The 1097645-nt window shown below is 39.8% G+C and overlaps 6 protein-coding genes, 1 long non-coding RNA gene and 2 pseudogenes across 15 annotated transcripts; 5 read left to right on the forward strand and 4 right to left on the reverse strand.

The window, feature by feature from the left end:
• Positions 1-178931: 178931 nt before the first annotated feature.
• On the reverse strand, positions 178932-685012 carry GLIS3 (GLIS family zinc finger 3). Of its 6 annotated transcripts, none has more exons than XR_009702085.1 (12): positions 684729-684817; positions 670924-671410; positions 507210-507417; positions 500372-501491; positions 292709-292870; positions 288551-288661; positions 253006-253147; positions 233643-233811; positions 216137-216312; positions 190122-190304; positions 188960-189226; positions 178932-179443 (listed from the first exon to the last, which is right to left on the reverse strand). XR_009702085.1 is itself a non-coding variant. In XM_061200385.1 (11 exons), exons 2-11 carry the CDS (start codon positions 671309-671311, stop codon positions 189090-189092), a joined length of 2796 nt encoding a protein of 931 aa, XP_061056368.1. In that variant the 5' UTR covers positions 671312-671410; positions 684729-684817; the 3' UTR covers positions 185013-189089. The 6 variants fall into 6 exon arrangements, 4 of the variants coding, with proteins under 4 accessions (XP_061056368.1, XP_061056370.1, XP_061056372.1 ...); XR_009702086.1 differs by lacking the exon at positions 178932-179443 and adding an exon at positions 179483-179507; XM_061200385.1 differs by lacking the exon at positions 178932-179443 and having other exon boundaries at positions 185013-189226.
• A 111229-nt stretch (positions 685013-796241) lies between these two features.
• On the forward strand, positions 796242-799750 carry LOC133097330 (elongation factor 2-like; annotated as a pseudogene).
• Positions 799751-849761: 50011 nt separating this feature from the next.
• On the reverse strand, positions 849762-877126 carry LOC133097923 (uncharacterized). The gene is made up of 4 exons (XR_009702087.1): positions 877079-877126; positions 876027-876300; positions 860054-860108; positions 849762-850099 (listed from the first exon to the last, which is right to left on the reverse strand). It is a non-coding gene; the product is annotated as an uncharacterized LOC133097923 (long non-coding RNA).
• LOC133098503 (U6 spliceosomal RNA) lies at positions 866810-866909 on the forward strand (annotated as a pseudogene).
• SLC1A1 (solute carrier family 1 member 1) lies at positions 876661-949679 on the forward strand. Its single transcript, XM_061200390.1, has 12 exons — positions 876661-877232; positions 912771-912911; positions 929217-929309; positions 930986-931100; positions 932339-932381; positions 933792-933890; positions 936522-936706; positions 937827-937934; positions 939794-939916; positions 940305-940499; positions 944937-945071; positions 947197-949679. Exons 1-12 carry the CDS (start codon positions 877142-877144, stop codon positions 947441-947443), a joined length of 1575 nt encoding a protein of 524 aa, XP_061056373.1. The 5' UTR covers positions 876661-877141; the 3' UTR covers positions 947444-949679.
• A 5817-nt stretch (positions 949680-955496) lies between these two features.
• Positions 955497-1014929, reverse strand: SPATA6L (spermatogenesis associated 6 like). Of its 3 annotated transcripts, XM_061201241.1 has the most exons (15): positions 1014911-1014929; positions 1013521-1013575; positions 1004888-1004932; positions 1000556-1000693; positions 996515-996563; positions 992662-992703; positions 983931-984055; positions 975945-976022; positions 973271-973510; positions 970756-970858; positions 967994-968028; positions 967053-967249; positions 960870-960963; positions 959697-959799; positions 955497-955672 (listed from the first exon to the last, which is right to left on the reverse strand). In XM_061201241.1, the coding sequence occupies exons 3-14, from the start codon at positions 1004924-1004926 to the stop codon at positions 959710-959712; spliced, it is 1230 nt and encodes a 409-aa protein (XP_061057224.1). In that variant the 5' UTR covers positions 1004927-1004932; positions 1013521-1013575; positions 1014911-1014929; the 3' UTR covers positions 955497-955672; positions 959697-959709. The 3 variants fall into 3 exon arrangements, with proteins under 3 accessions (XP_061057224.1, XP_061057222.1, XP_061057223.1); XM_061201239.1 differs by lacking the exons at positions 973271-973510; positions 975945-976022; XM_061201240.1 differs by lacking the exons at positions 973271-973510; positions 975945-976022; positions 1004888-1004932; positions 1013521-1013575 and having other exon boundaries at positions 1014911-1014923.
• PLPP6 (phospholipid phosphatase 6) lies at positions 1000939-1002171 on the forward strand. Its single transcript, XM_061201237.1, has one exon. The coding sequence runs from the start codon at positions 1001024-1001026 to the stop codon at positions 1001897-1001899; it is 876 nt and encodes a 291-aa protein (XP_061057220.1). The 5' UTR covers positions 1000939-1001023; the 3' UTR covers positions 1001900-1002171.
• Positions 1014930-1014985: 56 nt separating the features above from the next.
• On the forward strand, positions 1014986-1040464 carry CDC37L1 (cell division cycle 37 like 1, HSP90 cochaperone). 2 transcript variants are annotated; one of them, XM_061201242.1, is made up of 7 exons: positions 1014986-1015276; positions 1020593-1020874; positions 1023548-1023641; positions 1030296-1030411; positions 1030779-1030901; positions 1035000-1035164; positions 1038837-1040464. In XM_061201242.1, the coding sequence occupies exons 1-7, from the start codon at positions 1015145-1015147 to the stop codon at positions 1038936-1038938; spliced, it is 1014 nt and encodes a 337-aa protein (XP_061057225.1). In that variant the 5' UTR covers positions 1014986-1015144; the 3' UTR covers positions 1038939-1040464. The 2 variants fall into 2 exon arrangements, with proteins under 2 accessions (XP_061057225.1, XP_061057226.1); XM_061201243.1 differs by lacking the exon at positions 1020593-1020874.
• Positions 1040465-1042759: 2295 nt separating this feature from the next.
• AK3 (adenylate kinase 3) lies at positions 1042760-1069174 on the reverse strand. Its single transcript, XM_061200391.1, has 5 exons — positions 1068867-1069174; positions 1056685-1056804; positions 1055553-1055725; positions 1054790-1054908; positions 1042760-1045740 (listed from the first exon to the last, which is right to left on the reverse strand). Exons 1-5 carry the CDS (start codon positions 1069015-1069017, stop codon positions 1045620-1045622), a joined length of 684 nt encoding a protein of 227 aa, XP_061056374.1. The 5' UTR covers positions 1069018-1069174; the 3' UTR covers positions 1042760-1045619.
• Positions 1069175-1097645: the final 28471 nt, after the last annotated feature.

Below are 1097645 nucleotides of genomic sequence, written 5' to 3' on the forward strand. Positions count from 1 at the left end.
TCACTTTACAGAGTAGTGTAGTGGCTGAAAGCACAGGTTCTAGAGGTAGACTGTCTGGATATATATAGCCCAGTTCCACAACTTACTAGTTGTTGACATGGAAACAACCTAAATGTCCATCGACAGAGGAGTGGATAAAGAAGACGTAGTATATATATACAGTGGAATTTTACTCAGCCATTAAAAAGAATGAAATCATGCCATTTGCAGCAACATGGATGGACCCAGAGATCGTCATACTGAGTGAAGTAAGTCAGACAAAGACAAATATCATATGATATTGCTTATATGTGGAATCTAAAAAAAAAGGTACAAATGAACTTATTTACAAAACAGAAATAGAGTCACAGATGTAGAAAACAAACTTATGGTTACCAGAGGGGAAATGGGGGGGGAGGGATTAGTTGGGAGATTGGGATTGACATATACACACTACTACATATAAAATAGATAACTAATAAGGACCTACTGTATAGCACGGGGAACTCTACTCAATACTCTGTAATGGCCTATGTGGGAAAAGAATCTAAAAAAGAGTGGATATATGTATATGTATAACTGATTCACTTTGCTGTACACCTGAAACTAACACAACATTGTAAATCAGCTATACTCCAATAAAAATTTAAAAAGAAAAACTTACTCAGGTTACTTAACTGCTCTGTGTAGTAGTTTTCCCATCTGTATAATGGTCAAGATACAGCTGACCCTTGAACAACTTGGGTTTGCACCACATGGGTCCACTTGTACTTGGATTTTTTCCATCCGTAAATACTACAGTAGTACGTGGTCTGTGGCTGGTTGAATCTGTGGATGTGGAGGAAGCGTGGCTATGGAGGGCCACTGTAAGTTAAATGTGGATTAACCACCACATTGTTCAAGGGTCAGCTGTAATAGTACGCACATCATTAGGATTAAATGAATGAAACACAGACAATATTCGCTGGTACATGTCAAGTACTTGATACATTCTAGTTACTAATAAAGCATAATAGAAATTTTCTTCTTGTTGGATAACATAAACTAATGATTAGACTTTTGATGATGGTTCAGTCAGGAAAGAGAGTGATGGGAAAGGAAAGAATGGCAATGGTCAGGTTTGAGAATTTGAGTTTCCTTGTGCTTATCATGGAATAAATCTGGCTGAAGAAAAATGGATCCTGATTACTAAAGTTAGGATATCTTCAACTATCTAGTGAGGTCCCATACCTCAGCAAAATCAAACACAAACTGATTACTATTTGTTTTTTAAAAATTGGGTTGTCAAGAAGGTAAGTAATTTCTCAGGCCTGGGCAAACTTCTTGAGCTTTGTATAAAGAGGCAGGACAATAAAACCTGTTGAGAATATCCTATTAAAATTTCTATGAAAGTTACCTCTCACTTTACTATGAGCAGAGGTGGCTCATTGGAATAAATTATAGTACCTGTGGATTATCTGAAATAAGGAAAACATGTATATACAAATGAAAATGTTCCTATCATAAAATAAATTTTATTATATCTCTTGGCAATTGACATTTTATGTCCCCTGTGCGCTCTGCCTTAGATCTTCCCCCAAATGACAAATTTTAGAAATAGAAGCCTTTTATTTGACAAAGGAAAGAGCTGGACAGCAGTTAACAATTGTCTATACTTGGACTTTTAATAAGGTTTTATGTTAAAACAAGGACACCAATTTGAATAATAACGGGTTTCAATTGTATCCTGGATATTTTGTCAGGCTAGAAACTCTGGGTTCCAGAGGCTCCTGATTCCTTTGTTCCTTTTGCAATTTTTTCTTAAACATCTGCTATGTCCCAAGCTCTTTTCCAAGCCCCCAGAAAAGAACAGGAACAAGGTAGACAATGTCAGCGCACTCATAGAGCTTACCTTCTAGTGAGGAGACACAACAAATAAACAAGAAAAATTCCAGAGAGTGATAAGTATTAGAAGAGAATCAAATAGGACAGAAAGATAGGGAAAGACTAGATGTCTACTTTATATTGGGTGTCCAGGGAGGCTTCCCTAAGGAGCTGACATCTCAAATGAGACACAAATGACAGTAAGCATCCAGAGCCGTGAGGAGCAAGAAAGAAAATCATTCCAAGGAAAGGGAACAGCTAGTACAAAGATCCCAAGGGCAGAGGGGAGGCCAACTTGGCTGAACTTGGTCAGGATAGATAATATTTATGGGAAGTTCAGAGATGCAGAATCCAGGTCATTTATGACATGGTAGGACAAGGTAAGAAAATTGAGACTGACTAAGATCAGAAGCCAGGCATTTGGTGGGTTTTAAACAGAGGAGTGACATGATCTGACATGATCTGATTATGTTTTAAATAAATTGCTCTTGCTGTTACATGGTGTTTAGGTTATAGAAAGCAAGAGTGCAAGCAAGGAGACCAACTGGATTCTTATGGCAATATTCCAGACAAGAAATGGAAATGACTTAGAGGGAAGTAGTAGTAATGGACATAAAGATAGTCATTTTTGGGGAAACTTTGGGAATTAGAGGTGAGATAACTTGTGGTTAGATTGGGGGGAGAGAGAGAGCTAAATTACGGAGCTCTTCTAAGTTTTTGGCCTGAGAAAATTAGTAGAAGTGCCATTTTCTGATATTTGCAATCTTGGGGAAGAAATGGATTTGGGTGGAGAAATAAAAAGTTCTTTTTATAGACAAATTAAGCTTTAGATGCCTATTAGCCATTCAAGAAGAGCGGAGACGTATGAAGCTGGATATTTGAATCTAAGTTTCAGAGAAGAGGTGACAAATGGAAGATATTGATTTGAAAGCTTAGACTACCTGAAGCCATGAAAATGAGTGATACTACTTGAAAGAATAGGGCCAGCCAAGTTACGGAGCAAATGGGTACTCTAACGTTTAGAGATTGGGTAGAGGAAGAGGAGAAGCCAGAATACAAGACTGAGAAGGATCAATCAGTGAGTTAGGAGGAAAAGCAAGAGAAATACTAACCAGGAGGCCAAGAGAAGAAATCATTTCAAGGAGGAGGAAGTGGTCAAATGTGTTGAATGCTGCTGAGAAATGAATTAAGATAAGAACAAATCAGAGACCATTGGATTTGGCAGTCCCAGTGGAATGGTGGATCCCAAAGCTCAGTTAGAATAAACTGATGTGTGAACATGAAATGAGAAAAGAAAGAGAGCAACTACTGACAGGAGAAAGTACCTCTAGATGTTGTAATCGTTAGAGGCCCCTGAAATGGAAAAGGCCCACTTATGATATTGGAAAAGCTCAAAGAAAAGTTTACAATTAAAATGAGAGATTTGTGCGTCTGTTTGTGAGTTGGACCAGATGACCTTGGAAATATCTATCATGCAATGATGTCCTAGGATTTTTTTTTATTCTACAGTATTTATCTGATTGCCCTCTTGCTTGCCTAAATTGTCAGTACAGTGTCCACAACCTGATCCCTCTGCAACCTTGTCCAGGATAGATAAATTATTTTCATTAGACTTTATAAAATACTGGAAATAGCTCTTGAATTTTTATTACTTTCTCAGTAGACTCTAGATTGGAAAAAATGGGTCTCATTCAACTGTCTCATAATGTAGATAAGGCAGTTAAGGCTCTGAGATGTGAAATGATTAGTCAAATATAAAATTCAAAGATAATAGCAAAGCTAGGACTAGAACCCAAGTCTCCTAGTTTCATTTCTCATCATCTTATTACTTCTCCATTTTTGGTTTATAGCTTTCTAATTTTATAAACTATCCACTTACAAAAAGAACGTTCAAGGTTGTATTGTTTAAAATAGCAAAATAAAAAGCAACCAAAAAACAAGGAACACGAAATTCTCAGCATCAGAGAACTGAAGTTCCTTCTTTGGGAAGGAGTTGGGGCATTTAATCCCCCAGCAGCTGGAGGATTGGCAGCTGATGGCTGTCAGCCGAGCCCTTCCCTTGAGGTGGCTGCAGCAGCAAACTATCATAAGATGAAAGTGGCAAACCAGCATCAAGCATAAGTGAGATGGAAGGCACAAGTAAGCTGCATTGCACCTCTCCCTCAGCATGAACCTACGGCCACATGAGGGGGCCCTGATAATGAGCTCACGGAGGAGGAAAAAGCCCAACAGATGGTTCAGAGACAGGTCATCCTGATATGAAGTGCAAGCTGAAAATGGACTGCTGTTGCACTATAGCCTCACTCAAGGGTGTCTCCAAAAGAAAGCTGTGAAGGAAAATCCTTCCAATGGGCAGACCTTCAGGCACTGCATCTGGTCATCCACCTTGCATGGAAAGAATGGTGGATCAAAGTAAAGTATACCTGTTTATGAGCAGAGGAAAATGATTGAGCTGGTTGTTCAGAAACCTGGAAAAAGAAAAATTAAAAGACTGGTGACAAGGGTGTTTGGGGAAGCTGTATGTGGGGGCCTGTGGGAATGAGGCGCACAGGCACACAGGGAATGTATCACAGGTTAATGTTCTCTAGAGTGTATCCTTCCCTCCATCATCCTTCATAGAAGAGGCACTAAACCACCAAAAATACAGAATGGTATGGAAAATTGCTGTCACCTAGCCTCTGTCATCAGCCATCCCAGTGCTGATATAATTGTCACGTAAACAGAGAAGCCACAGTGGCAAGGATGGAGGTTATGCATGGACTCAACAGCATGACTTCCACTCACCAAGGCTAATCTAGCTACTGCCATTGCCAAACATCCCAGCAACAGAGTTCAATGCTAAGTCCTCATATAGCATAATCCTCAAGGATACCAACAAGCTACTTGGTGACAAATTGACCACTCTGAACTCCTTCCACTCTGCAGGGGGAAGCAATTCATCTTGGCTGGAATCAACACATATTCCAGGTATAGGTTTGCCTTTGCCAACCACAGGACCTCAGACACCACCGCTATTCAAAGGCTTACAGAGTGTCTGATCCACTGACATAGGACCTTGTACAACATTGCATCGGTCTAAGGGACCACTTGACAACAAAGAGATAGGGCAGTGAACATAGGACCTTGAGATCCACTAATGTGATCACATACTGCACCATCCAGAAGTTGCCAGTGATAGAAAGAGTGATAGAATAGCCTTTTGAAAGTATAATGGAGGTACCAGCTTGGATATGAGACTCTACAAGAATGGCGGGCTTATGCTCTAGTACCTAGTTACACCCTAAAACAATGTCTATTGTATGATGCTATGTTCCCAATAGGTAGAATGTATGGGTCTGGGACCTAAGAGAATGAAGTAGTATCCCTGCTAACTATCCCTCCAAGTGACCAACCTGTAGAACTTGTGCTTCCCATCTCTACAACTCTAGACAATGTGGGTCTAAAGGTTCTACCCCCCAGATTGGGAAATGTTCCATCAAAAGACATAACAAGACTCCCATTAAATATTAAGTTAAAACTACTACTGTCACTTTGGGGTCCTCATGACAAGAGGAAAGCAAAGAAAGTAGTACACAAAGAAAGGTGTCACCATCCTGGCATCAGGTGGAGGTAGAACAGTTCCTTCACAATAAGGGCCAGGAGGACTATGTTTGGTACCCACCAGTCCACTGGGAAATCTCTTGATGTCCTACATTGCCCAATTGTGACAAAGATTGGGCAAGTACAATAGCCATGGACTGAGAAAGTCATGATGACTGGGCTCAGACCCATGAGGGATGAGGATCTGGGTCACCCTATCAGGTAAGCCACCTAGATCAGCAGAGATGTTAGCCAAGAGTGAGTGGAATCTAGATTAAATAGTAGAGGAAGGATACAATGAGCACTTAATAAAAGATAAAAGTGAATTCAAGTGTCACAGGAGATAGACTTTAGCAAATACTATTTTAAGTCACCCAGATTCCCCCTTCAGGACTGAGGAATCAGTTGCTGGTAGCATTGACAACTTATGGCTCTCAGCTGAATTTCTATCTGTCAATTACCCTAAGCTGAAAAGAGCAGTTTTGCCCAAAGTCACACCTACTCCTGGGGCACAGTTCCCACTCAATTACTGGATGATAAGAGTATTTGAAGACTCAACCCCTCTGCCTCAAGGAGGAACAACTCTGAAGGGTCATCCCAGCTCCAGAGCCGCCCAGGTCTTTTCTGCAACTTCACTGTGGTTCTACTCTTCCCTCAACCCAACCTTACTTCTTTTACTCGCCCATATAAAGGTTGGTTCCAAGGCCACTCACCAATACAATTATTGCACACAATACAAATCTTTCTTAGAATCTATTTCTCAGGGACAGCTAGTTCAAAAAGCATATGGCATGCATGCCCATGTGAGATAATATTTGTTAGTCATGAGAATGATATTGTAGAATATTTCATGATATTGAGAAAATTAGATTAGGGCAATTGTGAAATGTTTGATCCCACTTTCATAAATGTATACAAATATATGTAAATATATCCTGAAAAGAAGCAGAAAGCAGCAAAACATTAACAGTGGCTGTCTTTGGGTACTAGGCTTGTAGTGTTTTTCTATATTTCTAATAATCAACACGAGATAGTTATTTTCAATCAGGTAAAATATTTAGTAATAAAGTTGAGTGTATAATATACTATAAACGTAGAGAAGTATGTATAAAGCAGAAGGAAGTAGAGACAATAAACAAAGAGTCCAATATAATTACTGTTTATTCCAGATGACCCTTGATTTAAGGATGAAAAACAATTTACCTCTCTTCCCTAATTTATCCACTGGCTTAACTGAAGTTACCCTGTGAGGTGGACAAATAGGAAACTAACATCTAGGAGTGGGATTGCTGAGTGATATTGTTACTCTATGTTTAACCTTTTGAGGAACTGCCAGACTGTTTTTCAAAGTAGCTGCACCACTTTACAGTCAACAGTTATTATAAACCACATTATTTTTCCACCCTAGTCCAAGCAGGTTTCCCTTATCATCTGAAATATTCTGCGAGATGCAGATTAGGCATTTCTCTTAGATGGGTCTGTGCAGGGTCCCTACCAAGAGAAAGACTTCGAAAAGTCAAAAGAATATTGTTGGTTCCCAAGGCATCCTACATATGGGAAGAATGAGTCAAACATATTAGTTTTCTTCAAGACCGACACTCAGCTCCCAGTGTATCCCCTCACTATTCCTGTTTAGCCATTTAAGGTGCGCATTCATTAGCCAACTCACTCAAGCATCACTCCATTAAGGTGGGGACATTCTCATTGTCTTGTCTATCCCTAAGATCCCCTCAAAGAAAGGAGCCTCGTTACTATCCATTCAGTTGTTTTACCTTGCACAGGAAGCCAAATTTTAATTAAAATCAGGAATTGTAAAAGTTGTTATTCAGTAGAAGATTGTTTTGCTTGCTTTTTTAAAAATTACTCTGCGCAAATTTTATAAACAGGTGATACTTGCTTTTCCTTTCTCCTCTCCCAAGGCTAGATCATTCCAAAATTTGTTAGGAATTTTGCCATATACTATGGTAGAACATCAAATTCAACCCCCAGGTTCTTGGCAGCAACTCCTATCTGATAAAAGGAAGTCTACAGTTCTTAAAAACCTTTTCTGGTACAAAAATTTAAATGGGGAAGTTATGATTTACACAAGTGGCATCAAGGAGCCCAACGGTCACAATGTCTTCTAACAGTTTCAGAGAAAAAGCAGAAGTGTTCTTCAAGTGGGTGTTACTTGATCAACTCTCAATAAAAACCCAATGAATCACATCAAAATATTTTTTCTGTGAAGTTTTTTTTGAGGAGGTTAATCAAATGTAGTTCAAGAGAGATGCGGCTGCATTTAATGTGATTATGAAGTTTACTAATTTGATGTGGTATAAAACAATAATGTCTGTATGTATATATTTTGAAATAATCTATATCCCTTCCAAGTGACTGAATACATTATAAACTAATGTTTTTGTTATTTTAATTAGGAGGTGGCAAATTAACTGGCAAAAGACCCACCATCCCTTGTCAGATCTTGAATGATTAGAAATAAGTGAGGTTTCCAGAAATGTATCATTCACATTAATGCAACTACCCTGTATCTAGCTTTCTGGTGCTCTATCTGCATACGCGAAATCCTTAATCTCTTAGAGACATGGGTAGGTTACATACTACATATTTACACATTATTACATTTATGTGTTGCATATTATATAATTCTTGGCCAGTAGTTAAAATCCTAGCTGAACATCAGAGTTACCTGGAGAAGTTATTTGTAAGCCATATTTTGCCATGAGTATTATAGAAGTAATATTTTTCATTTATTTCTGAATACATATTTTTACTTCGCTCAAATTTCAAAAGATACAAAAGGTTATGCTGTGGTAAAATCTCTCTCTCACTCCTATCTGTCAACCACCCAGTTCTCTGCAGAGGCAAAACCAGCATTATTGGCTTTCTGTATAAACTTCCAGAGATATTTCACACATATATAGGCAAATATGTATGTTCATCCTTTTTAACAGCACTGGTAACAAATGATACACACTCTTTGCATGTTTCACTTGATAAAACATCTTGAAGATGAGCCTATATCCTCACACAAAGAAGTTCCTCATTCTTTTTTGCCTATGCATTGTATATTATTGTATGGATGCACCGTAAGTTGTTCAGTCTAGCTGGAAAATTTTTAAAAATATTTGTTCCTGGGCCCTCTCATAGATCTACAGAATCAAAATTTACAGGTCAGAGTCTGGAATATGTATTTTTAACAAGCTCCCCAAGTGGCTGTCATCCAGTCAGCCCAGCAGATTGGTTCTGGGGATTCACCATTCTATGTTACCTATTCTGAATATCACTATTTCCAGTCGAGCTTTTTACTGAGGCTAGAAAGCAGAGGTCATATTTTCTGGGAAGAGCCTGACTCAAGGTAGCACATGTGTTTATTGTTTGGTTTATAAAACAGTATTTTCAGGAAAAAAAATTTATTCCTATAGATTGCTGCCGGGATAGTTAAGTCACCTATTGATTTGCCCCATATCACACTCAGCTGAAATGATTCTCAGTGAACTCAACTTTTCTTCTGCTGCACAACTCCCTGCAGCACTTATGTTTTCCCTGATTCGGCGATTCTCAGAGGGAAGCAGGAGCACAGGAATAATGATGGCCACAGGTTTTGTAACATGGAAAGGCCACAGTGAAGACGCTGATCCAATTCCCAAGGGAAGTGCACCCCCCGCAACCGGTGGAGAAAAACTGATTTTGATTCTCCGAGAAGGCCACAAAAATCTCCTAGGTCATCACTATATTCATTCAGTCAAGAGAAAACGATTTATTATATTTTTATCAAACAGAAGAATCAAAGGCAAATGATAACATAGCTGTATCTTCACTCTTTTTCCCCCCTCTTACAAGTATTTAACATGTTTTTGCCCCCGCCTGGTAGCTTGTGGTACAGGATAGTATGTCATTCAACAATATCTTCCCTAAAGGCCCTAACAATCTAATGTAGTAGTAATGAGTTTGGGTTTTTTGTCAATGTTTCGCATAGGTATAGATTTAGAACCACACAACTTACCTAACAAAATGTAAAAGTGATTAAAACAAAAATATATACACAGGGCCATTTTGATTTGGGGCAAATGTAAAATGTTTGTGATAACATTGTATAAACCCCCTCTTTCCATCCATCCCTAAAATGAACCTTTCATTCTTTAATATTTGCTTCCCTTCTGATTTTATCAGGCTCATTATCAGTGGGAAGGCATAAACAAAATGGTTCATCAGTTGATTTTGCCTGGAGGCCTTGCAAGTAGATTTAGAGTCCTGGCATAATTAATACATTGGTTTTGTCTGAGCAATTTGAAAAAATAAATCGATTGCTTAAAACAACTAAAATAAAAGATGTGATGTTCCTTACAGCTTTGGATGCTAATGCTTCATGGATTCTCAGCCTCTTAATCAATGAAAATGACCTTTGAGATGGATTTTATGAAAGCAGGAAAGGAACTAACATGTACTGATTACATTCTACATAGATTACTTAAACTAATTATATAAGGTGTAATCACATGTCCCCATTTTATAGATGAAGAGATGGAGGCTCGAAGAGGTTAAATAACTTACCCAAATCACACATCTGGTGAATGACATAGCTAGGGCTGGAAATTAGTTCTGATTCCATATATCATGCTTCTTCTACTAAAGCATGTTCACTATCTAGACAAATTATACAATTTAGAGACGTATTTATAAGAAAAAAATAGTCAACATATTTAGATTAAAAACCTATTCAGTATTTCACTATGAATCTCCAAATTGGATAATTGAGGTGATTCAGTTTCCTAGACAAGTATTTCTGTGGCTGAACCAATTGTGCTATCAGATCTTACAGGTCACAGAAGAGCAGCTATTCTAGATATAGTACTATACATATATTGCACGAGTTTAGTTTTAGCTGTAACTGAGTATAACAGCTTCTTGAGGAAGCTTCCAAATGAAAAAGTGATTTGCACTTTTATTGTTAATGTGTAGTCCTACACTAAATGTAATCAAATATTTAAAAGTATGTAGATTTAAATATTGGTTTTAAATATAGATCACTGACACACACTATCTAGTGCTTCTGTAGCAACATCACACAGAAAGAAATCAACCTCAATAAGACTACATTTTTTTTTTTTTTTAAAGAAGCCTGCTTACCTGTTCTGGACCTCTCTGAGTTCAGGAACGTTGATGTAAGGTTTACCTAAGTATCTATACTTAAAAAAACCTGGAGAAATTATAGAATATTAGACTTTTATAAAAACAAGAAAAGAATTTGTTTTAAAAGGATTGAAACTACAGTATTTAATGAGAGTAATATATACTCTACCCCTAATCTAGTCACAAACATATTTATGCATATATGTGTATACATGCATGTGGTATGTGTATGTGTGTATATGTGTGTGCATGTATTACATGGTGGATATTGGTATCATATCACCTTCCAGCCCTTAGATAGGCCACTTCTGCACTTTGGTCTGTTTTGGATTCTTCTTCCATATTCTGCTTTATCCTCTTCCTAACATCTCACCTTCTTGTCCTAAATGGATGGGATTTTAGAACCCTTATTTTCATTACCTATTTAGCATTTATAAAATTATAAAGAGTATCTCTGAGTGTAGTGTTTTAATTTTTAAATATTTTGGTATACATAAGAAACACACATGTACCCAACTCCAGGACCCATCAAATTTACTATTTTGCTTTACTTTCTTTCATTTTTAAATTACAAAACATAGCTATAGTTGATTTTGAAGCTCCCTTAAACCTTTTACTAATCCCATTTCCCTTTCTCTCTCCCCACATGATAACCATGACCCTGAATTTGGTGTCAGTCATTCTCAAGCATGTTTTAGTTTGCTTACTTAAAATGTTTATATATATAGACAATATACAGGACGCCAGTTAAACATGTCAGGTTGAACATACACATTTATCTTCACCCTTTCCTGAAGCCCAACTGAAAATGCAACAAAGGCATAATCACACAAAGAGAACAAGTCGTGCTTTGCCCAGTTGAAGGCAAAGGTGGGAAGTATGTGGAGGGAGAGCTTTTATACCATCAAGATAGAAAAAAGAAATCAAAAATATCTGTCCCTTTTATCAGGAATGCAAAAACTTTGCCTGTTGACTTTTGCTTTTGTGTCACTGGTGAAAACTGAGTCACATGACTGTTACAAGCTGCAACAATCCTAGGACAGAAAGTACTTACTTTTTCTAACCTTAAAGCAGAAGCAGGCCAGTGCATTCGTGTTGACTAGCCAAACTACTGAGTTTGCCATAGGGCCCAAGAATCCTACTTGGCTGAGAGGAGAGATTGGAATTATCAGTTGGGTTCTAGGAGACTGCTACCTTACATAAGTTTCATAAAATGCAAAGTTCCTGCTTTGCTTATTAACACTGTCTTTAGCTCAGATTTCCCTTAAGGGTTCTCCTTGGAATAGGATTCAGTGGAATGTTTTTCAAGCTTATTTGACCATGGCATTACGTAGTCAAATAAGCTTAAAAGATTAGAGTTGACTTACTACATTGTTAAAATATATTTGTACAATATTAAGGTGTATGTAATTTCTCTCCGTTTCAAAATTCCTATTTCCAGTGTATTCTTTGGCAGGAAGTTACTGCTCATTACTCATTTTCTTTCCTTTTTTCAGTACGTAAATTTTAAATTTTATACAAAATTATAGCATCTCAGGCCTCAACTCTAATTCTGTTCTTTCATTCTAATTCCCTCAAGTAATATAAATCCAAAACATGATTTTATTTTCATTTGAGATTAAAATAATAGGACTTCATCTTCTTTCCTTCCGACTATTTGTTATTGTTTGACATTTTAATTCTATTTTAATTTATCACAGTAACACATGTACATAATTTATGAAATCAAATAGTCCTAAAATGTTTATAACAAAGACAGTGGTTCTATGCCTTATCTCTCTCCTCCTCCCACGAGTCACTAATCTCATATTTATACATCTCTGTATTTATAAATAAAATATATATATCTCTTTTCCTCCTTTTCCCCAACTCATTTTTATCTTCTATTTCAGAAAATTTCAAGCATGTGTAACAATAACAGGAATAATTGAATTAGCCCCCATGTACCCATCATCCAAACTTAACACATCAATTTATGGCTAAATCTTGTTGCATTAAATCCTCACCTACTCTCTCTTCTCTAGGATTATTTATTTTTCCATTTAAATATTTTTCTTTGAAGTATAACACATATAGAAAAGTGCAAGTATCAAAATGTATTGCTCTCTCAATTTCCACAAAGTGAACACACACACGGAACCAGTACACACATCAAGAAACAGAACATTAGCAGCCCCCAGAGACTCTCATTAGAGGCCCTCACTCATGCCTCTTTCTGGCTAATACCCCTCCAAGAGTAACCACTCTTCTAACAGCATAGATTCATTTCCATTTTTTTGTACGTTATGTAAATGGATTCACACAATATGTACTTTTTTTGTTCTGACTTTGCTCAGTATTACATTTCTTATATTCATCCCTATGGTTGTCTGTTTTAAGTTGTTCTTTCTCGTTACAGTTTAGTATTGGATTATGTAAATATACCACAGTTTATTTAGTCATCCTACTGTTTGTTGGTGAACATTTCAGTCAGATCCGCTTTTTAGCTATTTCAAATAGCGTGGCTACAAACATACTAAAACATGGTTTTGTTGATCACATGCTTGCATTTTTGTTGGGGATATACCCAGGAGTGGAATTGCTGGTTCATAGAGTATGTATATTTTCAGCTATAGTATATACTTCCAAAGTTTTCCAAAGTTGATTGTCTTAATATCAATATATATCCCCACCAGCAGTGTGTGGGAGTACCAGTTATTCCACATTTTTGACAAAACTTGGTTTTTTCTGTGTTTCATTTTAGCCATTCTGGTGGGACTGTAGTGGTATCTCATTGCTTTTTAAATTTGAATTTCTCTGTAGACTAATGAAGTTGAACATCTTTTCATATTTGTGTTGGCCATTTGGATATCTTCTTCTGTGAAGTGTCTTGTCACGTCCTTTGTCAGTTTTCCTTATTGACTTATAGAAATTCTTTAAATGTTTTGAACATGAGTCCCTTTTCGGCCAAATCTCCTCCTACTATTTGGGTTGCCTTTTCAAACCCGTAATGGTATCTTTTGGTGAACAGAAGTTTTAAATTTTAAAATAGTAGCATTACTTTTTAAAATTTTGGCTAGTGTTTTCTATGTGCTGTTTAAGAAATCTTTGCCTATCTCACTGTCATAAAAATGCTCTTTTATGTTTAATTCTGAACTGTTTAATGTTTCACATTTAAAACTGCAATCTAACCAGAAATAATAAACTAGCACAACTTATTGAAAAAAATTCCTTTCTCCATTGCACTGAAGTATCATATTTGTCATAAATCAGCTGACTATATGGATCTTTCTGAACTCACCTCTTTTCTGTAGGTTTGTTCTTATTCAAATACCAAGTTTTAGTCACTATAGCTTTATAATAGGTATTGGCATCTGTAGTGTAGGCTTTCTCCTTTTAAAGATTGTCTTAGCTCTTTTGGCTTACAGCATTTCCATATTAACTTTAAATTAGCTTTTTAAATGTTTGAAAAAAAAAAGTAATAATAACCTGCTGGCATTTTTATTGGATTGAGTATATAGATTAATTTGGAGATGAACCACTTTACAGGATTGAGTCTTCTGACCCATGAACATCTTATATATCACCATTTACTTAGGTCTTACTTACTTTAAAAATATCTTGCATTTTTTAGGGTCAGTGTTTTGTACTTCTTGATTAGATTTATTTCTAGGTATTGTTGTTTTTGATACTATTGTAAATCATGTATTTTTAAAATTTTTATATTCTCTCTTTATGTGGATGGTGTACAGAAACACAACTGAAATTTGTATATTGACCTTGAGTCAGCAATCTTGTTAAATTTACTGATCATTTAGACTCTTCTAGCTTCTTTAGGTACACAATCATATTATCTGCAAATTATAATAGATTTCTTTCTTTCCATCCTCTTTCCATTTTCTTTTTTCCCTTCTAATTTTCCTGGCTAGGATCTCCACTATAATGTTTTATAGAAGTGGTGGTAGCAGGCATCTTTGTCTTGTACCCAACTTCACAGGAAAAGTTTTCAATATTTCATAAATATCATATTAGTTACAGGTTTTTGTAGTTTAAAAAATTCACATTAGGAAATTTTCTTTTATTTCCAGTTTGCTAAGATTTAAACCATGTATCACTAAACATATCTATCTAGATCAGAGGTCATAAGACTATGGTCCGTGGGCTGGTTGCCTCTTTTTATAAATAAAGTTTTACTGAAACACAGCCATGCCCATTCATTTGTGTTACCTATAACTTATTTTGCACTCCAGAGAGTTGAGTAGTTGCAACAGAGATCCATATGTCTTTCAAGCTTAAAATATTAGCAATCTGGCTCTTTAAGAAAAAGTTTGTCTCTCCCTGATCTAGATGCTCATATACTTTTACTCCTTTTTCTATTATGGAGAGAATCACTGATAAATTAGAATGGTAAACCAATCTTGCATATGTGGAATAATAACCCCGTTTGGTCATGGTTATCCCTTTTATATTTTGCTGGATTGGATTCACTAATTTTTATGTATTTAATTTTCCCTTTTTAACTGCAGTATAATTTTCATAGAGCGAAATGCATACATTTTAAGCACAAGTTTTGAGAAATGTATATATACATGTAACCCACACACCTATCAAGATATAGAATATTTCTATAACCCCAAAATGTTCCCTCTTGTAACTCCCCAGTCAACTTTCACCCTCCCACACACTCCACTAGATGCAGTCTGGTAATCTGAATTCTTTCATCACAAATTAGTTTTGTATGTTCAAGAACTTCATATAAATGATATCATAAAGTATGTATTCATTTGTGTCTGGCTTATTTCACTGAGCATATTTTTTGAAGTTCGTCCATATTGTTGCATATAAAAGTGGTTCATTCCTCTATTGCTGAGTTGTATTCCATTGAGTACGCATATCATTATTTGTTTATCCATTCTTGTATTGACAGATATTTGATTATTATGAAAAAGGCTGTTATGGACATTCTGGTAGGACTTTTTGTGTACATATGTTTTCATTATTCTTAAGTAAATTTTAAAAAGTGGACTTGTTTTTTAGTATAGCTATGTATTTAACTTTATGAGAAACTGCCAGAAGTATTTTTTAGATGTACTATTTTATATTCGTACCAACAAAATATGAGTATTTCACATCCCTACCAACATTTGGGACAGTCGGTTTATTTAATTTTAGCTATTCTAGTGAATATGTAGTGGTAACTCATTGTGATTTCCATTTGCATCTCTGATGAGTAATGATATCGAGCATTTTCATCTCTTTATTGGACATTTACATGTACTATATTCAGAAGTGCCTGCTAAAGTCTTTTTGCTCACGAAAAATTTTTTTTAAAGTTTTGTTCATAAAAAAGTGGGTTGTCTTTTTATTCTTTAGTTAGAGGAATTCTTTACATATTCTGAACACAGGTCCTCTGTCAGAAGTTGTGGCTTGCTATTTAATTTCTTAATGGTGTTTTTTTTATTGAACAGAAGAGGCTTATTTTGATGAAGTCCAACTTATCAGTTTTTATTTTACTTTATAGTTAGCGCTTTTTTTGTCCTGTCAAAAAAATCTTTGGTTATCCGAAGGTTAAGTTTTTCTTCTGTTTTCTTCTAGGAGTTTTAAAGTTTTAGAATTTACATTTAGGTTTATTATCCATTTTGATCTTTTTTTGTATAGTGTGAGTCCAACTTCATTTTTTTCCCATACAGATATCCAATTATTTTAACACTATTAGTTGAAAAGACTATTCTTTCCCTCACTGAATTGCTTTGGCATCTTTGAAGAAAAGCAGTTGACTGTTAAAGTATGAATCTAAATCTGAGCTCTAATCACTTACACATTAGACTATTTGCTAATTATCTACAAGGCTCTGAGGCTCTATTCATTTTCCATCAATTGTCTTTCTGACTGATCTTCAGATTTGATCATTTCTGTTAATCTGTCTTCAAATTCCAAGATATTTTCTTCTTTGGTATCTAACTGCTTTTAAACCCATGCAGTGAGTTTTTAAATTTCAGATATTTTATTTCTCAGTTCTAAAATCTCCATTTAAAAAATAATTTCCATTTCTCTGTTAAGATTTCTTATTAGTTCCTTTCATTATGCTTATGTTTTGCTTTGTATCCTTGGAGATATCTGTCTTAACATCTCAGTCTGATAATATACAATCTCTGTCATTTCTGGGTCTCTTTATTATTGATTGATTTTCTTCTTGGTTGAAGCCCACATTTCCCTTCTTCTTTACATGTCTGGTAATTTTTTATTGGATTCTGGACAATTTTGTTCTCTTTTGTAAAGAGGGTTGAACTTTGTTATGGCAGGTAATTAATTTACTTGTGGGTCAGCTTGATAATTTAGAGGATTGTTTATAAGCTTTGGTATAGAAGGTCTAGTCAAGGGCTAGAATGGTCTACTTATTAGATTTGGCCTTTCTTGAGTGTCAGTTGAATGCCTAGGGGTTCACTGAGGTCTCTCCAATCTAACGAGGCAGAACCCCAAATCTCCCAGCCCTGAGCAAGCTCTGGAATCTCCCTTCAACTCATAGCTTTTCTTGGCCTTAGAGTCTTAACCTACGCTTGCACAGCTTCCTCTTTGGCCAAAGATTCAAGGGGACCAAATTCAGGTTTGTGAAGTTCCTTCTCTTTTTTTTTAAAATAAATTTATCTATATTTATTTATTTTTGGCTGCGTTGGGTCTTCGTTGCTGCACATGGGCTTTCTCTAGTTGCGGCGAGCAGGGGCTACTCTTTGTTGCAGTGCGCGGGCTTCTCATTGCAGTGGCTTCTCTTGTTGTGAAGCACGGGCTCTAGGCGCATGGGCTTCAGTAGTTGTGGTGCATGGGCTTCAGTAGTTGTGGCATGCGGGCTCTAGAGCGCAGGCTCAGTAGTTGTGGTGCACGGGCTTAGTTGCTCTGCGGCATGTGGAATCTTCCCCGACCAGGGCTCGAACCCCTGTCCCCTGCATTGGCAGGCAGATTCTTAACCACTGTGCTACCAGGAAAGCCCAAGTTCCTTCTCTTTGCAGCTCTCTCCTCTTCTCCGCACTTCATATTTCAGCCATCTCAGAAGCTGTTATTTGTCTCCTATTTTCTTAAAATTGTACTGGATTCAACTGTGATCCCTTTCTATTGCTTTTTTGTTTTTTAAGTGAAAATTGTTTCTTTGACTTTCAGAATGTAGAGGTAGATCAGGATAATTTTTCTAGTGGTGTGTCTTTAGGATGCTCTTTTCGATTTTTTCTGGAATTAATAAAATATGTAACCTCTTACTTTTTAAAGTCTGTTGCCTCTCTTCCTCCTTCCACCTTTATCTGGAACTTCTCTTTCCTCTTCCCCACTGTTCCTGTCTTGCTCAATTTGATTTCTATTCCAAGAAGTTTCTCCTAAGTGTGAGTTTGTCCTAATAAAGTGCTTAGTTCTTTTGGTTTTAAGAGGTCTTGGGGCCATACGAGTCTAACATTTCAGAGCTTATAGTGACTCCTTCACCCACTTCAGTGCATTGAATTCTGTTTCAGATTCTGTTCTCAAAATGTCCCCTTCTAGTGAGTACCTGTTTGTGAGTTTGAGGGTCTCCTATTCTCAGGGACACCCTGATGCCTTCCCTTAGTTTTCTCTTTCACAGATGCTGATGGATCTTATAGCTGTGAGTTATTTGCCAACACTTGTTCATATTTTAGGTTCATGGGAATACTTTATCACTTAGTTTTGTCGTAGATGTTGTGCTCGGGTTTTTGCTTTTGTTATCCTATTTGCTCGTATGTTTTATGATTTAGGGAAGTTCACTGCCAACACAGTCAGCCTAGAATTCTCCTTTATTTCTTAATCATATAAATGAATATTTATATTCATTTATATTATATTCATTTATAGTCATGCAAAAATGGAAGATATACTTCAATTCATGCACTGCTTAAACTTTAGAATCACTAATATAGTATTGGGTAATGAAAAAAATCCTATCAGGATTAAGGGACAGAATTGTTTAGTTAAATGTTGACCAAAAATTCTAAATGCACATTCTATAACAGGATTGGAGTGTGTGTGTAGTAAAGAATCAACTTTACCCAAAGAGAGTTCTGGCCTTTGCCCTCAGCGACTGGGAGATCTCTAGGACCCTGGAATATCTTACTTGATAGGAGTGTCTTTGTTTGCCTGAGGGCTTTCGCCACTGAACAGTCTAGCAATGTGATTTATGATAGGGGTTTTAAAACTTGCCCTATCAGTTCAAACTTCTGGAGGAACAGAAGACTAAAGGTATTAGCCAGAACCTCCAGGGGTGGCTGGAACATAAAGGTCAGTCACATGGGCAGTAAGTGATCAATCCCCAATAAAAACTCTGGTCACCAAAGGCTCAGATGAGCTTTCCTGTTTGGCAATACTATGTGTGTTATCACAAATGGAGGGTGATGTGTCCCTGAAGCTGATGGAAGCTTCATGTTTGGAACCTTTTCAGACCTTGACCTATGCCTCTGTCCCTTTGGCTGACTTTGATTTGTATTCCTTTGCTTTAGTAAAACTGTAATCATAAATATGGTGCTTTCCTGAGTTCTGTGAGTTGTTCTAGAGAATTATCAAAACTAAGGGGATAGTGGGAATCCCTGACTTTGTCGCCTGCTGGTTGTAAGTGAGGTTGGCTTGAGGACTCCCAAACTCATGGCTGGTGTCTAAAGTGAGAGTATTCTTGTGGAGGACTGTGGCCTTTACCCATGAAGTCTGGCCCAACTTTCTGGTAGGAAGAATCATGGCTTTTGGTGAAAAAGGTTGGGTATCAATATATTACACAAATAAACACAGATTCATTATGGAGTAACACAAACCAATTAAGAAAGTATATGCTAAAAGGGCATACAATTATTGGAAATGGAAATATTGGACAATGAGAGAGAATCAAAAACACATGAGAATCAAACATACATATGCTAGTTTTATGGCATTATTGCTATGATTCTAGAATGCTTAAATTATTTCTTGCTAGTCATCCCCAAATCATTCATGATGCATCTCTAACAATAAAGATCAGTAGGAAAATGGGAATCAAATGACAATCCACAGCTACCCTAATGCAGATCTAAGGAAAACGAGAGGGTCATTGGTTCACTAATTACATAACTGTCTAGAAGAGTACCAGAGAGAAAAGGATAACCAGGGAGACAGGTCTTGTCTAGCTCTGTTTAGCATATGGAGAAAAGATAGCAGAAAGTACAAAAGAAAAAGGATATATATCCTGTACCCATGCATCTTAAGTTTTAATCAACTCACAAGTAATCATAGATAGTCTTTTTCTTGGTCCACTGAGTTATGTTTTCTTCTAAATAGAGTTCTCTTTTCTCTCTTCGGTAAATGTGGTAGGCCATGCCAGACATATTGTACTGAACACTCAAGTAGGCTCAATGACATAGTAAGAACAACAACATGGAAGTATATATTCTGGCACAGCAGATTTCTTATATGAAAATAATGTGTTTTCTACCCAGCCTGAGTAGTACAAAAGACCACAACCAATGGCTCTGTGTCCACCAGCCTGGCAGATTTTATATTTCATTTTGGGCCATACTAATCACCAAACTTCATGTACGCCCTCATGAAAAATAGCAGGAGGTACTATACTAGAAAGGCATGACTACTCATTTGCAATCTTTATCGCATATAATTTTGCACTTTATTTCATATAATTTTGCTGGTTTGGTAATTTACAAAGTGAAAGTCACCTTGGACTAGGTCCAGTTGTCATTATTATGAATATTATCAATATTTGAACTTAGAACACGTATTCTGGTCTAGACCTGTGTGTTGTTACCAATAAAGTTAATGGCTGTGGGTGCAGAGTATGACTGTATGATCTTCAGGACATTCTATTTGCTATAATATACTGCATATAACATGTAGTTTACTTTCCTACCACATCTGAGATTGTTTCAGTTTCTAGTTTAGGACTGATTATTTTCTGCAACCTAAAGGAATTGGGATAGGTACAGGGTTAGAAAGAAAGGAAATGGGAAGCAAGGAAGAACAGTAAGAGATAAGGCAGTAATATCCAGTCTTTATTAGAATTCTTCTAATATTTTGTTAAATGTGCTATTCCAGGATTCAATCCACCTAACTGGGGGATGTAAACTGTTCCTGAGTGGAGGGAAGAAGCTAAGGTCCACAATTCACTGAGTGGTCCTGAAACCTTCATTTCCCTCACAGAGAGTCATACCCATATTCACTTGCCCATCTCGTCCATTTCCCCCAGCAGCCGTATCTGTCACTGCCAGTATGAAGAATGCAAAAATAAGGACACTCACTCAGTTTGTAACTCTTGAGATTTGGTCTTATTACTGAGCTTTATTAGAATTTTATTGGTTTACTAGAATGTTGGTACAAAATTAGGCACTATTTCTATTGGATTTTCTATTCTGCTGAGAATCTTATAATTCTAATATTTCAACTGAGGAGATGCACTTGAGAACTAACAACCATGATAGGTTCAGCCTCTGAATATTTTCAGAGACACATATTTCCTTACTTCTTTGTGAGGAAAACCTACAAAAAGTTATTCTCTGTTTTGAGTTAATATTTGCCTTTTCAAAACTTCCCTCTGGAACAATGCATAATAGATCTACTGCCTTTTCCAGAGGGCCAGATTTAAATATATAAAGATAGTTATATACTCTTTTTTCTCAGGCATTATAAACGTTTCCAATAACTTTATATGTTCCTTGGAATACTTCTAGGATTCCATAAACATCATCCTGGCAATTTCATCAACTGGTAATTGAGGCCCAGACCAGTTGATAAGGGAACACCCTACCATAAATGCCAGTTAGTAAATGTAGGAGGAATAACAGAATTAGTAAAACTTCATTTTACAAACTTTAGCTAATTTATCAATTCAGACAAGGTTTATCAAGGTTAAAATCATTAGGTAAATGGTTGATGGGAACCTGGACATTAATTCGGTGCCAAACTAATATCACACAGAATATGTTCTAGTCACAAGAAGTTAAATAAAATTATACAATAGAGTTCAGACTGCCATCACTCCAGTGCAGCTCAATTTTAGCAAATTAATTGTAGATGAACTAGAAGTTCCATGTCTTCTGATGTGACACAACAAGCATGAAGTATACAATATCACCTATGATATTCTATCCATAGTGTTTTACTTGAATCCATCAAGCCTTTAAAATCACTCACACAGGGGTTAGAGTAAAAGAGGATGTAACCAGACAAATCCAAAAAGGTGGAACATTCTGGAGGTCAATTGGCCTTCAGTCTTCAATGATCATTAAAAAAGGGACTACTCTAGATTTTAAAAGACATAAGAGATACATATATATTTCAAAGATACGTACTAAGATGTTAATAGTGTCAATCAATGGATGGTGGGATGTGAGATTCTTTTCTTTGTATTTGTATTCTCTATTTTTATACAGTGAATCAATTGGGTATTCTCTCTATAATAACAAAACATCATTTAAAAAATTGATCAACCTGGCTAAATGATTTGTTCAATCCATGTGAGTTGATTTCTAGACTCCTGCCATACTTATCCTCCCCTGGGTGAACTCTTATTAGCTATTATCCTTTTTGAAATATGATACCCATTATTTGGCAATATGCCTCAGATGTAATCATATGGGTACAAGGTAGGAATAAATGTAACCAATGAGGTACAAGACCTATACTGTGAAAACTGTAAAAACTGATTAAGAAAATTGAACACAATATAAATAAATGAAAAGATATCCTGTGTTCATGGATTGGTGAGTTAATATTTTTAAATGCCAATACTACTTAAAGCAATCTACAGACTTAATGCAATCCCTATCAAAATATCCATGACATTTTTCACAGAACTGGAACAAATAATCCTAAGATTTGTGTGGAACCACAAAAGACTCCAAATAGTCAAAGCAATCTTGAGAAAAAAGAACAAAGCTGGAGGGATCACACTCAGTGACTTCAGACTATACTACAAACCTACAATAATCAAAACAGTATGGCACTGGCACAAAAACAGACACATAGATCAATGGAACAGAACAGAGAGCCCAGAAATAAATCCATGCACATATGGTCAACTAATCTATGACACAGGAGGCAAGAATATACAATGAGGAAAAGACAGCCTCATCAATTATTGGTGTTGAGAAAACTGGACAGCTACATTTAAAAGAATGAAATTAGAACATTTCCTCATAACATACACAAAAATAAACTCAAAATGGATTGAAAACTTAAATGTAAGACCTGAAACCATAAAACTAGAAAAAAACATAGGGAGTACACACTTTGACATAGTTCTTAGCAATATCTTCTTGGATGTGTCTCCTCAGGCAAGGGAAACAAAAGCAAAAATAAACAAATGGGACCTAATCAAACTTAAATGCTTTTGCACAGCAAAGGAAACCAACAAAATGAAATGGCAACCTACTGAATGGGAGAAGATATTTGCAAATGATATGTCTGATGAGGGGTTAATATCCAAAATATATAAAGAACTCATACAACTCAATATCAAAAAAACAAACAACCCAGTTAAAAAATGGGCAGAAGACCTAAATAGGCATTTTCCCAAAGAAGACATACAGATGGCCAACAGGTACATGATAATTTGCTCAACATCACTAATCATCAGAGAAATGAAAATCTAAACCACAATGAGCTATCACCTTACAGCTGCCAGAATGGCTATCATCAAAAAACAACAAATGAAAATTTTGTCAAGGATGTGGAGGAAAAGGAACCCTAGTACACTGTTGGTAGGAATGTGAGTTGGTACAGCCACCATGGAAATCAGTATGAAGGTTCCTCAAAAACTTAAAAATAGAACTACCATATGATCCAGGAATTCTACTCCTGTGTATATATCTGAAGAAAGTGAAAACATTAATTTGAAAAGATACATGTACCCCAACCTTCAGAGCAACTTATTTACAATAGCAAGATGTGGAAGCAACCTTAGTGTCCACCAACAGATGAATGAATAAAGAAAATATGGTATAATATACAATGGAATACTACTCTAGCCATAAAAAAGAATGAAATATTGCCATTTGTCTTCACCTGACAATAATTATACCACTGTATTTCTATTTTTCTTATACTGTGAATTCTTTCATTAACTCACCAACATTGGATCCTTTGAATGTTTAGGACAAATAGAACCAGGAAAGCACCCACTTGAATATAGTAACCCCAAGACTTCAGGGTAAAATTTAGGAGTCTTAGACGTGCACTGACATTCTATGAAAATACACAAAAGTTAATGAGTCACCTGGATGACTGAACGCTCTGAGGAACTCCTTAGGGCCACACAATTTGCTCTGTGTGGGGTTAATATACTTACAATTAGTTAGTGGAATCACGATACTCAAGATGAAGGAGGGAAAATAAACCTCAGAATTTTTCAGAGTATCCATTAAAATGCAGAAATAAATGGTTTTCTGTGTGAGAGGTACAATGACAGAGAATATTAAGTTTTAAAATAATTGATGCTCCTCCAAATGCCAAATAATTAGCTCAAGAACAGAAAAATACAGAGAAGCTGAATTACTTCAAAGTAAAACATTTTCTTAGAGCTTTACATTAGATATTTTACTAATCTAAATGAAATTGCTAATTTTGCTGTCTATTAATTAGGATTCTTTCCACTGCAAGTTACAGAAACTCAAGTTATTTAAACAATAATGAAATGTATTGACTCACATAACAGGAAATCCAGAAGTGTGGCAGACTTCAGGACTATCTCAATCTGGCAGGGCTAGCTTTCTGTCCCAGGGATGGTTCTTTTGCCTCTGCCCTCATCTGTTTATTGCCTTCATCAAATGGTAGTCCCAGCTTTACCTATACACAACCTCTTTAGCCCTCATTCTGAGCCAATCATTAACAAGGAAGTGGAATTACTCCTGAAACACATAGCTTTGGGTAAGGGAGCTGTGGATAAATGAATGAAAATTGGGGTGTTCTTGGTAGGAGGGGAATCAGTGTTGGGTGGGTAATCAACAGGAGTAACTTAAAATATTTGGAGGCTGGATGAAGCAGGGAATTATTTTATTTTCAGAAAATGTTTTTCATACAAAACTTGGCTTTTAAGCAATTATGAAGGAAAAGAATCCAAACTTTTTCCCATCTAGTTTTCCCCTTTGCTGAAATGACAATAATAATTTTGAATGGGAATAACAATATTATTATGTATCCTACCTCTAGCCAGGTTTTAGAATTCCCAAATAGCTCTGAACACTTTCAAAGTATTTGGAGTCTGGAAAAACCTAAGTGGTAATTTGCCCTTAATTTTCAGAACATGGGATTTTTAAAAATGGAGATGCAATCTGTATATAATAACCTAGATTTCAAAACGTTGTTATGTAACAGCTATTTGATGTTTGACAAGTTTTTGACACTCTTTAATGTGCGTGTTTATATCTTTAATCTTAGAAATAAATTTACCAAGTATAAATCTGAGCACCAAGTGTGATAAATTCAGCATTTTATCCTTGAAGAGGTGGAGTGGCATCTAAATTCAGCAAGCCACTTCTTAATTTTCTTAAAGTGAAAACATACCTATATGCCTTAATGAGTTCCATCTCAGTGCCTTTTCTTTGGCTTTTTTTTTTAAACCAAATTAACAACTATTTTCCTGTTTCTAGGAACTTCTAGTTGTTTGTGGAGAATAGTTTAATGATCTGAAGTCAGGAGAGCTGGATACAGGTGTCAAGGTAGTTGTGAGAAAAGCCATTTTCCCCTCCAAATCACAGCTTTCTCCTCAGGTCATTAGACTCCATGAATCATTCATTCATTAAATCAATGCATATTTATTGACTGCCTATCATGGTGTTGGGAATTAAAAAAAAAAAAAAACTTGGTCTGGGCTTTCAAGGAGTTCATAATAAAGTAACACAACTGACATCTAGCACAAAAGAATTTTTAGAACGGGTTAGGGACGATGAGGAACGGGAATGGGTATTTAGGAATTTTACCTAGAAGGGATACTTAAGTCGCCTTAAGTCTGGAGATGGATCAAGGGAAAGTTTTCTTGGAGATGACGATATTTGAGCTGAATATTGAAGGATGAGTAAGCATTAGCCAGGCAAAGGCAGGTTGGAGACAAGATGAAGATATTCAGAAAGAGAAGTGTGATCAAAGGCATGAAGTGAAGACACAGCCTTGTGTGGGGAAAATTATAAGCAATTCATGTTATTGGAGAAAAAAAACTGCAAAGCAGGGAGTGGGAAAAGGGAATGCTGGCAAGGTGTGAAGGAACCAGAGGCTGTGAGAGATATTCTTCCCTGTAGGTAGCAAAGATTCATTAAAGGATGTTATTTAAGTGTTAGATTGAAACAATGTCAGAGTTTTTCTAACCTCTCAATCTAACCCCTTTAATTCTACTTGTGGATTTTATCTTTATCATTTAAAACAATCTGAAGGACGTGGTCTACGGTTTATTCTATAATTTTCTGCCTTCCCAACCTCACTGCCACTACATCATTTATTAGTATGATGCTAGGATATTTATTGAAGCCAAGCCGCTTTCTCTTATTCAACTGAACCAAAATAGTTGTGAAGCTTTTTTGTTTCAAGCAAACACAATTGTGAATTAGTAAAGGGTTTGTCAAAGGAGTTCAGCAAAGCCTCCACTATTATCGTGGATTGTTCCACCCTCAGTTCAATTTTCTTTCCGTTTTCATAAGGTTAACTGTTTCCCAAATAACACAAACTTAAGAACTAGCAGAGTAATCCGTTGCCTTTGCACTCGCGGATACATACAAAATTCTAGGTATTAAACCAATTTTCCTCCTCTTCCTGCTCCAGGTCCTCCTCCTTCTTCTTTTACTTAAAAAAGTCCCCTATTAAGATGCAAATTCTTGAAGTGGAATTCATTAAGCTATTATCAGATAATGGCAGCATGAATTGGTTGACTTATTAGATGCCCAGTCTATTGAGTTGACTAATTAGATTGCCCAGAAGGGAAATGTGCTTGCCATCCACAATCAAGTGGCCAGAGGTGGAAGAAGGCCTGGAAGTCCGAGAAGGAAGGACCAAACATTGGCTCTGCCTTTTCACTGAAGAGAGCCATTTTCAGCCAGTATGGTTTTTTTCTAGTAAAGCAAGCCAGGGTCAAGAAGCGCTTAATGCTTTTTAACAAGATAATAGAAGGGTTTATTATTCAGAAGGGGGTGAGTCCAAAGTCACTAAATAGAAGCGTGTTTCCTCGTTATGACTGCAGACAGTACGGTCTTGATGCTTGCCTTGTTGATGTGCTAACCTTTCTTAGTGACATGGTAGGAAAAGTATTTGCAGCTCTCCCTGATGGGGAAACTGTCCTGAAATTGGAGCATCCATGGTCATCTTCATCCTCGTTTACAGGGTGGGTGTTTGTCCACCTCCCAACACTCCCACACTTTAGCTTGAATGAACAGATAGATTCCAAAAATCCTGGCAAAAAGTGGAATACATTTCTCTCAGAATTTCCCAGGAGGAGAGATAGGATCACAAAAGACCTTGAAGAGGGTGCTACATGGAGGTTTGAAGAAAGAGGGAAAGGTGTGGGTTATTTATAAGATAGGGAAGGAGAGAGCATACAAGGGGAGCATTTTCCTCATGAGGCTAAAATCCGGAAGAGCTTTCCTGTAGGCTGTGTCAAAGAATGATTAAGTCAGAGGGAATTCCTATGATCTCTAGTCTTCTTTATTGCCCTATAAGGCTAGCTTCACGGATGCGCTACCTGTGCCATCTTATTTTTTCCTTTGTGTTTGATAAGTGACAACGGAGCCTGAGCAGAGGAGACGTCCAATGTGGCAATACGCATTCATGCCGCCATTTTTTTTGCCGCCCCACTCCCATCTAGTGTTCAGGATGCCCCGTGAAAACAGAATTCCTCCCAACCACAGTGAGTGGGAATTCACTGAGATTCAAAGCAAGCTCAAGGTAAGCTTGTTACATTTGTGTCTAAGTAATGGCTCTGACAACCACAAAAGGTCAGGCTTTCATTTGAACTAGAACTTGCTTCAAATACGTGAAAGAAAGCAATGGGGGCTTCCCTGGTGGCGCAGTGGTTGAGAGTCTGCCTGCCAATGCAGGGGACAAGGGTTCGAGCCCTGGTTTGGGAAGATCCCACATGCCGCGGAGCAACTGGGCCCGTGAGCCACACCTACTGAGCCTGTGCGTCTGGAGCGTGTGCTCCGCAACAAGAGAGGCCCGCACACCGCGATGAAGAGTGGCCCTCGCTCTCCACATCTAGAGAAAGCCCTCGCACAGAAACGAAGACCCAACACAGCCAAAAATAAATAAATAAATAAATATTAAAAAAAAAAAAAAAAAGAAAGCAATGATGTTTAAAGAAAGATGAACTACCTAGTATTAGATCCTTTCCTACTCATGTTACATTCCTGCAATAGCTAACCACTTATGCTAAAAATGATGTGTCAGTCCTCTTTACTCAACAATAACTTAGAAGTAGAAAGTGTTGGAAGAATGTGCACAGAAATGAAAATGAAAAACAGTAGTTTTGTGCGGTGATTCTTCCGTTCTAATGAGAACAAAATACATATGCAACTATGAGCTATGAAACACGAATTATGTAATTTCAATGATTCTGCACACAAGTTCAGTGCTCTTATATTTGCATTTAACACTGGTACTGTACAATATAAAGAATAGTAAAATCCATGCTAATTATTAAAATTTTAAATTTATCTTTAGTTAGAACAACATTAAATAACGAAAAAAATCCACGATGACAATTTGACTTTCAGAAGAAAAGAAAAAGCTGTAAGTTGTAATACCTTTAATAACACTCTTTTCCTGCTTTTTGAATAAGCAGGAAATCCACATTTCTGTTTTACACTGAACTCCACAAATTATGTAGTCAGCCATGTGGCTCTCCTTCTTGAGATCTACTTGAATTTTCAGTAAAAAAAAAAATTTTGTATATCTTAACAGAAAATGTTTGTCTAGCAAGATCTTGCTTTCCAGCATGGCTCACATCACCCATCCCGGTAATCCTGCTTCTTGTCATCGGATATTTCTGATGGTGGGGAGAGCATTGCACCCCAACCCCTACTCTTAGGCATTATAAGTTAACCTGTCTCTCGTTAACTGAACTGTAGGGAGATCCCCTTGGCTTGAAGAGACAATAGATTAAATTCCTTGATGGCTTCTATAAGTAAGCAAAGTACAACCTTCGAAAAAGACAAAAGGGGAGGCCCAGCCCACCATTCTCTTTTTTTAACTGAACATATTTGACATATAACATTGTATAAGTTTAAGGGTATACAATGTGTTAATTTAATACATTTATATATTGTAATGTCTGCTGTTGTAATGATATTTAGCACCTCTATTACACAAATATCATTTCTTCCAGCCCACCATCCTTAACACTTGTGAGTAATTGTCCCCCACCAGCATATAGTGGCCTACATATTTAGCTCTAGATTTTACTAGAAACAATCAAGGCTCATCTGCAACAAAATTCATGCTTCTAGCATCTTGCCTCCAAGTTCAAGAAATGCTATCTCTATTAGTTAAGCTTTTATTTAACTGCAAGTGACAGAAAGCTCCCCCAAATAATGGCAACAGCAAGTTCAAAGTGCTTTTCTCTCCAATTTATGTCTGAAAGCAAGACTTATAAATTGGAGAGAAAGTGAGAGCCACCCTGGTCCCTTCTATTTTGTTCCTCTGCTATGCACAGCCTCCATCCCAAGGCTACCTTGAGATTCAAGATGTCAGTAGACATCAAGCTTGTCTGCAGAATAGCAGGAATACTCAAAAGGAAGACGGGGATGCTCCCTTTAAGAAAGTTCTAGAAATTGAACATAACACTTCCACTTACATCCTACTAGACTGAATTTAGACACACAGCTGCACTAGGTGCAAAAGAGGCTGGAAAATGTAATACCATGTCCTTAGCTAAAAATATAGGGTTTTGTTACCAAGAAGAATTAGGAGAATGGAAGTTATGGGAAACCATCACTGTGCCATATTTTCAAGTCACCCATAACCTCACCTTTCTGCAAAGGGTTCCCCTATTAGTAAATCCATCTAGTGCAATGCTTAATATCAATACATAGCATAGTAGGTAATTAATGGATGCCGTTCACTTGGTTCATAAACAGTGATTGTTTAAATGTATAAAGTTTCCTAATTTCTCTAATGTCTATTCATTTTGGTTAGTAACTCAGGAGCAGAGAGAAAAGAATATAATTCAAATTCAATAAAAATGTTTTTAAAAATAATCACACTATGTTGTATGTTTTAGAAACCAGAGTTACTTTCTAATATCACATATCTTTAAAGTGAATCGTATCTGAAAATGATAGACAAATAATGTGCACAGATCGCTTTTTTTTTTAGGGAGCTTTGCAAAAGACTGACTTCTGGTTTATTGACAGAGATTCTGATTCAGAAAATCTGGGGTGGGGCTCAGGAATCGGAACACTCAGCGGGTGCCTAGGGTAATTACCATGAGAAAAACTTCCACAAAACATAGCAGATTGGACTATGTTTGCCTATAGCTTTACTGCCTCAGAGCCCAGCACTGGACCCAATCTTTACAGGTATGATTATGAAGTCCAGAATATCATCTTTCTTCCTGAACCTGCCATAAATTACTGCCAACTCCAGGCCCTTGTTTTTGGAGTTTCCTCCCTGTTAGCTACTCCTTCATATTTCTGCTTGATTCTTGATTCCTGATTCTTTCCCACACAACACTCTCTGAAGTTCTCCACAGCCCAAGAAAAGAAGTGTGAGACGCCTTGATGACCCACCTGAGGAAGTCCTGGGTTGGCAAGCCAAAGGTGAGAAGGAAGTGGATGCTATTTGCCACTTCATTCACTCATTTGACCACTAGATCAGTGAAACAGAAATTTCTTTACTCAGTGTATTACTAGTTGAGCTAATAAATATGTATCCTAACGTAATACTTATGCAATATTTCACTTCCGATAGAATATACTACGAAACAATTAGAGTCTTGATGCTGATTTTATCTTATGATTCGGTGTTTCCTAAAGTGTGCTACACATATCTTATATACATGAGGTGGTTTTAGGTGGTACCTTTGACAATTTTAAATTCGAATAGTTTCATATTTATTTTTATTCTTACCTTGCATTTATGTCAAACAGCTCTGAATTTCTATTAGTAATATAAAGCTTTCTTTTACAATAATTTTTAAGTAAAAATGAGTTAATTTAATGAAGAATACTGAGAGTATTTAACCAAAATTAGAATCAAATTCTAAGAGTTGAATGAATTTGTGTTTATCAACTAATCTCTTTAACCCTGTTTCTTCATGTGTAAAATGGAAATAATAATAACCAGCTCAGAGGATTGTTGTATTAAATGAAATATTTCATGTATATAACATCTTCAGCATTGATAACAATTATTATTGCTATTAATATTATTAATGTGAATCAAATTGTCATGTGCATTTTCTTGATGTTTAATATGAAATCTCCCCGGACATTGAAAGAGGATTACCTGGGCTTGCAAAGAAAAATTGGCTTCTTAAAAGGTGGGATATTAAATGTCTATCAATAGGGTATTTGTGAAGTAAATTTTGATCTATCCATTCAGTGGAATATTATGCAGTCATTAAAAGAAATGAGAGCTGTCTGGAATGCAGATGTAATGGCTGGAACTGAGGTGACCACCTTGCACAAAGGTGCCCTTGGGCAAAAAGATCCCACATGGAAGAGCAGTAAGATAGAAGCCGTCATATCCCTGTAGACCGTCACATCCCTGAGGACATTATGGACAAGAGGCACCATGCCAGCCCCGGCCTGGCATCCTCCATACTTTAGTGTAGAAAAAAGACAAAACAAAAAAACTCCCTTTTTTTGAGCTACAGTTGACTTTAGTTTTCCATTGTTTCCAAGCTGAAGATACTCAAAACTTATACAATAGGCAACTACAACATATCATGGTGAGCAGCATTGGTTACACAGAAAAGCCCCCCTACTGCAGTCTTGGGGAATTAGGGGAAGCTTCCTGAGGAGGTCATAAATAAGAAACAAGATAGGTTCAAGTGTGCTGATATGGATGCAATTCTAACATACATTGTTAAGTAAAAGGGGAGTGAAAGCAAGGTATAGAACGATGTTTTAATAAATTATCAATAATGTAAAAAAGATGTGTATATGTGTATGTACATATAGTGTAAAGATTTATCTAATATAGATTATGTATAGCAACATGTATACAATATATCTCCATATCCAGCATATACACACTACTATATATAAAATAGATAAAAAACAAGGAACTACTCTATAGAGCACAGGGAACTATATTCAAGATCTTGTAATAACCTACAATGGAAAATCTGAAAATAAAGATATATAGGGGGGATAAGAGGATAGCTGGGGCCTGGGGTGGGGGAACTATAAGCAACTGTACATAGACACAGATACAAAAAAGCCAGATTAGGTGAGCATGACCTTTTGTAGTATGGCTCAGGTATGAAGTGCACACTGGGTCATGGTTAGAAATGAGTCTGGACAGGTTAGTGCCAGATCACAGAGAAGCTTGATGTCACACTAAGAGATGGGGTAATGGTGTGCCACTAGCCAGCTTCAAGGAAGGAAGTAACACGGTCAGGGCTGTGGTCTTGAAAGATCACTTTGATGACAGTGTGGAGGATGGTTAGTTGTGTGAAACAAGAGGTCATTACTATGGTCTAGAGCAGAAATGAGGAAAAACCCTAAGCAAAGGCAATTGCAGTGGGGATGGAGAGGAGGAAGCATGGAGAAGCATTTGGTGATTACTGGAAGTTGAGGAAAACTGAGAAGCCAACGCTGACTTCAAAAGATGGTCAAGAGACACATGAAAATATGCTCAACATTGCTAATTGTTAGAGAAATGCAAATCAAAACTGCAATGAGATATTACCTTATACCGGTCAGAATGGCCATTATCAAAAAATTGACAAACAATAACCACCAGAGAAGGTGTGGAGAAAAGGGAACCCTTCTACATTGTTGGTGGGAATATAAATTGGTAAAGCCACTATGGAGAACAGTATGGAGGTTCCTTAAGAAACTAAAAATAGAGCTACCATATGATCCAGCAATCCCAGCATTCAGCATATATCCAGAGAAAGACATGGTTTGAAAGGATACATGCACCCAGTGGTCATTGCAGTGCTGTTTACAAAAGCCAAGACGTGGAAGCAACCTAAACGTCTATTGACAGATGAATGGATATAGAAGATGTGGTACATATATACAATGGAATATTACTCAGCCATTAAAAAGAATGAAGTAATGCCATTTGCAGCAACATGGATGGAGCTGGAGATTATCATACTAAGTGAAGTAAGTCAGACAGAGAAAGACAAATACCATATGATATCACTTATATGTGGAATATTAAAAAAATGATACAAATGAACTTATGTACAAAGCAGAAACAGACTCACAGACTTAGAGAATGAATTTATAGTTACCGGGGCAGGGGGGAGGGGGACGGATAGACTGGGAGTTTGAGATTGACGTGTACACACTGCTATATTTAAAATAGATAACCAACAACGACCTACTGTATAGCACAGGGAACACTACTCAATATTCTGTAATAATCTAAATGGGAAAAAAATTTGAAAAAGTATAGATATATGTATATGTATAATTGAATCACTTTGCTGTACACCTGAAACTAACACAACATTGTTAATCAAATATGCCCCAACATAAAATAAAAATAATAATAATGAAAAAAGAAACCATCTTTGTGGCAGCAGTGGAGATGGTGAGTACAATTTGGAACTTAGCGTGTCTGAGTGCCTAAGGTACATCCAAATGACCATGAGCTATGTGAGCCTATGGGTCTAATACTCAGGGAAAACAGAGGTATGGGCCTGCTGCCTCTCAGACTTAAAATCACCTCACATTAGTACGTTCTGGTAAAAGCCTGTCTGATAAAGTGTCTTTAATAATCAATCAATATAAACGTGAAAATGACCTTTTATTTTGGTCTTGTGGCTTATCTCCAAGTTGCTTTCATCATACTTCATCTTCACAAAGGGGCTTTGGTCTAACTGCTTGAAGTATCATTCATAATAGCTCTAATTTCAGGCCCCTCTGTTTGACATTGATTAGTGGTCCAAATTCTCCCATCTGACCAAGATGTCACAGCTTAGTCCAAAAGTTATGCCATAAAAGGTTCTGGGACATAATTCCAAGGTTCTGAGAGTGAGATGAACCTGTTTGAATAGGGTACCAAAATGAAAAAAATCTCGCAATGAACAGCAAATTGGTCTTTCTGGTACCCTGGTTATTGAATTTACAGAAACTCTTGATTTTGTAGTTCTTAAAGAGAAGAATGTTTTTAAAGCAACAGTAAAATCTAGAAGACTTTTTGACAGGCCAAATACATTACAGTGAGGAAACAGTGTGGCATGCCTGTGAAAGCTTACAATTCTACTTGGCTTTGCCTGGTGTTGAAAGTGACCAAAACTAATCAGGTCCAGAAGAGCATTCAGTAAAGCTGCTTTTCTGACTCTCTGCCTCTGCCCTTCCTGCTTCTGCCATGGAGCAGATTGCAAGAGACTGGTGCCAACTCTACATCGCTTAATAATAATTCTCATTAGCATGCTGCCTTGGATGTGTATTGCAGAGCAAAATATAGCTCCTCCTCGGTGCGAATCAAGAGAAGAGCCATGAAATTCTCAGAGTGTGCAAAGGTTGGAAGATCTCAGAAGAGGGGACACCGTTGGATGGCCATAGCACCTTTCTCTCCCCAACACAGATGGGATAGACAAAAAAGGAATTTTAATACCAAACTGGGAACCTTGTGTTCTTTTTGCTTCTTCACTTGCTGCCTCCGAGATTTTAGCCGTTTGTGGTTTCTTACTGCACAGTCTGATAAATTCCAAAGTCGGCGGCTGGCCTGAGCCCAGCGCCCCTGCAGAGTGGATGCTATTAGCTCTGGTCTCTGCATTTGACCGCACGGGCAATGGGCAGCGTGTACATGCAGCTCCATGACTTTCCTGAGGTCGTTCACATTAGCTTTCATTCTGAAAGTGAACGGGATGCTGTTTCCTCTCCTGCAGATGCCGGAGTGACTGAATGACACTCTGAGGAGACATGCACAACCTTGCACGTTCACAGCCTATTTAACAGGGGCCATATTTCCCACAAAGGCTTTCACATGCCATCTGCTGTCACATGATACCACGTGCCAGGTCCTTATATGAAATGTATCTGATCACCCAGTTTCTCCCTTCTCCTTTAGAGACGGCAAATTGAACAAGACACTAAGTAGGTTTCACACTAAAGGAATTATGTGCATATCAAATGTAGTGAATTAAAAGGGAATTTTTATTGTAATCGCCTGCTGCAAAATGGCAATCACGCACCCTGATGAAAAATTTAGAGAAGTTATCAGACTTAGAGGCTGGGAGCAAAGATCCTTACATTTTTTGTGAATTTACTTGTCAAACAGAATAACAACAATAAAAGGTTTAGAAGGGGAGTCCAAGGCATCTTGTGCTTCCATATTTTTTTCTTTCTCCTGTTGGCATACGATTTCTCTTGTCTGATCGAGTGTTGACCTCAGTGGTAGGGAGGTGCCACATCGTGAAAGGGTGACAGAACACAAGCAGGAGAGAGAACTGCAAAGTGTCCCAGAAAACAAATGAATTAGTATATCCTGTCGGGTCTCACTCATGAAGGACGGCACCCTCTTTGTTAATTGAAAAGAAATTTAAAATGGGGGAAATAGCCAAAAAAATAATAAAATAAAAGATTCCTGGCTCTTCTGTCTCTCATCTCTTTCCTGACCTATGACAGCACTCTGGAATGTTTCACAGTCTCACATTTTCATGTATTATTCTGATACTGTCTGTAGGGAGCCTAGAACTGGCTGCCGCAGAGACCGTCTGTAATTGAAAGTTCTTTCAAGAGAAGGACTTCTATCAGGCCTGCCAAGGGAATAGGAGCTCCACCTGCTGACTTTTTTATGTTTGCCGACTCTGAAAGAATGCAAAGCATCGAGAAATTGAATGGCAGTTATTTCTTTTATAATTCCTCTGTGGAAATATAGTTTTCAAAATTATTGATAAGATGTACCAGTCTAACCAGGGCTTTCAAGATGAAATTGCAATCTATAGCTTGTTTTAAGAGTGGGGATTATGTTGGGCTTCCTTGAGCTAGTCTAAGTAATTACTTTAATCTGTAACAACATATAAATTCATAAGTTGTTGTCACCATGGCTCTTAGGGAGTACTTGACTTTTCAAACTCTGCACCTCTAAGCCATAAATTTACACTACAGTGCTGGTCCACATGTGTGTTGTTTTAAGAGGCTGTAGTCTCTTATTATAGATAGTTTGGGGAAAAGGCTAGGTGTTTTTGATCTAAAGAATAAAGGTCAAATCCTAGTGAAAACATTGTAATTTCAAGAGCATAGACATGATTTGACTGTTTGTTATCTGCATTTCAGAGAGAAGCTTTGCAGCTATATAAAACCCATATAAACATTCATTTGTCTTTTCTTTGGTGAACATTGCCATGAGAAAGCATGGAATGCACTACAAATATGCTTGGTTGCTTAGCTCTAGTTGCTTAGCTCCCTAGATGGTGAGATCCTTGAGGGCAGACACATCTCCTGGCTCTTTACAATCTCAGTGTTATGGGTTTCATTTCTTATCATTTGTTAATGAACAAAATCTAGATAAGCTAATTACTTGCAGGATTCAACCAAAAAAAGGAACCCTGTATTTATGGCTTGGGTTTTGTGCTTAAAAAGGCATCTTTGTATATTCTTACCTGTGAATATTGTAAATCCTTTTCTGTACTCGTATGAGCCGCTGGAAGTGGAAAAGGTACCCACACTAAAGTATCCCCTCAGTCCCTACACCAAATAGCCAGATTCCTGTGGAAATCTTAGTCAGCTGGTGTTTGTCTTTTTAACAGTCTTTCCCATGACCCTTCCTCTGGAAACACACTATGAACCCCAAGAGCTGCCATCTACCCCTTTTTCAAGGGTGGTCATATGACACAGACCTGGCCCCATCCTCCTGGTCCAATCAGAGTTCTTCCCTGGGATTAACATATGGACAGTGGGAAGAAGATGCTACCTGCTCTCTCAGGAGTTGCTAGGCTGAGGCTGATTGTGGCCGTGTTCTGTGCCATGTGGTCACAACCTGGCTGAAATGGAAAAAACAATGCAATCCCCCAAGCGAAGTCAAGACTGACGGAGACGAGGGCCACAGCAGGAGAAGGAAAGCCTCAGCAGGGTCCCTGAGGCTCTGGTTCCTACAGCCCTTTCTTTGTTTCTGTGGGCTACACTCATTGTCTCCCCATGAATCCCATTTCTGGATTACATCACTTTGAGATAGGTTTTTGTTATTTGTAACCAAAACAGGCCTGACTACCATAGCTCCATACAACAGAAGCGAGAGTGATGAGGCTGACAATTAAATACTTATGGGGAAGTGAAGAGGCCTAATTTCCTCTACTGAGACTAGAATTGCAAAGGATGGAGAAAGAGGAACAGAAAAATTTCTCAAGAGTATTAGATAACAACAAAAACCAGCATTTGTGTAGGGCTCTACAGTTTTCAAAGTACTTTCATGATCATTTTCTCATTTGGCCCTCACAATAATTCTGTGAAGTAGAGGAAATACAGTGTATAATTATACACATTTACAAACATAACAGAATGGCAAGTGGAAGTTTTTCCTGTGGTTTTGGAATTATAGTGAAGGCCCATAGCTCAGCACAAAAGATCCTGAAGTGTCTTACATTCTGAGGCCAGAGGACCCCAGTTTGGGGGGCCAGCCCCTCTCTTCACAAGTTTACTGGGAAGGCCAGTTCAGAGAATCAGCACTATGAACCTCAAACCTACGGAGAGCCAAGAGTATCACTTGTGAATGTGGGGCATCTGTAAAAAGTAGAGACTGGCATACCACTGTCCAGTTGGACAACAGTGTCACCAGAAGTCCTGCCTTTCTGTCTCTAGATAGTCAGAGCACAGAAAATGAAAACAGAGAGAGAAAGCAGAGTGGGGAACCAGTGTTCAGTAAGGTTTCTTTCCAAGGCCATAAACCAAGGTCGCAGCTGAGCTGAGGTTTGAATATAAACCACTGATGCTCACACTTCGTTGTGCGTCAGCACTGCGGAGGATGTGTGTGACATGGGGAGAGACTTGTTATAACAGATTGCTGGATCCTACCCCCAGAATCTCTGATTCAGGGAGTTTGGGGAAGGGGCCAAGACTGCGTTTTTTTTTTTCCTGGCCACACCATGTGGCTCGGGAGATCTTAGTTCCCTGATCAGGGATCAAACCTGGGCCCCCTGCAGTGGAAGCACAGGGTCCTAACCACTGGACTGCCAGGAAATTCCCCAAGATTGCATTTTTAATAAGTTTCTGGGTAATGCTAATGCTCCTGGCCCAGGGACCCCACTTGAAGAGAACCACTAATATAGATCATCTCATTTCAAATTCTGGACCTCTTATACCCTCCTACACTGCATCCCTTTAACAACACACCAAGGAGCATTCATTCCCTGTCCTACTGTACTACTGATATCTAATCAATATTCTGAAATATAATTTTCCAAGAAACAATATTTCATATCAAATATACACTTTTAGTATACCTCTGGAATTTTTGTGCTATATAACAAATGCCATTCTTGATATGAGGTACAAAAGCTGAGGTTGGAAGTAAAAATTCTAAAGTATGAAGTCTATGTTACTTTGAAGTGTACTTTATTTAAGAAGAGTATGGTTTAGGAGCAGGGCTAAACGGTAGCAGTGTATATTGGAAATGGTAACTTCGGCTTTGCACATGAAATGTACATCAGGAGAAAAAAATAAAGCAGAAAATAAACAAGATGAACTCAAAATACTGTAGCAAATGTTGGGCTGAAACACTGCCAGGTGTGGAGGTGTAGAAAAATGAACACACATTTTGGTGGCAAGGCACAAAACTGTTTAAATCCTTTTGCAGAAGTTTCTGAAAACTGTAATTTTGGCATGGCTCTATGAGCAGAGCTACTGGATTTATCACGTAGGCAAACTGACAATGTTCTGTGAGAACTGTCCTGTCCAGCCTTGAACGTTGCATAACTCCTCTAAAACATCACCTCCACATGTGCCAAAGAATGGAACATAGAGAAATGAGTTTTGAAATTTTTTCTATACAATAAAAATATACCAGAATGTGGAATTCTCAATAAATGGTAACCCTTAACAAAGTAATATTCCTACAAAGGACTCAAACTGATATTTTGGGGTATATGAGAATATGTATACATAGATGTCTGTAAATATATTTTTCTTTAAAACATTTTATGAAGTTTAGTTTACTACAAATTCTAAAATTTATAACTTCTGGTCAGTGTAGATGACGGAGGAAAAGTTTGAGGTGAGAGAAGGCAGCGTACACATGTATGGTCGTGACCAGCAACTTTAAAATAATGACATCTCAAATTTTTATTACCTAGAAAATGGTTGATGAAGGGCAGGAGTGGAGGCAGGTGCCACTGAATACATTTGTCTGGCAAAATAATTAATGAAGTGTTATATCCATAATCTAGCAATTGCTACCCTGGGATATGTTCATATTAGCCTCAAACTTCTGATTATTGAACTCAAGGATGCTCAGGAACAAGGGAAGGCAGAGGCCAGCGATCTCTCCCAGGTGCTTCATGCCCCTCACTATGTTTCTGACTCTGGGGTCAAGACCAAACCTTATACAGAAGTGGAGAAAAAAGCCCCTGACTCAGCGACCTATCTTTGTGTCTCCTAGGCCTATCTGGGCAGTAGATTTCCAAACATTGAAACACTGTTTGGAAGGAAAATAGAAAAAGAAACATGGGATGCTGAGACCATGAGGGAAGGAAGCATGAGAAATTTGCGTACTGGTGAGGAAGTTTAGAAATGCCTTGGAGTTCACCTAAAGCTTTCTCCTTCAGCTATGTCATCTGACTAGGTTTAAATGTAATCCAAAGAGATTTTTACTCTTGCAAGCGTAATAATAATACCAATAGAGTGTGTGTATATATACATGCAAAGACATATATACACACACTACTGTATGATATTATCATACAATTTATTTATATATAAACAAATTATCTATGTGCAGACTCTTACTAATTTCTAATCATCGCTACAGTGTTCAGAGGGAGGTATTATCTTATAAATGAGTGACATAGGGATGATTCAAAACCAACTCTCTGACTCCAGGGCCCTGATGTTTCCAATGTACAATAGTGCCTCCATATCTTTGGGGGATTTTAATGGGATCTGGGAAGTGAAGATATTTCTTAGTGGTTAACATCTTGTGGTGGATTTAGCAACAGCTATTTGAGAGCTGGGACATGGCATAAATCTAGGATAAGGGAAGGAGAGAAAGCAAAGGGAGAACTTAGGAATGACTATGGAGATGGCCCTCCTGGGAGGAAGGAACCAATAAAATTAAACCAGCTTTTTAAGCTTGTCTAGGACTGTCTCCGGCTATGCTATCTAGGGCATGTATTAATTAACCAATTCAGCACATCTTTACTGGGTGCTTGTTACATATTAAGCCGTATACTTGGGTTTATAAGACTTAGTCCCTGTGTTTATGATGGGGTTCTCAAACTATTGCAATTAGAATATTCTGAGAACCTGGTAAAAGGTCTGATGCCAGGGACACACCTCCAGCTATTTGGATTCTCTTCCTCTGGGGTGAAGTCTTGGTATTTTTTTTTAAAAAAAAACACTTCCCTGGTGTTTCTAATGTACAGCCCAAAGTGCAAATCTTTCTAATGGGTGAGGTAAATTCCAAATGGTAGGGCAGGAATGGGTTACAGGAACACTGAGATAATGTGACCCTCAGCTTCTGTAGTGGCTATACAAGTATCATTTTCTATGTCTGCTATGATATGTGAAAGGTTGGGAAACACTAAAATTGTTAGCAAATAAACCGTTGGCCTACATCACAGTGTATGGGTGGGTATTTGGGTCCACGTGTTTCTACAGAGAGGTGTTGAAGGGAAATGTGATCCATAATTTAACCTAAGTGTTCAAAGCAGTCTTTTGCCGAATCTTCCTTAGTAGGGCATAAAACAAAATCAGAGAACCAAGGGGTCTTAGAAGTCATCTTCTAGCCCAACTCCTTTGTCTCAGAGATAAGGAAACTGCTTCCAATCACAGAACAGCTCAGAGGTGGAGACTGGCCATGGACCCCATTCTTTCAGACCCTCTCCAAATGGCTTAATGTTAAATCACAACCCTGCATAGGATGTAGTATTTAATTGCATAAAGTAAAAAATTAAATATCTGCCCAAGTCATATTTATAACGAAGCATCACCCCATGAATACTTCACTTCTGCCTTTGTTCCATATACTGCATTCTAAGTAAAGTGACAGTCCAAGAGATAGACACTCAAGCAAAAGGGTCTCCAGAGAGACTGATGATTTCCTTAAGCCCCACAAGAAAAAAAAGAATGACACACAAAGCTTTCCCCAGGTAGGTAAAATGCCAAGTTCCTGCCAAGTCTTCTTCCTTCTCCCTGAGTTGCCTTTCCAGTCCCTCTGCCAGCTGCTGTTTTCGTAGCTATCATTATTTCTGTTTCTCTGAGGATAGCAGAATGCTGCCAACCTGCTTCTGTCCTCCTCAGACTCTCTCATCTCACTGTTTTCTAAAGAGTCTTCCATCCAGCCCCTAGCCCATTTCTACCTCATTTTCCCTGAGGTCTTAACTATCACATCACTCACTTTCTGCCACTGTAGCTACTGCTACTCTCAGCTGGCTTTTTGACTTTAAGCACCACCATTTCCAGGGGAAATTCTGGCTGTCCTAAATGTAAAACTCTGAACACTGCTCCTCCATCCTCAATTATGTTTGGTGGGTCTCTGCTAAAATGGGTTCAGAACACGTATTGGGTGGAAACTCTCATGCTCTGGCTTAGGTACACTTGCTACCACCAACCCCAGAGAGTCTGCTCCCAGGACCTGGCACCCTACCCTTTCTCTTCAATACCCTTCCTCACAGTGTCTTCTTCCACATATAGTATTTTTAGCTTTTTAAGAGTCCCCCAAACTGTTTGATTGCTACCATCTTGCATAACTGTCGACTCTAAGGACTTGGGCATCAAACATCTTAAGTCTGAATGCCGGTTATGTCACATACTGGATGTGTGACCATGGGTAAATCACCAACATTTCTGAGCCTTTTTAAATGGGGACAACAATGGTACCTACATTGTAGTGTTGGGAGGACTTATCCTGGACTTTTCCTTTTTTCTTCTTCTGGAATTTAGACATCAAGATGAAATAGTTTCAACCACGCAGATGAGAGCAACACCCTAGGATGTGGTTAAGTGGGATAATGCACATGAAGTACACAGCACGGTATTTGGCACATAGTAACTGCTCGATAGCATCCTCCGTTATTATTTGACTGTACCCTATCAATTATCTGTCTACATATTATGATCTGTGTAAACTATATACAAATTAAGAAGATCACAGATATCCAGACTCTCATCATTCATATGATTGATGTTAATTAACTGAGAGAAGTTTTGTCATTAGCCAAAAGTTTCACATCAAATTTGCACATTTGCTGCTACTGAGTGCAGCTTGGTAACCTTTAACTCTGTTCATTTTCTTCTCTATGGTTCCACAGGCTATTCCTTAATTTTATGATTAATGTGTATAAGTTTATATACTCCCAGATTTCCATGAATAATTCTGTCATATAAACCTTCTTCCCTAAAATCACCATCCCTCAGAGATCAAACTCACATTTCCTGGAACTATTATTAGTCTTATAAAATATCTTAAAATTTTAACCCAAATATTCCATATTATTTTAGTTATTATATAGTTAAACTGCTGTAACAAAGAGACCCAAGTACAGTGACCTATATATTATAGAAATGTATTTTCTGTGCTGTAACAGAGGGACATGTGTGGTCAAGGGCACACAAACCACAGGTCTTCCATGACCCTGGGTTCTTTCTGCCTTTTTGTTCTACTACCTCGTAGGGTGTTGCCCTCATCTGTGTAGTTGAGGCCATTTCATCTTGCTGTCTAAATTCCAGAAGAAGGAAAAAGAATAAGTGATTTCATCTTTAAGGAAGTGACCTTAAGGAAGTTTCACATGTCAGTAATACTCACATCCATTGGCCAAAACTGAGCCCTACCTAGCTGGACACAGTTTTCCAAGAGGCTGCACAACATAGTCCCTCTATTACTAAAAGAAAAGGGAGAATAGATACTGGGGACACTGAGTGGCCTCTGCCATATGTACACATGATTAAAAGTTCAACTAGAACAGAGGGGTGAATTATGATGATAACAGTCACCTTCCCTACCTTTTCTTATCCTCAACATCACTCCCCTAAAGAAACCACTAGAGGAATCCAACTCTGTTGCCTTTTAGCTACCTTGATGATTAAGATATCATTGAGAGATAAACAGGTATAGACTTAAATAGTCTATCAAAGTAGTACATATCTCTACATAATACCTTGTTGATTTCCTTGAACATCTAACTAGGCTTTTTTTCCCCTCTTACTGAGGACAACTAAAGAAGTTGGATGAAGAACAAAAAGCATCTTCTTGAAAGCATCAAAGACTTGCAAGATAGTGAGGAAATTTGCGGTCAAGATATAGAAGACAATAAGAAACCAGAGGGATAAACCTGCCCTCAAAAATGCGTTTTTGCCTGAGGGCTTTTGCCAAATCTGGGGAGGCACCTGCAAACCTAAGCCACCCTTTTGGTGATGCCCCCAGCGATGAACAAACAGAAGTTGAAGACTGAAGCCTGCCAGGAATAGGGGTTCGATAAATCAAGCCCCCTTTGAGTTGAAAATCTGAAGAGCCAGACCCTCAATATGAAGAGTAACTCTAAGTAAACCAGCCCTTTCATGGATTTGCAATCAGCTTTGCATCATTTAATGGTGCAAGTAAACTCAAACTCTTATGTTAAGATATTCCTGGAATGATGCCCACTGCTATTTGCAGAAGCAAATGACTATCTTCTCAGGAGGAAGACATCACCATACCAGGCCTTAAAATTTCCCCAAATAATTTGTAAAATATACCACCCAACATGCAATGAAAAATAACCAGGCTTGTAAGACAATAGGATGCAATGGGTGAGTAACAGAAGAAAGACAGACAACAGAAAGAAGACCCACAACTTGAGTTCTCAGAATTATCAGACATGGTTCATAAAATAACCATGCTTGTTACAATTATGATATAAAGTCTAAGCTTAAAAATATCAGAAGTAAACTGGAAACTCTAAAATTTAAGGTAGCACATTAAGAAACCCAAACTTTGAAAAACGTAATACTTAAAATGAAGATAGGTTTAAGGGCAAATTAAATGTAGCTATATTAAAAATCTATAAAATGGAAGAAGGGGGAAATGAAAATATCCAGAATGTAGCACAAAGGGACAAAAGGAAGGAAACTATAAAAGAAAAGGCAAGGGGTATATGGGATATCAGTGAGACATTCTAGCTGAAAAAGGGTAGAGTGAGAGAATGGGACAGAGGTAAAATTTGAAGAAGAAATAGCTCCGAATTTTTCAAAAGCAAGAAAGACATCAATACACAATTCCAAAAAACTCAGCGAACCCTAAACAGAATAAATTAAGATAAATCCACACCTAGACATTGTTGTGAAACTGCAGACAACCATAGAAGAAGAGAAAATCTTAAAAACAGTCTGAGAAAAAAGAAAAATTACTTTCAAAAGAAGAACAGTTAGACTGAAAACTAACTTCTCTACCGTAACAAAGGAATTCAGAAAGCAACAGAATATTTTCAATTAATATTAAAGTTTGATATGGTAAGAAAAGTTATTTGTAGTTAAACCCCCCTCAAAAAAATAAAATATTACAACTTGGAAGCTAGTAGAGACAAAAATTGGAATGTTAAAAATGGTAATCCAAATAGAACACTTGGAATAAGTAGCACAAAATAAGACCACAGATTTAACTCAAATATCAGTAATTATATTGCATATAAGAGGACCAAATATTCAGTTTGAATGAGCAGACATGCAGAATGGATTTTTTATTTTTAACATGTTTACTGGAGTATAATTGTTTTACAATGGTGTGTTAGTTTCTGCTTTATAACAAAGTGAATCAGCTATACATATACATATATCCCCATGTCTCCTCCCTCTTGCGTCTCCCTGGGAAGCAGCTGCAGAATGGATTTTAAAATAAAACTCAATTATATACTGCTTAAAGAGACATGTTTAAAATATAAGGATATGAGAAGTTTGAGAGTAAAAGAAAAAAAGAGAAGTCAATTAAACACTAACTCAAAGAAATCAACTATAGTTATACTATAGCAGAGTAGACTTTAAGGTGAAAAGCATTAGCATAGATTCTATAGCAAAAGGGCCTTTCTAAAGAAGGATAAAATGTCCTATTGTCCATGAGGAAATAAAATTTAAAATTTGAATATGCCTGATAACATGGGCTAAAAATATATGAAGCAAGCATTGACATAACTAAAATGAAAAATAGACAAATCCACAATTATAGTGAGAAATTTTTAGTACATTTCTCTCAGTAACTGAAAGAACAAAAAGGAAGGAATATACAAGACTTAAACAACATGATTAACAAAGTGACTTAAATGACAAGCTGCAAAATACATATTCTTTTCAAGTATGCACAGCCATAAAATTCTCAAAAGAATATATTTTCCAATACAATGAAATTATTGTAGATATTAATAAAAATAAGTAGAAAATTCCCCTAATTATGGAAATTAAGAAATACATTTTTAGCTGTTGAGTTTTCCCATCACCACTTATTGAAGAGACTGTCTTTTCTCCATTGTATAACCTTGCCTCCTTTGTCATAGATTAGTTGACCATATGTGTGTGGGTTTATCTCTGGGCTTTCTATCCTGTTCCATTGATCTATATTTCTGTTTCTGTGCCAGTACCATGTTGTCTTGATTACTGTAGCTTTGTAGTATAGTCTGAAGTCAGGGAGCCTGATTCCTCCAGCTCTGTTTTTCTTTCTCAAGATTGCTTTGGCTATTCAGGGTCTTTTGTGTTTCCATACAAATTGTGAAATTTTTGGTTCTAGTTCTGTGAAAAATGCCAGTGGTAGTTTGATAGGGATTGCATTGAATCTGTAGATTGCTTTGGGTACTATAGTCATTTTCACAATATTGATTCTTCCAATCCAAGAATGGTATGTCTCTCCATCTGTTTGTGTCATTTTGATTTCTTTCATCAGTGCCTTACAGTTTTCTGAGTACAGGTCTTTTACCTCCTTAGGTAGGTTTATTCCTAGGTATTTTATCCTCTTTGATGCAATGGTGAATAGGATTGTTTCCTTAATTTTTCTTTCTGATCTTTTGTTGTTAGTGTATAGGAATGCAAGAGATTTCTGTGCATTAATTTTGTATCCTGCAACTTTACCAAATTCATTGATTAGCTCTAGGAGTTTTCTGGTGGCATCTTTAGGATTTTCTATGTATAGTATCATGCCATCTGCAAACAGTGACAGTTTTACTTCTTCTTTTCCAATTTGTATTCCTTTTATTTCTTTTTCTTCTCTGATTGACACTCCCTAACACCATACACAAAAATAAATTCAAAATGGATTAAAGGCCTAAATGTAAGACCAGACACTATAAAACATGGGAAAGAACACTCTTTGACATAAATCACAGCAAGGTCTTTTTTGACACACCTCCTAGAGTAATGGAAATAAAAACAAAAATAAACAAATGGGGCCTAATGAACCTTAAAAGCTTTTGCACTGCAAAGGAAACTATAAACAAGACAAAAAGACAACACTCAGAATGGGAGAAAATATTTGCAAACGAATCAATGGACAAAGGATTAATCTCCAAAATATATAAACAGTTCATGCAGCTCAATATTAAAAAAAAAAACAACCCAATCAAAAAATGGGCAGAAGACCTAAATAGACATTTCTCCAAAGAAGACATACAAATGGCCAAGAGGCACATGAAAAGCTGCTCAACATCACTAATTATTAGAGAAATGCAAATCAAAACTACAATGAGGTATCACCTCACACCAGTCAGAATGGCCATCATCAGAAAATCTACAAACAACAAATGCTGGAGAGGGTGTGGAGAAAAGGGAACCCTCTTGCACTGTTGGTGGGAATGTAAATTGATACAGCCACTATGGAGAACCGTATGGAGGTTCCTTAAAAAACTAAAAATAGAATTACCATACGACACAGCAATCCCACTACTGGGCATATACCCAGAGAAAACCATAATTCAAAAAGAGTCATGTACCACAATGTTCATTGCAGCACTATTTACAATATCCAGGTCATGGAAGCAACCTAAATGCCCATCGACAGACAAATGGATGAAGAAGATGTTTTACATATATACAATGGAATATTACTCAGCCATAAAAAGGAATGAAACTGGGTCATTTGTAGAGATGTGGATGGACCTAGAGACTGTCATACAGAGTGAAGTAAGTCAGAAAGAGAAAAACAAATATCGTTTATTAACGCATATATGTGGAATCTAGAAAAATGGTATAGATGAATCAGTTTGCAAGGCAGAAATAGAGACACAGATGTAGAGAACAAATGTATGGACACCACAAGGAGGAAGTGGGGGGGAGTTGGGATGAATTGGGAGATTGGGATTGACATATATACACTGATATGTATAAAATACATAACTAATAAGAACCTGCTGTATTAAAAAAATAAATTTTTTTTAAAAAGTCCTCATCACAAGTATAAAAAAAGACAAATTTTGTAGCTATGTGCAGTAACAGATGATAACTAGACTTATTGTGATGGTCATTTTGCAATGTATACAAATACCAAATTATTATGTTGTACAACTGAAACTAATATAATGTTATATGTCAATTATACCTTAACAAAAAAAAATACATTTTTACATAATTAACAGATAAAAGAAGAAATCACAATGGAGATTAAAAATAATTTGTAGTAAACGCTGATGAAAATTCAGTAAATCAAAACTTACAGAAAGCAGCTAATGTACTACTTAAAAGGAAATTCATAGCCTTAAATGAATATGTTAGAAAGGAAAAATGGCTAAAAAGTCAGTGATCTAAGCATTGTACCTTGTAAAGAAATGATTAAATTGAATTAAACTCAGAGAAATTAGAAGGAAAGAAATAATACTGATTAGACCAGAAGTTCATTAAAAAAAGAAGACAAACATACAGTAGAGAGCATCAACAATTCAAAAGTTGGTTCTTTGAACAAGATGTTAAAAGAGATAAGGTCCTGGTAGGACTAATTTAGAAAATAAGAGAGAAAGCACATTTACCAACATCAGGAATGAAAAGGGGGTACCACTACAGATTCTATAGACATTAAAAAAATGAAAAGAGAACGCTATGAGTCACTTATATTGACATATTAAAAATTTTAGATGAAAATGGAGAAACTCCTAAGCAAATTTAACTTACCATTCAAGAAATAAAGACTGTGAATAGTTGTATAAAATTGACAGAGGAATGAAAATCCTTCCTGTAAATAAACCTCTAGGCCCACCCACATGGTTTCAACAGTGAGTTCTACCAAACATTTAAGGAAGAAATTATTACAGGCTTAAAAAACTCTGCCAAAGAATAAAAAATACGGTGAAGTCTCAAAATCACTTTACAAGACTAGCATAACCTTGATACCAAAATCTGACACGTGCAATAAGGGAATGTTATCAGCCACTCTCACTCATGAATATAAATGCAAAAATCCTAAATAAAATATAAGCAAGCATATGACCAAGTTATATTTTCCCAGAAATATGAGGAACAATGTCATCAAATTCAACATCTACTCATAATTAAAACATATAAAAGAAGTAAAAAAGTGAACATTCCTGTATTGATAAAAGATATCTTCAGGGGGGAAAAAAAAAAGAAACCCTTATAACAAAATTCTTAAAGTAAGAAGTTAAAAGTCTTTCCTGTAAAGTAAAATGTTGAAAGTTTTCCCTCAACATCAGGACAAAGTAACAGAAACAAGATACTGTTTTTTTAACATTATGCCTTTTAACATTACCCACTGGTGTAGCAAGGCAAGAAAATGAAATAAAGGATTGGAAAAGTAGGAGAAAAACATTATTTACAGAATATATGATTGTATATGCAGAAATAAAAAAAGAACGTAACAAATTATTCAAATTCATAATTGAGTATATAAGTTTGCAGGCTAAAATTCAGTACACAAAAATCAACATTTTCTATATGTCATCGATAACAGAGAACGAAATATTTTAAAGGTTCAATTTGAAATTACATCAAAATACCATGTACACAGGGATACATACAAATAAAATGTCTAATGCCTTTCCAGACAGAACTATAAAAACGTATTAAAAGCCATTTAGGACTCCCTCTTGCGAGAACACCAGAATCACAACTAACTGCTGAACAATCATTGGCAGGAAGACACTGGAACTCACCAAAAAAGATACCCACATCCAAAGACAAAGGAGAAGACACAATGAGACGGTAGGAGGAGCGCAATCACAATAAAATCAATTCCCATAACTGCTGGGTGGGTAACTCACAAACTGGAGAACACTTATACCACAGAAGTCCACCCACTGGAGTGAAGGTTCTGAGCCCCACGTCAGGTTTCCCAACTTGGGGGTCCGGCAATGGGAGGAAGAATTCCTAGAGAATCAGACTTTGAAGGCTAGCGAGATTTGATTGCAGGACTTTGACAGGACTGGGGGAAACAGAGACTCCACTCTTGGAGGGCACACACAAAATAGTGTGCACATTGGAACCCAGGGGAAGGAGCAGTGACCCCACAAGAGACTGAACCAGACCTACCTGCTAGTGTTGGAGGGACTCCTACAGAGGCAGGGGGTGGCTGTGTCTCACTGTGAGGACAAGGACAGTGGCAGCAGAAGTTCTGGGAAATACTCCTTGGTGTGAGCCCTCCCAGAGTCCACCATTAGCCCCACCAGAGTCCAGGTAGGCTCCAGTGTTGGGTGACCTCAGGCCAAACAAACAAAAGGGAGGGAACCCAGCCCCACCCATCAGCAGACAGGCAGATTACAGTTTTACTGAGCTCTGCCCACCAGAGCAACAGCCAGCTCTACCCACCACCAGTCCCTCCCATCAGGAAACTTGCACAAGCCTCTTAGATAGCCTCATCCACCAGAGGGCAGACAGCAGAAGCAAGAAGAACTACAATCCTGCAGCCTGTGGAACAAAAACCACATTCACAGAAAGATAGACAAGATGAAAAGGCAGAGGGCTATGTACCAGATGAAGGAAAAAGATAAAACCCCAGAAAAACAACTAAATGAAGTGGAGATAGGAAACCTTCCAGAAAAAGAATTCAGAATAATGATAGTGAAGATGATCCAGGACCTCGGGAAAAGAATAGAGGCAAAGATCGAGAAGATGCAAGAAATGTTTAACAAAGATCTGGAAGAATTAAAGAACAAACAAACAGAGATGAACAATACAATAACCGAAATGAAAACTACACTAGAAGGAATCAATAGCAGAATAACTGAGGCAGAAGAACGGATAAGTGATCTGGAAGAGAGAATGGTGGAATTCACTGCTGCAGAACAGAATAAAGAAAAAAGACTGAAAAGAAATGAAGACAGCCTAAGAGACCTCTGGGACAACATTAAACACAACAACATGCACATTATAGGGGTCCCAGAAGGAGAAGAGAGAGAGAAAGGACCCGAGAAAATATTTGAAGAGATTATAGTCGAAAACTTCCCTAACATGGGAAAGGAAATAGCCACCCAAGTCCAGGAAGCACAGAGAGCCTAATACAGGATAAACCCAAGGAGAAACACGCCAAGACACATAGTAATCAAATTGGCAAAAATTAAAGACAAAGAAAAATTACTGAAAGCAGCAAGGGAAAAATGACAAATAACATACAAGCGAACTCCCATAAAGTTAACAGCTGATTTCTCAGCAGAAACTCTACAAGCCAGAAGGGAGTGGCATGATATACTTAAAGTGATGAAAGGGAAGAACCTACAACCAAGATTACTCTACCCGGCAAGGATCTCATTCAGATTTGATGGAGAAATCAAAAGCTTTACAGACAAGCAAAAGCTAAGAGAATTCAGCACCACCAAACCAGCTCTACAACAAATGCTAAAGGAACTTCTCTAAGTGGGAAACACAAGAGAAGAAAAGAACCTAAAAAACTAGACCCAAAACAATTAAGAAAATGGTAATAGGAACATACATATCGATAATTACCTTAAACGTGAATGGATCAAATGCTCCAACCAAAAGACACAGGCCTGCTGAATGGATACAAAAACAAGACCCATATATATGCTGTCTACAAGAGACCCACTTCAGACCTAGGGACACATACAGACTGCAAGTGAGGGGATGGAAAAAGATATTCCATGCAAATGGAAATCCAAAGAAAGCTGGAGTAGCAATACTCATATCAGCTAAAATAGACTTTAAAATAAAGAATGTTACAAGAGAAAAGGAAGGACACTACATCATGTCAAGGGATCAATCCAAGAAGAAGATATAACAATTATAAATATATATGCACCCAACATAGGAGCACCTCAGTACATAAGGCAACTGCTAACAGCTATAAAAGAGGAAATCGACAGTAACACAATAATAGTGGGGGATTTTAACTTTAACACCTCACTTACACCAATGGACAGGTCATCCAAACTTAAAATTAAGAAGGAAACACAAGCTTTAAATGACACAATAGACCAGATAGATTTCATTCATATTTATAGGACATTCCATCCAAAAACAGCAGATTACACTTCCTTCTCAAGTGTGCACAGAACATTCTCCAGGATAGATCACATCTTGGGTCACAAATCAAGCCTCAGTAAATTTAAGAAAACTGAAATCATGTCAAGCATCTTTTCTGACCACAGCACTATGAGATTAGAAATGAATTACAGGGAAAAAAGTGTAGAAAACACAAAGACATGGAGGCTAAACAAGACGTTACTAAATAACCAAGAGATCACTGAAGAAATCAGAGAGGAAATCAAAAAATACCTAGAGACAAATGACAATGAAAACACGACAATCCAAAACCTATGGGATGCAGCAAAAGCAGTTCTAAGTGGGAAGTTTATAGCTATACAAGCCTACCTCAAGAAACAAGAAAAATCTCAAATAAACAATCTAACCTTACACCTAAAGGAACTAGAGAAAGAAGAACAAACAAAACCCAAAGTTCGCAGGAGAGAAATCATAAAGATCAGACCAGAAATAAACGAAATAGAAACAAAGAGAACAATAGCAAAGATCAATAAAACTAAAAGCTGGTTCTTTGAGAAGATAAACAAAATTGATACACCATTAGCCAGACTCATCAAGAAAAAGAGGGAGAGAACTCATATCAATAAAATTAGAAATGAAAAAGGAGAAGTTACAACACACACTGCAGAAATACAAAGCATCCTAAGAGACTACTACAATATGCCAATAAAATGGACAACCTGGAAGAAATGGACAAATCCTTAGAAAGGTATAACCTTCCAAGACTGAACCAGGAAGAAATAGAAAATATGAACAGACCAATCACAAGTAAAGGAATTGAAACTGTGATTAAAAATCTTCCAACAAACAAAAGTCCAGGACCAGATGGCTTCACAGGTGACTTCTATCAAACATTTAGAGAAGAGCTAACACCCATCCTTCTCAAACTCTTCCAAAAAACTGCAGAGGAAGGAACACTCCCAAACTCATTCTATGAGGCCACCATCACCCTGATACCAAAACCAGACAAAGATACCACAAAAAAAGAAAATTACAGACCAATATCACTGATGAATATAGATGCAAAAATCCTCAACGAAATACTAGCAAACAGAATCCAACAACACATTAAAAGGATCATACACCATGATCAAGTGGGATTTATCCCAGGGATGCAAGGATTCTTCAATATACGCAAATCAATCAATGTGATACACCATATCAACAAATTGAAGAAGAAAAACCATCTGATCATCTCAATAGATGCAGAAAAAGCTTTTGACAAAATTCAACACCCATTTATGATAAAAACTCTCCAGAAAGTGGGCATACAGGGAACCTACCTCAACATAATACAGGCCATATTCGACAAACCCACAGCAAACATCATTCTCAACGGTGAAAAACTGAAAGCATTTCCTCTAAGATCAGGAACAAGACAAGGATGTCCACTCTTACCACTATTATTCAACATAGTTTTGGAAGTCCTAGCCACAGCAATCAGAGAAGAAAAAGAAATAAAAGCAATACACATTGGAAAAGAAGAAGTAAAACTGTCACTGTTTGCAGATGACATGATACTATACATAGAGAATCCTAAAGATGCCACCAGAAAACTACTAGAGCTAATCAATGAATTTGGTAAAGTTGCAGGATACAAAATTAATGCACAGAAATCTCTTCATTCCTATACACTAATGATGAAAAATCTGAAAGAGAAATTAAGGAAACATTCCCATTTACCATTGCAACAAAAAGAATAAAATACCTAGGAATAAACCTACCTAGGGAGACAAAAGACTTTTATGCAGAAAACTATAAGACACTGATGAAAGAAATTAAAGATGATACCAACAGATGGAGAGATATACCATGTTCTTGGATTGGAAGAATCAATATTGTGAAAATGACTCTACTACCCAAAGCAATCTACAGATTCAATGCAATCCCTATCAAATTACCAAAGGCATTTTTTACAGAACTAGAACAAAAAAATCTTAAAATGTGTATGGAGACACAAAAGACCGCGAATAGGTAAAGCAGTCTTGAGGGGAAAAAACGGAGCTGGAGGAATCAGACTCCCTGACTTCAGACTATACTACAAAGCTACAGTAATCAAGACAATATGGTAGTGGCACAAAAACAGAAATATAGATCAATGGAACAAGATAGAAAGCCCAGAGATAAACCCACGCACGTATGGTCAACTAATCTATGACAAAGGAGGCAAGGATATACAATGGAGAAAAGACAGTCTCTTCAATAAGTGGTGCTGGGAAAACTGGACAGCTACATGTAAAAGAATAAAATTAGAACACTCCCTAACACCATACACAAAAATAAACTCAAAATGGATTAGAGACCTAAATGTAAGACCGGACACTATAAAACTCTTGGAGGAAAACACAGGAAGAACACTCTTTGACATAAATCACAGCAAGACATTTTTTTGATCCACCTCATAGAGTAATGGAAATAAAAACAAAAATAAACAAATGGGACCTAATGAAACATAAAAGCTTTTGCACAGCAAAGGAAACTATAAACAAGACAAAAAGACAACACTCAGAATGGGAGAAAATATTTGCAAACGAATCAATGGACAAAGGATTAATCTCCACAGTATATAAACAGCTCATGCAACTCAATATTAAAAAAACAAACAACCCAATCCAAAAATGGGCAGAAGACCTAAATAGACTTTTCTCCAACGAAGACATACAGATGGCCAAGAAGCACATGAAAAGGTGCTCAACATCACTAATTATTAGAGAAATGCAAATCAAAACTACAATGAGGTATCACCTCACACTAGTCAGAATGGGAATCATCAGAAAATCTACAAACAACAAATGCTGGAGAGGGTGTGGAGAAAAGGGAACCCTCTTGCACTGTTGGTGGGAATGTAAATTAATACAGCCACTATGGAGAACAGTATGGCGGTTCCTTAAAAAACTAAAAATAGAATTACCATATGACCCAGCAATCCCACTACTGGGCATATACCCAGAGAAAACCATAATTCAAAAAGACACATGCACCCCAATGTTCATTGCAGCACTATTTACAATAGCCAGGTCATGGAAACAACCTAAATGCCCATCGACTGAGGAATGGATAAAGAAGATGTGGTACATATATACAATGGAATATTACTCAGCCATAAAAAGGAACGAAATTGGTCATTTGTAGAGACGTGGATGGACCTAGAGACTGTCATACAGAGTGAAGTAAGTCAGAAAGAGAAAAACAAATACTGCATATTAACGCATATATGTGGAACCTAGAAAAATGGTACAGATGAACCGGCTTGCAGGGCAGAAATTGAGACACTGATGTAGAGAACAAACGTATTGACACCAAGGGGGGAAAGTGGTGGTGGGGTCGGGGGGGTCGTGGTGTGATGAATTGGGCGATTAGGATTGACATGTATACACTGATGTGTATAAAATGGATGACTAATAAGAACCTGCTGTATAAAAAAATAAATAAATGAAAAAAAATAAAGCAACATTACTGCTAAAAAATAAAAAATTAATACGGAGTTGACGTTGAGTCAATTACCCTAAAAATGCCAACATAAACACTAGAGCAGGATCTCTTTCATTGTCAAGTATGTACAATTTAAATATTTCAGTGTATATTGATGTATTGAGGAACGTACAGATGGCAAAAAAGATATTACCATTGAATAACACATTTTTTAAAACTTTTTGTTTTGAGAAAACTGTAGATTCACATGCAGTTTTGAGAGATAATACAGAGAGATCCCATATACCCTTTATCTAATTTTCCACAAATATTTTAAAATAAAGTCATTTCTATTTATGAAAAAAAAATTAAAAGCCATTTAGGAAGACCTATGAACATAGACTGGAAACTGAATCCCATAAAAACTATAATTCTTCCAACATTGATATATAGATTCAATGTAATCTCAATCAAAACCCCAAGAAATTGTTAAAGGAATTGGATAAACTGATTCTCATTTTAATTTGAAATACAAAAGGCTAAAAATAGCCAAGATTTTCTTGAAGATGAAGAACAAGATGGGAAGACTTACTCTACCTGATACCAAATGAGCGTGGTATCAGCATAAGGATAGACATATGGACCTAGGGCAGGATGAAGAGGCAAAGAAACAGACGTACCCATATTTGGACACTTCTATTATGACAAAGGAATCATTGCAGAGCAGAAGGGAAAGGAGAGTCTTTTTGAAAAACGGAGTTGGGGCAATTAGATCTCCAAATGGAAAAAAGAATGAGATTATAGTCCTACAGCTCAACATAACTAAATCCATACTAGAGGGATTATAGACCTATGTGCGAAACGCAAGACAATAACACTTACAGGTGGTAATCTAGGAGAATACCTTCATGATTTTGCATTAGCGGAAAGGTTTTGCCCCTGCACCCAGAGCGTGTGCTTGGGTGTCGTTGTCGGGGAATTTGGTCAGTCTGTACTGGAACCCTTGACAGCCCTGTAGGAGCAATAATGTGTCCCATGTCATGCATCTTTACGTTACCGCCACTTGGCTACTGCCTGAGTATGCTTCCCCGCTGTGCCAAATCAGGGCCACTAGAACAAAGGGAGCCCAGGGGAGATGGAGGAGAGCCCCAGCATTTTTATCTGTGGCTAGAACTGGGCTTCTTAATGTATTGGGGCCTGAGAATGTGAGTACTGGACGTCAACTCTACAACAAGGAAAGCTTGCACTGCTGGAAGAAAGACAACCGTTACTTCTTTCCGTCGATTCTGCATATTATGTGTCAGTCGTTTGTTGTTTTGTGTGCAGTGTGGGGTCGAAAGCAGAAGAAAATGAGGTCTCTGCCCAGGTGATAGTTTAAAAACCTCTTTGGTGGCCTACTTAACTGTAATTTGTTTTAGTTTTAAACAGCATGTAAGCAAAGCAAATGGGATTTAACAGACCTGGAATGCAAAGCACATGGAAGAGTCAGGTTGATCCTGAGGTGGATTACAGGTTGGGCAGCTTTCCATCATCTGGAAAGAACTAGCTATTAAAGATAGGCCACATTAAAGAGTGTCTTATTGGAAAGATATAGGAACATCATGAACTGCTTCTCTCCCTCTCCTCTTCCCCCATCCCCCATTTCTAAAATGTCTCAGACCTTTTCCATGATTGTTGAAATTTCACCTTGGAGGAATTTCTTTCAGTTTTGATCCCTGTTACAACATGAGGAAAACCAGCACGATCACCAGCATTTTGGTGTAAATAACTTACCCCAGAAAATAGGTTTTGATGAGGAGAAAGCATGAAGCACTAACAGGAGTGAAGAAATGGGTTTCCAAGGGGCAGAGGCACAAAAGCAAGAAGCAGAACTGAAAGGACAGGTGTCCCAAGAAAATGATGGGAACAGATGTAGCTCAACCTTGGAGTTTAGCAGGAGGATCTGGGTTAGAATTGTGACTGTATTGGGCTAGTGACTCAACCAATTAGAGCCTCATTTTTCTCAGCTGTAAAATGGGAATATGTACCCTGGGCCCCTGTTTAAGAATTAAATGAGATAATGCTGTTGAAGCACCTGATGGAATGTTGGTCCCAGCATAGGAGTTCATTGTTAGCTCTCTGTTGCCAGGGTTCTGCTTTTTTCTACCAACACTAATCTTTTTCAGTGCCAGTTCCTTCATGGTATCTTCCATCTATTCATTCACTTAAATATTTTCATTGCTCTATGGCTTTTAGATGACTTAGGAAAACATTCTTTAGAAAAAAGCAGGATGAGCCTATTTTGTATTCCTCATCACTTAATATTTTTTCATACTCCCTTTCAGGAATTGGAAGAAAATGAAAGTATCAATTTGCTTTCACATTTTTCTTCTTACTTCAACTTGACTATGTTTCTTACATCTCTCTCCTGATGAAATGTATGGAAGTATTGATAAAGTACATCATGAACTGAAATAATACATGAATAGTTTGGACATGACTCAAGGACAAGGATATTGAGAATGAAGTCTACCTTCCCAAAAGCAATGACACTGTCTTTGAATGAACAAGGCCAAAAGAGAATCTAATTTATTGAAAAGGAACATAGCTATTTCTTTCCCTTTAAAGCAGTGACTTTTAAACTTTTTTCCTTTTTTTAACCTCAACCCACAGCAAGAAATACATTTTACATTGTGACCTGATACACACATATGCATTGCATGTATGTGTCTGTCTGAAATGAGAATTTCATGGAATAAAACTTACTATATTTCATACACCCGGAAATGTTCCTTTCTACTCTAATCTTTTAAAATGCTGTTTGAGACCATCATATTGATTTTATGTTTCCCTTTTCAAAAACCTTTGCTTCAGGGTTTAACTTATTTTGCTTTCTTGAGTGAAAAGTCTCCTCATGTTGGTTTTAAATGCATTTAATTTGGTGCTATTCCCATTTTTGGGGATCTGTGTCTCCAAATATAAATATTAGCTAAGATGGAAGAATACAGAGAAAAATCAGTTTATGACTGGCTTGGTTAAGTTACCTGCCAAACAAGCAAATGCGATAAGGGAACTCTTACCATCTTCTATATTTCCTGTCCATTCAACTTCCTTTCTTATTCTCTATTTCTTTCTTATTTTCCCCAAAGACTAGTTTTCAGTTTTTACTAGGCATCACAGGATTATTTAAGTGAAGGGAGGGGACTAACATTTAATGAGCAACTGACTATACATTATTTCTTCTCAATAACTGCTCAAGGGATTTTTTATGCATTTCTTTGTACTCATAAGGAAACCAGGATTTAGAGAAGTAAAGTAACTTCCCTAAGGTCAAAAAGCTCAAAAAGCGGGTTCATGGTAGAACTAACCCACAAAACCAGGTCTGGCTAACACCAAAATTACTGCAATGTATTTCCTTTATGTCAATGTAAAGTTAAAACCACACACAAAAATTAGACCTTATGCTTTTAATCTGCTAACTCTAGTAAAGCATGCTTGTATCACTTCTCTTTGAATTGTTTTTGTTGTTGTTGTTGTTAGACTCTCATATTTACCAAGTATTATACAGAACATATGTTGAACTTTCCAACATGTATTCATGCATTCATTCTCCCAGCATACCATTTATTCATTTAGAGCACTCTGGAGCTTATAATCTACTTACGTAATTTTTTCCCACAAGGATTCCATGTTTTCTGTTGGCTTCCAAACCCAGGATTCTAATTTATCTCTGCATTACAACATTTGCTTTTATAGTAACCACCTCAATATTGAAGAGAATATTAAAATAAAAAATGTTTTCTTTTGTAACCTTTAGTTCTCAGCAGAGGCCATTAGGGACTTTAAAATAATCACGTTTAAAGCTGATTCTTGCATTGGTAAACACTTTGCATGAAGTTAAATAAGCTTTGCCTGTTCTAGGAGAGAGAGTGGATTAAATTAACCAACAGTGCATGTCACTTGCCCGAAGCGACCAGAATAAAGAAGAGATTGTACCCACTCCTCTACTCCAGTTAAGCTGCCTCTTTCTCCTGAAATTGGATTGAGATTCCAGGGCATCTCTTAACCCACAGGAGACACTGGATCTAATGCAGAAGCAGGTACCCAGTGCCTTCTTTAAATTAACAGCTCTATTGAAATGTAATTTACATATTACAACCCAGGACTGTTTCTACCCATAAGAAAATTTCTAACTCTGAAACTTGCAAAGAAAGGAATAATAAACACAAATTTCATGCTTCACCAGTTTACACTCCACCAGTCTCCGTTATAATTTCACTTACTCCCTCTTCCCCATTTTTCTTTCCCACTGCTCCACTCACAGTATATTGACACATCCACCCTGGTATTTTCACACATGGCCTTTCAAGGATTCCATACCAATTATGTTTTATTCCAAGGTAAAAGCAGCTATAAAATAGCATCATTAAACTTGAACATGCAATCATCCCCGTGTTAGGGCAGAACTACAATTACACCTGATGCTTTCTCTTCAGAGAGAAACAAATTGGCAGGAGGAGTGGACTTTGAGATATAATTTTTCATATCACCGTTAACAATTAATATCAAGTTTTCCCCTCACAGGATTTGGATGGTCGCAGCAACAGAGATGGACTCCAGTCCAGTGACTAAACAAAAGGTGGGAGTACCATCATACACGTGAGGCCATTACATCAAAGTGAGAACACCAGTGTGATTTTCTGAATAATGTCAACGGTGATGTCTTTCTTAAATTTTGATATTCCTTATGCCAACTTTCTAACTCATTCAAAGCCAACAGATATATAAGCTGTTTTAGTATCCAAAAGATCCTATGAACCAACCCCCCCCCAAAAAAATGTTTAGCCTTAGCTGCATCACATTTTGCGTTTACATTATTCTCAGGTGACAGTGGGAGATGCCATATAACAGGATGCCCTGCTGGAGATGAATTAATCTGTGTTTTTTACTGTTCTATGGAAAAGGAACACCAAGAAAACCAACTCTGGAACTCACATTTAGAGAACGGAGGTGAGGATGTCCTGGAATCATCTGGAAGCTAGCTTTACTTCAATAGGTTGGGGCAGGGCAGATCATCCTGTTTTGAGGGGAAAGAGTAAAATGAAAACCTGTGCACCCAGCAATGATGGAGGAATAGAAGTTGAGTACTCTTTCGTCCCCAAAAGGAGGTTTAATCAGGAAGCTTATGTTTTCATGTCAGGAAAGGGAAAGTTATCTAAACCTTGAGGGTGTAGATTCCTGAAAGGAAACGAGATGAGTGGAAAAGCTGAGCCTCAATGAAGCAGCTGAAGAACCAAAGTGGAAGGAGCTGTATCTCTTAAAGGACCACAGAAGCCTGAATGGGAATCCGGACAGTAAGCCAGCATCTCAGAGAGAACCAGAATCTTCTGTGGGGCTGCAAAGGGCAAATTCACCATAGTAACATGGCTGAAGAGCCAGAAACATCTTAGGTGTAGAAGTTGTACTGACTGTTTTGGACTATACAAGGTCCAGAATTTTTTCTTTTTTGGTGGGCGGGGGTCATTTATGGAGACAGGATATATTGGTTTTCTATTGCTGCTATAACCAATCACCTCAAACTGTAGTGGCTTAAAACAACAAAGCTTGATTATCTTACAGTTCTGTAGACTTGCAGTCTGAAATGAGTCTCCACTGGGGTAGAAGCAAGGTGTCAGAGCTGCATCTCTTCTGGATGCTCCAGGGGAGAATCCATTTCCTCACATTTTCCAGCATCTAGAGGCAGCCCACACTCCTTGGCTGGTAACCCTCTTGCTCAAGCCCGTCAGACTGACCCCTTCTCTCTGGCTCTCTTTCTTCTGCCTCCCTCTTCCACTTGTAAGGACCCTTGTGATTATATTGGGATCACTTGGATAATTCCCTTATTTTAAGGTCAGCTGTTGAGCAATCTTAATTCTATTTGCAACCTAAATTCCTCTTGGCCATGTAACCTAACATATTCACAGGTTCCAGAGATTAGGAGGGGCCTCTTTTGGGAGGGGCCTCATTCTGCCCCCCCCTGGAGCTCCAACAGGGCAATGCTGAATGTCCTGATAATATGGTAGGTGGGTAAGGAGTGCAAGCAAGCTGAGGAAAGGACTCAACCCTGGCTCTCAGCACTGGCTGTACACAGAATCGTGTGGAAGGAAACCTTCAAAAATACTAATGCTCAGGTCACACCCTCACATGTTCTAATAGGTTTGGGATGGATTCCAGACATAGTGATGTTGGGATAGTTAGATCTGAGTGACCCAGGTGATTTTTATTTTCAGGCAGGGTCAAGAACCACTGATCTAGGAAATGGGAGTTGCTATTCTGACTCCAGAGGATAAGAGAAACTCAGATCACACATGTCCTAGAGTCTTGTGTTCTTTTCTGACTTCTATCAGTTACTTCTGCTATACATCAAGCCCCACTTCTTTAATTTACCTCTGTCAAATTTAATATATGGGTTTTAAATATTCTTAGATGTAAAGAAATCTTCCCTTAGAAAAACTATTATTTAAAGTTGCATTTTATACATTTTAATTTACTTTCCCAATCTGTCTAAAATTGTTTTCCAAAAATACTTTTAACTGAAAAATTACATCATTAAGAGTTCATCAATAATAGTTTATTTCACTATGTATACCTTGATTTGTAATGAAGAGTTAAACCATATTTCATTTACCTTAATGAAATCTACTTTCATGAGGATTCACTCTATAGTGTTTACTTCATAAACACTTCATGGTATTTCAGTTTATGCTTTATTTTGTGACTTTTCTTATTTTATTTTATTTCATTCTTGCATATAAAATTGTTGGTAGTTGCCATGGTAATTCTAATTGATTTCTTTCTGCTGTTTTTGTAGGCTTTTAAAGAGATTTGCACAATACATCATTCACATTGTTATTTTTATCTCTGTAAATTTGTAATGGCCTCTCCAAAAAAAAAGCTGTGTAACAAGAGCATCAGATGTTACTTTGCTCAGTGGTGAAGGCTGTGAAGAACAGAAGGAAACTGAGGAAGAAAAGCCAAGCCGGGAAGAGAAATGAAGAAGAGGGTTAGAATTCAGTAGTAAAAGTGTGTGCCATACAAAAGGAAGAGTTCAGGCACCCGAGTGAGCAGCAATGCGAGGGCCAGAGATGTGCTTTTTAGAGAGGATTGAACTTGTCAATGTGACTCAGCTCTGGAAGACCAATAAATGAGGAAGGGAGAGGCAGGAGAAGCAACCAGGTGACAATGTTACCATGTTCTTTGTTTATCCCCTGGTGAATATCAAACTTTCTCTGCTTCTACCACACACACACACACACACACACGCACGCACGCACACACCAGCATGCACTCATGGAATGCATCAGTACATCTACTGTCAGGACCAGCTAACATTCTCATATCAGTAAACCAGAGCTGTGTTCTCTTCTCTGACAGATGCTGCGTGTTGTGATTAACTGCCTTCTTCTGGGGAATGAGAGACCATACCATTTGTAGCCCTAGAGACCGTCAGAAAATGAGCGTAAAGATTCTTGGGGATCTGGAATGACTTGGATTTGGTATTAGGTTCACTGTAGAATTCCAGAAAGTTTACTTTTTTTTTTTACTTATACCACGTCTTTTCCCGAAACCCAATTGTTGTGGAGTGCAAAAAAAAAATTCAATACTGTACAAGCAAATAATAAGAAAGTAAAGGTAATTTCAAACCATTATGTTGTACACCTGAAACTAATATAATGCTATGTCAATTACACCTCAATAAAAAAAGTAAGTAAAGGTAGAAGAGTAAACTGAAGTAAATTTAGGACACTGCCAGGTGCACTATGAGGTCTGTATAATGATTAAAGACCAATTGTGAATTTGCCTCTCAGCTTCCTGGTGGCAAAGCAACGAGGAAAGCAAGATCAGAGTCAAGACGCTAAGCGCCTGTGAAGGAAACATTTAACAGGTGCATTGGAGGAACACAGCCTTTCAAAGAACTGACACAAGTAAGAAATTCCCCAAGAGGAGGGGATATTATAATGTAATGGACAATTGCCTCACCAATACTCCTGCAATAAGAAACAGCAAGTTTCACATAGCCATTTTAAAAAAAACTTGCATCAACTGAAGTCAACGTCTATCTGTTGAGCATAATGCTGGAGCACAGCTCAGAGAGAGCTCTTAAATGAGGGTGAAGAGTTCTGAAAGCCAGCTATCCTGCTCTCAGACGATGTTGGGGATCCAGGAAGCCACTCTATGTGGAGAGGACTACATAGCCAGCATACCTGTTTTGGAGAAAGTTTATACCCCGTCCCATTGCATGGTAATTTCAAGAGACCCGATGAGATTGTACCCTACAAGCCTTTTCAGATTCTCACCTTACAACAATGAAACATCACCCCATCCTTGTGTACCCATGAGAAAAGATCTTGGGAATAGCAAACGTGATTTATCTGAGGAACCCATTGTAAAAATTACATTACACAGGCCTATGTGAAATATGCAAAAGCTTTGGAAAACAAATGCCTAGCATAATCCACCATAAAACTTTTAGATAAATTATTATGACCCTGTTCCTCTGGTACAAGCATAAATGTGTTTCCGATAAACGCATTTTATTATGTTTTGCTTCATAAGACCACCCGATTATAAATTCAGGATGGTTAAAAGAAAAATTTAAGATCCTCTCTTCCTTTGGCAGTCAGAACAAGGTTTTTTAAATCAAAAACATATGTTTAAATTTAGCTCCACATGTGCCAGCTAGTTATTGACTGATTACTGACATGTGTTTGAGCTCTAGGGAGCTCAGATCTCTCTCTGCTTCTCTCCCCAGCTCCTCAGCACCACTCATCTCACGCACACGTGCACACATGCACACATGCACACATGCACACCACACATTGGGAATTCTGATATTTAGTAGGTAACCGGGACCTAGTATTCAGAGTAAACACGTGCCTTGATAAAAGAACAGAATGGGATGCTGTATGCGGTACCCTACCTTAGGGGGCACAAATGAATGATTCCTGCCAAAATCTGAATACCCCTTGAGTTTGTCTTGTTCTTTAGCAAATTGTTTTCCTCTGAATGTTTCTCGGTTATGTCCATGACATGCCAGAAACAATGTATTTTTAAATCAGTTCTTCCCTAGGTAAGTGAAAACAACATTCTGCTGGTGGGATCATCCCAGCAAATTACAGTGGGAATACGGCTTTGAAAACCATCTGGTTTTGTTCCTCTTGGTTGCCAAATCCCAGGTCTGGTGGCAATGGTAATAGGTCTCACAGACCCCCAACAAGGGGGAGAAAATTGACCAAGGCCCCAGCTGGGACACTGTGAAATCCATCACCACACTGTGACTGGTGCCACTTTTGCCACGCTGTTCTCAGCCAATGGCTGAGTGGGCAGGGATGCTTAGGCAGGCCCATTCCTGGGAGACCCAGAAATCTTCTGACAGCTCCAGGACTCCCTGACAGCCTTGCGTCTTGGGATGCTTCTATTCAGTCTTTCCTTTTTCTCTCCTTCACTTAGCATCAGACTTGCATCAGGTCTGCAGACTCGTTTTTCAGCTCCCTCCCCATTTTCTCTCACACAGGCAGTTCCCCTAAGAAAACCTTTGCCTGTTTAATCCTGCCTTGGCATCTGCTTCTTGGAGGACCAGGACTGATATAACATACTGTTTAGTTTTAAAGGTAGGTTGTGTTACCTACACCTAAGGAAATAACATCTTCATAGAGTCAAGAACTGTGGCTCTAAATTAGTCTTCTGCTGGAAAAAGATGTATTACATTTTGAGCATAATATTTTGAGCATAATATTGCCATGCATAGATTTGGATCCTGAATTGAACCAGGTTAAAATTCCTTATGAATGATGTTCCAAAATAAATCTCTAATTCGTTTTCTTGTCCAAGAAGCCACAGTGTTTCCTCTAATCCTAAAGTCATCAATAATCCATCTATTCTTCCCAAGAATGCTGAGATTTTGTTTTCTAGAACCCCACTTTCACATAAATCATACCTGTTCATTTCTTTTCCTTTTCCATTATGGTTTATTACAGGATACTGAATACAGTTCCCTGTGCTATGCTAAGTAGGACCTTGTTGTTTATCTAGTTTATATATATTAATAGAAGTTTGTATCTGCTAATCCCAAACTCCTACTTTATCCCTTCCCCACTCTCTTTCCCCTTTGGCAACCATAAGTTTGTTTTCTATGTTTGTGAGTCTGTTTCTGTTTCATAAATAAGTTCATTTGCGTCATACTTTAGATTCCACATATAAGTGATATCATATGGTATTTGTCTTTCTTGTACTGACTTACATCACTTAGTATGATAATCTGTAGGTCCATCCATGTTGCTGCACATGGCATTAGTCCGTTCTTTTTTTATGGCTGAGTAGTATTCCATTGTATACATGTACCACATCTTATTCATCCATTCATCTGTTGATGGACACTTAGGTTGCTTCCATATCTTGGCTATTGTAAATAGTACTGCTATGAACATTAAGGTGCATGCATCTTTTCGAATTAGAGTTTTCTCCAGATATATGCCCATGAGTGGGATTGTTGGATCATATGGCAATACTATTCATACCTGTTAAGTTTGTCAGTTAGAATGTGCCAGTTAAAATACATACTGTAGCCTAAATCTCAACCTTTCACATGATTGACAACATTGGCAATATTGAGCTTTATACTGTTGCTTACGTGAGAGATCCATCCTGAAATCGTGTGGACAGGTCAGTACTAATTTAAGACCACTCAAGGAAATGCAGCTTTTTGGGGTTCTCTGAAGTAGCAGTCAAACCCTATTCTCTCTCTGAATTTGGAACTATCTAAAAAGTTAGACAACGGAGCCAGATAGAGACCAAAAGATCGTCTTTTAATATTTGGAACATCTTGCATCTAGACCGTGGGTTGCCCATCCAATCTAGGTAGTACAAATGGAAACTGTAGGACTCCCAGCTGTAGGACTGAGCACAGCAAAGGATGGAATGTTACATGTGGCCAGTGGGAGATTCCAAAGAAAAGAGCAAGTCCTATCCGAGAACAGCTGAGCTCAAAAATAAAACCATCAGTCTGTTCTCTACCTCACAACTGAGATAAGTTGTTTGTCCTCTCTTGGGGCGCAGTGAGAGAGGGACAGAAAGAAGCTTCCTAATTCTTCTGAAAAGACAGCAGTTTTATTGTGTGGGCCATGGTGGAAAATCAGAGAGAGAGAGAGAGAGAAAAAGAGAAATAGTTTGTCCTACAAAATCCAGTCCTTGATCTACTGACGGGGAGGTCAGTGGCATTAACTGTGTGTGTGAAGGACAGAGCACCACTGGGCCACCTTAGCTATGGGTCAGCCAGAATAGGCATTACACAGAAAGCAAAGCAAACTTTCCTCTCCTTCATTTCATTACTAGTCACATGTTTCAGAACAATTCATTCAAGATTCACATAAAGTTAGCTATGGGCTTTTCTAAATAGAGCTCTTACAGCTTAAAAATAAATCGGAGGCTTTTAAAGCTCTGTAATTATCTTGTCTATTATCTCATCTGCTGCTTCATCTTTCATTCCCTCCCTTGATCTTTTATCTGTATGGGGGTTTGCCATTTTTGCATAGTTTTTAAAGCAAATTCTGGATATTTTCAGAGATGGAGGGTAGGAGAATAGATATGTCACAATTTGTGTTACTTACTCACTTTTTTGGGTAATTAACTCAAGAACCTGATGAGTAACAAGCACCTGGGCATTTGGAATTTGAGGAAGAATTTTAATTGTATCATTTCATTGCTGTGATCATACTTAAAGATGAAAATTCTTACAGTTTCCTGCACTGTGGCATTTATATCTTTATTTAAGTCACATTTAAAAATTGCATATTCTTAGGGACTCCATCCTTAGTGATGTATATAAATAATTTAGAGCTTAGTGACCTCTGTAAACTAACTCTTCTAACAGGGGGAAAATGTGTAGCAAGAACATGATATATTTCAGAAAAAGTTGTGTTTGACTGAAATATCACAAAAATAGACGTAAATGTATGTATACTTTTCTGATTTAAAAAGTATTACACACTCATGCAAACTTTAGAAATTAGAAAAAATATATAAGGTAGAAGAAAAAGAATATAAAAGAGAATAAAACCCATCCTTCTAATTATCATTTGATGCAACCATTAACATTTTGGTATCTTTCTTTACAATATTTTACATCACACATGCACATATACACACACAATGGATCATACTAAGCAGAGTTTTATATCCAGTTTTTTTCATGTGTGAGCATTTTCCTATATCATTTTGTAGACACTAAAATGTTTTTTAATGATGGCATACATAAGAATTTATCTTCAAGTATCTTGACAGATCACTCTTAAATATATAACATTTGTTACTCCAAAATTTTCATCATTGTAACTAATGCTGTCATAAATATTCTTATGCTAAGTTTCTGACTGTACTGCTGATTCTTTCCATAGGAAATAAAACAAAATTACTGAATTAAAAGGTATTAACATTTGAAAGGCTAAGATCAAGTAACTTACTTTGGGGGAGAACCCATGGAGACACTTCCTTTCTGGTTTCAGAATAACTGGGAAGCCAAACTAATAGTCAGAAGTTCCCTCAGGGAGTATAGAATCAAGAGGTGGCGGTCTTAAAGGATACTTCATTCAGGTCATGGTGAGCCTGATATCTATGACTTCCTCAGTTGAACTGATGTCTTTACACTAAAATCTTTTGTCATCACAAACCTTATTTATACTGCAATTTAGTTGGCTCTTGGCTTGCAATATTTACCATATTATAAAGCACTTTAAAACTCTGCATGTGCACAGATTACTCTACCCAATCAACAAAGGGCTTCATTTGTCCCAACTGAAACACCAGCTAAAGGGCCACTGCTGGGCCTTGGGCTTTCAGACTAGAGCACGCTGATATAAACCACTAAGAGACCAAGGCACTCTGGGGAATTAAAGTTAACTAGGGAGGACTGAGCATCTAGCCTTGAGGGAGACAGATTCACATGACAAAAATCAAAAAGGAGAAATAGATACTGATTGCTCAGATGTGTTTATGACAGATACATCTACTGGTAAAAGATATAATTTCTATTTTTCTCACATTTTACGTAAATAACCAGTTTGCTATATACTTTTGACTATTCTTTTATTCTTCTGACAATTTCAGTATCTTTTCGTTTCTCTTGGGAGTTGGGGGAGTTATGGATGTATTTTCCGCTAACTCACCCGAACCCTCTGCCAAAGGTAGGTCTGGAGTCAGATGTGAAATCAAATTCAAATATATGTGCAGATTGAGCAAGATACTAGCCAGGAAGAGAGTCCAGGACTGTTCACACCTGGGAAGTCCACTGCTGTCTTCCTAGTTCAACATGGATACGTCTGCATGCCTCAAAGGCACACAAGAATGTCAGGCGCTCTGATGTGCTGCTCTTTGGAGGCTAAATTAGATTGATTAACTTGGGAGTTTACAGGCCTTGGGAGTATCCCTCAACTAGACAGATCTTTAAAAATGCAGATAATAGAGCCAATATTTAACAAGTACGGGGGGAACAGATATTTGGTGAGATGAGGAATGTTGAGAATTCCGAGTTCACTCAGTCAAAAACTGTGATTCATTCATTCCTTCAGCAAATATTTACTGAACATCTACTATAGGGTGATACTAAACTAGACACTATGGATTTAGAGATAAGCAAGACAGACGAGATCCTTGTTCTATTTTCTAAACTCATGATGGAGGGGATAGAAAATAAACATACACAAAGGCAGTGCAATTTTGAGTAGTGATAAGTGTTAGAAAGAAAAATGAAGCAGTGTAAGGGGATGGAGAGTGATGGGGCTGCTACCTTAGTTAGGGGAGGTCAGACCTGAATGAAGCGAGGGAGCAAAGCTATTAGAAGGCACAGAGGAAGAGTCTCCCAGGTGGAGGGAACAGCAAGGTCAAAGGTCCTGAGGCAGGAAGAAGCTTGGCATGTTTGAGCTATGGCAGAAAGGCCTTTGTGGTAGACAGACCAGAGAAAGCAAGGGAGAGAATGCTAAAAAATGAGCTCAAAGAAATGGAGGAAGCCAAGACCTTCTACAAAAGGTAATGAACAGAAGTCTAGGTTTTATTTTCATTGCTCTATAGAAAGCCTATGGAGGGTTTGATCTGAATAGTAACATAACCTGATATACTGTTGGAAAGTATAACTCTGCCTGTTCTGTGGAAGAGCAAGAATAGAAGCAGGAAGGCCATTGGCGGTCCTGGTGATGACAGTGGGTGACTGGGATTACAAGGATGGTAGGAGAGATAGAGAGTAGTCAGGTTGATGACAGGTTCTGAAATAGTTAATAAAATTTGCTGAAGAATGAATATGGGTTGTGAAGAAAAGAGAATAGTAAGAGGATGAAGCATACTTTTTTACTCCAGCAGCTGAGATAATGGTGATGTGATTTCCTGAAAGTGGGAACACCCAGGGAAGGATAGGTAAAGAATGGAAGGGAATTAAAAGCTCTGTTTTGGACATGTTAAATTTGAGATGCCTTTTAGACATGCAAGTGGAACTACCAAATACACAGTAAAGGTGAGTTTAGAATTCAGGGAAGATGCCAGAGATGGAGGTATAAATCTGTGAGCCAGAATGTAGATAATATTTAAAGCCATGGGACTGGATGAGATGACTTATGGAGAGAGTATGGGAAGAGAAGAAGAGAAGAGAAGAGAAGGGAAGGGAAGGGAAGGGAAGGGAAGGGAAGGGAAGGGAACGGAAGGGAACGGAAGGGAACGGAAGGGAAAGGTGATTTAAAAGCCTGGCATATGCCAACATTTAGAGTCAATGAGAAGCATTGCTGGGAAGTTGAGAAAAATAGTACAGAGAAGTGACCAGTAAAATTTGCAAGATGGAGGTCATTGGTAGGATGATCTATAGTCCATGTAATTTATAGTTCAAGCCATGATTTTTTTTTAAAAAGTGAAATGGAAATTATTAATAATTCTACCAAGACAATAGGTGTAACCTGGGACTGTCCTGGGCAAATAAGAACATATATAGGGTCCCCCTACCTGCTGGTGACCTCCATAAGACTGGTTTCATTGGAGTTGTAGTGATGGCACCCTGAATGGTGTGGGCTGAGGAGAGATAAAAGGTGAAGAAATAAAAACAGGAAGCATAGGCAAACCTTTTGAAAAAATTCATAATAAAGAAGCTAGTAGAAAAATGGGACATGGCTAGAGGGGATATGAGATCAAGGAAAGGGTTGATTATTTAATGGAGCTATTATAGCATCTATGTATGCTAATGTGAAGGATCTAGGGGAGAGGGGAAATTTGATAATGCAAGGGGAAAGGAATAGCAGCAGAGGCAGAGCACAAGAGTGGGATTCTGTGCACAAGTGCGCAAGTGGAGTGGCTGACATCTGATGTCAATTAACTCTGTTCACCCATTGAAATGAGGAAACGTGGACTATGTAGATACAGTTGCTAGATTGGGCTGTGGGAAAAGGAGTTAGCTTCTTAGCTAAAGCAAGAGAGATTTCATTTTTTGTGAAATCCTCTGTCTCTCCCACAAGAAGTCACAGTTTACCATTTGGGGGCAATTTTCTTCTTAGGCATTAAGAAGAGATACGTGAGCTATTTCTTCTCTCAGGAAAATGCTCCAGTATGGAGCCGTTAATAGTTTACCAGCAAATGTGAAAATTCTCCCAGGTCCAATTTAGATCTGGCAGAGAAGATGAATATTACTAGTCAGTCGGCAACTGCCTATAACAGATGTTTTTGTTGAATGTGAACATTAACAGTTCTATTTGGCCTTTTCAGAATTTGAATTAAGAAATAGAAGAAATAGCCAAGGGTATATGGAGACCCAGGTGGAAAAAAATCCTTTGATCCGAAACACAAAATGTAACATCTAGTGAGAACTTTAGCACCCAAGAACAGTGTGACCCTGGGGAAATCACTGTGCTCTGACTGAGCTGTAAGAGGGAGAGAAAAAAAAGCAAATGTCTAGCAGAATTCAGGGTTTTGTGGACATGTGTAGTCTCTGTCAGATAACCATTAGTAGGAATTTCAGGGAACTGTAAGCTTTTGGGGGGCAGTACAAAATAACCAAGCAAATGAGTATTTCTAGTGATTTAATGTCTAGGAATAACTCAGTTCAATTGACTCAGCAGAGAAAACCAGAAGTAAGTGGTTCAGATTCCAAATTATGTTCTTTCCAAAGCTGAACCCCCTTGAATCTGCTCAAAGGCAGGGATAATAATAAAGACCATTCTCATTCTCTTATGAATTAAACTGACATTTCTCTAGCAACCAGGTACAGTTGCTGAAAGATAATTTACTCATCAGGAAAATGGGTCTGAGTAGTCATTTCCAGGTGTGCCTTTAGTCCCTGCAGACACTGGCCCACGGCAATAGAATTATAATGCAGGTCACCGTTGGCGTTCTCCAGTGTAACAATCATACCTGTTAAGGTACTGCAGGTAGGACCCAGACCTTCACCAATGAGATGCCGCTGCTCACGCTGCTAATGTACTATCTACGCATGCCACTGCCATAGTGAGAAATCAGCTAGACTCGGGCAAGATCAGTGCTCTGTGCATTAGTTCATTACACGGTTAGAGACCCTAAAAACAGGCTTTTTAATATGGCACAACTGTCACAATTTATGGATGCTGCACTACAAGATAGTTTAAAGAACTGTCTAGTGTTCTTAGTTATTGATCCTATAGACCATTCTGTTATTCAGTGATGAAGTTATGTGTACTTTTTATCCATTGCTTCCAAAGCCAGCTTCCCCAGGCTCAGCTGGGTAAAAGCAAAGAGCACAATTTACAAGCATTTGTAGATGAGATCAGCTCATCATCTGATAATGCCAATTAATGAGAAACATTTACTACGTGACTATATGCCATCAACAGCATTTGTTTTAACTGAAACTTGTTCTTTAAACGGCCTATTTTTAATGAACACAACATTAACTGGAAAAAAAAAAGATTAACTAAGGAATATAGCATCTCGTGTCAAGTTCTCGTTTACAGTTCAGGCTTGGATGTTCATAAACCAGTGCAACTGTAGCCATTTCCTATGGACATTGACCCACCATTCAGAATTCACCTGTGAGTTGCAGAGATAACGGTCAGCGTGATGTGAACCATAACTGAGGATGCAGATGAGGTTGCTTAAATCATTCACAGGCTCTGTGAAAACTTACTTTTGGAGGCCATCTACATTTTATTACAGATATTAAAATGCACTTACATTCCACATTAAATGTAATATATATAGAAGAGCTAAGCTGAGTTGCCCTCAACTGGTTGACCTAAATGCCGCAATTTAGAGACATTTAATTAAACCCTTGGTCATTTCACTGCTGCTAACTTCCTTGCATATTGTGGAGCCAAGAAAATATTTTTTATGCTTTAAACATTTTTGTAGAGGTTTAATTAAACATTTGCTGATTTTAATATTGTAATTTTCTTTTCTTATTGGGGAGTCAATGATTTTCTGGGGGGGTAATATCTCAAACATGTTTTATAGGCCCCTGACAAACTCAGGGACCCTGGGCATGGCACTTTAGTGCTTACTGAGTAAAATGGATGTAGACGAGGACCTTGGCCCTGAACAGTGTTTGAAGCTTTAGCTATGTCAAATTTCAGAAAAAAAATTGTACTGGGATGCAAATTCTTCACATGGCGTTCCACTTTCTAGTTATCAAATGCAATGGAATACTTCTTTATAATTTTTCCATCCAGACTGCTTTCCTTTTCTTCTTCTACCACCTTTTTTAGGTCTCTATCACATCAGACACAAACTATTACAAAAGACTTTTATTTTGTCTCCCTGCCTGAAGTTCTCCCCTCCTTCAACAGAGGACCGACAGATTAGGCTTGCTAAAGTGTTAGTCAACCAAATGACTAAGTAAAATTCAATTAAACAATTAAGTAATTAATTAAATTGAATGACTTGGATGTTTTGTAGTAATGTTCTATATATTCTTGCTATTTAAACATAAATGTTTGCCTTTATCTTCTAACTTCCCAATAAAGCTTTTCTACTTACTTTTCTTTGAATATGCTAAACACATTTTCACCCTGTTTGTTAATGAATTCAGTCATTCAAGAAATATTATTAGTACTTACAGAGTCCCAGACATGTAATAGTCACTGAGAATACAATGATGAGTAAGAGTAATCCTTGCCCTTAAGTGTATCCTTATTCTAGTGGAAGACAATAAAATACATATACCTGAAATGCTACAGGTGCTTTGATAGAGGTTAAGTATAGGCTACGGTGAAAAGCACAAAGGAAGAGTGGTCAATTCTGCCTGAGGATAGTGGGTAGGAGTGGGTGGCTCAGGAAAAGCTTATCACTGGGAAATGTATAACCATTTACCTGGTATACATTTGGGCAAGGGCATTCCACACAGAAGTAGTAATGTGAGCAAAGCCACCAGGGCAAGAGATGGATTCTGACAATATTGAATTAATGAGTTTGTATTCATCAAAGTCAAGACAGTAAAATTATAATAAATTATGTTTATGGTATAAGTAAACTATTTCAACTTAAATATTTTAAGTTTTAATATGCCTACTCTTTGACTTTTCAATTTTTTAAGCTGTCTTAATGTTCTAGAAAACAACCATTTAAAAATTACATAAAAACTCATATCCAGGGGCACACGTTTTTACTTTTGTCTCAGACTAATATGGTTTAGCATGGCACTGTCAGATTCTGTTTTTATTTAAATTTTTGACATTTTGTTCATCATGGATTTTTTGCATTAATTTTTACTTTACAATTTTTTATTAAAAACATTATTATCTTGATTATTGAGTTTTCTAGCAGGCCCTTAAATTTTGCACACAAGTGCTTCACTCACCTCACCCTAATCGCATTATAAAGCCATTAGATCTATATTTTAAAGATCATTCTTTCACAGTGCTGAGAATGGATTGCTGAAGACTTTGGTGGGTAATATTGGAGAAATGGGAGGAAAGTTAAAGTCTATTATAATAATTTAGGTAGAAGATGATGGAAGCTTGAACCAAGGCAACAAAGGGGATAGAGTGGAGGCGGGGTTGAAAGAAGTGTCAGGAATGAAGAATGGGGAGAATTTGATAAAAATTGGGTATATGGCAATGTCCTCTCTCCTGGGATTTGCTCTCCAAATTATGACTATCAAAGCCCAACAGAGTCTCCCTCCTTCAGGAATCCATTTTAAGCCATTTCACACTATGGAAAATTTCTTTCATCTCCATTTTTTATCTCTTCAAGTAGATTATAATCTCTTTGCTACCAAAGACCATATTTGCTTCTCCTACAGTGTTATAACACAGTAGAAGCTCAATAAATACCTGTTGAAAGAACTGGAATCATCAATGATTTTGAACATTGCTGCAAGGCAAGTGCCCATAATTATTAAGCCAACAATAGAAGAGTTTCAATCTTCTTTGAATATATTTTTAAGGTTACGATACTCATTTATGAGTCCAAGATGGCATAAGTGACTTCATAGGGCCCTTTCCAATGACATGATTAACAGCCCTTTTTGAGAAGGGTTTTATATATGTTACTCTAATAGCTAGAGAACTTCTCCTGGGGCCTTTTTCCCTTTTACATGATTACACTGGTATTTTAGAGAAAATGAAATTACTGCATCCCAGCTGGGAAGTTCTTTTGAATTTATAAAATGCAGAGATTGCAATAGGACTGTAAAGTTGAGGCAGGTCTCTTATCCAATCGTCAATAGATAATTTTGGTTTTTTATAATCCTTCTTACAAAAGTTCTATGGCAGTTACCCATGTCCAAAATTTGACATTACTGTTGCCCTTGACAACTGAACCAGAGAGTTTCTCTGGAAATTATTCCAGTTATAGTAAAAAGATAATCATAGTTGTAGAAAATTTTGAACTTAATATATCTGAGTGTGGCTCTGTCAGATTTTCATTTCTGGTGATTCTTGATCCGTTTTTACCAGAAATTACTATTGTTGTTATTATTATTATCATTATGACTATTATTTGGGAAAAGGGGCTTTTAGTAAAGCTCTTTCAAAAGGAACTAGATCAATCCTGCATGGACCCTTTTTCCTCTGCCTCTCCCCTTCTGGATGAAGGATAAAATGCTGAAGCAGCCACCTGCCACAGTGGGGGAGCTCTCATACCAGCCTTGTGTTAACTGCATCTAGGCTTCTCATTTCATGGAAAAAACAAAATCATTAATATGTTTATGTTACCATTTTTCAATTTTCTATGCTTCAGAGTTGAATATAATTTCTAACTGATAACAGAATTTGGTACCTAAAAATGAGGTGCTTTAAGCAAACCTAAAATGTGGAATTGGCTTGGTGGAAGAAAATGGGGCTTTGGGCAAAAAGATCTTAGATACTTTAAGATGGAAAGCTGTTGATCTTTGTTATGAAATGGCAGAAAATTTGATGAAATTATTGTCTGCTTGACTTGGAATGCAGGCCTGGGCTAACTGAGGCTGTACAATTAGGAGAAATGGTAGCAAACATTTTATATATTGGCATGTGCTACTTCTAGCACTTTCAGCAAAATCCTACTGAAGAGATGACATCAGACTACAGCTACTCAGACTGCAAACAGAGAGGGAAGGAAACACTATTTTCCCAGTGGAATCTTTCCCTGCCTGTGGTCTACACGTCATGGTGAAGGGAGTCTTGAAACCAATGGCTTCTGTTCTTCAAACTTGAAGCAATTATAAATAGTGACGGGCAAACAGTAGCCTAAATACTGGTGCTTCATTGAAAAAAGGAGCAACACCTTCTGGCAGTGATGGGCTTGAGGATGTTGCCTTCCTGCCAGAGCCTGTTGACTCTAACTGTCTCAAGGCAGCAGCTATTGAGTCTAAGACAAAGCAGATGAGCAGAACAGAGAGACCTGTAATTAAAGGAGGAGATTCCTCAGGCTTAAAATCTACATCTGAACAATACCCTTAGCTATTATTTCTTAAATTTGGACTTTACCAGAAGCAAATGGAGAAAACTGTACTAAGTTTACAGGGAACTGTATTTCCAAAATACTTCCCTGTCTCCAAGACTGGCCTGAAATAGCCTATGGCTAACAAGTTCCTAATACAGTCCCTTGTCTCAAACTACAACAATAGGAAGTTGGCTTTGAGGGCTTTGTAACCACAGGAAGGGCATTTTTATCAAGCCACATCAGAGGGAAGAACCAGAGGATGAGGGGAACAAGGGTCAGGGGAACAGGGAGTTCCTCTCAGAGAAAATAACCAGGTTCAGTGAGATTGACCGAGCAAGGAGCTCATCCCATGGCAAGACAGGGAGTCCCTGCTACTCCTGGCAAGTAGAATTGCTTAATTGCTATGGATAACTGATGGTTCTGTATTTCCCATCATCTATTTTTCGAATGGGACCTTATGGCGGTTGTCTTGTTCCTTCTCCACTATTGTATATTATGGGCACAACATTTGTCCTTTGATTTATAGACCTGTAACAAACCAAACACACCAACAACTTCCTATCTGTATCTGATGGAAAGACTGCGTATCACCCAAAGCGCCTGCATTTTGAACTGGATGCAAGAAATGCAATAGACTGAGGTTCTCTCTCTCAGGATGTTTTTTCTGGGAAAAAACTGGTGTCATTGATAAATGTTTAACCACTGGCTGGGGTAGGGTTACATATATTTATATACCTACATACATTTATATAAATTTTATTGATATAAAGGATGTATAGTACATAATTTACAAACAATAAGATCATACTCTTTATTATAAATTCCTTATAGCCAATTGATTCTTACAGACTTTTTTGACAAACAAAGTGGTTGACAAATGAGTAGAGTTCTGACATGAATGTTGGTTGATATGTTTGTTCATGTTAACAAGTAAAATGAAAGTGAAACGATAAAGATGCATGTCAGAATTCTACTCGTTCATCAATAATGTGAGCAACTTTCAAATACTGGAAATCTCAAAGACTACAAGAATGTTTCCTCACTTTTTTGTGTTATTCACAAAGCAAGGGCTATTATCACAACATAGTTTTAAGTTTAAGTTGCATTAGTAACATTTTCTTCATCATTCTTAAGTCTAGGCAATCAAAAAAACAATAAATCAAGCCCTAATTTATAGTATTTGCTGATTTCCATGGCATAAATACTCCTACTGTGGCTGATTTTAAGATAACAACTTGATGTCACTGAGGGCAGAGTTGGGAACAGATGTGCTGTATCATTCCATTTTAAAGTATCTCCACCATATAGGTATGATAGATGCAAACTCCAGGACCAAAGATAAGAGCAAAATGTAGTAAAACAATTAGGAAGTGATGAATTTTAAATACTACCTTTGCTTTTAGTATACTTTACATAGTTATACTAAAGTTTATATAATTTCAAGTTTATGTAATTTCATTTTTGATAATGACTGTGTCTAACCATGAATTCACAAAATGCCTGAAATTTCAACAACTGGCTTTTGTGAGCTGATACAAGGCTTATTTCCATACCACTGGAAATAAGAGTGTATCCAAATGATGGGTAACCAAAGGGATGGCAAACAATGCTAGTTATCTAGCCAGTAGCTATTCTTCTATTTTTCCTTACTACCAAAATCTTATTAGATGAAGCATATGTCAAATTAAGAAATGATATTTAGTAACCTTCCATGTAGATAGGTATGGCCCTATAACAGTTCTGGCTAATAAGATGGAAGTGAATGATGTTGAATGAGACTTTAAATCTCCTTAAAAATGGGCAGGAGGAAGCTGACATGTGCCTTTTGTCTTTTGCCCTTCCCATTTGTATCAGTGAGGTTAGGTTCAATTATGCTGCAATAACAATTTAATTGCCAAATATTAGAGCTTCAACACACAAAAGTTAATTTCTCATTTCATGTCCATTGCCAGTTGCTGGGGCAGCTCTGACCTATGTATCACTCAGGGACCCAGGTGCAGTGCCTCCACCAACTTGCAGCTGTACCATCTGGAACACACAGACTCTTCAGGTGATCTGACTGCGTTCTATGCCTAGAAATGAAACACTTAATTTCCCCATACAGCCTATTGGTCAGAATTATTCTTACAGCTCTGTCTAACTGCCAGGGAGGCTAGGAGTATACCTTCCTTAAGTAGGAAAATTAAACCTCTAATTTGTTTCAGACCATTATTTCTAGATTTCTGTCCTAACTAAATGCAATTCCTAAGCAATTCAATTGGTACCAATTTTTATGACTTTACTGTAGGTACAGTCAATGGCATATAGAGTGTGTTATATTCTACTCCTGCCAGAAGTTTATACAAGACCAATAAGAGAAAGAAAGTGGAGGTATAGGAAACCAACACCAACCCTCCTTTTGTCAGGGAGGAAGACGCATACTCTAACAAGATACCACAGTTCTTGTCTACTCCTAAAGCAGAGAGTAATGAAGAATGCAGTTTTCACGTGAGAAATAATTTTACACATTAATGTGGCTTTCTCTTTTGCCTTTCTAAGTATCTTTACCTAATCTGCCCCGGGTATCCATCTGCCTGAGAAGAGATTAGAAATTAAAGCAGAAGGTATGCAAGAAGAAAGAGGAGGGAATATTCAGCTCTTGACATTAGAAATCGGACTGTGCAACAAGAGGATGCCCTGTGAGCCAGGTTATTTTCTTGAGAAAGGATTTTTCCAAATTCCTGCCTACTGCACGTAGCATATCAAAGCCAAGCCTGTCCTTAATCTGATCCGTAGTCAGAAAGAGAAAAGACATGACACAGAATTCATAAGAAAACCCACCCATCTGGTCCCTGGAAAATGGTAGGGAGAGGGAAGGAAAGGAGACAGGGAGCGGAAGTGTTGTGACCAGATACGAATGTCCTGCTTTTGTCCTCTCTGGGTTCAGGCTGCCAGGCACAGAGAAGTGCGTTGAATTAGTGATGACAAACCTGAAGGCAAAGCTGGGCGACAGCCACAGAAACACAGCAAACAGGGTTAGACAGGAGCGCCTGTGGTTCAGCATTTCCAAGCTGCCCTTAATTCTTACGTGGTGCAGATATTGAGTTGAAGCTGGTGGGCATTCCATGGGGTCTGCCACGGCTGGGCGAGATGCTGGGGGTGAATTGCCAAGTTAGAGGACAAGACAGAAGACACAGCTAGGGGCTCAGTGGGAACTGGCACTGCAGGAACTGAGCGAGGAGGAAGAGGCACAGACACCACGGGAGCATCACTTGAGTCAAAAGAATGGACACTAAGTCAAATCAGCCACAGAACCCAGCATCTGAAGACAGCAATGCAAGGAATACGCAGGTGGGCAAAGAACATCAGCCCAGAGACGCAGTGGATCCTAGCCAGTGCACACCCGAGGAACAACACGTCTCTTCCCTACCCAATTTCACACCCCCCAAAGACACACCAGCTTCCTCACCTCTAAACACATGGATGTCATTTCAGAGACAGGAGCGGAAGAAAGAGCAGGCTCTCTGAGAACATGAACATTTTTTTCCTAGAGAGAAAAATTTTACTGCAAGGAGCCATTTAAATGATTGGGTTGGACTACATTTAATCTAGATCAGATTATTTGATTTATATGCCTACTAACCAGTTAATTCATACTGATATTCAGGAGGATTACAGGTAACTATAGGCAAAATTAAGGAACTAGCCTATCCTCAGTGGTGGTGAGAGCTAAATTTTGTGACCTCACCACAGAATATTTTTGCTGTCAACCTCTCACAAGAAGAATATTTTGCAAGGTATGCTGCTGATGCTGTACGGGGTGTAAAATGAACAGATTTGCCCCAATGCAGGGCTGGTTGCACACTGGCAAAGATGTTCGATTGTGCCCCATACACAAGTAGTTTATAGATTCAGCACCATACCTCCAACCATTCACTTGAATTATCTGGTGAATTACCTGGGATACACCAGTACACAAACACAATTTTGCCCTTAAGTCATGAATAGGGTAAGGACCCCTCCTAGTCCTAACGCATACACATATTGAGAGTGTGTGTGTCTGTGTGAGTGTGTGCATATGTGTAGGACTGGCTACATAATTTGCAGGATCTGGTGCAAAATGAAAATGCAGGATTCCTTGTTTGAAAATTATTAAGAATTTCAAGATAGCTGCAGCAGAGCATAAAACTACGGGTGGGGTCCTTCCAAGCAAGACCCTGTGAGCTGGCACAGGTTGCTCACCCATGAAGCCAGCCCTGCATGTGTGTGTGTGCTGTTGAGGACTGCACTGTGCAGTTCTTCTTGGAGAACTGCGTGGTATAAAGATATTGATTTTTATTCACTTATACCTCATCATTTCTTAGAGTTCAGATAGATCTGTGTATGAGGGCTTTCTAAAAGAAAATAACAGGTGTCAGTCTAGGACAGTGTTTCAAATTTCCACTCACTAGTTGCATGTTCATGGGTACATTACTTATTTTCTCTGTGCCTCAGCTTCCCAATCTATAAAATGGGGATGGAAAAATATACCTAGCCATGGAGTTATTAAGGAGATTAAAGTAACTGAGTTAACGTTTAGGAAGTGCTTGGAGCAAGTCTTGCCATATAGTAAGCACTATGTAAGAAAAAATTTGGAGGCTTTATTGTGTGAGAACTTAAACCTAACTTGCCTCCCCTCTTCAGGACTATGGAACTATTCACTTTCTCCAGGAGGGAACCATTTATGGTTCAAAACTATTATAGTCCAGAGGCTATCTGGGTCAAGAAGGGCATGTTGATCTGAGCATCTCCTAAGATGCTAAGGGATGGGAACAAAAGACTTCCTATTTGGGGAGCAAAGACACCTGGGGCTGACTACCCCCAACCTGCATTGATGCTTCCTGCTTTCATTAAATGTAAAGTAAATAAATCAAAATAAACAAAAGAAAGCCAACAACAATAAAACACTGATACATTCTTTTAGTTGCCATGGTTCTGAAAGGACTGGAGTATTGCAGGAAAGAAAAAGCCATTTGACTCATAAACTCTTAAGTGATGTTATGGATACTGCGGTGCAGGAGAAGAGCTAAGGGGTTATAGTGCCTGGCTCAACAGCCTGGAATTTGGCAAAGTTATGTCTTGTAATGTCTGGGTAAGGAAGAAGACAGAGTCTATGGCCTGAGAAAAAGAGAGAGACAGAGACAGATTGAGAGAGAAAGAGATTGAGAGAGAGTCTTACACTTGCTGATTTACATGCGTATGTGGAGTCCAGATAATTGCCTTAATCTCCCTTTATTTGGATCATCAAGCATCCTTTGATTCCATACAGCCCCAGGTTGGTATCTGGTGTCTTCCTTTCCTGTCTCCTCCCTTCACCTTGCCTTGGGTCTTCAAAATCAGCTTTAAATGGCTGATTTTGATGAGCTAATTTTTTCTCTAAAAATTATATTGAAATAAATATACAAATAGTTAAACTTGATAAAAATGTTTTCCATATGCCTCCTAAAATTATCTCCTAAACTACAGGGGTTCTGATCTAAGAGAGGATAGAATCTACAAAGGTGAATGCAGCTACCTGGTGTCCCGAAGCAAGAAGCATCGTAAAGGCTTGAAGGGGCTGTTGGACTAGGTGTCAGGTGACGGTCACTCTCCCGGAGTGGGATGTCGGGCAGGTCCCTTCTCCCTTTTCTCCATGAAGAAAGCAGATGGGCAAAGGGTGGGGTGAGAGTTCACTCCAGGCTAAGAATTGGTGGGAGGTGTATTGGGCAGCAATGAGAAACAAAAATAACAAATAGGGCTGGATTAAGTCATGTCTAACCACTGAGCTCAGGTCTCAGCAGCAACAACTTGAGGACTTCAGGAAGCTGCTGAGCCTTCACAAAGCTTCACCCTCAGGGCCCCTGCTGCAGTAACAGGAGTGGTGGGAGAGCAAGAGGGTTAGAGAGGTTCCAGAGTCCTAGAAAGGGTGGCATAAAAAAGTGGCTGGGCAAGAAGACCTGGGGATCCACAAGATTCTGATGGACACGGAGAAGCAAGGGTGCCCCTGGGTCAGTGTGGGACGAGGAAGGTGTTCAGTGAGAATGAGCAAATGAGAGGATCAAAGTAAAACACACACACCCACCTCCGCACACACCTTTCTCCTTTCCATCTAAGACGATGTTTGAAAGTCGACAGGCCGTCCATTTGATCTTAAATCCCCTCTTAAAAAATAATATAAAGGACATCCTGACTTTTGACATAAGCTCTGAAATGCCTAAGTTCCTTGTAAAAATTTACAGTCTTTTGTAAAAATTTACAGTCATTTTGAATGGATGTTTTTTTAACATTTTCAATTACAGATTTATGGCAGAATTTTTCATAGGCCTGAATTGTCTGTTTAATATTAAAATGATTCTTGTAAGGAGCCATCTGTTATGTGATCAGCCATGGAAATTCTTTACAGGGCTTTACATCAGCACTCGCTCCAATATTTGTCACGCTTCAAATATCCTCAGGCACTTGTGTTTCCACTTAGAAGAGCAAGGTGAAGGACTTAGAGGTAGGACATGATGTCTCCCTGATTATTCAGTGGCTGTTACTGAAAACACTGTGTTCAGCATATGGTTTGCTAAATTGTCTTTTTCCCTAAACTACCCTCAACATTTTCCTTTCTGATGGCAAAATAATACCTTGAGAAAAAGGACATTTTGATAGTCTTCGTATCTACTGTCAGAACAAACTTTGCTCATTGCATTAACCAACTCATTTTTTCTTTGAAACCCATTGTTCTATCTTTTTCAAAAGTAATATATTTTAGCTTACTTTTCCCCTGAGCGCTATTATAGTTGAACTAACTCTATTTTACCAAGTAGATTTCATCACAGATGCTCACTCTGAATCACTGGGCTGGGAGCTGCCTAAAAAAAGTGTGCTGGGAAAGATTCTGAGGCTGTGTTCATGCTCAGTGGGAAAGAGTATCATGATTGATTACTTATGTCTGCCATGGGCATAGGAGAGTGAGTATGGGCCACGTGAACCGTTTATTTGCCATCTCTGGCCTATTCTTTTTCTCTGTCCCTCTATTATTGTGCTCATTAATAAGCATTGTGAAGTGGCTGACCTTGGGGCAAGCATACAGAGTATAATTAACTCCTTTATCTGGAAACCAAACTTGAACCTGACACCACAATAATATTAACAGTGAAGATGATAGACGCTACATTTGTTGAGCATTTGCTGTTATAGGCATCACTGTAGGTACTTTATAAACATTAAATTATTTAATTTACTCTTCACAAACATTCCACAATAGAGACATTATCCCCCAATTTCAGAGAAAAGAAGACTAAAGCTCAAAGACGTTAAGCAACTTTACTGAGTTCACCTTTTTGCTCAAAGCATCCTCATCGATTCGTTCACATGTTTCCCAGAAGAGGGTTTACACAATTTTTTCCAGTTTTATTGAGATATAGTTGACACATAACATTGTATTAGTTTAAGGTGTACAACATAATTACATATATATAAAGTATATATTTATATATTTGTATATATGTAGTGAAATGATTACCGCAATAAGTTTGGTTAACACCCATCACCTCACACAGTTACAGTTTTTCCCCCTTGTATACAACTTTTTCAATTGAACCATTTAAAGAACTGTCTTATGTGGAAAAGATGGATGAAGTAAAGTTTGGCTTTTTATCCTTGCTATTCTCTTTCTGAACTGGAAATTGTAGGTCAGTGCATTTCATCTCACCTCGTCAATTCATTCAAGAATTCATTAAGTACTCATTTACTGAGTGTTTCTTCATATGCCAAGTACCAGGGATTCAGACACATAGCAGAGCTTCCTCCCATCTAGCCCACCAGACACCTTCCTGTCCTCAGGAGCAGTCCACACAGAGGAACACTCCCTCCTGGAAGCACCCTTCACATCATTCCTGAACACTACACCCTTCTTATTCTCCTTCTCCCAGACCAGCCACTTTTTCACCTCTGTTGCTGGCATTTTATCCTCTACCCAGTCTTAGCCCAGACCATTTTCTCATCCCTGTGTACATACTCTTTCCAGTGCTGGGCTATCCAATAAAAATATAATGCAAACCATATAGGTGGTTTTAGATTTTCTAGTAGCTATGTTAAAAAAACTAAAAGGGAAAAAGTGATATTAATTCTAACAATTTTACTTAATGGAACCCAATATGTCCAAAATATTATCAGTTCAACATTCAATCAATATAAAAATTATTAATGCAGTATTTTACATTTTTTTGTACTAAATCTTCAAATTCCTGTGTGTTTTATAACACTTTGCGCTTCTTGATTTACATGCTAAATTTTCTTTGGAAATACTTGGTTTGTATTTAGATTTCATAAAATTCACAGCGGAAAAAGCAGATTCACATAACCAAGTTTTTTCCAACATTTTTACAAGTCTACCAATAATTGAAATATGTCAGTTTTTATATTTAAATTACTTAAAATTAAAGGTTCAGTTTCTTAGTCACACTAACCACATTTGAAGCGCTTAATAGCCACACGTGACTAGTGGTTACCATGTTGAACACCGCAACTTTGATTATTCTCATGTATTTTCAAGGTTTTGAATACCTCATATGCCGACGAATACCAGAGTTATAGCTCCAGCCAGACCTGTCCTCAGTTCTGAATTGTATACTGAATTATATGAAATACCAACTTGGATGTCTCACAGGCATCTCAAATTGATATTTCTAAAATGGAACTCTTGATATCCAACCCCAAACCTGATCCTCTCTAGTTGCTTAGGTTGGGTTTCCAGAGAAACAGACTCTGAGATGAAGATTCTCCCTGTAGGAGGTTTATCAGGGAGTGTTCTCAAGACCACCACGTGGAAGGGTAATTATCACAGAAGTAGGAATGGGCAGGGGGAGAAGTTGAACTGTGCTGGCATTGTGACAGGCTTCTGCTAACTCCATGGGGAACTCCAGAGCTGGGAGGGCCCTGCAGAGATGTCCCAACCTGAGGCGGGGGTGGGGGCTAGGCTCCGTACCCCTGCCTCGACCAGTCACTGCCCGCGGGCTGTGCCTGAGGAGGGGTGTTACTTGGGTAAGCGCAAGTCCCAGAGAGCGGTACGGTCTAGCCCTTAGCAGCGAACATTCCCTGCAGCTGGGGGAATAAGGGCCAAGTTCAGCAGGGGGTCTGAGAGGCACACAGCACCCACCACACCAGTCTTCCCCACATGGAGAGTGCCCTGATTCCCCACACATTTCCTAAAGTCAGAATCCTAGGAATCAGCCTTTACTTCCCATTGCCAAATACTTATAGAGTGAATGACTGAAACAACATTCAGTCTTCCCCTTTACGTTTACTATTCCTGCCTCCTGGAACCCTCCAGCCCGCCCACCCACATATGCACCCATACATACCCTCTTTCTTAAGTTCCAGGTCTCAGCTTAATTGCCATGTTTTCAGGAAGCCTTTACCTGACTCCCTTATCTAAAGTCAGTCGTTTCAGTTTGTAATTATTTTATATTTTGTTTGCTCGTTTATTTTCTGACTCTCCCACTAGAACTGTAACCTTCATGAATGTGGGTTTATTTGTCTGTTTATGTAACCCCTGCACCTAGTGCCATGCTTAGAGCCTAGAGACTCACAGTATGAGCTTGTAGAATGTATCACTATAAAAAAAAATTTAAGTAGGATAGGCAGAGGAGAAAGACAGTGGTCATAAATGAACATGACCTGGTAGAGGTAGGTCAAGGTGCTATGAGAGCACAGAACTGGAACATGTAACTAAAAGATCGGGAAGAATGTTCTGCAAAGGTAATGTGTTAGCTGAATATTAAGCAAATAATGGGGATCTGCTGGACAGAGGAGGGAAGGAGGTGGGCATTCGTGGCAGAAAAAACAACTGCCTTGTTTCTTTTTTTAAAAATTCTTTTCCATTCTGTTTATTACAGGATATTGAATATAGTTCCCTGTGCTGTACAGTAGGACCTTGTTGTTATCCATTCTATATATAATAGTTTGCATCTGCTAATCCCAATCTCTCAATCCATCCCTCCCATGCCCCCCCCCCACCGACTTGGCAACCACAAGTGTGTTCTCTGTCTGTGAGTCTGTTTTTGTTTCATAGATAAGTTTATCTGTGTCATATTTTAGACTCCACATATAAGTATGTATGTGGTATTTGTCTTTCTTTGACTTACTTCGCTTTGTATGATAATCTCTAGGTCCATCCATTTAGCTGCAAATGGCGTTATTTCCTTCTCTCTTATGGCTAATATTGCATTGCATATATATATATATATATATATATATACACACACACACCCCACATCTTATTACCCATTCATCTGTCGATGGACTTTAGGTTGTTTCCATGTCTTAGCTATTGTAAATAGTAACTGCCTCATTTCTTAATCTGGTTCCTAGGCCTGCTCCTTTCTTATTGTTTTGGATACCTAGAACCACCACCCCCTTCCATACGCACTCAGTCATTTTTCTCCTTACATTCAAATCCCAGCTCAGTCTTGCCCTCTATACATTTCTCCCTGCCTGGAAGACTCCCTTGATAAAGCAGAGAAATGCCAGTCTCACCTCAGCCAAGTGGGATGCTCTCTGAAGTCATCGTGAGCTCTTCTCTGTGGCTATGACATATTACCCCCTATGACCCATTTTGGATAATTCAGCCAAACCAGCTGTCAATTCAGTTCAATTTTTAAAATTCATCTTTTAATGATTTTGTCAATTGTCTTCATTTTGAATTTAATTAAATTGTTATATATTTCAATTGAGTAGTTAGGTGGATCTAACCAGAGCTTTTTAGTAGTTGGTCAAAGTAAATAACCAATGCCATCAATCTAAGGGTCCTTCTCAGAAAATTAGTTGTGATCTTAGTGAAGATAATATGGTGAAATGACCTCGTGGTCATATCCTTCCACATAAGAGTGAAGCAGATAATAATTTTTAAAAGGTGGCTCTGTCCAGTTCCCTAGTGTAGCTCCTACTGCCAAGAGAGCAAAAACCTGGTCCTGTTGATCACCAGCTTCAAAATCCTCCAGTACAGGTGTGAGTCAATCATAAGGTGATGTGGAGCTTTGACTATAGCCTCCATTTACATCTTGTCAAGAACCAATAATAGTTCACTTTCTCCAGAAAAAAGTAAGCAAATAGCAAAAGAAAATTGCCTGTATGGGCAGAAGACAGAATTGGATGAGTGGTACACTGTTGTTTATATGCAAATCAAATAACAGAAAAGAAAAAAATCTGCCCAAGCTAATACTTTAGGTTCTGTTTATGTGTCTGTTTTCAAGGCTGTTCATGCTATTTTGCCTAAGCAAAGCTTTTGTTTGCCTTGTTAGGGCTAACTTTGCTTTGAGATGTTAGTACATAAAAGGGTTTGGCAAATTTACCTCTTTGAGGCAAAATTTGAGAAGTGAGAAATTCAAACACCTGTAAAATGCAAAGATATTTGCTTTTACTGAAGTCCATTTCCGAGTCACCCTCTTTTTATCCAACAATTATTTGGAAAAGATGTGTGAACTGACCCAATTCACAACCTGATTTCCTATACTCCCAGGATTCCTATCCTCCCAGTGTTTGAGCTTCAGCACTGATCTACCATTAACAAATTAAGGAGGCTAGTTGACTCTGCTCTATTTTTTTTGTGAAAAAAAGAAAATAATGCAAAGATGTTTGCATTAATATTTGCTTTTCTCTATTTCTCTGCTTTTCCCAGGATAAAAAGATATATTCTTTTGTCTATCACTTTAGTGGTGAGTTCAAATTCTACCATCACAATGACTTTCACTTGAGTTCCCCAGCTTACTGAGAGTCTGGCATCTTTTCTGAATCTCCCATTATCTAGCTTAGTATAATCTAAAGGCTTTTCTCCTCTCAGTTCTAACAATATATGTATTCTTCCAGGCCCAAATAAAAGATGCTTAACACTGTCTTTTACCCTGCAGCTGCTCACTTCACATATTTGGATCCTTAGCAAGTGTTACATCTTATTTTCATATCTAACTAGATTACCTTTTTCCTTTCTCCTCTGCCCACAGACTCATTTTCCATTTATCAACAAGCATGTCAAGTTCTTTCAATCTCTCCCCTTACATTCTACTTCTACATCCTATACAATTAAAGTATGTTGAAACAGGATTTCCCATCTTTCCTACCACTTGGATTGTGTCATATTTTTTAAAGATACTAGTTACATCTCCAGTTGTTTCCACATGCAAGTTAAATGCTCTGCTTCAAAGGTCTCAATATTATCCCTTCCCCCACCACATGATCCCAAGTCCTTCTGCCTTGCCTTCATTTCCCTTTAAATTCCACAACCAGACTGTTTCCTTGGACAGGGAGGGGGCCATCATTCCCCCCAAATCACCTCGACCTCTCCTGGTACGCCTCTCAAGGCATTCTTGCTTACTTGCCAACTGGAATGATATTAAAAGGATTTTACATGAATAGGGTCTCTCATTCTTTCCAAGTTCTTCAAAGAACTACTTCTGGTTAAATCATTTTTGAATTAGGTTAGTGGTAGCCACTACTCAAAGATAGACTTAAAATCCTTTAATCTATTTTTATCCCTAATTCTTTTCCATTAAAACCTTTGTATAATATGTTAGTACATTTGGTACATTTTTTTGACTTAGGAACTAATTATAAATGTTAGAAATCAATTTTGGGTTATGCTGCTTGAGGCTGGTGGTATGTTGCCTTTTGATTTTCCACAGTACATGAAAGAATATAGACAGCTTCCCTCTCTTGGGAGGGAGGTGGGACAGTGTGTCCCCGTCATCCGAGGGTGGAGGAAGAGTCTGTATATTTTTTGTGTCCTCTACATCATGTACCTGAAAGAGGCAAAAATAACCACTCCTCTCTCGAGTTCCACAAAGGAAAGTACTCTGTGTAATTAGCTCACATTCATAGCCTTTAAATTAGAGAACAAACTACTGGCTCATTCTCTACTTTTTGCCTCCCCCTTCTCCCCACAGTTGAAATCAGAATTGTTTCATAGTTTACAGTTCAGTCATATTCTATCTAACCAACTGATAACTCTCCTTGCTAATGCTGATAAAATGTCTATCTTAACCCATCTTTGGAAAGTGTTCCCACAGGAGGATAGGGGTCAAGAGAAGGAATAAAAAAATTCTTTGAAACTTAATTTTTAGCAGTTTTAGAGGAAAGTGAGCCCAGTTCCACTCAAAAAATTATGTGAGAAACATTTCCCCATCGGCTGTTTTCAGCTAATCCCTTTCAGCTTTGTATGGATATTTATCTATAGATTTCTTTCTTTATCTCTTATTTGTCTCTTTTCAGAGACATTATTTAGATAGCAAGGTACCCTTTTGATTTCAAGATAAGTCATCTTCTGAGAATAAAAGAGAAAATCAAATAATGTTGTGGAAAAATATTTCAAGACACAGAATGCTGCTCATGCTATATTCAGTGAAAAATATTATAAAGCAACATGTATTGTGCAGTCTCATTTTTATCTATCTATCTATCTAACATCATTCACACACACACACACACACACACACACACACACACACATAGAGAGAAAGCCATATAAGGCAATATACAAATTCTTAGGAGTAAGTTGAATTATTATGGCTGATCCTTATATCATTTTCCCCAATTTTTCTCCCAGAGATGATGCATTGTTTGTATTAAAAGTATTTTTAAAAGAAAATAGTAATTACTTTTCTTTATCACATGCTGTGGATTGTGACCAGCAGAAACTGTATTAGAAAGCTTCCATCACTAACGATTTTGAAATGATAAAGACTGTCCTTTATTGCATGCCTCCCTTTTTAAAAAAAATTTTCAACTGGTAATTTACCAAAATCAACAAGGAAAACAGGCTAACAGAAGGACAAGAGAGAGTCATTTCACTTCTCATAACGCACTAAACAATTAGAGAACACATAGCTCTCTGCCAGCCGTCTGCTCTAGCAAGAGTGGCAGAGAGATGGCTGCTCTGTTCCTGACATGAAAAGAAGGTACATCAGGGTTGGAGAGGATTGGAGCCTCCTCCCCCATTCTTCTGGAGTCCTAGCCTCAGAAATGTGATAAAAAGCTAACATTTGTTGAGATTACTATGTGTATACACAGTTCTAAGAACTTTTTATGTGTTAACTCATTTAATCATCCCCTAAACCTTATATGGTGGGACCTATTATTACATTTAATAAGTAAGGAAACTAGGGCATAAAGACACAATAATCTGCCCAACATCTCAGCTAGTGGACGGCAAATCTGGGGTTTGAATCAGGCAGTGTGGCTCCAGAGCTCGTGCTTTTAAAGGTTCCTCCTTTGTGATCCTCTGAAGTATCACAAAGAACCTGTCACAGACCTGTCCCACTCAGGGCTGGGGAAGCTTAGGTATTCATCCACCAACAGCATCCCTTGTTGGTCGAAGATTTCCACTGAGAGCCACAGATCCCCAGCACTTCTGGGTGGCTCTACAGGCAGGCTGAGCAAGATGCCCTGGTGCTGGAGCAAGCCCTTGGGCAGAGAAACTGAGAGGCTTGTGGACTTGGGTAGGAAGCTGTCCGTGTGTAACAGCAACTGCCCACTAGAGCTACAGGAGAACTCAGAGGTAAGCCATGAGTTTTGGGGTAGGGCCTCAACAATGCCCCAACAGTGCACTCATCAAACCAATGCTGGGTCAATGTGTTTCAAGATGTTGTTAGAGGAAAGGCTGGAGAATACTCAGGGGGTCTCAGAGTGGTGCCCAGACCAGCAACATCAGCATCACTTGGGAGCTTGTTAGAAATGAAAATTCTGGGTCCCTCCCCAGACCTTTTGAACTGGAAACGCAGGGAATGTTGCCCAGCAATTTCTGTTTTGAAAACCCTCTAGGTGATTCTGATGAACATTAAAACTCTGCAAACCACAGTTTTAAAGATGGAAAGGGCTCCATCCATAAATTAAAGATGGAAAGGGCCCCATCCATAAATTGATTTATCTTCCAAGGGAAGATGGAGATTTAGAACTTTTCCAATGCCCAATATCTAGAACCCAGGTCTCCAAACCTAGTTCCTCACAGGAATGATTCAGACATTTTCCCCCCACAGGTCTGTGTATTAGTTATTGTAAATATTAAGCTGCTGTAACAAAAAGAAACCAAAAGGCAATGGCTTAAATGAGACAGAAAAGTATTTCCATGTAACAGTCTAGCAGTATAGGCTGGCGGGGCAGTTCTGCTCTACGAAATCGTTCAGGGACCCAGGTTCTTTCCCTCTTGGGGGCTCTGCCATCTCCCTGGGTGGTGTCTCCAGCTGGGTAGTCAAACCAGGTTGCTGTCTTATCCAAATTCTGGCCGTAGGATGTGGCAAATAGAGACAAAATCCAGAGCCAGAAGCTCATTTTAATTTGCATGTGACACAGTACTTGAAAACATCATATCCTCAAATATACTGTTGTTCCAAATTTAGTCATATGACCACATGTAACTGCAAAGGGCACTGAGAAATGTAGTCTCCAGCTTAGTGGCTTTGTTTCCAGGAAAAAAGGATCTGGAGGACAACCAGCAGACGGTCACAGCAGGTGCCACAATGTCAGACTAATGTTGAGGTGTTACTGCTGTTATTGTTTTGTTTTGTTTTGGTTTGGTTTTACTTACATCCCACCATGTTCTAGGAAGGCCCTAAGGCACTTTCAGTATGTGAGTTAGAAAATCTCATTCAGATGGCTTATGAAGACACACAAATGATTTTGAAGTGGGGGAAGCACAATCAACTAATATCTTTCAAAGAAATCCATGCTCAGGTGTAATAGACCAGATACCTGTCATCCAGTAAAATGGTAAGTTACTGTGAGAATGGGATTTAGATCAGAGCTGCTCTGAAGGGAATAAAGGTGCACAAGAGCATCAACATTTCTAGATACAAGGGAGAAGGAGAGGGAACAGAGAGAATAAACCCAAAGGAGGATGATAGTATCTAAAGTCAAACCTGTTCTCACTGTGATTTTGCCCAGACTTGGCAGGGTCAAGGGGTGGGTATGTCTGTTCCTCATCTATGAATACCAAATACACCCAGCCAAGGCACTTGCCCAGCAGGTTAATTCCAAGGTTTGGCTTAGAAGGGACTGAAATTGGATGAGCAAGGTATCTAATTCCTGGCATATCAGGAGGAGCCAGAAGTCTGAGTCAGGGCTGAAGTGCTATAGGACTCCAAGGGTCCTTGGACAAAAGTGTAATAAACTGCAAGTCTAAAAGGGGAAAATTCATCTTAAAAAAAAAAAAAAAAGGAGGGAGCAAAAACCAAGTAAAAGGCTAGGTGTAAATAGAGCAGAATAAAACGAGGTGGAAAGCAAAGGGAGATGGGTGATTTCTGAGAATGGAACTGGATGGTCACATTTTCTGGTTGCTGGGCAAGTTCTGTGGATGACTTGGAATCTCGACAAGAATCAGGGTTAGTGTGGGAAAAGAAAGCACAGAAACAAGGGTTTTGTGAACTGTGTAACTCTCAGAGCTAAAGGCACAGAACCAAATCCCTACTACTTCTAAGGTAATATGTCACCTCAACACACTCTCTGGGCATGGATTTAAAATAACAACTTAGAATAAATCATAATTAGAAAGCTAATTAACTGAGGCATGCACAATAGAAGACATAGGCCTTCAATTGTGCCCCCAAAGCCAGCTGACTTGTGCATTTGCATTTTTTTTTCTTCCAGGACTATAGATTATATCTAAATATATCTCAGTAAACCTAACAACTAAGCATGAGCACAATTAAGCCACTCCACATAAAGCAAAAAGCCTCACCAGGGTCAGCAAGCGGCAATGTCCTTTTAAATTTAAAGCTTCTATAAAGCCTAAAAGGAAATACCAGTCAGCAATCCTTTATCCTTTTAATGAAGGCCAGCAGCTCTCATACTTTTATCTGTCTTTGCTCTACACTACACAGATCTAGCCTCTGAGTGTGTTGTGTTCTCTCTGCTCACTACAGAATCAGCAGATTATATAACCAAAACGATTACTCTCTATTCCTTCATCATTTCTTTTGAGAGACAAGAAATCTTCAGCACTATTTAGTTATGCTCGCCTATAAATATAATACGTGGAATTTCAGATATGCAAAAGAAACCGAGTTTTCTAGATATTTTAAAGATGCCAGCATACTGTGTGTTTCCATGACTATGCACAGCTTTGCCCCCTGCAGAGCAGCAGGGTCTGTTCTCTTGTACCTCTCCTCCTCTCCCCTGTTCCGTGCCTTCCTCCTCCCCCTCTGCCCAGGTTCATGAGGCTTTCTCAGCGTGATGGAGTGATCTACAGCTGAGACTCCAGAGCCACACTGCCTGAGGTCACGTTACAACTCTACCATTAATACATTGGTTGGACGAGTTACCTAAGCTCTCTGAACTCATTTCCTCATCTACAAAATGAGGACAAATCTACTAAAGGTGTTGTGAGGATTAAGTGACTGAATATTGTAAAGTCCTTTAGAACAATTTCTGACACACAGTAAATACGCAGTGTGTTAGATGCTTTTCCATCTCTGATGGCCCGGTGTCCATACGAGTGAGATTGGATGGAAGGGGACAGGGCACAACCATTAAAAGAATGAGGAGGGGGACCCAGCCTGAGAAAAACAGGATAAAACTAAAACAGGCTGGAACCGGCTAAAACCAAGATGGTGTCAATGATGGCCTAGTCACTAGCTTATTATACCTTCATTATAATACTGATTATAATAGTAAAAGTCACTCCCCCTTCGTGCCATGACAGTTCTGAGGATGACCATAAAAGCCCAAAAAGTGAGCCATGGCCCAATTCCTGAAAATCTCTGCCTCTTCCCCCTAATAGAATATTCCTCCCACTCATTAGTGTATAAAATTACCCAATCCATTAAAAACTAACAACCCCATACCACAGAGCCAATCTCACCTTCTGAGACAGACCACATTCTATCTATGGAGTGTGTATCTCTCTGAATAAACCCACTTTCACTCTACTTCTGCCCGCTCTTTTTTTTTTTTTAAAGTTTGTTTTTCTTTTTTTCTTTTTTTAATAATTCTTTATTTTATTTATTTATTTTTGGCTGTGTTGGGTCTTCGTTTCTGTGCGAGGGCTTTCTCCAGTTGTCGCAAGCAGGGGCCACTCTTCATCGCGGTGCGCGGGCCTCTCACTATCGCGGCCTCTCTTGTTGCAGAGCACAGGCTCCAGACGCGCAGGCTCAGTAGTTGTGGCTCACGGGCTTAGTTGCTCCACGGCATGTGGGATCTTCCCAGACCAGGGCTCGAACCCGTGTCCCCTGCATTGGCAGGCGGATTCTTAACCACTGCGCCACCAGGGAAGCCCCTGCCCTCTCTTGAATTCCTTCCTGCGTGAAGCCAAGGACCCTCACTTGGCGGCCTCTCCCAGGGACTTGCTGGAGACCTGGGATGTGACCATCCTCTCGCTGCCCCTTCTCCTGCAACACCAGGGCACCCACCCTTGCCTGAGCCATGACAGTGGTCCAAGCCCTCAGATTATCCCGCCTGCCTTAAGTTTCAACTTCCTTTAAGTTCTTCTCTCCACCGCTTGATGGGAGAGCAAGTTGAGCATGGATCAGAGCAGGCTCAAACTTGTCCACACAAACCACTTGGGTAACTTTTGTTATCAGTCAGGTTTGGATTCAGTAGGTCTGGAGTAGAACCGGAGATTCTGCTCCTACTGCTGCCCCGTGGACCATACTTTGAAGAGCAAGAGGTCGGTGTCATCTAAATCCAGATTCTAATCCTCTCAAGAGCTCTTGGACCGGGGCAAGTTTCTCAACTTCTGCCAGTCTGTTTAAGCTCAAAGGTACCTAAGTGGATCAATGTGAGGACTAAATGAATTAACGGATGTAAAAGGTTCAGCAAAGTACCTGGCAGGCAGCAGTACGCTTCCGATGATTGGTACCTATTAAGTTGTTAGGAGCAGGGTTATCAGACATTGATTCCTAACGGAATTTGCATTTTAAGAGAGATGACTTATATCAGTTGAGTTTAACTGCTTTAATTCCCACTTGTAATATCAAGTAAGAAAACTGTAAGGTAAACCTGGCCACTGGTATTGCAGCCAACTTTCAGGCCAAGGGCAAAAATATACAAGAAAAGTTCTCTAATTCCTAAACAAAATTTCAGCTCTGCTACCAACAGCACAGAATCTATAACTCTTGAATCTCTTTTCAGCCAGCAACACAGAATTCTTCCACTTCCAAACTTTACCAGTGACTTCTGGCCAAAATGGAATAACACGGATAGTTATTTCCCACCTGAAATATCCAAGCAAACAAACAAAAAGACAAAATATATAAAACAAAAGTTTTCAAGACAGTAGAATCAGACAATGAAAGACAGTGATCCTTGAGAGAAGAGAAACAAATGAGGTGAGATCTATGATTGCTCCAGCTTGCTGATTGCCTTGAGAGAATTTCCAGCCCACGGTACAGGGAGTGAGAACCCAAGTGGAGCTCAGGAGCTTCCCTCTTTCGGTTGAGGAGATACAGCTGGAACCCAGGGAGAACTTGGTGGCTAGAGTTTTCCAAATAGAGTACCAAAGAGGAGAGAGCTGCACAGAAAAAAGATCTCTGGACATCTAGAAAATACAAATTAATCTATATTGACAGAAATTAGATCAAGGAATAACGGGAAAGAAGGGATGACAAAGCAGCAGTAGGAATCTTTGGGGGATGGTGGCTATGTTCATTGTCTTGGTTCTGGTGTATACACATGTCAAAGCTTTTCATACCTAAACTTTATATGCAGTTTATTGTATGTCAGTTGTCCCTCAATAAAACTATCAAACAAAAAACTTCACCTGCAACCCTGATTTCTGATTGTTTACCTTAGAGTTCCAGGACATGGCAGAGATCATGCAGAAGGGGGATGGCCACACAGCTCGGACATGATTCACTCTGTCCTCTTGATTCTCTAAACTCTATTCCTGAATCGTGTCAAGTCTCTGATGCTATCCCTTAAAAGCGACTTCAGGATTACAATTTCACTTCATATTTTTGCCTTTAAAATAACAGGAAGGATGTCTAGCATTTTAAAAAGTAACTATCACTAAAGAGCCCCAGAAAATACCTCCTGAGAGTGGGCCTGGTTCTCATAAATACAACAATAACAATTTTTTCTGGCACACCAGCAAGGGCAGTCTGCCTAAAAGGTCTTAAACAAAGTTTGTATTGACATCCAATATAGTGGGGCCCTGGAATTTCTTGTGGACTCTTGGGTCCTTGTTATGTGTGCTTCCTCCACTCCTGCCCCCATCAGCCCTAAACATACTTCCCATTATCTTGTTCCACGAACTCTGCAGAAAGATACACCAGATAATTCACTCCTAGAGTTTAAATGATGGATAAAGTTTATCTCTAGACGAAAAAGTAAACATCTTGTTATTTGATATGGAGAATTGGGGAACTAAATACATTTTTTTTGCTTCTCCACACTGTGAGCACATGACCCAATTACATTTGCTGTTCCACTTCATTGCTTTCACCTTGAGCCAAGCAAGCATCACCATTCACCTGATTACTGCAGCAGCTCCCTAACTAGTCTCCCTGGGTCCACCTTTGCCCTCCTGCAGTCTATTTGCAACATAGCTTCCAGAGCCATCCTTTAAAAAACATAAGCCAGATTGTGTCACTTCTCCACTCAAAGCTTTTCCTCCGCTCCCGTTTCACTTTGAGAAAAATCCAAATTCTTCAGTGTATTCAAAGCCCTTCATAACCTGGCCGTTGTTACCTCTGACCCTTTGTCCTGCCATTTTCCCCAGTCTCATTCTTCTTAGCCCCCCTGGCCTCTGCCCCATTCCTGGGACTTGCGAGGTACGTTGCTGCCACGGGGTCTTTGCACTTGCCATTCGTTTAGCCTGTGAAATTCTTCCCACAGTCATTAGCACAGCTGACTCCTTCCCCTTCTTCAAGTCTTTGCTCAAATGCCTGACCTCATGAGGCCCATCCTGACCATTCTAATTTAAATTGCAACCCACACCCTGTTTAATTTATTGAATTGTTGTTTATTGTCTTTCAATAAGCTCAGGGATCTTGATGTGTTTTGTTCTCTGCGAGAAAAGAGCCTGGCACATAGTAGAAGCTTGATAAATATCTGTTGAATGAGTTATGATTATATATTCCTCGATCTAGACACGAATACTTGAATGAACTTGGCCTGCCTATATGTAAATAGGCCAAGGTGACCTTCCATTAGGAGGAAAAAAGCCTGAATTCTGATTTTAGGCAGGTTAGGGTGAGTATAGGTCACCTCTGGCTGAATTTCTAGCAAACCAGGCAGTCAGGCTCTTAGCATTTTAACCATTCTCCTTGACTTGTTTTTACAGTTTTATTATCATGGCTACATTGCTTGTTCCGAGAGGCCCATCTGTCTCATAACTCTTCTCCACTCCATCTGGCTTCTCATTGCATGCTCTCTCTCCCACTTTCTCTCTCTTTGACCTTATGATTTGAATAAGAGCAAAATGTCTTTGGCACTATCCAGTGTGAATTAAAAGCTGAAGTCTCTCTCTGTTGATACAACAAAGGGAAGCCAAGGAAATCAATTAGAGGAATGGGGTTGGAGGGGGGGTGGGGTGAGAAGTTTGTTTGCTTGTTTGTTTATTTATGTGTGTGTTTAAACTTCACTTCATTCTACAAAAAGAACAAGGATATGATATCGCAGCCAAGGATAGGGTTTGTTTTTTTCTTCTTTTTTGAGTCTAAGGCAGGGAACTAACAATTTTTAAACATCTATAAATTGTGAAAGGTACTCCGTGCACATGCACATACAAATTAAAAAATATACATTACATATATAAATTTAAAATGTTTTAAGTTCAGAATTTTTTGCATTATGAAAAATCTCAAGTATGCAGAAAATCAGAAAAATGAACACATGTACTAGCTATCCATAGTCATAGTTTTCAAAAATTGGCCATATTTGTTTTAGCTATCTAGATAACTTTTTGCTGAGCTACTAAAAAAATATTATAGACATCATGACATATCACCCATAAGGATTTTAGCATCCATTTCTAAAAATTAAAGAAATTGAAGAAATTCCCTGCATAACCCAAGACCATTATCACATTGAAAAATATAATTCCTGATATCCATAAATTTCCCTATTTGACCATTGATTATTATTCTTTTTGATATTCAAATTATTCTAACTTTGGTCTGTGCAAGCTCCTTACATCTGGCCCCTTCTGACATTACTACATTAATCTTTAAAAACTTCTTAGCTTTCAGGCTCACCTTGTACAATTACTGCCACAGACCAGAAATCACTTTTTCTTTAAAAAGCTCTGATTCCTTTTAGTAGGAAATAGTATTTAGCAATGTAAGTGTCCTTCAAGAGACAAATGGACAAAAAAGATGTGGTATATACATACAATGGAATATTACTCAGCCAGGAAAAAGAATGAAATTTTGCCCTTTGCAACAACATGGATGGCCTTGGAGGGTATTATGCTTAGTGAAATAAGTCAGAGAAAGAAAAATACTGTATGATATCACTTATCTGTGGAATATAAAAAATAAAACATACTAGTGAATACAACAAAAAAGAAACAGACGTACAGATACAGAGAACAAACTAGTGGTTACCGCTGGAGAGTAACTGTCTGGGCCCAGATCAGCAGCATTAACACCACCTGGGGGCTGGTTAGAAACGTAAATTTTCAGGCCCTACCCAAGACAATCAGAAACTCTGGTGTGGGTCCCAGTGATCTGTGTTTGCACAAGCCCTCAGGAGCTTCTGATTCATGCTGAATTTTGACAACAAGTGCTCTACACATTAAGATTTCTGCTCTGGAAAGTAAAACTCCCAGAAGCTTCCTAGGTAACAAAGGGTTTTTATATTTTTAGTCCCCCACCCCACATGCATATAAACTTATCCATAAATAATACATAGAATTTTTTCTATGAATATATTTTAAATGAACATACATGATACTATTCCATACATCTCATTCCAGTTACTTTTGTTTACCCAACATTATGTTCGATATATATGAGTATAGGTAACTTTTGTGATAATAAAAGGATTGGAAATGGAGGATATGGAATGAAGAATAGAAAAATAAAATAAAAGAGAAACTTACATGGATCAACAATGATGGTGTACCACAAATTGAGGAATGTGATCATTCTGAAGCACTTAGTCATATTTCAGTTTTTAAAGTCCAGCAACACAGAGTTTTCCTTTCAGTGTCATGATCAAGCTTGCTCCTACTGAAGAAGCATACTAATTTAAAGTATGTCAATGATCAGGTTAGTAGCACATGAAGGAGCACTATGGTGGGATCCTAGCATACTTATTTCACCCCTTTAAAGCACCTGCATTTTTTTGTGATAAGATGGTTATTGTTGATTATGTTGTCTCAGCTTGTACATATTTATGTTGCCTTGTTCTGTGTTCTGCTTTTCCCATACTCAGCAGCCCTTGGCACTCAAAATAGCATGACTGGTGAGGAAGGAAGATATTCCAAAATTCTCAAGTATTAGGCATAAAGTACACCCCCAATAAAAATCAACCGTCACAAATTTTCTGTCCTCATTACTTTTCTTTCTCTACATTTGAGGAGGGGGGTGGTCATTTAAATCATTTGCATGGTGTCAACCATCACCTCTCTGCTGGTGATTCACAAATTCACATCTCTTGTCCACCTCAGACCCCCATATCTGACAGGTGTGTGGACATCTTTGAGTCCCAGCGGTCCATCAAACTCAACATTTCCAACACACACCCATTACCTGCCTCCCAGAATCCCCCCATCCTCTGGTCTCATAATTTATATAACATCACTCTTCTCCTAGACAGCAAGGCTAGAAGCTTCTGATTCCTCTTGGCTCACCAATTGGTGATTAAGTTATTTCCAATCTACTTTTAAAATGTCATTTGAATATAATCCCTTTTCATGCCTACAGTCTCTAAGTTTAGGACTTTATTATCTCTTATCTAGACAATTGCTATAGCTTACTTTTTTCCTTGACTTCAGTTTCTTCTTACCTTATTTCTTCTTCCAGAAAATATCTAACTAGGATAACGAACATTCATTGAGAATTTACTGTTTACAAATCACTGTTCCAAACACTTTCCATGTATTATCTCATTTAATCCTATAAGGCATGTATTAATATATCATTTCACTCCCCTGCTCCAAAACCTTCAACAGCTCCCCATGACTTCCCCAATAAAATCCAAAGCTTTCCTACTGCTGCCAATATAGGTCTCCAGACAAATCTCCTACCATCCCTTCCCATATTCACTATGTTCCAACCAAACAGGATTGCTGATCATTTCCCTAACACTTCATGTGTTCATGGCTCTGCTTTTACCAGTGGGACCACTCAGCCTTTCCAATTTTTACCATCACCTTTTAAACTCCAGTTTAAATGGTAGCTCCTCCACCAAACTTTTTCTATCTCTTAAAATAACTCTCTCATCATTGTTCTTCTTCCCTTTGTTATTCATTCAATAAATATTTATTTCCTTCATTATTCTTTCAACAAAAGTTTTACTGCTAGGCATACATACTCCTATAGCACTTTGTATCTCTAGCATATTCCTTAGAAACCTGTCTTACAGTGAAGGTAAGATTAACATGTCTATTTCCTCCCCATGATTATAGTCTCCTTGAGGATAAAAGGCATCTCTTCATTTTTGTAGCTCTACCTACCAGCCCTTTGATACAGTGCTGAGAATTCATGCACGCATGTGTTCATTCACTCAAAAATATTGCTTAAAAACCTATTATGTTCTAGGAACTGGCAGTGAACAACAAATAACACTGTGATTGCCCATTGGAGTTTATAGTCTAGATGGTTATAAAAACCTGTTTATGAATAATTAGACTGCAATGTAGCATATGCACGAGAAATGGCGATTAATCATGACTTCGCAGGGCAAAGGCAGGTGGCAAAGGGCATTTGAACCAGGTCTTTAAGAATGAGTAGGAGTTCACTACAGGAAAAAGACAATCCAGAAAAAACCAGTAGCCTGTCAAGGAGGACAGGCATGAAACAGCATGATGGGTTTAAGTAAAGGTCAATAATTCTGAATTACCTGAACTCAGAGGGCCAGTGGAAGGAGATCCTGCAGACAGGTAGATGTCACTCAGATTATGGAAGGCCTTAGATACCATGCCAAGTGAACATCATTGTAGGAAATTTAAGGTAACATTGGATAAATATTTGTTGGAGACCTGAACGCTTTCTCCCATTTGTGCGGTTCTAGAATCTTACACCTCATCATGAATCAGTTCCTTTTATCTACTTGCATTTGTGGTTAAACCCAAACTTTGCAGCCTCTTCTCAGACTCCACAGTGTTCACATGCACAATTCACATCCACCGGCAAAAGCTGTCATGAAATTAAGCAGTCATTCTAAGAAGAGAAAGGGGCGTGTGACAAGCTTGAAATAGGAAAAGGCAGCCTCCTCCCAACTCGGGAGATTCCGATGCAGTCCTCTAAGGACGACTGTAGTACTGAGAACAGTGTAACTCATGTCACCTTTCTATGTGTAATGTTTTATTTGGGTGCTTGTTTGTCTTAATGTGGGAAGAGTTTGTTTTTTAAGTTGGTTGAATTATCAGTAAAATTATTAATTTTCCTTAGCAGTATAATATGCAAGAAATCTAAGCCTCAAGCTCAACTGCTCAGGTCAGCATTATTTTTCCAATTCAATTGTTTGAGCCCCAGACCTGCTCTTTTAAGAAAATCTAGGATCAATCATTTGATGCACACCCACTCCCCTTCCCCTGCCAACATACCCAGACATAAAATGTCCAAGCACCTGGAAGACTTATTTAGACAAAGGAGAGACTTGAAAGTCCTTCGGTCTATAGGTGTCAGTCTTCAGTCAGTGTGGCCATTGAAACCTGGTCCTGCCCTGTCCCAGGGGATGCTTCGTCACTCCTGTGGAGATGCTCTTGCTTCAACATTATAGTGGGCTTCACAGTTAGGTGTAGCTCACTCTCCTGAGCTGTGGCCCCCCTAATCACTACCCCATAAGCAGGCCTAGAAGAACTTCAGGTTGTAGCCACATATTATGACAAAACCAATCTCCCTAGCCCCGATGTTGGGCTCATTGGGCTAAATAATCTGCCCAAGGTTACACAGCTAGAGAGAAGAAAGTCTGGATGCAAAGTCAAGTCTTCAGATTTCTACTGCTTTTCCCATTAAGCTCTGCTACCTCCAATAAGAAACGTGTCTTAATTCTAGGGATTGACAACTAGGAAATAAGCCTTGATATCTACAAGGGATTTTGTGAGATACTTGAGCCTTCAGGACTATTAAGACCCGGAACAGGTTACTAAGAGCCTCTTATCATGTCCAACAGATTTTCTTTTGAAAGGAAGGATTCCTTGAGTCGGGAGTGGATAGTCTCATGCTGTATTTGGTAGCTTAGAGCCCATGACCTTGAATTTGAAGACATCTTGGACATGTCTTCCAACCCTTCATGCAAAGCTACTTTTCCACCTCAGTGGCCTGCTGGCATCATGCAGGGAGAGGCTTTTTAATGCTACATTTGTTCAATCAAAATATGTACTTCATATAAACATGAGGGATGAGCAATCGTCAAGATTTCAGAATACATCATATCTAGGCGAAAATTCTCAGAAATTACTTTTAGCAGTTGAGATGAATAGTAGTATATAAATCATTAGCAATTTGTTTGTTCTTCAGCCACAGAGTAGAACATACATGCCCAACCACATCAATAAGGATATCATGACAAACCTTTCAAATTATAATGTTCTGTATATAATGTAACTCTTCATTAAAACATATAATGAAATAATAAACATAGATGGATTTGGGGGTTAAGATCAAAGCACACTTTCTCTAATTTGAAAAAGAAACCTTAAAAATGATAAAATAAATGTATCTTCAAATTGAGTTGTTTCTTAAATTATCAGTGTTTCAGTATATCCCTTCTCCTGCCTCCTACTTTTTAGTCAACAATTTACCCGAAATTCCCAAGGGTGATGTGGTCCCCTCTACAAAGACACAGTACATTCAACATGACCCAAGGAGGGCAAAGTGAGGCAAAGGATGGACAGCTGGACCGGGAGGGAACAGACCTCTGTGCTTGGCTTTGCGACACTGGAATTATCAACCAATTCTAGGTTTCAGTTTGCTCATTCGGGAGGAGCAGGCGGTGGAAGAACTGAATTAGACAATATCTAAGATTCTTCCCACCTTTGACATTTTAGATGTCTGTTTGGCAAGTTGATTAAATTCTCAGAATGCCAGCCTCCTGACCCAGCAGGTGAGGACTGCCTCGTATGGCTGTGCTGAAGATCCCCGCCTTTGCTTATGTGATTGCGCATGTCTTCATGAGCCCCTGTAATCCCAGTGAAGAGACCAAATGCCTTCCCACAAAGCTGAAGCAAACCTTTGGAATATATGTTTCTCATTAAAAATTTTTAGTGATTTATTTTTTTAGAAATAAAGGCATAATTCTTAATTTGGGGTGATAATAAAGGGGGAGGGGAGAGAGAATAAATTCAACAGTTCAATACCCCACATATATCAACCTTAGAGATACAAAAAATATCTCTGGTTCAGGCAACAAAGACATAAAAGCCAGTGATTATGGTACACAAACTACTGATAGGCTAACTGGCATAATACTATAAACTGTTTAGAATTTGACCCTATGATAACTCTGTCAGGTACATTCCCTTCTGGGTGATTACAAATAGGCACTTGGCATTACCACGTTTATAATCGGATGCCTGGGTGCACCCCCAAAATGCCTACATCCCCCCACCTCATCTTTTACACTAACAAGTTTCTTTCCTCTCCTTCAAGCTGACAAAACAAAGCCTGCCTTCTGGCTCACATGTACCACACGCTGGCCACATACAGTGGTTTATGAAAAGGCAGACTTTTGTTGCATAGAAGAGCATTTTAGCTGCTACTCAGGGTTTATAGACAAGTGATTACCTGTAAACTCTGACTTTAAATTTGGGTTACATAAGAAGGTTTATTTGTCCTTCATAACTCTTCCATAAAACAATATTAAGTAATTACCCAATCTGAAAGAAAGTTACAGACCTTGATTTATGAATCCCTGAATTCCTAAATAACACTGTTTGTGTCTAAGGGGATCATAGCACAGATATAAAAAAGTGTAGGCACACACATTTCTTAATCTACCAACAGAGATCACCAAAATCAGGTTTGTTTAGAGGGATACAGATGCCTCAAGTCTGTAATGCATGTCTGTAATGCGAACGAAACAGGCACTTAGGAGGAAAAAACCCTTTGCCTTGCTTGAGAGAGAGGAGCAATCCAGGGGCTAGCCTGCAAGGGAAGTCTGCGGCTCTAGCTGCATTTCAATGCAGTGCTTAGTTTATTCACCAGGGGTCATCAAAGGTCTGGATTTTCTTTGTCTACTTGTTGACTCCTATGTACACTGTACACTCAAGAGCTACTGAATTCTTTCCACTTGTGCATCAGGAAATGTGGCCTGCAGTTCCTCCCCACACCACGACAGGCCCACCCCCACTATTTAGCATTGAGCTGTTATTCTTCATAGACCTCTACCAATGCATTGCAGCAAGAAAGTCAGTTAGATGTATAACGAAAATGCCTTTTCTAACTAAAACAATCTATTAAAAAGAAGAAAGAGGAAATGATATTTAATTTTTTTATTTTAATAAACTTTGCTTCCATTTTTTAAAGTTGGAAAATGGAAGGCTTAGCAAACTACTGTTTTCTGGATCCATGAACTGAATTGCATGCTTGGAAAGCAAGTGGGTCATGACACCCTTTCATCAGATCGTACTCCGTAGCTGGGTTCCTAGAGGGCCAGAGGAGGTCAACAGAAGAACAAGTTAACATTATTCTGTGAGACTTTTTCAGCCTCATTGAACAAGTAAATAATGGAAGTTTTTGATGAAGATTTGGCCCTGGCATGAAGAACAAGGATCCCATAGGTCGTGGTGTTCCTGATGGTGTCTGGACTGAAGACCTCCTTTTGAGCAGCTCAGGGTATTTATCTCAGTTTTTCTGTGACATCCTTAAATGTCTTTAGCATGAGGCTTTCTTACCTGTACCCTCTGAATAAACCAAATTGCATCCTTTGAAAGCTCGAAAGTGAGCCATGCTTCAGCCGCAATGAGGAGTAAATTCAGGTTGCAGAATTCTTTCCAGGGCTGCATAGCTCCTATTTAAAAATCGACAGTGGCTTCACATACCCTTCCTCCTGCCCACAAATAGGCAGATAAACAGCCTTGTTATTCAAGGTACTTGATCTATATTCCTTCTATGCTCTATTTTAAAATGCAAAAGTCACCTGCTCGTAGAATGTAAGAGCTGGACGTGGCCTCAAAATCCAATTCAATCCTCTTATCTCACATGTTTGCAAACTGAGCCTCAGAAAAGGAAAGTACTGCTTCGAGTCATTTGGTGACAAAAGTGGACCTATTCACTTTATTCTATGGCACCCTTTCCAAATAAAATGTGGGCAAGATTTACAATACAAAATATATAACCGGGGGTACTGTTGAAAAAGGCAGTCAAGAGGATGGAAAGAAAGAGGAGATCAATTCTGACCAATGGCACAGTTGATAAATCTATCTCTGAGCACCGAGGCCACAAGGTAGCAAAGCAAGACTCCTGACCCCAAGACTGCTGGTCATCCTCTTTTGCGCTCATCAGTGGTGAAATAAAAATATTATGCGACACATGGGGATCACAGTTGTGTCAACAGAAGAAGATGGCTTGCTAAGGCTTGTTATTAAGAGAGATTGGGAGAGTTGATTCAAGATGGGGAAACCTGGTTAGGCATAGCCCACTGAGAATCCAGAAGCCTTTGGAAATCACCACTCCACACCGGTCTGGAATAAACATTCCTGCAAAATGTACAACAGCATAGTGCCTGGCTTTTACGTTAATGAACCACTACTTATGACCTATTAACCTCTTGACAAAACAAGGATTTGTGATCCAAAAGAAAAAAAAAAGTGGGGGGTAGGGGGGATGGAGGAGGCCAAGGCAAGGTGAGTTGTTTTTATTTTCTCTTCACACAAACTTTCTTAAAAGATGAGCTAGAAAACCCTTAAGAAGCAGGACTTGTCTGCTGACCCCATGCTGTTTTACACGAAATCATATAATCCAACAGCAACTCCTGCAAAAATACTACCTTTTTCAAACATTCTCAAACTAAATAGCAGGGACAGTTATTTCAAAGTGACATTTATACTGTCAATGGGGAATGAATGGCTAAAGGGTAAGATAGTGATCAAGAGAAGATTTAATCCCAGGACCAAGAGGAGGCAGATACCTGTGAAAAAGATAAGAGAGCCTGGAGCTGCCCATAGCTTCTTATTTTTAGACAGTTGGGAAATACTGCAAGTTGCAAAGGCTTTACTACCGTGTGTGTGTGTGTGTGTGTGTGTGTGTGTGTGTTGGCTTGATCCAATATTTCTTACTCCATTATTTCCTCTGACGATGGTTGATTTTCTTATCCTCAGATGCAACAGTTTTTGTCCCAGTCTCCCCACACCCAGAAAATTGTCAGTCAACATGTATTTTACTGAGGCCAACAGGTTACCAACACTATGGGGAACGTGATCTTTTTTAAAAACTCATATGTCTTATCTCATTTTAGTTTGGAGGATTTAAACACTCTGGAATATATTTCAACAATCTGCCCTCTCACTAGCCAAGTTTTTGTTTACTTGCTGGTTTGTTTTTGTTTCCGAGACTGTTTCCATGCCTCCTATTTGATAGAGATTAAATGTTTTTAAGGGGCTTTAAAGAAAGATGCAAAAAAACAGTTAGCTTCTGTTTTGTGAGGAGAATGCTTCAGAGGACACTCATGGTAACCATCAGCTATAAAAAGTATAATTATAGCTGATGATGACCCTCTGTTTCCTGTAAGGCACAGCATGATGAAATGGGTTTTTGCAAAGAAGACTGCTGACAATTTAGAATGCATCAATGAGCAATCAGGAGGGTGAGAGGACTGGGGACGACCTCAAAAGAAGAATAATTGAAAGAACTGGGGGTGTTTAGCCGAAAACTGAGAAGATGTTAAGGCAGCATGTTAGCTTTCTATAATAACCCAAAGGGCTACTAAGAGGAAGTTCAGCTCTGTAGAACCATAACCTTGTAGGTGCAAGTTTTGAATAGCCAGGTTCAAAATTAACATCAAGGAAGCCCTTCCCATCAACTGAAGGGGCTGCTATATACCTTTAATACTTTCTTACCAAAGTCTTTTTGCAGAGGCTGGATGGCCATATTACAGGGATGTGGTAGAGAGGACTCTTGAAATGGACAGATGCAGCATTAGATGACTGAAAAGTCCCTTCCTGCTCAAATACTGTAGACTCGATATAACATTAGATGCGAATAATCTACAATAGCAACCTACTGAGTGCATTTACACTCAGAGCTGAATCAGATGTGAAAAAACTCAATATGACTGCCTTGCTTTTTGTAATTCTACTTAATATCAGACTTGAGCCTTTTTTCCTCCCTGCCCCCCCCCCGACATTGCTGACCCACTTCCCACATCCTCATCATCTAAAGCGATGAGCAAAAATACACTTGAAGAATAACAACAGATTTTCAGCAAATCTTAGAGGGTATATGAGACATAATTATGCTATATATTCCAGAAGATGCCAAATAACAGTAGCTTTAATGGGATAACTATTTATTTGTCTATCATGTAAAGAAACTCAAGAGTAGGCATTTTGAGACTGGTATGGGAGTTCCATGGTCATGGCAAGAACCCGGATGTCTAGTTTTCTTTCCCGCCATCTGACTGTGTGGTTTTCACCTCATGGTCCAAGATGTCTGCTGGAGGCCCTGCCCACATCCCAGACAGCGGGAAGTGGGAAAGAAAGAGAGGCACACCTCCTCCCTTTTAAGCAGCTTTACTTGAACCCTCACAAAACATTTTCACCACATCTCATCAGCCAGATATAGATTCAAAGAAGGCTAGCAAACAAAATGATCTATCTGGACAGCACTGGCCCAGCTAACACTCAGGCTTCTGTTATTGTGGGAGAAGAAAAGAACAGATATCGAGATGTGGCTGGCAGTTTGTCCTAAAAAAGGTTCAGGTATTGTAAAAAAAACAACATAGTATTACTGTCTGGATTTCTGTCTCCTCAATATTTTAAAGTAAATCCACTTGAAGCAGAAGCTTCATTTTTACAGTAAATAGTGAAGGAAAAGTTTCAGGTGCAAGTTTACCTTGAAAACTGATACTAAAATTCTGAAAATTAATTTATTTTATTTAATATTTAACATGATTTAGGTTATATTCCTTATTCCTTAGTTTTTTCCAAGAATGAATGAAATGGTGATCATTTAATCTGACATCATTTTGATGAGAAAATAATATGATCTAATACTTCTTTGTTTCCATTTGTCTTCTGCTATATGATCTTGGAGAGAATCTCTATGTGAAAATATGCATCACTTTTACCAAGAGCCTCTCTTAGGCCTTTGATATTCATCATTCTTAAAGAGTCTATCCTAGTATCAAAATTCCAGATGTTTTACTTCAAATTTTTCACTGGTCTACTTCTGCTAGATCCTCATATGCCAGGAACTTTGAGAGTGCTATGATGAGTTTTTCAACATCACTTTAATTAGCGTCATGAAATCTTGTACCACTTGCAAGATATGCAACCTCAATTTGCAATCGATTTTTATTACCAGATGTTCACAATTTACAATCTAGTAGAGACTCATCTACAAATATTAGGATGGATTGGTAGAAATAGACACTACTGTTTAGCAGGGAGGATTTTTGAATGTGTATTAATATTATAAGTGGACAGGTCATTGGTAAATATTTTTGTATTATGAAGACTCTTATTTCCATTGACAATCTTATAAATACAGGATTTTAGATAACAACGTTTTGGATAATGAGGACTTTCTATTTTTTGCCCTGTATGTTGTACTTCAGTTATGAAGTTAGGAAAACAAATAGAAATTATGTTGTGTATAAACACAAAGAGGGAGGGAAAATTAATCTACCATATATCAGGTACTATGCTGGAAGAATTCTGCATGTTATTTCATATAATCCTCACAACAAGGCTATAGAATAAAGTCTTAATTTCCATTTATAAATCAGAAAATGGAGAATCTAAATAATTTACAAGTACAGACAGCATTGTAGAGCTCTAATTTAAATCCAGGACTGCCTGCCTCCAACGCCCATGCTTTTTCTCTAGAAACAGGTTATGTTTCAAGGTTTTGATCAACTTGTTTTTAAGGAGTGTCATTGTAAATGGAAAGAAAAAGAAGGATAGAATGTTTCTTTCTGGTTAGCTTAACATAAATCATGCTTGAAACTTCCTGGAAGGCTGGAGGCCTTTACATCTTTATGTGTTTCTCAGCACCTATGCATATAAATTAAGAGGCTTTCAGCTGCAAGTAACTGAAACCCTTGGCAATTGACTTTCAGACCAGTGACTATCAAAGTGTGATTCCCAGACCAGCAACATCAGCATCATCTGGGAACTTGTTAGAAATGCAAATTTTCCAGCTCCACCCAGTGTATACTGAGTCAGAAACTCCGGGGGGGGGGGGGAGGGGTGGGCCCGGAAATCCGTGCTTTAACAAGCCCCCTCAGGGGATACTGAGGAAGGCTAAAGTTTGAGAGCTACTGTTTTAGACAATAAAGAAATTACTTTCCTCACTGAGCAGGAAGTACAGAGCATCTCTGGGTGCAGCAGGATCAGGGCCAGGTTTTACTTCTCTGTTTCTCTTACTTTTGTCATTCTTCTCAAGCTGACTCCCCTCATGGCTGAAAATGAGCCATGAAGCAGAAAATGAGCCATTTCTTCCTTTGTCTTTTTCAAAGAGTGGAGACACCTTTCCCAGAAGTCCTCCCAAGAGGCTTGTCCTCATGGTTCAAAGGCCAGAATTCTGTCACCCAACACCACCTTCGGCCAATTATTGGCAAGTTGAATGGGACCAACATGATTGGCTGAAACCAATCAAGACTCACCCCCTGCCATATGGCCATGCCAAGGAGGAAGCATACCTGAGTAAAAATGAGGTTCTTGCTGGGGGAGGAAAGCAGAGCAAGGAGGTGGTATATGGCAATAGATATTGTATAGACGACCAAGAGTGTCAGCTACAGTCATGAACATGATTGACTCACACTGCAGAAAATTCTCAGCCATGTAAGAACTTCAACTTGGAATCTGTAAATTTGTTTCAATAATCTGATTATCCTAATTTCTTAATCTTTTAGAATTTCAGGTCAAAAGCAGCAACCTACAGATCATTTTTTAAGTTTTGGTGATTATAGTCTGGCATTTAGAATCAGCTAGGCATAATAACATATTAGAGTCCTTTAGTGGCATCATTTTGAGATCTGTTTTATCTATTTTAGCTAAATGTTCCATATTTTTATACCAGAGCTCTGAGATAATTATAATTAAAAGGACACAAAATTATGACTAAGGTACGTATTTTCCCTCTACAGTCTTTGTGCTTCTTCAAATGACAGGTGTTTCTTCAGAAAGGAAATTCTACTCATTGCTATCTTTGCTATCTTTCCTATAGCAAAAATGAATTTTAAATATTGACTTTTCAGAAGAGAGAAAATCTGAAATGATGAGCAGATTGCTTTGATCACTGCTTTGCTGAGTAAAACAGACAGTTGTTTGGAGACAGGTTGCAATGCAACAAACATTTAATTTTTGCTTGATTCATAGATGAAGCGATCAGTCAGGAAGGTTAGTAATTACCAAATCCTCAATTCAATCAGACATGAATGCCACACAGCCCTGTGCTTGTTTAGCTGTAATACGGAATTGATCTCAGCAGATGTAGTAAACTAAACTAGTTCATATCCATAACGCCTGAAAAAATTCACACAGCCTGCATTTCATGGTTGCTCTGTACCGTAGCCCTCCCCAGCTCTCCCATTTCTTGAGATTTCCAATTAAGTACTTTCCTCATTTATATTCTACATCTGATCAAATACCAAAAAATGTGGATTAGTCACATTCCTACATAAATTGAAACATTATGTAACAAGTGTCCCAGCAGTTTGAGAAGGAACCTCAAGGTGGCATGTTTGAAAGAGCCCTGGACTGGCTCTTTCTGGCTTCTCACTCTAACTCTGCCACCAACCTGCTTGGTGATTTGCGGTGATTTAATGTACACTTCTGGACCTCAGATGTCAGCGGTAAAGTTAGAAGATTGGCATTCGTTGTCTCTCAATTCTCTGACCGTTCTAACTGCCCCAACTGGAGAAAGATCAGAGGAGAGGCAGCCTGGCATAGTGTGAAAGACCCTTAAGTTCAAATCTCAGCTCAGCTACTTATTAACTATGTGACCTTGGGCAAATTATTTAAAATCTCTGAGAGTGTTTCCTCATAGGTAGTATAGAGATAATATCAACCTACCTCTCAGGTTGTTATGAGACTTTGAGAAAAATATTAGAAGAGGCTGGCATTGTTGATGCCTGTGGTTGTCACTATTATAATTTAAGTGAAGAGGAAGAATTCGACCTTATTTGTTTTTTCTCTATTCTTCACTACTAAAATTCTTGGAGCAAAAAAAAGAAAAAAAAACAAATGCACACCAAAAAGCAGGTGGAGCCAATATCTCCATTTTTTTGCCACCCTCCCATTCATTAACCCTTTACACTCAAGAAATTGACACCTTGGACTAATACAATGTTATATGTCAATTATACCTCAATAAGCTGGAAAAAAGAAGGACAAGAAAAGTCTGATTGTGTCAGAGCATACCTTGAAATGCCTTGTCTCCAAGAAAAACTCAGAAAGGTCTCTATCATCTTCACTCTATTAAAAAAAGAAGAAGAAGAAATTGACAGTTGAGTGCATTTTTCTACCCTGGGCTTTACTTGAATGTACTTCAGAATCACCTGCAGGGCTTGTGAAAATACAGATTGCTGGGCTCCAGCCCAGTGGTTTCTGGCTCAGGGGATCTGAGAACCTGGATTTCTTACATAGTCATAGGTGCTGAGGACCAGTCTGAGAACCTCTGAACTTGTCCACACCAGGCTGATCATCAGAATTTCTTTGAGAAGTTTACAAAAGAATACAAGTTTCTAAATCCACCCTTGGAGGTTCTGATTCAGTAAGGCTGGGCTAGACCTTAGGACTCGGTTTTTAAAAGCTCCCCAGGTGATCTTCATGTTTAGCAGGTTTGGGGAGGCTGCTCTAGCTGATTTTAGCTCTGTGAACGTGCTTCCCAGTGCTACCTGGTGCTTTTGGTGGCGCGGTACTTTCCTCTTAGGATTCTGAATCTTTCTGGGCCTCTCCTCCAGTTTCACAATCAAATTATCATCATTCAGCGTCACCTCAACTTTCTTGATTTCCAGATGAATGCGATTTCTCCTTGTTTTGTTCCCTGCTATTACCAGAAGTTGGAAGTCCTAATGCCTTATAATATAGTCTCTGCCTCTCAAGACATTTATCTTTCTACATCGTCCTTTTAATTGAGGTAATTTTGATTTATAACATTATATAAGTTTCATGTGTAGAACACTGTAAGTCGACTTCTGTATACACTGCAGTGTGCTCACCACCAAAAGTTGTTTTCGTCCGTCACTGTGCAGTTGACCCCCTTTACCCATTTTGCCCTCCCCCACCCCCTGCCTGTCTGGTAACTTCTGTTACTCTGTTCTCTGTATTTGTTTGTTTTGTTTATTTATTTATTTAATATTCCACAGATGAGTGAAATCATACAATATTTGTCTTTCTCCATCTGACGTATTTCACTTAGTGTAATACCCTCAAGATCCATTCATGTTGTTGCAAATGTCAAGATTTCATCTTTTTTTTATGGCTGAGTAGTATTCCATTGTGTGTGTCTGTGTGTGTGTGTGTGTTTATGTGTGTGTATGCCACATATTCTTTATCCATTAATCCATCAATGGGCAGTTAAGTTGTTTCCATATCTTGGCTATTGTAAAGAAACTATGTACATCTTTTATTTGTGTTGTTCATTCTTCTTCAACCCGACTCCTCTCCCCAGCAGGACTAATAAGGTCCTTCAGGGCAAGGATTGTGTTCTGTTCCAAGAATACCCTCGTATAAAGCCTTGCAAGTAGGCAATCAAAACAAAGATGTTGACCCAAAATGCAAGAAAGCCAGTCACTATCACCTCCACTACCATTATCATAAACCCCTGTTTTCCCCAAAATGTTTCAGTAGTAATAGCTAACATTTATTAAGTTGACTTTATGGACTTTCTGAGTGTGAGACACTGTTCCAAGCACTTAGTCTGTATCAACTCATGTAATTCATTTAATGGGCTCAAAGCATCCTGCAGTCATCAAGTCATTTTCCCCCCTTAAACTACCCCTATGAAGTCAGAGCAGCCACAACCCGCTTTCGCAGGTAAGCAAAAATGAAGGGACTAAATGAAAGATAAATGAGGAAAAGCCAGAAGTCATAGCTGAATAAGGAAGCTATATCTCTACCGTGAGTCAGCAAATCCTAACTGCTGCAATGTTGACTCAGCAGCCCCTAATAAGTCTGAAAAGGCTACCACATGATGAAAACAAGTTTTTTTGTTTTTTGTTTTTTAATAAAATCTGAGCATGGGGGAAGATTCTAATCCAAATACAAGAAGATATGGGTCAGCACCACTAATTACGATCCATGTGAGTTAGTTAACCTCCATGAGCCTATTTCTTTACTGGTAAAACATGAAAATAATAGTATCTCTCACTGTGATGATCCAATGAGATCATATCATTGGAAAGGGCCATTTTGGAAACTTACTGTACAAAATTGGTGGAATTCAACAGTTGTAGGGGCTTTGTTTTATCACAATGATTTTGGATGCTTGTGATTTGGGGAGCATTGGATTGGCGAGGATCAGAGATGCCATATATCCTGCAATGTGCAGACAGTCCTGTACAAGGAAAAACTGTTCTGCCTTCAGTCAATTTTCTAAAGCCACAGACTTCAATTTGAGAAGTCAGACATTTGTGTAAGTGAAAAATGTGTTTATAATAATCTGAGTGTAGATCCTTACTTGGATTAATATATAAACACCAAGTAGTTTTTCATGGTTGGAATGTGCACTGAATTTTCCAGATGAAAATTGCCATGTAAATTGAGGAAATACAGAATTTAGTTTTGTTTACAACTTTTCCAGCAAAAGCAGCATTGAGTCACAAATACAATACATGTGTTTCAGTTTACATTTGTAACTGTAGTATTTACAGCAATTTATATAGACATACATATATATAAATATACATGTATACACACATATATGCATTTATATACATACACATATATATGTATTGGGTTGGCCAAAATTCGGGTTTTTCTGTAAGATGATACAGAAAAAAGCCAAACAAACTTTTTGGCCACCCCAATACTTACATAACCTTTATTTTTCAAATGTGAAAAAAGGTTTAAACAGGAAGACTTTAGTTGAATATTAATTTCAAATTTGTGAATTTTAAGTTTGTGCAAGCATTTAACTACTTCTTGATTCTCTTAAGTGTGGTGTTCCTCAGTATTTACATATTGAAACACATATTATTTGATTATACCTTACTTTTTCGTCATTGTCCTTTATGCTACAGTTAGGGCATCTACTGAGGTTTTTTATGCTTGTAGATACGCTATTTTATCTATGAATTTGATTTCAGAATAGTAAAAGGGCAGCAGAGAATATGTACTTTATAAAGGGAGAGCTGGGACTGAGAAGGTTGAGGACTACTACACGAAAGAAATGTGAATGATTGCTATTTGTCCTTGGTTTTGCACAAGAGACTGACTGAATTCGAATTAGCCAGGGAGAGGTGGCTCTCTGCTCTTTATGATGTCAAGGCTGCTACATTAAACATCTCCCTACTGGCTTCTTTTGTCCTCTAGTGTGTGTCCGTTAGTTATGGTTTGCTAGGGTAATCTATGGACAGATCATAGACAGTTTTCTGAAAGAAAAGTCAGCTCTGGGTGTGAGAGGTAATATCAAGGAACCTGGCTGCTGGCACAACTGGACCCTTAATTTGATATCCACATGTGCATGTGTGCCCGGGGGCTTCATGAGAATGCAGGAGTGTCTTTTGTCAGCAACTCCGCTAAGTGCCAATTACTGCATTCTAATGCGGTTATATCCTGGGCTGTGTTTAACATATTGTTCTACTTCTAATCACTCAATGAGAAAACATTTCCCTTCAAATGTGTCATTAAGTATGTCAAAATGTATCTGAACATTTGAGGAGAGAAAAGAAGACATAAACCAAAAGTCAAGAATGAGACTCATTTCCCAACCTTAGCCCATGTGCTAGATAACTCCACAGACAACAACTTGTTCACTCTTAATCACTCTATGGGCTGTGAATTATCACCTCAATTTATACTTGAGGAAATCGAAATTAAAAATAACGGGTACATCTAAAGCTCACAGATACGTGCAACATTTGGGAATCAAAACCACGTTATCTGATTCCAAACCTGACAATCTTTCCAAGATATTTCTCTACTCTGTGTCCCTAGCCTATACAAATCGATTCATTTATCCAAACGGTCCCTGAGTCCCAACTGTGGGAAGGAACAGCAATGGATATGAGCTTGGCTTTGCCTTTTGAGAAGCTCACAGAATTACAGGGTAGGCAGACAAATAATAAGAGAATATTGGGACCAAAAATTTCAACACAGCTACAAAGGACTGTCTGTAAAGATGGCCACCATCAATTTCTTCTTCTCTATCTGGGCACGACACTCTTTCCATCAAGAGGTGAAGTCCATCTCCCCTCTCCTTGAGTCTAGGCTGCCCTTGTGGTTTGTTTTGGCCTTTAGAATGCAACAGAAGTGCTACTATGTCAGTTTAGTACCTAGACCTTAAGAGCCTGAGAGATTCCATTTTCATTCTGCTGGAGCCCTGAGCTACCCTGAAGAAGTTCAACTACCCTTCTGGAATGAAGGCTTGACCATCCTCCATGTATCCCAGCTGCTCCAGCTGAGATGTCACACACGTGATGAAGCCTTCTGGGATCCTCCAGCCCCAGTGGATCCACTAATACCACACAGAGCAGAGATGAGCCATCCCTGCTGAGCCCTGCTAAAATTCCTCACCCACAGACTATCAAGCAATGAAATCGTTTTTGCTTTAAACCATCTATTTTGGGATGCTCTATTATAGGGCAGTGGGCATCAGAGATAGAAACACCACAGAACACCTGGAAGTGAGAGAGAGACTACTAGGGGACTCTGAGTGGGATTCTCCGAAGAAGTAGAATTTGAGCTGGACTCACAGGCATGAGTGGACCCTCAGGGAGAACTTTCTATAGCCCCGCTCAGGAGCACATGTCCTATCTTAGAAGCAAAACACAACAAACAGCCATTTATAAAAATATAAGAAAAAGGCTCAAAGAACCAGAATTTTTGCCTTCAAGACGAGGAAGAATGCCTCCCTTCTGCCACAATCTGAAAGAGACCTTTTAGGAGTAAATGACCTTATTGCATACATGTATTCAAAGACATCCCCCAGCTCAGTGTTCCTTTTCAAGCTTTCCTCTACACTGAGGTCTGTCCCCTATTTCTCTTCAAAGATTCCCCGTCAACCTCACCAAGCAGTGGATATGAGGTACTTTATTTGCAGCCATAAAAACATGCTAAGACCATTTTTCCCCTAGTTAGTTTCTTAATTTTTATGACTTCCAAAGGAAGCAGTTCCCAGTGCCTTTTTCCTAGTAGGTACTCTTGAAATGGGTGTTGAATTACATGGTATTGAGTATGCAATTAATTTGTCATAAAGAAAAGAAAAAATTTTTTTTGCAAAGGAAGCAATAAAAGTCAGTGACTTTTGCTAAATTTCTTCTCACCATTTCTAACGAGTCAACATGTGTTGAGAGGAAGAAATTAGTCAGAAAAGAATGTATCCTGTTATACAGCTTCACTTTTGTGAGGGTGAGTCAGCGATTCCCTTGTTGTGGTGTTCTGGGCACCTGGCTGGGATGAGTAGGGTTGGGGGTGAAGAGAAACTCTTTCTTGAAAGACTTAAAAGGAAACTCTAGCAGAGGAGTGTTTAAACAGCTTCCAGTTGAGAAAAAGCAAACCATAGCCAAACTTTGGTCCTATTACTATGGAAAAATATATGACATTGTTTTCTCCTATCCCATAAATCATCCCAAATTCTAATTGGCCTGAACAAAGCCACTAACCCACTAGACAAGATTAAACAGGAGCAAGATAAGCATTCAGAGTGGTGATTTCATAGTAGACCTGACCAGACAAACAATCGTTTGATCCAGTGTATTCTGCATGTACTTAGTTTGAGAAACTGCTATGTGCCGAGCACTAAGCTAGGGTGAGGGAGCCCAGGATAAGCAAGCTCAGCAAGCCTTCTGAGGGGGGTGATATTTCAGTGAAAGAGATAAACAACTATGTATTACAGGGATGGGAGTGAAGGGGGCAAAAGAACATGAATTTGTGGAACACAGTCTGAGAATGGAATTCGTCTGCCCCTACTACTTCCAAATTTAAGTGAGAGATTTTTGTTGGAGATACTTCTAAACCCTACCCTGACAGTGTAACTTGAGGGCAGGAGAAAGGAATGTGGCTACCTTCTTAGATTTGGACAACCATATCTATATTAAGCATATTTCTGGAACCAAAGATGGGAGCCTATTACCTAACATATTCTGACAAGACAAAATTTTTGAAGTATGTGCTATGAAGGGAATGTTATGGACTGAATGTTCCCCCAAAATTTGTATGTTGAAACCCTAATACCAATGTGATGGTATTTGGAGGTGGGACTTTTGCGAGGTAATTAGGTCATGACGGTGGAGCCCCCATGAATGGAATTAGTGCCCGTAGGAAAAGAGCCTGGACAGCTAGCGCTCTCTTTCTGCTATGTGCGGATACAATGAGAAGACAGCAGTCTGTAACTGAGAAGAAGGCTCTCACCAGAACCCAACCACGCTGGCACCCAGATCTTGAAATTCCAGCCTCCAGAACTGTGAGAAATAGAGTTCTCTTCTTTATAGGCCATCTGGTCTGTGGTATTTTGTTATAGCAGCCTGAGCTGACTAAGACAGCATGAGATCAAAGGCTGCAGTATCCATTGTACAACGAGGAAGAAAACACGTGTTCACTTCAAAGCCAAGTTCAGGGCCCTTGTCGATCTGTGTGTTATTGCACACAGTTAAAAATGCTTTTAATAAGCCCTACCACTCCAGTAATTAATAATACTAGGGCAAGGACTACAGTGTGTTTGAATGGTGTTTTTTTTTTTCAAAATCTTAATTATTAAAAAAAAAATTGTACTAGTAACTGGAAGGAGAAACATATGGGAGGGCACAGAAGTGGTAAGCAATTATTTTTAAGTTGGATATATTCAAGCCTCACTTCGGCAAGGACCCAACCAGTAAATATCACTGTGGGAATGCTAACATGGAAACTGGTTTCATCTTTGTTTATTTTGTATTTAATAAACATTTATGGGGAAGCTGTGTGCAGGGTATTGTGCCTCCTACAGACCTGCTCTTCCATCTGCCTGGTCAACCTTTCCACAGAGAGAGATTGCCAGGACGCAAGCTCAGCAGGTCCAAAACGAAACTCATCTGGCCCCCAAACCTGTTCCTCCGCCTGTGTTTCTTATCTCAGTAAATGACATCACCCTCCTCCCAAATGTTCAGGCCCCCACCTTTGGAATCATATTAGCCTTCTCCTCTCACTGTTCCCACATAACCCATCCATTGTCAGATATGATCATATTTCCTATTCATCCCTTCTTTCCATGTAATTTTTCTAGCAACTTCTTGTCTGATCTGCTCAACTATCCCCTACATGATCTGGACATGGGCAACTCTCCATTTTTGCCACCCACCATCTATTTGCTTTCCCGGTCAACCAGTAGTTGTTGGGGAAAGAGAAACTCTTTCTGTTCTTTCTGTTCTCATGGATTAGAAGAAGAGAGGCTGTAAGATCTACACTGCTACAGTGGTCTTATGACCATGATGGTGAGCCTTGTCAGAAAGTGGAGCTACTGCAGAGAAAGTGCACTTGGTCCCATTCCTCTGATAAGGACCCAAATACAGTTGTATACCTACTTTTCCCCTCCCCCTTTCAAGCTGATCCATGTAACACAGCTTATTATCACTCTATCGTTAAGTTCTAGTCATTTCTCTGGTTAAAACTTATCGTGAATCCCGATCAAGCAAAGAATAAATTCTAACCTTTTTGGCATTTCCTAAAATCCTTATACAATCCGACCTTAATCTAATTTTCTAACACTTTTCAATTTTCTTTCAAAATATTTTAAGTGTCTCCTACCAGCTTAAGTCCTCCAAATAGGCACTAAACTCTCATGCTTCTGTCATTTTTCTCCCCAGGCTTTTTTACCTCTATTCGGAATGTCCTTTCTCCATATTTCTGTTTGTTCAAACTGTGAAGTGCATCTCAACTGCTACTATTAAGGTGAAGCCTTCTTTGCTCCAACTCCCCATTCCCAGGCTTAATTAATACTTTCCTCTTCAGTGTATATCCACCTCTATGGCACTTACCATGTTATGCTTGGTGTTGCTTGTTTGTGTACCCGCCTTTCCCCTTAAATTGTGAGTCATCTCTCATGTCTCTTATCCTTTCAGACCCCATAGTCCTTCAAATGTTTGTTGAATTGATAAATCAATGAATAAATAAATAAATAATCCTATTTTCTTCCAACACACAAGTATTCTAATCTTTAGCAACACCTGATCCCAGACATGCTTTTGCTTTTACCAGAATAATAACAATGCAAAACACTTATATGTTATTATAACACATAATAATATGTTATTATAACACATAATAATATGTTACTATAACACAATATGTTATTATAACACATAATGTTATTATAACACATAATGTTATTATAACACATAATGTTATTATAACATAATAATATGTTATTATAACACATAATATGTTATTATAACACATAATAATATGTTATTATAACATATAATATGTTATTATAACTAATAATATGTTATAATAACATAATATGTTATAATAACATAATCATATGTTATAATAACATGTTATTATAACATATAATGTTATTATAACATATAATATGTTATTATAACATATAATAATATGTTATTATAACGTATAATAATATGTTATAATAATGAGTGTGTTATTATACACACTCGTCATGTGCCACATACTGTTCTAAATGCTCTATGTTTATTAAGTCATTTAATCATCACAATGACCTTATGAGGTTGGGCATTATTACTATCCAACTTATGATAAATGTGAAAAATGAAGCACAGAAAGGTTAAGTAACTTTCCCACAGTCATACGGCTAAACTGTAGAGCTGAGACTTGAACTCAAACACACTAAGTCCAAGGTCAGCACTGTGACCACTACACTACCCCACCACTCATGAGACTTCGAGGAAAATATTCTGGCTCACTTTTAACCAATGCAAATCAGACAGTTACAATTGTGCAAATCATTTGATAATCCCATATTTAAGAGTCTGACGAGTGCAAGTGTTGGTGAGGATGTTCAGCGATGGGAACACGCATTTGCTACTGGTGGTAGTATAAATTGGAACAACCACTTTGGAAAGTTGTTTGGTATCATGAAGTAAGGTTGGAGATTAATAAAACTTATGATCCATCTATACCACTCTCAGCCTCAGATAGCTAGATAAATCTGTGTCCACGTGCACCAGGATAAAATGTACAAGGCTGTTTATACCATCATTGTTTGTAACAGTCCAAATGTCCCAGGTAGCCTTCAGCAGTAGAATGGATGAATATATTGTGTTATACTCATACAATGGAATGCTACATAGCAATGAAAATAAATCAACTGTGGTTTCACCCAACCACAAAGACAAAATGCTGAGTGAAAGAAGCCAGTTACAAATGAATACATGTTTGATTTCCCTCGCATAAAATTCAAAAACTGGCAAAACTAAACTGTACTGTTTATAGGTTCATCTTTGGGTGATAAAATTAAAAACTAGCAAGAGAGTAATTACCTACAGAAGTCAGGCTAACAGTTACCCTGGGGAAGGAGAGAATTGCAGTCAGGAAGAAGTATTTAACAGGAACTTCTGGGTGTTGGCAAAGGACTATTTCTTGACTTAGATGGTCGTTATACATGTGTTCACTTTAAAATAATTAAACTTTAAATATAGCACTTCTCTGCTCTTCAACTAGATTTCACTGTAAATAATGATTTTTTAAAAGGATAAATTTTTTAAAAAAAACCAGAAACAAAAACAAACAAACAAAAAAACGCCCAGAGACAGAGAGAGAGAGAGAGGCAGAGAATGGGAGGAAAGGAATTGGGGACATTAGCTATCTCTTGTCACCTTGTCTTTGGGTCACATCCAAGATGCAAAATCCCAAGAGACAGCATCCTGTTGCTTTAGTCTATGCCATGTGCCTGAAACTGTGCCAGGGCAGGAACAGGGAGGATCTGGGCTATCATGTGGGGTCCTCCAGAAGGCATATTCGGGTATTAACAGGAAGGGGGATTTGAATGCCAGAAGGTCCCCAGACTAATAATAAATACCCTGTAGAAATTCTTGAAACTTCAGTGTTTTGTTTTTTTTTTTCCACCTGTTAAGTGGGTGATAATAGTTCATATCCCCATTATCTCATCTTAGTGAGAGGGAAGACCTAAAATTACTCTGAAAATCCAAAAGCTCTGCATAAAACACATGAGACTTGATTCACAATAGCAACCCAGGGAAGCTTAGCCAAAGACGTGCTGCATTATATTTTATGGTAAACCCTTGAGAGGACTAACCCCATTTCTAGAAACAAGGCCGGGTTGTGGCCAAATTGGACAAACACACTGACTGGAAAAGAACTGTGAAAACCAGCAAGGAAATTAAAAAAAAAAACCAAACCCATTTCATTGTTTCTGTTCTTCTTGAGCAGAGAACAATGAAGCCACAGGCCGGTGAGTTTTGGCAACTCTGCCACAGACCAAACCACAGGAGCACGTTGCCCTCTAACACACACGATTATGGTCGTGGTTGTTTTGAAAGTTGGAACCTGCTGTAACATTCATTTCAAAAAGCTTTTAGGGCTTTTGCTTGTTTTGCTCTCCCTTTCGACAAGAAAATCAGGGAACAACAAAATTCCATAAATTCTTTCATATAAATTATTGACCAGCTTTTAGGGTAACCTTTGTTATGCTAGAGTTATCTGGTACAAATGCACTTCCTGGAAACAAAACAGAAAGAAATCGAATCCCTAGAGTCACAACTTTGGTGCAGGCACAGTCTGTGGTCATCTAGGTAGTGGGAGGCTGGAACCTTCTCCTCCCACACGTTTCTATTAAAAGGAAAATGATAACATCGATTCAATACCCTTCAAACGAGATCAAGATTTTTTGTGTGATTTTTTTTTTAGTATTTATTGATTGTTTCACTTTTCTTTCATTTCCTCTTCACTCAGCTTGTTCTCCTCTCTTGGGTAAATCTGCCAATCTGGCTGGGTGAAAGAATTAACACCAAAGCAAGGTCAGTACCCTATTTAGAAGGAATGCGCTGAGGGAGAATGTAAAAGCCTGGGAGTTTATGAGGCTTATGTTTTCCAGATTGTATCACAGCAATAGATACAATAATTTTCCAAAAAATAACATCCCTCTTTGAACAAATAGGTATAGTTTAAGCATAGAATAGTGTAACAATCTTTAAAGGATGACAAGTATTATTATGAGAAAAATATAGATGCATTTCAGCACTGAGGGTTAATGTGTTCACATTTGGGACTTCAATTTTTATTTAGGCATATTTTGAAACTTCCGGTGAGATATGTCTTACAGGGTTAACATTTAAAAGCACATGTGAGAATGAAAAATCGTTTATAAACCTACTACCCAGATAACCATGTAATACTGTGATATACGTCTCTTCCATAATATTTACTCTTTTCTGTTTCAAATTATGTTCATTTACCCTGTCCAAAATATCCTGGTCTGTCTTCCACTGGAAAGGGCAAAGTTCTGCCAGCAACTCCTGATTTTCAAAGCCCCTGGATTCACATGCTGAGAAAACACAGGTTAATCCTCAATCACTCCAGCAATTAACCTAAATAAAATAACCTCCCATGCTTGACCGCCCACATGTGGTCAGTCTTGACCATAGCAGACACGATTGCCACTTGGGGGGAAGAGAGATACAGTTGTTCCAAATATCCCCCCCAGTATATTGTTTGCCTTTTAATCTGGTTTATATTGTTTTTGGAAGCAGAATTTGATTGAGGTTTTTTTTAGCTATAGACATTTCACTCTGTGATTTTATTCCATTGCTTAAGGTATTTCAAATTTAATTTTCAGGCAAGTTAGAAAATGCTTATGTGAGGGGTGTTGCTAATCATATCCCAGCCCAGATGTTTCCAACTACTCAATTCAGTGCTCTCATCACCATCAGTACAGGGATCCAACTCTCTCCTAACCCCCCACCCCCAGACACAATTTCTGGGCTGAAAAATATGTGACGTTGTAAGGAGGGGGATGCCCATACCGAGTAGCGTGACAAAGACAAGCCTAGTCTCAAGATACAGATGGGCTCAGCCCCTGATGATCAGGCAACTGGTGAGGCCCAAATGGGACCAACTTCTCACCTGCACCTACTGGAGAATTTACTGTCACGGGCCTGCATTCTGGTGATAGGAGAGTCTCATTCTTTGGGCCTGAGCCCAAACACGATGTTCAAAGGGCTAGTGAACACAAGCCCTTTGAATATCGTCCTTCTAAGTGGCCCTTCTCCAAGGCCACTAGCCTCCTTCTATCTTTTTATTTTTTTGGCTACCTTCCCAGGATCAACTCCCAGATTACGGTAATCTGTCATGTGACTTTCTTGCCTTCTTCTTACCCCAATCCTCCAGTCCCCAATATTCACCTCACAGAGCAAAGAAACTGTCTATTTCACTCTCACTAAATCTTGAAACAGAATCACTAGCAACAGAAAAGCCAATTCTTTGTCCTTAGGGCTTAATCTTCATACTCCTCTGAGGAATATTTGTAAATCAGCCTACAGGGAATGCTGTTCCCTCCGCTAACTTAAAATGAGTTAGAATCTTCTAATGTTGTAAACAAAGGGAAAAAAAAGAAAAAAATGTAGGCTTGTTTCCATATTAAAATAGGTTAAATAAAAATAAAAATAAAATTCATCTACGCAGTGCAGCTGCATTTATACAGGGTTTGTTTCCAACGTTAAAATCCAACATTAAAAATTCTTTAAATAAAAGTAAGTGATTTAAGTGATTTAAAGGATTTTAAATCACTCCAAGTAGAGTTTACTTACATTAAACGTACTAAAGTTTGAGATTTATTTTGTAAACTAACGGAAGGAATTAAAGGATAATCTATATGCAGACATATCATCATTCAAAGTATTCTGCCTTTAAAATAACAATGAAATCCCTAGTAATAAATTGAGGAAAGAATATAGAATTTTAAAGTGTTTCTGCTTTCCTTCAGAGTTCATTCCACTCTATTTTGATACTAAACCCTCTAATCAGATCCATGTTAATAGATGTGTTTCTTACTCTGGAAATTAAATGAGGTAGTGGGGTGGCAGTTTACCAGGAGTTAAATTATTAAAGAAACAAATTAATTAAATATCTATCTATCTATCTATCATCTATCTAACATTTATATATGTATCTCAATAGAGAGATTAGATAGACAGCTAGACAGACTCTACTGTAACCCTACTAACAAAATATAATTACTGTTAATAGTGTTTTCCTTCTAGATTTTTATACACACACATTGTATATATTTCAGTGAACCTCTTGTAGATAAATACTTTCACACTCTCTAATTATTTCTCAGATTCTTTATCTTTGGAATTTGTATATTCTGTTTTGGGACATAAAAATTTAAATAAAATTTTTTGTCACCAGATTATAAAATTTTAAATTCATGCCATTTCTGTTTGTGCAATGTTTTTAAAATGTCTTTGCACTTTAAAATAAATATTAATCTATGCTTTCTTCTATTAATTTATTATATCGTGTGTTTTTCCATTTATATCCCAGCTTTCTTTTGGTGTAAGATGTATGGTAAGGAATGAAGCCTTTTTCCCCAGTGTTAGCTGATTTTTATCATCATTATTTATTTAGTAATCTATTCTTTCTCCACTAATTGAAATTTATAAATTAAATTCTTATTCTATTCTTAGAGTTTTATGACATTCCAGATATCTGACTGTCTATTCCTACACCAGATCACATTGTTTTAATTACCAGAGTTTTATAATACGTTTTATTAATCAGGAAAATCTATTTGTTTTTCCTGTATCAATATTTTTCCCTAGATTGTAAGCTTATTAACAACAAGGACTATGTCACTTAAATACTATATTTATTGATCCTGTACGTGGGTCCAACACAGTGTTAGGCAATAAAAATACCTCTTACATGTAGGTTATTTTGGTTTTCAAAGCTTTCTTTATATACTTTTCATATGAGTTCTTCCACATCTCAATTCCCTTACCAGTATGATCAAGGTTAGACCAAGTGGTCTAAAGCTTATTTATGCCTCAAAATACAGGCACATAGTAGGTGTTCAGAGAATTCTTATTTGTTGGTGCATATTGCCTCCTTTCCTGTTCAAGAAGGACAAGCTGAAAGACGATGAAAACCATGACTTATAGCCAGTGACTTAACATTTTGATGGAATAAAGTGTTAAAAAAAAAATTCTGTCCTGAACCTAAACAAAATTAGAAAACTCCTAAGACTCTGCTAGATTTGTTGTCTTGAACTGCGATTGCCCTGAACAAATGGCTCGGTGTCTATGAAACATCACAAAGACAGCAGTGAGTGTAGGAGTCTCCTATGGCCACTGTAACAAATTACCACCAACTCTATGGTTCTGGACACCAGAACTCTGATATCTATTTCCCTGGGCTGAAATCAAGGGCCACACACCCTCCTGAGGCTCTAGGGGAAAATCCACTTCTTTGCTTCCTTCGTTCTCTAGAGCTACATTTTTTTCATTTCTTAGCACCTGGCCTCTTCCTCCATCTTCAAAACCAGCACTGAGGCATCTTGCTTCCATCCTGATATTGGCTGCTTCTTCTGTAGTTAAATGTCCCTCTGCCTCCCTCTTATAAAGACACTTGTGATTATATTTAGGGCCTACTCCAGATAATCCAGAATAATCTACTCATTTTAACATTCTTAATTTGCTCACATATGCAAAGCCCCTTTGGCCATACAAGGTAACATTCACAGGTTCCAGGGATTAGGAACCTTGTGGGATGATTATTCAGCCTACCACAGTGAGAGATCCCAAGCCCTCTGAGTCACGGGTTTCAGTTAATGGGCCAGGAGAATGTACTGTTCTCCCAAGAAGGCATCTCTATCCTGGAGATGCTTCTTCTTCATTTACTACAGAACAGGATATGAGCAGGTATGGAGGTTACAAAAAAAATTGACATAGTCCCTGCCTTCAAAGGGCTCCACAATTTTGTTGTTGTTTTTATTTTTAATTTTTATTGTTGTTGTTATTATTTAAATGTAGACTATATATCCTTGGAAGTGGAATTCATTGATGGTATTATTTTTGCTGTAGGGGAGAGAAAAAATCTTCTTCTCTACCCTTTAGGTTTAGCTGCTAGGGCATGTAAATTGAATTGATGAAAGACAGATTAACAGTAGAAGAGGTTTATTTCATATGCACATAGGGGAGCCTCACTGAAGTGAAAACGCCCCAAAAACAGGCATGGGAGCTTATATACCATTTTAACAAAGGATGATGAATTTTGGAGCAGTGACAAAACAAAGGGAAAGGGATTCGAGTTTCTCAAGGCAGGAAATTTGGGGAAGGTAAATATGTGGGGAAAACTAATGGAGAATAAGGGTTGTTTCAGTAAGGTTTGTTTGTGCAGACCCATCTCAGGGCAGACTTTCTGTCTCCAGTAACAAGGGCTGTCCTCCTGGAGTGGGAGAGGGGAGGGGGACCATCTTCACAAAGGGAAATTAATGTCCTGCTTTTCGGCAGATAGGAGTAGGGCAGAAAGCTCTTTCTACATTTGCTGCTTCTTAATTGCCTTTAGCTCAAAATAATCCTTAAGTTGAAGTGGTATATTTCGGGGTGGCACATTCTGAGCCCCTTCATTGAAGATGTTTCCAAGTCTTTCAGTCTTGAGGACTTGTTCTTCTTTCCCATTATTCTTATCTATCTGAGCCCTATTCTTTTCTAACTTCCATTCTGGCTGCCAGAGAATGATCACACACACACACACACATACACACTCTTAACCCAATAAATCAGCATATAAAATAACAGGGAGTAGTAAGAGCTATTTTTTAAAATTAAAGTAAAGGAGATAGAAAGTGACTGAGCAGGGATGGTGGTACCATCTTATGTAGGAGAGTCAGGGAAGACCTCTCTGATCAGACTACATGACCAAAAGGAAATCTAAAGGAGAGTCAGACAGCTAGCTAGGGGAAGAGTACTGTAGGCCAGGGAACTAGCTTGTGCAAAGGCCCTGGTACTTTGCCGTGTTTAAGGAATAGCAAAGGGACCAGTGTAACTTCACCCTCTCTAATACCCCACAACTACCCCCCTCCAGGTTCCCTACTTTCCCCTTCCTGTTTCAGCCTACTCAGTCCTTTACATGCCATTATTATTGTTTTTCTGAGTTAATTCCCACTGATTGCCTATTGTGTGTTAAGTAACATGCTAACCACAATAACAAATTTAATTCCCTTTAACAAGTAGGCGACCTGAAGCAAGAAGAGGTTGAACAACTTGCCTAAAGTCATACAGCCAATAACTGGCATAGCTGGGATTTGAATCCAGGCAGTTTGATTCCAGAGTCTGACCACCTACATCATTGCCTATCATTTCCACAGACGTCAAAGCTTTTGTCTTTCCCTAGAATGCTCTCCTCTACCCATGGGACAATCCTTAAGATTCAGCTTTTCTGGTTCCTCTAAACCACTCCCATGAGATTTTCTCCCAACTCCCTGCTTCATGGCATTGAGTCCTATCCATGATATTTATGTGGTCATAATCTTATCTCTCCCAAAGGGACCATAAGTTCTCTGACACCAGGGCCATGTCTCACGTTTTGGCCATTAGCATCCGAAGGGGTGGGCACACAAAGTGCTAGGGAAAAAATCGTGGACTAATGACCACTTTTCATCAATTCCAAGGTGCATACTTTTCCATCACATTGAACACCTCTGACATCAGTCATTCAGTTGATGGTTTGTCAGGGTTAATTGGCAGGTTTCTTTTCTTTCTTAGCACCCTCATAGATGTGATCAAATATAATTAAAATTTTGGCCCTGCCCCTTCCTTTGGTGACTTGGTATTATGAGAATTACTCAGCATGGTGGAATGAAGAGGAAGTGACCTTGCGCTATCCTGACCACACCAGAACTGCACCAGAAAGCTCTTTGCTGCTATGCAACATCCCTCAGTCAAATTCCGCTTATTAGGCTATTTATGCGACATCTGAAATGAAGGAAGAACATTTTCCATGTAGAAAACAGTGGCGAAAGACTCAGGACTTCGGTTATTCGAGGCCCGCATACAGACAGTGCAAAGAGGAGCCCCCCACCCGACAGAAAGTTTCTGAAGGGCACAGATACCACCTCCTACCATTTATTTTCGCTGCTGAGAAAAGAAACTCATGCAGGAAACATTTTAAAACCAAGTAAATAAAACAGAGATGCCCTCAATTTCCTGCACGTCTGATTAAAAATAGGAACTCTACAATCATGAAAGTCGCTCATCTGGCAGCTGCAGGGCCATATACCTTGGGAAGCTGAAATCACTGGCAGCTGGGGAGGGCGGTGCACGGCAGGGGTTCATACACGCCCTTGCTGGGGGAGGGGGAGAGGCAACATTTCAGACGTTTATGTGAGCAAATATATAAATGACTTCTTAACAATAAGAAGTAGGCGCCCAAAAAATTATTTGATTTCTCTCATTTCCATCTCCACTCGTCCTCCAGTGTCGCCCTATGCATGCTCTCCAACGTGAAATTCTAATTCCTTGTCCCTAGGAGGTGGACTGAAATTCCCCCTAAAAGGGGGGCTGCAAAGAAACATCGGAGTTTTACTCTCCCCTCCTTTACCGTACCAAAAATATCGCAAACGTATGCAGACGTGAGCTCCGTTACAAATATTTATGGCTTTTTTTTCCGCCTGAATTACAGGCGCACCGATTGGATCTTCAAAGCCACGTACATGGTTCAAGCCGAGCAATTCTCATGCAAGTCTGTGGGAGGCACACAGCAAGAATCCTGTGATATCTCAGAGGATTTATTCCTTTTTAAGTTCTTTTATAAGAAGCCTTTGCTAAGGGATTTACAAGAACTCAAGATTCTTTCGTGATAATAGATGAGAAATGTTGCTGGAAGTGTAAAAGGCAGCCACATTCCCACCAAAAGAATTCCTGATAAATAATGTCATTATGGTACGAAGAATACCAAACGAGCTTAACCATTAGCTTCTAATTAAAGGGCTCTGTCAAATTTGCTTCTCCGTGCTACCTTAGCTGTTTTCCGTTCGGCGGGGCTCCGTCAAATGCGGACAAAGAGTAGGTGAGGGAGCATGATGAATCGCTAAGCTGGCGAGACAACGCTGGACCCCTGGCTTGGCGGTGGGAGGTGGATATTGCGTCTTGCACTTGCCTCATGCCACCACACTTGCCCATTAACTCCCAGACGGGGCTCCTAATCAACGGATTTTGGCCAGTGAAAGTCAAATAGTCCCTTATTGAGGGATACCAGGGTAAGAGTCTCCTAAACAAAGCAAGAGACAAATAATCCTTGCAGACTGAAACAGAACACTGTCTTTGAATGTCTTCACTGGGGGAAAAAAAAAGTAACTCAATTACTTGCCACATTTTTAAGATAAGGACTTTACAGTCGAATAAACATTTCTAGGAATTTTTTTTTAAACATCTTTATTGGAGTATAATTGCTTTACAATGGTGTGTTACTTCCTGCTTTATAACAAAGTGAATCAGTTGTACATATACGTATGTCCCCATATCTCTTCCCTCTTGCGTCTCCCTCCCTCCCACACTCCCTGTCCCACCCCTCTAGGTGGTCACAAAGCACCGAGCTGATCTCCCTGTGCTATGCGACTGCTTCCCACTAGCTATCTATTTTACGTTTAGTAGTGTATATATGTCCATGCCACTCTCTCACTTTGTCCCAGCTTACCCTTCCCCCTCCCCGTATCCTCAAGTCCATTCTCTAGTAGGTCTATGTCTTTATTCCCATCTTGCCCCTAGGTTCTTCATGACCTTTTTTTTTTTTTTTAGATTCCATATATATGTGTTAGCATATGGTATTTGTTTTTCTCTTTCTGACTTACTTCACTCTGTATGACAGACTCTAGGTCCATCCACCTCACTACAAATAACTCAATTTCGTTTCTTTTTATGGTTGAGTAATATTCCATTGTATATATGTGCCACATCTTCTTTATCCATTCATCTGTCGATGGACACTTAGGTTGCTTCCATGTCCTGGCTATTGTAAATAGAGCTGCAATGAACATTTTGGTACATGACTCTTTTTGAATTATGGTTTTCTCAGGGTATACGCCCAGTAGTGGGATTGCTGGGTCGTATGGTAGTTCTATTTTTAGTTTTTTAGGGAACATCCATACTGTTCTAGGAATTTTTTTTTTTAAGATTTATTTTTATTTACTTATTTATTTATTTTGGCTGCTCTGGGTCTTAGTTGTAGCACACAGGATCTTCTAGCTGCAGCATGCAAACCCTTAGTTGCAGCATGCATGCGGCATCCAGTCCCTCAACCAGGGATCGAACCCGGGCCCCTGCATTGGGAGCGCAGAGTCTTACCCACTCGACCACCAGGGAAGTCCCTCTCTTGTTTAGGAATTCTTAAAGAGAACATGTATATACACAACTTTATATATAAATCCTCATAAAGTCTCAATTACCCAGAAAGTTCAGGACCCAAATCAAGTGAATTGTGTAATTAATTAAATAACCGAAATTTTTCTTTTAAATTTTTGAAAAAACTCACTTGAAAGTGTTTATAAATTCATCACTCCTCTTTCCTATCTTATTCAGTACAGTAGTAGAATGACCACAGTTGATTCTTTTGATAATTGGGGATTTTCTAGTTACTCATGATTATCTTTTGACCATCGGTTCTAATTCTACAGAATTAGAGATCTAGAAGGCAGACTGGTTCTAAGAAAAGTCCTGGAAATTGTTTTAAGATCCTGGATGTGAGTTCTTAAAGCATCACCCTCCTCCACTCCCCCATTTCCAAAAAAAGAAAGAGGGAACTTCCAGTTAATTGGAGGTCCTGGTTAAAACAGTTGAAGGCTTACAATTTCACACTCTTCTACTCACCCAATTCTTGCCCACACAAAACTACAGTTGAAATTTTTACTTCAGGATATTCAAGTAGACTGTATTCCCTTAACCATGAAAGGGTTCATTGGAAACTAAATCTCTTAAATTTACCTCCTAGGTAATTGTTATTATGAGAAATGGCGAAATGCTTTCATTTTCTCACTGCTGAAGCCAATGCTGAATCAAGATCCTCTGCAGTTTCCACATTTTGCAAGGACTGGGATGTTTGTTTGTGGAACTGAGACAGGATGGCTGGCTCACTGACAGCTTAGGTGAGAGCACAGCATGCCGGAGCCATCTGTTTTGTTACCTCACCGCAGGAAAAAGGGACGCTCTCCTCTGAGAACACGCACTACTTGATAGACCCTAAGATGAATACAGACCTTTTAAGGAGCTTCACGTGGAGCTAGACAGTGGACCTCACTGGGCTCTTGGACAATCAAGTATTATTCACAGAGCGAATTCACTCAGGCCTGTGTACAGCTGGGCCTCTCAGGGAAATGGCAACATTGGACACGCAGAGGAAGATTTAAAGGACCAGTGTTTCTAAAGTAGTTATCTTCAAGCCAGTCAGTGTGTAGGGAAATAATATATATCACATTCCATTCTAGAAATATCCATCTAAAGCCACCTCTGGGTTCCCTGTCACTCCTTCATAGTCTGGCCTTGCAGGAGAAGGCTTAGTCTGTAGAGGTGAGAAATAAAAGAGGGAAAAAGGAGATAAATAAGCAACCCTCTTAGTCCTACTTTCCCTTTTTGCTCGGGGCCCAGAGGTGAGTATAGAAAAAATTCGGGGATTTCTCCCGCTATCTCACCCATACTACTTATCCCAGGTAGTTTCATTCTTCTGTTTGATTCTAACTTCACTAAAGATAGAGACACATATAATCTTCATTCCCTTCCTCTAACATGGTGGCAGAGATGTAAAGTCACCCTGTGGGATCCAAAAAATTTTGGAATTCAAATGGAGTTGTTTTCAAACAGAAAAGGCAGGAAAAAAGATACAAGAATATAAGTAGATCCTGTGAAATCATTCATAATTATATAGAACTTTCTGTTTTCAAAGTGCATGGGAGTTCAGATATTTGAAGGATACTTGTGGAAGTTGCATAGTCAAAGGGGTGGACTGTGCCACTGATGGGTTTATTATCACCTCTGGTCTCCAAATCAGCCTCCTTGTCTGCTCTGTGTAAGTGGACCTCGCCCTTTTAAATATGTTTCCTGTGCTAGCTGGCACAATGTTTCTTGATTGTATGGAGGTCTTTTCCATTTTAAAAAATTGAGATAATATTGATGTAACATAAAATTCACCATTTTAAAGGTATACAATTCTATGGGTTTTTAGTATAGTCACAATGCTGTGCAACATTAGCACTATATAATTCCATAACAGTTCCGTCACCCCAAAAAGAAGCCCTGTAAATGTTAGAAATTCCAGTTGCCTCTCATTCCCTGACAACCACTGCCTACTTTCTGCCTCTGTAGATGTGCCCATTCACGCAATATGTTGCCTTTACTGTGTCTGGCTTCTTTCATTTAGCATTATGTTTTCAAGTTTCATCCTTGCTGTAACATGTATCAGTACTTCATTCCTTTTGTTGGCTGAATAATATTTCATTTTATGGATAGACCATATTTTATTTATCTACATTTTTGTTTATTCAGTTGATAGACATTTGGATTGTGTCCACTTTCTGCCTGTTATGCATAATGCTGCTATGAATATTCATGTTCAAGTTTTTGTGTGACTATTTGTTTTCAATCCTCTTAGATACATACCTAGGAGTGAAATTTCTGTTTCACTGTTTAACTTTTTGAGGACCTGCCAAACTATTTTCCACCTTACTACAAGTAACTCAATTTCGTTTCTTTTTACGGCTAAGTAATATTCCATTGTATATATGTGCTGCATCTTCTTTATCCATTCATCTGTCAATGGACACTTAGGTTGCTTCCATGTCCTGGCTATTGTAAATAGAGCTGCAATGAACATTGTGGTACATGACTCTCTTTCAATTATGGTTTTCTCAGGGCATATGCCCAATAGTGGGATTTCTGGGTGGTACAGTAGTTCTATTTTTAGTTTTTTAATGAGCCTGCATACTGTTCTCCATAGTGGCTATATCAATTTACATTCCAACCAACAGTGCAAGAGGGTTCCCTTTTCTCCACACCCTCTCCAGCATTTATTGTTTGTAGATTTTTTGATGATGGCCATTCTGACTGGTGTGAGGTGATACATCATTGTGGTTTTAATTTGCATTTCTATAATGATTAGTGATGTTGAGCATTCTTCCATGTGTTTGTTGGCAATCTGTATATCTTCTTTGGAGAAATGTCTATTTAGGTCTTCTGCCCATTTTTGGATTGGGTTTTTTGATTTTGGGGTATTGAGCTGCATGAGCTGCTTGTATATTTTGGAGATTAGTCCCTTGCTGGTTGCTTCATTTGCAAATATTTTCTCCCATTCTGAGAGTTGTCTTTTTGTCTTGTTTATAGTTTCCTTTGCTGTTCAAAAGATTTTAAGTTTCATTAGGTCCCATTTATTTCTCTCTTTATGTTCATTTCTCTAGGAGGTGGGTCAAAAAGGATTTTGCTGTGATTTATGTCACACAGTGTTTTACCTATGTTTTCCTCTAAGAGTTTTATAGTGTCCAGTCTTACATTTAGGTCTCTAATCCATTTTCAGTTTATTTTTGAGTATGGTGTTAGGGAGTGTTCTAATTTTATTCTTTTACATGTAGCTGCCCAGTTTTTCCAGCATCACTTATTGAAGAGGCTGTCTTTTCTCCATTGTATATTCTTGCCTCCTTTATCAAAAATAAGGAGACCATATGTGCGTGGGTTTATCTCTGGGCTTTCTATCCTATTCCATTGATCTGTATTTCTCTTTTTGTGCCAGTACCATACTCTCTTGATTACTGTAGTTTTGTACTATAGTCTGAAGTCTGGGAGTCTCATTCATCCAGCTCCGTTTTTCTTTCTCAAGATGGTTTTGGCTATTCGGGGTCTTTTGTGTTTCCATGCAAATTGTGAAATTTTTTGTTCTAGTTCTGTGAAAAATGCCATTGGTAATTTGATAGGGATTGTATTGAATCTGCAGATTGCTTTGGGTAGTACAGTCATTTTCACAATGTTGATTCTTCCAATCTAAGAACATGGTATTTCTCTCCATTTGTTTCTATCATCTTTAATTTATTCCATCAGTGTCTTATAGTTTTCTGCATACAGGTCTTTTGTCTCCTTAGATAGGTTTATTCCTAGGTATTTTACTCTTTTTGTTGCAATGGTAAATGGGAGTGTTTCCTTAATTTCTCTTTCAGATATTTCATCATTAGTGTATAGGAACGCCAGAGACTTCTGTGCATTAATTTAGTATCCTGTTACTTTATCAAATTCATTGATTAGCACTAGTAGTTTTCTGGTAGCATCTTTAGGATTCTCTTTGTATAGTGTCATGTCATCTGCAAACAGTGACAGTTTTAATTCTTCTTTTCCGAATTGGATTCCTTTTATTTCTTTTTCTTCTCTGATTGCTGTGGCTAAAACTTCCAAAACTATGTTGAATAATAGGGGTGAGAGGGGGCAACCTTGTCTTGTTCCTGATTTTAGTGGAAATGGTTTCAGTTTTTTACCATTGAGAACAATGTTGGCTGGGTTTGTCATATACTGCCTTTATTATGATGAGGTAAGTCCCCTCTATGCCTACTTTTTGGAGGGTTTTTATCATAAATCAGTGTTGAATGTTGTTGAAAGCTTTTTCTGCATGTATTGAGATGATCATATGGTTTTTCTCCTTCAGTTTGTTAATATGGTGTATCACATTGATTTGCGTATATTGAAGAATCCTTGCATTCCTGGGATAAACCCCACTTGATCATGGTGTATGATCCTTTTAATGTGCTGTTGGATTCTGTTTGCTAGTATTTGGTTGAGGATTTTTGCATCTATGTTCATCAGTGATACTGGCCTGTAGATTAATTTCTTTGTAACATCTTTGTCTGGTTTTGGTATCAGGGTGATGGTGGCCTCATAGAATGAGTTTGGGAGTGTTCCTCCCTCTGCTGTATTTTGGAAGAGTTTGAGAAGGATAGGTGTTAGCTCTTCTCTAGATGTTTGATAGAGAAGAAGTAGCAGAAGATGGCAGAGTAGAAGGACATGCTCTCACTCCTTCTTGCGAGAACACCAGAATTACAACTAACTGCTGAACAATCATCAACAGGAAGACACTGGAACTCACCAAAAAAGATACCCCACATCCAAAGACAAAGGAGAAGCCACAGTGAGACGGTAGGAGGGGTACAATCACAATAAAATAAAATCCCATAACTGCTGGGTGGGTGACTCACAAACTGGAGAACACTTATACCACGGAAGTCCACCCACTGGAGTCAAGGTTCTGAGTCCCACGTCAGGCTTCCCAACCTGGGGGTCCAGCAATGGGAGGAGGAATTCCTAGAGAATCGGACTTTGAAGGCTAGCAGGATTTGACTACAGGACTTCAACAGGACTGGGGGAAACAGAGACTCCACTCTTGGAGGGCACACACAAAGTAGTGTGTGCATCGGAACCCAGGGGAAGGAGCAGTGACTCCATAGGAGACTGAACCAGACCTACCTGCTAGCATTGGAGAGTCTCCTGCAGAGGTGGGGGATGGCAGTGTCTCACCATGAGGACAAGGACACTGGCAGCAGAAGTTCTGGGAAGTACTCCTTGGAGTGAGCCCTCCCACAGTCTGCCATTAGCCCCACCAAAGAGCCCAGGTAGGCTCCAGTGTTGGGTTGCCTCAGGCCAAACAACCAACAGGGAGGGAACCCAGCCCCACCCATCAGCAGACAAGCGGATTAAAGTTTTACTGAGCTCTGCTCACCAGAGCAACAGCCAGCTCTACCCACCACCAGTCCCTCCCATCAGGAAACTTGCCCAAGCCTCTTACATAGCCCTCAATCACGAGAGGGCAGGCAGCAGAAGCAAGAAGAACTACAATCCTGCAACCTGTAGAACAAAAACCACATCACAGAAAGATAGACAAGATGAAAAGGCAGAGGGCTATGTACCAGATGAAGGAACAAGATAAAACGCCAGAAAAACAACTAAATGAAGTGGAGATAGGCAACCTTCCAGAAAAAGAATTCAGAATAATGTTAGTGAAGATGATCCAGGACCTCGGAAAAAGAATGGAGGCAAAGATCGAGAAGATGCAAGAAATATTTAACAAAGATCTAGAAGAATTAAAGAACAAACAAACAGAGATGAACAATACAATAACTGAAATGAAAAATACACTAGAAGGAATCAATAGCAGAATAACTGAGGCAGAAGAATGGATAAGTGACCTGGAAGACAGAATGGTGGAATTCACTGCCATGGAACAGAATAAAGAAAAAAGACTGAAAAGAAATGAAGACAGCCTAAGAGACCTCTGGGACAACATTAAACGCAACAACATTCACATTATATGGATCCCAGAAGGAGAAGAGAGAGAGAAAGGACCCGAGAAAATATCTGAAGAGATTATAGTTGAAAACTTCCCTAACATGGGAAAGGAAATAGCCACCCAAGTCCAGGAAGCACAGAGTCCCATACAGGATAAAGCCAAGGAGAAACACACCAAGACACATAGTAATCAAATTGGCAAAAATTAAAGACAAAGAAAAATTACTGAAAGCAGCAAGGGAAAAATGACAAATAACATACAAGCGAACTCCCATAAAGTTAACAGCTGATTTCTTAGCAGAAACTCTACAAGCCAGAAGGGAGTGGCAGGACATATTTAAAGTGATGAAAGGGAAGAACCTACAACCAAGATTACTCTACCCAGCAAGGATCTCATTCAGATTCGATGGAGAAATCAAAAGCTTTACAGACAAGCAAAAGCTAAGAGAATTCCACACCACCAAACCAGCTCTACAACAAATGCTAAAGGAACTTCTCTAAGTGGGAAACACAAAAGAAAAGGAACTACAAAAACAAACCCAAAACAATTAAGAAAATGGCAATAGGAACATACATATCGATAATTACCTTAAACGTGAATGGATTAAATGCTCCAACCAAAAGACACAGGCTCGCTGAATGGATACAAAAACAAGACCCATATATATCCTGTCTACAAGAGACCCACTCCAGACCTAGGGACACATACAGACTGAAAGTGAGGGGATGGAAAAAGATATTCCATGCAAATGGAAATCCAAAGAAAGCTGGAGTAGCAATACTCATATCAGATAAAATAGACTTTAAAATACAGAATGTTACAAGAGACAAGGAAGGAAACTAAATAATGATCAAAGGATCAATCCAAGAAGATGATATAACAATTATAAATATATATGCACCCAACATAGGAGCACCTCAATATATAAGGCAACTGCTAACAGCTACAAAAGAGGAAATCAACAGTAACACAATAATAGTGGGGGACTTTAACACCTCACTTACACCAATGGAAAAATCATCCAAACAGAAAATTAAGAAGGAAACACAAGCTTTAAATGACACAATAGACCAGATAGATTTAATTGATATTTATAGGACATTCCATCCAAAAACAACAGATTACACTTTCTTCTCAAGTGCACACAGAACATTCTCCAGGATAGATCACATCTTGGGTCACAAATCAAGCCTCAGTAAATTTAAGAAAATTGAAACCATATCAAGCATCTTTTCTGACCACAATGCTATGAGATTAGAAATCAATCACAGAGAAAAAAAAGTAAAAAACACAAACACATGGAGGCTAAACAAGACGTTACTAAATAACCAAGAGATCACTGAAGAAATCAAAGAGGAAATCAAAAAATACCAGAGACCAATGACAATGAAAACACGACGATCCAAAACCTATGGGATGCAGCAAAAGCAGTTCTAAGAAGGAAGTTTATAGCAATACAAGCCTACCTCAAGAAACAAGAAAAATCTCAAATAAACAATCTAACCTTGCACCTAAAGGAACTAGAGAAAGAAGAACAAATAAAACCCAAAGTTTGCAGGAGAGAAATCATAAAGATCAGAGCAGAAATAAATGAAATAGAAACAAAGAGAACAATAGCAAAGATCAATAAAACGAAAAGCTGGTTCTTTGAGAAGATAAACAAAATTGATAAACCATTAGCCAGACTCATCAAGAAAAAGAGGGAGAGGACTCAAATCAATAAAATTAGAAATGAAAAAGGAGAAGTTACAACAGACACCACAGAAATACAAAGCATCCTAAGAGACTACTACAAGCAACTCTATGCCAATAAAATGGACAACCTGGAAGAAATGGACAAATTCTTAGAAAGGTATAACCTTCCAAGACTGAACCAGGAAGAAATAGAAAATATGAACAGACCAATCACAAGTAATGTAATTGACACTGTGATTAAAAATCTTCCAACAAACAAAAGTCCAGGACCAGATGGCCTCAAAGGTGAATTCTATCAAACATTTAGAGAACAGCTAACACCCATCCTTCTCAAACTCTTCAAAAAAATTGCAGAGGAAGGAACACTCCCAAACTCATTCTATGAGGCCACCATCATCCTGATACCAAAACCAGACAAAGGTACCACAATAAAAGAAAATTACAGACCAATATCACTGATGAATATAGATGCAAAAATCCTCAACAAAATACTAGCAAATAGAATCCAAAAACACATTAAAAGGATCAAACACCACGATCAAGTGGGATTTATCCCAGGGATGCAAGGATTCTTCAATATACGCAAATCAATGTGATACACCATATTAACAAACTGAAGAATAAAAACCATATGATCATCTCAATACATGCAGAAAAAGCTTATGACAAAATTCAACACCAATTTATGATAAAACCCCTCCAGAAAGTAGGCATAGAGGGAACTTACCTCAACATAATAAAGGCCATATATGACAGACCCACAGCTAACATCATTCTCAATGGTGAAAAACTGAAATCCTTTCCTCTAAGATCAGGAACAAGACAAGGATATCCACTCTCACCACTATTATTCAACATAGTTTTGGAAGTCCTAGCCACGGCAATCAGAGAAGAAAAAGAAGTAAAAGGAATCCAAATTGGAAAAGAAGAAGTAAAGCTGTCACTGTTTGCAGATGACATGATACTATACAGAGAGAATCCTAAACATGCCACCAGAAAACTAGTAGAGTTAATCAATGAATTTGATAAAGTAGCAGGATACAAAATTAATGCACAGAAATCTCTTGCATTCCTATACACTAATGTTGAAAATTCTGAAAGAGAATATAAGGAAACACTCCCATTTACGAATGCAACAAAAAGAATAAAATACCTAGAAATAAACCTACCTAGGGAGACAAAAGACCTGTACGCAGAAAACTATAAGACACTGATGAAAGAAATTATAGATGATACCAACAGATGGAGCGATATACCATGTTCTTGGATTGGAAGAATCAATACTGTGAAAATGACTCTACTACCCAAAGCAATCTACAGATTCAATGCAATCCCTATCAAATTACCAATGGCATTTTTTACAGAACTAGAACAAAAAAATCTTAAAATTTGTATAGAGACACAAAAGACCCTGAATAGCCAAAGCAGTCTTGAAGGAAAAAAACAGAGCTGGAGGAATCAGACTCCCTGACTTCAGACTATACTACAAAGCTACAGTAATGAAGACAATATGGTACTAGCACAAAAACAGAAATACAGATCAATGGAACACGATAGAAAGCCCAGAGATAAATCCATGCACCTATGGTCAACTAATCTATGACAATGGAGGCAAGGATATGCAATGGAGAAAAGACAGTCTCTTCATTCAATAAGTGGTGCTGGGAATACTGCACAGCTACATGTAAAAGAATGAAATTAGAACACTCCCTAATACCATACACAAAAATAAACTCAAAATGGATTAGAGACCTAAATGTAAGACCAGACGCTCTAAAACTCTTAGAGGAAAACATAGGAAGAACACTCTTTGGCATAAATCACAGCAAGATCTTTTTTGATCCACCTCCAAGAGTAATGGAAATAAAAACAAAAATAAACAAATGGGACCTAATGAAACTTAAAAGCTTTTGCACAGCAAAGGAAACTACAAAGAAGACAAAAAGACAACGCTCAGAATGGGAGAAAATATTTGCAAATGAATCAACGGACAAAGGATTCATCTCCAAAATATATAAACAGCTCATGCAGCTCAATATTAAAAAAACAAACAACCCAATCCAAAAATGGGCAGAAGACCTAAACAGACATTTCTCCAAAGAAGACATACAGATGGCCAAGAGGCACATGAAAATCTGCTCAACATCACTAATTATTAGAGAAATGCAAATCAAAACTACAATGAGGTATCACCTCACACCAGTTAGAATGGGCATCATCAGAAAATCTACAAACCACAAATGCCGGAGAGGGTGTGGAGAAAAGGGAACCCTCTTGAACTGTTGGTGGGAATGTAAATTGATACAGCCACTATGGAGAACAGTATGGAGGTTCCTTAAAAAACTAAAAATAGAATTACCATATGACCCAGCAATCCCACTACTGGGCATATACCCAGAGAAAACCATAATTCAAAAAGACACATGCACCCCAATGTTCACTGCAGCACTATTTACAATAGCCACGTCATGGAAGCAACCTAAATGCCCACCGAAAGACAAATGGATAAAGAAAATGTGGTACATATATACAATGGAATATTACTCAGCCATAAAAAGGAACAAAATTGGGTATTTGTAGAGACGTGGATGAATCTAGAGACTGTCATACAGAGTGAAGTAAGTCAGAAAGAGAAAAACAAATATCGTATATTAAAGCATATATGTGGAACCTAGAAAAAATGTACAGATGAACCGGCTTGCAGGGCAGAAATTGAGACACAGATGTAGAGAACAAACGTATGGACATCAAGGGTGGAAAGCGCCGGGGTGGTGGTGGTGGTGGTGTGATGAATTGGGCGGTTGGGATTGACATACATACACTAATATGTACAAAATGGATAACTAATAAGAACCTGCTGTATAGAAAAATAAATTTAAAAATAAGCCTGCAGGTGACTCAACTGGAAGAACAAAAATAAATAAATAAAACAAATAAAATAAAATAAATGTCTGATAGAATTCACCTGTGAAGCCATCTTGTCCTGGGCTTTTGTTTGTTGGAAGACTTTTAATCACAGTCTCAATTTCACTGCTTGTGATTGGCCGGTTTATATTTTCGATTTCTTCCTGGTTCAGTCTTGGAAGGTTGTGCTTTTCTAAGAATTTGTCCATTTCTTCCAGGTTGTCCATTTTATTGGCATATAGTTGCTTGTAGTAATCTCTCATGATCCTTTGTATTTCTGCAGTGCCAGTTGTTACTACTCCTTTTCCATTTCTAATTCTGTTGATCTGAGTCTTCTCCCTTTTTTTCTTGATGAGTCTGGCTAATGGTTAATCAATTTTGTTTATCTTCTCAAAGAACCAGCTTTTAGTTTCATTGATTTTTGCTATTGTTTCCTTCATTTCTTTTTCATTTATTTCTGATCTGATCTTTATGATTTCTTTCCTTCTGCTAACATTGGGGGTTTTTGTTCTTCTTTCTCTAATTGCTTTCAGTATAGGGGTAGTTTGTTTATTTGAGATTTTTCTTGTTTCTTGAGGTAGGATTGTATTGCTTCCTCTTAGAACTTCCCTCTTAGAACTGCTTTTGCTGCATCTCATAGGTTTTGGGTCGTCATGTTTTCATTGTCATTTGTTTGTAGGTATTTTTTTATTTCCTCTTTGATTTCTTCAGTGATCTTTTGGTTATTAAGTAGTGTACTGTTTAGCCTCCATGTGTTTTAATTTTTTTACAGATTTTTCCCTGTAATTGATATCTAGTCTCATAGCGTTGTGGTTTGGAAAAGATATTTGATACGATTTCAATTTTCTTAAATTTAACAAGGCGTGATTTGTGACCCAAGATATGATCTATCCTGGAGAATGTTCCATGAGCAGTTGAGAAGAAAGTGTATTCTGTTGTTTTTAGATGGAATGTCCTATAAATATCAATTAAGTCCATCTTGTTTAATGTATCATTAAAAGCTTGTGTTTCCTTATTTATTTTCATTTTGGACGATCTGTCCATTGGTGAAAGTGGGGTGTTAAAGTCCTCTACTATGATTGTGTTACTGTCGATTTCCCCTTTTATGGATGTTAACATTTGCCTTATGTATTGAGGTGCTCCTATGTGGGTGCATAAATATTTACAATTGTTATATCTTCTTCTTGGATTGATCCCTTGATCATTATGTAGTGTCCTTCTTTGTCACTTGTAATAGTCTTTATTTTAAAGTCTATTTTATCTGATTTGAGAATTGCTATTCCAGCTTTTTTCTGATTTCCATTTGCATGGAACATCTTTTTCCATCCCCTCACTTTCAGTCTGTATGTGTCCCTAGGTCTGAAGTGGGTCTCTTGTAGACAGCATATATATGGGTCTTGTTTTTGTATCCATTCATGAGCCTCTGTCTTTTGGTTGGAGCATTTAATCCTTTCCTGTTTAAGGTAATTATCGATATGTATGTTCCGATTACCATTTTCTTAATTGTTTTGGGTTTGTTTTTGTAGGTCCTTTTCTTTTGTGTTTCCCACTTAGAGAAGTTCCTTTAGCATTTGTTGTAGAGCTGGTTTGGTGGTGCTGAATTCTCTTAGCTTTTGCTTGTCTGCAAAGGTTTTAATTTCTCCATCAAATCTGAATGAGATCCTTGCTGGGTAGAGTAATCTTTGTTGTAGGTTTTTCCCTTTCATCACTTTAAATATGTCCTGCCACTCCCTTCTGGCTTGCAGAGTTTCTGCTGAAAGATCAGCTTTTAACCTTATGGGGATTCCCTTGTATGTTATTTGTTTCTTTTTCCTTGCTGCTTTTAATATTTTTTCTTCGTATTTAATTTTTGATAGTTTAATATGTGTCTTGGCATGTTTCTCCTTGGATTTATCCTGTATGGGACTCTCTGCACTTCCTGGACTTGATTGACTATTTCCTTTCCCATACTAAGGAAGTTTTCAACTATAATCTCTTCAAATATTTTCTCAGTCCCTGTTTTTTTCTCTTCTTCTTCTGGGACCCCTATAATTCAAATGTTGGTGCATTTAATGTTGTCTCAGAGGTCTCGGAGACTGTCCTCAATTCTTTTCATTATTTCTTCTTTATTCTGCTCTGTGGTCGTTATTTCCACCATTTTATCTTCCAGGTCACTTATCCATTCTTCTGCCTCAGTTATTCTGCTGTTGATTCCTTCTAGAGAATTTTTAGTTTCATTTGTTTTGTTGTTCATCATTGTTTGTTTGCTCTTTAGTTCTTCTAGGTCCTTGTTAAACGTTTCTTGTATTTTCTCCATTCTATTTCGAAGATTTTGGATCATCTTTACTATTATTACTCTTTTAGTAATAATATTAGTTCTTTTTCAGGTAGACTGCCTATTTCCTCTTCATTTGTTTGGTCTGGTGGGTTTTTACCTTGCTCCTTCATCTGCTGTGTATTTCTCTGTTTTCTCATTTTGCTTAACTTACTGTGTTTGGGGTCTCCTTTTCACAGGCTGCAGGTTCATAGTTCCCATTGTTTTTGGTGTCTGCCCCCAGTGGGTGAGGTTGGTTCAGTGTGTTGTGTAGGCTTCCTGGTTGAGGGGAGTGGTGCCTGTGTTCTGGTGGATGAGGCTGGATCTTGTCTTTCTGGTGGGCAGGACCGCGTCCAGTGGTGTGTTTTGGGGTGTCTGTGACCTTATTATGATATTAGGCGGCCTCTCTGCTAATGGGTGGGGTTATGTTCCTTTCTTGCTAGTTGTTTGGCATAGGGTGTCCAGCACTGTAGCTTGCTGGTTGTTGAGCGGAGCTGGGTCTTAGCATTGAGATGGAGATCTCTGGGAGATTTTCGCTGTTTGATATTACGTGGAGCTGGGAGGTCTCTGGTGGACCAATGTCCTAAACTCGGCTCTCCCACCTCGAGGCTCAGGCCCGACACCCGGCCGGAGTACCAAGACCCTGTCAGCCACATGGCTCAGAAGAAAAGGGAGGGGGAAAAAAAAGAAGGAAACAAAGAAAAAATAAATGAATAAAATAAAGTTATTAAAATAAAAAATATTAAAAAGTAATAAAAAAAAAAGAAGAAGAGAGCAATCAGATGAAAAAAACAAATCCACCAATGATAACAAGCACTAAAAACTATACTAAAAAAAACAAAACAAAACGGCAGACAGAACCCTAGGATAAATAGTAAAAGCAAAGCTTTTGGGAAGTCTGAGGTCTTCTGCCAGTGTTCAGTAGGTGTTCTGTAGGAGTTGTTCCACATGTAGATGTATTTCCGATGTATTTCCTATGTATTTGTGGGGCGGAAGGTGATCGCCACGTCTTACTCCTCCACCATCTTGAAGGTCCCCCTCATTGTGGTTTTGATTTGCATTCCCCTACTATTTGTGTTTATATGGCTTTAGTTTTGTATTTTGAACCATCTTTAGGCTTACAGAAAATTTTCAGAAATAGTATTTGGGTCAAATCCTGAGCTTTCCATTCTATCCCATTGATCTATAGTATTTGTCTACTCATGTGTCATAGCACCCTATGTTAATTATGGGAGCTTTATATATGCTTTAATGTCTGGTAGTGCTAGTCCTCCCTTCTAGGTGTTCTTTTTCAATATTCCCTAGTGACTGTTGCATGTTTGTTTCTCCATATGAACTTTAGTATCAACTTGTCTACAAAATAACTTCTTGGTATTTTTCTTGGAGATGCATTCAATTTATAAATTAACTTCAGGGGAACTGACAGCTTTTTAATGTTTTCATCCTAGCCAAGAACAAGGAATGGATTTCCAATTGTTCAGGTCTGCTTTTGTGTCTTTCAGGAGTGTTTCAAAACTGTCCTCATATAGATAGGTTTTGCTCATTTCTGGTTAAATATATTGCTATGCATTTCATCTTCTTGGCTGTTATTGTAAATGGGGTGTTCTTTGCCATTATGTCCTCTGTTCTTTTATATGTGAAGGCTATCGATGTTGTTTATTTTATATCTTGCCACTTCATTGAATTCCTACTCTTCGAATTGGTTTTATCATTGATTCTCTGGGTTTTTCAGAGTACTGTCATATCATCTTCAAATAGAAGTAGTTTTACCTTTTCTTTCCCATTCGTATACCTCTAATTACTATCTCTTGTCTAACTGCCTAATGTTCAATTCTTGCCTTGTTCCTGGTCTTAATGAAAATACCTCTGGTGTTTCCCCATTAAGTAGAATACTAGCTTTAGGACTAAGGCATACATATTTTATCACGTTGAGAAGGTATCCCTCAATTCCTATTTCCTTAAGTGTTTTTATCATGAATGGGTAATGAATTTAGTCAAAGGTTTTCTCAGCATCTGCAGAAAGAGTGCATTCCTTGAGTATATCCTACTTGGCCGTATTGTACTATAACATTTAATGTGATGTAGGATTATGTTTGCTAATATTGTTTGTTGGTTCCCTTAACTTTTCCATTCCTCTATAAAGACTCCATTCAGTAAATTTTCTTCAATCCCAGCAGGATTGGGAATTTTTGGATCAGAATTTTTGCATTTGTATTCACAAGTGATATTGGTCTATAATTGTCTTTCTTTGAATAGTCTTTAGTTTATGCATAATTTTATACTTGCTTCATAAAAGGAATTAGGAATTGTTTTTTCCTAATATTCTAGAATCATTTTTAAAATATTGGAAAAATCTGGTCTTTGAAGATTTGGTGGAAATAATTTGTGAAGCCAGTTGGGTATGGTAGCATTTTTAGTGTGGGTTAGTTCCTTATTAACACTATTTCTTCTGTAGAAATTAGTCTGCTTAAACTTTTTAACTCTGATGGCATCAAATTTGGTAATTTGAATTTCCCTAAGAAATTATCCATTTCATCTAGGTTTTCAAATTTACTTGCATAGAGATCTTGAAATTTGTTTCTTATACTGTTTTTAATTTCTTCTGCTTCAATTGTTATATCCCCCTCATCATTTTAATTTGTATGTTTGTGCTTACTTTCTTTTTCAAGTTAGCTTGTGGTTTGTCTATTTTGTTAATTTTTTAAATTACAATTTTGATTTGTTAATTAGATCAGCTGTTTTTCTCATCCTTGGGTATTCTATCTCAGCCCTAGGGTATGTGACTATTTTCACACACCTGCTTTTCCTATATTCTTTAGAGTTCTCCTTACTTCTTACCAGCCAATTCCTCATTACTTCAATCACTTTTTATAGATAATAATTCTTCATATTAAACTTTTCCCATTCAAATTATTGTGTGGTTCTGTCTCCTGATTAGACCCTGACTAGTACATTTGCCGTCTCTTGGATTTGTTCACTTTTTTCCACCCACTCAGCGACCAGCTTCCTCCAGCCTTCCCAAGTCTAGATATATGCAATATTCTTGTAATAGCTTGCTGATCTCCAAGTCTCTAGTTATGGCCCCATCTAACCTATGTTTCCTGATGACATCAGATTACTACAAAATGCTACTAATCTAATCATGGCACTCCCCAATTTAAAAGCCCTCAATGGGTACACTACCTTAAATATGAAGTCTAAATTCCTAAGCATGGAACACAGAGCCCTCTATGCTCTGGTCCCTTCTTAACTCTTATTAACCAAATCTCTTGTATTGTCCCCTTTCTATTTTCCTTCCTTTTGTACTTTAGGCACAACAGACAATTTGAAGTTCCTTGAACAATTGGATTATTTCTCTCCTCTTTCAACCATTGTTAAATTGCTCTCTCTGCATGGAATTCTGTCTCTGACCCCTGTCTATTTGGTGAACACACCTATTCATCCCTCAAGACTCAATTCCAGGATTCATTTATTTAGGTCCATCTTCATCTCCTAGAATGGAAAATTTCCTCAAATATAGGAATCGTGTCTTTCTTGTCTTGAATTTCCAAATTCTTCCCCAAAGTAGAATGTGTTGAATGCTGAATGAATGAATTTTTATAAATGTAACTCCTCTTGGTACAATGCTGTGAAGTTGAGGTACTTTCAGATGTCTAAGAGATGGCTAAGGACGCAAGAGGGCATTGTTATTCCAAGACATTTTCTATTCTCCATGAGGTGACTTGATGAGGGTACAGAGTTTCAAGTCTTGAGGCCATTTCCTGGCTCCTCTACATTATAAGTTGGGTGTTATTCTGTAAGCCATTCTGAGAATGATACTTTTACGTCACAATTACCTGTAGAACTCAGAATTCCCAGCAAGAAACAGAAAGTGCACTCTGCTTGAATTTTGAAGAAAATTAATTACTGGAGTCTCTGTACAGGTATGGAAGGATTAAAGAAACCAATAGGGGGGTATTGGGCATTTAGAGACTAGCAATAGTGAGAAGCCATTAGTCCTAAAGGGACAGGTGAAGAAACAGTGTTTCTGGAGCCTGATGTGAACTGGAGCTATAAAGAGAGGCTCCCTGAAAGAAGGTGTAGACTTAGAGATGCAGTCACTGCCAGAACAAAGCACAATGCAGCAGATTAGCAGGGGAGGAAATACCCTGACTTCTCTCTCGGTCTGCCCTCCAATCTCTTGCTAGCACTTCCCCTTGGCTCCTCTTCTCAACCTGGAGTTATTGGTGAGGGTGCATGAATGACACGGTCTGGAGAGCCAGCCCCATCCTCCTCCAAGCATAGAGCAGGGTGGAAAAAGGCAGAGATCACATGGGGGAGTGCAAGCAAAGAACCACCAGCAAACCACCTTACTTATTTCTGTGGGGAGTAAAATACATATGAAAGTAACATATCAGTTATAAATTGTATGCAAAGAAAGAATATTTCCTAAATTCAACATCATCAGAAATACCAAATATTCGATAGTTTATTTTCTTCCAGAAGGAATGTTTGGGATAGGCAGGGGAACTCTGATTATTTGTGCACAGTCTGTGGTTAGTTAGAGCCTGGTGTTGATGAGGCCAAATTAAGAGATTCAGTCACATGAGCACCAGTGTTATGTGGACACAGGCTACAGTCCAGGCTTCAGTCTGGGGTCCTGCTATTATTTCATCCTGAGCACACCGATCACCATCGCTTTTCAAATAATTTGTAGAAGTGTGTGTCATACTGTAGGTCTAAGTTAGAGGTGAGATACTCAGGCATTAGAAACAATCTTTATGCGATGTTTCTAAAAGCTTATAAGCCAGTCCAAGTAATTATCTAAATATCATCCAACCACCCAATCCAATACTTCCCATAAAAAATGCAAAGAGCAATGCCTTACAGAGGATGTCAGAGTGTAATTCCAGGGTATGATCGGAGGAATACTCCAAGGAACTTCCCCCCAAAAGGTTTACCCTATGCATTGACCCCGCATGCTAATGTGAGAACCTCCTCTTGGTTATTTACAATTGCTTCAGAAGTTCCATCCTAAAATATGCACAAGGTACTTAGGATTGGTGACAAATTTGCATGTAGCCCTATGATTTCACTTATCAGATCAGGTAGAGCACTTGTTCGTTCATTCAACAAGTGTTTGCTGAGAGCTTACTCTGCGCATTTACACAAAGCGAGAACAGCACAATGGCAGAGAGATCACAAAATGTCCAGAGCTGGGGGCCTTATCAGAGAGGACGCAATATTAGTACCTTGTTAGCCTAATTAGGGAGTGAAGGGAGAAAGTTATGAGATTGGGGCAGAGATAAGTAATGTGACCTCACTTCAGTTTGGCAAAGAGACATGTCTGAAGAGGCTGCATAAATATAATGATTTGCACAATTATGTGAGCACTTATGTGCCAACAGAGTGTTAATATGTTAGAGGTTTCTTTATCCTGAATTCTTCTCTTACATGGTGGGTATTGTGAAGCCTTTTTTTTTTTTTTTGATGAGAAAATTGAGATTCAGAAAGGATATGATTCACCTATATCCAAAAAGCTGACACATAGTAAAGTCAGGAATCAAATTCAATTCTGTCTTCAGAATCTGCACTCTTTCCACTCTGTAACATCAACTTGAATTAGTAAAACATCTCCTACACCTAAAAATTGGTCATTAAAAAATTGCTCAGACTTTAGTGGTCTCTTGAAAAGAGCAAATAGTAAAGTGAATCTCTCATACTTACAGAAGGCCTGTCATGGCTCTGCCCTCATCGGTTTTGTTTTCTGAGGAAAAACTAAGATGACCCACTAACAGATTACTCAGCAAATGCTTGGTGAGTGAATAGCACCATAATTAAGCAGTTAGAAGTCACACAACCCTTTCTAACACATAAAACACAAGAAGATGTATCAATTCCTCCCTAAGACTCATTTCTCATTAAATTCTAATTTTCCACTTGACGAACTGCAGACCCTCCCAGTATCAACAAAAATTAGGCAGTATTTCCTTGCCAGACTGACGCAGTTGAGAAGCAAACTGTAGCAAATTGGGGCTGGACCAAGTAAAAGACCAATAAATGAATAACTTTGTTCAATGACCTTCTGTCTTTCTTGGCTTGGCACCTTCCACAGAGAAATAAAACAAGGCAGAGAAGTTGAGCAAAGAGTTTCAGGAAGTTGTCTTCTTCCTTGGAATTTGTCAATAGGGTTGGTTCCCGTGGACGGCCTGTCTTTCTCTTAATGACGCATTGGCACGCTCAGAACCGTGCAGTTCCTGAAATAGGTGGGCCTACAGACAAACATTTGTCCCTTCAACTGGCTGAATGGAAGCCACCAGAACAATGACTACAACAGGCGAGGAACACAGGCCTCAGCCAGTTGCTTCTGGACATGTGGCTTGCTCCTCACACCCACTGTTTGTTTCCAAGGCATGGCTGATGTAACAGTAGCAAGCATCCACTCAGTGTGAAAGTGACAGAAATAAAGAGAACACAGTTTTCCCAAACAAAAGTAGCAAAGCTTGAAGATGCCTCAAAATCATGGAGAAGGACCTTGTACTTCTCTGGCCCAGCTGAAACGCCATCTCTACTTCAACCCTCTGGAAAGAAGGCCATTTCATGTGGCTCCTCCTGTGTAACCAATTCCCTGAATAATCCACTCTGTCATCAACTCTTGCAGTAGTTCCTGTTTTCCTGATCAGACATTGACTGATACATGCGTATTCTTCCCTTTATTTTGAAGACATCTACCACAATCTCAAGTCATCTACCTTCTGGCCAGCTAGACTGTGAGTTCACGTCAAGAGTGAGGGAAATTGGAATTGCACTTAGAGGGCTCTCAAAGAGCATCTATCGAGCAAATAAGTCTCTCTGGCATGTTGCGACATCCTGGGTTTCATGTGTCCTCGTGGCCAGAAGGGAGGCAATGAAATTCTGGGACGAAGGGGTTATAGCTCCATCCACCTCTGACTTGGGGTAATGAAAAAAGCTTGGTATTCTATAAAATGTTCTATAAATAAAAGTTACTTTAGGACACATGTTATGACACTTCATTGCAATAAAAGACAGAAACGAAATTAATTGAAGCAAAAAAAAAAGAATTATTGGTTCACCTGACTGAGAAGACCAGAGGTTGCACAAGGTTTAGTTATGGCTGGGTCCAAGGGTTCAAACGATGCCTTCAGGAATCTGCTGAATCTCTCTCCATGACTCTGATTTGCTTTCCTTTGCCTTCATTTCATTCTCAGATGGACTCTTCCCCATGATTGCAACAGGGCTTCCAACAGCTCTAAGTTACATGGGATTTTAGTGCTCTCGGTCTCAGAAGGACAGACATTGTTCTCTCTCTGTGTGTCATTACTATCTCTTAAGAAAGGACTCTGGCTGGCTCTGCTTGGATTTCAAACCCGCTCCTGGCCAATCACTCTGTCCTTGGTACCAAAGGCTCTGGGAGTACCCTACTCCTCAGCCACCTGTGGCAGGGGAAGCAGAGGCCCTGGACCGAAGAAGGAAAAAGGGAAAAAAGAATACTGGGTAGGCGACAACAATTCCAGGTGTAGAATATCACAAGGCAGCTGGGTACTGAGGGGTAAGTACCTGTATTAGAAGACTTGAAATTGAGCTCTGACTCCGTCACTGATTCACTGTGAGAGCCCCGGCAAAGTATTTCACCTCTTTCATCCTTGCTTTCCTTGTTTGTAAAATGTGTGGATTAGGCTTAGAACAGTAATTTGTAAGCATTTTTAACTACAAGACTCTCAATTTAAACAAATCATTGTACAAAACACACAGATCCTTAGCGAAGCTGGCTGGAGAGGTGCTGGGGGGGCCTGGAGCCCCTCTTGCTCTCCTCCCCCTTCTGTCCTCCTGATGGGGGTGCTTGAAACTCCTGGGGCTCCTCAGAACACAGTTTGAGAAACCTTGAGGCAGCTGATCTCCACGGCCTCTTCCAGCCTGAACTTTGAGGAAGTCTATGTAGATGGTCCAACGCTCTTTAATCTAATTTTTCTCACTTTCCCTCTATTTATTTTTGGGCTAAAATCATGGATGTTGGCTATGTGTGAGAGGCCACTTAGGAAAAATAATCATTTATTCAAATACCCAGCCAATTTACTCTGGCCTGTTTGGAGCTTGTTTTTCCTGATGGGGAGGGAATAAATTTCCAAAACCCACTTTTAAGTTCAGGCTGGAAGAGGTGAGTATACAAGTGAGGAAAAATAGGCAGCGGAAGTTGCCAAAGCTGAGCTGAGCTGGAAGCAGTAAATTCAAACCACCTCCATCTCCCTGACATGTGTGCCCCCCTGGGCACTCAAGGCCAAATGTACTCTCTGGAACGGATGGCAGAGGAGGATGTTGTAGTTTTTGGCTTCATCACTTGTGAAAACTTACTTTTGGGAAGACATGTTCAGCTCCAATCTGATTGTCTTTGATTGAAGCAGAAAATCAGGCAAGAGGAAGGGGACAGGCCTTCCTGCAGCCAGAAGGCAAGAGGGAAGGAGGGCTTCTTTGATCCAGGCAGCACCGGGGGTGAGAAATTACTGCTGCGGTGATTTCAAAGGAAGCCAGGACCTTTGCATCCCTTTTCCCTGTGACTGTTTAGAAAATATCTATAGAGAGGCTAGCAGATGTCAGACAGTCCTTTGGGGAATAGGTATAGATAAGTGGTGGTCTCTAGCCTGTGGGACCTTAGAATCAAGAGAGGAGGTGGGCAAGTCAATGCATGACACTGTACAGGAAGGCTGTATCCAGCTGTCCTGCACCGGCTGCTTATGGCTGGTGTCTAATCTGATAGGTCGGTGTCCTATTAAATAGTTTAATACCATCCACACTTTGTGATGTGGGAGCAGTCCAACAAGATACATGTGTACACTCTACCATGGTAGCACAGAGTAGGAAAAATAACACTGGGGGAGTTGAAGATAGCTTTCCGGGGTGGTGGCATTTGGTCTGTGTCCTACAGGAAGAGTAGGACATCACCCAGAGGGGCGAGAAGGGAGGGGGCCTTCCAGAGCCCAGTGGGGCCACCAAGTCTGTGGCCTGAATATGCGCGCAGAGGTTGGGAAGGTGAGCATATGGGCTGGTGAACTGAGCATAAGTTGTTGGGGAACAGCTACTGAGGAGACGAGAGTGGAGCGTGGTGGGCCTGTAGCTGCTGCTTAAAAGCCCGGCCTTGCTCATGGGTGAGGTGGGAGCCACTGCACGTGAGCGGCTGGGCGTCATGATCAGGCCAGTGCTCAAGAAGCTTCATTAGGCCCCCAATGAAGCTGCAGGAACAGGAAGTGGGAAGACCAGCCAAAATCACTCCTGCTGAAGTGCCCGACAACTGGTTACATTTTTTTTTTCTGTTTAGTAAAAGCCAGCATTTGCTGAGCATTTACTCTGAGCCCAGCCCTTGCAAAATGCTTCCTCGTACGTAATCCTCCGCACAGTCCTGGCTCTACTGACCCCAAGTTACAGATTAGGAGACTGAGGCTTAAAGATGCTGCCATTGGCCCATTGGGAGGCCACGTGAGGAGGAAGGAGCAGAGTGACCCAAAGGCTGTTGCAGAGGAAGGGAACCCTTAGTGAGTGCCGACTACATGCCAGTCTCCGTGGGATGTGCGTCCCATTTAATTCTCACAAAACAGTTGCATTCTCCCAGTTGCTCAGGACAAAAGCTTTGGAGACATCCCCCCTCTCTCTCTTTCACACCCCATATCCAGTCCATCCAGCTCTCAGGTTAGTCCTCTACCTCCAAACACATCCAGAATTCAACCACTTCTCTTCCTTCATGGCTGCCAGCCTGGCCCAGCCCACCATCTCTTTCCCCGATTCTGCCCCCTACAGGCGGCTCTCCGTACTGCAGCCTGGGTGAGTCATTTAGAGCCCAGGTCAGATCACCTAACACCTCTGCTTGAAATCCTGCAGTGGCTCCCATGTCACTAAAGTAAAGCCAATGTCCTGACATTTGTCTCTCATGGCCACGCTAATCCCAGCCTGCCGTTACCTCCTGACCTCCTGTCTCACTTCTCCCCCATTGCTCACTCCACTCTACCATTCCAGCTTCCTTTCTCTTCCTCAAATTCACCAGGCACACTCCTGCCTCAGGACCTTTGCTCCAGCTGTGCCCTGTGCCCGGAACACTCTTCCTCCAAGTAGCCCCCCTGATCTAAGTCTCTCACCTTCAGGTCTTTGCTCCTGAAGGTGGTGCTGAGTACCCTGTTGAATTTTGCCACCTGATCTCCCATTACATGGTGAGTCTATCCCCCTTGACCTGATTTATGTTTCTTTCTCATATCAATTACCAAAGAAGTGGCAGAGCCAGCGTTTCTACTCAGGTCTGCCCAGTGGCAAGTCCTGGGCTCCTGCTGTCATACCTGAGGGGGGAGGAAAGCCCACCAGGAGCCTTGATGGATAGCAGCGCGGGCAGGCAGCAGGAATGACGCTAGTCATGCTGACATGGGGCAGCATGGCAGATGCTGCAGCAAAGAGTAAAAGCAAGCTTTTCTCGCTCCATCTTGTTGCTGTAGTTTTTTAAAAAGTAAATAAATAATGAACCTCATGGCTGAGAAGACATGCTGTGTGTATGCGCGCGTGTGTGTGTGTGTGTGTGTGCGTGGCGGCACTGGCCTTCATCCTAGAGCCTTACCTCATTCAGCAGGCATTGAACAAAGGCAGCATTATTGAATACCAACTAATCATCCGGCAACAGAGGGAGAGACTGAGAGATGGATGGGCCAGAGCGCACCTGACGGGATGAAACACAGACTTCCTCCAGAAAGAGGCATCGTCAACAGGTGCTGTTTTCGGAGTGCCCCACAAACCCTTTACTTCCCGTACGTTTTCTGAACCTGAGAGGCAAAGCTGAATTTTCAGGAAAGAGCCTCAGAAAAGGCAATTCCAGGCTGCTCCTGGAGTTGCTGCCCAGGACCCGTCCTGCCGTCACCACCTGCCATTGGGCTTCGGAGCTGGGGCCAGGTTACCTGTTTCTCCAGGCTCCAGGTTAATACTGCGCTTCCACTCGTTAATACCAAGGACTGTCCCCGAGGGTGGAGAGAATGCCACTTATCACAGTGGCCCTCTTTAGAAAGAAGGCTGGATTCGGGGGAGGCAGAGAAATCGAGGCCACTCCTCGCCCTGGCCGAGGGGGCGGGTTTCTTTCCTCAACTTTACGCTCACTCTAAATGTTCAGGCTCAGAGGTGTGCTGTCGGTGGATAGTGTTTTGCTAAAACACATGGGCTTTGTTAAACCGCCCCTCCCAGGTGCTGTGATCCATTAAGTGAGTAAGGCCGCCAAGCACTCAGAGTGATCAAAAGAGAAAAGGAGGTACTTCCTGGCTTCTTCCAGGTTACAGGCAGCCCTAGAAGGTAGGATGCTGCTGGATAAGCTGCTGTTACGACAGAAACAAAATTTATTTTACACAGACAGCAAATGATGACCTCCCCCAAACTTGCCACATTACTAGACTGAAACCATCTAAGATGATATCAAAATGTGAGCGCCCGAGAAAAGTATTATGAAGCAACTACAAGTGATTTCGCCCACAAAAGAAACATCCAAATCTCCACCCCCTCTCTTAGGATCCCAGCTTGCTTGCATTGCTGTGCAGAAAAGTACAGGGGTTCTTTAAGTCCTAACCCTGTTTTGGTCTCCCCACTTGTCATATTTGCTTATTGTACCACTTGAAATTTCCAGCCTCTGTATCATGAAACATTCCTGATAAGACACCATCCTGGTCTTACTATGGCTTTTTCAAATGTTCTCATTATAAATGCTACTCATGTCTGCTCTACAGTCTACAATGACTGTGGACACCCTCTATGCCAGGAGTTCTCAAGCTTCAGCTTGCATTCAAGTCCCCTGGAGGGTTGGTTAAAATACAGGTCTCTGGGGCCCACCCCTACAAGTTCTGACTCAAGAGATCTGGGGCGGGGCTTGAAAATGTACATTTCTGACAAGTTCCCAGGCAGGGGCTGCACTTGCTGCTGCCTCTTGTATCATACACTTTGAGAACTTCTGCCATGCTTTGTACTTGGATGGCTCCTTGAAGAAAAAACAAACAGTTGTTTCAGAATTGAACCCAGGTGGTGTTAACAAAGTTAGCACAGGTATGAGGCCAAACAGCAGCAGGAGGACAAGCTGGGAATTGAGGGTTGGGCGTGGAGGTGAAGGTGGCTGTTCATGCTTCTCATGGTTCCTTGGAAGATCTTTTTTCATAGGGGAAGAACCCAAACAGTGAATCATCAGTACTGGTTTGAATTCTTTCAGTTGCAAATGACCAAAAATAAAAGAGGGCATTTATTGGCTCATATAAATGAAAAGCCCAAAGATGGACTGAATGCAGGCATGGCTTGATCCAGAAGCCCAAATGAGTTTTTCTCTGTACCTCTGTCCTCTGCCTGTTCTCTCTCTGCTCCATTCTCAGATGGACTCTCAGATCCTGGTGGCAACATGAACGAGAACCAGTTCCTCCCACTGGCCAACTTTTTAGGAAGCCTCCTATGTTACAGCTGCTTACGAAACAGCTATGGGGGTCACCCCTTCCCCATGTTCCCAAATAGAGAAGAAGAATGGGAAGGAGTGGACTGATCCACAATATAGTAACCACAATCGCTATTACTGCTTGAACAGGGAGGAAAGTTGGGACAATGTAAAAATAGCACAGCACCATGTTTATAATCAAAGCTTCCCATTATGCAAACCCAACCCCATCCAACTAAGGAAATGACAACTTTTCCCTTGGGAATTTTCACACAACTTTTACCTCCTTTGCCATCATCAAATGTGAAGTGTTTTACTGGTGGGCTTCGTGGTGGAAACCTGTCATTTTAATGGGAGAATATGCCAGAGGGGTAGCATCGGCTAGGTGAAATTGTAGCCATCATTTTCCCCAGATTCACGATAACTTAAAAAAAAATCTTTCCCTCTGCTGAAAAACACCTGTCTAGCTACAGAGTCAAAGAGGAGACTGTGAGGGGACATAATCCCATCTGAAGTGCTATTTTCAGTCCTGTAGAGTTTTCATTTAGTTATTCATGTAATAGGCACAGGTACAAAAGCAATTAAACTAGAACAAAGCAGAAAATAACAGCAGGCAACTTGCTGCCTTCAATCACTGTGCTCCCAGTTGGGAACACTGTCAGTCACCGGTGGGGCCTGCAGAACTCAATTAGTTGGGGGAGAGAAAAAAAAGGTTTTTTTGGCTGAGTCAGCATCCAAATATAGGAATCCTTCTGAAGGACTGCAGGTTTCTCAGAGGGCTATGCTGGAGGAAGGGGGTAGACTGATTTTTAAAAGTCTACCCAGGAAGAAAGAATTATTGCAAAATGTGCAAGTTTCCTGAGTTGTGGTCTGGAAAAACCATTTCTGGCCCTGGAATCTTGCCTTCCTGTTTGAGACCTAGACTTTGTCTTTATTTCATTTTGCTAAGCCAGTACAGTAATCATGTTCCTAGAATGATATAATCTAAAGAATGGGTTGTGGTTGTGTTTTAGTAAAGTTGGGCTGTTAAGTAATGGGAACTCAAACTCACTTAAGTATTAAGGGGGTATGTTAGAAAGACACTGGAGGTTAACGGAATCAGAGGGAGAGAAACTGCTGGACTTAAGGGATTTGCTACTGTCAGGGGCCAATCACTCGGACACCTTCTCCCCCATCCTCTCTCTCATCTCCACTCCACACAGTTCTGCCTGGCTTCATTGTCTCCTGCTGGAAACAGATTTCCACAGATGATGGAAGACGGCCACCAACAGCTTCTAATTCACGTCCTCCTGCTTCTGTGACCCGAAATACAAGACACACTCTCTCCCTCTCCACCTGAGGACACAGCCCAGCGAAAAAGGAGTCCACAAAGGAGATGAGCGAGGGGTGACCTGGGAGAGCTCTGTCACAGAAACCAGAGCAGGATAGAGTTTCAAGGAGGAGGCATCAGACACCAGAGAGGGATCAAGTAGAATGTGATGGAAAAGGTCCTTACAAGATTAGTCACACAAAAAAGTCAAAGTCACACTTATCTGTGCACAGAATATTGCGGAGGTGTAAACATCACTGTCACAGCCCTTTTCTTGAATTTTGGTGCTCCCGTGCTGTCACATTAATTTGGTTAACTGTCGTAAATGTGCGGCTCCATGTAGAGGTGGTTTAAAAGTATTCATTAACATAAAAACAAAATCTGGTAAAGGACCCACGAACAGCAATGAAATAAATCTCAGAGAAGAACCACGATGGGCCCAGTGTAGGTCACACACCTGCCAAAGTGAAAGAGTAGGCCAGGCGGGGTCACATCATGGCTCTTCCTGTGAGCGAGGGGCTGAGTACTGTGACTGGCAGCCCCACCACGATTATAGGATTGGAGTTTGGGGAGAAGTTGCTTCCCCAGGAAGAGAAGGAAGAAAGGTGTGTGGATGACCAACACAAATGGCTACAGGTGCACAGCTAAGTGTAAACACATCCCAAGATCGCCAATTATAACAGTTATTAGTTATTCATCTCAACATTTATGTTGTACCTACTGCATAAATGTCATATCTGTGTTAGGTCTTGGGTATCACAAAGATGAGTGGGGCAAGATCTTTGCCTTCAGAGTTCAGGTAGTTGATGGATAGACATATGTGAAAATAAATTGGGCACTATGGAATGAGGACTACGGTAGAAGAATTTGAAAAGTAGTGTAGGAGAAGGAGAGAGAAAGGGATGAATTCCATTGGGGAGGATGACCAGGGTGGGCTTCATGAGGAATCCAAGTTTAGGGGAGGGCTTTGAAGGAGGTGTAGGAGATTTCTAGGAGGACAGACCAATTCCCAAAGAAGACTCCCCAACTTAATTGACTACTAAGCCCAATTTAACTGGAGAATATTACAGGTTGGCAATACATCGGCCAACAACTGGGAAACACAGAGCTAGTCCCAATTTCACATACAGAAACTAAAGCTTATAGAGCGATTAAGTGATTTGAGCAAAGTAACGCAGCTAGAGAGTGGCAGGCTTAGGGTGAGACGCAGACTTCTTGACGACCCAAGAAGTGCTTCTTCCATTCTTCCACATGAAACCCCGAGTAGCCAAGTCAAGAGGTGGTCTGAGCCCTGCCCTGGTTTTTGATAGGCACAGTCTAGAAGGCCAGATCCAACCACAGCTATGGCCCGCCCACGGCTTTACCAGCTCATTAGCCTCACCTGTGCAAATGTGCTCTGAGCAGGAGTGTCAGGGATAGCACAGGCAGCATCTTTCACCAGGAAGAGGCGCTGAGAGCAGTGATAGAGGAATACAGACCAAGCATCATGCATTTGTGGATGGCTGGTGAGAGGCAACACGAACCTCCCCAAAGTCTCAGTGTAATATCCTGTCACTCCAGAGAAAAGATCAATGCTCACAATTATCAAGAGTAGGGGAAAATCTGTCAAGAGCACAATAAACCAGCCATGTAAAACGTGAAACGAACCATCACTCTCACAGTGGGGTAAAAATTCCAAATTGGCATCAGAACAGAAGAGAAAAACAAAACCTATTAGTGGCACCTCTATATGGAAAGTCCTAACCCACCCAAGCCCGAAGTCTCTGCCAGCCTCAGCTTCTCATCCCTGTTGATTACATATACATTTTTCATGCTACAATAATGTTATTGGTCTGCAACGGGTTGGAGAACTTGGAGCCATTTCCTGAGAAGGACTGGGCTATCTAGAAATATTTGCTTGATTATTTTTTGTGGTTTTATACACAGATTCTCCATGGTATGAATCCTGGCTCTGCCATTTATTGGTTGTGTGACCTTGGGTAAGTTACTTAACCTCTGTGAAACACCTCTCAAAAGTCTTGGAAAATGATGATTATATGAGATAAATCTATAAGGTACTGAGCATAGCACTGGAACAAATGTTCAAAATGGTAGCTGTTAATATTGTTTTCATTATTAAAACACAGTCCTTGCCTTTGAACAGCTCACAGTCTAATAGGAAAAGCAGACCTAGTTGTGACTCATGCAGGATATAATAGAACAGCTTTATAAGTGTAGGTTGTAGTTATTTAAGATCACTTTTGTATAATCTGTTCCAGGTAGATGGTGACAGCATTTGCAAAAAATCCAAGGAAAAATCACAAAGATTCTCATCAGGCTAGGAGAGTGTTCTAGATTCTAGAACATATCAAGATCTTTCTCTAATGTGGAAACACAGAGGAGACCTAGCAATGCTAGATGCTAGCACCTTCAGGCAGCTTGGATCTCAACTTTGCACCATGGACACTTAAAATTCCAGTGCCCATTCAACAAATATGCCAAGACAATTCAATGAAGAATGGATAGTCTCTGTAACAAATGGTACTTGAACAATTAATATCAAAATATGCAAAACCTCACAACATAGATAAAAAACAACTCAAAATGGATCATAGACATAAATGCAAGAGCTAAAACCGTAAGACTTCTAGACAGAACATAGGAGAAAGCCTACATAATCTTGGGTTGACCAAAGAGTTCTTAGATATGACACAAAAGCACAATCTGTAAAATGAAAAATTGATATCTTGTACATCATCAGAATTAAAAGCATTTGCGTTTCACACAACACCAATAAGAAAATAAAAAGACAAGTCAAAGACTGGGAGAAAATATTTATAAATCACATGTCTGATAAAAGTCTTGTTTCTAGAATATATAAAGAACTCTTACAAGCTACTAATAAGACAATTTGATGAAAACAATGGGCAAAAACTTTGAATAGACATTTCGCCAAAGAAAATATACAAATGGCTAATAAGCACTTGAAAAGATATTCAATATCATTCGTCATTATGGAAATACAAATTAACAATTAAAAACACTGACAATACTAAGTGTTAGCAAAATGAAACCCCTAATCATCTCTGGTAGAACTGTAAAATGGTGCACATTGGAATATAGTTTGGCAGTTTCTTAAAAAGTTAAACATAAACTTACCATATGAGTCAGCAGTCCGGCTCCTAGAAATATACCTAGGAGAAATGTAAACATATTTCTACACAAAGGCATACACACAAATGTTCACACTAACATTATTCATAATAGCCCCAAACTGGAAACAACCCAAATGTTCATCAACTACTGAATAAACGAAATGTGGAGTGTTTATAGAGTGGGATACTGTTCATCAATAAAAAAGAACATGCTACAACACAGATGAACCTCAACAATATTATGAGAAGTTAAAGAAGCCAGATGCAAAAGACTACACATGGTCTGATCCTGTTTACATGGATGCCCACAAAAGATAAATGGATGGAGATAGAAAGTAGATTAGTGGCTGTCTGAGGCCAGAAAAGAAGCAAGCATTGACTGAAAACTGGTAGGAGGGAAATTTGGGGGATGATGGAAATGTTCTAAAACTACGTTATGGTAATGGCTGCACAATGCTATAAATGTATATTTTTAAATAATTGAATTTATAATTATAATGGGTAAATTTTATGCTATATAAATTAGATGTCAATAAAGCTGTTTAAAAAATCCCAGTGTCCAAGATTTCCTCCAGATCCATTACATCAGAATCTTTGGGGCTGGGATCCAGGCATCAGTATTTTTTAAAGCTCCCTAATATATTCTGACGGACAGCCAATGAGAAACACTGAGGCAGAGGAAAAAACATGAAGTTGAATTGCCTTTTCACAACTCACCAGCTATGTGACTTGGAGCATATTATTTAATCTCTTTGAAGATCATTTTTCTTGTTGGCAAAATAAAGAAATAATACCTCATCAAGTTTTTTTTTTGAGGCTAAATTGAGATTATGAATGTAAAAGAATGCAGAATAATGTCAAGTGGAACAATTGCTACATCTTGTAGATTCCCTGGGATCAACAGAGTCTATAGAGAAGAGATGACAGTCATAAGCTGTGAGTCTGTCAGACAATACTACAAAGCTACAGTAATCAAAACAATGTGGTAATGGTACAAAAACAGACATATAGATCAATGGAATGGAACAGAGAGCCCAGAAATAAACCCACACACCTACAGTCAATTCATCTTCAACAAAGGAGGCAAGAATATACAATGGAGAAAAGACAGTCTCTTCAGCAAGTGGTGTTGGGAAAGTTGGACAGCTGCATGTAAATCATTGAAGTTAGAACACACCCTCACACCACACACAAAAATAAACTCAAAATAGCTTAATGACTTAAATATAAGACATGACACCATAAACTCCTAGAAGAGAACATAGGCAAAACATTCTCTGACATAAATCGTACAACTGTTTTCTTAGGTGAGTCTCCCAAAGCAAGAGAAATCAAAACAAAAATAAACAAATGGGACCTAATCAAACTTACAAGCTTTTGCACAGCAAAGGAAACCATAAACAAAATGAAAAGACAACCTATGGAATGGGAGGAAATATTTGCCAATGATGCAATCGACAAGGGCTTAATTTCCACAATATACAAACAGCTCATACAACTCAATAACAAAAAACCAAACAATGCAATCAGAAAATGGGCAGAAGACCTAAATAGACATTTCTCCAAAGAAGACATACAGATGGCCAACAGGCACATGAAAAGATGTTCAACATTGCTAATTACTAGAGAAATGCAAATCAAAACTACAATGAGGTACCAGCTCACATAGGTCAGAATGGCCATCATCAAAAATAAACTACAAATAACAAATGCTGGAGAGGGTGTGGAGAAAAGGGAACACTCCTACACTGTTGGTGGGAATGTAAATTTGTGCAGCCACTATGCAGAACAGTATGGAGGTTCCTCAAAAAACTAAAAATAGAGTTGCCATATGATCCAGCGATCCCATTCCTGGGTATATATCCGGACAAAACTATAATTCAAAAAGATACACGCACCCCTATGTTCATAGCAGCACTATTTACAATAGCCAAGACATGGAAACAACCTAAATGTCCATCAACAGATGAATGGATAAAGATGTGGTGTGTGTACACACACACACACACACACACACACACACATACATACAATGGAACAATATTCAGCCATAAAAAAGAACAAAATAATGCCATTTACAGCTACATGGATGGACCTAGACATTATCAGACTAAGCAAACTAAGTCAGAAAGAGAAAGACAAATACCATACGATATCACTTATATGTGGAATCTAAAATATGACACAAATGAACTTATCTACAAAACAGAAACACTCACAGACATAGAGAGCAGACCTGTGGTTGCCGAGGGGGAGGAAGGGCAGGGGAGGGATGGATTGGGAGTTTGGGGTTAGCAGATGCAAACTATTATATACAGAATGGATAAACAACAAGGTCCTATTGTATAGCACAGGGAACTATATTCAATATCCTGTGATAAACCATAATGGAAAAGAATATGAAAAAGAATACATATATATGTATATGTATATATATGACTGCATGACTTTGCTGTACACCAGAAACTAACACAACATTGTAAATCAACTATAGTTCAATTTTTAAAAACCCTAAAAAAAAAAAAAAAAACCCTGTGAGTCTAAGACCCAGAAGTCAGCTTCAGGTTGGTCAAGCGACCCTGAATACCAGATATCCTTATACCAGGGAACACTATGAGGCTAAGCTCCCAGGTACAGAAGATTACTTTGATCTATGCCAATTGGGGATGATTTAATAGTCTCTCAAAGAGCACTTCAATGAGATCAGGCTTCTAACACTAACAAACTGAACTATCCAAAAGTTTGCTTTGGACTAAAACTATCTAGATGTCATCAGTAATTTGGGATAATACAGCAAGTGGAGATAGGGTCAGACAGTTGAGTTCTGAAACCTCAAAACCGTCAGCCTAGCCTCTCACAGCTGCTCTAACGATAATCAAGTATCTTGAACCAATTAGGGTGTGTTTGGCTGCAAATAATAGAATCTTATTTTTAGTGTCTTAAGTCATGATTATTTTTCGTTTAGCAGATAGTCTGGAAGTAGGCAAACCAGGTTTGTTTCGGAAATTCACTTGTGTCATCAAGGACCAAGGCTTTTTACATTTTTGAACTTTGTCATTCATCCTGTGTGTGGGCAACATCTCTCCTCGTGGTCAGAAAATGGCTGCCAGATCTCCAAGCAACTCATTCTAACATGACAACATCCCAAGGAGAAAGCTGGAGCAGGAGGGGTGGGGGGAGTGACAGAAGTTATCTCTTCATATACCTCTCTCCTATCAGAAAGGAATGAAAACTCTTTCTCAGAAGTCCCAAGAACCCTATCCTTTACACCATCTTAATTGAAACTGGGTCAGATGTCCACCTGTTAGCAAGGGAGAAGAAGAACTAGTTGCTGAAGAGGATCAAAGAGCATCTGCTGTGTCACTTATCTTCATATGGTGTTCTACAGCCATGCATATGTCGTAGACAATGTTCCTAATTACAAGCAATAGAAAGTGTTCCTGGCTAATTTAACCAGAAAATGACTTTATTCATAGGATTTTGAGTAATTCAGAGTTGTCAGGATGTCTGAAGAATGAAGCTTGAGGTTAAACTGCCAGAAACAATGTCCAAAATCAGGAGCGCAATTCTAATGAAGGAGCCCCTGCTGCCGTCAGTCTCCACACACAACATCTACAGTTTGCACTGTTGCTGTTTCTCTGATGAGAACTTGATCTTGCTTTCATCATCAACTACCATGGCCACGAAAGAGAGAGAGTAAGTGTGCTACCCAACCTTGGCTGTTGTGTCACTGGCTCCCAAGTCAGTGTACTCTGAATCATCTGATTGGTGGAGCCTAGGTCAGATGATTTTACCTGGCTGCTAAGGTGTCTGGGAAGGTGAGTTTGTGGCATTTTGGATATTTCTAATGGAAGAAAGTATCCTCAACCAAGACTCAATAATTGGAGAATTCCTGACTCAGATAGAGCTTTAGATACAAGGGAGCTAGAGTGAATTACACATGTCCACCTCATTGTTAACGATCTCATCTATTTCTCACAGCCTCCTGCAGTTATCCTCATTTTATCGAAAGAGCAACTGAGGCTCAGAGTTGCCTTGCTGCGTCCCAAATCTAAGCTCTACAGAAATATGGAAGCAAGCAAAGATTAGTGTCCAAGCATGTTCGCTGTGCATTGTCAGGACAAATTAATTGAAAATAAACCAGATGTCCATCGTTAGGTATTTGTTAATAAATTGTGCTACATTTATACAATGGAACACTATGTAACATTTAAAAAAATGAGGTAGATTTTATGTGCTGATAAGAAGAGATGTTCAGGATATATTATTAAGTAGAAAAAAGTTTCCAAACAATATGTATAGTATAACTCCAATACAGTTCTAAGACACTAAAATACATACACACAGACATGCAGACACATACACACACACACACACACACACACACACACACATATCCCCATGTGTACCAAACTGTTAACAGTTGTTGTCTCAGGGGGATGTGAATAAGAACCTTCACTTTTTCTATTATATATTTTTTGCAAATTTAAATTTTTTTACAGTAACTATATTACTTTGTAAGCAACAGAACATGTGACAAATGCATTTTTAATTAAGCCAACTGATTAGTTGCTAAACCAGCCATAAAGGCAAGGGTCTCAGCTGTTTAGAGGATGGGAGGGTGGAGATGGGGAGATTGTCCATGTTACTTAAGGGCTTTTTGGCCTCTAGGACAGAGATATTGAAATGAAAATCAATGAGTCACTCAAAGAGTACGGTCAGTGGGAGAGGGAAAAGGCAGGGAGCTCGGCATTCCATGAGAGGCTGGGTCCTCAGCCACTGGGGCCAGAGGGGTTACCTGCAGCTGAAGTCATGGAATAATGAGAGGGTTCCAAGCAGCAGAAGAGTCAGTGGTTGGTCACAGATTAGGAGCAGATCAGGCGGAGGGATCAGGACCAGTGCCATGTGTTACAGAGGCTGGACCCCCACTGGAGACTGGGCGAGAGGAGCCTGGAAAGCAGGGACTGGGGCCAGGCTGGGGGCAGGGCCAGGTTTTATTCTCAGGCACAGCTCCTCAGGCAGGAAGCTGCAAGTTATGATGTGGAATTTTTTTTTCTTTTTAATGGTAAATATTCCTACCACAATTTATTGTTGATGAAAATTGTTTCTAGCTATAGGAATCCTATATTCCATGACCACAGATGGTACAGTTACATGTACAAACACTGAAAGAGAGGCGGTAAAGCTTAGTGGAGAAGACTGTAGATTTGGATTTGGTGGTTTCTCAGGCAGCGTAGGCAAAGAGTTGACCCTGGACGACTCGAGAGGAGAATCGCTAATCAAATGTTTGGCTTTTGGCAAGTCCTCCTCAGAAGAAATGGCTTCAGTATTGATGGGAACATCCCAACCCAGGCTTCCCCCTGATTGGCGTATGGCCTGGGCTTTAGCTGTGGAGTTGTGGTGGTGGGAATCCCTCGCGCTCTAACCCTGAAATGCTCAGGCTTTTGCTATAAAAGAGCAAAGAAAGAATGGCTACAATGAACCAGCTCCAGTTTGTGCTGTAACTCCTGTTGATGTGTCTGGAGAGAGTCAAAGGAAGCAACATTGCTCCTTAGCAAGTCAGAATGCCTGACTCCTACTGTTGGGCTGCACCCCACAGGCCTGTAAGCCCTGTACTTGCCCAGCCTCGAGATGGAAGAAAGAGCCCAGAGTCGGTGACAGAGACATCAGTGTTCTAATGGATGGGGGAGCTTACATGTCTGAAGCGAGGTCCTGGAGCGACATCCCACAGAGAGCAGACGTCAGACGGCAGTGGGCAGAACATGGCGGCAGCCTTCACGACTGGGGGAGGGGAGGTTACCAGTTACACGAGGAATTGACTTCAGGCTGTCTTGTTGGTTACCAGGGAAACTAGCAGAGGGGCACGCCCCTCACCGCCCCTTTGATCAGCTATCATAGTGGAGATGTTCTAATTAGAACAATAACTAGCTGGGGCTGGAGGCAAGCACAGAGGCATTTTGATTAGGCTCTATGATTAAGAGGGAAGGTCAGTTAGGTGAGTAGGATATAGGTGAGGCAGGGACTGATCGAGCAGGGGATGTACAGAGAGCAGGAGAACAGCTATCTTGGGTGGCCTGATCAGACACCTACTCGACAGGAAGGACACCCTGGCTAAAGGTCCACCATACTGTCATCTTTCCCTTTGTTTGAGGCTTGACCTTAGCAGCTCACTCTCCCAACTCCCCACCGCACTTGTGATGTCTGTGAATGCAGGTGTCACAAATCACCTGCATTGAGGAACTGTGCTTACAGAGGCAGAAATCTAGAAAGATCACTTGAGGCAATGAAGGAGGACGGTTTCCCCTGGAATGATCCTTCAACATCCATGTGAATTTTTGGCTAAGTCTCCTTGGTCAGTTCCCATGCTAAAGACATGACTTTGGGGCAGTTTACAGGACAACCTGGCATATATCACCCTTGGGGTTTTTTCCTTCCCATTTTGTTTTGCTTTGCTTTCCAATATCAAAGCAATTCTAAGCCACTAGACATAGCTTCTATCCAATGACTTCAGATGAACAATTTCCAGATGTGCTATACCTGTAATCTGTCCAAAATATAACAGTTGTAAAGATGTAAATGTCATCAATCCCTGGGGACACTATAGCATAACATTCTAGAGTGTAAGCTCAGGAGCCTGACTGCCTGGGATTGAATCCTGACTCTACCACTAGGGCAAGTTTCTAACTTCTTTGTGTCTCAGTTTTCTCATCTGTAAAATGATGATAATTACAGTACCAACCTCATAGGGATGCTGTGAGGATTAAATTAGTTAATTTTCTTTTTTACAAAAGGGTATGTAGACTAATAGTGCCTGCTCGATATTATAAGTGCTCGATAAATGGTAAGCATTGTTATTATTCAAGAATCCTGTCAGCTGTGTCTACAGGACCTCACAGGGCAGGAGTAAGTGGATGAATGGGTCTTGGGCATCATGGTGGGACGCTCAGCTTTATAGATCTAGAAAAGTGACCGCCTCAGTGCGATCACAGTTAAAGGGACCCAGGGGGATTATCCCATGCAGACTAGACTCACAAACCCACAAAAGGGTTTCTTGCCCCTCTGCCAATGTGTTTACCTACAGCAAGGCAAGGGGGCCACCCAGATATTCATGTCATTGTATCCTTCCCTCATATGAAACGCTACATAGGGAAAAAAGTTTTAACCGTATTTCGAGTTTTAATTCGAAGTTTACTTGGTGAACATGGCAGTAGAACTGTGCAGATTTAATGCAGTCATCCCCACATGAAGAGAATATTGGGTATTTGCGTACAAAAGGGGATGAATCTTCCAGCTGTCTGGTCAGGAAACTCCCTCTTGTGAACAGGGCTGACACAGCCCTCGTTCTGGTTCCACACAGAATGCCTCATTGTGATAATATACTTTCTCTGGGATTGTGGAGAAAAAAAAAAAAAAAAAAAAGGGAGGGTCAAGAGCTTTAGATATGCTAATACTGGACCCTGGGTACATCTGAAACTTTTTAGACGTTTCTGGCAGAGTGGAATTTCCAGTGCACTGAATGAGGAGGTGAAGATTTTGATGTATAGTAGGATGGAGGAATTTGTATTTACCTGAACTCTTCTAAAGGACAGCCTTTTGTAGAGTTGAAGACTGTTTTACGAGCCACTTGACATCAATGTGTGTGTGTTTTTGGGGTGTGGGGAAGTGTGGATACGCTCAGACAGCAGCAGGTAGTCAGTGGACTGCAGTCTGAGCAGTATGGTTCTAGTCACTACAGGGCTTTCGTTTAACGGAGTTGGAAGCCAAGTTCAGACAAGTGAGCGCTAAGTTAGGGTCAGAAGGAGAAGTAGGACCACGTACTAAAGAGGTAGCCAGGAAGAGATGGACTTGTCAGATGTACATGTTTGAGGTTGTTGCCACATGACGATTGGGGTTATAAAGCGAAAACCTTCTCTTACTTCACGTCTTACCCTCCTCTTCCAGTACAGAGCACCCTGCAGTGCCCATTGTCCAAGTGTTCTGGGATGCTGCCTATTTTTTAAGCCCCATTCTCCACCTTTCCAATGATTCTGTGAGCTCAGCTGCTAGTCTTTCTGTGAATTCCCTTTTAAATTAATTAATTAATTTATGGTGAAGCTAATTAGAATTGGCTTCTTTGTTTGCAGCCAAGAATTTTGAATGATACATTCTTATTTTAAAACATATCCTCTCTTTTCCTTGCTGTCCCTTCCTCCCTCTCTCTCTGTCCCACTCTGTTTCTCTGTCTCTGTCTGTCTGTCTCTCTCTCCCTGTTGGTGATTTACACAAACACACAATGGCAATAAGGGAGAAAATCATGGCAAAGAGAAAATTATTTAAGAATAGGACACAGCAAGAGGTGACTTCAATACACAAAATTCATGTTACGCATTTCCATGCCTTTTGTTTAGGTGGGAGCACATTTGAATCTAAGCTTCCTAGTAGCCAAAGTGATGATAGGAACACAATCTGTTACACAGTTCTGTGCCCACAGGAAAAAAACATAAACCAGTAGCTCCAGGAAGCCATGGCTGATGCTGACACCAAAGAATAATTTCTCCCATGGATCCTCCTAAAGAGGAAACAGTATGAAAAAGTAAACAACATCCTGCACGATATCTATGCACTAAATACAATACAGGCTCATAAAACTGCAGACGAGAAAAACTGAAGCTAAATCTAGCCCTTTCACCAAAGCATAATTCAGTGAGATCACTTCTGTGTACAATAAAGAAATACATCCCAGTTACTGGGATGGGGTCTGGCTTAATTTAGGGATAGATTTGAAAGAGTAAAGCTTCAGGCAGTTCTCATTTCACAAGGCATGTCTTTCAACTGATCTTTGGAAGGATACTGAGCCACATTAAATTTCAGATTATACTTTCTGACAAGTACCTGGAATGCAGCTTTCAGTGTTTGGAGGTTAATTATAAACTTATATGTTTCAACAGCTAACAGAACTGGGGTTAGGGCTGACCTTTTTTTGTGAGATATTAAAAATCTGAGGAGGCAATGTGCTTGAAGGGACAACCAACCCAGCTATTATCAGAGGTAGATCAAGGCAGAAGGTCAAATCTTCTTAAAAAATAAATTAGGTGTATACACATGTTCACATCAGCACTATTCACTGTAGACAAAAGGTAGAAGCAACACAAGTGTCCATCCATAGATGAATGGATAAACAAAATGTGGTATATACATACAATGGAATAATATTCAGCCTTTAAAAAGGAAGGAAATTTGACATATACCATAACATGGATGAACCTTGAAGACATTATATTAAGTGAAATAAACCAGTCACAAAAGGACAAGTATTATATAATTCCTTTTATATGAGATACCTTGAGTAGTCAGATTCATAGACAGAAAGTAGAATGGTGGTTGCCAGGGGCTGAGGAAGAAGAGAACGGAGTTAGTGTTTAATGGGTATAGAGTATCAGTTTGGGAAGGTGAAAAAGTTCTGGAGATGGATGGTGGTGATGGTGAATACAACAATGTGAATACACTGAATGCCACAGATGTGCACACTTAAATATGGTTAAAATGGTAAATTTCGTTATGTATATTTTACCACAATTAGGAAATAAAGCATGGAAAAAAGTAAACTAGGAATCCTCCAATAAACGGATGAATGGCCTCAAAATTTGACACCACAGAGCCTCACCATATAATTTTAACTTGACAATCTTTAAAAGTAGGCATTGCCAAACACCCACCTTGGCTATAAAAAATCCTAATAAATCTCCCAGGTTTAGAACATCTAATTTTGAGCAATGAAGTTTCCTGGTGAGCTCTCCAAGATAAGCTGATTCCAAAACACACATTTGTGTAAATGGATTTATTGGCTTGCTGTCTTGGGTTGTTCACTAGAGCCAGTAGGGGCCATGATCTTATTAATCCCGACAACAACCCTGGATAAGTCAGGTCCATTATGCAGATGAGCAAACCAAGACTCAGAAGATCAAATAGCTTTCATAAGGTCACCTAGCTAGGAAGCAATGGATCTTGGATCTTGTCCACATAGGCTATAGGAGGCCCATTATGTTTTATTACACCTAATGAATCTCCAAGCAGTGGAAATTTTACCCTGTATCCCTTTGCTGGGTTTTACAGGCTTTTGGGGGCTAGTACAAGACAAGTGAATTATAACTAAAAGTAGCCTGTTCTACCTCTCTGCCAACACCCTCAAAACTTCCATAGGGGTTGAGGACAGACAGGATATGCATGAATTTCCTTCACCATTTCATTTTACTTTATTTTCTCATTAGTAAACATTACTGAAAATCTACTACGTGTCATACTGGCCTAGAAACTGGGGGATTAAAGCAATTCTCAGAGAAAATATTTGGTACATTTGAGTAGGAAAATCCCCTTTGATTTTCCCATCTCTGTCCTCAAGCTTTAGAGCACAGAGTCCATGGCAAGTCAGTTCAGAAAAGCCCCACTGGCCCACCTCCCACAATTCCCCAGGGAAATTATTACCCAATCAAGCCTGTTCCACATTCTATCCGCTCCCCTCCAGCCCTGGCTAATTGCGCCTAATTACATACCTCAAGAATTCCTCTCTCTCCGGGGTGTGTGTCCTGAAAACACATTGTGTTTTGTCTTCTCCTGGGCTAATTAGGATTTGCTGAAGGAAGCAGCAGGGCTTGGAGCCCTCTGATCTTCCAGAGAGGCCCTGCCTTCATTTGTCTTCCTCACTGAATTTCCTTGACTCTGTCTTCCTCAGTTTGAACACCTCAGCTTCACTGGGAACCCGGTGCAGCCATCCTGCGGTCGGATATAAAGGGTCTCTCTTCCCTTTGTGCAGGTGCCTTGTACCTTGGCAGCCTAAAGAGTACTTGCTGAGTGTGCCAAAAGCTCAACTTATGCCGCTTTCTCCTTTTCGCTTTGCTTTAGAACAAGTTGTACTTTATGAAGTTTCAGTGGCATTTTTCAAAGCAGAAAGTAAGTGGTCTCCATGTATTCTTTACATGTGTAATGTGAGCACCTCTGAATTTTTTACACAATGTCTTCTGCCACACTGGTACATGCAATATTTATTAACTAACTGCAAGTTTATATTTGCCCAACTTTTAAAAATTGATTTCCTCTTGATGGTCATTAGAGGCAAAATAACTAGGTGTTTCATACCTTCTGTGTCCGTGTCTTCTTTCTGGTCATGTCTTTTTTGTCTGGCCCTGCTGCTATTCTGCAATAATATTGTAGAAATATCTCAGTGCTGTTAAGAGTTGCTGTGCCGGATCAGATTAGGCGTACTGCCCCAAGTACGTTTAAAAAAACAGTGGAGTGTATTGGAAAGAAGCGGGCAGAAAGTCAGGAACCCAAGGTTCAAGCTATGATTCCATCATGAATATCCTTGGGAAAGTTACTCTACTTCTCTGAATCTCAGCTGTGCCATCTCTACAGTGAAAATGTTTTATCAGATGACATCCTGTTACTCTGTCTTCCTTTTGTTTCATCGACTGCTTGTTTATTTTGAGTTAAGAGATTTGGTGAGTTTTGTTGACATACAAATTGAAGAGATTTCGAGTTGATCATTATTTAGCCTTATTCTCCTCCCAACAAATGGTTGCCTTGAACCACCTACTTCAACCCAGCCAACTTTTTTTATTGACCCCGAATGAAAAGTCCTTTTGGCTCCACCTGGATTTGTGACTTCCCTTCTCTACCCTCCACCTCCTAGACTCTCCTGGCTTTGGATCACTGCCCTTTCTCTTGGAAGACAGGTTCTCTGCTTTTTCTCCTGTGGGAATTCATTCTATCCCTTCTTCAATGTTAATTTTACCCTACTCAATAGCTAAAAACTCACCCATGTTTCTGGGAGAGATCTTTAAAATTCAGAGAGTCGTATATGAAGGTAAGACTTGAAGTAAATTCGTATTAACATTTGATATTAATCACACGGATCCAGAAATAGACTCTTTGTAGAGACAGAGGTACCTGCTATAATTCTGCCACTTGCCTTGGCTTGGAGGTTGCCATTTTGGACAGCAATGTGAGTTTCCTTTCTTTTTTTTCCTGCCTCTGTGAATAAGGAAATGCCAGAGACCTTCCCACCCCCTCAGCCAACCCAGTCCTCCCTGTTCAGGTGCTTCTGCCAGCTAATTAACACCTCCTTCGCAAGCTGTAAATTGGACAGCAGATGCACATGAATGCGGAACCCGCTGGGGAGTATCATGCTTTCTCTATACATATATTTCATGGAAGGCAGGAAGTGAAATCAAGTAGGCTGATGGGAAATTCATTTTGCCAGAATGGCCAGCCCCAGAATCTTAAATAAATTTACGGGGCTTTTAATGCAAAAGACATTTCTTATATCTTTGGAGGAGAGACCCTTTTTTGTTGTTTTTCAAATGTAACCCAATGGGTTCTCAAAATTCCGAAAAATTATTGAACATCTTTGGGCAGCCCTAGGATGCTACCAGAGATGCAGGCACATTTGCACCCCTACCCTGGGTCCACTGAACATTATTCTTCCAACCTCCAAGGACCAGGGTCTGGATCATTAAATCCCTACCTCTAGTCTCAGTCTGCTCCAATCTATCCTTTATTTTGCTGCCAGTGTTCTGTTTACAAGCCAAAAAGATCATGTTACAGGCTGAACACAGTTTAATACTTCTCCAGATCTCATAGGATATATTCTAAACTATTTAGTAGGGGTCCATGGCCCCTGAGGATCTGTTTCCTGCTTACCTTTCTCTCCTGATACCTACTCACATTGTACACACCAGCCAGACTGAACTATCTGTAGTCCTTTGCATGGGTGATCTCTCACAGCTCTGCATTCTAAATCTGTCCCTGTCCCATTCTTACTCCAGAAGCCATAATTTCCACTTTTTCCAAAGAACATGGAGGTAATTTTTTCGTTCACCTGCAGTTCAATTTAATTCAATTCAACAAAGTTTACTAAGGACCTTTTCTGTGTCAAACACTCTGCTATGCTCAGAAAATACAATGATGTATAAGTCATAAGCTCTCTGGGGAGCTTAAAAAATAGTGGAGTAGGGCAGACATCAGTAAATAACTATGCCCCAAGGCCTGTGGCAACACAGAAGGATTTATTCTTCAGAAATGGTAGCGAGGGGAGGGGAGGGCAACTGTGTTGGGGGGAAACTTCAGAGAGGGGGTGAACATTCGAATGGGTCCACTGTAGCTTTCTTATCTCTTTGTTTTGGTCTCATGCTTCCTGGTGGGTACCGGGCAACTTTTTGTGCAAAACAGGAAGAAAACAACACAGAGATGGATCAACCAAATTGCATGGGATGGGCCCAGAGTGCTGAGGATATTAAGTATCATGAATATTGGAAAATGTAAAGAAATAATCCCCCCAATATGTCAGAAATTGGCTAACTTCCTTTTAAGTAGAACTTATCTTCCTTTCTGAGGGAGAAATGTCTATCTCTGTACATGTGCACATTCATATCTATAACAAATTGCTAAACAGTCTGTTGTGTTCAAGCAAAAATGTAGAGGTTTTCAATCTATTGCTGAAAGTTTTAACTAAAATTTCAGAAAATTTTGAACATCTAGATAAATGTGTGAAAAAATGGAATAGGCAGGTGGCAAGAAATACAAAGCAGGTGCATTTAAGTTTTTACTTTTTCCTAAGTAGCAAGTGATGACCTCAGCCAGGGTGTGCAAGGGAATAGCCTCTGTGGATGTGGCCGTATGGTAGCGTCCACTTCTGATTTAGGTGCCGGTCTTTGTCTCTGCATGTGGTTCTCAATGTGTGGTCCCCAGTTAGCAGCACTAGCATCATGTGGGTGCTTATTAGAAATGCAGCATCTCAGGCCATTCCTCGAATCTACTGAATCAGAATGTGTGTTTTATCAAGATCTTCAACTAATTTAAATGCACATTAAAGTTTGGCCATAACCCAAGAGGGGAAGGGGGGTGTGGGATGAATTGGGAGATTGGCATTGACATATATACACTGCTATGTATAAAACAGATAACTAATGAGAACCTACTGAATAGCACAGGGAACTCTACTCAGTGCTCTGTGGTGACCTGAATGGGAGGGAAAACCAAAAAAGAGGGGATGTATGTACATGTGTAGCTGATTCACTTTGCTGTATAGCAGAAACTAACACAACATTGTAAAGCAACTATACTCCAAAAAAATTTTAAAGAAAGTTTGACCATCACTATGTTACCTCATTCAAACTTCACAACAGCCCGATGGGGTTCTCAACTCTGGGCCTCAGGCCTCAAGTACACAGGGAATGCCTGACGAAATCCCTTGCAGTGTGTGCATTCATGTGTGTAAAGCATCTTAGTTAAGAGAGGTGCCCCAGATTGTACTTACTTGCATATCCTCCCCATCACATATGTGTACCACACACATTTTGAGAATCAATAAAAAATGTTTTCCCCATTAAAACTTCTCTCCCTGACTCTCCCCCAACACACACACACACACACACACACACACATATACACACAACTGTTATCAACTTTTAAGTAGCATTTATAAAGTCAGTGGGCAGAAAGGGGATACTTGTCAAAGGGGTACCTGATTTGTCTTGGTGGAATAAAGAAAACTTAAATTCCTGCACACAAATTGTAGTGAGAAGGGAAGCCTAGTTAGCCCTCACACCTTTATTGTTTGTTTCTGTTGTTGTTGTTTTCTTTTAAATGTTACCTTATCAGTGGAAGACAATTGCCAAACCACTCCTAACCCCACTGAGGGAGACCAGCAGGAACCAGGACAGGCATGCCAGCAGCCCGCTCCTTCAGCCCAAAGATACCTCAGTTCTCAGCTGTATTTAGATCGAAGAGGTAATGTATACAGACTGTGAACAGCCTAGTCAATTTGCCCAACAAATTTCATTTCTTCTCGTTCTCAAAAATCTCTCTCCCTACTCTTTCCTCTTAAAGCAGTGTTACTTATTTCTGAAGGGGAGAATTAAATACCGAGGAACTATTGGAAGAAGCAGGTCTGCCGGACAGTAGTCAACTGCGGTAGGTTTGGAGAAGCATCCTGCTGTCTAAGGGTCGCTATCCACTTATTACTAGTATACGGTAATCCTGGAACTACTGGGTTCCTCTTGATATTAGACTCATGGTTTTGGCTTTCAGAGTGGCTTGATTGCTAGGCTGCCATGGATAACTTTTAGAGCCTATGCCAGGAACACAGAGATCTCCCTTTATCGTCCCCTCACTCATTAGAGGGGGGCGGGTCCAGTTAACTAAACTACCAAGCGCCGGGAGTAATTGATCAGACCAGAGGTGGGTACCTGAGTCAGGATGGATACCTCAGAAGGCCTTCTTTGTGGATTTGAAATCCAGATTGATAGGATACATATCCGCATCTATGTCTATGTTTGTGTCTATATCTACATCTACATCTACATCTATATTTATCCATGTGTGGAGAAAGGCTGACTGATTTACTCTCTTTCTTTATGCTGGTAAAGCATAAACCTTGAGAGGCAGGATGGATGCGCATCACTTGCCAGTTGTGTGGATCAGAGAAGCAGAGGAGGCAGGTCTGCAGAGACAGAAGAATAGAACAGCTAGGCCAAAATGAGTAGAGATGAAAGATGAGAGGGGGAGAGAGAGCTGGATTAGCATTTCAGTTCCATTCCTGGTGTCTCCTTATTTTGTACCGTGTCTTTTCAATAACTTTCCCTTCACTGCTTAAGCAACTCAGCGTGGCTTTTGTTACTTATAAACAAAGAGTATATAAGTTCCACCCAGCTGTGCAGAGCTGTTCTTTTACCTGACAGCTTGGCTTTAGCCCCCAGTACTTTGCTCTCTGCACCTTTCCTGAGATTGCAGCCCAGAGGAAGGAAGGCCAGGAGATGAAGTCTTGGTATTGTTCTGTGGGCTGCAGCCTCTGAGTAGAGGTTCCCCTGCCTGCATGATCCCTGTGGTTCCCATGCCTCAGGATGGCACGTCCCATTGACTTCAGAGCTCTCCTGGAACTTCTCTCAGGCAGCACAGAAGGCGACCTTGTGATAGGTTGCTTCCTGGATCCATCTTCTGGGTGGATCATTAATAGAGCCAACCGCCAGGTGGATGACTCTGGCTGCAGAGCCCTTCATGGCCTGGGAAGGTGAGGGACAACACAATTTCATAGCAAATTTTCCAATGAACACCGCAGGGCTGAGGTGTGAAACGACCCCAGAAGGAAATCGATCATGGGTCCTGGGAAAAATCCTGGAATAGGAAGCCAAGTGACAGCATGAAAGCATGCCAGAGCTGTACAGATCATCTGCTTCCTCTCCTTGAATTTTACAGTTGGGGAAGGGAAACCAAGATTTATTAAGGGCCCAGCCATGTGACGGGCACATGAATCCCTAAGAACCCCGTGGCTCAGGTTATTATCCTCATTGTCTAGATGAAGAATCTGAGGTTCAGAGTAGTCAAGTAATTTGCTTAAGTGGTGAAGATGGAGTGGATTCTGAGGCCATCTCACGCTAGAGCTCAAGCTCTGGTCAAAAGTGACTTGGCCATCATCACCCAGAGGGAGCCTGGTCTCAGAAGCCCAGACCAGTGCTCTTCACCTCTCTCCATGCTGCCTCTATCACGGTGCAACTGGCATGGCTGGAGAAGCACTGATCTCAGGTCCGATGGTCAGAGCCCAGCCAGGCAGCCTGAGATCTATTGCAAAGAGAAGAATGGAACAAAGACCATGAGTTCCCAGAGCAGCTTTGCCTCTACTGTGAGCAGTGAGCAAGCCTGACCACTATAGCTCAGCACAGCCCAGTCAGATTTTGATAAGGGCAAAGATTCTAGAAAGCCTGGGAGCAGAGGAAAAGTGACCACAGTATAAATGGAAGAGCCCAGGCTTTTTGGCCTGGTCATCTCACTTACTAGCCTTGGACAAGATGCTGATGCTGCATCTTGGTTCCTGTGCAGTAGCAAAGGCACCTGGACCGGATAGTGTTCAGTGATGGAGCTCTGGATTCCTCAGGCATCCATGGGGGCCTGGAGCACAAATGCGCCTGTTCCATCATGAACCCTAGGCCTCAGACATAAACCCTTTCTGTGGATATGAATATGGCCTTTTGAAAGACTAAGTGGGAGTGAGCACAGGGTACAAGCTAGGGAGAAGGGAGGGGATGATTTGGAGTTGATGATGGAAGACCCAGCTGTGTGGGTGGGCTACACAGATGTGCCCCCCAGTACCCCAGAGAGACTGTTAGCTTAATGTGCCATGCAGATGTGGAGACAGGGGTGAGGGGCACCCTGTGAAGCAACTCTTCAGTGTAATGGGTCACGCTATATACACGGGCAACAAGGACTGAGCTGTACAGATGTTCCATGGACCATACGCGGGGACATGGTCTAGAGATGTTCACTGGGGACTGAAGAGCACAGCCGTCAGGAAGCTCTTGGATTAGAAATAACAATGCATTATTTTGTTTTTAAAAGCATCAGACTACAACAAATGTTTGCATTGTACACCATTTGCTGTCTGGCAACTGTCTAGGTATTTGTTGAGTCCTGATGCTCTGACATTCCTTAAAGAGTTTTCACGGGCTTTCGAATCTCCACTGCACACCTTCTCTCCTGGTACTTTGGGGGCCTACTGACTCCAGGCTCTAAGCATCCCCCCAGGCCCACCTCTAACATTTACAGGGCCCCAGGGCAGGATTGCAAATGGAAGCCCACAAACTCAAGAGATCTAAATATTTTAAAATTCCAAAGAAAGCTAAAACAATTGTTAACAAATATACTTTCATAACGACCTGGAAGGCCAGGTTTGATTTAGAATGATCAGAGACTCCTTGGATTTCTTGGCCAGAACCTGGTGGTACCAGGAAAGCCAGTCCAGCCTCCAGCCTGTAACCCACCCCTCTTCTCTCCAAAATGCTGGTTCTGTTTTCAGCCATGAGGAGACTTTATGCTCAGTTATGGACAGCCCAGTCTCCATGTCTAGCTTCATCCACAATCCCTCTAACAACCACTCTCTGGCTACCTCGCAGGACCAGGGATGTACACACTGAAGACCTGATCCACTCTTAGGAGGATGGGCTTGAGGAAGAAGACTGTGCTGGCCCTGGAAGCAGCGTGGGGCCATTTGGACTGGGAATTCAGAGTTTACAGATACCTGGGCTGGGTCTAGAAGTGGAAGGAAAGTGGGTTTGGGCTGGAGACATACCTTTAGTCACATGAGCTCCTCACTTTGTGGGGCAGGACATGGCTGGAGGATGGTCAGAGGGGAGCATTTGAAGCACAGGGCCCAGCACAGAAGATCCTCTTGTTTGCTTCTAAAGGCAGTACTATCTATCCTGATGGTCCCAGGAAGATGCCAAAGAGGTGTCTGTACTACAGGTTGCTCTGAGCTCTAGATACAGACAGACCTCTGTGGGCAATGTCATCTGGGTGATTTTATGACTTGCTTGCTCTCCAGACTAGCTCATTTCCGTCCTGCTTCCATGCGCTCATCTCAGAACTATAATCCTTTCTGTGGTCTCCTCACAAATTTTCATTCTACTCTGGGTGCAGGATCAGTAATTTTTAAAATATGGCGGTCACTCTTTAGCAAGTACGTTACATGTAACTGGGACTATGCCAGATATCTGCATGATCTCACTGCCTGTGAGATGAACGTGATTACTCCTGCTGGAAGAAGAAGAAATGGGCTCAGGGCAGTGCAGTTGAGGAATTATTTCTGCTGCTGCAAAGGATGTAAGTGACAGAGGACAAGGTCTGCCTGACACCAAACCTGTGACAGTCCTTGATGCCTCCCGGATGAGAGAAAAAGCAATAGGTCATCTACCTCCTAATCTCCCTCAAAATCTCTCACCACTCTTTCCCAGGAAGGAGTGTGCTAGCCTTGAGAGAAAATACTCTTGAGATGCTGAAATCCCAGTGACTCGTGTGTGTGTGTGTGTGTGTGTGTGTGTGTGTGTGTTTTAGAGCCACCAGGGAAAGGGCTGAGTCAGAAATCCATTTTCAATAGTGTATGTGAATGTATGTCCCCAATACGCTCTTTATTACAAACTGGGAAACAAAATGATGGGGTACCTATGCTTTTTCCTAATACCCTCTGTGGCAGGAACAGAGCTATGCTGTTCAGACCCCCAGCTACATTGTGTGTGGTTAGATGACGCTATTAACTTCTTCAGTGTCCTCTCAGCTTTCTGGCTCTCTGGAAGGACCTCAGCCAATGAATGACCAAGACAGTGATAGCCAAGACACACCCTTCTCAGGATGGACTTCAGCAAGGGGGTGGTACAATGGCCTATTTCCACCCAGCATGGCGCTCTTGTAGTGGGTAAGAGCAGACTCTGGCAGAACGTCTGTCCAGTTAGCATCACAGTCTGATGGTGCCTCATGCCCAATCCAGCTTCAGCCCCTTTCCTTTCACTGGGGTCACTCTTCAAAACTTCTCCAGAATTGTTTCCACTCCCAACTCTGCCTCGGCATCTGCTTCCTGGAGAACCCAACCGTCAACGACCTTCCAGAGCCTCATACTTCACAGACCACCAGAGCAAACAGTTTGAGTCGCCAGTCCACTGGAATACAATGACACAAGGGCAGGGATGATGCTGTGTTTTCTTTCTTGCATGATCACAGCACCTAGAACAGCAAGAGGCACACAGTGAGGGGTATGGAGCTCAGTAAACAATGGTTAGGTGAATGAACGAAACCCAAATCTCTGCATTTGCACACATTGGGATCAGCGGGGTCTATGCCAGTGCCTCCTGTCTTCCCCTCCAGTTCACCACCTCTTCCTTCTGCTACACTGACATCCACCCCCTTCCTTCTGTCTGCCTTTCTCTCCCTTCCTCAGTTACCTGAGAATTTATGTCGGGCACAGTACCCTGCGCTCAGAACCACCTTCTGCAGTTGCTCCAAACCAGCTGGCCATCTCCTCTTCTGCTTCTCGTCCTCTTCTGCTTTCTCTGCCAGCTGGTACCATTCGCAGCACCCACTTCCACCTGTCAGGGGCCAACACCCACCCCGAGGGCTCTACTCACCTGTGTCGACTTAAAAAAGTGTGTAACATGAGAGTTGTGAGTTAAGTTTTATTTGGGGCAAAATGAGGACTACAGCCCGGGAGAGAGCATCTCAGCTCTGAGAAACTGCTCCAAAGAGGTAGGGGGGATAGTCAGTACATATGTGATTTTGGGTGAAAGGGGAGTACATGCAATCAAGCACATATTTTTTCTCTTTTTTTTTTAACATCTTTATTGGAGTATAATTGCTTTACAATGGTGGGTTAGTTTCTGCTGTATAACAAAGTGAATCAGCTATACATATACATAATCCCCATGTGTCCTCCCTCTTGCCTCTCCCTCCCACCCTCCCTATCCCACCCCTCTAGGTGGTCACAAAGCACCGAGCTGATCTCCCTGTGCTATGCGGCTGCTTCCCACTAGCTATCTGTTTTACATTTGGTAGTGTATATATGTCCATAGTATATAGTATACATAGTATATAGTATATATATATATACTCTCTCACTTCGTCCCAGCTTACCCTTCCCCCTCCCCATATCCTCAAGTCCATTCTCTGTGTCTTCAAGCACATATTTTTGCAGAAGGTTTCTGCTAGTCTCATGAAGGTTTCTGCTAGTCACGAGGAGCAGTCGTCACCATGAAGGATTTTAGTGCTTTTGTAGATTTGAGGAGATAAAGAATTGGGCTCATAAAATCAGCTCCTGAGAATATCTAACTATCTGAAGACCTGTTCTGCCAGTTTTTCCCAGAGCACAGAGTGCCTCATTTCTGCTCTCCACCCTGAACTCCTTTCAGGGGGTGTTGAAAGTCAGCAGCTGCAGCAGCACATGATGTAATACTTGTAGAGGTAGATGGCAAGTGCCAATGGCAAGTGCCAATTTGCAGTTGACACCTGTCTCTGGAGTCCCCGTTCCCAAACTGTGTCCTAAGGAACACTTACTTAATAAGGCACTTATTTTTAAAATTGTCTTCTGCGTGTCAGGCACCCTATTAGGCGCTCTGTTTACATTATACTTTTTAAAAAATTGTGGTAAAATATACCTAACATAAATATACCTAACATAAAATTTACCATTTTAACCATTTTTGAGTGCACAGTTTAGCGACATTAAGTACAGTTGTCCCTCAGTATCCTTGGGGGATTGGTTCCATGGATACCAAAGTCTGTGGATGCTCAAGTCTATTATATAAAATGACAGAGTACAGTTGGCTGGCTCCAAATCTGTGGATACAGAAGGCTGGCTGTACATTCAGTGTTGGATAGACCACACTTTGCTTATCCATTCATCAGCTGATGGACATTTAGATTGTTTCTACATTTTGGCTACTGTGAATAATGCTGCTAGGAGCGTTGGTGTCCATGTATCTGTTTTTAGTCCCAGTTTTCAATTCTTTCGAGTATGTATATAAGGATGGAATTGCTGGATCATATGGTAATTGTATATTTAATTTTTTGAGGACCTGCCCAATTGTTTTCTACAGTGCTAACAAGGTACTTTTTGGAAAAAAAGGGTTCCATGGTCAATAGACTTCATCCTCTAACTCTTTCTTGGAGAGTCACAATGCACTTTAGCATAGTAAAGTCTCTGAGAGGTCCTGCAGAAAAGAAAAAAACAAAAAACAAAAAAACCCACCCCCCCACCCCGTGGAAAAAAACCCCAACTTTGTACAATAACTTTGACCCACCATTCCCCAAACTAATTTGAAAGTGGAACCCTATTTTGCAGAGTAACTGGTAACATACCATCCCCTGCTGGTTTGGGAAACAGTACCCTGAGCTCAGTGGGGCTGACACAGGAAGGGCTGGGGCTCAGGGCCAGAGAAGAAAAATCACTCACTGTCCAGAGACGGGACAATCTCCAACTCGCCAACTGGCTTGTTGGGTGACGCCTGCAAGTTACTGTTCTTCCTGGAAGCTCTGCAAACGTGCCGTTTTCTGCCTGGTACACCCTTCTGCTGCTTCTTTGCTTCTTGAAGATTAACTTGACCTTTAGGACTAGCTCAGGCAGTCATCCCTTCCCTCAGGGAACTGACCCCGCTCTCCTGTCTCCCCAGGCAGGGATTGGAAGGCCCTCTTTGTTAGCTCTTATTAAACTACGTTGCCTTGTTAAATGGTCAGCCTCCTCCACTAAATCAAGGGGGGGTGGTCAAAGTTAGTTTCCATAGACAGCCACCTGGAGAGTTTATTTAAGAATGCAGATGCAACCATCTTACCCCTAAAAATTCCAACTCGGTAACTCTGGGGTTTGCATTCAGCAGCTCTAGAGTGTGAATTTTGAATAAGCACCCGGGCAATGTTCTTGGGCAGATGATTCTTGGAATCTTCTGTTGTCAGCTATGTGAGCATGAGAGCCACTTCTACCTCTGTGTATTTTACACAAAAAATGTTAAAAAAATGAAATGAATGAACAAATGAATGAAACAACCTCAATTTCCTCCTCTGTAAAAGATGAGGTTGGACTGGATGTTCTCTAAGCTTTCTCTTGGTTAAACTTCCCTTTATAAAGTTCAGATTATTTCACCCAAGACACTGTGTTCCCTGCAGCTTTAGTATCCAAACCATACACAACATCCAAAGCCAAGCACACAAAACCACCAGGGAGACCCACTGAAGAGGATTTAGTCCATGCTAGTACTTAAAAAGTGCCCCAGGACTCACGAACAACCATACTTTTAAAACTATCAATTTTATCACAAGCTAGAGATACAAAGAGAGTATACACTCATGACCATGTGAATTCAGTCTCATTCTCTCTCATGAGCATGAGTGGCTGACAGGCAGCACTGCCTGGGCTGACAAACCCTTAAGTTTGGGAATTAGGGAGCTAGGCATTGTGGGAAACCAGAGGCCAGAGAAGGTGCTGGGGTGTTAAGCCCCTTCTCCTGCTATGAGGAGAGGGCACAGACTGTTAGCGCTGTCAGTGCCCCCTGACTCTGCTCCAAACATTTCTCGGTGGAATCTTTGGACGTAAAACCCTGACTCTCCTCTCCCTGAGAATGCTGCAGGTTTTGAGAGGCAACTCCAGCTTCTCATAAGAGCTATGGCCTGAGAAAAATGAAGTCTCCCATTACTTATAACCTCTCAGCATTTCAGAGGAAACGGTTGGCTATGGCTGCCAAGATCCAGCAAATATTTGGTTAGCTTGGAAAGAATGGGTGCTCATTTTCCAATTCTCACAGATTTCTCTATGCCCAGTTCTTTTTATTAAAAACTTCAAATCCAGAGATAAAGTCAAGTGGCACTCCAGGCTCTAAGCATTCATCTGTATCCCAGGGAGCAGAACCCAGAATCTAAACAAACAAAAGCTTAATCAATAGAACTCATGAATTTCCTCCAGGAATAAGACCCAACATAGCCGAAGAATAAGCAGAGGGGCGCCTCACTGTGATTTTTTTTGGGCAGATATTTATGGGAAGGGCAGGGGAATGTTCCCTCAGTTGACTAGGGACAGAACACTATGGCCCATGGCAAATCCTGCCTGCTGCCTTTTTTGTTTCTTTTTGTATGGCCTGTGAAATAAGAATGTTTTTTACATTTTTAAATAGTTGACAAAAATCAAAAGAAGAAAAATATCTCATGACATCTGAAAACTATAGGAAATTTCAAATTTGCGTCCATAAATAAAGTTTTATTGTAACACAGCCATACCCATTTGTTTGTATATTGTCTATGGCTGCTTTTGAGCTACAACAACAAAGTTGAGTAGTTGGGACAGAGATCATACAGCCCTATAAGCCTAAAGTACGTCCTATCTGGCCCTTTGCAGAAAAAGTTTGCAGACCCTGGGAGTAGAGGATATAAGAGTTGACCTCCCCTGGCATTTGAACTAAAAACTAAAAAAATATGTATGCACAGTTAAATTACAAAACAAACACCTGTTTAACCTAACACGTGGGTCAGGAAATAAAACACTGTTGGTCAGCACCCCTGGAGTACTCTGGGTTGCCCTTTCTTCCTGACCAGAGTTCACCAGTATCTGGACCTTTGTGGTAGTATATTCCTTGCTGTTGTTTACACTTCTGCCCCCTAAACTCTATATTTGAATTTTGTTTTTGAACTGTGTATAAATAGAATAACACTGTATATTTTCTTTTCTGTCTTGTATTTTCTTTCAACACAGTTCATGAGACTCAGCTCTGAATCACTGCATGTGGCTGCAGGTCTGTGACTGCCTTTGCTGCATTGCATTACATTTCATTACTTTAGCACAGTTCACTTATTCTTTTTACTGTTGGTGGACAGTTGGGTCATTTCCAGTTTTTGGCCATTGTAGATAGCATTGGACATCTTATATCTGAGCCACCATTGACTCCCAAGAGAGGAATGGAATTGTTGGATAGCAGGGTATGTGTATCTTCAACTCTACCAGTTAATGCCACACCGTCCTCCAAAGAGGTTGGACCAAATCACCCTCCCACCAGCTGCCTCCCTCTAGGGAGTAGAGACACTTTGTGTCTTGTCAGTCGGCACTATTTTCACCTCCAAAGCCTGAGCCACATGAGTTTGCTGCATGTTCCCCCAGCACCTTGAAGAGCCAGATGAGGTGCATGGGAGCCATCATCCCTTCTGCTCTGTATCTTCCATTAACATAATTCTCAAGTCTTAAAAATTCAGTGAGAAAACTGTCAATTTTCTAAGAATAAGCCTTGAGATAATGTGATGTCTTTTATTTAGAGTGCTGTGCTTGGCTCACGGGTCAGTCAGATGTGTGAGCGTCCTGACAACCCTTTCCCCTTCCCTGCCCCCTAAGGATGGGAGCTGAGGAAAGAAGCCGATCAGACAGGACAAGGAATCAGGGAAATGATAACTGCCCCTTTCTCCTTTGGGAAATCAGAGGACTTAAAGGTCAGGGTATTAGTTCACAGGAAGCTGATGCTTGTGTCTTTCTTGGCAGGGTTTTAGGAAAACTGGGCAGAAAGGGCCCACTCCAATGGCCAGCATGCCGAAACCCCATCACCTGGAGGACCATGCACTAGAGGCATTTCTGAAGCATGATGTAGCACTACATTGAAAAGGCACAAATAAACCCCAAACCCTAGCACACATTTATCCAGTTTTTGAAGCAGATTAATAGAATAACCAATAAAACATGTATAAAAGCTTTAATTAAATCTGATGAAATAAAACTTCATGTTTTATTTATGGACACTCCCAACATGTAAAGGATTCAGGGACACATTCATTTTTACTGCCATTTCGTCCTCATATCTATAATTAAATCCAGGCTGCAGCTCTGGCCCAAAGCGATGCGTCATTTTAAAACTGGCCTTGGACACTCCCTCCCCCACCCCCATCTGCTTTTAATTATAATTACCGATCCAATATGACTGAGGCGGATGGTAAAACTAAACAAAATAATAAAACAAACAAACAAAAAATGGTTGTTGCCATCGTGTTTTAAAACGACATGCTAAAGGAGGATTTCAGGCAGGTGGGCGCATCCTCTATTTCCAGTTTTATTATGTACCAAGTGCACAATCCCTTCATTTTACTTTCGACATAAAAAAAGGACTTCATGAAACAAGACAAAATAACTTATGATTATATGAAACATAACTGTGACAAATCACAAAACTATACATATTAATAGAAAAAAGTGTACCTAATTCTTTAAAAGATTTATGACAATAAGCACCAGATGTGCCCCTAGAGTAAAATCAGCCCCATATCCAGTATGATATATGCAGTTCATTTCTCTACGTGAGTGTATATAACTATGTACAAGAGTCTGTGTGATTTATGGGAAACAGATTTCCACTTTTTCCCCCCAAAGTGCTTTATGTCAGCAACATTACACAGGATGCTCTGCTGTCTGTACAAAATAAATCTCTTCTTTCTTACACTCACCATCTCCCCAATGAGTGTTTTTTTTCCTTTACTCATTGCAAAAAAAAAAAAAAAAAAATGTAACCACAGAAATTCCACACCACCAACAAAAAGTGCCATTAAAAATGCTGCTATAAAATGACACGGTCGAAACAGTCAAATAAAATACCAAATAATTAAATTGGACATTTACAATCACTATTCCCAATACTTCAAGGCAACTGGGAAGCAAGGTTCTTGGATAGGGGGTTGAACACTTACCTCTGTTCTAGTATGCTAATGTGCTTGACAGCTGCTAATTTAAAAACAACAGAACAACACCAAAGCTCTGTTTTATCAGTGGAAACTTTGCTGTGATTGACTGAAGACCTTTTGTTCATTTTGGAATCACCTAAATAATTTGGGGTAGACATGGGTAATGGGAGATACCCCACAGGACTAGTAAATATTTAAATAATATTTAGCAGCTGATCAGAGGCTAAATTACAACTTACATTTTGATGCAGTCCCTTTAGGGAATTAAGACAATGCAGCAAGTGAAATGTCTCTAGGCATACTGATTTTTTTTTTTTTAATGTAATAGGATAATTGGCCTTGCCGCTGTGTGTATTTTCACAAGCACCAGTCTTTTAAAAAAGGGGAATGACAATCTCTCTTCTGATGTTTACGAAAATGGTTACATATCAAGAGTAAAAAGACCAGGAAATGGAAGGAAATGAGTTTTTGAAGTTTCTACTTTTACTGCTACAAACATAATGATGAAAGCATATATAAATCTTGTGCAGTGTGAAAGCAAGCAAGGAACAAATTTTAAGGTCAGGCGAGATTCTGGAATCTCAGGGCAGCGTGTGTTGTCTACAAGGAACCTGGAGGTGTCATGTCCTGGGGCCCTGAGCTCAAACCTGCAGCTGAGGGGAAACATGGAAGGGGAGTGAGGGCCACTCAGCATCGCAGGTTGCACTGGGCCCGCTCCCTCTGCCAATTCCTGCTGGGGAAGGAGGCCCCACAGGTGCAGCTGCTGTCTGGCACCCCCTGGTGCCCTCGGGCCTCAGTGAGGCCAACAGGGAGACTAGAGATGTGCACGAGGATCTCCTCCAGCCAAAGTTTCTGAGGTTCAGCTTCTGGCTTTGTCCTCCTAACCTGTTTTCACCTTAAATTATAGCAAGAAGCCACAGGCAGGCAGACAACATCATCTGCAGTAACAACCTTGCCTTTCCATTTTTTTCCTCCTCATCACACAAATGAAATGTGTTTTGAGTTCCCTGTAGAGGCTCCAGGATTTAGAATGAATAGATTGTCTCTCTAAGATACCAGAGCTTTCCCTTCCCTGCAGGGTGTGACAAAGGACATGGTCCCTGTTTAGGCCAAGTGACACAACCCACAAAGCCTGCCAGAGGGGTGGGACTTTGTGTGCCGTCTGAGAACTCATGTGGAAAGAAAGCCTGACGTGAATTCTTTTGTAAAGCAGAGCAGATTTTTGTAAAGTGAATGACTTGTCTCTTTTGCAGACACGGATGTCTGCATGATGGCTCTCCTCAGATCAGAGCCCACTAGCCAGAGAAACTAGACTGACTGAGTGCACTGTCAAAACGGACCCTGCACTTTGTTCTTTATTCGGCTGATTCTACTTCGTGTCAGAATGAAGTCCGGAATCAGGCAGAACACTACCGACCGTGCAGCCAGACTGGAAGGACATGTCTGTCAGGATAAAAACTGTCACCAGATCCCAAGTCTGACACCAAGCTGTTTAATTGTCTTGTTGAAGATTATAATTATCCCAGTTTGACAAATAGCATTGTTTCATTTTCCCTCAGAGAACATTTTTAAAGAGAGAGAAAAGAAATCATGAGAGGTCATAGTACTGGAATGTCAGAATCTACCAGGTGTTTTGGGGTTTTGGCAATTTTTATAGCCTATGTCATAGGACTCTGGATCTTTTTAATAGCTTGATAAAGGAGTCACAGAAAATGGCATCCTATTCAGGTTTGAGATCAAATGGCCGAGAGCTCTGGGTAAATGCCAGGCCCTCAAAACAGAGTTTCAGACAGAAAGGTTGCCTCCTTCTGGCCACCTTTCCGGAACTGTCCCCTCTACCTGCCTTTGGCCAGACCTTGCTCAGAGGTGGTGAGCAGGCAATGGCGGGTGGTGGGCATGTCTGAACCACAGTCAAGAAGAGGGTGAGAGCGATGTAAAAAGAGGGAGAGAAGGAAGGCAAGGGAGCAACAGACAGACAGGTGAGGGGAGATCCTAACGGAGGGAGCAGAGGCTGTGCAAAGTAGCCAGACATCAGGCACCTCTAGTTTGGTTTTCTGAGAACCCAGGAGCACACCTCCGTGTGTCCCTGCTCTCACAGCTTCTAGCAGGTCCCTGGGCAGAGCACCAGAGCGGAGGCCACGGGTGAGCCAGTCAAGTGACCTTTTCCTTTGAAAAATGTCTTCGAGGTGGAGCCACTGAAGAGTCAACCCACGAGGGTCTCTGTGGCAGCACTGGGAAGAGGGTGGCCTACCCCATGTCCCTCAGGGAGCCTTTGCTAATGCAACACTAATGTTCCGGGCGCTCACAGGTGCTGCAGGGTGCAGGCAAGCAGAGCCACAGTGGAGGCAAGGTGTACGTAGCTGGGGGGATTAAAATAATTATTTCCATCCAAAGAACAGACCTCTAAATATTTTTTTCCTTTAAAAAGTAGACGTAAATAACAAGTCTTTAAAATCAAAGAACTAAGAGAGGTTGCATGAATATAAAACAAGTTGTAGTGCTTCTCAAGGGCCTGTGCTTGACAGAACCTTCTCATTTTGCTTTTGGAGAAACACTGAAAGCAACTGGTTAGCGTGGGAATATCTAAGAGGAGAGAGGCAGCCAGCTCACTGGATGCCAGGCCGGCGCTGGGAAACCTGGGGTCCTCCAAGAGCTGGGCCCATGCTGTGCTTTGGAAGTGGGTTCCCCTTGCTGTGCCTGGCTCTTGGGTGGGGCAGTTCACTGTGCTTCTGGCAATTTGAGTCGCCCTTCCGTGTTTGGAGTTTCAGCAAATCCCCAAATTATACTTCCATGTGCACATCATCTCACTGGTGTCCTGTGAAGGTTGGCAGCCAGGAGGTAACAGGTATCTGGTAGAGTGAGACTCTGAATTCCCTTTGAAAAGAGTCGTGCTGGTCACCGGCAAACCCAGGGAGAAAAAGGAGCAGCTGAAAACACACCTACAAAGCCCAGCTCTGACCATTCAGCCCTGCCCTCCAAAGACACACCTGGGACTTGGCAGGTTCCGCTGATTCGCTTGACATCCTTTTTCTTACAGTCTGTGAAAGTATAAGAAGAAAAGGTGGCAAGGAACAAAAAGATTCTGGACGCCAGTGGTAGTGGAGGCCAGGGGAGCTTTTAGCCTTCAGTATAGACAGAGGAGAGCTGGCTAGGACAGCGATCCACAGCGCTGATCTGCAAGAACGTGGTGTCTTCAGGTCCACTGCGAAGAGGCTCCCCAAAAAGGCTTGAGGAACCCGAAGGTAGATCACACACTGGAAGAGAAAGAGTGCACAAGTCAACTGCTACCTTGTCGCAGACGCCGGGCACGCAGGGAGCAAATGCTGGCTGGGGCTGAGGAGGAAACTGTGCCGGGCCAGGCCCTTCAGCAGGTCTCCCTGTCCTCGGGCTCCTTAGGTGGGGAAGAGGCTGATGTGCAGGCAGGTGGCTAAAATAGGACTTGGCACAAGAGATGGGCTGAGTAGCAATAAAAGTGAAGTTCTGTAGGGAATAGTGAGGGCGGCCTCAAAAAGGAGGTGATATTACGGTTGAGCCATAAAAAAGGATGGGATTCTCACAGACGGAGAGATAAAGAAAGAACATTCCAGGAGGAGGAAAGAGGGAGCGAAGACAGAGAGGGGGCACATGGGGCCAAGTGTGCTGGCAAAGCTCAGGTACAGAGCATGTAGGGAGACATGTGAGGAGGGCACATGAGACATGAGCGCAGGTCCGGAGAGTTCCATCAGGCTCAACTCCTGGGGGCTTCGAACGCCTTGCTGAGGACAGTCGACTTTATTCTCTGGGAAACTACAAACTACTGAAGGTAGCTGAACAGGAAAGTACCTTATTTTATCCTTCATTTTTGGAAGGCAATGGTTACGGTAGCTCGGAGGGCAGAATGGTAAAGATAAGGAGCTGACTCAAGGAACTTGTTGGAAGGCCGTTGCCTAAGTCTGGGAGAGACATGATGGCACCTGAACGAGGGTGGTGGAAGTGGGGCTGGAGAAGGGCTGGAGAGGAAGATAAGAGGAGAGACGTTTCACGGGCAGACTGAACAGGATTTGATGCGGTCATGTGCTGGGTCAAGTCTAGTCCAGGCTGGTCACGGGAAACCCACCTGATCTCACCTGCTTGTCTGCCCGAGTGTCTAAGTCACAGACACCAACACACCTGTAATGCCCGAGTGAGCTGAGAAGGCTCTGTGGAAAACGTCAAAGCCAGCCTGGCCCATGGACGTGGGGACCAGGCAGTCCTCGAAGGAAGGCACCACACTGCAGGAGCTGCTAGGCGGCATGGTTCTCTGAGAGTCAGGGTAATGTGGGGGGCAGAATGTCTGCAGCTGCCCGTAAAATCCTGAAATGCAAGCATGGCATTGAGCTACTGCAGGGCACAAGTTCAGAAGATCATTTCAACCTGGCTAGACCCTCACTCAGCCTGGCTTCATATGACAAAATGCCTTTAACCCTTAAGCCCACCTACAAAACCTTCTGACCAAGCATCCATAATGCACTACCTGAGCAGAAGCTCTTCTACGTCCAGGGGCTTTTTATTTCTTGCTCTAGTACCTGAAGCTGAAAGGCTTCACACCTTCCCTAGACTCTCCAAAGAGTCCTGGACACTGAAGGCCTGTCCTTCAGGGGACATTCCTACCCCATGCCCTCTCACCAGGTTTTTAAGTGCATCTTCCTTAACTTCTTTTATTCTATAGTCTGTTTTTCACATTTCGTAAAAATCTGAATAAAGCTCTTAACAATGCTCACCTTAAAAAATGCAACATAGATCTATCCATCTGCACTTCCAACAGATACATTCATACACATTTATATCTTTTCTTCCTCATTATTTTGAATAGGTACATAGTGTCTCATAGTCAGATATGCTACCATTTACTTAACTATGATTATTGCTGATCTTTGCAGTAAATAGAAAAACTGGAAGTGAATAAACAATATAATGAAGAAATATGTGGAAAGATTTCTTAATATTTGAAAATAATCAACATTTTGCTAATCTTGTTTCATTTATCTTTTCAATTTTTTTCTTACTCAATGGAGTTTTTCCCTTGGGGTCCTATGTGGTCCTTTTCTATGATTCTCCACACCTTCCATGATACCTTACCTTTTCCCTCTTCCTCGTCTCATGATAAATTTAAGTAAAAGATTACTTTCTGGAGTATACGGTTTTAAAAATATAATGAAATCTTCATTCAATACCTTATTTCTTGGTACCTGTTTCCTCAACTCTAACATGTGAAAGTCATTGTCTATTTCACTGGGTGATTATGAAGATTAAGCAAGTCATTGGATAAGGAAATCCATATATCACATTTGAAAGTGCTTTATGAATGTCCGTTATTGACATCATGACTCTGTTTCTGGTGAAAAAAACAAGGGATTAGTAGAGGAAGTGCCCCAGGGTTCCTTCCACAAACATTACACGATGGTGAATACAGAACTAATTCATGGACTTTGGAGCCCTAGTCCTGTGTGCTTTCCTCCTCTAGAACTGCTTCTTCTTATGGAGTCACCTATCAACAGGTAGGGAAGGTGCTATTTGGGTTCTTTTTAGCTCTCTTTGAGTACAACTGAGGCACACTAACACATCCAACCTATTACGCTCACACCCTTCTCATTTCTGATTAGTACTCTCAAGGCAGACTACCCTTGGCCAGGAGGCCTGTTCTATGGTCGCTAGGAATATCACCAAAGAATGTGTGCTGAACTGCTCACAAAGCCACAGACCAGCCCTCTAGGAGCTTATGATACAAGACAGAAGGATGGATACAGACTTATGAACAGGGTACACTCACAGTAGAAAACAAAATAATATCCTTTGTAAGTAACCAGTAGTATACTTTATATAGAATCAAGAGAAAATTCCATATAAGGTTTGGGAAGAAGATTAAATTCATGTTAGCAGTATAGACTAGGAAAAAACATAAGGAAATTCCATGTCAAGGCAGGAGAAGAAAGAATGGAAAACTACTGGCTCTTCTCTTTTTGATGCCCTAAGTCTTCTGCATGGACTCAGTAGGCAGACGGGCAAAGGACCCAAACAGATCACTCAAATACGCATATAATTTATCAACCAATATCGACAACTGGCAATTCTCTAGCCGTTAAAGCAATAAAAATCAAGACAATGATAAAATACCATATTCTACCTATCACATTAGCAAAGATTTCTGAAAGTCATTCTTGGTGCTGGACTGACAGTGGTGACAAAGGCCCCTGTGCGAGTGTGCAGACATTGCAAAGGAGTATAAGCCTCTGTAAATCACTTGACAACCTGCATCTAGAACCTAAAAGTGTTCAGACTTCTGGACAGGGAAATTTTTCTTCCAAGAATGTATCCTAAAAGTGTATTCTGAAAAAACGGAAGAAATTCTGCAAGAGGTAGTCATCACAGCGCTAGCTGTCATAACAGAAAACCGAGGAGGAAAAATGGCCAACCATAAGAGAACGGTTGAACATGGTACATTTACCTGATGCGAATGTTAAGTAGCCATGAAAACAGTATTTACAAGGAGTTAACATCGTGGAAAGACCATTATAAGGTTCAGTTGGAAAATAAAGCAAGATACAAAACTGAATAGGGAGACTGGGTTCAGTTATGTGGAAGACTATGTATAGGACAGATTGCAAGGCAATATATTTATAGTTGTCTTTGGGGTTTTTTTGGCTTTATGTTTTTCTGAATTTTAATAGCAGTGAAGGACAAGTACTTTGGAGCCAGACTTCCTGGGTTCAAATCCTAGCTCAACTACTTACCAACTGTGTAGTCTTGGTGAATTATTTAGCCTTTCAGTATTTCAGCTTTCTAATTTGTAAAATGCGATTAAAAGTAGTACCTATAACTTAGTGAGTTATTATGAAGATTAAATTGAGTTAATATTTACATATTATACAATATAATCTGAGAATATAATTAATATTTATATAATATATTTTAATAACATAATTTATATATGTTTGCTAAATAAGAAAAATAAAAAAGTAAAATTACATCATAATAATCTAGCTCTCAAAAGTAAAATGTTTATTAAGAGAAATAAAATTTTCAAAAGGGCAACAAGTAAGTCCTTCAACAATAACCAAATGTTAAGAATGGACAAGGCAGTGGGCATGTAGCTCACTTCCAGTTCCCAGGTGGAATCCTCTGGAACATTCTTGGCCCTCGGGACCTGGGCTATATACCTCTTTCCCATGTTGGTTCCTAGATCCTGCACTAATTGACACACATTCTGATTTCTTCACTCGCCCCCATGCAGGCTCAAAACAGCAACAAACTTGAGTGGGCTGAAAGACCTGGGATGTGCAGTTTCGTTTGGGAGGTTCCTTGGACTGATCTTGACTTTGGGTACCCAGTGGCCAGGCACATGTAATCACGGCATCACCATCAGGAGGAAAACATTACCATGAACCATCACAGTTGGTTTATTAGAATGTAATGTCGACTCACTGAACAAAATAGACAATATTTGCTATTTATATCCCTATGCTGGCTCTGTTCATATTTGTCACTCATATATCCCCTGATAGCATTCCTCAGTGTAATATTAACCTTCCAGGAAGAGAGACTCCCACAACTCCCCAAATAGGGACATTGATCATTCAGGTATGTCAGGGACGTGATAGAGACTTCCACTGGCCTTTTGTGAAAACCAATTCATTCTCTCTTTCCTGTCTTCTCCCTGCTTTGAAGACATGGCAGGAATTTCACATGGCTTCAATCTACATTTGAGTGCTGTAAAGTGTAAGAGTATAAAAGGTTCGTAATGCAGTGAAATACACCCGGTGAAGTTAAATAGTAAACCCAACATCCTGAGCTCTATCTCCCAGTTTCCCCTGTCCATCTGGGTCTGAGTGAGAGGGCCGAGTGAACTGTAGTTCCTGCCTGTGGCTTTCTTGGCTGACACGAGAAACAGTCAAAACCAGAATGGCCCCACAGCATGTTTTACCACTCTCACAGCCAACTCAGGGAAAGAAAATCCTCTTCATTAAATCCCTCCCTTCAAGAAGCCAGTTACTAGAGATGCCAAATACACTGGTGTGGATGACTGTGGTCACTCAAATCAAAGAGCTTTAACATAGCCTCTTCCCACTGCTATTTCCATAAAACTAACAAAATTTAAAAAAATTCCATTAGGATCTTGCCACACACAAAAACCCAGAGAAAGCCTAACTCATTTTCTGATGAATGGCTCCTGTATTCCAGCTGCTGAATTTCATGTAGTAAGTTTGGAAGGAACACTACCTCGAGGACCCAAAGCAAAATGCAGCAAGATGTTAACACATTTCGTGGGCATAAAACATAAGAGTGATGGCAAAGTCAGCCAATCTGTCAGTCAGTCAGTCAATGATAGTTACTGAGTACTGGCCAAGGTGCTTTTGGAGAGACCAAAGAAGTAGAAGATAACACCTTGTCCTTGAGGATTGATAATGCAGTTGGAACAAGAACACATACACTTATAATAGCAGAAGAATGCACACATAAGTTTATGTTGGCAATAAATATTAGTCATCACATTTAGTTAGAAAATCACCCCTCCCCCATTTTAGAAGTTATTTTACCTCCAAGAATGGAGGAGGAGAAGAGGAACTTGCAGATAAACTGACTTTACTCAAGTTGTAGCTCCTGAAGGTCAAGGAGAATCATTCCTCCTCTTGTCAATTTTGGGAAGTATTTTTCCCTTCTAAAAACAAACTTGTTTTTCTAATTATTAAAATATTTTGAATTAATTATACCAACTAGAAAACGTAGAATAGTATATGCAAAGAAAAGAAAAATTATCTTTATTCCTACAATTCAGACATAGCCAGATATATACACACAAAACTGGAATGTTATACATATTGTTTTGTATCCTGTTTTCTCCCCTAATATTACCTATGAGCTCACATAGTATTAAAAATCATTCTTTTTTTTAAATAAATTTATTTATTTTATTGTTATTATTTTTTTGGTTGCATTGGGTCTTCCTTGCTGTGCACGGGCTTTTCTCTGGTTGAAGCAGGCGGGGGCTACTCTTCGTTGTGGTGCGCCGGCTTCTCGTTGCGGTGGCGTCTCTTGTTGCGGAGCACGGGCTCTAGGCATGTGGGCTTCACTAGTTGTGGCACGTGGGCTCAGTAGTTGTGGCTCGAGGGCTCTAGAGTGCAGGCTCAGTAGTTGTGGTGCACGGGCTTAGTTGCTCTGCAGCCTGTGGGATCTTCCCAGACCAGGGCTTGAACCCGCGTCCCCTGCATTGGCAGGCGGATTCTTAACCACTGCGCCACAAGGGAAGCCGTAAAATTCATTCTTAAAAACCTCTCCTCTTTACTTTGTCATGTGGGGTCACTGACAGCTCTGTGATGATCCGTTAGATCAGGAGTTCATGGTTACTCTTGCTGCTTAATGATGATAAAGTAGCCCCATGAAGCACAATGTGGATTTCCTTCCCAACGTGGAAGGGGAGTGGAAGAAGTTAGAGGAGAAAGGAATCGCATGACTAAATACAGTAATGGAAGGGTATTCTCTAGGGCAGCGCTGTCCAAGAGAACTTTGTGTGTTGATGGAAATGATCTCCATCTCACTGTCCAATACAGTAGCTGCATGTGGCTACTGAGCACTTGAGATGTGGCTAGTCGACTGAGGAACCAACTTCTATATTTTATTTAGTTTTAATTAATTCAAATTTAAATGGCCACATGTGGCTTGTGGCTACTGTACTGGACAGCACAACTCTAGGGATATCTGCATTCTCAGGTTTAAAAGACTTTCAGTAATGTTTCTGATTAAATTCCTAGAGAAAAAAACATATGACCCACCAAGAGTTTAAATAAAAGACAGATAATGAATGATTCTTAGACTCCTGGCGTTCAAGATAGGAAGTATATTAGACTCTTTATTACATTTATCTTTTCCTTACAAATTTACACTCTAGTCTTGGTAGAAGGAACCAGAGTATAAATACTTCAGTAAATAAATAATGGTCACCCAACTCACAACCCTCATGAGGGCTGATGTGCATTGTTTTAAGCTAAACTTCCAGGGCAATTCAGCTCTCCTGCAGGAACCACTTTCCTTTCTGGAAGTAAGAGAAGGAAAAGGAAACACATCACCCACTTTCTTTCCTGCAGACTCTGGGCCTAGCTCACTGTGTGTGTGGGAGTGGCAACAGCATAGGTGGGTCTCCAATTTCCCTACCACTTGATGATGAAATAAAGTTCAATACAGAGGCTCTACCTTACACTTATGGGTGGAGATGAATACCATCAGCCTGAACTTTGTCAAGGTGCTATGTCAGGAGCTGTGCCCCAATTGGGTTTGTTTATATATATAGCAGATGGCTTTGCAAAACAAAATTCTTGTTCTCCTTTATGGTGAGGCTGAGAACCACCACCAAACTCTGGGCACCAGGAAAAGAGTTGGATGGACAACATTCAGAATCAAGACTGACCCTTCCCTGCAGTAGGTTCTGCCCAGACCATGATGCCAACTTATAGATGCAGACAGCCCACCTGTGAAGCCCATCACAGGCATCAGGAAGGGCCCCCAGAACTAATTCCTCAACCAGAGTATGGCCTGATCAGGCTGGGCAGGACCCTTTGTGAAGCTCCTTGGAAACAATGCTGAGAGCAATTGCTTCCCAAGACCCCACAATTTCTTCAGACAGGAAAGCCCTTCAATTCCCATGTGATCAGAGAGTATCATTTTAGGCATCCAGGCCAAACACTGTTGTTTTCAGATACTGCCCAAATCTCAGGAGTCATCTGTCCCCTTGACCTTTCAGAAGAAACACTGGCTAAGCATGTGCTTGCCTTTGCTATTGTATTTTTATAAAATGGGGGTTCACAGTATCTACTTCATAAGGTAACTGCAAAGATTAAAGAGGATTAAGAGATGACCCATGTGAAGGGCTGAGCATGTGCCTGCACACAGCACTCTACAAATGTTTCTTTTCACTTTTCTTCCCTATTCTTCTAATAACACAAACATTTCAACTTTTATGCCTTCATTTAGTCGACACCTATATGCTAAGCACTTGCTCAAGTGCTGGCGACACAGTGGTGCATAAAACATGCTCCATGCCTTCTTGGAGTTTATGTTTCAGTGAGAAAGAAAGATAAACATATAAATGAAAAATCAAGTAATACAATTTAATATTATATGTGACAATAAAAAGGAAATTTTCTTTAAGGAATATATAGAGATGCAACTCTTTTCTCTAGACTGCATTAAGATAGGAAAAGGAAAAAGCTCAAATAAGAAAGAAGTTTGGGCACTCCCAAAACTTTTAAAAAAGAGTAGTGATTATGGTTCCTTTTGTTTGGCCCTGTCTGGTGAGGGTAGATATAATTAGGAGGTTATCCCATAGCTCTGCTGAGGACCAGCCCTGGCAGAGTAGGGTTTTTTTTGCCAGTGGTACTGATCAATTCGTGCCTGGGTGGGAGAATAAGCAGATGTCAGTGACAGAGGCAGAGCTGGCAGTGCTCAGCTTTTTGGTGGTACAGCTCTTCGCTAGCCAAGTGGAAGCAGGGATGTATGTTTATGAGCTTTACAACTCTAATCATTTTTCCACAGAGACTATAATTTTGTGGGTTACTTGAGGAAGTGTAGAGTTTTGGGCCTCAGTCATGATTGCTGCATGTGCAGGGGCATGGATAAGCCTAAGTGATGAACGAGAGGGCTCAAATCAGAGAGTTCCAGGGACAGGGACACAGAAAGAAGATGCATGGCCTACTCCCTTTGGCTACCCTAATTTCTTCTTCTCCAACACTCTTATGGCTCTTTGTGCATTCCCTTGTACTCTCTGGGGACCCTTGCACTCCCCCCTTTAAATACCTTCTGCAATCCATGATACAAGCCAATGAGCAGAAAAGAGAAAAAAACAGGTAAGTCTCTGGTAAAGCTCTTAAAGGCCATAAGAATATGATCTCTGGCATCACATCTTCTCAGCATGATTTAATGCTCTCCAACTTTGCTCATAGAAAGGCCCAGGGAATCATATACTTATTACTCACATGGTACCTTTTTAAAAAACTTTAAAAAACTCCTTCTTAGGCAGCCTCTGATATACCTGTCTTATAAGTAGGTGATTCAAACAAATGTTCTCATTTTATAGACAAAGAGATGGAAGTTGAATCATTTGCCTTTAAACCAATACTATGTTTATATGTTATTGTGCAAATAAGAGAAAAGTGGAAAATTCATACAATCATTTTAATATTTACAAACATCCAGCTATTTGCAATTATTCATGGATCTAGCCTTTATCTTAAAACAAATGGGGAGCAGACTAAAACAGTCATCATATACTTTTCTACTAAGTCCAGAGTTTTCTCATTTGCAGTCCCTTTGCTTTGGCATTTTTATAGACATTTTGATTAGTGTTACACCAACCCCTCAGAGAATTCTTTCAGAAGGAAGGAGAGGAACTAATATTTATTTGCTCTGAGATAGGCATTATCTTAGGTGTTTTAAATAGAAAATCTTCATTTTTACAACTTTTTTAAAAACTGAAATATAGTTGATTTACGATATTGTGTTAATTTTAGGTATACAGCAAAACGATTCAGATATATATATATTTTTTCAGATTATTTTCCATTATAGGTTATTACAAGATATTGAATATAGTTCCCTGTGCTATACAGTAAATCCTTGTTGTTTATCTATTTTATGTATAGCAGTTTGTATCTGTTAATCCCATATTCCTAATTTATCTGCCCCCCACCTTTCCCCTTTGGTAACCGTAAGTATGTTTTCTATGTCTGTGAGTCTGTTTTTGTTTTGTATATAGATTCATTTGTATTATTTTTTAGATTCCACATATAAGTGATATCATATAATATGTCTTTCTCTGTCTGACTTACTTTACTAAGTATAATATTCTCTAGATTCATCCATGTTGCTGCAAATGGCAATACTTCATTCTTTTTAACTTACATCAACTTTTGAGTTAAGTAATATTGTCCCCAGTTTATAGACAAGGAAACAAAAACGTTCAAATAACTTACCTAAATCCTCATAGCTACCAAGTTTCAGAACTAGGACTCAAACTCTGGTCTGTTTGGTAACAGTTCATAGAGACTATTAGGGCTTAAGCTCACAGACAAATCATTTTAAACAAAATCTTGCCATTTTTGTTGAGGTCCCTCACTGTCACATAGGCAAAGTTACTCAGACTGGATCAACATTTCATAAAATATAAACATTTTCGTTAGGGAGAAAAGCATTGAATTAATTAACAAAATTGATGAAATTACCTAAACACTGAAAAATTCAAAAAACCCTGAAGAGTAGAAACAGAGACATTTTGGAAATTTCTCTTGGCCAATTTTCTGATTTAGTCACTATTTTATTTCTATCCATTGCATGAACTACCTGGATCTGGGTTCAAAGCCTGGATAACCCATTAACCAACTGTGTGTCTTTGCATAAATTATTTTCCTTCTTGAGCCTCCTTTTCTTTTAAAATAATATCTATTTTATAGGGTTGTGGAAAACATTATACATGAGAGCATTTATAAAAGCATCTAGTGCATTCCCCAGCATGTAGTAGGCCCTCAGTAAATAGTAGCAATTATTACTACCATGATATAAGCTTAGCAGTATTTGTAGATTCTGTATAATGCACATGCAATTCTTAAGCAATTTATCTCTCATAACCCACCACCCTTAGGTATAAAATGATGCTGAAGTGAAGCCTCCACAGTTTGGTTGCCATTTTCCCCCTTAGCTCCTGGTCTTGGCCAACAACCTCAGCCAGGTCTTCATGTAGTCAGAACTCTACTAAGCTTCCTCCCTGGAAGTGATGGAGAACCGACTCTTCGTTTTAATATGGAGTCTATAAATGGGGAAGCTACAGGAACAGCTCACAGACTGTGTTAGCAAGACAGATTTTTCTTCGGGCTGAGAACTAAACCAGCTTGCAAAGCACTCGAGCTATTTAAGACTGACATTTAAGCAACTACTGTACTAAGAAAAAGGAAAATAATGGAAATAATAACCCTGAACATTCCATTTGGCACATTCCTTTTGAAGGAACCAGGTTACAGTGGTTGGAAAGCTGACCAGTGGAGCAACCTCCTGGTCCCCTAGCCCCTGGTCAGATGGGTTGCAGCATGAGGGCTTCAAGTTAGACAAGTCCACCTGGTTCCAAGAAGTGGGGCGATTTTCAACTATAGTTTCTACCACTAGCCTGCAGGCCACAGAGAGATGCCTTCTGCACACTCTGGGTGCTCTCCTCTGCTCGTGCACCTCACAGAACCTCACCTGGTCTGCAGCAGCTGCTAACAGCATTTATTACTGTGAGCCACACTCGCTCTCCAAGTTGTACACCTGGGGTAGGGGAAGAGGAAGATGGTCTGCTACTGATGTCTGCAAAGTTTCAAATAAGGGGATGAGAGTGGGCAGAGCATTTTGCTGAAAAGGGCAAAAAGGAAATGGGAGAAAGCAGAGTGAGAAGGAAGGCATGTATAAAACCCCTTTGGTTAAAAGATGTAATCGATTTTCATTAAAATATCTTCAACCCAACCAAAACCCTAATGCGTGGTGTCCTATGGCTTCCAAATTCTCAGAATGATAAGCTGCCGAAGTAAACTAATTGCAATGTGTCTCAGTAATTGCCATGTGTGGGTATATACAGTTACAGTAAAATGGTTCAGTGAATTCTGATAATGACAATGCACATATGGCAATTATATAAAACAGAGACGCTCAAAACCAGAAGACCCAAAGATTCTTAACATGGATATTAAAGCCAGCTTTGTCATTTATTGGCTGTGTGGCCTTGAGGAAACCATAGCCTCCCTGAGCCTATGAGTCCCTATTGATAAAAGGGGGAAAATAATACTATTGTGGCAGCATGATCCTCATGGTAGGGAGGGGGAGAAGCACAGGGAACAAACGGAAAGAGATTCAGTACCCAGTTGCCCATGATTTGCCTCCTGTACTCCATCACCCGCCTATGACTCAAAAATCCTGGATACATACAAAGCCCAGAATGAAGGGTGGAGGAGTTGGACATTCTGAGTCTGATGGGTGTGTGAAGTAAACACTTTGGCCACGGGTCAAGGTTGAAAGGAATGAGTTGGGAATTTCTCTATGAGAGGGGGTTACTCTGTTGCTGGTGTATATAACCCTCCTAGGTGGCTACAAGGATCAAATGAAATAATAAGTGTGAAAATATTTTGCATACAGTAAAACACACTGAAAATTCCAGCCCCTACTGTCTCATTATAAGCCTGGTGTTACTTATCATCCTACATTCTCTGAGTACAAAGGTAAATTTGCCCTCGGTTGTGTCAAGCTCTGTTGCATAAAGTTCACAAGCAGCCCTTTGACTCAGGAGTACTTGAGCCAAAAACAGAACAAGGAAAGCACGGCAAAGAATGAAAATTTAATTCTGTCTGTCCTTGTCCTTCCAAGCAAGCTTTGCTGTAAGAAAGGTCTGGAAGAGAAGAGGATTCCAGATAGAGACTAAAAGGGACATTAACATGAAATGCTGCAGCCTCCCCCGAGAGCCACCCTGGTCCTCTACAGCTTTTAGGTTGTGCTGCATTTACAGGACTTCCCCGGAAGGTAAAGGGAGAAGGAAGCTGGAAAGTATTTCCTCAGTCGCTGGCCAATTGCTTCCTTTGGATTATCTCTGATTGGGGAAGCACGGTGAGGTGGCACTAAGTCCTACACTTAGGGTCTAGGCCTGTGGTTGTTAAAGTGGGGGCCACAGCATCAGCTCCACCTGGGCTCTACGACAGACACAGTGAATCAGAACTTCTGGGTGAAGGGCCTGGGAGTGTTCATGTTAATAAGGTGTTTCTTACGCTAAAGGTTTAGAAGCCCTAAGAACATCTTTACATGATTTTCAATCTTTGGCAAGTTTTCCAAATGGAACACCAATAGGAAAAAACAGAACAGCTCTGATTTCATTTGAAATGGAGGAGGAGAGCTCTTTGTATGGGCATCTCTTCCCCCTGGGCTCACCCCCAGCCCTTTCTGCTGGACTCTGGGGGTTCTTGGGGATAAAGCAATGACGACTGTCCCAAAGTGACTTTAGATTACAGATATAGATGAGGATGATCTCCCTCCCCACCCCAGTACCATTCTCTTCTTGGGCAAGGTGCAATCACGGGACCTCAGTTGAGTGACTCAGAAGTTCTGGGCTTACTGTTGGTCCCACACTGATCTTGTGGCCTAGACTTCTGCTGTCTAGCTGTAACCAAACTCCCACGTTATATCCGCTCCACCAACTAGGTGATTTCTTGTTTCCCCGAATCCAAGTCTATGACTATACAACTTTCCAGCATCCTAATCTCTCTAAGAGTGGGCACCATCTCACATTTGCACCAATGGCTTGATTGTTTCTCCTGCTGAACCTCTGCCTCACAGCTAAGTCCTTGTTACATACTGTTAAGCTTCCCCCAAATCTGCTGTCTAGAATATTATAGTGAGATGAAATCTGGGCTTGAAGTAAAAGAAATCTATATAGGTGGGTTTAAGAAAGCAGAGTGGACTCTGCATTTGTAAAACCTGATGTATGTCACTGGATCCCCAAATTCCTGTCACTCCTTTCCATCTGGCTACCAGGAAACTTGCCTTTTCATCTTGTCAAACCTTGGGGACACTGACTACTAATGTGGATAACTCAATTTATGATCTGCCATCCTCTGCTCCACCCCTCCAGCTAGACAGCCTTCTTCCCACTGCCACCTGGGGGTCACACTCTGATGAGTGTGTCTAGTCTACAGGGTCTTTCCTTTCCTGCTTACTCTCATCCCACTGCACACCAAACTCTCGATTTTAAAGTATGTATTAGGCATCTCGAATGTGCCATGTACTACAGGGATTAAATAGATGACATGATTCCTTGCCTACATATGGACCATGAAGAATACTGTCTCACGGTTGAGTTCAAAGGTTTTGCTTGCCAAGAACCATTCCTTAGATATAAGCTCAGGACAGGCAGGGACTTCTGCTTTCTCTATTGATGTAGCTTTAGCACCCCAAGCAGGACCTGGCACATAATAGGAGCTGAATATTTGAGAATGAATAAATGGATGAGTGAGTGATACTTACATATAGAGCCTTTGGTGAAGATACTGATGGTAAGAGGAAGCACAACTGAGCTCAAAGATTTTGATCTATGAACTTTGTACATAATAGCCTATCAGGAGTTTCAGAAAAATAAAGTGACTTCCCTTTCTAACAGTGAAATTTTCTTTTAATGGAGGAAGAAACAAAGACAATGGAAATGCAATTGGCCCTGTCAAGATGACCTGGAGAGTTTTGCTGCTCCAAGCCACCATTTTCTGCTGGATGCCAGGAGGCCACTAAACCTGAAGAGGAACAAGAGTGGGCAGGAGAATTAAGTGGCTCAACTCATCCACAGAACACTTTGCACTCTTTTAGGAAAGCATCCCAAGGTCAAGGAACTTAGTCAACTAATCTGAGTTTCATCTCTAAATAGGAGCACAAATATATTTCCTACTCTCTTCATAAAGTTATAATGAGGATTCAGGTATTCATCCAACAAATATTTTATCGAGCAGTTTCTTTATAGCTACCATGCCCTGACAATGATCTTGTACCTAAGAGTAATTTATAAAACATATATTGCAATATAAATCTATGTACTATCACTGACCTCAATGGTATTGATAAAAACACTACATCAGCCCAGATCCACAGACACAAACAACCTTGGGGTAAATATTTGGCTAATTCAGATCCCCTGAATCATTCTGCCATTCTGATGACAGAATTTAAGAATCTGAAGTAAAGGCTTTGCTTTGGGATGTGTGATATGAGATTGGGTTTGCGGAGGAATGTAGGAGAGGAGTGGCTGGTCGTTACACTTAAATGATCTAGAAAAATGCCTGAGTGTTCTACTTCAACAGACTTGCATCTTTAAGGTCTAGTTCTCAAAGACCTTACAAAAGAACGAAATAGAGAGTTTAGTCAGAGCAATCTGGTTAGAAAGCGAAACTTTCTGTAATGAGAAAGAGCACTCACAATTGTAAGTAAATCAACTAGAAATTCTAAGGGAACTAAGACTGTTTTGCAACATGGTCTGAGCCCAGATGACCTGAATGGGCACAGATCAAGCCAATTCTAGTGTTTTATTGTTGTTGTTCTGTTTTATTAACACAGTGGCCTTGCTACCAGTAACAAGATGTTTCTGATGTGTGTGTGGGTTTTCCCTTTAAGGAAACTCCAACCAAAGCTATTCATATTTTTTCTTCTAAACGATGAGTTGCTTATCATATTTACAAGGAAAACTGTAACTAAAAATACAAGAATTACAAGACACGGATTGCCATTAGTATGTTCAGACCTGAAGAGTTCAAATGAGCAGCCCCTAAAATAGAGTTATAAGACAATATTTAACTTGATTTTAAGATCTCTATTCATTAGAGGCTAAACTTCATGAGTTTCAGATATAAGACAAAACATTTGCTTCTGGAAAAAATGTCATTGCTTCCCCCAAAGAATGAAAAAGCACTAAATCTGTAATAATGTTCATTAAACACTTTTCTGTAGTTTTTAAGTTAACTGACAGAGAAGTCACGGTAGTCAATGAAACAGAAATTTTCTGGATCTTTTCCTTCTCTTCAATAAATTTTTGCGTTCCAGTTAAGAAAACAAACTGTCATGCTGCCAATGACACAACCTGACTGGCAGGTGAAAGAGCAAGTGAACTACTTAATAAATAATATAGATAACCAAGTAGTGGCTCCTGTTACTTAATTCCTATTATAACTTAACTACCTTTAGAGCTCAATAAAAATATTAAAAGATGTTCAGTCACATTACTAACCAAAGGAAAAATCAAAACAACTTTTCTGTACAAATTGGCAGGTATTAAAATGACTGACAGGGGGCTGGTGGTGGTGGTGGTGGGATGAACTGGGAGACTGGGATTGACATGTATACACTGATGTGTATAAAACGGGTAAGTAATAAGAACCTGCTGTATAAAATTCAAAAAAAATTTCAAAACACTTAAAAAACAAACAAAAATAATAAAAAATGACTGACAATATCTAGGGTGGGGAAATGAGCGCTCTAATGCACTGCTGGTGAGAGTCTAAATTGGTATGGACTTTGTGAAGGAATATATGGCAGTATCTATCCAGCTTTAAAATGTGCATACCCATTCATCCAGCAATTTCTCTTTCAGAAATATTTACTAAAGAAAGAATGCAAAGAGATATATATGTGTGTGAGAGTACTTATGTAAACACACAATATACATAAGGAGATTTAATATAGCATTGTTAATAAAAGCAAAAAGTGGAAAAAACCATAAATGTCTTTCAACAGTGGAATGATTAAAAAATGACAAGTTCCCATAAGTATTATACTATACAATTAAAAAGAAGGAGTTGATCTACATACATTGACCTAGAAGGCAAAAGCATATATTTTGTTAAGTTAAAAAAAAGTGGGACTTCCCTGGTGGCACAGTGATTAAGAATCCGCCTGCCAACGCTGGGGACACGGGTTTGATTCCTGGTCTGGGAAGATCCCACATGCCGTGGAGCAACTAAGTCCGTGAGCCACAACTACTGAGACCGTGTGCCACAACTACTGAGTCTGTGCTCTAGAGCCCGTGAGCCACAACTACTGAGCCTGCGTGCCACAACTACTGAAGCCCACGCACCTAGAGCCCGTGCTCCGCAATGAGAGAAGCCACCGCAATGAGAAGCCCGCGCACTGCAACAAAGAGTAGCCCCCGCTTGCCGCAACTAGAGAAAGCCCGCGCGTAGCAACGAAGACCCAATGCAGCCAAAAATAGATAAATTAATTAATTAAAAAAAAAAGTAAGTCATAAAATAAAATGCAGAATGTGAGGCCACTTTATAATAGGGCACATGTTTTGTACATATACATGCATATATTTCATTTTCAGAAGCATTTAAAAAAGTCTAAAAGGAATACTCACCAATCTTAATAATCACTACCTTTGAGCAGTGGAATTAAGGTGAACATAGGCTGGGAAGCAACTTAAGCTCTTTATAAGGTTAAGTACCCTAAGTACCTTTAAAAAAATGAACAGGTAAAATTTTTTTCTAATTTAAAAAGTCAATAAGAATTTAAAAACTGCATTTAAGGAATGTGCTAAGAATCCAGTAAGCCTGGTTTGATGATTTAGTAATCAGGCTTCCAAACAATTTCTCCCAGCAGGTGTGTGCTTGAGCAAACACGGCACATGAGAGCATGGGCGCGTGCATGCGCGTGGGCACACACACACAGAGACACACAGACACACAAATACACATACACACCTGTGGGGTAACACCACTGGGGGCAATCAGAGGGTGAGCTATCCCTTCCCTACAGGGACCGTGACCGCTCTTATTCCAGTGGTGAAGAGCATAGACTGTTGTCAGATGGTCCTGGGTGTAGTTTCCAGCTCTACCATTTCAAGATTAAGAAATCATGGGCAAGTTACTTAATGTTTTAGTGATTCAGATTCCTCAGCTGTAAAATGGGAATAAACAATGCCTTCTTTATAGGGTTGTTATGAGGACTAATAAGAAAGGGCACTGTAAACATGCACCATACTGCCTGACACAGGGGGAAAAAAAGGCAAACATTTTCAGCAATCAGTATGCAAAATACACAAGACAAGTGGTTGGTGGGAAATCACTTTGTCTCATGAATCATAGTACCTGTATTGCCAGCAGAACTTTAGCCCTGTAAGGAACCTCATCTTTAATGGTTCCACATTTAACCTTCACACAAAAATAATTCCCAAGCTAACTAAAAACTCTTACAGTACTGTAGCTACAGGCATCATCATGAAGGAGAATGAGTGTGGGCTTTGGGGTCAGACTGCGTTTATAAACCCAGCTCTGATATTCACTAGGTATGTGACTTGGGGCAAGGTGCTTAAACTCTCAGTCTCACCTGGGAGGCTAGAGTATATTAATATTTTTATTCATGTTATTGTGAGGATTAAACAATACAAGTGGAAGTATCCAGCACACCCAGTATCTGGTACACAGTAGAAAAATGACAACAATAATAATAGCTCTAATTAACTGAGCATATACGGCAGACCAGGCATTTTCTCTCATTCTTACACCAACTCTGAAAGAGAAGTATCACTATCCCCCTATTATACTCAAATTTAAAAAAACAAAACAAAGAATCAAAACAAAATGAAAATAGACTCACAGATATAGAGAATGGGTGGTTTGCAGAGGGGAGGGTGGTCAGTGAAACAGGTGAAGCAGACTAAGAGGTAAATCTCCAGTTATACAAAAAGTCCCAGGGATGTAATATACAGCATAAAGAATACGGTCAATAATATTGTAATAACTTTGTATGGGGACAGATGGTTACTAAACTTGTGGTGATTATTTCATAATGCATGTAAATGTCAAATTTCAGTACACCTGAAACTAACATAATATTGTACACCAACTGTATTTCAATAAAAATAAAATAGTCAGGAAACTTAGGATCCAGGACATTGCATGACTTGCTCATAAGATTCCAATTCAGATCTGCCTGACTCCAAAGTCTTTTTCTGCAGACTTTTCTACAGCTTTTTCTACAGCTCACTGTTTCTCTTCCTTTATCACCTTGGGCAAGTCACAACTTCCTCTTCTGGAAATCTCCTCCTCTGAGATACTGTGACCAATTTGGGGGTATGTAAGCTAGTGGCTGGGAATGCTTTGAAAACTGAAAAGTGCTTTCAAAAACAAGGGACTTGCACCTATGGGCCCTGGGAATGCCTCAAAATACCTCTCCCACAGGGCTGCCACTGCTCAGAATTTCACTACTTGACACTCAGTACCAGATGTGCAAATACTCATGAGAAGGAGTATTGCATTAAATTTACCTTAATGTATAAGTGAATCATTAAATCATCCTATTTCCTCTAGGGAGAGGTCTCAGGCAGTTGGTAAGCACTGGATATCTAAAGAGATGAACAGGAAAATAAGAGGAAGTGCCCAGAGAAAAGACGGGCCCTGAAAACTTGATTCCAAGTCACAATTTTGCCAACGGCTGGCTCCACCAACCAGTTTAAGAAACCATGGGCAAAATCCCTCTCTTCCTCCTCCCCTTTTTATTAATTCATATTTATTCAATAAACTTTTATTAAGCATTACCATGTACCAAACATTGTGAGGAGATACGATTCCTGTCCTAAGGAAACTTAGAATTTAGTGATGATTATTTGATTTAGATTTACTCCTCTAATATCCTTACTGATAAATGGGTTTAATCTGTGTGTGTGCGTGCTTGTGTGTGCAGATGCTTAATCACATATATAGATTATTCACAGTTCAATTTTCCATAATCAATCAAACAGCTCTTCTGATTAAGATGACCATCTTACACACCTGTCATAAAACCCAACATGCTGAAATTCTGACTGCACTCATATACACACTTAAATTTAACTTTTGTTTTACAGAATTAGCACACTGTCAGAATTTATCAAGTACTAGCTATGTAAAATTGCTCTTGGGATAATTTTGTAGTAATTAAGTATGTAAGAGTAATTAAGAATTTCCCTGGATCTAATCATCAATCCCCAGTACTATATAAGCATTAATAACATCAAGGCTGATACCAAAAATTATTCCTGATTATGACCGCTGATGATAATATCAGCTGATAACATCAGAATAACGTGAAGTACACTCATTGGCTCATTCTCCTTGTGAATATGTCACAACTTTCTCAGTGAAGACTATTACACTGTTGATTTATCAATCTTATGTGTCTTCCTGAGATTTCAAGGCAAAGTTGTGACACATGCTTAAGTTCTAAGCAATACAATTTCTAGACTTACTGCTTTATTATTTCACAACCTCACATATGCAGATGTGACTAAATTTCCTGTGGGAGGGAAGTATGTTTATTGTCTCTACAATTTGCCTTTTAAAAAAATAAGCTTTAAACATTTAACACTATAAACTCCCAGAAATGAGATCAGTCATGGCTGTAACCCATAGGGCTCTTCTGGAAAGTACCATTGCACAATCACTGTTAAGTAAACAGCCAATACAGAGGAAGAAGTTAAGCTTGTACCTGCCACTCCATTTCATTTAAGTATCAGTGCTCTGAGGTTTCTTCAGTTTGAAAGACGGTTTGGTTGTTTGGTAGGACAAGCCATTTACAATGTGCTTTGTTCTTGGAGGCCTGTTGGTGCCTGGAAACCTTTTGTTGTCCGCACTGAGGTGGGAAAATGCCACTTTTGTCTGGGAGCTCACTGGCCTGCTTCTTTGGGGCCTGCAGGCACACTTTAAATCATGAGAAAGACAGCTTATGAACCACAGGAGCCAGGACCAGCAGAGAAGGCTCTGCTTTTCCCCGCTGCTGCCTTGATATCAAACAGCTCAGGCTGGGGAGACAGCTTCATGGTGATTTCCTAATGAAATCTAATGACTGGATCTTGGATGATGGAAATCTTTGTGTTGACAACTGGCAACTCCAGAGGGGTGAAAATGGGAGCAAGCAGTGGAAAGTATAGAAAACTAAGAGAATAGGGAAGAGGGGCAGAAAATGGGGCAGAACCCTCAGAAAGAGGCCTCTAGGCTCTACCACTGATTTCCCAGAGGCAATCAATGTGAATGAATCCATGAGATAGTTCCATTTTACAGATTAGAAGACGGTTCCAGAGAATCTTTGGCACACCCTGTAGTCTGTCTATCCAATAAACATTATTAACAGAACCTCAGTTTTGTCGAGCATGGCAATGAACTAAAATACCTGTCTTCCCAGACTCCCTTGCATGTGAGGGTGGCCATGGGACTAAGTTTGGGGTACACCTGTCCTTCACTCTTCTCCCTCACTTTTGCCTGAAACTGAGACAAGAAATGAATGGAGAACATCAGCATCCATATTGTGACCAGGAGGATGGAAGACACTGTTAAAGACGGCAAAGCAGAAAGCTGGAGGAGACTGGTGCACCATTGGCTCCATGGGGCTGCTTCTCCTCCATGCACTGTTTACTTTTAGATGTCTTGTCACATGAGAAGAGTACACTGGGCATGCTGCTATAACATGATAAACAAATCCTGAGAAGCACTTTGCTCTGTACAAATGTGTATTACAAATAACATGCTCTTTGGGAAAACCAGGATTGGGACAGACCACTCAAAATCTATGAAACCTACTCATTGCAGGAGTGACAAAATAATCAAGAGAGGATTTGGGCAGCCGGTTCAATGTGGCTGGAGGCTCTTTGGTGGTTATTAAAAATGGACAAAAATGTTGACTGAAAATGATGGCTTGCAGGAACTGAGACAGCAGGGGATAGAACCAGCACTTAGGAAGAATTGTGATCTGCCATCAGCTGAGGGCTGGGCAGGCCAGGTGTGCACCTTTCTGGGGACGCAGCCCCTGGGATCATGCTCATTTCAAATTTTATAGAAAGAGAGCAGAAAGGGATTCTGCTTACGCAGCAGATAGGCTGAGGGCTTCTTCATTTTCTCCTTCTCTTGCCATCTCAGCTCCTCTTGCCTAGGAAAGATTGTGTGTGAACAAACAGAGTTCCACATTATTTTGACATCATTCCCCTATTTACCACTTCTATCTGAGCGAACTGGACTGTTTATTTAAGTCACTGCTGTTTGGGTGTTCTATGCAGGCAGTCCAATATAATCCCAAGACTTAGGATGTAATGTTCCTACCTCGCCCATTCCATTCCATTCTCTACACAGTGCCCTGGCTGACTTTCCTAAATACCACGCTGGCCTCTTCACTCGGCAGCATTACACTCAGCGTGGCCACAAATCCCGTTATGAGCTGGTCTTGCGGGTCCCTCAGCCTTCTCTCCCTCTACTCCACAACTGAAGCTGTATATCCCAGCCATACACCAACTGCCTTTGGCTCATCTCTCTAGGCACACACCATGCTGTCATTTGTGTTCTTGCCTGTGTGCTTTGCTTCCCCCTGCCTGCAATGCCTCTCGCCACTTGGCTTACCCAGTGATCTATTTACCATCAAAACTCTATTCAGTGAAAGTGCGGAGTCCTAACCACTGGACATGCAATGGACTATTACTCAGCCATTAAAAAGAATGAAAAAATGCAATTTGCAGCAACATGGATGGACCTAGAGACAGTCATACTGAGTGAAGTAAGTCAGACAGAGAAAGAGAAATATCGTATGATATCACTTATATGCGGAATCTAAAAGGAAATGATACACATGAACTTATTTACAAACCAGAAGCAGACTCACAGACTTAGAGAACAAACTTAAGGTTACCAGGGGGGAAGGGTGGGGAGGAGGGATAGACTGGGAGTTTGGGATTGACATGTACACACTGCTATATTTAAAATGGATAACCAACAAGGACCTACTGTATAGCACAGGGAACTCTGCTCAATGTTATGTGGCAGCCTGGATGGGAGGGGAGTCTGGGGGAGAGTGGATACATGTGTATGTATGGCTGGGTCTGCTTTGCTGTGCACCTGAAACTATCACAACATTATTAATCGGCTATATTCCAGTATAAAACAAAACAAAACAAAACTCTATTCAAGAAGAAACTCTATTCACCTCTAGGACCCCTTCTCTGACACCTTCTTCTGAATAAACTGGGAGCCTCTGATACATTCTGTTATTGCATGTATCACATTGCATTGATTAAATGACATTCACGTTTGCCTGACAAAAGTGCGTGACCAATAAACACTTGCTGAATTGAACTTGGCCTCTCCTTGATGGGTCCAGAAGCAGGAAGGTTGTGAAAATACTTATCTAGGAATTCCCACAGCATTCTAACAGCTTGGAGTGAACAGAGCATTTAAAAAGAAATTATCCATTAGTACCATAACAAAATGTACAAATATCAACTCTCAGGCAACTAATCCAGGCAAAGTTCTGAAGCTTGCCTGGGCAAGAGAATGGTCCTAAAGAGAAAGAAAAGACTGAAGAACAAGCTTACATGATTGGAAAGAGTTGTCCTTATGTTTACATCTTAAATAAAAGACTAAAATGTACTAGGAAGTTGCCTTGGAGATGCCACCCAGAGACCTGTAAATGCTACCAGTATTCAAACATTAAAAGAAATGACACCTTATCCACCCTTACTAACGAAGGCAGTATGAATGGATGGAGTGGATGCAGAATCAACAAAACTGAGCTCTGGTCCTGGGTCATCCACTAGTTAAGAGAACTTGAAAAAGCAGTACTATTAATCTTTTCAAAGTGTGCCTTTTACAAAATACCTCATAATAAATATATACATAGAGCACACAATATTTAAGCTCTTATCAATTAGTACACCATGAGCAAAACTCAATGGACCTCATTTTCTTCTTTATCTATAAGACTAAAGCCACTCTGAGTACTAACCTTTCATGGCTCTATGTAATGCAACAGCATCTACATACAAGCATATATTCCACATATAGATATAAACACATATTTATTTTGATGTGCCTTTGACTTAAAAATAGGTAGATTAAGAATGTGGCTTGGAAATGTGGACTTCTTGTTAAAGACGCCTGTGTACTTTGCCAAGGCAGCAATGCCTAGACATTTAATATTCTTCTATGTCTCAGTTCCCATCTCTAAAAATACAGTGATGACATTTTTCTCTGACCTCTACCTGCAGCAGGGAGCACAGAGAGGATGGGGGTGACAACGCTCATTAAAGCCATGAACTTCTTGAAAGAAAGAACAAATATTCACTGTAGCTATCATGCTAGCAATCCCGACACTGCTTGGGGCTTTAAAAATCTACTTTTAATGGGGCTGAAGTTCCTTGTTACCAAGATGCTATGTAACACCATCGAGCAAACTAGTGCAACCAAAGCTGAAAGGCACGGCCAATAACAGCAGCTCACTTAGAGGGTCTCTGCTCCCCTCACTCCCAGCACTGTATCGCCCGCTTGAAAAATATTAGATCAATTTGGGCCCTTATCCTAAGGAGTAGTTGATGAGAAATGCTCATGCCCAGAAAGTTTCACAAAAACATTTTCAGAAAAAATGCTTGAGGAGGAAGTAAGTCTCCATCTGGATCCCTACTCCCTAAATTCTAGCAGTTGCCCAGGGGCTAATGCATGAACACTCCCTTTGCAAGCTCTTCACTGCAGCCACTTGCCCATCCTCCTGGGAGAAAGTCATGATTTCCAATTTGCATAACTATATCTTATCTCTTCCAGAAAGGCTTGTTGTATGTATCTATTTTAGAGCTGCTACTGTCACTGGCAAAGTCCACTGGGGTCCCCGGGAAAAATAAGACACAACCTAGGTGATAAGATAACCTCTTCTTTTGTGTTTACTTTCACTTGCCTATAGCGGGCCTTGCACTTAATATGTCGGATTAGCGTTCCCAGTGCAGAACTGCTGTGCCAGACACTTCAGCTTGGCATGCATTGTGCAGAAGCACTGAGCACGACACTGCAACTGAAGATGAGGATGGCATGCTATTTGCAGAAATGCTGCACTGGACCCGCAGGAACTCCTCCCACCCCTCTGCAGGAGAGAACCCTATAAAGCAGCCCAGCCTCCAGCCTTTCTGGGAGAGCCTGTGCTCTACAGCAGGAGCCGCAGCCTCTCCATTCTTTGATCAAAGCATAAAGCTTTCTTTTGCTTCTGAAACGAACTCAGTCTCGTTCTATTGGCTCCAACAACACTGGGCAGAAGGACCTTTGTTGGGGAACAACTAGGGAGGATCGGTAACACTATTAGCGGTTTCTCACTGGCCATGGGAATTTTTAACAATTAAAGTGAAATTTAAAAAAAAACACACAATTTCAAGTTTCAACGAAACTTGAGAAAATTCATTGTTCAACTAAAAATGAGAAATATGGCAGAAGAGTCTTTTGCCGAGAGGCAGGGCAAAATGATAAGGTAAATCCCATTATCTGTACCCTCTTGTTTCATTATTCATTTGGTGAATGAGAAAGTGTCAATCACTTATTCAGTAAATGCTTACTAAAAGCCTACTTTGCACCAAGTATTATGCTTGCCCTAAGACTACAAATATTATTCCTATTCTCAAATAGTCTAATAAAGAAAAGGGAGTAGAAGGAAGAGCATTAATTAGTTAAGCTCCTACACAGTACCAGGTGCTCTGCTTGTTGAATTCTTGTAACAACTGATGAGAGAAGGTAGGTAAGACTCCCCTCATTTAATGAAAGTGAACTGAGGCTCAATAATTTGTCCAGAGTCACACAGTTGAGTAGATTGGTATTTGCATTCAAATTGGTCTAATTCCAAAATCTCTTTTAGAATTTCTTTAGAAAGCAGAAAAAAGAAGAAAAGAAACCACCCATTATCCTACCACCATGATTAAAAAAAAAACTGTCAACATTTTGGAGAATTTCCTTCCAATATTTTTTCATGCAAGTAGGTTAATTTTTGAAATTTTAAAATGTGTTTTTCACAGTTGTAATCAAAGTGTGTTATACTGCATTTCACTGGAATTATGACACCATTGACTGTGAAACACTCCATTGTTCTATACAGCACCAGAAAGAAAAATCACTGCCAATTACAAGATGCCACTGACTGGGATATGTTCAGATTTCAGCAGTGTTAAAATATGAAGGTAAAAATTGTGTGTCTTAGAATCAGTGACCTATTCTGTATTCCACAAACCCCGAACTCATGTTGTTTGCCTCCTGCCTGTAGGTGAGGGTGGCTTCAGAGCACCTGAATCTCCCCTGCATTAGGAGAGCTCCTTGTCAGGGTTGGGAGGCCCCCCTCAGAAGACAGAGTGCTCTGTTTGTCTTCCTCACACATTCATTGCTTTACGCATAGTAGGCACTCAAGGAATGTTTCTTGGTTGAGTAAACACATAATAAAGCTTGGGAAGAAACTTACTGACAGAAGAAGGTAAAAATTACCACAGGCCCAAGTTCTGTTGGGGAACGGGGGGTCTGTGTGACTACTATCAGGGAGAGGGGAGAAGCAATGGATGGAACTTTGAGCCAGAGCCAGTGGCCCTGGGCTTTCCAAGATTCTTCCCTTCCAACAACCTGCCACTGTCTGCATTTTGTCTCCTCGTTGGCTGTCTAGACCCCTGCTTTGATGTTCTTATCCAAACCTAGCTCCATAGTACTGCTTGATTCTGCCATCTTGGGAAGTTATTCACACTTATCCACACAGCCTGAATACTGATTTAGATTTGTTTGGGGATACCACCCATTAATTTCAAGTAATAACTCATAAAGAGCAAACTCAGGAATCAACATGAGACAGATGGAGACGAGTCATGTTTCTCAGGTGCTGAAACTCTCAGTTTAAATGTATGGTATCCCTTCTGCTTATACAGAAGGTGTGTCTGTCCCTAGGAAGTAAAAGGCTATGTATACTTTGAGTCTATATGATTTGACAACTCAACTTTCTATGGATGTTCACTAAGATATCTGCCTGAGTCAGCAAAATTGGTTTAAGTAAAGAAAAGAAATTAAGCTAAACTTAGTTCTCCATGCATGTTCTAGGTTAAACACATTTTGAAAACCATCATGATTTCTCTTGCCTTCCTTCCCTCCTCTTCTTCCATGAACCCATCCAGTATCTATGTGTCTTTACAACACGTGAAGAACTGTGCTAAATTCTCTAAAAGAAAGAACAGTGGGTCAGAAAATTCTGACTTTAGAAAGAAGTTTACACATTACCAGTGAAGACAAGTTTTACTCACAGAGAAGTAAATTACAAGGGAGACAGAGCATAAGTATCAATAATACCAGAAATACAGGTGATACGCAATCAAGAGTTTAAAGCCAGGAGAGATTACATCCAGCAAGGAGATCAGGAAAGGCTTCAGAGAGAAGTGCCATTTCATCTGGACCTTGAAGGATGGAGAGGATCTGGGCATATGGGAATGGGGGCAAAGACCTGTGAGAGGAGAGGCATGCATGGGCAAAAGGACTCCTGTTGTTTCCCTTTTACACTGTTTATTGTTTAGGAAACAAGATGCTGTTGTTAGGGCCTAACCATGAGGTGTTAAAAGTGCTGGGTCAATGAATGGATCATCACCTTGGGCTGACCACTTGGGGGTGTCCTAAGTCATACCATCTTACGGCCAAAGCCAGGAACATACTGCAAGATTTCATGTTGATTAAGTGTGAAATTTTAGAGGAAAGTTATTAAATCCAAAGCCTGGTGGTGTATAGCAGGACATCTGAAATCCACAACAGGTAACTAAGACACTTGATTAAAAGCAACAGCACAACATCACTTTTCAAAACTCAAGGGACTGTCAGCTACTTGCTTACCATGGACATGGATTCCATTTGGTTGAAAAGAAGAGTTTGTTTCTGGCTGATAAGACTTCAGGTGTGATCCTGAGGGCTGCTGGGTATGGGGAGGCTGTGTTCTCTGCATTATTGAAGGAGGAGCTGGAACTCTCCGGGGGCTGATGTGGTGAGGAGATGGAGCAGAAGGTGCAAACCTGAGAAAACAATGATAAAAGGAAACATAAGAGACGTAAAATAGCAGGAGCAAAGACAAACTCTTCAAAGCCAAATTCTAATTCCCTCTTCTGGCTGTATAAGAGTGTGACAAAAAGCCCTTTAAAAAAAACTTAAGACTTTTCTCTCCCATTTTTAACCACTGACTTCTCAATTGAGATACTGAAGGAATAAAAGAGATCAACAAAGGGAAAACCTAGTCACAGTCTGAGTTTGTCAAGCTTCTTAAAATGCATTTCAAATACTCTGGGTTTGGTGAAATTCAAAGCACATCTTTTGCCAGACCCCTTTTCTGCTAAGTTTTAGACCCGTTTGCATTTTAAGGGAAATTTAATCTGTATGTTCCTGATTCATTTACACTTAGCTCATAAACATTTTGTGCTGTAAGACACATCTGAGGTCCAAGAAGTATTATAAGACTTTATTATAAGCCTCTCTAGTCCTATTCTCTTTAAACAATACATTTTCTTTTGCCAAGAATAAATTAACTTAAACCTCAAAGGTCAAGTGTGGTTTGAAATCCAGAACCCAAAAGATCTGTGTGGGTTCTGTGCTTGGCAAAGAACATTGCCCAGGGTGTAACAGGAACCTTACACACGATTTGGGACATCTTTTGCAGTCACACGCGCCAATCATAATGAGATTATGGTAGTTTCTGAGGTGGGACATACAGGTGTTTAAATAAGGTGACGTCATCAACTAACCCGAGATATAAAATGGATAACTATCTATTGATCTTCTAATTGTACAGAAAAATGGCAGGATCTGACTCACTAGGTTTAAAAAGACAGTTTATACTTTCTAACATTGAAGTGTACTTGTGCAAACAGTGTTAAGGTTGAGCAATGACCACAGACTATCAAAACGACATTCTGTCTGCCAGTTCAGTAGGGGGCTGGTGCAAGTGTGGTGGAGAAAGGAGCAGGGACTCTGTCAGTGCAGTGAAAAGAAGCATCACAATGATGTGCGGAAAAACTATATTAGCAATGAAGAGTTCAGTCTCCCCGCAAAGGCTCAGGTGATTGAAAACCTTCAATAGGCTGTTTCTAACACTGTATAGAAAGACAGGCTTTGTTTTATGCCAACGTGCAGACGTCGCCATCTGTGTACACCACTTATTTCATACAAACAGGTCACTTCATTTTTCTGGGCTTTTTGTGTAGGGCCATAGGTGATCAAAGGGAGGACGAACCAGTCAAGTTTATCAAGCAATTTTCAACATTTTGAACCATAGTATTTAACAAGGCAGAGCTTCTACATTTGTATTGCCGCAGTAAGAAACCATGGGATGAAATCCCATTTGTTTTTGCATTCCCCTTGCTGAGGTCTGATGAGACTAGGTAAGATGATGTAGGAACCAAGAAGGGAGGATTTGGACTGGTGAACTTACGGAGAAGACAAGTCAGAGGAGGCTTAAAGAAACTAGCTGGGTTAGGATGCCTGCTTAATCAAGAACTTATATCTTCACTCAGCTGGAAGAGAATAGTAACTGAGTGCCCTGTGCCTGGTAAATATATATTTTCCAAGCACATCATCTTAACTGGAATTAGCTTGAAAAGATGTGCTGAATGTCCTTGAGGAAAAACAGAGCAAATGAGCGCTGGCACTGTCCTGAGAATATCTATTAAAACTTGTATGCCGGGATTCCCCGTATAGAGGCTATTTTCTTGGGGAACATGTCCTCAATGTTCTCACAGGCTGCTCTGGGCTTGTGGGAGAGGCAGGAGGAATTGTGAGATCACAGACTTTGCGGCTAGAAGGAGTCCACACCACCAACCAACACCAGAATCCTGTGAACGGAAGATCTCCAGGGAGTGAGGGAAAGGGGTGGATTTGAATTGGAAGGAAACCTATGTCATTGCTAAATAGCCATCTTTGGCAACTCAATTTTGTTTTTTGGGGGCAAAGCAGCAAGATCCTTTGCCTTCTTAATTATATTTCTTTGTTTGGGAATAAAAGATATAACATGCTCTTGGTGTTTTTTCAGTCTTCTCTTCTGGTACTTCTGCCACCTTTCCTTTCTCTTAAGGATTGACAGAGCAGAGATGTGTAGATGGAGCAAGTTGCAGTATTTAGAAGTAGGACCTTAGTATCACCGGCTTGATGGAGGAGAATAATTTTGTTTCACAACTCCCTCCCCCACAGCACAGTAAGTCTGACTCATAAATGAAGGTTTGATTAACAAAGAGTAGAAAATGTGTATGGGGACGGGGAAGGAGGCAAAGATTGTGAGCAATATAAAACCTTACAATTTTATAATTCGGGATGATGTGACTATAGGGTGAATTATGATTACTAGCTATAAAAAAGGGCTGTATTCAACCAACTAAAAGAACAGAATTCATCTGAGCATTTTAGGTGTCATCTGGAATGTTAATTTCATACAACAGACCTCTATATCTATATTTAGATGATATATCTATATATAAATTATATATCTATGTATCTATCTATCTAGAGAGTATATAATTATATGCTAATTACAAATCATTCTTATCTATTTATTCACACAAGTTTCACACCCTGGCCATGCTCTCTTGGTTACCACATATTACTTAATGTAATAGCAATGTTGAGCAAAGAAAAAAAATGTGTAAGTACATACGCATCAAGATTTTAGCATCATCTATCTCAGAGACCTGGGGGGAATAAAATAATACTTACTGAGCCTTCAACTGACTCTACATTTTGCTTTTTGCTAATTCAGTCTGGATTTTTCACCATGTTATTCAAATAAATAAGATTATATGGTATAAGTTAATATAATTTCAAAATACAGTACGTCACTCCATATAAAGTATTAATAAAAATTTAAATATATACTATTCTAAATGAAATAAATGTACACTTAAAGTAGTCTTTGCTTTGGAAAGGAAAGAATTGGTACAAAAACTCTAACTTTTACATATATAAAGAAAAGATGAAAAGTAACAAGATGTGATCTTGATTGTGATCCAGACAATTTCTAGGAACAAGGAAATAAATAAGAATTTAGCACTAAAAAGCCCAGTGTAAGAAACGAGTGCATAAATATTACTGACTTTCAAGTACAGCACATAGAATCAATTTTGTTACTGCCTAAAAACACGACATTGTATTTGATTGAAAAATCTCTCACAATCTATTAACTTAAATTTAATTTTTATAAACTTGCTTACTTGTTAACTAGCTCATAGAAATAGAAATAGCAAATTAGAATCAGGGATGAGAGGGCAGGAGAGGAGCAGAGAAGGAGAGAGCCCTACTGTTCAAGGCAAGGCCCTGGGAGCAACCAAAAGCAATCACTAAATCACAGCAAGAGAGATGCCAGGAATGTTATTTAAAAAGCCAAAAAGACTCAAGAAACTTGAGTAGTTTGAGGCCATTTACTCCAGAAGCAAGCAAACAAACAAAAAACATGCATGCTTAAACAGAAACTTGCTAAGCAAAACATAAAATGTTATTGTTACTGAAGGTAGAGGGGGCCTCGAAATCCTGTTTTCTTAGTGTCCTCAGCTATTTTCCAACCTAGTCTTTTTAACACGCACACACATGGCCAAATGAATATGGTCTGAATTTTCTGCCCCAAACAGAAAAATTTTCTTTAACTCCAAAGAAGATGAATTAAATTTTTTGATACTAAAATAAATAAATAATTTTGATGCTGAGTATAAACTGCAGTGATTTATAATTTTTCTCCTAAGGAGTATCTCATTCCCCCGTTATGTCAGGACAAGATGACATCACTCTCATTCATTCTGAGTGACAGCAGTGTCCAAGAGCCAGAAGACAGACTGTCTGAAGTCTTTCTGGGTCCAACTCTGTTCCCCAGCTGCTGATCTGCAGTTGACATTTCACAGATTTCATTTGATATAGCTTACCCGTCTCTTCTTTGGCCTTTCATACTTCTTTGAAACAATAGAAGATTGTTATGTAAAAATGCACACAACAGACCAGAATTTTTAAAAAAAATCACTGCTTACCAGAAGCAGATCACACAAAAGCAAACCAGAGAACTGAGTCAACCATTTCCACTCATTTAGTGGAAGAGTTTATGTAACCTTAGCATAAGTCATGGTTCAATGGTTTGCAAAAAAAAAAAAAAAAAAAGAGAGAGCGAGAGAGAGAGCGAGAGAGAGAGAGAGAGAGAGAGAGAGAGAGAAAGAAACAGGTTTTAAAGTGCTCACCAAAGATCTGGGGAAAAAAAACCAAAACGCCTTGGAAAGATTTCTGCAAATATTTATCTATACACACCTTGGGAAATGTCTGATTATTTGGGGGTATTTACTTGGCTATGCTCCTTCTCTTTTGTGGCCTGCTCCCACCCTCTGTTCACATTGAGCTTCCCAACCTTGCAGTGATGTGGGCCAGAAGCAAAGAGCTCTCCTGTTGATGCAGTACTCAATCTTAGATTGTTTCACAGAACAATAGGTCCCAATTGAAACACATAGAACTGGTGAGGTTCACGTGTAGAGAAATTGCAAATGGCAGGAGAAGCAGACGGCTGTCGTAGAAGACAGATGGAGTAGAAGTCAGACCCCCCGGCCTTGGAGTGTGGCTCCATCCCTTACCAGCCGGGTAATTTTGAATAAATTCCCTGATTTCTCCCAGCCTCAGTTTCAAGTGCAAAATAAAGATAACCTCGACTCTTACTGGGGATCATAAAATCTGAGATAACATTCATTTATTCATTCAGGAGGTATTTACTGAACACCAACCAAGGGCTCCGATTGCACTACGGAGAGAGTAACACATGACACAGATCTCCGTGTTTGTGTGAGAGGAAGCAGGCAGTGAACAATTTTAAACCCACAAACTATGTATTGAGCTAGAGGAAATGAGTACTACAGAGAAAAATAAAGGATGCAAGGTGAGGGGCGGGGTGGACGATGAACAATTTTAAATTAGGAACTCACAGATATCAAAGTACTTTAAACAGTGAATGTCTGACACCTTTCAGATGATTGACACATGTTTATGGAATGACTGCTCTAAATAGAATGTACATTTAAGGTATCCCTGATTTAAAATGTACTCAATGCTTGAGAGCTGTCTAATAGCACTGTGTTAGAATATCTATGAAGCTCGAAAAATAAAAAAAAATCTTAGCACTCTTTTCTCTCTTGGCTATGGAAAGAGGCTCAAAGAAGGTGAGGCTTTTACTCATCTGGGTAATTTCCTAGTCCCAGGAGCAGTTAGTTGTGGTCTTCTGTAAGAGTCTCATTTTTTTGGTACTGGCTTTCCCAACGAATTATCCTGAGCTCACAAATCCATACAATCATAGAATATTTGAGCTGAAGGGCAGTGGAGCACCACTGTATCTAGCCCAGAGACATGAAATGATTTGCCAAAGTCACACAGCTAGTTCTCCAGATACCACTTTACCCTAATAAGGTAAGACGCTCTCTAGGGAAGATGCAAAGCAAGGCAGAGAGATGGGTTGAGGGAGGATGGAAGGGGACTCTTGTGGGCATCTGAGGTTTTGCTCCTCATCACCAGATGATGGGGGTGGGGGGTATCAGCAACCTACTGCCTTTAAGAATCTGACAATATGATTCCACAGTTTGCTTTCGTGAATTTGCTCATTTCTAAACTGGGGCTCTCTGTGCCCAAGCCAAGCTTATACCTTTAGTCTTTCCAGCTGGATAACGCCTTTCAGTTACACTCTTTCCCTTGTGTATAAATCCAAAGTATTTCTATGTCAACTAACAATTGCATTTCTTCAAACAAAATTTACTAATAGGCTGTGTTGCAAATCAAGCACATGTCATAAATATGTCTCACTTTTCTTCATTCGTACTGTATACACAAGCAGTGCAAGCCATGTGGGACTGTATGTTTTAGCACTGCTTTGGGGGTTGACACTTTGAAAAGAGGTGTTTTCATGATCAGCTAGATTAAATGTTGGTTGGTATGTGCTTTGGATAGTTCCCCCCCACACCCGCCTTCTTTCTTCCATGGGGGTTATAGACCTCCCAAAGAAGGAAGAATGCATCAGAACAGCTAGTTTCATTGCATTCACATGAAAAATATTATTGATTTGCTGCCAGGGAGTAGAAATAATGAATAGAAACTGGTCTATGGTAGATTTGGGGAGGTATTCTTCATTCCCCCAAAGAATTGTGGGGTATCATCTGTAGTGGTTTTAAAATTCATCTGTGAAAACTAATCAATGAAAAATGGCTTTAGCAGTTGGCTGACTGCAGAGGGGGAAAAAAGGAATCCTTTTCAAAACCTAAAAAGAAAAGCACAGTTTTAAGGATTACGCATCTGATTTAACAACTAAAAAAACCCCCCAATGATAATACCCCACTTTGTATAGCCAGACAGCGCTCCATTTTAGTAGTCTTTAGTGGTCTTTATAACGATTTATGAATCACTTCATGAATTCCTGGCTGACTCATCTGGGTGACTATAGTATCTACTTATACTTCCCTTCTGTCTCACAAAAGAGACACTTGGACTCAGTTCAATCCAGATTTGTCCCCGAATGAATCACAGCACGTTACTGGGGGAACTGCAAATTGAATTCTGCTTCTGAGACAATCAAGACCAGCTTTCAGAAATGAAGAAACGGCCTTGGGGAAGTGTGGGTAATTGCAACACTGTCCATCTGGGCAGGACCAAAGCAGGCCAAGAGCTGTATGTCCATCTGCGGACTCTGCTCCAAACTAGCCAAAGAGCTGAAACCATCCCCAGGAAGGGCTTAGTGTTTCTTTCTCCTTACAAGAGTCTGGGTCAATATTAACTGCAAATAATTTAACACACTGGACGAGACTAAGACTCAAAAATGACTGCCTGAGCCTCCACAGAGAACGACAAAATGAGGGCTGTGAAGTTGGCTATAGGTGAAATGATCACCAAGGCTTTTTAAAAAAGACACATATATATTATAATGAGTGAGTGTTTGTAGGAAATAGAAAGGGTAGAGTGTTCTGGAGGAACGTTTCTCCACTTGGGTTTAGGGAGTAAGTTGTAAGTCAAGAAAACAAAGTAATCAATGCCCAAGGCAGAGAAGTGTATTTTTTCTTGTATACAGTGACATACGGCCCACGGTATCACACTATTATTCCCCTGTGGAAATGCAAAGGGAGGAGGAGAGGACATCCAGGATATGTTACAAAAATGAATTATGCAGGACACATTTAACCAAGAGCCAGGTTTTTTGGAATATCTTGACTGCAGAATTGGCTGTGACTCGGTTGGTTGTCTATTTCAGAATCTGATGTGTTGGGGAGAAAGGAAAGAAAAGTCTGATTCTGCCAAATCCTCTTTACAAAAAAAGTGCCAACCAGAAGAAAATTTATCCAGAGTGGTCTTAGACATTTCATGTCAAAAATTCTGTGGTGAAAAAAAATTCTGCAATGATATCGTCCCTTGGGCAGCTCTGAGTAGGTCAAAGCAAGGGGATTAACTCGTAGTCCTGTGGCAAAGGGAAGACTTTCTCTTGTTCAGCATAGTGTTAGGCACAGAGTTCAGTCTGCTTTGAAATAGAACGCATTAGGTGAAAGAAAAACATTCGGAAGAAAGTGTGATGAGAATGCTAGATGAGAAATGAGAAAAAAAGTGTTATTTTTCTCCAAACATGAGAAAGAGAGGTATAGGTAGATTAAAACACAGCTTCTTGCATACCTTTCTCATGGTCACAAACTGAAAACACGAGTCTCTTGACGACATCAGAAGAACTTTTAGAACTAACTTCCAATGCAGTACTCCTGCCAAGTATAGCCAGGTGCCTTTGAAAGCCACTGCCAAATGAGACCTCAGAAGTCAATATAATCCATAAATTTGAAAAGAAACTAGGTGGGTGGTGGTTTGGTCAGTAATAACATGTGCTGTTTATATGTGCTTTTTTTTCTTCATCTGAAGGATGTTAGGTTACTATTGTAATAACCACAAATGAATTTTCTATACCTTCTCTTGAAGACGAGACTCAACAATTGGCTACAGAAATGAATGAAAAGAAACAGCATATATTTAAAAATTCACAATTAGAGAAGGGCTCTTGGCTCTTACAGATGGAAAGAGCATCAAATCCTCAGATGTTTGCTACCATTTTGTATCTTCAGCGCCTCATCCAGTACTATGCAAAGATAATTAATAAATGTTGGCTGTTGCTGTTGAAGAGACCACTGGTTCCAAAGACATGGCTCCCAACTTAGTGCGAATTGGTGCAAATGGCCAGTTGAATATTATATTATATTTGTCCAGAAACCAGTTTCTGTTTCTGAGGGGAGAACATCTTCTTCAGGAGAATGATTCCAACCGTTACTCTGAGGAAGATGATTAAAACAGAGAAAAGTTTTTCTCCTTGCAACTAAACAGAAAAGCAACTAAAGATTATTTCTCAGAAAAGGAGGCAAAAAGACTAATCCAAAGAACTTTGTCTCTTGGTTTCTGCTCACTTCAATAGACTCCTCACCACTAATGAACAAACAGTCCTTCGCTTGAAAAAAGATATAGTTTCTTAGGAGCCAATTTCTCCAACTATCCCTACCTGAGAGGGGAAAAGATGAAGGTGATTTCTAGATCACACTGTTAAAACATTAAGCAGAGGCTTTCCTTGGAACAGCCTTTTCTACATCAGAGATGAGGCACTTTGTAATATGTGGATATCTTGACTCGGGCTAGAATGGCTTGTGGGCTTTCACTTTGGGAATTCTGGCTCCATATGACTTGCTGTTTCAGAGGAAGCATATGAAAAGAACACATTGCCACGTTTGAATACTATAATGGCTTAGCGAACTCCATGTTGCTTCACGCTAATGCACTAAAGTAGAGGTTTCAAGAAAAGGAATTCTATTTTACCTCAAGCATTCCTTGTTACTGTCATGACTCACTTTCCTGACTGAAAATCCAAGGGAACTAAAAAAACATCATCTTGGGCTTCGCATGAAGTGGATTTGTTTGGAATGTGGGAACGAAATAAAGATGGCTGATTTCGCATTCAGAGGTGAAACAACTTCATTGGCACTTAAAAATTATAGTTCCTTTTACAGACCTTCTAATAGATGGTTTGTAATGTGCGTTTATAATTAATCTAAAATGCTGATATAGTGCATTTCAAAATTTAAAATCCATGGAAAACAAACTGACGTGAACGAATACTTGAACCACAAGTCAAGCCAATTGTTTGCTGGAGTGACACGTGTGTGCTCACATCAGCATCTCCTGCTTCGCCATGAAGTGACACAAATGAGAATGTGGAGATGGAAGAGCATCAATCAGCTGCTCAGGGTTACTGCTACCTTTCACACTATAAAAATGAGTTTGGACTTTATTCTAAGTATGGTGGGAACACAGATGTGAGCAGGAAATCCTCAATGATTCAATTTACATGTTAAAGGGCAGCAGCTCCTGTTGTGGTGTGGAGCAAAGGCCAGGTGTGCTGGTAGGGTGAAAGTAGAAGGTTGTGGGTAAGCAAGACTGGATGTTGGGAAACCAGTTAGGGGACTGTTGTACTTGAGACAGGAGGGGATACTGGTGAGCTGGGTGTGGAGGAGTGGAGCTGATTAGGCTTAAAATGTATTTGAAGGCAGAGCTAATAGGACTTACAGGTTAATTCTATATGAAAGTGCTTGGGCAAAGGGAGGAATCAAAGTTGACTCCTAGGCTTTTTAGGTTTTTAATAGTTAGCTGAAGACAGCCATGTAGACCTAGCTCATTATTTTCCTCCATTATCAAGAAATATATTGGCCTCTGGCAAATAGGCTCATAAAAGTTTTGCAGACCACACTGCATTAAGGAGCTTGGGCTTTATGTAGAGAACAGGCTTTTGTGTATTTGGCTAAGACAGGTACCCTGGTGACGCTGGCATACATTTCAAAGGCCTCCATATCCTGTTATCCACCCAGAAATTTAAATGAGAGATAGATCAGGGTGGACTATGGCAGCTAGTTCAGCAATGCCTTGTTGTTGCTGTTGCTGTTTTATTTTTCTTCCAGAGGAGCCATTCACAGTCATTAGGTAGGTAAGAAGAAAGTAACAAATATCACCAATTTCCCTGTACGTGTGACTATTACGAGTGAGTCAGGGTGGCGTATTTATAAGAAGCTATTAGTAAGGTGAAGATCTCTGTGAGAAGAAAGGTCATTCCAAAGGCCAATAACCCAACTGATATTTTCCAGAGAGGATGAAGCATGGCTGCGGTCATGGATCAATATTTAAGAAGTTTTAAGACTGGTGGGCTATTCTGCCCTAGAATAAACATCAAGAAGTACCAGGAATTTTCCACAGATTTAAAGAAAACAGAACAGAAAAAGGACTTCAAGCTTTTCCGTCTAAGATACAATGCTGTAATCTCCATTTTCAAGTCTAGGATATTGGAAGTTTCTACCTCTGTGCTCACAGCATCAACATCAGGAACAACATTCATTACATTCAGCAATTCTCAAGTAGACGTGTGTGTGTGTGGGGGGAGGGGGGTAGATTTTGGACCCCACCTCTCTTAATCTTGAACATCTGTGGAAGTCTCTTTTCTAGAAAGAAACTGACCCCTTAATGGGATGTTAAATGTGGATAACTGTTTTCTGAATGTAAAGTGCTGAAGCCCAAAGAGAAAGAATGATGCTCTTGACCTCATGACATTAGGTGAGCATCCTATCAATAGACTCTAACAGAGGATGATGTAGATGCCAATACTCAGGCTGATAACAATGGATATTTGAGGCTTATATTTATTTTCTGACTATGGCTTTTCTCAATTATTTCAGTGATAAAGATCGACAAGCTTTGTTTGTTTGGCCAGTGTTTGTTGCCTTATAAGTCAGCTATCTATGCATGTGGGAAAGGGTCTGTAATACACATCAAGGAGTCTCTGAGAGCAGTGCTCACTGGGTAAATTGCAACTAAATTATGACACACAGCAATGTGGACACTTCTTAATAATACTCAAGTCTTCTCTGTTATAATAAGAACAGTGAGGCCAAGTTATTGATATTAGAGCTCTAACTCAGATGTTCGGCACTTTGTCTCTAACATGGAGGTAATTTTTTTTTGACACTGACTCTTCAAAATCTTCTTAAATAGGTCATGACTATATAAACTACAAGCTTGGAATTGCAAGGGACAAAATCGTCTTTACAAATTGTGTTAAAAAGGAAAATAACACAAAACCCATTGTGTTGCCTTATCAGTCTAGGATATGGAAAGGACAGCCTTTGTCTGCTTGAGGACCAGAGAAATCATTCGTACATTCTTCATCATTTCTTCTTCTGTTGGGCACAGAATATGTTCTGAACTCTTGCTGGGTAGATAACAGGATATGGAGGCCTTTGAAATGTATGCCAGAGTCACCAGGGTACCTGTCTTAGCCAAATACACAAAAGCCTGTTCTCTACATAAAGCCCAAGCTCCTTAACGCAGCTCATGAGCCTCCTCCTGCATTTATTTATGAAGCTCCGTCCTCGCTCTCTCTCCTCTTAGCTTTTGTATATATGACGTTGCCTGGCCGGGCTCTATAGACCTTCAGATTTCAGGGAGATATTTTTTCTTCTATTCCTCCCTCCCCAGTTTTGGGTTAGGTACTCCTTCTGTATGCCTCCACAGCCTCCTGTAGCACCCCTTCATAGCATCCAAAATTATGATCACCTATTGACCAGGTTAGCTCTTGCTAGACTAGGTGCTTTGAGAGGGCTGGGCTCCTGTCAGTCTCATTGACCACTATGTCCTCAGTGTCCAGTATATTGCCTGGTGCCCAAATACCAGCTGACTGAATGATTCAATAAATGAATGAACCTCAATGTTAGGACTGATTTTGATAAACTTTAATATTTTGTATGATGCTTACGATTTTAGCCATTATTGCACACATACTAGAAGATTAAAAAGAGAGAGAAAAGATTATGTGGAGAGAGAGAGAGAGAGACAGTGTGTGTGTGTGTGTGTGTGTGTGTGTGTCTATGGAAAAGCTGAGTGGGTGAAGATATCAGTGTCCCTGTTTACTAAGAAAGTCCTGGGGAGGGAAGGACAGCAAAGCAGCAGGCCTAGTTTTGAGCTGTTCAGATACTATAGATGCAAATATGTGGGAATAGTTAGTATTGAGCACCTAGTATTAAAGACCACAGGAAAGCAAAGGGAACCCCAGCAATGGGTGATGGCAAGAGACTCCTAGCAGTGTGTGTGTGTGTGTGTGTGTGTGTGTGTGTGTGTGTGAGTGAACATATGTATTAGAGCAACTATGTATTGTATAGAAGTATGCAGGTTATATAAGATGCTGGAGCTTTGAGGTCACCATCCTTCAGACCAATGAATCAAGGGGAGTAATCCTTTCTAGGAATCTCCCACCTGGGCACTGAGAGTTGGCAATGACCCCCTGTTTCCTAGGCATTCCCCTCACTGGTCCTTTTCCCTTGTCAAACCTGCCTTAGCAGGTTTGAACCCTGGAGGTTACAAGGAAATTTTAGGTTCCTGCCCTCAAAGAACTAATAATCCAGTTAGCAAGTGGACATCTGGGAAATGGAAAATAAATGAGACAGATAATAAGGACCCAGCGATTTAACTGGGGAGCTGCAAGAGGCAAGGAGGCTTTCTGGGCTGAAAACTAAGCCAAGCTCCAGGCTGATAACATTTAGTCAAGAATAAGATAATGAGGGAATATCCTTACTCTCTCTTTAGGTAGAGAAAGATCCTGAATTAAGATGCAGAAAACAACCAAGCTAAGTCAGTGAGCAGGTTGGTTTGACTAGAGCTAAAGAACTTTACATAATTGCAAAGACATGACACAGAAAACAATTGCTATTTTTAACCCCTTGGCATCCAGGAAAGCTACAATATGTTCCCAACGGTGAATAAGAAAATGCTATCCATGAAGACCAGCCCTGGTTACCCAAAGGCATTGAAAGACTGCACATATATCAAAGTCCCTAGAATTCTAGCAGTATCACATCTGATATGAATGGAAAACAGTAAGGCTTCCCAATACTTCATACAGATTCAAGAAACTGACATTCCTTATTTAGTTAAGGTGTTTAGATTACTTTCTCCAAAAAAATTGTCCCTAACATTCTCTGCTGTTGATTCCTGTACTAGAATGCATTCTCCACGGGGAGAGCACATCCTTTCCTTGTTTTCAGTCTTCTCTGGCTCAGAGGTGGGGCTCATAGGAAGTCCTTTACATGTCGCTCCACTCTGGTAAATCCACAAGTCCCCTAAACTCTGTCACTTATACTACAGAGCACACCATATTTGTGGCCTTCTTTAGAAGGGGAGAGGCAGCCAACATGCTCCTGAACAAGATGAGTGACACAAATCCAGCTGACTTATTCTTGGGATTGCAAGATTTCTCCATCTCAAAAAGGGACTTCCATCAATGTTTGTTTTCTCTGGTCTAAAAGACATACTTTGAAACCCAATAAATTAACATTTCCGAAGACGCTGAGTTCCCACTGTCATAAAGTACCACTGGCTCGTTCAATATGACATAGTAAAACACCACTTTCCATAATAATTTAAAATCAACGTTAGGTGATGTGGTGTGGTTCGACTTAAATCACTGAAATGATGTGTCATTCAGATAATAATTCAAAATAAAAATGGAACCTCGTCAAATTGAGAGAACTTGCGTTTATTTTACGGTGGTAAGGATCAAAGAAACAGATGTTAACTGGATAGATGTGGTGGACCTTTCCTGACTTATGACAGTGACTCAGCCCATTTTATTAACAAGTTAAAGCTAAATAAATGATGAATCAATGCCCGCAAAGCAGGAAAAAAAATGCCAGTTTCCCACTAAAAATCGCAAAGTGGATAATCTTATTTCCGTCAGGAAAACTGCTGGGGTTTTTACTGGGGAATTTCCCAGGCAAACAGAGGCAAAGATATATAAACCCAAAGCGGAAGGTAAGCACATTTCCTCTTAGTGTTTTTATGCTGGACATTAGTGCAAACACAGTGAATAATTCAGGGCTGTTTCTCCAGTCATCCTCATCTCCAAACCTGATTGGAAGAGATAAACCTCCACGCCCTTGCTCCTGCCACTTGGGCTGGCATAGGAATGGGGCTCACATCCTGTGGGGAGAGCAGAGCAAAAAGGCAAAGCCACAAAAGTGAAAATATCCACTTCATTCACCCAGTCATGCAAAGTACACCACCTTCCTCTGCCTTTCCATTTTCCCTTCCATGATTATATTATCAGCCATGGCAATCATTTGACAACATCCTCTGGCTTACAAACCTGAATCTCTCAGCCATGCCAAGGTTGCCTGTCCTTATGCCATGTAACAAGCTAGGTGCTTTATCTGCTTTGGTTCATCTAATCCTAATTCCCCATGAGTGCAAACTAAGGCTCAAAAGAGCTAAGGAACACGCCATCACCTATGTGTTATTCCTGCCCAAAACGAACTAGTTTATTAAGGAGGAAAAAAATCAGACAAGTCCAAACTGTGGAACATTCTGCAAAATAAATCTCCTCAGTTCTTTAGAAACTGTCAATGTCATGAGAAAAGCAATAATAATAATAATGCAGAAGATGATGATTTTTTTAAAGCTGGGAAACTTCATTAGAGTAAAAAAGACTAAAAAGAAATGAGAACTGTGATCCTTAGATCCTGGATCATAAAAAGAAAAGAAAAAAACCTCTAGCTATATAGAACTTTATTCACACAATTTGGGAAATCTGAATATTGACTGCATATTAGACAATATACATTATCAATGTTAAATTTCCTGAGTGTGATAATTACATTGTGATTATGCAGGCAAAATGTCCCTCTTAGATCTTTCCTAAAGTAATTAGGGTTAAAGCTCATTGATATTCCCAACAATCTCTCAGATTGGTTCAGAAACAACAGGCAGGCAAGCAAACAGACAAATAAAGGATCTCTCAAGTCAGAAAGAGAAAGAGACAAAAAGAGAGAGAGAAGGTGGCAAAATGTTAACAATGGGTGAACATGGGTGCAGGGTATATGGGTGTTCACTGTGCCATTCTTGAAATTTTTTAATATGTTACCAACATTCAAAAGACGAAATTGAAAAAAAAAATTATAAAATAAAACAAAATGAAATGTTAAAAACAAAACCAGAAACAACCCAAGCAGCAGGAGCATCCAAGGAACACATTGAAACAATTAGCAACTGTGAGAGCTGGGATTTAATCAGGTGTTTGGGTTGCTGTTGCTTTTGACTCTAATAATGGTTAAAATCTTTTTCTACATTGATTCTTTTAAAGGCTGTGTACAAAAAAGAAGACACACAGATTACTTTTTTCTTATATTCTTGTAAAGAGTCTTTATAACTACCGATAAGATGAGACAAAGAGGAGGAGGTCCCTATGGATGGTTTCTTAGCTTCACTACCTTGTAGGGTATGATGCTTGGCCAGGCAGAATGAAATGGGATGATGAAAAGCCCATGGATAATATCATTTAAAACTCAACTGGGAACTAAATAAAATCCTAAAATGAATAAGCTCATCTGAACTTACAGAAATACATCCAACAACTGGCAAGTCTGTGAACTTAATAGATGATTATCATTTGCACTGCTTTGCTGACAGATCCTGCGAGAGAAGGCTAATAATTTGTTTACACTTAACCATGTACATAGAAGTGTTAGGATTAAGTCTAACTTATTCTGATCCATGTTTCAATTGCCTACCAGACACATCCACCTGGATGTTTTACAGCCACCTGAAAGTCAAAACCCTAAAGTCCATTTATTATCATTCCTTCTTTCCCGCCCTCACCTCTACTCAACACCCTCTTTTCCTTTGTTAATGGCACCATTTTCCATCTTGATGTCTCGGGGTGTAACTCAGAAATGAATTTTGGTCCCTCCTCTTTACCCCACACATATATTAATAATTAGTGATTCTGCCTCCTAACTAATAGCCCTTGAATAAATTCTCCATCCTTACTGCTTTGCCTTAGCTCAGGTCCTCATATTGTTCATAAGGACTTCTATAATAACCTCCTTCTTATTTTCCTTACCTTTCATCCCTGCTTCGAGCCTCAATTACTTTACCATCTTGTCACCTGAGTTCCTTCTCTAAAATGACAATCTGATGTGTTTCTCTCCTAATAAAGGGTCTATAATGGTTCTTCACTTCCAGTAGGATCAGGGGTAAAATCCTCAGCGTCGTTGTTCCCCATGAGCCAACCCATTCTCACCTGACTTCATCCGCCATGTCTACCTGATGATGCCACCTGAGTTACTGGCACCTTGCTCCCTCCATGTGTCCTTCCCCCTCTCATGTCTTACATATGTTCCTCTGGCTACCTTGGATGCTCTTCCCCATTTATCCATCTGGAAGAGCCTTAATCTTCCTGTAATGCCTAGATTACTCTTGTCTTTCTTTTCTCCCCCTCCCCAAGGCAGAGATAGAGCTCCTGTGGCACCTTTGTTACATCATTTATCCAGCCAGCATTACTATATGTTGTTTGCACGTCTGTCTTCACCACCAAATCCTATAATGGCAGGACCAGGTATTAATCATCTTTTCATCTTCAGCAAAATGTATGACACATAGCAAGTACTCAACAGATGCTTATTAAATGAACAGATGTATTAATAAAGGGTAGGCATAAAATTTAAAAATATGGCTTAGTGGACTTAAAAACACATTAAAAAACTCCTAGACCAGGCCAACACCAACAAAACCACAGACTGCTGGTGAAATCAAAGATTCAAAACTTTTACTCCTGTTGCCTATTCAACCCATTATTTTGTCTACCAAATGCCTACTATTCCAGGATTGCATAGGGGTGCCCACAAGAACTTTTTCCCGTGGATGTCTAGGTCAATTAAAGCCAGACGATGAGTGGAGAGGAGAATGAAAGAAGTAGTACGCTGTCCACACCACTGGAGGGCTGGGCAGTCCAAAGACAGGGACCGAAGTGTCAAGATTGAAAAATTTTCTCCCAGAAACTCCTTATGAGGGTGGTATCAACATAAAGTATTCAGTGAACAGCCCCTTTCTGGTAGTGCGTATAAAATCCTGTGCCCTTTTATGCTATATTCTTAAGATAACACCACTGATCTATGTGCTGAAGGTACCATCTTACATCTGGAAAACATGTCAACCTGTAGGGGCATTACCTTAAAACTGAGTCCCTGAAACAAACTAAGGAACGACAGGAACATTCTGATGCATTTCCCGAGCATCAGACACTTCAGTGGGCTATTGCCAGTATCTTTATTTTTTTTCCCATGGAAAATAAAACAGATAATGAGATATTCGGTTCACACGTTTTGTGCATGTACTTTTAAAATGTCACCTTTGGGTAATTCAACCCACCAATGGATTATTAATAAACTTCAGCAACTGTCAAAGCTCTTCTTGGTGGAGGGAGGTTTGGCGGTGCCACCTATTAGAAGAGAGAGAAGGATGGCCTTACCTCTCAGCTCCCACGTCCGCAGCTGTGGGTGCAGGTAACTGGGAGGAGGGGTTGCGGGAGCTCCCCTGTACATTATGTCCCGGAGAAGGGTGACTGACAGGATGTGGGGTTGGCATGGCCCCAGCAGCTGTCCCGCTTCGGCCTGAATGATTGCTGGAGAAAACTGAAGCTGAAATCAAGGGAGAACAAGCATCAGACTGCGCCCCAAATGAAGCACGCACTCTTTAAATACTGAAGGCTGACAGCAAGCACATTTTAGGGGCTTGTTTGTTTTTCTCTTTGGTGCTTTAAAGGGAACAGCTCTCCCCTTATTGGATATACACAGCTTTTGTGTTCATGGTGGAACAGGTTCCCCGGCTAATGTGCCTTTACTGCTGTCTGAGGAGTCCACGTTCAGCTCGCTCCAGGCTGACATTCACGGTTCGTCTCGTAAGAGCTGCCTTGCCCGGCAAGTTCCCTGTCTGGACACTGTATAATTAGCCAATCTTGTAATGTCTGCACCTGGGCGAAGGTCTCTGTATTAGCACTTTTCAGTCACAGGGGAGGACAGTCAGGTAACAGAATATGCGGTCTGCTGACCCAGAAGGATACAACACAGGCCTTCTTCCTCTTCTCGGTGCTGCAGTGAGGCGCTGTGGGTCATGCCCAGTCTCCGTGTCACTGCTAAATCAATGTAATGAGAACAGAGCTTCCCCTGATCCTAGTATCAACGCAGCATCCTACATTCTTTTAACTTCAGAGTCTAACCGACCCTGGGCAATTCCCAATGGTGTGATGGATAAATGTACTTAGTCTTCAGCAAACATGACTCCTCTCCCAACACCACAAAATATGGAAAAGGGGCCTCAAAAACAGCTCCGGGATCTTCTCCCGCTGTTGTCTATTACGACACAGAGTGAGTTACAGCCTCATTGTTGGGGGCAGCCTAGCCTTTGAGAACTGTACGTGACCTCAAACTTAAATATGTGCCCATTTAGATCGGCTAATTGGTACCATGTCACAGAAGAAACTGGGGCTTGTCACTTTCGGAGTCTATCACTATCAGAGAAGCTCTCTCAGTGCCTGGATCTACTCAGCAGACGTCTCATTATGCTGCAATCATACCAGCATCATTATGCTGACTCTCTGTAACTTCCTTCTCTATACAAAGCTATGCCAAGCTTTATACCCATCTTTGCTCTTTTTGAACTTACTCTACTGATATCAAAGAATAAATGGATTTTTAAAACATTTAAAAAACCAGGTTCAGGATTAAGAAAAAGAAGCCACATAATCAAAGAGATTTGAAGGTTTAAAAGTTCAGGGAGCTGTATTTTTAGACCAGCACCACTTTTCTCCAACCTCTCCAGGATAGAGTTAATACCCCCAAATGACCCAGCCCCTGAAAGCTTAATCCAATGGAACAAGAGTTCAAGTACTTAAAGGAACTGGTGAAGAAGCAGAATTATCATCTTCGCGCTCAAAAAGCTACTGATAGGAGTGTGATCTCATCTGAAGGTTTTATTTTTGGTAAGTCAGCATTGTGTCAGGTTAACTCTTGTCCTTAGATGCCTGCATCCTCCACAGTCTTCCAAGTCCTGAAGAGGTGGTGAGACTAGAAAATGCTTACCAGCTCAAAAGGGCAATGCAGAGCTTCTGCTGTGTGTCAGCCTCCAGAAAAGTTGCACATTTGCAAACTCGCTAGAGTCACCTTATGGATCACTACCTCATTTATGCTCAGCTTGCTCAAGCAACCACATTCTGCTTGTATTCCAAATAATAATTTTACCCACGGGAGAAGGCTGTTTGGATTGACTGCGGCAATAGTTTCAATACGGTGTTTGTCAGCATGAAGCTTGGTGTTTCATATGCTATTCCAAAAACTAAGGGAATAATAAGAAGGTCACAGAGACACTGTGGAAACACAGCTAACTTTTTTCTGCCTTAATGTAGAAACGTGAGCTCTCCTATTTATTTTGTTGTAGTTGCTGAATGCACCCATCACTTATTACCCGCTGGAGGTATTTTTGTATATATGTGTGTGTGTTTTTCACAGAGAAGTGCTGCCTTGCTGTTTACAACCCATGAGCAACAGAGAAACTTGGTGTACACACTCCATGCTCTGCTCTATGCTTCAATAGAAAATGTGCTGCTTCCCAAAGGCCTACATTAGCTATATTAGCCATGTTTTTGCATTAGTTGCAAAGAAATAGGCTGGGAAATTTGGTATTGTGTGCAGCCTGCCGCACACTGAAAGTTAGGCCTGGTTAAGGTCCTCTCCTTCAGACCGCTTAATAGCCAAGACCAACCATCCATCATCATGCATCCATCCATCTATCCTCCAACCATTAATTTTTAAATTCAATATTTATTTGGTGCCTACTACATGCCAGCCACTCTACAATATGTGCGCCCCTGTCCTTGCGGAGGTTGCAGTTGAATGAGGGGAACAGACCTCTATAAATCATTATACCAAAATACTGAGACTTACTAATACAGAACATCAAAGGGTGTTCAACACTTTAACACACTGTCTTATTTGTGCCCCCCAAATCCCAAAATGTGCCCTAAACTCTGGCCAAATCAGACAATTGACCACACCTCAAATATGTCATGGCAATTTATGCTACTGTGCTTTTGCCTGTAATGTCCTCTACCTTTCTGTACTTATTTTAATATTTTTGCTGTGTGTGCGAGTTACTTGCATTCTTCTCATTCCTCTCTCAGCAGCCAATTATTCCACAAATATTTACGGAGTACCTACCATGTGGCAGACACTGAGCCGGGTTCTGGGATAGACTAGTGAACCAGACACCCTTGGTGCCTACTGTCTCCAAAACGTCATTCATGTTTGTTGAGTAAACAAAGACGAACACAATCTAAATGCCACTGGAGCCCGTCTTGGGCTCCGTGAGTAGGACAAGGACAGAAAGGAAAATTTATCCACCAACTCCTGTTCCCCACTGGTAAAGGGTGTTACTTCTCTCACACTTCCAAGTAGGCACATGCACCACAGTGGCTAAAGGTTCTCAGACATGCCCAAGACCAGGGCATCAGAGAAGCCTGGGGACAGAAAGCCAGTGCAGTTGAGGGGAGGTGCTGCCAAGTTATGCCTGGTTGCCATAGCAATGGCCGCTGGTAGGAACACGTGGTGAAGGGGATGTGAGGTGGGACATAAGAGGTGTGTGGTTTAGGGCCGAAGGCTCAGAAACATGCCCTCCAGCTGTGCTGAGGTCACGTGTTGACTGACCAACAGTCAAACACACATCTACAGCCCTTCCTTCCACTGCTACAGCCAGTGAATGGCACTGGAACAGGCAGAGACCCTTTGACTGGGGACCCCACAAGAGGAAGAAAGGGGGGCTTTAGGGTTCAATTTAAAGTACATAAAAAAAGTGTATGAAACAGTTTCTTACGTAGGGTGTAAGAAATTAACTGTCAGCAAAATGAAGCCTGTGACTTGCCTCTATATTCTAACAAATGGGATGAGAAATGTAAGACAAATTCTCTTCTGGTTAGATAACCTAGAAGAGGCTTATAATTCAGTGTCTACACAGAGCACTTTGCATGCAGAGTCCAGGACAATGTTTGTGGATGTTGCCTGTGACCAGAGATTCAGAGGAAGTAACAATAGAGCATGGCTTTCCAACATTCATCCAACTCCCATCTCACATATCCTTCATATAAAATGGACAAAACTCTGGAGTCAGGTATCAGTGGCTTCAGTAGGATTGCCTTTGACCTCTACCAAAGATCCACATTTCTTAGAAATTGCCACTATGGCACAGGAAATGCCTCTTACTTACACTGACTTCTAGGAATTTTCAGCTGTCAAAGTCATACATCCAGGATTCTATCTTACTATATGTAGTCTAAGAATATTCATTCATTCAAACACAATTTTCCAGCCCTTACTCTGTACCAGGCTGGTGCCGGTCTCTTAATGTTTGAAGTCAAATACCTGAGACCTTCACACAGACCTGCCCACCACAACAGATACTTACAGACAGATGCTCAGGCTTTGCCAAGTGATGTTTTTAACCTCAGGAAGAAAATCTCCATGTCAGAGTGCAAGTGTAAGGTCATTCACAAAAGGAAAAATTTCCTTCCATACACACTCAAAATGATTTTCCAAACTCCACTAATGGGGCATACAATGAGGCCTATCAATCAAAGCATAAGGAAGAGAACTGAACCTTCCAGCATCTAGGGCAATATTAACAAAACTATTGTGATCAAATCAACCAGCACACACAGGCTACCTACGGGGGCGGCCTTCATTGTCTAGTGTCACCTCAGGGGTCAATGTTGATTTCAAGGCTGGAAGAGGGCTTTTAGGTGAGCCTCTAGACTGCACGGATGACTGGCAGCTGGAACAACTGATTAGGCACGGCGGAGCAACATATTGGAAATTCTTATTGCTTTTGTGATTAAGAGATGGTGGACTCCCCAAGGAAATAAAAGCTTGGTCTTGAGATGAATTCGTGAGCCCTACTTCCAACAGAGGACCAGGAGCTGGCCTCCCTGCTGCTTTAGTCTTTCTTTCTCTCTGGGGCTTAGCTCACTACAGTCCCTCATCCCATCTCCTTATAGAGGTAGATGGAAGTGACTCAGTTGGGCTTTTTAATTTTGACAAAGCAGCATTTGTTGATCTGTGTGGTCCCCAGATGCCATCTCACCAGCTACTGGGACCAGGGCATTCTAGGCTCGAGCCTTTAACTGGCTCAGGTTAGTTTGGGTTAACAGGCAGCGCTCTCTCTATCCAAATGAAAACAATTATCTATATGTCTAATGGGTATGGACAGGGCACCCTTGGGGACACGTTAGCTGTCATGTATTCATTGTGTGACTAGAGAAAGGCAAGGAGTTTTTCAGGCAAGGAAACTTCCTGAAATGAAGTCTACTTGTCTCAGGCCCATCCCCAGAGACAGGGAAGGCTACCATAGGCATTGTTTCGTGACTATGTTTTCATCGTTTTAGAGGGCAGGGAAGAAGACCTCCCTTGTCAGGCTGAGGTATATTAAGAACAGTCAACTGGAGGGCATATTTCTGTTCAAAACTGTATGGGCAGCTAGAATCCTGCTTCTCAAGCTTTAATTTGCAAACAATTCACCAGGGTAAAATATTGATTCTGATTCACTAGGTCTTGGAGGCAGCAAGTGCTGAGATTCTGAACTTCTATCAAATTCCCAAAGTCCCAGGCAATGCTGAGGTTGCTGGTCTGGGGACTGCACTTTGAGCAGTAGGTATTGGACCATATCTTTGCTGTATTTCATCTTCTTGCCTGCCCCATGCCCCAGATTCAATAGATAACATTTATTTAGTACTTTGCAAACCTTTCTCCAGTTTACTATTGAGGAACTTGAGGCCTAATCAGGTTCTTGATTAGGTTACCTGGCGTATGTAGGTCATGTGGCTGGTAAGTAGTGGACCTGGAATTCAAACTTGGGAAACCTCATTTCAGATCACATGCCTCTAACCATCACACTATGCTGCCTCTCAAATGCAAGATGGATGCAAAAACAAAGGCATAAGAGTGTTGATACTGTATCAGAACCCCTGCATACTCCACTTGTAAAGGCTGCTTGGAGTCACTAGGCACTCCTCCCCCACCACACACAATGCACACGGGTAGTTTTAACCACCAAAATGCTGGTTAGGATCCAAAAAGTAGATTCCCATTTTCGCTTCTATCCACCCTAAAAGCACTAAAGTGACCTCAACATGGCTGAGAGAAATTTTCCAGCTCTGAAAATTAACTCAGGCAAGAAATTAACTGAATTATTTGGTTTGGAAAACAAACAGCTGGTAGGAGATGGGCTTTTTCTGAAATAAAGATTTCAGATGCTTGTCAGGAGCATGTCGATCCACTGGTGGGAAAGAAGGAAGGCAGGGAGGGGTTCTTCATGAGCAATCAGATATATGCACCTGTGACCACAAGCGAGCATGATGTTGATGTCGTGGGCTGAAAGGCCACTGCCTCTGTCAATAATGCACGAAGAAGAGATGCGCTGGGCAGATCTCTTGCCACCTAGCAGTTACAGTAAATATGCTTTCAGAGTCATTTATGATTACTTGAAAAGCCATGGTGTTGCACTTCATAGAGGGCCTGCTCTCATAGGACAGGGGGAACCAGTCTTATCCATAGATTGTGAATTCACTTATAATCAGTGCCAGAGTTGGGACACAGAGGAATGACATTTAATGCTTGGTGGCTGGTACATGGGAAGAGGTATGGGCTCACTACTCATCTCTTGGGCATTATTTCCAGGGTCTGGGTACAGAGGCGTAAGCTAATCAATGAAATCAGGCTAAGTCGGCTTTCACAGAGATATTAAAAAGGAATTAGAGGCCCCATTCAAATGGTGAGCCCAGTCTTGTCTCTGTCTTTCCTCCTCAAGGCTCCCTCCAGGAGAAATTTGAACCTAGGAAGGATTCAGGAAACGGCTGAACTGCAATGAAAATTTTAGCTACTTTGGCCTACCAGAAATTGGGCACTCAGGAGCGATAGTGTCAGGGTGGTTATTAAAGGAACAAAGAGTACGCACTGGGAGTCAGATGGACCTGGGTTTGAATCTGAGCTTTACCAATTACTAGCAATGTGTCTTGGGCAAGTCACTTAACCTAAGCTCAGTTTCTTCATCTTAAATAAGGATAATACCTCACAGGATGGCGAGGAGGATTATACAATATATAGGAAACACTTAGCATAGTGTCTGGACCATGGTTAAGTGCTCGACAAACCATTGTTGCTACTCCTTGCCTATTTATATTATTGTAATTATACCTATAATTAACAGGATGGAGAAGACAAAGGCATGTTGCTCCAAAATGGTAAATCTCCAATAAAGAATGGCTTCTTACCTAAAGATGCATATAAATATAAACTGTGAACTAGAGTCATTTTAAAATGCAGAAGAGCATATACATCATACTCTCTAATAATAAGCATTTTTTGTTCAACTTTTCTAATGCAAGTTGGTATAAAGTGTTCAGGGCCTGTGAAAGAATCCTCATAGGGTTAAAATGTTGTACTTTATTTTACATGAGTAATACACACCTTTGAGTTACAACCCATAATGCGTTTCAGTTTAAAAGATAAGTCATTTTCATGCATGACTGCACTTCGTTAAGGAGCGAAAATGGGCTGTTACTAAAATGTCAACACAATTGTCCCCCTTGAAGCTTAGTTTATCTTGAAGTATTTTTACATTTTCAGCACTTCTTTGTGTTCGTTTCTCCAACAGCATAAAGATCCAGCCGTGGTTAATTTTCAGAATTCAAAAAAGACTTCCCCTCAGTCATTCTGAAGAAAATGACCAACACGGGGGGTGACTGGAGTTTTGGTTCTCAATAATGAAAACTTGTGTCCCAGTACCTTCTGCAGTTCTTTGTATTTCACCATGAAACCATTCAGTTGCACTGTTGTTCAGTGGAAAATGCTCTCATGACCTAAATCCACAAACCAGAGAGTTTTCTAGCAACGAAAAGGTCCCGGTACGGTCACTTGGAAGGCTGCATTTGAGGTTAATTGGAGAATGGGAGAGAGACGGCAGCTAATCCTTGCCTGCTTGCTATGAGCAGAAGGGGCTAGTTCCTCTTTTTCTTTCCTCCTAATGTCTGGGCACTTCCCCCCTCTTCTCTTTCTGCATTAGGAAGGGTATCATTCTGTATTCTATCTGTATTAGGAAAAAGAAGCTTCTTAAGGGTTTGCCCTGTCAGCTCTCTGATCTTTCCCTTCTCCTTGAGGCATGAATAATTTTAACATTGCCAATCCCTAAAAATCTATTCTTTCTGCCTGTCTTTTTTTTCTCCCACTTTGCAGTGTAGAGTATCATTATCCAGCAGCCCTGATAAGAGGATAATGAAACAATCCCTTCTCAACCGGATCGGGTGGCTGTCAGAGTAAAGTGACACCACCTGTACATCCGTGACATGCTACCCCAAGCTAATTGATGGCAAACAATGGTAACTGTCACCTGTGCACTAAGACAAAGAAAACATACTCATGTCACCTGATGGGATAGCTACCTGGCAACCGATAAACAAATGTGTTAGGGAGATATCCTATTAAGGTAAGAGAAGGTACATCTCGAACGTGCCTATTAACTCTGAGCTGCTGCTGTTCACTGGGGAACAGAAATAAATAAGGTAAAATGAAAATTTATTGATGTCTGGACAGTTACATGAATATTCAGGTTCTCTTACAAATAGATATTCCCACATGAGCTCCAAACATCTATGTAGCCCGCTCAATTACATTTCCACATCATGCAGCTGGATTTATAGCCAGGAAAGAAGTTATTAGTGTTTGGAAGAGGATACATGCTTACATGCCTTTCTGGAATACATGGCAATACAACTAGAAGATAACGGCTGACGTCATGCATGTAAATGCCAAAGGTTACCATCAAACATTCTGAAATACCAGGTGTAATTAACTTCATGTTAGGAAAAGCTTCTAAAACATCTGCATATCAGAACAAAGACATTCAGTTACAAGTAGAATGGCATCACCTGGCAGCTCTCTCAAATTCTCTGGGACCAGCATTTCACCCCTCTTGGGTCTTTCCAGACAATGCATGACATATCTAACCTCAAATCTCATACCTTAGCTTTCTTTCCTTCACTTCCCAACCTACACACTTATTCACTCGCAGAGAGTTAGTTATACAGAAAGTCAGTAAAATAATTTGAACCAGCAAACAACTCAGACTACTCTGAAAAAAATCCAGTATTGCCTCTGTGTGTTATGTTATCCCATTCTGAGCAGAGTAGGAGAGCAGAAAGAAAGAAGAAAGATGGAGCAGGAATGGACAACCATTCCTGGAAGTTCTTACAGGAATGTTCCTCATCTCTTTTTCTGGAAATAAAGTCCGACTCAGTCAAAAAAACAGAAATTTTAGTAAAAAAAACATACTGGGTTCTCCAACTCCTCATTATTCATCCCTTAGCTATCTCCTACCTGTATCATGTTAACCACAAAAGATGTTTCCTCCCTTTCAGATACTGCTGAGACAACTCCACCCACTCTAATTTCATGTGACTTCTGAAAACATTTCATAGAGAAGGCTTTCTGGAAACAGATTTTTAGCACAGATAGCCAATCCAATTTTTAATGCAATATTCTTTCAGCCAACTCGAGAGCTGATTTACCAACTCTGAACTCTCCCAGGACACCTCTCCCTATTTCCTAGCTCTGTACGATGGAGTTACAATAGCCCTTCTGGGGAACTGTGCTATAGCGGGGAACCGAAGCCTGCAATTACCACTAACCCTGGGAAAACCTCCATAAATGAAGAATTTCGTTTGCTTGTGACTCCAGAGAAGCCCTTCCCTCTTTTTTCACACTTTGCCCATGAAGTGGACACTCTTCCTATTTTTGCCTTCAGATACTCAGTATTTCTTCCTAGTTTACTTTCAAGATAGACTCTGATAAGTCATTTACATGTTATCCTGAATTTATGCCCACATACAACCTTTCTCAAGGAATTTAAAGGCTTTTCTCTACCTGTGGAATGGACAGTTCAGTCTTCAGTTATATGAACTTCAAGCATCTTTGTTGCTGGTAGAAAGTTATTTTTGAGGAAGTAAGTATCTTTCCTGTTGGAAAGTGACCACATGGGTTCCTAAAGTTCAATATTTCAACTTTTTGCTTTTCTCCTGGACATTAACATGTATCTACAACAGACCTGGATTTTAGAAAACATAATCCTGGATATTCAAGGGTTTGAGACTCTTCTCTTTTTAGGAAAAATAGACCTGGGTAGACTTAAACTATGACTGCTTCCTCTCATTGCTCTGTCATCCTTGGGCTCATCAGAACCAGAACCACATCTTGCCTGTCTTCTGGCAGCTTCTTCCTAAGGGGGAGCCACAACACTGAGGGCTTACACCTTCTCACCATGGCCCAGGCTGCATCTGAAGGTGTTTGCTTGCAACGTGAGGACTTTACTGCTGATAATTCCATTTGAAAGCCACTATATTCGGGGTTCCACAGAATGCCCAAGGGAGGACTAGGAATGCTAGGCAATGGACAGTGCAAGTAGTCTGGATCCCTTCAACTAAAACAGCTCTGCTGTGACCTGTTTTAAGCACTGGGCCTTATAAAAAATCTCTGCAAACCCATGGACTAGAAAACTACTAAAATATTTGCTAAATCTAAAATATTACAGGGATCAACAAAACCTTATGTACTAGAAGATTTTTAAAACAAAATATGATTAAATACTTGTAAGTCAGGGACTTCCCTGGTGATCCAGTGGGTAACACTCTGCGCTCCCAGTGCAGGGGGCCTGGGTTGGATCCCTGGTTGGGGAACTAGATCCCGCATGCATGCCACAACTAAAGATCCCACATGCCGCAACTAAGACCTGGCACAGCCAAAATAATTAATAAATAAATAAATAATTTAAAAAAATACATGGAAGCCATAAGCTTCCTTGATCTCTCTCAGTAATCGATGAATGTCTCAGATGTAAATATAAAGCAGTGGTTGGCAAACCTTTTCCATAATGGGCCAGATAGTAAATATTTTAGGCTTTGCAGGCAAGAGGCAATGTCCTCAATTCTTTGAGCAACTGTTCTCACTTAAAGGCTAAAAATCTTTTCTACATTTTACATTTAAAAATCTTAAAACCCTCCTTAACTCTCAGGCCATGCAAAAACAGGAGGCAGGCAAGCCAGATTTGACCCATGGTGTTATACATTAGCTGTTGCATGTTAACTACTAAGAACCCTCATGAAAAGGCTAGAGAACTGTTTTGAAATATGGAAAAGAAATTTGAAGTAAGCAAGTAGTCAAGAATAGTTTTCTAGACACCTTGTAGTGTATTTTGAGAAAAATGACATGTCCTGGAAGAGTCTATTTACAAAATGACAAAAGGAGGGACCAAGGTTATACCTCAGCAAGGTCAACACAATGATTGTATAAAACTGTGTTGGTCAAAGTCATCAATCCTATTTCTTTTTTCCTCCACCTACCTCACCCTCACAGATTGAATGTTGATTAAGTTCCTTTATCAACCAGGCACTTTTCCACTCTGTAATGACCAGCCTAAGTATACTTCTAATCTTTATGGCAACCGAAAAAATGTCTAATGTACAGATCTGAAGTTGGGTCTTAGAATATGGGAGTTCTGAGTCCTCATCTTGACTTGAATTCTTCTCAGAAGGAATACTTGATCTCAGGACAGCTATTTCTAAACTCCAAGTAGTAGCATCCAGTACTAAAAGGAATGGATAGAAGAGGCTCTAGTCCCTGTCACAGACATGGACTTGGTTTGTAAGTAATTCTCTAAGCTTTTAAGCAAAGAGGAAGGAAAAAAAAGAAAGGAGCATCAATTGAGCATCTAACAGAGGCAGGGAGTGTACCGAACTCTTATATGTGAACTCACCTAATTCTCACAATTAGTGAGAATGGAATCAGTAACCTTACCACCATTTTACAAAGAGGAAAGGTAACCTCCCCAAACTAAACATTCAGTGAGTGGAGAGGCAGGATTGGGGCTCAGATCTAGCCCCACATTCTTTCTGTCATAGTACACTGGCCTATTAACAACAAAAACAAACAAAAAAACGGTGTTATTTTTGAATACACAAACACTGGTACCCATCAAAACAGAATTTGGACTTTGTGATTCTGGGCGCGTTGCCACCCAAGTGAATCAGTGGGCTTCTGATTCCAGTTTGTTCTTCTCTAGAGACCTACAGTAGAATTTAAAAAATGCTATGTGAACTACTGGGCAAATTACTGAAATATAAAATATAAAGGACTGTATTTTAGTTTTCTTTTATTCTACTAAATGATGCTTATTAAATTTACAATTTGTTTAGGCTTCCATATTTTCCCCATTCCTTAAGCAGTGGGAGTGGTGGGTAATTTTTGGCACCTGTTTCCTATCTGTTTTGCAGACTCATAATATATATTTTTTTAGTATTTGAATAAAAGTAATAATATTAACTATAGATGCTGAACACTTACTGTGTACTAGGTACTGTTCTGAGCACTCTGTATGTCATTTAATGTATGTCAGATCAGTAACTGATCTCAGTAAGAGGGAAATAAATTTGACTTAGAGGAAGAAGTAACATTTCCACTTATAAATGTTCTATTTGAGCATAGATTGGCTACACAGTGATCAGGGGGCTTGTACAAAATGTGGCCAGTAATGTGACTTAAGAAAAGAGACGCTAAATATTGCCTATCCTTACTTTTGTGTAGATATGACCCCCAACTGCCTTAGTACTTCAGAACTATGGAACCTAGATCATTATTTTACCAATTGCAAAATCTTCTGGGGCAGCTGATGCAATTCATTTTCATGAAGTGCATCCATTTCTCAGAAAACTTGATAAGCATCCCTGTGAACCTGTCTGAGGAGCAAACCCTTATGCACACTGATGAGAGTTTATCCCCTTTTCTTTTCAATAATGAATATAGTTGACCCTTGAACAATGCAGGTGTTAATTCATGTATAACTTATAGTTGGCCCTCAGTATCCGCAGTCGTCTCCGCAGTTCCTCCACATCCAAGAATTCAATCAACCACACACTGTGTAGTATGGCAGTATGTACTATTTTAAAATGTCCATGTGTAAATTGAGCAACACAGTTTGAACCCACATTGTTCAAGGGTCAATTGGGTAGTTTACTTTCTGCAGTCTCTCCTATAACGTGGGAATAGACCTTTTATTAAATCCCCAGGGAAAGGTTCCATGAAGATTATAAATCTCCGGCTTTTTAGGATGTGGCTAGGCGTTAACAGATCTTTAGGGTAGGACTCAGCTCTGAAATCAGAGATGATGAGAGTCAGAGCAGAAGCCAGATGTGAGCAGCTATGTTCACTAAGAGAGAACAGGATTGGAGTCCAAGAAGCTAAACTCAGGTAGCAACTCGAAACAATGTCATGAAAGTGAGGCTAGAGCAGCCTCGAAACTTAGGTAGGAAAATTAAGACCCCAAGGAGGCAACTGTAACTTCTGATGGATCAATGCCTACTGTTAGAGAAGCGTTAATGGTTCGAGACATGGCCAGGGCACCTGAAAGGAGCAGATAATCCTCTGACAATATTGAGGAAGACACTATAAAAGTCAGTCTTTGGAGTCAGTGCTGTCGGTGGCCTGGAATGGGTCAATTCCACAAAATCCTCTTTATACAATGCCTGCAATATGCTCCCTTATTACTGTTAACAGAAAAACATGACAAGTAATATTGAAGCTAATGCAGTAATGTCCTTCACTTTAGAGTTTTATGCTATTCCTAACATTCATTTTCAGTGCTCATACAAATGTAAAAAATGAACTTTCACTGTGGCTACAAACACCTTGAAAATGGCCACTTTCTTTTTTGTTTATTCTTCACATGAAAGAGACATAACTACCTCTATCCCTCTTTCCTTGGAGCAGAAAGTCAAAACTTTGGACCCAGAAGTTTGGCCCATAACTTCCTAATCACAAAAGCTACTAGCTCCTCGTTCCACAAATTCTATCCTGAATTCTATCTTGCCATCTGTCTGCTTCCTAAGACCTGCTTGGGGTACACTTCAAAGTAGATCCAACCTTTCCTTCTCACACCCCATTTGAGCGCCAACAAAATAACATAAAATGAGAGAAAGGAGAAATATTGTATAAAGACAATGAAGACTTTGCCCAGTGAGAACACAACTACAATCATCCAGCTTCACCACCTTCCTCTCCTCCTCCGTAAGGTGTGGAATTGTTTTTGCTCACCCACAAAAATATTTTTACAGCAAAAACTTGTACATATTATAAAACTGAATAATTCAGCTTAATCTTGTGTGAAAAACTAACATGAATACAAGGGAATAAGTGGATATGGAAAACTGAAGCACTAAATTAGGCGGGCTGTAAACATATAAAGTCACTAACATTAGCTGCACACATACAAATGTGCCCTGTGCTGGCTGGGAATCAGAATTTAATTTTCTTTAGTTGGGTGGTTATAAGATCTTATTCTTAACCAAAATATGAGCAGTGCCATTATAACTCTGGTGTGGGAGGACACGCTTAATATCAATCTATAGGGTCACTATAATAAGAAACAGAAATATACACTTCAGGGCATTTTGCTCCCCACTATTTGATTCTGTTTTATTATCTTTGTAATTATTTAATTGTAAGTACCAGAGCAGCATTATTCCATTTATCATTATAAATATATAGCATATCAGCAATATAAAATTCCCTTTTGTGGACAGAGTTCCATCACGCTGTTTTCACGTGATAAATTTGCTTCATTTTTAAATACTTCTTTTTTTGTTTCAGCTTCACTGAGGTATAACCGGCACATAAAATTGTAAGATATTTAAAGTGTACATCGTGGTGATTTGCTACATGTATTCATTGTGAAAGGATTCCCCCCATCTAGTTAATTAGGGGCAATTCTTATTTTAACTCCACCAGTCAAAATTCGGATCATGTTTTGCTAAAAGTCACATTCCCACACTTTATGATCCCGGAGCAAAGGTTTTCAAAGTGTGGTCCCTGGACCAGCAACACCTAGTGTCACCTGAGAACTTGTTAGAAATACCTGGCAAAAAATTCAAATTCTTGTGACTCACTCAGACCTACTGAATCAGAAATTCTGGGGGTGGGGCCCAGCAGCCTATTCTCATAAGTCTTTCAGGTGATATAATGCATACTAAAGGACGGGCTCAGGGGCAGGGAGGGCTAAATCTATAGGTTAAAGCTATCAGTGCCTACAACAGAGAAGGATGAGGCTTGCTCCTACCCTCACCCATCCAATGCAAGCTGTGGACAAACCACAGACACAAGAGACGTTACAAAAACAATGCAAGATTTTGACAGCAGTTCAAGGCAACATCAAAGAGACTTGACAATGACTTTACTGCCAAATGTTTCCCTTTAAATCCTTTCTGTAACCCCAGTATCTGCCTCCTTCTTGGTGTTGGCCCATTAGTGTGGGTCCAACACCAATTCCAAATTGTTCTGTCCCTTTTTCACCTCTTGTGAGTTCTAAACAAAGCAGTGCTTTTGAAAATAATGCAATTAATAACTATTGCATTTTTTACAGTGCACTATGCCTTCTTAAGGACTTTTACATAGATCATGTTATTTGATCTTCACAATTCTCCTATAAAGTTTAACCTATTGGGAAACTTGTGTGCCAATTTAGAACCTTCTAATAAAGTCCCTGAATTAACAACCACTTTTTGAGAGTAGACTATATGAGGCACATTTATATGAAACTATTTCTAGCCCCTGCAACTCTGCAAGCTGTCCCAAGATAGCAAATATATTCAACTCAAGAATGTAGAAAATGCATTAAAACATATACCATGCATTAAAATGAAACATTAACTATTACATTAAAATGAAACATTAACTATTTCTTGAAGTATATACTGTATGGATAAATACTGTATGGATTTAATACAGTGCTAAATACTGTATGGATTTAATACAGTGCTATATATTAAAAAAGTGATGATATTGTAAAAAAAAAAAGTGATGATATTGTAAGAGAGAAGATTTCATTTTCCAGTAATGAGGTGAAGGGAAGGGAATGACAATACAGTCATCCCTCAGTATCCTTGGGGGATTGGTTCCAGGACTCCCCCGCAAATACCAAAATCCTTGGATGCTGAAGTCCCTCTGTATCCTTGAGTTCTGCATCTGAAGATACGGAGGACCGACTGTTACACGGCTTCAAAAATTCCTGCCCTAAACAAGCCTTTGATTTTTTCTACAATCCCCTATGATATCTGAACATAACACATTTTTTCTCCTGAAAAATCTCGTTACATTCAAAACTGGGATAATTCAGTAGGACTTATAAGCTCTAAAACGTCATTATTTTATAACCCAATAGAAGTGGTAACAATAAAATCCCCCCCCCCATTCTTGCAGATTTCCTTGTTCCAGTCACATTAGCTCTTCACCTCATGGGTGGTTTCTGTGGGACTCAAAATATCTCAACCACACTGGCCTCTATGATGTCTTCATGGCTAAGGGCATTTGCAAAGGCCATGTTTTATTGAGTATGTAGTACAGTTTCAGTTTGGAGGGAGACGTAATTTTTATGATCACTCATGGGACAGATCTTCTTCCCCAGAGCATGCTTTGTTACTGAATGGACTCTGCCAAGACCAGGCACTGGTCCAGGCTGCCCATGATATTGCAGACTCACTAATTATAGGCTTATCCTCTTTATTAGCTCACTGAGGGCGCTGATGGGAAGATCTACACAGGCATTTAGGCTTGAATGTGGCATTCACACCTTGATCTACTGGCTATGAAATACTCCTCCTTCAGATTACCAGATAAATCACCTAAATTTACAGGCTGGCCTGGGGCATTATCTATCTGGGTTACAGAACTTCTGAACAAAAGCAGAGAAAATATAAGTGAGCCATCCTTGAGAATTACTCATCACTGCCCTGGCCTCCCTGTTAGATCACAAAATTACTCTCAGGTTAACCCAGGAGCAGGGGTGGGGAGCCCTGGGATTTTCGGAATAGTAGACAAGTAAACACCTCAATTTAAAATCTTCCTCAGTGTGGCCTCAAGTAATATTTGGCTGCTTTAACCTGGGGCACTATTTTCTTCCAAAGAAATAAAAGTCTTTTCGTGCAATCCTTTCCAATCAAACTCTGTCTTATCAACTGAAAAGTTTGTTTCAATAAGGGAAGCCAATGTTAGGAGACTTGCAAGACTTGTATGTGTCAGAACTGCCATGTTCCCTGTTCACCTTAATGCTCTGCAAACTATTCCTACCTTGGAATCTTACAAATCACTGTCTCCTAGCCACTAAAAATTTCCATTTCAAAACCATGACTTCTTCAAACCACAAGTCCCCAGTCACTGTGGCTTCTAAAAAATCATGATGTTCACGCTAAACTATTTTTGATCCTTTGCACCCATATACACTCAACAGGTTTCCATCAAAATATTTTTATGATAAATCAATTTACTAGCACTTATAGGTATAAGTTCTCGACAATCTTTAAACAAATATTTTCTTGATTTTGTATAACAGAATGTTAAGGGAATGACTCCAAATTCTTTTTGCCATTTAGCCAACTCTTAATCTTCATCAAATTACCTTAACACTTCAGATTTTACATTTAACTAATTGATGAACAGCTTCCTTTTCTTTTGGCATTTTTTGCTGTTTGGCCTCTTTCCATCGATCTTTAGCACAGGTTTGAAACTGGTGCGAACATGCACTGCTGGCAAGTGCATTTCTAGAACTATAAAAGGAAGGCTTAAAATTTTTGTTTTAGTTTTCCATTGCCTTGTTCTGCTCTGTTTGTTGCCTACTCAGCAAAACAGAGAACATAATCAACTAAAAAAAAAAAAGTCAAGAGCAAAGGAAGTAAAATAGAGCCTGAAGGAAGCAGGAATAAAGAAAGAAGCAGGGCAGATAAACTTTCATACTTAAAAGCTAACTGGAGAAGTAAAATTCTAGGAACAAAGTTAAGCAAGATGGCCACCTGCCTGTTTCCAATATTCCCAGAGCCACAGAAAATTCGAGTCAATGTGAAGATGCTCTGTTGACGCCGTGGTAACCTAGGCTCCTCGTCTGCTCTGGTAGCTCGCCTGCCACAGTTAGAGGCTCAAAGCTAACAGCTTGTTTTGAAGATCAAATGCAGAAAAGCATCATGAACAAAAAGAGGAATTTTGTCTGGAATGACAAAGCCGTTTCAAACTAAACCTCTTAAAAAACTTCAACAATACTACCAGACATCCAAAAGCACATATCAAGACAAATGTGACTCTTAAGTTTTGAAAGTGAGCCATATACTGTATGCCACATACAGCAAAAGTACTCATGTTTTTCATAGACAAAGATATCATGGCTTCCCAAATCCATTTCCAAGAAGTTTAAATGCAACAAGACCAGCCCATCACCATAAACTATTTTTTTATATTGGATGTTGGGTCATTTTTCAATCAATTCTGGTTAGCTCTTACTCTCTAATTGCTGGGTTCCAGGTATTTATAATAGTAAGATCATGGATTTACGGACTAAATAAGTAGGGAAATGCCCTAAAGGCTGTTTTAAACTGATTGCTAATTTAATGTGCTAGAATAAATGTTCATATATCAAATGCTTGGCAAATCAAATGGACATATGTGCAAACAAAAGCTAGTCACACTTTTTCATGTATATATCTAATATAAAATATTTGGGTGCTGGTAACATTGTACATTGGCATATTTCATGTGTTATGTGTACCTGCATCCAAAATCTCTTGTCAGATTTGGTCAGCCTTTCAAATAAGTTTTAATCTAATCTCCCATGGTCTCAAAAAGCTGAGGCTTTGTTTTCTCCAAGAATAAGTACCCAAAGCAATTGATAAAGGGCCACCAACACTGGGACAACATTAAGGATGTCTTGATGACTGACCCTCTCGAAATATGTGCTTAATGCCTTTTCCCCTGCATCTGGATCAGCTGAGAGCTGTGAAGTTTAAAAAGTTATACAAGCTTGTCTTTCTCCTATTCCACTGTTATGCATCAATAAATTCTTCATTCTTTATGGCTTATTAGGACTTTTAAAAAGAAAAAGCAATCTGCTGCCAAAACCTGGCTCTGGAACCAGATGGAGTGGGAGAAGAATTTGTAATTCACAGAAAACAGAAAATACCCATTGTCTGGAATGTGGAGCTGGTGGGACTTTTGCTTTCATGTTCATAGCATGACAGTAAGAGCTTTCCATATATGAGGATGACTAACCAATCATGTTTGCACAAGTATATCACCATTACAGAGAGTAGAAAATGCACAAAAATCCAGGCTAAGAAAGTAAATGAAAAAAATAACATCCTTATTGCATATTAATCCTTTCTCATTTTTCACTGCATACATAACATTTTTCTAAATGTAGAGTCATCTATTATTCAAACCTAGGCAGAAGGAAGCTATTCTGGGAGTGCCATCCCAACCCTGCTCCCCCAGTGGTTGACAAACATTAATGGACATTCTTACAAGTTGATTTACTGATGTGAAATTTTTTCTTAGAGACCTGGGGCTTCCTTTTACAATGCAAAGACAACAATGACTGTTCCATTAGGGGAAACATTTCCTTTGAGTCTAAATCAAATTAATAAATTTAAGATACCTGGGAGGGTTGGGTACACTGAACTTTTGGCAGAAGTCCAGAACCTAAAGAGTTAATGCATTAGTTTACTTTGTTTCTTTATGAGAAAAAACAGTCTGCTGCCAAACCCAGCTCAGGAATCAAATGCGGAGGACAGGAGGGGGATAATTTGCAGTCTATTGATAAAGTGAAATACAGATGATCTTAGAAGCATTTTTATGTGTGCATTTCCATTAACCAAAGTGAAGGGCCTAGAGAAGGGTAGTTGATGTGGTTGGGTCTGCCTTTGCTGACATTACCTGGATAGAGGTCAGGCCCGGGCCCTGGGGAGCATCCCACCGCCCTATCGGCAGCATCTCGTGGGGAAGTGGCGGGCTGCAGGGGCTGCACGGTGAGGCAATCTGTGAGCAGGTCAGGATGGAGCTCTGCACTGGACCGCAGCTAAGAGAAGGAGAAAACAGAAGACAGATGGAAAAGGAAGGCTATTCCTTGGAATACTTTTCTGGAAAGGCTATCATGCCGTAAGGCTCAGGCAATTCAGTCCACAAATATTTATCAAGCAACAACTACAGGTTAGGCATGGGACTTACAGAGTCAATAAAAGGGTCAGTTTTCTAATTCTAATAACACCTGGCAGGTGTTTCAGGAAAAATGTGGCTAGAGGCAGATTTTACTTCAGTCCTTTATATTTCCACTTCTGGGAACCCAACTTCCTATTATATTTTCTTTCATTTGTTCTGTATCCTATCAGAACTTGTAGTGATAACAAAAACAAACTCAAGTGTATTTAGTCTATATTGTAAAGTGCGCTTTTTCTTTTAGTTTTTTAATTTTATTTTGTTATACAGCAGGTTCTTGTTAGTTACCTATTTTATACATATTAGTGTAAATATGTCAATCCCAATCTCACAATTCATCCCACCACCACCTCCCCCTCCGTAAAGTGCTTTTAAAATACAGAGGTACTATCATGAAAATATCTTAGAGATAATTAAGAATGTCCCTTGAGATTTGACACCTGTAGATTTTACATGAGAGGAAAATACACAAGTTAAATTTTAAAATATTATGGAACATGATAACAAGAAAAACCAAAATCATTACAAGCAAGAAACTATCCCAACAGTAAGTCACATTAAAAAATTAGACTTCATTTTATCACAATAACAAAATTAATTCTTTGTATATTAAAGAGCCATAAAAATGGCAGAATAAAGTATGGGTGCAAAGTTATCTAATTTCTTTATGAAAAAGAACTTTATAAGTGTAATTTGAATTGAAAAAAATCACAATGGAAGATTCAGTTACATAAAAATACCAACCTTCTCTTTGTCTAAAAACATAATATCTTTAAAAAATCTAGAAATATATTTCTTACCGATATTGCAAATAGTTCTCTTCAGTGTTTAAAGAGAACATATAAATTGATTTTGTCTTCATCAAGATAAAACTAACCCTTTAGATACAGGGCTTGAGTATACTTACTCATTCAACAACTATTTATTGAGCATCAGACACTCCTCTAGACTCTAGAGATACTGTCTTATGGAAGTTATACCCTAGAGGGGAAGCAGATGATGAACAGTAAAATATATGCCATAGCAGATGGTGATAAATGCTATAGAGAAGAGTGATCCGGAGAAGGGAGACAGTGAGTAGGGATGAGGGATGGCAATCTGAGACAGGGGGATCAGAGAAAGTCTGTTGGAGATGGCACTGGTAAAAAGCCTTGATAGAAGTGAGGGAGTGAGCCCTGCAGACATATGGGGGAAGAACCTGTTGCTCTGTGGTGTGCCTGGATTATCTGAGGGATAGTAAGGCAGAAGTGGAGGGAGTCAGGGGCTTGGAGTAGAGAAATAGAAAAAAGCAAAGATTTTTGCATATTAAAAATGTAAGTGGGGGAGAGCGGAGCAAGTTTAGTGTCCCTCTCTGTCTTCCTCCCAGATGAGTAGATCAGAAAAGGGCCTTCCAGATCCTAAACATTTAAAGATCCTAAACATTCCCTAGTCCAGGAATTATCAAATGAGTGAGGAGGGAGGCACACAGCAGAATCTCCTGGGAGGGGAGTGACTCACTATGCAGCCCTTGACATGAACAAAAATTTTTAAAAAGGAGAAGTAGAAATGAAAATAAACATAAACAATGTTTGGCACAGTTGTAAAGAAATGCAATGCTAAACTTTTTTAAAAAACTTATCTATTTTACATTTGGTAGTGTATATATGTCCATGCCATTCTCTCACTTCGTCCCAGCTTACCCTTCCCCCTCCCCGTGTCCTCAAGTCCATTCTCCATGTCTGCATCTTTATTCCTGTCCTGCCCCTAGGTTCTTCAGAACCATTTTTTTTTTTTTTTTTTTTTTAGATTCCATATATATGTGTTAGCATACGGTATTTGTTTTTCTCTTTCTGACTCACTTCACTTTGTATGACAGACTCTAGGTCCATCCACCTCACTAGTGGGAAGCAGCTGCAACACACGGGGAGATCAGCTCAGTGCTTTATGACCACCTAGACGGGTGGGATAGGGAGGGTGGGAGACACAAGAGGGAGGGGATATGGGGATATATGTACACGTATAGCTGATTCACTTTGTTATACAGCAGAAACTAACACACCATTGTAAAGCAGTTATACTCCAATAAAGATGTTAAAATAAATAAATAAATAAATATTCTACATATTAAAAAAAAAAAAGAACTTATCAAATTATCCAAAACTTTAAAAAAGTAGCTGTAGTGAAGGCAGAGTGAGAGAAGCATTCTTAAACACTGTTGGGTGGAGTGTATACTGTTTCAAACTTTCCAAACGGTACTTGGGAATATTTTTTTCAAGACCCATAATTGAAATGATTTGTTCTTAGAATTTGCCTTAAGGAAATAGCCAGAAAGGTGAAGGAAGATTTATACCCAGTGCTCTAGTTTGATATACAGCATTATTGTTACATTAATTTGATGGAATATTATGCAACCATTAAAATGATGTTCATGAATATAAAAGCAAAACACAAAATTATGTATACAAAATGATAACAATTACATTAAAACAAAGACAAAATACTGTAAGGAAATGTAATCCAATATTAAAAGTGATTTTTGTTCTTAGCAGCAATATCATGAATTTATTTCCTCTGTTTTCTTTTTATCCTTTCCTCTGCTTTCCAAAATTTCTACATTCCAATGATGTGTTGGAGCTGGCTTGCACCAATCCAAGAATACCAATTGTGTGTACTTTTTCCAAACTTTACTTGCAATGATGTCATATTGATAGCTTGAAATTGGTCATGGTGATAACATTTACACTATGGAAATTGACAAATGCTACAAACTGGGGCTTTTTCATCTGGAAAGCTGGTTGTTAAACACTACGAGCACACCACTGACAATGACTCTGATCAGAAAGAAAAACATACACACAGGTGCAAAACATCAGTAAGTTACTATTTAGAGAGCAGTATTTTTTGGAACTGAAAAAGCTTCATGAAGAGACAAACACATGTCCAGGTCTTAGTCCAAGAATATGAAAAGGGCACAGTGACCCTAAGTATAGGGAAGAAGTGTTTAACACATGTAGTGAACAAGACATAATTTCCTCAGCTTAGCCATATTGGAATGTCTGACCAAGACTATCTGAGTTAATGCCTAACCCTCTCAGGGGCTTTGGAAGGTATGTTTGTTATTTTGGTACTAACCTAACACATGACACGTAAGAAAAACTGGAAAAAAATCAAGGCTTAGAATGAGTTCTGGTGATCACTTTTAATTTATCTTTCATCGTTAAAATGTGATCTGGGGCCCACATGTTCTACTAAGAGTAGACATGAACATCTCTCTGCTTTCTATTACCCACTATTCTAGGGTTTTACAGATATGAGTACTGATGAGGTCTTTCTAAGGAATTTCACAGCCATGGTTACTCCTGGATCCAAAGGCAGGCAATTCTTCCTTAGCTGTGACAAGTATTCATGTGTTCCAAGAGTGTGATTCCATACAGCTTTGTGGTGAGAGTTAATTTGGTTTTCTCTGGGACTAGACATGGTTCTAGAAAGTGCTTCTTAAATTAAATAAGCCTTGAGGACCTTTTTTTTTTTTTTTTTTGCAGAAGGTCCTCAAGGGCCTTATGCAAAATTTCCGAAGGAGGGCCATATGCATAGAAATGCAGTAATGATATGCAAATTTAGTATCCCTCTCTCCCTCCCAGATTATTAGACCAGGAAAAGGCCTTCCGGATCATTTAAGGCTCTTAAACATTCTCTAGTCCAGGAATTGTCAAATGGGTGAAGCAGGAGGCACACAGCAGAATCTCCTGGGAGGGATATCTTTCAATATACTATGGTTTTATATTTGGAGTAAGAAACCCAATTATTTATATAAAACAACATCTTCTTAGCTCCTAGGAATATAAAAAAGAAAGAGGAAACTTTTTCAATGGGGGATGGCCTCTAACTGTGGTTCTCAAACCTGGACATGCATCAGAATCACCTGCAGGTTCCAATGCAGAGCTAATGATTCATTGGGTCTGCAGTTCATTTCTGGAAAGTTCCCAGGTCATGATAATGCTGTTATCTGGGAACCACACTTTGGAACCACTAAGAATCCTGATGAGAAGATTCTCTAAGAATCCTGATTATAGAAGAGCTGAGATTTTTCTGGTTATGAGAAGAGGAAATGAATTGTAGAAATAAGGAATTATAAAAACCAAATTGTCCTTATGACATGAACCTCATGTAACCATTTCTTATTATGTCTCCCTTCAGACCTCATAATAATAAATGGTTACATGAAGTTCATTTCTTAAGAACAATTTGGATTTTTACTCTTTCACAGGGATAAAAAAGGTTAAGAAATTTCAATCCATTTTAATACCTGCCCTTAGAGGACAGCAAGGACTTGCCCTTTATGGAGCCTTTACTGCTCTTTATAGAAAGAAATGGAATTTGAACAATCACTCCCCCTGCCCCAATCATCAGCTCATCTATTTTAAGGGGCTGTTGTGTTGCACAACACCAGGGATGTTTACTCATATTGCAATCTATGTGAATGGCACCCCTGGAGTCGTTCAACTCAGCTGCCCTAACCACCCCCTATTAGTTCCTGAGTAGCACTGCCCTTCTTTATCCTTCTCTTTCATTCACTGAATAAGTATTTCTTGGGCCTCAACCATATGCCAGACACTGTTCTAGGGGCTTGAAATACATTCGTAATCAAAACACACAAAGATCCCTACTGAGGAGTTTACGTTCTAGAGGAGGGAGTAAACAGTAAATAAATGAACTAAATAAGTAAGTTGTATAGAAGGTGGTAAGTGCTGTGGAAAAAAGAAAAAAGGAGAAGGGTAGGTGGGATTGTTATGTTGGGGAGAACTGTGGTCTTGTTGAGAAGAGATTCAAGCAAAGACTTGAAGGTACTGAGGAAATTAGCTAAGTACATATCAAGGGGAAGAGAGTTCTAGAATTAAGAGGCCAGCGAGGCTGGAGTGGGGTGTGACCTAGAGAGAGAAGTAGGAGATAAGTTCTGAGAGGTGAGGTGGGGGCAGAGCCAGATCACAGGACCCTGCAGCACTCAGTTAGGACTTTGGCTTTTAGTCTTAGTATGGCTGGAAACCCTTATAGGGTCTTCACCATCTGCTTCCTGGGAGGCTCATCTCATCCCCTATTATCTATAGCCTCATAGGCACTGTGTCTCCCTTTCTTTGAGAGTCCATATGAGTTGTAGGGTATGGATACACTGATGGTTAGTTTTGTGTCAACGTGGCTGTACTATAGTACCCAATTATTCAATCGAACATTAGGTGTTGCTGGGAAGGAATTCTGTAGATAGGGTTAACATCTACAGCCAGCTGACTTTAAGTAAAGGAGATTATCTTCTATAACCTGGGTGGGCCTTATCCAATCTGTGGGAGCAAAAACCTAAGGTTTACCTGAAATAGAAGAAATTCTTCCTTTGGACTGGAGCATTAGCTCCTGCCAGAGTTTCCAGCCTGTGGGCCTGCCCTACAGATTTCTGACTTGCCAGTTCCCACAAACTGAGTAAGCCAATTCCTTGAAATCTATCAATCTCTCTCTCTCTATCTGTATCTATAGATATGGATATAGATATTGATGCATGGATAAAGATATCTCCTACTGGTTCTGCTTGTCTGGAGAAGCATGACTGATACACACCCTATTAGAATGCACTTTGAAAGACACAACCATATGATGATTATTTCCAATCAGGAAGGAAAAGAGGATCATGCACATAAATTCCACAGGAAAGGGCTGGATGTACAGAGTCACCATGACACAGTTTTGAAGATTGCATTCCATTTCAATAAACATATATGGAATCCGGGTAGTGTACTTGACACTGTGTGCCTCATAGCAACCCTAAGAGCCACACACTATTGTGATTTCCATTTTAGAGATGAGAAAGTTGGAATGACACATCTGGTAAAGGTCAGACTTGCATTTGGGTGTCAGAATCCCAAATCAGGCTCTTCAAAGTTACATTATACTGCTTCAAGAAATAACTCACCCCCAACTTCCTCCTTTCCTGTAGCACATCACATACATTCATACACTTCCTTCTTCCTCTTAGGACTTTTAAGTATTTTAGCCAGGAGACTGTCATTCAGATTGGTCTAGTTGGGGAAAGAGCAAAGGGTCCCTAGGTTCTCAAGAAAAGTTCCTGGAATATCTCATTATCACTGTGTAGATTCTGACACCATGCCCTTGAGGGAAAGGGGTCTTTGTTGGAGTAGAGATAGAGAAACAAAAAGCACCACTGTTTGGTTTTCATTTCCCCTTCCCCAGAGGCTTGTCACCTGGTTCAGTCCTGGGCCAGTAATATGAATATCTGCAGTTGGGAAAAATAAAGCATGGCACCAAACATTCCTTAAGATCTGCATCCTAAGCACATGCAGAGTGGCCTCAGGGCCCCTGAAAGGAGATGATCTTAATCCAGGGGCATCCTGACCTCGGTACCCCTCTCCAAAAGAGGACATCTTACTTCTCTCTCTCCTGAGTCTCTGACTCCATGCTCCTCCCTTGGGTCCTCTTCCCCTCCCCATCCCTTCCCTGATGTTCCCTCTGGCCCTCACTCCTGTTTCTGTGGAGCTCAGCCAGACTTTGTGGGGATGACACTCGTATCTCCATGCTTTTAGACAAGGGGTCAAGGAAGGCCTCTGGGAAGAGAGGACATTATGGACCGTGACCTGAATGAAGTGAGAGAGGCAAGATGGTAGAAAGAGCATTTTATGTGGATGGAACAGAAAGGAAAGAAATCTAAAGAGGGAACAGGCTGATGGGTTCTAAAAACAACTACCTGGAGAGGAGGGAGCAAGGGAGCAATGGGAAAGATGTGGCTCATGGGGTTGGAGAAATAGCCAGAGTCAGGTTGTGTCCAGCCTTCAACACCGGGAGATTTAGCATAGTAATCCCTCAGTAACCAGGGGCATTGGCTCCAGGACCCCTGTGGATACCTACCAAAATCCACGTATGCTCAAGTTCCTTATATAAAATGGTGCAATATTTGCATATAACCTATGTACATCCTCCCATATACTTTAAATCATCTCTAGATTACTTGTAATACCTAATAAAATGAAAACGTTATGTAAATAGTTGCAGGCACATAAAACATTCAAGTTTTGCTTTCTGGAACTTTCTGGAATTTTTTCCCCATATTTTTGACCCGTGGTTGGTTGAATCCAGAGATGCGGAACATGAGGATACCGAGGGCGGACTATTTGATTTCACTGTGACAGCAACTAATGGGAGGGTGTGAGCAGGAAAGCAACTGGTTTGTCTTATAATGCGAAGAGATAACTCTGATTATTGTGTGGAAAACAGACAGTAGGAGGGCAAGAGAGCCCAGTTAGGGGCTATCCCAGCAATCCAGATGGGAGATGCCGAAGGCCTAGAGTCAGAGGCGGTGACTTTGTTTTTTTGTTTTTTGGTTTTGGCTGCATTGGGTCTTCATTGCTGCGCACGGGCTTTCTCTAGTGCGGTGAGTGGGGGCTACCGTTCGTTGCGGTGCCCGGGTTTCTCATTGCGGTGGCTTCTCTTGTTGCGGAGGATGGGCTCTAGGCGTGCAGGCTTCAGTACTTGCAGCATGTGGGTTCAGTAGTTGTGGCTCGCGGGCTCTAGAGCACAGGCTCAGTTGTTGTGGCGCACGGGCTTAGCTGCTCCGCGGCATGTGGGATCTTCCGACCAGGGATCGAACCCGTGTCCCGTGCATTGGCAGGCGGATTCTTAACCACTGCGCCACCAGGGAAGTCCCTGGTGACTCTGTTTTGACGGTGGAGCTGAATGAGGTGTGAAATATGAGAGAAGGAGAGTCAAGGACGGCTCCAAGTTTTGGCCTGAGGAACAGCAAAGGAGAACAGAGGAGTAGGTTGGAGGTAAATCAGCAGATTGGTTTGAGACATGTTAACTCTGAGATTATTCTGGGACATCCTGGTGGAAAGAATCTGCAGGCAGCTGGAATTCAGAGGGCAAGATCCAGGGAGCAATATGGGGCTGGAGGGACTTCCCTGGCGGTCCAGTGTTTAAGACATCGCCTTCCAATGCAGTGGGTGCGGGTTCGATCCCTGGTCGGGGAGCTAAGATCCCACCTGCCTCAGGGCCAAAAAACCAAAACATAAAACAGAAGCAATACTGTAACAAATTCAATAAAGACTTTAAAAATGGTCCACATCAAAAAAAAAAAAAAAAAAAAAGGGGGACTGGACTGCTAATAGTGACTGCTAGGCATTACTTCTCCCTCCAGGCCCTCTTCCCTCATCAATCCATACTGGGATTTCAGGCAGACTCTCCTAAAATAGAGTTTATTATGCCATACCCAAGAAACAAATATCCTCTCCTCTCTTAGTACACCAGTCCCAAAAGGCGAAGACAAGAAGAGCTTCTGTGACGTGATTCCACCACATACCAAGGATAGATATTTCCCCTAGGCCTCGACAAAAGCCTCAGCTCCTTTCATGAGCAATATCTCGCTGTCTGCAAATATCCCATTTATTATGTTGTTCATTCCTCTTGCCTGGAATGGCTTCCCTCCTCCCAATATAATTCCTCCAAGACCCAGTTTATGGCTCCCTCCTGAATGAAGCCCCGTCTGACCAGGTCATCCCACACGGGGCCCCCAATGGTACAGGGAGAACTGAAGAGTCTGCTTTCAACAATCCTGCAACTGGACGTATGTTTAAGGCTTTGTTTCTTGTTATGAGTTTAGTCTGCACTATTATAAAGTCCACGAGGACCTGGTTGGCTGACTGCCTTTTAAACTTTCAAAACCCTGCAGCACCTGGCAGGGTGGGACCAGCATCCGGGTAAATCATACAGTGCTAACTGGATTTGTAAGAATGAGACACAATTCTTTATCTAAAGGACTTTACAATCTCTAGTGGCCTGTGGATGTGTCTAAAAATACAACGTGGTCGTGTCTTAATTACCTCTCCTGACAGAGAATTTTAAAAGATACAGATAATAGTAGCTATAGCGCAGAGGCTGCTGCTGCTCTGCCAGATCCCCTCTTATCCCTTTGATTAGCTCTGTACTGCCCCCTCTCCTCGCTTTGCGTGCCCATCCCCCAGCTTCTGCGTACATTACAGCCAGCAGCTCGCAGACACCCCCCACCAACAGACATATGCATGGCTAACCAGTTCTGCTTAGCGCCAAAGTGGGACAAACTCTGAAGTGTAAATTATGCTCCAGAGCTCCCTGTAGGATCACCCACCCCACACCCCGTTCAGCTTTAGCCCCTTCCCTCATTCCTCTCCTGTATTCTCCTGGGAGCAGTTCTTTAACAACTAACAGGCACCTGAATCCTTGGCTCACAGCCTGCTTCTGGGAGCACCCAATTTAGCAAACGCCCCCAAATTCTTTTTATTTGTCTCAGGAATGCAGAGAGCCAATCAGCAGTACTCATAAGATGCTCAGACATACACTGTTCCCTTTTCTTCAGTTCCTGCTCTGCCCACACACCAGCAGTATAGTAACTAGATGTTTAATGAAAGTGGGGTATTCTGGGCCATTATGGATAATACTAAAAGCATAACTGTGGAGTCTAAATTAAAAACAAAACCCTAATTTACAAGAATAATTAGCATTCAAAACAGCCTCAGATGTCACTGGGGCCAAACCTCTGTCTTATGCACTGTTGCCCTACAGCAACCCCAGTAGGTGGCTGTCAGACTCTGCTTGTTTCCCTATAGTAACAGGCAACTTACTTCCCTATCTTGGCAGTTAGCTTTAATTTTAGACAGTCCCAATTGTCAGGAATTTTATTGCATATTGAGTCCTGATCTAGCTCTCAGCAACTATTCGGATTCCATGTGTCCTTCTATTCATAAACCTGCAGTAAGGCTCATGAACATACTAGAAAGAAATGAGACATCTCTGAGTCTCAGAAACCAACCTGCGAATCTTCGAGTGTTAATGATCCTGATCATTAATGACCCATTTTAGGGCTTAATTTCTTGGCCTATCCAGGTGCAAGTAAACAAATTGGCTCCTTAGCTTCTGTACAATCTGCCAATATGAAATATTTGCTCTAAATGATAGTTTTTCAACGTTAATAGTGAAATCACGCATCAAGTCTTGACAAGGTTCCCGCATTTGGAAACTTGAGCTGCTTCCCTAACAATGCAGGGATTTTTTTCTAATATCTAAAAACGAGGCACCGTCAATTGTGATTTGTATTTGTTTTTTGTTCAAGACTATTCTGTTAATGTTTATAAGCTCTTGAAACAAGAGACGGAAATTCTACTCCCATCATTTTCCCATTTCAGATATGATTGAATAATCGTCCAAGATTAAGTGAGTCAAGTGGAAATAATTAGGAAAGGGAAAAAGGCCCAGATTCTTCAGTGTTCAGTTCCATTACATTTTATTCCAAGAGCAAAGGCATTCTGTTAGTCTGAAGCAAGACATACTTCCAAAGAAAACGAGGCACAATCAAAAGCCTTTTGTTTTCCCTTTCTCCAATGAGCGTCCTCTATCTGGGCTGTGATGTTTATACATCACCTTGCAGGGATTCCTTTGTTCTTCAGAAATCAAATGCCACCAAAATATGTTTCTGAAGAAACTCAGCCAGAAGGAAAGACAAACAGCATTTTTTTCAAGAGGGTTAAGGTTTAGTACCGGAACATTCTCATCAAGCACTCTCTATGACACTTTGAGCAATGTGGATCTTGGGGAATTAACTCACTGCCAAAAGGCTTAAAAATAATTACAATGAATTAACCTATTACATTAATTACAATTAATTTCCAGTTGAATCTAAAAATTCTCTCTCTAGGGATTCCTCAGCACTGACATTTATGAAGTGGCTTTGGCATATCATAGGTAATTAATCTCCAACAATCTGCTGTCAAATTCATTTCCTTTGGGAATGACCAATTTGCAAAGAAGGAAAGAAATGAAAGTGAAGACTTAGAAAAATGGTATTGGAAGAAAACTCTTCGGGAACAAGAGGTACTGTCCAATTGGACACCCTGAATTTCTATAATAGGAAGTACTTATTTGGTTAGCACTGACTCCAAAGGCCAAACATTTTATCTATAGCTACTTAATGAACATGCCAATATATTTGAATAAATACACATACCAGGGTATATCTCAATAAGAGACATGAAAAATCAACTCCTATATAGATACAACAAAACTACTGGTTATTTAGTAAAAAATGGTGATTGATGGGGAACTGTTTACAGAAAGAGAATTTCAGAGTAAAAAGGAACCAGAGTCCAGTAATGCTATGCACCAGTGCGATAGCAGTGCTATCCAACAGAACTCTCTCAGATGATAGAAAAGTTCTGTACTGTACTAATTGGTAGCCACTAGTCACATGTGATTAATAAACGCTTGAAATGTAGCTAGTGCAATTGAGGAACCAAACTTTATTTTATTTTAATCTAATTTTAATTAATTTAAATTTAAATGTAGGGTACTGAACTGCCCAACATTACTGCATATCATGGTGGCAGCTCAGCCTTTGTTTAAATCCCTTCGATGACAGGGAACTCACTTCCTTACAACTCATTGCACTCCACTGTTAAATAGGTCTAATCATTAGAAAGGTTTGCCTCAAGTTGATCTGTAATCTGCCTCCCATAATTTCTACTCACTGGAGTTTATTTCTCCCCTCTTCCCCCAGACCACACAGAATAACTTTGCTTGTGGTCTACTTTATATTTCTTTTAATATTTGAGAAGCCTCAAAATGCTACAGTATCACAGAATTTCAGCCCTAAAAGGGGCAGTAGTTTACTTTCTTTGTCAGCCCTCCCTTAGCAGTTTTTTCTCCAGGCTGAATATCTTTAGTTTTTAATATAGACAAGAGTAATCTCAGGTAGGAGGAGATTGGGCCTCTTAGTTTGACAAACTGGTTCAACTACTGGGTGATCCAGAGCAGATATATTGACTTGCCTGAGTTTAGTCCCCCTTTTGTAAAATAAAGATGATACCACTGAGCTATCTTGGTTGCTTTAAGAAATAAATTAGATAAGGTTGAGAAAGTGCTTGAAACCATGTTTGGTACACAGAAGTCACTTACCTAAAATGTCAGTCCCTGCTTTCTCATGTAGCATATTATTCCATTCACCACACCAATTACTCTTAACACTGGACCTCACTGGATGTGTAAATGTGCAAATGATATACCAATACTAATATAGTGAACTAGCTGTGTGACCAGGAGAGAGTGTAACAGAACAAACACATCCCTTGTTCTAGATGTTCTACCTCTATCAATTCAACCGAAAAGGATCAATAGCTTTTTAAAGTCCATGTTATATTATTCATTCATTCATTCATTCCATTTACTGAATCCCTTACTGTGTTCCCCAAACTATGCTAGGCCTAGAAGATAAAGTTATGCCCAAGATAACCTGGTTCCCTGCCCTCATGGAGTTTATAGTGTGGCTAAAATAAAACTTGCCATTAAGTAAAATTTCTAAATCTCTTTTCAAATGTGATGCTCTTTATTTCTGATGGCTCTTTATATTCAGAAGCTAACTTTTTACATCTCCATTGTCATTTGGTGGTACAGAAACTCTTGGCTGCATTTCATTTGACTCTGTCACTCAGCTGGCTACCACATTCCCCACTTCGGGGCCATTTACAAACTTGATGAAAATATCCACCGGCATCAAAGATGGTATTAAATGATGATGTTAAATCTCTAAACAAGAGTGAGTTATCTCTGAAAAACAGCCCGTGCTCTATTGATATTAACAGCCATTAACAGCCACCTAAATAATAGTTTAGCATATGGGTCATGAAAAATAAGAGTGTGGGCTCTGGACCCAAAATACCTGGATTTGAGCTTTTGTACCCTTACTTATGAAATGTTAGACAACTGTTAACCAGTAGTTTAACATCTCTTTAGCTCAGTTTCCTCTGTACAATGTGGGTAGTTTATAAGGTGGTTGTTGGGGATAACAGATAACATGAGATAATAAGTTATTTCACCAATAATGGTATATAGTCAACGTTCAACACACGTTAACTACCATTTCTATTCTTACATTTTTCCCATTAATATCCAGTGTGGAAACATTATAACACTGTATAACATGCACCTTTATTTTCTTTTTTCTCCCATCCATCTTTAGTTACTTTTCTCTTTATTTTTATCATACCATAATATGGCAATAAGACAAAGGAAAAAGAACGGAGACTTCGGGGTCTAGTAGATACAAGTTCAAAGTTCAGCTCTGCTACCTACTAACACGTGGCCTTTGTCAAGATATTTAACCTTGAAAGGCTTCAGTACCATCCTCTGTAGAATGGTGGTGATAACACCAACACTGTGGGGTTATTACAGGATTACATGAGATGACCTACAGAAAGGGGCTAGTGTAGCACATAGTTAATTTTTTTTTTTTTTTTTTTGCTCAAGAAGAGAAGCTATTATAATTGTTAAGAGTGATACTTGTTAGAACCCCCTGTGGTCTTGCTTAGCCTCATAACTAGAGTCTGTGGCCAAACAGTGCCTTATTCAAGACATTAGCACAGTTTTCACAGATGAATATCACTCTGAAATTATTCTATCTCAGAAGAATGTAGCTAGCTTTTACTCAATTTTCTAATTGGACTTTTCCCAAAATATATTAGAAATCAAAACCAACAACAAAACATTTTCAGAACACTTTGGGGGATGTTAATACTTAACCTAGATGTCCTATTTACCAAAATCTGTACCACTATCTAGCTCTCCTGGACAGAGTTGGAGAACTGAGGTTCAGAAGTATGTTGAAATCATAAAGGCATGCAGGTTGGATTTTCTGCATTGTTTACATTTGTAAAAACACCGTTTTCCTCCTAAGTCAATATTATTCTAAAATTGACACCAAGAATCCTACATTTTGTTTTCTGAGTGGAAAATGATATACAAATGAACACAGTTAAAGGTAGATTCAAACTTCATTTGGAGGAACATCTAAAAGGCAGAACATTAAACTGAAGGATGGATTCTTTTTTTAGACAAATACAGAAATATTAACATGGAATTTCACACGGCATGAAAAACATCCTCCTTCACCCTTTGGGGCCTGGTTATGAGGTTGTAAAGAGTCAAGAAGAAGGGTTTCTTCTATCATAGCTTCATAAATTCCTCCTGACACCAGCTCATTGCCCTAATGTGACGACACACATTCCATCCCATCCAGTCAAGTGTAGCATTTTTCTTTCTATTCAAGTATTCTCAAGGTTTAATTAAAGCAGCCAGCTATCTAGTAATTACTTCCCCCGTCCATCTTACCAGCTCCTTATTGTCTCCCTTTGAATTGATTTCTGACTACAACCCCTGCCTATGCTATAGTTTAGGAGGAGTGGGGAGAGACTAACTGCAGAAGTTATTTTTTCCTTCCTTTCATTTAATTAAAACAGATTGTCTGAAAAAGATTTAAGGCTGATTTTCACGTATATCGGTGTTTGGACAATTTTCAAATGCCTACTTCTAAAAGTTGAAGGCTGTCACTTCAAAGGAGAGCACTTGCTTTCTGTTTAATTTTCCTCAAGTACACTGCTGACAGCATCACCCCCACCCCCGCTCCAAAGCCCTTTAGTGACTCTCTACCAAGCACTACCTACCCCCAAACTCACCAGCTTTAACAGGTGGGCTCTCCCCTAGCTGTGTGCTTTCATGTCCTATGCCTCATGTCACACAGAGCCAACATGCTCTCCTCTATAACCCTTGCTCATTCTCATTCATGTCTTATGCTGTACTTCTGGCCACAAGCTTCCCTCATCTGGAGTCCCCCTTACTCCAGACTCTGCATATCTATAACACATTCTGCATATTCTTCAAGGTCCAATTCAATGTCACCTCTTCCTCGAAGTTGTCCCACATCTTTCCATTCCAAAGTAATTTCTTCCTTTTTAGACATTCCAATAGCAATTTCTCTGTATCACTCTGATAGTATTGTGGTTTTCTACATTCTACAATACTTACTTATACATTATATGTGTGTGTGTGTCACAGAAGATAAAAAGTGTCCTTGTAAACAGAAACCATGTCTGTTTAATCATATAAGCTAAAACAGTGCTTCTTTTCACATGAAAGGTACTCTATAAGTATTTGGGGAAATGTGTGAACAAATAAAGGAATGAATAACAAATGAATCAATAGCTGCTAAGGATTCATTAATCCATGCTTATCCTTTAGGGCAGCTCCTAAAGGCAGATAAAATCATGTCTTCATTGCAATACAAAAGGAAAAAAAGAGTGAGGCAGTTTAAGCATGCCGAAATTATCAACTGAGAATAAAACAGGAACTAGACAAGTGAAATCTTTTTTTTTTTTTTTAAACATCTTTATTGGAGTATAATTGCTTTGCAATGGTGTGTTAGTTTCTGCTTTATAACAAAGTGAATCAGTTATACGTATACATATGTCCCCATATCTCTTCCCTCTTGCGTCTCCCTCCCTCCCACCCTCCCTATCCCACCCTTCTAGGTGGTCACAAAGCACCAAGCTGATCTCCCTGTGTTATGCGGCTGCTTCCCACTAGCTATCTATTTTACGTTTGGTAGTGTATATATGTCCATGCCACTCTCTCACTTTGTCCCAGCTTACCCTTCCCCCTCCCCGTATCCTCAAGTCCACTCTCTACTAGGTCTGTGTCTTTATTCCCGTCTTGCCTCTAGACAAGTGAAATCTTAACAGAAGTTTTTTTGTTTTTTAAAGATACTTGGGAAGTTTATTTCCTTATAATGCTCAGTCCCTGTTCATGCCAAATTTCACTAGATAAAAGTATTCACATTTATATATTGTCTATTGGAATGTGCAAATGAGCAATTTTTCCAGAAATGCTCATGCATTACATTTGTACTTCCCATCTCTTATTCACCTGGAAGGGCTGGGAACAAATCCAACTTTCTACCTTGCTTTTAAAGATTCACTGTCTAGCATATATTTGACAAGCAGAACAGAAATTTCGAGCCAAGTGGACCTGAAATGACACACTCTAGCGCCCTTTTTGACAATGTACACCGCCAAAACAAGACCCTCCATCTTTTGGACCCTGGTTGATTAAGTGGCCAGCCATGTCCCTGGTCTCCCTGGTCACTCCTCCACATTCAGCCTTTAATATTGTTCCAGGGTCTTTTTCCCCCTGAGGTAATGCAAACCAACATAAGAGCTTGCCCCTGGTGTTATTTTCATCAAGGCACAGAAGCATTTTATTGAAGGTAACTTCCCCTCTCGTCTGAGGATTGTATATCTAAGAGTGATGCATGAATCACATAAACTTTTAATGCTTTGGTGAAATGAAGCTCTTCTCTTTGGTCATGGGAAAGGAAGCCTGGTTCAGAGAAGTTCTTTACAGTAAAGCCTGAGACAGGAACTGGACTCTTCTAGAGACTTCCTGTAGTCTCTGCAGCTTCTGCCGAAGTCTTTTTCAGGTTTAGAACCTACTATTCCTCGTTTGGACACTGACATTACTTTGTCTTTCTTCTTATCATCCACCCACTGCAATGAACTCCAATCCCCTCTCCAAAAAATTAACTGCACCCCAGAACTGCAGACTAGAAAGCCAAAAATCCAAGGAAACTATGGAAGGATAATGATGGCTGCCAGTAGCCACTCATAGTGCATGCATTACATTTCAGAAGCTCTGTCCTAGACTATGCAAGCCTTGCTGGTTCTGACAGTATGGGGAGAAATGACAGTAGGTCACGATGATGAAGCAGAAACAGGTGTTGTCAATGTTCCATGTTGTCCTCTAAGCTGGAGAACATGATGCTATTTTTCTTCCCCAGATGTTCTGCCACCTGCAGGACTTAGCATGTATGCTTTTGTTTTCCAGGTCTATAAGAAACTCCAATCTCAGTGTTCTGCTGTGTCTAACTCCACTCTCAAATGCTCTAGGCCTCATGTTGCTTGTCTGTCATCATTATTAGCACCCCCTTGGGAAGATGTTATTATTGGAAGTGATTTCACATTCTGACAACGCAGGGAGATAGGACAAGTTGTGGCTACTTCAGATCTCTGCAAAGAGTCCTGTGTACTGGTAACTTTTAGTCCAGTAGAAATAAAAAAATACTCATATATATATGAGTATATATATATATATATATATATATATATATATATATATATGAGAAAGGAAAAGTGCCATCAAAAGACATGTCCCCTTTAATCCCCAATAATCCTCCAAAGTAGAACAAGGGAAAATAGATGTGTTGTAGAGTCAAACAACCAACGTTTTCAGCCAGTGTAGGGGGAATATTTTAGGTCTGACTTTAAAGGAAAAAAAAATACATATTTTATTTTTAAACAGAAATTAACAAGTCAGCAGTGCTCCATGTAAAAGAAAATCTTAGAAACAAAAAATAGAGACACTAAGAAATAATAATTTATCCTTCTGAGAATTCTGTTTTATTGTCCACAGAAAGTAAAGCCTGTGCTTTTTAGCAGAAATCCAAGAGTCTGTTCACAATGGAAAGCATACATCTTTGTAAAACTCCCATAGTAATCAAACATCAAGGAAAGGTAGTATGTGAAATACAGGAGACTTAATTTTTCCCTGGTATTTTGAAGATCAAAAGAATATCTCTATTCTACCAACAAGACATCCCCCACCCCCAGTCTTCTACCACCCCACTAGGGGAACCAAGCAAATTCCTTGGTTTCTCATGTCATTACCACAGGCTGAAATGATGTAACAATAACAGCAAGCAGAGGTGTCCCCCTGCGCCAACTCTCTAATCAGTTTCAAAGTATGTTTTGTTGGTTCTCATTGACGCCCCTCAAAAGAACTGGTCACTCGTGGTCTCAAAAGTTTTACAACAAATTGTGTGATTAAATTCTTTAAATACGTCTGTCCATTACTAATCCTCTTTTGCCAACATCCTTTTCAGAGAAAAATTGCAGCGCTCCATGGTGCCTGATTTATATTTCATTTTGAGAACAGGAAGTAAAGGGATTAAAGTTAAGGATTAAAACACTTACTCTTTACTGCATTTTTTTCACCTCCTGAATGGCTTCCTGGTTGCCATGGCTACTGTTCACTGGTCCTTAGTCCTGAATACACGTCTTTGCATTAATAAAATATTTAAATGCAACTTCACGGAAAACAATAGGGAAAGTAGCTTTAAGTTCAATTGCTCTTGAAAGAAGAAACCAGAATTTTTAAAAAAATCTTTTTTCTTCATTCTTTTATTGGTATCCTCAAGAGTGAAACAAACTAAAAGACAGCACAGGGACAGTCTAAAGATACACAAATGATAATCAGAATTATGCAGCAGGGGCACAAGGAGATTACTTTGAGATAGTGAGTTGGCTCTTAGCTTACAGACCAGTGTTTGTAGGAAGATTAAGGGTCCCTGGGAATTTCTCAAATGTTGCAACACCACAGAACATTTTAAAGGCAAAAACACACGTAAATGCAGTGTTGCAATTCCACATTGCAAATACCAGCCAGGAAATGAAAAACTGAGGCTTTTACCACCACAAAGTTAACTTAACCATATCAATGTAAATATCACTGCTTGGTATCCAAGTCATTGAGGGCAGCATCTGCATAGGAGTGTGGCCAAAGAGGTGATAGTCACGAACAGCAGGTGTTGTCAGGGCTGAAGATGTCTGCACGTACAGTGCACACAGCTGATGCTGAGCTGGGCGTCAAAACGGAAGGGTGACATTGATAGACAAGTGAGCAAACACAACTGCATTTGAGTTGTTCCTTTAAAAACACTCCCCTGACATTCATTTTAGAATGTACTGCCTACATTCTTTTTAAAAGCCAAGGAAAACTAAGGAGATGGAATAGCAAAAAACCCATTTTAAGATCTATTCTTAAAGTCCAATAGGAGGATAGGCTCCAGGGTAAATTGTGGAGTGACTTCTAAAACATCACCCCAGCCATTTTTTTCCAATGCTCCCCAACGCTTGGTTTTTCTCTGCCTTATCATCCAGTGGTCTACGAACTATTCCTTTATCTCCTGGAGACCCTACTGGAACCACCTCCCCCAGATCCAAGTATACCCATCATTTCTCACTTCTTCTGATCTCATACTCCCATTAAAACCACCTTCCTCTCACAATATCCATGGAAGACAGACCTGCTACTTGAAAATTTGTAATTGAAGCCATATTGATACATTTTGGGAGTGAAGGGACTGTTGCATTGCCTGTGCCATATAACAGAATAAAATTATACAAGATCTTCTGGAGACAATCTGTAGACAGTAACTGGAAAGAATGATTGTAATGGTGGCAATTCTAAGCATTGTAACAGGCTAGTGGTATAGATAATTCTAGGTACAGGTGAACAAATCAAACCATGAGATAATTGGTGCTACCCATGGGCAGGACTGTAGTATCTGAAACAAACATGTATGGAAATGGCAAGTTATATACAGACCCACAAGGTATACAATCATTTCTTTCAAACATCCATGTTCCTTCTTTCCTGGCTTCAGTCTTTTCTTTTGGAAATCATTTATTTTGGGACAATCCTGAAGATTTAGGGCCATCCCAGGGCAGGCTGGGGTTACTGTTTGGTTATTCCTGCACATTTGCAATCAAGAGGGAGCAATAAGAACCTACTGTTGAGAGGCAATTCTCCATTGGTCTCTCAAGTTTCTCTACGTCTTGGGAACAGAGGCACTGACTCCCTTATTAGACTATCTTTTTTAAGGGTGTTTCTATACCAAACAGCTTTGGAAAACTGACTAGGTTAGTATCTTCCTCCTTAGCAAAGGGCAGGCATACTTTCACCCATTACAAGTATCCCTCGCTTTTCTAAAGTTTGCTTTATGCCACTTCGCTTTTACAAAAGACCTACATAGTACCTGTTTTCTCTAACCGAAAGAAATTTAAGGATTTTTGCTTTTATAAAAAAAGGAGAAAAGAGAAAATAGGGTTCAGCATTTGTTTTGTAGTGAGGTGTTACGGAGGCAGTGCACACCCAGAGCAGTGAGAGTGGCACCACCAACCTCCTTCCCCAGGAACTACACTACACTCAGCATCTCAGCATCAAGGCTCCATAGCATTGAACTGCGTCTGTGAGCATCTGTGCTTTATCTCCATTCATTTTGTGCATCTGTTACCAAGATGTGTCCTAAGGTAATTGCTTCTTTGCTTTATGCCATTTCTGCTTATGAAAGGTTTCACAGGAATGCTCTACTTTTGGGTAGCAGGGTGAATCTACATAAAGGATTTGGGTTCCCTAAGCTCAGAACTTTCCTCTTTTAACACAATCCACTGAGTGTGCAAGTGTCAGCTGGCCCTCTTTGTGTCACCTTGTGGGAACTGAGACTTAAGAAACTTGCACAAGAAAAAGATGAGGGACTTCCCTGGTGGCACAGTGGTTGGGAATCCGCCTGCCAATGCAGGGGACACGGGTTTGATCCCTGGTCCGGGAAGATCCTATATGCCGCAGAGCAACTAAGCCTGTGAGCCACAACTACTGAGCCTGCACTCTAGAGCCCGTGCTCCACAACAAAAGAAGCTACTGCAGTGAGAAGGCCGCGTACCGCAATGAAAAGTAGCTCCCGCTCACCACAACTAGAGAAAGCCCGCACGTGAAGCAACGAAGACCCAACGCAGCCAAAAATAAATAAATAAATAATAAATAAATTTATTAAAAAAAAAAGAAAAAGATGATACTCTGACTACCGCCACTGCTGTGAGTAATAACCTCACCTTGTCTCTGACCAGGAGGCTCATGTCTTCTGCCAGCATCCATGAAACTGTGGCAGGCTAATTTACTAGCTTGTACCTAGGGTAAAATCTCAGATGCTTTATAGTTCCTGCTACTTACAAGACCATCCACAGGATGTACAGAGCACTAGGCAAAAGATTTTGCAGGGCTTCTGTCAAAATAATTAATTTGAGTCACCCCAAATCAGTATGTCAGCATCACACTAGAGGGCCAATCTCAAGTGATTCAGCAAAAGAAAGGCACATTGGCCAGCACAAGTGATCTGCTCACGAGGCTGCCCTCTTGGAATTAGGTCTGGCCTACAGGGCCTCAGGATGATCTCATAGGCATGTCCAAAAGCTCATTAGGGCACCTAGTTGACCCCACATATGGGGTAGAGGGTGAGAGAATGCCCTGAAGGAGAGAAATTAGGGCTGGCACCTCTGTGGGTGCTAGTCTGGGCTCAGGGTTCCCCACCTGGATGGTACTGCTGGCCCAGTCACCAAAAAAGGGTTTAGAAAAATTTGAGGAAGGTACTCCAAAGCATGGGGGCCTCTAGGGGCAGAGCCTCAGTCAGAGGCCCTGCTACCATCTTCTAACAGAAGGCTACTACAGAGCTTCTGGGAATGATCATCATGCCAAGAACTTGCGGACAAGTTACAAAATTTCCCGTGTTGGAAAATCAGACAGCCCATAGTAAGAATGGTAGAGTCAAAGGAGCACTGGATGTGGAGTCAGAAAAACTCAGCTGGAGTACGGTTCTACTACTTACTGAGTGTGCTTTGTAAAGACAGCTAGCTTCTCAGAAGCTTAGGTCTTTCATCTCTAAAATGGGATTACAATAATTGCAACACTGACCTTGTATAACTGTTGTGAAAATTAAAGAGCTAAACAGGCACGAAAATGCCCAGTAAACTGTGCTACACAGGTATTTAATGGTTCTTATTGTTCTTCTTCCCATTTCCTTTAAACACTTATTTCATAAGGGAAGAGAATAAAAATGGGTAATTGCACCCATTGTGTTATTACTGGATATTTTAAATGCCAATTCACCCCTTTTTGCCATCACCGATGGTTGAAGAGATTTAGTGGTACTGAGTTTGTGAGTGTTTTGCTGTGTTGAAGGCTTTAATCAACTTCAAGCTAAATATTCTGGGGTGGGAGGGGGCTCATAATTGGGGTAGAGATGGGAGGTGGGGAAAACATCATGAACATTGGGTTCCTCTGTTCACTTATGCCAAGATTGAGGGCACCCTAACGTGTCTGAATCTTTATGACTTGAAAATTGGGGAACTTGTTCTTGACATTTTTCCATATGAAAGAACAAGATTTTTTTAAAGCAGCAGGGGAATGGATCATCCTTGATTGCTAATTTGAGTACAAAGAAATGAAATCTGATTTCCATGTTTGCTTATGTACATATGAGGAAATATCAAGGATGTCCTTTGTAATACTATCATCTCAAAATACAATTTCTGTTCAAAGTCCACGGTGGGTAAATATTATCAAATTCCTATAGCTGGCGCTTGTATGCTAGGCTAGCCCAAAGCATTGTTGTGAAACAGAGCTTCTTGTCTGTTGTGTTCTGTCACCTTTTTAACTGTTTTCCCTTTTGAGTCTCCTTTTTCAGAGACCAGTGATGTTCTTGCCAATATTGAGTGATAAAGGCTCCTCATGGCAGTGATTTTTACTATATACTACGGAGTAAAAAGAATCAAAACAGAGGGGTCCCATGTTTATATATGATAGAAAAATATATGGAAAGATACGCAGCAGTGTTAAGCCACTTTGATCAACTATATCACAACTCTGCTACTACCTGGCTTCTATATATCCCATAGCTGAGAGTCCCAAATGGGAATTATTAGAAAAACGATTGCTGGAAGTAGGGTGAGAGAGGACAGCAAGGCCTAGCACAGGAGAGAAGACAGCAAGAGAGCCCACTAACTAGTCAGGGAATTCAAGATTCTAATGTTACACTAACTCTGCTACTAAAAACACTTGTAAACATGATTATAAAAGTATGTTTTGAGAAAGTACAAAGAGATAAGGCCCAGAAAAATGGAAAAACAGAAATCCATACCTCAGATTTCAACAAGGCAAAAAAAGATAAAGTCTAGAAATGCAACTGATAACCAGAATGCTTAAACTTCATGCTTGGAAAGATTCTAGAAATAATATAGGTTCGTGAACAGTTCAAGAGAAAGTAAGTCAACAGGAGCTACGATGGGGTTATTGAGAACAACCAGAGAATCCTCATTTCCTTTTTAGATACCATTAGCTGAAAGCCACACATATAATGAGCCTAGATGACAACAACTTATTTAGTAAAGTCTCTCACGATAGCATTTTGGAGAAGACTGAGAAACCTGGAACTGATGATAGCCCTGCTGGATATAGTCATAATTAGATGAGCCACTGTATCTAAACAATATTGATTAACAAAAATATGCCAACCTAATTGTCTTGTCTCCTTTCACCCTAGATCCCTAAATCATGCCCCACATTACCACCATAATTATCTTTCTAAATCAGAAATCTGACCACGATCTACCTTTAAACATCTCAGTATGATATGTAAGGCCCTTTGACATCAGTTGCCTGTCAACCTTTTCAGTTCAGTGCTGCCTCAATAGCCAATAAATGACACTGATGGTCTCCCGTGACCCTACCTGAAACTGTATTCTATGGCACAAATGAAAGGGAGAGAATAGAAAGGTATGCAATCTGTATGCTAAAAAAATCTGGAAGCTGGGTAATAAGTAAAAATTGTTGGTAACAGGAATATTAATGCAGAATTTCTGCATACATCAGTAAGGTCATTGATGGAAACAAAGAAGCATACTTGGAAGACAGAACTAGAGCTCCTGTGTGGGTGTTCCAGGAAGGTAGATTTTTGACTTAATAATATAAAGAATGTTTGGACATATTAGACTTGCTAAATAACAAAAAAAGAGATTGTCTTAAAAATCAGAAAGCTTAAGATTTCATGAAGAGTCGTCATGAATATCTTTTGGAACTTTCTGAATGTGATTCCCCATGCTGGGTTCCAGGGAAGATGAGGGTCCATTTAAGGACTCTTATAATTCTAATGGACTACAGCTGTGCCCACAGCTGGCCCCTATAGTGGCAGCACAGCAAGCACCCATCCCCAAAAGAAGAAAAACATCTTTCTATTCCAGTGAAAAGGACAGCCCTATCGAGGCAGCGACTATCTGTAGTCCTTTAACAGTTACTTAAGAGTTAGTCCGGACTCAACAAACAGTGGAAACAGTGAGCATTTAAGATGTCACATGACACTTTGCTAGAGTTTATAAAGAGGGGTCTGGATTGCTGGGCGGGAGAATAATCTTTTGCCAAAACGTTCTGTGGAATGCCAAGATTGCAAACAGTACGTCAAGACTTAACGGACGGCTTTGCTTTAGGCAGTATTAGCTAATTCTGGAGCACATTCTGTAGGTCTTGTAGGAAAACAGCATAACACCTTTGGCATCATACTTGGTTCCCTTTCCACTTCTAAACTTTCTCATTTCTCAGAAACAAACTAAAGAGAGTAGAAGTAGTAATAAAAAATTCATCCTGACTGTAAAGGCCAAAAGAATAAAATAAGATAATGTATACAAAATGGCTCTGAAATGTTAAAGCATTAAGTGTGGGCAAAATAAGGTTATCACCATCACTATTAAAACAACTGAGTCACAGAGATTGGATTCCACTTGCTGAACAACTCAAGAGGTGCCTTGCAGAAGGCTCAAAGATCTATTCGTCAAGTTCCCCTAACTTCTCAAGCAAGAATCCAAATAAACCAGCTGAGGCAGGAAAAATCTCTTCTCCCCTCAGAAAATTCTTGCTATTATCTGACTTTTGCCTCTGTACACCATTAATAAAAGCCAGTTTCCCCAGCAGAAATTGGGGACGACAAGGCATTTTGCTCTTTATTGTAACATCTTCTAACTCCCACCACCGTGGCCACAGCTATATGTCCTCCAAGGATTGAGCTCCGTCTTGTGCAGGCTTGCAACAAGCACTGCACACGTGTTTCCTCACTAGTAGCTACCACATACCTACGGCACTGCTGTTACTGTCCAGATTTCACAAATAAGAGCAATTTAGAAGAGGCAAAGCCAGGAAACAATCAAGGTCTAAAACGGGCATAAAAGTAAAACCCTTCTGCATGAAATCTATATCCATCCATCTGCCATTCACATAACAATACCTATAGGAAAACTGACAAATGGCAGGAATTTTCAACCCAAAGACATGGATTCTCTCCAGTAAGTTTGTCTGGTTGAGATTTTAAAACAGACAAACATGAACACAAACGTGTTTCTAGTATGAAGAAAAAACAAAATGGATATATAAACAATTCACAATTATGTCATAATCTCAGTTTCCATTAATTGTTTTTAAGCAGCTAAAATCTCCTTGAGGTAAAATAAATTAATGGAGAACTCTGGAGCGGGGAAAACCAAATCACTAAAATTTCAACAACGCTTGTCTTCTCTTTTAGAAACTCTTAATGGGCAACATGATGTAATTCTAGTCGTAACAGCTAACCTTTATTGGCCATGTATAACGTATCAGTCACCATGCTAAGCATTGTACTGTCATTATTTCATTTACTATAATACAAACACACTGTATTAACAAATATTATACGACACAAACTTATGACAAAAATGACTGAATTAAAAGTTAACATATTATGATAAATTTCTATGATTCTGTAAATTCTCTGATATATAACACAAAATACATGTTTAAAAAAGTATCTGCTTATTTGCTTAAAGTATAATCCCCTTGTACTCTCTTAGTATAGTATCTATAAATTAATTGGCATGAACAAATTTGCTTTGAACCATCACTGGTATATGAAAAGGGAGTAGAACCAGTATAACCAATAATTAATTTCCTTACGTTTTCCTAGTGAATAATCAATTTGCACTAATATAAATTACATTTTGAAGTTTACCATGCCCCATTTTTGTGTGGCTAGTGTCACCTTCAAATAAAGTAGCCTCAGTTAAATTTTAACATAATGAATTTTAGTTTCTGGGTGTGATGGTCAGTTTTATGTGTCTGCTTGGCTAGCCTCTAGGCCCTAGTTATGCAATAAAACACTAATCTAGGTATTGTTATGAAGGTATTTTTTTAGATGTGATTAACATTTACAGTCAATTTTTTTTTAACATCTTTATTGGAGTATAATTGCTTTACTATGGTGTGTTAGTTTCTGCTTTATAACAAAGTGAATCAGCTATACATATACATATATCTCCATATCTCCTCCCTCTTACATTTCCCTCCCACCCTCCCTATCCCACCCTTCTAGGTGGTCACAAAGCACCGAGCTGATCCATCTCCCTGTGCTATGCGGCTGCTTCCCACTAGTTATCTATTTTACATTTGGTAGTGTATACATGTCCATGCCACTCTCTCACTTCGTCCCAGCTTACCCTTCCCCCTCCCCTCTGTGTCCTCAAGTCCATTCTCACATCCGCGTCTTTATTCCTGTCCTGCCCCTAGGTTCTTCAGAACCCTTTTTTTTTTAGATTCCAAATATATGTGTTAGCATACGGTATTTGTTTTTCTCTTTCTGACTTACCTCACTCTGTATGACAGACTCTAGGTCCATCCACCTCACTACAAATAACTCAATTTTGTTTCTTTTTATGGCTGAGTAATATTCCATTGTATATATGTGCCACATCTTCTTCATCCATTCATCTGTCGATGGACACTTAAGGTGCTTCCATGTCCTGGCTATTGTAAATAGAGCTGCAATGAACATTGTGGTACATGACTCTTTGAATTATGGTTTTCTCAGGGTATATGCCCACTAGTGGGATTGCTGGGTCCTATGGTAGTTCTATTTTTAGTTTTTTAAGGAACCTCCATACTGTTCTCCATAGTGGCTGTATCAATTTACATTCCCACCAACAGTGCAAGAGGGTTCCCTTTTCTCCACACCCTCTCCAGCATTTATTGTTTGTAGATTTTTTGATGATGGCCATTCTGACTGGTGTGAGGTGATACCTCATTGTAGTTTTGATTCGCATTTCTCTAATGATTAGTGATGTTGAGCATCCTTTCATGTGTTTGTTGGCAATCTGTATATCTTCTTTGGAGAAATGTCTATCTAGGTCTTCTGCCCACTTTTGGATTGGGTTGTTTGTTTTTTTGATATCGAGCTGCATGAGCTGCTTGTAAATTTTGGAGATTAATCCTTTGTCAGTTGCTTCATTTGCAAATATTTTCTCCCATTCTGAGTGTTGTCTTTTTGTCTTGTTTATGGTTTCCTTTGCTGTGCAGAAGCTTTTAAGTTTCATTAGGTTCCATTTGTTTATTTTTGTTTTTATTTCCATTTCTCTAGGAGGTGGGTCAATACAGTCAATTTTTAATACAATCAGCTGAAAGGCCTTAAGAGCAGAACTGAGATTTCCCTGAGAAAGAAGAAATTTCACCGGTGGACTGCTCATCCAATCCTAGAAGTAAGAACTCTGGAGACATCTTGACTCTACCCTTCACCCCTGGCATCCAATCCATCACCACATCCTGTCCACTCATTTTCATCTCAACTGCCACTATCCTTGTCCAGGTCTTCATTAAATCTTGCAAAAGTGCATACCATCCTAACTGGTGCAATTGCTTCAGACTCCTCCATTAACTTATTGTACCCTCCCCTCCATACTTCAATTCACCATCTGTACAATCAGACCACCGCTTGTCGAAGTCCTGCTTTAACATCTCTAGTTGCCTCAAGGGAAAGGAGCCTATCTTACCATTTTTGTATTCACAAGCATTTATCAAAATATCAGACACACAATAAATGCTGGGTAAGTAGGAGTCGATCCCCCAGAACATAAGAAGCATAGATTGCTCTTAGTTGGGCAAAGTTTTGGGGGGCATTATAATTAAAGCCAGGTGAAACAGTCACTAGGCATCCTGCATTTCTTTTGGCGCAGAGGATCTTTTTTTTAACAGCTTTATTGAGGTATAATTGAAATACAAAGAACTGCACATATAATAATATGGACAACTTGATGAGCTTGGACATATGCAAACACTCATGATACCATCACGGCAATCAAGGTCATAGACATGTAACACACCTCCCAGAGTGTTTCCTTGTGTCCCTTTGTGGGAGTTTTTTGTCTTTTTTTTTTTCCTTTGGTCATCAGGAAGTCTTAATTTCAGAGAATCAGTGAAATCTATGGAGCTTCTCCCTAGAAAAATTCATTTTACATAATTTCTGGGATTTCATGAACTTCCTAAAACCCACTCCTCCATGTATTCCCTTATGGTCCATGGATCCCAAGTTAATAACCTCTGAATAGAACCAAATATCACAGGTTCAAGTTTGATTTTAATCCCCTCTGGTTTGGGTCTCAGCTTCCTTTCCCTCATTTGGATCTTTTTTGCTCCATCATCCAAACAACCATATGACCTAGAAAGACTAGCTATAGTCATCACTAAAAGAGGACTTCACCTACATGAATATTCAGTTCTCACAAAGAAAAATATTTCCAAGGACACTGTTGTTCTTTTGTCATTCACAATAGACCGCCCTGGATTGTAGGTATGTGTAACAACACTGAAATGATTACCCTTTCACCTTTGAGGCCCCGTGTTTGCCTTTCAAGATAGCTATGAAGATGGGGAAATGGAAAAACTAGGGGACCGTAACTTAAGCTAAGTCACAAAGCAATTCATAGCACTGCATAAAAGAAGCCCACACCTCCTGACGTCCAATCCAAACAGTACTCTGAGACACAGCCACCCGTCCAGTAACCACCATGAAAAGTTTTCACATTAGGCTTATCCAAGCCCTTGTGGGAAGTCAGCTGAAAATAAATCTTTAGAGCTCAGAGAGCCAAGACACAAACAAATAGAAACATATTACTCATGGATATCAAAGACAAAACTCAGTTGAATATGAAAAGGAAAGACAAGAGAGAACTAGCAGAGGAAGCAGTAATTGCAAGGGGAACCAGTACTTCAGAAGTGGAGACAGAGCAAAAACCCGAGGAGGGCCACAATGAGCTGGGTCATGATATTTGAGGACATTATGTTTAGGCAGCAGAAAGTCTGAGAAAAATGCTTCTATTTCAAAATCATTTTTATGAAGAATCCACAAAATCTAATAAGAGAAAAGGAAGGAGAAGCTTAGGTTTCTGTCAGTCAATGAATCAAAAAAACAATTTTCTAGGAACCATTTCTATAAAATAGCTCACTAAAGCACCTGTCATACGGTCCTCATTCCTTACATAGTTGGCCAGAGCTGGGCCAAACACTTTTATTTTTTGTTCCAATTAAGAATTTTCAAGGGGGATAGAACAAAAACTACTTTGCCACATATGACAAAGAACTGTAATATAATCAAGAACAATGTAGAACTCCAAAGATCTCCCCATTTCTTTCAAAAAACAGAATCTAAGACTTCACTCCTTAAGAATCTCTGTCAGTCACAAAGGAACTCCCAGATACCATGTTCCACAAGCATGCTCTGTGTGACTTTAATCACAGCATTTCTCCTACCATACCGAAAGCACGTATCTCCATGTGTCTTTCATTGGAATGTAATCTTTAGGAGGGCAAATTCAGATCTCACTTGTTTTTAAATCCCCAGAGCTGATGTAGGGCCTCACTTGCGCTACGTGTGCTGATTGCTCAGCGAACCACAAATGCTGACCATCTGAGTTGTTTTCTTAGGTGGGAGATAATAAGCTATGCTTTTCAATGTCTAGCATCCAGTCCTTCTAATGCCACTGCAATTGAGGAAAGGCTGCCAAAAAGTTTAACTACAACAAACTAAGATGATCCTGACATCTACTGCTGTGCTGTTAGTTAGCACCAGAATTATTTAAAAGAAGCTCAAACAGAAAGGTACAGTATTTTAACTTAAGCAGTGCTTTAAAAATTTTTGCAGCTAATACAGTTTTCTCATTTCTAAAGTGGTCATTTGAATGTGTTCCTGACCATCTCACCTCAACAGGTCGCCCTCTTTAATCTCCATATCAACTCCCTCACTGCTTCCTTGCCTACATTTACGTTACTTACTTTCTGTCAATCTTTTTATTGTTGCTGGGCTTCATCAAGACAATGTGGCTCTATGAGGACAGAGAATATGTCTGTCTTATGCACACTTGCATCTATGGGTCTTATCCAATGCATGACACACAGTAGGTGCTTAATAAATATTTGTTGAATGGAATAAATGAAATTACTTGAGATTGTATTTCTCAAGTAATTTACAGAAGAGTAGTTTGATGAGATGCTCTAGAGGAAAAAGAAGATTGTTTTGTTGGCCAAGTAATTTTGAACAATGCTTAATGTTATTTTCCCTCTGGAATATTGGTACATCCAAGGCTCTGAGAACTCTTGCAAGAAGGAAACCGTTGAATATTTTTCAACTCAGCATTTCCCAAATTTATATAACAAAAAACTTTCTGAATTATCAGATAAGATCCTAAAGATAAGGATCTGATAAGGTTCTAAAGAACGTGCTTTGAGAAACACTGCTTTAAGGGCTAAAAATGACACTGGGCTAGGCTCAGAGATGCGAATATTTATTTTTCTGTATTCACAAGGCTGAAAACAGTTTCTCCATTATCTCCAGAAATGAACAGATGTTTTTTCTCACTAACTGTTTACTCTCATGGACAACCACCCCTACCCCTCCACTTTCCCACCCCCAAATGTGAATTCTCAATTCCTTTTTAAAAGCTCCAATCACCATGTGGCATCAAAATGTTCTCAAAAGCATAGCTGGTTTCATACTGTATCTACTTAAAATAGAAGCCTCCAGGCAACTGGTTTCAACTCCAAATCAGTATTATCAATCTGGGGTTAACGTGACTTTTTAAAATTTAAATTTAATTATTAGTTAGCATCACTATTTTGAACCAAAATTGTTTGTTTTACAAAAGCATACCTAGCACCTTTCTTGAAATCCATTACCCTCAACTGAGACATCAAGACATTCAGGCAGGTAGTATGTCTCACCATCATTCTGAGGTGTAAAGTACGTAATTTGTCAGCAACAATTGTTAAAGTAGAAAACTTAATGTGACCCACTTAAAAAAAACACACACACTAGTGCCTTTTTAATGTCATCCCTGTAATAGCATCACCATTACTCAAATTCCAATATGATTTCCTAAAGGTGAGAGGAAGAAGGGGAGCTACCAGTACATCTTGAAATGATATATCTGTAATATGTGCCTATGACTGACATTCCATTGAGAGTTGGAATGATTTTTAATTTATTCCTGAGCAGGAAAAAAAGGAATGAAGGAAGGAAGGCAGGAAGGAAGGGAGGGAGGGAGGGAGGGGGGATGGAAAGAGGATTGTCAAAATCTGGGAAGGCCTCTGATTGTGTACCCCATTTGTATATGCCATATGCCACGTAGATGATGACAGAAAACAACTGATAGAAAAGTGAGCCCCGCTAGCTCTTTTATACATGCTTTCATTCAGGGGAAAATGTATTTTTTCACATAGCTTTTTTAAGATTCCAACAACTGCACAAAGCAAGGTGAGCCTATGTTGTATTTAATGAAATTGTTTATAGTTTTGAGTACATATGGGGTGGTGGTGGCTCTGAACAGATTCCAAAGAATCATCAGTTCTACATGAAGAGAGTTGCATTAAATAAGCAGCTCTATTTTAGCCAGAAAGCTATATAAAGCTGTTCCCTAAGTAGGAAATATACATACGTGTTGCATTCACATTATGCTTGCTTGGTTTAAAACAGCCCACATAGAGGTCACAAAAGTGAAAGTTATCCACCATGGTGGGTCAAAGGTGAATGTTTAACAAACATTTAACAAATCACACCCAAAGTCTGGAATCTTTGTGGAAGTGTGAAATGGACGAAAGATTCATGTCATCTCTAACTTCTGGCCCAGCATTCTTTGCATTCACTTTAAAAAAGTCCATGTTGGTAGCAGGCCAGAGTTGAAGGAAACCTCCTTGTATATGGCACTCCAAGGTGAAAATGAAAAATTCTGATAAAGCTCACAGGCTTGAGGAAAATTTCAAGTGGCTTATTGCCTTAGTTTTCTCTTATTTCAACACTCATTATGAGACAGAATTGAAGGACAGTTCTGTCTTTTGCTCTGCAAGCTAAATTCTATTCTCACTGGAGACCATAGCTGGTGACTTGAGTATTTTGCTGCTCATTTATCTGTGTAGCCCACTATTTAATGGACTCAAGATCTGCAAAGCACATTCGATGGAAGAAGTCTGTATGTCACCTGATGGGATGTGTGGGTGTGCACGCATTAGACAAAGAGAAAAGTTACTCTCTGCATGCAGTGAGCCAAATTATCCCAATTCTTTTGCAGAGAGTTTTTTTCTTCTTCTTCTTTCTTTTCATAGCTTGAATAATATTAAGCTGAGATTTCAGGTTCTTGGTTTTCAGTAGGATCCAACAGGTGTGGGAAAAGGGCCACATGCCCATGACCATCACTTATGAGATCTCTACCCCTCCTAATAAATATTTGTCTTATGGGTGAGGATGCCTTGTCACTGGCCATGATTTCACTGTAGGACTTCATAAAGCCGGCCATGTTAAGACCAAAATAATGTCATTTAGTGTCTAGGGGGAGGTTAAAAAGAGGATTAGAGGCAGGCAGGCAGGGTATATTAAACAAGTCCATGACTAACAGGGTGTGACAGAAAAGGGTTTTATTCTTTTCAACAAAACAATTCCCTAGGGCTGGGACCATTACTCCACAGTGCCTTTATCACCTTGGAATTTTTATGGTTATTTTTGATGAATTCACATTTTTGTAAAGGCTTTTTGAAATGATGCCAGTTTTCAATTTTTAATTAAAGTCGTAAATAATCTTAATTCTGCCTTAAAAGGGTTATTGTTTCTTACTTTTTTTTTATTATTGCTGCCAGGAAATATTTCAAATACCAAGCCCTGATGTGAATAGCACTTAGAACCTCTCCGAGGTCTAGTAACAACATTGTACCATGTAAATACTACACACCGGTATACCAGCACAAGGTTTGAAAATGTGGATTGATTGATTTCAGGTTTATTAGCACTGCTTTTCCTGGGAGTGACATTTCCCCTTTTTATTGGATGGAGCAACTTTCATCATTTTAATTTCCACAAATTAGTCCATTACAGATCCACACAGGATTTTTTAAATCTTCAGATTAAAAGGACAGGTTAAAATTTGGAAAGTAAACACAGTAACTTGTCACTAAGGACTAAGCAATGAACGTCAGAACGTCAGCCAAATCCAATTCAACCACTTGCAGGAAAAAGAGTGAACATCAAAAGCTAAATCACTGGAGAGATAATACCTCATTTTACACAAAACAAAATTAAGAGAATATTGTAATATTTAACATTAGATTATAATACTGCTCCTTGAAAGTATATCCTTGTTATCTGGATTGCCTGTTGAAGGCTGTCTGCAAATTGTTTATAAATTTTTATTCTGTAGTCTTAAGATCTGATTTTTAAATTAGTGCTTCAAAAATCTTTCACATAATCAAAACTACTCTTCCTTTATAAAGAGGTTGAAACACACCATGTTTGAACAACAGAAACCATTAGTAATTCCTAAAAATATCCCATTATGTTTTCATACCTACTGTCAATCTAGGTTACTCTCTTAAGCTGAATATCATATTATTGCTTACTTGTCTACATGTGAGACTTACATTCTGTCGTGTCCGTGACAGTTGTTATTCTCTGTGAAGGTGCTCTTCAATCTTACGATAGATTGGCTATTACAGTAAAACCTCATACATTTGGGACAACTTGGAGGTGGAGAATGGTCAGATTTAGGGGGAAGAAACTCTCAGCAAGAAGGTTTATTTATTTTTTTTTAACAAACACAACTTATTACTTCAAGTTTATAAGACATACACGGATAATGACAAAAACCATTAGACAATGGTCCTCCTAAACAGTTAACAGTATGCAACAATGGTGTGTTATTTTAAGAATATTAAGCATCCTCCTTACAACGTTATGTATATTATTAATTCACTTAGCAGTTCCTTTGCTGTTTTAAAATACAGGAACAGGGCTTCCCTGGTGGCGCAGTGGTTGAGAATCTGCCTGCCAATGCAGGGGACACGGGTTCGAGCCCTGGTCTGGGAAGATCCCACATGCCGCGGAGCAACTAGGCCCGTGAGCCACAACTACTGAGCCTGCGCGTCTGGAGCCTGTGCTCCGCAACAAGAGAGGCCACGATAGTGAGAGGCCCGCGCACCGCGATGAAGAGTGGTCCCCGCTTGCGGCAACTAGAGAAAGCCCTAGCACAGAAACGAAGACCCAACATAGCAATCAATCAATCAATCAATCAATAAATCTTTAAAAAAATAAAAATAAAAAAATAAAATAAAATAAAATACAGGAACATATCCAATCCATGTTGAATGATCATCTATTATCATCTCTTGATAATGATCATCTGTTATCAGTTTATTGGGATTCCAATTAAAGAGACCTAACTACATTTACAGAGAAAAAAATAATTTTAACAATTGACTTACAAGAGTGGGTTTGTATGCCGTTAAGAATATCTATTTTAAAAAAAAGAATATCTATCAAATCCTTCTGACTGGCCATTTTTCTAACTCACAGCAAAGAGGTCAAATTGTTTCCATATATGAGCCTTCAACTGGCATTGTGCTAACACCTCTTAAGGAAGAAAAATCTCAAGTAACAAAAAGATTATAGAGCATTTCCCAACATAAAAGCGTTAAATCCCTATAAATCATAAAAGAATGAAAGATTCTAGTTAACTAGAAGCCATGGTGATCTGAAAACCACGGCCATAGGGTTTAATCACACCATGGGGTTCAATCACTTGAAATAAGCAGAGTCTTAAACTTCCCTTAAATTTGTTATGAAGGGCCCTTAAATGAATCAGGTACCCATCTGAACACAAATGAAACACTCAAAAAGCCAAGGTCAGGTCAACATATTTTCTGCCATGATCAGAAGATACTTTTTGGTCCAAAAATTTACAAACTCAGTTATTAGAAAATCCTTGAAAGGCAGTAAGCTCCTCATTTCTCAAGGTGTTAAAGCACAGCATGGTCAACCACTTGCTGGAGATTTTATGAGGTCAGGAGAATAAGTCAGGTGGGTTGGCAGGTTGATCTTTAACATTTCTTCCAAATCTGAGAGACACTATAATTTCTATGAACTTTGAGAGATGCACTAAGCCCTCACTGATGTCAAAGTAATTTTAGGTTCAATTCCTTTCTCAGACTTTCTTACGTAATACTTATTAAGGAACGTGTTTTTTTCTAAGCTTAAAGGGAAGAATGCTCTATACTTACCCTACCTGCTTCATCAGACGTAATTATTTTACCCAATTGATATTTTATGAAAAAGCACTTATCTCCAGAAAGGGTTTTTGCTGTGCTGTCTTTCCCAATTCAATTTTCTTTAGCTATTTAGACTTAATTTTGTTACTTTCCAGTTTAGGTGACTTTCACTAATTTCCTCCAATTCCTATTATACAAACCCTCCCCAGAAATTCATATCTGGTTACATCAGTTATGAAAATCACAGCCTTGCTACTACTTCATGGACGACTTTTCTACTCAGAGTCTAAAACATGTTATACCTTGAGAAGTATGAGAATTACCAATGCCCTGCAGAAGCTCCCAGTACTGCAAGAGGAATTTAAATGTGCTTGTCCTGGCTGGATAAATTCTCTTTTAAAATTACCTTTTTCCTTGCTTGCTGATCTTTGGAAGAATGTGCCTTCACATGCTTTCTTAAGGAACTTGGGTCTGTGTAGCGTTTGGTGCATCCTGGAATTTGACAAGCATAAGGTTTCTAAATAAGAAAGAAAGAAAGAAACAGCTGTGGTTAAATCATAAAGGTAACTGGGGAAGGTTTACTCAAAGACTACCGACTTCAGAGCATGAACTGTTACCAACTGACTGATGTGAAATGCTATGTAATACTCATGCATTTTAATTAGAAAGCCCAGTAAGTTTGCATCAAGGCAAAGAGAAGAGTAAACTTTCAAGAAACAAAGAGATGGCTTATCTTTGAAGGTTTTTAAGAGACTGCTACAGAATGCACTCTTACCACGAAACCTCCTGTGGCATTTTTCAATATGGAAATTATTAGTATCTTCAGTCATACTTACAGTTATGTTCCCCTGAAAACAATCTTTGGTACTGTCAGAAATTAGGAAACACATACTCTTTAAGAGTTCAGGTATAAAGAAGCTGTAGAAAAGTCCAGAAAAGACTGGGAATGTTTCAGAAGAAACCTGATTCAGAAAGAGAGAGGGAGAAAATTAAAAGGGAAAATTAGTGGAAAGTGAGTAAAAGACAGTAGGTTTCAAACAACAGACACATGAAAAATCAGCCAGAGAAACATTAATATTATTATTAGTAGAGGAGTCCTGGTGTTAAGCCTGGGTTAGGTGAATAAGCCCTTGGTTGAGCATGATGAGAACACAAGTTTTGGCTACTCCAATTCCCCCATGCGCCTGAGAGATGTAAGGTGTGGAGCCTAAGGCAGAGTCTAGAATCTTTTATTTTTGTGTCCCTGGTGATTGGTAGATGCTAATTAGGAATGATGAATTAATGAATGAGAGCACTACACATTGATTCAAATTTTAGCAACTATTCCTATTGTAACAATGAAATTCAAACCAAAGGTTTGGGAATGCGGCTTTTAAGTTGTAGAATAAATAAAAACCTGCTTATCCTAAGAACTGAAAAAAATCACAAGATAAACTGTGTTTATAAGATGTATTAACAGTCACTCATCTACTTAGTATCTCATCAGGTGACATATTAAAGCTATGCCTGCATGAGGTGAAATGTAAGGAAGAGAATTAAAACCCTGTCTCTACAATAGAATTCTTGCTTTAGAAACCTGCTATTCTGTTGACCCCACCCCCCCCCAAAATCAGATTTTTTTCCCTACTGTTTATATTTTGCTCCTGTTTTCATGCACTTGCTTGTCATTTTGTAGGCCAACATATATGTGGATTATATTATTTGCCCTGCAGGAAGCCATATATGTGATTCACTTTTTTTGTTGCTACTGTTATCATTTTTGATTCCAAGAACAAGGTAAAGTCATGAATATATAATTTAGTTTGATACTCCCAATTTGAATTCTAAGTTTGATTATCTGATGTGTTTGTTCATCGACTGACTGATTGATTGAATGAGTAAATCACCCAGCAGCTCTTTTGCTCCCATAACACGCTGGACACTGCGTTACATATCAGGGATCTAACAATGAACAATGGATGAACCAGCTTCTCAATATGTCACAGTTTCTGCAAAATGATGAGCCAATTAGGGGCTGAAGTCACTTGCCAAGGAAGTTTCCATTGGGTAAACAAAGGTTTCCTTTAACCTGGGAATCTTTTCTGGGTTCACACAGCTTTCTTGCCCTAGTCTTCCCTATGCTGCCCTGGTGTTATGGGGGCAATTAGTCAACATCTTTATTGGCAGTCATGCTGTGACCACATAAGCTCATGTTTTGAGCATTAGAGATGTTGCATGTAAAAATCTTTGGGAATATTAACGTGTTATATAAATCGATGCCATAATTATCACAATAGTCACCATTACTTAGGTTAGAAAGATAAGAAATGGGTAATGTCATCTTGTATTTGATTTTGAGATATCACTCTCTCCCCTGCTATCAGCCACCTGGGATCAGTATGCCAAAAGGGCAACATCAGGGGATGGTCTAAGTGGTACTGGTATGCTGGTCATTTTAACTCAGATTACCTGAGCTTTAAATGGCATGTTACACTTCATCAAACTATATTCTTCATTATTTTCCATTTGTACTGTAAAACTATTTCCCCTGTTGAGATATTAAGATGCTAATAGAGAAATGAATTAATAACACTTTTCAGGGTTAGAATTATGAACTGAGTAATTTTTATGGGGAAATCATTTTCCTATAAGTAAAGAATCCATTTAATTGAAGAAATACTTTATCCAAAATTCTGACAGCATTAGCATAAGGAGTACTTAATGAAAGGGAATGGGGACCTAAATTTAAATAATAAATTCTACAAGCAACTACAGTTTCCTTCTTTAAATAAATGTTTAATTTCTTAAAATTGTAAAAGATTTTAGAAGAACTTACCAATTTGTTAAATGCAATAAAAATTTAAACAGAAGGTAGTTTGGACTTCAAAGGAAAAATGATGGTTTTAAAAGATTTAATAGAGAAATAATTAAAAAAAATAAAAACAGCTAAGTTTTAAAAGCTACTGCATTGAACTTAATCATGAAATTATTATCTTAGGTAGCTTTCCTCAAAAGTTTTTAAAAGGGATATATATTTTTTAATTCAAAATGATTTTAGAAAATGCTCTTAGTTTGATTAGCTAAAATTAGCTCCAGGCAAAGAAGGGTATTGTAGAACCATAACACTTAGCCCTACAATAGTTCTTTCAAACTATAGATAACTAGCTAGAGAAGAAGCAATTTCTCAAGACAATCTTGTCTCATGAATGTTCATTCTTCCATGATAAAGTTTAATGACAAATTGGAAAATTTATTAGATTCTACCAAGACCATTTTAGACATACAAAATAGGGCATTTTAACATAATTCATTCTTTTTTTTCCTACTTCTACCTTTAAAAAATACTGCTATTCACCAAATTTATTCATTTAATATTCCATTCTTTTGGTCCTAAAATCACTGAATTCAATTCAGCTATAGCAGAAAGGGTCCATCTTACACCCATATTACTCTCATTATATTTCAGATATTTACTAGGCAAACCATCACATTTATATATATATCAGGAGGTAATTCTGTTTAGAAAGGTTATGTGACATATAGCTAAAATGACTTCTATCAATATGACTAATAGAGACTAATATAAAATTTAATAAATATGTCAGCTATAACATCAGAAGAATCTTAAATATGTATGAGAAGGTGTGTAGAAATAACAGTATCTTTTAAAAATTCAAATTCTGGTGTAGTTTAATAATAGACATCAGAATGTTAACACTGAAAAAGTACTGTCATGAATACATTACTTGCAAGAACGTGGGATAAGAGATCTGTGATGTGTATAATACATTTATCCTGATGGCTTTGTTAAGTGAACTAAAATTACATATAATCTACCTGGCTTCATGTAAAGAAAATGGCATCAAAACCTGAGAAATGCAAAGGAAGATGATCAACATAATTTAGAAAATAAAAGACAGAGTCAAGGAAAGGGCATTAGCAAATGAACAGAATGCTTCAGTACTAAGAGAGTTAAGGTTTATGTCAATGGATATGTGGCTGTTAACACATAGGAAGCGTGATGAAACTGAACCCTTGGGAAAGATTTGCAGATTCTTTTTAGATCACTTGAAGGTGAAAATACCAGGTGGTTTCTAAAGCAACAGGCTAGATTCACTTTCAAAAATCATGCCAGTCTCAAAGTTCTTATGTCAAGAAGAAAAGAACCAGGGTAAGAAAAAAAGTGCTTCCTATTTCTAACAATAGCGTATCTTATCTATCTTAGTATGTCTTGATATTTGAACACTTACTTCAATGTCCAATCTCTAGGAGTCATTCTCTGTACTAAAATCTACTATACGACAGCCCCTAAAGTGCCTCTGCTTTGTATACAGAGGTAACCAAGGAACCCCCTTTGTCCCAGGCAGCTGTAATATTTAGGATAACTTGTGACTACAGAAAAATGGAAAAGAAAGAACCAAACAGGGCCCCTTCTGGCTCTTTACCAGGTTTCACTGCTGCCCTTGGCACTCTCCCTATAACCTGCAGGTCATAAAGCAAACACCTTCACCGTCCCACTGTCAAACGGGCACTTCCGCACACCGGGGCTTGGGGCTGGAAGCTGGAAAGCTCCTGCCGTTCTTACAGTGTCCAGATGCGTCCTCTGGTGCTTGGCGCGGTCACTGGAGTTACTGAACGCCTTCTGACAGCCCGGATGCTGGCACAAATACGGCTTCTCGCCTGTGTGGCTCCGCAAATGAATCTTGAGATTTTCGAGCCTTGAGAAGGCCTTCTTGCAACCTTCAAACTGCAAAAAAGAAAACAGTTTTTGGTTGTTGAGAAGGACCTTGAATGTTTGGGGTTGGGGGACAGGAAAAATAAATGTCCTTAGTTTGTACTTAGCCTAAAACAAAAAAATAAAACGAAATCCAAACAGTAACAATATTACTTCTAAAAAGATCCGTATGTTTATGTGAACTGCATTTTTCCACTGAATATACATGCCACTTTCCATACCAGATTTGGGCCCCAAACTGATTTCTGTGATTACTTATGTCACAGAAAATTTGCTGTGAGCCATCTGGCTCAGTTAATAAAAATACAGTAATGCGTGCCTTAAAGGTTTGTTAAAAAATTAACACACTTTTCCATTTCCAAATTGGTCTAAATTGAAAGAATCAGGAAGGAAGAAACTTTTTACAACTAATAAACTAACAAAAAAAGAGTGATGTATGAGATAAAAAAGTAAATAGAATATCCAAGAGTGAGAGATGAAAAGGACATGTGTCTGCTGAATCATTAAGATCATAAACTTTCTTAACTCTATCTTAAGTGGTTTTCAACTCCCAAGAGTGACCTTGTTAATATATAGGGTGATGCCAAGCCTAATGAGATAAAGTTTTTAACATGCTTTTAAAAAGGAACTGGAAGACAATTCATTTAGTGCTAAATCATATTCCAAATAAAGTTATAGTTTTATTTCTATTTTTTAAAGAAATTTTGTTACCTGGTTCTTAAAGAGAAGAGTTGAAAATAAAAAGTTGAAGATCTCAAGAACTGCTTCATTGGTTGGTCAATAATATTTATTGATGGTAATATTTACTTACTGTCTTCTGTGGGCAAAATATCAGCTACTATTAGAGGGTCAAAGTGATTTCAATCCTTGAAGTGACAATCTAATAGAAAATGTGTTAGAGAAAGCCTATACGTGAAGCATAAATGTGAGATGGGCATTTATCCTTTAACTCTCTCTTTGATGCTAAGCCCCAGAATATTATGTCCTTTTGACAATTTTAATGCCATTAGAGTTCCCAATGCAAGGAAAACTGCAATTAAAAAACTATCAGGGGGCTTCCCTGGTGGCGCAGTGGTTGAGAATCTGCCTGCCAATGCAGGGGACACGGGTTCGAGCCCTGGTCTGGGAAGATCCCACATGCCGCGGAGCAACTAGGCCCGTGAGCCACAACTACTGAGCCTGCGCGTCTGGAGCCTGTGCTCCGCAACAAGAGAGGCAGCGATAGTGAGAGGCCCGCGCACCGCGATGAAGAGTGGCCCCCGCTTGCCACAACTAGAGAAAGCCCTCGCACAGAAACGAAGACCCAACACAGCCAAAAATAAATAAATAAATAAGTAAATTTTAAAAAACTATCAGGGACTTCCCTGGTGGTCCAGTGGTTAAGCCTCTGCGCTTCCAATGCAGCGGGTGCGGGTTTGATCCCTGATCGCGGAACCAAGATCCCACATGCCACGGGGCGTGGCCAAAGAAAAAAACCCCAAAACTATCAGAACAAAACATAATATGTTTATTGCAATTAAGAAACCTCACTCCTTAGAGAGGAATGTGGGGCTGGTGGGGAGAACAGAAGTAAAGAAGGGTAAATTGAAGATGGTTTTTATTAAAAATTAGCAGGTATAACTTAAGCTTACTACAAGAAATGCTATAAAATTCCTTGGTTCTCTTACTTATTACAACAGATGAGTACATTGTCCATGAAGGGAGGACCCAGAGTTGGCCAGGTTTTGGTTATTTGAATTTTCACCTTTAAGTAAAGGATGAACTAAGGAGGAAGAATAATCAAACATGTCACAACTCCATCTATTTAAGTTGTCCAGATTTTGCATGCTGGAGTATTTTAAGAAATTTATGAAAGTTGCACTTATTTTTGATTGAGAGTTATACATGTTTCACAGACATATGTTGGTTTATTTCAATTTTGATATTTTGCTTAAAATAATTTTGGTGTTTTCCTGATTTCTATTTCACATAAAAATAAATTTAGCCCGAACAGAAGATGATTGCTGACGAAGAGTGAAAGGCATATAATGTTATATCGCTAGAGGGAGAGGGGAATTAAGTGGTTTATTTCTGCAGGTTTTCAAGTGGGTCTCAAATGTGAGAATAAAGGGGCTCAAAGATAGCTCCCAATTCATGGCTAAGAGGCCTCTGCCAACCAAACCTCTGTTTTTAAGGTTCACTCTGAATGATAACTCAGTGCAAACTTCTGGAGCTCAGTTTATTTGTCTTAGAATCACCTGGTAGACCACACTTAGGTCTAAAATGAGCTTGTGGTTTTGGACACATCAAGCCTGTAGCCTAGTTCCTAGCAAGGCTGTTTTGTAGGGTGGGCACCATTCTGGGGCCAGCTCCAGGGATACATACCCAGACCTGAGTAGGCCCCAACACCCACTCCCTTCTATAGTCACCCTAGCTCTTGGTCAGAGAGAAGGCTGCATTGTCTCAGCACCAACATGGGAGTGGAGAACCACTTTAGAATAGATTAATGAGGTTTCTGTGAGCACCAGACAGATAAGACCCCTGGATCTACCACAGAGTGATTAGAGGGGATCCCAAACATGTCCTAGAACTAATTCCAACTGCCCACTTCATCAGATGTAAACTGAATGTAGATTAGCATTTCTAAGGTCTCTCCAGTTAAATGTCCATGTAAATGTCCAGTTAAACTCAGCTAATTGCTAGTATTATTGTTAACAGAAGTAATGATCAAAGACCAAAGAGCTTGCTGCATTCCAAGCAAATCAGTGAAAAGTAAACTATAGCTCAGAACATCCTGACCATTTTTAAAAAATAGCAAAGATGGAGGAAAATATGAGCACCCAGACTGAAAATGACAACAAAAAGATTATCAGTAAAATCATGAAAATCCAACTGATCTCAGATGTTTCCTCTGTAACAAGAAAGGCCAGAAGACAAAAGTATTTGTAGTACTTGTACTAGCATTATACAATATTCAGGAGAAAAGATTAAGAGTGAAGGGATTTGACCACACTGAGTTATATGAATAAAGGCAAGAACAAGGCAACCCCATGTATTCAGGGGCTCATAATAAACATCACCCACTCACACTTGTTGAAGAAATTCACTGGGAAGAAACCATGAACACCAAACCAATAAAATCCAGCACCGAAGAACTGACAAATGGCTTCATGGGGGTGTGCCTAACACCCAACCCATCACAGGAGTATGCAGAGAATCACACCTGATTGAACGTGCCACACTAACAATTCTGCAAGAAGAGAAATTAGGTGCTGTTCATTTCTCTAAAGGTGTCTGGATGAAACTTGAAAGCAAATGATTTCATAATGAATCATTATCATTCATTATGGGAATAAACCTGTAATTCAACACAAGAACTTCCTCTTCCTCAGGCAATTTTACCCCAAGATTTATAAGTTCAATTAAATGCCAATGCATTAAAAATAAACTAACATTTAGGTAGAACTACACAAGAGTGTTACAAAATACAGCTAAACTGGATGTTTTGGGTGTTTGAGTAAATGGATGCTTTGTTTTCTACTTATATTTTTTCGTGTTTTCAAAATCTTTAATGAGTCTCACTTTGTAAAGGAACATCTAAACATAAAGGTAAGCCGGAACCATAGAAGGAGAGTTTCCTGGAATTTGACCACATACTTTCTCATCAAGATTCCTGAAGTGCAAAGTCTATCCTGAGATCTAAGGTCCAAATTGTCACCTGACTGCTTGTGTCATTGCCACGAACCAACCTCTACACAAAAACTGACCAATATCTTAGTCCCTGGTCATCCCCTTCCTGGACTGCCTGTAGAGCCAGGAACCTAAGGCCCAGTGACACACAGCTGGGTCATCAGGCCTGAAGTTGCCCGTGGTTCAAACACAAGCCATATACAGGAAGACGGGAGAAAAACAACAAATAAACAGACTCTCAGAATCCAAGGGGGTAGCAGGAGGAAAAGTGGAACAAAAAGAGAGACAAATGCAGAATGGTAATACGGGAGGGAGTGGTGGTGGGAAATGGGTCTGGTACACATTAGTAATTTTATCTAAATAGCATTCTTTTTTTCCCCCTGACCAATACTGAGTCAGCCCTATGAGCATGGCACTATGTGTTAAGCAATGAGAGGAACAAGATGAACTCAAATTTTACTCATGGGAAGATGGAAGCAAGAGCAACGCATATGGCTGGACAGGTCACACACTGGTGAACCTTGAGCAGTGACTCTCAGAGACACGGTGTGTGGACCAGCAGCATCGGCATACCCTTGGGAACTTGTCAGAAACACAAATTCTCTGGCCCAACCCCAGACTTACAGAACAGAAACCTGGGGGTGCGGGCCCAGACATCTGAGTGTTAAGGGGCCCTCCAGGAGATTTGGATGCTACAGTGTGAGTCTGGAATGCCATTCATATTGTAATCACTGTTGATGTTCTTAAGAAAATCTCCTGACAGAAGTAAAGTGTCTTGGCAGAATTCACTCATTTCTAATTGGGACAAGAGTCATATGGGCTTGCAGCAGCCCTGGACTGAAAAGAAACATCTCCATCCCAGGATAAAGCAGGGTTATCTCCATTTGCACTGCAAATGAGACAAAATTCCAGAATGCCAATGTCATACTAGAGATTCTTTAAACTCCTGATTATTTAATCTGTTGCCAAGCAGATGTCTAGTTCTGAAACAGGTATGCCTAACAGTTCCCTCAGTGGCCTCCTGACCAACAAAACATCCCATGTTTCTAGCGCCTACTACATTTCACCGTTGAGAAAAAGCACCGAAGGGGAGTCATCATTTTCCAATCGCACATTTCAGTGGCTTTACAGACACGTGTAAGAACAATGCATGAAACTGTAAGCAACAGAATTTTAAATCTCATGGGGTTTTGAAAATACTGCATTGTATGAAGCCTCACTCTGAGAAAAATCTCTTTAACTCTGAGGCTGTTTTCAAGTAACAAACCTTAATTAAAAAGTATAAGTTACCGCAAATCCAGAGACCCTTAGCTTGCACCACTTTGTTAATTTAGGAGATTATTTCATATTTAAAGGATCACAACTGGTCTGTAATCACCATCTCTCTCTCTCTCTCTATATATAGGCTTGATTACAGATTGTTGACATTAAGTGGCATTAAGATGACCTTTGAAATATTACTTTCCCTTTCTATTAGAGGCTTTTGTGTAAGGTTTTGAAAATGAAAGACTCATTAGACACCATTAAAATAGGATTTATTCCATATGTGTAACCAGTAATCAAGTAGAATATTACTCCCTCCCCTAATCAGCAATTTAGAGTGTTGAGAAGCACAAGTTCGTATTCAAAGCAGTAATAACAGCAAACCTTTCCTGATCAGGTTTCTATACCATGACTAGTGTCAACAAAACCAAAACAGAAAGGAGTCTATGATGCTGGACATGCTTTTTAAAAATATACATTTGATTTCAATTAAGGCTCAGTGTTTACGACCCTTGGAAGAATAAGCTTTTACGATTTCATCAGTCAAGACCAATTAATCCCATTAGTGACAGCTGATACTGTGTCATGCTGTGCAGCGCTGGGGACTGACTGATGAATTATATGCTAGTTTACATCTTCCAGGTACAGCCCAAAGACAACAGAGATGAAAGGCATTGGTGGAAAGGTCAGCAAATATTTATAACACTGTGGATATAGTCAAGATGACTTCCACAGTAAGCCCAAGAGTTCAAGTCCCTTGAATCATGGACATACCTGCAAAAGGTATAAATGAAAGATGGCTTCTTCTGTGATGCAGAAAGAGGGGGCCAAAGGCACGGCTGAAGGCCCAGAGCCACCTCACACATCTGGGAAGAGGTGAGAAATCTGACTCATGTGTTCAGCTGAGATTTATAAGTTTCCTTCCAGGACAGTGCTTCATCTTTATGTGCTCATAAGTCACTTGGGCATCTTATTAAAATACAGATTTTGATTCAGTAGGTGTGGAGTAGGGCCTGAGATTCTGCATTTCTAACCATCTCCTAGGTCATACTTCTAAATGTTGAATGTTCAAAGATTCCATTTTGAGAAGTAAGGTTCTAGGGATCATGAAACCACCCTCAGGTTGAAAATGTACAGTTTGATGGGATTTAAAGGAAAAAAAAGAGATAAAATTAAAAAAGAACTAGAGCAAGAATAAAAAAGTAAAGGGCTTACTTTTGATGAACCAAACTATTGCCGCTTTGTCCTTAAAAGTACAGAAGAGTAAAGTCTAATTGTTAAACTTAGGTTGGGAAGAGAATAGAAAGTGTTGTCTGGGGGAAGAAAAGCAGAAGAAAAGTCAGGAAAAAAAAAGGACAAGAAATCAAAACAGAAAGACTGCAGAAGCACATTGGGACAATCTGATCTTGTTTCTCCTTCAGTCTCATTCGCATTTGGACATACGGCTTGCCTCGTGCCACCCTGTGGTTTCTGGTCCCAGTGCATTCTTATTAGGACTGGATGCTCCAGCAAATCTTAATATTTACCACATCAGTTTGTATAAAGTGTTACATAAAGGGAGAAAAAGAAAATAATTCAAATGTTTTGAGGCTTTTAAAAAGTATCTAGTTCATGAATTTATTACACTGCATAATATGGAGTTCCTTCCTCTCCATGCTTCATTCAGACTATTAATTCTGTAACGAGGATGGAGAAGATGTCTCTGCAGGTTCTCACTTTGTGATTTTACTCATGTTTTCAGTCTAATCACCTTCTCATCCATAACGGAAGAAGGTACCCACAGAAAATGAGTTTCTATGTTTCCTTTTGGTTGTTAAAGGTAATATCTGATTTTAAAATATTTCAAAGTTCTACCAAGAGAAGCAGTGGCCTCACTGGAAAATTATTTAATATTGTGGTAGGGTAACCCTGGTTAATTTGATATTTCTCTTTACTTCAAGGAAATCAGTGCACTCTAAAGTGATTTTCCAAAGATTCCAAATATCTAAATAGATTTGCACTTGCATTTCCTAGGACAGCCTTCAAAGTTTCCCAGTCCCTTGGCGTGGCTGGGGCAGCCAGAGTGGGGAAGAGACTCTGACACTTTGGCCTCAGTGAGTCAACCACTTCAGTGCATGCCACTCATCTGGCATTCTGAAGTGGCCTACTGTACTCATTTATCCAGATTTTCTGGAACTATTAAAATTTTGTAGAATTAATATAAAACCCTTTCTGTAATATTTTCCTAAACTGTAATAAAGAGATCCCAGTTACTATGTTTCTCCTTCTTACTCTAGTGTACAAAATGAATCTGTTAACTAGCTCATAAATGCAACTTCCTGGCTTGTTGTGCTTCTTGTTTTTGATTAAGAAATCTGTATAAAACAAAGGTTACCTAAATGGGCAGTATGTATGTGTTTCTTATTGGTTTAAGGCAATTTGTTGTTTTTTAACATTTTGGGTCCTGGGCAGCAGCTGATCTTTAAAAGGACACTCTAAATGAGGTGGCAAAATAAATAAGGGTGTAACATAAAAATTGAAAATGGAAAAAATGTTTTGGAGAAGCCACATGACAATGTAGAGAGAAATATGTTATTTTTGTGCCAACATTTGAACCATATTAAATTTTTATGGAAATTATCAAGTGTCTGGTTTATAAAAATTGAAAGGAGCTGGGGATAAATGGAACCTCATCATGGGCATTATATTCACAACTGGAAAAAGAATACTCCACAGTGCAACACTGATATTTAAAACATATCATATGGCTGTCTCCGGTTATTCAACAAATATAAAGTATCATATATTATTCATGTTGTGTCAATACAATGCCAGAAAACTACAATTTCAAGCAAATAATTATTCCGTGAGTGGGTAAATAATGGAAAACTGGTTGTTTGGGGGTTGTTTAAGCATAACAATAAGTTGCCTGAATTTTGTTGTTGTTGTTGTTTATTAGCATTGATTTCATGCAGTCTGAAAATACATATCCACTAGAGCATGTATCCTTCAGAGGTTCACAGTCAGACCTCAATAAATGCACTTTGATTACACGCCAGTAGAGCAAATATATTTAAGGCTATGTCATTGGCCCTGAATAAATATACCTAAAAGAAATCAAACTATTTAATTTTCTGTGTATCTGTGTTTCTGACCACCACATAGTCATATACAATTCCATATACATGGATCTACAAAAGCACAGCACTTCTATGAAGTATATATAAAGTCTACATATAAAAGCAACTTTCATGTATTTTGCTACTCTATATTAAAGAAAACAATTCTTCCAATTTTTTAAGTATCAGTCTATATACAATGGACCAGGGAATACTGAGTTTCTTGTACATTCAGCACTTTATAGGCTGTGTGGATGATACAAAAGAACCACCAGGCTCCATCCTACATTTTCTGCATTCACAGTACATTCCAGGAGATACAAATTTTGATTTGGAAGAATCAAATTTTGATTTGGAAGAAACAAATTTTGAATCTGACCCAGCCTGCTCTAACACCCTCAAATTATTTTCTATATACTAAAGGTGAGGAAAACAGAGACACTGGAGGAATCATCTTTTGGATTTTAGGCATTATTTTTTGCATTTTAAAAAAATGGCAGAAACATTCTCTAAAACTCTAGTTTCTCTTAAAGGTCTCTCAAATTTCAGAAGACAGATAGGGATAGATGAAGTAAAAGAGAACTAAGTAAGCAAAAGCAAAGGAGAAGTAGAAAAACAGAAACAGAGAAGGAGAGAGAGAGGCTATGGGTCAAAGAAGGTCTTGGCATGTACGTGGTCAGGCCTGTCCCCTCCCCTCTCTCCTCCCACCCTTCCCACTGGACTCCAGGCCAGTCCAGCTGCAGTTCCATAATTAAGCAGCATGCTCTGCTTTGCCTCTGCCTCCGCTTGTGCTACTCCCTGTGCCTGGTGACATCCTACTGAACCTTTAGCTTGGTGTCACCACCTCTGTGATGCCTTCCTTTATGCTTTCACCAAGGCACAATGGATCACTCCCTACACACACACCAAGCCCTGCCCACTGCCTTGGTAATGCCTGGAGATACACTAATTGGATTGTTTGTCTCCCCCACTAGGCTGTGAGCTTTATGAGGATAAGGGACTGAGTCTTACTAATCTTTTTATTGCCAGCACTGGGTACAGTGCTTGGCATATACTCAAAGTGACCACAGATTATTTGCTAAATAAATGCTAAGTGAAATGGAGAGAATGAACTCTTTGTATAAAAAGCATATTGATTTCCTAGACTTCCTTGTGTAGTAAGCTCATTAAGGCCTTTTAATTAGGTAGGGCCAGTTACCATTCTTGATGACATCAAATGGTCAACATCGTAAAAGCTATAAAATGCTTTACGGGTTTTGCTGTATTTTAATGTTCTATAGAATTACTGTAAAACATATAATTATTTTAATATCTAATCACATGGGGAAACAATACTAATAACAACATATGGTTGTATTTTTTTGTAGATGCAATGCATTAACTTCTTTACTGATGTTCTGGGAAATCTGTAGCAATACTGATGAAGGGAGTGAGTGGTCTTCCTACCACACCAACTTGAGCTAAACATACACAGACCCATTGGGAACATGTTATTAGCAGTAATTCAAGGCACATAAATGCGTGCCTTCTTCATACATAAAGGAAAAGAAACTGTTGTAAATTGCCCTAAGCTGAGCTAATATGCTCTCAAATATGCCAGGAAAGAGCCTCTCATGCAAAGAAAAAAGATCTTTGGGACCTTGCCCTGAATTGCCTGAGTCAAATATCTCCAAAGAGCAGGTCAATCAATTTCCCATGCCATGCCTCTGCTCACCATCCTATAGCCAACCTCTCTGAATGGGAGGCAGCCATTACAACCCCATATAATCCCAGGTTATAACCATGCCTAAATCCAGAGCTTTCTGTATTCAGAGTACAAGGGGCTGTAGCAAGGCCTTGGCTCTGCCTTTCCTGTTGGCAGTGGACTGGCTCCCCTGTAATTGTCTTTGACTGCAAAGAGGAGAAATGCCACTGCTTGCCTTCAGTTTTATTAAGAATTGGCATGCTTGGTTTAACAGAGCTAAGCAATATATTTATTTACTATGGTGTTTCCCAAAATGATTGCTGAATTCTGTCATCTCTTGACTGAGAAACTGTTTGTGGGTTGCAACAGAATGTATGCTAACATACATACAGCAACACAAACTTCCAAGACAAACTGTTTAAGTCAATTTGCTATCATATAGGCACACAGGTGCAAATATGTGCATATGTACTTGTGGGTACAGCCATGGGCACACACTAACACTTGCACACATATCCCACACAGAGTCTGTAATAAATGTGTATATTTAAGATCTGTGTTCAGGGGTATAGAGGCAAGCATGAATTTGCCAAGAGAGAAAAGGAAATTCACACACGAAGAGAATAATTTACCATAAATTGGCCCACACTGAATTTACTCCAAAAAACAGAGTGCAAGATGCCAAATTTTTAATGGCTCTTACTTTTCCAGATCTGGCCCTGACAAGCTTTGGAAGAGATGCAAGTGGGCAGGAAAGATGGGATTAAAAAATTATATCTTAAGCCTTTTCACTTTCAAATGTAAAATTTCCACCACTGTGACAGGAGGAAAGAGTGTGGCAGGGATATTTTCCTGACACCATGCTTTTCTCAACAAAAAGCCGTCGATTTTCATTATGCATTGCTTAAATATAAATTCTGTACTTGCTAAAAGTCATCTGTGTCTGGCTGCTTAAAAAAGAAGCAGATATGAAAATAATGGAACTAAAACCTTGCATTAGCCCTGGCAGCCATTACAAAGGTGTGAGCTCAGAGTGATGCTTTGGGGCAGCTTCACAGTCCGAGAACTGACAATCCTTTGTGACAACCCACAAGATTTGTCAAGGCCACTCACTCACTTGCTTCCAAAATGCATCACCTCCAATATTCTTTCTTTCACAGCTGAGCTTTTCTGCATGGCTTTCCCATCACGTGCCTGGCTGGCAAGTAGCAGGTGCTCAGAAAATCTCCCAATCCTTCTACTTGCTCTTCTCCTTCCTGGTTCTGATTTAAAACTACCTATCCCATCTCTGAGCCCTTCTCCTTTTTGTTTTGTTGAGGGAATCACCTTCCTATATATATGCCCATGGTTCACTCATGGGCAAGAAACTATCATCAAATTCATTAACCCCTTCCAAGTATGACCTTTTAGGTATTGAGACCCACAGGGTATTCAATCACTGTATGCATGCACTGAGTCTGATCCCTATAATTCTTAAGCAAATACCTTGGCTAAGAATTGTAATCTCAATCCCCTTGACTATTCTACTTAATGCAACTTCAACCCTCCCCTCCCTGGCCCTGAACATGACTCCATTTATCACAAGAATAATAGGTCTACATAAAATTTTACCTAAAATTGTCAAGTTTGTGGTGTATGTGAATCATCTCAGATGTTTTAATTTGATGAATTTAAATTACAATTGTTTCTTATTCTCCAAAGAAATAAAAAAATGAGTAAAAGATATTGTTTCTAAGATATGTTTCTTGCTTTATGTCCTTAGCCATATTACAGAGCCAACAATCCTGACGTGAAAATACTTAGCAGAGAGTAAATTCCCAATAAAAGTTAACCATTATTACCATCATCTTTCATGTATTCAAATTATCTAGTATTATTATCCCCATTTTACAAGTGAAGAGAATCGAGGCCTAGAGAAGTCAGGTGATTTGCCACAGACATAGAGCTAGTAAGTGTCAGGTGGATAACCAGAATCATGGCCTTCTGGCTCAATATTTAACCATTTCCTCTATACAACACCAAGGTAATGTTATTTCTCAAGAGCTTAAAGAGATAAAGGAAAAAATATGCTTTGGAAGGAATCCAAACACGTTTTTTCTTTTGTTCCTTTACGAAGTGAAAAATATTAGTAGTTTAAATTCACTATAGCAAATACCATCAACTATCCTAAATTATACCAATCATTCTCACCGAAGTCTGAGCATAAAGGGAAGTCATTGATAATGACTAAAAAGTATTGTGAGCCTTATGTTCTTGGGATAATCTTTTGTTTTAATAACTGTAATTCTCAAATTAAAAAAAAAAGTGGTATGCATCTGTAAATCACTCAGATGCTTATGCTGCTGGAAACAAATACAACATCAGACCGAATGTGAAATAGTCAACCTGAGCATTTTGAAAGAACTTCAAGGCTGCATACTCAGCTGAACAATAAAATACAGCATGAACCCTTAACTCATTTCATCAAATGAAGGGGCTCCTGAATTTACTACCAATTTACCAGTGGTGACAAAACTTGGTCCTTCTTAGATGCCTATGTGGCTAAGCCTTTCTTCAAAGTAACTTTAATTATGGAGAAAACAAAGATGTTTTAGCAGTTCCCATAATCTAATAGGTGCCTAATATGTATTAGGTGCTCAATAAATGTTTTTTTTTGAAAAATGGTTAATGATTGAATATTTGCCTAAATATTTGTAGTAGCACTTCTAATTTGAAGCAAAATTCCTCCAGAAAGAGAAAAATAGTTCACTTTACTTTGTTGGATATATGTATCCTAACTGTATCACATCAGAAATCACACGGTTATCAACTGTTAAACTTGGCCTAGACCTCTCCTCTGAGCTCCAGGTCCCACTGCCTATTCAATATCTCTGTACACTGATGGTCCAAGGTACCTCAAAGTAAATATTCCAACATTTAACAATGACCTTTCCCCCAAAACACAGCTTCACTCCCTGCTCTCTATTTACCCAACAGTACAGCCCAGCACGTGGAAGTAACCCTTGACAACCCTCTCTCACACACCCATCTCTAACATCTAGGTCCTCAGAAGTATCTCTCAAACATGTCTACTTCTCTCCATCAACATTTGACCTCCCCTAGACTAAGCCACCAACTTCTCCCACGTGGTCTACCTCAGTAATCTCCTAATGGGTCTCCCCCTCCCACTCGTGCCCTCATCCACCATGTAGTCTCCATGCTGCTGCCAGAGTAATCAGTTGAAAACTACAAATCTGATCATGTCACTCCCGTGTCAAACTCTTTAAAGGTTTCTCATTGGTTTTTGGATAAAGACCAAAGCCTAACCATGGCCTCCAAGGACTTGCTTGATCTGGCTCCTGCCTACTCTCCAGCCTCATCCTCACCTCACCCTCCTCCCCTTCGCTCCTTCGGCTTCAGCCACATTGGTCTTTCACTTCCTTGAGCCGTCATGCCCTTTCTTACTTCAAGGCATTTGCACATGCTATTTCCTTGGCCTGGAAAAATGTTTTCCTCCTATTTCCCTGGTTAAATATTACTCATCTTTTCGAGCTTAGCTTAAATATACCTTCTCCAGGAAAGCAGTCTCTGTCCCCAAGCTTAGGCTTAGTCTCCCACGTATATGCCCTTATAACATCCTCACGGACCATGAGCTCCTTTAGGACGGGGACCAGGATGGTCCTTTTTATGATGCACTAGTGTGCACAGAAAGCTCCTAACATAGATTTTTTGAATAATGGACAAATCCATTATTATATATTAAAATACAAGCTATTTATATTAAAATGCTTTCTCTTCCTCCCTCCCTTCCTTCCTTTCTCTTTTTAAAACTATGTTGTTAGGGCTTAAAATCCACTCAGAATAACTATATACTCATAGGAACAGTGCTTCTTCTAACAAACAAGGGGGAATAATAAAAGATGAGTAGAACTTAAGAACAGACCCTCATGTCTGGAGAAAAAAAAATATTTGTGAAACTCTCTATAATTTCTAAGTGCTACATGAAATGCAAATGTTTTCTAGATTCCAACTGCACACACAGAAATATCTCAATTCATTTTGACAAAGTTATCCACCAGGGAGATGAATAAATAGCTTCACTAAATATATATGGTGCAATTATACCCAGCAATAAGTGACAATAGGTCTTGCTTTATAGTAATCTAAAAATTCAAAGCCCAATTATTTCAGCTGCTCAGTAAATAATACTGAAAAGATGTGGTGGAAAGCAATTTAAGAACAGACTGTATTAGTAAATGCTAATGATTGCTTTATGATCCACAGAGCCACTTCTTTTTCTTCTGAAAGAAAGCTTTTTGTAAATTAAGAAAAAAAAAATAGACATCTATGAGCTACAGCCAAGAACAAAATGAAAGCAGGGAGTACTCCTTTTGATCTTTCAAGAGTAGTATTTAGTTAAAGAATGTATGCTGGACTACAGAAAAACACCACCAGAAACATGAGCGATTGGGACCTGAAAAATACAGTCGTTGGCAGCTGGCCTTTTAAAAATATATTTTTAAGGAAAAAAAAAAGGACTTGTCTCCATAGCTCCAAATTTCAGGGCAAACTGACACTGACTTTAATGAAAGTGGTCAGTTTCAGACTTCTTTTTTGGAATTCAGAAGCACTGCAAGTAATTGGTACAATTAGCAGTTTAGATATGCAAATCAAATTCAAACTTGAAATGACTGAGATGGAAAAGCAACCTCAACAAGAAAAAAAGGAGGAAAGAGAGGAGAGAGAAGCACGACAAAAACAACACTGGCCCTTCTGGATGATAAGAGGTCAGCTGAAGCCACAGTAAAGATAGATGGGGACACTGCTGATCTCTTTAAGACAAACCCAGTGAAGGTGAGAGGCAAAGGAGGAAGCTGCCTAGCCACAGGTCTAACCAGACCAAGAGAATCTGGAGAACAATCAACAAGCTGGATCTGGAACTACTGCCCTATTTAGAGCTCTTGTTTGCATGCTCTCTGGACTTGTGGTGTTTATTACATTTCTAATTTGAGCAAACCATGTAAGCTTTCGGCACCTCAAAAAAATAAAATCATATGGCCAATAAAAATGTTTATTCAAGGGGAAAAAACGTTAGCTCAAAGGCAACAGCTTCCTACTTTCTTAGCCACCTTACTGCTGGGGAATGGTAATCTACCTCGCTGCTCTTCTGCCTATCTGGGATCCACCCACTAGAGGCCCACTTGAACCCGAAGCCTCCAAAGGGTAGCACCACTCCGGGATCCCATAGCACTCTCTGATCTTCTGGACGCAACCAGGCTCACCCAATTTGTATTTTCTTTGCACACTGTATTTCTCCTTCATAATTCTTTATTCATCTGCCATTAAATAAAAATTTCAGTAATCGTCTGCATAATGGTTATCTCCTGAGCTCTTTCTTGTCCATACCCCTGTTTCCAGAGCCTAGCACAGTGCCTGGAACTTGCCAGGTGCTCACTGAATGAAATGGAAAAATCTGGGATTGATGGGTAATATTAGGTCAGATCATCCAAATGTCAAAGCTACTCTCGATTGTCATTTATTCAATGACCAAAAATCAATTACCAAAAGTTTATTAATTATTGTATGGAGACAATGCATAAGACCCGAAGCAATCAGCTACCAAGTGGTATCCTAGGACAGTGCTTCTCAGACTTTAATGTGCTCACAAATCTCCTGAAGAATTCATTATAAGGCTGACTCTGATTCAGCAGGTCTGGAATGGGATCTGAGAGTCTACATTTCTAAAAAAAACTCCCAAGAGATGCTGATGGTCCTCAGGCCACATTTTGTGTAGTAAGTTCCTACGGGTCAAATTGACAACTCAAACACAGCTTTTCCCCCACATGAATCTTATTTATTTTGCATTTAAAAAAATCACATTGTGATTATTACCTAGGTGGTTCCTGGTTCAGGTATTCACAGATGTCGTCTTGGGAGGATGAAGGATCACCATTTCTTGATTTCCTCTGGGACCTGGGGTCTGTACTACACATATTCGCTGGTGAACTCTATCTCACCAGAAAATTTAGCCATGTCCTCATTATCCCAACAAAAGGTTTACTTGTGTCAAGGGAATTTGGCCAGGAAAAAAAGTGAACTTGGATTTTCTATAGGACATACTTTTATGATAAACTCTCTTGAGAATATTTGTCTTTTTTTAGTTCTTTTGACAAATTAGTGCATATGCAGCACTTCAGTGTTTATAAAACACAAAGGGTCCTCTTTATCTACTAGCATTTCTCTCCATTTCTGTGATCAATGTTGCATAAAACTTTTTTCCAGCAGTTTCCAAGCCATTGTGGAAAGCCTGGAACAGGCTGACAGATATTGATATTTTGATCTTTTATACCAACTTCCACATCTATTAATTTTCAATGATTCTTTTGTAAAGTGACAGAGTTTGGGTTGTTTCCTCAAACAATGACACAATCATGTAGATGTTTTCTGTAGGCAATACCTGAACATCTCTTTGTTCACATGGTCTTGCCTCATACCACAATACAAAGAGCTGATCTATGTTTAATGATTTTTCTATGGATTAAAGGTAAAGAGTTTTAAATACCTCTTTGATAACAATTCTTTTGCTAGTACTCGATGCAGCTCTCCTAGAGGAGCACTGCCAATGGTAATTAGATTTACTTATGTATATCCCTCCTCCACCTCCAAGACACACACACACACACACACACACACACACACACGCACATAGCATGCATTTGCTGAAAAAGTCAACATGTGGCTTTATGTCTGTAGTACACCAATCAACATATCAAAAACCAAATTTAGAATCCTAATTCACAATACCACTTTTTTCCTTTTTTTCTCCTCTTAGAGTAAATTAAATTCACTCTTTGTTGGAAGGAAATGTAAAATGTGCTTCACACATACATTTAACACTAATCTGTTCTCCCTACTTTAATTATGCTTTGAATTTCTGTGGGATCTTATATCCCAGGGACTCAATTTACTTTTATAAATATTCATTGATTCTTTTCCTCCTGTTTCCATTAGTGCTGCTAAATATTACCTTCCATTTTGCATTTGGAGAAACTGAGGCACCAAGGAGGAACCTAAGGTTTGGAACCAAGGATAGTCACTTACAACTATAGAGATGAAAATACGACTTAGAAGCCCCCTCTGATAAAGAGGCAACCCTCCCGCCAAAGCGTAGAAATAACGGTACAAAGTTCGGGGATTAAATCAGAGATCGCCTGCTCATTTTCTAGGCACAGCTATGTTCCTTATTTTGTCCTTTCCCTAGTACAAAGTGCAGTAACAGAATAGCTGCCCTGTGGTTAAAGAGAAATGATTACAGAAAAGAACAGTTGGAGAAAACAAGGCAAAAGTACTTGGATTTTAGTCAGTGGGAGTCCATCACAGTAACTAATGGGCTGAGAATGTTTCTATTTTTTCACCAAGTAATCCATATGCAAATTTCCTGCAGTATTCAATATGCACTTCCAAACTCAGTAAATGTTTTCTATTCTTTTCTGCTTAACTCTCTCAGCTTTTTCCAATTAGGCCCTGTTTATTTAGAAAAAAAGAAAATGTCTAAAGAAAGGATTAAGCTCTGTATCTTATAGAGAAAGAATGAATATTAGAAATTCTTTCAGGATCTAGAGGATGCATTCTTTACTCATCCTCCCCGCTGGGATGGGTAATGAGAATAAAGTAAAAGGGGAACGAGGCTTTTTACTTCATTTGGTTTGTTCAGCTGAAAACATGCTTTTGACTATCTGGAATTAAATCCAAAATTCATGACAATTCAGACAATGGTGTACATGGAATAAGACTGTGGGTAAAAATAAATAAAAGAGAGATGTGAAAGCTCAAAAGGACCCACCTGGTGAGCAGAAGTTCTGCAAAAGCAAGAGAATTCACGACGTGGAGGGGACAAGGGGACAGGCTGGAGAGAGAGAGCACGAATGGCTGAAGCTAGCAGTTGTATCAAATGAAGATGACCGAGGAAACAGAGCTGTAAATCGGAGACATGTCTCCAAAACATGGCCTCTCAGAATAGCAGCGAGGGAAGATAGTGCGTGAAAGTCAGCTCTTTCATCTCCAATCACTACACCCACGAAGACATGTGGTGTTCTGCCTGTCTCTTTCAGGAGTTAAATTAAAAGTTGACGGTCATTTTGTGTGGGAAGGAGGGAGGGAGGGAGGGAGGGAGGGAGGGAAAGAAAGACAGTTCAACCAAGGGTTTTCAACAAAAACCCCCTGCACTTGAATTCCATGGAAGACATAAGGACAGAGATATCATGGTGCCCAAGAAGGAATTTCTGCCACAGAGAATGGCCTGCTTCAAGAGGCTGTTGTGAAGCTCAAAGAGATAATATATACACAATATTTTGAAAACTTAAATGCATCATACGAATGAAAGAGGGGTCATGAGCAGTGGTTATGGCTGGCACTGTATTAAAGAATACAAGATGCTTCCAGGGTCTCAGAACAGATCATTAGCAAATAAAGTTGTAAAGAGTTAAGCATAAAAAGTACCAAAATGTCAGGTTTTCTCTCCCAGCATTTAGGGACTTAAAAGCCATAGGGAAAAGTAACTGATAAATTGTATTTAAGGATAGACTATTTACCTGGTGATTGAATAATATACTGAGTTCTTAAAAAATCCCCACATTGAGTTTGGCTGCCTAAGAGATAGAGCATAAAAAGCAAAATCTAGGAAAAGAAAGGTGTCAATATAATCAGTAAAGAGAGCTTTCCCTTTAATGGCAGCTATGGGAAAGAGGAGGAACCTGAATGAGGTAGTATAAATGCACCAGCAATTGGCTACAACCATACCACAGCCTGTTCCCCCCATAAATACTCCCTACTACAATCTACATCTTCTGGATTTGGCAAAAAAAGAAGAAAAATGAAATGACTTCTTCAACTCTGGTCAAACCACCTGTTTACACTGTCCATGAAAACAAAAACAAAAACTGTTGTGGTTACGTTACCCAATGGTCATTTATAAAAGTTAAATTCTATTCTTCAATGCAATAGTTGAAAGAAAGAAAATCACTTCCAAAAGCTTTTTAAATTTTAAGTTCCAAGGCACAGCAGTGCTCTCAAATTTCAATTCCTTATGTCTTAAGCTTAGAGAAAAATAAACTAAAGCCTGCCAAAAATCCAGGCTGACTAGTAAAATGTTACAACGAAGTGCCCTGGGTTTGAGACTACAGTTGGTATCCAAATCAACAGAAACATCCCGGACAGAAGCCTTCAGATCACCATGGAACAGGCTTTGATGTCCTTTGTTTAATTCTGTGGAGACCCAATCCTCAAGCGGAATATTTCTGGCCAGTCAAATAAAGACCTTTCCCAGAAAGCCAAAGGGCTTGGAGACATCATTCTGATTCTCAGTCCATGCTTAAGTAACCCGACACACTGGATCTCACCTCTAGCTTTAGGGTGCACCAAAAGACATTACATGCAGGTTTTTTTTCTTTTGATCCCATGGACCGGTTAAATTTTTTTCTCCTTTCATTACCAAAGTGGCTTCTTCCTTGAGCCAACTTTGAATATCCCCAAACAGTAATTATATTACAGAAACAGCCTCATACATGAGAGGGCTGACCATGCTTTAACAACTTTGGATGTTTAGCCTTTATCAGGCTTTTTCTTCTGCAGCTTCGCCGAAACGATGAGAGCTCCCCCAAAAGGAGAGATTTCTGCCTCAACACACAGGCACATCAAACGAGAAGAATAATCTACACCTGTAGTCACAAACTGATTAAGCCCCCGTATCTTCCCTGGCACTGCGTCTGAGAACTCCGTCCTTGAGAACTTGCCCGGGGACTCGCGATGCGGTGTAAGCAGTTAGAGCTAAAACCTGAAAAATCTTTACCAGATCTCCCAGCCACCTGCCTCCTGCAGTGCCGTGGAATGGGAAGAAAAATCTCAAAGTGGCTCCGTATCTACATATCTGTTCTTTCTTTGAAGGTGTGGCCTAGGGGTTCCAAATGGAAAAGCAGGATAAAATCATCATCAAGCAGTGGGTTTGGAGTACTTGCCTGAGAGTCTTTTACACTGCCTACACATCAAAACTGTTCTTGTTTATGCAGTAATCAATATATTTGGATTGGATAACACTTCTCCAGTGTAGCTGCCTAGCCAGTTAATGTCTTTGCTTTCACCTTTACAATCAGCACATTTAAAAGAAGACTGTAAAAGTTGCTATTGAGGTGGCAGTGAGGAGAAGGCACTGAGGCTGTGAGTGCACGAGGAACAAAGACCAAAACTACAGGGAGTTCGAGAGGAACCTCCAGATGGAATTTGCATACTGCAGACATGTCAACCAAGAGACTTATCGAGCCGCCCTAAGGCTATACCCCCAGGTCAGTACTGACACGGAAAATGAGATCCTCACCCCAGAGGCAGCACAAGAGAACAGTGATTTTAAATAGAAGCCATATTTAAAACCTTGCTATTAGGCACATACATATACCACGACTCTGGAAAACAGGCAAAGAAATCTTAGCACCAACAGACTTCATGGTGAGGTTTCTTGAATTCTCATTCCCAGTCTGGCTCGGGTGCACAAAGGAAAGAGCTGCTTAATGCTTTTCCTTTTGTCTCAAAAATTAAGTATTTGCATCATCTGCTCAGGTCCACACAAAGACTCACACCATCGATGTTGCAAGACTGTGCAAAATGTTCTGCCTGAAATGTCCGCGTTGCAAATCAGGCAGCCTCTTGGGAATAGGAAATAAAGCCCCAAACAAAGGGATTATCACGGTTAATGAATCAGACCTTCAGTGCTGGTATTCTGTGGTAGCAAATGTTATACTCTTAAAGTTCTTCATAAAAAGCTGATTGGTAATGAAAAGCTGTGACTCCTCCACCCCTCCAAATCCCCGATTTTCCGCCAGAGTGTTGCAACACTGCCTTCCACTCTCTCAGTTTGCTGAAAAACATATTTTTGAGGTAAATATCCGCCATATATATAACTACCAAGCCCGTTAAGTGAACAATTGCCCAATTCATAGTTTTAATGAATCTTTATGTGCTTTTCCTCATGTGTAATAACAATAAGACTTTCTGAAGATGAGGCGAAGAGAAAGAAAGCACCATTTTATTGAGCATCTAGTTTGTGCCAGGCCATGGACGAGGTGCAGTCACAAAAGTTTCCTAAGTTAAACCCTATTTTATTTTAAAAAGGTCATGAATCATTAGGCTCATTTTACTAGTAAGGGAATGGAGGCTCTAAGAAGTTAAGCACCAATGCCCAGAAGTAACCCAAGTTGCGGTTGAATTCAGACTGATGCTGGTGTGCCTATAAAGCCCCTCATTCTCCCCACTCTACTCCACTAGTCCAAGAGTTCTTAATGGTTTCTCTTCTTAAGCACACAGCCTTGACTTATAAGTCATTTAGACATTCATTTAATAAGTGGGTGTTGGGCTCCGACTCTGGGCTGGGTGCTGAGGTAGGCTCTCAGCACATGAAGATGAATGGGGTTGGGGTCCTTGCCCTCACGGAGCTCACCCAGTAATTGGTTAAGTGGGCATGTAAACAAACAGATGCAATACAGTGTGATACAATAAAAGACATGAGCAAAGACAGAGATGGATTGTGTGAATCTGAGCTGATACCATACAGGAAGTAACTTTTGAGATGGGTGTCAAAGTAGGAATAGGAGTTCAATGTGCAGACTGAGCACTTAGGTAAATCCAGGTAGAAGAAATATCACTGAAAAAGGCCTAGAGGTGGGAAAACAGACAACATAATGTAGGAGCAGGCTGAGAGAGAGCAGCAAGAAGTCCTGGTGATTAGATACAGGGTAAGAGTGCAAGGTAGGCTGTGGTAAAGACTGTAGAAAAGCCTTGAGCCCACTCTGCACTGGACGCGTTGCTTTGTTTGCAGTAGGCACTCTATAATCTAGGCTTTAAAATGAAAAGCAGAACATCTAGCTCCTCTGACTAAAATGCTCTACTGGCTTCCCACAATACTCTCAGTAAGATCCAAATTCTTCTTTGCAGTTGGCCAACAAGGCCCATGTGATCTTGTCCCTGCCACACCTCTGACCCAAAGCCCTCCCTCATCTTTACAAGCACTCTAGCTACTCTTCCTAAGACACATACCACCTCTGGGTCGTTTATATATGCAGTTTCTTCTGCCCCAACACTCTGCCTCCACCTGTTCCAAAGACTGGTTTCTTCTTCTCAGGCCTCAACTCCATTATCACTCCCTCCAGGATGTACTCTGTGATCACCTTCTTGTAGGTGGCCTAACTGCTGTTTTGGGTTGAATCGTGTCCCCCTCAAAATTTGTATGTTGGAGTCCTGACCCTGAATACCTCAAAATGTGACCTTACTTGGAGACAGGGTCTGGTTTTTTTGTTTTTTTTTTAATTTTTGAATTTTATTTAGATTTTTATATAGCAGGTTCTTATTAGTTATCCATTTTATACATATTAGTGTATATATGTCAATCCCAATCTCCCAATTCATCCCACCATCACCCCCCCACCGCCACTTTCCCCCCTTGGTGTCCATACGTTTGTTCTCTACATCTATGTCTCTATTTCTGCCCTGCAAACTGGTTCATCTGTACGATTTTTCTAGGTTCCACATATATGCGTTAATATACGATATTTGTTTTTCTCTTTCTGACTTACTTCACTCTGTATGACAGTCTCTAGATCCACCCACGTCTCTACAAATGACCCAATTTCGTTCCTTTTTATGGCTGAGTAATATTCCATTGTATATACGTACCACATCTTCTTTATCCATTCGTCTTTCTATGAGCATTTAGGTTGCTTCCATGACCTGGCTATTGTAAATGGTGCTGCAATGAACATTGTGGTCCATGACTCTTTTTGAATTATGGTTTTCTCAGGGTACATGCCCAGTAGTGGGACTGCTGGGTCGTATGGTAGTTCTATTTTTAGTTTTTTAAGGAACCTCCATACTGTTCTCCATAGTGGCTGTATCATTTACAGCCCATTTACATTCCCACCAACAGTGCAAGAGGGTTCCCTTTTCTCCACACCCTCTCCAGCATTTGTGGTTTGTAGATTTTCTGATGATGCCCATTGTAACTGGTGTGAGGTGATACCTCATTCTAGTTTTGATTTGCATTTCTCTAATAATTAGTGACGTTGAGCAGCTTTTCATGTGCTTCTTGGCCATCTGTATGTCTTCTTTAGAGAAATGTCTATTTAGGTCTTCTGCCCATTTTTTGATTGGGTTGTTTGTTTTTTTAATATTGAGCTGCATGAGCTGTTATATGTATTTTGGAGATTAATCCTTTGTCCATTGATTCATTTGCAAATATTTTCTCCCATTCTGAGGGCTGTCTTTTCTAGAGACAGGGTCTTTACAGAGGGAATGAAATTAACATGAGGTCATTGGGGGGGGTGGCCCTAATCCAATATGACTGATGTCCTTATAGAAAGGGGAAATTTGGACACAAGAGACTTGCACAGAGGAAGATGATACAAAAATAGAGGGAGAAGACAACAATCTACAAGTCAAGGTGAGGGCCTGGAACAGATCTTTCCCTCATGGCTCTCAGAACGAATCAACCCTGCTGTGCCTCGATTTCAGACCTACAGCCTTCAAAACTGTGAGACGACAAATTTCTGTTATTTAAACCACGTAGTTTGTGGCACCTTGTTAGGACACCCCTAGCGAACTAATACACCACAGCACTTGCCACCATGGTAGCAATCATCGGATTTATTTCTTACTTGTTTATAACTGTATCTATCCATTAGAATATAGTCTCCAGGCAGGCAGGGGTCTTTTCTTGGAATGAGATGAACAAAATCTCATTCCCTGACCCCAGAAGCGCCCTGACACATAGTAGGTTCACAATAAATTTTTTGTTGAATAGGTTAATGAAAAGATTGCATTTGGCTGGACTGATAATTGACAATCATTTACTTATCATGCACTCTAAGGAACCTATGTTTCCAGGGCCTCCCCACCCTGGGCAGATAAGAGACAGCTTGTAGTGCACCAGCAGAATCTGCCAACAGTGAGATTAGCATTATCCACTGGTGCCTTACAAAAATTCGCATTTTGCTCTTTGCCCAAGTTTTTTGTATGAACATAGTTTGAAAGATCCAGTTGTTTCTTTCAGTGTCCTGATGTCCTGCCAAACCAAATTCAATTGATTGAAATATAGCCTGCTGATGCTTTTGTAAGGCTAAAGAAGTGGATGGCAACCTTCCACCCCTGTGCTGAATGGTGTAATTGGCCTGCCATAGAGAATTGGGGAATTTTAACACATTCCCTATTTGGCTGAGCTCACCAATTATTCCCCAGTTGCTATCAGAGCCACAGACTTTTCTTCTTTGGGGTCATTAAGCTTGTCAAAACTAATCTGTCACCACAACTGCTGACCCTCATTGCTCTGACAGCAACACAGGATCACCCTAAATAGGCTCTTGCATTACAAGAAAGTAAATGGTTCATCAGAACCCACTGTGCTCTTGCTGTATGGTTCGTACTGGCCTTCTGACCCCAGAAGATGTGGAAACAGTATCCTATAAGTGACATAAGTCTCAAAACCCACATACTAATTGCTTTGGTGTGTTTATATATATATATATATATATATATATATATATATATATATATATATATATACACACACACACACAAGTAAAATGAATATAAATGCTTGGAATACAGGCTTGAATCTGATATATGACAAAAATATGCTATTTTTGGGCTTTGACAAAATCTGAACACATTCCATGTTCTCTCCATGCAACCACCCAATGGAAGTCAGGTGGAATTAAACATGCCATAAATCATGGGTTCCTAATAAGACAGAAAAACATTCTTTGAAAGTTTCTTGATTGTAAATGCAAAAATATTCCAAAATCAGGGTTGCCAACATTCAATAGGAAGAAGGAAACTTGCTGTGAGGAAATAGCATCCAGTTCTGAAAGAGTACCTTGTGTGCTCACCCATATTGAGAATAGTTACTAACCATTTGCTACAGTTGGCAAGTTTAGCAGGTCTACATGCAAATCTCTGCACAATCAGACAAAGGTAAGAACAAGTCTATTAATTTTAAAAGAATGAGGGGATCTGTAGTGACTGCAAAGCAGGCAGCATGAAAAGTTGCATTAACACTTTCAGGCTCAAGGGTACCATTTAATACATGGACTAACGTAACCCTCTCCAATAAATTATGATCTCAATGTACCTTGATATAAGTGTGTAATATGAAAATAGCATTATCAAAGAACTTTGGTTCTTTTCATCTAGAGAGATTCTCCCCTAAATATAACTGAGTTTAGAACAACTGGCTGCTACTGTATTTTCTTGGCTGCACTATAGATTAGACACAATGGTAACTTGGGTAAATACTAAAGGGAAGCTGGAAATACCTGATGCTCCTGCTCATGCCTCATTAGTTTCTTCCCCAGAAATATTAATTTTCTCCTTTCAAAAGGGGCACCAGTTCCCTAATGAAAACTAACACTGTAAGTATACAACTGGCAAAAGGATTAAATCTCTTGAAAAAAGGCCAAGTCTTTGGTTGTTTATTTATATTTATTCAAACAAATCTGATAGGCTCATAGTTGGTCTCTGATGTCACGCCTTTGCGCTGTTTTTTGTTTGCTTTTAGTTTGAGAACTGAGTGTATAATGGGTTGAGGGGCAGTGGAGAGGGAAGAAACAAAAAAGGGGTTGGGGGGGAGACGTGGAGGCCAGAATTTCACCGGAGCCGCAGATTTAGCTGAGTTCTAATGATGTCACTCCATTTTTACTCTGGCGACAGGGATCCCCCACCCCCAAACTCTGCACTTTCTGCGAGGAGTAAGCTAAACGCTTGGCAAATCTCATTGTAACAAAGTCCTGAATTGGCAGCCAAGATCTGGATGTGAATTTTAAGTTGTTTTCTCCCCAAATGTCCAACAAGATCTGCTGTGATTTAAGAAGGGGGAAAAGAGAGACTTATTGACGTATAAAAAGCCACATTTGAGTTGCCAGTGCTAATCAATAATTGGAATTTCACAAAAGACCATGTTAGGCTCAATAATGAAAAGGACAGACATATAAAGGCAAGTATAATTACATGGTATAAATAAGAAGAGGTTGCCAGAGTCTGTATGTTGCCAAATGCCTCAAATATTCATGTTCTTTGAAAGACTTATTTTTATGTCTATAGAGGATGAATAAACCTCGCCAAAAAAATAAGGCTCTTCCCAAACCTTTGCTCATTTCTGGAATTGAACCGTTTTGCAGGTTCTGAAATGTTTAACTTTGTTTTTCATTAATTTGACATGTTCACACATCCCCTGCACTTCTGGAGCTCTGAACAAAACTGGCAGCGAGAGTGCTGGAATAGCAAGGCGAGGACTGCTCCTGCAGTATTTCTGGCCCTGCTGGAGATGTGCTGCTTGTTCTCATAAGATGTGAGGTCAGACTCCACACCCCTGTGAAATCCGAGTTGCCACAGGAAACCAGAGATTTTTTTGGTGCTTGGCCAAGTGGGATCCCATCTCCAGGTCCTTGGTGGCTCAGCCAGAGTTCAAGTCAGCTCTGAGCTCATTGGGACTATCCTTTGAAACAGACATCACACATGAGGAACACTGATTGATGGATAAGGGGGCTTCCTCCTAGGTTTCATGCACACAAAGCAGAAGGGCCATTTAGAAGTCAACTTCTGCTTTGTGGCTCAGCTTTAGAAACGCAGGTAAAGCAAAGGGTGGTATCTTTGCCAACCCAGACTGATAATATTGCTGAGGGGCTTTCGATGGTGGGGACTATCCCTTGGGGAGACAATCAAGGACGATGCTCGAGGCGCAGAAAGTATAAAAGGACAAGCCCTTTGGAGATAGTGTATGGACTGGCCTTCTGTATCCCTTAGGTCAGTTTTCAGTTTCACTTTTGAATCTGATTGCCGTAAGGCTGCAATGAACCAAACACTGGTAAATTGGGTGCTTTTCCCAATCTGAGAGGGTGCATGAACTGCTTCTGGCTGTCACGCACGTTTTAAGTAAACAACGGCATCAGCACACTAACTGGTAGAAGTTCCTGGTAGCTGGAGGTATTTTCCAAGCAGAAGGCACAGATAGAGTGCTGGGCTGCAAAGTATCACTGCTGGCCCCAGCCATTAGCTTCAGGAAGAGGATGTATTATGTTTATCATAGATTGATGGGACTAATTTACCAAATCATCAGTAAAAGCTATGTAACTCCTCAAACTCTCACATAGACTTCTGTAGACAGAAAGATAAATCTGAAGCTCAGAGCAAGCTCATTTAATTTTCACCTGACAGCCAGTAATAACAGAAGCATCATATAAAGGTTATGATTCAGTGAAAAAAATCTATTACTGGGCATACAAAACACACTTGCATTAATTACATTCTCTTTGCACTGCATTTGACAAAAGGTCAAGAAATTACCAAAAAAGCGGAGGGGAGGAAACATATGAAGAGAATTCTACTTATTTTTTGAAATTTTCTTTTTCTAATTTCCCAGGAATTCAATCACACATTCTGTACTTTAATTAGTGACTACGTTTAATTAAATCTGATGTTCTGAAGATGACTAGCCAAAAATATTGTCAGGCATATAACAAGGATCAATTATTCTCCAACAGATGATGTTTCTATATCTCTAAAGTTGCCTGTGTCTAGAACATATCTTGCCTGTCATGCTGGAATACTCAAAAAGAACAAGAGACAGAAACAGAACCTTTTCTTATTCTGTCTTCACAAAAGGTTATCAGGTGCAATGATTTATAATAGACAATGTCAAGGCCCTTGTATTTTCAGAGTTTCTGAGTAGTAGTCAGGCATGAGGGTGAAGTGTTTTTTGTTTTTTTTTTTAACATCTTTATTGGAGTATAATTGCTTTACAATGTTGTGTTACTTTCTGCTGTATAACAAAGTGAATCAGCTATATGTATACATATATCCCCATACCCCCTCCATCTTGCGTCTCCCTCCCACCCTCTCTATCCCATCCCCTCTAGGTGGTCACAAAGCACCGAGCTGATCTCCCTGTGCTATGCGGCTGCTTCCCACTAGCTATTTTACATTTGGTAGTGTATATATGTCCATGCCACTCTCTCACTTCGTCCCAGCTTACCCTTCCCCCTCCCCGTGTCCTCAAGTCCATTCTCTACGTCTGCGTCTTTATTCCTGTCCTGCCCCTAGGTTCTTCAGAACCATTTTTTTTTTTTTTTTAGATTCCATATATATGTGTTAGCATACGGTATTTGTTTTTCTCTTTCTGATTTATGAAGTGGTATCTTTCAAGGAAATTGTGGTGCTTTGACTTCAAAAGTTTTAAAATTGAGGGAGATCTTAAGAGACAAGAAATTTTCCTTAACTAAGAACTTTCCAGCAGGGTACGAGGTTAAGGGTATTGTTGCTTCTTCAAAGTCAGATACAAATAATTCTATTCTAATCTTAGTTCTGCTAACTACCCATTGTGTGATCTTGAACAAAAAAAAAAAAAAAAAAAAAAATTCAGCGAAATACTCTGAGGGCCACAGTTTTCATGTTTGAAAATGAAAATAATAATAAAGACTTCCTAAGGTTTATGCATCACAGAATGCTTAAATGTACAGAGTAGTCACTCAAAAATATTGATATTAGTTTCCCTTCACCATACCTCTTTCCTAATTCAATCACTAGAATTCACTAGTTTGTAACTTTCAGTAGCTTGCTATGTTTTAATCATCAAGGGTCTATAGAAGAGTTATAAAAGATCTGCAGAAAAATTCAAGCTTCCTAACCTCCAGACCAAGTATGTGGAGAGGAAGGCCAGTGCAGCGAAAGTAGCCAGAAGATGCTACTTCCAAGACCAGCTATGTTCCTACTCTTTGGGGCAGGCAGCACATCTCTCATCCAGCCAAGAATGCTGAAGAGGTACCAGGTGATTATCAAGGCCACCAACACTCCCATTCCCACCTGTGTTGTTTATTTGGGTCCCAGCAAATGGAGGGAATCGAGGAGAACACAGGGTGTGACATACAGTACAACCTCATAAAAGCATGACTGTTGTGTACATACATGTCATTGTATGTTAAAACCTTGCTCCTCAAAGTGTGGTCTTCAGACCAGCAGCATTACCGTCACTTGACTGATTGGGAGAAATCCAGAAGTCCAGACAGCATCCCTATTGAACCAAAAGCTGCATTTTAACAAGAAACCCTGGTAATTCATTTGGGAAGCCCTGCTTTACAATATGAAATAATGGTCTTCTCTCCTTTCTCTGACTTTAAGTTAGAGTATAGGCTCCAAGAGGGCAGGTGTCTTCAACTTTCTTAAACATAGATACATTCCAAATTACGAGAACAGTGCCTGGCATACACTGGTACGCAGTATGTAACTGCTGAGTGAATGACTGATGATAAAACTCATCAGTGTCTAAATAATAAGATCATGGCTTTCTTAAATGTCACCCCGGAAAATGACTACTGCGGTCAGCAGGAGCAAAAAAAGTTTATTTAGTTAAATGCAGAAAATATTTATAGAGCAAAGTCCAAGAATTCTGAGACTGTAATAAATCAAACAGGTGTTAGTGGGCTGAAATTGCCTTTACTGAAGGAAACCTTTTTTTCTCAGATAATGCTAATTGATGATATAAAAAAAAGATGTCCCATGAACTGCTTTAAAAATTTACCTCTTTAAACAACTTTACTGAGGTATAATTTACATACCAAAAATTCACTCAATTTCAAAGTACAATTAAATTACTCTTTAGTAAATTTACTGAGGTGTGCAACTCTCACCATAGTCCAATTTTAGAGCATTCTCAGCATCCCAATGATGAGAATATCAATCAGCTCAGCCCATTTACAGTGAATCTTTGTTCCCATCCCAACCCCAGGCAATCTATTTTCTGCCAAAAATTGACATTTTGAGGATTGCTCAATCATGTACACGATTGATACAGTACGTGCGATTCTTCTTGGGCATTTAGTAAAAACGACCACTAAGAATCTCTGTCTGCCTGTGCCTGGCTAACTCATTTCCAGTTACTACATGCACCTGAAAATAGTTTTTTAAATCCACTTTTCTTTAAAAGTTCTCTATCCAATATATATATATAAGAATAAATATACCAGTGTATTTATTGCTTCATTTGTTATAGGGGCAGAAAAACAGGACATTGCCTGACTCCTCAGTTAACAATACATCAATGCTATAGGCTGTGATGTGGCTATTAAGAAGAATGTATTAGGGCTACATGAACTGACTTGGAGAAATGTCCATGATATACGATGTGCTGAGAAATATATATAGTATGATCCCATTCTGTAATACAAAATAAAAAATCGTATGTGTGCATATGTTTGTATGTTTCTATAATCATCAAGAATGTACAGACAGACATCAATTGTTAACACATTATTTTAAGGGGGAGGGTGATTGGGGGCAGGAGGTGAGGAAAATACTTCGTACATCATTGTGAGCAAATTTCACTTTGCTCTTTGAAAAGAAAAATCCCATAAATAATATCTTTAAAAACGATAATTACATTTTCCACTAACTCAGGTTAGCTTCTCCTTCTCCTTCCTCCTTCCTCACCATAAATCTAAATTCATATGGTTTTACCGAATGTGTGGGCTAAAATACTATATGGATTGTGGAGACCGCTGGGTTCTAACTGAAGAAGTTTCAAAACTGGATTTCAAATTCACAGTGCTGGTTTAAGGGGATGAAGACCTCAACAACACGATTTTATCATGCAGCAGAAGTGGCATGATATTCAGGATGAAACCTCACCTTTACTGGCTCTCAAAATTATTCCAACTGAATGGAGCAGTGGAGATACAGTAAATGCTTAGACTAATTAGGGCGCTGATGAAATGATATATAGTCCAATGGTACTGGTCTCAATACCCATTGTAGTCTAATTAAATAATACAGAAATCTTATCAGTAAAGCAACAAAGATTTTTTTTTAAAGGAGATAGCATTTTCAGCATTACAAAATGAAATCATGACTGTATGGACATATGAATAATACATATTTGTGTGATAAGCCTCCTATAAAAATGCTTAATAGAGGTACATTTGCAAAGATGTTTGATTAAACTATACAAATGATAGCTGGAAGCTCACTAAGGTGCTGTGATTTTATTTTTCCCATGGGTAAGTTTTTTCCCCTTTTATAAACTTCTGTTAGTCTTGTCAATTTCAGCATGACTCTTTTTAAAATAAATCTTTTCATTTAAGTACTATATCTAGGAAGCCATACAAATGATATGCATACAGCTCAATTAATTATTGCACATTGAACATACCCATGTAACTGCCACATAGATCAAAAAATAGAACATTTCATCATTATTCTTAAAAGAAATTCAATCTTTAATTCCAGAGGAGAAAGTCTGAATTACTAAATACATTTGGTATATTTAGGCAGTTATCCCATCCACTGGGGTTTAGACTGGGCTGTCTGGGTAAAATTTAAATATGAGTGAATGAGCAAATTTAAATATGACTCCACAGTCTAGAGACAAAACATCCCTCGGAAAATGTGTGAGGCTCCATCAACACGACTTGCCACAGGTCTTTTCCATGTGTCAGAGGACGCACTGTCAGGACCAATGACTTGTCCATTTTTGAGCCACAGAGCTCAAGCCAAATGCTTGACTCATCTCTGGGTTCATTTTTACCCCTAAGCTTCCTTTGTCACCAAGGTGTAGTGTAATGAAATGCATGTGACCCGACAAACCGAATAGAACCTCGCTATTCAAAGAAGGTAAAACAGACAATTAATTTGTCAGCACAAAGTGAAGACTCAGAAGGCTGGAATATCAATCTCTTTTTTAATCTATCATTCTTTCTTTGAATAAAAGGTTGCCTAGAATCCACATTCAGATAAGAAATGCAGAAGTTCAAAAGTAAGCAGAGGGACTTCCCTGGTGGTCCAGTGGTTAAGACTTTGCCTTCCAATGTAGGGGGTGATCCCTGGTCGGGGAGATAAGATCCCACATGCCTTGCAGCCAAAAAACCAAAGCATAAAACAGAAGCAATACTGTAACAAGTTCAATAAAGACTTTAAAAAAAAAAAAAAGAAAGTAAGCAGACCCTACAGATTCCCTATACATGACAAGAAGTATCTCCAAAGAAGAGTAGGTCCTGGGAAACGATTTATTAATGTCCAATGTTTCCACTCAAAGTCGATCTTTTGTTCTTGCACATACCAGATGCATAGCTATTTGCTGACTTGATCAGAATTGATATAAGGTGATCAGGATCAATTCCATGAAAGCAGATATCTCTGTGTTAAAGCTTCTGAAAGCCCAGGAGAGCTTTTTGATTCTTCTGGAGATTTCTTTTTCACAACCAAACAGAACGACCGTGAAGGACTCAGCTTGCTATGTATGAATTAACCAAAATAACCTGGATCCTTAATTTTTAAGTTCCATGCTCCCCTTGTTAGAAGCCCAAATGGTTGCTTTCAGAGCAACCATTCCTGATGACTGGAAAGTTAGGCAATCCAGCATCTCTGTCCAGAAATTAAGTAAAATTCAAAAAGAAGCATTTTCAGAGTATACATTTAGGGAAGAAAGCTAGATGAGGGACTTTAAGTGGATTCTGTTATTTCCTGTTTCAGGATATGTCTTGCAACTTGGGGGATAAATGCTACCTATGATAAAATATTTCATTTAGAATTGTACAGTCACTCTGTATTCCAAATGAATAACATGTACTGCATTCACACACCCTTACTCTCAACCAGGAAGCCAGCAATTTAGTTTTAACTTTCGTATCTGCTTAAGTGCAAAAAGCTGGCACATAAGGTAATTTGAAAACAATTATTAAGGGTGGTTTTCAGAGCAGGTACACACATATAATAACCAAATATCTGGCACAGATCCTTCTGCTTAAGCTCAGAGGTTTCCTAAAGTGGAGAGTAAACAGGACCCTTGTTGTTTCACTAATGCTGGTAAAGATTTGGGACTAAAATTGTCATGAAGAAGATACCTTAATGGTGAAAAAATGCAAAAGTAATTTGATCTTACAGTTCTTATATTAGGAGAAGATAAATAGTTTTGATTCTTCTCTAACAGAAAATTCTGGTAATTTATGGGACATGGAGTTCAAAACGCAAATTTTTCTCTTCCCTAGTCAACTTGGGAAAACAAATGCATTATTTGAAGAAGGAGAAGTTATCATTTTATCAACCTGAAAGTGTGCCATAGCCACCTTCTCAAAAAATTTGGAACAGACCACCAGTGCTACATCCCAGGGCAGCAATTCTCAACCATGGGTGATTTTGCCTCCCAGGGAACATATGTCAATATCTGGAGATACTTTTAAGTTGTCACAACTGAGTGTGTGTAGGGGGAGGGCAGGGGGAGACATTACTAGTGTCTAATGGATAGAGGCCAGGGATGCATTCTTCAATGCACAGGACAGTCCCCCAGCAAAGAATTATCCAGCCCAAAATGTCAGTAGTACTGAGGTTGAGAAGCCCTTTCCTAGAGTATGGTGATACAAGATTACTTGTGGCAGCAGAAGCTGAGATTGCCTTGATCACTGAAATACAGACAAAACCCTCACTCTAGTCAACACAGCTCAACCTCTTCTAAACTTCTGAGAATGTTTGTCAAGTAACCACCCTAACATGAAGCTGGCAACTAAAGAGAGAAAGATGAGAAGATGAGTATTCCCTAAATTCAAAGCAGACTCAGAGCTTTAAAGTTGGCTATATTTGTCCTGCTGTATGACCTTGGTCTCCTGGGGTAAAATAAAAAAGGAAGGAAGGAAGAAAGGGAGGGAGGGAGGGAGGTGGGAAGGGGGAGGGGGAGAAGGAGCCTTATGGTTTCCACCATCAATGATGACTAGAGCCATGGCAAGGTAGCCATGTTACTCCTCTTAAAGTGAGGACATTGGGGGGACTCATATCAGACTCTTTCTGTCCACACGACAACAAACACTTTCTGTCTGATGTCACTTAACATCAGAAGGGGCTTGAGGATGAATTCTATTTTGTATTTTAATGGTGTCACTGACACAAAGTAAGACTGGGTCATGACAAAATTGACCCAGCATAACAAAAGGAGTCATTACTCGATTTCTATGCAGTCATCATTTGCACCTAAAAATGGCATTCTTCAGAAATGAGAAAATTCTGAATATGCTATTTGGGGAAACTAAGTAACAGGTTTGTGAGAAGAGAGAAAGGGAAATGAAAAGAGATATATCGCACAGTTAAGAGGCAGACACAACTGACACACTGCTCGGGCTCTGTTGGCACCATGACTGCCAGGATGCAAAGCTGGGTCTAAACACAATAAATTAATCTGCAGAACACACAGTAGCTGATGGGCATACGGTTATCTGATGGGCGCACTGCAACTCCTCTATTTGCTGTATTTACACTTAAGCCTGTGATAACAGTTCCTTGAAAAGGACTGCTGTATATTTAACTGATGATTTGGCTCCAACAATTAGATCCTACTACATTTGAGAATGCCAGTCTATTTCCAGAGTTGGAAAGAGACCAGGTGACACATCTCACCTTCTCCTTCAGGTTAGGAGTCGCCCCTGGAGGCAGTACTGCAGTACTGAGGGTTCCGCTGTTTTGAGTGGCACCTGTTTGCCAACAAGAAACTACTTGAGAAGCAGGTATTGTCCTGCCATCTGTGATACAAGTAGATAGAGGCTTTTGTTCAAAAAGGTGTGTTAGGACACTTAACTTTCATGGAACACACTGTAGCAGGTTAGCATTTCATATCTGCACTAGTTTTCATATCTAGCTTAGGATGCCATAGAGAGGTATGTTGTTCTATGGAACGCTGAACTTGCACATTACTCACACACACAAAAATTCTGTTTTGAAGAGTAGTGCCTGATTTGGGAAGGATGAAACTGGATATAATTCCTTTCTCCTCATCCGCAGTATGACTCTGAGGGCTTTGAGATCATTCTTCTGTTTTAGGATAAAATCTGTGCATCTGACAAACCAACCCAATTCTTTTATTTCTCTATTTAGTTGAACTTTAAACTTTCCTCATTCTACACTCTGGTTACTGGTTACACCTCTGGATCCTGTGAATGGGACGGAGGGTGGGGAGTACAGTTGTTCAGTTGTGGAGGGCATGTTAGCTTCTTTAGGCTGCAAGAACCCTGCATTACAGATAATGATGTCCTAGACAGGGGGCTCCCCAAGTAAGCATGAGCTTCTTCAGTACTTAGGGTCAGCAAGTGTCCACCTTATTTCTGGTTTCTTTCATTGTTTTAAAAAATACTTGAAAACAATTTATTATAAAACACTTTAAACATATACAACAGTAGAAAGAATAGGGTGATGACCCTCCAATTCCCTTCATTACCATGCAACCATTATTAAGATTTTTGATGCATCCTTTACCTACCTAATCCTTTTCCTTTTATTTCTGATATATTTTAAAGTAAATCTCATATATCATGCTATTTAAATCCTACATAATTCAATGTACATTTTAAAAATATATAAATATTTTGTTACATAACCACAATACTATTATCAGATTTGTCCTGGGATTGTCTAAAGCACTGTCCAAATTTTTAAAACTAAATTACAAAAATTAAATTTTCTCAATTGTGTCAAAATTATATTTTTAACAGGAGTTGTTTGAATTAGTATCTAAATAAGGTCTGAACCTTACATTTTGTTGTTATATCTTTTAAGTCTCTTTATTCCTGGTTTTTTGACTGATGTTTTTTGTCTGCTTTCTGATGGATTATCACAGGGTCACTTCTCAGGTGAGCTATCTTTAAGTGCTCTTCCTTGTTCATTAATATGAAATGTGGTCGGGAAGGAATCCTTAGGAGTTGAGGTTGTACTATTATTATAAAATTCTTCCTACCTGTGGGTGTAGCTTATACTGTTACTTTATGAGTAACAGTATAAGCTATTAGTAAATATATATGTATTTATTTATTCCCCAACTTGTTTCAAAAATTATTTAAGAGAGACTTCACTTACAGAAAAGAAGATTTTGATTTTTGTATTGTAATAATTCTTCCCAAACCAAATGTTTCAGTGAGTCAAGGTCATTCTAGAGAATTCTGCTTCTGACACTAACTGCAGGGGTTAACCAAACTTTAATGTTTGAGGGCACAGTCCTCTACAAGACTGCCTTCACTTCTGACACCACCTGCAAGTTTGAGAGGTTCCCAAAACCACCCTCACGCTTGATAACTTGCTAAATGGAAACATTCAACTCATTGAAAGCTATTATACTCATGGTTATGGATCACTCAGAGAAAGGATACAGATGAAAATCATCCAAGGGAAGAGACATAAATGAAAGAGTCTGAGAGGGCTCCAAATGTGAAAACTTGTCCTAAGAATGCATTACCCTCCCTGCATTGATGTGGACAATCCAGGAAAGTCACCTGAGTTTTAGTTTCCAGAGTTTTTATTAGGGCTCCATTACATAGGCATACTTGATTGACTGAATGCTCTCATGGCTGATCTCAGCCTCGAGGTTGACTGATATCAGGAGACCCCGAAGCCCTCACCCTAACTTACGTGATTAGTCTTCCTGGTGTGGCCAGCTCACCCTAAATCTGTTGTGGGCAACTCCCACTCTAAAAAAGACACTCCTATCAGGTATGACATAGGTTACCTCCCAGAAGCTGAAGGCAGAGGAAACTTCTCATTGGGCAAGGCCAAGTTCTTTATTACACAAATAATTTACCTGTTCTTACTGACCATGCTAATCTTAGCCTATTCCTTTTACTATTATACTTCACTATGGGAATAATTTTCACACAAGACTGTTGTGAAAATTTTTAATAAGAAGCAAATTAGATCTGGGAATAAATATCTCTGATAACATAAAACTAAGACTATCAAAACAAGACGGCAACCTCCAAATAATAGTTAAAAATAAAATGAGAGTCATGGAAGAACAGCTTGAAAAATACACATCGTTTCAAACTATGTAATTAAGAAGGGGAAAAATATAAATGTTTCCAATATTTTATTTCTGTAAACTTTTAACATGTTTACTGAACTTTGCTGTTGAAAGCTAACCAAATTTTTTATTGTAATCCATCTGAAGCCTTGCAGACCTAGGTGAGATATCCTAACAGAAAGGAAAATTCTTAGAAAAAATCAGCATTTTATGAACTCAGATCACTTGTGATTCCTGTAAGTGCAAAAACTAGGTGGACATACGGTACAAATTCTCACTCATTTCTACTTTATTTTGCAAGTGAGATGTGTAAAGCTCTTCAAGACCTTTTCTACCATACATGAAAACAGAGTAAAAAGTTCTGGATTCACACCTTTTTCTTCTTTTCCTACATGAAATTTTATGAATTACATACAGTGGCAGGTCAAGAACTGGGTTTGAATAAATTAATGAATGGTTTCTACTGCACTCAAAAAAATCGATGATATGAAGGAACCATGATTTAATTTTATCCTTTCTCTTCTTTACTAATTAATTTCTAGATCCAGAACCTCTCTCTGATACAGAGCTGACAGTGGGGTTATATTTCTATTCAACAGAGCTTCTGGATTACCTTGTCCACACATATAAAGAAGTAGTTACTTCCATAAAGGATCCTCTGCTCCATTTGAAATTTTTGTTTCTTAGTGATTTTAACGCTGTTAAGGCACCTAGTGAGGGCAGAAAACTTCCATGAAGACACACGTGGCCTCTGCTATTCTCTAAAAGTCAATCAGTTCCATTTGTGCCTTCAGAAAAAGCAACTGCTCACTATTACAGAGGACAAAGAGTATATGGGGAATTTATAGTGAAACTATTACAAGTTTAAAAGAACAGCATTCATATGTTTTTTCCACCTCAAAAGTGTTAAAGACTATAGATTGCAGCTGAGAGAAAATTAAGGTCCCTATTTACACGTTTCACTGTGCCTGTGAAGCTGAAAAAGAAATGAACTTAGCTGCAAAAGTACTCAGTTCACTCAGGCAATTTCATTGTTTTAATGTAGGGAAAATGTCCTTTAATGTCATCAGCTAGAGAAAGGTGATTATTCAGGAATTAAAAGGCAGCCAGAAATGTGAACGTGAAAAAGAAAAAAAGAAAAGAAAAGGCATTGGCTTAGAAAGCATGCTAATGCATATGGAGGATGAGGAAAAAGCAGCAGCTGGGAGAAGCCTCCTAAATCAGTGATTCCCAGCTCAGGTGGAAAAAGATTAGAATCTCCTGGGGTTGTGGTATAGTTTTTAAAAGGGCATTAAGTATTATAATCTTATATTTTAAATACAGAAAACTTTCTTTCATTTTTGTAACACAAACCTTGCGAGTCCAGCTCTCTTTTATGCCCTTGGTTGTTGTGCATCTTGACAAGTGTCACGGATTCATGAGGAAAAAAGCTATCATGTAAAGATCCCACAAAACACATCAAAACATTCAAAACCTCTCCACTTTCACAGACTGCAATAACAAATTACACCTGTCAATGAACGCAGATAAATTAGGTGACTGCAAGTGAAAACCTCTAAGGTAAATCAGTAACTTAAAAAAAAAACTAAAAGCAAACTAAACTCCACGCAGGTGATACACCATAATTCTGTTGCTGGCTCATCAGATCAGTAGCCAATCAGGTCCTAGTGGGCCATATGTGTATTTATAAATATATCTGCTAATGTAAAGGTCGAGCTGCTCACTGCTCAGGGAAATCAGGCGCACTTGGAACCATCCCTGTAAGATTTTGGTTTCTTAAAAAAAAATATTTTGACAATTTGTGACAAATGCAATCCTGCCCCCATATGTTTTGTACTATTTAAAGGGAAATGACACTCAGTTGCCTTCACATCACCACGTGAATTTTTTTCTTTTAATAATGAAGTCAGAAGATGGGAAAGGAGGGAGGTTACCTTCCATACATATTTAAAAGATGTAAATATCTTTTCAAACTTCCTATTTCCACACTTGCCCAAGAAAACAGAGCTTCTAATATCTGTGTCACTGTTCATGAATTACACAATAACAGGAACTTTTCTTCCAAGTTGGAGGAAGAAGTGGAAAAATAACGGATGACAAGAGAGTGTTGGTAGATTCTTGCTATGAAATGCACTCTCCGGCCCCCTTGCTCATTTTTTTTCTGCTCAGTAATTCCTTCCTCTTTTCTGGGCATGGGGAGGAAAAGGGCTCTGCTTAAATGTTACCCTCTGCCAACCTCTGCAGAAATCTCTTATGGATTAATTTAGAATATCCAGACATCTCAATCAGGACTGAGAATGACATTATAAGGCTGTGAAACCCAGAAGTCCAGAATAAACCTTATACACTACACCCTCATCTACTTGCATCCCACTCCATTCTTTAGTACCAACAGGATAACAAGGTTTTCCCATGGCATGGAAGACAGAAACTTTAAAAAAAAAAAAAAAAAAAAAAAAAAAAACCCAAACACTTGAATGACATCTTTGGTGAAAAAAAAAAAGCTTCTGACAAGAGGGAAGGGTATGAAAATATTTTCAGAGAACTTGTTTAATCCCCCAGCAATGCCTTCCGTTCCATTTAGCCCTCGAATCTGAATAACCATGACAGATGGTTTTTAAAAAAAAATTAGCTAAATTTTCAGATAACGCAGGCTTCTGTCATGTTCTCCTACTCCAAGGTTTATGCAGTTTGTTTAGCAGGCTCTGAACTGCGGGCTGCTCGTTGGTGACCAGCTTTCACTTAGTATCTGCAAAATTCACACCACTTGATACCGTATGCTCAGAACTCCAAGGGGGGAGAAATATTGTCAGTTCAGATGACGAAAGACCTTCAGAGGCCACCCCTCCCCAACTCAGATATTAGATCCACATTTTCTGCACAAAACAATGTTTGAAATGCAAAGGGCCGAGAGGAGAGCTCTTGGTTCTATCAGCCCGGCCATCTCTTTGTAGCAGAATAAACTCATATCCGATGCTATAATTACAACCCTAATGGACACACTTAATTTATTTTGGAGAACTGAAGTTGATATCCACTAGTGCTATTATTAAAAAGACTAATGAGAGCTGCTCAGTAAGAAAAGAAAAGATTTATTGAATTCCTTTTGGCACCCGGCACAGCTTAGCAATTTTGAGAGCCCATCAAAACAGCAGATATATACCCTGCTCAGATGTGCTGTACGGGATGTGAGCTGGGTTTCAGATTTTCAATAACAAATCTGTCACTCCGATTTTAATTAGACGGCTTAAAGCAGCTACATCAATAATGGCAGAATGATGGCTTAGTTCAAAGATCATAGAGATGTTACTCTACTTTAATAGTTCTTTTATACAAGTACATATTTCAGAAGCTTGTGAGGCATTCATCTTGACTACCTCTTTCACCAAAGGGGAGAAAAAAATATTCCTAATTGAATTGAACCACGAACACTAGCAGTCACCACCATTTCTACGCCAGGCTGTTGCATCCAGCTGGTTAGGAGGTCTAATTTCACGCTATGAAGCAATGAAATGCTGCTAACTTTTATTTGTGAGTGTAAAACAGTAATATTTAATGACAGCAAAAGGCCAGTTGATGCTACTGGGTGTTCTCTCCGCTGGTCTAAACCTGAGAGACAAACGGCAGTCTTGGTTGTATACTGAAAAATGGACCTTTCTTGGGAAAAGCTCACAGGAGGGGAGGATCTGGGAGAAAGGTAGAAGCCCTCCAGAGAAGTTCACATGCAGTTGGGAATACTTCTCAGCCCAAGAGAAGGTGGAGGTGATGACCGCTGGGAGAAAAACTGTCGCCAAATGTCTAGCCATTTCTTAAAGGGGTGGTGCGTATATAATTACCACTGTACTTCTTTCCAGTGATTCTCATTACATGAATAAAAATGTATTGATTGCATAAATAAACACTGTTAATATACATAAACACGGTTAATATAGTGATGTATGTCCTTCTGTAGTTTATCCCATGGAAATATATAAATGCTTTATTTATATATATATATATATATATATACATAAACACACACACTTTTCTTTAGAATATGAAATCACGCTATATATATATATATATATATATATATATATATATATATATACACACACACACACACATACTATAAGGTGTTTTGCTTAATAATTTAGTTATCTTTCCATGTAAATAAATGTATCTGAAAATTGTCACTTTTAACAACTGCATAATATTCCATTATGAATTACCCATATTATTTAATCAGCTCCCTCTTGTTGGACATTTAGATAGTCCCCAATTATTTTGCAATGATATGTATATATGCATATATACTATTAACAATAATATAGAGTACATAAACATGTACTCTCCATACATGAACATGTGCTATACATACACACATATAATTGGATTATGATGTTAGAATAAATTACCTTAGGATAAATTCTTAGAATTGGAACTCCTAGGTCAAAGTATCTTCATTAAAAAATTTTGTTTTGCATATAGGATGGCCACCGTTTTAATGCCTAGACATGGAATGTTTGTTTTAAAGGCAACTTCTCCTGGATCAGATCCTGACAAAACCCCAAACTTGCTACTATCACTTTCATAGAGTCATACAGATCCACAATTTCACCTCTACCTCCTCAGCAATGCTGTTTCTCACTCTCCAGAATAATATGAACTTTCCCTGGACCCAATCCCTGCAAGGCATCCTGTTCTGATCAATCTTCAATGACGTAGGCGTGGTTTTATTGACTCCCCATTGGCACAACTAAAGTCCTAAAACTCCTGCAGATTCTAAATATCACATGTTCAGAATGGAGACCAACACCTTTGTACCAGTGCTATTTCATTACTTTGCACCAGCTGTGCCACTTTTCAGTCTACCTGACCTTAGGACTTACCATCTATGAGCCTCAGTTTCTTATGTGATCAGGTTTCCTCCTCCAGGAAGCCTTCCTAGACCTCCCATGTCTGGGTCAGAGGCCTTTCCTTGTGCCCCCACAGCACTTCACACTTCACCCAGCACAACACTTAACCGCACAGTTCAATGGTTGCCTGACTACCTGTTTTTCCCCAACACAAGACTATCAGAGCAGGAACCGTATGTGTTAATATTGGTCACTACTTATGCACCATTCACTGAAAAGATAATGATTGAGTGCCTACTTTGTTCCAGGTACTAGGGATACCTCTTTGCTAGAGATATAGCACAGAACACAACATGTGACACATATTCCAGTGGGGGAGGAGCAAACCAACAGCTAAATAGATCAATGTACTGTATGGCAGATACGGTAACTCCTACGAAGAAAAATAGGACTTGAGTAAGGGGAAAGTAATGCCAGCAGTTGGGGGGTGGGCTGGGGAGCGCTTGGTGCTTAGGCAGAAGGGGGGTATGAGGAGGTCTCCTGAAAAGGTGACATGTGAATGAAGACCTGAAGATATCTAGAGTTGGGAGAGGTCACTCTTCTTCCTTTGAGCGCTAGCTCCTTCTGTTGGTTTCAGACACAAATGCCCTATATAATATTTTGCTTAATAAAAGGGACCTGCTGCTTTAAAAAAAAAAAAAAAGATTTTTCAAACACATCCCCAAGTATAATCAGCTCAGTGCTAGGCACAACAGAAAGTGACTTTTAGGCCAGCACCCAAACAATGAAAGCTTCTGATAGGAAGCTTTAAGTGTTTTAAGCTTTAAGTGTTGAGAGAACTGACAATACACACACAGGCCCAAATTCACACTGTAAGTGGCAAAGCCGGGATTAAAACTCTTCTCTGCTGCCTCTAGAGACCACAGCTCTCTACTCACCAGAGAAGTAAGGAAGACGAGCAGGCTGCCAAGTGGTGTTCGTTCACATTGGACAGAACGCCCACAGCACTGGCACTGCTTTGCCTGAATGTCTCTCCCACACGACCTTGCTGTGTGTTTAGACACCTCTGACAGCCCACGCTGAACATAACCTAAAATGATCTTCACTTTAAGAGTCCCTTGACTGTGCCTCTGTATGTTCCAAGCGGTTATTTCTTAAAAATCATAAGGCATTTTAACTGAAATTTCTTCTCAAAAATGTAGGTAATTCTAACAGTCGATACGAAGTGAGTGTTTCTTAAGGATGTGCTTAGAAAGTAGTGCTCCTGGCTGAGTGTCCGCATCAGGTCTGTCCAGTTCTGCCTTCTGCTCCTTGCTGCCTTTCTTCTCTTTTTCCTGCCTGCTTCCCTACTTCCAGCTGCCAGCAAGTCAGATAATTAAATGCCAAAGTAGTGACACTTGGCATTTCAATGAGCACTCTTTATTTACTACACAGTCTCTCTCGACAGCCCTCCTGCTCAGCATGCGAGCAAGCTCTATGCTGCTCTGCTGAACTGAAGCACTCCTTTGTTGCAGAGCTGGACCAACGGAAGAAAGATGAACTCGGGCAGCAGCCCAGAACTGAGAGGAGGGGGGCAGCAGATTCCCCAACTTCTCTCCTGGCCACCTCTCAGAGTTTATGTCCTCAATTCAATTAAACAAGCATTTGTGAAGACCTTAGCCCTCTGTGCTCAGCCCTCTGCTGGGGTACTTTTTAATGGATTCTGTATTAAACGCAACAGAACTTTAGGTCTTTTCATTTCAAGCAGGTACTGGCAGGATATTGCACTGTACATGCTTGGAAGGTGATTTTACCTTAATGGCTCACCCAATTTTATATGAAACCTATTAGTGAGGACAGAAGTAGACAGTGGATATGAAAGTCTGAGTCTAGCTTCCAAAGCTGTAGTTTAGGCCTTGGAAGAACTGGATTCATTCAAAAGTTTTCTCTTCATCAAAGGTATCATTTGTTCAGGCTGCAGCTTAGCCATCACCTCCTCCTGGAAGCCCTCCCTGACTCAGTGAGTCTGGGATAAGTATGCTCCTAGGTATTCTGACACAACCAGTACTTCACACAATTCTAGACCATAAGCTCGGAGGACAGGAACCATGTCTCACTCGTGGCCCCACTGCCAACCACAATGACCAAAGAAAATCAATGGTGCAATACATAATTTCAATTAAACTGCTTTGCAAGTAAGATGGAAAAGTATCTTCAAATCCCTTCAAGCCATACTGAGCTAAATATGGCCCTAAAATAATCAATATGATTATTAAATTCACAGATAATTTTTATTCATTCAAATAATACGTATTTATTGAGTACCTACTATTTTCCATACACTGTTCATAAGACTTGCTAGTCAAACTCTCTTTCTTCCTTTTTAAAAGCCTTTGTTTTTCTCATTCAAAAAGGCAACTCATAGGCTATATGCAAGAAATTGACTCACGAGTGCTTTTGGGGAAATTTTCAATCAATGACCACATTATAGCTACCCTGAAGCAAGAACCATCACATCACTCTTTATATTGCTGGTGCCTTGCAGCACATATGGTATCTAGTAGATGCTCAATGAGTATTTGTGAAAAGTGAGTAACTGAGCAACCCTAAACATGATAGCCACTATTGCATTAAAAAAGATAGAAAGGAAGGAAGGAAGGAAGGGAGGGAGGGAGGGAGGGAGGGAGGGAGGAAAGAAGGAAGGAAAGGAGGGAGGGAGGGAGGGAGGATGGAAGGGGCACTAATCTACATGAAAATAATTTACTATGGGAATTTTATTTTTGAGTGAAATCGTAACCAGTATGCAAGGAGAAAAATCCTTGAGTGGTACCCTCTTTATATATGCCACACTTCTCATTAATTTATAGTCAAGATGGAGTAAAAGGGACAGGTTTACTCTCTGATCTGAAATACACACACACACACACACACACACACACACACACACACACACACACCCCGGATAAAATATATAAAACAACACTTTTCAAGACACTGGACACCAGGCAATAAAGGCAGGGATCCCCAAGATAAAGAACAAATGAGGTGAGGTCTACTACTGCCCCAGCTTACTGCCTTAAGAAAATTTCTGGGTGGCAGCACAGGAAAGAAGGGCCCAGGCAGAAGGCAGTAGACTCCCTAAATTGAGGAAATAGAGCAAGTAGATACAAGGCAGCTAGAGCTTACAGGACAGAATAGAGAAATGTACAGAGAAGAGAACAGCCCAGAAAGAGATTTGCACAGGGTCCCCTCAAGTATTCAGCCAAGAACAGATACGTAAGCACATTCATGTGAATAAATTACCTGAGTGCAAAGATAACACCAAAGGATTAGAGAAAACAGTGCTGGGCACTCATATAGGGTCCCTGTTATGCCTACCAGTCAGACTGGAAAACTCAGAGTTCACAGGACGTTAAGTAGAGGACTCAGGATAGTCATCTTCAGTAGTGGAGAATAATTAGCCTTAGATCGAGCACTGCTCCCAGGCTGCCTAACAAAACAAGACTGGAAAGGATCAAACTATTTTCAAGCGACTTAACCATACCCCAGAGCAGAGTTCGAGAATATTTACAGGAATGTGAAAATATCAGGCACCCAACAAAATAAATTCACATTGTATGTCATCTGATCAAAAACTACCAGGAATGCAAAGAATCAGGAAAATGTGACCCACAATGAGGAAAAAAAATCGATCTGGTTTTGATGTATTGATAAATGACACAGATGTTAGAGTTATCAGGCAAAACCATTAAAACAGTTGTTATAGGGCTTCCCTGGTGGCACAGTGGTTAAGAATCTGCCTGCCAACACAGGGGACATGGGTTCGAGCCCTGGTCTGGGAAGATCCCACATGCCGCAGAGCAACTAAGGCCGTGCGCCACAACTACTGAGCCTGCGCTCTAGAGCCCGCGAGCCACAACTACTGAGCCCATGCGCCACAATTACTGAAGCCCATGCTCCTAGAGCCCGTGCTCCGCAACAAGAGAAGCCACTGCAGTGAGAAGCCGGCGCACCGCAACGAAGAGTAGCCCCCGCTCGCCGCAACCAGAGAAAGCCCGCGCGCAGCAACGAAGACCCAACGCAGCCAAAAATAAATAAAAATAAATTTAAAAAAACAGTTGTTATAACTATATTCTTTATATTAAAAGAGTTAAGAAGAGACGTGGAAGATACCTAAAAAAGCAAACTTCTAGAGATGAAAACTGCAATGTCTCATAAGAAAATTACACTGGAAGGGATTAACAGCAGACTTGACATTGTAGATGCAAAGACTAGAGAGACTGAAGACAGAGCAATAGAAAATATCCAAAATGAAACATAGAGAAAAAAGAGAATTTAAAAAAACTGAACAGAGTTTTTGATTGGATGCCAGATACATCTGGCTTTGGAGCCTGTATTCTTCCTACCCTGTCATGCTATTTCTAGCTCCACAAGATCAATGACACCCCAACTATAGCAATCTGACTGCCTCGCTGAGGTGCCTACTCAGGGTGTGAAGCCCTAAAAGGGGGAAAAAGTGTGTGGGAGTGTTCATGTGTGGGGAGCAGTCTATATTCATGACCTTCCCTGTAAAAATATCAGATCTGGACTGAAATACATGAAAAGATGTTGTGAGGTGTGATGAGTAAAAAACTCAGCCCCACGTGTGTTGGTTATGGCTAAAGTGATGGGGCACTCAGAAAAACTACAGTGGAGCAAAGAGCTGCTTTTACACAATAAATCCTTGTAAAACCCCAACAAGTTACGAATTTACTCTTCACATATTAGTATGGCCCAAGGGCACCTGAAAAACCAGCATTTAATTAAAAATAAAATAAAGTTTTTACTATGGCCCATTGCCCCACACATAAAATTCTTTTCCCATGAAAATAGCTTATATTAATATGGTGGTTAGCTCAACTACATTTTTGTTTTTTTTTTAAAGGAAAACAGGGTTGGCTTCCTGTATCCTTTCATGTGGTGGGCTCTCCAGGCCCAGGGTGTGGACTCAGCCTCAGTTCCAGCTGCTGGCACTGGACATTTGGCACGGACTCGATCACCATTAATTCATTCAATCGCTCAACCGAGGGATGGCACAGAATCACCAAGTGACAAAATCCCATGGTTGGAAGGGATAATAACAGATCATCAATCCATTTATCATTTTTAGCTGCCCAATATTCATTCTCCCTTCTTAACTCACCCCAACTTCTTTTGGGAGAATTAGTTCTTCATCATGAAGTATAGTATGAGTACAAGGATAAATCCAGGAGCTGGCCACTCTCTAGAGAAACCACAGGGACCAGTTCAGCCAGGGGTCGGGCATGCTATCTATTAAAAGTTGGGTCAATATTGTACAGTCTCCCCTGGGCACTGCATTTGAGTAAGCGATTCAATTGGTTGGAGATTGTTCATCATAGGGAAAGTGTACTGACCAAAATTAAGACTGATTCACAAACTCTGAAAGATGTTTTACTTTTTAATTTTTATTTCTTCGGCAGCACCGCACGGTTTGCGGGATCTTAGTTCCCCAACCAGGGATCAAACCCGTGCCCCCTGCAGTGGAAGCGCGGAGTCCTAACCACTGGATCACCAGCAAATTCCTTGAAAGACGTTTTAGATTCCACTCAACCCCATGCATGGTCCGGAAGCCCTATCTATCCTGTGAGCACCCTACTATTCTGCTTTAGTTTGATGATCTTTGAACTAGGGCTAATAATAGTTCCTACTTACAAAGGACATTATAAAGGGGAGTCAATACACGTAAAATGCTTAGAATAGTAGCTGGCACACAGCAAACAATAAATGTTAGCAATAATAAATAATAATAATAATAATGTCATTATTGCTATTATTTTCTATTATTTTACATCTATTAAATGGGAGAAATATACCTACCACATGAGGGTATTTGGGATAAAATGCTATAATGTATTTCAAAGGTGTCATTAACCATACAGTGCTATACAAATTTACATAATGCTCATCATAAATTTGAACTCTCTAGGTTAGGGAGACTGATTTTTACACTCTGTAGATGGAATTCAGAGAACCCATAGATCCCTTGAAATAGCATGCAAAGCTGTGTGACTGTGTGTCTATGCACATGCATCTCTATATTTGGGGATGGGGTGGGAGGCATATCCATAGTCTTCATTAGTCCCAAAGCCATCCATATCCCCAAAGGATGCACACCATTGTTTTAGAGCTTCTGGAGAAAGATGTGAGATGCCTTTTGACCTTAACTAGTGCTCTTCCAAAATTCTGGGACAAGGCTTACAATGGAAGTAGCCTCCAGGGTGGCAGCTGTTCACAGCCAATTCCTTGAGCTTGCCCATGAACTTCAAGAACTAGTAAGATCCAAAGCCAACTTGGGGGCCAGCCTTAAGGGGTTGGTGGCTCAACTAAGGGCTTGCTGGCAGAAGGAGGAAGCCAGCTCTGGCTCCAGGCTGCACCATCAGCTGTGAAGGAAAGGGGACCACACGGCTTTCTCTTCTTTTTCTTTCTACCAGAAGTGGCCACTTTAGGGTTGTCTTTGAAGGAAAGCAGTGTGGAGGAGATGCATTTCTAGTACAGTGATGGCTCCAAAATTATTTCTAGATTAATTAAAGTCCTACTGGCATATAGGATATAAAGATAACTTCACTGTTAGAATAATATGAGAAGGGGTGGGGTCAGAAGATAGTGGATTTAAGCCTTGCTTGCATCAGTACAGGGTTCAAAGTGAGAGCTACTTTGGAATTTTTAAAAAGGTATCTCTTTTTTACATGGTATCTTGGGGATCTGAAGATAGAAGATCAGGGCTTTTCTACCTTCAAATATTCTTCCACCCTCTGTAACTTGGTTTCCTCATCTGTCAAGTAAGGCATCTGTGACAAGCTTTTATGGTTCCTTGAGCTCTATAATTTTGAAAATTAGTGGAAAAAGGACAGTTTTATACATAAAAGGCCAAACATTTTACTCAATGTCAGTAATACTTGCCAGGCCTAAATTACCACAAATCTAAAGCAACAGAATCCTAATTAATGAGTTTTTACAGAATGAAAAATCTTCACTGTAGGCCCATACCCTGACCACAATTCTAATGATTGAGCAGAAGCCTGGACCCCGCCAATGAACACTAACATAGATGTTTTCAAAAATGACAGGGAAGGCAAAAATGGAGATCATGTGACGACAGATTTAAAATGATCATTAGATACAGGAGAGAAAAGTTGAGAAAATTAAAACTTCACTTGTAAATAAAATTGGGTTATTTCATAATGAAAATAACATCTGCAAATTTTAAAGTAATTTAATATGAAATTCACTTCCCTTCTTAATTAAAAACCCCAACTATACCACATGTAATTTTAAAAGGTAAAGTGAATGAAGAATATGAGGGAAAAAAGAACAGATCCTCTTCTGAGGAATGTCTGGTAATCTAGCGTATGTCCCCTGAAGTTGGTTCTCTTTACTCTGATCTATGGGGGAGGGAGTTGCTGGCTTTGGAGCTTTGCAGCACTTCATACTCCATACTGGACCTTGAAACTGCCTAAGCCTTGAGTCACGGATAAAGTCCAAATGTTTTTTCCAAGGCCTTCCTACAGAAATCTGCCCTTTTGAGAAGGTCTGGAAACCAATCCTCAACTCTGTCCAACCCATTGATCCCATCTGCTGTTCTCTAGTAAGAGGGGCAGCACACACACCCCGAACTACACTCCCAATTTGGGTTAACACAAAAATAAACGAATAGTAAAGCACAATTAAAGTTTCATCATATAGTTAAAGGCTCTCTTGACTAAATCAATTAGTAAATAATTTTACACTTCTACTGTTGCTAAGACACAGAGAATGTTAGAGCCCATAAAGGCATGCAAAAATGCATATGACATAGTCCCTACTTGTAAGACGTTTATAACCCAATGGAGAATGTAAGAGAGACAGGAATTCACAGACTGCAAAGCACTTATAAGGAATACAGGGTTTGAGAGGCAGGGCTGGTTCACAGTGGAGTAACACCTCAACTGTAGAGTATTTAGGAGGAGACACAGTTTGGGGGTGGGGACTAATTGGTGATGGACAAGAGGAAGACAGAGAAGGTGGAGTCAGGGGCTTTCACATTTTCTAGTTTCAGTAAAACTAGAAAAACCAGTAAAAGAAGTGTTCTCATTAATAACGTAAAAAAAATAAAGGAGAATGGAGAGATGCAACCAGGAGTCAGGAGGTTCTGTTTGGAACTTTCTCTTTTTTATATACCTATGAGGAAACCGAGAAATCTTTCTATTGTGCAGTGGGTATGGGGTAAAGAGGATGCGCTCTAGGTTCTGAACCCAAGATTGAAGCCCCAGTAAAACTACTTAGCTTCTTAGGCCTCAATTTCCTCATCCACATAATGGTGATAATAGTAATACTTACATTATATGGTTGGTCTGCAATAAGGATATAATTTACAGCACCAGTAGGATGCTTAGCAGAGTGCCAACTGCATACTAAACCTCAAATAAATTCTTTCACTGTTAGTCCTGCAGCTGAAGGGAAAAATCTCCAGATTCCAAGTCCCAAGGACTAAAAGGGGTTGGAAGTCACAGCTGATTACAGCTCCTCCAACCATTCTCAGTATTTGGCCTCCTGCAATGGACATGCTGTATCTCCCCAGAGTATTTGTTTTCTCTGCTGGTAAAGGTTCTGACCCAGACTTCTCCTAAGCTCCTCTTCACTTTGTCCCCACCTGCATTCCCCACTGCCACATAAGGCCTTGGGTCTTCAGCATCTCCCATTTCGGCTTCATCATATCTCTTACTGTCTTTGGTTTCTTGCTTGTCATCAGAATTCTCTGAAAAATAAATGTGATTCCATCCTTTGACTACTTTAAAAGGCTGCATTTATCTTCATTTCTTTCAAGAGAAAGTCTGGAGGCAAGCAGATGAAGCTCGCACATCCCCTCACCCACCCCTCCCTGCCATGATCTTACCTTTAGGCACCCCCATTAGCTGCTTCCTACAGATACTGTACCTCTGTGCTTTACCACATACTGCTCCCTCTGGAGAGAAAACTCTTCTTGCCATCCTCTGTGCTCTGGGCATAACCTGCATGTCCTCAAAGATGCAGCTCAAATGTCACCTCCTCAGCAAAGCCCTTCCTAACTCATTGGGCCAGCCACTCCTTCCTAATTCCAGATCTCATATGGGTTACGATTTGGAGTGCTAGTCCATTTAAAAGCAATTATGCTTGATCCAGGTTTCAGAAACTCATCAAGGAAAGCCCAAAGAAGGACCTGTTCCTCTGAACAAAAGATCTGAGATGGCTAAAGCACTGCTACATGAATACAGTTCCCTCTCTGCACAGAGAAAACTGGCATTAAGCTTATGGATGTGCTACAGATTATTATGATTTTTCATAATGAGCATGATATAATTTCTTACCCTGAGCTTTCCTATGTGGAATTGTGTACAAAATCAAATCACCTTGATTGCTATTGGGAGCTAATTCAAGTTAGGCAATGATGGAAACTTGATGGGTGAACTCCTAAGGTCCAGTTAGCTACATAATGAAGATTCACCTTTTGTTTATCTTTTCTTCATAGTCTTCATTTTAATATTCTGTTTGAGCTTTCATTTGTGAATAACATCATTCTTCTGCAGCATAATATATTCTATCTCTTTTTTATGCGCACATTTCTGTAACATGCAGTGTCCCAATAACAAGCATCACTGCACTCCTGCTAGTTAGACCTGATATGTATTATTCAGCAAAAATTCTAACAATCTACACTTGGAGGTGTATTAAGAGTCTAAAAAAAAATTGCATGTTATCATCACCATTTAAAAAACACAGATAGAATTAAGCCTCTCAATCAGTTACCGACAACCAGTTCCAAGGTTAGAGGTTTACATATGAGACCAGTTGGCCAGAGAAGTACCTCCAGACTCCAGGGAATCAGAGCTGCTATTGTCTTTTGGCTCACTCGAGATGCTTGTGCTAACAGTGTGCTGTGGGTAGACTAACTCCCGGCATCCTCTGCTATACTGAAACTGAGAGCACAGAATGTTTGGCTTCGGTGCTGCCACAGCCTGCAACGAGTGTGAGATGTTTCTAGGGAGCAGGCTGTGTTAAAGATGCTGCTTGACAAGTTGACGTAAAAGAGGCTATAAATATGCCATTGGTTCCTGGGGCTGGAAAATTCTTCCTGACGTGACAATGGTGTTTCTCACTGACACCGAGAAAAAGCATTTCAGATTAGTTTCAGGCCAGCTGAATCTTGATGAATCTCTCAGCGAAGCTCCTGAGTAGAAGCCCCCCACCCTTTAAGTACTCTGAAAGCACACTTTTACTTTTCTTTTGTGACTCTTACCCCGTTTTAAGTAAATAATTCTGTATTATTAGTCTCTCTCAGGGGGCTGCAAGCTCCATAAAAGCAGAGACCTTGTGTATGTTGGTTACAGTTGTACTACTCCTAGTTACTAGCAGAGGTCCTGACACATAGGAGGCATTCACTAACTATCTACGGGATGAAAAATTCTGCAAAATACCCTCGGCTTTCCTTACCCCAAACTCCTTCCACTTCTCTGTCCTCATCTCCTCTCTATCCTGTCCCATGGATGGAATATAATTAGCTCCAGGCACCTATTTCTGGTTCCAAAATTGAAAAATGCAGTTTGAACACTTACCTTGCTGGCATTTTGAACATGAAATCAGCAGAGTTAGTGACTCTAAGAGACACTATACTCTAAATATTTCTGCCTTCACAGGAAGACCAGTGAGTAGTGTTAGGGACAATGTACAATAAAGAGGCAGGCTCATTATTCCTACAGAATTTACAATTTAGTAGGAAAAGTGAACCTGAAAAAGTATAGTCAGTAGATATGGCCACACATAAAAAGTGCTTAAATAATGCAGAAAGAAGGAATATCTCAAGGAAGCAAGGATATAAGAGATGTGAAAATTACTGGTCCAGGAATATCTTGTTAAAAGTTGCCTGGCTTAAGGCTATTTCACATGAGCAATTTTCATGCTGCAAAGGGATCAAAATTGATTCTGATGAGTGAGGTACAATTCAATTCTAATCCTAAATCTCTTGAATTTCAAGTGGGGTCCAAGAATTTCTCTCTTCCTTACTACTTAAAAACAATTATCCTTACTTCTCTCCAGGGCCTCCAGAGAGATTACGGAGATGGGGTCAAATTAACATGTTGGCTCCTCTTTCTCATCAATACAGAGGCTCTTTGGAGGCATGAACTGGGAGTTGACTGGGAGTTGGGAGGAGATCAGAAGGATCATGAAGGAGTCAGGACTAAGGAGGTCTTGAACAATTTGTTAGGCCAGGGAATAAAGGAGAAAGTTCACCACCATTGGGGAAGGAGACCCCTGGGCAAAGGCAGGGCTGGGCAGGCACTTACAGTGTGCATGGGGTGAGGGGAGGGTGAGAAGTGGGGTGAGGGGAGGGTGAGAAGTGGGGTGAGGGGAGGGTGAGAAGTGGGGTGAGGGGAGGGTGAGAAGTGGCCTAGTTGCAGTGGAGGAATAGGGGATACAAGCTGAACATATAGAGTAGGAAGTCACAGGAAACTTTCAGGATCCTCAACAGGGAAAGTAGGCCCACTGTGGAATTATTTCTGGAAAGAAGCCCCTCCCAGTGTCCCGGGGACCTTGACTTTCATCCACACTTGAAAGAAAAGATTAAAATGCAAGTAGTAGGAGGCAGCATATGGAAACTATGCATAGTAAATGTTTGTCAGTCAAGAAGGCCAAAGGGCTGGTAGCAGAGTCATTTGGAAAGGGGCTAATAAAACAAACGGCACTGGTTAACTAGAGAGGGGAAAGAGCAGCAGGCAAAGGATCCGATCCCAGAGAGAAAATGCAAAGAAGAGAAGAGACAAGGAATTAACAGTCAAACTCCGAGGACCTGCTATTTTGCTCAGGCTCACCTACAAGTGGCTGAGACAAAGCAGTGAAACCAGGGAGATTTTTGTCCTGTTTGCCTGGGTGCAGTTCTGCTTCCCAAGATGCATGAAAAGCTGTTTGTCCATTTTAGGGCTGGTTTGGAGTCATACCACTTATCACTTTGTCAGTTTATCTCCTGATTTATTTATCATTCTAGAAATCAAAAAATATGTAGAAACTAACCGTACATGCTCTTTTGAAAATGTGTCTCATTGATAGTTAATTTGGTGGGGTACTTTCCGTGGGGGAGGGCTAGAACTCCTTCTTTGGTCATTAACAGAGCAATGCAACAGAGGTGACCTAACAGTAAAATCCAAGGCTGTCTGCGGCTCCTTGATGACTTTAGTAAAGTTGGTATGAAGATCTTCCCAACAGTCTGAACAAATAAGGAATTCCAAACTCATTAGATAGATGGTTGGATAGATGGGCAGATGGATGGAAGCTAGCATATTCATGCCTTTTGCTAGCATATGCACACTTCTTGAAGGTTTTCTAACAAGAGACTCTGTAAGAGAACCTTGCTATTCATGGTTTACAACAAACTTAGGTCAACCCCAAGAACACTGATTAGGGGCTGTGATGTGGACTGTCATCTGGTTTTCTGGGCCTGTGGGAGGCATCACATAACCTAATCCTTGTCATGAGATGTCTTCTATCGTATTACCTAACCAGCCAGGTCCAAAAGATGGTATCCTTCCCAGGTAGAGGCCCAGCCACTTGCTGGCAAATTCTTTCACAGAAGGACATTCAAAACCCTGAGAGATATCTCAAAAGCTTCTAGAGAGTTCTGGTAGGCTCTGAGCTCTGCATTTCTGCCACAGAGGGAGGGAGGAAATTATGGAACAGCTTTAATCTTATTCTACCTGCAAAGTAATTGCTTACACTTAAAAAAAAGTCCTGGATTGGCCTGTCTGATTTTATTATGCCTTTCAGAATGGCACATTTTAATTCCTTTGTTGTTTCCATGTAGTGTTATTGTATCTACTTGCTAAAGCAGAGAACAGAAAAGAATGTAACATTCCAAAATGTACTCTTTCCCATGATTTGCCCTTCCTCTACCAGCATGGGGTACCTTTACTTCATTTTTTTTTCCTACACAGCTGTATAAATTAAGAAAGGAATCAACTGACTACACTGCCTCTTTTTGTCTCTTTTCTCCCTCCTTCATATTAAATATGACTCCTTTCCAGGGTGATCTTGGCATGGAGACTCCATCTCTCCCCCAGGTCCCCTACCCTAGTAAAGTCATGGTTACTCTGCCAGGCTCTGCACAGCTTGTTACCGCTCTAGTCATTCTGACTTGTAAAGATCAAATGTTCTGCTACATACTACAATGTTTATATGTCTGACTGCATTCCTCTTTAACAAGTGGCCCATGACGGAAAACAAAGGAGAAGTTTCTTGTTTTTTTTTCTTGTTGATATAGTGGGGCCCTTTATGAATTCAGGAAAAGATGCTCCATAAATTTAATGTCTAAATAAGCACAAACTAATAAATATATAAGGTTCTTTCAGTTTTTGCTCGGTCAGAAGGGCTAATAAGCCTGGCAAAAATAATCTATATCCACTGACATATTTAACCAAAGGATAGTTTCAAACTCTTTTCTTTACCAAGACTTTTCTCAGAAACAGAAAGGAAATTGGCTTACGTCCTAACTTCCTTTATTTTTCCTGTCATTTATAGAAGCCTTCAGGTAGCTAGCCAGAAAGAAGGTAGGACAATCAAGGTCTGGGTCACTTTAGGGTCACTGGCTCTTAAATATCATCAGGAATGATACAGGATCCAAACTTTCCTAAATCAAAAGAAATCTGAGTCAAAATAAAGGTGAAAGGCCACAACTAAGGCTCTCTTAGCCAGTAAACAACAGTCTCTTGTACTTGGTACACTCCCTACACACAGAGCTTAATTCACTCAGAAAATTATTCTTCACCATTTTAGTCAAAATTAAATATAATTCTTGTGTCAGAAAGAAAATGCCGCAATTTTAGGGATCATTAATTGCAAGGCACTGATTTCTGGTACAGGATGTTTGAGGCCAGAAGGCAGACGTATGTTCTTCTCTAGAATATCATCTTCTACCATAGATTGTGTGGATATACATCAGCTACTACCAGGTTCACTATTTTTTTAATAAAATATGTCAATTAGTAGTAATAGCAAGAGATTTTTCAAGTAATAAACATTTTAGCAAAGAAAGCAAGATTTGCTTTTCCTGTAAGAAATCCCAAATTACTCTGGAAAAGAAAGGGTTTATTGATATGTAACACTCAACAGAAGCAGAGGTCCTATGTGTTAGTTAGGGGTATTATGTACAAACCCAAAACAATTGCGTGACGCAACAATCTAGTTCCATAAAAATTATTTTTTAATGTTTCCTTCTAGTTTTTGCCATTTCCAATTTAAACTAAAACTTTATAATGTTATTAAACTATAAGCTGCACACTTTGTTCTACCCACATCAATTATAAACTCATTTGTAGAGAAAAAGAAGAGAAATAAATCAGTCATGTTAATTAAAAAAAATTAAGTGAGGAACTGTCAAGAATAGCTTCCCTGAAGGAAAAGGAAGTCTTTTTTAGTTAAATTATAGAATAATTTATAGAAATGAAAACTACCAAACAAATTCTCAATACTTTGGAGCCACTGGGTCCTGTGACAAGGGACCCTCTGTCCTTTGCTAATTCCATACAGAGCAGAGCAGAGCAGAGCTAAATGCGGTTGCTCAGCAGTTGAGGAGTCAATGAAGACTGGAAATGGATGGAGGCTGTGGATGCTGCTGCAGATAATTTGCTCTGGGGCTTTGATAATTACACGAAGCAAACTTTAAATATGGACTGAAGCTTCCTTGTGTGATAATAAACTATTCACAGAATTCCACCCCCACTGCCTTCCCCCATTCTGATCTCTCAAGCAGATTTACTGGAAATGGTGAAATTAGGCCTACCTCACCATTAATCCACAGTCTGATCTTTCGTCCCCAGTACCATATGTATCACTGAGTTCCCGAGTAACATAAGCTATTCCTCACAGCTAGCTGTATTTTGAGGCACAAGATTGGTCTTCCAATGAAATATTAAGTAAGTCTTGAGATCAGGCCCAATATTCAATAAAATGTGATAACTGGTCAACAAGGTAATGCCTCTTGCATAGACCAGGAAGGAGCTTCAAACTGGTGGGTTACTTGCTCACATGAGGTCATTCAAGTGGACAAGCCATGTACCTCACTCAGGCTGCACTAAGGCCTGGGGGAGGGTAGGGACAGAGAATATGGACAGTTGGGGGTGAACAAACAGGACCAGATCCAATAATACACACACAACCAAAGCACAGGGGGCTGAGTTAGCAGGTTATTACACATCAACCTGGGCAAGGTCCTGTAGGCCTAATACCACTTACTTAACCCAACACACCACTAATTTCAAAGGAACTTTTGCCCCAATAAGGGAGGATGGAATGAGGCCCAGAAATGCATAAAGAACGGTGATACCAGCATTTATAATACAGGGACAAAAAAAAAAAAAAAAAAAAAAGAAAGAAAAATCTTTAATAAAGAGACTATTTATACACTTTATATTGGATACTCTGGTAGACAACTGGAACCAGTAAAAGGGATCCAGATACAGCAAGTGACCCTATCTGGGAATCCTCTTTGTCCCCATGAGCCTGATACTCTCCTCCCCTACCTGGAAACACTGATAGGAAAAACCCACCACACCCTTCCCTCAATGAAAGGCATCTGGTGGTGAAACCTTCTCTGCCCCCTCAGGCAGCACTGACAGGGACCAGTGGGAGCCCCAGTGGCACCAGGCAATCTGAGCCAACCAAAATAGCACCACAAAGGCTCTAAAGATTAAACTGCTATTGGAACCACAGCCCACTAAAAAGTAGGCAAAGACCCACATGCTAAACCTAAACAGGGTGACTGTCTGTTAAAATAAAAGATTGAAATAGAATCCAGTGTTTCCAAATATAACAGACAAAATGTCCCTGATATAATTTAAAAATCACCTATCAACCAAGAACCAAGAAAATCACAACTTGAATGAAAAAAAGATAAACAACTAATGCCAGTACCAAAATAAATCAGGTGGATCAGACATTGGAATCATCTGAAAAGGATTTTAAAGCAGTTGTTATTAATATGCTTTAATCAACTATAAATTTTCTTACAAGTGAAAAAATAGAAAATATCAGGAAATAAATAGAAGCTATAAAAAAGAATCAAGTGGAAATTATAGAAAATACCGTATGAAAAACAAAGTAACTGAAATGTAAAAACTAACTGGATAGACTCAGTAGTAAAGACTACAGAGGACAGAATCAGTGAACTTGAGGACAGAACAAGAGAAATCACCCAATCTCAACAAAAAGAGAAAACATACTGAAAAAATAACTAACAGAGCCTCAGGGAAGTGTGGGACAGTAACAAAAGATCCAGCACTTGTATCATCAAAGTTTCAGAGGGAGAGAAGGAGGGTGGGGCTGAAAGAGTTTATGAAGAAATTATGGCTGAAAACTTCCCAAATTAGAAAAAGACACAAACCCACAGATCCAAGAAACATAGTGATGGCAAAGGGAATGGACCCCGAAAGATCCACACTAAGACACAATCATAATTAAAATTTTGGAAACTAAAGATAAAGAAAAAATATTGAAAGCAGGAAGAGAGAAAGGATACACTGCTTACACATGAACATCAATTTAAATGACAGTGGATTTTTCATCTGTAACCATGGAGAACAGAACAAAGTGGTTTCAAGTGTGAAATGAAAGAATTGTCAGCTGAGAATTCTATATCCAAAGAAACTATCCATCAGGAATAAAGGGAAAATAAAAATATTCTTAGATGAAGAATTTGATGCTAGCAGACCTACCCTTAATGACTGGCTGAAGAAAGTTCTTCAAACAGAAAGGAAATGATAAAAGAAAGAATTCTGGGGCATTAAGAAGGAAGAAGATACAATGAAAAAGTGGAAATATTGCTACATACAGTAGATTATCATTTATTCATGAGTTTTACAAATCACATTTGATGAAATATAAAAATTATAACACTATATGATACTCAAGACAAAGATATTTAAAAGTGGGGAAGGTAAAAGGACTTAAATGGAAGTGAGGTTTCCATATCTCACTCAAAATTTATAGAAAAGGCACAGGCCCTAGAAAAGCTAAAACTGTCTTAACAAAGAATAATAAAGGGGGAAGAATCACTCTATTTTACATTAAGCCTTACTGTATAGCTGCAATAATCAAGACAGTGTGATACTGATGAAAGGATAGACACATAGATAATGGTATACAATGGAGAACCCAGAAATTGGACCACACGAATATGTTCAACTGTTATTTGACAGAGGTGCAAAAGCAATTCAATGGAGGAAGGATAGCCTTTTCAACAAATGGTGCTGGAATGCCATAGACAAATGGATATACAAATGACAAAAAAATGAATTTTGACCTAAACCGAGTATCTTTTACAAAAATTAACTCAAAATGGATCATAAGCCTAAGTGTAAAACATAAAACCATACAACTTTTAGAAAAAGCCCATGGAAAAAGAATGAAAAGACAAGCTATGCTGAAAGAAAATGTTTGCAAATGCATATTCAACAAAAGACTAATGTATAGATTATATATTTAAAAAACTTCTCAAAATTCGACATAACAAAACAAACAATCCAATTAGAAAATGGAAAAAGACATGTACAGAGATTTCACAGAAGATGGCAAAGAAGCACATGAAAAGACTTCAATATCATTAGCCATCAGGAAAATGCAAATCAAAACCACGAGATAGCACTACTTGCCTATAAGAAAGGCTTAAAATAAAAAATAGTGGTAACAACAAATGCTGGCACAGATATGGAGAAACTGGATCACTCATATATTACTGGTAGGAATGTAAAATGGTGCAGCCACAGTGGAAAACAGTTTAGAGGTTTCTTATAAAACTGAACATAAAATTATCATATGACCCAGAAATTGTACAATTGGGTATTTATCCAGAGAAATGAAAACTTACATCCATACATAAACCTGTATACACATGTTCATAGCAGTTTTGTTTGTAATAGCCCCAAACTGGAATCAGCCTAATTGTCCTTCACCAGGTAAACGGTTAAACAAAGTGTAGAATACACATACCATACAATATTACTCAGAAATAAAAAGGAATAAAATATTGATATACACAACAAATTAAATGAGTTTCCAGTGAATTATGCTGAGTAAAAAAAGCCAACCCAAAGAGGTGACATGCTGTATAGTTCCATTTATGTAACTTTTTGAGCTGAAAAAAATTCTAGCAATAGAAGACAGATTAATGCTAGAAAGGTTAGGGATAGGGAGATGGGCAGCAAGAGTGTATGGTTATGAAGAGGAAACAGGAGAGATCCCTGGGGTGCTGGAAATGTTCAGTATCTTGACCGTGGTGGTGAATACAAAAACAGGCAATACAATTATATACAAACACACACGTGCACACACACACACACGTACATTTCTGTATTATTTCTTACAAGTGCATGTGAATCTATAATTACCTCAATAAACATTTCAATTTAAAAAACCTGAATACCGTCACAATTTGAATGATGAAACCAGGTAATATTTCTACCGTGAAGTTAATTTTCAAACACGGCATGTGGCAACCAAGGCCAGGTGTATAGCATGGAAAGGGCCTTGGGCAACCTGACTTTGTGCATAGTTTTTCATCATTCAGTTAATCATCACTGAAAAGCCACTGCTTTATAAGAGAAAGGAGGAAGGAATATTACATTCACACAGTATAAGAATCAGTCAGGAGGAAGACAGATTCTAGTAAACACCCTATCAGTCAATTAGCAATTACTGATAACAGTAAGTCTTAAATTCCAGAGGGCAATGACACATCTGTTTTATTCACCAAAGACTGATCAGCACCTGGCACAGCCTCTGACTCATGGTAGGCACTCAGTAGGGTTGATTGCTGAATGAAAAACAAATACACACCCAACGCAGTGAGACTAAAAAAGAAATTCCTGTCAACTAGGAGTTCACAATATTCTGGCTCTGTAGGTCAAATAGCAATTTCCTGGCACTCTAACCATTGCCTAAGCCCATGCCTTCTGCTATACAGAAGACTGAAGGATATAACCTGAAGCTGTCCAGGCTTAAACTCAAAATTAGTTGTCAAATATCCAACCATATCCATGTTTATTTTATTTTTTTATTGAAGTATAGCTGATTTACAATGTTGTGTTCCATGTTTAATATTTTTAAAAATATGTTAAATTTTATACAAGTTAAATGACAGAACTGAGCTTACCCCCATCCCTTCCAAATAAGAAAAGGTTCATCCCTGTCAGTACACACAACCCCCAAATTTTAAAAACAGGTCCAAACAACAATGGAGTCCTTTGAAGTATGAAATGTCAAAATGAAACAGTTTTGTTTAACAGGGAACCGAAATGATGTTTCTGATGTAGAAAATGAGGGCTATGGAACTTGACAAGATCCTTATATCTTTATTCCAACTAGTTCTTAAGCCGAAATAGCTCCTAGCATAACAGCAGAAGCACTCAGTTCCTGCAATGACTTGGATAAAAAGGGTATTGAAAAGAAATTGCACGTCACACATTTTGCAATAGCAAGTTGTGTCAGTTTTTAAAACTGTTAAGTATTTTATTGAGATGCCTTGAAAATTAGTGTACAAATTGGTACGTCAGTAGCTATCATGACATCAAATGTCCATTTTGATTTTTACTTTTACCTTCCCCCCAAAAGCCTCTTTAATGAAAATGTCAAAGAGTTTCAGCAGATGTCACTGGGCTCAAATCTGCAGGAAGATTAGTATGGGCAAGGGATAGCAGAAGTAAAACAAAGTGAATCACTTGGTTAGAAAACTCTGGATATAATCATTGAAGTTATGACTTTGCTTGAAGGTTTAATATGCTGAGAACACTTAGGAAAATTATACACATCCTGGAGTCTGTTCACTCCATTAACGATACCTTCATTTGCCATACTTCACATGGTGATACATGAAATTATTGATTCTTTCATTTTTGTTTTAATTTAATTGTATTTTTGTATTTTAAGTGTAGCTTACCTTGGGAGTTAGCAATATTTTATTACTACATAGCTCGTCATGACTTCATGTGGGTTGAATTTTTAATTGAAATTTTATTGTAACTTAAGGCCAATTACTTTTAGAGGACCTGAAGTCAGATTTTTTAGTACAAAGTCAATGAGAAAACAGAGGTCCCCCTTGAAAATGTTGCTTTAGGGCAGCTTTGTCTGTTCATGTCACAACCACAACTAATGATGTTAGAATGTGGACATTCAGAGGACAAAAATAGTGGCATTCACTTTAATCTTACATGGTGCCTAGACTAATGCTTAGCATTAAAAAACCCCACATTTTCCAGCAGTAATTTTGGGGAGAAAAAGTGATTTTTGTTTTCAGCTATTCAAAGTGTAAAATATAAAAACCAAAGAAAAGGGATTAGTGAAAATTAGTTTGTGTATTTTATTGTTACTTGCTTCTTTGAGAAAGGGGGCAACAAAGAAATGCTTTTCCTTGTTAAAGTTTCTGCTGAAAAGTGTTCAAAGAAACTGCATGCCCCCTTTCCCCATAGGTAAATGATGAATGTATAGAGGTTCTAAACTAAACCTCTCTCAAAGTAAAAGAAGAGATGCTCATTTATGGGATAAGGTTGATAAGATTATTAACCCAGAAGCGCAATATATTTTTTCCATTATTAAGGAGTAAATGGTTTTAAAACAAGGTGATAGGCATATTCATTACAACCATCCTTTAAACTTTTGATAATTTTTGTGAATTTCCATAACAAAAGTAAAAAAAGAGGCTAACAATGGATTTGCTCTGTTTGTAAAGGTATTCCTACTCTCTGAACATTATTCCAGATTTAATTTGGTCAGTGTAAAACAAAGACCAGACAGTGTGATATCCAATAATCTCTACTTTGACCAATTCCCATAAGGTCACTTTTGTCCCCTAGAAGGTGCTAGACAAAACTGTCTTAGTTTAGTTTGACGTGTATGAAGATTTTCCACTTGGGAATAAAATCCTCAGCAAATCCAGTGTTTTCCCTGTGTGACACGAAGCCAACTAGCTAAGGCTCAAAGTAAGGCTGGCTGCCAGTGTAAATCGTATCTTTCCTGGCTTCACACGTGAGCCAGATGTTGGGGATTTTCTGAGCTACAGGATCGTGGGGAAAAAGGTTTTTGCGTTTCCTGTGTTCTCACTCCAGCTATCAAACTTTCAGCTTTCAAACTTTTATGGCCAGTCAACAATGTCATGAACTGGCCTGACAATATCCCCAGAGTAAAACCCATTGACAATGCACCTTACTCTGCCATGGCCTCATACCATCTGTCAAATCAGGATCTCTTTGTACTGGTTCTTCCCCTAACTGTTCCACAGAAGAGCAGTGAGGCAGGTGTAATCTTTAATCTTCTGAAGTCTGCAATTCAATGCAATTTGACTATAACTTAAAAAATACTTTATTTCCTTGTTGCTAATATTTATAAAAATAATATTTGTCGGTCATAGACAATTTAGAAATACATAAAGTAGTAATGTATATGTATATTACAGGTATATGTAAAAATATCACATAATCTTACTATCTATGGAGTACCAACATCATTTTCATGTATTTCCAAAGACAAGTAAGGAATTCTCTGGGATCCTGATAAATGTCTACATATGCCATTATAAGCATGTATGTTTGTGTATGCATGCAAACGTGTTTAAACATTCTATTATAAGCATTTTCTTCATTATTAAATACTCTTAACTAACTTTGATGACTGCATAATTTCATCAAATGTTTATACCATAATTCATTCTACTAATACTGCACTGCTAGACAATTAGTTTGCTTCCAATTTTTTTGTCTGTTATAAATAATTTGCTTTGCCACATTTTAAAAGTATTTTGACAGTGGAAAAATCCAATGGAAAATGGATTGTCTTCTGAATCATTTCCATTCTATTTCAACCCAGCCTTCTTAGGAATAGTAGTTTTCAAACTCTAGTATGCATCAGAATCATCTGGAAGGCTTGTTAAAACACAAATTTCTGGGCCCCATTTCTAGAGTTTCTGATTGAGAAGGTCTTGGGTGGGACCTGAGAATTTGCTTTCTGACAAGTTCCATGTTCTGGACCACACTTTGAGAAATACTGTTCTAGAGATGCACCGGCTGGACTTATGAAACTGATACATCAAGAGGCTTATCATTATGGTATCATCTCTTTTTACCCTCCCATTGAGAAATAAAAAGCTGTTTCAGTTGCCATTTCACAGCACAGTCCATGGCCTGGCATGTGTTCAGGTGCCCTCTTTATGTTAAAAAATGTTTGTCAAATAAGTAATGCTGGCAGGAGAGACTGCAATTTAGACACCTGTACCTCGATTTGGGATTCATTTTTCTCACTCAAGATTTGGCAAGTATATGTCTTCCTTAAGGTTAGGCTGTGAAAATACACTCTGACTCACAAACCTAATTTAAAACACCACAAGGGGTAAATAACTACTTCCATAACTAATGAGTATTAAATATCTTCATTTTGAGTTGTTTTACACGCTTTGCCTGTATAATGAGATCTAAGTATTTACACAGGATTTGTGCATTATTGTGAGAATAAATCATCAGAACCAAAAACTTTCTCCCTGCATCTAGACTCTCCCTGCTGTCAGCCTATGTTCAACCCTACCACGTACATATCTTTCTAAAAATCAAAACTGATTGCCTGTTTACTTCTGTCCCTAGCAATATAGCAAATGAGGTGCTCAAAGAAATCATTTCTGAGGCAGCACATCTCAAAACATTGGTGAAAAATTTTTAAAGAATATCTTTAAAAAAATTTTTATTTTATATTGGAGTATAGTTGATTTACAATGTTGTGTTAGCTTCAGGTGTACAGTCAAGTGATTTAGTTATACACATACATATATCTATTCTTTTTCAGATTCTTTTCCCATATGGGTTATTAAAGAGTATTGAGTAGAGTTCCCTGGGCTATACAGTAGGTCCTTGTTGATTATATATTTTATATATAGCAGTGTGTACATGTTAATCCCAACCTCCTAATTTATCCCTCCCCCCCTACCTTTTCCCTTTGGTAACCATAAGTTTGTTTTCTAAGTCTGTGAGTCTGTTTCTGTTTTGTAAATAAGTTCATTTGTATCATGCAACCTAAATGTCCATTGAAAGATGAATGGATAAAGAAGATGTGGTACATATATACAATGGAATATTACTCAGCCATAAAAAGAATGAAATAATGCTATTTACAGCAACATGGATAGAGCTAGAGATTATCATACTAAGTGAAGTAAATCAGACAGAGAAAGACAAATATCATATGATATCACTTATATGTGGAATCCAAAGAATATCTTTTTTAATGCGTGGCTGACCTGGCAATAGAGTAAAGGAATACTTTAGAGGCTGGACACACATACACACACACACACACACACACACACACACACACACACAACCCCCAGCAATCAAGGGTAAGTAAGAGCTGGGGATAGTCTACTAATTCCAGGCACCCTAAAGCATGGCTTCTAAAGGGCTAGGTGGGGGGTAAAACAAAGCATGGATCCACATTTGGATCCAGAGTTTTGAAAGATATCCATTCATAAAGTAGGAGCTTCTGAATGGCAACATAATCAGCAAATGAACTAGGAAAAACAAATAAATAAACCTGACATACAGAGTGAGCCAGTAGGCAAAAATGCCTTTCTTGGCAATTGGTAAAGGAGGGAAAGCTCCCTTAAGAATTCCTAACCACAAAACCTGAATTCGGATCTTGAATTCATGTACCTGTATGGACTAAAATACCTCAAAGCTGATATTTTAGTTGAAAGTGATACAGAGTTGATAGAGTCTTTAAGTTTTTGTACTTTCAACCTAGGCCACAAAGAATTCCCAAAGATAAAATTCTAAAGGATGTGAGCTCACAGTACAAATTTACCACTGAGTGACTGTCAGCAGAAACTACACACTGCAGAAGAAGACCTAAAAAGATTATCAACTATACAAGCATGGAAATATCAGGTCCATAAGTATGATATAAATGTTTTAAGAAGTAAAAAAGAAAAATTAATGTATGCCAAAGAAACAAGAAATTTAAAAAACTGACCAGGCAGTTTTGAAAAATAAAAACTACTTCTAAAAATGAAAGATGTAATAATTAAAAATAAATATTTAATTTATGAGTTAAGCAGCAAAGAAGATGTGGCTGAAGAAAGACTTAGCCACCTGGAAAATGGATCTAAACAAATTAGGTAGAAGAGAGACAGCAGAGAGACAAAGGGGTAAAAAATTATGAAAGACAATATAAAAGACATAGAAGGTAAACAGAAAACATACAGTAGCCTTCTAATCAGAGTTCCAGGAAGTGACAGCACAGTGAGGGAGGGAAGGCAATATTTTGAAAACAAAATGAATAAGAACTTCCCTGAATTGAAAAAAAACATAATGTTTTAGGAATCCCAGTGAATTCTAAGTAGAACAAATAAAACTAAATTCATCCCTAGGCACATTGTAGCAAAACACCAAGGTAAGAAGGAGACTTAAAAGCAGTCCAACAGAAAAGATAGATTACAGTAGGAGTGGCAGTTAGACTCAAAAGCAACAACGGAAGCCAAAGGACAGAGAATGATATATATCTTCAAATTGCTATGAGAAATAACTGACTATCTAAAATTGCACACAAGGTATAAATATCTTTCAAAAACAAGGATGAAATAAAAATGTTTTCAGAAATACAAAAACTGAGATTCTCACTAAAAAAACTTCCAAAGGATGTCCTTTAAGAAAGAGTAAAGTTATCTCAGAAGACAGTTCTAATAACAAGAAAAAGAACCAAAGAAAGTAGACCAAAGAGGGTAGAAAAGATGTGGGTTAATACAAATATTGGTCATTAAAATAATAACACTAAGATTTAATTTTAGGGATTAAAAAATAATGATTGATAAATTCTGGAGCATCCTCCCCACGCAATTATGGTGGGGAATGGATAGAGTGCCATTTGGGAAAAAGGTAAAAATACTGATTGACTTTACTTTTTGTTAAGTTAAATATGCATGTTATAATGTCAAAATCTGTAGGATATAGCTAAAGCAGTTCTTCCAGGGATATTTAACCTGACATGCTTGTGTTAACAAATAACAAATTATTAAGAGTTACTTAAAAATGCAAATTAACTCAAAGCAGTAGAAGGAAAAAATAATAAAGATAAGAAAATAAATTAATAAAACAGAAAAAAAAATAGGGGATGAATGAAGTCCAAAATTGCTTCATTTAGAAGGATAATAAAATTGATAATCTGGCAAGACTAATAAAAGGTGGGGAGAAGATGACACAAATCAATAATAGGAATGAAAAGAGGACAGAATTACAGATGCAGCAGAGATTAAAAAAGTGATAATATTTTATGTCAATAAATTTGTAAACTGAGATGAAAAGGACAAGTGTCTAGAATAATACAAACTACCAAGACAGACTTAAGAAGAAATAGAAATCCTGAATGACAATGCACCCATTAAAATAATTAAGTCAGAAATTTAAAACCTTCCCACTTGGTCTAGATGGCTTAACAGTTGAGTTCTACTAACGTTCAAGAAACAGAAAAGTTCACACTCACATAAAATATACCAAGAGAACAGAAATGAGATAAGACTAGAACAAGGTGATCCTCATCATTAACATAAATGTCAAAATCTTCAAATATTGGCAAACTAACTCATTAAATACATAAAAAATATAACACATCATGACCAAGTTGAACATTTTTTCTAGGAATGTAATAAGGTTCGTTGATCATGTCACTGAGAGAATAAGGAGAAAACAATATAACTACCACTATAGGAAAAAAAAAAAAAGGCTTAATAAAGTGCAGCAACCATTCAGGATAAAAACTCTTAGCAAACTAAGCATATAAGGGAACCAGCTAACCTGTTAAAAACATACAGAAAATGTTATACTCAATTGTGAAATAGTTAAAAACATGGCCTTAAGGGAATAAGAATAAGAAAAGGTCATGCACTATCAGCATTTCTATTCAATATCAAACTGAAGGTTCTAGGTTATATACTGTAATAAGAAAAAGAAATAAAATGCGCCAGCATTAGAAGACACAAAAATCATTATATGTAGAATATATAGTCTTATACATAAAAATCCCTAAAGAATCTACAAATTATTCAAATTAAAAAGTTTAATGAAGTTTCATTTATTTCCTTTTCATCACTATGTAATAATTAATTATTGTCATTGTTCTTTTTGATGCTTTAATTGACCCAAATGCCTGTGGAAATTTGTTGAGGCCAGCTCCTGTGTTCTTTTGACATGATCCTGATTACTCTTTGAGGGCTTCCTTGCCTTCTGGCCCAAAAATATAATCCAGGCTCACCTTGGTCCTTCCCTGCTCCAGATCTGGGATTAGCTATTTCTATAAGAAGTCCTGTTTCCTTTTAGTCAGTAATGATACTTAGAAACCAAGATCTGTGTGCTGAGTGTGCTTATTGCTAATTGTGTGTCATTTCCCAGGTCCTTTTAATGTACAGAGCTAGGAAATATATGATTTAAATAATAAATTCATCTGATAGAACCAATTCAAATTTAATATCACAGAAGTTTTTTTATCTTATTTTATTATATATGTATATATATATATATCTTTTCTCTTACAGTAAAACATTGTGGTTTATAATTATATTAGTATATTTACTTACCTATTTTATCCTACAATATTTTTTCATAATTATAATACAAACACTATACTAACAATAAACCTACTAAGTAGAGTTTAAGATTTCTTTGCAGTTCTTTTTTTCCTTAGAATACATCCCATGAAAATATATATTCTGAGTACTATGTTTAAAAATACTGTGAATTCATTATTTGTTCTGTGGTTATGTTATCTATTTGATATACAGTTAGGATTCTTTTCTTTTTGTTTCCATTCAATTTTAAGATTTGATATGTTTTCATCCTTTATGATTTTAATTTTACCTTTATTAGGTAAAATATTATATATTTCAAAAGTCAAAACTATATAAACAGGTATACTCCAATCCTTACCACCTTCAACCCAATTACCACTCACCCCATCTTATCAATCATTTTAATTACCTTTTGGTTTATACTTCTTGTATTTCTTTTTGCAAAATTAAGCAATACACACCCACACCTACATACATACACACATATATAGACTTATTTCCCTTTCTTTCTTAAACAAAAGGTGGCATACAATACATACTCTTTTGTACCTTGCTTTTTCACTTAACAACTATTCTGGCTATCACGCCATAACAGTTTATAGAAATATTACTCATGATACCTTACAGCTTCATAGTACTTACGCAGTTGTATGGCTATGCCATGGTTATTCAACCAGTCTTTGTAATTGAACATTTGGGTTTCCAATATTTTGCCATTACAAAGAAAACTACAACAAATAACTATCTTTATGTTACTTCATATTTGTAGAGGTGTTTCATCAAGGTAAATTTTTAGAAGTGGGATTGTTAGGTCAAAGGGTAAACAGGTATGCAGATTTGTTAGATACCATGAAATTCCCCAAAATGGAAGTTGTAACCATTCTGCATTCTCACTAGCAATGAATGAGAATGCTTTTTTTCCTAGACTCTCCAATAGAGTGTATTTTTAAAAGCAAGGCTGCATTTCTAAACACCAGCAATCAATAATTTAAACTGTAAATTTTTAAAGTTATCATTTACAAAATCAACAACAAAAATATACAATATATGGTGGGGGAAAAAAAACAAGGATTGTGTGAGATTTTTAGGTAAACAAAGTATTAAACTTTACTGAAAGACTTTAAAGAAGATATAAATAAATTGAGAGACAAGACATATTCATGGATCGAAAGACTTACTATTGTAAATATGTCAATGATCCTATAATTTACCTACATATTCAGTAAAGATTTTTTCAAAAATCTCAATAGGATTTTTCAAGGACCTTGATGAATTTATTCTAAACCGTATAGAGAAGAGCAAACAGCCAAGAAAGAGAGGCTAAGACAGGCTTAAAGAGGAACTAGGTTTGGGGACTTGCTCTATCAAGAAACAAGACTTAGTCATTATGTAATTTAATATTTAATCAAGGAGATAGAAAAATACACCAATGGAAAAGAATAGAGATCCCATACACAGACCCATACATATATAGAAACCTGATATATGACAGAGCTGGCATTGCAGATCTGTAAGTATGGATTATTCAAAAATGCTTCCAGAACAACTGATCATCCAGAGGAAAAAAATGAAAGTAGATTACACCATTTAAAAAACTCTCAAATAAATCAAGAACTTAAAAGTGAAAGACAAAAGGTTAACATATTTAGGCAAAAAATATAGGATAATACTTTGAAGATCATAAGGTAGGAAAGGTGTCTTAGATAAAACATAAAAAACATAAACCATAATGAAAAAATTAATGTTTGACTTAAAATCAAGAATGCTCATCAAAAGATCTTAAAGGGAATAAAAATCCAAGTCACAAACTAGATGATAACCACCAAAGGATAGTATCTAGAATAAATGGAAGACTCCTACAAATCAATAAGTAAAAACCAAATAACCTTATTTAAAATAGGCAGAAAAATTTCTATTTCACAGAAGAAATACAAACAACCAATGAACATATGAAAAGAGGCTCAACCTCACTAGTATGTAGAAAAATGCAAATTAAAATTCTAGTGAGAGAATATTTTATATACAAAAAAAGGGGCAAAGATTAGAAAGTCTGACAATACCAAGTAAGGATCTGAGGAAAGAACTCATATACTGGTGGGAGTATAAATTGATAGATTCATTGTGGAAAAAGTGAATATGCACATACACGATGACCCCATGATTTCTCTCTGAGAGAAACTCTCATATACATGCCTCCAGTAAACAAGTACAAGAATAATTTAAACAGTACTATTCATAATAATAAAAACTTGAAATAACTTAAATATCCATGATGGTAAATGGATAATTAAATTTGGTATAATCATTTAATAATGATTAGATAGCTGTGAAAATCAATGATCCATAGGTCCACAAATCAACATGGATAAATCTCAAAAGCAATGTGGAGCAAGAAAGAAAATCTCAGAAGAAATGCATTCAGTATGATTCTATTATACACGTTATATAAAAGCAGGCAAAACCAGACAATATATTTTTAGGGATATTTACACATGTGGTAAAACTTTAAGTAAAAGCAAGAAAATTATTAATACAATATTAAAATGGTAATTTCCCCTGATGGGGAGAGAGGGGATATGATCAGTAAAGGAGACAGAGAGATTCTAAGAGGAAAATCATCCATCTCTTATTAGAATCATCAGTGTTATTTTATTACTATTTTCATTTAAAATAGACATATATGTTATATTCCCTCTTTGGTAGGTAAGATTCATTTCACAATTTCAAAAAGTCTAATAGAAGGAAAGAAAAGATGATTTTCTTAGTCCTTTACCTAAAAGCTTCTAGTGGCTTCCTGTTGCCTACGGGATAAAGTCCAACTTCCTACCAAGAAAAACTATAGGCTCTTCCCCATCAGGCCTCCAACTAACTCTGCAGCTTTACCTCCCTCCATCTTCCCCCTAACCACCCCCCATGACTTACCTGTATTCTAGTGATACCTGAATTATCAGATCCCCAAGCACACACCTAAGCTATGCACCTGGAGCTCCCTCTCCTGACATTCACTCTTCCTGTCTCAATTTAGCCAATTCCTGTTTTCAAACTAGGCAAATGCCAGATCCTTAGTAGAGTCTTCCCTGAAAAATTCTGATGGATATTTTCTTCTGTGCTTTCACAAGGTATATTTCAATTTATCTGTTTATATGTCCCTCCTTGCTTGCCTGTGAGATCTTTGTAGGCAGGGACTATGTTTTCAATTCAGTTCAACCAACATTTCCTGTGTGTTAATTTTATGTCATGACTGTGCTAGACATTGAATTTATCAGGAATAGGCCCTATTTTCTACCCTCAAAGAATCTACAATTTAGTTATACTCATGTCAATATTCTTAATGCTCATTGCAGTGCCTGGTACATTACAGATTATTCAATTATGTCTGATGAATCAATGAATGAATCACTCAGTGAATGAACAAACTAAGGGACAAACAGAACTATTCTTTTCCTATTTAAATAAACAAACAAAGCTTTTGGCAATGAATCATGCTTTCAGCGGGTTTACAAATCCATGACTTTTTAAGGCTGTAAATTGTATATATCTGTCAAAAACTAAAGTTTATCTAAGGAAAAAAATACCGAAAGTGTATCTTAATGGAGATTATTAATTATTAATTATTCTGATGGAATTTCCAGAACCAACCAATTAAAAGTTAGATTCACTATACAGCACAATACCAAGCAATAATACAAGTTGTGTGTGGAACTGGAAAATATCAGTGAAAGTATTCCTTTTTGGTCTCTCCCAAGTAAACCTCTGTTTGTAAACACGTTAACTTGCTGTTCACTTCCTTTAAAAGGAAAAAAATTCCCAAGAAAGAGTCCAAATCAAGCATTTCTTTAATGTTTTAAAATTTCTAAGCAGCTTTAGGCACCCAGTCAGTCTTCAGATCTGTCACTTATGAATAGTATATGCCAAAGAATACTGAAAATGATGCATCTCTCAGATACTAGCTTTCAACAAACCAAACACAGAAAAGCAAGTAAGGATCATCTGTATTATGTGGCTATGCGATCTGAATGCTTCCCTCTCCCTTCCTTGGCCTCTATTCTTCTGTGGACAAATGTATTATCATTCTCAACAGACATCTTATTCTGACCCTCCTGGGTGGTTCTCTCTAGTCTCACTGTGGTAGACAGAATAATGACACCTCCAGCAATGTCCATGTCCTATCCCCAGAATCTGTGATATGTTACATTACATGGTAAAGGGATTTGGCAGATTGATTAAATTAAGGGTCTTGAGATGGAGAGATTATCTTAGATTCTCTGAGTGGCCTAATGTAATCACAGGGTCCTTATAAGAGAAAGGCAGGAGGATCTGAGTTAGTAGTAGTAGATGTGACAATGGAATCAAGATAAGAAGGTGTCATAAGCCAAGGAATGCAAGTGGCCTCTGCAAATTGAAAAAGGTAAGGAAACAGATTCTCCTTTCAGAGCCTCCGGGAGGAACCAGCCCTGCCGACTTTCACCCAATAAGCCCACGAAGACTCATTCTGGGCTTCTGACCTCCAGAAATGTAAGATAATAAATTTGTATCGTTTGATTTGCCACTAAATTTGTGGTAAATGTTACAACAGCAATAGAAAAGGAATCCACTCACTGATTAGACTGTATCCCTGCATACATTCTCTTGCCCTAACATTTTCCTCGGCCCCACATAATACCCATAATACACATAATACAGAAATTCTCTCATTTCTGAAACTATCATCATGTCTTACTGGTTATCCCCTTGTGCTCTGGTATGATTTGTATTAACCTGATACTTGTTTGTTGCCTGTAGCAGACACTGTTGATTAATTACCCTGAAACCACTTCCAATTCACTCTCCCTTGCTGCCTCATACTGCAGTGGCTAGAAAGTCAAACACTCTTTCCCAGCCTTTCTTGCAAAGAGGGATGACAGTATAACCCAGTTCTGAAAAGTGATGCATATATGGATGTCTGCTGGGAGAAAGAGAAAATTTGAGGAAAACTTTTGCTTTTTTGATGAAAAGGAAAGGTGTGACCATTTCCCTTTCTTCCTACCTTGAATATGAGTGTGATGGTTAGAGCTGCGGTGGCTGTCTTGCTGTCGTGAGCAAAAGGCAAAGGGAACCACAAAGACATGGGTTCTGATATTGCTGAGTCATGGAGCCGAAGCCAATAGTTGCCTACGTCTGGAAACTTCTGGTTTTATGAGAATAATAGCTCCTTTTTTTTTAAGCCACTGTAGTATGGTTGGTGTTACTTGCAGCTTGAAAGCACTCCTAATACATTACTTTTCTCTGGTAGCCCCCATTGTACAATACCATAAGCAGCCAGATCACTGAGGCTTTGAAAAGTATAACAGAATCCTCTCTAGCACATAGTTTTATGCACTGGTATATATAGAAAGGAAAGAAAGAAGAGAAAGGAAGGGAGGAAGGGGGGTGGGGGAAGGAGGGAGAGGGGAAGGGAGAAAAGGAAAGGGAGAAAGGAAGGGAGGGAGGGAGAAAAGGAAAGAGAGGAAGGAAGGAAGGGAGGAAGGTGGAAGGGAGGAAGGAAGGAAGGAAGGAAGAAAGAAAGGGAGAGAGGGAGAAAGGGAGGGAGGGTGGGAGGGAGAGGGGGAGGGATAAAAGGAAAGGGAAGAAGGAAAGAAGAGGGAGATAGGGAAGGGAGACAGAAGAGGGAGGGAAGGAGGAAAGGAAGGAAGTAATGCAAAACCAAACTTCAGTCATTACTATGAAACTACAAATTGAAAAAGAAATGCTGAAGAATAGATGCATCCACCTTCATTGGCTCAACCTTGCAGAATTACATGTTATAAATACACATTGAAGAACTTGCAATGACAATCAAGTTGAGACTTCCAAGCTCCCAATCACTCCTTCTAACATCAATGTACTGAGTGTCCCTAAGTCTCTCCATCACCATTCTGCAAACCCCAAACCAAATTAACTCAAAATATTACTAAAGGAGGCTTAATTTGCCAGTTCCAAATATAGTACTCCAGTGTGCTGAAGACTACACATAACATAAAATTCCCAGAGCAATAATAAAAATTATAGTGAGTTGTCTAGAGGAAATCAGTGCCAAAGAAGATAGAAGATTATTCTGGGAATGAAACTATACCAACTTTCTAAAATTTTCACCTTGGTGCTCATATCATTAATTGTCTTACAAAATTTGAGATTTTTTAAAGTTCCTTGGTAAATCTTTTACAGCAAAGGCAGAGATCTAAAATGGGCTTTTTCATTAGAACATTCCATTTATAATGACTATTACTACGGTGTCCCAGTGCACCGAAACATTCAGAGGCTGAAGTCAACAACCTATGTGGATGACCTACTCAGTGGCAGGCACAGAGCTAGAAATGGAGACAGAGAGAAATTATAATTCTTATCCTTGTGAAGCTTAGTTTCTGGTTAAGTAATAGACATTAACAAGTAAATATATGTTATGAGTTGTAAAAGGGAAATTACAAGTTATTTGAGTGGAATGAGGGAATGGATAAAAAAACCTCCTTTTAACTGACTGAATGATTGATTGATTGATTGAAGACCAGAGCAAGGGTGGTAAACAAGAAAAAGACTCTTTGACATTTGATAGGTCAACAGATCAGGACCGTTTCAAGTAAAGAAAATAAAAGAATAGATGGAAATGATGAGGCAGTGGGAGGACTTTAATACACAAATTACTCAAATCCCTCCACAAATACCAAAAATGTCTTTGGAGACATGATTGGAGAACGAGTTCACAGCTAGTACCAAAGTCATTCAAAACATGAAGGATTAAATGAGGATCCAGCCAGATACTGTTGTATGAACACTACTTGGAATAGTTGGAAGACTGAGAAGGTTGGTCACAGGACAAGTACAGTTCAGGGAAGTTCAACATCACTGAGCACATCTTTGGCACATCCAGCGGCTGCTGTTCATTTTGCGGGTCTACTGGTTTGCGAGAATACTGGAAAGGGGAGCACTGGGATTAGTTATATGGTTTCACAGAACACTGAAAGAGATGGAGACTAACATTTATTGAACAGATACTGTGTGGTCCTTACACATTAACTCATTTAATCCTTCCAACAACCCTGTGAGACACCGATTAGTAATCCCATTCTACTAGACTTAGAATATGGATTTTAAACATACTTAGATTTGAGTCCTGGCTCTACCATGTATTATTTACCTATGATGACATAAATTTAAAATGTGACTGAATGAAGAAATGAAGTAACCCTCCCAAAGCAAAGTCAAAGTAGGATTAAAATTGGCAGTTCCTCAATTTACAGGCAGTGGTCTAACCCCTTGAATTACAATGCCCTCAGTGGTGAATTCTCTGGTCTATTCTAAACTGTCATCAGAAACATTCAAACTTCAGCGTCTACCTTCACATGTTTTGGTGTCATTTCTCCGTTCAGTATTCTCTGTGGCACCTAGCAGTGGAAAATATATCTTGAAATAACTGTTGTAAGAGAGTAAATTGGTGCATTCTATTTTGGGGGGTGGGAGTGGAGCAGGCAATTCGGCAATTCTTATCAAAATTTCAAATGCACATGCCCTTTATATAACAATCTCACTGCTAAGAATTTAATTTACTGCTCTACAATAAAAGTATGTCTTGCCATAAAAGTAAGGATGTATACAGCATACATCCACAAATACACACATACACACACAAAAGGCTAATAATAGGAGACAGAGTAATGTAGTGAATAAGAGTATGGCCTTAGGAGCTAAATCTCATGAATTCAAATGCTGCTTCTTTCTGCTTCTACCATTTTCTAATGTGACATTAGGCCTCTTGGATCTCTATTCCTCAGTTTTTTTATCTATAAAGTTAGGATAAGAAGAGTACCTACCGGGACTTCCCTGGTGGCACAGTGGTTAAGAGTCCACCTGTCAATGCAGGGGACCCGGGTTTGATCCCTGGTCCGGGAAGATCCCACATGCCGCAGAGCAACTAAGCCTGTGCGCCATAACTACTGAGCCTGCGCTCTAGAGCCCGCGTGCCACAACTACTGAGCCCGTGTGCTGCAACTACTGAAGTCTGTGTGCCTAGAGCCAGTGCTCCACAAAAAGAGAAGCCACCGCAATGAGAAGCCCACACACTGCAACGAAGAGTAACCCCCGCTCACCGCAACTAGAGAAAGCCCGTGCGCAGCAATGAAGACCCAATGCAGCCAAAAAAAAAAAAAAAAGGATAGTACCTACCTCATAGACTTGTTGAAAGGATTAAATCAACTACACATGTAAAGGGCTTAGGCCAACAAGTATAAAGTACTGTACAAATGTTAGTTGCTATTATTATGATTTTCAGTCAAATACTGTATTAGCACAATAATCTGAAAATAACCAAAACATCTGCCAAGAATAGGATGGCTGAATTCATGATGGAATCCATATAAGAGAAAATGATATTACCACTGAAGGTACTGAAATCTATCTGTATCAGCTGCTTGTCCAGAAGAGAAAGAATACACATGTGTCAGGCAAAGAATTCTATCTGGGGCTCTGTGGAGTTTTTTCCCCCTCAGTTGTCTCTTAGCCATTTATTGAATTACTATAGTACTGCTATGGTCAGAAGTGCTTCAGGATGAGCGGAAATGTGAGACAATACAAAGATTAAAGTCATGTGTATTTGCACACGGACATAACATCTTTACAGACCCACATAGGTCCTTCCTACCTGCTGCTTCACTTCTTCAAGTCGCAGCTATCATGGGAAGAAAACACTTGAGCTACCTTCTTCTCATCTCTGCTTTCAACAGACTTTCCAAAAAAGCTGCCAAAATAATTGGGGAGAACGCAGGTTTTCCAGCCTGGATCTACAGTGTTAGGCTCTTTGCTGTAAATTCTCTCTTTCACACTCCTTGCCTGACAGGTAAATAGCATGAAAGCTCCCTTAATGGATTATTCTGAGCACTGGTTTTAACTACAGTTACTCATATGATTCAAGAAAACGGGAGTGTTTCTAAATCACATTTAATCATCCGTATGGAAATTTTGAAAATAGAACAAAGGGGCAAACCAGCAGATGAGAATATAACTTAGTTGCAGGCCAGGTTATTAAAAAAATGTGTCATCACTGAATTCAAGTCATACCTTCAGCATATGTGAGACGAGGAAGGTTTGAAGACCTAGGATGGATTGTGGGTGAGGAGCAGAGAAAGGAAGGGGAACCAAGGCATGTTCCCTGACTAACAAATGCCTGGCACTATACATACCTTAAGTACTCAGACCAATCCTATGAACTAAGAGTCATCATCTCCACACTGTAGATGAAAATACTGAGGCTTAGAGAGCTTAAAAGACTTGCTCGAGATTATTTAGCAGGAACGTGACAGAGCTTAGATTTAAACACCAAGTTGGTTGGTTCTAAAACCCGTGCTCGCTCTTCTAAAGCCCAACATTTTGGGGTAGGACACTATATTTCAGTAATAGTGAAGGCTAAGGGAAAACGTAGGAATAGATAGAAGGTCTATAAAAAACTCTTAATGGTGCTCTTTGACCCAGAGAAACACTGTGAGGTGACAGATCAGAAAGTCCTGGATCCAAGCTGCCCGGGAAAGAGGCAAATGCTAACAGCCAAGGCCCAATGTCATTAATGTACTTCTTTGTGGGCCAAAATGAAATGATAATACATTGGTAACCCGCAGCATTTTTGGAAGTCACTTGGAGGTTCTTGTCTATGGGACACAAGCCTTGAGACCACGAATCTGACTCATCTTCCTAGAGGGACAGACTACTGGGAGAAAAGCACAGGAAACCAGCTGCAAATCCAAACACTCAACAGGGTCTCACAGTGCTTGGTTCAGCCCTGCTTGAGCCTGGTGGGTGTTGTCCTGCTTCAGGGGCCCCCAAAAGAGAGGGGACATCCAGGATTTAGGGTGAGCAGTAACAAAAAGCCCTGGCTGTCTTCCTTCTGATTGGACAGGAAAACAGCCAAGCTCTGAGCTTTAGGTGGTATGACCCCTACTTCCCACCACTTAGGCTAGTGCGAAAAATAAAGTCCAACACTCTCCATGTCCCTCTTCCTCTTCCTGGTTCAAGGACACCTCCCTCATCTCACTGCCGGCTACACCCCTCTCCCCGGATGCCATCTTCTCAGTCCCCTGCCAAAACTAAGAAATAGATCAATCCCTACTAAAATGCCAATTATAAAAGAAATATGATGCTAACAGTCCCAGGGATAGTTGGAATTTCAGTGGGGATTTATTGACAATTTAAGAAAAAAATCTAAAGAAACTAAAGGAAATGAATATCTAGTGGTAGAATTTCAGAAACTATTAAAAGCTGATGATATACACAAATTCTTACCTGCACATGTGGGCAGACATACACACATAAGAAAGATATAAAAGAAAGATCACACACATATATATATATTTTTAAAGTATATCCATAAGCTACAAATCAAGAAGTACCGATGTATACTCTCACTTTGGAGAGATAAATACTTCGGTGGCAATCACAGACATTCCTAAGGCTATTGCCTACCTCCAAATGTTGCGAGGTACCCAATGTCCCTAGGGGTATCGCCCCAGGCCTCTGTAAGACAGCCAAGGCTCTGGGACCAAAGGCCAGTCTTTCGTCAGCATGCTTCTGTGTGTACACCAGGGCTGCATGTGCCTGATCCCTCTGCACCTAAGCTCTCACTTGCCCAAAGAAAGCCCTTAATTCCACACTTTCTTAAATTCTCTCTATCTAACAAACCCTCCCAGTCTCTGCAAAGTCTGTTGACTATAAAGGGCCTGGGAGTGGCTGAGAGAAGGCTTGGCCTTGTTTTTACATGGCTCAGAAGGGTATGCTCTGAGATTCCTCAGGATCACTTCCAAAGGCCTGACCCAGAGCATGGAGCTTGGCTCACAGTAGGCCCTAATATTACATTTGTTTAGTGGCTCTGAACTGCTCGGCCAGGACAAGTCCAGCCTTTCATGTGGGCTCAGAAGTTGTCGTCAGCTTCCAACATGAGCACTGATCCCAGCTATAGCGGCCAGTGCCTTTCCCTGCTCTCATTCTATTCCCAGGTGAAGAGGCAGACAGAAGTTGTCCAAAATGCTCCCAGTGTATTTCAAACCTAGCCCCCCACAGTACCTCCCTGGATAAAACAGGCAGGGCCTGCAGAATTCTACATGGGTTACACTATCTTATTTTATCCTTAACTTGACATCTTTCAACACAGGGGGTAAGGACTGATGTATGTGGCCAGGGGTGACTCTCAGAGCACTCCATGTTCATCTCTTCATCTAGAGCGATTCAGAGGACTGGCTCCACATGTTTGCTTATGTGAATTCTGTGACATAGTCAAAAAGGCTACAGGGTGGAGATCTGGAAGCTTCTGACCCTAGTCTAAATGCTATGAAATGAACTCTAAAGCCACGGATGTTTAAAGTTGGAGGAAACTTTAAAGGTGATAATGTTCCAATATCTACGTTTTACAGATGAGGAAATCGTGATGAGGAGAAGTGAGGTGAGAAAACCATAGTCATGAACTTGACCCCGGTGAGTCATAACTCACAGCCCAGTGCCCTTTCCACCACAGCATTAGAGTTCTTCATGGGTTGACACTCTGCGATACAGAAGAGGCGTTCCTGTTACTCACAAGAAAATGGATGCATCCATAGATGAATCTCACAGAATCTAAGTTAAAACACTGAGTCAGTCTCTCTCCCTCTCTCTCCCTCCAGAGCCGTTCCAGAACACCATGTGTGAGAGAAAACAACAGAATGGAAATTGCTCATATGGAGCATGAGGAGGCTGCCCACCTCCCTCGCACAGCCCGTGTGCAAAGACAGCCCCTCAGCTGTGCTGCAGACACAAGGTAGCTCATGCTCACTGTTTATTTTGACAGCTGACAAGCCAGCTGGCATGGATCACTCCTCACTTCCAACAGAGATGCCACCAGGACACGTGTGACAGGCACCGGCTGCCGCTCAAGAAGATGGGTAGTGTTCTTGAGGGCCAACAAGTGCAGCCCATGGCCCAAGCCCTGGATCCCACAGCCCTCCACAAACTTCCCAGCAGAGAGCAGAAGTGGGACCGGCTTCATGCTGGCCATTTGTGGGAAGGGGTAGCAGCACACTCATGCTGGCAGGGTTGTTGGGGCCATGATTGGAGCCTAAGATTATTCTAAGGCTCCCTGTGGGTCTGTGCTGTATTCGGCAGAAGAATGACAATCCTGTAGCAAGAGGAGCAAGGAGAAGGAAGAGACAAAATGTTGTATCTGAAAAATGCTCTAGGCACCGCCAAAGGTGTGGACCAAACACTAAGGGACCTGGCAGTCTCTGGAACAGGAGGGCCTCCCATCCTCTGACCTCAGCCAGGTCCACCTGGATTCACTGCAAAGAGAGAAGCAGTCCTTTGTAGAGCTGGGGAAAGGGGAAGGGCCTGGCCACCTCAACCCAGGGCATAGGACACAAAAGAGGCTCTCAAGTGGTACACACCAAAGAACAGGAGAAGCCCCTCTGCTCCCACTCAGCATGGTGTATAGAAGGGGTTCTCGACCTCACACCATTGACATTTTGGGATGGATCACTCTTCACTGTAAGAAGCTGTCCTGTGCATTGCAGGATGTTCAGCAGAATCCCTGGTTTCTCCCGACTGAACTCCAGTAGCAACCCCTTCTCCCCAGTTGTGGCAATCAAAAATATCTCCAGACATGTCCCCTGTCCCCTAGCACAGCTCCCAATTGAGAACCACTGGTGTCAAGGTCAAGAGCACAGACTCAGGCCCCAGACTGCCTGGGCTCTTAACCCCAACTCTGCCACTTACAAGATGGATAACTTTGGCCATGTCACTTGGTCTTTGTGCTTCAGTGTCCTCAGCTGTAAAATGGGAGGATAATAATAGAACCCACCTTATCAGGTGGCTCCAATATTAACTTATTTCATATATGGAAAATACTCAGAATGGTGTCTGGCCCATAGTAAGCATTCCTCTCCTCCAGAGGAGCTCAGGAAATAGTCCATTCTTCCAGAATCCCTACCAGCAGGGCTCCACCTTTAGAGCCTCCCAGTGAGAGTCACCTTGTGCAATTTTGGAAACAGAAGAGAAGGAGAAGCCATTTTCCCCTCTAGGAATGGCAAACAGAGCCATGTACAAGAATGGACTTGAAATTTGCCTCAGATTCCAGACTTTCTCCTGCAAAGTCCCTGCTTTGGTGGTCTAAATGACTGAGGTCATCTGTGACTCTTTCTTTTGATTTCTGGACCCTCTTAATTTTTGGAAAGCCAGATGCAGTTTTCCTTGAGCCTTTCTCCACTTGCCTGTCCAATGGTTCTATAAGACATAATTTTCTGTACGAAATCCCCTCCTTCTTAAAGTACCTAGAGTGGGTGGGTCCTGTTTTCCAGACCAGACTCTAACTATGAACCCATTAACTTGATCAAGTTACTAAAATCCTACTATCAGAAGTGTTCCTGGGAATAGTGATGCATTGGTATGCATGTATGTATGGATGGATGGATGGATGGATTGTGTATTTATGCGTGTATCTATATAGAACCTTTATTTGCAAAGAAAATCCCAAAGTATAAAACAGGTAAAAGTGGAGCTTCTCAAGACAGATAGGTGTTGGGTGAAGGGGGTGCCCATGTGGCTTACCACTTGCTCATACTTCTTCCCTACACCTGTAGAATCCTAAGGCTCTGAAACACCTTATTTGCAAATCCCTGTAGTGAGAGAAGAATCCTAAAATACACACCAGTTCCATGCATACAAAGTGCTAAACTGGAAGTCTAGAGGAAGTATTCCCAGAGCCAGAGAAGGTAGCAAACAACTGTTGATTGATCGCTCTAGAGAAGCAGGTTTGTAAGGTGCACTGTGCCTGGCCCTGGGGAGAGAAAGAGCTCAGTAAGAAGCAGGGTCTCTGTTTCAAGATTTTCATAGTCAAATGGAAGATGAAAACAGAAACAAGGCCCAGAAGACACAGAAAATAAGGTGACACATCTTGGTGAGAGGCACACGGCATTTGGTGGCCTATAAGTGTCTTTGGTCCTATGAGCAAGGCCTCAGCGAGCAGACGCTGGGCTATGCACCACAAAGTGCTCTCCCTGATTCACAGGTATGATAGGTAGCCCACTCACAAAGGGTCTAGAATATAAAGCTTCCCAAGTGGGGGAGGGGGCCAAAGACCTGGCATCCCATCTATCTGGTGAATAACGCACTGAACGGCTCCCAGCCTGCTGTTTCTGGTCCAGCTGCCCTCACCAATTAGGAGGGAGTTGTTGTATGATCATTATTTTTCTAATTGATTTTTGGTAATGCTTTCATCTGGTGAGTTTGGTTTGGGTGGGACAGATACCTTGTCCCCATACTTCATTTTTCATTTGCTATGACTTTCATAAAACTCTAGCTATTCACAGGAAACTGGGCAAATCTTTTAACATTTCTTTAAAATTGTTTTGACGTACCCACCAAGAGATTGGTCTCTCTTTCCAGCACTGATTTCAAAAGTCAGATTTTTATGGTTGAGAATTCTCATTAAAAATGATTACTTTCGGCAGAAGTCGGAAAGGTGACAGTAGAGAGGGAAGTACTAGAGGCACTGAGATTTTTTTTGCTTCCACTTGCAGAAAGCCTGCCTGTAAAACAAACATCATGGGGAGAACAAAGAAAAAGTTTTAAAGTACAACAAAAACGCTTCTAACGCTGTTTGTGTCATTCAAAGCAATTTCATAAGTATAGGGGCTAAACCACTGTCCCATTACCTGTTCATACGTACTCTAATATTAGGCTGTAAATCCCTTAGGTATGAACAGTGTTTTCTACAACTCCAATCTTTCCGCAGCAGTCACTGCAATGTCTGGCACATAGGAGCATTGAAAAATGCCCGTAAATAAATGAATCAGTGAGTTACTAATAATTATTAGAAGAGTGTAGATAAAAGCAGTCAATGCACATTATGGAGATCAAAAGCAGGGCCTAGAAATCTAGGCAAACTAGATCCTTTTTGATAATTATTGTATTTATTCTTTCACCTGTGTCATGAGCAAAAAGAAAAAAAAAGGTTGATGATCATTCCCAACTTTCCTCCAATAATTCTCCAAAGGAACTGAACATATAAACCCTTCTTGATGCTATTATTTATATATTTATACAATTTCTTGAGGACATCGAGATTCCTGTTTCTTTAACTACTATGTAAAAACATTCTTCCTTACATTTTTCTGGAAACTACTATGTCCCTTTATGATCTGTCAGGAAACGGGGGCACCTGGTGGGGCCCAGCCACCATTTCTCTTGAACTTTGCTTTCTTCTAATCCTTTTCACATGTTGGAACTTCACCTCTCCCTGGTTTCTTGTACCGGAATAGAGCAAAACTGTGACTATCTTTGGGAATCTTTAGGTCTCTGTGGCAGCTGGGATCACAGTGTGGTGATGCCTGTGAACTGATTTATAACCTCTGGTGGCCCATGATGTCCCATGTCCCCAATTCTCCAAACACCAGAGCACACACTTCTCAGAGGATGAGCCAGTACAGACTTTAAGATAGCCTACAAGTTTAAAAATCACTTCCATAGCAAACTCCATTTCTTCCTTATATATTTTCTCTTTTGATGATGGTTGTGACATTTATTCCCAATATCAAAGGAAGCAGTAACAATTATGTTAAGAGTCAAAGCACACTCTCTCATTACATAATAAATTTTCTGTCCTTAGAGATTCATTGTTTCTATATGATTGCTGCATTTAAATACATTAAATAGGAATAAGATGCCTACTCTGTATACAAATTTAGACATTTATAACAGGTATATAAGGCCTGACATATAGCAGGTCCTCAATAAATGTTCATTTGGCTTCTCTATCAAACGGAGAACACAGGCAGGCTCGAGACCTACTATTACTAGCTTATTATTTTGTGAGTATGAAGTATTAGGCCACCTTTACCTTCACTTTTCTAGTCAGTGCTTGATCTCTTGGTGGCAAATGTCTTGTGTGAGGACAAAAGAGACTCCAAGGATTAGTATAGTCACAGGCAGGCCAGATAGATAGATGCAAACCTGGATGACTCAAGTGTGAAGCGGCAAGGCAAGGCAAGGCAGAGGAACAGAAGTCCAGGTAGGCATTTGTCAAAAATTGGAGAGGCCAAGGCCTCAGCACACAGTTGGGCAGGTTGTACTCAGCACAAGTATGCCCAGCGAAGGGGTGATGGGAACTGAAATGCCAAACATAGGGGGCATCTTTTACTCTTTCATGCAAAAGTACCATATGGGCATACTACAATTCTGAGAGAGCCAAGGGCAATGAAATGCAGACAAACTTGAAGAGAGAATTGACATGGGGCCCAAGAATCAAGAAGATCTCCATTTGGGGACTTCCCTGGTGGCACAGTGTTTAAGACTCTGCGCTCCCAATGCAGGGGTCCCGGGTTCGATCCCTGGTCAGGGAACTAGATCCCACATGCATGTTGCAACTAAGAGTTCGCATGCCACAACCAAGGAGCTGGCGAGCCGCAACTAAGGAGCTGGCGAGCTGCAACTAAGGAGGCCACCTGCCGCAACTAAGGAGCAAACATGCTGCAACTAAGGAGCACACATGCTACAACTAAGGAGGTGAGCCGCAATGAAGGAGCCCGCCTGCCACAACTAACACCTGGCGCAACCAAATAAATAAATAAAATTTAAAAAAAAAAGAAGAAGAAGAAGATCTCCATTTGGACTCAACACATCCTACCACCCAGTAAGCTCTGATACATGCCCTGCTGGTGGCAACACCAACTCCTGGCTTTTGTCTCAACTGAGCCTGAAACGTTTCTAAGACCAGCATGAGGAGAGTGGAGCTGTGAAGATGGGAGAATGGAATCACAGAAAGCTAAGTCACAGAATCAAAAAACTGGGAAGGGGCTTTAGAAGTTGTACTGGATTGAAGAGTGTCTCCCCAAAGTTCATGTCTACCCAGAGCCTCAGAATGTGACCTCATTTTGGAAATGGGGTCTCTGCAGGTTTAATTAGTTAAGATGAGGTAACACTGGAAGTAGGGCAGGCCTTAAATCCAATATGACTGGTGTCTTAATAAGAAGAAGAGCAACACAGACACACAGAGGGAAGAGGGCCATGTGAAAACGAAGGCAGAAATCAGAGTGATGTAGCTATAAGCCAAGGAACACCAAAGACTGCCAGCAATCCCTAGAAGTTAGGAAGAGGCAAGGAAGGACCTTCCCCTAGAACCATCAGAGGGAGCATGGTCCTGCTAATGACTTGATTTCAGACTTCCAGCCTCCAGAACGGTGAAAGAATAAATTTTTGTCCTTTTAAGCCACCCAGTTTATGTTCCTTCATTATGGCAGCCACAGGAAACGAATACAGAAATCATGTAGTCCAGTGCCTTTGAAGGGAAGATGTACACACTGAGACCAAGAGAGATTTGGATAACTGACCCAGTATCTCAGGGCTGAATCATGGCAGAGCTGGGACAATTCACTCACTGTTCATTCACTCCTTCAATAAATATTCATGGACTGCTTTTATACTTAGGTCACTGTGCATTAGAAAACACAATGATAGACCTCTCCTTCATGGAACTTTCATTCTAATAGATTTGATTGATAATAAACAACTATTTAAACAATTATTAAATTATTACAAGTGGGACAAAAGCTACAGAAGAGAAACATAGTGTCTGATGATGAGAGCACATGATGGGGATTCTGACCTAAGCTGGAAATCAGGCGAAGGCTCCCTGGAAGTGATATTTGAGAGGAAATCTAAAGGATAAATTAAAGTTAGTTCACCACATCATGGAAGGGTGACATGTGTGCACACATGGGGTTTTTGAGGGAGTAAGGAGGTAGAACTAGAAGAGAAAATTCCAGATAAAGATTCTGACCTTTTCATCAATCTTCTTTCCACCACACTGCTTCTCCTGGAAGCTCATACAAGAGCAAGATAATGTCATTGTCCTATCAAGCTATGTTAATGAGATGTTAACCACAAAATACTTACAGCCTAAAAAAGACAAAGGGAACTCTCATTTGCTATATGCACTGAACTGCCACAACTAAAAGAGCCTGCATGCTGCAACTAAAGACCCCGCATGCCTCAACTAAGACCCGGTGCAGCCAAATAAATAAATAAATATTAAAACAAAACAAAAACAAAGTAAACTGAGTGCAGTGAATGACTGGTTGACCCCAACCACTAGTCACCAGTCACCCAGAAAGTCAGTGGCCACGCAGCACTGTCATCCAATAAAAAGCTTCACACATCTGAAGCTATTTTACATGGAGTCAACCATGAAGTCAGGATATATCAGAAACTACTGAAATTCCCATTGTTACTGAAAAAGAGCTCCTGGTCAAACTGTCTCATTTTCTTTCTGGGAACTTAAGTTTTGTGATTCCTTTATTTTCTCATTTCCACTTTACACTAAATTAATATGAAGAATTATATCTTCCTAAACAGAACAAAGGGGCTGAATGAACTCACCATAGTACATCAGGCCAGAAACACCAAAGGGGCATTTTAGAAGATTTCACGTGAAATGACAGTGAGGTTCCCTAATGCTGAAAAACAATACAACTCCTCTGCCTTCAGATTTCTGAACTTGTTTGCAAAAAGTGCCTTTGCCCATCCATGCCTTCTCATTTGGGGAAGGCTCTGATGTTTTTCTGAAATTGCTCTGCTCTGATGTTGACTTGAAAAAACTCCTCCACGTGGATGCACTCAATCACCCAGCATTAAATGAGACATCTAAGGATTCTGCCACTCACCATTTCTGTCATGTTTTTTCAGCCTTTTGAGGACTCCATTGTTGTGCAAAGCCACTACAATCTCATTACAAGCTGGCATATGATCAGATGATAACTAAACGGAACACAAACAGTTAAACCGCACAAGGAGCTGCTGAGGTCTCACTCTTGGGCAATGCAGCCCAAGAGATCTTCTGATACCCGATCCATAAGCTGAACAATCACATTGCAAAATGCTTCCAACGTCGAGGAACAACCATTCAATCGGCCATCATGTGCCTGTCATCTGGTCCTGAGTGCTTCTGAAAAAGGCAGCTTGGCCCTTTTTCCCCTCTGAAAACCTTTTACCTTTCAGAAACCACTAAATTGTTCCAGTCTTCTTCCCAACACACCACCACTTAGATATTTGCCAAGACCAGCTGGCTAGACAAGCTAGCCTTATGCTTGTCTCTGAATAGTGGCAGCCGTTTGCTTGGAAAAATAAAAAGAGATACTGGTTTAGTTCTAGGTTAGTAACTATAACCAGCTCAAGAAGTTGTTTATTCCTTGACTAATCTTCACTCTGCAGCAGGGAGTAGCAGGTGGTATGTACTTCTTCACCCAACAGATGATGCAATTTGGGTGCTGGATGCCATGAAATAAACAGAAGATATGCCGTCTTTACCTTCAAGAAGTCATCAATCTATCTGTGGGCACATGCATGAATACACACAAACAAGTAACATGGGGAGTATACAAATATCACATGAGGGACAGAGAGTGAGGACAACTGTTTGGAGAAGGTAGAAGCCTCCTCTGCTTTCAGGCGATCCCAGAAATCTTCCCAGAGTAGAGACGATCAGACAGAGCCTGTGAAAGGTGGCTAGGGTTGAGATGCAAAGATCTGAAGTTTGTGGGGATTCCCAATAGGGGAAGTACCACAAGCAAAGACAGAACTCTATGAATGAATAGCCTGGTGACAGAGTGAGTCAGTGGAAAAGGCTGAGAAGTTGCAGGAGGAAAATACATACCCTCCTCAAAATACATGCTAGCAACAATATTTAAGGATGGGTGCTAAGACTGATGAAAAATATTCAGCAGAAATTGTGTGAATGCAAAGGTCAATCAGTTCAATATGCAGTTGGAACATTAGCAGTAGGACTGTGTGATGTACTGACCAAACTGACTGAAAGCACCATCTTTTTTTTAACATGGCTGCTCCCCGACCAACCAATGGGGCAGGCCTTGTCCCCTGGGCCCAGCCTCACCCCCAGGGAACCTACTTCTAATATGAAAACATGGCTACATATCAGGGCTGTGGGTAACCTCATAAACACATGATTTTTGCATGCTTGGACTGATAGAGAAGCAAAACTCTTCCTATAAAGTAATCAAAATTTTCAAGTGTATCCTGACAGGAAGGCAGAAAGGAAGGAAGGGAGGGAAGGAGGGAGGGATGAAACTGAAATAAACTTGGCTACTTGTTTGTGGCCTTTGTCCTGTCTTAATAGGAGGGATGTTGAATATAAAATAGGACAATTAGGTTGAGGTTTAGAGGTAAGTTCTTGGCTGTGCTTCTTCATCCACCCTCCCCAGTTACAGAAGAGCTGGCTCAGGAAGCCCTGGGGAGGATGCACAGACCTGTTCCCAGAACCCACAGTTGAAAGAGAAGTCACTGAGGAAGGAAATAAGATGAATCACCTCTTTCGCTCATTGTTTTTTCATGAATTAAAGGAACACTTGGGATGTTCTTTCCAAGTCACAGTTTATCATCTTTGAATTAAATTAAGCCTGTAAAACAGGCTAAAATATCAGGGCTTTCACAGATTCTTAGCTTTAATTGGGAACTTGACTGGGATTAGGGGGCTCAGAGAAGGGAGAAGCTAAGGAGGGTGACTTAGAGAGTAGCTTTCAAATCAAAAGTGCAATAGCTCTCAAACTATCTTCGGCCTAAACCCATAGTCCCCTCAGTAACAGCTGTGGCAATGAGACCCAATCCCCAGGGAGGCAGGTGTACACACTTGGAAAAAGAGTGTCCCCGGTGATATTGATACATGCCCCTCAGGAATCACTATGATAGGGGGACAGAATATAAATGGCAGTAAGCTAATGAGACCAATTTTTCCTAACTAGAAAAGAAGAATCACGTATTCTCGCTTAGAGGAATAAATATGAAGAATCTGTGAATGACACAGGCTGATGCTCAAATTCCAGCCATCCTACTTACTGTGTGTACCCCTCTGGGTCTTTAATTCCTATTGCAGATGAGGTAACAGCAGGTACTTCACGCAGTGGTGGTGAGAAGCAATGAGGTGACTTGTGGAAGGTAGCCAGCACAGTGTCACCTAGCAGGCAGTCAATAAATGCTAGTTTGATTCATTCAATGCAACATAAAAGATGATAGTTAAGAATTTGGTGAAAATAGAAATAATCTTGAGTCTTTGGAACATTAAAACTCCGTAACACAGGATCAAAGTTTATACAGGATGTTTAAACAGTGCTTTCATACTTGTGACTTCTTTGTCCCTCACAAGAATCCCCAGGGATTATTAGAAAGTAATGGTGGCCCAGGAGGTCAAGTCATTTGCCTGATATCATGCATCTAGCAAAGAAATTCAAAGATAGGAACAGACTCTGCCTGCACATCTCTGGGATTACATCAGACAGCTCAGGGTCTGGCAACCTTACCACCCAAGATATTTTTTTTTCCAGTGCTCATACCATAAATTTATTCACTTAGCAAATATTTATTGAGTGCCTATTATGTGCCACTTAGACCCATCCATGAACAACACAGCAAAGAACTCTGCCCTCAGGGAGAGGTATGGGGAGAAAAGGCCAACAATAAGCAGGAAACACAGTAAGTAAATTCTACAGCATGCTGGAAGTTGGTAAACTCTATAGTAAAAAAGAAAAGTTAGAGCAGGGAAAGTGTGGGCTTCCATTTTAAATCAGGTGCTGAGGTATACCTCATGGAGAAGGTGACATTTGAGCAAAGCCTTGAAGGAGGTGAGAGTTAGTAGATGAGGGCAGAGGGCATTTCCACATGGAGGGAACAGCCAGTGCAAGGATGCTAAGTCAGGAGAGAGTCTTGTGTGCAGGAGGAACAGGGGCCCTTGTGGCCAGTGTGGGGTGAGAAGAGGTGGGTAATAGATGGGAAGGTCCATTTATCTGTTTTTAGAACTGGCATAAAAGAGGTTTGTATGTGAGTATACTGCAGTTCTTCCTTGCAAGGACTTGAGTTGTCAAAGCCCCTCTCAAACCAAGCATGCCATTGTCTGTTTACATTTATATCATACCGAAACATCTGGTCAATTTAAAGGAAATTTCACCAAATCTTTTTCTTAGTATTAGAGAAACCTAATTTTTTAAAAAAGTCTTTGGGACTGTATTTTTCACCCTTTAAACCAATCAGGTTGGCTTCATGTGCAGTCTAAGATCTTTAGGAAGACAGTCACACACCGAACACTTATTTAGTAACATGGATTCTGACACCAGGCTTTTCACCTTGGTTTTAATCATGACATTTAATAACTTTTCCAATAAGCCTGAGCTTCCAGCTATGAGACACTTTTTAGACTTCTCCCCAGTCATTTACATAGCATTAGATTATAAATGTCTGATATTGTGAGAATTAGTGCCAAGCTGCATTGAACAAAGTAAATAATTAGCAGCAGCACACATGGTGGATTCATTTCAAATTCTCCCTTGCTGTCACCCTGATATAAGCAAATGATACTGGTCACGCATCTCCTGATCACAGCCACAGTAACACTCACCACAAATCAACTTCCACCTGCTCACAGTGCCAAAAATAGAGCAGCTCAGAGATTTCTGTGCACGAGAGAAAGCAGTGGGTCTTAGGGATTAAAAAAGACACAGGTCTGATGCAAAGTTTTTTCAAGAGTAACAGGAACTGAGCATCTGCAATTCTTGGATAAGTCCCTGAAAGGACTTGAAGGTCGCTGAGACTGCTACCTAACAATTTTACTATATTATATATAATGTGTGTATATATGTGTGTGTGTATATATATATGTGTGTGTGTGTATGTGTGTGTGTGTGTGTGTATATATATATATATAAAAATATATACCATAATTTGCTATACTAGAGTATATATCCTGTATTATACTATGGTAAGAATAAAAATCAAGTTGGGGGGGTTGGTTCAAACTGGATAATGTAGACTATCAAAGAATAAACCTGAGAGGGAGCTTTAAGATGGAAGAAGAGTTAGACGTGGAGATCACCTTCCTCCCCACAAATACATCTACATGTGGAACAACTCCTACAGAACACCTATTGAACGCTGGCAGAAGATCTCAGACCTTCTGAAAGGCAAGAAACTCCCCACGTACCTGGGTAGGGCAAAAGAAAAAAGAAAAAACAGAGACAAAAGAATAGGGACAGGACCTGTACCAGTGGGAGGGAGCGGTGAAGGAGGAAAGGTTTCCACATACTAGGAAGCCCCTTCGCGGGCGGAGACTGCGGGTGGCGGAGCGGGGAAGCTTCGGAGCCACGGAGGACAGCACAGCAACAGGGGTGTGCAGGGCAAAGCGGAGAGATTCCCGCACACAGGATCAGTGCCGACCAGCACTCACCAGCCCGAGAGGCTTGTCTGCTCACCCGCCGGGGCGGGCAGGGTCTGGGAGCTGAGGCTCGGGCTTTGGTGGATCCCAGGGAGAGGACTGGGTTGGCTGCATGAACACAGCCTGAAGGGGGCTAGTGCGCCACAGCTAGCTGGGAGGGAGTTCGGGAAAAAGTCTGGAGCTGCTGAAGAGGCAGGAGACTTTTTCGGGCCTCTTTGTTTCACGGTGAGCGAGGAGAGGAGATTAAGAGCGGCGCGTAAAGGTGCTCCAGACATGGGCGCGAGCCGCGCCTATCAGCGCGGACCCCAGAGACGGGCATGGGACGCTAAGGCTGCTGCTGCCGCCACCAAGAAGCCTGTGTGCAAGCACAGGTCACTGACCACACCCCCCCTCCCGGGAACCTGTGCAGCCCACCACTGCCAGGGACCCGTGATCCAGGGACAACTTCCCCGGGAGAACACACGGCGCACATCAGGCTGGTGCAACATCATGCTGGCCTCTGCTGCCGCAGGCTCGCCCCGCATACGTACCCCTCCCTCCCCTCGGCCTGAGTGAGCCAGAGCCCCTGAATCAGCTGCTCCTTTAACCCCGTCCTGTCTGAGTGAAGAACAGATGCCCTCAGGCGACCTACACGCAGAGGCGGGTCCAAATCCAAAGCTGAACCCCGGGAGCTGTGCGAACAAAAAAGAGAAAGGGAAATCTCTCCCAGCAGCCTCAGGAACAGCAGATTAAATCTCCACAGTCAACCTGATGTACCCTGCATCTGTGGAACACCTGAATAGACAATGAATCATCGCAAATTGAGGAGGTGGACTTTGGGAGCAACGATATGTATATTTTTTTCCCTTTTTCTCTTTTTGTGAGTGTGTATGTGTATGCTTCTGTGTGTGATTTTGTCTGTATAGCTTTGCTTTTACCATTTGTCCTAGGGTTCTGTCTGTCTGTTTTTTTTTTCTTTCTTTTTTTTAGTATAGTTTTTGGCGCTTGTTATCATTGGTGGATTTGTTTTTTGGTTTGGTTGCTCTCTTCTTTCTTTTTTTTATTACTTAAAAAAATTTTTTTAATAATTATTTTTTATTTTAATTATTTTATTTTATCTTTTTCTTTCTTTCTTTCTTTTTTTCTCCCTTTTATTCTCAGCCGTGTGGATGACAGGCTCTTGGTGCTCCACCCAGGCATCAGGGCTGTGCCTCTGAAGTGGGGGAGCCAAGTTCAGGACACTGGTCCACAAGAGACCTCCCAGCTCCACATAATACCAAACGGGAGAAATCTCCCAGAGATCTCCATCTCAACGCGAAGACCCAGCTCCACTCAACGACCAGCAAGCTACATTGCAGGACACCCTCTGCCAAACAACTAGCAAGACAGGAACACAACCCCACCCATTAGCAGCCAGGCTGCCTAAAATCATAATAAGGTCACAGACACTCCAAAACACATGACCAGACGTGGACCTGCCCACCAGAAAGACAAGATCCAGCCTCATCCACCAGAACACAGGCACTAGTCCCCTCCACCAGGAAGCCTACACAACCCACTGAACCAACCTTAGCCACTGGGGGCAGACACCAAAAACAACGGGAACTACGAACCTACAGCCTGCGAAAAGGAGACCCCAAACACAGTAAGTTAAGCAAAATGAGAAGACAGAGAAACACACGGCAGATGAAGGAGCAAGGTAAAAACACACCAGACCTAACAGATGAAGAGGAAATAGGCAGTCTACCTGAAAAAGAATTCAGAATAATGATAGTAAAGATGATCCAAAATCTTGGAAATAGAAGGGAGAAAGTACAAGAAACATTTAACAAGGACCTAGAAGAACTAAAGAGCAAACAAACAGGGGCTTCCCTGGTGGCACAGTGCTTAAGAATCCTCCTGCCAATGCAGGGGAGATGGGTTCAAGCCCTGGTCCGGGAAGATCCCACATGCCGCGGAGCAACTAAGCCCGTGCGCCACAACTACGGAGCCTGCGATCTAGAGGCTGCGAGCCACAACTACTGAGCCCGGGTGCCACAACTACTGAAGCCCGAGCGGCCACAGCCTGTGCTCTGCAACAAGAGAAGCCACTGCAGTGAGAAGCCCGCGCACCGCAACAAAGAGTAGCCCCCTCTCGCCACAACTAGAGAAAGCCCGCGCACAGCAACGAAGACCCAATGCAGCCAGAAATAAATAAATTAATTAAATATTAAAGAAAAAAAAGAGCAAACAAACAATGATGAACAAAACAATAAATGAAATTAAAAATTCTCTAGAAGGGATCAATAGCAGAATAACTGAGGCATAAGAACGGATAAGTGACCTGCAAGATAAAGTAGTGGAAATAACTACTGCAGAGCAGAATAAAGAAAAAGAATGAAAAGAATTGAGAACACTCTCAGAGACCTCTGGGACAACATTAAATGCACCAACATTCGAATTATAGGGGTCCCAGAAGAAGAAGAGGAAAAGAAAGGGACTGAGAAAATATTTGAAGAGATTATGGTTGAAAACTTCCCTAATATGGGAAAGGAAATAGTTAATCAAGTCCAGGAATCACAGAGAGTCCCATACAGGATAAATCCAAGGAGAAACATGCCAAGGCACATATTAATCAAAGTATCAAAAATTAAATACAAAGAAAAAATATTAAAGGCAGCAAGGGAAAAACAACAAATAACATACAAGGGAATCCCCATAAGGTTAACAGCTGATCTTTCAGCAGAAACTCTGCAAGCCAGAAGGGAGTGGCAGGACATATTTAAAGTGATGAAAGGGAAAAACCTACAACCAACATTACTCTACCCAGCAAGGATCTCATTCAGATTCGACAGAGAAATTAAAACCTTTACAGACAAGCAAAAGCTAAGAGAATTCAGCACCACCAAACCAGCTTTACAACAAATGCTAAACGAACTTCTCTTGGCAGGAAACACAAGAGAAGGAAAAGACCTACAATAACAAACCCAAAACAAGTAATAAAATGGTAATAGGAACATATATATCTGTAATTACCTTAAATGTAAATGGATTAAATGCTCCAACCAAAAGACATAGACTGGCTGAATGAATACAAAAACAAGACCCGTATATATGCTGTCTACAAGAGACCCACTTCAGACCTAGGGACACATACAGACTGAAAGTGAGTGGATGGAAAAAGTTATTCCATGCAAATGGAAATCAAAAGAAAGCTGGAGTAGCAATTCTCATATCAGACAAAATAGACTTAAAACAAAGACTATTACAAGAGACAAAGAAGGACACTACATAATGATCAAGGGATCAATCCAAGAAGAAGATATAGCAATTGTAAATATTTATGCACCCAACATAGGAGCACCTCAATACATAAGGCAAATACTAAGAGTCATAAAAGAGGAAATGGACAGTAACACAATCATAGTAGGGGACTTTAACACCCCACTTTCACCAATGGACAGATCATCCAAAATGAAAATAAATAAGGAAACACAAGCTTTAAATGATACATTAAACAAGATAGACTTAATTGATATTTCTAGGACATTCCATCCAAAAAGAACAGAATACACTTTCTTCTCAAGTGCTCATAGAACATTCTCCAGGACAGATCATATCTTGGGTCACAAATCAAGCCTTGGTAAATTTAAGAAAATTGAAATCGTATCAAGTATCTTTTCTGACCACAATGCTATGAGACTAGATATCAATTACAGGAAAAAAATCTGTAAAAAATACAAACACATGGAGGCTAAACAATACACTACTTAACAACCAAGAGATCACTGAAGAAATCAAAGAGGAAATCAGAAAATACCTACAAACAAATGACAATGAAAACATGACAACCCAAAACCTCTGGGATGCAGCAAAAGCCTTCTAAGGGGAAGTTTATAGCAATACAATCCTACCTTAAGAAACAGGAAACATATCAAATAAACAACCTAACCTTACACCTAAAGCAATTAGAGAAAGAAGAACAAAAATACCCCAAAGTTAGCAGAAGGAAAGAAATCATAAATATCAGATCAGAAATAAATGAAAAAGAAATGAAGGAAACGATAGCAAAGATCAATAAAACTAAAAGCTAGTTCTCTGAGAAGATAAACAAAATTGATAAACCATTAGCCAGACTCATCAAGAAAAAAAAGGAGAAGACTCAAATCCATAGAATTAGAAATGAAAAAGGAGAAGTAACAACTGACACTGCAGAAATACAAAGGATCATGAGAGATTACTACAAGCAACTCTATGCCAATAAAATGGACAACCGGGAAGAAATGGACAAATGCTTAGAAACGCACAACCTTCCAAGAATGAACCAGGAAGAAATAGAAAATATGAACAGACCAATCACAAGCACTGAAATTGAAACTGTGATTAAAAACCTTCCAACAAACAAAAGCCCAGGACCAGATGGCTTCACAGCCGAATAGCTGTGACCTATCCTTCTCAAACTCTTCCAAAATATAGCAGAGGGGGAAACACTCCCCAACTCATTGTACGAGGCCACCATCACCTTGATACGAAAACCAGACAGAGATGTCACAAAGAAAGAAAACTACAGGCCAATATCACTGATGAACATAGATGCAAAAATCCTCAACAAAGTACTAGCAAACAGAATCAAACAGCACATGAAAAGGATCATACACCATGATCAAGTGGGGTTTATCCCAGGAATGCAAGGATTCTTCAATATACGCAAATCAATCACTGCGATACACCATATTAACAAACTGAAGGAGAAAAACCATATGATCATCTCAATAGATGCAGAGAAAGCTTTCAACAAAATTCAACACCCATTTATGATAAAAGCCCTCCAGAAAGTAGGCATAGAGGGAAGTTACCTCAACATAATAAAGGCCATATATGACAAACCCACGGCCAACATGGTCCTCAATGGTGAAAAACTGAAACCATTTCCACTAAGATCAGGAACAAGACAAGGTTGCCCACTCTCACCACTATTATTCAACATAGTTTTGGAAGTTTTAGCCACAGCAATCAGAGAAGAAAAAGAAATAAAAGGAATCCAAATTGGAAAAGAAGAAGTAAAGCTGTCACTGTTTGCAGATGACATGATACTATACATAGAGAATCCTAAAGATGCTACCAGAAAACTACTAGAGCTAATCAGTGAATTTGGTAAAGTAGCAGGATACAAAATTAATGCACAGAAATCTCTTGCATTCCTATACACTAATGATGAAAAATATGAAAGTGAAATTAAGAAAACACTCCCATTTACCAGTGCAACAAAAAGAATAAAATACCTAGGAATAAACCTACCTAAGGAGACAAAAGACCTGTATGCAGAAAATTATAAGACACTGATGAAAGAAATTAAAGATGATACAAATAGATGGAGAGGTATACCATGTTCTTGGATTGGAAGAATCAATATTGTGAAAATGAATCTACTACCCAATGCAATCTACAGATTCAATGCAATCCTTATCAAACTACCACTGGCATTTTTCACATAGCTAGAACAAAAAATTTCACAATTTTTGTGGAAACACAAAAGACTCCGAAGAGCCAAAGCAATCTTGAGAAAGAAAAATGGAGCTGGAGGAATCAGGCTCCCTGACTTCAGACTGTACTACAAAGCTACAGTAATGAAGACAGTATGGTACTGGCACAGAAACAGAAATATAGATCAGTGGAACAGGATAGAAAGCCCAGAGATAAACCCACGCATATATGGTCACCTTATCTTTGATAAAGGAGGCAAGAATATACAAGGGAGAAAAGACAGCCTCTTTGATAAGTGGTGCTGGGAAAACTGGACAGCTACATGTAATAGAACGAAATTAGAACACTCCCTAACACCATACACAAAAATAAACTCAAAATGGATTAAAGACCTAAATGTAAGGCCAGACAATAACAAACTCTTAGAAGAAAACATAGGCAGAACATTCTATGACATAAATCACAGCAAGATCCTTTTTGACCCACCTCCTAGAGAAATGGAAATAAAAACAAAAATGAACAAATGGGACCTAAGGAAACTTAAAAGCTTTTGCACAGCAAAGGAAACCGTAAACAAGATGAAAAGACAACCCTCAGAATGGGAGAAAATATTTGCAAATGAAGCAACTGACAAAGGATTAATCTCCAAAATTTAGAAGCAGCTCATGCAGCTCAATATCAAAAAAAGCAAACAACCCAATCCAAAAATGGGCAGAAGACCTAAACAGACATTTCTCCAAAGAAGATATACAGATTGCCAACAAACACATGAAAGAATGCTCAACATCATTAATCATTAGAGAAATGCAAATCAAAACTACAATGAGGTATCACCTCACACCAGTCAGAATGGCCATCATCAAAAAATCCAGAAACAATAAATGCTGGAGAGGGTGTGGAGAAAAGGGAGCCTTCTTGCACTGTTGGTGGGAATATAAATTGATACAGCCACTATGGAGAACAGTATGGAGGTTCCTTAAAAAACTAAAAACAGAACTACCATACGACCCAGCAATCCCACTACTGGGCATATACCCTGAGAAAACCATAATTCAAAAACAGACATGTACCACAATGTTCATTGCAGCTCTATTTACAATAGCCAGGACATGGACGCAACCTAAGTGTCCATCAACAGGTGAATGGATAAAGAAGATGTGGCACATATATACAATGGAATATTATTCAGCCATAAAAAGAAACAAAATTGAGTTATTTGTAGTGAGGTGGAGGGACATAGAGTCTGTCATACAGAGTAAAGTAAGTCAGAAAGAGAAAAACAAATACCTCATGCTAACACATATATATGGAATCCAAAAAAAAAAAAAGGTTCTGAAGAACCTAGGGGCAGGACAGGAATAAAGACGCAGACCTACTAGAGAATGGACTTGAGGACACGGGGAGGGGGAAGGGTAAGCTGGGACAAAGTGAGAGAGTGGCATGGACATATATACACTGCTAAATGTAAAATAGATAGCTAGTGGGAAGCAGCCACATAGCACAGGGAGATCAGCTCGGTGCTTTGTGACCACCTAGAGGGGTGGGATAGGGAGGGTGGGAGGGAGGGAGACGCAAGAGGGAAGAGATATGGGGATATATGTATATGTATAGCTGATTCACTTTGTTATAAAGCAAAAACTAACACACCATTGTAAAGCAATTATACTCCAATAAAGATGTTTAAAAAATTTTTTTATATATTCCAAAGACTCAAATTACTTTTTGCTCTCTCATTTCTTATGAAGACAAATACTCTTCCTGATCCATAGGTATGTTAAGATATTAAAAAGTATATATATATCTTACTTTTACATATGAAAATATATTGCGTAACTGCATAGAAATCTTTAGACTTACTAATTCTAACTTCTGCCCAAGTTAGGCACTATAATTCAGATATCTAACTCTTTTAACTTTTTGCAATGAAATAAAAAATAATAATTCAAAGAATAAACCTGACTTACTAATTCATATTCATTTTTAAATAATTTATAACCATTTTTTTGTGGTTTTGATGCAACTGAATAAGGAATTTATCTCTGTTCTTTGCAAAACCCCTCCTGGCCAAATTTATCTGACTGATGCTTAGTTTAATGAGTTAATGTCACCAGCAGATAGAGACAAGATTTCATCCTCTACACAGCACAACTTCACAGAATACAACAGCTATGGCAATATGTAGCTTCAGATCTGCCTGACATGAGGTAACTTCAGCCTTGGATGACTACCCATTATCTATTTGTGCTTTACAAATACAAGCTTCCGTTGTGTCCCAGTTCACAATTTAAATAAACAGGAAATTTCCTGTTCAACAATTTAACACAGTTAGAGTCTCATTTTTAATTAATATAATGTAACATTGCGTTTAACATAAAGAGGCTCTTTCCAGGTTCTTAACAAAATACACCCAAGGGCCTAGAGATTTTCCCTGAGCAAGCTCTAGGGAGCTTCTGGTTTTCTGTCAGAAGCAAGCTGCTGAAGCACTTGCCAAGCTGTCTGTACTTTTTCCTGAACTCAAGATGTGACCAGCTGGGCATCACTTGGATAATTCACAAAGCAACTCAAGTCTTTTCTGTTTATCTGGAGCAACGTGTTTCTACAATTTGAAGCTCCTGAAGTAGTAATTTTGGTGCACTGCTTAGTCAAAGAGCAGAAATCAGATACATAAAATCACAAGCAAAACATGCTGAATTGCAGTTCAATTTTTTTTTTGTCTCCAATGCAGCTTATGCACTTCTCAGATGGTTTTGTTCAGATACCTTCTTAAATACAACAGAGATGTCAACAACTTAGTATCTGAAGACTTGCTATGCCTAAACATTGTGCTAGTAAGACCATTGGACTTCTGCATTTAATTCTTACAGCAACATTCTGAACTGTCACTCCACTACTATCATCCCCATTTCACAGATACGCAAATGGAGGCCTTAGAGAGGTTGAGCAACTGGTCTGTGTCACATAACTAGGAAATGGAGGAACTCAAGCCCCAGATCCTGTGCTTGGTTTGATAACTATATGATTAGAATTCACTCTATTCATATCTCAGTTTTCCCTGTTCTGAAAGTCTATTTTATAAGAGCATATTTCGGCATGCATTTTTACAGAAAATCCTTACCCCCCTCAACCTGATTCGATCCATTCATGTACAAAAATTAAAATTTCTAAAATGCAAATGTGTACGCATTGATTAGTAGCTGAATTTACCAAAAAATGCTCTGTCCTGATTTCTTAAAAAGTTAAACGTATACCTACCATATGACCCAGACATTTAACTACTAGGTACTTGCCCAAGAGAAATGCAAACATATGCCCACACTAAGACTTGTACACAAATATTCATGGCTATTTTATTCACAATAGTCAATAACTGGTAACAGTTCAACAGGAAAGTGGATAAACAAAATATGTTGTATCCATTAAATGAAATACTACTCAGCATTGTAAGGGAATGAATTACTGAGACGCACAACATGGATGAATCTCAAGACAGGTATAGTAGTGAAAGAAGCCAGACACAGAAGAGTACATACTGTAAGACACCATTCATCTAAAATTCTAGAAAATGTAAACTAATCTATAGTGACAAAACCCAGATCAGCGGTTGCCTAGGATCGCAGACTGAGAGAAGAATAGATTGCAAAGCAGAATGAGGAAACTTTTGGGGGTGATGAAAATGCTCTCTGTATCTTGTTTGGAGCAATGATTTCGTGGGCATATACAGGTGTGAAACAACTTGCATTCTCTCTTTAAAAGGATATAATTTATTATATACATAAATTATACCTCAATAAATTTGAAAATAAACTGTAAGGGTTTCTAAAGGAAACCATGTATATACTAAACTCCAGTTATCAAATCTTTTTTTAAAACATACTCAAAATTTTGTGAAACTGCCCGGCCCTTATCTGACACAATATATAGTTTGAGCTATCCGCACTGTTTACTTTAGATTCTAAACTCCTGATAGTCAACAGTAAGTTCTCATTTTTAGCTTGAATTCTGTGCAGTTCAGAACACAGCATTAGGCATTGCACCTCTTCAGAGAATTGTATCTAAATGTAACTCCATTCTGCTATTTTTCATTGCTTTTCAAAGACATCCTGGAAGCAGACTAGAGTGAGCCTGCTAGCTTGTCCAACCGACCCTAAAAAAGTGTCACCAAGGAAATGTTTGCGTTTGTTCCCAAACATATACAGGCATACCTCAGAGATATTGTGGGCTCAGTTCCAGACCAACTGCAATAAAGCTAAATATCACAATAAAGCAAGTCACAAGAATATTTTGGTTTCTCGTGCATATAAAAGTTATGTTTACACTATACTGTAGTCTACTAACTGTGCAATATCATTATGTCTAAAAAAAAACCGACATACCTTAGTCTAAAAAGTACTTTTTTGCTAAAAAATGTTAGCCATCATCTGACAGTGTAGGGTTGCCACAAGCTTTCAATTTGTGAAAATTATAGTATCAATACAAAGTACAATCAAGCAAAGCACAATAAAATGAGGTATGCCTGTAAGGACTGACAAAAACTCAGGACTCTAAGTCTCAAAACTTCTCCAAAACCCTCTTTGTGCTGGGGAGCATGTTACGTCGTTTGGACCATACAGGTAGTGTTGCTTCTGAAAGCCATGGCAAACCTGAGCTTGAACTTGAGGTTTTCTACAAGGCAAGGGTTAAGGGGAAAGAAGATGAAATAGAGTTTAGCCCACAAGAGGTCAGCAACTAGAAAGTTTTCTCAGCTCCCGATGTGCTCCCACCTCATTGCTCTCTCATTGATACAGAAGCATTAGGATTACTATGCTTGTGACCCAGTGCTGGGTCACAAACTATTTGTTACTGACACTCAGTGAGATAAGTACAGAAATTAAGAGTGTTGAGAAGCTCATAGAGCAGGGTACAGACCAGGTCCAGTGTTGTCAAACACATCTGGTGAATCCAGCCATGAACAGGAGGGCCATGTTCCATTTACAGTGGCTTAAAATGCAAAAAGAAAAAACTGATCCTCCTCCACACATGGTTTAAGAAGCACAGTTTTATAGTACGTCTTACTCAGTGAAGGTTAATTTTTCCCAAAGCGATGATGGCGAGAGCCAAAAAGAGATCACTCGCTTTCATCCAGTCAAATCCATGCAGCCCCCAGCCTGTCTGTAGCTGTTCAGACTGAGATTGTAAAGAGAAATTAAATAAACCTTCTCAAAGAGAAAGTTTATCAAAAGTGCTGTTTCCATTTTAATTAGTATCATGGTTGTATAAGCTGCAAATATGGTTGTCATCACATCAAGAATCAAAATGAAGGTCCTGATAGTGACTATGAGGAGTGGATTAATTAATTTTCTTTTCTTCTTTCCTTCTTTTCCTCTTTATTTATTTATTTTTTTCATCCCTGTAGGAACACACTTATTCCTGAATCGGCCCCATTAGTTTTGGAGCAGCAAAGGTAGCAGGCACAGATGGGGCTGATCCATGTGGCCACTGCTTAAATTTAATCAGAGTAGAACTAAACGTTGGCCCAGAAAACTCTGTCTCCTCATTTCTCATATTTCTCACAAAGATTAGTTGTGGGGGAACTCAGAGTGTATGGTATAGACAGGCTGCCTCATACTACACAGGAGTGCAGGGGAGGAGGTGTGCTCCTTATAATTGCTGCTGAGACTGTACAGATTAAAATGGGCAAAATGGAGGCCAGGACTTTGAATTCATAGGCAAGAAACTACTTAATGTTTATTCTTCCTTCGTATCTCAGGTCAACTGTCACTTTTTCAGACGGCCTTCCTCAACTTTCCTGATTAGATTGCTTCCTTCTGCTTATCACAGATAGGATAAATTTAGTCCGGTGATTTTCTGACTGGTGTTCATGTCCCCTACAGTTTGGTAAGCTCCACAGGGCAGCAGCCATGCTTGTCCTTTTCAGCACTGGATTCCTAGCACTTAAACACAGCAATGAGCAACAGAACATACTCAACAAATGTTTGCTGAAAGAAGAAATGAATGAATAAGTGAATAAATGGATGAACAAATGAAGTCTCCAGATATTAGACCATCTATACAATGCTTTGGTCCATGTTTTTACATAAAAAGATAAAATTAATCATGAGTCTCATATAATGAAAAATTTAAAGAAGATTCAATAGCCCATGGAGGCCTTATTATCAGCTCAAAAGGAAATAAAAATTCCTAAGAATTCAGGGGTAGGAAATATACTGTGAATACATGATTCATGATTCTTGCCCAAGGGGAGTATTGTAAATGAAACAGTTTTCTTTTTTGAAATAATCAACAGAGGAAAAGATTTGTGTTATTCTGTATTGCAATTAGGATAAAATGTTACAAATAATTTTTAAAAACAAAAGTCATGGTAGAGAGGAATAAATTTTAGTATAATATATCCTTGTTTATGTTTTGGGTCAAATCACAATTCCCAAGAACATTATCAACTGCAGATAGTAAAAACCGAGGAGAATATGGTTAGCCTATGCTATAGACTGAATGTTTGTGTCCGTCTCAAAATTCATATGTTGAAACCTAATCCCCAATTATCATAGTATTTGGAGGTGGGGCCCTTGGGGTCTTATTAGGTCATGAGGGTGGAGCCTTCATGGATGGGATTAGTGCCCTTTTAAAAGAGACCCCAGAGAATTCCTGTGTCCTTTCCACAATGTGAGGACACAGCAAGAAGACGGCCGTCAATGAACAAGGAATCGGGCCCTTACCAGATACTGAATCTTGATCTTGGATTTCCCAGCCTCCAGAACTATGAGAAATAAATTTATATTGTTTATAAACTACCCAGTCTCTGGTATATAACCACAGTAGCCCAACTGCCTAACACAGCCAAAAAGGCTTTCTTCCAACATCAAGGTTATAAATGCACAGGTACTTCACCAAGCAGGCCCACAACATCCCTGGATAGCTAGGACATCACTATTTTAGTTGGAAAGAGAGGGTTTACCCATTTAGTATTTACTGAGAAACAATAAGCCGGTAGATTCGCTATCAAACAGTCTCAATTATTAAGCCCCATAAACAGAGGTTCATTAATTTTTTCCTAGCAAATACACAATTACTTTTATCATTGTATATATGAATAAATGTTTTTCTGTAATCCTAAAGCAACAATGATTGCAGTCAGTTTTATTAATATGCATTTAAGTGTGAAAGCTCATCAAAAGTATAAAAATCTATGTATTTTAAATTTCTTTTAAAGAAATTAAATTTGTATCCCAAAAAAGGATACACACATATTATTTATATATATAAAATATATAATTATAATGTATATTATATATTTTGTATATATAAAATATATGTATACACACAGAGACAAACATGCAAATAAGAAAAAAATCATCAGTATATACAATGCAGTTTACATAAAATAATGCAGTAAAATATTAATCATTTTGTAATGAACTTCCAAACCTAAGAGCCTGCCAACAAGAAGAAGATATTTTAACATCCATTTTATTTAAGCATACTTATTAGACTATTTTTAAAATATGTGTTACACTTTTACCAGTATTATTTCATCCATTCAAATTACCAGGGGTGAAAGGAGATGAGTGAAAAAATTAACATTTATTGATCAGGCATTGTAAATATTATCTAATTTCATTCTCACACTATCTCTTCAACTTAGGTTTTATTACTCTTTTATAAATGAGAAGAGGGAATCAGAGAAAGAGAAAAATCACACAGCTGGTAAAAGGTGTGGCTGGATTCAAAGCTGGGTCTACCTGACTCCAAATGCCTTGGGTTCCCAGGCTTTGAGGACATACGTTGGTGGGTCACACCAGCCAGATGCCTGCAGGGTAGGTGGGGGGGTCAGCAGTGAGGCTACTTCAAATCTCAAACCTGCCCCATCTTTCTCTCAACAATAAATACAAGTCAACCAATCTTTAGGACATAAACACACACTCATCTGCTACACTATAATCAGTTTCACTGATAAGGTAGTTAACAGTCCACCAGGATACAATTTTAGTAACCTGGCTAACAGGACACATCTATTTAATTGAACAAACCTTAGTCCTTTCAAAGTCACTAAAACAACTACAGAAGATACCGAAAGACCTATCTAAACAGGTCTGTAAGCCACAAGAAAACAATGTAACTCAGCAGTAGTTCACAGCAGGAGTTTTACTAAAATAGTTCACAATTGGATATACTAGAATGTCTTTCCCATTCCCACAGTTGGTAAAGGACATCCAGTTCATTTGAGGACTGAAACATTTTCAAATTGCACTGTAAAATTAGACACATTTCCTCAATCTCTCTTTCTCACTCTGGCTCTTGCTTGTTCTCTCCCTCTCTCCTCCTCTAAATTTGAGGCTCTTTCTTATCCTTCAAATCTATTGTTCAGTTAATCTGTGCATGCCGGAATATTCTAATTTAAATCTGAGCCTGGGACATGCTATATTTTGTTTCTAGCTGCAAGAGTGTGAATGCCATAAATAACATGTACTGTGCTTGTTCTCTGTTCCTAAACAGTCTGATAAGCTCATACTGAAACCATTTCAGCAATCACATTTGACAGCTCACTAGGATCCTGTTCAATTCAGCGTCCCAACCAGTCCATTATTCCTGCCAGTTTCCAGAAGGTCGAGGCATTCAGACACCCAGCTCTAAATGAGAAGAGCCCTGGTGGAACCCTCACAGGACAGGTACACTCCGGCTAACAGGCCGTCAATCTGTCAGTATCTCTCAAGATTGCTCAGCTCTGTCCAACTGAAGACCAGCTCAGAGTTGAGAGAAAGGGGAACCCAGTGGGTGGGGGTCCTATCAATTCCATTTCTAAGGACCCATCTGCAAACTGTACCAGACCAAACCAGCACAAACCAGATCCACACTAGAGGAGCAGCATAGCACTTTCCTTCTCCTAATTAACTCCCTCACCCATTAAGGAGACAGTAACTGAACACTGACTAGATTACAAAGACACCATGTACTGTAGAGAACTTTGCAACATCAGCTCTAGGGCCAATTCCTGACTCCATTACAGAAAGCTATATGAGCCTCCCTAAATTTCTTAAATTTTCTAAGTCTCAGTTTCTCCATCTGCAAGATGAGGATAACATACAACGCCACAGGATTGCTGTGAAGACCAAATGAGATAATGCATTATGTAATATAATGCATGACTCCTAAAAATCAATTTCCTTCCTTTCTTCTCCCTTTATCAGGACCAAAGATTTCCCCATTTTCTCAAATCATGCAGCCTTTATACTAAAATCCAGAACATACAGCACATTGAGGAAGAAGCAGGGCTCTTTCCCTCTTTTTATTTTTTAATAAAACGTTTACTGAAGTATAACATACATACAGAAAAGAGCATAAATCATAAGGGTACAACTCCCTAAATATACACAAAGTGACACACCCATGTAACCTAGATCAGAAAAGAATACAACCAGTCCTCCAGGAGCCCCCTCGTGGCCCAATTCCAGCCATTTCTCCTGCAACAATAACCCCTTTCCTGAATCCCAACACCATAGATTACATCTGCCTGCTTTTGAATCAGGTAACTTTTTAATAATGCTGACACATGCAAAAGGCAAATGGGAATGCAGGATACTGCAGCTAATCAGCTAAGCCAAAGGGACAGTATATAAAAATAAATACATTGACAGCAATGTCAATACGTTGCTAGGACAGTGTTGGGCTCTCTTTTCTTCTTGCTCTTTATCCAAACACTTTAGAACAAAAAGGGGAAAATCTTACACATTCGTATCTGAATGAAACTCATCGTACCTGCTTTCTAGTGTGGTACTAGATTGTGAGGACATCAAGAAGAAGTGCATTTTGTAGTAAGAAGAAAAATTATTTAACTCTGAAAGTAATTGCCATCACTCACACTTAAAATACAAACCAGTAATTTCCCCAAAATACATCTAAAACTTAAACTGCACTGATATCCTCCTTAGTACTTTAAAAACTATCACAGAAACCCTTATGATCCTCAGAAAATAAATTTTAAAAATTCTCATCTATCCAACTCTAATGCTATTTGCTCCTCAGGATTAGAAATTAGAAATGACCAACAGGTTTTTTCTTCCCACTAGACCAACATGGGTGGCTCCCTACCATTCTTGATGGCATGGCAGTAAGAGTTCACATAACTCGCATTCACCAAGAGGTTAACAGCCCATACAGAAAGCTAGGATGAGGCAAGAAATGCTGAGCTGTCTGTTTCGTTCAAATATTCCACTACGAACTCTGTCTTACTCACTGACATCATAACATCATGTACCGACTTATCAAGAAACTGCTCATAAAGGTGTTCAACATAATTCGTCATTAAGGAAATGCAGATCAAAACCACAGTGAGATACCACTTCAAACACCCACCAGAATGGTTATAATAGAAATGGAAAATAAGTGCTGGGAATGGTACGGAGAAACTGGAACACTCATGCATTACTGATAGGAACATAAAATGGTGCAGCCCCTGTGGAAGACAGTTCCTCAAAAAAGTTAAACACAGAATTACTATATGACCCAGCAATTCCACTCCTAGGTATACACTCAAAAGAAGTGAAAACAGGTATTCAAACAAATACTCCTACACATACATTCATAGCAGCACTACTCACTACTCAACAGCCAAAAGGTGGAAACAACCCAAATGTCCATCAATGGATAAACAAAATGTAGTACATACATACAATGGACTATTATTCAGCCATAAAAAGAAATGAAGTACTGACACATGCTAAATGTGGGCGAACCTCAAAAACATGTTAAGTGAAAGAGGCCAGATACTAAAGATCACATATTATATGATTCCAATTATATTAAATATAATAGGTTAATGTACTGCACACTGAATGGTTAATTACGTTATGTGAATTTCACTTCAGTATTTTTAAATGTCAAAAAAAAAAGAGATTAAAGAAAGAAAAAAGGAAAAAAAGAGGGGGCAAAAAAGGAAAAAGAAACTGCTCATAGGTGCCAAAGAAAGAACTACCCCCAGAGGTATAAAGGTGAAAAGAAAACAAATAAGCAATTCAGCTGAGAAATCAATTAGAAATTGCTCCAGTGGCTCCAGTCTCTTTCTCTTCAGTGACACAATAAAGGTTTGAAATCATTCTTTTTAAACCCTCATTTTTCATGCCAATATATAGGAGGCAAGAAGCCTAGACTCAACTAGCCTAAAAAGCCTGGCAGATACCGAATCTAGATAGATAGAAGGTTAAGTTCAGCAAAACCCGAAGAACCCAGGAGGCCCTCTCAACCTTGGCAGGAGGGGTGGGGTGTTCAGAAGGTCAGACAGAGGCAGCACAGGAGCACTGAGAGCAAGGGATACCTAGGGAGATCCCCATCCGAAGTGCTAGATTCTAGCCTTGAGTCCTGAGAAGAGTGCCTGCTGTGCTGGGCCTGAGGGTCCTTAAACACAGATGTTCACCGCATACAGAAGGAGGTTTCAAAAGTGCAGATGAAAACTTAAAGCAGAACACAAGGTGCTGGGTTCAGCAGAAGGCCCTTCACTCCTTTCACTCAGCATCACTCCTATAATCTGTATCTGTAGCTGGGAACTTCGGTCCTCACTAGCTTAACCATAAAGAACCAACTTTTACTGAAATCTACCAAAATCATAAAATGTAAAAGCATATCATCTTATTTCCTTCCTTAGAGAATAATTTTTTAAAATTTTGTATTAACTTTTATAACTTAAAAAAAAAATCTTACTTTTAAAAGAATTTGTCTATTTAAGGATGGCAGAATAGCCCATAAAACAAAGGTGTAGGACTGTATACCATAGAGCAGCATAACAAATATGCATATTTCTAATGTGTATCAAGGAAAATAAATGTATGCAAAATATCAAATGATGAAGGGATGAAGATCTCTCTCTGTTGGGGTCATAAAGCATCTTCCAGTTAGACCTACCCCAACATTTGTAGGACAGGAGCAAGAGTACAAATGAAGGCCCATATATCATATGCCATGAAGTATCTGCTCACCCCATCCAATTCAAGATAGGCAACTCCTGTCCACAAGACGCCCCCAGTCTCTACTGATAACGGCATTCTCCTTTTAAGTTCCTCAAAGAACCTGAGGCTGGAATCCAGGTTGAATATAGATTTCTTCAACTTCTCAGGGTTCTGCACTAGAATAGAGCTGTGCCAGGAGAGCCACCCATACCCTGACTTTTCCCCTTCTTTCCACCTCAGTTCTGTCTTATACCACAAGGGGCACTGAACACACATCCACAACAGCTGCCCCTTAGCAACCCCTCAGACCTGGGGTTCACCCACTTCAGGTGAATGAACCTGAGAAGGAGGTCAGAGAAGACTCTAGAAGAAGGTGCTAGGCCATTTGGGCAGGGAATTCTAGCACTCCAAGTACCTAAAGCAAGGTCTAGAAGGAGGGGGCACAGGCTGTGGGTAGGCACATCTCCTTGGATCTGTGGATTCCTTATCCCACAGGGAAGGGAGAAGATGGAGAAGGGCCAGAGTGGGGTCCTTCAGAGCTATGTTCCTCAAAAGTGTGCTCCATCAACACAAGAGTGAACACCACCTGGGAGCCTAATAGAAATGGAGAATCCCAGGCTCCACTTGGACCCACTCAATCAAAATCTCTAGGTGATTCATATGCACATTGAAGTTCAAGTATGGGACTGGCACAGGGCCCCTTTTGTCCAAATTGAAGGGTGATGTTCTGTCTGGCAGTTGTCAGTCCTTTGATATACTACTTAACCAACTACGAAAGTGAAGGTAGGCTATTTCAGATGAAATAACATTCCATTCATGTGCATGACAACACAGGGACTTGTTTAGTTCTCCAACAACTCAAGCAAAGGAACCAAGACAAGTGGAATGATATGGGTCCTATCTACACTTCTGGACTGAGACTGAGTCACAGACTTTTTAAAAATTGTAACAGATTCCCAGAAACTTTATTAGTTCTGTCAGGGCGTAATATCATCAGAAAATAAGTTAGACACCAAGGAAAATCTGGCTCTATTAATTAAAAGTAGGATTCCACAATCTAATTATTATATTTTCAATTAAAGCTGAGCTCCTGGTACATTTTTCCACTGTTCCTTGAATTAGCAGAGACCTGTGAGCATGTTCAGAGCAGAGATATGTTAATTAGAAAGAGAATTTCCCAATAAGAAGCTCAGCCCACAACGTCTGATAATTAGGAATGTTATAACAAATCACTGACCCATCAGAGACACTCTCCTAGTGTTAGCTGCCCTCAGGGATTCACAGAAGACCACATCACAATTTCTACCACTTGTCACTTTTGCTGCTGCTTTTGCAGACTGTCACATTTACATGTCTTCAAGAAGTAGTCTGGGGAACCAAGTGACACTGAAATCCTGGCCCTCCCTTTTTCAATAGTGTCTGCTTCTCTGTCCTTAGGGGCACTTTAACTTCACCCAGAGCACTTCTTGGTTGAAGATTTTAGCAGTGCAGACCCTCACGTCGCAGAGTGCAAAATCTTGCCTTCAGAACCTGAATGTCACTTGGTATCCTAGAGTGTCTCTCCTCTTCACCTAGTGGTGAGTGAGGCCAAAACACAAATGTTGAGGGTCTTCATCACTTCAGATACTCTAGCAGCAGCAAGACTGTGCTTGACTTCACCATGCTGCTGTGTGTACTATTACTGCTAGGTGAGTCAGGACACTGGGGCTCTGAATATGTTTTGAGAAATGTATGTTTCCAATAGAATGGCAGATGAGACAACAGAGCAGACGTACAAAGAGAAGGACCAAGACCAGCCTGAAAGTACCAGGAGTAGAAATGATCCCAATAAGATTGCCTACTACAGCTGCATGGTGTGCTAAGTGTTTTCCAAATGTGCACATTCTCCCTCAATCTTTACCACACCATTTTATGGTAGATGTTATTCCCATTTTACGAATGGCAAAATGAAGGCTCGGATTGTTTATGGAAGATTACATAGCTAGTGAGCCATGATTCAAAACTAGGTTTAGTCAACCAAACTCAAAGTTCTTGACCAGTGTATCATACTGTAACGAAAGTAGAAAAGACTCCAGAAGATTCAGTCAGATCTCTGCATGTTGGATTATCTCAGCATACCCCAAACCTACCTCCTAACTTTCTCCTGTTGCACTTCCTTTCTGTCTCCTAGTTAACCTCCACATTTGGCCAAATCTTTTAAATTTTAGCTCCCACAGATTCTCCATTTTCAACTTTTCATTTCCATTGCCACTGGCCTAGTTGGGACCTGGTCACTTCTCTGTTACTGCAGCAGTGCTCTAACTGATCTCCCTTCATTCAGCCCCTCACTTTTGTGACACAATCTTCACCTTGATGCCAGAATGAACGTCCCCAAGCAAGGTCAGGACACAGCCCTTCTGCAGAAATCATCCAGCTTCCTAAAAGGCACAGGCTAATCATCCAGCTTCCTAAAAGGCACAGGCTCATACTAAGCTCTCTTCCTGTCTTGCCTTCCACACCACACTTGACCCAAATGACTGTCTCTCTGTTCCACCCCAAACACAAGCCCATAACCTTGATCTTGGTTCATTCCATTCCCTAGGGCTGGAATGCCCATCTTTTCATTCTCTTCAGTCAAAATCAAATCCTTCCTTCAAAGCTCAACCAGGAATCTCCTGTCAAAATGGACCTTCCTTTCCTAGGCACTCCCACTGACTTGCCCTTGAGCTGCATTTATTTTATTCCATAGGTTTCAATTTGCCTGACTCACCTGTTAGACTGAAAGATTCAAGATCATCTTTATAACCACAGTACCTACAATGCGTTTCATAGGGAATTACCATCTGAAAGCAACCTCAAGTGAGAATTTTCCTTTAGAGTTAAAGGTTTTTATCCTCCTCTTCATCAACAAGAATTCTGAAATTCACTGCATTTCACGTTTTGTTTTTGTTCTTATTTGTTTTTTTCTGGCTAAAAAGCTAGAAGTCAAATCTCTCTTTATCCTCAACTCCTGCCCTATTCTAATTTCTATCTTCTCCAATCTTTATTTTCTACTTTCTCCTTGTATTTTATTATTTTATGTTTCCTTTAATTTACCTCAACTCCTATGGAACAAGGTGGCATATAAATAAATAGACGTATAAATAAAGATTAGGTTTTTGAGAAATGATTGACGACTTGCATTGAAAGTAAGATTCCTATGGGGGAAAAAAGTGGAGAACTCAGCCCAAATTTGTTACAGTTTCTCTCCATAGTCAAAAGGGAAGGATACAGGACTGAAACAAGAAAGCAGTTTGCTCCCTGAGACTCAAAGGGTGACACAGTAAAAAATGGGGGTGGGGGCTATAGTACTCTGAAGCTATAGCCTTAAGCACCGAGGTCCAGATATGAACCAGGTATCCGGTAAACAGAGCACTGCCTAAGAATTGTTTACTTAACTTTGACTTCCCAAATCCATTCCCACCATAAGTGATTGCTAGTTGTGCATGGGGCAGGAGTTGGAGAAAACTATACTAGAGATTGGTGACATACCAAGAGAAATTGCAGAAAAGCTGGTATTTGGAGGAACCTGCTTTGATGTAAAAATCCCTCCCCACTCATTTCATTTGAGTGTAACTACTGACCTCAAGGAGAAATGAAAACCAATGGAGGGGGCTAGAAATAAAACGGGCAGAGTGCAGTGGACTCTGGTTCATAACAGTTACTACTCCACTGCAGCTAAGGCAGAAAGAAAGCCAGAGCTGAAGCCACGGGCCATCCAAGTTCCAACCTTTTGTCCCCATAACTTACTAGCCAGGTGAGTTTGGAAAAATCATCCACCTGTCCAAGCCTCAGTTTTCTCCATCCTAAAATGGGAATAGCTATGCCTTCCTTACTGGATACTTTGAGGATCAAATGAAATGATATGTGAATTTGCTTTATAAACTCTTCATAGACAAGACTTTCATTTTCATTTCAACAAAGATTTATTGAGAGAAGCAACACAGCACAGGAGCACAGATCACAGACTCTAAAACCACATGGCCCAGGATTTAAATTCCGGTTTTGTCATTTCCTAGTTTTATGGCCTTAGGCATGTTATTAACCTCTCCAAGGCTCAGTTTTCTCATTTGTAAAATGGGATAAGAGTGACTATCTGATAGGGTAATAATGAGGAATAAATGAGTAAATTTTTTATCTAAAGAAGTAATGTTATACATGTTTCATAAATATATGGATTGTGACTATCCCATAAGCCAGGTACTATGCTCTGTGCTGCAGGGTGCACCCCCCCCCCCACAATAACAATGGATCCTGTCAGAACTTTCACAATGCCCAGGGGTAACTTAACCTATGACCCAAGCAATAGGAGATAAACAATAAACTTCTCAGGGGCAGAAAATCAGATGACAACCTTGACAAGGGATTCATAGCTGGAATTCTCCTGAATTTCAAATTTCAGATTTTCATCCTGTCCTTGCGGTCACTTAATTAATTTGTAGTATCTCTCCAAGACTTGCTGTGATTCATTTATGCTTGTGAAATGTTCAAGCAGTTTTTTATACCATTTATTTAATGAACTATTATTATGACGGCTGTGGAGAAATTTCACTTTGGTGTTGAGAAATATTTTATAAACACCTTTCAGCTGCCCACATTCAGGGAAGATATGAAATGCAGGAAGTACAAAAAAAAATCACTTCATTGGATGAAACTTTTACAAGGTCTCTCATCCATCTTTTGTGAGCGCTGTAGCTTTTTTGTTTTTGTTTGTATGTTTGTTTTAAGTTGAACATTAATGAAGGAGAAGAACATCTTTTCCCACTTCCTGTTCACCTGGCATGGAGCAGGTAACCTGGTAAAACTTCAATAAGGCCCAAGTAAATTTTGTCACTTTTGGATAATTCATTTTGTAATTAATCAAGGGTTTTATCTGAGGATGATTAGCATCTGGCCATATTCCAGTTCTGACATTCTGAAAATATTATCCCATGATTGACTACTTCTTTTGAAGTGCGGCAGAAAAGTTGTCCAACTCACTACCAAGCTCTGAAAATTCTCGCTGTTGACACAGAGGGAAACCTCTACGTGAGTCACTGTAGTTTTACAACTGAATAAACTGTTAACTAAATTGGAAAAATTGTCATCAAGATGATATAGGCCATTTTGGAACTCAATGCCAAAGCACTCCCGACTTGTACCTTTCTGAGAATGACCACTTGTAAAGAGATTGACGTCTGGGAGATTAAAGGTGAAATCTAATACGATTTCCCAGGTCTCAATAGGCTGCTTCAACCTGATTTAAGGAAAAGGAATTTCCTGGGTATGTCCCTTTAGTGTTTTTGTCCTAGGAGTATGCGTGAGAATCCATTCTGTAAACCACTGTGCTAGCATGTTATAAAGATGACTGGCCCTTTGGCTTGTGACATAGTTTGGCCATACGTATTCAACTTTCCGGTACTCTTTTGTTCATTCTTTTTCTTCAAAGTTTACATTTGTACAGCTTCCTTAATCCTGATTTCTTAAAGGCATGGACCCAGCCTTTATATGTATTAAATACTATACATACAAGTGTTCTTATCTGTAGGAAAAATCAGGAAGAGGACACACTGGACTCCCTCATAACTCTGATCACCTGCTTTTCTCCTCCACTGATCTCCAAGGCAGACTAATTTACACAATTGAGGAACTGCCTGATAAACCCACGTCTTCTTTCACTGTGAGCCAGAGCATAGCTGGAGAGCCTGCCACAACACTGGGAACCATTCATCTCTTATAAACTCAGGGAAAAAAGAAAACCAATGTAACAAGCTTGGGCACCAGACCTTACTCTCATCCCTTCTTAACTTCTGGGGAGTTAAGAAGGGATGAGAAGTTAAGAAGGAACATTTTAAAGGACCCTTTTCACACCTAGGGTGCTTCCACACTCTACCTGCTTAACATGGAATTTAATAGGCCACTTAGCTATCCTTTGGAGAGGGTCCAGCACAGTCATTCAGTAAGGTATTTTTGCATTTATTAAATTTGGTTGTGAGGACTAAAATTCAAGGGCTTGATTGAAAAACAAAGTTTATTTTTCCTAGCTGTTCAATGTAGTATTATTCAGGCACTAAAAGGCAACAAAGAGAAGCTGCCAAACACTCTCTGTTCATGTCTTTCCCTCCTCCACACAATGTACTACCCTGAGTTACCGACTGTGGAAAGAAGCCCACACTTCACAGAAGCAGTTATGCTCCCATAGGTCTCTAGCCTACAGAATATCTAACTTCACATCATCACAGGGTAGCAGCACTAGAGAAGAACTTACAGACCGCCTGCTTTAATTCCCTCGATTTTCCCGACCGGAAAGATGAAAGCAGGATAAGTGAAGTGATTTGTCCAAGGTCACACTACTAGTTAGTGCCAGAGCATGGACTAGAGAGAGCCCAGTTCTGGCTTCCCAGTCCAATGTTAATTCTTACTATACTTCCTAAGACATATTTGTTTTCTTTTCGAAATCCATCCAAATGGCTTCTGCTAGGGTTGTAGAAATGCCTATGAGAAATTGACTCTGCAAAGCCAATGGGCAAATACCAAACACAGGGCCAGTCCATCTCATACTGTTTGGGAAGATGTGCGGGTCAAGAGGCAAGACAAGGGCAGGCAGCCCTGTTTCAAAGGATTCTAAGCAGCTGGTAATTGAGACCTCCTTCTGAATAAAATGGCATCCTCTGGTCATCCTGCAGAAAAGCCCCCTGCATAGCCCTGGTACTTAACTGACCAAATATCTACCCACTAACACCATCTCTATTTCTGAATGGGTAGTCATTTTAATGGGAGACATAAATAGGGACATGTTAGTCATGGCCTTGGTCTTCAAAGAGTTTGATACTTCTAAAGCAAGACAATCGTGTTTTAAATAATGTTTAAATTATGGAGCCTTGCATCTAACAGGTTAAAAAAAACCAACCTGCTACACTGAATATATAGTCTCCAAATTCCAAAGATATTTTGTCAAAATTAATTCATTGTTTTAAAATCACGGTTAGATTTCTAAGTTAATCCTCAAAGTCTATTTCAATAACAAAGTATTACAACATGCTACAACGAAAATGGAAGAAATCCCCACTGACAGTATATCACCAAATAAGGGCAATCTGAAAACAATGAAACTAAATAAGAGGTCTGTTCCTAAGCTTTTTAAATGCTAGCAAAGGAAGAAAAACGGATTCAACGAATAAGGGTATGGAAGGCATGTGAAATTTCTGAATAGAAATTCTGAGTACTTCTGAGGACTGTTAAGGTTGATTACAATCACGGAGTGCCTTCAATGGAACGATGTGGGCTGTGAGTTAGGAAAGATGGAAAAAAGGAGAAAACTATGAGAAGATGAAGAGAGATGAAGACTAGTGAAGTCTGGTAGATAGTTCCATGTCTGTCATTGGGTGGTGCTGTTGACTTGGGACAGTTGGACCACTGCTCCTCAGGTAAAAGGGTTGTAGTGATGGTGATCAGCAGTGGTTCTCAAAGGTGGTTCCTGGTCAGCAGCATCAAGACCACTTCGGAATTTTTCAGAAATGCAAAACATCAGGCTCCACCCCAGACCTAATGAATCAGAAAGATTTCTTTCTCAACATCTAGCCCTCCAGCTGATTGTGATGCAAGCTAAAGCTTGAGAACTACTCACCAGTTATGTAGAATGAGTAACAGCAAGAAGCTGTTCATTACACAGGATATTTGCAAGTCAGGCAATTTGGCCATGTCCTGCTAGTGACTGTACTTTAAAGCACTGGTTCTCGAATTTGGCTGCACATTGGAAGCTTTAAAAAACCCTGAGGGCCTGGTTCCACCCCAGAGATTCTGACTTAATTGACACTGCAGTGTGGCCAGGGCCTCAGGATTTTTACAAGCTCCCCAGGTCATTCTAATATGTAACATTTGGAAACCAGTGTTTGAAAGCACTTCAATCATATTATGCGCTCAATTAAAAAAATCTTATTCTAGACCCTCTCCTCATGGGTCCATGGTTAAGCTTGTGTTTTATAACCTATGTATCACTGAGAAACCCAGACCAGTTGGGGGTCTGCTTCCCATAGGCCAGTAGTTCTCAACTAGGGGCAATTTTGCCCCCAGGGGATGTCTGGCAGTGTCTGGAGACTTTTTTGGTTGTCACAACAAGGGTGGAGAAAGCTTGCTACTGAAATCTACTGAGGAGAGAGGCCAGGGGTGCTGCCAAACCTCCTACAATGCACAGGACAGTCCCACAGCAAAGAACTATCTGTCCCACATGCCATTAGCGCTGCTTCTGAGAAACCCTGCGATAGACAAATCAACTATTCTCAATCCATTTTAGCTCTTGTACCTTAGACTGGATGGAAGAAAGGGTGGGTTTGCCCCACAGGCACAGCCATTTTGGTTCACTTCAGCCTTACCAGAGCCCCCTTTCTTGTGCAGGTGTCTGTGTGAGCTTATCAGGTGCCTGCTCAGTTATTAATGAAACGGTGCTTCATTTTCCATTCAAATATGGTTCTTATTGCATATGTTCTGTTGGTCAGAATTCCTCAGAGGGAAGAAAGGATAAGTGGAAGGATTTAGGTACCCAAATCCTTTGCCCTAGCAATTCCCATGACTAGCCTTGACTCTTCATCTGCAACTATCCAAGATTTTTAACTTATCAAGCCGAAGGGTAGGCAGAATAGAGAAGTGAAATGGGAACAGGGTCATATCATAAACTAGACCTATGCTCTCTGCATCCAGACAGATGCTGGGAGCTGCTAATGGTTGACCCATTAGTATATAAGACATGCCTGCTGCTGAGAACAAACTCTGCTACCGAGCCCGACACTTATTCATCTGCTTTTATTCTGCCTTAAAAAATGAGTAGAGCATAAAATCTCTTACTATCTACTGTGTTTTACCCCAAATCTTCAACATCCACTGTTCCAAAGATTTCCACACTGATTCAGAGCAGTTTATGTCAGCCCAGGTGTTTAAAGTTCCAGGTTGAAACATTTGGTCAATTAACATCATGCTGCAAACACTCAACATCACTTCAGGTACCACTAGAACAGAACAAAACTCCCAAAAATAAAAACTGTGGGGAAATACAAACAAATGACGGTATTCTGTGAAAAACAATATATGATTTTACTGACAATAAAAGCAGCAAGAGCTTTCTTGAATTAATACCATGTTCCTGAAAAATGATTTTCTAAAATAAATTATACTGAATTTGAGTAAAGACTTGAAAGTACACATAGTTATAAGGAGAATGCAGCTATGTGCGGGATGCCAAATCATTAGCAGTTTCTTGAAAAGAAAAAAGGTGCAGTGAAAAAGCAGTGCAAACCTCAAGAGCGGCAATCTTGGAAATATCCAAAGAAATGGCCATTCTTCTACTGAGAACCAAAAATGGTTTTTCTCCCCTAGTTTCAGTGCCACAATACACTCAGCTATGGTTCTCTTCAGCCCTCTCCACTCCCCACAGCCCCACTCAAGGTCCTACTTTAACGCCTGTATTTTAATTCTTTTAAACATTCATTTGTGCCTTTCTTTCCAATCATTTTCAGTAAAACTTCACTTCTTTTGGAAAGAGGCCTGAGGTGGTTCTGTCAGAATTAATTTTTTTAAAGTATAAACTGGAGAGTGTTAAGAAATAAATGCAGTTTTCTTAGTTTTGAGGCAGGTGTCAGGGTTAAGTGCATTAGGTTTCGATGTATTTTCTTCTTTTCCAAGTACTAAGGAGGGTGGGGAGCAGTTCTGGCTTAGCCTTGGTTGGACACCCAGGTGGTATTCGGGTGTGGTTGATCTGAGGTGACTGTCAGGCTGACAACTCCACTAGGGTCAGTCTGCAGGAAGGGCTAGAGAGGGGCTCTCACGTAAGATCTCAAGGGTAGAGACAAGTTTAGTCCCAAACAATGCCTCAGCTGTTAGAGGGCTGAGAAGACATGGTTTTGAGTACAGTATTTTGTCTATTACTCAGACTTCTCCCAGGAAAAACTTCTCACCCTGCAAGTCCTGGCAGCCATGGGCTTGTGAATGAAGCCTGAAGAAACAAATGCAAAGACCTGTTTTCCCACCATGTTTGAGCTACTGGGAACTGACACAGTACCTCTTTAGGAGAATGTAACCAAGTAACACAAAAGGGAAAAGAGAATCTCATTTAAGACAAAAACAAGATACAGCTTCAGTTTATCTGTGGTTCCAGAAATCCAATAAAAATGTGGTGGGTTGAGGGCTGGCAAAGACTCTCTCCTTAACCAAACCTTACAAAGGTTCCTCTAAGCCCTCCTTCAACTAGGCTTCATCCTTGGGTCCTGTCTTCGGCTTGTCTAGTCCAGTTGTAGCAAGAATCCTGCTAAGTCATTTAAGCAAGAAATCCCCCACCCTTGATGTCTCCTTTTAGTCATTTCCACCCATTGACCTGCTCATCCTGCTCCTTGTATATGAAGTCCCATGTGTCTTTGTATTTAGAATTGTGCCCAGTTCTATACTGGAGTCTCTTTTCCTCTATTACAATAGTTACTGAGTAAAATCAGTCTTCGCCACTTTAATTAATGTCGGGATCTGGTACCCTCCGACACGGCTCCCAGGTATAGCAGCTGCAGGAGCAGCAGAGCCTAGCACATGGAGCACCAGCCAGCACCACAGCAAGGTGGTGTCACCAATACTGGAAGGCAGCACGCTGGGCACTGTTAAGAGCACAGGTGAGGGTCAAGAGGCAAAGCAGACAAACATCACCAATAGGGGCTGGCACAGAAGAGGAAACTGGCAGGTATGCTTCAGTATCCCAGAGAAGCTGGGAGACTGCCTGGGGATGCCCAGCAGAAAGGAGATGAGAGAAGAATCTGATCTACTCAAGAGGAGAATGCAGAGGAGAATGGAGCTCCTACAACAGAACGAAGAGTAAAGTCTTTGAAGTAGTGTGTGGCTCCTAACTCTACCTACAACCTCCCGCTCTCCATCCACTCATGCCAAGTTCTATAAAACGGCCATAAAGTATTTATTTATGCATATGATTATATGGATCAGCCCAAAGACTGAGAGAGACATCTTTGCCCCTTTCCCTTAGGAAAACAGCACCTAGTCTTTCTCTTGTCTTTCACGGTCTCTCTGTGGGTTTCCGTCTTCTGAGCTCCTGTTTGCCTGCTCCTATTACCACTTTTCAGTTAGAAAAGGAATTCCTTTTCAGATAGAAGGAATCTGACTGGCCCATTTCACCCTTGTGTGGGAAGAGCTTTTTGCTGGCCAGCCCATGGACTGCTGTCTTTGGGTCTGTTGCGTACCTTTAATACAGTCAGCCATATTTGAGCCAGGGTCAAGTGGAGTAAAACATGGTGGTCCAGAAGGTGAGCAGTTATCCTCAGAAAGAGACTGTGGGCATGACTGACAAGTTACTGCTCACGATATTGTCATAGAGTTAGACAATTAGCAAGTTTTCGTATACCTGTCTGAAAAGAAAAGCAAAAACCTGAGGAATATTCAGTTCTACTAGGACAAATATAGATTATTTAATGTCTTGAAGTCTTTGGGCAGATCTGTTCCTAAATTATTCCAGACACCATCTTAAAAGTCTCCCTGGACAAGAGAATGGGTAAGAAATAGCCCACAAAATGCCATGGGGGAGGCAAAGTTTTGACCAAGTCAAAAATATGGGTAAATATAAATTCTGAGGTAAAGAGTCAATAAATTGTAGCACAGAAGTAAAAGATAAAGCAAAGAAAAGAGCTGAGGAAATAAATAAACTATGCCTGAGGTCAGCTCTAGGAAAGGAAGGAAGGGAGGGAGGGAGGAAGAAAGGAAGGAAGGAAGGAAGGAAGGAAGGGAGGGAGGGAGGGAGGGAGGAAGGAAGGGAGGGAGGGAGGGAGGGAGATAGGAAGGAAGGAAGGGAGGGAAGGAGGGAGGGAAGGAAGGAAGGGAGGGAGGGAGGGAGGGAGGAAGGAAGGGAGGGAGGGAGGGAGGGAGGGAGGGAAGGAAGGAAGGAGGAAGGCAGGCAGGTGGGGGGAGGTGGGAGGGAGGAGGGCAGAAGGGAGTTGAGCCTGCCCTTGGCGTAGTGCTGGGGTGGGGAGTCAGTGAACTACTGCTGCTACCGCAGGGTCCAGATAGCACAGTCCCTAGAATTGATGTTGATTTTCCAATTCCAGGTCCTGGCCATTTCTTGATTCAACTTTGTGTTTCCAAAGAGCCATTTTTGCTATTATTGCCACCTGCAAGCTCTATTACTTGAAGAAGCTCACTTATGAAAGAAACCTACACACACACACTGGTGGGACTTGTGCATTTAACATAACTAGAAAGCCGCACGAAGGTGAAGTGTTCTGGACATTTTTTGCTATAAAAATGATTTTTTTTCTTTTGTACATATAATGTAACAACTCCGCAAAAAGAAAAGTTGTGTTCTCAACAGTCAAGGCCTGGAAAAAATCAGACAACAGGCTTCAGGTGAAATTAAACATAGCCTTGGAATCACAGCCTAGATATTATGAATCCTCACAAAAGACATGGCTAATGCTCCAGCCCTGTCAGAAATCCTTGAGTAATTGTGGAAAATGGAAGATGTGCCAAAAACTGGGGAACTGGCAAATGTCATTCATGTTTTCAATCTGAAGAAGAAGGTAGATTCAAAAAATTGTATACAGGTCACCTTGGGAGAGCTTGGGAAAAATCCAAAATGGTTAAAGGAGTTGTTCACGAGAAGCCAGAAAGAGAAAATGCCATCACCAGAAGGCAGCAAAATTTTACCACAATGGGCCATATCTGCCTAAACATTTTTCCCTTCGATTATACCAAAATGTGGACTTCAACAATGCATTTTACAAGGTCTCTTACGATATTATAAATTATGGGGGGGAGGGAGGATGTAAAACTTATAAACATAAACCATTCCCAAAGTCGACACCCACCACAGAGAGATTTCCAGCAGCTTGACACAGAACCCTGTCCTTGGCCCATCCAGCTGAACATTTTCATATGAAGCTGAATGAAGACAGTAATAATAAGGGGATGTCCATAAAATCCTGAGAGGTCACAGTGCTGAGAAAGGTAGCAGATACATCAAATGGCACAGTATGGAGCCAGAGAGGGTTGGCAGGTGTGAGAGACCTAGCAGGATGTAACGTTCTCTACTTGGGTCCAAATAAGCAATTACATAAGTAGAGGTTGAGATACCCAGTTTAAGCAGCAGCGTAGGAAAAGACTACGTTTTCATCAACAGAAAGCCAAACGGGATTCAGCGATGGGACCAGGTCATCAATAAAGCTAATAAGGTAAGTTGTGTTTAACGTGCATATGGCTTCTGGGATTAGAGAAGCAATAAATCCTTTCTATTCTGGACCATACGTGAAATATCACCTTCAGTTCTAGGGATGCAAGTTTTGAGGAATGTACATTCACTGGAAAATATTTAAAATATTTAAAGGATAGCTGCTAGGATGATGAAGGAACCCTAAATTGTATCAGATGAGGAAGTTCATGAGGATCAAGAGAAGAAAACATATTGAGCAGAAGACGTAAAGGTACAAATCAAGCTGTGAGATGGTTCATGCACTGTAAGGGATCCTGCTGAAAACTTATTTCCCTGTGGATCTATTTAAACAGTCCACCTTAAATGCTGATATTATACAGGGCTATCATATAGTCACACCATGGCTCAGTATATGCATAATATAACATAAGCCACTCTCATAAACAGAAAAAAAGTTAGCTTGCACAGTCGGAAACAGCTTGCTTAACCACATTATAGTATTCAACTGTGTGCTTATTTTTACATCGCATTAAATCACTTGGAAGGCAATGACCTAATGAAGAGAGAAGTATCTCTCCATGGAGCACATGAAAGCACCATTTAAGACCAGGATTGAAAGGTGGCAGCATCTCTTCCAACACTGAAGTCCTCTCTGTGGAAATCAGATGTCCCAGCTGCAAACTTTCTTAATAAGTTCACCCCTCTCAAATACTGTCCTTCCAGCCACCCATCATGCAACCAGGCCTAGCGTGTACACCTACTAGGACCCCTACACAAATATCTTACCAACAACTTTGTGACTTCCAATATTTTAGCCCTTTTCTGAAAATAGGCAATGTAGTTCTCCTAAAAAACCATCTCTGGAGACTCAGTGACTTTACTGCATCCTATCACTTTGAAATAGTCACCAAAAAGCAGTAAGATGAGTACTCAAGTACTCACAGCAAGCCAGTACTCAAAATAGTTCTGGGTTCCTGATGTAGTCAGCAGGCCTCTATTGTACTGAATGTCATAGGCATAGAGATTGCTGAGGACAAATGGCTGGGTTTTAACCAGGTAGCAATTCAGCTGAACACCAAGGATGTATGAGCAAATTATCACATAATCATACTAGCCAAGAAACAAACACCTAACAACAACAACAATAACAACAACAACCAGCTGTCCTAGATACCAAGTAGGCTACATCTTGATAACAACAGCTTTACAAGCCTAGGATACAGAGAGATTCACAGACCTGCAGCTTGTGTACTGGTTGTTGAAATATTCAAATGCATTCATACTGGTAGGTAAATAACCACTGCCGTGATACCTAAGTTCCCCCCTGTCACTAGCATGGCCACCTGGATTCCTCCTATAGGACCCCTTCCCCACAACATGATAGCTAAAGGATGAAAGCCTGGCACAAAATGGGCTGTCCAGGACTCTGCGTCAGCAATATAGTTGGCATCCATTCCAACTGGACAGTGCCATGCCAGGCCAGCTATTAAACACAGTGACTATCACCAAAGCCCACAGCCCAGGGATGCTAGCGAGAGTGTCCTATGAGACTATTAATATTCTGATTCTCTCCCTCATCCTCTTTTACACACATCTCCCTGCTTCCAACACACATATGGACACATAGGATTAAGCTCTCTCTCTGCATAAGAATCCTCTGAGAATGTCTTAAGATCACAGAGTATATATCTCATATAGAAGAAGCTATACTGGGTTAGGAGTCTTTATTGTTCTCATACATTTTTTAATCAGGATTCAAATCTTTTAGTTGTGACTTTTTTCCATATTCCAATACTAGGTTTCCCCCGAAAGTCACTGGCATCACTTTTATTAGCCTGGCTAGGCTCTAACCCCCCCCATCAGAGATAAGCCTTCATGTAAGAGGGGATAAAGAGAGTAAGCCTAGGACTTCCCTGGTGGTGCAGTGGTTAAGAATCCGCCTGCCAATGAAGGGAACACAGGTTCGAGCCCTGGTCTGGGAAGATCCCACATGCCGCAGAGCAACTAAGCCTGTGCGCCACAACTACTGAGCCTGTGTGCCACAACTATTGAAGCCTGCATTCCTAGAGCCCATGCTCCACAACAAGAGAAGCCACTGCAATGAGAAACCTGTGCACCGCAACAAAGAGTAGGCCCCGCTCACTGCAACTAGAGAAAGTCCATGCGCAGCAACAAAGACCCAATGCAGCCAAAAATAAATAAACAAATAAATTTATTAAAAAAAAAAAAGATAGTAAGCCTTTACACCTGCAGGTGAAACCCTAAACCTGCCTTCGGGGTCCTTGTAGTTGGGGGAAGTAGAAAGTTTCACAATAAACTACAAAGATTTGTTTTTCCTCCTGTTTGAGAACAATATACTCCTTCTGGTGAATGTAGGATCCTAGGCAAGTAATTACCACTCAGGCACACGTCTCAGAGGACTGCCTGAAAGCATCCATTGATAATCTCCTGTGAGGCCTAAATTTTCCCTGTACTCCCAGTCCCAAAAGAAACTGGGTCAAAAATGAAAGCAGACAATGGGCCTCAGACAAACAGAACAGAATGCACTTCTCTTCTCTCACGTGTTTATGAGGGAATTCAAACACTGCCTAAGCAAGACATAGCACTGCTTATTTCCAATGGTGAGTGTAGTAGGAAGAGTAAATGAAAAAAAAGGAAAGGTGTATGTGGGGGTGAGAGGCTGCCACTGACAAGTAGACAGAACATTCTGGATTGTTGGAAATTGTGACAATCCTAACATTTTCTTAAGACAGTCGGGTGGAATGCCTTATACCTGAGCCTCAATATATCAAAACCACCTCTTCAATAATATATCTAAATATACCTCCACCTCCCAATAACTATGTAGATCAGAGGAAGTGGTAGAAAAAACAAGGAGGCCTCGGTAGCATTTTATTTATGTCAGTCGAAGAAAGGATAAGGTCATAACAACTTGAGACACTAAATGAATACTACTTGAGATATATATATTTTTTAAAGAGCATAGCCATCATTCTTACCAGAGGTTTGAAAACTCTTTAGATGTTTCATCAGTAATCTGGGGGGACTACAGAATTTTCACCAGTTTCTCATTCTAAGAAATGTCAGATGGATGACACACCAAACTCAATGAAGAAATATGGGACTACTGCTATGGCTAATATTCTGAAGTTTGATCAAAGGTGCTTATTTTTCCCCATTTGTGTTTACTTTAGGTGCTAGGCTTGTGAAAGGTATGAATCTTTATAGATAATACATTTATACATGTATTGAAATAACATCCTAGAGGCACAAGGCAGGTCAGGGACAGGTGAGGCCAGGACTAAAATCAGGCCTCTGGAATGCCAGGCCACTGTTCTGCCCTTCCTCCTTCCCCCATGCTACCTCTATCTATGGCCATGTCTTCAACTTGGTCTTGGGAGACCTGTCCAAACCTTCTCCACCTGTTTTATTTCCAAGTCTGGTGTTCTTAATAATGAATATCACCTCCCTCCATACCCACTCCTCAACTGCAGAGCCTTCTTTTTTCACTAAGACCCCAGGAACAGTCAGCAAACTTGCAGGTGAGAATGTTCCTCACATATAAAAAAGTTAGACATTAGAGTGCATCAGGGGGAGGCCTGTGTATAAAACACATCCTATTCACTTCTAAATGGTTTAAGACATTAAAGAATAGATTCATTGGAGAGATGTGCACATCTGCATATTTGTACAATTGTATTTGTGTTCAATTTTACCTTGATAAGTCCCTGAAAGCAATACTCATATCAGACAAAATAGGCTTTAAAATAAGGACCGTTACAAGAGACAAAGAAGGACACTATATAATGATCAAGGGATCAATCCAGATGGTATGGGCCTAAATAAATACAAAATTAAACTTCCTCCCTAAAATAAAGGGCTAAGCCCAACAATCTACAATTACTTCTCAGGATTTTTTCCAACTGTATGTAAATGTCTCTTGGTATGGACTAGTGTCAAACATCACAGTTGGGTTTAATTTTTTTTAATTGTGGTAAAATATACATACTATTTTAACTACTTTAAAGTGTACAATTCATTGGTATTAAGTACATTCACAGTGTTGTGCAACCATTACCACTATCTAGTTCCAGAACCTTTTCATTACCCTGAAAGGAAACCTCATAGCCATTAGCAGTCACTTCCCATTCCCTGCTTCCCATAAACTAATCAACTACTAACCTGCTATCTATCTCTGTGGATTTTCCTACCTATGTCATATAAGTTGAATCACATAATATGTGGCCTTTTTGTCTAGCTTCCTAGCACAGTGTTTTCAAGGTTCATCCACGTTGTAGCATCTATCAGTACTTCATTCCTTTTTATGGCTGAATAATAGTCCATTGTATGGACGTAACAAATTTTGTTTATCCATTCAACCATTGATGGACATTTGGTTTTTTTACACCTTTTGGCTACTGTGAGTAGTGCTGCTATGAATATTCATGTACAAGTTCCTGTTTGAACATCTGTTTTCAATTCTTTTAGGTATATACCTAAAAGTAGAATTGCTGGGTCATATGGTAATTCTACATTTAACTTATTGAGGAACCACCAAACTATGTTTCTCCAGGGCTACCCCATTCGTGTTTAATTTTATAACTATTATTAAATAACATGAACAGTCAGTGCAGGAACAAGCAATTATGCTGGCTTCTCCATATTGCCCAAATTCAGCTAACTGGACACCTCCTCAGACAGAACCCTTTGGTCACTCAAACTAAAACAGCTCCTTCTCCCCATCCCCAGGTACTTACAGGCTACTATCCTATTGTACTCTTTTCACAGCACTTTCAGATTCTCTGAAATTATTAATTTATTCGTTTGCTTGTTAACTGCCTACCTCTCTCTTCTAGAATGTAAGCTCCATGAGAGCAGCACTCTTTTGTCTTGTTCACCACTATATCCCCAGTGCCTAAAACAGTACCAGGCACAGTAGGCACTTCTTTAGTGAATAAATATCTGAATAGCGCTTAAGGCTAAAAAGAATTCCTACAAGACAGAGGAAGAGCCAGACTCAGTGCCTATTAATTTTCTTTCTTCTCAAAAACAAAACAAAACAAAATAATTCTGGATGGCAACAGGCTCTAAAGCCCTAAGAAAGGAAACAAATGTGGCCGCAAAGGCCACCCAATTAGTGACACCATTCACCAACTAACTGTAGACTGCTTAGTTTCAATTGTGCATGTAAGCCTCGGCCTTTCTTTCATAGACCAGTTGTCACTGCAATTGGTTGGTTTTGTTCCTGAGGTTAAGACAAAAGAGCTTAGCCTTTAAGGTAAGTTTGCTTCAAGCTTTGATTTTATTTTGTTCTGTTCTGCTTATCAAATAGAAGCCTCCAAGAACTCACTTTAAGGTCAAAGCAAAAGTCAAGTTACTTTGCAGGATCCTTCAATGTGTACACATTTGCTTTTACCCAACTTGGGTCTTTTTCACAACAATCAGATTCCTGCTGCTTGAATAAGAGAGAAAGAGGAACAAAAAGAAAATGTTTGAGTTGAGCACAAAGCCTTCTAAAGGTCTCACTCTTTCTTTTAGGAGATGAAGACCCCATGGCTTCATGCAGTAAACTGCTTAATCAAAGACACAGAGCTCCATGGTGGCAGGGCAGACTGCCCATCTACACCCACCAGCAGAACATCAGCTCCATGAGGGCAGAGACCTTGCCTTTCGTGGTCACTGCTTGATTTCAGAATAGAGCAATGCCTGCAGTGTACTCAATAGATGTTCCCTCAGCTCCACAGCACCTCCACGTTTCCAAGCTTTTAAAGGCACAAAACAAATAAATCTGTTTTCCCAAGCTCTGAAGAACTACCTGAATTTAAGGATTGACATTAAACACCTTGGTTAGAGTCACATGAAGATGTGCTCTGGAGTAAATTCAACAGTCAGAGCCTGTGGGTTCTGTAGGTACAGAAATGGCCTTCTATGGGAGAAGGAGGTAAATGCAGGCCTGATCAGGGCTTCAGGTAGAATCAGATCACAGGGTACACTGGTGACAAAGCTGCCTCCATGGCAATTCAGAGTTTGAAGACATGATTATCACTTTTCCTGGGCCTTGGTTTATTTACTTATTTTCTCTATAGACCTGTGCTGTTCCTCAGCTAGAATAATAATAATAATAATAATAATGGCAGCACATCATGGATAGCCAAACTAGAACATTTTGAAACCAGAGTAAATTTTTAAAAACTTTGGTGTGTGCTGCCGTGGGAGGGGGGTGGTGGTGGTGGTGTTCTTGACCAAATCACCTGAGAAAACAGCAGTTTTCAACATCTTGCTCCTTGGCACACTTGACCACTATGGGCTTTCAGTGTTTAGAAGATTCTATTTTAAAAAATGAAGATATTGGTCCAATTAATGTGCTCTCACGGCTTTTCCCACAAGAGCTACTAATTAACCTTTCTGGGATTTAACAAGGTTTGCCCTAACATTGATATCTAGGGCTTTTAAAAAAAACATTATGATGCTACCTTGATGTTTTAAATTCTATTCTCCTCTCTTCCGGGTCTGTGGGTAAGGGGAAAAAAAGAAAAGATGATGCCAGATATGCTTCATCTTTCTTCTTGCCACTACTTTTTCATCCTGGACCAAGAATGAACAGGGCAACTGGGGCTTCCTTCTTCTTAGCATATGGAGCTGTCATCCTTGACATCAACAGACTTGGCAAGAGCCTCTGTTTTCTCTTTCTTGGGCTATTCTGAGACATGTAGCTGCAGATGTAGAGTTTGACTAGGCAGAGTGTGACTGACCTCAGATTACTCTAAATTCTAGGTAGGATGAAATCAAGGGTTCCTCTGTGTATCCCGGTTCCCGATCCTATTTTTTAATGTCTCTCAGCATCACCAAAAAGCTCCTATACTTGAGCACCTTCCGTATGCAAAGAAAATGGGGGTTCCAAGATGAGGTAGATGAGTAGCTACCTCTCAGGGCTTATAATCTTGAGACACATGAAAGTTTAGAATACGTAAATATGAGATAGAGAATGTGTGATTTAAAATGAGGATTTAGAACTGAGGATTTTAAATGGAATACTCCCTTAAAGATGGGACAAACTGAATGAAATTCAACCTAAGATTGAATGCCAGTTTCTCAGGAGACTTTCTATGGAGCCAGGCTTTGGGAGCAAAGTAAAGGCTGGAGAGAGGAGGAAAAAAAAAAAAAAAAAAAACCAAAGAGAAGAAAACAGAGACGAGGAGAGAGAGGAGAGAAAGAAGAGAAGAGAGACAGACATAGACAAGCACACACGAACTGTGAGGTCAAGAGACAGGGAAAGAGAAAATGTTGACGAATACGGAAAAGGGAGTTGGCAAAAGCAGCTACTACTTGCCCAAATAATATCTTTGTGTATTAGAAAAGGCTGCTCTTCTTCCCCAAGACACTTTTTTGCCACATACCAGGAAGAAATGCCACTAATTATCTAAATCTATGATGACTAAGAATGTGAATGGTGCTCCCTAGAATTGTTCAGTGCACAACCTGCACAGCCTTACATCCTGGCCATGCAGACTTCATAACAACTAGGCTCCTAAATTTCATCTCATTCAAGACCATGACTCTAGAATATCTGGATGAGCAGCTTCATGAGAGATCAACGATGTCCTAAGGAACCAGAAGCTGAGATAATCCAAATTCCAGAGCTGGCTTTATGGGCATATAAGCTGTGTAGTTGCACAGGGCTTCACCCTTACAAAGGCTCCACACTTGGAGCCTTTCACCTAAGATGGTGACAGCCTAAAATTCTTAACAATTTTTGAACAAGGGGTCCCATATTTTCATTGTGCACTGGGCCCTGCAAATTATGAAGCTGGTCCTGACTGATTTCAAAATGAATTTTCTCTGGTTGGGTCTGTACCCAAGAAAGATATCTAATGAAGATACAAATTTTATTCTAAAAAGCTGAACAGGAAAGCACAGAGACAGGTGACAAAGAACAATTTTAAAATGGATAATCACAGATAAATAAAGAGAAGAACTTTTTCATGTCCTGGAAAAGGCAGGCACTTGGGGTCTGTTTCAGACTCATTATTTGTTCTCGACTAAAAAGCATAACATAAAATCACATTTTGTGTGAACGAGTTCACTCTTCCTCAAATGAAAGAAAATTGAAAAAGAAATAAAAAGGAAAGAAAGGTCAACCAACTTCCTAGGGAACAGAAAAATGCAGCATAAAACAAAAACAAAAACAGTTTACTCAACTTTTTCCATGATATCAAAAGGAGTCTTTGACAATTCTCAGCAAAGACATGATAGTACTTTTAATGCTGTTAAGAAAAAGTGGTCTTCACTGAGAAAAACCTCAGAAAACAGGCCTTGATGATGGGCTTATGCAAAAAGTCCAGGCCCCTTGCTATGAACTTTGATCTACTTTACAGGTTAAACAAAATTAACTGTAAAGAAAATATAATGTTCTAAAATATCTATAGATATTTATCGCTATTCTGGGCTTTGAAACTCAGACATTTTCTTCTGGTGCATCTGCCCCTTTGGATGAGTGATTTCTCCAAACAAAGCTAAGGAAAAAGACAAAGAATATCACTCATTGTGTGGATTGTACAGAATCACAAATGTACGTTATTCCTAGGGAAAAGGAAGTGAATCCAGGATTTAGCTATGAGCCTGGCTTCTTGTGCCACTAATTTCTCCAGACGAAGAAATGCTTGTAGGCCTTTGCTTTCTTTTCTTTGCTTTGCTTTTTCTTTTTTTGGTTTTTATTTATTTTTGTTTTTTCATAATTAGCAACTATGAACACACATATGTAATAGGGAGCACAAGAGCATGGCAGAGGATAAGTAGTCACTGCCCTGGGTACAGAATCACATCCCTATTGAATAGGGCCTTTCTCTCCCTATTGATCTCTTTGACTCTCTAGACTCTCCTGCCCCAACTTTAAAAAAGAAATTGCCATCTCTCCGCTGAAATTCCACATCTGTTCTTGCATGTTATCCATTTTTTCCACTAGATCCTTGAAGATACCTAGCATAATCATTTAAAACCCTGCCTAATAATTACAAAACTGGACCATCTTTATGTCTATGACTATTTCCTCTCGGGCAAGAGTCACATTCACTTGTTTTTTCATAGGTCTATAACTTATTTTTTGCAGACATTTTGTGTAGAAGAACAATGGAGACTAAGTTAATATTTATCCACAGAAAAGGTCTCATCCTTCTTTGGTGGGGTGAGAGGAGCACTGTGTCATTTAATCTATAGTTGATCTGTGTCTGGATTTACTGCAGCTGTAGTTAAATTCAATTCACCACTGGCTTTAATATTTAGAGGATGGGATCAGGACTCTTTTTTAGCAGGGCTTGAGATCTGAGTACTAATAAGATTCCAGAAGATCTCCCTATGGTTTACACGTAAACCATCAACGTTCAAAACTGGTGGTTATCTCTCTCAATGTTAAAGTCCAGCAGGCATATTTTGGGATCATTAAGAAATTCTCCTCATTCTCCATTACAGCTCCTGGTTTTCTGTATCTCTGGAAAGCTCTCTCTGCCCTACTTTTGGGTGCCCTCAACCTTTGGATGGTGACTACAGAACACTCCAGAGTGCTGTGACAGAATTTCTCTCAGCTCTCCTCTCCTGTCTTCAGTCAGCCTTCACCAAGTCACTGTCTTACTCTTGGGAAAGACCACATGTGTCTTAAAAGGAAACTATCAGCTTTTCTGTCCTACTCTCAGCCTTTTGCCTGTCACCCCTATGCACTTGGTAAAAGCCCACGGAAAAGTTAGAGGGTGATGCAGGCTTGCTCTGTGGCTAGGGATCCTTGGTTTTCTAAACAGTCAGGCCAGCCAACATGCATTCACTCAAAGTTAGTTAAAATTGGGCTAGTTTCTTCTTACTCTGCCTATAACATATTCCTCCTCTTCCTACCACTCTTCCAGGACTGAAAGCAGCCCTGGGTTTCTTCTCTCCTAGGAAGAGAAAGAAGTTATGTCTACTTCTTTGTGTCCTTGGCTCTCTCACTGGTTTAAAAACATCTGTAATTCTATTGCTTATTCTCATTGTTAGAGTAGATGTGAAGGTCTCTTGCAATTTTCTACATCTGAACTAGAACTCAACTCCTACTTTTATTTATTTATTTGTTTATTTATTTATGGCTGTGTTGGGTCTTCATTGCTGTGCGGGTTTTCTCTAGTTGCGGTGAGCGGGGTAGGGGGCTACTCTTTGTTGCAGCGCGCAGGTTTCTCATTGCAGTGGCTTCTCTTGTTGCGGAGCACAGGCGCGTGGGCTTCAGTAGTTGTGGTACATGGGCTCAGTAGTTGTGGCTCGCGGGCTCTAGAGCACAGGCTCAGTAGTTGTGGTGCACGGACTTAGTTGCTCCGCGGCATGTGGGAAAGCCCGGACAAGGGCTCGAACCTGTGTCCCCTGCACTGGCAGGCGGATTCTTAACCACTGTGCCACCAGGGAAGTCCTCAACTCCTACTTTTAAGGCCATGTTGAATTCTACATGCAGCCTTCCTCCTGGAACCTAAGGCTCCTGGCCAGCCCAGGCAGCTTCTTTGAGCCCATTTGCCAGGCCTCATAGCACACACCGGACACTTTACTCGAAGATGTCTCAGCCAAGCTCCCAGTTTGGAATTCCAGCCTATCCTGAACTTCTCACTTAATGGAATTTTTATCCCTCACTTCATTCTGTTTTCAGTTCTCCAGGACTAACTGCCTTTACTGAGTCTCCCATTTATGTCTTCTCTTCAACTTTCCAATTTAACAAGTATTGTCTTTTTAAACACGAATCTGGTACCTGATTCTCCTCTCAGCCAATCTGTTTATCACCTTGGGTAATGGTTCCTCTCAACTGAATATAATCCTTGGTCCCTTTCACCTGGAGGTGCTCCCTGCCAGCTCACCAATGAGTTGCATTCAGAGTGGTATTCTCTTTTCTTCTCCCTAAGTCAACCAGGCTCTGCCCCAGAAGCAAGTCTCAGCTCTGCTCACTGGTACCATTCTTATGCCCTACTACCCTCCACCCCCACCTATAGATTTTCTACACTCAGAGCCTGCCCTCCAGTCCTTACTTTCTGGCCTATCCATTTTATGCTCCAGATACAGTTTCTACCTCAATCCTCTGGTTTTCAGATAGACTTGCACACCACTCTCTATTTGCCTGCTTTGTGATGGCTGCTGCTCAATTGTTAACATTACAATGCTACATGGGGGGGGGGGGGCGGGGGGAGGGCTTTCTATTCTAGACTTGGAACCTCGTGTAACTAGGCACAGAATGGTTTAATTGGATACTTGTAAAGACTGAACTACACAGAGTATATATTATCACAGTTTAGTATAAAAATGAGATGCCAACAATTTTTTCTAGTCTCATGTTTGCATGACAGTCCAGTAAAATATCTGAATTATCAAAAGCATCATGAAGGCCAACATCATGATATTCTCAAGTGTTTCTAGAGGAAAAAAGCAACATGCTATTCTTTCTGTAAGCTTGTATTTGCATATTCCATGGAGAATTATGCTAGACTGCCACATGTGACTTATAAGGACTCTCTGCACATTTTACTACTCTGTTCCTTTGATTTTTCAGTGATCAGTGTATCCTGAGACAGCTTCTTCTCTTTGGGACAGCTGAGCTTCTTTAAGTCAGGTGGTAAAAAGGGGGCATGGGAGGTGGAGAGGGGCTGAAGGTGTGTTGGTCCTCTCTGTTCTCACTTCATTTGCTCTGAGGTTTTGGGCTGTCCCAGCACCTCTCCCTGAGATGACTTCATTACCCACAACATGGAGATTGAATTACTTCCTTGCCTACCCACAATCAGTACCCAGGTTGTGAAAGATAATGTCTATACAGGACTGTGCGTTCTTTGACCCAAAGGAGCTCAACAAATGCAGAGTCATATTAAAATGATACACTGCCCCTGTGGCTTAGTGACTTCCTTAATTTAGGAGAGAAAGAAAAGGCAGTTCAAAATGAAAATCTTCATGATGTTGTAGAAATGTTCCTTGAAGATTCCTTGCTAATTTCCTCATGTTGAAATTACTGGAGGGAGTGGGACAGAGGTGGAAGGGAAAGAATGGGTTCTCAACTTTCTTTACTTCTGTGCCAGTTTCTGCCACATAGAGTTTTCATTATACAAAAGGTCCAAGACAGAGATGGGATGAATACTGATTTAGGATTAAGAAGACTTGGGGGTCTAGTCTTAACCGAATCACTCCTTTGCTATGTGACCTCAGCTGAGTCACTCATCTTCTCCAAACCTCAGTTTCATACCTATAAAATGGGGTGATAATAACTCTTCTGCCTGCCCCCATCATTGCTGTGAAGATTAATTTAGATGGTGTATGTTAAGAATGCTATGTATACAGTAAGTACAGTGTACATGTGACACAAATTCTTACTGTTGTTATGTTGACTAAGCACTTGGAATAAACTCATTTACATCACTTGAATCTTTAACCTCATCAGATTTACCCTCATCAAATTAAAGTCATCTACATCACTTGAATCTTTACCCTCATCAGATTAATATATTGATGATTAATAAATTAAGTTCCATTTCTGCAAAAAACAAAGCACAGAAGAAAAAAGTATTTCTGAGCCAACACCATCTTAGGTCTGTCTAGGGATGTGATTTGTACATTTTACAATATTCCCAGGAGCAAAATGTATGAGACTTATCCTTTCTTCTTACTTATTCTTCTTTTTTATTCCCCACTTAGTAAAATTCTCTTATAAAACATATAATACAATGAATAACTCATATGGTGTGGAAGAGACTTTTAGAGGTATGTTACAAATTATCCTGGAAGGTGGGATGATATATTTGGCATGTTGGTGCAGGAAAGAATAATATTATTGAAAACCAAATCCTACCACAACAAATTGTTTACTCCAGGAATGAACAATGATTAAACATCTGGAAATCTATTCATGTAATTCAGTACACTAACAGAATCAGAAATCCAACCAGATGATTGTCTCAATAGAGGTTAAAAAAGCTCTTGATAAGATTCAATCCCAATTCATGATTTAAAAACAAAAAAATAAGAATTCTAAAAATGATATTGTATTAGAAGCACACTCACTAAAATCCGAAGAAAGACAAGTAGGTTTGCTATCATCTCACCACTAAGAACTCAACTATGTATCAAAGGTCCTAAATTAGGCAATTAAACAAGAAAACAAATGAGATGTAAATATTAGAAAGGAATACCTAGAAGATCTAGGAAAATCAATTGAAAAGAAATATTAAGGCAAATAAAAAAGTTTAATAGCTTGGTCATACACAAGGTCATCATAGAAAAAATAACTTTTCTACACACAACCAACCAATTGAAAGGAGAAGGTATTCAGAGAGTGTGTGTGTATATGTGACAGTGTGCGTGTCCAATATCCAATAGTAAACCTACTGAAGTAAAATATGTATGTGAAGAAAATCATAAGACTTTACTACAGGACATAAAGGAAGACATGAAGAAACAGGGAAAATATCAGAATCTGAACAGTGAGATTAAATATTTATCTGTGAATTGAATGCAATTTCAATCAAAATCACAAGATTTTTAATGGAACTTATCAAATTCCTGATTCTGAGGCCCATTAAAATTGAAAGGAAAATCTGTAAGGTCAACAAAATTTTGAAAAAGTCTAATAATGAGAGGAAACATCTTATCCGGATGTCAAAACATATTTTAAAGCTATAAGACATTTTTGGAAACTCTGAAATGTCTCTACAATAACTGACAACTAGACCACTGAAACAGATGAGAGAACCAAGTAACAGAATAAGGCAAAACTTAGAATAGTTTATGCTAAAGGTAGCATATTATCTCAGTAGAAAAAGATAGACCTTAGTGATGCCAGGAGAACTTACATTTATTGAGGGGAAAAAATAACCTATATTTGTACCTTGTACCATACACAGAAATGAATTCTACAAGAAATAAAGAGATAAAAGTGAGTAGAAAAATTTTAAGTATTAGAAGTAAATATCAGAGAATTTTATTCTAATATTAGGAGAAAAAGGCCTTCTTAAATAAGATAAAAATCCACAAATAATAGAAGCTATTGAAGGATGTGACTAACAAAAATGTAAAGCTTTTACATAACAAAGCACAGAAATATTACTTACATAAAATTAATACATTAGTTCAAGGTTTTCCTTGACTCATATTTTCTGCATTTCAAATTTTTATTCCATAAAATATAATTATTGGATTTATAACATTGGTTATGCAATATCCACATCCCCATTTAGTTCATCCCCTTCCTACCACACTCAATTCCAGACCCTCTGCTCAGAGAAGATGTATAAAATTAACCAATGTCAGAGAGGAAGCTACTTAATTCCCATTTCATTTCCATTTTCTCATATAGGGAAATGGGCTTCAAACTGAAATTTAAGACTAATTAGATGAAAAAAAATTAGCAAGAGAACATGTAGTCATGTTAACTGGGTCCCAGTGTCCTGGTGCTGATGGGTCCTAATCCCCCGGGTGCTGTTAGTAGACATGACTAGTGCTCCACTATCAATTTGTCTGAGAGTAGAGCAGAGACACCTGAAGATTAAAACTGGCACTGTTCCTAATTTTTTAGAAAAGGAAAAAAGTTTGATTCTGGAAATTATAAAATAATTTTTTTAATTAATTAAATATTTTCAAATTAAAATTATTAATTAAATAATTTTAAAACAATAAATTTAATCCCATGTCCCATAAAGAATATAGAACTGGCTATTTTTTCTTCTGTAGGTCTGAATTTCTGTTTTTCCCCAGAACTCCCTCAGGCTGTGGAGTTTGCAAACCAGACCCTTCCTTGGGACAAAGGCTCCTCTGGGTCCCTTCTCAGGTTTTCCCTGACTCAGAGCCATTCTTCTAAAGAGCCACCAGCAACACAAACCAGATAGAAAGAGGAGTATCAGGGAATACTGAACAAAGAATGAGTCAAGGGCAAGTGGAATGGCTTATTTTTTTAAGTACTACAATATTTGGGATTTTTTCCACATGCTATATAAAGCCCTTCACTTTTTATTTTACCCTTTTTGAATCTTTTCATACCAATACTGCACAACAGCCCAGGTGAGAATTTCTCTGTCATTTTCAAACTTTAATATCAAATTTGTTTGTTTTATACAAATTCCCACCTCTCTGCCTTAATGTATTAAGTAACACAAATGTCATGTTCTACCAATTAGTAAACAGGTTTACTAAAATAGAACTCTCTGTATTAACCTTATAAATTTCTTACTGGCCAGCAAAAAAAACAAAGTAGCAAAACCCAAATGTTTCTCAACCCATAAATCACTGTGATGCTAATTAACTAAACAGACAAGCATAGAATATTCCAGGTGAAGAGGTCTGTTTAAGATGCTAGAATTTGGCTACACTGTATGTATAGATGACACTCATAAAAATTAAACATTAAAGCATGCAATATATTTTTAGCCCTGAAATAATGTCACATAGGTCTAAATTCAATTAGAAAGGGCATAAGAAATACAGACTATGACTGGACTTTTTAATATACGGTTAAAACAAGTATAGGAAAACAGACTTGCAGCACATTAAAAATATAAGACTTCCAGGTGTATAAGTATACATACAACTCTGCCTCCTTCCATAATCTCATTAAAATGACCCAAAGAATATAAAAAACCTGGAAAATTTACATCCTTTAAGGAATTTAGGAAGGGTTACATTCACACACCAGAAATTTCAAGGTATTTCTATTTAATAAAAGAGCAAATGGTATTTGTCTGTAGGGAAGGCTGACCTTATATACAACTCTCTGGCCCAGAAGTTGGAGAGGCTCCAGCAGAAACTCATTAACACTCATTATTGTGGGGCAGTTGGGAACTTATCTGAACCCCAGCAGGGTTTATAGAAGCATCCAGGCAGGGAGGCCCCCTGGGTGGGAAACCCTCTGGTTTCCCAGTTTGCCCTTGATGCTGATACCTGTACCATCTGCAGAACAAGAGCACGGTCCCAGCCTCCTCTTGGTGGTCAAGAAAGAATGAAAAAAAAACTCAACAGCACAAAGCTGATGCTCCTCGTCGCCAATGCTATGGCTTCAGCTCTCTCCCTGCTACTCCAGGCTGCTTGATTTCTGACCAGGTAATATAAACAATACTAAAAACTCTTCCTTCTTTCTTTTATCTGTGCCTCAGAGAGACCATCTGTGTCAGTTAGCAGCTTATTGACTGTCAACTCCAGTTCACCCTTCTTTGCTCTGCTTAGTAAAACTAAAGCTGAACCCTGTAAGCATTTCTTCTTTGCCAGCTGGTAAAATATTAGGCTTTGTCAACAGAAGAAACTGGAAGGCCACTGCAAGGCATAGTGGAAGAAGGGGCTTCTCTTTCTAGTTCTGGTGTGCTTTTCTTCTTGCATCTATTGCATTCCTGCAGCAGTGTGTATGAGGCCCAGTGGTACTTACTTTCCAGTGAGTTTCTCTAGTACCCCAGTGCACATCATCCCGTGGACCAGCCCCAGCCCACTGGCACCATGGTGGGTGACTTCCTGTTCAACAGCTGTGGTCAGCTGGCACTCCGGCAGGGGCTTCATGTGGAACAGCTCTGGTCAGCTAACACCCAGTGAGCTTGTCCACCACACAGCTGCAAACACACCCTTTCCAATGAAGTCTAATTCTCAACCTTGATTGGACAAGAGGGGATCTCACTTCTAAATTCTTAGTTTCTTGCTTGCTTAGTCCCCTTCAGCCCTAGAGGAAGCAACTGTTCCCTGCATTTGCCACTCACGTATTCCTCAGAATCCTCTTATCCTTTTTAGCACTTAACACCTTTGATTGGTTAATAATACTTTACATTAAATTGTTCTTCTTCAAAACACTGGCAAGGTTTGTCTCCTGACTGGACCCTGCCTGATGCACTGTCTCAACACTCTAACAATGCATAAACAAAGAAGCTTCTTTATAGGAGTGAACAAAGGAGAGAGTACGAGCAAAGAACAGAGGAAAAGATGCTGTTTAGAAAGTGCTGTAAAAAGATGTTGCCAAAAGAAGCAAGCAGCCACAAAGGATCAAAGTAAAAGCATTCCTGTGAAATAGTTTTGCTTAAAGAACCAAGAGAATATTTCTGAGAATTTCCAATTTGTCTTTTCAACTAGATTCAAGTTGGTACTTTATATACAAAACTAGAGTCAGGACAGTATAGAGATAAAACAGGTTTGCAAATTTAAAACCACAATTAAGATAGGGAATAGCAGACTGGATTCTAGAAGAGAAGAAAAATTAATAATGGCTCATTTCAAGAAAAAATTAAGCGTCAAAGCAAGGAAAAAAGATCACTAGCAAAGAATAGATGGATTCCAGACTTCTCCTCCGCAATAATTAGAAATAAAATGAAGCAATAACCACTGAGCTTTGAAAGAAAAAGCTTATGATACAATTGTTCAATATCCTGTAGTCATCATTCTTAGGTAAAGATAACAGAAAAAATTCTCAGGGTGTATAAAGTCAGAAAGCATTACACTATATATCCTTCCTGAAAAGAGTTCTCAAACAGCTTCCAACTGGTAGAGAAAGGACTCAAAATTAAGAGCTCAAAAATGGAGAAGTATTAGTAGGAAAAGGCTGGTAGTAAGCATGAGTTCAGAAACTAAATTTTCTAATTAAAATTAAATGAAATTTTATAAGATAATAAAAAAGGCAAATTCTAAAAATTTTTTGAATTAAAAGTATTAAAAGCAAAATGTAAAAATAAAACAACAAAAAATTTTAAATCATTATAATAATCTCATTCTAAAGTTCAGGGAAGTTGGCGAAAGATGCTATATTTCTTATGTTGCCCAAGTGGAAAATCAACAGAGTATTTCATTCATGATTTTGACAACTAGAGAAAAAGTTGTACACTATTTAATTATAAAATTAATTTTAACCTAAAAGTAACAACTTCCAAATCACAAATGGTGAAAAGGACAAAGAAATATTAAACGTATGCAAAGTAAAAAGGCCAACATTATACCCCAAAACATGTTAAGTATTTGAGTGATGAATTTACTATTTTTCTTCCTTTATATTTTTCTGTACTTTCCAACTTGTTTACAATGACGAAGTATAATCTGTATAATCAGAAACAAAATAATAAATATTAGACAAAACCCTGTAACTCAAAGCTAAAATTTCAGAGAAGACATTCCTCCTGTCATTAACTGCAAAGTACGTCAGTCTACATGGTCCTATATCTGCCTCCATAAGACCAGCAGAAGGAGACAAGACTAGTCGTAATATGAAACGTTGAAAGAGAGTGCTGTCAAGGGAGTCTTTCCTTTCTTGACTATAGGTTTTTGGGGGTTTTTGCTCTGTGTGTGTGAGTATGTGTGTGTTTAACAGGTCTATCTGACTTCTCAATGGAGACTTGACCAATAAATCCAGGTCTAATCATTAATTAAAGAATATCAGAAAAATAAGGGATTTTTAGAAATCATCTATAATCCAACCCCCTTGTCTCACTCATTGAGAATTAAGGCCCAGAAAAGTAAGTAACTTGTACACATTCAGCCAATAGCATTAGTTCCAATAAATGCATGGGATTAGCAGAATACTATAAAACTCACAGTTTTACAAAGCCTTTAGCGCCTCGGATAAGGCTCAATAAAAATGCCCTGTTGAATATATAGGAACTTACTGAGCAGAGTAGATTCCTAAGATACGAGCCAGCTCTAAAACTTTATGGTTGGGAAATTAATTGGCTACCTTGTCTTCCAGATTTCAAGACTTGGAGGTTGCTCCTTTGGGTCCTCTTCAGCCTCTGCGCCTAAAACCACTGGAGAGGCTGCCCAGCTGGAAGCTAAACTTGGAATAGCGCCTCAGCCATTCCAAACCTCAGGCTCATAAATATTCCAGTTGCTATCCCCAGGAGAAAGCAGGATTAAAGATAAGATATTTACAAATAAAAATCATTAATAGATGTAAATGCACATGGGCCTACAAGCCTACTAAAGGCCCAGTCTGAGTCTGTAACAGCCCACAGTGACTCTCAACAGATACTTATGATCTAAAAAACCTAAAGTTTCTTTTTAGACTATCTGTCAGATTCTAGGCTATTTTTTCCCCAGAACATCAAAAGGTTTTTTGCCAACTGCATGCCTACATCCAGATTGAAGCAGAAAGTACCTTGAAATGAAAGTGTGTGTGGAGGGGTGCTTTTTGCTCTACAGTGCATACTTACAGGGAAATTAAGCCATTAAATTTAGTCAAGAGCCTTTTACAGCTGTTTTGCTATTTTGCCAAAACTCTTTTATGGAAGATTTGGGAATCATTCTAAAATACCACAATAGATTTTAAAAGAAAACCGACCCCAAGGACACTCTGCCTTCTCCAGTTTGAAGTGTAACTGAAAATTTTCATTTGGGAAGGGAAGCCTATGGGTGACAGGAAGAGAAGCTCTGAATATGCTCCAGCCATCTGTGTCATCACTGTCGGATCCAGGCAGAGACCCACAGAACATGGTACCAAGGTGCATAGGCAGCCATTTCATCCACATTCTACTCGGTCCAGCTTACATTTACATGTATCTGTAATAAGACAGTCAAGTGATTCTGACTCAAAACGTTATATATATGTATATACATAGATATAATACACATTGTATTGTATCATATACATATATAATTTACGTATTGGCTTTTTAAAATTGGAGTATAGTTGCTTTACAATGTTGTATTAGTTTCTGTTGTACAACAAAGTGAATCAGCTATATGTATACATATATACCCTCCCTCTTGGACCTCCCTTCCCACCCCACGCCCCAACCCACCCATCTAGGTCATCACAGAGCACTGAGCTGAGCTCCCTGTGCTAGTGGTAACAGCAGGTTCCCACTAGCTAGCTATTTTACACATGGTAGTGTATATATGTCAATCCTAATTTCCCAATTCATCTCACCATCCCCTTCCCCCTCTGTGTCCACAGGTCCATTCTCTATGTCTGTGTCTCTATTCCTGCCCTGCAAATAGGTTTATCTGTACCATTTTTCTAGATTCCACATATATGCATTAATATACAATATTTGTTTTTCTCTTTCTGACTTACTTCACTCTGTATGACAGACTCTATGTCCATCCACATCTCTACAAATGACCCAGTTTCATTCCTTTTTATGGCTGAGTAATATTCCATTGCATACATGTGCCACATCTTTATCCATTCATCTGTTGATGGACATTTAGGTTGTTTCCGTGTCCTGGCTATTGTAAATAGTGCTGCAGTGAACACTGGGGTACAGGTGTCTTTTTGAATTATGGTTTTCTCAAGGTATATGCCCAGTAGTGGGATTGATGGGTCATATGGTAGTTCTATTTTTAGTTTTTTAAGGAACCTCCATACTGTTCTGCATAGTGGCTGTATCAATTTACATTCCCACCAACAGTGCAAGTAGGTTCTCTTTTCTCCACACCCTCTCCAGCATTTATTGTTTGTAAATTTTTTGATGATGGCCATTCTGACTGGTGTGAGGTGATACCTCACTGTAGTTTCGATTTGCATTTCTCTAATAATTAGTGATGTTGAGCATCTTTTCATGTGCTTTTAAACCACCTGTATGTCTTCTTTGGAGAAATGTCTATTTAGATCTTCTGCCCATTTTTTGATTGGGTTATTTGTTTTTTTGATATTGAGCTGCATGGGCTGTTTGTATATTTTGGAGATTAATCCCTTGTCAGTTATTTCATTTGCAAATATTTTCTCCCATTCTGAGGGCTGTCTTTTCATTTTGTTTATGGTTTCCTTTGCTTACTGTGCAAAAGCTTTTAATTAGGTCCCATTTGTTTATTTTTGTTTTTATTTTCTTTACTCCAGGAGGTGGATCGAAATAGATCTTGCTGTGATTTATGTCAGAGTATTCTACCTATGTTTTCCTCTGAGAGTTTTATAGTGTCCAGTCTTACATTTAGGTCTTTAATCCATTTTGAGTTTATTTTTGTGTATGGTGTTAGGTAGTGTTCTAATTTCATTCTTTCACATGTAGCTGTCCAGTTTTCCCAGCACAACTTATTGAAGAGGCTGTCTTTTCTCCATTGTATATTCGTACCTCCTTTGTCATAGATTAGGTGGCCATAGGTGTATGGGTTTATCTCTGGGCTTTCTATCCTGTACCACTGATCTATATTTCTGTTTTTGTACCAGTACCATACTGTCTTGATTACTGTAGCTTTGTACCATAGTCTGAAGTCGGGGAGCCTTATTCCTCCAGCTCCGTTTTTCTTTCTCAAGATTGCTTTGGCTATTCAGGGTCTTTTGTGTTTCCACACAAATTGTAAAATTTTTTGTTCTAATTCTGTGAAAAATGCCATTGGTAGTTTAATAGGGATTGCACTGAATCTGTAGATTGCTTTGGGTAGTATAGTCATTTTCATAATGTTGATTCTTCCAATCCAAGAACATGGTATATCTCTCCATCTGTTTGTGTCATCTTTGATTTCTTTCATCAGTGTTTTATAGTTTTCTGAGTACAGGTCTTTAGCCTCCTTAAGTAGGTTTATTCCTAGGTATTTTATTCTTCTTGTTGTGACACTAAATGGGATTGTTTCCTTAATTTCCGTTTCTGATCTTTCATTGTTAGTGTATAGGAATGAAGAGATTTCTGTGCATTAATTTTGTATCCTGCAACTTTACCAAATTCATTGATTAGCTCTAGTAGTTTTCTGGTGGCATCTTTAGGATTGTCTATGTATAGTGTCATGTCATCTGCAAACAGTGACAGTTTTCCTTCTTCTTTTCCAATTTGTATTCCTTTTATTTCTTTTCCCTCTCTGACTGCCGTGGCTAGGACTTCCAAAACTATGTTGAATAGTGGTGAGAATGGACATCCTTGTCTTGTTCCTGATCTTAGAGGAAATTGTTTCAGTTTTTCACCATTGAGAATGATGGAATGATGTTTGCTATGGGTTTGTTTTATATGGTCTTTATTATGCTGAGGTAGGTTCCCTCTATGCCCACTTTCTGGAGAGCTTTTTTTATCATAAATGGGTGTTGAATTTTGTCAAAAGCTTTTTCTGCATCTATTGAGATGATCATATGGTTTTTATTCTTTAATTTGTTAATATGGTGTATCACATTGATTGATTTGCATATATTGAAGAATCCTTGCATCCCTGGGGTAAATCCCACTTTATCATGGTGTATGATCCTTTTAATGTGTTGTTGGATTCTGTTTGCTAGATTTTGTTGAGAATTTTTGCATCTATGTTCATCAGTAATATTGGTCTGTAGTTTTTTTTGTGTGTGTGACATCTTTATCTGGTTTTGGTATCAGGGTGATGGTGGCCTCTGCAATTTTTTGGAAGAGTTTGAGAAGGATAGGTGTTAGCTCTCTAAATGTTTGACAGAATTCACCCGTGAAGCCATCTGGTCCTGGACTTTTATTTGTTGGAAGATTTTTACTTACAGTTTCAATTTCATTACTTGTCATTGGTTGGTTTGTATTTTCTAATTCTTCCTGGTTCAGTCTTGGGAGATTGTACCTTTCCAAGAATTTATCCATTTCTTCCAAGTTGTCCATTTTATTGGCATATAGTTGCTTGTAATAGTCTCTTAACGATCCTCTGCATTTCTGCGGTATCAGTTGTAATTTCTCCTTTTTCGTTTCTAATTTTATTGATTTGAGTCCTCTCCCTTTTTTTCTTGATGAGTTGGGCTAAAGGTTTATCAATTTTGTTTATCTTTTCAAAGAACCAACTTTTTGTTTTATTGACCTTTGCTATTGTTTTCTTCACTTCTATTTCATTTATTTCTGCTCTGATCTTTATGATTTCTTTCCTTCTACTAACTTTGGGGTTTTTTTGTTCTTCTTTCTATAGTTGCTTTAGGTGTAAGGTTAGATTGTTTATTTGAAATTTTTCTTGTTTCTTGAGGTGAGATTGAATTGCTATAAACTTCCCTCTTAGAATTGCTTTTGTTGCCTCCCGTAGGTTTTGGGCTGTCATGTTTTCACTGTCATTTGTTTCTAGGTATTTTTTGATTTCCTCTTTGATTTCTTCAGTGATCTCTTGGTTATTTAGTAGCATATTGTTTAGCCTCCATGTGTTTGTGTTTTCTACAGTTTTTTTCCTGTAATTGATTTCTAATCTCATAGTGTTGTGGTCAGGAAAGATGCTTGATTGGATTTCAATTTTCTTAAATTTTCCAAGGCTTGATTTGTGCCCCAAGATGTGATCTATCCTGGAAAATGCTCTACGTGCATTGAGAAGAAAGTGTATTCTGCTGCCTTCGGATGGAATGTCCTATAATATCAATTTAATCTATCTGGTCTATTGTGTCACTTAAAGCTTGTGTTTCCTTATTTATTTTCTGTCTGGATGATCTGTCCATTGGTGTAAGTGGGGTGTTAAAGTCCCCCACTATTATTGTGTTGCTGTCGATTTCCTCTTTTATGGCTGTTAGCAGTTTCCTTATGTATTGAGGTGCTCCTATGTTGGGTGCATAAATATTTATAATTGTTATATATTCTTCTTGGATTGATCCCTTGATCATTATGTAGTGTCCTTCCTTATCTCTTGTAACAGTCTTTATTTTAAAGTCTATTTTATCTGATATGAGTATTGCTACTCCAGCTTTCTTTTGATTTCTATTTGCATGGGATATCTTTTTCTATCCCCTCACTTTCGGTCTGTATGTTTCCCTGGGCCTGAAGTGGGTCTCTTGTAGACAGCATATATACGGGTTTTGTTTTTGTATCCATTTAGCCAGTCTGTGTCTTTTGGTTGGAGCATTTAATCTATTTACATTCAAGGTAATTTACATATTGGATCTTAATTCTGCCCTCACTATCTCTGCTAAAGTTGATATTTCATAGTTGAGAGAGCTTTATAGAAAAGTTCTTCAGATTCTTCAATTTTCAAATCCCTTCCTTATAAGAAGGTTCCATATAGATCCATTCTGTACTGAGTTCCTCTCTCTTGAGTATAACGATTTAATGGATAATGACTTAGCATAAGTTCAGATTTGCACCAAGTAAGAATAATGAGAAAACTGACAAATAAGGACTATTTCCTGGGAAATTTTGTTTGTTAAGTAAGATCTCTCAGATATCTAAGACTGTGTCCCCAGATACGACTACTGACTCTCTAAACCCTCTGCTATCAAAAAAGACGCCAAAGAAGGTGATAGGTGGCGGTAACTCGTGTTTGTGTATGTGTGTTTATGTGTAAGCTCTATGTAATTCTCTCTCACACACCCAGGTGAAAGAGAATGGGTAAAATTATTTCTCTGCCCCACATGTTCAAATTCTTATATACCAAAGCAAGTAATCAGCACTCAAATATTCAAATAATTAAGTAATTAATTAATCTGGTGCCAGTGAGCCTCCAATTATTTATGAGAACACTTTTTAGAGTTCTTTTATGGGCCAGCTAGAAAAGCCCTGCTAAGATAGAAAAGAGCTTCACAACATGGTGGCAAGGTTAAACCCCCTACTTTATATATCTGTACTTTAGCACTCAGAGATATGTACATGTACACTCACAGGAAGCAGGTTTCTTTGTCATTATTTTTTCCTTTCGCCACTGGGACCTTTTTTCTTCCTTTAAAATTGGTTTATGATGATTTGACCAATATTATGCAAAGAGATCTATAAGGCCTTTCAACTGCAAAGCATGCTAATACACCAAAAGCTCCCACTCAGGAATCAGCAATGGTCACAAAACATTCCTTGAATTTAAATAAGGAGACGCATCACTGGGAGTCATGGGCTTCAAATGCCTATAGGTACATTTCAAAGATACAGTGTGATGGGAAATATTCATAGCAGCAATCTGTTATGTAACCACTGGGCCAATATGAATAAGGAAAATAAAATCACAAGTAGATGTCCTTAATCTAAATCTTGCTGTTTTTCTCTTTCTTTTTTCAAAGTACAGAGGAACTCCTTAAACAATCCGGACATGATTCTATGGAAATTGAAAGTAATATCAGTTATAACTATCCTGAAAATAAACTTGATACTAGCTTTGCCAACAGAGCGTGCTGGGGTTGGATTAGAATCAGGGTACGAAATAAGCTATTTCTAAATCATCCATGACCTTGAAGTCTCCACCAATGTTTCCTTTTCTTTCCTGGATCTCAGATTTTGACTTTTAAAAGGAGTACATGGATATCTGCATGTGTTAAGGAACAAAGAACTACGAAAAAGCTTAAGTGACAGCTGCCAACATTGTTACCGTTTAGGAGATCTTACTACTAGTATCTGCTCCCAGGACTGCTAGAACCAACCAGAGGGAAAAGGATAAAATTCAGTTTCCCTTTGTCATACTCCCTGGAGTCCACAATTCCTAATTTGGCACTTTTATTCTTTGGGAGGAGAATTACTAAGGTGGCTTTATAATTTTAAAGTACTTTCTTAATATATCTTTTAAAAAGTCACCCTGAGAGTTTCATAAAAGCCACAAAAACTCATCCATCACAAAGCAAGAGATAACACAACATCAAGAAACACACCCAAAGAAGAAAAGCAACAGGTTGCATTTACTTGCCTTGATAACACCCCTTTGGACAGAGAATGAAGCCCACAGCTCTGTACAACATAAAGGATGGAGCTCTATATATACCCACCTACTGGGTCATCCTATTGTCTCAGATGCCAGAGAAGGCCAGGCAAAGCTGTGGAGGGATGCTTTCTCTAATCATGGAAATAGTCCCCTCATCCTTTATTTCCAGTTCTGTGCCTCTCTCAGTGGTTCTTTCCTCCAAAGAGTGTTTTCAAGCTACTCATCTTCTCTCTTGAGAAGAGTTCATCTTGATAATAATATTTAGTTTTGACCATTTCAGAACATGTGCTCACACACAACTCAAATCCTTCAAAGATGGGCCTTCTGTATTATGCACAACCATTGCAAAGTTTGGACTATTGTGAAAAGGGCCAGGCTGTAAAGCCCTTAGTTGACAAGTGCACACAATCGTACAATGTTCCCAACATGGTGAGTGGGTAGTTTCATGGCAGGTCCACTCTTCCATGACAATGGAGTCAGAGTGTCTCCAATCCATCAGAAACCTTTGGGCATGACTGAGTTAATTTTCAGAAGGGGAGGAGAAGAGTTTTCTGTAAAACTTCCAGGGACATTTTAAATAGCCATTATTGAGTTATCAAAATTTAGTTCCTATGTATGAAATACATTCACTGTAAATAAAACATGATATTTCTTCCTCTTTACAATTTACTGAAAAGTCTAGCCAAGCATGAACCTTTTTTTTATGACATCCTGCCTATTACAGAGATTTCTGCATATAACAAGAGAACTGGCTTTCTAGAAAGGACTGTGCTTTTTTGTTGTTATATTATTGTGCTGCTGTTGTGACTGTTTAGTTTGTTTCTTCCGTAAGAGTTGAGTGAATTAAAAAAGAGAACCTTGTGATATACGTGAGCAGCCTAACAAAGCCATGCTCATCAGTGTAAAGTTCACATATAGCCCCAAATAGAACTGAAAGGCCAAATTAGTAGTAAAATAACTCAAATAAAATCATATGCTTTAGCCATAAAGCATGATGCATGTATTTATGATCGTTTTCCACTTGGGTTTATTGCTTCGTTTTTTAAATATTGGCCCCTTAAGTATCTTTCTTTCTTTTTCAAATGGCTACCAATCTCAAACTGGAAACCAGCTTTATAACCTTGCAACCACTACACTTGTGTTGCACACCTGTTCCTCTAATACCCACCACTAGATTTCTATAGTACAGTGGAGATAGAGATACATTCATCTGGATTGATTTACAAGAATGATCATGCAAAAGAGAATTGATGTAAAAATCATCTAAATACAGGGTGCTTATACAGCTGTTCTCAAACCTCTGTGTACACCCAAATCACCCAAGAATGTGTTATACCTTCTAATTGTCAGGTTTCACCTTGAAAGTTTCAGATTCAGAAGGTCTTAGGTGGGGCCTAAGAACAAGCACCCAGGTCATTCAAAAAAATCATGGACTACCACACTTTGGGACTCACTCATAAGAGGAGCCTGCGTCTCTACTCCCAGGCTGAAAAAGCTGATAGACAGACTCTCCGGGTATGACAACATGAGCAAAGCTGGCTGAGAAATACTCACAATTCACAGCCACAAAGCAGAAACTCAGGATGGCCTCTACTGGGTGACACAGCACTCTTCCCCAATCCTGACCAGGGCATACAAGGTATAGAGCAATATAACATGGTGGTTCAGAGTGTAAATCCTGGAGTCAGACTGCCAAGGTTCAAATCCTTACTCCTCAAAGGAATTAACTTCTCTCTGCCTCAGTCTCTTAATTCATGATATGGGAATAATAATGAGCATCTACTTTACGGAATTAACAGGAATTTTAAGCAAACCAAAACATGCAAGGTATATGAAGCAGCACCTGACATATAGGAGGTGCTCAGTGGTTGAACTGTGTATGTCTGATGTGTGTAAGTACATAAACCCCTGCTTAAAATGCAGAACACAAAATAGTCATTGAAGAAGTAACTTGCAGAATACCATTATTCAAACTGAGAGCCAAGGGGCAGGTTTCCAGTTTAATTCACTCAAATTTGCATAAGGAGCATGGTACAATCATTTTGCCCCACTCTCTGGCATTTCTATCTCTCCATCTCCCTTCCAGCTGGCTGGTTCCTCCTTCCTCCCCAATCCAAGGGAATAGTCTTCTTGCTAATTTACCATTGAGCTAGCCCCAGGCTGGGGGTGATCAATGTCATGAATCAGGAGTCTCCAGAGGAGCAGGGCCATTTCAGTATAGGTCTCCCCAAATACTTTGGTTTCAGGTTGAAACTGCTCCACCTAAGCCATGACTGGGCATCCTCATCACCCAGGATTTGTCACAGAAATTCCAGGAATTTAGTTTCCTTTTCTAAACACTTATTTTCTAAGCCTTTTGTGGCTTATATACCTCTAAATACACTCAACTACTCCTCCTGATAATTCTTTCTTGATGATTGGTGTTAGCAAACCCCATAACCTTGAGAGATTCAGCCACATTTCAGTCCCAGTTCTCCATTTCTTATCAGCTGTCAATCTCTAAACTCCTTTCCTCCTTTGTCAGATATGGAGGTTACCCAATTGGATTATATTCTCTTACGGTCTATATTTTATACCTTGATCCCTTATTACATCATAGGAGATTCGTTTTCCATATTCCAATGATTTGGAAATGCCATCACCATGAAGAGCCATGTTTAGGGCCCTATCCCTGTACCAAGACCTTTTCTTAGACAGCATTAGTTAAAATCATCAACATAGGCTCACACACAGGATCTAGTTACATTTCAGTCACCTGGTCTCAGTCATCTGTGTCACCTACAAAGTAAACATGATCTTGGTAAATGTGATTTTGCCTCTATTTGGTAATCAGGCATTTTCACCAAACCACAGAATTCTGGAGCTAAAGCCAATATAAGAGGATCATCTACAGCAATCTTCTTGATTCTCCAGATACAGACACTTAAGTTTTTAAGAGACTTTTTCAAAGACACACAGGAGGAGGTTTATAGTTTCCTGACTGCTCCAGCAATCTTTCTACTGATGCAATTTCACAATGAAGATATAAAAGCCATATTCATCAAATAAGTAGTTGGCACATGATGAGAAGAATGACAAATACATTAGATGATAGAACTAGCTTTTAAAAGGCTGACATGAGCTGACATGATGGAAATAAACCAAATAAAAGATATTAAATAGGAGCTAACATAGAGTCTTAGATATAGGTTTTTAAAAGAGTTTAGGATGTTCACAGAAGCTTTATTCATAATAGCCCCAACTGAAATGCCCATCAAGTGTATGGACAGACAAACTATGATATATTCATATAAATGCAATACTACTCAGCAATAAAAAGGAATGAACTACTTCAATATATGATAATAAATGAATCTCAAGGACATTATACTGCACAAAAGAAGCTAGGAGCAAATTGTACATACTGGATGATTCTATTTCTGTCAAATGATTAAAATGGCAAATCTAATCTACAGTAACAGAAAGCAAAGAAGTGGTTACCTCAGTCCAGAGTTGACAGAGGCGTTGGCTAAAAACTGACACAAGGGTACTTAGCAGAGTGATGGAAATATTCTACATATTGACTGGAGTGGCGGTTTCACAGGTGAATGCATTAGTCAAATTTCACGGAACTTTACACTTAAAAATGAGTACATTTTACTGAATGTAAATTAAAACCCAATAAAGTTGATTAAAAATACATTTTAGATCTGTAGAGGGTGAGGAAACCTTGATTAATAGGTTCTACCTACTATCCCATGAGAACCATGATCCTCATATTAAAAAAATATTGAATTTTAAACGATTAAAACCTTACAATGGAGAAACAAAGTGACATAATTGCAAAAAACAAAAAAAGAAAGAAAGAAAGAAAGAAAAAGTGCAATCTTAGGTTGTCTTAACAGAACTATATTTTTCAGATGAAGGGAAACTGTAATTCCATTATGCGTTAGTCAAAATATACCTATAAAGTCTTAAGCTCCAATCTGTGCACCGGATTACTTCTCGGTTTATTACGAAAGGAAATATATTTTAATTGGAAAATAAGTTTAAAATACAAATAACTAGAAAGAAGAAAATTAAAACTGCCCATTATATCTCCATCTCAAAATAATCACCAATCATATGTTGGATATTTAGTATATATCCTCCCCATCTTTTTTTTAATGTGGATGTATGTATGTATGTGTAAGCCATTTCATACCCTGACTTTTTTACCTAAAAATACAATGTGACTTTGTTTTCATATTGTTAAATTTTCTTCTTCATCATCATTTATAATACCTGCCGAGTACTGTACAGTACAACCAATCCCCTATTCTTGAACATTTATGGTTTTTCAAAGTTTTAAAAGATGATCAACATTGAAATTAATACCCTTATAGCTAAATTTTTATGCAGACTATGAAAACTTCATAAGGATAAATTCCTAGCAGTGGAACTGCTAAGAAAAAAGTACGCACATTCTTAAGGCTTTCAGTAGGTACTAACAAATTGAGAACCACAGTTAAAAGAAATGCTGACAAACTGGAAGGTGTCCAAAGGATGACAACCAAAATGTCTACACATGTCCTTGAGGCAGGCTGAAGGGACTGGGTGTATTTGGCCTGGAGAAAAGAAAACTTGGGAAGGAAGGATAAATTCCCTCCAAAATGGAAAGGGTTTTGTTTACTTGTCTGCTTCTTTGTTTCTCACTTAAAGCTGATTCAACAATACACTAGGCTGCATAGCACAGGGAGATCAGCTTGGTGCTTTGTTACCACCTAGAGGGGTGGGATAGGGAGGGTGGGAGGGAGATGTAAGAGGGAGGGGATATGGGGATATATGTATATGTGTAGCTGATTCACTTTGTTATAAAGCAGAAACTAACACACCATTTTAAAGCAATTATGCTCCAATAAAGATGTTAAAAACAAAAACAAACAAAAAAACAATACACTAGGATACACTGAGAAAGGGTATATTCCTATGCTGGTTATTAAGGTATTGCATTTCAGCTTCAAAACCACCCTTCTGTGCTATGCTTTGTGCTGCTAAAGCTGGGAAGCTGCAATTCATTTCTCCTTTGCCAGGTGGTTCCCTGTTAGCCTCTACCAATAGGGAGTGCTAGAGGAAAACTGGAGGAGGGAGAAAGGACTGGCTCCTTCCAGGTTCTTCTGTTCTTGTCAGGATTACCCTACGAGAAGGCCTTCACCTTGGCCACAGTAATTAATCCCAATTTGTAGTTTTTCCAACAAGCCCAGAACCAGCCTCATCAGCTCAGAGTTTCCTCCTCAGAGACCTGGTTCCCAGCTCCCTGGGACCCTTCTCCAAGCTCTTAAATTTTAACAATTCTGACCTCTTCTCTTTGTTCCTGTTTCAAGGGGTGACAGCTACTTCCCACAGTTACTTCCTCCCCTTCTTTTAACTTTTTCATTTTTCCCATACCTAGTTTGGAATTGTTAAAAATTGTTTGGAATTATTAAGAATCACAGTTCTTTACATTGAATTCTCTCTGTTAAAATGACTGGTGTGATTGCGGTCTTTTCAGTGGGCCCTGACTGACTGATACAGTTCCCCATCACTAGAGCTAGGTAAATTGAGAAGGAATTACTTCTGTTCTAGGTTATTGTAAAGGAAATTCCTAGACTAAGAGAAAGTTATACCAGATCAGTAGTCTTAAAATTATTTTTATCAATGCAACCCTTTTTGCAAATATAATTTCATGCCAAACAATATATAAAGCATATAAAAGCAAATCTGCTTTGGCTAAAATAGGGGTATGGAGCATCCTGCCCCTACTTGCATGGTTCTACTCCACCAGAAGCTTCTACAGAGCCCTGCTCCCACCTGCCCTGCCCTGCCCCATCCTTCTGTGGAACTCGTGGGTTCAGTAGAACCCAGTCTAGCAACCACTGATCCAGACAACTTGAGTTCCCTTCCAAATCTTATGATTCTGTAACCATGTAATTCTTCTTGCATGGCCCCAGGACTCTCTGGAGATCTATGTAGCCCCAATAATAGCTCCAGCAGTGCAGAAGACTCCTGCCACAGGGTGCCTGATATACATCTAGCTGTCCCATTTATAGCCCCATCTTTTGACCACAAAAGGAAACTAAGAGATCCTTTTCAGCCAGGCTGGGAGTAATACAGTAGAGAAATCATTATTATTATACTGCTGCCATTCCTGCTGTTAAGTTAAGGACAGGTCAACATTTTTCATTATAATCCCTCTTCTTTTGGAGGTTTCTAACATGACTTAAAAAATCTGCTCTAGCTTAAAGTTTGGCATGAAAGCTCTTGGCTCCAGGCTGTACTTTCTTTCAGTGAAGCTACTAAAAATGTGTTTAGCTACTTTAGAGCTCAGAGAGGGCATTGAAAGTCCTGAATAAGAGAAATCTGTGCTTTGAAATACCCTCCATTCCCCCCTAGAAAACTATTAAGCTTTCTTTTCTTTTTAAAAAAAAAAAAAATTCCAGGCCATTTGCTAAATATGTAGTCTTGCTTCTTCAGGAAATTGTTAAATTGAACCAAGTCTTTGTGATACTCAGACTCTTCAAATGTAAAGCAGTTTAATGCAAACAATATATTTCATATTAAAGGTGGTTTTCCTGTACCCATGTCCCACTGCAGTTTGTTTAAGCTTATGTCTTTACCTTCTTTGATCCCCCAAAATAGGGTCATATTGCTTTTGGAACAAATTCCAAACATTTAAATTTTGTATAGGTAACATTTATAACTTGCAAATACTTTTTTCTTTATATCTTTTCAACAACTGTCAATAAAGGTGGTAAGTGGCAGGTATTAGAATTATTCCCTCTTCACAGAAGATTGAAGCCCAGAGAGTTTTACTTGCTTAACATCCTTGTCAAAGCCTGACTAGGAAAAAGACTCCCTGGATGCTTGCCCTGTGCTTGCTCTGAAAGGTATGCTGCTTTCCTAAACTGCAGTATCTGCAAACCAAAGTGAAGAAAGCAAAATAGGGAGACCAACCAATCCTGAAACTTCTGCAAACCTGGAGCAACTTGTTCCATTGATGGGATTTTCTTATCTGCCTCTCCAGGAAAGTTTCTCCAATCAGCAGAGGTCAGGGCAGTTTCAAAGTCCTCACCCTGTTCCTCTGCCTTTGGGACATAGTTCAAGTCACAACCAAGGAAATGCCTTTATCCCCAAGCATGTCCTCAGTGCTAGGAAGAGCATGGGCTATGGAGCCAGAGAAACCTAGATTGAAACCCTAGCTTTACCACTCAAAACCAAGATCAGCCTCTATTTTCGCCTTTGAAAGAGGATTTTAAAAAATAAAAACAAACAAAAGACAGTACCTCAAAAGATTGCTGGGATCATTAGAAGCAACGAACACACAAGGAAAATTCAATGACTCATAGCTGCTCATAAACATAAACATTGCCCTACCAAAAAAAAAAAAAACTAATAATGAAAGAGAAGAAAAAAAGAAGAACTAGGTATTCCACAGGTATTTGTTGATAAAATACAGAACACTATGAATACTCTCATCCTAAAAGATGAAAAATATGCACAATCATTTAAGATTACAAACAAGGATGCATTTGGAAAATGCTGTTGTAAAAATGTCCATGCAGGAATCTGCCTGCTAGTAAGACCTAAGGACTCTGAGTGTACTGGGTATCTATGAAACCTGGCCTTATGTTTCGCCTGGAAACGGTGCACTATAATTCCAAAACTATCCTTTATTCCAATTTCAAGACACCTCATCTGTTAGTTTATCCATTATTTTTTCCAGCATTCCTGCATTTGTAAGCATTTCTTGAGTATCTACTATATCTCAGGCATTGTGCTATACGCTGGGGATGCAGAAGTAAGTAGGCCAGGGTTCAGACTAAGGTTAGCTGGGAGGCATCTGCCTTAGATACACAATTTAAAGGGGCTCCAAAAACTCAGTAATCAAGATAAGTAATACTTTGATGCAATATTTTCAGTAACCAATACCATTACAAAAAAATCCACTATGAATAAAATATTAAGATTTTAAATAAAGACAAGATCACGAAGAGTACAGTGCTGAGTCATACAGGAGCTGAGGCAGAAAGAAAAATTAGTAATAATGTTCTTGTTCTATTTATAATTTTGATGTTTTGTCCACTATGGATTTTTCTGTATTAATATTGATTACTTCAAATCTTACAGTAAAATATTATTGATCTTGATTGATGAGCTTTTGGCATCGCCTTAGATTTCTGACTCTAATCCTGGCCCTGAATAAGACATATATCATAGTTGGCTGAAACCTGAAATTCCATAGTCGCCAATGGTGGGAATCTAGGGATGTTAAGGATATATTGCAAATATCGAGGCTGAGAAAAAGCAAGGGGCAAATGACAGAAGGCTGGTCAGCAGCAATACCTAAAACCAGTCCTTCTGTTGGATCTTCCTATGCTACATCATACAACCTTCATACTCCTTTCACTTCTGAAGAAACAGCCTTTGGAACAAAGGCTGTTTGAGGTGGCTCTGTTTGTCTTTCACAGTCTGTTTACACACGCAGCTCCATAGGGCAACTGTATTTCCATAGGCAGGGTTTCCACCCCACAGGGCATTTTTCCAGACTTGCCTGGCTGGCTCTTGGTCAGGACAGTAGAGTCTGCTTCAGAACTGACTGGCCACCATGGATCCCTTAGCTGTTCTTGGGTTATACAACAAGCTTCATATTCAATGCAGGCCAGGCACTCAAATTCCAACATGGCACTGAGGATCACCATGCTATGTGGGAATGTGACTGCCAGACACAACTGGTACAAAATGACCCACTTGATTTCTTTTCAAAATATTCTTAAGCATTTAGTTCCTCTCTCCCAGGCTTTCCCACTCTGTCCTTACCACATCCAACACTTTCTCCTCTGTTGCACATTCTTATCTCTGGTGGCAGAGGCTGTCAGCTGTTCAGTAAATTGGGCTACATTTCTCAGCCTCCTTTGCACCAACATTTGGCCATGTGCCTCAGTTCTAGCCAGTGGGACATGAATAGAAGGGACTTACCCATTTTCAGACCTCCCATGTATAATCTACCTTTCCTTTGCTCCTTATCTAGTTAAATGGAGAGAATACTGTAGACCTGCCAGGCAATGGAGTCAAAGGTAGACAGAGCAAGTGTCTCTGGATGTAACAAGGAAAGCCCCAAACTTGGAAATATACTTTGACTGGAAATAAATATCAATAAAATAAGATCAGTGTATAAGCCACTGATATTTAGGGGTCTCGTATAGCAGCCAGCCTATCCTGACTGATCTACTTCCTCAACTAGACTATAAACTCCTCACTGGCAGGCTCTGTATCTGATGCATCTCTGTATTCTCAACAGTGAGCTGAACATAGTAGGTGTGCAATAAAATTCTACAGTAAATTAACCACCTCCATTTCCCTCTTGAAGCTATTATAAACAAGCGCCTCCACCACCATTACCAGTAAAATGACTTATGATGAATTGCCCTCCATTTCGTTATATTCTCAAACTTGAAAATGAAGGCAAAAATATTCCTAGAAATCCCTGTTAATTATGATCACTAGATAGAATGATTCATGCTTCTTAAATGCCACTTCATGTGCATAATCAGCTAATATCTAAATATAAACAAACATCCAAAAACAGAGGAGAGAGTCAGAATGGGAGCCCCAGACAGAAGCTTGAGTCTTCCTCTGGAAAGATTTCTAATGCACTACAGTGTCTTAGGATATGTTTGTACTCTGTGAATACCACAGTTGACATCTTTGTCAAAACCAAGGGAAATAATTGCATCCCTGAGTAAGAGTATCATGCAGGCAGCAATTTAAACATGGCAGTGCTTATCAGCACTGATTTACTAACATCTTACTGTATATAACTATGCGTGATAGGAGAAAAATGTATACGTCCTAATCAAGGTTCCAGTATAAAAACAAAATTTGTTACGCTTCCAATTCAAAAGAAGATGGAACAAAGGAAGGGGTGATAAAATGAGAAGCTGTGTTTCTTCCTCTTAGAAATAAACTTTTAGGGGGGCACCTTCAAGATGGTGGAGGAGTAAGACGTGGAGATCACTGTCCTCCCCACAAATACATCAAAACTACACCTACATGTGGAACAACTCCTACAGAACACCTACTAAATACTGGCAGAAGACCTCAGACTTCCCAAAAGGCAAGAAAATCCCCACGTACGTAGGTAGGGCAAAAGAAAAAAGAAAAAACAGAGACAAAAGAATAGGGATGGGACCTGCACCTCTAGGAGGGAGCTGTGAAGGAGAAAAAGTTTCCACACACTAGGAAGCCCCTTCACTAGCGGGGACAGGGGGTGGGCGGGGGAAACTTCAGAGCCATGGGGGAGAGCGCAGCAACAGGAGTGCAGAGGGCAAAGCAGAGAGATTCCCACAGAGGATCAGTTCCAACCAGCACTCACCAGCCCGAGAGGCTTGTCTGCTCACCCGCCGGGGCAGGTGGGGGCTGGGAGCTGAGGCTCAGGCTTCGGAGGTCGGAGGTTGGATCCCAGGGAGAGGACTGGGGTTGGCTGCGTGAACATAGCCTGAAGGGGGCTAGTGAGCCACAGCTAGCCTGGAGGGAGTCCAGGAAAAAGTCTGGACCTGCCTAAGAGGCAACAGACCATTCTTTCGGGGTGCGCGAGGAGAGGGGGCTCAGAGCACCATCTAAACGAGCTCCAGAGATGGGTGCAGGCCACGGCTATCAGCTCAGACACCAGAGACGGGCATGAAACGCTAACACTGCTGCTGCAGCCACCAAGAAGCCTGTGTGCAAGCACAGGGCACTATCCACACCCACCCCAGGAGCAACACACCACTGGCCAGGGTCCCGAGATCCAGGGACAACTTCCCCAGAAGAACACACGGCACTCCTCAGGCTGTTGCAGTGTCACGCCGGCCTCTGCCATCACCAGGCTAGCCCCACATTCCAGTTATAACTACCATACCCCACCCTCCCCCCAGTCTGAGTGAGTCAGAGTCCCCTAATCAGCCGCTGCTTTAACTCCGTCCTGTCTGGGCGGGAACAGATGCCTGAGGGCGACCTACATGCAGAGGCGGGGCCAAAACCAAAGTTGAACCCCGGGAGCTGTGCAAACAAAGAAGAGACAGGGAAATTTCTCTGTGCAGCCTCAGGAGCAAGGGATTAAATCTCCATAATCAACCTGATGTACCCTGCATCCGCGGAATACGTAAATTGACAATGAATCATCCAAAAATTGAGGCGGTAGACTTTGGGAGCAACTGTAGACTTGGGGCTTGCTGTTTGCGACTGACTAGTTTCTGATTTTTATGTTTATCTTAGTACAGAATTTAGCACTTGTTATCATTGGTGGATTTGTTTCTTGGTTTTGTTGCTCTTTTTTTATTATTATTATTACTTAAAAATTTTTTTTATTTTAATAATTCTTTTTTATTTTAATAATTTTATTTTATTTATTAATTATTATTTTTTTTTTCTTTTTTTCTCCCTTTTCTTCTGAGCCGTGTGGCTGACAGGGTCTTGGTGCTCTGACCTGGTGTCAGTCCTGAGCCTCTGAAGTGGGAGAGCCGAGTTCAGGACATTGGACCACCAGAGACCTCCTGGCCCATGTAATATCAATCGGCGAGAGATCTCCCAGAGATCTCCATCTCAACACTTAGACCCAGCTCCACCCAACGGCCAGCAAGCTCCAATGCTGAACACCCCATGCCAAACAACTAGCAAGACAGGAACACAACCCCACCCATCAGCAGACAGGCTGCCTAAAGTCATACTAGATTCACAGACACCCCAAAACACACCATCAGACACAGCCCTGCCCACCACAAAGGCAAGATTCAGCACCACCCACCAAAACACAGACACCAGTCCCCTCAACCAGGAAGCCTATACAAGCCACTGAACCAACCTTACCCACTGGGGGCAGACGCCAAAAACAACAGAAACTACAAACCTGTAGCCTGCGAAAAGGAGACCCACACACACAGTAAGTTAAGCAAAATGAAAAGACAGAGAAATACGCAGCACATGAAGGAGAAAGGTAAAAACCCACCAGAGCAAACAAATGAAAAGGAAATAGGCAGTCTACCTGAAAAAGAATTCAGAGTAATGATAGTAAAGATGATCCAAAATCCTGGAAATAGAATGGAGAAAATACAAGAAACATTTAACAAGGACCTAGAAGAACTAAAGAGGAAACAAACAATGATGAACAACATAATAAATGAAATTAAAAATTCCCTAGAAGGAATCAATAGCAGAATAACTGAGGCATAAGAACAGATAAGTGACCTGCAAGATAAAATAGTGGAAATAACTACCACACAGCAGAATAAAGAAAAAAGAATGAAAAGAATTGAGGACAATCTCAGAGACCTCTGGGATAACATTAAACGCACCAACATTCGAATTATAGGGGTCCCAGAAGAAGAAGAGAAAAAGAAAGGGTCTGAGAAAATATTTGAAGAGATTATGGTTGAAAACTTCCCTAACATTGGAAAGAAAATAGTCAATCAAGTCCAGGAAGTGCAGAGAGTCCCATACAGGATAAATCCAAGGAGAAACATGCCAAGGCACATATTAATCAAACTATCAAAAATTAAATACAAAGAAAAAATATTAAAAGCAGCAAGGGAAAAGCAACACATAACATACAAGGGAATCCCCGTAAAGTTAACAGCAGATCTTTCAGCAGAAACTCTACAAGCCAGAAGGGAGTGGCAGGACCTATTTAAAGTGATGAAAGGGAAAAACCTACAACCAACATTACTCTACCCAGCAAGGATCTCATTCAGATTCGACAGAGAAATTAAAACCTTTACAGACAAGCAAAAGCTAAGGGAAGTTAGCACTACCAAACCAGCTTTACAATAAATGCTAAAGGAACTTCTCTAGGCAGGAAACACAAGAGAAGGAAAAGACCTACAAAAAGAAACCCAAAACAATTAAGAAAATAGTAATAGAACATACATATCGATAATTACCTTAAATGCAAATGGATTAAGTGCTCCAACCAAAAGACTGGCTGAATGGATACAAAAACAAGACCCATATATATGCTGTCTACAAGAGACCCACTTCAGACCTAGGGACACATACAGACTGAAAGTGAGGGGATAGAAAAAGATATTCCATGCAAATGGAAATCAAAAGAAAGCTGGAGTAGCAATTCTCATACCAGACAAAAGAGACTTTAAAATAAAGACTATTACAAGAGACAAAGAAGGACACTATACAATGATCAAGGGATCAATCCAAGAAGAAGGTATAACAATTGTAAATATTTATGCACCCAACACAGGAGCACCTCAGTACATAAGGTAAATGCTAACAGCCACAGAAGGCGAAATTGACAGTAACACAATAATAGTAGGGGACTTTAATACCCAACTTGCACCAATGGACAGATCATCCAAGATGAAAATAAATAAGAACGCACAAGCTTTAAACAACACATTAGACAAGATGGATTTAACTGATATTAATAGGACATTCCATCCTAAAACAACAGAATACACTTTCTTCTCAAGTGGTCATGGAATATTCTCCCAGATAGACCATATTATCTTGGGTTACAAATCAAGCCTTGGTAAATTTAAGAAAATTGAAATCGTATCAAGTATCTCTTCTGACCAAAACGCTATGAGACTAGATATCAATTACAGGAAAAAAACAGTAAAAAATACAAACACATGGAGGCTAAACAATATGCTACTAAATAACCAAGATATCACTGAAGAAATCAAAGGGGAAATTAAAAAATACCTAGAAACCAATGACAATGAAAACATGACAAGCCAAAACCTATGGGATGCAGCAAAAGCAGTTCTAAGAGGAAAGTTTATAGCAATATAATCCTACATCAAGAAACAAGAAAAATCTCAAATAAACAACCTAACCTTACACCTAAAGCAATTAGAGAAAGAAGAACAACAACAAAAAAAAACCCAAAGTTAGCAGAAAGAAAGAAATCATGAAGATCAGCTCAGAAATAAATGAAAAAGAAATGAAGGAAATGATAGCAAAGATCAATAAAACTAAAAGCTGGTTCTTTGAGAAGATAAACAAAATTGATAAACCATTAGCCAGACTCATCAAGAAAAAAAGGGAGAAGACTCAAATAAACAGAATTAGAAATGAAAAAGGAGAACTAACAACTAACACTGCAGAAATACAAAGGATCATGAGAGATTACTACAAGCAACTCTATGCCAATAAAATGGACAACCGGGAAGAAATGGACAAATTCTTAGAAAAGCACAACCTTCCGAGACTGAAACAGGAAGAAATAGAAAATATAAACAGACCAATCACAAACACTGAAATTGAAACTGTGATTAAAAATCTTCCAACAAACAAAAGCCCAGGACCAGATGGCTTCACAGGCGAATTCTATCAAACATTTAGAGAAGAGCTAACACCTACCCTTCTCAAACTCTTCCAAAATATAGCAGAGGGAGGAACACTCCTAAACTCATTCTACGAGGCCACCATCACCCTGATACCAAAACCAGACAAGTAATTCACAAAAAAAGAAAACTACAGGCCGATATCACTGATGAACATAGATGCAAAAATCTCAACAAAATACTATTAAATAGAAACCAACAGCACATTAAAAGGATCATACACCATGATCAAGTGGGGTTTATTCCAGGAATGCAAGGATTCTTCAATATACGCAAATCAATCATTGTGATACACCATATTAACAAACTGAAGGATAAAAACCATATGATAATCTCAATAGATGCAGAAAAAGCTTTTGACAAAATTCAACATGAATTTATGATAAAAACTCTCCAGAAAGTAGGCATAGAGGGAATTTACCTCAACATAATAAAGGCCATATATGACAAACCCACAGCCAACATCATTCTCACTGGTGAGAAACTGAAACCATTTCCTCTAAAATCAGGAACAAGACAAGGTTGCCCACTCTCACCACTAGTATTCAACATAGTTTTGGAAGTTTTAGCCACAGCACTCAGAGAAGAAAAAGAAATAAAAGGAATCCAAATCGGAAAAGAAGAAGTAAAGCTGTCACTGTTTGCAGATGACATGGTATTATACATAGAAAATCCTAAAGATGCTACCAGAAAACTACTAGAGCTAATCAATGAATTTGGTAAAGTAGCAGGAAAGAAAATTAATGCACAGAAGTCTCTTGCATTCCTATATACTAACGACGAAAAATCTGAAAGAGAAATTAAGGAAACACTCCCATTTACCGCTGCAACAAAAAGAATAAAATACCAAGGAATAAACCTACCTAAGGAGACAAAAGACCTGTATGCAGAAAAATATAAGACACTGATGAAAGAAATTAAAGATGATACAAACAGATGGAGAGATATACCACATTCTTAGATTGGAAGAATCAACAATGTGAAAATGACTATACCCAAAGCAATCTACAGATTCAATGCAATCCCTATCAAACTACCACTGGCATTCTTCACAGAACTGGAAGAAAATAATTCACAATTTGTATGGAAACACAAAAGACCCTGAAGAGCCAAAGCAATCTTGAGAAAGAAAAATGGAGCTGGAGGAATCAGGCTCCCTGACTTCAGACTATACTACAAAGCCACAGTAATCAAGACAGTATGGTACTGGCACAAAAACAGAAACATAGATCAATGGAACAGGAGCGAAAGCCCAGAGATAAACCCATGCACACATGATCACCTTATTTTTCATAAAGGAGGCAAGAGTATACAATGGAGAAAAGACAGCCTCTTCAATAAGTGGTGCTGGGAAAACTGGACAGCTACATGTAAAAGAATGAAACTAGAACACTCCCTAACACCATACACAAAAATAAACTCAAAATGGATTAAAGACCTAAATGTAAGGCCAGACAGTATCAAACCCTTAGAGGAAAACATAGGAAGAACACTCTTTGACATAAATCACAGCAATATCCTTTCTGACCCACCTCCTAGAGAAATGGAAATAAAAACAAAAATAAACAAATGGGACCTAATGGAACTTAAAAGCTTTTGCACAGCAAAGGAAACCATAAACAAGATGAAAAGACAACCCTCAGAATGGGAGAAAATATTTGCAAACGAAGCAACTGACAAAGGATTAATCTCCAAAATATAACAGCAGCTCATGCAGCTCAATATCAAAAAACAAACAACCCAATCCAAAAATGGGCAGAAGATCTAAATAGACATTCCTCCAAAGAAGATATACAGATTGCCAACAAACACATGAAAGGATGCTCAACATCACTAATTATTAGAGAAATGCAAATCAAAACTATAATGAGGCATCACCTCACACCAGTCAGAATGGCCATCATCAAAAAATCTACAAACAATAAATGCTGGAGAGGGTGTGGAGAAAAGGGAACCCTCTTGCACTGTAAATTGATACAGCCACTACAGTATGGAGGTTCCTTAAAAAACTAAAAATAGAACTACCATACGACCCAGCAATCCCACTACTGGGCATACACCCTGAGAAAACCATAATTCAAAAAGAGTCATGTACCACAATGTTCATTGCAGCTCTATTTACAATAGCCAGGACATAGAAGCAACCTAAGTGTCCATCGACAGATGAATGGATAAAGAAGATATGGCACATATATACAATGGAATATTACTCGCCATAAAAAGAAACAAAATTGAGTTATTTGTAGTGAGGTGGATGGACCTAGAGTCTGCCATACAGAGTGAAGTAAGTCAGAAGGAGACAAACAAATACCGTACGCTAACACATATATATGGAATCTAAAAAAAATTGTTCTAATGAACCTAGGGGCAGGACAGGAATAAAGACGCAGACATAGAGAATGGACTTGAGGACACAGGGAGGGGGAAGGGTAAGCTGGGATGAAGTGAGAGAGTAGCACTGACATATATACACTACCAAATGTAAAATAGATAGCTAGTGGGAAGCAGCTGCATCACACAGGGAGATCAGCTCGGTGCTTTGTGACCACCTAGAGGGGTGGGATAGGGAGGGTAGGAGGGAGATGCAAGAGGGAGGGGATATGGGGATATATGTATACATATAGCTGATTCACTTTGCTGTACAGCAGAAAGTAACACAACATTGTAAAGCAATTATACTCCAGTAAAGATGTTTTAAAAAAAAAGAAAGAAACTTTTAAAGAAATCTAAGTCTTCAACTTTTCATCATTTGAGATGGGGTGGGCAAGATATAAGCCAGTTTGCTCAGGTCTTGAGGGAGAAGAAAAACAACCTATCTTATGAGGTTATTAAGCTAACACCTCAGCAAGCTGCAGGCATGCTACTCATTTATTACACAAAACTGAAATCTTCTGACAGTCCAAAATTATGTGCTGAGAACCCTAATGAATAACTCCGCATCAGAAGGATTCAAGAAACTTTGATCAGTGTCCCGAGAGGCAGCAGGTCAAGATGAACCTTGAAATCTGATGAACATCACCCATGTTTATCTAGCATTCTAAAAATACTGTTTTGCAGCTCTTCCACTCTTCACTTGGATATTTTGAAAGCATAATTTTGTCAAACTTCCTAGAGCAATTATAAAAAATATTAGTTATAAAATTATAACTAATTATAATTATTAAAATTTCACTTTTGAAACTGACTTAAGATTTAGTTTACATAATTTCCCATACATATTTCTCTACACCATTTTGTTCCTAGCCCACGGCTATTAAAAAAGTGTAACATTTTAGGGCTCAATGATATACTACATTAGGTGGTAACTGGCTATAATTTATAGCACCTTGTCCTCTGCAAGTGAACAAGTTTTAAGAACATCTGGGTCTGAAGCAGTGATGTGTTTAAAATAAGTCACTTACACACCCTTTTCTCTATTCCTCTTGGTTTTAAGACATGAATCAGGGAGCATACGTTTGACTTAATTGAAGCTAAATCATCAGAAAAAGGAATAGAACCCATGCCTGTGGTCTCATCAATGATTTGGTTCGAGTGAGATGTGTATTTGTGTGTGTGTGTGTGTGTGTGTGTAATATGAAAACATAATTGCCCTGTGGTCCCTCTTAGTAGGGTTAGAGAAAAAATGGTAAAAACTCAAAACACATACCACCACTCATAAATACTGCATTCAAGGCAGACATCACTAATCAATACCTTCCTCTTTCCAACTGAGCCTGGCAGTCTATAATCCTTACATAGCCCTCTAGGTAGCTGCAACCAGACACATGGAATTGAAATACTAGGTGAAATCCAGTATACCCAGCCCTGAATTTGTCCTATTATTAATGAATGCTTGAAATGGACAAGACTTTAGAGTTTATGTTGTTCAACTCCCCCATTCCACAGATAAGGAAACTAAGAAATGGAGGTGTTAATTGACTTTTCAAAGGTTGAAAAGTCAATACACAGGGATTTTTAAATTGAAATCTTTGAATTGCTTTTTATATTCTTTCCAGGTATGATTTATACTACTGAAAACATGAACAACAAGATTTAAGAGTAAACGGGTTCGAGAAAAACATTTCAGGTGTGTTCAATAAACTAAGCCAAAAAAAAAAAAAAAAATCCACCACAGAAAGCACAAGGAAAATATAAAAAATCACTCCCTACCTTTAAATTCATGCAAGATGATCAGTAAAGCTTACCTCACGTATCATTTGCTTACATCAACAATTCTGATTTCACTTGCTATTTCATGCCAGAAAAAAAAAAAAGGCAGTACATGTAGAAATTATCTCTAGAGAAAGAAACTGCCTCTGTTTGACCATTCTGGGTTCATCACCATTTATACCATGGTCACATCTAATTGCCCAACTCTCTTCACAGGGTCACATGTTGTTCCAGGGCTTGGATACCATTCAGAGTCTGAGGCCAGGTTTTTAAGAACAAAACACATTGACTTCTCCAGGTCCATTTAATAAAGCTTATTCTATATTTTTAGCTTAGTAGCATTAAAAAGACATGGAGCGACTTCCCTGGTGGCGCAGTGGTTAAGAATCCGCTTGTCAATGCAGGGGACACGGGTTTGAGCCCTGGTCCGGGAAGATCCCACATGCCGCGGAGCAACTAGGCCCATGCGCCACAACTACTGAGCCTGTGCTCTAGAGCCCACGTGCCACAACTACTGAAGCCTGTGCGCCTAAAGCCCGTGCTCCACAACAGGGGAGGCCACTGCAGTGAGAAGCCCGTGCACCGCAAGAAGAGTAGCCCCCGCTCGCCTCAACTAGAGAAAGCCCGCGCACAGGAGTGAAGACCCAATGCAGCCAAAAATAAATAAATAAATTTATTTTTAAAAAAAAGACATGGAGTCCTCTGGGAAGAGAGAAAACGACTATGAAGCCCTCGAAACCTCTGATCTCTCTCTCTCTGTCACACACACACACACACACACACACACACACACAATTCCCAGACTTCCCTTAAACTGAGAGGACCCATAAAATATCTTTCATCTTGTGGTTCTCTAAATTTGAAGAACCCTTGAGAGAAATGTTAGTGCAAGTGGAGGGGAAAATAATGGCAAACCGCTAATGCTATGAAGCCAAAAGCCTCCAGCAGGTTTGCTGTGGTGGAGGAGAAACAGCCATGAGGAAGGACTTCACACAAGGAGACAAGGAGGAGCAGCTGGGGAGGAGGTGGAAGTGGGTGACAGAGACAAGGAGCCAGAAACAGAGCTGTGAGGAAGAAGGGGAAAAAAGGATGAGCAGCCGAAGGCTGGTGGTTAAAATAACTTGTGGTAACAGAGTGTTCTTTGTTACCACACACTGCTCTTTGTTATCACACATTACAGAAAGTTATAAACAACAGAAGCATGTCGTACACTAAAGCTGCGCTTCAAGCTCCAGGCTCTGGTGACCTAACAAACTCCTCAGCTTCCCCCTTGTGTAGATTGACGCTGTTTCCAGAACACCACGTCAGGACTGTGGCCATTAATCTGTACATCTCAAGCTACACACAGGGACCTTCTATAATATCTGGCACCGTGCTGCTTTTTTCCAAGAACCCTCCTGCATTCACATTGATGCAGGTCAGAAAGATGCAGACAGGGTTGGTCCCATCTGTGATGAAAAGCGACTATCAAGTTTTACAAGCAAAAGAATGCGAAACTTTTCTGGGCAAAAAAAAAAAAAAAAAAAGCCCAGAGAAAATGATCCCCTTTGAGTTTATACGTAAAATTAGATACTCAACAGAAACAACAGAACAGCTTGCCAGTGAAGGCAGTGGACAGACACATCCCAGACTCACTGCCAAGAACGGATGCCCCATGGCGGCTCTGCAGAACCTTCACCCTCTCCCTGCCTTGGTCGCCATCTTTTACAACTGCCATCCTTCACACCATAGACAATCAACTCTGTCGCCTCCAGCTCCCACATTTGGTTTCACATTTACCAACCACCCTGGGCAAAATTCACTGAGTAGATGGCACGAGGAGAGATGGTATGCCCAGGCCTACGTCTTTTCATGATGCCCACTTCATAGCCAGTGGTTCATAATTCATCTCCTCTCCCCTCAAGGCCCTCCGCCTTGACCTTTCTTTCCTTGCCAAATAAGTCATATTCTCCCTCAGAAGCCAACACTGACTTTCTAACTGCCTAAGCTCTCTCACAGTCTTCACTCTACCTGACTTCTCAGTATCAGTGGTCAGACACTACGGAACACTTTCTCCTTGCTCAAACTCTCACCACTGTGCTATTCTAGACTGTCTCATTCTGCTTTATAATCAATCAATTTGCTTCTATCACTGATGACTTTATTCACCCGCCATTTAAATGTTGATGGTTTCTAGGAATTCCCTTCTCATTTCTTGCTCTGAATCCTGAAAATGCTCTGTTTCTCACTAGACTGTCTAATTCATCCATGAGTGCCCCTTAGCAAGAGTACAAATCCTGAGATAGGAACATGGCCAATACGTTCCTAATATCATCAGAGCCTGTCATTTCTCCTTCTGTGATATCTCTCAGATCTTTTTTCTCTTCATTTTCACTGACACCGTCTCAAGTCATCCTGTCCAGGTAGTAGCCAGAGTTATAATCCTAACTGATCCCCAAACTTACACATTCTCCCCTGCCCATTACAGCCTTCAGAGGACCACCAAAATTATCCTTCCAAAAGACAGATATGCCTTATGTCCCTACCATTCTCACACACCTCCAACCACTTCCTTTCACCCTCATACAGGATGACATCCACACTTCATGAGATGAGAAATTCAATGTCCCCAACAATTTGGCCTCAACCTCCAGATGTTTATCACTGCACGTATCCTACACTCTAGCCTTACTGATATACTCAACATGTATTTTGTCTTCTATTTCTTTGAACATATGGTTCTTTCTACCTCAGTCTAGTGAAATGCTCATCTCCAAGTCCCAGATGAAAGATCATGACCTCTTTAAAACTGTACCAGCCCCACTCTAGGGCAATGAGTCATTCATTTCTTCCTCTGAGTTATCAGAACACTTATCCCATAACTTTATCAAATCATTGAACATGTTATATTTCAAGTCATATCTTTATTGTATCATACTGTGAACTCTTGGGAATCAGAATCCCAGTCTTGTATTGGCAGTACCTAATACAGCACCTGGCGCATTTGCAGAATGTTTATTATGTTGGATTGAATTCAATGACATTTTTAAAAGGATCTTCCAGAAATAAATCTTTAACAATTAACCAGAAACAGGAAATTGTGAAAAGCGGGTGTCTTTAGTGAGGAAAGATGATAGAATATGTTAAGAGACAGACTTACTTTCCACTGTATACCGTTTTATAGAGTTTTAGATTTTTTTACCACCCATGCATACTACCTTTCAACATAGCCCGAGAAGGCACTATAGTATGTACCTGGCACTGTGCACAGTCGGGATTTTAGGCATCATGGAACTTCATTAACCAAAGAAACCTATGATCTTGGATAACCTCTGTGTAGATTATTCTTTTTTCCCCCTCAATTCCTACAAAGTCATGTTGTTCTTTAGTTGTGGCATTCTACACAGTCTAACTGATAATGGAATGATTTATAGACATGTCCTCCATGCTGGGTAATGAGCTCCTAGAAGGCAGGGACTCTCCACTCCTCACCTCCACAGCATCTACAAGCTTCTAGTATAGTGCTTTGCATACCCCTGGCAGTCAACTTGCAATTGTTTAATAGACTTGGATTGACCAAGAAAATATGTCTAAGTTTCAAATTTAAAAAAGCAATAATTATACTAGTTCGCAGCTAATAACTCATGTTAAGTGGAGGCAAGGAAGAGAAAAATCTAAAATACTGCTAATAGGTAATAGCAATAAATATTAGGTTTATTATGGTCAGACTGAGTGCAGAGGTAGAATAGCTGTAAAAAAGTATCAACTGTTTGTTTTGTCATCCATTATTTAGGTCGTGGATAAAACACATATTTTACTTTCAAGTGAGAGCCTTGAATGTATGCACAGCCAAAACTGTACAGAACCACTACTGAGTGAAGGTGATAAAAAGTTTTGAGATAAAAGAAGAAAAGGCAAATGGATTCTGAAATGACATCCTTACAAACAAAATAGGAAAACAATCAGCAGTTTCCAGATAGATCTAAAACCTAACTCCTCTGGTGAAAATACTCCAACTAAATCCTTCAGTGCCTTTCAAACAGTTTGAAAGCCCCGTGCTATGAAGAACAAAAAGTACAGAATGTGAACTCTGTCCTCACAGAGCTAAAAATACAGTTATATTGACAACCACATTAAAAGTTAGAAAACAACAGGAGATTTAAGGAAAAAAAGTACAACGTAAGATTCATATATGTGAGATAAATATTCATTGAGCACCTAATATGGAAATATGCAGTACCCATATTCCTATGTGGCGTGATAGCCCTAAGGTACCCCATTTTATTACCCAGCCCAAACCTGACTATTTTCTCCATGAAGTCTTCACTTTTCTTCCTCCAATCCTCCCTTCCCCCCTCTGCCTCCACACACACAGAAGTGTTCTCTCTGGCCCCTAAACACATCCAGAGATGATCTATCCCTGATTATCCCATTTACCATTATCTATTTTGTATTACAGTTAGTTACAGCCATGTGATCGACCAATGAACTTCAGATAACTTGCAGATAGACTTCACATCTCATTAAATAATAAACTCTCAATGCATTTGCCACAGTAGAACACAGCTGACTGGCCAGACAATGTTTGATCACAGCATGGTAGATCTGGATTTCTCCTCTACCCCCACAAAACCTACAAGAATTCTACTTCTCAAAGGGAGAAAGAATAGAGAAGATGCAAAAGAAAATATGATAGAACAGAGGTTAGTACCATGTAGATAAATGCTTCTTATCAAGGTAACTTGCAACCATTAATTTAATTTATTGACCTGCCTCCTTTTGCAAGCAAGTATTACATTTTATTTACCTTTGCAGTCCCATAGCCTAGCCCAATCCTTGATATAAAACATATGCCTAATAAATAGTTGGTATATCAATTAGTTAATCAAAGGCGAGAGAAGGGTAAGAAAAAGAAATGTTCTCACTTAATTAGTACCTACTGAAATGAGAAATGAATGTTGGTCAACAGAAGAGAAATACAATCCTCCCTTATTTTCCCCATCCTAAGGTGTCCCAAAGTGATTCAATAAGATGTCTGTCCCTTAAGCCAAATTTGAAAGGATATTTTAAGTAAAAATTCACATGGCAATTATCTTCTTAAAACTGGCTACTCACTATTTTAAACTGAATTCACTTCAATAAGTATTTATTGAGTACCAACTATATATGGGGTATGTTTCTGATATTAGGGAGGAAAGAGATAAATAAGACCTTGTCCTTCCCCTCAAGGATCTTACAATCTAGTGTCATGTTCCTTGTAAACTGCAGTGCCTTTTACTATGATGCAAAAAACACGATGACATTTCACAGTATTTATGAAGTCCTATGTTTTAAAACCACGGCCAAAAGAGATATACTAATACTCTTTTTCAAAAAGCCCACGTACTTCACAGCCAAATCCTACATGGCAGCCTGCCAGTCAAAAGGGCCTCACCCCAAAAGGCCTGTATTCATTCCTCAGAAAGAAAATGAAATAGCTCTTCAAATGGAGTCACCAATGACTTAATTTTGACAGAAACATCTATATCAATGCGTCTATGTTAAAACAAAGCTGGTAGAAAGGCTCTCCTTCACAACTTTCTTCAAACAAAATGTAAATGTTGGCTTTATTTTTATTTTTATGGACTAGTCACAAATATTCCTATCTGGGCTAGTTTTTCATGCCTCTTAATAACCCAAATATTAATGCTTGTCACAACTGCAGTGTGGCAATTTAAGCTCAGGTTCTATGAGGATACATCACTCCATTATATAAAGGAGACACTGATCACCTATAAAATAGCTCGGTTTAATGAATTTATCGCAAAAATGAAAAATAAAAATTCCTGAAAAGTCCAATCTTGAATAGTGGATGCAGTGGATAGTATCTTTTTCCCCTTCACAAAAGTTTTAAGAGAAAACAAATGTAAGTATATGTGTTTGTTTGTATGAATATATACATATATTTATATATACATATAAAATATTGAAGATAATGCAAAATTGTGTATTTATATACATGGCTTTAAAATTCAAATATATGAAATAAAGGGGAAATGAAAATATATTACTATTTCAAAATTATTGGGGAATTACTGAGAAGGAACATTGCCAAAATATAAAAATATTAAAAACATAAAAAATTAAATTCTCAGGTGTCTTCATTAATCAGGTAGTGAAGAGGGGAAATCCACATTTCCATGTGATCAAAAAGAGGAATATTTCTTTTTATTCAGAAGAAGTGGTACCTCCCCCTATGTACCATGTTCCTGGCATAAGAGGTGTTATGTCCAAGAACTCTGCTCCTTGTTGGATCCCTTCTGCCCTGTGTCAGTGAGAGCTGTCCTGTCTGGGCTCCCAGGGACTTCAGGGAATGTATCTCACATTTTCATCCCATCTAGGTCAGCTTACTTGTCCCAGAGATAGTATTAGACAGAGCTGTGATACAGATGATCTGCACTGCCTCTTCACTTCTACAGAGGCCCAGTGCCCTCATCATCTTCTAGAGAACACTAGATTTCTTAGTACTAGCTTCTTACCTATAAACCCCAACAGATCCAAAACTGTGGTCTTGGCTTAATCAATATTTGATTCAAGTTTAAGAAAACCTCTTAAATTCATTGAGGATCTTAAACTGACACTCAATGAAAACAAAACCAAACCAAACCAAAAAAAGACTTGATTATAGCTCCTGTTGGCGTGTCACAAGAGAATTTGTATTTTAACCTTCTTTGGGACTTCAAAAAAAAAACAACAACAACAAAAAAATGAGGCTTCCCAGGAAGGATCAGGTAAGAAAGAGCTAAAGGTGGAAGGAAAAAGGAAAGCTTCCAAGTCCACTGAACCCACACTGATATCCTGCCTGACATACTCAGGCCACCTGGCCCAGGACACGGAATCTGAACTGGAGACATTCAGGGTGGTATTAAGGCCCAGGACACTAGAATCAGACAGGTTTAGGCTCAAACTATGGCTCAGATATATGTAGCCACCATGGTAGCTGTGTTCCTCTATTTCCTCATCGGCAGGGATTCTAATAGTACTTCCCTCATAAGGTATGTGAAGTAGAGGGTAATACACCCTCTTACCACTAGGCTGGTATCAATACTTCTACTGCTATTGCTGGGACTGTTGTTATTACTACTGCCAGCATGCTAGAGTCACTAGATTGTGCACTCTGTGAAGAGGAGTTTCATGCACAGCACAGTGTTTACAACTGCAGGCTCTAGAGTCTGACTTCAAATCCCAGCTGGGCCATTTTCTGACTTAGGTAGGTTCCTTGAACAATTCATTTAACCTATCCATGCCTCAGTTTCCTTATATAAAAAGAGGATGATAACATCCATGGAGTTATTGTGAGTGAAGTTATTTGTATAAAATGTTTGCAGGAGTTGTATATAGTAAGCATTTTTTCTACTTATCCTTACAGTGTCTGAAGTAAAAATAATAATATTATTATTAATAACAATAAGCATACAAGATCACTTATTATAAGGTAGGTACTTTGTTAAGCTACACACACATACACACACACACCCATATGTACATATGTATGTATGTATATTTAATTATCCTCATTTACAGATGAGAAAACTGAGGCACAGTGTAAGTGACAGGTTGGGTGGCAGAGTCATGAGAGTCATGATTTAAACCCAGGCTGTCTGGCTTCAGAGCCCATGCTCTTTATCACTATGCTATGCTGCCTGAAAAAAAGTTAAAACAATAAATGTATGTTCCTGCTAGAAAAATACTGAAAAGAGTCAATCACTTTGACCCTACTGTTTTCAATAAGCGTGGACAGTTCTTGCAAAGTGCACACGAAGGGAAGACAAAGGCACTTGGAGGGCAGAGAAAGGTCAACTCACTGTTGCCTGGCAGGGGCTTTCCAGCCAAAGTCAGAACAGGAGGGTAGCCTAAAGATAGGGTTCTGGCCCTGAATCCAAAGCCATTTAGTTTATAGCATGTTTTAAACTAACAAGGAACAAATGCTTATTATGAGCTTGGCCTTCTGTGGTACCATGAGGGATTATATATAACTGGAAGACTAGATATTGGTCTTGAAGAAGCTTATAGGGGGCCAAGGTATCTTCAGCTTCCCTCCAAACCCAGAAGTGAGGCTGACTTGTCCATTTACAACTTCCCTAGATTGCAGTGGGTATACTGGACCTGTTACTGCACACCCATTTGAATTTTAGGCCATTTGAAACCAAAGACATATTCATTGGTCACAATAGGACAAGTTGACCAGAAGGGCTTATCAATTCTTCAATATCCCTGAGGCCTCATCTCATAAAATCCCACTCCAAAAACCGAGGAATTTTAGGTCAACCGTGTGTTGAATCAATATTTTGCTATTGACTAATTCTTGGGAATAATTTGTTGCTTTTTTCATCCTCTTTGAATTCAGCTTCCTGCAAATGTCTTAACTTTGGATCCTTTCTAGATCACCTTTTCCATGCATGCTTCCCAGTAAAAGACTTCAAGTAACCTAAAATCTCAACCGAAGCCACCAGGTGATGAACAGAAAGAGACAAGAAAGGAACATGGCAGGGAGGACAGAGGGACTGAGGAACAAGAAAGACAGTCAAAATGGATCACTGAATTCTTAAAAAGATGAACATTTTTCATCTACAAGATTAGCAAATATCAAAGTTTGCTGACATACTATATCAGTTAGGAGTAGGAGAAAATGGCACTCTCATATATGGTTAGTGAGTACAAATCAGTACAACTGCCTATGGAGATAAAATCTGCCAAGATTTGTCCAGTTTTAAATGCACACACACTTTGAATAAGCCATTCCCCAAATATTAACCTTATACCTGGGTGCCATCTCATGCTATACCAAAAAGACATCCAAATTCTGAGTACTGCTGAATTTCAGGAGAGATTTTAATGAATGGGGTTCATGATAACCACAGACATAGAGTTATTTGTAGTATAACTTCATCTTAATTAATAGTATAACTTCGCCTTTTCTTTTTCAATTTTTATTTATTTATTTTTGGCTGCGTTGGGTCTTCGTTGCTGCGCGTGGGCTTTCCCTAGTTGCAGCAAGCAGGGGCTACTCGTCGTTGCAGTGCACGGGCTTCTCATTGTGGTGGCTTCTCTTGTTGTGGAGCATAGGCTCTAGGCATGCGGGCTTCAGTAGTTGTGGTACGTGGGCTCAGTAGTTGCAGCTCAAGGGCTCTAGAGCGCAGGCTCAGTAGTTGTGGCACACAGGTTTAGTTGCTCCGTGGCATGTGGGACCTTCCCGGACCAGGGCTCAAACCCGTGTCCCCTGAATTGGCAGGCAGATTCTTAACCACTGCACCACCAGGGAAGTCCCTAACTTCATCTTAATTAACAAATTATGTTATAACAAATATGATGTCCAAGCAGATAGAGATCATATTTTGCTCATATTCCTTTGGTGATTAGATTGGGAGATTTGTTTAGGTGGATGCTATGTTTTATAGCGTTCAAGGGTAAGGCTTATTGGATCAATGGACAAGCTTTACTGTAAGGAGAAAGGTCTGGGTTTGAGAAAGGGGGACAGGCGGGTTCTAATCTCTCCTCTGCCAATAATTTTGCCTTCTTGAATAAGATACTTCACTCCTCTGATTTCCCTCATCCGTGAATGACAAATGTGAATTAGTTACAAATTTGCTTCACTTTTAATGATCCATCTCTACAACAGCTAAATTCAGCTGAATCTCAATGTGCTGACACAAAAGGAGGAAGGAACTAACACTTAAAAACTGAGCTCCTGGCAGACAAAGATGGCAGTGTGGAAAGATCCTGAACTCACCTCTTCCCTTGGATGGACCAAATCTACAGTTACATATGGAATAATTCCCTCTGAAAAAGAACTGAAAACTAGCTGAACTGCTCCTCCACAACAAAAGATAAAAGGACCATAGGTAGTCGGGTAAGACAGGGAGAAATTTGGTCTTACCAAAAACTCCATCCCTGGTGTGGTGACTCACAACAGGAAGGGATCTCACAAGCCTGGAGCTTCTCTCAGAGGAATGAAGGGTTTGTGCCCCTTATCAGGTACCTCAACCCTTGGTACTTACACCAGAGAGATGAGCCCTCAAAACATCTGGCTTAGAAAACCAACGGGGCTTATGTCCAATGGACCTAAAGGGCTATAGGGAACTGAGATTCTCCTTTTAAAGGGCTCACAGGCAGTCTTATTTGCCCCAGGACCCCGCACCAAAGCAGCAATTTGCAAAATGCCTGGACTATATGTGAAGGAGATTCATTTGTTACTCCAGAAACTGCTGGAGGGGCAGGGGGACAGCTGGGACTTTCTCCAGAGATGGAGGCACTGGCAAATACCATTTTTGCACTCTCACTCTACCGTGCTAGCACAGTGGGTGTGTGAGGACATGACACTCTTCCGCTGCCTTGCTAAGGCCTGTGGGGGCGAGAAGTTGCAACACCATCCTGCTGTCTTGCTGAAGCCAACAAGGGCAGGCAGTTACCGCACTCCCCTGCTCCCAGGCTGTGGCTAGCAAGCATGAGCAGTCATGGCATTCTCTGGCTCCTTTACTAAAGCCAAGTGTATAGGCAGACAAGGCACTCTCCTGCTGCATTGCTGAAGTCAGAGTGCATGCTCTGCCCCCTTTTCTCTTTAGTTGCCTTGTTAAAGCCAGCAGGCATGCACAGTCAACACAGGGGACACCTCTAGATCACCTGGCCCTGGTGGTCGAGGAGGCTTGTATGCCTGGGTTCCATGTGATTGTAACAATCAGAAAGACAGTTCTTGGCAGGCTACCACTCTCAGGGTACCACACAGATAGCAGACTAAAACACATCCCCAGTCTTCCTGCTAAAAAGGCCTATTTACTTGTCCTGGATCCGCATAAGGGACAAGCTTCAGGTTTGCCATACGTCTAGAGGCTACAGAGGCACTCCCACGTAACACAAGCAGGGAGACACTATCCTTGAGCACTCCCCTGGTCTCACTCCAGCTCACTGATACCTTCCAGAAAAGAGTTTATGTACTCATTTGGAGCTTTATTTTTGCAACTGTCACCCAGGGGTGATCTGGAGATCAGCAGGGTTTATGATTTCAGTCCCATGGAGCTGTACTTATTTACATACTTTAAAAGCTGCTGCTTCTAATCAGCCTGAAGCTAGGTGCTAAATGAGATCCCTCCCCTTGGAACACTGACAGGTCTTGGCATACCCTCAACAACAGGGACATATCAAGAATAAATCAGGCTGCTTAGACAATCATAAAAGTTCAAGAGACAACCAAGAGCTAGGGCAAGGTTGAGTGATAAGGTGCACCACCTACACAAGGCCACTCCTTCAAGACTGAGAGAAGAAGCTATCTTGCCTAATACAGAGAAACAGAGTCAAGCAAAATGAGAAAACAGAGAAATATGTTCCAAACAAAAGAACAAGGTAAAACCTCAGAGAAAGATCTTAATGAAACAGAGATAAAAAATTTAAAGTAATGATAAAAAATTTAAAGTAATGATCATAAATATGCTCACTGAATTAAGGAGAAGAATGAATGAACACAGTGAGAACTTCAACAAAGAGATAGAAAATATAAGAAAGTACCAAAAGAAGGCACAAAGATGAAGAACATGATAACTAAACTGAAAAATATACTAGGGGATTCAACAGCACACTAGATGAAGCGGAAGAATGGATCAGTAATCTGGAAGACAGGGCAATGGAACTCAACCAAAAAGGGCAGTAAAAAGAAAAAAAGAATTTAAAAAAAGAAGACAGCTTAAGGGACATATGCAACAACATCAAGCAGAATAATATTCACACCATAGGGGTCCCAGAAGGAGAAAAGAGAGAGAAATGGGCAGAAAACTTATTTGAATAAATAATGGCTGAAAATTTCCCTAACCTGAGGTAGGACACAGGCAGCCAGGTCCAGGAAGCCCAATAATCTCCAAATAAGATGAACCTAAAGAGATTCACACCAACATGCATTATAATTAAAATGGCAAAAGTTAACGATAAAGAAAAAGTCTTAAAAGCAGCAAGAGAAAAACAACTTGTTACATACATAAACTATCAGCAAATTTTCCACAGAAATTTTGCAGACCACAAGGGTGTGGCATAATATATTCAAAGTGTGCAAAGGAAAGAACTTCCAACCAATATTACTCTACCTGGCAAGGTTATCATTCAGAACAGAAGGAGAGATAAAGAGTTTTCCAGACAACCAAAAACTAAAGAAGTTCATCACTACTAAGACATCCTTACAAGAAATGTTTAAAGGTGCTTCTTTGAGCAATGGCACTAATTAATAACAAGAAAGCATATGAAAGTAAAAATCTCACTAGCAAAGGTAGTTATAAGGTAACGGTAGGAAATTAATCACTTGTAAAGCTAGTATGAAGATTAAAAGACAAAAGCAGTAAAATTAACTAAAACTATAATAATTATTTAAGGGATACATAAACTTTAAAAGATGTAAAATGTGATATCAAAAACATAAAATATGGTGGAGGGGAAAGTAAAAATGTAAGGTTTTGGAGTGAGTTCAAATTTAAGTTACTTTCAACTTAAAATAAACTGCTATATACATAAGATGTTACATACGAAGCAAAAACCTAGAGCAGATACCCCCCCCCAAAATTGAGAGAGGCATCTAAACATAACACTAAAGAAAGTCATCAGACCACATGGGAAGAGAGCAAGAGAACAAAGGAACAGAAAAGAACCACAAAAACAGCCAGAAAACAATTTAAAAATGGCAATAAGTATATATCTACCAATAATTATTTTAAATGTAAATGAACTAAATTCTCCAATCAAAAGACATAGAGAGGGTGAATGGATTAAAAAAAAAACAAGATTAATCTATATGCTGCTTATAAGAGACTTATTTCAGAAATAAGGACACATATATACTAAAAGTAAAGGGAAGGAGAAAGAGAGTCCATGCAAATGGAAATGAAAAGAAAGTTGCTGTAGCTATACTCATATAAGACAAAACAGACTTCAAAACAAAGACTGTAATAAAAGACAAAGAAGGGCATTACATAACAATAAAGGGGTCAATCCAATAAGAAGGTACAACATTTATAAATAAATACGCACCCAACATAAGAGCACCAAATGCATAAAGGAAATACTAACAGACCTAAAGGGAGAAACTGACAGTAATACGATAATAGTAGGGGACTTTAACACCCCACTTACATCAGTGGAGAGATTATCCTGACAGAAAACCAAAAAAGAAACATCAGCCTTAAATGACACATTAGATCAGATGGACTTAATAGACATATATAGAACATTCCATCCCAAAGCAGCAGAATACATATTCTTTTCAAGTGCACAAGAAACATTCTCCAGGATAGATCACATGTTAGGCCACAAAGAAGTCTCAATAAATTTAAGACTTGAATCATATCAAGCATCTTTTCTGAACACAGTGGTATGAAATTAGAATCAATTATAAGAACAAAACTGGAAAAATCACAAGTAAAAATCATCTCAATAGATGCAGTAAAAGCATTTGACAGAATTCAACATCCATTTATGATAAAAACTCTCAACCAAGTGGGTACAGAAGGAATGTACCTCAACATAATAAAGGCCATATTTGACAAGCCCACAGCTAACATCATACTCAAATGGTGAAAAGCTTAAAGCATTTTCTCTAAGATCAGAAACAAAACAAGCATGCCCCCTTCTCCCCACTTTTATTCTACATAGTACTGAAAATCCTTGCCAGAGCAATTAGGCAAGAAAAAGAAATAAAAGGCATCCAAATTGGAAAGGAAGAAGTAAAACTGTCACTATTTGTGGATGACACACTTTATATATAGAAAACCCTAAAGACTGCACAAAAAACCTGTCAGAACTAATAAACAAATTCAGTAAAGTGGTAAGATACAAAATTAGCACATAAAAATCTGTTGTGTTTCTAGACACTAACAATGAACTATCAGAAAGAGAAATTAAGAAAACAATCCCTTATAACTGCATCAAAAAGAATAAAATACCTAGGAATAAATTTAACCAAAGAGGTGACAGAACTGTATGCTGAAAACTATAAGTTACTAATGAAAGAAACTGAAGAAGACACACACAAAAGAAGTGGAAAGATATTCCACACTCATGGATTGGAAGAGTTAATATTGTTAAAATGTCCACATTACCCAGAGCAATATACAGATTCAATGCAATTAAAATTCCAATGACATTTCTCACAAAAATATAACAAACAATCCTAAAATTTATATAGAACCACAAAATAACCCAATTAGCCAAAGTAACCTTGAGAAAGAAAAACAAAGCTAGAGGCATCATGGTCCCTGATTTCAAACTATATTACAAAACTACAGTAATCAAAACAGTATGGTATTGGCATAAAACCAGGACAGATCACATGTTAGGCCACAAAACAAGTCTCAATAAATTTAAGAAGACTTGAATCATATCAAGTCATATAGATTAATGGAACAAATAGAGAACCCAAAAATAAACCCACATGTATACAGTCAATTAATTTATGACAAAGGAGGCAAGAATATACAATGGGGAAAAGATAGTCTCTTCAATAAATGATGTTGGGAAAACTGGACAGCCACACACACAAGTATGAAACTAGACCACTATCTTACACCATACACAAAAATTAATTCAAAATGTATTACAGACTTGAATGTAAGACCTGAAACCGTAAAACTCCTAGAAGAAAATATATGCAGTAAGCTACCTGACACTGGTCTCAGTGAGGAATTTTTGGATCTAACTCCAAAAGCAAAAATAAACAAGTGGGACTGCATCAAACCAAAAAGCTTCTGCACAGCAAAGGAAACCAACAACAAAATGAAAAGGTGACCAACGAATGGGAGAAAATATTGGCAAATCATATCTGATAAAGGGTTAATATCCAAAATATATAAAGAACTCATACAACTCAATAGCAAAACAAAAACAGAAACAAAAAAACCTAACTAAACACAATCCAGTGAAACATTGAACAGAGGAGCTGAATAGATATTTTTCCAAAGAAGACATACAGATGGCCAATAGGCACATGAAAAGATGCTCAACATCATTAATCATCAGGAAAATGCACATCAAAACCACAATGAGATATTACCTCATACCTGTTAGATTGGCTATTATCAAAAAGACAAGAAATACCAAGTGTGGGTGAGGATGTGGAGAAAAGGGGGTCTTCATGCACTGTTGGTGGGAATGTTAATTGGTACAGCTACTACAGACAACAGTATGGAGGCTCCCCTTAAGAAGAAAACTATCACGTGATCCAGCAATTCTACTTCTGGGTATTTATCTGAAGAAAACAAAAATAATAATTTGAAAAGATATAAGTTCCCCCTTGTTCACTGCAGCATATTTACAATAGCCAAGATATGGAAACAACCTAAGTGTCCATCAATGAATGAACGGATAAAGATGTGGTATATATACACAACTGATGACTACTCAACCATAAATAAAAGAATGAAATCTTGCCATTTGTGATAACATGGATAGACACTGAGAGCATTATGGTAAGCTAAATAAGTCAGCTAGAAAAAGACAAATACCATATGATTTCACTTATATGTGAAGTCTAAAAAACAAAACAAACTAAACAAAGTAAAAATCATAGATACAGAGAAGAGAATGGTGGTTGCCAGAAGGGAGTGAGGTTGGGGAGTGTTCAAAACAGGTGAAAAGGGTCAAGAGGTACAGACTTCTAGTTATAAAGTAACTAAGTCATGGGGATATGCCATATAAAGCATGGTGACTATAGTCAGTAATACTGTAGAGCATACTTGAAAGTTGTCAAGATAATAAATCCTAAAAGTTAACTTTGTATGCTGACGGATGGTAACTAGACTTACTGTGGTGATCATTTCAAGATGTATACAAATATTGAATTATTATACTGTACACCTGAAACAAATATAATGTTATGTATCAATTACACCTCAATAAAAAAAATTTTAACAAAACAAAAACAAGAAGTGAGTTCCTACTAATTGCTTGCCATTGTAGTTCTCCATTTCTTAACCCTGCCAACAACCTTACAAGGTAAGTATTATCATCTTCCTTTTATAGGCTAGGAAGTTGAAGCTCAGAGGAGTTAAGTAGTTTTCCAGATTCCAGAACAAGGAAGTGGCAGAGCAAGGGTTCAAACCCAGCTGAATTTAACCCCAAATCTGGGTTCTTTGCTTTTTGCTGTATTTTTTCTATATCCAGTAATCCAGACTTAAAGAAAAAAAATTTCTCTATCATGGATTTTGTCATAATAGGAATACATCTGAATGCAAAAGCAAAAAGAGAAAATATTTTAAAGGAAAATAATGAAAAAGAAAAAAGATAAGTTTGTTCACCAAAGAATTAAATAATTAAAAAAAAAATTCTGAATCACCAAAAGTGACTTAAAATTTGTTTCTACATAGTACTAAAATAACAAGATGATTTGTTAATTGACTGTATTTAGAATAATGCAAATATGAGTGTATGGCTCTTTTTTTTCTACCAGTTGCATTATAAAGACATAGACTGAATCACTCCTACACCTAGTCCAGGAATAGTTTCAACTGAAAGGTCATTTGTGTTGTTTACTCACACCCAAAACAGAAGTAATGCATTCATCCTATGAATAACTCCAGAACTCTAAGCTCTCAATGGCCCTTTCTTTAATTTGGTGACCAGTTATAATTTTTAAAAATTGGGGTTGGAGGATGAGGGAGTATAGTTGTTACTCAACTTACTTAAATCTAGTGGCTGAAGGACTAAACAAAAAATTATAGTGGAGTATCCTTAATCTGAGGTTATCTGTAGTGGAGACTATTCCCTCTCTGAATTTAGAAGTTATTTGAGATGTAATCTATTTGAAATGTAATCTATTTTTCAAAACAAGGCTCGAGAGAGAGGGGAGGGGAGCGGCAGAGGTGGCATCAGGGGAAGACACCTTATAAATTAGTGGAATAAAGGAAACAAGGGGTGGAGTAAACTAGAAAAAAAGTCACTCCTCACTCCAGGGGAGGGTTCTGCTTGCAGAAATCTTTCTCCCAAGAAGGACCTACAGGTTCGGAGAGCAGCACACCTCTAATCCGTTAGGGTAGGAGCACCCTTTCTAGGATTTACTGCCATCCAAAGCCACTTGGAACCAAGATTGCCTCTACTGTAAATTGAGACAAAAGGAAAAGTTTCTTCTAGGTTTGAGAGCAAAAAGGTTTGAGTGAGTCTCTGCTGAGTGAAGACCTATAGCACAAATAGGATGTCTACCCTATGAGAAGGAATAGGGAGAATCAGGGGCCTACCTGAAATCCTGGGCTTCAAGGCTCATCTCAGGGCAGAAGAGTGGGCTCACCTGATGCTCTTGTCACTTCCTCTTAGAGGTACACCCATGCAGCCTTCAGTAAGAAGGCAGATGGAGGAAGGCGGCATCTCCTATGACCACTTCCACTAGTTTCCTCCTTGTTCTGGGGCTTTTAACTGAAGATATCATAGTGGGTATTTCAATGCAGGATGTCACTCTTACAGCATCACTCAGTGACCAAAATATTTCATCAGGATAAAATATTTTTTAAAAATATAATCATGGGAGTGTGCTGTGCTGTTGTAGAATGTGAAGCACTTTGCGCATTGTCAGTAATATATCCTCATTATATCCTGACTATGATCAACATGGGGAGTTTACTGGGAGATGATGTCTCAAGAACCCAATTGTCCTGGGGCTGCATCACCCCCAAAAGCAGCGGGAAGACCCACTATTCAGTTAAAGCAACAAAACAAAACAACACAGAATTCTGAAAAATTCAGCTTCCATTTATTTGTGGGTCATTTCTGGGATCTAGTCTATTCCATCAGTCTATTTGAGTGTTCACTGTAATATTCTTACAGCCTTACGTATTCAGAAATAGTTCATAACTTTTTAAAGTCAGGGTCTCAGCATCACACGGAGAGGCCCACAGATTCTTCTACACAGCAGGACACTGGATGATTAAAGAAGGAAGAGCTGGTACAGTTGAGAGATATGAAAATAAAAACAAATTTCTGTCTCTCAGAATTTAATTTCTCACCGAAGCTACGGAAGGATCCACTTTCAAGACTTTGTAACACTTTCTTACTTAAATGCTAATTCCCTCTTGCAATTCTAAGTAATGACTGCCTTTTAAAAATCCTGCAGCAACACACAGAGCCATGTCATTCACTGACCTTGGTATATTCCTAATGAGATGTCCCTCTGTGATACAAGAACTACTGATGGGGGATGGGAATAATGAAGGAGAGAGTGGAAGATGAATGATGTAGAAGGGACACCGTTAACATTATCCATGAGCATGATCAATATGCTGTGTAATAGAAACATAATAAATCACTTCATCGACGAACTCTCACCCCTGAAGAAAGCAACTCATAGGTTTGGCAGCAGAATCCAGTAAACAAATTATCCTGAGAGATTAACTGGATGTGAACTAAAGCCTCTCTCTGTAACATTTCCTTATTCCAACTGTATACAGTACAAATGTGCCTTAAAACTATCCGGATGGCTCTAAACTTAATTTCTAAGTTGTTGAAAAATTCTTCTGATCCCTTGCTATAGTGTCATTCTTCTTCACCTTTCTGCTTTTTCTTTACAGCGAAAAAAAAAAAAAATGATCAAAGTTGAGACATAAAATTCCAGGGATCTTAATTCAAATATAGACAGACTCATGATTTAATTTCTCCTAGAAGCTTAATCATTCGTCTCTCCAAGTTAGCTCTCACACACTTCCAAAATACATTAAACAAACCTACATGCAGAGCTCAAAGTAAGGATACTTATGTCCAGGGCAGGGTATGATAATCCCCAAATTCCCATGAGTTGGGTTTCAGAAAACATGAACTACAAGTGTGCTTGGAGCCCTGATGCATGGCAGACTAGAACATGTACCGCAAGACAGCTGGTCCATCCTGCTCTGGCCCACAAGCTAAGAGAGTATGTGTGCAGATGAGGCTGTACTGAAACCTAAGGAATGGATGATACTTCAGTGGGTCCTCACTATAATTTATGTCTTCTTCATCTCTCAACTGGATTAGCATAAAAACCTCCTTACAGGTCTATGGTCTTGCTCCCATCATGCTTCCCAAATGTATTTCTCCACACTGCAGCCAATGTGAACATTTAAAACACAGATTTGATCATTTCCTTCTCCTCTGAAAACATTCCAGTGGCTCCCCACTGCCTTCAAGATGAAGTCCAGCATTCTGCTGCATGGTTTTCTATAGTTATGACACCAAGAAGGAAAAGCAGGACTTCCCTGGTGGCCCAGTGGTTAAGAATCTGCCTGCCAATGCAGGGGGCACGGGTTCGATCCCTGGTCCTGGAAGATCCCACATGCCACAGGGCAACTAAGCCCATGTGCCACAACTGCTGAAGCCTACACTCTCTAGAGCCCGCGAGCCACAACTACTGAAGCCCTCGTGCCTAGAGCCCGTGCTCTGCAACAAGAGAAGCCACCGTAATGAAAAGCCCGTGCACTGCAACGAAGAGTAGTCCCCGCTCACCACAACTAGAGAAAGTCCACGCGCAGCAGCAAAGACCCAACACAGCCAAAAAAAAAAAAAAGGAGGAAAAGCAGCAGTGGCAGTGGCACCTGCAGCAGTCTGTCAAAGGCAGGCACAGAGGAAAGTCTGTATTAGTTTCCTAGGGCTGTTGTAACAAAGTACCACAAACAGGGTGGCTTAAAATAACAGAAATTTTTTGTCTCACAGTTCTGGAGGCTGTAAGGCCAAAATCAGGGTGTTGGCAGGGTTGGTTTTTTCTGAGGGCTATGAGTGAGGATTAGTTCCGACCTCTCTCCTAGCGTCTGGCGGTTTGCTGGCAATCTTTGGCTTGTAGATGCATCCCTCCAGTATCTGCTTTCATCTTCACATGGCATTCTCCATGTTCCTCTCTTCACATCATCTTCCTTTTGTGTATGTCTGTTTTTGTGTCCAACTTTTCCCTTTTTATAAGGACACTAATCATAATGGATTAGGATCCACCCTAATGACCCTAATTAACTTGATTACCTCTACAATTATAGACCCTATCTCCAAATAAGGTCACATCCTGAGGTACTGGGGGGTGATGACTTCAGCATATCTTTTAGGAGGGACACAATTCAACCCATAACAAAACCTTGTTCCAAGATGAGGTTTGACTCTCTAAGCCCCTTCCAAACACAATTTCTATTGGCTTCTGATTTGCAGGACACAATAAGTTATATATTAAGTATGAACTGAAATATGTGACTTCGTGTTCTAAGATGTTGTTTGCAAATTTATCTCACCTCATTCCAAGAATTTAAATTGCTTGAAATGTGTTTTTACCTTTGAATTCCTAACATTATTTTTGGGTGAAAATGATAAGATTTACAACAAAAAATATAAAGAAGACTCTGTCCTATAATTTATTAACTTGGGCAATCCTCTCACATAACTTCTCTGAGCCTCAGTTTCCTAGCCTGTAAAATGGAAATAATAAGACTGCCCATTCTGCCTTCCATACTGGATTTTGCAACAATAAAATGACACATACTATATGAGGATGTTTTGAAAAGGTGTAAAATGGTATAATAATGAATATAATAATAATAATAATAATGGTATTCTTACTCTTACTTAGCTGTCTGTTTTACACTGGTAAATAGAAATCAGAGTTCTCACAACAGAAACCAGAACAGATGGGGTAGTATAAGAGAATGAGGTTTACACTGGCAGGTTGTTTTCCTTCCATCTTAATTGGCCTTACTGGCCACCAGGGTTGACCTGTTAAACTACACACTATCCTAGTCACTAAACTTCTTACATGCATTTTGTTCCCACAAAATTGATCGCTCATGAAAAGAGGACAAATAACTTTTGGAAAACATGAGAGAGTGTATTAGTATATTTTTAATGGGGGGAAGGTACAACAAAATAGTATAAAAGACACCTGACTAATTAAGGAAAAACATGATTTTTAAAAGCCCACTTCTAAGGACTTCCGTGGTGGCACAGTGGTTAAGAATCCACCTGCCAATGCAGGGGACAGGAGTTCGAGCCCTGGTCCAGGAAGATCCCACATGCCACGGAGCAACTAAGCCCGTGCGCCACCACTACTGAGCCTGTGCTCTAGAGCCTGTGAGCCACAACTACTGAGCCCACGTGCCACAACTACTGAAGCCCACGCACCTAGAGCCTGTGCTCCGCAACAAGAGAAGCCACCAAAATGAGAAGCCCGCGCACCGCAATGAAGAGTAGCCCCCGCTCGCCGCAACTAGAGAAAGCCCGCACGCAGCAACAAAGACCCAACGCAGACAAAAATAAATAAATAAAAAATAAATAAAAGCCCACTTCTAATACTCCTTGATAATATATGGTTCAGAGATACATACTTTTTTTTTTTGGTGGCTGGACATAATTTTATTTTTTTAAAGACTATTTTATTTTTTTTATACAGCAGGTTCTTATTAGTTATCTATTTTATACACATCAGTGTGTACATGTCAATCCCAATCTCCCAGTTCATCACACCACCACCCCCCCGCCGGCTGCTTCCCCCCCTTGGTGTCCATACGTTTGTTCTGAGATACATACTTTTGTAACAAGTAAAAATGTGCCTTTTCCAAATAACCAAATTCAAAAGAACAAAATTACATCATCTTAAACAAGATGAAATGATTCTGTGTCAGATACCAGGGTGTTTCTTTAACCAAATGAAAAGAAACAGTGGTGGCTTTTTTAGTTTTTTTTTTTGCAGAACCCAAGTAGCCATTTCCACAAGTCGCACCATAGAGTTATATGATGTTTTAAGTGGTATAACACTGAGGGAAGAAAAGAAGGAAAAAAAATGGTTCTTTTAAAGTTTCCAGGCATAGAGAGCCACTTTACTCACCCACTGTATTGCTGTGCAGTTGTAATGAACACAGGTAGAAACTCTCCCGATGGATGGAATTTCATGTGGCCTATGTACACGGTGCTTCTCCAGGGATCCTCTAGTTGCAGTACACCAGGGGGGTGTGCAAAATGAATGGTGTCCCGGGTTGTGCAATGCAGCTGTCCTAGTGGAGTAGGGGCAGGAACTAGGATTGGGATCCCAGAAAAAAGCAGAGTATGAAATGGAATAAACATGACTCACAATAGTTTTATGGAAGGCTGTGGTGGAATGGAAAAAAGTGCTGGTCTGGGAGCCCAACAGACCTGGGTCTTGGTTTACAATCTAGTACTTACTGGCTGTAAAACTTTAGTAAAGTCACATGAGCTGCTCCCTTATTCTAAAATGGAAATGAAAACTGCAACTACCTTTTCTACCTCTAAGGATTATTGTGAGAATCCAATGAGATTATACATGGGACAGTGCTTTGTAAACCTGACTTAACAAACGGAAGATGTTATTATCTTGGGTAGAGTTCAGCTTCCCAACAGTCTGTCTCGAACCATGAAAACATTTTTTTTCCTCAGGGTCCAAAAGTAAATGTCCAAATACAGCTGTTCTACTTAATTTTCTTCTGTCATAAGCATAGTGGGATTTTTATTATTCTGTATAAACCATACAAGGCCACTTTCATTTGTCAATGTCTATTATTACTGCCACTAGTCATTCTGTGTAAAATATTTCCAAACCCAGTCTTGACTCAAAAAGTCCCCTGGGTGGAACAGGTTAGGTAAACAATCAGTGTCTTATATTTTGAAAATTATTCTTCTAGGATAATACATGTAACTACTGATAATTATACCTATGATTTTCCTGATGAGGCTCCAGAAAGCTGTTTTTTTTTTTTTAAACATAATCAATAGATTTATTTTAGGTCTGTCATACCTCAAAAGCAGTAACTGTAACAGAAAGGAAGCAACCAGATTTGTTGGAAATGAAAGTGTTATCCATCAAATAAAATTTTTTTTTTTATTCATTTATTTTTGGCTGCGTTGGGTCTTTGTTGCTGTGTGCGGGCTTTCTCTAGTTGCGGCGAGCGGGGTCTACTCTTCATTGCGGTGTGCAGGCTTCTCATTGTGATGGCTTCTCTTGTTGAGGAGCACAGGCTCTAGGTGTGCGGGCTTCAGTAGTTGTGGCACGCAGGCTCAGTAGTTGTGGCTCGCAGGCTCTAGAGCACAGGCTCAGTAGTTGTGTCACACGGGCTTAGTTGCTCCGTGGCATGTGGGATCTTCCCGGACCAGGGATCGAACCCGTGTCCCCTGCATTGTCAGGCAGATTCTCAACCACTGCGCCACCAGGGAAGCCCCATCAAATAAAATTTTAATAGATGGCTTAATTAGTGTTGGGACACAATTCTCCTTCAGGCTCTTGCATTTCAGGGAACAGAGTTTTTCTTGCAAAGTGAGGCACTGACTGCCCTTTGTTTTACACTATCTTTTCAAGGATGTTTATTTAGTAAATGTTCTTGAAAAATAGAGACAGTGCCTCCCCTCCAGAGCAAGGCATGCTTACGATTCAGTATAATGAAAATGTTTCCCTCTGGCGCAAAGGGCAGACATGCTTATAGAAGACTTCGGATCCTTAATCTCAGGGTTCCTGTCTCCTGTGTGTGTGTGGAGGTATAATGATCTGGCTCTTCTTGTGTCTCCTTTTTTTGATGCCGTATACCTGTTGAAATCATCTGATGTGTAAGCCGTCGTCCTCGGTACTGGACTTACAGAACTGAAGAAAACAGATAAGGTTCCGGGCCTTACAGACAGATCACCGGTTTACTATTACAGGATATAACTCAGGAACAGCCAGATAGAAGAGATGCATAGGGCAAGGCATGGGGAAAGGGCGTGGAAATTCCATGCCCTCTCCAGGAGCACCACCCTCCCCAGTCTCAGAAGCTCCAAGCTGTTTGTTTTAAAATTGCTTCTAACTAGCTGATTTCAAAAAAGTTTAATCTTGTAAGCACTGCTGGCTTGATACAGTTGTAGATCTAAAGGTTCTTTGGCTTTCCTTATTGAAGTCAAGTAGTGATGGAAACAGCCCTTTCCTGTTAATGAGTCATTTATATCCAGTGCCATCATGGGCACCAACAGTGCACCCTCTCAATGACTTGTTCTAAATGGGAGAGTGAAATGGGCTTCACTTCTAGAATCAAAAGGCAGAGCATTGCAAAGACAAACACAGTGAAACTGCAAATTTGGACCTTTAAATTTCTGTATATTTTCAGTACTATGCTTTCATTATGAATACTGAAATTGAGAAGTTGAATATTGATAGGGATTATTCTCACCTAAGACTGGGATTCTGGCTTAAAATATCACAGTAGTTCTGCTCTAGATAAATCCCCACTTCCCCATCAGAAGAGGATACATTCTAGATACAGCCATTCTTCTGGAACAGGGAACCAACCCTCCATTTACATCAGTATTTCTATAAGAAAAGGCAATTCCGGGTCAAGTAGGTTCTTGGAACAATTTATATCCCTCCCTACTACAATCCTGAATGCATCAAGGATTACTTCTTCATCAACTGGTCATGAGAAGTTGCAGAGGCCATGGCCAGGGTCCTTGGTGAGGCCAGAGAAGAAAAGGTTCCCATAAGCTCTCACTTGGAAATGCCAAGTGAAGATTTTTTAAGCCAAATATTTGCATTTCAGGCACTGACTGTAATCTCAAAATAACTGCCCTGTCTCCACATGAATAAGGCAGATAAATTCAGACTCCCCTAGCTCAGAGGTTCTCAACCTGCAGCAACTTTGCCCCCCAGGAGACATACAGAATGCCTAGAGATATTTTTGTCACTACCAGGGATAAAGGGGGTGCTACTAGCATCTAATGTGTAGAGGCCAGGGATGCAGCTAAACATCCTACAATGCTCAAGAGAGGCCCTCATCAACAAAGAGTTATCTGGTCCAAAATGTCAATAGCGTAAGGTTGTGAAGCCCTGCCCTAACTAGTAGAACAGTAAACCCTGCTAGAAAATATAAGACAGTCCCTACAACAGATATAAACTCTATAAAATATAGACTTAAATATTAAATATCACATTTTTTAAGCACTGAATATACTTTCGTAGTCACTGGATGGAAACACACACACAGATTTTAAGCACTGTTAAAACCTCCATTTTCTCTTTGTACTCACCTTCAATAGCTCTGCATAGAAAGAAAACATAAAGTGAATGAGTAGGTGCTAGAAAATGGGGGGAGAAGAGAGGAAACAGAAAGGAAAAATAAATGTAAAAAAATCCCTATCCCTTCTCTGAATGTAGATCTGACATAACACTTCAGGCAAACAAAAGAGGCATCTTGCTGGAGCCAACGAAGTTTTATTGCCATAGACATGAACAACATTAAATTTTCCAAAAGCTAAAATGTAAGGTTTTGTTCCCTAGCTATCACAATCTACAGTAAACAAACCCAATACATGGTACACAAAAGGTTTTTCATTAAGCTGTTTCTAGAGTAGGAAGAAATATAATTGTGTGATCTTAAAATTAAAATTACTTCCACAGACTCACTGGGCTTCAGTGGCCAAGAACAGAATCCCTGAGCCTTTCACACAATGTACACATTTAGGACATGAACCCAAGTACAACCCCTGAAAACCTCAAACCCATAGCTCTTTCATATTGCTCTCTATCAACATTATGGAGACATTCATGGAGCTAGCTGTCTAAGCAGAAATCAGCCAGGCTACTGAGAACATGAATTCTGGAACACAAGCTACCATCAAATTCACTGAGAGATTAATTTATTAAAAGACAGAATCTCAGAATCTCACTGTTGGAAAAGGAGAAAAAAATTACCCATTATTTTTTGAATCCCCTCAACAAACTGACCAAGAAGTCATCCAATCTGTTCCTGGATTCCTTGTCACCTCCATGTCACCTCAGTGATAGAACTGACTTAAGACTATTTCTTGGAGCTTACACACTGTTAAGTTCTGTATAAACTAAGATATATGGATCCTATTATTAACAACCCCCCAATTTCAAGAGCATAAGACTATGACGGTAGAAACCTATTTATTCTCTTAAATCATGTACTCCTTGTATTCTGTCTGCTTATCTTCTGATCTGGAAACAGAAATACAGGTATGTCAATGGCGGTCCAACTTGAACCAACCTCTTCAACCCTATCTTTTTCTCTTCAATGGCACCTTGAAATTCTCCTAGATATACGGAAGGTAGGGTCAGGGCAACACAACAAAGCAGGGCAAAGGAGATGCAAGCTGTTTGGGAAAGAGGACTTGACTCCTACAACTCATCTCTCCTTTCACCCACCCCTCCTGGGATTCAGGAGTACAGACACCAATTTTTTCATGACTCTACTTATTTCACTTTCAATCAGGTCAGCCAATCTCATAACCTTGAATACTATCTATACACAGGTAACCCCAAAATAGTATCAGTCTAGACTTCCCTGATCTCCAGACGCACCCTGGGACTCACACCACAGGCTCCTCAAACTTAACAAGTCTAAAACCAAACTCTGGGCTTCCCTGGTGGCACAGTGGTTGGGAGTCCACCTGCCAATGCAGGGGACACAGGTTCGAGCCCTGGTCCAAGAAGATCCCACATGCCGCAGAGCAACTGGGCCCATGTGCCACAATTGCTGAGCCTGCGCTCTAGAGCCCGTGAGCCACAACTGCTGAGCCCATGTGCCACAGCTACTGAGCCTGCGCTCTGGAGCCCGTGCTCCGCAGCAGGGAAGGACACCACAGTGGGAGGCCCGCGCACCACGGCGAGGAGTGGCCCCCGCTCTCCGCAGCTAGAGAAAGCCCGCGCACAGCAACGAAGACCCTGTGCAGCCAAAAATAAATAAATAAAATAAATAAATTTTTAAAAATAAATAAAAATAAAACCAAACTCTCTGTTTTCTCCCCAAACCTCCCACAGTCAGTTAAAGGTAACTCCCATCCTCCCAGACTCCAAACCCTGGGGTCACAGCTGACACTCCTGTCTCCCACATCCCATATCCAATCCATTGAGAAATTCTGTCAACTGAGTTCTGGCTATGTTTATATAGCCAGAACTCAATTGATTATCCTAACTTCTACCTCTGGACATGAGCAGGAAGACCAGAGAGAAGGTTACTGCAATGATCCCAGTTACGGAGGCTTTGTCTTCCTGCTTCTATTCCTAGTTCCTCTTCAATGTACACTCCATACAGCATTCAACAATTATATAAAAACATGATATAAATCATATCATCCCTCTACTCAGAACTATCCTTTCATGGACTACCGGCCCTAAACAATCTAGACCCCATTTTTTCCCTGAATTCCTCTTCTCTTTCATCCTTGTTCACTCTACTCCAGCCACCCTGGACTCCTTGATGTTTCTAGAACAAACCAGGCCAACACTACTGCCTCAAGGCCTTTACACTTGCTGTTCTCTCTATCTGAAACCTTCTTCCCCCAAGTATCTGCATTATTTACTATCCTTCCCTCTAGAGCTCCAAGAGGACAGGGAGTTTGGGGTCTGATCTGTTCACTGCTATATCCCCAGGGCCTAGAAGAGTGGTTGTTATGAAATAGTTGCTCAATTGCTCAATAGTTGAATGAGTGAAATAGAGATAGTCATCAGAGACCTTTTTATCTTACACCTGCGGATCACTTTTAGAGACCACAGAGAGCACGCACACCTGCAATTAGATGAATGACTCAGTATTAAAATGTAAACATAAACCAAATATTTAAAGATCTTTACGTGAAAAAAAATTATACAAATAACTTTACATTTTCCATATTAAGATAATTTTCTTTTATATTATGATCATTTGAATTTTATATAATATCTATGTTAGCAAAAATGAAGGCGGAAACCAAATAATTTAGAAATGATCAGTACAATGTTTTTTAGAAATGCGTGAATTCTGTATTTAAGAATTTTAAATTGTCCCCCGTTTCAGACACCTTCAGTTAAACCTATTCTAATCTTGGCTAAGTGAGAATCCAACTTCAAAATTTCACACCCAGGCACAGCTGTTTGACAAGTGCAGCAGGAGCCTGTCAAGACACTTGGCAGCATCATTCCTTCAGAACACAATGGGCTTTATTTTTCAGGGTGGGGCAACCCCTATTACTCACTGATGGTAATTAGCAAGCCAATCTTCGGAGGAAATGTACAATCAAGCAACTAGAAACATCTTCTATGAAACTCCTCCTTGAGAATAAATCATTGACACTGCAAATGGTCAATATGTACTCTTAATTTTGAACTAAACTGTCCATTGATTTACTATGATCTATGTTCCTGACCCTGTGGTCTAGTGAAATTCATTTTTCTGAAGTTCTGAATTCAAGAGAAGACACAGTGACACAGCTGTTGATTCTGATTTACTACCTCAATGGAGTAAGCAATTAGAGTGATTTCTCCATTATTTGCTCAGATTATACAGCTCCTTCTTGCCTGGTTCCATCATAAAGACCCCATTCCATGAGCATAGCACAAAACCAGGGTTACAATCTAAAGCTGATCTCCCCAGGACACACGATGGAGCAGGATCAGGCTGACCCAGACAGCCGGAGTTGCTGGAGTCCTCACCAGTGGTGGGTCAATGCACTGGGCTGCTGGGGGAAGTACTTGCTACAGGAACAACTAGAGGTAATTGCTATAAACTCAGTCCTTGCCTCAAGAACCTAAATACCCCCCACCTCAATTTATGATGTAGTTTGGGGCTTTCAGAAAAAATAGCACCTGTCTCATTGTCACCTTTATAACAACTTGTATCCCAGCACACCTCCCACCAACACCTTCAACAAGTTTCGACAAGTGCAGCTGCATTGCTTGAGATGGGCCAAAAGGTCAGGGCCCTGAAACTTTGTCAGCTTGATTATCTAAAGCGACTGGAAAACACTCCATGTGTTTCAGAGAACAGACAGACTTTCCACTACACAAAAGCAGCTTTGTTTCTGTATATGTGACGCCTCCTAATTAGAATCAATGATTTTTTTATTGTCGTTCCTGATAAGCTTGTTTGCCTAGCTTCGTTTTCCTAAAACACTTTAAACGTTTCTAGGAAGGGTGAATGTCGGCAGAACACTGAGACAGGCCTTGAACCACGGCTGTGGTATTGCATGATGTTTACAATTTGTCATCCTTGGGGGTAATTTTGCAAGCTTAAACACACTAAAGGACATATTATATAGAGCCAGGCAATTTCATTTTGTTTGAATATATTTATGGAAACGGACCAAAAGTGTCCATAGAGGCACACTGTCATTTTTTCCTTTTGTGTGTGCCAGTTCATGACCAAAAGCAAGCATTCAGAGAATAGAAGAGCACTTATGACCACACTGTGTGTATCAAATAAGTTACTTTATGAACAGATGGGGAATATTGTGTTTCAGGGTCTTAGTAAAATAGCCCTTCACACCACATTTCTGTTCATGATGGTGTATCTCTCTGTGATTCATTTATGACCTTGCCCTTGATAATGAGCAGATATCCCTCAAGGATGAGTGCCTGTGGGACATGAAGACATCACACATCCTCATGACTTAGAAAGATGATGAGCAGTGGGGAATTATGCACCAAGAACATGTAATTTGGACAAGGTGGGAAAAACTGAGTAATTCACTTGAGATAACAAAGAGTTTTCCCAGCAGTGGTGACTGTACGGCAATGGAATCCTTGGAGAGTAAATAAGAAAAAAATGGTTGGGCTGGGAAAGATTTAGTAAGTTGAAAAGCAAGTTATAGAAGCCAGCACTGATAAGAAAAAAGAAATGGTCTTTTACAAAACCACTTTGATGAGATAGGGTGGCCACTCAAGAAAAACTCAAAGATCAAGATTTGAATGTTTCTTCTTTTCAAGGGGATACAGAGAACCAGGATAAGTCAGGGGTGAAGCAGGAGAGGGACATCTAGTTGCTTGCTGCAGATACAATATTCTGTGTTTAATGTCCTCCTGTGCACACATAAAGACCACACTTCCCAACCCCCCTTGCAGTTAGCTGGGGTCATGTGATTGAGTTCGGGCCAATGGAATGCAGGAAGAAGTGAAGCGTGTCATTTGCAGATCCAGCTTCCAAACCTTCTGCACAATCCTCAACATGCTCTTTCACCCTAGACTCAGATTGCAGAGCTATTAGATTGAGGGTTCCTGAGCCACTGTACAATCACAAGGAGCAAGCTGTATTACAACATGAATAAGAAACAAACCTTTATTGTACCAAGCCACTGAGATTTGGGGCTGTCTATTACAGAAGTTAGATTATCTTAACATACTCCAATAACGCTTCCTTGTTATTGTTTGCCTTTTCAAATATCATGTTATTGCTTAAGAGTATCTCTCATCTCATTTTTAAGCAAAATTATTTCAGAGACCTTTAAGAGCAATGGAAAAAATTAATTTGCTTTCAGATCAGAACACAGGATACCCAAGGAAAAAAATGGCTGGCAACATTTTCTGAGGTGTTGGAGGGAATGAACGAACTGTCCTTTTGCTTCCTAAAAGTTAACTCAAAAACTTTATTTGCTTATTTTTAACATTTTATTATGGAAAATTTCAAATCTTCTCACAAGTAGAAACAATAGAATAATAATAACCTCCATGTACCCATCCTGACTCCAAGAATATATGTATACACACACATATGTGTGTGCGTATATATATACACACACACACATATACATATACACAGATATAGATAGATCAGTTGATTGGTTGGTAAAAAGATAGAGATGTATGTATATATATTTGAGAGATACGATATGTTATTCTAATCATTGAGCCAGGTGCCATGGGTAGGACTCAAAGATGAATAATGATGTTGGAATATGTAGTTAAAAAGAAGAGAATATGAGTCTCAAGCTCCACAAATTACTTCACTCTGAGGGCTACGGTGAAGATTAAAGTAATCTAGTAGCTCAGAATTTGTAACACCATTATTTTCTTTCCCTTTTCATTTCCCTAAATGAGTTTCTGTCTAAGGGAGAGGTTTAACACTTTCTTCCTAGTGAAAATAGCAACTACCGCTGGGAAGGCCAGTGCACTGAATCTTTTCTCAGTCATTCACCATTTATATGTATGAATTTTATCTTTGCTGAACTTTTTTCCCAAAAGCAAGCCTTGAATAGATGGAGGGAAAAAATAAGGAGCAAAAGCACGGGCCCTAAGGCAGCATGGAAATTCTGAGGGAAGGAGACAATAAGAGTCACCACAAATGTAATGGAAGACAAATTTCCATTTCAGAATTTTTTTAAGGTGGGGTCTCCCATTTTCCCTTCATTACAACTGCTCTTCCACCTCCAAATCCATTCTCTTGGCTAACAAAGCACCATTTGGTGGTTTCACACTAGAAACTGACTGGGAATGGGAGACGGAAGTGGCAGAAGAGATAGAGTTTAGTTGTAGCAATATTTCTCATCAAAGGATGAGCTTTCCCAGCTTAAAACTTAAAGCATTTTCAAATAAGCATGCTAAAACACAAAAAGGAAATTGTTCTATAAATACAAGCCTGAGATACTGCCTCGTAAATTTTAAGGACAAGACCAGTCAGATGCCTTATCTGGAGCACTCTGAACACCTAAGTCTACTGATGTTGGCTCCAGGCTGTGCTCTCTGGTCACACAGGCAAATGGCCCAACACTGGGAGGCTCGAGCCCCAGGTGAGGTGAGTGCTTCTAGAGCAGGAAGCTCATGTAACAAAAGGCCAGTCTCTGCTTTCACTCTGCCTTCCCCAGTCTAGAGAGTCATGAGGCCCTAAGGTGTTCCAGATTGAATCACCAGGAATGGTGCCATTTTGATGAGAAATTACTTAATGTGCACTCCTCTAACCATCTCAAACATTTAGCTCTGCTCTGTATTAATTCAGTCTGAGAAGAAAAAAATTCCATAGTAAATCTTAGCAGTCAGAGGGTGGGGGGAAGTCTGCAAAGGGCTGACAAGCTCAACATGACGAGTACCAGTCCAACCTTTGCTTAACAGTACTTCACTCCTTTACGGATTATAAAAGGAAATATTTAACGAATAGAAGGCTACTCATACACAGGATAATGTACGCAGCCTCTGTCCACATCTTAGTCATTCTACATAACTGATCAAATAGCCTTTGGTCCCTAGTCTTCCTCGGGTTTTTAATTTTCTTTAAAGCCCACCACAGAAAATACTTTTATGTTTGTCTCCATTTATGTGTTTCCCTGGCTGATCATTTGGCATAAGAAAAATTTGTGTTTCATATTATAGCTGTCAAGAGATACATTTCAATGAAGAATGAAACTATAAACTTTAAGAGACAATGAGATGGTTTGGGGGACGTCAAAGTTTCATTTCACATGCACTAAAGCACTGTGCTTACTTCCTTAGTGATGCTGCCTCCTAAGACTTTTTTTGTTTTAACTGAATTTGCATTTGTATTAACTAGATGTGTAATTCTTTCTAATTTTCAAAATATTATCCCTGTTTGAGAGTAGAAGTCCTTTGTTATTGGCCCAAAGTGAATTTCCAGCCTCCCTTCACACTCCTACCTAGTCTTGGACCATCGAACTACCTAGGAACTGTTTCTTTCCTGGACTCTTTCACACCCCTGTGTTATCACATATTGTGGTCCTCCATTTGAATGGCTTCCTTCCTTTTCTCTGCAAGAATCACTGTCTTCTTTCACGATGCAGTCACCTCCTCTAAGACTCTACAGAGCTGGAAGTTTCTTCCCCTGTTTTCCCATTAAAACAATCTGCATAGACCCATATCATAGCCCTTGTTTCATTACTGTGTAAATAACTATTTTCACAGCTGTCACTGCTAGAAGACTGTGATCTCCTCAAAAGAATGTCCCATTTATTTCCATACCTACTCACCCCCAGCTTCCAGGACAGGGCATGGCACATGGCTTGTACTCAGTGATCAAATGAATGAATGAGCATGCATTGATTGGTTGGACACATCAGTGCATATACTGTTTGGTTTTTTGTGTTTTTTTCTATTTTTTTGGCAACACCACGCAGCATGAGGGACCTTAGTTCCCCGACCAGGGATCAAACCCATGGCCCCTGCAGTGGAAGCACGGTGTCTTAACCGCTGGACCGCCAGGGAAGTCCCTGCATATACTATTTGGGCAGGACAACTATACATCCTGGTTTTCCTAGGACAAGCCTGGTTTACACTGATATTCCAGGGAAAGAGAACCCCTTTCACTCTCAAAATTGTTCCAATTTGAACAATAAACTATATGCTCGCCCTAAGTTTGGAGTATGGCGTAATTACTCATGCACATTGCCCCTGCCTGCCCAGAACTAGGTCATCTCATTTTCCAGTTTCTCAGTTACTTTTCAAATTAACCATTTTTTAAAGTCTTCAAAATTCAAAATTATTAGTTATTCTCTGTACTCAAATCCAGCATCCATGGACCAAGAAAATAAAAATAAATACTGTGCTGCAAAATAAGAACACACAGGTTTCATTCCATTTTCTCATCAAATTCCTATCTACACCAACCTCCCATATGAGTGATGACACCCACTAAACCAACCAATCTCCCCTCTGGTTGAGGCTGCCCACAGTTCAAGCCAAGGGGAAATCGAGCCTGCCCACCCAGGTTGTGTGTTTGCCAGCCACACATCCACCACCCAGGGTTACAACATTCATTGTCCTATTGATAGTCCAGAAGCCCTGACTCAGTAATTACAGTAGAAACTAATAAATCTGCCCAGAAAAAAAAAAAACATCTCTTTTCCACATCATTCTACCCAGAGCTTGAAGAAAACACTTCTGAAAGATCAAAGAGAATCAGACTACCTCTTTTATGGAAAAATAAATGTGGTCTTTCACTCTACATACTTGAATTCCATTTGGACTCAAAGATGTCAACACGACCACTCAGAGCAAACGTAATCAATAAATATTCCAAAGGTCACAAAAGACATTTCTAATAAATCGCCAAACTAATTTTCCACACTGATGCAGAATGAACTAAGAAAAATACGTTTTAAAATCTACATATGAAGGATGCTCAACATCACTAATTATTAGAGAAATGCAAATCAAAACTACAATAAGGCATCACCTCACACCAGTCAGAATGGCCATCATCAAAAAATCTACAAACAATAAATGCTGGAGAGGGTGTGGAGAAAAGGGAACCCTCTTGCACTGTTGGTGGGAATGTAAATTGATACAGCCACTATGGAGAACAGTATGGAGGTTCCTGAAAAAACTAAAGATAGAACTACCATATGACCCAGCAATCCCACTACTGGGCATATACCCTGAGAAAACCATAATTCAAAAAGAGTCATGTACCACAATGTTCCTTGCAGCACTATTTACAATAGCCAGGACATGGAAGCAACTTAAGTGTCCATCAACAGATGAATGGATAAAGAAGATGTGGTATATATCTACAATGGAATATTACTCAGCCATAAAAAGAAACGAAATTGAGTTATTTGTAGTGAGGTGGATGGACCTAGAGACTGTCATACAGAGGGAAGTAAGTCAGAAAGAAAAATACAAATACCATATGCTAACATATATATATGGAATCTTAAAAAAAAAAAGGTTCTAATGAACCTACTAGGGGCAGGACAGGAATAAAGACGTAGACGTAGACGTAGACGTAGAGAATGGACTTGAGGACATGGGGAGGGGGAAGGGTAAGCTGGGACGAAGTGAGAGAATGGCATGGACGTATATACACTACCATATGTAAAACAGATAACTAGTGGGAAGCAGCCGCATAGCACAGGGAGATCAGCTCGGTGCTTTGTGTCCACCTAGAGGGGTGGGATAGGGAGGGTGGGAGGGAGATGCAAGAGGGAGGGGATATGGGGATATATGTATACATATAGCTGATTCACTTTGTTACACAGTAGAAACTAACACACCATTGTAAAGCAATTATACTCCAATAAAGATAAAAAAATAAAAATAAATAAAATAAAATCTACATATGAACAAACCTCAGAAGATCTGAAATATATTCCCTTAATCAGATCACTTAGGAAAAGATTACCATAATTTTTTGTAATTTTAAAAACATTATTTCAGGGCATGAAATTAGAGAAAAACCACAAAACAAGTATGAACTAAAAGGAACATTAACTGTCATGTAGTTAATGATTTTGCTTAATGAGGATAAAGCCTCAAGTATTCAGCCTCTTAAAGTTTCTCTCATTATCTATTATTTTTCATTAATCCTAGAAGTGCTGGGCAAAGAAACATAAACCACGATTTGCTATGATACGTTTGCCCAAATCTGCTATGAATTTATTTTCAAGACAAAGTTCATGAAAGGCCAGTTCCTCAGGTAAAGTGGATTAAATGCCTTCTAAAGGGAAATAAAATTAAACCACTACCAAATGGAAGGTTCCTAAACTGGGTTTTGGGATGTAAAATCCAATTTGACAGACGCATTATAAACTGTGGTCAATGCCCCATCTGATGAGAATTTCTGTGGTTTTGTTTTTACCTATACTAATGGGTTTGTAATTTATAGTGACATATATATGTCTACACTATGTTGTATATGTCTATACACAGATAAATATGGTGGCATCTCTTTCTTATGTAAAATCGATGGGAAAAAAATCTTGTGATTTAGTTGTATCTTTTTTATATCATTGAGTTTGCATTATATATTTGACAGACTGATGCCTTGTGGGATACGATTTGGAAGCTATGCTCTCTCTGATCTTTACCAGATGTTTCACTGGTGGTGTTTCAGCCTCAAGAGACAAAAAGGATATTAATGTTAATTTTATTTATTTAATCACATCAGGCAGATTTGATAAAAGGGAAAATTCAATATTTTAGTAATTTACCAACTCTTCAGAAACATCCATAGTAGCAAAAATGTTTTGAAGATCATTTTATATTAAAAGCAGAAAGGCTGCATTGTAGTTGTTAGCGGAAACACTCTATTTTACCTTTAAAAATGGGAACAATGTGACAGATTTGTCAGTTCCACTTTTAACTCAAGAGGCAAGGAGGTGGCAATGACATTCATTACTCAGCACAGTCTCATCCCAACCTTTAACTCACTATTAATTGTAGAGAGAGAATACTCTGCATATGAAATGGATACTCAGTTGAAAGCCTTCTGCCACTACCAGTGCTGCTCTGTTATCTTCTTATCCCTTGTCCTGAATTTTATTCCAAGGGAACACGAAATTACCCTAATCATTGTCAGGACACCGATGATAATGAAAATGTACTTGCTACTAAACAGTGCCTCCCTATACCTTAACTGAAATGACAAGGTAGGCTTTCATCTATCTAGAGTTCTGTGCCAGAATGTGGAAGCTTTTAGAGCACTAGTTCTCACCCTTCTGCACTTTAGAATCACCTGGAAAGCTACACACCCCACCAATTACATCACAGACCCTGGGGGTAGGACCCAGGTATGGGTATTTTATAAATCTTTTCAGGCAATTCCAATGTCAGCCAAGGTGGAAAACCACCTCCTTGGAGTAAGTAGGCAATGGCCAAACAACTTTCTAGTCTTAGAAAAATCGCTTAATTTCCCTAGGCTTTTTTCTCCTATCTAAAAAACTGGTATGTGTAGAAGGGAGTTAAGAGTGTTATACTCATTGATTTTCTTTTCTTTTCTTTTTAGATAAAAATATGTATTTATAGTTATAAAATATTTCAAACAGGCAGCAAAGCATAGAAAATATTATAAGATACCTATGACAGCTGTATTGCCACCACCAAACATTTTAATATTCTGCCATATTTGTTTCATTTCTCTCCCTCTTTGGATAAAAGATAAAGCAAAATCCCTACATCCCGTATCTTCCTATTTCTTTCATCTCTAGCAGTATCCACTATCCTAAGGTTATCCTGTCTACATGATTTTATTGTTTAACCAAGTAATTATGTATCTACAACAACTGTATAATACTGCTTAGCATGTGTTTAAATATATGTAAATTATATTACACTGTATATACCCTTTTGCATGTAATTGTTTCATTCAACATTGTTATCTATTTATCCATGTTGTTATCTATCAATCTATAGATATATCGATTTATATATAGTTTCTTAATTTTAAATTCCTTTATATTATTTCATTAGGAATAAACCACAGTTTGTTGACTTCCCTTATCTATGGAGAGATAGGTTATTTATATATTTTTTAAAAAACAGAGGCATGGGGACTCCCCTGGTGGCGCAGTGGTTAAGAATCCGCCTGCCAATGCAGGGGACATGGGTTTGAGCCTTGGTCCGGGAAGATCCCACATGCTGCGGAGCAACTAAGCCCGTGCGCCACAACTACTGAGCCTGGGCTCTAGAGCCCTCGAGCCACAACTACTGAGCCTGGGTGCCGCAACTACTGAAGCCCGCATACCTAGAGCCCATGCTCCGCAACAAGAGAAGCCACCGCAATGAGAAGCCCACGCACCGCAACGAAGAGTAGCCCCCGCTTGCAGCAACTGAAGACCCAACGCAGCCAAAAATAAAATAAATAAATTTATAAAAAAAAAAAAAAACAAAGGCATGTCTTCCTGCCACCAAGAGTTGCTCTAGGATAGACACTTAGACATGGTTTTGTTGGATATGCTCATCTTCGCGTTTGCTAGATATTCTCAAAATTTTTTCCAAAGTGGTTACACTAATTTACTCTCACTAACAATGTTAAAACATTCCCTTCTCCATACCCTCCAATACTTGACATTATGAGAATTTATTAATTGTTGCCAATATGAAGATTGTGGAGTGATAACTAATAATTATGCTTAGATGATATTTTCCTGAGGTCCCTTCTAGTCAGGTAATTGTGGTCACCACATCAATGCCAAGTCTTATCAAAATAATAAAATAAAGGATGTGGAAAAAAAAAGCCTTCTTCCGTATTTTACAATGAATTTACTTTTCCTCAAGAAATGTCTTACATGGCTAAAGCTGGCCCATAACCCATAAATCAGGCCATAAAAGAGGAATGGGGACATGGCCCCAGCTCTGTATTTATTTTCTTGTATTCCATAATCCAATGTTACTTAAAAAGCAAACGGCCCAATAGTCAAGCCAAAGCAAATACTCTGCGTTTTGCCAGGCAAAATGTCTGTGGAGAAATGAGTCAATTCATACAAGATTCAAAGCTGTCTTTGGTCAGTGACATTTTTGTGAAAATCTGTGGGTGGGTAAAAGTTTTACAAAATTCCTTTTTGCTATTGGATAAAATTCATCCAGGAAAAATAAGCAAAATTTAAGTGGCGATCCACATTCCCCCTAATTCCCTTATTAACACTCCCTAACCTCCCAGCCCAACTGCTTTCTTTTGTGCACAAAGGCCAGGATCAGTGTTTCTGATCCTGGCAACGGAACCCTGTCCCTCTGCTCACTCTGCCCTGATCAGGTAGGCTTTCTCATGAGAAGTACTGACAGACAGAGTGTGTCTGATCTCATTCAGAGCACACCTTCCTGGGAACGCTACCGAGGTGCTGCACACTCTTCAACTTAATGGCAAAAAGACCTACTACGGTAAAAACATTCTCAGTGTGCACTCAGTTGGAACACTTACTATGGCTACTGTTAAGGATGGTTAGTGTACATCTATAGTTTGGGGTTATTCTTTACGTTGTCCTTTTAGGAACATGAAACAGGGGTTTGGGAAAGAAACTAATTATAAGGCTCCATTGCTTGCTCTGACTTGAGCATTTGAAACCTTATCATCTCAGAAAAACACAATAGAATTCAGCAAAGTTATACCTGGGAATGCTCAAAAGTTTTGATATTTCTGAGATTCATCAATGTTGAGGTTGGTCTAAGCTCAGGAAGGTCTAAATAGAATGATCTGGCACCTACAAATTGCTTTATTAGTAGACAGAAGTGAATGGACTCAGGTGTTTTTAATGTAATATTGCCATATTCCAGTTTCTGATTTAACTGAGGTGTGTCTGTCTGCCTGCTGAGGCCTTTACTTCTCAAGGCCTTTGCCGATGGCTGGGAATATCTCTGTAATCAAGGCCAAGAGCAGAAAGAGAGCAGCTGGTTTGGCTCTCCACAGAAGCAGTAAGAATGAGATCTACAGAAGGGTGGAGTTGTTTGGGTGGAAAAGGGAAAAGAAACCATTCTCTCCTTCCAGTAAGTTAACCAAATAATAAATTAACAATCCTCCCCCAGTTCTGCCACCTAAAGTCCTGAGAGATCTGAATCCCAGAGTTCTGGGTAAGGCTGAGGAGTTACAGTCAGAGACTCTGAGAATGTGTTCTCCCATGCATGAGATGGAATTTGGCATCAAGGGAGGACACCAGTGGTAGCCTCTTACTGTAAGCAGGCTGTCACTGAATAGCCCTTTCACACATCCTCCTTTTCACATGACTTCCAGAAGCTCATTGTGCTGCCTGTAGTCATGGTCACCAAACACAATTGGGTCATCACATCTTTCTTGGGTCAATAAGCTAAGTGAGTGAAAATGATGACTAACTCTAACTATGGTCCACAGAAAATTAATAGCAGTTAAACATACGTAAAACAGAAGTGGACAGGGTCTTATAATTTAAACTGCTCCTAGCCTTTGCGGCATGTGACACAGCCACAAAAACCCAAAGATCACTTCATGTCTCCAAAAGAAGAATGTGGTCATTTTACTTGGCAAGGATCTTGAGCTTTGAATCAACTACCATCAGTTTCTAAAAAAGTGAGAGATGAAACTGTTCAGTTTTAATAGTTCTTTGTGTCTGGATTCCAAGAGTGTAAAGACTGGTTTTGCAAGAGGCAGAAAAATGCATCTTTTTCAGATGCACATCCACATTAAGCACAATGTCTTCTCTCCAAGGGCTACAACTTGAGAGGACTGCTAAACTTTCAGAGCAAAATTATTTGCTGCCAGTTAGCTACAACCCTACAAATCAGGCAGATGACGGGCAGCAACATAACAGTTTTCACAAGACACGATGCTCATGATATGTACGTTTTATATTCCTGCTAAAAATATACAGTCCCAAGGCAAGAACTGCAGCATTAGTCAGCCCCTAAGAAACCCTGTTTTGTACAATACATTTGCACTATAACATGTGATTTAATGCTTTGTGGGTCTAGGTTTGATGTGCTATTAAATCTAGCAATCTAAATTTTGCACAGATTCCATCTAGAAATGGGGAGTAGGCAGACTAGGGGAGAGCGAAAAATCACCTCCCATACCCATCTTGAATAATACCATGAAAAGCTATGCAGATGCCTGCAAACATTCACCTCTCAGCTTATTCTTTCACTGAAGTATTTCTATTTTTAATAGTCATCATGCACTTTAGCAAAAGTCAACTTTATAAAGTTATATGCCTTTTCAAAATCTGGGGATAGTGGGAAAATAGGGAAATCCTTTTGCACAAAAATTAATTTTGCAATGCAAAAAAAATATTTTTTTGGATAATTCAAGCCTATATGTTTATTTCAGTAAAGCCAAATCCAGCAAACTATTTTCAGCCAGGATTAGTCAGAACTAAAAGGCTGGACTGTTTTCCTTCAGAGACTGAATGTCTTTCTTGCCTGCAATAGGCCGGTGTGTTCCAAACAGGGTAAATGGAATTGCCTTCAATTGCTTGTCTCTTTCTGGCATTTTTAATGCAGAACCTTACTGACAGAGTAAGGTTTTGTTGGCTGGAATGTAAGTATTCTTTTCAGTCATATAACCTGGCATTCTTACAATGTATGAGCTTCAAGTTTTCCTTAAGAAGAATCATAACATGGGGCATAATGTAAGGACAAGAAATGCAATTTCATTCCTCCAGAAATTCTTAAAACTCTTTCAAAAATACCTACTGGATGGTGAAAAAGCGCTTCTAATACTTGCCTTACAACTATCACCTGTTTGGTTTGCTTTTACATGAATCCGACAACTTGGCCAATCTATAATCAAGCATAAACCTGGTAAACATGGCCCAGATTCTTTATTATCAAGACATACTACAGAAAGAAGGGACTCTGGCTGGGGGAACCACCATCAAAATAAGTTCCTTTTCCAAATGATATGTATCTTTTACACATTTAGTGACCTGTAGCATATTCAATATCCAGGGAATACCTAAAATTCTCAGATTCTTAACTCTAAAAGAAATATTCCTGTCCATCTAAACTAATATAAAACACATGCTCTTCTTTTTCCAAGAGTTAAGCGAGCTGTCTGAGATTGTGCAAAGCCACCCTGGGATCCCAAAGGTGATGTCCTGCTTGTAAACCCTGAGGGTTTCTGTTAGGTGTGAAATGGTTGTGCAACCATTTAAGAGTCATATTATTCAAAAACAGTAAATTCTACCAAGAAACAGAGATAGTTCCAGGATTGATGTTGTGAAAGGGGGAAGTGGGGAGAAAGAGACACCATGCCCGCTTCCTTCAACACCAAAGACACAGTCCCCTCTGGGTTCTTTCTCCTTATACATCTTCCACCAAACTCCCTCTCCTTAAAGTTCAGTGAGATCCAGTAAGACTCTGCCCCTGTGGTAACCATGAGTGTTTTCATGCTGCCTATAAATCATTAACTAGTCTTACAACCTTGGAGTGTGCAGTGTGCAGGCGTGTGGGTGTATGCAGCAACATTTTTACTAGCCAAGTTGCTAAGTGTGAGTTCCTTTCCAAATATCAGAACCACCCCTCTAACCCTAACACTCACCCAGTTATTGGAGGGAAGGGAAAATCACTGAATATTTACTTTGGAAAAGAGCTAAAGCTTGCTGGTGGTGCAGTGTGTGTTCCTCTGCCCTGCACATTTCAGCAACTTCTAGTTGGTGCCTGGTGGGAATCAATTTTCCAAGACTTTGGACAGTGTGGCAGTGTGAACCTCCCCTGATCATGTACATCTGCAGAAGAGAATCTAGAAGTGGAGATACACCCCAGCCACTAATAATTAAAGAAAACTTCCCCTTTCTCAGGCTGAAGAGGAGTCAAATCTCATGGATACCTAGACCCCCAGCATCTGAACTCCATAGAAGAAGAAAATGCCACCTAACTTGTGGCGGCGTTTGGAAAACCACATACACCTTCAATGAACTCCCGTGGGCTTTAGGAGACTCACCGAACACTTGTTGGGCTTCTCCCCCGAGTGGACTCTCATGTGGATCAGCAGTTTATAGCGGGCATTGAATGGCTTGTACCTTCGAGGACAACCGGCCCAGAAACAGGTGAAGTCTTCCCCTTTGCGCTGATCTATGTGAACTTTCTCGATGTGCCGCACAAGTTCCTCCTGCTGGTCATACAAGGCGCTGCAGTCGATCCAGCGACAGCAGTGCTTGCCCCCAACGTCTTCCATCTCCCCATCCTCCTCCAGGGCGGCCTGAGGCAGGGCCAGCGCTTGGGTGTGGTGGACGAGCTCTGGGTGATGCAGGTGCGGGTGGGCGTGGTAGGGGGGCGGGGGGCCTTGGGGCGGAGGTGGCAGAGGAGGCAGAGGGGGTGCCGGGGGCAAGTCCAGGGCGCCGCCCGGGAAGTCATCCAGGCGCTCCGTCTTTAGCAGGCCCGCCGGCTGGCCGTCAGAATCCAGCAGGCCGTGCTGCACCACCATGTTGTTGACCAGGCCGGGCTGCAGGCCGCCGTGCTCCAGCTGCTGCATGCGCTCATACTCCAGCATGCTGTCCTCGTCGTAGGCTGGAAGAGCCAGGCCGCCGCTGGCCACCCGCACGCCCTTCTGGCTGCTTGGCACCGAGCATGGCTGGGGGATACAGCTGCCGCGCACCCCCAGGAAATGCCCATAGACCTCTGGCTGGGGGGACATGTTGGCCGGGGAAGACCTCGACCCGTTGATGTAGGCGACCAAGGACGTGGGCGAGGTGCGGATGATGGTATTGAAGTCTATCCCAATGCCATCGGACAACGGGGACAAGGACAGCGCTCTCTTCTTGGAGCGGGCCGAGTGGGACCTGGCCGAAGAGTGCCGGGGACTAGGGTAAGGAGAGTGGCTATTTTCCATCCCGAAGAGGTAGGATGGCAATGAGTTAGAGACACTGTTGCTGGGCATGGCTGTCCCAGGAGGAAGGCTGAGGAGGTCCCCTAGATCAATGCCATTCTGAGAGCTGTGGTTGGAGGAGAGCGAAGGGAGAGCCCTGTAGCCGTGAGACCACTCTTGTTTCACGCTCAAGGCTGACTGACTTTCCGTCAGACTCAAAGTTGAGGATGCCAAAGACTCACGCGAAATAAGGGACCTGGAACAGCAGCCAGAAGGCGGGGGAAAAAAAAAGACAAACATTTTAGCAGGATATGGATTGCCTAAGAGCTAAAAGAACATTGCACTGACAATCCCTTAAGTATTTCCCCTAATTACATTCTCGGCTAAACACACATTCTTTGGCTAAGATAAAACCCAAGGCTTTTAGTTCCAGGTAAATAACATTTTACCAAGAAGAACAATAAAAGCTAATGCTCACTGGAAATAATAAAACAAAAAGATCTATTGTTATAAATAATCTTAATACTTTAAATGATAGTAAATAGTCCTTGCTTTATTTTTAAATATCTTTTTTTAATACAGGGAAAAAATTAGAGACCTAGGAATAATTATTGAAGCTTGTTATGGCAAACCAAATAAACAAGTATTTATTAAGCATCTACTGTGTGCAGCACACTACAAATAGTCATCGCAGGGAACACAAGTCTAAAGAGAGTCCCAGCCTTTGAGTGAAATCTGTTTGGTGAGGTAAAACATAAACCTACGCTTAATTTGAAAAGAAAAAAAAAGTAAATCCTCAAAGTCATCCAGGGGACCTAATAATAATTTCACAAGTTTATTTCACTGATATTAAGGAATTTTACATGTTTCTATAAAAGACAGCAATTCACACTATAAGTACTCAGTCACAACATCAAATTGCCCCAGAAATAAAATATATATAAAATACAGCTGTAATATATATGGGAGTGACAGCCTGAAATCAAGTCATATTTGGAATTATGCATTTGGGCTGTGCAGGGTTTAATCACACCTGCTAGTTTTGGATCTTCCATGAACTGTTGTCCTTGAATCAGAGCAGATTTAGACTGAGAGCAAAGCATTTGCTTTAAGTACTTCACTTTTGCAACAATTCCTCTCCTGTCCTTCTTACCCTTTAAAAAACATGCCTCACATGTCACAACAATTAGCTGAATAACAGAAGGCTTTGTAGTCTGGACATTTTAAAATTCATTTTGCTTTACTATGACATCATTGCCTTAAAAATCATTGAAGAGAAAAGCTATGCCCTTTGGATGGAAAATTTGTCACGAAGAGGCTGGACATAATTCATAATTCACTGTACTCCCAACTCAGAATAGTGTATATCAGAAAAACCTGACTTTTTTATATGTACTTGCACTGGCTTTCTACAGAGATCTTTTTTCTGACAAAAAATTTAAAATAAAACATTGTATAGAATGTCTATCTTCCCAGAATGAACCCATTTACTACTTCCAGCTGTTATACAGCAACCTGTTGCAAAAGAACTGAGGGAAAAATAGAAGCATTCTCATCCCATCTGTTCCTCTTACTTCTTTTCACAAAATGGAAGCCAGGAACACTGTTTCCTACAAGCATGAGAAATTAGCAAGAAAACATCTCGGCTCCGAAATGCACAGTATAAGGTGGTAGATAACACCGCTGTCGATGTGGTGTTTCCATCGAGCGAAGTAATGTTTACCGATGACAAACACAGCAGGAATTTACGTCCAGTTGCCCTTGACACAGATTTATTTTCCTCTGTCCAGATCCTTATATTTGAACTGAAGTCCTTCTGCAAGCCCCAGAGTGGTTTCTGAACCATCTGTTTTTTAATTCCCCATGGACACTTTCAATTATTTTCCCAGCATACCTGCAGCTTGTAGCTCTCCCTGCAGAGCTCAGCTGAAGGCTCCTGGTGATAGGATGTCAAGGGCCTTTTGGTCCCTTCCCCAGGGAGATACAGAATTGCGTTCTGACCCAAGTCAAATCAGTAGTCGTGTCATATATGAGGCAAAGACAACTGACTTTGCTTTACGCCCTGAGGTTGAGATGGTTTATATAACATTCTCAAATGGTGCATTTGCCTGGTCACTGTCATACTGGAGGATTTCAGATTTTTAAGCAGTGAATAGCAGGCAGAAAGTATTTTACCCATCTGTATATACTTGCGTTTGAAATTATATTATTTGGTTTGAGGGCTGCCTATAGTGAGTGAGACATGTTCATTTGTTCCATTGTCAAGAGATGTTTCTTATTTTTCTCAAAATACACCTAAAGTATAGTTCGATTTAAATTTGAGCATAACCCCATGCAGGCACATTCCTTAACTCCTTGGACATCTCAGTTTTCTAAGACAGTTATCATATATTTTTCAGAAAGCAAATTCTATGTTCTATTCACTAAGGCAGTTATATGAATGGAGAACTCTCTCTTCTATCTTAAACACCTAATAAGAACAAAATTCCAACAAATGGCCTTTGCCTAGCAGCCCACCTCCCTTCTGAGCAATTACCCAGATCTTTTAATATTTCAAAGTTCTAATCCATGAAACCTGCTCCAAAGATAGTAGCTCTCAGTAAAAGTCCTCTTTCCAGAAAAATTATATACTGTCTGTACTGAGCCTTAAACATAGCTAACTTCAAGCATCTGTGGGTGTTATCTTCCTCAATAAAATTCAAAGTCCTCCAAAAAAAGGGGTCATTTTTATCTCCGCCAGTACCCACCAGAGTGTTAAAGTTTTCCCAAAAAATGTTGATTAAGGTGAGTAATCAATCAATATAATGATAACCATCATTTTTAACTTATGAAGTATTTTCCCTTTGTATTATTTCATTTAATACAGCCTGTGAAGTAAGTAAATTGGATTGTTTAAATAACCTCTGTTTTACAGAGAATAAAACCAAGGTTCTGTGAAATTCCTCCCAGTGACACCAAAAAAAGGACCAAAACTCCTTAAAGAAGTACAAATAAAGCAGCATTTGATAGGCAGTCACCTAGCTGGATCACATACATCCTCCATTGTTTTCCTCACAACATACCCCACATGTGGTCCATGCTGCTCTGCTTGATTAAAAGACCTGGTGTACGAGGCTTAAAGTCACACGAGCTACAACTGGAACACACATTTTCTGTTCTCTTTATGAAACAATATGCTGAATGACTGTGAAATATTGCAAAGAACTCTTGCCTATAATCCCTGCTGCTACCCACATCAAGCCTATGGGAAAGAAAGTGACAAAGAGCTGTGGTTCTATCACCATACTTAGAGAAATCTCCATTTCCATATGTTCATCTAATCCTAAGCATATTATTTCTGGTGACTGGTTAATTTGAAGCTATATGTGAGAGAAAGATAACTCAAAATAAAAGCAATATGAAAAACTCAGAAACCAACAGTGAGATAGGTTAGGGTAGCTGGTGAAGCAAGAGCTCAGTAACTCTCATGGGGCCGTAAGAGGTGTAATGACCAAGCTGAATTGCTTGGTTCAACGCCAAGCTCAAAAGAAATACTAACGCATATATGACAAGGAATTCCTCAAAATGATGCTTAAGAGAATGACTACATATATATGTATACATATATATGCATATATATGTCATGAAAAAGAGATGTGCAACAAAAGAGTTACAGAATTGATCCAATAAAGTATCACTTATAATAATGAAATAAAGGGAAACAAATGCCCAGTAATAAGATACTGATAAAAATTATAGTTTTATTTATATACTTTTTAATAAAATGGAATCTTGGGCAAGAAGAAGTCATTATATGATGCTAAATATATTTCTACCACAAAAGATTATTACAAAGGAAAGTGTTTATATTAATGAAAAGAGTAAATATAATACTATGTAGATCATTATAGATAAGTTGATGCAAAGGGAAACCTATGCTTATGATGTATATGTTTACCTACAGCTAGAAGGATATATATCAAAATTCCACCCATGGTTGCCTGTGAGTGGTAGGATTCAGGATGACTATCATATACTGTCTTGTGCTTGTCCATATTTTCCACATTTTCTACAATGAGTAAGAATTACATAGATAATCAGGAAAAAACAATAAATTTTACAGCTTTTTATAGGGTGGCCATCACTCAGACTGAACAGTTATGTCCCCATCAAGCTCCCCACCCCACCTCCCCCTCCCCCTGGGCATGCCCCCCATATACAAAGCTGATTCTCTCTCCATCTTCTCTTCATCTCTAGATAGCAAAACGCCTTCAAGTTGAACTGTTGCCTCCTGTCCTATCTCTCCTCTTACGGAACACACAAACCAATTTAAGTATCACAAATAAATGTGACCTTTCCAAATTGCTAAAAGTAAATTCGATATTTCACCAAGCCACTTCCCAACTCCTGTTTCTTTGCTCATCCTGCAAAAAATTATTTCCATAGAAGGACTCACAGAATACATAGTCAAAACATATATGTCAATGCGTCTCTAAGATGTTATCTTTTAAGGATAAAAATTTATGCTAAGGAATCAAATATGCCAGAAAACAATGAGATAATGACCCTTCCCTGCCCGACCCATGAAAGGGACTGCACTAGATATATGCATGGCTGGAGCAGCCTGTGCCCTGCCTACCTTCAGTTTCTCCATTAATTATGACTCTCTGCCTTCAAGGCATGGGCTGGACTTGCCACAGACAGGAAGCTGCAGGCTTCCCAATGACACCTACCCCACGAGTACAGTTAATTTTACATGCAATACTCAGCAAGTCTGAAGAGTCCCTCAAGGCATAATCATCAACAGGAAAATGACAGGAGCAGCTTCCCATCACAAAAAAAATCTCAGGTGAAAAACAAGTTTCCATCTCGTGAAAAAATTGGCATAAAAAATGATCCAGGAACTGTGATTTCAGATTCTCGAATAGCAGCTAGGAGGACAGTGTAGAGACACAAGAGGGGGAAAGGGGGATAAGAGGAAAAGAAAAAGGAAGGGGAGGAAGAAGAGGAAGAAACAGAACCCAGAACTACAAGGCATCTCAGCAGATTCCAGTCCCCCAAGAAGAGGAACAGAGGTCCACGGAGGAGAGGTCCAATTCCTTTGCAAAATCACAGTTACAACAGATCCGGGACTAAGGCAAAAACTTTGGATTGTATTTCTCCAAGAAGACTACTTACAGAAGATGAAATAATTCATTTCAAACATACAAATAGACCTTATACATTGCACAGTATTTTGGTTTTATGTCCCCTGTAATATCAACCTTAAGAGATATAAAAATTTGTCTGAGAAGGTAATTTCCCTATTCAATTATCTCCCATGGAGATAGATGTATAGCATTTATTGGACCTACTTATTCCAGCACCTAATCAGACATTGTGTTGAAATGTTATGTAACTCACACACGAAAGTATGTCTTCCTAGACGCATCATAAAGTCTTGAAATTCATAATTTCTATCTTTACTTTTTCAACTATCTCCCTAAACTTCAACTATTGTATTATGCAGGACCATAAATATTTAAGATACTTGGTTAGATGGGTGAATGTATGGATGGACAGACAAAACAACTGTAAAGCAGCCTTAGGATGCTGCAACATATACACTGAAAAATGAGCAGCTAAGATGGATGTGCATGGAACATCTTATCTTTCTAGGCCATGATATGATCTGCTTCACCAGGAATCAACAGATTAACACACTGGTATTTAGTCACAGAGGCCCGAAAATCTCAAAGTGGGCCTTAATTTCACTCACACTGTAAGACAGCAGGTATTAAACCATTCTTCCCAATTAAGATGATATTATGGCACACACAGTTTTTATACACATTCCCCTACAAAGCTCAAATTAAAAGAGCTGCTTGAGTGTGTGTGTGTGTGTGTGTGTGTGTGTGTGTGTGTGTTGTGCGGGCATGCATTCAGTAAGGAAAGGAAAAACAGTCATGGGTGTGATTATACCATAAGAAGGGGAAAACAAAAAGTAATTTGAGACCTGGTATCTGAAGGAGGTATATTCAGGTTGGCTGCATTCATTGCCCTCTGTAAGCTAGGACTGATCTGGTTGCATGCTGTAGAGACCTGGCTTGCTGGTGGTGAAATGGGTCCCAGTCGCTGAACCATCATGGGACTGCTGGTGACCACTAGATTGTTGCAGCTGCCTTTTCCAATGGACTTGCACTGAGGCCCAAAGCCAAGAGCCCCTAAAAACAAATGAATCAGGTTAGCTTTCATGTCCCTTATATCAGAAATCAGTAAATACACATATGTGCACACTTACATCAGGACTCATCTTTAGAGACAGTCCTTGGATCATCTTTTTTTTTTCAGTATTAGTGATAGAAAAAAGCTTTCTCTAATTCCAATGAAAAATCCATAATGCTACAATAGAAACCCTTCTATAATCACCACTCATACAAAATATGCTTACATTTTGCTTCTTCTATATAGAAGTGTCCAGTTATATTAAGAATCATATTTTATCATCTCTTTACCTAAAGGGTTAAGGTGGTAAGTAGATGGGATTACTTGTATCAAACCATGTTTTTGCTAGAATAGCTAATATCTTGAATGACCCAGCAAGGAAAGTTGACACTCCTGAAAAAAACTTGTTTAACTGGTTCATTTCATTCCAAGTCTGGTCTTCCAAAAAGCCTCTTTAAAAGGATATAGACTGGCTGTGTCTCTCCAGTCTTTATTTTTCCTCTTCATCCTAATATATTTTCATTGGACATACACCCAATTTTTAAAAAAATCAAGATGAGAGAACCCTAAACAAAACATTCATTCTAAAAGTAGCATGTTAACCAAATTTGACATAAATTTTTCATTTCATTAGTAACAATCTTCGAACGTAGTAAAATTTGGTACATATCCCAGAGGGGAAAGGAAAAAAAAGAAACCCTCAAGAATCTGTGCCGTTACAGAAACGTGAAGAGCAAAGAGGAGAAAGGTAAATGCTGCCATGACTCATTTATAAAAAATAATAATAGTGGTTGAATCATCCTAGACATTCTTTTTACATGGATATACTTTTTCAAACATTTTTTGCAAACTACCTGGTCCAGTCTCAGTTCCCATTTCAAATAAATCAAAATAAATATGATCTCAGGTTTTTCTGGCAAATTAGGCTCTAAAATTTTCTCACCAAATTCCCCATCTTTCTCGTTGATATATTTGGGATCAAAGTAGTAGAAAAGCATCACGGTAACTTTCCTTAGCCCTAAGAAGTATAATTTTTTATTTTGTCTTCTCAAAAATTAGGTTAATAGCCAAAAAAATGACTTCTTCACCTTTTGTAACATTCTCTTCCAAGAGCCCACAAACTAAGGATAAACAAGACCTTAGAGTAATCACCAATGCTCTCATCAATGAAACCACATCTCCAAAGTGCTAGGAGAGTCACAGCATCTTTAGCTAGCAGGAAACCTTCTCTAGTCCAGCCCTCTGGGAAACTAAAATCCAAGTAGTAATTGACTTGTGTCAGTAAATCACACAGGGATTTACTGACAGAGCAGAAACGGACTCTACAAGAGTGTATTTTCATGGCACCTGTGTCCTTAAGTTTAGGTGCTGGATGCTTAGTTTCTTCCTTGGATACTTTCCAAGATCCAAGAAAGGTCCAAAAGAAATTTCCGTCTGATTTTTTTTTTTTTTCAGATACACAAACCGGAACCTTCCCCTCTCCATGCAGCTTCTGTCTGATGCATCTTCTTGTGCCTTGAAAGATCAGTTACAGATGATAGTCTCTCTGTTTTCATAACTCACATAACACTGTACCATCAGGGCTTCATCTTGACACCAAGAGTAGTGGGTACATTTTTGTGCAATGATCATAAACTTAATATCTTTATAAATTCCAACAAGCTACATGTGATCTGCTTTTCAAACCCCCTTTTTTCCTTGGATAAAGGCAGTGTAATGGTTCATATCCTAGCCCAGTATATAAGACACTTGAATTCTATCCCCAGGTTCTATCCCTACCAGCCACTGCTATTAAAAGCAACGTTAGATGTCAGGTATTCTGTCAAATTCAGTGTCACATATTCATCTAAGGAACTCACTCGTTTCATGCCTGTTTCCTTCACCATAAAATGGTATTAATATCTACCTCTAAAACAAAGACATATTAGCAGCTGGAACAGCACACCCAACAAATACTACTTGGTGTCAAAGCATATTAATACATTATTTCATCAAATCTTAGATGCCATATATTATAAGTCATACCATTATTTTATATACCAGTAAGAACATTAAACTAGTACATGGTGTTAATATTTCAGAGATAATCTGATGTGAAAATAATGCACACCTTAGCATAGATAAATACCAATAAGATTGCTGAAAAAATTATTTTAACCCTTTTCTTGTTCCTGCTTTTCTCTCTGCTTGGCACAGCCTTACTCTAACTTGTCTACCTAGGAGCACCTCTGTCTTCAAGGTCTTGATTCAAAGGTCATCTTCTCTGTGACTCCCCCTCCCCCCACTGCCAACTGGGCAAATCTGACCAATTCTTCTTTTCGTTCCCCCCCAGTCTTTCGTAACACATTTGCCTAAGCACCTTCAGGGAATGGAAATGTTTACATGCCTGTCATCTGTTTATACTTTATTGCTTTTTAAAGACAAAGCTCTTGTCTGAGATATCGCCGCTTCCTCAGCACCTAGCCCAGGGCCTATACAGTACACAATAAAGTCTGTCAATGAAGCTAAGAATGAATGAATGAATGAATGAAAATAAAAGATAGTTATACATGTTATTAAATACTGACACATTATTTCCACTGAAGCCCTCCTGGTCTTCTTGTCTGAAACAGTGTCATTTTTCAAAAACAGACTCAAACTAAGTCAGTCCCTTGATGTTTCTCCACAGTGTGGCTAACTAGGTCTGAATGGAAGATGAAGCTGCGGGAGTAGTAACTATAAATCCATCTCCCTGGACTAGAATTTTACACTGGTCAAGGCTGCCCTTGTAACCCTATACCCTGGACCCTCACATTCACAGTATTTTCTCCGTCTGTAATAAAGAACCATTAATCCTCCCCTCCCCAGTGTCTCCATCATTTTCACTGTAACACCTCCTACTCCCAAATTCACTGGTCAACTTGAGCTTCATCTAACCATAGAGGAGTGACAGCTTCTGACTATCACATACATTTAGCATGAAGCCATACGGTAAATTTCTTGGGAACACATTATGTTTGTGGAGCAGCTGTAAGAATGTTCTGTAAAATGGCATCAACACTCTCACACAGGGAGGCAAATAACAGTTTGACCAAGAACCACTGTGCTTAATGCAACCATCTAACTCCAATTTTTTTTTCATAATGCCGGACAGAATGAACACCTCCGGACTGCTCAGAATTGTGTAGTGCATTGTCATATGGGCTCTGGAGACAGCCTGCTTGGGAACCCCCAACCCAGGTTGTGTGACTTGGGCAAATTACTTAAACTTTTGTGTTTATCTCTATGTGTTCTCATCTGTAAAATGGGAATAAAAATAACACCACTTCATAAGGTGTTATTGTGCATCTAGTATTAATTACACACGTAAAGGACTTCACACGTTGCCTAGGGCATAGTAGGTACTTGATGGATGTTAGCTGCAATTTTTGTTGTAGTTGTTGTTGTTATTATTGTTCATGCCTGTCATCACTTTTTTTTTTTTTTGCTACATTCTCTTTCTTGAAGTAAGAAGAAAACAGTTCTTTATAATTCCTTGCACAAAACAAGATACAAGTAAATGATACTATTTAATTCTCTACCCATTTCTTTCTGCTTTGAGCCTGGAGCCAATTTTTTCAAAACCAGGTGCCATCACAGATAGAAGAAAAGTTTTCAGCTGGCCAAGTTTGAACATTCCTTGGCTTGTCATTCCCTGAAAACAAACCGTACAACTCTTCTGACTACCAGATGTGCCAACTACTTGTATGCTGGTTTTCATTTTGAAATACTGCTTATTTTTAGAGACTGTACAGTGTTTCTTAAAAATGTGTTTACTGCTCAAATAAGGATTTGAGTGGATGGCATTCTGAGTACTACATACATTCTAGCTAAAATCACTGCATGCTGGTAGGGAGCGCAAACGTTTTGCATTTCCTGAACTGAGAGGTCATCTTAGCAGGGGCATGTTTTTAATTAACATCTTCATTAGTTGAAAGAGTTCTCTTGAAGTCAAATAGTTGACTGTGTTGCAATTACCCTTGCTGAGGCTGCAACTTTCAGAATGATTTATGTTTATCCACTGGTTCCTCTAAAAATGACAGAGATATTGGGGGAACAGAAATAGCATATATATATATATATATATATATATATATATATATATATATATATATGGGAGGGGGGCAGGGAGAAGTAATCAAAGTTTTTTTTGATTGTAATTGTTCATCAACTGACACTAATCAAATGCCAACCATGAGCTGGGCAGTCCCTGGAGACAATGGTGAGCAAGATAGACAGAGTCCCATCCCCCCGCAGAGCCCACAATCTGCCCATGAAGAGGAATACCAAAGCAACCATTATATAAAAGAGATCCCTGCTCCTAGGTTGGGTCATATGAAATGTCTTTCTTTACAGGTCAAACATGATCAAATAAGAGCAGTTTCTATATAGTTCAACCTAACACATATGCAGAGTGTTTTGGAAACAGAAATAACGCATATCAGGATTTGAGTTCTGTCTCACCCACCCACTGGCTGTGCAACACTGAGCAAGGTCCTTAAAAGTCTCTGTGCCTCAGTATCCTGTCCCTAATATTAGGACAGCAATAGTACCTAATACATAGGGTTGTTATGAGGATTGAAAGGGTTAGTATATATTATTATATGCTTTACCATCTCTAAAGATCAGGTTTTTCTTCCCAATCTTTCACTTTAAAACATTTCAAACCTACAGAATAGTTGTAAGAATAGTACATGAATCCTCTTTATCTAATTTATCAATTGATAAATTCCATCTGTTGATCTATCTATTCATCTATCCATCTCTCTATATATAAGATTATTGTTTTAATTATCATTAATTTGTTGAACTATTTAATAATAAGCCATAGATTTTATGCCCTTCACCCCTAAATACATAATCATAACACAATCATCAAATTCAAGACATTTAGCAATGATATAGTACTAGTACATAATACACCATTTATAGTCAAATATTACTAATGATCCCAATAACACCCTTTAGAGCAACTGTTTTCGAATCCAGGATCATGCATTTCAAGGAAAGGTTTTGCTGAGATGGAACTTCAAGAATGGAATAGTAGGGGCTTCCCTGGTGGCGCAGTGGTTGAGAATCTGCCTGCCAATGCAGGGGACACGGGTTCGAGCCCTGGTCTGGGAAGATCCCACATGCCGCGGACCAACTAGGCCCGTGAGCCACAATTACTGAGCCTGCGCATCTGGAGCCTGTGCTCCGCAACAAGAGAGGCCGCGATAATGAGAGGCCCGCGCACCGCAATGAAGAGTGGCCCCCACTTGCCACAACTAGAGAAAGCCCTCGCACAGAAACGAAGACCCAACACAGCCATAAATAAATAAATAACAAATTTTAAAAAAAAAGAATGGAATAGTAAATCAATGGACACCCGGGCACTGAAGGTTGATGGAAAAGTAGAAAATCAGAGAAAGAAAAGAAGTGAGAGGTAACAGCGCACACCACAATAGTTAAAAGCATGGATTTGTACCCTAGCTCCACCACTGAATGGCCACGTGACCTTGGGTAAATTACTCAAGCTTTCTGTGCCTCAGTGTTCTGATCTCTAAAATAGGGTTAATACTAGTACTTACCTCATTGAGTTGTTCTGAGGATTAAATGATCTAATATGTGTAATATATTTAGGGCCTGGCACTTAATAAATGCATTATAAATGTTAGTTATATTTTATTAAAGAACTCATTTCTGGTACCTTTCTGATATTTCTAGCACCTCTTTTCCTGAGTGACCAAGGATGGCATGCTGATACCTCCCCACCCAAGGGCTTCCACTCAACACACAGTAGAGTTATCCTCCCATCGATGGACTCCAGACTTCAGGCCTTTCCTCACTCCCATCTTATCTTACTCTTAGACTCTCCCCAGCTTTCATTCATACTCCTCCCTAGAACTAGAAATAAGATATTCTTGCGTACTAAACATACTAGCCTTGCTATATAGTGTTTTGTCAAATTTGTAATGTTTTACTGCTGAAATACAGTAGTGACAACTTCATGAATACATGTGAGTGTGTAGTATGTTACTCTGAAATACAGTTAAGGCAAGGGTAAATGACTAAGAACACCAAAGGATGAGAATCAGAATGAAATAGCTGGCTTCCTTATTCAGGGGCAAAGCATTTAAATTTAGTGTATGTTACAAATGCTCGAAACTGCACAAAACTTATGAGAGGTAAGGACTACTGAGTAGAGCATCCTGCTTCCATGGAGCTTACAGCTCTGTAGAGATAAGATGCACTCATCTAGGAACAATCAGATAATGATACTAGACTGTACAGAATAAAGCATGAGACTGAATCATAGAGACGGGAGTTCAGAAAAGGTGGAAATCACTGTTTACCAGATAATTCACTGAAGAAGAACAATTTTAACCAAAAAGGCATTTCCCAAAGGTCTTCAGGAAGTCCAAAGGTGTTCAGTGATAACAAATAAGATGGGGTCATGGAGAGATCCATAGTCAAATAGCTTTGGGAAACTCTAATATAACGAAGTTAAACATATCTCTTTACTACAGGTCTTCTCAGAGCCTTTAAAAATTGCAAATGCTGATAATAAATCTCCCAGAGGAGCAAATAATATGCAAAATATATTTGTTTAGGGTGCTTTTTTTCCCCTATGACTCATCCAAGACTGGCATACTAAAGAACACTCTTTAGAAAACAATGAGGTAAAACATGAAGGAAAAACGAGCACATGAATGGAAAGGAAATAGTAAGGTGTAGACGCGGAAACAGAAGGGAGGAGGCATGGTATGTGCTAGGGAAATGAAGAGAAGTCAGGGTTGCCTGCATGAGGGGGCTTGACCAGAAAAAAAGGGAGAAGACAGACTTAGAGGACTTGTTTAGTCAGCCTGGTGGGCCTGATTTAACAACTGGACATTATGCATTCACCAATGGCTCCAAACCTGGCTGCACATTAGTGTCACCAGGAAAGCTTCCAAAAATGCAAATTCATAGGCTTCACTTCAAACCAACTAAGCCAGATGATGCTGGTATAACTGGCCTGCTGACATGCACCTGGGACCCTGTGCTATAGATAGTGGTGCATCCCACTAGAAGCCAAGTTCACCCAAGATTAATCTGATGGAGATGGGGAGAAAGGATGGAGGAGTACATGAACCAGAAGCTGGACAAACAATGAGGAGAAGCCCACGTGGTAGTAAATGACAGAGTAAGAAGGCAACGGTTAGGGAAGCAAGTTAAGAGTAAGATTGTGGATTATATAATTGGTTGATAAAGATTTAGAAGATCAAGCTTAAAAAGGAGGAGGAGGTCATATAAAGGCTATTTTTGTAACTCCAATCCGAAATTAATTACTTGATCCCAGATAATAAATAGATTAAATCCTAATCCAGATTAATGAAGATTCCCACGAATTGGGCAATCTCCTACCACTCTGCCCTCAGGAAACCTACCAAGTTTATCCCAGAAAGAATATAACTTTCACACTAACACTCTTCTAACCTTAGTCAGTATTCAGGAATGTTGGCCACAAAGTATGGAATCACCAGCATTACTCATTTTTATTTTATCCCTGCATTAAATGGAATCGTATTTATACTCCCAGAGATTAAAAAATATCATATTCCTTTCTGAACCACTCAGTGCCCTGGATTCCTGGACATGAAGTCTCAGTCTTGCTAACCACCACTGGGCACTCCTGATAACATGTTATTAGGAACACATAGCTCCAAACCACCTCATAAAGATGTAAAGATATATTAAACAGCATTCCCAAAGTTTATATTCTAAAGTCCCATCAGTCAGCTATTGTACATCAATTATCAACTAATTAGTACAGAGTGCTTATGCTGACCCTTCTGTTCTCTCTTGTAATGATTTGCCAAGTTAACTGAAAGCTGCTTTGCTCCATAGAGGCTCTTAGTATAGCAAGAGTGTTAAATAAAGTTCACCAACAATTAGCCTAGAAAACCAAAGAGGAAATGTAAGCACATTTTACTGCTTTTCCCTCGACAAATTTTCTAACAATCCCATGAGAAGAGAGTGGATATATTTGTTAAATAAGCAAACCATTACTCTGAAAAACTGAAATACCAGTACTGGCATAGTTCAGTAATTCATCTCTCACTGATAAGGTATTCTTTTATTGTGCCCCCGCTCTGTGCTATAGTATATACTCTAGGGAGTGTGGATATACAGATGGGTTAAACAATTCTTGCTTACCATCTCATTTAGTAGGCTTACATCAAGGCTTACACATGGGATTAATCTGTGAAAATATATGAATTCAAGGTGAAATTATATTTACCCTATAAAAATAGGACTTCCACAAATATAAGAAAGGATGAGAAAAAAAGGAGGAAGGAAGCATACTTTAATGGGAGAAAACTGCCTCAGTTTCCCAAAGCCCATGAACAGGTCACATTCATTAAGCACCACCTGTGGGCTTGGTGCTGTGCTGTACTAATGGAGTCCTAGGCCATTGGGTTTTCCCCTAAAGAGCTTCTGACCAGTTGTAAGAGTTTTAATCAACACATGAAACAATTAGGAAACACCCAATCTTTTTTCTTAATTGAATGAAAGATTCTTTAAAATTTATAGTGTTTTACAATTTTCAAAAGTTTCACACACATAATTTCATATAATCCCATAATAACCTTGTTTCCCCTACCCCTATATTGCCCCCCCTTCCCTCTTCCCACTGGTAACCACTAGTTTGTTCTCTATATCTGTGAGCCTGCTTCTTTTTTGTTTTATTCACTAGTTCGTTGTATTTTTATATTCCACATATAAGTGATATCATACAATATTTGTCTTTCTCTGTCTCACTTATTTCATTTAGCATAATGCCTCCCAAGTCCATTCACATTGCCACAAATGGCAAAATTTCATTCTTTTTTATGGCTGAGTAATATTCCATTGTGTGTGTGTCTGTGTGTGTGTGTGTGTGTGTGTGTGTGTGTGTACCATATCTTCTTTATCCATTCACCTGATGATAGACACTTAGATTGCTTCCATACCTTGGCAGTTGTAAATACTGCTGCTGTGAACACTGGGGTGCACATATCTTTTAAAATTAGTGTTTTTGGGGTTTTTTTGGATATATACCCAGGAGTGGAATTGCTCGGTCATATGGTAATTCTATTTTCAGTTTTTTGGGGAAACTCCATACTGTTTTCCACAGTGGCTGCCCCAATTTGCATTCCCACCAACAGTGTAGGAGGGTTCCCTTTTCTCCATATCCTCGTCAACATTTGTTATTTGTGTTCTTTTTCATGATGGCCATTCTGACAGGAGGAAACACCCAATCTTAAACTGAGTTGCCATACGCTGAGCAAAGAGATAGATCAAACAAGAAAAAGATCTGTTAAACTGGAGGAGGCTTGGTGGAGGAGGTGAAACTTGATCTGAGCCTTTTAACGGCCAGAGGGGAGAGGACGTACAAAAAGGGGGTTTGCCAAAGTGAAGTGAGGAAATGTACTATGAAGGCATACGGAGGCAGTATGGGGAAGTGGTAAAGGACGGAGATGCTAGAGCCAAAATGGCTTCACTTACCAGCTCTGTGACCTTGGGCAAGTTCCTTAACCTCTCTGTGCCTCTGTTTCCTCACCTAGAAAATGGGGATGATCATTGTACCTACCTTCATAAGGCTGTTTGGAGAACTAATAGGTCAAAATATGTAAGCACTTAGAATAGTGTCCAGCACACAGTAAGTACTCTATAAGCCTTAGGTATTCATGCTCTTATTAAAGCATTCTTAGATTACACAGGCCCTCTAAGGCTAGGCCCTCCAAAAGAACTATAGTAGGCTTTTAAGCATGAGTGTGATGTGATGAGGGACTATGAAGAAGACAATTTCACTATTTTCAGCACATAAGAAAGCAGAGCAAGGTAGGAAGATGTTGCTTTGAGCTCAGGATGCAGTGACAAGGCCTGGACCAGGTTGAGCAGAGGTGAATAAAGGGGACAGAGTAACCCCAAATTATCTTATAAAGAAAACAATTAAGAGGGTTGTTGAAGGGACTGTAAGAAGTACTAGATTCCAGACCCTTCTCCATAAATTAACATCGTGTTTTCCCTAAGCTGCTTTTCCCCTCTAGGCCAACCAAAAACAGTGACTGGAAGAGAAATGGCAAAGCTGCCCACTGGTAAGACCTCTCATTGTATGGAACAATGACTGGGACCCCTGTCAGAGAGGAGGTGCTCAACAAATACTTGTTGGGTGAATGAATAAAGAATATGACTTCTAAGGCAAATATAGTTCAAGGACACAAATAAAATTGAGAAGTTCCCTCTTAAATGTGAGTTGTGATATAGAAGAAAGAAAGACAGAGATCCCTGGTGAACACAACTGTTGATACGTCCTTATCTCTAAGTTCCTGAACAGCTGGAAGTATTACTAGTTTGCTGCATCTCTCCTTACTCCCTACACACACACATGACTTGACACGAAGGGAGAGTAGTCTAAGGCAGTCAATGCAAATCAATGGAACTTTTTTTTAGGATCTAAGAGCTGGTTCCAAGGGAAAATCCCATTCGATCCTTCATAACAGAGATAACTTTTTAGTATCTAAAAGTCACAACTTACACAGCCATCACTAAAAGCTACTAGGCTAACTTGTTTTCCACCAAACAGTAATTCTGAAGAACTGTCCAAAGAGATACGTACACATCATACACATCATAATTTTTTTCTGTTACACATTCTACACAGGCTTGCAAGTTCAGATGAGATGCCCAGAAGCATCCAACCCAAAGAAATGGCAGTTATGGAGATTACAGTCTCTTATACTAAAAATTAAGTCACCCATATTTCTAAGCACCAGAAAATGCCCAGCTTCCTGCATCCAGAAGTCATACAGGTTGTTCAACTGTCTCATCAACCAGATAACTTTTGCTTCTAGGCTTTAGATTCTTGACTCTGGGCTCCAAAGTCCATTCAGCAGCCCAGGTATATGCAAGAAAATTTGTTGAGCTGCTACTTGTATTTTGTGCTCCTTTATCTCAGGGTAGTTATTATAAAAGGGCTAAAAGTAGACACTGCTTGATTTCGTCCTTTCTTCTAGTCCTGTGGGGAGGCCTAAATCCACTGAGATTACCCAGGTGCTCTGAGTACCTATGAAGAGAAAGCCAGGAGAAGGGAGATTGCCCAAAGTCTGGGAAGAACATCAGTTTGACAGTCCCCCAAGTAGTGAGGCAGCTCTCAGTGAGGGTGAAGAGAATGTCTGCAATGGCAAATGTACAAAGGCCAGGCTCTAGGTCTAGGGCCTCCCAGCTCTCCAGCTCTGGCAAAGCTTTCTGTGCCCAAGCAATGCACAAGGAGCAGACTTCTAGAGACCATGTAGGCTTGGTCAGCAGGCACCTCAGCATCAACCTGGACAAAGAACCAGAAAAGCTCTTGGTATATTCTGCTCTGCACAAAGACCCTGGGATCTCGTCTCTCTGGCAAGGTATTAGGTACTCCAACCAACAATGACTGAGATTAAATTTCAGGGTATTGGAGTCTGATTTGTTTTCAATTAAAGGAAATAATTTAAAGAACGCTTTCATTTATACGTGAGTTGGTAGAGTAAGTCACATCCACTACAGATTCAATTAAAACTGGAGAGATTGGAAGGCCGAAATATCTACCCTTTGGCTCAAGCAACTTGAAACTTGTCATTGTGTAAAATTACATAACATTACCCCAACTACCAAAATATTTTTAAAAATTTTAACATCACAAGTCTCATCACAGAGACAATCTGACTAAGGCCTACATAGTACAAGTTCCCTGTGTTTCTTTTATTTAATGCCATTTTTGAACTTACAAGAGAACTAATCTAAGCACTTCTGTAAATATAATTGGGGCATGAGTTAGCATTAAAGTAATTGTGACTGTTTTATCTCTATATCCTACAGGTGCTAATTCAGACACTATATCAACAATAACTGAATTAATAATAATGAAATTAAGTCAAACAAAAAAGAACACCAATTCCAACCCAAATTCTTTCTCATCAAAACAAAAAAGCAATCATAATACAGATTGATGCCAGTATGAAAAAAATCTAAATTATAAGTAGTGCTTGTAATTCTTTTTGGATCCATCTCCTAAAGCAAAGGTAACAAAAGCAAAAATAAACAAATGGGACCTAATTAAACTTAAAAGCTTTTGCACAGCAAAGGAAACCATCGCCAAAATGAAAAGACAATATACTGAATGGGAGAAAATATTTGCAAATGATATGACTGATAAGGGATTAATATTCAACATATATAAACAGCTCATACAACCCAACATCAAAAAAACAAACAACCTGAATCAAAAAATGGACAGAATAATTGAATAGACATGTTTCCAAAGAGGAAATGCAGATGGCCAACAGGCACATGAAAAGACCCTCAACATCGCTAATCATCAGGGAAATGCAAATCAAGACCACAATGAGCTATCACCTCACACCTATCAGAATGACTATCATTAAAAAGAACATAAATAACAAATGTTAGCGAGGATATGGAGAAAAGGGAACCCTCCTACACTGTTGGTGGGAATGTAAATTGGTGCAGCCACTGTGGAAAACAGTACGGAGGTTCCCCAAAAAACTGAAAATAGAACTACCATATGACCCAGCAATTCCACTCCTGGGTATATATCCAAAAAAACCCCACAAAAAACACTAATTTGAAAAGATACATGCACCCCAATGTTCACAGCAGCACTATTTACAACTACCAAGGTATGGAAGCAACCTAAGTGTCTATCATCAGGTGAATGGATAAAGAAGATATGGTACACACACACACACACACACACACACACAAACAAAATGGAATACTACTCAGCCATAAAAAAGAATGAAATTTTACCATTTGCAGCAACATGGATAGACTTGGAAGGCATTATGCTAAGTGAAGTAAGTCAGACAGAGAAAGACAAATATTATATGATATTACTTACATGTGTAATCTAAAAATGCAACAAACTAGTCAATAAAACAAAAAAGAAGCAGACTCACAGACATAGAGAACAAACTAGTGGTTACCAGTGGGAACTGGGAAGGGGGGAGGAGCAACATAGGGGTAGGGGAAAAAAGGTTATTATGGGATTATATGAAATCATGTAACAACTTTTGAAAATTATAAAGCACTATAGACTTTAAAGAATCTTTCATTCAATTAAAAAAAAAAAGTGGTGCTCATGTTCTCCCTAAAGTAATACTTTTTTTAAGGAGTATTATTATTTATCTGAATTTGAATATGAAAGCTGAAAATAAATGTGAATAAAAAGTTGAATGCTAATTGAATCAAAAACATTTCCTAAATAATTTACAAATTCTTAGAAGAGAATTAATAACAAATCATAAATAAGCAACATAAAAAATTCCTATGGCTTTAAATGTAAATAGGAAGGAGAGAAATAAAATTCCTCCCCAGGTCTCCAAAGGTCAATTAAGTAAAGGCCTTGATTTGGTGGTTAGATACCTCCTCTTTTGACTGCTCCAGCTGAACCAAAGTATATAGTCTGCCGGAATTTGTTCTTCTCTTTGTTCTAAACACCCGTAACAAAACAAAAATAACAAGGAAAGGCAGAAGTCTCACTATGATCGTCTTGCACAATGAGAGGAACATGAACCTTGATACAAATCTACAGTTTGAAATAAAATATGACATAAATACTTGTGAATCACTGGGTAATATTGGCTACTTACAATGAGCAGAAAAATTATAAGGGTATTACTAAAATATTTTCAATAAAGAAAACTGTTTAGGCAATCACCTTAGATCATTCTAAGTCTAAATTTTCAAAATGGAGTCAATATAATTTGCTTCTAAATAAACCTACTTAGATAGTAAGTTAATAAAATTACATAAATTTTAGCACTTAGAGATATGCATGCTTCAGAGGCATAGTACTTTGAGAAATCAAGTTATATCTTAAGGCTGAAGAATTAGTGAGAAAATAAATCACTTTCACCAAATTTCACAGGTATCCCTTTCCTTTCTTCTCTCTTATAGCTATTAGGTACTAGATAACCAAACCTACTCGCCTAGGTACTGATCTTGTGAAGAATCCAGAAAAAATAATAATAAAGGGAGTTATCTTTTCTTTGGTCTTCTGCTTTCAAGCACAGCAAGCTAGCTATGGTGAAACCATCGCAAATTTCAGAAGACATTTTGCTCCATGTTCGAATTCTAGGACCAAGCCAATGAGAAGAAAAGGGAATGGACAACTTCTTCCTTCCTCTTTAAACACAGTAAGCACCTTTGTTTGGAAAGACTTTCCCACTATCTTCTTTCAAAAATGTGTTAGTCAGAGTGGTCTGGGGGAGGGTGGGAAGATGTGGCAACTGGTATCCTTGTTATTGTACTTCAGTAGAGAAGGTAAGGGGATGAAGATTGAGAAATCTTGCCCCATGAATATTGGATGCTCTGTCATCTGACACCAGTAGCACAAGGAATTCTAGTAACACCTCCCTCTAGAGGAGGAAAGAATGGAGTCCGAAAAAAATTTGTAAAAAAGACATATAATTCAGCTTAACTGACTTGTTTTTTCACACGTAGCCTTGAAAAGAACAATTTTACCTCAGAAACTTGGCAAATGCAAACAGATTTTTTGATAAGTTTTAACACGCATTTTACTAAATGCAAGAATAGAGAGTGAGGGAGAGAAAGGCCAGGTATCCAAAGACAGGGAGGTTGTCAGGTTTCTCTTTTCTGTGTCATTTTTGTTTAGTCGGTCAAATGAAAATTCAAAACCATATAATTAGATGGTTGTTTATACATGATTAAGCATGAGCTCATTGGACTTTACATGCCAAAAAGTCAGAGATGTGGTCAAGGGCAAGAAGGAACTATTAATAAAAGGAAATAAAGCTGTAATACATTTTTCACTTATGAATAAAAATAATTCAAAGTTCTCTAGATGGAAAAAGAGGAAAAGAAATCAACCATGAGTAGGGGCAAGAAACCAGATAATTTTATAAATGGTTAGAATTCATGACATGTAAAACATAAGCCACCAGTACAAAGAAGCTTTTCCTCCTCTATGATTCTAATCCTATTTTTATTTCTTGTAAACATAATTCACAATGAGAACATAACACAACTTACCTGTATTATATTTCTTTAGAACTGTTCTGGGAAATATTTAAGCAAGAACATGTTGTTCATTTAAAAGAGTTACTTGTTCTCTTCATAACTGTCTTCACCAGTAATCCTCTCTGGAGAAACCAATAGCTGTCAGCTCCCTTGAAAAAGCCAAGTGTCTCTCATTTTTCACAAATGCAGAATTTTTCTTCCCAAAATGAAGTGAGCCCATCAAAAGCAAGGTTTAAATGGCCATAACCTTCATAAAGGCAAGGTAGACTTTTCCAGATCCCCCAGAGAATCTTAGATTGGGGCTGTGAAAAGTGGTGAAATCAATTTCTCACAGAGATCAAACACCAAGCTATGGATGAGGTCAGTGGGCAAGTCTTTCAGATGACAGAGAGAATGAACTGGTCCAGGATCAGACTACTTACGCCACCTTAGGTAAGGTTTTCAAGCCACTATTACAACCCCTCCTTACTGGGAAAATACACCGCCAGCAAACTCCAGAGATGGTTCAACTGTGTGTGCTATTTTCTCAATCAAACAACTCTTTGGGTTGCCAATGCTGTGACTGCTGTGCTATTACATAGTAGAACCAAATGATCAGAATGAGTAAAGGCCACAGGAAGCCCAATACACAGTCCTTAAGACTGAGGCTAAAATGAATCTTAATAACATTCAAAAAGCCCGTAATGCCTAAGAATTAAACATTGACTTTTATAGCCTGACTCTGAGAGCAAGGTCTCCAAGTCATATCAGTTCCTTTTCTGTCAGAGAGACCTTCAATCTCAACCTCTCTTTCTCTCCTCTCTTTCCTCCTCTCTTCTCCTTCTACCCCCAATCCCCCCCACACACACACACATACACAGGCTATGATCATCAGCCAGTTCAGACTCCCAGAGCTATCTTCAATCCTGTACATCTCTGCCCACTGGAATTTGAACAAAATATACTTCACTTAAACCTATATGATAAACTACAAAATATGGAAATGCCTAAAAAAACTCACAAAAACTCTTTATGAGTCAGAAATTAATGAATTTTTGTCTTTAATGTTGAAGGAGGGGGAAAATCTTGCTAAATTAATACATATTGATTATTTGAAAGAGTTTAATATCTACTATAGTTCCAGATAAGAAATGTGATAATTTATTCCTAAACAATGTGTGGCATGTAACTCAAAACTGCTTTTCATCAATAATTAATATTAATAATTAACAAGTATAAACAACAAAAATACCTTTTGGAAATGTTTCAACCTGGCCCTTTCCTCATTCCACAGTCTGCCTATTGCCCCCCCTTTACCCTCTACGTGGGGTTAATAACTAAACTTCCCTCATCTCTGACATGCAACACTACCCAGCAGCAATCTTCCCAAGAATGCACGCACGAACACATAAGATTGTAAAGAACAAAAGTCTTATCAGAGTCACCTGAATCTGACAAACGGATTTCTAAATTAGCATCTGCAGTTTCAATCCACTCAACAGTGAATTAGGTTTTTCTGCAGTAAGGACAGAACCCTGAAGAAAGTTCACCTCAAGCACCTATTCTCCTACCTACAGACGAAAGGTTTTATGTCTTTAATACAGGGATTAGCCTAGTAATAAAAATTAAACAGTACTCTAGATAAGCATAGTGGAAGGAGAGGATAATGCAAAAACCACTCATTTAAAAGAGGCCAGAACCAATGTACCAGGATTCTATTTGGCACTCATTCTGAAGAGCACTCAATTTGACTTTTTAAAACTACATTGCTCTTCTTTCTCCATTTTGACTGTATGCAGAATAGCATCTTCAGAGTCAAACACATTCACTGTTATTGGTATAATCAAAGGTGTTTCACCCACCATCTGCCTCTTACTTTTCTAGCCACCCTGCCCTAGCACTCGACATCTCATCCAGCCATTTATTCCTTCACCAAACTGAACGTTATGCAGGTAATATCCTAAGTTCTTAAAGTTCAACACCACGGTATATTTTCATTTCTCACAGCAAATACAAATTCTACAATCCCTAATCCCCTTCCCCTGCATACCTCCATTCCATACTTTACCATTATTCTTCTTGAAAAGTCATCAGAATCACCAGCAAAAGCACCTCATGCTTAAGTTATTCAAGTTCCCAGGCTGTTTGGTCACTGACATTTAAAAGTGTTAGAAGTAAGAAGCTCTCTCACTGGGGAGCTTCCATAGGCAGTTTGTGTAAAGGTGTGGGGATAAAGGTGTTTACATCTTTTTCTTGGCTGGGGGCCTCAGACAGCTGTGCAGAGAGTACTTTGCATACATTTCCAGGTCTACCTGCTCTTCGCTTTCATAAAGTATGCGCAGGGCTTGTACATTCAGGGACTGTTAGCACATTCAGCAAGGGCTGGTGTGCAGAGAGGAAAGCATCTAACAAATGCAGCCTAAGAAACAATGTCTCCCTTCAAGTGGAACTGCTGGTGAAGTCAGCCAGCACTGGCCAGCGTGAACAATACTGGGCAGGTCATTAACCTGCCTGGTTCAGACGACGATGAGCTCACCCACCTTTCTGGAAGTGCTATTTTAGCTGCTGAGTTTATACAAATAAAACCCATAATTTTCTAATGGCTAAACTAGGAATGTGTTCGAAAATAGCTAACTCTCTGAGAACCCTGCAGAAGCCACACAGGGAACTCACGAAGGTGTGTCTGCTGTTGTTCAAGTTTGCACACATCTTTATAATCGCTACATATGTATTACCTTGAAAATAAGCAACCACACAAGTAAACCGCAATTTTTTTAAAAATTAGGTGGTTAATGCATTGTTTCCTCCCTCTCTTTTTTTTTTTCTTTTGCATAGGAAAGAATAAGTTAGTCGTTAACTACACAAAGGAGTTAACATTTAACTTTGAATACTGAGAATGCTTTAGCTCTCAACCCCTCCCCCCTTTTATTATAGCAAAAATTGGTTCAGGAAAACTCTTACTAATTATCGCAGACCCTAGATGAGATCTGGCTGTATCAGTTTCCTTGCTGCACTCACAGGAGGCCCCAGTTCCTTTATACATACTCCATTCCAGGCAGCTGGGAATCCCTGCCCACTGCCCCTCAGGGCCCACAACTCCCAACTCCCACCATTAAAGACCAGCTAGCTATCATGCTACCCCCTCCTTGAAACAAACCTTCCAGATTCCTGCCTCCTATCCCAAGTTTAAGGTGCTTTTATCCCTCCTCTAAAATCCCAGGTAATGCTATTTTTGCATCTTTTGTGTTACTGATCATTTCTACATTATATATTACCTGTACCTATATCTTACCTTTCCGCCTTATAACTGGCAGGAACATGAGGATAGAGAACTTACCTTATCTACCTTCACCCCCAACCCCTCGCCCCCAGAGTACCAGGCTACAACGTTGTTGTGCTCAGGGCAGACACTCACTGTATGTCTATGGACAGGTAATGCCCATACCTTTTATTGTTAACACTGAGCCACTTTCCACAGGTAGGTGGCGGAAAGGCTAAAAGGAAAAATTGTTTTATTATTCAAAATAGGGAGATTGCTGGGAGGCCCAGCGTGGGGGCGTGGGGGGGTGGGGGGGTGGGGAGAGGGCCTCTTTTCTGTTGCCCCTGCCATTCCTAACCTGCCCTCCTCTCTCACTCCCCACAGGCTGACTCTACACCTCATTACACACACAGTTCCTCCCCATGGACACAGCCCTTTCCAAACTGTGGGACTTGTCACCTTTTCTGTGAAGCCCTCCATGGAAACAGGAGTATAACAAACTCTTCTCCTCTCCCTCTTCTTAGCGATTCATAAATATCACAAAGGAGACGTAGAGGTTACAAAGATATCAACATGGTGATCATACTTCCTCACCAAGAAATTATACTTTACTACTACCGCTGCTACTACTACTACTACTACTAATAATACATCTATACATTAAAAACAAAATGAGAGGGACTTCCCTGGTGGTGCAGTGGTTAAGAATCCGCCTGCCAATGCAGGGGACACGGATTCGAGCCCTGGTCCAGGAAGATCTCACATGCCGCGGAGCAACTAAGCCCGTGCGCAACAACTACTGAGCCTGTGCTCCGCAACTACTGAAGCCCGCGCCTAGAGCCCATGCTCCACAACAAGAGAAGCCACCACAATGAGAAGCCCGCATACCGCAATGAAGAGTAGCCCCCGCTCGCCACAACTAGAGAAAGCCCATGCTCAGCAACGCGCAGCCAAAAAAAAAAAAAAAAAAAGAGAGAGCTGACATTAGTGGAAGATTTTTTTTTTTTTTTTTTTTTAATTTATTTATGGCTGTGTTGGGTCTTCGTTTCTGTGCGAGGGCTTTCTCCAGTTGCGGCAAGCGGGGCCCACTCTTCATTGCGGTGCGCGGGCCTCTCACTATCGCGGCCTCTCTCGTTGCGGAGCACAGGCTCCAGACGCGCAGGCTCAGTAATTGTGGCTCACGGGCCTAGTTGCTCCGCGGCATGTGGGATCTTCCCACACCAGGGCTCGAACCCGTGTCCCCTGCATTGGCAGGCAGATTCTCAACCACTGCACCACCAGGGAAGCCCTAGTGGAAGATTTACTTGGTACCAGGGGAGGATGCCTGGCTCTATACTTGGATTAACCAGTCAGCTCACACAACAACCCTGATTATTACCATCCCATTTCACAGAGGAGACAACCTGAGATTCAGAAAACACAGTAATTCGATCAGAGTGAGGATTAAAACTCAGGTAGCCCCACTCCAAAAACATGCACAGATGTCCATGAGCTCATGCATCCTTGACCACCACCCTCCACACGACTAGACAGACAGTATGAAATGGGGAGAAAAGAGGACAACTGGAAACTGATTCTTCTCTCCCAAAGCTGGAACAAACACCACCCACAGCCTCCAACATCTTGGTTTCCATATATAAGCAAAAGTGAGGAACAATACCTTAATTTGTTCCCTGTAGGTGCCATAAAAGGTGTCATGCATGCACGTATAAATAGATGACATTATTTTAACCTTTATGATAGCAGATAAATGTCCATTATATAACCCCTCTCACTTTCAGGAATTTTTGATACATAACATCAACTTCATTTCTTCATTCACTCAGTCAGGGGTTAAATTGCATAGAAAGAGAAGGTAAAACAGAGATCAAGAGAATTACAACACAAAATGATGTCTGTTAAAAAAAGGGATGATCAAAAAAAAAAAAAAAAGGGATGATCAAAAAGCTGTTGGAACATTGAGGAGACAATGAGATGATAATGATGACAATATTTAGGAACACAATACGAAAATAAGCATCTCCATGAATCCTACTATAGAAGGTATTTATTGATTTTTCTATTGATTAATAGTCTTAAGTGTGCACAATTCATCAGGATATATATTAGAGATGTAAGAACATGATAGGCGCTTGCATGCGCACGCGCGCGCACACACACACACACACACACAAACAGAGGAGCACAAAGACGGTTACACAGTGTGTCAGGTTCAACAAGTAAATATGAGGTGCTTGAAGGGCCACCCTCCCATGCAGTTCGATATGGCCCCTTTCTACTAGAAATCTCAACCTTAAAAACAATATAAATGAAGCCTTTAAAGGAATCTTTTCTAAAATTCTGCCTTAAAATTTCATCTTTCAAAACTGCACTGACCTAAAAGCAGAGTCTAACCAGCCACCAACTGTCCCCAGGCATGTGGCTGCTCTCTGCTTTCGCTATGAAATAAAAATATTGACATAAGGAGGAGAAAAATGTGGATGTACGGTGGGTGGGGTCAGCAGTATGGAGATGAAAAGGATCTATGCCTGCTGGAGCCAAGTCATAAGGCCAGGAGGCTAAGTTTGGTCTGTGGCTTTGTAGCTGTGTGAACTTGACCAAATCACTTAGACTAAACCTCCCTGCCAAGCTTAGATTAGTGAGAACATATAATGAACTATCTAGCACCTGGCTGGCACAAACCAAATACTCAGTAAGCGTTAATTCCCCTTCCTACCCACAGATCACATCTGAAAACCTTTCACCTCTCATAATATAAAAGACTACCTTCAAACCAGAATAGAGGATGAAATCATTTCAAGAGTTTCCCCCATGAGAAAATGATGGATCCATGCTCCCACCAGGCTTTGAATTCATAGATTTATATGTCGAGAAGGAATAATAGAGATCATGTTTCCAATTTCCTTACAGATGGTAAAACTCAAGTCCAGAGAGGTAAAGTGACTTATCCTAGGTCACACAGCTATTTAATTGCAAAGTCAGGATAAAAATCCAGGTAATCAGCACCCAACCAATCCCACTTTCTACTGTATTCTACTACATTCATTGGACTTGCTTAATAGTGCAAATACCTCTGAGGCAGTCAAAAATGTCTTTGGCATTTCTCCAAAGAAGATATACAGATCTCCAATAAACACATGAAAGAATGCTCAACATCACTAATCATTAGAGAAATGCAAATCAAAATCACAATGAGGTATCACCTCACACCAGTCAGAATGCCCATCATCAAAAAATCTACAAACAATAAATGCTGGAGAGGGTGTGGAGAAAAGGGAACCCTCTTGCACTGTTGGTGGGAATGTAAATTGATACAGCCACTATGGAGAACAGTATGGAGGTTCCTTAAAAAACTGAAGATAGAACTACAATATGACCCAGCAATCCCACTACTGGGCATATACCCTGAGAAAACCGTAATTCAAAAAGAGTCATGTACCACAATGTTCATTGCAGAACTATTTACAATAGCCAGGACATGGAAGCAACCTAAGTGTCCATCAACAGATGAATGGATAAAGAAGATGTGGCACATATATACAATGGAATATTACTCAGCCATAAAAGGAAACGAAATTGAGTTATTTGTAGTGAGGTGGATGGACCTAGAGTCTGTCATACAGAGTGAAGTAAGTCAGAAGGAGAAAAACAGATACTGTATGCTAACACATACATATGGAATCTAAAAAAAAAAAACCACAAAAAAATGGTTCTGAAGAACCTAGGGGCAGGACAGGAATAAAGACACAGACGTAGAGAATGGACTTGAGGACACGGGGAGGGGGAAGGGTAAGCTGGGATGAACTGAGAGAGTGGCATGGACTTATATATACTACCAAATGTAAAACAAGATAGCTAGTGGGAAGCAGCTGCATAGCACAGGGAGATCAGCTCGGTGCTTTGTGACCACCTAGAGGGGGTGGGGTAGGGAGGGTGGGAGGGAGACGCAAGAGGGAGGAGACATGGGGATATATGTATATGTATAGCTGGTTCATTTTGGTATAAAGCAGAAACTAACACACCATTGTGGAGCAATTATACTCCAATAAAGATGTTAAAAACAAATGTCTTTGGCTTTCAAAATAGAATGAAAATGGCAGATGGTAGACTCCTTCTACACAATGAGTGTTGGGTTTGGGACAGGAATGTTCATGAAGAGATGATAAGCTGGAGGAGAAAAGGGGTAAGCACAGAGGAGGGGATAAAGGAGTGAAAAGGGACACAGAGACCCCCTACTTTACAACTGTGCCCAAAAATCAATTCTATTTCAGTCCACCAATTGAATCTGGAAGTGCCCCCGGACAGATTCTCCCTCCCTTTTATCTGCAAGCCTAGAGAATACAAAATCTACCACTCTCCCAGCTCAGACAAAATGCATGAATTTTCAGGAGAAAAGAGAAATGAGATGGTTTACCATCTTTTTCAATAGTTTAAAAAAGAGGTTCAGTTTGAGTTTGCTCAACTCTTCTTAAACCTTAGGTTTCAGTAGAATCACTGCTGAACTACAGGTTTTACTGGGACCAGTGCCTGCTTATTTACCTGCCAAATATAAATTTGCCATGGAACCAATGTTCAGGCTGCTTGGGGACAGCAAGCACCTTGTTAAAGAAAAGGAAAAAATCTAATTTCAGCATATCAAACTTGACAGCATAATTTTTTAAAAGATTCCCATCTCAAAGAAAGTTTACAAGCAATGAGTGAGGCTGTAAGGAGATTATTTCCAGGCATAATAATAATAGCAGAAAATTGTCCAATTAGCAGTTAAGCACTGAGGGAATTCCTTTGCATTGTGGCCTTACTGTCTTTGTCTTTGTTCTGAAGAAGAATTCTGCCTTCAGGAGTCTAAAATAATGAGAGTTCTTCATTATGTCAATGAGAGTTTGGAGGGAGTCCCCATGGCACAGGGACCTTGCCTGGTAACAAAGTCTGCTAATGAAGCATAAGAATTGTCTGTTCCAAAAAAAAAAAAAGAATTGTCTGTTCCTAGTTAAACCTGCTCACACCCTCCACAGCGGGGGGAACCCTGGCTGAGGCCCCAACAAAAGGAGAGCCTTTGGAAGGTGACAGAATGAGAGGCATTTGGGGTTAAGACCCTTAGTCCTCCTTGGGCCAAAATTTTATCTACAGGCTTCTCAAAAAAAAAAAAAAAGAAGAGGAAGAAGTAGAAAGCGAAATCATCATATAAAATTAAATTCTATTCAACAAGTATTTATAGGATGCCCAGTTGACACAGGTCTTGTACAGTTGGAAACCAGAACTTTAAACCCTCCCAACCCCATATCTCACCTAGTCAACCGACCAGTAACACAATTTTTCCCACTGCCCTTCAAACGTCTATTACTTGCCACTTCTGCAGCAGGTAAAAGCTCTGCTTCCTCCAGCACCATTCAACTATAATGGCTGTGTGAGCCTCAAGAAGGCAGAATACAGCTTAATCAAAGGAAGAAGCTTCTAGCAAGCAGAAGTGACTTGGGAACTCTTGGTGAGGCAGAGTTCTTGTCCCTGAAAGAATACACGGAAGGGCTGCCAGGATATTGCAGAGAATGTAGAGGGAGAAGGAACTAGAAGAGAACATTTCTAAGGTCATTCCCCCCTCTATGTAACACCTCAAAAGGCTTAAAACACAGTGTCAAGTTTCATATTTTTATGTAAATTATGAGAAATTTCAATGCCCTCATTCAAAGGCTTTTGTGTGTGTATATGTGTGTGTGTGTGCTTCTTTTTACTCTAGGCTTCTACTATGTGATGCAAGGCAGGTAAATTAACTTCTCTAGGCCTCAGATTTATCATCACTTAAATGAAGGCCAGGGATTAAGTAATCTCTCAAATCCCTTCCAGCTCAAACATTTTCTGAGTGAACACTGAGTTTACTCTCTCTCCTTTCTACCAAATTAAATTTAGGAATTCTACCTACCCATAAAATTCAACAGAATCCCCTAAAAATCACTATACAGGAAAAGAAAATTCATTAAGGTGACAACACACAACATAAATATGGCAAAAACAATAGATTTCTTATATACTATCAATTATGAATTTCAAAATTTAATGGAAAAAAGTTTAATTAAAAATACCTAGGAATAGCAATGTAATATGAAAAAAACTACTTTTTGTTCTGAAGACATTAAAAAATATATACATATTCTCAGGTGAGAAAACTAAATATAGTAAGTGTGTTGACTCTTCCAAACTTTTTCATAGACTTAATGTAGGGTTTCTGCATTAATGACAGTTTGTGCCAAATAATCCTTTGGGCTTTTATTTGGTGGTGGTCGGAGGGGGGACATTGTGCATTGTAGGATGTTGAGCAGCATCTCTAGCCTCTACCCACTAGATGCCAGTAGCACTCCCCCAAGTTGTTGATAACCAAAACTAAATGCTGCCCAGACATTGCCAAATATCCCCAGGGGACAACAACGCTCAGGTGGGGAACCACTGATTTAGTGCAAAGTCCTAACAGGCCCTTCCTCATTCACTCACTACCTTGACAATGGATTCTAAAGTTCATATGGAAGAATAAACTATACTAATAGTCAAGAAGACTTTGAAAAAGAAAATAAATATATTATAGAGCTATGAAAGTAAAAATTGTGAAATATAGAAGGAAGAGTAGTTAAACTGAACAAAGAAGCAGAACAGAAGCAAAAGATCATGACCTCAGATAACTCAGATGTATAATAACAACTAGCATATGGTGGCATTACAAATGAGTAGGAGAAAGGAGATCCTTCATTAAATGGTAGTGGGGCAACTGTTTACTGTTTGGGGAAAAATCAAAGCTAAATCCTTATTCACATTAGATATGTTCCAATTATCTATTGCTATATAACAAACCACCCCAAAACTTAGAGGCTTTAAAACAACAATTTATTATTATCTGTTGTGGTTCTGGAAGTTGACTGGGTCAGCAAGGCACTTCTCACTTGGGGTCTCTCATGCACGGCAGTCAGATGTCAACTAGAGCTGCAGTTACCTGAAGGGTAAACTGCGTAGACTTCTAAGGTGGTTCCCTCATATCCTGGCTGTCAATGGGAACATCTAAACACGGCCTCTGCATATGCCTTGGGTTTCTCACAGCATAGCGGCTGACTTTCAGGCCAGTTAAGGGCCATGCCTACCAAAGGCACAGCACTACTTCTGCCATATATTGCTGGCCAAAGAAATCTCAGGACTCCCTCAAATTCAAAGGAGTGGAAAAATAAAGAAGGAACCAGCAAAGTCACACTACAGAAAAGCACATGGAATGGGAGAGATGGTTTCAGTCATCATTCGAAAATACAATCAGCCATAACATACCAAAATAAATTCCAGGGAAATTAAGAGCTAAATATTATTAATAAATATTTATTAAAAATAAAATATAAAACAACTAAAAGAAAATATATCTGAGATTTTTTTTTAATTTTAGGATACAGAAGGCAAAGATAAATAGATAGAACTGAAAAAATATTTTAGCTCAGAAAGTACCATAAACAAAATTGAAAAGCAATCAAAAGACTAGGAAAATACCAGCATTCTACATAACAAAGGGTTATGGGCTTAATATGTAAAGAGGCCTTACAAATCAATAATAAAGACAAACATTCTGGGCTTCCCTGGTGGCGCAGTGGTTGAGAATCTGCCTGCCAATGCAGGGGACACGGGTTCGAGCCCTGGTGTGGGAAGATCCCACATGCCGTGGAGCAACTAGGTCCGTGAGCCACAACTACTGAGCCTGCGCGCAGTAGGCTGAACAAAGAAGCAGAACAGAGAGGCCGCGACAAGAGAGGCCGCGACAGTGAGAGGCCCACGCACCGCGATGAAGAGTGGCCCCCATTTGCCGCAACTAGAGAAAGCCCTCGCGCAGAAACGAACACCCAACACAGCCAAAAATATAAATAAATTAATTAATTAAAAAAAAAAAGACAAACATGCCTATGTTCCACAGTTCACAAAAAAAAGAATCCAGTAGACAAAACATAAAATAGACACTCTCAATTTTCTGCTAGTAGATCGAGTAGAAAGTGTAAAATGTGACATGACCCATCTGGGAAGCAACTTGGTAATAAATACAGTCAAGGGTATTTAAAAAAAATGTTCATTTGACCCAATAATCTACCATCATTTAAAAAGATATTTGTGATAATATAGTTTTAACAAAAAAGAAACCAAACTTAATTAAATAAATATAGTATACTTCTTACACACTTAAAAAAATGTCTGCTGTACTTTCAAAGAATACTGAAATACATGGGGGAAAGTTCATAACACAAGGTAGTGAAAGAAAAGACAAGAAAACACAAAAATTTATTAAGATATTTATTACCACTATCATATATCACAGGATATTCACACATATTTATCTCCTAAATATTAACACTGGATACCTCTGTGTTTGGGGAATACTGATACTGGTAGGTGATTTTACATTATTCTTTTACTTTTATCCTTTTTTCAGTATTTAAAATTTTTTTCTACAGTAAACATGTATTATTTTTATACTCAGAAAAAATAAAGCTATTTAAAGAAAAAATACTAGTACTAATGGGTGAAAAACTGAAAAGGTCACACGTTACTAAATTACTGCCGAAAGACTGAAAAGCCAGTAAAAAGTGGGAGAATAAACGTGATTGTGCAGCCAGTGACATCAGGGACAATTACACCTGGAACCACTGACCCATTACACGGCCCATTTGATCTGCAACCGAGTCATTTTCCCAGGCTCATGACCCAGCCATGACACAGATTCTCATGTAATTGTTCAGTGTGACTGCATTATAAACTTTCTTTTTACCCTTTCAATATTCAGCCCATTTGTTTTCTTTGCAGAGCAGATATATGAAATATCTTCTTCAGAGCTTCATTCTTTTCATTTCACCCCCATTAAAATGTACATATCCTTGTTAAGGACAGCCTTTTAAACTGCCAAGGGTCACTTACACCTAAGTTTGAATAAATTTCGAAGCCTTGTCTGGTGAAGAGGGCCCAGGATGTCTTAGAGAAAAAATGGAAATACTTTTTAAGAAAGAAAAGAATATTAGATGGGAGTCTAGGTGCTATTTGAGACAAACCATATCCTTCCCTGGTTGTGACTTCCCTGAAGGGTGTCCCTGAAATGGCCTTTTCCACCCTAGTCTGCATGTAGTACTGCAACGGTTCTCAAAGTGTCGTGCTTGAACCAATAGCATCAGCATCACCTGAGGACTTGTTAGAAATGCAAATTCTAGGCCCCACCCCGTACCTACTGAATCAGTAGGGCCTACATACTGGCATTTTCACAGGTCTTCTGGGGGATTCTGATGCACACTCAAGTTCAATGCTCCAATGTCTATTAGAGTGCCTGCCTCTATACCATTAGTATGCACGATTATTATGGGTCTTAATGATTTGTCAGACTCCTTTATTAGTATAAGAATACCATTTTCAGAAAGGTGCATGAGGAAATTATAAGGTACTCATTGAGAGCTAAACTCTGTGATAATGAGGCAGAGAGTAGGTGTCTATGGCTGAGTAGGTAGCCACTGGATTAAAAAGGAAGATGGTCACTGATAAAGGTCAATGTGAACAGCTCCGTTAGGGTAAGTCATCTGCCTCCCAAATTGGTGCAACTTGCAATGACCGCCAAAGCCAGAGTGGTTTGCTCTCTTTTTAAAATTAGAGCCCTCAACAGGGCATGTTTTCACATGCAGTTGAAAAAAGCCCACAAGAATCCCTTTTGCACAATGAAATGTTCACCTCATGTTATTTAGCATCCTTGGTCTTTCTTTGGAGGGGAAAGGGGAGGGAGGAAGATGCGTATTTTTAGAACCAGGGAACAATTTATCATTCAATGAAACAGCATAGATAGAAGCTTAAATCAAGTGTGTGGAAATAATACGTTGTTATTACTAGTCTTAACTCTGCTAAATTATAACCTATAAACCCTGCAACGCTTGACTTAAATATCCCATCCGCATTTGCAGGAAATCTAAACGGTTATTTCCTCTTTTATTGCATGCATTACAGAAGGATTTACTGTTGCTCCACAAAGCACATATGAGGAGCATGTTATCCAGGATGTCAGTGTAACCAGGCACAATTGATAAGCACACAGCCCACATCACATATGTATTCTGGGAGCCTTTGTGTGCAGTTAATTAGTTTAGCTATTGCTTTCATGGTTCATTTAGAAGCTTCATGCTTCATTAAATATCAATAAATTTTATCCTCAAAAAACCTTTTCAGTAAAAATACGATTGTCTCTTCAAGTGATAATCCTGTTAATGGATGTATATATTGCAAGCAGTCTATCAGGAACGACAAAACTCTGAATTGCCATGGTTGCAGTACCCTGAAGTAATATGCAAATTTTATTCTATAGTTTAAAACACATGCCTCATCCACACATATTTTCTTACAGTAGGGGAAAAAAATCTTTTTTAACTTTCCAAAAATGATGCATCTTTTAAGCTTCTATTTTTATTTTGTCAAGAATGCCTACTTATGTTTCATAAGCTCCTTTTATCCATTACATCCCAAGTTCTCTTTATTGGACAGACAAGCTTTTAGCAACTTCTCATAGCATGAAAAAGAAGTTTTCAGGAAATGTGTTCTTTACTTCCCTGATACATGCATCCAGAGAGGGCAAGGGTCACAATTACTGGGCTTATCCTGTCAGGTATTAAGTCAACTCTATCAGTGAATCATCTGGGCTCTTCACTGAATGCCAGGAGCAGGTGGGTCAATTGAGTAGGGTCAAGATGAGGAAGGAAGGGTTTCATCTACCTAAGAGAAATAGTGCCTTCTAATACACTCTCTCCTGCCTTCCTGGTCCAGCTCTCACATCTTCTCTGTGGAGACATCCCCAACCTGCTCAGACACAGAAGTTGTCACTCTTTTCCTTACTTTCCTATAGCACTTTGTTAATGCTTCCATTACAAACTGTATTATAATGTATTACAGTTATCCATTCATTCATTCATCTACTCATTCAACAAAATGGTAAACGAGACAAGTAAGATCTGCTTTTTCATAAAGTGTACATTCTACCAGTGAGGAGGTACACAATAAAACAAGTGAATGAATAAATGAACAAGATAATTTCAAACAAGGATAAGTGCCATGAAACACAGAAAACAGGAAGATGGACTTAAGAAGCATGGGCAGGGGGTGAGGGTGTTACTTTAGACTGAATGGCAGGAAGGCCTGTGAAAGAGATGGCTCACAAGCTGAGACACAAATGGTGAAACTAGCCATACAACAACACGGGCAGAGTCCTAGGCAGAGGAAGCTGCAAGTACAAAGACCTAAATCCAGATCCAGCTTGACATGCTGGAGAAAGGAAAAGAAAACCAGGCTGACCAAAATGTACTCTGCAAAGGGGAGCATGGTACCAGACAAATTTGGAGATGACTTGCCAATCTTTTGACTTTAGACTATAGCTCCTACAAAACAGGGCCTGTGTCTCACTTGAGTTGGCAGCTCTAGTCCTTAGTCTCATGTATGACACATGTTCAACAAATGTGTGTTGAATGAATAAAGTAAATGAAGCATTTCCCAAGATCGTATGTGAAACACTGGGGATTTTTCTGTTGCTTTGTACAATCTGCCTTCTCTCAGCCCCTTCTTTCAACATGGATGATCATGTTCTATCCTATCTATGCAAAGATAATATATCATGGACTCTTAATGCTGGAGAAGGTTCTTTTAGTTACTTTTCCATCAGAGATAATGAATTTGTGCTTGGAGGTCCATATTGTTTCACAGATGGCTCTTGTGACTGAGAATGAAATATCAAAATGTTCAGGAGAAGAGAACCAGGAATTAAAAGGGCAACCCAATAAGATTTCAAAAAGTAGCTTAGGGCTTCCCTGGTGGTGCAGTGGTTAAGAATCTGCCTGCCAATGCAGGGGACACAGGTTGAAGTCCTGGTCCGGGAAGATCTCACATGCCGTGGAGCAACTAAGCCCGTGCGCCACAACTACTGAGCCTGTGCTCTAGAGCCCACGAGCCACAACTGCTGAGCCCATGCGCCTAGAGCCCGTGCTCCACAACAAGAGAAGCCACCACAATGTAAAGCCTGCACACTGCAACTAGAGAAAGCCCACGTGCAGCAATGAAGACCCAATGCAGCCATAAATTAATTAATTAATTAATTATTTTTAAAAAGTAGCTTAGAAAAGCTCAGACTCATGTCCTGAGATTTGTTTATTTATATAGTACTTAAATTCAGCCGATAATGAACAACCAAGAATTAACATTAATATTAACGTCATCACTGTCATCATCATCATCATCACTTTGAACATGAAATAATATAAATGAACTTTCCCAGTGGACTTTATTATCAGGATGGATAAGGAGAAAGAGGAAAAGGAGATAGCCTACTAGAAGTACTTTCATTTCTACTCTACAAATCATTTTCAGTTCTTTCAAAATTGGATTATTTTGCCTCCTCGGTTTCTTCCTCACATCAGGCACAGTAGATGGGAGATAATTTTTGAATAATGGATGAATGAACACCTGGTTTCATTTCTTCCGAATAAGTCCCAATAGTGATGAGGAAACGACCAGGTTGGCATTGACAGGCTTTGAGACCACCACAAATCCAGAAAGCCAAGTGTGACTACATTGGATATGTGTGGGAAATGCAAACTTGCTGGATTTATGCATACCAGTAAAAATTCCGAAGGGGCCTGATGCCAGGAAAATGCCTTATTTTGTCAGAAAGTACATCTCCCACACAGCAGCAGGTCTGGCATAGCTTTAGCCACATGTTAAAAACAAAGTAAAGTGACATGTGATACGGGCCTCACTGCCTGATGACAGAATTCACGAGCTTTTTGGAAACAAACTGAATCCACATAGCCCCAGCCTATTTGACAGTTTTGTCTTACTATCGTGTTGTTTTCTGCAAAGTCCTTGCCTTTTAGGTAACTAAGATTTATTTTTCTTATTACAATTTCAAGATTGAGTCCCAAATTACAACTGATAACCTGATTCTAAGGAACACTGTACTTTCCAATCTATTCTATAGCCAAGTAAATGTTTCTGAAATACTAACCATTTTTCAACCTCTGGAAGCATGCAGGTAATTTCAAAAAATATTCAAATTAATTGACAAACCATGTAGTAGCACTTCTCTTAATATTCACTGGGTGGCCAACACTTCAGTATCTCATTGGTAATCACTGTAGTTTATAGTATATTGGTTTTATGAAAGTCAAATTTTCAAAAACGTTAGCCTACTAAAAATCCAATCTTTGTCAAGTGTTTTGTTTTGTCATTTCCATGACACTTGTTCTGACCCTGGACAATACGAGTAAAAAGAGCTTTTACTTACACTGTGCAGAGAAGCCATGATGACAATAAATGGCTTCCAAATCACGCCTTTGTGGATGCATTGTATTTTGTTTCCCCTCTGAGTCAGTGTCTATGTGTCTTTCTCCCTCTCAAGCAGCCCTGATTATTAGTAGTACCTTACTTGCTGTAATAGTTTCCTAGGGCTGCCATAACAAATGTACCACAAACTGAGTGGCTTTAAATGACAGAATGTATTCTCTCAAAGCTCTGGAGAGTAAAAGTCCTAAATCAAGGTGTTGATGGGGTCATGCTCTCTCTGAAGGCTCTAATGGAGAATCTTTCTTCTTTCTAGATTCTGGTGGTTGCCAGTAATCAATCCTTGACATTCCTTGCCTTGTAGACACACCACTCCAATCTCTACCTGTGTCATCGCATGGTGTTCTCCCTGTGTCTTCTGTTTTCACGTGGCATTCTCATCTTGGTATCCATGTCCAAATTTCCCTCTTTTTATAAAGATCCAGTTATTGGATTAGGCTCCACCCTAATCCAGTATGAAATCATCTTTTAACTTGATTACAACTACAAAACCCAATTTCTAAATGAGGTCACATTCTGAGATTCCAGGTAGGCATGAATTTGAGAGGGACACTATTCAACCCAGTATGACTGCTAAGCAACATCCTTTCAAGGAGTCTGAAGAACACTGCTATCTGAAGAATATGTGCAGTTGAAATAACTGCCCATGGAAGAACAGTGAAAGGAAAGTGATGTAATTCACAAAAAAAAGTCTAACAGTAAAACTGCCAACAGCTTGGTGATTCCAGGTCTGAATTATTCTCACCTATGAGGTCAATTACCAACAGATCCATCATGTAAAAATACCCACCCAGCCACCTATTCAGGAAAATGACCCTTTTGGCTGAACCAACTTCTTCTCTGGACCCAGCTCCCTAAGTGGGGTATCTTCTTCTCAACCCTCAGACCATCTACGTGAGGACAGACAGGAGAAGTACCAACAATGCCTGGGCATTATTCTAGGCACTCTGGACACATAGTATCATCATCTCCAACAGAAGAAAAGAAATTAAAGTTCACAGAGATAAAGCAATCAGCCCCAAGTCATATAGGAGAGTCACACAAGTAGAGAGATCTACCTGAATCCAAAGCTGATACCTCATTTTTTATACCTGAGTGCGTATACACATGCACACGCACGCACACGCGTGCACACACACACACACATTCAGAAGTGACTGTTTCATTTACCCTGTATCTAAAACACATCATTTTCTTAATCCTCAGAATTTTTTTTTTTAAATATAAATTTATTTATTTATTAATTTATTTTTGGCTGCGTTGGGTCTTCGTTGCTGCACGCGGGCTTTCTCCAGTTGCGGCGAGCGGTGGCTACTCTTCATTGCGGTGCGCGGGCCTCTCATTGCAGTGGCCTCCCCCGTTGCGGAGCACGGGCTCTAGGCACACGGGCCCCAGCAGCCATGGCCCGCAGGCTCTAGAGCACAGGCTCAGTAGTTCTGGTGCACGGGCCCAGCCGCTCCGCAGCACGTGGGATCTTCCCTGACCAGGGCTCGAACCCATGTCCCCCGCCTTGGCAGACGGATTCTTAACACTATGCCACCAGGGAAGCCCAATCCTCAGAATTTTAGAAGTGGAAAACACCCAGCTATCATCTACTACAACAATTTCATTTTATAGATGAACACAATGGAGAATAGAAATGATAACTGAATGACTTGGTCCCTGGGAAAAACTGTGACCAAACTGGGAAGAGAGCCCCAGAGGTTCTGCCTCCTCGTCCAGCCTGGCAACATCTAGCCTCTCTAGTAGGTCTATGTAGTAAAACCATATCACAGGTAGGTGGAAGTGGTGGTTTAGAATATGGACACTAAAATTATTAGACTGCATAGATTCAGATCTTGGCTTGTCACTTATATATGTGGGTCAGCCACTTAATATTTTAGTCTCAATATTCTTAAGTATAAAATGGAGGTAATAAAGACATGAGTCACATAATATCTACTGTCTAGTAAGCTTGCTGAGAAGATTAAATATGCTTAGAATAGTGTCTAGTGCACATTAAATGCTTAGTATATGTTAGTTGTGGTAGCAGTTTTGTTGTAGTTTTATTACTACTACTGCATCATCATCATCATCATTATTATTACCATTCAATAAAAAGCTACAAATGAATAACTTCAGTGTTTTTCATCACTATACATTTCTAGCAGCCACACTGGTTGCAAGCACTCCCTCATTCAAGGACACTATGATACAGTGATTTCCTGGTCCTTCATAATAATTAACTTCAACCTTATTTCATAACTTACTTTATGCCAGGCCAGTTGCCATGTTTTTCTCTAAACCCAAACATACAAAGGGTCTATATTCTGGTTTTAATTTCCCTGATTGTGTGAGTCCACATTTACCTGACTTCTTCAAATGATGGTGGGTCATATAGTGTCCTGAAAAGCCAACAGTGTTATTACATCCTGACTCTGACAAATCCTTGCTCTTGTCGCTCATCTTATCTCTTTGAATTTCAGGAAGGCAAACCTTGGGAAAATTATACAAACAGCCCCAAATATTTGAAATCAGCATTGTCCTTACATGCGCATGCCTCTCGAAAGCTTAGAGCATTTCTCTTTCAGTTTTATTCTTTCATTAGCCCACGGCTTGCTAATTAATTGGAATTTTCCAGGGCTTTTGTTGTTGTGACAAAGTCGAACAATGCAAAATCTCATTCCTTCTTGTTAAAGAGGTCCATCCACCCTCCAAAGAGCAGCACAAAGACAGCTGGGATAAGAGGGAGGATTAAGTCGACTTTGAAAGAGTCAGACTTCATGAGTTCCTGTGCCCCCCTCCCCTGTCCACAGCTGCCTTCATCTTCACCAAAACTGATTTATAGGAAGTGACATCTTAACTATGGCTTTTATCCAAAGAAGAGGCTGCTTAGAGGGCATTATGTAGGATCTAAAATTAGATGGCAAAGAACATCCTATAAGCATGGAATAAACAATATTGGGAGGCAAATAATACTGTATTAGGTGAGAGGGCTATTTAAGAACAAAAATTTATGGATCAGGGAGGAAGGGAGTAAAATCCAGATGAACACTCCCAAGCAAGGCACAAACCAGACTTAAAAGAAATAAAAAGATGCTTAATCTTGGCAAAAAATAGTGCCACTTAAACCAAAGATAGCAGAGCAGCTGGAGACTAGAAGCAGGGAAGGGGAGTGAAGACAGATTAATTCTGAATTTTGCTCTTGGTTTCCCTTTCAAGGTATCATACTATGGTTTGATACACTGGGTTACTGGAACTTGTGGAAACCCTCATGGGCTGTGTCTCATCCACACTATGAGAGGCTCTAGAGCACCTCTGCCTTTGAGGTTCCATGGATACAGGACAGTGGAGGCTGGAGGGGTCCTCAAACATGGTGAGGCGGCCATTTCCAACATCATCTCTGCAGAGTTCCTTTTTATATAAACACCTACTTGAATATCCAAGGCAAAAAAGAAAACAAAAATCATCCTATGCTTTATAAAACTACATTCTTTTCCATAGGGGGAAAAAAAAAGTTTTCCTAATTTATTTGTTTATAGGTAAATGTTTATAAAAAATATTTTCTAACATCCAGACCTACACATTATGACATAGAGCTATACCTAGAGTTTCATTGCAGCAGAACCTGGGAGGCTTTCAAAATATCTCCTCCTCCAGGCGGATGCCTGAAGGGCAATCACTCCAGTCACCTAAGATGCCACACAGTTTTGAACAAGTTGAGTATGAGGTGCCTGTGTAGAAATCCAGATAGAACTACATAGGCACTTGTAAGGGAGAACCTGGAAATGGGGCAGAATCAGGTCCTGGGGCTATGAATAAGTATAGAGTCTTCAATGCAGGTGAGATTGCCCAAGGATCACATATATAGCGGATGGAGAATAGGAAAAAGAATAGAACTCTGAGAATCTCCAATGTTAAGGGCTGTAGGCAAAAAGGAATCTGCAAAAGTGGAAGAGAAAGTATCTTTGGGGTGGGATGGGGTGAGCAGGAAGAAGCAAGGTGGGAAGCCACAATATTTAAAGACACAGACTCTGGAGTGAAACCACTTGGCTTCAAATCCTGAAACTAATGCTTACAGACTCGGAACCCCAAATAAAATATGGAATTTCTCTATACTTCCATTTCCCCTCTGGAAAATGGAGAAAACAATAGCACATCACAAAGTTGTTCTAATGGAAAGTACTTGACACAGTTTCTTGTTCATATTAAGCATTCAAAAACTGTTAGCCATGATTAATATGTTTATAGGAATAGATACAGAAGGTTATGGGTGACTAGGAGCATCTCAGATCTATTTCTAGAACTGCTCTGAATACATCAAAGAGTAGAAAGGAAAGCTTCAGCCAAGGAGACAGTGGGGAGAACCCCATAAGGCAAAGAGAGACCACAGTATAATGAAGATGGGGCCCAAGAAAATCTTTACCAAAAAAGAGGCTCGTGAAGTTTGGTTGCCTAAGAGGTGACGTGGAGAATAAACCATAAAAATAACTATTCTTACAGCAATGGCAGAGTGAAAGAGAGCTGCACTAGAGATGTGAGGTCAAGTTCTGACCTGAGTGCTAACCAACACCACATCCTTGAAAAGGTTCCTTCTCCTTCCAGAACTTCAGTTTTATACATGCAAAACAGCCAACTAAAACCTCTTCCAGTTCTGACCATTTATGATTTTTGGTATTCTACAAGTTAGCCTAAGGGTTTCAATGGCTACAAGTGAAAGCAGTAACACTGGTGAAGACATTAGGGATCAGAGGGACTTTAGCCTCTTGTGTTCTCAGCATGAAACAGAGAACCCAAGAGTTACCTGTAGTTTAAGAAGTGGAGACAGCCATGTCTTCCCTCCTCTTCTTTTTCCTCCTCAATTTGCCCCAAAACCAGATATGAGAGGAAAGAAAGGATAAAATCAACTGAATCAAGGTTGAAACCAGGGACTTCCCTGGTGGTCCAGTGGTTGAGAATCTGTCTTGCAATGCAGGGGACGCTGGTTCGATCCCTGGTTGGGGAACTAAGATCCCACATGCCGCAGGGCAACTAAGCCCGGGTGCCACAACTAGAGAGCCCGCGTACTCTGAAGCCTGCGTGCCACAACTAGAGAGAAGCCCGTGCACCGCAACAAAGAGCCTGCACACCGCAACAAAAGACCCTGCGTGCCACAACTAAGACCCAATGCAGCCAATGAATAAATATTTTTAAAAAAGAAAAATGAATTAAAAAACTGTGGTTTCTTTATTTACAAAAAAAAAAGGATGAAACCAAGCAGCGTTCCTATTCACAGCAACTCCAATAAGGCTTTGAGGGTGGAGGAAGGAGAAGGTGGATATAAGAAAGGCAAAAATGCAGGTAACATTGATTCAGGTGGAAAATCAGAAGTAAACCTATTAACGTTGGCTCTGAAAGGATAAAGACCAGGCCTAGGACTTCCCTGGTGGTGCAGTGGTTAAGAATCCACCTGCCAATGCAGGGGACACGGGTTTGATCCCTGGTCTTGGAAGATCCCACATGCCACAGAGCAGCTAAGCCCACAAGCCACAACTACTGAGCCCGCATGCCACAACTACTGAAGCCCATGCTCCACAACGTGAAGCCACCACAATAAGAAGCAGGTGCACCACAGCGAAGAACAGCCCCCGCTCACCGCAACTAGAGAAAGCCCAAGCGCAGCAACGAAGACCCAATGCAGCAGTCAATCAATCAGTCAATCAATAAAAAACCAGGCTTAACTAATTCACAATACTCATTTTACCATTGAACCAAATGACTCCCAAGGTGAAGTGAATCACCCAAGAGCAAACAGTTAGTGATGCAAAGCTGGAATAGGAGCTCTTGTTTGCTGGCTCAGTTAAGTACCACAGAAGTATGCATTCCATGGAAATATGCATCTAACTGGTATGCATCAAATTCCAAATTATGACATCTCCTAATAAGAGGTTTTATGTGGGAGGTAATGGGAATAATTGACTACAATTGCTAAATTCTTGGGAGATCTTTGGATTTCCCCATTTTCATGGAAAGCTGAGAGGACAAACTGGAAAGGAAAAAGAATACGTTAAGCCCTAACTATGTGCTAGACATTCTGCTAAGTGATTTCATGTATGTTCTCATATACCTCATGACTCTGTGAGTCTCGAAGGTTCTGAGCTTCCTGAGGAGAGGAGCAGCATCTTATTCATCCATGAACCTCAGTGCTTGACAAAGTGCTGGTACACAGCAGGTGCCCAATATATGCTTGCAGAATGAATGTAAGATTTTCCTGGTGCATAAGGTGAAGATCAGAGAGCTTATGTATTCAAGGTGGTCATGTTGCTAGTAAAAGTAGTAGCACTGGAATCTGAAGTTGAAGTTGGGATTGTCTGAGCCCATAGTACATTTGTGTTCCTTTCACTGCATGGACCACCTTTCATATACTTTTCTCCAATCCGAAGAAAAACACTTATTTTCTAACAGATGCAGTGGCTGATTTTTATCACGCATATGGCTATTTCATCCTTTTCTTTAAGTCCTAGGTTGCTTTCAAAGTGTTTTTTTTTTTAAGATGCCACTTTTGGTCTGGTTACTCCTCTGCAATGGCCAAGCATGGTCAGTATCTCTAAGGGTGCTGATGAGAACACACTCTCAAGCGCCAGCAGTGAGGAGGCACAGAACAACAGGAAGAGCACGTTGGTCTTGGGCTCCAGTTTCAAGTCTGTTCCTATTGTGTAGAGATAACATAACTGGCCTGGTTAAATGTAATCTTTCCCTCCCTCCTTGATAGCAAAGGTTAAACACAGCTAGCAAGCCAGATTAATTGTTCTTTCTCCTCTCTCCCTCTCTCTCTTTTTCTCTTTCTCCTCTCTTCCTTGCCAAAGCTTCAGACCAGCTCTCTGTTGTAAGTATATCCGAAAATGAAGGGTTTCTTTCCTAATTATATATATATAAGAGAAGCCGTGTCTTTCAGATATTTTTTACTTGAGGCTGTTAACTGGACTCTATTTGTTCCATCCAAGAAACCCGAAGAAATGGATAATGACCCAAAACAGACTACATTTGAACAGTTCTGTATATTATATGCAAAGAAATGTTCCCACAACAAAGTCTCTAAATGAATGTCACCATGCCTGAATAGAGGAATAAAATTGAATTGTGAAAAAAGCGAGTTGTTTAAAGGATCTTTAGTTCATGACTACCAATTTATTCTGAACATTATGTACTGAACAAAGGATCTGATATTCAGAGTATTAAGTAATAGAAACATTTTGAGAAATAAGCCAACATTTTTACTTTATAAAAGATTTATGTATCATTTTCTGGTTTTATGGGTGTTGTAATTATCCTCCAAACCTCTGAACAGTGTCAAATTCCTTTCCAGCTCATATGCTGCTTTACTATGTTCTCTTTAATGCTGAAGGCCATGTTGGGATGCCTTATGGTAAATTAAGCAAGAAACTCTATGGAGATAGACATGAGCCTTGGCCCCTAGTTAGGCCTAATCACTGAAACATCATTCTGTTTTATACAGATTCTCTAACTGGTTTATAAGATTTGGATTAATTGGATTTATTTATTTTAATTTATTTAGAATTTAGAAGATGAAAATCATGGTAGCAACATAGGAAGATATATGTTATTTAATTTATAAGTGATGAACTATTTAAACTTAAGCTCACGGTATTCTGATATTTTTTCCTGTGGGGTCAAAGATCATCACCACCATCTTCAATGAGGAAGGAGGAGAAAGCTAATTGTTCTGTCTGTACATTTCAGGCATCTCCAACCCTAGTTAACTGTTGGCCAAGGTTCTGCTGTTGTCAAACATTGCCTACTGGTAGTTTTCTGAGTTTCAATCTCATAAATGAGACCTCTACAGCTTGGCATACACAAGGAAAGCATGAAGAATGACAAGATTTCTACTTTGCATTCACTGACCTTTAAAAAATAACATCATTACTAGCCCCAGATTCTGGAAGTTACTAAACAGCTTTGAAAGCCCTAAGCAGTTTACCAAGGCTTTCAGATAACTCCATGGTGGCCTCAGAAATGTTGTTTTGGTGTAGAGAGACAAAAGGAACATGGGAGAATAAGCTGAAAGATCTGGGTGCTAGTCTCATGGATGCCACTTATGTGTGATCCAGGATTTTCCTTTGCTATAAAGGACACTGGGTTAATTGGCAAAATCACTAAGGTCTATATACTAGATAATAGTATGGATCAATATTAATTTCCTGATTTTGATAACTGTACTGCAGTTACATAAAAGAATTTTCTTGTTTTTAGGAAGCACACATTAAAGAATTTAGGAGCAAAGGGGCACCATGTCTGCAACTTACTCTAAATAGTTCAGAAAAAAAAAACAGAGAGAGGGAATAATGGAGCAAATACGGTAAAAAGTTAACATCTGAGAAATCTGAGTAAAGAATATAAGTAAATTCTTTGTACTGTTCTTGCAACTTTTCTGTTAAGTCTGAAATTATTTCAAAATAAAAACTTAAAATAAAATAAATCCTAGGTATATAATCAGCAATTGGTGAATATTCACAGAATGCTAATTTAACAGTATCTTCATACGTACGACAAAAGAGAACTTCACATGTACAACCAGAGGATTTTTTAAAATCCAGGTATTCCCCAAGTGGCTCTGATTCCACGAAAAGCAGTGAATCATTGATATAGTAATTTTCCTGTAACACATGGAGAAAATAATAATAGTAGTAGATATGATTCTAGCCTTCAAAAAGGCTGAAATGATAAAACAAGGATAAGTGTTCAGGATGAGTTAAACCTAACTGGAGAAACTTTCTAGAAGATATGAATTTCAAATGGTATCCTAAAAGTAGTAAAGATATGAATCAACAGTGAAATTATATAAGGGCCACTCTTTTGAATAGAGGGGTGGCAGCAGGCCTGAGGGAGTCTCCTGCCAGGAAGACCAAGCAAGTTTGTCTGGCTAGGTTGGGGGAAACTGGAATAGTCAACAGATCAGTTTTGCAACACCACATGTGAGGATGCAACCAAGGCATGGGAGCCAGGGTTAGAGGACCCTCCCAGCCTGATAAGAAACCTCTGACTCAATATGCCATGTACAGTGTATTAAAGTCTTTGAGATAATCACCTAGGGGCATGCATGTCTTGTTCTCCAAGTACATACCCAATACAACATCCCAAAGATCAAGCACCGGATACAGTCAACACAATGCTCTTACCCCAATGTAGGAAAATCTCATTCAGGACTAAAACATGTAGTGGAACTCCTTTCCCCACTCTGCAAAGTCTTCAGAAAAGTGCCCATGTTCTATCCAACATCTGTATGTTCAGGGTGTGTGTTTTACTAGTAACTACCTAAATTCATATAAGCAGGAACATTCCAAAGACTTCCACTATAAATACTAAGTAAAAACCATGAACCTCTTATAACTTGGGATCACAGACAGAGTCAGGCAGGGAACACAATAAGGTAGAAAAATGAACTGATCAATTAATAATTATTTAAGAAATCACATACCTAGAACTGTGTTCATGATACTTAGCACATACAGATCACACACACAGAGTCATAAGAGAGTGATCAAGCTTTTATCTAAGGATAAGATTTATCACCACCACGTACATGGTGAACACACTTTTATTAGCATCACCTGTAAGTCATATTTAGCATACCAGACATTCACTCCTGAAATGCTATGACTTTCCATCATTGAAGGGGTATTTATTATAATTCAATTCTGTAGGGATGAACATGACTATATATATATGTACAATATTCACCAAAACAGGATGGAGATAAAAGAGTTTTTATTCACTAAAAGAGTTTCGGGAATAGCTTAAGTTAAGCCTTCAAAAATGAAATGTGTTGTACCCAAGCCTAGTAATAAAGATTCCATAGAAGCTGCTTAGCGAGAAATTAGGTTAAAATTTAACCTATTGCATTCTGTTCTTCACCTTAAAAGACATGATAAGCTGTCTTCAGGCTTCCATTTTTAGTGTTAAAAAAAAAAAGGAAAAGGAAAGAAACACAGATGGAATAAACCTCATCCACTTAATTTGAAAATCAGATGCAGACTTCAAAATTTGGAATAAGGAAAGATTCTTGCTGGTTGATTGCTTTAAAGAATTTATCTTTAGCTATCTGAGACAAGAACTGCTTACATCATCCAGTGTGGCCTTTAATGGATTGATAAGTTATCACATGACATAAAAATTTATGACAAAAGCAGTCATATGGAAGGAATCTGACTAAGATGGTTTGAACTCTTTTTCTTTTAATATAGATTAAGCTTAAAACTGGGTCTACAGTGTTTAGACTCTGCAGGTTTTCAACAAGTGTAATTTGGAACTACAGTACCACACATAGAACAAATGCCCAAATGTCAATTGGCTGAAAGATTAAATGACTGGAGAGGGCTGGCTTCTAAGGAATAAAATTTTATAAGTCATTTAAAGGGAAGTCAACAATCAAAGGTTGAGAAATCTTTGCATTTTGTTCGTATTTGAGGAAATAATGACCAAAGAGTTTTTGTTGTTTTTTTTTGAATTCCAAAAATTAACAGATTTGCTAAATATTTATTTTTCATAAAATGCTTCTTTTATATCAAGTACCTTGTATTTAAGGGTTTCTGAAAACTGAAGTTTAGCTCTGCCTCCAAATGGTAGGATCTGAGAAAAAAAAAAATATGTGAACCCAAAATGAATCACATTCAGGCTTGGAATAAATCCACATGAATATATATTTTCTTATTTACTTGGAAAGTCTTGTATTTGCATCTGTCTTTCTTACTATCAGTGAGCTTTCTTTTCTGGAGTAATGGCTCAGCTCCAACCCTTAATATATACAGCCTCTTAGCTGTATATATTAAGCTAAGAGTAAGCTGGGCACTGACAGGGGTGTAGGACTGCCTGGTCCACCAAGGTCATTCAGTGCCCAAACTGAATAACTGATACACTGCAAGTAGTTTCTCCCAGTGAAAACTGACTATCCGTTAGTAATCTCCTATCTAAGTCTTTCTACATATCAATAAGAACTCACTCCTTATTTTTCCCTTATCTTCCAGTCTGGCAAAGGATGGGAGGTGGAAGTAGCATACCAATACCACTGAAGAAATCAGCCAAAAGAGGAATAATTTTTTGTTTGAGGGATGGAGAGAAGACCAGGGTTTCTGATGTATAGTGAGCCCCGGGGAGAGCGTACCCTTAGAGTTCGCCGGCTCTGAGTGCAGTTGGAAGAGATCTATATGGAGGATATATTTGGACGGCCATGTGGCTGACAGGGTCTTGGAGCGCTGGCCGGGTGTCAGGCCTGAGCCTCTGAGGTGGGAGAGCTGAGTTCAGGACATTGATCCACCAGAGACCTCCTGGCCCCACGTAATATCAAACGGTGAAAGCTCTCCCAGATATCTCCATATCAACGCTAAGACCCAGCTCCACTCAACGATCAGCAAGCTTCAGTGCTGGACACCCTAAGCCACATAACTAGCAATACAGGAACACAAACCCACCCATTAGCACAGAGGCTGCCTAAAATCATAATAAGTTCACAGACACCCCCAAACACACCACTGGACGTGGTACTGCCCACCAGAAAGACAAGATCCAGCCTCATCCACCAGAACACAAGCACCAGTCTCCTCCAACAGAAAGCCTACAAAACCCACTGAACCAACTTTACCCACTGGGGACAGGCACCAAAAACAACGGGAACTACGAACCTGCAGCTTGTGAAAAGGAGACCCCAAACACAGTAAGTTAAGCAAAATGAGAAGACAGAGAAATACACAGCAGATGAAGGAGCAAGGTAAAAAGGCACCAGACCAAACAAATGAAGAGGAAATAGGCAGCCTACCTGAAAAAGAATTCAGAGTAATGATAGTAAAGATGATCCAAAATCTTGGAAAAGAATGGAGAAAATACAAGAAAGGTCTAAAAAAGACCTAGAAGAACTAAAGAGCAAACAAACAATGATGAACAACACAATAAATAAAATTTAAAATTCTCTACAAGGAATCAATAGCAGAATAACTGAGGCAGAAGAACAGATAAGTGACCTGGAAGATAAAATAGTGGAAATGACTACCGCAGAGCAGAATAAAGAAAAAAGAATGAAAAGAATTGAGGACAATCTCAGAGACCTCTGGGACAACATTAAACACACCAACATTCGAATTGTAGGGGTCCCAGAAGAAGAAGAGAAAAAAAAAGGGACTGAGAAAATATTTCAAGAGATTATAGTTGAAAACTTCCCTATCATGGGAAAGGAAACAGTCAAGTCCAGAAAGCGCAGAGAGTCCAATACAGGATAAATCCAAGGAGAAACACGCAAAGACACATATTAATCAAACCATCAAAAATTAAATACAAAGAAAAAATATTAAAAGCAACAAGGGAAAAGCAACAATCAACATACAAGGGAATCCCCATAAGGTTAACAGCTGATCTTTCAGCAGAAACTCTGCAAGCCAGAGGGAGTGGCAGGACATATTTAAAGTGATGAAAGGCAAAAACCTACAACCAAAATTACTCTACCCAGCAAGGATCTCATTAATATTCAAAGGAGAAATTAAAATCTTTACAGACAAGCAAAAACTAAGAGAATTCAGCACCACCAAAGCAGCTCTACAACAAATGCTAAAGGAACTTCTCTAAGTGGGAAACACAGAAGAAAAGGACCTACAAAAACAAACCCAAAACAATTAAGAAAATGGTAATAGGAACATACATATCGATAATTACCTTAAACAGGAAAGGATTAAATGCTCCAACCAAAAGACAGAGGCTCATGAATGGATACAAAAACAAGACCCATATATATGCTGTCTACAAGAGACCCACTTCAGACCTAGGGACACATACAGACTGAAAGTGAGGGGATGGAAAAAGATGTTCCATGCAAATGGAAATCAGAAGAAAGCTGGAGTAGCAATTCTCATATCAGATAAAATAGACTTTAAAATAAAGACTATTACAAGAGACAAAGAAGGACACTACATAATGATCAAGAGATCAATCCAAGAAGAAGATATAACAATGGTAAATATTTATGCACCCAACATAGGAGCACCTGAATACATAAGGCAAATGCTAACATCCATAAAAGGGAAAATCGACAGTAACACAATCATAGTAGGAGACTTTAACACCCCACTTTCACCAATGGACAGATCGTCCAAAATGAAAATAAATAAGAAAACACAAGCTTTTAATGATACATTAAACAAGATGGACTTAATTGATATTTATAGGACATTCTATCTAAAAACAACAGAATACACTTTCTTCTCAACTGCTCGTGGAACATTCTCCAGGATAGATCATATCTGGGTCACAAATCATGCCTTGGTAAATTTAAGAAAATTGAAATCGTATCAAATATCTTTTCCAAACCACAATGCTATGAGACTAGATATCAATTACAGGGAAAAATCTGTAAAAAAAATACAAACACATGGAGGCTAAACAGTACACTACTAAATAACCAAAAGATCACTGAAGAAATCAAAGAGGAAATCAGAAAATACCTACAAACAAATGACAATGAAAACATGACGACCCAAAGCCTATGGGATGCAGCAAAAACAGTTTTAAGAGGGAAGTTTATAGCAATAAAATCCTACCTCAAGAAATAAGAAACATCTCAAATAAACAACCTAACCTTACACCTAAAGCAATTAGAGAAAGAAGAACAAAAAAACCCCAAAGTTAGCAGAAGGAAAGAAATCATAAAGATCAGATCAGAAATAAATGAAAAAGAAATGAAGGAAACGATAGCAAAGATCAATAAAACTAAAAGCTGGTTCTCTGAGAAGATAAAATTGATACACCATTAGCCAGACTCATCAAGAAAAAAATGAAGACTCAAATAAATAGAATTAGAAATGAAAAAGGAGAAGTAACAACTGACACTGCAGAAATACAAAGGCCCATGAGAAATTACTACAAGCAACTATATGCCAATAAAATGGACAACCTGGAAGAAATGGACAAATTCTTAGAAAAGCACAACCTTCTGAGACAGAACCAGGAAGAAATAGAAAATATAAACAGACCAATCACAAGCACTGAAATTGAAACTGTGAATAGAAAATCTTCCAACAAACAAAAGCACAGGTACCAGATGGCTTCACAGGTGAATTCTATCAATCACTTAGAGAAGAGCTAACACCTATCCTTCTCAAACTCTTCCAAAATATAGCAGAAGGAGGAACACTCCCAAACTCATTCTATGAGGCCATCATCACCCTGATACCAATACCAAAGATGTGACAAAAAAAGAAAACTACAGGCCAATATCACTGATGAACATAGATGCAAAAATCCTCAACAAAATACCAGCAAACAGAATCCAACAGCACATTAAAAGGATTATACACCTTGATCAAGTGGGGTTTATCCCAGGAATGCAAGGATTCTTCAATATACACAAATCAATCAATGTGATAAACCATATTAACAGACTGAAGGAGAAAAACAATATGACAATCTCAATAGATGCAGAAAAAGCTTTTCACAAAATTCAACACCCATTTATGATAAAAACCTTCCAGAAAGTAGGCATAGAGGGAACTTACCTCAACATAATACAGGCCATATATGACAAACCCACAGCCAACATCATTCTCAATGGTGAAAACCTGAAACCATTTCCTCTAAAATCAGGAACAAGACAAGGTTGCCCACTCTCACCACTATTATTCAACATAGTTTTGGAAGTTTTAGCCACAGCAATCAGAGAAGAGAATGAAATAAAAGGAATCCAAATCGGAAAAGAAGAAGTAAAGCTGTCACTGATTGCAGATGACATGATAGTATACATAGAGAATCCTAAAGATGCTACCAGAAAACTACTAGAGCTAATTGATGAATCTGGTAAAGTAGCAGGATACAAAATTAATGCACAGAAATCTCTTGCATTCCTATACACTAATGATGAAAAATCTGAAAGAGAAATCAAGAAAACACTCCCATTTTCCACTGCAATAAAAAGAATAAAATACCTAGGAATAAACCTACCTAGGGAGACAAAAGACCTGTATGCAGAGAACTGTAAGACACTGATGAAAGAAATTAAACATGATACAAACAGATGGAGAGATATACCATGTTCTTGGATTGGAAGAATCAACATTGTGAAAATGACTCTACTACCCAAAGCAATCTACAGATTCAATGCACTCCCAATCAAACTTCAATGGCATTTTTCACAGAACTGGAACAAAAAATTTCACAGTTTGTATGGAAACACAAAAGACCCTGAATAGCTAAAGCAATCTTGAGAAAGAAAAACAGAGCTGGAGGAATCAGGCTCCCTGACTTCAGACTATACTACAAAGCTACAGTAATTAAGACAGTATGGTACTGGCACAAAAACAGAAATATAGATCAATGGAACATGATAGAAAGCCCAGAAATAAACCCACGCACATATGGTCACCCAATCTTTCATAAAGTAGGGAAGAATATACAATGGAGAAAAGACAGCCTTTTCGATAAGTGGTGCTGGGAAAACTGAACAGCTACATGTAAAAGAATGAAATTAGAACACTCCCTAACACCATACACAAAAATAAACTCAAAATGGATTAAAGACCTAAACATAAGGCCAGACACTACAAAACTCTTAGAGGAAAACATAAGCAGAACACTCCACGACATAAATCACAGCAAGATCTTTCTTGACCCACCTCCTAGAGAAATGGAAATAAAAACAAAAATAAACAAATAGGACCTAATGAAACTTAAAAGCTTTTGCACAGCAAAGGAAACCATAAGGAAAATGAAAAGGCAACCCTCAGAATGGGAGAAAATATTTGCAAACAAAGCAACTGACAAAGGATTAATCTCCAAAATATACAAACAGCTCATGCAGCTCAATAACAAAAAAACAAACAACCCAATCCAAAAATGGGCAGAAGACCTAAATAGACATTTCTCCAAAGAAGATATACAGATTGCTAACAAACACATGAAAGGATGCGCAACATCACTAATCATTAGAGAAATGCAAATCAAAATTACAATGAAGTATCACCTCACACCAGTCAGAATGCCCATCATCAAAAAATCTACAAACAATAAATGCTGGAGAGGGTGTGGAGAAAAGGGAACCCTCTTGCACTGTTGGTGGGAATGTAAATTGATACAGCCACTATGGAGAACAGTATGGAGGTTCCTGAAAAAACTGAACATAGAACTACAATATGACCCAGCAATTCCACTACTGGGCATATACCCTGAGAAAACCATAATTCAAAAAGAGTCATGTACCACAATGTTCATTGCAGCTCTATTTACAATAGCCAGGACATGGAAGCAACCTAAGTGTCCATCGACAGATGAATGGATAAAGAAGATGTGGCACATATATACAATGGAATATTACTCAGCCATAAAAAGAAGCGAAATTGAGTTATTTGTAGTGAGGTGGATGGACCTAGAGTCTGTCATACAGAGTGAAGTAAGTCAGAAAGAGAAAAACAAATACCTCACGCTAACACATATATATGGAATCTAAAAAAAAAAAAAAAAAAAAAAAGGTTCTGAAGAACCTAGGGGCAGGAAAGGTATAAAGACATAAAGACACAGACATACAGAATGGACTTGTGGACATGGGGTGGGGGAAGGGTAAGCTGGGACGAAGTGAGAGAGTGGCATGGACATATATACACTACCAAATGTAAAACAGATAGCTAGTGAGAAGCAGCTGCATAGCACAGGGAGATCACCTCGGTGCTTTGTGACCACCTAGAGGGGTGGGGTAGGGAGGGTGGGAGGGAGACGCAAGAGGGAGGATATATGAGGATATATGTATATGTATAGCTGATTCACTTTGTTATACAGCAGAAACTAACACACCATTGTAAAGCAATTATACTCCAATAAAGATGTTAAAAAAAAAAAAGAGGAATACAAATGGGAAAACCAAGTATAGCTTTTAAGTGGCTAAATTCCAGTAAGGGCTCATATATTACTAAGTCTTTAATGTCCTAAATCTCAGTAATTATGCTCAAACTTCAGATGGGAATTTTTTTCCTCCTATTTTACCACATTCTCACCCTAATTTGCCCCTAACTCTTCCTATTTATCATGGCATATACATCTTCTTTTCTTTTTGTAAACAGCTTCAAATTCTTTTTGTAAAGAGGTAGGGCATAAGTAAATATTTTTTAAAATAGTCTTTCTTGCAGACATAGAGAATGGACTTGAGGATACGGGGAGGGGGAAGGGGAAGCTGGGACGAAGTGAGAGAGTAGCAATGACATATATGCACTACCAAATGTAAAATAGATAGCTAGTGGGAAGCAGCCGCATAGCACAGGGAGATCAGCTCGGTGCTTTGTGACCACCTAGAGGGGTGGGATAGGGAGGGTGGGAGGGAGATGCAAGAGGGAGGAGATATGGGGATATATGTATAAGTATAGCTGATTCACTTTGTTATACAGCAGAAACTAACACACCACTGTAAAGCAATTATACTCTAATAAAGATGTTAAATAAAAATAATCTTTCAGATGTTCATGATATTCTAATTACAGGCAAGTGTATTACTATATTTAGGAGCAATATATTTTTAACACAAGAAGTGATCCCTGAGGGGTGAGATTTTTCTGAAGCAAAAAATGTTATTGGAAAATTCTATATCCAAAATTTTCACTGGAATAAACTGGAAGATCCTTATTTCAAATGATTTATGTTCTTCAGCCGTTAGCAAAGTAAGACAGGAATCCTAGTCTGAGTTAAAATACATACACACACACAGACACACACACACACACACACACACACACACACACACACTCTCTCTCTCTCTTAAGCATTCCCATATAGAAAAACATAAATTAAAAAAAACCAAAACCTTAGATTTCCACATCTCTATCTCAGTTTTGACCCTCATTTTCAGTATATTTAGGCCTCTGTAGGAAATTCTACATAAGTAGGTGAGACCATAAAAACCTTTTGCAGTAGGGACCTCTCTCTAGAAGAAGAAGCAATTAAAATAATAGTTTGCTCCTACAGAATAAAGGTAAATACAAATATGCCAGGATAAAGCAATAACATGAGAATTTCTTCATATTACAATAGATGCATTTAAGTTCCTGTTATCGGCAAAATAAACAGGACTCCTGTTATTACATATACTTAGATAACCTGTGAACTTCAGCTCAAAAAGATAACTTGGACATGCCAAGAAAAATATATACACAAACAGATAATTTTCAATTCACCGATTTAAAGGAAAAAAAACCCAAAAAACCAAGTTCTGAAATTCCAAAGACAAACAGCTTACCAAAAAATATATAAATTCTTTCAACTTAGAATATTTAAATCATAAAAAGACATAGGGTATAAGCACCACATTCTGTTCGAAAACAATATCTCAGTGAGGGTCATGAGAGGGAAAAGAGAACTGGATTATGCAAAAACAATTAGCATGTATATATCATAAATTATTTAACTGACATTTTTATAAATCTACCACTAGTTTGCTTTTTATTGCATATGCTAAACAAGCACCTGCTAAGTCTGTAAACTGTGAATTAACCTCCTTTTTAAATTAATTGTTCCTTTGGAATTACTTGCTTTTAAATCCCATGGTGCTGTTGCTTTATTTTCGAGATGTGTGCCTATCTTGCATCCAGGTTCCCGGGCTATGTTCCAGGCGGCAGTAAACATCAGTTGACTTTTTAATTGTTTAATGATTCATTTGCATTTTCCTTATATATTGGCATCTGACTTGGTTTAATTTTAGGTTCTTCCAACATGATCCCGCAGACCTGCAACAATCTAGATCCAACCATCTTCACAGCAAATATGGCTGGTAACATTTGGAGTAGTGAGATGATTCAGAAACAGGCCAAGGACACAAAGGAAAAGGAACAAGTGAACAATGCACCAATAGTGGTGACCCTCCCTAAGCACCTGGTCTTCTGAACTCAGCCCTCCTTCCTTTAAAGGTCAAATAGTCCAAACAGGAGGTTTCTTCAGGAATTACTTTAAGGCCTTTCTGGATGGTCTCTTAACATCCAAAATTCTCTCTTGCTAACTGAACCTTAGAATTCCTCCATTTAGAAACCCATGCTCTTAGCTCCAAGGCTTCTCATTAAAAGCACATGCACCTAAGAAAGGGAAGAGCAGGCCCTGAACCAATAGGGCAGAGTACAAGGACGTGCTATCACTCCCTCTTGCAAGAACACCAGAATCACAACTAGCTGCTGGACAATCATCGAAAGGAGGACAATGGAACTCACCAAAAAAGATACCCCACATCCAAAGACAAAGGAGAAGCCACAATGAGACGGTAGGAGGGGCGCAATCACAGCAAAATCAAATCCCATAACTGCTGAGTGGGTGACTCACAGACTGGAGAACACTTATACCACAGAAGTGCACCCACTGGAGTGAAGGTTCTGAGCCCCACGTCAGGCTTCCCAACCTGGGGGTCCGGCAACGGAAGGAGGAATTCCTAGAGAATCAGTCTTTGAAGGCTAGCGGGATTTGATTGTAGGACTTCGACAGGACTGGGGAAAAGAGAGACTCGACTCTTGGAGGGCACACACAAAGTAGTGTACACATTGGGACCCAGGGGAAGGAGCAGTGACCCCAGGGGAGACTGAACCAGACCTACCTGCTAGTGTTCGAGGGTTTCCTGCAGAGGCGGGGCATGGCTGTGGCTCACCATGGGGACAAGGACACTGGCAGCAGAAGTTCTGGGAAGTACTCCTTGGCGTGAGCCCTCCCAGAGTCCGCCATCAGCCCCACCAAAGAGCCCAGGTAGGCTCCAGTGTTGGGTCGCCTCAGGCCAAACAACCAACAGGGAGGGAACCCAGCCCCACCCATCAGCAGTCAAACAGATTAAAGTTTTACTGAGCTCTGCCCACCAGAGCAACAGTCAGCTCTACCCACCACCAGTCCCTCCCATCAGGAAACTTGCACAAGCCTCTTAGATAGCCACATCCACCAGAGGGCAGACAGCAGTAGCAAGAAGAACTACAATCCTGCAGCCTGTGGAACAAAAACCACATTCACAGAAAGACAGACAAGATGAAAAGGCAGAGGGCTATGTACCAGAAGGAGGAACAAGATAAAACCCCAGAAAAACAACTAAATGAAGTGGAGATAGGCAAGCTTCCAGAAAGAGAATTCAGAATAATGATAGTGCAGATGACCCAGGACCTCGGAAAAAGAATGGAGGCAAAGATCGAGAAGATGCAAGAAATATTTAACAAAGACGTAGAAGAATTAAAGAACAAACAAACAGAGATGAACAATACAATAACTGAAATGAAAACTACACTAGAAGGAATCAATAGCAGAATAACTGAGGCAGAAGAACGGATAAGTGACCTGGAAGACAGAATGGTGGAACTCACTGCCACAGAACAGAATATAGAAAAAAGAATGAAAAGAAATGAAGACAGCCTAAGAGACCTCTGGGACAACATTAAATGCAACAACATTCGGATTATAGGGGTCCCAGAAGGAGAAGAGAGAGAGAAAGGACCCGAGAAAATATTTGAAGAGATTATAGTCGAAAACTTCCCTAACATGGGAAAGGAAATAGCCACCCAAGCCCAGGAAGTGCAGAGAGTCCCATACAGGATAAACCCCAGGAGAAACACGCCGAGACACATAGTAATCAAATTAGCAAAAATTAAAGACAAAGAAAAATTATTGAAAGCAGCAAGGGAAAAATGACAAATAACATACAAGGGAACTCCCATAAGGTTAACAGCTGATTTCTCAGCAGAAACTCTACAAGCCAGAAGGGAGTGGCATGATATACTTAAAGTGAGGATAGGGAAGAACCTACAACAAAGATTACTCTACCCGGCAAGGATCTCATTCAGATTCGATGGAGAAATCAAAAGCTTTACAGACCAGCAAAAGCTAAGAGAATTCAGCACCACCAAAGCAGCTCTACAACAAATGCTAAAGGAACTTCTCTAAGTGGGAAACACAAGGGAAGAAAAGGACCTACAAATATGAACCCAAAACAATTAAGAAAATGGTAATAGGAACATACATATAAATAATTACCTTAAACGTGAATGGATCAAATGCTCCAACCAAAAGACACAGGCTTGCTGAATGGATACAAAAACAAGACCTATATATATGCTGTCTACAAGAGACCCACATCAGACCTAGGGACACATACAGACTGAAAGTGAGGAGATGGAAAAAGATATTCCATGCAAATGGAAATCAAAAGAAAGCTGGAGTAGCAATACTCATATCAGATAAAATAGACTTTAAAATAAAGAATGTTACAAGAGACAAGGAAGGACATAACATAATGATCAAGGGATCAATCCAAGAAGAAGATATAACAATTATAAATATCTATGCACCCAACATAGGAACACCTCAATATATAAGGCAACTGCTAACAGCTATAAAAGAGGAAATCGACAGTAACACAATAATAGTTGGACTTTAACACCTCACTTACACCAATGGACAGATCATCCAAAATGAAAATAAATAAGGAAACAGAAGCTTTAAATGACACAATAGGCCAGATAGATTTCATTGATATTTAAAGGACATTCCATCCAAAAACATCAGATTACACTTTCTTCTCAAGTGTGCATGGAACATTCTCCAGGATAGACATCTTGGGTCACAAATCAAGCCTCAGTAAATTGAAGAAAACTGAAACCATATCATGCATCTTTTCTGACCACAATGCTATGAGATTAGAAATGAATTACAGGGAAAAAAACGTAAAAAACACAAACACATGGAGGCTAAACAATACGTTACTGAATAACCAAGAGATCACTGAAGAAATCAAAGAGGAAATCAAAAAATACCTAGAGACAAGTAACAATGAAAACACAACAATCCAAAACCTATGGGATGCAGCAAAAGCAGTACTAGGAGGGAAGTTTATAGCTATACAAGCTTACCTCAAGAAACAAGAAAAATCTCAAATAAACAATGTAACCTTACACCTAAAGGAACTAGAGAAAGAAGAACAAACAAAACTCAAAGTTAGCAGAAGGAAAGAAATCATAAAGATCAGAGCAGAAATGAATGAAATAGAAACAAAGAAAACAACAGCAAAGATCAATAAAACTAAAAGCTGGTTCTTTGAGAAGATAAACAAAATGGATACACCGTTAGCCAGACGCATCAAGAAAAAGAGGGAGAGGACTCAAATCAATAAAATTAGAAATGAAAAAGGAGAAGTTACAACAGACACCACAGAAATACAAAGCCTCCTAAGAGACTACTACAAGCAACTCTATGCCAGCGAAGTGGACAACCTGGAAGAAATGGACAAATTCTTAGAAAGGTATAACCTTCCAAGACTGAACCAGGAAGAAATAGAAAATATGAACAGAGCAATCACAAGTAATGAAATTCAAACTGTGATTAAAAATCTTCCAACAAACAAAAGTCCAGGACCAGATGGCTTCACAGGCGAATTCTACCAAACATTTAGAGAAGAGCTAACACCCATCCTTCTCAAACTCTTTCAAAAATTGCAGAGGAAGCAACACTCCCAAACTCATTCTATGAGGCCACCATCACCCTGATACCAAAACCAGACAAAGATACTACAAAAAAAGAAAATTACAGACCAGTATCACTGATGAATATAGATGCAAAAATCCTCAACAAAATACTAGCAAACAGAATCAACAACACATTAAAAGGATCATACACCATGATCAAGTGGGATTTATCCCAGGGATGCAAGGTTTCTTCAATATACACAAATCAATTATTGTGATACACCATATTAACAAACTGAAGAATAAAAACCATATGACCATCTCAATAGATGCAGAAAAAGCTTTTGAAAAATTTCAACACACATTTATGATAAAAACTCTCCAGAAAGTGGGCATAGAGGGAACCTACCTCAACATAATAAAGACAATATACAACAAACCCAAAGTAAACATCATTCTCAATGGTGAAAAACTGAAAGCATTTCCTCTAAGATCAGGAACAAGACAAGGATGTCCACTCTAGCCACTATTATTCAACATAGTTTTGGAAGTCTTAGCCACAGCAATCAGAGAAGAAAAGGAAATAAAAGGAATACAAATTGGAAAAGAAGAAGTAAAACTGTCACTGTTTGCAGATGACATGATACTATACATAGAGAATCCTAAAGATGCCATCAGAAAACTACTAGAGCTAATCAATGAATTTGGTAAAGTTGCAGGATACAAAAGTAATGCCCAGAAATCTCTTCCATTCCTATACATTAATCATGAAAAATCTGAAAGAGAAATTAAGGAAACACTCCCATTTACCTTTGCAACAAAAAGAATAAAATACCTAGGAATAAACTTACCTAGGGAGACAAAAGACCTGTATGCAGAAAACTATAAGACACTGATGAAATAAATTAAAGATGATACCAACAGATGGAGAAATATACCATGTTCTTGGATTGGAAGAATCAATATTGTGAAAATGACTATACTACCCAAAGCAATCTACAGATTCAATGCAATCCCCATCAAATTACCAATGGCATTTTTTATGGAACTAGAACAAAAAATCTTAAAAATCTGTATGGAGACACTAAAGACCCCGAATAGCCAAAGCAGTCCTGAGGGAAAAAAACGGAGCTGGAGGAATCAGACTCACTGACTTCAGACTATACTACAAAGCTACAGTAATCAAGACAATATGGTACTGGCACAAAAACAGAAACACAGGCCAATGGAACAAGATAGAAAGCCCAGAGATAAACCCATGCACTATGGTCAAGTAATCTATGACAAAGAAGGCAAGGATATACAGTGGAGAAAAGACAATCTCTTCAATAAGTGGGGCTGGGAAAACTGGACAGCTACATGTAAAAGAATGAAATTAGAACACTCCCTAACACCATACACAAAAATAAACTCAAAATGGATTAGAGACCTAAATATAAGACCAGACACTATAAAACTCTTAGAGGAAAACATAGGCAGAACACTCTTTGACATAAATCACAGCAAGATCTTTTTTGATCCACCTCCTAGAGTAATGGAAATAAAAACAAAAATAAACAAATGGGACCTAATGAAACATAAAAGCTTTTGCACAGCAAAGGAAACCATAAACAAGACAAAAAGACAACCCTCAGAATGGGAGAAAATATTTGCAAATGAATCAATGGACAAAGGATTAATCTCCAAAATATATAAACAGCTCATGCAGCTCAATATTGAAAAAACAAACAACCCAATCCAAAAATGGGCAGAAGACCTAAATAGACATTTCTCCAAAGAAGACATACAGATTGCTAACAAACACATGAAAGGATGCTCAACATCACTAATTATTAGAGAAATGCAAATCAAAACTACAATGAGGTATCACCTCACACCAGTTAGAATGGGCATCATCAGAAAATCTACAAACAACAAATGCTGGAGAGGGTGTGGAGAAAAGGGAACCCTCTTGCACTGTTGGTGGGAATGTCAATTGATACAGCCACTATGGAGAACAGTATGGAGGTTCCTTAAAAGCTAAAAAGAAAATTACCATATGATCCAGCAATCCCACTACTGGGCATATACCCAGAGAAAACCACAATTCAAAAAGACACATGCACCCCCATGTTCATTGCAGCACTATTTACAATAGCCAGGTCATGGAAGCAACCTAAATGCCCATTGACAGACGAATGGATAAAGAAGATGTGGTACATATATACAATGGAATATTGCTCAGCCATAAAAAGGAACGAAATTGGGTCATTTGTAGAGACGTGGATGGATCTAGAGACTGTCATACAGAGTGAAGTCAGGAAGAGAAAAACAAATACCGTATATTAACACATATATGTGGAACCTAGAAAAATGGTACAGATGAACCCGTTTGCAGGGCAGAAATAGAGACACAGATGTAGTGAACAAACGTATGGACACCAAGGGGGGAAAACCGTGGTGGGGTGGGGATGGTGGTGTGCTGAATTGAGAGATTGGGATTGACATGTATACACTGATGTGTATAAAATGGATGACTAATAAGAACCTGTAGTGTAAAAAAATAAATAAAATTAAATTAAAAAAAAAGAAAGAAAAAGGGAACAGCAAAATCTGTTAATACTGATATTTTTTCCCAGAATGAAGGATCTGACAGCAGTGTTCTGAAAGGGCAAAAAGGCAGATAGAAAGATTTAGGGTACTGGGTACTGGGTAGATGTAGATGGACTAAGGAGACTGAAAAGAAATGTCTCCTCCAGAGTTTTAGAACACATTCTGTGCTAGGCACCTTCTCTAGTCACAAATAATAAAAAGCTGGACCTCTGGCTACTGAAGACAAAGAACTGTAATTTTTATATATCCTCTGAGACACACAAAGTTCTTAACCATGTCAGTCCACAGGTCCTGAAAAACAGAAACTGCCATTTGTTGTTCTCTTGGAGTTGCCAGAATGATCTACCCATCTAGGACTATCCTCCTGATTCTTAGGATTATATCTACCCAAGTCTCCACAGTATTGGATAAGGAATAAATTTTCAAAGCACAAGTACTTTTCCCCTTACATAACTCGCATAATAAAGGAAGGAGGCCCAGAGTAAATAAAGCAATGGAATAAACACAGATTGAAGGTTTCTTTTACATTAATGCCATGCACTACATTAGGCACATTACCTGTCTTTTCCTGTTTTAATAACACCATAAAAGAGGTAGCATCACTCTCATTTGACAAATGAAAAAACTGAGGCTCGGAGACTTTCCACATTCAGTCAAAGTCACATGGATAGGAAGTGACATAGCCAAAACTGAAACGCAGGGCTTCTCATTTTTGTGAGCTAGAAGAAAGTGTCTTTAAGTTGCTAAACCCTAACTGAAGCCCCACATTGCCGTTATACTTTCCCAAACATAAACCCGGAATTCCTTGATGCTAACTCAAAAGACTCAGGGAGAAACTGTTGCCAGCAGAGAACTATGAGTGTGCCAAATGACAAATGACACGTGAAAATCTCTTCTGTTCACAAAACCAAAACAGCACAGTGGAAGGCAGGCTCTGGCCTTCTCCTCACTGCTGGGTTATATCAGAAAATAGCCGAAACCATGATTTTGGTGGCACTTTCAGTGGAATTATCAGGAAGAGAAAAAACGAATTCCTTCTCCTTTTATAAAAGGAATGCATACACACCACGGAAAACTGGGAAAATATTTTAAAAGCCAATAAAGAAATGAATAATCACTCGTAATCTCACTGCCCAGAGATAATCATTCCAGTCTATACTTTATATGAAGTTCTATTCATTTAACTGTATACTAAAATTATTTTAACACTTCTCAAGAAACTATTTGTAAACTTAGTTTTAATATTTCACCATCCAGACATTAAGAGTTTGCTTAACCGTTCCTTTACTGTGTGCATTTAGGGGGGAGATCATTGTTCACTATTAAAAAATAGTGAAAATGTTGCAAAGAACATTTCTATGCACACTTCTTCTACTATAATTCAAATTATTTTGTTAGCATCAATTTCTAAAAGTGTAAGGTTATTGGGCTATATGGGGGAACAACAGTCAACACCTTTAATCCCTGTATAGCATGGTTATCCCCCAGTCAGAATACATACACGGACCAGTCAGAAAGGATGTGGCTTGTGAACATCTGCTGGGCTGCACCAGTGTTCACCAGGTGATAATGTGAATGTATCTTAAATATTTTTCAAGCTCTCTACATAAATATGCCTCCCGCCGAATTTATACCCCCAAAACACATATCGGTAACACCAGTCTCAATGTGTTCTGCTTATCCACTAAGTATCATCTTAGCCAATTTGATAAGGGCAAAAAAAAAAAACAAAAAAACAAACACTGCTTTAATCTATACTCCCAAATTCAGTGAGGTTGAGCATTTTCTAAAAAGGCTTATTTCCTCTTTATGAGTGGTCTTTTCATGACTCTGTCTACTGGTTGGCAGTTTATGGCCTTGGTTCCCTTTCCATAAGGTACAGCAATATAACAAAACAAGATGTCTACAGACCAGAAGGCATATTCTAGACCTAGACATTGCCATTAACTAGTTGGAACACTTGGGACTAATCACTTCACGGAGACCAAACTCTTTCAAATTTTGGTTGACATGGTCAAGAGAATTTTACACAGAGCCCATTGTATAAAACAGATAAAAATGAAGGTGCTGAGACTGAAGCGAGGGACCTTACCTTCTTATGCATGGGCCCCTCATAGCTTCTGAAACACCTTGGAGGAACCCTAGGGCTCTGAAGAATAAAATAAAACACTACTGAGCATGTTTATTTCTAAGATCTCTTTGAGCTTCTACGAAACCAATCATTCCTAGGATGCAAAAGAAAGCTTTAAAAAACACACTAAGATTTGATGAGTTCAGAAAGCCAGCATCCCAGAGGCATAGTAACAAGCCTTCATATAGAAAGTATTCCTGGTGAATCTGAAGAGTTTTTTTTCTCTCCCTCTGAAAATGCAGTTGGTGCAGAGGGAAAAAAAGCAATACTGAATAAACTATATGACAGGAAAACAGGAGTATTCCAAATGCTGAATGTTTCCAGCAGATGTATCAGCCATTCTTCAGAATTCACTAATTCCCATCACAGCTTGGGTCCTGGATGAGACAAATCAATGTGAAATATTTCTTCCTCGATTCTTCCAGCTGAAGCTGAGAGTCAAAGAACATTGATTATCTCTATCTTCAGGGAAATATAGTGATTTATGGAGCAAAGCTAGCAATTACTGCATCCTTTCTCAAAAGCCTCACATTTCAGTACATCTTCCCATGGGACTTTCTTATTCTTAAAGATACATTCTTATTTCCAAGTGAACGAGAATGACTATGGTCTCATTGCATAATGAAAGAAGGGTAGGTGGACTGAACACTACGGGGTGCTGAGAAATATACCCCTACCCCCCAAATTCCAGTCCTCACAACCGACTTGCCACAGTGCCTGAGTACCTACTCACTCTTCTAAGTCACTTTTCTAAAAGATATCCTAACAACAACAACAAAATGGTGGCATAGGAGATAATAGGAATCATCATCACTTAAAAACAGTCTTTAGGTTGAGTAGAGATGAGAATCTTAAGGCAAAGAGACTGGAAAAGGAAGAGTTGGGGATCAGAGAGGAATACATAAAAAAATCTGGAGCTAGGAACATCCAGTGTCAAGATTACTGAAAACAAACAAAAAGCTATTGAGTGTTGTTGAATTTTGCCTAGGGTCTGTCCTACATATATCTGACATATTCCAAACTTGCACGTGCACATAATTTATGTCAAGGGAATCACAGTTTAACCATGATAAAATTAGGAAAATAAAAATCTAAACTTCCTGAAGAAATTCAGAAGGTCTGATACACCATTTTCTAGTGTACAGAATTATGCCTGATGTATATTGATTTATAGGAAGTCTTTCACCAAAGACATTTTACCCTTATCTAACCCCCATCAATTATCAATTAATAATACTTCTCAAAAGTTACTAAGAAAAGAAACAAACATCTTTGAGGGTAGGTAGCATAAACACCAGTTATTTAAATAAACTTAAGATTGAGGATGAGGTTTTACTATTTGGGTTTTTATTTTACAGTTTCTACCAACTTAAAAATAGATGTTTAAAGATAATATGAATTATTTAGGGCTGTAATTACCATGCTTTTTGTTATACAACTTGGCAAACAGCTACTCCGTAATCACAAGAAGTCACACTTCAATCTGAGTTATGGATGGTGCAATAATTCACACCTTGGACATTGTTTCGCCTCAGTAGCTTACTGCTTCATTAAAGATGTTTATATTTGGATAGTTTGCAAATGTTCAGTATGAAAGACAGAATCCAAATGTGTGAACCAGACAAGAGAAACTTAAGGGCAATTTGAAAGCACTGGGCTATTAATAACGAACAAGCCAAAAAGTTACTCTTCCTTTCACTGCTTAGAAGTCTGCCCTGGAGACGTGCATGTATTTTCTTTAAAGTCATTAAGACACTACCTAAAACAACATATCATCAAATCATAAAATATGTGCAGGTAGTCCCTAACTTTCAAAGGTGTTCTATCCTAAAATTCCCTTAGCTATATACATCCCTGTTTATCTGGGATAGTCCTGGGGTATTATTAACAGTGCCCCCTTCCGCTCTCAAGAGTGCTCAGTTTGGACGATAAATTATTTGAAAACCCTAGTTATTGTCTCTCTAGTTTTTAACCCAGGATGCAACCTCCCATAGAAAGAGAAGAAATATAAGCACTTTTAAAATCCTTCGTTTAAAATTAATTTCTAGGGGACTTCCCTGGTGGCGCAGTGGTTAAGAATCCGCCTGCCAATGCAGGGGACACGGGTTCGAGCCCTGGTCCGGGAAGATCCCACATGCCGCAGAGCAACTAAGCCCCTGCGCCACGACTACTGAGCCTGCACTGTAGAGCCCTCAAGCCACAACTACTGAGCCCGCGTGCCACAACTACTGAGCCCGGCTGTCATAACTACTGAAGCTCGGTGCACCTAGAGGCCATGCTCCGCAACAAGAGAAGCCACTGCAATGAGAAGCCCGCGCACCACAATGACAAGTAGCCCCCGCTCGCCGCAACTAGAGAAAGCCCGCCCAGAGCAATGAAGACCCAACGCAGCCAAAAATAAATAAATAATTTTAAAAATAAAATAAATTTCTAGCAAAAGAAATGAACTACCCGTGTAATAGAATTTTTATAAGAAAGTAGGCTTGAAATTCAAACTTGAATTTCTGCATGAGCCTGTGTCATCTACTTGGACCTGCAACAACATTCTTTTTGCCACTTGACAGATACCTGACTTAGAGTTTTATCCAGCTCCAAGTTACTAATGATTACCTATGTCAAGGCTGAGGTGGAAAGGGTCAGTGAGGGGCACAGACAGAGATCCTGGAACAGGGAACAGGATGGGGATCAGGGGCAGGGGGCATACCTAGGAGAGGATGGAGTCTGGGGAGAATTAGGGGCAAAGAGTTATGGGGCAGAGTCTCCTATCATCATGATTCCCAAAGCTACTTCAGTCCTAGGTCAGTGATAACCCCACCCTACCCAGATGTCTCCACCCTGCTCCCCCATATAGTCACAGGAAGCAGTATGACACAAGGAAACAGCATGAGGTTCAGCCTCTTCCTAGCTCAGTGGGCACACTCAGCATGTTCAGCTGCTCTTGGCCTCAGTTTCCTCGTCAACAATGAGGAAACCCTCACATAAATTTTTAGGGTTATTTTGGGACCAAATGAAAACATTCTTTGTGACTTACTGCCCAGTATCGTACATAGCTGGTGCTCATCAAATGTCAGGCCTGTCATCAGAAATCTTTTTGTGTTTTTCTGGAAACTTTCTGTTTCCAATTTTCATCAGGGGTACTTTCTTTTCAGCTTCATCAGAGAACACGACCCCTCCCCACCTTACATAACTTTTTCCTACTCTCCTTTCCCTAAGGCAAGTTAGTAGACTGTTAAAAAAAAAAGGCCATAAATTCCTCCTGTCTCTCACACAAAGCCTAGGGGTGGCAGGTGCCTGGAGGTAAAGAGCTAGTGAACAAAATCTCAAACTGGTTTTGTTCAGATTTACCCAAGCACAGGTGCTGGGGGAGGCGGGGAGTGGTGGCATCTCTTCTACTCCGTGTCTGCCACCATCTGCCTGGCTGTCCAGAATGCCACTCTCTATTTTGGAGGTAGGGGTTAAAGGGAATTACAAGTACCCTTAGATGTTGAAGCAGGTGTTCACCCCATGTAGGTAAAGATGAGCTGAGCAGTCTCCAGGCACAGGTCGGGGTCAGTCCTGAAAGGTGAGCAGATGCCTGGCAGTCACCCATTCTGGGCATGCTTTTGCCTGATTGAAATGAGAAGGGCTTTAGGCATAGCTCCTCTCCACAGGCATCATTCAGAAATGTTCTCTTGTGGATCTGTGGGTATTGATCAGGCCCTGTCTATCTCTTGGACACTGGGGCTAACCATAGACAGCACTTACTCCACGCAGACACCCTTTTTTCCTTTGTCCTCCATGATCCATGAGGCCTGCAGGCACCATCCTCAGGCCCACTGCAGCCATTTGGTTACTCTGCCTGCTCCTCCCTATCTCTCTGATCGCTGATGGATGACAGCTAGGTGCTCCAGCATGACTGTGCTCCACGACGTCTAGGCTGCTACTGCCAGGCTGTGCCTGAAGAACTGTACTGGACATTTGTCCTTTTTGCCTAACCACCATACAACTCTCCTTCCTATATTTGGAAAATTTCCCACTAAGCAGAGCCTTCCTTACCTATGGAAACAAAAAGTGCCATACAGTTTCCCAGGCACATGGAGGTAACTTTGCCATTCCCCCCACCAAGAGGTAAAGTCTATGTACTCCTTGAATCTGTGCTTGGCTATGTGACTTGCTTTGGCCAATGATGCGTTCACAAATGTGACACAAGCAGAGACTTGAAAAGTACTTGAGCATTGAAGCTTATTGCTGCTGGGAACCCTGTGATCACTGTGTGAAGAAGTCTGGGTTAGCATCCTTGAGATCAAGAGGCCACATGGAGAGACAGTCTGTCACAATATTCTCAGCTAAGGGCCCATATAAGTGAGTGAGGAATCCTAGGTCATCAAGCCCCAGCTGAGCCAGTCCAGACTAGAGGAATCACTCTGCCAATCCACAGACTTGTGAAACGTAATAAACATGTACTGTTTTAGGCAACTAAATTTTAGAGTGGTTTGTTACATTGCAATAGGTAAGTGAGAAAGCAAGTATAGCTCTTCCAAGATACATATGTATCCATTCTTTAAGTACATATATGATGAGCTTTTATGTGCCAATGGGAAGATAGAAAGGGAATAAAAATTTTCCAGTGATGAAACTTTTGTCCCTTTAGGTTTATTAATATGGTTGTTCATTTTGATCAGAGTTATCAAATTGGTACCATCTGGCTGAATTCTGTAGACAAAGAGCACAGAATGTTGAAAATTTTTTTTGAAATGTGAGTCCCTTTACATGGGGCATGTACTCTTCAGTTCAGCCACATTTCTCACCACTTTATAAAGTCCACACCTCCTAGAACCATTTAACTCACCTGACTGGCTCTAGAGACATCTGATTTCCCCCCAGTTTTGACCATTTGCAGTGATAAGTTACAGGGCACCAGGTATAGAAAACTTGAACCTCCTCTACTGATAGGAATATTTTATTATCAGTGAGAGGACAAAGCAGAGATATGAACTGAAAAGTGGATTAAAACTGGGGGAGGTGATGAGAAGGCATAAAGACTTGGGAGTAGAACCAACAACATCTTGGAGAATGTTCACAACCTACAAGACCTCATTCTTCATCTTCATCTTTTATGTGGGCAAATTTTCCATGAGTCATGGTTCCCCCAGTGAAGAAATAAAAAACAAGAAAATATGTTGAATCATTTATCTATTCCTGCATAACAAATTACTCCAAAACTTAATAGCTTAAGACCACAATAAACATTCATTATTTTTCAGGTTGTGTGGGTCAGAAATTTGGAAGTATCTCAGCTAAGCAGTTCTGATTTGAGGTCTCTCATGAGGCTGCAGTCATATGTCACTGGGGCTGCAATTACTGAAAGACTCGTCTGACCTGTATCTGCTTCTAGGGTGACTCACTCACATGGCTGGCAAGCTGGCACTGGCTGTTAGGAAGAGGGCACAGTTTTCGTTTGTTTTTATTTATTTATTTTTGGCTGCATCTTCGCTGCTGCATGTGGCTTTCCCTAGTTGCGGCGAGCAGGGGTTACCCTTCGTTGCGGTGCACGGGCTTCTCATTGTGGTGGCTTCTCTTGCTGCAGAGCATGGGCTCTAGGCCCGCAGGCTTCAGTTGCTGTGGCTCGCGGGCTCTAGGCGCAGGCTCAGTAGTTGTGGTGCATGGGCTTAATTGCTCCATGGCATGTGGGATCTTCCTGGACCAGGGCTTGAACCCGTGTCCCCTGCATTGGCAGGCGGATTCTTAACCACTGCACCACCAGGGAAGTCTCGAGGTCACAGTTCTCCACATGAGCTTCTCCACAGCGCTGCTTCAGTGTCCTTACAACATGATGGCTTCCCTCAGAGCGAGGGATTCAAAAGACCAAGACAGAAGGTTCTTGGTCTTTTTTTATGACCTCGCTTCAAAAGTCACATACCTTCTGCAATATTTTATTCGTCACATAGGCCAGCCCTGATTCAATATGGGAGGGGACTATACAGGGTATAACCAGCAGGAAAGTGGATCACTGGATGCTATCTCACAGACTGGTCACCACTAGTGTCTTGAAAAAGCAATAGTAATGATGAATAGGATCACTCAAGGGTGTTCAATAAATTGCCACCATTTTTTGAACACATACTATATATAAAAGCATCATTCTAAATGTTTTATAACTGTCATCTCATCTGACTCTCCCAACAATTCCTAGTTTACAAATAAGGGAAATGAGCAGCAGAGATTAATGTAATTCACCAAGCGCCACACAAGAGCTAGTAAACGGCACTCAGTCTCTCTCATTCTAATGCCCTTTCTCAATCCCAGTGAGGGACAGTTATGTGTGGCTGGCACAGATAGTGGTCAGGCCAGTGTGCTGTCTGGAAGGCATTTCCCATGGTGCTATTTGGCCTGGAGAGGCTTGGAGAGACAGCTGAGTATCTTTTGGTTGTTAAGGCACTGCCAAGTGAAAGACTAGTACATGACTTCCATGTTACTTCTGAGATACAAAGCTGAAACCAGGTGGTAGATGTCTTAGGCACAAAAATTTAAATTCAACATAGAACTTTAAGGAAAAATTCAATGAGTGTTGGGGGTCACTTCAACCAGGAGAGTCCAGGGTTCTGTGAAAGCAACACCAACCATATATAGCTCAGAAGTTCTGCAAGGAGCCCACATTTCTACATCCAGAGGTTACCATGCCACTCACTGTTGATTTGATAGATTTCCTAAGCAAAGATTCTATGTCTTTTTTATTAACTTAATTAGCCTCATTTTCATTAACTTAATCTAGCTTCATTACATGGTCTAGCACACTGTACTGGAGAAAAGTCTATGAATCTTCATCTTCCTGACTCCTTTACTCCAAGCTGTGTGACTTTATAAAGCCCCTCTACCAGGTTAGACGGCACTTTCTTCGTTTGTACAATAAGAGCACTAATTAGATTTATTTCTAAGTTGGATCTTTCAGATCCAACTCTTTCTTATTGTGTTATCTTTTAAAAAAATGTTTTAAATAATAACACTTCCTAAATCACTTTCAATTCGACTAGCTTTACATGCCAACTGATTAAGGAATTCCTTCTATTTCTTCCTGCCTTGTCAGGATCCTGACAATTATTTTGGATCTTTTATAGGTTAGTTGTTTTAGCCCTTCAGGTCCTTGAGGGCAGAGAACTGCAGATAATTCTTCTAACATACTGCTCCTGCCTAGCATAGTAGGCAGTTTAATTAAACTACATAGTTAAATCAGTGAAATTCCAATTTAAATTCATATTAAAAAATTCAATACCTTTTATTTTTATTGCCACAGGAAATCAATGGGGAACACAAAAAGATTGACTTTCTGGTTATTAAAAAAAAAAAAAAAAAGCCCTGGAAAAAAATTTAACTCAGGCCATTTATATTGAAAACACCAATTAACAGGATATAATATTTACATATAATTAATCACGTATTCCAAACCAAAGTATGAGTGATTACAGCCAACGCTTGATTATCTTTGGCAATGTGGGAGGGCATGGATTAAAAGCAAATTTGTGGATAAACACTGTCTAATCTAAATCTAATCTAAATTCAACAATAGGGAGTCCTTATATTCTTGTCTGAAGATATGCGATAGCACAAGCATGTTGTTCAGGAGAAAACTTGATAAAAAGTTTATTTCATTCATAAAATGAAATACTACACAGCAGTCGAATAGAATAACAGATATAATAATATAAAGATAAACTTATTTTTCTTAGCAGCTGTATTAGAATACCCCCACCCCAAAGACAGAGACTTGCTTTTTTGTTGGGTGGATAAGCCTCCTTGGTGGGTATCTGAAACTGAGGGGCCACTAGAATCTAGGACTGAGAGACACAGATAGAACAATTCTCCACTAAGTATGATCAATAATTTATTTGCTAGAGAGAAGACGGGGGGACAAAGGAGGAGAGGGGAGAAGGGGAAGGGAAGGGGTGGGAAGAAGAGGGGAGAAGAACAACCCAGGTTGGCATTGAATGCAGGGGAAAATTTCCAGGGACGGGCAAGCCCCTGGTTGGAGGAGAAGCCTGGAGAGACAGCAGAGCTCTCTGTTGTGGGTACTAACTCCCCGTAGAATCTCTGATAGGGACTATAGCACTTTCACTGCTTTTAAGAAAATGGATTATTTGGGGGTGTGGCATGGAATGTGGGAGGGACTGAAGTTGTACATCAATATTGCATATCAGAAAAATAGAATTCTATACAAAAGCATTAAACATATGGGTTACAGTTATAGCCACAACTACTGACATAAAAAGATATCCAAGGTGTACTTTTTCCAAAACAACTTTATTATTTACATACCAAAAAATGTACTCATTTTAAGTGTACAACTCAATGAATTTTAGTAAATTTACCAAGTTGTGTAATGATCATCATAATCTAGAATTAGAACATTGCCATCATCCCAGTAATATTCATGGTGCCTGTATACAGTTAATCCCTGTTCCCACCCCCAACCCTAGCCAACCACTAATCAACTTTCTGTCTCTACTGACTTGACTCTTTGAGCATTTAATTCAACTGGAATCACAATGTGTGGTCATTTGTGCCTGACTTCTTACACTTAGAATAATGTCTTTGAGGTTTATCTATATCATAGCACATTTCAGAATTCACTCATTTTTATTGCTCAATAATATTCCATTCTATGGATACACCACATATTGCTTATCCAGTCTCCAGTTGATAGACATCTGGGTTGCTTCTACTTTTCAGCTATTATGAATAATGTTTCTATGAATGTTAACATGCAAATCTGTGCGTTGACACAACAACATAGACTTTTATGTGGGGGGCAGTGGGGGAGATGTAGAATAGCATCACTTCCAAGAGCTTCATGTTTTATCATATCAATAATTAGGATCAATCATTTATATATCAGTCAAAGTCTCAAGAGGAAACAGATGGCATGCTCAAATTAGGATAATTTGAGGAAGGTATATGAAACGGATTAAATATAAAGGTAAAGGTAGGGCTGAGGCAGGGGAGTAGATAAGAGAAGAAAGTGCCGCCTTCAGAAGAAAGTGTCCTTCTATCAAGGAGCACACTCGGCACAAGGTCCCCTGGAACAGTTTTAGGAATAAATCCTCCTTCCTCACTCTTCTCCTTCCCTCTCGTCTCCTGCAGAGGTTCCCAATTGGCCAGACCCAACTGGAAGCCAGAGGGCAAGGGAGGCCATTGACATGGTCCATACAGATCAGTCAGTCTTCCAGAACAGAGAACAGTGTGGAGAAGGGTGGAGAATGGATATGGAAGAGCAATCAACATATATATATCTGGCACTGTTTAAATTGGCAAAGTTTTCCTTTTTTAGTGATACACAAAGTAATGGTACATCTTTAATTGAGAATTTTAGATTTTATGAAATAAGATATGATCCCAATTTTGTAAAAATCATTATTAATAATATGTTCATATACACATGAACTATCTGGATGTATATACCTCATCTGCAATGGGGGAGTTTAAGAGTAAATTTACTTGTCTAAATTAAGAATTTCTATAATGTCAGGATTTTTTACAATGAGTGTATTCTATTACCAAGACTTAGATCATCATGGTTTCTGAATACCAAGCCTTGCTCTTGCTCTTCAAACTTCCTTTCATTCCTACTAACTCCACTTTGTCCTTCCAAACCCTTTTCCCTAAATGATGCAGAGCTGGCCTTCTGCCTTAGATTTAGAAAGCATTTTGATAAATACATATCAAATAGAGGAAAGATTTAGTAAACAACTCAATTAATAAATGAAAGTGACTTGAAGCTAATGATCTTATCACTGATCCCACAAGTGCCTACCTGACCTCTTAGCCAAGATACAAGGAGATCAAACACCACAAGTAAAATACTGATAAGCCGGAGAGAAAAACAAGAAGAAAAAGAGAACAAAAGAGAAAATAATTCTAAAGCAAGAAAAAAAGCAAGGATAAGATAACATGAAATTTTGCTGAACGAGGTTAGAAGTAAATGGTTAAGAAGACTTTTTTTTTTTTTGGCCTCTAAAATGTGTCTATGTATCATTTACATTCGAGTCAAAAATTGAACATAATCTTTTCTGATGAGCCCAAAAGAAGTTCTAATGATTAACATTTATCATAGCAAAGAAAACTGTAAGTTTTGAAGTGATAATGAGAAGAGTAAAAAAATTGATGTTCTTGAAAACATTGTTTCCCGTAGAATTTTTCTATGGGAAAAAGGTAGGAGGTAGAATTTTTCTACCATCTTTTCTACACTAAGCCTTTACCAGCATTCAGTTTTGTTTTATTTATAGTATTACAAAATGCCACCTTTTAACATTCTTGAGATGAAATGTGGGCTTATAATATTTTAATAGAATTTAAACCATGGCATCTCAGTTATTATTTTCTAAGTTTTTAAAATTTCAGCTCCACAGTTCAGTGACATGATGCATCATATAATCCTCTGTGGAGTAGGGCTAACAGTTAGGCATAATTTACAACATCATTTATATGGGAAAATGCATTCCAAGTTCTGAACAACCAACTTACAAACAAACTTTTGGAACCCAACCCATTCCTATGTTAAGAACTGCCTGTACTGGTCTCAGCCTATGAACTCACCAACACTTTGGTCAGGGTTGTTAGCAAAATAGAAAATTTGCCTCATTTAACTATTCCATTCCACTTATTCATTTGTCCATTCATTCATGCATGCATGCATTCAGCAAATATTTACTGAGTACCTACTTTAGCAGGGCACTGGGCTAGAAGTGAGATAATGGGGACACAAAGTAGAGTAATAAATGGTCCTGCCAGCAGGAAACCTGTTAGTGGAGCAAACAATGCAACAATTCGAATACATTGTGAAGAAAAAAGAAAAGAAGGAAGGAAGAAAAGAAGGAAGGAAGGAAGGGAGAAAGGAAGAAGGGAAGACTTCCAAGAACAGCAGTCAAGGCCTAAGAAAAAAAAAAAGTTCAGTGTGGGCAGGGAACTGCAAGGAAGTCAGCATTCTGAATTGTGCAGTCCACGACTAGAACTGGCAAGATATAAGGCTGGAGCTCTGATCATGAAGGAATTAACAGACCATTTCAAGGAAGATAGACCTTATTCTGTTATCTCATGGTGGCAGAACTTTGATGATGGACTTAAGGGTGCAAATGAAATGTTCAGATTTATATTTTGGTTATCTCATTCTGGTAACCCTGTAAAACTTGGGTCAGCAAACTGCAGCCTGCAAGACTTTTGTATGATCTGTGTGCTAAGAAGAGCTTTTACATTTTTAAGGTTTTTAAAAAGTCAAAACAAGAAAAATATCTTGTAACACATGAAAATTATATGAAATTCAAATTTCCCTGTCTATAAATAAAGTTTTATTGGAACACAGCCACAATCATCCATTTACGTAGTATCAATGACTGTTATTGCAAAGATGAGTTAAGTAGTTGGAAGAGACCATACGGCCTGAAAAGCCTATAATATTTACTATCTGGCCCTTTACAGAGAAGTTTGCTGACCCCTGGTATAGAACGTGGGTAAAAGAAGGAAGACCAGTTGAAAAATGACATGGGGTTGAATTAGGGTAAGCGGTAATAGGGATAAAGAGGGTAGGGCAATTTCACGACATATAGTATCAAATCAGCAAAGTGTGTGAATGAAATCAAAGGTCATGTCAGGTATCACTTATGAACATAGATGCAAAAATCCTCAACAAAATACTAACAAATACAATCCAACAGCACATTAAAAGGATCATACACCATGATCAAGTGGGGTTTATCCCAGGAATGCACGGATTCTTCAATATACACAAATCAATGTGATACACCATATTAACAAATTGAAGGATAAAAACGATATGATAATCTCAATAGATGCAGAAAAAGCTTTTCACAAAATTCAACACCCATTTATGATAAAAACTATCCAGAAAGTAGGCATAGAGGGAATTTATCTCAACATAATAAAGGCCATATATGACAAGCCCACAGCCAACATTGTCCTCAATGGTGAAAAACTGAAACCATTTCCACTAAGATCAGGAACAAGACAAGGTTGCCCACTCTCACCACTATTATTCAACATAGTTTTGGAAGTTTTAGCCACAGCAGTCAGAGAAGAAAAAGAAATAAAAGGAATCCAAATTGGAAAAGAAGAAGTAAAACTGTCACTGTTTGCAGATGACATGATACTATACATAGAGAATCCTAAAGATGCTACCAGAAAACTACTAGAGCTAATCAACGAACTTGATAAAGTAGCAGGATACAAAATTAACACATAGAAATCTCTTGCATTCCTATACACTAACAACGAAAGGTCACGTCAGGGATAGTCTCAGGTTTCTGTTTTGAACAACTAGGGAGGGTGGTGGTGTCTCCACCTGAGCTAGAGAATGCAGGAGGGATGCTGGAAGGATGAGGTGCCCTTGAAAACATTTCTGTGGAGTTGTCTTGGAGGCAATTGGATACACATGAGCTAGAAATGTAAGCTGCAATGAACTCTCATCCATTTCACCTCTGTACATTGTACTCTAAAATCCATAAATCACTTTTCATATGCCAAATATGGATTTTGTTTCCTCAGCTGAAGAATAAATATTTTGAGCAATCACGTGGTGACAATACTTATCAGCCAGATGTTCAGTTCTGGTAGTAGCAACAATGTTTTCACTCAACAATGTTTGTGTAATTTTTTGGCTACTAGGGTTTATTACATTTTGGGCTTACTGTTTTATTAATCCAAAAAAAAGAGGTAAAAAGAAAAAGAAAATTGAAGTCTGACACTACTGATATAAAAGTCAGAAATTACTGTGTACAGATAGTCATTGGATCTAAGTTGATGAAAGCATGATCCATTATGACGGAAAAGCACTAAATTAAAGAATATAGGTACACATTTTTGGAAATATCTTCTGGTTGATGATACTGTTTAAAAGGAGAAGTATAATTAGGTGTTTTATTACCATTTTTTCAGCACACATTCCAATGTCTTCTAGAATATATTTGAGTTTTGTACGTGTAACCATCTGACACATTTTCAGGAACTCATTATATCTGAGAGTAGGAGACTCCTTTCATTAATCTGGGAGCAGAAGCTGAGAAGATACAGAATATGAAAGCAAAAGGAGCAAGAAGAAAGGGTTGAATCCTGAAGAAACCAGTGTTTACTGATGAGCAGAGTAAGAGGAGCCATCAAAGAGAACTTAAGTAAGAAAGCCTAAGAAATGTGAAGAGAACCAAGAAAGTAGAGAGATCATGATAGAAGAGAATTGATACCAAGGGAGTCGAGTTTCAAGAAGGAAGGTTATGACATTTCAGAGATAGCACCCACTGTTGTCACTGCCCAAAACCCTCTTCTCTCATTTTGTTAAAAGCACCCCAATTTTGCCTTGGGAATGACTCTTTCCCCACTTTTAGTCATGTGATCTGGATTTACTGATGCCATGCTTAGCTCCAAAGATGAGCCATGACTGGCTTCGGTCAATCCCCATTTCAAAACCCCTGGCCAGAGTGACTGATTGGTTCAGGGATGGGCAGGAATCCAAGCAGAGATAATGGGATGCAAGGAGATTATTTGCTGGGGATTCTGAGAAAAAAAAGACATTTCCTATGTCTTTTTCCTGTAAGGTTTTTAATGTGAGGATATGATATCTGGAATTGCTTGCAACTTATGTCGCTATAAGAGGGGAAAGGCTAGAGCTGGGATGTGGAAAGATAAGTAAGTGACACTGAAGAGCCAAAGAATGAAGACTTTACATGGAAGGCAAAGCAAAGACATTGAGAGGACCCAGGTCCTTGGTGAATCATTTCAGGCACCGGATTAAGCCTCACCTAAGGCCACCACTCACTTCAGGATTTTAATTTACATGAGCCAAGAATTCTCCATTATGTTTAAGCCAGTTAGAGTTGGTTCAACAAAGCAAGACAAAGAATCCCAGCTGATACAAGGGGTCACCAGTGACCTGAAGCAAAGCAGTTTCAATCGATTGGTAGATACATTAAATGCGGTTGATTTCTCCTTAAAGAAATTTGAATGAAAGGGAAAAAATTTAGGCAGCACCCAAAGAAGGATCAGCTGTGGTCAAAAGAGGATTTTTTAGTTTTTTGTTTGGTTGGTTTTGTTTTGTTTTGCTTTGTTTTAATGCTCATTTTTTGTGTGCTTGCTTGCTTGTTTGTTGCAATATGCAAGACACCTGAATCTAACTTGAAAACTGATAGTTAGGATTTAGAACAAAGGAGAGTTGAAGGTCTAGAAGAGAAAGTGAATAACTAGTACAAGATGCTTCCACTCTAAAATTATGAAGGGAAAGTCTATCTGCTCTCTTGTCACTAAACCTAAGGAAATCTATAACAGAACTGTCTGGAAAGAAGATCTTAAAAGTGTTCAAGGGGATTTGAAAATTAGTTTTATTTCCTATACTTTCACCAAAGGCATTAAAAAAAAATCAAAGTTTTTTATTCTGGAAAGAAGAAAGTTTCGGGAGGCCATAATGAGAGTCTTCCAAAAATTTACAAAAAGACTGACTTAAGGTCTCATTCACCAGTTGGTGTTTTTAAGCAGGATATTTAAAGAGAAAAAATTATGCATATGAAAGTGGAAATAAGATGTCCACCTAGAGGAGTACATTTGCATTTTTGGATACTTTCAAATAAAGCGTTATTAACTAACCAAACAAACAAACAAAAAAAACAAATTAAAAAAAGACGTCACTCACTAAATTTCAGTACACAAAGACTAGCTGGTATCCCCTAACCTTAAAAGAAGTTTATTTTCTACATATGAAAATTACTATTTCCAACGGAAAGCTATGATAATGTAAAACTCAGAATGCCTACCAGTCGAAAATGCAGGCATAGCTTTATGAACTGCTTAGGAAAACCTCAAATAGTATATACACTTTAGACATTTAAAGAAACCTCCATATTCCCTAACCTTTGAGCTCACTGAAATAACAAAATACTTTATAATCTCTCCCATAGCATGTTGCTGGGCTGGAAGAACCATGGGTCTCACACCTCAAATTCTCAGGTCTAATGAGGAGTCTGAACCATCCATAAATGAAATGATATATCTGTGAAAAATGCAGAATTGTGGCAACTGCCTGAATGAACATCTTTGATAGATATGAACGTAAATTGGGTCAATTTACGCCAAAGCTGAACTGTTTTAATAGTCTATTGAAATTTGACCTGTCAAATCTGGGTACAATTGAGAGATTAACATAGCTTTCACATTTTAAAGTAGATACTTGGCATATTGCACTGGGAGGAAGCAGGGAGGGACTAAATCCTTGATACCGACAAACAACAACTTTAACATTCTTATTTGGACACTCATGTCCACAGAAACCAAATACATTTTTTGTGTGGAGCCAGAGGGGCTAGAAGCCGATGAAGACAACTTGCCCTTTGAAAATTACAGAATCTTAGACCAGAGGGCACCTAGAAAGTCATCACATTCATTCCCTACCTTCAGGTCACTCTTCCCAGTTCCTAATGATTTGTGAAGAATAATCAAAAACCTCTTTCTGTAACCCAGTTCAACTTTATGATCTAACCCCAAGTCCTCTCCTCACACAAAGCAGCCCCCTACCGTAGCTGCCCCCCAAGTTCCTCCACTATAGGGAGGGGAAGTTGCCTCTCTGCCAGCCTTACCTAAACTCAGAATGAAAAAGAAACATTTGCAGAATTAAAATGTGCATTTTTCCCATTATGCCTTTACGTCAAAATGATGCTTACTGAGTAATTTAAAGATGGGTTACAAATCTGGGATTAATGATTATTCCTCTTTAAAGTTAAGAATAGCTAATAATAATAGCTAACATACTACTATGTGCTTTACACATAGTAAGATCTTTATGGATATTATTTCATCTTCACAGCAATGCTATGACATAAGCATCATTTTTCTCATTGTGCCTGCATTGCAGATGAGGAAGCAGCAGCACAGTGGGCATAAATAGGTTGCCTAAGGCCATACAGCTCATGAGTGGAAGAGGGGGCATTCAGAGCCGGCAGCCTGGCCCAGGGTCCGTGCCCTTAACCATTGTACTACACTGCCTCTGAGCAGGGTAGGAGACAGGGAAGCAAATGGAATGATTTGTTAAGATCACTTTTAGGTCAGTGATTCTACAATTCTAACTTTGCTTTACCTGGCTAAAGTAAAGTACTTCCACCTTAACAGCCACAGAAATACTATACGTCCCTTGAGCAAAGCTGGGGGCAATGACAGAGTGCTTAAAACAGCACGGTCAGTGTGTGTGACTCAATAACCATTCTGTTCACCAACAGCAAAGTTACTTCTATTCTACTAATGTCACATTAACCTCCTTTCCTGCCAAGTGCAGGCCTAAGCAGGCCTGCAGTTTTCATTTTAGTTCACTCCCTGGGGAGAAACTTTTATTTGTCAAAGCAGATTCCTGCCACACATAAGTAATCTAAGAAACTAGCTGATTTCTAAAATATGGCTTCTTTATATGACTACCAAGTACACATTCTCCCAAGATAAATGACAAAAGGAGAAGTGATAATTAACATGCTCGGGAATGGGGGATGGAAAAGATTTCTATTTTAGATCTTGAGACTACAATGGCTGTGGACAACTTCTGATCTCCTTGCAGCTCAGCCTGACGTCAATGGAAAGGGGACTGAGTGAGAACTGTGCCTCTGAGCAGCTTCCAAAGGAGTGGTCTTAAGAATATAAAGTCTACTAAGTTGCTCAACATGGTGTAGCATAAGTGTTTGAAAACAAGTGTGCTATTCTGCTCCAGCTGAAGTGGGCAGGGTTGGAAGAGGCTGTTCTACTCAGGGCCCTTCTGTGAGTAGCGATTACGCAATTTAACCGTGTCCCCATACTCTTTGTAAAGTGTGAATCAAATTTTCTGTCAGGGAATAGTATTTTCCACACCCGTGTAGAGAATAATTTAAAAAACCCCAGTGGCTTGCCAGTTTTTACAGCTTATGGCTCTATATGACGAGGGAACATGCAGTTTTTTTTGCCTAAAGTCCTATGCCAACCTCCACATGCCAGGAGATGAAGCTCTGTGGGTGGTTGCTTCTTGGTAAAACTGATATCCATCACCTTTTATGCCCTTCAGCAGAGATGAATCCATGGCTAGAAAGTCTCCAGCTCCTGTGACATTCCTTCCCCCAACTTAGGCTGTCGGAAGAGGAATACGGTGCCCAACTTCTCTGCTGGCGCACCCCTTCAGTAGAACACTACTGAGCATGCCCATCATGAATGCACAGTCATTTTATATAACTTATGTACTCATGGTACTGTCCATGCCAGGTGCATTATAAAACATACATAAAAGAGCCATTTTAAAAGAACACAAGAAAAATAGACAAAATTATAGGTTTTCTTCCTGCACTAAAATGGATATCCATCCTCCACTTTGGAGTCCCCTGATCTAACCCAATCCTCTCATTTTATAGATGAAGACACTCAGCTCAAAGAGGTAAAATTACTTCTACTGGGAGTCACCAAGTTCACCTAGAACCCACACATCTTGACCCTAGATCAGTACTCCTTGAAGGTTCTCAACATCGGTCTGTGCTACCTCACCTCAGGAAGGTACATTTGGAAGAACATAAGGTCTCTGGGTTTGTCATAATGCCTGGGTGTGGCATTGGCACACATGAGTGTGGGTCAGGAATGCTAAACACCTACAATCCAGAGAACAGTCCTCCACACAAAGAATCCCCTAGTCCAAATGGCAATAGGGCCCTTGTTGGGAGCAACCCTCACAAGATGGGCTTCCCTTTCCCAATAGAAACGTCATCAGTGACGAGTCTCTGTTATTCTCAATGCACCAGCTCTTGGATTCTTATAAGTCACATTCATTCCATTTCACTTTTCTCTACAACCTTCATCATAACAGTCGTCAGAAAGACTCATGGCTAGAGGCTTTGTAGAATTCCTACCTCTCTGCTAGGGTTTTTTTGTTTTTGTTTTTGTTTTTAATTTATTTATTTATTTTTGGCTGCGTTGGGTCTTCATTGCTGTGTGAGGGCTTTCTCTAGTTGCGGTGAGTGGGCTTCTCATTGCAGTGGCTTCTCGTGCTGCGGAGCACGGGCTCTAGGCATGCGGGCTTCAGTAGTTGTGGCACACGGGCTCAACAGTTGTGGCTCGCGGGCTCTAGAGCACAGGCTCAGTAGTTGTGGCGCATGGGCTTAGTTGCTCCGCGGCATGTGGGATCCTCCCGGACCAGGGCTTGAACCCGTGTCCCCTGCATTGGCAGGCAGACTCTCAACCACTGCGCCACCAGGGAAGTCTCTCTGCAAGGGTTCCTTAACCTTGGTACTACTGACATTTGGGGCTGGATAATTCTTTGTGTGGGGAGTTCTCCTGTGCATTTCAGATGTTTAGCAGCATCCCTGACCCCTATCCACCAGAATCCAGTAACATCTCTCCAGTATGACAACCAAAATATCTGCAGGCATTGCCAAAACCACCCACAGTTGAGAACCACTGCTCTAGACCAAAACTGCAAATAAGAAATCTACACAGGCATAAGGAGATGAGACATCCCATCACCTCATCCTTAATTTTTTCTGTCGATATCAGTCTATGGCTTGGTGTGAAGTTAGGGTACACCGTTCACAGAATGTAAGGACGATGTTTTGTTCAGCTTGGTATCTCCAGTGCTAGGACAATGCCTGGCACGTAGCAGGCGCACCGTAAGTATTTACTGAATGAAAGAAGCCTTCTTCAGAACAATACGTACCTTAGTTAACTCAAGCCTTAATAAATGAGCCTAATTCCAGTAACAGAAGTCCCAAAGACCTTCTTGAGAAAACATCAGAAAGCACCTATTACGATAGTTTTGTAATATATAAAAGATCTGTGGTGTGGTTAATCATTCCATCTTTGAGCAACTCAACCAGAAAGTAACCATCAGATTATCATGCCAGTTGTTATCAGTGAAGTTTGGCATCCAATTGCCTTTCCTATGTTGTGGTAGCCTTAAGTTTATCTTAACATCCCTCTGTACTATCTGGGAAAGCATTTGAATTGCCAATCTGAAAACAGGGCTTTGCAACATGCTTTGAATTAGAATAGACTTTCAAAGTTGGCCTACTTAAATTCATATCTAGCAAGCTATTTATGACTGCTAGGCAGGAATATTTTTTTTAAGAGCAAACTTTAGTAAGCTGCCCTGGGGAATTTTTTTTTCTTATCTTGGGATTCTACAATCTAGAAAACCTCAGTCTTCAGTTTAAAAATAAGCAAGGCCCCCTAGAAAATGGAAACCTCAAAATACAGAAAGAAATACAACACTTATCCTGCTAGTCCGGGGAGCAAGGGGCTCCTACAGGCCCACACCAGGCTCCAGGTCTTGATGAAGCTTCATTGCCCAGTCCTATTTTCCACTGCTCTGGTCAAGCAGTCTCCTCATGGTCTCACCAATAAGCCATGAGTCATCTCAGTTATGGGCCTTTTCTCATGTTGGTCCCCACCTGGAATGTTCCCCATTTCCCTCTCTCAAGGTAAACTCCATATACCCTTACCTTCCCTCATCCAGGAAGCCAACTCCAACACTGCCAGCTCTCACAGACAGTCCTCTACTTGGAGTTGCTACCATACTTATAATCTGTACCACACATTTCCCCACTTAAGTAAATGCTATCTTAGAGGGTTCAGCTGTGGCTTCCTTTGGATTAAATTGGTCTCCCCAACGAGACTAAATTCCCTGGGCATCTACGAAACCCACATCCCACCAGCATCTGGCTCAATCCTGGCCACATGGTGACTGCTCAATAAAAACTTGTTTACAGAGCTATTCCAGATTGTGCTAAATGTATGAATCTGTGCCCTATTCTTTATGTACATTTCTTCTGGATTCCATGTAATTATGTAAATTCAAGGTCCACTGGGCCCAACTCTAACAAAACCCACAAAATGAATTCTCATTGGGATGGCTTTGGGCAGTGAGCTTTCCAGCAGACTCCTAAGACAGAGTTTCCCTGAGGAGGTTTCATTCACACTCGGTGCAGAAAGAGACCTACCAAGCTTTGCCACAATCCTGCCAATCCCTTATTTTGCAAGGAAAGAGACATTGTGTCACTTAACTGTCAGCTCACAACACCAGGTGGTGGGATAAAAGGGTATGCTGCCTTGGTTAAAGTTAGCCCTTAAGAACAAAGGTCACACCAGACACACTGATGGTAGGAATGTAAAATGGTGTAGTAACTTTGGAAAACAATTTGGCAATTTATTAAAAAGTTAAACATCACACCCATTAGGATGGTTCTAATAAAAAAAAAAAAAGATTTTTTTTAACAGAAAATAACAACCTTTGGGGAGGATGTGGAGAAATTAAAACCTTGGTGCAGCACTATGGAAAATAGTATGGAGGTTCCTCAAAAAATTAAACATAGAAATACCATATGATCCAGCAAAACCATTTCTGGGTATTTACACAAACAATTGAAGGCAGGGTCTCAAAGAGACATCTGTACACCCATGTTCATAGCAGCATTATCCACAACAGTCAAAAGCTGGAAGCAACCTAAGCATCCACGGATGAATGGATAAACAAAATGAGTCATATACATACAACGGAATACTATTCAACCTTAAAAAGAAAGGAAATTCTGACACATAGTACAACATGGGTGAACCTTGAGGACATTATGCTAAGTGTAGTAAGTCAGTCACAAAAAGACAAATACTGTTATATTTTCACTTACATGGATACCTAGAGTAGTCAAATTCGTAGAGACAGAAAGTAGAATGGTGGTTGTTGGGGGCTGAGGGGGAGGGAGAATGGGGAATTGTTACTCAATGAGTATAGAGTTTTAGTTTTGCAAGAAGAAAAGAGTTCTGGGTATTGGTTGCACAACAATGTGGATGTATTTAACAGTACTGAACTGTACACTTAATGGTTATTATGGTAAATTTTGTGTTCTGTGCATTTTACCATAATTAAAATTTTAAGAAAAATTTTTACACTTAAACATAAATTTACCCAGGAATCCCACTCCTAGATATCTACCCAGGAGAAATGAAAGCATACATCCACAGAAAGATCCATATGTGAATGTCCATAGCAACGCTATTCATAACAGCCAAAAACTGAAAACAACCCAAATATCCACCAATTGATAAATGGATAAATAAAATGTGGTATATCCATACAATGGAATATTATTGAATATAGAAAGAATTAAATACTGATACTCGCTCCAACAGGATGAATATTAAAAACATTTTACTAAGAGAAAGAAATCAGACACAAAAGACCACATATTCTATGATTCCATTTGCATGAAATGCCCAGAAGAGACAAATCCACAGAGAAAAAGAATAGATTAATGGTTGCCTGAGACTGGGAGTAGGAACAAAGATTAACTGTAAACATACAGGAGCAATTTTATTGGGGTGACGGACATGTTCTAAAGCTGGATTATGGTCATAGTTGCACAATTCTACAAATTTACCTTAAGTCATTGGATTGCATGCTTCTGTGCATGGTGTTGAGTTGAAAAAGAAAACAGACCTCAATAAAAAAATTAAGCATAAAAACAAATAATAAGGGTCACTGATCTGCTTTCTTCACAAACAGACTTCCATCTCTTTTCTCCCCCAGTGGTTGAATTTTAGGAGCTTCTTCTAATGGGCCCCTTCATTTCAGAACCATACTTGTTATTGATCACACCTTGGAAAGGAGGATGGATCATCAAATCTATTCATTCCTTCCATAAGCAAATATTTACTGAGGCACTATGCTGGGTACTTGGGGCAAAAAAGGGAACAAGGCAGATGTGATCCCTTGCAGTCCCAGGGCTGAGAGTTACAGACACAAAAGCGGGCAAAATAAGACAGTGTGATATATTCTACAATAGGGGAACACACAGGTGTGACAGGGCATACGGTGGGGCACCTCACCTTGATTTCGATATCAGGGGATCCTGAAGAAATTCTCAAGTGAGGTCTGAAAAGCAAGTATGGAAACAAAGATGAGCCAGGGAAGAGGAATAGTTTTCCATACAGAGGGAACAGTAGGTGCAAAGGCCTAGAGGCCAAAGAAATGGAACATTTGGAGAAGTGATGCTATTCAGTCATAGTGTGAGAAGTGAAGAGTAGGAAAATGAATTTGGGGAAAGTAAACAGGGGTCAGATCATAAAGATCTTCACAGGTACATTAAGGAGTTTGAGCTTTGTCCTAAGTGGTATGGGGAGGCAATAAAATGTTTTCAGCAAGTGAATAACATGACAAAATTTGGAGTTCGCTGGAGATAAAATGTTGAGGAGTCAAAACTAGAAGCAGGAAGTTCCTTTAGGAGGCTGCTATAGATTGATGCTGGGCTGGGCCTGAGAAGAGACAGCAGCTGCCATGACAAAAATATCTGCCTGCATGGGAGGTGGCTTATGAATGGACATGCGATCTGTCCATTCACGGGTAGGCTTCAGAATAAAGTACAAGGTCCTCCTGCAGCTAACCATATTAAGGCACTTATTTTAGCCCCTTCTCCTCCAGCTGTTTCCTTTGATTCAGACACTCCCCACAGCCTGCCTAACCCCTATGCATTCTTGATTTCTCAGTTTAGAAGCCATTCCTCCAGAAAGCCATCTCTGACAACCCCTGACAGCCACATTCTAGGCTAGAAGCCTCTCCTATACACTCCCTTTGAAACATGTGCTTATTCTCTACACAGCATGTATTATATCCCTCTGCAATGCAAATGCCCAAACAGTGATCTGTTTTATCGCTAAATGTGTGTTATCCAATAGAACTTTCTATGATAATGGCAATATTTTATATCTGTGCTATCCAATATGGTAGCCATCAGCTACATGTAAGCACTTACAGTAGCCATCAGCTACATGTAAGCTAGAGTGACTAAGGAACAGAACGTTTAATTTTATTTAATTTTATTAATTTACATTTAGATTTACATAGCCACATGTGGCCATCATATTGGAAAGCACAGCACGACACATTATAGTCTGTAAACACAGGCACTGTATCTTTTCACTGCTGAAACTCTGGCATATATAAAAGCATGGGGTACATAATAGGAACTTGATAAATATACAAATACTTATATAATAAATAAGTAATACAGACAGGCTCAGACTGCCATAATTATATGCATTCATTCATTCAACAAACACTTATCAAGCACCTAGAAAGTTCCCAGTACTGTTCTAGATACCAGGGTTACAGATCAAATACCCTGCTTTTGTGGCGCTTACACTTTAAAGGGAAGACAGAAAATAAACATTAAGCAAAACAAAAATAAACAATTTCGGAGAGAGGTGTTACGAAAAAAAAAATAAAGCAAAGTAAAGGGATAGAGAGTAATGGAGAGAGTATGTGCTGGTTTTAATGATACTTTATCTCACTAATAGTATTTGCCAGAGCCTCTGTTGCCCCAGCATTCTAGCACATATCAAACAAAACTCATGATGAAAGTTAATGGAACAAACTTTAACAGAAAGTAAGATAATTGCTCAGAAATAAATTCTGCTCTCTGATCATCTTGTCATAAAAGCTTTCAAGTATGCATTTTTGTGGAAAGAAGGCAGTGGCAAAATTGACCCATATTCTGTTTCAGAGCTATTAATGTGTCAAATGGTTAGCCCCAGCAGGCAGAGAATTTCTGCAAACTCTGGGGGAAACATCTGAATTACCCAGTGTCACAACATGTGTCAGAACCAGCAGACAATCAAAATCTCCACCTGCAGCATGTATCTTCTGTTTTGTAATTTAATTTACTCCACATTTACTGAGCATCTCCCTAAGTGTGAGGGACAGGAACCTACTAGTGCCTGCGCTCCAAGAGCTCCCACACCAGGAAGAAAAAGAGAAACCACACATTAAAAAAAAAAAAAAAAGACAACTTGAGCAGAGCATGTTACACCATTTTCTTTCTTTTGGTTTTCATTTAGCTTCTGAATGTTCTTTATCCTTGGTCATAAAATCTCCAAGAATGCTGTATCCTTTCCTAAAACCAAGATTATTTCATAATTCAGCATCTTGCATAAAAGGAAATTTCCCTTAGCTACTGCAGCATCTAACACCATTGGGATTACAAATCATGTAGCTGGGAAACATGTCAGAATATAAAGTTCATTTCGTATGCTGGGAAAAAAATTGTAAGGCTGGTCAACAGCATGTAACTTATGCTAATCACTTACCCAAGAGGAGATTCCCCAACAGGATCATCTGGAATTTAAAAATATTTGCCCACCTCTCCTGGTTGTGAGAACTAGGTGAAACAGGGCAGGACAGCACTCTGTAGTTTTAAAAGCCCTGTATAAATGGTCATTAGAAAAAAATGATGATTCTTGCTCTCATAGCACTAGTTGACTGGTACACAGGTAAGCCAATATTCAAACACAGAGAAGATAGATTAAAAACTTGGCCTCATGCAGATAGAGGCAAAACTTCACTGAAATGACCTCCAGCCTCCTTGTTAGAAGAGAGGATTAATATGCAAGCAAATAAATCTATGTGCAAACCCTCCCACCACACCTCTGAAATTCTCCAATTAGAACTGAGCTAAACTTCTGCATGCACAGTCACTGGTCATATGTTTGCCAGTGAAGGGACAGGAAAGACATGCATGTGTGTGTGTGCACATATAAATAAATATGTGCCGTATATTATATATACACTCACTTTCAGGTGGGAAGGGAGTTCACTTCTTTTGTTAATTATGATGGCACGCTTTTGTGGAGGTTGACAAATCACTTACCATTTATGATGAAGAAAAAGTATGTTTGAACTTCTCTGGTGGCACAGTGGTTAGGAATCTGCCTGCCAATGCAGGGGACACGGGTTCGATCCCTGGTCCAGGAAGATCCCACATGCTGCTGAGCAACTAAGCCCATGTGCCACAACTACTGAGCCTGCCCTCTAGAACCCACGAGCCACAACTACTGAAGCCCGCGCACTTAGAGCCCATGCTCCGCAACAAGAGAAGCCACTGCAATGAGAAGCCCGCGCACTGCAATGAAGAGCAGCCCCCGCTTGCAGCTAGAGAAAGCCTGTGCACCGCAACTAGAGAAAGCCTGTGCGCAACAATGAAGACCCAACGCAGACAAAATTAATTAATTAATTAATTTAAAAAATTAATTAAAAAAAGAAAAGAAAAAGTATGTTTGGTCTTATTACCACTCTACTAAGAAAAGATTCCTGGATTTTCCAATGCTCTACTTTCATCTTCCAAGCATCAAAAACCCTGAAGCTTCACTATAATGCCATTGCCTGGGTGTATACCATGGAATCATCTTTCTATGATTCAGTTTTGATGCACTGAATGTTCCCGTCATCAGCATCCATTTCCAATACCTACTGAAAGCTCTAGACTCTGAAAACAGGTCTGTGTTACTACTTCAAAGTTTCCTCATGACACTGTGTTACTACAAAGTCATGTTCCAGCTCTCAATGTTTGTTTTCTTCAATAGTACGACAATACTTAGTTGGTATCTGCCTGCCTTTAAAAGAAAGATGAACTTAGTTGTTTTCAAAATCCTTTTCTTAAAACTGTTCTGCAATATAGGGATAGACACAGGAGAATTAAAAAATCAAAAATACGGTTCTAATGCAATTCTAAATTCAAATATAATTCTTATTTTGATGCTGGACTCCATGTTGTTTGGTGTGATGGTCCCACTGCAGCCTTCCTAATGTTTGAGAAAATCATGTCCACATAAATTCATTACATATGCTCAGAGAAGATTGTTTTTTAAAAAAAACTTTTGACTTTTCCTTCTATTTAAATAGACAGATGCCAGGGCAGTTTTTCTTCCCTAGTTCTAAATTAATTCCATGCAAGGAGAAAATGTGGGTTAAATTGGCAAACACATTGGACTTAGAGAGCCCCACCAGGGTTCTGAAGGAAGGCTAGAGAGAGCCAAGTTCAGCTGTCACATACAAGTTCACTGTGATGCATACCTGGTTGTTCTTTGTTTTTAGTCCTATCTCAGTATTTCTATGATTTCTAGTATACCCTCAGTCCAATGTGGTCGAGGACTTAGGTTTCAAAACTCTTTACATGTTCCTGCTAAGTTTATTCTTACTAAAGCTATGGATCTGTAAATATCCATTTTCTATCTGATGAGCAGGATGTGGGGGAGGTGGTTGTCACAACAAGAAGAGATGAAGCAGACAAAGAATGTCAGATGCATTGTATTAAAAATCAAACTCCTCCTCTCTTGAATGGCAAATTGGAATCGATCTGATCCGCACAACAGCATAAGAGAATGGAGACCTCAGTACATTAAACAACGAACATTCAAAGGGGAACAGAGCCACACTAAGGGGACTGCTGCTGCCAGGAGCCGAGGCGCTGGAAAATGTGCTACTAAAGCAAACAAAGGAGAGGGTGATGTTTCCCAAGTGTCCCCCAGTTTGCTTTTGTCAGGTGATCTCTACCACTCCCACGGAACAATAAAGAGGGTCTGGAAATGGGAAGTAGGGCACCAGAGTGACTGGTTCGTGAGCACAAAAGTGGTCAACCCAAGAAGCCAAAGAGAACTTTCATGCTTCAGAAAAATTGTGCAGGGAAACACACAGAGCATAGATGTGACTCATTCACTTGGCTCAGACCTGATACCTGTTTGTAAGCCATTAGCCATAAAAGCATTGTGGCATTAAAAAAAATTATTTAGCCTTCTCCCCCATGACAACTGTCAATATAGGGCCTCTTACCCTAAACATGGACAGGCAAGTGACTCCTTCCAAAAAGGGGGCAACATTGGCAGAAATTTCTAAGAGGGAAAATCTTCAAGGGTATGCACCCACATAACAGTGCTCAGCATGGACTGTCCTTGTGTCTGAAAGTAGCACCCTTCTCTAAAGAGACCAAGAAATGTCATTTGGTTCTAAGGCAGGCCACTTGCAGTATCCTCATCCCGTACAGTTCCTTCTTTAGAAGACATGCCTTGCTTATATATTTTAAAGTGTTAAGCTCCAAAAAGGTAAAGCTAGTATAATTTAATTTACCTGTCATAGCCTGAGTCAGGGTCCTCCATCTGTGGTCTCTTTATAAGTAACTCTTCAGCAAAGAATCAAGAGCAAACCCCCCATTTTCTGGTCACTTTCAGTTGGCATCCCAAATCACAATTCAAACAAAATTAAAATAAACAAAAGGATTTCTGTGGAATTAAGTTTTGCAGCAGCATGAAATAGTATTTTAATAAAACAACCAACAGACAATAATGGCCTCTCTAAAATTAAAGCAAGATGAGGACTTACAAACATATGGGACTTATTTAGCATCTGTTATGAGATTGAAAAACTCATCAAAATGGACTTTTCCTTCTCCCTCTACTTCCATTAAGAGTATTTAGATTCTGCTCTAGAAGAGATGGCATAATGTGCCTAAAGCAGAACTCTCTTGATTTGTACGCTCGACCCCGTTCCTACTCAGTCTTATCAATCTACCCCAGTTGCTCAAGCAGAAAAGCCACACATCATCCCTTATTTGTTGCTTCCCTTTTACTACAATATCCTATCAATCAGCCAGTCCTGTTGATGATATTTCCCAAATCCATCCCCAATCCATCTACTTCTTTCTCCCCACCTCCATTACAACCACCATGGTCTAAACCAGAGCTGTATGATAGAACTTTCTGCAGTGATGGAGATGTTCTATATGTGTACTGTCCAATATGGCAGACACCAGCCACATGTTTCTATTGAGCACTTGAAATGTGGCTAGTGTAACTGGAAAAAAATGACTTTAGGTTAATAAATTTTGGGTGGCGGAGGGGATACATTAATGTTTTTAATTGTCTTTCCATGCTCTATTTCTTGAGATATGTTAGACTGGCTCTCTCCCCCTCTCTTGACCCTAGCCTCATGCCATCTTGCTACTCTTTTCTTCCCTCTTTCTCCTCTCATCCTTCTCTTACTCCGCAAACTTCTGCTTATCTCTGGTGTTCTCATGCAGAAAATTTTAGCTAGTTCTTTTAACTGTTTTTTAAAAAATTGTAGTAAAATATATACATAAAATCTACCATTTTAATCATTTTAAGTGTACAGTTCAGAAGAGGTAAGTACATTCACATTGTTGTGCAACCATCCTCCAGAAATCTTCATCTTGCAAAACTGAAACTACACCCATTAAACTACTACTCCCCTCTCCCAGCCCCTGGCAACCACAATTCTACTTTCTGTCTCTATGAATTTGACTACTCTACGTACCTCATGTAAATGGAATCATACAGTATTTATCTTTTTGTGACTGGCATGTTTCAGTTAGCATAATGTCCTCCAGGCTCATCCATATTGTAGCATGTGTCAGATACGTTAATTAATTTTGAATTAAATTTAAACTGCCACATATGGCTAGTGGCTACCATACTGGACAGCCAAGTGTAAATCATCATCATCTTTCTCCTAGTCTCCCACACTCACTCTTTGCTCCCTAAAATTTATTCCCTACATATCAGTCAAACTGATCTTTTAAAAATACAAATCACAATGTACCAAATCAGCCCATGCCCCATCATCACCTTAAAACACTCCCCTGGGTTTATTTTTTTCATGGCACTCATAGATATCTGAAATAATCCTTATTAATTGTTTCTTTATTATCTGTTTCTTCCTCTAAAATATAAGGCCTATGAGAGCCAAAATTGGTCAGTATTGTATCCTTATTAACTCAAGCAGTGCCTGGCACATAAGTAGAGCTCAATAAGTAATTACTAAAGTAATAAATCAATGAATTTGGAATAGACATTTAAAAAATTTTAATTTTATCTTCTATGTTTTGCTTTACAGCAATCCTCCACTAATGGAGGTGATTAGTGAGTCCATCCATTAATATAACAAGTGCTTTGAGCTTTTGCACCTAACATGCCAGGGGGCTGTCACTGTATATCCATGCCCTCTTACATAGTCCCCTTGTGACCACTGGCACAAATCTGACAGAGAACTGACCAACATCAGGCACACAGGCTACAGACACTAGAATTAGGTCCTTGAACTATCTGAGCAGCTGAGGAGTACCAAGGTCTAAACCAGAGCTTCTAAAATGTAGTATGTCCTTACTGGGTGACAGGTATAACAAGATAAGGGAACCTGAATACCCACAGCCCCCAGGCCTGTTGACTGCATCCTCTACAAATCTTATCCATTTAACTCCGTGTGCTGAACAAATATCACCATTTTCTACGTGCCTCAAGATACAAAACTTGTTGAGAAGCACTGTTAACCCACTGAACCCATGCTTTAATAAATGTGATCAAACCACAAACCCTCAAAATATCATTCAAATATTTAGAAATCAGTCACTTCTCTCATACCCATAGTGAACAGGGAGAAAGATGAAAAAATACCAGTTACAAATTTGACCGTAGTTATGGCAATCACTATTCTAAGCATCTTTCAATGAAAAACACTAATATTTTTTTAAAACTCACAAATAACGTAGCTGAGCTAAGGGAAGGGAGAGGCCTTGGCTGGTACGTCAGCATGTGCAGCAGACCCATAATGGGCAGAGCAGGGATAGGGGCTTGTCCCAGATGACTGTTAGGTTGAAGAGGCTGGACTCAGGAGATAGCCCATGTGGCCAGGAAATTGAGGAAATAAGTAAACAAGAATAACAGGAGCAGGGTTCTCACTGTTGCAGAAGGAGATACAAATGTGGAAAGGAATACAACTAGGATAAGCCTTGTGGTGTTAAACTGGGAATTAGAGGTATTGGTACGAACTCAAGCTTTTTAATATCTATAGTTAGATAGATATAGAAAGACATATAGATGTTTGTGTGTATATAGTATGTGTGTACATACCTATATATTTCCCAGTTCTTCCTACTGAGAGGGCCTAGAAGCTACGATACCTCAGTAGCAATAAGCACATCTACCACCCAGAACCTTGATTTCTAAAAATACCACTCTCCATCAAAAAGAACCAGGGCTCTTAAGAGAAGTGACTGATTCCAGGGCAGGGGCACGAAAGTACTAGATAAGTCTAGAACATCTAATTATAGCAGAAAGTAAAAAATTGCTCAAGGAACGATAGAGACATTTCAAAAGGACTCGGGAGACAGTCTGAAAGGGCTTCCACTGGACAAATCTGGGACATATTGGGCATCAAAATAAATATTGATAGCAATGGTTTATAACATGCTGAGAAAATTAAAACCCATGACATACTGTATAAATAAATAATTTTTTACTGTGGAATTAAATTAATAAATTTAGAAGTAATGATGAGGTTAGAAAATAATCTGTGTAACTAAAAGCAGAGGGTAAAAGTTTGATGAAGAATTGGATATTTAGATAATCTCAAAGTATTTCCATATCACAAACTTATAAGTCACTTATAAATTCCTGAATACAAAATATTAATTAACTTTAGAGAGGAGAAACCTGGCACAACTATCTTGACCAAGAGACAGAAGTTATCATCACCAGCACTGAACACATTGATGCCCCGATATGATTCCTCGAGAGGAACACAGCATTGTATCTGAGGTCTTCAGACCCAAAGCACAACGCCTCATCGTGAGCAACATGGACAATGTAAGAGGCAGGTGCTCTTCAAAAACGTCAGCTCACCAAAGTAAAAAAAAAAAAAAAAAAAAAGACTGAAAAAGACAAAAGACTAAGGAACTATTCCTAACTAAAAGAGACCAAGAGACATGACGAAAACAATGTGTAATACTCTAGGTTGGATCCCAGAGCAAAAAGGAAAGGGAAAAACAAAAGAAGGATTTTTTTTTTCTTTTTTTCCTCTTCTAGGAAATATACACTGAAATATTTCAAGATATTGGAACATGTCTACAACTTACTCTCAAATGATTCAGAAAAAAATACATATAGAGAGATATATGGATATATGTCAAAGCTTGACATTTTCGAAGAGCTGAGAAAGAATAATAAGGCAAAAATGAGGTAAAATGTTCAAATTTGGGGAATCTGGGTAAAGGGCATATGGAAATCTTTGTACCAGGCTTACAACTTTTTCTTGAAGTTTAACATTGTTTAAAATTTTTAAAGTTAACCAAAAATATATAGGTAAAAAATAAAGAAAATAAATAATTTTTTATTTGGCATTTTCTTGGAACCCTCAAGCATGCACAAAATACATGTATAATACAGGGGCCATGAATTAGCTGGAAAAATCTTTTTCTCACATTTTCCTTAGATGAATGAGAACATAAAGATCAATTAGTGCGCTAAGAGGTTTTGAAAATTATCTAGATTTAATTCAGGCAACTGACCTAATTTTTTTCCAAAACCCTCTTTTGATATCAAAGAATGTCTAAAGAAAGAACTACCAACACACAGAATGGAAAATCTAATACTTGACTTTGGCTAACATGTGATTATACCATGAGAGAAAGGGGCAAAGATAACATATGGAAATACCAAGAGGCAGAAATAGTTGAGAAAAGCACTGCATGTACTGACAATGCAAGAAAAAAGAGGCCAAGGCAAACCTGATGATAGGAATTAGACAGTCTGAAAAGGCAGTATCATCTGTCTTTAAGCAAGAAGTCCCAGCGCTAGGAGTCATCTCTAAGAGCTCTTGAAAGGGACCCCAGAGGCCACCTGGGCAAATTTCCCAATGCAAAGAGGACCCATACAGGTCTGGGAAGATGTCCAGATCAGCTGCCCTCGGACAGACCAGAAAGGGAAGGAGGAAGAAGCTACTTAGGCTCTTGGGATGATGGAGTTGGAGCTTTGCCACAGACCCAAAGGACCCTTGATATGTCTTTGTATTTTAACATTCATGCCACTGGTGCCACCTCCAGACTCCTCTCCCTCCTTCCCTTTTCTCCACCCAGAGTCAGTGAGACCAGGTATGTGACAGTGCTTTGCAAGCTCTAAGCTTTGTATAAACATAAACCATTATGGACCACAACTTCTCTAGACACTGTAGTAAAGTGCACCTTCCTCTTTCTCTTCTCCTGTTGCAACTCCCAAGCAAAATATTATTCTATCTACCCAGCTTCTCTCACTATCCACTTATCTAAAAGACAACCTCTCTGCATCGGATTCTGCATGACTCAATTCTTCCAGAAAGCCTTACACTGACTCACCTTACAACCTAGAAAATGGACACGCAGAAATGAGATGCTTAGAATGGGCCCAGCCTTGTGTTTAACCTTTTCATCCGTGAATCACTTAACACTCATCACCAACAACAAACATAAACAGACCCAGCCAAGACTTTACTTAACCCCACAGCATTGTAGCTCACCCAATGTTTCAAGTCACAATGTTACTATTTAGTGTCAAGTGCTTGCACAGATCACTAATTCAGTAGGCAAGTTTTTGGATGTAAGGGTCAAAGAACAGTGGTACTTTAAAAGAAAGAATAAAGGCATCACCTGAACCAAGTCTGGGCAGTACCAAGTCCAGGGGAATGTGTTATACTTTAACTACACGCTAAGCAATTTGAGTAAAAAAAAGTGGTATATGTTTTGCATCTTAACAAATTGGCTTAACAAAGTGCTTATGTTTGAGATAAAAGGTGTCAAACTCATTTTGCTGTCAGTAAGATGAAAATGATGCAGCGTTCCATTTCTTGAGCCAACGTGTTCATTCACAGGGTTATACCAAGCAGAAGGGGAATAACAGATTATGTCTCCACTCTGTTCATCTCAGTAGCCTTCAGGTTAACTCCTTTAACTGCTCTTCCTTACAGAATGAGAGAAAAAAATACTTTTTAGGTAGGCTGGGGTTTTTTAAGGAAAGAGAAAGATTACTTTTAAAGTACCTACATCTCCCACACCTACACTCCACAAGAGGAGTTCTTTTTAGATTTATGAAATTGCTTTGAGATAATCTGGCCCCGATTTTTAATTTTACAAATTAGGAAAGAAAAAGACAGATGGGGAAAGGATGTAACATCTGCACTGCCTCTTCTTCCCCTCCACTCCAGCACATCCCCACATATCTTAGAGTTGGACTGAGAATACTCAAGTCTCAATCCTTTGTACTTTGTGACTTTGGTCAAGTCATTTAACCTCGTGGGTGAGACAGACATGACGTCTTCTCACAACCACCGCTTCCAACGTTTACATTCTATGATTCACTACTCCTAGGTTAAAAGTTCATTAAGTGTGCCTCTCTCAAAGACACACATTGCCTCACAAATTGACCATAAAAAGTCAAATTTCCCTAAAATCCCTCAAACCCACTGACTGATCCTTTTGGAGACCCACTCTCATTTTCTCTTGAACCTAGGCCCCCTTGTTTATTCTCACAGCTGATCTCATGGTTCCTTGATAAAAGAAGTTTGTTTTACTCAGCCTCTAAAACACCACAGGAACCTCTTGAACAATTGCTGCTTACATTAGAAGCCACCTTCCATGAATGTGAGCAAATAAGTTCACTACAGAAGCCAATCTAAAATTCCCTTAGGCTTTTAGCCAATATTTTAAAACTCCATCTATTTTTCAAAATTACGGTTTGGGTTTTTTTTTTTAATTTGCTTAAAATATTGATGTCTACATTTTCTAGTTATATCTTTGATGATACTGTTAGGTTTATGAGGAGGGCATTTTCTAGTTATGTCTTTGATGACAGTGTTAAGTTTATGAGGAGGGGCATTGCAGGCAGTATAATCACAAATTTTGGAAATTTTGCATTTTGAGACCTGTTCTCTATAAATTTCGGATCCAGTTTTGCAGGCTTATAAGTAACTTCTACAATGAAAACAAAACAAACAAGATACGAAGATGCCATCAAAGTCAACGGCTTCTATACTCTACAACGAACAGCCAGAAAAAACCCACCACAGTAAACTGCTAAAATCACAATTAGAAACATGTTGAAAGTGCCAAATGGTATTTATATCGAGACAAGGAAAGTTCCCACAATCACACAGGTTGGGCTCAGAGGAAACTATCTTCACTGAAGCCCCTTGCGCTCTGATATAAACCCACCACCTAACCCTGAGCCTTCACTCAACTCCTGTAGGCCTCAATCCCTAATCCACAAGACGTAAGGAGGGACCAAGGTGATCTCAGAGATTATTTCTAGTCCTAACATACATTCAATCATGATTATAACCAAGCAACTAAAAACTTGCTAACCAACAGTGAATTTGTCAGTTTTTCATCTGGCAATCATACCGATAACAACGTCAAAAAACGTATGAATGCTTATCATCAAGATGTCCTGTGGGATGTTGCTCATCATACACTGTCCTCTTTTATGACTCCCTGGGAAAATCTTTTGTCTTGTGTCTCATTATTAGGAATAGCCAGCCCTGCTTCACTATAGAACCTTAAGGGCACTATGATTCACATAGCTGATTATGTTTCCCTCCTTGCACTGGCTGCAGGAAAACTGAGAACCCAATCTTTGACTCACCTCTAACAAATGGTGTAGGGCCCTATGAGATGCACTGGGGGTCCTAACTTAACCCTTTGTTTCATCCCACTTTCTCTTCTCCCCATTTCCTCACTTACCTTCTTTCATCTTTTTCTATTGTTTATATCTCTGAAAACTACTTTTAACCTTTTTCGACACAAAGGGGATATTTCAAGCTATTTTCATTTACTGACATCAATGCTAAACAGCAAAATCGTTCTTTTAGTGACTTGCATTTTTCAAACACTGTCACTACACCAACACATAAGAGCACCAAGCACCCATTTAATGTTCTCTTACACATAATTTTATGCCAAGATTTAGATCACAATTGTCACTTTGAGTATCATTATCATTACTACAATACTTTTCAGCCCTTACATTTACAAAGATCTTCATAGTATTTTTCTAGTGAGACTTCACATTTGTTATCTCATTTGATTTTCTCAACAATCATATGAAATAGTTGCAGCAGTTATTAATATGATTATCTTCATGCTTACAGATGAGGAAAACAGGCTTGGAGAGGTTAAACAGCTTGCCCACACTGACAAAGTTAATAAGTTAATAAGACAAGACCACAGGCTTTTTTCCCAAGTCTAGTATTTTTCCCCATAACTACAAAATTTTGTCTCTTATATAGTTTACTCCTTGAAATTTTGTCCTAGGATCCATGACTCAGATGTTTTATTTAGTTGGTTTTCTAAGTAGTATTAGCCTGCTAGTCAAAATCATGTCAATTACTCTTTGGTAATGGAACCTCAGCATGATGAGAACTAGACGGCCAAGACACTGGAAAATTTTGTAACCATTAGAAAATGCATGAGTAATTTATTTCCTCCATTGGAATTCAGTGATGGCATTAAGAAAACTCATTCCTGCAACTTAACAAGGAACATAAATGCTTTAATGTGGTCTGCTAGTAGTCACACAGAGTAAAACTGCCTCTTGAGTCACTAGAACTAGTAAAAACCATTTAGTAGTAGAAGATGAAATTTAGACAAGGCAGGCTGAAGAGAAGATCTAACTAACTGTTTCTTGATGATGAGCTCACACTACTTCAACCACATCTAAGAGAAAGAATCACGAAGTTCAAATCATATTCATTTCCAAGTCATTGACATTGCTAATGTGTGAGAGGATGAAATGTTGACAACTTGAACTCCTGAGACTCTGAATAAACCAGAGTCTATTCATTCTACAAGTCATGAATTTGGAAAGTAAGGGAACACTGCATAGGCAATTTTTCTGAGTTTTAATTTCTTCAGATAAAATGAGGAACAGGAAGGTCAAACAACACTTTCTAACAACATCCTATGATTGCATGAATACTTATTAGCGCCACCTACTTGAAATATTATCATTTCAACAACTGGCCAGAATTTTAAAATATATTTATATAATGTGTGGGTAATGGGTAATGTTCCAGCACATTTAAATCATTATTCAGGAATTTGACTATTTTTCTTTAATCAACTTCAAACATTACTGGTTTGAATTACTAATTCCTGCCCACGAGACAATGTATTCGTATGTATCTTCTCTCAGCAGACTACGCATTGGATGCTCAAGTTAATTCTGCTTTCCAATATCTTGACAGTAAGGATGAACAGAAGTAAGTTGGTCTCTTACTTAGCTAATTAACTTTTTATATACATATAGCCTGTATTCTCCCCAACTAATCTATAAAACTCTATGAAGATAGGACCATATATGTCTGTTGAACAACTGTATGCTCAGTGCTTGACACACAGTCATTAGAATACATATATATGGCGAAAAAATTTTTAAAAATTACCAACAAAGAAAAGTTACAAAACTCAAACAGAGAAATACTGGCTCTTCCCTAGAGAAGGTTAAAGGGTGCTATGCCTAGGCTCAAACTCTGTATCACGACCCGTCTATGCCTAAGGGAGAGTGAATGGTAAGAAGGAGCCAAGCAAGGATAAGAAAACTGTATGGCTTCCTGCTTCTTACTGAAGTAGAACTTTACAGCACTGCCTCAAAGTATGGAGATAACAAGGTAGAAAGCGAAGAGCCAAGTCTCCTTCTGGCTACTCCTTATCTATGTGACCTTAGGCAAGTTACTTAACTTTCCTGAACCTTGATTTCCTCCACTGCAAAATGGGGCAGGAGTAACAGTATTTATGGCATAGAGTTGTTGATGAGGACTAAAAAGACAATGGATGTAAAATGTCTAGCTTATAGCATGACCTCAATAAGCAGTGGCTATTATTATTAATTAATTAGTTTGAAGTAAATTTCTAGACTATCACTCCACCGAGTTTTTAAAAGAATAAGAATAATTAATCTCTGAGAGGGGCACAGTTTATCATATATACATATTCATATATATATATATATATATATATGTATGTATATATATATATATATGAAATCCAGTCAGAATAATCATTAGGAGCATCCCTGGAAAAAAAAAAAAAAGCAGAAGTCCTAGCACACAAGGAAGAAGCCTATACTGTTGGGAGAGGTCTGCAGAAAGATAATAGGCAGTTCCGTCCCTTCGCTTTGCTGACAGAGAGTGTGCAGAAGGAGACAGCTCTGCAGCAGTTGGAACCTCACCAAGCACCCCTGTTTTTCTCTTTCTCTCTCTCTTGGGTATTCCTCTCTAAGTCAGGTGATCTTTCACGGTCCCAGAAAGACAGGTCTGAGCTTGCAGACTCCCAAAGATGGCTCTGGGCCATGTTATGTTACACACACACAAAAAAGTAGGTTAAGTCCACATAATGATGGTCTGTCTGGAATGGAAAGTTGGGAAGAGCTACTGAAGGTTTTCAAGCAAAAACTGTAGAAAAGGCAGTGACTCCAGGACTATATTGGCCTCTTTGGTACAGACCCTTGTCCTAATAAAATGGCAAAATACGGGGTTGATAAATCAGAAGCTTTGAGCACAAAGAATAGTCATAATTCTGAATGTGTGCTCTGGTATTTCTGTGTAACTGACTATTTACTGACAAAATGACTTGAATAAGTCACTGAAATACCTGAAAAGTACCTGAAAAATACCTGAAAAAGCCTAAGAGTAAAGTACTGAATTACAGAACACAAAGGAAGATTTAGGAACTCTGGAAAATATAAGGTCTTGACTTAAAGATCCACAGCAGACCTATCTGGGACTTCTACAAGATCAAAAGTTTCTATAAAGACAGAAACCCACAAATATCATCATGGGATGAAACCAAAGCATGATAGCAGGTGAAGGCCAAGGAGTTCTGAACTCCCTTCAGAAAGGACAAGAGAAGCAATGCTGACTCAACTGAAAGCCAACACTGTTGAGGGTCGTAGAATCTCCCTTCATTTCCTCCTTTCCAAAGGTTGCCCGTGGACCCAAGGGATGTGGGCAAAATGGTGATGACATCAAAATGTGTGTGTTCACACCTGTACTGTAACACACAGTTTGTTGGAATCAGTGCATGTTTAACTTCAAAAACCTTGTTGAGGACCCCTCTATTGATTTTCCATCCTCAAGTCAGGAGGATTTTTCTCCCTATACTTTAAAAGAACATAAGGAGGGTGGGGCAGGAGAATTACAGAGTTATAAACTGACCAAAGCCTTGGACTGCCAGGAAACAGAAATAAAGGCAATCTTTTGAAATACAAAAGGGCGAATTAGATACTGGTAGAGAGAACTCTAAGGTGGCAATAGAAAGAAAAGGGAATAATGATGAATTTAGTTTCTGTGTGTGTGTGTGCTTTCATTTTATTTTTTTTAACATCTTTATTGGAGTATAATTGCTTTACAATGTTGTGTTAGTTTCTGCTGTATAACAAAGTGAAGCAGCTATACGTGTACATATATCCCCATATCCCCTTCCTCTTGCGCCTCCCCCCCACCCTCCCTATCCCACCCCTCTAGGTGATCACAAAGCACCGAGCTGCTCTCCCTGTGCTATGCAGTTGCTTCCCACTAGCTATCTATTTTACATTTGGTAGCATATATATGTAAATACTACTCTCTCACTTCGCCCCAGCTTACCCTTCCCCCTCCCCATGTCCTCAAGTCCATTCTCTACGTCTGCATCTTTATTCCTGTCCTGCCCCTAGGTTCATCAGAACCATTTTTTCCGTTTTTTTTTAGATTCCATATATATGTGTTAGCATACAGTATTTGTTTTTCTCTGACATACTTCACTCTGTATGACAGACTCTAGGTCTATCCACCTCACTACAAATAACTCAATTTTGTTTCTTTTTATGGTTGAGTAATATTCCATTGTATATATATGCCACATCCTCTTTATCCATTCACCTGTCAGTGGACACTTAGGTTGCTTCCATGTCCTGGCTATTATGAATAGTGCTGCAAGGAACATTGTGGTACATGACTCTTTTTGAATTATGGTTTTCTCAGGGTACATGCTGAGTAGTGGGATTGCTGGGTCATATGGTAGTTCTATTTTTAGTTTTTTAAGGAACCTCCATACTGTTCTCCATAGTGGCTGTGGAGAATTTACATTCCCACAACAGTGCAAGAGGGTTCCCTTTTCTCTACACCCTCTCCAGCATTTATTTTTTGTAGATTTTTTGATGATGGCTATTCTGACCGGTGTGAGGTGATACCTCATTGTAGTTTTGATTTGCATTTTTCTAATGATTAGTGATGTGGAGCATCCTTTCATGTGTTTGTTGGAAATCTGTATATCTTCTTTGGAGGAATGTCTATTTAGGTCTTCTGCCCATTTTTGGATTGGGTTGTTTGTTTTTTTGATATTGAGCTGCATGAGCTGCTTGTATATTTAGGAGATAATCCTTTGTCACTTGCTTCATTTGCAAATATTTTCTCCCATTCTGAGGGTTGTCTTTTTGGTTTCCTTTCCTGTGCAAAAGCTTTTAAGTTTCATTTGTTTATTTTTGTTTTTATTTCCATTACTCTAGGAGGTGGGTCAAAAAGGATCTTGCTCTGATTTATGTCATAGAGTGTTCTGCCTATGTTTTCCTCTAAGAGTTTTATAGTGTCTGGCCTTACATTTAGGTCTTTAATCCATTTTGAGTTTATGTTTGTGTATGGTGTTAGGAAGTGTTCTAACTTCATTCTTTTACCTGTAGCTGTCCAGTTTTCCCAGCACCAATTATTGAAGAGGTTGTCTTTTACTCCGTTGTATATTCTTGCCTCCTTTATCAAAGGTAAGGTGAGCATATGTGCGTGGGTTTATCTCTGGGCTCTCTATCCTGTTCCATTGATCTATATTTCTGTTTTTGTGCCAGTACCATACTGTCTGGATTACTGTATTTATTGTAGTATAGTCTGAAGTCAGGGAGCCTGATTCCTCCAGCTCCATTTTTCTTTCTCAAGATTGCTTTGGTTATTCGGGGTCTTTTGTGTTTCCATACAAATTGTGAAATTTTTTGTTCTAGTTCTGTGAAAAATGCCATTGGTAGTTTGATAGGGATTGCACTGAATCTGTAGATTGCTTTCAGTAGTATAGTAATTTTCACAATGTTGATTCTTCCAATCCAAAAACATGGTATATCTGTCCATGTGTTTATATCATCTTTAATTTCTTTCATCAGTGTCTTATAGTTTTCTGCATACAGGTCTTTTGTCTCCTTAGGTTTATTCCTAGATATTTTATTCTTTTTGTTGCAATGGTAAATGGGAGTATTTCCTTAATTCTCTTTCAGATTTTTTGTCGTTACTGTGTAGGAACGCAAGAAATTTCTCTGCATAAATTTTGTATCCTGCTACTTTACCAAATTCATCAATTACCTCTAGTAGTTTTCTGGTAGCATCTTTAGGATACTCTATGTATAGTATCATGTCATCTGCAAACAGTGACAGTTTTGCTTCTTCTTTTCCGATTTGGATTCCTTTTCTTTTTCTTCTCTGATTGCGTGACTAAAACTTCCAAAACTATGTTGAATAATAGTGGTGAGAGTGGGCAACCTTGTCATCTTCCTGATTTTAGAGGAAATGGCTTCACTTTTTCACCACTGAGGACAATGTTGGCTGTGGGTTTATCATATATGGCTTTTATTACATTGAGGTAGGTTCCCTCTTTGCCTACCTTCTGGAGAGTTTTTATCATAAATGGTGTTGAATTTTCTTGAAAGCTTTTTCTGCATCTACTGAGATTATCGTATGGTTTTTATCCTTCAATTTGTTAATAAGGTGTATCACATTGATTGATTTGCGTATATTGAAGAATCTTTGCATTCCTAGGATAAACCCCACTTGATCATGGTGTATGATTCTTTAAATGTGCTGTTGGATTCTGTTTGCTGGTATTTTGTTGAGGATGTTTGCATCTGTGTTCATCAGTGATATTGGCCTGTAGTTTTCTTTTTTTGTCACATCTTTGGTTTTGGTATCAGGGTGATAGTGGCCTCATAGAATGAGCTTGGGAGTGTTCCTACGTCTCCTATATTTTGGAAGAGTTTGAGAAGGATAGGTGTTAGCTCTTCTCTAAATGTTTGATAGAATTCACCTGTGAAGCCATCTGGTACCTGGGCTTTTGATTGTTGGAAGATTTTTAATCACAGTTTCAATTTCAGTGCTTGTGATTGGTCTGTTCAAATTTTCTATTTCTTCTTGGTTCAGTCTTGGAAGGTTGTACTTTTCTAAGAATTTGTCCATTTCTTCCAGGTTGTCCATTTTATTGGCATACAGTTGCTTGTAGTAATCTCTCATGATCCTTTGTATTCTGCAGTGTCAGTTGTTACTTCTCCTTTTTCATTTCTAATTCTGTTGATTTGAGCCTTCTCCCTTTTTTTCTTGATGAGTCTGGCTAATGGTTTATCAATTTTGTTTATCTTCTGAAAGAACCTGCTTTCAGTTTTATTGATCTTTGCTATCATTTCCTTCATTTCTTTTTCATTTATTTCTGATCTATCTTTATGATTTCTTTCCGTCTGCTAACTTCGGGGGTTTTTTTGTTCCTCTTTCTTTAATTAATTTAGGTGTAATGGTAGGTTGTTTATTTGAGATGTTTCTTGTTTCTTGAAGTAGGACTGTATTGCTATAAACTTCCCTCTTAGAACTGATTTTGCTGCATCTCATAGGTTTTGGGTCGTCATGTTTTCATTGTCATTTGTTTCTAGGTCTTTTTTATTTCCTCTTTGATTTATTCAGTGATCTCTTGGTTATTTAGTAGCGTATTGTTTAGCCTCCATGTGTCTCTATTTTTTATATTTTTTTCCTGTAACTGATATCTAGTCTCACAGCGTTGTGGTTGGAAAAGATACTTGATACGATTTCAATTTTCTTAAATTTACCAAGGCTTGATTTGTGACCCAAGATATGATCTATCCTGGAGAATGTTCCATGAGCAGTTGAGAAGAAAGTATATTCTGTTGTTTTTGGATAGAATGTCCTAGAAATATCAATTAAGTCCATCTGGTCTAATGTGTCATTTAAAGCTTGTGTTTTCTTATTTATTTTCATTTTGGATGATCTGCCCATTGGTGAAAGTGGGGTATTAAAGTCCCCTACTATGATTGTGTTACTGTTGATCTCCCCTTTTATGGCTGTTAGCATTTGCCTTATGTATTGAGGTGCTCCTATGTTGGGTGCATAATCATTTACAATTGTTATATCTTCTTGCATTGATCCCTTGATCATCATGTAGTGTCTTTCTTTGTCTCCTGTAATAGTGTTCAATTTAAAGTCTATTTTGTCTGGTATGAGTATTGCTACTCCAGGTTTCTTTTGATTTCCATTTACATGGAATATCTTTTTCCATCTCCTCGCTTTCAGTCTGTATGTGTCCCTAGGTCTGAAGTGGGTCTCTTGTAGACAGCATATATATGGGTCTTGTTTTTGTATCCATTCAGCCAGTCTATGTCTTTTGGTTGGAGCATTTATTTAATCCATTTACATTTAAAGTAATTATCGATATGTATGTTCCTATTACCATTTTCTTAATTGTTTTGGGTTTGTTTTTGTAGGTCTTTTCCTTCTCTTGTATTTCCTGCTTAGAGAAGTTCCTCTAGCATTTCTTGTAGAGCTGGTTTGGTGGTGCTGAATTCTCTTAAATTTTGCTTGTCTGTAAAGGTTTTAATTTCTCTGTCGAATCTGAATGAGATCCTTGCTGGGTAGAGTAATCTTGGTTGTAGGTTTTTCCCTTCCATCACTTTAAATATGTTCTACTACTCCCTTCTGGCTTGCAGAGTTTCTGCTGAAAGATCAGCTGTTAACCTTATGGAGATGTCCTTGTATGTTATTTGTTCCTTTTCCCTTGTTGCTTTTAATATTTTTTCTTTGTATTTAATTTTTGATAGTTTAATATGTGTCTTGGCATGTTTCTCCTTGGATTTATCCTGTTTGGGACTCTCTGCGCTTCCTGGACTTGATTGACTATTTCCTTTCCCATGATAGGGAAGTTTTCAACTATAATCTCTTCAAATATTTTCTCAGACCCTTTCTTTTTCTCTTCTTCTTCTGGGACCCCTATAATTCAAATGTTGGTGTGTTTAATGTTGTCCCAGAGGTCTCTGAGACTGTCCTCAATTCTTTTCATTCTTTTTTCTTTATTCTGCTCTGCGGCAGTTATTTCCACTATTTTATCTTCCAGGTCACTTATCCGTTCTTCTGACTCAGTTATTCTGCTATTGATTCCTTGTAGAGAATTTTTAATTTCATTTATTGTGTTGTTCATCATTGTTTGTTTGCTCTTTAGTTCTTCTAGTTCCTTGTTAAACGTTTCTTATATTTTCTCCATTCTATTTCCAAGATTTTGAATCATGTTTACTATCATTATTTTGAATTCTTTTTCAGATAGACTGCCTATTTCCTCTTCATTTGTTTGGTCTGGTGGGTTTTTACCTTGCTCCTTCATCTGCTGTGTATTTCTCTGTCTTCTCATTTTGTTTAACTTGCTCTGTTTGGGGTCTCCTTTTCGCAGGCTGCAGGTTCATAGTTCCCATAGTTTTTGGTGTCTGCCCCAGTGGGTGAGGTGGGTTCAGTGGCTTGTGTAGGCTTCCTGGTGGAGAGGACTGATGTCTGTGTTCCAGTGGGTGGGGCTGGATCTTGTTCTTCTGGTTGGCAGGTCCATGTCCGGTGGTGTGTTTTGGGGTGGCTGTGAACACAGTATGACCTTACGCAGTTTCTCAGCTAATGGGTGGGGTTGTGTTCCTGTCTTGTCAGTTGTTTGACATGGGGCGTCCAGCACTGGAGCTTGCTGGCCGTTGGGTGGAGCTGGTATTGGAGATCTCTGGGAGGGCTCTCGTGGGGCCAGGAGGTCTCTGGTGGTCCAATGTCCTGGTCTTGGCTCTCCCACCTTGGAGGCTCAGGCCTGATATCCGGCCAGAGCACCAAGACCCTGCCAGCCACATGGCTTGGAAGAAAAGGAAGAAAAAAAAGAAAAAAAAACAGATAGAACCCCAAACCAAATGGTAAAAGCGAAACTAAACAGACAAAAATCACACAAGGAAACATACACACACACGTCTCCACTCTTGTCTCTGAAGGACTCCAGGGCAGAGTCTGTCGGGTTCATCTCCAAATAGACTAGAGGAGATGGGACGTGGTGATGGATGAGGAGGTGGCCAAGAGATAGATTCCAGCTAACACAGGTGCTGTTATTCTCCCAGAGAGAGGTGACACTCATGTCCGAGGTCATACAGCCACACAGCAGCAGAGCTGGGACTTTGCTCCAGATGTCCTGCTGCACAGGCCACTTCTTTCCCACTCAGGACAGACCTGTAATTATTTCTGGAAACAATGGCAGGCTAAATGATTCCGAATACATTATGGGTAACAGCTGAGAAAAAAGTATGCAGGCTCAGTCTGTTTCCCAACGACCTAAGAACACAGGACGTTCCTCCTGACGTGATGTGACAGGAAGCTCCCAGCACCACAGGGTAGTGGTCCTTCCCTCAAAAGTAAACGCACACTGCTAGGGAACTGGACTGCAGGTGCACCTTCAAGCCCTTGTGCAGCCAAGAATTTAGTTTTTTAAATGCTGTGTTTTAAATGCTGAGGGGACATTCTAGGCACAGCTGACAAGGATCATGGGGTAGCAGGAGGGGTTGAGACAGAGACAAGAACTGTCAGCACAGATGTGACAGGTTAAGCTTGAGAATGCATGACTCCTCACTGCAGTGATAAATTCTCATGTGTGTGGCCAAGGAACAAATTTCCACCAAAATCAATCTCAAAAGTTTCACCTGCAAAGATCTGTTTGTATATATAAAATAATATTCATAATTAAATAAATGTCTGGTCTCATTAGATGACTGCTACAAATCCAGGGCAAGGGAAGGAAAGCAGCATAGTACTCCAGGTACCTTTCCACAAAGTGCTTCTTAATCCCCCATGTATGTACGCATGTTTTGCAAGCCTCTGGGCTTTCAGGTAAACACATCTTTGCTATTAATAATCTGTGAACACAACGATATGAAACGAAAAATTATCAAAATGATGATGCTTCCCATCTACATACAGCCCAAATACAGAAATTGCTGGTGCCACCTATTGTTGAAAACACAGAACTGAAAGGCTAGCTTAGGAGCTGACTTCCATACAGTGAGGCTCTGCTCTATTATCTACTCACATATGAAGTTCAAAATCTACTGTACAGGAGAAACAAATAAAGAGAGTCCACTCTACTCTAAAGTAAACCTGTGATGGATATTAACAGCTCTTACATAATGTTTTATGGAATACAAGAAGATTCTAGCAATAATTAACAGTTTTAATTTAAAAAATCATGAGGTAGCCTTATATATACCATTAGAGGATGAGCTCCAAAGTAAGTTGTTAGATGTAAAAAACAAGGTTCAGAACGGTATGTATGATATGCTACAATTTATGAAAAAACGGAATATGCACATACGTGCATAGAAGATCTCAAGAAGGAAATACAGAGCACCACCATTCGCCATCTCTTAGGAGGAGGCCTAAAGGAATGGGATAGAATTAGAGACTTGCTTTTACTGAATATGCTTTGTGTGAAAACTTTACCATGCACACATATTATCTTTTTGAAAGATTTTTAAGAATCATTTAAAATAAATAACAATTTTGAAAACAATAGCTGATATTAAATTATTGTACACACAGAAAGGATTTCAAGAGATCTAACTTAGGTCGGTTACCATGACCAGTTCCCAGAGCTCAGGATCTGAGCGTAAGAGCACAAGCTACTGGAATGACAGGAAAGTTACGGTAGGTCTTCAACAGACTTTAAAGGAGGACTAGAGAAGTTGTCTATAGCACAATGTTACCTTTAAACTTGAAGTACTCAAGGTACATTTAAAAGTGCCCTGAAACATGGATGTTTTGGTTCTTTGAATTTAATAAGATGTGAAAAAAATAAAGAAAATATTTGCAGTTTTATTAACATTTGCCTTCTTAAAAGCTTTGATATAAAGTCTTTACTACCATATTATTTCTTATTTAAAAGAAAAAGAAAACCCTAACAACTCATGAAGCTTTTTCAGCGATTTCATAACCACACATGAAAGCCAAGTGGAAGTTTATACTTGAGTACACATCATATCAAATGTCACATCTCCTGAAATTTGGTCTGGAGAATAATTTCTGTAAGCTTACTTATTCTTTAATATTATCCTCCTTAACTCGAGATAATACTGACATTTACAGTGAAGATGGAGTCTTGAAATTTATTCTTAATATTATGCAATCAAGATAACACCAGGTAGAAAGTAAGTCCCTTCATTTCAGAAGCAATTCGACAAGAGAGGAAAAAAGGCCAGGCAGACAGCAATACAATAGTACCTTGGCATTCCTGGGGAAATGACTTTTAAAACAGGCAGGCTGGCAAAGTGAAAATGGTAAAAGTCAGGTCAAGTCAGCCCTGTAAGTCCAAACTCCAAAACAGCTTCTCTGATCCAAACACATATTTTACATTTTAAAATTTAATTTAAAAAAGAGAAAATCAATAAGATATCATCAGTCTCAAAGGCAAGATAAATCTCCATCAACTAGAAAAGAAACAGAAATAAAGTAGGGCTGAGATTAAAGAAATGCAGGACTCCCAAATCAGGAGCAGGCAGCAGCAGCAAAGAAGTGGACTTCTGAGGGGTATGAGAGCCTAAACTGTCACGTGCTAGGTGGAGATGGAGCCTGACTTACTGCTTGAAGCCAGAGACTGAAGTGAGGCTCCCTCTCTCCTCTGCAAATGTCCAAGTACCCACCCATTTGTGAAAGGAACCTGGATGAAGTAACAGAGGACCTACTGCTTAAGACTCCTAAGCTTTACCAGCAGCTATGGGCATAGGGAAAGAGGAAAGAAGACTTAAGAGAGAAATTGGGTCAGATTGCCTGCTTGCTCCATGAATCTGTGATGTTCCCCAAATCATCACAGAGCAAGGATATAATAAACACTGTTATAATACTCAGTTATGGACTGGGCCTGAGGCACCAGGTAAAGGCAAATGCAAAACCACAAAAGCATTAGTCAAGAAGGAAGAATGAGAGAAAGAAACAATAGAAGAAAGCAAAAATCCCTCACATTCAAAATGAAACCACAAACTAAAATTCCAAACATATAAAAGGATCTAATTCTAAGAAACTCAAATCAACCATCAAGTTATGAATTCAGCCCAAATGAAATTAATTTCACAGAACAGATAGACAAAGAGTTTAAAGTACATAGGTTTAGGATGGTTAATAAGATAAATAAAGAAGCAATAGCCATTAAAAATAAGAATGGATTTATAAAAATAAAAAAGCAAAATAAAAACAGGTAGACACAAAAAAGAAACACTTTAAAATTTTGGGAAGTATACTAACTGAACCAGAAAAATTCAATAGATGAGGTAAAACCTATACTTTACATGTCCAAAAAGGAACAGTGAATTAGAAGATAATACTAAGGAGGTATTATTTTATTCATCCAAAAGGAAGACAAGGGGAAAAAAGGTTTTTCTTAAATATTAAAGTTCAATTAAGAGATTCAGAAGACAGACTGAGAGGCTCCATTACATGTCTAATAACAATTCCAGAAGAAAAGAATGGAGAGAATTACAAAGATCTCCCATAATTGGAGAAAGAAACAAGTCCTTATATTGAAAGCATAAACAAGATAAGTAAAAATAAATCTACATCTAATACACTGAGGTAAAACAGAAAAACATCAGAAGAAAGCAAAACTCTTAAAGGAACTATAGTTAGATGGTTAGCAAACTTCTGAAAAACAAAATCGAAGATATAAGTAAGTGGTAGGTAAAATTACCCAGGAAACACTGGCCATTCCAAAGAGTAGAATGTTAATCCTAATACCTCCAGTGGAATCAGTAAGCAGGCAAAGTGTTTTTGTGTTTGGGCCTGTTTCTTTTCTACTCTAGAATATTACCAACAACTCTGCTCCCAAGGCTACCACATGATAGTAGTATCTATATTAACAAAGAGGATGAGTTCCAATGACCAATCACATAATTTTGGTACCAATGATACAAATACACTGGTGACCCTTTTCAAAGAGAGAGTATTCCCACATTATCTTCAGTCCTTAAGACTGGCAGACGAGGTGATTTCTTGATACTCTTGGTTAACTACTGCTTCTCTTGTGACACTCTCCATTCAAATACCCAGAAGTTAGAGCTGGCCACCATTACCACAGAAATCCCTGATCTAGGGAATAATCAGGTCCCTCCAGAAAGGCTTGTACTTTATAGCAGTATTGACCCCTCCTGCTCAGGTACTATCCCAGGTTTGCTAATCTTGAGGAATCCAGAACTTCCTTCAACTCCGTCCACCTTTGGCTAGGGGAAACTCTGTTCAAGGACAATGAAGTCTACAGGGCTTATGGGATGCACCAAGGAGCATTTCTAAAGACTCACACTCCAAGACTTGGTATAACTACTCTGGTCTAGTTACACAAATCCTCATACCTTCAGCCTTAGGGCTGAAAGACCTTTGACTAAAGTGACTCACTGGACCCTCACATGGGTTTTCCTGCATTGTCACTGATGTTACTACTTCATGGTCCCTCCCAGGACCATGTGTCTATGGGATGCCTCAGCCTTTTGTATCCCTTTCCATGTCTCACTACCCCTAAGCTGCTTGCTGCAAACCACTTTAACCAGCAATTAGTTAGAATATCAGTTCTTATAGGTCTATCCCCCCATCGCCTGCTTCCCAACCATTAGCAGTTAAAAGCAAGCACAGTTTAGAATCTGGGGAGATCCTTGGTCAACCATTTCTCCCTATCTCATCTATTCAATCTTTCAGAAACAGGAATCCTGGTATACAAGAAATCACACCAGGGCATTTAGGGAGAGGCAGGATGGTATGGTGGAATGAATATGGCTCAAGAGATGCAGTTGACTGCTCATTTTTAACCTCTCTGGGTCTGAATTTCCTCACAGATATAACAGGATGGACCTGGATGCACTGTCATAGGATTAAATGAGACAGCATATGTAACATGCTTAAGCATAGCACCCAGTATATAGTGAAAGCTCAATTAGTGTTAAACTATTATTATGTTAATCCATTATTGGTATGTTGATTCTTAATACTGAGAGGTTAAGTGACTTGCTGAAGGTCGCACAGCTATTAAGAGACAGTGTCAACAACTACTGAGCCCACGCACCACCACTACTGAAGTCTGCGCGCCTAGAGCCTGTGCTCTGCAACAAGAGAAGCCACCACAATAAGAAGCCTGCGCACCGCAACCAAGAGTAGCCCCCCACTCGCCGCAACTAGAGAAAGCCCGTGCGCAGCAACGAAGACCCAACACAGCCAAATATTAATTAATTAATTAAAAAAAAAAGAGAGCCAGTGTCAAGATTATAACATAGGTCTATCTGCATTAGACCCCACAGTCCAAGCTCTTAGACACTATACTCTTTGCCCCCTCACAAACACTCTCTGAAGTTGGAAGGACTTGAAAATATGCCACTCCATGTACTCCCTGACACCAGTCTCACTTGCCTCAGTCAGTCATGGAAAGCTGCACCCCACTGAAATTAATAAAAATGTGATGGGTAGGGAGGTGATCACTGAGTGGGAAATGTTGGGAAGAGTCTCCTGAAATATGTACACAGAGAGAAGGCTCACATACGTACCACTCCTTCGGATTCAAAGTGAAACTTCTATCAGCTTCAAATTTCTAACAACTTGATCTCAGTGATTCAGCCATGCTGGAATTAAGCTCAGAATGTTTCTTGGAGTGATTCAGTCCTTTTGGTAAGTGCCAAACAGAGCAGAAGAATTCATTCACCCCCAGTTACTCCTACTGGCTTTAGACTGCACCCTTTCTAATAGCCAACAGTCATCCTTTCTGTACTTCTTGGAATCAAGGTCCTCTGTGAGTGTGAAGCATGTGAGTGTATGTGTGCATGTGAATGCACGAGTGGGTGAGTGTGTAAAAAATGCATTCCATCAGGGCACTGAAGAATTCCCAAAGCTAGAAAAATCTGTCATCTTGGATGGAAACCAAGATCATTATCATTTAATCACTTCGCTGTACTTAAACATCAATAGTAACGGGGCTGCGCACTGGTGAAAACTGATTAAAGAGAACCAAAAGAAAGAAACAGAGGACTGAGTCAAGCTTTCTCGGTAGAGAGCATCTCGGCATACTGATGAACTTCTTTTTCAGATGGTGCCAATTGACAGAGACAATAATCACCCCTAAAAAGCAAAATAACTATGTAAAAGAGATTTTGAGTATGGCTCAAGCTGCTTACTGATTAACGTTTCTGCACACAACACTCTGCACAAACCTGCGTAGTCATTGTTCCTAGTAAAACAAGCCTTTGTTGACAACTGGAGACAAATGATCCTTGCTGACCAAGTTCACTGTTCTCACACAGCTTAATAGCTGGAGCGCTGCTCCCTGGCCACAGCCAGGAAAACTTGACGTGGTTGTCAAAAAAAAAAAGAAAAGAAAAGAAAGAAGAGAAAGAAAGAAAGGAAAAAGAAAAAACCAGAGAAGAAGGAAAACCTTTTGTGTTGAAGGTGGGAAGGAGTCTGAACTATCTCATGCACTCAACATGTTTGTGGTTTACATCAGTATGTCTCCTTCACTTATTAAAGTTGTGAGTTTTTAAATAGTTGCTGCTCCAACCAAACAATTTATAACATTAAGAATTCCCACTTTAAAAAAGTATTTCCCTTTTCCACATGGGTTGGGATGTGACAAACTGAATATTTGTTTTTATGTTTAAACAGTTTTTTGTTACAGTATTTGCAAATATTGGCTGTAGCAGTGAACTGTGGAAGCATACCTCATTTTAAGAAAACCTAGATGGAAAAATATCGGAAGTTTCAAGCAGAATAGTCTAATTTCTGTTCTGTTGATCAAAAAAAAATTCATTTCAGGGTCACTTTCAATGACAAGTTTCCCACAGCATTTCATTTACTCGCAAATATTACTGAGCTCCACTATGCATGAGGCATTTTTAGGTGCTATCTTATAAAAAACAAAATTCAATTTATTAAAGTTGTATTTACTCCCAGATTCTAGGCCAAAAATACTTATATAAGACAACGTAAACCAAAAAAAAAATAATCAAAATAAAAATCCCTCCTTTGAAGGCTATCTAAAACTTGATTGGCAGATGCTTTTCTTTCTTTTGTCCATAGCAATTCATTCGAAATATTTTTTGAGACCAGGATTCCCTTGGGAGATGACTCAACATCACCTCAAGTGAGAATCATTTCCAGCTGCATTAAATCTAGGGAATCCTTCACGCAGTATAATCTCATTAGGCACAAGTGGCCACATCCACTCCTAACTCCACCGTGTGAAAATCACAGAAATGTTTTAGAAAGCAATTTGACAATAAGTATAGTCATAAAGATGCTCATTTTCTTCACCCATCCTATTTAAAAATAATTTTAAGGAAATAATCCAAAAATAACAGGAAAGGGTTTACTAAGCAAAGATGTTCATAGTGGGTTATTTGTAATAACGAAAATGCCCTTTGAAATAACCTAAATATCTAACACAAGACATGGTTAAGCACCGTCTCTAAGTAGAATATTATGCAGCTGTAAAAATTATGACAACATGACCACTCATGGCAACTTTAACTAAGAAAAAAATCATATTATTAAATTAAGTCTATACTATGACTACGAATATTTTTAAATATGCAAAAAAGCAAAATTAGTAGTTTCCAGTGAAAGCAAGAAGGAATCTCTACTTCAGGGTCAACAGTGAGCCTTGAGGCATGACTGAAAACCTAGAACTGGGATCTTTATCATTCCAGAATAATTACTTTTTTAAACCACAGGTCCAGGTTTTTGGTGTAGCACTTTCATTATCAATTTATATTACCCTTTTTACTCCAATTTCATAAATTCAAACTTTTTAACATGGTTAATCAAACTGTTGATTCTCACGACCTGATTAACTCTCTCATAAGATATGCCTTTTGTTTTGCAATGTTTTTTCCACTGTTTCACTTGAGATTAATTCTATACTGAGAGCATAACGACTGACAGTTTCATTTCTGTCTTCCTGTTTTTGGAAACACTGGAAGCATATTTTCTCTCTTCTAGTCCTCTGCTACTTCAGTGCTTTACTCAGTTGATGTGGCTTTAAATAACTTTCCCTTCCTCAGTTAATTCACTAGCCCAGCAGGTTTCACATGGACAGGATGAGTCCCCACACATTCTCTTTATTCTACCTTTGACCAGTGACTGTCCAGATCTCCTTTCTCAGAATTTCTACCTAAGAGTGCTCTAGAACAAAAAATTTCTCCCAAATTTCCTGTTGCCAATTTCCTGTTGTCACTGGTATGTCTTGTTTCCATACCACTGAGCACAACATCAGGGCCTTTAGGTCCACCCCCTGAGAAAGGACTTCTCAGCCTGTTTCATGTGAAGTTGATTCCTCTACAGAGCTTCCTAAGAGACAGTGTAAAACAATGTAGCTAAAAGGGAGACCAGAAGGGAGGGAGGTGATCTCTTAGTAGACAGTATTTATCAGTATTTATCCCTCTCCATCCCTAACCTCTGCCCAAAATAGAAGTGATACGGAAGACGGAATTGTTGCTTCACTATGAAGAGGAATAAAATATGAATGTACTCCTATTTGTTCGAGAATGAGAGAGCCTTCCTGCATGAGAGAAGATATTAATCATCCGCCAACATTCTAACTTCCTTCCTGAAATATACCTAGACCTACCAGTTTACAATTTTAAAAAAATCAAGTGCCAAATATCCCCCCACCCTGCAGTGCTAAAACTAAAACCACTGTGGCTACTTGAACTCAGAAGGCCTCTATTTAGCAACCAAGGAAACCTTCACCATTTATGGGCAGCATAACACAAGTGCTACCAATGTTATTTCAGTTACTGATAACAGGAAAATGCACAATTTTCTGAACACGTGTTCTCCCTGTGTGTCATTCCTTGTGAGTCAGACACCTTCTATCACTGTATTGTGTGCCTACCTGATATCTTTCTTCCAGAGTTGGCTTTCTTTAAATTAAACCCTGAAGCCCTCATGTCCTAAAGCATTCTGTGAGTCAGGCTTTCCCTGGAGTTCAGACTTTTGAAATGGCCAGCAAAGAGATGTGCTATAACCACTGTAACTACTCAGCTGCTGCTGCTGCTGTAAATTCTTCACCGTGAGGAAACCAGTGTAAAACAAATTATGAAAGAGCTGTTCTCTCTAGCCACAGCAGTCATAGCTTCTTTTCCTCTGTGACTGGGAATGATGACCTTCTCATACTTTTGTATTCCCATGAGCAGACCTAAGTTGTGGGCTGCAGACTCTGCACCGTTTCTAGAGACCTGGATGCCAACTCTAGTACTTTCGTCATTAATGAGAAAACAAGGTTGAGAACTACTACACTAGTGCTCTCTATCTTTCCTTAAATTCAATATAAAAGAAGGCTTGGACATTGGGAGCTGTAGGGGATCACATCATCATTAGGTCCCCTTTTTTTCACTAAAAAAGTGATCTAAAATGTTTTATGGTTTTCCACCACTTATTTCCCTTCTCTGACTACATTACACCTAGAATATTAAATAAATATAAACATTGAATAGTTTCTACTTGACTATACCAACAGCTGATTAAAAAGTATTGTGAGGCTATGCCTAGTTGCAGTAGAAAAGACGACCATGCACAATGAGCACTATCTACCACAATCACTAGATTTCAGGAGTGTTAGCAAATGGTGTCTATTTCCTCACTCTGAATCATAAGACCTTTATCAGAATAAAGGGTGATAGACCCTGTCTCACCCATCTGCATTATGTTATACACTAAGTTACTTTTTTAACTTTAGTTTTTTCATGCTGAATTATTTCTGCAACCATTTAACTTGATCTTTTTACAACTGCAATTGCAATTGATAGATAAAATTATAATATGTAAGTGATGGACATATATCTTATCTTTCTCATGATTATTTCATCACCTAAAGCCTAACTTCGACCCTCTGTTCCTAAGGTTTTCCCTTCAGAAATTTTTTTTAAGACAGCAACAATCAGGGACTTCCCTGGTGGCGCAGTGGTTAAGAATCCGTCTGCCAATGAAGGGGACACAGGTTAGAGCCCTGGTCCAGGAAGATCCCACATACTGCAGAGCAACTAAGCCCTGTGCCACAACTACTGAGCCTGCGAGCCACAACTACTGAGCCCACGTGCCACGACTACTGAAGCCCGTGCACCTAGAGCCCATGCTCCACAACAAGAGAAGCCACCACAATGAGAAGTCTGAGCACTACAACGAAGAGTAGCCCCCACTCACCACAACTAGAGAGAGCCCACACACAGCAATGAAGACCCGACACAGCCAAAAATAAATAAATAAATAAAAATAAACTTTTTAAAAAACAGCAACAATCATAAACAAGATTATAAGATAGCACTACATCACAAAACTAATAGATAACTTTATCTTATTCATATAGTCAGAATGCATTAGTCTTATAATTTGAGTAAAGCAAAAATGTTAGAAAAGATTTAAAATGTAAGTTGGATATATACAAATATTGAATCATTATGTTGCATACCTCAAACTAATATATTATGTGTCAACTATATCTCAATAAAATTAATTAACTAGTTAAATAAAATACGAGTTACAATGCTAAAGGGAGTAAGACAACTATCTAAACAGCATATCCTTGTTCACTGAGTTTCACTAAAAGAAATATTCAAATGAAAATAAATGACACAGGGTAAGAAAAGAGAACTATGGCTACTCTGAGAAAGAAAATATGTATGTGTATATGTGTGTATGTGTGTGTATTTTTTAGACTAATTTCTACTGAAATTAACCTTTACAGGCAATTTGTTATCCTTCTTTTTCAAAATATTGATTTCAAAATAACTTTACTCCCATCACTGGACAATCCCCCTTTATAATTATGACCTTACCCGAGTTTCCTTGCCTTTTTGTGCATGCTCTGGAACCTGAAGGTGCATTAAACTCAAGACTGGAAGAAGTGTGGTGGAGTACATAGGAAAGGCAGCACTTCTACAAGTATTCCCAACAAGCAAAGGAAAATGAGCTCCAAGCTCAAGGAAAAAGATGGTGTGTCCCAAAGTAATTCACTGTCCGTTGTTTTTACAAGACTTGTGTTTTACATTTTAAGATGCAAGGGAATTTTGCATTACACTCATAAAATAGCCACATTTGTTTTAATACAAAAATAACACTGCTGTTCTCTAAGTCTTGGAGTAAAATTATACCATATTTATCCTGTGGCTTTGAGGCCCTCAGCAATGAAAAGAAACTCACAGGGGTGCCTCAGGAGTCTGAGTAGTAGAAGAAAGCCAGTTTGCTGCTATGGACCCTTCCTGATCCATCCCAGACCCCCGGAAACAACTTCTAACCTGGTCAGTTTCAGGTACACTGTGTCTTGTGTAGTCCCTCACTGTAACACTTGGCTGTTTTTCATCTCTAACTCTCCAGCATCTCCAGGAAGTGGAAAAAAATGTGTGCCAGCTAATCTATAGAAAACCTGCTCACGCTTGGCTATTATCCAGGAAATCCTATACTTGTTGCTCAACAACTTTCTTTCTGAGGAACAATTCACTTTATTCAGAGCTCTATAGGAATCAATCTGTTCCTTCTGAGGTGAAATCAAACACAAAGTGCTATTCTAAAGTCCCATGCTCAAGAAAACACTCTGACTCCCTCTACTTACTGGGCATGACCAACGCATACCATGGAACTGCCCTGACAGATGGAGGTTGTCTAACAACAGGCTCCCTGTACTAAGTGGGATCCAACACTTAGAAATGACAGGCTCCCTGTCCTCACTGTGGCACTCTCAGGTCTCTAGACGTGCACTATTCAAATGAGTAACCACCAGCCAGATGTGGCTATTGAGTGCTTAAAATGTGGCTAATCCCAGTAGAGATGCATTACACAAAATACACACCAGATTCAGAAGACTTAATACAAAAACACTAAAATATCTCATTGATGAAATTTTTCATTGATTATATACGTATGTTAAATAAAACCTATTATTAAAATTAGTTTCAAAAACCTAAATAGACATTTCTCCAAAGAAGAGATACAGATGGCCAACAGGCACATGAAACGATGCTCAGCACTGCTAATTATTAGAGAAATGCAAATCAAAACTACAATGAGGTTCCACCTCACACTGGTCAGAATGGCCATCATTAAAAAGTCTACAAATAAATGCTAGAGAGGGTGTGGAGAAAAGGGGAACCCTCCTATACTGTTGGTGGGAATGTAAATTGGTATAGCCACCATGGAGAACAGTATGGAGGTTCCTCAAAAAACTGAAAATGGAGTTGCCATATGATCCAGCAATCCCACTCCTAGGCATATGTCTGGACAAAACTCTAATTCGAAAAGATATATGCACCCCTATGTTCATAGCAGCACTATTTACAATAGCCAGGTCATGGAAACAACCTAAATGTCCATCGACAGATGAATGGATAAAGAAGATATGGTATACACACACACACACACACACACACACACACACACACACACACAATGGAATACTACTCAGCCATAAAAAAGAATGAAATAATGTTGTTTGCAGCTACATGGATGGACCTAGAGATTATCATACTAAGCGAAGTAAGTCAGAAAGAGAAAGACAAATACCATATGATATCACTTATATATGGAATCTGAAGTATGACACAAATGAACTTATCTACAAAACAGAAACAGACTCAGAGACATAGAGAACAGACTTGTGGTTGCCAAGGGGGAAGGGGGTGGGGAAGGGATGGATTGGGAGTTTTGAACTAGCACATGCAAACTATTATATATAGAATGGATAAACAACAAACAACAGGTCCTACTGTATAGCACAGGGAACTATATTCAATATCCTATAATAAACCATAATGGAAAGGAATTTTTTAAAAAAAGAAGAGACTGATTAAGCCACAAAAAAATAAATTAATTAATAAAATTAATTTCACTTGTTTCTTTTTACTTTCTTTTGCTGTGGCTACAAAAAATTTTAAATTACATACGTGGCTCATGTATGGCTTACATTGTATTTTATTGTACAGCACTGGTCTAGATAAGCTATGCATACAGAAAAGCCCACCTTTGTATGTACATCAATGAGATTTCAGTGTATGCCTGGCAAACTAGTGGGATTAATCCTTCAACCATTTGATCCCACATTAGAGATTCCAGGCCTTGGGTCTTCAAGACCTATGTCTTCAAGGACTTCTGTCTCCAAAAGTCCTCCCTTAAGAAACAAATAACCTTAAGGAGAATGATACCTTAATCCATTTTTAGTAGCAAACCCACTTAATAATCAGGAGGAGCTCAGCAAACTGATATGAGGGTCAACTCTTATTTAACCTGTGACAGAGTACAGAAGACAGAAAGGAGGAGGAAGTGGCCAGAAAGGAACAGCCAGAAATGATCGAGGTAAAAGGGTATCAAATAATCAACTTTCCCTGTCAGGTGATCTCAGACAGAACCTCAACATTCTGACTTTCAAGTTACACCTGTAAGACTGCCTTTGGCACCTTTATCTTTTGGTTTCCAAAAGCTATGGTGTGTGTGTATGTATATGTATGCATTTGTGTATATATATTATATTTACACACTGTTTTAAACACATATGTATGTTCATACTTGCATATATATATATATATAAACACAACTATACAGACACACACATACACACATAGTATTAACATAGATATATACATATAGTACCAACATCCTTCATGGCTGATTTGAAATTGAGAATGGTAAATCTATGCTTTGTAATTTCTCTTTCTACTTAGTAAATTTAGAATAAAGAATATATGAAATGACGGTTCTATCACTTTGGGATAATCCAGCCTAGGCATTGGAAAAAAGATTTAATAATCATTTTTAAATATGTGAAGGGTTATTACAGAGGGCCAGAACATCAGAATGGATTACTAAGGGAAATCATAAATGCTTCTTTGGCAGCTTTCTTAAAATCGGGTAGCCCTTAATCTGTCTGGGATGGGTCAGGTGTAGTCCACAATGGAGATGGGAGACTAAATAGCTACCACAATGATTTTTTTAATTGAAGTACAGTTGATTTACAATGTGTTAGTTTCAGATGTACAGCAAAGTGATTGAGTTATTCACACATATACTGTTTTCAGATTCTTTTTCGTTATAGGTTATTACAAGATATTGAATATAGTTCCCTGTGCGATATAGTAGGTCCTAGTTGTTTATCTATTTTATATATAGTAGTGTGTATCTGTTAATCCCAAACTCCTAACTTATCCTTCCCCTCCTTTCCCCTTTAGTAACCATAAATTTATTTTCTTTAGTAACCATAAATTTATTTTCTGTCTGTGAATCTATTTGTTTTGTAAATAAGTTCACTTGTATCATTTTTTTAGATTCCACATATAAGTGATATCATGATATTTGTCTTTCTCTGTTTGACTTACTTCCCTTACTATGATAATCTCTAGGCCCATCCATGTTGCTACAAATGGCATTATTTATTCTTAGAAAGGTACAATCTCCCAAGACTGAACCAGGAAGAAATAGGAAATATGAACAGACCAATTACCAGTACTGAAATCGAATCAGTAATTTTAAAACTCTCAACAAATAAAAGTCCAGGACCAGATGGTTTCATAGGTGAATTCTACCAAACATTTAGAGAAGAGTTAACAGCCATCCTTCTGAAACTATTCCAAATATTTGCAGAGAAAGAAACACTTCCAAACTCATTCTGTGAGACCACCATAACCCTGATACCACAACCAGACAAAAAAAGAAAATTACAGGCCAATATCACTGATGAACATAAATGCAAAAATCCTCAACAAAATACTAGCAAACTGAATCCAACAATACATTAAAAGGGTCAATACACCACTTTCAAGTGGTATTTATCCCAGGGATGCAAGCATTTCTCAATATCTGCAAATCAATGTGATACACCACATTAACAAATTGTAGAATGAAAACCATATGATCATCTCAATAGATGCAGAAAAAGCTTTTGACAAAATTCAACATCCATTTATGATAAAAACTCTCCAGGAAGTGGGCATAGAGGGAACTTACCTCAACATAATAAAGGCCATTTTTGACAAACTCACAACTAACATCATACTCAATGGTGAAAGGCTGAAAGTATTTCCTCTAAGATCAGGAACAAGACAAGGATGCCACTCTCGCCACTTTTATTCAACATAGTTTTGGAAGTCCTAGCCATAGCAATCATGGAAGAAAAACAAATAAAAGGAATCCAAATTGGAAAGGAAGAAGTAAAACTGTCACTGTTTGCAGATGACATGATGCTATACATAGAAAATCCTAAAAATGCCACCAGAAAACTACTAGAGCTCACCAATAAATTCAGCGAAGTTGCAGGATACAAAATTAACATACAGAAATCTGTTGCATTTCTATACACTAACAACTAGATATCAGAAAGAGAAATTAAGGAAACAACCCCACTTACCATTGCATCAAAAAGAATAAAATACCTAGGAATAAACCTACCTAAGGAGGCAAAAGATCTGTACTCCAAAAACTATAAGATGCTGATGAAAGAAATTGAAGACAACAGAAACAGATGGAAAGATATACTGTGTTCTTGGACTGGAAGAATCAATATGGTTAAAATGACCATACTACCCAAGGAAATCTACACATTCAATGCAATCCCTATTAAATTACCAATGGCATTTTTTCACAGAACTAGAACAAAATTTTTTTAATTTGTATGGGAACCACAATGATTTTGTTTACATTAGGAAGTACGTCCAAATCCTCACAAAACCACCTATTATGAGAAGATTTCCTTCATGAGGTAGAATTTAGAAGAGGATTTTGAATAGATGAAGTTGGTCTGACTGTCCACTTTTTTGTATTCCAAGGAAATGGACTTCCTTCCTTTTCTGAGAACACCTGACCATTCCCTGTTTACTCCCTATCTCTCTGTTTCTCTCTGAGTACACACACACAAACCCATGCACCCACACAACCAGAACTTCCCTTCCTAAATCTCACCCATCTTTCCCACCCCAACTAATGTTCCAAGCCATCCACAAATCTTTCTGGACCACCTCAACCCACCCACACTCTGAACTTCTTTAGTGGTATATGCTGCTGTAGATTACATTGCAGTTGAATCTCTCTTAACCAACTCACTGAAACGGCTAATGTCCACCATTCCCTCTGTGAAATATACTGACTGTTGTCCATGGCACAGTGGATGCTTTGGCTAGGAAGCTACTTCCTAATATGCCAGTGTACTTCAGCCCCCACCAACTGAGTAGGGTATTTACCAAGAGTCGTTGTGTTTGTTCCCAAACCCATTTATGATAGACATGTTTATGACAGTTGTATGCTGTTATGTTTACATACTTTAATATTAAAGTGAATAGAAAAAGAAGGCAGGTTGCTTTTCTATAAAAACTACATTGGAAAGAGTCAAAAAAAAAAAGGTCAACAACTTTAAAAAAAAAAACCTATTGCTAAATTAGGTGTGGGGTAGATATTTGTAAAAGATTATTAGGGGGAAATTTTAAAACCTAAAATGATTCCATACTCAAGATTGCTTCACAGATGTTTTAAGTTCTCACTCCACATTAAATAAATCAATACTTTTAAATTATAGAAGAGATATACAAGACAGATGATTGAAGTGGACTCCAAGAAGAAGACATTTAATGAAAAAAAAGGACCTTGGTCCCAAATCAAAAGACTGGTAAATAAATATGCATTTAGATGCTTTAAGTTGCTGTAACATGTTTAAGGTATGAATGTATAGCAGCTTTCTGATTTCCCACATGAACAATTTTTTTTAATTATCTGAACAATAACCAGTCCAGATCATGCTGGCTAAGCGGGATTATACTGCTTGGGAGGTATGTGACCTCAGACCCCACAAAAATTGTCCCTCTCTCAAAGAAAAGATTATCGTGGCCCAGAGTCCTCAGCATTCCACACAGAATTAAGTGTTGTACAAAAGGAAGAAGTCATATTTGTTTAAGGAATCAGAAGACCCAAATTCTGATACAAATTCACTACTTCCTGGCTCTTGACTTGGAGCAATTTTCAGGTTCTCTATCTATAAAATAAGAACCATAACATCATCCCTACTTACTTCACAGGGTATTTACAGGAAGCAAGACAGACAATATTATAAAGGCACTTTGAAAAGTACAAGTAACTATATACATGAAAGATGTAATGATGAATGCTCAGCATTTTTTTCCTAAATGAATGAAGAGATGAATATACAGAGGAAGAAGGATGGAAATAAACGAACAACTCCCTAAGACCCTGATGACCTGGAGAAAGGGTTGTTTTTTGTTTTTGTTTTTTTAATTAATTTATTTATTTTGGCTGCGCTGGGTCTTCGTTGCGGTGCACAGGCTCTCTCCAGTTGAGGCGTGCAGGCTTCTCTAGTTGTGGCGTTCAGGCTCTACAGCACACGGACTCAGTAGTTGCAGCACACATAGGCTCAGGAGTTGCGGCGCAAGGGCTTAGTTGCGGTACATAGGATCTTAGTTCCCCAACCAGGAATCGAACCTGGGCGCCTTGCATTGGAAGCACGGAGTCTTAACCACTGGAGCACCAGGGAAGTCCCAAGAAAGGGTTGTTTAAGAAATTGCTGCAACGATTATACACAACCCAAACACGTTGTTATTCTTTCCCCCAAATGTATGGTTATTTTCTACCAAAGTTGTCTTTTTTTTTTTACTAGATCTTTATTGGAGTATAACTGCTTCACAATACTGCGCTAGCCTCTGTCACACAACAAAGTGAATCAGCCACATGCACATATACATCCCCATATCCCCTCCTTCGAGCCTCCCTCCCATCCTCCTTATCCCATTCCTCTAGGTCATCGCAAAGCACCGAGCTGATTTCCTATGCTATGCTGCTGCTTCCCACCAGCTAACGATTTTATATTTGGTAGTGTATATATGCCGATGCTACTCTGACTTCACCCCAGCTTCCCCCTCCCCCCGTGTCTTCAAGTCCATTCTCTATGCCTACATCTTTATTCCTGCCCTGCCTCTAAGTTCATCAGTACCAATTTTTTTTTTTAGATTCCATATATAGGCATTAGCATATGGTATTTGTTTTTCTCTTTCTGACTTACTTCACTCTGTATGACAGACTCCAGGTCCATCCACCTCACTACAAATAACTCAATTTCATTTCCTTTCATGGCTGAGTAATATTCCATTGTATGTATGTGCCACATCTTCTTTATCCATTCACCTGTCAATGGACATTTAGGTTGTTTCCATGTCCTGGCTATTGTAAATAGTGCTGCAATGAACATTGGGGTACATGACTCTTTTTGAATTATGGTTTTCTCAGGGTATATGCCCAGTAGTGGGATTGCTGGGTCATATGGTAGTTCAATTTTTAGTTTTTTAAGGAACCTTCATACTGTTCTCCATAGTGTGTGTGTCAATTTACATTCTCACCAACAGTGCAGGAGGGCTCCTTTTTCACCACACTCTTTCCAGCATTTATTGTTTCTAGATTTTTTGATAATGGCCATTCTGACTGGTGTGAGGTGATACCTCATTGTAGTTTTGATTTGCATTTCTCTAAAAATTAATGATGTTGAGCATCTTTTCATGTGCCTCTTGGCCATCTGTATGTCTTCTTTGGTGAAATCTCTATTTAGGTCTTCTGCCCATTTTTGGATTGGATTGTTTGTTTTTTTGATATTGAGCTCCATGAGCTGTTTGTATATTTTGGAGTTAATCCTTTGTCCGTTGTTTCATTGGCAAATATTTTCTCCCATTGTGAGGGTTGCCTTTCTGTCTTGTGTATGGTTCCCTTTGCTGTGCAAAAGCTTTTAAGTTTCATTAGGTTCCATTTGTTTATTTTTGTTTTTATTTTCATTACTCTAGGAGGTGGGTGAAAAAAGATCTTGCTGTGGTTTATGTCAAAGAGTGTTTTTCCTGTTTTCCTCTAAGAGTTTTATAGTGCCTGGTCTTACATTTAGGCCTTTAATCCATTTTGAGTTTATTTTTCTGTATGGTGTTAGGGAGTGTTCTAATTTCATTCTTTTACATGTAGCTGTCCAGTTTTCCCAGCACCACTTATTGAAGAGGCTGTCTTTCCTCCATTGTATGTTCTTGCCTCCTTTGTCATAAATTAGGTGACATGTGCATGGGTTTATCTCTGGGCTTTCTATCCTGTTCCATTGATCTATATTTCTGTTTTTGTGCCAGTACCATACTGTCTTGATTACTGTAGCTTTGTAGTATAGTCTGAAGTCAGGGAGCCTGATTCCTCCAGCTCCGTTTTTCTTTCTCAAGATTGCTTTGGCTCTTCGGAGTCTTTTGTGTTTCCATACGAATTGTAAAATTTTTTGTTCTAATTCTGTGAAGAATGCCATTGGTAATTTGATAGGGACTGCACTGAATCTGTAGATTGCTTTGGGTAGTATAGTCATTTTCACAATACTGATTCTTCCAATCCAAGAATATGGTATGTTTCTCCATGTGTTTACATCATCTTTGATTTCTTTCATCAGTGTTTTACAGTTTACCGAATACAAGTCTTTCGCTTCCTTAAGTAGGTTTATTCCTAGGTATTTTATTCTTTTTGTTGCAATGGTAAATAGGATTGTTTCCTTAATTTCTCTTTCTGATTTTTTATTGTTGTGTATAGGAATGCCAGAGATTTCTGTGCACCAATTTTGTATCTTGCAACCTTACCAAATTCATTTATTAGTTTTAGTAGTTTTCTGGTGGCATCTTTAGGATTTTCTATGTATAGCATATGTCATCTGCAAACAGTGACAGCTTTACTTTTTTTCCAATTTGTATTCCTTTTATTTCTTTTTCTTCTCTGATTGCCATGGCTAGGATTTCCAAAACTATGTTGAATAAGAGTGGTGAAAGTGGACATCCTTGTCTTGTTCCTGATCTTAGTGGAAATGCTTTCAGTTTTTCACTATTGAGTATGGTGTTTGCTGTAGGTTTGTCATATATGGCCTTTATTATGTTGAGGTAGGTTCCCTGTATGCCCATTTTCTGGAGAGTTTTTATCATAAATCAGAGTTGAATTTTGTCAAAAGCTTTTTCTGCATCTATTGAGATGATCATATGGTTTTTATTCCTTAATTTGTTAATGTGGTGTATCACATTGACTGATTTGCACATACTGAAGAATCCTTGCATTCCTGGGATAAACCCCACTTGATCATGGTGTATGATCCTTTTAATGTGCTGTTGGACTCTGTTTGCTAGTATTTTGTTCAGGATTTTTGCATCTATGTTCATCAGTGATATTGGTGTATAATTTTCTTTTTTTGTGATATCTTTTTCTGGTTTTGGTATCAGGGTGATGGTGGCTTCGTAGAATGAATTTGGGAGTGTTTCTCCCTCTGCAATTGTTTGGAAGAGTTTGAGAAGGATCAGTGTTACTTCTTCTCTTAATGTTTGATAGAATTTGCCTGTGAAGCAATCTAGTCCTGGACTTTTGTTTGTTGGAAGATTTTTAATTACGGTTTCAATTTCATTACTTCTGATAGGTCTGTTTATATTTTCTAATTCTTCCTGGTTCAGTCTTGGAAAATTGTACCTTTCTAAGAATTTGTCCATTTTATTGGCATATAGTTGTTTGTAGTAGTCTCTTATAATCCTTTGTATTTCTGCAGTGTCAGTTGTGATTTCTCCTTTTTCATTTCTAATTTTATTGATTTGCATCCTCTCCCTTTTTTTCTTGATGAGTCTGGCTAAGGGTTTATCAATTTTGTTTATCTTCTCAAAGAACCAGCTTTTAGTTTTATTGATCTTTGCTATTTTCTTTGTCTCTATTTATTTCTGTTCTGATCTTTATGATTTCTTTCCTTCTACTGACTTTGTGTCCTCTTTGTTCTTCTTTCTCTAGTTGTTTTAAGTGTAGGGTTAGCTTGTTTATTTGAGATTTTTCTTGTTTCTTGAGGTGAGACTGAATTGCTATAAACTTCCCTCTTAGAACTGCCTTTGCTGTGTCCCATAGGTTTTGGGTTGTCGTGTTTTCATTGTCATTTGTTTTTATGTATTTTTTTTTATTTCTTCAGTGATCTCCTGGTTACTTAGTAGCGCACTGTTTAGCCTCCATGTATTTGTGTTTTTTACAGTTTTTCTCCTGTAATTGACTTCCAGTCTCATAGCATTGTGGTCAGAAAAGATGCTTGACATGATTTCAATATTCTTAAATTTACCGAGGCTTGAGTTGTGACCCAAGATGTGATCTATCCTGGAGAATGTTTCATGCGCACTTGAGAAGAAAGTGTATTCTGCCACTTTTGGGTGGAATGTTCTATAAATATTAATTAACTCTATCTGGTCTATTGTGTCATTTAAAGCTTGTGTGTCCTTATTTATTTTCTGTTTGGGTGATCTGTCCATTGTTGTAAGTGGGGTGTTAAAGTCCCCTACTATTATTGTGTTACTGTCAATTTCTCCTTTCATAGTTGTTAGCATTTGACTTATGTATTAAGGTGCTCCTATGTTGGGTGCATAAACATTTATAATTGTTATATCTTCTTCTTGGATTGATCCCTTGATCATTATGTAGTGTCCTTCCTTATCTCTTGTAACAGTCTTTATTTTAAAGACTATTTTATGTGATATGAGTATTGCTACTCCAGCTTTCTTTTGATTTCCATTTGCATGGAATATCTTTTTCCATCCCTTCACTTTCAGTCTGTATGTGTCCCTAGGTCTGAAGTGGGTCTCTTGTAGATAGCATATATATGGGTCTTGTTTTTGTGTCTATTCAGCCAGTCTATGTCTTTTGGTTGGAGCATTTAATCCATTTACATTTAAGGTAATTATCAATATGTATGTTCCTATTACCATTTTCTTAATTATTTTGGGTTTGTTTTTGTGGGTCTTTTTCTTCTCTTGTGTTTCCCGCCTAGAGAAGTTTCTCTCGCATTTGTTGTAAAGCTGGTTTGGTGGTGCTGAATTCTCTTAGCTTTTGCTCGTCTGAAAAGTTTTTGATTTCGTCGTCAAATCTGAATGAGATCCTTGCTGGGTAGAGTAATCTTGGTTGTAGGTTTTTTTTCTTTCATCACTTTAAGTATATCCTGCCACTCCTTTCTGGTCTGCAGAGTTTCTGCTGAAAAGTCAGCTGATAACCTTATGGGGTGTCCTTTGTATGTTATTTTTTGTTTTTCCCTTGCTGCTTTTAATATTTTTTCTCTGAATTTAATTTTAGTTAGTTTGATTAATATGTGTCTAACCTTAGGTGTGTTTCTCCTAGGGTTTATCCTGTATGGGACTCTCTGTGTTTCCTGGACTTGGGTGACTATTTCCTTTTCCATGTTAGGGAAGTTTTCCACTATAATCTCTTCAAATATTTTCTCAGACCCTTTCTTTTTCTCTTTTTCTTCTGGGACCCCTATAATTCGAATGTTGGTGCATTTAGTGTTGGTGCATTTAGTGTTGTTCCAGAGGTCTCCGAGATTGTCTTCAATTCTTTTCATCCTTTTTTCTTTATTCTGCTCCTCAGCAGTTATTTCCACCATTTTGTCTTCCCGCTCACTTATTCGTTCTTCTGCCTCAGTTATTCTGTTATTGATTCCTTCTAGTGTATTTTTCATTTTAGTTATTGTGTTGTTCATCTTTGTTTGTTTGTTCTTTAGTTCTTCTAGATCTTTGTTAAAGATTTCCTGTATTTTCTCAATCAGTGCCTCCATTCTATTTCTGAGATTCTGGATCATCTTTACTATCATTACTCTGAATTCTTTTTCAGATAGATTGTCTATTTCCTCTTCATTTATTTGGTCTTGCAGGTTTTTACCTTGCTTCTTCATCTGTGACATATTTTTTTGCAGTCTCATTTTTTCTTTTTTTTTTTGGATGAGTGGGATTGTGTTCCTGTCTTGCTGGTTGTTTGGCCTGAGGCTTCCAACAGTGGGGTTTGTAGGCTGTTGGGTAGAGCTGGGTCTTGGTGCCGAGATGAGGACCTCTGGGAGACCTCACTCCAATGAATATTCCCTAGGGTCTGAGGTTCTCTGTTAGCCCAGTGGTTCGGACACGGAGCTCCCACTGCAGGAGCTTCAGCCTGACCCCTGGCAGTTCGCTTGTGGGTTCCTCCCATCACCTTGGGCGTCAAGGTCCCCCATCTGCATCCTGCAGGCACCCTAATTGTGGGGAGACATAAACTCCACGTCTTCCCACACCACCATCTAGACTCCACCCCCCCAAAGTTGTCTTCTTAAAACACAGTTCAAGTCATGTCATTTCTTTCCTCAACATCCTTCAGTAACTTACCTCTGCCAACACACTGAAGGACTCTGCATTGAAGGACTTCATATTATACAGCTCCACAGTCTTGTCTCTCTCACCATGAATCACAACAGACTGCAGACTCTTCCTTAACACTTCCATGCCCCAGGCTTTGCCCCACTCTTAACTCTGGCTTGTAATGGACTTCTTAAGGAAATCCACCTCTGGGTTGAAAAGCTCAAAAACTCTCCACCTTTTCTGTCCCTCCAGTTCCTCTAGGCACCCACAACACTATATATTTTTATTATAACCCGGTATCTGCCTTATGTTATAATTAAGTTTTCCCTTCTTGTTAAATGCCTCCAGGACGGAAACCTCTCTTTTCAGCTCTAAGTCAGCACAGAGTATGTCAAAGTGCCCTGTGCCAAGCAGGGTAGGTCTGAATGCAGAATTCCAACTGACTATCAAAGTCCTTAAAGCTCATGGGTTTTGTTCACTCTCGTATCTTCTGTTCCTTACTCTGGCAATTATTTTTCCTTTTCCAGTTTGACTTAGCAAACTACATAAAGAATAATCAGGGAAAAGTAATTCTTGCCTGTGTTTCCACCTCCCCTATCTGCTAGAAAAGGAAACACCCTATTTCAAGGAGGGCCCATATCATTTATGAGTCTAAGAAGCAATAAATTCCTCTTAAAATACTTCTTTTATTTTAAATGGTTAGTAATGCTTTTGCTGATCAGCATCTGGAGTGCTTTTGCACACACAAAACAGTGTAGATGATGAAGTCATTCACTGCCTACAGGAAGAAATAGATCACATTGTGTTCCCAGGTACACAGATAGGAAGTGGGCTTCTCAAGATCTTGTTTAAGGTAAAATATTTCTACAACTCCATAGGGGATTCTGTGTGACTACAATTTACATGCATTTTTTCTAAGTGCCTCTTTTGGTTATTTTAGGATTTCTAATGACTCCCACTAAAATTTAAGTAATGAGTAATCGCTGAGGAAGCTACAGCCATCACTGTAGTAACGTATTTTCCAAACTAACACTGGATTTCAGGATCCCCACTAACTGCTACTGACTAAAGGCATCTACCTGATATGAAATTTGTTAAGGTTAAAGGAAAGTACTGGTCTCATCCTTTTCCTCCTGTCAATTCCTAAAACAAAACTTCATTTTGCCCATTGTAGAACTTATTTGGAGCTCTTAAAGGGGCTTTTCAAGTTCTGTTCCTTTTAACTCCTGACAGAAACTGTAAATTGTATTTAATTTGTTTTAATGACTACTGTCCAATGAGATAGTCTCTGTCATTTTCCTGAGGCTCTTTCACATCCTTTAACCAAACTCTGACACCAAAGGGAGTAAAAGCTTTACCCTAAATAAACTAGCTTATATTTAGTTTGGTTTAAGCGTAAGATAATACATTTGTGATGGGTTATAGTCTCTATTCAATATGTTTTGTCGTTCAAACATCTGAGTGTTTCAAACACTGGATTTTAAAAACACCTTGTCAGTCATCCTTGCCTTGGTCTTCATGAGTTCAATGTGTACAAAAAAGGCCATTAAAATAGCCTCTCACTGCCATTTGTAAGTATCTCCAGCCTCCTACAAAGCTTAAATCTCACAATTGCCTGGATTTTCTCAATAGCTGTTCTCCCCTCTGCTAACAGTATCATCAGTCAAAACCAGCTATTTTAAGGGGACATATCCTTAAAGCTCAAAGGACAGTTGTTTTAAAATAAATAAAAGAAAAGAAGAACTCAAAGGAAAATAATCTCATGGTAAAAAGAAGTACAGAAATAAAGATATATTGTTTATACGATTTAAAATTATAAATTTAATATAAAATATATAATTATATAAGAATAGCTATATAAATATTCTCTCCCACACACAATCTCTCTCATTAAATCAAATTTGCACATATATTTGGATGGTTAATAGACTCTCCCAAAGCCCATCCATAGATCTCTAAGGATGTTAAGAATTCCTGAACCAGAAGCATCCCGATTAAATCACGGACAAGAATACTTACTACCACCATTATAATTTAGCATTACTTGGGAAGATACAGACAATTCAATAAGACATGAAACAAAACATTTAAATATTAAAACAGAGCTATCATTACTTATAGAATATGACAGTATAGTGAGAAAATATAAAATTAAGAACTGAAAACTAATTGACACTTATTACATGTCAGGTAATGCACTAGGCATAAGGGGTAAAAAAATCAATAAGGTTCAATCAAGCCCTATGTAATTACCTCTACCAATAAAAAATAATTAGAAGATATGTGTAAATGAAGATTCCATTCACAAAAACAATAACATCAACCACAACAAAACATAAAGTAATGTTAACAAGATATGCATCAGATCTATTTGAGGAAAATTACAAATCACTTTGAGAAACAGAATTTTTTAAAAGACTGAATAGAGAACCATGCCATATTACTGATTGAGAAAACTAGCAATTATAAAGCAATTCTAATGAAATTGGACAGTATAGACTCCTTTTTGAAAATTGGCAAAATGTTCCAAAGTTCATCGGGAAGGGTTGGGAGAGCTAAAATATTTTTGGAATAAAAAGATAAGGAATTTGCCCAAGCCCTAAATAAAAATGGTTCTAATGGTAAAATAATATTGGTACTGGCCAAAGATACAGAGAAATCACTGGAACAGATGAGTGATCTCAGATAGAGACACTCCAATAAAAAAGAACATAACAATTCAGTGAGAACAGGATAAGCAATATTCAATTATAGTTCGGGGGTACATTAACTATGTAGAAAAAGGCCTTTTAGACATTTATATTAATATCATACCATTCAGTAAATGTATATTTAATCAGTGATGGTTTAAAATATTAAGCATAATATGGTCATTTATATAAGCTAAGAAAATATAGGACAACTTTAGTGACAGAGAAATGTGAATTAAAAAAATAAAGATATACAACTTTTCACCTATCAAATTGTGAAAGATTAAAAATTATGATGTTCAGTGCTGGTAAAGGTGAAGTAAGGTATCTCAAAGGATACTTTGGGAATATAAATTGGTACCATGTTTCTGGATGGTAACTTGTCAACAAACACCAAGGCAGGTCCACTGATCCAGTAATTCCACTCCTAGAAATTTACACTGAGAACATCATCAGGGAAGTGGTAAAAAAAATTATAGTAGCCAAAGTTAGAATGAGCCTAAGGGTTGTTCATCAATAAATGAGTAATTATACAATGGAATATGACTTTTTAAAATTACACATTTGATTTGAAGATTTTTAATTAAATTTCTCCTAAAGTAATACTACATGAAAAATATGCAATTCAAAACTATGCTGTAAACATAATGAACTCAATTTGCTAATGCATACATACTTACGTTCAACACAAAATTAGGGCAGGAATGGATTTACAATTTATTTTATTCTTTATATTTTTCAGTATTTTCCTAATTTCCACAATGAAAAAAAAATACATATATATATTGTTTTCAGAGAGAAAAAAGCATTATTTAAATAAAGTAGTATCACAGACAATTCCAAACTTCAAAAAATAACTTAAATGAACACATAATAACTTAAAGATCCACAATGGATTCATGAAATCTGAATATATAGCCTTGAGTTTAGTGAATAGCTGTATACCAATATTGGTTTCTTAGGTTTGACAAATGTAATATAAAGTAATTTAGGTAATATTGGCCAGTAAGATGCGATTGGGGAAGTTCATGAACCTTAAAGTTCATTGTCAGTCCTCAAATAACCTTAGTCAGATAGTTGGCCTGCAGGGAAGTATCAGGGGCTTGTTTTGGGGGCTTTATCTCTGTATTATTTTTGCAACATTTCTGTAAATCTAAAATTGTTCCAAAATAAAAAGTTTACTTTAAGAAAAAAAAAAGGCAGACTCATAATGGGTAAAGAAGGAGCATACTTGGGGACTTTCCTGGTGGCGCAGGGGTTAAGAATCCACCTTCCAATGCAGGGGACGCAGGTTCAATCCCTGGTCAGGGAACTAGATCCCACATGCATGCTGCAACTAAGAGCTTGCATGCCATAACTAAGGAGCCTGCCGGCTGCAACTAAGGAGCCCACCTGCCGCAACTAAGACCCGGCGCAACAGAAAGAAAGGAGGAAGGAAGGAAGGAAGGGAGGGAGAAAGGAAGCATATTTGGAAGATGGCCTTTTGCTTCTGAGGATATTGTCACCAAGGGGAGCCATGTTCACTTATAAATCAGCCCTTGGAACTCTCAGAAACAACAGAAAACTAGACCAGTTGATTTTCTGTGGCAGAACTGGGGGTGGTTTTATGTTTTCATGTGTTGGTTTCTTTTTTTATTGCTACAATAGTAAATGTAAATATATTTAAAATTTTGAAGTCCCTTGAAAACAAAATACTGGACTACCCTAGTATGACATTACTTGGATTCTTTTCTTTCTTTTCTCTTTTATCCAAGCAACTCTCCACATTCCTAACATGTGGAAATCATTCAACCTCTGTATTTTTCCAATGCTATTTCTAAACATAGCTCTTCAGCTTACTATCACAAAGCCCCAGATGTCACCCAGCAAACAAATTTACTCTGGTAAACACCAATGGGCCCTTATGGGTTTGCCGTCTCCTACCTGTCCCCTACTTGCCTGCATAACACCTCGCCGCAACCAAACATTCCAGGTACTTCATTAATGGAGACCCCACCACTCAGATCCTATCAATACCTCTTTGTTGCAAAAGCATAGGTAAGCAACACTTCAAGGATTCTACACAAGTCAGAAACCTAGAAACTGAAACTACCAAAGGACCTTAGGTTACATGAGATCCAAGGGTCTCCAGCTGCTCATTTCTAAGAAAGGCCAGATAACTGGTTGCAGAACCGGGAGTTCCCAATCCCCACTAGTACAGGCAGCACCCTCTACCTTCCCCTTCGCACATAAGGAATGGAAAACAGACCTTCTTCAGGAGAAACACTGGGAGTTTCTCATCTAATCAAACTCCTCATTTCATGTGGAAGAAAATAAATGGAAGTTAAGTGTGGGGAGACTTAGGTGGGAGGGGTTAAAGTTAACCATATTCCCATTTAATTTACCTAGTTATTGACAACTCACCAACTCCTCACCCCCACAACCCTATCCCTTCATCCTTAGAGCAGATTCAGACCAAAGTTAAATGGGGGCACTTTCAGTTTATGCTGTGATAGTGTTATGCAAGAGTAACCCAAAGAACACAAGATAATGCTTAACCAAGGTGAAAGGGGCAGGGCCTGTTCAAACTTGTCTCTGTTCAAAATGGGGGGTGGAGGTAAGCAGCACCTTCCTGTCACTGTGACATGCAAACTATGAAAATATATTACTTAAATTTGCTGACTTTTGAGCCTTTCTGGGATAAGAAGTCATTTGGTAATTTCAAGGAAAAAGGTAAATCGCCTCCTTTGCCATGCAAACCAAGGTGTAAAAAGGAAGAGAATGTGTATCAGAACTTAAAGGACCTACTTGAGCTCTTAACTGCTAAGTTATTTTCACCAGAAGGACTAATCCGTATTTGTTTAAGTCCTAGACTTCCAATAAGTGGGAAAGTTCCATGGGGGGTGGAAATATAGAAGAGGGGGAATTGGGAGGTTGTACAGAAAATGGCAGTGACCCCTAGCCTTCTATCCCTCAGGTCAAGTCCCCAGACCCCACAGCCAACCAGCTATTTGATTAAGGTAATTAAAAGACTGATATTGAACTTGAAGGTACTTTCCAAGCCCATCTTATTAGTCGAGCACCTGCTCCATTCACTCAGCATTCTGGAAGCATGAAGCTCAAGAAATACTTTCAGTTCATTAATTGCCTAAAATCAATATTTTTTCTCCATGTCCTTCTATGTGGAGCTTCAATGCCCAATACAGTAGCCACTAGTACATGTGGTTCTTGAGCAATGAAATGGAGCTCGTCCAAATTGAGATGTGCTCTAAGTATAAAATATACACCAGATTTCAAAGACTTAGTAAGAAAAAAAGAATGTAAAATATCTCATTAACTTCTTTTTATTCTGATTACATATTGGGATGATAATGTTTTGAATATATTTGGTTAACTAAAATATATTATTAAAATTAACTTCACTATTTAATTTTTTACTTTTTCACGTGCCTACTAAAACATTTTTAAATTACTTCTGTGGCTCATGTTTGTGGCTACCACATTATTTCTACACAGCAGTGTTGCTCTGGAGATAATGTGGTCCTAGTATCGGAGACATTTAAACCTAAGCAGCGAACACAGGCTAATTTTTCTGAATTTTATGGAATTCTAGAAAACTGATGAGGGAACTGAGTCCTGGTTAACTCATCTTAGGGTAAAACTCATTTATAGAGATCATCTGTGTCTCATCCACAAGTTCAACACAGAAAATATCAAAAAGCTTTGATGCTCAATTCAGGTCTGGGGTAAATACCCACAATTCAATGTGAGCACCTCTTTCCTTTGGGGATACGTGAGAGTGAGACATGGGGCTTGAGGACTCTGCTGTGATGGAAGCAATGTAGAGGAGATATGGGGATGGAGGAGAAGGGATGAAAGAGAGAGGGGGGAGGGGGAAGAAGAGAGAAGGAGGAGGGGTAGATTGAGATGGAAAGAGAACAGAGGAGATGGTGAACGTACAAATGGAAAGATGGAGATTAAGAAATAACAGACAGAGATAGGGACGAATATCTCTATGGTGGGAAAAAACCAATCACCCTTCCCACTGCTCAGAGTAATTCTGAAGACTAAAACTGAGAAGGCTGGTATCAAGAATAAAGTGACAAGTAACCAAGGAGATAATTCAAGAGGGTCAACCCACTCAGCAAAAAAAGGCACAAAAGTGAAGGTAAAGGATACATCTCTGGCATTCTGAGCCCTCAGAATACCCCTGAGCAAAACGGACAAAGACACATCATGTAATTCCCTCATTTCTCTGCCTTTCATCTTTGTCAATGACCATAAACCCACAATTTCACTAAGCGCAATTCCCATTTCAGAAAGTCGTAAATCACAGGGCACTGCTCATGAACCTGTGAAATGGATCTTTTTCACTTTCTTATCTTGAATCTCACACACACAAAAAAAAGCACCATGCTCCTCCTATGAACAGATATGAATTTCTTAAGGTTTTAAGGGCCAAATATAATACATCATAACTAAGTGTATCCTCTAATATCATCTCCAGAAAGGGCTCTCCACCAATCCAGCTCCATGTTATAAAGGGCTGTGCTCTGAAAGTTCACATGTAAGGTAGTTGTCTAGTGCTCAAAATACATTGCCATGGAGAGGAAAATAAAACAGAAATGAATGGTTAGGGGAGAAACCCAGGCTAGTCCGAAAAGTCTCTCTAACCATAAATCTGAACCTGGTTCTAGGAGCTGTGGCACAGTGCTCAAGGGGGAGAAAGAGGAAAAGGGGACAGAAAATGTTGTCACTCTTTCCTGGGTGAGAGGTAACACTGGCCACTCATAAGTAGGGTTGTTGGCACAGTTGTAATATAAGAATGTTCATCAATACCTGTTAATTTTGCAAATTCACCCAATCATTCACAGGAATGCCTCACAGAATGCTAAGCGGCGTGGACTTAGGTGAGATGCTGGGCATCAAACAGGCCAAGCTGGAGATGGCAGCAGAATGGCTCCCTCTCTCCTTTTCTTCTTGCTAGAAGTCTAAAAGGCTAAACCAGAGGTTCTCAAACTCTATCAGTTCCTGGTGTCTTGGTAATTTTTTCATGGCTCCCCTGAGCCAGGAGAGATACCTAGCAGTTCCATCTGTTAAATAGGTAGATCCAAACAACTTAATAAGTACTTATGTTCTAACAACTTGGTAGTCATTCACAAACTAGAAATAAATTGATATGAAAGTAATGTTTTTATTTCATTCTTAAATAACCATGATTTTTAATAAGATGTGTATGCTGCTGGCACTGTGCAGCTTCTCAAACTTTGAAATGAGTTTGAACCCCCCCCACCCCATTTCCTGCTCCACATTTTTATACAGTACTGTTTTTTTAAGGGCAGTGAACCCCAGGAGCCCAGCTTTGCAAAGATATGACATCATTAAAAAGTAATGCAGTGATCTAATATTGAAACTATGAACTACCTTGAACCAATAGTTCACAGAGTAACTGACAGACGTTAACTATTTCTGTCTTCCTTAAAAAAAAAATTAATCCCACAGCCTCCCTGTGAATTCCCTGTGTCACCCCAGGGTACCTCAGGGAACTGTTTGAGAAACTGCAACGCTGGGCTTTTCCTACTGCAACCAATTGAGAATATCCTCGCTGGTTTACATCTCAAAGAAAGGGAAAAAGATCTGTATGGCCCAGACTGAAATGGCCTGAAGTAACCTCTGGTTTGTTCTATTAAAAGTGTTCTACATTCAAGCCACAGCAGCCTTTGGGTAACTGATAAACCCCAGGGTGACTCAGAGAGACTCTGCAGACTCAGGAACAGGGAGGACAGGGTGTGCAGTATTAATGGATCGATCACTTCTTTAACTACTTCATTCTACTGTATAATGTAGGACATTGTCTAGAAATATGCTGGTTTATAAACTTTCATTAATTAACATGTGAGGTAAATGTTCAGTCAATATTACAGACTGTTAGCTGAGAGAAAGCCATGTACATGTTTTATTATAATCATATGATTTTGTCCCTGATAAAACTAAAGACTAAAGTCTAATGGAAGCAACCTAAGTGTCCTTCCACAGATGAATGGATAAAGAAGTTGTGGCACATATATACAATGGAATATTACTCAGCCATAAAAGGAAACAAAATTGAGTTATTTGTAGTGAGGTGGATGGACCTAGAGAATGTCATACAGAGTGAAGTAAGTCAGAAAGAGAAAAACAAATACCGTATGCTAACACATATATATGGAATCTAAAAAAAAAAAAAAACTGGTTCTGAAGAACCTAGGGGCAGGACAAGAATAAAGATGCAGACATAGAGAATGGACTTGAGGACCCGGGGAGGGGGAAGAGTAAGCTGGGACGAAGTGAGAGAGTGGCATGGACAATATACACTACCAAATGTAAAATAGCTAGCTAGTGGGAAGCAGCCGCTAGAGGGGTGGGATAGGGAGGGTGGGAGGAAGACGCAAGAGAGAGGAGCTATGGGAATGTATGTATATGTATAGCTGACTCACTTTGTTATACAGCAGAAACTAACACACCATTGTAAAGCAATTATACTCCAATAAAGATGTTAAAAAAAAAAAAACTAAAGTCTAAAATAAGCAAAGACTGCACTGACACTACAAAAAGGAGGAAAGTCTGGCTTGTCAATTCATTCATTCATTCATTCATCCAGCATTCTACAGATGTTTTTAAGTTTCTATCATGTTCCAGACACAATGTATTTCACAGGAAACATAGCAGTGAAAAAGCCAGACACAACAACGTGGCCTTTGTCCTCTTGTCAAGGCCAACAGTGGCCTCCATCTTCTCCAATTCAATAGAGAATTTTCAAGTTTCATTTTTCCCAACCTCTTAGCAACATTTGACCAAGTTAATCACTCCTTCTTTCTTCACACATTTTGTTCATTTGGTTTCCAGGACATCTTCTATCTTTGTGTTCCTCTTACCCCACTGATTGTAGCTTATCAGTTTCTCCCTCTTCTCAGCCTCCAATGTTGGTTGCCCCAAGGCTCAGTTCTTGGTTGTTTTCTCCATCCTCACTCTCCTCCTGGGAAGTCCCTTGTAGTCCCATGACATCAAATATCTTCTCTATACTGTTAACTCCCACATTTCTATCTCTAGCTCCCACTTCACTCCAGAGCACCAGACTTATATATCCAACTATGTACTTGACATCCTCACCTGAAGGACCAAACAGGTATCACAAATATAATATGTTCAAAATAAAATCCTGATCTCCTACCCTCAAACTCAATTTTTTTCCATGTAGGGTAATGCTACTGCCATTCACTACATGCTCAGGAAAAACACCTAGAATTCTTCCTTGATTCTTCCTTTTCTTATCATCATATCCAATCCTTCGGCAAGTCCTGTCATCAAAACCCATCTCAGATCTGAACCCTCCATCCATCTCACTGGGGCTGCTGCAATAACCTAACTGGTTTTCCTATTTCCACTCTTTCCCTCCCACCCAGTCTATTCTCAACACAGTAACCAGAACCTCCTCTTCATAAGTTAGATAATATCAGTTCTCTTCTTAAAGCCCTTCAAAGGAGTTCCCAACACACTTAAAATCTCTGAACTCCCTATTTCAGTCTCTAAGGACCTAAATGATCTGGCTAAACCAGAATCACATCAAGTCCGATACACTTGCTTTTATCTCTTCCAGGAACACTCTTCCTTAGATCTTCAGATGGCTTACTCCTCATTTAAATCAGAAGCTCTCTCTAGACATCCATTCTAAAATATTATCCCCATCCCTCTGAACCCCATTATTCTGCTTTGCTTCTCTCTATTGTACTTATCACCCTGTGAAAATATATCTTAGGTATTTACTTGTTGATTGCTATTCCCATTAGAATATAAGGTGAGACTTTTTCTTGTTCACATGGGCATACAATGGGCTCTCAAATTCTTAGTGAAAAAACAATCTTCTGTCCTCACAGAGTTTACATCTGGTGAAAGATGACAAGGCAAAGACCTTCAGCTCAAAAGACCTGGTTATTTGGTCTAAAGTCTGTTGTTTACTGTGCTAATTTCACACTATGCTACTTAACATATTAGCATGTCTTACGTATCAATAATTATGTGAAATTCTGAACATATATTATCTTAATTTTTTAAGTTTCTATGAGGTACGTACAAATGTTGTCTCTTAGTCACTTGCTCAAGGTCCCAGAGGTGATCCTAGGGAGAGTTTAGATTCAATCTCAGGTCTATCATACTCCTGGTCTATACCCTTAACCAATATGCTACACTATGTATTGCCTCTATATGTCATTACCTGTAAAATGGAGGGATTGAGCTAGAATGACCTCTAATGTTTCAATTCTACCTCCTATCACAGGATAAAAAATGCTGTCACTTGTACTGCTTGAAATTTAATTTCTATATTAAATCACAAGAACTCATTTACCCAAATACGATTAACTGAAGACAACTGACCACAGGCAAATGCAGAGACATGCACATACAGAGATCACATACCATGTTATGGTGATGAGGCATCAAATAAGACATTTGTCATACTACTTCGTCACTCATACTACCCACATTATGAATTCTTCCCCTCTAAATATTATAAATTTAAATAAGAACTAGAGGTGACAAGTTCACAACCTGGAGTAAACCAAACCCAAATACTTCAGTAAAACACATTCATCCTGGCTCTTCATCTGTCACCAGGAAAATCAGCTGCCTGGCTTATGCAGAAAGAACCAAACAAACTTCTTGCCTCAAACTTCCATTAACTCCTGACTGTGCAGGATGGAGTGCCTCAGATGGATCCCTCCTACAGCTTGACAGAGCTCCAGGAAAATTCTCTGGGATTCTCTAGCTCAATTCTAGAACAGCACAAGACCTAAGAACAGGTACCACAAGTTTGAGATGCAGTAAAGTGGCTTCGCTTCTTTCTTCTACTGCAATATAAATTAGGAATAGCCCGTATGTGTACCCTATCAAGATGTCACTCATTCTCACTGCCCATGCTATCTAGCAATATCTACAACTGTAAGCATACATTTTACACACACACACACACACACACACACATCCCCTCCTTATCAGCCTTGTGGTTCCTGATTGTATATGGGATGGATATCATCCATTATGATACTGATGCATTTATTTCACTGCATTATAAATAGTAAAAAAAATATATTTCACTGCAATATTATAAATAGTAAAAAAAAAAAATATCCTGACACAATTCAAAGATTACAAAGAATTATTTGGAAAACAAACTACGTATCTGTATTCAACTTTACTACTAAACATGAGCCAAAATTATTCTTTTGTTTTAAATTTACCAAAACAACATCAACTGTGACACTTGGCAACACTTAGAACCTAATTTGATATCACTTTTGACTCTAAATAAACCCATAAATTTTACAGAACTGCTGATAAGTGCTACATGCTACAATACAACCCATTTATGTAAAGGCTTCGAGGACTCAGCTCTTTCATAAAAATCAAGGCTTTGGAAAATGTGGGTGGGAGAGAAGGAAATGGAAAAAAAAGAGAATGCTTAAGGGTAAAGGGAATGTCACTGCTTAGAGAATAAGAGAAAAGCTTTCCCTACACACATACACCCACTCCACACACACCCATGTTCCCTCCATAAACTTATGATAAGGTTTATTAAGCCAACACAACTCATCGCCCATCTTCTAATCTGAGAACACTTTTGCTAGATTTTTCTAGTTCGTGGGCATTTTTCAGTCTCTGAACTCTAGCTCTCCAGTGTTTGGATCAAAGATAAGTCTGTAGATGAGCTATCTACAAACTGGGAAAGTAGACAGTCCCTTAGGAGCAAGGGAAGCTAGCAGAAGAGACCATCCTCTCTTGGCTAAAGCTCCAGAGATGAAATTACTTCTAAGCAGTGTTTTGAAAGTTCCCGGCAAGACTGACTTCTAGTGCAGAAAAATAGAAATTCAGCAAAAAATGGGAATTAAAACAACAGTCAACCCATAGTGCCCAAATGTCTGAATAAAATGAGTCCTTACTCTATTTGTCCTTGACAATCTCTGTCTACTTAGCTATCAATCACACTACCACTACCAAGTTTATGTCTGACACATATTAGGAAACTGACTGCTAACTCACCCTGCAAGTCAGGCTTCACCTCTAGCTCCCAATTCCTAAAAAGTGACAAAGCTCCTTACAAATCATAAAACAATGATCGGTAGAAAAAATCTCCAAAATAATTTCATTCAACTTCTTCATTTTACAAAGAGCCCAAATTGCTAGGATGACTCTCATAAAATCTCTAAGAAAATTATTGGAAGACTTAGGTTTTGAACCTCATTCTCCCAATCCCCAAGCCAGCATTCCTACTATACTACATCATTGCTGAAGAAATGAATTGATTTGCTATCCATCCATAGATAAATAAGAACACAGGTTTTATAGATATAAATTGCCAATATGGCTTAGTAGTTAAGATCATGTACTCTAGAGTCAAACTGGCTGGTTTACGTCTTAACTTTGCACTTACTAGCTGTGTGACCTTGGACAAGTTATTCAACCATACCTCAGTTTCCTCACCTATAAAATAGGAGGAATAATAATAATAACAACAACTAGCATGATGGTACCCACCTCACTGGGTTTGGGGGCAACTTAAATGAGATATGTCCCAATAATACATTTTTAAAAATCAGATACTAAGCACGTACAGTATCTACCACATCATAAGTGTTATGTAAGTATTAGATATCACTATTCTTTCCAATCTTGTTAAGACTGTAAAGAAATCACGAAAAGGAGGTTAAGGTCTCACTTTGCTTTATTTCTCTGGGCTTGTTCTGAACACTTTTCAAATATGCAAGCTTCACTTGATACAAACAGTTTGAAAGGAATGCAATAGTATGGCTTAGCGGCCTATGCCTAGACCTAACCAGTGTAATTATTCTAGGTAATTTAAGGACAAGAATAAAAGGAGGAAATGTCCCACCAGTGTTTAGATCTAATCCATGACTTTTGTTTTGAGAATCATTATTGATTTGACATCTGTGTAGAGTACTCCAGGGTCTGTAGTGATACTTCACAGAGAGTAGGAGTTCATACTTGTTGGTTTGATTCTGTAAGAGCCACTGGAAGGGAAGTGTGTCCCAGCTCTCCGAAGTACCAGCACCAGCTGGGCAGCACCTCCTCAGAGGTCTGGGTCCCAGCCCTGTGGGCTCTTCCTCTGAATTTCTAGGTTCTGGTAACTTTGAATTTCTTCCTTTTGATCTTCCAGCCCTAAGATGGTAGCTGCTTCCTACAATTATTATCTATGTGTTACCTCAGAGTTCTGTTTGTTTCCCCTTTTCAGTCCTTCAATATCTGTTTAACCTGTTAATTTCTGACATTAGATTATCTCTGTTAAAATAGCTGAAGTGGTTTCTCTTTTCCTGACTGGGCCATGGCTGATACATCATTGGATGGACATTTAGCCCCAGCTTCCGCACACTACACAAATCACCCCTTATCATTAAAATCGACAGAGAATGCAACACCAATCCTTACCTGAAACATGTTAAAACACCCTTGTGTCCCTCAAAGGGAGCTCTTCTTAATGTCTAATTTCAACTTATCCACTTGAGATATGAGATCTTCTCCTCTTAGCTTATCTTCTCCTCTTGCCAATGTAAACTAAAGACATACTCCATGGGATATAAAGGTATCTATGTATGAAGATATATTTCCAATGTATAAAACAATGGAGGAAAAAGTTGCCTCTGGGAACTTTTACTTATTAATTTAATAAAAGACTTTCTATAAAAATTGTAATATAAATAATATATAGTTATATATAGCATATACAATATAAATAGTATATTATACAGTTCATATAATATGTCATTTCAAAGGCTTTATATACTTATATGTTGTGAGTTACATATAAGTACATAAAGCCTGTGAAATTCATTTATTCTTGTTAATGAACTATTATTCATACAATCTCTTGCTTTTTAAAGTTTCTCCTTCTCTCTTCATATTTGATTGTGTTCATATTGATTTTCTTCATACTTATATGTATTGATATGTATCAGCTCCCTGAAGGTATAAACACAAATGTATGTACACATATATGTGTGTGTGTGTGTGTGTTTGTGTGTGTGTGTGTGTATCTGCAGAATGCCTAGCATTGTTCCTTGCCCTGTAAATGTGTGCTGGATTGAGTTACAATCACAAATATACTGAGATTTCAGGCTGCATCTTGTTCACCTTTGACCCCGTAGTAGCTAGCACAACATCATCTTAGTTAAAGTCAATGCTCAGAAAATATCAGTTGATTTTTTGACAGCACTAGATACATAGAGAAGCTCTTAAAATACAATCAGAAAATTAAAAAAGAATTTGACTTAGAAAGACATCTAGGGACTTCCTTGGTGGTCCAGTGGTTAAGACTCCACACTTCCACGCAGGGGGCGCGGATTCGATCCCTGGTTGGGCAACGAGGATCCCACATGCCGCAAAGCTTGGCCAAAAAAAAAAAAGAAAGACATCTAATTTGTCATGTAAAGTGTATACGGAGCCTAAAGAAAAGGGATATAAGAAGAAAGGCTAGAATCAAAAATATAAAGATTACACATATGCCACGTAGTTTAAGGGTTGCAAAAAGGAGATCCTCTTCATCCCTCACACTGCCACTTCTCTACCCCCCACAAACAAATTCCACCATGAATGATGCCTTTCTTTGTCTTAAGATATTGACCCAGTTAAAACATAAACACCTCTGACAATTGTGATACTTTAATCAGTTGATAATCTCTTTTGCTGAAAGCAAATTTAGATTTACATCAGTGGGTTTGGGGGACACTGCCTGCTAGGAGACATCTAGAAATTCTGGGGGCATTCTGGGTTGTTATCATTATCAGCTTTCAGTGGTGAAGGCAGGGATGCCACACAGTCCCCCACAATAAAAAATTATCCCACATGATCAAGTGTCTCACCAGACATTCACATAGGTAAAAACCTGTTTATAATCATCTGAGTTTAGAACTGAAGTCAATTTTATTTTCATAATTCTTATTTACACTAAATTATCTAAAATGAAGTTATAGTGCAAATCAAGTGCATTATTGTTTTGACAGAAATATTATGAAGTACTGTCCACCATTTCATGAAATCCTATCACTGAAAGCAAACAACTAGATATCTGAGCCACCAATACAACAAGTACAATTCTAAATCATCAGAATTTTAGCTAATTCCACTTTTACATGCAAGCTTATCTACTTCATTATGTCTTCTAGTATAGTTGTGCTGGAACATTTTCATATTTAAATGCATTTTATTTTATTATAAATTATTTTCCTTGTATTTCAGTTACGAAATTATATCCATTTTTAAAAATTAAATGTACAGGTAGACAATACTGTCCATGAATTTTGTTTGAGAATAATAAAGGGGGCAATAAAAGTAGGGCTATGAAACACAGGTTTAGATGGAGATGGAGGGCAGGAAGAGAGAAGCAAATGAATAGCTGGTGGGAACATGACACTGAGAAGAAAGACGGAGGGGTGGGGGTGAGTCCTGACAACAAGCCACAGAAGGTACTTGGCTACTTTGTGAATGCTTAAATATGAACTGTCTTTGTTTAATCCTTTTTTTCCTAGGTAAAAATGCCACACCAGTGTTTGTCATAGCTTGCAGGAGTTAGCCAGATGCATGGAAGGAACAGAGACACTGGAGTAAGACAGACCTGCATTCAAACACTGGTTCTGCCTCTTATGAGTCATGTAAACTTGGGCAAATAATTTCACTTCTCTGAATGTCTATTTCCACATTTGTAAAATGGAGGTAATAAAAAAGGCCTTACAATTTGGCTCTGCTGAATCTTAGAGACTGTCACCATGTCTGGCATATCATGGGCCCTCAACAGAGGTTAGTTCCACCAATCAGCCATAAAAAAGAATGAAATAATGCCATTTGCAGCAACATGTATACAACCAGAGATTATCATACTAAGTAAGTGAGAAAGAGAAAGACAAATACCATATGATATCAATTATATGTAGAATCTAAAATACGACACAAATGAACCTGTCTATGAAACAGAAACAGAATCAGGGACATAAAGAATAGACTGGTGGTTGCCAAGGGGGAGGGGGTTGGGGGAGAGGTGGATTGGGAGTTTGGGATTAGCAGATGCAAACTGGTATATATAAAATGGATAAACAAAAAGGTCCTACTGTATAGCACAGTGAACTATATTCAATATCCTGTGGTAAACCATAATGGAAAAGAATATGCAAAAGAATGTATATATGTATAACTGAGTCACTTTGCTGTACAGCAGTAATTAACACAACATTGTAATTCAATACTTCAATAAGGGAGGAGCTTCAACATGGCGGAAGAGTAAGACGCGGAGATCACCTTCTTCCCCACAAATACATCAGAAATACATCTACATGTGGAATAACTCCTACAGAACACCTATTGAACGCTGGCAGAAGACCTCAGACTTCCCAAAAGGCAAGAAACTCCCCCACGAACCTGGGCAGGGCTAAAAAAAAAGAAAGAAAAAACGGAGACAAAAGAATAGGGATGGGACCTGCACCAGTGGGAGGGAGCTGTGAAGGAGGAAAGGTTTCCACACACTAGGAAGCCCCTTCGTGGGCGGAGACTGCGGGTGGCGGAGGGGGGAAGCTTCGGAGCCACGGAGGAGAGCGCAGCAACAGGGGTGCGCAGGGCAAAGCGGAGAGATTCTCGCACAGAGGATCGGTGCCGACCAGCACTCACCAGCCCGAGAGGCTTGTCTGCTCACCTGCCGGGGCAGGCGGGGGCTGGGAGCTGAGGCTCGGGCTTCGGAAGTCAGATCCCAGGGAGAGGACTGGGGTTGGCTGCGTGAACACAGCCTGAAGGGGGCTAGTGCGCCACAGCTAGCCGGGAGGTAGTCCAGGAAAAAGTCTGGACCTGCCGAAGAGGCAGGAGACTTTTTCTTGCCTCTTTGTTTCCTGGTGCGCGAGGAGAGGGGATTAAGAGCGCCGCGTAAAGGAGCTCCAGACATGGGCGCGAGCCGCGGCTATCAGCGCGGACCCCAGAGACGGGCATGGGACGCTAAGGCTGCTGCTGCCGCCACCAAGAATCCTGTGTGCAAGCCCAGGTCACTATCCACACCTCCCCTCCCGGGAGCCTGTGCAGCCCGCCACTACCAGGGTCCCGTGATCCAGGGACAACTTCCCCGGGGGAACGCACAGCGCGCCTCAGGCTGGTGCAACGTCATGCTGGCCTCTGCCAACGCAGGCTCACCCCACATCTGTACCCCTCCCTCCCCCCGGCCTGAGTGAGCCAGAGCCCCCTAATCAGCTGCTCCTTTAACCCCGTCCTGTCTGAGTGAAGAACAGATGCCCTCCGCGACCTACACGCAGAGGCGGGTCCAAATCCAAAGCTGAACCCCGGGAGCTGTGCGAACAAAGAAGAGAAAGGGAAATTTCTCCCAGCAGCCTCAGGAGCAGCAGATTTAATCTCCACAATCAACTTCATGTACCTGCATCTGTGGAATACCTGAATAGACAACGAATCATCCCAAATTGAGGAGGTGGACTTTGGGAGCAAAGATATATATTTCTTTTTTCCCTTTGTCTCTTTTTCTGAGTGTGTATGTGTATGCTTCTGTGTGTGATTTTGTCTGTATAGCTTTGCTTTTACCATTTGTCCTAGGGTTCTCTCTCTCCATTTTTTTGCTTTTTTTTGGTTTTTTTTCATTACTTAAAAAATTTTTCTTTCTTAATAATTATTTTTTATTTTTTATTTTAATAACTTTATTTTATTTTATTTTATTTTATCTTCTTCTTTCTTTCTTTTCTTTCTCCCTTTTATTCTGAGCCGTGTGGAGGACAGGCTCTCAGTGCTCCAGCCAGGCATCAGGGCTGTGCCTCTGAGGTGGGAGAGCCAACTTCAGGACACTGGTCCACAAGAGACCTCCCAACTCCACATAATATCAAACGGCGAAAATCTCCCAGAGATCTCCATCTCAACGCGAAGACCCAGCTCCACTCAACAACCAGCAAGCTACAGTGAAGGACACCCTATACCAAACAACTAGCAAGACAGGAACACCACCCCATCCATTAGCACAGAGGCTGCCTAAAATCATAATAAGGCCACAGACACCCCAAAACACACAACCAGACATGGACCTGCCCAACAAAGACAAGATCCACCCTCATCCACCAGAACACAGGCACTAGTCCCCTCCACCAGGAAGCCTACACAACCCACTGAACCAACCTTAGTCACTGGGGACAGACACCAAAAACAACGGGAACTACGAACATGCAAGCTGCAAAAAGGAGACCCCAAACACAGTAAGTTAAGCAAAATGAGAAGACAGAGAAACACACAGTAGATGAAGGAGTAAGGCAAAAACCCACCAGACCTAACAAATGAAGAGGAAATAGGCAGTCTACCTGAAAAAGAATTCAGAATAATGATAGTAAAGATGATCCAAAATCTTGGAAATAAAATGGAGAAAAAACAAGAAACGTTTAACAAGGACTTAGAAGAACTAAAGAGCAAATAAACAGTGATGAACAACACAATAAATGAAATTAAGAATTCTCTAGAAGGGATCAATAGCAGAATAACTGAGGCAGAAGAACGGATAAGTGACCTGGAAGATAAAATAGTGGAAATAACTACTGCAGAGCAGAATAAAGAAAAAAGAATGAAAAGAATTGAGGACAGTCTCAGAGACATCTTGGACAACATTAAATGCACCAACATTCGAATTATAGGGGTCCCAGAAGAAGAAGAGAAAAAGAAAGGGACTGAGAAAATATTTGAAGAGATTATAGTTGAAAACTTCCCTAATATGGGAAAGGAAATAGTTAATCAAGTCCAGGAAGCACAGAGAATCCCATACAGGATAAATCCGAGGAGAAACATGCCAAGACCCATATTAATCAAACTATCAAAAATTAAATACAAAGAACAAATATTAAAAGCAGCAAGGGAAAAACAACAAATAACACGTAAGGGAATCCCCATAAGGTTAACAGCTGATCTTTCAGCAGAAACTCTGCAAGCCAGAAGGGAGTGGCAGGACATATTTAAAGTGATGAAGGAGAAAAACCTACAACCAAGATTACTCTACCCAGCAAGGATCTCATTCAGATATGACGAAGAAATTAAAAGCCTTACAGACAAGCAAAAGCTAAGAGAATTCAGCACCACCAAACCAGCTTTACAACAATGCTAAAGGAACTTCTCTAGGCAGGAAACACAAGAGAAGTTAAACACCTACAATAATAAACCCAAAACAATTAAGAAAATGGTAATAGGAACATACATATCAATAATTATCTTAAATGTAAATGGATTAAATGCTCCAACCAAAAGACATAGACTGACTGAATAGATACAAAAACAAGACCTGTATATATGCTGTCTACAAGAGACCCACTTCAGACCTAGGGACACATACATACTGAAAGTGAGGGGATGGAAAAAGATATTCCATGCAAATGGAAATCAAAAGAAAGCTAGAGTAGCAATTCTCATACCAGACAAAAGAGACTTTAAAACAAAGACTATTACAAGAGACAAAGAAGGACACTACATAATGATCAAGGGATCAATCCAAGAAGAAGATATAACAATGGTAAATATTTATGCACCCAACATAGGAGCACCTCAATACATAAGGCAAATACTAACAGCCATAAAAGGGGAAATCAACAGTAACACAATCATAGTAGGGGACTTTAACACCCCACTTTCACCAATGGACAGATCATCCAAAATGAAAATAAATAAGAAAACACAAGCTTTAAATGATACATTAAACAAGATGGACTTAATTGATATTTCTAGGACATTCCATCCAAAAACAACAGAATACACATTCTTGTCAAGTGCTCATGGAACATTCTCCAGGATAGATCATATCTTGGGTAACAAATCAAGACTTTGTAAATTTAAGAAAACTGAAATTGTATCAAGTATCTTTTCCGACCACAATGCTATGAGACTAGATATCAATTACAGGAAAAAATCTGTAAGAAATACAAACACATGGAGGCCAAACAATACACTACTTAATAACCAAGAGATCACTGAAGAAATCAAAGAGGAAATCAAAAAATACCTAGAAACAAATGACAATGAAAACACAACGACCCAAAACCTATGGGATGCAGCAAAAGCAGTTCTAAGAGGGAAGTTTATAGCAATAAAATCCTACCTTAAGAAACAAGAAACATCTCAAATAAACAACCTAACCTTACACCTAAAGCAATTAGAGAAAGAAGAACAAAAAATCCCCAAAGTTAGCAGAAGGAAAGGAATCATACAGATCAGATCAGAAATAAATGAAAAAGAAATGAAGAAAACGATAGGAAAGATCAATAAAACTAAAAGCTGGTTCTTTGAGAAGATAAACAAAATTGATACACCATTAGCCAGACTTATCAAGAAAAAAAGGGAGAAGACTCAAATCAATAGAATTAGAAATGAAAAAGAAGTAACAACTGACACTGCAGAAATATAAAGGATCATGAGAGATTACTAAAGCAACTATATGCCAATAAAATGGACAACCTGGAAGAAATGGACAAATTCTTAGAAATGCACAACCTTCCGAGACTGAACCAGGAAGAAATAGAAAATATGAACAGACCAATCACAAGCACTGCAATTGAAACTGTGATTAAAAATCTTCCAACAAACAAAAGCCCAGGACCAGATGGCTTCACAGGTGAATTCTATCAAACACTTAGAGAAGAGCTAACACCTATCCTTCTCAAACGCTTCCAAAATATTGCAGAGGGAGGAACACTCCCAAACTCATTCTATGAGGCCACAATCACTCTGATACCAAAACCAGACAAAGATGTGACAAAGAAAGAAAACTACAGGCCAATATCACTGATGAACATAGATGCAAAAATCCCCAACAAAATACTAGCAAACAGAATCCAACAGCACATTAAAAGGATCATACACTATGATCAAGTGGGGTTTATCCCAGGAATGCAAGGATTCTTCAATATACGCAAATCAATCAACGTGATACACCATATTAACAAATTGAAGGAGAAAAACCGTATGATCATCTCAGTAGATGCAGAGAAAGCTTTCGAAAAAATTCAACACCCATTTATCATAAAAACCCTCCAGAAAGTAGGCATAGAGGGAACTTTCCTCAACATACTAAAGGCCATATATGACAATCACACAGCCAACATCGCCCTCAATGGTGAAAAACTGAAACCATTTCCACTAAGATCAGGAACAAGACAAGGCTGCCCACTCTCACCACAATTATTCAACATGGTTTTGGAAGTTTTAGCCACAGCAATCAGAGAAGAAAAAGAAATAAAAGGAATCCAAACTGGAAAAGAAGTAAAGCTGTCACTGTCTGCAGATGACATGATACTATACATAGAGAATCCTAAAGATGCTACCAGAAAACTACTAGAGCTAATCAATGAATTTGGTAAAGTAGCAGGATACAAAATTAATGCACAGAAATCTCTTGCATTCCTATACACTAATGATGAAAAATCTGAAAGTGAGATTAAGAAAACACTCCCATTTACCACTGCAACAAAAAGAATAAAATACCTAGGAATAAACCTACCTAAGGAGACAAAAGACCTGTATGCAGAAAATTATAAGACACTGATGAAAGAAATTAAAGATGATACCAACAGATGGAGAGATATACCATGTTCTTGGATTGGAAGAATCAACATTGTGAAAATGACTCTACTACCTAAAGCAATCTACAGATTCAATGCAATCCCTATCAAACTACCACTGGCATTTTTCACAGAACTAGAACAAAAAATTTCACAATTTGTATGGAAACACAAAAGACCCCGAATAGCCAAAGCAATCTTGAGAAAGTAAAACGGAGTTGGAGGAATCAGGCTCCCTGACTTCAGACTATACTACAAAGCTACAGTAATCAAGACAGTACGGTACTGGCACAAAAACAGAAATATAGACCAATGGAACAGGATAGAAAGCCCAGAGATAAACCCACGCACATCTGGTCACCTTATCTTTGATAAAGGAGGCAAGAATATACAATGGAGGAAAGACAGGCTCTTCAATAAGTGCTGCTGGGAAAACTGGACAGCTACATGTAAAAGAATGAAATTAGAACACTCCCTAACACCATACACAAAAATAAACTCAAAATGGATTAAAGACCTAAATGTAAGGCCAGACACCATCAAACTCTTAGAGGAAAACATAGGCAGAACACTCTATGACATAAATCACAGCAAGATCCTTTTTGACCCACCTCCTAGAGAAATGGAAATAAAAACACAAATAAACAAATGGGACCTAATGAAACTTACAAGCTTTTGCACAGCAAAGGAAACCATAAACAAGACCAAAAGACAACCCTCAGAATGGGAGAAAATATTTGCAAATGAAGCAACGGACAAAGGATTAATCGCCAAAACATACAAGCAACTCATGCAACTCAATATCAATAAAACAAACAACCCAATCCAAAAATGGGCAGAAGACCTAAATAGACATTTCTCCAAAGAAGATATACAGATTGCCAACAAACACATGAAAGAATGCTCAACATCATTAATCATTAGAGAAATGCAAATCAAAACTACAATGAGATATCATCTCACATCGGTCAGAATGGCCATCATCAAAAAATCTACAAACAATAAATGCTGGAGAGGGTGTGGAGGAAAGGGAACCCTCTTGCAATGTTGGTGGGCATGTAAATTGATACAGCCACTATGGAGAACAGTATGGAGGTTCCTTAAAAAACGAAAAATAGAACTACCGTATGACCCAGCAATCCCACTACTGGGCATATACCCTGAGAAAACCTTAATTCAAAAAGAGTCATGTACCAAAATGTTCATTGCAGCTCTATTTACAATAGCCAGGACATGGAAGCAACCTAAGTGTCCATCGACAGATGAATGGATAAAGAAGATGTGGCACATATATACAATGGAATATTACTCAGCCATAAAAAGGAACGAAACAGTTATTTGTAGTGAGGTGGATGGACCTAGAGACTGTCATACAGAGTGAAGTAAGTCAGAAAGAGAAAAACAAATACCTCATGCTAACACATATATATGGAATCTAAAAAAAAAGAAGGAAAAAAAAAAAAGGTCAGAAGAACCTAGGGCCAAGACAGGAATAAAGATGCAGACCTACTAGAGAATGGACTTGAGGATACGGGGAGGGGGAAGGGTAAGCTGGGACAAAGTGAGAGAGTGGCATGGACATATATACACTACCAAATGTAAAACAGATAGCTAGTGAGAAGCAGCTGCATAGCACCGGGAGATCAGCTCGGTGCTTTGTGACCACCTAGAGGGGTGGGATAGGGAGGGTGGGAGGGAGGGAGATGCAAGAGGGAAGAGATATGGGGACATATGTAGATGTATAATTGATTCACTTTGTTATAAAGCAGAAACTAACACACCATTGTAAAGCAATTATACTCCAATGAAGATGTTAAAAAAAAAAAAACCACAGTGTTGAAGGCAAACATAACAGTGAAGAAAATAAAAAACTTCAATAAAAAATAAACTTAAAAAATCAAATCAAATCAAAACCTAAAAAAAAAAACCCAGAGGTTAATTCCTACCCACCTGCTCCTAGATGTTGCCTAATTTCTCATGCCTCCTGAAAGAGAGAGAAGTCCAGACAACAACTGTATTAGTTATCTATCGACATAATAAATTACCACCAACTTAGTGGCTTAAAACAATACATGTGTATTATTATCTCAGTTTCTGTGAGTCAGGAATCTGAATATGGCTGGGATGGGCCCTTTGCTTCAGGGTCTCTCACAAGCCTGCAATCAAAGTGTCAGCTAGAGCTACAGTCTCATCTGAAGGCTCAGCTGTGGAAGGCTCTACTTCAAATCTTACATGGTTGTTTGCAGAATTCAGTTTCAGGACAGTTGATGGACTGAGGACTCAGTTCCTCACTGTTTTTTGGCCAGAGTCCCCTCTCTGTTACTTGCCACATGGGCCTTTCCAAAATCACAGCATTCTTCATCAAAGATACAAACCAAGAAGACAATAAAGAGAGTCTGCAAGCAGAACAACAGTGAAACCTTTTGTAACCTAATGATGGAAGTAACATTTCATCACCTTTGTCATGGTTAGAAGCAAGTCCCTACATCTAGCCTATACTCAAGGGGTGGCTATTACACAAGGGCATGAATGCCAGAAGATGGGAAAGATTGAGGGCCATCTTAGAGTCTGCCTGTCACAATAATGTATAGGTAATTATACAGAATTTGCTTCTATCTATGTGGGAAAATTACCTGGGCCAAATATGTAAGAAAATATGCTTTCAACACCCAATCCATATACTCCAACTTTTAAAATTTGGACTCACTGATTAATTGCATATGTTTTATGCCTGATAGATTCCTATTAAAACTGGCATAAAAGCCGAGAGTATTCAAATCATGAATAGATACTCTCTGATTATATAACCCAAGGCAACAAGAAATATCTATGCTGAAAATTTTCAAAACTGACAGCCAAACTACTTCAAATTGCTGTGCTGTTCAAGGTGATTTCAAATAGAAATCATTGGTCTGCGTATCTGAACCCTGGCAACCCTCACCTTCACTATGCTCTCAATACAACATAAACCTAAATGCTTAATGGATCAACTATTATATGGTCTTTCTTAATTCCCACATCCAGGACTGAAAATCTGGTAATATTAAAAAAATCGTTTACCTTATAAGCTGTAGTGGCCACTACTGAAAAGTAATGCAAAGTATCACAATCACAATCACAGTTTAGTAGTTTATCTTTTAAGTAGAAAAATAAATTTTAAAAAATAACTTCTCTTAGAATTAACTTTTGCTGGTGGTCATTATTCCAAAATCTCCCTTACTTTGGAATCCTGCCAGCTGAAGAACACCATTTCTGTGATACCTTTGGAAACGTCACCGTTATTTGAAGCATATCCCCAAACTACCTTTACTTAGGAGACTAAGTCCTAGGTATCACTCAACCTACATGCTCCTTTTCTGAGCAGGAGGGACCCATGTTTATTCCATGAGGCTCTCCCTACCCAGCTGGATGAACCAGACCTGACCCAAGCTGGACCAACCAGACTCTCTTTCTTTCCAAGGAACCTAAAAATGGGATAGAGGGACACTACCCAGTTGACTCATAGCACAGAAGTTCTGAGTACATTAGCTGTTTAGGGCTGGGGAAGAAAGCCATGTTGAGGCCATAGATACTGTGATGGTTAATTTTATGGGTCAACTTAATTGGGCCATGGGGTGAACAGATATTTGGTCAAACATTATTCTGGGTATGTCTGTGAAGTGTTTCTAGATGAGATTAACATTTGAAATAGTAGACTGAGTCAAGGAGACTACCCTCCCCAATGTGGATGGGCCTAGTCCGATCAGTTGAAGGTGTACATAGAACAAAAGGTGGATCCTCCCACAAGCAAGAAGGAACATTTCCTGCCTGACAGCTTTGAGCTGGGACCTCAGTCTTTTCCAGCCCTTGGACTCAAACTGAAACATTGACTCTGCTTGAATCTCGAGGCTGCCTGCTTTTGGACTGGCACTTACACCACAGGCTCTCCTCGTTCTCAGGCCTTCATACTTGGACTAGAACTAAACCATCAGCCCTCCTGGGTACCCAGCTTGCCGACTGCAGATTCTGGTACTTCTCTGCGTACATACTTGCATGAGCCAATACTTCACAGTAAATAAACAAAAAAATAAGTATATCCTATTGGTTCTATTTCTCTGGAGAACCTTGACTAATACAGACACACACACACACACACACACACATACACACACAACAGAAAATCAATCTGCAGGGAGAAGAATGAAGTAATGTGCAAACAGAAGCAGCAGAGATAAAAAATCACATTGCCTAGAGGGAAGGAGTGCGGAGAAGTATCTTGTTCTTATAGTCCTTCAAAAGATCTTGTGGTCCATCCTCTTCTGGGGTGCCATGAAACACCCTTGGTTCCTTATAATAAATCCCTTTTACATAAGCTAGCCCAGTGCATTTCAGTTACCTGAAACCAAAAGAGGCTTGAATAAGGTACTTGGTGAATCAGTACACATGCAACAGAAGGCCCTGGTCTCCAGCTCGGCCCCCGTAACCTGACTCATCCCAACAGAAGACAGTAGGATGGTTAAGACCCAAGGCACTCGGTTCAGACAGTACCTGGATTCAATTCCCAGCTTTGCCACATACTAGCCACATGACTGCTGCTAAATTACTCACCTCTTCAAACCTTAGTTTTCTTAATCTAATGTCACATAGGGTTGTTACAAGGATTAAAAGGAACTGAGCTCCAGGGCCATCATGTTAGGCCTTCTGGATTGTTCTCTAGTTGCATGGCCCAGCAGCTCTGCTCAGTGCAGCAGCTAGCCCAGAGTAAGGGTTCAAAAAAATTAGCTGTATCTTTTTTATATCACATTGCCTACCTGACTGCCACCAAAACCACTACCTTAATCAAGTAAGGAGGAACACTTTTAACACAAATTGACGCAAACACCTGCAACAATTTACTTGACAGTGATTTTCTGCTTCAGCTCACTGTTCTCTTCAAAATAAATATATACAAGACACTACACTACTATATAGTAGAAATTATGGTAGACATAATTATGTCTTTCAGGAAATCGTACTCAACTGCCAAGAGCCTAGGCTGTTGAGGCAAACCCTGTGCCAGAAAACCAAAACAACATCCTATAAAAGTACTTAGGGTTCCGAAGTCAGTGAGGCATGGGCTAAAATACCCATGTGTTCTTGGTCAAGTTACTTAATCTTTCTAAGCCTCTCTTTCCTCATGTTTTCAGTGGGGATACTTCATAGAGCTGGGAAGGATTAAATTAAAATATGTGAAGCTAAGCACAGTTATACAAAATACAAAGTGCTAAATAATTGCTAGCTCACTTATATCCAACCGTAGAACAACCAGAAACTGATATATTCTACCTAATAATATACTAATAATCACTCAATGGCCCCAAGAAATAATTTTGAAAGAAATAACTTACATGGGGCTAATCCTGTCAAGTAGGTTGAACTACTTTACCTTAAAGAAGTTGAGTAAGATGCCGAATTTAAACGCAATTAAACTTTCCCCTAAATGTAGGGCAACCCTGCCTTCATTCCAGTTCATCCTGGGTAGTCCTGGGCATAATATTAATAGGGCCCCATTTCACTTTTGAAAGTGTCCTGGTTTGGATATTAAATTATATGATCACCCTATCTATAGTAAAATCTTTAGATGGAAGACAAACTTAAAAGATGTTATTTCATCTCAAGGCTTGTTTATTATGTTTTAATTTTTTTCTCTCTAGCTTTTGAGGCAAACCGTGAAAACAGAATTTAGGATTCTACATCCACACAAGTAGCTTTTCAAACTGCCCAGACTTGGGAGTTATGACTAAGCTGGCCTTTACTTCAAAGGACAAATCTGTGAACAAATAGGGTATCGGGATGAGGCCATTCCATTCAGCAGCAGGTGCTGTGGATTATGGAGAGCCATACTGCCCCCGGAATTAGGAAGAACAATACTTTACATGCGTCCGGCAGTTTACAGTGTAAAATGCATTCTCACATGTATCATCAAATTTAACTCTCAAGAGCAAACGCGTTTTCTGTTCCACAATTTCATGCGTGCTTGAGATTTCCACACAAGTGGGTAACCACTTGGGAAACCTATGCGTGCAGCTCACAAATTCTCTGATGCTCACTTCTCCCTACCCACAATCCCCAGTTCCTGTCTTCCTCAGTTCCTTGACTCTTGCTTTCCATCCACTCCCAAGGATTTGAAAACCAGGTTTTTGACCTTCTTCTCCCATTCTGAACCCTGCCCTCCACCTCCATCCCACCCTCAGGCCATGATGTCCAGGTTTGTTTACCAGCCTCAAGAAACCGAAGCCAAAGATGAAAGGTGTTCTGGACACACTCCTACCAAAGACATGTTGCCAGGTCTGCCCTTTACCTAGACCCTGCCCATTTGGAAAGGAGCATAAGACATAACCCCCATTTTATAGATGAGAAAACTGAGTCAGGGAGGTCAAGTGGCTTGCCCAATGTCACACACCAGCAAAGTGTGAACCAGATGTGGGTCTTCTGAGTCTAGTGTCCATGCTCCTTCTCTTATACTAATGCTTCTCAAATTTCAGTGTGCACTTGCAAGGTCAGCTGCATAATTTACAGGGACCAAAATGAAAATGCTGGATCCCTTGTTCAAAAAGGAGGAAAACAGCATTTTCCTTTCTTCTCCCATCTCTTGACTTGCCATGGTATTTTTTATTTGCTATTTAACACTGGGCTGCTTCCAAACAGGGATACTCACAGAGTGAATGCAGGCCTTCAAAGGTGCCCAGATCCTCACCCATGATTGGGCATGTGGGGCACACACATCTGACCCTGACTTCCCCACACCAATGCTCAGGTCCCTGCTGAGGGCAGAGGGCAGTAGTGGACACTGGGTGGGGCGAGGGAGCCAGTGGCCATCCTGGCCAGATGTGGAACTATGTATGAACTGAGACTCGAAGCTCCCCTCCCCCCGCAAGCACCAGTGTCCCACCAGACTTCACTTACAAAACACAATTTCAGAGATAAAATTAGTAATAATGTCAAGTCAGTGACCACAGAGCATTATACCCCAAGCACAGGGCACCCCTTCTGAGACAGGGCACTGTGCAGTCACCCTTAAGCCAGCCCTGAGCACAAGAATCACCTGGGATCTTTTAAAATGCAAGATCCGACTCAGCAGATCTGGGGTAGCCCTGGGACTGTGCATTTCTAACCAGCTCCCAGAGGATGCTAACACTGTTGGCCTCAGACTATCCTTGAGTATCAAGATCCTACACCAAAAGTCTCATTTTTTAACCTGTGTATTATGTCAGAGCCAATTACACACCTTCTATTTCTTTCATTATTCAAATAATGCAGCCATGAAAATAGGTATTAAATACAAGTCACCATCCATTGTATCCTTAAAATCTGATGTGTCAGAATTAGCAAATCTATTCATATATTTATGATATCCTCCGGCCTGGGTTTAAAGACTTCATGCTTGTACATATACCGATGTCACTCAGGTGGCCATCACACAAAGGCTTCCTGATTCCTGCTCAGGTAGACAATGCCCTCCCTGCTCAGAAGGACCTTTTGTTGAAAAGTGTCAAGTACAATTTTCTAAAACAGGAGCAAGGGCCCATATCCTCAGCTCATGGATAGAAATGATGGCTGAATGGTTTTGAGTTTTTAAAGATATACTTTTTCAGGAATGGCAGCAACCTTAGACTCTACTGAAGAGAGGGGGCAAGATTTCTCAGAATTCCTGTAGCAGGAACTCTCAGATTATGGAGTCTTATTCAATGGCAACCCATGCAGCACATGAAAAATGAGATCTCTAGAAAACTGAGCCTCAGTCTCTTCATCCCTAAAATGGGGCCAATTACACTTGCCTTAGCTCATGGGATTATGCCTTTGATCAAATCATATGAAACAGTCACTATGAAAGGTTATGAACTACAAAGTACTTTACAAATCCAAAGTTGTTGCTGTTTAACAGCCTTAGAAAATGCTATAGGTTACTAACGGATGTAACATTTCAAGGTCATGCCCCACAGCATTTGAGGTGTGTGTAGAAGGTAGGGGTGTTAACGGAATATATTCTTTTAAAGGTGGAATGTTATGAGACTGACAAACCACTTTCATAACTGGAACAAATTGTGCTTGCCATTCAGTAATACTTGGAAATTCATCATCAATCTGACTTATACTCAGCATCAATAAATCACACAAAGTGAACCCTGTGCAGACCAAAGAGTAAACAAAAGTAAACATTGTGTTTCACCTGTCTTGTTTGGCAAGATGAAATGAAAACTCTGGCTACCTCAACTGGAATAAAGCCTTTAGTCTCTCACTAGTTTGGTTATTTTTGGAACCTTTTATGGAATATTAACTTTATTTGCTCTAATTCTGCAGGAAGCCACATTGGAAGTGCAAGGAAATATAAATGATTAAAAAGCAGAAGTAGGGGGGAAAAAAGTAACCACATATTTTGCCCCAACTTTCTTAAGCTAATATATCAACTGTATCTCTTCAAAAATGTGGGATTCCCCAATTGCTATTCTTGCCCCACTTCTAACATGACTACACTCAACATGGTTCACTCAGTGGTGTTAGCAGATTTTTTTTTTATTGTCTGTTGTTTTACCAGGGATCAACATAAGTAAAGGAATGATATAGGAACGTAACTTTTTAAATCAGTGGCAGTATTTTACAATTTTCTGATGCAGCAGTGGGGGAAAACTATGAAGCTAGTTGACCCACTAAGGAATCAAGCTCTAACCTAAGCTCCAGGTTATAACCAATTAAATTAGTAAACCACAAACAATAAAGAATAAAAATAAAACTTGATGTATTATTTAAAGTACACTAGTTTTTAGACCTCCCAGGCTCACACGACACATTTTTCTTAGACCAGGTCTTTATAAGAGACACCAGCCTTAAGTGACACAAAAGAGTTTTTAAATCGCAATTAGTTTAGTGTCCTTTGTTGATATTATTCTGCTTTTTCTGACCAACAATAATGAATAACCCACAAGCACTAATGAATAACTAACTCCCTTTGTCTCCAAGGACAGCAGAGCCCAACAAGAAATGTCACAGGCCCTGAAGAAAAATAAAAAACCTTTACAATGAAAATCTTCCCAATTATATAGTTCTAGGGGTACTGCGAATGTGGAATTGTCTTAAATATTTAAACAGCTATGTCAAACGTGCTTATAGTGAGGATCATAAAACTGATTTCCCAGATGCTTTGAAAAATGCATTTCTCCCAGTCTAATTACAGTCTGTAACTGTTGAGCAGGAAGTAGGGAGAAATGCCATTAGTGGTACAATATAACTTAGATTCTGTACTCACCAATTCTAGGAGGGCCAGAAAGTTGTCAACTGCAGAAAGTCCTCCAAACTCACTCACTCACCGGCAAAGATAAATATGAAAATTCTTATCTCAGCACACTAAAAATTGACATGTAGTAAGCAATCATCTCTAAAACAAATTTCTATATCTTAGAAATATAAAGCTAAAAGTAACTTTTTTCTCTGTTGTAGTACAAAGCAAATAAACAAATACACTCATGTTCCTGAGAACCAGGGTTCTCACTGACAAATTCGCAATGAGGAAGTGTGAGGAAGAACTCTGTGATGTATTTTAACGGGAACTCATTATCTTGGTCTGGTGTATTTCCTCACTCGGTCCACAGAAAGGACCTAGAAGCAATGACACCCCAGAGCCAATAAGAACACCCTTTCATCCGGTTTCCCAAATATCAATTCCCACTAAAAGGCATCTGAACTTTTTGGAAAAATGGCTGATTCCAGGTCTGGGGCAGGGAAGTACAAATGAGCCTAGAACTTCTTGCTATGTCTCAAACCAAGGAAGTACTTAATGGGAACATGTCAAAAGGACATAGAACTGACTTGAAGGGGCTCCCACTGGCCAATTCTGGGACAGTTTGAGCATCAGAAAAAACAGTGATGGTAGTGAATTATAGCACAGTGAATTCTTTAAAAGAATGCATGAATCTGCAATGACTCTAAAAGAGAAGCTCTCCTTTCCAGAAGAATACCAGATAATAAACCTAGAAAGAATGATAAAATCAGAAAATAACCATTATGCAATCAGCAGCATAACTGATTCAGACAAGGATCATCAATAAATGCTATGAAAGGCTGTTACAGAATAAGATATTCACATACGATTATTTGTTAATTTTGAAAAGTGTCCTTTGCAATGTAGAGATCTGGTGACACCACCTTAGACAGACAACCAAAAGCAGCATCACAAATACTAGGACAAATGAAGATTTAGTGCTTCTTGGTATAACACAACGGGTGGTGCACAAATCACCTATGTAGTATTCCTGCCAAAAATGTTTAACCTGAACCCAACCATGAAGAGATGAACAGACAAATCAGATTGTGAGACAAGACAGCTGACCTGAACTCTTTAAAAGTATCAACACATTTTGTCATGAAACACAAAAAAAAGGCAGGGGGAGAGGGCCATTCTAGATTAAAGGACACCAGAGAGACATGACAACCAAATGTAATGCATGATCTTTGATTAGATCCTAGATGGCTAGGGGAAAAAATGGCTACAAAGAACACTAGATTATAAGAGGGGGAAGAAAATAATACTTTATATTATAAATAATAATTAAGTAAAATAAAATATATAATGAATCTGAATATGAACTGTATTTTAAGATACAACTGTTTATAAATAATACTGCTGTATCAAAGCTATATTTCTTGGTTATGATTAATGTATGTTAGTTATATGGCATGAAAGATACCTGCTTAGGAATTTTGGGGTAAAAGGTCACAATGTCTGCAACCTACTCGCAAGTGTTTCAACTTACTTGAGAGAGAGATAAAGGAGGCAAATGCTAAAAAGTAAAATACAATAGAACGTAATACAAAATGATATAAGACAAAATCTAACTTTTTAAAAAAGATATACTCAGGAACCAAGAATAAGTTTTATTTAAGAGATCAGTTATGTACGATTGGCTAATTAAGTGGGAGTAGTTGAGTGCGGCTCCTGAAAAAGTCAATTAAAGGAGGTAGATTGCAGGGGAATAGTCCCCTTTGACTTTTTGCCTTTTGTCCTTCTTCCTTCCTCCTTCAGCCTCCTCAGAAGACAGAACCCATAGAGATGCTGCAGTGAGGCAGCCCCTGTGCAACCGAGAGGGAAAGACTAAGGGAAGCTCCATGATCTTGGGCCTGTCTTCCTTGAGCTTCTAACCTTTAGCAGCAATCACCTACCTTTGCTCTTTCTGTGAGAAAAATGAACTCCTATGACATAGGGTCCCATATGTTCTCAGTTCATGGCATTCTTAGTGTCTCGGTAATTTTTTCATGGCGCCCCAGGCCAAAAGGAACACCTAACAGTTCTGTTTATTAAGTAGTTAGGTATCAATAACTGAATAGTAATTATGTACTAATAACTTATTAGCTGTCTGAAAAAATAACACATCAATTTTTAAAAAAGCATTTTTATTTCATTTTTAAATAACCACAATTACTAATGGGATATGCATTTCAATTATGCCTTCTACTACTTCTCAAACCTTGGAATCAGATTGGACATCACCACCTTCATCTCCCAGTCCACATTGATTTTCACTTAGTATGTGCTTTTTTTATTGTGGTAAAATATACATAACATAAAATTTACCATCTTAACCATTTCTTAAGTGTACAGTTTAGTGGCATTAAATATATTCACACTGTTGTACAATCATCACCACTTTTCATCTTCCCAAACTGAAACTCTGTACCCATTAAACATTAGCTCCCCATTCTCTCCTCCCCTAGTCCACAGTAACCACCATTCTACTTCCTGTCTCTATGACTATTCTAGGAGCCTCATATAAAAGGAATCATACAGTATTTGTCCTTTTGTGTCTGGCATATTTCACTAGCATAATGTCTTAAAGGTTCATCCATGTTGTAGCATATAACAGAATTTCCTTCCATTTGAAGGCTGAATAATATTCCATTGTATAGATATGATACATTTTGTTTACCCATTCATACACTGATGTATACTCGGGTTATTTCTACCTTTAGCTATTGTGAAAAATGTTGCTCTGAACATGAATGTACAAACTACTTGCTTTTTTTAATCACAACTACCAAATATGTAGTTTCTCAAAGGTACAATATCATCAAAAAGAACATACTGCAATCTCATGGTGAAACTGTGAGCCTCCTCAAACTAGTGGTCTGCCTGGTGTTCAGGGATGTCACATATCCCATGTTTCCTGCAAACTTTAAAATATCTCGTGGCTCCCTCTGAGTCTCCTGTGGTACCCCAGTGCCCTCGGCACACTATTTGGGAACCACACCCTACAGTGTTAAAGCCATGGTTATTTGAGTTTTTATATGAGCAGAACTCAATCCTTAAGTAACATAAACATTACAATCAAGTTTATATTTCTCATGAGGCTCCCGCTGGAAATTTTCCAGTCTTCAAAAAGTCAGATGTCTGTCTGTATGACAATCCCCAGGTAACTTATTCTATCGGAGATATACAGAAAAATAAATAGATATATATCAATAGATACACCTCCTATTGGTTCTGTTTCTCTGGAGAACCCTAATACACCCACAGAGTCACAGGTTCTTTGGCACTTATCCTTTTGGACCATGACACTGTCAACAGTGCATGGGAAAGCAGTGGCAAAATCAGGGAGAGATGCCAACCTCAAGTTTATCACATCATCCCCTAGGTTAAAATCCTTCCACAGCTTGCCAGTGTCCTCAAGATAGATCCAAACTCCTTGGTATGGCACTCATGACCCTTCATCTGGCTACTGCTTATTCTTTTCCAGCCTCATCTCTTACCAGAGTCTCCGCACCTCCCCTCAATGTGAAACCAGATAGAAGTCCATGAAATGCACCATGATCTCTCCCCTCCAGGTTTTGAGCGTGCTTTTCTCCCTACCCAGAGTAAGTTCCAGACAGCCCCTGCCCCTTCACACACACACAGAGGACATACTCTTCCATGACTGTAAGGCTAGCTCGTCATCCTTCAGGTGTCTGCCTAGATACCCTACTCTCCTCCCAGATCCACTTTTCAAGCACTGGCTAGGAACCCCTCCAAATGTTGCCACATCACCCTGAGTGTATCTCTACCAGAGCCTTAACTATGCTTTATTCTAACTGCCCATTTATTTTTTCTGAGTTCTCAACTCCTTGAGGGCCAGGACTATGTTTTATTGGCTATTATATCCCCCAAACAGTGGCTCACCCTTAACATATGCTCAATAATTATTTGTAGAGCAAATGATTGGATGAAGCTCAAACAGTCCCAGATCACCATTCTCAAACAGTTACTGGCTTAGTTTAGGAATTGTTATCCAAGATCTGAAAGGGACACATTCAGCCACTCCTGGCACCATCCAGACCACTAGCGGTATCCAAGCTGCAAGGCAAGGGGGAATAATAATACAGTTGTCCTCAACCCCTTACCCATGCCCATGCATGCCCCAATCATGCAGATCCAGAACAGGCACTGCAAACTTGTAAGCTGAGCAAGGAGCCAGAAAACAGAAAAGAAGAGAATCAGGAAGCAGTGCTAATTTTTACATGAGTTCCAAGATGTATTAACCCTGAGAGTTCGTTATTCCTTAAGTACCTGAAGCATTTTTTATAAACTACGATTATAATTATAACCACTTCTAATCACTATTAAGGTAATATTCCCAAACTCCTTATTGCCTGGCAGGGCTTATGTTACTTATTCTTTCTAGACCTTAGTTCCCTTATCAGTTAATCAAAAATAGCATACAACTCAGGGCTGTCGTGAGGAATAACTGAGACTATGTATTGGAAAGCACTTAACGTGGTGCCTGACACATGCTAAGTTATGATATAATAAGTGCAAGTTATTAATATTATCACCATTATTATTGCCAGTCAGGATTTCAAACACAAGTATATATAAAAGCAAGCTACAGTTCACTAGTCAAGCATGAGCTGAAAGATTTTACTGGGCCTCAGTCCCTGAAAATACAAACACATGAGCTTGACATTAAGAACCTTAGCTTGCCATGTCATGAACATAGCAACCTGACAATGATAGAGCTATTTTAGATGCAGCCCCCAGGGAAAATTTTTCCTATACTTACACTAAATATCAGTAGCTCCGAGAAATAAAACACCTCAAAACCAAGCCTACACCAAAGTAAGTAAAAAAAGAAAAGAAAAAAGTTACACATATGTTTACTTTTTTTTTTTTTTTAATCTACCCATTTATACCAACTTCTCCATATACAGAAATACACAGAAACTAAAACAAACAACTTTTGGGTTACTTGCCTGATATAAATCATTATTCATCATAATTGGATAAGTTATGAGTTAACTGGGTGAATGGCTACTCACAAGGCTGCTAGTAATTTTATTTGGTGGTATAAACACTTAGTATAAACATTTAAAACTAAATGCTAAAAATACCTAAAGGAATATATAATCATGCTATTTTATATAACAAAGCTATATTTTACATGGGATACATACTCCTTCTTTTTCTAGACCCAATACACATATCATTAGCAATATAACCTCATTAAGTCAACAACAGTTTCTAGAGAGAGCATGTCACTCAAATAATTTGTTATTCTCTAAAAACTATTCTTAATTTAAAACATATGGTAATTCAAACACTGCTGAATTAACAGCATTCTCTCTGCATTTCAAATTAACAAGTTTTTTCTAGTTCTCAACAAGCACAAAAATACATCTTTTCATTATACTCTTCTAGCTGCTTTCTCTCGTCACTAGCTGTATTATAAAAATTATAGGTTTAGGGACTTCCCTGGTGGTGCAGTGGTTAAGAATCTGCCTGCCGATGCAGGGGACACGGGTTCGATCCCTGGTCCAGGAAGATCCCATATGCCACGGAGCAACTAAGCCCGTGCGCCACCACTACTGAGCCTGCGCTCTAGAGCCCGCAAGCCACAACTAGTGAGCCCTCGTGCCACAACTACTGAGGCCCGCATGCCTAGAGCCCGTGCTCCGCAACAAGAGAAGCCACCACAAGGAGAAGCATGCACATCGCAATGAAGAGTAGCACCCCTGCTCACCACAACTAGAGAAAGCCTGCGCACAGCAACAAAGACCCAATGCAGCCAAAAATGAATAAATAAAAATAAAATTTTTTTTTAATTATAGGCTTTGCTCTTAGAATAATTTTTTATCATTTTCTGTACTAGTTCCTCATTTTATTGGCTATTAAAATTTCTCCCTTTTTAATCCTTTTCCTTCCAAACACCACCTTTCTTCTAGCATCCAACTAACATAATGAGAGTTCCAGCCACCCATCTCCTCCATGGCCTGCAGAATCCAGCCCCTGGTAAGCCAAGGCAGAGCTTTGTGTATCCAGAGGGCAGGATCATACTAAACTTGCTCTTGCCCTTCCTCTGCCACCACCCACCCTACCTCCCTGTTTCCAATCTTTCTATCTCATCTTCCACTCTATTTCACAGTCCCATGAGATGACACATTTACCACTGTGGTGCCCTCACCCTCACACGTATGTACACGTGTACACGTCCACATCCTTTCCTAGAAAGCTACATATCATTGAGACTATCAACTTTGACCCTGACACTGAATCACGTATTTTTCCATTGGATTTGCTGGCAGAGAAGAGACAAGGAGGAGAAAAAAAATAGTGTCCACTTTTAAAAGATCCCAAAAAGACAATCCTACCTTTCCCAGATTTTGGAGGAAAGGGGCTTCCAAACTCCTGTTGCTTTGGCTTTAAAGTGTGTGGCCCTGACATGCCTCCAGTCTGGGTGACCTGGAAACGTGGCTTCCCACTGGTGAGCACTTGTCTCCTGGGGCTCAAGGCAGGCAGATGGATGGGGCTCTCATTCATGTTGCTCTGAGGCGCCATCCCTCCTCCTGAGGGCATCTTGAGATGGAGGCTGTTAGCAAGGCTTCCAATGGCAGGGCTTGGTGTGCTGCCACAGGACGAGGGGCCAGGAGTCCCCGAGTGGGCTCGAATGGGAGGAATGTGTTGGCCACTGACCATCCCAGGCCCCTGTGGGGTTCCTGATGTCCGGTGGAGATTCATGCTGCATGACCTTCCATTCATTCTGACAAAACCTGTAGCCAGGTTGGTCAAATATCCAATGACACTAATGATTCCTTTCAGTCAAAGTCCAATAAGTTATCCATGGTGTGGTTTATTAGCCTGTTTAAAAAAATAAATGCAGGCATTTTTAAAAGTAAAAAGGAAAATAAATTACAATGAGTTTTCAACCTGTGTAGCATTCATATCAGGAAGAAAAGAAGCACTCTCAGCAAAACGGTCTTTTATGTAGAACAGGGTCATCGAATACATGGTTCATTGGCAGGCACTCTCCCCTCCTGCACTCGTGGTAGACATGGATTATGGATCACTGCATTGTTTTTTTTGCCACTGAACCCTTCTCAATACAGTGCTCTTGGCAACTATTACCAATCTACTGGTGCCAGCTTGCAAAATGAAACTTATTTTGCTCCGTAGAGGATTTATCTGTACTAGTTCACATTTGCTACAGTGCATCCTGGGAAACCCAAAAGCATCACCTTCATGAGCTGTGAGACTAGTGCTTCAAAGATTCCAGTAAACAAACAAAAAGCCAACACAGGGCTTCCCTGGTGGCGCAGTGGTTAAGAATCCGCCTGCCAATGCAGGGGACATGGGTTCGAGTTCTGGTCCGGGAAGACCCCACGTGCCGCGGAGCAACTAAGCCCGTGCGCCACAACTACTGAGCCTGTGCTCTAGAGCCCGCGAGCCACAACTACTAGAGCCCGCGCGCCTAGAGCCTGTGCTCCGCAAGAGGAGAAGCCACCGCAATGAGAGGCCCGCACATCGCAACGAAGAGTAGCCCCCGCTCACCGCAACTAGAGAAAGCTGCACAGCAACAAAGACCCAGTGCAGCCAAAAATAAATTAATTAAAAAAAGTTTTTAAAAAGCCGATATAACCTCTAAAAGAGATTATGAGGACATTAAACCATCTCAGATTTTTACTCTACGAGCAATCTTTTTCACAGTCCCTAGATTTACAAAGGATAAAAAAAATAGGCATGGGAATCTCACAAAGGCTTCATATATCCATATATCCAAATATTCACAGCAGCGTTAGAGTCTTGGTTCTATACTGATCCTGAGTTATGGGGATGGAAATAGAATCAACATCACAATACTCTCACCTTCCAGTAAGATCCTAGAAAAGGAAAAGGCTGTGTGAAACGCTTTATGGAAAGCATAAGGACAAAACAACCCTTCTAAAGGCGAGTATGTTCATCATGCACCACACACAGTAAACTGACAGTAGTTCCATGAAGCTTCCATCTGCCATCCTACCACTCCCTTCCTCAAGTGGCAGAGGGAGAACCAAAAGTAGTGACGTGGCCACAGGACATCATCATCCATCCATATATAATAATGTCAGTACTCCCTGGTTATAAATCGTTAGGAAAGGCCTTTTCCTCCCTTGATCAACAGTTCCCCAAAATGTGTGTAATAACGTGACTAAGTGCCACTACTCCAAATAAATGACCGACATAGTCACAATCTGTATTCTTTTATACAGACATGACAGTCATGGAAAGAAGTCAAAGCTGAACAAACACAAGAAATACAGACTGAGTGCAAAGTAGTAATGGCCAGATATCCTCAACTGGATGATTCCTACTTTTTCTCTATGATCCACTCAATGTCTTAGATGAATATTTCCAACTCAACTCCCAAATGAATGTTCCATAAATCATCAAGTACAAGATATCAAGGACAGCAAACCTTTTGTGAAGAATTTTTTTTTTTATCATTTTAGAAAATAAAAAATACAGGTATCCCTTGCTTTTCAACATTTCACCTTACGCCACTTTGCTTTTACAAAACTTACCTAACTACCTGTTTTCACTAACCAAAAGAAATTTGAGGAGGATTTTCACTTTTATGAAAAAAGGTGAAAAGCAAAAACAGCTTTAGCATTTGTTCTGCAGGGGGCCATTATAGAGGCAATACTCACCCCAAGCAGTGAGAGTGCTCCTTCGCTGGGAACTACGCTCAGCATATCAACTTCAAGCCTCCAGAGCGTTGAACTGGGTCTGTGAGCATCTGTGCTTTATCTCAGTTTATTTTGTGCATCCCTTAGCAACATGTGTCCTAAGGTAATTGCTTCTTTGTTTTATGCCATTTCAGCTGATGAAAGATTTCATAGGAACACTCTACTTTCAGATAGCAGGGGAAACCTGCAGTATTTAATTTTCAAGCCAAGCACTCACTGTGCCTTCTGCAAAGTTGACTGTGTATGCCCATATGTTGAGGAACTTCCAAAATTACCAACAATATAAATCTGGAATGTTTTCTTCACCTTTATCAAGTCTCCATTTTATTAAGAATTCTATCAGTCTGCCACATTTAATACTGACATGCCTCCTCGGAAACAATCCTAGGTCTCACTCCTGTCCTTCCCTCCACTACAGTGGCCAAGAAGGGACAAATAAATCTAATGCAGATTATCCAAAACTGCATCATTTAAGTTTGTTTATGGAACAATAAGAAATGAACCCTGGTATCAGACTGGCTGTAAGTTTTTTTTTTAATGCTGGAAAAATTCCAATGCCTTTTCTGCTGCATCCATTTAGAAGAATTCAAGTATACTACCAGCTGGTCTGTTGATTCACTGGTTGATTGTGGGCAAGAGTCATTTAATGTCTCTGTGCTTTGCCAGATGATATTGGCCATCTATTCTCCATTCATTGATAAAACAGTGTTTTCTGAGGCACTTTGAACCCTGCAGAAGAAAGCACTTATTCAGTACCAACCAAAAAAAAAAAAAAAAGGCAAAATAAATATGTTGTATTGGCAATTTGTTGAAAATGAGGAATTATCCAATATGACTGGAAATATGAGGCACTAGGACCATGGGCCAAGTGACAAGTTTCTGCACATTTGCAGACTATGCCCATTTCCAGGTTTTTTAAAAATAAGGGAGTCGATTTTGGCAGCAAGATCATATATAAGCAGGAATTCTCATCAAAAATCTGGGTAAAAACATGTAAGTAAGTACTTAGCATTAGGTTAGATCATTAAGAAGGTGAGTTTGTAAGAAGGAAAAATAATTAAAGAACTGAGAACTTAATTATCAGAACTCATACCTGCCCAGATATTTATTTTATTTTTATTTTTTATAAACCACACTCCTGTTTTAAATAGTTTTAGGGTGAAAGTAAAAACAACAACAAAAACGTACTTAAATTTTATTACTAAAAAAGCAATAGCCAGAAAGTAAAGTGATTAATACCATAAAGAAAAACCAATAGGTCAATGGTGTGTGAGCTGAGAAAAACCAGCCTCAAAACAAAAATAAAATAAACTGTATGAGAAAATATGCCAAATAATCCAGTTTTCACATTAATTACACCAACAGATTTTTTAAACATTAGACACCAGAATTTAAAAATCAATTTGTTTATTCATATTATATACTATTTTACGTGCTTTTTGGCCAGGTCATATGATCATATATAATTCTAAGCTCACTTGGTAACAAAAAAGGAATAAACAGCTAACTTTTAAGAAAGACCCATCCTCACTGAGTCAGAGTGAACAGAGTACTCAACTAGAAGTTAGGACACCTAAGTTCTAATTGTGGCAAATCATTTATAACATCTCTGGACAGTTTTTCATCCACAAAATGAAGAATTTGGTGATAATCACTTGAAATTTTGTTCTTCCAGATAATTAAGAAAAGGAAGATTATGGAAAATACTCATTAACTATGATGAAGGATAAATATGTAGATTTTTATACCTATGGCACTTAAATCAAAGGGATTGGGTTGATATGAAAGCAAAAATAACAGTAATCTCTACTGTCTCCATCACATCAGCGATGTGCCGAAAGACAACACCCACCTTGAAAAATGAACATTGGGGTCAAATTTTCCTACACTTTGCCAGAAAGTAAAATCACAACTAATCACTATCAAAACCTGACTGGTAGGATTCCACTGGAAGAGCATCTTTCTATTTAAAAACTTAATCAAGTTCTCCACCATTACTTTCTCCTCTGTCCTCCATCCAACTACTCTAAACCCAGGCATCAACAGAAAAAAAGAAGAAAAAGAAAAAGCATGGAACGCCTGGAAGTATAAATTTAGGGTACTTTGGATCTGACATATTAATACATTTAGATTTTTAATACTCCTTTGGTTCAAACAATGAAAATATTCATTCATTCTGCTATATGAATCAACATAAGTTAATAAATCTTTCCTTTCGGCCACTTGAAAACCCTTAAAACACATTCCTGTAAGTCAAGTCAGAGAGGAAGTTACTTAACTCCTAAGGAAACCAAGGCACAAAATCACTTAATGATAATTTCATTAGATTTCTGAAAAAGCTATGACTTTAATCAAAATACAAGATCATGACTCTACCTTCTACCCAAAGCTTGAGGCACTGTGCCTTGTGGATTAAAAGATTACACAGAACAATGTTAACTCATCCCTTCAAGAAAATTCCAAAAACACGAGTTCCAGAATGTCTATTTACAGCCAAAAGCCCTTTCTTAGTTAATATTATTAATAGACTCATCTAGAGTCATAATTCATCTGATGAGCCAGTTAATTATTAATTTTCATACATCATTTCATTTCCTTAGGCTACATTTAGCCTTTGTTACATTTTCCATTCCTTATGCCACAAGCATTTCTTACCCTGCATAGAAAACCTGATAATGAGACACGAAATGCTGGTCAGCAAACAAACTGCTCCTGGGCTGGCTTCTTACATATACGTCTAAACCATCTAAAATAGAGTTTTTATTGATTCTTTTTATTTTTCCCCCTTTGGGTTAATGATTGTATAATTTCATTAACATTGCCTTTTCAACATCACTGCCTTGATCGCTAATAGGCCTGTGCTATTTCCATGGGTTTCTCTAGTTACAGCTTTGCAGCCAGAAGAATATAGAAATGAAAAGCCTATTGATAGATAATATAAGTTATTCTCATGCACGGCTGCAGTGTGAAGCACCATTTTGCAATTCAATCAAGGACAGATAGAGCTGAATGTTCTTAGATCCTAGGAGTTCATTTTAATAAGCAGAATGTACCTTGTCCTAACACAGGTGACTGACTCCTCAGAAAAGATTGTATAAACAAAAACCAATCGTGTAAGTCATTTTATTGGCAACAATATAAACACAGCTATATTAGATGTCACCAATAAATCAAAATTATTCTTGTCTGAAATTTTAACAAGAGGAAAGTGCAAACATGTGCCTGTGAAGCTGGAGGATACTATAGAGGAAATGCATTGGATGCATACGATATCATTTCTCTAAATTGAAAGTATATTAAGTAATCAGCAACAAAGTTTAATTGATCATTTCTGTGTTTTCATAACTTTATACAGTGAGACTGACAGACTCACAGACTTTACAACAGAAGTTACACAGAAACAGGGATGGAATAATTCCACATTTGGGATGTGGAGTGGAAACTTAGGTTGGTTACACCTTGTAACCAGTACATATAGACCGTATAGTCACTTGGGCACTCCCAAGGTCTAATATAGGTAATTTGAGAATATTAACATATTTATTTTGAATACTAAGATGTTTATAGCTATTACTCAAGCAATATAATCACCAATAAAATGAAATCAAAGAAGTTTAGCTTTGAGTTATACCATACTTCACTTAAAAGTATGAAGACAAATCAGTGTTCCCTTCAGAAATTCAAGACCATTCTACCAAAGACCACTCAGAAAAGATAATATAATGAACTTATGGATTCCATCTAATAGAATTCCTGACTCTGTTTTAATCTGTGATTACAACCCTTTGCTATCGAATTAGAGATATACACATTTTAACTTTTTTATATAAAATTTTCTCAAAAATAAAAATAATCTTCCCTAAATTTATGGAGTAAAATATCTGGCAGTGTCTTTTTAATCAAATTAGTGGCTACAATACTAAAAATGTGGGTAGTAAATATGGACAGGACACTGAGGAAAGGAAGGGAAGGGAAAGGAAGAAGAGGGACAGAAAGAAGGAGAGGAGAGGGGAGGGGAGGGGAAGGGAGTGCTAAAAAATGACCAAATCTAATGCAGGAATTTATTCTGTAGTTAGTTAATCCTAACTTAAAAATGAGAAGCAGCATTGAGAACATTCCACACGATGCTAGTGATTACGGATTTCTGGAAGAAATTCAGAACCTTCAGGAAAATACTGCTGGAGGGCATTATTAGAAGTTCAATAACCTCTCTTAGAATCTACTTTCCACACTTCAATGCATCTATGCAACTCTCATATCCCCCTAACTTACTAAATGTCACTATTTTTAGTAGCAATTACCTACAAGTGTTTCATCAACTTTGCCTCAGTCATGAACTCATCAATGAGTACAGAAAGTTCTAGAAAAATATGGCCCTACCAAAAAACGGCAACAGAGAGGGGGACAGTTAGGGATTCCCTTAGTCTGCTGCAAGAAATCACACACAATGAGAACGAACTTGAAACCAAAAAGATTTTTGAGACAAACATAGGTAAGTTCAGAAAGGTAACCATGCCTTGGCCTATGCATTGGCCCAAGGTGAATACGGGCCATAAGTTCCTAGATCTATGTTTAACAAAGTAATGTTTCTAAAGCACTGTTTTTCAAATTGATGGCAATCCATTGGTGAGCCCTGAAATCAATTATTCAATGGCAAAACATTTTTTTAATGAAATAGACCCAACTAGAATAAAATAGAAGCTATCAATGTGCATCAAATATATTAATGGTTAAGAACTGTTTCCTTTTAATGATTTGTGGGTGTATATGTCTGCATATCTATATGCATATAGCGTATTCTGGGTAAGATGAAAAATATATTTTCTGGTGGGTTACAGACAAAAAAGCATAAAAGCTACTGTTATGGAAGCATTCGGACTATCTGCCTGCCCAGGTACTTACCAGGAATATCTGTAGACATAGACAGAATTAAACAACCAAAGTAAAACAAATACCATAATATAGCCATAATGAAGAAAAGATCTAAATGTTTGACATTTTTAGCTTTATGAAAAATAAGGCTTAAATCACACAAAGCTACACTCCTACCACTGTTATCTTTCACTTTATCTTTTATTTAGTATCAACTGATCAGCTGTGCTCTACAAATATCAATTAACCAACTGACTACCAGAATCAGGATCAAAATGACTGACAATTTTATATCTTCCTTGTTGTAAAGGGTACATGACCTTCCCTGGAATAAAACTTCACTTTTACAGTGATAAAGAGGGAAAGTATAAATTAACACATAACTAACTGCCTTTGAGAACTGAGTTTTGAAATCTGTTCTTAATACGAGTTAACCATCAGATCCTATGAAGAGGAATTTGAAATGGAAAAACGAACACATTCCCAGTGATGTCACCACTGAATTAATTACCTGAATTGCAAAGAGTGAACAAACACCACATGGCCATGGTTTGAGACACAAAGGCTTCTTCAGAAATATAAAAGAAAAGTAACTGGCTGGAGATTTTTCTTTTAAAAAAAAAAAAAATCCATCCTCACACAAGGAGATACACAGGTTGTAAAATATGGCAAATGAAAGTACATTCTTTGTCACCTAGTATGTATAAATAACTACTCAGCCCATGTGAATAGCTATTTGCAAAGCTAAAACTCACTATACGTTCAAAAGGATAATAAACATCTACCTATGGAAGATTCTAGAAATAAATTGAATTTAGCACTCATTAAACCAAAAATTCAAATATATTAAATTATCCCTATCACTTGTGTAACTGAGTGATTTCTTTACTTCAGTGTAGTTATTGCTTAAAAGTAACCAATGTAACTATTTTTAGCTGTTGGTAGACAAAAGTTTTATACAAGTTAAATTATGTTCAGTGACATCACTGCAGAAGTATGAATGTCCACAACAATGACTAGGCCCTTAACCAACATGACAACATATTTATTAAAAAAAAAAAAAAAAAAAACCTACATGAATGACTCAGTCAAGTTACAGACAGAAGTGGAATCTATTGGTCATGCTGCAAAGGTTGAGAAAACATTAATCCATTTCTTCACACACAGGAATAACAAGAATTCATACATAGGCCTGGCATCTGGTTAGTTTTGTGTGTACAGTATTCAGCAGGCCTAGAAATGAAACTTCATAGATCTGGCTCAGAACTTCCGAAATAACTGACATTGAGAGAGCCTGACCTTTTTATCAAGTAGCCTGGGACAGGGTCTGATCTTGCACTGTAATCCTATCTGCCCATCTGCAGTTCAGCAAGGCTTGCTGCAGCTGAAGGAATGTGTGGTTGTTCCCATTCTTGGCCCGAAGAGATCATGTCAGACAAGAATGGCCCCCACCAGCTTTCTTTACTTCAAGTCTGCTCTCAACTACTTAGAGCCTTCATGATTCCAGTTTTACAAATAAATCCCGATTTTGTTCCCAAAGTAGAACATGATTAGATCCTTGTTTCTGTTCATCCTACATATTGCCTTTGAGTCCACCTGAGTGGTGTTTCCCCTCCTCCCTTCTTTTGCCCTCTGTTTCCCCAAATCCAGATTCTATTCAACCTCCAGGCCCACCCCACCTTAGGCCTTCTCTGATCCTCTCTTAATCCCTCTGTCTCTGATCCGTAAAATGGTGAGAATTACACTGTTGTACCTAGTTCACAGCATTACAGAATATTAAATGAGATAATGCACGTTACTTGTTTAGCACAGTGTCTGGTACATAGAAGGATCCAATAAATGTTGATTACTTCGCTCTATGTACACCTCCTTTAACATTCATAACTTTCTGCATTGCCTTATAGTTATTTGCCTATGTTTCATCTTCCTGTCTAAATTCTAATTTCATTAAGTTTTAGGACTGTGTCTAAATTACCTTTGAACTCTCCCCAGCCCTTATAGGTACACAGATTATTTTATATTATACCTATATATTTATATTTTTCACACTACCTGTGTCATACATATTGACTTTTCATATACATTTATGCACATATATTTATTGTATTTATATTTATCACACTGTACTGCTTATTTATACTGAAAAGCATGGTATAAATGAAATATATAATTATATATTTATATATTAATATCCTATATTTATCATTTATTGCCTGAATAAATATAGTCTAAGTAAGGTGTGACCATAAAATCATGAACCTTACGCTCTGTGCCTTGTGGAACCAGTTTAATTACAGTTGTGTGCTTCCTGGTCTATTCCTCCTAGTCTATTCCTTTCTTTATTAGAACAAAGCAGCATAAAAACTCCATCTCACTCTTCTAAGCCAGCATATTATTCTTGTCTTTACCTTGGCATACTCGTGAACAATGAGAAATCCTAACTAAAAGTCACAAAACAAATACAGTCATTTCAGTACTTTCACCCAGGCGCTTCTCTGTGGGGGGCAGGGGGGGGGCGGGGGTTGCTGTCCCTAACAGAGAGACTGCCGAATGCATTCTGGGCTGTCACGGTGGTAGCTGCTCCTCAGCGTTCTCCTTGCTCACCCTAAGCTGGCTTTACTCTACAGCTTCACTCATGTTCAGTCTCCCTAATCAGACAGTCATTAGGATGGAGAATAGGGCTTCTGCTTCTGTCAGCATTTTTCCTTAATTCTGTCATATTAAGTAACGCCTGACCAACCAATTTCTGCAAGCCAAGATGTTCCCCTAAACTTTAAAGGGGAGTCCAAATTATTTGACCTACTAAAAGGTTGTTATATCAGCGAAAGAAGCCAGACCCAAGGGTGCATATTGAATTACCCCATTTACATAAGGTATTAAAAAGACGGGCAACATTATTACATCTCTTAGAAGTTAAGGCAGTCATTACTCTTGAGGAGAACACAGTGACTGGAAGGGCTGGGGGAAGATAGTGATGAGAAGAGAGTAAGAGTGATGTTTCTGGGGTGTTGGTAATGTTCCATTTCTTAATCCAGATACTAGTTATTCAGTTGTGCTCAGTTTGTGAAAATTCATCAAGCTTAAGATGTATGTACTTTGTCAATATTTTATTTTATCTCAATAAAAATTTTAGACTTTGTGTCAACTCTGCCTAAAGTAAGTGGAAAACTAGGAAAACTTGGAATTTGAGCATCTTTTAATCAAACTATATGTTAATGTCATTTCAAAGACTTTATTGTAAGTTTCATCCTCCTGGAAAGAGTAAGGCAGCATGGTTATATTGCACAGATTTTCTATGTGCCATTTATTTATGTTTTAAATTTATTTTCAGTCCTGATTGAGTCTATGAGCCAACCAAACTTTGAGAAAAGTTAAATGTTAAGTCTTGTATTTCAATCTTCCTTATAATGTCGTCTACAGAAAATAATTACACAGAAAATGACTTCTCCATGGAAGAGAATGTGCACAGGATGCCACTTCCTGAATTATCTCCTTCAAGAAGTACTCCTTCTATACTCTGGAAGAACTACAAATTAACATTCCAACTCCAGAAATCAATAACTACAATATGAGAGAGACAACACTGGAAAGAATGTCCTCAAATTAATTTACTAGCAGGAAAGAACACTCAGAGAAAAAAGACTGAGAACACTGAGCTCTCTTCTGAAATGATGGAAAGACCACTTTCTGCCATATAAATGAAGGCAGGGCTGGTACATGATCAGTTCCTCCCAAGCAAACCAACCGACCCCCCAAGTATTCAATTTCTGACAAACCCTTTACTATTAAGGAACTTGTATGGTATCGGGAACCAGAGAAAAGATGCTCTCTCAAACTGGCCTAATGTGAACCAAGGAGAGATGGAGTTACAGCAGCAATTAGATTTAACTATTCACACTGCAGGATTACTGAGTCCTCTGGGTAACAAAGGAAAGGACTTCAACTACCAACAAGGAAAGGTGTTTGAAAGTAACTGGAAAAGAAATCCCCCACTCTTCCTTTCCAAGGTAGTGTTAGGGCTAATCTGGCTGCATAGACAACTAGTGAAAACATATGAAAACTGTAAAGCATTCAAAGGAGATCATTAAACTTCAACAGTTCCCAATTGCAAAAATAACATCACACTCTCCTGTCTCTAAGTGGCTTCAAACATTCATTGTGGCAGATCCTTTTTCTACAAACTTTTGCTGGTTGCACCTGTTTCACACTTCACTGTAAGCAAACTTGAAGGAGGGAGAAAAGAAGGAATGGGAAAATTTAAACCAATATAAATCAATTTTATACAAAAAAAAAAGTTTCCCCATTTATGTAAAAAGGGAGGTCCAGTCAGAAATGTTACAGAGAGGGAAACAGACGTCTGGCTAACTCCCAAGGCAGAAATCATGACTCATCAAAGCTTTCAGAAGGGACAGAATGAGACTCTGCATTTGTCTTGAGTTCACCTTCAGGCCAAGGAATGCTCTCTGAACTGGGAACTGAGAAACTTGAGTGTCTGCCCTGCGACTGTGACAACTGGCTCTGAGGCCCTGGGCAAAACTCCTAAAACTCTCTGGGTCTCAGTTTCCTCATCCGTAGGTGATCACCAAGATCCCATCATACTTGAGATTCCCTCTTTCCACAACCTAAAGGGAACTGGTCCACTGGGGGGAGCTGCAGAACATTCCTCTTCTCAAACTCCAGAGCCCCAGGCCCAAACTCTGGGGCGACGCTATGTCCTGCAAGTAGGTGGGGAGAGGGTGCAAAGCCCTCTTCTCTGCAAGAAGGGGCCGCAATTCCAGCTATCAAGTCCCTGCGTTTCCAGAAGTACCCTCCAGCCCCACCCCCTGCCCTGGGTTTAGATGCTGCTGGGATGAGGGCCCAGCTGATGTCCGGGAAAGCCTAGCAAGAGGGTGAGGAATACCGGGGGGGGGGGGGGGCGGGGGGGGGAGCCTCTCTAGCCAGAAGGAGGGCTGGAGAGGTCGGGAGAAGTGCCGGGGACCCGCCGGGCGAAGAAGAAGCGTGTGGGCCCTTATCTGCTCATGACCCCCCTATCTTGGCCACCGGGGATCCGAGGACCGTGCCCCTGGGCTCTCTGGCGCGGAGTGAGGGGCGGGTCCGGGGGGGCAGAGGCGACAAAGCCCTGCTGGGGACGCGCTGCTGCGACCCCGTTACTCCCTGGCCGCCTCTGCCCCTAACCCTCGGCCTTGTCCGCAAGCGAGCGCAACAAAACAAAACAAACTCGTGCAGGCTTCCTGTTGTGCAACCCAGTCCTGAGTAAGTCGGGGCCGAATGAGCGCTGCGGCTGGCCCGCGGCTGGGAAGTCCAAGAGGCAGGGAGCAGCGCGCTGCCCGGCCCAATCCCGGATCCCGAGGAAGTCGCAGCCTGCTCGCCGCTCCCGGGAGCGCACGCCCCCGCCGGCCCGGAGCCCCCACCCAGCTATCGTCCTAATCCTTGTTCTTTCACTTCTTGCCTCTTAGACACCCCCAAGTCGAGGGTGCGACTCGGGAAGCCAGAAATGACCTTTCAGAAAGTTTCTCCCTACAGGTACCTAATTGAATCATCCATAGGATGACAAATCCGTCAGGGCCAAGTTTTCCAGACATTTGGGTGACTTCCTCATCACCGAAGTGACTTGTCAGCTCCAGTGAGTAACTTGGAAGTGTCGCTCTGGGCAAGGTGTGTGTTTAGGAGAAAGCCGGCTGCTCACTCACGCTTTCCAGAAAGCGGCCTCGGGCGACTTCAAAATACACACAGGGTCATTTATAGGGACTGGAGTTGTGCGCAGGACAAAGTCCCCGAGACTGAGACATTTTCCAAACAGTGCTGACATTTTGTCGGGCCCTATAAAAATGTAAACGCGAGGTGACAAACCTGGTGGGGAGTGTGCGCGTCTGAATCTGTGCATTTTGCGGCGTGGGTTTATAGTTACAGTTACAAGACCTGGCGGCTGCGAGTCGCTGGACCCGTCCCCAAGAGGAGTTAATGTACCCCCTACCGGAGGACCTCCGGAGCAATGGGGAGGGACATGGGCTTGGGTGAGGCACAGCATGGAAAACAGCCTTCGTTAGAGCTCCACAAACACGTGGAACTGGCAAATGCAACTAAAGCCCGGTGAGCGCGAGAGAGACCTCATGTCAACCCATCAATTCCCACTTCTCCGAAGTTTCCCTTCAGTGGGGACTCATGGGTGGCGTGCACAACCATGCCCTTGCGTTCCGTAACTTGCCCTGATTTTGTAGCCTTCTGGACCCTGTAGTTTAGAAGAAAAGCCAAAAACAAAAAAAGTCTTCCTCATTAGAAAAACTTTAAAACCTTGTTGATTTCCTCTCCGTCTTCTTCAGTCGACGCTTTTAGGCAACTGACAAGAACACAGCTTGACTCCTAATTGAGAATTGCTATCTATCTCAGTAAACAGATCTTTTAGAGAATCTGGGTGTTGGAGTGCACGTACTCTTAAACCTGAGCGAACGCCACCCGCTCAGCGTGGAAACAGTTCTAATACCTAGTTTGTATCTCTGAGCGTTGCAACTCCCCCACATTCTCAAGCGCCCGGCTTCTCCCGTCTCTCGCCTGCGAGCAAAGTTCCTACGGCATCCACTTACCAGGTAACCGGGATTTCCACAACAAAGCCTGGCGTGCGGGTCCCTTCCCCCGGCCAGCCTGAGCGAGTGACAGCGGGCGGCCAGCGCTGGCGAGGAGAAACTTGGGGCTCCAGCCCTTCAGCGCGCTCCCCCGGCTCTGCCTCCTTCGGAAATGAAAACTCCCATCCAAGCAGGGGGACAGAGCGCGGAAACCCGGCCCAAGTGCCGTGTGTGCGCGCGCGTGTGCTAGGGCAGCGGCGGCAGGGGGAGGAGGGGGCAGAAGTGGGGTGGCTGTACCCTCGGCATCAGCTCATTCTGCCGCCCCCCCCCGCGCGCGCGCGCATACACACACACACACACACACACACACACACACACACACACGGAGCAAATAATATCTTTAAAAAGTTGAGTTTCGACTTTGTGCCTCGCGCGTCCTGTTCATCCTCGCCCTGGGCCTGGGGGTGCGTCTGGGGGCCTGCGCGGTATGCTGGCTAATTGCTTTCGGCGGGTTCCGTCGGGAGGACGCTGGTGCGAGCCTAGACGGCTGCGGGCAGCGAACGGGGCTGCGGGGAGGGGCAGTGGTGGCGGCCCCAGCGCCGGTGCCCGTGCGCGCCACGCTCTGGGCTGCCCTGGCGGCGCAGTGCGGACGCGGCTGCAGGGAGAGGGGAAGGGGGAAGAGGGAGAGAGGGAGGGAGGGAGGGGAGGGAGGGAGGCGGCCTGGGAGGAGAGTGGATGTGTGTGCGGCCGCGAGGGCCGGCCTGTAGGCAGCTGCTTCCTGAGTGTGAGCGAGGGAGGGGGAAGGGGGGACGGGCTCGCTGGTCACCGGGCTGGCCAATTCGAAGGCCGAGCTTGTGTCTCCCTCTCTACGCGATCAAGCACATAGTCCTTCCCGTGCGCCAGGGAGTCAAAGAACTCCAGAACCGGGTAACAGCCGGGAGACACTTCACCTTCTTCTTGGGCCTTATTTATTGAACGGGTTTTTTTTTTTTTTAACATGCAAAAGCGTCAGCATTTCGACAACAGTTAATGTCAAAGCATAAACAAGTTTAAAAAAAAAACACGCAGTAGTAAAATGGAGAGAAAAACGAAAAAGTGGAAAATGGCAAAAGGGTCTTTCTAATATACAGGATTGAATGCACATAACTTGGAAAATGGATAGGTGAAGATGCCTTTGGCAACTTTTTAAAGTAAAGAATAGGCAGAAAAGACAGGAAGGTGATGGAAGTGTTACAAGATGTAAAATTCTAAACACAGGCTGCTAGGAATGGAGGCACATTCCCTGCATATGTTGCACCTATATAGTGAACCATTCTTAAGAATCCAACATCCTCAACTTCATACCCCACCTAAGCTGTGACCCCAGCCCTTCTGCTTGGTTTGGTCAGAGCCCTCAAGAGGCTGTCCCCAGAAAGCCAACTGTTAATGGTTCCCTACATGTACTGCCACAGATGCGTGGACTTCCATCTTGGGAGTCAATGTATGTAAAGCACACAGTGTTCTCCAGTTAGACCTTTCTACAGTGAGAATATTATTCACCTTCATGAATGAAATGAATAAGGATATCTCAAGACACTTAGATTCTCACCAGTCCTTGTATTCTATTCCAGGGCTCTCACTGAACTATAAATTACCATTCAGATAGCAGATGCTGTGATCAAGATAAAAGCCCTCAAGTACACAAATGACTCACCAAAGATTGTTGACAATTTTCATTTATCTTACTTCAGAAATAATATAACTAGAGTTGGTCTGTATCCAAGGTATGCCATCACCAAAAAAGTCCAGTTTTCACAATACTTCCTCTGTCTCGTTATGATCCGCTTTTCGAGATTCCCTTCAGGGAAGGCATTTTTTTCCTTTCTCAAAGACACAAACTCATCAGAATATTAATCACCAGGATATCTGTCAGCAGAAGTGGAGGGAGGGAAATAAAGTAATAAGTTCTTAAGATATGTCATTCTGTCAGTTTTCCAGTTTCTCCCTCTGTTCTTCCTCTCTTTTTAAACACAAGTATCCAAGCCCAAGATGGCAATAGAAGGGGGTTCAACCACACACAAGAAAAGAAAATACTCATAAAATGAAGCATGCAGCAACATCACAAAAACAAAGAAATCAAGTGATGGAAGTTGCCATGACTATTCCACTGTGGCTAGTTATGGCAACATGCCTGACATTCACATAAAAACTCTTCCTCATTAACTCCAGCCTTCCGGAGCAGAGCAAGATGGGAACACTGACCCTTCAATGCATCACGGGAAATTCTCTTCATCCAGATTCTTTTGTTGTACATACTGCTCCCCAGGAACAAGACAAGCCTCAATGGAGGTTGCAAAAAACCTTTCCAACGTACCTTAAATATCATTTCAAATACAATGGTTTCGATGCATGAAATTATATCCTAGGGGCTTACAGAAGCTTCCAAAACTTCCCACTTGATGGGAATAGCTGGAAGAGAAATATATAGTGTTACACCCTACTTTAATCAATGGCTCATGGAAATAAAACACTGGGAAAGTTATGAGTCATCAACCTGGATTCCCAAAATTCTCTTCACTTATAAGAGCCCAAGGGTGGGAATGCCATTTTTTTATTTAGGTGGGATTTTCACAAGCTTCTAACATTCCTAAGACATTTACCTACCACTAAATAGGTACAATGCTTTGGTTGACTTTTTTTTTTTTTTTTTTGGCTAGGAAGGTAGATCTGCAATGTCCTTATATTCCATGGGATAGAGTTAAAATGCAGTGTTCCCAATACAACCGTGGATGACTCAGAATGAGATCTGTACCTCTTCTGGATTGAACTGGTCAGCATGAGTTGGGGAGGGGAGAATAATGAGATGGTGGAAAAGGAAACAGTGCAGTTCAGAAATGACACTCTCCTTTCTCCATGAGCTTTCCATTGTGCTTAGGAATGCCATGGTAGCCTTTCAGCCAGATTGGTGGGAACTGCAACCCAGTTGTATCTTTCCTCTCTGGAGTCATTAGTTGCATGCATCTCCACGGCTGACTCAGGGCAGCTGACTCAGCAGACAGGGCCCTGCTGCCAGCTCAAGTCCAGTTCTCATTCATTTGAGAAATATTCAGCGAGTACCTACTCTGTCCCAGGATTGGGGGCAAAGGAATCAACACATGTAGGCATTGTACATGGGAGGATGTTACATAAAGCATTTTGCCCAGGGCCTGGGATATAGCAAACACTCAAGAAATGGTGGCTTTTTACATATATTATCTCATGAAAGCAATCGTATGAGATGGCCACTGGCAGTCTCCTATTTAGGAGTAAGGAAGCTTGAAACTCAGTAAACAGTTAAGGAGAGTAGGAGACAGATCTAGGTTTGCCAGTCTAGAAGCCTCAAGTCCTTTCAACATTGCTATCCTACAAAATAACCATGCATGCTCTTTGAATGTGTATAAAATACATTGCAAGTGTATAAAGTAAAAGGCATCTTCTAATCAATGTCAGACAAGCACAACTGAGTGTGGAGGACGAAGGAATAATTTCCTACTACAGACCATGGAGTAAGTAGCTTGGCTGTTTCAGCTGGGCTTCAAAGAATGGGTAGAGAATTGATAAACAAAGGAGAACATTTCAAGAGGAGGAATCAGCATCAGAAAGGGCACAAAAACCGTAACTCCAGTGTATCTGCTCACACAAAGCTAGAATACAAAACAGGATAATTCACAATCTCAGAGCTATAGTAGTGGAACACAGTAGACCCTGGAGGGAACATCCTAACTGCAAACCTTCAGGAGAACTGTTACTTGTGTCAGTCTGAGTGATCTGACAGCATTTACAAATTTGCAAAGAACCTTGATCAGATTCCTACTCCTGTAAAGTGTCTATAGAGAGTTTTACCTCAAAAATGCAGATAAGTTGAGCTAACAGCACCAGTGATAGTATGCCTAACTATCAACACACATACACACACACACATACACACCCAGGAGCTAGCAAGAGTCCAGTCATGTAGAAATACAGTGGAAAAAGTCAGTGTTTGCCAACTTAAAGAGGGGAGCTAAATGTGTAAGATGAAAAATTTCCATTTCACCTTCCTAAGTTAGTAATACAAATAGTGGAATGTTATCAGTGTGTGATACCCTAATAAAACTTTTAAACTGATCTTTCTACTAATTTTGCCACAAGTGCAGTCAGCCCAGACTCTCCTGCTTACACATTCTTGATGCAATTTTTAAAAATTATTATTTATACCCATTACGTTCATAGCATCATGCCTCTTTTCCTTTCTAAGGCCAAAACCGTAAGTCAGAGTAAAATGTATCACTCCACAAATAACTGACCAAAATGTGAAATATTGTACTTTATACAATGTCTCTCCGTCTTGTATTACTGGTAAAATCTTTCTGCCTATTTTATACAAACCCAATTGAGATGCATCTAATATTCTACAAAGGTTTATAGGATATTTCTTGACATATTACTAAAGTATATCTACAAAGAGTTTACCTAAATAAAAATAAATTCATAGATATACACAATGTTCCACAGGCAGCCAGTTTCCTGTGGCAGTTTCCAGTTTCACTTAATATCCAAACTGGCCACTTATATATAGTATTATAAAATTCATTACCTGATCATGATGCTATCTTATCCATAACTGCCTTCTGTAAATGCCTTATAATGGACAGAATTTACATTTCTTCATAAGCCCTTCATGGCCTAACAATAGTGCTGGGCACTAGTAAGTAATTAACGCTAACTGAATGTATGAATTAATGAGGAAGCCAAAGAATGGTTTCCCTACTTGCAGAGATGGTGAATAGCACTAACTATTGTCTTTGTGAATATGCGCAATCATTTCAATACTCCAAAAGAGTCTAAACACCTGTCTTTCTCTTTCTGTGCCCCCAGGCTCTTCATTGTAAACTGAAGATTAAAATATTATTTCCTATTTCTTGGGGAAGAAAATTCAGTCTCTGTGCAATGCTTAGAACCAGGAGGGTGAGCCTCTCCCTCCAATGACCAGATGATCCCTCCATATCTGACACCCCACTACCTCCTTCACACCACTCCAAACCCGGTCATTTGCACCACACCATGAATTCTTCTCCCCAAAAATATATGTACTGGGACTTCCCTGGTGGCACAGTGGTTAAGAATCCGCCTGCCAATGCAGGGGACACGGGTTTGAGCCCTGGTCCGGGAAGAACCCACATGCCGCGGAGCACCTAAGCCAGTGCACCACAACTACTGAGCCTGTGCTCTAGAGCCTGGGCGCCGCAACTACTGAGCCCATGAGCCACAACTACTGAAGCCCACGCGCCTAGAGCCCGTGCTGGCAACAAGAGAAGCCACCGCAATGAGAAGCCCGTGCACCACAACGAAGAGTAGCCCCCGCTCACCACAACTAGAGAAAGACTGCACACAGCAACGAAGACCCAATGCAGCCAAAAATAAATAAATAAAAATAAATTTATTAAAACAAAAAAAGAATGGCTTATCTCAAATTTGTAGAAAAAAATATATACATATGTACTAAATTATGGGGAGAAAAGATGGAATGAGGGTGCAGAGAGGAAGATGAGTTTTTTGAGAGGAAATGAAGAAGGCAGGACAGCATCAGGACGTCATTGGGATAACTGAGAACAATGAATAAGTTTTGGGTATGATTAAGCTCTAAAAAAAAGTGATTCCATGGATTTTCAGACTTCTCCCCGACTCACCTCAAGTTCCAAATACCCTTGCAAGGGAGTTTGAATACATTTGGAAATTTTCTACAAATTCTAAATCCCTATGATGCTGAACACTCAGGAGGTTTTCACATGTATAAATACTTCTATCCCCTTTTAATCCTGTAGAGAAGGGAGAAGTGTAATTTTATTGTCCATTGGATAAATAACCAATTACCCCCAAAGTAGACCTGCCCTGGGTAAGGGTGTTGACCACCTTCAGGCCGGGAACACTGTTCCAAGTTCATTATCTGCATTACATCACTTAATTCTCACAACATCCCAATGAGGTAAGATCTAGCACAACTACTATTTTATAAATGAGGAAACAAGCAGAGAGAGGGGTGAGGTCTTCTCAGTGTCACCTAGCTCCAGGGGGAATGGCCAGGCTTCAAAGAAAAACATTCTCCCACATTAACCATTACTCTCTTACCCTTTCAGAGCAGGGAGCCCTGCTTCCACCATACATTTATTTGTTCATTCACTAAGGGTGGTGTGTTATTATTTGTTCATTCACTCGGGAAGCGTGGTATGTTAGAAGGAGGATGGACTTGGGAATCAGAAAACCTAGAAATTCTAACTCCACCACTTACTGGGAGAACTTGAGCTGGTTCCTGAGCCACTGGGGACCTCAGTTCAGCTACGTGAGTTATTGCAAAGATTGAATGGGAACTGCAACACTGACCAGCACACATGTGCAATCAGGGGCTTCCTCTATTGATAAGGGATACAGTCTAACACCTTCAGGGGAAATGACCCCAGCCCCAGCTCCAGGAATGGGCTTGATGACTCTGAGAGAAATCTCCCTCCCGTGGTCAAAGTGAATTGCTCATAAATCCATACCTAAGCCAACCAATGCATGACATTCATCTGGCCATACGGATTGGTTCATTGATGAGCATGTGACCCAATATGGGCCAATAAGATGTGAAGAGGAAAGCCCTGATCATAGGGATTGACTCAGTGATAGGCATGTGACCCAATTTAGGCTATTGAGATGGCCTCATGAGAAGTTTCTTTGGTAGCTTCTAAGGAAAGTGGCTTTAGGGAGCCACTGGAAAGGTGACCTTTCCTCTTCTATGTGTTGTGAAGAGACAGAAGTGAAGCTGTCTTCCTCTCAGCCTACAGAGAGAGCTGACACTCTGTGGAAGGCAAGGTGGAGAAGGTTGCAAAAAGCAGGGGCCAGAGCCCTGATGGAGCCACACCTGATCTCCATCTGACAGCTGGACTTTTTCATTTGTGGGAGCCAGTAGATCCCTTTTATTTTTTAATCAAATAGCTGACAACAAGTCAAAGAAGTACCTACAGTGTTCTATAAGGCAGCATGGAGGGTACAAAGATAAGCGAGACAAACTTAAAGGTGCTCACTACCTAATAATTACTTAAATAGTTTTTGTGATATCATTTTAGCCTGATTATTTTTAAAACGTTATAACTCATCCTCTTTTCAAGATCCTCCTACCATTTTGTCAGTATAATATTAAGCAAGAAACATTCCACTTCCCCAATAATTGCACAGTGCCCCCTTTCAGAACAGCTGGTAAACCTTTGGGGGTCAGATAGAGTAGTGTATCCATTTGGTTGTCAGACAACTGACCTGAAAAGCCAGGTCATTTCTACATGTTCTCAGTTACTGGTTAACAAATGTAGTCTCAGAACTCAGCACCTAATAGGAAATATATGTATTCCCAAATTCCTATCGAAATTTGACTTTATCTCAGTCCCAAATAAAATAAAGCCAAGATTTTCCTGGAATTACATTCAGAAATAAAAAAGATTTGTATCCAGGCATCTCTGAGTCCCACTCACTTTTGCTGTTGTTGCTGTTGTTATTAATCCTGCCTTCGAAAGTTTCAATTCAGCCTGGAACACCCCCTTCCCCACCCCCCATGTTTTTCTGTCTTCTGCTTCGTAACCAAATTAAAACTCAGTTATAGATACCATTTGGGGTTGTTGGCATAAGCAACAGGGGCAGAGAGTCCTTAGATTCTAGATTGAATTAAGGGCCCAGCAGTTAGACAGTTTGAGCTTGATAATAACGATGTTATCTCAGCAGGTTGCATAGGTCAGAAATATTCTTCCTATCACTGCTTTCTTTTTTTTCCAGGAAGAAGTGGACATTAAGGGGAAAGTAAGGGAATTCCCCGGCAGTCCAGTGGTTAGGACTCCGTGCTTTCACTGCCTAGGGCCCGGGTTCAATCCCTGGTTGGGGAATTAAGATCCCACAAGCCTCATGGCGAGGCCAAAAAAAAAAAAAAAAGGAGAAAGTGAGAGTGGCAAGTTATAAGCCATTAGCTTAAGGCATAGTTTAAGTATGGCAATAATAACAGCTCACATTTATTAGGGGCTTATTATATGCCAGGGGCAGAGCAAAGTACTTGAGATTCTTGATCTCATTGAATCCTTACCGGTATCAGACTAATAAATGGTAGAGGTGGGACTAGAACCCACTGCCTATGGCTCCATGGCACATGCTCTTAGCTGTAACACTGTACTGCCCCCAAAGAGTACTGCTTATTGTAAGATATTTTGCTGAGATACGTGGTAAACATAATTATATGTAAACTTTAAGAACAAAATATACTGGATAAGTGGCACATGTAATGGCTTGTTGTATGATACTACGAAGTGATACTATAGTTCCTCAAAACCTACCCTGAACACTCTCCAAAGCCCCCAATCCTTTGTATCTGCTGTTGTCTACATGGAATGACCTTTACTGTCCATTTCTCCTCCTATTCTGTGAGGCTTTCTGTTGTAGAAAGACTAATATCCCTCCCAAAATGTCCATATCCTAATCCCTGGAACCTGTGAATATGTTAGGCTACATGGCAAAGTGAATTAAGGTGCAAATGGAATTAAGGTTGCTAATAAAATAACCTTAATATAGGGAGATTATCCTGGATTATCCAGGTGGGTCCAATGTAATTATGAGTCCTTACAAGTAGAAAAGGGAGGCAGAAGAAGAGAGGTAGAGAAAGTAACGTGACGACCATGGAAGCAGGGCCAGAGAGGTACTATGCTGCTGGCTCTGAAGACAGGGGAAGGAACCATGAACCAAGGAATGTGGGCAGCCTCTAGAAGCTGGAAAAGGCAATAAAAAGGAGTCTTTCCTAGAGCAGTCAGAAAGAAATGCAGCCCTGCCAGTGAGACTCAGGTCAGACTTCTATCTTATAGAACTGTAAGATATGAATTTGAGTTATTTAAGCCACTATATTGAGGGTAATTTGTTTTAACAGCAGTAGAAAACTAATACATCTTCCAAGCTCTCTTCTCTCCTCTCACCCCAGAGCCAGGCATACCACATGCTCTAGGTCCCCAAAGAATACAGTACAGTCCTTACCAGTATTTAACACTAATTATACTACTTGGGAGTTGGGTCTGTACTCCCAGGCTTTCCTTTAATTCCTTTCAGGAGCACTATGAATGGGCCTTGAGACTGACCCAAAAGCCTCAACCTCTGCTCACTTTTTGCTGGGAGGAGGGGCAATGGCAAGTGAGATGACCAAAAGGTCATGAACTAGAAGGAAGGGACTGGGTAGCAGGAGGACGTAAGAAGGAAAGGGATAAAGGGTTGACAAGAGAGGGGGAGAGAAGCAAAGGAAAGAAGGGGACGATGAAGTCAGAAAAGAGAAAAAAGGAAGGGTGGCTGGAAGAAGATCCAAAAGCATGGTGGTAGGAGAGAAGAGGGAAAGAAAACAGAGGAGGGACCTTTTTCTCTGCCTCCCCATCTCCCACCTGACCACCCTCTCTCCTCCCAACTTCATGAGCTCCAGCCCACTTTCCAGGATCCAGTTTTAGTGCCTTCTCCCTGCAGTGGTTTCCATGCTGTCTGCCCTTTAGAATATGCAGAGAAGCTCTTCATATAACTGACCAGACCTCACCTCCAGAGATTCTGATTTAATCAGCCTGGGTGTAATCAAAGCATGGGGACTTTTTTTTAAACTTCCCAGATCACTGTAATGGGCAGCCAGGGTAAGAACCACTGTCACAAAGCCCCCTCTGACCTCTTCAGCTCACCTAGAGTGGGTCCTGCTGTCAAACTCAGAGCCGTTGTCTGTGTCTCGCACTTGGCACTAATCGCCTAAAGCTGGAGAGGCTGCATCAAGATGATTTAAGGACCCAGACCCTGGAGCCAAACAGATGGGATTTAGTTCTGGTTCCAAACTTAATAGCTGAGTGACCCTGTGGAAGTCACTTAACCTCTCTCTGCCTATCTCTCCATCTGCAGAATGGGAATGAATATAGTAATAATATCAGAGCATTGTTTTGAAGACTAAATGGGTTAAATATTTGTTTTGAAGACTAAATGAGTTAATATTTGAGAAGCACTTAGAAAAGTGTCTGCCACACTGAATGTACAATATAAGAATTCACTAGATAAAATCAGCTGTGTCATCTCCAAGTTGTTACTCTATCTTGCCATGCTGTTTAACATTTTGTGTATATGACCCCCGCCCCCAATTAACAACTGGGCTCTCCTATAATTCCCACTACACCAGAGCCATTGTGTTCTGTATAATATACACTCAATAAAGTCTGTTAAGTGAACAAAACAAAATCAGAAAACAATTCAAAAAACATATAGGGCTTCCCTGGTGGCACAGTGGTTAGGAACCCGTCTGCCAATGCAGGGGACATGGGTTCGAGCCCTGGTCTGGGAAGATCCCACATGCCACGGAGCAACTAAGCCCGTGTGCCACAACTACTGAGCCTGCGCTCTACAGCCCGGGCGCCACAACTGCTGAAGCCTGCGTGTCACAACTACTGAAGCCTAAGCGCCTAGAGCCCGTGCTCCACAACAAGAGAAGCCACCGCAGTGAGAAGCCCGCGCACCGCAACTAGAGAAAGCCCGCGCGCAGCAACGAAGACACAATGCAGCCAAAAATTAATTAACTAATTAATTAATTAATTTTTAAAAAACATATAATCTGTTCATTAAAATCAAGAACTGGCTATGAGTTAATTTTTTTAAGAACTGTCATTTAAATAATTCTCACTTACCACTGGAGCTCATCCCTGACAAGCAAGGCCCACAGAAAGGAGGTAAAGGACACATGCATTTGAAGGGCAGTAGAAGTGAAAGGAAGTGGATGCATGGCAGAGGTAGGAGTCCCAAAGCGAATACTGAAACCAAGCAATTCTGATTCTCCCACTGAGAAGGATCAAAAGTAGCCTGAGAAAGGAGAGAGGTAGAGGTGATGGAGGAATATCTAGGTAAGGGGAGCGAAAGGCCTTTTCTCCTTCATAACTGGTTGGCCCAGTCTAGATTTCTATTTGGATGGCTGATTTGCATACATGCTCATATACATTATAACTCTGAAAGCAGACATTCCATATGTGTTTTATTTACTCTCATTTCTTTTTTATCTTTACCAGTTGGCCTATTTTTTCTCTTTATATTACATCAGGAGACCCTCATTGCAACAAGCCATGCACTTGGGGATGGTGGAATAACTGCAAAAAAGATATCTGAGACAAGATGTAAAATTTTGTATTAGGGTACAATAACATTTACAAGGCACAAATTTGGCGGCCGAAAGATTTCTCTCAAAGGTATGAAAAAAATGTCTGTGCTCTATTTTCAAAGAAACCAAATAAGACATGGTCCCTGAATCACTGTCTGAATGCAAACAGCATTTGGCTTTGATCTGAGTTGTTGAAAACTATGACCAATTTATCCCACGGATGCCAAACCATCAGAGAATGTTTTTAAGTCTGGATTTCCATATCGGGATTCAGCTACACACTTTTTCTCCTCATTTCACATTACATAGGGCCAACCCAAAATAGTACTTCCAACAGTGGATGTTGTTGGGATGATGATTTTAATTTCAAGTTACAGGCAAGGAGTAGAAAAACCCTTTTCCTATAGACACATTCCTGTGACCTGGTAAAAAATATAAAAACATAATTGAACAGTAAATGGGATTATTTTATGTAAACCCCTCCTCTACTGTATTAATAATGACTTCATAGGCAGGCTCAGCCAGTTTCTGATTGAATGGGTGAAGAGGAGAATCTCAGAAACTCATTTTTCTAGTGTATGTGCCCCAACGAGTCTACCCTGGGTCATGCCTGCTGCCAGGCTTCCCCTTGCCCTCCACCTAGTCCAGGAAGAGTCACTGGTGATTTCCTGAGTTTCATTTGCAAACTTAAATCCCAAATATGCCCATATGGGAGTGAGGGAATGGATCCAACCCCATAGAAAAGCACATCAGCCATCTTTCAAGCATGTGAAGCATACCGAGAACCTCCTACAATGAGTCAATAACCCAGCATTACCCTTCTCTGGTTTTCAGTGAAATTTTTTTTTGGAACATTATGAGGATTTGATCAGCACATAGTCTCCAAAACATTTTCCACTCTGGCAACATCCTTCTGAAATAAGCAAATGGGGGTGGTGATGTTGATGTTTTATACAACTTCTCTACATTTTAGGGTATCCAAATCACCTGAAGATAGGTCTTCATCTAAAATCAGTCTGGAGCCAGATATCTGGACTCATTCTGCATTCTGGAGGTATCTTTGGGTTTCTATACAGACAGGGTATAGAGGATTCTAAGGGCAGCAAGTAGCTTCTAAGGATGGAGACTTTACTGAAGTACCAAATCTTAAAACTGGTAGTGTCTTTACAGGAGTTCTGAATTCCAAGAGGTCTGTGGAGAGAAGTGTTAACCTTTTGTAACCCCACGTCTTTTATTTTAGGTGTTAAAACATTTTTTGAGAAGAAGTCCCTAAGCTTCATGAGGCTCCCAAACGGATTTATAGCACAAAAGTCTGCTGCCCCACAACTCTCTGCTCCAGCCCCTTTATTCCGGAGCTGTCTATGCCCACTGCTCCCTCCCTCCCACACCAGATTCATTCCAAATCTAACTACCAGATCTGCATCATCTGCCACTCGAACACCTACCATGACGTCCCCTCTCTGCCCTTCCCAACACCAAGCCTGTGGCCCTGACCGTCCTGCATCCAGCCTTGTAGACCACCTCTGCTCTTTCGAGTCTCCCCTGCTTTCTATGATACTATGAAGTCCTGGTCTGTTTTTGTTTTTTCAAAGTCTGACAGGGGAGCAGGGGAGGTAGTTAGACAACAGGAATTTAGTTCTACAATGTTTTAATTTTTACAGTGAGGCTGTTTCACTTTAACAATCAGAAAAACAGGACAGGTTTTTTAAAGTTCTTTATTCCTGTTCTTCCTCATAATTTTTCCTTGTTACTTCTCATATTGCTCTTCATCCTCTGCCACCCGATGTGCTATTTCCACAGTCCTCTTCACTTCTTTCTCATCTCAGTCCAGCATGGCACAGTGGAAATTAAGGAGGGCTTGGAGCTAGCCAGGCCTGGGTTTGAATCCTGAGCTGTGAGTCCTCAACCAATCATTTCATCTCTCTGCTCCTCAGTTTACTCATCAACAGGAATAATTAATATTTCCTATGTGCTAACTCAGGCCAGGCACTTTGCATATATTAACTTGTTTAATCCTCACAACAACCCTATGAAGCGGGTGGTGTTATCCCCATTTTACACATGCATACACTGAGGCACAGAAAGACTAAAGTTCTTGCCCAGGATACACAACTAGTCAGTAGCTCCTCTACTTATTCTAGTCTCCTGGCTTCAGAGTCTGCCCTGCTAGCACTACGCTGGCATGCTACGCTGCCTCTTTGGGGAAGGAAAATCCCTCCAAAATGAAAGCCATGCACCCGTAGAGCAATATTCTTCTGCTGACTAGAGATACTGTGAGTGGGGGGAATGCCTGGCACATACCTGTCATTATCATATTCCTCCAAAGATCATTACTCTGAGCTTCAGCCATATAAATCCAATAGCTCTGGTCTGACGTATCTGCGTACAGAGTCCACAGGAATCTTAGTTTGAAGAAGTCAGCAGTTGAACTGACCTCCTTTGCAAGCCACTGTCAACCTCTCACTTAACCATTCTGCTCGCTGTACTACTCCCCCCACCCTGTCTCGCCCTCACCATCCTGCTTTCCTGATATTTCTGGCATCTGTTCCCATTGTTAAACCCCTGCCTCCTCCACCCAGCTTGAGGTCTTCAGTTCTCTGGCCTCCTCCTTGGTCTCCCTGCCTCCAGTCTCTCCGCACATTAATTTGACTTACACACTACTATAAGATTGTAATGGCCCTGAATGTGACTGCTTAACCTCTTTCTCTTTGGCAGTGTCCCCTGCCCAATACCCTGTTCGTCAGTCAAAAAGTCCCCAAAGTCACCTTGAACTTTACCTCTGCCTAGGATGCCCTTTCTGGACCAGTGTCCAGCCTTAAGATCAAGTTCCAATACCAGCTCCACCTGCAGCCTTTCCTGGTGCTGCTAGTTGCATGTGGACTCCTTCTCCTTTGCATTTTGCACTCTGTGTGCACGGTCTTTTCCATCTCTACCTGATCTATAAGTTCTTACACAAGCTAGGAACTCAATATTTGCTAAAAATACGAATTTATAAATAGGAAAAACTAAAGCCCAGAAAGGTTAACTGACACAAATCAGTTAGCTGAGAAACAGTATTACATAATAGTTAGTGTAGTAAGTCAGGCCGCCTGAGTTTAAGCCAACTTTCTACCATTTATTAGCTGGTGTGACCTGGGGCAAGTAACAACCTCTGTGTGACTCAATTTTCTCATTGGCCCTGTGTAGCTGACTGCTCACTGCTCACTGTACTTCAATTCTCTCCTCGCACTGTGTAGCTGACTGCTCTCCATTCCTTCAGTGTCACTACTCTTGGTTCAACAAACCCACTCCATGCAAAAAAGATGCATACACATGTATATGTGTGTGCACATATGCACGCACACACACGCATGCACACACACACACACAACACACACACAAGCTTGAGGAAGCTACGTGGTCTTCAGTCAAAAGAAAAAAGAAAAGAAATTAGGGGGGTCTCTGTCAACCATGGCACAGGGTAGCCCCTTGTATCAAAAAAAGAGGTGAGCCATGGTGTCTTTCATAGCTTCCCTAACTCCAAGATAATTCCACTAGCAATTTCTGAAATGCCACCATTAGAGGTTCAGAATGTCACATGGGTAAGAGTACTGATTCTGGAGCCAGGCAGAACTGGGTTCAGATCTTAGCCCTCTCACTCATCAGCTTTGGGACATTAGGTAAGTTCCTTAATCCCCATCCCTGAGCCTATGCTATTCCTACTTCACTGAACTGTAGGGAGCACCCATGAACTGATCTGTGGAAAGCACTTAGCACAGTGCCTGGTACCAGTAACCATTGCCTGTCAGTACTACTCCTTTGGGCTAAGCAGCACTCCCTTCCTCTCATTCTAGTTTAGGTAAAACCCTCTTGATAGCGCATCTCAATGGAGGGTTTAGTTTAATGTGACTTTGTTTATCAGGATCCAGAGGGCTGGAATTCCCCTGGGATTAAGTGCTGCAGAGGGTGACAGTGGGATTCCCCCAAAAGCCAATTTGCCAAGATGCAGCTTGTGAAGTCCTTCTCCAGCTGCCACAGAAACATCTCCTTCTCCCCTCTCATGGTTCTCCCACTCTCTCTCATTTCCCTGTGTATTGACTCAATGAAAGCGTCTTTTCTTTAAGATGCCACTCCCACCAAAGAAGCAAAAGAGTCTAATTTTGGATCTCAGTTGATTTAGGAAGTAGCCTTTCTCACACCTGCAATCATGTGTCCCGGATGTATTTTCCTGGTGGAGGAAACAAATCCCATCCATCCATCTTGTCAACCTCTAATGCACTTTTCAAATTGACCCAACAGGGTCTTGAGAAGACAAACAATTATGACTATCTCCTAGTCGAGGAGCTTGACACTGAATGGTATATCAGGAGACACTGGTTCCCTTTCTGTCAGTGTCTTCCATCAACCTACACTAAATAAAAGAATAAAACTTTTCTATATATATATATTCCCCATTTAGTAATATGGTAGAAAATATAATTTTATTTTTAAATGAAATGGACCTCTAATTATTTAAACCATTAATGGATTCAAACTCTTCTAAAACAGAGTTAAGACCTAAACGTCACCCTCTGTTCTGTCCACCCCTTAATAATGCAACTGTCTTTGAAATCCATGTGATGGAACCATAACTTTATGTAACAGCATTCAACCAAATATTTGTTCTGTCATTTTCTACACAGAGGCTGCTGATATTTTTCCTCAAAGGAGAACTCTTTTCCTGAAAGATATTCTCATAGAAGACATACCCTTGGAACACCTCACTTTGTGTAGCTATGTCCTCATGAACTTCCCCAGGAAACACAATGGGTGTTGGCAGAGAACCTCCCTGGGCCTCTGGGGCCAGCCTCTTTGAGGCAAGAGCTCTGAGCCAAACCAAATGAAAGGTTTCTGGCAGGAAACGGTGTGACTATGGCTGGTCAGTAGGTGGCACCCTTTCCCCAGCATTGGCCCTGACCCTAGCTCAGAGGTACCTGGACATGTTCTTCCAGGTCGGGGTTTCCAGAATGTAGGACTTTCAGATCTGAAGTCTCATGTTACCTCGTAGGATGCTGTTGTTCCAAAACATGATGCTACCTTAACGTCTGGAAGGGAACCAAAATAGACATTACCCATTGTATTTTTAAAAGAAAATACATTCTAGTCTGGAATGAGATCACAATGGACTTTTTTTTTGTTTAATTAAAGCCATTCCCGCTTACAAAGCCTACACCACACCTCCACCCCCTCTCCCAATTCCACTGTCATTCCATCCTCACCAAAAGAGATGCCCCCACCTTTTTCTGAGTTTGGAAGAGAGGGTACGATTCCTGCAAACTAAATTCGAAGGAATAATCATTAAATTCACCTAACTACCCTTGCAAATCCACTGACGGCTCATGTGACAGTCAGTGTAACCCCATCACAGATTCTCCCAGAAGGTCCCACAACTTGTCTTTTTTGCTTTTAAAATCCATCTTCATTTTCTGTGATTCTTTAATTGGATTGGCTTTATTGCAGGTCAACAGATATTTTAGCACTCTTACTACTTGGCCAGGAACAGAGTAGCACCTTCAAATCTAGATTAAAGATTAAGATGCGTAAGCAGGGCACTCCATGATGGGGACCAAATAGAGGGTGCAGGCCAAGAGTGTCACTGTAAGTCCTAGAAGGGAGAGGTCACTGATGCCCAGTGTGGTCAGGGGTTCTTCACAGAGGAAATGAAACTGAAACAGAGTCTTGAGGCATGGCCAGATTTTGGACGGAGAAGAGGAAGGAAAATCCTTTTGTGGGAAGAAATAAGGGATGAGTAATTAAGAGGCCTAGAAGACAAGAGGATGGATACTTCTCATCAGTAAAGGTACAGTGAATACAACAGTAAAGGAAGAAGTGAGCAAAGGGAGGTCAAAGATGAGGAGTAATATGGCCTTGTTGGAGGGAACAATTCATGTTTAGAAACAGTAGGGAACAAAGTCTGCCAATCTGGGCTGGGATTACAGATGGCAGTTCTTAAATACTGACCCAAGGAATGTCTCTGGGCAAGTATCTGTCCTCAAAGCTACCCTACATTGTAACAACAACAACATCAACGATTTGCAAATGGTTACTCTAGAACAGTTTAAGAACCAAGGCTTTAGAGTCAGAAAGTTCTTGGTTTGAGTCCCAGCTCTCTGGTTTACTATCTAAATGACCCGGTGTGTTTTTTGAGATCGTCAAACCTCAGTTTTGTCATCTATAAAACAGGTTTGATAATAGTATCTACTTCATAAGGCTGTTATAAAATTTAAATGCGATGATAAACACAAAACCCAAGATAAACCTAAATAGGGAATGTAAGGCTGTGAATTGACAAATCCTTGGCTTTTCCATCTCAGTATTTCCCAAATTTGTCTGAGGATAAGAATCACCTGGGAAGCTTGTTAATATACAGATTACCCACCTGTTCCCTTGGAACTTTTTTTCTCCCCCCCTTGGATTTTTAATTCAACAGATCCAGGATGGAGCCGAGATTTGGGGTTGTTTTAAGTATGCTAGGTGATTCTTATCATCAAAGAAGTATGGGAAACACTGGCAGTGTTCCTCAAAATAGTGGTTCTCAAACTTTATCCTACATCAGAATTCCTAGGGGCCCGTGAAAGTACAGACTGTGGGTCCCCACTTCCAGAGTTTCTGATTCAGTAGGTTGGGGTAGGGCCTGAGAATGTGCATTTCTAACAAGTTCCTAGGTGACATGGATACTGCTTGGGGGGAAGGAGGTAAAACCACTCTGAAAACCACTGTTCCAAGCAAGCAAATGTAACAGGGAAGAGCCAATTTTGACTCCATGTTGGATCTGTTTCCTTTACTTTAACCTTTGCTTTTTGTCGCTTTTGTTATTATAATCACTGTCTATAGCTGTAAGCATACATAATGGCCTGCCACAGGGAACCCTGCCCCTCTGCCTGACTGTTAAACTAAAGGGCCTTTGTTCAGCTCACTGAGAGACATTCTGACCCTGCCCACCTGTGAATGGCTGCAGAAAAGAAGAAATTAACACATCCCCTCCTATTTTGCAAGATAAATGGCCTTTTTACTTCCTAACCTCCTCCCCCTCTCTGTTCTATAAAAGAAACTGGCATCCAGACTCCGATAAGATGGTTTTTTGGGGACCCTAGTCCGCCATCTTCTCGGTCTGCTGGCTTTCCAAATAAAGTCGCTATTCCTTGCGTCGACACCTCGTCTCTCGATTTATTCGTCTGTCGTGTGGCAAGCAGAGTGAGCTTGAACGCGGTAACACTTTTATATAATACCTGTTTTCATCTGCCATAGATTCTAAATGCATCTTTTTAAAAATCAGCAGGTATTATTCGAGTCCTACCATGTGAAACACTCACGAAGCTCCGGGTTTACGTATTTTTCATTTTGTATGGGACCTAAAGAATTCAAACCATTAAGAGTAAATGAAGTAGTACATGTAAAGAAGTACTTTGCAAACTGTAAACTGCCAAGCAGATGGAAGTTATTATCAACAACCCTCATTTTAGCCTCACTCAAAAGAAGGGAATTGTTCTCTCTCCATATGATTTATGATAAATAATATTAATATAGTGCTTCTACATGGTGAAATCTTTGCAAAGATATGCTTAGAGAAATCTGAACATGCCTAAAATATGAAAAAAAAATTAACTAGGAAAAACTATAGGAACTGAGGAATGTCAAAATAAATTATCTCAGCAGCTGGGAAAGGAGGGAGGAAAGGAGGAAATCTCCCTTGCTTTAAAACACATTATTTATTTATTTATTTATTTATTAACATCTTTATTGGAGTATAATTGCTTTACAATGGTGTGTTAGTTTCTGCTGTGTAACAAAGTGAATCAGCTATATGTATACATATATCCCCATATCCCCTCCCTCTTGCGTCTCCCTCCCACCCTCCCTATCCCACCCCCTCTAGGTGGACACAAAGAACGGAGCTGATCTCCCTGTGCTATGCGGCTGCTTCCCAGTAGCTATCTATTTTACATTTGGTATAAAACACATTCTTTAAATGAGCAAATACACTGATGTTGTTAGGAGCCAGGCAGTCATTGTGGGAGAAGAGAAATACACCTATGGACTGAGGGGAAAGCAAGGAAGAGCCCTCTAGTGTTTCACTGGAATTAGGAGTATCGGAATGAACCCATGGATTTTTTAAAAAATGCATGCCTCCTAGTTCTGTCCACTGAAAGCACCTAGAATCAATGACATTTCAATAGTGATTAGCACAAGTAGTCTCCAATTTTTGTTTCTAAACACATTCCCCATTAAAAGGAAGCAGGGCTCCTTGGGTAAATGGCAGATTCCAGGGCTAGGACAGGGAAAGTACAAAGCGAGCCATAGCATCTTGTGGCAGAAAGTAAATCCTCAAAAACTGATGGGAAGATGTCAAAGAACACAGGAGCCAGCTTGAAGGTGCTGGAAATTTAGCATAAAACTGTGGGCAATTTTAGCATAAAAACAACAATAGGTTAGAAAATGCAGGATAAAAAGAATCTAGGTGTCTATACAGATACAAAAAAGATAGACAAAGTAAATAAACAAATAAATGGGCAACACAAAGCGCCTCTTTACAGTAGAATGCTAATACATGTAGAAGAAATGTTAAGGGTTTTTTAAATCACAAATTTGCAACCTCCATAGTAGGAACCGATTCAGATGGGAATTTTCATTGGATGCTAAAACTATTGGGTGAAAGTTTGTTGGTGAACAGGATATTTGCAGAGTCTCAAACTATCTCCCCACAGATTACTTGCTGATTACAAAGAAGATAAGTTCCTGTAAATGGGGAAATCTGGCAGACACAAGCCACCCTAAATCATCAAAGTGACATCATGTGCCTCCTGATGTGATGCGCTGAGGACACAGCAATACTTAAATAGTATTCCTGCCAAAAATGCATAACCTGAACCTAATCATGAGGAAACAATCAAGCAAACTCAAACTGAGGGTCATTCTATAAAACAGCTTGCCTGTACTCTTCAAAAAAGTCACTGTCATAAAAGACACGAGGAACTGTTCCAAGTTAAAGGAGACTACTATACATGACAACCAAATATAATGGATGATTTACCCTAGATCCTGGATCAGAAAAATATTGCAAAATTGCAAAATTGAATATTAACTGTATATTATATAACAGTATTGTATCAATCCTGAATTTAATCATTGTGTTGTGGTGATGTAAGATAATGTCATTGTACAGGGAATACATGCTAAAGTATTAGAGGTCATGATGTCTGCAACTAACTCTGGAATGGTTCAGATGTGAAGGGGCAGGGGCTGAGAAGGTGGAGGGGAGAGAACGCAAACGTGAAGAAATGCTTACAAATGGTGGATCTGGGTGAAGGAATCATTATTCTGTTCTTGCAACTCTTCTGAGGATTTAATATTTTTCAAAATGAAAATTTTAAATATTAAAAAATGTTCTAAAATTGAGTATATAGAGAATGAACTTATGGTTACCAGGGGGGAAGGGTGGGGGGGAGGGATAGACTGGGAGTTTGGGATTGACATGCACACACTGCTGTATTTAAAATAGATAACCAACAAGGACCTACTCTACAGCACAGGGAACTCTGCTCAATATTCTGTAATAACCTAAATGGGAAAAGAATTTGAAAAGGAATAGAAAAAAAAATTTTTTTAAATAGTAACATGCAAAATGTAAAAATTAAAAATAAAATTGAGTATATAGTACATTTCTGTAAAATTCAAATGCAAGTAGCTCTTAATAGTGCTGTTATCAGAAAATGTGTATCCCAATAATTGTATTGAAATGTACTTGATCAATAATATGATGAATAAATTAATATTAATAAATGATTTAGAACCAAAATTCTAATCTAGCTACCTATGGGTCACAGATTAATTTCGTTTGGCCCACCCACAGGATTAGCCCTTATAGTAGGTCTTCTTGTGTGTCGGATTAGTTGCTAACTAATAAACACTAACACCATGATTTTTTTTTGCTCCGCTTGAAAACTCAAGAGTCAAAACAACACTTGGGCTGAGTCGCAGCCACCACCACCACGCCCTCTTTGATGGGTCATGTTTTCCACAGGTCACTGAAGTCCTCACCATTCTGAATCTCTCCCTGACTCAGCCTGCTTTACTCACACCAGTTACCCACCTGACCCCCAAAAGAATTGGAGTTTTTGAGCTCTCATTTAGGCAATAAAGAGGAAAGTGAATCACTATCTCTGGAAAGGGGTTACAAAAGAAGTAGAACCTGAAAAAGCATCTCAAACTCAGCATGCCCCAAACTGAATCACTGATTTCTCCTTCCTGCACCATCCCCACTTTACTGACAAGCCAAAAGCCTAGGAATTATCCTTGATGTCTGCCTTCCTCTCCATCAACACATATGTCACATCTATCCCTAAATTCTAAAGATTCTACTTCCTAAATATTCTCAAATCTGTCCATTTAGCTCTATTTCCAACACTAAAACCACCATCCCATCTAGGACTACCACAACCAACATCACCATCACCATCACCATCACCAATACCAACATCACCATCACCATCACCACCACCACAGCAACATCCACCCTATACTAAGCTCCCACGATCTTATTTCTAGACAAAGCTTTCTAAGTGATTCATCCACATTCCTTCTGGCCTCTCTTCAATCTGGTCACTACACTGAAGGCAAAGTGACTTTTTTCAAAATGCAAATTTTGAAGCCTGTCTCCTGCTTAAAAACTTTTCAATGTCTCCCACAGCTCTTGGGATAATGGGAGAACTGCCTGAAAAGGCCTGAAACACATGGTCCAGAGCTCAGCCATCTTCGCAGCCTCATTTCCTATCTTTTCCCCTCTGCTTTTCTATTCCAGCCATCCTGATATTCTTTAAGTCCCCAATACTCAGCATAATCCCTTTAAAAAAAATCTCAGGTGCCCAAAATTGGATTAATCATAATCCTTAGTTTATCATGCCACTAAAATTGGCTGGTACGTGGCCCTCTTTATTTATTTTAAATAAGATGATGAACTTTTCAGAGCTCCCCAACCACCCCAGTATCTAGAACATCATGTTTTACAAAAATTTACATGTCCCTTTATGAACCTCCCCATCCCTTCCCCTGCCACTCCTACTCCCAATTTTCACTTTCTAAATTTTGTGTTTATTTTTCATTGCCTTTTTTAAAAATCACATATATATCAAAGCAATGTGTTGTTCAATTTTTCTTGTTTTTAAACTTTATTAAAAGGTATCATGAAGTATATAATCTTTAGAACTTGCTTTTTTTCCACCCAACATTATGTAACCAATATTCATCCAAAGTCGTGAGTTGCAGGTAGTTGTGAGTAGCAGAGATTCATTCATCTTTATTGCTGTGTAATATTCCATTATGTGAATGACCCCATGCCTGCAAAGCAATTTTTCTTCTTGGCCCAGTTAACTCTTACTTATCTCTCAGATCTCAGCTCAGGTGTTACCTCATTAGATGTCTTCTGACCTTCATAACCAGGTAAGACCCACTTATTTATTACAGACCTCCAAAGCACCTTGAATATCTCCATTGTAGCCATTACCACAGTAGCAATTTCACATCATGTGATTGTTTGATTGTGATCTGTTCCCCCATCCACTTGGCTGTGAGCTTCCCAAGAGCAGGCACCATGCCTATGTTTGATTGCTATTAAATCCCTAGCTCCTAGCACATCATAAAGACTCAATAAAAGCTGTTACTTAAATGAATGGATAAATCATGAAAATAAGTATCTGTACTAAACAGTACATCGAACTAAACATGTTCAAAGATAAATAACTGTAAAACCAGTCTCTATTCCTGATTTTCATAAATTTTTAATGTCATCATCATTCTTTAACAGTTAACTAGGCTTACAATTTTTGACATTAGGTCTGATTGATTCTGGTCTTTCCCTGACCCCTCACATTTAATTGTTTGCTCACTTCTGTTTTTTCTACTTTGAAAATGGTGCTTACCCCAATATACCATCCCAACCCGGTATGACTTCCACATGTACTATTTTCAATTCCTTTACCTTTCAATTCCTGACAATTTCTCATCACCTTATCTCTGGTTATGCTGTTGCCTCTTCCCAGAGAGTCCTTTCTTCGTTTGTGAGTATTTAAATCCTACACAATGCCTGCTTCAAATGCCACATCCCTCAAAATACTTCCCTATTTCCCAGATGGAATGATCTTCAGTCTCTAGGCTATTATCACACACTACCTTACACAGCGCTTATTTGTGCACGATTCAAAGTTCTTTTTGATGTACTGGAACAAACATGGGCTTTGTATTCACACTTGAGTTCAAATCCTTTCTACTATTACCTACTGTGTGACCTTTGGAAATTATCTATACGGTCTCCCCTCACTATCCGCAGAGGGATTGGTTTCAAGACCCCTGGCTCAGATAACAAATCAGGGGATGCTCAAGTCCCTTATATAAAATGACATAGTAAGTTGGTTCTCTGTTTCCACAGGTTCTTCATCTGCAGATTCAACCAACCACTCTAACTCTTGGAAATATTGGTCACATTAAAGTAGATAAATACCTGGAAAATGCTAGATAGGAATCCCCTTTCCACTTACCCCATGTTTTCCTGTTGTAACACTTTTGGCCTCACCCCCCACCTCTTACTCACTTTTCTTTTAGGAAGGGGGAGGAGTAGCAGATCAGTGAACTTAGGAGAAGTGAACATCCAGGCTTAGCGGCAGTCACCTCCTCCTCCATCTCCTACTTCATCTTTCTCTCTCTCTCTCTTTCTCCCCCCTTCTCTAATCCCTGCTCCCCTGCACCCAACTCTCCTCTGCCCTCTCAACCCTTCAACAGCTCTCATCAGTCCATCTGTAGAATTCAGACATACGGCTCTGCCCCTCTACAGCGTGGTACCTTAATGAAACAGGCTCCACCATGGGGGTGCGGGTGATTGGTGAGAAAACCTCTCTAACTTTGGGCTAGGTTGTTGGCAACCCTTTTGGCCACAGTTATCAAGTCAGTTCTCCCATCAGCTTATCAGTAATAGAGTTCACACTTTGATCTCCATCTGTCTGCTTTCCCTGTCTCATTTCTCAACTGGTAGTTAATTTGGGTGGGGAAGAAATGAAGTTATTTATTGACTTCCTAAAACCACAATGATAAAGTAATATGACCCTTGTGTTTAAACAAACATACCAGAACTTTCACACCCATATGACAGATGCCCTTCAAAACAGTCCCCTAAGGAAGGGACACATTATTCCAGTACATTCCAATAAGGCTACTCTGGTTTAAAATCTTTTGGATGTATCAATAGGGCCTGTGGATTTTATTTGAGTATCTTTACTGATCTCAAGTCACATCTGAAAAGGGTGGATTTGAGTTTTGAAACAGCAAAAAGTCACTTGAAACCAAGGCTAATGAATCACTGAGCATTTTGGATCAACAATGGGAAGGAATTAAAAAATAATGAAACATGCGTGTGTATGTGTGTGTCATAATTGGAAAAGCATCCTAAAAATGCTTGCACAACAGCCACATTGTCAAAATAGCTCACAGCACCCAACAGTGCCCACTGTGAAAAACAACACTCTCTGGCTACGTAGAACAGGGTGTGTTTATTATTATTTAAATCTCTTCATAGTGATGCTGATAGCATAGGATGCTGACTTTTTCTAAAGGCACAAAATGTAGAGCCATGAACCTTGCCACTTATTTTCTGTGTCATCTTAGACAAGTTATCTAACTTCTTTCAACTTCAGTATTTTCATCAGTAAAACTAAATTAATAACACCCACCACAGATACCTCACAGGATTATTTTGAGAACCATATGAGCTAAAACAGGTAAAAAAGCTCTTTGTCAACCATAGGCGCAATACAAATGTTAGTTGTTATGGTAGCTAATATTATGATAAATATTCTTCCTTGATCGTTTCAAACTTTTTCCCTCCTTTGACATAAGTTTGGCAGCAGGTCTGGATTCTGAAATATCTCCTCATAAAGAGATTGAGGTCAATCTGAACACATATTCCAGGAGTCAAATAAATTGCTAAGGAAAATGCAAGGAAGCAGGAAACCTGCCAATGACTCAGTTAAGCGCCACTTTCTGTAAATCATTTGATTTGTTTTGCCCCATTTTCTGTAAGTCACTTGATTTGTTTTGGCTTTGGGTGATTTCTTTCAAGTTTCTAAAAGAGCCATTAACTTTGGTCATTTTCTCTTACCTTGCTTTAAAGACTAAAAGATGTTCCCCTATAAGTTTAAATAGCATCTTGACCCGCTGAATGGCAATTAACATTTACTGAAAACTTACTACATGCAGAGTAATATGTTAAATACTTTAATCCTTAACAACAGCCTGATACTGTAGGTACTATTTTTGTCCCCATTTTATAGAGGCCACGGAATCACTGAGAAATTAAATAAATTGCCCATGCCACCCAGTGGGTAAATCCTTAAGCTGGGATGTGAACACATATGGTGTGACTGCAAAGCCCATATTCTTCAGCACACTCTTGACCTTTAAATGCATAAATCTGGGTTTTCCAAATTGCAAACCCCATCACATTTTTTTCCTCCTTTATGTTTTACTTTTGAGGCTAGCATAGGACCTATTCTGGGGCTGTTTATTTGTTCTTGATGAGTGACAAGTCCCCCTTGAAACCACTTTAAAGAGTAGAGGACCCCCTAATGTGATGACTAGAACTCTGAGAAATGTGCTAGGGCATAACATTTGGGCAAGCATGAAAAAAGAAAGGTTTAAGGAAGAACATACAGTTCATCTTTAGATGAGATCAGGCACGTTCAGGGTGGTATGGCCGTAGAACAGTTCATCTTTAAATCAGCATTTGCGATGGACTTTCAGAGCCTACTAGGAATTTTTACTAAGCCCAGGTCCCAAAGCCTGTCCCCACTTAGCATTCTGGTTACTCTCCATTCTCTGATATCCATACCTTTCCTGGAAAACATCTATGTTTCTGCAATCACCTCCAAAATGAAGGATGTCTTTTTTACCTTCTCTAACTCTCATCTGCACTAAAACAAGAAAAAGCGCACTTTAGATTCACTTTCACCTAAAGTTGGCATTGAAAGCAACTCCTTTATATTTTTAGATAAATACTATGCTTTGTTTTTTTGTCAATTATAAAAGTAGTCCTGTTCATGGTATGAAACTTGAGAAATAAAAAAGAAAAAGATGCCCTGGGTGAGAGGACTACATGTCAGTTATCTGTGTCCAAAAGCCTAACATAGTCCTGGCACTTGGAGGTGCCCCAAAAATGTAGATGATGAGTGAATCTTTTAAAGATCCATGAGCATTCAATGCCAATGGTCTCCACTGCTACTATACGTCCAGGGATCAGGGCATTGCTCACTGGTCAGAAACACATAGTGGGTACTTGCAAAATACAGAATACTCAAACAGGTACAATGAGGAGGGTCCAGGCTCACAGTTGGCACTGGGTACATGTATGTTGAATCATACACAGGAAAAAGAAGGTCCTGCAAAGCCTACTGCCTAGTGGGGGGCAGACTACACAGCACACATCTACCTCCTCACTGGAATGTTGTCTCCACCTGCTTCTCCTACAGGGCCTGCCAATTGTTAAGGCCAGCCCACAACCTTACCACATGTGGTAGGCTGAATAATACCCACCCACACACAATATGCCCACATCCTAATACCCAGAACCTGTGAATGTGTTACCTTATATGGCAAAAGGGAATTTGCAGATATGATTAAGGTAAGGATCTTGAGGTGGGGGGACTATCCATGTGTGCCTGATGTAATCAAAACTGTTCTTATAAGAGGAAGGCAAGAGGAGTCAGATTCAGAGGAGAAGGTAATGCAATGGTGGAAGTAGAGACTGGAGTGATGTGCTTTGAAGATGGAGGAAAGGGCCACAAGCCAAGGAATACAGAAGGTCACTAGAAGCTGAAAAAGGCAAGGAAACGATTCCCCCTAAGAGCTTGTAGAAGGAACCAGCCCTACTCACACCTTGACTTTAGCCCTGTGAAACTAATTTTAGACCTCTGGCCTCCAAAACAATAAGTGAATAAATTTGTGTTAAGTCACTAAGTTTTTGGTAGTATGTTCCTGCAGCAATAGGAAACTAATATACCTCTCTAACACTCAGGTCCACTTTGATCTCTCCCTTCTCTGAATTCTGATTGTCTGAATACATAACATAGCATTCAATACTCCACAGAACTTGTTTCCTCATCCAGGTATAACTGCCATTTGGGGCACAGGCTTTCCCTATACTTGTTAATTTCTCAGAGGGGGCAATATCTAACTTGGAGCCAGCTTGGTGAAAGACTTAGGTACTTTTTTGGGAAGAAGTAAATACTCAGTTCAAGACTCCATTATATGGTACAGATGAACCTGTTTGCAAGGCAGAAATAGAGACACAGATGTAGAAAACAAACGTATGGACACCAAGGGGGGAAAGGGGGGTGGGATGAATTGGGAGATTGGGATTGACATATATACAGTAATACGTATAAAATAGATAACTAATGAGAACCTGCTGTATAGCACAGGGAACTCCACTTCACTGTACAGTAGAAACTAACACAACATTGTAAAACAACTATACCCCAATTTTTAAAAAGTGATAGTTAATTTCATTCCTGTAATAATAAATGTTTATCGAACAAAAGAAGCCAAGGAATCATGCCAAATAATTTTGTCATATTATTTCAATTGTATAATCCACATTCAGTCTTCTCTATTTCTGATATTAGATTTGTGTTGTTATACATTGTAGCTGTACAACAGCTGTAGTTTTCCTCAAACCAAAGTCAAAATAATAGCTCATTCTTCAATAAAACCTCTCAGGGGAAAAGAAAAAAAAAAAGACTCCATTATATCAATGTGAGGGAGATATCCTTTGATCTTACAATTATAGCATGTCATTAAAAATGGAGTTTGTTCAAATGAATGGATAAAGAAGATATGTTTAATATATATACAATGGAATATTATTCAGCCATAAAAAATAATGAAATAATGCCATTTACAGCAACATGGATGGACCCAGAGATTATCATACTAAGTGAAGTAAGTCAGACAAAGACAAATATCACATGATATCACTTATATATGGAATATTTTTAAAATGGTAAAAATTAACTTATTCACAAAATAGAAATAGACTAATAGACATAGAAAACAAACTTATGGTTACCAAAGGGGAAAGGGGGGAGGGATAAATTTGGAATTTGGGATTAAGAGATACAGACTACTATATATAAAATAGATAAACAACAAGGACCTATTGTATAGCACAGGGAACTATATTCAATATCTTGTAACAACCTATAAGGGAAAAGAATCTGAAAAATAATGGATATATTTATGTATAACAATCACTTTGCTGTATGTCAGAAACACTGTAAATCAACTATACTTCAATAAAAAAAAATATTAAAAAAAAAAACAAACGGAGTCTGTTGGACAGATTTTTGTACACCTACATTCGTAGCAGCATCATTCACAATAGTCAAAAGGTGGAAACAACCCAAATGTCCATCAATGGATGAATGAATAAACAAAATGTGATACAGATATAGATACAGAGAGATTTTTTTACAATGGAATATTATTCAGCCTTAAAAAGGAAGGTAATTCTGATATATGCTACAACATGGATTAACCTTGAATACATTATGCTAAGTGAAATAAGCCAGTCATAAAAAGACAAACACTGTATGATTCTACTTATATGAGCTACCTGGAGTAGTCAAAATCATAGAGACAGAAAGTAGAATAGCGGTTACCAGGGGGAAGGGGGAGGGGGAGTTATTGTTTAATGGGTACAGAATTTCAATTTGGAATGATAAAAAAGTTCTAGAGGTAGATGGTGGTGATGGTTGCATAACAATGTACTTAATACCACTTAATACCACTGAACTGTACACTTAAAATGGTAAAAATGGTAAATTTTATGTTATATGTATTTTACCACACTTTTTTTATAATGGAGTCTGTAACTACAGTGGGGACAAAGAACAAGAGCGATTTGTAAATGTACTCAGGCTGGAAGCACCCGCAGAAGAGGGAGGTGTGGGGCTTGGTTGGGAGGACAGAGGGGCTGGCATTGGTGTGAAGGATCCATGGCTGTGGGCTTGCCTGTCCTCTCACAGTGACACAGTTTTCTCTCCTCCCACCTAAGGGCAAAGTGATTCCTTCAACAACAACAAATATGTATTGAATACACTGTGCTGTCACTGGGGGTACGGCACTAAACAAGATATATAGCTTAGAGTCACATGGGGGAGAAAGACATAAAACAAATAATCACATATGGAGGTTACACATCTGATCCATGTCAAGAAGGTCTGATGAGGAAGTGAGGCATGAGCCAAGAGTGAGGAATGAGTGAGATTTAATGATGCAGGGGGGTGGAGGTGAGAAAGGAGTGTGTCCTAGGCAGAAAGAACCACAGGTTTCTAGGACCTGAACACAGCAGTGAAGCTGAGAGAGCAAAGGGAGCAGGATGTTTCTGGGGAGGTGGCAGAGGACAGATATCAGAGCCTGGGACCATGTTCAAACCTGTGTTCTTTGTCCTAAGAGCAAAGACGAATCACTGGAGTTGTGTTGGGGGTGGGAGTAGGGGAGAAAAGGAGGTTGAGATGTCATAATCAGGTTTGCATTTTGGAAAGAAGGGTCAAGAGAGATACGGGGAGACCAGTTAGGAGGCTACTTCAGTAATCCATATGAGGGACAATAGATGTGAGAGGATAGGGAAGTGCTGGAGATGAGAAGACAAGGCATATTTAAGTGGCATTTAGATTTTGAGATGAATCAGTTATTATGATATTGTGATTTATAATAAGAAATTGTTAAATTAATTAAACAAGGAGGCCATTAGACTGATGTGGCTCTACTAAGGCCATGGTGGCCTACATAAGCAAATCAAAATCTAAGCCTATAAATGTCTCAAGGTTACAAAATCAAAACCACTAAGGACAGTCAATCACGAACAACCAACTAGGCTTTAAGCTATAGCCAATCAACTTTTCTTCTGTCTTTTCTCTATAAAATGCTCTCCCCAAGCTTCCACTAGTTTAGAGCTCCTAACCACTTCTGGCTTGGTGCTGCCTGATTCAAATCTATTTTTGCTCAAATAAACTCTTTAAAATGTTAATGTGTCTCAGTCTATCTTTTGACAGTTTTGATGTCAGAAGAGGGAACTGAAGGAGATCCCCCCCCCACGGCCCCCAGGAGCAATAAACAACAAGGGAGAGCGACCTGCTGAGCCCCTTGAATTTGCTGCACCTTTGGAGGTGGTGGGTAAGTACCTCTCAGATCCTAGTTCAGCAGTTTTTGCATTATGAACTTTCAGACTTCATTTTAGCATTTATTTTTCCAGACCGGGTCCAGAAACTGGCCAGAGACAGACTGGGTCCGACTTGGAAAACAGACTGGGTCTGAGGTTGGGCTGGGTCTACTTAAACTGGACGCAGACCAGTGTGAAGCCTCAGGTGAATAAAATTTTGTTTTAAGGCTGAACAAGCAGGTTAACTTTACCAAAGATAATCTTGAATTACAGTGACCACAGTAGGGAACTTTTAACCTAGATAAGCTTTTCCATTTAGGAGGTACCTAGAGAAAACGGGGTCTCAGCCAAGCATTCACCATAGAAGGTAGAGGGAAATTTATTTTCCTCCTCTACTGTTTCTGGTGACCATGATGAGACCCACTGGAACACCCCACTTGTTTCAGAGCCTGCAGATGGGATCCTGGAAAACCTGGCAGAAGCTGGCAAAGGGTGAGAATTCTTAGCAAAGTCAGCCCTCCTAGATCTCTATCTATGGTGCCTGGACAAGAGAGTAAGGTAAAATTTCACACTGTCCCCTCCTTTCCAAATTCAGATTGGCAGGCCAAAAAAAAAAAACATTTGTGAGAATAAGGTCTTTGAATTGTGACTCGTAAATTTGCTTTCCGGTAGTCATTGGTTGTCAACTCTTTCTCTCCTAGGGACAGCTGTTGCCTTCTTGTTTGCCTCATTTTGTGTCATGAGAACTTATTTTGGCAACCACCAGGTTGCGGGCAGAAATGTGGGCTGCACTCTATTTGTGGCTAGGGTCTTACTGCTGCCAGCTCTCAGGGAAATTGTCTAAGTCTTTCTTTCCTTTAGCAATCTTGGGGAGTGGCTTTGGATTTTTAGGAGGACAGTATCTTTTGTACCTCTTTGGGGATGCCTCTTAAGTCCATGGAGTTGTTCAATACTGCCAGGAAAACCTATAAGATATTTGAAAGGATTTTTTTTAAGTAGTTCTAAGGTCAAAAGTTGGCTAAATTGGAAGCTGATTTTCAGAGCCTGATAGGAAGGGGTTTTTTTGTTTTGCTTTTGTTCTTTTTTTTTAGGCTCCCCTAAGCTAATAGAAGCTCTGTACCCAGAGGGGAAGAAAAACATTCAAAGGCAAACAGCTCTAAATCTAGAACATAGGAATCTTTGACTTCCATATTAGTTGAAATGATCTTCTCCCTGACATAAGAAGCAAACTGAAGATAAAGTAGTTGGATGGGTCAGCCTTGGTATCATTCAAGCAGCAACCCAACTCTTTAAGGAATTAAAAACAACGGTACTTGTCTTACAAATCTTTTTAAGAACTAAAATGCTGCTCTAGAAACAATTCAAAGCCCACCTATCCTTTTTACCAACCCCAAGCCTCCCCTATTCATCTCAAAAGGCTTGTAGGTGTTGTAAAATTCTACATTTAGGATCAAAAGTCCTTCTTGAAGGAACCTGCATTCTTTCCCTGTGCCTTTGAGATGTAAATGTTCTACCCAGTCTTCTCAGGGAACTGAGGGCTATCTCTGAATAGCAAACTTCAGGGAGGTAATTCTAAATCAGAAGATAAAAAGAAAAAAAGAAAAGTGGGGGAAAGGCTATTTGGAAACTAGGCAAACGAAAAATCTTAAAAATCTTCTCCATGACATTAGTAAAAAGTTTAAGCCAACTGAGAAAGTAAACTTCTATCACCTGCCAGAAACACAATTTGGAGCCAACTATTCCTTTATAAACCTATGATTTTTGCATTATCATACCTGTCTCACGGCTAAAATTTTTAAGTGAAAGTTGTAAGATTTGTATCTGTCTGTATGTTTATGTACATACAGAAATGTATGTATAACATTTTTCTACCTCTGGATAGTACTGCCAAAATTAGTTTATAAAGAGCTCTATTTAACTGGCTTAAAGAAAAACAAGCATGGGGAATTCCCTGGCGCTCCAATGGTTAGAATTTGGCGCTTTCACTGCTGAGGGCCCTGGTCAGGGAACTAAGATCCCACAAGCTGTGCAGCACAGCCTAAAAAAAAAGAAAGACAAACAAGCACTATGTAAATTAAGAAATTAAGTATACTCTCAGAAATGTAAACACTAACCCAAATGTTTTTCAACTTCACATGATCTAGGATAATCTTCGGTAAATAAAAGCTCATTTAAGTTTGTAAAATAGGCATATCTTTAGAGTTATCAGCATTAAATATAATACTTTTATTTTAGGTTACTAAAATAAAAAAAAACCTCATGTTCTCTCTTACAGAATTTGTCAACAAGAAATATATCTTAAGATAATGGTGAGCTGTTTAATATTTTATAAAATTTTCATGAATAATCTAAACATAATTGTTAAGAACAAGTAAATAGATGTAGGTAAGATAAAAGTTTATAAACGAACTTTTAAAGAATAATTATGCTTTATGGTATATTTACTTAAAAATAGTTCCCAAAATCTTTTTGGTAACTTGAAACCTTAAAATTATACTGAAATAAGTTAAATGATGGATATTCACTGAATAGCTAGACCACTTCCAAATAAGGTAAAATACTGAAACATTAATTACTGAACACAGGTTTCTCTACTTTTGGGTTATTACAGAGGAACTAAACATACTTGGGTCTATTAGTAAACATGCCTGTGTTTCATTGAAAAATGATGCTATGAGGAAGCATATGCTTCTAGAAATTATGAAATGTATTCATAAATTTGCCAATCTAAAGAATGCTGGGGTAACAGTTCACAATTGCTTACTTCTTACTTTTCACTATAAATTAAGGTTCCTAAGGATTAAGAATTCTAATTAATGTGTAATTAAAACTACTAAAAATAATAAGGAAAACAACTCTATGCAAGGAAAGTAAGATGTGTTTTTGGCTAAGAAAAGTTTATGAGGTATGGAGATGCACTTTTGTTAAGACAAATGAAAGTAATTTTGTTCTAAAGTAAAGCTGGTTTCTTCAGAATGGGAAAGAAGAGAATGAAGACAAACTAAATGGATATAGAAAGCTGGGAAGAGAGAGAAAGAGAGAAAAGTTTACCTTGTGTAGTGAAGCTGGCTAAAATTGAATTGTTATTATACGGATTTTTAAAATAAGCTTTAATATAGTGGTATGCTTATGTAAAACTAAAACTTAATTCTTTTTTCATCTGCTAAAAAGACAACGTTTTCCTGGACAACGTTGTTCTGCTCTTGATAATAAGAGATTCTGAATGATTTTTTCTTTACCTTTTAAGTAATCCGCCTAGAAAGCAAAGATTTTGTGTTTTACTAAAATTATTTCCTGTGTTTTGTATTGTCTTTATCAGGTCTTTAAATACTTAAGAAAACTGAGTCTTCTCAAAATTAAAAGAGCTAATTTTTGCTCACAACTATGTAACCTTCTGTATTTGCCTTTAAAATCTTTCGTCACTTTGGTTAAATAGATAATTAAGTATATTGTTTCATAATGATCTGTGATCCTATTTGGCCATGTGTCTAAATCCTTCTGATATTTTTGCAAACTTCAAATTCTAAATGAAGTCTTTTTGACCTGGAAGTAACTTTGGGATAGGCTTATTTTGTATGTTATATTACATGGGAGGCATTGTCAAATAAGAAGTAATGTTTACATTAGATTTATATGGATATATGATATCAATAATAAGTGTCCTAGAAATCTGGTATGTCCTAGTATAATGTTATCACTTGTAGTTCTAGTTATTATCTTAAAATGTTGTATGTCACAGAAATAACCAAGTTTTCTTGTCAATAGCATTATAAGTAGCTCTCATTAGATATTTAACCATGGCCACTTTTATGTCTCTTATCACTTACAGACAGTTATTGCTTTACTCTGATGCTTTTGCAAAAATCTTCCTGCAAAAGTACTTCATCTTTAAGGAGACTCATGGAAGGGACTCTAACAGATACAGGTTTCTGTTAACTTTCAGATCATACCACTGAACTGAGTAAGAATTTGCAGAACGCTAATGGAGAAACTGATGGCTTCATAAAACTGCTAACAAAAGATCAAGATCAACAAGAATTAATTACATGGGACTGGATGAACTGATGAGGATGATTATACTCTTTAAGACCTTTGTTTGAAACACTGTGGCCCTTCAGTGTTTTGTTTTCCCAAATTTTAGGAAACTTTTTCTCTTTCCTCTTAAGCTATTCAGCAATTTGGTAAAATACATTTTTTGTGAACAAAGATGAAACATTTATCTTTTTCTCCCTATCTGATCCCTCTATAATTCAGAAACTCTATTCTTATTTTCATGGCAATACAGTTATATGCATACATTCAAAAAGAATCTGTTCTCCTTGTAACTGGACACAATTGGAAACATTGGTTATATTACAAAGCCTTTGACTAGAATGTCATATTTAAGAATATGCATAGGGACTTCCCTGGTGGCACATTGGTTAAAAATCCGCCTGCCAATGCAGGGGACACGGGTTCGAGCCCTGGTCTGGGAAGATCCCTCATGCTGCGGAGCAACTAAGCCTGTGCACCACAACTACTGAGCCTGCGCTCTAGAGCCCGTGAGCCACAACTATTGAGCCTGTGTGCTACAACTACTGAAGCCCGTGTTCCTAGAGCCTGTGCTCTGCAACAAGAGAAGCCATCACAATGAGAAGCCTGCGTGCAGCAACGAAGACCCAACGCAGCCAAAAATAAATAAATAAATAAACAAACAAACAAAACCAGTCTTCAAAAAAAAAAAAAAAAGAATATGCATAAAATCAGATATGGCCAGACAGTTTTAAGGAACTAAAGTTGGCTTTATGGAGCCAATAAAAGCCTCTTGGGAAAACTGGCCTGGTACTTTGCTTACAGGATTCCCAGCAGCCTTACCAGATGAGTATGGAAGGTCACTTCCTGGCATGCCCAGGAACCTCAAGATATTTTGGGTACCTCAAGAAGAGAGGAATTCACTGAAATCTATAGGTAGTGCAAGCAAAGTCTGATGGTAAATTCTTGGCTTGGCTTCTTAGCCTGGAGAGGCTTTTAAAAGTCCAATCTAAGATTCCTTGTGAAAAGTTCCAGCAGAGTGTATATGGTCAGTGACTATTCCTACTGCTCTTATGTAAATAATCAGGCCAAGTTTAATGAGACTAGACTTATTCTGCAAACAAATTAGTCTTACTATGATTATCTTTGATAGAAATGAAGGTGATTACAGAGGAAAAAATTGTATTTCAGTAAAAAATTAAAACACAACCTTGTGGATATCATATTCTAGTCCTGTTTATTGCCTTTGAGGTTTTGTTATATATCTATAAACCGAACTGGATCCTGAATTCTTCTAGTTTTCTCAAATATCTGGCTACAACTCTCCAAACTAATGTTTCCAACTTTATTCCACTCTTCTGGTTTGGAATCACTAAAAACAAAGACAGCTCCTGAACCTCCTTAGAAGGAACCATACCAGGTTCTCCTCACTACCCAGATGGCAGTCAAACTTCAGGGACTTGAATCTTGGGTCCACATCCCCCAATTAAAAAGGGCTCCTCCTGACTCTTGGAACTGCACACTAGCTGGAGATATTAAATTAAAATTGACTAGGGAGGTTCCTCCACTGAAGCAGACAGCATCTTGAGGCCGACAACCTCTCCCAAGATCACAGATCAAGATCTTCATCTGCAATATGAAGTCTTTTTCCTTTTGCCTTTTCCCTACTTGCTTTTTCTCTCTGTTAATGCACAGGAAGACAATGTTCCTTCACTCTGGCAACTACTGCTGAATCTACTGCTAAGGTCCCTAGCCTTTCTTGCTAAGGTGGTTTTAGATAATAGAAATGCTTTAGATTACTTTTTGGCTGAACAAGGAGAAGTCTATGCCATAGCAAATGTCTCCTGCTGTACCTGGATCAACACCTCTGGTACTGTAGCAAGTACAAGAAATTAACACACAAGCCACTTAGTTAAAACAGGTTGATGACTCTTCAGGTACATTCTTTGATTTATTTGATAACAACTGATTTGGTTCATGGGGGCCCTGGCTAACGAATATACTTCAGTCTCTTGGTATTCTCCCAATAGTTATCACTGTAGTCTCCCTGGTACACTATGTTCTCTCAAAGGTCTTAAATGTATGTTTGTAGCCATCAGCAATACTACTATCAGATGGTCTCATTGCACTTGGGAGAAGAGAAATAGGATGGGTAATGAGATGAACAGCAAAAACCATTCTTCCACAGATGTGACATCATAACCTGAGTTTCACAAAGAGACAAGAGCAACTTAACTCTGATAGTGACTGAGAGTGGTGCTAATACCAATTTTTTTGATCAATCTCTCATGTATGAGAGGATGACAAAAAGGGGGAAATTAATTACACAGAGAGGCCATTAAACTGATGTGGCCCTAATGCCATGTTGACTATAAAAGCCTCTCCCCAAGCTCCTGCTAGTGGAGCATTCCTAAACACTTTTGGTTTGGCACTACCCAAATCAATTTTTGCTCAAATAAACTCTTAAAAATTTTAATATGCTCAGTTTATCTTTTAACAAAATATATACTTGGCCTTCAACCCCTTTCCTGGTACACAGCTCCTAAAACCCTTGGAATTTCCTAAGTGATGAGAGCAATAACAGTGATTTTTGTTATGTTAATGAAGTGAGTTTTGGACTGCACCTAAGGATGGAGCTAGTTGCCTAGAGAACCAACCATATGATTGGTGGGCTGGAACTTTCAGCCCCACCCCAGGCCTCTGAGGAGGAAAGAAGGGCTGAAGGTTGAATCAATAGCCAATGGCCAATGATATAAGCAATCATCCCCATGTAACGAAGCTTCCACAAAAACCCAAAAGGACAGGATTCAGAGAGCTTGTGTGTTGGTGAACATGTGGAGATTTGGGGAAAGTGGCACGCTCAAAGAGTCCATAGAAGCTTCTTGCTCTTTCCCCATACCTTGCCCTATGCATCTCTTCCATGTGGCTGTTCCTGAGTTATATCCTTTTATAGTAAAACAAGAATCTAGAAAGCAAAAAGTTTCTCTGAGTTCTGTGAGCCACTTTAGCAAATTAATAGAACCCAAGGAATGGGTCATCGGAACCTCTGATCTATAGCTGGTCGGTCAGACACACAAGTCAACAACCTGGACTTGTGACTGGCATCTGAAATGTGTGTGGGAGGACAACCTGTGGGATCTGGCTCTATCTCCAGGTAGATAGTGTCAGAATTGAGCTGAATTGTAGGACACACAGCTGGTACCTGAGAATTGCGTGTTGGTGGGGAAAAAAACCCACATTGGAACTGGATGCAGAATCAGGCAGTATGAAGGATGAAAGACAAGGAGAGGTCACAAATAAATCTGAACTTTCTGCTTTGTGAAGCTGGATGGATACTGCCTTCAAACTCACTGAATAAAGGCTCAATCACTGTCATCACACTGGACAACTCCTGTGGCTACCATCCACTTTTCAGTCAGTGGCAATGATGCTCCTGACCTTGTGCACAAGCAACAGCCCCATATGACATGTGACCCTTAGGGAGACAATTCGGCTACCTAACTTCTTCCTATCTACCATTTTCCCTTGGTATACCTGCGGGCTGTGATCAGTGACCAACGTGCCTGAAGCCCAATGCAATCAAATGTTTTGTGTTTAGCTGTTCAAGTCAAATTCCACTGAAATCACATCATGAACCTGGGCCTTTACAAAAATTCTGGGCAAAAACAAAGTAGGAAGAAGAAAGCCTCCATATACACATGACTGGAGGCATGTTGGAGGCACGTTGGAGGGTTGTTCACTCTCTCCCCACTTATCACTGTTATCAATGCAATGGTCGTGTAGCCCAGCACATACGTCTTCTGGTCACATGGTCTGCTGACGGGAAGAGCCTTGCACGCTGCTACTCCAGGGCTTCAGTGCCAGTAAGTCATGTTCCATAGAGTCTGACCAGAGGCCCGAAACTGACTCACCCTTTGCAGCTTAAGAAGGCTGGAGCAAGAGAACAAAGACCCCTCCAGGCCGCTTCTGGGGATTCCTAGGTAGCCCACATGATGCTGTGGCCCCTAAAGAATGATTTGGACACAGCTCCTCCTGGGGTTCCAGTTGACTAAAGCCAGACAGGGACCCATTCCACCCACTAAATGGAAGCAGGTGGAGATGTTCACACCTCAGAAAGTCACAGTAAAACAGGCCGCACTGGGTGGAATCTAGGGACCCTCACTTGCCATTCTGTGGACAGGTAAACTGTAGCTCCAGCCCAAAGCATGATCCACTGGCAGATCAGCCTCCGAGAAGCAGGGGAACCTAGAGGAGCCAAACCCTGTGTTGATAAAGATGAAGTCTTCTGACTCCTGAACCCAGCATGATCATGTATGTTAAGGAGAAGTTTATAGGGGAGTCACCCTGAAGTCTGGTTGGAACAGCCTGGGTTGGAATCCTGCTATGCCTGTCTTTAGTTATGGGACCTTGGATGAGATTCTTAAGCTTTCTGTGCCTCAGTGTTCTCATCTGTAAGATGAGGATGATATTACTTGTTTTTATCATAGAGAGCAATGTGAGGATGTAAAGCATTAGACACATGGAGCACTTAACTTAGGTCAGTGCCTGGCATGGTAAGCATCTAATAAATGTTCAGTATTATTACTCTGTTAGAACAGGAGTCTGACACTTACTGCTCTCAGGCCATCAACGGCAAGCTGACAGGTTGCAGTGCCCTGACTGCTTCCTTTAAGCTCCAGTGACCACAGTTTGTGAGGTGAGTTCCAAAGGAACATGGGCAAGATACCAACAGCATTTGTCACAAAAGGCTTATTTATGGTGAGGAATAAGACTCTCAAATCCTGCCTTATTGCCAGGCTATAGTTTTAACACTGAACCTTTTTCATCCTCCCAATATATTGTCTACTTGGACAGCTGAGTGGGCTAAAGAAGTTCTCCACCTCTATGGGCCTCAGCTTACTTGAATGTAAACAATTCTCTGAGGTCCCTACCAGCAATAACATTCTGAGTCTGTGACCCCAGGCCTGCATAAAACCAGCCGAGGCACCTTTGCGCTTGTGTGTGAAGTTTCTTTTTTTCCCATTGAGGCTCTTACTCTTTTCTTTTGCAGCTCATTTCTGATAATCAACGTTTCGATACTGAAGTCAGAATAATCCTCCAAATTTACAAATGTGACAGCGGGGGGGAAAAAAAAAAGATACCTCTGAATGGTAAAATACCTCCCAATGGGTATTTCTAACACCTCAGAATTTATCCTAGAACTAGGTGGTGTCCAGCAGCTGGTAACAGAGTCACTGTAACCCCACCAACCTCACTGAGAAGTCAAAAGGCTATAAAGCATTTATCAATAAAAATATGCTAGACACTGTACCAAGGACTGCTATCCCTGGGGGGTCCTATAACAAAGAATTACAACATTCCAGGGTGGAAGAGAACTTTAAAATCCATCTAGTCCGACCACCTATCTGATACAATATCTCTACCAGTAGCATCTACTCTGTGTTTAAACACCTCCAATGATGGGAAACTCATAATCTTTATAATTTATTAGTTTTTTCATCTGTTCAACAAGTGACCAGGTCCACAGCTAGGTGCTGGTAATACAATGGTGAACCAAACTGAAACAATCCCTGTCCTCAAAGAGCTTATAGTTTAGATGGAAACACAGATGAATAAATGAATGCAGTGAGATATCATATTGAGCTTAATTAATCTTTGTGCTTTTATTTTCCATGTTTCCTTGAATAACACCCTTCCCCAAGTCAGTCAAAGGTTTTTACATATCCTCATGAAAATGAGGAGTATTCCAGCAGAAATGCTAACAGACAAAACTGGTCAAAACTTACTTTTGGGATATCCAATGTAGGCTCACAGAAGAAACAATAGTTTTGAAAGCCAAATCATTCTGATTCATATAGTCTGGACACTGCCAAGAGAAGAAAAGCCTCTTAAAAATCAAGAGGCAGTCCCTAAGACAGCAAGGTGGAGACCAATGGTTCTCAAACTTTGGTGCACATCAGAACTACCTGGAGGGGCTACGAAAACACAAGTTGCTGGTACCTACCCATAATTTCTAATTCAGTAGGTCTGGTATGAACCTGAGCACCTACACTATTAAAACCTTCCCAGGTGATGCTGTTACTACTGATCCAGGGACCACACTTTGAAAACCATTAGTGTAGGATTTAGACCTTTGACAGTGGATTGAAAACAGAAAGATCCAGTCTAAGGTGTAGGGGAAACTAAATGACCTCCACCTGGCCTGGGAAGCAAGCTAGAGATGAAGTAGAAGGCCATACCTGGGAAAGGGTGGCGCTCTCTAAGAAGAGGGATTGGACTCAGGGTAACTTGGAAAAAGTGGAGTTAACACTGAGAAACTTTTCATAATCACCCACCACAAGCATCAGGGGAGCCAGAAGGGAGCTAAGCCAGTGCATACAAGTCACCAATTGCCATTTAAGCAAGCACTGCATGTCACTCATGCAAAGGATAATGTTAGCTGTTCTTCGCCCTGCTGTATGGTTAGTACCCACTACTGACTGCTACTTGCATGTCTACTAGCCCACCCTAAGATGGTCTAGTAGAAAGGGCCATGCCCTGGGCCATTTGTATTAGTTTCTTAGGGCTACCATAACAAATTACCACAAATGAGGTGGCTTAAAACAACAAAAGTTTATTCTTAACACTTCTGTACTCAAGGTATCAGCAGGCCCTGCTCCCTCTGAAGACTCTTGGGAAAGATCCTTCCTTACCTCTTCCAGCCTCTGGAGGCCCCAGGCACTCCTTGGCTTGTGGTAATATAACCTTAACCTCTGCCTCCATATTCACATGGTCTTCTTCTCTGTGTGTGTCTCTCTGTGTCCTCTCCTCTTCTTATAAGGACACCACCAGTCATTGGATTTAGGGCCCATCTAATCCAGTATGACCTCATCTTAACTAATTACACCAGTAAAGACTCTATTTCCAAATAAGGTCACATTCTAAGGTTCTAGGTGCACATTTTGGGGGGACACTATTCAATCCACTATACCATGCAAACTACCTTTACTGAACTTCCCTCACCCTCCTTTTTCAAACAGCTCAGGACACTCATTGGTCCCTTGAAATAGAAGGTGGAATTCTTGACATCCAGAGAAGTGACTGAGTGGCAGGAAAATCCCCTGAGCCTGCACTTGGGTGGGAGTGGTTGGTGGTAAATCCCACCTATTACACAATTATGATAGAATGTAATAGGTTATGATGAGGAAATGTGAGGTGCCACAGGAACATAAAAGGCACCAAACACAGACTTGGGTATTAAGCAGGGTTTCCTGAAGTTTGGAATGTCTAAGGTGAGACCTGAAGGACAGGAAGGAAACAGTCAGACGAAGATCTGGTGGGAAGAGAGACATTGGGGAAGAGTGTTCCAGACAGAGGGAACACATGGACAATGGCTCAGAAGTGAGAGAAATATGATTCATTACAGGAGCACAAAGATATTCAAAATGGCTGAGTTGTAGAGTGGTACAAGGGACTAGGAGGAAGAGCATCTGGGACTGAAGTCTGAGCCCCTGTCTTTTATCTCTTAAAGCCACACAGAATAATCCTAACCATTCTCCAACTTGGGAGTCCTTATGCATTTAGAGACAGGTATATTGTTATCCCTAAATTTTCTCTTTTCCAGGTTAAATATACTTAATTCCTCCAAGGATTTCTCATATCCTTTGGAGTCTCATCTCACCACTAACTATCCTGGTTGAAGTCCTCCAAACCCACTCCAGCTTGCCTAAATCTCTTGAAGTAAAACCTTGAAATGGAAGAAAATATTCCAACCCAATACCACAGGATCACTTAGTGACCTTAATGACCCCATCACTTCCAGGTGTTACACCTGATTGGCGATATCCTCCCACAAGAAATTATATTCATATAAAGCTTCAAATAATGCTTTACAAAAAGGTAGAATTTCGGGCAACACCAGAGAAAACCATTTTTTTTTTGAGAAATTCTTTGATTCCTTAAATCCTGCCTGGAACCCTGCCACAATATCTGCTCTGCTGACCTTTTAAGGAGAGGGAAGGACACGATCTAGTGCTAGGGGCTTAAGCTCTTAGAAACAAAAGTGACTTCTTCATGAGGCAGGCAATATGCTAGTCTTGTAATACAGGGGGTTTGAATTTGAATCTCAAGACCAACAGTTACAGCAAGTGTCACTCAGCAGTGTGATATCACATAAGTTCAGTCAAATATGGGAAATGGGAATTGATTATTTCACAAGCGAAGAAATTGAGTCAAGGGGACAATGAAAGGTCATCTGTATTAGGGAAATTCCCAAGCAGGCTGTAAATCGTCTGTTTCTAAAGGCGTTTTCTGTATATAGTATTCAGTGCTTATACAAATTTAAAAAAGAAAGCACAGAACCAGATCAAAACAAGCAACTGTAAAAACAGGCAGTCCAGGGTATGCAGATGGGCAGAAAGAGTGGGGTTGTCAAGGAGCTTATGGCTGGAGAGACTGGGAAGCTGGCGAGTGCCCTCTGCCCCCTCCACCCCTCCAGAAATGACTGCAGCACAAATGCATGCTCATTAACCAGCAGGCCTAATGAAGGGCAGACTTTTCTAGCCCTGTTTGCAATGCCAGCGACCTTGCTCCAGTGTTGTCATGGGGAAGTTATTGTCATCCTCCTGGCAACAGGTTACCTAGGTGAAGACCAAACAGCCTGACCAGGCCCAGTAAGCAGTGGGCCTAGTGCTATACGCTGTCCCCAGGCTGCCTAGCCTGCCCTCTCCTTTCACCTTCTCACTCCCTCAGCCATATCACTGCCTTTAAGAGAAGCAGCATTCATTCTTGCACACAAAGACGCTATAGAAGTCTTTCTGTAGTGGCGGGGGGGCGGGTTGGGAGGTGTCCCATGGTCCTTTTCTACATCTGACCTTCAAAGTTTCAAAGTGTGGCAAGCCATGGACAGTCATGCCCACTCCCATAAACCTACAACTAAAATCAGAACAGCTCTCGGAAGAAACACGCCTTTCCACCTATTTTTACTGAACGCCCCAGTGCCAATAATTAAAACAAATTACAGGGGCTTCCCTGGTGGCGCAGTGGTTAAGAATCCGCCTGCCAAAGCAGGGAACACGGGTTCAAGCTCTGGTCCAGGAAGATCCCACATGCCGCGGAGCAACTAAGCCCATGTGCCACAACTACTGAGCCTGCACGCTAGAGCCCGCGTGCCACAACTACTGAGCCCGTGAGCCACAACTACTGAGCCCGCGTGCCTAGAGCCCCTGCTCCGCAACAAAAGAAGCCACCGCAATGAGAAGCTAGCACACCGCAACGAAGAGTAGCCCCCACTCGCCGCAACTAGAGAAAGCCCGCGTGCAGCAAAGAAGACCCAACGTAGCCAAAAATAAATAAATGAATAAAATAAATTTATTTAAAAAAAAAACTGCTGACCTTTAAAAAAACAAAAAACAAATTACAAGCATAAAAAATACCTCCAGAGATCATCAACGTCTATACCACACAGTGAAATGAAGCCCTAAGCCAATTAACTTGTGAATTTGATCAATTAATTGTAGATAGCTAAATGAAACAATTCAGTTAAAGCCAATCCTCAATCACAAGACTGGTTCAAGATGGCGGAGCAGAAGGACATGCTCTCCCTCCCTCTTGCAAGAGCACCGGTATCACAACTAACTGCTGCACAATCACCGAAAGGAAGACACTGGAACTCACCAAAAAACATACCCCACATCCAAAGACAAAGGAGAAGCCACAATGAGATGGTAGGAGGGGCACAATCACAATAAAATCAAATCCCATAACTGCTGGGTGGGTGACTCACAAACTGGAGAACACTTATACCACAGAAGTTCACCCACTGGAGTGAAGGTTCTGAGCCCCACGTCAGGCTTCCCAACCTGGGGGTCCGGCAATGGGAGGAGGAATTCCTAGAGAATCAGACTTTGAAGGCTAGCGGGATTTGATTGTAGGACTTCGACAGGACTCCGGGAAAAAGAGACTTCACTCTTGGAGGGCACACACAAAGTAGTGTGTGCATCGGGACCCAGGGAAAGGAGCAGTGACCCCATAGGAGACTGAACCAGACCTACCTGCTAGTGTTGGTGGCTCTCCTGCAGAGGCGGGGGTGGCTGTGTTTCACCGTGAGGACAAGGACACTGGCAGCAGAGGTTCTGGGAAGTACTCCTTGGCGTGAGCCCTCCCAGAATCCGCCATCAGCCCCACCAAAGAGCCCAGGTAGGCTCCAGTGTTGGGTCGCCTCAGGCCAAACAACCAACAGGGAGGGAACCCAGCCCCACCCATCAGCAGTCAAGCGGATTAAAGTTTTACTGAGCTCTGCCCACCAGAGCAACAGCCAGCTCTACACACCACCAGTCCCTCCCATTAGGAAACTTGCACAAGCCTCTTAGATAGCCTCATCCACCAGAGGGCAGACAGCAGAAGCAAGAAGAACTACAATCCTGTAGCCTGTGGAACAAAAATCATATTCACAGAAAGATAGACAAGATGAAAAGGCAGAGGGCTATGTACCAGATGAAGGAACAAGATAAAACGCCAGAAAAACAACTAAATGAAGTGGAGATAGGCAACCTTCCAGAAAAAGAATTCAGAATAATGATAGTGAAGATGATCCAGGACCTCGGAAAAAGAATGGAGGTAAAGGTCAAGAAGATGCAAGAAATGTTTAACAAAGACCTAGAAGAATTAAAGAACAAACAAACAGAGATGAACAATACAATAACTGAAATGAAAACTACACTAGAAGGAATCAATAGCAGAATAACTGAGGCAGAAGAATGGATAAGTGACCTGGAAGACAGAACGGTGGAATTCACTGCCACAGAACAGAATAAAGAAAAAAGAATGAAAAGAAATGAAGACAGACTAAGAGACCTCTGGGACACCATTAAATGCACCAACATTCACATTACAGGGGTCCCAGAAGGAGAAGAGAGAGAGAAAGGACCAGAGAAAATATTTGAAGAGATTAGAGTCGAAAACGTCCCTAACGTGCGAAAGGAAATAGCCACCCAGGTCCAGGAAGCACAGAGAGTCCCAGGCAGGATAAACCCAAGGAGAAACATGCCGAGACACATAATAATCAAGCTGGCAAAAATTAAAGACAAAGAAAAATTATTGAAAGCAGCAAGGGAGAAACGCAAATAACATACAAGAGAACTCCCATAAGGTTAACAGCTGATTTCTCAGCAGAAACTCTACAAGCCAGAAGGGATTGGCATGACATATTTAAAGTGATGAAAGGGAAGAACCTACAACCAAGATTACTCTACCTGGCAAGGATCTCATTCAGATTCGATGGAGAAATCAAAAGCTTTACAGACAAGCAAAAGCTAAGAGAATTCAGCACCACCAAACCAGCCCTACAACAAATGCTAAAGGAACTTCTCTAAGTGGAAAACACAAGAGAAGAAAAGGACCTACAAAAACAAACCCAAAACAGTTAAGAAAATGGTAATAGGAACATACATATCAATAATGACCTTAAATGTGAATGGATTAAATGCTCCAACCAAAAGACACAGGCTTGCTGAATGGATACAAAAACAAGACCCATATATATGCTGTCTACAAGAGACCCACTTCAGACCTAGGGACGCATACAGACTGAAAGTGAGGGGATGGAAAAAGATATTCCATGCAAATGGAAATCAAAAGAAAGCTGGAGTAGCAATACTCATATCAGATAAAATAGACTTTAAAATAAAGAATGTTACAAGAGACAAGGAAGGACACTACATAATGATCAAGGGATCAATCCAAGAAGAAGATATAAAAATTATAAATATATATGCACCCAACATAGGAGCACCTCAATACATAAGGCAACTGCTAACTGCTCTAAAAGAGGAAGTCGACGGTAACACAATAATAGGGGGGGATTTTAACACCTCACTTACACCAATGGACAGATCATCCAAAGAGAAAATTAAGAAGGAAACACGAGCTTTAAATGACACAATAGACCAGATAGATTTAATTGATATTTATAGGACATTCCATCCAAAAACAGCAGATTAAACTTTTTTCTCAAGTGCACATGGAACATTCTCCAGGATAGATCACATCTTGGGTCACAAATCAAGCCTCAGTAAATTTAAGAAAATTGAAATCATATCAAGCATCTTTTCTGACCACAACACTGTGAGATTAGAAATCAATTACAGGGAAAAAAACGTAAAAACACAAACACATGGAGGCTAGACAATACATTACTAAATAACAAAGAGATCACTGAAGAAATCAAAGAGGAAATCAAAAAACACCTACAGACAAATGACAATGAAAACACGATGATCCAAAACCTATGGGATGCAGCAAAAGCAGTTCTAAGAGGGAAGTTTATAGCAATACAAGCGTACCTCAAGAAACAAGAAAAATCTCAAATAAACAATCTAAACTTACACCTAAAGGAACTAGAGAAAGAAGAACAAACAAAACCCAAAGTTAGCAGAAGGAAAGAAATCATAAAGATCAGAGCAGAAATTAATGAAATAGAAACAAAGAAAACAATAGCAAAGATCAATAAAACTAAAAGCTGGTTCTTTGAGAAGATAAACAAACTTGATAAACCATTAGCCACACTCATCAACAAAAAGAGGGAGAGGACTCAAATCAATACAATCAGAAATGAAAAAGGAGAAGTTACAACAGACACTGCAGAAATACAAAAGCATCCTAAGAGACTACTACAAGCAACTCTATGCCAACAAAATGGACAACCTGGAAGAAATGGACAAATTCTTAGAAAGGTACAACCTTCCAAGACTGAACCAGGAAGAAATGGAAAATATGAACAGACAAATCACAAGTAATGAAATTGAAACTGTGATTAAAAATCTTCCAACAGGGGCTTCCCTGGTGGCGCAGTGGTTGAGAATCTGCCTGCCAATGCAGGGGACACGGGTTCGAGCCCCGGTCTGGGAAGATCCCACATGCCGCGGAGCAACTAAGCCCATGAGCCACAATTACTGAGCCTGCACGTCTGGAGCCAGTGCTCCGCAACAAGAGAGGCCGCGATAGTGAAAGGCCTGCACACCGCGATGAAGAGTGGCCCCCACTTGCCGCAACTAGAGAAAGCCCTTGCACAGAAACGAAGACCCAACACAGCCATAAATAAATAAATAAATAAATAAATAAATAAATAAAAATTTAAATTCTCTTAAAAAAAAAAATCTTCCAACAAACAAAAGTCCAGGACCAGATGGCTCACAGGTGAATTCTATCAAACATTTAGAGAAGAGCTAACACCCATCCTTCTCAAACTCTTCCAAAAAATTGCAGAGGAAGGAACACTCCCAAACTCATTCTATGAGGCCACCATCACCCTGATACCAAAACCAGACAAAGATATTACAAAAAAAGATAATTATAGACCAATATCACTGATGAATATCAATGCAAAAATCCTCAACAAAATACTAGCAAACAGCATCCAACAACACATTAAAAGGATCATACACCACGATCAACTGGGATTTATCCCAGGGATGCAAGGATTCTTCAATATACACAGATCAATCAATGTGATACACCATATTAACAAATTGAAGAAGAAAAACCATATGATCATCTCAATAGATGCAGAAAGAGCTTTTGACAAAATTCAACACCGATTTATCATAAAAACTCTCCAGAAAGTGGGTATAGAGGGAACTTACCTCAACATAATTAAGGCCATATACAACAAACCCACAGCAAACATCATTCTCAATGGTGAAAAACTGAAAGCATTTCTTCTAAGATCAGGAACAAGACAAGGATGTCCACTCTCACCACTATTATTCAACATAGTTTGGGAAGTCCTAGCCACGGCAATCAGAGAAGAAAAAGAAATAAAAGGAATACAAATTGGAAAAGAAGAAGTAAAGCTGTCACTGTTTGCAGATGACATGATACTATACATAGAGAATCCTAAAGATGCCACCAGAAATCTACTAGAGCTAATCAATGAATTTGGTAAAGTTGCAGGATACAAAATTAATGCACAGAAATCTCTTGCATTCTTATACACTAATGATGAAAAATCTGAACGAGAAATCAAGAAAACACTCCCATTTTCCACTGCAATAAAAAGAATAAAATACCTAGGAATAAACCTACCTAGGGAGACAAAAGACCTCTATGCAGAAAACTATAAGACACTGATGAAAGAAATTAAACATGATACAAACAGATGGAGAGATATACCATGTTCTTGGATTGGAAGGATCAATATTGTGAAAATGACTCTACTACCCAAAGCAATCTACAGATTCAATGCAATCCCTATCAAATTACCAATGGCATTTTTTACAGAACTAGAATTTTAAAAGTCTTAAAATTTGTATGGAGACATGAAAGACCACGAACAGCCAAAGCAGTCTTGAGGGAAAAAAACAGAGCTGGAGGAATCAGACTCCCTGACTTCAGACTATACTACAAAGCTACAGTAATCAAGCCAATATGATACTGGCACAAAAACAGAAATATAGATCAATGGAACAGCATAGAAAGCCCAGAGATAAACCCACACACCTATGGTCAACTAATCTATGACAAAGGAGGCAAGGATATACAATGGAGAAAAGACAGTCTCTTCAATAAGTGGGGCTGGGAAAACTGGACAGCTACATGTAAAAGAATGAAATTAGAACATTCCCTAACACCACACACAAAAATAAACTCAAAATGGATTAGAGACCTAAATGTAAGACCGGACACTCTAAAACTCTTAGAGGAAAACATAGGAAGAGCACTCTTTGACATAAATCACAGCAAGATCTTTTTTGATCCACCTCCTAGACTAATGGAAATAAAAACAAAAATAAACAAATGGGACCTAATGAAACTTCAAAGCTTTTGCAAAGCAAACTACAAACAAGATGAAAAGACAACCCTCAAAATGGCAGAAAATATTTGCAAACGAATCAACGGACAAAGGATTAATCTCCAAAATATATAAACAACTCAGGCAGCTCAATATTAAAAAAACAAACAACCCAGTCCAAAAATGGGCAGAAGACCTAAATAGACATTTCTCCAAAGAAGTCATATAGATGGCCAAGAAGCACATGAAAAGCTGCTCAACATCACTAATTATTAGAGAAATGCAAATCAAAACTACAATGAGGTATCACCTCACACCAGTTAGAATGGGCATCATCAGAAAATCTACAAACAACAAATGCTGGAGAGGGTGTGGAGAAAAGGGAACCCTCTTGCACTGTTGGTGGGAATGTAAATTGATACAGCCACTGTGGAGAACAGTATGGAGGTTCCTTAAAAAACTAAAAATAGAACTACCATATGACCCAGCAATCCCACTACTGGGCATATACCCAGAGAAAACCATAATTCAAAAAGACACATGCACCTCAGTGTTCATAGTAGCACTACTTACAATAGCCAGGACATGGAAGCAACCTAAGTGTTCACCAACAGACGAATGGATAAAGAAGATGTGGTACATGTATACAATGGAATATTACTCAGCCATAAAAAGGAACGAAATTGGGTCATTTGTAGAGATGTGGATGAATCCAGAGACTGTCATACAGAGTGAAGTAAGTCAGAAAGAGAAAAACAAATATCGTATATTAATGCATATATGTGGAACCTAGAAAAATGGTACAGATGAACCCATTTGCAGGGCAGACATTGAGACACAGATGTAGAGAACAAACGTATGGACACCAAGGGGGGAAAGTGGTGGGGGGGGAGGGTGATGAATTAGGAGACTGGGGTTGACATATAGACACTAATATGTATAAAATGGATAACTAATAAGAACCTGCTGTATAAAAAAATAAATAAAATAAAATTCAAAAATTCAAAAAAAAAAAATCCTCAATCGCTCATAAGGTTTCCAGATTTACCAGATGGAAATATCCAGCAACACTACTCAGCAAAGGGTTTTTGCTCAAACTGAAGTGTCATCTCAACTCCATGTTCTTCCTGTGTTGACAAAGCTTTCAGGTGTGGATAATGGGGAGAATGTGATGATTCCAGGGTCCATCCCCACCTCACTAGCCTGAGGAAGGCACTGACCCAGCTTCTGTCTAGCATCTCTTCTGCAGGGTCCCAGAGAGCCCAGGGCTAAACAAGGAGCATTTTCAACATTGCTTAGGGTAAGATTTAAACCTGAAACATCAGGATCCGTTTATACATATCCTAGAAGGATCCAAGAGGCCCTCCCCTGGGTCCCCTGTCCTTTGCTGAAGTGTCCTAAGTTCCCTTCCCCCACTGAATCAGATTTAGGAAGATAAGGTTAGGGGGCTGAGTGATCCTTCCCTCATCCTATCCTTGGTGTCTGTATCTAGTTCCAAGAAATTCAGGTAGGTAATATAGTACTATGATCATCTAATGTAAAAACTTACTAACTTGAAGCAATTTCCTCGGTGACATGTAGGAGATGTAGAAGGAAGGGCAATGATTGGTAAGTCAGAAGACCTGTGTCTGAAAGCAATGTGCTATGTGATCTTGAGCAAGTCCCTGCACCTTGGTAGGCCTCCATTTCCCCATCTGTTTATTATCTGTAGGCCACATAGCACGATGTTAAAGTGGGATCACAAAAGCAGCGGAAACAATATTTCTCTGGCTCCCACCATTGCAAAATCCTCTCCCTGCCCTAATTTTGGGAGTCTCCAAACAGTATCTCATGTGGGTTCAAAATAAGTCCTCTCCATTGCAACATTATGTCATTTAATCCTCACAAAACCCTATGAGACAAGTAGCACCCCATTTGAAAGATAAAGAAATTGGGACTCAGAGAGATGAAAATACTTGCCTCAAACCACACAGCTAATGTGTTGCTAAGCAGGGACTAGAACACATATCTGACTTCAGAAGGCTTTGCTCTTTCTGGAATATCTAATTGGTAAGGTTGGAAAGAAAATTCATTGATTTTTAAAATATTTTTGAAATGCAAAAACTGTATTTCTCCATAGCATGTCTTCTTTTCATGGTAGTCAGGACACCTGCTTCTAATCTTGCCTCTTCTCCTAACTAGACAAGTGACCCTGAACAAGTCACATCTCCTCTGAGATTCTGTTACCTCTATGTATTGGAGGCACTGGACTAAATCAGTTTCCCCCAGAAGCTTAGCTTGTTAAAACACAACTTTCCAGGTCCTTCTCCAGACCAACTGAATGGGGTTTTCTGATGTTGAGCCCAGAAATACATATTTTAACAAGCTCCTTGAGCTATTCTTATTCAGGATAAGAATTAACTCTGGACTGGTATTTGGGAACCATCATACTAGACAATGAGCTATCTTTCATATCGACCAGTCAATTATTATGTGGTGGGGCCCCAAGCTTGAGGTCAAGGTGTAGCCACCACTGGATTTCAGACACGCCTGGGATGATAGGCATAAGATACTGGAGATGGCCCCTCTAGGGACTGGTCTGCACGAGGTTTGGAGCAGACCCTAGGAGAAGAGAAATTGGGAGAAAGCAGTGTGCGTATTAGAGATTGGTCCCTGCACCCAGCCCCAAGGACTAGGGTCTGAACTCCAGAGAAAATAGCTGCAAACAGAAAGGGGTGGTTTCACATTATGTCGCCTAAGGAGCTTAAAAAAGGACTGTTGCCTGGGTCCCACCTCCAGATCCTTACTTAATTGGCTTGGGATATGTGCCTGAACCTTGGAATTTTTAAAAGCTTCCCAAGCGATTCCATTTTGAAGCTAAGGCTGAGATTTTGCGTTAGCACACGGGACAGAAAGCCCTCTAAATGAGATGGCTTTACATGTTATAGACATACCCTTACAATGGCTGAAAACTGATATTTCAAGGACCCTCCTGGTGAGTTCACAAAGAATAATCATCCTTTGGGTTTAAAAACAATTGAGATTCATTACAAACTTCCTTATTGCATTTTGGGGGACAAACTTAACACCTCAGTCATGTTTCAGTGGCTCTGCTTATATGTTTGGTTGCATAGAAAGGATTCAGTCTCCAGGTGTGTGTTACATGAAGCCCATCCTAACTGACTGGATTTTTCTTCTTCACTGAAGTGAGTGAATTGATCCGTTGTTTTGTCACTGCCTAGCTAAAGCCAGTGGGAGGGTGCCAGTTATTATTTGGAGAAAAGGTATCATTTTGAAGTACCAGAGACAGCAGATGAACTGTGTTCATGAAATAGATGTTTCACTCTACTTTTTAATTTGCTCCTGTTTGAGTTAACTGAGAGTTTCATCTTTATTTTTAAAGAATGACATTTACACAGCCGCTGAAACTGCCAATCTGTTACATAAACAACCTCCTTTTCCAAAAGGCTGGCGCCGCCTGGAGGCCAAACATGTGCAGCGTTTTGGATTTCTTTTCAGAAGGATCCTCTTCGACCTGTTGCTTCTGGCCTCAGTCACAAGGAGTTAGGGTCAGGTGAAGCACATTGGATTTCGCATATAGCAAAGTTTCCTAAGCAAGGGTGGGGACACTAGAGTGACATTTCAAAGCCAGACTGCAGTGCAACAATGGGGCCGGGGAGGCCTGGAACAAAAGAAGCTTCTCGCTGACATCAAAAGCCTCACTTTGGAACCAGCTGCTGGAAGAAGAGCTCGGCCAGTGACTTTGCACATAGTGACCTGGGTTTGCTACCCATACGCCGATGGAGGAGCCCAGACCTCTGAAGCTGAACCAGGGCTAAAATCTGAAGGTCTCAGAAGTTGGTCTCATAAAGCCTCGAGATAGCAGCCCATAAAACCAATGTTTTTCAGAGCTTGGTTTACACACCACTTACATCAGCATCACCGTGGGTGCCTGTTTAAAATGCTATTTCTTGGTGCCTACCCCACACCCAGAGAACCAAAATCTGTTGGCATGGGGCTCAGGAAGCTGAATTTCAACATGGTTTCTAGGGTTTAGTTCTCACCAAAGCCTGGAACAGCTGTTGAAAGCCCTTGGGAGGGTTGGGCTCTCCTCTGGTAGAACATGGCTTTTCTTTTCTTTTTTATAGAAGTATTTATTTATTTGTTTGTTTTTATTTTTTGGCTGTGTTGGGTCTTCGTTGCTGTGCACGGGCTTTCTCTAGTTGTGGTAAGCGGGGGCTACTCTTCATTGTCGTGTGCGGGCTTCTCATTGCGGTGGCTTCTCTTTGTTGCGAAGCATGGGCTCTAGGCGCGCAGGCTTCACTAGTTGCGGCACATGGGCTCAGTAGTTGTGGCTTGCGGGTTCTTGAGCGCAGGCTCAGTAGCTGTGGTGCACGGGCTTAGTTGCTCCGCGGCATGTGGGATCTTCCTGGACCAGGGCTGGAACCCGTGTCCCTTGCATTGGCAGGCAGATTCTTAACCACTGCACCACTAGGGAAGCCCCGAACACGGCTTTTCAAATGAGAAAGAACCCATTCAGGGCCGATCAGAGCTCTTCATTTCACACACACACCTAGAGGCTAACCTTTCTGGGCAGCCTTGAGCTAGGCACCCCTCAACCAGGGCTGCACACCGTCAGCATTTCCGACTGTTTCAGTAGAAACTGACTGGGTCAAGCCCCTTGAATCAAAGTGACAACCAGCTAATCTGATCCATGAATTCTTACTAATTGATTCATGCTAATTAGCAAAGTCTAGTCCCTGGTTCTCAAACCTTAGTGTGCAATAGAATCACCAGAAGCACTTGTTAAAACACAGATTAATGTAAATTGGTACAGCCATTATGGAGAGCAGTATGGAAGTTCCTAAAAAACTAAAAATAGAGCTACCATATGACCCAGCAATCCCATTCCTAGGCATATACCCAGAGAAAACCATAATTCAAAAAGATACATGCACCCCATTGTTCATTGCAGCACTACTTACAATAGCTAGGACATGGAAGCAACCTAAATGTTCATCAACAGAGGAATGGGTAAAGAAGATGTGGTACATATATACAGTGGAGTATTACTCACCCATAAAAAAGAACAAAATAATGCCATTTGCAGCAACATGGATGGACCTAGAGATTGTCATATGAGTGAAGTAAGTCAGACACAGAAAGGCAAATATTATGTGATAACACTTACATGTGGAATCTAAAAAAAGGGTACAAATGAACTTATTTACAAAACAGAAGTAGAGTCACAGAGGTAGAAAACAAATTTATGGTTACCAGAGGATAAGGGTGGGAGGGATAAACTGGGAGACTGGGATTGACATATGCACACTACTATATATAAAATAGATAACTAATGAGAACCTACTGTATAGCACAGGGAACTCTACTCAATACTCTGTAATGGCCTATATGGGAAACGAATCTTAAACAAGTGTGGATATATGTATATGTATAACTGATTCACTTTGCTGTACACCTGAAACTAACACAACACTGTAAATCAACTACACTCCAATAAAAATAAAAAAACAAAAACAAAAACAAACAAACAGATAACTGGGCTCCACCCCCAGAATTTCTGATTCAGTAGGTCTGGGGTGAAGCCTGGGAATTTGCATTTCTAACAGGTTCCCAGAAGATAATGCTGATGCTACTGACCCAGGGACTACTGGTTCTCAAGCTTTGCTGGATATTAGAATCACCCAAAGAGCTTTAAAAAATCTTTATGACCAGGCCACAGCTCATTAAAAGCTCCATAGCAATTTTTGTTCAAAAAAAAAAAAAAAAGAAAAAAGAAAAAACCAGGATGTTTTTGGTGGTAGAGTGGACTTCTCAGAGCAGACATTCTCATGTTGATATTAACCAATATACATAGATTAGTGAGAAGTCAAGATCTAATACCACCTGGTTACAAGTGGCTCATTCCAATTCATTCAGAATATGTGGGAGTGAGACCAAACTATCAGTACTTTTTAAATTATTCCAGGAGATTCCAATGTGCTAAGTTTGAGAATTATTGTCTATAACTGTGGTTCTTAATACTGGTTATGCATAAAAACCTGTGGAGTTTGCTAGAATGCAGATCCCTGGGCCTCCACTCAAATAAATCTAGTACAGAATAGCATTGGTGGGCCCTGTGCACTGGGATTTTTGACAAGCACCTCAGGTGATGATGATGTAAACCAGAGACCCTTTAGTGGCACATCAGAATCTCATGGGGAGGTTTTTAAACACCAGTGTCTGCTTGCCCAGAGATTCTGATTCAGTTGGCCCAGGGTACAGCCCTGGCATCTGTAATTTTCGTAGCTCCCCAGTTATTTTAATATTTTAATGTACAGCCAGGGCTGACAACCACTGGTTTGTGCATCAGTATCACCTGTGGAACTTGTTAAACTATCAGTATATAGATGCCCACTCCCTACCCCCAAGTGAATCAGAATGTCTAGGACTGACACCAGGGTATGTGTTTTTAACAAGCCTCAGAAAATATTCTGACCATGGCCAGATTTGAAAACCATTGGTCTAAATTAAATTTCCCTTTTTTAACCATGGACTTCTGAGAAGATCTTTGAAAACTACTGCTTTATACTAATACTATTCACATTGTTTCTGCAATAACAGCAAGCATTTCTTGAGCACCTAGTATATGTCTTCTGCTTTAAATACGTTATCACTAATCCTTATAGCAACCTGGCAGGACTGAATTCTGAAAGGAAAGTAGGGATAATAGTAGCTTTGTCCAAATCCAGATGCCATCTAACAGCTTCCATTCTAAGGCAGGACATTCTGTCATGCTGAGCTCTTGGTAAAGATAGAGATGTGGCCCAAGATGGTTTTGAATGGCCCATTCTCTCAGGTGCTAGTGCCTTTGATTCCACGGGGAAGCTTCCTCATTGCCCTTGTCTGCCCACTGGGTCGCTGATGAACATAACAACTTTGAGCACTGCACAAGGCCATTGGAAAACCTACTTTGCCCTCATTTTACCTCCACTCTTAGAGCACACATGATTCTCCTGAGCTGCAGTGGCCTTTGGCTTGGATTTTAAAAAGGCAAAATCCTCAAACAGCTGTAGCACTGTCAAATCACAGGACACTGCCCATTAGGGTGCTGATGACATCTAAGATACAGCCCAAGAGCTAATTGGGCGGAGGGATCATTAACGCACCTCAGGGTCAAAGTGCAAAACTGGAAATCTCCCTAATGGGTGTGAAAGCTCCATAGCAATTTTTGTTCAAAAAAAAAAAAAAAAAGAAAAAAGAAAAAACCAGGATGTTTTTGGTGGTAGAGTGGACTTCTCAGAGCAGACATTCTCATGTTGATATTAACCAATATACATAGATTAGTGAGAAGTCAAGATCTAATACCACCTGGTTACAAGTGGCTTTGCCTCTTGCTCATTGGAAAATTCACAAGATCTTCATGGCTTCATGGTCTAGTGTGAGGTTAGTATCCCCCTAGAATGTCTGGATCTATTCCCTTTTTCTCCAGACTTCTTCATACTTTTAATATTTTGTTACATGAAATAATATGTATGATTTAAATCCCTAAATAATCCAAAATTCTATACCCAAGTAGAAGTTTATGAACTACAAATCAAATGAGAAAAAATTATGTTGCTTTCCTCTATTTCCCACAACTGCTATCATCTGACTTTTGAGCTCCTGGTGTGCCAAGGGGTAGAAGTGAGAAGGGTGGGGGAAGACTCAACGAACTAACTAAATATAACTTATTTAATTCCAGTATGAAACATTTTAAAATTCTATCTCACTCCAGTGTCTTTGGAAGAAATGCTCCATCTTTCAGGGTGTATGCTTCTTCCCCATTTTCCTTACCAAGATGGCTCCTGGACCTGGGGGTATTTATGGTGGCAGGAGGGTGGGAGTAGGAGGGATGGCTCACATGTCCTTGCTGTTGCCCACCATGGGGACATGGAGACTGGGCATCTTTTCCCTGGATACCTGAACCTGCTGACCATTGTGGGGGCCTGATCCCACCTGATTCTTTTGGAAACTCTGCAAACACCCATGCCTAGAGTCCATTATCCTTGAGGTACCCTCTTGGTTGCAAATCTTGCCTACCTCTAATCCAAATGATCTCTTATCTCTTCTGGTCCATAGCTTCTCTTAGCATTTCTGTGTTCCCTTTTGGGGGACAGATTTTCCTAGTTGCGTTCTCTGACCCCACAGGCATGTGCTACATTCTGTGAGTCAAGAGCGCTCTCTGCCCAACCACATCCACCCTTCTTCAGCCATTTCTAAACTAGCACTCTGGCAACACTGGAGCTTAGAGTTTTCCCAGCATGCACCCAAGGAAGCAAGGGATAAGCTCCATTACTCTGGATTCCAAACTCATAACTGTCTGGCAACATTTCACCCTGGTTCAGTCTAACTCTCTTTCTGTCCCAGGCTAACATGTGCACAGCTCCAGTGTGGCTGGAGAAAAACTCATGATTATGAAGACTGGTCTCATTTTAAATCTGAAGTCACTCATCTCACATAGGCCTTACTGGTGCCCTAGATCATTTTCTCTCCCATTCTCCTCCATGACTTATTTCATACTTTCTCTCATCTCCCCAAACTCCTAGCACTTCCTCATCAATACTCATTTTCAGCTGATGAAGGGGCATTCAATTCACTGAGAATATGAAAACTGATAGAAAAGCATCCATAGGCTTGCACCATCACTTCTACCCAGCTCTTGCAGCTGTGCCCATACATTCTGCCTTCCCTGTTGTTACTGAGGAAAAGCAATCCATTCTCCTAATTAAATACAACTCCACTTCAACATTAGATCCCATTGCCAGCAATTCTCCCCTGTCTCCTTCATCATCACCTTTTTTCTCTCTGCTAATTTAATCCCACTTAAACATACTGAAATTTCTTTTCTACCTTGAACCTACATCCTCATCCATCCCCTTCTATCACCCCACTTCTCTGTTCCCCTTTACAGAAAAGCTCCTCTTAGGAGCTGGCTATATTTATTTTGATTTCCTCCACGGTTCCCCTTTTTCCCCCCTGCCACCATTCCACTGAAGCTACTCTTTTTAAGGCCACTAATGACTTCCTATTGCTCAGTCTAGTGGTCAACTCCCAGTCCTCATCCTACTTAACATGCCAGCAGCATTTGACAAGGTTGATGGAGATTTCTCCTTGAAATACTGTCTTTACTTGGCTTCCTAGAAATCCTGGTTTTCTTCTGACTTCATTATCAACTCTTCTCCCACTCCTATTCTGACCTCCAAATGTAGAATGACCCAGGGCTCAGTCCTTAGGCCTCTTCTCTTCTATCTTCTCTTTTATACTCACTCACTCTTTGGTGTTCTCATCTAGTCTCCTGGCTTTAAAAATCATCTATGCTAATGATTCCCAAATTTCATTTTCAGTCTAAACGTCTCCCATGAATTCTAGATTCCAATATCCAACTGTCTAGTCCACAGTTTCACTTGGATGACCAACAGGCATCTCAGACCTGACCTGTCCACAACTAGATTCTGATCTTTCCCCCTAAAAATAGCTCTGTCTACAATCTTCCTCAATGCAGGAAGTAGCAATTCTCTCTTTCCAGTTTCTCAGGCAAAATTTCCTTCCTCTCAGATTGCCAAAGCTCATCCATTAGCAATTCTGTTGGCTCTACCTTCAAAATATATCCAGAATTCACACTTCTCAGTGTCTTCACCACTGTAACTGGTCCAACTTGTACTTATCTCTCACTTGGACTATGGCATTACTCACCTGACTGATCTCCTGCTTCCACCTTGTCTCCCTTCAGTCTGTCCTCAAAACAACAATCAAATTAGGTCACTCCTCTTTTCAAAAGTCTCCAGAAGTTTCCATCTCAGAGTAAACGTCCAAGTGTTTACAAGGTCAGACACAATCTATTCTCACCCTTTCCTGCCACTGGGCCCCACCATTACCTCACTGATCTCATTTCCTACTTCTGCCTTTCTTTCATTCTGCTCTTCCTGAAATACCCTTAGCCAGTACCCTCACCTACTTCAGGCATTTGCACAGACGCTGTCATCTCAGTCAGGCCTTCTATAATGATCCTAGTTAAAAATCACAAGCCTACCCCCAACCCCACCTCTTTATGCTATCTACCTCCTTGATTTGTTTTCTCCATAGCTTTTTTTTTCTTTTTACCAATTGACATATGTGCTTTACATATTTATTTATTGTCTGGCTCTCTCAATAGAATACAAGCTCATGAGGGCATTTTACTAGAACAGTAAGTGCTCAATAAATATTTTTAATATGTCTTATTACTTCTAATATTCATTACCCCCCAGCTGACGTTTTGACCTGCAAAAGAGGAACCAGGATCCACATATCTCACCACTTGCCTTTGTTCCTCATTTTCCCCCTCCTTAAAGACTTTAAGCGTGGCAGATTGAATGCAGGTGTTTATCTCCATTTCTCCCCAAACTCACTGTCCAAAGTAGAAAGTCAATAGATAATTTTTTTAATTTAAAATCAGTTACATGTAATTTTGAAATATGGTAGTAACCACCAGAAGATAAGCAGAGTTGAAAGTGGTTGCCTCTGAGGAGTGAGGATTGGGGAATAGGAAGGAGTAGGGCAGGGATTATGTTGCTCAGTTTGTTTGTTGTTAATTTTTGTTCTTTAAGCGTTAGAGTACAATTTGACTGCAAAAGTTAAAAAGAAACAGATAAAATACAGTTATATAGGAGATTTTAATATACTTCTTTCAAATCAGTGAGATCTATGAGACAAAAAATAAATACAGATACAGAGGAACTGAATATTATAATCAACTCACTTGTTTTAATTGCTAAAGAACTTGACATCCTTTAAAGGAAAGACATATTATAAAAATTGATCATGAACATGGCTGCAAAAAAACCTCAAGAAAGTATGAAAGTAGAAATTTTACAGACTTCATTCTCTAATAAGAATCCAATACCATTAGAAATAAATGATATATAAAGGGAGCTTAGAAATTTAGAAATTCCTTTCCTCTCTTGATACAGCCCAGCTTTCAACAGCACTTTCTCCCTGGGGACACAATACATTAAAAAGCTTCATTTGACAGTCAAAGCTGAGGGATGACTTTGGTGTTCTAGCCAGTAACTACCCTGCCTCTGAAGCATTGAAACTCATTGATTAAAAGGATGGGAAGCCATATGGCATCTTGATTTAAGAGGAATAAAAAATACATTAAATAATTCCTAAAATATCATATTCATTATTCATAAGTGTGGCTATTACTTTAAATCCACAATCATAAAGTGTCAATCAACTGATAGAAAGGACCAGAACTGCCAATTTCAGTTGCACCTCTATGCCCATCTTTGGTCAGCTTCTCTGACCAAAGAATTAATTAACAGTGAGGCAGTAAGATTTACTGATGGATGGGATTTCAACCAATAGTTTAATCTTTAAAGTATCTGGATAAGTGCTTCTCAAAGTGGTACACCAGTTAAAACACATATTCCTGGGCCCCACCCCTGACCAACTGAATCAGAATATGTGAAGCTCAGAAATGTACTTTTCCAATAGGCTTTTAGATAGATTTTTAAATGTGCTGAAGTTTTAGAACTAATTATTTACATAATCCAATAATAATCTAACAATAATAATCTCCCAATAATCCAGAGTGACCTAAAAATCATAGACAGAAGTGGACCCAGCATAGTAGCTTGTGTGTGTGTGTGTGTGTGTGTGTGTGTGTGTGTATGTGTGTTTATCTATTGCTTTACAATTATATCAAATGAATGTCTTAAGAACACCTGACAGGCTTGAAATGCAACTATTTTATTGGGTTATTTTTTATAATTTTGACTTTGATTCAGCCATTCTAGTAAAGGGAATAGTAGAATGGAGTTTTAGCTTGACATGGGGACATCTGGCTCTCATCTACATTTCCCATGTTATGTCAACCACTTCCCAGTATCAGTGTCCCACATATTCCCACCCCATTTGTTCATTGCCCAAGAGGATCCCCATTCAGAATGCCTTCCCAAGTTAGGCAAGATATTACACAAAACAATAAAAAATGTTCATAAATCTTTTAATTGATAATTCAACTTCTAGGAATATATTCTAAAATTTCTCAGACAAATGTGCAGAAATGTTTGGATGAGTATGCTAACTGCAGCATAGTTTATAGCAGCAAAAAATTAGAATCAGCCTAAGTATCTGTATCGGAATTAAGTTTGTCTGCATATAAAAGAACATTTGAAATAATCATCATTTAAACAAAACAGAAATATATTTCTCTCTCACCTAAAAGAAGTTCAGAGCAGGTAGGCAATCCAGGGCTGATATGGAATCTTCAGTGTCATCAGAAACCAAGGTTCCTATCTTGCCAGTTCACCATCTTCAGGAAATCGTTTCCATCCTTCAAGGTCCATGGCGCGACCATGTTTGCTACATCCTCTAGACATCACTCAGCACCTGGGAGAGCAAAGGGAGACGAGGTGGATTTCTGAGCAATTGGGCATGTTTAAATCATGAACAAAAATCAAGCTTAGAAGGATTGTTTCAATTATTGCACTGGACCAGGCTTACTGGATTTGACTTAAAATTTAGATTTTTCTTCCCACTTCTATAAGGATGAGACCTACTAATGAAATTTGGATAATTAATAGAAAATTTCTTTAAACTACATTTTCTCTGTTCACCTGAGTACCGCATGAGTAAATTTACAATCCTACTGCTTTGTATCTCTTTGAAATTTTGAAAAACATTTTTATTTTAAAGCCTCTTTCAGAATGCTTTATTATCTCCATTTTAGAGGTGGGGGATTGAATTTCCCTTCCAGAGTCCAAAGTGTGAAATGGGACAAAAGGACCCCTCCTGGCATTCCTCTCCATCTTATAATATCCTATTTCCTGTGCCAAGGAGGAATCTATATGTTTCACTCACTGTTTCTCTTGCCTCTTCTACCCATGATGCCCTGGGGCCAACAAAAGTTAATTTTTCTTTTACTTCCTCTTCCTGTCTCTCAGGACTTCCCCTAGTACCAGAACCAGCTACATAATTTTCAGAGCCCAGTGCAAAATGAATAAGGGCCCCTTGTGCAAAAATTATTAGGAATTTCAAGATGGTAACAGCAGAGCATTAAACCAAGTACGGGTCCCTTCTAAGCATGAGTCCCTGTGTGACTGGCCAGGTTGCACATCCATGTAGCTGGTCCTGCCTATACACAGGTATTAAAGTGGTGGGTTTTGGACTTTCACTTTCCCTACTGATTCTGGCTTCTTGCTTAGACCTCAAGGCTGGTTAGAATAACTTCTTTACATTTAAAGCAGTCTGGACTTCAAGCTTATTTTCTTGTTGTGGATTCAGAGAAAATCTAACTTGGTGATAAAAACCGATTAATGTCTTTTTAAAATATAGTGGGCGGGAGGAGGGGCAAGATGGCGGAAGAGTAAGACGCAGAGATCACCTTCGTTCCCACAGATACATTAGAAATACATCTACACGTGGAACTGCTCCTACAGAACACCCACTGAACGCTGGCAGAAGACGTCAGACCTCCCAAAAGGCAAGAAAATCCCCACGTACTTGGGTAGGGCAAAAGAAAAAAGAAATAACAGAGACAAAAGAATAGGGACGGGACCTGCACCAGTGGGAGGGAGCTGTGAAGGAGGAAAGGTTTCCACACACTAGGAAGCCCCTTCGTGGGCAGAGACTGCGGGTAGCAGAGGGGGGAAGCTTCGGAGCCACGGAGGAGAGCGCAGCCACATTGGTGCGGAGGGCAAAGCGGAGATTCCCGCACAGAGGAGCGGTGCCGACCAGCACTCACCAGCCCGAGAGGCTTGTCTGCTCAGCCGCCGGGGCGGGCGGGGCCTGGGAGCTGGGGCTCGGGCTTCGGTGCTAGCCGGGAGGGAGTCCGGGAAAAAGACTGCAGCTGCCAAAGAGGCAAGAGAATTTTTCTTGCCTCTTTGTTTCGCGGCGCGCAAGGAGAGGGGATTCAGAGCGCCGCCTAAACGAGCTCCAGAGACGGGCGCGAGCCGCGGCTATCAGCGCGGATCCCACAGCAACAGGGACGCAGAGGGAAAAACGGAGAGATTCCCGCACAGAGGCTCGGCGCCGAGCAGCACTCACCAGCCTGAGAGGCTTGTCTGCTCACCCGCCGGGGCGGGCGGGGGCTGGGAGCTGAGGCGCGGGCTTCGGTCGGATCCCAGGGAGAGGACTGGGGTCGGCTGCGTGAACACAGCCTGAAGGGTCTAGCGCACCACAACTAGCCGGGAGGGTGCACGAGAAAAAGTCTGCAGCTGCCGAAGAGGCAGGAGACTTTTTCTTGCCTCTTTGTTTCGCGGCGTGCAAGGAGAGGGGATTCAGAGCGCCACTTAAACGAACTCCAGAGACGGGCGCGAGCCGCGGCTATCAGCGCGGACCCCAGAGACGGGCATGAGACGCTAAGGCTGCTGCTGCCGCCACCAAACAGCCTGTGGGCGAGCACAGGTCATTCTCCACACCGCCCCTCCCGGGAGCCTGTGCAGCCCGCCACGGCCAGGCTCCCGTAATCCGGGGACAACTTCCCCGGGAGAGCGCACGGCGCGCCTCAGGCTGCTGCAACGTCACGCCGGCTTCTGCCGCCGCAGGCTCGCCCCGCCTCCTCCGTACCGCTCCCTCCCCCCGGCCTGACTGAGCCAGAGCCCCCGAATCAGCTGCTCCTTTAACCCCGTTCTGTCTGGGCGGGGAACAGACGCCCTCAGGGGACCTACATGCAGAGGCGGGTCCAAATCCAAAGCTGAACCCCGGGAGCTGTACGAACAAAGAAGAGAAAGGGAAATCTCTCCCAGCAGCCTCAGAAGCAGCGGATTAAAGCTCCACAAACAACTTGATGTGCCTGCATCTGTTGAATACCTGAATAGACAACGAATCATCCCAAATTTAGGAGATGGACTTTGGGAGCAGGATATATTAACTTTTCCCCTTTTCCTTTTTTTTGTGAGTGTAGATGTGTATGCTTCTGGGTGAGATTTTGTCTGTATAGCTTTGCTCTCACCGTTAGTCCTAGGGTTAGGTCCGTCCGTGTTTTGTTTTTTTTTTTTTTTTTTTTTTTTGGCTTAAAAATTTTTTTTTTCCCCTAATAAATGTTTTCTTAATAATTTTTTCCTTATTTTCCATTTTTAAAAAAAAATTTTTAATAAGTTTTTTCATATTTTTTATTTTAAAAAATTAAAAAATTTTTTTTCTTAATAAATTTTTTCTAAATAATTTTTTTCTTATTTTTAGTATAAAAAATTAATAAATCTATTTTTAAAAATTAAAAAAAATTTTTTTTTCTTAATAAATTTACTCTTAATAATTTTTTTCTTATTTTTTATTATAATTGCTTTATTTTATTTTATTTTATCCTCTTTTTTTCTTTCTTTCCATTTTTTCTCCCTTTTATTCTGAGCCGTGTGGATGAAAGGCTCTTGGTGCTCCAGCCAGGCATCAGGGCTGTGCCTCTGAGGTGGGAGAGCCAACTTCAGGACACTGGTCCACAAGAGACCTCCCAGCTCCACGTAATACCAAACGGCGAAAATCTCTCACAGATCTCCATCTCAACATCAAGACCCAGCTTCACTCAACGACCAGCAAGCTACAGTGCTGGACACCCTATGCCAAACAACTAGCAAGAGAGGAACACAGCCCCATCCATTAACAGAGAGGCTGCCTAAAATCATAATAAGGCCACAGACACCCCAAAACACACCACCAGACGTGGACGTGCCCACCAGAAAGACAACATCCAGCCTCATCCACCAGAACACAGGCACTAGTTCCCTCCACCAGGAAACCTACACAACCCACTGAACCAACCTTAGCCACTGGGGACAGATACCAAAAACAACGGGAACTACGAACCTGCAGCCTGTGAAAAGGAGATCCCAAACACAGTAAGATAAGCAAAATGAGAAGACAGAAAAACACACAGCAGATGAAGGAGCAGGGTCAAAACACACCAGACCTAACAAATGAAGAGGAAATAGGTAGTCTACCTGAAAAAGAATTCAGAATAATGATAGTAAGGATGATCCAAAGTCTTGGAAATAGAATAGACAAAATGCAAGAAACATTTAACAAGGACGTAGAAGAACTAAAGAGGAACCAAGAAACGATGACAAGCACAATAAATGAAATTAAAAATACTCTAGATGGGATCAATAGCAGAATAACTGAGGCAGAAGAACGGATAAGTGACCTGGAAGATAAAATGGTGGAAATAACTACTGCAGACCAGAATAAAGAAAAAAGAATGAAAAGAACTGAGGACAGTCTCAGAGACCTCTGGGACAACATTAAACGCACCAACATTCGAATTATAGGGGTCCCAGAAGAAGAAGAGAAAAAGAAAGGGACTGAGAAAATATTTGAAGAGATTATAGTTGAAAACTTCCCTAATATGGGAAAGGAAATAGTTAATCAAGTCCTGGAAGCACAGAGAGTCCCATACAGGATAAATCCAAGGAGAAACACACCAAGACACATATTAATCAAACTATCAAAAATTAAATATAAAGAAAACATATTAAAAGCAGCAAGGGAAAAACAACAGATAACACACAAGGGCATCCCCATAAGGTTAACAGCTGATCTTTCAGCAGAAACGCTGCAAGCCAGAAGGGAGTGGCAGGATATACTTAAAGTGATGAAGGAGAAAAACCTACAACCAAGATTACTCTACCCAGCAAGGATCTCATTCAGATTTGATGGAGAAATTAAAACCTTTACAGACAAGCAAAAGCTGAGAGAGTTCAGCACCACCAAACCAGCTTTACAACAAATGCTAAAGGAACTTCTCTAGGCAAGAAACACAAGAGAAGGAAAACACCTACAATAACAAACCCAAAACATTTAAGAAAATGGGAATAGGAACATACATATCGATAATTACCTTAAATGTAAATGGATTAAATGCTCCCACCAAAAGACACAGACTGGCTGAATGGATACAAAAACAAGACCCATATATATGCTGTCTACAAGAGACCCACTTCAGACCTAGAGACACATACAGACTGAAAGTGAGGGGATGGAAAAAGATATTCCATGCAAATGGAAATCAAAAGAAAGCTGGAGTAGCAATTCTCATATCAGACAAAATAGACTTTAAAATAAAGACAATTACAAGAGACAAAGACGGACACTATATAATGATCAAGGGATCGATCCAAGAGGAAGGTATAACAATTGTAAATATTTATGCACCCAACCTAGGAGCACCTCAATACATAAGGCAAATACTAACAGCCATAAAAGGGGAAATCGACAGTAACACAATCATAGTAGGGGACTTTAACACCCCACTTTCACCAATGGACAGATCATCCAAAATGAAAATAAATAAGGAAACACAAGCTTTAAATGATACATTAAACAAGATGGACTTAATTGATATTTATAGGACATTCCACCCAAAAACAACAGAATACACATTTTTCTCAAGTGCTCATGGAACATTCTCCAGGATAGATCATATCTTGGGTCACAAATCAAGCCTTGGTAAATTTAAAAAAATTGAAATCGTATCAAGTATCTTTTCCGACCACAACGCTATGAGACTAGATATCAATTACAGGAAAAGATCTGTAAAAAATACAAACACATGGAGGCTACACAATACACTACTTAATAACGAAGTGATCACTGAAGAAATCAAAGGGGAAATCAAAAAATACCTAGAAACAAATGACAATGGAGACACGACAATCCAAAACCTATGGGATGCAGCAAAAGCAGTTCTAAGAGGGAAGTTTATAGCAATACAAGCCTACATCAAGAAACAGGAAACATCTCGAATAAACAACCTAACCTTGCACCTAAAGCAATTAGAGAAAGAAGAACAAAAAAACCCCAAAGCTAGCAGAAGGAAAGAAATCATAAAGATCAGATCAGAAATAAATGAAAAAGAAATGAAGGAAACAATAGCAAAAATCAATGAAACTAAAAGCTGGTTCTTTGAGAAGATAAACAAAATTGATAAACCATTAGCCAGACTCATCAAGAGAAAAAAGGAGAAGACTCAAATTAATAGAATTAGAAATGAAAAAGGAGAAGTAACCACTGACACTGCAGAAATACAAACGATCATAAGAGATTACTACAAGCAACTCTATGCTAATAAAATGGACAACCTGGAAGAAATGGACAGATTCTTAGAAATGCACAACCTGCCGAGACTGAACCAGGAAGAAATAGAAAATATGAACAGACCAATCACAAGCACTGCAATTGAAACTGTGATTAAAAATCTTCCAACACACAAAAGCCCAGGACCAGATAGCTTCACAGGCGAATTCTATCAAACATTTAGAGAAGAGCTAACACCTATCCTTCTCAAACTCTTCCAAAATATTGCAGAGGGAGGAACACTCCCCAACTCATTCTACGAGGCCACCATCACCCTGATACCAAAACCAGGCAAAGATGTCACAAAGAAAGAAAACTACAGGCCAATATCACTGATGAACATAGATGCAAAAATCCTCAACAAAATACTAGCAAACAGAATCCAACAGCACATTAAAAGGATCATACACCATGATCAAGTGGGGTTTATTCCAGGAATGCAAGGATTCTTCAATATACGCAAATCAATCAACGTGATACATCATATTAACAAATTGAAGGAGAAAAACCATATGATCATCTCAATAGATGCAGAGAAAGCTTTTGACAAAATTCAACACCCATTTATGATAAAAGTCCTGCAGAAAGTAGGCATAGAGGGAACTTTCCTCAACATAATAAAGGCCGTATATGACAAACCCACAGCCAACATTGTCCTCAATGGTGAAAAACTGAAACCATTTCCACTAAGATCAGGAACAAGACAAGGTTGCCCACTCTCACCACTATTATTCAACATAGTTTTGGAAGTGTTAGCCACAGCAATCAGAGACGAAAAAGAAATAAAAGGAATCCAAATCGGAAAAGAAGAAGTAAAGCTGTCACTGTTTGCAGATGACATGATACTATACATAGAGAATCCAAAAGATGCTACCAGAAAACTACTAGAGCTAATCAATGAATTTGGTAAAGTAGCAGGATACAAAATTAATGCACAGAAATCTCTTGCATTCCTGTATACTAATGATGAAAAATCTGAAAGTGAAATTAAGAAAACACTCCCGTTTACCATTGCAACAAAAAGAATAAAATACCTAGGAATAAACCTACCTAAGGAGACAAAAGATCTGTATGCAGAAAATTATAGGACACTGATGAAAGAAATTAAAGATGATACAAATAGATGGAGAGATATACCATGTTCTTGGATTGGAAGAATCAACATTGTGAAAATGACTCTACTACCTAAAGCAATCTACAGATTCAATGCAATCCCTATCAAACTACCACTGGCATTTTTCACAGAACTAGAACAAAAAATTTCACAATTTGTATGGAAACACAAAAGACCCCGAATAGCCAAAGCAATCTTGAGAACGAAAAATGGAGCTGGAGGAATCAGGCTCCCTGACTTCAGACTATATTACAAAGCTACAGTAATCAAGACAGTTTGGTACTGGCACAAAAACAGAAATATAGATCAATGGAACAGGATAGAAAGCCCAGAGATAAGCCCACGCACATATGGTCACCTTATCTTTGATAAAGGAGGCAAGCATATACAGTGGAGAAAAGACAGCCTCTTCAATAAGTGGTGCTGGGAAAATTGGACAGGTACATGTAAAAGTATGAAATTAGAACACTCCCTAACACCATACACAAAAATAAACTCAAAATGGATTAAAGACCTAAGTGTAAGGCCAGACACTATCAAACTCTTAGAGGAAAACATAGGCAGAACACTGTATGACATAAGTCACAGCAAGATCCTTTTTGACCCAGGTCCTAGAGAAATGGAAATAAAAACACAAATAAACAAATGGGACCTAATGAAACTTAAAAGCTTTTGCACAGCAAAGGAAACCATAAACAAGACCAAAAGACAACCCTCAGAATGGGAGAAAATATTTGCAAATGAAGCAACGGACAAAGGATTAATCTCCAAGATTTACAAGCAGCTCATGCAGCTCAATAACAAAAAAACAAACAACCCAATCCAAAAATGGGCAGAAGACCTAAATAGACATTTCTCCAAAGAAGAGATACAGATTGCCAACAGACACTTGAAAGAATGCTCAACATCATTAATCATTACAGAAATGCAAATCAAAACTACAATGAGGTATCATCTCACACCGGTCAGAATGGCCATCATCAAAAAATCTAGAAACAATAAATGCTGGAGAGGGTGTGGAGAAAAGGGAACACTCTTGCACTGTTGGTGGGAATGTAAATTGATACAGCCACTATGGAGAACAGTATGGAGGTTCCTTAAAAAACTAAAAATAGAACTACCATATGACCCAGCAATCCCACTACTGGGCATATACCCTGAGAAAACCATAATTCAGAAAGAGTCATGTACCAAAATATTCATTGCAGCTCTGTTTACAATAGCCAGGACATGGAAGCAACCTAGGTGTCCATCATCGGATGAATGGATAAAGAAGATGTGGCACATATATACAATGGAATATTACTCAGCCATAAAAAGAAATGAAATGGAGGTGTTTGTAATGAGGTGGATGGAGTTAGAGTCTGTCATACAGAGTGAAGTAAGTCAGAAAGAGAAAAACAAATACAGTATGCTAACACATATATATGGAATCTAAGGGAAAAAAAAAAAAAAAAAAAAAAAGAGGTCATGAAGAACCTAGTGGCAAGATGGGAATAAAGACACAGACCTACTAGAGAATGGACCTGAGGATATGGGGAGGGGGAGGGGTGAGATGTGACAGGGTGAGAGAGTGTCATGGACATATATACACTACCAAATGTAAAATAGATAACTAGTGGGAAGCAGCCGCATAGCACAGGGAGATCAGCTCGGTGCTTTGTGACCACCTAGAGGGGTGGGATAGGGAGGGTGGGAGGGAGGGAGATGCAAGAGGGAAGAGATATGGCAACATATGTATATGTGTAACTGATTCACTTTGTTGTAAAGCAGAAGCTAGCACACCATTGTAAAGCAATTATACTTCAATAAAGATGTTTAAAAAAATAAATAAATAAAATAAAATAAAATAAAATATAGTGGGCATTTCCCAACCCTTTTTCTGCCAGTCACACTGCAATGTGGGTGATAAGATTTTCAGGACAGGAAAATAAAACACCTGAAAATATTTTTAAAACAGTATCCTTATCACAAAGGGGAAAAATACAAACCTCTAATCTAAAAATAGATTATGAAACGAGAACTATTGGATTTGGAAAAGAACTAAGTAGAAATACAAGAAATAAAAATATGCTCATTTAAACAAAAAAAGAAACAACTGAGAATTAGTGAACTGAGAGCTGAAAAAACAGCAAACATAGCACAGAGAAATTTTAAAAATTAAGAATTTGAACAAGACACTAAGAGACATGGAGGAAAGAAAGGGGAAAAGTATAATTCTAGTAGAAATTCCAAAAGAATGGAATAGAGAAATAGGAAAGAGGCAATATTTAAAGAGATAATGGATGAGAATTTTAGAACCAAAGAAATACTTAAGTTTAAAAAATAAATAAAAACCACACTGAGTCATGAGCAGGATAAATAAAAACAATTCCAAAACATTGACACATTGTAGTGAAACTATAGAATATTAAGAGAAAATCTGAAAATCGAACAGAAAGAGAAGGCAGATTATCTAAAAATTAAAAATCACACATTTAGACTGGCTGCAGGCTAACAGCAAACTTCTCTTTGGAAGCAACAGATACCAGAAGAGAATGAATTACATCTTCAAAGTATTCAAGGGGAAAAACTGATACAATAGAATTCTATCCACAGATAAATGATCACTCAAGAATGAAAGTAATATAAATACACATTTTATACATCCAAAGCCCAAGAGAGTTAACTGATCCTCACCAAAAGAACTACTGAAAGAGAGACTTTAGCAAGAAAGAACAAGAAGCCAGAAAGAAGGATGGAATTCAACAGCAATGGGGAGAAAAGAAAACAAACAAAACAATTGTAAAAATGTTAGCTAACAATAACAAACACTCTTTTGTATTTAAAAACAAGGTAGAACTAAAACTCTAAACAATAGTTAATATGGGAGACTGAAGAGGATTGTCTATAGTAAAAATGTGCTAAATTCCTTGTTTAGAAGGATAGTATAAATTAACTTCAGTATTTATTTTAAAATAATGTGAGTTATGTATAACAAAATTTTAAAGGTACCTACTAAAGGACTAGAAATAGAATGTGTAACCTTCAAACTAGTAAAAAAGGGAAAATAAAGAAACGTGACCATCTAATAGAAGATGAGAAGAGAGGGGAAAAGCAAGCAAAATGGAAAAACAAAAGCAAACAAAAAAAACTAAAATAGTGTAAGTAATTCCAAATATGTCATATACTATAAATAATATAAGCAAAGAAGACTCATCCGCTAATCAAGGTATTCATGGTTAAATCAATATTGACTGACAAAAGCAACTTGTAAGATGATATATACAAAAAAATATATGTAGGGTAAACTGTCCCTCTTGCACATTTAAAACACACACAGCAGAAACTAACACAACACTGTAAAGCAACTATACTCTAATAAAAATTAATTTTAAAAAACACACACATACACTAGTACATATTGTCCTTTGATATATAAGTATGCACATAAAAAGTATTAAAAATATTTTAAGAATATATCTTAAATTCATAACAGCAACTGTCCCTGGGAATGGGATAGGATAGAGAATGTAGAACAAAGGGGACTTCAATTTGATCTAAAATGTCTTATTTTTTAATTAAAAAAATACTAAAAGTAAATATAATAAAATGTTAGTGGGTATTGGGTAATAGTTTATTATTTTTCACACTGTTCTGTATTTTTTAAATTTCCAAAATTAAAAACAAACAAAATATAAATCAAGAAGGGAGGGGTGAGGAAAAATCTTTTACATAGTTCAGAAAATACTGTTTAGTGTTTGAGCTTATTACAAAGTATTCAAATATATATTTTAAAACACAAAAATACCTTTCTCTAAGAATTCTTTATTATTCAGATTTTACACTGAAAATAAACTTTCCATTTAACTGACAAGAATTAGTAGTTTTCATGGGCAAAAAGAGCAAAAAGTTTATAATCTGTATTGCCTAATGATGGACATTAAATGACAATGAAAGATTTTGTTTTGAACAAAATATTGTGGTCCCTAGAACTAGGGAGCATGAAATGGTACCCAAAGTACTCTCTGTCACTTATTGATGAGCCTTAGGTTTTTAAAATTAGTTTCTGAACCTCTTCAAAGAATCCAATTTTATATCTGAGCTAGAAATCTGGACCACAAAGAAGTCATGTTCAGAGAAAATGAATGCACAGTTTTCTTTTTTAAAAAATTTCTGGATTCTGAATCTGGAGAAAAAATTAAACTAATAGTGCTTCTATTTGAGTTGTGTTTGGATCTAAGAGATTTAATTTAATCTCTAGAGGGTTAATAGCTGTTCTTGGTTAAGAAATAAGTAAGCTAGATCATTTTGTAAAATATCCTCTGTTTCATAAAGTGTTCAGTGTAAACTTGAACTATCATGTTTATGAAGTTAGATTCACAACTGATGTGGAAAGGGGTATTTCTGTCATTATAGAAGAAGCCTGTCTTGGTTCACAGTATTCCTCCTTTAAATAAAAAATGGAGCCATTGTCTTGAGCCTTGCTAACATCCGTAAAGCTCAGGCAACACCTAGTAACACTCTCTTTTGGGTGGCTAACTGATTTTCTCAAGGTCATGAAGGCATATGGCTCAGGAACAAGGGGAAAACCTGAGGCTGGCCCGTGGCTACTAAAATTACATTAGGCTTTTTATGTAAGGTCTCCATCATTGATCTCCAATTTTAAAGTAGCTCACAGTTCAGCTTGGATCCTTTTGGCCTGTGAGGGCACGAGAACACAGTTGGCTGAGGCACAGTGGGGCATCTTCTGGGTAAAACCAAGAGACTTTCCTGATCTCCAGTATCACAGAGCACAGAATGGTAACCAAATAGCCATGCCTCTTACAGATGTTCATTAAATGAACTCTGTCTTGGGTTAGGCTGTCTCTATGTAGAGAGATTTCTTCCATTGGCCACCCATAGGCTTTCATGGGCACAGAGATAATCAGGACCAAGGCAGGCCTGAAGGACTAGGTGTGGTATTGGGCAGTTCAGCTTGCCCTCGTACCTTTGTGCCACAGACTCCAGGAAACAACACTTTGATGGAGTGGTCAAAAGAATGAATTGGTCATAAATGAATATTCTCAGACATTGCCAAAAATAAATATTTTTTGCTTGGTGAACCATTGAAAGATTTTGTGAACTGTGAAGGAAAAACATCCCTTTGCACAAAACAAGTCCTACTGTCTACACATTTAGCAGGTGTAAGTGGCGACTCTTCAGGCTAAGATATGGGGTCCTCCTTCAGAGCTCTAGTCCTTAGTGGTTTGTTGGTTTATTGGTTTGGTCAGGAGGTCAGTTAGCTCTCTGGAAAGTTATGCCAGCCTGGAGTATGGCAGCCACCTCCCAAGACTCGGTTTCATCTTTTACCCCCGAGCAAACAAACACAACTTGACCCAACCTCTTTTTCTCTCAGACTCTGAGAACTGTCTTGATACCTCTGTGCCATTAAAGGCTAAAACTGTTGATGCAAGGGCGATCAGACTTCTGTGCCCCACTGACCAGGCAAAACCACAGCTGGGTGCAAACTTCTACAGGCAAGCAACTCCTCAAAGCCTCTACTGTCTTGTTGTGAATGCAGCTGAATGCTATATGATCTGCTTTTCTGAAGTCTCAGGTCTCTGACCTCAGGCAGCTTTTTTTAAAAGATGAGAAGGAGGTGTTGAAGTTCACCAGCACCAAAACTAATCAAGTCTACTGAGCCTCAGCATTTCCAAAGTTCAGGGGCCAGGGTTTGTCTCTGGATTCAGCCCAGCTCAAAAATGACTAAGGCATTTCCAGAACTGCTTCTGGGCATTGGCCAAAGGGTGGCATGTGTTTCTGTGCATTACTAACAAAACTAAGGATTGCACTCTGATTCCTCGCCTGAGAGTGTCTCTCAACAGGTCCAAGGTCAAGAAGTTACCCAAAAGGGGGTCTTAATCAGTAGTAGGCTAGAGTCTGGGATGCTCTTGAGACAGATCTAGATTCCTCCCATAAACCACACAGCAGAATTGTTCTCAGCTGTTTCTCCTGGGGCCTGCATATCCCCTGCAAGGGGATAGTATGCTCTGAATTACATGTGCTGTACTTAATTTGGCACCTCTATCTGTTAAGTTGCTTTATTTCTCATGTCTCCTCTGTACCACTTCAGGAAAACTCTTAATACCCAAGAGGGCTTTTTTTTTTTTAAGAATATACATTTTTTTAAATAAATTTATTTATTTAATTTATTTTATTTTTGGCTGCCTTGGGTCTTTGTTGCTGCGCGTGGGCTTTTCTCTAGTTGCGGCGAGCGGGGGCTACTCTTCGCTGTGGCACGTGGTCTTCTCACTGCAGTGGCCTCTCTTGTTGTGGAGCACGGGTTCCAGGCGTGTGGGCTTCAGTAGTTGCAGCACGCGGGCTCTAGAGCGCAGGGTCAGTAGTTGTGGCTCACGGGCTTAGTTGCTCCGTGGCATGTGGGATCTTCCCGGACCAGGGCTCGAACCTGTGTCACCTGCATTGGCAGGCGGATTCTAAACCACTGGCCACCGGGGAAGCCCCCAGTAGGGCTTTTAAAAAAGAATACTATGCTAAACTTGCAAGTCAGACAACTAGAAGCAAAGGTATATGAATGCAATTAGATACCCCAACAGAAACTCTTGAGTATTCCCTCAGGCAAAACTTCCTGAGCATTTTCTTTGTGAATAAGATTCAGTTCATACCCTTAAACCAGGAAACATCTCTTTATGTTGTGGGGAAGAGGACAGAGCACCCCTTTAGTAGGCATGAGGTCCTTAGCCAGAGTTACTTCCTTGAGTGAGTGCATGATGATTCCTTTCTCTCTTCCTGTAATTAACATAGTTATATACTCTGGCCTGAAATCTCAATTTTTATAGGCGATATTGGCTGTAATAACTACTTGCCCTCCAAAATCCATTTGCTCCATCTTACTGAGTCCAAAACCCCAGTGCACAGAATTGTCCAGACACAGTTAAACATAGTAGAACTCATGCAAAGCAGTGCACTGTTCACAGGGCTTTCTCAGGCCTTTCTCACTGTGGTCCTGGGACCAGGAGAACAACCACACTGACAGCCCTGGGGTGATGCATATATTGTCCATGAGCTCCCCGGTCAGATGTCATTCTCACCCCAGAAAGATATACTACCTCAAATTCTACCTTCAAAGAGTTATTCCTTTGGGTGAAGTCATTGTCATCTTCAAGAGTTCCCTGAGGCAGGAAGGGGAATGGAAAGTGTCCTGATTGTGGAGTTGGGCAGATCTGGGTCCCAATGCAAACTCTGCTACTTACTAGCTGTGCAACTATGGGCCAATGACTTAACCTACTTGAGCCTCAGACTGGCCTTCCAACCAACAACTTTATAGAGCTCCTAAACAACAACTTTATAGACCCAACAACTTTACAGAGCTCCTATAAGGCAACATCCATTTACGCAACATATATAGAGTATTAAACACATGCCTGATATACAGTGTAGGTTCCAATAAACTGTAGATGTCACTATGATTATTAAATACAAGCATTTCCAGGAACAAAGTTATTAATACCTTGACATAAAACAGACTACTCAGCTTACTTTGTAATGGTACTTAGCTAGATCAAAACAACGTGCAGAATGTAGTTGGAATTAGATAGAACTAGCAACACTTCACAGCCCAGATAAGAAAGATTTCAGAAAAGAAGGGTAGGAAAAACCAAAGGCAAGCTTTATCACCTTTACAATCTGGCTCCCCACCGTACGCCATCCTATAATAGCTAGATACACTGACTCAGTGAAACTGCTTGCCTAATATCATACAGTTAATTGAACAAGAACTGGAAGGAGAACCCATATACCCTGTTTCCGGCCCTGGGCTCTTTTCGTCAAATGGTAAGCGTACCTATATGATGGTGAAAAGGTCAGTGGTAGCAAAAATACTAGATCAGGAGTGAAAAACCTACTTTTTAACTAGAAAGGAACATATGGAAAATTCCTCAGAAATATTCTATGTCTTGATTGGACGTGGGTGTGTTAGCTATGATTACATAGATATATCCATTTGTCAAAATGCATCAACTGGACATCTCAGTTCTATGCATTTTATGGTATGCAAATTACATATCAGTTAAATTAGTCAATAAAAATATATGCTTTCCAGCCCCAGCTCCAACACCAATTAGCTGAGTGGTCTTGGTCAAGTCAGTTCCCCTCTCTGGGCCTCAGCTTTCTTGTCTTTATAATGAAGGTTTATGATTAGACAAAGTCTAAGGTCCCTTCCAGCTCAATACTTCGATATGGTAAATAAGACCTCTTCCTTTCATTTCAGCCTCTATTTTATGCCTGTTGGGTTCATAAGCAGGGTCAAAGAGATTGGCACACAATTTAGGGGAAGTGGGCAGGAACTTAATGGTATATGTAGGGGATCCAGTGTTTTTCTTTTGCATCATTAACTTTCTAGCCACACTTTAAAGAACATGATTGGTTTTCCACAGGGATCTGGCAATGCTACATGATTGAGCTGTGGGATGAGGATGATGTGGCCTCAGAGAAGTTGTATCTGCCACCAGAGATAACAACTTTCACATGGAGAGCAGAGAGAATATTTCCTGGACAATGGGAATGACTGACAGATATTAAACGGGAGGAAACTGAAGGCTCTGCCAAGTTTCATGATAAAATGCTATTTCTCACGGTAAGGTCAAGCTGTCTCTAGTGCAGCTACTGCTTTTAAAAATACAGCGGGAACAAAAAACACATTCAACAGAGTGCATCAGGCTTTGCAAAGAGTATATGATCAAAGGCCACTTATTTCATTTATAAATGAAATTGAATGGCTATTATAGCTATAAAAATCACCAAGAGTGAATTTGGAATTTGCTGAAGTAACAGCTGAGAAACATCAGTAAGGAAATCTCTAAAGGTTTGAACCCAAAGCCCTTTGGATGTAAAATGCCCACTGATGTTTGCAATATTACATATGTAAAAGGAAGGTTAAATTAGACTTTCATGGGAGAGCATTATGCCAGGAGCTAGGGTTGGCTTTATCGTAATACATTAACAAGTGTTTTAAAAGGTGGAATATACTCACTAGCACTAAATCTTATAGTGTCCAAAGACCAAGAATCTAAAAACAAAATTTAACACATACAAATCATTGAGTATTAGTGCATTTACTTATGCAAATAGGATAGAAATAAAAGTCATATTTTAGTCTCAAGTTGCATTTTAAAAGTGAGTAGCGGTCTTCCCTGATGGTGCAGTGGTTAAGAATCCGCCTGCCAGTGCAGGGGACACGGGTTCAAGCTCTGGTCCGGGAAGAGCCCACATGCCACAGAGCAACTAAGCCTGTGCTCCACAACTACTGAACCCGAGCGCCACAACTACTGAAGCCTGCACGCCTAGAGCCCATGCTCCATAACAAGAGAAGCCACTGCAATGAGAGGCCTGCGCACCGCAACAAAGAGTAGCCCCCGCTCGCCGCAACTAGAGAAAGCCCACGTGTGGCAACGAAGACCCAACACAGCCAAAAATAAAAATAAATAAGTAAATAAATTTATTTAAAAAATAATAAAAGTGAGTACACTGCGATGGTTAATTTTATCTGTCAACTTGACTGGGTCACAGGGTGCTCAGATGTTTGATTAAACATTGTTCTGGGTGTGTCTGTGAGGGTGTTTCTGGATGAAATTAACATTTGAATTGGTAGATTGAGTAAAGCAGATTGCTCTCCCCAATGTGGGTGGGCCTCATCCAATCTGAAGGCCTCAACACAACAAAAGGTAAGTAAGAGAAGAATTTGCTCCCTCTGCCTGACTCTCTTCTAGCTGGGACATCCAGCTCCTGCCTTTAGAGTCAGACTTGGACTGGAACTTATAGCATCAGTTCACCTGGGTCTCCTCTTTGCCAACTGCAAATCTTGGGACTTTTCACCATCCATAATCATATGAGCCAAATCCTTAAAATAAATCTCTTTATATACATACACACACACACACACACACACACACACACACACATATAGAGACAGAGAACCAATAGGAGATAGATAAATAGATATCGATATATAGATAGGTAGATATTCTATTTCTCTGGCTAATACAGACTCCCACAAATGACTAATCAGTTGATTCATGTTAACATCATTCAACATTATGGAGATTAGCTATCAAACTTCACACTGAGCATAGGCTTTGAGCAAGCAATTGTCCTTCTAGAAATTTATCCTACAGAAACACTTGGACATGTGTGCAAAGACTAAGTATAAGGCTCAGGACCACTGCATTACACAGTGTTGGGCCACGTGGCACCATTCCCATTGAGGCTTTGGCAATGGTGCCCCTGAAGCATGACAAAGATGTTCACTGTTACATTGTTTGAAATGTCAAGTGACATTTCAGAAGGGTGCAACTTTCAACTACTGGAGGCCAATTAAATAAGTTATGTTACATCTACATGATACAATTCTATGGATATTTTATGCCTTTGTTGAAAAAAAAAGAGGTAGATCTATATAATCTGATAAGGAATGACATCCAACACAAGAAAGGCAAGGACAGAACAGTGTAGAGTATGTTCCCCTACACACACATGAACTGTAAATACTAGTTGCTTCTGGAAAGTGAGACTAGTGGCCAGAGTGATGAGGAATTCTACTTTTTGTTATATACCATGGCCAGGTATTACTTTTGTATTTAAAAAAAACTAGAGTAATACAAAAGTTCCCCCATTCATTCAGTAATTAAGGATCACATACCAAGCAACATGCTAAGTACCTTCCCAAGTTGAAGTGCTCCTCGTCCCGTGAAATTCTCTAGTTTGCTGGTGTAATTGTTCTTGGTAGTATAGTTGGTGCTGCTGTTATTGGTGGTGAAATATTAGCTATTTCATTCAACAAATATTTATTGTGCACCTAATAGGTGCTGGCACTCTTCTATGTACTGGGGATATATCATTGACCAAAAGAGACAAAAACCTTTGCCTTCATCATTCTTTTTTTTTTTTTATAAGTTTATTTATTTATTTTTGGCTGCGTTGGGTCTTCGTTGCTGCGCGCGGGCTTTCTCTAGCTGTGGCGAGCGGGGGTACTCTTAGTTGCGGTGTGTGGGTTTCTCATTGCGGTGGCTTCTCTTGTTGCGGAGCACAGGCTCTAGGCGCGCGGGCTTCAGTAGCTGTGGCTCGGGGGGCTCTAGATCACAGGCTCAGTAGTTGTGGCGCATGGGCTTAGTTGCTCCGCATTATGTGGGATCTTCCCGGACCAGGGCTGGAACCCGTGTCCCCTGCATTGGCAGGCAGATTCTTAACCACTGTGCTACCAGGGAAGCCCTGCCTTCATCATTCTTAAAGTCTACCTATTTACATCAGAAATTTTGCAGTCTGTGTATCACATTCATGTGGTCCTGATATACCTCATACAGTGAGAATCTCTACAAATGCTCCCAGAGGGATGAGCACACAGGTGTGTATGTGTGCACATTACATGTGTGTGCACACATGTGTTTTAACACATGTGTCTGGGTTACAGTCTGTCTGGCATTCACATAGACAACCCTATACAGTGAAGTCTCCATTCAGAGCAGATTAGATGGGTGTGAAAAATGTCCCCATAACATGTAAAATCTTACTAGCAACCAGAGTCATCTTACAGAATTCTATAGGGCTCCTACAGAACTGGGGGCTCCCTCTGCTGCTGCTGCCTGCACTCCTCGACTCTAAAACCTTCCACTCTGGCTGCAGTTCAGGAGACAGCCAGGTCCCTAAATCCCAGGCTGGCTGTAGTTTAGGAGATGGCTGGGTCCCTAAATCCTTAAAACTTGTCACTAGTCCCATCCTTGGCATTTCCATCTGGTAAGACTATGCCAGCTTATAGAGACAGAGGTTTGCATTCATCAAAGGGAGATTTCAAATACCTCATCTGGGTTGTCATCCTAGCTACCAATCTCTGGGGATTGAAAGTAGCTCCTTCCAACCAAGTCAATTGTAACAGTTGTTCCAGCATGTACTAAACCCCAAATGTCCAGGAATGCCCACAGCTGTGCACACCCATAGACACATACATGTGAATCTCCTCATGCACCTACTTCTTTTTTTTTAATTTATTTTATTTTTGGTTGCGTTGGGTCTTCGCTGCACACAGGCTTTTCTCTGGTTGTGGCGAGCGGGGGCTACTCTTCGTTGTGGTGCACGGGCTTCTCATTGTGGTGGCTTCTCTTGTTGTGGAGCACGGGCTCTAGGCGCACGGGCTTCAGTAGTTGTAGCACATGGGCTCAGCAGTTGTGGCGCACGGGATTAGTTGTTCCGTGGCATGTGGGATCTTCCTGGGCCAGGAATTGAACCCGTGTCCCCTGCATTGGCAGGTGGATTCTTAACCACTGCGTCACCAGGGAAGCACTGCACCTACTTTTTCCCAACCTCTTACTGGTTCCACTGCTGGAGTGCCTGGAACTGGCATGTGGCTCATCAGACCTCTTCTGTTTCCTCTTCCACTTTGACCTTGTAGATTCACCTGAACTGCTTTTGGAACCACTAGCCTCAGGAAGTCAGGAACAGCTGCTTACATTCCTTCAGGGCAAAGATCAGGACAGATTTCTGATTGTTATTTCTACTATAATGAGACTAAGGCCTACAGTCTTTCTGGCTGACTCCTCTGAGGAGCTACTGCTCACCTTTCATCACCTTATAATGATTCCCTCCCATCTGCAGAGGAATAACAGCTTCTGCCTGGTGACAGGGGCAACATACCCAATAAATGTTTTATTTAACATTTCGTAGAAATAACTTGGGAGTACACGTACTCATGAGATGCCAAGACCCAGCTTTTAATTTAATTTTAGAACTAACATTTATTTTAAAAGGTAGAGTTGCCTGCAATGGCTCTTGGGAGTACAATAAGCAGACATTGATATCTGCTGAAGTTAACATCAAGAATTATTGAACTGAGGGACTTCCCTGGTGGTGCAGTGGTTAAGAATCTGCCTGCCAATGCAGGGGACACGGGTTTGAGCCCTGGGCCAGAAAGATCCTACATGCCGCAGAGCAACTAAGCCCGTGTGTCACAACTACTGAGCCCGTGCTCTAGAGCCCACGAGCCACAACTACTGAGCCCGCGAGCCACAACTACTGAAGCCCACGTGCCTAGAGCCCATGCTCCACAACAAGAAAAGCCACCGCAATGAGAAGCCCACACACCGCAACGTAGAGTAGCCCCCGCTCGCTGCAACTAGAGAAAAAAAAAAAAACAATCAATTTCAAATAAATAAATAAAAGTATTTATAATTTAAAAAAAGAGTTATTGAACTGAGAAGTGTAGGCTACCCTGGTCTCCACCTCAGTCAATAATTACATTGAAAAATAATTAAGCTTCATGTTAAAAAAAAGCAAGTACCAATATATGTATTCTTACTTTTTTCATGCTGACACAAACGTCAGATAGATAGATAGAATTTTAATAGAATACCAGAATTTGCAAAAACTTAAATTACAGAAATTAAAGCCTACCTATGCCATTCTCCATCTCCTAACGAAGTCATCATTTCCCTCTGCCATCCTTATTCAACAAGGGCACTTGCCTTGTACAGACAGCACTGTTTGCTCCCAAGGAGGCATCATCTAAGCGTCTGACCCACCCCTGGCTTTTAGATTGTTTGACAGCAAAGGGCTCTGTGTCTCAACATGTCTTCCAAGAGTGAAGGGATACAACAAGAGAAGAGCACATGACTGACTACATTTGGTTGTTATAAGAAAAACATGATCCATCTCAGAGACACTGTCACTCTCCCGAAGTCCGCCTGCATCTTGCACCCGGAAAATACACACTCTCAGACAGATGTGGCTGATGGCTAATAACACTTTTACAAATATTATTAATATTACATTGCTGTCATTTAAATAATAACTGCTAATATGCATTAAGCTCTTGGCCTTTACCATGCCAGCTTTGGCCCTTTACAAGGATTATCTCATTTACTCTTTATATTAACCCCATAAAGTTGATAGTATTGGCCCTATTTTATAAATGGAAAAAAAAAAAAAAACCAAAAAAACTCATTCCTGAGAGTGTTGCTGCTGGCAATGGTGGCCGTTGACAGCTCCCAGCTGCCCCTCTTGGGGAATTGCTCTCTGCAGAAGGAAGTGGCTTCACTCAAGGTTATACCCCTCCCTGTGGGCAGTCTTTATGTAATGGCTGGTGGATGGAGGGGAGTACCAAGGTCTGGCCCTCTAGTGTCAAGAAGGGATCCCTCTGATGATCCCAAGGATTGGCTGAAATCTCTCTTGCAATTGCAGGGCAGTTCAATTTCTATTTCTGCCCAATCCTGTTTCCCTCACTCCCTTGAAGGTAATGTCCCATTTTCCTAGGGAACTCAATCTGAGACAACAGTTCTTGTAAAAAAATTATTTGATGGTTGGTCTCTTTCCCTTCCATACCGAGTGTCAACAAGGTTCTACATGCACAGAGATTTAGATTTACAAAGCTGTGGTGTATGAACTGTTCCTTCCTGGGTAATTCACCCAAGGAGCCAAGATCAATCCTCGGATAAATCCTGGATGGAAGCTCAAGCTTCCAGATCCCCACATTCCTACCCTAGTCACTCTATAAGCAGTCCTCACTTGACCTTGCTCCAACCTTGCAAATATATCTGGGAAGGCTTGGCATCAAAAGTCAGTGAAAGCTCCTAACCACATTTCCTGACCTTGTAACACGATGATTTTATTACACCTTAAAACCCTGAATTTGGTTGCACATCAGTAGAAAATCTACAGCCTAATTTGAAGCTCCTTCCCTGATGATGAAGAGAAGGACCTTGTAATCTTTGAAGTTTTCATTTTGTTTTTGCAAGTTTGGAATGTTATCTCTCTTCCCCCATCCAAAAGAAATAAAATGTGTGAACAGTTTTATGAGAAAATCCAACTGAAATTCCAACGATCAACTGATATTCTTTTTCTAGCTTGTAAGCAGAAATAAACAAGAGATAAACGGTCAGTGAATGAGGATATATTTACCTACAATACTGAATCACTAAAAAGTGCTCATCAGTTCCCCCCAATAACCTCGTGTGCCTGGTGAAGCAACTTATCTGGTTAAGATAAGATCTAAAACAAGCTGTATATCAAACTAATCTCTCTTCCCTGAAACCAGTGGAGGAGGAGGATTTTTTAAATATACTTTTTGCCATGGATTTTTTCCTTACTTCTTTCTTTCCTTCTTCTGTTTATCTTTCTTTCCCTGTTTTAAAAGAATATTCTCTCAGCTAGGGAGGAAAGGAAACTCATTTTTCTTCTGACTGGCTTGTGCACAACTGGAAATTATAAAAGAAACTGCTGTATCACTGATGCAGTAAGAAAACAGGAAGACAATTTTCATCCCCAAATGAGCCCTTTTAGCTGAAGCTCCCTTTGTAGTTGATGACCACATGCTTTCCATCTCGGCATGGGGCCAGTTTTATTAAAATCCTATAGCAACAGCTTATTTTTCAAACAACACTAAAAAAGGCACTTTATGATGAATTTCCCTTAAAGTTGCTCATGGTCATATGTTTGCCACCTTCAGTGACTCCAATGGGAAAGGGATCTTACCTCATAGGGGGAAAGTCTGAACATTATTCTTATGATCAAAAACATTTGTTGGGCCCTCAGGTAATGCTCAAGCAAAGAGGTAGACGGGCAGCAAAGCACAGAAAAACTGAGGATCACACTCTTAGTACACCACTTCCCTAAACAAAGAGTAAACTCTGCAGGACCTACAGAGCTTGCCAGAAAACCCAGCTATTATGCAGGAGAATGATGGGAAAACATAAAAGATGCCTGATTTTGAGAAAATTGGCTCACAAAGAAGTAGAATTTTAAGAGTTAAAGGAAGGAAGAGAGAGGTAAAGAGAGTAGTGAAGGGGAAATACTGGTAATATAAAAAGAAGATGATGGCAGAATAAAAAGAAAAAGAGAGGAGAAAAGAAAAGAAAGGAGAGAGGTGGACACTGGTCTATTATTCACTCTGTAAATTGGAAATCAGTTCCATTAATCCCAAGAGATAGCCTTGATCTAGAAAACCACCAAGAACAGAAGTAATAAATAAGCTGAAGATAGTTTTAAAACACTTGACTGAGGGACTTCCCTGGTGGTCCAGTGGGTAAGACTCCACACTCCCAATGCAGGGAGCCTGGGTTCAATCCCTGATCAGGGAACTAGATCCCGCACGCGGCAACGAAGATCCCGCACGCGGCAACGAAGATCCCGCATGCCGCAACTAAGCCCCAGCGCAGCCAAATAAATAAATAAATATTAAAAAAATAAAAATAAAACACTTGATTGAATTAACACCAAGTAACCAGAGAATATTAGGGCATAAATGATGAAAATTAAATTGCCTTTAAAAAATAGAGTGTTTAAATTTCTTTAAGAATATTTAAGGCGGGACTTTCCTGGTGGCGCAGTGGTTAAGAATCCGCCTGCCAATGCAGGGGACACAGGTTTCATCCCTGGTCCAGGAAGATCCCACATGCCGCAGAGCAACTAAGCCCGTGTGCCACAACTACTGAGCCTGCATGCCACAGCTACTGAAGCCTGTGCGACTAGAACCCGTGCTCTGCTACAAGAGAAGCCACCGCAATGAGAAGCCCACGCACCGTAATGAAGAGTAGACCCTGCTCACCGCAACGAAAGAGAAAAGCCCGCATGCAGCAACGAAGACCCAACGCAGCCAAAAGTAAATAAATCAATTAATTAATTAAAAAAGAATATTTAAGGCATTTAGAAGTCAAACACAAATTTTGGAGCAGAAATTTTATATACTGCAGTAGCAACAGTCCTGTCCAAGAGATGTTTCCTAGTGTCTGAGCTATTAATATTAAAAGGCCCCTTAATGGTCAGCTTCTCCAGCACTATTTAATCCAGACTGGATTCTTTCCACCTCTATCACATCCTCAACAAATAGGTACTCAGCAACATTTCTAAGTATACTGGTTTTTCATTTGTATCTTTGCTCTACCCATAGTAAATTCATTTAATTCTTCTGCTCTGAAAATACACACATATACACATACAACTGTCATTGATCAACACTTTGTACCAGCTAAGATAATCTCATAAGGGCTAGATGGCTGTTGAGGTTAATAAACTGGTTACAACCTCTTGTGGCAATTCTTCATGCCAGGCTCCAACAGCGTTCCCAGGAATGAGGACACAGAGCAGGACCCCCAGTCCAATACTACAAAAGAGGTTTCTATAGTCCTTGATCCTTTGCTTAAATTCCCCTTTAGCAACTCTGGTTCAACAGTAATCTGGATAGAATTCCTATAGAGACTTGTATACTAAACGTTGAAACACATACAGTTGACACAAAATGCATAGTCAAGTTAAAAATCTGCCCTTCTGGGTTAAACCTCAGCTGAAAACTGAATGGAATACTCAAGGCTCTCTTTGTAAGAGTGGAAACACTTGATTATTCTCATTTGATCTTAAGATATCCTTGAGTCTACTGAAGAACTATTACCAAAAAGGAGAGCTAATCCCTCTCTAAATCTCTGTAGGCCTTTGGTCTCTCTCTGAAGCTCATTCTGAAATACTAGATAGAACCTAGGACCACAGTATTTTTAGTGAACATTAGAAAACTCCCTCTTCAAAAATAGGGTGTGGTGGGACTTCCCTGGTGGTCCAGTGGGTAAGACTCTGTGCTCCCAATGCAGGGGGCCCGGGTTCGATCCCTGGTCAGGGAACTAGACGCTGCATGCATGCCACAACTAAGGATTAACATGCCGCAACTAAGAGTTCTCATGCCACAACTAAGAGTCTGCATGCCTCAACTAAAGATCCCACATGCCGCAACTAAGAGCCTGCATGCTGTGACTACAGATCCCACATACCACAACTAAAAACATGTCACAATGAAGATTCTGCGTAGCACAACTAAGACCCGGCACAGCCAAAAAAAAAAAAAAAAATAGTGTGTGCTATATCCCCGGCAAGGGTAAATCTCAGGATGCAATATTTGGCCATTTTTAATTGTGAACAGTTCCATTAACAGGAGATCAGTTACATTGCTTAAGTAAATGATAATACCTTCAAGCAAAGGAATTATGTGCTCCCATTTAAAATGATGATATGAACAATGCTCACAATGTGTAATGAAGTGAATAAAATCAGGTTACAAAATAATAACCATAATATAATATTGCTTATTTATGTTTGAAAAATGACTATGTATGCATAGAAAAATATATGAAAAGTTCCAAATGTTTCAAAATGTTAATAGTTTAACAGTGATTATTCTCTAAAACTGTGATCACACTTACCTTTTTTACCTTCTTCTTTATATTTTCTATTACACTTTATATATATTCTATATCTTTATGCTGTCATCATGTATTGCTTTTATTTATTTATTTTTTAAATTAATTTATTCATTTTTGGCTGCGTTGGGTCTTTGTTGCTGTGCGCGGGCTTTCTTTTTAGTTGCAGCGAGAGGGCTACTCTTCGCTGTGGTGCGCAGGCCTCTCATTAAGGTGGTTTCTCTTGTGGAGCACGGGCTCTAGGCACGTGGGCTTCAGTAGTTGTGGCACACGGGCTCAGTAGTTGTGGCTAGAGCACAGGCTCAGTAGTTGTGGCACACGGGCTTAGTTGCTCCGTGGCATGTGGGAATCTTCCTGGACCAGGGCTCGAACCCGTGTCCCCTGCATTGGCAGGCGGCTTCTTAACCACTGTGCCACCAGGGAAGCCCATGTATTGGTTTTAAAATAAAACTATAAAGTGAAGACATGGGATATTCTTAACTGATAAAAAAATTCCATGTCCTTTCAATATGATTTCTTTATAAAAGAGGTATTTCCCTCTTCAGAAAATTCTGTTTGTCGTAGGTCTTTCTCAGACACTATCATCAAACAGTAATTCTAGTTTCCACAAACATGCTATTAAGTATTATGTATGGGGAAGGGAAGGCAGTTGAAATAGAGATGGCTTAACTATATGAAAAAGATTATATGAAAATGAGAAAGATCAAATCAAACATAATGAAAACCTGAGCTGCATCTTATCACCCTGACTTGCTCACGTGGAAGGACAAAAGTTAAGACTCTAAAAACAGCAACGTAGATTACTACCCACTCACAGTGCTGAGAAGGCCTGCTCCAACTCACCCCATTCCACCAGCTGCTAAAATACTGTGTTCCTAAAATGCCACCACCAAGTATTCATTTGGGCTATCAAAATCTTTCCCAAGGGTCAAGAAGCTAGAGAGTGTGCTGGGTGTTCCTACATTCACACATTAGAGTTTATTAAAATCTTACAGTAAATCAATTTAATCAAATGTCTTTGTTTCAAACTCAGAGGTTCTAAGATTTCATTCAAAAGTGTAGATGAGAGAACAAACAGGGTAGGAGAGGTCCTTGGATATGCTTTTGTGGGGAACTGAAGTCTGATTTGGGTATGAGGGGATCTGGCATCCAGAAGGAAGAAATAGACCCAAGAAGGCAGGAGAGAACGTAGAAAGAGTGATAAGAATGGTTAAAGATAAACTCCACAATTTCCCGAGGCTCTATCCTATCCTCATAGCTGTATTTAACCAACCAAAGAAAGTCAGGCCACTTGAATCTTTTAATTGGATTTTACCTGATCATATACCCAGCCTGAATCACTGCCTTTATATAATTTTAAATAGAAGAAAGAAATACTGAATTTCTTCAGCTGGTTGCCTCAGCCTGAATATTCTCAAGTGAACCCAATGCAATGAGTTGGAAAGTGAAAAAATTTTGCAACCTTTTCTTGGAATGGAAGGGAAAGGGGTCTTTACCATGCCAAATAATTGGCTTGACTAGATTTTTCCTGCCTGAGATGACCCATAGCTTGGATGTCATGAAGACACAGCCTCTCTGTTTCTTTCCTGTACTCAGAGAAGGAACGTTCCATTCCACGCAATTCATGAATTTTAAAAACCATGAACCTTCCTTCACATTCCGGAGGAACACAAACGTTTTCCTGTCAGAGAGCTGTTTTGAGCATAAATGCTCAAGTGATTGCGATGGTGACAGGGAGAGGCCTTTTCAGACTAAGTCTTTGTTCTGAGCTGGCTGGAGGCTTCAGGACTAGGAAGGTCTGGACATATGGTTGGGCACAGAGAGTAGGGACTGAATTTACCAACCACCAACTGCCATAACGGCCTTGTCCCTGGAAAATTGCCAGCTGTTGAGCCAACTGCCAGTGCTACCATGTTGTCATTAGACAATGGACCAACAGAAAATTACTTGACCACAGAAGACTACTAGCTCCCTCTTGTGGCAGAGCACAATGGCTAAATCCTGCCACTTTCCCATTAGAAAGACATCCCCGAATTCCATGAACGAAGGATGAAGGCAATTCCTGAAGCAATTCTATCAGCCCATTTGAGTAATGGTCTTTATCTACACACTTCCAGAGAGCTAATATCTACAGTCTTTTAATTTCAATGACAAAAATTATTTCACTTGAATTCATAAACTGTCCAATGATTCCCCATTGCCCTTAAAATTAATCTCTAAAATCATTATCATGGTTTGTAAAACCCTGAGGATATATCCCCTATTCACCTCCCCAGCTACATCAATTGTCACTCTCCCCCTCACTTTACATTTCTTGAACTTTCTCTCTTCAATATTTTCACACTTGATTGCTGCCTCTGTTAGGAATAGTTGTGACTTCCCTTCCCCAACCTCACCCCATCTCATCTGGCTAAATCTTATGCTTGTGCTAGAATTTAACTTAAATATCACCTCTTCAGGGAAGCCTTTCTTGATCGCCTAAACTAGATCTCCCTGTTCAGTCCAAATTTAGCACCCTGCATTTCCTTACCTAATCACTCATAACACTCAATTGTAATTGCTTATTTAATGCGTATCTTCCCCAATCTGTCCTCTATGAGGACAGATACTGTGCTTGTGCTTGTCATCTCTTTATCCTTTACACCAAACACAGGGTCTATAGATATTTATTGAAATAATGTGTTTGAAGAAGCAAATTCTAGAATGGAAAAAGAGGACCGACATATTATTGTGTGTCAAATATGGACAATGCATTAGGTTAGATATTTGTACATCTGTTATTTCATTCAATCTTCATTTAATACAATTAAGGAAAGTATTATCATCTTCAACTTATAGTGAGGAAAGTGAGTGGAGCTCAGAGAGGTTTTATGTAGCTTGGCCAAAGCTATAAGGGAGAATATGTCAAATCCAGAATTCATACCCAAGTATAATTCCAAAGCCCATGGACTTTCTACTGCATGATGCCTCCTCTTACGTAGCCCAAGTTGACCACAGTCAATTCTTGCTTATTCCTGTCAATGAAAAAATCACATGGCTTGACTATTCTCAAATAATGAATAATGCTAAAATCATCTCTATCAGGTGGTATTTATTTTAGGTGGTGTTTTTGTTCTTCCATTTAAAAAGAGATATTTTAAAATGAGATATTCAACTTCTGAATATCTACAAAGAAAATAACTAAGTCACCCTGGTGAGCTTTCCCAACCAGAAGGCAACAAAGCATCATGAAGCAGAAAACAGGAAGAGGACAAAGTTAGGAGGTAGGCACTAGCCCAAGCCTGAAGGATGACTTTGACTAAGCTATTTCATGTCTCTGAAACTTGGTTCCTCATTTTTGAAATGAAGAGGATGGATTCTATTGTTCTAATTCAAAGTGGAGCTGGTCTCTACAAACTTGCTGATTTACACTTGAAATAAGGTGGCGATTTTGCTTGGTGTTAAAAGACCTCTTCAAACTCTTCAGTCAGAAAAATAAAAATCTTGTTTATGTTAACTAAGTCTTAATTAAACAGAGCAAATAATGCCCAAAAGAATGTTTTCTTTTTTCCTGAAAATTCTCTCCAACTTCTATATTCCTAAATGTAAAGAACTAGTCTCAGAATTCTAATCAGATCCCAAATGGTGCTTACATGCTTTCTTGTTATGCATCTTTTGGGAAATTTGCTTCATCTCAGAATTTTAGTACACCATAAAAAGATTCTCTAGTATCTTGACTGATCAGACCTTGAGGTCCTCCCATTTTAATAATTCCTGATGAACTGTTCAGCTACTATTCTAGGTCTTCTAAAGAAGTATTCCCTAAGATGTTTTAAGAATCCCAGGAAGGAAAGACATCTTCCCAACCTAACTGTTCTCTGCAGCAACTGATATGTAGTTTGCTTTCTGACCTTGAATAAAAATACTTAACCTTCCTGGGCCTCTTATTTATAAAATGAGAGCAACAATACCAACTCTAAAGTTATTAAAATAATTTATTGCAAAATGTTTGTGAAACCACTACTCAAAGGGCAAGTCTCTGTTACATTGTGTCTGGGGCATCTGTCTTCAAGTTCTACCAAAAATTCAAAATTGTGTTGAGAGAGTACCGTTCCATGGAAGGAACACTGGCCTGAGAATAGAAGACCCAGGTGTAGTCTGGGCTCTGACACACCCTAGCTGTAAGGCCTTGGGCAAGTAGTTATCCTCCTTAAGGATCTATTTCTCATCAATACATGGAGGATTATATTATACATAATAATGGCATGCTGATCAAATGTGCATACAACTGCAAGAGCTGGTTTAGATGCTCACTGAACAAATTTGCTCACTGAACAAATCAGAATCCCAAAGGATTTTGACAAGTTGGAACCATGCACCAGATCTAAAGAGAGTTTATCTAATAAAGTCCTATGTTCATGGCCAAAAAGCAAGCAACTAAAAAGGAAACATGAAATTGCAGGAGTACATGAATGAAGAGACAGTGAAAAGAATTGGAGACTGGAAGCGAAATACAAATCAATAGCACTTTGTGGCTATCCAAAATAATATTTGCATGGGTTTCTGTATCAGTGAGGAGCTTCCTCTTCTGCATGACAGTCTTCAGACAAGTAAGCAGCATCACTTTCTCAGACTTCTGCATGATGAACAGTCCTGTTCTTCCAATCCTTCCCCCTGAGCCATAGTTTGCTGCCTCATCACCATCTCAGAGTTGTGTGTTTCTTCCATGGGTCTTGTTAGATTTTTGGTTGCAAATACAGGTTTTATCTCTTTTAAATAAAGCTCTTTAAATTTGGTTCATTTGGTTCATTATTCCAGATCTTCAAAATCTTCAGGGATTTTGATCTGCTCACAGTCTTTTTTCCTCTGGATGGCAATGGGATCTCAAACTATGGGTCATGTGGAAGGACAGAAGGAATGGGAGCTGCACAATGTCAGGTTTTCTAGATACTAAATATACTATATTTAACATGTATGTATTTTATATATAACAAATATATTTAAGTATTTTATATAACTATATATAAATAAAATATTTTGTATTTAATTAATTAAATATATTATTATATTTTCTCTTTCTTTCAACTAAGGAATAAGAGATCCACCATACTCAATGTACATTTCCTGAGGTAACTAGTCCTCTAGTCAATAAGACATTATTTCATGAAGACTCTGGAGAAAGAATTAGAATCCTCTGGGGAATTCAAAACAAAACAGCAGACCTGGTCCTGCTTCTAGAGACAGGGACTTGAGATAAACATGTATGAATTATATAGGAACCACAAATGAGTGAAACTTCAAAAGGTAAAAGATATCCCTCCTCCAACCTAGATTCAGCTTAAAAGACTAACATTTTTGTAAATGAAGGGGGGAACCTGCAAAGATAAAATATTGAATGTGTATGCCCCCAAATGTTAATAGTGACCCAGGATGGTTGGAATTATACTTTGCTTTGATTTTTTTCATTTTACTCATCTGTATTGTCTAATATCCTCATTTTTGTGATAGAAAAAGATATAATTTTTTGGTTCTTAAAAAGATTCATATATAAACTGTGTGGTCAGGTCTGGCTCCCAGGCTTGACATCTCCTCTGTTCCTCACAAAAAGAAGAACAGTATTTCTCCCTGCTGATTCGGTGCATGCCCATAACAAATCCTGACTGACGGGGGACAGAAGCCATGTAAGTAGCCCTAGTACACTGTCTCTCATAAGCTGTCCCCTCAGCTTCACTCCACTTCTTCTACTAGATACCACCTCAGTCCTGAGCCCCAGACTCCTCCTCCCTAGATGAGTTAATTCTCTCCTTCAAGCTTCTGTACGTGGCCTGTGTTGTTCTGACCACTCACCCACCTGATGGCTGGAGCCCTGCCCACAAATCCCAGCCCAGTGAGGGCAATTCCAGTGCTTTTCCCTGCCTGGACTTGCCATTGGGACACCCAACACCCCCAGTGTGTGGCCCTCCTTGCTGACCTCTCGTTGTGATCTACAAGATATTGGACTATTGCTACAGCTTTCCAACTGGCCCCTGCCAATTGCCTTGTCTCTCCCACCACCCACTACTGCACTGTGGCCAAAGTCATGTTTATAAAACATACAAATCATCCCATAACTCTCCTAATTTTTTCAGTGGTTCCGCATTTCCTACAAAGTGAAATTCAAATCTGTTGCCTGGCTCAAGTCTCCCCCAAGGACCTGACTCTTTCCTTCAAGGGTATAGGCCACCTCTTAGTCCTTCTGTTTCACAATAAATGTGGACAGAACAGTGTTTCCTTGGATTCTCAGCTCTGCCTGTCTGTTTGCACCTTTTCTAGCCATAACTGCACCTGGGTCTGTTTCAGTCCCCTTCTAGTCCAGTCTCCATGGGTAGTTTAAGGTACTGTGTGCTGCCCCCTCCCCTCCTCATTTTGAAGATGTGGCAGCATAACTTCTACTCAGCCTGCTCTGTTTATGCCATGAAGATGAAGGGTGGCTGAAGTGTCCTGAGGCAAGAGGAATTAGTCTAGAAAGAATTCATGCAGCACGAACTTCTTGGGCATACCACTGGTGCAGCTGCACAGGGCCTTTGCTCAGAAGAGCCCTGTGCTTGGGTTTAATACTCTACTGTTGCCATCTTGAAATTTTTAATAATTTTATCTTTGAACTTCTGCTATGTAAGTGAAATATGATGGAACAGTGGAGCAAAAGTTTGAGTGTAAGAGATACATGCAACATGCGTGTCTGCTTCTGTTTCTTGCCACCACGATCACATATAGCATTTGTGATATCCCATGAGTACAGAATTCTGGTAAATCTACATACTTGGGAGTTCAGAAAGACTCAAAAGTGAGTACAAGGTGAGCATGTTACATTTGCAATTGAGTAAACTGACACCTTAGGGAGACCACTCTTTCCATTTGAACCAGAATTTGCTTTGAGTGCAGAAAGAAGACAGAAATATGAATGCCCAAGGACCCTATCATATCCTTCCTTATTCACCTTACTTCCCTGAATTGGCCAATCACTTATGGTGGAAAGATGACACAGAAAGAAAGGGAAAGGTAGGGTAACACTTGGTTCCTTTTCCTTTAAGTTATTCATTACTTATCAGGTAGAGAATGTTGATAGAATGTGCATATATCAAGAAGTGAAATTTAAAAGCTGAGTTAGTTTTGTGTAGCATTTCTACTGTTCTGATAAGAATGAGATACATATGCATGTATGATCTATGAAATACAAATGTGCAACGACATTGATTCTGCATACAAGTTAAATGCTCTTATATTTGCTTTTAGACTGACATTTGCACAATGTAATTATGAATGGTAAAATTCATGGTAATAATTTAAATTTTTAATTACTTAGAATGACATTAAATAGCAAATTTTAAACACCATGACAAATCATGAGAGAGTCTACAGAAGAAAGGAGAAAGTAAAAAAAAAAGAAAGGAGAAAGTATTTTTTAGTACCTTTCATGGCACTTTTTTCATGCTTTTTAAACAAGGGACCCTGCACTTTCATTTTGCACTGGACCCTGCAAATTAGGTAGCTGGCCCTTCACAGGCAAAAAGGAACCACTTTCTATCCTGACTATTAGCAAACCCCAAATTACACTTATAAAGATGGAGGGAAAAGCTTATTGAGTGCCTACTATGTGTTGTGCTTTGGTCTGATTAAAGACTAAATTGTCTGTTCCAATGGAAATTAAGAACAGAATCTTTTCCCTCTAATCCAAAGTCTCTTACACAAGGAACACAGCCTTGACAGAAATGAACCAACAGCACCCAGACCTTGTGGGGGAAAAGGGAGATGTCCCAGCCCAGGAGAAATAAGGACTACAGACCTCATCACTCCAGGCAGTGCATGCTGATGGAGGGGAGGAGGATGAGCACTTTCTTAGGGATGAGTCCACCATCTCTAGTTAGGAAAGAAGTGGGAAATCCACAGTGGCTTCTAGCAGGTGTATCACCAACTGCAAGAACCACTGGACATATCCTGTTGTTGCAGGCTGCCCGAGAGAGGGCCAGAGGGTGTAGTCAGGATGTTAATGGTAAGTAGCCAGGCATTCATGGGCTGGGCCACCCAAGGACAGTTGCCCTCCAATAAAAAATTACACAGCAACTGCACATACTACTAGACTTTAGGAAGTTGCTTCAAGAAAGCCTCCTAGTTTCATCTAATTTAGGAGACTGTCTGATGATCGAAAGATGAAAATCCTATTGTAAGCAGTATTTGCTTGAAGGGGCTCAGACCTGCTAAGATAGGTGATTTTCCTAAGAACCCTAAAAATAGAGTCAAGAATTGGGAAAGGGGACTTCCCTGGTGGTCCAGTGGTAAAGACTCCGCCTCATAATGCAGGGGATGCGATTCTATCCCTGGTCAGGGAATTAAGATTCCACATGCCTCGGGGCAACTAAGCCTGCGCACAACAACTACTGAGCTCACGCGCCTCAACTAGAGAGCCTGCGTGCAGCTAACTACAGAGCCCGCGTGCCCTAACTAGAGAAGAGAAAACCTGCACACCACAACTAGAGAGAAGCCCGCGTTCCACAATAAAAGATCCCGCATGCCTCAACGAAGATCCTGTGTGCCGCAACTAAGACCTGACGCAGCCAAAAATAAATTAAATAAATAAATAATAAGTAAATCTTAAAAAAAAAAAGAATTGGGAAAGATGCTAAAGTTATAATAGTTCATCTAACCCTTGAAGAAATCTTGTGCTATTGTCCTTATTTCACCCATATTCTTCCCACCTGCCACCACCATGGCAGATGTCACTCCATGTAGTGATGGTAGGACTCCACAGTCCTTCCCCAGCCTCTGATGGACAATGAGTTCTCTGAGCCAGGGAGGATGGCTGATATTTCTATCCACCTCAATGCCTCATGCACTAACTAGTACTAGTAGCACTGTGTAAATGTTTGCAGAAGGCAAAAATACACCAGAAAGAAAAACACAAGTTGGATTATTAAATGCCACATTTCAAAACCAGGCACTGCCCCCAGGAAGGTGATTTCTGTGTTCCCTAGGTCCCAAGCACATGGAAACATTGGGTTCTGTGATTTATGAGTTCTGAAATGTTGCTTTCTTACATAAAACTGGACTTTTTCTGGCGCCATGATGGGACCTGGGGAATGCAGAACACCTTTCTCAGACATCACCGATCACCCACTGCATTAAATGTGGAAGAGGAGCTGTTAGCTTCCACGTCCTGTGGTCTGGATCAATGGTTTCCCACCCAACTGCATCAGAGTTACCTGGGGAGGGGGTTCTCAGGATCCACTGAAGACCTACTGAATCAGAATTTGGGAGTGGTGTGGGGGATTTTTAAACCTCTTCCATGTGATTCTCATATAACTGATACACAAACCAGCACTTGGGAACCATTGCCCTAGGATGACAAACTGTTGAAGCTGCATATGTTTCTGAGACCCAACTCAATTTATACCAAGAATCAATTTGAATTACATAAATGTTATGCAAAACCCCTGGCCAAATTCTTTCCGGGGTCTAAAAAGACTTCTCAACACTCAGGGTGAAATTAATTATTTTTCCTTATCTGGGGGAAAAACACGAAATTTTCAGACTGTGACTATTGAACAATTTATACCTTATGTGTGTACCTTTTTGACAGTTGCATTTCATATCTTACAATGAATGGAACAGGTAGTATGAGGCTCTCAAGTAATACAAGAAATCTTTGTCCAAATGCATACCTCTGCTATTTAATCTTCCTACTGAAGTACAGAAAAAGATTTCCCTATTGAAACTGCCTCAGTGATATTGCTTTCTGATTATTTGCCATCACTGCCAAGTATTTCTGCTCCAAGAACAGTTAGAAAATGAGTTAGAACAACTGCCTTCTCTGAATCAATGTCTGTTGTAGGCAAAAACCTCTATGCCCTACTTCCTACTCTGCTCACCCCTCCAAAACAAAAAGATAGAAGGTGCTGTTGGTCAACTTTAGCTATCCTGAAATTTCCACCTCATAGCATATTTTAGAAGAACCAATATTGGGGTTAACCCAGACAGGACTTTCAGCCAATTACTGACCAATCCCTAAAAGAACATTTCGTACAGGCCCAGCCCGAGGCCCTCAAGACAGCTAGGCCCACACGTGGCATCTGTCTCCCTGGCATCCCTTTCTTGGGAAACTATGCCCACTCCCAGCTCTGTGTGATTCTGATGAGGCTGTCAACTCAGGCATGACATCTCCCCCACCAAAAGGATAGGAATGAAATCTCTGTTGACAGCAGAGCCTTCCCATGTCCTGGATGAGTGATCACATACACAAAGCAGGCTTACTACAGAAAATGTAGATTATACTCAAAGGTCAAAAAATAAATAGCTACATTTTTCAGAGAGAACCACTGTTAGCCATTTATTGTGCATCCATTTCCACACACACATACACACATGCACACACCTGTGCACACAATTGAATACACTGTTTTGAAATCCATTTTTTTCACTTTACATCTTGAACATTTTCCCATGTGCAAGGGTACCATCTTGTGGCTGACACAGAAGATAATCAGAAGACACATGGCTTTCTAGTGTGTGAAGTTATGAGAAATACCAGCTAAGTATGACTGCAAGCCCCTCTTTAAGGGAATATTTGCTTCTACAGTAATAGAATATAAACATCAGTGTTTGTTGATTTTTTAAAAATGTGTGCACGTAAAGCAAATGCTCAGAGAATTCACTGTCCCCAACTGATAACATTCTGGCATGAGTGGGAAAGTATCAGAACCTTAAAACACTTGAGAGAGGAAAAATGACTATGTGAGTATTTAGATCTCTTGTTGTGACAGTAAGTCATTTATAAGAAACTTTGGAGTAGTGAAACGATCACAAGAGCAGGAGTTAAAATAACCAGACTCCAGTCCTAGCTACATGAGTTTCAGTGACCTTGGGTCACTGAACTTCTCAGTCTCTGATTCTTCACCTGGAAAAGGGAAAAAGTACCTGTGCTATGGGCTTCACAGGGATGCTGAGGTCACATAACATATAGAAAGGGTGTTGAAATGTGCTAAAACACCAGACAGAATATAAAGCCTTATTATTGTTCAAACCAGCTGGATTAGCAATGCGGATTTTTTTAAAGAAATAGTTTAGCCTTGCCCCTTAAATATTTTCAGACATGATCCTAGTGGAGGAAAGAATTCCCTGAAGGAGGGGCAAAGCTTTTCTCTCAGAAGAAGTTGTTAGGAGGAAAAGGGGTGAGTAGGGAAAGGTTAAGAAAGACAAATTAACCCACCTTTTTAGGTGTCAAGTATCTAAAAAATTAGGAGGATAACAAGGAGAGCTTTCAAAGGCTGAAGTTTTTCTAGGTAAAGACTTTGACAAAGCAATGGATTACAATGTCCAGTTTAAAATGTTGGACCTATATGCTCTCAAAGCACAAGAGCAACAGAAGAAACCACAAAAGGAAAGACTGACATATTTCTCTCTCTTTATAATTAAACTTCATAAGCCAAAGGTCCAAAGGCAAAACTGAAAGACAAGCAAACTTGATTTTCGTAAGTCCTTTGCAACATATGACAATAAGACTCACGTGACTGGCTTGTTTAGTCCTAATATGCCAAAGGGTATGGATATAAATATACACCTTATAAGAGAAGAAATATATTTTTTAACTATATGAAAAAGAAAGTTCAACCTTTTGTAATCAAATAAATACAATGTAGTAACTATTAGATACTATTTTTCACCTAACTGATGTGAAAAGAAGTTTTAATGAGAATACTCAATGCTAGAAAAGCTGTGTTGAGACACTCATGAATTCCTGGTAGAAGAATATATAGGTGCAATGTTTCTGAAAAGCAATTTGGCAATGTGCATTAAGATGCTTACAAATATGCATGTTCTTTGAGCCATTAATTCCATTGCTGGAGGCTGAAGAGTGAAATGGATAAGAATGCAAGGCTCTGAGCCAGGTCACCTGAAATTGTCTCCCACCTCCACTGCTTACTAGCCAAACAATTGGGCAGGAAATTGCCTAATCTCTTCATGCCTCAGATTCCACATCCATAAAGTCAGGTAATAATGCTACCTATTTCACAAAATACTGTGAAGATTATTATCAGTAAATGAAAGCAATCTAGAATATGCCTGGTACATCATGAAATAGTATTAATATTATTGTTGTTATTTTCATTAGAAGAGTCTAGCAGTAAATCTGGAAATTGCATTCATTTAGGAAATATGTATTGAGCAGTATCTTTGGTTGGGCAATGGAAAACAAAATAGTCATGGTCTCTGACCTAAGGAGCTCATAAAGTACTATATAAAAAAATTATGCTCTTAGATGTTCATTTCAATAATATTTATAGTAGCAGTGATTAGAAATGAGGTCAATATTCAAAAATACGTCTATGAAATAAAAGATTGTACAGCATACTGTGGATTACTGTACAGTCAGTAAAACATGTTTATGAGGCTTAATTTCTTCATGAGGTAGATGGGGATACCACAGAGTCACTAAGAGGATCAGAAGAGTCATGAATATTAGGCGGCTTTGGAAATAGTAAAGTAATATACAAATGCTAATTATTATTATTTGTTAGGGTCTATAGAAGCTCAATTATGAAAATAATTTTAATGAACATTTAGTATGAGCCAGATACTGTACACACATTATCTCATCTAATTTCCACTTCAAACTGCAAAGTTTAGGAAATAAAAATATACAATGCCAGTTAAATTTTAATTTCAGATAAACAATTTTTAGTATGTCCAAAATGCAATTATTCCATTGTTTATCTGAAATATTTGCACATACTCATACTAAAAATTATTCATTGTTTATCTGAGATATTGGAATGTACTTGTACGAAAAATTTATGTTGTTTACCTGAAATTAACATTTAACTTGGCACCTTGTATTTCATCTAGCAACCCTAAATCAGTCCTTTGAAATAGATATAATAATTATATATGTGAGAAAGAGAGAGACAGAGAGAAAAAAAACAGAGGCAGAGACAGAGAGAGTCGGAAACAGAGATTCAGTTTTGGTTGGTGCAGTAGGAGATCACCAGCATTCCTACTATGGACCATATAGAGGAGAAGTGTTAAATCCAGAGGCAGAATAAGAAAGGCAGATATTATTACCTGGTTCTCACTACTGTGTTATTGTTATTTAAAATGTTATAATTTTTCAGAATACATTAAGCCCAAATTCAAATACTAAACATAAAAAAAAAGTTGCAAAGTCAAATCTAAATGACTTTGGAATTATCAGCCATTTTGGAAGACTGATAATATCAGTTCCTTCTTTTAGTGCAAATTATCTAGAGGTGGGAGAGTAAACATGTAAATGCTTATAAGTTGTTTTGAGTTGATTAGATTTCAAGATCTGGGAGCTAAACCTCGAGTTGCTTCATCTCCATTTGATGGTGGCAGCCGACTTGTCTTCTGCTATTTCAGTGGAGCTTGAAATGATCACAACTGTTTGCTTCACTTCAGTGTGCACCATCCCTCCCATTTACAATCAACATCACTGTGTAAATTCACAGTGACACTAGTGATGACAGAGGCATTATCAAGCATCTTTTTGCTGTTGGGGAAAAGATGTCACTTTACTTTTGCGAAAGGTAGGTACCAAAAAAGGCCAGTATTCAATACATTTCATGGTACGTTGCAAAGGATGGAAATGTGTGTTTGCGTGTGTGTGGGTTTTATCTTTTAATACAGATACCAATCCAAAAAGAGGAGGTCTTAACTGGGGGAAGACAGGGAAAGTGTCCCAGGCGGCCTAGGCTTCAATCTCAGCTCTGCAATGATCTGGCTATGTGACCTTCCACTAGTCCGGTACTCCTCCTGAGCCTCATATTCACCAACTGTAGTCTGACATCAATATTGCTCTACTCCACAGGAGTATTTTGGGACAAGGTTTCAAACCTAGAAGACATCTTGGCTGTATGCTACTATGAGAAGAAATTATAACTGATTCAAAGTGAAATGACTTCAGAAATAAGGGGGCAAACTTCAAATCATTATTGCCCATCGGGGAAGTCTGATGATAAAGTATTCTGTTAAAGACACCAGTGTTTTCAAAAGCACCAAAGGAGGGGAGAATTTCAGAGCTTCAGAACTTGAAGACAAAGATCTCTATCAGTGCATCTCACACTTTCACGTGATTAGAATCGTCTGGGGAACTTGTTAAATATGCAAATTTCTGGACCACACACCACTGATTATAAGTCAGTAGGACTGGAGTTGGCCAGGGAATTTGGATATTTAATAAGCTCCCTGGGTGATTCAGAGGCAGGTGGTCCATTTTGAACACTTTGGGAAACATTGGTCACTATAAATATATAGTTAAGATTTTTAAAGGCAATGAGTTAAAAAGAAAATGGTAGAAAGCAGAAAGTATACTTGTTTCAATATAAATTCTGGGACAGGAGAGACAAGACCCTCCTGAGAGCAGGGCAAGGAGAGAAGGATTCATAGCAATGTCTGATCTCTCAAAAAGTCTTTAAAGTTGATCTACAAGAGCCAGCTGGCGAAGATAATGGAGGAAAAGGACAAATCCAAGAATCTAAGAGGCCATATAAAATTGGAAGAAAAACATGGGAAGAGGGACAGAAATGGCCACAGGATAAACAGTGGCAATCTTTTGCATGGTACCACTGTTGAGGCCTACAAAGAAGGAAGAGATTCAGGAAGGTCACTGGTCAGAGGAAAAAGCCTATTCATCAAAAAGGAGAGTAAGAGGCAGGTGAGTGAAAAATAGTAAAAATGTGAGTGTCCTTATATTTATAAGAAAATGATATACAATGTTCATGGAAAATTTTTGGCAAGAAATAAATTAAAATATGTTCAATGTGAAATTATCTTTTAAAAATATCCTACAAGAATTTTAGAATAGGAGATGAGAAACTACTTTGAAAAGCATAAGGAGTAAATAATATGGTTATTTCTTGAAGCATTTTCTGTGACTATCAAATCTGTCCACTGCCTGCCTGGCTTGGAAGCTAGTTAAGGAGGCCTGTATGACATTATCTTTGTATCCCCAGTGTGCACCACAATGTCTGGCATATGGTAAGCACTAACTGGATGGATGAATGGGTAGGTAGATGGATGGGTCGGTGAATCAGGTTAAAATGAGAAAAGCCAAGGGAAGAGTTGCATATTCACATAGTATTCACCAAACTTCATAAGCTTCATTTTCTACTTTTCTTGGACTGAGCTGCTAAGTGGTTGTTACGAGATTTGGCATATTTTAGTACTAATACATGCTGGCAGTCATGCATGAACCTCTGACTGGGACACGTTTGTCTTCCTGAAGGAAGTACATCTTGATTCATTTTACCTGATGTACCAGTTATCTACCTGTTTCCCCTCAGCTCCACATCCACCTTCTTCCAACTATTCTGTATTGCTGGGGCTTGGTATCTACAAACTACATTTCCCAGACTCATTCGTTAGCTGGCAAAAGAAAGAACCATTATTTCTTTCTCATACTCTTTTGCTTCGGCTGGTGTTTCTGGAAGTAGTTGCATCCCGTCAGTGATCCAAGCTTCTGCTGTAACTGCTATTCTTTGGTGGTCCCAGCTGTGGCCAGGGAGACCATCCTCCACAGCCCTAGCATTGGCTAGGTGGAACCCCTAGAAGCCTGATCTTGGGATCCAGTCCTAGAGTTTATAGCTGCTTCCTACAAATACTAATCTCTGGGTATCACTCTTTATCTTTTTTGCTTCTCAAGCTCCCTTGCTTTTTCTTTTTTTCTTAAATCCCTTCCAATACCCATAAGACCAAGATTTGTATTAAATTCCCTCTGTTTGAAACTTCTATTTGAAACAGAAGTGGTTTCTGTTTTTTTGACAATACTCTGACTGACACACTTGGTAAAATCAGGGGAAGCGTGATTACATTAGATATTAAAAGCAGAGGTTAGAGAACATTTCATGTGTTCCATAAGAATCCAGAATAGAAACTGAAATTAAATTGGAGAATTAGATTATTATTTAATAGCATATGTAGGGGATAAAATACCTTCCTCTCATCCCAGCATATCTCCTAGCTCATACTACCTTATTATATTGTGTTTTTTTAATCCGCTCTGCTTTTTCACACAGATTACAAGAATTTCCTCTTCATTGAAGCCTCTCTGATTACCCCAGCTAGCCTTGATCTACTTACTCTGAATTCTTTTGGTTCTTCGGTTCTCTCATTTCTAGAGTATCTCTCCAGATAAATAATCAGTCAGAGTCTTCCCCTGAATCACTTCCTAAGCCAGAGTGATCATCAGAATCCTCAGAAAAATATATCCAGATGCCAGGACCCCACTCCCACTCCTAACCTCCTGAATCAGAATTTCTGGAGTAAGGGGTGGGCGAGATGGGGTAGAAAAGGCATATAAAACATTCCTCAGATAATAAACCCCTCAAGGTCAGGGCCCTCCCATTTCTTATGTAGCTTTTACTGTGCCTAACACAGTTTACGCAGAGGCCATAAAATTTGTCCATTTTTCAATGAACTGACGAAGTGAAGATTCCCAAGGAGACCAGTTGGTGTCACTACTGCCCAATTAATATTTCTGGCCCAATGAAAAGCATCTCAAGTAGTAAACTTTGACCTTCCCTGGACTCACTGATTCCATACTTTCATCCGTCTTTCCATCAGTTTTCTTTCCTAAGAGAGAAATGTAGAAACCTAGCCAAGAAAATAGACAGCAAAACCTAAACAGTGCAAATAACCTGAGTTCTCTGAAAGTAAATGATGGCATGTCCTGAGGCTGCCAGGCTTCAAGTGAGGAAGTAAGAACTAAAAAGAGCGGAAGTAAGCCTCTCCTTGGCCTGAGGCCTGAGATTTCCTTGCATTAGGTTCTTGGAATTAGCATTCTGAAGAACAAGCTTAAGAAATAAGCTTAATGAGCTTGCAAGAAAAACTAAACTCCAAACAGACTGCATTTTTATTCACGTTTTGTTTAATAACATTTGGAGTTGTTATTTGAAAATTTAATTTTCCTTTTAGGTCTACTATTCCCACATTATTGACTTAAATTATTCCTGACTCCTGGATGAGCAAACCAATCTAGGTTTACCATGAGCTATTTATTATGTTATTTTTAAGGTGATATAGAACCCTCACCTATGACAGAAGCTATTCAGTAATTAATTTTAATTACTAACAGGTTGAGTACTGCATGTTTTCCAAAAGCAGTTTTCACACAAGCTGAGACCTGGCTATATTTTAACATTTCTGAATTCCAGTTCTCCGACTGCATTAAAAATCCATTAAGGGCTTCCCTGGTGGCGCAGTGGTTGAGAATCTGCCTGCCAATGCGGGGGACACGGGTTCGAGCCCTGGTCTGGGAAGATCCCACATGCTGCGGAGCAACTGGGCCCGTGAGCCGCAATTACTGAGCCTGCGCGTTTGGAGCCTGTGCTCCGCAACAAGAGAGGCCGCGATAATGAGAAGCCCGCGTACCGCGATGAGGAGTGGCCCCCACTTGCCTCAACTGGAGAAAGCCCTCGCACAGAAACGAAGACCCAACACAGCCATAAATAAATAAATAAATAAATAAATAAAAATTGTATAACTTTAAAAAAAAAAAAATCCATTAAGATGGTTGAAAGGGAGGATTAACCAAGATGGCGGAGTAGAAGGACGTGCTCTCACTCCCTCTTGCGAGAGCACCAGAATCACAACTGGCTGCTGGACAATCATCGACAGGAAGACACTGGACTTCACCAAGGAGGATACCCCACGTCCAAGGACAGAGGAGAAGCCACAGTGAGACGGTAGGAGGGGCGCAATCAGAGTAAAATCAAATCCCATAACTGCTGGGTGGGTGACTCACAGACTGGCGAGCACTTATACCACAGAAGTCCACCCACTGGAGTGAACGTTCTGAGCCCCACGTCAGGCTTCCCAACGTGGGGGTCCGGCAACGGGAGGAGGAATTCATAGAGAATCAGACTTTGAAGCCTAGTGGGAATTGATTGCAGGACTTCGACAGGACTGGGGGAAACAGAGAACCCACTCTTGGAGGGCGTACACAAAATAGTGTGTGCATCGGGACCCAGGGGAAGGAGCAGTGACCCTGGGGGAGACTGAACCAGACATAACTGCTGGTGTTGGGGGGTCTCCTGCAGAGGCGGGGGCTGGCTCTGTTTCACCGTGGGGACAAGGACACTGGCAGCGGAGGTTCTGGGAAGTACTCCTTGGTGTGAGCCCTCCCAGAGTCTGCCATTAGCCCCACCAAAGAGCCTGGGTAGGCTCCAGTGTTGGGTTGCCTCAGGCAAAACAACCAACAGGGAGGGAACCCAGCCCCACCCAGCAACAGTCAAGTGGATTAAAGTTTTACAGAGCTCTGACCGCCACAGCAACAGTCAGCTCTACCCACCTCCAGAGCCTCCCATCAAGCCTCTTAGATAGCCTCAACCACCAGAGGGCAGACAGCAGAAGCAAGAAAAACTACAGTCCTGCAGCCTGTGGAACAGAAACCACATTTACAGAAAGATACACCAGATGAAAAGGCAGAGGGCTATATACCAGATGAAGGAACAAGAAAAAACCCCAGAAAAACAACTAAATGAAGTGGAGATAGGCAACCTTCCAGAAAAAGAATTCAGAATAATGATAGTGAAGATGATCCAGGACCTTGGAATAAGAATGGAGGCAAAGATCGAGAAGATGCAAGAAATGATTAACAAAGACCTAGAAGAATTAAAGAACAAACAAACAGAGATGACCAATACAATAACTGAAATGAAAACTACACTAGAAGGAATCAATAGTAGAATAACTGAGGCAGAAGAACGGATAAGTGACCTGGAAGACAGAATGGTGGAATTCACTGCTGCGGAACAGACTAAAGAAAAAAGACTGAAAAGAAATGAAGACAGCCTAAGAGACCTCTGGGACAACATTAAACGCAACAACATTCGCATTATAGGGGTCCCAGAAGGAGAAGAGAGAGAGAAAGGACCAGAGAAAATATTTGAAGAGATTAGAGTCGAAAACTTCCCTAACATGGGAAAGGAAATAGCCACCCAAGTCCAGGAAGCGCAGAGAGTCCCATACAGGATAAACCCAAGGAGAAGCACGCCGAGACACATAGTAATCAAAGTGGCAAAAATTAAAGACAAAGAAAAATTATTGAAAGCAGCAAGGGAAAAACAACAAATAACATACAAGGGAACTCCCATAAGGTTAACAGCTGATTTCTCAGCAGAAACTCTACAAGCCAGAAGGGAGTGGCATGATATACTTCAAGTGATGAAAGGGAAGAACCTACAACCAAGATTACTCTACCCGGCAAGGATCTCATTTAGATTTGATGGAGAAATCAAAAGCTTTACAGACAAGCAAAAGCTAAGAGAATTCAGCACCACCAAACCAGCTCTACAACAAATGTTAAAGGAACTTCTCTAAGTGGGAAACACAAGAGAAGAAAAGGACCTACAAAAACAAACCCAAAACAATTAAGAAAATGGTCATAGGAACATACATATCGATAATTACCTTAAACGTGAATGGATTAAATGCTCCAGCCAAAAGACACAGGCTTGCTGAATGGATACAAAAACAAGACCCATATATATGCTGTCTACAAGAGACCCACTTTAGACCTAGGGACACATACAGACTGAAAGTGAGGGGATGGAAAAAGATATTCCATGCAAATGGAAATCAAAAGAAAGCTGGAGTAGCTATACTCATATCAGATAAAATAGACTTTAAAATAAAGAATGTTACAAGAGACAAGGAAGGACACTACATAATGATCAAGGGATCAATCCAAGAAGAAGATATAACAATTATAAATATATATGCACCCAACATAGGAGCACCTCATTACATAAGGCAATTGCTAACAGCTATAAAAGAGGAAATTGATAGTAACACAATAATAGTGGGGGACTTTAACACCTCACTTACACCAATGGACAGATCATCCAAAATGAAAATAAATAAGGAAACAGAAGCTTTAAATGACACAATAGACCAGATAGATTTAATTGATATTTATAGGACATTCCATCCAAAAACAGCAGATTACACGTTCTTCTCAAGTGCGCACGGAACATTCTCCAGGATAGATCACATCTTGGGTCACAAATCAAGCCTCAGTAAATTTAAGAAAATTGAAATCATATCAAGCATCTTTTCTGACCACAACGCTATGAGATTAGAAATGAATTACAGGGGAAAAAGCATAAAAAACACAAACACATGGAGGCTAAACAATACGTTACTAAATAACCAAGAGATTACTGAAGAAATCAAAGAGGAAATCAAAAAATACCTAGAGACAAATGACAATGAAAACACGACAACCCAAAACCTGTGGGATGCTGCAAAAGCAGTTCTAAGAGGGAAGTTTATAGCTATACAAGCCTACCTAAAGAAACAAGAAAAATCTCAAGTAAACAATCTAACCTTACACCTAAAGAAACTAGAGAAAGAAGAACAAACAAAACCCAAAGTTAGCAGAAGGAAAGAAATCATAAAGATCAGAGCAGAAATAAATGAAATAGAAACAAAGAAAACAATAGCAAAGATCAATAAAACTAAAAGCTGGTTCTTTGAGAAGATAAACAAAATTGATAAGCCATTAGCCAGACTCATCAAGAAAAAGAGGGAGAGGACTCATATCAATAAAATCAGAAATGAAAAAGGAGAAGTTACAACAGACACCGCAGAAATACAAAGCATCCTAAGAGACTACTACAAGCAACTTTATGCCAATAAAATGGACAACCTGGAAGAAATGGACAAATTCTTAGAAAGGTATAACCTTCCAAGACTGAACCAGGAAGAAGCAGAAAATATGAACAGACCAATCACAAGTAATGAAATTGAAACTGTGATTAAAAATCTTCCAACAAACAAAAGTCCAGGACCAGATGGCTTCACAGGTGAATTCTATCAAACATTTAGAGAAGAGCTAACACCTATCCTTCTCAAACTCTTCCAAAAAATTGCAGAGGAAGGAACACTCCCAAACTCATTCTATGAGGCCACCATCACCCTGATACCAAAACCAGACAAAGACACTACAAAAAAAGAAAATTACAGACCAATATCACTGATGAATATCGATGCAAAAATCCTCAACAAAATACTAGCAAACAGAATCCAACAACACATTAAAAGGATCATACACCACGATCAAGTGGGATTTATCCCAGGGATGCAAGGATTCTTCAATATACGCAAATCAATCAATGTGATACACCATATTAACAAATTGAAGAATAAAAACCATATGATCATCTCAATAGATGCAGAAAAAGCTTTTGACAAAATTCAACACCCATTTATGATAAAAACTCTCCAGAAAGTAGGCATAGAGGGAACCTACCTCAACATAATAAAGGCCATATATGACAAACCCACAGCAAACATCATTCTCAACGGTGAAAAACTGAAAGCATTTCCTCTAAGATCAGGAACGAGACAAGGATGTCCACTCTCACCACTATTATTCAACATAGTTCTGGAAGGCCTAGCCACGGCAATCAGAGAAGAAAAAGAAATAAAAGGAATACAAATTGGAAAAGAAGAAGTAAAACTGTCACTGTTTGCAGATGACATGATACTATACATAGAGAATCCTAAAACTGCCACCAGAAAACTGCTAGAGCTAATTAATGAATATGGTAAAGTTGCAGGATACAAAATTAATGCACAGAAATCTCTTGCATTCCTATACACTAATGATGAAAAATCTGAAAGAGAAATTATGGAAACACTCCCATTTACCATTGCAACAAAAAGAATAAAATACCTAGGAATAAACCTACCTAGGGAGACAAAAGACCTGTATGCAGAAAACTATAAGACACTGATGAAAGAAATTAAAGATGATACCAACAGATGGAGAGATATACCATGTTCTTGGATTGGAAGAATCAACATTGTGAAAATGACTATACTACCCAAAGCAATCTACAGATTCAATGCAATCCCTATCAAATTACCAATGGCATTTTTTACGGAGCTAGAAAAAATCATCTTAAAATTTGTATGGAGACACAAAAGACCCCGAATAGCCAAAGCAGTCTTGAGGGAAAAAAACGGAGCTGGAGGAATCAGACTCCCTGACTTCAGACTATACTACAAAGCTACAGTAATCAAGACAATATGGTACTGGCACAAAAACAGAAACATAGATCAATGGAACAAGATAGAAAGCCCAGAGATAAACCCACGCACCTATGGTCAACTAATCTATGACAAAGGAGGCAAAGATATAGGATGGAGAAAAGACAGTCTCTTCAATAAGTGGTGCTGGGAAAACTGGACAGCTACATGTAAAAGAATGAAATTAGAATACTCCCTAACACCATACACAAAAATAAACTCAAAATGGATTACTGACCTAAATGTAAGACTGGACACTATAAAACGCTTAGAGGAAAACATAGGAAGAACACTCTTTGACATAAATCACAGCAAGATCTTTTTTGATCCACCTCCTAGAGTAATGGAAATAAAAACAAAAATAAACAAGTGGGACCTAATGAAACTTCAAAGCTTTTGCACAGCAAAGGAAACCATAAACAAGACGAAAAGACAACCCTCAGAATGGGAGAAAATATTTGCAAACGAATCAACGGACAAAGGATTAATCTCCAAAATATATAAACAGCTCATTCAGCTCGATATTAAAGAAACAAACACCCCAATCCAAAAATGGGCAGAAGACCTAAATAGACATTTCTCCAAAGAAGACATACAGACGGCCACGAAGCACATGAAAAGATGCTCAACATCACTAATTATTAGAGAAATGCAAATCAAAACTACAATGAGGTATCACCTCACACCAATTAGAATGGGCATCATCAGAAAATCTACAAACAACAAATGCTGGAGAGGGTGTGGAGAAAAGGGAACCCTCTTGCACTGTTGGTGGGAATGTAAATTGATACAGCCACTATGGAGAACAGTATGGAGGTTCCTTAAAAAACTAAAAATAGAATTACCATATGACCCAGCAATCCCACTACTGGGCATATACCCAGAGAAAACTGTAATTCAAAAAGACACATGCACCCGAATGTTCATTGCAGCACTATTTACAATAGCCAGGTCATGGAAGCAACCTAAATGCCCATCAACAGACGAATGGATAAAGAAGATGTGGTACATATATACAATGGAATATTACTCAGCCATAAAAAGGAACGAAATTGAGTCATTTGTTGAGACGTGGATGAATCTAGAGACTGTCATACAGAGTGAAGTAAGTCAGAAAGAGAAAAACAAATATTGTATATTAACGCATGTATGTGGAACCTAGAAAAATGGTACAGATGAGCCGGTTTGCAGGGCAGAAGTTGAGACACAGATGTAGAGAACAGACATATGGACACCAAGGGGGGAAAACTGCGGTGGGGTGGGGATAGTGGTGTGCTGAATTGGGCGATTGGGATTGACATGTATACACTGATGTGTATAAAATTAATGACTAATAAGAACCTGCAGTATAAACAAACAAACAAAACAACTAATACTAAACTTTCATTGGGTTATTTGTATGGAAATATGTTAATATAAATGTTTCAGACATTACATGAAATTTCTAAAAATCTTATATGTTCTGGTATAATGTTATAAGTCATAATCCTAGTTATTACTTTAAAATGTATATCTCAGAAATAACTAATTTTCTTGTCAACTGCATTATTATGAACTTTCATCAAATCTTTAACCGTGGTCATTTTTAAGTCTTTTGTCATTTACAGACAGTTCTGGATGTACTCTGATGCTTTTGTAAATATGTTCCTATAAAAGGGTTTCATCTTCAGGAAATTCATGGAAAAGACTCTGACAAGTACAGGTTTCTGGTACCTGACTGTACTGCTGAACTGAATGAATAAGCATTTTCAGAACTCTAATGAAAAACTGATGAGCTCATAAAAGTGCTAACAAAAGATCAAGATGAAAAAAAAAAAAATTAATTACATGGGACTGAGTGAACTGATGAGGATGAGTATAATTTTTGTGACTTTCTGGTTGAATTTAAAAAAAGAAAAAATCCCACAAGAACTCAGAGGCAAAGAATATACAAATCAATTTTCACTGCAAAGTAAAGGAGCTGTTGCAGTGGAGGATTACTGGACTGAATGTCAATATTATGACATAGTATGAGTGTGTTTCATGTTTGGTAATTGCAATCATTGTTGCTTTTGTTGTGGTCATCCATGTACAATGCTTGGTGTCAGTCTATTTATCTCTTGTAAAAATAAAATACAGTGTGTGTGAAAAAAAAAAAAAAAAAAAAGATGGTTGAAAGGAACTGAATTCTAGATTTATGCATCCAAAAGGGGCCTTCAAAGGTCCCTTATAACCCTTCTTAGGTAACACCATGCCTTGATCTTCTCCATTTGAGCATCTACTTCTCCAAAAGTAAATATCCTGGATAATCTATCCTTTCTTCATATTGACTGACCACAAAATTGTTGTATTCAGAGGCTTAAATTTCAATGAAAAGGGAAGTACTGAATGGTAAATGGCTCTCCAGTTGTAGAAACGGGCCCCCTCCTTATCCTGTGTTAGCTGCGTGGTCCTAGAGAGACCCTGAACCCCTAAATACCCCTAGATTCCTTTCCTTCAAAACTTACTCCCCTAAATATCCACTGAACTACCCCCATTTTCCCAGTGAACAGCCAGACTCTACTTATATTTTACAATGATCCTCTGGAGTAATTTCTGTGTTCTTGGCTGCCCATCAGTCATTTCACTTATAGGGCATCAAGCTAGTCCCATCTGTTCCCCACTTAGTACTGAAGAAGCTGTGGTCTTTTGGGGTTAACTTCCCAGCACTCTGTTCAGAGACTGTGTCAATGGTGTTTACAAGTTTTCCTCCCACCTACTTTGTGGGACCCACACTTGCAATGAACCCAGGTTGCTGGACCTTGATGACCTTTGGGTTTCAGTTATGGGGGCCTCTTTTGAAATAACAGCAACGCTGCCAAAAAAAAAAAAGACAGGAGCAGCTTTTTAGGCAATACTCTTCATTTAGTCAGGACTCACCCTCACTGGAAAAGAACTTTCTAGAGACTCCACATGAAGGTAAAAGTTAATTTTCTAAGTTGTCAGTTTAAGCTTTTTGTTCTTTAATAAGGACTATTACCCATGGCCAATGGCACTGAAATTCATTCCCCTCTTTCTCTCTCTTTTGTTCTTTCTTGTTTTCCTGTCTTTAAAAAAAACACAAAAAACAAAACAAAACAAAACAAAAAAACAGCCACTTTCTTCTTTCTTCCCTGGACAGCAAGATGCCACTCATTGCTTTACTTCAGGACCTAACTCTCCATCTATCAGCTTCCTGTACATCCAAAAGCTAGGTAATGAACTGCCTTCCTTTTTGAGAAATTTCTAACATCAGCTGGTTAATATCTACAGACTTCTGTGTCCTGCCCCCACCCCCTGACACAACCCTGGTATCTAAAGCATAGCAGATAAAAGACTTTCTATTCCTTGATATCCAAATTGGGAACATGAGCCTCAGTTGAGATGTTGTTGCACAGTGCTGGGTTATAACCGTCACTGTCACAATTTCAAGTCACCTGTCAAAATTCAGCTGCTCCAATTTCATGATGTTGCCCTGCAGAGGGCCAGAAACCAAGGGTAGATGGCTCAGCCTCTTAGAAAATGCTTGTAAAATGACCAGAGAATGAGAGATTTTAAAGTGTGTTTCAAATTTCTAAATAAAGGAAAATCTCCTGACACACATCAGGGACAGTTTATTGTCCCAGTGAACTAATAGCAGCTAGAGTACCATCTGTTGCAGTTTGATAGCAGGACTGTTTCTGCAACCTCTTGCATTTCCCATACTCAGTTTCTCCTCAGCTTCCCTCTGCAAATAAAAATTTCAGGGATTTCCAAAAGCCCAAGCCTGTCCAGAGAGCCCCACAAGCTTTTAATCTCCTATAGCACTTAGCATCTGTACCACTCATTGACTGCATAAAATACTTCAGGATACAGAGAAACCTTAAGATTATCCACCTCTATTCCCATCTGATGCTGGTATCTTTCCTTGTTCCCCACTCAGGGACCAACGACCCCTAGGCATGAGGAATTGACTCCTTCCTTAATGCTTTATTATGATTAATCTCTTTATTATAAAAACATATATACACAGTAGAAAATTAAGGGGGGAGAAAAGAGAGAGATACTAAAAATAAACTCTCCCCATAATCACCACACTCAGAAAAAAATTTGGTCACCAAACAGTATTAGAGTGTTATTCCATTATAATAATAAATTACTTATATAAATACGTATTATTGGGCTGTAATAAACATTTTTCTGACTAAATCTTTGTGTGTGGCCATGAATATTTTTTGAGATAGAGTCTTAGAAATAGAATTAATCAATCAAAATTTCAAGATGTCTAATAAGAGTAATCACAACAATACCATTAATATTAATGACAAATATTCCTAGAGCATACTGTCTGTCAGGTACTCTGTCACGTGCTTCACATTCACAACAATCTTAGATGGTAAATATTGTAGCACCCTCACTTTTAAAACGACGAAATTGAGGCTTGGAAACTTACTTGAGTTCTCTCAAAAGGTGTACCAGAAATATGACAGATGAGGGATTCAAACCCAGGTCTATTTCTACAAACCATGCTCTTTCCATTACACAAAATAAAGGAGGATTCCCTCGCTGTGCTACAATGACTAAATGACTAGTGTTTTTACTAAAGCAACTCAAGTTCAGTGAACCAAAGGATGCCATATTAGGAAAAGCCAAAAAGTCCTTAAATTCAATCCTCATCTGATCTGTGAGTCATCCCCTCAACACTGTCTACAAGGATCACTTTATTTATCTACGTTTAAAGACAGTAAACTCTCTTTCTAAATATTTCACCTTTGGACTACTCTAACAATTAGAAAATTCATTTTTATTCTGAACTGAAAATTATTCCCTTTTAGCCACCAACCACCAGTCTAGGTCTAGACCACAAGGCCACAAAGACATTATCCCTCCTCCCTGTGAGGTGACAGCCCTTTGCAAGTGTCATTCAATCCCCATGCCCTACTCAGGTCTTTTTCAAGCCCAGGATTTCTTTAACTTTTCTTCCTTAGACCACTGAGCATCCTCACCACTGGGAAAACTTCCGCTGACTATGTTCCAGGCTGTGTATTTTTTCAACAAGGCTGGGCACCAGCTGAGACACCAGAAGTGCCATCAAGTGTCGGCCACCAAGAATCTGTCTAGCATTATGTAAAGTCCATCGAGGACGTGCCTTGGGGGAACACTGTTGGCCTGTTGGGCATGGGCCAGTTCCTGGTGAAGACAGGCACCATCACCATCTTTGAGCACGCTCACAACATGCGGGTGATGAAGTTCAGCATGAGCCCGACTGTTGGGGTCACCACGGAGGCCAACAACTGGCTGACCTGCCCAAGCCAGTGGAGGGGCTGAAGAGGCCGGCCAAGGCGGTCCGCGTGCTACAACGCACCACTGAGGAATCGGGGAAGCACATTATCAGCGGGGTGGTGAGCAGCACCTGTGGGTCTGCCTGAAGGACCGGGAGAAGAACCACACCTGCATTCCCACCAAGAAATCCTAGCCGGTTGTGCAGTATCGCGAGACCGGCAGCGAGGAGTCTAACTTGCCGTGCCTGTCTTAGACCCCCAATGAGCACGATTGGCTGTACACGAAAGTACGGCCCTTTCTCGACTCCTTGGCCAAGGACACCGACCAGAGGTGTCCGCCCGCCAGGAGTTCAAGTAACAGGCCTCAAACTGGCCAAGAAGCATGAGTGAGACGTGGCCGAGGTCCGAAGCCTGCGGTGCTTTGGGCCCTCAAGCACCCGCCCCATCACCTCCCCGACATCACCAAGGGCGCGCAGTACCTCAACGAGATGGGGACAGCGTGGCGGCTGGCCTTCAGGGGGCGCTTCGACATTCGACATTCGCTACTTGACGCTGCACGTGGATCCATTCAGAGCTTCCCCACGCCCGGCGCTGCCTCTACGCCGCGCTGACCTCCTGCCCCGGCTCGTGGAGCCCCTCCACCTGTGGAGATCCGATGTCCGCAACAGGGCTTGGTGGCATCGAGGGGGTCCTGCACAGGAAGCGGGGCCACGTCTTAGAGGAGCCCCAGGTGGCCGGCACCCCCTTGCTTGTCGTGAAGGCCCTTCGACAAGTCCTTTGGCTTCACGGCCGACTTGAGGGCTCACACGAGCGGCCAGGCCTTCCCCTTCCTGGCACCTCCAGACCCTGCTCGCAGACCCCTTCGACCACACGAGCCGCCCCAGCCAGGCTGTGGGGGACACGCGGAAGCACACAGGCCTGAAGGAAGGCATCCCAGCCCCACACAACTTCCAGGACAGATTGGAAGCGGCATATTGCACTGCGCCTCCGCCGGGTCACGCCTCCTTGCGCAGCGCCCGCGTCCAGCCGGCGACCCACACAACCTCTAGCCTCTCGTTCTCCTCACGACGCCTCGCGAGACTGTCCAGACCCGAGATGCTCCGCCTGCCAACCTTCTGGGGCCCAGTTGGTGCCATCGCTCATGGTGGACGTTTGATGATGTTTCTTTTCATATCTATTTAAAGGTTTCGGAGCAACAGAAATGCCTTCGCAGCAGGTACTTATTTGGCAGGTGGAGGTGGGGGAGGGGAGGGGACACCCAACACTTTTTTTTTTCATTTCTTTAGAGGGGAACTCAATGTCCCCCCAAAAAATTTAAAATAAACACATGAAGAGGTTTATTTGGGTAAGTGGCCTCTTGTGGATTTTCTCCCAGAAAGGGGGGAAGGAACAAGTGGGTAGACGTTCTCTTTGGACAGAAACTAGAAGGCAGGAAATCTTGTGCCATGTCACCATGAGCATCTTCAGCTGTATTAGTGTCGTTGGAATAAAATTCGATATGGTGGTGACAAAAAAAAAAATCTGTCTATGGTTGAGAAATAAGTAAATAGGCAACATGGCATGATAAGTGAAACTACTGACATGTACAGAAGGTTCTAAGATAGCACAGAGAAGGGAGTGATTAACTCTGTGGGGATGGAGTCATTCATTCCTTCATTCCATAAACATTTCCTGAATACATACTATGTGCTGCAATGAGCAAAAACCTGGATAAATACATTTTCCAGCAAAGAGAAAAAGAGACATTTCAGGAAGAGGAGATCATATGCATGTATAGCTGCCTAAGAGATCATGGTGGGTTTGAAGAACTGTGCGGCATTCCAAATTGGGGAGAATAAAATTTGCAGGAAAAAAGCAGCAGATGAGGCTGAAGTATGCAATAACTCATACTATGCATTGAGTGCAACACTTCATAATATGCATAAGTAAACAGCATAAGTAAATTTTGTGGAGGTACAAACCCCAGAGAGTGTTTGTGTATATTAGGTAAAGTCTGAAACTGCTAGTAGCCTGTGACCCTCTTGAGAAGGTGGGGCGGCAGTCAGAGGACACAGGGAATCACCTTACTCTCCCTCAGGCTGGAGGACCCTCAGCTGGTTGTGGCTCTTCCCCACCCAGCAGTCCATCATGGGACAGAACAGGTGTCATCAGATGTAGCATGCCTACCTCTCCTGATACTTTCTCACCTTCCCTAGATTCCACTGGGAGAAGATTTCAATCACTTTTTTCCTGAAAGATTCATGTATGACCCAAAGAAGCAGAGGGTTAAGGGCAGAAACAGAAATTGTAGCTTTAAAAAAAAAAAAAAAGCTAACATTCTATTTATTTCTCAAAAGGGGAATAAGTCATCCATGTTTGGGGGCTTCTAGAAAGAATCTCCACGAAGGCGTCTTACCTTCCTAACCTTCCTCTCTCTCCTTATCTTCGAGTCTTCCCCTCTTCTATTTGGACCCCACTCTTCCCTATCTCCCCTTCCCCTTTCTATCACTCCCTATGATTCCTGCCAGGATGTAGAGTCCTGGTGCCAGCCAGTTGTTGAGTCTGGAATATTCTGCAACCTCTGGTTTCAGCTGGATGCCAGTGGAGGTTTTCTCTGATCCCCCGTCTGTAAAATTGTTCTATAGGGTACATTCTCCTGTGAAAGGACTTACGCTGAGGGGGCTTCACCTCCAAAGGGCCTGCCTCCAGATTGCCTTCTGACGTTCCTTAAAGGCAAACAAACTTCGTCTGTGAAAGAAGTAGTTACTTCCAAAGATTACCTTGTCTAGTCTATATAGGGAGCATGTTCTCTTGTTAATATAGCTTTAACCCTGCTCCTTTTGAATTAGTAACACTAGACCTCTCCCCAGGCCTGGTATTCATTAAGGCTTTCTACATTAACTGAAAAATCACTCTACTTGGGTCACCTGAGACAATGGAACTGTACTCAAATAGTTTCTTCCTCATTGTCAGGTTTCTTACTGATACAAGTCTAGGAGGGGTGTGTGTGTGTGTTTGTTGAGTAGGGTAGGATGGGGTGTTCACTTTTTCTTCAGCTGATATGTAAATGTTTATTTGAAATTTGACAAATAATCACATTTCTCTATATCCATTGAGGACAGAAAAACCAGAAAGAGGCTTGCATTGTCAAAAGAGATTCAGTAAAGCACTTAGCACCAGGAAACACACGTGCAATACTTGGAGGCTATCATTATTCTTACAAAAGGTGCATCGCCTTCGGATCTCTAGGTAGAACCTGCCTCCACCTGGCTTAGCTGGGGTTTGTGGTTCCTCCTGGGAAAGGGGATTGAAGCCAGTTACCTCTCAGTGCAGCCCTGAACCTTAGATTCTAACGGGGGACACAGTTGCAGCTTTTTCTTTTTTTATCCAATCCAGGATTTTAATGTTTTCTTTTACTACCTAGATCACCCCCCCAGATGCAACATTCTTTTCAAAGTATTGAAGCTAAGGCAGGAAGGACACACAGTTTATACCCTTTGGTTTCTAGATGAATTAATCATCTATTTCTGCAGTCATTGGTGGGAGCACCTCAAAGCAGCCCCATTCTCTGAGTCAGGACTACTGGTGCTTATAGTAACAAGTGGAAACACAAGACTACACAGAGATGTCACTTGCCAGAGTGAAATAACTGGAAAAAATCCAGAACTGCTTCTTTAGGTCACTGTTCTTCCTGAATCACTGCTTGTTTTATTCCCTAAACAGTGGAGCTTAATTTGTTTTTCAAAGTGAAGGAGTTTCCTTTAATCCAGCAATCCCACTTTGGGGGATTTGACAGAAATAAAATAATGGTGTGTGTAAAAATTGTTTAATGTTACAGTATTTATAGGGTCAAATTTTAAAAGTAAATTTTTCTTTCTTTCCCATTATTTTGCTGGTTACTATGGGCGCATATTTATCCTTTTAGATTTGGAAAGGAAAGAATGTAGAATAGAACTTGATTTGTTTTCATTGTGAGGAGAGCAGGGGTGATCGGGGGGTAAAAAAGCACTTCAAGATGACATTATGACCCAGTGGACTAGTTATTGTTTATTGTCTAACTTGGCCATTTATAACAGGCTAATATGTACCAGAACTAGCAGCATTAGGTAATATCTGATACCATGCAAGTCTTTGTTTTCCTTTGGACAAGGAAGAAGGTTCTTTGGTTAATAATTCAGAACCTCAGGAAAACAGTTTCAAAACCAAACTGTCATACTACCAGCTCCCAGCACATTTATGTTCCAAGTATATTCAGGTCAGGCTGTCAAAGATTTATTGAGCAACTATTATGTGTCAGGCAGGTGCTAGTAAGAGACGGGGCAATGAAAATGAACTACACATTGCTCAACTGTCAAGGTACTCAGTCTAATTGGGTGGAGATAGGGAGGGTGGCAGACACATAAATGAGGAGGATAATGCTGGTGATGATGACTTTTGGTGCGATGTACTTTTATGGAGAGAAGAGCATCATTGGTCACTGGACTTGCGGAAATAAAGGCGTGGGGATGTGTGGATGAGCCTGTGAACATTTGGTATTATCAGGGTAGGAAGTGTCAGATAATGGGAGACAGTTGATGCAACTGGGAAAACTAGTTGTGCCCAGATAGCAGAAGACCTTACATGGTTTTGTGGAATTTGGAGGTATTTGGAGGGGTTTTTTTTTTCCTGCAGGCAATGAGGAGCCATGAAAAAGCTTTCCAAAGGAGAGTGATATGGTCAGATTTGCATTTCAGTTAGATCACTCCAGTCTCAGACAGGCATATGTGCAAAGGCAGAGAGTACAGGCAGGTGACAGAGGAATAGTCTCAATGAGAGATGGTGGGGCCGGCATGTGGGCAGTGATACAGAGATGGAGAGGAAGGATGACTTTGAGAGAGATTTAGACTAAAATAGGTAAGATTAAGTAATTGATTAGATGTGGGGGTGAATGAGAACGAAGTTAACTCCTAGGGTTTTGGTTTGGATGTCTGGGTGGTTGAAGATAAATAATAGAAGACGACAAGTGCATCAGGAGGAGGAAGATAAGTTTAGTTTTAGAAAAGTCTAGAATGACTATGAGGTATACAAATAGAGGTGTCTTGTAAGCAGTTGGCCATGTAAATCTGGGACTCAGGAGAGAAGTCAGGGCTGGAGCTATGAACTTGGAAATCACAGAATATACTTGCCTGGTTGGATCTAGGAGTCACATACCTTATGGGCCAGGCACTGCACTTAACTCTGGGTATACAACAGATGCACAAAACAATTCTTGGTTCTTGTCCTCAAAGAGTTAACCATTTAGTGGGGGAGACAGACATTAATCAAAAAAGTCACATAAACATATCATTGAAAATTGTGCTTTTGCTTAGTGCAATAATGGAAAGGTGAAGCTACTACAAGATAGTTAAGAGAAGGACCTGATTTGCAGCTGGGGTCGTGGAAGTTCTCTCTAAGGAAATAACGTATGGGGGTAAAATCATGACCCATGGAAGAGTAGTAGACCAAGGATGGAACCCCAGGTAACACCAAATGTACAGACTGGGAAAGGAGAACTGAAAAGGAGGAAAAAGGCAGAAATATAGGTGGAAAAATAGAAAGAACTATTGCCATGGAAGACAAGGAAGGAGACAATTTCAAGAGAGAATGTTCCAACAATGTTAAATTTAGCACAGAAGACAAGTAACATAGGGCTAAAAAGACCCATTGATTACAAGTATGGAGGTCATTGGTAATCCTGACAAGCAGTTCATTGTACAATAGAATTAGAAGCCAGATTTTTGTGAGTCGAGGAGCGAATGAGAAGTAAGAAACTGTTAAGGGGAAGAGAGGACAGTGGTTAGAGTGGGATGAATCAAAGAACTGATTGATTTTAGGATCAGAGAAACTTTAACAGTGGGTTGAAATTATAAGAAAGAAGAATTAGGGTCCCAGAGGAAATGAGAAGGCTGGGATCACAAGAACAAGCAGAAGGAATAGCTGTGGTTTGGAGGAAGGCACTCTCTCCTTTTAGATTGGCTGGAAGAGGTAAAGGTGCATATGGATGTGGCTGTGTTTATAGAGGGGGACCTAGAATGTAGAATAGTTCCTCACCAAAGACCTCACTATTGTAGTGTATGAAGGAGACAGCTTCTCTGCTGAGAATGAGGGACCTGAGGAGAGTGGGGGTCACAGTAGTTGACCTGAGGGGAAAGGGAAAGAAGATGACAGGCGACAAGAAAAAGAGTTGAGCCGCTATGCTAACCCTGGCTTTGTAGTGGAGCCAGCCCACCTGGAGATGTGATTTTCTCCAACCTATCACTTAACAATCTGGGTACAGAAGGAAAGCCACATTGCAAATTTCAAGATTGAGTTTTGCCTGGTGGCTGTGGCATAAAAGCCAGGCTGCAGAAGAATTAAGAGATTGAGTGGAATTGTAGCTTAGGTCATCAACCATGTGGGTCAAGTCAAGGAAGGAAACAAGTGAGGCTAGAAGGGGGATGACTGGAATAATAGGCTGAGATTTAGGGTACAGAAGACACTAGGAAGCTAAAGAACAAGAGTTTTAAGAAAGGAGGTACATGATATTGGGGAGGACTTGGGGTTTTGTCAGAGAGTGGTTACCTAGGATTTCTAATATGGAATGGTTCCAAGCCAAAGATGGAGGTAGCTCCAGTAAAGTGGGGTTTACTGGAGTTGGGGCTAAGAAACTGAGGCTCAGGTGTTGGATGGCTCATCTACAGGGTCATTTGAACACATGGAATATCAGCAGGTAATGGGAAGGGGTGGAGAAGAAAGGAGCCAAAGGGTCAATGAACCTGTTAAGAGTGGCCAAGAGGGATTTCCCTGGTGGCGCAGTGGTTAAGAATTTGCCTGCCAATGCAGGGGACACGGGTTCAAGCCCTGGTCCGGGAAGATCCCACATGCTGCAGAGCAACTAAGCCCGTGCACCACAACTACTGAGCCTGCGCTCTAGGGCCTATGAGCTACAACTACTGAGCCCACGTGCCACAATTGCTGAAGCCCGTGCACCTAGAGCCTGTGCTCCACAACAAAAGAAGCCACCGCAATGAGAAGCGTGAGCACCGCAACGAAGAGTAGCCCCTGCTCGCCGCAACGAGAGAAAGCCCGTGTGCTGCAACGAAGACCCAATGCAGCCAAAAATAAATAAATAAAATAAATAAATTTATTAAAAAAAAAAAAAAGAGTGGCCAGGAGGCTGGTAGTTTTCAGTGATCAGAAGGCGTAGAAGAGGTACAGCCTAGTGGCAGGACCCTTAAAAGAGCTGAGATTTTTACCAATTGATGTAGGAGGAGTTTGAAGCAGCCTTGGTGTATTAATTTTCTAGAGCTGCCATAACAAAGTACCACGAACTGGGCAGAACAACAGAAATTTATTCTCACACAGTTCTAGAGGCCAGAAGTCCAAAATCCAGTTGTCAGTGGGGTTGGTTCCTTCTGGAGGCTCTGAAATGAATGTCTTTCATACTGCTCTCCTAGCTTCTGGTTGCCACTGGTAATCCTTGGCATTTCCTGGCTGATAGGTGCCTCCATCATCCATGGTGTTCTCTACTCTTGTGTCTTCACGTCTTATAAGGACATCAGACCGATTGGATTTAGGGCCCACGCTACTCCAGTATGACCTTATCTAATCTTAACTAATGCAATAACCCGATTTCCAAATGAGGTGGCATTCTGAGGTACTGGGGGTTGGGACTTCAACATATCTTTTAGGGGGACACAGTTCAACACTTGGACAATTGGAAAAGCCAATCCTATCACAAGAACGTGAATCACAGGAGAAACAGAACAATACACATCTTTGTTGGAGGGGGACGTAGCAGGCAGCAGCATCCTGAGGTTGGAGCCAACTTTCACTTAAAAAAATGAGAAAGAGTGGGGACTTCCCTGGTGGTCCAGTGGTTAAGAATCCGCCTTGCAACAGAGGGGATGTGGGTTTGATCCCTGGTCAGGGAACTAAGATCCCACATGCCGAGGGGCAACTAAGCCCACGTGCCACACCTACTGAGCCCGTGCACCAAAACTAGAGAGCCTGTGCACCACAACTAGAGAAGCCTGTGCGCCACAATGAAGATCCTGCGTGCCACAAATAAGACCTGACACAGCCAAATAATAAAATTAAAAAAATATATATGAAAAAGAGGGAAATCAGTGGGTGTTCCAGTGAGCATCAGGGAGAAGTGTGGGGCCCAGGAGAGCACCAAGAAGGAAGAGAATAAGAACATCAAAGGAGATGCCTAGTCAGGGGGCTCTACTGATGGGGTAATGGCTGAGGAGGCCAGAGATCTGCTTAGGGATTGGCTGTCCTCTGGCCCCAGAAGTAACTCCAGTCCTCATATGTGCACATGGCTGTGTGGAGGCTTTTGCATTGAAGGAGGAAGAGTGTATTAGAGCCAGCTTAGAGTTGCCAGAGGATCTTGCTTTAGAAAGGTCTGGGTGGTAACTGGCATGCATAAGTATAAAAATATGCCTTTCATGGAGAGGAGAGCATAGTGGCCAAAACCCCAGGTTTGGCATTGGACAACCCAGGATGAGACCAGGCCTCTCTGTCACTTAACAATCACTTAACTTCTCTGGGCCTCAGTTTCCGCCTCTGTAAAATGGGGCCATCCTATCTCCTAAATCAATTGTGGGAATTACCTGAGCTAATGTGTATATAACATCTAGAGCATGGCTTCACACATGGTAAATGCTCAATAAATGGCAGCCATTTTTTATATTATAAGATAACTTTTTATTTTTGCAATAATTGTACAAGGAATTCTTGTATATACCTTTTATATAAATTCACCAACTGCTTACATTTTCCTTTTTTTCTCCATTTGTTATACATGCATGTCTCTCTGTATACACACATTTCTATTTATATCTCTATTTCTATTTCTACTTATATCTCTATCTGTAATTTTCCTTTCCTAACTCTTTTGAGAGAATTTTGGAGACACCGTGCCCCTTTAGTCAATAATTCAATGTGTATTTCACAAGCACAAGGGTGTCCTCTTATAACCACACTGTGATTATCAAAACCAGGGAATTGGGGACTTCCATGGTGGCACAGTGGTTAAGAATCCGCCTGCCAGTGCAGGGGACATGGGTTTGATCCCTGGTCCGGGAAGACCCCATATGCCATGGAGCAACTAAGCCCATGTGCCACAACTACTGAGCCTGTGCTCTAGAGCCCGCGAGCTACAACTACTGAGCCCACGTGCCACAACTACTGAAGCCCGCACACCTAGAGCCCGTGCTCTGCAGCAAGAGAAGCCACCGCAATGAGAAGCTCGCACACTGCAAGAAAGAGTAGCCCCCAGTCGCGGCAACTAGAGAAAGCCCGCACGCAGCAACGAAGACCCAATGCAGCCAAAAATTTAAAAAAAAAAAAAAAAAAACAGGAAATTTAACCTGATACAATACTAATTATCAACAATCTATATTCTTTTTTTAAGACTTTATTTCTTTAGAGCAGTTTTAGGTTTACGGCAAAATTGAGAGGAAGGTACAGAGATTTCTTATATACCCCCGGTTCCCACACATGCATAACCTCCCCCATTATCAACATCACTTGCCAGAATGGTACATTATTTTTACTAAGAATTAATCCACATTGACACATCATAATCACCCAAAGTCCATAGTTTACCTTAGGGGTAATATTGTACATTCTGTGGATTTGGCAAATGTACAATAATATATATCCATCATTATAATATCATACAGAATATTTTCACTGCCTTAAAAATCCTCTTGTGTTCTGCCTGTTCATCTTTCCTCACCTCCACTCCTGGAAACCACTGATTTTTTTATTGGCTCCATGGTTTTACCTTTTCCAGAATGTCATATAGTTGGAATCATACAGTATGTAGCCTTTCTAGATTATCTTCTTTCACTTTGGTAATATCCATTTAAGGTTCTTCCATGTCTTTCATGACTTGACAGCTCATTAATTTTTAGCACTGAATAATATTCCATCTTCTGGAGGTACCACAGTTTATCCATCCAGCTACTGAAGGACATCTTGGTTGCTTCCAAGTTTTGGCAATTATGAATAAAGCTGCTATAAACATCATTTTGCAGGTTTTTGTGTAGACATAAGCTTTCAGCTTGTTTTGGGTAAAGACAAAGGAGCATGACTACTGGATTGTATGGTAAGAGTATGTTTAGTTTTATAAGAAACCACTAATCTGCCTTCCACAGTGGCTGTACCATTTTGTATTCCCAACAATGTAGGAGAGTTCCTGTTGTTCCACATCCCTCGCCAGCATTGGTGTTGTCAGTGTTCTGGATTTTGCCATTCCAATAGGTATGTGGTAACACCTCACTGTCATCTTAATTTGCATTTCCCTGATGATATATAATGTGGAGTATCGTCCATATTAAGTTTTCATCAATTGTCTAATAATATCTTTTATAACTATTTGGTTTTTCCCAGACCAAGGTCTAATCCTGTATCACACATTGCATTAGTTTTCATGTTTCTTTATTCCTCTTTAATCTGGAACAGTTTCTTAGCCTTTCTTTGTGCTATTTGGCCTTGATTTTTATGAAAAGCACAAGCCAGTTATTGTGTAGAATGTCCCATAGGTTGAATTTGCCTGATGGTCCCTCATAATTAGATTCAGGTTATTCATTTTTGTCAGGAAAACCAAAGAAGTAATGTTGTGTCCTTCTTGGTACATCACATCAGGAGGCACATGATGTTAGTTTGTCTGTTTTAGTGATTAACTTCGATCACTTAATTAATGGGAGACAGTCTTTTTATCTTATCATTGTTGTTGTTAAAAATATGAGGGGCTATGTTTTAATAGATTCTCTTTTTACTGCCAATTAAAGCATTATGTTTCCTGTGACCTTCATGGATCAGTACACCTGAATTTGGACTTTTTACCCTACTCACAGAGTAACCAAAACTGGAACAGAAAATGGTACTTCTGGGTGAACCAGAGGACATAGAACTGGGACTTGCTGAACCTGGTTCCATTAAAGGCCCAATTCCAGGATAACTGGTCTACATTTTTTTAAAAATCCCTTTCATATTCTACGTTTATTTTTGACTGAATTTATTTCTGAATTTATTTTGATTGCCTTGGTCTGCTCCCCCTGACAATTCAGGATTCTTCTCAGGGAATGCATAAAGCACAGAATGGTTTGAGATGAGGTTTGGGACTTTCATATCTTTCTCTTAGGAGCACTTAATTCAGTCGCTGTTGTTATTTCAGAGCCCCAACTCAAGGACTAAAGGAGTGATCTGGAGCTGTTTTGAGCCTTCAGTCTCTCAAGGGACATGGAGTTAGGCTCTGGGATCTGTGCTTCAAATATTGAAGAATTCTTAAAGTCATAATTCTTGAACAACAAGCAAAGGAAAACGTTAACCTTCAAGCTTTAATTTAGTGGTGCTGTGTACCATCGAGTGGGTGGAAGAAAGAAGACTCACCTTTAATTCAGATGAAATATGTGTGAGAAATAATTCATATCCATTCAAAAGGTCAGCTTTGTATCTCATGCCGAAGTTTTTCAGAAAAGGTAGCCCACTATATTCATTTGATTTTCCTGATTTTGCACATCTGACTCTACATTTGTTTTTACAGAGTACAGACTAATGCAAGCGCACTCTTCATTCCGTTCACTAACAATGAGAAAAGATTATAACTCATATAGCTCTCTCTGTATTACAGCAATAGCAAAACTGCCAAATATAGCCATGTCTAGCTATTATGAATATCTTTAAGCTTGGAGGCCATAGCCGCAATAGCTAGCACTATAATTAGCTGTTTAATCAGACTGGCTTGGAAAAACACACTGAGTACTATTATTGCACTGAATATCCAGTAGATGACTAATTGCTAACTTAAAAACTCAGAACCGTGACTCTGTAGAAAGTCTATAACAGTGTAAAATGCTTTCCAGTTGTTCATTAAGAATAAAATGGGCTTCTATTGCATGTCTCCAACCTACGAAATGTTAATGTTGAGGGTTTTATGCAGACCATGTTCATAAATTTACATATTGTGCCCATGAATTTAAATCCTAATAATTCAGCTTATTTAACTCCAATCACATCTTCTCCCTTAAAAGGCAGTATTTTACAAGCAGAATATAAATATATTCATTGACCAGTGATTACGTACATGACTTCCAAAATAAGGTGATTTGCGCATGTAGTCTGATAATTTTGTTGAGGTGCTGACATGATTTTCTATTTCCCCCAACTCACTCACTATAATATTTTGGTGTGAACATATACCTGTTACAGAGATTTCAATCTGCTTTTCATCTTATGCCTCAGGCTCAAAAGGCAGCCTGAGGTATGTGGTGGTGTCTGCTACTCAACCAGCTTTGATGCTCTATCCAAAGGGAAAGGATCCCCACACAACTCATGGGTCACTTTGGTACTGGTGACACCTCTCCTCTGAAAGGGGCTGAGCCCATGCCAAACTGGTCCTTTGAGAAGCTTATAACGGATACTTTACCAGGGATTGCTACTACTTCCCAGTAGGCTCTTGCCACCAGTCGGGAATTCCAGATCAGGTGATGGCCTTCCTATTTAAATTTCCTTACAATTTCAAGTTGGTGAAATATGATTATCCTTCCTATTGAGAAAGGTATTTGACCCTAGAGGCAGTCAAATTAGTGGCAGGTCACTTGTAGTAAATAGAGATATTTATTCATTCTGCAAACACAGGAACTGTGAGGACATGAAATTGAAAAATATCAAGTCTTTCTCATGTGAGCTTCATCTCCATAGATTGTACCTTCACCTCTGCAGAAAATGAAGGTGCTTTGTGAGTTAGGGATGAGGTTCTTGATCATTAAAAACCTCATAGAAGGAGATTTTACAGTTTCTAAGATACCTATTTCAATTATTCATACTCCTCATAGCCAGGAAGTTTTCATTTATTCTAACTCAGGCTTTCTCAGCCTCTACACTGTTGACATTTTGGACTGGAGAGTTCTTTGCTGTGGGGCTGTCTTGTGCATTGTAGGAGGTTTAGCAGCATCCCTGGCCTCTACTCACTGGATGCCAGTAGCACACCCCTAGTTGAGACAACCCAAAGTGTCTCCAGACATTGCCAAATATTCCCTGGGGGAGAGAACTACTGATCCAACTTGAATTTGTACTTTTACAATCTGATGTCATGTTTTTGCTGTTGTTTTAATTTACTGTAGAGAAAGAGATTAATTTGCCATTATTTTCTATTGAATAATATCAAGGGAAGCCATTTTTACTTTTCTAAGCAGATGCAAAAGTTTCATCTTCCTCTGATTGGATCTCACTATTTTTAAGAGAAAGACAGTGTAACATTGGCCTGATTCTTTTAATTCTTATTGACAAGATTCCTAGTTTCCTTTTTTCCCCATTTTTTCATTATTTTCATAGGCAAGAGTACTAGCTGGTTTTCATTTTGAAATCAGCAATTCTAAACTATTTTCATATGTCCATTCAGTATGCAATTTGCTGAAAGCTACATAGCCTCTCCCTAGAAAGATATGCTTATGCATATAATTTTTGCACATAATTTTAGGAAATTCAAAGCCACCACTTCTCCAAGCCCTTTCCTGGATCCCAGGTTAAGATTCTATGTTTTAAAACTAGTGCCAGTTCCTTGAGTTATGGTTTTGTGAGGTTATGAAATAAAGAAAGCCTGAATATGGCTGATAAAATTTGATCATCACGATGGCTTTGCTCTTTTCTAGGTAAATACTCCAGGCACTGTTAACCTTTTCCCAAGCATCCTATTTTCATCTCCTTTGTCATTGTGGCCTCTGTGTTTTTGCTAACCCATTAATGCTCTTGGCTTTAATTACTGATTTTGATAGCAGCAGAGCCATATTACTCGACAATAGAAGATGGATGTGTCCCACCCTCGCTCCTGCCTACCCCACTCCAGCTGCTGAAGAGAACCTATCGGGGCCCTTTGCGGCTAGTGTAACCCTGCTGTGAGCTGTCCCCCTCATCCACCTCTTCAAGCCCACGCCCCCTGCAAAGAAAGAAAGAAACCACATGCACAAAAGCATTGGTGAGAAGTCCAAAGGATTCCTTGGAAGGGAAGAACAAAAATGAGTATATTGTCAACCAAAGAACTTCTAAATAATGATATAGACACTTCTCTAATGTGGGTTTCTCTTTCTCTAGTTCCCCCACTCAATCTGTATCCCTTCTGGCTCCCCCCTCCTCCTCTGCAGAGTAATTACTCTCTGCCCTCAAACCCAGATGCCCCACTCATCCTGGTGCACAGACAAAAAGGCCTTGAAGTTAATGGGACGCCCCGCCTCCTGAGAAGGCAGTTTAAGATCGTCAATAATTATTTTGATATGTGCTTTGGTGAGTCAGTTTCCCTCAGCCCAAACCCAGTAATTTATCAGAGTATGTTTTTTAAACACACAGGGTATTCTTCCCCAAAGGAATTCTTATGTTACCTACTAAGAGGCTAACAGTTTTTCCATATCATTACACCAGTAAGAGATGGCATAAATGGTTATTTTCTACATCCTTGCTACTTACAGTACGCTCCCTGGACCAGCAGCATTAGGATTACCTGGGAATTTGTTAGAAATTCAAAATCTCAGGCTCCACCCTGTTTCACTGAATCATTATCTGCATTTTAACAATAGTCCCAAGTGATCTGTGTGCACATTGAAGTGCCCTCCACCACCATCTTCACATCTTTACCACCTAAGCTGGAGTTCCCTTGGGGTCCTGGAGTGAATTGCCTCCTTCATCCTCCACCCTGAGCCCAGACTGAAGAGTGGTTCCATCTAAGGGACAGGTCAGTAGATTTCATTTAGCTAAAAGTGGCTTCTCAGCCACCCATCTCCCGCCTCACCCTACACCCAGTACCATCCTCTGGACTCTGAGATGGTTGTTCAAGTTCTTAGATTCCTTTGATTATCTTCTGTTCCTTCCCTCGTGCTTTGAGGAGGGGGGAGGGTACAGAATCAGAACATTTTACAATAACCCCCATTTATGGATGAGGAAACAAAGGCTCATGAAGATCAAATAACTTGTCCAAGTTCTCATAGATGGTCAGCAGGCAAAGGCAAGGTCAAGCCCTGGTCTGTCCTTTCCTCTGTATCATGCTGACATTCTTTTATAACCACAATGCCAGGTGTAATTAGTTACTAGACATTCAGTGTGTGTGTGTGTGTGTGTGTGTGTGTGTGTATGTGTATGAATGCAGTTCTTTTCCCAAGACCTTGTCCCTTTGCTCAAGCACCAGTACACTGTGATACATGATACCATGGTGCTAAGTGTAGGATGCTGTGAGCCCACAGGAGGGACATCTAATTCAGCGTTGGCTATGAGGTTAAGTTTACTTTGAAGCATGGTATTCTAGCTGAAAACTGAAGGAAAACATGGGGAGAAGAATATCTGAGCAGAGAAACAGTGTGAAGTTCAGAAACGAGAGCTCATGTGGCCGGTTCAAGGAACAATAAGAAAGAAATATAGTATGGCTGGAGCAGGATAGGGGAGGCTGGAGTGGGGTGGGGAGGAGGGAGAATGGGCAATGGGATGAGAAAAGACCCAGATGGAAGCAGGATTCCGGTTATGAAGAACCTTAGAAGCCACATAAGGGGTTTGAAGAAAAGGAGCGTCACTGAAGATTTTAAGCATGGGAGGGACATGATCACGTTTGCGTTTTAGAAAAGATGGCTCTTCTGTGTGGCTATAGATCCAAGAGAGGGCATGAGAAAAATGATGGAGTTGAGTTAGAAGGCAGTTAAAATAATATGGACGAGAGATGATGGTGGCCTGAATTAGGACAGTAGCAGGAAGGATAGAGACGCAAAGGGTAGAGCTATTTAGGAGGTAAACCTCAGTAGGGCTTGATCAATGAAATGTGAGTGTGACAGAGATGAGGACATCAGGGTGTTGTCCTCCATTTTTGACTTAAGCAGTGGTGTAGCTATTAGTACCACATATTTGAGTATGTTATCAAAAATATTCCTACGAATTATCTCCTAATTAATATGTGAATACCACTTTATTTGCTAGTACTTATGGCCGAATTTGCCCTTGTTATGGTTACAGGAAGTCTCCTCAGTCATTTACTACAGGTGAACATGCTTACTTGTATAATTGGATCATTATAGAGTATACACAGAATTATTGTCACAGCATGATGTCATAAACGAAAACCATTAGGGGAAACACTGAAGATTCTAGTAATTTCAACAAAATTATGCTTCTAACTGCAAACAATCATTTTCTTGATGAGTTATTAAACATGAGTTAAAACAAGAGAGGAAGAAATAATAAGCCACAAACTATAGATGTGAAAAAGGGAACTGGTCATAAAATATAAAGATGGTCAAAGAAAAATAATATTGGCCACAGGGAAAGCAAACCTGGAAGCCTACATAAGAGCATTGTTATTGGCTAGTTCTGATTTCAGGCATGACTACTGAAATTTCCTCAATCCCCAAGTGCCTATAAATGATTCTCAGTATCTTTTTTGACAGTACATGTAAAAACAGGAGTAATTTCTTGAAAACCCCATGTATTTTAAATCTGAAGGACTAGGTTACATATAAGTTACATATATTTTTTTATTTATTAAGAGGAAGCTAGAACAACAGAGAAACAGTTCCTTTTTCTCCTTAGCATAGAGACAGGAAGGAAAGGTAATCTTATTTTTTTAGTTACAGTTGTAGGCCAAAATATAATGGATTTGTCACTCTGACCAAATTGTCTAAGTCCCTAATAGCACCCCTGTCCTCAGTGACTTTCTGAGAATATCTTGCTTATCCTACCATCTATAGAGCCCAGTAGCTAGCCTAAAGGTTAGGTGGTGCTCTTCTAAGAAGCATGCCTATTTAGGCCTAGCAAGGTGGAATGCTTATCCTGCTATGACAGCTTGATAATGTGAAAATGAGTTGTGAGCTGTAGACAGTGTGGCTTTTGGGTTGTGTTGGAAGCCTACAGATGGGTTCTTTTATAATCAAAGTTTTTTTTAAAGGGGAAAAAAACCTACCCTAGACTGGCACCTAAGTTCAGACCCTGCAACAGACAATTCTAGAGCCTCAAAAGGAGCCAAATCAGTAATTATGAACTAGAGAGGATCCTCGCATCCATAAATGCAACCTAAGAGCCAAATGGCCTAGTTATCTATGTAAAGGATACAATCCATATCAGTCTGTGTGTTTGTATCTGTCTAGTCCCCCACCAGACTTGGGGACAGGAATTCAGGTTTTATTCACTTTTAAATCCTCAGAACCTGGCATGGAATTTGGTATTTAGTAGGTGACAACATTTATTTATAATACTTACATTCTGGTAACTATAGAAAAACACAAGTGTGGTAGGAACTGGCTGGCTATTCACCAAACCCTTTTTCCTTTCCTCTTGGGCCCACAACTAGTCTACATTTCCAAGGCTCCCTGGGAGGTAAGTCTAGCCATACGACTGAATTTGACCAGTAAATTGGGCAAAAATGGATATGTCACTTGCAGGCCCAGCCCATAAAAACTTACCATATGATCCCCCGCTATCTTTCTTCTCCCATTTGCCTCTGGATGTTAGTACCCAGAGTGACCTTGAGCCAGTGTCAAAGATGGCAGAGCTTGTGTCAGCTTGGATCCCTGAATGAGCCTCTTTTGCCACCCCCTTGCTGCCAATTAGACTTAACATGAGTAAGAAATAAAGTTCTCTTTTGTTAAGCCACTGATATTTAGGGTCTGTTTGTTTCAGCAGCTGGTACTATCCTAACTAATACAACCCATTAAATAGATGATGCTTTATTGACATTACTGAAGGAAAGGTATCATAATGTTAAGTGTGCTATTTAGAGTCAGTCCTGGGCTTGAGTTCTGCATTTGACGCCCACCAACTCAGAGACGTTGGGTATATGTTTAGCACCCTGATCCCAAATCAGGGTTGTTGAGAAGATTAAATGAGATCCCTCATGCTAGATGCTCTATGCTCAACTACCTAAACTCCTCTTCTGAAGCAGAATAATGCTCCCAAAGAAATAACCTGTAGGCAATTGGCTTAAAACACATCAGCCACAGCCACCCTAGCATAATGCCTAGTACATTGAATCACACCATTAGTGTGACTACATGACTGTGGGAAGTGCAGTCCTCTCTGATTGACTTCTTGGTCTCTTCCAGTTTCATGGTCTCACGCTTAATCCCTTTTCTAATAAAAAAAAAAAGGAGTTTCCATCAGACCTGGGCTTGCCTTCTGATACTGCACATTTTGAACTCTGATAATTTTTCAGCTATGTATTATCTCAAAGATAGTATGCAAGTTCCAGTTTCCACCTCTCAAGAAACATACTTTTCAATATGTCCTGCTTGTGGACAATTGTTAGACTGTCAAACTCTTCAGTGTGCTAACAAAGTTCTGTAAAGAGCTCAGATTTGACTCTGTTATTTAGGAAGGAACCCCAATAACATCCTGAACAGTGCCACCCAGACCTAGCATGACTTTAAATGGGAGAGGGGACTCTATGTCCCTGAGTCTTATACCAAGTAGGGAATATTTTCCACTGCCTATTTTAACCATTGCTTGTAATGCCCCCAAAAAAACACAATTTCATTTTTCAAATTATTAACTGAGACCCAATAAGATTTAATCCAAATGAAAACTTGGATTTTGCTAAATGAAGTTTTGACTATCCAAATATGGGTCAACTTTGCCAGATTATAGAATTCCACCCTGCCCAGTTTGTCATCATTTTCATTTATAGACCCACGGTCAGATGTTTCTTATTTGTAGACATAGAAGCCTTTGCCAAGTCAGTGAAAGCCAGAACCATACTGTCCTTTAAGGGGAAACACTAAGGCTTTTGTACTTTTCCTCTGAACTGATTGGAATGTGAAGTTGGCAAAAGCAAGGAGATTCCCAGCCACAGACACCATGTAAGAGAAACACAAAAGGGCAGAATCCAAGATCAAAAGGCTTGAGTGCCCTTAATGGCAAGCACCACAGTATAGCAGGGCTGGGCAGATTTTAGTTTGGATAATCTAGCAGTAGCAAGATTTCTGGTAAATGGAAGATGCAGCAAAACCTGTATAGCCCAGAGGCGTTTCCAAGCACTTTGGAGTCATAGCTCTACCAGTTACCCCCTATGTGGTAATGGGAAAATTATTTAATCTCCTTGAACTTGGTTGAACCTTGGTTGTCTCATCAGTGATACTAGGGTGGTAAAAACAATCATAGGATGGTTTTAATGGTCACATAAGATAATGCATATAAAACACTGATGGATGCCTTGTATCCTGCATGCTTCAGGATTACCTAGTCATTCCTGCTCACTCCCTAGACCTTCAAGAATCCTTCCTGGTTATAATAAGTTTGCATTTTCCTCATCTATCCAGAAGGCCTCAGGGAATGTGATAGAAGGTCAAAACCTATTGTTTATGTCAATTTAGGCATCTCAGGATCTTTCCACCCTATGAACTCTCTCAGACCAAATCCTGGTTGCTCATTCTGCATCAGTGGTTAAGTTTTCAGCCTAATCCTGATGGGACCCTTCATTTTCTGAGTATACAAGTCTTGGCAGGGTAAATATACTGGTAATCTCAACATTATATCTCTAAATGGTCCTGCTATGTATTTGCCTTTTTGTTTGCCAGCAAGTAAACTTTCAAGGTTGTGCACAGGTCATACTTGGCCTCAATCCTGCTGCCTTCTAAACAGATGCATGTTCAATCACCAGACACAGCGGAAGCATTTTGTCTAGGGCATCTGTTTGCAAATTGCACCTGAACATCACCATCAGTTGGACTTGTTTTCAGGCCAGTTCTCCCTACAGACAAATTAAATCAATAACTAAGATCGTATTCATCTGAAGAACCTGCACATTTTGTAATCTTTCTGCTTGGGAACAGGGTAAATATGACCTTACAGCAATGGATTTTTAACCATTTTGGTGTCATTAATTCTTTTGAAATTCTTAATTAACAAACACTTTGGATTATCTCCCTGGGGTGGGGGTGGAGGGACCGACAACAGCACAAATCACGTTCACAGAACATTTTTTAATGTTAATAAAATTAACTTATCTTTCTCATTATATTTATTTTTATAGGTTCGGTTTTATATCAAAAATTAATACATACTAAAGGGGAAAAAGTCAAACATTTCAGAAGGGTATAAAATGAAAATAAAATTTCCCTTTGCTACCATCTCTCCCTCAGCCCCACTCCTCAGAAGTAACTGCTATTAATGATTCCTTGTATATACTTCCATTTTAAATTACACATATATGTACATGTAGATATATGTGCATTTTATATATACAGGCAGGCCTGGCTTTGCACAGTAGTGCTGGACTGTGAAAATAACTGCAAACTGAAACCATGCAAAGTGATATTAATGATCAATGGGGAAAATTATAACTTTCATTATCTTTACAATTTTTCATCAAAACATTAAAACTCTCTTACTGTTGGTTACAAATGTAGAGGAAGAAAATAGTAAACCTACTATTTATTTAGAAACATTAGAAACACTGAGAATTAGAGTGCTATATTTCTTTGTAAAAAATTTAGCAGGAATCCTTGCCTTCTTTTTGTCATATAACTTGATAATATGGAGGGAGTGTCTTTTCTATGCCTTGGCGAATTGTCATACTCCTTTTTGAATCTGGATCAATTTCCAACATTTTATCCTTTATGCTTTCAATGTCAGGAAATAATTCCAAGAGTTCCTTTCATGTGAAATTTTTTGCTGGTGTCACTTCCTCTGAGGCACCTTCATCTCTTTTCTCACAACAATTTTAATTGCTCCTGGTAAGTGGGTCTTCACTGAGTTTCTCCTGATGCGTATCTTGAGTCTCTCAAGTGGCAGCAGCCTCAATGTTTCCACGGTCATCTATTTCTTCTGCACCTCCATTTCATGCAATTCAAAATTTACCTTCTAGTGTTATCACTATTCTTTTCTTTGCTGCACCTCATTTTTCTAAAATGTCACGTGGGTTTATTACTGGGAGACAAAGGGACAAACAACTACTTGTTTTGCTGTCTGTTTGTGAACTGATAACAAAGGTTCAGTGACTTGTCACCAACAGACATTGAAGGAAGTCTTAGTGAGTAGTCACAGATCATGGTGTGCATTTATTATTTATGTAGTGATTTGTGGATTGAAGAGGTAGCAACAAAGTTTGTACTTCATCCAATGACTCACAGTTAATATACCTTGGTAACTAAAACTGAAATCATGTTGTTGTGGGACTGGTGTTATTTAACTCAGCCATGGTAACAAAATTTGTTTATATCAGAACCATGCAAAGTGAATATATGTATATTCTGTGTGTGTATATATGTATGTAAGTACATGTATATACTTTGAAGAAAAATAGAGATCATATCATGCATCCCTTGGCTTCACTTTTTTCTAAACTTGGCACTCATTCCATATGCTCACATACCATCATATGGATGTGCCAATGTTTATTTAACCATCCTCCTATTGATGGACATAGAGATTGTTCTCACTTTTTTGTGATGGCAACCAGCGTTGTAATGAACATCCCTGTTCATGCACCTTTTAGCCTTTATATATCTACAGGATAAATTCCTAGCAGTGAAATTGCTAGATCTAAAGGAATGTGTGTTTTAAATATTGATAAGTATTGTCCTCAGAAAGGTTACATCATGTTACACTCTCACCTACAGAATGTGAGAATTCCTGTTTAACCAACCAGATATCATCAAGTTTTCTTTGCCTGGCTGATAATATGCCCAGGACACTTTTCATGTGATTTCAGAGTGAGTTTTATGAGCCTCTTTCATTTCTCCAAACCACGTTGGGTTTTGTTTCTGTTTTTTAAGTATTTTATAATGTGGATTGGTTAGAATCTGCTAGGATGGGTGTAGGTTTGGGAAACCATTGGTATTTTTAATGGAACAACTCATTTTGTACAAGCTTTTCTACACATTGCAAAGCATTTAGCATTCTTGGCTCATGCCCACTAAATGCCTATAACACCTCCAGGCTTTATGAAAGCCACATATTTCCAAAGCCCTCTTAGGATTGGACCACCTGGCTGAGAACCACTGGGTGGACGTCTTAGTCTTCTTACCAAGACTTAACAGTCACTCATGAGCCATCCTGAACAAATGGACTGGGTATAGCCAGATGTCCTTTGAATAAGCCACCCTGAACTTTAAACTATGCTAGAGAATACTGAAGCAGTTTTTTAAGTTCCACAAATGTTTATTGTAGGAAATAAACTTAGCTTTAACTATTGAGGTCACTGTACTCATGTGGGAGAGACAAACATGTAGACTATAACCTTACACAAATCACAATGCTGCCCAAATGAGAAGATTAAAAAGAGGATGTTATAGGATTTGCTCTAGTAAAACTTTCTGAACTAATTATCAGAAAGGACCATATAAGAATTTTGAAAAGGCTAAAATACAAATACAAAATGGTATTATAAAAACATATTGGCAAAAGATGCTGATTCAGGCCTTGAAGAGAGAATGGCCTTCATGGGTAGTATTTGAGTTGGATCTTTAAGGATGAGTAGGATTTCAAATGGTGGAGATGAGGAGGAAGGCATTGCATTGTATGTAGGAGGAGAAGTATGAGCCAGGGCAAGAGGTGGAAACATTCCGGACTTCTTCAGGGAACAGGTTGCCGCCCTGTGTGGTGGAATGAAAGGTAGAGTATGGTGCACAGTCAAGACAACCTAGAAAGGGAGATGGAGACCCAATTGATGAAGTCCAGGAGTATTGCTTTCTGACCTCAAATATGGGAGTCTCTTTGTCACTTTCTCTCCCAAAAGTTCAATTTTCCTGATTACATCAGAGAAAAAGACTCTATTTTGATGCTTATCTGGTTTGAACAGCTGCTAATCTCTTTCAATCAGGAGAGTGGGCTGAGGGCCATGTACAGGGATCTGAACAGAAGTCATCAAGAGTAGTTGGTGGAGATTTTAGAGCAGTGGTTCTGAACCCTGGCTGCTCAGTGCAGTCACCCGGGTAGCTTTTAAAATGCCTGGAGTAGGGCCCAGGCACGTGTGGTTATTTTGAAAAATCACTCCCAGGTGATTCTAATGGGCAGTGGTTTTTCCAGGATGGAAAACCACAGATTTGAGGAATCATCAAACAGGAGACCACTGACCCCACATGGAGAGGAAGAAGCAGTTTGGGAATCATGAATCCACAAGTCCACTGCCACATTTGCAGATAGACCAGGAATTTTATGGAGTTCAATAAGTTCACTTTCTTCCACTGCTTAATCCATATTCCATTATCTTGACCATGTTATCTGAGAAAGCACATACCCCACAAACTTAAAGAGAGGAAAGATAATTTGATGATTATATAGCTGGACAAGCATCTCTAGCCCCAAACCATTACTCGTAGGGTGTTGGGTTTTTTTATTAATCTTTTTTTTTTTTTTTGGCCACATCAGGTCTTAGTAGCGATACGCGGGATCTTTCATTGTGGCGCGTGGGCTTCCCTCTAGCTGTGGCATGTAGGTTTTCTCTCTCTAGTTGTGATGCGTGGGCTCCAGAGCACGGGGGCTCTGTAGTTTTGCAGCACGCAGGGTCTAGTTGAGGCGCGCGAGCTCAGTAGTTGTGGCATGTGGGCTTAGTTGCCCCGCAGCATGTGGGATCTTAGTTCCCCGACCAGGGATCGAACCTGCGTCCCCTGTGTTGGAAGGCAGATTCTTTACCACTGGACCACCAGGGAAGTCCCTCATAGGGCTTTGTGATTCAAGGAAGTTATAGTTAGTCACTGCCTAGTATTATGTTGAGCAAGTCAATCGATTTGAGGGTAGGATGGGTGAGGGAACACGGAGCACATTTACTACTTGATCTGTGTGATAACATAGAAAGATTCCACTGTGCAGTTACAGTAAAGCAGGTCCATGCATAAGGTCTAGTTTTTTGTTTTTTTGTTTTTTTTTTTTAAACATCTTTATTGGAGTATAATTGCTTTACAATGGTGTGTTAGTTTCTGCTTTATAACAAAGTGAATCAGTTATACATATACATATGTTCCCATAACTCTTCCCTCTTGCGTCTCCCTCCCTCCCACCCTCCCTAATCCACCCCTCTAGGTGGTCACAAAGCACCGAGCTGATCTCCCTGTGCTATGCGGCTGCTTCCCACTAGCTATCTATTTTACATTTGGTAGTGTATATATGTCCATGCCACTCTCTCACCCTGTCACATCTTACCCCTCCCCCTCCCCATATCCTCAAGTCCATTCTCTAGTAGGTCTGTGTCTTTATTCCCGTCTTGCCACTAGGTTCTTCATGACCTTTTTTTTTTTTTTTTTTTTTTTTTTTGCTTAGATTCCATATATATGTGTTAGCAGGTCTAGTTTTTATAGCCACTTTTATTGCCGTTTATTTCCCAAGCTGTTTATCTTTCCCCTATTAAGAAATAGACCCTTCACGTGGCATGGACATATATACACTACCAAATGTAAAACAGATAGCTGGTGGGAAGCAGCCACATAGCACAGGGAGATCAGCTCGGTGCTTTGTGACCACCTAGAGGGGTGGGATAGGGAGGGTGGGAGAGAGATGTAAGAGGGAGGAGATATGGGGATATATGTATATGTATAGCTGATTCACTTTGTTATAAAGCAGAAACTAACACACCATTGTAAAGCAATTATACTCCAATAAAGATGTTAAAAAAAAAAGAAATAGACCCTTCATTTCTGTAGCACTTTCATAAATATTCATTTGTCCTTAACTGTCTTAGAAAGCATTCCAAACTTTTCAAAAAGTGTCTGCTACCAAGAGATGCATGTTGGCATCTGTGATGCTGATATGTTAGGATTTGTTTTTGAAGCATTGAATAAAGAATTAGATTTCATCTCCACTAGCCCTGAGTTTTCATTAAGTCCTGTCAGTGAGAGCAGTAATCCACAGCGCTGATCTTTCCAGCTGATACTCATGAGAGCCTGAAGTGATCTCTGTCAGATGATAGAGCCAGATTCCTAGTGAGCCTGCTGTCCCCATGGGCCTTCTCTTCTCATGAAGCAGGAAAAGGTCCCTCCAAGATGACTCACCAAGGGTGGGGGGCTGGTGGTGGTGGCTAGTGTCAACTCACGGGTGCTGTCATGATAAAAGGGCCATGGCCTCAGAAGCTCTGAACTTGCTGACAGGAAATGGAGCCCAAGGCAGCCCAAAGGGAAAGCTGATTGGTCTGATAGAAGTCTCAAAGCACTGATGCATCATACCTGATAATTCACAGTGTAGGGGTTATCTCACACAAAGAGGCATTTTATCATTCAAGTATGTATTTTGTGTCAGCTATGGGTGGGGCACTCAGTGGGTTTCGGTAGTATACAAAGGACCTTACCCAAAATACAATTGTTATTTGGAACAGGTGGGGAAAGGGGTACTCTCATTTATTAAGGACTAGCTTATTAAGGGTAGTGCCCTGCCTGCAGGATCCATTCATTCATTAATTCAGCAAGCAAGCACCAAAAAGTGTCAGACGCAAAGAAGAATGCCCTTCCCTCCTTCTTTCCTTTTCTCCTTCTTTCTTTCCTTCCACAAATATGTAAGGAGTATCTACTACTGTGCCTTAGGGACTAGGGTTAAAATGGCGAAACAAACTTAACTGATATTTTTTAGTGCAGAAATTCTTAACTTGGGCTCCATGGACCCTTCCCCACCCACGCCTACCCCCCCAAATCTGTGGAAAGACTTCAGGGAATCAGTGAGCTTGAATGGGAAGAATTACATCTTTATTTTCACTAATCTCTAACTGAAATTTAGCATTTGATTTAATCATGCACGTAGGCAACAAAACACAGCAGTATTAAAAGTACCTATGCTTTTGTCACCAGTAGAAATCACAGACATTTTTATCTCACACTACAGTTTTTGCAGACATCTCAAAAAATTGATTATGCTCATCACCACTTAAAAATTATGGTCGGTTTTGGGCTTCCCTGGTGGCGCAGTGGTTAAGAATCTGCCTGCCAATGCAGGGGACACGGGTTCGAGCCCTGGTCTGGGAAGATCCCACATGCCGCGGAGCAATTAGGCCCGTGAGCCACAACTACTGAGCCTGCGCGTCTGAAGCCTGTGCTCCGCAACGGAAGACGCGGCGACAGTGAGAGGCCCGCGCACCGCGATGAAGAGTGGCCCCCGCTCGCCGCAACTGGAGAAAACCCTCGCACAGGGACGAAGACCCAACACAGCCAAAAATAAATAAATAAATTTTAAAAAAAAATTATGGTCGGTTTTGTTATTTAATGTGTCACTTAATGAAGAAGCACATGTAACTATATTGCAAATTTATATTTTAATATTTTGATGGTTTTACTTCAATATTTGGTTTCCTTTATAATCCTATATATTTACTTTATGCATTTTTAAACAGTATTCTGAGAAGGGGTCCATAAGCTTCACCAGATACCAAAATGTTTCTCGGCACAAAATGGTTATGAATCCTTGCCCTAGTAAGAGAGATAGGCCTTAGAGAAATAATCACACCAATATATAATTGAAAACAGTGCTAAGAGCTCTTTTAAAAAGTCTAGGTGTGAGAGATGTCTTATAGTAGCAGACATGCCCCCCAAACCCCCAGTTTCTAGTCTAGTGGGACCCACCTAGATTCTGCTTCCATCTCTCCTGTGCCAGGCCCTGTGTGGGCCCTGGGGATACAGCATCTGTGCCTGCCAGTCTAGTGAAAGAAGTCAGAGCGAACCACACATAAGGAAATACATAACCGAGATGATTTCTGTTAGAGAGCAAAGCCCTGAAGAAAATGAACCAGGGTAATGAGATAAAGAGCAAATTCCAAGAGGTGCTATGGGACATCTGAGGGGACAGGGAAGGTCTCTCGGAGGACGCAAGTCATGCTGAGATCTGGAGGAGGATATCTGGGGGAGGAATTTTACTGACAGATAGGACAAAGGACCTGAGACAGAAACAAGTAAACTCTCAGTTCCCTTGAGTTAGTAGTAATTGTTTCCCTGCCATGCCCTGCTTTTTGGAGAAAGAAACAAATCACAGGAATCAGAAGAGGAAATTTGGGGTGGCCAAGGGTATGAGATGGACACAAGTGGTCAGAAACAGCAGTGGGGATGTATATCAAGGGCCCTCATATATGCCATGTCCAGATTCTCCACATGTGGAGTACCGAAGGCAGGGGGCGGCACCTTTTTGCCTCTGAACAACGCTGAGCCTTCCTAGACCAATTCATAAGTCTGCCTTTCAGACAAAAAGTTGCTATTAGCAGAGGTCCCACCTCATTCCTGGAGAGGATCCACAACTATGTTTCACCTGATATCATGGAGCCCACACCCGTGATTTTGAGAGGCCTGCAGCAGTGAAATAACCTCTCTATTATAGGGATTGGGGAACGGCAACTATTTGCCTCTAAAATGCATCTCACTTTCACCTCAAGGCCTGCCGGTGGGCACAAGAGTTCTATGCCAAACATCTTCACATCTTTTCCCAGCTGGATCCAGGGAAAGCTACTCGTTTGCCCCTATTGCGTTGACCTTTAGGAGAATCACTCTTTCCTAATGAAAAAATGACATCAAAGCTCCTGTCTGTGAGCAGCCTCTACGACATCACTTATAGCTTATTAAAATCTACAAAAATCCTACCCAGTGGCTATGAAACAAGCTCATATAAAGGATTTATTTTTAAAAAACCAATAATTTCAGGGGATATCACAGGGTCATTGAACATTCAGCCCTATGCCCTATAATAAATGTGGGCTAAATTACTGCACAAATGCCATAAAGGGCACACGGAACCATTTTTACTGAAAAGTGGACCAACTGCTCCTATCAGACTACCTTTCCAGATACTTCTAAACCTTCAGTTGCTTTATTCTTTTTCATAGCGTCCCCCACAAACATACTTAAAATGTCACAAGAAAATCAGTGAAAGTTTGACATCTCTTATAAAGTGTTGCTAATCTCTTTCCTATACAGTCTATATCTCCACTTAAGTCTGTGGTCAAACAACAGACCTAACCCACTGTAAAATCATGCATACTTAAAGAAAAGATAAATTGCATCTTGAATAAAGACAATAAATGTTAGAAGTATTTCCTCAAATCAAGAGTTGAGGTAAAAGGACTTTTGGCAGAAAGTTCAGTTATAAGAATATCCCCAAATCCTTAAATTTCCAGTGAAACATCAGTGTACAATTTTTTCCTTCTATAGCAATATTTTAAAAGAAGCCCGGGGTAGCAGAAAGAGCCTTGGACTTGAAATCAGTTGACGTAAGTTCCAGAAGTAGCTCTGCACCTGGTTCTCTGGGTGAACTTGAGCAGGTTCTACTCTGTACTGTTTTGTCTCTCTGGGCCTCTGCTTCCTAATGTGTAAAATTACTGGGTTAGAAGAGATTATTTCTAAGACCTCTTGCAGCTCTAAAACTCTGCCTTTCTAATTAGAATAGGCACACGTGGCACTAGGCAATAGATTCCTAACAGGAACATAATCCTAGCAAATATCTTCAAACTTCCAATATGGTCCACTAAGGGATGCATGATCACTATGACAATCATAGGGGATTTTTAGGCAGCTGGTGGATTTTTCTTTTTTTTAATTAGACATTTACTGATTGAAAGAATACATCTGGCATTATATTTTTGATCGTTTCCATGCCACTTGACTTTAGCCTCTCTGGGGTGATTTATACCATTTCTGATGGGACCTCTCCTAGGAATGGAGTCCCTCCAAGAGAAAAGAAAGAGAAAGAGAGGAGCATCGCTTCCCACGTATAGTCCAGGCAGCCTCACCCTGTGAGAGTTCCATTGTTCTCCATTACACTTTTTTCAAAGGATTTCCAGATCAAAGGAATTTGAGGAGTGCTCCATATGTTTTCCTCTCGTGAAGATTTACAGTGAATACTAGCACATTAAAGAGGCTGAGAAATCCTGCAGTAAAAATTCCTGCCTAGCTTTAACTCAGAGTTTCCCAAACTCATTTGCCTGCAGCCCTCTTTTTCACAACACCTACTGTCTCAAGGAACCAGTGTTACATGGACACAGTTTGGGAAGGCTGGAGTGCAGATCAGGCTCCCACTGAGAAAGAGCTCAATCAGGAGACATTCTCATTGGGATACCCACCTGCAGTGAGTTCAGTGGTGGCCTCCAAAGGATGTGTCTACCTGAACCTCAAAATGTGACCTTCTTTGGAATAAGGGCTTTTGCAGGTGAATTAAGTTTAGGATCCTGAGATTAATCATCCTGGCTTAGTGTGAGCCCTAAATACAACGATGAATGTCCTTATAAGAGACAGAAAGGACACACAGAGACACAGGGGAGAAGGCCATGTGAAGACAGAGGCAGAGATTGGAGCTGGGCTGCCATAGCCAAGGAAGCCTGGAGCCACCAGAAGCTGGAAGCAAGGTCCTCCTCTAGAGTCTTGAGAGTGGGCATGGTCCTGCTGACAGCTTAATTTCAGAATTCTGGCCTCCAGGATGGTTAGAGAATAAATTTCTGTTGTTTCAACTCACCCAGTTTGTGGTAATTTGTTACCGCAGTCCTAGGAAACTACTACACCACCCTTACCTTCCTTTGACACCACCCACTAGTTGAGTTATTTGACACAAATTAATGCCTTTGATCATCATTTTCTTGATCTTCAAAGTGACGAAAGAATACCTACTCTGTACACCTCCAGGGTATTTTTGAGTCTTGAAAGGAAAAATGGACACAAAGGTGCCATTTAAAGAGTTCCTGGATATGAGTCTTACCCTCCATCTGGGTATCAGACCCAGCTGCTAGGATTGGGACCTCAAGGAGAGACAGGACATTGAATCAGAGAACATTGCTGGTCAGACCTCCCAAATGTTCATGTGTTCATTGTTCCAGGCACTGTCATAGGCACTCGGGATACAGAAATGAACAAAACATACCAAATCCCTGCCCTTGTGGAACTCATATAGTCAGTAAAGGAGTTAGACAGTGAATGTATAAGTAACCCGCTTAATGTGTCAGAGTGTGACGGAAGGTGTCTTGGGTTCTGATGCAGCCTATAGCCCTCACTTCCAGGTCACCATTTATTTAGCACATGGTAGCACTTTGGCTACAAAGATGCATGGGTTAACATGCTTGATAATAGCAACGTGGTAGAGAAATTAGCATCCCCCTCTGCCCCCGTACACACTTTCCACCTAGAAGATCCTGAAAATAAGTAATTTAGTGGTGCTGGAGACATTTATCTTTGACAACAAAATAAGCAGGTGTCAAAGGCCAGGGTGACTCAGTAATTCCATTCTTTCGAATATACCCAAGAGATATGAAAACACAGGTCCATGCAGGATTGAAAAGAGGTATTCAAAGAAAAACTCATACACAGATTCTCATAGCAGCATTATTCACAACAGCCAAAGGGGGGAAACAACCCAAGTATCCATCAATGGATGAACGGATAAACAAAAAGTGGTATAGCCACACAATGGAATATTATTTGGTCATGAAAAGAAATTGAAGTACTGATACATTCTACAATGTGGATGAACCTCAAAAACATTAAGCTAAGTGGAAAAAGCCAAACACAAAAGGCCATATATTGTATTATTGTTTTATTCAATTTATTTGAAATTTCCAAAATAAATCCATAGAGACATAAAACAGATGGTGGCTGCCAGGGCCTGGGAAGAAGGGGCACTTGGGGAGTGACTACTTAATCGGAACTACTTAATTGGGGTGAAGAAAATGTTTTGGAACTGGATAGAGGTGATGGTTGCACAACATTATGAATGTACTAAATGCTATTAAATTGTACAATTTAAAATGGCTTATGTGAATTTCCACACACACACACACACACACACACACACACACACACACGGAGTCAGTGTGTCCCTTTTATGTTGGTCCCTGGTCTAGGGGTGGGAGGGGCAGAAACATCCTAAAGCCCTCACTACAAGTATGGGATCCACTATTGCTCAAGTTCAAAGCCAGAGCCCTGCCAATAGGGAAATAGGAGACATGTTCTTACTTAAAGGGCACTTAGTATGGGATTTAGCAGGCCCACAGCTTGCAGTGGGAGGGCTGGGGCAGGGGTGCCATGAAGTGTCCATGACACAAAACAAAGACGGAGAGCCTGGCCAGAAATTGAGGAGCATCCTTGGAGGGTTGGGGACAGCCCCCTTGGGAAAGCCCAAGTCTTGAAGTACCTTTCCTTGTATGATACAAAGGAAAGTTCATGTTAGCCACCCCACCCTGGCCTTTGTCCTTCTTGCACTGTGACTCCTTTCTGAGATTTTCCCTCCTGCTTCAATAAAGCATAAAAAGGAACGAAACTGAGTTATTTGTAATGAGGTGGATGGACCTAGAGTCTGTCATACAGAGTGAAGTAAGTCAGAAAGAGAAAAACAAATACCGTATGCTAATGCCCATATATGGAATATAAAAAAATGGTACTGAGGAACCTAGTGGCAGGGCAGGAATAAAGATGCAGATGTAGAGAACGGACTTGAGGACACAGCGGAGGAAAGGGAAGCTGGGATGAAGTGAGAGAGTAGCACTGACATATATACACTATCAAATGTAAAATGGATGGCTAGTTGGAAGCTACTGCATAGCACAGGGAGATCAGCTCGGTGCTTTATGATGACCTAGAGGGGTGGGATAGGGAGGGTGGGAGGGAGGCTCAAGAGGGAGGGGATATGGGGATATATGTATACATATAGCTAATTCACTTTGTTGTACAGCAGAAACTAACACAACATTGTAAAGCAATTATATTCCAAGATGAAAAAAAAAAAAAAGAAATTCACATGAACGTTGCAACAAAGCATGTTAGGGGTAGGGTATGCATTAGCTTCCTATTGCTGCTGTAACAAATTACTGCAAACTTAAGGACAAACAATATATGTTTATTATTTACAGTTGTGTAGGATAGAGGTCTGATGTGGGTCTTGCTGGGCTAAAATGTAGGGTTTGGCAGGGCTGTGTTCCTTCTAAGGCTCTAGGGGAGAGTCCATTCCCTGCCTTTTCCAGCTTCTAGAGGCTGCCTGCATTCCTTGGCTCACGGTCTTCTTCCATCTTCCAAGCTAGCAACCTCATCACTCCAACATCTGTTCCATCATCATATCTCCTTCTCTGACTCTCTGTCTCCCTCTCCCATATTTTAAGGACCCTTGTGATTACATTGGGCCCACTTTGGTAATCCATGATAATCTCCCCATCTATCAGTCCTTAACTTAATCACATCAGCAAAATTCCTTTTGCCACGTAAAGCAACACATTCACAGGTTCCGGGGATTAGGACATGGACATCTTTGGGCCATTATTCTGCCTACTACAGAGTAGCTGGGGAATGAGACATCTGCTGTGCAGAATCACTGATGACCATCAGCAGAGAGACCCACAACCTGGAGGGCACAAGAGGAGAACTAAGTGAGACAGCCCAAACTTTTTGATTGCTCCCTAAATTAGCAAAAGCTACCCTAATAGAATAGAAAAGGAGGAACTCAACAAGATGTGATTATAAGAATAAAAACCACCATGTATGATGCATTTAATAGGTGCTAGCCTCTCACCAAAAAATTGTATGTGGTATGTACTATTATTAACCCACATTTTATAAATGTCAGAGAGATTAGTAAAAATTACCTGAAATCTCACAGCTAGTAGGTACTGCACGTGGCATTGGAATCTAGTTCTATCTGATGTGAGAGCTGAGCCCTCAACCTAGTGTTGTATCAGAGCAGGCTACTTACTGAACACCCTCATACTAGAAGCTTAAGATGATAGAAGTTTATTTCTTGTTCATGTAACGGTCCAGTGTGCATATTTGGTGGGCAGCTTTCCTGAGGTGATTCTGGAGCCCAGGCTCCTTCCACCTGTGGCTCTGCCGTCTGATAGGCCTCAGGGTCCCTTGCTTCCAGAGGCAGGTAGGAAAATAGGAGATGAAGAAAGCATGCTTGTTTTTTTACCACCTCCTCTCAGAAGGGATGCATCGCCTCTGCTCACATTCCATTGGCAAAAGCTGGTCATATGGGCCCACCTCTATGGTACAGGCTAAGTCTAGCCCCTGGCTGGACAACCACTTCCCAGGAGCAACTCTATGCTTTGAATAGGAGGCATAAATGTGGTGAACAGCTGATCATCTCTGCCATGACAGTACTGATACCTGAATGAATGAGTGAGTGAATGAATGAGTGAGTGAATGGAGAAATCTTGCTTCTCACACTCCTGCTAACAAAAATAAAGGATGCTATCTATTTAAAGGTGCCTTTCATGGCAGGAGGAGAACTAACTAAATAACCTAAATAAATAGAGGAGTATCCAGGCTTGCTAAGGTCTCTAGAGTTATCAAAACAGCATCAAAACATTCCATCTTTTCTAAGGACACTGTAAGAGACATCTAATTGTCCATATATGTATGTATGGAATAGGCCCCCCAATATTTCACTGGACACTTGGATGCCCATATTGAAGACTACATTCCAACCATCTTCACCACTAGTTTCAGCCATTGTGTTCTGGACAATGGGATGTATATGGAATTGAGACTTCTGAGGAAGTGTCCTTAAGAGAGGGGGCCCCTTTCTTCCCCTCTTTCTCCTTCCTCCAGGCTGGAGGTTGAGGAGCCAGTAGCTCCCTAGGTTTGAGGAAGGAATAAACTAGAGGGAGCCTGGTTTTCTGCTGATCATGGAGTTGCCAAACCAGTCCCAGCCTGCCCAACTCTAGATTTGGTTTACATGAGAGAGACATCAATATCTATCATGTTTAAGCCACTGTTGTCTTCAGTTTTCTGTCACCTGCAGACAGTCCTAATCATGACCAATACACACAGGACTCTGTTTCTCTTTATCAAAGAGTATCATTATATAAAACACAACACTAATGACAAAAGCAGCCTCCACCACAGCTATTTCTGCAAACCAAAGGATTTACCTGGAAACCTTGTTTTCACCACTGGCATTTCTGGCTTCCCACCCTCAGTCGCCTCAGCTGGTGTCACTGATGGCAGGGCCTGCTGGGCAAGCTTTGCAAACAGGAGAAAATGAAGGGTTTTCTCATAGGCCTGGCCCACAAGTTGCCAATTGTCAAGGCTGTTTTACTGTTGAGTGACTCTGGTGGGTTGGGTTAAAACTGCAATGGTAGAAATCCTTCCAGACAGCTGTCATCTGCCTGGAAATTATAGCTTCCTATTACCCTTGTAAACATCCAGGGGCAGAAGCTCAAAAGGGACCCAGTTCCTACTGACACTTTTACAATGAGGTTTGCTTTACCTAATACCTTCCTGGTTAGGACTGCTAACCAAGATAACCTGCAATCCTGAGGCAGAGGCCGACACAAGGCAGGCCTCTACTGATTCATGGTGATGATATTTCTGTGGAAAGTTTTGCTTATCAGTGGGGAATTCAAACTCTCAGTTTTGACTTCTGCAGAATCTCAAAGTTTCAGGATACACAATAGGATATTGGTTCTAGTTCCTGACTCCGAGGAAGGCCCCACTGAGATCATTGCTGACTTTATCTCCTTAGACCATCATAAGGTCTAAGGATGATAAATATTTGCAATATTTATTTGACCATGAATGCTTAGAGAAAGTGATGCATCTTATGGACCGCCTCCTTAAACATAAAGCATATATGTTCATGCAACACAAAACTTTGCCCACAATTTCCTGAGGTGCCAGGCCCCCTGAAGCCTATTCATGAGTCCAGAGCCCCCAGGCTAAGAAGTCTTTTTTTTTTTTAATTGGAGTATAGTTGATTTACAATGTTGTATTAGTTTCTGCTGTACAGCAAAGTGAATCAGTTATACATATATCCGCTTTTTTTAAGATTCTTTTCCCATATAGATCATTACAGAGTATTGAGTAGAGTTCCCTGTGCTCTACAGTAGGTCCTTATTAGTTATCTATTTTATATATAGTAGTGTGTATATGTCATGCCTTTGAACCTCAGAGCAGATTTTAAAACCTCTGAAGTCATCCAATTTTTTTTTTTCTCCACTTCTGCTCTCAAATGAAAGTAGACCAAGTCAGTTCTGGAAGCTTCAATTGTTCATGGGCTTTACGTTATTTATGACCAACAATGAGAAGAATGCTGCACACCCCTCCCCACTTCCTGCTCTGAAGTCCTTTATCTGAAATTCAAGTCCCATCTACCTCTCCTTTCCTGCATTATCTCACACAAACAGCCCATACTTGGCCATGTTGGACTGCTTATTTGCTGTTTCCCAAACATGCCAAGGTGCCTTCTTGTGCCCTCTGCCTTTGCTCAATAACTTCCTACCCCTAGACCCTCTTCGTTCATCACCATCTGTCAAAATGCCACTCATTCTTCAAGACCATGGAAAAATAAACTTCTTTATAAAGCTTTTCCCGAACACTTCCTTTGTGCTCTCAGCCTGAGCTTGAACATCTGTTAAGGTATGAACATCTTCTAACATGGATTATTTGGGCTGCCATACAGCAGAATATTTGAACTCTTGACATTTGAAATCAGAATGATTGGGTTTCAATCCCGACTCAGTGTCTTTCTTGCTATGTGACCTTGTATACATTTCTTAACCTATCTGTGCTTCAGTTCCGTCACTGACAAAATAAGACAATAACAGCCTACTTCATAGTGTTAAGTGAGCTAATCCATGTAAAATTCTTAGTGCAGTGCCTGGCACACTGAAAGCATTTGATAAGGGCTAGTTATTTTTATTTTAATTGTATGCTTTTGTCCCCACCCCCTACCATTAGGCTATAAAGTAGTTGAGGGTAGACCCTGGGTCTTAGTCATCACTTTATACCTCACAGAACCTAGAAAGAAAAACAAACAAACCTTTGCACATAGCAAATAACTAGTATATGATATTTGAATTTAAATGAATCATCCATAAACATGCAATCTAAGAACCAGAGATAGCACTGTTGTTATCTACATTTTATGAATAGATTAGACGCCAGGGAACAGTAAGATGGATGCTATATTGAGACTACAAATCATTCTGGGTCTTGAAAAAACATCCTGATTACATCTCTCTGTCCTAATCCCAGGATTTTTATTACACCATGAAGGATATGCCAAGAATTCCCATCTTCTCCAATTAAAATTTTTTCAATTCCTTTTCAATTATACAGACATCTCTTCAGCAACTCCTGGGTGCCATACACTGTGGTAAGGGATCAGAAATGTCCTTCTTGGGCTCCTGCAAACTAGCTGCTCTTTAGCATTGGAATTCAAGCTCAGGACCCAGGTCATACACAAATTTTCATATTCTATAAGCTTGAAGCCCAATGCCAGATGGCAACCACGCTGCAAGATTTTCCTCTCTTGTGACAAGAGATGTATACTTATGTCAAATGGCAGAATAGCATGTCATACTTCATTATAAAATAATTCTAAAAATATGTATAGAAAATTACCTGGACCACTTGTGACCACCCAGCCCACTGAGCTGACCCAAATAGGCCCCTTGCCACAAAACCACATAGAAATACTAGATACAGTGTGACAAAAAATACCTTCCATGTAACCAAGTTTGATTTTTAAAAAAAGGAATTTTCAAGTGCCAAGAATAGCATGAAATCAAGCCAGAGGAACAAATATGAGCTGATACCAGGAGGAGGCCACAGGAGTTTCAGGTAGAGTTATGGACCCCCTGGGGCAAGGGAGCTAGACTTCTAACACCTACAGAAAAAAAAAAAAAAAAAAAAGTGAGTTCAGGCCCAAAGGAGGGAAAGAATAGAACTGAACTCCCTGCATAAACACATTATCTGCCTGGGGTTTTGAGAGGGGTAAAAATAATTACCTGTGAAAATCAAAACTCTGAGCCCACATCACACAGGTGTGGGGCCTTAATTTATAAAACATTCATAATGTGGAACGTCTAGCTGATGATTTAACATAGCCTGGGGTCATTCATCCCCCCAGGAATCCAGCTAAAGCCAAGGCAAGATATTTCTGTAGAGACACTTTCAAAGTTCATCTCCTTGGGGCTGTTGCAAAGCCACTTTGAACTCAATGTGGAATCGTCCCTGCTTACCAAACCTGGTCATCTGCCAAAGCACCCTACTCATGAATGGCACCACTTCCCATTAAGGCACACAAGTCTGGGAGTTGTCCTTGATACCCTGCACCAACCATCCCTAAGGCTCACTGATTTTTACCTTCTAAATATCTATCAGATCTGTCCATTTTTCTCCATTTCCAATGCCTCATCCTAGTCCAAGCCACTAATCATCTCTTGCTAGCCTCCTATCTGGTTTACCCTGCATCCACTTTATCAGGTGGAATCATATGAAATTGCCATCTTATAGGACAAATAGTCTGCATGATGATTCATATGATTCAACCTGATATTCCTTCCATCTGATTTCCACCCTACAAAAAGAGTTACCTTTTCATAAAGCAAATTTGATCATGTTGTACCTGCCCCCTACTTAAACTGTCCACGGCTTTCCCACTGCTCTTAAGATAAAGATTAAGCTCCTAAGCATGGCCTACAATGCCATTTGATCCCTACCTCCCCCGACTTGTCTGTTTCCCACTCTTCCTCGTTCCCTCTAAACCTGACCCACTGGATCTCTTCTAGTGCCTCATCCCTTCCATGTTCCTCCCCGACACAGCTTTTATACATGCTGTTCCCACTGCCTAGAATATTCTTCTAAACCCTCTTCAATTGTACAACTCCTTATCCTTTAGATCTCAGGAGCCTTGTCTGACTTCCCCGGCCTCATCAAGGGCCCCATCATATGTTCTCTTAATGCCAAGTTCATCTCCTTCATAGAGTTGCCCCAATTACAATTTTACATTTATCTGTATGATTATTTGATTTATGTCTGCCTCCCCCATTAAAGCTGTAAGTTTCATAAAGATAGTGACTGAGTCTGTTCTCACTGACCGTTGAATCCCCAGCCCGGTGCCAGAGTAGGTGCTCAACATGCTTTTGAGTAAATGAAACATTAAAAACCATGGAATAGAGGAGTGAAGAGACTGGATGCAGGGTTACCAAGGTGGAGACTGAGGCAATGGTCTTGTAGGAGAACGTGAGCGACTGAAACCAAGGCCATTTTTTTCATGCATTACCTTGGCTAATCTGAAGAACATTCCATCTTTTGCTTCAGGCATTTTATAAACAAGGAGACTAGAGATATCAAATGACTTGCCCAGAGTCACAAAATGGTAGATCTAAGATGCCTATCAAGGTTATCTGACTCCAAATCCAGCCGTCTTTCTATTTAAAACAATTGAGATAAGCAGAGGAGACAGCAAGGAACCCTGGAGTGAGAGCCAGGAACTCCAGTGCCGACAGGAGCTGGGCAGGTAATGTAAAGGCTGAGGCAGGTCAGAACCAAGATAAGACGGAGTGTTGGGAACCACATCCAGCTGGAACGTGCATATAATTCTAGCTCTAAATTATTATTGGTACACAGGAATGCAGGCCCAGTATTTTTAGGCTGTCCTAATTTTTAAGAGAAGTTCAAACCTTGACTTTTGTGTGCAGTCATTCTGATTTTAAAACATTATGCAGGGCTTCCCTGGTGGTGCAGTGGTTGAGAATCTGCCTGCCAATGCAGGGGACACGGGTTCGAGCCCTGGTCTGGGAAGATCCCACATGCCGCGGAGCAACTAGGCCCGTGAGCCACAGCTACTGAGCCTGCGCGTCTGGAGCCTGTGCTCCGCAACAAGAGAGGCCGCGATAGTGAGAGGCCCGCGCATCGCAATGAAGAGGGGCCCCCGCTTGCCGCAACTAGAGAAAGACCTCGCACAGAAACGAAGACCCAACACAGCCAAAAATAAATAATAAATAAATAATAAATAAATTTAAAAAAACAAAACAAAACAAAACACTATGCAGACCAAAGAGAGCATGTCTGCAGGAGGAACGTGGACTGTGGATATCAATTTGCAATCCCCAGTCTAGATGCATGGGAGAGTAGCAGGAAAGACGCACTATTGTCAGTACACACTTATGCTTGTACCTTGAATGGAAAATATTTGGGTAGGGCCCTCATAAATAATCTTAGCAATAGTTATCCAACTTGAACTTTGATGGTTCTGCAAAACTGAAAAGTTAGGATCAGTTAATCTATAACCAGCTTTATTGTTCCAAGATCACTATGTTCTGTTAAAGCAAAGAAACAACAACCACAGGAGGATAAACATCTTCCTCCCATGATCCTAAGGAAGGCAATGGGCAAGGAACTCAAATGGCCACTGCTGGAGAATGTGTAGATTACTGACTAGGCTACTCTCCTTCCAAAAAAAATATAGTCCAAAGATAAGCTGATAATGGCCCTTAATTCAAGTTCCCAATAGGAATTGCAGTCATTTTCAATATGCCAGAGATCATGGGAAAGTTCATCTTTATCTCATTCTGGGTTCCTTTCCTTAGCATTTTTCATTGGAGGAATAAAAAGATGTAACACACTGCTCTTCCAAGAGAGAAACTATGATCAAATAAATATCAGCTTTTTAGTTTCAGTTCCTCTAACTCTGGAGGGACCTGGCATGTAGAAGAGCTTCACAGATTTTCTCAATTTGACCTTCCCCACTCAAACACCAGCTAAGTACATGCCTCAGAAATTGCTGGGATCTTTTTTCCTATGGTGTTTATTTACTTAGTTAAATCACTAGCAACTGAGTTGCCATGGCGTTCGTGGAAGTTATTTTGTGAAGCATATTCCTAATTTGAAGTCCTAGAATTTTTCTTATATTCATTTGTAATTTTTAAAAGGCATCAGAAGTCAATAGAAGGAATCAGCAACAAACTTCACATATTCCTGGATCATGGAAAGAGGAATCATTTGATTGCTGTCCTGGAGACATAGCATATTTACATCACTTTAGTGAGGGTAGGCTAACTACTAGATCAAGTAACCCAGAAGTTTTAACATACTAACAGAATAAAAATTTGTTTCTTACTTCCATCGCAGTTCAATGCGGGTTGGCGAGGCAGGGGAATGAAGAGTTCTGCTCCACGTGGTTAATCAGGGACTCAGGATCCTTCCGTCATGTGCTTTCACCATCTCTTAGTCCAGGGGTTGGCAAACTTTTTCTGTAAAGAGCCATGTAGAAAACATTTTAGGCTTTGTGTGCCATATGGTCTCTGTCACAACTATTCAGCTCTGCCACTGCAGCACAAAAGGAGCCAGAGACAATATGTAAATCGAGGACTTCCCTGGTGGCGCAGTAGTTAGGCATCCGCCTGCCAATGCAGGGGACATGGGTTCTAGCCTTGGTCCGGGAAGATCCCACATGCCGCGGGGCAACTAAGCCTGTGAGCCACAACTACTGAGCCTGTGCTCTAGAGCCCATGAGCCACAACTACTGAAGCCCGTGTGCCCCAACTACTGAAGCCTGCACGCCTAGAGCCCGTGCTCTGCAACAAGAGAAGCCACCGCAATGAGAAGCCCACGCACTGCAACGAAGAGTAGCCCCCACTCACCGCAACTAGAGAAAGCCCGCACGCAGCAATGAAGACCCAACGCAGCCAAAAATAAATGAATAAATTTATATTAAAAAATGTAAATAGATAAGTATGGCTGTGTTCCAATAAAACTTTATTTACAAAAACAGGCAGTGGGCTGTAGTTTGTTGACCCCTGCTCTAGGACCTTGTCCCTCTCTGCATTCAGACAGTAGATAAAGAGTGAGCACGATGGGGCTTCCCTGGTGGCGCAGTGGTTGAGAATCTGCCTGCCAATGCAGGGGACACGGGTTAGAGCCCTGGTCTGGGAGGATCCCACGTGCCGCGGAACAGCTGGGCCCGTGAGCCACAATTACTGAGCCTGCGCGTCTGGAGCCTGTGCTCCGCAACAAGAGAGGCCGCGATGGTGAGAGGCCCGCGCACCGCGATGAAGAGTGGCCCCCGCTCACCGCAACTAGAGAAAGCCCTCGCACAGAAATGAAGACCCAACACAGTCATAAATAAATAAATAAACAAATACTTAAAAAAAAAAAAAAAAGAGTGAGCACCATGGAAGAGGCACATGTAAAATTAATGCCTATCCCCATATAACTGTCCTGAGGATTATATTAAACAATGTTTGTAAAGTGCTTAGTGCAAAGGTCAGTATGTAGGATTTGCTCAATAAATGGCACCATCATCTTTTGTTTTTAATACAGGAATAAAGTACCTTTGGTATTTACAGGAGGAAATGGTCATACTTAATTGAGGGAGATCAGGAAAGGTTACAGTTGATTCTCAAAGGTAGGATAGGATTTTAACAGAAGTGGGGAACAGCTTGAGCAAATGTGTAGCAGCTGGAAGCATTGTAGGTTTAGTAAGCACATGTAGTTGAGTTTGGCTGTAACACAGGGTTATTTGGAGGAATCAAGGGACATAAGTCTGGAAAGATAAAAAGGTTTTGAACACCAGGTTTAAGGTTTAGACATATAGTGGCAATAGAGAGCCATTGTAAGTTGTTGAGAAGTATACACACAAATCTTGGGTGCCAAAAATCTGTTTGTAAATTTGTTGTTTGAAACACAGACTGTTTTCTAACACTCTATAAGCAATGGGAGTTAGAGGCCCAGATTGGTCTACAGAAGCTTGTTTCTCAGGTGTTTATAATTTTTAAGTATCTGCAAAGAAGAATTGTTTTACTCAACCAACATATCCAGAAAGTTATTCAGCTATAGAGCTATATAAATGTTGCTCTGATTCTCATTGTCTTAATCTAAAATAAGCTTTCCTAGGAAAAGTTCCTCAGTTAACATATACAGAGATTTATAGCCAACTATTGAAATTCCTGGAAGGGTATGCCATGATAAAATATAGACTCAAGTTTTTTGCCAACTCATTTGGATACTGAGAAGTAATTTGCATAGAGGTGGAACCATGAAGTCAGAAGCTTATTTAGCTGGGCCTTCATTTCTAGATCCCTAAAAAGAACTACTTACCCCTAATGGACACAAACCTGTTGGGCTTGTTTTTCAGAACCCATCTGTGTTGAAAGCATTGATTTCAGCTGCCTTCTGTGCAGGACTCCCTGCTTCCACCTGCTGCTGGAGAAATCTGTTCTGACATTCATGTAAGGTCTACCTAAACTGCAACTGAATGGAAGCCTCAAAATTGGGAGCACCCAGTGCCAGTGCCTCATTCTGACATTTAATGTTAATAGTCATTTATTCACTCATTTATTCCACAAATATTTATGAGTATCTGCTGTGTGCCAGATACTGCACTGGTGCCAGAGGTAGTAGAGATAGCCCGTGAGAGTCACACTGCAAACAAGTGTTTACACTACAGTATTATAATTTGTTTTGTGGGGGTATGTCCAGGTCAAAGTGGTACATAGGAAAAGAGGCATCTAAAATTGTCTATAGGATCAGAAAAAGCTTTTCTGAAAAGATAATATCTGAGCTGAGATGTTAAATAGAAGCTTTCGAGAGAATGGGAAGACAGCATCTCAAGTAGAGAAAGCATTTGATTACAGAGCATTGTGTATATTCAATGAATATTTGCTAAGGGAATGGATGGATGGACGGATGGATGGATGGATGGATGGAAGGATGGATGTGAAGAAACCTTTGGAAACCCTGTACTGTCCTCTACCCAGAGTCAGTCAGTCTTTCTTCCATACAGACCTCCAGTGTGCCTTGAGGTTTAATTTCAATTCCACCTCCAGCTCTAGAGAAGACATTCTAGTTTTTCTTTCTGTTAAATTAAAAATTTTAAATCTTGAGAATGAGAGATTTCCATCCTAATGCACATGTAAGCAAATGCGATACTGAATACAACCCCATACTCACTGTGAGCCCAGTGTGCTGGGGAGAGATGCCAAAGGAGATTCGATCCAGGCTACCAATAAATTATAATGTCACTAGAGAATCAAGATTTGTATCCAAGAAATCAATCAGAACAAAGCCAGCAAGTACCAAATTGTATGATTTGTACTCAAAGTTATACAAGAATTTGGGAAGTTCACAATCATTAATACAGCTGAAGTTGAGATTTCTGTCTCTCACAATTATCTGAAACAATTTGTGGAGATAAACGTCTTTGAGCCTGTTGAGAGGGTTTGAATATGGCCAACCTAAAGAATTTCTTGAGTTTTCTCCCTTCCATAACAGTATGCCTAGCCTGGCAAACACTTTCTTTTCTTGCTTCTTTCCTTCTCCTTTCTTCACCCCCTTCATTTTCCCCTCTCCCCACTGTCTGTTTCATACTCAGAACTACTACTGATAGTGCAAACTGAATGAGATTATGAAACTCAATGGCAGGAGGCAGGCGCAAGGAAGGTTGGATAAAATCCCAGAAAGACAAATCAAAAGGTAGAGTTTCCAGGAGCTGAGCAGATTGTTTTTTTTTTTTTTTAAAGATAGTAGTCATCTTTTCTTTTTTTTTGTTAATTTATTTATTTATTAATTTATTTTTGGCTGTGTTGGGTCTTCGTTTCCGTGCGAGGTCTTTCTCTAGTTGCGGCAAGCGGGGGCCACTCTTCATCGCGGTGCAGGGGCCACTCTTCATCGCGGTGCGCGGGCCTCTCACTGTCGCGGCCTCTCTTGTTGCGGGGCACAGGCTCCAGACGCGCAGGCTCAGTAGTTGTGGCTCACGGGCCCAGTTGCTCCGCAGCATGTGGGATCTTCCCAGACCAGGGCTCGAACCCGTGTCCCCTGCATTGGCAGGCGGATTCTCAACCACTGCACCACCAGGGAAGCCCCAGATTCTCTCATTTCTTCATTGGAGAGTGGGGAGTATGCCTCAGACTGCCAGACAAGTGTCTCTTTCCTTCTCTGGGTCTCCTGACCATTGTCACAGGACCCTCAAAAGGCATCCTCTTACAAAGGTCCTTTCATATTAATTTTATCTGATCCTGGGTCTGCCTAGTATTTAATGAACAGATTTGCTGTATCACTGAAAAGCCTCTTCAGTTTAAATCTCTGCCAAAAAGGTTAAGACAATAGCCTATAACAAAAATCTCCCCCCAAATTTTCTGTGGATTGTAGCTATCCTAAGGATATTCGGTATAAACATGAATACTTGAAGAAAGCTCATTTGTGACTCACAACACTGGTGCTGATTTTTTTTTACTATAAAGAAAAGCCTTAGATATTTGGTATATCCTTGAACCCAATAATGCCTCTTCTAAAAATTTAGATATAAACATAGATACAGCTATGAGGGGGCTCATCAAAGCTTTGTTTATAGTAATAAAAACTTGGAAACAATCATAGAGAAATGTTTAATCTGTACTATGGGATACTATGCAAAGAAAATGGTGTTATAGAAAAATATCAAAGAGAAATATTTGTAATACAGTACATTAAAAAGTTGGTTTCAAATTAATATAAACTATGATCTCATGTTAATAGGAAATACGATAAAAATTGTAACATTGTAATATTCACCTTCTTCCTCCCTCTACCTCCAAAATGAATCCAGTCTTTGCCTGCCCAGGTTACCAGTACTGCTGCCTCCATGACCTCCAGGCTACCTATACCATCCCCATCAATGACATCTTACCTTAAGAAAAGAGTTCTGTTTTTCTCAGACAAATTCTTTGAGTTTTGTGATGTGTAATCTGGGTAATGGAGAGAGAGACAGAACTAAAGAAGAAGAAAAAGGAGGACTTCCATCTAAAAGGCAACTGAATCTACATAATAAAGTGCTAATATAGAGAAAAGGTATCTTGAGCTGGGGAAGGGGAAGAGTTTCCCAGGGGATGTAGAACAGCATCAGGGTGTGAGGAAATGGGACAGAAGAGGAAAGTTGTGAAAACTTAGTATGGAAATGTATTTGAACCCCTTCATGGTTTTGTAGAAGTGGCAACAAAGAATTCGATTTCTTAAATATTAATTTTGCTTGCTGGACCCAAAACTGCATGAGGGGCTTACATTTATTAGGATTATATTTATATGCACATCCACAAGGAAAAAGAGATGCAGGTTTATCCACTAAGATATTAATATGATGTGAATGACATGGTTTTATTCTTTTTACATATCTGTATTTTCTAAATTCTCTAGCTTTTTGTGCATATATATAGAATTTGTTTCATTTACTCTTCAAGTACCTCTTTGAAGTAGACACCATTATGACAACTATTTCACAGATCAGGAAACTAAGGCATGGAGAGAGAGGTTTGGCAACTTGCCCAAAGTCACACAGCCGGTAGTTGAAGAGTTAGGAAATGACCCCAACCAATCTGACTCCAGAACCTGTGCCCCAAACACTGACACCAACTACATAGCTTCTTATTCTTTTTTATTTTATAAATTTATTTTCAAATGAAATATTTCCATTCTACAACAAAGTATAATAATGAGACTGAAATAACCAATATTCAGGTACCCATCGTGCCACCCTAATAAATCCTAATGTTTTCCCATATTTTCTTTAGATACACATGTTTAAAGAAAAAAAATTATAGATACAACTAAAATGTTTATTTTTGTAGTGAAGACCATATTAATTAAAAGCAATGAAAGGCCAGATAACAAGTAGACTGTATTTATCCATATCCCACTGAAGTCTGCCCACCCCGTTATCAACAACAGGAAGCTCTGAGGGTATGAAGACTGACTCTCATTTTCCTAAGGCGGGTGGAATGAGCCAAAGAGAATGTGAGATGGTGGCAATGGGAAGTATTTTTCACCCTAACTTCGGCCCCACTTCGAACAAAGCAACAGCTTATCTTGAATCTGGTGTTTATCGTTTCCTTGCATATTTTGTAGAATCCTACCACACATGTAGATTTTCATTAAATATAACATTGTCTGTCCTGCCTTTAGGAATTATATACATAGGGTCATAATGTGCAATCAAAATGTACACAATGGTCAGTGTTGGTCCCTCCCTCTCAATCTCAGTCTATTGCCTCTTCAACATGCTTTAATTTTTTTTGTCCCTTTGTCTCTCTGTGCTGCATTCTGAGTGAATTCTTCAGTACTACTTTCCAATTCATTAATTCTCCCTTTAAGTATGAAATTTTGTATTTCAAAGACTACAGTTTTTTTCTATTTTCCAGGATTTCTAATTCATCCTTTTTCATTTCAGATTTCATTTCTGTTACTTTTGTTTTACAATTTCTTATTTTCAGTGAATTTTTTTTTTAAAGATTTATTTATTGATTGATTGATTGATTGCTATGTTGGGTCTTCATTTCTGTGCGAGGGCTTTCTCTAGTTGCGGCAAGCGGGGGCCACTCTTCATCGCGGTGCACGGGCCTCTCACCATCGTGGCCTCTCTTGTTGCGGAGCACAGGCTCCAGACGCGCAGGCTCAGTAGTTGCGGCTCACGGGCCTAGTTGCTCCGCAGCATGTGGGATCTTCCCAGACCAGGGCTCGAACCCGTGTCCCCTGCATTAGCAGGCAGATTCTCAACCACTGCGCCACCAGGGAAGCCCTTCAGTGAATTTTATTTCTTCATTTTTCTCCTTGAATACCTTAAACATATATAGTTAGTTCAAAGTCTTTGTCAGATAAATTAATAAAATAAAATTAATAAATTAAATAAATAAGTTAATCTCATCTATAATGAATTCATGTCTTTCTTACCATTAGATTCCTTTATATGTTTAAAGTTATTAATTTGCAGGTTTAGTTTAAATCAAATGGATTTTGTTTTCATTTTCTCTTTCTCCCACTTTGCTGTCCCTCATTCTAAGAGTTTTGAAGCTGCGTCCACATAGTGATCCAGACCCCAATCCAGAGCGCTACCTCATAAGAATAGTTTAGAAATGCCCTGTGGTGATAATTGGTATATTTCCAATAAAGTCACTGAGTCAGCAGGCAGTTTGGTTTGGTTGCTGGTCAAACCACTGAGCCTCTATTCTCCTTCCTCCCAAATCATGCATGTGAGAGGATGTACAGGCTCCAAGAATTAGCTGGTAGGAGTTTTTTCCCCCTTACACTTCTTTTATGAGAGATGAAGTCCCATTCCAGTACCTGGCTTCAAGTAGCAATCCTGTGTCCAGTCCTCCAACTCTCCTGGAACATTTTCAAGTCTCTGTTACCCAAAAGAGCCAAGCTCCTAACTGCTACTGCCTGCTTCCAGGTCCAGAGCCCAGCAACCCTGTAACTCCAGCACCACCTACCACTTACAGTTCATTCATTTCTAATATACAGGGACATTTAATCTTATTTCTTTAGTCCATTTATCTTTTAAGGTGAACCATATAAAATTTCTAAAATTTGACAATTTTAACCTATGAGAACTTCAATCACAGAAAGTTCAACTTAATAGTTTTTGCTTTCTTTTTTCATATTTTATCTGTTGTGTCTGCATTTTGGAGCAGGGTGTGTGTGTCCAAATATAATTTCCTTTTCCAATTCGACCATAAGTCTCTTCTCTCCCTTAAAATGAAATTCCCATTCATGTGAGTTGGAAGTTGACTGTCAGAAAAATAAATAATGAAGATGCAGCGTTCTTAAGGTCAAAAATAAGGATCAGGGGCTTCCCTGGTGGCGCAGGGGTTGAGAATCTGCCTGCCAATGCAGGGGACACGGGTTCGAGCCCTGGTCTGGGAAGATCCCACATGCCACGGAGCAACTAGGCCCGTGAGCCACAACTACTGAGCCTGCGCGTCTGGAGCCTGTGCCCCGCAACAAGAGAGGCCGCGACAGTGAGAGGCCCGCGCACCGCGATGAAGAGTGGCCCCTGCTTGCCGCAACTAGAGAAAGCCCTCGCACAGAAACGAAGACCCAACACAGCCAAAAATAAAAATAAATAAATAAAAACAAACAGGTGGATGAAAACTCTAAGAAGCAGTAATTTAAAAAAAAAAAAGAAAAATAAGGATCAAAGAAAAGAAGTGTTACCCAATTAAGGAGACTAAAACGGGAGGGAGCAATGATGGAGAAGGAAATAACCAGGGTTGAAAAGTGGGGCAAGATGGGATTAAAGGACGCTGAAGAGAACGCTGTTAGAGAATACACTTGTGAAACATGTTTCTAGAGGCCAGTTCGAGAAGTGAGTGTGAGGTCCAGGAAAAGGAATAATAAGCTTATATGTCAAGTGTTGCAAAGAAAGCAGATTTGACCTAAACTCTGGATTGCCCTGGGAACTCAGTCAGAAAGGTCCTTTTTTTCCCCAAGTGCAAAAGGAAATAGCTTAGCTGGCCTGGATTCAAAGAGGTAGGTTCAAAGAAGCCCAAATTATGTTAATCTATCTCAGGTTGACATGCTCAATTCTGCTGTGTGTGTCCCTGTCTCTTGTTTGGCTGTAGAGCGGTTCTATCCCAAGCTTCTCCACAATAGAGTCAAGGTGACTTGACTCCCTACAGCTGGGTGAGGTACTGGTGATTCACCACAGAGGAGCAACCCTGGAAGGAATTAGGGGTAAGAACATGGTAGAAGGAAAAGAAATCTCTCCATCTGGTGGTTGATCACTGGAGTGATGACCAGGAGAAAGTGACAGGAGCTGATTGTTTGAAATGTGATCTTGGTTTTTTTTGTTTGTTTGTTTGTTTTTTTATGATCTTGGGTTCTTAAATTCAGCTTGGGATGCCCTTCCAACAATCAGCATCTCAAACATGCAAAATCTCTTCTGCAAAATAATGTATACCACTTATGTTAATTCACAAGAGCATCATAATAACTACTCTGCCTCACATACACAATATAAAGACAGCTACGTAATGCCTTTCTGTTTCCCCAACAGAAGTGATACATAATCACATGCTAAGCTTTCACCTTTCTGTCTGAGTTAGCAACATTATCTTAAGTATCTTCCAGTTCACATACTTTTCTTGAATGAACTGGAGTGATGAGCTTTTGGCTCTGGTCTCTCTTTCATATGTGAATCATTAAGCCAGACTCCTGTAATTCTATTGTGTATCTGATGTCTCTTCTTTCCAGCAACTTCAAATTCACCCGTATGAAGCAAAACGTCTGGTTGCTGGACATGACTTCACAAGTCTGGTATTCTGATTACCTTGTCAGTTATCATGAAGACAGCAAGCCATTCCATCATTAGAAGTCTGGCTTCCTCTCCTTTTACTTATTTACTTTTTCCTCCCCTCCCCTACCTCTCCTTTTAGATGAACACATAAGAAGAGCCAAAGCCTCTAGTGTATATGAAACCAGTGACATTTGCATTCCCTGCAGACACACCCTCTTACCCTCACTAGCCCTGGCTTTATTGCATCTGAGGATTGAAAACTTGTTTTCAGACTTGATCACAGAATTGTTTCAAAGATGTTATGCTTGAATAAATTGTCTGAAAAGAACTGACTGAAAACTTTCTTAATGGGCACAGTTTTAGCTCCTTCTTCCCCAAGATGCCAAAACATCTTACAAGAAACATGAGAGTTAAGTATATATTTTTTGTTTGTCATATGGAATCTATCCCATTGCCTTGGAGTTACATCTCATACGTTTTATCTCATGCTAGTTGGTTGCATTTCATTATTTTAATCAGTATGCATCAACCCTGGGGAATACTGGAAAGAAGGAAATTCAAGCACAGCCTTACAGTATAGTGCAGTATGAGAGAAAGCGTGCAGGATTTGTTTCTTAGCCTCTATGGATCTCAGTTTACTATCCATTCAATCAGGAATGTAGTACTGTTCTCACAGGAGCTGTGACAAATGTATATAAAATCTCTGAAAACTGTAAAGTGCTAGAGCATTTTTCATCACTGTTTTAATTATAATAAAATTATACAATAATGGCGCAGGAAGGGACCTTGGAAATAAACTTGTTAGGATTTAAGTGACGGGGAAACTGGGGACCAGAGGGATTAAATGACCCACTTGTAGACATAGAGCATGTTGGGGGCAACTCAGACTTTGAATACAGGTATCTGAATCCTTCTCAGATACTCTCACTACTACAAGGGCCATGCAGATAAAAAGAGAGAGAGAGAGGCTGGCTGCCAGTTGAGGAATCAGTGGAGTGTACTGGAACTGGAGCGTTGGGAACTGGAAATGCATATGCCCCATTCAGAGAAGACAGATAATATTTGCTTCTGGGTAATTTTTTACCATATCACCATGTCGGTCCAGGACTGCCATATCTTCTAATTTTTTCTAGAAAGATCAGAAATCTAGATTTTTTTGATATGTAAAACCTCCTAATTTTTAAATGATATTTCAATTTTTTAAATAATGTTGTGTAGGTCAAACAATATCCGAGGGTTAAAATTAGCCCATGATTTACCAATTTGCAACCTGTGGAAATGTCCTAATTCTTTCTCATGGTATCAAAGGCCTTTCGTGATCCAGCCCCTGCTTCCTTCTCAGCTCACTTTCTAACCGTCCTTGCCTGTGCTTAGGTGCCAGCAGCACTGAACAGCTTATAATTCTACAAACACACCTACTGATTCTCACGAACATGCCCACTGACTGTCACTTGCTCATGTTGTACCTTATGCCTGCAATGAACCTTTCTCCCATATTATATCTTATCTTTCTACCAGAAACTAATCTCTGAACAGTCTCCCCTCCACAACACCACACAATGTGTTCATCCATTATATTCTTACAATGTCCTGCATGTATTTTTGCATTTACCTCATAGTATGGCAAGTACTTATTTTATGTCTGTTGTTCCAATCAAAATCTCAACTAATGTTGAGAAATTAAACTCTTCATTCTTATTCCAATGTGACCACTGATCACCCTTCCTGAACCTCACTCTGCTTCTTGACTGGTCTTTGACTCAAAGTACTGCTGATCTGCTGAAAGAGATGCTGAAATCTTCTCTCCATGGATGACTTCATGAAGGACACCCTCCCCAAGGACCCACGTAACTTTATCTCTTCTTTTGATGGGAGGTTGTGTAAATCAGTCCACCTCCTGAGCACAGTCCTCTGTTCAGCACCTGAGGCCAGCATATTCCATGTTCAGGTCCTGCCCTTTTATGTTGTTTTCACTTTTGTTCCTGTCCTATTTGTCCTCCAAAGTAGTGAAGCTTTCCCTAACTGGTACTGGTCACTAAAGCTAACTCTTGGAGCTCTCATCTGATTCACTGCAGTTTGGGATCTCACACAGAACTATGATCCTTCACTGCAACAATGACAGGTCAATGGAGGGGGGAAGTGGAGGGTGAGGTCAACTCTACCTGAATTGTATGGAGCTATGGGGGATGATAGATTGATCAAAGAAAAATCGTGGTGCTGTTACTGAAGAAAGGTAAGTGAATGCCAGACAGACAAAAACACAGATAATCACTGCACTAGATCCTCTTAATGCCCAGTCCAAGATTTCTTCCACAGCTCCCTATTATCCCAATCTGAGCGGCTACTTGATTGTCTACCTTCAGATTCTTGATGTTTTATCAGAATAAACTCTGATTTGGGTTGTTTATCATAATAAAGCCTTTGATGTACAGTTGGAAATAATTCATTTTAAATTGGCAGGACCATGGACAGCACCCAAGTTTGCACCATAAATTCTTTTTTTTTAAATTTATTTATTTTACTTATTTATTTTTGGCTGTGTTGGGTCTTCGTTGCTGCGCGTGGGCTTTCTCTAGTTGCGGCGAGCAGGGGCTACTCTTCATTGCGGTGCGCGGGCTTCTCATTGCGGGGGCTTCTCTTGTTGTGGAACACGGGCTCTAGGTGCACAGGCTTCAGTAGTTGTGGCGCGCGGTCTCAGTAGTTGTGGCTCGCGGGCTCTAGAGCGCAGGCTCAGTAGCTGTGGCGCACGGGCTTAGTTGCTCCACGGCATGTGGGATCTTCCCGGACCAGGGCTCAAACCTGTGTCCCTTGCATTGGCAGGCGGATTCTTAACCACTGCGCCACCAGGGAAGCCCCAATACCATAAATTCTTATCATCTGAAACAGGAAGAAATCTTTGCAACATGTTAAAGCTCTCCAAATTTATAGATAAAAAACTAAGGTTATTACGACTTGTCCAAGATTTTAGAGAGCTGAAGATCAAATCTAAGTCTTAAAATCCAGGTCCCTTTGCCCTATACCCTGCTTTCCCAACACATTATGATAACATGGTAACATGGGGGAAAGGGCAAAGGGACAAATATAGGAGACAGTAGTGGACAACTCTTATTTCTCCCTTTCTAGCATGGATCTCCTCTTATTTTGGTAAATATACCTCTATTTCTGTTTTGGAGAACTACCCTTCCCCTACTTCAGTGAATATATCCTGCTTTCCTCTGGTCAGTGGGTGTGATGTGTCCCAGACTGGGCCTATTAGGTTCTCGCTTCCATGATTTCAATATGAGCAGGGTTACTCAAGAAAGAACATATAGTAGGAGGAGACACATTCCCTTGCTGGCATCCTGAAGTGGATCTTCCAAATTTGAAGAAACTTTTATTTCATATAACCTAACCTGTGCATATGTGAAGATAAATATTTTTTATTTTATTCTTTTTAATATTTATTATAGCTCTTCCTTTATTCTTATACCATTCACCTCTCCAAAGCTATCAAGAATTAAGCAGTGTTTAGTGTTTTTCCACTTCACCTGGTAATTTATACCTTTACCCAGAGTCCTGGAGAGATAGTGCAAAGTAGAATTTAGCTCTGAGATAATAATCAATTTCTCAGTCTAAAATAGAAATATTAAAAAGTCTACTTATAATGAGCCTTAAACCTGCCTCTGTGACATATTCTAAAGTTATTTATTCTTCTACATGGGTGAGCCCATAAATTGCAGAGTTTGGATTCATTTGTATTTCATTCACAGCTTGTGTGATATTGCTTTCCATCTTATAGTCTTCAGTTGCCCTGAGTTCATTTAAAATCCGTCACCACACTCTTTGTAGACAACTAAATAGCATTATCCACAATTTGTTGATGGAGAGATTATTAATAGAATTTACATAGCTGTATGTAGCCTCAGTGAACAGAATGGGAGTGAAAAGACAAGGAAGAGGAGAAGAATGAGGCATCTTGTGTAGTAGAAAGAGTCTGGTTGAGGGTCAGACTTGGCATAGTAGGGTTCTAGTTCTAACTCTGTCACTAATCAAGTTATCCTGGGTCGATCATATTTCTCTGGGTGGATGAAATTGCCTCTAACATTCCTTTCAACCTAACATTGTAGGATCTCTCCAGTCATTCATGCCATTAATTTTATAAAGTCTACTCTTTATCATCATAAATTGATCAATAATGGGGTGCACAAAGGCTATGTGTTGCTTGTACCTTTTCAGATCTTGAAAATGTGTATTTATAAGGAAAGCGATTGCACCCTCTGCAGATATTTAGCAAGTTTGGCAGGAAATCATTCACATTTGACACCCTCTGTGTCCTTGTTTCAAGTGGATTTTGGCACTTACATCTTTGGCCCTGTAATCATATAAGGGATTTGAACTGCAGAAATGCCTGGTATGATGCTGGATTAAAAATCCAAGACCTGGATTCTGGCCCTGTAGCTCCTTCTGTATACATGACTATGGTGTACAGTACTTGTTAGGACTCTGGTGGATACAGAAACCCTACTCAAGGCCACTTAAACACCAAGGTCCATAGATTCCATGGGAGAACTGAACCACCAACCTGCAGGAGATCAGAAATGCACCTGAGCACCTGGAACAATCAGGGACTCAGGCTCAGTCAGGACTCACATTTCACCTGGTCTCTGCTCCTCCCAGAATGCTGGCTTTGTTCTCTTTTTTTCAGACTGGTTTTCTCTGCCTTTCTCAGCTCTATATTGTTACATTTACTTATTCACTCAATAGTTGTTGCCTTTGAGCCTGACTGCATGGCAGGCACTGTTCTAGGCACTAGGGAAATAGTAGTGACAAGGAAAATGTCTGCCCTCAGGGAACTCGTGTTCTCGTGGAGTGGAGAAAGTCACAGAACAAACGAATGTACGAATAATATATAAGGTAGTGTTAACTGCTATGGAGAAAAATAACCAGTATAAGGAGTTAGGGAGTGCTGAGTGGCTGTGGTGGTAGTGGTGGTGTGTGTTATTTTATAAAAGTGGTCAGGGAAAGTGTTCTAATATTTGGTTATATATGAACAAACCATGAAGTTAGGGAGAAAGTAGTAAGAATATTTGGTGGAACAGCAAACACAAAGACTCCTAAGTGGGAACATACTCTTGACATGTTCAAGGACAAGCAAGGGGCCAGTGTGCTAGAGTAGAAGTGGGAGAAAAGAAGAGTGCTAAGAGACACGATCAGAAAGGTAACAATGCCCAGACCATATAAATCCAAGATCATTGTAAGGATCTGGGTGTTTACTCTGGGATGGAAAGTCACTGGAAAATATTGAGCTGAGAAGTGAAAGGATCTGATTCATGTTTTAGTAGAACCACTCCGGCTGCTGCATGGAGATGAAACTGTAGGGGGGCAAAGTGGAGGCCTGGGGCCTATTTAGGAGGCTATTTCAATAATCTAGATAAGATATAACGTGGTAGAGTGGGTAAGAAATGGTCAGAGGCTGAATATATTCTGAAGGTAGTCAACATTATACGCTGAAGTACTGGATGTGGAGGTAAAAGAGGAGAGAACCAAAGGTAGCCCAAGATAGAGAGTAGAAGAAGCCTGGACTGAGCCCCAGATGTCTTCAACTGTTGGAGATTGGGAGCTGGGAACAAATCTGCAAAGAAGGCTCAGAAGGAATAGTCAGCAAGGTAGGAGGAGAAGCAAGAGACAGTGATATCCCACAAGCCATCTGGAGAAAATGCAGGAAGAGGAATTGATGACCATGCTAAATGCTGCTGAATGGTGGGGAGAAATGAGGCCTGAGAACTGACTACTGGATAGGACCACAGGGGGTCATAGGTGACCTTGATAAGAGCTGTTTTCAGTGAAATAATGGAGACAAATGTTCTAAAAGCTGTACCACTGAAGAGGTGCTGAATTCTCAGTTTTAGTTTTTAAAATCCTAAAGATGGACCCTGATTAATGTGGCTCAGATCAAGCACTCACCTTTAGACCAATAAACTATGACCAAGGGGAAGGGTAATTTGATGGGTTAGTGGTAGACTGATCAACAGTGGGGGTTCTCAGGCTGTAAGGTAGGAACATGGGCACCTAAGATATATGTGCAGATGGAGAAAGGGGGAAGGAAGGAGGAAGGGGAGGTCACCAAGGCTGTCCCCAACACTGTGTCTGTAACTTAAACTTTAATTATAAAATGGGGTTAAAAGTCCCAGTTTTACAGAACTGGTGTCAAAATCAGATCAAAAAAGAGAATGTGATGAATGAACTCTGCACATACTGTAACTTCTATACAAGCATGATAGGTTACCACAACAAGCATAACTGGTTACCATCATGATGACAAAATGGAAGTGCAGACCCATGTGGCACATCTTCAGGAATCACTCCCTGGCCACATTGTGCCCCATAAAGAAGCATATATATTTTGAACAACTATAGCTGGATGTTCTGGCTAGAAGAACACAATTCTTTTCCCCAAGTTTAAACACTGGGAGCTCTTAGGAAAATGTACTCCTACTAGCTCTCAAAACAGAAAACTGAAAAAGCCATCCCAAGAGTAGCATAAGTCAAAAAAGGCAGAAAGACAGAAAGAAAGGAAGGAAGAGAAGAAAGAAGACTGAAGAAAAAGAAAAGAAAAGAGAAAAGAAAAAAAAAGAGAAATCACTGGCAAGGAGGGAAAGGGAAGAGGCAGATAAAAGAGGGAAAAAAAGTTGATTTCATTTATATATATTATTCTATTTATATGTTATTCTTATATATAAATACATGTGTATATATACATTTATATATGTACATGTGTATATGAATAGATATATGTATATATTCATAAATGTGTGCATAGGTAGAGGGGTATGTAATCTGTCCACACTGGACTATGAAGAAAAAAGTTTAAATTTTATGTCCTCCTCCTAAATCATATAACTGAACAGTAAACTGCTTGTTATACTGCAAAATACTGTGTTTACTAGTAATATAAATCAATAAGAATGAAAGACAATGAAAAGTAAAAAAAATTAAAACTAAAAAAGAAGAAGAATCCCCTATATGCATTTGGGATTTGTCCTTATTCTTTCTTTCTATTTCTGACAAGGCATTTCAAATCTGAAGTCGTTTAAAGATAAAAGAGGTCTTGAAGAGCACTAGCCCCAAATGAGCCCAATTACTCCATGACTGTATGTTACGTGCTTAAGGGGGCTTATTAATTCTTTGATATGAAATGAACCCTATTTTAAGAAAGGTTTGAGGAAACTTCTTTCCTATCCTCAGAGAATTAATAATTTTTAAGAACTGCTAAGACCTGTCTGACTTCTTCTCTGGGAATTGTATTTTACCAAATCAGGAATTCTCTGACAAGTTCAGAACGTGAATATGTTACTCTTTTTCTGTGATATTCTCATCTTCTAAAATGAACCACACAGGGACTTCCCTGGTGGCACAGTGGTTAAGAATCTGCCTGCCAATGCAGGGGACACAGGTTCAAGCCCTGGTCCAGGAAGATCCCACATGCCGTGGGGCAACTAAGCCTGTGCGCCACAACTACTGAGTCTGCATTCTAGAGCCCGCGAGCCACAACTACTGAGCCCACGTGTCCCAACTACTGAAGCCTGCACGCCTAGAGCCCATGTTCTGCAACAAAGAGAAGCCCCCGCAATGAGAAGCCTGCGCACCACAACGAAGAGTAGCCCCCACTCGCCGTAACTAGAGAAAGCCCGCGTGCAGCAACGAAGACCAAACACAGCCAAAAATAAATAAATATAAATAAATAAATAAATAAAAAATGAACCACACAAATCAAGATAAAAGACGTTGAAGTTTTGAAACCTCAGACATAAAGTGAGTTAGTATCAGATTAGACTTTATTCTCTTCTGTTTTTCCTTTATAATCATGCTTATTACTATGTCATCCCTATATACCCAAGAGAGATAAATTCCCATGATGTTTCTCTTTTTTAATATAAATTATCTATACTTCTTCCATAGGGGATACATTTTCCACTTAGGACACTTAAAGAACTAATCTCATAAGAGCCTTTAAGACAGAGTAAAATAAAGAATTAAATTGTTAAAATGTCCATACTAGCCAAAACCATTTATAGATTCGATGCAACCCCTATCAAGATTCCAATGGCAGGACTTCCCTGGTGGTGCAGTTGTTAAGAATCTGCCTGCCAATGCAGGGGACACCAATTTGATCCCCGGTACAGGAAGATCCCACATGCCGTGGAGCAACTAAGCCCGTGCACCACAACTACTGAGCCTGCGCTGTAGAGCCCATGAGCCACAACTACTGAGCCTGCGTGCCACAACTACTGAAGCCCACACACCTAGAGCCCATGCTCTGCAACAAGAGAAGCCACTGCAATGAGAAGCCTGGGCACCGCAACAAAGAGTAGCCCCCGCTCGCCGCAACTAGAGAAAGCCCATGCGCAGCAACGAAGACCCAGAGAAGCCAAAAATAAAAAATTAAATTAAATTAAAAAAAACGAAAGATTCCAATGGCAATTTTTACAGAAATAGAAAAAAAAATCTTAAAATTCATATGGAACCACAGAAGACCCTGAATAGTCAAAACAATTCTCAGGAAAAAGAACAAATCCTGATTTCAAACTATATTACAAAACTATAGTATTCAAAACATTATGGTATTGGCATAAAACAGACACATGAAACAGAATTGAAAGCCCAAAATTAAACCCATGCATGTACAGGCATCTCATATTTGACATGGGAGCCAAGAATACTCAATGGAGAAAAGATAGTCTCTTTAATAGCCGGTGTTGGGAAAGCTGAATATTCACATGTAAAAGAATGAAAATGGACTCCTATCTTACACCACTCACAAAAATTAACTCTAAATGGATTAAGGACTTGTAAGACCTGAAACCATAAAACTCCTAAAAGAAAACATAGGGAAAAAGCTCCTTGACATCGGTCTTGGCAATGATTTTATGGATATGACACCAAAGCACAAGTAATGAAAACAAAAATAAACAAGTGGGACTACATCAAACTAAAAAGCTTCTGCACAGCAAAAGAAACAATCAACAAATGAAAAAGCAACCTACAGTATGGGAGAAACTATCTGCAGACCATATATCTGATAAGGGGTTAATATCCAAAATATATAAGGAACTCATACAACTCAAAGGCAAAAAAAAAACAAATAATCCAATTTTAAATGGGCAGAGACCCTGAACAGACATTTTTCCAAAGAAGATATTCAAATGACCAACAGGTACATGAAAAGGTGCTCAATCAGCATCACTAATCATCAGGGAAATACAAATAAAAACCACAGTGAAATATCACCTCCTACCTGTTAGGATAACTATTATCAAAAAGACAAGAGATAACAAATGCTGAGGAAGATACAAAGAAAAGGGTATGTAAACTGGTGCAGCCACTATGGAAGACAATATGGAGGTTCCTCAAGAAATTAAAAATATAACTACCATGTGATCCAGCAATACCACTTTTGGGTATGGATCCAACAGAAATGAAATCACTCTCTAAAAGGGATATGTGTACCCCAGATTTACTGCAGCATTATTTACAATAGCCAAAACATGAAAACAAACTAAGTGTCCACCAATGGATGAATAGATAAAGAAAATGTGGTGCATATATGTATATATACAATGGAATATTATTCAGCAATGAGAAAGAAGAAAATCCTGCCACTTGTGAAAACACGAATGAACCTTGAGGGCATTATGTTAAGCGAAATAAGTCAGAGAAATACAAATAATGTATGATCTCACTTACGTATGGAATCTAAAAAAACACAAAAAACAAACTGAAATAGAAACAGCAGATTGGTGGTTGCCGGGGGTGGTGGGGTGGGGGAAATGGGTGAAGGTAGGTACAAACTTCCAGTTTTAGGATTAATAAATTCTGCGGATGTAATGTACAGCATGGCGACTACAGCTAACAATACTCTATTGTATATTTGAAAGTTGCTCAGAGAGTAGATCTTAAAAGTTCTCAGCCCACACAGAAAGAACTGTAACTATGTGAGGTAATGGATACGTAATCTAACCTTATTGTGGTAATCATTTCACAATATACACATGTATCAAATCATTACATTGGACACCTTAAACGTACAGAATGTTGTATGTCAATTATATCTCAATAAAGCTGGAAAAAAAGAGTTAAATGTTCTCAAACTGGTATTAAAATTAGTAAAAGTAATTTTATCTCTCTTAGTTACAGACTAGATTCCCTACACTTTGAAATGCCACTCTACTCTTTTTCCCAACTCTCACTCAGATTTTAACAGTGTGTGTCATAGGTGTTATTAGTTTGAATTCTTTGCTGCCCCTCCTTCCAGGCCCCTCCCTCTGGAAGGTTATACATCCCTGACCCCTTGACTTCAGGGTTGGTCATGTGACTCGCTTTGGCCATTGAAATATGAGAGAAAGTAATGTGTACAATTTGGGTAGAGCTTTAAGAGCCATCACATGGCTGCCATCTTCTCTTTTCCCTGACCACAAGACCAGCAATGTTCCACCTAGACTACTCTCTTACTGTGGGTCCTATAATGAAGACAAATTGGAGCTGAGCTTAAATGGACCCCTGATGGATACACAGCATGAACAAGAAATAAATGTTTGTTGCTATAAAGCTCTGAGATTTCAGGGACCATTTGTTACTGCAGCATAACTTAACCTGACAGAAAGTGCTTTATAAATTATTTTACACATTATGTTTATGTAATATAAGTATTATAATAATAGGCAAAAATTATAAGATCTCCAAACTTTCTGGGCTCCTAATTTTCTGGTAGAGTTTTTAAAAATGAGAATAGCAACAAGAGTATGCCAAGTGAGTTGGAAAATTTGTGTTACAAACCAATAATTCTTAGATTATTTTTGTCCATGAACCACATTGTTAATATTACATTTATTTTAGGTCAATAAAAGGACTCCCCAGGGCTGAAGGGGTCTTGTCATTTTATAAGAGGAACTCTCAGAACACACCTACTAGACCAGACTACTCAAGTGTAGTCTGTGATCTTTTCTTCATAATTCTTCAATGAGATAAGCCCAGAAATTAGGAGTGTGTGTTTAGAAGCTGTTATAGCAATTTGACATTACCAGAACATCCAAACTCAAGGTTATTCAAATTGTCTTCTTGAGTGAGGTAACAGAACAGTGTGTGCATTGTCAGAATGATGTGGTGAGTCACATGTGGCACAAGCTGCATACTAAGACTGGTCTTCCACAGATCAGACACACACACACACACAAATCCTGGCTCTTCACCACAGACAATTTGAAAAGCACTGACCCAGAAGCTGCCTGGAAGTCATCAGAACAATCATTGCACTTAGCATGATAAGAAACCTAATACAGGACCTAAACCACACAGAAACACTATAAGCAAAGTTGAACTGTTCTCTTGGGAAAATCCATGTCCATACTAACAATCTTCCTGACATTTTCTGTCCCACTGGAGATTTATAAAGGCAGACAGTAGTAATAACATTTCTTAATTACTCACTGCGTGTGGAACACTGTACAATTCTCAGGTTATGAAATACTGTGTCACAGAATGCAGAATACATTTTCTCTTAGAAGCAATTTTACTAATGGTGGGGAGAATCCTAGCCAGCTGATTCACTTTGCTATAAAGCAGAAACTAACACACGTTGTAAAGCAATTACACTCCAATAAAGATGTTTAAAAAAAAAAAGTTGACTTGATCTAAGAAGTAGCTGAACTCTATAATTTTTTATACTAATTTAACTTGTGGGTCTCTAGAACAGAAATTAAGGTGGTAGGGTAAGAAGGAGGGGAAAGAGAGAAATTGTTAAACTATGCTAAACTTTTCTTTTAGACTCTCTCACCTTCTTTTATTATCTTCTATTTCTCCATGCCTTCTCAGCCAACCCTCTCTCCTCTTATGTTCCCCTAGTCTTCCAAAACATACCACTCATTAAAATTATTTCATTCCCTTTCCTTCAGTGTAGGCAATTTCAAGTATTAAGGAAATAAGTAGACTGGATTATTTTACACTTAGGTGTAGATGACTAATGGCCTCTTAATCCTTCTAGAGGTATCTGTCTTTTTTAGAGAATATGCTTATTTTAACTCAAACCTCAAAGGGGAAGTAAAAGGAAATGAAAAGAACATGTTTGGGAAAATAGAGGAAACTATTCTAGGTCAAGGAGGCAGGATGACTCTTGTCCGAGTCACCTCCTCCCAATCACTTCCTGCTTTTCACAATTTCCCCCCTTTTTCTATTTCTTACATAGAATCCCCAAGTTTTTTTCATACTGACTCTCAACACTAAAAATGGAGGCGGTCATTGGTAAAAAGGAATCATTTGTACATGGGCAGTTTGCATGAGTGAGAACTGAGGGAGGAAATACACAAATAGTTGGAAGAGAAAATATTTGGAACACCATAGATGTTGAAAGCTGAAATCAGAGACCTTAGAGATTATCTGACCCAGTATATCCCTGAAAGACAGCAGGCCCTGGGCTCAGAGTCTTCAATAGGCAATGATCTCTTTGTAGCATTTAAATTAAAACAAATTGTTTTGTTTTCTTTTTTTTTTTATTTTTACCATGATCGTGGAAGGTGGTGTTGATTTTCAATTTGCGATAGTGATAATTTTCTTTTAAAATACATTAATTTAGGAAAAATAAAATTAGTTCAAGGAAAATCTTAGGTAAATAGTGTAAGTGGTACCTAGATGTGGAAAAGAATTATGAAGGTGGTATGCAGAATCTTGAAGCTGGGGAAACAGTGATCTAGCCTGAATGAAATTCACCTTGAATTTAAAACTGAGGAGAGAGATATGCATGCATATGGGGGGAAGGGGGCAGGGGAGGACCCAGAAATGGTATTAAGATAACACACAAACCTGTCTTCTGTAGGTGGTGTAGTTAAATTCCTCCAAACAGCCCCATGTGCAGGAACTATAAAGGAATGTTAGAGCTTATAAGCTGCAGTGACACATCACTTAGGAACCTCTGTTATATTTGCACACTCACCCTACAGCATTACCAGAATCAGGGCATCTTTTTACCTCTTCCTCCAGGAGACAACCCTTAGGGATTTCCCACTATTTATAGATTTTCAGCACATGTTTCTATTTGTGGCCAGAAAAAGGATAATCCCATAAGAATAATACAGGAAGTTTACACATGATATTGTATACATTTTTAGTCTAAATAACAATAATAAACAACAATTCAGCATGATCTGGCTTAATTCAGGTGTTGCCAATAACTATGAGCATACAGTATGAATTTATGCTGAGTCAGTGTGTAAGAGTTTTAACCATTCATGTGAAATAGCTTTGGTTGAGCTCAACAAAGGTTTATTAAAAGCCAAAATATGTTCCAAGAATTGTGCTAGGTGTTGAGGAATCATGATCAAAAAGACTCAGTCCCTGCCTCCAAGGCATCCACAGTTGTACAAATTAAATATGAGCCATGCTATATTGATGAAATTTTTCATAGTTCATAAAAGTTTCACTTTGGATTACTTAATACTTACAGAAGCAATGTGATGTAAGATATTACTGTTATCCCCACTTTACAAACAAGAAAACTAAAACTTAGTCAAGTTGACTTGCCCAAGGTTGTTAACAGCAGTATCAGTAAGCAACAGAGAAAAGTCTTGAACCCAAGAATCCTGCTTCCAAATCAGCCCTTTTCCAGCAATACCAGCCACCTGAAATTATTTCTCTCACGTTTCTGCTTCTGGCTGTAATGAAGCAACATGTGCTCCTGTTGAGAACAACTTGAAAAGCCAGAAAAAAATACAAAAATGAAATCTATTTAAAGGCAGTAAGTCTATCTGACATCATTAGAAAATTGCCTTAGCAGCCACAATTTTAGAGTACAAGATCAGAGAGATGAGGGAACCCCAAAAATGTGGTCTACCAGCCAGAAAAACGGTGTAGAAAAACAGTGAACCCAAAAGCTAGTTCTACGTGGGGGGGATTGATAAATTCACAAGTTCCTACCCAGACTGATCAAGAAAAATATGAAGAGAAGACACAAATTACCAACATGAGGAGTGAAAGAGAGGACGTCACGACAGACCTAAAAGACATTAAGGATATAAGGATATATTATGAACAACTATTATTGTGATAAATAACACAGATGAAATGGACACATTCATTGAAAGACACATATTATCAAAAATTGACCCAAGAAGAAATAGAAAACTTGAACAGCCCAATATCAATTAAAGAAATTGAATTCATAGTTAACAACTTCCACGAAGAAACTCCAGGCCTAGATGACTTCACTGGTGAATTCCATCCAACATTTAAGGAAAAAGTAATACCAATCCAAACACATATTTTTGAGAAAATAGAAAAGGAAGAAACACTAAATCATTTTATGAGGCCAGTATTACCCTGATTCCAAAAACTGACAAAGACATTAAAAGAAAATAGAATTACAGAACATTATCCCTCATAACATAGATGTATAACTTCTTAACAAAATACTAGCAAATTTAATCTAACAATATATATTTATTATATTGGATAATATATATCCAATAGGGATAATACGTCATGACAGAAGGGATTATCCTGGGGATATGTGTTGGTGTATCATTCAGGGTCTAACCAGCAGAGAGAAATCACACAGTAATTTAAATGGGGAAAGTTTGATTTAAAAAAAAATCACTAATTCAACAGGGGAGCAACTATAAATATATAAAAAGAATGCTAAAGAATAAACTAGTCCTGACAAAAGTACCCAAGGATGGACAAATTTAGAAGGTCCTTTCCCCAAGGCTGGGACGCAGACCCAAGTTGGAGAAGATATAGTTATAGCCCACTCGACAGTGAAAAAGTTCTCTGGGTTGCCCAGGCAAGAACTGGTCCACGGTTACCAGGCAAGCAAGAAACACCCTCCCAAGGTTCAGATGGGCCAAAGCTGGTATGTGGGCATGAGGAGGGAGTTCGGCATTATGAGCCCAGTCACTAAAAGGGCAGCACAAGGCCTGGACCATGAAGTGTCTGCCCTGGGCCAGAGTAGGATCTAAGACAAAAACAAACACGTTCTTCGAAAGAGAACATAAAATAAAGATACTTCCAGACAAACAAAGACAAAGATAGTTCATTGCCATGAGACCAACACCACAAGAACTATTAAAGGGAATTCTTCAGGAAAACGAAAAATGATCCCAAGCCAAAATACAGAATGCAGAAAGGAATTAAGAGCACCAAAAAAGGTAAATACATGAGTAAACCTAAATGAATATTGACTATATGAAAAAAATACTAGCATTACTACTATTAATTCTGTCTTGTGGGGTGTTTATGTAAAATTAAAAATGCATGACAACATAAACATCAAATGTAAACAGAGTTAATATGTTCTAAGGTCTTATCATTATGTGGGAAGTGCTAATTTATATTAGACACTAAAAGCTCAAGAATGGATGTAGCAATCTCCAGTATAACCACTAAGGGAATAAAGATTGTATACCAACAAGTTGATTGGAATGATAAAAAATACTTGATTATACATATATATATACATATATATCTATTCTTTCTCAGATTCTTTTCCATTATAGTTTATTAGAAGATGCTGAATATAGTTCACTGTGCTATACAGTAAATCCTTGTTGGTTATCTATTTTATATATAGTGGTGTGTATATGTTAATTCCAAACTCCTAATTTATCCCTCTCCTTGCCCTTTCCCCTTTGGTAACCATAAATTTGTTTTCTATGTCTGTGGGTCTATTTCTGTTTTGTACACACGTTCATTTGTATCTTTTTTTTTTTTTTTGGCTGTGCCACGCGGCTTGTGGGATCTCAGTTCCCTGACCAGGGATGGAACCCAGGCCCTCAGCAGTGAAAGCATGGAGTCCTAACCACTGGACCACCAGGGAATTCCCGTCATTTGTATCATTTTTTTAAATTCCACATATAAGCGATATCATATTTGTCTTTCTCTGTTTGGCTTACTTCACTTAGTATGATCATCTCTATGTCCACCTAGTTGCTGCAAATGGCATTATTTCATTCTATTTTTATGGCTGAGTAATATTCCATTGTGTGTGTATACCACCTCTTCTTTATCCACTCATCTTTCAATGGACATTTAGGTTGCTTCCATGTCTTGGCTATTGTAAATAGTGCTGCACTGAACATTGGGGTGCATTATCTTTTCAAATTATGGTTTTCTCCAGATACATGCCCAGGAGTGGGATTGCAGGATCATATCATAGCTCTATTTTTAGTTTTTTGAGGAACCTCCATACTGTCCTCCATAGCAGCCGTAGGGAGCTTGTTAAATTAACTATGCGTTTATTCACACAGTATAATATTCTGTAGCAGTTCAAAGGAATGAGGAGGATTTCTTTACAATAAGACCTACACAAAGGAGTACTGAACAGAAAAAGGAATGAGGAAGATCTCTGTACGTAACACTGAGTGAGCACCAGGATAAATGAAAAAAAGTGAGGCCTAGAACAGGGCTTGTAAAATGTCACCTTTGTGTAATAAAGGGAAGGAGAATGTAAATATAAATATTTCTTTCTATTTCCTAAAAAGAAGCAACTAAAGGATAAACCAAACAGTAAGAGATATCTGCTAATTGTTACATATGGTGGGAGGTAGGGGAGTAAAGGAAGAAAGGAGATGGAGAATTCTCTGACTGTGCTGTTTTACAGTTTTGACTGAACTATGTAAAAGTTTTACATATTTTAAAAATTATTGAATTTTTAAAAACCAATTTCTAAAATTTGAAAACCACTTCCCTGGTGGTTTTCCCTGGCGGTCCAGTGGTTAAGACCCTGAGCTTCCACTGCAGGGGGCACGGGTTCGATCCCTGATGGGGGAACTAAGATCCCGCATGCCACGCAGTGTAGCCAAAGGATAAAATAAAAAAAAAATTGACACCAAATGGAAACCTATGATTCTAACTGTGTATCAAATTGATGGCATAAATACACAGGGCAAATAATTATTTCAAGTGACTTTTTTTTAATTCAATTTTTTTATTCAGGTAAAATTCACATAACATACAATTAACCATTTTAAAGTGTACAGTTCAGTGGCATTTAGTGCATTAACAGTGTTGTGCTGTTTTATTATTTTTGACTCTTAGGTCGTTTTCCTTGGAATTCTACCCATGGATTTTTTTTCCTTCTAGTTTTGTTGAGGTATAATTGACATACAGCACTGTATAAGTTTAAGGTGTAGAGCATCATGATTTGACTTACATACATCATGAAATGATGACTACAATAAGTTTAGTGAACATCCATCATCGCATAGAGATGCAACATTAAAGAAATAGAAAAATATTTTTTCCTTATGATGAGAACTTTTAGGGTCTACTCTCAACAACTTTCATATATAACGCACAGCTGTGTTCATTGTATTTATCATGTTGTACTTATTTATCTTATAACTGGAAGTTTGTACCTTTTGACCACCTTCATCCAATTCCTTTTCCCCCACCCCCAATGACCACAAATCTGATCTCTTTTTGTATGAGTTTGTCTGTTTGTTTTTGAAGTATGATTGACCTACGACACTACATTAATTCCTGGTACCCAACATAATAAATCGATATTTCTATACATTTCAAAATGATCACCATGATAAGAATAGTTATCATCTGTCACTAAAGATATTACATAATTATTAACTATATTCCCCACACTATACATTTCATACCTGTGACATTTACTTTGTAACTTAAAGTTTGTACCTCTTAATCTCCCTCATCTATTTCTCTCATCCCATCCCCCCAACCCAAGGAAACACCTGTTTATTCTCTGTATCTATGACTCTGTTTCTCTTTAGTTATGTTTGTTGAGTGACTTTCAAACACAGAAATTTGACTATATATCCCTTGTGGTATATATCCAGGTGACAAAAGGACCACAAAGAATTCTTAAGCTGCTTTCAGTGGTCTTATTATTAGAAGTAATATTGATACTTTTTAAAAACTATTATATATACATTATAGGATTAGGAAATAAATACTTCAATTAATGTCTTTGGGAACCACGATTTTCGAAGTAAAGAAAAAATTGATATGAGTAAAATCAAAGAAGTTTAATCAAAATTCTGTAATCTTAAATTTGAATTGATTCACACCCATTAGGATACCTACTATTAAGACAACAAGTATTGATGAGGATGTGGAGAAACTGGAACCCTTGTGCTTTGCTGGTTGGAATGTAAAATGGTGCAGCCAATGTAAAAAATGGTATGGCAGTTCTTCAAAATATTAAACATAGAATTACCATATGATCCAGCAATTCCACTTCCAGATATATACACAGAAGAATTGAAAACAGGGACTTGAACAGGTAATTATACACCCATTATCGTAGCAGCATTATTCACAATGGGCAAAATGTGGAAACAACCCAAGTGTTCATCAACGAATGAATGGATAAACAATATGTGGTATATACATCAATGTATACATAATTCACCCTTAAAAAGTAAGAAATTACATGCCACAACATGGATGACCCTTGAGGACGTTATGCTAAGTGAAATAAACCAGCCACAAAAGGGAAAATATTCATAAATATAGTAAGTAGAATGGTGGTTTCCAGGAGCTGGAGGAAAAGGGAGTGGGGAGTTAGTGTTTAATGGGTACAAAGTTTCAGCTTAGGAAGATGAGAAAGCCCTGGAGACAGATGGTGGTGATGTTTGCTGAATAATGTGAATGTACTTAATGTCACAAACTCATACATTTAAAAATTGTTTACATGGTAAAATTAATTATGAGTATTTTACAATAATAAAAAAATTGTACAGGAAACATCAGTATGAACTCATTATATACTTGTCTCTTACCATGAAATATGTATTTCTGAGGGCTGTCCACTAAAAAGGTCTAGAAGCATTGACAACCTAGTAGCAATGAGCTCCCCCATCACCAAGATCATAGCTTCTAAATACTATTCTCCACCAAGAGGAACCCAGACTCTTTTGAGAAATGGCTGATTCTAGCTCCAGGGCAAGAAATGTAAGAGATGGCCTTGGGACATCTTGCTGAGCCAGAAAATAAGGACACTATGGAAGACAAATAGTTCTGTCAAAAGGACACAGGAGTCAAAATGAAGGGGCTCCCATTGACCAAAGATGGGACAATTTGAGCAAGGAAAAGAATCATGATTATAACTGACTGAAACACATAAAACCATCCACAACACATAAATCCATGTGTTCATAATAATACTAACAAAAAATAAGAAAACAAAACCTCATCAATCACCATTGGATGTTTCTAGTGTACCAATTCATTACTGAGAAAACCAATAAAGGGAGGAAATTAAGCATGAATCCTGCCTTTTCCATACAAACTCTATTTCAGGGTAACCAAACAGTTGATGAGGTAGAAATTCTTCTTACGGAAGAATCTCAGCAAATGTGTTCAGAAGGAATGATAGAATTAGAATGAATTAAACAAAATGGTATTAAGCAACCATCACCAACAGATGCCAAAACAATATTCAAAAGGGTTGACGGGTGAATTTATCACGGATGAATCAGGCTGGCAACATCAGAATCCACTGTTCAATCTTAGCATTGCTAAACATCAAACCTCCAGATCTAATCACCAGCTTAGAGGAAAGAGTGGAGGTAGAGAAACAAATTCATTGCCACCGTGAAGAAACACATATACTAAAACTGGAATGATACAGAGAAGATTAGCATGGCCCCTTTGCAAGGATAACACACAAATTCGTGAAGCGTTCCATATTTTAAAAAAGAAAGGAAAAAAAGAAACAACCAGCCAAATCCAGAATATGGGGAATTTTGTAGGACAAATGACCCCTCAACAAATGAGATAAGGAGCATCTGTTGTAGAATAAAAGAGACTATGCAAAATTAACAACCCAGTGTAATGTGTGGACTCATTTGGATCTTGGTTTCCAGAGCACTGTCCTCTGTGTTTCTGGTTGGAACTTGCCCTGTGGGCCTTCTTGGTTGAAATCTGCTGCTGTGAAGATGTATTTCTGTCCTTTCCTCTACTTTGTTAGAGCCAGAGCCTATGGGCATCTACCCACAGCCTCCGTCTCACCTCAGCTATCACTAAGTAACAAATAAGTGAGTCTCTCTGCATGAGGCCAGTTCACATGAGTTCCCCCCAGACTCTAAGAAGAGCCCCCTCATCCTGCCATGACCATTCCGTGACTCTTAGCTCAGCATCCCTGCCACCAGGAACAGAGAGTGGTTGAGAAGTGAAATCTCAGAGCCTCTTACTGCCTGATCACACCGCCCTGCCACATTTGCATTGATGTATTTGCACCCCAGGTTGGTAAGGGAGAGCCTGGGAAGCAGCCTCCTAATAGGGAGTAGGGGACAGCTGCCACCCCCTTTTCTCTAACATAAACCCCCTTCCTGGATGAAGTCTGCCTGGAGAGAGAAAACAGGACCAACATCTCTCCTTCTCTCCGTTTCTTCCTCCCACCATTCCCTTGACTAGAAAGTGGTAAGTTTTTCTTCTAATTCCCCTATGTCTTAACCTCCTGCTCCAGTAGAGTGACAGCTGCTATAGATAGAAGAGTATCGTTCCTACACTACAGGAAAATTCTGTGAACTGGATCTTTTGAAATTCTAGTGGGGAGATGAAGGGATGTGGAACATTCTTTCTCACAATTATTATTAATATTATTATTATTTATTATTATTATAATATATAACGCAGAAGTGTAATGTTAGTAACTTTTTTTTTCTTTAAATTCCTTCTATAACAAATCCTAATCTCCTAAGCATATGAACACCTTGGCCTAGCAGGGCAAAGAACATATGCTCAGAAAGGAAAACGAAAAAAGCACATTAATAACTTTCATATCACAACTCTTATACACACGTGCGCACACACACAGAGACTTACTTGGAATTATAATATGCATATTTTAAGTTTTATCTTTTTAGGTTTAAAAATAATAAATGACTACACCTTCATTGTAAAAAGCAACCCACCCACTGTTTATTACTTTTGCCATCTCAAAACATAGTTGTATGTGTGTGTTTACATTTTCCCATGTAATTTAATATTCTGCTAAAATATGCTTTTCAACCCCTGAATGGTGTTCCATTGTCCAGTGTATTTTTACACACTTAATCAATCTTTAGCCAATCTACTATACTAGACAGTTAAGTTGTTTCCAACTGAGTTGGGATGAACAGCCCTGTAGTACTTTTTTGGTATAAATTTCTAGAGGTAGACTGGTTGAATTAAAGAATACAAACACTTTTGATGGAAAGATTACAAATTGCCTAATTATCGTTAGAAAAATCATAGCATTTTCCAGGTCCACCAGCAGTGTGTGACACTGCCCATTTTTCCATACCTTCTCTAAGTTTATAATTAAAATGTTAAAACTATAAATTTTATAATTGTGAATTTTAAAATATTTTATGCTATTATATACAATGGAATATTACTCAGCCATAAAAAGGAACAAAATTGAGTTATTTGTAGTGAGGTGGATGGACCTAGAATCTGTCATACAGAGTGAAGTAAGTCAGAAAGTGAAAAACAAATACTGTATGCTAATGCATATATATATGGAATTTTAAAAAGTGGTACTGATGAACTTAGTGGCAAGGCAGGAATAAAGACACAGACGTAGAGAACAGACTTGAGGGCATGGGGGGGAAGGGGAAGCTGGGATGAAGTGAGAGAGTAGCATTGACGTATATACACTACCAAATGTAAAATGGATGGCTAGTGGGAAGCAGCTGCATAGCACAGGGAGATCAGCTTGGTGCTTTGTGATGACCTAGAGGGGTGGGATAGGGAGGGTGGGAGGGAGGCTCAAGAGGGAGGGGGTGTGGGGATATATGTATACATGTAGCTGATTCACTTTGTTGTGCAGCAGAAACTAACACAACATTGTAAAGCATTTATACTCCAATAAAGATGTGAAAAAATAAAACAAAATATTTTATGTTAAAATATCTTTGTTCAGCTGGTAAACAAATATTGGTTTAAATGTTCATTTCTTTGAGTACTAGTGAGATTGAAAATTTTTTCATATGTTTCAAATATGTATTGACCATTTGTATTACTTTAAATGATATCTTCAGATGAGAAAATTGAGGTTCAGAGAGATTAAGTGATTGTTCAAGGACACACAGCTTCTACGAAGCAGATAACTTATTTTTTTCATATTTTAAAATGAAACAGAATTGCTCTTCAATTTTTCAGAGTAAGCAATAAAGCCTATGGGGCAAAGTTCTGTTGAATCCAAGAGTTCAAGGATATCTAACTAACATGTAAGTCTCTTCAGGCCAAATCATCTTTATAAAATATTGCTTGGAGAACTACTGTGAAGATTTAATGAATTACAGTTCTTTTACTCCTTCATTTTTAATTCCAAGAGAAATTCAAATCAAGATTGGAAGATAAAAAGGAGATTGCTAAAAAGGGCATCTGAATATGCTGACAGCATCTTTCTTACCATCTATCAGTCATGAATGGCTGCACAGCTGTAGATGCTGAAGGAGACTCTGGTACCCATGACCTCCTTCTCCCCATTACCACGGCCTGAGGACAAAGCATCTAACTGCATATGTTTTATGGTGGTAGAATGTAACCAGCATACTATTTTGAGAGACGCTCAGAAGCTGATGCCTTACTTTTTGTTTCTGAATGCCCCTTTCCATTTCTATCCCAATTAATATATAAGGCCAGGTTGTCACCTGCTCATTTAACCTTGTGTGGCAAAGTCGAAGTCTCCTTTCTTTAATAACTAACAAGAGAGTCCATGAGTTAACAATTTAAAAGGGGGGTGGGGAACAATAACAATAAAGGAAATGGCATAGTTAATTAAATGGTAGAAAGAAAGGAAGGAAGGGAGGGAGGGAGGGAAGGAGGAAGGAAGGGAGGGAGGGAGGAAAAGAGCAAGCAAGCACACTGGCAAAATGTAATCTAGTAAGAACTGGCCAAAGGTGTATTTCAGCAGGATGAGGAATGTGAGGGACCTGGAAAAAGGGAGATGTTAACATCTACTGGAGGGGGTAAAATTCTAACACTTCTTTCTACTTGGCTTTAAGATCTTATCCCAGGAGAGTGAAGTTTTTGTTCCAGGAGCTGAGTGGTCAAGATCCCCTCAGGTAGAGTTTACAAGGCAAATGCCTCTTCACTCTCGTTGAATTTGTGATCATTTGTGTCCATGACTATCCCAGGCTAAAAAAGTAAGAAAGAATAGAACTTGAGCACTAGGGATCTCCAATTTCCCCCCTTCCCAAAGTGATGCTTCCTACACCATTTCTTGTCTTAGGCAGAGAAATCACATAGAATTATTAAGTTCCAGTAGCAGCAATAGGGAGAGGATTCGAGAGTTCAACCACTGCCCCATAAAATGTAGGCAGTTTCCACTTCAGCACAGCACTGTAGGACACCATAGTGTCTCTTGGATGTGAATGGAGGGATTCTTGAAGATCTTGCATAAAGTAAAATTCATGTAACTCAAGAGTAATTTTCCCATAACAATTCTGTATTTGTTCCTCATATAAGGGGTGGTGGTTTAATGCAGCAGTCCCCAACCTTTTTGGCACCAGGGACCAGTTTCGTGGAAGACAATTTTTCCACGGACCGGGGTGGGGGTGGGGTGGGGGGGGATGGTTTCAGGATGATTCAAGCTCATTACATTTATTGTGCACTTTATTTCTATTATTACATTGTAATATATAATGAAGTAATTATACAACTCACCATAATGCAGAATCAGTGGGAGCCCTGAGCTTGTTTTCCTGCAACTAGATGGTCCCGTCTGGAGGTGATGGGAGACAGTGACACATGAACTGTGTTGCTGAAGTCCAGTCTACTCTGTAATCTCGTTTTGGTTGCTGTCACTGCAGAAAACCCTGCTTCACAAAGATAGGATGTTGGAAATGGAAGCAGGCTTTTCAGTGCTTTTGCAGCAATCTCAGGATATTCCGCCTTGACTTTAATCCAGAACATATGGAGATTTGAAGTTGTCTCAAACATACTTTTAAGGCCACCGTCATTTGTGATCTCAAGCAGTTGATCCTCTTCTAGCACAGACAAAGTCGATTCACCTGGCTTATTCACAAACCGGTCGTGGATCCATTCCTTCCCAATTCGGGGGTCTTTTGTGGTTGGGAAGTAATGCTCAAACTCTTGAAAGCTGAGATAGGTGATCATGCACCAGCTGGGAGAAAGAAGGCCCTGGCTCAGTCTCTTTCAAAATCTCTGCTAATGTTTGAAACATGTCAAAAATCCTAATGTTCACTCGTCGTCCCCATAATTCCAGTTTGGCTTTTTGAATGCAGCCACTTTACCTGCTGACTTGAACACAGTTGTCATTCTCCCCTGAAGTGACAGATTGAGTTCGTTGAGCAGGTTGAATACGTCACACAAGTAAGCAAGTTTTGCGACACATTCTGTGTCACTGAAATGTGCTGCCAGGGGTGACTGTTTTTCTAAAAGAAATCTCTGGAGCAGCTCTCATAACTCAAAAACTCTGGCCAGTGATCTAGCTTTAGAAAGCCATTTCACTTCTGTGTATAAGAGAAGACGTGTGTGCTCTGTGTCCATCTCCTCACAGAGCTGCGCGAACAGACGTGAGTTAAGGGCATGTACTTTAATGTCGTTGATAATTTTAATCACATCCTGCAAAACACTGTTAAGTTCAGGTGACATTTTTTGGCTAGCCAGTATTTCTCTACGGATGACAGAGTGCGTAGACTCACATTCAGAAGTGACCTCTTTGACCTGAGTAGTGAAATCAAAAAGCCATCCAGTCATGGCAGCCACTCCATCTGTGCATATACCAACACAAAATGACCAATTCAGTTTTCCTGATATGTAATCATTCAAAGACTTGAATAGTTCTGCAGCTGTGGTGTTGGTTGGCAACAAAAGTTCACATAACATGTCCTCATGCACATCCTCCTGAAAAATATATCGCACAAAAACAAGCATTGTTGCCTTGTTGTCAACATCGGTAGGCTCATCAACCTGGACTGCGTACCACGGTGACTCATTAATCCTCTCTAACAACTGTGCCTCAGTATCCTCTGCTATTTCATCAATTCATCTAGTTATGGTGCTAGCCAAAAGAGGAACACGTGCCACCTTTTGAACTGCAGCCTCTCCTAAAAGTTCATGACAAATATCCTTAGCAGCAGGCAGGATCAACTCTTCATCAATAGTAAAGGGCTTCTTAGCTTTAGCAATGCAGTTAGCCACTAAGGACCATGCTCTCGGTGCAGACACATTTGATGAAGTGGTGGCCTTCAATAATTGCTTCTGTTCTTCGTGTTCACGTTTCTTTCTTTTGAAAAACTCCAAAGGCTTGTCTTTTAATGCAGGGTGCTTGGTCTCCATGTGACGAAGCAGTTTTGAAGGTTTCTTGGCTTTATTAGAGAGCCGGTCACCACATATTATACAAAGCAGGCTTGGAGAATATGAATCACCTGTTGCAATGAACCTGTAATTTAAGTAGGACTCTTGGTATTTTCTTTTAAATGCCTCTTTCTTTTTGTTGGCAGTCTTAGAGTCTTCTGCTGTCTCATCATTGGGGCTTTACCCCTCTTCAAAGAAGCTCTCCAGTGATGTTTGTTTTTTACTCATTTTGGCTAGGGTTAGCTTGTGGGCTTACCAAAACTGTGACTGAGACAAGTGTACAGTGTGGGAAAGAGGCATGGACGGAAGTGGTAAATAAAATAATGGGTGGGCCACGTGTGGACTAAAATAAGTGTCGGATTCTGACTTAAAGCCTGCCACCAGATGCAGCTGTACAACTGAAGTACTTCAACTCACTTGCCACTATAAAGCCTGCCACCAGATGCAGCTTAATTGTCACTTGCCCCTCACTGATAGGGTTTTTTTAAAAAATTAATTAATTAATTTATTTATTTATTTATTTATTTTTGGCTGTGTTGGGTCTTCGTTTCTGTGCGAGGGCCTTCTCCAGTTGCGGCAAGCGGGGGCCACTCTTCATCGCGGTGCGCAGGCCTCTCACTATCGCGGCCTCTCTTGTTGCGGAGCACAGGCTCCAGACGCGCAGGCTCAGTAGTTGTGGCTCACGGGCCTAGCTGCTCCGCGGCATGTGGGATCTTCCCAGACCAGGGCACGAACCCGTGTCCCCTGCATTGGTAGGTGGATTCTTAACCACTGTGCCACCAGGGAAGCCCCACTGATAGGGTTTTGATATGAGTCTGCAAGCAATTGATTTATCATGGTCTCTGTGCAGTCAAACCTCTCTGCTAATGATAATCTGCATTTGCAGCCGCTCCCCAGTGCTAGCATCACCATCTCAGCTCCACAACAGATCATCAGGCATTAGATTCTCATAAGGAGCGCGCAACCTAGATCCCTCGCATGCACAGTTCACAGTAGAGTTCGTGCTCCTGTGAGAATCTAATGCCACCGCTGCTCTGACAGGAGGCGGAGCTCAGGCGGTAATGCGAGCGATGGGGAGAGGCTGTAAATACAAATGAAGCTTTGCTCGCTTGCCTGCTGCTCACCTCCTGCTGTGCGGCCCAGTTCCTAACAGGCCATGAACCGGTACCATGAACCGGTACCGGTCTGTGGCCCGAGGGTTGGGGACCCCTGGTTTAATGCAGAGTTTGTGCATTTAGCTTGAGCAAGACCACCTAGTTCAATCCTTGATCCTTCTCTTAATAATGGAGGGAACTTAAGCAAGTTACTTAACCTCTTCTTGCCTCAGATTCCTCAGCTGTAAAATGAAGATAATAATAATACACAACATCTCACTTGATTCTTCCAGCAGCCCCATGAGGTAACAATAGTCCCTACTTCATTAAGTTGTTGTGAGGACCAAAGTAGTTACTATGTATAAAGTGGTTAGAAGGGTGTCTGGCAAATGTTAAGTGTATTATAAGTGTTTGCTTATTAATTACCTTTTATTACCAGCTAAAGTGGACCTGCCATGTAGCAACAGCATAAACATAGTTTATAATTCACTTGGCCCACGTGCTTTGAACTTCTTCGATTCTTGACTTTTAATTTAGGAGATTTTAATTATTTCAAAATGAGTGTGTATGTTTAGACTCTATTTTTCTTTTTATATTGCACTATCCTAAAACTGCATAATTTAAATAAGCATAAAATGAATATGTACTATATGGGCTTTAGGTGTGAAAGTACAATAGATTCAGGGTCCACTGATTGTAATTCTAAAGGCAATTACTATTGACCAATATACAAGGGTTCTAGTAATTGTGCAATGTGCAGAGACGTGGATGGACCTAGAGACTGTCATACAGAGTTAAGTCAGAAAAACAAGTATCGTATAATATTGCTTATATGTGGAATCTAGAAAAATGAACAGATGAACTTATTTGTAAAGCAGAAATAGACACAGACGTAGGGAACAGACATATGGATACCGGGGGGAAAAGGGGGGTGGGATGAATTGGGAGATTGGCATTGACATATATACACTACTATGTATAAAATAGATAACTAGTGAGAACCTACTGTATAGCACAGGGAACTCTACTCAGTGCTCTGTGGTGACCTAAATGGGAAGGAAATCCAAAAAAGAGGGCATATATGTATACGAATAGCTGATTCACTTTGCTGTACAGCAGAAACTAACACAATATTGTAAAGCAACTATACTCCAATAAAAATTAATAATAAAAAATATGTATACAAGGGTTCTTGTGGGTGTGAAGTGGCTCAGGATGTGTTCATGACAGGCAGGCAACGAGAGGAAGTAAAAAGATGCCTGTCCAGGTTGACCCTCAAGTAAAACTCATGATGACACTTGTATGCCAGACACTGTTCTAAGTCTTTTACATACATTCTTGTATTCAGTTCTTACAATACCCTCATGAGATAAATACTATTAATGCCCACATTTACAGATGTAGAAACTGAGACACAAAAAATTTAAGCAACTTGCCCAAGGTAACCCAGCTGGTAAATGGTAGTGCTGGGATTTAAACCTAAATATCTTACTCCCAAAACCCAGGTGTAATTATCTCACTACATACACCTCAAAAAATTGTGATGTACAAAGTCTGCTTAGATTCTTCCATGTTTTTCTCTTTAGGGCCTCTTTATTTCTTAAATACAGCCCTATCCACAACTGTAATGGGCACAGGTATGCTTATGGTAAACACTTTAGAAAATACAGAAAAATAGAAAGCAAAAAGATTCAAGTAATAATATCACCCAAAAATGACCACTGTTAAAATTTTGTGTTTCCTTCTAGACTTTTTTCTAAGTACATGGTTTTGTTCTATGTTTGTTTTACACAGTTGTGATCACATGATATATACAATTTTCATCTTCCGGTTTTCCCTCATACTATGACATGTGCCATCCTATGCTATTAGAAATTTCATAAACTTCTTTTATAGACGCTGCATAATGTACAGTTGCATGGCAGTTCCATAATATATTTACCACTCTTCACGTTGAACATCTGAGTATTTCCAGCGTTTTTACTGTGGGATGGATGTCTTGGACACGTTGGTGTCCCTCTAGCTTTCCTTCTCTCAAAATTTATTTTTTGGAAAGGAGCTGATAAACTCATTCATACTAAAGTGTACATGGTTCATAAAACTTATTTTCTCTTCAAGGACACTTCTGTCAATTTAAGCCAAAGGAATGGAGCTCTAATTGTGAGGGGTTAGTCACCAGAAAATCTAGCTGGGAGATTCCCCCACCCTCCCCAATCAGAGGAGACTCTACAATAGCAAAAAGGTGCAGGGCTGACTTAACGTTAGGAAAGCTGATGAGAAGGCAGACTGGAGCTGCAGAGGTGGTGGCGTGGTAAAAGGGAAGGAAAAAGTTTTGTATAAGCGAGGGTGAAAAAACTGGGTAGAAGAATGGAAGAGAATTAGAAAATTCACTTAGCTGCACTTACCTAGTTTCTCCACCTCTCCTGTGTTTGCCTTTCCAAAGCATCTGGCCTTAGGGATGGGCCCGGGCCCGCCCACCTTCTCCTCAGAACGGCTCCGTCGGGTTCTCAGTCCCAATTATTCTGCCAAGTCTCACAGCTTTGGGGCCTTGGGCGGCCACAGAGCCAGTCGCAAGGAGCGGCAGTGAAGTTCTAAGAGGGCCCATTCCAAGCCCTGGGTCCACAGACCATCCTGTGGGAGCGTCACCTCCCTCGGCTTAAGGAGGAGAGTTAATAATACCTGTGGGGGCAGGGGAGTTAGAGGCCTCGTGTGAAAGTTCACAAAGTCCTGTCCTGCTCACCGCCCCCCCCCCCAGCACTCTTTTTTTCCCCCTCCTCCTAGACGCTTCTAGGAGGCTTTCCAGGCTGCTGGCCAATCCGAGGCTGCAGTGGAGAAGCAAATGGGACCCAGGACAGAACTCAGTTGCCCCCGACTCTCCCCACTGCGGTGCTGCACTGGCAGTGGCTGGTATGGAGAAAGAGGAGACGTGCGAGTGTGCCGAATGAAGTCCAAACCAAAGGGGCCAGCGACTCCGCCCCTCTGGATTAGGGAGAGGAAGAAACCATAAATCCGAAAACCTAGCCTGACCAATTAAATTTGAAAAAAAAAAAAAGCGAGAGGCTCCAGCCTAAGGCTGGAGAGGATAACAGCGGTCCCTGAGTAGTCGTCCCCGCTGCAGCCACAGCCTGGGCGCCTTCCCACGCCTGCTCCACCGGGACCCCCGGGCGCACCACGCACGCACGCACCCACCCGCCCTCCTCCCTGGGACGGCCGTTCCTCCCTTTTTCCTCGCTGGTTGGCCGCGGCGCCGCAGGGCGCGGCGGCGGCAGGAGGAGCCGGGCGCGCTCGCCACGCACGGCCACCGAGCTAGCACGGGCTGCAGGCGCGGCGCGCGAGCTCAGGTGGCGGCGGAGGCGGCGACGGCGGCGGCGGCAGCGGCCAACGCACACCCTCTCCCCAGCGCGCCCGCATCCCTCCTGCACTGAGCCGCGGAGCCACCGGCGGTCCCCGGGCTCACCCGGCCGAGCCCCACGCACAGGAGCAGCCGCCTCTGCTGTGGTTCCGAGCCCGGGCGCCAGCCATGGGGAAGCCGGCGAAGAAGGGACGCGACTGGAAGCGCTTCCTGAGGAATAATTGGCTGCTACTCTCCACCGTGGCTGCGGTGGTGCTAGGTGAGCTGCGTGGCGGGTGGGCGACGCGCGCACCCTCACGCGCTCCCAGAGCCCAGGCCGCGTGCGGGGCGGGCGGGTGCGAGTGTGGGCATGGCGCTGGCGCACCCGGTGCTCGGGTCCCTCGGCTCCCCCTCGGCCTCGGACACCACGCGGGGGCTTACCCTCGAGGGTGTTGATTTCTGCGTGCAAAGAACAAAGCTCCTCCGGGACTCCCGTTTGGGTGTTCCGCGAGCTGCGGGTTCCTGCTTTACCCAGAATGATCAAAGGGGTTTGCAAGGGAGAAAGGGAAGCAAGAGCTCTCGGTTCTTCCCGTTTGGAAGCAAATGTGGTTTAATTTTTTAAATCCTATCTGCTCCCCCCTTTTTTTCCTGAACCATGCGTTGTCCGGACAGAGATTGAGTGTGGATGATGGTTCGCGGTTGGACTGGAAGAGGCACCTTAACCTCAGGGGTGGTCCGGTCCCCGGGGGGAGGGAGGAGATGGATGTTACCTTCGGTCGCTCACCCTGGGCAGTGCCTGGAAAGGTGCCTTCCCACGCGGCGAGCCGCTGCCCGCACGGAGGCACGGAAAACCGGCCAGATTCGTGCTTGAATTCAGGAGTATGCAGTTGTGGCCCCCAGGATGTCAAGGGGAAGAGAGCTATCAGATTTCTCCCTTTCCCCCGTGCAAATCTACCGAGGTAGCCTCCCTGAGCTTGCTTGCTCTCCACATTGCTTTTCTATTGAAAGTAATTTTTAAGTCATATGTGCTTGTTTTTAAACAAGGTGTGTTTAAGTGATTCATTCCTGAGGAATCACTGGACTAGGTGAATGTCAGATCCATTGCTCAAAGGTATGAGTTGCACCTATTTAGACTCTGAATTTCAAAGTCCATCCATAAGCCCTTTAGGCCATGATAGTAAGTTTATTTTTATAACAGTCTTAATCGATACAGAAATCACAAGCACTCTCATGTAGCCTCCTTTCTGAACCTTTCAGTATGTGGATCTTAAAGAAGAAAAAACAGTTAAATTTATTTATTACCCTGACAGAATATCATCTTCTGATTAAAATTGAAATATTTTGTCCCTGCTATAATTCAGCAGCCCTGACACTTTAAAATATTTTGATTTTTGAAGTGAGGGGCAAAGGTTTTTACCAGCCATCTTAAAGCCTCTGATTTTTCAAGACAGCATTTGAGGGGAAATGAAAGTAAAGGTCATCTTTATTAGGTGTAAAAGTTAATTTCTTTCATGGACAAGGAGATGCTAAAAGCTAAATATTTCCTCATATTCTTATTCATGAGATAAAGGGATTGAATAGTTAAGTGACCATCTTTGTTAATTTCTGTGAAACCCTACAAGGTCCTGGAAATAATATCTTGGATTTTCAGATGAGAGGCCTTTACTAAAATCTGATTAGGAACAATTTTCATTGCATCCATTAAAATTCTTTCAGGCTTTTTCCCTGCTTCCGTAGTGTAGTAGTATGAGCACAGAGCCTGGAGTCAAGAGTTCTAGGTTTGAATTCTGATACTGTCATGCTCTACCATTTAGACAAAATCTCTTATTCTCTGGAATCCTCAATTTCCTCATCTGGAAAATAGGGATATAGGTCATTACCTCATTTGCTATTAGAGTTGTTTAAGATAATGTGAAAATATCTAGTTGTGTGACTGGCATATAACAAGTACTCAATAAATGTCATTTTAAGATGATTTGAATAATTTCATTCTGAGGAAATTAATATTTTCTTATAAAATAAGGTCTCTCGTGGTCTTTCGCTGTTCTGCTTGGTATCCAGCCTAGCATTCTGAGTCCAAGGTGATTCACGTGTTTTGATGACATGTTCTGTCTAGGTGAACACCAGCCTCCAGAGCATTATTTACTGTTTTAAAAGGATATGGAAAGGATTAATCATTTTGTTTTGTGCCCCATAGCCTGATTCTCATTTCATTTAACAGGGCAGAAATTATGAGGGAAGAATTTTAGTGCTTTAAGTGGGAATTCTGTGCAAGCAGAATCTGTGTGTGAGAATTCTGTGTCCAAGCGTTGTGATTCACGTCAGCCACTACTGATCATAGCGTGTATAATGTTGGTAAAGCACTCATGAAACCCTCGCCCCGTTCACAACATAAAGCCTGATCTTTCTGTCCAGACAGGTTGTGCTTTATTTCAGTCATTTGAAAAATCTGATTTCCAGGTTATGGATTTTCAGGAAAGGAAATAACTGTTGTTATTTACAGGACAGAGCTGGCAAGCTTATTCATCCTGAATAATTTTCTTTGGAGCACTAAAGGAAGCAATCATTTACAGATTCAGATTCCATTGTCCAAAATCAAGAACAATTCCTTCATGTTCTTAGTAATAACCCTTGCTCCACCCAGCCTCACGTCTCCTACGCCGGAGCTCTTGTATCTGGCAGTGCTAATTTGAGTCATGGTATAAGCTCTCTTGCTCAGTTTCTACGTGTCTGTGAAGCTCCTGAAGATCAGGGGTCGGGCGGGGAGATGACTGCAGCTCAGTGTTCAGAATGTATTTTGTTATCATGAAACTCATGTGCTCTGGCAGGTCTCAGGCCTGGTGCTGCTGGGCGTCTAATCAGCTCAGCCTTGGAATATACCTGTACAGTAACCGATGCTTAAATCATTCGCTCATTCAACAAATATATATTAGGCACCTACTGTTTGCCAGGGACTGTTCTAGAACCAGGGCACATAACAGTGAACAAAATAAAAACCCCTGTCCTCATGAGACTTATGTTCAAGTGGAGACAAGTAGACAGTAAACCGGAAACATAGGTAAACTACAATGTAGAGTATGTTCGATGGTGAGAGTGCTCTAGAGTAACATAAAGCAGAGAGGGCGCTGGCGGATTGCAGGTTGAAATAGGGAGAATGGGAAGGCCCTGCTGGGAAGGTGAGAACTGAAGTCAGACTGGAAAGAGGTGAAGGAACACAGATATCTGGGGAGATCCTGGTGTGTTTAAGGAAGAGCATGGGGGTGGAGTGAGGAGGTGGGGGGAAGAGGCAGTAGGATGGCATGAGTTCTTATAAGGACTTTGACTTTTCCTGGGAGTTGGGAAACCATTAAAAGGTGTTGAGCAGAGCAGTGACATGGTCTGATTATCTTTTAATCAGCTTTCCCTGGCTGGCTGCTCTTTTGACCACAGGCAGCAGAGACAAGCGCGGAAGCAGGGAGACCAGTTTAGGAGGCTAGTACAATTAACCTGGATGTATTTTTTTTTTTACTTGAAAAAATGATTTATTTTATAATTGTTCTGTATAAGAAAGTTAGGATCTTATCCTGCTGTGTATTTTACTTTTACACTTTTCTAATCTCATTTCCATCATGGCTAGTGAAATCTTAGGAAATGCTTAAGAAAAATTAATGAAAAAAATATTGCAACTATAAAGTAGGCCTTATTGTTCACCGTTATATGGACGAGGAAGCAGACTTGGAACAGTGCAGGACTCGCTCAGGATCACTCAGATAACAACTGGCAATGCCCAGTCTTCCTATACTTTTCCTTCCCCTGCTTTGGACTGCTGTCCTCCGTCTTGCTCCCCATCTCCCTGTCATATTTGGTCCTTGCAGACCCTCCTGGGGACCATGGTGGTCTGGCTGTATGCCACATCGGGATAGGGTATGAGCATTCTGTAGTGTGCACTTTGGGCTGTAGTTGCTCCTTTCTCCCCTGAGACTGAGAAGGGGCAGCAACATGCCTCCACAGGACTCTCGGAATTGCAGTGTGTGCCCTGGAGGAACACTGCTCCTGTGGGATTTGCCAGACTGGTCTCCACTCTAGGCTCAGAGCCACCCTTACACCTCTGTCCATGAGGCTGCCCTGCTATTGTTTCCACCTTCAAAGCCTGCCCTTTCTACCTTCTAACTAAGTGGCTTGGTGTGACTGGCTCAAAGGGTGTGATTGAGGGACATGGGAGGAGAAAAAGCAAGACTGCCACGGAGGTCGGCGGCCAGATCCTAGACAGACTGGAATGCCATGCTGATAAGTTCAGACATGCTCCTGAGGACAAAACTGGACAATGACATAGGCAGGACTGTGCTTAGAAAAGATCCTTGAGGCAGATGGATGTGGAAAATGGATCCAAGAAGGGTGATCTTGCAAGTGGGCAGGTCACCCTAGGGGATTACTGTTAAGGTCCAGGCAGAGAGAGAGATAGATGGGGGCCTCAGCAGAGCAGCAGCAGTGAGAGTGGAAAGGAAAGGACAGCTCTGTGAGGTGTTCAGCAGGTTAACCTGTTGGCTAGGTTTAGTCCTTGGGAGAAAGAGGTGGTGATCTCTAGCAGGAGAGGAAGTCCCAGAGGGGGCAGCAGCTTGGAAAAGAACCAGCATGCTCTCCCACTGTACAGAACCAATGTCTACTTGCTTTTTGTTACTGTATAGTTAGAGCGTATTCTAATTTTCTGCCTTCCCCACTGACCCATGAGCCCTTGAGGGAAGGAATTCTGTGTTGCCCCTCTCTATACCCACAGCACCTGTCACAAAGCCTGGTGGGCTCAATACATTTGTTAAATTGTTGTGTCATTTATGACCCAGAGAGATAGTTAGACGTTATCCTTGTTTATTGAATGAGTAAATGAGCCCAAAGCTAAGCTTGAATTCCACCATACATTCTTCTCTGCCTACTTCAGCCTCCTCTGATCTGCATCAGTAAGACAGATTAACACTTAGTTTACATATACTTATCAAGCATGTTAAACTTTTCTTCTTCAAAACTAGATTATAGACCCCTAGAGGGTGAAAGCATTCCGATTACCCTTAGCAGGCACTAGAAAATGAAAGGAGACCTTAAAGTAATGAGACTGACTCTAAAATGCTATATAAAAAAGTGAATCTTTGTTTCTTGTCAGAAGGAAGAGAGGTTTGGATTAGCTGGAAGATCAAAGAGATTTCATTCATGTGCCAACTCCAATTTATAGGTAGAGGACTGTCTGGCGTGATATGTTTGTTGAGAAGGAAAAGTTCTGAAATTGATTACTGATGTCTGCCAAGGGCTTAAGGTCAAGAAATAGTGGCCTGTGTGCTGCATACTTGTTGACCCTGGGTCAGAAAGTCACTGAAGTTCCTTCTAGGTTTAAAATCCCTTAGCTCTATGCTTGTATAGTCATTCCTCAGTTCATTGCTGGGAGTTAGAGGAAGTCTTCCTTAGGGAACTAAGGAAGGGTTAATGGTCATTACTAGAGGGTAAAATGACCTTGATGTTGAGTCATTTGTTCTACATCTGTGACTTGGGGTGTAAAAATGTAAATTGTGTCTGGGACTGTTACCAGGGTAATGTTCTATGTCAGCCTTAAATTATTCATCACAACAGTAATGTGAGGTCTAATAAACTTAAGTTGTTTCTATACATGTATATATATCTTGCATGTATCTGCTTAATTAATTACCTTTGAGAAGCGATCCTTTAGCTGACTTGTCCCTAGTTCCACATATTGAAGGATTAGGGAAACAATTTTGGGCTTTGAATGCCTATGCCTGGTGCTTTCAGTTTTGAAACCAAATCAGAACCCACCAGAGTTGGGGAATCACTGAAAAGATTCTGATTTTTGGCTGATCAAACGTAACCCATCTGTCAAAAATTTGAGCAGTGGGCATAAGAAATAAAGGAAGCTTCAAATGACATAAGATGTAGAAAATTATCACATGCCAAATTTGGATTTGGTGGAGCTCATATAGTAGCTCAGATGAGTAAAAACCTTGGGTTGCTCAGACACTGTGTAAATAAATGGGATTAGGAATTAGCTGTTGTAGAGCATATGTGTGCTCATATGAACACTTGCTTATAAAGAGAGAAAGCTTTCCATGTTAATTACTTGGGAGAAATTGTGATTACCTTTAGCAGAGCTGAGACTGAAAATAGCTGTCCTATATAGGGAGTCAGTGACACGCTGGCCTGCTGCCAGGCAGCTCTGTTCACCTGAGGAACTGCAGATCTCCCCCATGTTGATGTCGCTGGACATCTGGGGTCAGGTGTACCGTGGGGACTCGAGCACTCTCGAAGAAAATGAACTCATCTTAGACGGCACTGAGTGGCCCAGTTAAAACTCCCCCGCAGCAGTGTCTGTTAAAGTAGCAAGTCTTTTCAATGGCCTTTCCTATTTTGAATATTAAACATACATCTAATAGAAGACAACATTGAAGACAGTTACTATTAAGCCAATAATTCACTTCGGAGCTGTAGTTTAGCACGACAGATAGATTTAGAAGGAGCTGATTCATTATACTTGCTGAGGAAACAGCCCCAAACTGCGACAAAGAGTGCTCTGTTGTAATTAGAATGCTCCACAGTAACACCTCTGTTAATGGAAAGGAAATGTTTCAGTGACTCACTCATTGCCAGAAATGTTACTACCCTGTCTTTGAAAAATATCTGCCCACTGCCTGTTCCATTACCAGAGGTAGAATATTTCCTTTCCAGCAAATACTCCTGCACTTTCTGGGATGGGCAGACCTTGTCCCAGCTCACAGACACTTCATGCTGTGTATCCTGGGTGGTTCCTCTCCCAGGCCCAGCCCCAGCTGTGTGAGCTGTGGACAGTGGTCCCCGCTTTGCCAGGAGAGGAGGGACACTGTGCCTTGTTCTCCACGGGACCCAGACCAGCACTGAGGAAACAAGACCCTCCCACCAATCCTTCCACGCTCAGGCTAAGGTCTTTGTTCCCAGGGCCCTTGTTGGTCAGAGTCCATAACTGGGTCCACAGGCAGGACAGTTGTAACAGCAGATTTTCCTGTGTCCAGGAAGGGTCCTGATACCAGCATCATGTGACTCTGCTAGGTCTGCATATTGAAGCAAAGTGGTGGCCTTTGGGACTGGAACTTCTATTCAGAAGTGACCTCAGTGGGGGTCTGCACTGTGTGTTAATTTTTACAGCTGCATTGAGACAACTATGCTCTCAGGGGGTTAAAACTGTACTTACTTACTTGACTAAGGAGGAAACCCTTAGAGGAGAATGCTTAAATGAGATTATAAAATTAAATTATTTTTCTACCACTGTTCTGTTGCTTGGGAGTTATCTGGTTACTTATAATTCAGTAAAGAATTAAGTCAACAAAAAAATGCACCATCACCAGAAATGCCTAACCACAAAAAGCCTAATCTCCAAGCCTCTAAGCATTACTGGAAAATAAACTGATTCTGTTCTATTTCTGTGGCTATTTCATATACTTAATTGTTTTCTGAGCCACTTAACCACTTTACAAGTTTCATATAAGATTTCCCAAATTATGAGACAATGAGGGAGACACATTTTCTCCTTTGAAAATTTCTTTTTCTGTGGGTAACCAAGCCTAATAGGTAATGTTTATTGAGGGCTTATTATGACTTTTATGCACATTATTTCCCATTGGAACCTCAGCACAATGAGGTAAGAAATGTACTTTTTTTTACAGAAAAGGAGACTGAAACTTACAAGGTTTAAGACACATGAGGTCACAGTCAGAGCTGGGATTTGCACTGTCTGACTCCAAAACTGCAGTTCTTAACTATTAAGCAAGGCTACTTCCTAATGAACCTTGATACACCTAATTGATAGTTCAGAGCATTCTTGCAGACTTCACTCTTGTACAGTAGCTAAATAAAGCCTAGTAGCCTCCTTCTTACTCCATCCCTTGTCTGTCTCTTGGCTTTTCTTTATCATGTCCTTCAACCTGAGGCATTCTACAGTATTTAGTCCTTTCCCTATTCATCTCCCACATAAACCTTCTATTTGAACTTATTCTAGTTGAGCTTGTCTAAGAGTTGCTTTCCCAGGATGTGTCATACTCTCCTGCCCTACTGCTTTTGCTCATGTGTTTCACCCACTGTTATCCTACCCATCCTTGATGGTGGATCTAATTTTCACTTTTATCATATAGACTTCTCTGACTGCCAGTCAGAGATGATCTCCCTTCTGTGCTCGTATAACCCTTAATTTATTTTCCCAAATTGTACTGCATTTGAACCACTACTCCTAATCCTGCCCTGTGGCAGACATCACTGATTATAACACTCTTTACCTTGGAGCTTTGCTATGACCTCAGAATCCTCAAAACTCTTCTCTAGGCAACTACTGTTAATCAAAGGGAACTGGCATATAAGACGAAAAGTATTGTCCATTGCTGGGAAAATCTATTCATTTTGCAATTAATTTAAATTGAACAAGTATTGATGTTAACTGGCAAGAGATGCAGAGTTGAAGTCTGTGTTTTGTCTTAGTTTGTCAGAGGCAATATGTGCACAGAAATCACTGATATGAGCTTAAGTGTTGTAAATGCTGCAGGAAAGCTACAACATGCCTTGGGCCTTCAAAGAAGAGGGGGAATTGAGAAACAGGTAGAATTGGGAATTGGAGGAGGCCAGGAATGGCCTTGAGCAGGTGTGGTAGGATTTCTGGGCTTGAAGATTGGAAAGATGACAAACCCAGGTAGAGATAATGATATGAGTACAGGGGCCTTTATCTTGTGCCCAATTTCAGTATTGTATGAAACTATTTAATGTATGTATTGTTATGTTTTTACAGCTTCTCTTTCTTATCTCAGTGTCCTGAGGGTTAAAAAAAAAAAAAAAATGCTGTCTTATATGGGTCTGTCACACTCATAGCATCTAACCTGGTACCTGCTTCATAAGAGATGCTCCCAAATATTTTTGGCTGATTATAGAACCTTCTTCATTGAAGAAGAGGTCAATCCTTGATGAGCCTATCCCATTGATCCCCTAGTTACCCAGTAAGTTGCATGGGTTTTTGAGTGAAGACCCTGAGGAACTCTTATCCAAGCTGGAGTCATCTGAAATATACTTTACTCCTAGTTTGGGGGCCCCAGAAGAAGAGCAAGCCTAGTCACTAACAGTTCTGAAGCCATTTTAGTGTGAGCTCAGCATGGCCCTGGAGCTCTCAGAATGGAGAGCATCTTTCTACCCTGAGGAAGATCTGACCTTCTCAGGAAACCAGCACAGGAATGAGCCTGATCTCCAGAGATTTCTTTGGACTAATTAGACTAACTAATAGTTCCATACAATACTGAAACTGGACAGAATTAGAGAGATTGGAAGATCCATCTGGCTTCCCAAATTTGGGCCATGGTGTGGAGCTGAATCACCCTTGGATGGTAGAGTCTTTTTGAATGTGGTATTTAGCAACTCTTATATCTTTCAGTGAATTTTTTTCTAGGTTTTCCCCCTCCATGCATCGTTTCACATCCCTGTCCAAATTCTGCCCATTTCTGTCCCTGTCTGGAGATTATTTCTATGATAAGAGATTAATTAGCCTGTCTGTGCTGCTTGTTCCAGTAGACCTTGAGCTTAAACAGCTTGGACAAACACTAGACTTGGTTGTTAAAGATTCTGAAGATGAGTTTTTACTTTTTTTATTAGCAAAAGTTAATTGTCAACCAGGAGACGTAACAGGTTTGCTCCATTTCTGCTTCCGCTTCATTGATTTCTTTCTCACACCTAGAGAATTTCCTGAGGTTTCATCACATGGGAGAGATTCTGAGTTCCACAGAGTAACAGAGGTTGAGCTCTTGTTGCCAGTGCAGAACCCACAGACCCCGAGAAACATGCCCAGGTCTCCTCTGTAACTGGTTTGCCATTTGCATTAAATATAAGTATTTGCCAGTAATCTCTAACTAGCTTGTTTATTTTGAAAAAAAAAAATTAGAAGTTTACATCTACTGTTGTTTAAGTGGAAATGATTGGGTAAGGTTTGGCTGCGTTGGGTCTTCGTTGCTGTGCGCGGGCTTTTTCTAGTTGTGGCAAGCGGGGGCTACTCTTCGTTGTGGTGCATGAGCTTCTCATTGCGGTGGCTTCTCTTGTTGCGGAGCACGGGCTCTAGGTGCACGGGCTTCAGTAGTTGTGGCGCACAGGCTTAATTGCTCCGCGGCATGTGGGATCTTCCTGGACCAGGGCTTGAACCCGTGTCCCCTGCATTGGCAGGCGGATTCTCAACCACTGTGCCACCAGGGAAGCTCGCTTGGCTGCTTTTTAAATTGCAAGTAAGTAACCATAGAAGACTGGATTTATTGAATCCAAGATCAAGATCCTGAAGTTCCTGAGGCCGTGCTCATCGCTGAGTTTTTAAAGGCTTTGTGAATCCTGCTCAGGGCTCTGTGTTCTAGGGGAAAGTGTTGGTAGATCACGGTGAATGAGGTTTGTAGCTGTGACTTTTTGCTTAGATTCTCTCTCTTTCTCCCCTTTTACAGCCTCTCCCCATGCCCTGGAACATCTGTTCATGGGCAATACTGAGAAAGGAGGCTGAAGATCCTCACAAACCTAAAACATTCCAAGATTCCAAGAATAAACAAAATCCTCTAGTATTACTGGGAAAAGATTATACTCACCATGTTTGATTTTTTTTTTTTTTCTTTTTTTGGTCTCTGCCAGTCATCTTAAATGCATTTATACTTATTTCTAGACCTTAAATCTAATCCATTGTTGTTATCAAATGAGCTAATACATGTGGAGGTAGTTTATAAAACTATAAAGTATCTTATGTTTATTGTTTCCCAGAAACAAACAAAAAAGGGAGCCATGCAAATTGTAAAACTTGAGTCCTGGTTACAATGTTATTCCTTGAAGACACTAATATACAATGTTATCTTTGTGTGTTTTCTAGGGCCCTACTCTCATCCCTGTGAAAAGGCATCTGGGCCCTTTGTAGCTATGACATGTTTAATATTCTATACATGAGTGTTCTTTCCTTTCAGAAGTAATAAACTAGCTGGTCTGTCTTTGCCTTTTTTCTTTCAGTTAGGATTAAGAGAAGCATCTGAGGTATTTAGAGACAGAAATCCCTGACCCAAACTTTCAACGCTGGGTACCACTTTCATTTTAATTTAGGAAATACTATATACAATTCTTCAAATACACCTTAACTCATTTGAAGATGAAAGTAAATATTTCTGCAGTCCTTCTGGGAGTGGGGAAGGAGAGGTCAGAGATAAGGCTCCATAGAAGTTAGGAGAAGAGAGGGATAAAGAGCTGGCAGGCAAGAAGATGGTAAGAATAAGCAGGTGACAACAGTTTTGAGGCAGAGGTGAGGAATGGGCTGAGAAAGTTGGGGAGTCCCAGTTACTTAGACTTAGCACTCTGGATGCAGGGTTCATCAAGATGGGAATTCCAGGCTTGTGACAGGTCTAGAAAATCCAGGATGACTGGCTCCCTTCTTTCTCGCAGAGGTCCATCTCTTTCCTGCTCTCAAATTGCTCCTGACTCAACCCCACTGTGGGGTAGATGGTCAGATTTCTTTTACACATGGAAAGAAGCCTTCCTAAGATTGTGTAATGAACCAAGAAGGTGTTTATGGGAGTTGTAAAACTGGTTACTGTAAAGAGGTAGGGTTCCCGGATAATCTGGTGTTAAACCTGAGGAAAAGGTGTGTCCTTCAAGCAAAGGATTCCAGGGCCTCTCCAAACTGTGTACGTCTGAGTGAGGAGATCTGTCATTCCTTCAGGGACTTGGAGACCAAATATTTGCCTGGGTACCAAGGAGGGGAAAGAGTAGAGTATGACCACAAGGTAGATGAAGATCTTTCACAGGAATGTATAAAATAAGCTGATAGGTAGAATGACCCATGAGTTCAGCAGATGTGAACCATTTTAAGAGGAAAAAAAAAAAAGTAGAATGAAGAAAGTCGACCACAGGTAGGAAACGGGAGATTTTAGAATCCACAAGTCAAGTCATAGATAGGTATCTCAGGAAATAACCCAAACACACGTATGTAGGACTGACCCATCTTTAGGGGGGAGGGACAGTCTGGTTGTTCCTAGCTTAGAACGAGCTGGACCTCTAAGCCAGTTGAATGCTTGCTGTAGAGACTGGATTCCTGTGGGTTGGTCCTATAACCAACCTTATTCTCACTTGAACCCAAGGGACTGTTTGGACTCCAGGGGCTCCAAAAGCCTGGGAGAAGTCCCAAGGTGTAGGAACCAGGCACCTAACTTCTCATGGGTGCATTACTATAGCCATTGTCCATTACTGGAGAGGCCATATTTATGATGCCTCTCTGGGTTTGATGGCCCTGGGACAACGTGGCAGAATTTATACCCACATTCCTATAGCCCAGTTTTCACACTCTGCTAATGGTACCCTATCTCAGCTATTTTCTCCTGCCTTTTGTAATCAGATTTGATGAGGAACGAATAGAAAATGCAGTGGTTTCCTGGACATATGCATTAAATAGCAATTATAATGCATTCCTGGTTCACTTCAATGCAGCAGGTATTGGCCAAACATCCGTGGAGTGTCAGGCACTGGTGCCTGGGGCATTGGGGGGTACAAAAGTGAGCATACAATGCTTATGCCTCGGGAACTTGCGATGGAGGGAGGGGCTGAGATAGAGGTCTTTTAGAGGGGGCAGTAGATGCAGATGAAGCTCTGAAGGACCCAGAGAAGAGACTCATCCCACCTGGGGAGAGACCCTGGGAAAGGCTTTCTGGAGGAGGTGACTCTGTTTTGAGGGGTGAGTAGCACTTCACTAGGCAAAGATAGTGGCAAAGGGTTTTCCCTGGAGGGGGATCTGCGAACAAGTGCACAAAAGCAAGGAGCATCTTTAAGAAACAGCAAGGAGTTTATTGTGACCGGACATGATAAGATCAATGATGATGAAGATGTGAGGGCCTATATCAGCTAGGGACCTGGCAGAAAACAGATGATCCACTCACTCAAAGGTATTTAACTGAACAGACTGTAATCAAGGGACTACTTACAGAGTTAGGTGGGGTTAAGGGATGGTGAGGCACCCAGGGCTAGTAACTGTGGGAAGCTGTTAACTCCCCTATGCCAGAATGGGCAAGGGAAGGGGGGACAGTGTTATCACTGTCCATTGGGGGCTGGGCTGCGACAGAGCAGCTGCTTGATAGGACCTGTATGGCCACAGAGGAACATAGCCACTGCCAGAATCATGGCAGGACAGGGAAGGAATGAAGACAACATATACCCCAACTTTTCTCTCTCTGTCTTAAGATCCACAGCTAGTGCTTCTCCTTGGCTAAACCCAGCTAAAGCCAGAGGGCAAGGAACCCCAGGTTACACAATTGGTAGAGAGATCAATCTCCCGGGACACAAAGCAGGGCAAAAAAGGACAGAAGGTAAATCTAAAGGGCAAAGGGAGAATAACGGGCACAGAGCCACATGGCATTGAATGCCATGATAAGAGGTTTTCTTGGGACACCATTATCAAGGTCTACGAATGATGGTAGAGAAGTTAGTCTGATGGTGTCTGGTAATACTGGAGGCCTCTGCTATGGGCATTTTGAGAAGTAAGTGGTATAATGACTCCTGTATCGTCTGTAACCGTGTACCAACATGACCATTCTCCTGCCTTGCCCTATCCCACAGGCCCATCCCCATGGCTTCCACAACTAGAAGGCCTTGCCCTCACATAAACCAGCTTTTCTTTCATGCAAAGAGGGCGAGTGTGGTTGATTGAGGGGGCACCCAGAATATCAGTGACACTTTTTGCTCTCCCCACTCTTCTAATTGGAAGTGACAGAAAATCCCGGTTGAACAGGCTTAAGCCAGAAATGTGGGGGGTCGGCATAGAATTTATGGCTCAGATAATTTAAGAGCTCAGAAACGGTGAGTGGTTTCAAGTACAGCTGAATTCACGGGTTCAAAAATATCATTCTGTCCTATTCTCTCTTTACGTATAGTCTCTGCACTCTTGTGTTATTTTCAGTCTCAGGTAAGACACTCCCGCTGGTGTTAAGATAAGCTGCCAGCACAGTTCAAGGTTTCCATTTCCCTGCTTCATACCCAGCAGAAGAGAAAGTTTCTCTCTGTTCAAACAAGACTCTGGGGCCTTGGCCTGAGTTTCACTCAGTCTTAATTGGGTCATATGACCATTCCATAATCAGTCTTGGGACTAAGGAAACGAGATTATCTCATGGGCCAGGCTAAAGTCACTCCTTCATCCCACCCTCTTCCCCTAACTTCTGAATTAGTTATAGCATGAGCTGGACCTGAAACAGATTGAGAGTTGGGAGATATGCTATTAACAGCAGAGACAATGGACATTGGGTGGCAATTACAACAAATGTTTTGCCTTTTATCTGTTGTGCTCCTGAACTATTTCCTGAATGCACTCGGTGTATACTCATTGCTAAGCTTTATTGAATTCATAGCATTACAGAAACATTTGAAGTTGTTTAGATAATAACCACATACTTTGAAAATAATTAAGACAGAAACTACTTTAAAGCCTGAGGGAGGGGAAGGAAAATTAAGCAAGGACCACAATTGAATTTTTGCTTTAAACTCTTAAGAATTTTAAAAAAACAACCCCCCCGAACCCCCAAAACCCAACCTAGTGCTACTGTTAGTGATGAAAGTCTGAATGCTTTCCCCTTAAAATCAGGAATAATGCGAGGATGTCCACTCTTACCACTTCTATTCAGTATCTCACTGGAAGCCTGATCCAGTGCAATACAGCAAGAAAAAGAAATAATGAACATAGATTGGAGAGAAATAAAACTTACCCTGTTCACAGATGGCATGATTTTCTACATAGAAAATCCCAAGGAATCTACAGAATAACTCCTAAAACTGGTAAGTGATTTAGCAGGGTTGCAGATACAAGATTAATTCCCAAAAAAGCATTTGTTATTTCTATATGCTAACAATGTATGATTGGAAATGGAAATTTTTAAATATTATTTAAAATAGCTCCAAAAAGTAAAAGATCAGGTATATATCTAACAAGATGTATGAATAGGATCTATAGTTGAAAATTACAGAACACTGATGAAAGAAATTCCAGACCTAAATAAACAGTCATACCGGTTCATAGATTGGAAGATAGATCATAATGATGATGTCAGTTCTTCTTAAATTGGCTTATAGTTTTAATGCAATTCTAGTCAAAATCCTGGAAGTATTTTTTGTGGATGTATCAGACAAACTGATTCTAAGCTTTATATGGAAAGGCAAAGGAATAACAAACAATTTGGAAAAAGAAGAAGAAAGTTGGAAGAATCACAGATGACAGTAATCAAGACTTTGTAGTACTGGTGAAGGGATAGGCACATAAGTCAATAAAATAGAATAGAGATTCCAGAAGTAGACCTATATGAATGTGCCCAATTGATTTTTGACCAAGATGCAAAAGCCATTCAAAAAAGAAAGTAAAGTCTTTTCAGCAAATGGTATTGGAACAGCTAGACATTCATATGCAAAAAAGAAAAAAGAAAAAAAAAGAACCTCTACCTAAACATCATATTTTATACAAAATTAACTCAAAACGGATCATAGATCTAAAAGAAGAGTAAAAAAGAAAATTTTCAGAGTCTTTGTGACCTAGAGTTAGGCAAAGAGTTCTTAGATATTATGACCAAATAGAATTCATAAAAGAAAAAATTGATAAATTGGACTTTATAAAAAAAAAGAACCTTTGTTCTATGAAAGACACTGTTAAGAGAATGAACACAACAAATCATAAAGTTGTACACCTTAAATGTATGCAATTTTTAATTGTCAGTTATATTTCAATAAAGCTGAGTGGGGGGAGACTGAAGAATCTTACATACTAGGAAAAAATAATTGCAGATCACATATCCAACATATCTGAACTTGTATCCAGAACATAATAAGAACTTTCAAAACTCAATAGTGAGAAAACAAATAATCCAACCTTAAAAAGTCACTTCACCAAAGAGGCTGTCAAGTAAACACACAAAAAGATGTTCAGCATTATTAGCCATTAGGGAAATGTAAATTAAAACCACAATGAGACAAGGAAAATTTTTTTTTCTGTTCATTTAATTTTGTATCTATGTGAGATGACGGATGTTCAGTAAACTTCTTGTGGTCGTCATCTCAATGTATGTAAGTCAGATTGCTGTGCTGTGTACCTTAAACTTATATAGTGCTGTATGTCAGTTAAATCTCAATAAAACAAGGATAAATTAAGAAAAAACACAAGATGCCACTACATGCCTATTAGAATGGCTAAAATAAAAAATACAGTACTGAGTGCTGATGAAGATGTGGAGCAACTGGTCCCTTAAACCTTGCTGGTGGAGATGTAAAATGGTACAACCACTCTAAAAAACAGTTTGGCAGTTTCTTAGAAGTTAAATATACACTTACCATATGATCCAGCAATCCTACTTCTGGGTATATGCCCTAGAAAGAGAAAAACTTAGTTCACAGAAAAACTTATACACAAATGTTTATAGCAGCTCTATGCATAATCACCCAAAACAGGAAGCAACCCAGATGTCCTTCAGTGAATGAAAAAATAAATACTGTCCACCTATAAGATGTGATCCATTCATCAAGAAGAAGGAACATTATTGATATGCACAAAACATGGATGAATCTCAAGGGCATTATAATCAGTGAAAGTAACCAGTATTAAAAGGCTACGTAGGGCTTCCCTGGTGGCGCGGTGGTTGAGAGTCCGCCTGCCAATGCAGGGGACACGGGTTCGAGCCCTGGTCTGGGAAGATCCCACATGCCGCGGAGCAACTAAGCCCATGCGCCGCAACTACTGAGCCTGCGCTCTAGAGCCCGTGAGCCACAACTACTGAAGCCCAAGCGCCTAGAGCCCATGCTCCGCAACAAGAGAAGCCACCGCTATGAGAAGCCCTCGCACCGCAACAAAGAGTAGCCCCCGCTCGCCGCAACTAGAGAAAGCCCGCGTGCAGCAATGAAGACCCAACACAGCCAAAAATAATAAATAAATTAAAAAAAAAAAAAAAGGCTACGTAGAGTATGACTCTATGTACAAGACATTCTCAAAAAGAAAAAAACATAGTGATGGAGAACAAATCAGAGGTTGCCAGAGGTTAGGGACAGGGTGTGTGTGTGTGTGTGTGTGTGTATCACTGTAAAGGTATAGCATGAGGGAGTTCTTTGGGGTGATAGAACTATTCTCTGTCCATATCCTAATTTTGACGGTGGTTGTAAGAATTTTAACACATGTTAAAAATCATAGGACTATGCACTAAAGTTCAGTTTTACTGTATGATAAATACACTTAAACATACACACACACCTTAAGAGTCTGGCTGGTACAGACAGGCCCAGTGTTTCAAGAGGTGTTCTGTGTTTAAATGGTGTGAGGAATTCCTTCTTTCTGGTGTCTTTTCATTCCTGTGAAGAGTGATGCCTCCAGTGGACTGATGCTGCACTCCTACGGAGGATATCTGATCTAATTGTTTTTGGTATTTTGGGGCATGGAAGATAAGGGATCTTCTTAACTCCACATCTGCAGGGCCAGCCAGGGCCTGCCTTGTTACCTGGACACAGGTCACATGGAGGAGGTTGGGAAGGCTTTCCAAACACCCTTGAGCTGAGGTTTTCGTTTTTTTGTTTTTTTTTAAATAAATTTATTTATTTATTTATTTTTGGCTGAGTTAGGTCTTTGTTGCGTGAGGGCTTTCTCTAGTTACTGCGAGTGGGGGCCACTCTTCGTTGCGGTGTGCGGGCTTCTCTGAGGTGGCTTCTCTTGTTGTGGAGCACGAGCTCTAGGCGTGCCAGCTTCAGTAGTTGTGGCACACGGGCTTCAGTAGTTGTGGCTCGCAGGCTCTAGAGCGCAGGCTCAGTAGTCGTGGTGCACGGGCTTAGTTGCTCCGTGGCATGTGGGATCTTCACAGACCAGGGCTCGAACCTGTGTCCCCTGCATTGGCAGGCGGATTCTTAACCACTGTGCCACCAGGAAAGTCCCTTGAGCTGAGTTTTGAAGTTGCTGAAATGGTAAACAAGTAAAGTTGGAAAGCAGAGGGGCCTATGTGCACAGGCTCAGAGACCTGGGCACTGGGGCGGGGCTGGGGGTAGGGCGGACCAAGGAGCTTGCATTGCCACCCCGTGATGGGAAACCATTGAAAGGGCTTTAAGCAGGAAAGTGACTCAGCCAGATTTGCATCTCAGAAAGATCATTCTGGCTTTGATTTGGAGGATGAATTGGAAGAGACAAGACCAGAATCAGAGAGAGTGTTAGGAAGTTGATGAAATAGTCTTGGTGAGAAATGAGGCCGACCTGAACCAAGGTGGTGCCAGTGAGGATGGAAGGGAGAGAGACAGATTGGAGAGTTGTTTAGACAGTAGAATCAGCAGAGCTTGGTGGCTGTTCGATGTGGGCCTGGGATGGGATGCAGAGTTGTCTAGAATGTCCCCAAAGTGTACCACTTTAGACCCAGACTGCTTTGGTATCTCAGCTGCATCACTTATTTCCTGTGGACCTTGGGCAAGCTACTTTACTTCCTTGTGCCTCAGTCTCTCACCTGAAAATGAAGTCACCTCACAGAGTTGTGAAGATCAGTCAGAGTTAATTATGCTTTGAACAGTACCTGACCATAGTCTACACAGCCCTCAAAAAATGTCTGCAGTGACAACACAATTTAGGAAGATAGGGAACTCTTCCAGGTATCTATTTCTTTTTTTTAATTAATAAGCCAATTAATTAATTAATTTGGTTACGCTGGATCTTAGTTGCGGCAGGGAGCCTCCTTGGGTGTGGAATGCGAACTCTTAGTTGCAGCATGCATGTGGGATCTAGTTCCCTGACCAGGGATCGAACCCGGGCCCCTTGCATGGGGAGCTTGGAGTCTTATCCACTGCACCACCAGGGAACTCCCAGGTATCTATTTCTGTGTAACTAATTACTTCCAACGTTAGTGGATTAAAATAGCAATCATATTATTATCCCTCATCGTTCTGAGAATTATTTGGGCTCAGCTAAACAATTCTCACGTGAGGTCGCTTTTGTGATTGCAGGGATATGGTGGCTGGGCTGGAATCAACTGAAGGGCCTGTAAGACTCAGACAGCTGTTCTCTTTCTCTATCACTCACTCACTCACTCGCTCTCCCATGTGGTCTCTCCAGCAGGGCAGCTTCAGGGTAGCTGGACTTTTTACATGGTACCTCAGGGCTTCAAAGTGAGTGTCCCAAGAAGAGAAACCATCAAAAGCCACCCCTTTTCTAAGCTAGCCTCAGACTCCATCCATACAGGCTCATTTCTGCTGTATTTTCTTTATTAAGGCCATTACAAGGCCTACCCAGGTTTAAGGGAAGGGAACAGAGACTCCATCTCCTGATGGGAAGAGTGTCAAATAATGTGTGGACCTATTTTAAAACCACCAGCTAACCCAGGAGGAAAAGTCAGAAGTCTTCTGGGAGAAGGAAAGATGGGTTTATTTTTAGTATGTTGGGTCCCATGTTGAGCTATATATATCTAGGTAGAGATTGCCTGAAGACCTGGAACTTGGGAGACAGAATGAGGCAGGAGATAGAAGTGGAAACTGAATCGATAAAAGCAGATAGGATCACCCTGGGAGAGTGGACAGCCCACGAAGAGGTCAGAATACAAACTCCTTGGGAAACACCAGTATCAGTGTGGAGGGGAATGTCCAGAGGTAGGGAGATGGAGAGCTTACTCAGCCTGGCTAGGTTCCTCCAGACATCCATCCGGTTTTACTCGTAGGATGTTGCAGTCTGAGAATTCTTTCTCTGGGTCCTAGCATCCTCTTGGCAAAGAGTTATCTTTTCAACCAGAATGGACTCTTGGACCCACGTTGAGCATCCTCTCCCCCTCTCCCACCAGGCTGCTACTGTCAGAATCTCCTGCCCTCCCTGCAAGGCCAGGCAGTGCGTGCAGGAAGTACAGCATTCTGATTGCTTCTGTCCTGTACATTTTCAGTATGGGGCAAGGAATTAGATCCTCCTCCCTCCTTCCAGTCAGGTGTTTTCCCTGAACTGAAAGATTACTTGAGCAAGTTGTTAGGAAAATCACTTCTCTTCAGCCACCTAAAAATGTTTTTTCTGAATTCAAGCCACATCCCTGTGACTGGCCTTCAGTTCCAGATCCTTTTAGAGAACCGCTCTGGTACTAGGGCTAGCCTGGTTCCTCTTTTGCATTGCCACAAGGAAAAAGGAAGTGACTTGCGATTCCACAAAAGAGCCAGGTTCCAAATCAGATGTGTCTGACTTCAGAGCTGAGCCCTTCACCCCAGGCATCCTTCAAAAGACACCAGTATACACCTACCCTGAATGGCCTGAACATTTGGACAGTTGAATACAATACACATCAACCAGTTCCTGATAGATTGAGCTCGGGTCTGGTAGGTTTAGTTTGAGCAAGAAAGTGAAATAAGCCAGGGCTTGCGGTGGGGACATGGCAGAGTCAGAATGGCTTCTCTTGACCTCCTCCTTTCTCTGGGAAACAGATGAATTAACAAGCTGATTTGTACTCCCTCTCACCTAAGCTCTGAAATGAACCACCCTCATCATGCCACCAAACCTTTCCCTGACCCACGTTGTGGATCTGGGATTCTCATTCTTCTACAGCCTTCTCTCTTTCCCTCTCCTGATGAAGCTCCTTTTCCATCTCCCAGCCCCGTGTGGCTTCACTTTCCTTTCCAAGAACAGCCTCCTAACTACTTATCTCCCTGTTCTAATCCATCCTACATATCTCAGCCCCTACATACCTCAGCCAGCTTTATCTCCAATCCAGGCCCACCCCTATGCAAACATGTTCAGTGGCTGCTCATTATCTCTACTAATAGCTAATCTTGGTATATTACTTTATAGTGTAACACATGGTTTCTCTTTAATCTGCACAATGACCCAGTTATTGGAAGGGACCTACGCTTAGGGAAGTATAAATTCTTCTCCCTGGCATTCTAGGCCTTTCATGGTATGCCCCAACTTAGGTTTCTGTCTCAGTTCTCTAAACCACCCCTCGAGCACCAGCCAAACCACTGGCCAAACACATTCTTGTAACCTCTTCGTGGAAGGAGCTGCACTTTGGGGTCTGACAGACCTGGTCTCGAGGCTGGCCATGTGATCATGGGCAAGTTTTCTAACCTTTCTTGTATGTATTCATTGTGCTACACGATTTTATATAAGGTACTTGAGCATCCTTGGATTTTGGTATATGCGGGGGCTCCTGGAATCACTCCCCTGTGGTTAAAGTAATGCAGGGACAACTGTAGATTGTAGAATAAAGGCTTATTAGATTAGATGATTGTAAAGGTGCTTAGGACAGAGGCACTTGATGAGTGCTAGCTTCTTCTTCCCCTGACTCCTCTGTCTTTGGGTGTTTCCCCCACTTTCCTTCTTCCTCAATAATACCTGCCTTTTGAATTCCTATTCTATTATGGAAGGTGCATCTGAACCTCTCCCTTTCTTAATCTAGCCTAATGGGAATTTCAAGAAAGCCTTGAATTCCTACAAACTCTGGGGTGGCCTCCTCTGTAGGCTCGCAAGCTCTCCTGACTATCATTACTGTGCATGTCCTGTCCTGCCTCCTAGAATGTAGGTTCTTGATGGCAGGGGCAGCATCCTCTCTTTGGCCTCTCTTCCTGTGTTATGTGCAAGAAGTTAGATAACACTTGCAGGATTCACTCAAGAACATGGAAGGCTGTATGAGGTCATCATGATCATTTCCTGGTCCCTGTGGTGTTTGCTTTCTTTTGAACACAGCGGCTTTCCCTCTTGTGTTTTATCATGTTCCTATACTGTCTTCAGTGGGAAAACCAGAATGAAAGATGACAGCTCAACAGGAAGTTGGCTTGCAGAAGTATTTAGTGTGACCTCACAGAGCTTAACAATTGTTTTTAAGCTTTCATTAACATTTAAAAATTGAGTGGTTTCACACAATGACCCAGATTCTTAGTTTCTCTGTAAAAAATTCAGAAGATGAGGCCACCCTGGACCCTCACTTCCATGTGACACTACTTGGCTGGAGCTGTCAGGACCACCATAGGCCCCGCAGGCCTGGTTCTTGCACTTCTGCCTGGACTTCTGGCCTTGGACATTTACAACCTTTGATGTAAACTGTGAAAAATCATTAAAATATATTTCAACTCTATAATTAAGAATGGTGGACTTCCCTGGTGGCTCAGTGGTTAAGAATCCGCCTGGCAATGCAGGTGACATGGGTTCAAGCCCTGGTCGGGGAAGATCCCACATGCCACGGAGCAACTAAGCCCTTGAGCCACAACTACTGAGCCCACGTGCCACAACTACTGAAGCCCACGCACCTAGAGCCCCTGCTCCGCAACAAGAGAAGCCACCATAATGAGAAGCCCGTGCACCGCAACGAAGAGTAGCCCCTGCTCGCCGCAACTAGAGAAAGGCCGCGCACAGTAACAAAGACCCAATGCAGCCATTAATTAATTAATTAATTAATTTAAAAAAAGAATGGAGTAGTCCCCCTTTTTGATTTTACAGCAGGTGACCAAGTTGCTGTTGTTTCCCAGGGTGGTGAAAAGGTTATTCTTCTATTACATATGTTTTATAAATGTCTTTGTGCTCTCCATCTGCAGACCTCTTTCATTTGTTTAGAATCAATGGTGATAGAGGCCTCAAGCCCCATTACAACACCAACCACCTGTCGATGCAGTGTCTGGCTTCTTTCAGATGGAGGAGCCGTCAGCCCCATTCTGTCCAACAGGGAAAAGAGAAAAATGGCAAATCCCTCTGCTTTCACGGTCGCCTTTTAACACTGGTCCCTCTGCTCCCCGGGGAGAAAGACAGAAGCAACAGGGAAGGTCTACCCTCCATGAAGGGAGAAGGAGAAAGAAGAAAACTCTCTCACTTTACGCTTTAACACATTTAACCCTTACCCCATGTTTCTGAGTCAAGTATGATTCCTTGACTGATGACGAAACTAAGGCACAAAGAGGCAATTGTTTACCCTCTGTCCCAGAGCAAGGAAATAAATGGTGAGCAGAGTCTGGGCCCAGTTGTATCTAACTTATGTCACATTCTTCCTATTCTGTCTGCCTTAGGATCTTCAGCCTTTCCCACCATGTTTCTAAGACTGGTATTTGTATAAGTGTTTATTAGTTGGAAGACAATCAGGAGCTGAGCTGAAATAAACAAAACTTGAGCTTCTGCCTGCTCTAAATAAGAAGTTTCTGTTCAGCCCTCCACTGGGAGTGTGTCTTTAGGCCTCCCGACTTTCCACCATTAATAGCTCTATAATTTGAATGGTCTTCAAGGAAATAGGAACAAAAAAGAATAATAAGATTAAATACGTTGTGAAATAAGAACAATACATGACTTTGGTTGAGATCACAGTGCTTCCTACGTACATTTTCTCATTTGGTTCTCACAACATTTTTGAGGTACCTTTGTTGAAGTAAATACTTCAAGCACTTCAATGAAGCAACCAAAATCAAAGGCATTAAGTGACAGCTAAGTATGTGGTAGAAATGGAATTAAAATCTGGATTCGTGACTCCTCTTTGCATTATATGCTCCTGTTTGGTTTTTACTTATACCATAGAGAGTCTAAGTTAATTTTGAAAACTCTATTCTCAGTTGCTGCTGCTATTATCTCTGTTGTTGTTACTCAATCACAGCTAACACTTACTGAGCCTTCCTGCCAGGGGTGGGGCTAAATCATCTGCATTCATTATTCCACTTAACATTGCAAACCACATGATATAGCTACTGTTGTTGTGTCTCTTTGATGAAGATACTGCATCTTAACAGGGTTAAGTAGGTTACCTAAGGTCATACAGCTAGTACCTGTTAGAGCAGACTCAACTCCAGATCTGGACGACACCTGGAAGTTTCTGATATGACTTGTATTGGTATCTTCTCTTAGACTGTAAGCCAGATGAGGACCAGGACCACAAGTGTATCCTCCATAGAGCTTAGCAAACTGGTTGTATGCAGCAGGGACTCAAGTCATTAATTAATGACAGCTGACTTTTTTCTAGGTCATTAGTTTGATTTTTCTTCTCCTGCAGGGATTTTCAGGTCATATTGTTCTCAGATTAATCCTGGTTTTCTATTGGTTGTTTTGATTGATTTTTATAACCTGTAATTAAAAATTAAGCTCTCAAACATCTCCTTTGTGGGCTATGAGCTACAATCTGTAATCCCAACTTTTCTTTAAATTGATCATCTTCTTTCTGAGCTGCTAATAAACATGTCTGGCATCACTTGGGTTTTCAAATTGGTATTTCCAGATGGTAAGGCCTTCAGATCTGATAAGCTTATACATATCATACTAAGTGAAAACTTGAACAAAATGCTGCATCTTTGGCAGTCTTTGTGCTATTAGTATGATAACGAAAAGGAAAAAAAGAAGTCTCCCTATGGTTTTGTCTTCTCTCCCACCCCATGGAAAAATCATCAAATTGTCAACCAATCAAAATGGAAATGAATCACATTTAGTGTTACCTGCCTTTCTCTTTTTCAGTTTTTAAAATCAATTTAGTTTGAGAGTATGTGTTTGCTTTTTCTAATTGAGGTAAAATTCATATAACATAAATAAAATTTACCATTTTAAGGTGTACAATTTAGTAGTTTTTATTATATTCATTGTGTTGTTCAGCCATCATCACTGTCTAATTTCAGAACATTTTCAGTCATGCCTCAAAAAGAAACCTCATACCTATTAGCAGTCAGTCCCTATCCTGGACCCCCATCCTATGGCAGCCACTAATCTACTTTCTGTCTCTCTGGGTTTGCTTATTCTGGACGTTTCATGTGAATGGAATCATATAATATGTGGCCTTTTGTGTTTGGATTCTTTCATTGAGCATAAAGTTTCAAGGTTCATCCATGCTGTGGCATGTATTAGTACTTCATTCTTTTTTGTAGCTGAATAATGTTCCAATGTATGGATATACCACATTTTGTTATCCAATAATAAGTTAATAGACAGTTATTGTTTTTCACTTTTTGGCTATTATGAATAATGTTGCTATGAGCATTTCGTGTACAAGTTGTTGGTGAAGATATGTTTTCAATTCCCTTCAGTATATACCTAGGAGAAGAATTGCCTACATCAATTGTAACACTACCTGGGTCATATGGTAACACTATGTTTAACTTTTTTTTTTTTTTTTTTTAAAGATTTATTGATTGATTGATTGATTGCTATGTTGGGTCTTCGTTTCTGTGCTAGGGCTTTCTGTATTTGCGGCAAGCGGGGGCCACTCCTCATCGCGATGCGCAGGCCTCTCACTATTGTGGCCTCTCTTTTTGCAGAGCACAGGCTCCAGACGCGCAGGCTCAGCAGTTGTGGCTCACGGGCTTAAGTTGCTCCGCGGCATGTGGGATCTTCCCAGACCAGGACGCGAACCCGTGTCCCCTGCATTAGCAGGCAGATTCTCAACCACTGCGCCACCAGGGAAGCCCCAATGTTTAACTTTTTGAGGAACTGTCAAATAGTTTTCCACAGGGGCTGTATCATTTTACATACATGCACATCTTCACCAACATATGTTATTTTTTTTAATTAATTAATTAATTTTTTATTTTTGGCTGTGTTGGGTCTTTGTTGCTGCGCACGGACTTTCTCTAGTTGTGGCGAGCGGGGGCTACTCTTCGTTGTGGTGCATGGGCTTCTTATTGCAGTGGCTTCTCTTGTTGTGGAGCACGGGCTCTAGGTGCGCGGGCTTCAGTAGTTGCAGCATGTGGGCTCAGTAGTTGTGGCTCGCAGACTCTAGAGCGCAGGCTCAGTAGTTGTGGCACGCGGGCTTAGTTGCTCCGCGGCATGTGGGATCTTCCTGGACCAGGGCTCGAACCCGTGTCCCCTGCATTGGAAGGCGGATTCTTAACCACTGCATCACCAGGGAAGCCTGTTCACCAACATAGGTTATTTTTTGTTTGTTTTTTATAACCATTCTAATGTGTGTGAGATAGTGTTTCTTTGTGGTTTTGATTTATAGTTCCCTAAAGAGGAATGATGTTGAACATCTTTTCACGTGCTTATTGTTCATCTGTATATTTTCTTTGGAGAAAATCCTTTGCCCATTTGTAAAAACTGGGGTTGGGGTTGCCTTTTTATTATTGAGTTGTAAGAGTTCTTTATATATTCTGGGTACTAGATCCTTACCTGATACATGATTTGTATATCTACCTTTCTTTTTTTTTTTTTTTTAATTTTTATTTATTTATTTATTTTTATATTTATGGCTGTGTTGGGTCTTCGTTTCTGTGCGAGGGCTTTCTCCAGTTGCGGCAAGTGGGGGCCACTCTTCATCGCGGTGCGTGGGCCTCTCACTGTCGCGGCCTCTCTTGTTGCGGGGCACAGGCTCCAAACGCGCAGGCTCAGTAATTGTGGCTCACGGGCCTAGTTGCTCCGCAGCATGTGGGATCTTCCCAGACCAGGGCTCGAACCCGTGTCTCCTGCATTGGCAGGCAGATTCTCAACCATTGCGCCAACAGGGAAGTCCTATCTGCCTTTCTTGAGTTGATTACAAAGCAAAGTTTTCAAGAAATTTGTATTTTGTTGCCGTACTGTGAAGCTCTGTGGTCTCTACCAGGCCCTACCTCATTTTTACCTATTAGTATTTGGAAGGTCACCAGAACTTTCACTAAAGAATGGAGATTGGGGTGGGAAGGAAGAACTTTGTTCTCTGCGGGTTTTGCCATTGAGGTCATGCATTAATCCTCCCGCTGCCTTGAGGAAAGCCATGGTCACCATCCCTCGTAATGGAAGGTGGCCTGGAGGCAGAGGATGCAGGTGGGGGCAGAAACTTGAGGGTTTATGGCATTTTTATCCGTGGTGGGATGGAAACGTTTCTGCTTCAGAATTGGGTTGTCTTTTTTTTTTTTTTTAACATCTTTATTGGGGTATAATTGCTTTACAATGTTGTGTTAGTTTCTGCTGTATAACAAAGTGAATCAACTATATGTATACATATATCCCCATATCTCCTCCCTCTTGCGTCTCCCTCCCACCCTCCCTATCCCACCCCTCTAGGTGGTCACAGAGCACTGAGCTGATCTCCCTGTGCTATGCGGCTGCTTCCCACTAGCTATCTATTTTACGTTTGGTAGTGTATATATGTCAATGCCACTCTCTCACTTCGTCCCAGCTTACCCTTACCACTCCCTGTGTCCTCAAGTCCATTCTTGACGTCTGCATCTTTAAGAATTGGGTTGTCTTTTGCTCTTAAAGAAAAATTCTGGGGCAGATGAGCTCCCATCCCCTCATCAGCCATCATTAGGGCCCATTTCTTGTAGTCAAGATGAGTGTGCCAGTTTGAGGCGGCTTCATAGGAAGCTTTTCCTCTGAGGTTGAAGAGGGTGGCTAAGTGAGAGACCGGGAGTCAGCGGGAACGGTTGTGTGTCCAGGGCCTCTACGGGAACAGCTCCACTTGCCCGTGTGTGGTTGGAGCTGGTCCTCACTGCGCTGGGCTTGTGGCTGGCGGCAGGGTCCTTCTGCTCTGTTGAGGTGGATGCCACCCTTACTGCAGAGTCCTGTGGATGCCCTTGCCAGGCTCATTTACCTGTTTGTTACTCAAAGCATGGTCCCGCTGACTGAATCTGCCTTTTAACAAAATCCCCAGGTGAGTGTGTGCACATCGAAGTTGAAGAAGCAGGTATTCAGGTCCCAGTCTCCCTGTTGCTGCTCACCTCATGTGGTTACTCAATCTGTGTGTCTGAGCAGTCTTCCTCCTTCTTTCCGGCTTCCATGGGTTGGCCTGTGTGATGTTAATGCCAGCTGTACTGACTGCAACTTCCTTTCCTTGCTGGATGAAGAAACATAAGTGGCATTTCCCTGATGTGCTCTCAGACTTGCAAACATTTCCGTAGAAATCCTGAAATAGTTCTCTCTTTGTGTTTACTCTTGAGCCTTCCTCATTCTTCTCCTCTTCCTTCTCCCCTGCCTCCCTGTCTTTCCAGAGCTCCTGCTCCCTCCTTGCGTTAGTCCTTTCCCCACCTGGACTCTGGTTCTGCTCAGTTATATCTGAGACTGGCCCTCTTTAGACTGGGAGCTTCTTGAGGGAAGGGGTCTTATGCCATCCATTTTTATATCTTTACTCCCACTGCTGGACCTAACGTCCTTTGGACAGTAAATATTTGCAGAATTTAATTAGGTTATTGAATCGCAATGAAAATGATTTCAGAAGACACCAAAAAAAAAAAAAAAATCAAAATGCCTTTTCTTCTGGTGCTACCAAGATCCTGAGACTTTTATTTCAGTGATGTCAAGTGGTATTGAAATGAACAAACATTCCATTTGGTACATTTAATGGGTCCTTTAGGAGTCATTATTTTAACCCTGAAATTTTTTTCATTTATAGGATAAAAGGAAATATTTCCTTACCAAAGTAAACACAGTAGACTAAGAGAGTAAGTTTGTAAATTTAGTCACACTGAAAATATTTTACATGAATCTCTCTCCTCAACTCCTGACCATGCTTTGAGCTCTGTGACCATGACTCACCTGTGAGAGCCACAACTGTTTTGAGGATTTCATGAGAAACCCTATGAAGAGTGTATTACCTATAATAATAGTTAACATTTATTGAGTATGTACTATATGAGCCAGGTATGGTTTACTCTGAGCACTTTATGTATAGTCTCATTTTTAAATCTCCCAATGACTCTGAGGTTGATATTTTATTATGCCCATTGTTACAGATGGGAAAATAGAGGCACAGGCAGCCAGATCAGTATTTTGCCCAAGATTAAACATCCAGTAAATACGCCTGAAGTAAAGATTAGTAAACTGGAAGGTAGTGTGAGAAACTCAGTCAAATTCATCACAGAGAGATAACAAGAAGGAGTGTAAAAAGCCCCCAAATCCCCATGTATTTGGATACTGGGAAACATATTTGTAAAGAATTTACAGTTCAAAGAAGAAATCATAATAGAAATTATAAGACATTTAGAACTAAAGAACAATGAAAATACTATACAATAATTTATAGGACTCACGCACAGAATTTAGAAGGAAATGCATATATTGAAAAAAACAAGTGAATGTGCTAAGCAGTCAACTCAAAAAGTTAGAAAAAGAATAGGGTAAACATAAAAAAAGAAGGAAATAAATTATTAGATAAGAGCAGAATTTAATGATATAGAAAACAGAAACACAATAGGGAGTGTGGTATGGAATACTGAACAGCACTTAAAATGGATCACCTGCATTAATATGAATGAATCTCAAAGATGTAATGAAAAAATTTCAAAAAGAAAAGGCAGATTACAAATACATCCAGACTGATGCCATGTAAGTCAAATTTTCAAACACATACAAACAGCATTATACATTTTAATGGATAGAGACATATGCAGAAACCTATTAGATCCTCACCAGAATCAGCTTTCTTCCTGAGTCAGACTAAATTCTTAATTGTAGGTAGTAGACAAAAAGGGATAAAAAACTCAATGTAAACAAAAATGGTTATTGACAAAACAGTGCAAACCACGTTTCCTGTTGATAGTGGACAGATCCATCCATGATGGATAGAAAATATTTATTATTGCAATAATAACAAAATTGTTTTCTTTTTTTAACTCCTCTCCCTCAGATTTTCTAGCACTCAGTGCAGTACTGGGCATATAGTTGGATGTCAATAAAAGTTCTTTGTTTTTGCTTTTTCTTGAATTCATATACTACAAAGAATGTGTTTAATGTGATTTCCTTCCCTTGAACCTGAAAACGGACAGTAACTGAAGCCTTTCATCATATTTTATGCTTGTACCCTTTGGTGGTTAGGTAAAGTCAATAACATTCAGCAAAGTTGTCAAGAAATGACATGTCTAACAGTTGGGTGATGGTCAAGAAATACGTCCATCCAAAGTAGTATTATCCAGCATTTTAAAAAGATGGAGATGTGTAACATGAGGAAATGCCTGTGATATAATGTTAAAGGAGAAATACCAAAAACAAAACAAAAACCTGTACATGCTATAGCATGGATGCACTTTGAAAACTTTATGCTAGTTGAAAGAATCCAGACACAGATGCCACTGTTTATCAGTCAGGATTTTCTAGAGAAATAGAATCTCTTTATATACACCTACATGAGATTTATTTTAAAGAATTGGCTCATGTGATGAGTCAAGTCCGAAATCCAAAGGGCAGGCTGGCAGGCTGGAAACTAAGCAGGAGTTGATGCTGCAGTCTTGAGGCAGAATTCCTTCTTCTCCAAGAAACCTCAGGTTTTGCTCTTAAGGCCTTCAACTGATTGGATGAGCCACCTAGATGATCAGGGATAATCTCCTTTACTTAAAGTCAACTAATTTTGGGTGTTAACCACATCTACAAGACACCTGCACAGCAATACCCAGATTGGTGTTTTATTGATTTCAAAACCCTGTAATTATATAGCCATTCATAATTACAAGAGATATGCAAGAGATAATTCACTTTAAGTGTTTAGCACAGTCTGACATATAGTATGTACTCACTGATTGTTAATCTTTGTATTATGGTTAACCATAATACTATATGAACAATGAAAACAATTTCACTTTACATATATTTGAGTTGATGAGATTGTGGGTGAATTTTACGACTTTTGATTTCCAGTAGAGCTGTTATAACATTGCTTGTGCAGTAAATATATTATTAAGGGCTTAAAAATAAAAGCTTTACAGACACAGAGGCATCTGTTTTTTGAGCCTAAGTTCGTAAAGAGCTTGCACTGGTGAAGCTACTCAGCTCCAAAGAAAAAGATGAGAAAAAGGGACAGGTATATTTCAGTGGAAGGATAAGATAGAGAAACCATCCTTCCATCTATTGAGTGTATGCACATAGTCATTTGTTAATAACATTATTCATTCCATACTTTTTATTTTCTGGTTATCAACGTTCATCTTAGATTAGCTCCTGAGGGGCTTAATCCAGTGCTTAAAATAGTACATAGCATGATGGCATGGCTAGATAACTATTTCAGTGATAATAAAAAATATGTTTTCCTTTGCCAATAATTCTTATTTAATCAAAACAAATTCGATCTGTGTACCAGAGAACTGTTCTGGGGCTTTGATTAAAAACCACAGAAGATTGCTTTGCCTATTCGGGGTCTTTTGTGTTTCCATACAAATTGTGAAATTTTTTGTTCTAGTTCTGTGAAAAATGCCATTGGTAGTTTGATAGTGATTGCATTGAATCTATAGATTGCTTTGGGTAGTGTAGTCATTTTCACAATGTTGATTCTTCCAATCCAAGACCATGGTATATCTCTCCATCTGTTTGTATCATCTTTAATTTCTTTCATCAGTGTCTTATAGTTTTCTGCATACAAGTCTTTTGTCTCCTTAGGTAGGTTTATTCCTAGGTATTTTATTATTTTTGTTGCAGTGGTAAATGGGAGTGTTTCCTTAACTTCTCTAGACAAAGCAATCTTGAGAAAGAAAAACGGAGCTGGAGGAATCAGGCTCCCGGACTTCAGACTATACTACAAAGCTACAGTAATCAAGACAGTATGGTACTGGCACAAAACCAGAAATATAGATCAATGGAACAGGATAGAAAGCCCAGAGATAAACCCACGCACATATGGTCACCTTATTTTTGATAAAGGAGGCAAGAATATACAATGGAGAAAAGACAGCCTCTTCAATAAGTGATGCTGGGACAACTGGACAGCTACATGTAAAAGAATGAAATTAGAACACTCCCTAACACCATACACAAAAATAAACTCAAAATAGATTAAAGACCTAAATGTAAGGCCAGACACTATCAAACTCTTAGAGGAAAACATAGGCAGAATACTCTATGACATAAATCACAGCAAGATCCTTTTTTGACCCACCTCCTAGAGAAATGGAAATAAAAACAAAAATAAACAAATGGGAAACTTAAAAGCATTTGCACAGCAAAGGAAAACATAAACAAGACAAAAAGACAACCCTCAGAATGGGAGAAAATATTTTCAAATGAAGCAACTGACAAAAGATTAATTTCCAAATTTACAAGCAGCTCATGCAGCTCAATATCAAAAAAACAAACAACCCAATCCAAAAATGGGCGGAAGACCTAAATAGACATTTCTCCAAAGAAGATATACAGATTGCCAACAAACACATGAAAGAATGCTCAACATCACTAATCATTAGAGAAATGCAAATCAAAACTACAATGAGGTGTCACCTCACAGCAGTCAGAATGGCCATCATCAAAAAATCTACAAACAATAAATGCTGGAGAGGGTGTGGAGAAAAGGGAACCCTCTTGCATTGTTGGTAGCAATGTACATTGATACAGCCACTATAGAGAACAGTATGGAGGTTCCTTAAAAAACTAAAAATTGAACTACCATATGACCCAGCAATCCCACTACTGGGCATATACCCTGAGAAAACCATAATTCAAAAAGAGTCATGTACCACAATGTTCATTGCAGCTCTATTTACAATAGCCAGGACATGGAAGCAACCTAAGTGTCCATCGACAGATGAATGGATAAAGAAGATGTGGCACCTATATACAATAGAATATTACTCAGCCATAAAAAGAAATGGAATTGAGTTATTTGTATGAGGTGGATGGACCTAGAGTCTGTCATACAGAGTGAAGTGAGTCAGAAAGAGAAAAACAAATACCGTATGCTAACACATATATATGGAATCTAAAAAAAAAAAAAAGGTTCTGAAGAACCTAGGGGCAAGACAGGAATAAAGATGCAGACATAGAGAATGGACTTGAGGACACGGGGGAGGGGAAGGGTAAGCTGGGACGAAGTGAGAGAGTGGCATTGACATATATACACTACCAAATGTAAAATAGATAGCTAGTGGGAAGCAGCCGCATAGCACAGGGAGATCAGCTCGGTGCTTTGTGACCACCTAGAGGGGTGGGATAGGGAGGGTGGGAGGGAGACGCAAGAGGGAGGAGATATGGGGATATATGTATATGTATAGCTGATTCACTTTGTTATAAAGCAGAAACTAACACACCATTGTAAAGCAATTATACTCCAATAAAGATGTCAAAAAAACCAAAAAAGAATATATGGAACAGTCTCCAAGATAGATCATATGTGAGGCGGTAAAACAAGCCTTAATAAATTGAAAAAGATTGAAAAAAAACCACAGAAGACTTTAATCTCTTTTTTGCAAATACGCTAAAACAGGAACACTGCTGTTTTCATAAATCTGAATCAAGTGCAGTTCAGCTACTATCCCCAGGTTTAATTTTTATAGCTATTAAAAACACGTGTGCATCAGAACAAAGACTGAGTAGGACCTGGAAAATGGTGAGGGGAAAGGAGTGGATAGGTTGGTGTAATTAATTATTTATGACTTTTGTCTTTTATTTTGATCTCCAGAATTATTTCATGAACAATAATTTTTTATAAACTTTGCAGGAAAAAAAATCACCCCATTACCTCCAAAATAGGGCTACTGGACTGGCAATTGTTGTTTGAAACAACATGGGCATGAAGAGATGACATTCTGTGTATCTTCTCTTTTAAGCTTAAGTTTTTGAACTTGAAGAAGAAATCTGTAGCTGCGGTCTTAATTGTTTTCCTCCCTAGTTTCTCCCTTCCATTTTACCAATATACTTACTTTTCGCATAAAAACTGGAGAAAGCACGGTGAGCTCTCCAGGCACTAATGAGCTTGTTTTATGATCCCATTTTAAAGTCGAGGACACCAAGGCTCAGTGATGCTCACAGCATCTTGGGCCACAGGAGGAACCTTTGAAGACTTCTAATTCAACCTTTTTGCCCTACCTCCAATCCCACCACTTGACAACTGGAGAAGTTGAAGTCGTGGCCCAAGTTATGCACCTTGTAAGTGGTGGAACCAGAACTTGAGCCTACTCTTCTAACACCATATTCTTCCCAAGCTGTGTCAGTACCTGCTTGGGATCTTCCTGCCTGTGTGGGGGAAGGCAGCCAAGAATGAATTCCTGGTAATTAAGGGGGCTACAGAGGCCTACGTAACAATTTTACTTTTGGGCTTACTTGTTGGCCCTGCTGAAGACCTCCATAGAGCTTTACCATTCAGGGAGGTTCTTGATCTTCATCTTCCCTAGTTCTGGGAGTGGCCCTACCATGTGCATCTGATCTGTGCACCCCCAGGCAGGCACTTATTCCCAGCAGCCTTTGGCTATGGAGACCTCTCCATGCTCCTTAATCCAGTCCAAGGTTCTGACTCTGGAAAAGGGTAGGGAAGGACTGTGCCCTGTGAAATCCTGACCTCATCTTGGAACCTGGCAAATCTTCCAGTGATTTTTTTTCTTATCTTGCATCTCATTTTTCCAAATGTGTTTGAGACCAAGATAAAGCATACCCGTTCACAAGCATAACTCCTGGCTGAGGTCATTCACCAGCTACTTGTTCTTGAGAGTCCCAGGATGACACCTCTGGCCCAGGGTGAATCTCCCAACTACTTTTCCAGGTTTTGGTTGGCATTTATATTCTCCTTTTCAGTAAAATAACAAATATCAGAATATAATTTGTGGTACTTAACTTCAAGAACAAGCTTGATAGAAAGCTTTCATTACTAAATACAGTAACCTATTCATTGTGCTTGTCACCTTTGATTGCTTTTAAATGATTCCTTGTGGTGACTCTTTTATGTCTCCCATCCAAGGCTTCCCTGGTGGCGCAGTGGTTAAGAATCCACCTGCTAATGCAGGAAAATAAAAGTAAGCTAAAGATAAGGTTACTACACAAATGTATCTTATGTGGTTCATCTATTTGGTCTACTAGTGGGCATGAGAAGTATACCAGAATTTAAATGAAAACTCTAGTATTGATTATAATTCACATCTCTTTTCATTTGCCCTAGCATTCTTAACTGTACCCAAATAACTCTAAATTTTCACATACTAATTATTTGAATTTGTGAATTAACATATCCAGTGATATCCTCCTTGAATCTTCCTGCCCTCTAGTCATTTTACTCCCAATTAGCATGTCATCCATCAGAGGTTGATGAAGAAAAAAAAGATGTGTGAGTCATCCCAACCCATTTTCTTTCTTGGTTAATAAAAGGTAGTAGGGAGTGAGGGTTCCTGGGGATGGGGCGGGGGGGGTAAGCCAATTAGACGTTATTAGAACCATTTGGAAGAGGATAAAGAAGAAATATTTACTGATAGAATTTGTGAATTTTAGTTGTCAAAGTCATCACAAGTGAAGAAGTTCATATTAACATTAAGGCAAGCTTTCAGAGAATGTATGTTTCTTGATATGGAACATTTCCTTGCTATATATAAAATAGATAACCAACAATGACCTACCGTATAGCACAGGGAACTATACTCAATGTCTTGTAATAATCTATAAGGGAAAAGAATCTGAAAAAGGATATATATATATATATATGTGTGTGTATATATATATATACATATATATATATGTATAACTGAATCACTGTGCTGTACACCTGAAACTAACACAACATTGTAAATCAACTATACTTCAATTAAAAAAGAGAAGAGTATTACTAAAATTATTATTAAGAGAATATGAGAAAAATACAAACTGATATGTAAACTATAAAATATGTAAAATATCTATAGGTAGACAGAATAAAAGTGGTGTGTAAAAACAATAGTTATATTGGGTTGACTAAGATGAACTTTTTTTTCCTTCTCACAGTATTCTTAGATGTTTTGTCATGATAATAAATATAATTGAGGGGGAAGAAAAGAAATGAAAACAAAAGCTTTCACACGAACTATACTTTTTCCAGATTTGCTGAATAATGTGTACTTGTACTCTTTACCTTTTAAAATGTGATTTGTTTTTTAAGTCTAACATTTACAGACTCATGGGAGATCATCAAAATTGTTTTTCTTGCCACTAAAATTTGCACTGGGGGTGGTATTTTTCCATAGAAATTTATACAGAAGAACTCAATGTTGTTCCTTTCTTCTTTCCAATTCTTGTTTTTCTTAGGGATTGCCATAGGCGTTTTGGTTCGAGAATACAGCAAGCTCTCTAACCTGGAGAAATTCTACTTTTCCTTTCCTGGAGAAATTCTAATGAGAATGCTGAAACTCATCGTTTTACCATTAATTATATCCAGCATGATTACAGGTACCTTGAGAAAACTTACATTCTCCATGATTATTTAAGGAGCCATCCCATCACCTGAGTTGTTCTTTTCTTATTATAGAAAAAGTCAAAATGCATTTGATGCATCACACACACACACAAACACACACACACAAAACACCTCTCACTTGGAAAGTGTATATTTGCTTGAGTGAAATATTTCATTATTCACAAAGTGGCATTGCTTTGTGGCATTGCTCTGCCTGTAGCACTGTCCACTGCAGCTCAGATCTTCATTTGACAAGCCGTATAATGTCTTACGAGGAAGGAAAAAAAAAAAGGCATATTTGGTCAATGAGATGTCAGCCAGTGTCCTCAGGGAAAATGTGGTTGTCAGTCTTGATCATGTTTTCAGTAGTTTACTCGTTTGTTTCTCAGCTGCATCCATCCTGCCCCCTACCCTGTCAGCGGCAGCCTGCAGAGTCCTCTGTCCCCTCTTCTCACTCACATCCACTCCTCCACAGAACTCAGAACTTGCTACATACTTGCCTTGGAAATTTGCCCAGGGGACCAGCAGTCACATGCTGTGGGAAAGGTTTAATGATGGCTTGGCACCATATTTTAAAAACCTGGTTTTCTTAAATCTGAACTTGTGATGCAGTTGAATTTGGAAATGATTTTTTCCTTATAGATCATTATATTGCAGGGTCTCTTTAAAGAACAAGCGCCTTTATGTAGATAGAGATTAATTTGGCTTACAAAAATGTCATTTGTCTGGGTGTGGTAAGCTTCTCTGTGCATTCCATAGTTTCTTGTCCTTATCTTCATTCTGGCAGTAGGTAAAATGTGGCAATCACTAGTGTTGCCAGCTTGAAAATCATGGTTTTATACAACCAGGCAATTAGGGTTCTTGACATGGCCTCTTCTAGAATATTTTTCTCTACTGCCACTAAAGAGACCTAGGACTGATCTATGTAGAGTACTGGACATTGGCTGGGGGAAGGGAGGGTGGGTGTCAGGATCTTCTGCATTCAGCAATGCATTGCTTGGGCTGTGGATTTGGCCATTGACCTTTTGAAGTGCCAAACTCCAATCAGACTAGAGTCCCTTGGGTGTTGGTGTTCTTGGCCTATTACAAACCTAAAGAGAATATAATTATGTTTTGAAATGACTGGCTTATTTTAGGCCCTGCAGCCAGAGGGCCAAATCGCAGACCAGTCATTTGTACCATATAATGTTTGTTTATTTGTAGAAGTGATTGTAAGCGTTTAAAATTTGGAAGACTTCATGTAAGCATCCAGATTTCTGGCTTCCTCTGAAAAAAAAATAAGATCAGGAAACATTGGAGCCATGTTCCCACACACCAACAGTGGTTTGGAGCTGAGAAACAGCTACTCTGTTTACTTGGAGCAAATGCATTTGAGGATGCCACAGTCCCCACCACTCCCTATTGCCTAATACCTCATCTACTTCACTCATTTACATTACCTGCCTTCCCCTGTAGACATTGCCATTACAACCCCTTAGAATTTCCTCCATATTGAAGAGTCTTAATCTCTTCTTAGGCTCCTTTGAGAACATGATGAAAGCTTTGGACTCTCTCCCAAGAAAAGTGTTCACAGTTGTACATATATACTGTGTTTTACATGCAATTGCACGAAGTTCATAAACTACTTAGTGATTGATACTTACGTCTATGGAGGAAGGTATGGAAAGTTGATCCAGATTAGACAGAAAATCCAAAACTCATGCCATAAACCAGGTTTTAGAAGAAAAGGTAACAATACATGTATGCATATACTAGTTGTAGGATGTTTGAAAATATATATTGCTCTTGGTATTCAATAACTAGTGAGATTTTTGCAGTCTGGCTGTTTTGGGTGCTAGCACAGCCTTGCAAATAATCTAGGAAAATAATTTGCAACCCTCAGCATTCCATTTCACATAGCCTAGCTGCTTTTTGAAGGTGTAGCACAGGTCTGGAAATTTCTACAATTTTCCTTCACCAAATCCCCAGCAGTTAAACAGGAGTTAGAAAGCAGAACAACTACCCATTCTTTTGACATAAAGTGATAAAATGATCAGAGATTCAAGGGACATGAACAAAGCAGAATGGAAATGATGATGCTATATTTGTGTTTTAAATTGTCAGATTAAAAGGAAAAAATAATAACAATATGAAGGCAAGGTTATGGGAAAATGGGCTCATTCATTCACTTTCAGTTACTGTATAATTGGAACAAACTTTCTGGGGGCAGTTTGGAGCATGTTCTGATCTTTCCACATAGTATTTCTACTTTGATGAATTTATCGCAAAGAAATAACCAGAGATATGTTCAAAGATTTAGGTACAAGGATGTTCATGGTAACATTTTTTTAATAAATGGTGATAAATTATAAGCAGTCTAAATGTATGTTATACCTGTAAGTTAGGATTCTATGCAACTATTAAACACTTTGTTTTGGAAACATATTTAATGAAGGTGGAAATGTTCCTAATACAATATAAAGTAGAAGGATAAAACAAATTAAACAACAAGATATTGTGTACAATCTAAATTTTATTAAAATGTATATACATTTTAAGAGTTGGGATCAAAACCAAATGGCTAACAATGATTAGATCCTGATACTAAGAAAAAGTGGTTCACTGAGCTTTCTTTACATTTTCAAGGCAAATACATGTTATTTTTGTTTTGTATTTTCATTCTTCCTTCCCTTCCTCTCTCCCTCCCGCCCTCCCTCCCTTCCTTCTTTCCTTCCTTCCTTCCAGAAGAAGAAAGTAGGATGGATTCTGCTCTGTGCTCCTCCAGCCTTCCCTCTGGTAGTTTCCCTCCCCCTCTCCTCCCCAGCTCTGCTCCCTGTTCCTGCAGCTCAGCACCACCTTTACCTGGTGTGTGGTCCTTCCCCCAAACCCTGCAGTGGTCCTCAGCCTCCCCACCCAGCACAGAACCAGGAGAGTAAAGCAGAAGGTGGCTATGGAAAATACACAGGAAGAACAGTTTTCAAGTTTTGAAAGCCTTTACAAATCCAGCAGGTCAAGAGCTTATTTTATACATTTATTAGGACAAAGGAGAATACATGTTGGAAGTGGGGGAGAGTGGAGTGAGTGCCCTAAGGATCCATAAGTTAGTGGTAGAGACACAGCAAAACTGAGACCTAAGACTAAAGATCTGTGCTTATGCATAATCTTGCATAACAAGTAGGATAAAAACCTCTGCCATCAAAGCCTCTTCTGACGTAAAACTACTTACTTTATAGCTATTTTAACAGGAAGAATCTCTCTTCATGCGATGATGAGGATCAGATGTCACATTAATCAGGGAAATTTGAATATACACTGGTTATGAGATGGTATCAAGAAATTGTTGATAATTTTGTTAGCGGTGATAATGGCATTTAGTTATGTAAGAAAATGTTCTTTTATCAAAAGTGTGTGGAATTATGTAGGGATGAAATGACATAATGTCTGGAATTTGCTTTAAAACAGAAAAAAGAAGGACTTCTCTGGTGGCACAGTGGTTAAGAATCCACCTGCCAATGCAGGGGACATGGGTTTGAGCCCTGGTCCAGGAAGATCCCACATGACACGGAGCAACTAAGCCCATGCACCACAACTACTGAGCCTGTGCTCTAGAGCCCGCGAACCACAACTACTGAGCCTACGTGCCACAACTACTGAAGCCCACGCACCTAGAGCCTGTGCTCTGCAACAAGAGAAACCACCGCAATGAGAAGCCTGCACACTGCAAAGAAGAGTAGCCCCCGCTCACCACAACTAGAGAAAGCCCGCGCACAGCAACGAAGACCCAGTGCAGTGCAGCCAAAAATAAAAAATAAAATAAAATAAAATTAATTAGTTTAAAAAAAAAAGAGAGAGAAGGCACAATAGACATAATCTCAAAGCATTTTCAGAGGCGGATAGTGTAGGCATTAACAGAATCCTACCCTTAATTTACATCCTGAGGGACACACTCATGCCATGTGCAGAATATCAGTGCTTAGGCCCTGTTAACGTTAGGGTCTGTAAGCTGTATTTATATCACACCACCAGGGAAATAGCAGGGGAAATGGCTTATGGCCATGCCTGAGAATTGTGGCTCTGGAAAATCCTGGCCCATTCTTATCAGCCAGTGAGTTTAAATTCAGGTCACATTTTCTTTAATATACAAATTATAATGACTGGAGCCTCCAGCACAGGAATGGAACAGCTCCTTGGCTCCTGCTCCAAGAAATTCCCTGAGCATCTTTCCAGAATGCTGTCCTACTCCCCTGATGCAGAAGCTGGAATGACAACCATTTGATCTCACCTCCAGGGGCAAAGGTTTTCCATTACTGGTTTAACCAAGGCTTTGATATAAACAGTATTTATTAAGCAACAGCCAGTATTTATTAAGGCTTAGATATAAATAGTATTTATTAGAATATATGTGTGAGTAGGTTTCCTTTCAAGCAGGGATCTGGAAGCTTTTGTTGTAAAGGGCCAGATAGTGAATATTTTAGGCTTTTGGGCCATACAGTCCCTGCCCAACTATCCAACTGGTTATCACAGAAGGGCAGCAATCAGTAATATGTAAATGATTGGGCCTGGCTGCGTTGCCAATAAAATGTTTATTTACAAAATAATAGGAGACCAGCTGGCAGCTGACCTCTGGCGAGATAAATTTAAGACTAGATTCTAACTCTCAGGATACAGTCTAATTGAGATGGAATCTGAGTGACAAACCAACACACCAAGCAAATACTACTCATAAGAAGTGAAGAGACACAAGAATGAAAGATGGAGCAGATAAAGTGAAGTCTCAAGGTATTTGGAGACCACTATTTTTATTTTTGTTTAATATTTTTTAAAATTTATTTTATTTTTGTCTGCGTTGGGTCTTTGTTGCTGCGCACGGGCTTTCTCTAGTTGCAGCGAGCAGGGGCTACTCTTTGTTGCGGTGCGCAGGCTTCTCATTGCAGTGGCTTCTCTTGTTGCGGAGCATGGGCTCTAGGTGCGCGGGCTCAGTGGTTGTGGCTCGCGGGCTCTAGAGTGCAGGCTCAGTAATTGTGGCGCACAGGCTTAGCTGCTCTGTAGCATGTGGGATCTTCCCAGACTAGGTCTTGAACCCGTGTCCCCTGCATTGGCAGGCGGATTCTTAACCACTGCAACACCAGGGAAGCCTGAGACCCCTATTTTTAAATTCAGACTTTGCAGGTGATGACATACTGGGATCTAGGCTGGGGAGGGCATTTTTTTTAAGGATACGTATTCATTTACTCATAATCGGCTGTGTACTGGGAAGCTGTCCCACACCCTCCAGTGGAAAGAATCATGCCACGTGCCTCCCTGAAACAGGTTCAGTTTAATTCAGAAAACACTGGTTAACCACGTGAAAACAAACTAACCCTGCGAGAGGCTGAAGTTCCTACCATCCACCTGGTCATGGATCCCAGGTCTTCTGCTAGCCACCCAAGTCCATGAGTCCCCTTGTTGGCCAGAAGGTGTAAGAGTTGAAGACTCACATATCACTTGGCTGTACAGCTTGCTATTAGGTAACTAAGAGCATCCAATGTCAACTTCATCTATGGGGGAAAGTATGCATGCTTTTCTTGAAACATTGGTGGCTTTTTTATATAGTTTAGTCTCTATGAAAATTGCCACTTCAAGATGGATTATAAATTTAAAACTTACTGCTGGAGCTTAAAATCACACAGGCTGAGAATGAACATCTTACCTCATGTGCACCATCTGGAACCACTGGACTCTGCCTGCATTTCAAGAAGTGCCTCCTCTCTCTTTTCCCAGACTTGTTTGGGAACCAAGAAAATAAGATGGCCTAAACAGCTTTGCACACATGAATTAAACATTTCCCTAAGACCAACAAGAAATTTTTGTTGTGTTAAAACACAGTTACTGAAGCCAGAGGACTTATTATATTAACTGGGTTTCTACAATGTGTTTTCTCCAAAGAAGGAAGGGGTACATTATATACGTAAGGAATGGAGTTCCCATAATGAATGTGCCACTGGCCACAGTAATAAAGAGAAAAGCAGCAAGAGATAAATATTCCCTGCTTCAGTCTCTGACATAGTGAAACCCAGAGAATCCACCCTGAATGAGCTTTCCTTTTGCCTAAACCAGTGCTGCTAGACTGGTTCACAGCTCTGTTCAACTGAGTTAACCTGGTTTTGTTTCTTAAAAAAAAAAAAAAAAAAAAAAAAAAGAGTGAGCCTCATATGCTTTAGTCACTTTTCCACAATTGCCTCTCTTTGTCAACCTAATGTAAAAGCAAGTAGGTTTTGCCATTTCTTTGGGACTTCATTCTTTATGAGGGCTTCCATGTCCTGTACAATTTGTATTAAATAAATGTGTATACTTTTCTCCTGTTAAAAAAAAGAAAAAATGAGTGAGAAATCATGCGAGGATTCTAAGGAACCTCCTTTGTGGAATACATGGATCTGGGAAACTACATTCATTCATTCATTAATTTCATCTTCAATGTCCCAGGCTCTATGCTGGGCATACAAGATATAAAGAGAAGTCCTGTCCCTCAAGAAAGGGAAACTACATTGCAATGCTGTGTGATAAGTGCTTTGTGGGAATGAGGACAGGGGAGGGGACATTGGGTGGAGTTTTGAAGAAGAGATAGGAATCAGATGAAGTGAGGCAGGCATTCCAGGCAGAAGAAAATAGCAGAAGGCATGGCATCTTGGGAGGACAGTGAGACTTTGACTGGGATGCTGCAAACCTGGGGAGGAGGTGTGGGAATGGAAGGGTGAGGGCATGGCTTCCTGTGATTTGTGTGCCTTCCTGGGGGGTCGACGTGAGCCTGTAGGCGTGGGGAAGCAAGTTAGAGCAGTGACTCCCACCTGTGCCATTATCTCCAAAGGAACACCCTGAACAAGCTTCAGGTGAGGAAGTATTGTTTGAAAGAAAATTCAGTGACACTCCAAGATGGTAAGGCAGACTTTATTCCAGACCATCATGGTAGGTAGAGGTACCACTGCAATGGGATTTTGGAGTGGAGGAAAGAGAGTGGGTTCAACTCCAAATGAATACAACATGAGCCACTGGGAGTTGATAGCCAAGAAACTGAGTAGTGAGATCAGTGGATGGAAAGTTACTGTGAGGAAACGTCGGAGGTAAGCGGGATTCTGGCTAAACTGACCTCTAACAGGATTCTTGCTGAAGACAGGCCAGGTTAATCAGATATCACCTGGGGGGTGGTGGAGAATGAGGAACCTGATTAGATATGGAGAGTGATCAGATATTGAGGTTTGGGGGTTCTGGTTAAACTGATTTAGCAGGGTTCTTGCTAAAACTAGATTTTACAGTGAAGTCCACAGTTAGGCCTAGGAGAAGGTTCAGGAGCCTGACTAAAGTGTGGTCAAGCAAAGAATCTTTGTCAGTATCAATCACAGAGGAACAAGAGAGTCTACTGGTTAAGAGCCAGACTGCCTGGGTTTGCATCCTGGCTCTGCCATTTACTAGCTGTGAAACCTTGAACAAGTTACTTAACGCGTCCTCAACTGTAAAATAGGGATAATGATAATACTGTGTCATAGTGCCCTGAAAGAGCTATATAATTTTTTAACTTACTCTTTTTTGTCTGATACTATCAGAGGTTTCTAGACAGTCCCAACATTGGCATCAGAAGCTACAGGGCCAATATTAGAATCAAGCCCACACAGGTGAGTTCACACAATGCGTTCATTCTGGAAATGAAAATAATAGGAAAAGGCTTGCTCTGCCAGCAGTGTTAAATTCCTCAGCATACAAGCAGCCTCTACCCAGATGCCTGAGCTACCAGCTTTGTAAGGTAAGGAGAAGCAAAGAGAGAGCTCGGTAATAATTAGCTTGCGGTAGAAAGCCAAAAAAGTCTCACTGAGCTGTTAGCTATCCTGATGTCAAAGCACAGACTTTGAAGAGAGCGGCTGAGCTCCTTAGATCCTCTGAGGTGTGTTTAATGCTTATTGAACAAGAAGCCTCCTATAAAAGCTCATTGAATCTTCTGAAAAATTGGCCCAACTACAAATACCACTGTCCTCTATGGTATTAAAAAAAAAAAAAAGTTAAAACAGCACCTGGATTGCTGAAGAACCAGGAGACCAGCCCATTGCTCCTTGACAGATGTTTTGAACATGAAATGTGGACCTGCTGACAAAGGCTGCAAGTGAGAGCCTTTAGTTCATTTGCTGGGGACCATTTTATTTTTTTAACTTCACAGAATAGTCTGGGAGGTGATAGAACCTATTTCAAGGCAGTTCTTTGTATTAATGTCTCTAAGGAAAATAGATGTCAGGTGAAGCGTGCACAGAAATATATTTTGCATGCTCCCCTCTGCCTTTTCTCTTTCCCGCTTTTAACATCCCAGGAGTATTAATCCAGGCCGCCCTGAATCAACAAAGTGAGAGCATAGCCAGCCTTGTTTTCTCTGGGGAATGAACTTATTTCTTTATCCTCATAGCAACGCAATGAAAGTAAGTAGGACCTTACCTCTCTATCTTTAGAGATGAGGAAACAGGAGATTGAAGAGAGATTCAGCCAATTTTCCAAGATTACACAGATCATAAGGGCAGCACCTAGGACTGACGCAGAGTCTCGAGCTCCGTTCTGGAACCTTCTGCTGCCTGGGGACCAGAGCCTGGGAAGAGGTGCCTGGGGGCAGGCAGCCATACATAGATTTTCTATTTTACCTTAAGTGCCACGAGAGGCTTATACCTGCATGTGAAATGGCCTGATTTATGTTTAAAAAGATCTCTTTAGTGGCCGTGTGATGAAGGAATACAGAAGGATTATGGTAGGAGTGAGGGAACGAACGAGTTAACATTTGTGTAGTGCCTTCCATGTGCTCAGTGACACACTTCATATTGATCATTTCATTCAATAATAACGGAGGCTATTGACTGAGTAAAATTTAAGTTCTAGGCGTGCTATAGGTACTGTTTCTGACCCTCACAACAGCTGTACAAGATGGGGTTGTTCACTTTGCTCCTCACAATTACACTTTACGAGGTAGAGGCATTTAAAACCTCCATTTTAGGGACTTCCCTGGTGGTGCAGTGGTTAAGAATCCGCCTGTCAATGCAGGGGACACGGGTTCGAGCCCTGGTCCGGGAAGATCCCACATGCCGTGGAGCAACTAAGCCCGTGCGCCACAACTACTGAGCCTGCGCTCTAGAGCCCACGAGCCACAACTACTGAGCCTGAGTGCCACAACTACTGAAGCCCACGTGCCTAGAGCTCGTGCTCTGCAACAAGAGAAGCCACCACAAGGAGCCTGCGCACTGCAACGAAGAGTAGCCCCCGCTCGCCTCAACTAGAGAAAGCCCGTGTGCAGCAACGAGGACCCAACACAACCAAAAATAAATAAATAAATTTATTTAAAAACAAAAAACCCTCCGTTTTATAGATGGAGCCTTGGGAGAAGGCTGGGATTTGATCCCAGGGGGTCCCACCGAAGCCCATACTTGTTTCTCCATGTGCCGGTGGTCCGTCTGCTGGTGATGGAGAGACAGGAGTCCTCTGGATAAGAGGATGCCCCAGTGCAACGAGTTTCTTGAATGATGTGTCCATTCACAATTGTGAAGCACCATCAGAAGCCAGACCCAAAAAACTTCCAGTAACAGTTAATTCTGACACCTTAATGGCAAGGTGGGGAGAGATCATCACGAAATTTTGTTCTCAGGTGGGTGGTAGCTAAATCAGAGAGCTCTCAGAGGAGTCTTTTGCCCTCGGTTGTTTATTTTTAAAACATACTATTGTTTAGCCCACGGCAACTTCTTCCTTTGCAGCGTTTTCATAAAAAAATTCTAGTAGATTGTTACTGCTTTGGTCAGGAGCCAGCACCCCAGCTCATCGAAGCCTCCTCCGGAGGTGAAAAAACAAGTGTGGTTTCTTAAAGAGCTAGCAGGTGCCCCTAAATTCCAAGGACTACCTCTGTTTCTAGGCCACAGCTCAGCCTCAAAACTATCCCTGTTTTTAAAGGACAATCCTGGACTCACTGGTAACTGGACTTGTTAAAAGAAATTCAGTGATAACTTGTTAAAGGTGGTAAGGCAGACTTTACCTAGGACCGTAAAGACAAGTGTAGGGACCACTACAATGAGATTTTGCAGTGGAGGAGAGAGATTGGGCTCAACTCTGAATAGCGCATGGACAAATGGGAATTTATAGCCAAGGAGCAACGGGGGTGGGGGGCACTGGATGGACAGTTATTAAGAGAAAACATCAGGGGTAAGGGGGGTTCTGGCTAAACTGACCCAATAAGATTGATGTTGAAGACAGGCCAGAGTAATCAGACATCATCTGGGAGATGGTAGAGGATTAAGAGACCTGATCAGATATCTAGGATAATCAGATATCAAGGGTAGGGGGTTCTGGCTAAACTGACTTAGCAGGGTTCTTGCTAAAACTGTATTTTGCAAGGAAGTACACAGATGGGCCTAAAAAGGTTCAGAAGCCTGACTAAAGTGTGGCCAAGCAAAGAATCTTTGTCAGAATCCGGCACATCTTGATGCTGCCTGCTGCGAGTTGCTTCTGGTCACCTCAGCCTGGTGACACCTCTGGCTCCTCTGAAAGCCCATGGTACCAGTTCTCTGCACCAGTGCTTTACAGAGCATCCAGTTTTTAAAGTGGGCGGGAAAGATCCAGTTTTTAAAATTTCCAATCTGCATGGATCAATAATCTTTGTAAACTATAATAGAAATGAATTACTAGGAAGAAGATATAAAAAACAAAGACACACAAAACACTTGCCCGATTTTTTATTACATTCAGCAGACATAAAATTCTGTTCAATTGCTATAAACACGTTCAAACACTTAACCTTTGATTTCTGTGCAGATCCTGTCGCACTTGCTTTGCAGTGTATTAGTGCACAGTCCCTCTCATTTATTTGTCAGTTGCTAAGGGGCAGGTGTTAGCTTCCAGAATAATTGAGTTTTGGGAGTGGACTGTAAGGAGAGGCGGTCCTCTAGACTTCACCAGGGATGAGGCGTGGCCTGAAAGCCAGGAATCTAGGAGGCTCTTTAGAGTAAAACCCCAGGATAAAGCATGGTGATGTTTCACCTGTTTGGGACTAAGGTGGGCCCGCTGTCTGACCTCCCCTGCAGTAAGTGAAGGGGCCCATATTCTTTTTTTCTTTTTTTTAATTTTGAAAGAGTTTTAAATTTTTTAAATTATTTTTAATTGTGGTAAAGTACACATAACATAAAATTTACCTTTTTTTTTTTTTTTTGGCCATGCCCTGTGGCATATGGCGTCTTAGTTCCTCGACCAGGGATCGAACCTGCGCCCCCTGCTTTGGAAGCCTGGAGTCTTAACCACTGGACCACTAGCTAACTCCTAAAATTTACCATCTTAACCATTTTTTAGTGTACAATTCAGTGGCATTAAGTACATTCCCATTGTTGCATAACCATCACCACCACTCATCTCCAGAACTCTTTTCATCTTGCAAACTGAAACTCTGTACTCCTCATAAATAGCTCCCCATTCTCCTTTGTCAAGGGGGCCATATTCTCAACCACTATGTCATACTAGCTCCATGCATGTGCTACAAAATCTAGTCCAGCGCTGCCCGGTAGACCTTCCTGTGATGATGGAATTGTTCTCTATTTGTGCTGTCCATTGCAGTAGCCACCAGCTACATGTGACAAGTGAGCACTTGAAAAGCGCTGTCTTCAGAGTCCAAGGTCTGGATTAAGTTACCATTTGCAGGACAACATCCATTGAGCTAGACCACACATTCTCAACAGGAGCAATATGGCCTCGAGGCAGCAAAAGCTGGTTCTTGGGGTGGAGGGGGGACTTACTCTTCTCATGCGAAGAGCACTTATATACATTTAGCACATGGACAGATGAACAGTTTGTGCTATTAAAATTTCATGGGATGGCAATGAGGAAGAAATATCTAAAAGACTGGGGGAGGGGAGAGTGGGGTGGAGCACCCAATAATGAAAAAAAAAAAGAGAAACACTAAGATGCTAAATATGTTCTCACATGGAGGTCTGTTATGGGTGAAAAGTATTTTTGTTGGCCGCTCTGGGAACCATACCAAACTGCCCTGTATGAGTGGTTTTTAAGATTACCTGCCAAGTTCCTAATCTCTGACACAGGAGTGGATCTTTGAAATGGGCTCACTTTGTAAGGAGAGGAATACCAATAAGAAGTGCAGTGTTTTCTGTCACATGGAAAGCATCGAGTACAAAATTCATAAAGCATCTTATTTAATACACGGAGGATCCAGAAAAGAATAAGCCTCCAGCCTTAGAGCACTATGGTCAGCATGGTGATGGAAAAGCACACCAAGAGATGTGGCTGATCTGGTTTATCGTCATCCTCTCCCCCGCCCCTGTGCTATCAAGGTACAGGTTGCACTGAATTTTTTTTTTTAAATAAATTTATTTATTTAATTTATTTATTTTTGGCTGCGTTGGGTCTTCGTTGCTGCGTGCGGGCTTTCTCTAGTTGCAGCGAGCGGGGGCTACTCTTTGTTGTGGTGCGCGGGCTTCTCATTGCAATGGCTTCTCTTGTTGCGGAGCACGGGCTCTAGGCGTGCAGGCTTCAGTAGTTGTGGCACACGGGCTCAGTAGTTGTGGCTTGCAGGCTGTAGAGCGCAGGCTCAGTAGTTATGGCGCACAGGCTTAGTTGCTCCGCAGCACATGGGGGTCTTTCCGGACCAGGGCTCGAGCCTGTGTCCCCTGCATTGGCAGGCGGATTCTTAACCACTGTGCCACCAGGGAAGCCCTGCACTGAATTTTGTAATATATTTAAGCTTGAGTTTATTCATTCAACATTGTTGAGCACCCACTAAATGCTGGACACTCTGGTAAGGTCTAGAGATTATGCTGATGTCCAGTATGGTAGCCATTAGCCACATGTGGCTATTTATATTGAGATTAAAATTAAGCAGAATTTAAAATCAGTTCCTCAGTCACACTAGCCACATTGCAAGTGCTCACTAGCCATGTGTAGCTGGGGCTACTGCAATGGACAGCACAAACCAAGAACATTTCTGTCATCACAGGAAGTTCTACGGGCAGTGCTGGTCTAGAATTTTGTAGCACGTGGATAGACCCAGTACGACATAATGGTTAAGATCTGGCCCTTGGGGTCAAACCTGGGTTGGGATCCAGCTCCACCACTCACCAGCTGTAGGACCTTGGCATGTCACTTAGCCTTTCTGAGCCACAGTCTTCTCTGTAAAATGGGAGTAATAAGGCCTACCTCATGGGGTTATATAGTAAGCATAAAAGGAGATGATGCACTTAACATGCAGTCATTGCTCAATACAGTGTCTATTATCATTTTCATTTTTATTATAATTATCATTATTACTGGCAGGTGGGGTGTTTAGACCACCCATCCAGACATTTTGTATTCATGTTAAGTTCAGTAATGTTCCTATTATAAAGGTTTTCAAATATTAGCCTGTTTCCCTGCATATGTTCCCTCCCTTTATGGCAGTCACCCACCCCTCATCCTCAACATTGTGTTAAAAATTGTCGAGAACCTGGATTTGAGTGCGAACTCTGCCCCCAATCAGTGGTGGCTAGAAAGTTAGAGTGGTAACTCTAGAGAGGTGGAGGAGTGTGACTGTTGATTTGAATACACTTCTGATATATCCAAGAGAACTGTAGGACCTAGGTAGATTTGAGAAATGGGGAACAAAGCTCTTCCTGAAAGTAACTACAAGAGAGTTGCTGTACTCCAGCAGAGAGGAGCTGGCTGACTGCTTTGGGGGCTGTATTTGTTTAAAATATTTCCACCAAGAATCTCCTTATTATGAAGCCTTTTATTGCCAGCTGGGACCTGGAATAAAAGCAGAGGCACCAGCCCATGACAAAATCATTAAGACAAATTAAGACATATTCATATATGCTGGAAACAATTACCCACATAGATTTAATTTGTTTCACTGCTGGAAGAAAATCCTGAGCGGGCATGAAACACATACCTGAGAACAGTTCTGCAGCCACCCTGTGAACCTGTCACTTGTCAGTGCCTTAGGAACTGGGAGATGCTTAAATTGGATGTCTAACAAAGGACAATATATCTGAAAATACATCTTCTGTTAGATCAGGGATACAGGTGTTTGTACAGGTTACTTGGAGTTCTGTTAAGTTGGTGATTTTCTTTTTTTTAACCTACCATTATTGTTATGAATAATTATTATAATTGTTTATCAAAATAATGTATGGAGCTCAAAAATGGAATAGGAACATTTTATAATCAAATAATACACTTAGCAAGCTTATATATTTGCATTGTTGTTTGCTCTTTTTTAAGAGACCAAAGCTAAATATGAGATAGTTCATTGGTTTCTGAGTTGTAGCCTTCAGTGTCTCTTAATTTTTTTTGTTGTTATTGTTTCTTGCAGAATTATTGTTTTTAATTGTCTTAACATTAGGAAAAGAAAGTCTGCTCAGCATACCACATTCTTTTTCCCAAAGAAAGAGAATAGGATCTATCATCCAGGTTATTCTAGTATGTGACTGCTGCAGTATACCCATCATATGGTAATTGCACAATCTTGCTCCGGAGGTTGGTGAATGAGCCCTTAACAACATCCTGGGGTGACTGCTAGAGGCCAGAGCCCCTTCTCTCAAAATATTAACTTCATAAGGAGCAATCAACAGCCAGAGGAATGGCGTGTTTAGAGTGAGAGATGACTTTTTCTGTCATCATCATCATCATAGCTTCCTTACAGATTTTTCCTGTACGTCAACTATGTACGATTGTATTTGAGCAGCATAATCCTCTAGTCACTTAAAAAAAAATGGATAGGCTTTTTATAGCATGAGGAGTGAATATAAAAGCTACTTGTGCTTGCTGATAGCCTGCAGGTTTACGACCTTTTCCTCGGGGTTGCCTCATGACAACCTCTTCATTTTTCCTGCTACCCTGTGCTTCAGGTTTTGCAAACAGTTATGGAACAACTCATGTGTGTTGAAGACTCAAAAATCACTTTCTATGGTGATTGTTTGATTCAAAATGTGATTCTCATTTTGGAAATCGGACAGGGTAGTCTGAAACCTTCAAATGACAGTTTGCTGAAAGATGACTTGGTCGCTTCTGAACCTGCCTCGTGCCCCATGTAGAAGCAGTCCAGTTAGAGAGATGCATCATTTGATTCCATTTGTATGAGCATCTTTGATGGAACGCAGAGGTTTCTAGCAAGGAGGGATGTGTGCCTTCCACCTCTACAGCTATCCTTGGCATTCTACACAACCATTTCAAGTCAGGTAACATTCAGTCATTTTACTGGCAGCCAAAGACCATCTGAAACTAGATCTAACAGTGTGGTCCTAAGTCTCTTTGATTACCTGTGCCCTCGGAAATTTTTATTTACATCCCAACTCCAACTGGGATTTTAAGGAGTCTCACAATCAAAGCCATACAGAATAAGGTTGTAAACATAAAAGCAATTTAAAAATCATGAAAAGAAGGAAATTTGCTAGCCAGGATGGATAATGAAATTACTGTGATTTATTATTGAATTTGGCCCTGAGATTGTCTAAAGATCCATCATTAAGTAGATGATTAAATACCTATGGTACAGCCACATGACAGAAGATTATGTAGCCTTTAAAATTATCTGCGGGGTGAATTTGTAACAATAAGAAAAGATGCTTATAATACAGTATTTAGAAGAGAGAGGATTAAAAACTATAAAATTATCTCAGCCATGTTTACAAAAAATTGAGAAAAAAATATGGGGATAAAATTCACCAGAATATTGACTACAGCTGATGACATGAAGTGATTTTTGTTTTCATCTTTATGTTTTTTTATTTTCTTCAGATAATTACAATGAACATATATATTACTTTTATAATCACATGTAAAAGTTATTTTTTTAGTTGACTCTGAGATTCCTGACAAAAAAGGCAGAAAGGGAAACAATCATGAGTTACATGGTTTTTATTATGTGATGAAAGAACTTTCTCAGTTCTTCAAGGTAAACTTTTCCTTGATACTGAATCCCAAAAGAATGTTGAGTGATATAATGTGCAAATCTTGATAAAGTTCTTAGAGCGGATGCAGAAGGGGGGACTCCTTTTACTGTCTCATGACCACCCCCAAGAGGAGCCAAAGACACAGCACTCACTATGGGCTAAAGTAGTGGGGATTAGCCAGAGGGGAACTTGCCTCCCACTAGGCTTCCGTCTCTTAATTCTGCGTTTGGAATGTTGAAGTGGTTCTTTTGCCCATTGCATTTATTCAGACAAAATGTGTGAGGTAGGCCTAGCAGATGCAGACACAGCTCTCAGCTCTTTTTTTCACACCTTGAGGATTGAATCACCACCAGTCCTGGAAATTTTTTTGAGTAATATAATTTGATTTCTCCCCCCTTTCAGGTGTTGCTGCACTGGATTCCAACATATCTGGAAAAATTGGTCTACGTGCTGTCGTATATTATTTCTGTACCACTGTCATTGCTGTAATTTTAGGTAAAATTTATTTCTGAATCCTTATTTTTCTGTATAATTGTGACTTTCCATTTAAAAGTAGTTGGCTTTTAAAAATGCACACTTTTTTAAAATCAGAAATTACAGTTGTCAAACTACTATGAAAATTTTTGGCTTGAAGTCAGCACAGCACATTTTATATGAACAATATAATACTGACTGAATTTCAGCTGTGGTACTGCTTATTAGTGTCTCTAGTAAGAAACAGAAAGAGGGTGACAGTTCTGTGCCGTATCTACCTTATTGGGTAGAAAGAAATGAAGCCAAGAGCTAATATAATCTTTAAACTTGATAATTAGTCTATAGTAATGGCTTTGAGTATAATTATAAAGTATTTCCAGAAAGACAGCATTTCATTACATTTCAAATTTCATGTAGTAGCCAGAGCTAACAGAGTCTTGCCAAGTATAAATTCCACTTGAAAGAGGGAGAATGTTCTAATAAGGGGATATGGTTGCTCTTATACCTTTGGCACTCTTTTGTGAAAAAAGTATGTTCCATCCTTTGGGACCTAGCATAACATCTTAAGAAGGATGCCCGGAGTGGGAAGAGAGGAGAGGACTGTACTCAGATGTTGCAGCCAGTTTGACCCTTGCAGCTCTGCTTTAATGAACTGATAAAAGGTGATGAAGATGTGGTGACATTTTAGTGGTATTAGGCCAGGGGACTTAGGAGGGCCTGAACCCCGCCTTAAATCAAAGCTACATCTCCTCATGAGATTCCTGAGGGAGGCCAACGCAAAGAACAAAGCTGGGCTTATCTGTTTTCAGCAACCCTGAGACGGAAGAGTGGACCACACCCATTCATTGCCCCTCTATTGCCCAGTGACTCCTCCCATTAGCAAAACTGACCCATTCAGCATCCTTAAGTCCTACCCCCCTTGGACTAGCATTTCTCCTTGGGAAGAGTGATAAAGGGCATGGGGCCTTTTCTTCTTCACTCCCCTCCAGTCAAACAACCTGGTCTTTCCTAAAACCTCCCACCTCTGCTTGAACACCTCAAGAGGAACCCATTACCTCCAGAGGCCAAAATGGGGCTTTCAGTTGCTCTCTGTTTAGACATTTCTTCTTTACAATGAGAAGAACTATCTCTCCTTGGAACTCCTGTCCTCATTCCACCCCCTAAAAGTCACACAGAACAACACTTCCTAACCCAAATCCTTTTATGGGTTACACAACAGCTTTCCAGATATTTGAAGGCTTGTGATATGAAAGGAAAATAAGGCTTATTCTGTATGACCCTCAGAAAAATAACCAGCAACTGTGGGTAAAAGTTACAGAAAGATGTTGAGTGAGTGCCCTGAGTTGGAAAATGAATTATTCTCACCCTAATCCCTGCCTAGGCTGATCTCTTAAGCTAAAGAAAATAAAAAAAGAGGATTCTCATCAGCAGGTGTTTCCAGAAGCAGTTCTGGAATGCAGCCCCTTCATTTTTTAAAAACACACATGAAGAGTTCTTTCTGCTTCATTTAGATGGAAAAGTAATAAAGGCAGCTGCTGAGGTCCCCACTGAGGCTTGTCGTTTTGGCTGGACCTCAGGGTCCCCATCCCAGTATTGCCTGGTACCACCAGGCCTATTGCTTCTAAAATGGATCCACGAGGGGTGTCAGGTGCCCTGGGAGGTTCTTAATGCTCTGTGGGTGCTATCTTTGGTCATAGGTATCGTGCTGGTGGTGAGCATCAAGCCTGGTGTCACCCAGAAAGTGAATGAAATTGACAGGACAGGCAGCAGCCCTGAAGTCAGTTCAGTGGATGCCATGTTAGACCTGATCAGGTGAGTGTCTGGCCAGCAGGGTGGCTTCATAGGCATGTGACCTATGTGGTCGCACAGGGCCCCATACTTGGTTTAATGCTCTGCTGTTGCTGTCTTGAAATTTTTAATAATTTTTGAATTATTATACATGTTCATTTTGCCCTGGACCCTGCAAATTACACAGCCAGTCATGCTTACCAGGTCATGGTTCCAAGAGGGAATGGAAGGAACAGCGTTCTCTGTCAGGGTTTAGGATGGACAGAGATGCCTAAAGTATACTTGTTGCATTAAGATGCCGGGCTGTGTTGGGTGGTCAGTTCTGAAGCATACTTGAAGAAATACATTTTTTAATTGTACAGGAGAAACCCTCTTATCTGAAGCAATCAGGGCTGGAGATTGGTCAGTTAATTAAAAAAAAAACAAAAACAGCATTTAAAGCAGAGAATCATAAATATGAATTACATATTTTGTTTACACTTAAAACTTAAATGCGTTTATTTGCCAATTTTTTCATGTCGGGCCAAGGTCTTTTCTTAGAGTGTGTCAGTTGATTTTTCATTTCCCTGTTGCCTAGGCTGCCTTTATAAATGCATCATCTACAATTTCCAGATTCAGTTTCCATGAAGTGGAGAAACAAAACCCTTAGAAATAGCAAAGAAAGCTGAGTGCCGAGTTCTTCCGGTTGTTTTTTATTTCAATTGTCTTCTCTTACTTAATGCAACCACAGAAGTTTTACTCACTTGCCTTGATTGAGTTTCCAGGCATTCCAGCTTAGTTTTTATAGAAACTGCTCCTTCCTTTTCACACTTATAATGCATTGATTTACATAATTTTTAATTCAGTAATAACAACGATATTTGTAACTGGCATAAAGAATTTGGGAACAAGTGCAGTGGACTCTCATTATCAATGAAAACAGAAATGTGGAAAATATTAAAGAAGTCTCTTAACTGTGCATGTCTACCTGCCAGTGTGAATTTCACCAAGGACAGCAAGCATGTCAGCTACTCGGTGAATCAGTTAAGCGTGACAGGTGGTTAGGAGAACTTTCTATCTATCCCTGGTTGAAGCTCAGCAGGGAAAAATAAGTCTTAATACAAGGAAGTATTATGTAAAGGAGAGGCCAGAAGAGAAACCAGAGTACTAATTCTATCGCATAATCATTTCCATCAAAGTATTGGGTATGACCAAAAAAACCCCAAAAAACAAAACAAAACACTTTTGCCTTAATGTAATACTGCTTGTCCTGTCTCCAACAGGAATATGTTCCCTGAGAACCTTGTCCAAGCCTGTTTTCAGCAGGTAAGAATAATGACTTTTGCCCTCAAGTTGCTCCCCTCTTCCCCCTTACCAATTGAGATTTTTTTCCTGCTATGACCCGAGAAATGGAATTAGCCCGTCAAAAATGACAGGAAATGCACCTGTGAATGGAGGAGTATCAGGAGACCTATTTCGTAACCCTAGTATTTCCAGGCACAGTGACATGCCTGTTGTAGCTCCTCCGTTTTCCCTTAGGCTTTTTTTCTTTCCTCCAAAAGGGCTCAAATGGAGCAAGTCAGGAACCTGTCAAATAATGTTTTAAAATGTGGCTTCTAGTACCTATTTTTGGAGAACCACATTATATTTGTGAGGAAACTTAGACTATCTACAGATATAATGTAGTTAGAAAAGTAGCCCTCCACCTTCTTTCCTTTCCCTCCCAGGTTGGGAAATCAGTATCTGACCCACATGGGTGTTCCTGGCATTTGGTCTTTTCTTTCATCTTTACATGCCCATTGCTGGCACTCTACAGAGCAATATAACAAAGCCAAGATTTTTTTCCTTTAGGAAGTTTAACAATCTCTTCACTCCATTTCCTTTAAGGCTTTTCTCTTGTTTATCTGTGCACTTTAAGACAGCTGAGTCTATCACAAGCTGCTGAATTCATTTACATAATTACAGGAACAGAGACCTCTGTGTAGACCAACAAAAATGGCAATTAAATTGCTCCCTGCCAACCTCCAAGAGGTACAGAACCACCTCTATTTAGGGAGTGCCTTTGCGATTCAGCCACAGTGGTCATTTGTAAGGTTCCTGGTGTTGGCAGAGCCTCGTAGGAGTGACATTTATGCCTGGCATGATGATATACTAGCTCTTTCTTAAACATCTCTGCTGAAGTCCAGCAGAATCAAACAGGGCTGAAGAAATTCAACAGAAATCTCACTCACGTAATAGCCCTAAAGGGACTATTGACTTTGGAACAACCCTATAATTCTTGATGTTAAAGTCATGGTGACTACATTTATCCAAGTGATGAGGTTTTTTTTTTTCCAGATTAAAAATAATAAATGAATAAATAAATAAACAGAAACAAAAATGATTCATAGGATTCCTATAGAGTCTGTCTGGTAAAGCAACTACAAATAAAACCCATGCTTTCTTTCACATTATTGTTCCATTAATTGGTCCCTTATTACGGAAGTGAGAGGGCATTTTGACACCATTGAATGGTGGCTGTGGAGGTCAGGAGGTTGGATTTCTCAATCCCATTTTTGCTTCCAAAGCCTCATGGGCGGTACCGTCCCAAACCGAAGCCAACAGAGGCCTCGGAGGTGGAACCTTTCAGTGACACTTGTCTGGCCAAAGTAATACTCCTATGGTTTAGCCTCAGAAGCTTAAAAAAAATTCTTTTTTTGTTTGTTTCTTTGACATTTTTTCCCCTCCAACGTGCAGTACAAAACCACACGTGAAGAAGTGAAACGTCCCGATGAGCCAGGGACAAACAGGACGGAGGCGTCTGTCACAGCCATCATGACAACTGCTATTTCCAAGGTACCATTTCCATCCTGTTGTTTGCTCCCTTCCCTGGTAGGCAGGGGCCGAGCCATGAGTGAGCAGGAGATGGAAATAAGTAGATCCTAGTTGTTCGCAGATTCCACGTTTGTGAATTCACCTACTCACATTCACAGACACACAAAGAGTGGTGAAAATTTTAAGTTGCCCAATGCACATGTTCCCTGCTGAGGCTGAACAAGGCTACGCTCAGCCTTCTTGGTTCAGCTCTTACATGGTAAATAAGTGTCCTTTGTGCGTTGTGTTTATGCCACATTTTTCACATTTTTGTACTTTGTCTTGGTGATTTCGCTGTTTGAAATGTCCCCCAAGCATCATGCTGCAGTGCTGTCTAGTTAGTTTTCCCAAAGGCAGGCAGGCTGATGTGCCATATGAGAAAATACATGTGTTAGATAAGTTTCATTCAGGCATGAGTTAAAGTGTGTTGGCTGTGAGTTCAATGTTAACAACTAAATAATATATATTAAATAAGGTGTCTTTGAACTGAAACACAGAGAAAATAAGGTTTTATGTTGATTATTTGGCAAAAATGTTGTGACTTGATTCCCAGGAACCTAATCCTATATTTCCCCTAGGAACATTGATTCAATATTCACTAATTCAGTGTTGGCAGCCACTTTATAGAGTGTAACTTCTGAGAATAATGAGAAGCAACTGAACCACGCAGAGAAAAGAATGAGCCCTGTCACTTCTGTATCTCTGCCACTCAGAGATGAGTTGGGCACCTCTGGGAACTATGTTAGATTTGCAAGTCTACTTAAACTGCAGGCCTACAGTTCCTTATCCGAAACTCTTTGTCCATATTTGATACTGAGTCCAGAGCTTTTCACTTTAGAAGGGGCAGGTGGTGTATGTACTATATGTTATACAACATCCTTAAGTGGAATTGACAATAACATTCTAGAATCAAGCACATCAATATTTCTGCAACTAACTTATGAATGTTCTACCAAGTAAGAAAAATAGGCTATATGTAGCCTCATCTCAGTTCGGGATAGGTTTTGCCACCAAGAGTTTGCCATAAATTTATCAGTGAAATCAACAGGCTTTGAGAACTTTGGGGATTTCAGCATTGGAGATTAGATCATGTGGGCCTAAAGTAGTATATTTGTAGTCCTGTAGATTGCTCCTGAATGTACTCTGCCTTCACAGAGAAAGGAAAGATTTAAGGAAAAAAGAAATACTCAGTAGACTTAAGAGTTCAGGTTAAGTAGGCCACAGTTAGCTCCCTCTTTCTTCCTACAGAAAGCCCTCCATGACCTAGCTCCTCCCTGGTTTCCCAGCTTATTTCTCGGTGAGCCCAATCTATTCTATCCAGATCCACCTCCTCAATTAGTTTCTATTCCTGCTTTGTGATATGGTTCCATAAAGATTTTCTGAGCACCCTCCATGAGCCAAGCCCTGCTGGGCATTGGGATTACAGTAGAGAAAAGACAGATGTGACATATGCCCTCATGTGAAGAGTGATGAATATTAAAACAGGGAAGAATAGGGTACTCTGGGGCATTCAGCAGGGAGGTTTAAATTAGTTTGGGGTCCATAAAGGATGAGTAGGAATTATTCAAGCAGGGTACAGGGACCTGGTGCATGATGACTTTTGCCTTTCCTTACATTTTTCTGGACTGTGCTTTCATCTCCTGGCTGCCTACTGCTCAGGCCTAGCTTTCCCTAACCTCACAGCCCTCATTCATGTCCCCAGTCTCCATATGATGCCTGTAACTCATAGCTTGGCTGTGCAGCTAATTACACACCATCTTGCTATCATTGGCTCATGTTTCTCACAGTTAGTCTTGTCTCTCCAGCTGCATTTTAAGACCTTATGCTGTAGCCAATGCAGTTAGCACACTAACTGCTCAATAAATATGTTTGATCATGTCAGATTATAAGTAAGAAATAATTGGTACCCCAGTGGCTCGTCCACATAATTCTTTGTAAACCTGGTTTGCACCACTCAGAATACGTTATCTCCCTGTGAAATCTCTCAGTAAATCTCATGCTGCACAACACAGATTGAGTTATCTCTTGGTATATCTCATGCTCTTCTTACCCAGCATAAAACAAAGACATGGTTCATAGTAGTATATGTCTGGTTAATTTTTATATCTCTAAAATCCTATTGGTCATCCAGGATTAGAGGCAGAAAAGAATATTCCTGTGTTCATTATCAGGATAAAACAGATAGTAAAGTGTCCTAAAAATGTCCACACTGGTAAATATTTTGAGCTTCCTGCATTATTAATCTGTATCTTTTTTATGCAGACTCCAAATGTAGTTAAAATAACCCTGAAAAGTGCCTTGATTCTAAAGTTCTTATTAAAAATTTAAAACACCCCAGAATAAGAAATCTTCAAAAGAAATATTCAAATATGGATTTGTTGAAAGAAAGGAAAAAAGACACACTTTAAACTTCAGTGGCAGAGGGTGGGGGGCAGTAAAATTTGACCCACGCGTAGGTGTTTGTGTTTTTAATTGTTTCCCAAAGTTGTAGAGCCAAAGTTCTTGCTAGATCCGCTGGTTTGTTTGGCTATCATATCTTTCTGTTTCAGGGCCTATGCATTCTGACAAGATTGTAATCATGCATCAATGTATTTTCTTGGTTTTGATCCACAGAACAAAACAAAGGAATACAAAGTCATAGGCATGTATTCAGACGGCATAAATGTCCTGGGCTTGATTGTCTTTTGCCTCGTCTTTGGAATTGTCATTGGAAAAATGGGAGAAAGGGGACAGATTCTGGTGGATTTCTTCAATGCTCTGAGTGATGCAACCATGAAAATCGTTCAAATCATTATGTGGTGAGCACACGCCGGTTAATGCCATCTTGCTTCCCCTGACCCTTCAAAACTAGCCTGAAGAGATTTATGTTTCTCAGTTGACCTCACCTTAGAGAGGGTATCCAGACACTGGAGTATTAAATAATTCCATGTATTACTTAGTACTTAGGTCACTAACAAAAGTCTAGATATCAGCCATTGTCTTTTCTACCAAAGCCCTTGATCATCTTGCAACCAAGCAGCATTTATGTAAGAAATAACTCTTAAAGGAGTGATTTGAAAGAGTTTCCTGCACATCAGAACACAAAGTGCTTTCCTTACCAGGCCCCAGGCAGAAGGGATATTCAGAATATTTACAGTTGGTACGACATGGGCCCTAACGCATCCAAATAAAAGGTGCCATTGGTGAGCATAGCAGTGGCACCACCTGAGTATCTGCCCTGTCCCTAGAGATGCCAAAAAGTCCACCTTTCCTAGGATACCTCTGCCCCGCTTATCTCATAGCAAGTTGGTTCAAAGTATAGACATTGACAGTGACATTTCAGTCACTTAATCCTGCTGAACCTCAGCTTCATCATATGTAAAAAAGGATAATAACGTCTACCCCTAGAGCTGGGAGAAGTACATTAAGTGAAATGATGCATGTAAAATTCTTAACCCAACGCAAAGCACGTAATGACAGCTCCACAAACAGAACTATTACGACCACTTGCACGACTAATTCTACTGCTCTGTTGCTGATACCACTACCTGGGAAACAAGACAACCATGTCCAGAAAGAGCCTAGTGGCCATATTTGGAGGGTCAAGCTAAGGAGAGATCTGCAGATGTGACAGTAGGCAGGGTGTTTGTGTACCAGAAGCAAGGCATGGGGTATGTACCAGTTTAACCACACCTTCTAACCAAGTGTACCCCTTACAGTAGCTTAGGTGGGTAGAAGTTAAGGTGCACAGGGGTGCTGAAACCTGGTGCCAGTGTGGTCCAGCAGGGCTGAAAGTGAGACCTTAGCTTCATTGTGTACTCCCAGCTGAGGGCACATGCCAAGCCCAGGTGCATGCCCTGGCTTGTTTCTTCCCCAGCATTCCCACCCTGAGAAAATACTTGATGACAGAAGTGGGTCTTTCTTATGTTTACTTTCTAGCTACATGCCGGTTGGTATTTTGTTCCTGATTGCCGGGAAGATCATAGAAGTTGAAGACTGGGAAATATTCCGCAAGCTGGGCCTTTACATGGCCACTGTCCTGAGTGGGTATGTCAGACTCAAGGGAAGAAACAGAAACCTCATTTGAGCCAATGGATTGCTGCTGAGAGCCTGGGTTTCAGTTGGTTAAAATTGGCTTCTCTCCCACGTGCAGGGAAAGATGGGGTTCAGAGATAAGAGAGCAGCGGGGAGGAGGGCTGCCCTTTAACGGCTGAACTGGAGGTGGATCACACTGTGCTAATTTCCAGATCTTGGCAGAACAGCCTGGACCATGCTTTGTCACTGCCTTTATTAGTTGTGTTAAAATCATTTCTTAAAACAAGAGAAAAACCCACTGGTGGCCTCTCTTGGCCCGCTCCTGGCCTTAACTTCTTCAAGGATGTAAACCAACCAAACCAGTAAGAACAGGCCCCACGTACCCCGAGTCTGAAAGAAATTAAGCAGGGCCTAAATTAAGTCAGACTGGAGCAAGTAGGAGTGGGATGGCTGGTTGGTTCCACTCCTGTTGGTGGGGCTGGTAAGCACTGTCACAGCCTGCATCATTGGAGAGGGTGCTAGGAGAATCTTCAGATTGGTAAGAATTGTGCAAAGCAGGAGGGCAGTAGGAGACAGGTCGTGTGCATATTTATTGTAGCCCACTTATTGGTTCTTGAGGGGAGATGTGGTGGGATAGGTTATGAATGGTGTGCCCAGATATCTAGCCGGGGGCAGGATATGTCACATGTGCTAAGAAATATGGACCAAGGGAATGACTAAACATCATCAACTTGACTCCCATAGGTCCTTGCCCCCAAACACCCAACTGGAGCAATCAGCTCACCTATTGGAACTCAGATGCACTGGGGAGTTTCCACTGCACAGCATCTGGTTCTTAATCTGTGTGTACCAAAAGCATAGCCCTGCTGGTCAATGGAGAAGAAAGCCAGAATCAAATCCCAGGGCCCCAGTAGTAATGGAGGTGGGACCATCCACCTTACTGGAGGCCAGGGGCTGTGTCCAGGTCATGGTGTGGCTGAGGTTTATTATGCTGAGCTATTTCATAATGGGGTTCTGCTGGTTTCTGTTCTATCGACCTATCTAGGTTTCTAACAGAAAACTAAAAGTCAGTTTCTCATAGTTCTAAGCCACAGGCTCTCTGTCTATAAGATCCTCTATCCTGACCTCCAGGATCTGTATTTTCCATGACCATTTCTTATTATTTCAGCTTCACATAACTGATCTGTAAACTCTAAGTTGCCACTTACATGGCATCTGCTAAATCAGTCTCATTTCTTAAGCTCCCTGGCAAGGAATAGTTTGGAAGGTAGGAATGACAAAGAAAAGAGGGTCAGTCCTGAAGTATGACTGTGGAAAAGCAGGGATTACTTCCTCCTTATTGCACCCTGATTCTCCTCTTAGGTGGTGGGTGCCGTCCAACCAGTGGCATGGCCCAGGCTGAGTGCTGTGATAAGGGCTATAATACTGTTGGCCACAGAGTCACCAAGGAGGGAAAGGTCAGCTTGACCTGGGGAGGTGAAGGAAGGCTTCCCGGAGGTGGGGCAAGTTTTGCTGAGTCTTAGAGGAGGAATAAGAATTCAATAGCAGAAGGAGGTGAAAGCACGTTAGGACGTATAGCAGGAAGCGCAGGTACAGGGCTCAGCAGCATGACACAACTTGTTCTGTGAGCTCCAAAACATGGGCTCAGCTACTGGCTTAGCCATTAACTTTGACAAGATATTTGATTTGCTGAGTCTCTTCTTCCTCATATGTGTACTGGAGACATATATTCCTGTCCTCTTTTTCATATTCTCATTGGGTCATTATGAAAGTTGAATGATAATATCATGAGTAAAAATGCTGTTTGAAAAAAAGAAGTAGTATGAAGAGATGATATCATCTATGAACCTGTTTCTCTCTCCTGTTTACAGGCTTGCAATCCACTCCATTGTAATTCTCCCACTGATATATTTTATAGTTGTACGAAAGAACCCTTTCCGATTCGCCATGGGAATGGCCCAGGCTCTTCTGACAGCTGTCATGATCTCCTCCAGGTAAATAGAAGAGGGGTGTCTAGAAGAAGTCTGTGAGCCAAGCCTTAGCAACTCTCACCTCACCTGATGAAGCACTGGCTGCAGCTGGTGGGTTTTGTAGCTGCCTTTAATTTGAGAAATGACCTCCATAGTCTCTGCCCATGTCCTTAAACATATTCCCTTACCTCTTGGATATTTCCTGCCCTCTTGGCAGAGCCTGCAGCCCAGAAGGGGTTATAGTGTAGCTGGGGGCAGTGGCAAGCACAGCACCTTCTGATTCCTGGACCTGCCAAAAGTGCCATCATGCTTTGAGATCTCGGTTTAGTTTTTGGAATAGAGGTGTCTCTTCAGGCAGGGATCGAGGACCAGCATTCCTAGACCATCAGTTCCTTTCTCTTTTATCACACAGTTCAGCAACACTGCCTGTCACTTTCCGCTGTGCTGAAGAGAAGAACCGGGTGGACAAGAGGATCACTAGATTTGTGTTACCCGTTGGTGCTACAATCAACATGGATGGGACTGCACTCTATGAAGCAGTGGCAGCTGTGTTTATTGCACAGTTGAATGACTTGGACTTGAGCATTGGGCAGATTGTCACTATCAGGTGGGGCATGAAGTCACACTCATTTTCATCTCTGTTACTGGAATTGCCTCAAGTGAAAATCATCTGTGAAGGGAGATCAAGGATGGTCCAGTGATAGGTTGATTTTCTTGGTCTACAAAGTCCCTTCCCAAGATTAAGCACAACTATATTACAAGTAGTGGGATCGTGGTACATAAAACTGCTTCAGGTCTGGATAGCCAAAGGCATCCCTGTGTTCTCAGTCCAGTGCACCCACTAGGTGCTAGGCACAGAGTAGGTACCAAGGACTCAAGGTGGAATAAGGACCAGTTCCTGCTTTCATGGGGTTCCTGGTAGAAAGGTAAGGTATGAAGATATCTAAATAAGTGCTGAGTGGTATGGTAAAGGCTATAATAGAGGTTTGAGTTGAGGGGGCACAAAGGGAACTGAAGAAGAAAGGGTTGGCTCTACCTGGGAAGGTGAGGAAAGGCTTCCTGGAAGAAGGGAACGTTTAGCTAAGTCTTAGAAGAGGAATAAGAATTTAGTAGTAGAAGGAAGGAAGCTAAAAGCATTTTGGAAAAAGGAATAGCATTAACAGGGGTCTTGATGTAACTATGGCCTAGTTACAGAGTACAGACTATTTGGTATGGTTGGCATAAAGAGTACAATGTGAAGGCAGGGATCATATCGTGGAGGGCTTTGTGTGAGGAGCTCATGGAAGGGTCTTAGACAGTCTTTCATATTATGGACAGATTTGCATTTTAGAGAGGTAACTGGTAATATGGTGGATGGCCCCAATGGGGGCAGGAACCATAAGCTAGAAGACCAGTTAGAAGACAATTGCAAGTAAGGTATGAAAAGGCCTACATTAAGGTACTGACACAGGGGATGGAGAAGAGCTAATGAATTCAAGAGGCATTTACTGGATTCAGAGTGAGGGACAGAGGAAGGCTAGGATGACCCCCAGGATTGGTGGATGGTTCTGGATCGGTGGATGGTGCTTACCAGAACAGGGACTAGTATAAGAGAAGCAAGTATAGGTGGGAAGGTAAAGAGATTACACTTTTTGACACATTGAATTTGAAATGCCTTTAAGACATGCAGGTGGAAATATGCAGTGAGAAATGTGGTCACAACTGCAGATACAGAAGTCAGAGTCATCAGCTTGATGGTGCTCATCAAGCATGTGGGTCGTGAGTCAGTTATGTATGTTTGACCATGGTTGGCTGTGACCTTGACCAAGTTACTCGAATTCTCTAAGCTTCTGTTTCTCACCTGTAAAATGAGGATAATAATAGTACCTACATTTTATGCAAATAGTGATAATTAAGTCAGATGATGCATATAAAATGCTTAGAACAGTGCCTACATCCTGAGCACTCAGTAAATGTTGGGAATGGATGACATTACGTAGGGAGAGTTTGTAGAGAAGAGAAAAAGACGAAGGACTGAGCCCTAGAAAAGCCTAATATTAGAGGCAGGCAGAAAGGGGAAAACCCAACAGGAGAATGAGGAGGAATAGAAAGGTGGTAAGAGAGCCATGAAACCATGGTGTCATGGAAACCCAGAGAAGAGAGATTTTCAAGGATGAAATGGTCAACAGAGTAAAATCTTGCAGAGAATTGTAGTCAAATGAAGACTGAAACTGTCTGCTCAAGTAGATGGTGAAAATGTCATTAGCGAATTTTTTTTTAATTGATTGATTGATTTTTGGCTGCGTTGGGTCTTCGTTGCTGCACGCGGGCTTTCTCTAGTTGTGGCGAGTGGAGGCTACTCTTCGTTGTGGTGCGCGGGCTTCTCATTGCGGTGGCTCCTCTTGTTGCGGAGAACGGGCTCTAGGTGCGTGGGCTTCGGTAGTTGTGGCACACAGGCTCAGTAGTTGTGGCACACGGGCTTAGTTGCTCCACAGCATGTGGGATCTTCCCGGACCAGGGCTCGAACCCGTGTCCCCTGCATTGGCAGGCGGATTCTTAACCACTGTGCCACCAAGGAAGCCCCTCTGGTGTATTCTTAAATCAGACTTGCTGATAACTACTGGCCAGGAGCAAAGGACAACAACTGTGAGGCCCAGAGTAATCAGTGACTTAAAAAATCCTCTGGCTCTACCTGGGAGAGAATGAAATAATAAGTGTTATTTTTTTTTTAATTTTCCAAGTTACAGTTGTGGCTCATGTGGTTGATGGTTATAGAGATTTTTGGATCCATAGTTTATCTCTTTCTATGGTCCTTTTGGACTGGACATCAAAGAAACCATCCACCTAAAACATTCCCTTTCGTGGTTTTGTCAAAATATTCACTTACCAAAGGTTACAACTGATTGAAAATGGGATAAAGTTTCTTATAACAAAAGATAATTATGGGATTTGGGGCCTAGAAAGAGCTTAGAGGAAAAAAGTAGCAGCAGTAGTAATAGTAGTTGTATTTATGATAATTTTAATAGTAATACTAGCAGCAGTAGTAGTTGTAACAGCTGCTGACGTAGCAAAATGGCATCAGTTTTAAGCATCTACTACATCCAGGTGCTATACTTGATGCCTTACATATATTACCTCATCTAATCTTAACAGCAGCCCTGCAAAGCAGACATATTCTCCCCATCTTACAGGCAAGAAATTGAGACTCAGAGAAGTAACTTGCCTAAGGACACACGGTTAGTAAAACGGCAGAGCTGGATCTGTCTGCCTCTAAAACCTGTGCTCATTCTAGTTCACGACTCAGTCCCCAACCTGTATGGAGCTGAGTTTTAAATGGCCTGACCTAAAACTAGATCTCAGTGCTAGGAAAGAACTTTTTACCAATGATTATTGTGTTTTCTTCTGTGAAACCCTCTAAAGTCAAAGTGGGGTATGTTCAAGAAGAAGAAGTAGGTTTTTTATATTTTTACCCCCATCTGAAGATTTATAGTTCCAAGTTTCAGACCTAAGCCAGGCAAATGGCTGAAGTTTAATCAGCAAGGTCAAGGCTCAAGGGCAGAGTTTTCTTTGACTAAATGGATTTTGAGTTGCAAGCCCAGGCTCAAGCTATAGGGACGTGGTTAACCGTGATGTGTTGGGTCTTCCAAGAGGGATCAGTGGGTATGGACACAAATCACTTCTGACAAAGAAAACCCACTGATGCATTCACTTTAAATGTTTTCGACCACCACTAACATAAACTTAGGTTTTCCAAAGACTACTTAAGTCAGAACAGATCTAAAGGGTTATACAAGCCTGAAACTTTTAGAGGAATTGGGACAGCCCCAGAAATCTCTAATTTACTGTAAGTTGGTGGTCACAGCCACTGAAGGAAACCACACTTGTCAAAGAACTCCGGCCTGTGTTTGACCGTGCCCTTAGAGACCATCTGTGACACATCACTAAGCAGATGAATGAACAGTAGAATCGACTTGGTGAGAACTCTGAGTATGTAACCCACAGAGTATGGATTTGTGGATAGAATCAGGGATTCTTCTAGTTTAAATTGACAGTGTCTCCATCTTCAGCTTTAAATCCAATGGCATCCTTGGCCCAAGGATGAGAACGTGTATCCAGAAAATATAGGGGTCCCCTCAAGCTAATTCAAATCCAGGGACTTTTCAGGGCAGGGCAAGCCCTTGTTTTCTCCAAAATGACCAGATTTAAATCAGGAAGATGTTGCTGATGAAAAACTGCACATTCCAAAGAGAAAAATCCCTAGTGCCACATTTAATCTGCTCAAGAGGTATCTTTTTAAATACAAGGTAATGAAGTTCATTTGGCTGCCTCTCCTGGATTCCAGATCTTTCTTCCTTTTGCACAAAGTGCATCCACTGGCAAAAAGGAGCAGTCGGGAATAAACACTTGTACCTTGGACAGGAGTCACAGCTATTTCTCAACTCAGTGCCCTAAAGGGCAGCTCCCAGAGAGGTCAAGAGTCTTGTGATGTAAAAGAAAGTGCATGAAACCTGTTTGGCCAGTGCCTCATTCCTTTGCCTTCACCTGGAATACCCTTGCCCATCCACCCCCATCCCCACCCCTTCACCATCCTTCAAGGCAGTGTAAATTCCTGGCACACATTAGATGCTCAATAAATGATTGCCTGGGTGAGTAGATGGAGGAAGGGAGGAAGAAAGCAGGTGGAGAGGTACTTGGCACTTGTTTAGGATGGATGGATACATGGATGGGTGGATAAAGCCCTCCATTAGCACCTCGGTTGGTAAACTCTTGCCTTCCTCTTAAGTGTCTCTCTAGCTCATTTCTGTGTGCCACTCACGCAGTTCCTCTCCACTTCCTCACGTTAGAATGACTTGCCATATCTCCCCCCTGGAAAAAGATCATGCTCTCCTCAGTCTTCCACAGCTCTCTAATGAGGCAGAGCTTGTGCTCAGCAGAGAACAGATTCTGACTGGCCAGTCTAGGGACACAGCAGTAACAGCCAACAGGACTAACCGTTTTGGACCAGGGCCCTTGAAGGGAGAAATGGGTGTCTGACTCCTTTTGTGTTGGTGTGTTTTGTCTACAGTGTCACGGCCACAGCCGCCAGCATCGGAGCTGCCGGTGTGCCCCAGGCCGGCCTGGTGACCATGGTGATCGTGCTGAGTGCCGTGGGCCTGCCCACTGAGGATGTCACCCTCATCATCGCTGTCGACTGGCTCCTGTGAGTTGGAATAAACGCATTACCTCTGCCGGATGGGAAGGCAGGCTTCCCAGCCATGCATAATCTGCAGTCTGTCATCATTCTCTCCTCAGATTGCCTAATGAGCCATCTGTTGCTGCTTTAATTTCCCTCTGACCAGGCCATCTGATAACATGCTTAAAAATTAACTCCTCATAACTTCAAGCAGTGATTTTATAAAGCTATTGATCTCCATTAACTCATTATACCTGGTAATGCTCAAGGTTAGGAGCTGGGTGTGGGATGAGATAAACATGAAATAATAAGGTGACGAAGCTGGGCAAGGCCCCAGACATTCCAAACCCAATAGGCCACCCTAGCCTATCCCAGCCCTGAGTCAGCATCATAGGTTCAGAACCACCTGGTTCAACGTCAGCCCACCTTCCCAAGATCGTCAGCACCATCAGGGCAGTAGCACAAGCAAAGGCTTTGGGATAAGACTAATTTGGATTTGAATCCCGGTTCAGTGTCTTACTGGCTCTTTGACCTTGAGCAAGTTCCTTAACCTCTCTGGGGGCCAGCTGCATTATCTATGAGATGGGAAAGATTCTGTCTAGTTCATGGGGTTGGTATAAGGACTGAGTGAGCTAAAATGAGAGGAGTGTCCAGAACAGTGTCTGGCGGCAGTATGTGCTCAATAAACAGCAAGTTTAATTGTTATGATTAGAATGAGTTGGACCGTTCAGGCCTGAACCAACAATTCATTCTCTCTTTCTCTCACAAAACACACACACACATGCACACACCTACCTAAGGAACACAGCAGAACATCTGGGTAAGAACATGCCTTTTGCGACCCCCAAGGTTAAAGTTAGAATGAGCCTGGTTCCCGGCTTTAACCTTGATACCCACTCTGTGCAGTGGTCTTCCAGCATCTGGGTGTGGCTCTGTCCCCTGGCCATCAGGGGAGAGTTTGCTCCATATTGAGCCTTCACTCAGAACCAGCCAGCTTTACTGGGAAGTACAGTGCTATGTAGTTTGCAAGTAGCAGCTGAAATAGTAGAAAGGAAAGCAGAAACATTCCATGTGGCTTTGAAGATACTGTCACATCCCAGAAGGCAGAAGCTTCTGCACTTGGGAAGCTGCTATGGGGCCCCCTCAGCAGCTAGCTGGTTCTTCAAGGCCCAACTGAGGTGGCACCTTTCTTGCCAAAATACCCTACCATTGAGGCAAGTGCTTCAATTTTTCTTTCTAGTGGTGATGGTGGATTTGCACTTCTCTCCTTTCCCTGGTTCTTCATGAAACACCAGTGACCTTCACTTCCAAGACATCCAGAGAAGTCAAAGGCCTGACCTGATCCACGGACAAGAAGACACTAGCTGGTCCACACCAGGGTCTAGTTCAATCCATGTTCTAAATAGCAGGAGGGCACCCAGAATGGACGTGTGTAAGCACGTGCGTAAGCCTTTTCTGTCCTGCAGGTGTAGCTTTCACGGTATTCATGTACACATTTCCTAGCAACAGTGCTCCAGCATCCAGGATGCCTCCTCCACCTACTCGGCTTCCTGCCACCAGCCTCTCCTCTGGGCTGTCTGGGGGTTAACACTGGCTGAGAGTGCCACAAGGAGTAAGCTATTCCCAGGCTGGCTGGGGTTTCTGACCCTGTGCTCAGTGGTGTCCCTGTTGGCTTGCTCATGGAGTGTCCTTGTGTGGGAAGGAAAGGAGCACACCGGGGACACACACACCACCCCCAAAACATCCAAGTTCTCTCATCTTAGCCAAAAGAAGGCTCAGGAATGCCCATAAGAAAGAGGTTGGGTGAAAGACTAATGAATCCTGACCCTCCCTCAGCTCCCCCAAAATATCTGTGAGGACTGTGTTCACATTTCTTTGGGAGAAGAGGGAATTTAGGGAGCTCAGTGCTGAATTCAGGAGATTCACTGTGACTGACGGGGACCCAGGGCAGCCTGTATGCTCATTCTGTGCCTTTACAAACCACCTCTGGCCCAGGCCTTTGAAGAGGAGAGCCTCTGGTCAGCCAGCCCTGGGGACAGTACTTTGTGCTTTGCTTAATTTGTAACTGAATTCCTTGGGTCCTTTCCCATCTCCAACTTGAAGGAAAATGAAATCCGCGCCTTCTGTCTGACTCTCCCTCTGTCCTCCCCAGGGATCGGTTCAGGACCATGGTGAATGTCCTCGGCGATGCATTCGGGACCGGCATCGTGGAGAAGCTCTCTAAGAAGGAGCTGGAGCACGTGGATGTTTCATCTGAGGTCAACATCGTGAACCCCTTTGCCTTGGAATCCACGACACTAGACAATGAAGACTTGGACGCCAAGAAGTCCTATGTCAACGGAGGCTTTGCCGTCGACAAGTCCGACACCATCTCATTCACCCAGACCTCACAGTTCTAGGGCCCTGGCTTTGGAAAACTGGGAGTGGTGAAGGACCTCTCCAGGAGAGTCATCTCTTAGCAAATTCAAACATTAAGTAAGGAAAAGAAAAACACTAACGGCCAACTGTACATTTGATTTGATATACAGACCTCTGGATTATTTTCTATATTTGGATTCACAGCTTTTGCTCTCTGGGTTCTGGGATTTGGGGGTGGGGTAAGATGAGAGAAAATTGATTGAAAGGAAAGCTGTATTATCTGGAATTTTTAAATTCTATGGGAGACAGAGTTAGGAAGTATTTAAAGTAGTAACTGTTTTAATTAGGTAATATCAATAGATGTGAAAGAGAAACTGCTTTCTCATGCAAAGACCAGTGTTTTGGGTTTTTTAAAAAAATATTGTCATTACTCAGGCTTTCTATTGCCATGGATTTCCTTTGACCTCTCACATTTTTATAAATTATAATGCATCTAAACACCACCCCCTCCTCAAGTTAATGTGCCAAATTGTCCATTTTGAACTCATCTCCAGCCAATTTCAAAGAAACTACTCTGAAAGAAAACAGACCAGCACAGTTCTGCAGTAATAGTTTTAAGATGTATGTGAGGTCTGGGGAGAAGAGAGAAGGGTTCTTTTTTTCAATGTACTGTATTGGGACACTGGTAACTATTAACCCAGTGTTCAGTATAGAGCTAGATATATATAGATATATATATATATATAAATATGTATATATTTATTATTTTCATATAGTTTGCCAGACAGAGATCACAATTGAACTGTCAATGTGAAATACAGAGCTCTCCTTGTACTTGAATAATAACTACGATTTCAATCCAGATCTGCTTTGGGGCTTAATCAGAACCCCTCTCTCATAAGCACAAGAATGAGAAATCATATTGTTTGATTGTTTCACATCTGTGTATCAGCCCCAAAGCAGAGATGTTATTCTGGTGATACTCTGAGGTGGCACGGCCCACTCATTTACAACTTCCAGATTCTACTGCTGGGAGGGAATCCATATCAGCTCTATATAAGACTATATACAAAGTTGTCACTCATATAAGACTGGATGTGTTTTTATCCAACTGGATGTGTTTAATGTAATAATTATATTATCCAACTATAATTCTTTCAAAGTCAATTATACCTACTTAAAACGACAGTACTTTGCCCTTTCCTACCCACCAGGCCCAAACAACAATGGCAAGCTACCAGCTAAGTTGTATTTTAATATGGGTTTGATGGACTGAACAAGCCACATTGGCCAGAAAAGCACTGTCCCTACCCTAGATGCTTGCAGAGTAAATCCCACAACATGAGACATTGGTATCAGTGGTTCAGGGAAATTCTTCCATTGTACGAAACTTGTCTCCTCCTCCAGGGAAGTTTGTTCTAACTAACTAGTAGTCTAGTAATCTTGGCCCCTGCTCATTAAAATCCATTGCCTGTCATTCTTCTGCTCATTTGTGAAGACAGCGTATTGAAGTCTGTGCTTGGCTCTCATCTTGTAAATAATGCTTAACATATACTTGTGTTTACACCGAGATCCAAAATAGTCCTGTTTCTGCAGTATTGCGTAGCCAATTTAAGCCTGTGATTTTATATTTAAGAAACCAGAAACTGTGCCAAAGATCATGGAATAGTAAAACAAAATGCTCAATATTGACCACCTGCACCTGAAATCTACAAGAGGATGATACCAAATGGTCATGTACACATAAAATATGGACCCATGATTCAATGTGAATTTTAACATGCAAATATTGTGTTGTTGTTTAGGAAGTAAATATAAATACAGTTGAATAAGTAATTTATCTTGGGCTGAATGGTTCTACCCCCTTGGCAGGCTGCTCCGATTTGAGGCACTGGAGTTGGTAGAGCCATTCGTGAACTGCAGGTCATCCTTATTTTGGAGTGAGTTTGTAACCAGCCTCTTCACACGCTGTGCTGTTAACTCATAAAAGAGAACAATGTTCCATTTCAGTCTCAATAAACATTTCCATCATTCTTTCTTCCCTGCCTTTTCCTTCCCTAATCTGTTCTTTTATCTCATGCACTCTGATGGGTGTGGGAAGGGAGAGACCTGTTCAGTTGATGATAGTCACATGTGAAACATCTCATTGCCCTAGTAATTCCAGAAACTGCAGGAGGGCACAGGTTGTATCTTACACTCCTTAGCATATCTCGTCCCATACCCCCCAGGGCACAGTACAATACTGAGCACGTAGCATTACTAAAAACAAACTGATATCTCACTATAGTTTTGATTTGCATTTCTCTAATGATTAATGATGTTGAGCATTCTTTCATGTGTCTGTTGGCAATCTGTATATCTTCTTTGGAGAAATGTCTATTTAGGTCTTCTGCCCATTTTTGGATTGGGTTGTTTGTTTTTTTGTTATTGAGCTGCATGAGCTGCTTGTAAATCTTGGAGATTAATCCTTTGTCAGTTGCTTCATTTGCAAATATTTTCTCCCATTCTGAGGGTTGTCTTTTGGTCTTGTTTATGGTTTCCTTTGCTGTGCAAAAGCTTTTAAGTTTCATTAGGTCCCATTTGTTTGTGTTTTTATTTCCATTTCTCTAGGAGCTGGGTCAAAAAGGATCTTGCTGTGATTTATGTCATAGAGTGTTCTGCCTATGGTTTCCTCTAAGAGTTTGATAGTGTCTGGCCTTACACTTAGGTCTTTAATCCATTTTGAGTTTATTTTTGTGTATGGTGTCAGGGAGTGTTCTAATTTCATTCTTTTACATGTAGCTGTCCAGTTTTCCCAGCGCCACTTATTGAAGAGGCTGTCTTTTCTCCACTGTATATTCTTGCCTCCTTTATCAAAGATAAGGTGACCATATGTGCGTGGGTTTATCTCTGGGCTTTCTATTCTGTTCCATTGATCTATATTTCTGTTTTTGTGCCAGTACCATACTGTCTTGATTACTGTAGCTTTGTAGTATAGTCTGAAGTCTGGGAGCCTGATTGCTCCAGCTCCGTTTTTCTTTCTCACACCAGTCAGAATGACCATCATCAAAAAATCTACAAACAATAAATGCTGGAGAGGGTGTGGAGAAAAGGGAACCCTCTTGCATTGTTGGTAGCAATGTACATTGATACAGCCACTATGGAGAACAGTATGAAGGTTCCTTAAAAAACTAAAAATAGAACTACCATACGACCCAGCAATCCCACTACTGGGCATATACCCTGAGAAAACCATAATTCAAAAAGAGTCATGTACCAAAATGTTCATTGCAGCTCTATTTACAATAGCCAGGACATGGAAGCAACCTAAGTGTCCATTGACAGATGAATGGATAAAGAAGATGTGGCACATATATACAATGGAATATTACTCAGCCATAAAAAGAAACAAAATTGAGTTATTTGTAGTGAGGTGGATGGACCTAGAGTCTGTCATACAGAGTGAAGTAAGTCAGAAAGAGAAAAACAAATACCATATGCTAACACATACATACGGAATCTAAAAAAAAAAAAAATTGGTCATGAAGAACCTAGGGGCAGGATGGGAATAAATACACAGACCTACTAGAGAATGGACTTGATACGGGGAGGGGGAAGGGTAAGCTGGGACAAAGTGAGAGAGTGGCATGGACATATATACACTACCAAACGTAAAATAGATAGCTAGTGTGAAGCAGCCACAGTACCGGGAGATCAGCTCGGTGCTTTGTGACCACCTAGAGGGGTGGGACAGGGAGGGTGGGAGGGAGGAAGATGCAAGAGGGAAGAGATATGGGGACATATGTATAACTGATTCACTTTGTTATAAAGCAGAAACTAACACACCATTGTAAAGCAGTTATACTCCAATAAAGATGTTAAAAAAAAAAAAACTGATTGCACTCAAGGCTACAGAATCAGTTCAGTTAATTGTCAGGGCTGGGACCATATGACTCAATGAACAAAGGATGTCATCATTCGCCATGTTGAACTCCCCTCATGCAAGGACAAATGACCTTTCACGACAAGGAGTTCTCACCATGAATCCAGAACTTCCAGCAATGACACCTATTACACACAGTCTATCCTGGAAGTCATCCCACTAAAATAGGTGTGATATTTACCTCAGTTCAAGATATCATTCTAAATAAGTGCCAGTTCCTGGAGGAAAAGGAACAGGGATATTGATTTTGGGGTGGGAGAGGGGGGGTGGTTTCCTAAAAATGCTATTTACAAACATAATATTCCAATGACAGGAAATGAGAGCAGAAAGCATCTCTTGTTGGCCTAAACAGGAAGTGGTTAACCTCGTCCCAACTCCTGTCAAGAGACCTTAGTTGCCCTGTCACTTTACTGAAGGACTCTGAATTCATTTTTTTCAAACCCTTGAGGTTGAATTATCCAGCATGCACCAGCCTCAGGGACAATCAGGTGACAACCAAGGGGTGGCAGAAAGTAGCAGAAAGGTCATGAGGTTTGGAGACAGGACAGAGCAGGGTTTGGAAACTGGCTCGGACACTCAGCTTTTCTGAGCCTCAGTGTCCTCAGCAAAAAAAAAAGGGGGAATGGGGGGAGGGGAATGCTTTCCTCAATAATTGAATGAGATGAGAATAACAACAGGTAACACGGACTGTTTTGTGCCAGGCACTGATTTGAAGGGCTTTAAATGCTTTAACTCGTTTACTTATGAAAACAACATTATGAAATAGATGGTACCACTGACTCCCATCTCACATAGACGGACACTGACGCACAAAAAAAGGTTACGTTATTTGCCCAAGTCACTCAGCCAGTAAATGGTAAAACCAGGATTCAAATCCAGGTGCTCGCACTCCAGGGCCCTCAACCTTAACACCACCTACTAATGCCCTTGGGAAGCACTTGATACAGCACCTGGCAAACTGAGGCAGTAAATAAAGGAATAAAAGAGAGAAAAAGAGGGGGCAGGAAGAAGGAAAAACACCTTTACTCCGTTTCTCTCCTGCGATTCCAGGTCTCCCAGAGTTAGTTGGTATGGTCTTTAAAAGACTGTAGGGCTTCCCTGGTGGCGCAGTGGTTGAGAATCCGCCTGCCAATGCAGGGGACACGGGTTCATGCCCTGGTCCGGGAGGATCCCACATGCCACGGAGCAACTAGGCCCGTGAGCCACAACTACTGAGCCTGCGTGTCTGGAGCCTGTGCTCTGCAACGGGAGAGGCCGCGACAGTGAGAGGCCCGCGCACGGCGATGAAGAGTGGCTCCCACTTGCCGCAACTGGAGAAAGCCCTCGCACAGAAACGAAGACCCAACACAGCCAAATAAATAAATAAATAAATAAATTTATAAAAAAAAAAAAAGACTGTAGCTCTCCCAAGTCCCTCGACGTTGCCCTTGTCCTGGCCTCCTCTGTGGAAGGACCTAGAATAAACCACCCCACACCCCCACCCAGGCTGAGCAAGACATGCAGTGACATACCTTGGCTGAGCCAAAAGCAGCTCCAACCAGTCACAAACCAAAGACCCATCACATATGTTTCAGCTCTCCTACCTTAGAGCGAACTCCGCCTTGCCAGAGGTCTCCCTTCTTCCTCTTCATTTGAAAATCCTAATCCTGGTACCTGAGCCGCCTAGCAGCCCCCAGTTCCCCACACCATCTCTGGGCAGGCATGGTGGCCCTCAGTGCTGCCATCTCAGAGCTCCTGGAATTGAGATGACACACAAAGCAAACCCTGCCACAGAATATGCTATATTCCTTCTGCCCACAGGGTCTTGGAAAGGCAAAGCTGTGGTCACCACAGACAGCAAATAAATGAGCCCTGGCAGGTGATTCTCATGGTGAATGATGAGGCGGGTTGATATTACACTATGGGCTACGGGGTACTTTTAAAATAAAGATAAGACAAAAGAAAGAAAAGTATATAAATATACATTTATGAATATAAAAATATGTACTTACGGGCGTGCTGCAGGATCACTCTAAAAATACAGAAGCCCAAGGGGGAAATTTCAGACTGCTGAAGAAGCTCTGACAAGCCAGCCATCCATTTGCACCAGGGTAAAGCACTTGTCCTAGGCATGACCCTGCTTTTGCCAAATTTCCTAGTTTTGAAGGTGAAACCAAGCACAGGCTCTTTCCTCTGATGATCAAAGTAACTACTGCTTCCCCTAGGCCCCATGTGGAGGGGCCGGGGGAGCAGACCCAAGGAGCAGGAAGATTGCAGCTCCGCTGGAGGGCCCAGGCTCCACCAAGGAGATTTTCCCAGGAGCCTCTGTAAACCCAGACCCTGTGAAACACGTTTGTAAAATACGGTCCAGGCTTTGATAGATCTGCAGCTGTGAAAGTCAAGAAAACAGTAATAAACTGAAGCAAGACAGGTGGGGATTTTTATTACATTTAATGACACAGATCTTCCCAAAGTAATCTGAACCCCAATATGTCACAAAATTATTCACATTTTTATATATTCCAAAAGCAAAATCCTGCTGCAATCCTGGCCCCAATGTAACTCCTCAAAACTGAAATAACTCCTTGAGAAATAAAAAGATAAAATAGGAATAACTTAAACAATAGAGTTAGCAGATCAGAAAGTGAGCAAAAGGCAGATTGATTTGCGAGGGAAAAAAGAAAAAAAGACTTTAAATAAGAATGGGCATTTAAGATCTTATCCCTAAATTGAATTAAGGAGTTATGCTCAAACCATAAAAAAAGAAAAAAAGGACAATGAGTGTCACAGTGTGTATCTGAACAACAACTGCCACGGGATACCAATTCATTAGAACTGATTGCCTTCAGCTGCTTATATCCTTCCTAAGCGGCCCTTTTCTGAGAACTGTACCATAGTTTTAATGTAATACAGTATTTTTTATTATTGATGACTACTTAGACCTCAAAATAACAAACTGACAACTATAGTTTCAGACACACTGAGAACATACAAGCAGGTGTAATTTAAGCATATCGTCTGTCTTTCAAAGGTGGAATGCTTGTTGTGATATATACCTTTATTAGGCTGAAATTCTGAGAAGGGGATAAATGAATTTTGTTTTATTTTGGCTTTTGGACTTATTTTCTCCTTTAATTTTTAATTTTGTTTTCTTAATTTACCTAAGGAACCAATTCCTGTGGTCATAATGAGAAAAGAAAACTTGATTCTCACTGAATCTTGTAAAAACTGAAAGGGTTTTAGGGCATGGTAGAGGAAAATGCTCAGGTTATAGCATGAAGGAAAGACAAAGGTTTCCGTTTTCAAGCCCTCTCTTCTCTGGGTCTGTAGACCCATGAAGACAAATGTGCACTTCAATCCATCCCCATCCTCTTCTTGTTCCTCAAACTGGGTAAGCATTTCATAAAGGCACCCTTCTACTAATTTTAAATCTGGTTTTGGCAGTCATTTCTGCCAAACTTAGTGTAGTTATTTCAGAGAAATATTTGAAGAAGGTTTTGTTCCTCATATAAATTTATTTAAGAATTGCTGGAAAAAAGGAGGGGTAGGTGACAGAAGGAGTGGTTTAAACTACAATCAAAAGAAATTAGCCTCCTCTTACAAATGTATCATAGAAATTAAACCTTTAAAGCAAGACCTGAATTCTCCAGGAGTAATGCTCCCTCTTCCTAGGTTTTCAGTTGATATCATGTAAATCAAGCCTAACACTAAAAAGCAAACAAACAACCACAATAAAACAGATTTACCAAAAATGGAAAATCAGGGTGACAGTCTTTTTCTAGAGGATGTATCAGTTTATTCCTCTAGATAGCAGCTTCCTCGAGCTCATGGAAAATGTAAGAGGAAAGGGAAGGAACGGGAAGGGACAGGAAGGGACGGGAAGGAAAAGGAAGGGAAGGGAAGGGAAATAGGTAGAGGTGGGGGAGGGGTGAGGACAAGCGGGAAGGAGGCAAAAATGAGGAAGGAGGGAAAGAAAAGAACTTTCCAAGAACACATCCACTGCCAAAAATGAGGAACACCTGAAAAGGCATCTTGACATTTTCATCAGAATTTTAAGAAGTGCTTTCCAAATGAAAAAGCACCTGCCACCCAATTACTATTTTCGTTTTCAAGCTCAAAACAACACACAAAACACAACACACAAACAAACTAAAACACAAATTTTCCAGCTTGACAAGAAAACTTGAGCCTCAAACAGCAAACACTTTAATCAATGACTCTTACCTGGGTACAAAAGACTGGGTGGGTACAGGTTTGATTTAAAGGGGGTTAGACACTGGTGATTTGATACACAGAACAAAAACTGTTGTTCAGTTGGCTTGATGAGTGAGCTCTTCATGATGCTCCTCCAGCTTTCATTCAGTCTCCCCTGTGAAATGTGAAGACACTTCATACACTACATGTGGTACTGAGAAAAAGGCAATCAATAAACACAACCAAGGAGAAGAAGATGATTTCCCTCTATCCAAATCTTGGCACGTAGCTCTACGTGTAGGAATGAGGCAATGTTAGGTTAGCAAGACAAACACTTGTGTAACCTTGGGCAAGTTACCTGGCCTCTTTGTATACTATCAGGATGATGACAAGCAGAGTATCTACCTCTTAGTGTTACTCTGAGGAGTTAGTACAGTCCTTGGCACATAGTAAATGTGCAGAAAGTGCTAGGTGTTATTGAGCCGAACTGTTAAACATGCCCAAATCAATTCTATTCCATGGAACAATTATTTTTGAGAGTGGAGGGGGTCAGTATAGGATTTGGGGGTGTTCTGAGTCCCCCATTCTCAAGGCATTTGCAGCCTACTGCAGAGATTCTCGGTGCTAAATGTGCATTAGAATCTCCTGAAGAACCTTTATAGAAATACCGATGCCAGGCACCACCCACAGAGATTCCAATTAAGTTGGTCCAGAGTGGGGCCTGGGCATCAGTATTTTTCAGCACCCCCCAGGTGATTCTAATGCTCACTGAGGATTGCTGACCCAGGAATTTGCCATGTGATTTGGGTGTATGGCCACTGCCTGTGTGGTCTGTTTGTTAGACTCTGACAGGACCAGGAGCCCTTGGGATGAAGGGAGGTGTGTCATTATCCAAGTGTCAATCACCACAAGCCATCAAGTGACAAATCCCTCCAAAGCTGGTGAGCAAATCAGAGAGGGAGGGCCTCGAGGCTGGAGCTTGGCATCTGTAGGCTGGTTTGCTTTTTGCTTTGGTTGTAAGGGAGACGAAGGGGCCCCGTGGGAGGAAGTAAAATGGCTCCCGCCTGCCCAGCAGAGACGGTAAGGTTGGAAGCCATAGCAGCCCCTCCCTTCGGAGCTGGAGGCCTAAGGAGCTATGACAGAATCAGAAACCAGCATTTTAATTCACTGTTGTCCTTTTTCTTTCCTTTTCTTGGTTTATTTCCTTTTTGCTATTCTTCAATTTTAGAAAAGTTTTTGTGCTACAGTTCTTGTCTGTGTCTGAGGACGTCTGGGCCTGGGTTCTCTGCCCTCCCTCGAGCTGGGAGCATTACAAGTGGACCAGCTCCCGCTGCAGGCTGGCTGTGGCGGCGGCAGCTGGGATCACGGGAGCTGCTCACAGGGATGGGAGGGTCGGTGGGCCAGAGCTGGTGCCATCTGCTCAGTCTCCCATCCCTTTGCAGAGACCTCCCTCCAGTCCTCTGCCCTCTTCTTGGGAGAGTTTTCATAAGGAAAACCAACTACAGTACAAGGCTGAAGGAATGAAGTCCTTAGTGGAGGCATGTGGAGGGGCAGAAGGCAGAGGGCCTGAGCCTGCCTGAGGGACCAGCAGGTTTCACAGAGGAGGCCTTGTAAGCCTAACCTTGAAAGTGGAATCTCAGTGAGCACACACCAGACGTGGGCAATCAGCTCTTGATAAGGACGGTGACACCGAGGCAATCACACCTCACAGGAGAACTAGGGATAACGGGTGTGTGTGTGTGTGCATGCTTATGGGACTTGTTTAATGGTAAAATTCATATAACCTAAAATTCACCATCTTAAAGTATACAAAGGATCATCTGTTTTATACCAAAAGTATCAAGGCCCAAACCATCCTGAGTAAGGAGAAACAGGTGTATTCCAACCCCTTCGACCCATCTCTTCCACACATTCCCTGGTCAGACAATTGGGCTTATTGTTTCTGGTCCAAGCATCCCTAACTTAATCCCTAAGTGCTAAGAATCTACTTTTTCATTTCCCCTGAATCTTGAGATCACCAGGAAACCAGGAGAGGGAAAGATGATGAACAGTGAAAGAGCCGAAGTGCAGAAGGGAAGGACAAGCGTTGGTGCTGTAAGCAGGAGAGTCCTTGAGAAAAGCAGGGCAGGGGACATGGAGTGGAAACTCACTGGGTCTTCTGCCGAATGCTCCTCTCTGTTGCTGTCTGCCCAGCCCATAGGCGTGACGGTCCCGTTTTAGCTGCTTGACCTTGCTTGTTTGGATCTTCCCTGGATTCACTGAGACAGCATCATTCTACTAAATGCCCTGTTTGCTTAAGACGAGTCAAAGTCACCTGGGTTCTTTACAACCATGAAAACTTTCACTGACACAGCCCTCCAGGACCCCTGCCTCACCAGGAATCCATGACCCAAATTGGGACAGGAAGAGAATGGTATGGAGAGCTTTCAGAGAAGGCCTATGAGCATATTCCAAACCACTGAGTGGGAACTCATGTTACAAAGGAAACCTATTTACTAAGACGGAATTTTTTTTTTCTTACCTTCTCTCTATCCCCTCACGTCAGGGTTCACATATCTGCCGGTTCAGGGCTTTATGTAACTTGATGTTAGCCATGTTGAAATTCAACACAATTTGGCATTTGGTAATTACGTGGGCCACATTCCCTAAGTGGTAATTAAGTGGGCTGTGTTCCGTATAACCACCTAATAAATGCCTAGATGACTATTTTGGCAACTGGAGATTATGTGGCCCAGAAGCCATCCTTTAATCTACCAAGCAGAACGTTCTAAGGTAGAAGCCTGCAAAATGGGAAATTACTGAGCTGTCCTCCACATTCCTCTGTGCTGAAGGCGGGAAGTCCTGGCCAGCCCTGGGCAAGGCGATGTGTGCCCTAAAGCATGAATGACCCTCAAACCAGAATTTCAGGAGCCTGAAGACAGTGAAAACCTAGCACGTCATCCCACACTCCTTTATTGTTTAAAAAGATTCGTTAATTATCTTGATGTTGCTAGAATAAGGGACTACATGATACAACACCATAGGACCCTCTGGGGGATGTTCAAGGGCAATGTCCACCGACTCTGCTCAGGTTCCAAAGGGCTCTACTCCTTCTCCCCAGGGTTCTCCTATCACACACTCCAGTTTTGAAGAACAATGGAATGTAATGGTTAAAAGCATGGTCACTAAAGCCAGATCACCTGGGTTCAGACTGTAGCTGGGCCATTCACTAGCCATGTTACCTTGAGCAAGGCACTTAACCTCTCCTTGCCTCACTTTCCCTATCTGTGAAATGTAACTGGTGATAGTACCTACTTCACAGAGTTGTTGTGATAATTAAATATTAATTCATTTAATACAAGTGAAGTATTCGGGCCAGTTCCTGGCACTCAGGAAGCACTTAATAAGGAAGACCTATTCTTATGCTGGGCCTGGGTAGGAAGGGAAAGAAGAGAAAATCTGAGAAATGACGACAGCCCACAAAATGACGAACTTCTTACCACACATCGAAATTCAAGAGTTGCCTCATCACCTCATTCAACAGCCTCCCACAAAAAATATTTACTGAGCACCAACCACAGTGAAAGGTCGTCTGACGCAAGGGTGGCGACAGGGTGGCGGGGGGAAGGAAGGCTCTTGTTCAGGGCACACACCTGGCATGTGTGGTTGAGTTCACCTAGGTTAAATGGGATCCCACTGTAATTCTGGCTGTAAAATAGTGAGCAGGACGGCAGAGTCCCTGACCTCGGGAAGGTGTCATTCAAGTAGAAGGAGCAGACTTTTAAGCAATCAACCCACATAAAAATATAACAACAAACTGTGTCATACTTTATGAAAGAAAACTGCAGAGGGCTAAAAAGGTGTACCTCAGAGTGGCAGGGGGTGTCATGGAAAGTCATGAGACCCGAAAGGTAAAGAGAAGTGACCCATACAGGGTCAGGAAGAAGTATTCCAGTCAGAGAGCACGTGCAAAGGCCCCACAGCCGGAAGGAGCTTGTGTTTGAGGAGCTGAAAGAGGGATCATTAAGTAAGGGGGTAGGGGGGAGGATACAAGAGGCAAGACTGCTGGCAGACCCGCGTATGTGCTGTCTGAAGGAAGAATGTGGCTCTTATCTCCTCCTCGACTCCTGTCCGCCACATTTTCTAGGTACTTTATATTGTAGCAGGAAACTGAAATTATTTTAGCAAATCAACAAGAAGCACTTAAGCTGCTTACTTACATAGAACAGCAGTTTAAAAATATCTCTGTTCATGCACCGGATATTTCTTCAGAGGGTAGCTTGGTCTTTCAAGGATATTCTTTACTTCAGAGATGGAGTCTTCCTATATAACAAAAATAAATCCAGCAATTGCATTACTCATAATGTAATACAGATCAAGGATATCTGGATGTGTAGTTTTGCATTTAAGAGGTCTATGAATCCCATATATGCCGTATATATTATGCTCATGATATATGTGTGTATATAGATACTATTTCTTTTTTTCCCCCTCCCTCCCTCATCTCTCTTTCTTTCTTTCTTTTTCTTTCCTCTTCCTTCTTCTCTCCCACGCCCCCTCCCTCTTCCCTTTCTTCCTTTTTTTCTTTTTACATTTTAAAGGGATTCCCTTACTTGAAAAAAACTACGAATTAACAAAGCAAAGCAAATGACTTTGCAGACAGGCAGTAAAGTAATCCACGACCCTGGTGATTACGGTAATCAATATTCATTTAAATGCCAGCATTTAAATAAGTCAAGATGACCAATTCAACTACATGGTATAGTTAAATCCAACCAGAGGGGGCAATGTCAACCTTCCAGTTGAATTTTTTTGAACTGGTGACAGGTCACAGCTAATGGCTGTACATCTGCAGTAGACAAAGTGCTGGGTTTATCTATCTATGGATCAGAAACACTCCCCTCACCCCCATAAAAGTCAAACAGTGAAAAACACCTTATGAACTTTGAAGGAAACTTTTTTCCATGTTGTGAGCTCATGCAGACCACACACGTCCCTAGATTCTTCCCTGGACAGGGATTCCTGTCCAGAGCGGAAGGAAATGTGCTTCAGGCCAGTTACACTGTCTTCTCTAAGTTCTTTGACAGGACCATGCTCCCTCTCGCTGCAGGACCTCTGCTTGATGCGTGCTGTTCTCCAAAGTAGCTGCTACTCATCACTCAGATTGAAGCTCCACTGTCTCTTCCTCAGGGAAGCCTGCCCTGACTGCCAACCAAGTCAAATACTCCTTTTCATACACTCTCAGGATACCATGTAACCTCCTTGGTGAGCATCACAATTTTACATTTATTTCTGTGGTTACTTGATTAATGTCTGTCTCCCCTGCTAGACTGTGAGACCCAGTTCCCATATTATTTTGTCAGCAAAGATCTAATTCCATCAGAAGCCCTGACCTTGTTTAGGTGTTGCTGAGATCTGTGGGACATCAGATGACTGCAGACCCTTTCGTGGATCTTCTTCCACATGGACTGGGACCCAGGGTGGAACCTGCTCAACAGAGTAAACAGGGTGGAGTATTATGCAGCTGATAAAAAGGACACTTAGAGTGCATAACAATAAGGGTCGATATTTATAACTTAAAGGTGAGAAAAAAAGCAGCAACATGCAAAACAGTGTGCATAGTGTGGTTTCAATGTCTTTATTAAACCTAGGTATAGGAAAAGCACTGGGAATAAAAACAACCAAGATGTTAAAAATGCGGTGTGTCAGGGTGTGTGACTCTTTTCTTCTTTGTAATTTACTGTGTATTTTAGATATTTCTCTAAAGAACAAATCCTGTTTTTACTTTTAAAACATGTAACCCCCAAATTTTTAGTACAAAATTTAATCCCAACTGTTTTCCACCACGGGGTATTTTATGTGTCATTTACTTTAGGCCACCCAGACCCAAACTTAACCACAGATCTTACAGTGTCTTTCAGTTCCTCAAACAGGCTGAATTTTCTCCCTTCCATAGGCTCTTGCCAGCACTGCTCCCTTGGGTAGAATGCTGCCACCCCCAACCCCCATCCCCGCTCATGTTGAGTCCTACCCACCTTCAGAGCTCAATTCAGTTATTGAATTCTCAGGAAGATCCTTCCTGAGCCCTTTCCTGTAGAGCAGTGGTCCCCAACCTTTTTGGCACCAGGGACCGGTTTTGTGGAAGACACTTTTTGGCACCGGGGTGGGGCGGGGGGGGGGGAGTTCAGGCGGTAATGCGAGCGACGGGGAGCGGCAGAAGCTTGGCGTGCTCGCCTGCTGCTCACCTCCTGCTGTGCGGCCCAGTTCCTAACAGGCCACGGACTGGTACTGGTCCACGGCCTGGGGGGGTTGGGGACCCCCGCTGTAGAGGAAGTCGGCTTCCCTATTTCATGCACTTGGAATCCATTCACCCCTCATTCATAGCACTTCCCCCAGTGGACATTTTGTCATTATTTGGCTAATGTCTGTCTCTCCTCCTAGACTGAAATTGGGACTGAGTCTCTTGGGCTAATAGCTCATCTCAGGGCTTTGAATACCACAGTAGGAATTTAATACATATTTCTTGAGTGATTGAATTCATCCATTCATTCATTCACTTTTGGGAGGGAAGTGAGTACCAATTCTTAAGTTGAGGCAGAATTTGCAGTTTGATTATGAAAAGCACAGATATTGTTTTCTTAAAATGCCTAAAAATTTTATCAATTTGGATAAAATCATTCTCTTTAACTAATATACAGTAAACACTGGAAATGACAGAAACATGTGAGAATCAATCCAGTTGTTGTTATGGCCACCACACTATTGAGTCCCTGTGCAGTTGCCCCTCTGCTCAGTTTGGGACCCACATCCAGGCCACCCATCCTGGCTCCCTGTACCAGGAGCATGTACCCTCTGGTTTCCAGGGAGACAAGACCAAGAGAATGACTGGATCTACACAAATCCATTACCAACCCAGGAAAATGACTCACAGCAAATGAACAAACCACCTAAAGCACTGCCCATGTTTAAGAAAAGGCAAGGCACATCATTTCTACACTCCTCTAAGAATTTTTAAGATGAAGGAATAGAAATATTTTGAAGCTATAAATAAAATTGGCATTTAAAAATAGCCACCAAATGGACACTGCAAATGCTTTTTCATTGGTCTTGAGTAACCAGTGCCAGAATTATCTGTACACTTGTTACCCTTACTACTATATACAATCAACACTATATTTGAAGACCTCTGAGAATGATGAGTCAACAGGCAAGAGCAGTGCTCTGCCTTGATTATGGCCTTCTCCTTGTGCATCGGGACGACTGTGGATGGATGCTGAACTGAGGATGGATGCAGAAGGGATGTGACTCTATCCGGACACTGGAGCTAGGGAACCGGCTTGAGAGTGTTTCTCCCACGTTTAGGACTACCATTTCCCATGCTGCTAGTTAAAAGGGTTTTCCACTTCCTCCATTAAAATCTTGGGCTGATTCTCCTTCCAAAATTTGCCTCCCATCTCATCCTTGCAAACTTGGCCCTTGCTGATTTCAGTATTAAGTCAGCAGAAACTCAAAAGGTATTTCTCATGCACTTCTGTGATCTGAGCAGAGGGAGACTTGTCCCAGTGGCTCACGTGAAAAGAACAGTGAGTGAGGCAGAGCCTAAGCACTGGCAGTGAAACTATGCCCCTTATGGTTGACTACCAGAAATTCTTTTTTTTTTTTTTTTTTTTTTTAAACATCTTTATTGAAGTATAATTGCTTTACAATGGTGTGCTAGCTTCTGCTTTACAACAAAGTGAATCAGTTACACATATACATATGCTGCCATATCTCTTCCCTCTTGCATCTCCCTCCCTCCCACCCTCCCTATCCCACCCCTCTAGGTGGTCACAAAGCACCGAGCTGATCTCCCTGTGCTATGCGGCTGCTTCCCACTAGTTATCTATTTTACATTTGGTAGTGTATATATGTCCATGACACTCTCTCACCCTGTCACATCTCACCCCTCCCCCTCCCCATATCCTCAAGTCCAGAAATTCTTGAGCTTGACTTACAGAAGATAAGGAAACAGCTTGTTAAAAACCCTTCTTCTTACAAACTGCCTTTACTGATTAAGCTTGCTTTAGTTGTTTTTATTCTTTTTCCCTTCTTTATTTGCATACCCTCCAAGCTTCACATAGCCTAAGGTAATATATCACAAGACTTCTTAACCGCCCCTATAGATAAAGCCTCTGACATCACAGGTCACTATAGTAATGGTGGGCTTAAGTTGTTTTACAAGAACATGGAGTTGGATCCTGTCTAGTTCAAGCTGGCTAAGACTGGTTGGGATAACTGACTCTAAAACTGTGTCTGCACAGTTATCTGATGAACAATTTTTTGACATCAGAGGGCCAAAAACTCCACCCTCAGATCATGCTAAGTACCTCCATTTTTGAACATGCATCCCATGAAGAAGCATGTAACCCAGATATGCCTGGGCAAAGTATCGATTACTTCACCTTTTCTCTACCTCCAATCACATTTCCTCATGCCTAAGACCACCCTGCTTCTTTATCCCATAAATATCTCAAGCTCCTTGCCTTTGGGGAGGTGGATCTGAGACTTGTTCTCCCATCTCCTTACTTTGCTGCGTTGTGAATAAACTTTCTCTGCACCTCAGCATTTGGCTTGCTGTGCATAGGGCAAATGAACCTGGTTCGATAACAGTAACACCTAGTGTTCCAAGGGCTACCTCTGTGAGGTCAATGGGGAATGGATTCTTCCACAGGGGCTACACTGAGGTCAATGGGGAATGGATTCTTCCCCAAGGATACAAAGGGATATCCTTTACTCAAAACAGCTGCCTTAAAAATATTATCTTCAGTGCCACTTCCCTGGAGGTTAAGGTGACAAGCTATCCTGAATGCCTGGAACTAAGAGGTTTCCCACAGTGCAGGACTTTCAGCGCTATAACCAAGACAGTCTTGGGCAAACCAGATAGCCTTTGCGTGACCATGTTATACTTTGTCACCTTATTTACAAATTCATAGTTTGATTAGTTCCAAACTTATCAGTTTAGAGTGACTCTGGACACAGAATTTGCTGACTCATCAGAGATAAATGATTAAAACTCTGGTCTGCAGCCAGAGTCATCATTCTACAGTCAACTGTGCTAATTCCTGTGAATGACTTGCAAAAGCTCCCCACTGCCTTCCAACTGAGCCCAAATTCCTTAGCTTGGTTTCCACAGTCCCCCTCAGACTCTCAGCCTTGGCACCCACTATTCCCCAAGGCTGCTCTAACTTCTAGAAGCTGACAGCACCCCCTGCCTTCTCACCTCCCATCCCTCCCCTCCATTAACTATCACAATCCAATCCCCTCCCCTCTGGGCCCCCATGAAAATGCCATCTCCTCCATAAAACATTCCAGAGTACTTTCCTTCTCCTTTATACTCTGATAGCATTTGGTCTGTACTGTTCTCAAAGTTCTGCCTTGTAGAAAACTGTGTACATTTTTTTTTAACATCCTCTGCAAGTTCTCAGAGATCAGAAGAAATGTCTTAAATGTTAGCATTTCTATTCCAGGACTAGCAGGTTGACTATCAGTCCTGTTTTCCTTCTGAGGCACTGTTTTTTTCCCTTGTGTCAGCAAGTATTTACTGAATGTCTACTAAGTGCCATGAATTGGTAACTGATTCTTCATGTGTCTTTTTTTTTAATTGAGGTATAATTGGTGAGGCACACTTTTAACCACAGAGATTCTACATTCCCCTCCACACACCCAGTACTAATCTCAAGGATTCTGACTCAATATGAGGCAATTCTTCAGTGAGCCAGAGTTGAGAATTACTGTCCTGCTGCATAAAGATACTCAGAAAGACTGGTTGAATGAATGCATAAACCATCTAACAAATTTATTTAAAAAGAAACGAGGCCTTCCTAGATCTCCTTCCTAATGGAATTAACCTCCTCCTGCTCTGCCTTTCCCCTACATTTCGATTATACTTCTGTTAAGTGCACATCATAATCCATCTCACATTTAGTGACATGGGGGTATGCCTGCCACCCCGTCTAGCGTGTGAGCCACTGGGAAGCAAGGACGTGTCATGATCACATACACTGCACATAATAGGTTCTCAATAAATGGATGCTCAATTCAGTCCCTCAGAAAAGCTTGCTATGCTGCTGATAAGGAGTTTGGGTGATGTACGAAAACAAGGCACATGGGCAAAATCCATGAGCTTCTTCCAGTTCTGGCAGCAAAGAAGCACTTTGGGCTGCAAGAGGATGGATCTTTGATCACTAAACCCCTTTTATAGATGAGGAAACTAAGGTCTAAAAGGCTGAGTACTTGTGTGAGATCACATAGCACTTGGAGACAGGTGAGCAGAGCTCAAGTGTCCTGACTACAACCAGTTGAAGGTTCCTCCCCTTCTCTGTTTAAAATAAATTCTAAGTCTTTACATCTGGGGTAACCCCCCACCTGCTCTGTCCACCTGTTAAGCTGCAGGCTGGTAGAAAGAGAAGAAGCCAGAAGAGAAGGGAGACCAGGCCCAGAAAGGGGTGTAAATGTGTCTCTCACCACCTGTCTCTGGGAGCCAAGGCCAATTTTTAAAAATCTATGTTGTGTTATTTTCTTCCAATATAGTAACTAATCAAGGACTCACCATTACTTAGTAGATTTTATCAAAATATTTTACTTGGTTTCCTCAAGTCCATTTTAATATAAAGGTATTCTATCATTTCTGAAAAAAGTCTAAGAATGCAATGTCACTTTCTTATAATTCCTACTAAAATTTCAGTGCCACTTTTGTTCTGGGATATTTACTACAAGTCTCTTTGTTAGCAATTGTATTATTTTTATGTGGAGATTTCTTATTCTTATCACTAACAATGCAGAGAAAAGCAGACTGGCCTATCTTTTATTCAAAACAACTATCTGAAAAATATTATCTTTTGTGCTACTTCCCTGGAGTTGTGACCAACTGTCCTGGTTTGCCTGGGACCAAGCAGTTTCCCAGAATGCAGGATTGTCAGGGTTAAAATCAGGACAGTCTGGGGCAAACCGGATGGTTAGTCACATCAGCTGGGAGTGCAGTTTGGAAAATAAAGGTTCCTGCTCTCAATCTCTGGCCTGCCCTCCAGACATATGCAATTGTGGGTTTGTGTGTGTGTGTGTGTGTGACAATAATATAAACAAGCCAACAAACGATGTCTAGAAAAAGAGAAAGAAAATACACCCACATATTAATCATGCTTGTCTTTGGGTGGCAGGACTATAGGTGATTTTTTTTTTCACTCCTTTTCATTTTTCTATAATTTCCAAACTTTCTATAGTGAGTTCTTTTATACTGGTGAAATCAAAAGCTTGAGTTCTAAAATTTATGACAGATAATAATGGATAGATAAATAGTACCTATGCCAAGTTAGCTGTCTGTCCCATTTTCAACAAGCATTCTGAGATATGCTTTCCAGGGTAAGAGAAAAGTCTCAATTCTTACTTTTGGGATTATTTTTCAAGGAATAATAATTTTTCATATCAAGGTGTCCCCAGCTGAATATTCCTAAGGAAGCAAACTGATGAAGTGACCTGACTTTACTCCTGCCAGACCACAAGGCAGTCTTCTAGCAAAGAGATGGGTGCTTGCTGCTGACCTTTCTCGGAGAAGGGGCTGATCCAGAAGAGGGCAGGGAGGTCTGGAGTGCTGGGAGGTGCCAAATGAAGTTTCCCGGTGGAAATCGGCATCCCCTTGGTTACTGTAACTGGCCGAGGGCTTTCCAAATTTACTTGAATCTAACGATGACGGTGATTCATTCCTTAAAACAATCCGTTCATCTGGCTCTTTGATAACCTGAGTGACAATGTGCATTAATCTTTAGTTGTAGTTTTTGCTTTGGTTTGCTTAATTTAGAGCTGGGGCCGGGTGGGACAGGGAAGAGAACTGGGGGCAAGATGATAGAACACCTGCCCTGGAGATCTCCTGCAAATAAAAGAGGGGTGGGAGTAGAGGAGACTAGAGACAAGATGCTCAGGAGTCAAGGGCGAGGAAAGATAACCAAAATTCTGTACATTTGGCATATATTCACAAGCCAAAATAAACTCATGCTCTGAGCTTTTGTTTGTGAGGATTGGAGATTATTGGGTTTGGGAAAGACATAATTTTTTAGACAAAATATTTAACTGCTATGGCAAAGGAAGCTCAGTGTACTCCATTTTCTTTGCATATATCCATTCTCATGTTGTAACATGGAAGTTTGCACCTTCACCTGAATAAACCAATCAAACTTTAAGAACAAGTGATTTATCACCTCTATATACAAAGGTACTCGATTAGAGAAAAAGTAATGAAAATCCCTACTGATAAAGCAGATATTGGGCCTACATACACCCTCACTGGTGATTCATCCTACAAATGAAAAGAGTTTATGTGAGGGGAATAAACCAACTAAAGCAAAGCAACTCAAGTTAAACTACAGCAATTCCATAACCAGCATTAGCTAGTAATATACTTTCCACCACTCATGGGAGAAAGCACAATAACTGACATTAGATAGCTGGAGATAAATCAGTTTACAAATGCTACTTCTAAAATTACCTTTACGTTAGCTGCAAGGCTGTCAAGAGAAGAAGCTAGAAGAAAGAGGAACAAGTGTTTCAATGACTCATTATTACCAGTTACCCCTAAAGCTGCTGTTACATTTATTCCACAGCAGTACAAAAATATTACACAATGAATGAATTATCAGAGAACTTAAATGCTCCCTTGTAAATTATACCATCACCTTTAAGTCTTCCTGAAGTCACAGCAATTTATCTATTAGTTTTACTGTCCTCTTGAGGTCAACAATGAGGTTATATTAATAACAGCACGTATGGATACAGGAAGAGTAAACGGGAGTCTAAAGTGAAGCAATAAGTTCAGTAGCCCTTGGGCAGCCTGGAAAACTCTTATTTGCCGAGGTGCCCAGGGCCTAAAAGAAAGCCATTTGGCTCAATGTAAAATTCATACCCTTTGCCTCTTCTGGCATTCCCTTTATATTTGGTTTACATAAAATCCTACTTATGCAGAAACTCTTGAGTGTACTTGTCCAAGGTAGATACAAAAATGAATACATAAGAGCTTGGAAAAACAACACAGCAAAAGTGTAAATCATTATGATTACCCAAGTAATCATAATAAGTAAATAGACCTAATGCCAGAGAATGGTAAGAATTACTAGAAGTAATAAATACACACAGAAAAAAACAAGAATAAATGGGATTTTTCCAGGTTGAATAAAAAATGCTTTTGAAATGAGTATTTGCAAGGCTATGCTAAGGCCACCGTGGCTTCCCCCAGCATGACTGGGGCTTAGGCAGTGGCAAGGGACTGCTGATTCCCCAGTGCCACTGGCAATAAGAAGGAAGATATAACAAGGGATTTTTTAAAGCATGCTAATTGTCATATCCTCTGGGCATGCACGTATGTGTGTGGGCATCTTGTCCCAGAAGCTCTCTTCTACCCAACTCCCAGCTGAGCAGGGAATTGGTAATGCTAAGCCCCTTTTCAGCTATAACCATAAACCTGCCCTGTTGCCTAGGAACCCCCTTGCTACTGATTTTTGAACACTCCCTTTCACGGGGAGTTTGCCCTTGTTCTCTAGCTTCTCAAAGTGTAGTCCATGGACCAGCTGCATCGGTATCACCTGGAAGCTTGTTAGAAAAGAAGGATTACAGGCCCCACCCCAGCCTTACGGAATCAGAATCTGCACTTTAACAAGATCCCCAGGTGATTCAAATGCACACTGAAGTTTGAGAAGCACTGCTTTATTCTACCTTAGGCCTGAATGAATGAGCTGACAGGTGACCTAAGGAAAAGTCTGGCTTGGAAGCTACAGGGATTCCAAGGATCTGAGCCCAGAGGTCTGAACGTCTTCTCTAAATGTAAGTATGCCAAAAACTTGGTGTGTGACCTGTACACACTCTGTAACCTCTCTGGAACCTTAGTTCTCCACCTGCCAGGATTAAGAAAGACAAAGCCTGAGACCAATATGATATATGAGTCCCGTTGTAATTGAGCTAGCATTAAGCCCAACTGTCCTCCCTGGGAAAGGACATTTCCTGTTGCTTGATTTCACAGTAATGGGGAAGACAGTGCTGCTTTTATGGGCTACATGGGTGATTTTCAATCCAAAGGACTTAAATGTCAGAGGTGATGAAGCACTTTCTGCTTCAAACCCTGTCTTCTGTCCTTGGTTTGCTGCTGTAGAACAGTCACAGTGATTCAAGGACACCGGCTTGAGTTACCACAAGAGAATGTGCAGCCCCTTAGAAGTATAAACCTTTCAGCCTAAGATAGGAAACCCTGTTGTCAGGGATGGTACAGGTCCAGTCTCACCAAGAGTCAAGAGAATGGGCCACCACCATCCCTTTCTAGCCTAAGAATTTTTATTAATTCAGGAATGGTTGAAATTCACTGCCCTGACTTTCAGTATTGACATGGTTCATGTATTTCAATCATAAAGTAAAGGCCTCCCAGGGAGGCCTTAACCCAGTGCCTCTCAGTGTGTGATCCAGGGGCCTCCCCATGGGTCCCTAAGACCTTTCAGGAGCTCTGCAAGATCAAAACTGTTCTCCTAACAATATTAATCTCTTTTTCACTCTCTTTCTCTCACGACTATATAATGGAGTTTTCCAAAAGCTACATGATATGTCATTATATCACCACTCTGATGGCTAATGGAATGTGTGCTTGTATATTCTTGTATTTTACAAATTTCTCAGTTTTAATTTCTAACACTAAATATTGATAGATATCATCTGCATACACAAAGTTCATTGGGGTCTTCAATAATACTTAACGCAAAAGGGTACTGAAATCTAAACGTTTGAGATCCCCTGCCTTAACCTCACTGCTTCAGACAAATTGCCTCTCCTCCTTGCTGACATGGAATCTTGTAAAGTAAGTGTTGCATCTCCTGATCTCCACCAATCCCCTGCTGCTTCCTATCCAGAGAAATGGAGAGTCCTATATGTTAGCTATCAGTGGTACCTTAGCAAGAAGATTCCACCAGGACAAGATGCTCCCTGCTTTTCCAGCCCAGCCAGGGAACAACCACAACCAGAGCACGCTCAGTGGTCACACTACTCAGAGCAGTCTCCTTCAACAGCTAGGGGAACTCTGAAACAGCTTCTCAGCTGACTCTGCTCATGGGAACTCCCTCCCTGGAAACTCCACAGCGGGAGGGCACCTGAGAATTAGGCCCTGAATTTCCAAAGAAACATGTGATTCCTCAGAATGAAAGAAGACTTAGAGGTAGGTAGGATGCATTCGTTCCCATGGGGAAACTGTATAGGAATAACAAGAAACTCAAGTACCTCTTCTCACTGGAAATGGAAAGTTTGAAAAGTCAGATTTTCTTCTAGACTTCTGGGAATGATGCTCTGAACTGTTCTCACCAAAGGGCTTTGCACTGTCCACCTGAAAGGAAAGGAAAGGAATGAGACTTGAACCCACTGTAGCTTGTATTACCCTCTCATTACCTGTAATGCCTTTCTCCCACTCAGTCACAGTCATGCAGGTGAGAAAAGAGGTTGGGAACAGATTAAATCACAGTCTCCAAGTATATAAAATGTTATACCCAATAGGGAAACCTGTCTGTCCCTACCTTCACTGAGGTAAGAACACGAAGACATGGGCTAACACTAGGCACAAATCATATTCTAACCACTGGTAAGGCTCCAGCCCAGAAAACAGCAAGTGACATTTATTTCACATTCTTTTAGAACCAGACAGAGTTTCATGTTCCTAAACAGTCTGAGCAGTACTGGCCTAGGTGTGGTCCTCCCTGAAGACAAGGGATTTTCACAAGGTGACATTTCAGCCTCCCACATCCACTTCCAGTCTGAGTGTCTATATCCTTGAAAAAAAGAATAGTGGTGACTGTATTATTTTACTTAAGGTAACCGTATTTTCCTACACTGGACAACATGATCTGCCAACACGTCAAAATACTTGAAATAGAGACTCTTCCAGAATATGTATGACATAGAGTTGCTGGAGTTTCTTTGTAACGTTGTTTATTTCTGTTTTTTTTTTTTTAATTTCAAGAAAGCATGTTATAATATTACTCTTCATTCTACTTCAAGAAATACTTTGATTAGAATTTACAATCTTGACAACATCAGGTCCTCTACATTTTAATGCTGCTACTTAAACTTCAGATATCATCAGGAAATCTGGCTAAATAAAAGAGCACTTAGGAAAGAGCTTGGCACATTAGTAAAGACTGTATAAGAATTTGTTAAATAAAAGTATCAAGCAAGTTTTAATTCCCTAAGAAAACTTCCAAGATTTTAAGGTTATTTAGCCCACAATGGCATACACTAAAGTTGTATTTTATAAAAATTCATGTCAAATGAGATAAATCAGACTCAATAAACTCAATTCAACAATATTTGTATGAAGCCATGTTTAAAGAGTGGTTGCTAGATTTTGCCAGACATTTTTACCCAGGTCACCATGACGAAAACAGCTATCCTGTACTTTCTAGCCAAACAACATCTCTGTTCTACCTACAAACCAACTCTATCTCCAGTCATCTCAAAAGCACCTTGCCGTTGAGATTTACCATATGCTTCATTTCTTGTGTCTAATGCACAAACATCATCACGGGTAACTTTAAGTCCAATTATCAACTTGACAATAATATCAATAGTTAACATTCTGAAGAATAAGTCATGAACTAGAATGTGGAATGGTGTTCATGAAAAATATGAACTAATACTGGAAGTGTTTTTAATGTGATATTAACTGTAAATATCAAGAAACGAATCTGTATATACAGTATAATTACAACTTTGTGGGAAAAAATAAGGCATTATGAATACCAAAAAAAGGCAAAAGAAAATGTATCAAATTAAACAATGATTTTATTATTCTGGTGAACCTGTGGGTAATTTTTTTCTTGAACTCTTCTACATTTTTTTTTTTTTTTTATTGATTGATTGATTGATTGATTGATTGATTGCTGTGTTGGGTCTTCGTTTCTGTGCGAGGGCTTTCTCTAGTTGTGGCAAGCGGGAGCCACTCTTCATCGCGGTGCACCGGCCTCTCACTGTCGCGGCCTCTCCCGTTGCGGAGCACAGGCTCCAGACACGCAGGCTCAGTAGTTGTGGCTCACGGGCCCAGCTGCTCCGCGGCACGTGGGATCCTCCCAGACCAGGGCTCGAACCCGTGTCCCCTGCATTGGCAGGCAGACTCTCAACCACTGCGCCACCAGGGAAGCCCCTCTACATTTTCCTTTACTTTTATAGTAGTCAAAAAATCTTGAGACTATGAGAACAAGTGTGATTAAATTTGCCTACTATTTCCTGAGGGCTAAATCTAAAATAACCTTAATTAAGGGCTTTGACTATGGCACATCATTGCATCTTCCTGCACACATATGTTTCCTGCTGTTAAAAGTGTGGCCATTAAGCAACAACTTCACTAAGAAAACTCAAACCAGTTTTCTTAAAACAGATGAGGCTTTGGTTTCAGATTGGTACAGAGTATATGCCAGCCTTTGATATGCATCTTCTACCACTGACAGTTCACTGATTTTTCTGGACAGTGGCAGGTTATCATATGTAGATAACACTCTCTATTAATAATTTTCAGAAATTAAAAATAGGGATGGCAGACATTTACTAAGCAAGTCTTCTGCATAAGACATCTTTCCTGACAATGACTCTAGGAAGTGAACATAATTTAATCATAGTTGTCATTCAATTTGAATTTCCTCTATTTATTTACTTACCCATTTGTTTTCATGGTCCAACCTTCCTTTATTCCACCCTCATTCACACCCTCACCATTCCAAAGGACTGTGAAAAATAATTTTAGGCTCACGTGTCTTACTACAAATGGAGGTTTGCTTTCTCCAGGTATTTTGAAACTATCTCCAAGATTCAGTTGAGCTGACTGGTCCTGAAAGAAACGCCTGGTGAAGTATGGAGAGGGTGGCCGGGACTGCATGCCTTGGGGCAGTCTGTCGAGATTACTCTCCCTTGATTTCATCTTTATACTACTTAAGGGGAATTTTGGTCCATTTGATGTAGATAAAGGCCTTCGTGACTTACATCGGTCTTCCTGAAACCCCAAAAAAGAAAATATTTTTAAAGAAGAAAACTCAATCAGAATATAACTGTGTTTAATTGAACTTTAACTAAGGTAGAAGATTGAACATCTCAGATTTATAAAACATGTATTTAAGGAAGGGCATTTTAAAATTTTTCTTCAGGTCAGGTAAGTATCACTAGTATATTTCAACTATTAGCAGTGAGATTTATTTGTATTATGAGAAAGTTGGAAAGTATCAGATCCCCCCCCCCACCCCATCATAGACAGATGATTGATAGATGTAGAAATATAGTGAGAGAGACAGAGAGAGAGAATTTGGCATATACTTGGGTCCAGCAATTTCACTTCAAGGAATTTATTATAAGGAAATAATTATGGCTATATGTATAGCTACAGAAATTCTTAGAACACTTCAAAAATTAGAAACCTACTATATTGGTGAGTAAGCACTTTCCTTTCAGCTCCAAACCCACCTTTCTATACTCAGCTTTATGATACTGGACCTGGCACTCTGCAAACCCCTTTCGGCTTTTCCAGCTGTTCTGTTAGGGTCCACCACTAGAGGGCGCTAGAGGGAGACTGTAAGACTAGAGGAGGAGGAAGGGACCGGGGACTTGCAGTTTTGTATTCTGTTCCTGTCAGCATCACCCCAGCAACCATTCTTCACCTTGACAGCAGCAAATGGCTCCAGTTTATAGTTTTTTCCTACCATAATCCAAAACTAGCCTCACAGCACCAGGTGGCCAGAGCCCCTTGCTCAGAGATTTGAGTCTAGCCCCACAGGATCCTTCCTCCAAGCTCCTGGGACAGCAGCAACGAGCAGTGTTCCTCCTTAGAGGTCTGAGTCCCAGCTCATCAGAGTCTCCCCTCTGAAATCATGAGGAAACACCCAGGAAAGCAGCCCCTCCCCACATGTCTGGGTGCCCTTTCTATGGGGTTTCTTCCTCCACTTTCTATGTTCTTGATGACCCAACCTCTTCCCTTTGTTCCCCCAACTCTAGAGGTGGAAGCTGCTTCCTGTACTTACTATCTCCATCACTTCAGTGTTCCCCTTTTCCTTTCAGTCCTCCAACCCTTGTTTAGCCCTCTTTTTTTTTTTTACATTAAATCTTTCTGTTAAAGTAACAGGTATGGTTTGTTTTCCAGACCAGACCCTGACTGATATACCAGCTAAGTACCCAACAACAGAAAAATGAATTGCCAAAAATTATGGTACTTCTGTACAATGGCATAGTATGAAGCCATGAAAAATTGCCTGGCTTAAGTATACTTAAGGACATGAGAACACGTTCATGACATTCGAAGTGAAAATATGATATGAAATAATATGCAGTGTAGTATGATCCTAATCTTCTAAAATTAAAACAATATGTGTATGTGTGTGTGTGTACAGAAGAATATATTCAAAAAAGTAGTTATGCTCATCTCTAGATAGTAAGAATAACAGGTAATTTTTATTTTTATTTTGTCCTTTTTTCTTATCTGTATTTTCTAATTGTATAAAATAAATGGGATACTTTTGTTATAAGAAAACAATGAAAGCTATTATTTTTAAAAGTTAACACTTAAAAATGTTAATATAGGAAGACCTATATTAGGAGATTAAAACAAGATTAAAATGGTGGAGTGGAAGAAAAAGAATAATAAACTGAAAAATCACTGTGCACACTTAAACAGATTGGAGAAAACAGTGGGTAAATAAGGAGAGACTAAAAAGCAGCTATTGCCTTCCTGAAAATTAACCACTGGTTTCCCATTTATGAGTTATGGTGCCCACGGGATCGATGGATTTGCACAGATTAGTGACCCTTCTCATTCAGTACCTCTTAACCCAAAGCCCACATTTTCAAGGTATTTTCTAGGACTCCAGGTGAGGTCTACAAACTATATTCATTAATTCTCTATATCATTTTAGAAACGATTTTACATGGTTGCAAAATTATGGACAATAAGGTAAAACAAAAACAGAAAGAAATCAGGGTGAAGGGGAAATTAGGGCTGAACAAGAGAGTAAAATGAAGGTAGTGCTCATGGATGCCCCAAGACCCTCACTGTTACCAAAGGTGGCCCACAAATACAACTCTGAGCTTCAGCCTCAGCACAAGAAAGAAGGAAACACTACTGTTGATAAAATCAAGAGTAAAAGTCATGGAACAACAGCAACAAAAGCTAACTAAACTACACATCAAGCTTGTGATCATAGCTTCTGGATCATTCTGTTCCACCAATTATGCCATGATGAATACATGCCAAACATACTCACTCTAACGTGACAGGCTGAACAAACAGTTTGACTATGGAAATTCAAACCCAGCAATAAGTCTCCAGGTTTCTGTTTGTCCAGTTGCATCTAAACTTGGTAAACCGAGTTTAGGCTGAAATTCTTTAAATTTGTGGAGAAAATTTCTAACATTTCTATCACTGGATTCTCGATTATACTTACAAGAAATCTGTTTCTATGCAGAAACACACGTTCTCTGATGGCTGTCCTCGTAGAAAACTCTATTTTGGGAGCAATGCCCTGAAAATAAAACAGCATAAAAGAAACAAATAAAATGGAAAGAGGGTCTTTGCTCATCCTATCCTAACTTGAAATCATCCAAGAACCTAAATGCTCTTTGTGTAGTTGGCATAATCTACACACATTATCTAAAATACATACATAAGGAATATATATACAGTGAAATATTATTCAGCCTTTAAAAAGAAGAAGATCCTGCCATTTGTGACAACATAGAAGAAACCAGAGGACCCTATACTAAGTGAAATAAACCAGACACAGAAAGGCAAATACTGCATGTCTCACTTATATGTGGAATCTGAAACAAACTCATAGAAACAGCTAATAGAATGCTGGTTGCCAGGAGCTGGAGGATGGGGGAAATGGGGAGATGTTAGTCAAAGGGTACAAAGTTTCAGTTAGGCAAGAAGTGGAATGTACAGCAATGTGACAATAGTTAACAATACCATATTTTATATTTGAAATCTTCTAAGAGGGTGGATGTTAAGTGTTTTCACCACAAAAAAGAAAAGAAACAACAGTTTACAATGTTAAATGATGGATTTGTTAATTAACTTGATTGTGGGAATTCCCTGGCAGTCCAGTGGTTAGGGCTTGGCACTTTCACTGTCGGGGCCCAGGTTCCATCCCGGTCAGGGAACTAAGATCCCACAAGCCACACAGCACGGCCAAAAAAAAAAAAAAAAATTAGCTTGATTGTGGCAATTATTTTACAATGTGTATATATATATCAAAAATAAAGTTGTATACCTTAAATATATACAGGTTTTGTCAATTATACACCAACAAAGCTGAAAATAAAATAAAATACATACATAATAAGAATAGCTAAACACATATAATACTACATATTATGTGCCATAGCCCAACCAAAGGGCTTTGCATATATTAACTCATCTAACCCTCACAGCAACCCTGTGAGGTTGGTCCCAGTAGTATCTCCATTTTGTAGGTGAGTGAGCTAAGGCACAGAGAATTTAAGCAACTTGTCCAGCTAGTACTGGCAGAGCTGGTAATTGAATCCAGGCATTCCAACTTGTGTCCCCGCAGTTAGCTACTCTATTTAAAACACTGGACCATGGAACTGAATGAGATTACCTAGGGGGAGGGATGGATAGAAGTTCTCCTTCCCTACCTACCTGCTTTGAAAACATGCTTTATATCTCATACAAAATATTTATATTAATTTCCAAACTCTTCATTTTGTTTCATTGATCAATACTTCTTTTTCTGCTCAGTACCATCCTATCTAAAACATTGTGATATACATACACATATATATACATACACATACATATACCCTATCCTACTTAATTCTCATAGTGCTATAAGGAAAGTACAATTATTAACATCAACCCACTTTATAAATGATAAAACTGAGAACTGGACAAAAACTTGAAACAACTCTAATGTTCTTCATAGGTGAATAAACTGTGGTATGTCTATATAATGGAATCTACTCAGTAATAACAAGGAACAAGTTACTGATACATACAACTACATGGATGAATCTTAAAAACATTGTTCTAAGTGAAAGAAGCCAGTCTCGAGTGGTTACAGACTATATGATTCCATTTATGTGACATTCTCAAGAGGAAACAAAGTTTTAATGACGGAGAACAGATTAGTGGATTATGGAGGAGGATGTGTCTATAAAGAGATAACATGAGGGAGATTTGGGGAGTGATGGAACTGTTCTGTATCCTGATTATGATGGTGGTTTCACAAATCTATACATGTGTTAAATTAATAGAACTGTGTATCAAAAAAAGTCAATTTTACTGTACATTTAAAAAATACAATTATTTTTCTTTAAAAAAAACTGAGGCGGAAAGAGATATTAAGCAATTTTTCCCAAGGTCACATGTCTTGTAAACGTCAAAACAGGGATAAGACTTGGAGCTGAATTACACTGTCTCCAATTGACCCCATCCAGTCACCTGCAGCCCCTCTGAACATGACCCTTCGCTCTCCTCTACCCCAGAGAACACCGCCTGGCCAGGTACCCCTTTGTCCTGGGGGCACTTTCCCTTTCTTCTTGTTGCCCATCCAAATCCTACCTGTCTCTTGAAGCCTGGCCTCACCCTCTCCCCTCCAGGCACACCCATAGTGACTTCTCCCTCCAGTTGCTAACAGCTCATTTCACTTATATAACATACTCCAAGTACTTGCAGGAAGAATTTGCATCGGCCGAAGCCCTAGAGGGAAAAGAAACCAACATGCACTGCAAATTTAGACAGGTATCAGGTGCTCCTAGAGGCCTTCACATGTGCAATCTCATTTAATCCTCACACAACCTGTGTAGTAGACAATTATATCCCACTTTAAATGTGAGGGAACAGGCTTGAAGAGGTTAGTCTGTCCAATGTCACACAGCCGGGGATCAGTAGAGCCAAGAGTTGAAAAGCTGTTGGACAGCAAAACCCATCCTCTTTCCATTACCTCATGCTACCTCTCAGGGGGCCTCATGGATGAACTAGTCAGCTCGATTCCTGTGCATTCATTCATTCCGATGCACACTCAGTCCTGTACATTCATCTTGTCTACAGAACAGGTCCTCACAGGCACAACCTACCTCCTCAGCTCCACCTCCTCTTTTTTTTTTTTTGCCTCTAGAATGCACAGTACGCCCATAAGAGTGTTAGGCCCGGACTGGTGACTCAAGATTTCTGGGCTTATAAACACAAGAGCCCAGTTGCTGCACAGAGTTGAATAATTGGGGCGGGGGGTCAGGGAGGTGGCGTTTCATAAAGAATGCACAATAACATGGCCGGCACAGCCTCACCTCCAGTTATCAAGACTGCCCACATGAAGAAGAGGGTGGGGGAAGGGGAGTTCAGGGGTCCACAGCACCAGTGGTGGAAATCCAAAACCTCATGGGTGCGCGAAGCTCCAGGTCCCCAGCGGCCCAGCTGCCTGAGCCTGAACAAGTCATCTCTTAAGCCACAGACTGGTGTAGTCTTCTTAATGCCTCATGGAGAAGGAGTATAAACCCTTGAATGACAGTTTAATAAAATATAACAGCTCACATTTATTGTGCACTTAACTATACACCAGATACTATGCTAAAGACTATACATATATTACCTCATTTAACCCTCCTAATAACCCGATAAGGGAAGAACTATTACCAGTCCCATTTTACAGATGAAGAAACTAAGGTACATGGAGATTAAGTAATTTACCCAAAATCACACAGTCATTCAGTGACAAAACTGGGCTTGAACCCAGACCACCTGAGTCCACACTTAACCGCTATACATGCAGCTCCAATTTGCCTAGAGAAGAGGAGGAGGGTCCCCTACCAGTAAGGAATCCACAGCCTGTAACACCATCTTGTTCACCTATTTGACCTCCACTCCTGGCAGTGACTTCCAGACAATACGGAAGAAGGTATTTTTCATAGAAGTACTGATTTTAGCATAACAGTTTAGAGCTGAAATTTACAGGCTCTATCTTGTGCAACCCCTCAGCAATGGGATGGTGGTGATGATGGTTAGGTCAATAAATGGATTTAACAGTAGGATTTTCCTAGAATCACTGCACTAAAGAAAAATGGAAATTATTAACTAAAAAATAATATTGCTTCTGCTTAATTTACAAATTCAGCCTTTACCTAACAAAAAAACAGATTATATTCCCCTCCTCAGAATTCTTGACCTCAGCAGGAAAAGGAGGAAAAAAGGCTGTTAGTGTAACAAGTGAAATGAAATAAAATATGGAAGTACAAAGAAAAAGTCACATTTTATTGGAGGAAATAAATCTAATTCTTAATGAACTAACAAGAGAAAATAAATGAAGTGAATGATTTGCCTGACCCGCACATGTCATTTATTCTCATGTCCTACAACATTAATGAAAAGAAATTGGACCCTGGGCTGAAATAAACATGAGAGAATTAGCATCATGCAGTGACTGAGTGCAAACTTCGAAGCCCGACAGGCCAGCATGAGAATCCCTGCTCCATTGCTCACCAGGTCTGTGACTCTGAGTACCTTTGATAAATTCTCCATGCCAGCTTCCCCATGCCTAAAATGAGGAAAATGATAGTAGCCACCTTGTAGGGTTAAGAGGATTGAACAAGATAATCCATGTAAGGAGCTCAGCACAGTGCCTGGCATCTAGCGAGCATGCAATGAATGTCAGCTATTAGTAAAGCTTCAGCAATTGGTTTTATTTTGCTTTATAGAACATAGAGAAATTGAGCTCCTCTATCTTTTTACAAATTGTTTAAAATATACTTTCATTAACTTCATTGTAAGAATTGATACTTTACCTCTAATGCATGAAGATGTTTCCCTGCAGTTTTAAAGCTCTTTCGCTTATTTACCTGCATTTATGAATAACTACAAACACAACTTCCTGTAGGTTCTTCTCCCTACTTATGCCCATAAAGTTAAACAAAGATAACATTTGGGAAAATATGAGAAAGTGTGTTTCTTCTTGTCTTGATACTTAGCTGGATACCAGCCCAGTGTTTGTAGATAGAATTTATTTAATAGAAAACTTGGGCAAACCAAAGTTAATACAAAGAGTATCTCCCACCTAATTCTCAACAGTTTTTATCCCTTTTTGCTTCTGAAGAGCAAAATCCCAATAACTCAACATAATAGAGACGAGCATCTCACAAGTACCATGGGTATAAGTGATACACAAAGAACATCTCTGAGAAAAAAAAAATGATGTCAGTGATATTCACCAAACCTTCAAAGATTATTGGAGGACTTAAAGTTACGCTCATTAGGAATTCAGATTAGGAGAACTTTTGATGAATGCTTGCTGTTTGAAGTATTAGAACTAGAAGTCCTGTCATCATAAACATCCTAGAAACAGGGGTCCTGCATGTTATGTATTCTGCACAGTACTCTCAACAAAATGGAGACAATAACACTTTATTAAATTATAATAATGGTGATTCATGGGGCAGTAACAGAAAAGTTGAGTATTACGTATGCTTTTTATAATTCACAAAGATGTGGCCCTTAAAACAGAGGTCAGGGGCTTCCCTGGTGGCGCAGTGGTTGAGAGTCTGCCTGCCAATGCAGGGGACACGGGTTCGAGCCCTGGTCTGGGAAGATCCCATATGCCGCGGAGCGACTAGGCCCGTGAGCCAATTACTGAGCCTGCGCTTCTGGAGCCTGTGCTCCGCAACAAGAGAGGCCGCGATGGTGAGAGGCCCACGCACCGTGATGAAGAGTGGCCCCCACTTGCCACAATTAGAGAAAGCCCTCGCACAGAAACGAAGACCCAACACAGCCATAAATATATATAAATAAATAAATAAATAAAAAGAACAGCAAACTTTAAAAAAAAAAAAAAGTGGAAAAAAAACATTATTAAAAAAAAAAACAAAAAAAAACAGAGGTCATCCAAGTGACATAAAAGTAAAGAAAATTGTCAGAGTTTCTGCAGTGTTAAAAATCATCCCAGATAACATCAAAATGAATATTTTGAATTTGGGTTCAGATAATGCCCCCCAAACAGTTAGATAATCAACTAAATAACTGCTGTATCTTTTAAGATCCTTCAATAATATCAGTCTGTGAACCTCTGACAGTTTCCCCTCCATTAAGTAGAAACCATAATATCTGCCTTGGCTGACTTAAGAACTGTTATGAGGAAAATAAGATATCACATGAAAAAACCCAAGCACAAAATAAATCAGAGGTAGCATTATTACTATCACTACTCTATTTTACTATTATTACTAAAACAATAGCTATGATTAAATAAACTGATATTAAATCTTTCAGTTAGTCTGCATTAAGAGATGAAAAAACAGACACAGAAAACAAATTTATGGTTACCAGAGGGGAAAGGGGGTGGGGGAGGGATAAATTAGGAGTTTGGGATTAGCAGATACAAACTGCTACATATAGAATAGATAAACAACAAGGTCTTACTATATATAGCACAGAGAACTATATTCAATATCCTGTAATAGGGACTTCCCTGGCGGCGCAGTGGTTAAGAATCCGCCTGCCAATGCAGGGGACACGGGTTCGAGCCCTGGTCCGGGGAGATCCCACATGCCGCAGAGCAACTAAGCCCGTGCGCCACAACTACTGAGCCTGTGTTCTAGAGCCCGTGAGCCACAACTACTGAGCCCACGTGCCACAACTACCGAAGCCTGTGCGCCGAGAGCCCGTGCTCCGCAACAAGAGAAGCCACCGCGTGAGAAGCACACACACTGCCATGAAAAGTAGCCTCCGCTCGCCACAAGTAGAGAAAGCCTATGTGCGGCACCGAAGACCCAATCCAGCAGATAATAAATAAAATTAATTAATTCAAAAAAAATCCTGTAATAAACCATAATGAAAAAGAATCTGAAAAAGAATATATATTAATAATAACACATTATTATATATAATATATATAAATAATAACATATTATTATATATAATATATATAAAACTGAATAATTATATATATATTATATATATAAAACTGAATCACTTTGCTATACACCAGAAACTAACACAACATTGTAAATCAACTATATTTCAATAAAAAATTTTAAAATTAAAAAAAAGAGGTGAAAGAAGCAACCTTTTTATAACTATGTGATGGTGTGAATATGGCAGTGACTTAGAATGGTTAGATAAGACTCCCACATCTCATGCCTGACAGACCTCCATGTCTTACGTTATACAAGGATAAAAATCTGAACCAGTGGAAGACTTCCGTGCGTGGATTCTGCAAATTCCTTTCTCTAAAGTTTAAGTTCCCTATTTAACAGAAGAAGACTATGTAATGCTTAACTCTTTCGGAAAACCTTCTTAGTGATCTCTTCTGAGTGGCTGGAGAGATCAGGGAGCCAGTGCTGAGTTATGCAGTGAATTAAGACATGGGCAGCTGATGATTAATACCTGTGTGATCCAGTTAATAACTTGGAGCCATGAGAAGCACAAAACTAAACTGGTTTGGCTGCTCCCACCCTTGGTAGCAGTAGCAGTAGGAGTAAGGTAGGCTCGGCCATGACCAGAAGGGATGTATGCGTGTGTATGAATGTGCCTGCTCACTGGCCTACAGTCACAAAGTGACGTTCTTAAGTATGCGAGGTCCCACAGCCTGAGACCTGGCCACATTTGGGAGGGTGAAGGTGAGCTGTGCCGTTTGCTTTTTTTTTCATGGTAAATTGAAATTTATTACTGGGAATGGTGGAATGGGTTAGTAAGTATAATTGAACTATACAGAGTGGTCGTTAAGCCTGGAGATAATAGATAATTGTAGTGAAAAGTCATATCAACAAGCCATTTATTACGTATATCTCTGTTCCCAGGCCTTTATGGCCATCTGTATATTTCCATATTTTGAATGCTCATTAATAGTGAGGGAGAACACTGACCAGAGTTTTATCTCATTCTTGTTGATTTCTTGGGTGTAGTTGTGGCACAGGGGTGAACTCGCCAAAACATGGGTAATCCAAGGAAAGGATATGGGGCTGGAGATAACCACAGTCTCAGCAATCTTTTTCCCAGTAACCAGGGGTGGTTGAGCTTAATTCTGAACTTTAAAATAATTTTTTTGTACTTCAGACCTTTTATATAATGAAAAATGCCTTGATCTGTATTCTTATAAATGGTGCTAAAATATGGTACTCCTACAGGAACCAGGGCAATCCACAGTAATGTTGGTTACTTCGAGTTTTTCAATGTGGGAAGAAAGCCAAAATGAATGTATTTAATGAAAAAAAAAAAAAAGACTTCCACATCTGAGATCAATAGTGGGAATCAGTAGCATTTATTATTTTGAGTGGGGCATCTAATCAGGGCTGCTGAAGAGAACAACAGGAACACTAACCAAGATGAAGTGATCTGCCCATGAACTGGTCCTGTCAGGAATAAAATGTTCAGGTCCCAAGAATTCCTCTCCCAACAGAAGCCCAGCTGGGCACAGATCACTTACCGGAAAACCTTCAACTGTCTTCATGAGCACCTCCCTACACATCCCAGGTTGAGAAGGTGTCAGCCTGGGTTCAGGGAAGAGAAAGTCCCGTGTGTTTTCTTCATAGTAGGCCAACTCTTCCCACACTAGAAACAAAGGAAGAAAGGCATAAGTAGATTTATGTTCTGAAAATGATGTATCTACATCCCTGAGTTTAACAAAATAAAAGCTTAGACAAGTGATGGCAGAGACAGCACTCAGATAAAAATAGACATTTTGATCACAGCACCTGTTATTCAAGAGGCAACGACTTCTACTACTTTTTGTCTCATGCATAATTTTTAAAAGCCTTCCCAAGTCACTGCAGAGAAAAAGACTATCTAAAAGGTTGCTCCACAAAATAGAACAAAAGGGAAAATCTCTTTCCATCCATCTCTTTCCATCCAACATCAACAAATGTTTTCTAAGGACATACCGTGGGCGAGGTCCTAGGGATAGAACAGGCAGACAATGCCCTGTTCAAAGGTTACAGTGTAGACTAGGGTTCCATGTGTTCTGTGATGCAGGAATGTCAGCGTCCCAATGGCTCAGAGAACAGCCAGAGCTGTGGTTCTCAGCAGTACTGGTACCAAACCCAGGGACATTTTGGAAATTTGTGGAGAAATTTCACAGGCAGGAACCAAAGTTCAAGGTATTCTGCAATGCTCAAGACACTCCTGCACGACTTTTTAACATCCTACCAGACATTCTTTCAGGCAAGAAAACTTTTTATAGTTATCTGAGCCTGGAATCTAACTGTTACATATAAACACAAAGCATTTTTTTGTACAACTTAAAAATACACTGAATTTTCAGGAATGCAGGTACCATGTAAATTAAGGAACAATTGTACTTTGCTTTGTTTGGATATTTACCAAGACCCTTTTGGCATTTTGAAAATCATATCACATCCAAATATTACATTTTGCTCAACATTTACATATTAGTATACATGTCATTTTATTTTAAATCATTTTCCTTTGTATTTCTCCTTTATATTATGGCCTGAACACTATATATTTTTTGCAGTGACCTATATAATTGGTTATATTAACTGCGAATATTATTTCAGTATGGTAAAAGGGATAGTATGAAATACTCATTACCAAAAGATCATCTTGGGTATAATATGATTAAGAATCACTGAGCTAAAGGATGGAGAAGGTGCCTTCTACAAAGCAGGTGCTACACAAGTGGTTTGGACCAAGAGGGGCCCCTGTACAGAGCACCACCAAAAAAGTAACTGTAGTCAGTGAGGTAGCTTTGATACTGACCAGGGTTCCCGGCCTTCCCCAATCAATAGCAATTGACTAGAGGCTAGATAAGAAACTCAGGCAAGCCTTTACTGGGGCCCCTGCGACCCTGGGAGCAAAAACAAATGACGTTTCCCTTGCTTGCTCGGTCCCCGAGGCGGGGTGAGCTGGTTCCTTATGTGGGGGTGAGGGTAGGGATGTGTCCAGGGATCAGGCCAGAAGGTGGCTTAGGTGTTTTGCCCACCCCTCCGGTGGTGTGTGTTGAGTGCAGGCGGCATGCTCAGTACCCTGCATTTGCTCCCCGACACCCTGTTTTTGCTCCAGGCTCTTCAGAAGTGGCAGTTGGGTTTTTTGGTCCCTTTGTATCTTTTGTCCAGAATTTGCCCCAACTGCCCATGCACACAGTTATTTTTAGTCCCATATAGTTTCTCTGTATTTTGTTGCTGGAGGATAGGTGTGTCCAGGTGCAGGCATTGTAGCAAAGGGTCCCAGGTCCCAGCCTGTCTCAACTTTACTGTTTTGTGACTCCTATTTTATTTGTCTGAAGAATTCTGATGAGGGTATATTTTGGTGCATCAACTGTAGAAAATAACTGACCTTACATCAAATAATATGATGGATTAATTTCTTCCTACTTATTCCATTTAATGTGAATGTTTGGATTCTAACAAGGATCAAAGTGCAAAAAGAATGTGGTCTATATTTTTCATCATATTTCTTTCTCTTCTTCCCTTCTCAGACATGCTCCAGCCACAAAGGACTGACGATGCATCTTTCCCTCCTCTGCTCTGCACTTCCTCAGCTTATGCTATTTCTTACAAAACATCCTTTCTTCCTTCCCACCCTGTTGAGATTCTATTCATCTTTCAAGTTTCACCTTAAGTGTCTTATAGTATCTCCAACATAACAGGTCCAAAATAGAACTCTTGACTTTTTTCCACAAATAAGCTCTCCCCTACCTTCCCATCAGAGGAGCCAGTACTAGTTACTCAAGCCAAAAATCTAGGATTTATCCTTGATTCCACTCTCACTCCTTACATCAATCCATTAGCAAGTTCTGTTGACTATATCTCCAAAATAAATCTAAATTTTGTTCCCTTCTCTCTATTATTACAGCTACCACCATGGTCCAAGCCCTTACCCTCCTCTTTCCTGGACTGCTGCCATGACCTCCTAGCTGGTCTCCCTGCTTCCATTCTTCCTGAACTCAAATCTATTCCCCACACACTGTGATGTTACATCAGATTGTGACTTTCGCCTGGTTAAACTTTCCAATAGGCTTGCCATCATATTAGAATAAAATCTAAGCGTCTTATCCTAGCCTTTAAGACTCTGTATAATCAGGCCTCTAATCACCTCTCCTACTTCCTTTATTATCACTCTCCTCGTTGGTCATTCCTTAGCATCCCTCCTGCCCTTCTTGCTGTCCCTCAAACACACCGAGGTCATCTCTACCTTAAAGATTTGTCCGTCTTCGGACTTCCCTGGTGGCGCAGTGGTTAAGAATCCGCCTGCCAATGCAGGGTACATAGCTGCAATCCCTGGTCCGGGAAGATCCCACATGCCACAGAGCAACTAAGCCCGTGTGCCACAACTACTGAGCCTGCGCTCTAGAGCCTGCAAGCCACAACTACTGAGCCCGCAAGCTGCAACTACTGAAGCCCACCTAGAGCCCGTGCTCCACAACAAGAGAAGCCACCTCAATGAGAAACCTGCGCACCACAACGAACAGTAGCCCTAGCTTGCCGCAACTAAAGAAAGCCCACGTGCAGCAACAAAGAACCAACGTAGCAAAAAATTTATATATATATTTAAAAAAAAGGTACTGGATTTAGGGCTCACTCTAAATCCAGGATAATCTCACCTTGAGATCCTTAACTTAATTAGCATCATACATTCAATGATCTGTGATACCAGCCCAGCAGTGCTCCCAGCACTATGCTGGTCTCCACGAACATTGTGTGTTTTCGATCGTATGTTCCTATTGGGAACAAACACCTGGTATGGTGTTCTACACAGTGGGCTTTTCCCTTTTCCTTTCATATGTTTTTGGCTAGTTCTTGTCACTGCATTCAAAATGATAGCTATTACTTACTATTCCTACATTTAGCAAGAATTAAGATAAAAATGAGAGGTCCGAAAATTGGAAGTGAGTTATCTGCTATCTTTGGAATCACCAGAATAAAAAAGAAACTGAAATAGGGTTAGAGAAACAGAAGGCTGTGAAGCTTCTCAATTCTGTCTCTCTGGTTTGGTCATTTTCTAAAGATCCAAACTACCACCCAGTGTGAAAATGTCAGCACACCAAGGGGATGTTACAGCAAGAGCCTAGGTTATAAATAATAAATAAACATGTGCACAGGCTGAGCAAGTCTCATAAGCCAAGTAAAATGCCTGAAAGAGCTTGGTGTTCTTAATAGGCTAACGGCACAGACAGGGACATCGTCAATGCCATCAGTGAAAAACTTCTCCCTGAAAAAGGAAACAAATGAGACTTTAAGAGAAATAATAATTTTAATAACGATACTGGTTCTAGAAATATCTAACATTTAGAGAGCATATCAGAATTGACAGCTTGCTTCCCCATATGGAGTCTCACTTGATTCCTTCTTTACAGATAACTGAGGCTCTGAGAGTTAAGACACTTGTCATGATGCCAAATGGCAAAGCAGGAATTCAAAACCAGATCATCTGAGGCAGGAGTTCTTTCCTTGCTGATGCCTAGTAAACATCACTACAAAGTATAAAATCAAGCTCTGGGGCTTCCCTGGTGGCGCAGTCGTTAAGAATCCACCTGCCAATGCAGGGGACACGAGCATTGGTCTGGGAAGAGCCCACATGCTGCGGAGCAACTAAGCCCGTGTGCCACAACTACTGAGCCCGCACTCTAGACCCCGCGAGCCACAACTATTGAGCCCGCGTGCCCAGAGCCCGCGCTCCGCAACAAGAGAAGCCACCGCAATGAGAAGCCCGCACACCACAACGAAGAGTAGCCCCCACTCACCGCAACTAAAGAACGCCTGCACGCAGCAACGAAGATCCAACGCAGCCAAAAATAAACAAATTAATTTTAAAAAAATCAAGCTCTGATTCACAGAATGGGTGCCCACTAAAAAAGAGCATTTTACAGCTGGACTGAGCATTTTACAGCTGGACTGAATATACATGACTTATCCCAAAGTAGAAGTTTCTGTGTAAGAGGTCAATAAAAAAAAAAAGCACCAAGCTCACTGTCAAACAGAATTATGCTGCCCCCCTGTGTCTATTTGCTTTTTCCCATCTTTGTAAACTGAAGACCCAGAGGAGTCTTTATTACTTCTAAGCCAAATCATTGGATCTCTTCATTCTTTAGAAGTAAAGTCGTATGCAAATCTGAGGTACTTGTATCACAAACTTAATGGTCATAATATGTCTTTTGATTATAGTAAGTGTGTTTGAAAGTGCTATGAAAAAATATCAAACACAGTAATATCTACAACAAAATGAAAAGGTAACAATTCGGCCAATGAAGAATTGTTCCCTGAGAACCTAAATGTGGCCCATGTGACCCCACAGCACAGTCCACTTGAGACTTTAAGCAAATCATTTTTACTTAATTATCTAGTATCAAGAACCAGCAGATCAAGGCGGCTCACCGTCACCACTCTGTACCTGGTGCCACTGGCATAATACCAGGAAGTGGCACAGTGTAGGGCATTTTCTAAGTACACCTTCAATAAACATATGTTGGACAAATTAATGGATCAATCTGTAATGCATCTGAAGTTAAAATTAATTATATCAAGCAATTCAAGTTTAATTCCACTAAAATTACAATCTGAAACTGAAGGATTGTAGACAAAAGGAAGACAAGTACAATAAAGCCCCCACTTTGTATCTGATTAACTTCTGAGTTATAACCTGTAAGCATGCACCCAGCTTCAATATTCTCCAGTCATCACAATTTTGAACTATTCTTGCAACCTTCTCACAGATGTATTTCCGGTCAAGTAAAAAAAAAAAATGGCAGTCAAAAATATACCAAATTTTAAAATGTTGCAGGAAATATATATTCAACCTATATATATACACATATATATATTAAATATACATATACTAAATATTAGCCATAGTTAACATTTATGTACATATATGTGAGTGTGTGTTTGTGTATATGTCTATATATTTTAAAATTGAATATACTAAATGCATTATATATATTAAATGCATTATTAAATGCCTAAAAAAGATATACAACAAATTGTTAATTGTAATTATTGTCAGAGGTTGTTGATGAATGTGGCATTTTACTTTTTATTTTATATTATTTTGTTATTTAAAATTTTTACAGTGAGAATATTTATTATAGATATTGGGTAATCTTTTTAACTCACGAAAAATTAAATAAGATCAAAATGGTCCTGCTCCTATTTTGTTAGCATACTAAAATATAACTTGCCAGTTAACAGTGACATACGTTTGAACATAAAATTGGGTCAAATAAAAAACTTATGGGAGAAAACTCAATGCCCAGATTTTAGCCTGTTACTTTTAGGCTAAAAAACATTCAGTGAGAATTTCTGAAAAGCAGGTAGGAGGCATCTCTGATCTTCCCTCTGTTCTGCCTACCTAAGAAAGCACTGACATATACAGCAGTGTCCATCCCTAGACCCACCGAGAGTGGGGTTCTTATCTGTTTTCAGTACCTGCCTCTGCCAACAAACCAAGCAGCAGAAGAAAGAACTACAGACTCCTGGGTCCACTCCACTCCACTGGGGCCCTTGACCTGCTCCAGAACAGCCACAGTAGGCAGGGCCATGATCCTCATAAAAGCCTCCACAGCCACCTCTGCTTTAGCTGAGGCATCTGCCAGACTCACCTTCCTTCTCCCATGCTTTCTTAAGAAAAAGAAAGTTTCACACAATAAAATATCAAAATAATACAACAAAACAGGGGAAATACATATGTGTTAAGCATAATTGATTTAAAACTTTGGTAAAAATATCAGGAATTTATACCAAAATGCAATGTTAATATGCAGACATCACTCCACAAGTAATCAAAGGACACTGACAGTCATACTATACAGAAGGAAAGAAAGAAAACAAATTATAATATGGGAAAATGGAAAATTTCTGAAGTAAATTTAAAATGTCAAGGTTGTCACAAATCGTATCTAAAAAGAAGGGACCGGAAAATATGGTAAAATACATTTTAAAGAATTGTTACACACTTTATAAACACAAAAAATCCAAATGATAGCATCCAGCATTAGCTAGGATATGGGGAACAGGCACTCTATACAGTGCTGAATGTAGTAGAAATAATGGAAACTTGCTGGGGATCAGTTTACTCTCAGGTTATAAGATATGGTTCAATCTAGCAATTCTATTCTTTACAAATATATCAAGAGAAAAAATAATTGTTATAAATATATGAAAGACAAGGAAATCCTAATGCTCAACAATATCAATTTAAGATTGGTAATAACACTATGGAAAATACATAGCTATTGAAAATGACAAATAAGTTACCTACAGGTAACAATGTAGAGTGAAAAAGTAAAACCCAAAGTATTATTTACAGACTTTTTATAGACCTATAAAAACACATAAGTAAATTCATGAAATTCTTCATGATATCAAAAATAATGCTTTTCGATCTGTTTTTAAAAATTACAATATAACAGTAACATATAATTGGGGAAGTTAGTAAGAGAAGAAAATGTATGTGACATTATTTATGTAAAAATTCCATATCCATGTGTTCTTCTAACCACAGAGAAAGAGCAAGAAACATGTTCACCAAAATATAAATAAAGGTTTCCTCATCATTTGGGGATGCTTTTTACAAGTTAAAACTGTGAAGCTGGGAAGGAAAAGGGCAAAGCGTATGGCAGCAAAGATCAGAAGAGTATTAGAAATGTTTCTGAGTTTTAGGTATCCTCTCTCTCTCTCTCTCTCTCTCACACATACACACACACACACACACACACACACATACACACGCAGACTCTAAAATCACCAGATAATCAGCCACATTGAGAAACTCTGAGAAGTGGTGTCACCAGGTGGCAGTTCCTACGTGCTCTCACTAGCTCAGGTCTCTTGCATAACACAAAACAAAGTCATCACAGAACAGTTTCCTCCTAAAGTCCCATGATTCCAGCACAGAGGTCTCAAACTTTTTCTGCAAAGGGCCAGAGAATAAATATTTTAGGCTTTGCAAGCCATATAGTCACAACTACTGAACCCTCATTCCAGCACAAAAGCAGCCATAAACAATACTTCTATGAATGAGCATGGATAAAACATCACAGACGATGAAATTTCAATTTCATATAATTTTCATGTATCAGTAAATGTTCTTCTTTAAAAAAATTTTTTTCCAACCATTTAAAGATGTAAAAACCAAAGACAGTTTGGCAGTTCCTTAAAAAGTTAAACATGGAGTTACCATGTGACCCAGCGATTCCACTCCTAGGTATATACCCAAATACATATCCAAGAGAACAGAAAACACGTATTCACACAACTTGTACATGAATGTTCACAGAAGTGTTACTCATAATATCCAGAAGGGGAAACAACTCTAATGTCCATCAACTGATGAATGGATAAACAAAATTCGGCATATTCATATAAAAGTACATTATTTAGTCATAAAAAGGAAGTACTGACATATGCTTCAACAAGGATGAACTTTGAAAACATTTTGCTAAGTGAAAGAAGCCAGACATAAAAGGGCACAAATTGTGATTCCATTTACATGAAATGTCCAGAATGAGCAAATCAATTAGAGACAGTAAGTAGATTAGTGGTGGCCAGGGGTTGGGAGGAGGAGGGAATGAGGAGTGACTGCTAATGAGTACAGGATTTCTTTTGGGGGTAATAAAAATTCTAAAATTAGATAGTGGTGATGGTCACACCATCTTGTGAACATACTAAAAACAATTGAATTGTACACTTGAAAATGGTGAATTTTATAGTATATGAAGTAAATCTTAATTCTTAAAAATGTAGAAGCCATTCTTAACTCACAGGCCATACAAAAACAGACTACAGGCCGGATTTGGCCTGGGGGCTGTCGTTTGCCAACCCTGTTCTAGCATCAACAGAGAAGATGGCTTTGGGTTTCACACACACACAAACACACACTCTCACTCACTCTACAAATTACGACACAGCCAAAAGCAAACACTTGAAAGAAGCTGAGCCAGGACTAAAAAAATTATTTGATGATTATTAGATAAAATTATGAAAAAATGGAAAGTCAAAGAACCTGTTTAAGCTATGCTCACTGCTTTTTCAAACCCATAAAGTTACTCTTCTGAAAATGGGCAAAATTCAACAGACCGGTGGGGGTAAAAAGCATGTGTTATATAAAGCACAGCTTTTAAATGCCAGTCCCCATTTTGTCATGCCAAAATCCTTTTAAAATTAAATTAAACTAATTTAGAAATTCATTTATTGGCACATTACCTGGAGGCACTAGCTGTATTAACTCAAACCTGGTTAGAAAGCCTAAAAAGGAAAAATGAGATATTAATACTTTAGAATACTGTCAGAGTTTTTCATTAATTACTAAGTTTAAAACTACCATAATACCCCATTTACATTACTACTACTGATAGTAAGTGGCATACCAACAATGATTCAGGTATTTCTAGACCCAATAAATTGGGGGCATGGGGTGAGAATAACGGAGTTATAAACATAGTATTTTGTCTCCTGAAAAATACTGACAAAATATGATATTTTCTCTCTTAAAGATGTATTCATAAATCACAGAAATAACAATATACTACTTTTCATTTTAAAAATTCAAAATACAACTGTTATCCATTAACCTATAAAAGCTTATCTTGCTTAAAACAGTATGCTATATGACTATATAAATTAGACATAAAACAACATTTTTTTATATTTCCTGAGTTCAAAATATATTTAGAAATAGTGAGCTCGAAGAAGATATACAGATTGCTAACAAACACATGAAAGAATGCTCAACATCACTAATCATTAGAGAAATGCAAATCAAAACTACAATGAGGTATCACTTCACACCAGTCAGAATGGCCATCATCAAAAAATCTACAAACAATAAATGCCAGATAGGGTGTAGAGAAAAGGGAACCCTCTTGCACTGTTGGTGGGAATGTAAATTGATACAGCCACTATGGAGAACAGTATGGAGGTTCCTTAAAAAACTAAAAATAGAACTACCATACGACCCAGCAATCCCACTACGGGGCATATACCCTGAGAAAACCATAATTCAAAAAGAGTCATGTACCACAATGTTCACTGCAGCTCTATTTACAATAGCCAGGACATGGAAGCAACCTAAGTGTCCATCAACAGATGAATGGATAAAGAAGATGTGGCACATATATACAATGGAATATTACTCAGCCATAAAAAGAAATGAAATTGAGGTATTTGTAGTGAGGTGGATGGACCTAGAGTCTGTCATACAGAGTGAAGTAAGTCAGAAAGAGAAAAACAAATACCTCATGCTAACACATATATATGGAATCTAAAAAATATATATATATAAATGTTCTGAAGAACCTAGAGGCAGGACAGGAATAAAGAGGCAGACGTAGAGAATGGACTTGAGGACACGGGGAGGGGGAAGGGTAAGCTGAGACGAAGTGAGAGAGTAGCATGGACTTATATATACTACCAAATGTAAAACAGATAGCTAGTGGGAAGCAGCCACATAGCACAGGGAGAGCAGCTCAGTGCTTTGTGACCACCTAGAGGGGTGGGATAGGGAGGGTGGGAGGGAGACGCAAGAGGGAGGAGATATGGGGACATATGTATAGGTATAGCTGATTCACTTTGTTATAAAGCAGAAACTAACACACCATTGTGAAGCAATTATACTCCAATAAAGATGTTAAAAAAAAAAAAAGGAAATAGTGAGCCCATGTTCAATGTCTATAAGGACCAGAATAAAATTTAAATATTAAAAGTAATTTAAAATACAAATGGTATAACAATAAAAGATCAGTAAAGATAATTCCCACAAAATATTAGAAGTAAAAACATTTTAATATGGACAATAATGGTGATTACAGTTAATACTGTACTTGAAAGTTACTAAGAGAGTAGATCTTAAATGTTCTCACCACAAAAAAGAAATGGTAATTATGTGATGTGCTAGAGGTGTAAGCTAACACTACTGTAATAATCATTTTGCAAAATATCTGAGTATCAAATCAACATGTTGTTACCTTAAACTTACACAATGTTGTATGTCAATTATATCCTCAAATAAAGCTGAAAAAAATATATACAATAAAAGTAAAATTCTCCCTTTGTAGATTTATGAAAAACATGAATACATGAGGACAGAATTTTAAATGCCAAGAAACTTAAAAGCCAAGACACCCCATAATTTGGGTTTTCCAAACAGGAAGAAGGACTATATCCTTTCCAACCATCACCCCAATGGTAATGTAAAGCGCTTAATCTATCTCAGTCTCTAAATTCCTTACACTCAATTAATTCTCACCACGTGTCATGTCATGAATTAGAAGACTTAATATTGTTCAGATGGCAATATTCTCCAAACTGATCTACAGGTTCAATGCAACCTATCATTGCCTATCAACATCCTAGCTGGCTTCTTTGCAGAAACGGACAAGCTGATCCTAAAATTCGTATGGCAAACTAAAGGAACCCAAATAGCAAAAATAGGCTTGAAAAAGAAGAACTAAGTTGGAGGACTCACACTTCCTGATTTTAAAACTTTCTATAAAGCTACAATAATCAAAATAGTGTGGCACTGGAATAATGATAGATTTGTGAATCAATGCAATAGAATTGAGACAACCCCCGCCCCAAAAAAAACACCTCACATTTACAGTCAATTGATTTTCAACAAGAGTGCCATGACCATTCAATGGGGGAAAACTACTCTTAGTAACAATGGTGCTGAGACAACTGGATCTCCAGATGCACAAGAATGAAGTTGGACCCTTAGCTCATGCCATTTACAAAAATCAACTCAATATGTATTATAGACGTAAATGTAAGAGCTAAAACGATAAAACTCTTAGAAGAAAATATAGACATAAATCTTTAACTTGAATTACACAATGGTTTCTTAGTTATGACATCAAAGGCAGAAGTAACAAAAGAAAAATAGATAAAATATAATTCATCAAAATTAAAAACTTTTATGTTTCAGAGAACACCATTAAGAAAGCAAAAAGATAATCCAAAGAATGGGAGAAAGTATTTGTCAATCATACATCTGATATGAAAGTTATATCTATAATATATAAAGAACTTACAACTCAATAATAAGAACCCAATTAAAATATAGGAAGAGGATCCGAATAGACACTTCTCCAAATAAGATATACAAATGGCCAATAAGCACATGAAAAAATGCTCAACATCATTAGCTATCAGGGAAATGCAAATCAAACCCACGAGGTACCACTTCATACCCACAAGGATGGCTACCAAGCAAAAGGATAAATAATAACAAGTGTTGGCCAGGATGTGGAGAAATCAAATCTCATATATTGCTGGTGGAATGTAAAATGATACAACTCCTTTGGTATAGTCTGGAAATTCCTCAAAAAATTAAACTGAGTTACCATATGACCCAGCAAGTCCACTCCTAGGCATACACCCAAGAGAAATAAAAACATGTTTACAAAAAAAATTTGTACACAAATATTTATAGCAGCATTATTCATCATAGCACCAAAGCAAAAATAATCCAGATGTTCATCATCTGATGAATGGATAAACAAAATGTGGTTTATCCATAAAATGGGACATTATTTGGACATAAAAAGAAGTGAAATCTTGACACATTCTATAGCAAGGAAGAATCTTGAAAACATTATGCTAAATGAAAGAATCCAGTTACAAATGACCACATATTATATAATTCCATATATATGAAATATCCAGAATAAGCAAATCTATAGAGGCAGAAAGATTAGTCAGTAGTTGCCTAGGGCTGGAAGGGATGAGGAAGAATGGGTATAGGGTTTCTTTCCGTGGTGATGAAAATGTTCTAAAATTGATTATGGTGATGGTTACACAACTCTGTTAAGATACAAAAACCATTTAATTGTAATAAAACAAACAGAATCATACCATCCAGTAAATGCCATATATATCTAGAAAAGGGTTTGTAATTGAATCAATGACATGATTGAAATTTTACACAGACTATCTTGAACATAAATATGGGGTAAATATGGAAGTATCACAACTTAGAAAATAGAATTTTATATCTGTGAATTACATATACACAATAGTCTCTCTCTCTTTTGTTGGGGGTGAAGGGAGGAGTACCTACTTTCTAAAATGTCTGCTACAGCTCCAGGGTCTATTGCATTTTCAAATACCTGCAGGAAAAAAAATGGGGAAAATAAATCTTCAAAGTTTTATTAATATATACTTATAGAAAATCTAGATCATATTCTTCCAAATAATTAACACATGTCAAATCCAGCCATATAATATTTTAGGATTCAACAGGAGTACCTTTAACAGGTATGTGGTTAAAAGTTCAACAAATGACTATAGAATAAATGAATGAGAATTAACACAACACCAAGTACAAGGAAAATTTGTTAGCTGAATCTACCACATGTTCAAAACATCATCTACTTGACCTAGCCCCACAGTTTGTTGCTAAAAGCACATCTGGCATCTACCTGGAAGAGTCTTGTTTGAGTACCTAGAAAAACATCCTGAATACAACAGATACTCATTACATGTTAACTGAATAAATGACTTCTTTTCCCAAGCAATTGGTTGTGCTAAAAAGGAACATAAATAAAAATTCTATGTGCAACACAAAAGAAAAGCTAAGTACTCATAGCTAGACTCCCACAGAATCCAAAAATAACAAGAGAGAGAGCCTCATAAGTTTTAGGTGTATCATGAAGCACAAGAAGAACACTGTGATACCTGTCTACCCACAGCCAAATATGTTTATTTTGTCCTTGAGATAAAAGGGCCTAGGGGACTGAAGTAAAGGCATAACATGACCCTCTCCCTGAACTCTAGAACCCTGTAAGAAACACAATTTTTCAGCAGAGTTTGATTTCAGGCATTAAATTTCTGATTTAAACGGTGTTTAACCTTAAGCATGATTAAAATCTGCTCTTGATCCAAAACCAGGTCTGCTTTAACTACAAAAGTGGAGGCTGTCCCCTGTAATCCATTTCTGTCTTACTGACTTGGATTTAACAAGCAAATGTGAGTGAGCTGGGTTTTTTTTCCAAAATTATTTCAGTAATATTAGTTCAACCCTTCTCTTCATCCATGTCTAAGAATTTTCTCAAGGATGATTGTGGGGAATATATGATCAACATGAACTGCTCAAACACAATGGCTCATACATTCTTTATGAGTAATTTCTTGTTTATCTGAATGCTTTAGAACATTGAATTCTGAATTATACAGAAGGTCCAAGGAGGAGAAAGTGTTTTCGCTACTCCCTGCAAGTATTTGCAGCTAGAGAATGGAACAGATACAAGAAAGCTAGAGCCAACTGGTAGAAAGCTTGAATATGAACTAAAACAGCTCACACAAGAAGGCAATTTTTCAAAATTTAAAATAAAGCATTTATTTAATTGCACTTTATAAAATGAAAAATGGTCTGTGATATCTAGTAATCTCAAATACACAGCTTTGCGACATCTAGAGTGTGACTCTGAGACTCATTCTCCTCTTCTGCAAGTCAGGGAGCTTGGACTAGATGACCTCCAAGGTCATTTACAGATTGATTTACAGCGTCTACAATTTTACGTCCTTGGGCTTCTTATAAAAAGATTTTTAAAGTCTTCTAGAGAAGCAAATTTACAATTGATAAAACTAATAAGGAAATTCTTGGGGGAAGAAAATAGACTGGATTTTCACCACCCACTTTTTAACCACGACCAACATTGAAATGGTTAGAACTAGGTTCCTTTGGATTCGGACTGTATGTTCCAAGGTAATATCCATTTATTCCTCTCTTATCCAACCAGTTTGGAAGACTATTTAAATTAACAGGCTGAGTCAGAAAGAGAAAAATACCGTATGCTAACGCATATATATGGAATCTAAAAAAAAAGAAAAATGGTTCTGATAAACCGAGGGGCAGGACAGGAATAAAGACGCAGATGTAGAGAATGGACTTGAGGACACGGGGAGGGGGAAGGGTAAGCTGGGACGAAGTGAGAGAGTAGCATTGACATATATACACTACCAAATGTAAAATAGCTAGCTAGTGGGAAGCAGCAGCATAGCACGGGGGAGATCAGCTCAGTGCTTTGTGACCACCTAGAGGGGTGGGATAGGGAGGGTGGGAGGGAGACGCAAGAGGGAGGGGATATGGGGATATATGTATACATATAGCTGATTCACTTTGTTATACAGCAGAAACTAACACAACATTGTAAAACAATTATATTCCAATAAAGATGTTAAAAAAAAAAAAAGAAACCAAAGGCAGCAATGGAGGATGGATTAAAATGTATGTTGGAAAGGGACCAAAGCCTTTGGAAATGATGCCATAAATGTGTATTTGATGATACACAAAGGAAGTAATGATCAATATTAAGTAATAAGGCACATTATAACTGAATTAACAGATGAGAATTATTTGGTGTTGTTGCCCTGTTGTATGTGTGTTTCTATGTTGTTTTTTTTTTAATTAATTAATTTATTTATTTTTGGCTGTGTTGGGTCTTCGTTTCTGTGCGAGGGCTTTCTCTAGCTGTGGCAAGTGGGGGCCACTCTTCATCGCGGTGCGCGGGCCTCTCACTATTGTGGCCTCTCTTGTTGCAGAGCACAGGCTCCAGACGCGCAGGCTCAGTAATTGTGGCTCACGGGCCTAGTTGCTCCGCGGCATGTGGGATCTTCCCAGACCAGGGCTCGAACCCGTGTCCCCTGCATTGGCAGGCAGACTCTCAACCACTGCGCCACCAGGGAAGCCCTGTTTCTATGTTTTAAGAATTGTGTGGCTATAGTTTGTTCTCTCCCAACTCCTTACATAATACTTATATTTTATCACATCTATAAAGTGCATTAATTGAGGTAAAAATAAAACAAGGGAAACATAAAAAAAAATGGTACTGGTGAACCTAGTGGCAGGACAGGAATAAAGACACAGACATAGAGAATGGACTTAAGGACACGGTGTGGGCCGGGCAAGGGGAAGCTGGGACGAAGTGAGAGAGTGGCATGGACATATATACATTACCAAATGTAAAATAGATAGCTAGTGGGAAGCAGCTGCAAAGCACAGGGAGATCAGGTGCTTTGTGACCACCTAGATGGGTAGGATAGGGAGGGTGGGAGGGAGGCTCAGGAGGGAGGCGGTATGGGGATATATGTATACATATAGCTGATTCACTTTGTTATACAGCAGAAACTAACACAACACTGTAAAGCAATTATACTCCAATAAAGATGTAAAACATTAATTAATTAATTAATTAATGGGCTGTGATTTATGAAAATATTACACACAGCCCTAGCCCTTTCAAAATCAGTCCTCATCTCCTCTGCTACTCTGTTTGAAATAGACAGGTCATTTTCTGGGCACCACCATCCAGACCTTTAAAAGTGACAGGCCCTACCCTGAAGCCTTCCTATTCTCATCCCCTCCCCGAAAGAACCACCTCAGTGATATTTTTTGGGACAAAATCATAGGCTTATCAAGGTTAAAATTGATTCAATCTCTAAATTCCAAAACAAAAACTTCAAGAGATTGTCAGTGATTGGATAGTAATGAAATTAATGTTCCATTAAATATGAAAGTGGGAAGAGGGTTGGTAACGTTTTGGCTACTTATATTATGATCACATTCACTGGCATGGAATCTAGCTTTTATCACTGCAGCTAAATAAACCAGATATGACCTAAGGAAACTCAGTAAATCTAAAAAGCCTTCTTGTTTTGTTACAGGATTTCAGATATAGGATTTAACTAATTTGGTTAGCTTGGGGTATTTTTCTGAGTCTAAAAAAGTTTGTTTCTAAGGTCTGCTAGTTCATTGATAATCTCTGTCAGAATGTAACGCAGCTGCCTCTAACACCTCCAAGAACATTCAGAAAATGCTCTCTGTTCCAGTTAGAAAATGCCATGGGAGTTCCAAAAATAGAAAACATCTACAAGGGTACTTAGCACTAGTGTGACAGAACTTGGCTCAGATCTGGGATGCAAAAGCAAGTCCTCCAACTATGATTCTGCACTGTGCTGAGGTGCCTTCATGTAATTTTTTTTTTAAAGAAAATTTACAAAATAACTTTATAAAAGCTGTGTTCTTTATAAGAACCACTAAATGATCCTCAGACAACAGAATTTGAATTTCTCTATTTAGCAATGAGAAAGTCAAGATCACCTTTTCAAACCTCATGCTCCGCTGAATCATAATAGGGAACACGGAAGGAAAGCAGTGTGTCTCCAGGTACTGATTCAGGAGGTAAACCCCAAGGAACACATCTTGCTTGCCAGGAAGGCACACCCCTGGACAAGAAATCTTAAAAACAAAGAAAAAAATAGAGAACAGGGTTTGCGTTTTGATTTGTAAAGCGTCTATTTTCCCTAACCTCCCACAAACAATGTCAAATTTCCCCCACCACCGTAACCCTCACCTCTCTCTCCCATAGCACTACCCTCCCCTCTCCTCTCCTTGCTCAAACTGGAAATTCCAATTTCCTCCCAAGTCTCCGCCAGGTGTCACAATAGTCCTCTCGCTGGCTCCTCTCCCCGCCCCTCCAGGATGGCAGTGCGGAAGCGGAAGAGGCTGCAGGGCCGGGAAGCTTCTCCTTAGGCCGGCCGGGTCCTGCGGTCCGGGCCGCCCGCCGCGATGCCGAGCCCCCGGAGGAACGCCGAGGGACGCCCGCTGGCCGCCTGCGCCCCGAGCAGCAGCGGCAGCCCGGCCCAGGGCGGCGGCGGCCGCGGCAGGTTCGAGTTCCAGTCCCTGCTCAGCAGCCGCGCGCCGGGCGCCGACCCCACCTGCGCCCAGCTCCGCGCGTCCGAGAGCCCAGTGCACCGCCGCGGCTCGTTCCCCCTGGCCGGGGCGGGCTCCTCGCCGGCGCTCCCGCCCCCGCTGCCCGAAGAGGACCGCATGGACCTGAACCCGTCCTTCCTGGGCATCGCCCTGCGCTCGCTGCTGGCCATCGACCTGTGGCTGTCTAAGAAGCTGGGGGTATGTGCGGGGGAGAGCTCATCCTGGGGCAGCGTGCGGCCCCTTATGAAATTGCTGGAGATCTCGGGACACGGCATCCCCTGGCTGCTGGGCACCCTCTACTGCCTGTCCAGGAGCGACAGCTGGGCCGGACGAGAGGTGCTGATGAACCTGCTCTTCTCCCTGCTGTTGGACCTGCTGCTGGTGGCCCTGATCAAGGGGCTGGTCCGCAGGCGCCGCCCGGCCCACAACCAGATGGACATGTTTTTCACCCTTTCGGTGGACAAGTACTCCTTCCCTTCGGGCCATGCCACCAGGGCCGCCCTGGTGTCACGGTTCATCCTGAAGCACCTAGTGCTGGCCATTCCACTGAGGGTGCTGGTGGTACTGTGGGCCTTCATCTTGGGCCTCTCCAGGGTCATGCTGGGGCGGCACAATGTCACCGACGTGGCTTTTGGCTTTTTTCTGGGCTACATGCAGTACAGCATCGTGGACTATTTCTGGCTTTCACCGCACAATGCTCCAGTCCTCTTTGTACTGTGGAACCAACAATGACACCATCTCATTCGTTATGGCACCAGATCTGAAGGTTTCTACACGTGATGATGCTGACATAAACCAGCAGCCATCCTGCTTGCCCCCCTAAGGATTTCAGGCTTCCTTTTGGGATTTCAGGTGTCCTACAGTCTTGATGGGTTGCTAGGCTAGAGCACAGTGCTGACCATTACTGATGACAGCCATATTATAGAAAGCAAAAAAAAACCCCTCTATTATATACCTATTCAACAACTTTTTATATCTCTAGGACAACTTCAAAGAAACCAAGTTGAGGTGATTATAATATTGCTGCTTTTTAAAAGTTGACATCAGAAAATTTTGTTTTGTGTAATCCTGTAAGTCAGCATATCACTTGTAAACTGAACTTTGAAAAAACAAATCACCTTCTTTCTGTAAATATAAAGGCAGATGAGCCACATACTAATCCTAGTTCTTTTCCTGAGGTAGATTTTAAACAGTACTTTAAGAGTCTAAGACATAGGTTTTTCTAATTTATCCTCTGAAGATCTGTTACCACAGTTGGGAAGATTTATTCTTAATCCTAATTTTCTTGGTACGCTTTTTTAGTTTTGTCTCTTCCATCTTTGCAGATCAGGTAGTGAGAAGAGAGATTATAGTACATATCTTTCTCTCCTTTTCCTCTACCTCCTCAAAAGATCTTTAAAAAGATATTTATTTCCCACTAAAATTGTCTTTCTGCATTCAGAGAACAAGCCAAGAACTTTCCTGAAGAAGAAACACTTAAAGGCGGGCATATTGACAGTGCCCATAGAAAAGGAAAGATGGGACTATGGCCTCATGCTTAATTCTGTTGACAGCAAATAGCATGGCATGACAGAGGACAGAAAAGCAAAGCTGCTGAGGAGATCAAAGGAACTGAGAGTCTGGGGGTAGGCTCACTACATACTTTGTCAGTGGACCAACATGGAAGAAGATGGGCCCTGCTGCCTACCATCTCTACTGAATAAAGAATAATGCTTCTTTAATGAGGTAATAAAGTGGAAAAATAACTTGATTCTTTGCAATGCAAGAGCATAAGCTTTCAAATATATACCACAAGGATGACCCTGTATATTATAGTTTTTCATATGGAATTCCATTTCCTTGTATACAGTACACTTTAGGTAACAGTATTTAACTTGAAATTCATCAAGTGGAGCCTACTGCTATACCAGGCACAAAGTATAACTCCTAAATTTCCATTTATATTGACCCTCACAATTAAAGCAGTTTATCGATGGTGCCTCCCCAAATCACAAGACCAAAAACCTCCAAATGCAGGGTGGACTCTGCTCATTATTCTTTGACCAGGAAAGATGGAAGAGGGTGTGTGCTTTAAATGCTGCTCTGTCTGAAAACATGAACCTTTAAATTACCTGTGGAACTAGTGTCTTTAGATAATCTTAACAACCAATTATTTTGACATTTATAAATAGAAAGGATTATGGCATTTGATCTGTCATATAGAGATGTACATAGGAATCCGGAGAATGGCTGTGACAGCTAGGCTCTGATTGGGTGGAAGTGTGAACCTTCTGTGTGTGAGAGGAACACTGAAAAAGGAATAGCTTCTTTTCAAAATGAAGCAAAATTATTTGCATTTCCACAACATCCTGAACACAGACTACATCTTCACTTCCTGAATCAGCCAAACTGACACTCTAAGTGGTTTCCTTTATTGTTTAGCCTTAGAGAGATCCTTTATTTTAATTGCAGCAATATTCAGGCCAGATATTTGGAAGCAGTTTTTCCTCTTGCAGCATCTACAAGTCTGAATACTGGGAGATCAAAATTAGGCTCACCTCATTTCTGGTTATTTTTCTGGAATTCCCTATCTTGGTTGCTGGGGCCTGAGTTTGCTGGCTTTTAAAGCACAGATCAATTCACCTGATTTTTTTGAAGCATCCTAAGTACTGTAGAGTAAAAAAAACTGATTCCACTTTTAATTAATTGTACTCTGAAGAATGCCTTTTAAAAATCAAAATAAAATTAACCAGTAATGTTGAATGAAGTGAGATGAAAATTTGTTTAATTTTTGCCTTAATGAGTAGGAAGACAGATTTATCACTCAACGTCTCAAGAATTCCTTCATCTTACTGCACAATTGTGAGAGGTCACAGTTGATATAGCACAATTGATACAGTCTGGTCCTATTTGCTGTCAGCAAAATCGGTCAAATCCAGGAAATTTCCATCTTTGTTTCAGAGCTGCATGTAGGATGAAATCACAGCATTTGTCACTTGTATGGAGGCTAACCAGATTTTCCACGGCCGTAACCTGTTGGTGTTCTGCTTATAATCCTGGCCGGTAGAGAAGCTCCTTATAGCTTTCAGGCAAAGCTGCGTGACAGTCTGTCACCAACTACACATGGAAGGGTTGGAAAATGGAAGCTGAAATAAGGAATGACTGACCGCAAACAGGAACAATGGAGTCACTCTGCCACAGCACCTCACTTAAGCAGGATTCAGTAAATAATTATTAAACAGCTGTTGATTGATTCCTTTTGGAATTAGCAAGCCAGAGCCATCTGTAGGGGAAGTAGCTTAGAAAATACTTGATTGGTTTATAGAGGTGGCAAATTATCAGGGAAGTGATCTGGCTTTTTGAAATTAAAATCTTCCCTGGTTATTTGAAGAAGGGGCTTTCTAATCTTCACAAATCTGTATCCCGGAAAAGAAAATAAAATCCTTCTTGGACTTAATGAAAGGTTATTTTAAAAGAACAGAAAAATTCCGGATAAAGCCAAGAAACAGCTAGGCTTGGGGGCGGGACGGGGTGGGGGGGGCGGGAGGGGTGGGAAGAGGTTGAGTTGAACTAAAGGTTAGAAAGTAAGAAAAGACCAATGTAGAGAATCTTAGGGACAGAGGTAGGATTAATGATGTGTGTGGGGCGAGGGGGTGGTGAAAACGACCCAGAACCATTTAAGAACCCTGGGGAAAGAGTCTGATTTGGGCCAAAGAGGAGAGGTTCGTCGATCTCTCTTACCGCCCGGATCTGCAGTTCCACCACCACCTCCAAAGGCATAGTTCCCTACGTGGGCGAAAGGACTGAATGAAAAGATCCTTTTGCGCTGAGCCTTGGACCAATTTTTCTTAGTTTAACTCAATCCTTGGAGCAAATGTTCCCAGTAGTTTCCCCAGCTCCCCACCCCCCTGTACCCCCATCAGTTCTCCCACCAGCCCAGGTCCCTCCCACCGGGACGGTCTCATACAGCGCGAGCTGGAGCCAAGGCTTCCAGAGAAGGCTGAAGCGTCGCGTTGCTATGGACACTCAAACACGCAACCTTCCACCCTGGAACGCTTGCGAGGCCCCCGGCGCCGCGGGAGTGTGAGCCTCCTGTGCTCCACTTGGAACGACACTGGCTTCCAGACTGTGCGCTAGCGGGAGAGAATGTCCTAGTGTATATGCCCTGGTGGCCGGATCACGAGATGCTAAGAGCCCTAGCTTCCTTTCCACCGCGCTTTCCATCCACTCTCTTTAGGGCCCCAATCACTATGTTAAAATGTTTACAGTGTCAATTCTAAAAGTCGAACGTGATCATAGCTCCGTTACGATTTAAGCCCTACCCATTTTTAGTATCTATACGACCCCCAAGCCCTGGAAATTCTGTAACAATTACAATTAAAATAGTAGTATGTCCCTAAAGGTACTCTCATGCTTATAAAAATCATGCTTATGAAATGTTACGTCCTCATGTTTGGTTCGGAAAACATGCCCACTGTCAATAAGAAATGAAACGTGTGCTAATTAAAAATACAAGGACAATTCCTAAAGAGGTTTAAAAGTTACGTATCCTGTTTTAGCCCCAATAGAAATATTTTTCAGTCTCTTTACCGGGGTTTAGTTAACTTAAGGGAAGCACTGAATTACATTATCTCCCAATGGGTAGTTACCATAGTTGCCAAAGCCAGGGTTACACTGTAAAAACCGTCAGAGGTGGCAGGCAGGGCAAGAGTTCTTAAACAGTAGAAGAAATTGCATTTTTTCCCATTCACTGTATTTAATAGACAAAAATGAAGGAATAGAGGAGGGAGTGGCTGCTTCTAGCCAATCAGAAAAATCTGGGAGGGCCAATGCTGTCTCTAAACAAAACAAATTTTATTGGAATTAGTCATTTATTACTAATATTTTGCATTGGAGATTTATGCAGTTGCAGAAATGTGAGTGCAGAAAGATGTCCTGAGACAAGAATTCGGTATTAATTTTGGTAATTGGAGTGCCTTTCCCTGAAAGGGAAAAACTCAGTGTGATGAAGGAAGATGTATTATGTCCTTATCCAATCCTCGATGATCTGTCTGTCAGCACAGCAAGAGGCACACCAGTGGGTGCTTGGCTCCCTACAGTATCCAGAGCACTGATTTGTCAGCTCACACAACTTGCTGGCACCCTTACTAATGCATTTATATATAGGGACAGGACCTGCCTTGACCCTTACAAGTACGTCATCAACACCAATGCTAAGACATCAAGGATAGTGACAACCAAAACATAAATAAGTAAGTGGCCAGACATAATGCAAGGGAGGAATCAATCTTTATTGAGAACCTACAAAATGGTAGGGATATTGCATATGCTAATTAACTTCATCCCCACAGTAACTCTTTCAGGGAGATATTATTATTCTTATTTACAGGTGCAGAATCTGAAGCCAGACAGTCTTTTGTCCAATGCCACACATTTAAAGGGAAGGAGCCACACTTTAATCCAGGTGTGCCCTACCATGTCTCTGCCATTGCAACATAGACAACCTATTGATTCCGAGACACAGTGTCCCATTCTATGCTCTTCCCAGCCTTAACTGGACTCCCCTTGCTTAACTGAACTCTCCTTGATATAAATGGAATCTCCTTGCTTGGCTCCTAGGGCACAGCCCTTTTCTGGTTTCCCTTCAACTCTCTGGCCATTCTTCCTCCGTCTCTATTCATCCTCCTCTCCCTGGCTAAGCAGTGTTTCTAGTTCTTTCTTTTCCTCCCTCTATATCCTTTACCTAGGGTGTCATCCAATGTAGGTATGGATTAGCAAATGTATACAGATTTACATATCCCACCCAAGCCTCTCTTATACTTTCCCAGACAAGGTAGAATCTCACTACTATTTATTTACACACACACACACATATATACATATATATCCTCTTTTTGGCAACTGTGACAATAGCAGTTTTACATTTGCTCCTGTGATTGTTGATTACTATTTGTCTCTATAAACTGTAAGCTCTGCATGGCTAAGAGTTTGTATCCTAAATACCTAGCAGAGTAGATGCTCAATAATTATCCTGAATAGATGTTAATTTCAGAGATGGTCAAGCCAGGCTATAGGGTTTAATGTATGTACATGGGTAAGGGGAGGTCCCACCACCACAGTGCAAACTAAATATGCAAAATGAGAAAGGACCAGGCAGAGCTACTTCTGCTAGTCTGGCATGGGGGTATTAACTGAGTTGATAGGAAATATTTACACTCTGTTAATTTCCCCCACCCCAGTCACCTGAGGCACTCAGCTGCCAGGGAGATGCAGAAGTTGCTACATATACAATGCCTCTGGCCCATCTTGCAAAGATTGAGGCTGCCACCTCCACTGGAGGCCAAGCAAAGCCATTGGACTGTCACCACTTACAGAGACTGGCTTTATTACCTGTGTAGGTACCTGTGTAGGTGGCAGAAAACAAATCTCATTAAACAACTCTTATTCCCAGAGTATTTCTGCAGTGCCGGCTGATCAGCAGTGACAACAGCATTGCAGAAATGACACACCAGTAATGCATCCTGCTCACATCCTGGCCACTGCCAAGAAAATGGTACATGTCCCAGATGGGGATTTTCCAAAGAGTTAATTATAATGAGCAAAGAACAAAATATTACAGATAATTATAGCTGAGATTTTCCTTTTATCTAAAAAAATATAGGACACTAAATTGTAAACATTTCTTTTCAAATAACATTGGAAGGAGTATTCATATGAGGGGAGGACAATATATTAAAAAAAAGGAATCACTAATGGCAGGGATGTGGGAAAATACATTCATACATTGTTGGTAGGAGTGTAAATACATCAAGTGTATTAATTTTCTATGGCTACTATAACAAATTACCACAAACTTAATGGCTTAAAACAAGACAAATGTATAATTTTTGATTTTGTGAATCAGAAATCCAACAGACATCTTTAAAAGCAAAATGTGAGGGCTGCATTCCTTGTCTTTTCCATCTCCTTGCTTTTCCAGCTTCTAGGGGGCTGCCTTCATTCCTTGACTCATAGCTCCCTTCCTTCATCTTCAAAGCCAGCAACATTGAACCAACTCCTTTTCATGCTACCATCTCTCTGGTTCTTTTAAGGACCTTTGTAACCATATAGAGTCCACCAGATAATTCAGGATAATTTACCTATTTTAAGGTCAGCTGATTAGAAACCTTAATTCCATCTTCAAGTTAATTTCTCTTTGCCATGAAAGGTAACACGTTCCCAGGTTCCAGGTCTTAGGGCATGGTATCTTTGGGGGCCATTATTCTGTCTACCACATATAACCTCTCTGGAGAGCAATTTGTTAATCTCTATCAAAATTTTTCATTTGACTCAGGAATTCCACTGCTAGGAATAGGTATATATGGGTATACTTTCACAAGTACACAAAAACATATGCTGCAGCAATATTTGTAGTTTAAAAAAATACTGGAAACCATCTAAATGTTCATTAAGTATGATCAGATTAAATCAATTATGGTTAAGCCTCAAGATGGAATAGTATGCAGCATGGGAAAAGAATAAAGCAGAGCTCTAAGTCCCAGCAGTAAAAACTCTCTAAAATATAGAGCTAAGAAAAAAAAAGCATGGGACAAAAATGTGTAAACTGTGCTGCCATTTGCAAGAGACAGAGAATATGATATGGACATACATGCTTAGAATATTTCTGAAAGAAAAAACTAGAAACTGCTAATGGTGGATGCCTCTGGGGAAAGGACCTAGAGTAGAGACACAGAGAGAAAACTTACTTTTCATTGAATAGCCTTAGATACTTTTTAAATATTTTGCAAAAATATTTGCATTATTTGGTCTAAAAAGGAAAACAAATTAAAACAAATAGAAAATATAAAATAATAGAAAGGATATATCTGGGAGGATAGGGAGGACCAGGAACTGGCTTCTTCAGCATTGGGGCTCCAGCCGGTATACTGCATACTGTGAGAATATCCACGCAAGTGTGTCTGCTACTTTTGCTTCCAGTGCAGGGTGTCTTATCCTGTGACCCCTGGATGTGTCAGGGATCCTAAAGGCCCTGAAATGATAGGAAACCTTTCACGCATGTGCATATGTGCATTCTTCTGGGAAGAGAGCCTGTAGTTTTCATTGGAGTCTGGAAGGGGTAGAGTTAGTAAAATCAGGTTTTGGAACCACTGTCGTGCCATCAGTTCCCTGCTATAGCAAAAAGAAGGGCCACCCACGTTATCTGACAATGAGGCAGATAAGGAAAGAGGGGCTCTTCTCTCCATCACATTCATGCCCACTTATTAGAGCCAGTTGTCTCTCCAACGGCAGCTGGATTCAATAATAAGTGAGAAAGATCTTCAAAGTCCTGTTCTAGGCCATTATTTTATGTCTGGACTCAGACTCATTTGTTAGGCCCTACAATCTTTTGTGCCAGTGAATTATTCATTAGCAAATGTGAATAACACCAGCAAACTGAGTTTCCAAAGCGAGTTGTTCATTAGGATTTGGGAGAAATGCCTGGGGGCGGGGGAACCTCAAGTACCTGAAACAATCTGGATTATTTCAGCCCTAAAGCAATTGCAGATTACTGATTTTTTTTTTTTAAGTGTAGACCCAGCCTCAAGACTCAGGAACTAATTGTGTTTTATGTTTGGCCTTCTTCAAAGTCTTTCTCTGAAATGTTCTTTAACAGTATAGTTTCCTTAGAGTCTGATATATGGAGGAGAAAAGTTTACCTTTCTGACTTTTACTATAAATGTATAAAAGAGCTCAATGAGCTATTTTGGGCTCTTTCCTTGGTTCTCAAAAACTGCATAAAGATGAAGTTTATATTTTTTTTAAATCTTAATGTTAAAATCATACCCTTTGGCGGAACTTCATATTAGAGGGATGAGGGTGTCACCATATGAACCCACTGATCAATCTTAACATCACTAAAGGTGACATCACATGTCTTCTTCCTATGTGATTCATAGGAAGCACCTATGAAGCACTTTTGCCAAGAAAGTTGAAGTTGAATCTGAGCCACTAGAGCTGCACAATCTAGTAAGGTAGCCACATATGGCTATTTAAATTTAAATTAACTAAATCTAAACAAAATTTAAAATTCAGTTCCTCACTCACACTAGTCACCTGTAAAGTGCTCAATAGCCACAATGGCTAGTGGCTACTGTACTGGATAGTGCAAGTAGAATATTTCCATCATCACAGAAACATCTATTGAATAGTGTTGTTCTAGAGCTAACCTCACTTCATAGAGGATGGAGAAACATGTTAATGACACCATAAGACAGCAAACAGACATATCTAGAATGTGAAACATTCTATAGGACAACTAACTCAGTTAGCCTGCAACAAGTCAAACCCTGCAAATTAAAAAAAAAAGAAAAAAAAGGAAGAGGGGGAGGAGAAATGTTCTAGATTAAAAGATACAAGCCCTGACAACCAAATATAATATGTGGACTTTGTTCGAACCCTGATTCAGACAAACCAACTTAAACAGAATATTTAACACTCTCGGGGAAATTTGATTATGGTTTGGGTATTAGATAATAGCAAGCAATTAATTAATTAATCAAAATTAATTTTGATAGGTATGATAATGTCCCTGTGTTTATGGAAGACAAATACCAACATTGTTTAGAGATGCATATTGAAGTATGTAGCAGAAATGATCTAATGCTTAAGATTTTGTTTCCAAATACTCCAGCAAATTAATAAAAGAAATAGATAAAGGAAATGTAGCAAAATCTTGATAATTGTTGATCTGGGTGATGGACATATGGAGTTTACTATAATAATATACTTTTGTGTACTTAAAAATATTTATAATAAAAATTTTTAAATCTTTAACACATACTTAAATAAGAAAAGTAATCATATCCTTATGTAAACCTCATTCTGTCTTAAGATAGCCCATCAAGAGGATTCTTGGTGGCATCACTATGAATTCCTTTGACAGAAGTCTTACATACATTCGGGACTTCCCTGGTGGCGCAGTGGTTAAGAATCCACCTGCCAATGCAGGGGACATGGGTTCGATCCCTGGTCCTGGAAGATCCCACATGCCACGGGGCAACTAAGCCCGTGCGCCACAACTACTGAGCCTGCGCTCTAGAGCCCGCAAGCCACAACTACTGAAGCCAGTGTGCCGTGCTCCACAACAAGAGAAGCCACCGCAGTGAGAAGCCCATGCACTGCAACGAAGAGTAGACCCTGCTCGCTGCAACTAGAGAAAGCCCGCGCACAGCAACAAAGATCCAACGCAGCCAAAAAAAAAAGTCTTACGTACATTTAAAGAAAAAATATGGTGGATCTATTCAACTCAAATTCAGATAACATAAGAAAATTATTGTGGTGTGTAATACTTTACAAGTAATTCAAAAAAGCAGCAGTGTATTAGAAGAACTGTGGTCTCTGCATGAATATCCAAAACAGGAGCTGGCAATTTGCGTATTTCTTTAAGCATACATACTTCTTGAGAATTTTCCCCAAGTATCAGGAATGCTTCCAGGGAAGGAATTAACTTGCAATTGAACAGCTTTTAACAATCTTGAAGTCATTTGGGATCTGGACCCACACATGAAATCTATTTCACAAACTTTATTAGAGTTCATGAGTCAAACTCATGTTACTCTTTGGCTTCTGCTTTGACTGACTGGCATTTGTAGGCTCAATACTTACTTAATGATACCACACAAAACCTTCCACAAGGACTGCCCTTGGGCATTCTGGGCTATGTACATAGGGCATATCCTTCCATTTTAAAGTAATTTCTCTTCAGGAAAAATTGATTTGCTCCTTTGCATTTCAGCTGGCTAGTTCTATGTCCATGGGAGTAGTAGGATAACTACGACTCAAAGCAATTTCCAAGGAATTATATTATCCGATATAAGAAAGCAGAAAAGAGTATGATTTAGTTTCAAGACTTGTAAAAAGTGTCCACTGTACTTGGGCACAGGATTCAGGCCCCAAAGTCAGCCATGGCTAAGATGAGGCTACTTCTGATGTCATTATATCCACCCTTTCTTCTCCTACCAAAATATAACTCTTCCCATTCCCGTTTTACCCTCTCCTGTCTGTGTGTAATCCTACACCTTTCCTTTTATCCTTGTTTCCATTCATTTGTTCCCTATTCATCGATTCAACACATATTATTGAGTACCTACTATGTGCTAGGTACCGTTCTGGACCATGGAGGCACAAGAGTGAACAAGAAACAATCTATGCCCTCGTGGACCTTACATTCTAGTGGAGTAAGAAATAAAATAAATACGTGAACATAGATCATAACAGTATGATAAATGCTAGGGAGGAAATATCCAGGGGGGTGAGATAGAAAGTTACAGGTTAGAGGGAAGAAGAACCTAATTTAGACCCAGTGGACAGGTCAGCCTCTTTAAGGGTATGACAGTTGATCTAAGATCTAAAAAGAAAAGCATGACCACTAACAAGACTTTTAAAGAACAAAGAGAAAAGATACCCAGGCAAAAGGGGCAACAAATGTAAAGGGCCATGAGTCAGGAAAGAAATTGATATGTTTGAGGAACTGAAAGGAGGCCAATGAGCATACTAAGAGAAAACTGGGCAGGGGGTAGAGGAAGTTAAGAAATGACACTCAGGAGTTAGGCTGGCACTAGATGGCACAGGAACTTAAACAGTTATGGAAGACAATGTGATTGCCTCCCTAAGAGCCATAAGCTCTTCTTCCTTGCCAATGGAATCCCGGTTTTGTGCGGGTGGCAATGCATTTAGGTCCAGGGAATGAATCAATTTATTTAAGCCAGTTCTGGCCAATAATATATAAGGGGAAGTCACTGGAAGTTTCTGAGAAATGTTCTTCAAGTAGTAAAAAGCCACAAGTGAATAAAGCTGTTTTTGTCTCCTCTCCCTTCCTGCTTTAGCTGCTGTCATGTTTTCTCCTATGGCTTTCACTCTTAAACTCAAAAGGTTCAGGCACAGTGCTCCTCAACTTTTATTTGTAATTAGTTACTAAGGTATAATATACAGTCACTGGAACATACTGGAACAGCATAATACAGTAAAACTAAGAGTAGAAAGCAAAGATGCTCAGTGACTTCCTTGGCAGTCCGGTGGTTATGACTCCCCACTTCCAATGCAAGGGGCGTGTGTTCGATCCCTGGTCTGGGAACTAAGATCCCACATGCTGCGGGGTACGGCGAAAAAATTTTTAAAAAAAAGAAAGTAAAGATGCTCAGAAACTTTCCTCCCCAGCCTTACCCGCCAGGAGTAATCATTAATAATTCTTGTTTACTTTCCAGGAATTTTGTATCACATGTATACACACACACACACAGAATTGTTTTTAGGCAAATTGGATTACTGTCTCTCGATAGATACGTATAGCTATATAAATATACATATAAGAAAGTAAGTTGCCTTTTTTTACTCACATTTTGGAGATATTTCTATATCAGCACAGTTATATATACTTTCTGCTTTTTGTTCCTTGCCACAAAAAAAAAGAAAAAAGAAAAAAGCTGCAATAAACACCTTTGTGGATAAATCACTAGTTATTGGTGCAAAAATAACTGTTGCATAATTTCCTGGTAGTTAAATTGCCGAATCAAAGCACTTAAACCTCTGATACTGTCAGGTTACCCCTCCCGAAAGGTTACACAAATGACATTCTAACAGCATTTCCTCACACCTTGCCTACACTCGGTATCGACAAACTTCAAAAGACTGAAAAAATGGCGTCTCGTTATTTTTATTTGGGTCTCTAATTATGAGTAGGGCAGCAATGCCTGATTGTTAAACGTGCATGTTTTGAAGTCATACGCCCTGGGCTGATCCTACCTCTTCCCCTTAAAATGTGTACCTTAGGCATGCTGGGGTCTATCTCTTCTTCTCAAAAAAGGGGATAATGAGAGCACAAATCTTTACGATTAAACGAGATACGTAGAAATACAAGGAAGCCCTTCCTACACATCCACTATTAGTGGTACTGTATTTTTTTTATTTATTTTTTTACAATTTTTGAATTTTATTTATTTTACACAGCAGGTTCTTACTAGTCATCCATTTTATACACATCAGTGTATACATGTCAATCCCAATCGCCCAATTCATCACACCACCACCACCACCACCCCCCCACCACTTTCCCCCCTTGGTGTCCATACGTTTCTTCTCTACATCTGTGTCTCAATTTCTGCCCTGCAAACCGGTTCATCTGTACCATTGTTCTAGGTTCCACATATATGCGTTAATATACGATATTTGTTTTTCTCTTTCTTACTTCACTCTGTATGACAGTCTCTAGATCCATCCACGTCTCAACAAATGACCCAATTTCTTTCCTTTTTATGGCTGAGTAATATTCCATTGTATATACGGTACTGTATTTTTTAAAGTCCTGCTCCTTCCAGTACTTTATCTTTGGCATATTCCTCTTCCCAGCCAAGTTTCACAGAATCCTCGTTGCTTGTAACTCAGAACGAGAGGAAAGTTGGCTCTGTTTTTAAAATTTCTCTCCACTTCAACTGCCCCCACCCTCATCCCCGCTTCAGAAACTGGTTTACATATCAGTAACGAGTACAGGAATGAGTTGCAGTTTTTAAACAATACGCAAAGTGGAGGACAACACTTGGTCCGAACACCTCCCAGCCCCTAGGACCCACCGTTTACTGCGTAGGCAACTCCAGACAACAAGTATTTAATACTACATGACCCTCAGCGCCGTTGAGGGTAAACTGGCAACATTGAAAGGCTTCAGAAAAAGAAGTTTTAAACAAGAAACCATTCCAGACCCACCCCCTCCTCCCAGGCCCCGGGACGCACCTCCCGCGGCCACGCCTTCTAATCCGGAAGTGACGTACCAAGTGGAGTACGTCTTTTTCCGCCGTCCGCCGGTGGCGCGGCACAGGCTGGCGCGGGGCTTGCGTCGCCGTCGCGGCCGGCAGAGGGATTCTGGGTAACGGCCCCAGCCGGCTGGGGCGGCTGGCTCCGCGCAGTAGGTTCAGCTCACGCCAAGTCTGTTGGCAGTGGGGATTGTAGGGCCGGGGGCAGCCGGACATGGAGCAGCCGTGGCCGCCGCCAGGACCTTGGAGCCTCCCTCGGGCAGAAGGTGAGGCTGAGGAAGAGAGTGACTTGGACGTGTCCCCCGGTTCTCCTCGCTACCCGCAGCTGCCGGGAGGCGGCACCCAGGTGAGAAGGGGCCCGTGTTCTGCCGGGGGATGGGGAGGAGCCGTCACCAGGCCCCCAGAGCCCTCTGTCTCTGCGACCCTCTTCTGTGCCCTGTTCTGAGCCCCCACCTCCCCCTTCCCCCGCCCCCGACTCCCGACCCCCAACCTCGGGCGTCGGGAGCCTGAAGCCATCCCATCACTTTGTAGCATCTACTGAGATCTTCGAGGAGGGGCTGGCCATATAGCCCCAACCTTCACCTCCACGCACACCTTTTCACCTTGGCTAATTCCTCACTCTTGGAAGAAGTTTCTCCCCTCCACCCCTCTTCTGACGGCACCCAGATTTGGGACAGCTCATTCTATAACATTGACCCTTTGTCCTCTTGTGCCTGCTCTTATCCGAGCACTTTATTCTTTTGAAGGCACTAATATTTGTGCACAGTTGATGGGAACGGTGAATGGTTGTATTTCAATAATTCACTGAGCTCCTGACATAAAGATTTCAGATCCAGTATATTTCACTGATTTTTGACATCTGAGCAAATTCTGTAAACCTTGCTATTGATGCTGGCGTAAATCTCGCCCTTTCGCGTGACCATTTTCCCCTTACGTTTCTGATTTTAGTTTTGCTTCACACCGTTCTTCAGTAAAAATATATAGGCACACGTTTGCCTTTTCCTTCAGACTTCTTCCTCAGATTCCTGCCGCTGCTTGTGGTTTTCAGCCCAGCCTTCTTTCCTCTGAAACTTATCCAAATGTGATATACTGCCACTTAGGATTTTCTTGGTCCTATCTTAGGGAGTGCTTAGGTACTCATATCACTTTGTCCCGGTTTTTCTCCTAACCTGAGTGTTTTCGAAGTATATTTCAGGATCACGGACTAAACACTAATATGTTCAATGAAATGGATTATAGGTATTTGCCTTCTAGGCTTCTTGCAAAATGGGGTCCCCCAGGGCTTAACTGAATTAAAACAGTTTTTCTCTAGACTCATCTTTCTATCTGTTAATGAAAATGAGTGATTTAAATTGTTTGCCAATAAGTGTAGGGTCATCGATCCTATGCCCAGCTCACAGGGTTGGTTGGCTGCACAGAGAAAAATGCTGTTTCATAACCACAGACTGTACTTCGGCCAGCCAGTCACTGGGAAAGTACAAGACATTTTTTTAGGAGGACAGAATGAGAGTTGATAGGTTGGTAGTCACCCACTAATTATGGATCACTGGTGTCATCTTTATATACAAAATGTGTTATATAAGCACATAATGAATGTGTTACAGAGATAGAAAAAGAATGAACAGCAGCTGCCATTGTCAGTTTTGAAGGAGTATAGAGAGGATAGAAAGGTCTCAAGAATTTCACTGCATTGTGGTTGAATCTAAAGAGTAACCTAAGAGAAACTGAATTTTAAAAATAGCTGTATATTAACTTATAAGCTTATTTAGCTGAAAGGAATTTTAGAAATGATTAGGCTTAAATCCTACATTAAAAGTGATTTCCCTGAGGCCATGTAGCTAGGCAGTGGCAGAATTAAAACTAGAATCCACTTCTGACACCTAGTACAGTGTTTTTTCCCACCTACTGTACTGCCCATCCTGTGATGTAATGTAAAATTTTATTTGGCTGAAACTAACTTTGAATGGTACTAAGATTTGCAAAATGATTTCTAATCCTAAGTTAGTTCATGTGTTTATAACAAACCTACTTACTTGTCTTGCTGGATTTAAGTTTTAGAACTTAAGTTTTTCTTTTGGAATATTTGGAAAGAATAAAATATTTAATTCAGTTTATAAACATTTTATAATCTTTATAAAAACAGCCTTGGTGTAATTTTACCAAATATAGGGAACCTAGCTATATTAATGTCATATGTGATGTATAGTTCTGAGATCCAATTAAATGCAGTTTGGAACTTAGAGATCCTGTTTGGGAATTTTTTTTTATGTAAAGTTACATTAGTAGACCTTAATGCTAACAGTTCCTTTTTCAAATCTTTGTTTATTAAAATATAATCAATCATCTCAATACACGTTGGATAGTTTACTCAAATGCCCAAACATAGTCTGTGTAGTCTGTGCAGAAGAATATAAACATAAATCATTTTTAGAACTTAGAAATAAGATTTCTATGTTTGATTTGAGAGGTGATTTGAGAATTTGCTCCCGCATAATTTGACAATGCAGGATATTTCCATTTGTCCTTACCTTTCTTAGTATTTCTTTGTCTTTTCTTACAAAATAAATTTTATAGCGTCATTTTTCTCCTTTTCCTAGTGCCTTCTTAAGCATAGCTAGTCTGCAGTTATTCTTAACCCTATTCTAAGGTAGCAAAAAGTAAAAATAAATACCTTACTTGGTTAGTTAGGACCAAGTGGTATCTGGGCTCCAAACCTGCTAAACAAGTAAAACATCTGAATAGCAAGTGTCCACATTCCCTCCAATAGAAATCTAAGTTTGCCTGAAGACTTAGCTAAAAAAGGAACCTTGCATGCTACTTGCCTTAGAATTCCTTACCACCACTAGTCTGTTCCAAGAAGTCAAGAGTCGTTTATTCATCTAAGATTTATTGCATTCTAGCCCCTCAAGAAGCTGATAGTTAAACAAATAAGCACAGTATTGTGTGAAAACACCACTGTAGAAATATGCATAACTTGGGTGGAGAGGGACAGGGTAAGAGGGAAGGGACATGATGCTGGAATCTGGGATGGAGATAGGAGGTTTAGGGATGGGGGAGTTGCCACATTGAATGGGGTGGGGGAGTGGGAAGGGGATGTAAAGAATAAGCAAACAAGTAGAAGAGTGACTAGGACTGAGTCTAGAGAGATAGTAGGAAGTGAGATCATGAGGGACCATGCCATGCCACAGAGTTTGCGCTTTATCCCAAGACTCTGAGAATGAGTAAAATTATCATATTTGTTTCTTGGAGAAATCACTCCAAGTCTAGAAGAGTAGAGAATGGCTTGAAATGAGAAAGGCTGTATTTATATAATTAAAGTGTGAAATTACAAGGGCTTGAATAGTGATGCAGATAAGGGAATAGATTGGAGTAAAATTATTCTGAATACCTAGTTTGAAATTGATCTACATTTTGGCTAAGAAATCATAAAGAATGTGCCTTTAGCTTTTGTTTGATAGAACTGAGGAATATAAGGAATTAAACATCCATCACGATCCACCACACGTGGTGGTTCAATAAATGTTAAAAGTGGGCTTCCCTGGTGGCACAGTGGTTAAGAATCCACCTGCCAATGCAGGGGACACAGGTTCGATCCCTGGTCCGGGAAGATCCCACATGCCACGGAGCAACTAAGCCTGTGTGCCACAACTACTGAAGCCTGTGTGCCCAGAGCCCGTGCTCTGCAATAAGAGAAGCCACCGCAATGAGAAGCCCGCGCACCGCAACAAAGAGTAGCCCCCGCTTGCCGCAACTAGAGAAAGCCTGCACGCAGCAACGAAGACCCAATGCAGCCAAAAATAAATAAATAAAATAAGTTTATTTAAAAATTTTTTTAAAATAAATGTTAAAACTAATTACTGTTGCTTCTTAGTAGAACAGAGTCACCACCTAATGAAACTTAGAAGCTTTTGCACAGCAAAGGAAAACACAAACAAGACCAAAAGACAACCCTCAGAATGGGAGAAAATATTTGCAAATGAAGCAACTGACAAAGGATTAATCTCCAAAATTTACAAGCCGCTCATGCAGCTCAATATCAAAAAAACAAACAACCCAATCCAAAAATGGGCAGAAGACCTAAATAGACGTTTCTCCAAAGAAGATATACAGATTGCCAACAAACACATGAAAGAATGCTCAACATCATTAATCATTAGAGAAATGCAAATCAAAACTACAATGAGATATCATCTCACACGGTCAGAATGGCCATCATCAAAAAATCTACAAACAATAAATGCTGGAGGGTGTGGAGAAAAGGGAACCCTCTTGCACTGTTGGTGGGAATGTAAATTGATACAGCCACTATGGAGAACAGTATGGAGGTTCCTTAAAAAACTACAAATAGAACTACCATACGACCCAGCAATCCCACTACTGGGCGTATACCCTGAGAAAACCATAATTCAAAAAGAGTCATGTACCAAAATGTTCATTGCAGCTCTATTTACAATAGCCAGGACATGGAAGCAACCTAAGTGTCCATCAACAGATGAATGGATAAAGAAGATGTGGCACATATATACAATGGAATATTACTCAGCCATAAAAAGAAATGAAATTGAGGTATTTGTAGTGAGGTGGATGGACCTAGAGTCTGTCATACAGAGTGAAGTAAGTCAGAAAGAGAAAAACAAATACCGTATGCTAACACATATATATGGAATCTTAAAAAAAAAAAGTCATGAAGAACCTAGGGGCAAGATGGGAATAAAGACGCAGACCTAGTAGAGAATGGACTTGAGGATACGGGGAGGGGGAAGGGTAAGCTGGGACAAAGTGAGAGAGTGGCATGGACATATATACACTACCAAACGTAAAATAGCTAGCTAGTGGGAAGCAGCCGCATAGCACAGGGAGATCAGCTCAGTGCTTTGTGACCACCTAGAGGGGTGGGAGGGAGGGAGACGCAAGTGGGAAGAGATATGGGGACATATGTATATGTATAACTGATTCACTTTGTTATAAAGCAGAAACTAACACAGCATTGTAAAGCAATTATACTCCAGTAAAGATGTTAAAAAAAAAAACAGTCACCAGGGTGGACCAGTGACTTTTTTTTTTTTAAACAACTTTGTCTGTTTTGATTAGGATTAAGTTAAAGGTTATCTATCTGATGTAGTCAGTTTTAAATAGAAATTTCCAATAATAACAACTCAGATTACCAAGGATTGGGATAATACAGAAAGAAAATAGAAACCAAGAAGTGATAACTTCTAAATAAAAGGTTCTTTGAGTGAAGAACTTGCAAAGCAAAACTCTATAAAGGTCTGCCTTTCAGCATGTTGAGTGATAAGGTGATGAACTAGATTTAAGCTTTTGTTCTCATTATTCTGTTTCAGGATTATGAAGACTATAAATCAAATGTTTGTTGAGGCCCCGCTGTATGCAGGACACTGTGCTAGTTGCCAGGCTTTTTGTTGCTGTTAGTTGTCAGGGGAGAGGCACAAATTAACAAAGAAGCTTAGAGTCTAGTTGATGAAACAAGGTCTATAATATAAAACTCTTAACTGCAAACACAGAAGGCTGGATACCTATGTACCAAAAACATTGTACAGAAATCCTTGACTAATAGAAATTTGAACTGTGCTACATAAACATACCTGTTCTGCTGCCTTCTTCATTTCTTAAAAATACTGTTTTGTTTTGTTTTTTAATCCAGATGTATAGCCATGGAATTGAAATGGCTTGCCAAAAGCAGAAAGAGTTTGTGAAGAGCTCTGTGGCGTGCAAATGGAATCTCGCTGAAGCTCAGCAGAAACTTGGTAGCTTAGCACTGCATAACTCTGAGTCCTTGGATCAGGAACATGCCAAAGCACAAACAGCAGTATCAGAACTGAGGCAACGGGAAGAAGAATGGCGGCAGAAAGAAGAGGCTCTAGTACAAAGAGAGAGAATGTGTCTGTGGAACATGGATGCCATTAGCAAGGATGTTTTTAATAAGGTACTCTCTTTTATTGGACCATAATGAAAGAAGGAAAGACTGAAGTGTTTGTACAAACCAGTTGTGCATATCTTAACAAAGCAACAGAATCCTGTAAACAGTATTCAATGTTGACAGTTTAGGAAAAGTGATTGTTAACAGAAATGTGTTATCCCCAGTAGTGTCTAATGTGGGTAGTCCTTAATCCAGTTATATGGCTACAGCATAGCACACTGAATATAAGCATGGGTTCTGGAGTCAGACTGCCTCAAATCTCAACTTTGTCACAGGCTGGCTTTGTGACCTTGGGCAAGTCACTTCTCTAAGGCTCAGTTTCATCAACTGTAAAGAGTGGGTATGAAAACTAAATAAGGTAACATCTTAAAAGCAGATAGCGTGGGGCCTGGTATGTGGTAAAGCTCAGATGTTACCAGTGCTTTCTGATGTTGCTATGCTTATCAGCTTGCTTTCAATTTTGTAACACTAATGTATAGTTACTGGTTTTATCAAATAAAGTCTCTCACTGTTATTTACCAGTATGTGTTTAGTAAACCTCAGATAGTAATCTGGTCTTAGTGTTACAAGCATTATTGCTGAAAGGAGTAGTAAAATACTTATGCCAAGTTAGTGGTTTATTAAGAGCAGTCTTCTGTTTCTCACTGGATTACATACATAGGCCTTATTCTTTGACTTTTGTATCTGAAAAAGAAGTGGGCAATGAAATAAAGTCATTTTCATCTAATGTCTAAAGTAGTACTCTTTCTATTTGTACTAAACTTAACTCTCAAGACTCAGGTATGGACTGCTCATTCTTGTCTAAGTCCGCATTCAGTTTATCTTTAACCGTCATTATTCTCTAGACGTGGTGTGTAACACTACTTGTTTCTGCTCTGGCATCCACTCTCAACACTCCCCCCCAAGCACCTTTAATTTCCTTCCCCTGGACTAGGTCTAGTCCTGCTACAGCAATAAGTAATACACACAGGTAAATGTCTAGTACCACTAGCCCTATCAGTACTTCTTTCTTTAATGGAGATAAATTGTAAGAGTACAACATGATTCTTGTAAAAAACAAAAACATAAACCTGTAAAGTAGAATTGAAAGGCTTCCTTCATTTCCATTTCCCCGAGATGCCCACTGTTAACAATGAGTCATATCTTTCTAGACTTTTTCTGTGATTGTACTAATTTATATTTATATATTTTTCTTTCTCCTCAACAGAATAATTCTTTAACTGAATGATTCGCTATCTGTATATATTGTTCTAAGGGATGTGTCACCTTAAGTATTACTTTATTTCTGGTTTGCATTTATACCCCAAAACTATTTAAAATAATTTTTTTATTCCAGAGGGAATTGTCAAAACAATGTTTCTTCGTTTATAAAGTTAATGTCTCTTCTGTTAACACAGTGGTCACAAAGAAAATATTTTTGTCTCTTCTTTTAATTGTTTTTTTTTAAAGTTGGATCTAACATAGCCTACATTTATACCACAAATTAATTAGGACTATCTTTATGTTCCAGTCATTTGCTCAAAATCGTACATTGATTTTGTCTGGGAGCTTGAGACTTGAGAGGACTGGTCTAGATCTGCGCTGTCCAACTTGATAGCCACTAGCCACGTGTGCTATTGAGCACTTGAAATGTGGCTAGTCCGAATTGAGATGTGCTGTAAGTGTAAAATACACGCCAGATTCCGATGGCTTAGTACCAAAAAAAGTAAAATATTCCATTAATAATTTTTTTGTGTTGCTTACATGTTGAAATGATAATATGTTAGATATGTTGGGTTAAATAGATATGTTATTAATTTCATCTGTTTCTTTTGCTTTTTAATGTGGCTGATAGGAAACTTTAAATTACATTTGTGGCTTGGATTATATTTCTATTGGACAGTGCTGGTCTAGATGGAGAATATATAAAGGAAAAAAATGCTTTTATTTTGAAATATATAAACTTGTGTGTTTCCTGATTGTAAACTGGCAGAGAGCTAGTTTTCAATTTTCATTTTTGGCAGTGATGATCTCAAGGTTTAAACGTGATCACATAATGTTCTGAGAAATTGTTCTGCCAGTTTTTCTGGCCAGATAAAAACTTTATCTTCGTCTGTTTTATGACTTATTTAACTGAAAAGAAGCACTTCCTTAATAGAAATTTGTACTTGATTTCAGAATCAAACTGTTTAGCCTCTCCTAAGAAAAGTTTACAGCAAAGGTCTGTTTTAGGTTTATGTCTTACCAAAAATTTTGTTGTAAATATACTCTATATGCTTTGAATTTCTGAGTTTGTTTCCAGCAAGAACTCCAAAGATTACAGTAGAGTTACAAACATTTAATGGAAATGAATAATGCAAAACATAAATTACGCATGTAAAGGATCTTTCTATACCTGCCTTTGATAGGGAAATTCAGTTTTACAGAAAGGTTAATTCAGTTGTTTTTCTGTGTTGATTTCTAAAATAATTGTATAATTTTCTACGTATATATCACTTTAAATAAGACTAATGAAACTTCATTAGAAGAAAATTTTAATTTTTAATAGAGTTTTACAGATGAATTTAATGATGTAATATGAGTTTACTACATCACCTTTTTATAGTGTCTATAAGAAGGATTGCTAGGCATTCAATAACTGAGAAAGAAAATCCAATTAGAATATAAAATCTGATTTTAACTTCAAAATTTTTTTCTTAGAGTTTTATTAATCAAGATAAAAGAGAAGAAACAGAAGATGAAGATAAATCAAAATCATTTATGCAGAAACATGAGCAGAAAATCAGACATTTTGGTAAGTCTACTACTTGAGTTTCCTTCTTTTGTAATGTTTGGTATCATAAATATGTGTACAAAAGGTGGATTTATAAAATGGGGACCAAAAAGAAGACAAGTGACAAACTCCAGTTGCATAGCTGCTTCTGGCACAGTTGTATAGCTCTTGTTTTAGACTTTTTTTTGGTCGTAAAAAAATAGAGTGACAGAGTAAACTGAATTGTGAAGAGAAGCAAAATTCAATCTATTATTATATAATCCTACCCTCTAAAACATGGTCTTCTTTACTACCTAGACTCTTTCCATTTCCCAACTAGTCTTTGCTTTTGTCTTTTTTCATCTTTGCTTCCTTTGTATCTGATTATTTTATGGTTGTAAGATTAGCATTCATTTTTTTCAGGTTTTGGATATGACGCTATACAATTTATGCAGATCCTTCAACTGTTATTCAGATAAATAATAAGTAATAGAATATAATTTATAATAAATAATAAGTAATAGAAATACATATACAAAGAACTGAAAAATAGTTTTCTTTATTGGGGAAAAGCAGTGGGATGGGGGTTGATTTAAGTGAAGGCTTCCCAGAGGAGATAACATCTGAGTTAGATTGTAAGGAACATGTAAGAGTTCTCCATGTAGATAAGGGAGGCAAGGCAACAGCATGTCCAAAGGCAGAGTCGGGAAACAGTATGCTATGTTCTAAGAATTATAAGCAGTGACAATACTGCTGGAGTGAAAATGCTACTGGGAAGTATATATGCGTCAATTTAGTAAACATAGTTTTTATTTGGAGTATGTTAATAAGCTTTTTAAATGACATTTTGAGACCTTTTTCCTATTGGTGTTTCTCTCCCAAAGTATTTAGAATTTAATTCATCCTTATGTCAGTACAACGGATACTACTTTAGATTTTTTTCCTTTTTTTGCAGTTTATTCATAGAATTATTTCATAAAGTTTATTCATAAAATTTATTAATTTTTCTCATACTTTTTATATATTTATTTATTTTTAAATAAATTTATTTATTTTATTTATTTTTGGCTATGTTGGGTCTTCGTTGCTGCACGCGGGCTTTCTCTAGTTGTGGCGAGCGGGGGCTACTCTTCGTTGCGGTGTGCGGGCTTCACATTGCAGTGGCTTCTCTTGTTGAGGAGCATGGGCTCTAGGTGCACGGTCTTCAGTAGTTGTGGCGAGCGGGCTCTAGAGCACAGGCTCAGTAGTTGTGGCGCACGGGCTTAGTTGCTCCATGGCATGTGGGATCTTCCTGGACTAGGGCTTGAACCTGTGTCCCCTGCATTGGCAGGCAGATTCTTAACCACTGCGCCACCAGGGAAGCCCTCATACTTTTTATTTTTAAAAAGTGAAATAAGTTATGTATTCTGTTTAATTCAAGAATAGTGTCTGAAGAAGTAAGTGAAGTTTATTTTTGCAAATATTATCATTCCAGTATTATTTATAATAGAAAAAATGGATATACAGTCATCCCTTGGGTAGATATTAAAATCTTTAAATAAGCGGAGCCCTGAATTATAAGAATAAAAAGCAAAAATTTTGTGACTGAATCTTAGTTGTGATAATGTGAGTTGCAGCTCCCACCTACAGTCCTTACTTCCCAGGCCTGCGTGTTCTGTAGGAAAAGGAGTACCATGTACTGATTGCTCTTTCAGAGCATGATGCATCTGGTAGAATAGCATACCTCAAGGTGCTTTCACACAGCTCTCATTCTGTAGGCTAGTTGCTTTGGAACCATGGGAAACCTAGTGCATGTAAAATAGTTCCCTCGCTTTTGCTATAAACTGAGTGCTGTGGTCAGAAGGAATTTTATTTGGGAAAATATCCCTACCTCACTAGGTGTAGTAACCCACCTGGCACTATAATTATGTGGGTCTTCAATAAAACATTTCACTATTCTATAAAACCTACTGCTTCTGTGTAGTAATGTTCATAAGACCAGTGAATTTCATGAGCCTGTTGTCTTCATTTCTTTTGCTGTAAATTGAGTTTTGGGGTCAAGAAATAATGTGGTATGGGGAACATCTCATTTAGTAAGACCACAGATGCATTACTGGTAGAAGCATGGCAAAGAGGGAGGGCAATACCAGATCTCAAATGGTCTTGTTCAAGTGAGGAACCACTGGTCCCTCCAAAATGAAACGGGACCAAGATTATCAACCTATTACTTGATGGTTGGCTGGTCCTTCCAGCTTGATGGTTGGCTGGCCTCTCCAATATTGAGGTTTCAGAACTGGTTTCTGCTACTGGTAAATTAGGTATTCAGTGGCTAACCTGGAATACCCTTGATGAAGAGATCCCATGCTGTTGAATTTCTGCATAATCTCAAATCTACCACCATGACTCCTTAGTTTATAAAATATTGTACAAACAATCAGATGGTGGGGAAATATGTGACTAATAAACAGTTGTTTTGCCATTGCATGAGTGGGCTTCCGTGTCTCATCCTGTAATGCTAACCAGTGCCTTACTGTCTTCAAAGCCAACCAGACCTGATAGCCATTCCCAGGTTCACATTGTGCCTGTTTCTTAGTGGAAATACACTTGACTTTTCACTTTGGGCAAGATATCCTACTTGCCGCAGCCCATTGGATCCCCAGAAATGTTACTAAGGTAGTAGGCTCCCAAAATTTTCCTGTGTTTTTATTTCCCACTTTTTGGCACGTTTGTTTGTATTGTACCGAGACAAATGGGATACCTGCTCCTCCTTGCTCACCAAGTTCCATCAGAGTGCAGTAGACCAGTTTGCAGTCATGTGGGATGATGAGATAGTCAAAGTCTCTGGGGACTAAATTATGGCACAGAGTTGATGGAGAGACCTGAGGCAAGACAGTGAAAGTTTAATATTGTCCCACCTGGGTGGAAGCAAATGTTTCTGGAGTTGTGGGCTTGTGGTAATAAAGGAAAAAAAGGCATTTGTCAGAATAAAGACTACATTGATATAATCCTTTGAAGTAAACACATTTGGAACAGCAGCTGTGATTAGAGCTTCTAGCTGGAGGCTTTCCAAACTTGGTTTGCATTCCAGACTCTTGGAAGACTCTGCCTAGAACATGGGAGGTTGTGAAGGGCTGCAAAGGCTTGACACCGTACTTCTTTGTGGTCTCATGCGTACGTATATTCTTCAGACTTCCTCCTAACTTTCCCTTATGGTATTTTTTGATATTTTTTGACTTTCTTATATTGCTTTTATTACCCCTTGTAATTAGATGGAATTTACCATCTAATGATTAATGGTACAACCATGTCATGGAATATTGTGAAGTATTGATTTTTTCCCCCATATTTATGTTTACTTATTAATTTAGTTAATTCATGTTTTATAAATATAAAATACCAATTTAGAAATAAAGTCTGTTTTCTTTTAAACTTCACAGAACAGTTTTCTTCAAAGTCATATGCATCTTTGACATCACTGTCTTTATGATGATCAGAGCTGATTTTTGATGATCTAACAGTTTTTCATGGCACATCATCTGTTCACTTCCAACCAAAGTTAGCTGTGATTCAGCATGTTTTTGAATCTGTGTAGGATGTTGCCACTGGAGATTTTGTTAAAAGCTGTAAATATTTGCATAGATACTATGTTAGAATCAGTTGTGCTGTAGGTGGATATTCAGTCTCTTCAATGTAATCACTTATATATTGCTTTTCAAAAACACATCAGTATCCTATTTTTGAAAAACATTTAATAAAAGTACTCTTAGAACAGAATGTGAAGTGAAATGAGTAGGAAATTAATATGTATGATATGATTCTAATTTTGTTTCTCTAAAAGTCATTAAAAAATAAGCCAGAGGAAAATACATCAGAATGTTAACATTGATTATCTCTTGTAAGCATTGCAGGTAGTTTTATTTTCTGGATTTTTCAAATTCTTCACAATGAATATACTTTATTTTTATAATCTGAAAAAGAAATATTTTTAAAGGGTTTATCCTAAGAATTCAAGGATGGCTTAACATTAGAAGACTCATTAATGTGATTCACCATATTAACAGATTGCAATAGCATAACCACAGGACTTAGCGATAAGTTTGATGTGGGAGGAATGGAAATGTCAGAAAAATCTCTGAAATGCCTGATTGGGTTACATGGAACCTAGGAAGCAATGTAGATGGGCAGGGAGAGAAGAATGGGTTTGGTTTCAATAAGATGAGTTTATGTGCAGGCATGTAGGTAGAAATAGCTGTCTGGTGGTAGGTGATTGGCAATACAGGAGATCTGGAGCTCAGGATATATTGAAAAATAGGTCATATATCATTCATTAAGAAATTCACAACCTAGTTGGGAGGTTTTTGGTACATTGAGAATTAAAATACTTAGTATAATTCAAAGGATTGAAATCTATCATTCTATCAGTATAATGCAAAAAGGAAAGGGAAATAAATAATGATGTGTATTTGGGGACCATTTTAGGAATCAGGTGGAATATTGAGAGCTAAAGGGTGGATTGGGATTTAGATGTTCACCAGAAAAAAATATATGGGCGAAGATACATAATTAAAATATTTTAATTTGTCAAAGTAAGGTTTTTCAAGCATTGAGAAGTTGATTGGCTAGTTTAAATGACTAGATTATCCTTAACCAAAAGATTAGCTTAATATTTGATGGATGAATGAATGAATTGTTCATATTGTGTTAATAATACCTAGTATTTATCAAGTGTTTACTTTCTGTCAGGTACTGTTTTAAGTGCTTTATATGTATTAACTCCTTTAGTCCTCACAAAAATCCTATGAGTTAGATGCTATTTTTAGCCCTCTTTTACACATGGGGAAATGTAGGCATAGAGGTATAATAGAACTTGCCCAAGGTGTGGTAAGGCCAATACTTGAACCTAGGCAGTTTAGTCCTAGAGTCATCATGCTAGATTGTGTTACTCTCCATTTGATTTTAAGTTTCTTTATAAATTCCAAAGTAATATGTGTACTTTCAGGTATGTTCTGTTCCACTAAGCCATTGATTCTCTTGATATATTTTGTTCATAAAATTCCACACTCTTCCCACAGATGTCTTAATGGACTACCTGTAACGTAACTTCTCAATTTCATAATAATTTAGTATGCATTTTTGAAATCAAGTATTGACAATTATTTTTCAGGTAAAGAAAAGCTATGGTCATCCTCAAGTGTTAATTTTGTCTCAGTTATTAAGTAGATAGTTTAAAACCTTTAACGTTTAGTGACACCCTTCTTCATGGCTCCTACAAGTGTCACTAACCCTTTCGTATATTATCTTTCCTGCAAAAGAAACCAGAATGGATAGGAATTTGGTGCCTGAGTAAGTCACAATGCTGCCCATGGAGAAGTAAACGGAGAAGCAGTGATCTCTCTGAATGGTTGATAGAGTTGAAAATATTCCCTCTTCAGAAGTGTAACAAAGCTAAGGCAAAATTGCTTTATAGGATTTATTTTATGGCTTCAGGTATAAGAAATAGGATTATGCTTTCTTTAGATCTGACCCACAGAAATTATTAATTAGATTCTTTAACTATATAATTTGAGAAGTAGTTTAAAGTAACTTAAATAATCATTGTTTCTCAGAATTTAAAATGACCTAGTCACTGTATCCAAAGTGTTGGGGAAATAACTCTATAAAGCTTGTAAAACTCTTTATGAAAAATGCTAAAATGCTTTTTTCCAATTTTTTAAATGAGGAAAAAATCATTATTTTTAATTAATTTCCATGTGTTGCTGTGTATTTCTCAGTAAGACATTTGTCCTCAGTTTTGTTTTTACTTGTGTTCTGATGTGGAACTTCAGAAGTTCATTTTGTGTCTAGAGGAAAGATTTATTGCCAAACTATTGAGATAGCCTTATAAAATTACCATGATGACTCAATAACTTTCTTGGCTGGATGAGTCTAAATAAAGCTCAACACTTTGCTGGTTCTGTTAATTACTTGGGTGGTATCAACTTTTTGACCAAATTTCTTAACTAATTTGGGTAAAGATGACAGTACACCTTTAGTAGTATTTGGACTGGTTTGGTATTTTGAAGCAAAATGGCAGCTATTTTCAAATATGCTTAACTAATTTTAAAAAGATTTTGTTTTCTATGTATAAACAGTCATCATGACTAAATGGTTAACATGACTAAAATGGTTAAAGTATATTTACTATTATAACACTTACTGGATTGGTTTCCCATGCTGTTGACATTTTACCATATCATCTTAGACATATTTTAATAAATTAGAAGAAATGTAGTTTTTCTGAATCTTTTATTAAGTCTTTGTTTGCTCAGTGTAGTTTCTTGAGGTTTTGCTTTCTTATGCATCTAACAGAAAAATTTGTATTCTCTGAATAAATAATATTGAATCTCCTGAAATTATCTGTACTTACTTTAGCCTAGAATGACCAGCAGTCTCTATTTGCCTGGGACTTCGGGCATTCCCCAGATGTAGAACTTACGGCTTTAAACCAATCACCCTACTTTAGCCTGACATTATTTGAAATAAAGTTTGCTATGAATTTTGAAAGCTATTCCCAATATGCTGGGTATTGCTTTATTATTGCTCTTCATTTGCTCTTTTACCATAACATACTGCTATAGTAATGTGAGTTGTCTTTCAAGAGAATCATTTTAAAATACCATTTCTTTGCTTACAAGAGGAAAGTATTTGACATTCATGGTTTAATTCTTTTTTTTACAGGTATGTTAAGTCGATGGGATGATAGTCAGAGATTTTTGTCTGACCATCCATACCTTGTATGTGAAGAAACTGCTAAATATCTTATTTTATGGTGTTTTCATCTAGAAGCTGAACAGGTATCATGTGAAACTTGAATTTCTGGGAACCTTAGTGGAATTCTGATTTACTTTTTTGTTTTGTTTTTTCCATTACTTTAAATGAAAGTAGGAAGGTCATTAAATGAAATTATAATTTTGTTTTGTTTTGTTTTCACATCTACTTGAGCTTACTGTTGGAATTTTTTTTAGTTATTTCAGTTAGCATAGGGAAACTTGTTTCCAATGTGCTTTCCCTGCCTCCCTGCCCCCTCACCTCTCTTGTTCCCAGGTATTGATACTATAAACCTTTTTCTTTTTTAACCTATTTAAAAATCATATTTTAAAAATCCAAATAGTAATCACAATATTAAATATATTTCTTATAATTTTAATCTATTACTTTCAGAAAGGGGCTCTGATGGAACAAATAGCACATCAAGCAGTTGTAATGCAGTTTATTATGGAAATGGCCAAAAACTGTAATGTGGATCCAAGAGGATGTTTTCGCTTATTTTTCCAGAAAGCCAAAGTAAGTAGCTATTTGGTATTGTTAAATGGGAAGGTTAGGTTTTAGCTGAGACCTCTTTTGTCCATACACATCAATGGAAGCCATCCAACCAGGATGCCACAGGCTAAATTCTGTAGGTTTTATAAGGAAAAGAAAAATTATATTGCTGTTTTCATGCTAATATAGATTTAAAGGAACTATATAAGAAGCTATACTATACAGCATGTATGTGAAATTGAGAGCCATTCACATGAATGTATGTATTCAGGAAAATTAGAGGAATGGTTAAAAAAAAAACCTGTAGTACACAGAATATTATGCAGCCATCAAAATTACATATATATATATATTTTTTTTTATTGATTGATTGATTGATTGCTATGTTGGGTCTTAGTTTCTGTGCTAGGGCTTTCTGTAGTTGCGGCAAGCGGGGGCCACTCTTCATCGCGGTGTGCGGGCCTCTCACTATCGTGGCCTCTCTTGTTGTGGAGCACAGGCTCCAGACGCGTAGGCTCAGTAGTTGTGGCTCACGGGCCTAGTTGCTCCGCGGCATGTGGGATCTTCCCAGACCAGGGCGCGAACCCGTGTCCCCTGCATTAGCAGGCAGATTCTCAACCACTGCGCCACCAGGGAAGCCCCCATCAAAATTATATTTATGAAAAATTTTTAATCTGAGAAAATGCTTTGCTATAAAGTCAAAAGAAGTGATACATGTTTACATATACAGGATGATGTCAGCTATATTAAAGAAAAATAGGTATGTCTAGAAAGATTAAATCACATTTCACACTCACTAAATTTACTAATTTAAATTATTACTATAATTTAAAAGTTGTACAAGAAGTAGAGCAATAAGAATTCACATGCACTGACTGTAGGAGTATAAATTGGTATAACCACTTTGTAAAATTTCCTTGTAAAGTTGAATAAGACAAGTGCTTACAGCCAGAAATTCTCCTAGGTATATACCCTAGAGAAAAACGTCTCAGCGTGTGGTCCAGGGACACTTGAGGGTTTTCAAGACCCTTTCCATTAGTCCTGAGTCAAAACTATTTTCATAATAATACTAAGATGTTATTTGCCATTTTCACTCTCATTCTCTCATCAGTGTACAGCATAGATTGATACAGAAACAGATGTGTGAATACAGCTATCTTCTGTTAAGCCAAACTTCTCACTAAATTGTTTGTTTTGGAAATATAGTTTTTTTTAAAAAAAATGTTATAAATGTTAACATGTAATGAGTTTGTTATTATATTTCAGTTAATATTTATTTAATTCCTGTTTTAATTTCTAACACGTAAGTATTGATAGATATAGCCCACGTAAACAGGAACTCTTTAGGTTCCTCAATAATTTTCAAGAGTATGAGGGAGTCCTGCGACTATAAAGTTTGAGAACTGCTGCCCTAGAGACACTCATGTATGTGCGTAATAGAATTGTTCATAATAGCAAAAAGTCTGGGAACAACCCAAATGTCTGTTAACAGTAGAATGAATAAATTGTGGTATATTCATTTGGTAATATACTAATCAGCATTGGCATGGATAAAAGACAAGAAAGCAAAAAAAACAAGTCTCAGAATGATATATCTGGTATCATTTTTAAAATTTTACATTTCTTATAAAGTTCAGAAACAAGCAGAACTAAATATATTGTTGACGGATACATAAATTTTAAGCAGTAAAACTGAAGAGGCAAAGGAGTGATTAGGACAAGTTACAATAATGGTAACCTCAGAGAGAGATGGAATGCTCTTTGAAACTCATCTCTAAGATACTAGTAATGATCTATTTCCTAATTTTTGTGGGTACATAGTGGGATTTTTGCCCAATAAATTGTACATAAATATTTTACATGCTCTTTTTTGCATATATGATACATTTTAGCATACACAGTTAGAAGTTAGAAGGAAATATACCAAAAGTTTAATTTTGATTATACTTGGGTGGTAGAATTATAAGTGATTTCCATTTTCTTTTTCATATACTACAGTGAACATATTTCCTTTTGTAAATAGAGAAAAACATTGTATTTTTAAAATAAAAAAAAATTAGTGTGGCAGTAGTTCTACCTTCTACTTCTACTGTTAAAATAGGAAATTTTCCCAAAACAGTAGTTTTAATGAGTAAACAATTTTTAAAAAAAATAAACTTATTTATTTATTTATTTATTTTTGGCTGCGTTGGGTCTTCATCGCTGCGCGCGGGCTTTCTCTAGTCGCAGTGAGCGGGGGCTACTCTTCGTTGCGGTGCGTGGGCTTCTCATTGCGGTGGCTTCTCTTGTTGCAGAGCACAGGCTCTAGGTGCACAGGCTTCAGTAGTTGCAGCACACAGACTCAGCAGTTGTGGCTCGCGGGCTCTAGAGCGCAGGCTCTGTAGTTGTGGCAGCCGGGCTTAGTTGCTCCACGGCATGTGGGATCTTCCCAGACCAGGGCTCGAACCCGTGTCCCCTGCATTGGCTGGCAGATTCTTAACCACTACACCACCAGGGAAGCCGTTAATGAGTAAACGATTGAGTTGGTATTTTAGTTAGGCTTCTGATGACTACTCTAAATTTTCACTTGACACATAGGCATTAAAAAAAAAAATCATACTTTCTTTTTCATCTTACATTAGTGGATATGTTTGAACTAGTGCTTAGTAAGATAATGGAACATAGTCAAACTGTATGTATTCTTTGAAATTTACTTTGACAAAATAGAACTGAACAGCTCTGCAGTCTTAGATCTTAACACTGTGTTCTTAATGATTTTTTTTTAAATTAAGGAATAACTTTCATGAGGTGCTTGCTTTGTGCCAGGTATTATTCTAGGCACTTTACATGGATTAACTCATTAAATCCTCATAACATTTTATAAGGATTTTTATTTCTTTTTTACAAATGAGGAAATTAGCATAGAGAAACTGAGCAAGTGACCCATAGGTTGCTTAATAAAACAAAAATCAATCAAGTCTCTCTAGATCTAAATCCCTAGGCCTTAGGCATGAAGTAAGGTCAGCAGTTGTGTCACTTGATTCCTTTAACGGTTTGCTACATAACCATTTCAGAAGGATTACTTTTGGATATGAAGGCTAACATTGCATGTGTCTACACGAGTACCGTATATTGACTAAAGTGAAATGCCATAATATAATTAAGGAAATGATTCCTAACTTCTTAAAAAGATAGAATGGCAGCACAGAACATTGTCTGCATTATTTGTATAGATATTGATGCTAGTAACTAATCCATAGGTTTTAATCCAGTTACACAACGTAAACTACATTAAAGAAAAAAATCGCACTGCAGACGAATGGGCCCATTGATATTCAGGAATGAGACTTCGACAAAATCTCTTCCACCACTTGAACTTAAATTCTATGATCTATTGTGTAGGATGTGCTCTGTGTCATTTTTTAATCTGCAAAGGAAACGTTTATAATTGGAGGCTACTGCCAAAAGGATGTTTTGCATTAAGAATTTTGCTTGTATTATATACATCTTGGGAGAGAATTCCCTTCCCTCAACATAACTCATCGTACTTTTTTCTTTCCATAATCTTGAAAAGAAGGTACTTCCTTAACTAAAACACTAAGATATTTTCATAACGAAGTTGAATGTTGAGTTTAATTGGTTTTCATGGCTTTTACAAATAGGGATTTTAGGGTCAGAGAATTACTAATAACAGGTAATAGTGTTCCCTCATTAATTGGTAGAGAATTAGAAGGTTTAAAGAATATCCCTTGGCTGTTGCTTGGCAGTGGGAAGAGGAGAGGAGAACGTGAGAGGTTAAATAAGGACTATTTTGGATCCTGTCAAGAATATAGATAAATCAAGAGAAATACAGAGGAAGCCTACCTTCTTTCATTTTTTTAGTGTGTATGTGGAAAGAGGGGTTGTTTCTTATTAGTTTGTTTTATTTTGCTGAAGCAGAGGGAAATAGAACAAACCAATCGTTAATATTCATATAAAACAGGCAGTTTTCAGAAATCTGACAGAGATCTTGGTGGTTTCTACATTTAAATTATTCACCTCATCTTTACTTCTTCCACTTCAGGCCTAATATATGCTTGCTAGAGTTTACTGTGTGGTCTGGAAGTCTTGAAAAACACAGTCTTTATTTTTTGTGTTTTCTAGGCAGAGGAAGAAGGTTATTTTGAAGCATTCAAAAATGAACTTGAAGCTTTCAAGTCAAGAGTAAGACTTTATTCTCAATCACCAAGTTTCCAACCTATGACAGTTCAGAATAATGTTCCCCATTCTGGTGTTGGATCTATAGGTTTATTAGAATCCTTACCACAGGTAAGTTGGAAAAGTAAATATTTATTTTATAAATGTATTAGTTCACATAATTTTTGTTCTTTTGGACTTCTCTTTCTTCTTATACATTATATATGTGTGGTCATTTTAAATATTCTTGCCTCAAAAGATAACTCTGAGTTTCATCTCATGCCATGTTTTGGCATTAAATCTTGTTCATCTCTTAGGTATTTAGAGAGATACCAAATTCCACTCCTTTAAATACAGAAGGGATGAGGACCACCTAAGCATTCTTAAGGGCAAGTGTTACCTATTGATCATCTCAATCATAAACTTCTCAAGATGGCTCCTGAGGAACATCTCATTCTAAGTAGAACTATACTGTTAAGAATTTATTGAGATGAATTAGCTTCAAAGCATATGTCCAAGTAGCAACCACGGTGATCTGTTGCATGAGTTTAGTAGTATTATCTTTTTGAATGTTGTTGTTGCCTACCAGATGTAACATTTTACTACAAATTAACGTAACTTATGCTAAGCTGTTCTTTATGGTAATATTGGCCAACTCTTTGAGCCCCTTGGAAATCTGCTATTAGAATAAGATAAAACCATGTCACTAGTGTGAAAGAATTTATGTCAAAGAGGAGGTTGGACCACTGGTCTGCCTGATTCTACTTAGGATTACAATTTTAAGTTATTAAAAGTTACTGCCCATTTTGGTTCTAGTAGCATTTAAATTGAACCAGTCATCTCTCATTTTCTCATTTTCAGGCCCTAAGATTTTAGGAACAGCTTTAGCCAGTTTAGCCTGTTGCCTACACAGTGAAAGGGAAGTCTCACTCAAAAGGCAATGTGAGGAGAGCCCTGTATTTATTTTTAAATCTCAGAGTGGTAGAAATTGAGATTTTCAATATCTTGACCTTATGTATCTATAATTTCACTATTCTGGTTATATGTATTGTAGGCCAAAGGGACAATTTAAGGAAAGCAATTGATCATATTCAACTCAGCCAAAAATATTATTTTCAAGGATAGAAATAATTAAGGTCTGATTTTTAAATAATTAGTAATGTTAACCCTTAGTTAGACATGTAAGCAATATTCCTTCTCAATTTGTCCTACACATTACCTCTTAATGCTGTTTAAATAAAATGATAATTTTCTCTTCAGTTCTGTGAGAAATAGCCCATAGGGATGCAGTCGTTCCAAAGGAATTTTATGACTAAGTCTCTGTAAGTTCAACATATAAACCTCCTAAAACTAAGGTGTTACATAATGAATGCAGAGGAAAAAAGACTTTTGAAGGATGTTGATTCTAAACGTAAGAGGGAAAAGATAAGATTTCAGCTAGATCCATAGAAGCACTGTTACTTGAGAGAAGGATAAGATGATAGATAGGATAAGATGAGAGACAACCTGAGGGACTAAGTTGTCAACTGAGAGGAGATTTGGAAGAAGAGCTTACCATAACAATAACATCCCATTTTTATTATATCAGTTTATAAATTGCAAAACACTTTTACATGGTGTCTCATTTAATCTTCTCAAAAACGCTGTGACACATTTTCATTCATTTTATGGGTGAATAAACTGAAGCTCCTGGAGGTTAAGTAATTTACCTGAAGTCAATACAGTAAGTGATGGAGCTAATATGCTAATCCTGGATTTCTGTTCTACTCCATTGCTCATTCATTCTCCTACATCAGGGGTCCTCAACTCCCGGGCCATTGACCGGTACCGGTCCGTGGCCTGTTAGGAACCGGGCCGCATAGCAGGAGGTGAGCAGCGGGCAAGCGAAGCTTCATCTGCCGCTCCCCGTTGCTTGTATTACCGCCTGAACCATCCCCCCAACCCCGGGCCAGTGGAAAAACTGTCTTTCACAAAACCGGTCCCTGGTGCCAAAAAGGTTGGGGACCACTGACCTACATCATAGACTATTGTTGAATCATATGCTAGAAATAGGACAAGACACTCAGTTGTGTGCTCTTGGGAAGAACTGGTCTCTGGGACAAGAAATGTGTTGAGTATGTTACTAGATGAGAATATAGGGTAATCAGTGGAATTTAAGTGTACATTAGGTTAGGTATATGGATTGCTTTTTGTTTTTTTAAGTCTCCTCATGATGATGTCTTCAGTTCTTAAGGAGGTGGGTAGATGAATTCTAGAGAATCTCTTTAGCCAGTTCTAATACTCAAAATTCTCCATGAAAATCTGGAGCCTAGTCTTAATAGAGAGTAATTGTAAGCTCTATTCTGAAGGCCTTTGGAATTGGGCCTGGATGGTCAGAAAAGATCTTAGCACTCTGTTTCTTTGGAGAATGGGATAATGTAACAAGATTATTAATAATTTTTTATAAAACTTAAATTTGGATAACACTTTAGCTTTTAATCTTTTTTTAATTGACAACAGTCTCGTGAAATAAGCCAAATACCGTTATCCTTAGCTTTGAGAGAACTAAACCAAGGCCTCTTGGACAGAGATATAAGTAACAGTTACCTTAGGCTTATCCTGTATACTAGCGTTTAATGTTATTAAATTTTGATGAATTATTTTCTCTTTGAGGATGGCATTATACTAAGTGGAAGAGGCAGGGTTAGAACTGAGGTCCAAAGTTATTTTAGTGTTCCAGACCTCAGTCAGTTATTTGTGTCACTTCCTTCATAAAAACCTGATTGAGAATAATCCAACTAAATTCTGGCTTACTTTTTGACTTTTACAATAAAAGAATCACAAAGTATTGTACTTTATTAAGGAGACCTTTTGAAAACCCTGCCTCCCTTTGGTATGGGGAGGTTTAAGATATCTATGCCCTGTGTGGACTATTTTCCTCATTGATGTTTATTAAATAAAATAGATGAAAGTAGGTGATACATAATAAAACTCTAAGTACGAGCGGATATTCAGAACAACTGAGTAGACAAAACTGAATTCTTGGGGAAGAATTTCCTGAAGTCCTAGGTCCTAAGGGCTTATGTCTCTATTCATGATGCTTTAATAATAATGGATTTATTTTTGCATTTATTGAATAAGGTTTTCTGTTCCTAGTTTTAGAAATGAACAAAGTAGAATATTTTTGAGTTCTTCTGTTTAAAAAATAAACAAAACCTAAATTAAACTGTTCTTTTGTTTTCAACTTTTTAAATACGAGTCTAAGTACCTTTCAAAAGATTAACAGTTTCTCACTTGGGTTTGTTTTAACCTTTGAGAAACCAAAATAGACTCTGAAGATAGCTATAATATTTACTTAATAAATAGATTTTTTCCTTATTCAAGTGTTTTTGTAATTTTAGTATTTACTGTTATAATTAGTAATCTTCATAATACATATAATACATTGCTGGCTTAAAGCCATGTTTATCTTTTAAATTATCAATAGCTATGTACATATAATCATACGGAAGATATAGTCTTATATGATTAAATAATTAAAATTATACAGTTTTGTTAAACAGGAAAAAGGTAGTGTTTATTACATTTCTATTTTTCACATACATCATTCTCTCTTTATCACACCTCTTTGGATTAAGTGGTAATAATCTATTTAATTTTTTTCTTTCTTTACCTTCTTGGGATTCAACCCAAGTCTGACTTCAAAGTCCATCTTTTTTCCTGTTCTGCTATACTGCAGAGAAATAGAGAATGCAAAACTGAATATGCAACTGCATATACTGGCATAAAACTGATTATCATTCATTCATTCTTTTTTCTTTTCAGAATCCAGATTATCTTCAGTATTCTATCAATACAGCTCTCTGCAGTTTAAACTCAGTGGTACATAAAGATGATGATGAACCCAAAATGATGGACACTGTATAATTTGGTTAAGACTGCTGAAGCCAAGTGCTATTTTGCTACAAGAAAGGAAGAACTTGGCTATTCTCTTGACACTTTTATGGGTGCTGCACTTTATTTTTGTTTGGTTTTTGATGGGAGGGAATACAAAGAGTACTGAAACGTTTTGTAAAATTTTTTTTATGTGCTGCTAGGTTTTTTTGTTTTGTTTTTTTTCCTGAAGAGAGGAGTGGTACCATATGTTGCAAGAAGTCAAACTGGACTTTTTTTTGGTTGTTTTAGCTACTAAATTTGCCTTTAATCTTATTGTTCTCAATTTTGGAATCAAAGTATGAAAATCTGCACAAATGCAATGTTTACAAGAACTGGTTGATTCTAGGAGGCATCTGCTACAGTCTTTTTATATGGATATGTACATGTCCTACTCTACAAAAATGATTAAAGATAAAAATGTACTTGTATCCTATTGCTAATTTAGCTGTCAAATCTGGTGTTTCATCATATTAAAAGCAATAAATCAGTAGTTGATAATCTACTTTACTAAATAAGCGGGGTGGTACAAATTAAAACAAAATCTTTCCCCTTAAAATAATATTATTTGTTTTTTCGGCACCATCAGTTAAATCCTTGACTATAATATCAATTTTATATAGATACTAAATTTACCCCCAAGTATTCTCAGAACTGTATTCCTTAGTAGTTGATTCTACCCTGTTGACATTTTAATATTAGGGTTATATAGTGATATAAAAAGTGATAAAGCTAATACAGATTTTTTTTTTAATGAGAGGAACTCCAATCTCACTCTTAATTTCTTTACTTGACATAGTCTGGGATCTCTCAGGGAGCAAGTTTTAAAAGAATACTAATGGCCTGTAAGAACAAATAGGGAAAAATAATCTGATTTTTAAAATTGTGGTTATTGTTTGTTTTACTCTGATGTGGCCCAAAGACTTTTTTAAAAAGGCAAGAGAAATCTTTTGGAGCTAATTACTTATTTCTAAGAATTTGGTGATCCTTACTGGTAATGATGGCTTTTACTACATTTGTCATTCCTCTCTTTAGCTTAGTTACCATGGAATGCTTCTGAGCTTTACTACTTCCTATATAATTCACTTTAAATATGCCAGGATATTTGATTATTCATTTTATTTGGAATGAGATGACAATGTTAATTATTCTGTCCTTATTATTTGAGGATTAACCTTCTGACTTATAGGAACATGAGCTTTGATTTGAAACCAATGTAGTCTTTGGCTCAGTCCCATTGAGACTAGTAGCAAACATTTAGAAGATGACTAAATGGGATTTGGACTACACGTCTCAATTTGAGAAGCCAGATGATGCCAAGGGACCCACATGGTGATCAGACCTGTTATCTTGGCCTCATTTGCACCTTGTTTTAACTAATCTGAGGTGATAAGGCACTTAGTACCCATAGAAATGGACTGGAATTATTGAATCTACGTATGTAACATCACAATCTTCCTGGTTTTAAGAATAAAGCTGTTTTTGTGCTTTTGATATAAATACATACTCTATAATAAAATGTTTGACTAATTTATATGGTAGTATTCATCAGCCTGAATTTTTTTTTTAACCAATGACCTAGTTATATAAGTTTTTTTGTTGTTGTTTGTTTTTTTCTATTTTGGAGCAAGCTCTTGCTTTTTCCTTCCTGTCAAATGGAGAATGAACATAGGAATAAAATCCCCCGTTTCACAGAAATGTAACTTGAACCATTACTTTCCATTCTTCTCACTTTTCCCCAGGATTTGCCTGTAAGCTTTAAAATTGTTTTGAATTTCATTTTGCCTTAGGTTAGAGGTATTAAAAACTGAAGACTGGAAGGAGAGACATTATCAACAAACTGAGTAAACTATTCCGGAAGGATTTTTTGGCTTTTGTTTTCTAAAACAGAAGAACTATTTAAAATTTGGCTATGTGTATTCTTTTACTTTCAAAGGGAAGTGTTGTATGTTTTCAGTGTGAAAGTGATTGGATTTATTTTGGGAACTACTGACTGATGCCATAATTTGCACTTAAAGACTATAACTTACAATTTAGCAGTACTATAGTACTCAGAACAATAAATTGACATCCTTTTTATTTTTATTTTGCTTTACTACTAAGAACTAACTCCTATTAGGAGAACTGTCTTCTGTTTATTAAATAATAAGAGTATACTAAGCAAAGGAATAATTTATATTTCATGTTGGACAATTTTCTCCAAACTATACAAACCATGGAAAGTCCAAACAAATAAGTGAAACATCTTTGACATCGAAATGTCCATCAGAGATTATTTCATTTGATAAAATTAATCTTCCAATAAAAGATTTTTTAAAAATAGTTTTCACTATTCCCTGTTAACTCAGTGTCATTTTATTAATGGTGGTAGAAATAATACTGATTTAAGATTATTCTCTAGGAGAGAGAGACGAGTAACATTCTCATCCACTTGTACCATTAGTGGGCTCTTTCAAATATTGCCTAAAAGCTCACAATCTCCTGTAAATTCTCTCTAGGAAAATTGGGACTTCTGTCCGCCTGGCATTCCTATTACCCTTTTAAAAGTGAACTAAGATGGTGCCCAAAGAACATGAATATAGTTTAGTAAGTAGATTCTCTTACAGGATGAAAACATTGTGGGTTTAGGCAAAGTGATCCTGAAGTTAATCTTGGCGTATTTTCAGAGAAAAATAAAAAGATGTCAGTTTACTGTTCTCAAAGTCAGTCATGTATTTCAGTTCTTAAATTGATGTGGGACGGAAATGTACTTGTCTCAGTTGAGGGCCAGGCTTTTCATTTCATTGCTACTGTATCATATGCATTTTAAAAGTCTATGCATTCATTTCCCATCTGTAATGGACATGTACGTACTATTTCACAGGTCTTCTAAGAAGCTGACTCATCTAATAAGTATTTATTTGCTTGCTTACTATGTAAGCTAATTGGGGGGGAGGGTACAAAGATGAATAAAAGTTGATTATGAATTGCTTACCATCTAATAATGCAGTTGAAACCATTCTCATAAGCCTTGAAGAATTAGATTTAAGGTTTGATCTTTTCTAAGTATGAAAATGATTTTTTAAAATTCTCACATATTTCACTTGTTTCTTTAAATGGCATGATTTGTCATGCTGTTTACTCTTCAAACACTTATTTAGAGTCCTTTGGTAAAATATGACATCACCAGACTGATTTACACTTTGTCGTGCAATTTGACATGCACGACAGTTTAACTTTTTACTCAATGCTATATGGAAAAACGTGATCATTAGTGAGCTAAAGAAAAAAAAAAAAAAAAAAGCTAGAGCTGGGTGTGGACTCTACAAAGCATATGGGCTTTTACCAGAAGCTTTAAACACAGCTAGACTATTCTGTGTTTAAAATTTTGTAACTATAGGGCTTCCCTGGTGGTGCAGTGGTTGAGAATCTGCCTGCTAATGCAGGGGACAAGGGTTTGAGCCCTGGTCTGGGAAGATCCCACATGCTGCGGAGCAACTGGGCCCGTGAGCCACAACTACTGAGCCTGCGCGTCTGGAGCCTGTGCTCCGCAACAATAGAGGCCGTGACAGTGAGAGGCCCGCGCACCACGATGAAGAGTGGCTCCCGCTTGCCGCAACTAGAGAAAGCCCTCGCACAGAAACGAAGACCCAACACAGCCATAAATAAATAAATAAATAAATCCCATTTAAAAAATAAAAATAAAAAATTTTAAACTATAACTTCTAAAATCAGAATCTTGAATTGGAAAGATAGGAAGGCTATTTCTGCAGTTTACCAGTGTCTTGGAATATTTTGTTAATGAAAAGACAACTTACAAACATGTTTTAAAATACAAATTTATTGCTGTTGGTTACAGTATTACAGCAATTTAATATAATCTGAGGTCTATAATTACCATGATTTGTTGTTAACATAGGTAAGTTTTGTCACAAAGTATGAATGTCCAAAATAATTTGCTCAAATACCATTGTAAATAGCTGGAGGGGAAGCAGCTGTGGGGTAGGGTTTAGAAATCTGAACTATTTCAAATGGAATTAAATAAGATTTCTGGATGGTACTAACTGCCACTTTGCATTTCCCACCGCACATTCTGCTTATGAAAGGTGTACCAAAATAACTTGTGGTACTCTAGAAAATAAGGTAATGGGTTGAAGTCTTATTAGCTTTTAACTAAGGCGTAGTAGCTTCTGGCCATGGCATTCAACTCCAGACATATTTTCATGTGACACATAAATCATAATGATAGTTATAGCAGAAAACAAATTCTTTTGGTAATAGTGCAGGCGTTTCCCAAAGTAATGGATGTATGTGCAAAACTTTGGGTTGTTTTGGGAGTGGGGAGGGAATGATCACAGGAAGAAGGGTCTTAATTTTCATAGCTATGTTCTTCTATCCCTCTTTTTGATTTCCAAATCTCCTGAAGGTGTCAAGAAGGCCAGTATGGCTGCAGTACTATGGCAGGAGATAAAGTGTAAAATGAAACCAGCCTATGTACCTAAAACAGTACTGTTTTAAGACAATGATTATTTAGAAAGCAGACACTAATTCAGAAGCAAATGAGACATCAGGGCAGCAGAAGGGAAGGTGAGATAGAGTGGGCCCTGTGAATTACCAAAGACAAAGTAATATCCACAGTTCTAAATTTTCATTTAATTCTAATACACTGATATTAATGTATGTTTGATAATTCATAAGTTTAGTAGTTCCCAACATTTTTAGAATGCACATAATATTAACATTCAAATAAGGCATTAAAGGAAGTTTTGTGAAGGATGAAATGTTTACCATAATACTTTTTTAAAGCCTTGGTACATTTTTGAAAGATCAATATTGAATTTTTAAAAATCTAAGAAAAGTAAGTTTTTTTTCCCCACAAGATATGTAAGAATCGCTTGCTGGCATTTGTATTTTCAGTGCCTAGAATAAAATGGGCCAAATTTTCAAAGGCAGTTAATAATTGCTTATACGATGACTTGTTTCATTTCATCTAGCACCAAGTAAGAGATTGAAGATATTGTCGGATTTCTCCTTCACCTCTCATTGCCCTGATCTTCCTACCAGGCCACTGTATAAGCACGCATCCCGTTGCCCCACTAAGGAATCAAATCTTTTTCATTTTAAAATGGCTGCTCAGATTACATTCACCGGCAGAATTCTTCCCCATTAAGGTAGGATAGCAGTTAACACTAGCAGGTGTCAACTTCTTTGATTAGGAATAAAGAACTCTTCCAAGCAAAATCAATCAGTTTCCTGTTTTTTTAACATGTCATGTAAATCCTTTTAATTGCTACACCTTTACTAATTATGATTGTTATTTATGTCAAGGGAATTTTCCCCAGGCAAACATGATCGATTTCCTAATGAAAAAGTATGCTTATTTTACGTAGTGCCATGGGTTTTCTCTTATGCTTTTTTCTTTCTTTCTGTCTCTCTCGCTTTCTCTTTCTTTCTTTCTCTTTAATTTGTTACTCATCAAGGCAGATCATACATTTGGATCAAAAAGAGAAACTGGCAAGTAGATCCTAAAGCACACATTTCTTAACCTGAGTAACACCTGAAAACATAAGAGTTTAATTACATATTCTATTGAAAATTCAACTTTGGTGCTTTTGCAAGAACTTATGATGTCAATTTCTAACAAATCATATCCCTCAGTACACAACTATTTTCAAAAGAAAATAAGTCATAGTAAAATATATTTTCCTATATGCTAATCGATACATTTTTATAGCAAATTGAAAATCTGGAGTAAACTGAAAGTATGTTTAACAACAAAATATAGCATATATGGCTACTATAAGTTTGCTAGTATAAAGTGTAAAAAAATAATAGACACCTCAATTAGAGTCAGGAGACCAGAAGGGGGAGCTCTCATGACTTGTGAAGACAGTAGAGCCCAACAGAAGAAGACAGACTCTCGTTTCCTGGCAAGGACTCAGCCAATGAAAAGCCACGGACTCTTTGTTTACTATAGCCCTCCCAACTTCCTTTTCTCTCTATAAAAGCGTTCTCCTTCCCTTGCTGTGAGGAGGACTTGCACATGGCTCACCACGGTTGCAGACCCCAAATTGCAATTATCTGCTGATCTCGAATAAACCCATGTTGCTGGAGAAATATCTGGCAGTCTATTTGTTTTAGGTCAATAAAAGGCAGCAGTGAATTTGCATTTTGCAACTAATCTGTAAATCCCGTTGCTTTTTTTCTGGAATTCTGTAGACACAGTGTCCCACAAAACTGTGTACCACAGTGCTAGAGATCTCTTTTTTAGCATCAGTCTACACAAAAGCCTCTGATAAGACACTTTGCACAAGTGACATGGAATTTTTTTCTTTTTTTACTTTTCAAGAAAAATAAGGAAACTTTATCAACCACTTCTCTTCCGAACAAAACTTAGATTATTACCAACTGCTCTTTTAATTATGGTCAGTAATTTTCAAAAGTTTAGTTAGACATCTCTGATGTTTTTTAATTGTGCATCCATAGAAGATAATTGGATAGAACACAATAGACATTTCAAAAGATGAATCTTGACATCTGACTCATTGGCACATCCTTAATTTCCAGAATAAAATCAGCAGAAATAAAACACACAATTTTCAAAGAATTTATACATGCCAGAGTCTTAGGACAATGAACTTCTAAATGCACAGACGAGGAACTTCTGCTCATCTTACTAGTTATACGCACTTTTCCTCAAGGAGTAACTGATGCTTTCTGGTTTATTTGTGGAACTTTTGTTTGTAGGAAAGCATATACATATGGCCAGATCTTGTTGGTTTCTGTTCCGGAGAATGTTTCCAACACCCCTTTTTTCCTAAGGATGAAAAACAAACAAAAAAAGGTCTGACAGCATAAAAAAAGAAAATCACGGGCCAATATCACTGATGAACACAGATGCAAAAATCCTCAACAAAATATTAACAAACCAAATTCAACAGTAAGGATCATATGCCATGATGAAGTGGGATTTATCCCAGGGATGCAAGGTTGGTTCAATACCTACAAATCAATGTGATACACCACATTAACAAATTGAAGAATAAAAATCATACGATTGTCTCAATAGATACATAATAGCTTTGGACAAAATTAAACATCCATTTATGATAAAAACTCTCAACAAAGTGGGTATGGAGGGAACATACCTCAATGTAATTAAGGCCATATATGACAAACCTACAGCCAACATCATACTCAATGGTGAAAAGCTGAAAGCATTTCCTCTAAGATCAGAAACAAGACAAGGATGCCCACTCTCACCACTTTTATTTAACATAGTATTGGAAGTCCTAGCCACAGCAATCAGACAAGGGCGGGGGGGGGAAAGGAATCCAAATTGGAAAGGAAGAACTAAAACTGTCATTTTGCAGATGACGTGATTCTATATATAGAAAATCCTAAAGATACCACCAAAAAACTGTTAGAGCTTATAAATGAATTCAGTAAAGTTGTAGGATACAAAATTAATATAGAGAATTGTTGTATTTTTTTGAATATTTAAATTTTATTTTTTTTATACAGCGGGTTCTTATTAGTTATCTATTTTATACATATTAGTGTATACATGTCAATTCCAATCTCCCAATTCATCCCACCACCACCACCACCCCCACCACTTTCCCCCCTTGGTGTCCATACGTTTGTTCTCTACATCTGTGTCTCTATTTCTGCCCTGCAAACCGGTTCATCTGTACCATTTTTCTAGGTTCCACATATATGCATTAATATACGATATTTGTTTTTCTCTTTCTGACTTACTTCACTCTGTATGACAGTCTCTAGATCCATCCACGTCTCTACAAATGACCCAATTTCATTCCTTTTAATGGCTGAGTAATATTCCATTGTATATATGTACCACATCTTCTTTATCCATTCGTCTGTTGATGAGCATTGAGATTGCTTCTATGACCTGGCTATTGTAAATAGTGCTGCAATGAACATTGGGGTGCATGTGTCTTTTTGAATTACAGTTTTCTCTGGGTATATGCCCAGTAGTGGGATTGCTGGGTCATATGGTAATTCTATTTTTAGTTTTTTAAGGAACCTCCATATTGTTCTCCATAGTGGCTGTATCAATTTCCATTCCCACCAACAGTGCAAGAGGGTTCCCTTTTCTCCACACCCTCTCCAGCATTTGTTGTTTGTAGATTTTCTGATGATGCCCATTCTAACTGGTGTGAGGTGATACCTCACTGTAGTTTAGATTTGCATTTCTCTAATAATTAGTGATGTTGAGCAGCTTTTCATGTGCTTCTTGGCTATCTGTATCTCTTCTTTGGAGAAATGTCTATTTAGGTCTCTGCCTATTTTTTGACTGGGTTGTTTTTTTTATTGAGCTGCATGAGCTGTTTATATATTTTGGAGATTAATCCTTTGTCCGTTGATTCGTTTGCAAATATTTTCTCCCATTCTGAGGGTTGTCTTTTCGTCTTGTTTGTAGTTTCCTTTGCTTTGCAAAAGCTTTGAAGTTTCATTAGGTCCCATTTGTTTATTTTTGTTTTTATTTCCATTACTCTCGGAGGTGGATCAAAAAAGATCTTGCTGTGATTTATGTCAAAGAGGGTTCTTCCTATGTTTTCCTCTAAGAGTTTTATCGTGTCCGGTCTTACATTTAGGTCCCTAATCCATTTTGAGTTTATTTTTGTGTATGGCGTTAGGGAGTGTTCTAATTTCATTCTTTTATATGTAGCTGTCCAGTTTTCCCAGCACCAATTATTGAAGAGACTGTCTTTTCTCCATTGTATATCTTTGCCTCCTTTGTCATAGATTAGTTGACCATAGGTGCGTGGGTTTTTCTCTGGGCTTTCTATCCTCTTCCATTGATCTATATTTCTGTTTTTGTGCCAGTACCATATTGTCTTGATTACTGTAGCTTTGTAGTATAGTCTGAAGTCAGGGAGTCTGATTCCTCCAGCTCCGTTTTTTTCCCTCAAGACTGCTTTGGCTATTCAGGATCTTTTGTGTCTCCATACAAATTTTAAGATTTTTTGTTCTAGTTCTGTAAAAAATGCCACTGGTAATTTGATAGGGATTGCACTGAATCTGTAGATTGCTTTGGATAGTATGGTCATTTTCACAATATTGATTCTTCCAATCCAAGAACATGGTATATCTCTCCATCTGTTTGTGTCATCTTTGATTTCTTTCATCAGTGTCTTATAGTTTTCTGAGTACAGGTCTTTTACCTCCTTAGGTAGGTTTATTCCTAGGTATTTTATTCTTTTTGTTGCAATGGTGAATGGGATTGTTACCTTAATTTCTCTTTCTGATCTTTCGTTGTTAGTGTATAGGAATGCAAGATATTTCTGTGCATTAATTTTGTATCCTGCAACTTTACCAAATTCATTGATTAGCTCTGGTAGTTTTCTGGTGGCATCTTTAGGATTCTCTATGTATAGTATCATGTCATCTGCAAACAGTGATAGTTTTACTTCTTCTTTTCCAATTTGTATTGCTTTTATTTCTTTTTCTTCTCTGATTGCCATGGCTAGGACTTCCCAAACTATGTTGAATAATAGTGGTGAGAGTGGACATCCTTGTCTTCTTCCTGATCTTAGTGGAAATGCTTCCAGTTTTTCACCATTGAGAATGATGTTTGCTGCAGGTTTGTCAGATATGGCCTTTATTATGTTGAGGTAGGTTTCCTCTATCCCCACTTTCTGGAGAGTTTTTATCATAAATGAGTGTTGAATTTTGTCAAAAGCTTTTTCTGCATCTATTGAGATGATCATATGGTTTTTATTCTTCAATTTGTTAATATGGTGTATCACATTGATTGATTTGCGTATATTGAAGAATCCTTGCATCCCTGGGATAAATCCCACTTGATCATGGTGTATGATCCTTTTAATGTGTTGTTGGATTCTGTTTGCTAGTATTTTGTTGAGGATTTTTGCATCTATATTCATCAGTGACATTGGTCTGTAATTTTCTTTTTTTGTAGTATCTTTGTCTGGTTTTGGTATCAGGGTGATGGCGGCCTCATAGAATGAGTTTGGGAGTGTTCCTTCCTCTGCAATTTTTTGGAAGAGTTTGAGAAGGATGGGTGTTAGCTCTTCTCTAAATGTTTGATAGAATTCACCTGTGAAGCCATCTGGTCCTGGACTTCTGTTTGTTGGAAGATTTTTAATCACAGTTTCAATTTCATTACTTGTGATTGCTCTGTTCATATTTTCTATTTCTTCCTGGTTCAGTCTTGAAAAGTTATACCTTTCTAAGAACTTGTCCATTTCTTCCAGGTTGTCCATTTTATTGGCATAGAGTTGCTTGTAGTAGTCTCTTAGGATGCTCTGTATTTCTGTGGTGTCTGTTGTAACTTCTCCTTTTTCATTTCTAATTTTATTGATTTGAGTCCTCTCCCTCTTTTTATAGAATTCTGTTGCATTTTTATACACTAATAAACTATCAGAGAAATTAAGAAAACAATCCCACTAACAATTGCATTAAAACAAAAACAAAAACAAAAACCCTGGGAATAAATCTAACCAAGGAGGTAAAAGAGCTGTACTCAGAAAACTATAAGGCACTGAAGAAGACACAAAACAATAGAAAGATATACCATGTTCATGGATTGGAACAATATTGTTAAAATGACCATACTACGCAAGGCAATATACAGATTCACTGTAATCCCTATCAAAATACCAATGGCATTTTTCATAGCACTAGAACAAATAATTCTAAAATTCGCATGGATACACAAAAGACCCCAAATAGCTGAAACAATCTTGAGGAAGAACAGAGCTGGAGGTATCAGGCTCCCTGACTTCAGACTATAATACAAAACTACAGTAATCAAAACAGTATGATACTAGCACAAATCCATATACATAAATCAATGGAACTGAATAAGCTGCCCAGAAATAAACCTGCACTTGTATGGTCAATTAATCTATGACAAAGGAGGCAAGAATATACAATGGGGAGAAGACAGCCTCTTCAGTAAATGGTATTGCAAAAGCTGGACAGCTACATGGAAAAGAATCAAACTGGATTACTCTCTCACACCATTTACACAAAATCAAGAAGGATTAAAGACTTAAATGTAAGACCTGAAGCCATAAAACTCCTAGAAGAAAACAGAGGGAGTATGCTCTTTGAAATCAGTTTTAGCAATATATTTTTTTGGATCTGTCTCCTCAGGCAAGGGAAGCAAAAGCAAAAATAAACAAATGGGGCTACATCAAACTAAAAAGGTTTTGCACAGCCAGGGAAACTATCGACAAAACGAAAAGGCAGCCTACTGAATGGGAGAAGATATTTGGAAATGATTTATCTGATAAGGGGTTAATATCCAAAATATACAAAGAACTTATACAACTCAACATCAAAAAAATAAACAATCTGATTAAAAAATGGGCAGAGGACCTGAACAGACATTTTTCCAAAGAAGACATACAGATGGCCAACAGACACATGAAAAGATGTTCACCATCACTAATCATCAGGGAAATGCAAATCAAAAGCAAAATGAGATATCATCTCGCACCTATCAAAAGGGCTTTTATCAAAAAACAACAAATAACAAGTGTTGGTGAGGATGTGGATAAAAGGGAACCACCATGCACTGTTGGTGGAAATGGAAATTGGTGCAGCCACTATGAAAAACAGTATGGAGGTTCCTCAAAAAATTAAAAATAGAACTACAATATGACCCAGCAATTCTACTTTTGGGCATTTATCCGAAGAAAACAAAAACACTAACTCAAAAAGCAATATGCACCTCCATGTTCAATGTAGCATTATTTATAATACCCAAGATATGGAAACAACCTAAGTGTCGGACGAATGCATAAAGAAGATGTAGTATGTATATAAAATGGAATATTATTCAGCCATAAAAAAAAGAATGAAATCTTGCCATTTGCAAAAACATAGATGCACCTAGAGGGTATTAAGCTAAGTGAAGTAAGTCAGAGAAATATAAATACTGTATGATTTCACTTGTGGAATCTAAAAAACAAAACAAATGAACAAACATAACAAAATAAAAACAGACTCAGATACAGAGAATAAACTGCTGGTTGCCAGAGGGGAGGGATACAGGGGGATAAGGGAAATAGGTGTGGGATATTAAGAGGTAGAAACTGCTGGTTATAAAATAAATGTCATGGGGATGTAATATACCTCATAGGGAACATAGTCAATAATATTGTAATAACTGTATGGTGACAGTAACTAGACTTGTGATCATTTTCTAATAAAAAATATTGAATCACTATGTTGTACATCTGAAACTAATATAATATTGTAAGTCAATTATACTTCAATTTTTAAAAAATGAAAGAAAAAAACCCCACAGGTCTGAGTTTTCCTAATGAGCTTTTCAAAATGATTCTTAAAAGATGATAGTGTAGATTTAAGGGTGTCAGTAAGTATAGGTCTGTGTGATCAAGAGAGAAAGGCACTTGGCTGGGTATTGGAAAACCTAGATTTTGGTTTCAGTTGTGCGCTCTGGCTAACACAAATGGTCACTTTTAAGATGCACCTATCATTTTTTGAGCATGTGCTAAGTGCTAATAATTCATTTAATCCTCTTTAGACCTCAAGTTTCCTTATTTTACTGATAAAACTATGTGTTAGGGATGTAAAGCAATAACCCAAATCACCGAAACGGTAGTAAGTTTCCAAACACAGGTCCTGCCAAACACCAGAACATCCCTGGCTTTCTTTGTCTACTTACCCCTTTGCAAGACAGCTTTCTAATACTTGATTATCCTTCCTTCTTTCACTTGGTGTATTTTTTCTCTATGCTCTCCTTCTGCATTTTAGGGAAAAGGGAATTTTAAAACGTTGTTTTTATTGTGTTTCCTATTGGGTTTCTCCATTTCTCCCCAGGCAGATTTGTCTGGCTTGTTACCAGGCCAGCAGCCAAAGTCTATTCACTCCAGTTTCCTGGGGGTTCAATGGTGAGAAGTATCAGAATCCAGGGGTTGCTTTTCAAAACAGACAGATTCCTGCCAGAGATTCTGGCATTCCTCTCATTTACCCTCCTCCTCCAGCTACTCATATACACACCGGCTTAAAGGCTGCAGAAGAGCAAATGAAGAACTCTGGTTTATTACTTTCTGAAACCAGGATCTGTCATACTTCTGCAACCTTTTCACTAGATTTTAAGATGTTTCACTGGGAACAAAAGCATTCCTTTCTGGATACCTCATAAGATTTGCCAGTTAAGACTAAGTTAAATAATTCCCACTGTTTTCTTGGTAAGAAACATCTGCTAAAGCCCTCCTGCTTCTAAATTCACAGACATCTTGTAAAGCTTTCAAGAGAACAAGCTTCTTAACTGTTGTAAGCCTCTTGAAGAGCCACCTTAAAGTCAAGCCAATGTCAGAAGTGGGTTAATTACTGAAGGAACAACTATAGGCACCTATTCAGTCCTAAAGCTGTGCACCTTGGACAAACATGTGTCACCTTAATTTCTACGTAATAAAATGGAGCCAGCTTCAGTTATTGGTCCTCTAAAAAGTAAGAGCATCATGTTGCTTGTAAACACAGACTTAATTACACTATCAGATGTCCCACAGCTGAGAAGAGTTTTAAGAGCAACAGTACAACTGTCGGTATTTTAAAATAACAATGCAGACTCTCACTAAGGCTGCTGCAAATACCACTTTTAATTGTTGGTTAAGTCTAGTCCTAGTTCTTTGTGCAGGAGCTTAGACGGAAATGCTTTGATTGATGGCAAGAGGTAGCAAAAGCCAGAAGCCGAGAAAGACTAGGGTACCTCCTGAGATAGGGACTCGGGCCATACACTTCATCTCTACAGTCTTCCCCAAATTCCCTTCCCACATTTTACAGAACTAATCCCTACAGCCACTGTATTTCCACTGCATTCTGTTATTACCTCTGTTAATAGCCTCACAGTGTTGTTATCTGCTCAGCAACAACGTGTTCTCCCTTCTTCTGGTTACTTTTGAATGAATAACAAACGTCTTTTAGAGAAACAACCTTTTCACCAAACTCAGTCCATGAGATTCAGATGGTACTGTCCCTACTTCCCAGACTCAAGGATGGACATGATCAGAGCTAGTTAGTGTCAACTCCAGGACTTTTGCAGGCAAAGAGGCTCTCTTTTCTGCTGGGGTAGATAAACTGGTAGGAGGTGAGCTGGAATGTTGAGGGGCTCACACAGGGAGAGCCCACCTGAGACTGAAGCCAACACAAGGAAATGGAGTGACTGAGGCCTGATGACACTGTTTGAACACCTGGACCCAAACCATCTACCTTTGGACCCTTTAGTTACATGACCAATAAATTTCCCTTCTGCTTAAGCTAGGGTGAATTAGGTCTCTGATTCACATAAGCATGTATCACATTGTATGATGAATATTGTTTACCTAGCACTTTGCCTCATAAAGAAGGTGAGTTTCTTTGGGGCTGGCAGGGACTGGGTCTAATTATCTGTGTGGACCAGGGGCCTAGCTAGCACAGTGTCAACCGAGTAAATTATAATCGTTACCACTGAGCGATTTAACAGTGCCAGGACTGCTGTAAGTCTTTACAGGGGCTCTCTCACTTCACTCCCTTAACAACCCTATAAAGTGGGTACTATTTAATACCGCTTTGATTTTACAAATGAAGAATTTGTGGCACAGAAGTTGAAACACCTTGCCCAGGGCCACACAGCTGGTAATCTGCAGAGCCAGGCTCTTTATATAATCAATCACAAAATTATAGTAACAGCTACTTCCTTGTAATTTCACCCTCCAGAAATAACTATTAAAATAATTTGGAGACTACTGCTTCAGAATTCACTGCATAGTTACCCCATTACAACAACAATAATAATAGCTAATAATCATGTAGTGCTTAATGTGTGTCAGACACAATTCTAAGAATTACACATATTAACTCCATCTTTCAACCCTCTAGTCTCATCCCCCTTTTACAGTGGAGAAAACAGAGGTTAAGCAAGAGGTTAAGGTCAAGTTAATAAATGGTGAGCTGCGATTTGAACTTAGGCACTCTGGCTCCACAGTCTGTGCTCTAACCACAGCACTGTCCTGTCCTAATGCTGAGTCATTTTTCAGTAAGTGAATGAATGAAAGGAAAGTGAATGTAACCAATCCTCTGTTAGGAGAGGGGAAGGCTGAGTAAAGAAACGGAATTGTTTCTTAGCCTGAGTCAATTATTAATCCAGTAGAGTTCCCATATTTGTGGTGGGATATGAATTCCCTTAAGAGTTAACAAAACTATGTTTGAATATAAACTTCTAAAGACTGTTTGGCAAATAAATGACCTGAGGATTATGTCCTTTGAGAGTCTTCTGTGCTGTAGTGTCCTCTATTGTCACAGGGAGTGAGCACCATTAGGTTTGCCTCCCCGGCATTCATTCCAGCCCTCCCTCCACTAGACAACAGAGTTTGGGTGAGACTGACCCACTCCCTGCTCTGGGTGTGGACCAATGAGTGTAATCTCTCCCATCCCAGTGACTGGTTCAGGAATGGGCAGTAACCTAGGCTTAGAATACAAAGCATTCCCTGACCACAGTGGCTGTTCAAGTTGGTTCAATCTAAGGCTTTTGTTCACTGGGGGAAAGGTGACCCCTCAGCCTTTCATAAAGAGAATGCTGTGGCTGTTCCTGGCAACCATGTATAACTATGCAGGAAGCCTAAAGACAGAGCCAATACAAAACAGAGAGAAGAGCAAAATTCTCATCAAACCTAGGGGCAAATGAAGCCCAAACTACCTTCTGGACTTCTCTGTTACACAAGCAAATAAATTTCCTTTATTATTTAAACCAATTTGAGTTGGATCTTCTGGTATTTTAGCATTTTGGCTATAAAGCATGGATAATCAGAAAATGATTTAGTGATTCATCATACAAGAGAAGTTGTGAAAAGTGACCAACTCACCGGTAGTATTCCAGGACGGGCTCTGTCTGGGCCTCGTAAGCCTTCAGTCTCTTGACAACCGTCTCTGGTCTATCATCCTCACGCTGAACGAGAGGCTCCCCAGTCAGATCATCAATGCCCTAAATGGGAGTTAGAAGATGCTGGCATCAAATATCATATTTTTGAAGGATATTTTTATAGGTAGTTAACTGATTTTTAAACAGACATCTATGCAAGCACCAAACAATAATGTGTTTTTAAATAAATGGAATCAAATCCAAATCCAGGTCATTGCAACACAGAGCCATGAGACCCCACGATCATTTCCACAGTGTCAATCACCTCTTTAGAGCAAAAGGTTTTCTAAGCAGCCTCCAGATAATTTTATATTATATATTATATTTATGTTATATATTATTATATATATTATATTAAAAACATATATATACGAAAAGATTCAGCTACAGACTGGGAATCTCAACTGCAAGCCCTAAATAACCCAAGGTGTTGTTAATCCCTACTGCCCCAATTTCTAACACACTCCCTGGCACAGAGTAGGAAATCAATACATGCTTTTGAAGGAATAACAAACCCCCGCTGCTCCTGGGGATGCCTTTACTACCAAGCCGACTGGACTAGACCAGTAGACTACAGCAAGTAACCTGAGAACATGCTCTCAGGAGTTCTGGTCATCCAAGGGTATCCAAGGTCATCTGTGAGTGCAAGAGGACTGGAGACAGTTGGCTATGCGGAAGGCCAAGTCAGTTCCCCCCTATATACTCACCATGGTTTTGGGAGGGTTGAATTCAATGTTGTAGACACGGCCGCTGCCTGGATGGATCCAGCGAGCAGTGAGGCGTTGCTTGATGACCTCAAAGGGCACGTTCAGATTCATCACTGTGTCTATCTGATAAGCTCTATCCAGGGCTTCTGCCTGTGGAAGTGTCCTTGGAAAACCTTTACAAAGTAAATTAAAAATGAACAAAGGAAGAAAGAGCCATGGGGAGAAAGGGGAGAAGGAATAAAATGAGTTAATATTGAGCAATCTGAACAAAAGCAATAACACCAGGAAGGCTGATGACAACCTTGTTGTAGTTGTAGGGCAACCGTGATAGTTAATTTTATCTGTCAACTTGTCCAGAGCACAGGTTGCTCAGATATTTGGTCAAACAGTATTTTGGGTGTGTCTGTGAGGGTGTCTTTTGGGGTGAGATTAACACTTAAATCAGTTGACTGAGTAAGGCAGATTGTTATCCCTAATGTGGGTAGGCCTGGATAGAATAAAGTTGCTGGCCTCCCCAGAAGATAAAGGGGAATTCCTCCTGCCTGACTGCCTTGCAATTGGGACACGGCTTTTTCCTGCCTTTGAACTCAAACTCAAACATCACCTCTTCCTGGGTCTCATCTGCCTTCAGACTGGAACTACACCATCACACCACCGGCTCTCCTGGGTCTCCAGGTTCCTGACTCGCTTTGAAGATCTTAGGACTTGTCCACCTCCATAACTGTGTGAGCGAATTCCTTATAATAAACACCTCTCTCTAGAAACTAAAAATCAACATATCCTCAAGGATCCCGCCACACCTCTGGCTGGGGAATGTTTACAGCTGATTGTAAGTTACTCTCCAGCCTTCCTTCTTTTGTGATCCTCCCTTATCCTAAATATTCTCAAAAAGCGGGGAAGGAACAAAAAGTCATATCTGAAGGAGCTTAGAAATCATGCAGTCCACTTCCCTCTTTGCATTTAAAAAAAGAAGCAGGCCAGAGAAGATGACTGGCCCCCAAGGCCCCAGGGTGGGGAGTGGCAGCACTCAGGCCCCCTGCCCACCATCCATGTCTGTAGCGCATGAAATCCTCACTCTCCTGTCTTCACGCATCCTTTTGGGCAGCTGAAATATTCTCAATATTCCACTTACCATCCAATAGCCAGCTATATTGGGTGAGATTTTTCAGCTCATGAAGGACCAACCGAGTCATGACATCGTCTGGGATGAGCTTCCCTTGGTCAATGAAAGTCTTGGCTAACACACCAATTTCTATAGCAGAGGTGGGAAAAAAGGCAAGTCAGCAAGTGTATCTATTCTACCCCATTCTAGGCCTCTAGGAAACTGGTTACCTAAAGAAGCCCCCTGGATAACACACTCATTTGAAAATGTGCATCATCAACTTTTGTGATAAAAACAGAGATTACAAAATAATCTAAGCCTATTTCAAAATCTCCATTACATAAAAATAATGGAAAGCTATAAACCAATATGTTAGCAGTAGTCATCTCTGTGATAGAATTATGTTATCTTTTTTTTTTTTTTACATATTTTCACTTTTCTGTGTTTTTCTAAATTTTCTATGGGAAAAAATATATATACTAACGGAAATTATTTTCTTTTTAAATAAGAAACTGAAATAGTCATTATTTTTAAGTGGCTCAGTTTAAGTGCTGGCAATCATGTTACTATAGAGATTTTTCTAATCCTCTGAAAGAGATGCTGCTGTCACAGTTCAGTTTTTGACCAGATCAGCACTGTGATCATGTTACATTTTTATTAATAAAATACCTGAAAAGAATTTATGAACAACTTTTAAATATTACCTATAATTGTATGTCATTCTTACACAACAGTATTTTCATTTCCTCATCATCTCTTACCAAACTATTTACACACATTCAGAATTTTTAATGCCACTGTAAAAACCTGTGTACTTATAGTTTTGTGTTCTTTTTTCACTTAGCATCATTTTGTAAATACTTTTCAGTGATTTTATATAGTCATTTAGTCATTTTTGGTAACTAATACTCCATCAGTATATATCTATGTTTGATAAAAATATACTCTTTCGGACTTCCCTGGTGGCACAGTGGTTAAGAATCCGCCTGCCAATGCAGGGGACACGGGTTCGAGCCCTGGTCCGGCAAGATCCCACATGCCGCGGAGCAACTAAGCTCGTGCGCCACAACTACTGAGCCTGCGCACTAGAGCCCGTGAGCCACAACTACTGAAGCCCGCGTGCCGCAACTACTGAAACCTGCACGCCCTAGAGCCCGTGCTCCGCAACAAGAGAAGCCACCACAATGAGAAGCCCGAGCACAGCAACGAAGAGTAGCCCCTGTTCGCCACAACTAGAGAAAGCCGACGCACAGCAATGAAGACCCAACGCAGCCAAAAAAAAGTCTACATCAAAAAAAAAAACCTCTAAAAAAAAAATTAAAAAATATATACTCTATCATGTCAATATATACTGTTGGACATTTAAATTTTTTAATTAGTCTTGATTTTTCCCTACCACTTCTGCTTTTAAAGATCTTAACACTCTTTTTATTTTTTCTTTCTTTTTTTTTGGGGGTGGCTTCTGAGTTATTTCTGATGGATAAATTCCCAGGATTCAGAGATTAAACAGTCAAAGTTTATGACTGTTTTCATGGATACCAAGCAGGGAGAGAGGGTGGGATGAATTGGGAGATTGGGATTGACATATATATACTATGTATAAAATAGATAACTAATGAGAACCTACCGTATAGCACAGGGAACTCTACTCAGTGCTCTGTGGTGACCTAAATGGGAAGGAAATCTAAAAAAGAGGGGACATATGTATATATATAACTGATTCACTTCGCTGTATAGCAGAAACTAACACAACGTTGTGAAGCAACCATACTCCAATAAAAATTTTTTTAAAAAGTTTATGACTGTTTTCATAATTCTTGGTATGGATTGACATACTGACTTCAGAACATATCCTAAATTGTCAAATTCATGAAACCAGACTTCTAACTAAGCACATTAACTACATGGAAATTGGCTGCCATTTGACAGGTGTACTGCTTGGGTTTATAAACAGCATCTGGAAGAGGCCCTGGGTTCTGAGAGCACCCAGGACTCTCTAAAATACCCTCTCGGAAAGGTCCACATACTTAATATGTGGGCACCTCTCTGTTGTCAGGGTTTTGACCACTGCTCTGGGGGACATAGAGCTCAAACTCAGTACTGAGGAAAATCGTAATTCTCCAGGGCTGAGTCCCTAAAACTAGTATTGGTCCCTCCCCTCCCCTCTCACTCTTCAGGCCAAGCCCTCAACTAATGGCAACAAATGGATTGAGATGATGGGATTAACTAATAAAGTACTTAATTTTATATTAAGTATAAGAATAGCCTTAAGAAAAGATGATCTGTTCTTGCCATTTCAACACTGAACCAGAGACTGTAGCCAGGGCAATGAGTCCAGAAAAAGAATAAAAGGCATCCAGAAAGGAAGAAGTAAAATTATCTCTATTTCCAGGTGACATGATCTTGTATTCAGAAAATCCTAAGGAATCTACTAAAAAACTATTAGAACTAATAAATGAGTTCAGCAAAGTTGCAAGGTACAAGATCAAAAGTATACAAAAATGAACAATATGAAAATGAAATTAAGAAAATTCCATTTACAATTGTATCAAAAAGAATAAAAAACTTAGCAATATACTTTTTTATAAAAGCACAAAACCGGTAATCTGAAAACCACAACATTGTTGAAAGAGATTAAAGAAGACCTAACTAAATGGAAAGATAGCTTATATTGGTGGATTAGAAAAGTTAATATTAAGATGGCAAGACTCCTTGAAAATGATCTACAGAGTCAATGCAATCCTATCAAAATCCCAGCTGGTGTCTTTGTAGAAACTGACAAAATGACTGTAAAATTCATATGGAAATGCAAGGTATCCAGAATAGCTGAAAACAATCTTGAAAAAGAAGAACCAAGTTGGAGGACACACACTTCGGATTTCAAAAGACTGTTTGTACTGGCATAAGGATAGACATAATGTTGCTATGAATATACATATATAACTTTTTGTGCGAACACATGGAACAGAAATGAGAGCCCAGAAATAACCCCTCGCATTTACGGTCAATTGATTTTCAAAAAGGATACCAAGCCAATTCAATGGGGGAAGAAATAGTCTTCTCAACAAGTGGTGCTGGGACAACTCAATATCCATACACAAAAGAACAGGTTAGGTTAGATGGGCCTCTACCTAACACCATATTAAAAAATTAACTCAATATGTATATCACAGACCTAAATGTAAGAGCTAAAACTACAAAACTCTTAACTGGACTTCATTAAAATTTAAAACTTTTATGCTTCAAAGAACACCATCACCAAAGTGAAAATCCAATCCACTGAATGTGAGAACATTCCTGTAAATCATATATCTAATAAGGAACTTTTATCTAGACTATCTAAAGAATTCTTATGACTCAGCATTTAAAAAGGAAATCCATGTTTTTAAACGGGCAAAGGATCTGAATACAAAAAAACAGATATACGAATGGCGAATAAGCACATGGAAAGATGCTCAACATCATTAATCATTAGGGAAATAACAAATGGAAACCACAATGAGATATCACTTCACACTCACCAGGATGGCTGTAATCAAAAAGACATAACAAAAAAAAAAAACATAAGTGTTGGCAAGAATGTTGAGAAATTGAAACACTCATATATTGCTTGTAGGATTATAAATGGTATAGGCAATTTGGAAAACAGTGTGGCAGTTTTTCAAAGGTTTATACAGAGTTACTACATGATGCAGCAATTCAACTCAGGTATATTTTTCCAAGAGAAATAAAAACATAAGTTCACACAAAAACTTATATGTGAATGTTCACAGCAACATTATTCACAATAGCCAAAAAGCGAAAACAACCCAAATCTTCATCAAATGACAAGTGGGTAAATAAAATGTGGAATATCCATACAAAATTATATTGTTTAGCCATAAAAAGAAGTGAAATACTGATACATGTTACAAAGTGTATGAACTTTTTTTTTTTTTTGGCTGCGTTGGGTGTTTGTTGCTGTGCGCAGGCTTTCTCCAGTAGCGGCAAGCGGGGACTACTCTTCATTGTGGTGCGTGGGCTTCTCATTGCTGTGGCTTCTCTTTGTTGCAGAGCACAGGCTCTAGGCACGCGGGCTCCAGTAGTTGCGGCACGCGGGCTCAGTAGTTGTGGCACGCAGGCTCAGTAGTTGTGGCACATGGGCTTAGTTTCTCCGCAGCACGTGGGATCTTCCTGGACCAGGGCTCGAACCCGTGTCCCCTGCATTGGCAGGCGGATTCTTAACCACTGCACCACCAGGGAAGTCCCAAAGTGTATGAACTTTGAAAACATGCTAAGTGGAAAAAGCCAGACACAAAAAACCACGTATTACATCACACCATTTATACGAAATGTTCAGAGTAGGCAAATCTAGAGAGACAGATCAGTGGTTGTCCAGGGCTGGGAGCATAGGGGGAAAATGGAGAGTGACTGCTAATGGGAATAGGGTGTCTTTTTGGGGTGATAAAAATGTTTTAAAAATGATTGTGGTGATGGTTGCACAACTCTGAATGTAATAAAAAAAAAACTGATTCATAGTTTAAGAGGGTTAATTTTATGTAATGTGAATTATATCTCAATAAAGATGTTTTTTTAAAAAAAGTAGGACTTCCCTGGTGGCGCAGTGGTTAAGAATCCGCCTGCCAGTGCAGGGGACACAGGTTCAAACCCTGGCCCGGAAAGATCCCACATGCTGTGGAGCAACTAAGCCCGCGCACCACAACTACTGAAGCCTGCATGCTCTAGGGCCCGCGTGCCACAACTACTGAGCTTGCATGCTGCAACTACTGAAGCCTGCACACCTAGAGCCCATGCTCCGCAACTGGACAAGCCACCGCAATGAGAAGCCTGCGCACCGCAACAAAGAGTAGCCCCCGCTCGCCGCAACTAGAGAAAGCCCGCACACAGCAACGAAGACCCAACACAGCCAAAAAAAAAAAAAAAAAATTAAAGATGAAAAATACCTGGTAAGCAAAACAAAAGAAAAAACAAAGCCACTCATAAAACCAACACTACTCAGGAATAATTATCATCAAAACTGATAATATAAAAACCTCCAAATATTTTATGAGTAGATAGTCCCATGCATAGTCTAATAATCTTTTTCATATCACTAACAACTTTCTATATCACTAAACACAAATAGTTATTAAAATTTGAAGCCTGTAATGCTTCCATTTAAAAGAAAAATAAAAATGATTCAACTCTCTACGTCATAGTCTAAGCAGTTTGTTTATTACATTTCAAGTTTTTACTCCCTCTTAAAATTACATAAGGACTTTTGTCTAGCATATTCTTTGGACATTTAGTAAATTTTTATTCCCTTGATTGCCTATAATTTAATGTTATATCTAAATAGACTCCTCATTAAAAAAACTATTTCCTTTTTTATTCAAAAAATTAACAAATTTGGGAGCTTCCACACCTACAAAACACAAAAAGCTAGTTTAAAAGTAAATCATTCAAAATAAACTGATTTTCTATAAAGTTATTCACAAATAAAAACAGAAAAGGAAGGTTAAAAGGGAATAGGAAGGGTTAAAACCAGCTTTTGATTTTAAGGATAATAATCAGAAATTCTAAAACACAGAAATATTAATCTGAGAGATGATGCTTGTATTACACAAAAAACCATTTTTAATTCTATATCTCCTTTTAACATCTGGTCATTCTCTTAAGACTACTCAAACCAACCACACCTCATATCCGAACTAACTGGAAACAACTTATTGTTTGAGCAGCTGTGAAGTACAAAAGAGGGCCTGACCAACCTGTAAATACAGTTCTCTTTTATATATGCCAAGAGAAAGGGCTACAGAGAATTAATCTAGTTCCTGACAAAAGTGCTTTTAGCATTGTTATAATGTACATAAAACTTTACTTTAAAAACATGTTGAAACAAAACAAAATAAAACTAGGAAAACAACAGGAATGAGTCAAATGATAGCTTTACACCCAATCACGGGCTTAAAAAAAAAAAAAAAACTTTCTCAAATAATAAAGACTGAGTCAACATAGCGGTTACTTCTGGGGGGGCAGGAAGGAAATGTGATGGGTAGGCACATATGGGGACCCCAAAAGTACTGGTTTTCTGTCTGATGGTGGGTAAATGGGTGTTCATTTTATTCTTCTTCTAACCATCAAAGAAATTATAATACTTTCATGCATGGGATATTTCACAAGAATTATACTGAAAATCAAAACATCCCTTGACCCTGGTCCTCCCTCCAACCATCACTCAATCTGACTCCTCTTCAGTGAAGCATCTAGAAAGAATTCCCATTCCAGGTCTATATTCCACCCCTTCCCACTGTGCTTCAGGATAGAATCTCAACTCAAGAACTGTATAAAGGTCCAAGTGGGTCTGGCCTCATCTTATCTCTCCCCCACCTACCTCCCCACCATTTCTACCCAACCCTCAAACCATGGCCCCAGCAAGGAGCTCCACATACTCTGGGTCCTCCTAGCCTTTGCACAAGCCTCTTTCTCCTCTCTGTTGCCTGATAAGCTCTCACTCATCTTTCAAGATACATCTTAAAGGGTCCTTCATGATGAGGTGTCCCTCAACCTCCGAGGCAACCAAAAGTTCCTCCTCTGGACTTCCATAATGTCACAGACCTATCTCTGTTTGAGCACTTATCACACTGCTGAAACTACCTGTTTACATGTTGGTATGGACTGCATTGTGTCCCTTAAAATCCATATGTTGAAGCCCTGACCCCCAATGTGGCTGTATTTAGAAATGGGGCTTTTAAGGAGGTAATTAAGGTTAAATGAGGTCATAAAGGGGGACTTTAATTCAATAAGACTGGTGTCCTTACAAGAAGAGGAAGAGGAAAGACCACATGAGGACCCAGTGAGAAGGTGGCCATTTGCAAGCCAGGAAGAAAGGCTACACCAGAAACCAACCCTGCTGTCACTTTGATCTTGGACTTCTAGCCTCCAGAACTATGAGAAAATAAATTTCTATTGTTTAAGTCACCCAGTCTGTGCTATTCTGTTATGGCAGCCTGAGCAGACTTATGGCCATCGGCCTGCCCATGTTCCAACTGTGAGCACCTGCAATGAAATATATTTGTCTCTGTATCTCCAGTACCCAGCACACATTGGGTGCTTGACAAGTCCATGGACGGATGAATGAATGGATAGCTGGAGAGATGAGCTGCCTGGATTATCCTGGATTCTTTTTTTTCCCCAATAAATTTTTATTTATTTATTTATTTATTTTTGGCTGCGTTGGGTCTCTGTTGCTGTGCGTGGGCTTTCTCTAGTTGTGGTGAGCAGGGGCTACTCTTTGTTGCAGTGCATGAGCTTCTCATTGCAGTGGCTTCTCCTGCTGCAGAGCACGGGCTCTAGGCTCGTGGGCTTCAGTAGTTGTGGCTCGTGGGCTCTAGAGCGCAGGCTCAGTAGTTGTGGCGCACAGGCTTAGTTGCTCCGCGGCATGTGGGATCTTCCTGGACCAGGGCTCGAACCCGTGTCCCCTGCATTGGCAGGCAGATTCTTAACCACTTAACCAGGGAAGTCCCTATCCTGGATTCTAGCCATGGAATTTTAGAAAGGACTAACTTACCTTGTTAGAAAAAAAGAAATGGAGCAATCCTCACAGAAAGCAATACTGTTAAAGGTAGAAAACTGTACTTACAGTTTACTATCACTTGTGTAAAAAAGAAAAAAAGAACAGAGGGAAGAATAGGTAAACTGTGGGTTGTATGTGCATGAAATAGCTCTGAAAGGATCTTTTCACTAAATGTCCTTTTAAATTTTTTCGAATTCAAAACCATGTAAATGTATTGCCTATTTTCAATACAAATCAACATTTTTGCCATTACAAAAATAATTTGCTCTGTCAATATCATTCTAATTAGGCACATCTATGCTGCCTGTGTGTACATAATAGAAGTTTTGTTAGACACACAGAACCTTCGGAGCTGACAGAGGCTTTCAGGATTACCTACTGAGTTCAACTTCCCCAACTTACAAATGAGAACAAATGAGATTCAAAAGGGGTAGCCATCTAGTCCAGGATAATGTCTTTGAGAATCACTAAGCTGCAGTGCAGTTTCTCAAACTTTGGGCAACCACATGGCAACCTTGCAATTTCTGCCATAGCTGAACTATTATTTACTATATAATTTTCTTTAAAGTGACTCAGTTTTTTAATTAAAAAAAAAATCTTATTTATTTATTTATTGGCTGCATTGGGTCTTCGTTGCTGTGCGCAGGCTTTCTCTAGTTGCTGCAAGTAGGGGCCACTCTTTGTTGCGGTGCACGGGCGTCTCATTGCGGTGGCTTCTTCTGCTGCAGAGCAGAGGCTCTAGGCACGTAGGCTTCAGTAGTTGAATCACATGGGCTCAGTAGTTGTGGCTCGCGGGCTCTAGAGTGCAAGCTCAGTAGTTGTGGCACATGGGCTTAGGTGCTCCGCAGCATGTGGGATCTTCCCGGACCAGGGATATAGAACCTGTGTCCCTTGCACTGGCAGGCAGATTCTTAACCACTGGGCCACCAGGGAAGTCCAGCTTTTTAATTTAATAAGCTATAATGTTCACAAAATTAAAGGGTTGGTGTGCTAGTTATCATTTTTCAAATACACTTTGAAATAAAAAATTTTATTGATTTTTCATTTGCATCTAATTTTTGAGAAAAATTTTTGAGAAATTTTTTTGTCTACCTAAAATTATCTCATGAACCTCAATTTTGGAAATGCTGCATAATGGAGACAGTAATTTAATTGGCATACAAGGATACCTGGGTGTCCACTTTTGTCTCCCAGTGACTGCTTTTTATTATTGAGCAAGTTCTTTAACCTCTCCTGAACTCAGTTTCCTCATCTCTAAATGAGAGGGCTGGACTAATGACAAAGGGGCAGACTCAAGTTTCCTGACTGCAGGGTTCAATGGTGGTCTACAGTTACTCCAGGTTTGCTACAGTCAACAGGTTCCCACATATTTCCAGTGTCTTTATCGCATCTTCTGGGATGATTTTAAACTTTAGCTATAAAATACAGCCATGGGTTACATAATACAGCATCATCATGAAATGGTGGTTGGAAAGTAAATTGGCACCATCCTTCCTTAGCATATTTGATGGTACTGTATTTATAGAAATTCAACACTAGGGAATTTATTTGAAGCAAATAAGTAGAGATGCTGCCAAATGTTTGTGTACAAGGGTAGTCATAACAGTATTAATTATAACAAAGAATGGTTAACCACATAAGTGTATAATAATAGGAAAATGCTTCAATTAACAATTGTGCAATCTTGATGAAATTAAAAGACTGCTTAGTGATGTGTGAACATGCTCACGTAAGTGTGGAAAAAGGTATCTAAGCAATTATTTAGACTATAACAAGTCTGCAAAGACATACAAATGCAACAGAGAAAAAAATGAGAAGGACTTCCCTGGTGGTCCAATGGTAAATCTGCCTTCCAATGCAGGGGATACGGGTTCAATCCCTGGTCAGGGAACTAAGATACCACATGCCACGGGGCAACTAAGCCTGCACACCACAACTACTGAGCTCGCGTGCCCTAGAGCCTGCACGCCGCAACTAGAGAAGAGAAAACCCGCACTCCACAACTAGACAGAAGTCCGCGCACCACAAGGAAGAGCCCGTGCTGCAACGAAAGATCCTGCATGCCTCAACGAAGATCCCGCGTGCCACAACTAAGACCCGACACAGCCAAAAATAATAAATAACATAAATAAATATACATTTAAAAAAACAAAAAAAAAAGAAACAAAAAGAAAAAGGAGAAAGGAAAAAGAGAATGTAAGAAAAAGCACCAAAGAGTTAATTATAATTGTCTCTGGGTAGTAGAACTATACAGGACTTTAATTTTCTTTTTTATACTCTCATGACATGTTTTTCTTACTTTATAGTAAATATACTTTACTCTTAGTATCAAAAAACATTAAGCAGTATTTTTTAAATAAAAGGTTACACCTCTCCTTTGGCTCTGATCCTGGGGGAAATATCCAATCCATTCACAAATATTTTTTGAGAATATATTCTTAGTTCTGAGATACAGAACATCTGTAATAACAATCTCATGACACCTCCCTCAACTCCATCTTCTGTTTTCTTTGTTAAAGAATTGCCTGTAGAGACTCCAGAAGGAGCAGGCGGCTAAGGCAGGCTGCACATCTTTCCAAGTGATCCTCTCCTCCCTCCCTCTAGCCTCTCTTTTCATGTTGTGGAGTCAGGAAGAGGACGGCAGGCTTGTCATGGGATGTTAAGGATAAACAAAGAGGGTTGTTTCTTAATTTAAAATAAAAGTTTACTTAATTTGCTTTAAATTTAATTTTTTCAATGTTTTCTGTTTTCCCAAGTTAACATATCTTTAACTCTTCACTGAAGGTGTTCTCTAACACGCAATTATGCCTCACTGCTGAGTTATTTTTCAGAGAATCGCTTAAGTATTCTTTACTCCTTGCCACTTTGAATAATCTTGCCCCAAGCAGGTGCAGTACTGGGGATTGTTTATTGTTACCTAATGCAATATGTTGCATCAAGAACACTACGAAGTGAGCCAAACAGTTTAACCTTCTGAAGTTTAATACTTTATGATTTTTTTAAAGATCAATGTTAGAAGAGAAAAATAAAAGTATTAATTCACCAGATTAGGTGATAAACCAAAGAACGCCACGAGACAAGCTAAAAACGGTTTTTTCATTTGAATGTCAGTATTCTGAAACAAACAAAAAAAACCCACCTAGAAATAACCTATATAACCCATCAGTAGGGGATCGGTTAAATAAACCATGGCAGATCCAGCAAATAGATATCTATACAAATGTTAAACAATGAAATGGATTTCTGTGTTTTCGTGTGGAAAAATATCCTAGATATAGTGAAAACACACTGGGGCAGAACACATATTTAGTAGGATTACATATTGCATAAAACAAGGGACATACATATACCGTATGTGCTTATACACAAATACAGATTTCTAAAAGCAAGCACATGACACTGCTCCCCTCTGAAGAATGAGACTGAGGCAGGGAATGAGAGAGAGTTTTACTTTTAATATTATGTACTTCCATCCTGTTTCCAATCCTTTTTTACCTTGTGCAAGGGGTTAGTTCTAATTTTTAAAAGGAGCTTCAAAATGACTTTGTTTTGGAAAGTAAAGGTCAACACTTTTGAGAGAAAAAAAAAACTCACCTTGCTGTTACTTTTGAAAAACAGCTTTCTTAAGATATAATTTACATAAGATAAAATCCACCCATTGTAAAGTGTACAGTTTGTTAACTAGACTTTGTGCTGAGTTGCAAGAATTTGTTCGGCGTGAGAAACAAAACAATCTTTCAGATAACCATGCACAAGAACAGCTTTCGTGTCTAAAGATCTAAGCCAATTTTGTGACAGCAACGAGGGTAAATAATACTTGGCCTTCAGATTATGGGGGAAAGGTCAAAACCAGAAAATTCCATAGCGCTTAAAAAACAAACAAAAAGTTAAAAAAGAAAGCGCCGGGCTTCCCTGGTGGCGCAGTGGTTAAGAATCCGCCTGCCAATGCAGGGAACAGGGGTTCAAGCCCTGGTCCGGGAAGATCCCACATTCCGCAGAGCAACTAAGCCTGTGCGCCACAACTACTGAGCCTGCGCTCTAGAGCCCGTGAGCCACAGCTACTGAGCCCACACACTTCAACTACTGAAGCCCGCGCACCTAGAGCCGATGCTCCACAAGAGAAGCCACTTCAACGAGAAGCCCGAGCACCGCCACAAAGAGTAGTCCCGCTCGCCACAACTAGAGAAAACCTGTGCGCAGCAACGAAGACCCAACAGGGCCAAAAATAAATAAATAAATTTATAAAACAAAAAAGAAAAGAAAAAGAAAGAGAGCTCTAACAGTTCTCCAAGCGCAAGGGCAGGCAGAAAATAAGCCACACACAGATCATGGACCCTTAGGAGCAGTTGCGACTGGGGCTGGACATACCTCTCAAAGCCATGTGGTTTCCTTTAATCTTTGAACTTCGAATGTGTCCTAACTTCCTAGTGCCTTCCCTCAATAACCCACCTGAAGCTATCCACAGAGGCCAGAGGTTTCGGGGAACAGTAGCTCAGCAGCCCGAGGTCTCCCACCCCCCCGGCGGCAATTGGGAGATGCTGCGCCCGCACCCCTGGACCCACATTCCTGGGACCCACTTCCCGCGCCCCGGTCCCTCCGCCCACAAATCCCCACCGGGGCGACAGCGCACAGCCACCCCTCCCGCTCGGGCTCCTACCTGTGCCCCGAAGCATATTGTCTCGGAGCAGGTCCCCGCTGGAGAGGTGCTTCAGCTCGAAGTGTTTGGTGATGCGCGAGGACACGGTGCCCTTGCCGGAGCCCGGCGCCCCCATGATAGCTGCGCGCACTAGCCGCGCAGACGCCCCCATGGCCGCCGAGAGAGGCCGGGGCCGCGCGGACAGTGGGGCTTCGGCCTGGCTGCGCGCCCACCCGCTCCGCGGGTCGGGGCCGGCCGGCTGGCAGCGCTGCGAGAAAGCGACGACCTCCGCGCCCAGGCGCTCCCGGAAGTGAGGCGACAGCCTCCCGGCCAGCCCCGCCCGCGCCCCGCCGGGCTGCCGCGCCCGCCCCTCGCGACCCGGGAACCCTCTCTCCCCCGCGCCTGGCCCCGCCCGGCCCACGCAAGCCGCGCCCCCTCGGCACTCCAGCAGCGACACTTGCGAGCGCCTCGGCCGCCCCACACAGCCCGCGGCCCTCCGCGCCTTCTCCCCACCCGCCAGCTCCCCCCGCATCCCCTTTGCTTTCCTCCGCCTCTGGGGGCCCTCCTCCGTGACCCCTGAATGGCCCCCACTTCCCTCAGATCCACACCTCGCACCTGTCAGTGCCCCGCCCTGTCCTGTCCAGTCCCAGCGGATCGACCGCGCCCGCCCGGGGCCCCTCCCAACCCCAGCGCCGTCCTCCGCGCGGCTCCCACTTGCTGGCCCGCCTCGCCACCACCCGTGCCCCTCGGCTCCCTGGGTCGTCAGAGGTCCCCCCTCTCCTCCTCCCAAGCCCGCAGTTCCCTCCCCTCCCTTCCCCTCCTCCTCTGCTGCTGAGCGACTCTTCTTGCTCGCTTGCTTTCTCACGCAGGCCGTTAAGGTACGTTTGTCTAGGTAGATTCCCAGTGGGTGGCAATGAACCCACTCCTCAGCTCCTCCTCAGGCTCCACTGTTTGCATTGATGCCATAAATATTTATTCAGTAAAATTCCTGCTCCTTGGATTTGAAAGTCTAGTGGTGGAAGCAGGTCATAACAAGGAAACAGATAAATGAGCAAGGTAATTTGAGATAGTACTATGAACAAAATAAAGTACAATGTGTGGAGGGAGGCTGTCTTAGATTGGGTGGTCAGTAAAGCTTTGAAGAAATGGCATTTGCTCTTAGCACTGAATGGGAAGGTGGAGGGAGAGGGACAAAGTCAAGGGGAAAAGGCCCTAACATGCAATGTTTGTCATGTTCCAGGAATAGAAACACAAGACAAAAATTTCCTACCTATTTCCTCTGTAAAATGGGCATGGAAGATTAGTATGGAGTTGTTAAAATAATGTGTGTAATGCCAGCTACAGGGTTAGTGTTCAATATTACATTAAAGTCATCCACTATTATTATCGTTTCTTTGTGGAAGGTCACTATGCTAAGGCAGAGAGAAGGCTCTGTGAAAATAAACAGTTCCATCCTCCTCAGAAGCTGCCTAACGAGTGGCCCAAAACTGCTTTCAATTTAAAAGATAGAAATTATTTCAGAGTGAGGTGGTAAGGGAAATCTTGCTCCCCAGTGCATCTGAGCTGGGTGAGTGGATGGGGGGATTTAATAGGTAGACAGTGCTGTACTTGGAAAGAAATTTAGTAGCTCGTACATATTTATTACTAAGAAAGAAAGAATGAAAATAAATGAATTAAGCATTCAACTCATACAGTTAGAAAAAAGACATCAAAATAACCCATGGAAAGCAGAGGAAGGGATTAAGTAAAGAAAAAGAACATAAATGAAAGGATCAGAGAACTTAAGAAACAGAACTAACAAAAAAATGAAAAGGTCTGGACAAGTACAAGTTACGAAACACTGGAGAACTAGGTGCATAGAGAGTCCTTCTAATCTCCAAAGCTGGGAACATTTGAGGGTTTAGCTGCAAAAGAAACCTGAAAGAAAATCCTGGGGATATTTGGCTTAGAAAGAAAACAAACAAAATAGCGGAGGAATCATCCCATCACTGGGGAGGAAAAGCTGAGTGTTGTGGTCACATCACCAGGCCCCACAAAATGCCAACTAACTGCAGGTTAGCTAAAGTTTGTGGATTATGAATGAGGAATGAATAAGTAACTGCCAAACTGAGACATCTCCTGGCAGCTGGGCTTAGCACAGTCATTTGGCCATGCACACACATTTGTATGGGCTGGTTCTTCACCCTTGAACTTGCCCCAGTGGTAAAGACACTGAGCTCAAATAATACATTAATAAAACAGAAAGTGTGAGTCAAAAAGAGATTTAAAAATGCTTGTATGTTGGGGCTTGCCCTCTAGGACTCCTGAAGAGGCCAGATCCAAAGAAGTCTGAGAGAAGACCATGTGGAGAGAGGGCCAGCGATCTGAGTCGGTCCAGCCATTCCAGCTGAGCTGCCAGTTGTAGCCACAGGACTGAACCCAGGGGTAGGTGGATTAGAGAGTGGAGAAAGAATTTCTCCCTGAGCTACTAGAAAAATAGAACTGTCATTACCTGAGATTGGAAAAACTGTAGGAGAAACAGGTTTGGGGAGAATATCAGTGTTGTTTTGGGTAAGTTAAGTTGGAGATGCCTTTGGGACATCCACAGGAATTGATAAGGAAGCAGTTAGATGTACAAATTTTGACTACATAGTAGAGGTCCAGGCTGGAGATATAAAATCTGGGAGTTGTTGCTATATTTAAATTCATGAGCTAGTACAAAGTCACTTAGGGAGTGAGTTTAGACGAGAGGAGAAGAGGTCTGAAATCTGAGTTCTGGGGTTCGCCAGCATTTTGGGATGAGGAGGAAACACTGAAGGAGCCTGAGAGGAGAGGCAAGTTAATTAGGAAGAAAACAGGTGAGTGCAGTATCTTGGAAGTCGATGGAATGTGTTTCAAGAAGGAGGGAGTGATTAAATGAGTCAGATTCTGCTGATAGGACTGAGAACTGACTGAAATTATTTCTAAGTGTAAAAAAAAAAAAAAAAAAAGATTATTTTTCATTTACAATGCGTAAATGAAAATATCAGAGGATAGTTTTGCCAAGAATCCCATAGCTATTCAACAACTGAATTAGTAATTTCAAAAATGTTAGGTGAAATATAGAAAATGCTTTCTCTGAGAGGGAATTCTGGGAGTAGAATTCAAACTGTCCAGAACAAGGATGTTAGAGAAAAAAGAAAGAGAAGATCTAGACAAAAGTAGGGGAAGAGCACAGAGGAGGCACAAAGAAATGAAAATAAAGGGCTCTATTCAACAGCCCTTGAAAGAGCCATATGAAAAGATGTTCAATCATACTTATGACAGAGGAAATGCAAATTAAAACTATAGTGAGATACTATTTCTCAACTATTAGATTGGCAAAAATCTAAGTTTGACAACATAATGTGTTGACAAGGTAGTGAGGAAACAGGCATTCATATTTTGCTAGTGGGAATACAAAAATGGTACAATCCATGGAGAGAGAAATTTGGCAATATCTAGCAAAATTTCATATACGTGCACTTGTCAATCCAGAAATTCCATTTCTAAGAATCTAACCTAAAGATACACTAGCAAAAATACAAAAAGATATATACATAGGGTTGTTCAATGAACACTATTTGTAATAGCAAAAGAGTGGAAACAATCCCAAAGTCCATCAGAATGGTCAAATAAACGAGGATCCACTCACATATCGGTATACTACGCAGCTGTAAAAGCAAATGAGAAATATCTCTATAGAGTGCTATGGCATGATTGCCAGTGAAAAAAAGGCAAGGAGGCAAAGCTGAAGGTTATATACTACCACTTAACCAGAGGGGGGAGGAAGATATGAATATATCTTTATGTTTTAGAAAAATAGAAGGATAAAATAGAAACAAAGTTTTTAAAAAAATAAAACAAATTAAAATTTTTGTTTTATTTAAACAAACAAAAACTGATTACCTCTAGGGGAAGGAAGGAATGGGGCAGAAGGAAGGAATGGGGCAGAAGGGCAGAAGGAATGGGGGCAGAAGGAATGGGGCAGATGGAGGTCAGACTTCTCTGACTGTACTTTGGTTTATATGAGTGACTTTGTTAAGTATGTAGCAAGACCTAATTTTTTTTAATGTTTCCAAAAGCAAGCCTTAAAAGTTAAAGGCAAAATGAAACAAATGAACATGGCTGTGTAATGACTTGGTTCTGTCTATTTTTATAAATTGCTACTGCTCTTTGAATAGCTTGCAGAAATCTGAGTTGCTTCCTTTGCTACTGAGGTAGCGCATGTTCTGAAGTTTTGTCTTGGAATTTTCCATACCATCTCACATAGCTCACTTTGCCGTTCCTGCCGGGCGACAAATACTGTAACTTGGCCATAGAACATACTTCCTCACCATTTTGTCCTAGCCTGAGGCATTGCTTGTCCTTTGAGACAAAACTACTCCTATCAGAGCACTGACTTCCCTCCAGAGAGGAGACACTGTGTTATTCCCATAATAACGCCTCGTCGGTTCTGAAGTTGTGGTCCATCCAGGGCATTTCTGTCCCAGGACCCAGGGATAGGGTAATCATATGCCCCTGAGGGTAGTCCTCCTCCTTGAAATTCAAGAGTTTTCTGGGTCACAGGATTTGGAGTTGCACACAGCTAAATTTGACTCTTACAAGCTGAGGGACCTTGAGCAAAATAATTAACCTCTCTTAGCTTCAGTTGCCTCATTTATGAAATAGGGGGAGGGTGATATTAATCCTATGGGGTTGTTGTGAGATTTAAATAGGATCGTGTATGTAAAATGCCAGGCATATGCTAGGTGCTGCTTCTCTTCTCCTTGCTCTGCTTCCCTCCTCTTCTTTCCCACCTTCTTTTCATTCAATCTTCCCTCCACCCTTTTCTTCATTAAACAAAATAAATTAGACTAGGAAACTTTTAAGGTTCTTCTCAAACCCTGAGGTCCTTAGAAGTATTGATGAAGTGCAATGCATTCAGGTGGGGAGGCTTGGCCACTAGAATTAGAAATTCAAAGATAAATGTAGTAGAAATGTGGGTGTAGAGGTCAATGGTGATTTTAAGTGAAGAGGCGTTTAGGGGTTAAAAGCACAGAGGAATGGGTTTCTTGGTGGAAATACTTTAGTCCCAATAATATTATAAATTGTGCAGATTTGTCCAAGGGAAGAGAGGAAGTAGGGAAATAAGGGAAGGACAGAAGGAAAGAGAAAAATTGGAAAGAAAGGAGGAGGTTAAAATTTAAAAGTCAGATAACAACAAGCGTGGGTGAAAATATGGAGAAATCTGAGTTTTCATGCACTGCTGTTGGAAATATAAAATGATTCAGTCACTTTGGAAAACAGCCTGATAATTCTCAAACAATTAAACATAGAGTTATCATATAACCCAATTTCACTCCTAGGTATACACTCAAGAAAATGGAAAACATATGTCCACACAAAAACTTGTACATGAATGTTCATAGCAGCATTGTTCATAATAGCCAAAAGGTGGAAACATTTCAAATGTCCGTTGATGGATGAATGGATAAATGAAATGTAATATATTCATACAATGAAACTTTATTTGGCCATAAAAAGGAATAAAGTACTGATACATGCTATAACATAGATGAATCTTGAAAACACTATGCTAAGTGAAAGAAGCCACATATTATATAGTTCCATTTATATGTAAGTCCAGAGTAGGGAAATCTATAGAGACAGAAAGTAGATTAGTAGTGTTTGGGGCTGGGGAATATGGGGAACAAGGAGGATAGGGTGGTAATAACTAAAGGGTACAGAGTTTCTTTTTGAGGTATGAAGATGTTCTAAAATGGACTGTAGTGATGGTTGCACACCTTTGTGAATATATTAAAAACCACTGAAGTGTACACTTTAAATGAATTGTATGATGTGTGAAATATATCTCAATAGCCATTTAAAAAAATCAATCAATATAATTCACCATATTATCAAATTAAAAAGAAAAACCATATGATTATCTCAATAGAGGCAAAAAATCATTTTATGAAGTTCAACACCCATTTATGATTAAAAACTCAGAAAACTAGGAATAGGTGGGAACCATCTCAATCTGATAAAGGGCATTTATAAAAAACCTAAGCTAACATCACAGTTAATGGTGAATGTATTCTCCCTAATGTGGGGAACAAGACCAAGATATCTGCTCTCATCATGTCTCTTTAACAGTGTTCTGGAGCTCCTAGACAGTGCAGTAAAGCAAGGAAGATTGAAAAGGAAGAAACAAAACTGTCTTATTCACAAATGAGCATGTATATAAAAAGTCATAAGGAATCTACAAAAAAGCTACTAGAACTAATGTGTTCTGGATTCAAAGTCAAATACAAAGCAACATTGGTATCTCTACACACTAGAAACAGACAATTGCAAATAAAAAGTTTTTAAGATGCCATTTGTAATAACATCAAAAAATATTTGGTGGTAAATCTAACAAATTGAATACAAGAACTGCATATTGAAAACTACTCATTTCGGAGAAAAATTATAGAAGATCTAAATAAATGGAAAGACATACTATGTTTATGCATCAAAACACTCAGTTTGGTTACAATCTCAGTTCTCTCCAAATCATCTATAGATCCAACATAGTCTCAATCACAATCTCAGCAGGTTTTTTTTTTAAATAAAAATTAACAAGCTGATTTTAAAATTTGTAGAAATAAAAGGAACCTAGGTTAGCCAATACAATTTTGAGAAGAACAAAAATGGAGAACTTTACCTGATTTCAAGACTTACTATAAGGCTGCAGTATTTAAGACAGTGTGGTGTTGATGTAAAGATAGGTATATGGATCAATGGAACAGAATACAGTCCAGAAATAGACTCATACATAGGGTCAATTCATTTTTGACAAAGGAGAAAAAGATAGTCTTTTTAACAATGTTGCTGGAATAATAGGATATCCACGTGGAAAAACATAAACTCAATTCTTACCTCGTGCCATATGCCATAATTAACTCAGAATGGATCATAGACCTCCATGTAAAAGTTTAAAATGATAAAACTTCTACAAGAAACCTAAGAGAAAATCTTTGTGACTTTTGTTTAGGCAAAGATTTCTTAGATAGGACACAAAAAGCATGAACCATAAAAGAAAAACATTATAAACTGGAGTTTAACCAAAATTAAAAACTTACACTCTTTGAAAAACAATGTTTAGAGAACGTAAAGGCAAAACATACGCTAGGAGAAAATCTTTGCAAAATATATATCTAATAAAAGGCTTGTATCTAAGATATGTAAAGACCTCTTACAACTCAATAATAACACACAACCTGATAACAAAATGGGCAAAAAATTTGAACAAATACTTCATCAAAGAAGTTATATGATTGAAAAACAGGCATATGAAAAGATGCTTAATATCACTGGTCATCAGGAAAATGTAAAATAAAACCATAATGAGATACCAGCGTATTCCACCAGAACAGCTAAAATTTTAAAAACCAGGTCACACCAAGTATTGAAGAGGATTTGGGATAACTACAACTCTCATACATTGCTGATGTGAATACAAAATGGTACAACTACTCTGGAAAAGTTTGGCAGTTTCTTGTAAAGTTAAATGCACACCTACCAAAAAACCAAGCAGTCTCTCTCCTAGGCATTTACTCAAGAGAAATGTAAACATATTTCCAGCATTAATCTGCCGGGGTGCCGTAACAAAATACCATAGACTGAGCGGCTTAAATATTTATTTTCTTACAGCTCTGAAGGCTGGAATTCCAAGATCTAGGTGTCGTTAGGATTGGTGTCTGGTGAGAGCTCTCTTCCTGGGCTGCAGATGGCCACTTTCTCACTGCATCCTCACATGGCCTCTTTTCTGTGTGTGCATGCCATCATAACAGATGTGACATGTTGATTTTTTTTACTTTTCTGTTTCATTTGAAAAAAATTTTAATGAGCATATATAATTTTTACCCCAAAAAAATCACCTTAAAAAAACCCCCAACAAATCCCATCTAATATATCACCTTAAAAAAAAAAAAAAAAAAAAAAAAGGACAGGGCTTCCCTGGTGGCATAGTGGTTAAGAATCCTCCTGCCAATGCAGGGGACACGGGTTCGAGCCCTGGTCCGGGAAGATCCCACATGCCACGGGGCAACTAAGCCCGTGAGCCACAACTACTGAGCCTGTGCTCTAGAGCCCGTGAACCACAGCTACTGAAGCCCGCGCGCCTAGAGCCCATGCTCCGCAGCAAGAGAAGCCACCGCAGTGAGAAGCCTGCACACCGCAACCAAGAGTAGCCCCTGCTTGCCTCAGCTAGAGAAACAGAGAAAGCCTGCGCACAGCAACAAAGACCCAACGCAGCCAAAAATAAATAAATAAATAAATTTATTTTTTAAAAAAAGACAGTGGATTTTCTTCAGCTTTTTAAAACTTTATTGAAGTATAATTGATGACATCAAGCTTTTATTATTCATGAATTAGATTCATTTTAATCCAATTAGCATTTACTGATTTTCTAGGAACGTAGCAGCAGTGAACGCAGCAAAACCTCTATACTCAAGGAGTTTTCCTTCCAGTATGTGGAAGGGAAAGAGGATAGTAATGAGTACTGTGAAAAAAATAAAGAATAATAATAATAATAAAGCAAAGGAAAATTTAAATCTGCAGGCAATTCTTTTAAATATCACTATCTCTTCAGTGAGTATTTGCAACATCTGCCTCATCAAATACTCTCTACAACAGAATGAAGTGACAAAGAATGAAGTGCAAAGTAGAAGAGCTGGGTCCTAGTCCTGCCTCAGTCACTCATTAGCTCTGTAAACTTTGGCAAGTACTTGACCTTTCTGCGCCTCACTCTCAACAGTAAAATGGAGATCACGCCTGTCCCAGAGAGGTGGTGAGGCTCTTACTTAGGATCTTAGTGATGTGGGCACGTTTTATCATTATGTAAACAAAGGCTCTGTCTCCAAATTGTCTCTTTAGGCAAAGCTTGTGATTTGAAATTGAAATTCTCTTTATTCCCTACCACCCCCATTTTTGACTCAAGGTTTTAAAGATTGCTATTAAAAGACAAACGTCTTTTAAGATAGCACATTAAGATACTATCACCTAAAATATATTTATAATAAAACAGATTTATTAAAAAATAACTTTTTAAAAGTTAGTTATTCAAGTTAGTCTAAGCAGCAGAACTGTGATGCCTCAGGGCACAGTGAGATTGGGGTTTGGATATGGTGGGAAGTCCCTCAAGAACAACCTGGTTCCTGGCTCTTGGTGCTTTTAAAGAAAACCCCTAGACAGAAAGGTGAGTGGAAGGACCTTCAAGACAAACCCTGACCATCTTTGCAGTTTTGCCTTGGGCTTGTGGTTCACTTGTCCGGAGAACAACGCTGAATAATAGGTGGATAAGCAGGTGACGACTATCTCTCAGCAAGCACTAATTGATGAGCTAAAAAGACACGAGATTAACTTTGTCAGAATCGAATCTGTCCTAAACATCTCACAAATTTCCTCCAGGAAAGGCCCACAGTGATGAATGGAGCTCTGCAGTGGGGTAAGAAATTATCACAGGTCAGGTGGAGAATTCTAAGCTGCTCTGAAGATCCTGTGCCCAGACTAAGCCAAATTGAGGGATGGGAGAGTGGTGACGAAAGAAACCAGGAGGAAAGTTGTAAAGCAACTGATGATGGGAACCTGAGATAGGGGAAACCTGTAATGCCTGAGGCCCCAAATCCCCGCTGTGGATGAAGGCTGCCCCTCAGTCATGTGTTGCAGTTCCTGAGACGCACAGAAGGAGGCGCCATTCCTGAATTATTCCTCCTGCTCCAACCCCCCAGTAATGAAGCTCCTAGTGATAGGACTTATCACTTATATTTCATTTTACAGTTTTGTGAGCACTTTCTCGTTTGGTCCTTATAACTAGGTGATAATTAGAGGCTGGTTCTATTATCCCCATTTTACAGATGGATAACTGAGAGTCAGCCATTTTAAGTGAATATTCAGTGTCAGACAATTAGGAGGCAGAGCTAGTCTTTCAACTCCTGAGCCAGTGCCCTTCCCACTCTGCTGTCTAGAGTAAAGCAGGCTTGTCAAATACAACTGAGAAATGGAGTTGTATTTTTTTTTATTCTTTTTTTTTTCTTTAAATTTATTTATTTCATTTATTTTTTTATTTTTGGCTGTGTTGGGTCTTCGTTGCTCTGTGCGGGCTTTCTCTAGTCGTGGCGAGCAGGGGCTACTCTTCGTTGTGGTGCGCGGGCTTCTCATTGTGGTGGCTTCTCTTGTTGTGGAGCACAGGCTCTAGGCACACAGGCTTCAGTAGTTGTGGCACGTGGGCCCAGTAGTTGTGGCTTGCGGGGTCTAGAGCGCAGGCTCAGTAGTTGTGGCGCACGGGCTTAGTTGCTGCATGGTATGTGGGCAAATGGATTGTCAAATACAAGAGCTCCTGACAAAGGGAAAGAAGACCCACTCTAGTAGCCAACCTATGCAGAGAATGGCTTTGGGAACAGTGCTACTCTTAGGAGAGTTGGAGGTCAAGTTGAGCTCACCCCCAGGTTTCAAACATACAGTTAAATTTAGCTTTGTTGGGTCATTCTGTGGTCAGGGCCATGAGTTGAGCTTGGTCAAGGGGAAGGAAGGGTATAAGCAGAAGTGGGTTGGGCACCTGCCACTTTTCCGGCTCAGTGCTTCTCTTCTGTGGACATGAAGACACCCAAAGTAACCCCTCGGTGGCTACCACTTGGGAAGCCTCTTAAATGATTACTCTTGACAAAGGCTGAAAAGGCCTGGTATATTGTCAGAGATCTAGGATGCCTAGGCAGCCTCTGCTTGCGAGGAACCTAGTGTAGAGACACAAGAGTCTCTGAAACAGTGTAAAAGTTTGGCCAGAGAATGTTTTCCCACATCAGTGTATTAGTTCGCAATTGTTACCATAACGCTCTGTGACAACAACACTCATATCTTAGTGACACACAACCAGAAACATTTGTTTTCTTGCTCACAAGTCTACAGGTTGGCTTGGCCCCCTCTGGGTTGAGGCTGCTCCCTGGTCTTCATCATTCCAGGCCCAGTGGCTAACAAGGTCATGGCTGGTGAATGGCATAAGCACAAAAGAGCAAGCCAAACCTCACAAACACCTTTAAAGCCTCTGCTTGTGTCACAGTGTCACTAATACTGCACTGGCCAGAGCAAGTCATGGATGCCAAACAGGGGGATGTACTCTAGCCTAGTGCAAAGTCCTTTAGCAAAGGACGTGGATGTAAAATTCTAAAACATGGAGGGAATGAAGCATTGGGAGCAATGACCCAATGTTACCACAATTAGTAATCTGGCAATAAACATTATTATGAATAATACATAAAAAGTAATAAAACAATAGGTAACATCTATTGAGTCTTATTAAGTGTTGGGCACTTTTGTTAAGTACCTTGCATGTATTAACTCATTTAATCCTCACAACAACCCTATGAGGTAGATACTAATACGATCTGTATTTTACAGACGAAACAACCAAGGCATAGTGGGGTTAAGGAAGAATTAAGATCACACAGTAAACGGCAGAGGAGGGCAGTGACAATTATGTTAGAAAGGGACACTGTCCATTTCCTCTCTCCCTTTTGTGTCTCTCCTACTCTTCCCTGCCCCTCCCCAACCCTGTCCCTCCCTTTGTGTGCCTTGTCTTGGGAAATGACATCTGGTTACCCAGACCAGAACCCTTAGTGTCATCCTTGGACCCCTCTCACTTGCTCCCTGCCCCGTGTGTCAGCCATTAGGTTCTACTGTCTGTACCTTCTTAACTCCTCCCGATCTGCTCCCTCCTCTTCATCCTCTGCCATTGCTTCCACTCACAGCCCTGCCCCTTCTTTCCCAAGGGATGCCCTGCTTTTAGTCCTGCACCCTGAGTTTGCTGCCAGAGGGATTTTTGCAAAATGCAGATCTGGCCAGGTCATTCTCCTGCTTAGAAAGTTTCTGTATTCCCTGGAGCTTTTAGGATAAAGTTAGCCTAGTATTCCAGGCCTTTCATTTTCTGACACTCTGCCACACTTCAGACTAGCTTCCCACACTACCTGCAGTCCCATGAAGTTTCATGACCTTTTGCCTTTGCATATGCTGCACCCTCTGCCTGGATCCTCTGCTCCCCTTCTTCACCTCATCAACTCCTATGTATCTAGAGTCTTACCTTTTGGGAAGCCTTCTCCAGTCTATTCCCTATGCTGATTAGACGTGTTTTCTCCGTGTCTCCAGTAGATCCTGCCATAGTATGTGGCATTTACCAGGCTATATTTCAATATTAGATTCCACTGTCTGCTTCTCCATCATTAGTTTTTCTCAGAATATAATTCGTGGACCCCCTGCTTCAGATTCACCTGGGAAGTTTGTTGAAAATTCAGGTTCCTGGGACCTGTCTCGGTCCCACCAACTCAAAATCTTCACAGGGTAGAGCCCAGGAGTCTGCATTTAGAAACTTCCTGAAAAGATTCTGACTTGTGCCAGGATCCTGACCACACTAGACAAAACAGCGGCCATGCTTTCTTGTACTTCTAGCATCTAGCATAGTGCCTGGCACAAAGTAGGCACACAATGAATGTGTTCCGAATGAATGAGTGAAATGGGCTGCACTGGTCAAGGCAACACAAATATAAAGCGAATATTCGGCTACTGCGATTCCAGATACCAGCAGATGGCGCTGTGACGACATATATGCTTTTACGCCGCGGGGGGGAGGAGGAAGATGGGAAATTTTGTTTTACAGGAATTCAACACTAGACTGCTGAGTAATTGAATTTATTTTTTCCTACCCAGTTTGTCTACCATTGTCCCACTTGCATGAATAAATTGCTTTCTGAAGGCATGAAGACTTAGACAAGAAAAACAAGTGGAAAGAGGCTGGTCACAGAAAGCTGAGCAGGTAATGAAAGAGAAGGGAAGGATATTCTAATTACCCCTATTCCATCCTCTTGATGGAAAGCTTCTCCCAGCGAGCGCTAAATGTTGTGAAATTACCCAAAGCATTCAAAAGAATAAGCCATTTCAGTAAGAGGGTGGAGCCATCCTGTAATTCTGTTAGTCATCCACGTTTCCTTTACAGACTGTCAAATGCCTATGTGACTAACCTTTTAAAATCGTTTCCTTTGCAATGCAACGTCTGAAAGCCTGAGTCTTCCTCCTGGGCTGAATACTTGATTCTCCCGAGGTGTTGGAAGTGAGCCTCACAGTCTAGAAGCCAGGGGCCCCATAGCCCACTCTTGCTCCCCCTTCCAGCCTCCCCTCTCGACCCCCAGGGGCATCCACGTGCACAGAACTGATAGGGCTGGCGTGGGGCCCTGGGAAGACTATCAGGCAGGGCCAGAGCTAGAGGCTGAGCTGTTTTCCTCCCAGCATGGAGCTTTCCGCCGGGGGGCCGTCGGCAGGGAGAGGGGCGGGGTAGGGGCTTCTGCCCGAGGCCCTCCGCGGGGAGGATGGCTGGGGAGGGGCTTCCCAGCGCTCTGCAAAGGGAGGGGAACAGTAGACACAATGATAGATGCAAAGAAGGAGAAGCAAAACCCTGCCCTCAGCGCAGTCTCAATCTTATTGGGAAGGCACAATTTAAAGGCATCACAGTAATTTCGACACAGTGGAAAGAACTTTCAAGTTCTGAGCGACCCAGCATAAACTAGATGGAAGTGCTTAAAAGGAATGAGAGGAGATACAGTTTCCCTTTCTCTTTCTTTTTACTCCTTGAACTGTCAAGTTCAAAACTCATTAGGTGGGGAACCAAGCAAGTTGGGACTTCCTGGCTGGCTCCTGGTCACAGCAGCAGGCGGGAGCATCCTCCCAGATCCCCCACATGGGTTTGGTTGTCCTCATGATGAGGGGTAGGCCCACAGCCACCTTTGGATGGGGCCAGTGGCCGGGAGGTTGGAGAGCACCAAGAAGGAGAGTGTCAGGTGGCAGATGTTCTTGTCTTTGTCCAGTGTCCCCTCCCCCAAACCGGGAGGAAGGGCATGTCTGGGCCCAAGGGAGCTGTCCCCTGGAAGCAGGAGAGCCAAGTCTGCCCCAGCTGTGGACAGCACCGATGGTCTCTGGCCAGAGTGAGCCCTGGGCCTCAGGGAACATGTTTTACAGATTCTGGGCAGCCTGAGTGGTAAACGCAGCAGCACTACCAGTAATCTTTCTCTCCAGGAAGTCCAGGGCCTTGCCCTGGTGGCTGAGTTGAGAGTAAGCAGCTGGGGGCAGGTTCCAGGGGCCGCACAACACAACATGTGATGCATCAAGGGAGGCAGATCTGGCTCATGTCCAGGGGGGGCTGCCTGGAGGAGGGCAGGAGGCCAGCCAGAGGACCTATCCACACTGGCCAATGATGCCAGGACTCAGCCTCAGGATGGCCGTGGACCAGTGAGGGGCTGACGTTGACTCTGCTCATAGCAGGGAGAGCACATCCTCCAGATCAGAGAGAGGAAGATAACCTTCCTCCTGATCAACAGGGAATTGTGGAGAGCAGTGCTTCCTCCTGGAAGGGATCCTACCCTTGGAAGGTTGGGAGGGACGAGCTCCCCTTCTATTCCACAGGCAGTCTAGAGAGGGTGGCCTTGCTAGATGTGGGAGCCTTTGGAGAAATCTCCTTCCCTTAAGCCAGGGGAGGGTTATGAGCAGGTGCTGCAGGGGAAGAACTTTGACCAGATTCTTCCTGCCCTGGAGGCTGTAGAAGAGAAACTCACCACTCTGTCAAAGTTGCCCTGGGCTGGGTCCCTAGCTGGGATAAGGATCAGCTACTGGCTGCCCAGAGGATTAGGTTCTGTCTGGGAGATCTGGGTTTAAGGGATGGGGTCACAGGAGCCTGTTCCCCGGTGGCTGTTACTATTGTGATCCTAGGGCTGGTTCCTCCATCTTCTTAGATGATTGAGTAGCTGCAACATGGAACTCCTTATTTTAATCCCCAAATCCACTATTCTTTCATATTCCTCATCTCAGAACTGGTACCACCATCTGCCAAATTGTTTAAGCCAGAGAGCTAGACATGATCTTTGATTCAGACCTTCCCTTTCATATCAAATCTATTAACAAGTCCTATCATTTCTACTTCTTAATCTCTACTATGACCACTTCCCTCTCTCTCCACTGCCACCACAATAATCCAAACCATTGTCATCTGCTGCCCAGACCATGGGAGGAGCCTCTTTGTTGGTCTCCCCACTTCCTCTTTCAGCAACACCCTGCCCCCAGTCAGTAGACCCTCTCTGTGATTCTTGGTCGCCCTGGTCATTTCCTTCAGAGCATCCGTCACAAGTTGCATGCTTATCTTGTCATGCACTTTATTGTCTGTCTCCCCCACTAGATGCAGCACCAGGGGGCAGGAAATATTGTCTGTTAAATGCATCCTTGTATCCTTTCTGCCTAGCACAATGCCTGGCACAGAGTGAATAGTTTTAAAATGAATGACATTAGGTCAAATAGTTTAGATTTTAGTCAATAAACAATGAGGAGCTATCACACAGTTCAGAAAAAGGACCGATAAAACATAAGGACATGTTGGGGGAATAATGGAGGCAGCTGGATGGACATTAACTTAAACCCTCTTACTAACATGTTTCCCGTTGATGAGGCCTAGTGTGGTGTCAAGATAGAATTCTAGACAGTTTAAAGGAGAGTTCTTTTTTTCCCCCAGTTTTATTGAGAAATAATTGACACACATCACTGTACAAGTTTAAGGTGTACAGCATGATAGTTTTATTTACATATGTTGTGAAATGATAACTAAAATAGGTTTGGCTAACACCCATCTTCTAATAAAGATACAATTTAAAAAAGAAGAAAAGAATAAAGGAGAAACTTTTTCTTCTTGTGATGAGATAAAGGGAGAATTTCTATCTTTTTGAATATGTTGGGAAGAAGAGAGAGAGGCATTGATGCTGTAAGTCTGGTGAACCAGAAAAATAACATTACTTCATCTCTTAAAAAGAAAAAGGATGGGACTTCCCTGGTGGTGCAGTGGTTAAGAATCCGCCTGCCAATGCAGGGGACACGGTTTCGAGCTCTGATCTGGGAAGATCCCACATGCCGAGGAGCAACTAAGCCCGTGCACCACAACTACTGAGCCTGCACTCTAGAGCCCGCGAGCCACAACTGCTGAGCCCACGTGCCACAACTACTGAAGCCTGTGCACCTAGAGCCCATGCTCCGCAACAAGAGAAGCTATCGCAATGAGAAGCCCGCGCACGGCAACGAAGAGTAGCCCCCGCTCGCCGCAACTAGAGAAAGCCCACGTGCAGCAACGAAGACCCAACGCAGCCTTAATAAATTAAATTTATTAATTTTAATAAATTAATTAATTTTTTTAAAAAAGAAAGAAAAAGGATGGCATGACTGGGAAAAAACCTCAGATTTGAGTGGAAGAGTTCAGTTTTTAGACATGTTGAGTTTGAAATGACTATAAGTATTTCTTATGGGCTATTGAAAACAGCCAAACTGGGAAACTTCTTTGACAATTTGGTCAGCCATGAAGTAGTCATCGGGTTTATTAAATTAAGGAATTACAATAAATTCTTTAATTCTAGCAGAAAGGAGAGAGTTAAAACTTGAAAATTATGAATCCTGTGTATAAGGACACAAATAATTTTGTGCCATAATTTTATTACATAAAACATGACCATTAATAGGTATGCTGTTGTCTCTTGAATGTGGAAAGGTTTTATTGTATGAGTACCTGTCACATATTTAATCTCTACTTATGTATATTTTTTCATGTTTTCCAATTTTTTTGACAATGTATAGTATTTTATAAATCAGGAAAAATGTAGGAAACATTTTTTTAACTAAAAAATAAAGACTCACTATATCTACTTCTGAATGAATATCTTTGGGGTGAGCACTTGCCTTTACACACCAAACATAGGTAAATACAGACGTTACTAAATGTTCCCAGAACTCACTGGAGATTTCCCTCCAAGAAGTACACACATGTTGATGTTTCTTGGAATTCCCTGCAGCTGGTTTCCCTTCTCTGGTTTTAGACAGCTTTGGTCCCTAAAATCAATGGGCTGGAATTATGCAATAAGCCCATTGTTCCAGTACTTCTCCCTGAAGACAAAATTCAGGGATTTGTCCTTTTTTTATTATTCTAGTCCCAGACCTAACTACTAGCTCTTCTACTCTGTGTGGTTTTGATCTCTTAGAGGATTGTCACAGCAAAAGTGTCTTTTATGGGTTTTACTATGGAAGGGCTTCCAATCCTGCAGCTACCAGCTTGGGAAGGTGGCAGTGGGGAGTGGGGAGGAGCGGGCAGGGGAAGTGAGTAGAGACTAGTGCATGTCAAATTCAGAGTCCTCCTGGTTATTAGACTGAAGAATGGTCCAGAGGTGAGGGACTGGGAAAGAGAATGGTCTGGAAATAATGACATTGAGGAACAGTGCAAATGAGCTATTAATTGCTGCAGTGTTGCAATAGCAAAACCCTGGAAATTGTTATGGATTGTTTAATAAAATGGCCCATCCACACGAAGTTGTAAAGAGAAATGAAAAATAACTCTATGTATTGCTGTGGAGTGATTTCTAACATATGTTTGTCAGTTGAAAACCGACATGAAAATTCCGTGTGATACGGTACTGCTTATCTAAGAAAGCTGAAGGGAAAGGGAATAAAATTATATTTTACAAAATAAGGATAAACTAAAAACTTTTTAAAAATCAGTCTTTTATAGGGGAGAGGGAAGGGACAGTGTAGAAAGGATGGAGATAGTAGCTACCTTTTTCTATATATACAATGTTTTGTAAATTTTATATAATTGTGAAACAAAGTTAAACATTTTTTTAAAAATCCCTAAAAATTGGAAGCAAAATGAAACAAATAAGCCTAAGTCTGTATTGAGTAGATGGCACAACTACACAGAGAGGAACTATTCAAGACTTTTAAAACACAGTAAATTCACTATACATCCCTCCTGGAGTATACTCTGGGGACAAAAAAAATATTGTAAACTCTTTTCTGTAACTGTATTGTTGGTGTTAGTATTGTTGTTCTGAGACTAGTTTTGTGTTTTGTGGGATAAAGCAAATGAGTAATTATGTTGGGGTCCTTGGGAACCAAGTTTTTTTTTGCAGTGGGAGCAAAGAGATACAAATGTAAGAACAATGAAGTTAACTTAAATACCTTGAATCCTGAATTTGAATGGGAAGTGCCACTATGAATTCACAGTATATTTTATCTTAAAAAAGAAAAGGTATTTCTCTGCTTTGCCTACTGAAAAAGCCTAGAAACAAGGACAAAGTAACAAAGAGTGGCCAGATTATGGCCTCTGATTCCCACTAAAAGAAGTCAGAGTTTCTTGGGGAAATGGTTGATTCCAGATTAGAGACAGAAAATATACAAGTTGAGGCTGGAACATCATCTCATCCAAGAAAGCAAGGAAGTTATCAGGATACACTTGAATAATGCAAAAATCCTCAGCAACCAAGTTGAAGAGTCACATCTTGGAGAGAGGGGATAATTTGAACATTATTAAGAATATTAACTGCAATGGATTGAAACACATCAAATATGTTTAAATTAATGAGCTCATAAAAGCTCACATACCCCCAAATCCCCAGTGGACTCCTTTGAAGAACTCATTATTTTGAAAATTGGTAGATAAATGAAAAGGAACAAACACACATCTTACCTTTCCTCTATGAACTGCACCTCAGGTAACCAAATAGTGGATGAGAGTAAGTTTCTCTTTATGGAAATATTTGAGATAATAAATGAAAAATAAATAATTGAATTTGAATATTACCATCTTGCAACCTTTAATGAATTAATGGAAGTAGGCAATGCTCATCAATGGCTGCCAACAGGCAAAAAGAAGAGACATGTAGACATTACATGCCTTATGACAGAAGTGCACATCCTACCTGTAAAGTATGCCTCCTGTTCCATAGCCCCCTCCAAATTTAAACCTGAATCTTCTGAGTCGTCCAATATCAGTTACTCCTAGGAGACATTTAGCAAGATCTGGAGATTGTTTTTGGTTGTCACAATTGGGAGAGGGAGTGCTATTGGTGTCCAGTGGTTAGAGGCCAGGATTGCTGCTAAACATTCTACACCACATAAGACAGCTACCCACAATGAAGAAATATTTGGCCCAAAATGTCAATAGTGAGAAAACTGAGCCTGAGGAAACCCACTTGAGATCAAAAAATCAATTTATATACAATTATATATACTGTGAACAGAGGAACATGTCAAATGACATCTTAGGGCTGCAATCGACAAAATCCAGATTGTGGGAAACTCTACATAAAAGACAATCAAAGTAGTTCCTTCAGCAAAGAAATTGCAAGGAAGAGGGGAGAGAGAGAGAGAGAGAGAAATGAGGAGCCATTAAATTAAAAGAGACCTATGAAACAAATCAAACAATTGATCCTGATTCAAACAAACTAAACAAATTTTAAAACCTTTGAATAGTGACTGGATATTTGACAATATTAAGACATTATCCTTTTAGGTGTTGTAAAGGTATTTGTTTATGGGTTTTTTAAATAGATTTATTTATTTATTTTATTTTTGCCTGCGTTGGATCTTCGTTGCTGTGTGCAGGTTTTCTCTAGTTGTGGCGAACGGGGGCTACTCTTCGTTGCAATGTGCGGGCTTCTCGTTGCGATGGCTTCTCTTGTTGCGGAGCATGGGCTCTAGGCACGTGGGCTTCCGTAGTTGTGGTTCACGGGCTCTAGAGCACAGGTTCAGTAGTTGTGGCACACCGGCTTAGTTGCTCCATGGCATGTGGGATCTTCCCGGACCAGGGCTGGAACCCATGTCCCCTGCTTTGGCAGGCAGATTCTTAACCACTGTGCCACCAGGGAAGCTCTGGTTATGTTTAAAAGAGGGTATTTATCTTTCAGAGATATGGATCTTTTAGAAATATTTACAGATGAAACGTTATCTTGTCTGGAATTTCCTTTGAAATAATTTAAGATGAATATGGATGGATGTATAGATGTGGGTCTAGATGAAATAAGATTGGTTGTGAATTAATAATTGTTGAATTAGGTAGATAAGTACATGAGGGTTCTTTCTCTGGTATGTTAAAATTGTACACATTAAAACGTTAAAAGATTTTAATCATGTATTTTATAAAATGATGGTGATAATAGATGGTAGTTTGTTTTTTTTTTTTAATGTCCTTTACTTTAAAATAAAAGGGTGGCATCTTTTTTTGTCAGTGTATTAGCTATCTGTTACTGCATAACAAATTATTCCAAAACTTTTCAGGTTCAAACTTTATTATCTCATATGGTTTCTGAGTGTTAGGAATCTGAGAGCCGTGTAGCTGGGTGATTCTGGGTCAGTATCTGTCACAAGGCAGTAGTCAAGATATTGGCTGGGGCTGCAGTCATCTGAAGGCTTGACTGAGCCTGGATGTTCCTCTTTCAGGATGGTTCACTCACATGGTTGTTGCCTGGAGGCCTCAGTTCCTTGTCACATGGTATCTCTACAGGGTTGCTGGAGTGACCTAATGGCATGGCAACTAGCTTCACTCACAGCAGGAAATCCAAGAGAAAGAACAGGCAGAAGGCTGCAGTGCCTTTTATGACCTAGTCTTAGAAGTCAAACTGTCACTTCTACCATATTTTACTCATTAGAAGTGAGTCAGTGAGTCACTGAGTCCAACCACGCTAAAAGGAAGGTTAATTAGGATCTACCTATTGAAGGGAGTATCAGAGAATTTGTGGACATTTTTAAACCATCACAATTGGTCTCCTTTTTCCTTTTAATTTTACAGTTCTGTAACATCCTAAAGTGATAAAACTATAGTCTCAGAAACTCTCCTAATATAAAAAAGACTACAGAGTTGGTTTTCAATATATTGAAGGACTGTACCTACCTTTTACTCATGAGGTTAAGGTGCCTTCTTACTTATGATCAGAAGAGTCAATCTAAACGGAACCCTAGTAGTAGATAATAGTAAATTATTTTTAAAGGTGAAAATTATATGTTGAAACAATTTGAAAGGAACATATAAGGATGAAGATTTTCCGTTAAGAAAGTACTGAAGGGTAGGATAAATTCTGAAGGGTAAATTCATTTGTAATATCACTAAAAATGCTCAGTGGGATTAAAGGAGAGCAAATATACAGGATTGTTACAAGTAATGAATGAAGCCAGCTCTTAGCTTCTCATCGCTCAGATACCCCCAGGCTCGTCATAATCAGAAACATTCACAGTAGGCTGGATGTAATCCTATAGTTTCCTTTATTGAAAACCCTGTCTTGTGCAAAATGTGTGATATAAGCTAAACAAGGGCACTACTTCCTCTGTACCTCCCAGACATTTATATTGGTCGTATAGCTACTCTCAGATGCCTTGTATTTTCCTTTTTGCATGTCTTTCTTCTCCATCATATCAGAGAATCTCAAAGAGTAGTTCCTGGACCCCTTGCAGCATGAGCACCTGGGAATTTTTAAAGATGTATTTCTAGAGCCAATCCCACACCTACCAAATCAGAAAATCTTAGATTGTGGCCCAGGAGTATGCATTTTTAATAACAGCCCCAGGTGAATTTTTTGTACAGTAAAGTCAAGAATCACTAGATTAGGCTGTGAATATCCTGGAAACAGGGTCTGAGTCTTTCTCATCTCTGCATTCTTAGTCCTTTATCCTGTATCCTTGTACATTTCTTGGCACGGCCAACCCTGGCACTCTAGTAGGTGTTAGATAAATTTTTATGGAATTGAATTGAGTTGGGAAAATATCCACATATTGTGAAGTTTTAACTCCACAAAGTCATGAAGAGATTCTAGGTAAGAGACTCTTGGGCTTTGCGTGGGTTTGGTGAAGTTGTCATGTATTGTTTTTGTCTATCTAGCATCTGTTACCTCTTGTGATAACAGAACTTTAATTTTCCTTAGGGGAGCCACTTCTCTCTCTTGCTCCATTCTTGTAGTTTGAGAGACACTGATACTACTTTTTCTACAAAGGAGATGAGCGTGTGACTTAGATTTGGCCAATCAGAGCACCATACTCCTCCAGACAACCGTGGTCAGTTCAGAAATGAGTATGTGATCCAAGCAGGGCCAGTGAATGCTCTACCCCACATTTGCTGATGCTGCTGGGAAAGAGGTGGCTTATTCATAGTGGGTTTGCCAAACTGGTAGAACATGAGTCTGGATTTTCTAATGACCATGTTTGCCTCCATCTAATGTACTTTCTGTCTCTATAGATTTGCCTGTTTTGGACACTTAATTTAAATGGAATTATACAAAATGTGTGTGTGTGTGTGTGTGTGTGTGTATGTGTATAGCTTCTTTCACTTGGCATAATGTTTTCAAGGTTCATCCATGATGTAGCATGTATTAGTGCTTCATTCCTTTTTATGGCTGAATAATATTCCACTATGGATATACTCTATTTTGTTTATTCATTCATCAGTTAATGGACATTTGGACACCCTTTAACTTTTAATGAATCAATACACTCCTTTTTACGGTTTAGCATTTTTAAGACAGTGAAAGAGTTGTTATATAGATGGTTCTGAATCAAATATTGGAACATGTGATTTGTTGAGTGATGAGTATGATTTGATGGAGATAGTGAACAAAATATAGGAACTTAAGACAGTCCTAGAAAATCAGGAATGTATCATTTATGTAACAATGCCACATTTGTGTATTAGGCGTCAGTTAACATTTGAAGTTTCATAGTTATAAATGCTAATATTTCATAATTATGATATGATGGCTTCAAGATTGGCAACTTGTGGGACTTCTCTGGCAGTCCAGTGGTTAAGACTCCATGCTTCCACTGCAGGGGGCACGGGTTTGATCCCTGGTTGGGGAACTAAGATCCCGCATGCCACGTGATGTGGCCAAAAAAACAAAAACACACAAAAAAAGGATTGACAACTGGTGCCTTAAAAATTCTGCTCTGATTGTTTATCACCTGCCGATCATCCACTTCTCTTTCACTCTCACAGTCAATGAAGAGAGTTTATGATTGTGAAACAAGACTGAGGTCCCCCACCCTGCTCTTCTCCCAAAGGCTCTGAAATAAGCACAGAAACTTTTTCAAATTTTATCAGTGTTTTTACTGTTAACAATTATAGAAAAACAGAGGTTAAATATCACAATCAGGGTGTCTCTGAGAATCATAAGAATCTTTAAAAGTGTTAGTTATGGTTGTCCCTAGTCATCATCTAAATATAAATGGGACTCAGGGTGTTGTCTTATAGTTCAGTGTCCCAACCTACTTAGACAGGGGTCCCCAACCCCTGGGCCATGGACTGGTCTGGTCTGTGGCCTGTTAGGAACCGGGCCGCACAGCAGGAGGTGAGTGGCGGGTGAGCGAGCGCAGCTTCACCTGTATTTACAGCCACTCCCCATCCCTTGCATTACCACCTGAGCTCTGCCTCCTGTCAGATCAGCGGCGGCATTAGATTCTCATAGGAGCGCGAACCCTACTGTGAACTGCGCATGCAAGGGATCTAGGTTGCTCGCTCCTTATGAGAATCTAACGCCTGATGATCTGAGGTGGGGCTGAGGCGGTGCTGGGGAACGGCTGCAAATACAGATTATCATTAGCAGAGAGGTTTGACTGCACAGAGAGTATAATAAATCAGTTGCTTGCAGACTCATATCAAAACCCTATCAGTGAGTGGCAAGTGAAAACAAGCTCAGGGCTCCCACTGATTCTGCATTATGGTGAGTTGTATAATTATTTCATTATATATTACAATGTAATAATAATAGAAATAAAGTGCACAATAAATGTAATGCGCTCGAATCATTCCAAAACCACCCCCCACCCCCGGTCCGTGGAAAAATTGTCTTCCACGAAACCAGTCCCTGGTGCTGAAAAGGTTTGGGGCCGCTGTTCTTTGATGTTCCCTTGAGAGAGGGGCATCTGTTTGTCATAGACAGGCTGGACCGTATGACTTGTGTTCTTGAAACTTGAAAGGTCTATCACCTCCAACAACTCCTCGGTTAACACCTTTCACAAGACGTTTAATCAGGTGTAGGAGAGAGAGCACAGACTTTGGAAGCCAGACAGACCTGGGTTTGAAAACCAGTGTAGTAATTTTACATAGGTAAACAAATTACCACAAACACAGTGGCTTGAACACATACTAATTATCTCACAGTTCCTGTGGGTCAGGAGTTCAGGCATGGTTTAGTTGGGTTCTGTGCTTCACAGCCTCACAAGGTTCTTATCAAGGTGTCAGCCAGGACTGGGTTCTCGTCTGGAGGCTCCACTTCTAATAAAACTTCAACTTCTAAAGTAGTGACTTTAACTATTTAGATGTGTAGATTTATGTATTTCATCAAATTTCAGAAGTTTTACCCACATATTCTTTCTGTCCCTGTCTCTCTTCCCCTTCTGGGACTCCCATTCTGTGTATGTAAGCGTATGTATTTTTTTTTTTTTTTGGCCGTGCTGCGTGGCTTGTGGGATCTTAGTTCCCAACTGGGGAATCGAACCTGTACCCCCTGCAGTGTAAGCGTGGAGTCCTAACCACTGGACCACCAGGGAATTGCCCCCCACCCCTTTTTTTTAAATTTTCTCAAAGTGTGATCCTTAGGCCAGAAGCATCAACATCACCTGGGAAGTTGTTAGAAATGTGAATTCTCAGGCCCTACCCCAGATGTACTGAAGAAACTCTGGGGATGAGGCCCAACAATATGTGTTTTAACAAGCCCTCCAGGCAGTTTTGATGCATGATAAAGTTTGAGAACCATTGTTTTAGAAAGTTTGAGTTTATTGATTTAGGCTAGCCATGTGTGTTTTAATTAATTATAGTCACACTTATTAAACTAGAATTAATTATAGTCACACTTATTAAACGCCTACTAGGTGCTAAGCACTGGGCATACAATGATAAGACGATTTCTGCTTTAAGTGATAGGACACAGTCCTCACACTCACTGGATCACAAAGTATTGTTAGGTAGGCTGCCACATAAACAGGTTTCAAGAGGTTATAAGAGGATATGTATGGGGGCTTCCCTGGTGTCACAGTGGTTAAGAATCTGCCTGCCAATGCAGGTGACACGGGTTCGAGCCCTCGTCTGGGAAGATACCACATGCCGCGGAGCAACTAAGCCCGTGCGCCACAACTACTGAGCCTGCGCTCTAGAGCCTGCAAGCCACAGCTATTAAAGCCTGCGTGCCACAACTACTGAAGCCTGTGCTTCGAGCCCGTGCTCCGCAACAAGAGAAGCCAGCACAATGAGAAGCCTGCACAATGCAACAAAGAGTAGCCCCCGCTCGCCGCAACTAGAGAAAGTCCATGTGCAGCAACAAAGATCCAATGCAGCCAAAAAAAAATTAATTAATAATTTAAAAAAAGACGATATATATGCAGAAATGTACTTGTGAATAGTTATTGTGGGAGCCCAAAGGAGGAGCACTGGACACAAGCATTCATCCTAAAATTGGAGTGGTATAAGCATTAGTTCCAGACTGAGGTGAGAAAAAGCCCATTGAACCATTATGATTTGAATAAAGGAGATGATGAGATAGCAGAGTGGGTAGAAGTGTGGTGTTGAGTAACTTTCTTTATGGACTGGGAAGAATCTGTTTCTACTCTGGCCCCCAAATCCACTACTGAGCCAAGTACACTTTTATCATTATTAAAGTGGAAGTATTTGTGGAAGTGATTACAAAGCAAGGTATATGTCATTTATCATTTAGTGTGAAAGAAAAATCTATGAGCAGATTTTAAAAATTGTAATGGACGATTTTGAAAATAAACAAAAGTAGAGAGAACTGTATTATAAACCCCTATGTACTTACAACCCAACTTTTGAGGTAGTTGGTGTGAGGACCAAATGAGATCATGTGTGTAAAGCCTTTAGCATAGAGCCTTAATCTCAGTAGGCTTTCAGTAATGGCTTGTGCATCAGTTAGGGTTCAATCAAAAAAGCAGAACCGGGCTTCCCTGGTGGCGCAGTGGTTGAGAATCTGCCTGCCAATGCAGGGGACACAGGTTCGAGCCTTGGTCTGGGAAGATCCCACATGCCGCGGAGCAACTAAGCCCGTGAGCCACAACTACTGAGCCTGCGGGTCTGGAGCTTGTGCTCCGAAACGGGAGAGGCCGCGACAGTGAGAGGCCCGCGCACCGCGATGAAGAGTGGCCCCCGCTCGCCGCAACTGGAGAAAGCCCTCGCACAGAAACGAAGACCCAACACAGCCAAAAATAAATAAATAAATTAAAAAAAAAAAACAAAAAACAGAACCACTCACTAGAGGTTTATTGTAGGGATCTGACCTTATGCTATTGTGGGGGCTGGTTTCACAGTCTGTATGAGGCTGTCACCTTTGCGCCTGGTGATAGAGCCCAAAGTCAGTAGGATGAGCTGGAACCTGCATCAGTCTCTCACTGACTCCAAGCCTCTGACTCCAGTGATGGGAGTGACCAGCAGAAGATGGTGTCCTTTGTCATGGAGGTAGATACACAGCTGGCCCAGGAGTCGGAGTTGCCAAGTAGGATCAGGTGGAAGCTGGAGGAGCTTTGGGCCTGGCTGCTACTCCATGCCAACAAGGTAATAAGTACGTGAGCTGCAAGAGAGCCTGGTCGCCTGCAGTGACCTTTCAGACATAAAAAATGTGGCTGTGACTTCACGTTTGCCTTTGAAATCTCATGCAAGATGTTTCTTGTGGTTTGCTAACCCAGAATTATGCAGGGAAGGGGATTCAGGGATATGTAGTTTCATTATCCATTACTGTGTAACAAACTACCCCTGAACCCAAAGCTTAAAATAGTAACAATCATTTATTTGGCTCAATTTGGGCAGGCCTCAGTGAGGATAGCTCATCTGTGCTCCATATGGTGTCAGCTAGGGTGGCTCCAAAGACTTGTCAGAGGCTGGCTGGGGACTGGAATCATCTGAAGGCTTCCTCACTCCCATGTCTGGCAGTTGATGCTGTCAGCTGGAACAGCTGGCACTAAATCTTTGTGGTCTCTCTGGCATGGCAGCTTCATGGTAGCCATACTTCTTATTAGAGGTTCAGGGTTCCAAAGATATGAGATGAGAGAGACAGTCAGACAGACAGTGGCAGAGAGGCAGACGAAGTTTTTATTCTGGTTCTGCCATTTATTAGTGATGTCACTTTAAACAAGTCATTTATTCTCTCTGAACCTCAGTTCTCAAATATTAAAAATCAGAACTTATATTGGAGCTGTCCAAAAGAAGACCCTGAGGCAGTAATTTGAGTGAAAGTAGTTTATTTGAGAATTAATCCCACAAAATATCAGAAGGGAGCTAGGAAGGATACGGGGAAGGGAAGGAAGCCAGTAAAAGGTACTTAAGCAAGTAACCCCTGTAGGCCAGCGGTCCCCAACCTTTTTGGCACCAGGGACCGGTTTCGTGGAAGACAATTTTTCCACGGGGGAGGGGGGTGGGTGGGATGGTTCAGGCATTAATGCGAGCAGCGCGGAGCGGCAGATGAAGCTTTGCTTGCTCGCCTGCCCCTCACCTCCTGCTGTGCGGCCCTGTTCGTAATGGGTCTCGGACCGCTACCGGGGTTGGGGACCCCTGCTGTAGGCAACTGAAGATTAAACTCTCTGGGGGGTCCCTGGGGAAACGCTGTAGAATCTATGTCTCAGAGCTATCTCACCCAAAGGTTAAGGGCGCTGGGATATTCATACATCAACTCCCATCAGCCATCGGTTGAGGCCTCTGGGGGAGGGGGGGGCGGGGCATTAATTCCCCAGCACCTTTGCCCTGCTGAGTTCCATACAGGTGGGAAAAACCCTCAGACAAAGAGATCTAGGTGCTGTTGGAGGAAAATTAAGCAGGTTTGCACTGAAAATAGTAAGAGCTGAAGGGATATGAACAGGGCACAGACAGGGGTTGCTACAGAAGATATTGTTTTTTAAGGTTGTTGAGTAATTAAGATGAGATGATATACAAAACATCCACTCCTGGTGTGATGGTTCCTCTCCTTGCTTTGGCATCCTCCACAGCAGGATTCAAGGGAGGCCCTCAGAGGCCCTGGAGCTTTCAATACTGTCAACTTCCTAAAAGAAGTCTCAAGAAATGGCAATAATGTGCATGGATTACCCACCTCCCTCAATGAACTTCAGGGCTGATTCTGTTAAACTCTACATACACCTCTAATAACCTGTCACCCTATAGGAGTTCAGACCTTTCAGTGGTTCCTCATAACTGAGTCTTACGCACATAACGCTAGCCACCTTCTTTAATCTTACTCAAGCTCTGACCCCTTCCAGAACCCCCTCTTCCCCCATGTGTTCTGGAACTCATGATCTGGTGACATTGTCCGAGAATCGCTACAAACCAACCGTATTATGGTATTGGACTCCCAAGTTTGTAATCATTTTATAGATAACTGCGTTATCTTTGAAGGTTTTTGAGCAGAGGAGTGACATAATCCAATCTTTGGGAAGCTTTTGGTGTGCAAGATTAGGAGGATGGGAAAGAGGGAAGAGCTGTGTGTGTGTGTGTGTGTGTGTGTGTGTATAAGTTATTACAACTATCCGTTTTGAGGCATGCAAAATGGGAGGACCTGACTTGACAAAAAGCACAGTGGCTGTAAAGGGAAGCCACTGATGTGTAAAGGGCAAAGCTTGGTGTCTCATAAGTAATGGCCTGGTGTCGGAAGACTGGTTCCTGTGCATGCTGCCACTGCCAGCCTTGCAATGTTCCTCGAGTCTTTCCCCAAGTGTAGGGCGGGAATGGCACTACCTCTCAGGATTACAGCGGGCGCCGAGGGGATAGGGCCGGCTGCGCGCTCAGCACGGTGTCTGCAACAGGGTAAAGCGCGCCAACCCTGTTTTCTCTTCTATTAAGAAAAAGGCGGGGGAGCTAATAGCATACACATCCCAGAGGTTGCCGTAAGTAGTGAGGCTAAGTACCGGGCATGTAGGAGGAACTCAACCCCAGTCCATCGCCTCCCTTTGCCCCCACGCGGGGAAAGA

The sequence above is a fragment of the Eubalaena glacialis genome, chromosome 9, assembly GCF_028564815.1.
Source record: "Eubalaena glacialis isolate mEubGla1 chromosome 9, mEubGla1.1.hap2.+ XY, whole genome shotgun sequence".
Classification (NCBI taxonomy): domain Eukaryota; kingdom Metazoa; phylum Chordata; class Mammalia; order Artiodactyla; family Balaenidae; genus Eubalaena; species Eubalaena glacialis.

Bases quoted from the DNA above. Each gene is read 5' to 3' on its own strand.
- PLPP6 (XM_061201237.1), top strand. From the start codon at position 1,001,024: ATGCCGAGCCCCCGGAGGAACGCCGAGGGACGCCCGCTGGCCGCCTGC.
- AK3 (XM_061200391.1), bottom strand. From the start codon at position 1,069,017: ATGGGGGCGTCTGCGCGGCTAGTGCGCGCAGCTATCATGGGGGCGCCG. The intron at 1,056,805-1,068,866 runs GTAGGAGCCCGA...CCTCTGCTATAG, and splicing joins CAATATGCTTCGGGGCACAG to AAATTGGTGTGTTAGCCAAG. The intron at 1,055,726-1,056,684 runs GTAAGTGGAATA...TACTTTGTAAAG, and splicing joins ATATAGCTGGCTATTGGATG to GTTTTCCAAGGACACTTCCA.
- CDC37L1 (XM_061201242.1), top strand. From the start codon at position 1,015,145: ATGGAGCAGCCGTGGCCGCCGCCAGGACCTTGGAGCCTCCCTCGGGCA. The intron at 1,020,875-1,023,547 runs GTACTCTCTTTT...TTTTTTTCTTAG, and splicing joins GCAAGGATGTTTTTAATAAG to AGTTTTATTAATCAAGATAA. The intron at 1,030,412-1,030,778 runs GTATCATGTGAA...TATTACTTTCAG, and splicing joins TTCATCTAGAAGCTGAACAG to AAAGGGGCTCTGATGGAACA.
- SLC1A1 (XM_061200390.1), top strand. From the start codon at position 877,142: ATGGGGAAGCCGGCGAAGAAGGGACGCGACTGGAAGCGCTTCCTGAGG. The intron at 939,917-940,304 runs GTAAATAGAAGA...TTTATCACACAG, and splicing joins GCTGTCATGATCTCCTCCAG to TTCAGCAACACTGCCTGTCA. The intron at 945,072-947,196 runs GTGAGTTGGAAT...TGTCCTCCCCAG, and splicing joins ATCGCTGTCGACTGGCTCCT to GGATCGGTTCAGGACCATGG.
- GLIS3 (XM_061200385.1), bottom strand. From the start codon at position 671,311: ATGAATGGAAGGTCATGCAGCATGAATCTCCACCGGACATCAGGAACC. The intron at 253,148-288,550 runs GTAATTTTAAAA...TCCTTCTCTTAG, and splicing joins ATCAGCAAGCAAGGAAAAAG to CTGCGGTCCAGTGCAGAGCT. The intron at 233,812-253,005 runs GTAATGTCAGCA...CCTTGATTTCAG, and splicing joins CGGGCCTGACCTCTATCCAG to CTTCAGTTTTCTCCAGCAAT.
- SPATA6L (XM_061201241.1), bottom strand. From the start codon at position 1,004,926: ATGCCTTTGGAGGTGGTGGTGGAACTGCAGATCCGGGCG. The intron at 992,704-996,514 runs GTAGGTACTCCT...TTTCCTTTTTAG, and splicing joins TGTAGCAGACATTTTAGAAA to GCTTTCTAACCAGGTTTGAG. The intron at 968,029-970,755 runs GTACTTGAGTTT...TCTTTCTTCTAG, and splicing joins TCCATTTCCAGTGAGAAGAG to CTTCTTCTCTTGACAGCCTT.